The sequence below is a fragment of the Myodes glareolus genome, chromosome 27, assembly GCF_982192425.1.
Source record: "Myodes glareolus chromosome 27, mMyoGla1.1, whole genome shotgun sequence".
Taxonomy (NCBI): domain Eukaryota; kingdom Metazoa; phylum Chordata; class Mammalia; order Rodentia; family Cricetidae; genus Myodes; species Myodes glareolus.
Window position 1 is genome coordinate 9,517,199 of NC_142052.1, and position 1,153,433 is coordinate 10,670,631.

General features: G+C 37.6%; 1 protein-coding gene and 1 pseudogene across 3 annotated transcripts; one reads left to right on the forward strand and one right to left on the reverse strand.

Annotated features, from left to right (window-relative positions):
• Window positions 1-380,992: 380,992 nt before the first annotated feature.
• Sema3a (semaphorin 3A) lies at window positions 380,993-856,151 on the forward strand. Of its 3 annotated transcripts, XM_085684250.2 has the most exons (20): window positions 380,993-381,202; window positions 490,020-490,101; window positions 554,190-554,267; window positions 644,815-645,008; window positions 702,362-702,519; window positions 707,893-707,955; window positions 722,361-722,480; window positions 763,617-763,710; window positions 772,025-772,144; window positions 810,928-811,070; window positions 813,398-813,512; window positions 813,786-813,855; window positions 817,322-817,466; window positions 821,368-821,587; window positions 824,670-824,761; window positions 830,870-830,911; window positions 834,012-834,169; window positions 838,196-838,263; window positions 851,121-851,263; window positions 852,703-856,151. In XM_085684250.2, exons 4-20 carry the CDS (start codon window positions 644,897-644,899, stop codon window positions 853,156-853,158), a joined length of 2,319 nt encoding a protein of 772 aa, XP_085540376.2. In that variant the 5' UTR covers window positions 380,993-381,202; window positions 490,020-490,101; window positions 554,190-554,267; window positions 644,815-644,896; the 3' UTR covers window positions 853,159-856,151. The 3 variants fall into 3 exon arrangements, with proteins under 3 accessions (XP_085540376.2, XP_085540377.2, XP_048289541.3); XM_085684251.2 differs by lacking the exons at window positions 380,993-381,202; window positions 490,020-490,101 and adding an exon at window positions 543,618-543,764; XM_048433584.3 differs by lacking the exons at window positions 380,993-381,202; window positions 490,020-490,101; window positions 554,190-554,267 and adding an exon at window positions 643,749-644,119.
• A 149,141-nt stretch (window positions 856,152-1,005,292) lies between these two features.
• LOC125399987 (E3 ubiquitin-protein ligase UBR5-like) lies at window positions 1,005,293-1,044,615 on the reverse strand (annotated as a pseudogene).
• Between the last annotated feature and the right edge of the window lie 108,818 nt (window positions 1,044,616-1,153,433).

Genomic DNA, 1,153,433 nt, shown 5'->3' on the forward strand with positions numbered 1-1,153,433 from the left:
TTCCTGGAAAGAATTTCCGAGGGTAAGAGGTGGGCCTCTTACCTATCTGAAACTATTGGTGCCTTTTCCACACAATGTTTGAAGGATGTCGTGATTTAATTCAGTTGTTGAAAAGGTTTCTATCTGAACATTGGAAACAAAACTACACATGGACAGACCGTATTTGACAATAATATCAACCTACACCAGTCACCATCAGCAGTACAGCCACACGATCAGTTCAACAGAAGTCAACTCAGAGCCTGCAGCATGAGACAGCCACTGTCAGCCTTCCTAAGTGTCGTTTTGCCTTCCACTTTTGAAATAAATTTGATTTATACAAGAATTTATGCTCTTTTCTAGTTTACCTAAAATTCAGTTTTCCTCTCTGATCTACAATCAAAGATTATCTGAAGTTTTCTATTTAAATAATTAAGTAATCTTCCTTCACTCTATAGCTGCCCACTGTAGAGATTGCTATTGAATCTTTGTCAAACCCAAGCAACGAGGGCTTATTCTCCATACTATTAAGTTCTATTTAAATATCTTCTATGCCTGTCGGCTTTTGATTGGCTCATAGTGTATTTTTCTTTTCATGAGATAATTTGTCTGAGTGGAAGCTGGCTTTGATTGATGGATTTTCCTGCCTCAATTTCCTCAGCACTGGAGCTGATAGTACTGCAATTACAGGTATATACCACGCTCTCCAAGAGTTTACAATATAATTGTGAACAACAAAATACATACAAGATAGACTTAAAAACTTATTTTTACAGCAATGTCTCCTAATTTTAATTATTAAGTGGTATAAATAAAGACATAAATAGGTAAAGTGAGATTCCAATGGCAGCTGTTACATAATTTTAAAGACACTAAGTAAAAAAAAAAAAGAAGCCTTCAACAATGGAGGAAACTCTCAACATATTACAACTGTACAAAATGTTTCAGTATGTTACACAGTCTGAAAGAAACACACTGCTTCTGGAGAATTTCAAAGAAACTTGACAGCTACAAAGAGAAATATTTTCTTTCCACAGAAAACAACAGAAATCTTCTAGAGAACTAGAGGATGCACTAACACAAGAAAGACTTCAGGGAAAACCCTGGTCCAGCACACAGGCTGTCTACCTTGAAGGCATCAGAGGACTGTGGAGGGAAAGAAGCATCCAAAGGGTCGAATTCCAGGCAGTGGATCACCATTTGTCTCAACTAACAAAGGCCTTCCCAGCTCCTCTGTGGCCAGTGGTTATGGAATGGATATAAGAAACAGATTTAGCCAAGTAAATCTGCATGGGCAAAGAGAGACCCGGAAGGTTTCTCGTTGTATCTGCATAACTGAATAGTTGATGGGCTTGAATTTGTAAAGAATCTGCTGAGCAGAAATATCCACCTGGACTGGGGAGTATGATGTCTAGCTGTCACCTACAGTAGGCAGGTGAGTAAGAGACAGTCTTGAGGCAATGTGATTGGACACTGAGTGCACAACCACTTTTAATGTTGAAGTATTTCCTAATTCTGGAGGAGACCAAGACACTGAGAGAACTGGGAATTAGGCTTGGGGTAGGAAAGGCTGTTGCTCTCAGGACAGACATCTGGACAATCCCCGAGACTAAAGAGTAAGTGGCAAAAGAACACGCTTTGTAAGAAACTTTCAAACAAGGGTGCTAGTTGGTCTCAAAAGGAGAACTTAAGATGAAAAGTGTTGAAAGAACTGAATTTCCGATTGTCTACTTGGGCAGTGTGGAAAACTTGCCAGATCTCTATTGAAGTGGAGTGTGGTGGAGAGAGGCCAACATTAGGACTGAATGAAAAGTAGAATAATCTCACAGAACCCACCTGAGCCTGGTCTAGCTCAACACAGAATGTACTGTAGTCATGAGCACGCAGAATTCTGTAAAGACTTGATCTACCTGGTCTAACATGCTCCTTCTAGTGTGCTGCATTGAGTAAATGGCCTTGAGAAAAGAATGACTATTAGAACATAGACCTGCAACTTTGGTCTTGGTCTCACAGCCTGAACCAGACCACGCTCGCCTGCAGCTCTCTCTAGGACGGAGATTAAAAAGTATGTACTGTGACTGGACCGTTCTTCATCTGTGTTGCCTTGCACTCTAGTCTGAACTAAATCATGAGATGTGAAATTTTATCCTATATGTAAAAGCTTACAGGAAGACAGATCTTATATTCATCAATGAAGCTTAGTCTCCTCTGGGTGACTGCTAGGAAATTTTTCAACAGACATAATCTGTTTCATGTCCCTGAGCTTTTCTTTGGGAAGCTGAGGAATTGAATGAGGCATCCATTGCTGCTTCTTGGGCTCCTCCTGGCAAGTTTGCATAGAGAATGCAGAAGACACTTGGACTCTGGGCGTTTAAGGATTTCTTTGCCCTTCCCGAGGCACATAGTCACCAAGTGACAGTCAGGTTCCCACTTCCGTGTCTGTGGTGCACAACGTATTGAGAAGGCCATGATAGCCAGAAGCAGAACCCCCACTCTCTCCACTTTGCCAACTTTGTATTTCTAAACTGTTGAAAAGGGTATTAATAAAGTAATATATTTGACATGTGCTGTCTTTATACAAGGCACAAGATATTAAGAATGGGGGAGATAAAAGAATTTCAAATACATATTTTTGTTGCACAAATTTTGATCCATATATATACATATATATATACATATATATGTCTAAAACTCTTAAATATTATGTGGCAAGATAGAGCCCAAATAAAAATGGAAGTAATGATAAAAATAAATAAATACTTCCCAAAGATACCTTATATGCGCAACCTCAGTAAATCCTTATAACAATCCTATGTCTCAGATTTGGGAAAGTGGGAGTCCAGGAGTTTGTGTATGTTTTTCATAGGTTAGCTAAGTCCCTCTGGGAAAGCGAGCTATAACACTAAGCCTTTACTTTTAGTCGATAGATGCTGAATTTCCAGATACACGTGGCTATATCATCATTACAATCTCTGGGGGAATTTCTTTTGGAATTCTGTAGATGAGATTGTGTATTTCTGTGTGTGTGTGTGTGTGTGTGTGTGTGTGTGTGTGTGAGAGAGAGAGAGAGAGAGAGAGAGAGAGAGAGAGAGAGAGATGTTGAGAGAATTTGGTTGATGCGAACCTCAAAACAGAAAGTTTTTAAAGTACACCACACCAACCTTGGATCAGAATCTTCCCGATCACTGTTGTAGAGGAAGGGTTGCTGTGTTATAGCCAGGATAAGGATGGACCCCTGTGAGATTGCCTAGGTATCTTCCCTTTCTGACACAGTGAACGATTTTCAAAGAGGAGAGCTGTTATCTGTCCTGTTGCCAGTCATGTGGAAAACATTGTGCTCTCTGACTGATGACAAAGAAAGCGGCTTTAATTTCTCCTTTAGAAAATCTTTATATCGCACAGTGAGTTAGTTGCCTGACATCACCTCCAGAACATGGAATTAATAGAAATTCTAATATAATTTTGGCATTCATAAAAGACACTGACCAAGAAATTATGTGAGATACAAATGGCTATGTTTCACAAATGTATATTTCTAAAATATCATTATTTAATATTTGTGAGAATTGTTTTATTGTGTAATTAAATATTTATTCTTAAATTAAAATATATTTATATCACTAACCTCCTTACTTCCCTTTTTTCCTCTAACCCATTTTATATAAACCATCTTGTTCCCTCTCCAGTTCACAGTCTCTATGTCTTTGTTTTATACATATACACACATATGCTTTATATATGTATATTCTTGTAGAATAAATATAGTTATTTTTTGTCTGAACACAAGAAAGATGAAACACAAGCTGTTATGTTTTATTAAATGAATTAGCATAGAGTAAGAAGACCTCTATAAGTTTTTCTACAGAAAAGTTAAGAACGTGTGTATGTGTGGTGTTTGTGTATGGATGTGTGAGTATTAGAATTACATAAGCTGTATAAATATATACATATATATTATAAAAGGGATCTGTTATGTTAGTTCACACACACACACACATATATATATATATATGTTTATATACATACAAATGTATAATTACAGCCTGCTCAGTCCATTTTGTGTCACTTGAATAAATTTAATTTCAGCCCTAACTACTAATTATCGCATTAGGGCTCCCATCCCAGAAAAGACTATTCCTGTCTTGTCTGTAGTTCTTGCACATAAGTATGTCCCTGTGAGATATTCCCCTTTCCATGATAACATGTGTGTTGGTGTTGTCCTGGTTTAGGTTTCATTTAATCAGCTGCATTCTCGAGGTATCATGGGTGGAACAAGTAACACCGTTTTAAACGTTTTGTTAACCCCTCAGTATAGGAGCAACAAAGAAGAGTTAGTCCAGGTTTGCAAAGAATTCCTGAAATGCCTGAATGTATATTTCAGGCTCATGGATCACTGAAAGCTTCCCACACTCGACTGGGTATTTGGGAGATTGACAGTTATTCCACACAGATTTTCATGGAATACTTTCAAACGAATTTTCTCATGTTGCTGTTTGTATTGATGTATTAATGTTTAGGACACATCTATTTTAGAGTCGTTGACCACGGTTGTCAATTTGACCGGGCTGAGAGATGGAAAGAAGATTGGTGGAAACTTCTGGTTGTGTTTATGAAAATATTTCCAGAAACATTTCAGGTGAGGGCCAACAAATGGGAAAGAAAGATCTGCCCTTCTTGTCTGGGACACACCCAAGATGCCTGAAACCTGGGTAGAAAAAGGCAGAAATGGAGGGCTTCCCAGAGGCTCCAGTGCACACACACTGTCCTTCACCTTCAGGGTCACCACCATTGTACTCACTCAGATGGCAGACTGCCGACCCTTTGAGCTTTCAAAGTGGCTACAGCACTCTGAAGAAGCATTCTGAATCTTTAGCTGTAAGTGTTGGTGTATTCGGTCGATCAGCTCAAAACAACAGATATAATTTAATAATTGAAAAAGGGGGAACTCACGCTACCAGAGTGGAAGATCCAAAGTCCGAACGAGTCCAGCGAGCACCGCGCAGAAAACACGCGCACCTATCTACTCCTGTTTTTCTTCCTAGGCTCCAGGCGGCCACACCCTAGCTAGATGTGATTGGCTGAGCTTCCCCATCATTTAGCCTTAGACTGAAGGTACATCACTGTTCTCCGCTATTCTGTTGCTTGTATTCTAGGGCTGAGAAGCTTCTTTCTCTGTTTCTATCCTATGCATCGTTAAAGACTTGGCCTCTATGTAAACTAATCTAGCAGATCCCTTTATAAGCACACATATACATATATTCTACGTGATTCTACCACAAACACAGATGACACATGCACACACAGACACACAGAAGACCACACACACACAGATGACACACACACAAAGACACAGAAACCCAAATAAGACACACAGATGACACAGGTACACACACACACACATACACAGTTTTTGCATACAAACACAGATACTTTGTTGAGACACGCACACATGCAAATACACATACACACATTTTTCTCTCTATTTTTTCTGTAGAAACCTATATAGGTCCTTTTACTCTATTTTAATACATTTATCTTCCTTGTGTTCAGACAGTATTTGTCTCAGTGATAGTTATTTATTTATATAAGAGCTGGGTCTTTTTATTGATATAATTGCTGTGACCTAAGACTTTGTCTTTTTCAGAATAAACTTGTCTTATTGCATTCCAGTTTATTTTAGTGACTTACAAGCCTGACTTTAAACAAACTCATATTCAAAATATTTTAGTTTTGCATGCCAATAATGTTGGTATGCGCACTATATCATTGGCTTATTTGTATTCCTCTCATGAAATGTTATTTTAAAATAAACAACATGTCCAAAAAGATGGCTCAGTTGGTAAATTAAAGCAAAAGGAACTGAAGCTGAATGTCCAGCACCCTTACAAACTTGGGCTATTGAGGGGAATGGGCCCTTTGGGATGGGTAGTCAGCTAATTTCTATGAATAATTGATCTCTGAATTCATTAAGAGACCTAGTCTCAACACTACAGTGGAAATTGATTGAGGAATATAGAATTCTGCCCTCCCCATGCAATGTGCACATTCTGGAACAATACAAATACTCCATACAAAATTACAATCTTCCAAATCAACTCTACTATTTTACTGAATTCATTTTTAAACAGTGTGTTATTTGGAATGGTGACTTAAATGAGTTTAACAAAGTCTCCGTGTCCCTAGATTTTATATCTTATTTCTATTTTTACATGTTGGGAACTGTCTCCTAAAGTTTCATCTGACACCTCTTGTTTTAATTGCAAATCCCTATCACCTGAAATGTATCTGGTACAGGATTCTCCCTCATCACATCCAGGGAGAGAGCACCACTTGAGCATCTTTTCACAGGGAAGGAAATGCTATCGTCCATATGCCCCTCACTACATAGTTAAATTCTACTACGAACTCACAGCAAGGCTTACTCAGAGACACCCCTCTTGTACCTCTATTAACCTTTTCAGTTTTATGATCTGTTAGTCACAGATACACATCTGTTCAACAGGCCAAAATTATACCTAGCCACCTGTCTAAATATTTCAAGTGCTACCAGTAAAAATGCCTTGAGAGTATAAAACAGTGCTTACCTTCGTTTTGGGATAAACACACTAGTTATGCACCTCAATCCTCAGGGCCCTGTTTTCAATAACTCATGGAATTTACAACCGCAAGTCGTTGAATACAGGCTTGGGTGTGGCCTAACATGCTAGGTTAAAGTGCATTCCATCATTTACCAGAAAGGGACAGATTATGTGAATATATCATGGAAATTACTGGAAAACATCAAGATTTTTTAAGAATAATATAAATATTAACACATTTAAAATGTTTTGCGTTACATGTACTTCAAAGTTCTGCATAGAGGACTTGGCTAAGAAATGCTCTCTCATTTAAAATTTCTCCACGGAATTTTTCTGTTTCTTCATAAACATTCTGTTTATAAAACCTGATTTATGTTAAAGATGAAAGATATTAGATATCGGACATACACTTTTAACTGGGAATTCTGCATGACTATGAAATATGAATGAAAATTACTGGATTAAGATACAATAACTCTCCATATATAAGATGAATTTTTGTTATTTCATGTCGTAGAGTGCACTTAGCTACTTGGATTTCTTTTACATTTTATTTCATATATTGCTGATAACCTAAGATTTATTTTTAAAATATATAAAAATTAGTAACAAGGTCATATTGGTGAGATTTTACAGGTATAGATTTTTATTACTTCTGATATTAACAGGAGACACAATCTTACACGAAAGTCCCTGATCCTCTGAGTCTTATGATCTTTCTGTCCCCTCTACCACAATGTTCCCTGAACCTTAGCTGCAGGGGGGGTTTAGATGTACCCATTGGGACTGGGATCCACAACTTGGCATTTTGATTGGTTGCAGTTTTCTTTAGTGGTCTTGGGCCATTGCATAAAATATTTCATTTATGAGTAGTGAAGACTACACTTACTGCTGGGTGTAATGATATATGTTTATAGATCATTGTTAGGAATTATGCTGGGCTAGTAAATAAATGGTTATAGATTCTCCTCCAAGATCTTTACTAGTTCTGGCTGGTTGATTAAGCTTCCAGTACCAGGCATAGTATTCTACTTGTTGAGCAGGTCTCAAGTTCAATTAGAGAGCTGTTGCTTAACATGGCTACCCATTTGTGAGCTGAACCATGCTGACACCCCTGAGTACGCAAAGCTGGGTGAGGGAAAACTCCCAAGTCTCAGTCTTGCATAAAGAACTGCAGGCAACTGAGTAAAACTGGAAGTAGGAGCGGTCTTTCTCCCCAGGGAAGAGAGCAACAGTTGCTAAATTCAGTGCCAAATGGCGACCTCTGAAAAATACATACACAGAACTCAATAGGTTAGATTTAGCAATATCTTCATATAAAAATGCGCATGGAATAACAATTAATGGAAAGGAAGCCATGAATTTGAAGAAGAGCAGACGGCTTGGATGGAGGAAAGGGCAGGGAGAAATGTTTTAATTAGATTACAACCTCAAAAATTAAAAAAAAAAAAGGGAATAAGGGAACCAGCTTTAAAATAAGATGGAAGTGGAATTTACAATTATCTACCTTACATTTTCTAGGTCACTGCATTTTCCACTTAAAAAATAAATAAATACCCACACTTTCCATCACAGATGGAAAGACATGGGCACACACACTTTTCCGGATTCTTTCCCTTTGGTTTTACTGGGTGTTCTGTAGTACTATGATTAAAACATCAGCGAGTAAGAGCCAATTATGCTGTCAGAGAATCCAGGGGGAGCAGATTTGTTTCTGCTTCACTGCCTCTCCTGGTTCACAAGAGCGGCCGTCCCTTTAATACAGGTGTTTGCAGTTATCAATCAGAGACTCTCAATCAACTTTCCCTGACTTGTTGATGCAAGAAGTACATTTGCCTCAAGCAATTGGTTTAAGAGCACTTGTAATTCAGAGAGAGGAACATTTTATGTTGTCTCTGTTAAAACATTGAAGTTATTACTTTCTGTCAGATTTATGGATGGAGAGGGGGCCAAGCTTATGAGCTCCCCGTGAAAATTACTGGTGTCAGGAGAGAACAGAGCAGGCAGTTTTGTAGTTATCAACAGCTTCAGAAAGACTGATTCCCACTCATGTTTACCCCTACCTTTGAGATGGGAGATTGCTATACCACTCACTGCTGACAGCCTATTAGGCTAGTTGGAGAATGAACAGCTTGTATAACCAGGGTTTCTCCAGTCCACACTGAGCTAAGGATTCAGTAGTGTCACAAACCTAATGAGAATAGTTCAAATTTAATTGCAGAAATTTGAGAATTGTAGGTCTCTTCAGATTGCTCTAAGCTGTGTTAGCATTTCCTGTTAGACTAGAGTCTCTCCAGGATAATCTAGACAGCGCACGTTCACCACTTCGGTGAATCTCTCCATGGGAGCTGAAGTTACGGATCACAGCCATGATATAACTATTCAAGAGTTTTTCTTATTCTCTCCTCCCAAGTATGTTATCCCAGTAAGGATTCTAGCACCACATTGTTGGCTATTTAGATTTGATGGTGAAGGTCTCCTAATTTTTCTATTTATTATAATAAATGTGATAAAAATTTATCATGTAACCTCTCTTAACATACTTAAGCATATATATATATATATACTTAACCAGTATTATTACTGGTTATTATATATAACCAGTAATATATATATATACAGTTATATATATATATAACTGTATAATATATAACTGTATATATTATACAGTTATAATATATATAACTGGTTATTATATATATATAATAATTATATATATTAAGTATATATACTTAACCAGTATTTATAACATTATAACATTAAGTATATTTGCATTGTTATAAAACCATCACTCTATGTCATTTCAGATGGAAACACTCAGTACTCAGGAAAAAGTGACCGTGCATTCCTTCCATGTCATTTCACCTCTACTGTCCTTAAAACGTAACAATCTACTATGTGTCTCACTAATTAAAGTCTTTGAGGGTCTTCTTAATACATACTGTTAAATTATACATTAGGACATAGAATTAGCACAATGAAACAATCATTACATTAACTGCTGGGCATTACTGTAAACTCTGGGTTATTTATGGCCAACTGGCATTGATTATTTCAGACAGGTGTCGATTTGTTATATAGGTTCTCCCCCAGTGGGGAAGCATTGGAGGGGTAGATGAATTGGGTTGCAGCTTGAAGGGTTGAAAGAAATCTATCTAATGCTTTGGAAATGTATTCTGCCATTCTCAAAGTCAATTGCAAAATTGCGTGATCAGAGAAAGACAGCCACTTGGCTAATGCTAAGGCCTAGAACTTTCCCTCCTAGAACTTTCCTTTACTCTGTTTGGAGGAATTTAACTAAGAAATCTCTCCTATCAAGGGACACCTGGGCTTGGAAAGCAAGCAGATGATTTATCTTGTTATCAGGGGCTTTTGCTTTTTGTTTTCTTCCTTTCGTTCTTTTCAGACTGCAGAAGGCGTGCCCTGCTTCACTGGGGTCAGCTTCATCCTGTCCCAGGCCTGAAATTCAGATGAAAGCCCCTCTGATAAATGGAGGGTGTCTGCCTGTCTTTGGTCTCAGCTTGCCTTCTCATGGGAAGTGGTTTCTGCTCTGGCAGGGTATTTCCCCAACAGCCGGCAAAGCATTGTTTAATCCCTGTGCTTTAATAGGCACTGAGCCCATCATTGTTTTGAGATGAGAAGAGTTCAGGTGTTTTGCTTTTGATTATAATGATTGGGTGTGTCTGGGAAGGAGTTTCCAGAAGAAATTGGCTTGTTAATCTATGGCCCAAGGAGAGAAGATATACCTCCAGTGTGGGTGATCATCATCCAACCAGCAAGCGGTCCAGAAGAAAGCAGAGTACAAAAGACTAAACTGACTCTTATGGATTGGGATGCCATTGTTCTGATTTGGGACATCAGCATCTTCCCCTAAGGCTCTAGGGCAGTGGTTCTCAACCTGCCAAATTCTGCAAGTTAATACAAGTCCTCATGCTGTGGTGATCCCCACAACCATAAAATTATTTTCCTTACTATTTCATAACTGTAATGTTGCTACTTTTAAAAATCCTAAAGTAAATATTTTTGGAGACAGAAATTTGTCGAAGAGATCATGACCCACAAGTTGAGAAGCACTGTTCTAGGGTATTCTTTTTCCATATATTGTCACCATTGCATGTTTGGGGCACGTCAGATTTAGACTTAGCATCTTGGCCAAGTCTGCAGGTTCACAGGCCGCAAACAACTTCCTATGGCACTGCACATAATCAATGGACCAATTCCCTGGAAAATCTTTCTCAAACATCATTTATTGTCATGATTGCTTTGAGATCCTTCTTTCATTCATAAGTTAGAACAATTTTGTTCTAGAGCATGTATCTAGGTAATAATGGTTTTAGTCCCTTAACTAACTGACAGTATACCACACTCCAGGTTGTTAACATATATTTATTATGAGTTCAGGGAGCTTTCAAGTCCCTTGAGTTTCTTTGATGACTTCAGTATGAAGGAGCCACACATCTGGCCTACTTGAAGCAATAGGTTTATTGTCACAGTTTTGATGAAAGAATCTAAAATCAAAGCATGGGCAGGATAGTGATCTCTCTGAAGATTCTTAGGAAAGGAATATTTTCCCTCCCTTAAACTGTGAAATTCCATATGAATTGGCTGTTTTACCCCAGTTTGGACCTCTGTTTGTACATTACTGTTATTCTATACTTTAATCTCCCTTTGATTTCCTTGTACAACCTTGGGTATAGGTTTATGCTAAGTCTGGGATGATTCCATTTGTAAAAACAAAGAAGGCATTTTCATTTACTATCATTACAACTTTAAACACTGGCTTTGCTTTACCCATTCATGTCTGTCTTCCAGTATAGTAATACTTCCTAGTGGGAGTAACTTGTAAGGTAAATAATATTTGACTCTTTGCACTAGTCAATTGCAGAGAGGACTGCCTTGTCAGTAGAGCCTTGTGTGCAGCCCTTTTCTGCAATGTTCTTGGTGAGAAGCAGCTGCTCAAAGGCCCCTGATTTCATGCTCAGTCCTGGAAAACCTAGATTCACGTAAGGACAGCGTTCCCAGGACTATGAGTAGAAAGGACTTTGTGTCTGTGCTTCTCAAACCACCCCTGTCTTTCACCTGAAGGTAAAGGACTCAGGATTCCTGGGGGAAAATGCAGAACAGTTAGGATAGTTCCTATGTTCTGACTTTGTCAACCTAAGGAGCAAGTTGAGTCTTAGCAGGTGTGTGAACAGTCGCAATGAGGAGGGTAGCCTGGAGAAGAAAAGACATTTCTATGTGGCCAATGTTAGTGTTCCTTAAAGGCATCGGAAGGATCTGGGTTTTTTAGATGAGTCATGTATGTTTTACCATCTAGGCATTAGTTATAAAAGCAGAGAAAGACAAGCACTGGTTATTTATGACTGTTATGGAGCCGGTGTCCACAGAAACTTGCCAAGCTAGGGTAGGATGACTGGAGCGACAGACTCATGGCTTACGTTTCATGCAGGGTGAAAGCACAAAATTGTGCCCTCATATTCCTGGCATCTTAAGCACTTTCTCAAGTGGAGAGCATGGCTGCCAGCCAGGATCATCTGGGCTAGACACTTACATGAATAAGAAAGCTATTGTGGTAAGCAATTGAGATTTTGCAATTTACTGTTGTTAGTCCTAAGCTGATGCATATAGAACCCAGTGTGTTGAAGGAAGATATACACATAATCACAAGCTAATATATGTCCCACAGGCTAAGTCATCATACGGAAAATTGTACAAAAATAGCCATCCTGGGTTGGATAGCTTGAGTTCAATCACACACGAAGGCAACAGTTTTATACAGTTAATTTTTGTAATAGCAAGGATGGAGTCAGATAATTTTTGAGACCAAAAAGGAGTGGCTGTAAATTGCATTTTAACCAACTTCAAAAGAAAAAGCATAGTCAGAGTGCTACTATTAGACTAGGACATGTTTCGTTCAATGGCATGACTGATACAACCTTACTAGACTTCTGATTTAAGTAGTTTATTCTAGAACCTTCTAATCAGACCAAAGGAACTCAATTACATGCATCTTTTACAAGGTCATGATATGTTCATAATCTAGATAAAGGACATGGTGCAAAGTGACTTATATGTGAGACTCACTTAGATAAAAAACACAGAAAAGCTAGAAAAATCTTTCAGAGAATTCTTTTGACATGGTATAAACATATCTCCAAGGGTATAGCTTCATATATAACTTCAAACAGTCAAACAATGATTTTAGAAAAGTATATAAGTATCAAGAATATTTTATAGATCAGGCATATTAATGTAAAGGGATGTCATTGGTGGCAAAGCTCAAACTTTGTAAAAGATTAAACAGTCTGAGATACCATGCCAACACAGCATATGAATGGCTTCCCAGTTCTCCAGTCTGCTATTCTGAGTTTTCAAATCTCTAGACTGAAGAGATATACTGTATCTTCTTGTGATGTAAGCATCAGGCTTAGACGTATGATCAATCTTGGCCAAAGAAATTTTAGTGGAAAATAATAAAAGCAGAGGCTTTAAGAATGTTTGTCTTTCTGCGCAAAGCCTTGTTCTCCACTAAAAATAATGGAATGTGAATGTGCCCTGGGAGCTTTTGGCCTCGGAAGCTGTAGAGACATGTGGCTTGTACTGAACTCCACCAAAAACCTGGACCCAAACCAAGCTGACATGCAAACTGATACGGGTTGCACATTTTTGTTGCAAACCTGTAAGTAAAACCAATTCCCTGTGCTCTGAGCTAAGAGAAGGTGGCATCTTTTACATCCTTATTGTGGTAATGCTTGACTAATGAAGAGATAATTAAAATAAAATATCTAATCTGCCAGGGATTTCTTCCTTTTAATTTCCTTTCAATATTACTAATGAAGTGCAAATCACTGAGGAGGGCTTAATTGTATTATCTTTGGTATTGTTATATTCTTTTTTAAAAATTTCCTTTTCCCCACCTACTAAGAAACTTGTTCTTTTATATGAAGAAACCCTCTTGAAAAATCATTTTACATAATTCCTTTAGACATCAAATTATATTAAATACATTAATATTTATTTTGCATAATTTGAAATTTTTTATCACTTTTCACGGGAAATAATACAATGTTAGATCTATAATTATGTGGTATATGTACTTTTCTTGACTCAAAACAATAGTTTTGTTCCAGCTCATGCGTAAAATTGTTACTTTGTTCTTTTGGCCATAGTCATGGTGTACAGATAAACATATTCTTCCATCAATACAAGATTGATCATTCTTTATTATGTTTCTCCTTGAATTACAGAGAATGCTTTCTATGTCATATATCTAGGAGTGAGGATGCTTCTGTACCCTGAATACTGACAAAATTTGAAAGATTAGCTTTGAAGTTATATTAATTTTCTTTACCTCTCTTCACCATTTTTAACTAATGGGGTTAATGCATTCTCTTTACCATAGAGGGGTGACTGATAGGATAAGTAATAAGAAGTGAAAAAGAACTGGTTTGTGAATCTGGTTCCTCTTTATAGTAGACTAAAGTTCTTTCCATGTAAAAACCAAGTCTCTAGTTTATTTTTTTTTTTTGGTTAGATTTTTCCTAAGGTTTGAAATGAGTGACCTGGTATGATAGTGATATCATAGACATGCTACTCTATTCAGTGAGAAACCCAACAAAAGGTGATAAGCTACTGGAGAAGATATTCAGTGTTGACCTCTGGCCTTGACACACATACACATATGCATAAACAGATATGTACAAATATAGATCTTACAAATACACATAGAAATAATAATGATAACTAAAAATAACATATTGTTCCCTAGGAAAATTATTTGTAAGAGTGTTTCCATGTTGTTGACTCTTGATATGGATATTAAATCCAAATACAGTTTCTTCTTAGGGAACAAAGCATCATTTACAGTTGGTGCTTTGTTTGACTTTAAAAAAAAAAAGACATCCCCTTGGCTTGAGATAAAACCATTTGAAAAGAAAATTTTAATGTTACTCAGAGAAAGGAACTTACTCTCCTAATCCCTTTTCTGCCCGTGTCCATCACCATTTCCTATGAGTTGCATGTGTCTGGGCAAAGAATGAGGCATTTAGACAAAAATGAAAAAGAAAACACAAATAATAGTTAAAACAAGATTTCATGGCCTATAATTCCCACAGAATTCAGCAAGCCTTGAATTTAATCTGCATTACAAAATGGTCTATGTAAATGTTTTAGACACCGAGAAAGGGAGGGATAAGATTTTATTTAAAGTAGAGAGAATCAATTTAGCTGAATACAGTTTGATGACAACTGGACTTCATTCAAATCAATTTCCCCCAAGTGAAAATAAAAACAGTCTTCCTCTTAAGCACGATTATGCAAAATTCTTTGCCTCTGCTATATTGTGAGAGTATTTTTGGCATAAGTAACTGAGAAAGCAATATAATTTGAATCTACTTTGTGTAACAAAAAGTACTATAGAAATTCTAGAAGAAAAAAGTTATTGAGATACAAATTAGTTTATGAGAAAACACTAAAAGAAAAAACAATTTGTTCTTTTAATAAAACATCATTCCTAAGTCTCTGTGTAATAAATATTAAATTAAGCTACTCATAATAAGGATTTATAAAGAAAATATAAGAATTTCCCATTCTAAAGAAATTGAGTGTAAATGTTTCAATAAGTCCAAATTACATGCAATCTTAAGTTAATTTTGAAACCAGCATGTCTTGAACACCTATTAATAATATTCTCATGTATGTATTCAGATCATTTAAAATTTTAAAAGCCAAGTGCACAGGTAATAAAATCATGCTTTCTCTAGGCATATAAATAAAATAAGATTTTTACATATATATTGAATAATCTTTCTACTTTCCACATTTGCTTTCAACATGACTGTAGCTAGATAGAAAGCAATATTAAAATAGAGAAATAAAAAAAATGAGTTGTCCCAGCATTTAAAGGTTCCTCCTTTCTCATCTTAGTCTCTGGACAGAGTCCTGTCAACCCTTGTAAATGTGGCATACATGTGCTGTCTCAGATCTTTCTGCCCTGGCTAGTTCAAGAACAAGGGTGTGGTTAGAATCAGATTTTGCTCCCTGGGAGGAATATGTTTATCTATCATTTTCCTAACTGTTATTCATCTTCTAGAAATTTCTTCCTTGATTCTATGGGCAGGACGAAAGTATTATGTGCAGAATTAATTATTTTGCTTCTGATAAAAATGGTCTCCTTGGCAACATTTGATAACTGAATATCCCCCCTTTGATAACCGAATATCCCTAGTGTCTCATTGGATTCCTTAACCAACTCACAAGAGAGTTCCATCACTGGATTCTTTATCCATCTCACAAAAGATGCCCATCATTGAATTTCTGATCCATCTCATAAGAGATGCCCATCTTTGGATTCCTTATCTGCCTCACAAGAGATGCCCATCATTCTGGTCTACCTTCAGCAACGATTCTGTGAGGTCAGTTTAGTAAGAATGCCCCTCAGCCTTGGTTACTCTTAATGATTTTCCATTCATAGAAACTCACTTTACTCTTTTCCTACAATTTTGCCCTTTGTCTTATTTACTTGAGCGTGGTATTTTCCCCCATAGTGGGTCTTATCTCTACCATACTAGGTTTCCAGTAATGTCTGTCTTACTCATTAATATGTATCATGAGTAGAATTATTTTTGGTGGATACTGTGCAAGTGTTGTGCAAAAAAAACCCCACATAAATTGTATATGTGAACACCTAATGTTTATTTTAATTTTAATATAATAGAGCAACTTTGTTATTTCTTCTTTGGGGTTTCTTCAGAACATATTTCCATCATGATGTTTTACATATATTCATGTGTGTGTGTCTGTGTGTGTGTGTCTGTGTGTGTGTGTGTGTGTTTTGATTTGTTTGACTCTCAGAAGCAGTTATGCCAAGCATGCTTAGAACCAATTTTCAAACTATATTAAGCTATATTGTCTTCATTCTGTGGCTTCTGGAAAAAATGGGCTTCTTGGGAAAGATAATCTTCACATTCCTTTTTAGTTATTCTTGAAGAGTATTTTTTTCTATGATCTCATATTTATTAAGGTGACATTATTTACAACTAACAGTGGCAATTCCTGTAATCAACGTTCTGCTTCCAAACTAAACCATATGTAGAAAGTTAAAAAGGTATTCTACCTTCTTGGCTACCACAGTGAGAATTCTAGTAAGTGTATGGATTTCTACCTTATAATATTTTTTACTATTGTTTCTACTTTTCTTCCCCCTCCTTCCACTTTTTCATCACTATTCACTGTTCTGTTTGGAAGCTAGGAGTTGAAATAGTATTTGATTGTTCCCTTATTATTATATTTTTATAAGTTGGTCAGTAAATGCCAAACCAGTATTAAATACCAAATAACCATAAAAATTGTGTGTTTTGAATATGGTTATCCTGAAGAGCTATTGGCTACTTTCTAGCGCAAGCCTGAAAACACGTTGATTTAGACATGTGTGCAGACTTTCTACAAGTTTCTTGAATGAACAAGGCTTAATTTTCTAAATGCATGTGAGATTAAGGCATAAAGACGAAACAATTCAATCATTTCTGGGGCTTCTGGACAAGTACATTACTTAAGATTCTGTTATCCATAGAAATTATAATGGGAAAAGTCCTACATGGACCAAGTAAAGAAATCCCACTTCTGTGTCCAGGATTCATCTGGTAGACTCAGACAGTGATGAATTAAAAACTTGACATTTATCAGTCCAGGCCATCTACCTAGCATTCATCTAGCAAGTCTCTAATTCATTCTACACTAAACAGAGTTTTAATATAATGTACTTTATATAACAATAACATAACAGAAGTTAGTGTACTTGATAAATTCAACAATATGCATACATATATTGGTCTTTTGGGGATGTCCATCTCTTCCTGTTTACACAATAATAGAAAAGCAAAGCAATAAATTCCAAAATTAGAAGCAAGCCTTTCATCAAAATATTTGAACAATTACCCCAGTAGTTATTTATACATGCAGTTCTTCATATTTACTAATCATATAATATTCAATACACCATGGCAACAAGCATTTCCCCCCATTTATTGTGGTATTATTTATGTAGCATGTACATTATCTTGTTAAAATATATTCCAAATAGTTTTTGTTCATTAGCCACATGTATTTGAATAGATACATTACTGATTCATGAATATTTGAAATTAGCAGACTTTTTAATTCAGTTGAGTTTTCATTTATGATTTTAGTTATGGATTCTAAATCTGAATCACAGAAAAGTTGAGTGAAATCTTGAACAGATAGGAATGTGAAGGGGTTAACATATATTCAACATGCATACATGTGATAGAAAACACGTGTGGTTGTATTATCACATGAATTTCAAGGGCAGATGTTAATGATTCCCTTTATAAATTCCAAAACAGAAGCAGCATATTTTTAATTTGTGAGTTACACACACAAACAAGGGGCAATAAGAAAAATTAAAACTTGGATCTAGATGGTGATTAGTTTTTCAATCTGAATTGTCAATGTTCTCTAGAATTTCAAGGGCTCAACTGTGTTTTCGTGTTCCATTTCCAATCATAGGCAATTCAAAGAGTCAGCAGGCTAATCTTTCACTGTCCAGTCTTCCAAGTTCTAGATTTTTTGATAAGTAAAGAACCTAGGATGTAAGGTTATTACTTCTCTGCAATGCAGCAACACTGCTCAGGTGTGAGACTTGCCAAAGGGAAGAGACTTTGAAGGCTGAGTCGACTTTAGTAATGACAGCTTTGCCTGACACTACATCCTGCTGCATCGGGTGACCAGGTGTTATGCATTGCTCACGGTACAAAGCAGTTGGCAAGCTGAAGATGACCAGTGCCTTTTGTAGAAGCCAAAAATGTAGCTTCTAGCCAACAAAGTAAGAGCATCATTAGTGTGAGAGACAACCCGAGACGCCAGTGGTAGGTAATCAAAATGAACACTTACCACTGGATTGTTTTCTGCAGTGGTTTTATTCGGAATGATGAGCGTGTGCATGTGCGTGTGTGTGTGCCTGCCTGTATGTGAGGTATGCTAATGAACTTAAATAAGGACATGTGTGTAATTTTTGTCTTATGGTTTGATGAAACTATGATACTTGTGCAAACAAGTGTTCGTCCCTGACAGTAGCATACTTCAATATATTAAACTCACATTCCACCTCTTCATTAGGAAACCAAAAATAGACACGTTTACATGAAAAATAGCAGAGAGATATTTTATTTAAAACATCTTCTAAAAACATTTACTTTAATAATCTCTCTCAGCTTGCTAGTGATGAATGTATTTGAGAATTCAGTGTTAATACAAAGGAGACTCTCTCCAGTTATACCATTAAGATGTTCAGCATTATATTATAAAATAATTAGTCAGTGGAAACTCTGAGGAACTTTGGTAGCCAAACATTCATGATTTTACATTGCAGAAGCTAAAGACTGGTTAATGTCATGAAACACAAGACAGAACATCTGAGTGAGATCAGGCAGACGATTATTGAATTCCACTCTGTAATTCATATTATTCAGCTTCTTGGCTCACTTTCATCTTATAAATCATTAAATCACTACCAGCCAGTCACTGTCTGCCTTTAATAAATATTTCTAAATACCATTATTATTCTCTATGTATCATTTGTACACATGTCGAGAGGGGAATGCCAGTTTGTCTTGGAACCAATATGTCCATATTGTTGATCTTTAGAGGAAAAGATGAAAAGAAACAAAAGATGGAAAAAGTCTTTGATATTTTGGTGATTTCTCATGAATGAAAATAATAACGATACTCAGTCCACTATTTTTAAAGAACTGAGAAGAGTGACAGGAAGTTTGAAATTCGCAAAATAGCAAAACTTCATCATAACTTGTTTGCCCCTCATAGTTACTCAGAGATAAGCCTTACAAAACCAGGCTACACTATCTTCAATTAACATAAAAGTGCTTTATTGACAAAGAAACATGCTCACTTGTGTTGCTTATGTTTATAAGATGTTTATCAGTCCTGCTCCTTGGTTCTTGATTTTCAGTTCCAAGTTCGTTGGGGCTGGATACGTTCTGAGAATTGCATCTCTGGACAGTGCTTCACTGCATGCCACCCCAAAGGTAGTATATGCAAGACTGCCACACACCGAGGGTTATTTTACAGCTATCATCACATATGAGGTCATTGTTGATTGAAATATTATTATATATTATATTATTGAATATATAATATATTATATGTATGATTCTAATACATCAGTATACTACTGGATTGTTTCTGAATTAAATATACATACTGCTTGTTCTATACAAGGTATTATTCTGAAGAGAATGGGTTCCAAAACACCAGTATAAACAGTAGAGATAAATCCTGGATTCACTGTCAGTGGCCCCACAGCCTGCCCAAGCCACACAACTGTCACCCACATTCAGAGAACCTAGTTTTGTCCTATTCTGGTTCCCCCACTCTCAGGCTGGAGTCATTCTATTCCGATTAGCTCAGGTAAGCTGTTTCAGGTTTCAGTGGGTATCCTCATCAAGGTCTTGAACCCTTTCCTTTTATTATTCCTCCTCCCACTCTGGACTTTGGGAGTTCAGTCAAGTGTTCTGCTGTGGATCTATGGATCTGCTTCCTCCAGTTACTGGATGAAGTTTCTATGATAATATGTAAGATGGTTGTCAACTTGTCTACAGAGAAAGACAAGTTCAGGCACCCTGTCCACAATTACTTAGGGTCTTAACTGGGATGATACTTGCAGATTCCTGGGAATTTCTCTCGTGCCAGGTTTCTTGCTAGACCCATAATGGCTCCCTCAATCAAGATATCTTTTTCTTTGCTGTCCCTCTCTGTCCTTCCCCCATCTTTACCACCCAGTTCCATCAAGTTACTCTGAACCCTCTGCTTCTTCCTCCTCCACTCCTTTCTCTATTTTTTGTCTCCCTACCCCCAAGTTCCCAATTTTCTCAGCATAACTTGTCTATTTCCCTTTCCAAGGGTACCTTATTATGTTTCTCTTAGGATTCTCTTTACAATCTAGCTTCTCTGGGTTAGTGGACTTTAGGTTCGTTATCCTTTGCTTTTCATCTAATATTCACTTATGAGTGAGTACATACTCTGTTTGTCCTTCTGGGTATGGGTTACCTCACTCAGGATGGTTTTCTCTAATTCCATTCATTTGCATGCAAATTTCAAGAGTTTTTTTTTTTCACTGAGTAGTACTCCGTTGTGTAAATCACCACATTTACTTTATCCATTCTTTGGTTGAGGGGCATCTAAGTTGTTTCCAGATTCTGACTATTATGAATAGTGTTGCTATGAACATAGCTGAGCAGATATCCTTATGTGTGATTGAGCATCCTTTGGATATAAGCCCAAGAGTGATATTGATGGATCTTGAGGTAGGTTGATTCTCAATTTTCTGATAAACTGACATACTGATTTCCAAAATAGCTGTATAAGTTTGCACTCTCACCATCAATGGATGAGTGTTCCCCTCACTCCACATCCCCTCCAGCATATGCAATCATTGGTGTTTTTGATCTTCGCCATTCTGACTGGTGTAAGATGGTTTCTTGGTGTCCTTTTGTTTTGTATTACCCCGAAGGCTATGAATGTTGAACATTTCCTTAAGTTCTTTTGGTCATTTGAGATTCTTTTCTAAGGGGTCTGGGAAAGAAATTGGAGAAATGTCGTCATTTATAATAACGAGAAATAGTATAAAATATCATGGGGTAACACTAACTAAAGAAGTTGAAAACTTGTACAACAAGAAATTGAAGAAGATATCGGAAAATGCAAAGATCCCCCATGCTCTTGGGTAGGTGGGATCAACATAATTAAAATGGCAATCTACAGATTCAATGCAATCCCCATCAAAATCCCAACACAATTCTTAACAAACCCCTAAAAAACAGTACTCAACTTCATATGGAAAAATGAAAACCAAGGATAGCCAAAACAATGCTGTACAATCAAGGAACTTCAGGAAGCATCACCATCCCTCACATCAAGCTCTATTGTAAAGCTACAATAATGAAAACAACTTGGTATTGGCATAAAAACAGACAGGTGGATCGATGGAATTGAATCGAAGACACAAATATTAATCCACACACCCATGAACAACAGTTTTTTGACAAAAAAGCTAAAATTATACAATGGGAAAAAGAAAGCATCTTCAGCAAATGGTGCTAGCATAACTCAATGTCAGAATGTAGAAGAATGTAAATAAAACCATGTCTATCACCACACACAAAGCTCAAGTTCAAATGGATCAAAGACCTCAACACGAAACCAACCACACTGAGCCTCGTAGAAGAGAAAGTGGGAAGTAGCCTTGAACGCAATGACATAGGAGATCCCTTCCTAAATATAACACCAGTAGTACATACACTGAGAACAACATTTAATAAATGGGACCTTCTGAAACTGAGAAGTTTCTGTAAAGCAAAAGACACAGTTAATAAGACCAAAAGGCAACCTACTGTTTGGGAAAAGATCCTCAACCACCCCACAACAGACAGAGGACTGATGTCCAAAACATATAAATAATTTAGAAAACTAGATGTCAAAATACCAAATAATTCAATTTAAAAATGGGGTACAGACCTAAACAGAGAGGTCTCAACAGAAGTCAAAGGTTTTTACATGCGTTATATCTGACTTCCCAACCTCTGGAACTCTGAGAAAAAAAGGTTGTTGCACATAAGTCTTTCAATATATTGTCTTTTTATGACAGTACACATACACTAAGAAACAATAATATTTGTGTTCTTGAAAATAAGGTAAAGCCATTTACAGCATTACTAGTTTATAAAATGGATGTGTTAATCCTGTATTTTGGAGGAATGTTGATAATCATAGTGGGCTTTTGCCAACACCAAGGTAGCAGGTATCTAGTTAGGAGAGAAAGCAGTTCTAACTCGGTTATGACGTACTGACTCTAGCTCTTTGACTTATGGAAAATAGGTGACAAACTACTGACCAAAGCTATGTAGCCCACACACACAAATGAAGGCTGCTCTTGGTGCTGTTGACCAGTTGGAACAAGTGTAGAAGACTCATGTGCATGGGACTGTGATGATTTAATTTGTGCTAAAATTTTAAAAAAAGAATTATGGAGAAATCAACTAAATAAAACAGAATGCCTATGAGAATGTGAAGGACAGAGTACCACAGAAGAGGGAAGACCATTTGGCTGGTCTGAGATCCAGTTTTTCAGAAAAAAAAATATAAATGTAAACATAAATGTAATCAGAAGAGGGCTCCTGTTTTAGTGCGTACAAAAGCTTACTAGATGGAGGACACATTTTATATTGATTCCATTTGTCTTCCTGCCATAAAATCACCTTGATATAAATACCCCATCACTGGATGTCCTTAGCTATTTCATGACCACTTTTGAAAATTTCACAATGCTTCTGCACCTTGATGTTTCAGAAGCTACGATGATTCATAATAATTTAGAAGCAAAGTGTATGTTTTGAATTTTAGTACATGTGCATGTGGGAATTTTTTTTCTGTTGGTTCCTCAAACACATAAGTATTTTCTCAGAAGTGTATCTTTTCTTACGGGTATAACCATATTAGCATGCTAACCCTAATTAATGAAATTTAATTTCCTATGATTAATTTTATCTCCAAGTGCAAGTTTTCTCAAGAGTATGCTAAGGTGTAAACTTAATAAACTTCAGAATCATTATCACTTTGTGATGATGACCTGATTTTTTGAAATAATATATACTGTGTATAGACTTCTTTTCCTTACATAGAGATAAATGTAGGCACCACAGAATACTCAGTTATGATTATCCCAAAAGCAATATGGTATCACAGCCAGAGAAGACAGTTCTTTGGGAACAAACAGTGACACTCAGATAGTTTTCATTCCTTACTTTAAGTTCTGTACTGACATAAATGGGATTGTGGAAAATACAGTAACTGTCAACCTTGATTCTCATCCTTTATTAAAGGGGAAGTACACTGTTCGCTCAGCTAAGAATGGGTGGGTTTTGTAATATGTGTAATACAGAGTTATGTGACCAGCATGGTATAAAAGATAAGAGAAATAGAGTTCATAGGGCATCATGTCGACTGAACTGCTTTCTCTGCATGAATACTTAGCTACCCGCTTTCTCTGTTTTTATAATCCAATATTTAAAATTATGTTATTTCCAGTGTTTAGATTGTAGGGTAAGGACTAGATGAATAAAAATTTTAGAACTGAAAGAATAAAGACAACTATATATATATATATACATAGATATATATATATCAATATATATATATATATCGATAGATAGATATATATACATAGATATATATATATATATCTATATATCTACATATATATATATCAGAGTAAATAAAAGAGGAAGGAAGAAGATGATAGATGAGTAATTATTTTCTCATACATGTATTCATGCTGCATTTTGCACTCTGGATTGTAAACAGCTCTGTAACTTTTGAAAATCATTTGTAATTTTGGGCACTATAAAATCAATGTGAATTTTATCAAGCCTTTTAAATTTCCTGTTTCTTAAAATGTTAAAACTAACAATCTTATCCACATTAATTTAATAGCACACATTTAATCTTAGCACTCTGTGTGCAGAGACAGGTAGATCTCTGTGTGTTCGGGCGATCCTGGTCTACAGAGTGAGTTCCAGGACTCCAAGAAACTCTGTCTCAAAACCCCCCATACACAGATCAAACAAACAAAAGAACGAAAAAACACTCAACACCCCCTCCCCAAAAAAACCAACTAAGCAACCAACCCCAAACAATAATAACTAGTGATATTAATTAGAAAACTCAGGTTTTCTGAGGTTCAATCATTTAACAATCTATCAGTCACCATGTATTAAAAAATGCCTGACTCCTAAATAAAGCAGGGAGGGAGTGAAGATGCTGTGGGTCAGGCTTGTAGGATACCCATGAATGAGAGCAATCGAGTAGAGCATAGTTGGCAGGTGTAGGGTCAGTAGAAGCTTGGGTGAGAGCATCATTCTAGCCTATTCCAATTCCCCGACTTGTGACAGCTTAGCACTCCGCAGATGATGTCTTGTCTCTAAACCTGACAACAAACGAACAAAGGAAAATAGAACTTAACCTGGCCTCAGGGTGTATACAAAAATCAATGAGTTATAGGAAAATTTCGATAATTATTCCCTTAGAAATACCTGGTATATTTTCAGCTTTGAATATCTTTTCTTCATATTCCAAGAGGCCCTCACTCTAGGCCTCCTGGATCCTTCCCTCCTTGCTGTAATGTTCAGCTTTGTCTTGCTACCTCATTTTATAGATTATCATAATTCTTATCTTTTGGGTGAGTTTAACCCATATCTAGAAAACAATTTTTTGAACAAAATGCCCCAACACTCAATTGTGTAAAATAATCACATTTTTAAAAAATTGAATTCCATGAACTAACTTCCAGAGGCTGCACTGGAGAGAGCCAATTTGTGGTATCTTATTGCAAGCAGATCATGTGGATGGAGAGTATGAAGGCAGCTGGAATAGGACCATGGGCTTCCATCTGCTTCCTCTGCTAATGATCTGTTGAAACTGTTGTATCTACCACAATTCTTTACATGATGTGCCCAAGGATAGGTTGTATACTTCTCTTTGTGGCTTTCTCCCCTGACTATTCCAAATATTCACTTAATGTCATATCTTAATTTGTTAAAATTTTAATATTCTATTGTGATATAGAATTCCAGGACTTAATAAGGAACTTTTAATGAATTAAGCACTGTGTATGACAAAACTTTCAGTTCCATAGGATCAGGGCTTGCTCAGTTCTGGAGAGGACTACATACGACTGGAATGCCTGGTACCAGGACATTAGAATGTTCCCGGAGAATCGGATTTAGAACTCATGATCTGGCTTTGCATCTCTTACTGTGTGACTTTCTGATTCCTCCCCTCACATCTGAACACGGCAGTGTGCGTCCCTTTGTGCTTTACACACAATTTTAATAGAGACCTAGGAGAATCTCACACATATGTTTTAAATGCCAAACTGTGATGATGCCTGACTTTTCTTCCCTTGGAGGATGCCACATTCTGATAATTGTGATGAAGATAAAAAATATTCTGGTAATGAAAGAATTTAGATTCAGTTCTTAGACTTAATTATAATCATTTTCTCCTGTCATCTTATTTTTTTTTTTACTATGTAGTTCTCTGGATGGCATGCATGCTTAAAACAGACATGATATATTTTGGAATTCTAATCTACTTAATATTTTTTATTGTTAAAATCAAGATTTTTTAAAAATAAATGTTTAATAAAGGTTAAATAAATTGTTAAACCAGAAAACAATGATGCCAGCTTACAAAGCCTTGGAGATTCTGAATCCATTCGCATCTTTACATTAAGTCTTCACTGAAGGAAGTATAAACGCACAAGGGACACACTGTATGGGATATTGATTCTTTTTTAATGAAACGCTCCATCAGCTGGGACATCCTGGGCACAGGTAGAACACATGAGGTGACTTGAAGAGCCTAATGTGGTAAAGTGTGGACTAGAGCATCCGTGATATCTGATCAACAGGAACGCTATTTCCTTATCAAATTTGAGAACATATATTGTATCTAGGAACACACAAAAGGCCATTAAGTGATTCACAGAGGGAGAAAACCAAAAGAACAAGAGGTATAACAATGAATTGAGAGAGGAAAGAAAACAGCATGGGCTATGGGTAAATAAATTTAGAGATTCAAGAAGAGGGCAAGCGTGACGCTCCAGTGAAGTACTCCTTCGCAGGTATTTTCAGTAAACTAGGGGGGACTGTTTTAGTTACATGGTCAGAGTATATTTTCTTTCTCCTTCTTCTGTGTATGTACATCAGTTCAAATGATTTCCATATTGGAATAAATGACATAGCCGTAGATACAGGTGGAAGAAATCGTTCTCTGGTAGTTTCCCGATTAATTCAAAACAGAAACAATCTGTCTCCACTCACCTTCTTTTCTTCTTGGAGTTCTTTAATAACTCTCTGTAGCTCCAATCACATAGGGACAGCTCCAGCTGCACAACACATCCACAGGCAGAAGGAGAATAAAGGCGGGGGGGGGGTGCTCATTCAGCAATCAGGCATCTTGGATTGTTGATTTTTGAAGTATCCATGGAATACTTTAACAATTTAATTGCTAGTCCCATCCATGTGCATCCTTATATTTGCCTGTGTGCAGGCATGCTTGTGTGTGTACATGATCATGTGTGAACATGCATGTGAGTGTGAATCCATGAGTGGGTATATGTAGGGGTACACATGAATATGACTGAACTCATTTTTCATTCTTGATGATCACTAAAGCATTGTTTAGAGGAACAGTGGAAACACTCACATTACTAACAAATTATTTTTGAGGGAAATTAGTTTGAAGAGATTTTTTTAACAAATAAATAATCCTAATAATTCAATCACTTGTTTTACTTTGGCTGAAACTGAAGTTCAAAAGGGAGTGCTCTTATATTCTCACATTCTTAGTTGTGAGCAGAAGGTGCAGATAAAGAGATTTTCCCTTTGATCTGAATGTCTGACAGATAGTGAATGTCTGTGACCACACAAGATTAAAATTGTCGGGAGCAAAACTTTAGGACGGAAATGATTAACCAATTTCCCTACAAATATGATCTTTTAAGAACCATGTCCTAGCAAACTACTACACACCTTTACAGTGTTCTAATAAAACCACACTGGAAACCTCACTGCTTGGCTTAGATGTTTGTGAGCGAAGTACTTGAAAGGTATCGGGACCATAAATGAAACCAGATGCAGACAATTGCTTGAGTGGCAATAGCAGGCCTGGTCTGGGACAGACGTGCCTGGCTGCAGTCGTCAGGCCAGGACTTTGTTCTTTATAGCGCCTCTCAAAACAAAGCCCATCAAAACGTGACAATTGGCTTTATAGCTGGCAGGAGCTCTACTTTTATGAAGGGTTGTTATTAAATATGTGCATGTAATATTAATAATGGGTATTTAAATATTCATTAAGACAAACGCTATCGCTATGTCTAACAAGAAGATACAGCTGCAAACATGATCAAGAAGATCATTGAAGTCGTTAAATAAATGGGTTAAATAAAATCATCTCTGTCGTCTGACGCTCAGAGAGGACAAGAAAGGAAGTTGCAGTCCATTATGATTTTTGTAGTCCTGCAGGTGATAAAGTCTCCATAAGATATGTAGAGTCTTTTTGCCTGATTTTTTTGTCACGGGTTTTGATATGTAGGCCAGACTGGTCTGGTATTCTGTATTTAGTCTAGGTTGACCACTCAAGGCAATCCTTCTGCTTCAGCTTACCAAAAGCTGGAATTATAGAGATACCCGACATAGCAATTTTAGAATATTTTTACAATCACTGCTCTTATATTAAAATATGGACAACTACAAACCTTGAAACAGGAGGACTTGGAAAAATCACATGTTAAGGACACTCCTCCATTTCTGCAGAAAAATAGTGAAGGGAAAAAAATGCTGTACAAAAGTGGGCTTTATATGCACAGGAATCGAGGAAACTTACTTCAAATATTAAGTGCTTGTTATATTAAAATTGTACTCAATATCCTGTCTTGTGGTAAGATGAAAAGTGAGAGAAATTTTCCACTTTTATTAATGGAAATTACAGTGCTAACTGTAATAATAAAGACAGTCATAATGACATCATCACATTGAACCACCCAATGCCTTCTTATCTCCTCCTGAAATGCTTCCTTTTCCAAATAACCTGCCTTTTACTTGCAAGTATTTTCATTCTTGCTTTTGGCATTTGATAGAAAAAAATGAAATAACTTTTCTCTCTGAGTCTGTCTCATTTCTTCTACTAAAGGTTTCATTCCCCGTGTGATATATGTTTCTGAAAACAACATAGTTTTTTCTTCTTTATGGCTGAATTATATTCTATTGTATATTTATATTGCTTTTTGTTTATTTAGCCATTGATGGACATGCAGACTGATATAAGCTTGGCCACTATGCATATTGCAAAAATAAACATAGGTGTGTAGGTTAAAAAAGAAATGTTTTATATTATTACTAAATATCTATTTTTATTACAGAGAAATACATGAGAAAGTAAAATGTAAATTCTTTAAAATAGTACACAGATGCATTCTTATTGATAAAGAATGTAACTGTGCCCACATCTTCTGTAAATGCATAAGACAGTCCCTACATAAGAAAAAGCAGAATGACATGCTCATCAATCTGCTAGCTGTAACAGGACTATCTTATACCCAAAATAATCACATAGAAACTGTATTCATTTAAGCACTGCTTGACCCATTAGCTCTAACTTCTTATTGGCTAATTCTTACATCTTAGTTTAACCCATCTCTATTAATCTGTGTATTGCCACGTGACTGTGGCTTACCAGTAAGATTCTAAACAGCATTAGATAGCTCAGGTGGGAAATCCATGGCATCTGCTATTCTGCCCTTCTTCCCAGCATTCAGTTCTGTCTACTCTGCCTACCTAAGTTCTGCCCTATCAGGCCAAGCAGTTTCTTTATTGATCAGCCAATGAAAGTAACACATAAATAGAAGGACCTCCTACACCAGCTAGTTGTCATTAGTGATTGCTCTTATTGCATGTCAATGCTTGTTCACCTTATGTATAAAATTTATGTTTATACTTTTTGGCTTATTTTTTATTTTATTTGCTCAAACAAAAGTATAATTAAAAATTTTAAACACTTTAAAAACTTTTTTAATTTTAATGAAAATATAATCACATAATTTTCTCCTTTTCTTTCCTCTCTCCAAACACACTTATAGCTCCTACTTCCAACCCTTCCCACCTTTTGAGTCTACAATTTCTCCCATTTTCCCTCTGCTTCCTCTCACATTGACAGCCCTTTAAATTGTTATTTCTGCATATATGTATAAATGAATACATAGGCAACATGCTGAGTCCACTTAATGTTTGCTTATGTGTGTTTGATTTCAGGACTAACCATTTGGTATTGAATAGCAATTGGAGGGCTTCATGTCTGTGAAGGACAAATTCTCCCTCTTTCAGCAATCCACAGTGGCCAGGAGCTAGGAGCAGAAGCTCTTGGGGGCCCCTGATTCCACATTAGCATGTCTATTGGAGTTATTGTTTAGGTCTTGTTTAGGCAATCATACTATTGAAGTAACATGAGTACAACTTTCCTGATATTTCTTGGAGACACAAACTCACAGCAGACTTAATAATCATCTTGTTCTTATACCCCCATCCCTGCCCCCCCCACACCTTCCATAATGTTCCCTGAAACTTTGGTAAAAATCTCTGTTTTACATGCATCATTTGAGACTAGGCATCTCATGATCTAAGATCAACGGGATCTGTGGATTTTGGCACTTTGTAGTTTTCTATAATAGCTTCTGTCCACTACAAAGAGAAGCTACTTTGATGTGAGTTGAGAGCTACCTTTATTTGTGCATATAAGGATAAAATTAATTAGGAATTCTGTTGGTCTAGTTAAGTGGTAGCAGTAGGGTCTCTTCAAACACCCCTTATTTTACTAGCTCCAGATAGTTTTCCCACATGTTGAGCAGGTCTTAAATAAAATAAGGTGGGTGTTGGTTACCTTCAGTCAATGAGTGGCTCTCTTGTACTTCCGTGGATATCTTGCTGTGTTTGTCATTATTCTGATTCACAGACATTGCAGGTGAGTTACACTACTGATTCTTCTCTCACATGGCAACTTGCACAATATTGCTGGTACTATAGAGTTAGCCCAAGTAAGGAGACTTTCAGATCAGAACAACTCAGCTAGCCCAAGTCCTCTGTCCAAGGTGTGTGATTTCTTCAGCAACAGGGATTCACCTTCACCCTCTGGGAGGCAGCAATTCTAATAGCAATACCTACAATGATTTTATTGGGGGGGGGATCACATGGACGACTCTGACCACCAACTCATAAAAAGGCTTCTTGTGCTAGTTTTTGTTGGTCTATTTTTAGCATGCACATGTCTGATTCCATGTGGGAGTATGTGCTCATAACCTTGATAGCCTGAGGCTTCACATCCTCTAGAGTAGGATTTCACAAGGTCGTGCACATCCACTTAAGTGTTTCTCAGCCATCAGAGAGTCTTCTGCTGAGAATTCTCTGTTTAGATCTGAATCCCATTTTTAATTAGATTATTTGCTTGGTTGATTTCGAATTTCTTGAGTTCTTTATATATTTTTGGAAGGCAGCCCTCTTCCAATCCTACTGATCCATGAGCATGGAAAATCTCTCCATCTTCTGATACCTTCTTCAATTTCTTTTAAAAAAGATTTGGAGTTCCTGTCATACAGATCTTTCACTGGCTTGGTTATACTTACACCAAGATATTTTATTATTTGAGGCTATTGTAAAGGGTGTTGATTCTCTGATTTCCTTCCCAGCCCATTTATCAATTATATGTAGGAGGGCTACTGATTTTTTATGCTAGTCTTGTATCCAACTTGACTAAAGTGTTTATCAGGTGTCAGAGTTCCCTGATAGCATTTTGGGGGTTGTTTATCTATACTGTCATATCATCCGTGATACTTTGATTTCTTCCTTTTCAATTTGTATCCCCTTGATTTCCATTAGTTGTCTTCTTGCTCTAAATACAGATTCAATTACTACATTGAATAGATATGGAGAAAGTAAACAATCTTATGTTGTTTTTGATTTTAGTTTAATTGCTTTCAGTTTCTCTCCTTTTCACTTGATTTTGGCAATTGGCTTGATGTATATTCATTTTATTATATTTAGGTATGTCCCTTATTTTCGAGATCTCTCAAAGACTTTTTTTTTCCATTAAATCAATCTGCCTTTTTTTTTTCTTTTAGTAATTTTATTAAATTATAAAAAGTTTCCATTTACGCCCCTCCTCCCAACGCCCTCCCACTCCCCCCCTCCCTCTCCTCCTCCCTCTTTGTCCCCAAGGGAAGTCAGGGTCTCCTGCCCTGTGGGAAGTCCAAGTTCCTCCCCCCTCACTCCAGGTCCAGGAAGGTGAGCATCCAAACAGACTGGATCCCAAAAATCCAGTATATGCAGAGGAAACCAGTCCCAGTGTCATTGTCAATGGCTTCTCGGAAAGACTGCAGGCCAGCCACATTCAGAAAATCCAACCACATTCAGAGAAAGGGGTGTTAGATTTTGTCAAAGGTTTTTTTGGCATCTAATGAGATGATCATGTGGGGTTTTTTCTTTCAGTTTGTTTATATGGTGGATTACATTGACAGATTTTCGTATGTTGAACCGTCCCTGGGTCTCTTGGGATAAAGCCTACTTGATCATGGTGAATGATATTTTTTTCCTACTTTTGGAGATTTTCTTGTAACTTCTTTATTGAATCTTTGGGGTTTCACATCGTGTACCCCAATTTTGTTCACCTTCTAGTCTCCCTATATCTCCCATCCCTGTAGAGTCCCCCTCCAAAAGAAAACAAATCAAACAAAAACAAGAACAAAATTCTAAGCCAAAACAGAACGAGAACCCACAGCAGGAACAGAAAAATCTCTGCTTTCCTCATCTCCTGCCTCTCCATCACCTCTTCATCTGTTCTAGTGGCATTGGAGGCTTCAGTGTGTCATATATTATACCCCTTTGTCCATCAGTTTGCCGAGCAGATGTTCATTGTCATGAGTCACCATACTGGTTCAAAGCCTGTGATTTTTGGTACACCATCCTCACTTGATCCTCACCAGAGCTCCTCTTGGGTATCCTGTGGTCAACCCAAGTCTCGGAGTTTTACGGGTATCACTGCACAGGACCAGTCCCTTTGTAAGCTCCAGTATGACCCAGATGTTGTAGATGCTAGGGTCAACCAAAGGCCCAATTAGTCAGGCAGGTCAGATTTAGACATTCTTGTCACCTGCCTGTGGTGTGTGTGGTAGGGGTATGGTAGAATCAGCTCCCTACATGCCTGGCCTCAGCATAGCTTCATTCTTGCCTGTGGTGACTGGTGGGGGTCCTCTCTTCTGAGTGTAGGGGCCAGCTCTCTGGCTATAGTGGCCAGCAAGAGGTAAGGCCTTCTTTCCCAGGAAAGACTCAAGATACCCCTCTGATTTCATATTGCATGGTTCCTATGGCTTTCTAAGGTGACAGTGACATCAAAAAAGATTATTGCTGAAGCTGGCGCATGGACACAGACATGGCCCTTGCCAGCAGCTTGGGCCCAGAAAATATTTTGGCTCTGGGTAGAAGAACCAGGTTGGAATGGTTTTGGCAGCCATGTGGCCGCCCGACATTACCAAGGCCTCAGGTTCTAGCCCCGATCATGGGTCTCTATGTGACCACTGGTCTCAACATAGGACATGGTGCTTAGATCAGAACCCAGTCACGTAAGGGCCATGGAACCCAACATGACTCTCAGTAGCAACTTGGGTTGGATTGTGCCACTGACCCTACTGACATAATAGTCCTGGGACACTAACTTGATTCTTGTTCTTGAGTGTTGCCATGACCTTTGATGGTAACAGGAGCATTGGACATCAGCACAGACTCTGGCTGCAGTACGGCCACGGACCATGACATGGCCCTCAGCTGCAGGTTGGGCCCAGACTTTGTCATATCATTGAGTGGAAAGGCAGGACACTCAGATCTGGATACATCATTGTTCTCGGACACTAACCTGGACTCAGGTGGCTATTCTGACCTTGAGCTTCTTCATGGCTCTCAGTGGCAACCAAAGCCATATATGTCATTCTAGACCCTGACTGCTTCATGGCCATGGACATGGCCCTCATCAACAGCCTGGGTCCAGATGATATCCTTGCCTTTACTGTTAGCACAGGTCACACAGGTCACCCATATCTGCACAGGTCCCTGCTGTGTCATGGCTTCCTAACTCCACCCAAATCACATGCTCTGATCCATATCCCAGGCCTCTGTATGAGCTCCAGTTGCAACCTGTGCCACAGAGTTCAACACAGACTCCCAACTGCATCTGGGCCATGGACCGAGACAAGGCCTCAGACAATAACTCGATCTAGTCAACATCCCCACTCCAAGTGATAGCTCTAAACACACAAATCAGGATGGCTCTGATCACAGCATGGACTCTGGATACTAACAAGGACTCAGAACGTGGCCCAGACCCCAGGCTTCATATGGCCCTTGGTTGCACCATGGGGACAAGGACATCCTCATAGACCTCAGCTGCAGTAGAACTGCAAACACAGACATAGCGTTTGGCAGCAGCCTAGGTCTCCATGAACCCAGGTGATGGGAAAGGTCACTCAGGTCAGTACAGCCCCAGCAGCAGCATGGCTCATGGTCATGAAAATGGCTCCAGGAGACAGCCATGGAGATTCCAGAAGCCTGGAGTCATCATGGCACTCAATGGCAACAAGAGCCTTGAGTATCAACATAGGACCTGGCTACTGTAGAACCAGAGACACACGCATGGCCCTTGGCAGGAGCCTGATACAGACATCGCCCCAGTCTTAAACAGACCTCCGTTGTTTCCAATTCAAAGGCCTCTGTTCATAGGAAACTATTTCTTGATTTAATCTGGTGTTTCATTTAAATATGATATGATTTATTTCTCTATGTATTTAATTTTGTTCAACTAGGAACATAGATCTAAAATCAGGAGGAACTGATCTGTAGGCAGAGGCTGCTCGTTTGTTCCCCGTCAACCAGACCTGAAATACTCACACAGAAACTGTATTCTTTGCAATACTCTTTGGCCAATACTTTAAAAATATTGCTAACTAGCTCTTATATCTTAAATTAGCATATTTCTATTAATCTGTGTATCACCACATAGTTGTGACCTACCAGTAAGGTTCTGTCAGGCGTCTGTCTCCTGCATCTGATTCCTATGTTGGCTCCACGGCTTCTCCTTGACTCTGCCTACTCTCTCCTCCTCTCTGCTTGGAATTCCTGCCTTGCCCTATCCTGCTAAGCCACTGTCTGAAACATCTTCATTCATTAACCAATAAAAGTAGTACTTACACAGAAGGACTTCCCACACAATTTCCCATTTTCTGTCTAAATAAAAAAAGGTTTTAACTTTAATATAGCAAGATTACATGCAACAAAACAGGAATCAATCAAGAATTATAGTTACAATATTTATATTTACTTTATATCTTATTATAACTAAGACAAACTGTAACTATAACTATCTATTCTTCAAATCCATCAAAGACTCTGGAATGATATAATACCTAAGTTAACAAGAAGTATATTGTAAACAACTTCCAAAACTGTACAATCGACAGAGATATCTTGCTGCTTGGACAGTCACCCAAAGATCTTCTGTCCATAGTATCCAGCAGACTTTTCCATGAAGCAAGAAATTTCAAAGACAGTTCTGCCTATATAGGCAGTTTGCCAGTCACTTTATTCTGTATCCTGCAAAATGTCTAGCAGACTCTTTCATGAAGCAGGAGCCCCGAAAGACCATCTCACCCTTAGGCAAGTTCAGCAGTCATTTTTCTCTGGGTCATGCATGTCCAGTTCATACTGCATATTATCAAGCAGTATAGGCAAGAACAGTTTCTTGCCCAAATGGCTAGCAAACTCCTTAAGAAGACTCTACTACCCAGTACAAGAATAGAATCACTTAAAAATCAAAACTGGCTTTGGAATTGGACAACAGCTATCCTTTTCTAAATCTAAGAATGTTGTTAAGTGGAAAATTCAGAGTTTCTGTCTCATGTCAGGAGCCATCTGGTATGGGACAGAAAAAAGAAAGAATTTAGGAAAATTTTTACTTTTCTCCATACCTATTTATATCTCTATCATACCTTTCATTGAATATATGTCTATACAAATAATGTTTAAGTTTTTCACAATGAACAATAAATCTCCCTGCAGTAATCTTTGAAGAAGATGGAGCCCCACAACAGTGAGTCCACTTGGTTAATATGATGTCTTGATGTCAATAGCACTATTATAGGACTGATTATGAGTACCAGCTGCTCAAGATGGTTCCAACTTGGTTGGCCAAAATGGTGCACCTTCGTACAATGTTCTGGCCAGACATACACATAGGAACCTCAGAAAAATCTTTAACATTACTCAGAGACTATTTTCAATTACACCAGACAGTAATCTTGAAACTAAACCATTATTTTACTTTTACAGGATTCCATAGAAAGAACACACCTCTCTAACAGCTGGAAGTAATTCTAGAATATGATGTCCCCTCTCCCAACAAAGTTTGTCCTCTGGGTTAGAAACATCAATTAGGGATTGGTTATAACTGCTCTAGGGTTGAAGGTTAGGTTAGAAATTATACAGGCTCAGGGAACTCTTTGAAAACAAAGGGAAATTGTATGGGAAAATTGGTCGATCAGTGTGAGCTTACTCACATTTAAAATGATAGTAAGTAATAGAGTGAATACTTGTGAGCTAATATTTATAGAGAATTTGCATTCATATAGATTCTTGCATAGTGATACAAATTCAAATTATATTGAATATGCTCCTATTTCTGCTTACAATATTTGTATACCTAGGCAAAGTTGTTTTGTCATGTTGTATGCAAGCAAGCTTCCAACTCTTCTTAAGACATTTTTTATATTCATAAAATTTTAGGATATGTTTATCATATTGCGCTATACATTTCTACCTCTGATCAAGATACTTATTCATTGTTCACATTTTGTGGTAATTGTCCTCATTTGTTGCACAGTTGTTTAAGGATTGTTTAATATTCTAATATGGGGTCTTAGTCTTTAAGCTATATAGGTTTAAAGAATTATTGGTCAACAGTCATCCATGTTTGTCAAACTTAAAGAGTTAGACTAATCAGGTTCTTTAGATACACAGAGATTGTATTCTGCATAGATAGGTAATCTTAAACCACTTCAAAGAACTGTAGAATATGGCATTTAAATAAATTAGGGTCCTGTTGACATGAGACACAATGACTCCTGGCAGCATTGATCTATTCCTGTGAGAATGATGAGCACTGAAGACACTCCACTTGGAGCTTGTTTTTTCTTGTAAAAACTGATAAAATGCCTTGTACCCAGACTGGACAAGCAGAATACAAGAAAAAGACTGTCAAACCTTGCCAAGATAGGATAAGATGTTTTTGAAAGTTTTCCTGCCTCTGAAAATGGTCTGTCATTTACTTTAGGCCTTAGCCAAAGTTGGTTGCTCCAAGATTGCATGTGAAACTCTAGGTGATTACCCAGATAGCCAGTTGTCTCTGTTATTTATTTTGTTATTTATTTTGTTATTTTGTTATTTATTTTGTAAGTTGCTTGGTTGCACTTCCTATTTACTCAAGTAATATTATTTCCCTTCTCAGGTCTTTGATGGGGTTGAAGACTTGATAGTTGTATTTACTTTCCTCTCATGACTTAGTCAAGCAATTTTTAATATAAGACTTAGACTCCCTAGGATAGAAAAATTATTGAAACATTTAGCACGTGTTTCTTGCTTGATATTGGTTTTGCTGGCTGTAATTCTAATTTTTATACCTGATATTTTTTCATATTTTATATAGTTTGCATTAGGCTTAGAACTCTTTTATTTAGATAAAAGGGGGAACTGTGGGAACTCCTTCAGTCAATAACCTTTAAGATACCAGGCCACATGTGCACGGTCTCTTATACTATAAATGCAGCCATTTATAGTACTTGTGTTCTCTCTCTCTCTCTCTCTCTCTCTCTCTCTCTCTCTCTCTCTCTCTCTCCTGGCTGCTGGATTCAGTTCCTGTTCCTCATTCGTATAGAAAACTATGATCTGTGAGTCTAGCCCTAAATAGACCATTCTTTATTATATTCAATTCTGGGTTAGTGTTGGATTACTTTATAGCTTTTATCTTTACTAAATTTTGTTTTTCCTACTTCATGATTTTATGGACTTCAGATGGTAGTCTTCTAGCAGATTATTTATGTGTGTCTGAACCTTCTGTACTGATAACAAGTTTATCCACTGTATTAAGGTGTTGACCAGCCAATTCTTCACTGCAATGTACATGTTTCTCTCCATAACTTTACAGTAATGTGAGCAATTATGCTCTGACACTACATGGATGTTCAAGCTTCCAAATCTTTACATAATGGCTTGAATATTGGTACTTGCATTGTAACCCTGGAGACAGTATTTTTCATGTATAATTTTTACTTTAAACCTGTCATCTTCATTTATCTTATTATGACAACAGGGACCTTTTATTACAAAAGTTTTTCCTTTTGCAAAATTTGTAAGTAATGACTTTATATTTTTACTTTTCAGTTCATTGCATCTCATGTTTATGTACTTTTGTATATACTTTCTTTCAGAAATTATGGCCGCTTGACCCAGTACCATTTACACAGCATCATCTTTTGGTTGCTAAGTTGAAAACTACTTTTCTTTTCTGTCCAAAACTGAACTAGACTGTGTATAGTTTTCATACACAGTTGTCTCTGAAAAGAAGAGAGGAAGCATAAACTGACTCAAAATGTGTATATCTTAGGCTATAATTAAAACACTGTACAGGGCTGCTTGTGTTTCACGTAGGTAGATCAGTAAGAAGCTGCTCTCTGTGTAGCACTTTAGAAGAGTAAAAACGGTGAGCTGCTGAGAAGCCAGCCATAGCCAAGCTACAGTCCACAGACTAAATCATTAAATTGTTTAAAACTCAGGAATCACTTAAATATCTCTATCACCCTCATAATATTCAGTTTTAATTTCACACATGGAAAGTTATCATCAGATACAGACTACGGATTGGTTTTGAAAGAGTCTTCTGTAAATATGAGTTACAGTGAAGAAAGAATTATGCCATCTGGAGATTAGGGAAGAAAGGCCACTTGTATCAGCACAATCTACATTATTTCCCATTGTCGTAGATGCTGGATGAAATCTCTATGAATTTCCATTAGCTAATTTTACATGGTTTGAGAAATTTCTGTATTGATTTAAAATACAGAATTGGTTCAAACAGTTGAAATGCTATCCTCTTCACAATTTTATGGTAATTTTCTACAGACAAGAAAAATGATAAACATGTTTTCGATTGATAAACACAGAGCTTTACTGATAGTCAAGGGAAAACTTACACTCGATTCACCTTTTAAAAGGCTGATCTAAAGAAGTATTTAGATTTCAATTATTCTAATACAAATGTCTACGTTCTTCCTGTTCTTAAAGAAATAAAATGTGGCTACAATTTAATGTGGAAAATCCCATTAAAATATGTCTATTACACCTAACAGACATGTGGAAATAGCCTTTGACTCAGTGAACTTACACAGACAGTGCAGTTATTGTATTCTTGTGAATGAATGTTGAGATCAAAAGCAGCCTTGGGATTGACTAGTCCAAGGATTGTCCCAGCTGTAGGAGGAGAGATTTTCATCTTTTGCCATTATGTGCAGACTCCTGTCGTGCTTAACACAAGCAGACATTATGATTTGGACCATACTTTAGTTAGTGACTGCTGTTTAATTAAATTTGATGTTCAAATAAGTTTTCTTCTTCACATTTTTTATGATGGTTTCAACTGGTGTTCCTTGATATTCCAGCCGATGCTAGTTGGCTTGTAGAGGATGGATTTTTCTTTAGTTGACTTCATAGGGATTAAGTACTTAAACATATCCTTTAAAATAGGCAAAGAATCTTACTGATTTCATGAATCATTCATTGTTCAAGGAAAATAAAACTTTGTAACTTAGATGTAAGATTCTAATGCCTTGTTGAAATGTTCTAAAACAAACTTACACTCTGAAATCAAAATAAGTCATTAATATATGATATAATACCTGGTTCAGAAATATTATTTTCATAAATTATTTTCTCCGAACTTACAAGAAGGTTGAAAGGAATATAGAAGTTTATTTATTTTAGGCATATTTAACATTGTATAGATTAGAGTGGCTAGATATTTATATATTTAAAATGATACAATAAAATTGAAGAAGGATTATCATAGTGATTACACATTTTTCTTTTTAAGATATTATGGTTTTGCCTCTCTCTACTTTCCTCAGTTCCTCCCCATCTCCTCTCCTGTCCTGATCCACTCCCTCTCTGTCTCTAATTTGAAAAGACTTCTAAGAGATAACAACAAAACATGACAGAATGAAATTTAAGATAAAACAAAAATGTAATACCCGAGTTGGACAAGATAAGTCAATAGACAATTAAAGGAGCCAAAGAGAAGGCACAAGAATCAGAGGCCCATCCATTTACACCTTCAGGAGTCCAATAACAGTACTAAACTGAAAGCTACATTCAGATACCTATATATAGAATGCTATATACAGATACCTGGTACAGACCCGTGCTGTCCTGTAAATCCTGCTTCAGTTTCAGTGAGTTTATATGAACTTTTTGCAGTTGTTTTAGAAGCTCTTTTTCTCTTGGTGTCCTCTATCCCTTGTTTCCCCAACTCCTTCGGACGTCTCTTCTAAAGTGTTCCTGTTGCGATTGTACAAGGGTTTGAGTATCTACTTAAAACAGTCAAGTGGGTGTGATTTATCCTGCTTAATTGTCATGCAAAAAACAGTAAAATGTGTCATTTCCTGAGTCTCACACAGTTTGAATATATAAGACATACAGCAAATGAAGTATGTGTAAATTTAATGCTATAAGTAAGTCAAAAGCAGATTCATTGTAGTTCAGGGTTGTTTGTTTGTTTTTCATTCCATGAAGGCCAGTGATCCCCTGGCCATTGTTCCAGGGTCTACTGTCTTAGATATGTAAGTAAAATTAATTTGTCTACAGGTCACAATCATGTACTTTGAAAGCAACTGCCTCTGCATACCTGCGAGTTTTTATTTTTTTTATAAGGAACTATTTACCTAAAGTTATGTAAAATATTTGTAAGTATACATATTTACATATACATAGTTTAAATAATGTTATGCCACCGAGGGCTGACAATTGAGCCAAATCAAAGAGCCACAGACCAGCTAACAAAATTCCGCTACCAAGCATCAGAAACCCCATTTTGAGTTGTTTGTTTGGAGAGTCCAAGAGACTCCTATAATAATGTAGGCTGTTACTGCTGCTCTTGGTTTCCTGCCAGTGATGACTGAGGTCAAAGTTCTAAAATTCCCCACAGTCTGGTCTATTGAAATTGTATTCTTGATAGCAGTTCGTCTCTCTAGCCATGGATCTTTAAAACAGGGGTTTCAGTGGGGAGATGGTTCAGTGGATAAAGCATGTACTACACAGATATGAGAACCAAGTTTAGACCCTACCTCCAGTAAGAAATACAGGTAGATGTGGTAGCTATCTATAATTCCAGTACTAAAGAAGATGAGATGGTATCCCTAATCCCTGGGGCAAACTGGCTAGGTAGTGTAATCAAATAGAAGTTCCAGTTTCAGGTAGGTACCTTGTCTCAGGTAATAAAGTGAAGGCAGTTAAGGAGGACATCTAATGTCAATCTTTCCTGTACATGTGTACACATGTAACTACACACATGAGAACATATATACATGCCAGAATTTTAAAAATTCTAGATGCTATGACCAGTTAATTTATTGAAACACAATTAAAGATACAAGTAACTGAGAGCAACAAGTTGTTAAATTGAACACTTTCCTTCTGCAGCCATCAAGGAGGAAATATAGGCCAAGCACACACCAGTGAGTAGATAGCTATTTCCCACTGTGAGCTTCCAGATAAATACACAGCGCGCACACACACACACACACACACACACACCAAGGAGGATATGTTTAAATTTAAATACATATAATATTAATGTAAACTAAATTCAATGGATCCAACTATGTAAGAACCACATATTACATACAAAGTGCTAAGTTTCTAACGCTTAGAATGACCGAATAAAGATTCAGGAAGAGTGAGAGTCACAAGTCCAAGCACAAAACCTGACAATTGAATAGAAATTTTCCTTTTGCTTTCTTTCTCTCTCTTTTTTTCTTTTTTAAGGAAAGGGTAATGAAAAAGCAGGTGTATCTAGAACATTCAGATGACTTTCCCCAGGGTTTCTAACCAGGCCCAGAAAGACAATTATTACATGTACTCCCTCATAAGTGGTTTTTAAACACAAAGCAAAGGGAAAAAAGCCCACAAATCACAGTACCAGAGAACATAGACAATAATGTCCTAGGAGAGACATACATAAATCTAATCTACCTGGGTAGTAGAAAAAGACAAGGTCTCCTGAGTAAATTGGGAGCATGTGGACGGTGGGAGAGGGTTGAAGAGGAGGGGAGATGCAAGAAAGGGAACAGAGAAAAATGGAGAGCTCAATAAAAATCAATGAACAAAAGAAAGAAAATGACCTCCAAAGGGAGTGGCCTTGTTGGAGGTAGTGCATCCCTGTTGGGGTTGTGGTGTGGGAGAATTATCTGTATTCTGTCAATCATGTATTTTAATAAGACGCTGATTGGCCAGGCAAGAAGTATAGGCGGGTCAACTAGACAGGAAGTAGAGATGGGGCAATGAGAATAGGATAAGACTAGGGAGGAGAAAGTTCCCTCAGCCACTCCTGCACAGAACACCGAATAGGCAGCATGTAACTTGCCCAGCTGAGAAAGGTACGGAGCCATGTGGCTAATGTAGATAAGGATAATGGGGTAACATAAGTTATAAGAGTTAACAAGAAGCCTGACCTAATGGGCCAATCAGTTTATAATCTTATGGAGTCCTGTGTGTGATTTTTCCTTGGGACTTGCCGGTTGTGGGGTACTGGGCGGGACAGAAACCCCAACAAGCCGGCCCTCATGCTACAGGGTTGTTTTTTGAGGCCTCCTATACTCAAGCTGTGCCCAATGTGACACTCAGTTCAGTTCCTGTTGCCTGTGGATCAAGATGTAGAACTCCCAGCTCCTTCTCCAGTACCGTGTCTACCTGAAAGCCACCGTGTCTCACCATGGTGATAATGGACTGAAACTCTGAACGGTAAACTAGAATAGGAATTTTCTTAACCTTCGAGTACAGACCATCCCCTTTCCTAGAGATCTACAAGCTCTCTTTCCTCTGTGCAGACTGCTTTGCCACTCCACACCGCCGTCATCTTCCATACTCCTTGCAATCTGTGTTGTCTAAACTAAAAAGACATCCTCAAATGACCCCACACAGTAATATAGACTACATGTGTTGCATAGATTAATAATGTGCACTAGAAATATATTGAATGGTAGCACAGTTTCATACATATATACATATTGACCTTTCTGATGTCTCTAAAAAGCATTGTTAAAAAACGTTGACAATTTTGTAGGTTGGTTTTATATACTCTTTTGAGTAAATAAGAGCATTGTTTGTGAATTTTTATTTCATTATTTTTCCAACTTGTTGGCTGTAGACACAAGTAGTGAGGCCAAAGAGGAGGCATTTGCTTCGTAACTATTTTTCCTGACCTAATTATTTATATAATTTGTTTCAGTGCGTACCTGCTTGATTATTGGAGTCTGAACTCCTGGGAAACATTCTGTTTTTCATGTACAAGAGTGATTTGCATTTCCCACAGTGCGATAGTTACAGAAGTCTGTTTTCAGGGCCATAGGAGAAACTCTTTCAAATATGCTTCCGTGGATCAAATAACACTGATTTTATCCTAAGAGATACTTGTGGAAGCCTTTGCATAATACCTCTTTTCCATTCATAGAGACTTGTAAAAATGAGCATGCCTGCCTTCCAGCTACTCACAACAGATGTGCTTAGCATAAAACATCAGATGTAAATTCTGCAGATTGTAGCTAGGTTCTAGTAAAATTGGAATGAAAACTAGCCTGCAAGGGAGATGTCTGCTCTGTCGTCTACAAACCTGTTTTACATTTCTCTAAACGTGAGGTGGAAACGGTGACTTCCCACGCCTGCTTCTGTGTTAGGAATTCCTGTGCCTAGCAGCTTCAGAAACTTTTGAAACATTCATATTGGTTTTTTGTCTCAGAGACCTTCAATAAAATGCTTTTAATTGCAAAAATTAGAGATAATTTTCTATACTCCATTCACCTGAAAAAAAAAAAAAGGATTTTAAAATTCTGCTTCCTCTGCCAGAATTTTCAACCATGAAGAATACATTACTTTATTTTTCTAGAAGTGACTCCAGGTTAATTTGGTTGCAATGAAGCTGACTTAGGAGTTAAGACTGCCTTTAATGAAGGAAGCTGCTGTGCACACTTATTTCAATATTCATAAGCTATTTTCTAAAATATCATTTTCTATAGCGTGTTGATTTTTTGCTTGGATTAATGGTAGTGAAATTCCTTAGAGCCTTCTGAATGACTAGCTACATTGCACACTACACTGTGGTCAGTTTCAGGACATATGTCTCAGTGAGTGTTTACATTTACTTGGAACTGTGCAAGTTCTGAAGAACAATTTACGTATTTATTTTCCAAATTATATGTATTTTCTCAAAGTTCATAGTTGAAATAAAAATTAAAAATCAATTTAAACTCTCTTTATATTTTCCAAGATTTTGGAGCATCTTAATTAATTTTATTATTAAATTTTGTTCATCCATGCAATGAAGAAATTTAAAAATGTTTAAAGTCTGTTAGTAATCAAAAATTACTATGGGAGTGCTGTATTTATTTTGTGCTATCTGGTATAATACTTTTTTCTCATTGGGAGAAATGACTTTATTTCAAGATACTGAAATTATCTTTTTTCCTCTAGATTCATCATGCTTTATATTTCTCGAAAAATTGTGGAACTGTGGGTGAAACTAACTGTAACAGTGGATACTCGTGTGTGTGTGTGTGTGTGTGTGTGTGTATACTGGGGTGTGTGTGTGTTTGTGTGACTGACTGATTCATTCTGTAATGCTACTTGGATGATGACAAACCAAAAGTTTGTCCCATATTAACTCACAAATAAATTACACTGTATAATTCGCTACTGAAGAATGCATTTTCAAAGTTAGACTTTTGTGAAATATTGCTTCTGACTTGTGGTTGTTCAGAAGTCTCAACTGGAGAAAGCCCCATTCCTGAATGCAGGGAACCAGGCACTTGGTATTTTAAGATTTTGCTTGTTGCATTCACAGAGGCTAATGCCTTAGCCATAAGCAACTGGAACGTGTTACTACGTTAACTTAAACCAAAATGCTGGTGAGCGAGTTAATTAACAATTGTCTTCTCCCATTTATTATTGTTAGCATTTCATAAAATTTGTGGATATTGCTGGGTCTTTTGGTTTTGAGCAGCTCACCACTGAAATAGCAATAATAACTGAAATGTCAGTAGGTTGCAAGATTTTCAATCATCCTTATTTGACTTTTAAAATATGAAGATCCTTTCAATGGAAAGTAAATAGGAATTAGTAAAATATTGACCCACAAGCCATAAAGTGCTGTGTTTAAATTTCAAAGTCTCCTCTGCAACAGAATCCTAATGCTCACGTTTTCCTTTGTGCTTGCTCTGTGCTTGTGAGTCCTGGGAGACTTTCAAAACTATTCAGGTCCTTTTGTCATCACTGCAGCATTTCTGTGCCTCTTATGATGCCACATGACCAAACCGGTAATAATTGGTTGTAGTGGTAAATTTGCATATTACACTAAAAATACCCTGAAGTACATACATCCCACATGTGTATTCTAATTATCCAAGTTCTCACAAAGGGAGAGCTATGCAAACCTTTCAAAAAGTTTATGGATGCTGAAACTTAAACTATATTACTTCTGCTTGTATGCACCCTGAGAGAAATTAGAGTTAATTTTGTAATATCGGGAAACATACGCTGAAAATACCACTGGTCAAATGTCACTTCATATGCAAGCCTCTGTGGAAAAGACGCAGATGCATGGGATATGGCTTGATTACACTTGTTTCAAAGCACTGCCTGGTTTATAAAACCATGGTGACCATGAGATTGTGTCCCACAACCCCACATCTCCAGCAAAAGGAAACTAAATTTTGTCAATGATTCCCATTTGGGCTCTGAAATGCCTACTGGCTCTTGTCTCTGGAGGTTTTCTTCAGGATCCTCTCAGTCCAAGACTGAGTGTGGCAGGGACATGTTCCTAGAGACGCAGGACTTCTTGGATATTGACATCAAGCTGAAGGACTTCGCTCAGTGCTTTGTCCAGTTTCAGTGGTGCTGAACAAGGTAGATCTCGTCCATTTATGCACAGCGGTCTGGCAGGGTCCTGCTCTCTCTGCTGCATTGCGACACCACGTAATTATGCAACTTCTCCCTGGTCCCATCTTCCTTCTTTCTGTTCTCACCGGTCTTTTGAGAAAACTTCTGAGAGGCACCTGATGATAAATTTGAGCCTTGGAGTTTGTTTCCCAAGGGACGAACTAGCACAGGTTTACACATACTGTAAAGGCTATAGTCTGAATTCAGTCTCAGTTGGTTCAGATTCTGTGTTGACAACAATCGTTGTTTGGCTTATGCTTATTGTTGAAGGAAAAATATGTCAATGAGAACAATTAATTTTAAGCTTCACTATTTTGTCTGCCTAAAAGTCCTTGACTTCTCCATACATGATGGATCTTGTTCATCCACCTGTCCTTATCCGATCTCATGTAGTGAATATGCTATTCACATGCTAGTTTAACAGCCACCAGGATGTGGAGAGTATCAAGACCTCGTGAGCCACAAAGGCCAAGCCTAGAGAGAAATGTGTTTGTTCTTTACCTGTATACTGAAAACCCAAACCTTAGCTCTATGTGTTACCTCCAGATGGGACTTACTTCATTCACATTTCCTTCAGTATCGGTATCATTATTCAAGGAATTCTTTTCCTCTGAACAAATGATTAATCTTCCCTGTATTTAAACTCCACATGCATTTATATATTATATATTTTACAGTTATGCAAACTAGATGAAGAACTAACAGTAAAAACCACAGATGCATTTAATCTTCCAAAATCTCTTACCACTTATTTTGCTATCAAGTTCTTGAAAGCTTTGCCAGTGACTTTTATTCCAAATACATTTGTGGGTCACAGGCAGCCCATTAAAAGCAGACTTCTTTATTGGAAACTAAAGCTTTTTATTGAGCAAACTCTACCCCCTCAGTAAGAAATGGATGTGGGTGGCCAATCACTCTTTCTAACCCTTTCTCTTCACTTCTATGGAACACAAAACTTAAATTTCTTTGCTTATAACTTATTTGTCTGCGCATTAAAACCCATATATTTGCGGTCTTTTCTTTGACTAGAAGTAGCTTGAGTTCCATGCCAGATGTTCATCTCAAGTTCTCCCTTCTATTCAGAGATGGCATCACTATCCATACCTAAGTGATTTTGGAAAACTGTGTTTTATAATCGCCACTTTACTTCTGTCCCCTTAATAATAGCTTGCTTTGTTCCTCTAGTTAGAACTAAGCATGTGATCACCAAGTTCCACAGGAAGTAACATTGGACAGGTAAGATTATTACTCCACTTCATACATGGTAAATCTAAGGGACACAGGGTTGTCTAATTCACACTGCTTAATGAAGCAGAACATGAGTTCAAAGCCAATCAAGACGTCAAGCTGTTCAAGCACCACCCTAGAAATCTATGAAACTTCCTCCACTTAAAATCCAACCATGTACTATGCTAGGCTGTGCAGCAAAGCCGGTTTCTCTTGACGTCTTGTATTTGTCTTAACGACCACCCACTGAGATCAAGTCTTTATCAGCAACGATGCAGAGTATCAATCACCAAAATCACTTGACTATGTTCCTTAACTTCAGTTGCTTGTCAACCCACAGTAAAACCTTTCTCTACAATAAACAAAACCCTCTTTTTAAAATACAGATAAAATTAGGCTAACATTCAGCTTGGAAATCCTGCTAGGACTCTTAGATGCCAGAGAACACAAAACCAACATTAGCAAATTTGCACACTGTCTCTGACCATTCTCATAGACTTTCTATTCATTTCATTTTGTAGGTCCAAACTTTTAGTTTTGTGATTTTTTTCGTATTTGTCTTCTCCGCCAGGCCACAAAGGCTAGCAGTTGGATATGGTCACGTTTTTCATTAAGTCTCTTCTGTAGTCAGATGGTGAGGCAAATGTGTGTTTAGTAAACATTTCAGTTTCAGGGCCAGAGTGAGTATTGTGTAAGGCACTGAGAACTGACTTCAGAATGAAATAAACAATAGTTATCATTACAGTCAAGATCTCAGGGGGCACCTCTATTCACGATCACCATAAAGACATTAAACAAGATCGTCTCCCCATAACAGTCACCTCCACTTTACACCCACTGTGGCTTTGAATATGATGTTGTATTAGTTTGTAAGGCCCTGATTATTAATTATCTACATTTTCTTTAAGATCCAAGTTGTTTCTTGAAAGTTTTCATTTGATTTCTAATTTCCTTCTACTCCATCACTTTCTACCCTGGCTAAGAGATAGTTGTTCTTTTAATCTCTCCTATCAAAGGCCCTTGATATATGTACAAATAGAGTCTATAGCAGACTATAGACTCGATTGAAAAATCGTTTTCCGCAATCTTTTATCCAACAACTCTTTAGCTTTCATCTCATGTGTTTTTCATGTGAAAGTAATACTTGAGTAAACACTATTGCAAATAAATTAAAATAAAATATTGCTTTAAAGGCAACTAAATACCAAAGTTTTGAATGCTTGGTATTGTTTTTCCATGTGGCCTACCCATTACTGGTTTAAAAATTTATTCTAATATTTATTAGTTTTATAACAATGCAATATGATAAATGAATAAATAATTGATCAACATGCCCAATTAAAAATATTAGGTATAGATTTTATTACACAAATATTTTCTTTATGAATATTTATTTAAAGGTAGAACAGGAAAAATGTATCAAAACATTTTCTATCTCTTGACTTTTAGATTTTAAATGATTAAAAAATAACAAACAGAGCTGTTACCATGTGCAATCGGGCTGGTGTTGAGACAGTATTAAAGCAGTCTTCAGTTAACAGGGGTGACCCTTTATGTAAAAAGGTTCCTCCTTTTGATTAAGAACTAACCCAAGGGTTATTCGGAGAAAATTATGTAAGATTCTCATGTGTATGTCCTCTTGAGATGCAGGGGCTTAAAGCAAAATTTTGAGAGAAATAATCAGGATAGAATTCCCAATAACACTGTGAAATCGTGGCAAATAGAGTTCTTTTACTAAGACAGCAGAAAGTGTTCACAGCCTTTTAATACCTATATATATGCTACACTTTCACCAAAAAAATTAATGTCAAAAATTAAAGAAGCCAATTGCTCTCTGATAAGGAGAGCGTGATAGATACAAAAATATTGCACATGTATAATTATATCATTTTGAAAAGCTTAGAAATAGGTATAATATTTGGAAGATTGCGATTATTTATAATACACTGACATAAATTGTATTGGTTTTGAACATATGATCTTGATGATGTGACAGCAAAGGAACCATAAAATTTTCCAAGAGACACTACTAAAAAATGTTCCCTGTTTATTTACTAATGACACAAGATATGATGACCCACTCTCCGGTTTTATAAAGGAAATGTTTGGCACAGTTCCACATTGTGGCGCTGATTAGACTTAAAAAGACTGACTCGTGTTGATTTAAATCAAGAGTGTCACATGTAAGCCACAATGCCAACCTGTTATTACCTCTCTAGCACATTTCCTTCAGGCCAGCTACATGAGGAGACTATTATCAGAAGATTGCTGGGTAAATACAGAACCAGGATGGCTCGTGACAGGTAGGGGCAGAGCCAAAGGGTGATTATATTATGTGAATGTTTAATGTCCGTGCTTTAAAATGACCAGATGTATCTATTTTCTCAAAAGATTTATTTTCTCAGTCCATGAAAAATGGGTTATCAGTTCAGATCAGTCTCATTCCTGGCAATGACGGATGGTTTCTGACAAAAGTTTTTCTGGTTCTTCTGTATATGTTTATGGCAAAATTTCTTCTAGTGGACACTGTTTGCTCTGAAAGTTAATATTGTAACTACTTACTGTGATTTTTTTTTTGCATACAAGTGATTTTATCTTTTTACAACTGTGACCTTATATATATTATCTTCAATTTTGAGTTTAAATTCATGGAGTGAAATCTCATTTCTTTTTTCCCCAAATCATTCTCTCTCCCCCCTACCCTCCCTCCCTCCCTACCTCCCTCCCTCCCTCCCTCCCTCCCTCCCTCCTTCTTTGTTTATTGCTCCTTTTTGCTTTTTTGGAATGCTTTTGTCCTCTTTATGCCCCAATGAAACCTATGAAATCTTAAGTGTAAGTGTAACCAACCAGACACAATTTTTCCTTCTTATTACTATGGACAGTGTTTTGACAATCATACTTTCGTATAACAAAGATGATTAATAAGGTAATACTTAAAAATGTATCCAGTATCTATTTCATATAATGGCAGTTACTTGCATACGCAGACAATCTTGTTTTTTTTACTTGAGGTGTGGGTTATTTTTGAACTGTTGCTTGCTTGTACAGCACACGTTCTATGTGACATTTATAAGGTGAGTTGGTATGGAACAATTAAGGGGATATATGTAAATGGCTCCTAGGTTTAACCAAAGATTAATCAAATTATTTTTAATCAGGAAACATTTCAGATGATCTGTATAAATGTATTCAAACTGGTTTATATCATATTTAAGTGAGTTGATGATCAGTTCAATATTTTTGCAATTCATCTTAGTTTGTGATTACGACCTATATAACTCTAAATAGTAATGATAAAGAAATATATTAACAGTACGGAGTCCTTTGAGAATATAACCCCTCTCGGGCTGATGGTGTACATGACATTGAATGTCAGGTCATTAATCCCTTTTCCTGGTTTATATTAGCTCTCATTCTTTAAACTGTGAGATTAAAACGGGAAAAATATGCCTTACAGGTTAAGGGTTCTACTTGTAGTGAAGACAGTTAGGAATAAGTTCCTGTTTGTTTGGCCCATTTGCACCAGATGTGCTTAATCAAATGTAGTCTGGAATCAAATATGGGCAGGAAATACGTCAGGATGTATGCTTGTCCTTGATTGGACCTACCGGTCCAGTGGGCGTCTTTATAAACTTCAGCAACATGTGACTCGTCGCATTTTGTAGGAACTGTGAAATGATCTTGGCTAGAGTCCATTACTCTGGCCAGTATTTAATTAAACTAGCAACAAATTTGGCTAACAAACGGTGGGACTGGTTTTTCTCTCATGATTCAAGAGATTAGCAAAAGTAATTATGTTGTTTCATATGATTGGTATTAGTAACATTCAAAGTGAATTTTACAGAGGTTAGCAAAATATACTTTTGAAAATTTTTCTGGATGCATTAAAATATAGAAAAGTAGCCAGGCGGTGGTGGCACATGCCTTCAATCTCAGCACTCGGGAATGCAGAGGCAGGTGGATCTCTATGAGTTCAAGGCAAGCCTGGTGTACAGAGCGAGTTTTGGGACAGGCTCTAAAGCTACACAGAGAAACCTTGTCTCAAAAAACCAAAAAGAAAAAGAAATAATTTAAATAAACTATTTAACATAATATTAGTGAATTTACTGAGCATGAATTTAAAGGGCCAAGGAAGAAGCTTAACCTATGTTGTGTGAGCTTTGTGATATTAGAAGCTTTTCATTCATAACCTGTGGGAAGATTCTATACCCGAAACTAACTAAGGGCGTGTGTGTGTGTGTGTGTGTGTGTGTGTGTGCATGTATCTGTGTGTGAATATCTGTGTGTGCCGGGGGATGAAAGGAGGAAGGAAGGAGGAAAGAAGAGATTTATTCCCAGTTTCAACATTTTTGCTTTTCTGTATATTTGATGAACTATCTGGACACTTTAATACTTGAAATTTATGAAAGTTTCTGGTAATTTAAATCTTCGGTAGAGATGGTAGGATAAATAATCCATGAACTCTAATGTAACATTCATGAAATATAATTTTAAAATGTTTGTTAAGAAACATATTTCTTTTCCTAGAATAAGAATTGAACATTTTGACAAGGTTATACTTAATTGACATGCAACTACTTTGGTAATATTAAATCAAAATACAATCTAAACATCCAAAGTGTTCTAAGTTGTTCTTTCTAAGAACTTTTGCTGATTCTGAACTTGTGACTCACCCTGTTCGTTGTGCCTTGCGTCACAAAAGCTTAGCACAGCTATTGCCCGCCCCAATACATGAAGGAGCCAAACCTAAGACCCAGCATTGGCAACCCAAAGAGAAGAGGTCTGCTGTGCCCTCAGTTCATTGCCAAGTATTGTGGTGCTGAGACAGGTTTTCCGTCTCCAAGACTCTTTGACTACCTACAAGTCTCTTATGTTACCTAATCGAAAAGTCACAGACAGCTGTGAGACTAGATCCAACTTTTTATCCTCATCATTTGTGAAACAGGTGAGTCAAATATTTTCATTTCCTATCCTTTTATTGGTCTGTCCCTATAAATGACTAGACTTGACTAGGCAAATTTCAGTCAGTTTAATACTGGCTGTCCTTGACATCAAACTGCCCAATCTGAATATTTTCAGTAGAACAAGGCCATGGCCTGTGACTTTTCCTCATGAGTAAAATAGAAAGATGGAGTTTGTTTCTTCTTAGAAACCTAAAATATATAATCAAAATCACCTGTATTGCTACATACGGAGTAGAACACAAAACCTCATGAGAAAAACCTCTCTTTCTTTTGAAGAGGAGACATTACCAAAGCATAAGTTCCTTTCTGGGAACATACACTGCAGACGTGTGAAGGCCTTTTTACAAACACTCATTTACCCTTGGGCACACAGCTGCCTTAATGGACAACTACAGTCCGCTTCTCTGGCTGCTCACTGAAGTTATAAAGTGGAAACGGTGACCTAAGAGGAGGTCTGTCTTCCCCCAAGACTGAATCACTCTTAATTCAAGTCCCCTCGGTTCCCTCAGGCCTTAAGCTAATTAAAAACACTTTTAAAATCATATAAAGCAAAACACCTAAATTACTGATCAACTTCACATATAAAAAGGCAAATAAAGATTCAGAGCAAAGTAAAGATAAGCAAAGCAAAGCCCAAAGACCTTCCACAGTCCTTTATTAATTTGAAATGTGATGTTTTGTATGTATAATGCAAACATGATTTTTTTAACCTACAAGGCTCCTTAGTAATGAGCTGCATGTCCTTAAGGTTTTTGAATCCAACCCCTATCCCATAAGTGCTAGAGACTAGGCACAGAGCACATATATTTCTAATGACATTACTCAGGTTATTCTGCACGTTAGACACCTGTCTATTCAATAGGGAAAGCATTTGGGTTGAACTTTTGCTACCCCAAACATTTTTCAGTCTTCAGGCTCATGAGAGAATAATTAATCTTGGCTCTCCTGATATCACCAGAAAAGTAAAAGTAGCCCTCTAGGAAATAGTATAGCATGGCTAAACTGAGGTAAACAATATTAAAAACAATAATACCCCAAACAAATATCATCAAAAATATCATGAGACCATGGTTGAAAAGAATAGGTGCTAGATGGCCCAGCAGGGTGAGAGACTTGTTACTATTGCAGAGGGTCTCGGTGCTGATCCCAGCAATTACATGGTGACCCACAGCCATTTATAACTTTAGTTCCAGGGTAAAAATGCCTTCTTCTGAGGCAGCAGGCATTCATATGTTGCACATATGTACATGAAAGCAAAAACACATACGTAAAATAAGAAATCTAAAACAATTGTTTTATCAAAGAAAATAATAGATTCTATAGTCTATACTATACTATATTCCAGAGTCTCTTCTGTAAAAATAATAGGGCTATCATTGGTTTGGAATCTAGAATCCAAACTTTACAAGTCTGAATCAAACAAGACAAACCATGACATCGGTGTGGCCAAGTCACATCATAGCCATGTGACATCAGTACCTTGTGAACTTGCCTCTGATTAGTCACATTGGCAGCAGAGGAAGGGCAAACAGTAGCTATTTGCTTAACTCCTCTGGGTATTAAAACTCTATTCCCTTGACTAGACTTGCTATTTGCCTAACTCATGATCTAGGTGTACTTCACTGCTGGAAAATTGTAACCTTGCTATTCTAAAAACAGCAAAAGTCATTGCTTCCCAAGGAGCAAGTGCCTAGTGCATCTCATTCCTTTGGCCTCTGAGAAGTGAATTCTTTGTTTTCACTTCCTTTCTTCTTTCTCACCATCAGGTTTCAACGATGATGACCCCTCCTAAATCTTTAACCATGACCACACGAGTCCGTTTCTGTTTTTGTCTATGTGGAATGATATTTATATATTATATATCAGATTATACACACATATGTGTACACACACATGTACACACACATGTGTGCATATACATAACATGCACCTTTCTAAACCATCAAGTGCTCCAAAAAGTAATAGCTAAATCTGTCACTTTGTTCCCAAGGATACACTCATATATTCTTATCCTAAAAAGAAAAACCATAATTCACACACATAATTCACAATGAAATTAGTCCATTTCACATCTCTACTCTTGGTTTTGATTCCTGCCTAAACAATCAAGGCTCAGACAAATAAACCAAAAGCCAACCAAAATATCAGGAGGCAGTCATACAAAAGGTCTCTTGCTCTTTCATTGAATCGCTGAAGATCAAGGCTTGGAATGAATTCAAGTTACATTTTATAAGGAGGACATCTTGCCATTTGAGGAATTCAACCATCATGCACTCTCCTGACAGGGAATTGGAGCTGGAGGTACTTAGAAGTCGGGGATGTGAAGGACAGGGCAGAAATCCTTCTTCAGCCTTAAACCAAATGAATGCTACAGAAATCTGTGTGTTACCAGAGAGCATTCTGCTGCAGATTATTTGTCAGCCTCTGGACTCAATTTCTAAGTACCTTGATACCAAATATTCCCAGCCTTCCTATCCTTCCATTTCTCTGGGGAAGTCAGAAGATTTATTTGTAGGACAAAGTTCAGATAGTGTAGGAAGCTATATAAAATCTTATCACCAAACGGAAAAATTTTCCCCTTAATGCTGAAGAAATTCTTCTTTTTCCAGTAAGAGAACAATAATGGAATAAGAAAACTAATAAATCACAAAGACACGCAGTCTCCAAAGATTGCACAAGCTGACATTAAAGTAACTGAAAACAGAAGAAAAAAAGAAGATATAGCATTGAGAATATAGTTGCTTAAGATAAGCAAAGCTTGCATATGCACACACATATTTTATATTCCCGAGAGATCTAGCATATATTCACACCCAATTATTTCTCAGCAATAGAATTTCAATGGGCATCTGTCCAGCTAGGAATCTTATTCCTAAATTTGTTCTTATTTCATTTCACTGGCCATGATGCCCCAGAAAATATTTCCTCATTAACATCTTCATATAAAAATCATTGCACAATGAGTTTTTACAAGGATACCTGTAAGGCATCCTAGCAAGTCATAGGGGTTACTTGGAATAGTCACGTATAGCACTGATGGGGTTTATCATAGATTAGTTATGGAGGAAAATCCATGTGCAATGTATTAGAAGTCAGATGAAAAACAGGCATTGTTTAGTGTCTAACTATTAACAGCACATGTGACAGGAATATGAAGGAGGTATATGGTTATGCCAAGAGAGCCGCCTTTTGTCATCCTGTCTTCTAATGAATGAATAATGGGAGTGTAAGATTTAAGAGTTTAAGACATGTAGATAGTAAAATTTAATTTATTTGTGTTTCTGTGTATGTATATATGTCTGTGTGTGTATGTCCACACGCAGGAATTTTGCTATTCATAGCACAAAGGAAATAGTGGTCAATGAGTTGTCACAAGAGCAAAAGGCTTTAGTTAGAGGTTGTAGTGATATGGAGAAAATATTCAATTAGGTAGGACCCCGATGGCTATGTAAAGGAATAACATAACTTATAAATTTAGTATGCTTCAATGACACGGGAAATATTTTAAAATGCCCATATTTACAGTCACTGCATTAAACATTTTAAATTGCATTCTCTTCCTAGGTATCATGCCCATACCATTTGCCATATTTGGAAATATTTGCTCCCTGACATTTTTATCTGCTAGTGTATAATGGAGAGAAGTGAAATGCTAAAAATCTCAAAAGATTTGAAAGCAAATGCACGTAGGACTGGGTACCACTAGGCTCTCCATGGCGTGTGCAGTCCTAGGTACCACTGGGAACTCCATAGCGCTGTGTGTATCCCTGGATACCACTGGCACTCCATAGTGCTCTGTTTAGCCCTAGGTACCACTGGGCACTCCAGAGCACTGTGTGTAGTCCTGGGTACCACTGGGCTCTTCATAGCACTGTGTGTAGTCCTGGGTACCACTGGGCACTCCTGAATGCCGTTTGTAGCCCTGGATACCACTAAATGCTCATATGTTGTGCTCATATAGTGTTGTATGTGACCCATTTTGTGAATTACTATATTTATTACTATGATGCAAAATCTGACAAAAAAATTTGAAGATAGAAAAGGTTTATGTTGACGGTAGTGCAAAGGTAAGTCCAAGATTGTGGGGATGCACAGCAGCAAATGTTGGAAGCTTTTGGTCACTTTGCTCTACGGTCAAAATGACCAGAGGACCCAGCGTTGTTATTTCACTGTCTCTTTTATTCAGATCAGGTCAGGCCTCCAGTATACAGGGTGGGGTATCAGTAGTTAAGATGGATATTGGCATCTCAGTTGACCTAGTGTGGATGGTCCTTCACAGGCATACCCAGAGTCTGTCTGAATCTTGCAAATATTCACCTATAACCATGTGTCCTTACAAACAACACAAAAGCAAGAAGAGATAGATTTGTTCTTGAGGAAAAATGCAGACTTAATCACATTATTTCTTTATTTAAAACTAATCTGATTTATTTACCACTTTGTTATAAATTAGATTAACATGTTGGGTAGCACCGGGGCTGGAACCCAGGGACATGTTCAGGATAGGCAGGCACTCTGACTCAATGAGTCTTTGCAGCCTAAAGAGAAGGAAATTCTCCAGTTTGGATAGAAAGCAGATTTCATGGACTCAGTAGAAGCCTTCTAGGCTTTCTCTCCAGAACCCCAATCTTAGGACTCATTTATGTTTTCCTCAATACAGAATCTGTCTTCTCAGATTTGCTTTCTTCTCCTTATCTTTTTCTGAACCTTATTAAGCCACTAATAATCAGTATGCAGATTTAACAGACTAGTTAGTTACTACTGATTGTTCTTGTCTCAAGCTAGTGTTTAGTTTTTTTTTTTTCTAGAAATCCCTACCTTCTTTTCATCCCATCACTCACTTTGATTCTGAATTTTACAGCATTGGTTTTAATCTATTGTTATAATAGCCTTAGTTGGTTTCTACCAGCTAACCAGGAATGTGCTCTTTGAGACTTTCCATTGTTTGTTTTTTATAACATGACCACAAATGCCTGGGACAGAACAGGTGGCCAATAAAAGTTTGCTAATTGAGTGTTTTTCCTTATATGTACACTTTAATGCTTTTAATTCTGAAAGGAAAGCTCAAAGGAAAAAAGATAAAGCTGTCATTTTTAAAAGTTTATATACAGAAGGTTAAATGCCAATAAGTGATAGGTGTTATGCTTAGGAAAGTATTTAATATCCATCACAATGTAAACAGATATGACATTAATTTAAGTAATAAATAGTAAGTAAAACTGTAATCTTTTGATACCACCAGCAAATGAATCTCAGACTATTTTCTAGGTCTCTGAGGTAGCACTGGAGTTATTTCTGGTTTTGCTGTGCTGTGATTTAAGGCATAACTAGTTTTTATGCATCCAGGAAACAAAGACATATTAATTGAAGCCTTAGGGCCTGCCATTTGCAAAAGACCTTTCCATAATCCTGAAGCCTAATTTCCTACTCCTAATTTGATTTGTGCTTTTATTGTTAGATTTAAATTCCTATTTTCTGAAAAAACATATGTATAAATTAGTTATATGTATAAACCCTAAATCACTCCTACATAGAAATATTATAATCTGTGATAAAGACTTTTTGCTCTTAATCATGTAAACTTTAGGTGTGAGTCTGTTCTTTTTGAGCTTATTTAGGCATTGTGTTTGTAGCAAGTGTCCACGTGAGTCCTCATTTCTACTTTATTATGCTCTGAGCCTCTCTTAAAACGTTACTCTTATATAAGGTAAAAAATCTAATCTTCATGTATAAGTTTCAAAATATTAAGCATCTTTGGACAATTATTTTTAAGTGAAACGTGTGTTGGGCTATGATGATGTGCTTTAGGAATGCAGGGCTCATCTTAATGCTGCCTAATTAAGTACCCAGACATGGTGAACATGTCTATACTCCTTGTATTACAGAAACTGAGAAAGGAGGATCATGAATTGTACTTGATGCAGGCATTGCAAGTTTGAGGTCAGTTCCCAGAAAGATGAAGACCAACAAAAGGGAGTCTTGTTGAGTGGTGGGTGCATAGCTTTAATACCAGGACTCGGGAGCCAGAGGCAGGTGGATCTCTGTGATTTGAGGCTAGCCTGCTCTATAATGCCAGTTCCAAGATTGCCAGGGCTAAACACAGAGAAATCCTGTCTCGAAAAACCACAAAAAGTCTTTTAAAAAATTATATTGTGAGAAGAATGCCTGCCAACAGTTGGAGGAAGATATAAAATCACTATGTACAAACTGTAAATGTATATTGAGCCATCTTAATAAGACACAGATGCTTGCAAGAATGTATTTGTTCAAAGTAATAGTAACTACCAATACAAGCAATAGTAAATACTGCTTACTTTATGTTTCTTTACATAAAAGCTTCCTACAAATTTTATTTATTAAAAATGTCCATTATTATGTTATGCTGTGGGTATTATGTATGTACGTGTGTGTGTGTGTGTATGTTTGTGTTTTTGTGTATGTGTGTACGTCTGTGTCTTCTTAGAGATATGGGGTTTTCTAGAACTGGAATTATAGACAGTTGTGAGCCACCTTGTGGGTACTGCAAAGCTGGGTCCTCTGCACAAGCAGTAAGTACTCAACCTGTGAGCCATTTCTTTCTAGCTCCTCCCATAGTTTTTTAAAAAAATATTTTGGATTTAGTATTTAGTTCACTGTTCAAGGGACATTACTGGATCCCCTCCTCTGAAATTAAGGGATTTGAATGAGGTGCTTTCTCTGAGTACAATGGTTATTTTTCAAAGACATCTACTGTTGATTTCCTCAAGCATTTTTAGCTTAATTTCAGATCATAAATGATACACATTTTGCAGAAATACAAATATCAGTGATGCATTTCCGCCAGGTTTATACATGCTAATTGAAAGCAGTGAATGAATCTATTTTGTTTTTATATTAAAAGACAGGAACAATAACATTAAAAAGAAATTAAAAGAAAAACTTGTGTTTAACTGAGGACAAAAGTGTACACAAAACATTGTTTACAATCATGACAGCGTTATCCTTTCATGTTAGCCTGAAAGAACATCTGCCTTATATAAAATCATCTTGAAAACTCTCTTGATAGGCCATCTAAATATGTTTTTAATTACTGCTATTATTTTTGGCAAAGATTGATGTTTTCATCATTCTGGAGACTGATAGATAAAACCTCCAAAATACACAAATCATTTATAACTAAGTTATAATATTGAAAATAGCAAAATGTATTCAAGATTTAAAATCAACTTTGGAACAGATAAAACCTATCAATTTTAGAAACATGTCACACTTTTTCCAGTTTATATTCATGTGGTTTAAAATAGTTTAAACTGATTCTGAAATTAACTTTACAACAAAAATTATATCTCAGTCAATTCAAAGAAGAAAGTATATTTTATCTTGTGAAAACCCAAGTTCCTCATTGAAACTAATGGAATAACTACATAGGGTTTGTTTTCCTACAATAAAGTTTAGAAAAACATAGTAGTATTTTCCTTGAATGAAATGAAATAAGCTTGATTACAAAGAGAATTCAGAAATACTTTACTTGCAAATATATAAAAATATGTCTACTCTTAACTTTCCCTTTGTCATTTGATTGCTTTTGCTAATTCATTTCTTCAGTATTTCTTATGCACTGATTCACTTTAATTAGTGAAAGTTCTGTCCCATTAGCATATGTGTTTTAAATCATAATCTTAAAAAAATTTCACAAGAAGCTTCAAGAGTAAGATAAAATGTAATAGAACAGTATAATGAGTTCTCATTTATAGTTAAGATAATTCATCACCTTCTCTAGGATCTAGTCTGCTTAGCCTTCCTGACCTATGTCCCCAACCCTCCCATCTAGTCCAGGTCCTACTCTCCATCCAGTCAGATCTTCCACATTGTTTCCTGAGTCAAGCGAGGAAGATTTTGACCCAGCTTCCTCAACCATACATTCTCCCCAAACCCCAAGATCTGGCGTGATCCCCACATCCACTGTGTCTGGATGCTCTTTCTATCACTTCTTGGATCAAAACCAATAACTAGACATTAACGAGGACTCACCTGTGAACCACCCACAGGCAGGTTCCTCGTATGCCACATCATACCTTTCTACCAAACCAAATATGTTGGTATAATCCAGGCATCTTGTATACTAGCCCACTCTCCTGTGTCCAGATGACTTCATCCACCCAAAGCACTTTGAGCCTAGAGGCCCGGTCTACTTAAAGAGTCTCTCCCCTGCCCCAATCTGATGTGTCCATATCAGATTCATAACTAACAAAAACATTCCTTATAACCTTATCTCATCACAAAAAATACAAAAAATATCAAAGATCAAGCTAGTATCTTCTCTCCAAATCTACCAGTCCTATAGAAATATTTTCTAATGAGAATTATCTAGATAATTCCTAGCATACAGAATTTAAAATGACAATAATAAACTTCATTAAAAAATTCAAGGAATCTAATGAAGATATTAAGAAACAGCTCAATAAAATAAGGAGAAAATTCATGAAGAATAAACACCTGAATGATGCCCAAGAAAACATACATACTTCAATAATAACTTGGACATCATTTACCTCAATTCTCCAATGAAAAGATGTAGGCTGACTGAATGGGTAAAGTAACAAAGTCTGTGTCTCTTATACATATCTCAACCTCAAGGATCTTAGCCATGGATTAAAACGACGGACAAAAGTACTCTAATCTGATAGGACCAGGAAACAAGTGGAAGTCCCTATCTGAAGATCTGGCAAAATAGAATTCAAACTGAAACTAATCAGAAGAAGCAAAGAGGAATGCACCAGGAGGACAGATAGTTAATCAAGAAAATAATATCAAATGAACTTAACAGATAGATACAGAATGTACCACCCAAATACTAGGAAAGAAGCTTGTTAAAAGTAGATCATATTTTGGGACACAAAACAAATCTTTACAAATTCAGAAAGATCAAGATCAAAATCAATTCTTGTATCCTTCTGACTACAGTGTAAAAATTAATTAGAACTGATTTAACAAATGGAAGCACAAAGAAAAATAATTTAAAAATAACTTATAGAACTCTAGTAAATATGTAAACTTATAAAGATTAAACAACATATTACTGAATAATTAGTGGGCCTCTTAAGAAATCAAGACTAAAAATTTTCATGAAAATAAAGAACATTAAAACTTAACAAAATCTCTTAGACATATTGAAAGCTGTTCTGCAAGAGAGGTTTTTAGCTCTAAGTGTCTAAATTATAAAAGTAAGCCAAAAAGAGGATAATTAAAGGATAGGTGATTAAATTATGTTATTAAAAAATAGAAAAATGAAACTGGATATGGTGGCATATGCCTTTATTCCAGCTTCCCAGAATCAGAAAGTAGGAAATCTCAGCTTGAGGTCAGCCTGATCTACCTAGTGAGTTTTGGGACAACCAGTGCTACATGGAGAAATCCTGTCTCAAAACAAAATGAGCAAAAAACAAATAAAAACAAAAAATCAATCATGATTTGAATAAACAAGAACAAACCAAACCCAAACCTGACAAAAATATAACGATGATCAAAATAGAAATCAGTGAAACAAAAGCATCAACAACAACAAAAATAAAATACAAACTTTCAACCAATCTGAGAGCTGATTCTTTGAGAAGGTAAACAGAATTGACAGATCCTTGGCCCAACTAACAGAAATAAAAATTGAACCTTATCATACATGAACATGGGAACACCTCAACATACATTAAGAAAAATTAGAATACTCTAAGGGGATATTAGAAACTTTATGCCAGTATACTGGAAAACTTGAAAGTAATGGATAAATTTCTGGATTCATCCAAACCATAAAAATTAAATAAGGAAGAAATGAACAACCAAAACACAACCATACGAAATTAGGAGGTTGAAATATTAATAGAAAGCATTCCAGCTTAGTGTTTAGGGCCCGATGAGTTCTCATCAGACCCCTAAAAGAGTTTAAAAGAACCCTGAAGCCAGTCTTTTTAAAACTATTACAAAAAGCAAAGAAACAGAAGGAGCATTTCTACACTTTTCTACATAATCAGTTAAACTCTAATATCAAAATCAAGGCAAGCCATATCAAGAAGGAAGAAGGAGAGGAAGAGATAAAAGGAAAGAAATGAGAAAAAATACAGGTCAATATCCTTGATAAACACAGATGTTCAATGTAATCATTATAAATGCTATACAGATATATATCCAAAAAACTTATCATGACCAAGTTGCCTTATCCCTGAAATACATATGGTTCAATATACACAAGCTCATAAATGTAATTAACCACAAAAAAGGGACTTAAAGATGAAAATCAAATGACCATCTCAACAGATAAAGTAAAGGTCCTTGAGAAAATCCAACGTGCTTTGTTGATAAAATTCTTAGAGGATTTAAGGCTAAAGAAAACATTTTTTAATATAGTAAAAGCTATGCACTATAATAAACTTGTGTTCGACCTTATCTTAAATGGACAAAAATTGAAGCAATTTCTCTCAAGTCAAAAATGGGACATGTATGTTCACTATCCACATTCTGTTTCAATATTATGCTCAAAAGACTAACAAGAACAATAAGACAAGAGAAGGAAATTAAAGAGATATGTATAGATAAAAAAAGGTCAATCTATCCCTATTTGCAGGCGACATTATTCTATATTAGAGATACAGAACATTCTATTAGCAAAATTCCAGAAATGAGGAGAGAAAAATTCAGCAATGTGGTAGGATGCCGCATCAAAATGCACAAATCAATAGCATTCCATACATCAACAATATATAGTGAAAGACGTCATGGATTCTCTCCTCTCCGCCACAGTAGCCTCAAGGAAAAATGTTAGGAATTACTCTTATCAAGTAAGTGAAGGAATGCTACAATGAAAAAGTTTAATCCTATGAAGAATGAGATAGAAAAAGACACTAAAAAATTGAAAGTCATTCTATGCTCGTTGATTGGCAAAAGTAATATTGTGAAAGCATTCTTTTTGCCAAAGGTTATTTATTGGTTCAATACAGTTGCAATCAAAATCTCTACCTCAATAATCACAGAAATAGAAAAACCAATCCTAAAAATCATATGGACAGACAAAACATCCAGATAGCCCAAACAATCCTGAGCAGACGGGCCAATTCTGGGAGGATTACCACTCTAGACATTAAGATGAATTGCAGATCCATAGCAGGAAAAACAAAGTGGTACTTGCACAAAAAGCAACATGTAAGGCAATGGAACAACATCAAGAGCCCAAATATGAGCACAAAGAATTTTAGCCAAAAAAATAAAAATAAAAAATAAAAAATAAAAAAAAGAATTTTAGCCATTTAATATTTGATATATATTCCAAAAACATAAGCAGAAGGAAAGAAAGCAGCTTTCACAAATGGTGCTGAGAGTATTGGAATTTCACATGCTGAAGATTGAAATGAGACCCATAGCTATCACTTTGCATAAAAAACTAAATCCAAATGGATCAAAGACCTAAATACGAAACCTGAATAACTGAAACTTCTAAGAGTAAACAGGGGCAGTACATTGCATATTGTTGGTAAAAGAAAGAGCTTTCTGAATAGAACTTCATCTGCCAAAGAATAAGGCCAATAATTGATAAGAGGTACTTCATGAAACTAAAAGTCATCTGTCAAGCTGGAAAACCAATCAACCAGTTGAAAAAGAAGCTCCTAAAGTATGAGAGAATCTTTACCAACTGTCAATTCTGACAGAGGATTACTATCCAGAATATACAAGAACTCAGAAAACAAAGTCATTAAAAATTAACCCATGCAGAAAGTGATTTGGAGAGCTAAACAGAATACTCAAAAGAAGAAAAAAATGGCTAATAAATATCTGAGCAAATGCTCATTATCCCTAGCAATTAGGAAAATGAAAAGCAAAACATTGCTTTTAACATAGGAATTAATAGTATCCCAGACAGAAAGGTAAACATTACAAAACCACTGAAAACAAATGTCAATAGACATGCCAAATGGGTGGGGAAAGTCCACAAGACCTCAGTTTTACAAAAAAAAAAAAACAAACAAAAAAAAACTACAGAAAACATAAGAATGCTAGACTGAAAATAGCAGTCTTCCCTGGAGAAGAGTACAGCAATTGGTTACCCAATATTAAATGACCATCCATGAAAACATGTATGCATATTACATTATACAGAATGAGAAGGTAATATTTACTAATATACTATATTATACATATATATATATATATATATATAGAGAGAGAGAGAGAGAGAGACATAAGTATACATTTATGTATAGTACAACAGTTAAGTTTTAAAAAGTGGCCATGAATTTAAAAATAGAACAGAAAGTAGTAAAAGATACAGTTTGAAGGGAGGAAATGGAAGGTGAAAATTATGTAACTATAGTATAATCTCAAAAATAAAAGGGACACAAACACCGACCCCAATGGCCAATGTCCTCTTCTGCTTTTATAGAATTACAAATTATAGATAGCTAAACATTTTCCCTGTATTTCTGTAAATATTTAGTAAGAAAAAGACTGCAGTTTTACCCAAATAAAGCTGTGATACAACTATATTCCCAATAGGGAAGCACATAATAACTATTTCTAGGATCTAATTATTTTTCAGTTTGCATATGGTGCCTCCCTTCTATTTCAATACTTCAAAACCATTTTATACCCAAATCAGGTGATTTTACTGCTGTAGTTTTCAATCTGGACTCAATGTGTCAGATGTGTTACACTCATGTTTCTTCCAAGCCCCTTAAATTAACATTTGGATTTTATTAAAAGGTGCACTGTCATGCACTTTGTGTGTGCTTTGTTCATAATAGACAAGTTACCTTGCTTACTTTGGAAATAGTCAATGATATGGTCTCAAACGATCCATTCAATCATTTCCTAAAAAGATAGTATTATGTAATTATTATTGATTACTAATATGTAACACACCAATTTGTCATAAAACTATAGATTATATGGTAAAAGTAGCTGTATTTACTTCTGCTTCATTATTTATTATATTAAATAATAGTGAGTTAGATCCAAAGTATATCTGTCTTTGATCAGTACTCTATGTCATTGTTTTTAAGGATTGTTATGAATTAATGGATTTTCATTCTGTGTGGTGGAAATTTTAGTTGACTGAAAGAGAGGTCTGGCCTTTGCCCTCAGCTACTGAGTTGATCTCTAAGGCCCTAGGTGTCCTGCCTTAGAAGAGTGTTTGTTTGCTTAGTGCTTCAGCTACCAAGTGATCTAGCAGTATGATTGATGATGGGGTCTTCAAAACATACCAGTATGTGGTGGACCTTGACAGTGAACACATTAATCCAAATCTCCTGGAGGGGCAAGTCTACAGCTCAGCCTCATGGCATGTATAAAATTGACCCCACTAAAAGCTTTAAGCACAGACAAATACATTCAAATGAACGTCTCACCTCTGACTGGCAAATGCTTATAAAAATTTGTTCATGAATTATAAATACAGATTCAATTCTGTATTTCTCTTGTCTTTATGTAGGAAACATGTTAGAAAGTTATCTAATATATTTATTGCCACAAATTGTGAGCAGAAATTTCTTTAGAGGGTTTTTGCAAGTGCTAGTGAAAATGGACTTTAAAGTTTGATGAGCAAGATTAAAAGGTGTCCGCAAGAGATGTCCACCCCATTTTCCACTTGCAAAGAAAACATAAATAAGAGTTACAAAAATATGAATAGTCATTATTTTACAATGCAATTGTTCTTAAAATGTTGGGGTTATTTGCATAGCTGGAATTGAATCAAGTCTGCATAGAGAAGCAGAATTATTCCTTGGTGGTTTGAGAAAAGAACTCAAATATACACTCCAAAGTTAAGGACTCTTGAATGTGAAAATGGTTATTGACTCGGTTATTTCTGCATCTTTTGAGAAAACCATGTTTTTCTTTCTCTTTAAGTTTTGTTTTTACAATTTATTCCATTTAGGGACTTATGCATGTTGAAGCTTTACATATTTATTATGGTGGATGACCTTTTCAATGTATTTCTGAATTCAATTTCCAAGGGTTTCTGTTGTTGGTAGTAATGTTGTTCTTCTGTTTTTCTTTCGTTTGTTTGTTTGGGGTTTTTTTTGAGATTACAACACAGTTGCATCATTTACCTCTCCTCCTAACTTCTTTCAAATCCACCCATATACCTCAAGATGAACAATGCCAATGGCAGATATGGTAAAACGGGCAGAGAAAAGCCCATGAGATCTCAATGATACAAAAGTATTTTATTCAGAAATTCTGCATCTAGTTCAACAGGGATATTGACATATAGTTTTATGAATTTGCTATATATTATCTGCTTTTGGTACTAGAGTAACACTAACTTCATAGAAGGTGTTTAGAAGTTGTCTTTCTGTTTATATTTTTAAATATAACTTAAGGATCATTGGTTGTAGGCATCATTATAAGTCTCACAGAATTAGTCTATGAATACATCTGGGCCCTTTTTTGAAAGGTTCTTTATTAATGTTTTGATCTCTTTATTTTTATGTACCCATATTTAGGTTGTTGATATTTTCTTAGATTAACTTTGGTGGTTTGGAGGAATATAGAATTTATCCATTTCTTTTAGAATTTGTGATTCTTTCTTTTAGAAGTATGTATATATGGGTATATATATATATATATATGTGTGTGTGTGTGTGTGTGTGTGGTGTGTGTACATATATATTCATATATATATATATATATATGAATGCTCTTGGAATCAAATTCTACTCATCTCTGATAAATTCAGATATAAATTAAAACATAGTGTTTGTAGTTAACTTTGATTTTTAAATTTGTTTTTGCTTTACAATTTTCAAAACAGGATTTCCCACTTCGAAGACATAGCTTTAATATTATTTCTTTAAGACCCTCACATTCTAATAAGCTTGGAATAAATTGTGGAAAACTATACAGACTGACTTCAATTTTCATTTAAAATTGTATTTATTACACATATAAAGTTCAAATAGTTACTGACCTAAAATATCCATAGGAAGAAAATAGAACTTTTTTGCATATGGCAAAACATCACATTTTACAAGTTTTCTGTCTTTGTAGCTTTCAATCTTTTTCACCATTACTCATCATTTATATTCCAATATCCAGAAATAATTTATATTTAAAATACAATAAACTGAACAAAATAAAAATTAGAACATAAAAAACTAAAATGCAGCATGTATTTAAATAGAAAGGGAGAATATAATAAAAAAGCTTGCAGCCAGAGATGTTTGGTTTTCAGCTTGTGGACTCATTGGTGACATAAAATAGCCACAAAGCCTTGAGGTATATATACTAAATTTCTTCTACTCCACATGCTACAGATGGGCAGATGCTAAAGACATTTTGTTTGCAACTTGTACTGAAAAAAATCATCCTCATAAACTAAAAGAATAGGCATTTTGTGGTTATCAGCAACCTGCCAAATGTCCCTCTTTCAACTCTCCATTTGGTAAGCATGATACTTAGTTATTCAAAAGCAAACAATTCTGAAAACAAAGAATTGAGAATTCAAATGAGTAGAACAATAGAAGCACATGGATTATTCTGCTAACATCTCTGCTGTTGCCAGAAATCATGTGGAAATCTGTGATCCATGCTCCAACTCACTGTAAAGGGAAAGGAAGTCCTTTTGCAGTGATATTGACAACTACTGACATACATTTATGGAAGAGGGACATGGAAGACTTCCGTGGCAACCCAAATTCAACCCCTGCCAAAAGAAAGAAACAGCCTAGATATAAAACCATCAGAGGGAACTCTAAAAAAAAAAAAATGTGATAAGGGTGCTGAAGTATTGCTCTCCAAAGTTGATGACTTTTGGTAGTGGTTGGTGTAGATAAAGCCTCAGTTTTTTTTTAAGGAGCTAGCCACTGGGAGTGTGAGCATGTTTCAGAGAGTTTAGGGACAATGCAATTTGGACTAGTGTTTTTCTTCCTCCTCCTCTTCTCCTTCCTTCTCCACCTCCTTCTTCTCATCTTCTTCTTTTTTCTTATTGGAGGGGTGGAGATCACAAGGGTCAGGGGTCAGACCTGGGAGGACTGGCAAGTGAGTGTGATTGGGGTGCATGATGTGAAAATTCCAAATAATCAATAAAAATAGTAAGCTGGAAAAATGTAACTTAAAGAATGTTTGGTTTTGAATCTACAACCATCATTTAAACAAGTTTAGAGAACTTTGTGTGTGAGCATAATGGACTTGCAATTGTAGCTCTCATGTCTTACTGTGTGAAAGCAAAAGGAAAGAAGAGTGCTCAGCTCCTTGGTCTGTGTTTCATTGTCTACAGACTCAGTGTCAGGAAAAAGTAAGGTCTGCTTTGCTGCTTCATGCTATTTTCTCTCTCATGGTTTCATGAAGGCAGGCTTATGCCAGTAGTAAGTCATAGTATAAAAATCCAGAAACCTGAGCATTTCCACAACGCAATTACAAGAGCTGGTACAGGCATGATGCTATTTAGTGAGGTGTGATGTATCCATGGTCAGTGTCAGCATTTTCTACACTTGATAGAAACTCCAACTTACGAGAGATCACAGAATCTCAACGGAGGACCTGTCTCCTCCATCCTTCTGCAGTACCTGACCAAGTAAGCCTGGGCTGTTTGGACAAGGTGGCTGAGAAGGGGCTAAAAAGCATCTCTTCATGGTTTCTACCTCAGTTCTTGACTCCAGGTTTGTGCCTTGACCTACTTCCAAGGCTACATGGACAAGGGAGCATAAAATATAAAGTGAAATGAATCTTTTTCAAGTTGGTTTATGTCCGTGTTTCATCCCAGCATCTTAAAACAGCTAATAAGTGCAAGCCACACATCTTAATGCTTCAATTCAATTAGGGATTCAAGGCAAATATAACTATCGCCTCATTCTCTCCATCCCTCCTTTCCCTCCCTCTCTTTCCTTCCCTCCCTCCTTCTCTCTCTCTCTCTCTCTCTCTCTCTCTCTCTCTCTCTCTCTCTCTCTGTATAATTTCTCAGTGTCTCTGCCTCTGAGTCTCTTTCTCTGCCCATTTCTCTCTTTCAGTGTGTGTGTGTGTGTGTGTCTGTGAGAGAGAGAGAGAGAGAGAGAGAGAGAGAGAGAGAGAGAGAGAGAGAACACTCCAAACTCTATTTTTTTTGGTTTTAATATGTTTTGTTTTCAATATTTTATCTATAGGTTTATAGTATAGTAGTAGTAGTAGTAGTAGTAGTAGTAATATCGATAGTCATGAAGTAATACACAAGGATTTCTTCTAGATATAATTTATCACTCTCTGGTCATCCTATTCTCTCTAGATATTGGAAAAGAATATTTAAACTTCTGTGAAGTCACCTTTTGAAGAGTGCACATATGTTAATATATCATAGTTTATAATTTTCTATACCTCCATTCATTCAACAATAATGTTGCTCTCCAGTTTTGTGTAGTTTTGAACGATATGACATCACACACTTTGGGCAATGAAAATTATGTTGTTGTATGTTTGTTCATGCTACATTGTCTTTAACCATTGAGCAGATAAACACTTGGCTTATCTGTTTCTTTTATTTCGACTATTGAGAATAGTGAGACAATTAAAATGGAGCACCGTATCTGCCTGGCATATCAACCTCCCCTGTGTTCTAAAAAGCTTTCGTTTATGTATTTTAGTTCCAAATCAAATACACAAATGCATTTTTAAAAACATTGATAGCACAGGCACTAGAAAAAAAAATGAAGGAATCATATGATCCCGAAAAGCTTCTTTAAGACAAATGACACAATCATTTAAACAAATAGGTAGCTTCTGAGTGGGAAATGTTTTATCGGCTACACAGCAAAGAGAGAACTAATTGCCAAAATATATAAAGAACTCAAAAATCGGGACATCCAGGAAACAAATAACTCAATTAAAAATGGGTAGAGATCTAAACAGAGTCCATAAAAAAAGAAAAGAAATTAAATGGCCAAGAAACACTTAAAGAAATGTTCAGAATTTTAGTGATCAGGGAAATGCAAATCAAAACTGCTTTGAGATTTGTATCTTACACCTATCAGAGCGGTGAAGATAAACAAAACAAGTAACAGCTCATGCTGTCAAGGATGTGGAGTCAGGGAATTCTCATCCATTGTTGGTGGCAGTGCCAACTTGTTCAGCCACTATGGAAATCAGCCTCAGGGAGATGGGGATTAACCTTCCTCAAGATCCACCTGTATCTTTCTTGGTCATATGCATAAGGGAAACCGTTCCACTATAGAGTCTCTGGCTCAACCATGTCTATTTCTCTCTATTCAAAGTATCCAGAAACCAGAAACAACTTAGATAACCCTCAAAAGATGACTGGAAAAAGAAAATGTTAAAATTTACACAACGGATTGTTATTTACCTGTCAAAGGGGGGAATTATGAAATTTCCAAGTAAATGGGTGGAAATAGAAAAAAAATTATCCTGAGTAAGGTATCCCAGACCCAGAAAGACTGATGTGATTTCTCTTCATTCACATTTTAGCTGTTAAATCATTTATAATCAAGGTACAATCTGTATAACAACAGAGGTCAGGCACAGAATAAGACACTACGTGGGAGGGATGCATATTGCTAGGATGAAGACAAAGAAAAAATAGTTACAGATGAAGAAGGGAGAGGGCCTGGAATGAGAGGATAAATGGGGAAAAGAGAAGGAAGAGAGGAACAAAGGAGTGAATTTTGTTGTGGGAAATTATTCTGTATATGTCTTGCTTTTATTGGTTAATGCATAAAGAAGCCACTTGGGCTTATGACAGGGTAGAATAGAGATAGTCAGGAAAACTGAACTGAATTTTGGAAAAAAGAAGGTGGAGTCAAAAGAAGTCTTGTAGCTGCCACAAGAGACAGACGCCTCCACAGGAGCCTGCTGAAACTTTACTGGAAGGCCACTATTTTGTGGTGATTAATATCCATTAATTAATGGGTTAGCTTAGAATATAAGAGCTAGCTATAAATACCCTTAAGCTATTAGCCAAACAGAGTTGCAAATAATATAGTTTCTGTGTGATTATTTCTGGTCTGAGTGGTTGGAAAACAAATGAGTCTTCTCTGACAAAAGAATATTGGAAGGGACATCTAAACCTAAGAGTTATTTGAGGGGTAGTGTATATATATATATATATATATATATAACCACCAAATACTGGGAGACAAAGTCCCAGTTGGACACCTTCACAAAACAAATATTTCAGTATGAGGAGTGGATTACATGTAATTTATTTTTTGACCAAAGAAGTACTATGGGAACCACAAGCAATCCAGGCATTGCCAAGGCTGTTGGTTGCTCATCACAAGTAGACTGTAAGGTCTTCCTATCATTGAAGACAGCAGCTACACAACTCACTGAACATAGGAAAATTGAGCTGTTGCCTACAAAGAGCCTTCACCTCTTTAGATGAATATTCATGGAACTGTAGTTTACTCAATGTGTTACCAAAGGAGAGAGGTCAACACCAATACAGGTACAAACTCTTCGTTCCACAGCACAGTGGTGTCCTTCCTGAAAGCTATGCTGATGCTATAGTGGCACAAAGCTTGTGGGAGCAACCAACACACACTGGATATGATTTAAAGACCTCTCATGAGATGGAACCTTGCCGGACACAATTTTGATAGCCAAGTACCTGAGACTAGATAGTCCAAGGATCTAGGGGAAAACCAAATAATGCTATTGTGCTAAAGGAGCATAACAATAAAATGATTTCTAATGACATTCTTCTATATTTGTAGATCTGTGCCTTGCTCAGTCACTATCAGAGAACCTTCCTCCTGCAGCAGATCAGAACCAATATAGAGACTCACAGGAAGACAGTATGCAGAGAGTGAGAGACCTTAAAACATCAGCCCTAAATGGGATGTTTCCACCAAATTCCTTTCCTCAGATGTCAGAGAACCCTGCAGAGGAGGAATCAGAAAGAATATAAGAGCCAGAGAGGCAGGAGTACACCAAGCCATCAAAGCTTTCCAGACACAAGTATTCTGGTGCTCAAATGAACTCACAGAGACTGTGGTTGCATACACAGGGTTTGTGGCTGTCTTAGGGGAGGTTCTAACACTAAGGGGAAAGACAGCCACATGCTTCCATCCCTGACCCAGGAATTATTTCCAATGATAACCAACTTCAGGTGAAAATTTTGCTTTCTCCTGGTGAGTCTTACTGGAGACACTAGCCACTCTTAAGAACAGACTGCATGGCCAACAGAAGAAGGCCAATACAAAACAAACTCAAGGGCATCACTGAGGTTTCTTTGTCTCATTATGTCATGTCAGAGCATTAACAACCTTTTTTTAATATTACAGGTTACTTGTGTTATATTATGACACCTGGCTTTATGTTTTTATGGTATTCCTGTGTGTGTGAACATGCACATCTCTGCATCTTTATGTGTTTCTTGTGATTTTTTTTCTTTTGACTTCTTGTTTGTGTTGTTTTTTTTCTGATTTGCTTCGTTTTATTTTATCTCATTTTACTTTACTGTTACTTAGATGCCTGTTGGTTTTCAAGGAGAGAGAGAAAGGAAATGGATACGGATGTGAAGGGAGTTTGGGAAGACCCTGGAGGCACTGAAGGAGGGGAAACCATAATCAAAATATATTGTATGAAATAAATTGATTTTTGATTTATACACACATACGCACACACTTTTAAGAGCTAAATATTGTGGAAAAATAATTGTGTTTCAAAAAGAATCCATAATGTAAGAAGTTAAAAAAAATAATCGATGTTTTTACATACAGGAAACCTCCATAAGATCACCCATCTAAAAATTCTAGCATGATGGAATCAGGTCCCAAAATGCAGAGCTATTGCATGTTGGAAATGGGAAGCCATTTTATCTTAGGAGTGTGTCCATTGGTAGATTGTTTATGCCCTATAGTTGACCATGTGCATACAGGCAGTACTAACTGAATTCAGAATATTATTTAAAAATAAAAATAACACATGAAATTTGAAGTGAGATATGATGATTAAAGAGTACTGGAATTGTTTCCAGAAGAAGTAGGGAAGGTAGAATAATCAAGACACATTGTATGCGTGTATTAAATTTTCAAAGATAAATAAATATTACCACTTATTGCTACTATGTCTACTGTACTTAATAAAATTATTTTAACTACTTCTATTAATTTTGAATGGAATTCGTTTTATTGGAAGGATAATTTCAGCATGGAAGTACATGAAAGGAAGTACTTTCAGCATGAGGTTGAATTTTTGTTTAATGTACATACTTTGAGTCTTTGGTGATAATGTAAATTTGTTTCATATATAAATTCTTATTTGTGGTATTCATTTAAATATAAAAACTTCGCATATAGATCGCTATCTCAGAAAAATATTGAGGTCAAAAGTGTCAGTGAGTATTGATTCAAACTTACAATATAGATATTTATGAAATTAAATTAAACATTAAATAAAATCAATTCAACCTTAAGCATGCTCATTATTTAAATGCAAGTGAATGTTGTTCTTTAGATAATAATGTAAAATAATCCATATAGATATTTATGTTATCAAATATTGTATAAATATACAGAAATGTTTATCACAATTAAAGGGATAACTCTTATAATTTATGCAAATTTATCATAAGGAGAAATTATAAAAGCAAAAAATTATGAAAGTCCTAAAATATTTGTATCTCTATCCGTACAGGCCATGTTTGAATTAGATATGTGTCTAACCCCCTATTCTAGGTGTTGATCATATGAGGCATAATAATTTAGGCATTATTTACTGAAATTATTCCATCTGTTGGAAGGCACAGACTATTGCGGAATAAATTAGCATTTTTTAGCACTTCTAAGTTATCCTCTACCATTGTGATTTACAAACATTCTTAAAATACTTGGCTTTTGAAGAAAAAATTAGAGATATCGAAATATATACTTTAACACATTTTCCATCTGGGAAAGTTATAATTTTCACAGAATTATAGACTAAACTGGCATTTATGGATCTCTAGAAGAATGTCTTTGACATTAAATAAACTTTTGGTCACTGGAAAACCACCTAATATATATGTGAACGTCAATGTCTTAATACCACAAACCATGACAAATTTATTCTTCTTTGACTTTGTTTTTGCTTCGAAATATCATAGCATACATACTGAGAAACACCAGAACTTGTATCTTGTCAATGATCTTACTTTCTATCTGAACATTCTGGAAATGCATTTGTTTGTTTTTGTTGGTTTTCCAGATTTAACAAAAATCAACTTTTAGAAAAAGAAATGGAAGAATAAATGACGGTGGCGGCAATTTGGAGTGATTCTTTTCAGTTTTATTCTTACAAGTATAGTGATAACATCTACACACAAATAGACACTAATTTACCGTGGTCTGTTGTGTTTCATGCTGAAAAGTTAATATTACTAAATTATGACGAAGGGAGTCATGATGATGCTATGCTTATTTATGGAATGCAGTTTGTCCTCGATGATGACAAAAAAGTGGCAAATATCTAAGGAGTGCAAATAATGCCCTTTTCCCATTGTAAACCTTTCTGAAATGGGAAGTTTCAATAAACCTACTAACTGAGAACCCTAATGGATCTATCCAGGCCTATTTAGTATTTAACTCTAAGTATTTAAAATCTAGAACCATGTAAGCACACTTAGGTAAATTTCTTCACATAAAAATTTTTTGTATATCAGACCCATACATAAAATGAAATTGTTATCTTTAGAAATTCTGTCAATCTAACCCTTATTTGACTTATGTTCATGTGGTCTATCTAGCTGACAAGATCAAGTCAAAATGTGGAGTGAGGGGAACACTCATCCATTGTTGGTGGGAATGCAAACTTGTGCAGCCACTGTGGAAATCAGTGTGGCGGTTTCTCAGGAAACTGGGAGTCAACCTCCCTCAGGACCCAGCAATTCCACTCTTGGGAATATACCCAAGAGATGCCCTAACATACTACAAAAGCATTTGTTCAACTATGTTCATAGCTGTACTATTTGTAATAGTCAGAGCCTGGAAACAACCTAGGTGCCCCTCAATAGAAGAATGGTTAAAGAAGGTGTGGAACATATGCACATTAGAGTTTTACTCAGCGGTAAAACACAATGACATCTTGAATTTTGCATGCAAATGGATGGAAATAGAAAACGCTTTACTGAGTGAGGTAACCCAGACCCAAAAAGAGGAATATGGTATGTACTCACTCATAAGTGGATTCTAGCCACAGTTAAAGGGCTTTGAGCCTATAATTCGTGATCCTAGAGAAGCTAAATAAGAAGGTGAACATGAAGAAAATCATATAGTTATCCTCCTGGATATTGGAAGTAGACAAGATTGCCAGGCAAACTTGGGTGCACGGAGGGTGGGGGGTTGGAAGTAAGGGGAGATGGTTAGAGAGAAGGGAGAGGGGGAGGATTGGGATGGCTTGGGGGATTGGGATTGGGGGAGGGAGGAAGGATGAATATGGGAGCAGGGAAGTCTATATCTCATCTAAGGGAGCCATTTTAGGGTTTGGAAGAGACTTGATTCTGGAGGGGTTCCCAGGTCCAAGGAGAGGTCCCCAGATTCAGTTCCTGGGCAGCAGAGAAGAGGGTACCTGAACTGGCCTTGGCCCATAACCATACTGATGAATATTTTGCATATCACCATAGAACCTTCATCTGGCGATGGATGGCGATAGAGACAGAGACACATATTGGAACACTGGACTTAACTCCCTAGGTCCAAATGAGAAGCAGAAAGAGGGAGAACGTGAGCAAGAAAGGCAGAACCAGAGGGATCCTTCATCTGATGATAGATGGAGATAGAGACAGAGACCCACACTGGAGCACGGGACTGAGCCCCCAAGGTCCAAATGAGGAGCAGAAGGAGGGAGAACATGAAAAAGGAAATCAGGACCGCGAGGGGTGCGTTCACCCTCTGATACAAGGGGACTGATCTAATGAGAACTCACCAAGGCCAGCTAGACTGGGACTGAACGAGCTTGTGATCAAAGCGGAGTCTCTGAATGTGGATGACATGGGGGCTGACTGAGAAGCCATTGACAATGGCACTGGGTCTTGTTTTGTCTGCAAGTACTGGCTTTTTGGGATCCTAGTCTGTTTGGATGCTCACCTTCCTAGACCTGGAGGGAGAGGGGAGGAACTTGAACTTCCCACAGGGCAAGAAACCCTGACTGCTCTTAGGACTGGAGAGGGAGGAGGAAAGGGAGTGGGGGTGGGAGGAAGAGAGGGAGTGGGGGGAATGGGAGGATATGGGGAGGAGGGGATGAAGTGGAAATTTTTATAAATAAATAAATAAATAAATTTTAAAAAATATGTGAAACACTGAAGCTTAAAGATAGAAAAAGCATAACTTCAAATCTCATTCCAAAACTTATGCCAGCCAAGCAAGGTGGACGTGTGTGTGTGTGTGTGTGTGTGTGTGTGTGTGTGTAGATACAAGTAGATATATATGCAATGCAACGAATGAATAAAGAGTTAATGTACTTGAAAACGGAAGGAGAGGTACATGGTATTGTTTAGAGGAAAGAAAGGAAAGGGGGAATAATGTAATTATAATAGAAAAAAAGAAAAGAAATAACTTTTTAACCAATATATATCTGTAATATATATCATATATATAGTATATATGTATGTATATGCCAATAACAAAATTAACTTATGTTCTTTTACCCTTCTGTTTCTTCATAAAGTTTTCTATTAGAACTGATACTACATGCTTGCTTGCTTTGTACTGTGGGATTTTGCTATAATTATTAGTATTTGCCTCTAAACTGAAAGGAGATAGACTAACCACTCTAAAATATGACTTTGATGAAATGAGTTAATATATACCAAGTATTAGGCTCATGCTTGGTGTTTAGAAAAAAAATCTATATTTAAGGTCATCGAAACTTCTCCAGGTTCACTTCTATGTGACATATACAGGACTAGACAATGCTCCCTTTGCAGGTTTCCCTCACTGGCAATTTCAGCTCATATATCATGGTTTTTTGTATACGTTACTTAAGAGAGTAGTGTATATATTGTTTATAGTTACACACATACATATGCAGCAGATATGCTTTTACTCTCTGTGGCATGACTTATCTCACATTAAAACTTGCTAAAACAACGTGGATAATGAAAAGCAAGTTAGTAATATTTTCAAAGCAAACATGCAGAAGCAGAAAGAAGGGAATGTGTATCTGGGTAATCTGAGGCTTAAACCATTGCTGCTGCTGGATGTCTGACATTTCAGGAGAGTGGTATATTTGTACTGTTTAAACATATTTTGCAATAATCATAATTAATTTTAGAATATAAACACACTTCACAATTAATACGTCTAAAAGATGCTTAATAAAGTTTTCATGTAACACCTTGTAGCTAGTCCTCAGGATTTCTTGCAAGAGTTCTTGGGAAATGCTCTTATTTAGAAAGTCATTTGCTTTTTAATATATTCCTTATTGAGTTTTCCAAGTTTCAAACATGGGGATAAAATTCAGTGAGTGACAAGGAGCTAGTAGTTTGATAAAACCCTTCATCATGTCATTTCTGGATATTAGAAAATAAGGAAGACTTGCGTATGTGCTTTTAGGAGGACTAAAAACATATTCCTCTTTGTACCTTCATTGGACAATTTTGAAGATTATCATGAAAATCTAAAAAATTAAATTCAATTTTTAACTTATATTTAATGCATATTGCATTATCGTGACTTTTTAAAAACCAGCTCCTTACACACTACAGGAAAACTCTTACTGCAAAGAACTACCAAAATAAAATAGACCTGTTAATACACGTTAAATTTACTACCAATTTTATGTTTTTAATAACCAACATCATCAAACTGTCTAACATATATAGGCTGTATCTAATCCAACTCTGGAAGGAAAATAAATTTCAGGCTAAAACTATTAGACAGTAACATGGGGCTCATTAGCAATATCAAAATTTATCTTTACTATGTACTTTAAAAACAAGGGTCACCATATTTTGTTATTTATTTCTAGTCTTTGAAATAAAATGCCCTGCTCTTGAAGAAGTTACCCTGGCAGTTATTTTGTTCTAACTATGCAATAAAAGATAAAACATTAAGTTAACTGACCCATCCTAATGTAAGCCTTTCAAATTTGGGAAACAGGAAAGCGGAATAAAGCCAAACTAGAGAGTTCATGATTATGACTAATAAAAGTGCAGGCTCATATATTCGACTACAACCAGAATAAATCTTCCCCTGGATGCTGACTTGAAGGAATCTGGCTTTTTTTTTAACCTCAAAAGAGGTGGGCAATATGTTAGTAAACTTATATTCTATAGTGACACACTGCCTGCCATAGGTTAACCTACCCGACTTTAGTCTCGAAGGATTTATTGCATTCTGGTCTACTGATCTAAAAGCCAGAGAAAGGACAGATGTGCTGGTGGTCGTGTCCTTGAGAAATATTCCACATGATAATGAAGTAGGGCAAGGCAAATTTCTTTTTTCAGAACACAAGTGTATACCCCTGAGACAACTTTTGCAATAAAATTACATTATCCTGGACTCTAACATGTATACTAAAACATAAACCTACCTTGGAGGGAGAAAAGTTGGTCAAAGGGTACAAAGCTGAATACGTTTTTGAAGTCTACTGTACAACCAAAAAAAAACACGTTAATAACAGTGTACAGCATATTTCAATATTGTTGAGAGTAAATTTTAAAAACTCTTACCACACACAAAGGAAGTCATGCGTAGGTATATAGCTTGTATAGGTATATACATGGGTAGGTATGTAGCTTATTAATTCACCTGACTTAAACATTTTGTGTCCTATCCATTTATTAAAGCAAAATATTGTTCTCTTTAACTATATTTATTAAACCTGTGGGTTTAAAATAATACTACTCCAGAAAATCTCTGTTGGCTAGAACTTTTCTCACCTAAGGTCACATTAGTTTTTGGATGATCAGTGATTGTGTCTTCTGGACCCTGTGTCCCTGGCACTGAATCTTGTAGAATCTGGCTTTCCAGCATCCTGTAAACCGTGATTTCCCAGCATCTTGTAGACACTGTCCTCCCAGCATCTTGTAGACACTGTCCTCCCAGCATCTTGTAGACCCCGGGCTCCCAGCATCTTGTAGACACTGTCCTCCTAGCATCTTGTTGACTCCGGCCTCCCAGCATCTTGTAGACCCCAGGCTCTCAGCATCTTGTAGACCCCGGCCTCCCAGCATCTTGTAGACACTGTCCACCCAGCATCTTGTAGACCCTGTCCTCTTAGCATCTTGTAGACACTGTCCTCCTAGTATTTTGTAGACCCTGGCCTCCCATCATCTTGTAGACACTGTCCACCCAGCATCTTGTAGACCCTGTCCTCCCAGCATCATGTAGACACTATCCTCCTAACATCTTGTAGACCCCAGGCTCCCAGCATCTTGTAGACACTGTCCACCCAGCATCTTGTAGACCCTGTCCTCCCAGCATCTTGTAGACACTATCCTCCTAACATCTTGTAGACCCCAGGCTCCCAGCATCTTGTAGACACTGTCCTCCTAGCATCTTGTAGACACCGGCCTCCCAGCATCTTGTAGATCCTGACCTCCCAGCATCTTGTAGACCCTGGGCGCCCAACATCTTGTAGACCCTGGCCTCCAAGCATCGTGTATTCCTCAGCCTCCCAGCATCTTGTAGACCCTGGCATCCTAACATTTGTAGACCTGGCCTTCCAGCATCTTGTAGACACTGCCTCCCAATATCTTGTAGACCCCGGCCTCTCAGTATCTTGTAGACCCTAGTCTTCCAGCATCTTGTAGAAACTGCCCTCCCAGCATCTTGTAGACCCCAGCCTCCCAACATCTTGTAGACCCGGCCTCCCTGACACTGCATCTTCTAGATCATGCCCTCGCTGGCACTGTTCCTCTCAGCCTTGAGTATTTTTTTTAAATTTCTGCCTTCTTCTTTCTTTTCTATGTTTATATACAAGAGTTGCTCCACCCTTCTCTCTGTGAAATCATAAACATTTTTTTTCTTTCTCTGATCCCTTTTCTTTTCAGATAATAATTTTCTTTCATTATACACTACTTTTGTTATTTACATCCCTTATTCCTGGATTCCTAATCCCACCTTACAATATGTGTGGTTTATGCACATGGGTGGTATAAATAAATTCATGCTGGTACACATACATATACCTAAAATTAGTAATAATAATAATAATAATAATTCCCTTCTTGAAATGCTTCAATTTCTTCCTTTGCATTACACCTAACGCTAAGCTCCTTCTCATGTCTTCCATGTCTGCTGAGCTTTTCCTCATGTTTAACTATTTCCATCCAGTCTCATGACATCATGGTATTCTAATCCTTATGACATTAGGTCATACTTATTAATTTTTGCTTCATCATTTGCTTATTGTTTATTTGTTTTGTTTTCTATGCAGAATCCCTGTATTTGGGTGTCAAGTACTTATAACATTTATTCTCCCAAATCTCCAGCTAAATGTTTCCCATCCAGAGTATCTTTCAAAGACAGACATTCTTTACCAAGGCATCAATGAATAAGAAAGTTAACATGGGAGAAGCAGACAGTAAACAGTGTTTTTGGTTGCTGATCTTATGCTGCCTATTTCTTTACTTCAATTTCCCTAAAAATCTAATCAAGAACAATTTAAATCCAAATCCAAGTTACTATTTATTTTCAGATGATGTTATATTTTAGTTTTGATTTTTTAATATTAATAGTTTTTAAATAAGTGACAGTGTTACCCATGGCATTTTCATATTTCTTTCTTTTTGTCAGTTTTTCTTCGCACACCCCTTCTGTATCTCTTGCTTATAATTTGAATGCTTTCTATCTACATTAGCCCCCATTCTGCTATCATGTACATTTTATTATCCATTGTGTCCCTCTCCCTGTAAGACTTCTCTTCCCCTCCCAAAGTTCCTTCTAGTTTTATAGCCTGTATCTTACCCTACCTACACATATATCCATATACATGCATAAAATTAAAATGCTGAATCTACATAAGAGGGAAATATGTCCAATCTGCTATTTTATTGTACATTTCTGAAAAGAATTACATAGCATTTAAGATAGGTTCCCCTAAAGTTTTATAGCTTCTAGTCTTACTGTCAAGGCTTCTCTAAGAGCCTTTTATCACCTACCAGTGCTGCTCTCATATTGTAATCTTAGATTCTTGATCCCATAACCATCGTCAGTAATATTTTTTAAATATATTATTCAATATCACAAATAAAATACAGTGGAAAGACCATCATTTTTCCTATGCTTTTGTCACCAATAACATTCACAATCTTCCCCCACTCTTGTCTTCTTCAGTAGGACAGAATTTCCTAAACCTTCCCAAATGATAACACAAACTGAGGATTGATTTCTCTGACATCAAGCCTACATGCCAGCTTTCTTTTTCATGAACCCCTTCATAATGAAGAAAAACCTTGGAAGTCTTTAATGTCTCAGTGCCTGTGTTACAGGAATGAATGCTTACAAAAGAAAAACATTCATGAGGTAAAATTTGGATAAAGATTTGTTTAAATTTTTGCAATGCAATATCAGTGTCTTTGTCTGGGTATGTGCGCATGCATTCTGATTCCCAAGGTTAGACCCTCAGAACATCTTACAGCATGAAGTACAGGAAGTTGTCAAAAATCTGACTTTGGTTTTGGGAATGAGCTCAGCCATGTCTCTAGCACACTAAATCTTTTAAAGACTTTTAATATCATCTTGATACCAGGAACCAGGGAAGAGCTCATACAAGAGAAAAGCCCTATTCATGTAAATGATTTTGTAAAGAACTTAGATGTCACAGTTTCTTATTTCACTTATTTTTATTATAGCCTTGATTGAAGCAAATTACATATCATGTTGACTCAAGATTGATATGACAATCGCTGCATTGTGCTTCCTATTTTGAAACATTTTGGTGGATATTAAAGTGTGCTATGTGTGGCACATCTATTTAGTCAAGTTCAATTCATGGTCCTTATATTCCTTCTGTGGCCTTTTTTATCTTTGATTGTACTTTCACTCAGAGATAGATACTTTAAGCTACAATGTGTAAACTGGGGTGTCCATCATTAGTAGCCTATTTTTCATGTAAATATCAGGCAATGTGTCATCATTCTTTTCAAGTAAGCGAATCTTGGAAAGGGTGGTAGGTTGTTGTTCTTGGTTTTGTTTTTCATATTTCGACAAATTCCCTTAAGTTTTTTGTTGTTGTTGTTGTTGTTGTTGTTGTTCTTGTCCAGCCATGGTTGGATGCCAGTAATCTGTCTGGGACACATTTGTACTCATGTTCTTAATTTGTCAGGACCTGAGTAGAAGGCCAAGGGAAGATATTATAACCCCAATGTATGCTGTTCTGTCAATATTTTTTAAATTGTTGATGTTAAAAGGCTTAAGAAGGAAGAGTGTGAGGAACACTAAACATATCGTGTGTGTATCCAAAGTAGCATTTCCGTCTCTCTGGTAGAGATATCACAAGGTTAGGTAGTCAGCAAACAACTGTATATATTACAATATAACTCAATGTGCTATAGGTATATTAATGTTCCATGTATCTTTGTGTCCTTCTCAGTTAACCATTTGACACTTTATCTTGAAGTATTGCCTTCTTAGAGAATTATCCAGAGATACCTATAATGAACTGACAATAAGAATTTTTCATGTTAATTTCTGTTAGGCGTGTGTGATGTGATTAAGGCTTTTTAGGTCAATGACAGATACATGAAGACAAAAAGACAACTTTGTGAGGTACAACTTCATATGCATGGTGATCAAAATAAGATTACCATCCTTGCAGACCATAGATTTTACGCCCTGATTTGTCTCACTAATTCTCAAATAAAGTTAGTTTAAAGATGAAAAAAAAAGATTTGACTTCTCTTCTTGAGGATGTTGCCTTTGACAAAGGACACACTCATCACACATACAGTATCAGATTTAATCGGTATCCTGACTGACAGCTTTAGTAAAGTCCTTGTTCGTTCTCCATCTTGTTCAATCTCCAACTCTTTTGATGACCATCGTTCTTGCTTGGTCTTTCCCTTACCTTTTAAATTCAGCATCTTGATGTCCATTTGTGTACAGTCTGCCTTCATCACTCCTTTAATTTTGAAAATGCCTTTATTTTTCATGACTTTCTAACATAACTTTTACTATAACTAATATAATATATATAACTAAGTTAGTTATAACTAACTTCATATTTTTTTAAATATGAAGATATAAATAAGAAAATATTTATTCCTCATTTGTTATTCTGTGAGTATCAACTCAATAGTTTATGGATATTTCCAACTATATACACCAATGACATCTTTTGGAATGACTTATTCAACATAATTGCGTATGATTTATTTATCATAGTTTTGAATGTGTTAAACATTTCAAAATCCACTCCTGCCTAATATTCCAAACTCTAGTACCTACAATTAAAGGAAGAAACTAACCTGAACTTAGAGGTAATTCTTCAATTGGATTTAAAAAAATAACTGATTTCTCAAAATCTTTGTTGACAAAACCAATGAATTTATGGGAAAGTGGGGCTACGGCAAGTCTCGTGTAAAACCAGGGTGTCTCAGAGCAGGTGATCATATTTCTTTCCTTTTTTTCTTACTCCAGAGACAGTAAACTTTTTAGGATTTTACCTTCTCCTCCTAATATTCAAATAGTACAAAACAAATAACTACTTATAAATAAATCTAACATTCTTATTCTGTATGCTTTCATCTGCGTAGATCATTTGTATTACTTAGAATTGTCTTCCTCTCTTAGAAGAAACCCACTCAATCATAAAAAATTTAGTAAACTAATACTTCTTTAAAATTTTTTTATTGAATCTTCAATGTTGTAACTGGACAGAACATGAGAGTGCTGGGAAGCTGAGAATATGTTTAAACGATGCTCAGATAAATATACTGAGGAAGGTGTCTAAGAAAGAATGTAGGGGAGGGAGAGAGCTTGCCATGTCGTTTTCTGACAGAAATTTTCCAAGTGTGAGAAAAGAGGAGAATAAGTCTGGTTTGTACAGAAGCAGCCGCATGCAAGACATGATTACCAGGGGAGGTGGGAAGTGGAACAGGAGATGATGTGCCCCTAGATCCACATGTGAACAGATGATATTTATCTTTAGATAAACTTCATAAATCAGAATGTGTACAGGATGTACATAGTCCTGCTTGCTCTTTGAAAGGGCCACTCTAGAATCTGGAGCCCAGATGATGGTTGTCAAACAGATCGTGGAGAAGACAGAAGCGGACAATGGGGCTTAAAAAGGAGTGATGTGATTACCAATGGTGGGATGGCCTCAGAGGGGCTGACGAGACATAATACGTTTAGATGAATTTTAGATGCAGAACAAATGACATTTATGGATGTTCTGAACTCTAGATACGAGTTCAGATGGTCAAAGGGGCCATCATTATCTTAAATCCAGCATTTTTGAATAGGCACCACCACGTATACAAAAGACTGTGGATAAAGCAGGCATGGACAGAATGATACTGGATTTTGACTGTGTTTGAAATGTTTGTCAGCTGGCATAGGAGAATTGCTTAATCTAAGGGTATAGCAAAAAGAAATGTGTAAACTAGGGGGTCATCGTTGACATGCAGAGTGGTTTTTGCTGTTGTTCTTGTTTTGAAACTTGATGTGGGATTCCCCACTGTATGTTGAATTGGTGAATAAAGAAACTGCCTTGGCCTATTGATAGTATAGAACTTACGTAGGCAGGGAAAATTAAACTGAATGCTGGGAGAAAGGAGGCAAAGTCAGAGAGAAACCATGGAACCCTGCCAGAAACAGACGCAGAATTTTAGCCAGTAAGTCACAGCCATGTGGTAATACACAGATTAATAGAAATTAGTTAAATTAATATAAAAGAGTTAGCCAATAAGAAGCTAGAGCTAATGGGCCAAGCAGTGATTTAATTAATATAGTATCTGTGTGATTATGTAGGGGCTAGCGGCCAGGAACTAACTAGCAGCCCTATTACAACAGAGAATACTAGACTGAATGTAGCTATTAAAGAAATGAGTTATATAGAGAGTGAAGTTGGGTACTGAGAGAAGGGGAGTTCAATTATAAAATCTTGTGAGAGAATACACATATTCATTAAAGGAGGAGAGGTAACACCTAATGAGGGAGGAAGAGCCAAGAGAACACAATAGTGTAGAAGACAAATGGGGACAGTATGTTATATGATTAAAGGGGCAATCACCTCTGCCAAACTAAACTGCTGGTGAAATGAAATCTCTTTCCTATCACTACATAACAAGATTCACCAAAAATAAATGGGAGGTAAGTTGTTATATCTTGTTTGTTAGGAGTCTAATATTTCAACCATCTGAACTGCCAATTTGTACTATCTTTTTCTAACAAATCTGAGTGATTCTTGCTTGTTTCCTACAATCTTTTCATAATATTATTTACTTGCTTAATTCACACAGGCTACTGGATTTTAATTTTGTTTCTGGCTTATATTGACCCCGAACTGCATTAATGTGCCTTTTATTGCCTGCTATCTTTATCTTCCAACTAACCATCTAGTCTGTGAGTTTTATTTAAATCAGGAGAGTTGATAATAACACTTAGGAAAATGACTTTTCAGGAAATTTATAAAAATATTTAAAAATTGTTTTTGAAAATTAATCAGGATTTTATGCAAATAAATCTAAATAATACATGGTGATTATTTTTAATTAATAACATTATTATGGTACATATTACCATATCAATAAATATAAAGGTTAAAATGTTATTTTCATGCATCCTAGCCCTCCCAAATCCCAGAAATATACTCAAGATGAACATATAAATAAAAAGCCCATTTGTGTGAAAAACAAAACAAAATTCATAATGAGTGGAAAGTTTTAACAGGAATCTAACATGCTGAAAAATAACTGAGATCTCAGAGATTCTACTCAGACTCCTTTGATTTCTATCTTCTGGTTTATACATAACAAATAGTCAATGATAAATAAACAATAGTCAATATTAAAGTAAGTTGAGAATGATTATTCATTTCATTGCCCCTTTATGGTACTTAAATATCTACCAGCATGCTCTTGCTGCAAATCATGACCTATTCTGTGTCTTTTTTTTCTCTTTATTGGCTACTTCCACATAAAGTACATTAAAATATTTTGTAGAAGGGAAATTATGAAGGTAATTCTGTCAAAATCTTTTTTTCCAACCAATGAACTTACTATATATTAAAAGATTTTTAGTTTTTGTACTGTGATAAGTAATCAAGATTTGATAGGCTTCAACTCCATTTGGTATTTGTGACTGCTGTAGTAGAGATTGTGTGAAGATTTATTTAATGTGGTGGGACTTCAGAATCTAAGCTGGGAGGTCAGCTTCCATAGGCAAAATAGAATTCTAGTAACAAAGTATGTGTGTGTGTGAACAGAAACAGTCAATCTAAAACAAATTTAAACATTTTAATCATTTAATTATACCAGTGATAGTGAGTCAGGAGACCTCATATGTCTTTGACCAAACTAGGCTGCTTACAGAGTCTATCCATGGTTCTGATGATATTCCTAACTTGTGAGTACAGGAGGAAATAGGTGACATCTTACAACAAATATGGGCATGATGCTTGGATTTTCCCTCTTAGGTAGAGACTCTCTATTTCCTAAACTCCCCACTCGTCTTTATGCAATTGCTGTCCAGTCATGTAACCAGCTCATGACATGATTCTGAATTTTGTTGTGGATCTCCTGTTGTCTATTTTCACCCTTAAACATGGAAGACTAATTCTATTAACTGAACATAAATTCCAGGTAGAAATGAAATAAAGAGTCACCTCACTTCCCTAATAGTTGTAGAAACTAAATGCCTAGAGCAGAAAAGGGGAGAGACTCCCATGACCAGCACCATTGAGACTAGATTACCTACTAATTAGTTTTGGGAAGCTCTTCACCCACTGTCACTAAATAAAAAAGGCTAAGTTATAGCATTCCCAGATATTAATTAGTATAATAACAAAATCAACTGCCATATTATCTTGCCAAAAATATTTGAGATAAGCAAATTAAGGGAGGAAGAATTTATTGTGGCTTGTAATTTTAGAAATCTCAGCCCATGATATAGAGAAGGAAAGACAAAAGTCCTATGTGCAGAGATTATGCTTCATTGAGGACAGGCTAGTGACCCTAGAAGTCCACTCCCCATTGCCTTACTTCTGCCAACATTGCCTGTTGAAAGTATCACAGCCTTTCCACACATACATGAGTGTGTTGAGACACTACTGGTTCAAACTCTAACAGAAACTAAATACCCAGATTACAGTACAAGGTTGGGAAATATTAAAAGATCCTTGCAAGGCTCCCAGCATGGGGATCATGGTCCACTCAATAACTACTGAGTCTCCAAGATTTGCTCAACACAGTGTTACCCTGAACTCAGTTCTCCATTTAGTAACTATGAAGTGAAGCAATTGCTTAAATAAGGAGTTAGTTCATCTCCAAAATGGATCATCTGCTTTACCAACTCTTGTAATTTCCCTCTTCGTTCAGGTTCTTCATTCTCTTACAGATGGGCCAGCGAATGCCCTGTGTGATGTTCTCCTGAATCTCTTTCTTTCCCATCATCTTCCCACTACAGTTTCTATATTTTGATTTTCCCTTTTAAAATGTTTTTTGAGATTATTATATAATTATATAATTTTCCCTTTTCATTGCCTCCCTATAAATCCTTCTATGTACCTCACCTTACCTCTTTCAAATTAATAGTCTCCTCTCTCTCTCTCTCTCTTTCTCTCTCTCTCTCTCTCTCTCTCATTTTGTGTATGTATGCATATTTCTAAACATAATAGTACTCAACTGAATTACATGGATCAGTTTTACCTTTTATTATAATAAAAAACTCTAAGTTTAGTTAAGCGTCTTTTTCTCTTGTAAAATTATATCAAACTGATCTATGTATTATAATCTTTGTCCTTAGTTATATGTACATTAAAAGGTAATTTCTTGGTAGATTAAAAAAATAGCTTCCCACAGATTCCACAAACCAATCCTGCATCTTATCTCTGTTGTTTTGCATAGATCTGGCCTATTTTCTTTCCTTTCTCTATACGCCCCCCCAGCCCTGCAGCCTAGCAGCAATGTTCTCAGATAAACTTTGCGTTTACCATTCGAAGATGATCTGGATTCTGTTGGAAACACTGTTCAACGGGTAACGATCTGGGCTGCCGATTACTTATATTAGAAACGATAATTTATAAGTATTTAAAATCAAATAACACAGTGTGTTTGGGGAAACTTTAAGTCCTTTGTTGAAACCTTCTGGGGGTGGGAATTAAAATACATAGGAAAAGAAAGAGAAATGAAATGCCCACAGCCACCTTCGCGGCAGTCACTGGATGGCTGGCCCCTACTTTCAGCCTGTGGAGAGTTTCCCTTTGTTTGAAGGGTTGCGGCGCGACTGCTCCTGAGAGCAATGCAAGCTGATTTATCACTGCTACTCTAATCAGGGAGCTGTTGCTTCAGATAACTCTCCTGCCTGAAATATGAGCCCTGCCAAGCCATTTAGTCTGATTGGAAAAGCAGCCATTTTCCCCTCCATTTACATCCCAGAGCTTGAACACGTTCTTCTTGCCCTTCAGCTGCCTTCTGCTGGGTTCCAATGATTCAAAAGTTTGTAAACGTGTAGCAAAGTGGATTTTTTTTGCCTTTTCAGAAACATGATGCAATTTATGAATTGCAGAATAAAACTTATTCTTCCAGATGGGTGTTTCATAGAATTACATAGTACAAGGAAATCTGAGCTGATTTGCAGGTCACTATTTTACCTTAGATATGGCAATAAAACTCTAGTGGCATCCACATTTATGCTTTTGTATTTCTGAAAAGAACATTTTATAGATGCAACAGAAATATGCTATTCAAGGGGTTCTAAAAGAAGACATTTGTATATTGGGGTTTATGGTTTTTGTCTGCAAAACTAATGTAATTCAATAACTAAATTTTATATTTTGAAAACATAATTGTTCTTCTAATTCTATTTTTAAATGGCAAACTTGGCAAATGAAAACTGAAGTTACCCAGAGACTCACAACTAGTTAGAGTGGTTTTATTCTGAGAACTACAGGTTGATCTCTGCTGGTAAATTTCACTGATTATAGCAGGCCTTCTTTGGGCCAACAACCAGCTCCCAAATTATGACACAGAGACTTATTATTTGTCATAAATGATCATCCTTATAGTATGTTTGTCCCTCTAGATCTTATCATTTTTATTGATTTTTATTGAGCTCTACATTTTTCTGCTCCTCTCCCTGCCTCTCCCCTCCCCTTCAACCCTCTCCCAAGGTCCCCACGCTCCCAATTTACTCAGATCTTGTCTTTTTCTATTACCCATGTAGATTAGATCCATGTGTCTCTCTTAGGTTCCTCATTCTTGTCTAGGTTCTCTGAGATTGTGATTTGTGGATTGGTTTTCTTTGCTTTATGTTTAAAAACCACTTATGAGTGAGTATATGTGATAATTGTCTTTCTGTGTCTGGGTTAACTTACTCAAAATGATGTTTTCTAGCTCCATCTATTTGTCTGCAAATTTCAAGATGTTGTTCATTCTTTCTGTTGTATAGTACTCCATTGTGTAAATGTACCACATTTTTCTTATCCATTCTTAGGTTGAAGGGCATTTAGGTTGTTTGCAGATTCTGGATGTGACAAACAATGCTGCTACAAACATTGTTGAGCACATGTCCTTGTGGCACGATTGAGCATACTTTGAATATATACCCAAAGCGGTATTACTGAGTCTTGAGGAAGGTTGTTTCCTAATTTTCTGAGAAATCACCACAGTGACACTCAAAGGGGTGGTACCAGCTTGCATTCCCACTAGCAATGCAGGGGTGTTCCCATTACTGCACAACCTCTCCAGCATAAGTTGTCAACAGTGTTTTTGATCTCAGCCATTCTTCCAGGTGTAAGATAGAATCTCAGAGTTGTTTTGAGTTGCATTTCTCTGATGACTAAGGATATTGAACATTTTCTTAAGTATCTTTCAGTCATTTTAGAATCCTCTGTTGAGAGTTCTCTGCTTAGGTCTGTACTCCATTTTTTTTATTGAATTATTTGTTCTTTTGATGACCAATTTCTTGAGTTCTTTGTATATTTTGGAGATCAGATCTCTGTCTGATGTGGGATTAGTAAAGATGTTTTCCCATTCTGTAGGCTGTCGTTTTTGTCTTGTTGACCGTGTCCTTTGCTTTATAGAAGCTTCGCAGTTTCAGGAGGTCACATTTATTAATTGTTTCTCTAAATGTCTGTGCTACTGGAGTTATATTTAGTAAGTGGTCTTCTATGCTAAAGCATTCACATGTACTTCTCACTTTCTCTTCTATAAGGTTCAGTGTGGCCGGCTTTATTTTGAGGTCTTTGATCCATTAACACTTGACTTTTGTGGATAGTGATAGATGTGGGTCTATTTTCATTCCTCTACATGTTGCTATCCAATTATGTCAGCACCATTGTTAAATATGCAATATCTTTTTCCATTTGATATGATTTGCTTCAAAAATCAGGTTTTCGAAGTTATATGAATTAATATCCGGGTGTTCGATTCGGTTCAGGGATACAAGGAACATACTAAAAATAATAAAGGCAATATACAGCAAGCCAACAGCCAACATCAAACTAAATGAAGAGAAACTCCCAATGATTCCACTGAAAGCAGGAACAAGACAAAGCTGTCCACTCTCTCCATATATATTCAATATAGTTCTTGAGGTCCTAGCTAGAGCAATTAGGCGACAAAGGAAGATCAAGGGGATACAAATTGAAAAAGAAGAAGTCAAACTCTCAGTATGTGCTGATAATATGATAGTTTACATAAGCCACCCCAAAAATTCTACCAAGGAACTTCTATAGCTCATGAACACTTTCAGTAATGTAGCAGGATACAAGATTAACTCAAAAAAGTCAGTAGCCCTCCTGTACACAGATGATAACAGGGCTGAGAAAGTCAGAGAAAGATCACCTTTCACAATAGCCAAAACAGTATAAAATATCTCAGAGTAACTCTAACCAAACAAGTGGAAGACTTGTATGACAAGAACCTTAAATCTTTGAAGAAAGAAATTGAGGAAGACACCAGAAAGTGGAAAGATTTCCCATACTGTTGGGTAGGTAGAATTAATATAGTAAAAATGGCAATCTTACCAAAAGCCATCTACTACTCAAGCAATGCCCATCAAAATCCCAAAAAAATTCTTCACAGACCTTGAATGAACGGTACTCAACTTCATACAAAAAAGCAAAAATCCAAGATAGCCTAAACAATCCTGTACAATAAAAGAATTCTGGAGCCCTCACAGTCCCTGACATCAAACTCCACTACAGTGCTACAGTACTGAAAACAGCCTGGTATTGGAATAAAAACAGATACATCGTATAATTTAATTGAACCTGTTTTGTTTCATCTACGTTCTGCCTTGGGGCTTTTTACCTTTCTTTCTGTTGTTTAACTCTGTGTCTGACTGGCTGGCAGCTGCCTAACTGGCTAGCCCTAGGTGTCTCCCTCTCTTTCTCCTTTATTCTTTCCTCTCTAATGCTTTGATTTCTCCTCCTACTCATTCTCTCTGCCCACCAACCCTGTCTATCCTTCTTCTCCTAGCTATTGGCCATTCAGCTTTTTATTAGACCAATCAGATGCCTTAGGAAAGGAAAGGCAGCACCTCTTACATTAAACAAATACAGCATAAAGAAAAGTACCACATCTTTGCCTAGTTACAGTGGTAATCGACATCATAAACAAATGGAACACATCTTTACACAGTTAAAGTAGTGTATTTCCTACTATACTTGATGTAAACACTAAAGAGGACATGCAAGATATTGCATAGACAGCAGCCAAAATATCTGTTCATATAAACACTGAAGTAGCTGGTTTTAGAAAGACGTATTAACTATTTAAACTAGGCTTATGGATTTATCCAGTTAACATCAATCCACAAATTCTGTAATAAATGCTCTAAATTTCTTCTTTTGAGTAATGTTACCATCTTTTATTGCAATTTGGTTTAAATAATTCTATAAATTCCAGATGGGACTGGGGACTACAGGGGATAAAACTTGGCTAAAATGTGGCTTGATTTGCAGGACTTGTAAATTTTTATTTTGTGCAATTTTATATGGAACATTCTTCTTTGGTGAGAATATTGAGGTTTATGCTATATTCAGAGAAATAAAGATTTGAAAGAGTTTTATAGAAATTGAAGTTTAGTGCAGGTGAGATTTCACAGTGGGTAAAGAAAGGCATTATCCATGCAAACCTGAAGAAAGGAGTTTGACCCTCAGGACCTATATTAAGGTAGAAAGAAAATAACTGACTCTTCAAAGTGATTCTCTGACCTCCATACATGTGTAGGGGCACACATGCACCCCATATGCATCACACATGCAACTCCACATGAATCCCTTATATATAATAATAAACAAAATTAAAACTTAATTATTTACACAAATAATAAAAATCATGTTAATTTTCAGTTCTGCAGTTAATATTTTATCATGAACAGTTAGGTTTATTTTACAGAATCAAAGAATTATTTAATGAACTAAGTTCTGATAATCTCATATTAGTAAAATTTGTGATATTAATTCTCTAATGTAGTAAAACATATACAATAAAATACACATATCCTTAATATCTTTATTTCAATGTAAATATAATGGTATTTGAATGCTTACTGTATGATTTCAGACAGACATGAAATGCCTGAAATACTTTTAATTTACTAATAGGAATTATATCTTAAATCTTACAAAATTACGTATTTCTATTTATGTAACTGACTTATGAACCCACAAAAACTTTCTTAACATTTTCTTAGGAATACAATACTTAACTTACCCCCAAACAGTTATATTAATTTAAAAGTATTTATAAAAAGGAAAGCTGTATTGTTCTGTTTGTATGATCCTAGCCAAATCAGGTCATGAAAATTTCCTATTTTGGGTTTTGATGGAAATATTATTAAGGTTAATGTTTTTTTAAGTTAAAAAACTTGTAAAACAATTATTTAATATTCTTATATAAATCTTGGGAACATAGTTACCAAAAAGATATAAAGATTACAATTTAATCCATAATAAATGATAATAATTATGTCCGCTGTGTAACAAGATTATTTCACCAAATAGCAAATGAGTATGAGTTTACTCATCTCTCCACAGCAAATCACAGAGGAAAATGGAGGCAAATTAAAGACAGCTGTTGTGTTCACAGTCATTTCAGTATCCTCTTTCAAGTTTAAACAAATTTGGTCAAATAAACTCAAGATATAAATTATTCAAATCTGTTGATTGTATTAGTTTGCTAACTTACCTGATATTTTTATTAAAAAAGAAAAATTTGTTTAACTTTGAAACCTTTGGTAGCATGGACTTAAAATTAGCATGCGTTACTCTGCACCTTGGCTGCTGTTACTTGTTCTGTTTTTGTCCTATTTCTTATCAGCAATAATTACATCTTTAAATAAATAAAGTGATAAAGCCGTTGATCATTCTCACTTATTTGAATCACTCTGTCTTCTAAATTTTGAAGACAGGACATTCTCTCAATTTATTTCTGTGTTCCTGGCTACTTTGTTTAAGCTTACATTCTTAATTCCTTAATCGTCTGAGTAATGGTGAGCCCAATTTTAAGATTAAGAAAATTTAAAAAAAGAAAAAATTAAACAAAAATTATAACACAAAGACAAAGTATTTCTATGTTTTTGTTGGCATTGTATTTCAGTTGTATGCTTAAATTACATCACACAGTGTGGTTAATCTTAGTTTAGAATACCTATCCTAGCAGTAGGCAGCAGGCTTACACGCCGACTGACTGATTCTTCCTCATATCGATCATATCCCACATGTGAATTCTCCTACAGTGAACATGCTACTCACATCAAGCCCTCATCTGTCTGTCTTGTCTATTTTAGCTAATGGAAACCCTAATCATTGAAAAAATTTGATTATCAGTTAGATCAGTGCATGACTAGGAACATTTCAGCTATTAAAGGAATTTTCTTTTTAACAAAGCAGTTTTTATGAATGAAAAAAAAAAAACCAGAAGAAATGAACCAGGCAGCATTTAAGGGAGGGAAGTAGAAGACTGACATGATCACATGACACAATCAATACTAGACTGTCTTGAAATCCACTCTGCCACAACTATTCTTTCAAAACTCTTCATTTTAGCCTCATAAAGATTGATAGTGAAAGAGTTAAAAAACTAGCCACATTCTCCATCAAAATATCATCAGAATAGTGTTTAGGCCATTTACCAATATTCTTCCTGCCTGAAGCTTCCTGAAAAGGGCCCCGCATTCCCTATCACACTCAGCACAATTGTTTGCTTTGCTTCCACTGTAAGGCCCATTATGCCCCACTTAAAGTGGACAGCTATATTTCATGTTCAAATTATCCAAGTCCACATTCTTCCAACAAGCAGCTTGGTAAGGTCTGTGATAACAAAACCCCGCTCCTGGTACCAAAGTCTGTCTCAGTCCTTATTCTAGTGCTGTGAAGAAACACCGTGAGCAAGGCAATTCTTATAAAATAGAGCATTTAATTCGGGGTTTGCTTGCAGTTTTAGAAGTTTAGTCCATGATCAGGGTTATGAAAGTCCACATGGTGATGGACAATTAGATGGGCACTTTACATCCTGATTTTCAGGCAGCAGGAAGTGAGAAAGTCCAGGTCTGGCATGGGATTTTTAGAACCTTAAAGTCTACCTCCCAGTAAAGCAATTCTTTCAACCTGATCCATCTTTTACATTTTCAAAGATGAAGACATTTTGGGTTTTTTGGGGAGTTATTTGTGTCAAATGTAGACTTATTAGCTGGATGAGCACCAAACTTCTAGAAGCTAACACAGGCACATCTGAATTTGTATCTTCAAACCTGTTCTATACAAATGTGTGAAGATGTCTTGTCAAAAATGAAGTCACATACTGTCCAGGCTAGTCAATTTAATACAAGCTGAAATCATCAGAGAGGATGGAGCCACAACTGAGAAAATTCTACCATAAAACTGGGCTGTAGTCAAGCCCTTAGGGCATTTTTAAAATTTGTGCTCGATATGGGAGGGCTGGTGGCCATGAGTTCTAAAAAAGTACAAATACTGGATAGATGAATTACTGGGTAAGTGAATTATCTTTTCACCAAATAAGGTAGCAATTATAAGAAAGAATCCATGAATGTTCTAATTAAAAGAACCCTCAAAGACAACCACTGAAAATAAGTTTTTTCAAAGGGAATAATGGTGAACAGTGATAAGGAAGCATAAGCCAAATAAACTCTTTCCTACCCAAGTTGTGTAGATCAAGGTGTTTCATCTTTGTATTAATATAATAACCTTAGGACACATTCATGAATTGTGCTGTCAAAATCTTTGAATTGCTTCAGACTCATAAAGATAAGATCCTAAATACTGATCAGGACACAAAAGAACCACATTGATTCTGAGCCTTTTGGCTGTCCTGGTAGTATTTCTCATTATCTCCCACAATACAGAGCATACACACACACACACACACACACACACACACACACACACACACACACACACAAACACACACACTCACATACACAAACTCACACACACCCCATAAAACTCTCCAGTGGCATTATTTTCTTTCTGTCACCTCATTGTGTGTATATTTCTTCATGAAGATGTAATTACTCCTTGAATTAGCCTTTCCTCCAAAAGGAGGCATAGGTAGCTTTCTGTACACTACCAGAACTTTGCTCAGTTTTCAAAATAACCTTAGTAGATATACAAAGAAAGTTGCCAAGGTAATGCAAAGTGTTCAGACGTTCTGTATATTTCCCAGGTTACTGTTAATTTACAATAGTATGGCCCATTGTGAAATTATAGTGGTACAGTTTTACTATTTTAAGCTATAATTTATTAATATTTCCTTATTATCTGTACATTTTTGTGTCCCAGGAGCATAGCAAAATATACTAGATAATGGCTGGATGCTATAGTATTTTAAATAAGAATTTCCCCTGTAGGTTCACATATTTGAATGTTTAGTCATCAGAAATTGGAACTACTTGGGAAGGAGTAGTAGGTGTGGCGTTGTTGGAGGAAGTGTGCCATAGGGAGACAGGCAACTTTGAAAATGTGAAAGCCTAAGTCAGGTCCTGTGTCTCTTTCTGCTGCCTATGGATCTGGACAGAGAATTCTCAACAACTTCTCCAGTAACATGTCTGTCTGTGTGTCACCATGCTCCCTGCTATGGTGCTAAGGGACTAAACCTCAGAAACTGTAAGCAACCCCCAATTAAATGCTTTCTTTTATAGAAACTATAATGGTCATGGTGTCTCTTCACAGCAATAGAACTGTTTGTATGCCTCCTCTAATTGTTTTTTTTTATTTTTTGGGGGGAAAGATATTTTTATAACTAACTACAGAATTTTACATATTATATATATTTTAAAGCCTTGTCTACCTACAATGAGCTCTGTGACATTGATGCCTCTTCCCTGGCCCCCGAGTCTAAGATTATAGGTGTGGAAACTTACAGTCTGCAAATATTTTCTTCTAGTATGTTGCTTACCTCAATTTATAGATCCTATATGTGAGAAAACTCATTTTTCTAGCCCTGCCCAAATTTTTGCAAGTCAAATGTGAAAGTAGTCTAAAATACAATACACTGAGGACTCATTCTATTAAAATATGTAATTAACATATATATATATATATATATATTTGTTATAAGTATGGTTGTATGCTATCCTTCAGAATAAAACAATTTTGCATTATCTGTGAGGAGAAGTTTGTTTTTGTATTGTAAATAAACTTTACCTCAACAGTGAATGCATTCAGTTGCATGAAAAATAATAGTTTATCTGATGTCTTTTCTGTGGTAGTTATTCAGAAAGAGAAAAGGAGTACACCATTAAAGCCAGGAACGGGACACAGACCCTCAGTTGCACAACTTTCAAGCACAAACGGAGCACATAGCAGGGAGAATCATTCATTTGCATCACCACACAGGATGAAGCATGGGCATCAGTGTCAGGAGTTTCTTCATCTTCAATGTTTGTGTCTGGAAGTTGTTACTGTCTGGGCATTAATTTCAGTTTTGGAAGAAGATATACAATCAAATTAAATGTTAGTCCTTTGGTAGTTTCCTAAACATGAAAAAAAAATCAACCTGATATATTTTCATTTCTTGAGTTTCACCGTTTATTAGTAATGTTCACTAAAAGAGCTCCCTTTGAGATAATGCTCTTTGTAAATTCTTTATGTCTACTAGTAAAATTTAGTTGACATAGCATGAAGGCCAGAAATGGAAGATAATTCTAGAGACGTGTCGTGTACCCTTATTAACCACTCTTGTAAACTACTGTGAAGTTGTGTATATGCAGAATGAAAGTGGTGGCCTAAATGTGACATAGCTAAGTAAGAGGTGTGACTAAGAATATGTGTATACTTAACACAGTCTTTCCAGGGCATCCTGCCTCAGAGTTCCCTGACCACTGGGACCAATCAAAGTAAGACGCTGGTTTACATAATGAGCTGCATTTTCAAGAGAACAATTGATTCTTTATAAAGCACACATATTCTCCCAAGACTAATGGGTTTACATGAAGGGATTTGCTTGGGAAAGAAGGAAAAGGAAAGAAAGAACAAATGGAAGAGTGGAGTGGGAAGAAGAGAGGGGAGAGACTGAAAATGGGGGTCGTGGGTGGAGGAGGGTTGAGAACTGCAGACTGTCTGTGATGTCTGTAATCAACTTTCAGAATATACAAAACTAGGGCATCATTTCTGACTCCAACTCCAAACTGATCAGCGTTCCAAAATCATGAATTGGAACATTCATCAACTGAATGAACATTGAACTTAAATTGTTCAGGCTTACCAAATGATTGAAGGGTTCTGTTTAATAGCTTACTTAAAAGTTGAGTTGTCTTAGTCCTGCTAACTAACCCTCTCTATTTTTTAGAGCGATGTATAGTAAAATGGTTTTTATACATGTAACTATTTACATGAACTAAGGTGTAAAGCATTTTACTTAAAATAATTTATAAAGTGTCTGTGCTAAATTCTTTGTATGCTCCACAATAAAATAATCAAGTGAAGACAACGAGCCATTCCTGAATCTACTCTAAAACTGCATAATTCAATAAATTGCAAGAAATCTCTATCAAAATATTTTATGGGGTCATGGCAAGGTTTTATTACTTTTAAATCAGAAAAAGACACCTGAATGTCTGCATGAGGTTAAATATATATTATTGTAACATGAATTATTTTGTTATGTATTAGATTTCATCCCCTTTCAAATACCCTTTTTTTCTGGCAAATATTTCTTGGCATAGCTTCCTGTGAACTCATGTATATCAAATATCTGTATACTATAACTACAGATATGTGTCACTGATACAAGGTGTATCATACTATGCTTTAGCTATCTAACAACGTGACACATAACTTGGACATAGTATATTTAATTGATTTAAAATATATTTCAAAAGTAACATGTGCTTCTTGGTAAAATATTCAGTAAATATATGTTTTAAATATCAAGAATTTAATGTGCCATCTCTGAAGTGTGTTCCCTGAGGAAATGTTTACAACACTAACGTATTTGAAGCAGCCCACCCACTCCAAAGTTTTCCGTTTCTTTGAGATCAGGATGGCACATAATCAAATCTTTTGAATATACGAAAGAGAACTTAATGGACAAAAAAAATGTACTTAGCCTTTAGGAATAGCAGAATAAGCATGATTCTTTCCATCTTAAGGCCTGCACCTACCGCTCTACATACCGCATGTCTATAAATACTATAAAAATGACTAAACTGTTTGATATTTTCATGTTCACAAAATACTAATTGCTTCTCAAAACTATCTGTCATTTCTCAGCATTGCTTTGAGGACTGTAAAACTAAAGACAAATATCATGGGTACTTAGGCAAGAACTTGTGATTAATCCTTGACACTAAAGTTAGAGAACTTGGATTTAGCTTTCATGAATAGACGTAAATATATTGAGGATTTAAATATCTCCAATCCACAATTATCAACAGTGCATTGAAAACTAGATATCACAGATGCCATCGGAGAACATAATGCAAAGCAATGCCTTATGCTGTTTTCAGTTTTTGAAGCGGTCAGTAATTTTTGGATAATAGCCTTTCCATCAAACCTGCTTATTTCCTTAAGTGTCCAGAGACAACTTTCTTTGTGTGTACTCTCCTGAAAGCTTGATAGCGGGGTTGTTCCTAACTCAGTGAAGGAGGATGACTCTTGCAGAACAAGTGCTCGCCTTTCCACGTGAATTATATGTCCTTAATGCTGCTGAAATATTTGGGAGTATATTTTAGCTAGTGAAAGGTCATAGGTCATCATAGAATTACTGTTAAAACTGTGTGGCCACTGTCAATGCCATACACACTGACACATGTATATAAATGTTAAAAAGGGAAAAAATAAATTTTAAGTTTTTTTGAAATTTTAAAATTAGAATTTAATAAATCTTCTCTGTTTTATTAAATTTAAAGCTCCAAACATGTCTGTGAGGCCACAGTCCCTTCTCCCTAAGCAGTTAGCAGCCCTGGGGGAAGCTTTGGAAAAGCTTTAGTTTTAAAGTAGAAGTGATGGAGAGAAATGAACTTTAATACAGGGATCTGAATAAAACTGGTCATTGAAAACTTACTCAGAACCAAAACTTCAGTTCAGTCCAAAGTCAAGTAAATCACTTTTGCATTAATGGAGACTATTTAGATATTATCAAAGTTTCCCAAGGTAACTATAATATTTGTTATCTTCTCTTTTAGCTGTTTTCTTTCTGGTGTCAGTGTTTGCAGCTTTGGATAAAATTTAGGAAATATGAGAATAATCTTTTTCTTTTTTTTTTTTTTTTTTAGAGCTGAGGACCAAACCCTAGGACCTTCTGCTCTGAGCTAAAGCCCCAACTCCATTTTTAAAGAAAAGGTTATTTATTTATTTTCATTTTATGGGAATTAGTATTTTGTCTGCATGTCTGTCTGTCTGTGTGCAGGTGTCAGACCTTGCAGTTACAGACGGTTGTGAGTTGCCATATGGGTGCTGGGAATTGAACCCAGGTCTTTGGAAGAGCGGTCAGTGCTCTTCCTCTGTGCTCTCTCTCCAGCGGAGAATACTTTTAAAATCATCAACTTAATGTGTGCTTCTCATTTTATTGCAGTTCATGAGAAAGTTTCAATTCATTTAATTTCTTTTCTTTTGGTCTGATCAGAATGAATAGGATTTTCTAGCACTATCTAGGAAGTTTATTATAAATGTGATAATGCCAATCTAGCAGTCAAACTGTTAATTGAATCGATTGAATTCCTTCCTGTTGGTGTATATAATATGAAGGTTTTTACATCTTGGAATATATTTTTATTTGTTACAAATAGCACAGATCTATTTTCTGTACGTCCTACTCCTAATAATACGGTATTCATTCCTTCTTTTTTGACAATACACATTTAATGTTGCTGGCACAAAGCTTGCTCAGTGGTATCATCTTAAGTAGCTCTGGAAATATTCTAGCTTTATTTGAAAGATGGGGTGTAAGGGAAGAAACTCAGACCAGACGCCAACAGGTATCCCTCTAGTATAGAATTTGCTTTGACGAGACTGGATCGTACATAAGATATTTGACCTCAGATTCCTCAGCTTTAAAATTATATCACAGGAATGTAAATACACAATTCAGAAAGCAGAGAAAAAGTTTAGTTTTGGTGGGATAGATTTATAATTTTTTAGTTTGAAACCCTGTGGTGGAAACAGATTTGAACTTTGAAGAGTAATAGATGGTAATTAAGTTTCAAAGCACACATATTAAAAAAATGAGCTGTGAGTGCCTCTCTCAAAATTACTTTCAACTTGGTGTTATATATATTTAGAAAGCTATTTGTGATAAAATTCCAGAAAAGAGTTAAATTCATAATTTCTATTAACACTATATTTGGCTTAATATAACCTTAACAAGGAGTTCTTTAGAAATGAAATATTGATTAGTAACTGAAAAGATAGTGAAAATCTATATGAAGATCCTGGTTTTCATAATCTTAAAGAGAAAATAAAACAGAAAGATATAATAAAATATTCTCTACTCATTTTAACAAGCAATCACAATATGTCTAAACAATTTACTTATGGTATCCTGTTTGTCATGGCCTATATTTTGAAAAGGTGTGTATAAGCTCTGTTTTGCTAAACAAAATTTTCCTTCAAGAAAGCTACTTTTGAAAGTAAAAACAGAGAAATAGTAAAATTTTTAATAGATAAACTGAGCTAATCTCTAGTCAGAATGTATGTGTTTAAGGAGGGAACAGAAGAGGTGGGGTAAGGCAGAGAGAAAAACAGAGAGGAAGGGGGAGAGAGAAAATGTGCCTAAGAATGTTTGCCGGAATTGTTTGGGTGTTTGTGCATATATATAATGTTATAATGTCACCATTTTGGGGCACAGAGATTATTATTTGACTTGTTTATTAAGGAAAGGACAGAAGACCCACAGACTGATGGTATGTACATTACATTCCATCTCTAAGTAAAGGGGAAGAATATCTTCATGCCTTCTCATATTTGACACCTTCTAGCAATTCAACTTCTTATGTATTCCCAGATTCATAAAAATTACAAAAAGAGTGAAATATATGAATTAGATATGTGCAATAACACTGAAATCTCAACATCATAAACAAAACACTCCTAAAATCACACATACATTACAAAGAATCCTTTATGAAAATATCGATGTTAAGTTGCCTATCCTGAGGGTGGGATTGGATGTGCATATGAGCTGTTTTCTGTAGAAAACTGTATTATTTTGACTGTTCCAAAAATAAAAAAAGTTCATGAAAGAAAAAGATGTTTCAGAAACAAAGGCAAGATGATAGTAACATATTTTCTGTACTAGGAGCGACAAAACATAGTAGTCTCTACAATAGAGCAGCAGCCACACAAATAAAACCTACACAGTCCGCTCCCTCTCTCTCCTGGGTATTGGGTGTAATGGGCTTTTATTTCTATTTTTAAATAGGGTGTAGGCATAAGGAAATGTGACCAGTTGGACAGAAAAACGTTTGGGACCAGTTTATATTAAACAAGTTTTCTGATCTTATGGGTTGTGTGTGTATGCGTGTGCAAGCATGTGTTTCTTATATTTTTGTTGTTTTTTTAATTATGTGTGTGTCTTTGTTGTTAATTTTCTAAAGAACTTGTATGGAGTTGGGTGGGTTTGGTGGTTGAAATCTGGGAGTTCGTGGAGGGGAATTATGATTAGAATATATTGTATCCATTCTTTCAATTAAAACTCTATCTAAGAAGTCAAGAATCTATTTTTCTGCTTCACATTCTGATCACAAAGGCAGGCTGTGGTGGGATGAGAGACAAAAAGTCATTCCTTGAACAATAGCATGAAACATTGGCTCATTGACTCACCACATTTTCATAAATAAAAGAAATAGATAATGTGGATCACTATTAAGACTAAAGAATAAAGAGGCTAATTTGAACAATGCATCATTGTCTTAAAAAATATTGATATCATGGATAAGGGTCATCCATAATTTATAATAAAGTATGATACAGCTTCCAAAGGAATATGCATAACCATAAGATTTCTGGTTAAGCTCTTAAATAGTAAGTAGTTAACTGAATAATGTGAGCTGAATCTTTAAAAAAAAAAATGCCAGAATTGGAAAAGTAGATCACACTCCGCAGACTAACTTGTTATTGGTAGAAAACACTTCATCTGAAAAGCCACACTGGGATTTTTAAAAAGTGACACTCTTGGCACTGAAACATTATTTACTAAAGTCGCTGGAGATGTGGCTGAAGAGGAGCTGTGGAAACACAGGATAAGGGAGAGTCGAGGAAATCCTAAGTAAGGACACAAAACCCAAAAGTCACTCAGACTCATCTCTTGATGGTTTTCTCCTGATGTATTTTCTATTTTTGTGTTTAGAATTTTGATCTTTAGAAAAAGAGAATTTTCTTCCTTTAAAAGGCACATTATTAGTTGTAAAATGGAAGGAAAGGTAAATATTACCACCCCCCCACACACACACAGCCAACATCAGTGCCTTACAGGCAGACACCGAGGCATCATTGTTCCTATACACACGCTCACTACTAAGTATACCTTTACAGAAAACAGCCTCAATGTTTTATGAGTCATTGACATAATAAAATGAACTGCCGTCTAAGCAATTTAAAGCCCACAGAAGATTTTTAAACTCATCTTTCTAAAAATAAGGTTGGTAGTATTGCTCTATTTATAATTGTTCCATGAATGGTGTATTAGATTAGTGGATTACTTCTTGTTTTATAAATAGCCTGGCACACAAATGCTGCCCTTTAAATGTCTGTTTGAATTGAATTGTGGGTGGTCCTGAACGCAACTGGGATCATCAACAGCTAATCCTCCTGTCGCCCCAGAACCGAATTCCTCTTTTTTTCTGTCTTAGCGTTAAGCAGCTGCCCCACCTTTCCCGGCTTAGTTGGCACGGTGGGCAGCTGTGTTCCCCAACCACACAAATCACCAGGGAAGCTTATTTTGACTGCTAATTTCTGCTGCGTGGAGAGTCTCTTTTAATGGTTCTATATACGTTGCTACAGATTCTTTCCATGCACCGCTCCACCCAGCAAAATGTGTGGGCTGCAGGTCACCGAGGTCTGCGGCGAAGATTCCATCCTCTGCCTACTCCGGGACTGAAGCACACTCCCAGGCTGTTGGTTCCGTTCTCAAGGGAAGAAAGCCTCTGTTTCTTCTTCTTTTTCGTTATGCAGTTATCCTGAAGTGCTTTGGCATTGTCGATGTCTATTTCATCATGCACGGCAAATATAAAGACGTTTTGGTAGCTCTGCGTCATGGGTAGATAAGCCCTATGCACTTCTTTTTCTCATAGAGGGACATACATGTTCTCTGGGAAAGTTCTGTGAAAGGGGTAGAGAGCAGGGTTGTGGTAAAACGTGACCCCCAAAGGCCAAGCTTCTTCATACACAGAATTGTCTCCTAAGTCAATGCACTGACTGAGGGGGCAGGGGAAGATGTAACAGGGCAAGTCGGTGCAGGGGTTCCTCATCCTATATTCTCGCTGAGGCCATTTTAAGCTTAACTCGAATTTGATCTCCTTGATGGGAGGCCTCATGGAAAATCACCCAACTCTATTCTAGGAACCTGAGGTCAAGATGCCCCAGCTCACTTATCTCAGCTTCCGGTAAACTGCCTGCTTGTGCAAACCCCTCTCCAGCTATCGGCTTATCTTACGGTTTGTTAAAATGCCAGTTTGAGTGAAGCACCACCCCGTCCCCTCGCGCCCCCCCCCCCCCCACAGCTGCTGAGTGAGATGCCAGGATGTGGATTTTGCCTTCAAAATCCCATGCTTTGGACAATTGATGTTATCCTTGGATCCCCAAATAGAACCCCAAATACCTGAGCATAGTCCCAGCTGACTGGAATAGTGAGTTTTCGTTATACAGGCTATACACTGCGCGCGAGGGGTCATCCCTGGTGGCCTCCCCGTTATAAAGAAAGTAGGTTTATACACAGAGGGGCATTATCTGTACATTACAGCTGTCCATCACTTATGGGATGTCTGAAGTCGTGAGGGTTAATTGTTCATTTTAACAGCTGTTTTAGGACTCTTAAATATTCTCTGTTCTCGTTCAGAGGATCTTAAGAGATTTGAAGGTACTTCTAGCATTAGAAAACTCACTTTTTAAACATTAAAATGAAACATGCAAAAAATTTAAATATATCAAGTCTAGAATAGCTCAGACTGGTTGAAATTTTATAAAAACATAGGGACTGTCTATGTTAGTCATTAGACAACTTGCTAATTTGGTTTTCCCAAGGATTCTCAGATAGGCAAAAAGAGAACGTTGAGGGTGTGCCCAACTTCAGCTTGGAGAGGTTTTGGGTTTTGACTGATAGTTCCCAGCTAATGGTGTTGTACTCCTTCTCTGACCCTGTGTAGTGACGTCCATCTCCTACCTAACATGCTGTTGGAGTCCACACATCCATGAGGCGGCTTGATACTCAGGATGTGTCCATTCAGGACGATTTGAACTGAGCTGTGGTCTGCTGTGTCCATCGGACCCATGGGAATGTCTGTGTGTTTCTCTCAGTCTGTTCCTTCCTGTTCTTGTCATGCTTCGGCAATTCGGCTCTAAGAAATTATACTCATGTTTGAGGGGACACAGTTTTGTCATAAAGAGACATGTTCTCTGAAAGCATTCAGTAAAATTTATCATCAGGATGAGGAGGAAAGGGAGACCTGCATCAGGGTAAAAGAAACAAAAACAAAAGACCTTTTCCACCCTGCTGTAGCCTTACAGCAGCTCTGGACCTTGGTGCGTCTGTGACTCTAGCTTAGTTCTGATGACTTATTGCCTTTTCAACAGTGTGAATAGTTATTTTCTAATTTCTTTATTGATTTCAATGAGGGAAATTTCACGGAATCATTTTCCTTTAAATTAATTCCAAAGTGCCTGCAATGCGAGTAACCACTTCTGAGGCAGGTCAGCAGTAACCTTTGTCGCAAGCATCATAAAGATTTTATTTTAGGTGTACAAGGTTCTTGTCACAGCTGGCATCACATTGTCTTTCAGAATTTTGAGGAAACAGGAATTATTTCTTTACTATTCTTTACAGGTTACTTAGTAAAAAATTAATAACTATATTCTATTTCTTTATTTTTATGTAAAAAGATGACTTTAGCAAAAATAAAAAACATTCTTAATGCTCTAACCATGTCACTGTTGCCTAAGAATTTGGCATGAGTAGATAAACCTGGATCATGTGTCTGGGAAGACAACGCCATCGCAGGTGTCTGTGTGAGTAGAGAGAGATTCCACAACGTGTTAAGCAAAAGTTGTATCAAAATGAGGGTCGTCTAGAGCTTGAGGCTACAAGCCAAAGACTGTTATCACTGCTTCCAGCTCCTTTTTGGAAGAGGCAATGACAGCTCTTGTACAGGAGCCTGAGGGTTGACTCCAGCCCCCATGTGACTTATTTCAGACTTTGCCTTTTTAATCTGTAACATCAAGGGGCCGGGCCTGCTTGTTGGGGTTTTTGTCCTGCTTGCTCCCCCCCCTCCCGCCCCAGCCTGTTTATCCCCAGAGAAAAATCACACATGAGATCTCTATAAGTTATAAAGCTGATTGGCCCATTAGGTCTAGCCTCTTACTGGCTAACTCTCACATCTTGATTAACCCATTTTTCTGATCTATGTTAGCCAGGTGGCTCAGTACCTTTTTCAGGAGGGCGTGGTGGTACACACCTTTATTAATCAGTAGAAAATGAGGCACTTTCTTTTTTTGTGAATATTATGCAGTATCTGATCAATTTTAGAGAGGTACTATCAAACCAATGTACCTAGTCCCTACAGTGTGGCATGCTCCGGTAAGAGGACTGGCGTCACCACGAAGTTTAAATGTTGGAACCTGATATCTTAGGTGTCATTAAGAAGTGTGATCTCCTGGAGGTGCCTAGGGATAAAACGGGCTCCTGTGAAAGAGGCTTGTCTCCAAGCCACTTCTGTCATGTGCACATGTAGCAAGAATAGAATAAACAGCAAGTCTCCTAGCAACTTAGATGTGAACGTTCCAGGCCTACACTTGTGAGAAATAAGTGTCTGCTGCATGTAACTCAGCAAATACAAAGACCCTTGATGTTACAACATGAACAGAATACAGCAAACCCCAGAAGACAGTAAATCCCAGTCCGCATCTCTCTTGGCCTATCAAAAGTATTTGATATTCTTGACTTTCTCCCCTTGAATCTGTGGAACTAGAGGATGTTGTGTTACGTTAAATAAACTGCTCATGACAAATCCTGTGTGTTTCCTCCCATGTGTTATATAAAAGTAGAATATATAATAGTGATTACTAAAGGTTGGAAGATTGACAGGAGAGAATAAAGTGAGGGAGAAGATGGTTTTAGTTTTGTAGAGCATAGTAAAATAAAGCACCCAGAATAATTAATTATACACTTAGATATAACTTGTGGTGGAGACGGAGAGTTTAAAATACAGAACTAACAGCACATAAGCAGATTCAAGCACTAATTCCCTGATTCGATTAATACATAAGCTGTCAATATAGTAATAAATGAAAATAATAAATTCATTTGTATTTAATCACATTAAAAAAAGCTTTTTGTGTTTGTGATCATTATTAACCTGCAGCTGGCACCGGGGGCTTTATTGATGATAAATTCTGCCTTTGTCTATCACCATTGCTTGCATATTTGTTCATGAAACTTAGCAATACAAAGTCCTTTTCCACTGTTCTGACACATTTTCAAACAATTTTACATTTTGAGTTGCTATGTAAGCTTGAATATAAGTCACCTCTCAGAACATTACTTTGTATCATATATGTGTATGTATAATACAAAAATATATTACGTATATAGCAAATATTGTTAAATAGAAGATTGTGACCAATTGTATCTCGTCTTTGGAAATTTGATCAGATATAATTAGGTAGAATTATACCTAGCAATGTAAATAAGTTTTGTCACAGCAGCATTATACATGCGGATCAATACACCTTGTTCTCCTTTGATTCCTGCTCCCCAGTGACTTCAGCATTACCCCTTCACAGTCCTCCAGCTGCTTGCCTACCGCCTTCCCCCATCGGCATCACCTGTGTTTGCTTATTACATGGATTACATGAGTCTATTCCCTATTATGAGGCTATTAAGCAAATACTTATTCCTTAAGGTATTTTTCTTTCCTTTCATCATCCCTTGCTGGTTTCTTGGCCTATAAACACACATATAAATACATATTATATATAATTTAAAGTCAAAGGATTGAAAATATCCTTTATATCACATAAACATTAATCAAAAGACAAGTTTGGATCTGTAAATGTAAAAAGGTAGGTGTTAGAGCAGTGAAAATTACCAGAGAAGGAAAGGAACATTATGTAATGATTCATTGATCAATCCATCAAAATGATGTGGCAATCCTGAATATGTACCAGCAAATGGCCAAAACATATGTGAAGCATCAACTGATAGAAACGGAAAAAAGACTAATCTGTAAGCGAGGCTAGAGGCTGGGAAGAAAACAGGACTTTGTGATCATCCCAGAGGGTCCAGTTAACATTTATATAATACTGTCCAACAAAACAGCACAAACATTTTTAAGTCAAATATTCATGGACCACATCAAGATAAAATATATCATGGATCATAAAATACAGTTTTATTTTGAAAGAATTGACCCAAAATATAAAACTATATTTTTTCTAAATACTAAGAAGTTACAAAGTACATTTGTAAAAATACATGTTTACAAATGTAAGTATAAGAAGTGGAAAATATATTGTACAGGCCCTATGTCACCTAGTTTTGTGATAGTAATGTGGAAAAGTGAAACATAAATATCATAACTATGTATATAAACTAAGCTGCAGAGTAAAAACTTTACTCAAGAGAATATATACGTGTGTGTGTTTATTGAACAAAATAAATTGTAAATACAATATGCTAAAGTCCACATGATGCAGATAAGAAATAAGATAATGCTAAAATGTTTATAGCACTAAGTGATTGTACCATTAAAGAGAAAAATCTCCAAATACTAATTTTATCATCGAACTCAAGACACTAGTTCAAAAAGAGTACATTCGACCTAAAGCAAACAGAATGGAGGAAACAAAGAGAGGAGCAGAAAGCAATAAAATTAGAAAAAAGAAACTGGAAAAAGTTCACAAGAACTGTATGTGTGAGCATAAGTGTGTGTGTGTGTGTGTGTGTGTATTCATGTGGGTGCACAAATGTGTGTGCACAGATGCACGTGAATGCCAGAGGACAATCTTTGGTGTATTTGTCAGTAGCTATCTACTTTTTCATTTGAGGAAAGATCTCTCACAGCCGTGGGACACAGGAAGTATTCTAAGTGGCTAGCCAAAAAGTGCCATGGATCCATTCACCTATGTCTTCTCATTGTTCAATGATAAGCATGTGCTACCATTTATGGTTCTTAAAATATGTATTCTAGAGATCAAGTTCTGGGTGCCATGCTTACAAGTCAGGCACTTTACTAATTGAGCTGTCTCCCAGAACCAGTACGCAGATATTCAGAGATTATTACAATTGACAAAACTATAAGGATTTAAAGATGGAAAAATCTTTAATTACAATCTCATAATTAAGGGTGTTAGTTAGAATGTTATCATTAGGAACACTCAGGGTTAAATCCCCTCCATACAACACAGCAATTGAATATAAGAAGCAATTTCGGGATGAAATGGATGTACCAAAGACTCAGTATACATAAAAATGACAAGTAAAAATTATGAACAAGTATAGTTCATGAATTTGGTAATACAGATAAACGAATCAATTTCTTAAAAGATATAAATTACCATAACTCACTTAAATACAAAGTGAGTAATGTGAATAGCTCTGAAATGTAAGAAAACTTGAACATAATAAAAACTCATCCACAAAAATACATCTTCAAGAAATGTCACTTCCTTAGAGAATTCTACTACACATTTAATGAATGTATTACAAAGCTTAAAATGCTCTGTGGGCACAAAACCTAAAGTTTTCTATGAGCTATAAAGATTTATCTCTTGACTGGTATTCTACTATATCCCATTGCTCTTCATATTTGTTATGTTTTTGAAATTTCATCCCCAGATTTTTCTTTCTTCCCAAGCACAAGGACACCACACCCACTCCCACAACAGAGATGCTGCACCATGCTTGGAATTCCTTTTGATATTTGACTTAGTGTGCACATATCAAAACTTACTTAAGTATTTAACAATTGTTGAGTTACAACACCTGAATTACAACAGTTATAACTGTAGTGTGTAGGAAGTCCCACACTAAGGGACAGGCATATTTGGTTCCTAGTGAGAGTTCTCATCCTTGCTTTTAAATTTCCTATTTTCTTGCTGTGTTTCACATGGTAAAAAGAGAGTGAGTAATACTCTTTAACTGTAGTTATAAAGTGATCAGTCTCATGGGATATGGATCTAGTCCCCTGGCCTAACCTAGGCCTATTGACCTCCCAAACCTAACTCCAAATACCACCATGTTAGGAGTAAAGCGCTCAATAGATAAATTTGAGGGTAAACAAATATTGAGTCCATAATGTATGATTTCCCCAACTGTAGGATTCAGACCACTACATAGGGCTGCATAGAAGAATCTCTTTCTTGATAACATCTTCCTAGGTCATGCCATGCACATATTATCTTTGTGTAGTCATATTTTCCAATGTTTATCATGATGCATTACATTATACCATAAAGTTTAATGGGTCTAGGTATAGTTATTATATTTTTGGAGACTATCATGAACCTGAAAGTTACAGATTGCAGACCTGGGAACTCATATACAGTTGGTGCATATCCTCATGGGGGATTTAAAGTGTGCAAGGCTCTCAATTCCTGCATTCAATCTTCAGTCTTAACTGCTGTGCAAGCTCAGTCTTTGATATTGTCCCTTTACCTATATTGCCTTAGAGTTTCATATCATATTTATGATACATTTTGACTTTTCTTATAGGTAAATAGCATATTTCTACTCTAAGAGTTTTCATGAACTAATAATTTTTAATACTTCTTATAATTCAAGTTGTTGGTTCAAACTAGAAATTTGTTTTAATTAACAAATCAGTAGTATAATTTTTAAAATATGTATCTATTAAGTCAATGCTAGTAAATTCTATTTAAAGTTATGTGAGTGAATTATAGAGTACATGTTTGATTTTTAATTTATTAGAAAATTTAGTTTTGCATATATTTCTTTCCTCCCCACTCTTCCTTACCTTGGTATGAAGTAAACAATGAGAAGACTGAGATACAACACATGGGAAGGGCGCACAAGAATTTTAACGTCGTAATAAAGAACCAGAACCTCAAACAAACAGTCAATTTGGTCTATCTGGGAGGAAATCTCAGTTCAAAGGAGAGACTATTTTATACATCAAGAGTCAAGGGGCTGAAGGGATAGTGAGGGCTCCTCTCCAGGCACTAGGAAAGGGTTGGTCAGCACGAGACATAACAGCACCAGCAAAGTCACAAATATACGAGGCACTTGTCTTAAGTTGCCTTCTTTACAGTTCTAAAACCTAGAGTTTGAAACACTTTTCAGAACAATGGCTGAATGTGTTTGAGATGGCATGTCTCAGGAGGATTATAGGTGTCACACGAGGAGATAGGCTGTACAATGATGACAGTAAGGAACATCTATATCTACAGAAGGAAGTAAACCACAGGATACGGTAATGAAGCTTGAGATACTTGGAGTCTGTTATGAGACTGAATGACGGCAGATACCTAAAGATAGCATGGCTTGGATGAGAGCAGGAGATAAGTTGAAGTGGAAGGTCTAAAAAATGCTGATAGACAGCGTAAAGGAAGACTGAAGAGCCTTGGGTATAACAATAAGACAAGCACCTAGGACTGCCCAGGATAGGAACAGCTGGAGAACTGCCATAAATGGTTGCTCATGCAGGCTTAAGCATTGCTGGGGCATACATGATGTTGAATGATGATATATTTCTTTCCTTCCCCCTCTTCTCCTTTCTTGTTTTTTTTTCTTTTCTGTACCCTTTACATGAATTTTTTGAGATGGGTTCTAATATTTCCAATGTTGGCCTAGTATTTAGCTGAACCTGGCCTTGAACTCTTGGTTTTTGTGCCTTTATTATTAGAGTGCTGAGATCATATATATATATATATATATATATATATATATATATATATATGATTCTGCATATATACATAATACATATATGTATATGTGTGTATAGCTAGATATAAATATATAATCATATCTGGCCATAAATGTATAAATTCCTTCTAGCAAGATTCTGTCATTTGCTAGTACAAGAGTTAAAATAAATCAGAGAATATTCATATATCGACTAAAATATTCCTGAAACTTCAATTGGACACTGGAAAATATACTTATGCAGTCTATTTTGGAAACTATCCCCATTAAAAAAAAACGGCTAAATGTACATATTTACAGTAACTACAATTTATCTAAGGATTTCTGAATGACAAAGTAGCTAATTTCAATGAAACCAGAGATCTGAATTTTCCTAACTACTGTTGAAGGGATTGATTGATGAAACTTGTTTTATGTCATAATCAAGAGATGTAACTTCTGCTTACCATACTTCCTAAAAAGAAACATCGCCTTCTCTTATATATGTAGAAGAATGGAATTTTCTCCTTGTATTTAATATGAATGAAGAGAGATGTGGCTGTAGGGTCAAAGAGCCAACTGGAGCACAAAACCAACCAATCACTGAGCACCCTGACTCTGAACCTAGAGTCAGAGAAACAACAAAGTATAAATGTGAGCACAAATTACAGTCTCAGTTGTCCATACCAGGAGGTTTCTATAGAAACAATGTTCTTTAACTCACTCAATCTCACTCAATTAAAATCCAACTGTTTTATCTTTTACAAGAACTATAAATTTCGCATTTTAACAAGTGTTTCTAATATATGTAAACTATCTTTTGATGGGTATATTTATAATTATGCTCTTTTTAGCTCTTTATTGGTTCTTTGTGGGTTTCACCTCATGTACCCCGTCCCATTCATGTCTCTGTCCCTTTGTATCCACTCTCTGCCCTTGCAAATCTTATCCCTCAAAGAAAGCGAAACAAAACTTAAAAGAAAGGAAATATCATCGTGGAGGCTTTAGTATGACACAGTGAGTCACACATTACATCCTTTAGTCCATATATCTTTACTTCCAAGTACTCACTAAAATGAGGCATTGGTCTGGTTTGAGCCCTTGGGCTTCTGCTCCTCTATCAATATTGAACCTTCACTGGGACTCCTCTGGGATATCCTGATGCTACTGTATGTCATGGAGATTCTGCAGCTTTGGGTCTGCAGTACTGGCTTCATCAAGGGCTCCAGCAGTTCATACGTGGGGGTGATGCTTGGGTGGACCATCTCATAGCCCTTGGTTTGGGCCTTGTCAGTAGCTAGGTTGGTCAGTCCATCGTCTCTCCATAATCCTCGGTACCAGGGCAAACTCTCCAGCACTTCCCTGGCTAGATCACCCAGTGTACCCTCCAGCAGGGGGTGTGACCAGTTTCCTGTTCTCATACCCATGGGAGGCTTGCCTGCATCCACACCACCAGAATCAACTCCACTGTATTGCTCAGGTGAGGTTCAGGGCCCACTCTACCAAGTTCCTGACCCTTTAAGAGTCAGGATCAGTTCTTCCAGTTCTCACAGGTGGCAAAGGGTTGGGGAGGTGGGGAAGGCATCTCTTCCTGCATGGCAAATGAGGGAGAGGACCACTTCTGACATGCTCATGGTCTTCAGATTGGCTCATCTGTGCCCCCGTCAATAGGGTCAGCTCTACTGTGAAGCCCTTGCAAGGTACAGGGCCTGCTCTCCCAAGTACTGAAGCTGGTGAGGGGCAGAACCAGCTCTCTCAGCTGCCACAGTTGGCAAGGGGCAAGGATGACAGTGATTATATCTTTATGGAAGAACTTACTTCTTATGGAAGAACTTACTTCATTGTGAGCATGCAATTTAAATAAAGGCCAAAACAGTATCTTCCAGTAATATTATGGTGCACTTTTTTTTTTTAGAGACCAAATTCCTCAGTTTTACCACTATGGATGGCACAGAATGTGTGACTATAAATGCACTATTAAGGACTGAAGGGACTTCTCTATTCCTCCATTTCCCCATTCCTTGACTATGTAGATCAACCAAAAGTCTGCTTTAGTCAATAGAATAGAGATGTATGTTAAGAGGGGCTTCAAAAACCGTAGCTCATGGGTCATACTTTCTCTAGTGCATCTCTTATTATTAGATGGTTGTGATGCTCCTGACACGGGAATGGAAACTGAACTTGAACCCTCTACAGATCAATATGTGTCATTAACCACTGAACCCTCTTTAATCCCCAAATTTTGCTTGTTAAATGTATTTTCAAGGAATAGTCCTGCAATTTGAGAAAGAATGGTGTAACACCCGAGTCTGTGTTACCGAATCTGTGTTACCTCTCGGTACAGTTCGTGCGCCACTGTACCATAAGCAAGTCAGGCAAGGGCATGGAGATTGAAATAACACACAAGAGACCTGGGTCATTCGAAAGGAGATCAGCCGAATTCCGTTTATTCAACTTTGGGGAAATCCTATCATACCTAGCTGATGCACAAGGATTTCCGCCAAGGCAGGTGGGAAATTACCATACCAAAGATGAAACAGTGCCCTACAGCTATTCACCAGGCAAGGCAGAGAGAGCACAGGAACAAACAGGATATTTTAGCTGGCTGACCAGAAACTGTTCTCAAGATGCACCCCAGGAGCAAGGGTAGATGGGGGCCCTGCGGAACAAATGTAAATAGTTCACTCAGAAATAGAGTCATATAATCCTCAGACTAGGAGCTTTTTTTTTTTTTTTTTTTTTTTGCTAATTTTATGAAGACTAAAGAAATTTTGGACATAAAGAGTTGTCTTCACAAAACATCTTGTGTTTCTAATAGAAAATTTAAAACTAGTTGAATGAAGCCTTAGAGACTTGAGAATTAGACCTTTTTATATAGTACGTGAAAATATAAATACCTAACTGTCAAATAAATAATAACCATCAATGTATGTTTTCAAATAAACTTAACACTCTTTTGTTGAGTTGAGGTACCCTGTTGCAGTATTGGAAAGAGTCCAGATGATGTATTGTTGTAGAAGAGAGACCAAAAATTTGACAGCAGACATTTAAGGATCATGCAGGTTCAGTGTAAAATTTACGGCTACTACATATTTTTCTATTTCTTTGAGAATTTCATACATTCGATTTTAATCATATTCACCTCATTCACTCAGCAACTCCCGCATTCTATACCCACCCCACTTTGTGTCCTCATTTTTCTCATGAACACGCCCAGTTTAATTAATGCTAACTCTATACTCTTGGGTATGTGGCCATCCACTGGATTGGGTTCCACATACCAGAGGCCACGCCCTTAAAGAAAATGAGCTCTTCTTCCCAGGCAACCATCAATTACCAACAGCCTCAAAACTGCAGGCCCTGATTCAAATAGCTAACAGATGACAATACAGCTAAATGAAAATAATTAAGTAACCCAGTCACTATGACTGAAAGCTGACTTACTGTTTCCCTTAGGGACATATTAGACATGATAAATTTCAAAATAACAGGTAAAGAATGTGGCTCACTTAAAAACTTAAAATATGCTCAATTTCTCCATATGGTAGATGTTTGTGTGAGTAACCACATTAAAAGCATGAGATAGTATTTTGGTTAGCAAGAGTTTGAGAATAGACATTCACTGCTCACTTCCATACCTTTATTGTAACCAATTTGTGGTCAAATGCCACTGTATCTCATTGCTTCTCCAGCCAATTTTGTGCAAAGCAAGTACTCTTAATTGTGGAATAAAAGGCAGGCACAAAAAACTTTCCGTTGGAATGCACAACGACTACCTCCTGGTCTTGATAGGCTTTTAAACACTAATCTGGTTAACTGATCACATTTTAAACAGGTTATAAATTTCCTTAACAAGACAATCTATCCAACAGATCTACATGTTTATAAAATGTTTCAAAGGCAGTATTTTTATTTGCATGCGCACATGATCTATAAATATTGAATAATATAGCATTATATGATATAGTATTTAAAACATAATATATATATATATATATTAAAATATATTTCAGAACAATGTATAATATACCAAGTTGATAGATCCAGTCCTTATTAATATTTCTCTGTGGGTTCCTACTGTGATTTCTCAGCAGCTCCCTTCTGCTTCATTTCCCAAACAAGTCTCCAGAATCTGTATGTTGGCAATAAAATCAATTAGTCTTGAAATAGTTCTTCTTGATGGCTTTTTTCCTCTCTGGAATAGATTGCTAATAGCTCCTAAAGCTTTCAGGCAACAGTAAAGATAATTCTTCCAGGAAAAAAGCCCACTCCAAGCCCCTTGATCCTAAAAATGCATGAATGAATGAAATATATATACAAGCCACATAATTGTTTTATGTGAACTCCTCCACAAAGCAGCACTAACAAAAATTAGGTCTTGTAAAGATAGCTAAGCAATATTGAATGGTTCATTCAGAAAATTATTAGTAAAGTCCTCTCTACTACATTAACTTCCATTGAATCAATATAGTGTTTATATCAATGTAAGGATGTTTTAAATTTATTAATTTTGGATTTGTAAGTCCTATTCCATAACAATAGCCATAATAATCATGCATTTTTAATGATAAAGCTATGCATATGTTTATATATGGATTTATGTCACATATTTGTATCTATGCTTATTGTATAATATTCATTTTCTTGTCCCAATTTTGTGGGTGAAACTTCATTACTAAAGTCTGTGCCTCGTATTATTTAGATTATAACTAAGATTCTTGGCATATGGATGGAATGTTAAGACTAAACCTAAAACATGCTCAGCTGTACTAACTTTTGGCTTTCTGTCTGTCTGGCAATATTGCTAGCCTGAGATTCTGAATTAACCAGCTTTTGGTAGAATGTGAGGAATATGGTTTTGATTGCAAGGTCAGCTAATCACATTCTGTTTAGGGTGTGTCCCCCTGGGGTCAAAGAAAATAGATAAAAATCCAGGTGCACTTGCCTCTGCCCTTTTTGTTCCCTGCACTTCTGGATCGCTGGAACCCTGGTTTTGTAAGTTCCCTTTCTTCTGTTTATTAAAGCTAAACATTTTATATTAAGCTACTCTGGTTAATTCTAACTACCGATCGACCACGCCCTTCATGGTTTTGAAAACCTCTTGAGTGGTTTGATTGTATTTTGAGGCAGATTAAAATATTCTTTTAGCCTATGTGTATGCCCTCACACAGTTCTTGATAGTCAGATCTAATCTGCTGCAGATAAGGTATTTGGAGAAGCCAAGATTTGACTTTGAAGAGGGTTTCTCAAAGGGTTGTCTGTAACCATCAATGCCATCATCTGGGGACAAGTGAGACATGAAAGTTCTGACCAAATTAGGTCTATTCAATAAGAAACTTCAGGGGTGGGATCCAGCCACCTGTGGCCTAACGAGCCTGACTCTTGAATTTAACAACCACCAAAGTTAAAGTTCTACCACAAGCTGAAAGAAACCAATGAAGCATTTCTTTGTGGACTTCATATTTTGAAGGCATATATAGATTTAACCTTCATGCCATGGTCCAGGAACTGCACATTCAGCTCCATGGTAAGGTTTTTTCTATTAATAATTTAATTATTATTAAAATTAAAATCATTATTAAAATGATTGATTTATTATATTAATTTATTATTAATTAAAATAAATATATTAATATTAATTAATATTGATTTATTATATTAATTACTATATTAATTTATTAATAAAATTATTATTAAAATCAATCAGGTTCCTAAAGGGTATGTGTGCACAGACATATGATATATGTTAAAGATATTTGCAATAAATTTATGATATGGGTTCTTTCAATGACACTTTGGTAATATCTACATTGAATATTGGACTTATGTGAAAATGACATAGTTGACAAGAATGACTGAACAATTGGTTTAAGCTACTTTATCTAAAAAGTTTTATTAAGATATATTGTCTAATTCTTTGCAGAAATATGTGTATAATCTATATATGAGTGTATGAACTGAAGTCAAATGTGATGCACGCTGTATGAGTATGTTGTATATTGTTATGGTTTGTATTAAGTTTCACATATATTGGATTTATCAGCACCTATTGAACTTTATGTAGATGAACACCCAGACATCAGTTACATAGTTAGGTTTTGGAAATTTGATATTGTAGTCTAAGGTTCCCTGGACCTTATTCATGACCAGATTCACTCAATGTTATTTATCGTGTTTTTGAACAATGTCTTACTCTTGAGCTTTTGAAAATATCTTAGTTTTTTTTAAAACAGAATTTCATCCTGTGTTAAATGGGCAATGGCATCTTTCACAACAACACGGTGACATTTATATATGAGATAAAGTGTAATGCTCCATGCATAGAGCTGAGTTAACACACAACATCCTTATACATAATGGCCACAAGATAATACTTATTAGGTCCCTTTTATTATTTCTAGTGTTATGAAGAACTATTTATCTATACAACAGTAACTTTTTCTTTTCAGAATATAAATAATCTATTGTGTTTTGTAAGTAAGTAATTCTTTCACTATGTAGTTTCAAAGTTTTCTGGACAGAGGTTTCCAGACCAAAAGGAGTTTTCATTCATGTTAACAAAGGACTGTGTATAGTAGGCTATTGTTCATAGCAAATGCTGTGGAACCTTGATAAAATATGACCTGCTATAGCATGAAATTTAGCATAATTCTATTGATTGGTGCTTGTTACCAAAGAAAAAAACAGAAGGTTCTTGTTATACTTTTTTATCTATATCTCAATTGCTTGGCAAACCCCCAAAGAATCATGCTTTAATGAAGTCCATCTTTGGGGCAAAATGGAAAAAAAATACTTTTGTTTTCATTTTTATAGAACTCTTAAACATTTGTTAAATAAATGGAAGGTAGATACTGATAGGCATCATATGCCTGGCTATTAAAAAGAAAGACATTCTAGATTAATATAAAGTAAAAAAATAAAGTTTTGATGTAGGACTTTAAGAATGTAAAATATGAGATAATAATTGAATAATTAAAGTTGGTTAAATTTAATGAAAATTGTTTAATTATTAATTTTTTGACAGTTTTATCCAATATGTTTTGGACTTATTGTTTTTCCTCTCACAGTCCCTCTCAGAACCTCTCTGCATTGCCTCCCACACTGTTTTCTATGACATTGTCTAAAGTTTCCTGAATATATTATATTGATAATTTCATAACTTGACTAATGTTCACAGATTCTAGCAATGTCATATGGATGTTTGATTCTAGAATACTTGCACAGTATTTACAATTATTTTTAAATGCCTGTGTAAAATATACTGAGTCATTATGGGCTGTGAACTACTTGCATTTGAATACCACATTCTATATGTTTTGTATTTGAGATAGTATCTGGACTTTCCTAAGCATTGTGGCTATGATGGCATATATAACATCCTTATGCATAGTAGACACAAGACTGCACTGACTAGGTATTGCTTTATTTCTAATATTATGTAAAACATTCATACAACAATAGACATTCTATTTTTAAGAGTATAGACTTCAGAGACTCTGAAAATGGTCTATTTTTTGTTGTAAGCAAGTAATACTTTCATTACTTACATTAGAGCTTTCTGGGGAGTTTTACAGACCTGAAAAAGCTAGCATGTAGGGTAACAGAGGGCTCTGTATAATAGTCTATATAAATATTCTGCTAATGTGTTCCAAGTGAGTAAAAGCATTTTTCACACTGATGACCTCTCATCATTTGTATGCTAAAATAATATGTGCATTTCTTTTGTGGGAGGAGATAATTCCCAGTCCTGATGCTTTCTTCTGAAAAAACATCCATTAAGAACACCCTCTTGAACTCTATCCCCATTTCTGTGTTCCCTTCCAGGAGCTGAAGTAACAGAAACAATAGTTGACTCTGGAAGAATTGAAGAGCATGCTCTCCCACATATTCCCCCTACCCACCTACTTTAGGGTTCTAGATCGAGCCCAGTTGTTCAGGTTGCCTCTACTTCTTAGTGTCCTTGGGAATAATGATAATTTGGTGGCAGTGAGGGCACTGCATCCTGTGGTTCTCCAGAGATTCTTATACTAATGTAGATGCATCTTCAGTTATTCCTACACTGGTATAGATATGTCTCCACTTACGCCTACTCTGTTGTAGACATGTCTCCAGTTATTTCTATATTGATGCAGATGTGTCTTCAGTTATCACTACACTAATAATGTAGATGCATCTCCAGTTATTCCTATACTGGAGTAGATGCGACTGCTAAATTCTTATGTGAGGGTAAGAACATCAACACTCAGAGATTAGGACACTGAAATCTGACATTAATTACCCCTCTGTCTATATCTTTTTGTTTAATTGTCTCAGAACACAGATGGGAAAATGTCAAGTGTTGTGCATTGGCTCTCTTGAATTTTATTAATATGTAGTATATATATATATATATAATATAAAAATAATATATATGTTGTTTATATTGGACACATCACTGAAACAAAGGTCTGGATGGTGATGTGGGAGGTCTTTCTGTCTATGTGTTGCTTTTATTGGTTGATGAATAAAGAAACTGCCTTGGCTTATTGATAGGACAGAGTAAAACTAGGCGGGGAAAACTAAACTGAATGCTGGGAGAAAGAAGGTAGAGTCAGTGAGAAGCCATGTAGCTGCACCAGAGATAGACTCTGGAACTGTAAGCCACAGCCTCATGGCAATACACAGATTAATGGAGATGGGTTAATTTAAGATATGAGTTAGTCAGAAATATGCTTAAGCTATTGGCTAAGCAGTTTTGCAAATCATATGGTTTCTGTGGGATTATTTCAGGGCAGAGCAGCCAGGAACAAACAAGTGGCCTCCTACTACATGGTGGTGAGGATTGTGTGAAAATAATAGCATGAAAAAGACAAATGTTGTTCATTTCAAAAGACATAAATATGGGTTACAAAAATACTACAATATCATTGGTTTGGGAGCCATGGTATTTATGTTGTAACAGAAAATACTACAATACAGTTAACTTTCCATGAATATCTTCTAGATACTTCTGAATCACTATCAAGTAGACAGAAGACATACATACCTGAAGTTCTTAAACCACCTCAACAATTTTGATTCTAAGCACCATGGTTCATTTATAAATAAATGTTTCAAAGGGGCTACTTGTTGATTCCCAGCTGCTCAGTCCCTAACTAATCAGACAGAAACTGTATTAATTAAGTCACTGCTTGTCCCATTAGCTCTAGCTTCTTATTGGCTAACTCTTACATATTAATTTAACCCACCTCCATTAATCTGGATATCACCAAGTGGCAGTGACTTACCGGGTAAACTTTAAAGTTTTGGTGTGTCTGTCTCAGGCTTCTCCCTGATTCCACCTCCTTTCTCCCAGCATTTGGTTTAGTTTTGCCCCCAGCCTATATTCCATTTGCAGAACCAAATCAGTTTCTTTATTAATCAATGGTATTCACTGCATACATAGGGGAATCCCACATCAAACAATTTTTTTTCCTTCAACTTAACCTACACTTTCCAGTCACTAACCTTCTGAAATATGATCAAGATTTGGCAGGTGATTTTTTTTTCTTCTTTGTGTCAAATACAATTTGTGTGTTATATTACTAATCTGATACTAAAAATAATTATCTATATAGAACATTTTCCTTTATGTAACACTTTGTCTGAAGTTCAACTTATTTCTTGGCATAAAGTTATTTTATTTGTATTTTTTGAGACAAGGCCTTTTGATGTACTCTTGGCTGGAACTCCATATGCAGACTAGGCTGGCCTCAACTTTGAACTCACAGAGAGCTTCTAGACTCCAGCTCTCATGTATTGGTATATACCACCATATATTATATATCGATACCACTCTATATTTTCATGAGTAACAATCTTCTCTTCATGGCTGAATGCAAAGCAATGAGTGGTAGTGCTGCCTATAATCTCAGTTGTTCAAGAGAGGAAGGTGAAAAAATCTCAAGACCAATGCTTGCCTAGGGTCAGTAGTAAGTAGACACCCAGCCTATGTCACTTACAGAAACACTGCCTCTAAATAGAAAGTCTTTAAAAAGGAGAAGACTTGGCAATAACTCTGTTGAAGACATCTTGTCGGCAAGTCCTTGAGTTTAACCCCAGTCTAAGACAATATAAAATAGGGATATACATTCTGTTTCCTATTGACAGAAGTGTCTCTTGCCTGATCCCACAGCTGAAAGAAAAGCATAGAGGCTTATATTAATTATGAAATGTTTGGCCTATTAGCTCAGGCTTATTATTAACTAGTTCTTAAAACTTAAGTTAACCTATATTCTTGTCTCTGCTTAGCCATGTCCTTTGGTACCTTGTCTCAGGGAGGCAATCTCATCTTGCTTCCTCTGCATCTGGCTGGTGACTGAATCTCTGCCTTTCGTCTTCCAGAATTCTCTTAGTCTAGTTATTCTACCTATATTTCCTACCTCTGGCTACTGGCCAATCAGCATTTTATTAAACCAATATGAGTGATAAATCTTTACAGTGCACAAGTACATTATCCCACAGCACTTCCCCCTTTCTTTTCCTTTTCAAAACAAGAATCCTGAGTCTAATCTTCTTTGTTTAGCTTTTTTTCCTGACTATTATTGATAATGACTTGTAACCAACAATCTAAACAAAGACAAACATCCATAATTCACTGGCCTGACACTCACAGAGATCTGTCTGCCTCTGCCTCTCAAGTGCTGGGATTAAAGATGTGTGCCACCACATTCAACTACTTTATTTTTTCTTTTTTAAAGAACTTTCTCTATTCTTTTTCTCTTCTCTCTCAAGCCTATGCATATTTAAACAAACTGTAAACCAGTTATAGGCTTTCCCCTTCTGATTCTGTCTTCACTGTATCTTTTTATGACCACATGAGTCTTTTATCTGATAGTTGACATGACTAGGATTAAATTTGTGGCTTTGGTAACTGACTCCACCCCATTCCTTACCTTTTTGAGAATCTAGGTTCATGGCAGAGATACTGGAGGGAGCCAGATTTAGTGCCCCAACTCTGTGTATTTCTAAGTCCATGCCACTACCAAGAAACCTAATGTTGACTGCTTATGAACACCATTTAAGTGTTTGATGGCAGAGCCTCTTAAAAGAGCTGCATGGTTTTCACTGCTAATGTTTTCAGGAAGCCTCCCTTAAAAGAGCAGTGCCTCTGCTCATTGCCAGAAAACAGAACATACCAGAGAAAAGATACTAAGAAGCTGTGCTTTAATCTGTTCTTGTCTGTCTCTAATACTTATTTTAAAGCTTTCTTGGACTTTATGTGGAAATTCCTGCCAAACATTTTGGCATCATTTATAGACAACAGTTTCTGTCCTGCCTTGTCACATAGCTGTTCATTTCCAAAGAAACACACAGAGGTTTATGTTAATTAAAACTGTTTGGCATATTAGCTCAGGCTTATTACTAACTAACTCCTACAACTTTAGTTAATGCATTATTCTTATCTATGTTTAGCCATGTAGTTTGGTACCTTTTTTCAGTGAGACATTCTTATCTTGCTTCCTCTGCACCTGGCTAGTGATTAACTCTCCTCATTTTCTCTTCTCAGAATTCTCTTAGTGTGGTCACCCCACCTATATTTTCTGCCTCGTTATTGGCCATTCAGTATTTTATTAAACCAATACAAGTAACAAATCTTTACAGGGTATGAGAGCATTCTTTCACAGCATATGCTTTCCTAGAGGTAAATTTCTTATTTCATGTATGTGGAACTTAAATGGAAAATTCTGCAATAACTGAGATGAGATATATCATCTGCGTTGAAAGTGATTGTATATACAATGTGAACACATGCATATACACATACAGTTAAATTGAAAATTTTCATGATCTTCTAAATTACAAAAGTAGCCTCACAACCTTTATACTGTTTACATGCTTTCCAGCCTTATAATCAAATCTGCTTCTACATCATACTGTAATTTAAGCCCTTATATTGTAATTTAATCCAATTATTGCTGACTGTATAAAGTTTCCTTATGCACCTTTGCCTTTCTATCAAAAGCTGCCTACTACATGGTAGACCCTAAAGGATCATTTATTGAATGATTTAGTTAATTTCTTAAATAGCAGTTCTAAACAGAAGCTGTATTTATCAGGAATCTCCTGATGTAGAGCCGAGTAATACAGGAAGCTTTGATCACTTGCCTCCTCTCTACAACTGAATGAGGTTGCCTTTTCAATACTGTTGTGAAGATAAGGTAGAAAATAAATTAAGTTGTGGGGATTTGTAGGTACTCAATAAGAGGTAGTTACTACTATTAAGGAATCTTTATATAGTATTGATGATCACTGCAACTGAGTCTCTTGTGTTTTATCATTAAATATTGATGCTATAACTAGTACTGATGATCCCAAAGAAAGATTTTCTAAGAAATTTAGGAAAAACACCAGTATTTTATAGCAGATGAGCTGCATTTCAAACGTGTCAAAAGTTATAGGAAGAAAACTCAGTAGGAAAAATATGACCACATAGGTTATTCATCACCAATACCACTGATTCACATGATCTGAAAAGTTGGGAGGAGTTAGGAATATAGATTATCATATCATTTCTATTCATAGATTTTAAAAATACTTTCATTATGCTAACTATCACCTCAAGAAGTTACGATTGTCAACTTGACTTGAGACCCTAGTCACCCTAGCATGATGACCATCTTTAAAAGTCCTCTTTCTTTTTTTTTTGTGAAAATATGGCCTTGATTTCCACTGTTTCTTGAAATAAAAGGAGAGGAATCCTCCAGGGGTCTGTGAATGTCTTCTAGTGACAAAAGAAAAGAAAGAGGCCATATGTACAACACTTTTGGTCCTCTGTGGGCACAGGAGGCTTATGTTGCCTTGATTTGAAACCTAATCCACTTAATGTCATGAACCACAATTCTTTTGTGAGAAAATCCTGTCTACATTTCTAACAAAAGATTTTCTGAGAAAATTTAGAAACACACCAGCATTCAATAGCAGATGAGTTGTATTTAAACGGTTTCAAATGTCCCATGATACAAATCACATCCAGGTTGAAGCCTACTGTTGTTCAGTTCTTGGAAACAAAACAATCCTTTCTAAGAGTGACTTTGATTGAAGGTTACTGGGTACACTGATTTCTACTGCTTTTCTCCCATATACTTTTCCCACATACCTCTTCTCTTTGGGTTTACGTCAACATCCTTATTACAGTTCTACTATCTGTGTTTAAAGGCCAACTTTTGTAAAGTAGGGAGCCTTTGTTCAAGAATGATTTCTATTTGACTTTATAAAAAATAATCTTGCTAGCAACTGACTGAAGCATGAACTGTGGCCACAGTGCCCATTTAATGTGCGGGAATGTAACTTTGCACCACTTTTGAGGTCTGGGTTACTCAATTTGGTAACCACTGCTTCAGACCCTGGTTAACACCCCAAAAAGCAAAACAAGTCCCATCTTCACCACTTTCCTTTATAAAGGATAGTGTTACTGTGCCTTTCATAATGCATTTTGAGCTGCCGAGACGAAAAACAATTGCAGAAAATAACAAAGGTATTGCTTTGTGTCTAAAATGCAAAAGATACTTTTTTTGCTTTCAAATGAATGACCTTATCTTTTAGAAGGATAGATATAATATAATATTCTTGAATATCATAGGATTTAATCTGACACAATAATTTCTGCATCTAAATAGAAATCCAAAGCTGTCTTACTTTCAAACCTATTTAGGCTTTTTATTTTTTTTTCAGTAAATCTGTGATACGATGTTATAGTGACTTAGAACTTTATAAAATTATGGAGTTATAGTCATTTAGAACTTTATGAATTTATGGAGTGTGACCTATTTACAAGGTTGTATATAAACAAATTCTCTATACTTTCATTAGGTGCATGGGCAATTAATCAAGCTTACTTTGGAAACCAGTTGCCAGTGTCATTCCACGCAGGCAGCATTCGACTATAAAATAAACATAATGAAATTACAGATATAATGTGGCACAATATGAAGTCTCAAAATGAATGAAATATAGTTCAGTGCGAAAACTACAACCTTAGCAGTTTCCCTCATCTTATTTAGTATTTTATTAGCATTTATCATGATCTTCTGGTATGTATACCTGTCCTTGTGTCTACGTGCTTGAATATTTGTATATGCCTGTAAAGGTGCTCACAATTGTGGAGGCCAGAGGTGGAGGTCAGGGGTCGCCTTTCAGCTCTCTTGATCTTGTATTTTTGAGGCACGATCTCTCCTTCAATCTGGATCTCACTAACCTAGCTATATTAACCAGCTAGTGAGTCCTGCGACCGTTCTCCACCTCCCATATACAAAAACAACAAGTGTGTGTTGCTACCCCTGACTTTTTCACAGTTAGGTATTTGTGCTTTTGGGAGAAAAGCTTTACTGACTGAGCCAATAGTTTCCCAAAGTTTAATGGAAAGTTAGGTTTACCTAAATGTAAAGACAATAAAAAATATTCATGGGGATAATTTAGTTGAAAGATAGATTTAATACTCACGTAATATATTAAATTCTCTGTAGTCACAGACTGAAGTTCCATATTTCATTTAGTTTATTGATATTTTTTTTTCTTATCTATAGTCCTAGGAGTGTATAGAAGTTGCTGACGTAATTGCAGGTGAAACAGGCAATCACTTGGAAAATGTATTTCTAGTTCTCGTTGTGTCTGGACTGTGGAACAAACATTTTTCTGGGCCATGAGCTAAACAGAAAAATCATAGATTCCAATGCCATTCAAAATCTGCATTTCTCCCAGAGCTCCAGATTAATAAGGGTCTTTGTAGACTGTCTCTATTGGCGTGATTATGACCACCAAGTACACAGTGCTTGTATTCTCTTCACAGTCTAGTGGTATTATTAATCTTTCTGTAATTACTAATTTCCAATGTGCACAATTTTTTCTTATTATTTGATATAAGTAATATATTTGCAAAGATGTAGATCAATTTTGCTATAAAAATTTGTCACATTAGTTTATTGTGTTTGACACTATCTTAAATGATATATTTAAGATATATTGTTTTTTAATCATTGCATTTACACAGTTAACATTTGTGTTGTTGAGTAGGCTCTGTGGATTAAGGCACTTGCTGTCAAGCCTTGCAACTTGATTTTTATATCCCAGAATTCACATGATAAACAGAGAAAATCAACTCTTGCAAATTGTTCCTTCAAATCGATATGTATGCCCCCATAGACACACATGAATGCACATACAAATAAAAATGAAAATGTAATAGTTTTTTAAAGTTAATGTTAGTGTCTGAGCTTCCAAGATATTGTGGTGAAATGGCGAATATTATAAAAAGTAGATGCTAACCTCTTTCACTAGCTAATAAAGGAGTAATTTGATGTATCACTTTTTGTATAAACAGTGACATTCAGAGCTGCCATCAGAATTCCCTAATATGTGAATAATCTAAGAGTTATCATCTGCTTCAGATTTAATGAATTGCAACAGAATTGCAGCAAATGACCCTTGCATATTTTTTAAACTTGATCGATCATAATGCAATTGTCAAGGTAGAATAGCAATTAATTTTCATTAAACTGGAAGGTCATTAGTACATTTTTGGAGAAATGACTATGAAGTTGATAGGTGAGAGATTTAATAGTTTTTCTATAATTAAAAACCTTTTTTTAATTTCAAGATTTCATGTGGGGTAAGGAATGCATTCTAAAGTGCTCAGCTTCTCTTTATTGAAAATTAAACCAATTTAGTACGGGTGGACATTGTGTGTACCCGTGTGTGTGTGTGTGTGTGTGTGTGTGTGTGTGTGTGTACGCACACACATGTGTATATGTATAGAATATAGTTATACAAAAATTAGGATTAACAGAAAATCTGAGTTGATGTAGGTATTTTCTATTCTGGTTTCATTTGCAATTTAATTTACTTGTATATATTTTACCTCTATAAGTTTGTCTATTAAAGAATATATTACTGTACCTTTGGACTCAGGAGAAATATTAAAAATAAATTCTTGAAATTGGGAAAGAACGTTTAAGAATGCTTAATGTTGCTATTTAATTAAAAATGAAAAGTATATAGTGTCTTCAATTTCTGACCTTCACTAATGGCTGTTAAAGTGGAGTGCAAAATGTACAGAAGCTAATTATGATGGAATTTTCTGGGCTGCATTTCTGGCATACATATTCAGTGAATTCAGTGATTCTGTGGTACCTGATAAACCTGATAACAGCATGCACAGACAATTATATTGAATATTTTTCTTGCGGCATTATCAGACAGTTTTGTTTGTTTGTCTGTTTTCATAAATACTTCTGTAAGAATCAATAAAAATGGTACTAATCAGGGTTTTCTAGAGTAACAGAACTTGTAGAATGAATATCTCTTTCTCAGTATATAATATACATATTGGATTTAATGGAATGACTTACAGGCTGTAGTCCAGCTAATCCAACAATAACGGTCTGAACAAAAAGTCCATAAATCCAGTAGTTACTCAGTCCACAAGGCTGGATTCCTCTGCTGGTCTTTAATACTGGAATTACGAAGAAGTATTTTCTATAGCCAATGAAGGAATGGGTTTGCTAGCAAGGTGAGGACAAGCAGGCAAAGAGTGTAGGGTTTCTTCTTCAATACTTTATGTGGGATTCAAGAAGAAGCATGTCTTCCTGCCTCAAGATCTGAATTAGAAATGGATCTATCTACTTCAAATTTTTAAAAAACATCCATCACTGGTGGGCCCTCCACTTCTGGATTTTAGATATTTCCGGATATAGTCAACTTGACAGCCAAGAATAGCTATCACAGAAATCATACTTTTGTACATGCTTTGTGAACTCTGTTGTGCTATACAGTTATCATTTTTTATATGGGAACCTTGCTATGACAATTAATGAGTTTGTAACATCATTCTTAGCAGTAATATGTCATGCTAGCTACTACTTCATTTACTCCATTTTCTGTTGTTAATAAGGTAGGTCATCATGGTGGTGCCTTCTAATTACCCTCACGTGGATTTAAGAGGTTTTCAGGGAGTCATTTATAACAAATCAAATGAATATGCACGGTAAGCAAATTTATAAGTGTAGTAATTCTTTCTCATCATTTCTTTTAAACCTCAAACTACTATCTGCTTTACAGATATGTGATATCTTGGGCCAGTAAGATGGCTCAGTGCATTAAAGGATTTCCCCTAAGCCTAATGACCTGAGTTTGATCCTCAAAAGTCATGTAGTATAAGTAGAAACCAACTCTAACAAATTGCCCTGTGACCACCAAAATGGAGACTATCCACAATATATTCAGTAAACAGTTGTAGTGTATTTAAAGTGTGTGATAAATAACATTTTAATTTGGTTAACACAAAACATAGATGTTCTTATAGATTTTGTTTATTAGGATACAAAATAAGTAATTTTATTTACACTCTAATTTGTAAGCATTCCTTGGATTTTCATTAAGCTCTCATTGAAGAAGCTGGCTGCTCATTGCTTGTTTGCTCTATGCCGGGTTCAATCCTTGATTTTTATTTACAAAGTAACAGGAATTTAAAGACGGGATTTAAAGACGGGATTTAAAAACAGTGATTTGCATACTTGGCCTTTCCTTTCCTAATGTCAAGCATACCTAACTTATAATCATATGAATGTGAATATTTTAAAAATAATGAAGTTTATTTCATTTCTTACAGGTTGCATGTAAATCAAAATAAGCGAAATATTAAATATTAAATCATACATATTTAAATTATTTTTCTCCAATATATAATTTTTATTAATTATTTGGCAATTTCATATACTGCATCTTGACACTCACTTCCTTTTCTTTCAAGGTCCACCATCCCACCCTTGCACAAACACATCCCTCAAAAAACTCACAAAGCTCAATTTGTGCTGCCCGTATGTTCAATGGAGCATGGCCAAACTCTCTGTGTCCAGCGCTTAAAAAAGACAAGAAAGATGTCTACCCTCTTCTATTTTTTTTTCTCTTGTTACTGTTTACTCTTTTGGGACTGCCACCCAGCTCCCAAATAAATCACATGGAGACTTAAACTTTCTTTTAAATGCCTGGTCTTCTCATTTTCACTCTTACTCTGGTTCGCTGTATAGATGGGAGCTGGGCCATGATGTCCTCCACTCCTTGTTCTCTTGATACTCCTTCTTCTTCCAGCTTTCTCCTTCTATTTATACTCGCTGCCTGCCAGCCCTGCCTATTCTTCCTCCTGCCTTGCTATTAGCAATTAAGCTCTTTATTATTAGACCATTATAATTTTTAGAATCACAGCTTCACAAAGTTCAACAAATGCAGCATAAACAAAAGTAACACATTTTTTTATTGTTAAGCAAATGTTCCAGAGCATAAACAAATGTAACACACCCTAAAATAATATTCTCAAACAGTTAAAAACCATCAATTGTTAAAAGCTAAACTTCCAAATCCCTATCACAATGTTTAAGAATTCTCTTTAATAGTTTCCTCTCTGGACTGTTTTTTGGGGTGGGGAGGGCATTGTCACTGAAACCTTCCATGTCTCTCTTTCTTAGTTATTAGTCTGTAATCATCTATACCATTACACAAGAAGCTTCCTTGCCCACAGCAGCTAGCAGTAGATTGGATCATAGAATTCATCATGATTTTTGGTAGAAGCATATAGCATAGACATCAACAGAGTCTCTGGCTGCTGCACACATCACAGGCATCAACATGACTTCAGGCAACTACATGGAACATGGACTCCAACATGGTCTGTGGTAGGAACACGGATCACACACATCAGCATGGTCTCTGGCAGCAGCACTGATCATGGACACCAATAAGCAAAGTCCTAGATACTTGCCAATAGACAGTATTGAAAATATTCTATATTTCAAGATTTTCCTTGATATTTCAATATTTTCCTATGCTATTGCTAACTTCAGGAGTTTCTTAAAGGACAGTAATTAAATTTAATGCAAATCTGAATGTTGGATCGAAACTATGGAATATTAAAACAATATTTTGTTAGCATACTACATTTCCCTAGGACGTTTACTATATTATATTAATAAAATCTATATAAAGAGATTAAAAATAATGTTGTAAAGTCATACCTAATATGGTGTTTAATTTTAATGAACATTAAAGTAACTGATCAATAATTTGCTATAATATATAACAATTAAAATAATAGTTACATATATTTTAGATAAACACTTATATTTTTCTTCATAATTAATTTTGACTTGCTTTACAATGACTAGAATAGGGTATAAGAAACACATAAGAAAAGAAAATGTATATTAAGAAGAATTAAAATCCTTCTATTACTGAGGGTTTGTTTCCTAGTCAAAGTTTATGAATAATCTGAAGAATATTTATTTACATATTAAATAAAAAAGAATTATATTGCCAATTTACCCAATTTATTTTATGTTTAAATATTCATGCAATAAAATATTATTATTAAGATAGCATTTGGTATACTTATTTACTTGCATATCACTTCAATTGTTTGACTTCATGGAATTTTAACTGTTCTTGACTATCCCTTTTGTGTTACTGGTCCCTAGATAATATGAATCCCTGATAGACAGTCATTAGTTTATAATTATACTAAATTTTAGGAATTTCTTTAAGCATGTAGAACGTGTTCTCTTTATGCTTGATTTCTATATTGACTTTCAATAAAACATAAAAATTTTACCATAAAATATATATTTTGGAAAGTCTTTTTTTTTCTATTCTGAAACAGGATTTCTCTGTGAAATAGTCCTAATTATCCTAGAACTCACTCTATAGACCAGACTGGCCTTGAACTCACAGAGATTCACCTTCCTCTGCTTTCCAAATTCTGGGATTAAAGGTGTGTACCACCAATTTTCCTAACTGCCTGGCAATTGGTAAAGTCTTTTATGTCATGAGAATCAATAAATTCCAGGTACTTCTTTCTAGTTATATAACTTGCTTCAGAAATTGAAATAAAAGCACTGAGATAATTGAGTTAACAATATGCAAGAATATTTTACATCTTACCTATTCAGCTATTAATACTCTAAATTTGAGTTTTAGGAACTCTGGTAACAAAATGTGCAAGTATGAACCTGAAAAAACACATACAGTGTGCAAGGTTAGGTATGACTCAAATAATAAACATTATTCCTTTAAAGAAGTAAATACAAATAAATCTTTCTGTATTTCCGAGGTGAAAAACGAAGAACATAAAGTGAATACAAACATCTGGTTAGGGATGCAAAAAAATTATATACATTCAAATTTACATCTAGTACTAAAATGATTTTGCCCAAAGACAGCAAGCCAATCAAGGGAACCTTGTAGAAGTAATTTTGGTCACAGCTCAGATCATAATGGATTCTCAAAAACTTCAACATCATTTGGTAAATCAAAAATGAATATGTAGAAATCTTGAAGGGTGGATTTTATTTAAAATTTATTTTCATTCCAGAGAAAAGAAACTAGTGATAGTAAGGGATGAACTTAGCATTCAAACACAGGGAATATCAGAGAGGACCCAATCTCTATAGATGGTCTTCTGAAATATTAGGCTGTATGATGAGAGGAAGCCTAAAGAAAGGCTCTCTTGTTCTTTTGATGGCAAAAGTATGTCAGTTTCTGCTGAATGGAGTTTTTGGTGGCTAAAAGAAATCCCACACTAGCTCAGAATTGAGTATAATAGAGGGTTATTTATTTAGTGGGGACTCATAGATCACAGTCATCTGTTCGAATAGGGAACAGCAACCAAATTCAGCAGCCGGAAAAGAGACTGGATGTGTGCTTTACATAGGCATATATAGTACAAAAGGCCATGCCCAAGTGGGTGGGTAACTTAAAGGTTACTGGTGGTAGGAATTACTACAACACCTCCCCTTTTGTTTAAATAAGAAAGTTCTAAGCCTAATACAAAGTTACATACAATAAGAACAAATATCAGGTATAAATTACAGCATAAATGATATCAGGCAAGAATCATGTAATAAATATTTCAATAATTATTTTATTCTAATGAGTTTAAGTTTTGTATAATAAATAACTCGGCCAAGTCATGAGAAGAAAGTAATATAGTCCATGTTGATCTTTAACATGTAAAAACTGTTTTAAATCTATTAGTGTTTGCTGTATTTGGAAGGCTATAAAATTCCTCGCAGATTATACCGATATATATTAAGAATTTTAAACACTTTTGAAGGATGATCTGAGACGTTCTCCTCATTTGAAATTGAATTCCAAGCATCTAGGAAAATTCTTGCCTTTCTTATGTTCATGTTCTTGAAAGTGCCTACAGTTTGAAGAACAGCATTTAAATTTTCTTGAGCAGGCTTGATGAGTTAGGTCTGTTGGGGACAGCCTGATTAATTTAACGGTCAAGACACATGAAAAAAATCTGGTTGCAACCCCAAAATATGAAATGCTTGAAAGGAGACACGCCCACACTCTCAGGAAGAATGTTGGATTAGACTGGCAGCAAAAGGTTTGTCTTGGACACATCAGAGAACTAACTGCCATTCCTCAGTAAAAGGATGTGTAAACAGAGAGTCCACCAGGATATCTAGTTGTAGGTGAGGCCATCACCACTAACCTATTGGAATATTTAACTCATAATTTTGATAAATTCACAGAAGCAAGTGAGGGATGGATTTAATAGTGAGACTGTCTGGGGTTAGGATCTGAGATGGGGATATACTCAGTAATTTTGGCCTCCAGGAAAAAGGAGAAGTTGTCTCAAATTTGCCAAGAGAAGACAAGGAGCAGTCTTTGTACAATATGCACTGAACATTTGCTATAAACAACACTGAATGCTCGGGACGCCGTGGAGAGTTTCCCTTCTCAGAGGAAGAGCACTTCCTAAACCATAGTCTCACATTAGAAAGAATCTGAAGATTCTAGGAAACACTTTTGAATAGCACAGTCTAGAGAAAGGATTTGTGGAAAGCTGAGATTTCCACAGCACTGTTATAAAACAAGTTCCTTCTCCTACATTTTCAAAATGGCAGGAGTGGACCAGCATAATAGATAGCTGTGGTTGTGTGAGTTTTAGGACACAGCTGCTCTCTAGGAGGTAATCTTAGGGCAGACCAAAAACAAGGGATTAGACAGAAGACAGGACATCAGAGGCATTTGGAAAATAAAGCACCTACATTCACAATGTAAATCTTAGTCTTTATTCTTTAGTAATCTTGTAGGGCTTTACAAAACAAGTTATAGGGCATGGGGAAGGAAACGGATGACAAACCGAAGTAGCAAATCCAGTGACTGAATCTGGTTATTATGTAACACAGACGTAGGATTATCAGACTGGAAGTTTTAAATAAGCTTAATTATTATTTTAGGAACACTCTTTACATAGAAAAAGTGCCGATGTGTGAGAACACACAGGCACCGGCACCATGGCTGAAATGTGGGAACTCCAAGAAAGAAATAAAACCATCATCAAGCATCAAATACAACAGAAATGAAGAAAGTTCGAAGAAAAACAAACAAAAATGTATGAATCATGAAAAAGAACCACCATGCACCAGGGAATAGTAAGAAAGATGAAAAAGTATTATACATGAAAAATTAGAATATCAGAAGAAAACGGAATATAAAGTGCATTCTGATCTATCATCATCGGGGATGCAAAGCAAGATAGATTTTAAGCATCGATCTACATCTGCTGAAATCACATTTACCATCTCACAAGCCCACCTGAAGAGAAGTCCTGAGAATATGCAAGGCTAAGCCTCTCCTCTCCAGGATAAAGAACTAGAACTCGAGTGGACTTCTCTTTCAAAATCCTGAAAATAACCCCGGGCATTGGTGGCACAGCACTTTAATCCCAGCACTTGGGAGGCAGAAACAGGCAGATCTCTGTGAGTTCAAAACCAGCCTGATCTACAGAGCAAGTGCTAGGACAGGCTCCAAAACTACTCAGAGAAACCCTGTCTTGAAAAGCAAAACAAACAAACACAAACCTGAAAACAAATGAAGAGCAAGTGAAATATGCTACAAGTTCCAGGCTAACTTAAACAACCAATAATTCTTTTAAGTGACCCAAGTATCCTCTAAACTTCACTGAGAAACCAGGACGCTCTCAGACCAAAAGAGGAAACTTAGCATTGTTATCTATTTTGTGTCGGTATAGCAAAATACCTGAAATTTATGATGTAGATTTATTTGTTTTTTAATTCTAGCAAGCAGAGAGTCCTATCAGCTGAACAATAGGACTCAGTCCAGTTGCTCGTGGCTGGTCTTGGCCTGTTGAGGACATCTTGAAAGATTTTCCAGTGTAAGACAGATTGCATGCACAGTATTAACACACGAAGAATGTTTACTTCTTTTAGCATTCAAATTTCCTTTCAGTCATTGTGTAATAAAAGAATCTGTACTACATTAACAATTATTTAAAACCAAGACCCAAGTATTCCGTGCCATGATTTCTGTAAAGGTATGACTGGAAAGTTACCTTTAGGTGCCAACAAGTAAATCCCATGAATTTGGTATTTTAATATTGCTCTATAGATTCCTAGATTTCCCATGTACAGTTTTATTATACAATAGTACTCTTCTCTGACCAGGGTTAACTCTAAAACAAGTAATACAAGGTCAGCCCTGTATATTGAGGTTTAGTTGATCTAAATACTCATATTATATATTAATATGAATTAATATATATATTAATATAATTAATATATATATTAACCATATATAGAAGGAGCATACAATATCAATAATCTCCTGTGGAGCAGAAGCCTCCAAAGAATGTTGGAATTAGGGTAATATTAAAGTAAAGGGATGCACACACTTCCGCTCTAGTTCCCGTGCTAGACATACAGAAGGCCCCAAGGAAACACAGAGGATACAGCCTCACACCATTCGAATACCATTACCTTATCTCATAGTTTAAAAAAGTATAACAGCAGATCTTATATCAGTTCATACATTTGATTCTAAATGTATGTGGTTGTCAAGTAAAGTATGGAAGATGGAAGTTGACGGCTTCATGTTCAATACTATATGGTATCCATTATTAGAATGGCAGTCTATCACTGTAATCAAAAGGGGCTGTGGAGCCTGGTGTCTAAACAGTTTGACAAGAAGGAAAAAAGACTTTCCCATTAAAATAAATTATTTTTATTTTTTTGTAAGATGACCTACTTCCAGAGCTCATGTATTACAAAAGAATGGTGCAAACTGTAATGTTTATTTTTTAACTGTAAAATTTTCTTTCAGATAGAGTTTTATTTTATTGTTCCATTAACTGGGTGCATTTGCTTTCTAGTTGATTTCCCTAAACCTAACCTAAGTCATAACTTTAAAATCTTATGAATTGCAGACAACTTCTTTCTTTGGGTATAAGGCATATTTCTTATCAGAATTATTTACTTAGAAACATTTGGAATTTCATGTCTCATCATTTTAGAATCTGAAAGTTTAACAATAAGGAGACATGTGGCCATATTCTCTCTTAAGGACATGAGAGAATGATCCCCTAGCTTCTAATGTTACCTGAGGTTTTGCCAATGTAACACCAATCTTGGTCTAGTAGGGTTCACACATGAAAGCTGAAATAAGATAATTAGAAAGTTGAGATAGGAGGATCACAAACTTAAGACCTGCCTGGGCTTCGGTAAGTTCAAGGTCAGTATAGAGAATTCGGTGATACTCTGTCTCAAAACTAAAAATTTAAAAAAAGAGGAACCTACGGTAGGTTGGAATATAATGGCTTTTAAGGATAAACTCGTATACAATAGAAAAAGATTAAGTAGCACTATATCAAATGTGTTTAGAAATACATATAAATAATATGTAAGAAATATCAGTACGGTTCATTATCATTTATTCTATTTATTTCTTTCTTTGAAAGGTCATCTTGTCAAATAAAATAATAAAAGGCTCAATTCAGATAATGAAAATTATGGTCTTAACTATAATTCTATCTATGTATTATTATATCAAATGGTCATGAGATCATTACAAATATTGCATGCCTGGTGTTCCATGAAATCCAGTACAATTACTTGTCTTTACAGGGTAGAAGTCATGGTCAGTGAGAAGAGAAGTATGACTGTATTCTAGAAAATAATCGGTTATAAATATCATATTTTAATTTACAAATGTTCATTTTTGCAAAAAATAGATCATCTTATCCCTCTTTCCCTAACATTCCTCCCTCCAACCCACACCACATAACACCCTTCCTCTCTCAAATTAATAGTTATGCATAAACGCACTTCTAAATATGTAAACACAACCTAGTCAGTCAAAATAACGTAATTGTATAGATACGATTGCAAGGTTGACCATTTGATTTTGAATAGCTAATCAATTTGGGGGCTCTTCCCTGGAAAAGTCTATTTTCTCTCTGTCACAATTCCTTAGTTGCCTGTGGAACTTAGTTTAGGGATGGGGCCCCTTGAGTTTTTGCCCGTTCCTCCACGCGTATCTCTAGGTGTCATCCTTGTCCAGATGAAGGTTCTAAACATTTCTCTTTATTTCCACAGATAACTCTTACCCTTCATCAAAGGAATATCTCCTTGCAAACAGAAGGAGACACAAAATAACCACAGTTTACCAAAGTGTAGAGGACAAATGCCCATGGGTGCCAACCACAAGCGATTTATTTACCTATAATCCAATCCCTGAATCTATGTTTCAGGGATCATAGAGGAAGAGGGGGACAGAACATCTGTCAGACCTGGAAAAACAGAGGGTTTACTGTGAGATTTCATCTCCTCAAAAGATGAGATCAGAGAAACTTACCCTTAAGGTCTCATCAATTGGCTGTCTAAAATTTAATTTTTAAATTAATTTTCACACCACCAAACATTGTGATCTCCTTGTTTTAAGTATTTAGTCAGAACCAACCTGACTTGATCAGGGAAGACATAGTCTTACTAATTTTGAAACTTACACAATCCCTCAGATTCTTGATTCTTCGATGTAATAGAACAGGAAAATATTTCTAAAAGAACATTGTGAAGATTGAAAAAAAAGTATATAAAATTACTAAATAGTTTATAGGTACCATGGCTATTTTACTTTGTTTTATATAGAAGTCTGCTGGAAGCCAAATTTTATTTCTAGTTGTATTTTACTGAAAATTGTTGATCTATGTTCATATGAAAAGACACTTTTCATTTATTAATAAATAGTTCTAGATATTCTTCATTATTTAATATCTTTAGATGTCCTTGTTCTCTTGGTAAAAATAGTTTGGAGAAATATAATGCTTGATAACTTGTGTATACAAAAATTATATCACATACATACCAGTAACAGTTAAGAGACAGAGCAAGTTGTATCTGCATATTTAGGCCATATATATGAGGAGGGCTACAGAAGTCGACCCATTCCATCTTTAATAAGAGTCAAAGAGTTGAAATTTATTCTTGTTCCTTCATGATAATTGACAGGAAATTTAACTTAAGATGTGGCTACTAAAAAAAAATATCTTCACCTAGGGTGTGGTTTCTTGGCTTTTTGATTATGAATATGGTAATCACTTTGTTCCTTATATCAAAATAAAAATGTCTTTTGTTTTCTTCTCCTTTTTTGGATTGGCTATTTAAAGATCATAAGAAATAAACCCAGCATTCACTGGGTTGCCTCCTGGAACTTTCTTATATCTCAGTATTTATTTAGTATCTCTGTTTATTCTGCTGACATTTCTAATCCACATACTCCTACCCTGAAACATATGAACCCTTTGAGTCTGGACCCCCACAGATGTCACCCCATCGTGTTGTTGTGACATATATGTGAACATTTATGTATAATTATATATGTATATATGCAATAACAATAACAAAAAAAAGAATTCAAGGGTTGCGAGATAAATAAATGTTGTTTAAAGGGAGAAAAGAGAGGATTTTATATATATATATTACAAATAATTTAAAAGTGCTATTTTAATAAAAATTTTATAAAATGCCTTTTCTATGTTCATCATTTGAATGTACTAAACTGTTTCCAGTTATAAATAATTAAAATATCATTTGATTCAAATAGCCCTGAGAGTTTGAATTTTTGTTTGCATGAGCTTAATTAGGATTAAAAGTTAATATACATAAAACAACTCATTCTACCTGATTCCTCCATGAAATACCAGAGGATACTCATATGCATATCTGATATTCATAGTGTAATAAAGCTGAAATCTCTATTCTCTGAGCCAAATGCATCAAATTTCCTAGATGTGTTAATATTATAAGAACTTAGATATATTTGTATCACAATTTTGATTAGCTTTTCAAGTATTGTCAAAGAGAAATTCTGAACCTGTTATCACATACTTAAAGTTATTTATGGAAACTAAGGACATTTCTTAAGGGCCCAGTCCTTTTGCCTACGGAAACCCTGAGCCCGTTGTCAACTCTAAAGTGTAAGTTTGGGTTAAATGAGCCATCCTTCAAGTCTCTATAAAACACACCGCCATCTATATTTTTGATCGTATTCTTTGCACATGCTTTTGCAATGTGTTTCTGTTATCAGGCGCAATCAGTTTCCTTTATCTTGTGTTTTCATTCAGTTCTATTTTATCACGGAGCTATTATACCAGATTTATGTGGGGAAAATTCTTATTTATGTAGAGAACTATAAAAATTTATAAATTTATAAACAAGGCAATTATTAATTGCCTTAGAAATGGCAATTAGAATGTTTGAGTGTTGAACACCAGAAATCAGAACAACAGAATTCAAACACTGAGTGTTCATTTCTGATTGTGTTTATCTTAGTTAATGAATTCTTCCTTTTATTTTTTTTTTAGATCAAAACAATTTCCTAGGCAATCAAATGTTTTTCCTAAACAACTTTTTGATGAGTTAAGTGTAAATGAATCAGAACCATATGGGGGAAAGTTTCCCTTACAACACACACTGCCTTAATGGGAAAAGTGTTTTTGAGAATGTATTTTGGTTTTTAAAAATGTGAAAAATATTTTGAGGGATAACTTAAAAATTCCAAATGTGGTTTATCCATCTCTTCCTGGTATAATAGACATCAAAAGAAAATCTTGGAACCCAAACAACTCTAGGGCATGGTTAATCAGGGAAGTAGCCCCAAATCTGATGTTTATCAAGACTTTCTCCATGTCTCGGGGAGTGGACAAGGTAGGAAAATGTTGGTTATTGCAGTCTGGAAAATGCACCAAAACAGATTTCATGATCATCACACAAACCCTCATCATCTTCACTCCTGTTCATCCAATCTAGTAGTTTTCATTAAATAGTATTTTCTTTTCCTATAGGATTTCTGAAATAACTGAGAAAATCAGAAAAGAAGAAAGCAACGGGAACCTGACAGTCACTGATGTTACTGAGCAATTACTTCCCGATTTTAGAGAAATGGACTTACCACATTGTCACCTTCAGCCATGTCACGTCCTGTTGACTGACCTGTGCATGCTACACTCCCAATCCTTAAAACGATGATAATTAAATATGGGCCTTTAGTAAAGAATGGGTTTTGTTTTAGATTATAACAGTGCGGACTTTGTGAAGGGACCTAAGCACTTAAAAGACAAGGAAGGAACATCAGAACTGTCTCCCTGCCATGTGAAGCCAATCAAAGTGCCTGTCTACAAGCCAGAAAGGCATTTCTCACAGACCTCAACCATGGCAGGCAGGATCCTTATCTTGTACTGTCAACCTCCAGGGCTATGAGAACATAAGGCTTTACCAGCAAAACCACCCAGTTTATGGTGTTTTGTTCTTGACTCCCAAGCTGTGACACCATGGAACAACCCACTTGAATGAAAACTTCCGTGAGGGCAGATCACTGATTTCTGTCTCTATAATAACAAGACAGAAGGAAATAAAAGAGACCAATCTTGTTTGCGTTATTCCATTAACAGCAAGCTGAAATAATAACTAAGCATCGGGTCAGCAGGCTTGGATAAAAGGAGGATCCATGCCAGGCACTTTGGGATTGACTTACAGATGCTGGTCTTCTCTCTGCCTTCATATCTGCTTCCTTCTGCACAAGTAGGATCTGAAACGTTCTCTTATACACACATCAGCTATCTTGGATCTGGGTCAATCCCAGTGACCTTGTTTTAACTGAATCATGCTGGCAAATGCTTTTTCTCAGTAGTCACGTTTCATGGAGGACCATGGGTACATCTTCAACATGCCCAGGGAAGACTGATACAATTAGGCGACATGGCTCAGCCCACAATAAGCTGTCATTCACTCGTTGAGACCTCATTTCATATGTTAAGGACTCTATTTACCAGTTATCTGAGTGGTCTTTAGGTCAGTATATCTAACTTCTTTAAGTATGCAGAGATTATTTTGGCTCGACTCCAGATCTGATTTGAGACTCTGCCGTAAGAAACAAAGATTTAATAGGGAATATAAGACTGTCGCAGCAATGTCTGTTTTGACAGTGCGTACTAGACACCATACCTAAAGTGTCCAGGTCTCCAAATGAGGAGGTGTAGATGTGCAATGTATTCTTGTGGTTAGTCTCAGAATGGTGCTGGACTGCTTATGACAGTTGTCCAAAATGCACTAAAAGCAAAGCTTGCATGGTGAAATCTTGGAATTATTCCTTTAAATTTAAATAAACATTAAACTTCATCTCTCAGACATCAGCTTTTGCTGTTTCAATCCATAGTTTATAGTTTATAGTTCTGGTGGCCACAATCACAGTTTTGTTAGCGGTTTATTTCTCACACATGCATAATTTTCAAAATACTTAATTACCACTTCCTCTGACACGGAGAATTTAAACTTGGCACGTCTTAGTTGCCCTTATAGTGAATACTAAATTAAAATGCTTTGCAAATCGGAACACAGCAAACAGTATTTAACATTTTAGCATCTCGGAGGCTTTCCCAAATCACTCCTCTTTTCTCATAATTGAATGCTTGCCTCGGTTACATCGGCTTCGGTCACTTAGGTCTCATGTTGCTACCATACATATGTTAGGTATTGTTGAAGATCAACATATAGAACTCTGAACCCAAAGCCTGTCTGCATCTTCCTCATGATAGGGTAAAGTTAAATGATTTCTTTTATTTTTTATCATATGATACATTCTCGGGGTTGATTTTATTTAGAATTAGTACCCTTTGCAGTAAAATTTTGTTTCTCATTAATATTTTTTCATTAGGTAAATTATTTTTCCTAATATATCCCAATTGATAACAAGGTCTTCTGTGGGATAGTCTGATCTGTAATGCAGAAATCAGGAAATAAACCTAAGAAGTCTTTGAATACTATTATTTTAGCATAGTTAATCTTTAGCACACACACACATAGAGGGGGAGATCAGTAATGGTATAAAATTATTCCAAAACTAATAGGTAGGAAGAACCCCCTACCTCAATGCCCTTTTCTAAATTCAGTCTTCGTATTTCTCCAAAGCCCAACAGCTGCGGAACTGTCAGTCAGTTGAGTGATACCTGTGGTTTCTGGATAATTCAGGTGGTGCTTTCAGGGACAAGTGGCTTTGCTGTCACTAATGAGAATCAAGCTGAGTGCAAAGAAAACTTTCTTTTAGTTGGACAGGGGAAAAGATGAGACTGGTGGATAGAATCTAAATACATTATATATGTTCATAAAACTAACACAAATAAAGCAACTTAACAAAAAGCAAGGAGAGGCTTTGGAGGAATAGCAAATTATGCTGGGACAAAAAAAAATGTTTGTAATGAGCGTGAAATAATCTGTGGTCCCAGAAATCAGGAAAGCTCCCTAAATCTAAAAGATTCGTGGGACAGGACAAAGAAACAAAGACATCAGCATAAAGGGGTTGAGTCAGTTACAAAAAAAAAAAAAATAGGTTTCTAAATCAATATGTTCTTTATGACATTGTATTTCATACTGTATAGTTTTAGACCTTTTTCTAAACATATAACATCAAAGTGAACATTATTATTTATCAATATTTCTACACACTTGAGTAGATATATTTATGACAAAGCAGATCCCCTAAATATGACTTAACATTTGTAGGTATTATCGAACAAATTTGGTTGGATTGTGAAAACAACTTTAATTCTTTAAAATGTTTAGTAATCAATATTGAAAATTAAGGGTCATACATATTAACCAACCACGTTAATCATGTTAGTAATAATTGATTAAAAATGTTACAATGGAAACACATGAAAGTTCTCCTATCTGATGTTTATCAGAGAAAAGGAAATGAGCAGCATTTGGGCACTTCCTGTTTCTGTATCTGCCTTTCACCTTAGCTGTTTACAAGTAATGGGAAGTCGATAATGTTTCCTTTTGGTCATGATTCCGTGCTGAGGTGTGGCACGATATTTAGATTAGTTCTCCCATGTGCTAATGACGGCAAGTCATTTCCTCCAGATGGGATAATAGGATAACAGGAAGTGGGATCAGGATGGGTGAGGACAGAGAAACCAAACTCACATCTTTCTGGAGATGACTTTGCATTTTAACCTCTTCTTTAATAATGCCACAACTGGATGCAACTTTCTTCTTGGTTCTTATATTCTTGAAGGAAGGAATCAGGAGAGAGCCACAGATAGCACAAACAGAAGCTTATTTATCTAAGCAAAGAGAAGTATATCCCATTGGGGTCTGAGGTGTGGGTCTTTGTGAATATTTGTGAAGTGGGTAGCATGTTGATGCAGATGATTGACTTTTGTACCCTCCAAAGTCATGGTGACCTGAATTCTCTTTCAGTAACATTTTCTCAGTACCTCCTTGAAAATTCCACAATACAAAATATATCATAATTAAGACTTAAAAGTTTTATGACGTTTGAGGTCCTTGGTACATTAGTTTCTGATTCAGTGAGAAGACCCTAACTGAACTGTTAGGATTGGTAATAACAAAGAAACAATCTGCCTTATATTAGGACACCTGACCACCAAGATACAGCTGCAACTTCCTTGGCTCTGTCCGGATCACTTTAAATTGAACTTTATACGTAACCAAGAGACAGAAACACCAAGAAACAGTTAAAGTTTATTGGGATCCGCTCGTTTCTAACACCTTGACTTTCTTGCCTCATTCCATTGATATGGGATTCCCCTCTGTATGCTATGAGTATGTTTTATTACCATTGGTTAATAAATAAGCTGCTTTGGACTATGTTAAAGAAGAAGGTAGCAAGGCAGGAAATCAAAGCAGAGGTAGAGGGAGAAAGAAGCCAGAGTCAGGCAGATACCATGTAGCTGTAGAAGGAAAAAAAGACACTAGAACCATATCAGTAGGCCCAACCTCGTGGTGTTACATAGATGAATTGAATTGAGTTAATTTAACATGCAAGAGCTAGCTAGGAATATGCCTATCCCATTATTTAAACAGTGTTGCAATTAGTACAGATTTTATGTGATTATTTGGGTCTGGATGGCCCAGGGAACAGACCCACAGTCTCTGTTTATGTAATGGTGCCCACTATTTGAGGTATAGATCCATATGAGACCTAGGAAAGCTTAAGAAAAATGGGACTTCTAGGCCCACAAAAACAGGAGCCAAGTGTAGCATCTTGGTAGCTGCCTATTTCTCTTCAGATAGGCTCTGTTTGTTAGCTGCAATCAGCAGCACAGCTCCATTAAGAAATGACTTACTGATTCATACTAAAAGGAGCAACTCTGGCTCTTTCAGGAATTCCTGCTATAGAGGAGTTAGAGTTTGGGAACAGAGTGCTACAAATTGCTTAATGGTGACATAGACTTGCTACGTTCCTGGAGCTCAGGCAGTGAGCCTGGCTTGCAGAGATGGTGAATGTATCTCCACCATGTTGGATGTGGCAGAGACAATTAGTCCTAGCCACACCGCTTAGCATTTTAAGAAGTGTTCCTTGGTCAAAAAACGATTCCAGATACACAATAAGACAGATTCAAGATGAAAAAGAGCTCTAAATAAGTTATAGTGTTGGATAAATGTACATGAGTTTAGGAGAGAGAGAAGAAAGAGTATAGACAGCCATAGATTAAAGAAATAACAATAAAATAAAAATTAAAAGTAATACAATGAAGAAATAATAAGCCTTTTAAATATACTCACAGAGAGTCTGTATTCTGTATAGTGTATATTATTTGAATTTTTTGACCTCGGAAAGACATTTGATTCTGGTGACTGCTAAGCTAAACTAACATACATACATACACACACACACACACACACACACACACACACACATATATATATATGTTTATATACATATATTATTTAAAATAAACATACTATTTAGGAAAATACATACACTATTTTAAATAGTAACTTATTGAGTGCTCTTGGAGAAATCACTTCTATCGAACCATATTACTTTCTGCTTGATTTATCCTTTGTTTATCTAAGATGGTGCACCCACAGAAATCAGCGTTTGGAAAAGGGAAGGAGTTGAATTTTCTACACCTCACTTTCTTGAGAATGAACAGAAAGGTTGTAAAATTATACCTTTGAAATGAGAGACTATGCACATTAAAGAAATAAACTTTTCCTGTTCTTAGAACAGTATGATTTTAATTTGACACAAAGAATTTTACTTAAAGAACTTTTTGAGAATTTAAACTTCTTAAAAAACTAAAGACAAGTAATATTAAAATAAAGTGCTTGGTTCATTTCCCTGTAAAACTATCAAGAGGAACAACTTGTTCATGCTTCTACAATTGTTTTGACTGTCCCGAAAATGATCTACTCACTCCAATTTCCAGATAAAATTTGATTGTAACATCGCACAGGTACTAATAGTTTATGTATTTTTAAATAGAGCCACAGAAAAGTAAAAAAAAAAAGTGTTAAAATGTTATTTATTAATCTTATTTCAGCTTGAAATAACAATTAGAAGTTGTCATTTACTTCTAAGAAAACTAGAGGAAGAAGCTCAGGTACAGCCTTTTATGTATTTTTCTGAAAACTATCTTATCAACAATTATATTGATTTATATGTGCCATGTAGCCTTTTTATTGTTTTAAGAGTATGAAGTTAATACTTTAAAATGATTTCATAGCATTTTAAACCTTTATTGACTTCACATACATTTCATCTAGCCCCTCCACAGGGATCTCAGTCTGTCTTTTCCACATAGGCAGCTCTGTCACAACTTGATGATGGCTGGCTGCCCTGTTCCCAGTGAGCACCATCTAAAGAAGATAAGAACTACTCTATGTGAATACAGAGCAGTTGGGTGGTGACTACCTCAGAAGAGGGTTGAGCCACCATCTCCATTCTGGGGTTATTCTGAGATGGTCAAGTTCAGAGTCTGGTCTGGGTTGGTCCTTGGGGTTTGCTACTGACTCAGCTCATCAGCAGCCTTGGCATGGGCATAGTGCTGCCAGGTTTGACACCTAAAATTTTAACTAAGGACACAGTGACTGTTGGGCAATTATCTGCAGGACACTGTCAAGTCTTTCAAGAACTACATAGGATGGGTGTTCTACTTTCAGAGATCCTCTGGGCCCATGAGAAGCATGGGAACCGAACAATGAAACAGGATAATCAGATTTGCCAGGCGTTCCACTAACTCTAGCAGTACACATGGCAGAATTTCTGGTTAAGAGTGGTCTGTTTCTTTGCAATGTTGGACCAGCACCATTTTTAATATTCTACTTTTTTTAATTCAGCGAGAAGATTAGCCATGATATAATGTGTACAAGTTCCAAATTAACCTTCTACGCAGGTAGGAAAAGCTTCTACTTAGCCTGAAAAGTGCCTGCCATAGCTAACAAGTACCAGCACCCTCTGCTGCTTTGGATGCAAGCACATAATAATGGGCAGAACCCCTACTTTGTGTCAGCGTGATGCCTTGGTTTCCTACTTGGGATTATTCTGAACACACTGCAGACAGTCTTTGCAAGTTTGTTGAGTGAGTGTTGGAAATGTTGACATTGCCAAACATTTTTGTAACAATTCTTATAAGAATTTTTTTTCCACAGATGGATTGCTTCATGGACTTGGAGGGGAGACTGGAACTGTCATCTCTGGAATTAACATCTTCCTATGTATGGTGGTTAACTAGCCTTTCTGAGTTTCTGACTTACATGAGGGAGCTCTGGAAAGAGCGGTAATATAAACATTCCTTCTGGGTGTTAATGGATACAGACCATGGGATTTTGAACTCATGGACTCCTCCTTGATTTGTCCCATGAGTCTTGAACTGCCGCTACCCTGGGTTGCAGATAACTTCCAGGAGCTATAGGATTTGTTCTCTGCTTTTAATTTCTCTGTCCACAGCCAGCAGTCCACTTCCTCAACGTATTGCTGCTTTGTTACTCTTGATTTGATGGACTAGTATCTCTGTTTTAGGCTTTAGCACCCATCAGCAAAATTTTTCAGAAATTAGTTGAGGAGTGGCTGCCTCTGAGGAGAAAAATCTCCTGCAACAATTTCCTTGCAGTCATGGTGGGGGTCTCCCTTCTTTTGCACCAAGTATCTACCTGGAAACACAGTTACCATCTAGTAGATGGAGACTGCTTGTTGGTTCCTGGCTACCCAGACTGGAAATAATCACAAAGAAACTGTATTAATTACACCTCTGCTTGGCCAATTATCTTAAGTGTATTTCTGACTAGCTCTTACATCTTAAATTAACCTATTTCTATTGTTTTATATTTACCATGAGGCTCGTGGATTACCGTTAAGGTTCCAGCTGGCAGCTTGCATCTTTCTCCTCTGGAAGCTACATGGCATCATCTCACTGACTCTGCCTACTTTTCCTATCGCTCTGTGGAATTCTTGCTTTACTCTGTTCTGTGATAGACCCAAGGAATATTCTTTATTAACCAATGGAATACAGAGGGGAACCCCACATCATCATCTTCTTTAAATAGGGGAGTGCCTGTACTTTTCCGTAGTGGACACATTGGACGGATACAATGTGTCCTTAGTGGACACATTTGGTGAATACACATTGCATCAGCGCAGAAGGCACTGGAGGGAGGGATCAGATGCCCTTGTGAGTGCCCCAGAGCCTTATTGTGCTCGAAATCGAAGCTGGTAGGCAGGAAGCATCATGAGGAAAAGAATATCTTCCAAGTAAAACTAATGGGGGTGCTCGTTTGGTGCCTTCTGGCTTAACAGATGTTACAGAACTGTATTGATCTCACATTGGGAACTGCAGCCCTTCTGGATCAACTAAGATCAGTGGTGAAGTCAGTCTCACTGAGGGCCTCCGTACCCAGTGGAGGAAATCCTCTGGAACAGCAGAGTTTGAATCTATAAGAACTGTCCTGAGTTGGTGCAACTGAGGAGCTGAGGCCAGCAGCATGAGCCTGCATTCCAGACCACGCATGATGTTCTGAAACCCTCTCTCTAAGGAGGTTAAGGAACCTTAGTCTGTTTGAATCCCTGGTAGCTGGGCCTCTAGAGGTGGGTGTCTTGATTGAATGAATCGTCTAGGCTTTTATACTGTTGGAGTATGTAGCTGTAAGTTTTTACTATAGGGAGAAGCAACGGAAACTAAAATTGGAATGAATGTCCTTGGGTATCTGCTTGATACCCGTAGTCAAAGATATCTCCCTGGCTCGGAGGTAGGCTCAAATTTGTGGGCTGAATTCCAGAGTGGATGCGATTTTGGACTCCACAGAATATAGCCCAGCACAGAGCCCATATAAAGGCTAGTTAAAGGCTAAAGCCATTGCACTTCCATGGCATCAAGTCAGGAAAGGAGATTCAGTGCATGGTTACTGGGTTAGTGTTTAGGATCATGTGGCCCTACACAGGGCACACCTAGTTGTTGGGGGGGGGTGTGTGGTCCAGTGTACCTCTCTCTGTTCTCTAACTAAAATTATTTAAATGGTAATGATGAAAAAATAGTTTTCTTTCTGACAGTTTACATGCATACTTCTTATTTTGTTTTGTGGTTGTTTGTTTGCTTGCTTGTTTTTTGAATGTGTGTGTATGTGTGTGTGATCTTATTTTGTGTGTGTGTGTGTGTGTGTGTGTCGAGAATTGCTTTTCCTTGTATTTGTATACCGATTGTGTAGAAGAAGTAAGAGGAAGGTTTGTTGTGAAGTTCTGGTGATGTCCACATTAAGCAATGAATTAATTAGAAGTTTAACAGTTAAATAACTATTTCTTTTTCACTTAACAGTTCTGACAATAATATAGAAATAGTAGAACAGTAAACCAGAAACTGAATTTTTTGGCTGTGTGGTATTGGGCAGTAAGGCTACAAAATCTTGCTACTCATTACTGTGTTAAATCAATAGTACCACATCTTTTAACATATTTCTATGGAAAAAATTAGTATGGAGCATTAATATAGGATGAAAGGATTCAAGCTAAAGGAAAGCTATTACTAAATGGTCTCTCATGCATAGAAGCTGAGCTAAGGTGTGAAATGCTTATGCCAGGATCATGGACAACTTTCAAATTTGGTTTTGTGTTTTCTGCATTTAATTTGCATTATTAAGGTTCAGTCCCAGATGTCTAAGAGCATGCATATAAATATACACACTGAGAATTTTTTGTGTGGGGGGAAAAGCTTTTGAGACAGGGTTTCTTTATATAGCCTTGACTGTCCTGGAGCTCACTCTATAGACCAGGCTAGCCTCAAAGTCACAGAGTCTGTTTCTGACTCCTGAGTGTGGCACGACTGCCGGGACACCCTGAGGTTTTAATCACAAGACTTGTATAAAGTTGTGTTGCTTTGGACACTTTTTTCCTGGCTAAGACTTTGTATTTAATTTGGAGCTGTGCCATTCAGACATTTTTCTTTTTGTTTATAGCTAATATAAACTCCCACAGTTGCAATTAGAAAGACAAAGAGTGCTTATTTTGTTTGCACGTAACGTTTTCAAAGTTCTATTAGCAAGTCTGAAATCCATTAAAATCATAAAATTGATGCAGACATGTATGGTCTTGTTACTCAGTGTCTATATGCATATTTATGAAAGCTAAGGATACTGCAAGGCACTTTTGACACATCCGAAATTCTTGATACGTTGCTGGAGGCCTTTTTCATTATTAGATGTGTATGTTTCTTGCAAAGACTTTAATGTTTACTCAAAGTGGACCATAAAGAAATGGATAGAACCAAGCCCAATTGAATAATCTTGTAAGATAGTTCATGTCAGAATAGAGTGCAAGCCTGAACCCCCAATTTCTGTGTAGCATGCTTTCACTGGCCACCTCTACGAAGCCAGTCCCAGGCCATTCATGGCACAGAGGCTCCTACTGCGTCAGTGAAGTCGAATTTAATGCGCTAACATTGTCTTGTAAAGCTTGACCTCACACTGCTGCCTCTGCTTCGCAGCTGTTAGCACCAGCCAACAGTGCCTGCCTGCCACCTCCCAGCCCGCCTTCCGCTCGCTGCTGCTGCTAACGGTAGTGTGTTTGCTCTGCAGCTTCTGTCACAGCTTCTCCCTAGAGTTTAACAGTCAAAAAATATTTGGAATGTAGGAAGAGCACAACCAAGAGCAGCTGTTCCCCAGATGAACCAAAAGAAAAAAAAATATGTCATAGACTGAGCATTTCACAAGACTATATAATGCAGAGATCGTCATCGAAACTGCCCCCAAGGCTCCAGTCCTCAAATCCACTCCTTAAATCTACATTCATCTTGCTTTATTTCTTTATTTCGTATTCGAGGTAACATTTAATATTTAAAACATTAAATTTGGTAAGTAGTAAAAAGGCATTCATCTGGGCTTTTTAAACTTCTTCTACCTTTTTATGAATAATACTTGAAAAATATACACAAAGGTACAGCTTCCTGAATTTTCACTTCTTGAAAATATGAATGTAACTAGATCGTGTCCTTCTAAAGAAATGAACATTTTCTTTAGTTCATAGTCACCCTGGCCTCTCATTTCACTAAATTCCCTAAAGGCCACCATTATTCTGACAATTAAAAGCAGAGTTCTCTTTTATACATTTGAAAATACTTAGAATAAATAGAAGCATACCACATGCTTTGTTTTATGGCTTTCCTTTTACTTAATGATGTGTTTCTGAGATTCACCCATAATGCTTCACTTAAAGATAATTTATCATGATAGTTGTATTCATTGTATATTTGTCTTTTTTCTTCCTTTTTAAAAAATTTTCTCATTCAATGCATTTTGAACATAGCCTCCTCTCCCTCCACCCTCCCAGATTCCCAGCCCCAGTTCCCTTCTCCTGGTATTCACTGCTAGCCCTGTTCCCTTCAAAAAGAGCAAGTCTACCGGGGTATCAACCTAACACAGCAAGAGAAGACATAACAGAACTTGGCACAAATCCTCATAGCAAGGATGGATGACTCAATGCAGTAGGAGGAAAAGGATCCCAAGAGCAGGCAAAAGAATCAGAGATACCCCCCATGACCACCTTCTGGATTTCCACAAAAATGCAAAGCTAAACAATCACAACACCATAGCATAGCATAACATAACATAACATATCATAACATAACGTAACAAAACCTAGCTCAGACCCATGCTGTGTTCTTGACTGCTGCTTCAGTTTCTGTGAACTCCTATGAGCACTGCATATTTGATTCTGTAGGCCATGAACCCCAGATGTCCTCAACAACTATGGTTCACCTTCCTCTCCTTCTTCTGCTAAAGTTCCCAAGTTCTGCCTAATGTTTGGCTATGGGTCTCTGTATCTGTTCCCATCATCTGAAGCGGGTAGCCTCTCTGATGATAATTGCTCTAGGCACTGATCTATGAGGCTTGACAGAACATCATAGAACTTATTTCATTTTCTTTGTTTGTTTGCAAATCCTGTTTGGATCTACCCTATGTCTCTGGGGATCCAGTTTCCAGGTCCTGACCTTGACCATCCAGGTAGCGTGGGGCATGGGCTCCCTCTTTTGGTGTGTGTCACAGGTTAGACCAGTCATTGGTTGGCTCTCAAAAGCTCAGAGCCAACATTGACCCTGCACATCTTGAAGGCAGGACAGGTTGTAGATTAGAGATTTTTTGGATGGGTCGGTGTCCCAATCCCACTACTGGAAACCTTGCCTGGTCACAGAAGATGGGCGGTTCAGGCTCTGCTTCTTCCATTACTAGGAGTTCTTGCTAGGGTCACCCACATAAGTTCCAGGAAGTTTCCACATTGTCATACAAATGTCCTCCAATTCCAATCAGCTCTCTTTGTACTCTCTCACTCTACCCCTCTCCTTCCCTCCTAATTGATTCTGTTCCCATCATCACCTGCCACAATCTATTCTCAAAATCTAGTCTATTTCCCGTCCCAGCCAGATCCATGTGTCCCCCTAGAGCCTTCCTAGTTACTTAGTCTCCTTGGGTCTATGAATTGTAGTAGAATTATCTTAACAGCTAATAACTACTTATAAGTGAGTATATAGGATACAATTTCATGATGGCAATGTTTTTAACAACTAAGTAATACTCATTAGGTTAAATGTACTACATTTCATTTATTCATTCTTCAACTGTGGGACATCTAAGTTGTTTCCAGTTTCTGGCTTTTATCAATAAATCTGCTATAAACATAGCTAAGCAAGTGTCTTTGTGGTAGAATGGTAGAGCATGTTTTGGGGATGTGCTTAAGAGAGATATAGCTGGATTTTGAGGAAGATGGATTTCCAGTTTTCTGAAGAACCATCACATTGGTTCCCATAGTGGTATAAAAATTTACATCTTGCTTCATATCCTCTTCCGTGAGCTATTACTTGTGTTATTGATCTTAGACATTATGACAGGTATAAGATAGAATCACAAAGTGGTTTTGATTTGCATTTTCCTGGTAGTTTGTGATGTTGAACATTTCTGTAAGTGCTTCTTAGTCATTTGTGATTCTGCTGTTGAGAATTCTGTTTTGATCTGTACCCTATTTTTAATTGAATTATTTGGTTTGTTGATGTCTAATTGTTTGAGTTCCTTCTATATTTTCTGTATAAACCAAACGTTCTGTTGAACGTGTTGGTGGTGGAAACATTTTATTATTTTTGATATTTCATCATATTCGTGGTGTCCTTTGCCTTCCAGAAACTTTTCAGTTTCATGAGGCCCTATGAATAATAATAGTCAGTTTTAGTGCCTGCATTATTGAGGTTCTGTTGAGGAAGATGTCTCCTGTGCCAGTGAGCTCAAGGCTATTCTCCACATTCTCTTCTATCAGGTTTGGTTTATCTGGTTTTATATGAAGGTCTTTGATCCATTTGAAATTGAGTTTTGGGCAGGGGAATAACTATGGATTTAATTTCATTCAGATTATATGCATGGAGCTACCCAGTTAGACCCACATTATTTTTGAAGATGCTTTGTTTTTTATTCTGTTTATGGCTTCTTTATGAAAAGAAGAAATCATGTATCAATGGGTTTGTGAGTTTATGCCTGAGTCTTCAGTTTTATTCCATTGATTAATGTGCCTGTGTTTATGATAATACCACGAGGTTTTTATGACTATATATAGCTTGCAAACAGGCATGGTGATATCTCCAGAAGTTCTTTTGTTGTTTAGGTTTGTTATAGCTATGCTGGCAATTTTCTTGTTTTATTTCTTTTTGAAAACATATATTGTCCTTTTGATCTCTGTGAAAAATTTTGTTGAAATTTTGATGGGAATTGTACTGATTCAGTACATTGTGTTGGTAAGATTGCTAATTTTATTACATTAATTCTATTGATCCATGAGAATGGGAGATATTTTTAACTTCTGATATCCTCTTTAATTTCTTTTTTTCAAAGACTTGAAGTTTTTGTCATATAAGCTTTCACTTGCTTGGTTAGGGTAACTCCCAAGATATTCTACATTATTTGTGGCTATGAAGAAGGGCATTATTTCTCTGATTCCTATTTTATTCCATTTTATTGTCATTTGTACATAGGACAGCTACTGAATTTTTTGAGTTTACCTTGTATCCAGCTGCTTTGCTGATGGTGTGTATCAGCTTTGGGGTTCCCTGGTAGAATTTTTGGCCTCACTTATGTATGCTATCACATCATCTGCAAACAGGGATACTTTGACTTCTTCCTTTCTAATAGTATCCCTTTGATCTTTTTCAGTTGTCTTATCACTCTAGGAGAACTTCAAGTATTATATTGAGTAGATATGGAGTAAGGGCACAATCTTTTTTTGTTGTTGTTGTTTCTGATTTTAGTGGAATTGATTTGAGTTTCTCTCCATTTAATTCAATATTGGCAATAGGTTTTCTGTAAATTGCTTTTATTATGTTGTATTCCTAATCTCTCCAAGACTTTCATCATGAAGAGATTTTGGATTTTGTGAAAGAGGGGTTTTTTGGCAACTAGTGAGAGAGAGCATGTGTTTCTTTGTTTTATAATTTTGTTTTAAGTTTGTTTATATGGTGGAGTACATTGACTGATTGAGATTCCTATGTTATTGAACCATTCTTTCATTTCTGAGGTGAAGCCTACTTTATCCTGGTGGATAAACTTTTTGGTGGGGTCATCTATTTGGTTTGCAAGTATTTTGTTAAGTATCTGTGCAGCTATGTTCATGAGGGAAATTGGTCTGTAATATTCACTCTTAGTTAAATCTTTGTGTGTTTTGGGTATCAGGGTGACTGTGGCCTCATAAAATAAATTTGATAATATTCCTTCTGTTTTTATATTGTGGAATTTGAGAGGTATTGGTGTTAACTCTTCTTTGAATGTCTGGTAGAATTTTGTACTAAAATTGTCTGTCCCTGACTTTTTATTTTTTGAGACTTTTAATATCTAATTCTATTTCTTTAGGGGTCTATATTGATTTTTATCTGACTTTAATTTAACTTTGGTAAGTGGTATTCTTTGATAAAATTATCCATTTCTTTTAGACTTTCCAATTTTGTGGAGTATAGACTTTTTAAAGTATGAGCTAATAATTCTCTGAATTTCCTCAGTGTCTGTTGTTATGGCCCCCTTTCTCATTTCTGATTTTGCTAATTTAGATATTCTTTCTGTATATCTTTTAGTTAGTTTGGATAAGGTTTGTCTATCTCGCTGATTTATGCAAAGAACCAGCTGTTTTTTTACATTGATTCTTTATATTGCTATCTTTGTTCCTATCTTTTATTGATTTCAGCTCCCAGGTCCATTACTTCTGTCCCCTACTCTTGGGTGGATCTGCTGTTTTTCTGTTCTAGAACTTTCACATGTGCTGTTACATTGCTATTATGAGGTATCTCCATTTTTTTTTTAATGTGGGCACTTATTGCTAAGAATTTTCTTTAGAGAACTGCTTTCCTTGTGTCCCATATGTTTGGGTATGTTGGATATTGAACTTTATTAAATTTTTTGAAGTCTTACTTGTATCTTTATTTCTGCCATGGCTACAACTCGCCCCTCAGACGATGGAGCTAATGAAACCATAGCTACTGTGCTTCACACACACACACACACACACACACACACACACACACACACACTTCAGGTTTTAAAGGAGACAATAAAAGCAGAAAAGAGGGAAATGGAAGGGACACTAAAACAAAATTAGTTGGAACTTCTTTGATATGGAAACACAAGTGACAATTTATAGGTGTCTACAAATATGTAGCTGTTTTCAGGCTCCCCACTCTGGCATTGGTCACCTAATCCTGCTCTAACTCAAAATCACCTGAATGGCTGCATTCCAAATCCACCGTCTATTTGCTCGAAGCGCTGATCCATCACACATATTGTCATTAATTGTGCATTTCTTGTACCAAAACAGTCCACATCAGTACTTTTTAAATCATCTCACAATATTCTATTTTACTTAAAATACATTAATATCATGACAGGTGTGGTGATGCAAACACACATTCTCAACTCTTGGGGAAGCTTCAGCAAGAAGTTCATATCCCAAGTCAGTCTTGCCTGAATAATGATACTCTATCTCAAAATGCGCGTAAAAAAGGGAGAGAGGAAAGAAGATAAGGGTGGGGAGGGGAGACGGAGGGGAGAAAAAGAGAAAAACGGATGTAAAAATACATTGACATTGTTTGATTGTGTAATTAAGATCCTGGCATCGTGACCCTAGTGGTAGCAAGAAAGTTCTTTTGGAATGTGTACTGTTGGACAAGGTAACAGTCAGAATAAGAAACTCAAGGACTCAGCTCCATGAGAATGCCAGTCTTCTCTGCTGAAGGTCAGAGGTATGACAAAAAGCCTTCCTTGGGCCTGTGTGTGAATGCTGACGGTGTGTGTGTGGAAAATATCACTGTAGTTTTCTCCCATCAGATATTTGTGACTTCAAGACTGCTCATGCTGATAATCTATAAAAGTGTTTCGGTATCTGTCAGCTGTATATAATAACTTTTATTCCTAGTTTACTTTTATGTAGTGACCCTCTCTCTTTGTTCATCTGTATCTACTAACCTTGCCTTCCTGTTCAACAATATATAATAAATGATCGGAGTGTTAATGGGTGGGGCAAGAAGTAGCTTCTCTGTCAGACATCCCAGCCCACCCAATCCCTGATCTAAGTGTGTATTTATGTGTGTGCCCCTTTTCAGTTTTCTCTAGGTCTCATTTTGATCAATCCCTGGGGAAACACAAAGACTTGTCAGCTAGCTTTTATTTTCAATATGATTTCTGATAGTGTTTGATTTGTGTCATGCATTGTTTAGACCAATATACTCTACGCTTTTCAGAAATGATCTACATTAAACAACCCCAGGACTATTTCCATGTTGCTTTCCTCTAACTGGAGAACCCACTCTCTTGTTTTCCACAGCTGTATTTCACAACCACTCTCAAGTGCATAAACTGATGCCCCTCTATAAAGGTCGATGAGCTTTCTTACCACCTGTGAATACAGTCACCCTCTCCAACCTTAAAAAAGGCCATACCTGGCATTTTGCTGCATTATTAAAAGTTGTGATGGTGTGTATAAGATATATTGCCTTGGTTCCCCCCAAAATAACCAATTTTAGAGATAAATCCAATAAAATTTATGGACTCTGTATGTTTGTGTCATTGCACCTAAATTCATGTTAACAGAGAAACAATTCCATAAGATTCTGACTCCAGATTAAAGCATTCCTCCATGACATTTTCCACATCACAGGCATTTCCTATTTTTGTCTTGTTTATATTTTTTTTCATAATACTTTAGAATCTCCTTAGGAGTCTTAATGTACCTTATGATGGTGATGCTTGATACATGAGAATGTGGGGTATAGGTTTGCTAACAAATGTGAATTATTAAATTTAAATAAGTGTTGGGGATATGAATCAGTGTATCAGTTCTTAGGTAGCAAGTGTGAGAACCCAAGCAACCACATAGAGGCTAGGAAAGTAGCCTACTTGTGATTGAAGCCGTTAGGTGCCAAAGACAGAGGACGCCCAGAGCAAACTGCAAGCTAGAGAAGACAAGATGACTGTATCAGTTCCTGATTCATCAAGACCTTACCTCAGTAATAAAATACAAAGTGGCTATAAAAGATGTTCAACATCCACTTGAAGTCTCCACACAAGCAAATACACATGTATCAACATACATGTGGCACACATTATGCATGCATCATACACAAAAATATTTAAATTTACAAACATAAAATATTTGTTCAGAATAGTCATATTCATACTTAAAGACATAGATGAAAATGATCAAGCAATTTTATCATGTTAATGATACTCTTTTTATAGAAAGTATAAGAACCACAACAGGGTCACTGAAATCTTTATTTGCGTGATGGAAGAAAAATACGTAAACGTTGCACTAAATTATTTTCATTATTATTATTTTTTTTTTCAAGCAGGGTTTCTCTGTGTAGTCCTGGAAATCCTGGAACTTACTCTGTAGTTCAGGCTGGCCTTATGTAGTATTTTTAAAAATAATTTTATTGTACGTATTTATTTGTGTGTCTATGCATGTATATGTGTGCCACAGTATGCAAGTGGAGGACAACTGGAGGAACCTGCAAGGGTCCCTGGAATGGAATTCAGATGGTCCACCTTGGCAGCAAGTTCCTTCATTGGTGATGTCATCTTGACAATCACTTGCTCAAATAAAATCCTCAAATATTAGAGAAGCAGAGACACTCATTAAACCAGAGTAACCTCTATAGACTCAGAGTTAATCATCAAGTGTAGTCATTGCTATCGCTGCAGACCATAGACTTCCTCTGAGTAACTGAAACCTCTGCTTTATTCTCCACAAATAATAGTGCTCTGAAGAAATGAGTTTTATCTTAAGATGAATGTGAACCTGGAGTGGGCAAGCTTTCCTATATTTTTAAAATACACACTGACATATTAATTCAATTTCACAGCTGTTCTTTAACCTTATGTAGTTTTTTTTAAAAAATAAAATAAAATCAGTCTCCTTTAACTAAAAGATCAGAGTGTCTGTGTGTCTGTCCTGTGGAGCAGCTTCTTCCTGCAGTTCGACATCTTGTGTCCTCCTGAGGGAGCAGTAGGCAGCTCTTAGTGATCTCTTTTCCAAGCATGTTAATCCCATCCATCTGGGATTCAGCTTAGTGATCTAATTCCATTCCAATGGCCACTTCTAACTATCACTAGATTGAGGGCTTTAGGATTTTGACAAATGATATCCGAGAAACACAATCAATCCACAATAAATGGGCTCATTTGTGTACATAATTCTTTCTCTGCCTTTATGTTGCCCTCAACATAGAATGAGATGTTTACCAAGGCAAGTTCATTTTTTCTGTAAAATTGATTATCATGATGATTGGTTAGTAGTGATTAATCTTCCTCAAAAATATAAACATGAAAATGGTAAACTTAAATGGTGAAATATTTGTAACAGACTTTAAAATGATTTGAAGTTCTTGGCAGTTCCCTTATTATTCAAAATTTCAAAGTATTTTCCATTGTGAATCATCACTCATACAACATCCCTAGAATTAATTTTCGCTTTTCCTCACATAAATCAGGAAGCTCCGTCACGGCCTTCATTTCTTGATGACAGGGAACTAAAAATAATCATGATTAACGATGAAAATGGTCATGAGAACATTCATTTGCATGATGTGATTTCAAAAAAAATACTCTCTATCTTTACCTTTTGAATATCAACTATATTTCATGAAGCAACACGTCATTTCTATTTTGTGATGTATAAAAATGACTATATAACCTTTACATTATGGATGAACTAAACAGCACCTTCTATAAGCAACAGAAATATAGATAACATATTTTGCATTATTTACTTAACATCTCTCTCTCTTTCTCTCTCTCTCTCATTCATACATACACACACACATACATACACACACACACATATATGTATATTCAATTACATGTATGTATGTATTATATATGTATGTCAATTTTTGCTCAGTGGCTCTGTCTCTATTTCCTTTCCCTCCCTCTTTCTCTCTCCCTCTCTCTTTATTTCTCTCTTTCTCTCTCTCATTTGAGACACATTGTCTCATTTAAAAAAAAATTAGATTTTACAGGTCTTGAAAACAAAATTCTTCTCTTTCAGCTTGACCAAGCCCAAGTCCAAATTCTGGATTAAAAGTGTCTACCACCATACCTGATTTCAGTTTTGGCCTTTAATGTCAAACTGCCATAGAAGCTATTAGGGATCTTTGGATAAATACCCACCTTTGTGGAAGAAAATCTACAAGATAAGCCTGCTGAAGAGTCCTGCATTACTGAACAGTGAGCAAGCATATAGCCTGATAGATGCAGAATGCATGATGCATAGACACAGAAGCCTCCTTAAAAAAAACCAAGGATCAAATCTTGAGAATGACATAAAAACTAGTATTATATTATGTAGTGAGGGGCTGCAGGCAGGCCTGCTTTTCGCCTCACCCAGCTCCCACACGGCTAGCTTAGTCCCAGAAATAACAACACACAAATTGTATTCATTTAAGCACTGCCTGGCCCATTATCTCTAGAGAGTTAGTTACTGACTAACTCTTATATCTTGATATTAACCCATTTCTAATAATCTGTAGCACCACGAGGTGGTGGCTTACCGGAAAAGATTCAGCATGTCTGACCTGGTGGCTGGCTCCATGGCTTCTGCCTCATAGCCCTCTTCCCAGCATTCTGTTCTGTTTTCTCCGCCTACCTAATTTTCTGTCCTATCAATGGGCCAAGGCAGTCTCTTTATTGACCAATGAAAATAACACAATAGACAGATAACCCTCCTCCATCATTTCCCCTTTTTCTGTTTAAACAAAAAAGAAAGGCTTTCATTTTAACATAGTAAAATTACATATAACAAAACAGTTATCAAGCAAGAATTACAGTCACAATATTTATAACTCTATCTTTATCATAATAATGGAAAACTATAACTATGACTATCCATTCTTCAACTCCATCAAAGACTCCAGAAGGATATATTATTACCTAAGTAAACAAGAAGTAAGCAACTTCCAAAACTCTAGAAATAACAGAGACATCTCGCTGCCTAGACAGTCACCCAAAGTTCCTCTGTATTATTGGGGCACCCATCTTCGGCCTTCAGGCCCACAATATCCAGAGACATTTCCATGAAGCAGGAAATTTCAAAAGCAGTTCAGTCACTATCTGACTGTGTCCTGCAGAATGTCTCACAGACTCTTTCATGAATTAGGAACCCCGAAAGATCATCTCATCTTTAGGCAAGTTCAGCAGCCTACAACAGTCCAGGCAAGAGCAGTTTCTTATCCAAAATGGCTATCAAACTCCATAAGGAGCCTCTTCGATGCCCATCTTTGTCTTGAAGTAGATTGGTGCTGCCAGGAGCAGACGTGTCTCATTGTCATGAAAAGTCCTAAGTTATTAAAACATTAAATGCCTTGTTCTATAGTCTTTGAAAGATATGAAGAATGCCTATCTGAAATATATCTATGCACATCTAGGAAATCAAACTAACATTACTACAAGCTTGACTATTATCAATGATTATCCATTAACAACCCATATTTTAAATTATACATTGCATTTTTATATGAACTACACAATCAAAATCAAAAATATATACACATATAACAAAATTGACCTTAAAATCCATACCAATGCAAATTATTCATATCTATATCAATATTATTATCTAAAATATAAAATTGATAACTGTGTGACCTACTGATATACATATAACTCACTCAACCAATAAGAGCAGAAATCTATCCTGCAGACTAATTTCAAGTTCTCCATGAAGACTTTCTGTCTTTGGGAAGCTCCAGCATAACTCTTTTCTTTTAAGCGACAGCTCCACAAGAGGACTTCCTCTAAATAGCGCAGATGGGGGGAGGTGAAATCAGACATCAGCTAGTTTGAGAAGATTGATAGCAACAGAATGCTGTCATACTTATAGAATTCACCTATAATTTTATGGGTTTATACATATGAGGTTCTCTCTGAAGCATTAGAGCTTGGTTATTGAAAGAATAAAATTTTAAAAGCTTCTATTTAAGTAGTTTACTTCAGTTAGAGTCAATGCCAGGTAGTTAAATAAAAAGCATTTAAGAAGAAACCCATCCCATTATCTAGTTATCTAGTTATCTAGTTAGAGCTAGCCAATGGCGAGAAATGAACAGGCATATTTAAGCTTCAGCACAAAACACTGTGGTCCTTAAAAGCTGTAAGAAGAGCAAGAATGACCTCCAGATGCTGTTTCATTTCCACCTTGCATTAAAACACATCATGGCAAGTGGAAAGGCTGACTGTGTAGGTCAGAATGGGCTTATTGCTCTACCTGGGGGTAAGCTTAAGTGAGCTTTGCCGTGTGGATTGAACCAGGTAACAAAAACAGCTGCCAAAGAATCAAAGTAGTAAAAACTGCACATACAGCTTACTTAAAGAGGCGATCAACATCTAGGGCTCATGCATTCCTCTATTCCTCTTCTGTAGTATAAATATGTATGTGTGTATATATATATACATATATATATGTATATATATATACATTATGTATCTGTTTTATGTATCCATGTTTCTGTAGGTTTTCATCTGTGCCCATGAATTGCAATTTACTTTCGTCAACTTTTTAGAGGCAGAAAATTGAATTGCCACATTACCCATTTAAAAACTGAATAAATTAGTATCTCATTGCCTTTGAAGACTTGATTTGAGTCAGCCATTTGCCAATTATTTTACCGTTTAAAAAAATTGTAACACTTAAAGAAGTCTCTCTTAAATCAACTTCGCTATACCCCAAACACAAGGAAAATATCAAAGTCTCAAAATTCTGCAAATGTATGGGCTTTCAGGGATGTGGAAGCAGAAAATAGCCTTTCCACCTTCAAGAGTAACATCTTGTAGCTTGAAGGAAAAAGATCACTTAGCTGTCCCAAGACAGTGTCCAATAATTAAATTCAGATGCTTGACCCTTACACTCTCATGTCCCCTCAAGATATTTGAAAGGAGAATGGATTGAAGATATAAGAAGTTTAACCTGTTGTTGAGTTCTGATGGAAGATGGTTAAATTTCCAAGGACATGCCTGCACCAGACATTTCAGTGAATGTTGTGGTTCTTGAGATGCCTGGCTGGAGAAAGTGGTTTGAATGTTGAAAACTCTTTTATGGGTCTGTGACAGTCATTGAAGCGATAGTAACAAAGCCATGGGTGTATTTAAACTTCTGCACAATATGCTGTGCTGCTTAGAAGGTGGAAAAGGAGCAAGAATGACCTCCAGATGCTCAGTTTCATTTCCACCTAGTATTAAAAAATCCTCAGAGCAACTAGAAAGGCTGAGTGCATAGGTCAGAACGATATTATTACTCTACCTAGAGGTAAGCTCTCCAATAGCTCATTTTATATAACTTTCATTGTCTGTTGGGAACTACATATAGATTCAAAACCATCACTCCACATCCTTTTAGATCCAAAAGACCATGTGGATTAAAAAATAAATTTATTTTGGTTTTGGAAATTCTGCTCAAATTTCCAAATTCCCTCCTGTTGTGTGAGCGCATGGATACATGTGAGCACATTAATGTTTGAAATCAAAGAGTACAGGTGCTTTTTATGAAAGTCCTGATTTCTACTTTACGGATCAGTTGGATTGACATTAACAGGAGTCCTGAGTCTGGTTCTGTGCATCAGTAAGAGCAAAAGATTTGCCCAGAAATAGTAAATTATCTCAACTGTTCTCAGGAAATATAAATGGTATCATGGTGAGAGAGTGATTATGTGAGTCAAAAGCGTAAAAATGCCAGGCATAAATAAGGTGGAACGCCTTCATCCCCACTGGGATAAAATAACACTACATTCCTGAGATGCTGACTAGAGACAGACAATTTTTTTGGAGATTTGTTTGCTCCAAGAGTAGAGAGAAAATAACTTTAAATAATTTATTGTTACATTGCCCCAAATCACAACCTTCAACATAAAAGGAGAAAATCTACTTTCAAATCAATTTTGCATTGACAAGTGTGGGACCAGAACTTTGACAAGAACAGTTATTTATGGTGAAGATTTATATCTCTGAAGACAAATGTGTATTGTATTTTACATGTGATACTTTTTTATCATGTACATACGTGTTTATTCACTATTTTACAGTTAAAGACCAGGGAAGACTGTACATAAGTGGTGTTATGCACCACTCCATAACAATCAACACCATGAAATGGAGTGGTGGAATTTACTTCATAAATGTCGGTGCCATTACTTTTTTCAGGGGCAGACAAAGGTTGGAAATGTGTGACTATTAGTCAGTATTTCTATACTAGGTTAAATAATAGAGAGAAAATTGTATCTTTTCTCAGCAATTATTTCAACAAGAGTTTAAATTTAATGATTAGTCATTAATGTGAACTATCATTTATACAAGATCTGATAAACACTTTGATGATGAAAATGAAGAAGAAATCATTTTGAAATCTGCAACAGCAGGCCTATGGCTTGGTTGCTCTGTTTTGTTTTGTTTTAGAGAGGGGAAATTGAGTTTGGGCACCAGAGGAAGTTCTCGATTGCCACTTTCAGTGGAAAGACCAGTTTGACACTGTAGCTGTTTTCTTCTCTGCCACAGGCACTTAATCATACCCACCTTGCTCTACTCCATGCTGTTTGCCCTAACAAATGAGTAGTTCTAAAGTGCCCAGAAAATATTAATTTCTATATAATTAATAAGACTTTATTATAGTTCTGGGATAAGTCTGAGGAAATGGAAGTTCAAAGGTAAATGACTTGTCTTTTGGGAGTTTTAAGTTTTCAAAAAAATAAGTTTTCTTAAACTGGTTACTTCCTACCTTGATGTTCTACCTCTATATAGCGTAAAAATCTCCATGTGGTGGATGTCCCTGGGAAGAGAAAATAGACAAGATTGCTTGACAAATTTGGAAGTGTGAGGGTAGGGGAAGAAGGGAGGGCAGGGAGAGGAGGGAAAACGCATAGGGGGAGGAGAACTTGAGGGAACTATATGGTCCAGATGGGGAAGGAAAGAGATATCTTTATTGAATGAGCCATTATGGGGCTAGCAAGAAACATGACACTGGAGAAATTCCCAGGAATCCGCAAGGATGACCCCAGCTAAGATGTTAAGCAATAGTAGAGAAGGTGCCTGGGCTGGCCTTGTCCTATAGTCAGATTGATGGCTATCTTAAATGTCACCATAGAAGCTTCATCCAGCAACTGATGGAAGCAGATGCAGAGATTCACAGATGAGCATGGGTTTGAGTTTACAAAGTCCAGTTGAAGAGAGGGAGAAGGGGTAATATGAACAAAGGAGTCAAGACCACGGTGAGAATACCTGCCGACACCATTTATCTGAGCTAATGGGAGCTGGCTGACTCCAGCCTGACAGTGGGGGAACCAGCAGAGGACCAAACTAGACATTCTAAACATGGGTGACAGTTGTATGGCTGAGGCAATCTGTGGGGCCACTGGCAGTGAGACCCGGGGTTAATCCCCACTGCTTGTACTGGCTTTTGTGAACCTGTTCTCGTTGAAGGGATACCTTTCTCAGCCTACACATAGAGGGGAGGGCCTTTGTCCTCCCTTAAAGCAATGCACTAGACTTTGATGATTCCCTGTGGGAAGCTTTATCCTCTCTGAGGAGTGGATGGCAGGGAGGGAGGTGGAAGGAGTAAGAGGGGAAAGAGTAGGAACCGGGATTGGTATGTAAAATAAGAAAAAGATATTTTTTAAATAAATTCATTTAAAAAATCATGGCATAAAAAGATTTTGGTCTTTAGCCTGAAGTAACTGCAGAAGCCAGGAAAGTGGAAAGAGATGGAGAGGGAGATAGTAGGACATAGGCATTGTGAAGGAGTAAGGAGAAAAACAGGGCTGGGGAACTTAACTGGAAGGGGAGAAGGAGAGAGAGGAAGGAGAGTTAAATAACACTAAGGTTGTTTTCAAAAACCTACAGAAACAATATTTTTAAACTTATTTAAAATGCATATATAATATAAACAGATACATGAATATATACTGTGCATGGAGTTGCATCACATGGAGCTATAATGTTATATTATCCCTACCCAGGAAAGAGCCACAGACTATTCAAAAAAAAATCCATAGTGTCAAGTAACTGAAAACTTCCAGTTGTTTATCATGGGATTCCATAAAGACTCCATAAAGAATATAAGCTATTGCCTTTGTCCAGCTTCCTGGAAGTTGAAGATAAAACACTGAAGACCCCACATACTTTAGACACAGGACTTAGAAGAATGAGCTGCAATTGATCTGGAAGCCTCTTCCCTGTGGACTAGCTATCACAGCATTAAAAGACACTATACAGGGTGACAAGAAAGAAAAGTTACCAACAGTCTTTCCTATTAATAAAGCCTGAAAACCATAGCAATCACTATCATAGTGAACCCCAATGGTGCAATATTGGCACTCAGTCTTGGGGGGCAACCAACAGCTGTCTAACTGAAAGGACATGGAAAAAACAATCCATGTTGGGTAACCTGAAATGTTATTGTCATTGTAATTAAAACCAAGCTGTTAAAAGACTGCCTATAATATTCATCGTAGTTGAGGCATCATGCCATTTCTAGTCTCTTTCACTACCTTTGTACCAATTCACAAATTATTGTATATAAGTACACAGGCTATAAAAGACACTTACAATGAAGATTTTAAACAACTAAGCAGTATGCGTTCTGCCCTCTATTTGTTTTCATTCTACCAGAGAGAAATCCACATATAAAAGATGTTATCAATAACTACAAGGGTGTTTTTATGAAGAGTCTGCATGTACCATGAAGATAAAATGTTTTCTGACACTGATGTAGGAGGTGAAGGAGCACAAATGATATCAGTATCTGGTAAGTTTTATTAATAATCAGACACTAGATTCAAGTCTTCAAATGGATTATAGTGGTGAATGTCAGGTCAACTTGGAAAGCCTAAATGACATGAGCAGTAAGCTGAACAAAGATAGGTTGCAAAGAAACATAAGAGTTGGTGGAGCAGTAAATGATTTAAGAGTATGAGATGTGTGGAACTACCTGAAAGATAAACTCTAAAGATAGGTTAGCACCAGGCTATAGAGTTATTGAATATCAGGTTTAAAATATGTAGGCTTTATTTTAGTGGGAACTTTTTTACTATTTCTTAAGTAAAGCATATTCATGAATTGAAGACAGTCGCTTAAAAGAAATCCCACACTAGTTCAGAATTGAGAAATAGATGGTTATTTATTCAGGGGTAAACTCACAAATCAGAATCCTCTGCTGGAACGGAGATCAGAAACCAAAATCCACAACCGGAACAGAGAGAGAGGCCAGGAAAGAGATGAGACTCAAGCTCTGCATCAGCATATATAGTGTAAGGGGACACTCTCCAGTAGGTGGGTAACCACAAGCTGTAAGCTTCCCCGTTTTGTTTAATAATGGTATAGGAGGTCCTTCTTTTATGTGATGCTTCCATTGGTTAAAGAATAAAGAAAATGCCTTGACCTAGTTGATAGGGCAGAACTTAGGTAAGCGAGGAAGACAGAACTGAATGCTGGGAGGAAGAAAGGCAGAGTGGGGGGGCGGGATGACATGGAGCGGCCAGAGACAGACATGCTGAATCTTTCCTGGTAAGCCACTGCCACATGGAAAAGGCCAAGTACCATATAAAGGCAGACCTATCAGAATTACACCCAAGTCCTCAATGGAAAAAAACTGAAAGCCAGGAGGTTCTAGGCACAAAGAGACCATGGATGCAAGCCTAGACTACTTTTCCCAGCAAAGCTTTCAATCACCATCGATGGAGAAAACAAGATATTCCATAACAAAACCAGATTAAATCCACAAATCAAGTCCTACAGAAAGTACTAGAAGAAAAACTCCAACCCAAGGAAACTAATTGCACCCACAAAAACACAGGCAACAGATAACTTCCCATCAGCAAAACCCAAAGAAGGGAAACACACAAACATTATCACCAAAAAATAATGGGAATTAACACTTACTTGTCATTAATATGTCCTAATATCAATGGAATCAATTCACCTATAAAAAAGACACAAACCAAGAGAATGGTTATGAAAGCAGGATCCATCCTTCTGCTGTATACAAGAAACACATCTCAACCTCAGAGTTATTACCTCAGAATAAAGGGTTGGGAAAAGATTTTTCAATCAAATGGACGTAAGAAACAAGCAGGTATAGCTATTCTAACCTAACAGCTAACAAAATAGACTTCAAACTAAAATCAATCAGAGGAGAAGGAGGACACTTTATACACATAACAGAAACAATCTCTCAAGATGAAGTCTCAATCCTAAACATCTCTGTCCTAAATACAAGAACATCCACATATGTAAAAGAAACAACCAAAGCTTAGATAGCACATCAAACCCCACAATCTTTAACACTGCAGTTTAAATGTCACATCAAACTGCACACACTAATAGTAGGAGAATTCAATACCCCACTCTCCACAATGGACAGGTCAACCGGTCTCAGAAACTTAACAGAGAAATAAGAGAACTAACAGCTGTCATGACTCTAATGGACTTAACAGACATCTACAGAAGATTTTACCCAAACACAAAAAAATATACACAAGGAACTTTCATTAAAATTGACCACATACTTGGGAACAAACAAAACCTCATTGGAATAACCCCTTTAATTCTTCAGATCACAATGGTTTAAAGTTAGATTTTAACAACACAAATTGCTAACAGGCTACAAAGTCATAGAAACTGAACAGTGCTCAATTGAACCACGCCTGGCTCAAGGAAGACATAAGGAAATTAAAGACTTCCTAGAATTCAGCAAAAATGATGGCACAGCATACCAAAACTTATGGAACACTAGGAAAGCAGTGCTAAGAAGAAAGAGCATAGCATATAGTGCCCACAAAAAGAAAGTGAAGAAATCTCACACTAGCAATTTAACAGTTCACATGAAAGCTCTAGAATAAAAAGAAGCAAATTCACCCAAAAGAAGTAGAAGACAGGAAATAATCAAATTGATGGCTGAAATCAATAAAATATAAACAAAGAACCAATGAAACAAAGAACTGGTTCTTTTAGAAAATCAACAAGATAGACAAACTCTTATCCAAACTAATCAAAAGGCAGAGAGAGAACATGCAAATTAACAAAATCAGAAATGAAAAGGGGAATATAAGAACAGATACAGAGAAAATTCAGAGAGAATCTTTAGGTCTTACTACAAAATCTTGAACTCCACAAAATTGAAAATGTAAAAGTAATGGATAATATTCTGGATAGGTACCACATGCCAAAATTAAATCAGGACCAGGTGAACAATTTACATAGACCTATAACCTGCAATGAAGTAGAAGCAGTCATCAAAAGCCTCTCAACCAAAAAAAGTTCAGGTCAGATGATTTCAGTGCAGAAATCTACCAGAACTTCAAAGAAGAGATAATACCATTACTCCTCAAAGTGTTCCACATAATAGCAACAGAAGGAACATTGCCGAATTCTTTTTATGAGGTTGCAGTTACCCTGATACTGAAACCACACAAAGACTCAAGCAAGAAAGAAAATTACAGACCAATCTACCTAATAAACATTGATGCAAAAATACTAAATGAAATTCCAACAAACCAAATCCATGAACACATCAAAATAATCATCCACCTTGATCAAGTCGCCTTCCTATCAGAGATGTAGGGATGGTTCAACTTATGAACATCTATCAATGTAATCCACCATATAAATAAACTGAAGGAAGAAATGTATGATCATCTCATTAGACGTTGAAAAAGCATTCGAAAAATCCAACACCTCTTCAATATAAAGGTCTTGAAGAAATCAGGGAGAGAAGAAACTTATCTAAATATAATAAAAACAATATACAGCAAACTGACAGGCAGCAACAAATTAAATAGAGAGAAACTCAAAGTGATTTCACTAAAATCAGAAACAAGACAAGGATGTCACTCTCTCCATATCTATTCAACATAGTTCTTGAAGTTCTCACTAAAGTAATAAAAAAAAAGAAAGGAGATCAAGAAATTCAAATTGGAAAGCAAGAAGTAAAACTTTTGCTATTGGCAGAAAACATGATCGTATACATAAGTGATTCCAAAACTCTACCAGAGAACTCTACAGGTGATAAATACATTCAGTAATGCGTAAGAATACAAGATCAACTAAAAAAAATCAATAGCCTTCCTATATATAAATGATAAAGAAGCCGAGAAAGAAAACAGAGAAACATCACCCTTCACAATAACCTCAAATAACATAAAATATCTTGAGATAATCCTAACCAAAGAAGTGAGAGACCTGTGACAAGAACTTTAAGACTTTGAAGAAACAGAAGAAAATACCATAAAATGGAAAGCTTTCCCATGCTCTTGGGTAGGAAGGATCAACATAATAAAAAATGGCAATTCTACCAAAAGCAATTTACATGTTCAATGCAATCCCCATCAAAACCCCAACACATTTCTTCATAGACCTTGATGTACAATACTTAACTTCATATGGGAAAATAAAAACCCCAGTACACGCAAAACAATCCTGTACATTAAAGGAACTCTCAGAGGCATCATCTTCCCTGACATCAAGCTCTATTATAGAGCGACAGGAGAAGAAGGCAAATGCATCCGCATCTATCCCCATGCACAAAACTCAAGTCCAAATGGATCAAAGACCTCGATATAATTATGACCACACTAAACCTGATAGAAGAGAAAGTGGGAAGTATTCTTCAATGCATGGACACAGGAGACCTTCCTAAATATAATACCAGTAGCACAGACAATGAGAGCAACAATTAATAAATGGGACCTTCTGCAACTGAGAAACTTCTTTAAAGCAAAGGGCACAGTCAATAAAACAAAAAGGCAGCCTACTGAATGGGAAAAGATCTTCACCAGTCCCCACATCTGACAGAGGACTGATCTTCAAAATATATAAAGAACTCAAGAAATTAGACATAGAAATTCCAAATAATCCAATTAAAAATTGGGGTACAGATCTAAACAGAGAATTCACAACAGAAGATTCTCAAATTGCCAAAAACACTTAAGGAAATGTTCAACATCCTTAATCACAAGAGAAATGCAAATCAAAATGACTCTGAAATACCATCTTAAACCACTCAGAATGGCTAAAATCAAAAACATCAATGATATCTTTTGCTGGAGAGGATTAGGAGTAAGGGAAACACTCCTCCACTGCCGGGGAATGCAAACTTGTACAATCACTCTGACAAACAGTATGACAGTATTTCAGAAAATTGGGAATCAGCCTACCTCAAGATCCAGCAATACCACTCTTAGGCATAAACCCAAAGATGCTCTACCATATTACAAGGACATTTGTTCAACTATGTTCATAACAACAGCATTGTTTGTAAAAGGCTGAACCATGGAAACAACCTAGATGCCTCTCAACCAATAAAGAAAATGTGGTACATTTACACAATGGTGTACTACTCAGTGTAAAAAAAAAATAACATCTTGAAATTTGCATGAAAGTGTACAAAACTAGAAAATAAACCTTTCTGAGTGAGGTAGCCCAGACTCAGAAAGATGAACATGGTATGTACTCACTCATAAGTGGATACTAGCTGTAAAGCAAAGGAAAAAAAAAAACCTATAGTCCAAGATCCTATAAGAGTTAAGTAACAGGTGAACCCTTACAGACATTTATATAGTTAATCTGGGAAGGGGAAGTAGACAAGATCTTCTGACAAAATTGGGAGAATGGTTTGGGGGAGAAAGGAAGGCATAAGGGGAGGAAGAAGGGAGGAGGCTCTGGAGTGGGGAGGAAAACTTGAAGGAATGGGACAGTTGAGATGGGGGAAGGACAGAGATAGAGAGCAAGCAAAGAGATATTTTGATTGAGGGAGCCACTATGGGGCCAGCAAGAAACCTGGCACTGGAGAAATTTTCAGGAATCCTCAAGGATGACCCCAGCTAAAACCTTAAGCAATAGAGGAGAGGGTGTCTGAACTTGTCTTGCCCTGTAATCAGACTGATGATTATCTTAAATGTCATCCTAGAACTTTCTTCTAGCAACTGATAGAAACAGAGGCAGAGACCCACATCTGAGCACTGGGCTGAGCTCCAAAGTCCAGTTAAAGAGTGTAAGGAGTGAAATATGAACAAAGAGGTCAAGTCCATGATGGGGATGCTCACTGAAGCAGCTTACCTGAGCTAACAGGAGCTCACCAACTCCAGCCAGACAGGGAAAGAACAAGCTAGAACCAAACTAGTAGCTTTGAATGTAGGTGACAGTTGTATGGCAGGGACAGACTGTAGGGCCACCGGCAGCGACACCAGGATTTATCCATAATTCTTGTACTGGCTTTTTGGAACCCATACTCTTTGGATGGGTACCTTTCTTAGCATAGATATAGTAGGGAGGAGCATAAATCTTTCTCAAAGCAATGTGCTTTACCCTGTCTGAGGAGTGAATAGAGGCTGGGTAGAAGGAATGGGAGAAGAGAAGGGATTCATATGTAAAATGAAAAAGAGACTGTTCAGTTTTTTAAAAATATAAAAATTTTGGATAAAAAAGAAGACTTTGAGTTTCTTTGCTTTTCCATTTTAATTATATCATTGAAAATAATTACAAATATTAGGTTATCTGGTGTCTATTTTCCACCCATTTTTATCAAGTTGGTATCACCTATGTAATTTCCAAGTATTGAACCTTCTTTTCCTGGCCATTGCAGTTGCTTTTGTAATTGGAAGAAGGGTTTATTTGGGTTTGTTTTGAGAGTGTTGGACCATTATGGCTAGACTGAATGGTGGAGTCTATGGTGATGGGAATCTGCAACTGAAATGTCTCACGTCTAAGTGATCGATGAAACTGACAGGGGATCAATGGCACAGCATACCTTTTGTTTAAAATATTTAGAAATTTGCAACCTGATAGAGAGCATAATGTCTACTTTATTATATAGCAGATATTTTATACATCCAAGTCATCATTTGCAGTACATTGCAAAAAAAGCCCTAATTAGAGAGAAACACAGTTTTCCTTCATCATTTTTCTTCTGAATTCCTGATAATTTCTTCAGAAGTGAAATTTCATTATAGTAGCTTATCTATGGGTTACCTCATTTCTACAGAGATCCACAGTTCATCAGTGTTAAATAGTCAAATCCTTGACATTTATACTATTTTCCTATTTTTTGCTGTATTCAGCTATGACAACCTTTTGGCCTGCAGCAACAGAATATATGGTCTTTCTGGAAGTCAGAAGATTGAAATAGGTTTACCAACTAAAATCACTATGTCAAAAGGTCAATGCTCTTTCTGGAGGTTCTAGGAAATTAAAAGTTCCATTGCCTTTAAAAAAATCTTTTTTTATTAAAATTAATTTACTTTAACTTTCAGACTCCATCTACATTCATTGGTTTATGACCCCTTCCTATTTCTTCAAAGCCAAGATAATAACTTCTTTAAATATATGGCGTCTCCTCTACCCCTGCACTTTAATCATGACATTTTATTGTCTAGACTCTTAAACAATTCTGTAATCACATCTGTCCTCCCTGATAAGGCAGAGTAATCCTCATCAAAGTCCCTATCTGCAACTGGGGTGTTACATGTTGTCTCTGGGACTGCTGAGGTCCTTCGCTGAATGATGAAGAACGCAGAAGACCCAACCTCAGAGAAAGAGAAAGTAACAGCTTTATTTGTTTAGGATGGGGGTGCTAAGGCTTGAAGTTCACTAATGGAACTGACTTGAGTCCCATTTTGTCTGGTTCTCTGTTCCTCCATTCTGTCTAGATACCACACCATGTGCTTTACCAAAGTTTCTCCTAGCAATGTTTATCTTGGAACGCTAATAGAACACTGCTTTATAATTAATATATTCACCTTGTATTTTCCTGACATAAAATCATCTAAATATTAAAATCCTTTTGGAATTTTAGCCAAGAAGATGGAAGCAGTTCTACTAAAATTTAAAATAATAAAGACAAATATTATTATTTTCTATAGACAAGAGTATAATGTTGCCATCAAATCTCATCTATAATGTGTGAAATGTTTTATTTCAAAGTACTGAATATTTAAAAATTAACATTCATAAAACATATATTCTTCCCATATACTACTAGCTAATGGTCTTTATAGGCACACCTAGGCCTTGAACATTTATAAATTCAGATTTATTACACTCCCAAATAGCACTGAAGATTTCCTACAAACTTCCTTTATTCAGGAATAACTCTACTTTTATAGATTTAAATTTTCTGTTTTCCTTGTGAATTGTAAAACTCAGTGTCCTTACAAATAAGAGCCTCACGCATATTTTAACGTTTCCCATCTTGTCTCTTTCCTTACATAGTTAACTCTTCAAAGTATGTGAAAAGAGTCTTCATAAGTGTGTTGCAGGTGTAGCAATAACATTCTAAGTCCTCTATGGAGTTGGCAATGTCCTTCATCATGACATTATTCCTTACCTACAAACCATATGATTTTTATTTTGATGTTATTTCTTTGTGTCAATTAATATACTAGGATCAGGTGAGGTCTAAAGGGCGTGATGACATATCAACTATATTAATTGACACTTTTGCTAAAGCTTCTATATTTTTTATTAATGGTGATTTTCAGTAAATCAGTGTTTCAACCAATACCTCTATGCTTTCAACAATTAACATATATATAAGTAACTTCTAATAAAATGAAAACTTCGTTCCAGCTGCACCAGGAACAGATGTGTGTCTGAACCTCTGGAAATCTGAGAATTATACCAACACTTAATCATCGTTTGCACTTCCCATCTTTAGAGCTGAACTGTGAGGGTCCAGCTAGTGACCCGCTGAAGGCTTTTCCAGTGAAACACAGGAGACATAAACCAGGGCATGTCAAACATGCTTACCATGAGCCTTCTCCCCAGCTGTCAATGAGCTGCACAACCCAAAAGATGCACAGTAGGAGACCCTGCTATCGCTGACTCTTGACTTGCTAAGAGTGTTTGCTTAAACATTCTGAAAGGTGATAGGTGAGTGGGGTCTTTAGTTGAAGTTATGGGTCAAATTCCAGGCTTGCAGTAGCACAGAGTAGACATAGGAAAATAAATTGCCAGGCTTTCAAGTATGCATAGACATAAAATACCTCCTGATATGATTGAAGGCTAAGTTCTATTTCATAAATCAACACAAGCTAAAATCATTAGGTAGAAGATAAAGCTTCAAATACATGTTATCAGAAACAAAACTAACCAAAGTAAATAATGGAGAGATGGTCATAAAATGAAAGATGTGAACATGAGAGAAGAGGAAAACACCTCTCTGTCTTGTCTAAACACCCTCAAAGTTGATGACGGATGACACCACTCCGTCTTCTTCCTCAACATATTTATATGTATTCATAACAAAATTAAAGTCGTAAGACAAACACTCAAGTAATATATAGACATTTATTTGAAACTCATTTTTGAAAAAATATTTAATAAAAATATTTGATGTGATATACACACATTTTTTATAAAATAATTTCCTGCATGTCAGGCTTCTAGCTGTGTCATTAATTTGAAATTGATTTCTACATTTAAATACAATTATGGGTATTCCATTGGTGTACTTCTGGAATAATTGGAGAGCCACTGAAGAACAAGATATATCTCATTACTACATAGAGACTTACATTTTCAAGAAAGTAAACAGTGGAATTGAAATTTTATTGATTTGCTTATTTACGGATTAAATTGATACTTTAATAAAAATGACTTACAAGTAACATACCTTATAAATACAAAAATTCCTTAACATTCCCTTTATCATCTCAGCTTTTTGCTTTCAGAAGGCTTGGCATTGTGATTTTCTATAATTTACAGTGGATTGAATGATTCCTAGACGGTGAGAAGTTTTCCAAATTCAGTGTTTCTTAATCTATAACTTGACATTTTTCCCCACATTCTGCCATTTAGTTGCCTCAAACTTTACAATATCAATTAGGTTGCTTAAACCATACTTTAGGAATTGAACTTTTTTCTAATATGGAAGAACTAATGACTTCGCTGCCTTCTCTAACAGTTACTGTCAGAGTTTTACTAACAAAACCTGTATGTCAGGTACAAAATGTGTTTGGAAATGTGTGCCCCTTGTCGTTGTGCTAAGTTGGATAATTAAAATGTGCATTGCATCACATTTCATTTTACCAACAAGATTCCAAATATGCTGTGTATGATTTTGAGAATAAGAATCCAAGAGAGTAAAAAAAAAAAAAAATGAAAGATTTCTTTCCTGTGATTTATTTTTGAAGCAAAAAGCCCTTGTCTCTTCATTTAAAATCTTTTCAACTGGAAATAAGAATTTTCAAGATTGTCCACTGAAAAGGAGTAAAAATATGACAGCTCATTCTAGAGTATCATTGTGTATATATACTGGGGTGTAATTCTGTGACGCAAATGAAGGCTTTCAAAAATTGTAACAGTCCATATGCTTGGCGTTTGAAGTCTGCTTAGTACTCCATTAGGGATTCTTGATTTGTACTTCTCAATCTGATCTCCATAAGATTCAGGTTCTCCGCAGTAAAAATGACCTGCTGCAAACCCACCATGGGTTAATACTATAATATCTTATGAGGGCAATAAAGCTTTCTCAGCCAGCTTGCCTCTTAAGTAATGATCTTTTATGCAGCCTTATAAAGCAGAACTGATGTTTTATTTGTAAGTCATTCTTGGCATAATAAACTCTGAATTTGGGGCACTTAGTTATGTGTTTTAAGTACATTCTTTCCTGGCGCACTGTTTTATGGTGGCTCTGTAGCTACTTCATGAACAAAGTACCTCAATGTTCCAATGTGAAACTGATTTGAAAAAGGAACATTACACTTAAAGGTGCTTTGAGATGATGACTCCGTATCCCGCTACATGCTTACTGTTACTCGTTCTCTTGTTTTATATCTAGCAACAGCCCTCACTAGCTGGCACCCAGGAAGATGAGATCATCTTGCTTCAGTTATGCCTTATGCTACACTGCATATAATGGCTAAAGTAAGTTCAAAACTCAGCAAATAAAATTTCCTTAAAAAATCATAATAGCATTTACTAGATTAAGATGAACATTAAAATAGTAATAATCTTTGAGAGAGTAAACATTTTTCTACAATGTGTGTGTCGCTGAATAATCTTAATTTCAAATGAGCTCACCAATACTAACAGAAATCCTACAATTTTGTACACTCAGCCACCTCTATCTTAGAGATTTAAAAAGACAAATAATGAAAATTGAATCCCTCCCTTCTCTTCTTTACAGAGGAACATGTTCTTGAATATATATTTTTAATTTTTCTAATGGTTACATTAAATTTTAAAAAGTAGAAATTATTAGCAAAGAATATATGATACATTTGGTACCTACGAACTCAGGCAGATATCATTTATCGCTAATAAATAATTACCCTTCTTATGAACAAACAGAGCTCAAGAAAATAAAAACAATAATAACCTGAAAATACATATGGTAGATAGGGTTCGGATTTTATGTCTGTTGTGCTAGAACTAGATTCTCAAGCCAACCTCTCTATGGAGCAATAGGTAACCTGAATGTGATGGTTCATCTTCATTGCCAACTTAATTACAATTATAATTACATGAAAATATACCTGAAGGCAGTGCTGGCTACCCCCTCCCGCCTGCCATCCCGGCTCCCATCCAGCAGGGGCCCTGACTTCTAGCAGAGGACCATCGGTGGGATCCTTCATCTGGCGAAGCACGGCGATACAGTCGGAAACCCACATTGGAGTACCGGACTGAGCCCCCCGAGGTCCAAATGAGGAGCAGAAGGAGGAAGAACATGAAAAACGAAATCAGTACTGCGAGGGATGCTATCACCCACTGATACAAGGGAACGGATCTAATGAGAGTTTACCAAGGCCAGTTGGACTGGGACTGAACGAGGACGTGATCTAACCAGATTCTCGGAATTTGGCCGGATTTTCTGATTGTGGCTGGCCCGAAGTTTTTCTGAAAAGCCATTGACTATGATACTGGGACCTGTTTCCTCTGCATATACTGGATTTTGGGGATCCAGTCTGTTTGGACACTCACCTTCCTGGACCTGGAGGGAGGGGGGAGGAACTTGAACTTCCCACAGGGCAGGAAACCCTGACTGCCCTAAGGGACGAAGAGGGAGGAGGAGAGGGAGTGGGGGGAGTGGGAGGGTGTTGGGAAGAGGGGCGGAAATGGAAACTTTTATAATTTAATAAAATTTACAAAAAAAAAAAGAAAAGAAAATATACCTGAAGATGTGTCCATTAGGGTGTTTTCAGAAAAATTTTTACTGAACAGGAAAGATAGATTGAAGGTGGACAAATCATCACAAACCAACCCATAATATCTGCAGTACTTACTTTTCTGCTGCGGTGATAAAACACCAGGCTGCTCTTTTGTCTTGTTACCTTGTCTCTTGCTTTACAAAAGCTTGTCAGTTTCAGGAGGTCCCATTGATTAATCGCTGCTCTCAGTGTCTGTGCTACTGGGGCTATCTATATGTAGGAAGCAGTCTCCTTTGCCCATGTGTTCAAGTGTACTTCCCACTTTCTCTTCTCTGAGGTTCACTGTAGTTAGTTTTATGTTTAGGTCATTGAACCACTTGGATTTGATATTTGTGCATGGCGATAGATGTGGATCTATTTTCTTTCTTCTACATGTTGATAACTAGTTAAGCAAGCACCATTTGTTGAATATGTTATCTTTTCACCATGTTATATTTTTTTTTTGTTTTTTGGTCAAAAATCAGATGTTCATAGATTGTGTGGTTAGATATCCAGTTTTTAGATTTGGTTCCATTGGTCCTCCTGTCTGTTTTTATGCTAATACCAGGCTGTTTTCAGTACTACAGCTCAGTAGAAGAGATTGAAGTCAGGGATTGTGATGCCTCCTGGAGTTCCTTTATTGAACAGGATTGTTTTGACTATCCTGGGTTTTGTGCTTTGCCATATGAAGTTGAATACTGTACTTTCAATGTCTGTGAAGAATTTTCTGGAATTATAATGAACATTGTATTGAATCTGTACATTGCTTCTTAAGATTTCCATATTTACTATGTTACTATTTACTATATTGCTATATTTACTGTATTACTTTTCTACCTTCCCAAGAACATGGAATAGCTTTCCATTTTATGGTATCTTCTTTAATTACTTTCTTCAAAGATTTAAAGCTCTTGTCATACAGGTCTTGCACTTCTTGTTTGGTTAGAGTTACTCCAAGATATTTTGTGTTATTTGTGGCTATTGTGAAGGGTGATATTTCTCTGATTTCTTTCTCAACTATTTATCATCTGTATAGAGGACAGCTAGTAAATTTTTTTTAGTTAATCTTGTATCCTGCTACATTACTGAAGGTGTAAATGCGTTGTAGGTGTTCTTTGGTAGGATTCTTGGGATCACTTATATAAACTATAATAATATCAGCAAATAGTGAATATTTGACCTCTTGTTTTCAGATTTGTATCTCCTTGATCTTCTTTTGTTGTCTTATTGCTCTAACTAGAACCTCAAGTACTCTATTGAATAAGATACGGAGAGAGTCAGCAACCTTGTCTTGTTTCTGATCTTCAGTGGGATCACTCTGAATTTCTCTGCATTTAGTTTGATATTGACTGTTGGTTTGCTGTATATCACCTTGATTTTGTTTAGGTATGTCCCTTGTATCCCTGCTCTCTCCAAGACCTTTATCATGAAGGGGTATCAAATTCTATTGAAAGTTTTTTTCACCATCTAAAGAGATAATTTTTTTTCAGTTTGTTTATTTATATGGTGGATTACACAGACAGATTTTCATATGCTGAACCATCCTTGCGTCTCTGGGATGAAGCCTGCTTGTTCATGGTAGAAAATTTTTCTGATGTGTTCTTGGATACAGTTTGTTAGTATTTTATTGAGTATATTTGCATCAATTTCATGTGTGAGATTATTGGCTTGTAATTCCATTTTTACATAAGGTCTTTGTGTGGTTTGTGCATCAGGGTAATTGTAGCCTCATAACGAGATTTTGAAACCCACAAAATGGGAAAAGATCTTCACCAAACCCACATTGGATAGAGGACTGATATCCAAATTAAACAAAGACTCAAGAAATTGATCATCAAAAGAATAAATAATCCAAATAAAAACGGTACAGACCTAGACAGAAAACTCTCAATAGATGAATCTAAAATGGCTGAAGGACAATTAAGGAAATGTTCAATATCCTTAGTCTTCAGAGAAATGCAAATCAAAACAATTCTGAGATTCTATCTGATACATATCAGAATAGACAAAATCAAAAACACTGATGGCAACTTATGCTGGAGATGCTGTGGGATAAAGGGAACAGTCCTCCATTGCTGGTGGGAGTTTAAACGGGTACAGCCACTTTGAAAATAAATATAGCGATTTCTTAGAAAATTAGGAAACAATCTACCTCAAGACCCATAAATACCACTTTTGGGTATATATCCAAAGGATATTAATTCATACTACAAGGACATGTGCCTAGCTATGTTCATAGCAGAATTATTTGTTATAGTCAGGAATTGGAAAAAACGTAAATCTCCCTTGATTGAAGAATGGATATAGAAAATTGTGGTACATTTATACAATGGAGTACTACACAGTGGAAAAAATATATGATATTAACATTTTCCAGAAAATAGATGGATCTAGAAAACATCATATTGAGTGAGGTAACCCATGCCCAGAAAGATAAATATAATATGTACTCACTCATAAGTAGCTTTTAGACATTAAAGCAAATAAAAACCAGCATACAATTCAGAATCCCAGAAAACCTAGACAACAAAGGAGAACCTAAGAGAGACATACATGGATCTAATTAACATGGGAAGTAGAAAAAGACAAGATATTCTGAGTAAATTGGAAACATGGGGATCATGAGAAAGAGTAGAAGGGGAGTGGTGAAGAAAAGATGGGAAATACAGAAGAATATATCAATAAAAACAATAAAAACAGCAACAACAGATGACTAAATTATGTAAGAGTTTGTTTGGCTTATGATGCTAGAGTTAGAGTCCATAATGGCAGAGCAAAGGTGGCATTCATGATGATCGGAACAGCAAGCTGGGAGCTCTCATGTTGATGCAAGGAGGAAAGCAACAGTGAACTGGAAATGGCATGTGATTGTGAAAGGCTATAATTTCTCTTGGTGACATACATCCTCCAGCAAAGCCATCTCTCCTAAGCCTGTTCAAACAACTCTGCTAAATGAAAACCAAGTACTCAAGTGTCAGAGCCTGGAGGTAATTTTCTCAGTTAATCGTCATGAGTTAGTCTCTGGATCCCCATAGGCTCCTGTGCAAGTGTGTTTATCATGATGCAAAATGTATTCAGTCCAGCTTATTAGGTCCCCATTTGTACTCAGTCTCAACAGTTTCAGACTTGAAATTTTATTCTGAGAGTCAAGGCAATCTCTTAACTATAACACCCTTTAAAATAATAAAGTGAATTATACACATATAATACAATGGCACATAATATACATTACTGTTTAAAAATTAAAGAATGGGAAAATAGGGAGGAAATACTAGTAGAAATAAAGACCAAAATACAGCAGGAAAAGAACAAATTCTCTAGCCCCATGTAAAATATCATATGGCGTGAGATGACTCCATCCCTCCAGTTTTGCTGCTTGTAGGATGCAGCTCACTCTTGGGCTCCTTCCACTCCCTGTGTTCAGCTCTCCTTAGGAGACAGTCCTTGACTCTGACATATCCAACATCTTGTAGTTTCAAGTGCAATTCAGAATTTATTCCCATGGCTTTACGTGATGAACTCTCAGGGCCTTTGACTTTTAGGGCCTTCATACAGAAATCCCCTGCCATACATGGCCTGGCCTCAGCACCTCTCTGAAACCAAGAAGGAAGATTTCACAACCTCTTTGCTTTTGCATCCTTCATGACTCTAGCCAGGTGGATAATGCTTCCCACTTTGGATGGATCCCTGGTGCTGTTACTGACATTTCCCGCTGCTTTTGTTTTCTGTTGCTATAGAAACAGAAAACACTTTATGTTCTCTATCACAAATTTGAAAGCTTAACTCGATGGGATCGTTTGTGTCTTTCCTTTTGCTCCATTTGTTTTTTTTCCACTGTAGACATATGTAAGTTCTAAGTAAGCACCTCTTGAGAGAGTCAGCATTAGGCTTCATAAGATGTACACCTCCAAAGAAGTTGGCCATTACTTCTTAACTCAGCCTCGGGTGAGTTCTGAGGACAAATACAGCAAGCGGCTACATTCTTGTCCATACCCTGGGCTGGGGTAACAACCTAAATGAAAGGAGAAAGGGAGACATATGACAGTGTGCATCTCTCTTTGCTTCCTGTATGGTTTCCGTGTGAGCAGCTCTTAAAGCTGTTTCTGTACCTTCCCCGTCATGATGCTCCCTGCTCAAATTCTCACAGCCTTTCCGTACTTAAGCCTGTGCATCAAGTGACAAACACACAATCAAAACCAATGGAAACGATTGTCTTACTCCATAGGAAAGTCTTTTACTGACAAGGGAATGTGCAGTTCTGCCCTCAAGTAATCTAAATAATTGCTTTCTTTATATACTTTTTTTGAACCAACTTCATATATTCTCACTAAAAACAAAACAGAAACTTGCATAAAAAGGCTTTGCCTAGATGATACATTATAGAAATCCAAACACAAAGGATATCTAAGTGATATTTAATTTTTGTCAATCTGGTTTGTTTGATTCAGGTTGTTAATAGTTACTGGAGTTATTTTGGGAGGGCCGTGGAGTGATGGTGATCATAGCCAGAAGCAAAATCCTGAATCAAAGAGAAGAGGTCCAGAAAATAGCTGAGATTATGTAGATCTAGACACAGAAAATGCTTATGACAAACCTATGGCTTTTAGAGCATAAAAAAAAAATATGCTCTAATTTTGAATCTCAATGAAACTCCCAAAGTAGGTGCTAGAATTATGGAGCTGTCTACCAACTTACTTGGATGGCTTTGAACAACAAAAATGTTTTTTTTTTTCTTTTTATACAGTTTAAGAAGAAAGATGTCTGAAATCTCAGCGCTGGAAGACCTTATTAATTCCAAAGGCTCTGGGGAAAACCCTTTCTTATCATTTCTGGTAGACAATGATTGATTGTGGCAACCCAGTCTAATTTAGCAGGATCTTACCTTAATTTGATTATATCTACAGATTATTTCCAGATCGGGTCACATTCCTATATACTGGTGCTAAGCATTTCAACCTATCGTTTGGGGTTACGATTTGTTAGACCATGTTATGAGGTCTAAAATTTGACTATGTTGGTGGATAGAAAACAGCACAGGCAATCTGAAAACTCCCATACAGAACTGAAGATTGGCTGTAGGGGAACCATCCCTCAATGGTTTTTCCAGTCCTATTATTTTTCTACATTGCGGCCATGATCTAAAGAAATAATCATATGTTAGTCTTTTTCACATGAGTATATATTTGTATAGAAGTTGGAAAATTAATAAAAAACAATTGAAAATGTAGTCAAGAGTTTACGAAATCCAGTGTCCCAAATTTCCCCATTATCAAATTTTTCTTATTCTCAATAATTGTTCGATATGATATTACTGAAAAAATTAAATCAAATAATGCAGTAATATAATAAAATAAAAATCACTTTCCCACTTTTTTATGTTTATTATCTTTTAATTTTTACTTAAGTCTTTATGATTCGATTTCAAAAATTAATAAAATTATCCATCATAGCAAAGCAATAACTCAATTTGTTAAAAGACTACAACACTCATTATACTTATAAGAACATATTAAAAGAATATTATATCATTTCTCTCTGGTTTTGGTGGCTCACAACCACCAAAGTGTAATCAACACTTAGGAGGAAAAAAATCAAAAGAACTTTTGTGAGTCTAATGACAAATTGGGCAAAACTGTAAGTTCATGTCCTCTTGGGATCCTGTAGAATACATATAAAATGCCTACCTACCTACCTGCTTACCTAGCTCCCTCCTTATCTACACAGATAGATAGATGATAGATAGATAGATAGATAGATAGGTAGATAGATAGATAGATAGATAGATAGATAGATAGATAGATAGATAGATAGATACTACCTTCAATGTAAATTGTTGCCCCACCTTTTGATGAACTTAAAAAGTGGGACTGCTGGGAAGTGACTGAAGCTCTCTGGGCAAGCCCAAAGACTAGAGTTTAGATTCCCAGAATACATGGAAATGCCAGGCAGGCAAGGCAGTAGTTTCTCTCTGAATCACAGCCAGAGACAGTGGCTCCCTGAAGTCATCTGGATAGCAGTTATATTAATCAACTGAGCTCTAGGTTTTATTCGGAGGGCTTGCCTTAGTAACTAAGGTGAGATGCTGACTCCTCTTTTTAAAATTGGGCCTACACAAGTAGGCTTTAATGCACAAATGCACACCCACACAAATGTGCTCACACACATAAAATTCACACATACACCTATATGAAAAGTGAGCCATTTAAAAATGCAAGCATAATAAAATTAAAAATGATCTACTTAACTATAGGACAATTCATTATTGGTCAAACATTCTTTAAATGTAGTGTGTCTAATGGGCACTAGTGTTATGTATTTTTAAGAAGCATCATATGTATACAGTGTGGATGAGGAATGTATATTTTATATTTTATTTAACACAGCTTAGCTATGGGTGGTTAGCTGTTACTATCAAGACATAACAGCACTATCGGCTTTTTCTTAAGGTTACTGGAGAATGCTCACACCTGAAAACACCATAGCTAATACAATATGAAGATGACTCCAGTTAAAGGAAGACTAAAATGATTATAAACATGGAAAAGACATTTATGCTTGTTCATACGGATGATCAATCCCTTCATAAGAAAACAAAAGTATCCTTTGGTTGAGTGGCATGAAGATGATGCGTGGTAAATTATTCTATATCAAAATTATTAAAAAATGAGTTTTTTTCTGGAACAATTAAGGTATACTTTATACCTCATTTTACTAGCTGTTTGTTGTAAGAGGCCCTTGTTTGTCCCTGGCTGCCTAGAACCAAAATAATCACACAAAAACTGTATTGATTTACAATACCACTTGGCCTATTATCTCATGCATATTTCTAGCTCACTCTTAAGTCTTAAATGAACCCTTTTTTATTATTTTACATTTTACAACAAGGTTTATGGTCTACCGGCAAGGTTCCGATTGACAGCTTACTTCTCTCTCCTCTGATGGCACCATGGCATCTTCTGACCTTGCCTACTCTCTCTATAACTATATTTTTTTCAGCCTGGTCACACTCTGTTAAGCCATTGGCGAATAGCAGCTTCTTTATTCATTAACCAATAAAAGCAACACATATACAGAAGAACTTCTTACACCAGCTGTTTATTATCCTGAGAAACAGAAAAACATCTTACTCTTTAATTTTCATGAGCGTGACTACAGACCACTGAAGCCTAGAGAGTCAAATATAACTGATTATTTTCCAACATAAATATTTAAACTTAAATTCTAGCATCAAATGTCATTGTTTTAGGCCAATTCAACATGATTGGGTTATGATGTTTGATACATGAATATGTGAGTTAAAACTGTGATTCAAATTTTATTTTTCCACATCATAGCATAAAATTAAAATAAAAAATTTCCACTTGTCTGTGGGAATTATAATGTTCATACATGTTTATCACAGTATATAACATTTTATATAGCTTCCATAGCTCAAGAATTTACATGCAAAGTTATCTTTCTGCTATGTTTGTATCCAGAATCTATTTAATCTCTATTTGCCATATTTCCTCATTTTTCTCTCATCAAAGGATTCAAAGAAAATGGGTAGCTAGTTAATAATTTAAGTCATTGAAAGCAAATGTCTATTCATATAGCAAAGATACAGAACTATACCAGGAACAGTAGGAGTGATTAAAGATATATATAATCTTCTTTAATGTCTTGAAGAAAGCATCATGGAAGAATTAAAAATAGTTTTCAAAAGTTCCCTCACAATAGTTTCATTGTTAAAATTCCATTTGTACCATCAATTCTTCTTCGTGCATGCTTAAAACTTGTATAAATTTGCTTTTCCCTGTCAGATATGGGGTCCATCTTGCAAGAATGTGACCCTTAACCCTTTGTTACCTCTCCAGTGTAAATCTAACTTTTGCTGCTTGCTTTCTGAAAATAATTCTTCTGAATATATTTCTTTGATCTCCCGGCACTATTAAGCTTTATCAGTTGAAAATGTGGTACAGACATGACAGGATTTTCTTCTTGGTTCTCGGGTGTTTGTTCCTCTTCCTTGGCAGTCAGATTCTGTCCTGCAGGGCACCTTTCCAAGACAAGAATCCCCTGCACAGAACACCTCTCCTCAGCACCCTCTTCATGCTCGGAGGCTCCAGTGAAACTATTCCATGGATTGTTTTTTTATGCTATCTCAATAGGAAATTTTCTTTTAAGTTCTGTTGTCAGTTATAGAACGGCACCAACACTTTGTTATTTAGAAATCTTTGATATGCTCTTTCTGTGACTTGAAGGAAGTGTACGTCCAACATGAGGTTGGAAAAGTTTTATTCTTGTTTGCTCTATCAACCCAAGAAATAATAGTTGTTCTTCTATTGTTGCCTTCCCTTCAAACATTCCCCTTGGGTTTAGTATAATCCAATATTTTTTTATATACATCTACTATGATAGTTAATAATTTTAAATGTCAATGTTTTTATTTTTAAAATTATAATTTCTGTCTCATGTTGGAATCTCACATGTATCTTTTTGGAAAAACATCAGACAAATCTTTCTTTTTATTTTCCTTCAAAATCATCCATAAAAGTGTGAATGTATTACATTCATCTACTTCTATACAGTAATATAAATAATTGCTTCCAAAATTTATATCTACTCCAGACTTCTAGAACTGGAGTGTGACTTTTAAATGAGGGTTGTTATGTGTGTAATTAACTAGATCTCAAAAAGAAACCATAGAGGATTACTCCTGTGTACTCCAAAATCAATATCAGAAATCCTTCTAAAGGTGGGGCTCAGGGACCTTAGATAGAGAGGGAAGGAGAACACGTGGGGAGAGGCTGCGTGTAGACACTGCCAAAGATTTATGTCATGCAGCTCCAAGCCAAGTATTGAATGCATCTCCTGGAACGTGGAAGTATGAGAAGCAGGAACGTTGTCTCTCTAGAGGCTTTCCAGCTAGGATGTCCCTGCTGACACTGATTTCAGAGCTTTGGCTTCTCCGATTGTAGAATAAAAATGTATATCATTTTAAGCTATCAGGTTTATGGTTATGCATTATGACAGCTCTCGGCAAGTAGTTCAGGATGCAAGTGGGATTCAAGTGAAGCTGAGTGGAACAGCAGAACTATATCATCCAGATTCTAACTGGATGCAGACATATTGCAAGTAGTATTTTCTTTCTATTGCCTCAAATGGATATGTCAAGCACTGTTTTTTTCAAATCAGATTTAATAACTAATACTCACAAGAGTTCAAATTAAGCACTAAAGCCAACAAAACGTAATGAATCAATACGACAATTACAGCATGCGTGATCATTTTGTCTATTCTGAACTCACAGGGTTGGCTCTATGGTGCTGCCCTGGTGAGGTGCAGGGCCTACTTTCCTATGTTTTGCAGCTGGCAGGGATCAGGGACAGCTAGCTCTCCTGCTGCTGTTACCTCAGGGTCAACTCTCTGACCTGCCTTACTCATTGCTGGGCAGGGGTAGGGAAAGGGCATCTCTCCCCAGCCCATGCTGCCGTGTGGTAGATGAGGGATGGGGCTAGGTTTCCCACATTCCTGACCTCAGGGTTGGCTCACCTGTGCTCTCATCCACAAAGTCGTCTCTACTACGTAGGGCTCAGTTTCCCATGTGTTGTTGCTGGTCAAGGCGTCAGCTGCCTCATCATCTCAACCAGCTTCCTTCCACTCTCATCTCCTCAGAGATACACAGGACCTGAAACCCCCACCTCTCCTTTCCCTTAAACACCACACCATAACTCTGCTCCCTCGAATTGTGCCTATTTGGCTGGTACTACATGCTACCAGGTGGGCCCATGGTTTCCCATTCAGCCATGAAGGTAAACTTTTCTTATATTGGGTAATGTACTGCATGGATTCATGCAATCATCTTTTTTGCCTACACTTCATTTTTAGAAATATACTAGTCTTTAAATTCTTCCAGACACTCACTACCTGAGCATTTGACTTTAATTTAATTCTCCTGCAGGAACTCCTACTGAACACACATTTTTTGACACTCACCTTTGCATCCTGAACAGACTCCTTTGTTTGCTTTGCCTTTCTTTCATCCTCTCTTGACCCTTTTTGCACTTTATGATCCTGGTCGGCATCTTCTTTAAATCAATCCCATCTGACAGAGCACCCCTACCCCACAGCGAGAGCAACTATCTTTTTGCTAAGCAAAGCCACTAAAATCCATGCTAGTCCAAAGTTCATTCTAAATTATCTTTCTTTTTTCCTTAGTTCTCCTGTGAGGACAGTCTTATCTTACCCAGTCTACTGGGCATCTAACACAATCTCTCTCATGCCTAGATTTTGCTTAATGCCTGTAATGTTTTTATTGTCTTCTAGCCCTCAGCCATTTATAGCCATGTGCACTTAATGCCTCCTGTGAATCAGCCCATCAAGAACTGGAGTCCTTTCTATTGTCTCCTGTCAGGCAAACTTTATCTTAAGTTAAAAGTAGATATGCTGCTTTTATTTTTTCTGATTCCTCTGTTTTCAGATTGATCTCATCTATCCATACCCCAGAGACTCTTGAGTCAGGATGTCAGAAATCACATTCATTATTTGAAAGTCTCCCCCAACTCAAGAAATTCAGATAGAGAGTATTTTCTAATAGTTCCCTGTACTGAGCTCTCACGTGCATGCCAACATGCATTTCCTTTCCTTTCTATTAACAATCTAACTTGAGAACAATCTTCCATCACTTCTACTTTTCTCTGTCTCTCTTCTTCCCTCTGATTCCTACATAAGATATCCTGCCGAGCACATTACCACAATCTAACTCTGCATTTCTTTCCTTTGCATTGTTGCTTGTTTCCAAGCAAGCCAAAACTTCATCTAAACTTTTTCCCACTCACCCTGGCAGATCAGGCTCTAATGCAAAGAATAAAACGGCTATCTTTTCTTTTTCAATTCTTCTCTTACATGGGCAATTTCTCCATGACTATAATGCTCAACTTCAAACATATATTTTATTGCCCACAGTTAGGTATGTGCAAAAGATACCACAAACTGGTTAAGATTCTGTTCCAGTACTCAATTAAAAAGGGATTGCCATATATTCTTTTTCACTTCAGTTATTGTTTGGAATCATTGCATTTGCAAGGCAGACAATCAAGGTAGGATGCTACTTCATATAACATGAAGAAAATATCCACCCCAAAAAACTTCCAATGTAATTCTCTGCAGTTGTTATACTCAAATACATTGGTTCTAGTCAGGTGCCATAGCACCCATTAAAGGAAGCATTCAGCTGTTACTACTACATCAAAACTGAACATTAATTCATACCACTGGGTCACTAATCTAGACTTTGGTAGACTAGTTTTTGCTTTTTGTACTGTTATTTATGCCATGTCAGAAGTGAACAGATATTTGTTTTTATCACTTCAAGAAAATATCTGCAACAATGCTCTTAATGTGTGATGACATCAACATTTTTTAGTCTCTTGTGGTTGTTCTGTGTTGTGTGCATCAGCCAAAGAAAGAGTCGTCCAGAATGTAAATTCAGTCTTGAGTTGTTTGAGGAGCCCTTTGACTAAGCACTTCTAACCCATAAGACCTCCTGGTTTACCAGGTACTCTCAAGACTAAGTTTTGCAAAGTCTCTGTTACTCCTTCAAAAGAGCAACTGAGATAACAATCCCTGACTTTAAACAAAAGGTAATTCAAAGCCTAGGTGTTATCACTCAGGAATTCAAGACAGATGCGATGACTTTCTTCTTGCTACAGTATTCAAATTTCTTTAGATATTTTTCTATTCAAAAATTGTATAAAGATAGAATACCTTGAGAAAGGATTCATTAGAGATTAAACCTAGAACCTTTGGCAGAATAAATAAATTCTATAATTGAGCTATACTCCCACCCTGAGAATATTTAATTAGTAACTGAATTATTTACTTTTTCAATGCTATGGTAGAAGATTACTACCAAAAAAGAAAAAAAAAAAAAAAGCAAGTTCACAAGTTAGAAAAGAAAGGGCTTCCTCTGTTTGACTTTCAGTTCCAGAGGGTGTATAGTCCACCCTTTTAGGGAAGGCACACAAGAAAAAAAAAAAACAACAACAACTGGATCCCCCAATGATGTAGAAAGGCCCTTTCTGCTAAAAGGTGCCCTAACCTTCCTAAATAGGTCCACTAAACAGGAACCAAGCATTTAAACACATAAGTCTATAGGGAACATGTCTCATTCAGACTATGATAACATCCTACCCATTTTCCCAATAGGTTCATGGTCATCTCATAATGAAAACTTGAAAAGTCTGCATGACCTATAATAGTCTTAACTTTGCCCAAAAGTTCAAAGTCTCTTCTGAGACTCAAGGCAATCTCTGAGCTGTGACCCTCTATAAAACAAAATGAAAACAAAAACAAATTACTTATTTCTAACGTTCAATAGCATTGAGCATGTATTCGAATTCTAAAAGTGAGGAATAGGAATATAATTTACAAAAGAGTACTGGATCAAAACAAGACTGAAACCCTGCTTGTCACATAAAAAAACTGTAGTGCTGTGGGTCCAGTATCTGAGACTTCCCTTTGAGAGAGCTAAGGTAGCTGTTCTCAACCTCTGTTTCTTGAGGAACCTGTCACAGCAGTTAAATATCAGGTAGCCTGAATATTAGGTATTTACATTACAATTCATAACAGCATCGAAATTATAGTTAAGAATTAAGGATGAAAACAGTTTCAAGACTGGGGTCACCACAACATGAGCAACTATATTAAAAAGTTGTTGCTGTGGGATAATGTTCTTGTATACTGCAAAGATTTGTCACTTGTATTGGTTTAATAAAATGCTGATAGGCCAGTAGCCAGGCAGAAAGAATAGGCGGGGCAACCAGATTAGGAGAAATCTGGGAAGAGGAAAGGCAGAGAATCAGTCACCAGGTAGGTGCAGAGGAAGCAAGAAGAAAATACCTCACTGAGCAACGATAGCAAGTCATGTGACGAACATAGACAAGGATTATGAGATAATTTTAAGTTGTAAGAGCTAGTTAATAATAAACATGAGCTAATAGGCCAAACAGTTAATAAAATAATATAAGCCTCTGTGTGTTTCTTTGGAACAGAATGAGTGTGGGACCAGGTGGGACAGAAACTTCCATCTATGAAAGCATAAGGAAGGTTGAGAAAGACTTCCTTAGGGACTTCTTCATTGCTCCCTTCCCCCTTGTTGATTCTTCTATATATATTCAGTCTGCCCTGGAAGATATCCTTTGACTCTGGAGTCTCCAAAGTCTTGAAATCTCCAAAGTAGACTTTATCTTCACAGATTCCCACATGGCCTTTCAGGAACAAGTTTCAGGGGCTCTGATTGTGCCGTATTCATCTTGATTTCAGAAAATCTCAGAAGTCACTGAAGAATAAAGTCCACAATCCCCTCTTGCATCTTTTCTATCTCCAAAATAAGAACCAAATGGAAGACAATATCAATTTCTGCCACCGACTCAGAAAGGAGTGTGGCTTATTAGCACCATGGTAGCAGTAGCTTCTTGGTGCTGAGAGGAGCCCAAAGCATCCCTAGCACTTGCTCCCTAGGAACAGTATCCTCTTTAAAAGTTGTAGACATATCTGTTTAAGGTCTTGCCCTTAGAACTCCCTTCCTATTGTTCACTCTCTTTACCAACTGCACCCTTGTTTTCTTTTTTTTTATTTTTCTATTCAAAAATTTACACTTCCTCCTCTCCTCCCATTCCCCTCCCACTCCCCCACTCGCCCTCTTCCCTTCCCCTCCCTGCTTAAGAGAGGACAGGGAACCCTGCCCTGTGGGAAGTTTAAGGTCCTCCTCCCTACATCCAGGCCTAGGAAGCCATGCATCCAAATAGACTAGGGTCCCAAAAAGCCAGTACATGCAGTAGAAACAAGTCCCAGTGACTTTATCAATGGCTTCTCAGTCAGGCCCCATTGTCAGCCACCTTCAGAGAGTCCGGTTTGATCATGTACTCCTTCAGTCCTGGTCCAACTGGATTTGGTGATTCGAACAGGCACACTGCCTCAGTGGGTGGACCAACCCCTTGTGGTCCTGACTTTTTTGCTCATCTTCTCCCTCCTTCTGCTCTTCAACTGGACCTTGGGAGCTCAGTTCATTGCTCTGATGAGGGTCTCTGTAATAGCCTGAACCTGGAAACAACCTAGATGCCCCTCAATGGAAGAATGGATAAAGAAGGTGTGGAGTATATACACATTAGAGTACTACTCAGCAATAACAAAAACCATGACATCTTGAATTTTGCATGCAAATGGATGGAAATAGAACACACTATCCTGGGTGAGATAACCCAGACCCAAAAAGATGAATATGGTATGTACTCACTCATTAGTGGACTCTAGGCATAAACAAAGGACATTAAGCCTATAGTTCCCAAGCCTAGATAAGCCAAATAACAAGGTGAACTCAAAGACAGCAGAGGAGAGGGTGCCTGAACTGTCCTTGCCCCACTATCAAAATGATGATTATCTCAAATATCACCGTAGAATCTTTGTCCAGCGATGGATGGAGATAGAGACAGAGACCCTCATCAGAGCAACGGACTGAACTCCCTTGTTTTCAGTACCAGAATTGCAGCATTCTGCTATTCTTTTCCTCACCAAACCACATAGTTTTTCTTTTCTTTTGTACTACCTGTACAATCACTGAAAATCAATATGGTAGTTTCTCTGACAACTAGGAATCAACCAATCTCAGGACTCAGCAATACCGCTCTTGGGCATATATCCATAGAATACTCAATCATACCACAAGGGCATTTATTCAAGTATATTCATACTTGAACATAGCAGAATTATTTGTAATAGCCAGAACCTGAAAACAACCTAGATGTTCCTCAGCTGAAAAATGGATAAAGAAAATGTGGTCCATTTGCACAATGGAGTATTTGTCAATAGTTAAAATAAACAGTGATATCTTGAAATTTGCATGCAAATGCATGGAACTAGAAAAAAACATTCTGAGTGAGGTAACTCAAATCCAGAAAGTTGAACAAGTATGTACTCACTCATAAGTGGATACTAGCTGTAAAGCAAAGGATAATGGGCCTGTAGTCCATAACTTTAGAGGAGTTAAGTAACAAGGTGAAATCTAAGAGAAACTTATGTATTTCTCCTTGGGAAGGAGAAATAGACAAGATCTTCTGACAAAATTGAGAGTGCCAGGATTGGGGGAGGGGAGGAAGAGCAGAAAGGGATGAGGAGGGGATAAGGAAAGGGGGAGGAGAGTTTGAGGGAACAGGGGAAAAGAGAGAGAAGGGAAGCAAGAAAAGAGATATTTTGATGATAGAGCCATTGTGGAGTCAGCAAGAAACTTGGCACTAGAGAAATTCACAGGGATGACTCCAGCTAAAACCTTAAGCAATAGTGGAGAGGGTGCCCAAATTAGCCTTATCCTGTGGTCAGATTGATGACTATCTTAAATGTCATCATAGAACCTTCATCTAGCAATTGATGGAAACAGAGGCAGACACTTGCAATGGAGCACTGGTCTGAGTTCCCAAAATCCAGCTGAAGAGTGGGAGGAATGAGAATGTGAGCAAAGGGGTCAAGACCTTGATGGGGACACCCACTAAAACAGCTTACCTGAGCTAATAGCAGCTAACCAACTCAGAATGGACAGTAAAGGGACCAACATAGAACAAAACTAGACCCTCTAACATGGGTGACAGTTGTATGACTGGGACAGACTGTGGGGCCACTGGCAGTTGTTGATGGAGGCTGGTCATTGATTCCTGGCCACCTAGATCTGAAATAATCACAGAGAAGCTGTGTTATTGCAACACTGCTTAGCCTATTAGTTCATGTTTCTTATTGGCTAGCTCTTATAGCTCAAATTAACCCATTCATATTATTTTATGTTGTACCACAAGGCCCATGGTTTAATGGTACTATGTGAGGGTACTTGCTCCTGTGGCTACATGGCATTTCTTTGACTCCACTTGCTTTCTCCTCCTCTATTTGCTTAGAATTCCTGCCTTGTCCTATTCTGCATAACAATAGGCCCAAAGCAACTCCTTTTTTAACCAATGGTTTTCACAGCATACAGAAGAGAACCCCACAATAGTCAGTGGCGCCAAGATTTATCCTTACTGCTTGCACGGCTTTTTGAAACCCATTCTCTTTAGATGGATACTTTGCTTATCCTAGACATAGTAGGGAGGGCCTTGGACCTTCTCCAAGCAATGTGCCTTACCCTCTCTGAGGAGTGGATGGGGAGGATAGGTGGGGGTAGTTGAAGAGGATGGGAGGAGCGGAGGGAGTGAGAACTAGGATTTGTAAATAAAGTGAAAAAAGATAGTTTGTTTTCTTTAAAAAAAAAACTTAAAAAAAATAAAGAAGAATAAAAAAGAGTAATTACCAAATAACTAAGAGATGGCAGCATTTAGATAGTTGTTTACAAATGAAAACATTCCAGAGTGTAGTTGAGTAATTAACAATCTACAGCAACACAATAAAACAAGAAGAGGGAAATGGAGGCAGGGAAGAGTGAATATGGGGAACGGATGATGGAGTGTGGAAAAAGATGGCCAGTACAAGACTTTTAGTTGATTTGTTACACTTCTAGCACCATGCAATGACTTGGAGCAAAGGAGAGACAGAGACTATCAGTATAAGGCCCTGGAGAACCACAATGGTCCACACAACCTGGATCAACAGAGGATCCTTGTATATCCTTTTCAGAGAGATTACCAACAGCTAAAATTAGATGCCTACGTAGGAAGGAGATAGATGTTGATGTTGCTTCTATTCTCCAAGAAATGCTTGCAGGGGAACCTCTTTGAGAAGGAGCTTCTCATAGTCTTTCACAAACCTCTCCACTTCCTAGCCAGAGCTATGGCCACTGTGTTAGGAATTACAGGACAGGCAACAGTTCTAAATGCACCATGCCCATTCACATCTCTACCAGTCATCATCATAGCAAACACAATCCAATCTTCCAGAGCCAAACTCTTACTGAAAGTGCCTGGACTCTAGGAATTGGCAACATCTTTTCTCAGTATGACTGTGGCAGTATCCTTGACTCCTCCATCTGCCCCACAAGTGTTTGTGTCTCACTCAGTGTTACCAACATGGTGCTTTATGTTTCAGTACACCACACATAAGTCTATTATCTGCCTTTTTTCCCAAGGCCATAATTATATCTCTTTGATAGAGTGATCATAGTTAGTATCAACATATTAATCTTTAAGATTATTGTGAGACTAGATTTTAAATGAATTCACCAAAGAAATAAATAAAAATGGTGATTGAATGTAACAATATATAAGTTGACTGAGGTTGACTGAGTCAATATATATATATATAATATATATATATATATTCACACACAATATTAAACACTACCTTTTAACTTTTAAATTGACATATTGAACAGTAATTACAATGCTTTAAAGCTGCTTAAATAGAACAAAAACCTGATTTTATTTCAGAGCCAGGATTGAACAGGGTTAATAAAGCTTACTCAACTTATAGACATACTCTTTTCAAATTTTACATAATCTTGTGAACTCTTCTGAAGAGAGAAATTTACCCAAATGTTTAGAATCTACACATGAAAATAGCTGCAGAAATATGTAAGGATTATTTACTAGACTTTACATATCAAGTGTAACAGACTTTTCATGGTCTGACCTCTAATTTTCACTATGGAACAGATAGCATTGATCATGTCAAGCAACTCTTTGATGCTGTATATTTTAAGATTTGCAAGAGAGAATATGCAGGGGTTACCTTGTGTTGTATTCATATTGTATTGCATCCATACAAGCAATCTATAGCATCACGGCAAGCTGAATGCTATTCAACCCTAATAATTTTTATTTCTGTTAATTAGCAAATTGCCTATACTAGAAAATTGTGAAAAAATTTTATATATAACCAAGGAAAAACTAACAGGGGGTACTGATTTCAAGAACACTGGCTCACATTGCCTTTCATTTTCATTGAGCTATTTTATTGCTTTGCAATGCTGTTTCTTCTTATTTTATCTATGTGTGGGGAGAGGACGGTACAGGCACACAGTGCCATGTATGTACATGTCTGGATAGCAGAAAACAATGTAATGAATCCATGATCCCTTCCTTCCAAATTGTTTGAGATAGAGACTTTTTATTTTATTTTAAAGATTTATAATGTACAGAAAAGTCACACTCATTGGAGTTTTTATTTTTTAATTTCTCTTTCTATTGATTTAGGTATGTGTATGTTCATGTGCTTGTATGCCATTATTGGGCATACACATTTGCAGAAGGTGTTGGGCTCCCCAGTACAGATGCCAGGAACTGAACTCTGGAAGAGCAGAAGGTGTTTATAGTTTCTGAGCCATACTTTATCCCCAATTGCTATTTCAAATAAAAATATAAACTGGGTTGGAGGAAATTCAGCAATACATAATGATGTACATTCAACAACTTTAACAGTTTAGCACAGAGCTCTATATATGCATTGTTCTTTGGGTTTTTTCTTTGTAACCAAAGTAACATGTAATTGGGCCCCCATTAATAAATAAGATCAATGATATCTTGATTTATTCCATTGTATTTTTCTTAGACTTCTCTTAATACCTTCAAGCAAATATTATCTTTAATATTGAATATCCTATTATCTATATGGAATGAGTATTATAAAAAGATAAAAGCATCAATTCATGCAATCAGTCACAATTTAACTTTAAGGTGAAATGAAAATATATTAACGCTAAAGTACTCCAAAACATTTTAAGTTTAATTAGTATTTAAAGAGTTCTATTCTGAACTATGTATTAAAAGCAATTTCAAAATACCCTCTTTCAAATATCATCTATTGCCTTTAGAAAATACCACAATTTTCAAGAATGTTGATATTTTGAAATAATAATAAGGTAGAAATCATAAGATTTGATACTGATTCCTTTGGAGAATTTTGCTGGGATTTTGATGGGCATCACATTGAAACTGTAGATTGCTTTTGGTAAGATTACCATTTTCACTATGTTAATTCTACCTACCCAAGAACATGAGAGATTGTCTCACTTTCTTTTTTTTTCTCCAATTTCTTTCTTCAAAGATTTAAAGTTCTTGTCATACAAGTCTTCTACATGTTTGGTTAGAGTTACTCCGTGATATTTTATGCTGTTTGTGGCTAATGTGAAGGATGATGTTTCTCTGATATCTTTCTCGGCCCCTTTATCATCTGCATAACGAAGGGCTACTGATTTTTTTTTGAGTTAATCTTGTATCCTGCTACATTACTTAAAATGTTTATGATTTGTAAAAGTTCCTTGGTAGAATTTCTGGGGCTGCTTATGTAAACTATCATATCATCAGCAAATAGTGAGTGTTTGACTTCTTCTTTTCTGATTTAAATCTTCTTGATCTCTTTTCGTTGTCTTATTGCTCTAGTTAGGACCTTAAGAACTATATTGGATAGATAGGAAAGAGTGGACTACCTTGTATTATTCCAGATTTCAGTAGGATTTCTGTGAGTTTCTCTCCATTTAGTTTGATGTTGGCTGTTAGCTTGCTCTATATTGCCTTTACCATGTTTAGATATGTTCCTTGTATTGCTGCTCTCTCCAAGACCTTTATCATGAAGGGATGTTGTTTTTGTCAAAAGCTTTTTCAGAATTTAATGAGATGATCATGTGGTTTTTGTTTTTCAGTTTGTTTATGTGGTGGATTATGTCGACAGATTTTTATATGTGGAACCATTTCTGCATGTCTGGGATGAAGCCAACTTGATCATGGTGGATGATGTTTCTAATGTGTTCTTTGATTTTATTTGCCAATATTTTTACATCAATGTTCACGAGTGAGATTGGTCTATAATTCTCTCCCTTAGTAATGTCTTTATGTGGTTTGGGTATCAGGGTAATTGGAGCCTCATGAAAAGAGTTTGGAAATGTTCCTTCTGTTTAATTGTGTGGAACAATATGAGAAGTATTGGTAGTCTTTTTTTTTTTTTTTTGGTTGGGAGACTTTTAATGACTGCTCCAATTTCTTTAGCAGTTATAGGCCTATTTGATTTGATTATATGGTCTTGATTTAACTTTGATAACTGATATTTATACAGAAAGTTTTCCATTTCCTTTAAGTTTTTCAATTATGTTGAATATAGGTTTTCAAAATATGACCTGATGATTCTCTGTATTTCCTCTATGTCTGTTTTTATGCTTTACTTTTTATTTCTGATTTTATTAATTTGGATATTCTCTCTCTGCCTTTTGGTTAGTTTGGATAAAGGTTGGTCTATTTTGTTGATTTTCTCAAAGAGCCAACTATTTGTCTCATTGATTCTTTGTATTAGTTTCTTTGTTTCTATTTTGTTGATTTCAACTCTCAGTTTGATTATTTACTGCTGTCTAGTTCTATTGGGTGAGTTTGTTTATTTTTATTCTAAAGTTTTCAAATGTTCTGTTAATTCACTATTGTGGGGTTTTTTTCTAGCTTCTTTATGAAGGCATTTAGTACTATGAATTTTCCTCTTAACACTGCTTTTATTGTGTCCCATAAATTTGGCTATGTGTGTGGTCATTTTCACTGAATTTTGGGAAGTCTTTAATTTCTCCCTTTATTTCTTCCTTGACCCATTGATGCTTCAGGTGAACATTGTTAATTTCCATGTCTTTCTAGAACTAGTGTTGCTGTTTAATTCTAATTTTATGCAATGATGATTCAATAGGATACATGGAGCTACTCTAATTTTTTGTATCTATTGGTGTTTGCTTTGTTACATAGTATGTGGTCAGTTTTTGAGAAAGTCCCATGAGATGCTGAGACGATATATTCTTTTATGTTTGGATGGAATGTTCTATAGATTACTGTTAAGTCCATTTTAATCATAACATCTGTTGGTTCCCTTATTTTTCTGTTAATTGTTTTGTCTGACTCACCTGTCCAGTGGTGAGAGTGGAGTGTTGAAGTCTCCTACTATTAATGTGTAGGGTTTAATGTATGATATAAGTTTTAGAAGTATTTATTTCTTTTACATACGAAGGTACACTTATATTTGGTCCATAGATGTTCAGTATTGAAGATGCCTACCTTTTATGTAAACTGACCTTGATATAGTTACCAATATTTTCCAATGCGGTCTCCCTTGTATTCTTTAAGATTTATTTTACTTTTTGTATTATGAGTATATGAGTGTGCCTGAGTTTATGTGTGCACCCCATATGCATGCAGATACAGAAGAAGACATGAAATTGCCCTGCTCCTGGAGATACAGGCAGTTGTGGGCTGCTACATGACTACTGAACTCCTAACCATGCTCCTCTACAATAAAAGTAAATGTCTTAAAGCCTGTCCCGTGTCTCTAGATCTTCCTTAATCACATTTGTCAATTCCTTATGTTTTTGAACGTCCTCCTCCTTGATCCTCACAAACGATAAACTCCACTGATTTTATTTTTACCTTTCTTGTTCAGTTCCTTCTTCATCATATAGACAAGCGTGTTTCCTCCATGATTTCATTCTCTGCTAATATTTTTTTTCTGTTACAAAATAAGTCTTCGCAGAACTTTCACTTATGTTAATGTCTTTGAGTATACTCCAAACTCAGGGATTTTGGTATCTTGGCATTTTTCATGTTACTCCCACATTCAGGTCCCTGAGCAACACGATTTAGAACTGTAGTCTCTGTAGGTGATTGGGGAATGAGGGCCGGAGCCGTATGAATAGATTAACTCATTCATTAATTCTCACCACAGTTGCCTGTGAAGGGATGGCAGAAATTTTAGAAGGCAGCCCTAGTTAGGAATGGTTGTCACTGAAGACATGCTTTATGAAACAAATTTTACATCTGCCCTCCACCTCTGCTCTCTGGTCATCACAAGTAATAGGTTTTCCTCCACCATGTGCCTCCCTCAAGTTCTTACTCACCATAAATCCAATAAAGTAGTTTCAGAACCATGAACTGAAACCACTTAAACGACGAACCAAAACGTTGCTCTACTCCCTCCAGTCAAGTCCTTTTGGTATTTTGGCAGAGCATGGAGAGCTGACGACACAGTTCTCTGGAGATATAATTAACCAATGGATTATGAGGGATCATGTGCTATAATTGATTACCCAGAGAGATGGCAGAATTGCTCTGCTTGGAACCCTTTCAAAGCAAAGTGGATTGCCAAATGGCTGAGCTTGTTTAGAGAACGCTGCACTGTAAGGCAGAAAGGCAAAATAAATTGCCTTCCAAACTCCTTTTGAAGCCTGCAAGTCTTCATATTTTTGGAGACTTTTAATGGACAGTACGTTTTGCAAGTGCTTTCAACAGCTTACTTTCCTGTATATTTTGACAGTGCTTTCTACTCACTGATGAATGTGAGACTTCAGTCATCATTGCCCTCAATAGTTATTTATTTGTTTAATTTATTAAATGCAACTTTGTTTAAATGAGCCAATAAGTATCAATAAGGTATCCAGTGTGTGTAATGAAATGAAATCCAGGAGTTAAGGGATCAAAGAGAAAAGAAAGGACTGGAGTATGATAAACACCAGAATTAGTTTCCATTCAAAGAACATAATTTTCTCATTAAGTTTAAGACATATTGGGTTGTTGATTACACGTAACATTTCTTTCTAAAGAATTTTTTCTTAGATGTCACTCACTTCAGTTTTTATTAAGCACAGGGAGTTAAATTCTACTCAATATATGAACATGTCTCAAAGATAACTCACTGGTATATGTGCCTGGTCCTGGTTGCCTTCCAGCACACAGATGATACAGAAACACAAATGGACACACAAAAGTGCATATGCATGCATGTACGCACACAACACACACACATTGCATAAACACACATAAACATCTTGCAGGATCCAATCTTATAAACATATACTCACTATCTCTCATGGTATTGGTAAGAGGTACCATGTATTATGCCAAAATTTTACAGGTGTTTCCTTTCAATCTTTTTCCACATCTTGCAGTATTAATGTTGATAACCCAAATTTAAATTCATTAAGATTTCCAACTATTTACAACAACAAAGTAGTTGAGTCACCTCTCCTTGACTTCCACCTGTGGATATTGGCAAGAATAAGTATTTGAAGACTGTTTTTTTTTTAACTGTTTTTCCTTTTTTTATGTGTATAGCAGCCTTTTTTTTCTTTAAAAGCTAAGGATCCTGTGAGGAGGGAGACTAAAACTTCCACATCATAATCATGCTTGATTATGAAATCAATTTCATTAAAGTTTTAATACGGAGCTTAAGTTGTATTTCTATCTTGTAGCATCCTCTGCTATTATCACAGTGAATTATCAAGCAGTGCATGAAGCCGCCCATCATTCTGCATCAGAACTTTCTGTTTCAGCTTTGCCTCAGGCAGGTTGTTATATCATCACTGCAGTAGAAATTAAGCTAAGTCTGTGATGGCAATTACTTGTGCAATTTCCTGAAATCACGGACTAAAACTGAAGCCATGCCATGATTAAAGACTGTACAATGGAAATGAAGGGCTTTGTGAAATACAGAATAGAAATGTATTGGAAAAAATAATAGGGTTTTCCCTCGTACATCAGAACATTTCCTAGAGCAGAGCTTTTAAATTACACAATGGCTGCTAACTGCCCAGAGATTAAATACCTTCTTTTCCATGTTCTTAGGCTGTCTCTAAGACTTAGTGTTCAATCTGAGATCTTCTCCAAATTAAAGATTACTCTTTTAACTGTGGTTTATTTCTGTGCATCTTGATTAGAATGTCTTTATGATCCAAGTCCTGATTTTCACATGTAAAATATTAGCATGCTTTTACACTTCTTTATTGTTTTCAATTCAACAGATAAAGCAAGACAAGAAGTTTCCCAGAGCCTGCATCACAAATCTCTGGAAAGTAGCTTGGTTTAACTAAAAGGAGAAAATGATTGTTCAATCTTTTCTGATGAGCTGCAGACCAGTGTCCTGATGAACCACATCTGTCTTGTGGGGGAAAGGCACCTCTGCCTCAAGCCCAGGGCAGATAATGGCTCTGAGCATTGTCTCAGCACACAAGCACACAAAATCTTGGCTTCAAAGCCCTAGGACCCCTTGTACCCCTTACAGTGGCTATAACATGGTTACTTTAATAAGCAGGCCTGCTTGTCTGCTCCAAATCCAAATGCTACCATCCAGGCTGTAAGATGATCCTAATCTAGTAGGTTCAAGTTATCTTTTTGAAGGCAGTCAGAATACAGAGCCACCATACGGAAACAATCTTTATTTTCCATTGGCTGCATATGTGGCACGTCTAATGAAATGCATTTTACGTATTTACTTTAAATATGTGATAGAATTACAACATTGACAACTTTTATGATTGTCAAAAATATGTGATGCATTTTAAATGTGTAGCGATACCTAGTCCTACCACAAAAATGTTCAAGTATAATTTATTTAATTTGCATATGTGCAAAATAAATATGAGGAATTAAATACATATTTTATTTGTATATATACTTATATAAATGTTAAACACATTTGACATTCTAAAAAATAAATATAACTGCAATGCATCTTGAATACTTAAAATTTTTACTCAAGGAAATTTTATTAGAAACATTCAACAATAAAATGTTAATGCTATCATAGATTTGGTGCCTATCATCCTGGATTTCTCTGTGGCCGAAGTATGATAGGGAACTATATTCAAACCCTTAGATATAATTGCTACCTCAGCTTTTTCACCATAATTTCCCTTACTTTCTCCCAGTGTGAAACTTTTGCAGGTTTCCCCAACTTTCCACATTTTAATCTTAACATGTATATCACCATGTACATTCATGGAACATGTGTTAGTTCAAAGTTACATAATTATATGATCACGCCAATAAATTAAAAATGAGTTTAATGCAGGAGTGATAATTGCTAAGCCTCAAATTAGGAAAAGTAGCAAGCGTCTTAGAAAATCCATCAGTAAATTTTCTCCCCTTTTCTACTTGTTTTCTTTGATACCTTATATTAACACCAAAAGACATTTACATCGAAGTTCCCAAATCAAAGAACAGAAGAGTCTTTATAAAGAGGTTGGTATGAATATTTAATATATGTCACATGCTTCTAAGTAACACTCAGTTTTTCATTTTAAAGCCCTGATATAATCTTAGTTTATCGAGATAATGTCATGCAAGTTATAAGAATATAGTGTAAAATATAGCATAGAATATCAAAATATTTTATGAATGAAAAAAGAAAAGACTTTACTACAAGCTGTTGTTTAAGACCTTCCCGTCTGACACCCTAAGTTGTTCTATCGCTTTTCTATCTCAGGTCAACTGTCTCTTGTCTTCTTGTGTATCCCTAATCCCCTCCTTCTTGAAAGGAATGTCAGGATCGAAATTAATTTGAACCCTGCCTTTTATGTTTTATTACTTTGAGGAGAAAATTGTATGTTTGGACAACTGCTCTTAATTGGGACTCCACACCTAGGAGTTGTAAGGAAGGGTTTTGGCAGTTCATGAATTACCTGAAATTGCCTGCAATACTAGTATGTTTGTGCATATATGAATTTCTGTAGGAAGTTTCACGACCTCTCACATTCACAGAAGTTTAGGAGCCGCTGTGCTGTTACAGATCTTCTCATTTCTTGTGGGGGCTCTTGGTATTCTGTCTACCTGATACCCAAACACTGTAGCACCCTGCCACTTTGCCTGCAATCAACTGACTAAGCTTAGGTTAGCAAAATGAGAATCTTTTTGTAAGGACTTGAAACACCCTCTTCTCAGGGTTGAAGAACAAATTTGAAAGAAACTAAAATCAGAGCAAAATCAGGATTCTACAAGAGGGCACGTCACAAATGTCATGCACAGGAACTACTGAGAATAAACAAGAGCTAAAAACCTCTCTTTCTCTGTCTCTCTGTCTCTGTCTCTGTCTCTCTCTCTCTCTCTCTCTTTAACATTATAATTGTTCAAAATCCAAGGTATTTGTTTGGGCTCTCTTTTGGTTACAGAACGGCAACTTGATTAGTCTGATCAAGATTTCTGGAAGGAGAGCAAGGAAATTCCCCCAAAATACTGAGAAATAGATCTAAAGAATATAAAAAGGGAGTTGACATGAATACGGATATGTATTGCATGGTATTCAAAGAATCTAGACATCACAGAGAATGGAAGCTGCTACTTTAAACTCAACTTTAGTCAAGATGTCTCACTGTCAAATGATTGAACTTTCTTTGGTACCTATACATAACATATACACTATTCTAAGTACTGCAAGGGTCACTAGAAACTCCTTGATTATGCTTCTGTATGCAACATTACAAAAGCATGAAGCCGTCAGTGGCTTCTTATACTACATTTTTTTATTCTGGTTCATTTTCACCTTAAACAAAAGTAGTGATTTTAAATTCAAATTCAATCAATCTAATCTTCTTTAAAATTCTTTCCAAGTGTATGAATGATGCTTTAAAATAAGAGCCAAAATTATACCTTTCACGGTGCTCTGAATAACATGACCGTTGCTTATTCTCCAGATAAAACTTGAATTTTTCCATCTCTCCACTACTGGGATATTTTGCTTTGTTTGTTTCTTCTGAGTGACAATGTACCTCCCCTCAGTACACATTTCTCCTGTATTGCCTTCGTTATGTTTTCTTTGCTTAGCTGATGGATCCTCATCTTTCCTCATTGGTCCTTGTCTAGCTGTAATTACCAAGGGCATCCTTTTCTCAATGCTAGGGCCAAGCCCTCACCCTTTGTATTCTGGAATTATATTTGAATAATATGCTATAATTTGATAATTCTGTTTTTAATTGTCTCTGTGAGAATAACACTGTAACATTTATTATCACCACAAAATATTTCCAGCACAAGGAACCTAAAATATTTATTGGAACTACACAAAGAGTTATGTTGATTGTGAAAGAACCCCAAAACAGACCCTGACATTTGCCTCTGGATTTTATCTCTACCTTAAATCATAGAATAAGAAATATACTTGCTGCAAGGGAGATGGTTGTTGTAGTGGACAAAATTTTAGGTAGTTGAAGAAGCCCAGATGATTGAGTCTTGAGTGAATGTGTGCTGTTGGCAGGCACGTCCATGGCCAGGATCCCAGAGCCTCAGACCTCTATTTTTGCTATATATATTTGCTATTCTGGAAGAATAGCAAAGTCTTCCACCTGCAGTGAGGCTCAGAGCTTTGACAAAGCATTCCTTGGGGGACCCAGTGCCAGTCTTGGCAGTGGATGCAGAAAATGTTCCCCATGGTTTCTCTTCCAAGAAATTTACCAAGTGAAGACTGCTCTCCTAAAGAGGTGGTTCCTACAAAGTTTAGCTAAATCTGCCTTCTTGATCCTACTATATACCATAAATCCTGCTCCCTTGTTTACCTGCATCTAAAAATCTCACCTCTGTGTTCAACTCTATAATAAACACTCTAAGCTTCTGGGAGGAAGAACAGTGGCTGAGGTTTCTAAAGCTTAGAGTCTAGACCACCTGCTCTCTGTATCTGTTCAGTTTCTGCCCTTGTGACCATCTGGTTGTCTTTTCTTCATTCCTTCACTGCCCTAGTCAGGTCAATCCCTAAAGTCATGAATGATGGATGGGAGATAAAATTCTAGACATCGTGCCGTATGGCACACCTCATACATGCTAAGAAGCATTAGACATAGGCCATGCTTGTGAAATTTCTGCAGTTATTAATGTTATATAGTAATCATCACTTTATAGATTTTTAAAGAAAGGAAAAGATGCTGTGATTTTTTAATTTTATTGGAGTATTCCAGAGTACAAACTATGACAAGCCACATCATGCTGAATTTACATGGTGTTGTTCCTACAGTTCCTTACTATCAACTACATTATGGACAGTTTATAGAATGAAATGCTGCCTTTCTGAGACCTTAGAAAGATACGTGCATAATGAGGCTCAGTATTTTCTGAGTTTACTTAATGGAGGGCAGGGACCATGTGAACCTTACATACTCTGGCTTTGTGCTTCACATGCTGGTCCCTTGACATGGCAAATTAAAGTTTAATAAATGATGCTGAGAATGACAGTTTGTTTTCTCTGAATGGTGGTGTGCCAGAAAATACTGGAGCCTTGTAGGCAGAAGGTGAGTTATGACTTTCTGTATCTTTTCTGTTCTATTTTTAAATCCTTTTACATTCTGGAGACTATCCCTTAAATATAGAAAGAAGACGGTAGACTTGAGTTTGGGTGGAGGCAGGCTTGTGATTTAGAGGCTTTCCTCCAGAGTAATTTATATTTATGAACTTCTTCCAGTAGACATGTTGATTTATCATAACTTTTGTGCATCTGTGTATAAGTGTGTGTTCCTGTGTGGTATGTGTGCCTGTGGGTATTCATATTTAAGTGTGTTTAGACGTGTGTACTGTGGGTGCACTTGTATGTACCTGTGTATGTGCCTAGCGTGTGCAAGTACATACATGAGTTGACATCAGGTATGTTCAATTGGACTCTACCTGATATATTAAGGTAATATCTCTACATCAAACTCAAAGACAGACTACTGGGCTGTTCTGTCTAGCAGACTTGCTATAAGGGCCCCTGCTCTGAGCACCCTAGGTCCCCACTTTCCTATGGCTGAGATCCCAATGGGCTGCCATGGCTCCCCAGCATGTATGACTTCTGATGATATGCTTTTACAACAAGCACTTTTAGCTAGTGAGCTATTCTTTTCAGCTGTTAATCATGGCATTTTGATGGAATTTTCAACTCCTACAGTTTACAGTGTTAGGGACTCTCATTTTGCTTCAAAGCTTTATAACTTTCAGAAATTGGAGACAATGAAAAAGGGGAAGGGTTGCTGGATGAGGTACTACACCTATAACACCAGCATTTTGGAGACAGGAATAGGAGAGTATTTGTTCAGAGCCATTTTGGAGGTACGTAGTGAGGCATTAGAGGGAGGGAGAGAGAAAGAGGAGGAATTACAATGAGGTACAAAGGAAAGAAAGGAATCACTGAACATTTGATGAGGAGGATTTGTCAAGCCTTAACCTTCAACTGTTAGTATCTGCCAAATGCAGTCCTTCTTAAGAGGTCTTGAGGTTCTTCAGTGCTGGTATTATTGACTCTTTGACTTGAAGCAATGTGGGGGGGAAGGCTGAAGGCTGAGGTGTAGCACTGAAAGCAAACGGATGTTATTTGATGATAGGAAATCTAGAATATGTCTCTACAATAAGAAGTGTATTTATTGCTGCAATATATATTTGGGCTGAAACACAGGAGCACACACATACACGTATCTTTCTCTTCCCTTCCGCTATGTTGGTTTCAGAGACTGAATTCAGATTTTCAGGCTTGGTTAGAAGTGTCTTTTTCTGCTGACCAATCTCACTAGCTCCAAAACATTTTAAATAAAAAACCAAGATAGTATAAGAAAAAGAAATCATCAGTAACTCAGCAAGACAAACGAAGAATAGTATGGTAACATTGAAACACTCAGAAAACTAAATGAGCTCTCAAATAAATAAATAAAACATCACTGAGTCATTTTCATAAATGTCATAGAAATTGGAAAAAGAAATAATTTTATTTATGTGCTTTTGTGTAAGTGTACATGTATACAAAAACTAATTTTTAAAATGATCAAAGGTTGAAAAGAGTAAGGAGGGTTTTGAGGAGAGTTTGGAGGAAAGAAAGGGGAAATAATAGAAATAATATGGCAACTGTGAGATTATGATATGAGCTATATTATAATATCAAAAAATAATTAAATAATAAAAAATTAAAGAAATGGTAAAGTTCAATGTTCTAATTTCTGCCAATATCACGGCAATGTGATGATAACATTGTGGCTAGACAAAGAGGTAGTGAAAATTGCATTCACCATGAATTTAATGGGGTGTTTTATCACGCAATTTGTGCAATCTATTGAGATAATTGTTTGGCGTTTGTCCTGTACTGTATGATGTAGACAGTCACAGCAATTGCCTCACACACTTTAAACCCCACTTGAAAACTGGGATAAAGCTTCCTTCATCTTAATTAATAATCTTCCTTATGTGCTATGTGGTTTGCTTTGTCATTGCTTTATTGATGACACTGACGCCATGTTCATCAAGAATATTATTCTGTAGTTTTTTTTTTCTGGTGTGTCCTTTTTTTAATATCAGCCTATTGCTGGTTTCATGAAACATGTTTAGATATGATATTTTTGCTGTTAAATTTAAATTAACCAAAGAAAAGGTATCAATTATCTTTTGAATATATGGCATGACTCACAAGGAAAGTCTTTGCTTGGAATTTTTTTTGACAGAAGACTAAAATGACATCAAATTTGATCTTGCTTTTTGTTAATATTTTGTTCTGTTTTTCACGTATTCTAAAATAAATCTGGTAAGGCATATATGCCAGGAGTTTTCCATTTATTTTAGATTATCAGATTTGTCAGTTTATATTTATTTAAAATTATTACTATGGATTCCTTGTGCTTCTCTGTTGCCTTTTGCAATATTTCCACTTTCAATTCTGACTTTGTTTGAGTTCTCTTTTTTATTTTTAGTCTAAGCAAGCATTTGTTTTTGTTTTTATGATTGTGTCATTGACCATTTGTTTGTTTTATTAGTCTCTATTTCACACATTTGTGCTGGGATCTTTGTTTTTCCTTTGTTCACTATGCATGGGTTTAGGTTATTCACATTTATGTCATTCCTAGAAATGCAATGATATATTATTTACTTGAATCCTTCTGTTTCCTTAATGTCAAGGTTAATTACTATGCTATTTTCTCTTAATAATGTCTTTGTTTTATCCCATAAGAGTTTCACTAAATCAGCCCACATTTTAAAAGTATTGATTAAATAAACAGAGCTAATTCTATGAGTATGCACACTACTTTTTTTCTGCTACACTATCGTTTTAAATATGTTCTGAATTCAGCATCTAGTGAAATAATCATTTTTTTCAGTTTGTTTATATGGTAGATAATATTGAGTGATTTTAATATGTTGAACTATCCCTGCATCTCTGTTATTAAGTCTACTTGGTAATGGTGGGTGATATTTCTGATGTGTTTCTGGATTCGGTTTGCTAGTATTTTATTTAGTATTTTTGAATCAATATTCATGAGCGAGATAATTGGTCTGTAACTCTCTTTCTTAGTAGTGTATTTGTGTGGTTTGGGTATCAGGGTAATTATAGCCTCATAAAAAGAATTTGGCAATGTTCATTGTGTTTCTATTGTATGCAACAATTTTGGGAGTATTGGTATTAGTTCTTTTTCAAAAATCTTGTAGAATCCTGCACAGAAATAATCTGGTCCTGGACTTTTTTGATTGGGAAACTTTTGATGCCTGTTTCTATTTATTTCACAGTTATAGGTCTGTTTAGATTTCTTATATGGTCTTGATTTAATATTGGTAAATGATATTTATCCAGAAAACTGTCCATTTCCTTTAAGTTTTCCAAATTTCTGCTGAAAAATCCTTCAGCAAAGTTCGTCATCCCTTTATGATAAAGGTCTTGGAGAGAGCAGGGATACAAGGACCATACCTAAATATAATAAAGACATTATGAAGTAAACCAACAGCCACCATCAAACTAAATGGAGAGAAACTCAAAGCAATTCCACTGAAATCAAGAACAAGACAAAGTTGTCTATTGTCTCTATGTCTATTAAATATAGTTCTTGAGGTTCTAGCTAGAGCAGTAAGAGAACAAAATGAGATCAAGGGGATACAAATTAAAAAAGAAGAAGTCAAACACTCACTATTTGCTGATGATATGATAGTTTATATAAGTGACATCAAAAATTCTACCAAGGAACTTCTACAACTCATAAACACCTTCTATAATGTGCTGGATGCAAGATTAATTCAAAATAATCAGTATCACTCCTTTATACAGATGATAAATGGGCTGAGAAAGAAATCAGAGAAATATCACCCTTCACAATAGTCGCAAATAACAAAAAATATCTTGGAGCAACTCTAATCATATATATATATATATATACATATATATATATATGTATATATATATATATCCTATATGACAAAAACTTTAAATCTTTGAAGAAGAAAGTTGAAGATATCAGAAAATGGAAAAATCTCCTATGTTCTTGGATAGGTAGAATTAACATAGTAAAAATGGCAATCTTACCAAAAGCAGAATCTCCGCAAAATTCTTCCTAGCCCTCAAAAGAACAATACTTAACTTTATATGGAAAAGTAAAGAAATCCATAATAGCCAAAACAATGTTGAAAAATACAAGAACATCTGGAAGCATCACAACCTGTGATGTCAATCTCTACTACAGAGCTACAGTACTGAAAACAGCCTGGTATTGACATAAAAACAGACAGGAGGATCAGTGGAACCAAATCAAAGACCCTGATATCAATCCATACACCTATGGCCATCTGATGTTTGACAAAGAAGCAAAAAATATAAAATGCAAAAAAAGAAAACATATTCAACAAATAGTGCTGACACAACTGGATATCAACATGTAAAAGAATGAAAATAGACCCATATCAATCACCATGCACAAAATTCAAGTCCAAATGGATCAAAGACCTCAACATAAGCCACACTGAACCTTATAGAAGAGAAAGTGGGAATTTCACTTGAATGCATTGGCACAAGAGACCACTTTCTTAATATAGCCCCAGTAGCACAGACATTGAGAGCAACAATTAATAAATGGGACCTTCCGAAACTGAGAAACTTCTGTAAAGAAGAGGACATGGTCAACAAGACAAAACAGCAGCCTACAGAATGGGAAAGGATATTAACCAACCAACCCCACAGACACAGGGCTGATCTCCAAAATATACAAAGAACTCAAGAAATTGGTCTTTTAAAGAACAAATAATCAAATAAAAATTGGGGTACAGAGACCTCTTAACAGATGCATCTATAATGGCTGAAAGACACTTAAGGAAATCCTCAACATTCTTAGGCATCATAGAAATTCAAATCAAAACAACGCTGAGCTTCCATCTTTTACCTGTAAGAATGGTCAAGATCAAAAACACTGATGACAGCTTATGTTGGAGAGGATGTGGGGTAAAGGGAACACTCCTGCATTGTTGGTGGGAGTGCAAACTGGTACAGCTGCTTTGAAAATTAGTATTGTGATTTCTCGGAAAATTAGGAAACAACCTACTCAAGACACAGAAATACCATTTTTGGGTACTTATCCAAAGGATGCTCAATTATAGCACAAGGACATGTGCTCAAGTATGTTCATAGCAAAATTATTTTTCATAATAAATTAGGAAACAACCTACATGCCCCTCGGCCAAAGAATGGATAAAGAAAATGTGGTACATTTGCCCAATGGAGTACACAGCAGAATAAAATAATGATATCTTGAAATTTTCAGGAAGATGGATAGATCTATAAAACATATTCAGTGAGGAAACCCAGACCCAGAAAAAGACAAATATAATATGTACTCACTCATAATTGACTTTTAGACATAAAGTGCGGAAAAAACAGCCTCCAATTCACAATCCCAGAGAACCTAGATAGCAGTGAGGACCCTACGAAAGACATACATGGATCTAAACTACATGGGAAGTAGAAATAGCCAAGATCTCTTGAGTAAATTGGGAGCATTTGGATCATGGGAGAGAGTATAAGGGGAGAGAGTAAAAAAGGGAGGGGAACAGAGAAAAATATATAGCTCAGTAAAAACAATACAAAAATGTTCTCAGTTCTTGACACCAAGGGGTCCTTACTAGTGTCTTAAGATCTTTTACTTTGATGAACTGGTTCACAGTTGCTCTGTAAGCACCTGCTGAATACTGAAGTTCTGAGAGACAGCTGTGTTCTTGCCCCCTGTAATCCTTCAGTCAGAATTTGCAATTTTAATTCACAGACATGGAAATATTATTCAAGCAGAGTATGTTATTCTATTTTGCACAATGATTGTGGTAGCAGAATTGGTTTTACAGTGGGGGGAACACAGTTATATGCTCCGTAATTTCCATGGATTTACAAATGCCAGACATTCTATATGCCCTGGGGTCGGTGCTGTGCACTGGAGATAGGGTCGCAAAAGAAAGACACTGTCTGCCTTCTAGGAAGGCTATGCTCCCCTCAGTGGTAGAAAAAAAGCAAATGTCATCATACTGAATAAAGAGCACATTAGACGATTCTTTCATTTAAGTATTTAGATCTGTTGTGAAATCAGGAAAATTTGTGAAGAAACAAATCAGCATTCTAGGCATAGCAAATTCAAATGAGTTGGCATCATTTGAAACAAAGTACAAAATGGTGAAAACTACAATGAGGCAGAGAAATTGCTCCAGGAAATTGGAGTTTACTACGTAGTGATGAACAGAAGCATACACTGTCTGATTAAGTGATGGCCACTTATTATGGTTAAAACTCAGAGTAGGAAGCTAGGTTGTTGGGTGATGAACATGACAAAGGTATTGAAATCCTGAGAAGGAATATTGGACAGTGTTGAGCATCTTCTAGTTAATGGTTTCTATTTTATGAGTAGATTAGTAAAACGTCTTTCTCAAATGGAATCTCATAGATCTGTATTTTTATTAGGTAATTAGTTGTGCACACGAACACACACACACACACACACACACACACACACACACACACACACACACCACACACACGTGGAGGTGCCCACAGATTCCAGAACAAAGATTTGGACCTCCATGATCCCGAGTTACATGCTTCTGTGAGCAAATTCCCCAAACTATGTGGGCGTTAGTGATGGAAGCCTATCAATCTCGTATTTTTTAAAAAGGGGATAATTAAATTTGGGATAGTAAAAACAGTTCTATATAGCATGCAAATTGCTCTGATGATAACCAAAAACTAAAAATGTTTGAGGAACTTAGAAACATTCTGAATGAAAGAGAGCGCAAGTAGCAGGATAAATACAACCACGCGAGTGCGTGTTCCAAACACATGGATGGGATTTGTAGGAGCTCTAAAACGTAGCGAGAAGGAAAGAACGAAGTCTCCTGAAACGTTTAGATGGATGCAGATGTCACAGAAAGCAAGTGAGAAGAGAAATAGGTTGATGAGTAAGGGCAGTGCATTCAAATTGCGAAATGGTAGTTAACAGAATATCTGAGAGGACTTCCTCGGGCCTTTTGATATGTTGGGCTTACAGCACATGCTTGTACATAGATGGAAATTAGAGTTTTCTGTTTGAAAGCCTACTCAGTGAGTGAACATAGTCTCATGGAATTAACAACAATGATCTTTCTCAACAAATGTACCTAGAATGTTGGGGACAGAGGGAATTCTTTGTTGGAGAGTGAACACAATGATTTGGAAACATAAATTTGGGGGATGGTTGGGGGAAAGAGCAATAGAACGAGTTAACTGACAATATGACTTGACTGTTTTTAGTGCTTTGTCATCAGTACTTTCTGTCACTGCTTTTTAATCATTAATAATGGCTTGTAGTTTGTTTAGTTTGTTGACTCATCTTTTTGTGTCTCTATAAAGGTAAACTTGAGCTTATTTCAATGAGAAATCATTAAGTGTAATAAAAGTGTTGACAAATGAAACCTAGATACATACCCAGTGCAGTGTTAGGGACCCTTTGAAAATACCTTCTTCACTGCAGTACCTACGCATTGGCAATATTTAAAGACCAAAGATTTGCTGTCTGGAAACTCTGTCTTCACAGATTTTCTTTTGAACATTTATGGTTATTTGGGCTTTAATCTTGTTGTCCACAGTGTCATCTTGGTCTCCTCATTCCATCTGTTTGAGCAGCAGCAGATGTGTCTGTGTGCAGTACCTTTATGTCCCCCACTTGTATGAAAAGATCCCAGGCCATACTCTTCTAAGCCCAAGTAAAAATAGTTATTTTAAAAATGCAGAAATGATGTATCCACTTACTAATGTGAAAAGTCTTTCCATAGAGAAAAAAAGATATCTTAATGCTTAAAATGTTTCCCATCATTTTACTTAAAATGAATCTGGAAACAAAGAATTTCACTTTCATAAAAATTTTTGGTTCTTTTGAGCAGTCAAAAATGCTGATTAAAAAAATCACCTTATTTCACTGGTCATAACATGTTTTAAAATAAAAATTTTCATAAGCCAAAGTCTCAATTTTGGCATTTTTATCAAATACAAAGCAATTAAACTTTGTGTTCAGCAGACCATTGCCAAATACGGGCTTAGATTTTCTTCAATGTGTAGTTGTATCACCCAAGCGTATCTAGCTGTTTGGCAGTAGGATTTGGCATGAAAATAAAAATGAATTCCAAATACATTCCTCATGCCTTTTAATGGATCTACAAACTGCTCATCTAGAAAAAAAAACAATTTGCACATACTTGTCCATGATCTGCTACAGGCGGTGTTTTATAAGGTATCCCAAATTCCCTCCAGCTCTAGTAGATAGAACAACTTTAAGAACCAAAGCTAAATATTTGTCAACAAATTAATCAAATGATTTTTTTACTATAGATCCATTTATATGTAAGATGTTTATCATATAAAATATTTGTAGTTTAAGTAATTAAATAATTTCATAAAAATGAGATAAAACCATAAACAATGTCAGAATGTAGTCAGACAAAATGTTCAGAAAAATACAATTGTATAGACATACATAAAATAAATATTTTTATTATAATTTCTACATTTAATTTTTATAAATAACATTCCTTAGGAACATTTTGTGTTGTAAATGGTAATTTGAACTCTTATGCCTGTCTTCCAAGAAATTGATAATGAGTTCTTCCTGTCCATACTGACTTGCAGACATGTTTCAGCAATAAGATATAAAAACCCTGTGCCTTCTGCTAGTTCTGAGACTGATGTATATGGTTTGTTTCCAGAAATATGGCCAAACAAATACATCAAAATTCTCAATTTCAAGTGTTCTGATGTCCCACATAATCAATGGGAAACCATTTATAATAGCCAGTGTACTAGTCTACATTGTTTTGATGCTATTAAATATTTTCTGTTTGTTCACTTTTTATGTCTTCCTCATGAATTCACTATTAGTTTACCTACGTGTAATGGAGCTAATGCAATGACAATCTATAACCACATACATAATGTGGCAGAATCATGTGTTAAGCACAAAGTGTAAGGATATAACCCTTAAGCAGTCATTTGGCTCAGTATTCATGATACCTCCTTAGAAGAATGCCTTCCTAAGGTGAATGTTAGGTGGCGATAAACTTTCTCCTTTATCTTTATCCTTAATTTAATACTATTCTCAAAATAAGAATGTGCTAGGTTTGTAGCAATTGCTCGGTGGGTAAGAGTACTTGCTCTTCTTCCAGAGAAGCCAGCTCTCCAACACCTATTTGACAACTAATAACCCTCTGCAACTCCAGTTCTAGAGGATTTGGTGTTCACTTCTGACCTCTTGAGACAACAGGCACGACATGGTACACATATAAACATGCAAGCAAGGCACTTATACACATAAAATAAAAGTAAATAATTCTTTAAATAATTTTCTGTCCTCTAAAACTTTCTGTTATCTTTTTAAAACTAAAGCTTTTGCACACTTACACTGTCTATGAAATACCTTCACTCCTTTCTTCCTTTTCCTTAGCCCTCACCATTTTTTTCATTCCTTAGTTTCTGTTCAGAAATTTACTTCTTCTTTCATGTGATATATCCATATATGATTTTGTGTACTTATACAATATCTTAGGACAAAATATGAAAGAAGGTATAAAGTAATTATCTCAATCCTCGTAATTTGACTACCTCTAATTCCATGCACTTTCCTGAAAAATCAAGGTTTTCCTCTTCTTTAAAGATAAAATATTCAATTACATGTATATTGACCATAATTTCCTTACGCATTCCTTTGTTGATCATCTAGCTTTCTTTCACAATTTAGCTACTATGAATAGTTGTATAATAAACATCAATGTACAAGTATCTCTGTGTAAATATTTTTTACTAAGAATTCTTTGGACAAACACCCATGAGGGATATAGCTAGATTATGCAGAACATCAATTTTTATTATTTTGAGGAATCACAATGACAAGTCCCACCGTGACTAAACTAGTTCATATTCTCACAAGCCGTCTATAGAGGTTTCCTTTAGTCTGTATTCTAACCAGCAGTCACTGTTTTTTTTGTCTGTTCATTTGTTTGTTTTTTCTTACTGATTGCCTTTCTGGCTTCTGATCAGTAAAGGTTCAGAAGCCAGATCATGTGAAGAGACAGCATACAGAATGGGAGAACATTTTTGCTATCTATATCTCTGAACGAGGATTACTATCTAGAGTATAAAACACTCAATAAATTAAACAACAAAACAATCAAATCAGTAAATGGGATAATAAATAGATAGCTCCTAAAAATGAAATATAATGAACCAATAAATATATAAAATAAGCGTTTAAATTCACAAGTCATGGGAAAAGCATTACTACTTACCATTTCATTTCACCTAAGTCAGAATGGAAGTCATCACACATTCTCCCTACTCATCTCCTGTTGTGGAATATTTAACTGTGTAAAGGTCTGTTATGTTCCTTTATGCTGTAGAATATTACCGTAACTAGGTAAAGGTGTGTTACGTTTGTTTTTGCTGTATCTGTTTAATGATGTAAAGATGAGTAACATTGGTTTATGTTGCACTTGTTTCATTATGAAAATATGTGCTGTTCTTGTTTCCTCTGCATATACTGGATTTTGGGGATCCAGTCTGTTTGGATACTCACCTTCCTAGACCTGGAGGGAGGGGGGGAGGAACTTGAACTTCCCACAGGGCAGGAAACCCTGACTGCCCTTAGGGACGAAGAGGGAGGAGGAGAGGGAGTGGGGGGAGTGGGAGGGTATTGGGAAGAGGGGCGTAAATGGAAACTTTTATAATTTAATAAAATTACTTTCAAAAAAAAAGAAAGAAAATATGTGCTGTTGTTTCCCTTTGCCTGCCTAAGCTACTTGATTGGTCTAATACAAAATCTAAACCGTCAGTATCTAGGCAGGAGATGCGTGGGTGGGGCTGTAAGAAAGAGAGAATAAATAAGAGGAGGAATCTAGGCTCAAGAATTAAAAAAAGAGAAAACGAAGAAGCGAGAACAAGGGAGAAAGAGAAGAACAGCCTGGGGCCAGAAGCCAGGCAGCCACCAACCAGAAATAAGAAGCAGTGGAAGTAAGATACACCAAAGGGAAGAAAGATGAAAAGTCCTGAGACAAAGCATAGATAAAGAGAAGCAGGATAATTTTAATTATAAGGGCTAGCAAGAAATAATATATATAAAACCAATATACTTATAAAATTTATCTTATCTTAAACATCTTTGGTGTTCAATAGATTTATCAGTGTTAGTAAAGTCTTTCTATATGTTTGCCATTCAAGAATAATCAAAGAATTACCAGATGAGGTCACTGAATCAATGTAAAAATCTTACCTATTTTCATGATGAAATAAGTGAATGACTGACAACTGTTGGTGATGCTACTGGAGATTTGAATTTCATCAAAAATTATAAGATGTTTAGTATGAATTTGTCAATTTTAAGAAACCAAGCAGAAACATTCAGTCTTTTATGTGGTAAAAACTAACAACTATGCTATTTATTTATTAAGTGCCTATAGTAAAATCCATTTGGAATTGAAAATAAATAAGTTGTTAAGACCACAGAAGGAAAAAATGTGAAATATGATAGAAGAGCGACTGCTGGGACCAAGCAGTTGAGTGAAATGTGAGAAAACATAGGCCAAGTCCCAACTCACACAAGCTTTTCAGCTGCAGAACTAAGGCTGCACTCAATGCTTCCTTTGGCATCCTTTGAGACCATTACCAGCATTCAAGGCTAAACTTTGCATTGTCAAGTTTTATAACTCTTACTAAATATGAAGATAATAAACAAGATGCAGGGTACATAAAAACTTTACCCAGGGCACATAATAAATCAGCAATGCATAAAACTGCTTCATTTAGCTCTAAATTTGTGTGCCCCCGAGAACTGAGTTTGGTGACAAGCAGTCACACAGCACTACTCGCTTGCTTCCTTGCCTCCTGGTAACTGGTCCAGAACGGACTCAGAAGACAGCTCAGCACCTACTGTATCGCCCACATCACTTCCTGGTGCAGCTGGGTTTTTCTTGGAAGGTTTCCATGGAGATATAGATCTTCTCTGATGCTGCTGGGTTGCCAGAGCTGATAAGCTCACACAGTAGGGTGAGTGGTACTGAGCTACCTATGTGACAGCTGCTGTTATTTTTAATGGCTATATCAAGAGTGACTTCATCAATGACTGGTCCCTAACATATGACCAAATGGAAGTTCTTAAAACAGAATTTCCTTACTAGTTTCCTGGCTGCAAGTGAGCACACCTATTTCCCTTTAGGACTGACTTCCAACACAAGTCATAGCCCTCAATACTCTCATATTTTTTTTTAAATGTCCTGTGAAAGAATGGAAAGTTACAAACTGTCCAAACTATGAGTACAGGAAGTACAAGTCAAAAAATGTTCAGGACAGAGGATGTACACTGAATAGTATTCAGCAAAATGCGTTATTCCTGTAATATTGCAAATGCTTTGACAGGCAAACATGAGGATCGTGATGAGAAGTCTGTCATTTTCTGGAAGGTACTATCAGTATTCCCTCATGTTGTCCAGTCATCTGCTCAGCAGTATTTTCATTAGGCTTGGCAAGATCAAGGTCCTTAATGTGCACAATCTGAAATAAAATAATGAAGACAGCATAAAATGTTCTTCAACACAATACAGTTTTTAATTAATTTTAAGTTTGAAGGGTTCACTAATTACAAAAACATCTAAGTGATCTATGTATACATACAAATATATTTCTTGAATTAACAATTCAACATCTTATTATGGATGAGTCATTTTAAAACTAATGGCAAAGATTTTCCCAGTATTCTAGATTTCTTTGCTTAAACCGGGAGGCAAGGTATCCTCCATCCTTTTGATTACGTGAGAGAACCGAGAAAGAGCAATATCAGGGGCCCTCAATAAACGATCACTGGCATGCATGTTGAACACATTGAATTTACTACCTCATGCTGTACAAAGGACAGACACCTTGGGATGAGGCCCAGCCACATTACAGAGAATAATCTGCTTTTCCTAAGTCTACTGATTTAAATGTTAATCCTATCTAAAAAGATGCCTTCATAGCAATATCCATGTTGGTGTTAGACCAAACAATCAGGCCCCCAGCCAAGCATAAAATTAACCACCACAATGGGTGATCATCGGGTGTCTCAGTTAAAAGTATGTTAGTAAAAATCTATTATGGAGTTGAGAGGGTTTCATTGAGCAGTTTGGCAAAGGTTTACGTCACGGTAGAGAGAGTTTGCACTACACTGAATGCTATGCAAAAGGAGAGTAATTTTATGACTGGTCTTTCAATACATTTTAGTAACAGGAAGAGATTAGAATCGGAATAAGTCTGATTGCTAACGAATCATAAGCCATCAATTATTCCTGATAAAAGACAAGGTGTTTGATATTTGTGACTGGCACTGTGGCCTTGTTTGTGTCGCATTTAGGCAGAATTATGAACTAACATTGTTTTGTCTCACTTCATCATGGCATTGGAATACCCTTGTTTGAGGTTGACAGTGTAGCAGATTGTTTTTATGAATTGCATGGTCTAGTTGTGAGCACTAGACTGGAAGCTTGAAGCCAGAAGTTAATGAGTTCCCCTCCCTCCATTTCTCAACAGTAATTTAACTTTTTCTGCTCATACCAAAAAGAATGTACGAAGGAGATTTTGGCTTTTGTTTTTCTGTATGTTTGTTTATTTTGGCTGTACTCTTAAAATTGACCTTAATTTAAAGGTAGGAACATTTTATATGCCATATGTATATATAAAGAAATATTTTGGTTTGTGTCCTCCCCCTCACTAGCTTTTCCCAGTTGATCATTGCTCTTGAGAGGTGTCCTGTCATTATGGATTCCCACAAATACCATTGTAAACAAGCTACAACCACAGGACTTACTAGAACAAACAGCCCTTTATATTCGCTGTCTATCCAGTGATGCTAACTCAGCTCATTTCTTGCAAATTCTTCTACACTGTGACAAAAATTTTCTCTCTGTGGCTCTTAATTAATGTTTGATATTCAGATGTACACAAGTATGATCCAGATGGCAGGCTAAGTATACTGTACGACTACACTCTTGAGATAGGTGCATATTTACAAAGCATCTACAAGTATCTGAGGACCATGCCCTTTAGAGCTCCACAGTGAGAGAGTGATTGGCTGGTTCTTTTACTGTTGATGGTACACGGATTTTCCCTAAGATATTGACAGCTCCTCACTTTAGCCCTTCAAACTGACATTCCCAGTATCTCTTCAACATTGTAGTAACATATTTCTTAACTTTCATTGTTCCAGCTTTTCTAACATTTCTTCCAGTCCTAATTCTATGTTATATTTTATGTTCCCTATTCCCCAAGTTGGTTCTGATTTCTTGAGAGAACCCAAGTAGATTCACACTTCTGAGCTGTTTTGTGCAAATCCTTCAATGTAGTCATAGTGTTATGTGTTGATAGCATAAGGCATAAGTCACTAGAAGGTCATATCTGCAAGTAGCTTCTAACAAAAGATGATCCAAAAATCTACCTGATGACCCTTAAAACTAAAAGCATAATAAAGCATAAGACTTGCCTATGAAGGGCTGGAGAGAAGGATCAACCTTTAAAGCTAGGCTCACAATAAAAAATTTGGCTCTGAAAGGTTCATATGTGAAATTACTAGACAGGAATGGGGCTACTTGGGTTGAACATACCTATTAATTTTACTACCTAGATATTCCACTAACATGAAAGAAAGTGTTCACATCCATGAAGCAGAAGAAGCAGAAAACAGCAGACTTGAGAAGATGATATAATAGACTCAAGAAAGTTAAAACCAGAAGCAACTGGCCAAGCATGGTGGCTTATGCCTCATATCCTACTACTATGCAGACTGAGGCAGGAGAATTAGAGTGAATTCGGCCCTGGCTGACATTAATAATGAGTCTTAGCTTTGTCTGGGTCACATTGTGAAACCTATCAAACTACAAAAGAAGACAAAACTCATAATTTAAATCTTCAAGTAAGCAAATAAATAATAGCAACAAAGGACAAGGAGAAATCTAATTCTTTCTATTGTAAATACCCCAGAACTGACGAAGTTGGTGACCCCAGATATCATTATACATTGACTGAATGAGAAGGCTGTGTCAAGAGGGGAAGAATTGGGTAAAGGTTTATTTTAAAAAATAAATAACATAAATATCCAGGTAATAACTTCATCCCTATGAAGGAAGAGATGTTCCTTGAAGACAAGAAAGCAGTTGAGTTCATTTGCATCCAAGGAAGTAGTCTGGTCTCATATAAACAGAACACCAGTAAGGAAAAAAAGAATAAAATCCCATTTTATAATATGGGATTGAGAGAGTAAAACAGTGAAAATGAAAGTAGGCTCAAAAATGATAAAGTATTGGGGAGAACATAAATTCTAAAAGAGAAAATTTCTAGAATCCTAAGTTTAGAGCAGTATTCTTTTCTTATTCTGTGGATGTTTAAGCAGACGGTGTTGTTCCAGGGAGAGACCCACTCTGTGAACAGAAGATATACAATTCGCTCGAGTGACACAGAATTGTGCCGGAGATAGAAACAGAGTTCATGAGCTCCACCTCAGTGCAGCAAGTGGGTGCGCATGGCCACTTGAGTGAAATCGCAACTCACGCAAGTGAAGGAGCCAAACCCAACACACCTCCTATTCTAGTGGAAAGACTGCAACCCTTACCTACCAGGTCATGCTTGTAGGAACCTAGGGGCATTTTGTTTTCACAATGAGCCTCAGCTGAAGAGAGGAGCACATACTGCGTCAAAGAAAGGAAAAAAAATCCCACACAAGAAGCTAAGCATAACAAGGTCCAAGAAATCTCTTTATCTCTTGGTAAAGAAATTCTCAAAGCTCAGTCCATTTTTAATTTACTAAGAGGATCTGAAAACATTGCATGAATTAGTCTACCTTTCTCAACAGAAATGAAAAGCTGTGTGTTAAAAAACAAACCAAGGTACTCTTATAAAGGAGTGGCGGTGGGGTGGAGGGAGAAGAAGAAGAACTAGGAGGAGGAAGGAAGTGGAGGGGTAAGAGGAACATTCTTAAAATTCATCATTGAAATAATACATAAAATAGTTGCAAAGAAAAATCTTAATTAATTCCAAGTTACTAACATTTATTTTCCCCAATAAAAGCCCCTGGCAGATGCTAAATTTCACACATCTCATTCAAAATACTATTCTACAAATGTATACAACTGTAAACTTCTGAAGCATCCAAGAACAAGGACAGTTTGGTAATGCTCCATTGAGATACACATAGGCAGAGTCAAGAGCATGGCTTCTCACTACTCTGAAACAGGCCCAGAAGCTAAATGATTGATGGTCAGGACTCTAAGGCAGCTGGTCTCAGCCTGTGAGTTGTGACCCCTTTGGGCATCAGGTGACACTTTCACATAGCGTCAACTAAGATCTTTGGAAAATGCAGATATTTACATTATGATTCTTAACAGTAATGAAGTAGCAAAAAAAATAATAATTTTAGAGTTGAGGGTCACCCCAACATGAGGAACTGTATAAAAGGGTCATAGCATTAGGAAGGCTGAGAGCCAATGCTCTGAAGCAGAGTTTATATTACTTGTGTCCATACATTTATACACACACACACACACACACACACACACACACACATACCAGAGAAGTGAGGGTAGTCATATGTGACAGCGCATGTGTAGAGCTCAAACAGCCTGTGGGAGTCATTTCTCTCCTTCTACCATGTGTGATCCTGATGAAACAAACTACGTTGTCAGACTGGGGGTCCAGGAGCGGTCCCTCACTAAGCCATGTTGCCAGGCCCAGAAATTATATTTATATAAACACATACATAATAATGAGCTTATTAACTAAACACACATCACATAAATAACAAAAATATATACTGAATGAAGCATCTAAAACAGATAAGAGAAGTATCTCAGTCAGACAAGTTGATGAAAACCTGTAACTCCTAGCCCTCCAGAGGCTGAGTCAGGAACAAAATAATTTGAGGTCAGCATGGGTGCATGTTACAATCTCTTCTAACCCTGACTTCATAGTGGACCCCTTTATAAAAAGACAAATTAACTAATCCAAGTAATTAGCAGATGATATAATTATATAACATAATCCCTGCTATTTATTTCCCATTTATGTAATTCTCAAATACGATGACAATGTATGCTATATGAGTAGAATACAGAAAATGTAGTGAAAACTCATTTTGGGGGGAAAATTATGTGTCTGATTTTCCTACAAAAATTTATAGCTACACACATACACACACACACACACACACACAAACACACTGTGGAAAACCATTAATACATGTTAGAGTTTTCTTGAAATTGCATAACAATAACTTGTGTGCTTACACTTTTTCCATACCTAAGCAGAGTTGTGACCATCTGATCATGGTAGTTATTAAAAAGAATAATTTGAAATCTCTAACGTAAACCTGTAGCATTATGGAAAAGACAGGGTGGAGGTTAATCTTTAACTGAGCACTTCCTCGGGGCACAGATTCTTCTGTTTTTCCAAAAAAATTTTGTTCTTGTTGTTTTGGTTGTGTTTCTTTTAGGAGTGGATTTCACTGTGTAGTTTTGGAGCCTGTCCTGGAACTAGCTCTTGTAGATCAGGCTGGCCTCAAATTCATAGAGATCCTCCTGCCTCTACTTTCTGAATGTTGAAATTAGGGTTTGTGGCACTGTCCGACTCCCAGAGAGTTCTTAAAGTGATCTTCTTTTATTGGCTTTCTCTGAACAAGCATTATGTACCCTAGGAGTTAGGAATGCTTGCTGGATATTACAATCATGTCTCCAAAAATAATTTTTGTTGACGATACAGTCTAGGGCTCTTGATGGGGTTCATTTGCTCTGCCAATGAAAGGACTGAAAGGCAGGAAAAATCTGAACTCTACAGGCAGTAGCAGAGACATCTCTAGCAACACAAACAGAAGCTGCAGTTGAGTTTGTGTTGTTTGTGGGGGAGGGTGTTGAGGAAACCCACAGAGAAAACTGCCCTCTTCAAAGTAGAAGAGGGACTGGTAACCCTAAAATTTCACTCTCTTCTCAGGGATTCTACAGCCTCTGAAGAGTGTCCCTCCCCTAATTTAGGTTTGGCCAACTTGAAGTTTGGTTGGCTGGCCTAAAGCTATGATCTGACAAGTCATGACCCAGTCTTGGACTTGATGGACAGATCCACCAACAGGCTCCCTGATGACAGGAGACAAAGGCTGGAAGATGCTTGTTTCAAGTCCGGAGTGTGAGGAAGACGCTGGCCATCTTGGAGATTTGCCACCTTTATTACCTAGCGAGGGCTCTCTCCCTGTCTGTGTGCCTACCTAGAAATCTATCGAACTTCTGTTCTCTCATTGGGATTGCAGTTCTTTGGGAACCTAAAGTACATTACAGTTGCTCCTTTTTTTTTTTTCTGAAAATTACTTGGATTTTTTTAAGAGTCACAGTTAATAAAGCAAACAGCCAGCTTTATAAGAAACATTACTGCAAATAAATGTGAAAATATTCTTCCTGCTGTAGAGTGTTCTTCTTTTCAAACACACAGGATGCGAAGCGTAACTGTGGAAATACCATGTGGTCAATATTTTTATACCAGCTGCCTTTTAGTATCTCAACTCTGAGAAAATGTTGATCATTATTTATGGAGAATTATGAGGTGCTTACTTCTCTTGCTTGGCGCCGACAAGTGTTCCCTACAAAGCTCTTAAACGCCACATATTTATTTGCACGGTTAATATATAAACAGTGACACACACAAGCAATAGCAGCATGGGAGGATCAAAAAATGCTTCATTACCGAGAATCTAGTTTTACCAAGTGATCTTTATACATACCAACATACAATTAAAATTATAGTTAACATCTTAAGAGAACACATTAGAGACTTTCTATTTTAAATGTAGCAGAAGCTAAACACAATGATCCCCCACCTATAATCCCAGAACTCAGGAGGATGATGGACAAACCCAAGGCCATTTTGAGATACATATCAACACAAAAACTAGCCAAAAACGTGAACTGACTAATATTAATAATAAAAAGACCCAATTTTAATAGAAACTGTATCAAAATGTTTGTTATTAGGCAGCCTGAATAGCCAAACCCTGAAGGTGCTTGGCATGGGAGGGAGGGTATAGGGAGGTGACCTGTGAAGAGGGTCTTCTCTGGACAGATATGGCACTTCCCCTGCTGTGGGTGATATCAGGGTTGGCCAGCCTTAATCCTTCAGCCTCACTCCCATAGACTGTGACTTAGTCCCACGGGTTTTCGTTTGTTTGGTTTTGGGGCACACCCCTCACCTTTGACGTGAGTATTTGGACAAACTTGAGAATGCTCTACTGACTGATAAAGGCAGAAAAAAAGGCGTTTTCCCCCAAACTCGATGGTTCCTGTAGTATTTACCCCCATACTACATCTTTTGCAATGGTATTTTTAAAATCTGTCTCTTTTCTACACACATGTACAGGTTTGATCAAATTTTTTTCTTTCTTTTAGTAGTTTAAGGCTATCATCATCCTGCCGTCAAGAGTAGCAAATCAGATGTCATCGTTGTGGGGTTTGTTCAGATTTTACAACAGATTTCTGAGTTACTTGTTCAGGAATATCTGACTCTGAAGGGTCGGTCTTGCACAAAGGATATAATCGATCATTTTCCGCACCTCGGTGTGGTAATGTCCTTTCAGAGATTGTAGCTTTCTCATCTCAGAAACTGTACCACACCCACTCTGGATCCACTTTCCTGTCTCCCGTGGTGCTTCAGCAGTGGAAACACGAGGAAAGGCATGTGTGGAGATCATAGCAGTTTTAAACAATGAACCGACGTACCACTTCTCATGGCATCTTTAAGGGGCCTGCCAACACCTGTCATTCAGATGCATTTTGATGATTTTCAAATGGCTCTGGGGCTGTTTGCTGGCCAATTTCAGACTGCCAGATAGACAAATGTACGGTTCAGGCAGACGCACTTTTCAATGCCCGTCAGTCTTTTTCAAGGCTCAGCATCCATGTGCCCTTCAGCCTGTTTTTCCCCTTGGTCTCGCCAACTCCCCTCTCACTTTCTAAGGCGGACGAATGGCCTTCGGCACCCCGTGCTTGTGATCTTCCAGCTACTGCCTTCTGGGAAATTCTGTGTTCATTTGGCATTAGCAAAATAATAAACACAATGTGGCTGACCACATGATAAATAGGTCTGCAGTTAATGACATGTCTTACACGAAGAGCTAGATGTGATTTTCTGCTGTTTGCGAGGGCAAATCTCAAGGGAAATTGCCACTCTCCTGGAAGGGCAGTTAATAAATATGGATACGCTGTTGCCTTCTGCATTAAATTAACAACATCGCTCCAGGGTATCTGCGAAATTCGCGGTGAGAGGTAATGAAAGGGAACCTTAGTGGAGGAACTTTTCCCAGGAAGCTTGATAAGACTGCCATTTCCTATTGAACTGTCATGACGAACTTTGGGTGATACCATTCCGGATGCAGGTGTCCAGGTCAAAGGATATAAAGGGAAGTTCAAAAGCACTCCTCCCATGCACGCTGATAGTCTATCGCAATTGCTCTGTCGTGGGAAGCGAGGGCATAACCGTGTGCTGGAAATGAGGCAAAACCTAAACTGCCTGTCAGGCAAATGAAAGAAGCTTGGAAAACTGAAGGGAAAAGAAAAGCATTTCTCTTTGACAATTCTGTGTGCTGTGCTTGAAAGTTATAAAGAGAGAGATTTCAACAAATTTGTTGACTTCTCAGTGTGAGACGTTAAAGAGTGTGAGATCTATTTATCCTCTTTCCTGCAGGTGATACTTTTAAGGATGCATCCACATGTCTAAGCTTATCCGATATATTTAATGTAGAACGTGAGTTATCTCGCAATGAAACATTTTAAAGGCATTTAGTAATAGAAATAAATACACTGGTTTCATTTTTAATGTGTTCACTTCCATATAATTCCAAACCTGCTGGAAAGTAGACGCCCCACTACAGGCAAAGCCGTAATCACTCACATCCTTTCTGAAGCCTGTATCTCAGTTTGTGTCCTACATAACACAGCCCTCAGACCAGGACCATAGGCTCACATACTCGGCATTTTCCTGTCTCCTTCCTCAATTCTCAATCTTAAAATTTATGACATTCATGGGTTTCAGTATTAAAGACTGTCACTTTCTAGACTATTTCTCTATAGGGTTTGTCATGTTATTCCTCAAAAATATACTCACTCTATATATTTTGGTCAGGAATATCCAGGAAGTGCAACTGTGTGTGTGTGTATGTGTATATATGTGGATGTGTGTGTGGATGTGTGTGTATATGTATGTGGATGTCTGTGTGTGTGTATGTGTGTGTATGTGTGGGTGTAGATGTTTGTGCGTGTGGATGCTTGTTTGTGCAGATGTGCGTGTGGATGTGTATATGTGTGGATGTGTGTGTTTGGGTGTGTGTGGATGTGTGTGTTTGGATGTGTGTGTGTAGATGTGTGTGTAGATGCGTGTGGATGTTTGTTTGTGTGCATGGATGTTTGTGCAGATGTGTGTGTATGTGTATGTATGTGTGTGTGTGAATGTATGTGCTTGGATGTATGTGTGTGAAGATGTGTGTGTGTGTGTATGTTTGTTTGTGTGCATATGTGTGTGTGTTTGTGTGTGTGTCGATGTATGTGTGTGTGTGTATTTTATGCTATCAGGTAGCCTACATTTCGGCTCAGTACTTACGTTGTGACGCCTTTGTTCATCTAAAGAAGAAGATGTTATCGGCCAGATCTGGTCTCTACTTTTCCTTTCTGACTTGTAAGAATTCTCCATGGTGGTAACTTGACACTGTAAATACACTGCTCCTCTTGTAACTTATTTTCCTAGTGTCTGGCTCCCTTTATTTCACTCCTCTTCTCTGAGTGACTGAGCACAGCCAGTCCTCCCTCCCGTACTCTGTCCTATTGCACCAGTTACAGTTCCAACAGTGCCTCGCTCTCCTTAGTGTTTGAAGGGTGAGAAATCAAATGCACACTAGGTGTAATCCTTATTAATGGAGTGCTCTCAGGCCACAGTCTCAACGTTTGTACCTTGTCTGCGAGAACTCTGGCTTGTGTTAGCTTTAATGTATTTACATATTTGCTAAAGCCTTTATGTGAGAATAATCCCGTAGGACTGCTCACCACTTTTTACTGACACACAAACCTTTCATGGCTTCCATTCACTGTATGTCCATCATCCGTTCAAACCCTAACTAATGTCTTTCAAAGAAGACAGGAGAAGACAGGCTGAGAAGCCAGGAGACTTGATATCACAGGCTTGGGACAAAGGATTTGAGTTTGGATAAGGACAGAAAAAAATGATCACATTTTAACTGCTATTATCTATTAGGATAGACTTTTTAAAGCTTAGGTTACATGAATGGAGGTATTTATAACGTTTTTTTCTATATAATTTTCCAATTGAAATACTGTCATAATAAAAATGACCTAAATCACAAAAAGTATGTTAAAGCAAATTCACTTATTGAACATCTTTCTACCTTCAATTCAAAAGTGAAGTAGACCTAGTCACACCAACGACGTACCTCATATGTCGGAATAATTTTTTTAAATGTGTTTCAAAGTTAGAAAAATCTTGTATCGCTCATATAAAACTATTTTTGTCTCTTTCTTTTCCAAGAGATATACATTTATCAAGACCCCATTTCTCTGTAAATAGGGCTATCCATTATCTGCCGCTGGTGAGGACTTAGAGAAAATGACACCTCCACCAGTCGTTAGCAGACACACAGGGAGCACAAGTTCCAGCGCGATCAGCCGGAGAACTAAATATAAAAGGAATACTTCCCAAAGTGCCATTTACATTCCGGTGTAATAGAGACGGAATGCATATGTCAAGTTATTGAGTTGTCAACTTAAATAGAAACCAGTATGTCATCCGGTAATTATTGCTCTTTGGGCCTGAGGCATTAGTGCTAATATTAGCATGCAAGTGTGAAGTAGGCAGAGAACAAAAGGGGGAGGAGGTGATGGGAGGAAATCCTAAAGACCTCCTTATGGTGCTAAGTATCCTGAGTTTACCTTTAGCTACATACGGACAATCTAAAACCAGGAAAATACACATAAGAATATAGAAGCTATTGGGAGAGAGAGGGGGACAAACAGATAAAGGACTCACCTGGCATTTAGGGGAAAGTTTAGTATATTTTACATGAAGACAGAATGGAAAGTAATAAAGTCAAATAAGTTTTCTTATAAGTGAGGTTCATTTGTTCTCCTCCCTCTCTGTACCTCCTTTCCTCCCTTTCTTTCCCCCTCCCTCCCTTCCTGCTTCCCTTCCTCCCTCCTTCTTTCCTGGAGGTGAAGCTGACTTTGAAAAAGTGTCTCAGTCTATAGCTAAGATGGCCTCATCCTAAATTTGTCGTCCTGTGTCTCAGCACCTAGAGGCTGGGCTACTGACTTGTGCCCTGTTGGCTCATTACAACGAGATTTTGTGAGAGATGTTTTGGACTGTACTAAATTGTTTTAAAACGTTGAAATGGAAGTATATGTTTAACAGGCATTTTACTGTATGGAAATCTCACCCAGCCATCCACCTGTGAATCAGGTTCACGTTCTACATATATGTGCCTGGTAAATCCACCTTACGTGGCCCTCTTGGGGTAATCACTTTTATAATACTAGCAATTTTCTATCAAAGCCGAGAAATAAAAAGAGACTTTTCAGGTCCCACCTGCAGAGGTTCGTGAAATACACACAACCATAAATAGCAGACCCTTCTTATAGGTAATATATCTAACTTAAAAGTCAAGTTTATGTTTAAGGTCACTTCTTGAAAAAAAGTAATAAATTAGAACCTGATGTTTGCTGTGTTCTCTGTGTGCACAGTCAAAGGAGAAAAAAAGGCAGAGTGGTGGGGGGAGGGTGCTGGGGAAGGAGCAGAGAAAAGCAGATACTCTGGCATCCTGTGTTGGTCCATTCTTCAGGAACATTAGGTAATAAAAGAATCCATCTGAAGATTAAGATAAAATCTAGCAAGACCAACACTGTCTTTCCTAATTCACTATGCAGACAACAGAGTCAGCAAAGGAACATTGAACTGCTTCCAACTCCCTTTAAAAGCATATACTTTGGAAAGCAGAAGGCGTCTTTATGTGGATAACTCCCCCACCCCCCCCCCACACACACACATACTGTCACCACACTGACTGGAATTTTATATGAATGAACTAGAGCCACACTACACAGACCCACATCCTCTAAAAAGAAAGAATCTCTGTATTTAATGGGTATCACAGGGCAATGGAGGAAAAGGCAACCCTACCTTCTACAGTTCTGTTGCCATGTCCTTTGGATGTCTGCCTTTCCCCTGTTTAAAGCGGCCCATCACACCAGTCAGAGACATCTGTGTTTCAGGGTTCAGTCCAATGACATTCTCCTTGAAGAAGCCATCCATTTCTGCATCTCCCCAGGAGGCAAAAAGCACCCAGCACTCCCCTGCATTATACCGCAATGGAAATTCCACTTCTGTTTAAGCTTATGCAGAGACAGACTGTAAGTTACAGGAATGCAGATTTCTCATTTAAATTCCATGCAAATTTCTGTTTGCATTCCCAGTGCCCATCACACTGATGATGATTATACTGAAGATCAGACAAATGCAAGACCTTGTTTCTTAGCGTCTTTATTGGGCAAAAGCCTTCACACTCCAACACAAGCCTGACTCATTTCACTCTCCAGAGTAGAGGAGAATTAAAATCAGCCCTTGTTTTCATTGTGGTTCCCTCGTCCTCTGTTAAACCCTAAACATTAAACTGCATGAAAGAAATAAAGAAGTTGTAAATACAAGTTTGATCTTAAGCAGAGAGTGTAATTTGTAGGGATCTTTGAAAAAAAAAATTACAAAGCTTACCTTAAGCAATTCTCTCACTACCAGCTTTCTGACATTTTAGGTAATTCTTGTGTCAATAAATACATGATTTACTTCATAGTATAAAAGAGATGTCCAAATTATAAAATCTTAAGGCATAAATTGCCTTGAATTACAAATCAAGTTTTGTTTACTGTAGTTCTGCTCAATGTGTGATAAGTGACCTTACCTTACTCACCTTTTAGCATCTGTAGGGAAGGTACCAGGACCCTCAGGACAGTCCTGCAGATACTCAAGCCTCTCTTACAAAGAGGCTTTTCCTTCACAAGTACATCTACATAAACCTTAAATCATTTTTGAATTATTTAATCCATATACTGCAATTGCTACATAAGTAGATATCATACTATGTTGTTTAAGGAATAACAGCAATAATAATTGTAGATATTGGTGTTTAAAATAGGAAACTATTGCCACATATAATAATTTAAAATGCTTAAATCCCTCCATCCGGGGCCTGGGAAGCTATGTTGTAGAGGAGACAGAAAGATTCTGAGAGCCAGAATGGAAGGCATCAAAGAACAATGTCTTTTAGATATAAGACTAGCCGGGCAGTGGTGACACACACCTGTAATCCCAGCACTTGGAAGGCAGAGGCTGAAGGATCTCTGGGAGGTCTAGGCCAGCCTGATCTACAGAGCAAGTTCCAGGACAACCAATACTATTTCACGGAGAAACCCTGCCTCGAAAACAAACAAACAAACAAACAGAAGCAAACAACAACAACAAGACTGCCTCATATACAAAGTCAAAGAGATTGTGGCAGCAGGTTTAGAGCTTGAGCAGGTTCAAGCCAGAAAAGTGCCCAGCTCTGAGGGAGAAATGGACATGAACTCTGAACTCCTATGCCTAATTTAGAAGCTCTTGGTGACTGACAACTGCTAGCACACAGGCTTAATGAAAACACCCCATGCAAGACTGATTTTTTCCAAAGTCTCCCACTCTGGAAACCTTGTCCAGTTGTTGGTCTTAGTTTGCAACTACTTCAAGAGGCATCTTCTCTGATGGTGGAATGAGCAAGACCCTGATAACAGAACGGTGCTAGAACCATTTTATTGTCATGTCCCTTCAGCAGAACATCAGTATTAGGTCTTTCACTGGGTCCATGGCATGGCCTGTGGTCTCAGAACTCTTGGCCATTCAAACACCATCTGGCTCTGGTGCAGTTCTGTGGAGTAGACATTAAATACAGTCAGATAGTCGTTGGCTATTCTCACAAATTTGGTGCCACTATTCCATCAGTCTGTCATGCTAGCAGGTCACCATTAAAGACTGAAGGCTTTGTGGCTGGATTGTCGTTTCCCATTCTCCTCTGGTAGCATGCAGGGGACTTTGCAGTATGACGAACACTAGTCAGTAATGGTGAAAGTTCTAGTTAGGCACCAGATCAACTTTCTTTCTTTCGTCCTTTCGTCCTTTCGTCCTTTCGTCCTTTCTTTCTTTCGTCCTTTCTTTCTTTCGTCCTTTCTTTCTTTCTTTCTTTCTTTCTTTCTTTCGACAAAGTTTCTCTGTAGCTTTGGTACCTGTCCAGAAACTAGCTCTTGTAGACCAGCTTGGCCTCAAACTCCCAGAGATCCATCTCCCTCTGCCTCCCGAGTGCTGGGATTAAAGGCGTGCGCCACCACTGCCCTGCCAGATCAATTTTCTTATGTTTACTGAGATATGTAAGTAGATTAGTTCATTTAGAGAAACCAATAGCCTAGTCAATAGCCTAGGTTGTTTGGAGGTTTGTATGGGGACCCTTTGGCCAAAACTCACCTATATTAATCCATTACTGCCATCGGAGATTTCTCTTAGTGGCAAGAGAGAGATAGTTCGGTCATCATCTCTCCCCCATTATTTGGTGGCTTCATCTTGATTTCTTTCATGTCTATATATGAAATGAAGCTTCTACTGCATTAGGACTCCATACAGTCTCTCAAATGGCCACTAGCATTGGTTGTCTCTCCCAGTAGTCCCTCCGTTATCCCTTTGTTCTCTCCACCTCCCCTGATTTAATCCTCTTGCTCCAGTCTCCCAGGCTGTCTCTCTATAACTATATATTCTATTTCTCCTTTCTTGCGAGAACATTCCTATCCCTTAATCCCTTAATCTATATCTTACATTTGTGGTTATATAATTGGTAGTAAGCCTATTGAAGGCTTAAAATGTAACATTTACATATTAAGATAATACACACTATATTTGTCTTTTAGGGTCTGGATTACTTACTTGGGATGATAATTTTTTAGTTTCATATATTTTCCTATGAATTTCATATTCTTTTTTTAAAACTGAATAATCATTTTGTAAATGTGTGCTCTTTCATTATCCATTCATCTGTTTATGGACAACTAGGCTGTTCTGAATTTCAGGTTGTAAATAGAGCAGCAATGAACAGGGATGAGCAAGCATCTCTGTAATAAGATGCTGAGTCCTTTGGTTATATGTCTGAGAATGGTAATGCTAGAACTACCATACTTATTCCCACAGTGACTCTACAAGTTTGCACCCCCACTAGCAATAAATAAGTGTTGCCTTTCCCCACAGCCTCACCTCAATGAGCAGCAACTTATTCTTATTGATCTTGGCCATTCTGATTGGTACAAGCAGAGATCTCATAGTAGTTTTGATTTACATATTCCTTATTACTTCTTTAAGTGTTTTTCAGTAACTGGTGTTTCATTCTTTGGGAACCTTCTGTTTATTTCTGTACCCCATTGTCTACTGGCTCATTGGTTTTACTGATGCTTGGGATTTTTGTTTGTTTGTTTTCTACATATTAACCCTCTACCTGATGTACAACTGGTAACGATCTTTTCCTATTCTGTAGCCTGCTGATTAGTCAGAACAATTTTACTTTGCTGTATAGAAATTTTTCAGTTTCATGAGATCATACTTTTAATTGTTAATTTTAGTGCCTGTGCTATTGATGTTCAGAAAGTCTTTTTCTGTGTCAATGATTTCAAGATTATTCCCCACTTTCTCTTCTTTCAGCTTCAATATAGCTAGCCTTATGTTGAGGTCTTTGATGTATTTATAATGGAGTTTTGTACAGGGTAATAAATATACATCTTTCACTTATTTTACACACAGCCATCCAGCTTGCCCAGCTCCATTTGTTGAAAAGACTGTCTTTTTTTCCTACATGTTTATTTTGGCTTCTTTGTTGAAAATCAGGTGTCCATGGGCATATGATTTATGACTGATTCTTCAATTCAAGTGCATTGATCAATGTGTATGTTTTTATATCAATATCATGCTCTATTTATTACTATAATTCTGTAGTTCAATTCGAAATGGGGATGGTGATAGCTCCCACAGTTCTTTTATTAGTCAGCATGTTTTAGCTATCCCAGGTTCTTATAGAGAAAGCATCACTCTTCTTATAGTCAGTAGAGCACACCCATAGGATTTCTCAACACTAAATTCTGTTTCATTGATGTACAGGTGCATTCTTCAGCTAAAAGTTCACTTCCAGAAACTGTATAGCTTCATAGTATGACTTTAAGGTAAATTGAGTCTTTGTGGTGGTTTCTATGACAATGGCGTTTATAGACCCACAGGGAGTGGCACTATGAGGAGGTGAGGCCTTATTGGAGAAAGTATGTCATTGGTGGTGAGCTTTGAGGTTTTAGATGCTCAAGCCAGGCTCAGTGCTATTCTCTCTTCTTGCTGCCTGAGGATCCCCATGTAGAAGTCTTAGCTTTCTCTCTCACACCATTTCTTCCTTTGTACCTCTGTGCTTCCCACTATGTTGATAACGGACTAAACCTCTGAGCAGGTTTAGTAATGATCTACAATTGAATGCTTTACTTTATAAAATAAGCAAAAGTTATGGTGTCTATTCATAGCAATAGAAATGATAATTCAAACAGTCTTCCACATTTCTTAAAAACCCTTTTTGTTCATGTATTTTTTATATTCTACAGAAATTTTGGTATTTGCCACATTTCTGTGACTTTTAAAAATATTACTGGGATTTTCACAGACTTTATTAAATATTGATCTTCTGAAAAATCTAATTAGCCTGTGGGACAATTTTACATTCTATGACCCATTCAAAACATTTGATATTATAAAGTAAAAGATACTGTCAACTTAAGGAAAAATCAAATGAAAGAATGTATAACTGTTCTGTCACATATTCTGAAATGTTACATTATTATTATTTACTCATACATCCACCTTTATACTAAAAATACAACACAATCATATCTAAAGACTGCTAACCTGAGGATTTGAATTCAACTATATCCCAAGTCGACAAAACATTCTCATGCACTTTGGAACAAGACAGGTAACTTTTCTGAACCTCACTTTTCCTGTCTAAAAAAGTACCTCTCTTTATATTTTATAAGTAGAAGTTCTCTTAATTGTTATTCAGACTTGTTAAATATATTCTTTTGGGCTTAATTTAAGACCGTAACAAAGCATATTGAGCTAAATCATATCACTTCATTTTTTATTTAATTAAAGATACTATTAACATTTTATCATGAGCTTAGCTCCCATTTCTATGATAGGAATTAACTGCTTTATCAACAGCAATAATGGCAATATATTTCTAGAATTTAGAAATGAAAAAAAAATCAACTTTGATTTTTTTGTTCATTAAATAAAATTTATATCTTCATTATAAGCATGGTTTAAATGCTTCAATTATACTTTGTTTTTAGTATTTACTTACAATAACTTCTTATACTAATTTTCAAAAGCTCTACTAAATTATTGGCTGATTTTAACTTATTAAACTTATTTAAACTCAGCTCTACAGAATTAGCTACTGACAAAACCATGATAACTAATTCTCATATTATAACATAATGTAATATTACAAAACGAGCAGGAGGCCAAGTTCTGAAAACTTTAGTGAAATTTGTGTATTAGTGGCTGTCTTAGTTAGGGTTACTTGTGCTGTGATAAAACACCATGACCAATGCAAATTGGGGAGGAAATGGTTTATTTGACTTACCCCTCCACATTACTGTTGATCATGGACAGACGTCAGGAGCTGACATAGAGGCCATGGAGAGGTGCTGCGTACTGCCTTCTTCCCCTCAGCCTGTTTTCTTAAAGAACCAAAGACTGTCTTCACAGGGGTAGCCCCACCCACATTAAGCTGGGCCCTCATACAGCAATCACTAATTTAAAAGTTACCTCACTGGCTTGCTTATTAGCCCATCTGATAGAGGCATTTTCTCAGATGAGGGCCCCTTTTCCCCAGTGACTCTAACTTTTGTTAAGTTGACATAAAACTGGCCAGCACTGTGACTGTATTGATCACTGTAGTTAGGTGAGTTTATTTCTTGGGAATAAGGTGGAGTTTGATGTGGTTATTCAATAATCTATGTACAATGAGGTTGCCATAAATTAAAATTATATATCATTGGAAAACAATTTCTAAAGATGTAGGAATAACAATTACTTGTCTGAATTACTTTAGGCAAGATATTGAATTGTGTTGTTCCTTAGGTTCCTAATATGAAAAGAACAGTTGTAATAAAACTCCTTTAGAATCTGATCCATGATCCATGTTAGCATGTTGCTAACACTCAACACTAGCTGTTTCAGCAAAGAAAAACAACAGAACCATGAATGTAATGAAATAGATGAAGAAGAACAACGCGGACATTTATGCTTTGTTTTAGATTCACTAAAATTAACTGGTAGGCTTAAAATAAATAATTTAGACTTTCTATGCTTAAATATGACTTTGTGGATTGAGAACAATGAACAAAACAATTTTGTTTTGGTTGTCTTTTCTGAAATTCAGTGAACCTGTAATCAGGATATATGAAATGAGCATACTCTTGTTTAATTTAAATAGCCTACCCTTCCAAACTTTTTTTATCATGATCATTTGACAATCTACACAGACAAAATACTTGCCTGCTTTAGAAAAGGAGAATAGAATTGATCCATGAAACTATTCCCAAATCAGGTCTTAGCTTCATTTTTATGCATTTACCCACTGAATTTATCTTAGAAATTGATATATGTTTCCTCATTATAATGATACACCACACTGGTGTTCCAATAACACTAGTTCAATTTGAAAAATCCGAAACTCTCTGTAATGATGCAGGCTGTTAAAGACACTAAGAAGTTTTCCAAAGCTGGGGAGACAATCAAGGGGATAAAAAGGCTTAATCCACAACAGAGCAAATCTTAATTCAAATATCCAGAACCTACATTAAAGCCAAGAAGCATAGGGCAAATATCTGTGACCCCATCATTCCCACAGGGAAATAGAATCCCTGAAGCTCTGGCCAGTGAGTCAGCTACATACCAAACAGAATAGAAAAATAATAAACAAAATGGAACCAAGAACTGACATCTGAGATTGTTCTCTGGGGTCCACATGTGTGCATTGGAGTATACATACCCCCCCAACACACATGCACACACACACACACACACACACACACACACACACTCATACATACACTTTCCTAGTAAAGCTTCAAAATTGGATGATATTCTTATTCTCAGAAGTGGATAATGGGATAATGCATGTACACATGAAATGGCAGGCCACTGAACATCTTCTGCATCAAGCTTAGTGAAAATTACTGTCTCTTACAGAGCATAGCCTGTTAGCTGGAAAGACTGCGCTTGCGCCCTGATAACAGTAGGTTGTAACTACTTTGAGAGAGCCAATGAACCGAATCAGTGCACCACGGCTGTGTGGCAAGCAGTCTAGAAGATCTTTGAAATACAGGCCTACAGTCACGTATGGCTTGCAGTGTTTCTTCATTCCTTCCTTTAAAAAGTAAAGACAGCTGTTTTGCCAGCATAAAACAACATTAGTTCATGCTTGTGCAATGGCATTCTAATCATAACCAGCAAATGAGAAGTCGCCAGAGCTGATGGCACCTTCTGGAAACAAGATCAATGAAGGAAAAGCAACACCTTTAGAGGCTGTCTTGATGAGTGTTGACATTTTTCCATGGGGTTGACAGATGCTAATGAGTTTAATTTAAACCTGAAACAAAAGATCAAAGATGTCTTTGAAACAAAATTTTGCTGATCATCAGCAATAACAGGAAGCAAATTTTATTTGCATATCCCCACAATGCAACCATCAGCCCTACTCATAATTTTATTCTTCTTTCTCTAAGTATAACTGAAATCAAATTTAGAAAATGTGGGAAATTATAGGAAGTACAAATGTTAAATTGACATGATTCTGATGTAAATAAGTGACTCAATTTTTTAAAATCACTAATGAAAACCTATGGATAATGCATAAAAATTTTTAGGATATTTTATTTGTTATCTTTGTTCTTAGATCCTGCTGAAAGATGATACTTTAATGTGGGTCTCTCTTTTTCTTTTAGGCATGGTTTTATGGACAGACTCCTGCTATCCTTTTCCACCCTTCCCTCTAATTATCTTGTCTTGGGTAGAACATGAGATCATTGGAAGCCTTTGTTTTTGACAGAAACTCTCTTGAATTTCTCATTTCAGTCATGGTGTGAAAAGGAGGAACATGAAAGGGCTGTCATACACTACAAAAAAATGCTACCAATATTTAAAAACAACTATCTGTATGCTGGTCAGGCTTTGCAAAATACACTTCTCAACCAAATAGGAATGACACAGGGAAACGAAAGCACTTCTTAAAAGGGTACGGGAGGCCATGAGCTGTCAAGAGAAAAAAAGAAAAGGAAAGGCAGGATGAAGAGAAAGCAAGAAACAGAGACCATTGTTCAAGAAGGAAGTTCAGAAGCAGCTGAGAAGGAGGGTGATTCAGTGACCACTGACTAGCAGAGGGGCAGCACTACTTTAAAACAAAGTTCACACTGATATGAACCAATGTGTGCTGAAGATGAAGAAGGCATGGCAGAATGCCTGCGAGCCACAGGAGCGCTAAGTCCCTACAGTATACGTTCAGTTCTTCTCCAGGAAGGCCAGGCACACACAGAGTTATATGAGTGATTCCTAAGAGGCTGAGAAAAACCTTATTTTCCTCAGATGATTGTATTACTATGAAATGTGTTTTTTTTATTTTCCAGAATGAGTTTAGTTAATAAAATATGAGCCATTTAAACTGTGCTGTAGGTAGTAGGCACTATTGCAGTTTTTCATCCCTGTTTTTCTTAGAACACGTGAGAAAGAAATAATGATAGTTACCTGTAACTACAATAAGATAATATGACTTTGCTAAAATCACCCTACAATTAATATTCTTTACTACAATAAATTTGACAGTTTAATATAATTTACAATGCATTTTATGTTTTTATATTTGTACTTTTAAATAAAATTAACATAATATTTTTACAGAGTTTGTTCATTCACTATTCACCTCTTTTAATTTAATCAATTTAAAATTGATTCAGAAATTTGGTTGCAATTGTCCAGGAGTACCTAATAGCCAGACAAAACTGGAGTTGCAATTTTTTGAGTGCTTTATTATTTAAAAAAAGATTAAATGAAAGTGACCAAATTCATGCCCTTTTAATAAGCTGTAGGTGACTTGTGAATCATACTATGCTTGCATTTGTATATCTGTTTGATTGTATCATCAATTAATACACAAATTTTGCTAAATGCTGTTTTTTTCTTTTCCCTGTGCTAGATGGATTTATGTCAACTTGACAGCTAAAGCCATCTGAGAGGAGGAAACCTCAAAGAAGTAAATTTCTCCATAAAATCGAGCTGTAAGCAAGCCTGAGGGACATTTACAAGGGAGTGGCCAGCTTATTATGGATGATGTCAACTCTGGGCTTGTGGAACAGGGTTCTTTAAGCAAGCAGGGTGATTAAGTCATGTGAAACAAGCCAGTACTTTCACTGCTGTGTAGCCTCTGTATCAGCTCCTGCCTTCAGGTTTTTGCCCTGTTGAGTTCCTGCTTTCATTGCTTTTGGACTAATATACGGACTGTGAGTGAAACAGACCCTTTCCTCCCAAAGTTGTTTTGGTCATGGTTTTTCATCACAGCAATAGTAACCCTAAGATATTTTCTCAACTGCAATCATTTTATATTCACCAGGAAGAAGTTGATAGGAGTCATAGAATATGTCATAAAGTGCTATTATCTCTGGTCTTGATTCTCTTTGAACGGTCTACTGTACTATTACCCATTCACCTCATTCTTTGACTTGCATTCACAGTGGTATGTTGTAGCTCACAAGTCTGCAAGGATTTCCATGTCCAACTGGTAAGTGTGTACAAAGAGGGGGTATGTTTCTTGGAGCCCTTTGATTAGATGAAGACAAGGAAATAGTTTAAGTTGGTAGAGTGCAAGAAAAGTGTTGACAAAATATTCATAATTTCCAAATGAAGCTCAAAGAACCATCTTCTAATTTTCCACCTCCTCCCTCTCTTGTTGTTCTAGAGTGGCTAGAAACATAGAAAGAACAAAGAAAGTTAAACTGTACCAATTTTATGGGTTTTTATAAGTTATGTATGAGCTTATGTGTGTATATATATGTATGTGTTTCTTATGCATTCTCTTTACAGATCTTCCTTTTATTTGACTTTTTGTTTTCTAAAGAGAAAGAGAAAGAAGGCATAAGTTGGATGTTGTGTGATGTTTTTGCTGTTTTGGCTTTTTGAGGAGCCTACCACCAGCTTCCAAATAAATCCCACACAGAGACTTATTCTTAGTTATGAATGCCAGCTTAACTTGGCCTGTTTCTTTCCAGCTTTTCTTAAGTTAAATTATCCCGGTTACCTTTAACCTCTGGGCATTTTTCTTTTCTTACTTCTGTGTATCTACTTTCATCTTACTCCATGGCGGGCAGAGTGGCTGGGTGGCTGGGTGCCTGGGGGGCTGGGTGGCTGGGGGGCTGGGGACTGGGGGGCTGAAGGGCTGGGGGGCTGGGGGGCTGAGCACTAGTATCCCCCTCTCCTCCTTCTCCCTTGCTCTCTGTTCTCCTACATTTATTCTGTCTGCCAGCCCCACCTATCCTTGCTCCTGCCTTGCTATTGGCCTTGCATCTCTTTATTAGGACCATCAGGTATTTTAGACAGGCACAGTAGCACAGCTTCACAGAGTTAAACAAATTCAGTGTAAACAAAAGTCACACATCTGAAAATAATATTCCCCAACTGTTGGATGGTTGGGAAGTTAGGGGTCATCTGGGATAAAAAACCAGATCAGAATATATTGTATAAAATATTTTCAATAAAACATAACACACCAACAGTTTGAGAAGTAACTAAAAAGGAGGGGAAGCAGAAATAACCTTTCACTGTCTTGAGTGTTTGAAATATGAATAATGTTGAAACAGGACAGTCTTGCCAAGTCATGTGCTTAAAGCAACTTATTAGTAAAAAAGAGAAAACTGAGAGAATGAAGCGTTTGAAAAGTGGAAGCCGTTCTACTCCTCCTCAAACTGATAATAAGCAAAACCAAGTTGGGGAAATGGCAAAATATACTCACAACTAATATTGCACACAATAAAAAGCTGCAGCCAGGTACAGGGCTAGTACAAACTCTCCGAAGGGGCGAAGCCCGGTGGTAGCTCCAGTGGAGTCAGTTGAGAAGCCGGCATGACATGGGCAGGTGACAGCAAGCAAACCCTTGCGTGTGCAAACTGAAAGCAGCATTCTATGTCAACAAATTGTTCTATCATGTCTGATTTCCAGTACAAAAGCTTCCCAAGAAGACCAAAAGGAAGAGGAAGAGGAGGACGAGGAAAGAGATGAGAGATAAAAGGGAAGGATAAAGATAGAGGATACAGAGCTGATATTCCTATGGCTTTTATGTCTTAAAAATATGGGTCATATGTGGGATGTTCAGCAATTTCTCCTTTGTGGAATATATTACCATATGTTAGAAAACCTGGACATAAGTGAACACTTTGCTGTTATAGACAATGGAACTGAAACCTTTTTAACTAATAAAAGTATCTATTTAAGCTTAACCAAATTCCCTTCTCACAAGAAAAGGATAGGTTAGGTCAGGATCTTCAAAAGGACCAGGTTGTGACTTTGACTTTGATTCCTTCCAATCTTCTCTTTTTCCTTTTCCTCTCCTTCACCCCTCTTTTTACCTCCTCTCGTCCACCTCCTCTCCCTCCTCTTCTCCATCTTCCTTCTTTTGTCTTTTCTCCCTTCTTCCCTTTAGGAATTTAGTAGATGTTTCCACGAATCTCTTCATATTACACGGAATTATTCTCTGTGACAGCCTGTAGAGCTTGCTTACTGCTGTCTATGCACACTCGTCGGTGGCGTCTTTTGTACTTAGATGAAGGCTGTGTATTTCAGCAGACAGTTTCTATTCTCAGAGCATCTCCTGATTTATTTTGTAGCAGGGTCGGCTCACAAGTATTTGATGACAATGTTGTCATTTGCTTATGAGTACTTTGAAAGTGAATTGAACAGGGTGTGATTTTCAGAGTCTGAAATTTGGATACTGTATTGAGTTAGTAAATTTCTTCAAAATCTTGGGACTGGCAGGGGCTGACAGGGGCTGGCAGGATATAGTTGTACACAACTGTATTCCCATACCCATAATGTGAAGAATATGGGCTGAAAATTAAATGTATACGAGATACATACATGAAATATATATATGTATATATATATATGTGTGTGTATTTGTATGTGTATGTATGTATGCATATATGTATGTATATCTTAAGACCACAGCACCAAGCAGAATGAGGAAGAACATAGGTAATTGCTTAGGGGTGGTCTTTAGAAATGTACCCTTAAGTATAATATATCACTGTAGCCCACAGTCAGAAACTCAGTCACATGACCATAACTAATTACGATGACAACCGGGTAAAGTAATATAGTGAGAGGAGGGAGGTAGCTAGTCTGTGCTCTATACTTTAGTAGCTGTAAGTACTTTGATTGCTTCTAAATTTCATCACATCTAAAACATACTTAAAATATTTGGGATTAAGATTCATTATAATTTTGTTGATGCTGCCTGCTTTTATTATAGTTTAATTAAAACCATCTTTTCTATCCTTTTTTTGTTTTTGTTGTTTTTTTTTTTCGAGATAGATTTTCTCTTTGTAACCGTCCTGGTTGTCTTGGAACTCACTTTGTAGACCAGGCTGACCTTGAACTCAGAGATTTGCCTGCCTGTACCTCCCAAGTGCTGAGATTAAAGGTGTATGCCACCATGTATGACTTATCTTTTCTGTTCTTAATAGTACATGAAAGTATCATGACTTTTGGCATTTAATATCACAGATTCAATAATACATGAGCACATCTCAATAACCTTTCAATAAAAATATTCTAATAGAAATAAAAATGAGTGTGGTGATAAATTGATAATTTAAAATTATTGACCAAGCTAAGTGATATTTATGAGCTATTTAATTTTTCCATACTTCACAGAGAAGACAAAAGGTAGCACTTCATTTAAACGCAGTAAGCAAATTCACTAAGAAACCTAGATAGGATAAGTAACTGAAAAATTCTAAGAAATCAGGTTTGTCATATAAATCCAGAAGACTATTGTACTTTAAAATGTGTATTTGGTAGACAGTATGGAAACACTTCTCAAATGTGTGACCTGTGTAGCCAACAGTCTGACTGGAAACGGGATGACTGATATTACGAACAGTTGCACCTCCTTTTAAAATGGAGTAAGGCTGGAAACCTGACAACCCAAAGCTTTTATCTAAATAGATTTGAAGACTCCAAATTTATGGAATCTATGTCATGGCACATCCAAAATGTAACTTCCAAGACAATTTTATAACTTACGACTAGAGTTTATACCATCATTTAATCATTTTTGAAAAAGTAGTGTGAAAAATCTACACATGAGTGTAGCGATGTTCATTTACATCAAACATTTTCATTTATTATTGTTAATGAAGAGATTTATTTACTGAGGTGGATGACTCAATTCCCAAAATTGACTCTAGTTTGTACCACAGTGGCTATGTTTGCTCAGTGAATCCTCCAAAGTTTTCATTCTTTAAATAGCAAAGAAGAAGAAAATTCCCTGCTTTATAATGTTTAGGACTTTTTATTTTGCTCCGGGGTTATTCATAATGCACTCATTTGCCTTAAATCACGACATTTTAGGTAATCCATCCTATGTTATGTTTAAAATTTAAAGGAAATCCCAGCAGTATTATTTCCTTGACAGCTTTGTATGTTAAAATAGAAGTGCTAAGTCTGGGGAACGTTCATGATATAATGTATTTACTTTCTGCTTTCTTTTTCCACCCCCAAAAAGACTGCCAGAAACTACAAGCTGAAATAAATACAGATGATAAGAACTTCAAGGAGAAATGATTTTATTTCTGTGTTGTCTCTGCCTCAGTCCACATGGACACTCCTATTTTTCAGTTTCCAAGCATGCTCTTTGTGAGCATTTATTAGACAATGTATTCAGTTTTATTGTATTTATTAAAAAAAACATCAATGGGCATGAAACTAACCAATAAAGTTTCTGTGTTGAAAGTGTCAGCTGTAAAGTGAAAAAAAACATTCTGAAGTAGATAATCAACCAGAAATGTTGTTTTCCCTTCATTTCCAATTCTACTTTTCAATGGAGATCCTTTCTGTAGAAACCAGAATGGTGAATGCCAGTGTACTCAGAGCTAACCCAGACATAGCTGTTTATGCAGACTACTAACAATACTGTTCCTTGCGGAAATTTTTATTCTGTTGTTAGTCTCCCTCCTTGACTCTTAATTTGTTAATGGAGTTTCTGATGCTCAGAGTAAAATAGTCACTCAAATGTCTATTGAACTGAATATAAACCAAGTGAGCAGAATTGCAATTAGGATTCTGAATGAACTGTTTGGGGAAATGTCACATGCTTTTGTTTACGGATGACAACTTTTCTTTCAGAAACAGAACAACAATCTGGTGTGTTCAAGATGCTGTGTACGGATTGGTTTCATTTAACACGTGATACTTCATGGTACGGGAAGCACAATGTATTCTTTTCAGAGTCCTACACTGAGCGGATTCCACATGGTTGCACTTATCTCCAGCTCTGCAAACTCTGAGGATGAGGTGAGATTTCAAGAATAGAAGTGCCAAGCTGGGAGCAGTGGCACACAGCTTTAATCCCAGAACACAGGAGGTAGAGGCAGGAGGATCTCTGTGAGTTTCAGGCCTGTCCAGTCTACACACGAATTCAGGGATAGCCGCTACTATGTAGGGAGACACTGTCTTGACTAAGCAAAAACAAAAACAAACCAAAAAGAGCTAACGTAAAACTAAAACCTGGGTCTAATTTTCACTTCTCAACATTATGACTTAGAAGACATTCTGGCCATGATCCTTCAGGCCAAGATCACTTGAGAAATTGCAGACACACACACACACACACACACACAAACATTGTACACAACAGCCAAAAACAATACAGTTACATCATTTCAATGTCACCAACAGTGAGCAAGATTTCTCCAAAAGAGTTATCACAGTGGCCTTGAAGACATGCACCTGTCACAGGTCTTATGTATTCTAATCGTCTATTTGAGAAGATAGCGTGACTTAAAAATCCAAGACCCTTCCTCTTCAATGTCAACAGCAAAAAAAGTTAAGAGCACTTTGGTGTAAAATTACTATATTGACTATTAACTGCATTCAGAGATGCCTTTAATACTCTTCAAAGTTAATAATAAAGAAGCATTCTTGTATCATTATCATTATTACAAAATGTTTAACATATGTGTTTTCAATATGTTCTGAGGAAACTATGACATGAAAGTAGCAAAATAAATAGACTAGCTCTCTATGATTTTTTTTTAACCTGGGATTAGAGGGTTTAGAGTGGGATAATTCTCTATGTGGGATCTGTTCTTGTTTAGTAACTCAGGTTGAACTACTCATGTGTGTTCTGGCACTCATTGCCGGAAGGCTTGTCCCAGATTTCAGTTCCAGATCATGTGCACTTATTATCGCTGGACCTGTCAACTGTCTGAAATGACCCCCTCATGCGCACCGTATAACATAAGAGAGGAATGTGCTAAAGCAACTCAAAATCTACCACCTCAAAGAGATGGTTCCAATTTCAACTCAGCTCTTTTCCTGCTACATTAAGCCTTCTCTGGACTTGTTGTCTTAGACTTGCATGCAGAGTTCATTTCTCTTTTCATGGGTCACTGGGAAGGATGTGTTGTGCCATGGAACATTGCCCTTTGTTCTTCGGTTGAATAGCTGTCATCACTCCCTTCCATTCCCCCCTCCATCTTTTATGCAAAAGAACGCAAGCAGAGCTTAAAACTGAGTTAAAACTTATACTTATACATTCTTATCCTTTTATTTCCCTGATGCTAATGTTTGTATAAACTAAAGAAGTTCCATGTTCTTAATATTTGCTGGGTTTTTCTTATTTTGTAAGGGAATGATTCCTGTTTTCTTTTGTTAGACAAAGCAGCGAACCCCCAAAGTTGGAATGGAGACAGGTAGATCCTGAACTGATGAGGCAGCCCATCAAGTAATTGAACACACACTGCTTGATCTGTCACCTTATATCGGCTCCCACCTCCTCTCCTTTTCCTAAATCCTTATAGGTCTATAATTTTTAGTGGGAAAAAAAGATTTTTGTAACACCCAATTATACTTCCTTGAGAAAAATCTCTGGACTTTTAGAGTCATCTATTCTCCAAGTCTAACCACAACTAGCCATTTCTAAGATATTACATGTGTCATCTCATATTTTTTTTTGAGCTCCAGTGCTGACTGTGGTAAGGTTTTGCGTTAATCCCCATTCCTGACCTCAATCACTCCGCACTGACCTCATACCTACTCATAGCCTTAAGTACACATGTAAGCTGGTGACTCCCACGTTTACAGCCCTGGCAGCGCCCTGCCTCTGCTGTTTACACTCACATTCTCTAGTTTAATGGACATCATTATTTAGGCATGAAATGTTTAAAAGTTCGTATGAGAAAATCTAGGATTCCATATTTGGCACCCAAACCTGTTAACCTTTCCCAAATGTACCCGCCCTTTAAGTTTGGCCGAAATCATTGAGATTTTTATTCTTTTATTCACTCAATTCTTCATGCTTTCGAGATGTGTATAGAGCAACAGAGAGCATCTTTCACATATAGACTACCAGCAAATATTTCTAGAAGATATGAGTAACCAGGTATGCACAATACATCTGCTCACTTTGTGGACAATTGCTCCTTTGGTCTGACCATTGCATTTGCCCCCATTCAAGCATCACTGCTTTCAAGCGATGCATCAATCTGAATTCTACTCAAAACAGGACCCATGGCACCTGATGTTTTGTAAGTATAGACAGATCCTGCCATTCTTGTCTAAAAGTTTCCATCTAAGTCAACATCAAACACGTTAATATCAACATTTCACCTACAGTCTAGCTCCTGGGCCTGTATAACCCCTTCTACAGTAAGTGCATCAAAGCCCTGTCTTTCCAGCACTAGGCTTCACTGACATCATGCCCCAGTTTCCCCTTGTTTGCCTCCCTTAGCAATGCTGCCCTCTGACACAAGCATCAGTTTCTGCCCTCTAGGTCCATGCAGTCTCTGTGTAAATGATGAAATTTCAGCAAAGCTCTCTTTGATGGATACTGACTAGAAAAATGTTCAGTTTGTTATGGCGGCATGTGTAGGATTCTAGCACATAATAGGTTGACAGAAGACTGATCCACGCCCTGATCCAGACTGGATTACACAGAAGTATCCAGTTGAGCTCGAGCTATAGGGTCAGGCCATTTCAGAAAAAAAAAAAAAAAAAAAAACTTCCCTCAAAGAAAGAAAATTTGTTCTTGTGCTCTCCCACCACCTAGCCTGGGCAGCTTTCTCATGCCAGTATCCTTTAGCCTTCGCCATATGAATAGCAGAGGCTGTTTCTCTCTGAATAATAAATCTCCCTTCTTCATTCATTTACAGAGAAAGAAGTTCCTGGGGTGGTCCACTATTTCTAGAAGGTATGCCAGGAACACACAAACAGAGACAAGTGCCAACGCTTCCTCCAGCCCAGACTGCATAACCTTTTACTGCTGTATATTATGGGAATTACATTCTCTTGGTTTATATCGAGCACCCCTGTGGCTATAAAAAAAAAAAAAACCAACACATTTCCTAGGTTGCCCTGCTAAAGGGCCATGTACACAAGATCTGAAGGCTAAATGAGCAGATGGTTTCGCATCATGTCATTTGTAATGTTGTCCTTAAAGTACATTACTTTCTTGGGCAGAAGTGGACTCAGCCTCTACGTCCAATGAGAACAGGACTGAGAGCTGATGTTCTGAATCTGGTTTCCATTCGTCTAAGATTTTTCTTCTGAACACTCAATTCCTGTTGTTTCTGGAATGATTGCAGGAGGAGATGCATTGTGTAAGGCTTGATTTTGGAATGTTTAGCGTTTTAGAATAAACAAATGCACAAAGATTTTTATTATAGAAGAGACTTAGGGCCCGGAAGTTAGAGAGTCCCTGAAACATTCTCTTGTCATTTCCAGTTACTTCAGAGCCTAATAAAGCAAGCTGTCTCTAGCATTCCTTTCATTTCTTTGCCACTCATCCACCAGCTTCATTCACTGTTCTCTCGAGGATTCTCTTTAGAACTATTTTAAAAAGACAGGAAAACAATGTGCACTGTTTGATTTAGTCGTGTGTGTAAAACAAGTTCTGTCTTACTTTTTAACATATGGTTCAGAGAGTTCCTAACATTTCACTGATAGCCTGCTACATCCCGAAGTGAATCATCCAGGAAGCTGATCTTATATTTCACTCATGTGAGTATCTAATTTTTACTCCTTGTATCCTGAGTAATTTAAATCACCAATCTTTAAATAGTTATTCCAACAGCATACTGCAATTCTTACTGATTAGAAAAATGGCTTCAATTTCAGAAATATTCTACCACTGCCCCAATTCTTTCTAAAAGAGGCAAGTATTAATAAAGCCCCATATTTCTTTGATTAAAAGCACCACTCATTAATATATAAGCCTTCAAAAATCAACCACTGCCAAATGTGACTATTCTTCTTATACATCTTGTACATTTTGGTTGTTATTCTTATATTCTAAGGAAATTAAAACAAAATTGCTTTAATTTATATAATCAGCTATCCAGTTACTTCATTATACAGATGTATATTACATACAATGTTGAACATTCTATTATATTGTATAATTTAACCAATAACTTACTCAATGTCTTTGGAAGAAAATACAAAAGCAGAGAAAATACTATGCAATTTCTAGCAAAAAAGAAAGAATTCTAATTTTTCCTACACAAAATGATGTTTCATATTAAAGCATGCATTACTATTCATCAGACAAACATGACTTTATTCACAAAATGGGGAACATGAAGCAGAAAGATCATAAGTTTGTGGCCAGTCTGGGATACACAGGAATAAACAAATCAATGCTAGGATTTTATTTTACCGAGACAAAACTCTCAGTTCTCTTTAGTAAGTATTCCTCAAATCCTAGATACTTATTGTTTTGAAAGCCTTATGTTTAAGTCATTCAGGCAGAAAACATTCAGTCAATCTTTTGTTTTACATGTTCATCGGATGATCTGTTTACCTTCCTACCAAGAATGCTTCACGAGTGTGCCTTGTGCTGAGGACTCACACTGAGGATGCCTCAAGCCCAGCACATTCCTTTGATTCTGTAGGAACTGCGTTTAGTGAAAGGCAACATACTGTGTAATAAATCATCTTCTCAGCAGCTTCACCAAAATGCACCTCGGCAGGGGATGTTGCCTTGGCTGAGGCTTCTGTCCTTCTAGCTTCCTCACCAGCCACTGCGGTCATCTTTAGGTCCCCCAGCTGTTAACACCCATAAAGAGAGGAAGCATATAACTCAATCTCTTCAGCACTTCTTTAACCCCCATGGCATACATGTGCATCCAAACATTATTCAAAGGCAACAACTCATATTGGGTCACAATTTTTAATTGATAACAAAAATAATTTCAGAGCATTACACTGTGCATCAATGATTATGACAGGAAATAAATTAATAAGTGAAATTTTTTAGAACACTGTGAAAGGTTTTATTATAACATTGAATGAGTAAGGACAGCATCTCATCCATCTTCCATTTTTGTGTACAGAAAAATGTTTAAAGCTTTTGTTTAAGCCATTTTCCTTCTCATACAAAGTCCTGTAAATGGATTATGGGTTTTAGAGATGATTGATTGGAATAATAGCTAAGAACTACTTGAAAGGCAAATAACATACGCTTCTTTAAACTCACTGCATTAATTGGCTTTGTTCTGAAATATACACCTTGGCCACTGATTTGTTGAGAAGGCTTCTGTATATTTTTTTTCTGTATAACAGGAGAGTGTATCTGAGAAAATGCTAGAATATTAGGTGCAATGATGTATGTTTTTAATAAGAGAGGTTTTAAAACATTAACAACTATGATTTTATGTGTGTCTTAGAGTTCCTATTGTGATTAAACACAATGATCAAAGCAACTTGGGGAGGAAAGAGTTTATATAACTGATGCTTGCACATCATAGTTCATAATCAAAGGAAGTCAGGACAGGAACTCAAACAGGGAAGGAACCCAGAGGTGTGAGCTGATGGAGAGTCTGCTGACGGGTGCTGCTTACTGGATTGCTCCTCATGTTTTTCTCAGCTTACTTTCTTATAGCATCCAGAACTACCATCCCTGGGAGGTCACAATCCATATCAGTCTGATCCCTCCCACATCTAGTTTAAAAAGTGACCTACAGGCTTGCCAACAGTCTACGGAACTTACAATTTTATGGAGGCATTTTTTGAAGTAAGGTACCCCCATCTCCAATGATTCTAGTTTGTATAAAACTGAGATAAAATTGGCCAGCACAGTGTGCTAATGGGATAAAGCAGTGTCTTTTTTCTGTTATCTTTGGAGACCTATAGGTCAAAGTAGATAAAACAGAGCACCAAGTAATTGGTGTGTGTGTGTGTGTGTGTGTGTGTGTGTGTGTGTGTGTGTGTGTGTGTACAGTTTTTAGGTAAAAGGTTGCAATGTAAAAATTCATACCTTAATTTTTAAAACTTCTTCCTTAGAAGTAAAGCATGGTGTACAGGCTAACATTTTATGCCACAAGGTCAAAGAATTAGACTCAAGAAAACTGGCTTATCCAAAACAAACTGTTAGGGTCAGTATCAACCAAAGAAACTGCCTTGGCCTCTTGATAAAAGTTGACTGAATGCTGGGAAAAAGAAGGGTGGAGTCAGAGGACACTGTGGATTCACCGCTGGAGATAAACGTACTGAAACTTCGCTGGTAGGCTACAACATCCTGGTGATATATGGATTAACAGAAATGCATTGAATTAAGATATAAGAGTTAGGCACTAAGAAGCTAGAGCTAATGGACCAAGCAGTGACTTAATTAATACAGTATCTGTGTGATTATTTTGGTTCTGGGCGGCTGGGATGAATAAGCAGGCCCTCCTGCAACAGTGTCACAGTTTCTTCACTGATTGCAGTTTCTCTATGGGGTACTCTTCTCCTCTTGCTCCTCTTCTTCCTCTTCTTTTTTTTTTTTCCAAGACAGGCGTTCTCTATGTAGAACTCACTCTGTAGACCATGCTGTTCTCGACCTCAGAGACCTACCTGCCTCTGCACCCCTAGTGCTGTGACTAAAGGTATGTGCCACCACTGCCCAGAAGGATACACTTCTTTTAAAAGAGAAATCTAAATAACTTTTAATCTCAGCTGAACATAGCCATTCTGAAAAATGAAATAACATAGCCATTCTGAAAAATGAAATAACTTAAAAAAAACAGTAAGTTACCATACTTACCACTTCCAAACATTATCACAACACCTGTGCCCCTACTCAAGGACTAAGGAAAGTGCAATACAATAAAATCATTACTTTGCTGAATACATAGTTTCATCAAAACGTAAATGTAAACATTCTCTTACACAAAATCTCTACTATTATTTTCTCAGAACAGTTAGCAACTTTTCTAATCAATTCTCAGTTACATAAAATACAATCAGCAGAAAACCCTCAAACAAAGATTATACTGACACATGTGTAGCCTAATAGGGAAATGCCTCCAAATAAGGAAAAGACATTTTGAAAAAGGTATTAAAACACATATTGAATAGAAGTCAGTCTCTTTAACAACTGCTATTTCAGAAAACTGAATTTCTATATAAAGAAAAATAAATAAGTTCCATGTATCCCACCCTGTATAAAAATCTTTTCAAAAATGGATTAAAGAATCCATTAAGTAATGGATTAAGTAATGGATTAAACTTACTATTTGATTTGAAATTTTAAAACTGGAACTTTTTGAAAAGGACTCCAGTAGCAAAGGAATTATTTTGAATACTTTATCAATATGATCACATGAAATTAAAATGTGTATGCACAGCAAAGAAAATAATCAGTAAAAACAGAAACCATAAAATGGTAAAACATTTACCAACTGTTCATCAGAAAGAAGTGATAAGAATTATAGAATCAAAAATACTTTCTAATAAACAATGAGAAGAGTAAAGACACAGCCCATTAAATACAAAATTTTACCAGCTATCCATCAGACAAGGGTAACAGGAATTCTATAATCAAAACCACCTTCTAATAAGCAAACAGGCTAATAAACTGACCAGAAAGTTCTCAAGAGAAGAAATACAAATGTCCAGTAAATGCTTAGAAATGTGTTTAATATGTTTATCTCTCAGGGAAGTATGTATTAAGACTTGTTTGCAATTCTATCTCACTCCAGTCAGAATGGCTATTATCAAGAGAAAGAATAACCAACAAATATTTGTAACAATGTAGAAAAAGAAAACTGTTGTCCAGTGTTGGTGGGAATGTAAACAAGAATGGCTATGGGAAAAAAAAAACATGGAAGTTTCACCAAATTAGAACTACTGTATGATGCAACTGTACTAGTTGTGAATATACCCAAAGGACTCTTGTAAATGGAGACTGTAGTTTACTTTTTTAAATGAGCTATATAAGCATAATACCTTAAACAAAAGTAGAACTATGCATATAAAATTACCTTAAATTTGTATCAATAAACCAAAGTCTATACCAATGTAAAATATTCATTTCCTTATCATATATCCCCCCTTTTTAGAAAAAGATTGACTGTGACCATTAACCACTTATAATCACACCCTTTAAATGAAAACAAACATTTATAAACAATCATTTTGGAAATTTGATTATTGTTTTCTCCAAACTATTTCCTGCTGTTTGTTGGTGGAAGTACTTTTAGGGTTCATGGAGACCTTTTGGGGGGATCTTTTTCCATCAAACTACATTAGACTGGAAGGAATCCACATATTCTCATCTTCTGGGTAAACAAAAGCTGAACCTCTTTTCCAAAGTAACATATCTTCAGACTCAAATTTTGAAGTCAAGACACTTTTAAAATCCATATGTTGGATTAGCTTAGCATTCCTCAGAATCAAATATTTTTTAAGCAGTTAATTCATTAACAATAAAAAAACTCAAAGAAAACACAATAATATTCATACTCTAGACACTCTGTGTATATTCCATCTTTATGTGGCTTTTTATTTTTACCCTATTGCTTTTTAATATGTATTTTATTATCTTTACTCATTTAATCTATGACTGAATTACTATTTCTTCTCCTTTCGTAAGCCCATGTACAGTTAACAAACACTATGTCTAGGACTAATGTTGCAGCTTTGATTGTATCTCTGTCCCATCCAACATGGAAGAAGTAGGTTCCCCGCCTTAGTGAGCCATGCTTACTGCCCCAAGTTCAGGGACACAGCAGTCTATGTCACCATTAAGCAACTTGTACCACTCTGCTTACAAACCCCATTTAAGAACTCTGTAGCAGGACACCCCAGAAGGGCCAGAGTTGTATGTCCTATAGATATGAACCAGATAGACATCTCCTCCAGGAGCTGTGCCTTGGCTTGTGGTCACAAACAGAGCCCATCTTAAAAAAAAAATGCAGCTACCAAGAAGCTACAATTAATTCCCATTTTGTGGGTCTAGAAGTGTTTTTTTTTTCTTTCTTTTTAAGCATTCTTAGGTTTTGTGTGGATGTATGTCGCCAAATGTTGGGCAACATTTGTTTCCTAATCACCCAGACTGGAATAATCATACAAAACTATATAATTACAGCACTGTTTGACTAACAGTTTTGGCGTATTCCTATCTAGCTCCTAGAGCTTAAATTAACCCATTTCTATTATTCTTTATTTTACCACGAAGCTCGTGGTTTGTTACCTCACATCTTGCTTCTTGAGAAGTTCATGGAATCTCTGACTCTGTTTTCTTTCTTCCTGCATTCAGTTTAGTTTTCCCACCTATCAATATTCTGTCTTGACATAGGCCAAACTAGCTTCTTTATTAACCAATGGTAATAAAACTTTCATAGCATACAGGTAGGAATCTCCCATCAGACTCTCGGTTCTGCCACAGAGATAGTTTCCTGTGTTTGCTCATGCACAATTCACAATAGTTAATAAAGAACATTTGCCTATATATGTATCAGTAGATGAAGAGAGAAAATATAATATATACCTATTATGGAATTTGATTTCATAAGGAAAAATGAAACCAATATGTTAAGTGAAAAAATCTAATAAACTAAACTCAGAAATGCAAATAGCACATATTATCTTATATTCATCATTTATACTCGTGTGTGTGTGTGTGTGTGTGTGCGCGTGCGCACACGCACACATGTGTGCCTATTTGTAGGCCATAAAGAGGAAAAAGGAGTATGAGATGGAATAGGGAGAGAAAAGAGAGCAATGTAGTGTATATGACATGAAACCAAGAGGGAAGTCATTGAGATTAAGGAAAGAGATCCGCATTAGGGGTGGTTGAGAAGGACAGTGGAGGGGTGCAATGGATTTAAACAAAATAGGCAAAACAATGCCACAAATTAGTCAATTCCTTTTTGTGATGTCTTTTAAAATATGTGGACTCTTCAATTTTCTTTAATTTCATGAATGAATAGTAATTTATGGAGTGCGAAAAAAGAAATAAAAAAGAAAAGTTATTAGTCATTTAAATTAATGGTCATAATACTCAGTCTTTATCTAAACTTAGATTCTTAATATTTTGACAAGGTTTCTCTGTGTAACAGTCCTTGCTGTCCTGGAACTAGCTATTGAAAAATTACCTCTTTCAATCGTGTGTATGTGTGAAGTGGGGCAAAAGAGGTAGGTGCACACCACTGCAGCTGCTCGTGGAGGCCCGAAGAGGATAGTTAGTTCACTATAACTGGAGTTCCAGGGGGCCGTGAGCCAACTAATGTGGGATCAATCTTGAGTCCTTCACAAGAGGAAAATGTACTCTTAACCACTGAGCTCCTAGTCTCCAAGCATAAGGACTTTTAATATAACAACGCATGCTTCTACAAATAGAATTTATAGAAATTGCGCTGTCTGTGTTCATGAACATACACGATAAAAGAAGATGATCAGATCTCAAAGTATGAATGGAAAAAAATAAAACAGGGAGCCTTGCAATGTCCTAGGGAAGATGCAGCTTGAAAGGTAATTGTAAATACATGCTGTCTGTGTGCTTTCAGATCTGAGACATGGGTAGTATTCATTCAGAAGAACCTACAGCTTATACAATTCATAGACATGGCAAAGGTACATGAAAATTTAACAGTGAGACTTACAGACAAAGGATGGCTAGCATGAGACACGATTTCCTTTTCCAGTTAAGGTCCCTATGATTTAGTTTCTAAACTACAATTTTTATTTTATGGAAGATCACATTTGTGATATCTGCCACCATTCGTGTATAAAGAAATGAGGCAATCAAAAAGGGGAGTAACCTAATAACTAAAAATAAATATCAACTTTTAAAATATCTAATCATAGAAATAATATGAAATATATCATGAAATACACTTATCATAAGAGAACTGTGTGCTATTACTAGTTGTCTTATTCAGAATTTATATGCAGACTGTTAGTAGACTACTGCAATCCAACTGTTGTTCAGTAGTTATTAATCTATTAATATTAAGTCTTAATATATTTTATGAAGTAACATCATATTCAGTTTCCATGTCCTCCTCCACTTTTACTGTGCAGCTTCGTTTCTGTTTAACGTCAATACCAGATGTGGGTCTCAGTTCTCCCATCACAGCCGGGATTTCCCTTCATGTGTCACGTTGTTGTCGGGTTTTCAACACCGTTATCTCCTTCAATATTCCCTACAGATGGTAGTGCCTGCTCTGCTCCTTGAAAAACGGCCAATATCATTGCTTCGATAACACAAATTTTAACAATTTAATTTCAAAGGGATTTATGTTTCCAAATCTGTAGAATTTCTGCTGCACGAGTTAGGTTATTTGACAAAACTTCTTTGTGTATAAGTACATAGTGCTATAAATATAGACATGGGTATTGATTTGTGCTCTGGGAAATGAGATACATATGTGCAAAATATTGTGCAGTTGATTTGTTATGTGAAAAGGAACATCTCTTCATGAGGAACATTTCCTGGGGGAAGCATTGGCTTCCATGGCTGTGTTTTCATAGAGCTGCCTCTAACATGAGTCTCAAACATATGGACTCTGCTATCATTGCTTCCAGTGACCCTTCGCTAAATATTCTGTACATCAAAATATTACTGGTTGGGTTGCTAAAAAATTGACTAAACAAGCTATGAACTCTTTTGTTTCTCTTTGTTTGTTTGCTTGCTTCTGTTTTTTTGAGACTGGGTTTCTCTGCAGCTTTGGAGACTGTTCTGGAACTGGCTCTTGTAGACCAGGCTGGCCTCAAACTCACAGATTCCCCCCTGACTCTGCCTGTCAAGTGCTGGGATTAAAGGCATGTGCCACCACCAACCAGCTATGAATTCAATTCTTAATATGATGATATATCTTATTTATTTAGATTGGAAATCATAAAATAATATAAATTCTTTTTTAATTTATTTATTTGTTTGTTTATAAAAATTTCCACTTCCTCCCCTCCTCCCCATACCCTCCCATTGCCCCACTCCCTCTTCTTCCCCCTACACTTCCTCTCCTCCTCCCTCTCCAGTCCAAAGAGCAGTCAGGGTTTCCTGCCCTGTGGGAAGTTCAAGTTCCTCCCCTCTCCCTCCAGGTCTAGGAAGGTGAGCATCCAAACAGACTAGGATCCCAAAAAGTCAGTACATGCAGACAAAACAAGACCCAGTGCCATTGTAAATGGCTTCTCAGTCAGCCCCTATGTCAGCCACATTCAGAGACTCCGGTTTGATCACATGTTCGTTCAGTCCCAGTCCAGCTGGCCTTGGTGAGCTCTCATTCGATTAGTCCCGTTGTATCAGTGGGTGAACGCACCCCTCGCGGTCCTGATTTCCTTTTTCATGTTCTCCCTCCTTCTGCTCCTCATTTGGACCTTGGGGGGCTCAGTCCGGTGCTCCAATGTGGGTCTCCGTCTCTATCGCCATCCATCGCCAGATGAAGGTTCTATGGTGATATGCAAAATATTCATCAGTATGGTTATGGGCCAAGGCCAGTTCAGGCACCCTCTCCTCTGCTGCCCAGGGAACAATCTGGGGACCTTTCCTTGGGCCTGAGAACCCCGTTTGTGGCTTATACAATCTGATTTACTAAAATATACTTATGGTAGTTAATATAAATGTTAATGGTAATATAAATAAGCACATTGAAGCCAAGAATACCACTGTATATGCCTTAATTCATTGAAAGAAGTATATCAGTGGCATGTATTGCAGACATAAAAAACAAATGTATTAAATATTTTGTACCATTTTTAGAGGAAACCAGAAGGATGCTGTGGCACGTTGAATGAGAATGTCCACATAGGCTCAAATATTTAAATGCTCAGTCACCAGAGCATAGACCTGTTTGCAAGGATTGTAAAGATTAGGACAGGTGACCTCACTGAAGGAGGTATGTTACTGGAGTGGGTTTTGAGGTTTCAAAAGCCCATTCAACATCTGGCTTCTCTCTTTCTACCTAGGAATCAGAATGTAGCTGTCAACTACTCCATCAACTTCCTTCCCATGCCTGATACCATGTTCTCCACTTGGATAATGAACTAACCCTCTGAAGCTGTAAGCAAGTCCCCACTAAACACTTTCTTTTATATGACTTGCCGTGGTCATGGCGTCTTTTCACAGCAATCAAATAGTGACTAAAATAAATACTAAAATCAATTTTAAAGGGCTAAGTGACATTTTAGAAGCATAGTTGTGTATTCAATATAAACTATATAAATCTATGATGATACAAATAATTTTATAAGTTCCATTGATCAGAAGCAAAAACTATTAATGCTATGAATCAGTAATTATAACTGTTGATATTTTTGTTATTAGATATATATAGAGAGAAATAGAAATTATTAGTATTAATATAATAAATTATGTTAGCAGATGTATTAACATAATCTAGTTTAATATAATACCATCTACTTCAAAGATATTATCAAATAGACAAACAAAAATATCATATGTCATTCGATCAGTCCCCTTGTATCCAAGGGTGAACACATCCCACACGGTTCTGATTTCCTTTTTCATGATCTCTCTCCTTCTGCTCCTCATTTGGACCTTGGGGGCTCAGTCAAGTGCTCCAATGTGGGTCTCTGTCTTTATCTCCATCTATTGTCAGATGAAGGTTCCCTCTAGTCCTGCCTTTCTTGCTCACGTTCTCCCTCCTTCTGCTTCTCATTTGGACTGTGTCTGAACGAGCATGTGATCAAACCGGAGTCTCTAAATGTGACTGACATGGGGACTGACTGAGAAGCCATTGTCAATGGCACTGGGTCTTGTTTTGTCTGCATGTACTAGCTTTCTGAGATCCTAGTCTGTTTGGATGCTTACCTCCCTAGACCTGGAGGGAGATGGGGGGGAACTTGAACTTCCCACAGGGCAGGAAACCCTGACTGCTCTTAGGACTGGAGAAGAAGGAGGGGAGCTAGTGGGGGGGAGGAGGAGAGGGAGTGGGGAGAATGGGAGGGTATGGGGAGGAGGGGAGGAAGTGGAAATTTTTATAAACAAATAAATTAATTAAAAAAAGAAAAACCAAAATAAATAAATAAATAAATAGGTAAAAAAACAAAAACAAAAACCAAACAAACAAAAAAATATCATATGTCATTTAATTGAAAGTGTTCAAATTTTTTAAAGAAAAAAACAAAATTTATATTTGGGGTTAGCTGAATTCTTTGAATATTTATCTCAGTAAATATAAATTATATTACTAAATCAATCCCTCCCTAATAAATTTATTATTAATGAAAATCCATAGAAAAGTAAATATCATAACATTCAAACAAAGAACTTTGTAAAGCTCAAAAATTTTAACATACTCACAGTTATCTATTGAGTTTCTGAGCATGCAATTAATTTAGTTTTAGGAATGCTAAGAATGTTAGCAGCCAGCGAACATTTGCTAGGAACCATTCATGTCAAATAAGCCTCATTTCCTTTTTGACTATATTACTAGATTCCTAGATCAAATGATTACTGGAGAAATAGACCCTAGAGGTTGTTAGAAATATCTCATTATACTTGTTGACAGGAAGATAAACTTCTCTGAGTGACAGAATTAAGAAGAAAGATTACCTGAAATATATAATGGGTGGGTCTCAAACTAAGTGCCATTCCTTAGTGAAATGGGTACTCAGTGTTTATAACCCAATGCTTTGTCAGTAGGAGAATGAGTGAAAGAATGAACATTGGCAATTTTAGGAACATTTTCAAATGGAAAACTTTTATAGTTACTGTTGATACAGTAGACACGAAAAACTGAGAGACTATGAGTCAATTGAATGGTCTGTGTTAAAGTTTAATTTTAAAGAAATTTCATAGTATACACATGAAGTTAAAATTGGTTTGAAAATACTTCATATTAAATATCTTGGAAGTTTTAATTTGTGCCATGGTACATACAAACTGAACAAAAAACATATCATTCATATATATATATATAACACAACAAGAGCAAAAATTAAAACAGCAACAAAACCCTCAATACCAATGAGCCCACCATGCTCCAATGTGTAACTCCAAGTTTATGGTCACATAAATGTCCTTAGCTACACTCAGTGGGCCATAGAATACAGCAAAATACATGAACATGGGGAAAGTTTTTTATTGTTGTTCTTAATGGGAGGAAGATGAGAAAAGATGGGAGAGGAGCGTAACCAGAGAACATTCCACACATTCTGGACATTGTCAGAGGACCAAGGCATTCACACACCAGAAACCATATTTAATGTAATACATTAATGTTCCTAGGAATCATGCCGAATACTCAAAAGTTACCTTGGCGGTTGTGTTTGATGCACATACAAACAATTTCAACATCGGAGGCCAAAGCAACAGGACCCCTGAGAGCTTAGAATCAGACTGGACTCCCTAGGCAGGTTCAGAATATATCCTGAGATTTCCTCTCCCTGCCAATATGATCCCTTTTCCCTTTCCTAGTTTCTAAGGTTATTCCACTTTCTATATTCACACCTGAACATTTGCAGCTAGAAACTACCGATAAGAGAGAGCGTGTCACATCTGTCTTTCTCAGGGAGTAACTTAATTAATGTGACCTTTCCCATGTCCATTGGTTCATCCACAAAATTCATGATTTCGTTTTATTTTCCAATTGAATAATATTCATAGAGGATATGTATCACATTTTTGTTACACATTTCATTACCATTGTAGGTTGAAGGGCATCTATGTTATTTCCATTGTCTAACTGTATTGAGTAGAACAGCAGTTAAAAAAAAGAAGCAAATACTAGTGGAGTAGGATATCAAGTTCTTGGATCACATGCCTAGGAGGGATAGAACTAGATCACATGACAGATGTCTTCGTCAACGTTCTATCGTTGTTGAGACACCATCGCCACAGCAAAGTATTTAATTGTCAGCTTGCTCATAGTTTCAGAGAGTCAGTTCATTGTCATCATGGCAAGGAGCATGATGGCATGCACAGAAAACATGGTGCTAGAGAGGTAGCACGTAGGCATCCAGAGAGAGAGAAACAGAGAGACAGATAGAGAGAGAAACAGAGACAAAGGGAGAAAGATTCTCCACACCCATTTCTTTCCTCACAACAGAAATGGAGTGTTCTCTTACTGGATAATGTCACCAGGACTTGTTGTCGGCTGTTTTGCTGATATTCATCATTCTGACTGGAACAAGACACAATCCAAAAATTGTTTAGCTTGCATTTCCCTAATTACTCAGACTAATGAAAATTTTTTGAGTTATTTCTTAGCAATTTCTAGTTCTCCTCGATCTGTGGTTTTTAAATATGTGCCATTTGTTTTCTTTTCTCTTTGCTCTTTGAATTCCTTAAACATTCTGTATATTAATTGTCTGTCAAATACATAATTATCAAAGATTCTGCCCCCATTTTGCTGTTTCTTCTTCATTTGATTGATTGTGAAATCTACAGAAGCTTTCAGTTTTATGGCATTTGTCAACTGTCCTTCATTTCTGGATGAGCGAAGTCCATGTGATATTTGGGGCACTGGGACAATGTGGCGGGAGAATTAAATTGAGAATAGGAGAAGGAGATAAATATAATGGGACAAAGGAAAGGGGAATAAATAAAGATGTTTGATAAAGCGTCAAGTAATCATGCTATTTCATATTTACAAAAGTATATATATGTACTTACATGTATATATGTATAGATACACACACACACACACACACACACACATATATATATATATATATATATATCTTCTCAGTAACAAGAATGAGAACCCTCTATTTCTAAGAAGTCATAGTAGTCTTAGTGACTTTACAAACAAAATTGAATATTGCTGTAGTCCTTGGTTGCCTCTCAAAGGTTGAAGAGGTAAGTTCATATTGCCAAAGAAACTAAAATTTTAGGTGTAGGACTCCAAAGATTCAAGTCCAGCCCAATATAAAAGCTCCTTTCTTGCTATCTGCCTTGTATATCCCCTAAGTATGTTATGTTTGCCGCCACAAGATGGAAGCAATTAACAGTCTTATCCAGTTGTGATGTTTATGAACCACAGCATGACCAACATGGCAAGGCATTCCTAAACTTCCAATAGTGGCATGTATATCTTAGGAGTAACCAACAACTGCATAATTGATTTAAAGACCATTCAACAGGGAGTAAAAGGCTAAAGAACTACAAACTTTTAAAAAAGAAGTTGAGCTAGGCGTCTCTTACTATTTCCAGTAACCTATTTCTGTAAAGACTGAACACCAGTATTAAGCTCACTAATACAAATGTACCTAAAACCAGGGTTCCCGGTACTATATCCTAGAGTCCTATGAAAACTCACCAATGCACACATCTGAGAGTACCAGTCTGCTTTGTAGAATTTACTAATTCCTCTAGTGTAGCTCACACCTGCAGCGGATGGTGTGCTTAGATGAGACTGGCATATGCAGCCCGGCAGAATCTCTCGCTGGACGTGGCCCGATGTACTTTCCCCTCTCTTCTGATGCTGTCCTGCCTTTCATTTGGTGGACAGCCTCTGTTCCAACTCGCAGCCTACAACACAACTGGGACTGGGGCGAGGCTGTGGCCTGGGGTAGGCGAGCATCGGCTATGGTGATTAGTTCAGGGGTAAGTGCCTGACCTCAAGGAGGTCAGTACATTTATTTACAACAGGACATTAGATTTCATGCTGAGGCTTGTAGAGGGCTACCATCTCCCTCTGTACTCACATGGTCTCACGGCCTTTAAAAAGGAGTGAAAGAAGTGAGAACAAAGAAGTGATCTCTTTTTTGATGGTTTTATAAATACAATATTTTTATTACTTTTGTGCATTTCATATATGTATACAATGGATTTTCCACATGCTCTTCCCTCACTCTTCCCCCCCTAACTCCTCCCTACTCCTCACCTCCATGCAATTCTCTCTTTCTCTCTCTCTCATAACCTGCAAAGTCCAGTATTAGGACCCACCCACATGACCTCGTTTTGTCATAATTATCTTATAAATTCTCTCTCCAAATACAGCTACATTTGCGAATAGAGACTCACGTTACTAAGGAAATGAAAATTTTGTACACACCAACAACTGCAATACATTGAAGTAAGTTGTCAGATTAGCTTAGAAGATTCAGGGCTAATTCTTTTAAAATATGAAAAATATTGATTTCACATGAGCAGAGTAGTGTATATTAAAATTGATCTGCAATCACAAATACAGTAAAATGATGTCAGGAACTGAGACCCAGAAAGACAGAACATCTCATGTTCTCTCTCTTATGTGGGGGGTCTACATTTTTGGATTTAAATGTGTTTGTTTAAATTGGAGTACTTGTAGAATTAAAGAAAGTAGCTATGAGAAATAATTTCAAGACAGTAAAGAGAGAGGAAAACAGGGTGTATAGGGTAAAGTATGGAAATAGAAAGACAGTTTGGGTTAAACTGAGTAGAGAATAGAAGCATAGAATAAATACTGGTGTACAGTGGTGAATAACTGATTTTAAAGAACTTTAAATTTTTTACATGGAAACGTGCTAGTGTAGAATCTCCCCCAAACATCTGGATATCCATATGTAAAATTAGTTTAAATAGAGTTCTTTTAAATGGGAAATAATGCCTCTAATATACAGCATAATCTCAAAGAAAAAGACCGCTCCCGATGTGAGCTAGCTCCCTTTCAGTTGTTGGTCAATGCTGTTCCATTAATCTCCAAAGCAACATAGAAGATGATCACTTTGTCTGGATACATGATAAAACTTGGTGGTTCAAGTTTATTGAAATTATAGTATAAGTACATCATTGATTGCTTTATTTCCCTCTCTCCAAAGCTTCCCATATTCATACCCTCCTTTTTCTCTTTCAAATTTGTATGTGTGTGCATGTGTGTGTGTGTGTGTGTGTGTGTGTGTGCGCGCGCACGCATGCGTGTGTGTGTTTCTCTAAGTTACTAAATACAATCTTCTCTATCTGTATAATATTACTTGTATGTATGTGCTCTGGGATTTAGTACTGAATAAGCAAATGGTGCATACTTTCCTGGTGATAACTATTCCTCCCACTCTTAGCATTTCTTACTCTCCTGTAGTTCTTTGTGTAGGGCTGAGGTCTCATTAGCATTCTTCCATCCAAGTTAGAAGATCTATTATCGTCATCATTCTTGTTCAGATCACGTTTAAGCAGCCATGTTGTTGAGACTTGATGGGTGTGACCTCTCATTTCGAGGAGACAGAATCTCACAGCAAACCTCTTACCCCTCTGACTTTTATGATGCTTCTATTCTATCTTCCACAATGTTCCTTAAGCCTTTGCTTTCAACATTCACTGGACTTTGTGCTTTAGTGAATGAGCAGGCCATTTTCTTTATACTTGATTGCTATTTAGAATTATTTAGTATGGTTTTCATGTTAACTTCATTAAAAGATAATGTCGTAAAATATGTATTTCTGATAGTTGCTCAAAATTTCAAAAACCAGGAGACTATTTCTCTGTCATAAGGAAAATAGGTGTTGTGATCTTTAGGCATTTTTATCCAGCTTGTATTATGTCATGCAAGACATAAAGAGATAGAAACATATCTGGAGTTCTGTTAGTTAGAAAGCATAATATATTTATTCAGCAAAAGTAAAAGCTTAAGCACTCATATAATAGTCAATGTATGTACTAATACCTTCTTAGGAGATAGACCTCAGGAAAGATTAAAGTATACTCTACTGTGAGTTTGATTATTTTAACTCAGTATAACATAGAAGTAGATAGCTGACTTGAGCTAATGGGAGCTCCTCTCTGGGCCAACAGCTAGGGAGCCTGCATAGGGCCAACCTAGACGCTGCATGTAGATTACAGTTATGTAGCTTGGTCTGGTTTTAGGAACCCTAGCAGTGGGACCAGGACCTGTTTTTGGAATAGGAACTGACCTTTTGGAATCTATTCCCACACAGGGATACACCTCCCAGCCTTGATGCAATGAGGGAGCAGCTTGGTCCTTTCTCTACTTGATATGTCATGTTTTCTTGACTCCCAAGGGAGGCCCTAACCTCTCTGAAGGGAGACAGGTATAGATGGGGGAGAGAAAATGGAGGAAGGAGGGGAAACAGTGGTTGGTATGTAAAATAAGTGAAAGGAAGTTAATAATGTAGCTAAGACATTAAACTCTTCTGCTGATTTAAAAGAAGTTATAAAATTATGTCTTAACTAATTATAGATAGCAAGGAATAAGCTACACGATTTGCACTCATGCTTAAAAGTGATTTTGAAACAAATTTTGTAGTGTGTTGTTTCCCATCAAGCTTACAAGGAAATCTACATGAGACATCAAGTTCGAAGCCAACTTTGACTCCATACTGAAGCAGTGCCCACCCCAGAGAAACATATTAACAGTCATTATTTATTTCCTCATAGATAATTGTTTAAAAACATTGTGCTAATAACACAATCTTAAACTTCAGAATAGAATATTTTCATTTTTTTATTATCCTAAAGCAATATTGATTAAAATTTGCTGTGGGAGAATGTTCTTGTATACTGTAAAGATTTATCACTCAGATCAGTTTAATAAAACATTGTTTGACCAGTAGTCACACAGAAGTATAGGTGAGGTGACCAGACTAGGAGAACCCTGGGAAAAGGAAAAACAGAGACACAACTGCCACCCAGACACAGAGGAAGCAAAATGAGAATGGCTCACTGAGAAAAAATAACAAGCTACATGGCTAAATATAGACAAGAATTATGTTTTAATTTAAATTGTAAGAGCTAGTTAATAATAAGCATGAGCCAATAGGCCAAGCAGTTTTTAATTACTATAAGCCTCTATGTGTTTCTTTGAGATTGAATGGTTACAGGACCAGGCAGTACAAAAAAAATTCTGTCTACAAAAATTATTTTACATATCATTTACAATGTAAATTCCTGAATACTAAAACCCAATCATGAAGATGAATATAAAAGTTGTAGATTTAAAAACTTTCAGCATAATGGAAACAGGTGTTAAAGATCAAAGTGATGGAAGAGAAAAAAGTACATATTGAAATGAACCTATTTGATACATGAAAAATGTTAGACTCTAAGCACTGATTTCTTTAATTTCTCAGGATATTTGGTTCACTTCCTCTGCTTACGAGACTAACATCACTTAGATAATTTATTATCATGTTCATTTGTTGATCTTCCCACAAACACCATCTCTTATGCTGAATACAGAAATTTGTAATCTCTCCAAAAGTAATTCTCCAGTGCTTTTTCATCTGTGTGAGGATCTCTATGCTATTTTTGTTAAAACTCAAAGGGCAACTTTGAAATATATAAGCATGCTTTTCTGTGAGAAGCAGGTGTTAAAATGCTCATTTCTTCAAGTTCTGAGAGTATATCCATTTAATTACTCACAAAATGCCTAGGAAGCCACAAATACACAGTAGATACTGTCTTCAGAACTCATAGTGTTATTTCTAAAAGTTGAAGAATAAGATTTTTGACAGATGATATTTGGAAATTTTCAGAAAATAAATTGTTACCTAATGTAAACTAATGCAAATTTCTCTCTTTAGAAAATTTCATTATAATTATCTATGAAGTATAATTTATAAGTTTTTATATAAATTAGGCCATATACTAGATATAAATGCCAAAAGTTATGATCATATAATTATAAATTTAAAAATAACATCCTAATTTAGTATTATCTAATTAGTAAAAATATTCATAGTTATAAATAACGTACACAGGCTTCAGTTTTAATTTAAGGATAATTATATTTTAACAAAATTTATATTTCTAAATAATGAGAAAAATATTCTTAAAATTTCAAATATTTGAACACAGGTTTTAAATTGTTTTCAGGGGAAAATGGAAGTCCTATAGAACACTATTATTTCTTCTCTTATACACTGATTTTCTTTTCCTGAGAAGTCTTGTAAGCTTTCATCACATTTCTTGGTCTTGCAGCCACATTCAGACATATAAAACAAGAGAACTCACATGGGGAAAGAAAGGAATTTCTCAAAACTCCCTAATGTTCCACGTATTCAATTACTTTGTACATATATATGTGCACTTTTACTTCCTTTTCTGAGAAACAGGGTATGAAGTAAGCAGGGGAGATTTTCTTGGAATTTATTTGGCAGGAATCAAAACATTATGGTGAACTTTTAATGACTAGTAATTCTCTAATTCACCTGTGTCTGTTCAGCCACAGGTTCTCCAAAAGTTTATCAGTGTTTTTATGTTTTAAATATTGAAAATTAAATATCACATGAACTAGAAATATTTTCAATGCTACATTTTGACTGAGAAGCATAAATCATAGAAACTTTATTTCATTCATGTCTAATTCATCCATAATATAACAACAAATTCTTTTCATGATTCTCAAAGCTGTTCAGAGAAAAAATAAACATTAGGGTTAAGATTAATGCACAGATTTTTTTTTCTTGTAAAATTGTGTGCTTGAAGCAAATCACTAAAGATTAGGTGGATGGTTCTGATTCCTGATGAAGGTTAATCTTGACAGGAATAGGATGACCTATCTTCCCCCAAGCATCTTTAATAAGAAAAATATGCCCTTGATATCTAGGGAGAGACTGGTGCACAGGAACAAGAGTTATAAATCCATGCAAATCTGCCAGCTCTTTTCATTCACATGATTCACTAAGACATCACAAAGACAGCAGTTTCTGAAGCATCCTAAGCAACAGATGCTTCTGAATTCAAGCTGGCCAGAATTCTAAATATAGAGTCAAATGGTAGAGTGAGTCCAACAGTGGATATCAGTGTGTGCACTTATTCCTTGAAATGTGCAAAACTCATCTTCTGGGTTGTTACTTGGGATTTAGAGGGAAAAGATTTGAGGAATTGAATATCTGCTTGGGGAGAGCAATAAAGCCTTACTCAGTAAGGTAAGCATAGAACTAGTGACTACCAGTCCCAAGAGGATTTTATTTATGAGGGTTTGCCAGAAGAACATACACATTTATAATTAATTCCTAGAAAACGCAATAGTATAAAATAGAACTTTGCACAAAGCTGATCCTACTACATTAAATGAAAGAATTCTGCAATAATTTTATAATTTTCATCCCAATGGAAAAATTTTTTAAAATCTGACTATTCAGTTCATGTGACATTTAACATTGTCAGTCCATATTTTCTTTTTTTGTTTAAGAAATAAAAGATTTCTGGAGGCATATCATTTGTTTAATCTATTATAGCCTTACTTGATTAATACTGTTGCTTTTGTTTAATCATTTAGATATCATAACTCATGCAGATTACTTCCTTTATTCCTGTTTTGCTTGAATACTAAATCCTGTTGCAGAAAATCTGTTTCTATTAGTGCTGCAGTATGCTGAACAGAATTTGAGAATACTGCAATGATGCCATTACTTTGAACCAGAAGACTTATGAGTTGCAATCACCCTCTGATGTTGTTCGGGTTCCCTGAAGCTTTGACGAATCCATGACATATTTCATATCTGTAGTGACACTTATGGAAAAATGAAGGCATTCTGAAACAGATTCTTACCCAATATTTCCAAAGTCCCTTTATTACTCCAAATAATTAACAACCACTTGTCAAAGAACTAATATACTTCTTCAAATTATGCAAGCTCAGATTTTTTACAAGACTGTGGTGATTATGGAGCATCTGCGGCCACTGCAAACATTTGGTAGGTTACAACCATTAGGAGACAAGGAGACACTCAGATTCCAACCCCAATGCATTAAAGTGAAATACCAACTTTAGTGATTTATTTCTTTATCACTAAGATAAATTATGAATTTCCAACAACATCAAGTTATTTAACAGAAGAAAGTCCCTGGAAGCATGCTTTACTTTTTTTGTTAGCCTTTTAGAGATAAATGCAATCTTTGTTCTAATTACTGTTCATCTCCTCCAGAGCAATAAAACTGCATCACAAGCACAGTAATCATAGCTATAATTATGGCACTAGTCTCAGAAGTATATTTTCATAATACAGAAAAATATATAGTGTTCAATTAGTTTTTTTTCAAAAACATTATTGAAGAATTTTATTGTTTGCTTTAACATCTTGAGGTAGTTCACTCTTGAGAAAGATGTAAGTATATATAAATAATACATTTGAATACAAATGTATATTTGTGTTAGTGTGTTAATCCTCTATAAAGCATACCAGTAGTGTAGATATATATATGAAATGTGCTTTGAAAAGCATATGTATATCTTAGTCTGTAAACTTGAAAATTATATCAATAAGAATAAAGAACAACATTGTTGCCCCATGACATGGATATTGTTGACCCTTGATCACAAGGACATTCTCTGAGTTGTTTTTCTAATAGAAGTGATTAATCTCTTTGCAAAAGCGACATATTTTCCTGGCTGAAATAACTACCGTTTTCAATGTCCAAATGAACTGAAAAACAGAAAGGAAGCATGTAAAACTTTGGCATGTAATAAGTGTTTTTACTTACAATTTATATTAACATCAATGGTTAGAAAGAAGTGACTGAGACAGATCTAAGCCAATAATAACCTTATAACTACATAATTCTGGGGTTTCCATCATTTTTCTACATGATACTGAGCGGTTTCCAACAATGCCATTTTTACAGAAATGCAGACAGAGATTGCTCATTTGTTTCCAGGCTGCCCACACTCAAATAATCACACAGAAACTATATTATTTGCAACACTTTGAACAATCATAGCTTAGGCCTTTTTCTATCTGGTTCATTTTTCTTAAATTAACCCATTTCCTTTAATCTGTGTATCACTGCTAGGCTGTAGCCTACTTGTAAAATTCAAAGTCTTCCTTCTTCAGCAGCTACATGGCCTCTCCTTGACTCTGCCTGCTCTCCCTCTCTGTCTCTGTTCGGATTTCCCACCTGACTCTATTCTGCCTTGCCATAGGCCAAAAGCTTCTTTATTATTCACAATAGAGAGGGGGATCCCACATCACAGAAATGTCCCAAACTAACATTTAACTCTATACTGTAAATCAGGAAAGAATATGTAATTTCTGTACTGATAGAGCAACTGAGCTGTATACTTAAGTTCCTAATAGAACTTGTTTCCACCATAAAGACGTTACTAAAATGAAATAGGTCAAAAGTCAAGGAAAAGTTTCACACAAGAAAGAAGACTTTGGTGGTCTAAAAATTAAAAATACACTTAAAATTAGTGAAAACAAAACAAATATGTCATCAAAGAGATGGATGGCAGTTCCTTGTGAGTGAATAACACTCTCTAGCATCCCTTAATAATTATAAACAACAGGTTACTGCTAATTCATGAGATTGTGGTTGTCTGAAGGCTTAGACAAGTTTGGAGGCAAAATCACGGTCTCCCATGCTAGGAACTTGCCTGGGCTACCTGTCAGGCCACCCTTAGTTATATTTATGATGCCACTTACACTTCAGTTCTTGGTGAATTTTCAGAGAATGATAATATCTGAATCTCAGTAGAAAAAGAAAAAATTCTACAATAATTCTTCAGTATTGACTGCTATATATTTTTTAATTTTGTGTATCTTTAGCTGTCTTGTAAATAGCTCTGTAGACCAGCCTGACATTGAAGCCACAGAGACATACCTGCTTCTACCTTGCCTTATGCTTAAGGAATAAAGCTGAACTAATGAGCCATGTAATTTTGTACTGACTTTGTTAGGACAAAAACTCAGTGTGTTAAGTAGAATTTAAAGCAAGAGGGAAGAATAAACTATCACTCAGTGAAGAATGATCTATTCTAATTAGTATACAAAAAAGACCAAAGAAGCATGAAGGTTGTTTTGTAGAATTTATGAATTGGGAGATGAATTTTTAAATCTCATAAAAGGTAAGATTTAGTTTCACTTGATAGATCTGAAGGTATTTCAGATACACAGAGTTAGGGTTTGAGATTAGATAATGAGAGAGAAAATTCACATTCCTTGTAGCATGAGACCCCTAATGGAAGTGATATTAGAATAAGAAGTGTGACGTGAGATCTTCCAGAGGAATTTAAATTGATGTCTGTAGATTCTCCTCTCATAGCTATTCTAATCATGTTATAATTAATAGCAGAAAATGTCTTCCATTATGGTCTAGTTTGAGTAGAAAATGTAGTGTAGAATTTAGGTCAATAGTATATAAATATTCAATGAACAAACCTTGGATTGTCTTTCAAGGAACTCTTTAGTATAAAAATTAACAGTGATAAAATTCTGGTATATAAAATCTTCAATATAAATTTGTTGGATTGACCCAAAGAATGTAAGTTCAATTAACATGATAACCAGTTAAAACAATAAATTGTATTAATAATGGACAAAAATAGAATGAAGTTAAAGCATTTAAAATAAAACACTCATTTGTAATTAAAGATCTGATATAGGTTAAACATAAGCATCCCTATAGCTAGTGTTATTCTTAGGGATAAAATTATTCTCTTTATAAAAACAGGTAAAAAGACAATGGTTAATCCTCACTACTTCTTTTTAATATTAAGATAGATGTGTTCTGAAGAGATAATGTTCTACAAATCACAAATCAACCAAATTATAAAAGAAGGACCAGGTTCTCTGTAGCCATGATAATATGATCATATATATATATATATATATATATATATATATATATATATATATATATATATACTTAAGGAATCACCTGAAAATCTATTAGCACCAATAACTGACTTTAGAAAGTTCACATAATTCAGTCTGATATATAAGCAGTAAGTGAATGAAACCCAGAATAAAATTTCATTAATCATACAGTCAAAGATAAAAAAGTAATGACAAATGGTAGTACTTGTCTGGACATGATTCCCAGGAAAAACAAAAGAAAAAGAGTAAAATATTTATTAATACAATTAATAAAAGAACAAATACATTGAGATTGTAAAATATCATTGGAAGAAAACAGAAATTATATTCTCCCGTTCCCTGTTGCATGATGATCATTGAGCCTTTGCGAGAAGTGGTATGTTATAAATGCCCCTTGTAGATCTCCTCAGCTTTTTATTCTCTGAATATTGAACAGTTGTGGGTCTCTGTATTAAACACGATTCACTGCAAAAAGAAACTTCTGATGGGTGTTGAGAGATGTACATATCTGTAAGTATAACAAGTGTGTATGTGTCCATTTAATCTATGTCCATTTATGGAACAATAGGAGATTATTCCCTAGCGTCCATGATTTAACTAGCAATAGGATATTGGCCTTGAAAATAGTACTTGGCCTAAGTTTAATTTTGTGGAGCAGGCCCTAAATTCAATCAGAAAGTGGTTGGTTGCTGCCATAACACTCGTGCCATTATGCCACAGCTGCATCAGTGGGCATGTCGTACCAGGCTTGTCATTATTGTTGCCTACAGGGTTCAGTGCTGGGTAAAATTGATGATTGATTTTTTTTCCACCGGTCTGGAACATCGAACCTTTAAGCACTATGCATGTCACCCAGTATGAACAAAGTCTTCAGGCCCGTGTTGGCTTTTATTCCATGTTCAAAGATTCAAGTATGTGGTGTCTTCAAAAATAGGGTATTCCCCTTACCCCTGGCCTTCCACTGCCTGCAACAAACAAGGGAGCTGGCCCTCTCCCTTACCAGCCGCAGCACTCAACACTCAGGAAAGTGGGCCCTGAACAGCACTGTAGAGCTGACCCCATTGGCAGAGGCCTGGGTGAGCTGAAAGTGGAATAGCTGGCCACACCCCCTTTACCCCAGCCACCTGTGGTGGCTGAAAGAGTTGCATCTCCCATGTACCCGCTGCAGCACTCTGGAAAGAGGACACCACACCTTGCCTGGGCAGCAGAGTCGAGCTGGCCTTGAAGATGTAGATGAGGGAGAGCCAACAATGAGCGCAAGAAAGCAGGAGAACCGTCCCTGCCACTGGCTCATCCCTTCAAGGGATGAGCTCCAAGGACAATGCTGGAGAGCTCCCCCTGGTGATAAAGACTGGGGAGATTGTAGACTGATCAGCTCAGAACCAGGGTAATGAGTTGGTCCACCTCAACGTCCAACTCACCTGTGGTCTTCTGGAACATGTGAAGAGGCCAGACCTGCAGACCCAAAGCCGCAAGATTTTCACAACACAGGTAAACAATAGGATACCCAAGAGGAGTCCCAGTGAGCACCCTCTGTTAATATTGTAACAGAAACCAGAGGCCTCGAATCAGACCAAAGTCTCCTTGCAATGAACATTCACATGTAAAGATGCGGAGAAAAGGGTTTGCTATGTGACTCGCTGTGTCACACTACAGCTTCCATGAGGAGATTTTTTCCCCTGTTTTTCTCTTAAATTTTATTTTATTTTATTTTTGGGGAAAGGCTACAATGGCAGAGGGCAGATACGAAGGGTTGAAAAATGAATGGGATCAAGATATATGATATGGAAGGATAAAAGAATAAAAGAAAGTTGTTTTTTTCCTTCCAAACAGAAAAAGAATGTGGTCTTACCATCAAAGTCTGGAGGAACCAAAGACAATATGGTAGCATGCATTCCACAGGACTCTGTAGAAAAACTCCAAAATAAGCGAACTATTCTTGGAAGAGAAATTTTTATCTGATAATACCCAATGGTATCTAGGAGGGTTGTTGTCCACCTGTCATATGGAAACATAAGCTCATGCTCACCTACCAACAGAAACTGATAAACTATTCCTAAAATCTAAGAAATCAAAAATATCCCAAATGACTAATGTGTTCTCAAAATGTAAAAGTGAGTCAAAGGAATTTTGTTTATCAATTTAAAATATAATAGGAAGGCAGGCACAGTTAACACAGCATTGTTTGACAAGAGTTGAGAGGCTAAGGCAGCGGGATGGCAAGTCTGAGATCAGTCTTTGTTTTCTAGAAATTTCAAGGCCACCTTGGGTATCCTTTTAACAATATCATGCCACGTGAGTAAACCAACCCAAGAAAAGAGAAAAGTATTATAAATTTATTTTACCAACTGTACATGGTGTTTACATAAAGATGAATGTAAACACTCATTAAAATGGCTTAAATTCTGGAAACAATCACTACCATCAATGTTAGTTGTATTTAAGCAAAGATGTCAAAGCCATTCAGTTAAAGAGAACAGAAGTATGTTTCCACGTATTTGAACTCCTCATGCAAGCAGATTAATTTTAAACCTACAAACAAAAAATAAATTGAAAATGAGCAACAAATTTACATGTAAATACAAGATAATGGCAAAAAAGAAATAAAAGGAAAGATGAGAGAAAACTTTGAAATGATATAGATATGTAACAATATAAAATAAAAGCATAGTTCACAAGATAGTATAAATGAATTGCTAGTAAACATATGAAGTGATTAACATCATTAATAATTTTGAAAATGTAGATCAAAACTACACATATCTTGCTTTTCTACCATTCTTCCGTACACCCCTAGTTGGGACTATCCTCTACCTGCAGTATGGAGTTGTTGGCCCAAAGAAGTATTATAAAAATGCAATGAAGTTGATCATTCTCAGTCCTAACTTGTTATCAAAAGGTGAAAAACAAACCTAAGGCACTGGAAAACTCTAAATATGTGCAGACAAAACAAACAAGGTTGTCTATCCTTGTCCCAAACCACAAAACTTTCACTAAACCAGTAAAGAATATTATGCCACACTGATTAAATGTGATGTCCATCAGTGCAGTCATGATGACGTGAAGTTGGGTGTGATGTCCAGAAAATACTAGCTTGTGCACACACTGCCTGATTCTGTAATCAGGATGATTCTGATATCACTAAAAATGAGCCAGAAGAGACTGTTGGAAAGGCAATATTTCTCCAAAAGCTTTTTTGTTCAAACAACTCAAGTTGTGTCGCAATGAGATATCCTCTGAGAAAAAGTTGATGGATGCAATATTAAAAAAAAAATTAAAAAATGGGATCCACATACATTTCTATTAACTGGGGGAGACAAGCAGTGTATTGGATATACACAGAATACTCATCATCATTAGCATGTGGTGCGGGAGAATTGTCTGTATTCTGTCAATCATATTTTAAATAAATGCTGATTGGCCAGGCAGGAAGTATAGGTGGGAAAACCAGACAGGAAGTAGAGGTGGAGCAGAGAGAATGGGAGTATTCTGGGAAGCAGGAAGCTTCCTCCACCATTCCTGCCCAGATCACCGAAGAAGCAGCATGTGAGCTGACAGCTGGAAAAGGTACTAAGACACATGGCTAACACAGACAAGAATTATGGGTTACCGTAAAATATAAGAATTAGTTCATAAGAAGACTGAGCTAATGGGCCAATCAGTTTATAATCTTATGGAGTCCTGTGTGTGATTTTCTTTGGGGCTTGCTGGATGTGGGGTACTGGGCGGGACAGATACCCCAGCAAGCCAGCCCTCATGTTACAAGCATGTATTACTAATGATATATTCGATGCCAAAACACTGTTGATTAAATAAGTCAAAGTTAAGAAACAAATATTCTAAGGTTTCATAAATTTGACACAGAAATTCGTTTGTAAAGATGTTTGCATAATTAAATATATTTACGAAAAAAATAGTCATGTATGGTGGCTCATTCCTTTAATCCTAGCTTGTGGGAGGGTGAGACATGAAGAGTGCTGTAAATCTAAGGCCAAAGACATGCTGAGTTTCAGACCATTCTTGGCTACAGAATGAACCCATATTTCAAGATAAAAATCATTCGACTATATATTATGATATTTAAAATATTCTTTAAAGTTAAAATTAAAAAAAACTACTTAAAGAGGACACTGTGGTGTACCCCCAACTATGAGCTGGATCACAGAAAAATACTGCTGACAGCTCACGGAAAGTTCATTAGACAGTGGCAGAGGAGGAGGTTACTGTTTCCAGCTTCTTGCCAATAACAATGTTGTGTTTGCCAGTTCTTTAGGAGATCTAAACCTTGGAGATTCTGTCAACTTCACGAGGAAATTGGAGTAAGTGAATACTGACATTTCCAATTAGGTTATAAAGTTCTGTGAGCCTAACAATCATTCCTTCATAGTGACTGGAGGCACAGATAAAAATCAAAGAAGTTAGTGATTGACCTGAGATATTATTGAAACACATTCACTCATTTTCTGTTTAATGGCCCCATGATTTCAACTTGCATACTACTTGGAAATGTATTTTATAATTTTATGCACCAGTAAGATTTTACTGCATAGGCACTATATTTAAACTGTAGCTACTATGAAAATGGGAAAACTTAAGAATGTCTAAATCACTTTTAAAAGAAAACTTCAATCTCAAAATATGTACTATTTTATTTATTTATATTACATATAAACGAGTTTGATTCTTCCTCTGTTTCTGTTCCTTCCACTCACCTTCCTTCTACCGCCACCATCCACTCCTCCTCTGTCTGCATTCAGAAGGAGTAAGGCCACCCATGAGAGTCAACAAAACATGGCATATCAAGTTGAGGCTAAGCTCCTCACCATTGAATCAAGCCTGAACAAGGCATCCCACCATAGGGAATAGGTTCTAAAAAGCCAGCTCATGTGACAGGGACAGGTCCTCATTTAACTGCTAGGGGCCCCACAAAAGACAAAGCTACACAACTGTCACCCAGATGCAGAGAGCCTAGATTGGTCTCATGCTGGTTCCTTACCTGTTGGTCCAGAGTTCACGAGCTCTCACAAACTCAGGTCAGCTATATTTGCTGATTTCCCCATCATGATATTGATCTTCCCTGCTCATACATTCCCACCCCCCTCTCTTTAACTGGACTCCCAGAAATCAGTCCGATGTTTGGATGTCGATCTCTGCATCTGCTTCCATCAGTTTCTATAGGAAGGTTATATAACAACAATTAAGGTAGTCACCAATCTGATTACAGGAAAACCAGTTTTAGCACTATTGCTAGGAGTCTTAACTGGTGTAATCATTGTGGGTTCCCTGACACCAGATTTCTTCCTAACTCCAAAATGGCGTCCTCTGTCAAGACATTTCTTTCATTACTATCCCCTTCCTTCTCGTCCCAACTAGACCATCTGGATCCCTCATGGTCCCACCCCCTTCATCTCCTTCCATCTACCGCCCCACTCTCAGTTTATCCCAGACAGCTCATGTATTTTCTCTTCCCAGGGAGAACTTTGTTTCCCTCTTACTGCACTTGTAACCTAACTTCTCTGGGGCTGAGGATTGTAGTCTGGTTATCCTTTGCTTTACATCAAATATCCACTTATGAGTGAGTACATACCATGTTTGTCTTTCTGGGTCTAGGTTACCTAAGGATGATTTTTTTTCTATTTTCGTAATGTCATTGTTCTTTTTTACAGCTCAGTAATATTTCATTTTGTAGATGCACCACATTTTCTTTATCCATTCTTCAGTTGAGGGGGCATCTATGTTGTTTCCAGGTTCTGACTATTATAAATAATGCTGCTATGAACATAGTTGAGCAAGTGTCCTCGTGGTGTGATTGAGAATCCATTGGGTATATGCTCAAGAGTGGTTTTGCTAGATCATATCACAAGGGCATACATTCAAAGTTTTTAAACCAATGAATTAGCTTACAAGCAATTGCAAAGCACAATGGTTCATACGTGAGGTGCACGTATGAACAGGAGTTAATTTCAATGGCAGAAGAGCATGGTACCTGGAGGATGAGCACACATTTGCATGGTGCAGATGGACTTTTAGTGGAATATAACCAAAAGAGGAGGTCCAAATGTACAAAAATATACAGAGTGTGCATATTGCGATGAAGTGAATACAACAAGAGAAAGCAAAACAAATTTGTTATATTGTAGGGGAAAAAAGTAATTAAATGTCCAGCCAAACAGTGAGTATGAGAGAGAGCAGGGATCCCCTCAGTATCAGGAAGCGTCTCACTGGTTGTTAAGCAGTAAGTAAACTCACTATGGATTTACATTGTATCTGATTGCTCTGTAGTAGGGGAAATTGCAGTCTGGTTGGAAAGCTAGATATTAAGTATATGTACATGGTTAATTATAATCAGAACAGACTTTGAAATAGATGTAATTGAAGTCGTAGGAGGTAAAAAGATGATTTCTTATTACTAAATGATTAAAAGAGAATAAGTAATAATGGAATATCTTTAAGTTCTTGCATATTATTTCCTTCAATCCCCTGAAGCCTCCAGTTAGCTAAGGAATATTATCTGCATTTTATAGACAAGGAAATAGTGCAGCAGCAAATCCCTGGTTCTACATAGTGCTCGTGGAGTGAAATCAGATGCAAGCAGCTACAGCGCTTGTACTTTATTGCCAGGGCTGGAAATATCATGGTTCCACCAAAATAAGCAACATGCACATCATGAGAAAAATAAGAGACAAGGAAAGCTAGTGTGAACTATTTGTTTTGTCATCATGTATCAGGTGAATGCTGTGTCTAAGGATTTGTCTACTTGCATGTATTTTCAAAGTACAAAGTTTATAAATAGTATTGCAACACTAGAAGTTATAATAAGTATTCTTATTAAAATTTCTGTCGAAAATCTCATTCTGTAACTCTATCAATTCACTAAATATATGATTATATGTGATTTTAGTCTTTATAATGAACAATCCCATCTACCTATAAAGGGGCAATATGTGCCCAATTCTTTTAAAATGCTTTAATATGTATGTGTCAATGTTCAAACAACTAAGAAATAATAATAATAATAATCTTACTATAAATGATAATAAAATAATCTTTGAAAAATTATGGGAAAATAAATTAATGAAACTTAGACATAAATTATATAAAGACTATATAAAAATATCCTAACTTTTATTGACTGTGGTTATATGTAAATAACCCACAATACCGGTACTCATTAGAAGGGAGCAATGACATCATGCGATGCAGACCAGCCTAGGCTCAAAACAGAAGGGTGGAAGGAAGGAATAAAAAAAAAATCTAGTTATTGCTTTACAGTAAGTCAATTAGTGTTTTCCCAATTTTTTATAAAGGAATTTAAGATAAAAAATTTAATTATGCTGGACTTGGCTGTGCAAGATTGATGTGCAGGTGCCAGGAGGCTGAGCTAGAAGGAACACAAGGCTAGCCCAGGCAAATTAGGAAGATTTTTGTCTCATTGATAAAAAGTAAAAACAGAGCGGAGAATAACACATATCATCGACTGCCAGCATTTCATGTACAAGGCCTGGGCTCCATTAGTGCATGCGCGCATGAGCGTGCACACACACACACACAAATTTGATTGCTACCCTATTCATGTTTTGACGACATTCAAAACTGTTTCTGAAAGTTGATGTTGAACTCTCACGTGCTACCTTCCACTCTCAAAGTAATGTCTTCTTTCCCTTGACATTTTCCCAGCGCATTGTGGAAAATTTGCTGTTTACTCTACTAGGTCAAAGGCTGCTCATATATGTTACATTATATCCTGTCTTTTTTTTTATGACAACAGAATTTCAGTATCTTTCTATAATGGCATACCATCTCATTGAAAATAAGCAATCCAAGCATTGCAATGAAGAATAACTTTTTAAAGAATCTATGAATGTCATTATCCTTTGATAAATATCTATGTCTCTGTGACATAGTCCAGCCCTTGTGCTGAGAGGGATATTTTGCTAGGAATGTGTTAGGCCTGAGTGTACTGACACTAAGCAGAAACAAAGTCTAAAATGTGATTTTCTAATTATATCCTTCCTTATTTTTAAACAAACCTTAGGTGTATTGAATAGAGATTAAGTAGGCATCTTGTTTATAATTCCTACTAAGAACTAGTGCTGGTATGTGCATTGTCCATTTGGATTAATTTAATGATAGTTCTATAAATTGTACTTCTGTTAGCCCATGGCCACCTTTTTCCTTCTGAATAAATTAGTTGGAATGAATGAGTGTGTGAGAGTGAGTGTGTGTGTGTGTGTGTGTGTATGTATTTTTCTTGAAAATATTACAGAACATGATGCCAGTGATTTCAACTGATCATAATTGAAGTTGGGGTAATTCTTTCAGCATAAGCCAAATATCGATTTTAGCTTTCTCAAAGGGACGATTTTGTCTGAAATGACATGTTAGTCCTGATAGTATAGTCCCAGGGTTATTATCTGCGCAAGACTCTAGGTTTTATTCCCAGCACCCTAAAAGCATAGTAAACTAACAAATACAGTGTGACTGGATTCTCATGTGTGTGTTCCATACCAAAAGCATCAAGGGCACCACTCAATCCTCACCCCAGTTTCTACCAGGTAGTCTTCCTCATGCAGAAGCAGGTGCAGATACGCTACGGAACTGGCTGCAGATTTACTGCTGGGTACATTTACTGCAGAACCAGAGCTTGATACTGTTCTGACTTCACACAGTCATCATGCTGGTCAATACCCATGCTTCTCCTTCACCATTTCCTTCATTTTAAGCAGAAGACCTTATTCCAATTCATTTCGCACCTCCTCAGTTTCTCTGCATCGAAGTCAGAGCCAATTCAGTAACAGGGTTCTCTGTTTGATTCATCCCACAGTCTTATGACCAGTACAGGAGCATTTGCTGCTGGTTGCCTATTGGAGGATCATAACGCAGAGAGAATTTTGTTGCTTTTTCCTCTTTACATGCTGGGTCCAAGGACATAGAACATTCCAGAATTAATGACCTAGAGGACTCCGGAATGTATGGAAAACATCTGAGTTAAGTTTCACATATGTAAAATAAAATCACCTGGCAACACATTACTGAAACTATTCTGAACTGTAATACTGTATTGAGTTTTGAAATGGACCAGGTTGTTGGTTGTTCTTTCTCTCATCACTTCGTCTTTTCATAGACTCTCTTATCAGTAGGAAAGAGAGTTGGCCTCGCTTGGCTAAAAGCACTCGAAAATTCCTCAGCAGACACGCATTCCTTAAAAGTTGGCTAATGCAATAATAAAGAGTCTGCGTGATTTCTTTGGGGACAGTTATCTCTCTAATCAGTCTGATTTGCATTAGTTCCACTTTAATTTGTTAATAGACACTGGACATGCACTGGCTGATTTTTCCCAAGCTTCCAAGAAAACAGAGAGACCGGGCACAATCAATAATGCAATCACACTTCTGAAACATCCAGGACAGCCAGAGACAGCAATTACTACTACCAAGTCTCAAATAAGATCAGGACATGTTCTGAGCTATTCTGAGCACATTTAGTACGTACTCTTCTACCTAAATTCAGATAGTAAGAAATTGCTTTCCATAAATGCTGTTTCTCTAGAAGAAGCTCATGATCAGCAGTCTAGTGTTTCACATCTGTGTAGAAAAGCCTACCCGGGAGTTGTTTCCGCATTAGACACATGATTAGGCACTGATAGATGCATGGAATTTAGTAATACCATTAAAACATTCTCCGCTGCACAATGGGAGCAGATGTCTTAAGTTCGAACAACTAATCAGAAAGTAAATCAAGCAACATAAAAAACACATCTGGAATCCTGTAAATGGAAGAATTTAGACATATATCATTCAGTATTATATCAAATTTGGGTTAATTTGTGAAATGCTGTGCTGGATGTTTTTATGTAAATGAAGCCAGATAAACATTTTACACTGATCTCCGGAATGATTTCCTACGGAAAGCAATTTGTCAGGTTCCCGAAATGCTTCTTCCCCGGCCTCTGATAACTCAGGCTTTGGGAAATCATTCTCCTTATTAAAGCAATATGCTCAACGTGAGCGGAGCCAGTCCACAGGGAACAGTGCTGAACAAGTAACGGTCTGCCGGCGAGTTGATGGACTGCGTTAACGGTCCCCTCCAACCTGGAAGGAACACTGACAGCCACTCCGTCTGCAATGCATTTCATATGTAGAGCAAATTCCCAATGAGCTCCGAAGAGCACTGTGCACGTACTAATTGCACACTATGTAAATCAGGACATTGTGACTGTGACTTAACTTTTAACTATTAGTCTCTAATCATCGGGACATTCTTACCTACATATCAGCAAAGAATAAGCATAGATAGAGTTCTGTAGAGTTTATTCTAGGTTATTTTCCTAAAAATAGTCACTTAGTTTGGAGCTTTAGAAATTCCTTTCCTGTGAAGATACTCTTTATAAATATTAATAATAGTTAACTTCTTGAAAGGGTATTTCAAGTCCTTCAAATAATTCTAAATGTTCTGCAAAATTTTATGCAGTGTAACTTAGAGATGAATGGCATACTATATTTCAGCACAATAAAAATAAGTACAACATTTCATGTGAGTGGTTATACTAACAATAAAAATTGTAGTCAAGATTTTAGCTTTAGTAAACCCTAGTTTGTCTGACTGTATATCTGTCTGTCTTTCCTTTTAAGGGGTGGCGGGGTTTTCTGAGTTTTCTCTTCATCTTTACTTTCCTTTTGCTTTGACAAAAAAAGTCTCAGTCTGTGCTCCAGTTAGTCAGCATTTGCCAGGTAGCTGACCAGGACTGCCCTCAAATACAGTGATTCCCCAACCTTACTTTTCCAGGGCTCACAGGCCAGGTGTGTGCGGCCATACTCAGCACGTCTTAGGATTTGAAGTGTCTCTTTTTCTTTCAGGAAATAAACCTGAGCCTGCTGTCTCAGCCCGTGTGGTCATTCATTAGACATAAAAGAAGATAAACTGACGAGGGCTTTAGATCAAAGTCCAGTAGCTTGTTCCTGTTGCATCGTCTATGGTCATAGTATAATGACCCAGGAGACTGTACTGACCACCAAGCGCTATCACATTCTTTCCTGTCGCCAGTGACCTAAAGTACACCTGAAACTGTGGGCAAAAACCTGTACTCAACTTATTAATTTAATATCAAATTTGAAGCTGCCTTTCAACTTATGCCTGTGAGGTATTAAACTCCCCTTGTTAGCTAGCTATCAGTCTCATACGATTCTACTGGAGCAGAAAAAGGAGGAAATTCCTTCCCTTTACATTTCAGTACATTCTAACTCTCTCCCTGTGAGCATCTAACGAGAAAACTCTTTAAAGAACATCAAGAATATTCTATAACTTCAAATTATGTGGTAAAACATGATTATTAATAAAATGACATTACCTGAAATAAAATATTTTGCTCAACCAGTTACCATGAAATTATTTCTGTGCATAAAACTTTATCCCTAAGAAATAAGAAATGGTTACTTTTTCTCTCAATATAAATAATATAAATAGAAGAAAAGAAGCTTCTTTAATATGACAATATAACCAGAATCTGAATGGTCCTCTTCTTTGGCACATGCTTGATGAAAAAAAAATAGAAAGCAAGAAACTGACATAATTTTAAATTATTAGGCTTGGCACTTCATGGGTTTTGTCCAATCATTGATGCCTTAAGTGACCCCCAGATACTATTAATTTCTTATAAGTTTCATACACTTGTTAAGTACCACACTTTACCTCACTTATAGCAGTGACCTTGAACCTAAATGATGCCCAGATTTTTATTTCACAGCACTAATAAAAAGCTGTGTCACTGAGATGCTTAATAAAAATGAATGCGAACTTTTACTAGAGGTAGGGGATTTTCCAGATCAAAGCGTGCCCATTTATGAACGTTATAAACTCTTGATAAAATGAGTTGTCATGCGATGGCATGTTTATTTGAAGACTGAGGATGAAAAGATAATATTGTTAATTAAAAACAATAAAATCTCTCTCCCAGCAGGTGGGGTGGGCCATAGTTGCAGGGGCAATGGCTAACAGCTGGACATTATTAAATGTGTGTTAACTTGAGCACCTCATTGGCGATGGGCAAATAAAGCCAGTTGGGTTTTATTTTTATTGCTGGTATGGGAAGGTCTCATACTTATGATATGATGTAGCTTTCCATTTAGTTTCTTTAATTGTCTTAATCTCTGCTGCAAACCTCCCACATTTTTGTCACTGGTTAGCCATAAACTTGCCAATGAGAGAGACAGTCAATCGTGCAGCTTACAGGCAGGGTGGAATTCCTGGCCCGAGGACTGCCTTCCCTGTCTTTTCAATATGCATGTCTGTGCATGGACAATTAGCATTGTTCAGAGACCTGAAGGTGACTCAGCTGTGGGGCCATGAGTCTGTTCATCAGAGCTGTGTGAGGACTCCATTCCTTTCCATCCTATTGTGATAACAACAGTGTGTTCCTGGAAATATCGGGGTGGCCATCTCTGTCATATTTGATTTAAGCTTTGGAGAATTGTTTTCAAGTATATTTCCCCCTTTATTTCCAAAGCCTTCTTGATAATTATGACCACCGGAAAAATTTGGTTTGAAAAGGCTGAAATTCAAAATGCTTGAAACAAAGAGAAACTGAGAAAATGAGATTATTAGAACAGATAGGGAGACTATGAGAAGGGTCGTTGACCCTGAGGCCGGGTCAACCGCTAGTCAGGATGCCAACTCTGGTACAGATTTTAAGAAGTGCTTGCTGTAAAGAACAACTTTACACACAAAGAAGCAGTGAAATGTATAAGCAATTAAAATAACTATGTCATAGAACATCCTTCAAAGTGTTTTCCTTATTTTACCTGAGAATCGTTGAGTTTTAAAAGACATACATCTGGATAGTTTAAGCAGTCCTATCTAAATTTCTGTTGAACTATCACAAAACTACCTCTTTATTATGGTTTCTCCATCCTCTACTCCTAGCCTCTCCCCACATCCCCTCCCACACAGTTCCATCCCTTCTCTGCCTCTCATTAGAAAACACACTTCGAGGGGATAATAATAAAATATAATATAATAATATAAAACAAAAAGCAAACACTTTGGAATAGGACAAAACAAAGAGAATAGAAAGAAAAGAGGCCAAGAAAAGGCCACCCTAAGTTCCTATCTGAGTGTAAGGCTTTTGTTTTTATTTTTACTGTGACTTACTAGGCTTAATCAGGGTTGCTGGCATGGACATAGGTGCAGTGATGTTTTTATTGTTGTTGTCATGCAGGGTTATATGTTACTTTCGTAAAATTAAATTCTATAATTTAACTGTACTATTTGTTTGTTAATTCACTTTCTATTGAGTAGTAATACCATAAACATACAAATCAGACAAGTGAATTCCTATCTTATCCCCAGAGCAGTCTATCAAATCAGGTACACAGCAAGCTCTGGAAAGGCAAGTGTCAGACTGGTTATGGTATCTCACATCTACAATCTTGGCACTTAAGAGCAGGGCAGAAGGATTACTAAGCGTTCAATTCAGCTTGGGCTACATAGGGAAGCCCTGTCTCAAAAATAAACGAACAAATGAAGTCCAAATTTGTGGAGTGCAGTGACTCCTGGGGAGTTGTCCTTCCCTGATCTGCGGTCAATGTGTCATAAAAAAAAAAAAGGAAAATTGAAGGTCAGGTAGGCAGGTAGGTGAGGGTGAGGTGGCAACTAGGTGAGAGTGGCGAGGGTAGATCTGGGAGGAGGGGAGAAATAATCAATCTCAAAGTCTGAAATTCTGTAAGCATTGATAAAAAAATTCTAAAAGTAAGCAATCAAGCATATTATGTGACATCTTAACCAATGAACTATATGTCAACTTAACCAATAAACTATGTTTGATGGACGTGTGTGTGTGTGTGTGTGTGTGTGTGTGTACGTGCGTTTGAGTGTGTATGTATATATGAACATGGTAACTGCTTGCTGATGAAGACCAGAAGAAAACATAAAATGTTTACTTTCATTGCTGTCTGTCTTATTCCCTTGCAACCCGGAACCTGGTCTCTCCTAAAGCCCAGAGCTCCCTGTTCCTTGTCAGAACTAGCATCCAGAAAACCCCAGAAAGCCTCCCAGCTCACTGTAATGTTTATATTCCTGAAAATACACTGAAACTTCCTTTTCATTATGACTTTATTCTTGGCCTTTAATTTTTCCAGTGCTCTTTAACACAACCTTTCTCTCTTGTTCCTTTGTTGATCATCTCATGTGCATTGGGTGTTTCCTTGAGCTCCAGATTCCTTTTTATTAATAAGAAGCAATCTCAATCATGCTTGCCTTTTTAATTTCAAAAGCACAAACAAACTAAGACATTGTTCTCATATGTATTTTTGGAGAGAAAAGTTCATAGTTCTTCCATGTTACAAAATATACCCTTTACTCGGTTGCATAAGCTCCCTGTAACTAGCTTCTTCGCCTCTCAAAAAAAAAAACCACCTGAATTAATAACAATAATTGACTAATATGTTTATTTTTTTCTTCATATTTAAGTTACATGACATGGGGCACCTAAAGAGATCTTTCAGAATTAAGGGCTTAAAATAAATCATCCTGTATTATTTTGTTTTGCTTTTCCCTTCATTTATATTTTCTTTCCTTCATTTTTAGAAGAATTTCTTCCTAAATGAAAGTAAGCGATGCCGGGCAGTGGTGGTGGCACATGCCTTTAAGCCCTGCACTTGGGAGGCAGAGGCAGGTGGATCTCTGTGTGTTCGAAATCAGCCTGTTCTACAAAAGCTATTTTCAGGACAGGTTCCAAAGTGACAGAGAAACCCTGTCTCGAAAAACAGGAAAGAAAGAAAGAAAGAAAGAAAGAAAGAAAGAAAGAAAGAAAGAAAGAAAGAAAGAAGAAAGAAAGAAAGAAAGAGGGAGGGAGGGAGGGAGGGAGGGAGGGAGGGAAGGAAGGAAGGAAGGAAGGAAGGAAGGAAGGAAGGAAGGAAGGAAGGAAGGAAGGAAGGAAGGAAGGAAAGAGGTTATCTCACAGACCTTCATCACTGAGGTAACATCTAAGTTTTATGAGAGTACTGCAGCATTAATGCATGCATCCTCCAACTTTATACATGAAAATCTTAAAACCTTCTTGAAGATGGTGTTAGAAGATGAGAGTTTGGGGAGATGCTTATATCATGAGATTAAAGCACTCAAAGGAACTATTGCTGCTATGACAGAGGTCCAAGGGATCCTCTCTGCCAGTGGCTATATAAAGATACTGAGAGAAGTCACTATGTCCTCACAGAAACCCCACCATGTAGCCACCCTGATGTACTCATTATTAGAACCTCTAGAGGGTGAGACCTAAATTTCTTTTGTTTATAAGTCACATTATGTGCACTATTTTCTATAGCAGCCCAAATGAACTAAAACAGCAATAAATCGGAGAAAAGAAAAAAAATTAAGAAAAGAATAAATCAGAGTGTCCCTTACCCCACATCTATGAATGTGTTCAATGATTACTCCAAAATGATGTTTAGCAATCTTAATTTTATTTTATATGATTCCCTTCAAGTTTTAGGAAGCAAAAGTCTCATTGGTCACCTTAGGTCACGGGTCTGCCCCAATCCTGTTATCTGGAGCAGTTTATTCTGTAGACAAAATGATGGCTTTCTTTAAACATATTGGGTCAGGATTTCTGTGCATTTGTCTATAAATTATCCTGTTTATATTTTTTCCCTAACTTCAGCACATTCCTGGCTTAGAAATGACAGCCAATAAATATTTATTGGAAGAATCAAATATGGATCTGCTTTGTGCTGAATTTCTTTCAACTGTCAAATTTGATTAAAGTAATTTTTGAAGGGTTATGTAACTAATTGAATGTATTATTCTTGCATAGCTAAGTTTGTTTATGATGATTTAATGGAAAATGTAAATTTCCGTGGAAAATATTGAAAAACAACCAAAGAAATAATTGGTATATAGCAGGACAAGAAAATGATAAAGCGTAAAAGAAAACAGACTTTGCTTTTAAATATTATGCAAAATGGCATTGGGCAGATGGCCCCGTGGGCAAAGTGCCTGCTGTGCAAGCATTGGAAACTAAGTTCAAATCCTCAGCTCCCATGGAACAGTCAGGCAGGCATAGTTGCAGATATTGAAACCCTGAGCCCTGAGTGACACTGATGAATTCCACAAACATTCTGGAGAATCAAAATTATCTGAAACAGATAACTCCAAGTTCAGTAGAGACCTTGTCCGGGAGGATGAGGAGGAGGAGGAGGAGGAAGAAGATGAAGAAAAGGATGAAGAGGAGGAGAAGGAAAGAAAGAACAACATGAAGAACAAGAACAAGGAGAACAAGAACATGAGGAAGAAGAGGAGGAAGAACAGCTAGGACATGGTTATTCCAGGCATGGATATCTGGTCTTCATGCACATATACGACACCCAGATGCATGCAGGTTGGAAAAGGAACTAATTTCCTGCAGTAGTGAGGTTTTCTTTCTGAACTGTTGCTTCTACATGCATAGTATTATACATCTCACCTACCATATAACCCTGGGTACTCAGATGTTCTCTTTTGTTTATACTATTTTTCTCCTTATTATTTGTCTTACTTTTTAATTAAAAGCACACTCATGATTCAATACAATTTGCCAAACATAGATGAATCGATGAGTCATGTTAACATCCATTGCTCAGGACAAAATGGTTGATCAACTGATCCCTTTTACAAACTTGTTGATCATTGATAGGTATTGTCTCTTTTGGGGAAAGAAAAAGATCCGCCTGCCTCTGACTCCTGAGTGCTGGGATTAGAGGCATGCGCCAACACTGTCTGGCCAAAAAGCTTTATTTTAAATGAGGGTAACTTTCCAAAATAATCAAGTCAGTTTAAAAGATGACTGTGTGACTTATGCGTATTATCTTACCTGAAAGAAATAATTAATTGCAGTTATTTTGGTTGAATTCTTTCAACTGACTTATTTATGTCAAAATTATTCCAAAAATGAGCTGTGGAAATAAGTCCATATTTTCTCTGAATCACTTGAATTAAAAGTGTGGATAAACATTTGAAGCAGTGTTTACAGCTTATAAATAAAATTAATTACAAATAAGGAATTGTTGAAACAGAAAATTCCATTTTCAGTTAATTTCCTCAAGACTATTTAGGAGAACTCGGCTATATATTTAAGCCAGCTATTGTCAGAACACTCATCAAATCATGGTTTATTACAATGTGGTAAATGTTGCTGAGTCATACTCTTTTGAATGATCTCTAGTGAGAAAAATAAGTATTTTCTAAGCATAGTGGCACTCCGCGGTTATTATGACAATAGACACTATAGCACTCATAAAGGGATTTGAGATTTTTTTTTCCAGACTGTGAGGTGTGGTAGAGTGCTTTCCTAGCATGCACAAGGCCCTTCCCTAACCCTGAATAAAATGTGCATGGCAGAGTGTATCTCTAACCCCAGCACCTAGAAAGAAGCAGGAAGACCAGAAGGTGAGGGGCATCCATAATTACAGTAATCTGAAACCAGTTGGGATACATGAGAACCTGTCTTAAAATATAAACAAGGTTGTGAAGTTCAGATTCCTTACCCTTCACCCTAAAATTTTCTCCTACGCTCTAGAAACTGTGAAACATTCGTTCTACCAATAGAGTCTTATTGGTGCAGATATGGTTCACTGGTACTAACTGAATATGTTTTAGTGTTGAAATAAAAGCATTGGTGATAAAAGTTGTTTGAATTGGAACTCTGCTTATGAATAATGAATTTCCTTAGTAAGTTTTTAGCAATCCCCTTTCCTAAAAGCTGAGTTATGATTTCCCTTTTCTCAAACCTATATGTCCTCCTTTTTTTTTCTGTTAGACTTGTTTATTCAAGTATCCGAAAACACTCTTTTCACTTCCTCCCCTCCTCCCAATACCCTCCCGCTCCCCAGCCTCCAATGTCATCATTTAATTAAATTTTGTAAATAAAAGAATGGAAAGCATTGTCTTTTCTTCTTCTTCTTCTTCACTCCATCAAGTTTACAAAGGTGATGTTGTATTGAGACCACTAGTTATTTCCTGGCTGCTTAGCCCTGAAATAATCAGACAGAAACTGTATTAATTAAGTCACTGCTTGGCCTGTTAGCTCTAGCTTCTTATTGGCTAACTCTCACATATTAATTTAACCCATTTTCATTAATCTGTGTATTGCCACGTGGCTGTGACTTACAGGCTAAAGTTCCGGAATCTGTCTCTGCTGGAACTGCTTGGCTGGCTTCTCTCTGACTCTGCCTCCTTTCTCCCAGCATTCAGTTTAGTTTTCCCCACCTACCACAGTTCTGCCCTAGCAACAGGCCTAGGCAGTTTTTTTAATTCACCAATGATATCCACAGTATACAGAGTGGAGTCCCACATCACCGCGACACTATTTGTTTGTGTACTTACTTTCTTTTTATTTTGTTTTGTTTTGTTTAATCTCTGTGAATCTGTGGGTATATAGCATGTGTGCTATAACCTGTCTCTAAAGTTCAGAGGTTATCTTGCAGGAGTAGGCTTCCCCTTCCACTGTGTACTCAGGCCGTCAACCTTCAGAGGTAGCACCTTTATCTGCTTAGCCTATATGGCATTCTTTTTATGCATGTTTCTGTCCATATTAAATCTTAACGCTCATTCAATAACTATAATCTCCTGTCCATAGTCTTTATTACTATAATGTCACTATTTTTATTTATTTTTGGTACAGTGAAACATGGTATATATTAATGAAGCACCACATGACATTTCAATATATGTTTACATGTATAAAGTTCAAAATAGATTCTTAAATATTTGTCTCTCGAGAATTTATCATTTCTTAAGTAACTCACCAAAGCCTTTTCTTGTAGCTGTTTGGACTGCAGTGCACACCACTGGTACCTATCATCAGCCCACTACGCTACCACATAGTTATCTCCAAAGCAGTTGGGCTTATTAATATTTCTGTGGTGGGGAAACAAAAGCTGTCCAAGCCCATAAAATTTGACAGTCTGGCTTTCTTTCTTACCAGATTTGAAAGTGTGAGAAGATGTGCTATTATTATTTTAACTTGCATCTTCTTTCTGGTAAAATCAAAGAGCTTTCTACCTTATAGCTTTCATTCTTTCATTTCAGAATGCTAGATGGACATATTTTTTAATCTATACATTTTATTTATAATATTTTTCTTAAAATATGGTGACATTTTAATTAATAATCAGGTGAATATACTAAAACTTATTATATAAATTCTCACCCAATATATGCTAAAAACATTTTGCAAAACCACTCACTCAAAAGTCAATCACAATCATGCAACCAAGTTAAGAAATAGATTGTGGAGTGACGGGAATTGTTAGCCTGCTTCATGTTGGTTTTTTTTTTCAAGGCTACTATTCACTCTCACACTGCACACAGTCTCCTAGACTACTTCACACATCTTCCTCTCTCTCCAAATTGTCAACATGCTTGTCCAATCCTCAGTCTCACTCATGTTCCAGCTTACTGATAGGAAGGAGGCAAATCTACAAGACCACTTGTATCTAGACTTACACAGCAGGTGTTGCTTCCTGTTTCTGTGAGTGAAATGTCACTGCCTAGATGGCCAACCAGTACCTAAATAGCTCTGCTAGGTCCTATCAATTTAAAACCCCCAAAGCTTTGTTCCCTAAATGTTTTCTCCTGCGCAGCCATGTTCACGCTGTCTCTCAGACCACTCTTATCACTGTAGGAAGAAGTTTCAGAAGCTCTGCTGGATCTACATTTAAAAATCACTGCTCTACTTTGATTCTGTTTATAGATATATTCTCTGAAGAAATTATTATTTTTTTCCTCTTTCCATTTTTGCTTCAGTGATTACTCTGAAATTGAAAACTCCATCTTGTCATTTTCTTTTTCATTTCATTTGATTTCCAGTAAATGTTCTCTCTTTAAAAGGAAATACTTAAGTATTTCTACCTGAAGAGCCACTTTTTATAATCATTGTAGATGCTCTGCTTCAGTTTCTGTAAATAACGAAAGCCTTAATACTCTCTCTGGAGAAATAGCCTCCTCGTCTTCAGTCTTTTTCTATAGACTCACTGTCATACAGCTTTGGTACTACATGTCTACTTCTGAGTACCTCTCCTGATACGTCCTTTTTCTTGATCTGGGAAATTTCTTTCTCATTATTAAGTTCATGCCTCTACTTTACTGTATAACAGGCTCACAAGTTCAAGGCAAAGTGTTTCCCCTGCTATCCAGTCTGCTCTGCTTGTCTAATCAAACTTCCAGTGTGTCAGTTAGACACACTTAGAGAGTGCCCTTTGTTGCTTTTGTTTTTATAAAATTTGGTGTGTATTATTTGGGTGTAAACGCAATAAGTGCTTTCATTTTGCCTTTAAGTTGGGGGTAGTGTTTGACTACTATAGATGCTCACCAAAGGTCCACTAACAGATGAGAGAAAACTGTACCAAAGTTTGCTGTAAATGATCAGACTGTCATTAAAAACAACCACAATTCAAAACCATCCTTATCTGAATTCCAGTGTCATTCTTCACAGAAATATAAAACAACCCTAAAATCCAAAGGAAAGCAAAAATAATCCAGATAACTGAAGTAATCCTGAACAAAAGCAACTATGCCTGGTGTATCACCACACCTGATTTCAAGTTAAAAAGATACTAATAGCAACCAAACCAGCACGGTAATAGCATAAAAGAAGACATGTAGAACAATGAACTAGAACAGAAAATATTGATATTGACCTGAACAGCAATAGCTACCTTAGAGACAAGATTAGAGATTAGGATGAGTCTAAATATATTTTTAAGAAAAGGTAGCATCATTAACAAATAAATGCTAGGACATATTGGATATCTCCAAGAGGGAGAATGAAATTAGAGCCTCATCTCTCATCCTGTTCAAAAAAATCAACTCTAAATGGATTAAAGATATTGATACAAGACCTGGAGAATTGAAATGTTGAAGAACATAGTAAATAGATGTTAATATATAAACACAGGTAAAGATTTCTCAGTAGGAATCCAGTTGCTCAGAAAATATTGGTGTAGGAGGTCCTTCTTCTCTTTGTGCGTTGCTTTCATTGGTTGAATAAAGAGACTGCATTAGCCTTTTGATAACGCAGCCCTCAGGTAGGCAGAGTAGACAGAATAGAATGCTGGGAAGAAGGGAAGTGTGGCAGATGCCATGCTTTTCCTGCTCGAGACAAACACTGGTTAGATTCATCCCGGTAAGCCACAGTCAAGTGGTGATACTGATTATTAGAAATGGGTTGAATCAAGATGTGAGAGTTAGCCAATAAGAGGCTAGAACTAATGGGCCAGGCAGTGTTTAATTAATACAATTTCCTTGTGGTTATTTCAGGTGTATGCTAGCTGGGCAGAATGAACAAGGAGCCCGCTGCTCCTCCTACTACAAAATATGCAATCAGTAGAGAAACTGGTTCTTATAAAATTAAAATAACCTGTACATAAAAATGAAAAATTAGCAAAGTGACAGACAGGAAAGTCTTTGACAGCTATATATAAGACAGAATATTAATATCTAGAAAACACCCAGAGTAAACAAGAGTACAAACACAAAATCAAACAATCCAATTAGCATAAGAGATAATTTAATGAGCAAACATTTCTCAAAATATAAAGCACAAATAGCAAAAATGCATGTGTAAAAAGTATTCAGTGCTACACTCCATGAAAGAAATGAAAATTTAAAATATACAAAATTCCTCCTCATCTTCGTCCTAGTGATAGTAAAGCAAATAATAACGAATGTGAACTAGTTCAACCACCTCTGCAAAATAAAATAATTCTGTCATATGACCTAGCTGACCTACTCAAAGGAATTTGAGTTCATGTATTTCAGAGGCATTTTCATATTAATATTTGACTTTGCATGATTGACAAGTAGGTAAATTGTAAGATAAAACTGGGTGTTCACCAGCACCCATCAGATATATATATATATATATAGATAGCTAGATAGATAGCTAGATATAGATATATATGTATAAAACATACATTTTTTATTATATATGTCTATATATTCCCATTTCTGGATATATTTTTTCTTTTCACCCACAAAGTACAAATTCATGTCAATTGCAAAAAAATGCAACAATTTCTTTTCTTATTTGAGACTCTGTGAAACATATATTTTTAATAGATGCATCAAATCATATAGATATGGCTAAGTATAAAAATCAATGAAACTACATAAATGAAAAGTCCTAGGCAATAAAGGATATTTCATTAGGAGCCATCTTCAAGGTATTTGTAATGTCTTAAATCATCTTTAGGCATCTTCTGCCACATATTACCAATATACACACTAAAAATATAAACATAATAGTAAAATTTAAAAGGAGAAAGTAGATCCATCCCTTGTTACTTTCTCAGTCTGGATGATGCCCCTGTCATGCAAAAGGAAGGCTCTCACTCACTGCTATTATTGTCTGCATTCTTAAATTATCCAACTGGCCAAAAATGGCTCAAATCTCTATTCTGATAAAAAGTTGATTCTAAGCAAACATTTTAAAAACATTATTGGTTTTGGCTAAGGTATGGGAAGTTGGATACAACACTGAGTTCAAATACTAGAAAAATACTTTACGTTGATCCAGTTATATTTGTTTGTGCTTTAAAGTGGTAATCCATTGGCATATGACCGTACTCTCTACTTTTTACTGATGTGTCATTTTTGGCTATCTTTCCTGGATTGATTTCCTGGTATGCCGTGCTATATCTATATGTTTCAATCTGAATGTTAATTTAAGAGAGATTAAGTTATACATTTGTAGAGAAATGATCGCCCCTTATGAGGAGTCAAGGGTGTCAGGAAAAAGCACAAAGCATACAGGTTTTCAAGGTGGATTTAGAACACTCCTGACAGCAGGTTGGGCAAATAGCTCAAAAGAATGAAGCTGCAAAATTCAAACCCATCTTTAGGTTTAAATCTCTGCATGTATGGTGAAGGGACAATAGAGTATCAGTTAATTATTTTTAATTCTATAATGAATATATATATACATATGTGTGTATAAACACACACACACACATGTAAGTATGTATGTAAGTGTATATATGTGAAACTTCAAAATGTCCTCCTTGGTGTCCTACCTAAAGCATGCCTCTGTGGAACAGTGCATGTTGTTTCTACATTCTTGTCTTTATTTTCACCTAAGAAAGACTGTTTCCTTCTCCCACCTGCTGGAGTCTGTAGAAACTTGGCTCTGTTTCCCCAATTTCATGGTATATATGAAGAAAGTCCAGTTACTCTACTTTTCAAAGGCTGACGCACATGAGAAAGGGACGCTGTGCACTGTCCTCTGGAATTTCTGAATGTAAGTGTAATCCAGACTCTCTGATGGTGGCGAGGAGACACATTTCTTGAGTGTGAAACCATCCTAGAGTAAAACTGAGCAAAGACACAGAAGGGTCAGAGTGTATCCTATTGATTCAGTTCTATGACTTTCTGGACCGTGGATGCCTAAATAGCCCTAGAGTTTGTCAATAAGACACTATGTCACAGCATTTATTGACTTCTGTCACCCTCAACTAAAAGTGTTCTTAAAAAGCAATGGAAAACAGGGATTTGTTTAAATATGTAATTATCATTATTCACAAAATGTGCTAATACACTTTTTTAGAGTATTCAAGTATCACTACCACCAACTCTTTAACTGTCTTCAAGGTTTTGGTTTTACTTGGACTGAATGGTAATACTTTGTGAGAAAGGTTAGTTAAACTACACACAACTTTGACATGGCTTACTTCCTGTTTAGGAAGTGTGAAATGCACATCTCTGGATCTTTAGTGGAGTAAAGCCTTCACTTTTGCCCACTCTGACTTTGAACTCACTTTGCAGCTGCGGACTTAGAACAAGCAGCAGCTCTCCTTCACTCGAGTCCTGAGACCATGAAAATGGGGTCATACCCAGCTCTGTGCCCTTTACTCTCTGCATTTCTTGTGCATTCATATTCTTTGAGACAAGATCTTCAGACCATACACATTTAAACATCACACAATCATCATGTGATTCACCTCCAAAATTTGTCTTCTCCCACAATTTCCAAATTTCTATACACAATTTGTGGCTATCTTGTCTTACATAAAAATATAATTTTGTACCATGCACCACAGTTTTTCTTTTGGGATACCAACCAGCTCCAAAATCATGACACAGAGACTTATTATTAGTTCTGAATGTTCAGTCTAGCTTAGGCATGTTTCTCGCTAGGTCTTTTTTAACTTAAATTAAGTTATTCTTGTCATTTATATTTTGCCTTGGGGTTTTTCACCTTTTCTTTCTGTATGTCCTAGCTGTATGTCTAGCTGTCTGGCAGCTCCTAGCAGGCTGGCCCCAGCAGTGTCCCTCCCTTTCTCCTCATTGTCTCTTCTCTTTTTCCTCTTTTTCAAGCCTAGATTCCTGTTCCTATTTAGTCTCTCTGCCTGTCAGTCCCACCTATCCCTCTCCTGCCTAAGTATCGACCATTCAGCTTTTCATTAGAGCAATCAAGTGCCTTTGGCAGGCAAGGGGAAGCAAATCCAACACATCTTTATGTAATTAAACAAATGAAGCATAAACAAATGTAACACATCTTTACATCATTAATAAAGACAACAGAAACAAATGTAACACACTTCATATAGTTAAATATTCTGAAGCATAAAGAAATGTAACACATCTTTACATCGTTAATAAAGACAACAGAAACAATTGTTACACACCTTCATATAGTTAAAGTAGTACTCTGAAGCATAAACAAATGTAACACATCTTTACGACGTTAATAAAGACAACAAAAACAATTGTAACACACCTTCATATAGTTAAATATTCTAAAGCATAAATAAATGTAACACATTTTTACAGTTAAAATAGTATTCCACAAGAGTATCATTACTTCCTTTTCTTATGTAAAATCATGGTTAGCATCCCTGTACAAATATCAAGATAGGAAATTTTAGGAAGCATCAGTTGAAACAGCTATCAGTACATAAAATGACGTTTTTACTGCTAAGGAGGCCCTTTTGGGTGCTTTCCTAATCTAAATAGCAGGTTTGGACATAATCAATCATTGTCCACTGGCTTATTATTGTTATATGTATACTGAATAAATAGCACATCTTTTGCTTCTTCTTAAGATGTCCTAGTCTTGTTGTAGCCGTCTCAAACAGAGGCCCTCACACTACGTTTCTGGAACTCCTGCATTTGTTCCTTTCCCAAAGCCCTGCTAAATAACCAATCAGTGTTCTACCTAGGAATTTCTGCATCCTTTTCGTTGTTATTCATTTCTAACTCTCTTATGCAGCACAGTTTTTGCCTGGAAAGTACAGCAAGTTTATGTTGATGAATAACGATCATTACTGGATTCATCGGGCATTCCCTGGGGTGACTAAGGATTCCCACTATGTGTTTTTCTACTCATAATCATGCATTGGATGTCTCTAAAAATTACAATAATCACATTATATGCAGGTAATCAGATAACAATATACAAGCGCATCAAAAGCATAACCTAGACGTATGTTGTCAACTCATAAATATTTTTTATACAAATTCCGTAGGCCACACTTATCCTAATATGATACATTCTGAAGCCTGAAACTGCACATAGCACCAAATGCATACACCTGTTTTGTCCTTTATATGCCTAAAGTAAAAAAAAAAATTCTATAAATATTTACTTTAAGAAACTAGCAATAATAAATAATGGGATACTTTTAATAATATAATAATATAAAATATTCTGTGTCACAACTCTTACTCTTTGGAAAAAAAGTAAGAGTAAGCTTTTATTAAGAAAATAAAAGCTACTTGAGATACATATGTATGAGAATGTCAGGATAAGGCGTGCTATTTTGTAAATTTATTTAAAATAGCCATTAAAATATTACCTGAACACAAGCATTGCCATAGTTTAGGTCTATTCATAACCAAGATAGATTCAATAACTAATAAACAAGCAATATCCACTGTATTGATATAGTGAACAAAGGAGTGACTCAAATATTATTGTATTGTTTCATTCATCTTATATGAAGGTAGAGTTGTTTTTTTGTGTGTGTGTGTGTGTATGTTTAAATTTCAGGTTAAAAACAACTTTTCTTTTTATTATTTGTTCTTTTTTTAAAATCGAGGTACCCGGAGTCCTGTCCAACTATAAAGGAGAGAACTGACCATGTTTCCTTCCCATATAGCAGGCTGTTTTGCAGCTAACAGTCTTCCTACCTCTGTTTCTCACGTAAAGGTATGAATCAGCATGTGCCACCTAATTCAACAACATTCCCATTTCTAGTTTACAGCACCACTGTCTGCCATCTCACCGAAAAAGAAAAGAAAAAAAAAAAAAAACAAGGGATCTTACCTAGGTGGACCAATAAATTGTCCTTCTTCTCTGGTATTGTGTATTTTATTAAGATTTTTTTCTTTATTTTCTAATTTTATGTTTGAGATTTTAATTTAACTGATGCATCTATTCCTTACATTTTCTCCAGAAAAGCCCTGCCATATGCCTCTCCCTGCTCTCCCTCAAGCTCGTGACTTGTTTTGTTGTTGTTTCATTACATTTTATTCCATACAGTCACCAACTGAACTAGAGGCGTCAGTGTTCAGCTCATGTTTGGACAATGATGTAGGTGAAATTTTTTACATGTAGCTTCTGGTATTACCAGAAGACAATCTCATACCAACTTCCCTGATATTCTGGATCTTCTAGCTTGATAAAAAAAAAATCAAGGAAAAATAAAAAATTCAATATAAAACCTACAAATTTTTTTTTGGTCTCCTATTGCTCTGTTTGAGTCTTTAAATTTTACTGGTCTTTTGCATGTATATTATGATTTCTGATTTTGCTTTGTGTGTTTCTGGTGTTTTTTTATTTCATGGTTTTGATTTTTTGTTGGTTTGGCTGTTGGTTGTCTATAAAAGAGAGAAAGAAAGCATAGACTTGTATGAGTGAGGTAAAGAGGATCTGAGAGAAGATGGGGAAAGAGGAATTGTGATCAGAATTTATAGTATGGATTTTCGATAAAAAATATGATGCATGATCTTCAGTCTTTTGCAAAAGAATCCCTGAGCTGATGATTGGTGTCTCTCCTCCAATGCTGTGTCTTTGAAATGTAACCAAGGATTTGGATTAGGTCTTTAACATAATTATAACCATTCTTCCTAACCCTTATCTGTTTTAAATATCAGGACTATATACAAGTTGAGATCCTCCGTCTGAGAAGAACTGTGTTCTTCAATAGTTTTCTCTCTCCTATCATTTCAGTCTCTGCTCAAGAACTTAAAAGACAGTCTTAGAACAAAGTAGCTACCAATACAAGCCATTATAATTTTTTTTTTGCTTTCCTGAAATAAATTTTAAGGTGCTTCCTTGAAGTTTATCAGTTGCTATGAGAAGTACCTGTGATAAAATGATTACTATAGTGGAACTAATTAATATATACTACATCTCTCCCAACTGGATGCTGTGTAGAGGCTGCTTCAGTTTCATTTCGTCAAGATCCTGTGTTGCCATGCTAATTAAAATGATCCCGACGTAGAAAAGAAACTGTTGCATGTTTTCCCTTAAATTCACAAGTGTTTGTGTGTGGAAGAGAGAGAAGATGGAAAGAGACAGGGGAAAGAGAGAAAAAGAGAAGGTACAAGAAAGACTGAAAGAGAACACAGTTGTTGCTAGTCGTAGAAGTAGGAGAGAAAAAAAGCAAGATGCATATTAGAGGAGAAAAAGTCAACACTATGTAGAATGCTGATGACTTCAAATTACAGGAATTTGATCTAACGCATAATAAAACAAAATAAAACCAACAAAAGCAACAACAAAAAAACCATGAAGTATTTTCTGTTCAAATTCGTGGTACTTAACCAAATTTGCATATTTTATTATATTTGCTTACCTTTGAAAATAAAAATTATAATTACATTTCTTTCTCCCCTTTATTTCCTCTAATTACTCCAATGTTCTCCTTTCTTGACATCTCTCAAATTACGTTCTTTTTAATTTGTTATAGTTACACATAGATCTCGGTGTATGAATGTTATGGAACAGTGCTCTTGTACACTGTAAGGATTTGCCACTCATATTGGCTTAATAAAATATTTATTTTCCAGTATTCTGTCAGAAAGTATAGCTAGGGTGAACAGAGGAGAAGATTTCTGGGAAGGAAAAAAGGCAGAGATGGAGTTGTTATCTAGACACAAAAGGAATCAAGATAAGAATGCCTTACTGATAAAAGGTACCAAGCCACATGGCTAAACATAGACAAGAATTATGTGTTAATCTAAGCTGTAATAGCTATATAATAATAAGTCTGACCTAATAACTCAAATAATTTATAATTAATATAAGCCTCTCTCTGTTTTAAGATTAGATCCAAGGTTCTTGCTTTGAAAAGAATAAAAGTGGGAATAGTGTGGGATAATGCTCTTGTATACTGTAAAGATTTGTCACTCATATTGATTTAATAAAACACTCATTGGACAGTAACCAAGCAGGAAGTATAGGAGGGGTGAGCAGAGGAGGAGAATTCTGGGAAGTGGAAAGGCAAAAATGCAGCTGTCATCAAGATGCAGAAGAAGATGAAAATGCCTTATTGAGAAAAGGTACCAAACCATCTACTAAACATAGATAAGAACTATGGGTTAATTTAAGTTTTGAGAGCCAGTTAGTAATAAGCAGTAGGCCAGTTTATAATTAAAATAAGCTTTATGTGTTTACTTGAGACTGAATGGATGTGAGACCAGGCAGGACAGAAACTTCAGTCTACGTATGAGTGTGTGTGTGCGTGTGTGTGTGTGTGTGTGTGTGTGTGTAAATATCACCTTCCCATTTTAATTTGTATTTCTTTTATGTCTATGAATTTAGGGATGACCAACTGGTATTAAATAACCAATTATGGGGCTCTTGCCCAAGGAAGATTATTATTCTCATTTTCCACATTCCTTATTTGCCTGTTATTTTTCTTTCAATCAATATTTGTGTCTTTTGAAATATATAAGTAAATTTCAAAATTTTCAAGTAAACATAAGATCACTCTGTGCTTGCCTTCTTTTTTATCTGTGTATTTTTTGCTTTGCTTAATCAGAAGAAGATGAATGTGCTTCTTAGCAGTTTGAAAAGAAAAGATAAAAGCATTGGTGTTATCTGGAGTAGAATAATTTTTAAATTAGCATCTAAAGATAACACTGGTATTTTTAAATAGTTATTGGTATTTGGCTAAAGTTGATGATTAGTTCTTATCTTAAAATATATTTATAACTTATTTGATATTTTCTCTAAAAACAAATGTTGCTGGATTGAGTGGTTGGTTGGTTAAGGACATATATCACAGAAAAACACAAATATGTAGTATTTCTATCTTTTGTTGTTTATGTGACCCTGGGCAAGCACCATTGACTTTGTGCCTCTTTCTTTTCTACTGTGAAATAATGGAACATTTGTATTTAAAGACCAGTGTTGTTATTATCCGTCTTTGAGACAAGAACAGAAAATAAGCCAGTAGATGGAAGAATATAAGGAGTTGAAAATATAACTTTTTTATTAGCTCAAAATAGAAGTGGAGTCTGGAGAAAGTCATGATTGGGTTTCTCTTTCAGATACTTTTCATTGCTGTGATAAAGACCCCATCACCCAAGTAACATTCAAAAGAGTTTAAGTTGGGGTTCATGTTTTCTGAGAGCTAAAGTATAGCCATCATGGTGGACAGCATGGCAGCAGGCAAGAAGAAATGGCATTGGAGTCGTCACTGAGTGCCTACATCTTCTGGGAGGTAGAAGGAGAGACAGAGAGACAATGGGAAAGGAGGATTTTAGATCCTTCACATTGAGCCTCAGTGACACATGCCTTCCAGTAAGGCCACATCTCTTTGTCTCATCTTAGCAGTTCCACCAGCTGAGAAGCAACTATTCAAATATATGACCCTTTGGGGACCCTTTTTTTTATTAAAACCAACTCATATCCATCAAATGCAACAAAATATTTGAGGAGGAGAAACGCGGACATGTTTTATGAACTCAACGTAAAATAATTTCTCAGTCCAGCAAAACACAACGCTAAATTGCAGAGAACTCAAACCTCAAGTTTCAGTAACCAAATATTTTTCAACCATCGATATATGTATATCAGCTATTCATTGGAGGTGAAAAAATAATGGTAGCGAGAACACAAAAGTTTCTCAATAACTTAAATTCATGGAAAACAGCAAAGAATCTACGGAGAATAATTTCTGTGCAAAGAAATTGTGACTGTGCAATGAAACGATTTCTGTACTTGCTCAGCTGTGCTGTATAAAAACGACCATTGTGATAAATCTATGAAGTTGTGAAATGGTGTGCTTATTGATGCTGTATTTCTTCCCATGTGGCTGATGGACAAGAAGCTGTGCGTGCCTGGAGCGTGGCTACCCTGGGAGCACATCTTCCAAGATGTAAAGCAGCATCTCTTGCAGAACATCTGGGGATAAGGTTGCAAATCTCTGCCCCCAGGCTGATGTGCACTGCTGCCCCTTGGGTATCTGCTAGGAGGTGAAGACCCAGAGTCAGAAAAAGAAAACGGAATTCTCTATCAGGAGCAGGGTCAAATGACTAGTTTGTACTTCACAGAACAGCCATCCAGGTTATCTAGTGAAGCAGATGCAGCAGAAAGAAGGCAAAATTCAACCCTAGTAACTGGTGTCAGTGCTGATGAGAGCCAACGGAGGTCAAGGGGAAGAAGAGAAGGAGCAGTGCCGGGCTTAGACTCAGAGGCGGAAAGAATTTATAGGCAGATCATCAAAAGACAAGGACTATCTGGAAGACGAGGACCTGGCAGGGTGCAGTGGTGAAAGCCCCATCGAGTCTGGTTCACATTAAGACATGTGTTTCAGCTCGTGTGTTTCCATTCCTGGCAAGGCGGGCTGATTTGAGTGTAGAATAGAGGCTAACACATGGCAATATTTTTATACTGTCTCACAGTGCTTGATTCTGAGAAATTGACAACAAATAAGAAACTACAAATAGAATTTCAGTTCAGAGGCCAGGGACTGTTTTCTTTCTGTTCCCTCCTCCTTTTTAGTTTACTTTATCATCGGTATAGTTGGTCCTCTATGGACCTGTTAAAAAGATAAAATTTCTCCCCTTTACTTATCATATGTAGAAAAGATGGTCAGAGTCTACTCTATCAAGTACTTCATGTGTCTTGGGCAGGCATCAATAAATATTTTTGAACAAATGGCTTGCCTAAAAGGTAATTAGCTTAAAATCTTATAATACTCTGGCAAATTGTGTTCGTGTTCCTTAGAAGACACTGTATGGGCGTGTACCATGTGCCATGTACAGTAGTAAGATTCTGAGAAGAGGAAGCAGCGAAGGGCTACAGAACTCTTAGATCTCATGTCAGTGGAAGAATCAGGCCTGAAGACAGACTAGAAAGCGTGATTATCATAGATACGGGACAGGTGCCAAGGGTGTCCAATGTAGGGAACTGATTGTTCACTGATACTATGGGAAACTGTATTGCACGAGCTGGAAGAAAAGTCCTCCGAAAGCTGTATCTCCTTCCTATCTGTTACATTTTCCTGATTCATTTTTTGATATTGATAAACAACATTGCTGCAATAATGTACAACTAAGAATCCTAAGGAGCTTAAGTGATGTACGTTCTGAACTGAAATGCATTGTCTCACTATTCTGGAGCTAGTATTTTAAGGTGAAGGAGTCCATGGGACTACGGTTGCTCTAAAGGCACCAGAGGGAAAAACTTTTCCCAGTCCTCTTTCCCTATTCCCTTTCCCTTGCCTGTTGCAATCAGATTCTAATAGTCACCACGTGTGCGCCTCTCAGCCCATCTATTCCCTCTGTACAACACCACCAGGCGTGTTAGATTGCACTTGTCCTGGTGACTTCTTAACTTACAAAACCTTTCTGTTCCAAAGTAATTCCTGTGTTGAGGCAGTGAGACTAGGATTTGAACACATGAATGATGTCTAAGTCTTGTTCATTTTGGAAAAGATGTGAGTTCCCTCCAAGGACTGGTTACTCATTCTAAATTTAGGTGTAAATATTACCAGTTGCACACAAATCCAGGTGTTATTCTGTGAATCATGGGCCCCTGGGAACTATCAAAAATGAAGTCTACAAGGATAAAGCAGTTTGAGGGACCCATTCAAGAGAAATTGATGCTGGTAAGGTGATATCAGATCAAGCTCAGAGCCAATTTCCTTATACTAACAAAACATGTGCTGGATTCATGGCTTTGTTTTCCCTTTAGAAGGTCACTTTTTTAAGAGTCTTTTGAAATATTTGTATGCTTTTCAGCTATTCTAAAATTCCAGTATTTCTCCATGTTTACCTGAGAAAGAAGATCTGTAGTAAAATAGAACAATTCAGTCATGTTTATTCAATCTGCAAATAGCAAGGGTACGACACCACTACACATTTGGGTTCGTCCAATACTAGATATTATTTTGTTATGTTTGGAATAGTAAAGGGTGCGTGTTTTATTTACATCAGATGGGTAAACTATGTCTGTAAGTATTGGTAAATGAACCCAAGTGATTGGCACATGTTAATAAGAAACCCATGTTTCATTGTGATTGATTCATCACACTGAAATACAGGACATAAGATTTCCATTACTGAGCAGACAGATTACAGAAAGCATGTGGCAGAGATGGGAGTTAAGGAGGGAAGGACTTGTAGGTGATTATTTCAAAAGGAATGGCACATTTAAAGAGATAGCATAACTATAATGGTGCTTGTAGATCATTAAATAAATGGAGTTTGTCTTGTTGCTTGGTAAACATTTCGTTCTTACACAGTTCTTAGAGGTGACCAGTACTGAGTCTCTCATTGCTGAACCATAGTTTTTGAGCCAAAATGATAAATTACAGATCAGCAATAGCACTGGTGTAATCTGTTGACATCTTAACAGAGAATATTACCTCAAAGAAACCCCTTGTAATTACTTAAATCACCTTATTCAGAGACTAAGAGGCTTGAAGAGGGAGAGGGGAAGAAAATGTCCGGAAGGCCTAGAACACTTCAGGTGGAAGGATCCACCGGGACTTCTTAGTGAGAGCGAAACCACATTTGGATACCCAACTCTTTCAAAATAAATTTCAAGAAAACCTCAGGATATTATCTATGAAAATCCCAAAGGTTAAGATAGGAAATAAAAGTTCATAGAAGATAATAGAAACTTCCTAAGGGTTTGCAATATCAGGGATTTGAACACCAAGAAAGCAAAGCAGAATGAAGGTCAGGTGTCAGAGATGGGAAGGATAGAAGCGGAGAGATGAGAGAATGCAACGCTGATCTTCAGGGGATTATTTTTAAGTCACCATGAGTATAATAAAACAATCCTATGAAGATAGTGTATCAGGAGTGTGAAGCCTATCAAAGCAGTCCTGATCTATTAGACTATGCCTGCAACGAAGCCGTAAAAAGAGTGGAAAGAATGCACAGCGGCTTGATGCAGCTCTGTGCCTGACCTTATCTCTACAACCATAAAAAATTCTCTACCCTGTAGTTACTTTATACAGGGAAGGAAGGTATGAAACTCTCAGAGAAACCAAAACAAAGACCTGATTGAAAAAATATGGGGAATTAAGTGGTCATAAATCACTGAGTTCAAATAGGCTTCATCTCAGACTTCTGAAGGAGCTAGAGAACCCTGTATCTAAGCTACCACCAAAAACGTATCAACACCTTCCATCAAGGAGAGAGTGATGAATGCCCATTCCCTCTTAAAATAGTCAGTGTTACTTGTAAAGGTAAAGTATAATAAAAAACATCATCTTGTCCACAATTATCCATGCCTTTGAAAACTGACTTTTCTCTTGTGAAAAATGTGAACTTTCATACTTAATTCTTTGTTTCTAGAGTATATTTTCAACCTATGAGTTTTCTTTCTATTTTTGTTAAGTTTTATATCTAAATGCAACTCTGCTTTGCTTCCATACATGTGACTGAGCACTTATTAGACACACGCTGGTGGGTTACCAAGGAGAAGACTGCAGTCTTCCTGAAATAACTCAGGCAGCGGTTCTTGGTTGTCAGTTTAGGCTGGTCCGTAACCAGTGACTATTGTTACAACCTCCAGAGGGGCTTTGGGATCTAAACACCATGCTGAGATGCTGGAAGCCCTGCCTGACAAATGTCACTTCCCAAAGCAGGCCTGCCTCTGTGCTGCCTGAGAATTTTCTGATTTGTCAGGTGTCCTTTTCTTCTTTCCTACAGTATATTTTGATCATATATTTCTTCCTCCCTCAACTCGTGCCAGAACCTTCCCACTTTTCTGCCAATGCCCTCCCTGACCTCAAATCCCCCCAAAACAAGAATCAGAACAAACTACCAAAATGTGACATACTTTTTCTTTTATTCCCTCCTTTCCTCCTTCCTTCCCTCCCTCTCCCCTCTCTCATTCTTCTCACTCCTTTCTTGGTTTGACTTGGGTTTTCTGTAAGGTTAGACTCCAGTGAGTAGCCATAGCTCCTTTCTCTTCATCGCAATTGCTTTACCTAATACATCCAAAAAATATTTTTACTGTTAAAGGACTGATCACTTAGGGCAACTGTGGGTATTTCATTCTTGCTTTCTCTTCAGTCAGTTTAGAGAGGTCTTATTTTAGCATACTAAGGAGCTGAAGGAATGACAGTGCAGATGAGAGGCAGATTGTTTCTCTAGGAAGATTTACGTCCTGCAGACACCAGAACTGAAAAACAAAACAATTCCTGAGAGATGGTGAATGTGGAAAAAGCTTCAGTAAATAAACGGGGCAAATGATCAGGCTACTATTTCCAATATTCAAATACCTGAAATATGGAATCAGTCATAAGGAAAGGCAAAATGTACGATGAGGGATGCGACTGCAATTATTCACAAACCCATCACCAGCCATAACCAGATTAAGGTAACTGATTGACTAATTTATTGAGTAAAAGAATCACTTTTAAAATTTAAGTAAATTATCGTTTTTAATACGAAACAGTGGCTGTGGTCTTGAGCACCGATTTCACTACATACCTGCTTTCTCACCAAATCAATATATGTGGGTCTCTTTGAGCAGAGTTGAAACAACTTAGTACATTATGATGACGAAATCTAACTAGTCATATTAACTAACTACAACATAAAATTTTCAAATGTCTCTGCTTAACAGTGTTATCAATAATTTAGAGATTGTATTAATTTTGCTCTAAAGTCTAATGTAGATTGGAAATTATATGACATCTATTTTTTTCATAAAAAAATTTCTTTTCATTGTCTACTAACAATGAACATATCAGTTGAAAATACATAGAAATGGTAGGTACACAAAACTGTGTATTTGGTTATTTTTAAAAATCGACTTTTAACCAAGAAGGTAGTTGCTCATACCTTTAAGCACAGCACACAGGCAGAGGTAGGGAGATCTCTGGGAGTTCAGTGCCTTCCTGGTCTACAGAATTGAGTTACAGAACAGCCAGAATTATATAGAGAAACTCTGTCTGGGAAAAATACCAATTTTTAAAAGCATTTGCTAATTTTTATTTTCCTCAGTTTTATGACTATATGATATTTTTTCAAATCTTGGTAGCTTTTGTGAACACAGTTGCAATATATAGCTAATAAGCTTCATTTTTCTAGGATTTACTTTCAAAATATATGGATTTTACAAGCCTAGTGCAAGACATTTCAAATTTATCTTGGGAAACCAGATTTGTCTTACTAGATTTGTTAAAAAAACAAAACTTTTCCATCTTTTTTTTTTTTACATAACTGGGGAGAAATAAGATCTTAGACACAAAGAGTAAAATCTATAACAAATCTGGCTCAAATCTGCAACTCTTTCTTCACTTAGTCTGGTCCTCAGTCTTCTGCCCTGAAGGTTGGAGCTAATTCTAATACTGCCTGATGATAGCGTACTGAGAAACCCAGAAGAGACGTGCACACCTGGGGAAAAGTAATTCTGCCAAAAGCAGATCATAAGTGGTGTCTGTTACGCTGGTTAATTTTCAAGACAGTCTTTAAGGGAAGGTTTGTTAAGATAAAGCTGTATGTTTGGCTCAACATGTTAAAAAAGTTTTTTTTTCTCCTCTCTCTACAGTAAAAGATGAGGTTAGCTAGCCTGTCGCTGGAAGCAAGGTCGTCAGCAGCTTCTTCACTTTCCCCACCATGCTCAGATGTGTTTCCACTGACGTGTCCCAGATGGTCCTTCATGCCTCTCCAGCAGAGCCATATTGCAATAGCCAAGGAGGAAAGGCTGAAGAGCATAGGGTTGTCGTTGAGAAGCATCGTTTCTCTGTCTGTCTTGTGCCGAAGTCCATCTCAGGCTATTAGCAGCTTGGGGTGCCTGGTATTTAATTAAACCAAACCCAGAGAGCTCTTTGTAAAGAAATATATGTACATTCAGGGTCATTTTGCAGACCTGCCACAGAAACTAATTAGATAGATGTTTATAGTTTTACATGTATTTGTGTGTGTGTGTGTGTGTATGTGTGTGTGTGTGTGCGTGTGTGTGTGTGTGTGTGTGCGTGTGTGCACACACACTTGTACTCACTCTAGCACTGTGTGTTGGTTAGAGTACAGCTTGGACAGTTTGTTCTCTCTTAAGAGTTCGGAGGAATGAACTCTGGTTTTCCGGTTTGGTAACCAGTGCTCTTACCCACTGAGCCATCTTACCATCCTAGACTAAGACTAGATAAATCTATATAAAGTAAAATGTGAATATTTAGTGATTTAGTGATAGAGAGAAAGCAGTAATTTGTCTCCCGGTAGTCATGACTCTCCCGGACCACTCAATAACTCTGAGAACTTTATGTCTTACTCATTATTACCATCATTTATTATGTTCTCTTGAAATACTTCAGTTCTTCGGGAAATTTTCCTTGAGTCCTTCATTAATTTAGAGACGGCCCTTCTCTGTAATTCAATATCTCTCATCTCATACTCTAATCACAGCACTTATGACCATACAATCATTAATTACATGTCTGGATTCTTTATTAGGATATTCCTTAAGGACACGCACATGTGACATGTTTTCGTAACCTCAGACTCTAGCACATTTCTGACACACAATTCGTTCAATCCCTAGTTGTCGGGGAGAAAACGTGGATGAATAGGACCGGATGAGGTCATTCTCTGTGCAGCTGAACGAGAAACGCTTACACAATTGTTGGATGGATGCAAATTAGAACTCAACAGTGGGGGGCTGCACATAAATTTAGGCTGTCTAGATATGTAACAACTCTGAATTATTATTCTAGTCTCTTGTAATTCCCCAAATAATTTGATTAAAAAATGCCCTTTCCTCTCTCCTCCTCTGCTCCCATCAGGAAGGGAGGAAGACAGGAGCCCAAGACCATAACTTTAATCGATGTAAAGTGTAATCCCCTAATTCCATGGCTATGTTCATGTTTGGGTGCCAGCTACCAGCTTCTTGGTGCTTCGATCCATTCTCTCTCCATAGTCCTTTTGCTGTGAACTCACTGACAAAAGACAGGGACTGACAATCCTCTAACATGACTGCCAAAAAAAAAAAAAAAAAAAAAAAAAAAAAAAAAAAAAAGGAATGGCCTTGAAGCTCGCTCAATGTGTAAAGTGGCTTAAAATACATTAGCTTCTCTCATTTATTTTATGGATTTTAGTGGCAAGAACAGAATTATGCTTCCTTTCTTCCCCTGGAATTTAGAATACCACACATTGTCAAGTCCAGGCCAAGGGCTGCACATCTCACGCCTAACAGGAATTCACCTTACATTTCTAAAATGTCTAAAGCTTTATGTAGATTCATTTGCAAATTCCTTATGCAGTCTCCTTTCCTAGATGCAGACTATCATTATTTTATTCTCTATGGTTGAATTTGAGTATACACATACTGTGTAAAAAGGAATGCTGCAGTCTTTCTCTGTAAGTGGCTTATTTTACTTACGATATGTTCGAGATTCATTGACATCATTGCAAAAGGCAGCCTCTCCTTTTCTAAGTGTAAAAAATATTTTGTTGCATTTACTACTTTCTCTTTCTTCTAAAAGTGGCACTATAGTCTGTTTCTATATCCTGGATCATATAAATAAGGTTGTAATAAACATGGGGGCACATATACGACTTCAGACTTTAATATTAATTAATTTGGATGAATACTGTGAAGTAAAATTTCTGAATCACAGATAAATTCTATGTTTAAGTCTGGGAGGGCTTTTATACGCTGTTTATCCTGAAAACCGAAAATTTGCATATTCCTATGTGGAGGGCACAGCCATCCTACTGATCTAAACTTTTCGCAATGTCAGTAGTATTTTGTCAGTCACTATTGTTGTTACAAAAGTCATCTTTACATGCACGATTTGGTAACTCACTATGCTTTGGATGTGTAGTTCTTTGATCATTAGTTCTGCTGACCTTTTCTAAATCCCTTTGGAGTGTTGGTACAATTTCACTGATTAGTTCCACAAGATTTTTCCTGTTGCTAGTTGGATGGTTGTTTTTTAATTTTAATTTTTTTATTTATGGACTCCTTGGGATTTTTCCATCTATGAGATCATATCATCTATCAACAAAGAAAATTATATGTTTTCTTCCAAAATCTAAATATTTTGTTATTAGGTTGTCTAACGTCTGTCAGGTCCTTCCATATTATATCAGACATGAAAAACTGTGGGTTTCCTTTGCTTGGTTTTGAACTTTTTCTCCATTAGGCCAGACAGCCTCTGTGTGGTTATTTGGGATCAAGTACGTGGGAAAGAAATGTCCGCCTATAATGGGCTTACCAGATTTCGGAATCATCGGCCACTGTTTTTTCAACTAAGAATTTCTGTTCTTTTTTCCATGCCTTTGTCTTGATAGACCTGTGCACATGGCATTGCCTTCTCTTCAAAGCTCACCTATCTTCTGCGTGAGCATACGTATCCATAACCATGTTCAGGAGAAATCTTTGCATTTCCAATTTCCACTCCTTATAGAATTTTGTTGTCATTATTATTTTAATTCTAAAAGTTTTTTATATCTGAATTAAATGTGATGGCTTTAAAAGTATCTGAATTTTCTCTATGCTTCCCTCTAGTCTGTGGCTAAAACATCTCGACTGAATTGTTGTAGTTATATATTCTCTCTTTCCATCTTCAGTTTCTGTTTAGCTAATTCTTTTTTATTTTTTTGATTTGTTTTGTTTTGGTTTTGTTTGTAGAAATGTCTTTTTGTTTAGCATTGTTCTCTTACACTCCTTGGATGTCTTTCTTCAGGCTCTTTTAAGTTTTCTTTCAGATAATTGAGATATCTCTGTTTTCTTTGTTTCTGTTCATTCATTTTGTTTTTTTCCAGACAGAGTTTTGTGTAACATGGACTGATTTTGGTCTTTCTGTGCACAGGAGGATGACTGAGCGTCTTACCACTAGTTCTTGAGTGCTGACATTTCAAGAATGCCATCCAAGTAACTTGTTTTCTTGAGTTGGCTTCTGTGAATGGATCTTGATGCTTTGTTTTTGGTTGTATTTTCTTTTCTCTGTTTTCTTGATTCTGTGTTGACACCTATATATGGGAAGAACTATTAACTAGTCTTCAAAAATTACCATTGTATAGCGGAGAATCTTCACCAACCAGCAATTAATTAAATCAGATTGTATAATACACCTAAAAAAATTAGTGGGGATTCATACTATAGTTCTTTGTTCTTGCCCCTCCTCAATTCATTCTAGTCCATGAGTAAATAGAGTCCAGATTTTGATAAAGATATAAAATATCAAAGAGAAAAGCCAGTGTCAAAACTCATAGAAAGTTAGAATTCTATAACCTTTGGGCCTGTCTTTTGGCCTCTTGGGAGCTCCTAGTGAGAGTATTCAGGTCTATGGATCTATCATCCTGCACCAAGTGGGGCTGAAGACATCTTTGGAGAATGCAGATGCACTGGGCCTTGTCAGTGCTACAACATGGAAGACAGAAGCCAGATCTCTGAAAAGCACCTGCACATTCTAAACCTCAGATGTTTGACCAGTATTTTTGCTCCATAGGGAGAGTCTGGGAGATGTGTGTTTTAATCCATTGTTCTGTGCAAAGTGAGAGCGTGAATATGGAATACCTCATACTAGGTCAAACAACCATTATTGTTTCCTTTAGTCCTTAGTGGTTTAGGTTGTACTGGATATTATCCACATTCTCAGAGAGCTGAGTTGATACAAATGCTAGTTCAACAGGCAATGTGTGGAATAGCCAAAATGTTTCATAGATCAATAATATAATTTATTAACTATATATGTTATGATAGATAGATAGATAGATAGATAGATAGATAGATAGATAGATAGATCGATCGATCTATTGCCTCATGGGCTAAAATGGGTAGGGGGCAGGTGCAAAGAACTGCAGCATGAACCATCACCAGTTTTTTAAGTGCAGATAGATAGATAGATAGATAGATAGATAGATAGATAGACAGACAGACAGATAGATAAATAGACATAGTTATGTAGATAAGTTGAAGAACACTTTATGTCAATCATACCATACTATGTTAGGGGAAATGATTGTGATAAAAAAATACATGGTTTATGCTGTGTGGATGAATTTAGCTATTATACAGATTTCAAAAATGATCTACACAGCCAGACAGTGGCTGAACTCATGAAGTTGATAATTCTCAAAGAAATATATTCACAATATGGTATTCATTTCACAATTTTGGATACACACACACACACACACACACACACACACACACATTTTGTTCTACTCTCTTGAAGAATTTTGCCAACATATTCACTGGGATCATGCTCTGAACTCCTCTTGGTCCCCCAGTTCTGGAAGAAAGTTTTAGAAAAAAATCCAGACACTACACATAGAGCATCATGTAAAAAATAATATCTATGATAAAAATAGTGGTATACTCTAAAAGGATAACAATAGACAGCGGCTGCAAGAAATATTGTGCCAATCTATATTTGATATAGGCTATAGATTATTATTAAAGTCTCTTGAACAGGTGGTCTCCCTAGAGAGAAGTTTTGCTCTCCAGGTAATGGGAAGGCCCACTGGGATTCACTCTTAACCAAGGTGAACATGGTGTATCTTGTGATTTATTAGAAAACCTCCTACTAGATTTAGGGAGTCCTAGTTCAAGGTTTAGATGGCAGTTAATAAACTTCCAGGCAGTTTAGAATGTTGCAGCTTTTCCTAGAGGTAGAGATGTGACACTGGCCCCTTTGCTGGGATGAGTACAGTCCTCCACTCATAGACTACTTTTAATAACTGTGTTCCAGTATTGCTATGTGTGACTGCTACATAACAAAACTTCACCTAGTTTCTAGCCCTTTATCAGCCCCAAGGAAACATAAATCATTTTATTTTGAGACAAATTCTCACTATACAGTCAGTTAATCAGTCAGGCAGGCAAGCCTCAAACTCACAATCCTCATGCCTCTGCCTTCAGATAGTAGGATTAGAAGCATGTATCATACCTTCTTCTCAGAAGGCAACACTTATTCTGAACTGAGAAAATATTTCTCCTTAAACTACTGCAAAGTAAATAATGTCCCAGATCTGAGATTTCCTGACTGTAACACTTAGCTCATTCATTTCTTCTTCTTTTTCAAGTCTATCCTTCCCCTCCCCTTCCCCCCTTTTTAATAGGATCTTCCTATATAACCCTGACTTGCTTGTAACTCACTTTGTAGACCAGGCTGGTCTTGAACTCACAGAGATCACCCTTGTCTCTGCCATGTGCAGGGATTAAAGACATGTGCCACAATATGTGGTAAACCTTCCTCTTCACTCCATAAATCCTTCTTGACTTGCAGTGTTTCTTTATCCACAGTTTCTAATTCTTATATACAGTTTAGCCTTACATGTCTATATCTACCTGGAACATACATTTAAAAGTTTCTTTTGATTAAAAAATTCTTTACTTAGATCCATGAGATCTTATTTCATTTTGAGTTGTCAGTTTAGTTAAGGACAAATAGGTAGGGCATTGCCCTTAACCTTTATTCCAAGAGTTCTAAAATTATGTCTTGTTACATTTCTATTGCTGTGAAGAAATTACACAAACAAATAAACTTATAAAAATACAGCTTATTGGATACAGATAGATCTCAAGAGGAGAGAGAGAGACAGAGAAAAAGAGAGAGAAATTCCAGTAGCAATAATTGTTTTTGTTTTTTAACTTTACCCATAAATACAATGTGATGTTTACCCGCGTGCTTGAGCCAGGCAGATTTCCAAGAGACTGAAGTCAGTGAAGGGTACACACAGAGTTCCAGGCAGGGCTGGACTACATAGTAAGAGCATGTTTCAGAGACACAAAACAGATAAAATGACATGTTGGAAGTGAAGAATAAGGAAATCTGAGCAGTAAGCATAGAGAGGCACCCATTCCCTAAGAAGCCAAGCATAGACGAAAAACAAGTTCACACAAGGAAACATCATCTAGTGTTGTAAGAGTACACTTGTTTGTTCCCGGCTGCTCAGCCCCAAAATAATCACACAGAAACTATATCATTTAAAACACTGTTTGACCAATGACTCTAGTATATTTCTGGCTAACTCATATTTTAAATTAACCCATCTCCATTAATCTATGTATCACCATGAGACTGTGGTTTACCAGGTAAAATTCCAGCATCTGTCTCTGGCAGGGCTACATGGCATCTCACTGACTCTGCCTTCTCTCTCCCAGAATTCAGATTAGTTTTCCCCTCTTACCTCTATTCTACCCTGCTCAGGCCCAGGACAGTTTCTTTATCAACCAATGGTATTCACAACATGCTGAGGGGAATTTCACATCAATCTAGCACCCACGGGATGTGCTGACATTATCAAGAACTATGACGATGGAAAATGTCTTTATATTGATATATTTGGAGACTATGTAATGGGAAATGCACCATCTAGAAAACATGATCCTGGCAATATTTTTCTATGTGAACATATTAAAGAAAATGATCAAATATTGAAAATTTATCAGAAGTCAGGCATATATCATTGAGTATCTGAGCATTTCTGGCATTTTTATTTGATCAGTTTCATAGGGAAAACAAATGTGTGAGAAATGAAAGCTAGAGAGGGAGAGAGAAACATTGATGTCTTAAAGTCAGAATAATGGCTATAAGGAAGAATAAAAAGAAAAATACATTTTAAGTTATTTAGCTAGGAAAATATTTTCCAAAGCCATAGCTTTACATATAGATACTAATTATCAAGAGAACAACTGCCTGGGGCCAAACTGATAGAAAACCTCCCAGGTAAAGGAAAACCAATGATGAATGTCTAAAAAGAGTTCAGGCACTTCTTAAAATAAAAGGAAAGCAAGCTGTGCTTGAACAGAGGGAAAATGATGTGGGGTAGATACAATGTAACTGTGGTTTAATCAGGGAACTATTAACATCATGTTCATGTTTTACAATTTCTTCTGATATGAGAGGGCTGGATTAAAGGGGCAAGATAAGAGGGGCAGATAAAAATCGGAGGCTGTCACTATGTTAGAAAAAAATTACTGTTGTATAGACAGAAGTATGCTGACTTAAGAAACTACTTATACTCGTGAAATCATCAGGACTTGGTGACAAACTATATGTACAAGAGGGTTGGATGTGGGGGTGCATTCAGTGGCACCATCAGAACTTCGTGATAAATTCTATTATGGGAAGATAGTTTGGATCTCAGGATGCTACCTGCTTTTTGTCTTGGGCAAGTCCAACCTAGACTAGAAAATGGAGGTGTGGTCGCAAGGAAAGAAGAGGGTAAGAGAAGGTCACTGGAGAATAAAGTCAACTCTTTAGACCCTAAAGCTGAAGGCTAATTTCATATCAAACACAGACAAAATCAGGTAAAGGTCAGCCCATGTTCCAGTGTTATGTTGTATCACTTATTCATCTTTCACCATTCTTTAAAAGCTCACATTCACTTCTTATTTTCCAAAATATTCCTTCTTATTTCTTTTATTTCTTCTCCTCTTTTTCCTCCTCCTCTTATTTTTGTTTTCTTTTTTATTTGCATGCACATTCGCTAGGGGCGAACTGTTCTGGACCAGGAAATGACCCTTATTGACACAGTATTAGTGAAATACTGTAAAATGAAAACGTACCATCATTTTATTTACATAGATTAATTAATAATGACTTTAGATTTGTGGGATCCCAGATATTTGTTTTAGTTGTCATTACAGCAACTATATCATATCTTTACCTCCTTAAACCAAATCATTAGTTGCAACCAATAGAGGTACTGGCTGGCCACGTTAGAACAGCGTACAGATAGTTCAGCAGTCTTCCCAGAGGAAATGTTGGGAAAAAGTCCTGATTCTGAGAATTTACTTCAAAACAAGGTAGTTTTTTGTTATTTGCTTGCTTTCTGCTGTTGTTTATTTTGTAAGTTTGTTTTTTTTAGTTACAGAATATACCTTTCTAGGGAGAAGCAGAAAACTGTAAACCTTCACATTTTAAACTAATATACTAATATCAAACTAAATACATTTTGGAATTTTCTTTCTGCTTTTTTCTGTTATTTTGACACAGCCTATATACACAGTCTGTACTGAAATTCAGTGTGATCTTCCTACCACAGACATCAGAGTTTAACAAATTCTTTATTTTTTATATTTTTTTTATTTTCCATGCATTTTTCATGTCAAGTATCTCATTCATTTCCTATCCTTTCACATCTGCCCTCCTCCCCCGCACCTCCCAAAATAAAACAAAATTCAAGAGAAAAAGAAGGAAGTAATAAAATGAGAAAAGTAAAAGAAGGAATGAAATTAAAAATCTTATTATGGACTCTGCAGTGGAACCCAACAAGTCACGCCACTAGATTCCTTTTTCCATATTTCTCAATTTGCAAGTTTTCATTGCAAAGAGTCTTTGGCCTGTTTCGAAGTCCCTGGTTTCCATTGCAAGTTCGATGCTGTGCCCCCACCAGGATTCTTCTTGGACATTCCACTGCTGCCCTGTGCTTTGGGGATCCTTGCGGCTTTGGATCTGCAGGCCAGGTCCCTTTCCATGTTCCAGCAGATCATAGATGGGGTGAATATTGAGATAGACCAAGTCGTAACTCTTAGTCTGGGCCTGGGCAACTAGCTGTAGTGTTGGCTTGCTAGATGGAAAATAAGGACAGCTCTCCCATTGTCACGATTTTGAAACTGAGTCATCTGTGTCTGTGCTAAGAGGATTGGCTTTATTGTGCTGCCCTGGTGAGGTGCAGCATTGCTCTCCTGAGTGTTGCAGCTGGTGGGAGACAGGAATGGCTCTCCCACACTTATGACCACAGGACCAGCGCTCCCATCTGCCTCAGGTGTTAATGATGGGTCAATCGCTCTCCTTCCCATGACATCATAAGTCAGATGGATAATAGGGACAGTTGTCACATTCTCAGGATTGGCTCTGTTGTGCTGGCTGGTGAGGTGCAGAGCCTGTTCACCCCAGTGTTGTAGCTGGTGGGGATCAGAGATAGCTCTCCATCATATGACCACAGGGCCTGCCCTCCCACCCGCCCCAGGCATTGATGGGTGAGGGGAAGAGAGTAACTCTTCCCTGCCCATGTTTTTTCATAACTGGTGAGTAATGGGAACAGTACTCCCTTGGTTACTACTTCAGGCGTGGCTCACATACACCTCCACCACCAGGATTGGCAATATTGTTTTGCTGAGGGAAGGTACAGGGCCGGTTTTCCCAAATGCTACAGCTGGCAAGGGGCAGGGACAAGTCTCCTGCTCTTGTGACCTCAGGGCCAGCTCTCTCACCTGCCTCAGGTGTTAATGGACAGTGAAAAGAACAATTTATCTCCCCAGGCCATGCCACTATGTGGCAGATGAAAGATGGGACTAGGTCTCCCAAGCACAGGTTCTTAGGGTTGGCTCACCTGTGCTCTCGTCAACAGGACCAGATATGCCGCTGTTCACAGAGTCTGAACCATTATATCTCTGTTTCTCTCTCTTTCCTCATAAGACACCATACTCTACCCCTGCTCACTAAATTGTGGCTGGGGCTTCTGGCTGGGGCTGCAAGATACTGGGTGGGCCTGTGTTTTGTCTTTGGAGCACAGGGTGTACAGTCCTAGACCTGTGTGTGGCTCTCCCTGTCTCGCTCAGGTTGCTGTGATGCTGGTCTGAGCCATACTTGCTCACCACAAGGAGAGTATTACAGTGCCCAATTGCCAGGCATCAAAGGGCAGGCTCCTCGTTGGTGCAGTTGGTTGCATTCTGTCCATCCCAGCCACATGGCATGGGTACTTGGCTGGCATGGGTACTTGGCTGGAGTTCTGCAATGTGACAGGGTTAGAATTGTCGACCCCTGCTAGACCACATTGTGGCCAATTCAGGCGTGGGTTGCACTCTGTTTGATTGTGATTTGCCCTCTGTGTCCTGACATTACTGATGAACAAATTCTTTGATATATCATTACTTCCAGTCTACCACAGAAGGACAATACAAGGAGGAAAGGTAGCAACTGAATTTACCTACAGCCAAATTAGAAAAGAACAAGTAATTATTGAATCTCTGAAGTTTCCATGAAGTTCTATGTATGTTAATACATTTTAACTTACCACAGTAAGAAAGTAGAAATTTCTATTTGTTAGGATATCTACATCATTTTATTTGTAATCTGACTTGGAGGTTACTGACTATTTGAAAGAAATTCATAGAAGTCTCAGTACACAGGAGGTTATATACAAACAAGTAGACATTTTTGTCTTTTCTGTGAAAAAAAAAACCACTCTAGAAATTCATTTCAGAATCTATATAAAAATTTTTCCTTGATAAGTAAAAGATGGTTTAGTTATGTAAACATATAAACTTGATTTTTCCTGAATTTTCAGTATCCATGTAGTCCTAAACTGGTCACAATTTCTTTCTTCTCTTATTCAAGCTCCTTTTTTTCCATCTAGTGAAGTCTAGGTCTAGTTTCTGCTTAACAATGTCCCATGTTCTCTTATGATCTACAGCGTTCATTGACCCATATAACTGTTTATTTAAAAGTGTTGAATCACTTTGTATAAAACAACTTTAGATTGTGCGGCTACTAAGCACAGCCACTTATACTGTTATTTTCAATAACGGAAAAATCTTGACATCTTCTCTTGCTAGAAGCGTCTGTTGTTCACTATTTCTTGTCTTAAAATAAATCTTTGGAATTATTTCTGTGTCATGAATTTTCCATAATTCTTCTCAAAAGACTCACTGTTTATTTTTTTTCTCCCTTAAAAACCTGGAGAGTTTGCGAATTTTTTCTCTTTTTCTTTCTTTTCTTAGTGGTTAAATCTATTGTTCATTCACCCAAGGAGGATCTAGAGACCACCAAGAGCCAACATATTTATCTGCGTTGGTATTCCTTTTAATCTTTACCTTGTAGTTCATATCAAAGCTATAATTGTTTGCCAGCCTGCAAAATCTAATGGCTCCCTCTGGTCAAAAGCTGTCAGCAGCAATCTATCCAGCAGTGAAGGCATTGCCTGACATAGAAAAGTGTTTCATATGGCTGTATTCCTTGGTGAGCTACAAACAAGGCAAGATTAACATTTTCAAACGCAAACTATGGCTAGCGTCACATAATAAGATGGAAGCAACTAACATATCATTAATGGTGCATAACATGTCATTACTGGAGAATATAGCTTCCTGGCTCATTACTGTCCCGTGGTCAGAAGTTTGTTGCGAACTCACCATCCCTGGGCTTTTTTCTTCCTTTCTTCCGTCCTTGATTTAGCAATGTGGCAATAAGTTTCTTTCTCAGACGTTAGATCATGATTTATTAGGTGTCTGAAAGTAAACCTCTACTCCACAACCTAAAAGGAAAACAGACTTCAAATGATGAGTCCAGATTTTCTCCTAAGAATAAACCTGCTAAATTCATTAGAGAAGCTAACAAAGAAAAACACTACAATATATATTTGCTTAAGTCTCTTTATAAACTATAAAGCGCTGTTTAGGAAACTCTGAGGTGGGTGATTTGTTTAACAGTTGTTTTATCACAATGGTACTGTGCAATCTTAATGACACAGCCCAGCATAACCACTCTTAGCCTCAAACCAATGATTTAGTCTCATGCTGTGATTCCCATCCCTACTAATTAGAATTTTTGTCTTCTAAAAACATTTGCACTCTTGGCATTCCAATGGTTTTTCCACTTGTGGCTGGGCCATTTGCAGTTTTCCTAAGTCAGAATATACTGCATGCTGGAGTTTTCCGTGACTGGTGATTCATTCTATCTTTTCAACTAAATGCCAGAATTCTTTTAGTCATGCACTAGAATTAAACCAAGGGAAGATTTTCTATTACCTCAGCTTTAAGGCATCCCAATTTAAGTTAACTAAAAAAAAAAAAAAAAGATATTCAATGGGTAATTTGTACGCAATCTAGAATTTCCTATCTCTGTACCAGCTTTATAGTTCTGCATTTATGCATAAGCAATACTGAATTACGTGTAGTGCTTAATATGTGTGTCTAATTGTAATTTATCTGAAGGAATGATTATGTAAGACAAATGTTTGAAGGGATACATTTACGACTGTGTTAGGACTAAAAGATGAGGCGTTCGTTTTGATCACACATTAGTACACGGTATCCAATGGGGAAAGGGAGGACTTTATTACCCAGTGCCTATACAAACAGACAGAATACAACTCTAAAGTTCTTTCAGAAAGCGTGCTTAAGTTGTTTGCATGTACAAATTTCTTCCTAATGAGAACTTCCACATATTGTATGTAGGACATGTATCCCCTTATAAAAACTATAATCATCTCATTAAATATTATCGCCTCCATTAGAAAAAGTCTCCAAAAGAAAAATGGATATGTAACTCTACAATTACAAGCAACTGATGACAAGTGTTATTGAAATCTGTCAAACTAACTCATCCTACAACTGAATGACTAATGGGAGAAGCCCTCAATCTCAATGGGAGCCCATGTAAATAGCTCTGGTCAAGTTAAAGCATGACAACATATTTGGTATTTGGTGTATTTTCCTGACACATAACTCTAAGTCTCAACGAGTATGTTTTGTTCATTACAGCTTCTTCAGATCTTTAGAAGAGGTTGGATGCTTGGCGGATGCCACAGGTACCTTGCCAACCACATTTTTCATTCATATATACATTTATATGAATTGTCAAGGAATTGCTTTGAGTGTTTCTGATTAAATAGGATCAGTAAGTATACAAATGGCAGAATCCACAGTATGCCAAGCAAACCTTGAAATATACTATCCACCAGGAAGCCATCTTTAATATCAGCCAATGGTAAGGAAACTAAAATGCATAATAGGTCTTTGTGTGAAAAAACATCATAGGCTTTCCAGATTTTGTAAGTGTCTATGCTTCTGTTTGTATAACAAGTGTTTTTCAACACTTGTTTGTGGAAAATGGAAGAAGGATCTGAGTTGTCAGGTAACAAATTGATGATGCAATTTTTAAGACAGTCTACTGATGCTTTTACCGCTATGGCTCTGGAGTATACTTAGAAATTAAGTTTTGTGACACTGCCAGCTTGCACTTTTTGTTCAGTTGTTACTTATTTGTCTAGTTAACTTAGAATTTTTTTATGTTTGCATATAGAATTAATTTTTTTCTCTTTCAGTGAATAATGCTATTTGAATATGTAGAGATCAATTGACTTTGTAGATTACCCTTTGTGTCATTTGTGTATTATATGTTCTGCTTTCAAAGAGGTTTAACTAAAGACAGAAGTTACACTCCGAGTGCATGTTGTTTCTATCACCCTTTGGGCTAGAGTTCTGGAGTGGAAATGAAAGAAAACAGAAGTCTGCAAACACCAGCATTTATCTCTATCTGCTTCCAGACTTTTGATTGTGTGACGAGCTGTCTCAGACCCCCACCGTCACACCAAGGATAGACTGCATTTGTTTAACCACAAGTCACAGGAAACCATTCTTCCCTTAAGTCATGGCAACAAAAGGACTTAAGAAATAGTTATATTGTGTTTGTTCTAGGGAGAGCTCTAGTAAAATTGAACAGAAAGATAACTTTTTAATTTATAAGAATTAATGGAAAATTTTGCAGCACATTTTTATTGAATGTGGTTCTATTGTTCAATTTATGTTGCTCTCATAAAATAAGGGAACGAGCAGATGGAAAAGCATTTGAATAATAGATGTGTCATAAATTTATCTACAGATGAGATGTTGATTTTGAATGATATTATTCAGAGAGATTAGATACTTGCATGAATAGCAATTTCAATAAATTATAAAAAAATTAAAAAAGAGAAAAACCACAACATTTTAAGGTATTCTTTAATTATATATTTATAATTCTAGATAACTTATTGTGATTTTCTTTTTTACTTTTCTATATATTATTCTTAGAAAATGTATCTATTTTGCTTTTAAATTCTATTACTGGTGTATCTAGAGACAAAAATATAACACAGGTAACCAACATTTTTGAAAGTAACATTATCCATGAAAGGTCAACTAAATTTATCATAGACTTATATAAGAAAACATTTTGTGCCCCATCTTGCACACAAGTATCTGAGGAATCCCCACTGTGATCTTGGCCCTGGGACAACCATGTGGACCACTCTGGCACTTACTGAACCTTGGCTTCTGGTGGTATTGGGAGTGAGGACTGTGAATGAATTCACTGAGAAATTTGAAGGGATTACAGCCGGAGATGGTATTGGAGCAGAGAGGAACAATAACCTCTCATAGAACAGTCTGAAGCTAGAGGAGTGTAGTGATATTTCATTTGTATTTCAATAAATGAAGCTTGTCTGAATATCGGAGAGTAAAACAGTCACACTGGACAGCCATACAGACCAGGCAGTGGTGGCACACACCTTTAGTAGCCACAGTTACTAGCCATAGAAACCAGGCAGTAGTGGTATGTGCATTTAATACCAGCACCAAAAAGAAGTGACTATAAAACAGGAGAGGACAAGTCTCAGGTTCAGTCTCATTCTGAGGATTAGTGGAGGCAGGATCGCCATTTTGGTTTGAGGTAGAGGCAAGAACAAGTGGCTGCCTGCTTTGTTTTTCTGATCTTCATGATGAATCCATTATGTGTCTCTTGTTTTTATTAATCATGCTACAGACGAGACTGACAAAGGAGAATGAGGTTGTTGCATTGCAAAGTGTGGAAGTTGTCAGTGAGCTCTACTCACAGTGTGAAGACTGTCAGTGAGCTCTACTCACAGTGTGAAGACTCAGTGAGCTCTACTCACTGTGTGAAGGCTGTAGTGAGCTCTACTCACAGTGTGAAGTCTGTAGTAGGTCTACTCACAGTGTGAAGACTGTCAGTCAGCTCTCCTCACAATGCAAAGGCTCAGTGAGGTCTGTTCACAGTGTGAAGACTCTCAGTGATCTCTACTCACAGCATGAAGGCTGTTAACAGAGCTGTCAGGAGAGTAACTGAAATTCATGAAGAACTTGCAGTAAACTTAGGAGGCACAGACAAATCTTGTTTTGAGTACAGGTGACGATCAAGAGGACACTGAGTAACCCTTTAAAACACCATGAGCTAGCAAATGGGAAGAAATACGAGAAAAATCTGTTGAAACATAAACATTGCACCCATAAATAAAATGGAGTGAGGTATTGTGATCAAGCATGAATATCTCAAGTTAGTTCTCAAGTTAGTGGTGGCTAGTGAACTTCAAATAACTTCTAGCAAGATTAACAGAAAGAAATTATTCTCAGCTCTGCAAGTGGAAGTAAACATGCTTGATTTCCCAATTGACAGGATTAGATGGAAAAGGGGAGGAGACAGGAGGAGAGGATGGAAGAGAGAATCCCAGGATCCCACAAAGATGACCCCAACTAAGACTCCTATCAGTACTGGAGAGGGTGCCTGAACTATGGCAAGCATGTTGTGACTTCCCTAATTGCCACCAGAGACACTCTCTCCAGTAACTGATGGAAGCAGAGGCAGAGATCCACAGATAAGCACTGTGCTGAACTCTGAAAATTTTGCCAAGATCTATATGCCAAGGTATGAGAGGCCAGATCTCTATAATGGTTTAATGGTTCTTTGAGAAAATCAACAAAATAAACAAACCTTTATCCAAACTAAACAAAGATAGAGACTGACTATCCAAATTGACAAAATCAGAAGTGAAAAGTGGGACATAACAACAGACACGGAGGAAATCTAGACAATTGTCAGGTCATATTTTGAAAACATGTACACCAAAAATTTTGAAAAATTAAAGGGAATAGACAATTTTCTAGATAATTAACACTAACCAAAATTAAATCAAGACTAGATAAATAAATTAAATAGACCTATAAATGTTAAGGAAGTAGAAACAGTCATTAAAAGTTTGCCAGACAAAAAAAAAAGTTAGGACCAGATGGTTTCAGCACAGAATTCGCCAAGATTTTCAATGAAAAACTAATTCCAATACTCCTCAAATTGTTCCACATAATAGGAACAGAAGGAACCTTACCAAACTCTTTTTACAAGGCGACAATTATCCTCATACTTAAACCACACAAAGACATTACTAAGAAAAATACAGACCTTTCCCACTCATCAACATTGATGCAAAAATTCTCAATAAAATACTGGCAAACTGAATCCACGAACACATCAGTAAAATCATCCATCATGATCAAGTAGGTTTCACCCCAGAGACTCAGGGATGGTTCAACATACAAAAGTCTGTCAATGTAATCCACCATATAAGTAAACTAAAACACACACACACACACACACACACACACACACACACGCACACATGATCATTTCATTAGGTGCTGAAAAAGTCTTCAACAAAATTCACGATAAGGGTCTTAGAGAGAGCAGTGATACAAGGTACATACCTAAAAATAATAAAGGCAATATACAGCAAGCCAACAGTTAACATCAAACTAAATAGAGGGATTCCACTGAAATCACAAACAAGACAAGATTGTCTACTCTCTCCAAATCCATTCAATATAGTACTTGAGGTCCTAGCTAGAGCAATAAAACAACAAAAGGAGATCAAGGGGATACAAATTGGAAAAAAAAAGTCAAGCTCTCACCGTTTGCTGATGATATGATAGTTTACACAAGTGACCCCCAAAATTCTACCAAGGAACGTCCACAACTCATAAACACCTTCAGTAATGTAGCAAGATGCAAGATTAACTTGAAAAAATCAGTAGCCCTTTTTTATGCAAATGATAAGGAGATCAAGAAAGAATTCAGAGAACATCACCCTTCACAATAGCCACAAAAAACATAAAATATCTTGGAACAACTCTAACCAAACAAGTGGAAGAGCAGTATGACAAGAACTTTAAATCTTTGAAGAAAGAAATTGAAGAAGGCACCAGAAAATGGAAAGATCTCCCATGCTCTTGGGTAGGTAGAATTAACATAGTAAAAATGGTAATTTTGCCAAACACAATCTACAGATTCAATGGTATGCCCATCAAAATTCCAGCGAAATTTTTCACAGACATCAAAAAAACAATATTCAAATTCATATGGAAATAGAAAAAACCCAGGGTAATCAAAACAATCCTGTATAATAAAGGAACTTCTGAAAACATCACTATCCCTGCCTTCAAACTCTGCTACAGAGCTGGAAACAGCGTGGTATTGTCATAAGAACAGACAGGAGGACCCATGGAACCGAACAGAAAACTCTGATATCAATCCACACATCTTCAACCACCTGATTTTTGACAAAGAAACAAAAACTATAAAACATGAAAAAGAAAGCATATTCAACAAATGGTGCTGGCACAACTGGATATCAACATGTAGAAGAAAGAAAAGAGATCCATATCTCTCGCTAAGCAGAAAATTCATGTCCAAATGGATCAAAGACCTCAACAAAAAAGCCAGCCACACTGATCCTCAGAGAAGAGAAGGGGGAAGTACACTTGAACACACTGGCACAGAAGACCACTTCCTGAATGATCCTTTCTTCCCCATCTGTGCTTTTTTTTTTTTAGATTATAATAAAAGCTGGAAGAAAAAGAAGATAAATTTGTTAAGGCTGGTCCCTAAGAATATTCCCCAGCAACACATATCCTATACAATTTTTAAGTACCAGTCCTTTGGCAGATAGACGATGTGAATTTTAGTCAATAGAAGAATTGATGTTTTAAGCCCAGTCTATCACTTTGGTGAACAAAAGTTCTGGGTTCTATTGCTACTTGAGACTTCTGTCCTCAGCATCTGTGACCACAGCACAGACCTTTGGAATTTCATCCAGTTTAAGGCCTCTGTGTGTCTGGAAAGCTGTTAGATTTGGGTATTATGATTAAGATAAAGGTCAGTTTGACTATAACTTTTTATAGAGACTTTGAGAGGCCAGTTTACTGCTTACTACGCTGTTCTAGAATGAAGTGTGTATCCTTTATAAGAAATTACATCTTAGGAAAAAAAAAGTGTGATCTTTATAAAAAATGATGTAGGTTACTTTAATAAAAAGGCTACAGAAAAGGGAAGCTATAATCGGCTCCTCCTTTTCACTCTGACCCCATCTGTTGTAAATGAATAAAAGCACAAATTGGGTTTTATGCTGAAGACTTTAAAGTCAGAAGTGGTTTAAGGTCATAAACAAATAAAAACCAGAAGGGGACTTTGGAAGTGCCCGGAACCTCTGTGGTGGGAGATGCGCTGTTTTAAAGGGAGATCAGTGAGGAAAACAGCACAGAAACTCACAGCAAGGTTGGAGGTTTCCTGGACTCTGGAGCCTGTCTCGAAGATGTCTCCCTGCATCTGGGGTACGTGAAGCTTCTCTGACATTACATAAAGATAAACTAGCTTCAGTTAATAGCTCCTTTGTTTAAAAAGATTTTCTACATTTTCTATTGCTACGACCCTTTATTTGTGAAAGAGTTAAACTTCTAGATCATATTTTTGATTACTTTTGCCTCATTTTTAACTTTTACTTAGCCAAAGAATTATTTTGTTTTATGTGCATTGGTGTTTTGCCTGCATGTATGTCTGTGTGGGGGTGTTGGAGCCTCTGGACCTGGAGTTACAGACAGTTGTGAGCTGCTCCCGTGGCTTCTGGGAATTGAACCTGGGTCCTCTTGAAGAGCAGCCAGTGCTCTAAATGGCTGAGCTATCTCTCCAGCCCCCTAGTATTATTTTAAACTTCCTTGTAAATATAAATGATAAGAAGCCCAACTCTGTGTGTTTGTGTATATGTATCTCTCTGTCTGTTTGTGTGCTGGTGAGCGTCTTTATATGCCTGGATGTGTATATAAAGTGTGTTTGCTGTGTGTGGATAAGTGTGTGTGTGTGTGTGTGTGTGTGTGTGTACATCTCTATATGACTGTGTGCATGAGCAGTGATAAGATTCTCTGAAGGCAAATAGCTTTTCCTCATCAAAAAGGCATGGGGGGATTTGGTGCGTGCTCATTCTTAGGGCCTTTTTGAAGCGCTTTTCAATGCATCACTCAACTTTATTCTCTCCATATGTGCCTGTGTGCACAGGTGCGTAAATGAACCAAGAAACAGCCGGACTTGGATATGCTTGGCAAATATTTTACTTTTAAGCTACACACCCAACCAAAAGTTGCTCATTCTGAATGGTCTCATAACTATCTTTTAAATTTTAACTAAAAAGCAATATAGAGAAATCAGAAAGAAGTTTATCTCCTTCCTAACTGTTTTAGCTCATCACCCCAGTGGTGTTGGCTTCTTGTACCTACTCGGATGATATGAGAAGACTAAGATGTTTAGAAACAAGACAGAAGGATCAAGCTTCCCACTGAGAAGCCCAGGAAGGATGAGGTTTTTGAAGGTACCATTCCTTCCACCTGCTGATGCCCACACTTTTCATGCTCCTTCCTACTAAATGTATACTTCTCTCCTAATTTAAATCTTCTTTGGATGTGCACTAGGTTGAGAGTGAGAACGGCCTCTCGGCACTGCCAGAATTCCTTCAAAGGCTGTGAAACCTCCTGAGAAATATCCTAGCTTGGCGTGGGCATTTATCAGTCCGAGTGTTGACTTAGCCAAGTAGAGTTGGCCTTTTTGTGAACTTGGTTCTAGATTGCAATTACTGGGGTTTTTGTTTGTTTGTTTGGTTGGTTGATTGGTTGGTTTGATTTGTTTTTCTATGTTTCATTTTATTTAAAAGAGAAGAAACAAGCCCACAGTAATAAGTCTGGGCCATCTCTGCTTGTCTCTTTGTCTGCCATTCATACAAGCAGGGCCTCTAGGTTCAAAGGTTAGCAAGGATCTAGTTACTGAGTTGTGACCTAATGCTTTTGTTTTCCTAGAACTTCATGGACTATAAATCATACCTGTATTGGCCTAGAAATATTTACATAGCAGACTATCAAATGTTTTAAGAAATTCTAAAAATTAGAGAAAAAAAGGACAGAAAAACCTAATTTTAAAAACTGACTGGAGGGATACCATTTAACTTATAAAAAGGAGACTGTAATGTATTCTTATTCTTTGCATGTCCTAATGCAGGACATGCAAAATTGACCTAAAATTAAATACTGCATCAAATATAAATTTTCTTAAGAAACATTCACATGTTTATGATGCCAAGAAATCTAATAACATATGCAAATGAAGCCACAGAAGCAAAAACAACGCACGTTTTACATATGAAGCCAGGTCTCCAGCATTGATTGGGATTTTGAGCAGGTTATTTTACTCATTTGTTAGTTCTTTATTTTATTGTACATGGATGCATATGTGTGCATGTAAAAGTGTGTGTAGAGGACACCGGTCAACAATGGGATTTTTTGTTTTCTTAATTTATGATGCAAATTTGCTCATTGGCCCTGGAATCCACTGATTGCTTAGACTGACTGACCTGCTCATTGCAGGGAATCCTGTCTCTAGAATCATAAACTCTAGGCTCAGTGAGTTTTGGAGACATTACGCTTAGGTGATAAGCCCTTCACCTACTGGCACATCCCCCAGCTCTATATAATACTAATTGGTACTGAAGCTCTCCTTACTGTCCTCAGACTTCCCACTGCTCAATAGATGGCCCACATTCATCTCTTCAGTGATGGACGTGCTCTGCTTTAGGTGGCATGCGAGGGAAGATGGGAACATTTGCAGCTGGAAAGACTGCAAGTGAGTTGAAGGAGAAGCAATAAGTGGAACCACAGACAACCAGACCCAAAGTTCAGGCCCCTCACACCGCCAGATCTGAGAGCAATCCTGAAGGACCCTCAGTTCAATAGAAAACCTACTCTAATTTTTTTCTCTCCTCCCCAAGTATGCTGTGGCATGCCTGCACATGAAGATACATGTTCACATGCACACACACACACACACACACACACACACACACATACTCTCTCTTTCACACACACACATACTCACATACACTAACAACAATAAAATGTTTTTTGGAAAAAGGATAATTTTTCTGTTTTCAGACACATTGAGGTAAACAGAAACCTGAAATACCTTCTGAAATAGATTCATCAAACCCTCATCCAAATCTAAAAAGAATGAATATTTGTGTCCTTTGAACCTCATTTCCGTTTATGCCATCTGACAAAGGAGGTGAAGAGCCCTTAAAATACTCGAAAGAGATTCTCAGTAGTGACAAAGGCTGAGATCTGATGGACATTCTACCTTGCTGCTTAGAATACGCGTACTCATGCCTTGAGGAAGGGCTTCTCCTGCTTCTTAGACATGCTACTAGGTTGGCAGCTTAAATGAATATAAGGCTAATTGGAAGGGCTACATGACTGTAACCCAAGCAACTGGAAAGTTGAAGCCAAAGAACTGCAAATTTATGGTCATCTCGAGCTCTAGTACATTTGAAACCAGTCTGGGTTACATAAGAAGACCTTGTCTCAAAAAAAGAAGAAGCATTTGCTAGGCATGTCAATCCTACTTGTAATTACGACAGTGAACCAGAAGCAGAAGCACCACTAATTCATGGTCATCTTCAAGCACAGTGTGGTTTGGAGGCTATCATGGGCTACATGAGACTTTGTTTCTGAGTACAAAACCAAGCAATAGAGTAAATTAATGAAATAAGGAGGAGAGAATGCTGTTCTGAAAAGCAAATCCAGATGTGTAACCCTGCTCAATGCTGTGACGAGGACAGTACACATTTCTGTTGGGCGAATAAATAAATAAATAAATAATATGAATAAATAAAAACATACAATAAGTATTTAAATTGATAAAATAAAAAAAATAAAAGAATACAAAACTGAGCTAAGCCCTGAAAAGTCACTGGCATTGAGACGCTGTGTTGAACAAACCCTCAGTTTGAGCTTGCACCAAATTCCATTATGTCTTTCTTTTAGGGAAACCTTTGTATCCCCAGAGTCTCTCGGGAGGTGCAGTATGAATTCAGGGCTCTGACAGGCATCCATAGGAAGCAAGGCTATGTGACTAACACCATGGAGAAGAAAGGGAGGCCAAGGAGAGCTGGGAGCACAGCACAGACCCCACAGTCAGACTCAGGATGCCACTGAAGCAAGAGGCTGCATCACTCCCAACATTCCCTGGCTGGTTTTAAGTGTTTGAATGATCACCCGTGTTGAGGAAACAGACAGCAGTAGATTCAGGGAGACTGGTGGGAAGACTAGACTGCCAAGTCAAGGAAGGGATTATTGATTGAACCAGAGTTAAATGAACTAAATTAAATAAATTCTAGGTATCTTGTGGGGAATATGTATTCTCTCTCTCTACATATATACATATATGCATATAATATAGTATATGTTACTTATATCTTATCATTATATTATATAGAATAATTATATAATATTACATAGCATATATTATATATCATATATATTATTTATATTATATTTTACACAACGTGACATAAAAACAATTAGTCACTTGCATTAAGTGTAGAAAGACATCAGCACTGGGGTCAGAAGGAGCCGGGTCAGTCCTTTGCGTCATTTATAATGTAAACGGTGCCATTTGCTGGATATACAGCATATTATCTGGTTACAGGGGGTCTCTACTTTCGGAATCATTCTCCCAAAACAATTCTTTCTTTCTCTTGTCCAGGAGAAGTGCATAGGTGAGTATGACTATTACAGCCCCACTCTTGGAAATTCACATTTTAATTATAGGCATGACCTGCCCAGGAACACATTCCTGGTTAGAAGCTTTCCAGTAGAACATCCCTCACCCTTACACCCTGCAACTTCTTTGCTTAACATTTACCCATATGAAATATTAGAAATTGTATTTTCTAAGGAGGAATAACACTGTCTTTAAATATTTTAGTATTATCTTATTTATCTATTCATTTGTTTTTGACTGGAAATCATGAACGATGATCAAAACTGGGTTGGTTCTCTCCTTTCACTGTGTGCATCTGAGGATCAAACTCAGATTATCAAACATGACAGCAGACACATTTCCCCAGAATCTTTCATAGTTCCTGAACGAATTTAGAGTTACAGTCTCCATATTAGTACTTGAACTCAGAATCTCAAACAGATATACTGAAGAATTCTGGGTATGAATAAACAAAATATTTCTGGGGCCAGGAATAAAGAAAATATTGCTGTAGAAATAGAACTACTGCCTTTTAAAAATAACTGTCCATTACTTGATGACTAGGAGGTATTTTTTTCAAATTTATTTTTGTGATAGTTTATTTAAGTATTGTGCAGTGTTTTTAGGACAAGAATGTATTTCCTAGTATTTCTTTCCCAAAAGCTAACATAATATCAAGAATTTAAAAGTGAACATTTTCTGGCATTAGTAAAACAAAGGAAAAATTCTACACAAGTAATGGCATTGAAACTTCTCTATTGCATATCTTCATTGAAGGGAAGAGGGGTCAAAAATTTCCAAAAGCCACACTGGCATCATCACAATTATCACTGATTGTTATATTAAAAGAGAGAAATATAAATAAAAATTCAACCCTTATGGATATGATGTGAAACTAACTTATCATCAACCCCATGGACCTGGGAGACCCAGACACCAATTGTGAAATTCTAATTCCCAAATCTAAGAGTCTGTGAAGTAGTTCTTGTCAGAAATTTAGGTTCTTGGTATGATATATTGTATGTTCACATACCGAACAATGAATTTCTTGCATAAACAGTGTTTTACTATGCTGTAATTATAACCAGTGGCAGTTATGGTTCAGCAGGCATTACCATATCCTCATCAACACCCTGGAAGATGAATCTTACAGTAAGTTGGATAACATTTCTACATAGCAGGTTCTGCTCCAAGTAACCTAGAAATGCTTTTGTATTTGGCAAAGTGTTCTCTGAGGGTATGATTAACCTAAAGATATTAAGATGAGGGCATTTGGGATGTATGTTAAATGCATTCACAAATATTTTTGTAGAGAAAAAATTAGAAACGTATAGAAAAGTCTTGTTGAAGAAGAGTTTGGAGGACGCTCTTGGGAGTCCAGACGTTGAGAAGAACCACCAGGAGCTGGAGAAAGGCAAGAGCTAGATGACCCCCTGGAAGACCCAGAGGAAGCATGACGGATGTTGTGCCCACTAATGCTGACTTCAGCCTTCTGGCTGCCAGACTTGTGATGAAAGGATTTTGATCCTCTGAAGATGCCACATAGGAGAAAATGGGATGCAGTAGCTACATAAAGAACAGATCTCTAGACAACATTTCCAGGTAGAACTTCTGCATTTGCAGAAATAAGATTTCTGTACTACATAGTGGGGGCGTTTCTCAATTCTTGAAAGAAATTTTTTTAACATGGGTTTATTTCTAAACTTCTGATTGATTTGTTTCCTGATGATTTATATATACATCTACAAAATGCATTCTGATTGCCACGTTTCCACTCTCTCTATTTTCTTTCCCACCTCCTCAACCTTCCTCCTTCCTACAAATTCCATTCACACACTCATATTTTAATGCTTTTTGTTTATTTGTTTGATTGTTTTGAGACGCATTAAGTTTAGCCAGGATCTTCTCTGTGGCTGTGGGCTTATATCTGCCCAAATCAGTAAGCTTCCGCTGTTCCCTCTCTGCATACTCAGCAAGGAAAACCACTAATTTCTTCTAATTGAGACCTTTCGCTGAAACCTTTTTTCTTCACCTTGATTCCATACTTCTCCAATCCCCTGTGCGTTTCCTAGGTTTCTAGGTGGGAATGGAGAATGTTGATGATTCAAGGTCAAAGTTTTAGACTGTTTGTCAACAAAAACTCACACCCTTCCAAGTCAGATAGTATCTGAAGGGTCAGTTAGAAAACACCCAGCACTTCAGGAAAGAGCTCTTGGTAATCTCTTTAGTAAACAGTCTGCAGCAGAATTGATTTATTGTGGTGCCCCCCCCCGCTGGTTAAATAGAATCCATTATCTCTATCCACTCCCGCTGTTTGTTTCTGGTTAATTATGTTGACTCACCCCATTATTGGGTAAGATCCAGGACTCTGCACACTTCAAATTATGTGTAAGGTCATGATGGATCCAGAGACAGCGCAGCCTTCCTTGTTACAGCTCAGTATCTCTGGCTCTAATTTCTTCTCAAAACCCATGCTTTCGTCTTTGTTGCTTGTGTTCATGGACCTGACAAAATAAATCGCTAAGAGCACAACTATAACAATGCATCACAACACGATTCAAAGGTGGTGCATTTGGGGTGTTAGCATGACAAACCTTAGCTAGAGAATTCCCTATAACAGAAGGAGCCCTTTGGAATTACTGCACCATTAGGAAAAATAAATGGATCCAAGGTTGATATTTTCTTTTAAGACTTTATTTTATTTTTTGTATATGTGTATGTGCCTGGCTGTGGATAAAGGTGTACATAAAGGTGCAGGTGACTGTAGAGGTATCCATCAGATACTCTGGAACTGTCATTGCAAGGGTTGTTAGTCACCCAACATGGGTCCTGGGACCCAAATTCAAGTCCTCTGCAAAACTAGTAACTAACATTTGCTGAACTGATCCCTGAGGCTGACAATTTGGACGATGCACAGACGAGTATAGTTAAACTGTCATTAGAAGTACTGCCAAAAATAAGAAACAAAAGGAAAGATTTTGTTTGGTGGAATAGAAAATAAATACTAAATACTAGTTCCCAAGGAGATACTGTTGCAACCAATACAATGACTAATTTCTTTAATTAGATTTTCAAACCACTAAGAAAAAAAATGCAGCATTGTGTATCTTAAGAAATGGTGGGAATCATATTATTTGTTAGGTGACAATGGTCATTATAGAATCTTATTAAACACTTGTATCATATTTAAAATGGGAGTATTCTACTCACAGGATCAGAGAAGGCACGCAACAGTATACATAGAGCAGCATCTAGACTGGTGGAAACAGATAGTGAGAATCATGGTGGCTCTAAATTCTACCTCTCCCTTTCCCCCTTTGCTTTTCTTCTCCTTCCTCCAATAAATCATATTTCTATTTCCATAATTTTTTATATTAGTCTCACACACTTTCATGATGAAATTAGCTGTGAAATAAAACTCAAACAAGTCAGGCATATTCATCCTATCACAAAGTGTCAGAATTATTTAAAAAAAAATACTAGGACCCTGTCACAGCAATGTCTGAAATGACAAAATTTTTAGCAAGCGATTTAGGTTTTAGAAATGAAGCTGTCAAGTCTGTGCTTCCGAGGAGTCTGAGGTACATGTGTAACAAATAATATTAAGGAGGCTGCTGAAAACTATACTTTTCTGCTGTAAACACTTAGAAGAAAGCACCTCTCTTCCCCAAGGCACAGTAAATAATAGACGTCTGTAAAAAGAGTTATCTAAATTCCTAGGATACCAGAGAAGGAATGATCACTGAAGAGAGAAGACGGTAATTTTGTTTTGGTTTTGACATTTTTTTTTCAAGTCTTTGATCTATGTCCAACCGTCCTCATTCCAGGCAGTAGAAAAGGCATCAAAAGACAAAGAGACCTAAAAAATAGTTTCAAAAGTGAACTATTTACTTGCTTAGTTGGATAGTTGTTTAGCATTTGAGAATATCTGCCATTTGTCTTGTAACCCATTAGAGATGAATTAACTTTGTTATTTTCCCTTAGTTTTCTGTTTCTTCTTCTCACACTCGGGCTTCACCTTTCAGTATTTGCAAACTCTGTCTTAATTTCTTGTGCAGCCCAGGTAATTATTTTCTGAATTTGAACAATAATATTTGCATGAACAGACAGTTTTGATACTTTCTACAAGGTTTTTGTATTAAACCTTTGTTAACTTTCTGAGCTCTCTCAAGGATGCACACGTGCAAATGCTTCAGTCATGGATTCTGTTTCACTAAATCCAATCATTATTCTTAATCTAAAATAGAAAATGTAATGCAAAATAATGAGCTGTATTTTTTTTTTTTGTACCAATGCAATGTGAAAATTCAGTTTGAATTTGAACTTCAGTTTCAGCTACCATGAGGACTTCTTGGGTAATCTAGACTTCTTTTCTTTTTTGAGGTTTTGAGTAAAAGCGATAAATATGTACTATGACAAAAACTGATCAACTTAGGAACTTGATTTAGGGATTCTCCTACTGGTAGATACTTTTATATTTATTATGTCATTTCAATTTCACAGTAACTCCCACCGTAATTGGGGTACTTGTTTAGGAATGAGTAAATTCGTCATTCCAATTATTTCATTCTTCCAAGATACTTCCATCATGGATCAAGGAAAGGAAATATTGGGAATCAAGCCAGATGTGATGGTACAAGCACTTGGGGGGAGGGGTGGGAAGACCTGCCCCACTAGACTTAGAAATCAGTCTACCTGTGAATTCAAGGACAGTTTGAGGTGTAAACAAGATCTTCTGGGAGGGTTGAAAAGGAAGGATGCAGGAGATAAATAAAGAAGGGATTAGAATAACAACACATAGATTGTTGTCAGTCAGATTTTTATCTCCCAGTGAAAAAAATCTTGGAGATTCCTGTTAAAGTAGGGAAGACTCAGAGGCCTCACTCTGAGTAGGGAAGAGTTTCAGAGGCCTCACTTTGGTGGATCCAGTGCCTGGAGCCTGAGGTAACACACCAGAAGAGGTGACTCACAGAACTGTGACCAACAAGAAGTGAAAGAGACTAGGGATAACATGTGGACTTTAACAGTGTGGTGCAGAGAGTCATCTCCCCCAACAAGGGTCCCATTTCTAAGTACTTCACCTCAAAATACTATCCTAACTCCAGTAACGCATTAATCCATTGATGAATTCAGAACTGTCAAGTTACAAACTCCTAAAAACCCCATCAGCTACCTACCATACCTAAATTTTGCTTTGCTTTGTTTTGTTTTGTTTTGTTTTGTTGTGAGGACCTTTTGAATCAAATCCAGTGCTTTGTTCCAGGTGGCAAAGTACAAGGTAAAGCACTCTGTTTTATTGTAATAGGAAAGCCCTTTAAACACACTCAAGAGTGTACCAATAGAAAACTGACAAATACCTCTAGGGTAAATCTTCTATCTGTCTCTAAAGCCTTCTACCCTTTGACCATCAGATTGGTAATTTTCAATTATTTCTTGTTAAAGAAATCATGATCACACAACTTGCATCAAAATTTTGGTCCTATAACATAGTCCCTAAGTTTCTTAGAGTTCTCCAGGACATGACACAGTACACAGAAGAGAACAGTCAATGCATGCTATTGCTGTGTGCAGTTCTACAGGACGTGACAGAATACACAGACGAGAACAATCAGTGCATGCTATTGCCGTGTGCACCTTTGGTCTGGATCATGTGCACGGTATACTGAGAACACAAAGCAAAACAAGACGAGCCTTTTCCTTATTGAGAAGGCTTTGGAAATGCAGGTGCTTTATTAACTGTAATCAGGAAGCTTATAGGCTACACTATAAATTTACATGTTTTAATGATGTTCATTTGCCTTCTTTCTCCATCCTCTTCTACCAATAACCACAAGCACACCCTTCGTTCACCAAAGCAGTTAAATATTTACCTACTTAAAAATGAAGCCAAGATAATTATGTTTCAAGTTTGAATCTTATCAAATACGAAGGCTGAGCCAGTAAACAAACAAACAAACAAACAAACAAACAGGCATTTTCATTGTAGACAGACTACTGGAAACTGAACATCTACACAGGGGAGAAGAAATACTCCGTAGCACAGTCTTTTACTTTGTTCTAACTGTGCATTTTATTATGAGGATGGTACTTTGTCGCTGCAAAGCTGAAACAAAACATATCAACGGCAATATTTAATTATTTTATATACATCAAAGCTGTATTTCAGCAACTGTTTTCTCTTTTAGTGAATGCAAATTTAGAGAAGTATTCTGAAAAGGACAATATGCTTTCTGGCCTGTGAGTTTTGCTTGACCCCAACTTAATTCTCTGGAACATCAGTGGAATTTTCCAAGTGGAAAATGCTGTGTGACATTTGGTGTCTAATTATATAAACGATCGGGTGTTTTATTGAAACCATTTTTGTGTTGTCATTACACACACAGGATTCAGTCAAAGTGCTTTCATGTATAGTTTGGGCTATCTATCTCAGCATTTATCTGCTGGTCTCTAGCTTTCAACTATCATATTTGTATTTACAGAAGTAACCTTCACTCATGAATAGTATTACAATTTACTGCTTATGGATTTTAAATAAAATAAATTTAAACATATTTAAGGATATTATTCGAAAATTCAAATTATGAAGTGAGCAATTTGTCAGTTAACTCTCTCTTTAGTTAATAAATTGTTCAGTACACAAGGCTTGCATTCATCTCGTATTTTGAGTCAGAGATTCTTTCTATTTATTTAAAAATTGAATTTACAGATTTGTTGTGTGAATAAAATGATTTTGAAATCATGATAACTGTTTTACTGAGATTCATTGTCCACTGTGCAGTTGAATCAAAAGAGGAAAAGAGTAGGGGAAATTTTCCAGATTCCAGGACAATAAGAATCTTTAATAAACAAGAACAACAAAAACACCTAAAGTTTGAAGACTCTGTAACAGGCGGTTCTAAGTGAAATGATACTTTGTGATAAAGAGAATTTTGTTCTGTTTTGAAAAGTGTGGCAGGTTGATGGCTTCTAGACTGTGGTGGTCCTTGCCTCCCCCAGTACTTTGGGAGGCAGAGACAAGTGGATCTCTGAGTTTCAGGCCGACCTTGTCAACATAGCAAGTTCCAGGACAGCCAGGGATAGTGCACAGGAAAATCCTGTATCAAAAAACAAAACAAAACAAAACAAATTCACAAACGCTTGTCTTCAGGGAGTGGTACTCCTTGAAAGTGGACTTGTTGAAGGAAATGTGTTATTGGCAGAGGACTTTGACTTTTCAAAATCCCTATTTCAAATGCCCAAATCAGATCAATGCTTTCTCTTCCTGCTGCCGATGGATCTGGTTGTAGAACTCTCAGCTCCATCTCCAGGACAGTATCTGCATCTGAGCTACCATGCTCTCCTCCATGACAACAACGGACTAAATCTCGAAATCTGTAAGTCAGTCCCAAATTAAATTCTTTCTTTTAATGAATTGCTGAGGTCATGATGCTTCTTCACAGTAGCAGAACACTGACCAAGGCAAACACTTTGTCATTTTTAATAAAATTTCATTTTGGAGTCTTCCATAATTTTAGTCATTCACTTTCTCATTCATTCATTCACTTATTCATCCACTTGATAGGTAAATACATTGCATCCTTAGGACATCTGAGTAGAATCTATCCAGTCACTGGAAAACACTCAACGTAAAATTTGTTCCTTTTATTCCCAGAAGCTATGTGTCCTAAAAAGACTAGATGTCTTCCTCAAGTCCCTCCCCCCTCCCCACTCCGTGCTCAGGGAACCCTGTTGATGAGGTGACAAGAGTATTTGAGCCGAGGGAATGGAGGACAATGGAGAATTAGTGCCTAAACATAGTAGGATAGGCATATAGGTGAGCTCCCTGAGACTGGCAGCATGTTCTGGGCAGCACGAATCTTCAGATGCGGTCCTCAAAATGAAAGAAAAAGTGGGCACACATTTCTATCCCTAAGACAGAAGCTGTCTTCAATTAATAATCTGTTACAAATTAAAAAATAAACTCATTTTCTCCAAGGGAGTCTCACTAGGGAAGCAAACTACTCTTACGTGTCAGTCCCAAGTCCAGCAGAAAATGAATTCAATGCTTTGGAGGTACTTTGTTTTATAATGATCAGGATTTGTTTTGTTAGGTGATTTCTGTGGGTTTGAACTTCTGGGTCTGTGTCTATATGTGTTTCTGTAGAGAACCACGTGATGCCATGCCTTACAGGTGGCACTGATTCCCGCCTTCCACTTTCCAACTGTGAATGCTCTCAGATGTGTAACAACTCCATATATGGCTAACGCTAAGAATCTGGCTTGCTTCCGCGTTTATGGACCTATCTGCGTCTCCCACGTAGCTTGCTGGGGTTGGCTACCCAGAGGTTATTTAAGCTGCAGACTGGCTTTTCCCCAGGGAGAGAGGTTGCGAAAGGTAGCAAAAGGATGAGAAGATTATTTTAAGGGCCTGAATAAACCGCAGTTAAGAAGAGTCCGGTGTTGCATCTTCATTGCTGATAAGACGGACGCGACATGTTTCTTGTGCTTTTTTATTTTTATTTTCTTTTTGATCATTGTTTGTTTCTCTTTTTGGATTTTTATTTTTTTATTTTCCTCTCATATATTATATCCCAACCACAACTTACCCTTTCTTCCCTTCCCCTATTCTCCTTCCCAATCTAACACCCCCATTCCCTTCTCCCATTTTTCGTTAGAAAAGGGCAGGTATCCCAGGGCTATCAACCACACACGGTATATCAAATTGCAATATGACTAGGCTACCCTCCTCATATTAAGGCTGGTCAAGTCAACCCAGTAGGAAGAAAAGGTTCCCAAAAGCAGGCAAAAGAGTCAGGAACAGCCCCGACTCTCACTGTTAGGAATCCTTCAAGGAGTCTAAACTACAGAACACATACTCAGAGGGCCTAGGACAGACCCATGCAAGTTGCTTGGTTTTCAGTTCAGTCTCTGTGAGCCCCTATGACTCCAAGTTAGCTGATTCTGTGAATTTTCTTCTGGTGTCCTTGTCACTTCCTGTCCTTTCTTCCCCTTCTTCCACAGTTTGGCTGTGGGTCTCTGCATCTGCTCCCATAAGCTGCTGGTTGAAGACTCTCAGGTGACAATTATGCTAGGTTTCTATCTAAAAGTATAGCAAGATATCATGGGGAACCATTTTGTTGACATTTTTTGTTTGTTTTTGTTTTGCTGTGCGTGTTTGGTTCCCTCCTAGATCTTGAGGCTGCTATCTGGCTCTGGGACCTGGCCCTCCAGACAGTGTTTGGGATGGGCTTCCTCTCATAGGATGGCTCTCAAACTGGACAAGTCATTGGTTGGCCACTCCCAAAATTTCAGCACCACCTTTATCCTAGGACATCTTGCATGCAAGACACATTGTATGTGGAAGGGTATGTGGCTAGGTTGGTGTCCCAGCTACCCACTGGATGTCTTCTCTCGTTACAGGAGATGGCTGCTTCCAACTCTGCAACCCCTGTTGCTATGAGTCTTAGCTAGGGTCACCCTTATATATTCCTGGGAGTTTCCATTGCACTAAGTTTCTAGCTCACCCCCAAATACTCCCCATTTCAGTGTACTCCTGCAATACTCTCTTCCTCCATCTTTTCCACATGATCCCCCCTTTCCCATCCTTATCCACCACCACTCTATCTGTTTTCCCTTCCCAGGGAGATTCATGGATCCCCCCTTGGGTGCTCCTTGTTACCTAGTCTCTCTGGGGCTGTGGATTTCAGCATGGTTATTTTTTACTTTACAACTAATATCCACTTATGAGTGAGTAATTACCTTGTTTATCTTTCAGGGTCTGGGTTATCTCACTCAGGATGACATTTTCTTTATCCATTCTTCGGCTGCTGGACATCTAGGTTCTTTCCAGTTTGTGGCTATCATGAATAAAGCTGCTATGAACATAGTTGAACAAGTGACTGGTTTGGTTCTTATTTTATCTCATTACATTATATTTTAATGTATTATTGTCCCTTGGATAGCTGTTTATTTTCTCAAGAGAGACAGAAAGGGGTAGATAAGGATGGGAAAATAGGTGGCATGAAATTGGGTAGAGTCTAGGTAAAGAATAATATAATTAGAATATATTGTGTAAAAATCTATTGTCAGTAAAATAAAAATGAATACATATATAAGAAAATCATCTCTGTTGAACAACCAGAGCTTATTTTTTAAAAAGCATTTTTAATTAACAAATAAAGTCCTATGATTTATAAAGTATATGTTGATGTTCAGAACCATATCTGCAGTGTCAAATGGCTATGTCAAACTGATTCACAAATGTACTGTATCACATAATTGTTGTAGTAGGAGGATGTTCATTCGTTCCCAGTTGTCCAGACAATGAAATAATCATTCAGAAACTATATTATTTAAATCATTGATTGGCCTTTTAGATCTAGCTTCTTATTGGCTAGCTCTTACATTCAAAACCAACCCATCATCATTAATCTCTGTATTGCCACATTGCTGTGGCTTACTGGGTAAAGTTCTGGCATATCAGTCCCCAGCAGAGGCTACATGACTTCTCCTGACTCCGCCTTCTTTTCTCCCAGCATTCAATTTAGTTTTCCTCACCTAGCTCTACTCTGTCCTGTCACTGGCCAAAACAGCTTTTTTATTCATTAACCAATAAAAGCAATGCATATACAGAAGGTCTTCCCACACCAAGTTGTCATTTTTGTGATGAGAACATTGATACACACCAATGTTCACCAATTGATACACACCATTTTAGCACTTTTCAAAAATACATCTTGGCTTGTGATCACATGGTGACAAAGGTTCCTTCTGCACAATAGGTTTTGGATTTCATGAATGGATAATGCCTGCATGTACAGTGGCAAATACAAAACAAACCACAGTGATCACATATCTGAGTAAACATCACCAAAACATAGAAAAACAAAAGACCTGAGAAAGTTCACAAGAGTCAGAGCAATGTAACAATGTTCAGCAGTTTACTTCAAGGGTAGCAATGTTTATATATGATTCTGTATATATGTACATATTTTAATTTGTTTATTTTTTCTTAGAAAAATCCATAAACAAATTCCTTACGTGAGGTTCCCTCAGTGACATTCATGAGCCGCTCCTCTGAATTTCCAAATAACATGATTTAAATAATTTGGTCAAATGATAAGAAACTTAAAGCATCTGGTTTGGACTCATCTATCACACATAGTAACATGAATAAATGGAGACATTCGTCACTATGCACACAACAGAAATTGTGTTCTCCTATTGATATAATTAAATCCTCATAGAAGCCTAAATGTATAATAGCTTCCAGATTTTTCGCTTAATGCCAAAAATCAATGGCTCCGCTTCCAGTGAACTCGATCGGCATATGTTCCTAGTCACAACCATCGTGAACTCTCTCCAGTTTCTAAACATTTATTGCTGGTACTGTAATAATAAACATCTTGCATTTATAAAATGTAATGTTGCCTAGAATTTTTCATTTTTCAAGAATGCATAGCACACTATGTAATGGCTCTCATATGGCCAGTATGCCCATGAACAATTTGTCTTCAGAGTGGAGTGTTAATCTGACACCTCAAGGACAGACCTGTTTTCAGAGGGACTTTAGGAAAAGCTCGAAACATTCATGGACTTCAATAACTACTGAAAATCCCAGTGAACTGTGGCGGGGATTACTCGGAGTTCTGGATTACATTACCTCTGCATGCTGGCTTTTACTTAAATAAGAGCTATTAAAGATGCTGGTAGATTATTTTTGACTCATTGCCAAATATGTACATACCAAATACATATTTAATATAACTGTACATATATAAAACCAATCAAATGATGACATTTATGGTTCAGAGGTGTGTGTCTCTGTGTGTGTGTGTGTGTGTGTGTGTTTGTGTGTGTGACAGAAATGCTCTTTCCACTTTTATAACCCTTTTAGTTGCACATGATAACCCCACAGCAGTAATGAAGGCAACAAATAGAGGTTTTAGTCATAAACACTGTGGGGGCAGCAAAACTCTTGTCCTCTAAAGAAATATCGAAGATTTTTATCTTAGGTAAAGGATACCATGCTAGATATGTGGTTTTAATAAAATAAAAGAAGCTGCTTAGAAGGACAAATGTGATCATTGCCTTGATGAGCCATTATCCAAGCAGCTTTGTCCTACAACGGAACAAATAGAGAAATCCACAGCTAGACAGCATGCAGAGAGTGAAAGACCTTGGACGCAGTCCTAAATGAGATGTGGAAGGAAGGAAGGGAGGAAAAATTTAAGAACCAGAGGGGATAGAGGAAACTAGGGGAAGAAGACTTCTAGACACAGTAGGACTGATAAACATACGAACTCAGAAAATGAAGCACCATGCATAGGACCTACAGGAATCTGCACTAGATGGAATCCTAGAAGGTAAGTGGACACAAGCCCCATCCCTAAATGGAAAAGTATCTCCATTGAATAACAGTTCACAAATGAAGCTTCTTTTCTCCAAGGGAATCTCATAGGGAAAAGAAACCCTTCTTAAGTGTGTGCCTCACACTCAGCCATAGGTGACCAATACCAAAGGTCCTTAGAGGGCATTTTCAAATGTTCTTTGTCTTAATTTAAACCTTTCAGGTCCTTTGCTTATGTATTATGGCTTCCAGTTTTTTGTTTTTTTATAGGAGGAGTTCCTGTGTGTGTGAACACGTGTATCTCTGTCTATATAGTGTTTCTTGTGCTTCTTCTATGACTCCTCTTTTTCTGTTTGCTTTGTCCTATTCCAATTTGTTTGCTTTTATTTTATTGTATTCTATTATTATTCTTTAGATTACTGTTTGTTTTCTTAGAGACAGAAAGGGTATAGATTAAGATTCTAGGGGAGATGGGGAAATCTTGGAGGAGTTGGATGAGGGGAAAACAATCAGAATATGTAAGCTAGTTATCAATAAGACAAAAAAGTGAAAATGTTTGATAGGATTATTCTAACTGAAAAATATAGAGAACTCATTTCATCAGAAGAAAAAAGATTACTTCGTATAAAATAATTTGTCTTTCTCAACCGTGAGTCTTCAGGTTCTGTGACAACCCCCCCCCACACACACACACATACAATGTAACAACCTAAACAGCAAGCTATCAAACAGAATTCTTACAAATGTGTGATAAGATGTTACAGTCTAGTTCTCCACAATAAAGGGCTACAAGCTGGGGTGGGGCTGGAGGTAAGGGAGGGTGCATTTTTCTTTAAGGAAATGGCCATTGGGCATTTGGCCATGTTCCAGTGACTACATAGACAATACAAATTGTACTTTTTATTCTTTACCTTTTGGGGGGAGGACAGACAAGAGGGTAGGGAATGAACCTGAGAGGACTGGGAAGTACATAAGGGTGAGTGGTGTGCCTTAGATGAAATTCCCAAATAATCAATACAATCTTACATTAAACGTAATTTAATTAATAAAAACTTGTTGAGCTAAAGCTTGAAAACGTAAGAATTGCTTTTGCACATGCAGCCCTTTCCTCTCCAGTTCGATGTGTATTAACAAGCTTCTCTTTCCTGGATGGCTTGACGGGAGCTTGGGTTTTCACACTGGTGCCATGACCCCAGAGCAATCCTGTGTACAGATGCGAGGCTGAAACTGATTGGAAGAGATGCGCACCTGGCACACACATAAATTTTGCTCACATCCTTAAGCCATGTTTCGTATTTAGGAATGAGATGACTATCCAACCATTTCCAGTGCTTCCTTCTATAACTCCAAGGAATGCTTAATCTGTGCTTGAAATAAATGACTTTTCAAGGTGACAAAGCAACCATGCCACTCACCTATGTTGATACTGACCATAATTTCTAAATGTTATTATTATTATTATTATTGTGTTATTTTATTTCTAAACACAAGTAAATAAGAATTAGCTCCGACTTCTCTCTGATTACCACAGAAACATCTAAGGTAGAAATAACTTGTCATAGTTTGAGACGTTTAGCAACTTCTATTTCACCTGCTAACATTTCAAAATAGAGAGATGATTCACTGGACTTCCAATGCTCCTCTTAGTCCTTAAGGTTCTGTAATGACCACAATCCAGTGTCCACAGGTACAGGCTGGAGGCACTGCTGGGGAGCACAGCCCAAGTGCTCTGGCCCCATTCAGAGAACAGAGAGTGCACTGAGCATCGGGGAGGGCAGTCTTCATGCATTTATTTCTGTATTCTGTTTTCGGTCCTTCAATACCTTTCTTTCTTATCTTAATTTGGTTAGCATTTCAAAATTTAAGCAAACTACAAGCACAGATTCCTATAGCTAGCAAGTAAATTATAAATATTAGAGCAAAATTGAGAGAGATTCTTTGATATAAACTTACTTTCAACATACTTTCTATAGTTTATGCATAATAAGATCATAGTATTTATTTATTTAAATATATACACAGTCATTAAATGCATGATATGTATTATATCTATATATACATATGGATATATTCTTTTATAAACTTAAAAATGGGTTGCAATTATACTATATTTCTCTTTTCCCTTTCTTTCCTCCAAATTCATCCTTGTTGTTTTGCTTCAAAATGAGAGCCTCATTTTCATTCATTGTTGTTGCATATATATGCATTGTAAATACATGCATATTACTAAATATAGCCTGTTGAGTTAATAGAATGTTGCTTGTGTGTATGTTTTCAAAGCTAACAAGCTGACAGGAGTAAACCCATTTGTGTGCTTTTTCTGAGTATGACCTTCTCTTCTGCTTCCAGATTTAATCAGTTGCCTACAATTCTTAGTTAGGGCTGAGGCCTCTTGGGCTCTTCCCATAAATCTGACAAGTTCATGGATGTCACCCACCCTTGATCTTCTCACATTTGGATGGTCGTGTGGGTAAGATGACTGGCCCAGCTTCTGATGTCAGTAAGAGACATAATGTCAAAGCAAATTCAAAAATCCTCATAATCTCAAAAATCCTCTGACTTTTATATCCCCACTCTTGTCCCCCAGCAACAATCCCTACACCTTAAATGTTGCAGTTGATTTATCCATTGGAACTGAGAGCTCTAAAACATTTTTATTGGTTATGGTTTTCTGGAGTCTTCTCAGTCTGTGCTACAGGCCTAAAGAATTTTTCTTGATGAAAAGATGAAGACTACATGATGTGGGATTTCACTCTGTATGCTATGACTATTATTGATGAATAAAGGCACTACTTTGGGCCTATATCAAAGCTATAAGAAAACAGAGCTAGGTGGGGAAAACTAAATCGAATGCTGGGAGAAAGAAAGGCAAAGTCAGAGAGAAGACATGTAGCCCCACCAAAGCCAGATGTAACTTTAGCCTTTAAGCCACAGTCACGTGGTGATACACAGATTAATAAAAATGGGTTAAATTAATATGTAAGAGTTAGCCAATATGAAATTAGCATTAATGGGCCAAGCAATGTTTTAAATAATATAGTTTCTGTGTGATTATTTTGGCTCCGGGTGGCCAGAATGAATAAGTGACCTCCTTGCTACAACTACACTTATCTGTGGGTGTATGGAAAGATGTTTATAGATTGTTGTTAGAGAAAATGCTGGTTTAGTAAATTGGTGATTGTAGATTCTTTTCCAATAATTATGACTTCATAATTATTGGGTAGTTAGCTAGGTTTCCAGTACCAAGAATGATATCTCTTCTGTTAATTGAACCTTAAGTTCAATAAAAGATCTGTTGGTCATTGCCAAGGCATGCATGCCGCAGCAAATCCATAGGGTTATTGGGCCATGCTGTTAATAAGCATAACTGGATGAGACTGTTGGTTCCTTCTCACCTTAGGAACCTTACATAGTCCCTGCTGGTATCATGAAAGTTAGTTCTCATGTAGAAGACATCCAGGTCAGTTCCAACTCAAGGGTCTCTAAGGTCTGCTTCTGAAGTACATGATTTCTTCAGGAATAGATGCTTAGCTTCCCCTGCTAGGATGGAGCAAAGGACAACAGCAATCTGAGATTCTCGAAGACAATTCTAACAACTGAAAAGAAGGCTTCTCATGTCTGGCATTGAGGATTGTGTTTTTTGACAAATGGAGGGACCATCATCAATCCAGATAAGAAAGATTCATAAAAACCATATAAGTATATATGCATATCTATACCGGGAGATACATGTAGTATAACTTTTTAAAGTTAGTAGTGAATAGTATGACCCTTGTGAACTTTACAGCTATCAATATTGTTATTTCCCCCCATCCTTCTCCTGTAGTTACTTCCTTCCCCTCCTTTACCATTTCACCTAAAAGATCATGTATTTTCCCCAAGTAAATGAACAAATCCAGAATGTTGTAAGAGAGCCTATGTACATAAATGTTTATTCTGAAAATGCTTGCCACTCATCACATGACTTTTTTATACAGTATATATACCAAGAGCCAATGCATAAAGCCAGTTGTCTTCTGGGGTTATGTAATACTTTCCATTATCTATTTGATTATTGGTGTTAAAGATTGTAGGTAGGGAAGTCATATGAATGTTTTATGTTTTATTTGCAGTCAGTAGAACATCAAGTATTTTATATTTAACTACAAATCAACCCCCATCATATAAAAAAACTATAATACTGTAGAAAAACATGGAACAAATATAGAAGATCTTACAAATAAATTTTCTAGGAAATTAGTTATGGCCAATACTAAATGTCTGAGTATTGCTTTTTATATACTTTCAAAAATAGTTTATATCTTTTGAAATAATTTAAGCATATATTTTTTAAAAAAATCAAGTTTATACTCTATATTACTTTCTAATGGTTTGTTTATTGATACTCCTTTAACATGTATTCTTATAAGCATGGAAGTATAATAATATTTTAGTGACCATGCAATGTTCTGTTTAGGATTTAAGTATTATTCATACTTAGACTCTTCTCAACACTTTCAATCAGAAGCAGTACTTATTCAATCCACTTATGGCTGATATTCTGAATCTTGAATATTTAATTGACTCATTTCTGTCTTATTTATTAATTTCTAGGTATAGAAATACATATTAATATGTGCTAAGTGACATGCCCACAAACAGTGTGACTTACTTTGGAAACATTCATTTCAGCAGAAAAGGTAAGAATACCATTTAATAAACCATTATGATAAATAACTATAAGAAGATACTAGCTAAATGTTGTATTTTTTCCACAATTACTTTTTATATGTCAAAAGACAGATGTTTCCATGTAGAACTACAATCTGATCTTGCTTATGATCGGGCCATAGGTTTTTGTAGCTAGAAAAGATGAAAAAACTTTGTAAAATTCAACGATATTAAGCATAGGAAGATGCATTTTTTAAGATTTATTTTTATTTATTTAATTTTATACTTATGTGTATGTGTGTTGCCTGTACATATGCCTCTCACTTGTATGTGTGTGTGTGTGTGTGTGTGTGTATGTGTGTGTGTGTGTGTATGTGTGTGTGTGTACCTAGGAAAGCCAAAAGAGAATAATGGGTCTCCTGGAACTAGAGTTACAGGAAGTTGGGAAATGCATGACATTGATGCCAAGAACACAAACTTGGATCCTATGTAAGAATAGCAGACATTGCTAAACTCAGGGCCATCTCTCCAACCCCAAAATGCAGTTTCTGGAGGAGGAGACATTGCCTATGCTATTTGCAGCTATCAGTGAGTGGTAACTGGGTGTCAGCACTCAGAGTGAATTTCCAAACCTCCAGTTCCAATAAGGCTGTAAAGTTCTTTAAATTTTTATACTTGGAAAAAAATGATGGTTCTTTTTGCTAAAACTTGTATATAATGTGTAATTCACTTTTAAGATTTTAATATTCATAGTATAAGACAATGGAGCATAAGGCGATGCAATGCTTCATATGTCATATTAAATGATTGTGTATAGAAAAGACATTTTTTTAAAATAAAAAAGCCATTCTATGGCTAAAAGTACTCAAAAATACTGAAGTCCCTACTCCTGAATATTTTTCCTAGTAGGAAAGGGTGATGTATTACTAGAAAGGATTTCTTATCATATGTTTAGCCTGTTGCCAAGTTATTTTTTCTGCCTTTACTATGTGTTCTTGATTATTGTAGAGACATTGTCGTTTTTCAGGGCTATTTGAGCCAAGAGGATGTCAAAACTAACACCAAAAATGACTCAGCAAAATAACAGTTTCCAAAACTCCTATGATCATTATACCTATTAATATTGCTGAAAATGTGATGTAGTGTGTTTGCCCCTGAGGAATAAGTAGAAATTGTTGCTTGTTTGCAATTGAGCAATGCACTTGGCAGTGTCTGATTAAGTGAGCATGTTTCTAATTATAGGTTTATAACAGATAAAATACTGTAAATTGCTAATGAAATCACTGCTTTGAGAGAAATTTGCATTATTCAGTTCATTTTGAAAAACATGGAACATTAACTAGTGGTTTAACCCCATAAAAGTAACAATAAATAAACAGATTTTGTCTAAGTAATAATTATTATTATCAGCTCACACATTCAATTGTTGGTAAAATATCACAATTCCAGTGAAGGACCTTGGGAAGATGACTTCCAGTTGTTGTTTTTCAATACATTATAAATCCATTCTAAGCCCACATTTGTCTGCTTATTTTATTTATATTAAAATGAAAATTGTTTTCTAAATAGAAATCACCTGATCCCTATACAGTTCACTTGTAACTGTGATATTTTTAAATCAGTCTTCTTTTTTAAACTACTAAGCTAAAGAAATCATGTTTTCAACATTTTTGATATGATATAATATCATTATTCAGAGTTTTTTGTTTCAATATTCTAAAAGTAAAGCACTATAGCTTAAAATGCGATAATATTTTGCAATGAATGAGAATCATACTTGGTACTTTTATACCTCTCATTTTAACTGACAAATGAAAAATAATCCTAAATATATCAATTATTTTCAAGACAAATTAGTATACTTATTATATTTAAAGAATTATTTTAAATTTCATCTCAAATTTAAAGTCAAAACAGTACCAGAATTTTGAATCTGCAGTTTTAAACTTGACTTGGACATACTTATATTTTTAGTACTGCCTGAGGAACCAGCCTGCAGCAGAACAGGACATGAATGGAATCTAAAACATTGGTGTATACTAGACTTTCTATCTGAGGGGTTATGGAAAAAGACACTCACATACCCTCTTGATAGCGTCCTTCAAACTTTTCTTTAGTCTTCTTTTGCATTTTTGATTCTTTCTTTTCCTGGTGATTTCCTTCTTTCACTCTTGAAGTTTTTAGCCCACTTTAACTCTTTATAACTCCATCTCTATTTTTCTTTCTTACACCTTATAAACCCCAGCAAAATCTTTCAGGCAAAATAAAAATTACAATGTGGCTACATTATGATTTTTCAAGTAAATGAACACAAGTAAACGACAGCATGTTTTCATTTTTCATAAAATGAGTAAACATTTTATGTATTACAGGTAAAAAACAAATTATTCCAAGAACTCACAGACTTTCAGACCCAAGCAACTTGTTATAAATTAACCATATAGGCAAGCACACTCTTGTCAGTCATATCTTTTACTGCCAGGCTGCAGTTACTATGAAAGGGTCAATTGTTTTATTACTTGAAAGATAATCTTATAAGAAATTTTAAAGAAATTATAAATATAAACTGTACATATGAAAAAGAATCAGTCAACTCAATTTTATATTATTAGGGTGAAAAACCACTTATCAATAGCTGTTGTATCAGAAGATTGGAGGCAGAAATGGGTATAAAGAATTAATCATCACCTTTGAGCATCAACCCTAGAAAGGAAAGTATGCCAGCTAGTAACAATTGGGCTGTTTGTATTTTTTTTTACCTTTGTGACACAAGCTATGTGTTCTTGGGACTTTCAATGGTTTCTAGGATTTTTCATCTCAAAGTTACTATCAAAACATCTGGTCTAACCTGAAGTTATTTTTAACACTTTGTTTCATCTAATGATGCACACCAAAACCTGTGACTTTGTCTTTCAGCCTTAAGAGAATTAGAACCAGTCTGGCTCCTGGGAACTCAATTCGTTCCTTAATTATTAACTTGAGCCATGACCTATATAACTTCTTCGGTGAAACTCATAGGCTCTGGCTATGTAGCTTTTTTTTTTACATTTATTTTTATCTGTCAGAACTTTGCATAAGCTAGAATTATTATCAGTTAGACAGTACAGCATAGGAAAAAATCGTCTTCATGACAATCCACAGATTAAAAAGTCCATTAGATCAGAATATTTCCATGAGATAAACACTCTACACTATAGGCAGTGGGGGTGGGGGTCTCCCTACATATACTCACACCATGCTAAAAACCAAAGAAAGATGAAAGCAGCAAACATGTAAAGTTAATAGCATACACATAAGGCATTCTGGAGTTTATGTTCTCGGGGCCTTTCCAAACCAAGATTGTCCTGTCCGAGAATTTCCTTCTGGTGGACTGAAACTTTGAACGTCAATTGCCACCTGCTACTCCTCTAACATGGTACCAGCATATTTTCCATAGAAAAACTTTCTGGGAAAATACTGGAAAATGAGTGGGAATAAATGTTGGTAATCAGAAGACTCTGACCCCATTTAGCATATATTTTGAACTTCCTACATGCCCAGTAACCCAGTATATACCAGGTGAAGAGACCGTTGATAACAGCTACTATCAGGTATGTCTTAAGGAGTATTGTACTTTAGGTTGAAATCCCAATATTCACATATCAATAATGTTGTAATTATAATTCTGCTGTCCCCTTAAGAGATAAGCCCTGCCTATTCCCAATCTCCCTTCCCACTGAGACAAGGGGATCTAGTGCCTCCTCTCTTCCCTTTATTTCTCTCTCTCTCTCTCTCTCTCTCTCTCTCTCTCTCTCTCTCTCTCTCTCTTCTGCTGAGGAAGTCAGCTTCTGCCTTCTCCTCCTCTCCCATTCTTCTTTTCTCTCTTTCTATGACCCTCTCTTTCTCTCACTCCATAACTTCTTACCCTTATACCCTTCCCAATACCAACTAAATAAATTCTATATGCAAGCTCTACCTGTGTGGCATATCTGTCTGTCTCCCACACACTCCCACAGGGACTTGCACACGGGGATCCTAGACTCAGATCATTTTCCAGCTTCCTGTGTTGTTTCAGCAATGCACACAACACCAACTAAATGGTAAAGTCCCCTTCTCCAAGTCAGCTTTTGCTGACATTCATCTCTGGGAATTCCCATGGCTAAGAACTGGGATCTCATTTCTTGTCTCAAACTATTGTCCCTTGGGTCACTCAGAGTGGTCCTGGTCCCCACGCTCTGTGCTGATGAGCTTTAGGAAGGCTTAGTCAACCTGCTTGATCCTTGCATTGTTTTAGGAATCCCTAGAATATTTTACTATTGGTTCTTGTTTCTCATTCCCTCCCTCAGCTCTTGGAATTGACCCACATACACCTTAAATAACAACCCATCCCCTAGCTACATGACCTGCCACCAGCTACCTTTAAGCAATTAGTTATATATTTTTAAAAAATTACTTTGATAGCACTTGGGAAGCAGAGGCAGGCAGATTTCTGTGAGTTAGAGGCCAACCTGGTCTACAAGAGCTAGTTCCAGGATAGGCTCCAACGCAACAAAGAAACCCTGTCTCAAAAATAAAAATTAATTTTATGCTTTGCTATATTTGGTGGTTTGCATAATGGATCACCTTGGCAGGGCCCACTGACGCATCCATTATATACACAGCTAAGTTAATTGTATCTCATTCCAGACTAAGAAAGCAATAAGTCTCAAATATTTTGAATTGGTGTATACCTTTAAATCTGTTACAATATGCTCTATATGTGATTCAAGTCTGCTTTAAAATATATTCTATATAATGACAAAAATTAGGGTTATAAAAATCTATTTAAGATTAGCAAATCTAATCTAAAGCCTTTCCTGTAAGTTGTTCTTCACTATTGTGAGTTTTACTGTTAAGTTTTTATTGCAAACAGTTAAGTTAAAAACCAGTACAGTCAAGCTTGGACCCAGCTCTCCAGGCAGATTCTATACTGGAGTCATAACATATATTTACCCTATAAACAGCCCTCAAGTACTCAGAGATCTGGGGAATATGCCATTTAATGTTCAATTGTTAAAAAGCTTTTTGTAACAGAGAGATAGGTTGGCTCCTAGTAGAAGTATTACATTTTCTCCAAAGAAGACAGAAGAGAGGGAGGCACAGAACAATGTCTACTCACAACTCACTTCATCAAATGAAAGCACTAACCACTTGGCAGGAGTACCTTTCATCTAAACTCCTGCAGATTGCCACACAGTGGACAGAACTGAATGCAATCGACTGCCGAGCTGCTCGGGACAAGGTAGGTTTGTCTTCCTAAGCCACAGGATCTTCTGAAGCCTGGCAGATCCTGTCCTAACAATAAAAGACAAATACAGCCCTGATAACCCTTGCCCTCAATGACCAAGGAGGACCCTGAGGAGTGACTCACAGTCATCCTGGCATAAATATACTGCTGTTTATACAATGTATGCATCTAAAACTTATATTTTCACAAACTCACAGAATTTTTTTGAGTTTCAGGGAGCCAAATTGAAGATTTACCTTAAACAGGTCAGATATACCCCTACCTCGATTCCCTGGTCCTGATACCCTCCTCCTCAATTACCAGGACCTAAAGAATTTTTTTTCTCCCTGAACTTTAAACTTGTCATCTGCTCTGCCAACACCTTTCCAGGTTTAAGAAACACAGTACAGTTTCACACCATAAATCCAGGACAGAAGTAAAGCAACCAGAACCCCAAGATGTGAGCAGCACCCCAGCTTTCTCAGGTTCCCAGAGACTCCGACATCCACAAATAAACACAAAGCAGTCTTGAGAACTCAACATCCTCATCCCCTTAACCTACCATGCCTAACTCCTCACCTTTTTCTTATAAGAGAAAGATGGGAATGTTGTAATTCTGTTGCCCTGCCCTGTCACCTGGGTACCTTTCCCTTTAAGAGACAAGGTCCACCCACTCTCAATCTCCCGCTTCCCACCTATGCAAGGGGATCTTGAACCTCCTCTCTTCCCTTTTTCTCGCTCTGTTGTTCTTCTGAAAAGGCAGCCTCTGCCTTCTCCTCTTTCCTTTTTCCTCTTTTCTCTCTCTCTCTCTTTTCCCCTTCATAAACCCTTTTTCTTATATTCTTTCCAATACTCACTAAATAAACTCTATACCTAATCTCTCTCCACATGACATATCTGTCTGTCTCCCACCAACCACAGTCCCCCCACACCAGCACGGGAACCTGCCAGAGTCATACCACCAAAAATTATAACAAGTAATACAATAAGAGTAAGAGCAGACAGCCTAGTCATCAAAGGACATTAGTAAAATCCTCAGGTTGGAGGAAAAAAAAATCAGTAAGTACTGAAATCCAGCTCTAGGGGCATTCTGATCACATAGAAGTAATGTAGTCTGTGAAGGGCAGCAAGGGACAGATGCCATTTGAGGGTTAATCAGAATGGATGCCCATTTCATGAAAATTGGTTACATCTTTTTATATTCTATATTGCAAAGATTACATGGGGTGAAGGGGGCATGTGAACTGGGGTGTGTCTTATGATCAGGGATTGAGGAAGCTAGCATTGACCTTGACAAGTTAATAGACACCAGTAACCCTTCTGGAAAGGGTCACAAGTTCCTCTTGCCATGGATAAGAATGACTCCCTCTTTTAGCAAGCAGGAACTTCCTCTTTTAGCAAGCCCAGAGGGAACAGGACTTTTATCTAAATGCCTGACTTTGGGAAAAGGGTTTTTCTGGGGAGGGGTTGGAGGGGTGGGGGAATGAGGGGGTGAGGAGATGATCTGATACTCCATTATATAATAGTGCAGGTTTTTTTTGTAGAGCTTAGTTTCTCTAAATCACTAAAGCTTAAAGTGAGCAAAGACTGAGCTAGACAATATTACTTTGAATCTGAGTAAACCTTATATGATTTTCAAACAAATATTATGCATCCTACATATGTTACTTGTCTAGTTTTTCTGGCAGCTTGGTGTTAACTTGTCTGGGAATAGGCAGAATTATCATGCTCTATGTTTCCAAGGTAATGAAAAATTTTTCCCAAAGAATTACTTTATTTAAAGAGGCTACCATTGTATACATCCTCATCCTCTACATAAGTCCACAAGAAAGGCATAATAGTGAGAATCATTACAAATTAAAGCTAAAGGGTGTTGTAGAACTGTGATTCACAAAGCCAAATGCTGCATAAATGGTTGATGTTTGTGCCATTAATGGTATGTTCTGTCTCTTTAAGAGGCAAACCCTGCCCACTCTCTCCCTCATCTGCTGAGACAAGCAGATCTTCCTTCTGCTTCCAGCCTGAGCTCCTTCCTTCCTCTCTGTCTCTCCCCCTAAGAGGCAGCTTCTGCCTCTTTCCCTTCTCCTCCCTGCTCCCTTTCCCCTTTCGCCTTCATATCTCACTAAATAAATATCCAATTTCTCTGCATGATGTGCCTATCCATCTATCTGTCTCTGTGTTATGAGTCTGTAAGGACAAATAAGTCCAGAAGTGTTGGGAAGCAATATTAAGTGAAATGATATGAGTTTATAAAAATAAGCCCAGAAATGTTAAGACGCAATATTAGGTGTCACACACAAAATGAAACTAAAAAGCATGAAGCAATGTGTGCAGTGGTGATAAGAGTTTGAGCTGGTGAACAAGTGTGACGTGACTATATGATAAGCAGACATGTGTGCTAATCTAAAAAGAAAAAAAGTAATGTAGCCACAAAATAGTATAAAAACTTGAGGCTCACAACCAGGAGACATTCTCAAAATGATTTGCTAGGCATGCTGTCAGAGCGGTCATAGAGAATCCAACGAACCAACAACTTCACAGCTGAGACCGTCCAAGAGCCAGAGAACTAGCTTTTGCCTGCGGATCAAGACTTGCTGATCCAGAGGCCTACGTCAAGAGCCACGGATCATTATCAGGTCGTATACACCAATGCCTCAGTAAGATAGGATAGAAGACCTTGCCTAGGACACATAAGAACCTTTGCTGAATGTGTGATGTGATTGAAGGTGTGATGTGATTGATTGACTAGGATTGTTATAGGTTTGATGTTTACTTATATTTGATATAAGAATAATTAGGGATTTAAATGATTGTTATAGTTTTGATGTTTGCCCATACCTGCTAACAATTGGAGATTTGACTATTGGCATAATAAACTTGTTCCTAGAACAAACACTGTGGTCATCCTGAGTATTTACTTGCAGACCTCTAAGTAAGGGCAGAATGCCCGCTCAGGAATAAGGCTCGCGACACTCTGTCTCTCACCTGCTGTGTGGCTCCCTTCCTGGGACCTGCTGCCCTTCGTGGCCTGCTGCTGTGTCCCTCGGGAAATCACAGCATTTTACTTTTACCATAACACCATGACAAATAAGTTCTTCTGATAGATCATTAACAAAATTAAATTCTTTATTCTCATATTTTAAGCAGTTAGAGTCATTAATTCTTGCTTCCTCAGTATGGGTAAGAGGGTGACATTTGTAAGTCTCTGAAGTTTTTGTACAAATAGTGTGATGCATTAATTTGGTTTTCATGATAAGCCTACAATAAACAGTAGTAATAGTTAAATCTCAAAATTGATAAGTATTTTTGCATCCCTGGTTGTGAGTTTCTCCACCAATGCACTAAGCTAAATCCAACCAAATTAAAAGTCCAGGTTTAAGGAGCAAAGCACCCCGAGATGATTCTCGGGGGAAGAAAGCAGGAGAGAAATCACCACAGATCTGGGCTTAAAAGTCCCATATGCATGGTCTTGAGTACCTCCATGAAAGGAGCTGACTCATTGTAGGCTGTATAAAAAGGGCAGGGTTTGGAATGGGGGTGTAAGACCAGAGCAGACATTCCCAATAAAAATGTTTATATCATAGATGACAGGGATTTATTTGTTGTTCACAATTGTTCCAAACAGATATTTGAAGTAGCTTCATGTGATGATAACAATAAGATGGGCAGAATTCTTTTGTTCTACTCAGGAAGAAACTGTTATAAGATCCAATCATGGTAGAATGTGCCTCTAACCCAGCAAGTGGGAAACGGAAGCAGACAGCTAGTATAGTCAGGTGTTCAAGGATAGCCTGGGTTACATAGTAAGTTTCAAGCCAGCCTGGGTCGCAGAAGGCCTTTTTCTCTTCCTCTCTTCTATCCTGCCTTCCCCCCTTCACGCGCGCGCGCGTGTGTGTGTGTGTGTGTGTGTGTGTGTGTGTGTGTGTGTGTGTAAATATATAAATTCTTGGTAGATGATTCCAATGATAAAGTGCTTGCCATCTGAGTATGAAGTCATGAGTTTGGCTCTTCAGCTCACACTTAAAATGTCAGTCAGAAGAGCCTTCAAATTCCCTTGCTGGTCACATGGAAGGATCCCTTGAGTTTTCTGTCTAGTGAGTGAATCCAAATTGGTGAACTCTAAGTTCAGTGACAGCTGTTCTCAAAAACTAGGTAGAGAGAAATTGGTACAGAAACTGAGATCAACCTTTGGCCTCTATTCATGTGCATGTACACATGACTATACAAGCCAGCACAAGTGGCTGCCACCCCACGCATGCAATGCTCCCACACACATAGTGTACACAAAGAGAAAATTTTGAATCTTGCTGGTCTTTGGCATCGTATTCTTCTCAGTGTCTGGCAGCACAGAACCGGAGCAGTGTACACTTCGGGGTAGCAGCAAGTGGTCTCCTTTCATTTTACCATAGTCCTGACGATCTTAGGTACAGGGTTTCACATATGTGGCAGTTTTGCGTAGCTCTGGGAGTCAGGCACTCTTAGCCTTTGGTTGGGGTTGTAACTTTTGAACAGAACTAGGTATTGAGGTTTCTTAACTTTTGATAATAACCAGTTTTGCAGTTCTTGGAGGACCTAAGAAGTTACAGACTATTCTGTTATTGATTTTTTTAAAAAATAAGCTTTCAATGTCATTGAAAACTTCTTAGAAGCTGGGCTGTGGTGGGACTTGGGAGGCCGAGGCAGGGAGGTCTCTGTGAGTTCAAGGACAGCTTGGTCTACAAAGCAAATTCCAGGGCAGGCTCCAAATCTACAGGAAAACTTTATCTCAAAGACACCCCCTCAAGGAATAAAGAAAAAAGAAAACTTCTTAGAGCCAATAAACATTGTCAATCTTACTTCCAGGTAGAATATTTCTGATAGAACACTCCTTAGGTTTAATATCAAAGTTCTTATACTCTAAGTATATCTTAGTGGCTTAGTCAAGGTTACTATCACCACAATGAAACACTTTGACGGAAGCATACGTTGACGTTGACGAGGAAAGAGTATTTTTATCTTACACTGAAGGAAGCTATGACAGAAACTCAGAAAAGACAGGAACCTGGATGAGGAACTAAAGCAGAGGCCCTGGAGAAGTGTGGCTAACTGGTTTCTTCATCATGATTTGCTCAGCCTAATTTCTTACAGAAGCCAGCCAGAGCCTCCAGCCCCAAGCTGGCACTACCTACAATGGACTGAGTCCTCCGGTCAATCACTAATCAAGAAAATGCACAACAGCTCAAACTTACGGAAGCATTTTCTCATTTTCTTCTTTCAGATAACTCTAGCTTGTATCAAGTTGGCACTAAGCTATCCAGGATACTCCGTTGTAGAGTTTTTAATGTATAATTATTAAGAAAAAGCATACATACGTGTGTATGAATGTATATGGCTTCTTTTTTTAATTCCTATAGATACATTTGAGTCATGTTTTGCAGTTTTATTTTTTCAAATTTCAGTGAAAATGGATTATTCTCTCATACAACACATCCCACAGTTGTATGAGACAACATACAACAAACCACAGTTGCCCCTCCGTCCACTCCTGTCAGCTCCTCTCTCCCCCATCAGTATCCCTCTGTTTTCTCTTCAGAAAAGAATGGGTCTCCAAGAGACATAGTCAAATAGAACAAAACAGAAAACAATAAAGCAAGGAAAAAGCCCTCATATCAAGGTTGGACAAGGCAACCCAATATGAGAAAAAGAGTCTCAAGAGCGGGCAAGAGTCACATACCTACTCCCACTGTTAGGAATCTAACAAAACAACCAAGCTAACAGCCACAATATATTCGTAGTGGACCTTGTACAGACTCACGTAGGTCCTGAGCTTGCAGCCTCAGACTCTGTGAACCTCTGTAAACCCTGCTTATTTCATTCAGTGGGCCATGTCCTCTTGGTGGCCCCTGTCCCCTCTGACTCTTACAATCTTTTCTTCCCATCTTGTACAATCTCCTAGGAAGGAACTTGATGCAGACATCCAATTAAGACTCTTTCTCTGTACCCACACCAATCTACTACCAGAGGAAGCATCAGACTTACAAAAACAACCCTTGTGTTGCTGTGTACTATAAAAATATATTCAAATATCTGAGAAATTTTAACGAAAACATAAGAAAGTCGTAAACAGAAAAATGCATATGCTCTGCATGGAGACCATGAAATTGGTAATACCTTGGTAATGGAGACCCCTTCTAGTACATCGTGTTCATATCAGGTACTCTATTCACCGGCCTGTGTGTAGTTGTGAGGAAAGGAAAAGATGAACAACGCGATTTTCTTCTTTGCAGCATCCTCACTGTTGGAGACCTGTTTCCCTGCTTCAACAAGGATCCCACAAACCGGGGTAGGGGCACAGGGATTAGAAAAATAAGTAAAAAGAACAATGAGACTATGAAAATAATAAGCAGATGTAGAGAATGGTATCGGGAGGGAGTTTCAGTGAATACTGAAAATTGTCCACATTTAGTTTTCACTTGCTTAAATTGGGGCTGGAGATAAGAGAAAAACTGCATTAACATTATACAAGGAATGAACAGAACAATTGAAGGATTATAGGCTACATCCCTATTCAAATTTTCTGTTGCCAAAACAAGACAAGTAATGCTCACACCCTAGACCAAAACATTCTATAGGCAAATCACTCCCTGGGTGGTGGAAGCCATAGTTATCTCCCTAAGAGAGTAGGAACCTAGTTGGATCCTTAGATTTTTGTTTGAGGTAGAAACAGGCCTACTTCTTAATACCTGATAAACCAGGTCTGAATATTCGCCACCTCTGCTGTCTCAATTGTTGATAATAACCTTGAGCAAGCAGAACACTCTGAACTAACTCAGAGTGAAATGGAGTCTCGACCTTTGTTTGAGGTAGAAAAAGATCTACTTCTTAATACCTAAAATACCAGGCTTGAATACTATGATTCAAATGCCAACCAAAAGCATGAATGAGGATCTCAGAAAATGTTCTGTGCAGACCACCACAGTGCAGTGACTGCACACATCAGTTTCTACACAAGTGACAAAGCTATGTCTGTGCACGACGCTTTGTGATCTTAATAACCTTTGTTTGTAAGCCTGTTTTTCTTTTCTTTTCTTTTTTCTGCTGTTTTTTTTCTTTTTTGTTGTTGTTGTTCTTTTCCCTAAAGAAAGAAAATAAAGTTGAGTGGTGTGACGGTAGGCGGGATCTACGCACAGGCCGGTGAGTAGAGTACCTGATATGAACACGATGTACTAGAAGGGGTCTCCATTACCAAAGTATTACCATTTTCATGGTCTCCATTCAGAGCATATGCATTTTTCTGTTTACGACTTTCTTATGTTTTCGTTAAAATTTCTCAAATATTTGAAGATATTTTTATAGTACACAGCAACACAAGGGCTGTTTTTGTAAGTCTGATGCTTCCTCTGGTAGTAGATGGGTGTGGGAACAGAGAAAAAGTCTTAATTGGATGTCTGCATCAAGTTCCTTCCTAGGAGATTGTACAAGATGGGAAGAAAAGATTGTAAGAGTCAGAAGGGACAGGGGCCACCAAGAGGACATGGCCCACTGAATGAAATGGTAGGAGGAGCTGGGGAGTTGAAAGAATGTGACCCAAATAAATTGTACGGAAAAATAGCATTAAACATTTTTAAATGCTCTGATGTCCTTCAAAACATCATTTAAAGAACTCCATACTCTCTTTGCGTTCTTTCTGCTTTTTCTCTGTTCTACCCTCAGGAGTCTTGTTTGGGAAGGGCTAACAAGACCAAAGCAACAGCGACCTAGGTTCCTGCATCCTTGCTTGAGTCTCATTTCATCCGGCTGCTTTGCGCCTGACTCCACCCACCGTCCCCTTAACATTGATGCCAATTTATTCTCTCCTTTCTTTTGCTCCATTAGTGCTGTTAATTCTTAAGTTTCATGTTTCGATCTCTCTTACAGTTTGTTCCAGGAAATTGATAATAAAGGGAGGCTTAACAAACTTTGATATTAAGTGCCTTGGACTTTATGTGCGACACGTGTTCTGTGTTGCTGTTACTCCTCTCTCCCTGCAGAGGGAATGCAGCCATGGACAGTATATAAACAAATGACTTTCCAACTGCTACAGTAAAGCTGTGTGTCTGAACCAAGCGAATAAAGTGGATTTTTGTCAGGAACCTGTGCTTTGACACGTTCTAAGGGAGATGCTCATAAAATGTGGCCACTTTCAACTAAATCACTCCATTTCCTGTGTTTGTACTTGATACCTGACAGCGAGTGGACACATTTCACCCCTTTGCTCTTGACTCAGAACTGTAGTAGTTTGCGTGGCCATATAAGATGGCAACAGAAATGATAATAATAATAATAATAATAACAGCCTTCTTAGACACAGCTTCTGTGCAGGCCACATTCTTGTTATCAAATGTGTCTGAAGTTAACTCCTATGCCGTCTTATGTCTGTGGAGAAACATGGTGCCACTGTGATATTAGCTTCAATAATAAACTGCTTGTATGTTCGTGAATGCTCTGAGACATGCATTTGGAACCCCCTTGCTCACTACGATCCCAGTTCCCATCTGGCTCGGACATGAGCCACCCTTTGCTAGAACTGCCTGGCTACACTCAGGCCGTCAGGATGGTACAAATTACGATAAGATTGTTAATGTAAGCCCCTGGGTACACAATTCCAGACAAACAGAACCACCTCAGAGTTTTTCTTTATTTCAAAAGTATATTTTATAGAGTGTGACTTTTTTTTTCCTAAAAGGCACTTGTTCTGTATAGTCATTACAAATGAATGGCTATAGTAAGCTTATCTGTGCACTATTTTGTATTCAGTATTTAGAGTTCCCTACCACCAATATGTCATTCCCTTTTGTGTAATAAACAAATAGAAAAACAATGTATCATATCTCATCCTGCTAGATTTTCATGAAAGTTGGTGGCAGATTGTAGATTGACGTACAATACATTATAACTTCTCTAATGGGAATTATATTAATAGAAGTCAGTAAGACCTACACAGAAATTTTGATTTTTATAAATCAATTACTAACTTGTTCTAGCTAAATTATTAGTGAGGAAAAGAATATTGGAGTAATTATTATTTAGTCTGTAGATCAGCTTTTAAAAGCATATTGTTTAATTAACCTTAATATTTGTGTGAATGATCTTGACGACACTATTCACATCCAAAATATCAAAATGAAATTTTTACCATGATATTGGAGGAGGAACTAAATATGTTATGAATAAAACAAGTGTTTCTTTCATCTACTTTATTAAGCCATGATTGACACTTATTAGACATTTCATGTTAAGTTTTTACTGACCCACTTTGAGACAAATAAAGACTTTATGAAAAATATGGCACATTAACCATTTATGTTGCTTTCTGTTACTTTATGGCAATGAGGGAAGAAGTAATGTTTGTACATAGTTCACTTTTCTGCTCATTTGTTTGGTGTTGTTTTGTGTTTTTTTGAGAAAAAAGTTTCTCTCTGTAACAGTCCTGGCTGTTGCAAGGAGCAGGCTGCTTGTTCTTCCTGGCCGCCCCACTAGGTTTCACCTGAAATAACCACACAGAAACTGTATTAATTAAAACACTGACCATTAGCTCTAACTTCTTATTGGCTAATTCTTACATATTCGTTTAACCCATCTCCATTAACCTGTGTATTGCCATGTGTCAGTGGCTTACTGGAGATTCTAACCGGCATCTGTCTCAGGCGGAGGACCCATGGCTTCTCTCACTCTGCCCTTCTTTCTCCCAGCATTCAGTTCCATTTTCCCTGCCTACCTAAGTTCTGCCCTATCAAAAGGCCAAAGCAATTTCTTCATTTATTAGCCAATGAAAGCAACACATAAACAGAATGACCTCCTACACCACCTGGCTGTCCTGAAACTTGCCTTGCAGAGGAGACTGGCCTCTAACACACAGAGATCTACCTGCGTCTGCTTTCTGAGTGCTGGGATTAAAGGTGAGAGCCATCACTCCCAACTCATAGTTCACATTTTAATGGAAGTTTTACTAACTTAGTCTTATCCTCCATTCACAAATGACTCAAGACACTAAAGATAAATTTGCAACATACTTGTGGCAATAATTCATACCCATATATAGAAAAATTGAATAACCAAAGCCTTCATCCTTAATATTGAACGTCTAATTTAGTAGAAATTCTAATTACTCTTGCTCTTTCTCTCACGCTCTTTTGAAAAATTTTCTATTCTCCATTCTAGAATTTCCCCTCAAAAAAATACATATGTCAGACTTGGCTTGTAAAATCTGCAGACACCTTTCTATGTTTGGGCCAAAAACCACTGAAATAGATCCAGAGACAGCAACAGTTGAGCTGGGAGATAATAATGTGTTTGGGCATTCCATATTTTAGTGTATACGGGAAGCACCTGAGTAACAAAATAATGTGTACCTGTGTTTGAAGAAGTTCGAATGCTTGGCAGCAGGACAGATGTCAGATGTGTTCAGGAGCGTTACAACAAAGGGAAGCATGCAGAATGATGAAGACGCAAAAAGTAGGCATGTTTGTTCACTATCACGGAATTCTGGGCAAGTGTAAAATTAAGCTGCAGATAGTATGTGTGTGATTGCTTTAATAGAAATCTACATACAATGTGGAGAAAAATTAAGCCACTTCTAAACTGGAAAGCTTGCACATCTGTCATCCTCAAACTATTATCACTGACTTAGAAGAACATATTTGGCTGCGTTTTTGGACTGATGTCCCAAGGGCTGAATTAAAACAAGACTTGAACCAGATGCAGACATGCATGACCCAGCTCATTGGATAATGCTGTAAACAAGGTGCTGTACGACATCCCAGCATTTTGCTGCTTTCTCTGGGCCTCACTAGGGGAGAACAATATTTTACATAAATAGACTTCCTTCCTAAGTGGCAATACATAAAGTAAAAATGACTATGACAGAAAAAGACCAGATCCCAGACATCAGAAGCTGTAAACAGCTCTGTGCCCACAGCAGTGATGAAACATTTAACTCTGTGAAACTTTATAAACCACCTGGCACGCTGTCTCAAGGAGTTTCTTTGACAATATATCTCTAAGTTAATTCATTTGTTCATATTCTCCTTTGTAGAGAAAGCAGAAAACTGATTTAACATCTTCTACACTATAATTATAGTTTAATATGAACCAAGTATATTCAGAGGGACCATAAATTTAAGTTAAGCTGTAAATATTTACCAGGATGCTTTCTAATATTTAACTGAGAGTTCAACTGAAAATATTTGAAGGCCCAAATTCTTTCATATTGTTAAGGTTCATCTGTTGTAAGGAGAAAATTAGATTTGCTAAAGAGGAATTTATATTATCTGGATCTGATTACGATGTCTCCTGTGTTCTTGAGCAAGAGCTACGAAAGGAGAAATTCTAAACAATCCTGCAAAGAAACATATTATTCCCATGACAGGGATGGTGTCAGCTTCAGAAATTTGGCAGAAGCACATGACACTATCTCTTATTGCTCAAAATGCCAACAGTATCATGAGCTCATTTCTAAGTTTAAAGACAGTTGATGGTTGTGGAGATTTAGAGACTTTAAGAATTTCTTAACACTATTGGAAAGCTTCCCTTCCCACCATCTTCGTTTTTTCTTCATAAACATAATCAAAAATGAACATTCTAAGTCAGACATTATCATGTTTGTGAGTTCTCATACTCTAGGAATATACTTGTTAGAATATTACACATTGAATCGCCTCTCCATTTTTTACTAAAAAGGCTGCTTGATTGGTTTTTGCTTGCTTTAGGCAAATAAACATGTTATTGAGTGGTTTCGCATTTAAATATTACGTCACAAAAGCTGTTGTATTAATTTAGTTTCATTTGCACTTCACATTCATTTCAAACTAGGAAACTAAAACCTATCTCAGGATTTCGGAATACCATTAGCATGCTAAGTATACGCAGTTTTTCCCCCCAGAATGGAACACCAATGGCGTTCCAGCGCCAATTGAGGTTCACTTTTGAAGACTTCTCAAATGGTTTGTGTATACTTACATGTGGAAAACTATAGCAACGGGGCAGTAAAATGTTACTGCAGACCACTTGAGAGCCAACAAGAGCCTTCTGTAGTATTAGGTAACCTCCTGGAAATGATTCTACCCTGCCTTCCCCGAGTCTGAGATAAACTGTAAGGATTCTGATCCCTAGAGGCCTAAGTGCTGCCATAAACAAAAAACATAGTTGTTTTCTGAAATGCATTCCATCGTTCTTGAAGGGAGAAGGAAGATTGTTTTCCTGCGATGTCTCCCTTGTCTGTGCAGTCTATGGCTCACACCATAACCCTGAATTGCTCTGGGAAATGAAACTTAAAGCTGGGTTAGCTCCGCAAATCTTTCCACCTGAGATGGAAGTGAAGGCAGTTACTCAACGTTTATGTGTTCCATAGAGTCATTACCCAAAAGCTGGCTCGTAGTCTAGATAAAGCTATATAACATATTGACAGGTGATAATATTTATGAAGACTGCTTGACTTCGGAGTAAAATAAAAACCTGTTCAGTTTCCACTATCTCATTTTATATGGGGAAAGCATTTAATTTCCAGGAGACTTAATGTTTTGTTTTAAAGCAATACATCACAAAGTTATTTAATATTTGAACATGAAGTTTTTGTTTAATCCTGTTATGCGCCCACGCATCTAGCAAGGCTCAATACCTGTTGGACGTAAAATCTATTAGCTAAGACACTTTATCTTGGTGTTTGTGATTCTGGTGGGTAGGAGACATGAGGCCCAGTACAGATAGGATGCAGTACAGAATATGTACTAGCGTATTCTAATGCATGTTTGGAAAAGGGATATTAACACTGGGATAGGAAAAATAAATGTCTACAAGGTAGCACAGACCTACAGATCATTCCTCAAATACCACTTCAGTACTATTTAACTAGAGACTTTCGGCAGCTCGCTGGGTGATATGCTGTAAACGGAACCAGAGGGTTCCACTCTGCTTGCTGCCTCCAAGCATTCTTATCTTAATGAGAGTAAGAAACACTGCTCTCGTGTCTCATCAGACTGGTCTTGCTCACGGGGTTCCAAATGTCTGTATTTCCTGTAGTTTTTTTCTCGGGTGGCCTTTGTTCATTGCACTCTCTTAGCTATACTCCTCCAAAGATGCCATGTGACTCCTTCCGCTACAAATTCTCTTTCCACTATCATTTTATAGAGAAACTTCCACTTCCAGAGATAAACTTTAAGCCTGTACTCCCCTGTTCTCCTTTTCCTCTCCTCTGAGCAGCTAAAAGACAGCCATGGACACTTCTGTCCCTTCTCACACGTCGTTATAAATTGTGACGATACGCTTTGATCCTCCAGGTTTTTAAAATAATCTTTTTTTACTCATTCTTTAAGAATTTAACAGAACATGTTTTGACTACATTTCTTCCCTTTCTCAAGGCCTCCCACTAACCCTCTACTTGTCTGCTCACCCAACCTCATTTCCTTTCTTTCCTTTAAAGAAATAGAGTCTGATTTTGATTGGCCAGCTACTGAGGATAAGGCCTGTTCTGAAGAGTGATTGGGGTACCCAAGGGCATTCCATTGAAGAAAAAGGATTTTTCCCCCTCCCAGAAGTTATCAGTTGTGAATAACTCCTGAGTGAGGAGTGAGACTTTGTGGTCCCTTCTCTCCCATGCTGTTTTTGTCTGGCTGGAGCTTGCACAAGTCTCGTACATGCTGTCCCAGCCCCTGGGAGTTTATATGTCCATCAGCGCTATTGTATCAGGGAAATGCAATTTCCTTGAAATCACCCACAAGCTATGCTTTTAAAATTATTCTGTTCATTCTTCCAAATAGGTTCCTGAGACTGAGACAAAGGTTGCTAATACAGAATACATCCAGACACCAAATTCTCAGCACAAAGGAGATTCATGACACTGGAGGGACAAGTGGGAGGCTGGGCTGAGTGGGGAGAGGTTGCCTCCGGATGCGACAAAGGCAGACAGCAGAAGGTATCCCAGATGTAGTGGATTTTAAGGACAAAAGCAGAAGTCTGTGTGCGGGTAAGATCAGGTGGGAAATCCTGATTGGATATGTTAACCAGTGCAGTCAGGTAATAAATTTTGATTGCTGGACCTTGGTGTGTAATCTCAGGGATGAGTCATTGGCCAAATAAGGGAACAGATCATGGGGGCCAGCTTTAGCAATGCAACCTAACGGTTTAGCAAGGGTGTGGGAAGGAGAAAGGGCAAAGTCCGTCAGTGTCATGTTTGCCTTGCTCAGGCTTGTTCGAGAACCCTCTGGTTGGGATCTAGGCCTCCGGTTTAGAACAGAGCACTCCAAATGACTTCACGCTGGGCAGTGTTCTCTGCGTTAATTGCCATCTGCTTCAAGAAGTTTCTCTGATGAGGGCTGACCTGCAACTTTCACACCTTCATTTTACTTATCAGCTAAATAATCTGCTATTGTGCAAAGGCAGCACATTTTCATGATCCATTCATCAGTTGGCAGAAATGCAGACAGTTCTCGTTTGTTGCTTTGGTGAAGGCAACAGTAATGAGCATGGACAAGCAAGTGTCTCTGCAGGAAAATGTAGAGTCCTTTGGATGCAGCTCTGTGCTATGCAGAACATAGCTCGATCTTGAGCTGAGTCTGGAAACAGCTACTGCATCATAGATGTTAAAAAATCTGTGCTTTTTCACAAGAAATTACATAATCCACTAAAAGCTTGAACAAACAGTAGAAGGAGAGAAGACCATGGTAACATGGCAAAGACAGCAGTCAATATTCAACAGAGACAGACTGGCAAAGGTAAGCAAAATCAAAGGAGTTACCAGGTAATTAGCTGTTTAACATTCTAGGTGGTATGAGACCTGGCAGAGTGAAGTTTACAAGTGAGGCGTACTAAAGTTCCATGCAATGGCCAACATTATTCACAGCATCAGACAACTTATAGTCTGAGACGTAAAGGAGCCTCACGCAAAAGTTTCCAAAGACAAGTCATACGTGGCGACAAAGCAACGCGCAGCAAAATCATCTTTTCTCTGGAGGCATATAAAGCAATAACAATAGCCAGTTGCAATGAATAAGCTGAAGTCAACTCACTCTTATCTGTTCTACTTTGAGAACAAAGAAAGCATAATCCAAGAGCAATCCCGTGCTTTTAAGAGGCTGAGTCCACACGACTCTGTCTTGTCTCCTTGGAGCTTTCTCACAAGCACTCAGAATTCTCCCACAACTCCGTTCCTGGGCAGTTCTGATAACTGAACATTTACGTTTGTGAAAAGTGAACAGGCCAGGAGCAAATTGCCATCAGGGGCAAGATGGAAGACTGGACTGGTAGTGTTGAAGTGGTGAGAGCAGATGGGAGGGAAAAGAAAGACACTGTGGATGAAGCAATGGGTATTGAGTGAAGTGAATAGATACACAGTGGGAGCGGATGAGGTAAACTATCATGAGGTCGACTCATTTGTTCATTGTTTATTTATCTATTTGATAATGTCACGATATGTAGAGCAGACCCTGCCTTGAATACACAATTCTCATGCCTCACACGCTCAAGTGTTGGACTACAGGTACCAGATATGATACCTAATATGTGAGCTTTTGTTGTTGTTTTGTTTTGTTTTTAAAGTAAATTTCTGAGCAAAGTCTTGTTCCTTCGTTCACTTGAACCTATCCTGTCTCCTATACTTCTCCATTCTTTCATAATTCTTGGAGAATTGGCTTTTATATTTGTAATTTGTTGATTTTTCTCTACCCTTCCTTCCTGTAGCAGAAACCCTGTTATCTCCGTTCTCCTGTTCTGGCCTCCAGATCTATTCCTTCCAACACGCTGCTTGACAACTAGACAATTCCCAGCTCTTCCTAGCTTTCACCACTGCCTTCCCTTCACCCTGAAGTGGCCATCACCTACTCAGTTCAAGATTTCAAACTTATATTAGAACGCAAGTCCCTAGTCCCATGCTCAACCAGTTCCAAGGCTAAGGGGTAGTTATCACACAAAATACATAGTTCTTATTTTAAAACATCTTCTAGCAGCGTAAGCACATACTTTATTTCATCAACCAAGAGTCATCAACAAGACAGAATGCTGGGTGGAACACACACACACACACACACACACACACACACACACAGAGAGAGATTGGCATGGTGGGTGGCCATACCACCTTTCATTTGAAGGTTTCCACTTCTCTCTCTCTCTCTCACAAATGCTGTCTCAGCATAGAAGCAGGAAGTTTCTGTGCAGAGCATTGTGAACAGCGGCAGCAGAGGTAGCAAGGATTATTTATACATGTGGTGCTAAGCACTTGGCTTTAGCCTTATGTACCCTCATAACTGTACTTGTTGATTTCAAGGCCAGGGTTGAAAGGACCAACTGAAACAAACTTCACTTTACATTGTTTCGAAAGACAGATAAAATAAACCAACAGCTCTTCAGTTGCTCAATTACTGTTATTTTTTTCCCCTCTAAGCACAGCCATTAGAAAACTGAATTGCATTCTTTTTTCTTTTTCTAAAGAAGTCCTGCCAATGTTCTCTGTAACTACAGGAAAAGCTTCCTTATAATAAACCCAACTATTTTATGATATAATTCAATTTAGCTTTTTTTGAGAAAAAACAGTCAGTTCTTGTTATTCATGCCAGTTACCTCCTAGAAAGCTATTCCAAGCACTGAATTAGTGAATAAGAAGTCAGTGATCTGGGCAAAATACAGAGTTAGACTCCTATGAACCATTGCACAGACTCTTTGTCAGCCAGTCAAGATATATTTGTGTTTGTAACTTGTTTCTGATCAGTTGTATTAAAGACACTCTGTTCAAGTGGAATAGATACATATTGCTAATCTTTTAACATTGAGCTCAGGACCCCCAGCATTTTAGCCTTCACTTTTTCAGAGCAGGTAGCACAGGTATCGTTGACTCCGGGCATGCCGCAGTCATGTTGCACTCACAGTGTTACAGAGAACTCAGGCCCGCAGGCTTACAAGAAGGCAGCAATAACAGCAACAAGAATAGGAATCAAACAAGCAAACAGAAGCCACCAAAATAGGTTGCTAAAAAGACGGCTATCCCTGTTACAAAAGCTAGAAAGAGAAGGAAGAATATTATCTTAGTGCCCATGGCCTGACTGGCAACATGAGACTCTCCTTCTAGATTGGCTATTTCTGACCAATGAACATCATTTGGTATAAATATTTAAGTCAGGGCTTATGAATATTGGAGTGCTCAAGTACAAAATCTACAAATGACGGCTAATGACAAAGCATACTGTGCCATGCTCCTGTAAGAATCATTAAGTATCTTTCAGCACACTTGGACTAAAATGCAGCCTACTTGAAATGACATGCTAAGATGCTGCTTGCATTTCCAACTTCTAATTGGAGAATTTCTGTGATATGGGAAGTCCTTCTGCATATGTGTTGCTTTTATTGGTTAATGAATAAAGAAACTGCTTTGGGCCTTTAGCAGGGCAGAACAGAGCTAGGCAGGGAAAACTAAACTGAATGCTGGTAGAGAGAAGGCAGAGTCAGGGAGATGCAATGTAGCCATCAGAGAAGAAAGACGCAAGGAGCAAGCTGGAAACTTGCTGGTAGGCAATGAGCCTTGTGGTAAAACGTAAAATAATGGAAATGGGTTAATTCTAGATGCAAGAGCTAGCTAGCAACAAGCATAAGTGATTGGCCAAGTAGTGATTTGATTAATACAGTTTTCCAAGTGTTCTGGGCAGCTGGGAATGAACGTGTGGCCTCTGCCTACATCCCTGTGTGTTATATTCCTATCATTGCATCAAAATATCTGAAGTTATCAACATAAAAAGGGAGATTACTATGGCTCTCGTTATCAGAGCTTTCAGTTCACTTACAGTTGGCTCTGTCATTTGTGAGCCTGTGGCCAAACCAGATCATCATGGTGGAGAGCACAAGGTGGTAGCACAAATCTACTCACCTCATAAAAGCCAGGAGGAGACGACTGGGGCTTAATATCCCTTAAAGAATGAGTTCCCCACCTCCAGTTTCTTAACTTGCTTCCTCTAGACCCTACCTTCCGAAGGATTTATAGCCTCTGAACTGTAAACAGAGACCGCTCTTTCATTTCCTGGCCACCCAGATTAGAATAATCACACAGAAACTATATTAATTGCAACACACTATTGTTAGAGAAAAGGCTGCTTGTTGGTTCCTGGCCGCCCGGCTAGCTTAGACCCAAAATGATCACACAGAAACTGTGTTAATTAAATCACTGCTTGGCCCATTAGCTCTAGCTTCTTATTGGCTAATGCTTACATATTAATTTAACCCATTTTTTATTAATCTGTGTATCGCCATGTGGCTGTGGTTTACCAGCCAAAGTTCTGGCGTCTGTCTCTGGCAGGGCTACAAGGCTTCTCTCTGTTTCTGCCTTCTTTCTCCCTGTATTCAGTTTAGTTTTCCCCACCTAGCTCTGTTCCCCTATAGGTCTGATATAGGCCCAAAGCAGTTCTTTTACTAACAAATGATATTCACAGCATACAAAGGGGACTCCTCTATCTATTTGAGAATTAACTATTTCCTGTCCTCCCATAAGGACAGGAAGACTCTCCTAGGACCAGCCTTTTGTTTAGTTAGTTAACTCTGAAATATCCAACAATGTATTGAATTCCAAATTGCATTTTTTAACAAAGATTCGTAAAGAAATAATGCAATCACAAAGACAAGAGAACTCCCAACATGCTCTTTTATTCTGCCCTTCCCTCGGTGTTTTCCACTGACATGCACGTCACTGTTGTGAGATGCTTTGATCCTAAACCTGGACCTTGGTTTATACTCACTTCTTGGGCTGGGTTTCTTCCTTCATGTGTATTCAAGACAACGGTCTTCTTTGCATTTAAATCAAATGCTCCTTTCCCTTCTCTCAATTTATATACTGTCTTATCCTATTACAATGATATTTGTAGAGTCACTCAGCGTCTGAAATTCTTTCTCATTTCTATACTTCTGATTCTTTCTGAAATTGTTCACTATGTGGCATTGTCTGTAGTTGCCCTTCCTTTGGACTGCCAGCTACCAAATAATGGCAGAGAGACTTATTTTTAAGTGTGAAAGCTTTGCTTTGCCTTAGGTTTGTTCCCAACTAACTCCAATACCTTAAATTAAACTGTTTTTATTTAGCTCCATCATGCTGTATTTTTGACTTGCTTTGCATCTTACTGGTGAATCCCCCCTCCCTTCTTCCCAATGTTCCTATCTCTGCCTGGATATGCTGCCTATCCTTCCCTGCCTATCTATTTGCTCTTCTGTTTTTAATTAAACCAATCAGATGGTCCTTGGCAGAGATGTACCGAAAGATTATCCCACAACAGTGCCCTTTCATCCATCACCTCAGCCCCATCCTTTAGAACAGGTGTTCTGATACCTGTAGCAGCCTAACAGCTTTCTAGGGCCTCATCACTACAAAGGCATTTCTGTCCCTGAATATTCCTGCTCTTTGTTCTCTCCTGCGGCCTCACTAAGCAAGCATAAACTCCTCTTTAGGTCACATCCGAAATATCATTTCCACTAAAAACCTTCCAAACCACTCACCTTGACATACTGCGCTTGTCCACCTTTTCTGTTTTCCCACATGACAACCCCGGTTTCTATTTATATCGCTTCTCCTTTTCTAGTGTCTGTCTATTCACAAGAGCAGACATTAGCAAGCTCGGGAGCTCTCCTGGGACCTGAGCACACCTGTGGGTCTGTGGGTCTTAGCTGGCTGCTTCTGTATCAGAGCAACAGGGCTGGCTCATTGCAACAGAGAGCCCAGGATGTGTTCTATCTGATTCTTCACGTGGAGTTTGCTGATTTCTGTTCTGCACACTCACTAATCAGAGATTCTCTCATCTGTTCCGACTGCTGCCTGCAAGTCAATAACAAATAGTTTCAAATGCATGTGTTAATTGGTGCTTAGACTATGCTGGACAGATAATATTGGAAGCAAGGTAAATGAAATTTGCTTGATCAAAAGTGCACGAATTCTTTTCTGTGTAAGCATACATTTTCGTTACTCTTTTCTAAACTACTTGATTCTAATTATTTGAATGAGGTTTCTTTCCAAATTTTGTACTTGATTCTACCTATTATATAGCTATACACAGCTGACCTGATAAGTAGAAAATATTGTGTATTTAAGGGGAGTGTAGTGAGGAGCTGCGGGCAGGCCTGCTTTTCGCCTCACCCGGCTCCTGCATGGCTAGCTTAGCCCCGGAAATAACAACACACAAATTGTATTCATTTAAGCACTGCCTGGCCCATTATCTCTAGAGAGTTAGTTACTGGCTAACTCTCACATCTTGATTAACCCATTTCTAACCATCTGTGTAGCATCACGAGGTCGTGGCTTACCGGGAGAGATTTAGCATGTCTGACCAGAATAGGATAAGGCTAGGGAGGTGGAAACTCCCTCCGGCGTTCCTGTGCAGACCACCAAAGAGACAACATGTAAGCTGTCACACTGAAAAAGGTACTGAGCTGTGTGGCTAACATAGATAAGGATAATGGGGTAATATATGTTATAAGAGCTAATAAGTAGCCAGAGCTAAGGGCCAATCAGTTTATAACCTAATGTAGACTCCGTGTGATTTTCCTTGGGACTTGCTGGCTTGTTGGGGTACTGGGCGGGACAGAAACCCCAACAAGCCGGCCCCTCATGTTACATATGGCGCCCAGACGTGGATAACTGAATCCACAGAAAGCTTGAGAAAGCTTGGGAAAGAATAGAGTAAAGCATGTTTTGTTGGTAGCAGCAATTTCTTGGGTCTACTTTGCTTGCTAGAGGCAAGCAAGGCTCTCATCTAAGAGAGGCTTCCTGACTCAGCTTTAGCTGCAAAACCTTGCAGCTCATTAAGAGGTCCTGCCACAAAACACTTAAACGGTGTTGATGTAAAGCTGAACGCATGCTTTTCGGTTTTCAGCCGTAGCAGGAGAAAAGCTGTGCCGTTTTAAAATGCTGGTTTTCTGGGCTGTGACTCAGGCAGGCAGTCTGACTGAGTGTGGTCTGTGAGCAGAATGCTCCAGCTTACTTGCAAGCAAGGACCTTGAAACGCCATAGAGTTGTGGCAACAAAAATGGCTACAGCCAGTACCTCCGCAGAGGCTGGAAAGCTAAGGATCTAGCCGTCAAAGCCACGGCTTTCCGTATTGCTTTGTAAATTAAAGGCTCATGTGGTCAGAAAAAGAGAGAGATACAGTAAAGAGAGATTCAAAGACGAAGAAAACCTCTAAATGATTTATAGTATGTTAAAAATAAATGCAGGATAAAAGTTAAAGTTCTTAAAGTAAAAAGAGAGGAGTTGGGTGTGGTGTTATACACCTTTAATCCCAATGCCTGGGAGGCAGAGGTACGTTGACCTCTGAGACTTTAAGGGGCAGAGGTAGTTGACCTCTGTGACTTCAAGGTGTGGTAGCACACACCTTTAATCCCTATCCCTGGGAGGCAGAGACAGATCTGTGTGAGTTCAAGGTGTGGTAGCATATGCCTTTAATCCCAGCACTGGGGAGGTAGAGACAGGCAGATCTCTGTGAGTTCAAGGACAGCATGGTCTACAGAGTTATTCCAGGACAAAGATATACGGAGAACCTACCTGTCTCAAAAAGTAAAAGAAAAATAAAAGAAATAGAGGTTAAAATAAAGCCACATAAAGATGGAAAATACACAGAGAATCTTGATACTGTATGTTATTATGCTCTCTTTGAATTGTTTGAATGCTGAGGAAGGAGCAACAGCTGCTAAAGGACTTTTGTTTATAAATACTGCTGAACTAACCCAAGCTAGGTATTTTGAAAATACCTTGGCTGCAAAACTGAAGTCAAAATGTTTGTTACTTTGGAGAAGAGATTTTGCTTTTGTTTCCACAGAAAATGAGAGGTTGTGGATTCATTCTGAGTTAAGAAAAATCCAGTATGATCAAGGAAGGCCACCTGAGAAATCTCCGACAGGAACAGATGGCCCAGATGTCTGAGTTCTTCATCCAGAACAGGTTCAAGACTGCTGCCTGAGATGATCAAGACTCACAGGATACTCCAGTCAGGACTTGATGATAATTCTAAATTTTCTTTAGGTCCCCATAAGATTATCAGCGCCCCCAACCAGCAGGAAGTAGCCTGGAATACTACGCCCACATTCCCAACAAATGGACTATGGGTATTTTCCTTTGTTTAAAAAAAAAAAGAGGGAAATGATGCGGGAGAATTGTCTGTATTCTGTCAATCATATTTCAATAAAACACTGACTGACCAGGCAGGCAGTATAGGTGGGAAAACCAGACAGGAAGTAGAGGTGATGCAATGAGAACAGGAGAATTCTGGGAAGCAGGGAGGTTCCTCTGCCACTCCTGTGCAGACCACCAAAGAGGCAGCATGTAACTTGCTCTGCTGAGAAAGGTACGGAGCCATTATGGCTAACATAGATGAGAATAATGGGTTAATATAAATTATAAGAGTTAACAAGAAGCCTGACCTAATGGGCCAATCAGTTTATAACCTTATGGAGTCTTGTGTGTGATTTTCTTTGTTGCTTGCCGGCTGTTGGGGTACTGGGAGGGACAGAAACCCCAACAAGCCGGCCCTCATGTTACAGGGGAGCATATTAACTTCACAGGGAATTCTAAAACATGAAATATTTAGTTCCTGTGCTGGTTGATGTACAGTTATTTTCTACTTTGTTTTCCTGGAATTAAGTAGATAAAGTATTAAAATTACCTTTCCCTGCTTTATTATAGAGAGGTTGATATATATCCTTGGAGGGTGGGTGGTTCTCTTTGTTGCCTTAATTTGAGTTCAATCTATTTGAACTTAGTTCCATTCATATTTTACTGCTTTTAAAAATTGTCAGGTTAATTTTGAATACTGAAGGTATTTTTCATAAGTAGTTCTGTGCACTTATTGTCACTTTGGAACACCAAGCTCCTCTGCATATTTGATGAAACTATTCTCTGATTCATTTTCCAGGCCATTGAAGAAACACTTAAGCATTCCAGAAACCAAAGGTGACCCTTCAGACAGTCCTGGTTCTATCTCCCCAGGCTGACACCATTCATCAGGAACCTTCTCTGAATATGGGCAACCATTCACCCACAGGCTATTGTTGGCTCAAAGTAACATAGCAATGAAGACTTCACTTATAATTTCAGGGGGGAAAAAAGCTGTGTTGCCTTCTGGTACAGAACAACATTGCAAAACAGCAGACGATACTGTTTATAAATCAAATCTCCTTTATACATGGAGACTAATATTTTTGGTTTGTGTAGTCAGTTCTGCAGCACAACCTTACATAAACACTGTGATTGGAAAGATAGGTCACCCTGCTTTGTCAGAGGACAGATTGTGTTTATTTATGTTTTCTCTGTCCTATACTGAGTAGCTTTCAGATCTTGTTCTTCGTGTTATTTCTTAGAATTTTCTTTTGTTGTTTGTTACAGTTAGACCTTGAAGTGAAGCATCACTACACACAATATTAACAATAGCTGCATTACGGAAAAACAGTTTTCTTCCCCAAAATCATAGGGTTTTTTCCCTATCGTGCTTTTGTGATGTTTCTAGGGAAAATGTTTGTCAAATGTCCTGTTGGCTCATTACAAAGTTCTGCAATGATTTCCAGTTGATGCTCGCACTAAAACTCCTAATGCAGTATTCAGACCCGTCTGATCATTTATTTCATTCTCTTCATTTCACTCCTAGGTGTCATCTGCACTTAGTGTCCCGGCAAGCACACTGCTATGACACTCTGTAAATAATAACTAAAGTGAGGGTATTTGCTCACAATCTACAATATAGTTCTGCTTCAAGCATTAGTTTTAATTTGCTAATCTGTCTGTCTTTGCCAATACCATATTCGCATAACCCCAGTGTCTTCAGACATTTCTGAACAGAGGCCCTCTGACACTTATAGCTTGTTATATGTGTTCTCTTAAACAGTATAGTATTTATCTTAACACTGATGAGTTATACATATATCAGTAGCTTTTCATTTTTCTCTTTTATCTTAGATATGACATACGGAGCCAATTCCAGAGTTTTAAATGGAGTGTACTTAAATGGGCTTATTATTGAAATATTTGTATTTTCACTATTAATAACACAAACACTAAAGAAGAATTTGAAGGGGCATTTAAAGATGTTACATAACATACTAATAAATTTTAAAAAGCAGAGTCTAGAGAGATGTTTCAGTATGATTGCTCTTCCAGAGGACCCTGGCTCTGTTTTCAGCTCCCATTCCAAGTGACTCAGATCTAGGGGATCCAATCTTTGAACCCCATGTAAAACTTCATTTAAATACAGTTATAACCACTCAGAGACACACATATATATATGTAAAATAAGTATATTTCAAAAATTAAGAAAATCAAAAGGGGTTTTTTTAAAAGTAAGACTGATAATTCAACTGATTGTACTTGATTGTTAGAATTGATAACTTCAATTTATACACAAAGTGCATCAAGTGTGGATTTATATTGATCCTTTTGACTATAGTGGGCACTCAATAAAATAATTGGACAACTATCTGTTTGACAGGGATAACCAGTAGGTGGGTTTAAATGAGTAAGATGAATTTTGAGAGTGTGAGTTTATTAATGCATGATTGACAGAAGTATATGTGATAATAAAGATTTTGTTCCTGATGATTTCAGTACACAAATCTGGACCCCCTAAATAGGTTGTATCACCTCGTACTTTTTCATCCCATAAATAAAACAGCATATGTAATATGCCACTGTGAAATGCTGAAGTCCTGTAGAATGAGTATTTGAACAATGAAAAACAGCTTTCAGTTCTTTGATACTTCCTGCCTTAAGGATGTGGAGCATTTGTTTCTGTGTTTCCGATTCCTTCAGACCTCTTTACAAAGCAATGTAGAAATATCTGCAACCCCAATGCGCTACAGTGCTCCCACTATATCATTGTGGCAAGTTCTAAATCTTTTTGCTAGGAAAAAAGTTGCTCTTTCGTAGAAGCCTGTGGAAACACTCTTGAACAATTAGAATATGGTAAGTTATCCTTTTCCCAACAGATAGAAGGCAGGCAGTAAGAATAAATAGTTATTCTGAATGTCAAAGCTGCCAAGAAAACTCAAATATACGCATGTTGCCCCTGATTACAAAAAGCATGTGAAATTAGGAGAGCACATGGTGAAATTCTAACCACATAAATGCTACCGATAATGTTCACCAATAAAAAACCAATCTAACGTTTGTTACCATGTATCTCGATTCCTTGTGGACAACAATAGGAATCAATTCTTATAATTTTTTATGAAGGATCAAAATTTAATATTTATAAAGAGGTATTTTTGTTTATTCATTAATCATGATAAATTAAAACAAACAATTACCCCAAACAGCAGAGTTTTGAAATTGTTTTGGAGTTAAGACTTTCCTAACTCAAACTATCAGCAGGTGTGGTTGGTGTTTGTCACATTTTCATTTCTGCTGGTTGCTGGAGCTTATATGCAACCAAGGCATGAGAATGTATCAAGCAAGTTATGTGTAGTCTAATAAAAAAAACTGAAACTTTTGAATTCTTCATAATGTTTCACCCAATAGGCAACTCTCCAAATATTTATCAGATGGACATTTGTACATGTTTCATTCAGTCCAGTCCTGCTGGTTTTCCCTGGTGACAGTTTACCTTGTACTATTAAGACAATGTCATAAATGTAAGTTACAGTCACATCTCACGTGCAAATATTTTATTTTCTGTGCACATCATGAAGTTGAACAAATATTAACAAAACCTAAAAAGAATACCAAACTATATGTCCTGTCTTCACTAATAATTTCACCCACTCTCCCCATTCAGGACATAACAACCCACCAGTATAAACAAGACTGTGAATCCCATACTTTACTCAGATGGTTTACAGTACTATTGTGGATTGTAGAAGAAGAAATACAGAATTTTTGAAGGAATTAATGTTCAGCCTATTTGTATTTAGGAACTTGAGTAATTTTGTCACAATTATCATCTTGTTATGTGGAATCAGCATGGTGTCCCTGATCAAGCTGAACTCAGGGGTAAGAAGTTTGGAACTCAATTTGTTTCACCACTTGAGCTTCAAAACCTTGATCCAAGAAAGCACATATTTAACAAGGAATCAAATGTTAGACTACACAGGTACACAATATCTTGAATCCTGTTTTCAGGATCTTAATTATACACCTTTAATGAAATGTTGATTTGAAATATTTTATTTAATTATAAATAAAAACTATCTGAAATTTACTAAAATTGTTATTAATAACCATTTCACAGTCATTGATAAAATCACTATAGTCGAGAAAACAGATGGAAAATTATGTTCAGATTAAGAGGGAATCTGGGCAATACAGGGGCTTTGAGGGGAGTGGGAAAATTCTAATTTTTCTTACACATAAGACAAAAAAGTCAACACTGGATCATTGGTTCATAAATTAAAGAACATTTGTTAAAATTAATCATCTTGAGTAGGGGTCTGCATGATAGGTTATGAGTAAAATCAGAGATAAATCATAAAATGTCTGTATGTTTCTCTAAATCTTATCCAAATGTAGTTATAAAAAGTAGACTAACAACTCCTTGGGATATTGTTTTTTGGGATATTTCCAGTGTTCTCCATGTTCAGCCAAGACATAAAAATTATTCAATGAAAGTCTATTATTTCATTTTATGAGAAACTTGAAAATGTAAAAATCGCATTTGCTTTTCTAGTGAATTGTTTTCAAATTTGAAATTCTGAACTTCGCTGAGGCTGATAAAACACTTCATTCATAAACTTAAGCTGATTTATTTTATTAAAATCTAAATAAAGAAAATAGGGAAGTATTTTATCCTTTATAATATTTTTATATACAGAAGATTTGTGCACTATTCAATAATAGTGTTTTTGTAAATTTAACATCAACTTCCATTTGCAATATGCTGATAAATAAAAATTCACACATGCACACTTGCTTGGCTAGTCACAAGGACTCTAAAATAACCCGCCTTCTTTGCCTCCTATCACAACTGTACACAAACTGTTTGTGATCCATTTAGCCATCTTTAAATTACATCACCTCTCTGGATTACATGGAAATCACAACCAGCTTTCTTCTTGAGCTCAGTTATCTCTTATATGTCATTTTTTGTATTATTTCATTGTTGCCTTATTCTTATTTCACCACACCTTGTATTTTTACTCCATTATCTTCAAATGCTTTTCACACATTTGATTCTTATCTTGTTTCATATGTAATGACAAGGGAGATTGTTTCCTAATAAGCTACTAAAATTTTTAAGAATATTTAAAGCCAATCATTAAGTCATATATATTCTACTATAATGCACTAAATAACAGAAGTCTGAAATAGTAAGATCAAGACATTTTATCTATCCAATTTTTGGTTAGGTATTAGTCTATCACTAAAATAATATCTCATTGAAATATATGGAATTCTTCTAATAAGTAAAATAAAATCCTATAAGAAACAAATCACCTCTCTATAAGTAAATTATGAGAAAGATAAGACATTCACTAATATTGAATTAAATATTCTCTTGTTATTGCTATTGTGTTTTGTAGTGATAGTGATAGTAACTGGTATTAGTGTTGGTGATAGTGGTAGTGATATTGCTGGTGACAGTGATGGTGATAATGTTGGTGTTGGTGGTCTTAGTATTGCTGGTGGGAGTGTTGTTGGTAGTGGCAGTGTTGGTGGTATTGGTAGTGTTATCGGTGGTAGTGGTAGTGTTGTTGTTGTTGGTAGTGTTGTTGTTATTGGTGGTAGTGGTAGTATTGGTGTTGATGGTAGTGTTGATGTTGGTGGTATTGGTATTGCTGGCTCTAGTGGTAGTGTTGGTGTTGGTGATCATGTTGTTGATAGTAGTAGTATCGGTGGTGTTGGTAGTGTTGGTGGTGGTAGTGGTGGTGATGATAGCGCTTTGGTGTTGGTGATAGTGGTAGTGTTGTTGGTGTTGGTGGTAGTGGTAGTGTTGGTGGTGTTGGTGGTAGTGGTAGTGTTGGTGGTGTTGGTGGTAATGGTATTATTGTTGGTGCTGGTGTTAGTAGTAGTGTTGTTGGTAGTGATAGTGTTGGTATTGATGGTACTAGTAGTGTTGTTGGTGTTGGTATTAGTAGTGGTGTTGTTGATGTTGGTGTTAGTGGTAGTGTTGCTGTTGGTGGTTGTATTGTTGGTGGTGGTAGTATTGGTGGTGTTGGTAGTGTTGCTGCTGGTACTGGTGGGAGTGGTGGTTGTGATAGTGTTTTTGGTATTGGTGGTAGTGGTAGTGTTGTTGATGTTGGTGGTAGTGTTGACTCTAGTGGTCGTGTTGGCTCTAGTGGTAGTGTTGGTGTTGGTGGTAGTGTTTCTGGTGTTTGTGGTAGTGATAGTATTGTTGGTGCTGGTGTTAGTAGTAGTATTGTTGGTAGTGGCAGTGTTGGTATTGGCGGTCGTGGTAGTGTTGTTGGTGTTGGTGTTAGTGGTAGTGTTGTTGGTAGTGGTAGTATTGATGGTGTTGTTAGTGTTGCTGCTGGTACTGGTGGTAGTGAGAGTGGTTTTGATATTGGTGTTGGTGGTAGTAGTATTGGTAGTGGTAGTATTGGTGGTGTTGGTAGTGCTGCTGCTGGTACTGGTGGGAGTGATGGTGGTGACAATGTTTTTGGTGTTGTTCTTGGTGGTGTTGATGGTGGTAACTACAGTGGTGGAGGTGGTTGTGAGTGGTACCGGTGGTCCTGCTGCTCTTTGAGACATGATCTGATATTTGTAGTTAAGGCTGACCCATAAATTGATATATAGACCAAGGTTGCCAAAAACTGATAGTAATTCTCCTGTCTCAGTTTTCATAGTATTAGGATTATAGTCAAAAACTACTACCCCTGCTTGGATCAAACAGCCTTAATTTTTCTATCACATTTACTTTTATACTGACCTGATGATAACCACTAAGAGCTAATAAAGAGATATCTGTTTCAATAACTTTAGGTATAAAAAGCATTTCAATAAATAATTCATTAAGCTATTTTGTAATTAAAATAACATATATTATAAGGCAACTCTTTACTTTAGAAGTCCTTAACTCTTGGTGGGATCAGATCTCTGAACTGGATTGTATTTCAATGACATGTTAAGATATATAAGACTAGAATAATGACTGTCCAGTGGCATAAAAGGTTGGTTTTTCAAATTTCCTTGTGTTAAAATCAGTAATAACAATTCCAATTTGTACAGGTTAAAAAATATTAGTCTACATAGAACCTGGCCTGAGGATTCGAGACAGACTGAATAGAGTCTTGCATTCAACCCTAAGAGATGCATGACCTTGAGTCACAGGCTCTGAGGGATGTTTTCCCTGTATGTGTTTTTAAACTAGCTTTATAGTATAATTGACCTCAGGATGTCCTAGCAGGACTCGAAGGAGATGGTGCGCAGAATGTCTCAAATATCAATTATCCTCACAGTCATTACCATTAGGACTAGTTGTTACAAACCACTTAAATAAGAAAGTAGCTCTCAACAACCTAGGGCAACACATGAAATGGCTCTTATTTTTGAATGTAAATCGTTCTCATTCTGATTATTTAATGCATTTTATTGTCAAAAAGAATGACATAGAAAGGTTTGAAGTTTCCATGGGTTAAGTTACCTGATATAATAAGAGTATGCAGAAATACTTACAGTGGATACATACCTCCCCCCCCCACAACATTTGGCTTCAGCTACATTAAGAAAAAATGCTCAATTGTCGACTGTCAATCTTCCTGACAGTGTAAATCTCCTTAAGGCAATTTAATTCAGATTAAAAAGATAACCTTGGCTTGTGTAGCCAGAAAGAGGGATCTGTTTCAAATCTGTCACGTTAGCACTATCAATAACCCACTATAACCCATGATTGAGTAGTTTTAATTAAGTTCTCTTAGGATCTTGGGGAAGGGATATTAATCCTTCGTTAATAGTTAGAGTGAATACTGCACGTATCTCAATAACTTTGGGAGTTTGTACATCCTTCCTTCCTTTTTTTTTTTTTAAATCAAATTTATCGTTTTCCTTGCTAAAGAGCAATTCCAGTTGGGGAACTCCGGCTCCCAGGGGCTTTAACGCTACCCCACTTCCAGCACTATAAAACAGAGGCCTGCTGTTTTAATCACGCCTCTCTCTCTCTGAGTGTTGTTTGCGCCCTGGTACAGCCCATCTGCCTTGAATCTAGGGCTCCGCTGGGGCTGCACACATCTGCCAGCCAGACTACCTTCGTACACAATTACTCAATCCACCGTAAGGCTCTTTAATAAGAAACAAGTGTGACAACGGCAAGCCTCTTTTTTCTCCCCCTTTCTCTCTCTCCTCCTCCCTCTTAAACCACAGAGTCAAAGAGCCCTAATAGAGATGAAGCTTGATAGATCCGCCCAGGTGTAGGTGAAGTGGTCCAGCCTCAGGGGTAATACACGCTGTGCTCACACGCTGAAGTTGAGTTCTCTGTCCTGACTGGCTCTCCAGCGGCTCTGAGACCGCTCCTTGCCCAGTTACAGAGTCAACGTGCTTCTTGCTGCTCACGTTTATGCCTAATCCATAGGGCAACCTGGAGCTAAGCAGGAGCCTCGGACCAGCCGTCGGACTCCAGCTCAGCGACAAAGAACCACAGATGCAGTAAGTGGAAATTTTACCTTTTTTTTCCTTTTACTTGGGAATTAATTAAGGGTGTTTACTCTTAGAGAATCCTCTAAAGACCGAGCAAAAGTGAGCCAGCCAAAGAAGCCTGTGTTCCTAAGCCTGTGGATTTCCCCAGGCGTCATTTCATGCAGCGTCCCAGCCAGTTCTGCAGTGTCCCCGGAACTGCCACGGAAGCTTAAATACTCCACAAGTGACTCCTCACTCAGAAGGTCTGTGGGTTAAAATGTGGTGCTAATAACAAAGCTAACTAGATCCTGGAGCCTGGCCTATTAACGGCTATTTCTGGGTGAAATATCCTTTATTACTGTCAAAAAATGTTGGTGACAAGGGCACTGTCACAGTTCTCAGAAGACAGAAGAAAGTCTTTAGGAAGCCATATCCTACTTGAAAACGGATTTCAACTTTCATGCCTGACTATAGCATTATGTCCTTGATATATCAACGTAAAGGATTTCCCTGTAATTTTTGCTTAACAATTTTTTTCCCTTGATCTCTGTGTCTCACTAAAGAAGCTCTTCTAGAAACTAAAAAGTGGTATTAGATTGTAGCTGTAATGACAATGATAATGCAATTTTAAAAGAAAAAGCTAAAACCAAAGGTCATTTGTCTAATAGCCTAGGAAGAGATATTAAAAACAGATGTAGGAAATCTCAACTGTGACTTTTTGCTCTTTTCATGCTTGGTTTAAAGCAGCCTCCACATTACGTTTACTTTGCATTTACAACTTGGGACTCGCCACTAAACTGTGTTTGAACTTCAGGTTCAGATGATCCCTAAGCCAAGCCATGCTCCTTGAGCGCTGCTCTGAATTTTACTTGGCTACAGGGAATCTTTTTACTACTATACATATATCTCGATTGTGTTAACAAGCTCACTGCGGTGGACTTTCAGGTGGAATGTCAGCCAATGTAAAAGAATGTGTTTGCGCTTCAAATGTGCGACACTCTGTGTAGGAAATAAACAGGAACATATGTCCTTATGAAGATTCAAGTTATAATAATTAATCCTTCAAATATTGCCAAACATGATCAAACAGACAATAAAGACTGTCACTACATCACTACAATGCTATTGATAGTTTCATTAATTTTTTAATATAGTTTTTAGTATTGGAAGATACTGCCTGGAAGCTATTGTCATCTCATAAAACAATGTGCATGCATATAGTATATTAAAAAAACACAGACGAAATGTGATTGCATCTTCTTAAATAATCCCCAATGGCCGATGTTTTGCTTTTGTTTTCTGACTATTATAGATGGACCTCATTGAAAATGATGATTTAAAAACCATGACGGTAGAGTCTTGATGGCTCCTTTGTGTATTTTCAGAAATGATTTAGCCTGGATAAAGTTGCTGCTATGAGAGGTTTAATTAATTACTTTTAGTTAAATATATTTCTTTAAGAATTGCATTTGACATTACTGATGGCGGAGTAAATGCAGTTTAAAAGTCATTCTTCATGGAATACTTTGAGCAACAATTGTTGGCATTGAATAGCGGTCAATGTCTACCCCCTACAGGGAGAGAATCTCATTTCACTGTGCCTTCCTCGGCGCATGAATGCTGCAGAGTACAGTTCACACATATGAATGCTGTAACTGTGGCAGTGAGTCCAACAAGTGCCCCTTAATGAAAAGGTCAGCGCCATGATTAATAGGAAGCCGATTTCAAAGGCTGCACCTCACTTCAGCACTGCATTTACGCTTGCGTCTTCAGGGTTTATTCATTTGCCTTTCAAAGTGTAATAAAAATGGAGTGGTCCATTTTGCACAGTTTTGACGCATTTTGATTGTTAGTTCAATATTATAACAAAATATCAGTTGGTGTATTAGGTTTAGGAAAGGAAAAAGAATCTAGTGGAAAAGCCTATCAAGCCCATAATTGAGAGCATGTGGCTGACGAATGAAAATTTCAGTCTTTACTCAGAGAGTGAGGCTACACATCTTTTGCTTGAGTTTCAGTTATTCAGCTTTTAAGAGGCTATCTGGGGAAAGGTGGCATGTGGGAGGACAGGTTTCATGTTTAAACTCATTATGATTAAATGCTAGCTAGCTATATGTTATCAATACAGAGACGACTCAGACACATACTTTTTCAAACAGAAGTACATTTTATTGAAGAATACTGTTAAAGTGAATTTAAAAAAGAATAATTCTAACTCTACTGGTAATCACCAAGAAGCAGTTACAGAAAATAGGTAACGGCGACTTCATTGTACTTGTTCCAAATATGACCTATGCTGAAAATATCAACACTATCTATCTTAAAATTTTTAATTATTTTTTTTGATTGAAATTATATTTTGATAATAAATTCTGAAATTTAAGCCGTTTATAAATCACTTGGTACTTTAAATATGAAATCCTGTATCATTATTTACATATGTATGCTTTTACCCTGTGGTTTTATTCCTACATGTTTTCAAACACATTAGATTGCAATGTAGTTAAATAATTAAATAATATAAACAATATGATAATTTTTATGAAAATGCCTGTAGTTTTAGAGAAAATTTTTTTGTTTTTATTTTTGAGAATCATAAATTATATCAAGTTATTTGTCTCTTAAATCTTTTTCTCTTAAAATCTAAATCAACAGATAATTTAATAGCACTGTGTTTTCAGGATCAAGGGATTCAGACAATGGATGGACACTAAGTATGGGGACAGTACACAGTATTGAAAATAGTTGTCGCAGAAGAAGCTCATAATGGTCACTCAAAGGATAGGCTGGATGGTAGGCTCTGGGCAGTGGTCATAGAGAGTCCTAGATGCCCTGCATCTAACATCTAACAGCACAGCTTGGTGCTCTGAATTGGAAACTTACCACTACAGACAGGTATGGGAGATAATAGTAACGGTGCATTTACAGTGCATTGAGCACCAGACTTGACTCTCTGCATCCAGTCATTATAACCTAATAAAGTGTGCAATGTTCCTTTTTCCACTCATAAATGCAAATGGAAGGAGGGGAACTGTCCATTTGTGCACAGTCTATAAACTGCGGAATGTGCATTCAGACTTGCCTTGGCGTGTGTCAGACCCCTCAATTTCCTTCCAGTAAGGTCTGTCCTGTAACTAGTACCTTCCTTCTCGAAGCAAAGTTGAAGGACATTAATACCGAAAGTTGTGACTCAGACAGCCTGTCTGAATGCCATGCAGGGTTGCCTCATCAGTAGGCACATAGACTCCATGTTACTTTTCAAGCTTTTATTATACTTGAAGACAAAGTTTGAATTGTATCTCTGAAATCAGAGGAAGAGATAATTAGTGCAGGATTTGTCAGTTGCTAAGTATATATTCTTCTTACTCTGGAGTTGTAGAAACATCTTTAAGATATTTCTAACCAGGCTAGAGGACCTGTCAACAGGTGGACTAGTCACAGTAGAAGCTCATTCATGGTCATCAAATGCATTTCCACTTCCGAGACGGAAGAAAATTGTTGTAAGGAGGGGGTCACTTCTTGCTTGTCCCGGCTGCTCAGCTATCTTATCCCTGAAATAATCACACAGAAATTGTATTAATTAAAACACTGCTTGGTCCATTAGCTCTAACTTTTTATTGGCTAACTCTTACATATCAATTTAACCCATCTCCATTAATCTGTGTATCACCACAAGGTTGTGGCCTACAACAAAGTTTCAGCATGCCTATCTCCGGCGGCGATCCATGGTGTCTCCCTGACTCTGCCCTTCTTCCTCCCAGCATTCAGTTCAGTCCTCCCTGCCTACCTATGTTGTGCCCGATCAACAGGCCAAGACAGTTTCTTTATTCATTAATGGTAATCACAACACACAGAGGGGAGGGGACTCCCATATCAGAAAACAAGTTGAGCATCACCATCAATGATTTTCAGGCCAAGGATATTTACATTGTAAATGTTGGAATTCTAGGTAGATTTTTCATTTATCTGGTAAAACACTTTCTTCCCATTTTAGACAGAATAATACAGATTATCTTTTGAGGGAATGGAAATAAAATATTCATGATAGGAATCTCTTATTTTTGTACTATTATTTTAACATTATGAGTCTATATATTAGCTCTGAGATCAAAACAAAATAATCATATTCAAAGAGTTCTGTCTTATTTTCATTATTTCCTATGAGCATACCTTTTAAATTAGGAAAGTGTTTACTTTGCACACATAAAATATTTTGAACGTGGAGGAAATGAGCATAGGAAACTCAATGCAAACTTGAAGCACATCTTTCCCATTTTCTCCGCACCCTGCATCGCTTGCAAAGGCTCCTGTAACTTTCACATTTCCTTTGCTTTGATGAAAGTTATTTGATGGATATTTTTAAATATGATTGGCATGTAAGAAGCTATAGACTGTTCTCAAATGTTTTACACAGTGAAGAAAAAGTGATTTTTACACATTTATCTCAAGGTCCTAGAAGAACGAATGCACGCTGGTGACATCTGAAATCTGTAAACACTTTAAGGATTGGTGACTACCTTAAAACAGTGGTCAAGATTTTCTCTATTGCTATCCTTAGTCAGAAATATCAATGGGTTCACTCCATAAAGTTAATCTTAACCTCATGTATCCCTTTGGCTTTTCCAGTAAGTACTGTATTTGTTGGCAGCTCTCATTTTTTTATACCCCCATTTCTCTTCTATTCCCCTCACTTCCTTCCCCCTTCCTTCCCTCCTTTCCTTCCCTTTTCCCTCTTCTCTTCCCTACCCTTCTCGCTTCCTTCTCTCCTCCCTCTCTTCTGTTTAGTCTCTACTCTCTCTCTCTCTCTCTCTCTCTCTCTCTCTCTCTCTCTCTCTCTCCTCTCTTCTCTCTTCTCTCTTCTGTCGACCCCATCCACTCTTCTTTCTTCCCTGGTCATTTCCTTTTTCAGCTCTTCTCTGCCTCATCTCTCCCGTTTCCTTCTCTCTACACTCCCCTTATTTTCTTTCATCTCTCTCTCCCTCCCCTCTTATTCTCTACTCATCTTCTCACTTCTTTCTTTTCACTCTGCCTTCTTTCTTTCTCTCCATCCCTTTCATACTTTCTTCCCCACTTCTTTCCTCCCAATACCACATTCCAATCTTTTAATGATATTTGAGATTATTTTAGGTACTTCTTTCTCATATTTCAGAGAAATATTGGGAGCAGTAACACGTGGACACTGGCTGCTGGACAGGTCCTCTGCCCTGATATGGGGAGTTCTCTTGTTCACAGTTTTATACATCACAGAGTCCAAAATCATAACCACAACAACCAGTCCAATTTATCATGCATTCTTTGCATGGTTGACAGCAGTCTCTGCTTCTGTATAAAAAACTTCTACCCACATCTATAATCAGCATAAAAAGTTTGGGTATTAACCCTGTTTCATATGAGATATTTCCCCTTTTCCTAGGTTCATTGAAATATTCATCCCATTCGCAAGCCTGATTTTAAAATTTTAAATTATATTCAGGAACTCACTGCCATGTCTATTTATACAAAATAATTTCAGATATATCATGTAAGTCAGAATTCAGAGGGACATATAATTAGCAATCAGCTTCTGTTTTATTATTAATCTTACAAACTTTATCTTTGGGAGGAAAGGAAAGGGGATTTGTTAGATTCCATGACATTTTTGTCTAAAACCTGAGAATATGACCATTTTTATGATAGCATGTACTAATATACTTGAATTTTGCACTAGCCAATGATATTTCTGGAAAGCAGTGTTTTCAGTCATGTCGGACTCTGTTTTTCTTATATAAATCTGAAGGTACTAGTTGTGCACTTAGTTTTGCTTGTACAGTTATACTTTCCTGAATTACCAAATTAATAGTCTATGGAGCAGTGAGCGTGACATCAAAATACTGTCCATTGTTCGAAAAGTACAACCTTGATTTTAGGATGTAAACAATATCAGCATGGCATATGGTCATATCAAAAAGATTTTGAGCTGCAGAGAATTTTGGAATTTGAACATTAAAATAAGGGACAATAATATAAGGCTTTTATTGCAAGAGTTATAATGAGTTATATATATATATATATATATATGATTAAATAGTTGGCATAATTTGTGTGATATTACAAAGAACATAACAATATTTTCTCCCGTGGTTCAAAATTTGTTTTAAGGATATGTACTCTGAAAATCTTAGTTGAGTTCAGATTTTTTTCAAAGCATAAGGTTAAGTGAATAACTCTGTCTTTGACTAAAGAAATACTTCTCAAATCTTTTCCCACTTTATAAGCTTGTGTATGATTCATGGTTGGTTGAGAGTATCTGTTGATAACTTTACTCTCTGCTCCAGTTCTGCTTTGAACTGAAAATGTTTAAAGCAAACCAAATTGAACATATCACTCAATTTTTACATCCTACAAGAGAGTCCCTAGAAGTGAAGTTTCAAACTGGTCCCAACATCACACCCACTCACAGCCAACACTGACACAAGGTAAAGAATTTAAGTAGTTTCTGTGAGTAGCGTGAAAATTTGAGTGGTATGATCTCATGTGCAAACAGCCCCATTTTGGGGATAAAAGAGTATACAAGGAAGAAAAACATTAGTTTCATAACTGAGTATTTAGTAAGATACATTATCTAATTTTTCCTGTTATCTAGTAGGAATAGATTTCATTTTAGTTTTACACACGAGAACTCTTTATTTCCATGGGTTTTTGAACAATGTTAAATCTGTAAAAGTATTTCCAAAGAAATAATTTAATATTGAGAGCAACACACCTGTGCAGACTTATCAAGGTATTCACATACAACTCCCATTGTGGTAAAATCTTTGTGTTATAGTATATTATGTGTTCCTTCAGAGTAGAGAGGTCAGAGACCTGAACTCTTCTGTCACATCACAAAGTTAAATACTGACTGAACTGTGCTGGTTTACATCACCATGGCAAAATGCCTGAAAAACTCAAAGAAGGGAAAATTCATTCCAACTTCTGGTTTCAGAGATTCTCCTCTAAGGTTAGTTGTCCCCTTGTTGGTGGCTTGTGATGCGGCAGATTCCCAGGACAGGGAGCACACAGTGAAGCAAACCCTACCACCTGTTTCAGGCTGAGGCTCAGAGAAAGAAAGTAATGGACACACAAAATAATGCCTTTGATTGGCATACACCAGTGATCTACTTGTGCCAGTTAAACCCTTACTCCTAGAGTCCATTTGGCACTGGATTTCTCAGTGGATTAACCCATTGATGAAAGGAGAGCCCTTCCAACCCTACCAGTGCACGACCACAGACCACACTGAGTACCAGGCAGCCAACAAATGAGCAGCTGAGAGATATTTCATGTTTAAACCTTACAGGAGCATTTGCAATTCGTGTATGCATTCAACCTGACTTAAAAATCTTGGAATTACTTTTGCATTATGTATTCATGTAATACACTGCTGTTTCTTTGGGAGAACATTCTACTTTGGTACTCTCAGGCAAGCTCAAAATGGCTACATTTATCAGAAATGATGTGTTTCACATTAAACTGTAATGTTGCATCACGTTTTAAGATAAGCACACTAATTTCATTACTATGACAGCATAAAGAAAAGTTTGCTTTTGGTGTATGGAAGTGAGCAGAAGACAATAGGGATATATTTTTAAAGTTCTCCACTTGATATTTTTTCTACTATTTATTCCATAATAATAACTTTGAATATCAAAATATTTTTATTTCAATTAAATACTATAGAAGATTATATAATATTTTGGTTTTATTTTATTTTACTTTTATAGCTTTGTCATATTCTACAAGTTCTGATATGTAGGTAGCTCATGCTAACCTCATGATCCTCCTATCTCACCTACAAAGTGATGGTGTGTAACAGGAGTATGGGCCGTTTGTTCATCTTGGCTGGCAGGCTGGCTTACACCCAAAATAACCACACAGAAACTGTATTAATTAAATCACTGCCTGGCCCATTATCTTATTGGCTAACACTTACATCTTAATTTAACCCATTTCTGTTAATCTGTGTATCACCACATGGTCGTGCCTTACTGGGAAAGATTCAGCATGTCTGATTCTGGCAGCTCCATGGCAGCTCTCTCTCTCTCTGCTTCTTCCTCCCAGAATTCAGTTCTGTCTTCTCTGTCTACCTAAGTTCTGTCCTATCAGGCCAAGCAGTTTCTTTATTGATTAACCAATGAAAGCAACACACAAATAGAAGGACCTCCTACACCAATAGTGTCTTCATTAGTGTGAAGAGACACTGTGATCACTGCAGCTCTTATAAAGGAAAGCATTTAATTGGGACTGGCTTACAGTTCAGAGGTTTAGTCCATTGTCATCATCATTGGAAACATGGTGATACGATATGTAAGCAGACATGGTGCCAGAGCAGTGGCCTCCATTGGATAGCCTATAGACATGTCTGTGTGACATTTTGTTAAGTGTTTATTGATACAGGAAGGTCCAGTCCACTCTATGGGTTGTGATATTTCTGGATTCATAGGAAAGGAGCTGAGCTAGCCCAGGAATGTAAGACAGTAGACAGTCTTTCTTTGCTGGGTTCTACTTCAGTTCTATCTCTTGTTTCCACTCTGATTCTGTTAACGATAAACTATTTCCTTGAAGAAGACCATGAAATACCCTGTCTTCACCTGAGTTGTCTGTGGTCATAATGTTTTCACAGCAACAGAGATGCAATAACACCAAAATCATGACTTTACTGTTTTCACTCTTAAAATCATTTGAGATAAATGAGAAAATAGAGTTTGTCTTTTAATTTTAATGACTAAATATGACTTGTATTGACCTAAAAGATGAAGTAAAGTATCTTAGAAATATCAATTAAAAGATATGTTATTTTCATAAAGAAGTGTATTATTATTCATATTTAATAGTGCATTCTAATAACAAAATTAGTGTCACAAAATAATTTACAAACTCTTCTTGGGGATAATTAGATATCCCCCAAGTTATCTGGATATTGAGAAATGGAGGCATTGATTCTTTCAGTTACTTATACTCCATTCTGTTAAATGATTATTACAAGTAAAGAAATTAAAAAGTATTTCTTGTACTTTAAATGAATAATAATTTGCTTTAATCTATTAAACACAATCTTTATTCTGTCAACATATAGTCACCATAATAAAATGAAGACGAAGCAGTGTAATTAGCTGAAAAGAGTGAACTTAATTTATCTTGATTTTTGTGTAATAAGAGAAAAATCACATAAAATCATCTCAAACATTATTTAGATAAAATAGAAGGATTTATTACAGTTGTTTTGCTTGCTATTTTTCTACTAAAGCTATAAATCTCCAGAAAATGTGTCAGAGATGTGCAAAATTTCCACTCCATCTTTTGTCTGTGCTATACTGTGTTCTGTTTAACAGATGCTGCATTTCAGGCTCTGTAATGGCTCACCCTGGATGAGTAAGACACTTAAGGCATTGGGATATTTGCTTCTTTCGTAAAAGCTCCTCACCCTACTCTATAAGCAGCTCTGAGGTCATTTTTATCTTTGATTAAATTTGATCTCAATCTGTGAGGCATAGGCCAGGAATAATGGAGACACATTCAATAGAGGTGAGAAAAAGAAATACTTGAAGCCTGGGATCTCCATGAAGATTTAGGTGGTCATGAGTATGTCCTCAGTGTCTGACCTCATGCTTCTGTGGACTTGTTCTCCTGGCAGTGTGGATAGCAAAGCCATATAATAAACTTAGCTTTTCCTTAGCAAATACTAAGCGTTGTGAAATTTTCTATAGATTTGCTCTTACCTCCACCACACCTGTCTTAGTCCAGGGGCAATTCCCCTCCACTTTTATTAACATTTTCCAAAGCTACCTTTTTCTGGCTTTCGGTTTCCCTAACATTGCACTTCTGTCGATAGCAGGGCATTCACTCAGAAAGTTCCATACTCCTAAATGAATTTATTGTTTCTCTCTTTTCCGTTAATACTTTATTTCAAAGCTCATTCTGTTGGCACAATAGTCACTACTAGGTGCTGAAAGAGAAGCTGGTTTAAGAGAAGACAGGATGTGGAAAAACACTGTTTGGTAGAACATCATTTGATAGATGGGTTTCTAACACTTTGAGGGAGATTTACATTGAAGTGAGAAGATCTTTTCATTCAAAACATGTTGACTTTTAATAACGGTTTAACTCAGCTGCACTAAAAAATTCTTAGGGATGAGATCCGAGTCCAGGACTGGATGCCACTAGATTTCCTCTGCTTGTGATCTCTGTCTCAGGCAGGCCTGGGTCCAGTAAGGAACTGCTGTGCCTTCCAAGAGAGATGTAACCCCCAAAAGCCCCAGGTAATTTTTGAGGCCCATTCCAAAATAGCTCTGTCTCTTTTTACACACTACATATTTTGAATTTAAGTATTCTGCTCAGGTGTTTTCTGTTTTTTTGTTTGTTTTTTGTTTGTTTTGTTTTGTTTTGTTTTGAATTGACCAAAATAAAGGTCACCTGTAAAGAGGAACCCTCAATGGAGAAAATGCTTCCACTAAGGTAAGCTCATTCCTGTAATTTCCTTTTCCAGCAGTCATTAGTTCCCTGTAGTCCATTGTCTAGGGGAGGGGCTTCCAAGAGGAGGAAAATTAGCCTCTCCCAGGTACGAAGCCTCTTATTGGTTGTCCAGTGTAGAGTGGTCAGCCCTGTAACTATACACACATAAACAACAAAAACCAACTCAGCAAATTGTATGTATGTTTTTGTGTGTGCATGCACATAAAAAACACACATAGCAATAATAATACAACAAAAAAGTTATCCACTTGAGAGGAGTGTATTATTTGAGGGCTGAGGGGAACTTATTGGGAGATGTACAGGGAGGAAAAAGAAAAGAAAGAAATAAGAAAGATTGGTCATTTTACTTCGCTTAAACATTTGGGGGAAAAAGGCAACCAGAACAAAGAAAATACTTCCATCAGCTTGTCCTGTAAGGCATTTTTTTTTAACTGATGCTGGAGGTCCCAGACCACCATGGGCTGTGCTGTCTGTGCACCGTTGGTTATGGAGAGTTTAAGACAGGTAGTTGACCTTGAACCTGGAGAGCAAACTGGTAAGCATAGTTTCTCCACAGTCTGTGAGTCAGTTCCCACCTTCTGCTTCCTGCCTTGAATTCCTGTCTGAATTCCCTTCTGTGTGGACTGTAAATTAAAGGGTCAGGTAAAACCTTTCTTCCGGAATTGCTTTTGGTTATTGGGCTAATCATAGAGGCAGAAAGCAAACCAGGACAACAGAATAACCTTAATGAATGAAATTTGTGCCCAGCCCAGTTCTAAAGTCTACTGAGAACGGCGAGCTTCTCTGCCAGTGTTTCTCCATTCCAGGCATCCCTCTGCAGCCCATCAGCCCCAGGTCCTCCAGCCCAACCCAATTGGCTTTTGAAATTGTTCAAAAAGTTTGGGAAAGTGAAAAAAAATTTAAGAGAAGCACACAAAGCTCCCTGGCTGAAAAACTTCCACCTGAGAAGCTCTTGTTCCCAGTGGCTATGGTAGAGATGGGCGTTTGTCTTGTTTTAGCAAATCCCATTCCATATGATGAATCATGTGATCCACTGTGGGCTGGGGGAGCATTAGCCTTTGGTTACTGCTGGGTGCCCAAATCTTTTTACTACTCCAAACTCTGAAACTTTGCCTGGTCTCAGAGTATTACCATTGACTACAAAGTTACTACGCTAAGTGAGTTCTTTTTCGATGGCTTGAGTTGTTGTCATGACTTTCAATCATCATGAGCCTTTTTGTTGGAAAAGAGGCATTGTGTACTCCTACTGTGTGTCTTGTTTATTAGTATTACTGTTCAATTGCTATAGATGTAGCACTGAGCAATACATATTTAAACGCCATCAATGACTCATGTTCATTTTGTTTAGGATTGCATGCATTTTTAAAAGGATGAAATACAGCTTTTTGGATGCATTTATTCTATGGTTTATTTAAATATCCTTCCTCACTCCATAAAATCTAGCATGAGATTATCTTTCTATGCTCTGGATTTAATGATGTGATACCTGTGTGATTTATTTCACGGATTTCTGATTCCGACATATTTCATACCTTCCTCTAACCCCCATTAGAAGCTAATCTTTCTGAATACAGGCTAAGTCACGTCTGCCTCTCTTTGTGCAACATAGCCATGAGCAAATAGATGTTCAATAAATGTCTCTTGACTGAAAAGTGACATTTGTACCTTATAAAATAAGGTTGAAGGTTTTTTTTAATTTGTGTCCCCATCTTCCATTTGCTGTTTAATTGACTATTAGCTACAACTGATTGATAGACATAAGGACTTTTTTTTTTAAGGTGAATTGGCAGCTATGTAAATACAGCACTTAACCCTAAGCACTCAGCCATTAACCTTAATCACTGTCCATTAACCCCCAAGTACCCCAGGTTTCTCCCCTTACAATCCCCCAAAACAGACCCCACTCAAAGTGTTTTTTTAACATGAAAAATTCTCGCACTAGAATGATTTTTATTATTCTGAAAATGGCCATAAAAAGGGAATTTCTAAAAGAACACTTGAGTCCATTTCATTTTCTAGCTGCTAATTAATTTTCCATATGTCCAAGAAAGATAAGAAGTAAAAAAAAAATTATTTGAGGGATATGTTAAGAAGTGTTTGCCACGAGAACAAGCAGAGCATTCTTTCAAATCACCGTTTTACATGTGAGGTTGCTAATCACAAGAGAATCTTACAACTCTGCATAGCTGCTCACATTCAGGAAACATAGGAACATTTTCTATAGCTAATGCTAAAAGTCATGTTTAACATGAACTCCAGGCGTAACAATACAGTCATTTTAAGAGTACACTACTTGAAATAATTTCTATTGAATGTTAATTTATAAAAGAGAAGGGATAAATGAAATTTTCTTTAAACATGGCACTTTAGATTTCTTCTTGTAAGTACTCTTGTCTCATAACCAACATCATTGAACTAAAAATAGATCATTTTCATAATCCTTTAAAAATCTACATTATCTATTTTTCTCTCTATCTCTTTTATAAAACCATAAAATAATTGTCATTGAAATCAAAAGGCATTTTTAGTTAAAATATTCAAATGTACTGCGCATTTATTCCACATCATAGTTTGGTTTTGCCAAAGTCTACAGTCACTACCTGTGATATAGTCAAGTAGCACTGCAAAGTTACAAAAGTTTTCAATGTAATTTTATATGCAATTCTATTTCATGACCTGAGCCTTTGGGGTGAAAACAGCAAGTCAGTGAAGTTCCCATTGTATTCCAACTATAATAGATCTTGGGCTGAGGTGGGAGGGTGGCTGCGGCGGCGAAGAGAGAGAGAACACCTTGCTGTATTCAGGAAAGAAACTCAATACTAATGGACTGAATATTTTTAGATTTGCCACAGTGCTCGGTCTGCTCCAAGTTCCATAGGGAGCAGACACTAGGAGGTGTGAGCAACTGCGGGCAGAGAAGGGGCTCCCTTGCAGCTGATGTCAAGGTGCATTTTAACAAATGTGAAATCTCCCTCAACAAACAAGCCGGTGTAATGTGAGTACTTCAACCAGAATTATGCGACCCCAAGACTGGGCTGCTTAACTGTTCCTTGGGAATTTTGGAGTTAAGGAGGAGAGGAGGAAGGTGATAATTAGGGAGAACTTCGCAGAGAAAGGAGCAGGCTCAACGAGTTCCTTTGGGGCAAATAGCATGTCAGTATTGACCATATGCCTTAAGAATTGATCAGTAACCAAATACCTTACAGAAATTGGAAATTTCTCTCCTATTCTTTTTTTTTTAACTCTGACCTTTTGCCATTTAGCCCTGTAATGTCCTTAGATATGCATTGAGTCTAAAATCATTTTGCTTTTATTATGTTTCAGTAGCTAAACCTGTGTGCATATGGAACAATAGCCTACACATATCAATACTTGATATCTTTCTACACAAAGTGATGAGGAATATATACAAGTTCAGAATGCGAGTAACAAGTGGAAGTAATCTCTGTTCATTTTCTGTGATGTTTTCTTAACTATGTTTGCTTATTTATTGAAACTTTGTGAGGAACTGGGTACTTGAACACAATTTTATGTCATTTCTACCATTGAGTCATTCATATAAACACACTAAAGACCATAGTTAGTCATATTTACAGCTCTATGGTATACATTGTTCCAAGACAAGTTTTATTTGCAAAGGGAAATTGAAAGTTAGTCAAGTATTTTAAATACAAACATTAATAAATGTTTTAATGGAGTTTAGATCCTTAAAAACTGATCATGTTCTATTTATCTGTTAGTTTTCTCATCAGAACCTGGAATGGTGATAATTATAGCCCTATCAGTGAGTCATATCATGACATAATGACAACATATTAAAGGCAAAGTAAACCATTGATATCCTACCAGCTACTTTTTTGCCTTGGGCTATCACCTAGAGTTCTTAGTTTGGGTAAATTAATTGTCTTTTTCTAGCCCTGTGTTTCTTCCCCTTTTATTCTATACCATTTTGTATACGTATCAATATTTAATACTTATTAGCTATCTAAATTGTAAAATAACCAAACTATATACCCATTATTGATCACAGAATCTATTTGTATCTTTTACCTCCATCACCTAAATGTCTATAAACCATCAAGCATTCATGTTATTTGTGAAATTCAGAGAAAGTCTTTCAAAGAAGTCTAATTTGATATGAGCAGCTTCTTGCTGTTCAGTGTTTTGCAGACACTAACATTGTTGCTCTACATTTGAACAACCACTCTATTCTCAGATTTTAAAGATGTATACAACTTGAATAGATTCCCTTTGTCCTCTTAAACAGTTTTACTTCTGCTTTTATATATGTGTGTATGTGTGTGTGTGTGTGTGTGTGTGATATAGTGTATATGTATCATATAATTTAAAATGTGATATATATTGAATTTAAACCTAGGAACCACAAAGGAGATACAAATATTGTATATTTGTCCGGTTGTCTGAATTTGCTTAACATTATAATCTCCAGTTGAATCTTTTTTCTGGAAAATAATAACATAACCCCATTCTTAATTGCTGAAGGATACTATATGCTTTTTAAGTACCACATTTCTTTTCCATCCCTCTGGTGTTGGACACCTAAGATGTTTCTACAGCTTGGCTATTGTGTACAGCACCGCAATGAACATTGATGTGCAAGTGTCTTTGAGCTATGTTGACTTAGGGTCCTTGGGACAGTACTGGGAGTGTTATGGGTCAGGAGTGATCAGGAGAGAGCATCATGGGAAGGAATATGCTTAACATGCAGTATCAATGAATACTTCGAGGGAAAAAAAAAGCCTTTCAATTTGAATAATGTGTGCTTCTAGCAAATCTGGCTCTATTTGTATATTTTGACCTCATGCATTTTATTTGATTCATGTGGAAAATAAATATAAAGCTTAGAGGAACAAACACACCCCATAAAATTAATGTTTAAACATTGCGGAGAACCACAGAATTTGAGAGTATTCTGTAGGAAGTGAGAAAGTTAGGCTACCTCCCTTTCATCCCTGAAGAGACCAGTTACCAAAGGGCATACAATCAGGAGCTCTTTAAGTAAACACACGTCCTTGTGCCTTCCAGAAATTAGTTAACAAAGTATGGCTTGGAACAAATCGCTTATGACACAATTGAGAAAATAGACAAAAATAGATACCTTTTCACTTTATAAAATAAACCATGGGTTGCACGTGACATGAATTTTCCTCCACACAAACTGCCCTTGAAGGTCATTCTGACCTTATTTTATTTGTATGAGTTAGGTCAGAGTGTCAAGTGCAACTCAATAAAGTCTACTCTGGCATCTGTTCGACTGTTTTTCTCACTTGAGTTTTTCCTCAGATGTTAAGTAAAAAAAAAAGTAAGAAAATGATATGTTTCATATGAGTTTTTAAGCCATAGAACTGCAAGCCAACAAGCTGCCACCACCCCAAACCCAATGACAAGAAACAGTGTAACCACTCACCACATTCGCCCACACCCTCAAACTAAACGGACAAACAAGTACACAAGCAGAGCTAAAAAAAAAAAAAAAAAAAAAGTGAAACAAGAACACCCGCTGCAGAAAACAGATTCTCGCAGTTTACTCCTGTAGAGATGTAAGGTTGAGTGTGTGTACCCAGTAAAAAATAAATAAATAAATAAAATAAAAAGGGCTGGAGGAAAAAAAAAAGAAGAAAAGGAAGATTGACAGGGAACAGAAGAGTAGAAAGGAAAGAAAGAAGGCACATGTCTCTTTCCTGGGTGTTAATGGAACGGTACCCCCACGCACCCCAGAACTCCTGAGACCCAGGACTCCTGGGGGCAAAGGGGCAGAACTCTGGCGCCTCCAGTCCATCGGAGACCGTCAATAAGAATGACGTCACAGATGCTTTGTTGTTTTTTTTTCCCTCATCCTCTCAATTTTCTTTTCTGTTCCCATACCTGAAAAAAAAAATCTTTTTAAAGTTTCCATCATTTCTTAAAACCCACTAACATGTATTGAATCTACTCGAGCCTCTAAAAGAGTGACCGTCCTAACCCAACACAAACATCGATTCCCCGTGGTCCTTTGTGCAGGTTCTTCATCCTTGCTGCCGACGGCGCGTCTTTTTTCCCAGGGTGGAAGCATGTTGTAGGCATCGTCACCTGCGCTTGTAATCCCTGGGGACCTGCTCGTGAATAGTGGCTATTAATTAGCATTTTACGATGTGCCTCTCACTCTTCAGAGAAAACACACTATATAAATGCCAAAGAGTAATAATTTACCTCTGTTCTCCCCTTTGGGTTCGGAGTTCATTCCCTTTCACCCTCCTGAGGGGGAAAAGAGGCAGCATTCTTATTGTCCCTACCTAGAGGATAAAGTGTCAAGTGTAAAAACAGCATCTAGGAAGAATGGTTGCAAACGTTGCTATGAACGAAAGAAAAGAGCAATCCTTGGCCGAGGAGGCTGAGACCGAAATTTGCCCATCAGAACTCCCTGCAACTGGAGACCAAAGCAAGAGATTGCTGCTCACTGTCCTCCCCCATGCCACCCCCCATACATATTCTGCCTATTTTTAGGACTGTTCCAGGCCTACCTACCATCGTCACAGAAAGAGCTCCCACACCGAGAAGGACGAGCCTGAGTTCACGGTTCTAACACTGTTCCCACTGAAAACAATGTGAAGGATGATTGTTCTGCTAAGAGAAGTGGGGGTCGTTAGTCTCTGTTCTGTGACCATATTTGTTCTTAGCACTATATCAGAAAGAAGCTGTCCTGTTCAAGATTGAGAGATAAGGAGGGGGTGAGTCAGGATCCTCCTACTTAATAATAGGAAGGCACACTGAGCAGAGCAGGGTCCCGACATGACCTTGGTTTCCAGCAATATCCTGACTGGAGTACAGTTCAGACATCTGGACCTTCCTTCAATAAGGTATGAAAAAAATTACACCCCTATTAATATCTGCTTCCACGTGGGAAGGTTGAGGTTTGCTTTTTCTACATTTTTCTCCCCACTTAAAATTTTACTCTTCAGGCCAATATTTGATAGCATTTTTATAATCGAAAGGTTTCTTATTATCATTTGAAATTCGTTTCATAGTTTCTTTACACCCTGACGTTTATCTCCAAAGGCTTCCATAGGAATTAATCCATTTTAATATACTTGATTCAGAATAGAGAATTTTGATATTTCCCAACTCTTTTCTTCCTGCATATGACTTTGGCCATTATTAGTTATAACTATGGAAAGGACAAAGTTGTTAAAGACATAAGTTCCTGCTGGAACCCTTTTACAGAAGGGAAGGAAACTGCTGCTTTAAGTTCCACCTAGATTTATGCTCACACTGCTTTACATTCTGCTTTAATCTCAGTATCTCTGTGCGTAAAACATGCGCGATGGCTCAAAGCAATCCAACGCTACTGGAATACCGCAGAAAAGATGGCGGCCTGTTCAGTTCCCGAGTCCAGCGCAGCTGACTCAGTCCACAATCCTGTTTCTATGCAGTGCCTGTGATCCGTGTCATTGCCAGTCGGTACATTTAGCACATGTACATTGGCCGCTAATTGTATCATCTGCCACCATGGGCAGACCGTGGTCTTTCTTGAACACCAATATTTCGTTACTCTTCAGGTAGAACTTCTTGAATCATGATATTTAGAAGGGGTTTCCTGCTGTGCTCTTGTTCCTTAGTCTGAACATTCCACTGATAGAGGTGGTACAGGTATCATAGTGAGGTCTAAAGGTGGGAACTTATGGCCAAATTTACTACATATATGACATTTTGCACAGGAAAGTTTTCATTTGGCAGAAAACTTGGATTTAGCTCTATGGTGGTTTGAACTCAGGCAGTCATTGGACATGGTGAGGGGAGATGACGGCTTTAACTACACAGTCTGGCAAACGTGCCAAGAAAGAACCAAGGGTCATTCAGACAGAAGGTAGAATAAGCAGGTTCGGGAATAAAAATGGAAACCAATTAGTATGTTTAGGTTCGTTTTTAGAATTAAGATCTTTTTAACATCTACATCAGTATCTCAACTTATTACGCCATGTCTACATCCTGTGAACGCCCTTTCTTAAAGCTTGTCTGTGATAGCGGGGCACAAGAGAGCAGGAAAACTCAGGCTTTGCCTTGTACTCCTGTTCCTATTTCACCATTTCACTTAGAAAACAAAACAAATAGGGATGTTATCACACATAAACATCCACCCGTTCCTTCTTTGCTACTGTGGCCATATATTAATATTTTATGATAAATTGGACACTCAATTTGAGATGAGTAATCCCGGGAGCTCCTTACTACTGCTTGTTGCGTTGGTCTTTTAAAATGTTACTAAATTAAATTTAGTCTGGTGATCAGTGCCAGATCAGTTCAATTAATAATGATCCTGAGCATTAACCCACGATATTAAGGGGAAACTCAGAGTCAGGTGATGTGGAGGTTGGCTGATCCTAAATGTAATCTTTGCAATTATAAGTAGCAAATTTTTATTGGAACTAGGGAATCTAAAAAAAGATTTCCCACGTCAGTCTAATGTATAAAAGCATGTTTCCCTAGAAACAAAAAAGAAAAAAATACACACATATAGCAATATGGCTGGCTTAGACTATCTCTTTTTTGGCTGGGGAATTGGGGATTTTGTATGCACTCTAGCAATTCCAGGTCTAGATTTCATAACGCTTTGTTTCCTTCTCTCCCTTGAGGATGTAAAGCCATTGGGATGGGTTGCTAACACAATTTCTATTTTTATCCTTCAAAAGACGGGACTTATTGTCCTATAACCAAGCTTTGCGTTTTAACGTTACTATAAATTCAAGGTCTTTTGGCTTTTCCTGCATCCCATGTTCCTTTTTGCCATGGAAAAATGAGATGCAGTACGTGAAGCACTACTTCAAGTGTTTAGTTTAAAACTCCGGCACTGAAAAACTATATATAAAATCCTTCTTCAGGGATTTCTTTGTACCCTGTTAAAGCTTTATGCATCTCTATAATAAAGGAGAATTCCATGTGATGAGTCAGGAAAATTTTCAGTCTTTTAAAGTGATATTGTGTCAAGCAGTCACTGATGACTGAGAGGAAATACCATTGAGAAGAGACATCAGTGCGATTTAATATCAGTTTGCCTTCAAGGCCACTCATAAATACTAATACTTTATGACTCTGGACAGAAAAAGGAAAAAAAAATCATCTGAGATAGTGGGAAATGATTTACATTTCATGCCTTTCTGGCTAGAGAAAACTGGTTTTATTTTCTTTAATTTTATAATTTTTTTGTGTATGAACATATATTGTTGGTTTGAACCTCGAAGTTTTCACTGTTTTATACAGTTATAACTTCATAATTGCTCTTCTTGTCTTTTTATGAGCTTATTGGACTGCTGATAAAGTAGGTCTATGTCTTTACCCTTCTTCCTTCTTCTACTCAACTTTACTGTTTGCAGGCCAGTAGAGAATCATAATCTATTTTTCCCTCTGACCCAAATAATTTTATATGTGAAATCCAATTATAAAAAAGATGTCAAGGGTAGTCTTTAAGGAGAAAGAATTAAAATCATAGGCACCCTAATGAGTGGATAGGGAGAAGGTTAGGAAGGGCCTATTTTTATTCTTAGACTGCTCTTTCTGCTTCCTATGCTAAGACATATTGCTAGAGAGAAAGTTTTGCAATAAACAGAATTACAGAGGACTTGTAGTTCTTAGTATGGTTGAGCAAAGTCTTGTCGCTAACTATTGATGTTTTTATATAGATGACGTAGGTTTTCCACACAAATTGGTAGTGTTGTTCTTAAATTCAGAATCTTTGGGTGGTTCTTAAATGTCATCCAGTCAGGCTTCATTTGCTTGCTGTCTCATCTTCTCCCCTCCCAGAGGTTTTGGATTTACTGTTTGTTTATTTAAGAAAGTTTCACATTTATAAGAATTATTCATAGGATCAGATTTGCGGTCATGAACGTTTTCTCATATAGCCTTTTAATCTCAGCTATAAACGTGTTTTTCATAAGGAATTTTAACTTGGAATAATTAATAAAAATTATTTGGAAATGACAAGGAAAGACGTTTTCTCCAATCCTACATGAAAACCTGTTTTAAATATCACTTTTACTCATGTATATGTGTTGGGGGGGGGACTTGTGTAAAGGCAGAAAACACATCATAGAAATTGATTCCCTTCTTGTACCATGTGGGTCCCCAGGATCTAACTCACAATGTTAGACACAGTAGCTAGCACCTTAGTGGCCCACTAATCCATTTTTTCAACCATGATAACTTTTGATAGTGGAAAAAAAAACAAAGTCATAAATGCTTTGCTTTTTATAACAAAGTTATAAATACATTGGCATATCAAGCCCTGAAGCAAAAGCCTAATATTTCACTAACTATCCATTCTTTGTCAGACTAAGAGCAAATTTAATATTTGGTGAATATTTGTTCACTATTTTAATCATATATGTAATAAAAGTCTTTCTCATTTTTATTAAAGATATTTAACATACTTTGTTTTGGTCTTATTACTCATTTCACTTACAATTATAAAAGACAATTAATATCATGGATAATTATAATTTCAGATCATTTTTAACATGAATTTTCTAAAATCTACATCTTCTGCAAACAGACAGAATGTTAAGTATGATTATAAAGTGAAATCGTACATTTTGGTCCCTGTGAGAAGTTACCTTCTGCTGATATCAGCAGGTTCATCACAAAGACATCTCATTTGCCATAAATAATTGATCTCTTTTATGGATGGAATTGATTCCAACTTAAAAATCATAGAAATTGGTCCATGTTCCATCCACAAACACAAGAGTGCTTTTACTTCTTTTCAACAGATTTTCCACATTTACCTGCTGTATCAGATGTGGACAATGATTTAGGTTAACAACAGCAGCAAACATATTCTTAATGATCGCTGGTTGCCATGTAAGAGCACAAAAACTTTCCTTATGTTTGAGACACAAAAGAAGGAAGTAACCCAACCTGTACTTTATTATTTTGTATCAGATGCAAAGGTTTTCCTAAGCTTTAAATGCAACGGAAAGCAGCTGCTGGGGAAATATCATTACACATACCATAGGCTACAGAAACTAATTTAATGGTGATATTTTATTTTGTTCAGATGGTCAATTCTTTTCTTCTCTTCAAACCGGCAAAGCTCACAGAAACTGTATCCGGATGAAATCACTGGAAGGTGAAGGTCCATGACTAAAGCCTTCTTTGCAGATTACACAGGCTTGCAGTCAAATGACCCAGCAGGACTGATGAGGACCTCTGCGGGAGGAGGCTGTCATTACATACAGTCCGCCATGTCTAGCCATCTATGCACATGAACATAGGCTCCATGAGAAATGCTAGAAGGCTTCAAAGCGCGAGAAGATAAAGAAATCACATAGATTCCCTTTTCTTCAATGCAGTGTGCTCCTTTCTTCAGCCTATTTCTATTTTTAAATTAATCTTTCTCCTGCTTCCTTAGTCTCATCTAACCAAAATTTTCCTAAAAATCTGTGTTCTTAAACTGCCAGAGATAATAAGAGAAAGGGAGGAAGAGAAAGATTGTGTGTGTGTGTGTGTGTGTGTGTTTGTGGAGAGAGAGAGACAGACAGACAGACAGACAGACAGACAGACACAGAGAGAGACAGAGGAGCTAGAGACAGAATCAACTAGGGTTTTATTCCATCAGTATGATCGTGAGCTACACTTGAAAACTAAGTAAAATTTGACACTTTTGTTGAGTTCTTTCAAAAAATCAGAATATTTTATGATAGAGAAGGAAATTAGAAAATATATTTTTAAAAGACGCAGAAGCCCTTAGTCATCCTATGTATCTCTGTCTGAAACAAACACCACTGAGAACCAGACTGTTCATCTTGCTGCGACCTTTAGTGAACGTGAAGGTTAGACGTCTGCCCCTACCTAGCAACAATTTTAATCTGAAATCCTTCCTCTCCTCTGAGAGTAGCTTGTGTTTGCTATTTGTCCGCGCATTCATTATTTATAGTGTATCTCTCGAGAGGACCTATGGTTCAGCTCTAGATAAGAGAACATGATCAATTTAAACAGTTGATAACGCTCAAAGACAGCCGAGCAATCCAAGTTCACACCAGCACGGTGATGTTTTACGTATTAGAGAAAGATCTAGGCTGCTCGGCATACAGGAACCTAGCAAAGTGCCTTTCTAATGACCTTAAATACAGCCAACTAAACACCTGCTGTGGATTGTAGCTGAAACCTTTACATAAATAAGACAGTCTTCCCACTCAGGAATGACTCCCAGGTGGTCCTGGCACAGGCTGGTCACATCTGTGGGATTTCAGGAAGCAAAGAGGAGGGTTCTGCATGCTGGCAGTCTGCCACATGACCTTGCTCAAAGATTTGCACAAATAAGGAATTTTAAAAATCCCCCTAGATATGACAAAGGAATGGTGAACTTTAAAATACAATGCTGATTGCCTTAACAGGATAGTTTTGGTTTTGTCTCCGTTGCCCTATGCATTTTTGTTTCCTAAATGTTGTTTTTTTTTTTTAATAATTTCAATTCACTGGCCCTTCCAAAAAGTAAGAATTTGATCTCATCAGTGGTAATCTAGATACAATATGTTATTTACTTTGTTCTTAAGAATTTCATATCACCTATTTGTCTTGATCTCATTTTTTTTTGTGACAGAAGACAGAAATTTAAACAGATTCTTAGAAGAAAAAGCATTGACTATCATATATGAAATACTATAGGAATCACGCCATGTGGGAAGACTTTCATTGACATCCAGAAGGCAGCTGTATTGAATAAGAGTTCACTAGGCAACCTCCATAAAGAAGAGAAAAGAAAGATTATGTATGGAAGAGAACTGTGAAGTGGGACACAAGAAACAGGAAGGAAGGAGAAAAGTGAAAAGAAAACCAATGATGCTGAACATATGCAAAGTGAAAAGTAGCTTTCAAAATGAGAAAAAGTGTGTCATAAATGGAGCTGCATAAAAGTCTATGCAGTTGAGAGTGTGACATCATAGTGTGTGGATTTGACTTCCCATGATGTCATATGAGCGCTGTATCTCAAAAATTTATGTAACTCCATTCAAAGCCAGTTTGTCCTGAATTTTGTGAAGACAACTCAATATTCTGTTCATCAGGCTTCAGAAACAAGGAAATTAAATGTATAACATATACTAATATTGAAACTTCAACTAGATAGAAAAAATGCATACAGATGCGAAATTCTAAATTAATCTGTGTTGCCCTAAGCAGATTCGGAGAACATTTCTGAACACTGGCAATTATCCTAGCTGTTTTATGACCTACAGTCCATCATAAAGTAAAGGGCACGTGGAGATGAGGGTTTCAGGACCTTTCTTTGAAAAGTAATTGTCAGACTGGAGGTACTGATGCTGTTCCCATATCTCTCCCACCATAAGTCCAGAGGCAAATGCAGATGAGACAGTCACTGCTGTGAACTTCCAAATCCCGAAGATTGTCGATTCCTCTAACCCCATCTAGACCACGCCAATCAGATTGATAGAAATAGGTGACTTGGTAAGTTCTGATACTGTTCATCTTAGGTGAAAATTTAAGATATTAATATTAAACTCGTATGGCTTAAAGGTTCATACTATCATCATAAAAGAGCAGTGACCTCCTTGACTTTTCCAGAATTTTCTATCAAGGATAGGTAAATGTATCTTTGAAAAATTACATGGAAGAGTAAAGGAAGAAAGAATTAAATAATGTCTTTATTACCTAACAAACTAATTTGTCCCATTCAAGAGATGCATATTAAAAGAGAAAAGGAATTATCTACATGTACAGAGTAAATAATTGAAAGGAAAGACACTTTGATAATATTTATAAAAAGAAGGCCACAAAGTCAGTGTTAAATTTATATAACAGAAATATCCCCAAACCAGTTACAAATGGGTTTCTGTGTTCTACAGATTCATTTCAGTGAGACAGTGTACCTTTAACACACGAATTAGAAAAAAATAAAAGAAAGGTATTTGACTGTGGGCTTAGAACAGTTCATTACTTACCACAAACTCAACTTTAGTCTTTTACTTGGATAGCCTACAATCCCCACAGAGTACACTGGACTCCCATGAACAATTTTGAATTCATAGCTGCTTATTGTCTCCCCAGTTAATACACAGAAAACTGATAATAGGACAAATAGAAGTCAACATTGGCATAGTCAAAATGTGGGGCCTTTTTGAGCCTCTTTATATCTTATAGCCACATAGTAGGGAACGTAAATTTGAAAGTCGCTCTTTAAAGAGAAAATGTGTATCTAGTCACTTGGTAATTAAACAGCTCTTTCTGTTTCTGTCCTTTCAGCTCCTTCGTAAATAAGAATATATGTTCCTGGTTCAAATATGAAAAAAACATTTATTGTATCATGAAAAATCCCTAGAGACATCTATTCCAGGTTAGCCATGACTTTCATGTGCATCTAATGGAATATTATCTTCTTATATCTGCTCCTCCCATAATTTATTTATATTGGTGATATTTAAAGCCAAATGAACATAGAGGTCTTATAACTACTCAGCTACAAGCCTTTCATGGATCCCTCTGGAAGTTAAGAAATGGCAAATTTTGAGGCTTTTATAGTAACTATTGTCTCCCTCTTTGGCATTATATCGTTCTGTGAGTTCCCGCGTTTTCTTTCTTCTTGACACTGCACTGTTTAGACTCAGGCCATTGCTATCTCCACAGTTTGTCTGCAATGTTTTCTCTCCATCTTTCCATGGTGAACTCCTTACCCTCGGAGTTCAAGTCAAAGGTTAACTACTTACATCAACCTTATATTTCTTTTCCTTCCATAGTTACAGCAGACATCTTTGGGGAAAATCTTGTGCTTTGTTCCTTGTGAATTCTATCACATGTCATTTTAAACTTGAGGGTTCTTGTAAAATTATGATTTTGCTTTAAAAAACCATTATTTGTGTTAATTTATGATGCTTCCGATGTTTTAATGGTTCAGATTTTTTTCTTTTTCTTTCTTTTCTATCCTTCTTCATCATCATCATCATCATCATCATCTTCTTCTTCTTCTTCTTCTTCTTCTTCTTCTTCTTCTTCTTCTTCTTCTTCTTCTTCTTCTTCTTCTCATCTTCTTCCTCCTTCTCCTCATCCTCCTCTTTTATTTCTGTAGGTTGGGTCTCAGTATGTTCCTTTGGATAGACTGGAAATTATGGATATTTATATGTCTTTGCCTTGAAAGTGCTAGGATTGTGTAAGAAAAGATAGGAATATGAACATCTAAAGAGAAAATTGTTTTTATAGGTACTAAAGTTTCTAGATTGCCAGACATGCCACTAATTAGTTAATGAATAGATACGTTTATCTTCATATAAAACGTTATATTTATACTAAGTGCTTTCTATATATCATGAACTGTATTTAGTGTTTGAAAGAATAGAGAATAATGATGTTACATATCAGAAAAGAAAAATCATATTATCGTGCAATAATAATACATCATTACAAGATTAAACCATATATCTTGGCATAATATTTTATGAAATTATTATATTTATGAAAAATGGAGAAACTAAAGAGGAAAGAAATAAAGAGTAAATGAGAGGAAAGGATGGAAGCAAAGAAGAAAGTATAATGGAAGGAGTGGGGGAGAGAAAGAGAGAGGGAAACTTTATATAAATTCATTTTAGTTGATTTGTGGAAAACTTATCTCAAGCAGAAGCCCATGAACAAAACCTCAGCAGATGCTAAAACTGGGGAATTGCAAAAAGAAATTACAGAAGATAAAATTTTAAGAACTGAGATCAAAAAAGTTTAAGCATCCAAAATTACATCATTTAAAATTTATATAAATATATAATCATTTATTATAAGAAGATCACTGGTAATTTTTCAGAGTTGCTGCCTTTGGATCATAGAATAAAGGTTAAGGACTGTATGCAGTTGAAAAATAATGAATTAATCTGTTGCTTAAAGTTTGCACATTACCTTTAGGGGAGATATTGAGTGAAAACTCAGAGAATTCCAGGCAAATCTATTTTGATGAAGGAAATTGCTGTTTATGAAGTAGGGCAGATGGGTCAATAAGTCTTCACACTGCTTCACAAGTGTGAAAACTAAGTTATACACTCCAGAATCCACAAAATCTGGGTCAATTAGCATGCATTCCCCATGTTCTTGTAGACATATGAGAGACAGACTCAAAAGGAGCCCTGGAGTTCTCATTACCAGCTAGGCCAAGCTGGAGGGGTAGCTCACACACACGCGCGCACACATACACACACACACACACACACACACACACACACACACACACACACACACTGTCCTGGATAGTTCTGAGTCATCTTGATACAAACTAGAGGCATTTGGGAAGAGGAACTCTCAACTGAGAAAATGATTCTTTAAGATTTGCTTGTAGATAAGTCTGTAGGACGTTTTCCTAATTAGCGATTGATGTGGTGCCGTCTCTGGGCAGTGGTTCTTAGGATGTCTGTCTGGACAAGCCACAGCGGGGCTAAGGGAGGAAGACAGTCGGTAGCACACCTCCATGGCCTCTGAATTCCTGATTTGACTTGCCTTGATGATTGATTAAATGTGAAATAAACCCCTTTCTCCGCAAGTTGCTGTTGGTTATGGTATTTATGGCATCAATAGAGAAGTTAATTAAGACAAATACTGTCTCAAACTTGAAGGAAAGGATTGGCACCCAAGGTCTTATAACGTCCCTCCCTGTGCCATGATAGGGCAGGTACTCACACAAGAATTAATGCACCACCCCTCCACTGCCCCATCTCTGTCTGTCTGTTTATGCCTTTGTTTCTGGCTCTTTGTTTCACACACACACACACACACACACACACACACACACACACACACACACACGGTTGACATTAAAACTGAAACAAACGAGCAAACATAAGGACTAGGAGAGAGGATATCTAAAAGCTAAGACTACTGGGGCATTTGCCAAGGTGATGGGATCACAGATACTCTTGTGGGCACAACCAAGTCATTGTTACAAAATGAGCTTTCTGATGCTGGGTTCCTCATGAGCACATTTCATCTTGCTCCTTTTTCTCAACAGGCTCTTATGTACAGGTTCAAAATTCAAATACGGAAAACATTCCTAATAAAGAATGTTAGACTGTGAGAAAGCATACGTATGATTTAAAGAAAATCAGACAGACTAAAGCGTCATAGACATTGTAGTTCCCAGGTTGGAATAAGAGAATCTTACAGAGCCGGGGTCGGTATCGGAGAGTGTAGAACACTAGTTTTTCACTTTCCTTCAGGGCTTCATTGGCTTCTTTACCTAAAATTACGTGGGAAGATTCCAAAAATCACAGTTGCTGTATGTAAAATTTGTCATTTCTTGTTGCTTGATTAATTTGTACTCCTGAATTATAGACTGCTTTCCAAAATCTTGCAGCAGAGGTATTCTGAAAATGTAATACAAGCTGAAAAACAGGCCATGTATCTTCTGTTAATTCCTCAGAAAGCCTCAGTATTAAGGTTCACTTGTGTGAATCAAACACCATTCGATACGTAACTGTCAAAACATAATGCCATATAGAAAATACTTTATAAAGTATAAGCTTTTAGATGTGGGTTTTTTATCACAGAAGTTTAAGATATATTAGACATAGCAAACAATATTTTAAATATGTAGACACCACTTAAAACATGGATCAGCATAAAAATTGTTAGAAGACTCAATATTGTACCATTTCTACAGTAGTTAGAAAACAGAATCTCCTTAACATTTTCAAATCCTCTTGTTAAAATATTGGTCTTTGTGACCAAGAAGTAAAGCACAAATTGAGGTCTGCCTGAATGACATGGAATTCAGTGAGAAATTATAGTTAAAAACAAAATAAATAATATATTTATTTTGTGTCAATATGGAGTAAATTTACTATCCAGACATAATTTAGTTTCTTTTGTTAAAAATAATTCCATCCTAATGTTATTTTAAGTACTTTAACAGAAATAGAGTCGGTATTTTTAATTGGATTTATCACTTCTCAAAGTGTCATGGTTTATTTTGGTCCCCAAATGTGTACAAAGTTTGAAGAAAGGACATCAAATTATCTTCATAGGCTTCATCAGTATGCAAGAAAATCCAACCATATATGCATATGTGCCTTCAATTCTGTATCCAGAGTTAGTCATAGCTAAGGGGAGTGAAGACAGCTGAAATGAGAAAAGAGCTTTCCAAGTACTTGTGCATCAAAAATACATATTCATAATGCAACATTATCTAACATGCCTTGGGGATGGAGGACAACAGTGTGATGCTGAGAATGTCCCAGCCTAGATTCCACATCCTCTGCTGTCTGCCATTTCTGGTGGAACATAGCAGGATAGTCAGTGGAGGTTCTTGTAATTTTGCTCTGTTTGAATGTTTAAGCATATTGAATGTAAGAACACAATTTGGGGATATAAATGTCTGAGACATAAGGCAGCTGCAGACTGCTCACGAAGAACATTTATCAACATATTTAATCTACAATTCATGTCACATCTTGTTATAGAGCAGCGTGTCTATTACATAGCATTTAGAACAAACTATACACAGAGCGCATCACACTTTCTTAAATAAGCCCAATGGCATTAATCCCATGAATTTTAAGTTTCTATTTGAGATACTAAAATAATTTTAAAGAAACAAAAGCGTTTTAAGAGTACCAAACTAAATAGGCCTACTTTTCCACTGAAAGTCTTGGGGATTCTCTTGATTTGAAATGTAATTACAGCAATCTGCGCCTGCAAGGAAGAACGTTTCAATGAAGCTGTGTAACTCAATTCTGTACTCGGTGTACTTGGGTACAAGTTACAAGAAGTCAGAAAATAAAACCTGAAACCACAGTGCACAGGCCCCGGCTTCCCTGCTTCCTAAATGTATTTCCTTTCTGAGCCTTATCTTCCTCCTTAGTCCTGAAATAGGATCCACACCCATCCCCAAGGCTCTGGATGTCTTATATTATGTAGCATGCAGTTCAGCTTTGAGCCAATAACGAGAAGGCATTTTATTATTCAAGTTGCTGGTTTCCAACTTATAGCCATCCAACAGTCTGGGAACATGGAATTGCTTCAATACCTGTGCATTACAAACAATCATTTTCCTAAATCTAACTGAATGCATCTATTATTAAAAAACAATAATGCATAACAGCCTTAAACTTGCCTAAAAACCTGAAAACAATTATTACTATTGTTCTCTATCCTTCCTGTCCTATACCCACAAGATTAGTAAATTATAGTTCACAAATCTTGATACTTTTCTGAAATGTAACATTCAACACAAAGGTGAACACCATATTACGAGTCTGTAAACAGGTTAAGAAAGCAAAGCTGGCTTTTTTTTTCCACTGCTTTATTTAACCGTCAGTTTGTAGGTGTATGAAGTTCAGTAGAAAATGTGTATTTGATATAGCAATTGCTTTACATATGCTATACAATTCTGAATTCAGAGTTAATTCTTAAGATTTTGCAAATTAAAATAGCATTATTGAACTGACTTAGTAAGTTGAAAAGTTACAGGTAACAAAAATAAAGCGTTTATATTATTTATTTATTTATTACATAAATTTGTAAAAATTTTTACTTTAAGTTTGTAATATTTTTTTGTGAGGAAATTTCAAAACCAGACTTTAATGCAATTGGTTTTTTAGAATGGCAAATGAATCTTCAAGGTATCTACAATCCGTTCTTGTCTGGAACTCAAACCCATGTCCCTCTGCCCTCAGCCTCTCCAACTGAGATTGTATTTTGTGTCACGACGCCCATTACTTTCCGAGTATGGATTGTCCTCACACTTTTAACTTGAATTTTATCTTATTTGTCATCTCTGCTAAGGTTGATAATGACAACTGACAATCTTCTACAATGTCTGCTGATCTATTCTCTGAACAAAGAGTATCAGCATGTTAGAATTTTAACCTTTACAATCCATCATCATCGTCTTAAAGAAATGATAAGCAAATACAACAGTGACATTTTCATGGTCTTCCCTTCGTTTGCACAGATTTGGGTAGATTCTTCTCGCTCTTAGTGCTTCTGTGGTTATTCAACACGTCTTTTGTTTTAAACTGGGCATTTAGAAAGATGAGGTTGATTTCTTAACTGTCAACCATTTATCATTTTCCACGTGACCTTTTCCTCAAATACCATAGCTTCCTGCACTGTGAAAACCGGTCAAACGCTAGACTAGTAACGGACACCTCGCGAAATCACATAGAGACTGAATTGTTGAGGTGCTGTTGCTATCAACTCAAGTCTAGTGATAGCTGAGAGCTGCCGAGTCTCAGTGTAATTAATTGAGTGTCCTGGGGAATTCTATTGCAAACCTGGAAGCCTAGACGCTCTTTCTAAAGAAGGAGGGGGAAATGAACAAATTCAAAGCTTCCAAGTGAACAAAAGATGTAAACTGATAATTAAATCATGTTTTAGGATATATTAAAATACACAATGGATATATAAAATACATTTTCCCTTGAACTATTTCTAGGATTGTCTTAACAATGTCCACTAAACTCATAAGAACTATGAGTTTAAAATGCAAATATACAAAATTACGTGAATATTGACGCTATGCTGCAGTAGAAAACAAGGTTAGCAATAACAAGGAAGAGTGTGGAGGAGGTGTGAGACAGGAGAGCATCGGTTATAAGGAATGGTATACACAAAGTAAATTGTAGAATCGCAAGAACATGTTCTTATGCAACCCTGTATATATTTTTAAATACTCTATAAATGGAAAAAAGAATGGAAGTTAAGAAAGTTTTATTCATATGTAGAAGAAGACAACTGGATTCTGCTCATGTTAAAGGAACAGTTATAAAAGTTTCTTGTTCAGCATGCACTGTTGTTGTCATATATTTTTTCAAATTTTTTAAATTAATTAATTTATTTCTTAAAAAGCATTTTTTTTCTCATTTTATATACCAATCCTATTTCCCACTCTCTCCCCTCCTCCTGCGCCCTTCACTTTCCCCCACCCCAACCCCCATCCACTCCTCAGACTTCTCATCTGAGAAGTCTGGCACATCCTTCTGAGACAGGACCAAGGCCTTCCGCCCTATATCTAAGCAGAGCAAGGTATCCCTCTAAAGAGGATCGGCTCCTAAAAAGCCAGGACAAGCACTAGGGATACATCTGGTGACACTGCCTGTGGCCCCACAGACTGGCCCAGCCACATGACAGTCACCTACATCAGCAGCCCTAGTTGGGTCCTATACAGGCTTTCCTGCTGTCAGTCTGGAGTCAGTGAGCTCCCACTAGCTCAGGTCAGCTGTTTCCTTAGCTATTCCTAGCATGGTCTTGTCCCTTTTGCTCATATTATCACTCCTCCCTCTCTTTGACTGAACTTTAGGAGCTCTGTCCAGTGCTTAGTTGGGGATTTCTGCATCTGCTTCCATCAGTTGATGGATGAAGGTTCTATGATGACAATTAAGGTAGTCATCAATCTGATTGCAGGGGAAAACCAGTTCAGGCATCCTCTCCACTATATTGCTTAGGCCTTAGCTAGAGTCATCCTTGTGGATTCCTGGGAATTTCTCTAGTACCAGGTTTCTTGCTAACCCCATCAATCAATCTTGAATATATATTAAACTCAGAATATTTTTGATCATTTGTTTTTTTAAAAAATATTTATTTATTTATTATGTATACAATATTCTTGTCTGTCTGTCTGCCTGCAGGCCAGAAGAGGGCATCAGATCTCATTTCAGATGGTTGTGAGCCACCATGTGGTTGCTAGGAATTGAACTCAGGACCTTTGGAAGAGCAGGCAATGCTCTTAACCACTGAGCCATCTCTCCAGCCCCCTCATTTTTTTTTAAATAAGGATACTCAGTAATCAATTATAGTAACATCACTTCAAATATGTAAGCTGGTTATAAAAATGACAAATTTCCCTCCTTTAAGTAGCAAATCTTTCAGTATTGAGTATCTCAGCTCACATCAGCAATTTCCTGGAATCTGCTCCTAATCATCCACATTTGAAAAGGGGAGCTGTAGAATCGAGATTTTAAAATTGCTATCTAGAGTGCTGACAGTGGGTACAGAGCCTTGATACCAGATAGCCTGAGCTTACTGCCCAGAGTCTGCGTGGTGGAAGCAGTAGATCAGCTCTTATAAGTTGTCCCCTGGCCTTTGCAGGTGCAGCATGACACATAGGAGTCCTCACATGCATACACACACACGACAGACAAGCACACACAGAGACAGACAAGCACACATGTAACACATAGAGACAAGCACACATGGACACACACACTCAGACAAGGACACACACACAGAGACAAGTACATACAAACACACATAGTAGTACATACACAGACAGATAAGCACACATGCAACATATAGACAAGTACATAGAGACCCCCCACACACACAGAGTAAACTTGTTCTAAACTTTAATGAAAACAATTGTTTTTCTTTGCACAAATGTATTAAGAAGAAGCTTCAGACAAATAGAAAGGATGATTCACAAAGAAATTTGCGAGCTTATCCCTCTGTGGGAAAATCATTTTCCACTGAAAATATCCAGTTTGCATTTGGATGCTCTAGCAGACTCAGGGATCCCAGAAATTAACACATTTTTAAGGTAGGCTGGAAAAGTCAAGCAATGTTATTTTGTTAATCAAACATCTATGGAACATTTGCACAGAGTGAATTACCATCATCTTTTAAGTATGCTAGTTTAATACAACAGAAAACAGTAGGTGAAGTAATTCTACAGAACAATGGATGGAAACCAAATGATCTGCTCTTGTTTGTGAAGGAGGCATTGAAACAATGTAAAATGCTCAAGTAAATTTTATATCAAACTACATACAAGAATTAAATATTTTGGAAGGATTTATCTCTCAACATCTTCCATTTCATAATAAAGAATTTCATATTTCTATAATCTTATTTCTAAACTCTTCCACATTTCAATCATACGCAAGAAAAACAAGAGTCAGAGTGATAATGTTCCATATGAATTTATATTTATTATTTAATGTAGTTAGGTAAGAATATTGGGTATTAGTATTTAGGCTCTGTTGTCTAGAATCCTATACAGAGACAAGTTAGGCTTTGAACTCTTGGAGATTCATTTTCCTCATCTCCCCTATGTTAGGGTTAAAGATGTCTACTGCTATACCCAACTTAGAAGCATAATATTCCAAATTATGCCAGTGGAACTTTCAGCATTTATATGTCCTGTTTCATTGGGTTTTAGTGTCTGATTTAATTTAAAGATTGTGGTAATCCTTGAATGGTATAACTTATCAATAAAATTGAAGGAATATTTGGTTTGTATTATGAAATGACTAGAATTCCTTAGTAATTTACTGAGATCTCAAAAAATTAACTTCCATGTACTTTGATGATGATTAAGTATCTTAAAGAGTCTTTTATATGATTGAATGTCTATGGCATGGATTTTAATCTTGCCAGCAGATGGCAGAAAAATTCAGATTTAAATTGTTTTTGTTAAGCAGCATGAAGGGATTCATTTTGGCTTGTTGTGTGTGTGTGTGTTGGGGGCGTTATTTGAATGTTGGTCATTTTGGGTGTATTCTGTTTGGTGTTTTTACAAAAACAAAAAATCACTAACAACATAATTTTAATACACAATAAGGCCTAAATTTGAAGACATTTTCTCTTTTATCATTATACTTAGGTTATAAATGTCACTATATTCATTTTAACTTTGGTTTTATCGGTTTAAATATTATAATTGAAGTTTTTATTTACTGGCTTAGCTTTTTGGCATTTATGTCTCAGCTGAAAAAAGTGATGATACACTGTACTCTTTTAGCAGTAAGAAACTCAAAAAAGGAGGTGACAGAAAATAGATAGAAAAGGAGGCTATGCTGATACTTCAGAGATCAAGGCCAAGAGGACACTTGCCTGTCTGGCACACATTTTTTTTAAAAAAATTTCTTAGCCATTTTGACCGGTGTATGAATGTCTCTCAGAGTCGTCTTGATTTGCATTTCACTGATGGCTAAGGATGTTGAACATTTCCGTAAGTGTCTATCAGCCATTTGAGATTCTTCTGTTGAGAATTCTCTGCTTAAATCTGTACACCATTTTTAATTTAATTATTTGGTATTTTGTTGTTTAATTTCTTGAGTTCTTTATATATTTTGAAGATCAGTCTTCTGTCTGATGTGGGGTTGATGAAGATTTTTTCCTATTCAGTAGACAAGCCTTACTGTATTATTAACTGTGTCCTTAGCTTTATAGAAGCTTCTAGTTTTAGGAGGTCCCATTTATTAATTATTCTTCTCATTGTCTATGCTACTAGTGTTATATTTAGGAAGTGATCTCCTGTACCAATACATTGAGACTATTTCCCACCTTCTCTTCTATCAGGTTCAGTGTGGTTGCATTTATATCGAGATCTTCAATCCATTTGGACTTGAGTTTTGTACATGGGGATAAATATGGGTCTATTTTCATTCTTCTACATATTGACATCCAGTTATGCCAGGAAAATTTGTTAAAGATGCTTTTTCCCCCATTGTATAATTTCAGGTTCTTTGTCCAAAATCAGGTGTTCATATTAATGGATTAATATCCAGGTCTTCGATTTGATTCCATTGATTAACTTGTCTGTTTTTATACCAATACCAGGCTGTTTTCATTACTGTCGCTCTATAAAAGAACTTGAAAATTGGGAATCGACCTACCTTAGGACTCACCAATACTACTTTTAAGCATATACCCAAAAGATGCTTAATCATACCAGAAGGATATTTGTTCAACTATATTTATAGCAGAATTATTTGTAATAGCCAGAACCTGGAAGCAACCTAGATGCCCCTCAACCAAAGAATGGATTTTTTAAAATGTGGTTCATTTACACAGTGGAGTGCTTACTACTCAGTGGTAAAAAACCAATGACGTTTTAAAATATGCATGCAAATGGATGGAACAGGAAAAAAACATCCTGAGTAAGGTAACACAGCCCAGAAAGATGAGCATGGTATGTACTCACTCATAAGTGGATATCAACTGTGAAGCAAAGGGTGACGAGCCTGTAGTCTACGAAACCAGAGAAGCTAAATAGCAAGGATAACCCTAAGAGAAACATACAGATACCCCTGGGAAGGGGAAATAGACAAGATCTCCTAAGAAACTTGGGAGCATGGGGGTAGGGGGAGAAGGGAGAGCACAAGGGGAGGAGAAGGAAATAAAGGGAGAAGGAAAGCTATCAAGGATTGTCAGGAACAGGATAGTCAAGATGGGGAAAGGACAGAGACAGAGATCAAGGAAAGTGATATCTTGATGAAGGCAGCCATTATGTAGCTATCAATAAACTTGGAACTAGAGAAATTGCCAGGAATCCACAAGGATGACCCCAGCTAAGACTCTAAGCAATAGTGGAGAAGGAGCCTGAACTAGTCTTGCCCTGTAGTCAGATTGATGACTATCTTAAATGTCATCATAGAACCTTCATCTAGCAACTGATGGGAAAAAAGGCAAACAATCACAGGGGAGCACTGGACTGAGCTCCCAAAGTCCAGTCAAAGAGTGTGAGGAATGAGAATATAAGCAAAGAGGTCAAGATCATGATGGGGACACCCACTGTCCCATCAGCTTACCTCGCTCTGCCTGGACAGGGAAGGAATCAACAGGAGACCAAACTAGGCCCTCTGAATGTGGGTGACAATTGTATGGCTGGGACAGATTGTGGGGACACTGGCAGTGGGACCAGAATTTATCTCTACTGCTTGTATTGGCTTTTTGGAACACGTTCTCTTTGACTGGATACCTTGCTCAGCCTAGATATTGTAGGGAGGGCCTTGGTCCTTCCTCAAAGCAATGTGCCTTACCCTCTCTGAAGAGTGGATGGTGGGTGTGGTGGGAGCAAGGGGGAGCAAATGGGAGGAGAGGAGCACTTGGGAAGTGGGATTGGTATGTAAAATAAAAAGGGGGTAGCTTTTTAAAAATAAAAAAGGTTAAAAAAACACATTAAAAATAAATAAATAAATTAATTAATTTAATTAAACCTTTTTTAATTTCTTATTTTAATACAATTCTACTTGACATAACCTGGATATAATAAGTCAGTTGCAAATATAATGAAAATAAAAGTATCCAATTGTTCTTTATGACTTCTTTCATATGTGCTTTTTGCTACAGTTTCTTTAAAAAAGAATTGTCCCCTCAGCAAAGTCATAAAAACAGGGAAGTATAATTTTTAACTCAAGGATCAAGTCAAAGGTTTTAACCAACTAGTTGCAGTAATTGCAGTCTAGTAAATTTTTCTGCTCTGAGTTCTTCAACCAGTTTGCTTCATTGTCTTGCTTGTTCATAATCTTACTTTAAATTTTATTGTCATATAAGTGTGAGAGGCAGCAGGGTTCCCCCAGCTGTCTGTCCTTCTGCTTGACCCTGTGATCTCCACTCAAGTACAGTTTGACCTTGACAGTGTGGCAGACAAAAATTCAGAAAGAATAAAAGTGAAGCAAAGTTACCAAGCTTATTAACTGGAGATAAAGGTGCAAACTTCATGTTGAACTGTAGCTAGACAGGTACTTAATCAATAGGCAGAATGCATCAAAAGCTTGTAAGAAAATAAAAGTGATGTTCACTTCTTATAATTACATGTGAGTTCTATGATTTCCTTTTTAATAGCAAAGACAAGTGTGCATTTTCTCCTTCTTCTCCTTCCTCTTCCTCTTTCTCCTCCTCCTCCTCCTCATTCCTCTTCCTCTTCGACTTCCAATTCCTCTCTTCTTTCTTATCCCTCTTTTGCCTCCCTTTTCATGTATTTGGGGTTTCTGTTGGGCCAAGCAAGAGGTAAAGGGGTATGATATACATTTGGAATCCGAATACAATTTTAGGGAGTCATTTTTTTCTAATTCTCTCTCTCTCTCTCTCTCTCTCTCTCTCTCTCTGTGTGTGTGTGTGTGTGTGTGTGTGTGTGTGTCTGTGTCTCTCTGTCTCTGTCTGTCTGTCTGTCTCTCTCTCCCTCACTCCTTCACTCTTCCTTCCTCCCCCTCTTTCCTTCTCTTTCCCTTCCTTCTTTCTTTCCTTCATTTCCCCTTCTTCCTTTCTTACCTCCTTCCTTCCTTCCTTCCTTCCTTCCTTCCTTCCTTCCTTCCTTTCTTTCTTTCTTTCTTTCTTTCTTTCTTTCTTTCTTTCTTTTTTCTCTTTCTCCCCCCGTCTTTCTTTCCAACTGTAGGCTCGAGAGATTGAGTTGAACACAGTTTGGAGCTGTGGACTGAATTCAGGTTTTCAGAATTTTAGAGAAAGTATTTTTAAATTCTGACTTTTCTTAGAGGACCAATATTTTCACATTTTAAGGTACTTTGTTCAAAGGATATATTTTACAACAAGGTTTAAAGACTAAGAAATATTAAAGTAAAAAATATAGTTTAACTTCCTGATTTTCTTTTCTTGAATATTTTTCTTTTGTAAATGAAATTATAAAATGCTTTTATTAGGTACGATATTTAGACTTATGGATGAGAAGGGAGCGCCCACAATGACAAAGCTCATGATCATACATATTCTTGCCCCAAAGAGGCATAGTTTATTTACCATGCTTGAGATGTCTGTAGACAGGTGCCGTCTCTGTAGACAATTTGGGCTTCATCAGCTGTGTTGAAGTTGATCTCAGCCAACACAAAATGCAAATGAGATCCTCTGGTAAGGACATCTCTCCCTGTCAACCCTCTAAAGTCCTTAAAATTTCTTGTCTTTCTACCGTGCCTCAGAAAGGCAAGCATTCCTACCTCACTTTCTCCAAAGAAAGGGGATCACAGAATATGATGCCCAATCGGTCAGGTTTGATAGTAGGTCAAGTGTAACTCTCACACAAGCGCTTCCTTGACATATTAGCAAACATGTTTAGACCACTTCACTTTTCATTTTTACAAAAAGAAAACAAGCTTACTTTACTGAAATAAGGTGAACATTGTAAGACTATTTATTAATTAATACATTGTGGCCTATAGGTATAAGGACTGTGTCCTTCCGGTCACTTTCTCATGTCATTTTCTCAAGGCAGATTTTTTTTCTATTTCTTTTTTTTAAATTTTTCCATTCAAAAATTTACACTTCCTCCCCCCTCCCATACCCCTTCTTCTCCCCCACTCCCTTTCCTCCCTCACAGGGAACCCTGCCCTGTGGGAAGTCCAAAGCCCTCCCCTCTCCATCCAGGCCAAGGAAGGTGTGCATCCAAATAGACTAGGGTCCCAAAAAGCCAATACATACAGTAGAAACAGGTCCCAGTGCCATTATTGATGGCTTCTAAGTCTGCCCTCATTGTCAACCACATTCAGAGAGTCCAGTTTGAGCACACACTTATTCAGTCCTGGTCCAGCTGGATTGGGTGAGCTCCCATTAGATCAGGCACACTGTCCCAGTGGGTGGACCAACCCCTCATGATCCTGAATTCCTTGATCATCTTCTCCCTCCTGAAGACAGATTTTTAACAGAACTATGTGAAATGGGAAGAATTGTGCCATGCATATGAACCTAAGCACCCTCACCCATGCATTAAGAATCTCTCTTCTTTCTTACTTTTTAATTTAATTATATTAAAGGTCTAATTATTCTATGCATATTCTGTTTGTACTTCTTAAGGAAAAGACATGAAATTGCAATGGTTTCTCTGGGGCTAACATAGAAAAATATTAATTTGGGGAAAGAACTTGCTGAAAATATTTATAGGATGTTACCACACAATGTTAACACATACGGGAAGGAGCCTGACACTTTACAAAGATTTACTTCCAGGAAAAAAAGCAATCTTCTTTGCTTGCACCAATGGTCACATAGAGTGCCAAGTGACCCATTGCACCAAGTTCTCATGAGTGGCAAAAGAATAAGAAAAATGACAGTCTTGCTCAGTGACAGATGAACTTCACATCCACCATCTTCTGTGAGGAAAACAGCGGGGGAATTGCCTCTGCTGCCTGCAAGTATTCCGCTATTAGTGCCCCACAAAGCAAGGCTTGAGACAGAACACAGAGTTTTCAACGAATGTCCTACGGCACAGTTTTGCTTTTTAAACTTTTTAAACCTATTTCTTAGTAAATAGTATTACTATGTTATATAACAAGGGTCAGTACAAAGGAAATGTTAATATTTGGGTTGAAACAAGAAATTGAAATAAAATTTATCATCTCATGTACCTGAGTTAAGAGGAAAACAGATTCCTACTATGAGTCATACTAGTACGCTGCATTTTGAAAAATGTTCTCAATAATAGTATACAAATGATTAAATATAGTCCTCGCCATGGGGATCAAATACTTTGCAGTGATGCCTATGACCTTGTTGTCTCCAAAACAGAACTCTATAACACATCATTCATCTAGAGCAATAGTGAAACTTGTGTGTGTTTTAACTGTTGGCTGCTTTTGGGTACTTGCTTTAAACAACTATCTTGAATTTTTTTCTATGAAGTTGATAACTCTGTTTTGCCAAATTTGAACTTTTAAGATAACAAAAATGAAAGAAAAATAATATAATTCTGATTTAAATCTTTTAGATTTCAACTCAGGTCAGGTTACTAAAATCAGATACAAGAATAACTGCTTTTTGTTTTCCCTTGGGACAAAGGCCCACTAAATAACCCTTGTGTCCTGGACATAAATATATAGGCGAAATTGGCCTCAAACTCCTGCTGAATCTTCCCAAAAGCTTGTATTAAAAGTATTTGTCACCATGCTTACTTAGTTCATTTTGTTGGTTTTTTTGTTTGTTTATTTGGTTTGGTTTTTGCTTTCTTGAGATAGGGTTTCTCTGTAGCTTTGAAGCCTGTCCTGGAACTAGTTCTTGTAGACCAGGATGGCTTTGAACTCAAAAGTTCTGCCTGCCTCTGCCTCCCAAGTGCTGGGAATAAGGCATGCGCCAACACTGCCCAGCTGCTTATTTTGCTTTTGACAGTTTCACTAAGTACTATAGGCTGTCTCTGAATTCACGATCCTCCTTTTTAGACTACTGAGTTCTGGGATTAGGGGAATATACCCCAGTACCTGATTTATAAGTTTACGTTCACGTACATAGAAAAAGACATGTTATAATGTTTAAGAATAAATTTGTAGCTGGGAGATTAAATTAATGCTTCTGAATTCATTCTTAAGAAACTGCATTTATTTACTTAAAAGAATGTTGTTAGATTAGAGTGTGTAGGCTATAGATGAAAACTCCAGATTTCCAACTTCCCTTAGAAGAAAGATAGAGGGAAAGAATCAGCAAAAAGTGAATCTATGTCCTTATATTTAATAAAGTGTGAAAGGAAACAATAATTTAGCAAAGGAGATTAGACTATTAATGGTTTTCCAATGGTATTGTCAAGGCAAATAAATTCAATGCAATGCTTCTAACCATGTTACTTTGTAATGGAATGCGAGACATTAAGGAGTGTAGAGGCATTATGAACATAGACTCTTCCCTCCCCCTGTGCTGAATATTTGACCATGCAGGGGGAAGCTTGGTATTTGTTGTCATGCTTTATAAAAATGATTGCTATCATCAGAAAAGTAATCATAATCTCAGGTTAACCACTTAGTTTTACTTCTTCAACAATATTTTAGGAATAAGAACATCTGTCATGAATTTAGAAATTATTTGTGATAACCTAGGCAAGAATTCGTTCCAGAATGACTCAAAATTGACATCAGGGACTTCTCTCCATGACCTTAATTATCTGTGAAAATGACTTCACATTTTGCCCAAAGGGAAAGAGAATAACTTGTTTTGTAGACCAAGGATAGAAAGTATGCAAAGCTCTGCATTCATCAACTTTTACCTTTGAGATGTTATTAAGGAGATACGTTATAACTAAGCAAGAATATGTGTTCTGGAGAAAACAATTAAATGGCATTCTTAAGGAAGAGCTACAAAGTAAGGATTCCTAGCGTATCTCTTCCAAATACTATTCGAAGGCCTACTTAGAATAATTCTTCAAGAGACAAGAGGCACATGAATTAAGGAAGAAGAAAAAACTAAAGTCAGCATAATTTATAGATAATAGTATCTTATTTGAAGAATGAATAAATAATATTATAACTCTAAGCAAATTCACCAAAGTTGCAAGATGCAAAGCCAACATTCAAAATTTAGTTCTGTTTAGATTCAATAATATTGAACTATTCCAAATAGAAAGTAATCCAATTTATAATAATGTTAAAAGGATTGGTGAGTTGTCTCAGGAGTTAAAGGCATATGTTGCACAACTCTGGTGACCTGAGTTTAATCCCCAAACACATATAAATAAAGGCAGAAGGAGAGAGCTGACTCCACAAAGTGTGCTATGGCCACACCAGGTCAGGGCATGCATTCCCACACACATACCATGTGCATATATACACACAAAAACAAGGGATTTAAAATTGGTATTTTTATGATTACAAAATAAATTAAAATTAGCTAGTAACTAAAGTCATAACATATCAGTGTGACTCCAGACATACAGGTAAATGGAGGAAAGTAGAAATCACTTAGAATTAAAAGTAAACTTTTATATATATGGTGAGCTAATTCCAAAATAAACAAGGAGATATTAGAATGTATCTTTAATAAATTATACGGTAAAAACATAATACAACTGAATAATGACAACAATTAAAATCTAATTTTATATTATACATACATATTAACTCACAATATATTAAAAATTTAAACATAAGATTCAATGTTTTATAACCCATAGAAGAACACATAAGTACAATCTTATTTACATTGGAATAGGCAATAATCTAATGGGTTTGAGATTTTATATATATAAATGTGTGTATATATATATATTCACAAGTCATTAAAGCAAAATGAAAACACGTTCTCATATCCTGTAGGTTGTCTTTTCATTTGATCGTGTTTTTCTTCTAGTTAATTTGAAGGCAACTTGATTTTTTTTTTTATGGCTTCCTCCGATGGTAGCTTAAGTATAGCATTTCATGCTTCCTAACTATGAATTGCTCTTTAAGACTCCATCTTAGTACATTTTCCATCCAGTGATATACTGGCATCATAACTCTCTGCTATAGGAATTTGGCAGCTGTTTGATGGGTGGTTCAGGGTTGGGCTGTATTGACATGCCGCTTCAGTAGGGGGAGGACCTGGGTTATTGTGCGCAAAGGCTGCAGTTGCTCCCACGTTACAATTCATCAGGTGCGCTTTCGTGGTAGCTCTGGATTCCAAGAGCAAATGACTTATTGATGTCAGCATAGGCGATAATCTAAGGGTTATTATCGGGATGCCCCCATCACGCTGAGTACCTAAAGTCATATGATGTCGTTTAGGTTGTAGTCTCAATCTTTTGGAAGTAAACAATCTGTTCTATCATCTTTGATCCATGACTCTGCGCTGTTTCTCCTTTCACCCAAGTTTTTGTGTCAATCATAAAAAAGAATGCACTGTCATCCATGCTATGACTGAATATTTTCTAGTACATTCATACTGCAGTGATACTACCACCATTCGTCTCCAGAGCACCTCATCGTGCAAAGCTGAAACTACTACATTTCTGTTTCCTGCCAGTTCCTGGCAACTGTCACCCTAGTTTCTACTTCCTGGGTTTTGTTTGATTATTTGTTTGTTTTTGTCTAAGCAGTGGACAATGGCAATATATATGCCATGTCATGTAATTGTCCAATACTTTTATGTTTTGTTATTGCCTTGTTAAACTTAAGTTGATGGCCTCAAAGTTCACACTTGTCTACGGTGGAATTTTTTTTCTTTTATACGGTCTTAAAATCCACCCATGATATTATTTGATAAAAGCCTGAAGGAATTTTTCCTATGCTCAAGAATAAGAAAAGGATTTATCTGCATTACTTATGTTTACCTTATTATTTGAATTTCTAGTCAGAGGAAATGGGGTGGAGATAAGAAATAAAAGGTATCCAAAGTAAAAAGAATGAGGAAAGTCATTTCTGTACACAGATAAATATCTTGTGTGTAGAAAAGCCTATAGCTCTACTAAAAACTATTCTAACAAATGAATTACTGGAGCAAAGGAGACCAATGCAAAGTTTGTACACAAAAATTGCTTGAAGTTTTATATGTTGACAGTTAGGACTATGAAAATAAATTAAAATGTTCTGTGCAATAGCATCAATAAAAATATTGAGAATTAATATAACTAAGGATGTGAAAACTTTGTATGAGGGAACCTGGATGTTTCTCAAAGGAAACCCAGAAATCAGAATTGAAATATTTTGTTGATGTGTGTATGCATTTCCCTATTCATCTGCTTGTAGGTGGGTTCATTGTCTGCATCCATGTTGTCACTACTGATAATCCTGTTCCTACTAACACATATGTGCAACAATTCTTCAGGTACTGATTTCATTGGTTTGATTTCGAAAAATAGAAGTGAAATTCAGAGTATAGACTCTCATAAGTAGATTAACTGTAGGTGGGGCTTTGGGGATATGCTTGTATACATGTGTTAGCATGTGTGGCAACCAGAGGATAGAGTTGGTTACTACCTTTAAAAGTTCACCAATTTTTGATAGAGGAAGTTGAATATCTCACTGACTGAGAGCTCGCGAAGTACACTGGGTTATTTGGCCAATGTGCTAGAAGGAATCCGGCAACAGTCCCTCGGCTTCCCTTGTGCAGGGATTACAAGCACAAGCATGCACCACCGCCACATGTGTTTACAAATGTGAGTTTTGTCCTTTGAATTCAAGTCTGCCTGTTTATAAAACTAGCAGCTAGCAAATTAACTGTATTTAATCCTCTCTTCATCTTTCTTGTAGTGTCATCATGCATACTGTTTTCTGCCTTGACTCTAACTCTATCCCTTCCCTTCTTAGTACTCAGAGGTTTTGTTTCTCTTCCTCTTATACAGTATTTACCAGTTCTCTTTCTTTCCTACAATTGCCATTATTATAAGTATGAATAGTATCTCTTTATAATTATAACTTGAAATTTCCTAGATTATTAGTCATGTTGATATTAGTGATAACCATATTAGTGTTTACTGGACATACATTTAAAATCACTGAAGTGTTCACTCAAGTCGTTGACTATCAATAAATCCTGTTGTTTATTTCCTCTTTGTTGAGTTTTTTTAGTTTCCAAGTATCTTGGATTTTAATTCCTTATAATTTGTTTCACTTGCGATCATTTAACATCATGATACTGTTGTTGGTGTACAATATTAAAGATTTTCAATTCCAAATTACTATTTTCTTCTATTACCCAAGGCTTTGATACCAGTCAAATAAATCTTTGCCAAATAATGCCTGAGGTTTGTGCCTTGTGATTTGCTGGAATTTTACAGCTTGGGGTTTTATGTTCAGGCTATGGATCCATTTCCTCTTACTTTTTGTGTGTGGTTTTGACAATGATCCAACTTTAACTTTTTGCAGGTGGATGGATGTTCAATTTGCCCAGTCCTGTTTGTTGAAAGTATTATCTTTCCTCCCATGAATGGCCTTGGCACTTTTTGGAAAATCATTTTACCAAATAGATGAAATTTCACTTCTGAATGCTGTTGTATTGGTTTTCTATATTTCTTTCATATTGTTTTTATTATAGTTTTGTCATAAACTTTAAACCTAAATATGTAGGAAAGAAAGTCCTACTTATTTGTTTTTCCTTTTTTGTGATTGTTAAGGTTATTTAGTACCTTTAAACTTTATGTGAGCTACAGGGTAGGCTTTTTCCCTCTGTATTTTCAAGAAAGAAAGAATGAAAACTTAAGTAGAGATCAAAAAAAATACTTCAATCGGTGTACATTGAATATGTATATAATTTTTGGTTGAGCTGACATAGTGAAACTATTTTTTTATTTTATGAATAAAATGTCTTTCATTCATTTGTTTCTTTTATAATTTTTACAAAAATTTTATGCTTTCTACTATACATAATTTTTACTTTCCTGATTCAAAATAAATTATTAACCTATTTTGTTCTTGATGATTCCATTGCCAATAAAGTTTTTTAAATTTCTTTCTCATATCATTGTTAGTGTATGTAATTACTTGTGTGTATAAACAGCAGAATCTCCCAAAATTTGATTGTATATAAATATAATGATTTCAGAAGCCTAGTGAACCAAAAGTATGATGATCTCAAGTAATACCATCTCTAGACACACATATTAAAACTATTTCAGTTTCCTTACTTGTATTTTGTGACCCTAAGAGCTCTGGACACTGTAGAAACCTTAATATGAACCGCCGTCTTTCTCCTGTTTCTTTTGTGTTTGCAGTGTTATGTCCCCTTCCCTCTTTCTCTCGGTGGTTCTTCTACAAGCAAGTTTCTTTTTTTTCTTGATTTTATACAACTATACTCTGGTTTCTCTTCAGATTGTACAGATCTTTCACTTTTTACAAGCAAGTCTCTTACAGCCTGAGTCTTCATCTTCTTGATGGGAGGCTACCCATTAACAATCCCTATTTGGAAGGTCTCATCAGAAATATCTATTTTTATAGCTTTGTCTTAATGTCAGACACAATGCAGAAATTGTCATAGTGCACACATTTGCTGTGTCAAAGTAAAATAAGTACCGCTGCCTTGCTTCTGCTCAATATAGACAACGCAAACAGTGCCAGCGCTGCTATGTATGATCTAAAGTACCAACACAGTTCTGCTTGTTGAAATAGAACCAGGCTTGACGCAGGGCTGAAAGTGAGGTAAAAGTGTCCTTGTATTTGCATGGAGTCAGGTGTCTCAGGAAGCCTTCCATGCTGTGTAATAATACCAGTGTCCTAGCACTGAAATTTCTGCTTGGCTTCGAAGAGATGAGAAAGTAGGCTGAAGGTTCAGGGATTTGTCTTAGGTTATGCAGGAAGAGGAAAAGCTGTTGATCATCATCTTACATTTAGATGACAAAATCACTCCAGATGTGCAGGTGCCGCCTGTTCACTATTGTATCTGCATGTAGAAGATGAAGACTCCAGCCCTTAGAAATTTCCTCTCTTACTTTTCTTTGGAAAAGATTTTTCCTTCCTCTTAGTTTAAAGCTGTTTCATGAGAGAAATAAATGAAGAAATGTCCCAGTGAGGAGCAGAGGTTGCACAAATGGGCTCCAACAGCCTTCCTGTTGTTTGCCTTCTCATTGAGGATCAGGGAGTCTTGTTATCCCTGCAGCATCCTGCTTAAGACACTCTGCAACAAATGCCCCCAGGGAAAAACCACCTCCCCATCATTTCTTTTGTACAGTTGTGGCCCATGAATATTTTTCTAATGATATTTTCTTCCATATTTAATGAAAAAATAGCATAATATAGAGAAATATTTAGGGCTGGAAGTGTAGATCAGTGGCAGAACTCTTGCCTACCAGGGCAAAGACTTGGGTTTGATATTTAACACTGCAAAAGAATTTTCAAGGAAATCTGTCATAAGCCAAATTCTAGAAAAATTTAGCAAAATATTACATTATTAGTGTATGTATATTAGGACTTCTACATTTGGTTTTATTGTAATAGACATGCAAATATTCATGTAGCTTAGGAATATAAAACTGTTAAGTAAAGAATATTCTTCACTCTGAAATTTTAAACTATTGTTCTGTGGTAGGTATCATATACTCAATCCTGGTGCTTACTGAGTCTTGATGACAAATGCTCCCACAGGATCTTCAGTTCAATTCCATTGGCTCATGTGTCTGTTTTTATGCCAATACCAAACTGTTTTTATTACTATAGCTCTATAGTACAGCTTAAAGTCAGGGATGGTGATGTCTGCAGAAGTTTCTTTATTATAAAGAATTGTTTAAATAACCTGGATTTTCTCTTTTTCTACATGAAATTGAGTATTATCGTTTAGAGGTCTGTGAATAATTGTGATGGGATTTTGATGGTGATTGCATTGCATCTGTAGATTACTTTTAGTAAGATTGCCATTTTTTATTATGTTGATGCTACCTATCTAAGAACATGGGAGATCTTTTTATTTTCTGACATCTTGAATTTCTTTCTTCAAAGACTTAAAGTTCTTTCTTTAAAGACAAAGACGTGTAATACAGATCTTTCACTTGTTTAGTTAGTTACCCCAAGGTAATTTCTATTATTTGTTACTATTATAAAGAGTAGTGTTTCTCTGATTTCTTCTTCGTCCAATTTATCCTTTTGTACACGAGGGCTACTCATTTTGTTTTTCAATTAATCGTCCCAACACATTACTGAAGGTGTTTATCAGAAGTAGGCGTTCCCTGGTAGATTTTTGGGGTCATTTATATTTACTACCATATCATCTGCAAAAAGCAAAAGTTTGATTTCCTCCTTTCCAATCAGTATCCCTTTGATCTCTTTTTGTTGTCTTTTTGTTCTAGTTAGAACTTAAAGCACTACCTTGAATAGATATGGAGAGAGTGCACAATCTTGTCTTGTTCTGATTTTAGTATAATTGTTTTGATTTTTCTCTCCGGTTAATTTGATGTTGGCTGTTAGCTTCTGTATATTGCCTTTATTATCTTTAGATATGTTCCCTGGAACCCTAATCTCTCCAGTACTTTTTTCACGAAGGGGTGTTGGATTTTGTCAAAGGCATTTTCAGTAACTAATGTGTTGATCATGTGGCCTTTTATCTTTAAATTTGTTTATTACATTGATAGATGAATGTATAGATATGCTGAACCATTCCTTCATCTCTGGGGTGAAGCCTACTTGATCATCGTGGATTATTTCTTGTGATGTATTCTTGGATTCAATTTTGCCAGTGTTTTATTGAGAATTTACTCCTCACTGTTCATGAGGGAGGTTTGTCTATAATTCTCTTTCGTAGTTGTGTCTTTGTGTGGTTTGGGTATTAGGGTAACTGCAGCCTCATAAAATAAGTTCGACAATATTCCTTTTGTTTCTATTGTGTATAACAATTTGAGGAGTATTGGTATTACTTCTTAATCCATACACCTGTAGAGACCTGATTTTCAACAAAGAAGCCAAAATTTTACAATGGAAAAAGGAAGCATTTCAACAAATATCAACATCAACTCAGAGAAGATTGAAAAATAGATCAATATCTATTGCCATGAACAAAACTCAAGTCCAAGTGGATCAAAGGCCTCAACATAAATCTAGTCACACTGAACCTGACAGAAGAAAAAGTGGGAAGTATCTTTGAATGCATTGGCACAGGAAACCAGTATCTAATTATAATACCAGGAGCACAGACACAGAGAGCAACAGGCAATAAAGTAGGACCTCCTGAAACTGAACAGCTTCTGTAAGGCAAAAGACCCAGTAAATAATAGAAGACAGCAGCCTAAATAATGGAAAAAGATCTCCGCAAACCCCATACCTGACAGAGGGCTGATCTCCAAAATACATAAAGATCTTAAGAAAATAGACATTAAAATAACAAATAGTCCAACTTGACCGTGGGGTACAGATATAAACAGAGAATTCTCAACAGAAAAATCTCAAATGGCAGAAAAATATTTAAGAAATTGCTCAGCTTCCTTAGGCATCAGAGAAATGCAAATCAAAACAACTCTGAGATACCATCTTATACCTGTCAGAATGGCTAAGACCAAAAGTATTGATGACACCATATGTCAGAGAGGATTTTGAATAAGAGAAACAGCCTTCCACTGATTGTGAATGGACAAACTTGTATAGTAACTTTGGAAAACAGTATGGTGATTTCTTAGAAAATGTCGAATCAATCAACCTCAAAACCCAGCATTACTACTCTTGTGCATATACCCAAAGAATGTTCAATCATATTACAAGGTCAATTGCTCAACTATGTTCATAGCAGCATTATTCATAATAGTCAGAACCCGGAAACAACCTTGATACTCCTTAGTCAAAGAATGGATAAAGGAAATGTGGTATATTTACACAATGGATTATAACTCAGTGGTTAAAAAAAAAACAATGACATCATGATATTTGCAGGCAAATGGATCGAACTAGAAAAAAAAATCCTCCTGAGTGTGGTAACCCAAACCCAGAACGACCACATGGTATGTACTCACTAATAAGTGTATACTAGATATAAAGCAAAGGATAACCAGTCTCCGGTTCTCAGCTCTAGGAAGCTAGGTAACAAGGAGGACCCTAAGTGGATTGCCCTTGGAAGCAGAAATACACGAGATCTCCTGTGTACACCAGGGGTGGAGGACAGTAGAGGGAAGGGGATGAGGGATCAGAACATGAGGGAATGGATGGTTGAGTTAGGGGAGGGACTGTGCGAGAGAGTAGTGAAAGAGATATCTTGATAAAGGGATCCTTTATGGGGTTAGGGAGAAACCTGGTGTTAGGGAAATTCCCAGGAGTCCACAAGAATGACCCCAGCTGAGACTTTTAGCAATAATGGAGAGGGTGCCTGTACTGGCCTCCGGCTGTAATCAGATTGGTCACCATACAGCTTTCTCCAGTAAGTGATGGAAGCAGATGCAGAGATCCACAGCCAAGCATCAGGCCAAGTTCTGGGAGTCCAGTCGAAGAGAGGTAGAAGGGATTATATGAGCAAGGGGGAGGGAGTATCAAGATCATAATGGGGAAATCCATAGAGACAGCTGAACTCACGAACTCTAGACCGACAGTTGTGGAGATTGCATGTGATTGAACCAGGTCCTCTGCTTGTGAGTCACAATAGTGTAGCCTGATCTGTTTTAGAATCCCGTGACAGTGGGACAAGGAATTATCACTGGTGGATGAGCCGGCTTTTTGGAGTCCATTCCCTATGGGAATGCCTTGTTTAGCCTTGAAGCAGGGGAAGGGGCTTGATCCCACCTCAACTTAACATGCCAGGGTTGGTAAACTCTCCATGCTCCACCTTATCCTTTAGAAGGAGTGGGTGGTGGGTTGGTTGTGGAGGAGGGAAGGGGTAGAGCAGGAAGAGAGATGAGAGGGGGAACTGTGGTTGGTGTGCTAAATGAATAAAATATTTTCTTTTAAATGCTCCTACAGCTAAATCTTGCTTTGAAAGACACAGGTCTGTCCCTCTATTATGAGTCATATAACGAAGTAGCACACACTTTAATGTATCCTTGACATCATGCTTAGAAAAAGGGATGTAGTCCTTGCTGCTCAGTGGTCGAATGACTAAATACAGGTGTAATTACTATTGCAGACGGGTTGCAATTATAGAACTGGTCTTCAATAGATCCCACCATATCTTTATATGTGCCCTGCCTGAATGTCCTTGAACTTCAGTATTGCCATTCTATCTTTCTCTATCTTTATTCTCTAGTATGCCTTACACATGAACACATACCCCACAAACAAAATTCCCTCCAGCACACTCGACATTTTGATTGCAGTATCTTTGTATACATTTCATTTTAGTCTTCCATTCTAAAGTGTGTAGCATACAGATAGCCAATACATTTTTAGTGAGTTTTGAGAGAATAGGCTTTACCTCCTTTTACATTAGCAAAATAAATATTCTATTTTGTGGTTTAGAAAATTGTTGAGTATTTTTAATGTTTATACAGTATTTTCCTGTAACTCTTTTCAGTGGAGATTTTTTTTTGGTTTATAAAGATTTCAATTTTCATCAATCAAACCACCAAGTTCCAGTTTTCTCTAAAAGTGTGTGTTTGTTTTCAAGATGAACTCAATTTGCAGTGCCCCGTTGTTACCGAGGGGATTAAATGACAGCGCCTGAGGAATCACTTGAACATTTCTCAAAGATGCTTTCTAAGCACTAGGACTTATGGGAAACAGTTGGATGGGCTTGCATTTTATTCTTTCCTAATATTTTATTTGCTTTCATTCTTTCAATTGATTGCTGAACACTTCAAGATTTTCTTACTGGCATTTCTAGAATAAATTTTTCATCTCTCAGGAATACACTGCTCTCATGTATTATAATGTAATTTTAAGTTTTAAGAAGTATTTCTTCAAATGTTTCTTAAAATTATCCTTCTTATTAAAAAACAAAGCTGAATCAGAGCTGAACATTAATGCTGTCAAAGTATTGGATTATTTTTAACATTAAAGGTATAATACTTTAAAAGTGAATTATGAGCTGCTAAAATGAAAAGGTAAATTAAAGCCAATCTTGGAGTTTATTTTAGGAGACTGACTTATTAACAATATCGTTTTAAGTCACTGTTAACTAGAAAGACGTTTCCAAAGGAAAATGCCTAAAGTATAGTGACTCTCAGAATTAACAACCAAAACCTTTTACTAGTTTAAATAACACTAAATCTCCCCTCTATTTGTCAACTCCAAACCATCTCATTATATCTTTTGCTATATAATTGAATGTCAAAGAGAATTTTACCACAGACGATTACTTTCCCTTGATGTTATTGTTAGTTATTGTTGCTTGGCACCTTCAGGAATCATCCCAATCATGTTTATATCCTATTGTAAAAACCATTGTGAGCTTTATTGTTTGTAATTTATTTTATTATATTTATTTTTGTTGTTATTATTATTAGTAGTAGTAGCAGCAGCAGTAGTAGTAGTGTGTATTTAAGCTCATGCATGCATTCAGGTGTCGCGGTGTCTATGGGAGAGTCACCAAAGCACTTTGGGAGTTGGTTATCTTCCGCCAACCAGGGTTTGGAACATTGTATACAGGTTTGGCAGGAAGTACCTTTGCCTGCTCAACCATCTTGCCTTTCGAAAAATGTGCATTTAGCACTGCACAGAGCTGAAGAGCTATTTTAAATTAGTCACTGAGTTGCTGGTTTTTAATTTTGTTGTTGTTTGTTTTGGTTCTGTTTTATTTGTTTTGATTTTGTCCAAATGGGTCAAAGTCCTCAACGTAAAACCAAGCACTCTGAGCCTCACAGAAGAGAAAGCAGGAAGTACACTTGAATGCATGGGCACAGGAGACCATTTCCTGAATATAACCCCTAAATATCATAGGCACTAAGAGAAACAATTAATAAATGAAACAGAGAAGCTTCTGTAAAGCAAATGACATGGTCAACAAGACAAAATGGCAGCCTACACAATGGGAAAAGATCTTTACCAACCCCACATCAAACAGAGGTTTGATCTCCAAAATATACAAAGAGCTCAAGAATTTAGTCACCAAAAGAACAAATAATCCAATAAAAAAATGGGGTACAGACTTAAACAGACAACTCTCAACAGAGGAATCTAAAATGGCTGAAAGACACCTAAGGAAATGCTCAACATCCTTAGCCATCAGAGAAATAGATATCAAGACAACTCTGAAATTCCATCTTATACCTGTAAGATTGGCCAGGATCAAAAACACTGATGACAACTTATGCTGGAGAGAATGTGGGGTAAAGGAACATTTTTCCATTGCTGGTGGTAGTCAAACTGGTACAGCTTCTTTGGAAATTTCTCGGAACATTTGTAAACAACCTTACTCAAGACCCAGCAATACCATTTTTGGGTATATACCCGAAGGATGCTCAATAGTACCACAAGGACATGTACTCAACTATGTTCATAGCAGCATTGTTTGTCATAGCCAGAACCTAGAAACAACCTAAATGCCCCTTGACCAAAGAATGAATAAGAAAAATGTGGTGCATTTACACAATGGAGCACTACACAGCAGGAAAAAATTAATGACATCTTGAAATTTGCAGGCATATAGATGGAAAACATCATATTGAGTGAAGCAACCCAGACCCAGAAAGACAAATATCATATGTATTCACTCATAAGTGCTTTTTAGACATAAAGCAAATAAAACCAGCCTCCAATTCACAATCCCAGAGAACCTAGAAAACAGTGAGGACCCTATGAGAGACATACATGGATATAATCTACATGGGAAGTAGAAAAAGACAAGATCTCCTGAGTAAATTTGAAAAATGGGGACCATGGGAGAGGGTAGAAGGGGAGGAAGAGAATGGGAAGGGAGCAGAAAAAACATATAGCTCAATAAAAACAATTGAAAAAAAGAAGTTCAAATTATCACTTTCCTCCAATGTGCTGATAATAGTAATAATAATCTACGGAATTTGAAAGCTACATGCCTTATAGATCAACAATACATCTTTATAACATTTATTCACATATATTCTATATGGTATTTTACCTATTTTATGATTTAAAAGTCTGTCTGTCTATAACAGTCTGCTCTTTATTTCTAAATTGTAGGAACTTTAAAGTTCTTACACAGATTTCTCCCTGCTAGGAAAGTGTGCTAGTTAACTATATTTTTTGGATAATATGTATGTCAAATTTTCTTTTGAATTTTTTCACTTGTCTAAAAATCAAGTACATTTCATTTTAATTGCTCTAGTAGCTAAATGCTGTTAAAATTTGCATATTTCCTTTTGATTACATAGTGTCATAATTAGAGCACTCGGGGAAAAAGTAAAATACAGAAAAGATAGGTGAAAGAATGTTTTACAGATATAGCTCACGCAGTTGGGTCTCCATTCCTTCAGACAGTAACACTTCCATATTTCTCAAGGTTTTGCATGAGGTTCTTTCACACTTTGTGTCTATTTCTTATAAAATCCTCTGCAACAGCACAAAGATCACAGCAGCATACCAAAGAGGTATTTTTAAGCTACTTGTCATAGCCTGAATATAAAATATCACCTACTGGCTCATGTATAATGGTCCTGGTCACCAGCTGGTGGCTCTATTTTAAGAACTGGTGAAAACTCTCAGAGGTGAGGCCTTGATGGAGGAAGTAGGCCACTGGGGAAATATAATTGGATGCTAGATGCCTTCCTCTCTCTCTCCCTTCCTCCTTCCTTCTTTCTGTCTCTCCTTCCCTCCTTCTTCCCTCCCTGCCTACATCCCTCTTTCCCCCTCCCCCAGATTGTCTCTTCTTGGGATCTCCCTTTGTGCCGTTAGTATATGAAGTGAGCAATTATCTTCTCCTATGTTACATGTCATGTCCTAGCATGAGCGGAAAGCAAGGGGATCAGTTATTCACTGACAGAAACCTCTGAAACCCTGAACCAAAATACATATTTCTCCTCTAAAATGTTTTGGACAAGCATTTGCCATAGTGATGAAAAGTTAACTAATATTAGCATGCTGGCATTTTGTTAAAGATGTGGTCCATGTCCATTTTATGACATGTGTTCTTCTGTTTAATGTAATGATAAACTATGATGAAATGACTTAAATATCTTAGCTATATAGTATACCTTAAATGCATTTCTATTTGTATATAATAGCCTATAGAATATCTTTGGATGAAACTTTGTGTCTCCATCTTTTTCTATAACTCAAGAGAAAAAGATTATATCATTTTATTTGTGAAATAGGAGGAGGTAGAATGGATACAAAATGCAGAAAACACTAAACAATGAGCAATAAACTTACATTTTAAAAAATTAACGTCTCCCAAAATACATAAAGAAGTCAAGAAATTAGACATCAAAATTCTAAATAACCCAATTAAAAATGGAGTACAGAACTAAACAGAGAATTATCCAACAGACAAATGTTGCAAGGAGAGAGGGCCTGCTTTTCATCCCAGCTAGCTTACAGCTGAAATAATCACACAGCTATTCATTTGAACACTGCCTGGCCCATTATCTATAACTTTTTGTTGGCTAATCCTTACGTCTTAATTTAACCCATTTCCATTAATCTGTGTATTGCCACATAATTGTGGCTTACTGGCAAGATTCTAACCAGTGTCCATCCCAGGCAGGAGATCCATGGCTTCTGCCACTCTGCCCTTCTTCCCAGCATTCAGTTCTGTCTACTCCACCTATCTGCCCTATCAACTAGACCAAGAAAGTTTCTTTATTCATCTAATGAAAGCAACACATAAACAGAAGGAACTCCTACACCAGACGAATCTCAAATGGTGAAAACATACTTAAGGAATAGTTAACATCCTTAGCCATCAGGGAAAGGTGAATCAAAACAACTCTGAGATTCCATCTTACACCTGTAAGAATGGCCAGGATCGAAAGTACCAATGAGAGCTTATACTGGAAAGGATGTATCATAAGGAGACACTCATCCGTTGTTGATGAAAATGCAAACTTGTACAACCACTTTGGAAATCAGTATGCTAGTTTCTCAGAAAATTGGGAATCAACCTACCTCAGGGTCCAGCAATGCCATTCTTGGGCATATATCCAAAAGATGCTCAATCATACTACAAAGGCATTTGTTAAACTATGTTCATAGAAGCATTATTTGTAATAGCCAGAACCTGGAAACAACCTAGATGTCCCTCAACAGAAGAATGAATAAAGAAAATGTGACACATTTGCACATTAGAATTCTACTCAGCAGTAAAAAAACAATAACTTGAATTTTGTATGAAAATAGATGGAATTAGAAAACACTATCCTGAGTGAGGTAGCGTACACCCAAAGAGATGAATATAGTATGTAGTCATTCATAAGTGAATACTAGCTAAAACAAGGATATTGAGCCTATGGTTCATGATCCTAGAGAAACTAAGTAACAAGGTGAACCCTAAGAAAAACATACAAATCCATCTGGAAAGTCGAAACAGACAAGATCACCTGACATAACTGGGAGCAGGAGGTCAAGGGAGAAAGGAGAGTAGAAGGAAAAGAGGAGAATGGGAGGGGTGAGGAGAACTTGAGGGAATGGGATAGTTGAGAAGGAGAAAGGAAAGAGATGACAGCAAGAAAAGAGATATTTTGATTGAAGTAACCATTATAGGGTTAACAAGAAACCTGGCTCTAGAGAATTTCCCAGGAATCCACAAGGATGACCACAGCTAAGAACCTAAGCAATAGAGGAGAGGAGGCCCAATCTTGACTTGCCCTGTAGTCAAACTGATGAATATCTTAAATATCATCATAGAATCTTCATCCAGCAACTGATGGAAACAGAGGCAGAGACCCGCATCGGAGAACTGGACTGAGCTCCCAAAGTCCAGTTGAAGAGTGGGAGGAATAATGGGTTCACCCACTGAAACAGTTTATCTGAGCTAATGGGAGCTCACCAACTCCAGCCATACTGGAAAGAAACAAAACATAGGACCAAACTAGTCACTCTGATTGTGGTTGACAATTGCATGAATGGGGCAGACTGAGGAGCCACTGGCAGTGACGCCAGGATTTTTCCCTACTGCATGTACTGGCTTTTTAGGAACCTATTCTCTTTGGAGGGATACCTTGCTAAACCTAGATATAGTAGGGAGGACCTTGGACCTTCCCCAAACCAATGTGCCTTACCCTGTCTGAGGATTTGATGGGAGTGGGGTAGGAGGGTATGCGGAAGGAATGAGAGGAAGGGAGGTAGTAGAAATGTGGATTGGTATGTATGATGAAAAAAAAGATAATTTGTTTCTTTTAAAAAATAAACAAAGATTCTGATATATGACAAAATTAAAGTCTTTATCTTTATTTGCATAGATATATGATAAATTATTTTAATAATCCAAAGATCAGATTATCCATGATATAATGTACCACATAGCTCTTATACTAACCAGAATTCACAATTTCTGTGCATAACTTATTTTAAAAGGTCAAAACAACTTATTAATCTCTTGTTCATACAGTACTTAATATTCTCACTTTTGATATTGATAGGAACTTTAGTTTAAAAACACAGAAATCTTTAGCAAATCCACATAGTTGTAATTTTTAATTAATTAGACAAAATATGAATTATCTGAATATTGTTGACTGAGACCCTAATAAAATGAATTTCAAGTTAGTAAACTAAATATGTTAATTAACTTTAAATCTTTTGTTTGTCATTTTAGGTTTGTGAAATTTGAAACCTGTCTTTTGAAATCCTAATTTTCTATAGGAAAATGAATTTATCATGGGACATCCTCTTTTCTACATTGTTTTTGTATTTTTTTATAATCCCCAAAATAAGAAGCTATCTACTATTGAAACCTACTGGCAAAGGAAAAAATCATTTTTCTCCAGTTGAGTTTCACATGGACATTCAGTAGAGACACAGTTCAAGCCAGAACCATGCCCAGTGATTTAGTTAGTGTTTCTATTGCTGTGATGAAACACCATGGCCAAAAAGCAAGTTGGAGATGAAAGGGTTTGCTTGGCTTATATTTCCATATCACGGTTCATCACTGAAGGAAGTTAGGACAGGGCTCAAACGGGACAGGATCCTGGAGGCTGGAGCTAATGCAGTGGCCATGGAGGAGTGTTCATCACTGGCTTGCTCCTCATGGCTTTCCCAGCCTGTTGTCTTATACAACTCAGGACCACTGTACCAGGGATGGCACCACTCACAATGGGCTGGGTCCCCCCCCCCCCAATCAATCACTAATTAACTCAGGACCATTGTACTAGGGATGGCACCACCCACAATGGTCTGACCACCCCATCAATCACTAATTAAGAAAATACTCTATGCCTGGATCTTATGGAGGAAGTTTTCATTTGAGGTTCCTTCTTTCAGACAACTCTAGCTTGTGTGTCAACTTTTCCTAAAACTACCCAGCACACCCAAGAATAGTTTGATGGACATAAAATGAATCTAACAATATTTCCACAAATATGTATTCTCACTTTGCTTCATTTGTACATTTTTCATCATACTGCTTTTTTGCTTGCTTATTTTGATTTCCTGTGTGTGTGTGTGTGTGTGTGTGTGTGTGCGTTATAGTATGCTTGCCTGTGTTTTTTTCTTTTGTTTGTTTGTATAAAGGGACAGAGAAAGGGAATATACAATTGGGGGGTGTGAGTATGAAGGTGGGAGGATCTGGAAGGAATTGAGGCAGTAGAAAACCATGATCAAACTACATTGAATTAAAAAAATCAGTTAAAAGTAGTGAGAAAAATAAAAATAAGTCTCATATTGCTCTGGTTTCCCCTAAATTGTTTAGAATATTAAAAGTGTCTTCTTATGGAACTCTATTTCCTCGGGATAAGGACAGAAGTAAGAATTACTGTTATTATTTTTTCTTCCTCTCATTGAGTACTCTTTTTATATTCTAAAGTAAAAGTGTTAGGGATAAAGAGATACATAGTGGCTAAGAGTGTTTATTGCATGTGCAGTCTTGAGGACTGGAAATTGAATCCTAGCAACCTGGTAACAGGTATACTCCAGTAGCTTATAACTCCATCCCTAGGAGATAAAAATACTTCTTCTGGCCTCACAAACACACACATGCATGCACACACAGCATATGCAAATAAATAAATAAATAAGTCTTAAAACATTTTAAATGAAACCACAAATAACTTAAGTCATTTTAGATATTAAATAATTCTCATATTTATTATAGCAATATGCATTGTTACATAATTTGATTTCATTTTTATTCTTTAATTTATGATCTGTACAATTTTAGTGAAAATTAATGCATGATTAGTTAAGCTAGAATATTTAGAGTATAAATTTTATACTAAAGAAGTTTAGAAGTAATTCTAAGTTAGGTTGTTTTTAGGATATATGTAGTTCTTTATGTATTATAATTAGTTATTGTTTTTCTATTTTTTGTTAATTACAAGGTAGACATTTCTAAGTTTTTCATGAGGTATTAGACAAATATATCAAGTTATTTCAAATAATAATACAATTTTAAAATACAAACAAATTGATAAAATATGCAGCTTGATCATCTAAATCTATACAAATTTCTCTTGCAAAGCAGTTATTTATTCAATAAAACATTATCTTTTACATAAAAGACACCCTAAATTAGATTACCTATCATTTTCTTTTACTACCCCTATATTCTCATTGTTCAAGTTTGTTAAACAAATGCTAACTGACCATTCGCACACTGTTGCATTTGGTGTTCCATTACACTGAGCAGCAGGGATTTCCTAAAACTGTGTATAAATCATGTTCTTTAGAACTGTCATGAAGACCAGTAGGTTGGTCTTCTTATTTAGGGTAGTAGATTATGCAGATTGTGTAGTAATATTCTATTTTTCAGACTTATTGTTCATTTATTATTTGCGTGTATATATTTGTGCCTGTGTGAGTTTATGTGCATCATGTGTGTGCAGTTGCCTGCATAGGCCAGAGGCTGTTGGATGTCCTAGAACTGGAGTTACAAACACCTGTAAGCCACTTGACGTGAGCACTGAGAACCAATCTTGGGTCCTTTGCAAGAGCAGTAAATTCTTTTGGCCACTGAATTATCTCTATAGGTTCACGTATTGTCTTATTTACCCTAACAAGTTTGTAATAAGATTGTCACAATTTTCAAGAGAATCTTATTTTTCTAAATGGTACCTATGTGCTAGTGAGCTCTTAATTCAAAGAATAATTGTAGACTTCAGGCATAAAAATATACCAATTTCATAGGATATATTCTGGTCCTAGTTAACAGCCTATGGGGAATATTGAGATGTTACATGGTATTCATTGAGGTAGCTGAATATTTTAACATCTTGGAAGACCGCTAAGATGATTATTCTTTCTGAAGGTGGCATGTATTTCATAGCACAGATATCACCCTTTGGTGACGCATATCTCCGGTTTTCCCGTGGTTATCATCCTTAATTTTTACTGGGGAAAGGGAGTACAAAATGCAGTTATTTGTTGAGAAGTCAAGAATTTACCTCATGATTTTTTTTTTAAAAAAAATAGTATGGCGTGAAGAACATCATAGGCACCGGCAATGATGTCATCACAACCCAAATAAATTAAGAAGGCTCTTTTAAAGTTAGAACATTAATCAGAGAGTTTTTGTTTGGTCGTTTAAATTAAGTTTATTTATTTTGCACCCTGACAGCAGTTACTTGTCCCTCCTCTCTTTTCATTCCCTCTGCCTCCCTCTCCTCCATTCCCTCTCCCAATTTACTCCTACTCTGTTTCAGGTTCAGTGAAGGGCAGGCCTCCCATGGTTATCAACAAAATATGGCATATCAAGCTGCTGTAAGACTAAGCACCTCCCTTGTGTTAAGGCTGGGCAAGGCAGCCTGTATGATGTTTAGATTACCAAAAGCCTGGCAAAATGTTAGAGATAGTCCCTGATCCCACTGTTATGAGTCCTACAAGTAAGCCAAGCTACACAACTGTAACACATATGTAGAGGGTCTATATCAGTCCCATGCAGGCTTCCTGATTGTTTATTCAGACTCTGTGAACCCCTATGATCCTAGGTTAGTCATATCTGTGGGTTTTCTTGTAATGGACTTGAACCCTCTGGCTTGCAAAATCCTTCCTTCTTGTTTTTAGCAGAATTCCCTGGGCTCAACCTAATAGGCTCAGGGTTTTTGCATCTGTTTCCACCAGTTACTGGAAACTGTTATGGTGGTTACTTAGAAAATTGAGAATCAATCTCCCACTCCTGGGCATATACCCAAATCATACCACAGTCATGCCAAAAGGACACTTGCTCGAATATGTTCATAGCAGCTTTATTTATAATAGCCAGAAGCTGGAAACACCCTAGATATCCCTCAACCAAAGAATGAATAAAGAAAATGTGGTACATTTACACAGCGGAGTACTACTCAGCTGTTAAAAGCAATACCATCAGGAAACTTGAAGACAACTTGATGGAAACAGAAAAAAAATCATCTTTAGGTAAAGCAGATCCAGAAAGACAAACATAATTGGTGACTACCTCAATTATCATGAGAGAGTCTTCATGCAGTAACTGATGGGGTATTTTTTTTTTGAAAAATTAAAGATTGGTTCTAAAATTTATAAATACTTTCATTATAAACATTTATTAGAAGTCGACATATTTTTTGATAGTCATTAGGGAAAGTTACCATTAGTGAGTCCTTCCAAGGCTGATCGTTATTGCAGCATACGGGGTTTCCATCTGAAAGGATTGTGTTCACAGTTAGCAACAGCGGACACACACGACCAGAATAACCAATGACTTTCTTCCTGGATTTGAGCCCCAATCTAGAAGAGAGAACTCATGTCTGACACTACTACTGGAAGCAGGAACTTGTACCTAGATAAGCCACAGGCCCTAGGGGAACCGACTTCTATTCTGCTCTGCGAGCACAGGTTCAAACTGATGCTCAGTACCATTGCTGTGAGGCCATAGTGTAGAGCATCTCTCAACGTTCCTCCAACGAGTCAAGGTCCAGATAGGAAGAAACTCCGGAGTGTTCAGACCCAAGTAGAACTTCTGTATCACAACCTTTGCCAGCAACACTAAGGAGTTCTCGTGAAAGAGGCTGTTGAAAAAATTGTAAGTCAGAAGCGGCAGGTGACTCCAGCAAGGCGAGCACTGGCAAAGGGAAATTGACAGCAGTTGTGACACCCAGCACAAGAACTATGTAAGAAAAAACAAGATAAAAATTTCAGCATTGCACTGATTGGTGACCAAATTGCTGAGGGATGAGTGAGGGAGACTTAGGTTTCTTTAAGGCTATGGCCTCACGGAGATTGCCTACACTCCCATAAATGGTTTCAAACTGAACAAGTATATGGGCAAAACAAATTGAACTTGGTGAGTTAATAAAAAATAAACCAAAAAAAACCCCATAAATTGAGTGAGTAAGAGGGTTGATATGGATAATGGAGAAGGTAGCAGGAAGAATGGACATTAAATATGATCAAAATACATTGTATGAATTCTCAATGAATTAATAAAAGTAAATAAAATAAGCATAGAGTGCATAAAAAGAAAGTATATCTTCTGTGACATGAATAAAAATATATAGATCAATGAGAATCCTATGAATACACTGAAAGGAAAGTCATTTTTAAGAATACAAACTTCTATAATATGAACAAAAATTTGCTTTTGAAGGTAGAGAAGCAGGCTGAACGGATGTTGAAGGTTGGTTTTCACTCACAGATTTCTCATTTGTCAGTGTGAGTATCTTGTCCATTTCACTAAATTCATAGATGAAATATTGGTTCTGGTTCATTGGACAGATCAATTTTCCTTGGAACAATCATAAACTTGACATTTTTTGAAGATTCTAGACATATACCAACCAGAAAAATTATTTGCCTTTCCGGAGCCTCGACTTACTTTGGCAGACATGCAGTGTACTGTGAATTTAGGACTCTGGGATCACTGAAAATGAAGAGAGAGCTCTGGTGAATGTATTCAAAGTGCTAGGAGACAATTGCATATGGCTGTTGGAAAAGGTTGGGAGACAATTAATTGTTTTATGGTAAAGTGACATATCAAAGGCAAAAAATACAGACTGTGCACATGCTGTCTGTGCTGGAGGAACAAAATAAAAACATGCCCCAAGTCACATGAGGCACAGGGGTTTTTGAGAAGCGTTAAGGAGATCAAGATAGCAAGCAGTTGAGCGAGGAGATGAGGAAATATTTGACACTTACCAACATAGTGACAGACTCATATTTATTACTAACACATGATTTCTCCTCTGTAGATTTTTGTCGGATAATTCAATACATTCAAAAATACAAACACATCTGTTTCCTGGGTCTGCTCATTCAGAATTGTTCTCTAAGTCATTTTCTCTTTTAAGATACAAACTAATCACCAAAACATCAAATTCAATAAACTCTACTAGAAGATAAATTTGATAGTTTATTCAAAGTGCTATTCACTAGGTATACAAACACATTATTGCTCAATCAATGAATGAATACATTCAAATACAATCACATGCTTCTACAGTGAAAAGTCAAATAGCATGGTTAATACACTGACTCGAATGTATTTCTTGACTCTAAGTGGGATTCTTATCAACATTGTAGATAAGGTTTACTCTATGTTTTGCTAATATCAAGTCAGTTTCTGAAAGACATACTCTGTCCCTAGATATGCCTCTCCTTCTTTTGTTCGGTTCTACTCACAAATTTGTTCACTGCAAGCCAAAAAACATACAAGTTTATTATAATTTTTGTGTATTTGACTTTCAATTGTGTTAAAAAAAATTAAAAAAAACAGAGGTAAGAACATACAAATGCAGCAGTTGGTCTCTGGCATTTATTTATATAGTTACCTTTCTGGAGATCTTGGTTTCTTCCCAAGACTGGGTTATTGTTGACTATTGGTTCCATTCTTACAGACTTCTTGTTCATCTCTTCTTCACTTGTCTGAAAATGTCTCGACTTCTTATTCATATTTCAAGAATAATTTACCTGAATTTTAGATAACTGACACTTGATACATACATATTTATCTCATTAAATGTGCTCTCTAAATGTTCTGACTTTAAAACAAGATCTGTTTATTTTTTGTGTTGACAGCTTAGTTCAAGGGTTCTCAGCTGTAACTGGAGATTTCTCTCCCACTTGCCAGTTCCTGAACAACCACTCTGAGGCTTAATATTAGTATAAACTGTTTGGCATATTGCTCAGGCTTATTATTGACTAGCTCTTACAACCTAAATTAACCCATTTTCTTTATTCTGTATTTACCATGAGGCTTGTGGCTTGTTGCCTCACATTTTGCTTCCCCAGTGGCTGCTGGCATCTTCCTAACTCCACCTTCTTTTTCCCTTTATCTTTGCTTGGATTTCCTGCCTGGCTATTGACCAAATCAGCTTCTTTATTAAGCAATGCTAACTAAACATATTCACAGGATGCAGAAGAGCATCCCATATCACTCAACCTTTCTAATACTACAACCATTAAATATAGTTAGTTCTATGGTTACCCCAACCATAAAATTATTTTTGTTGATTCTTCATTTTGCAATTGTTATAAATTATAATGTAATTTCTGACATGCAAATTCAAAAGGGTCATGACTCACAGTTTGAGAACTGTTGGCTTAGAGGACAGAATTTCTTGACACCAATTCCAATGACTGAGTGATCCCACAAATGACAAGATGAAAGGAGAGAACCTACTTATGAAAGTTGTCTTCTGTCCTGCACATGGGAGCTGTGTTGTGTGCCATGCCCCTTATAAATAGCAAATGTTGAGAAATCAGCTTGCATGTTTTTTAGACACAGCTTAATTTATTCTTGCTGTTTTCAAGAGTCTTTCTCTTTGGGCTTTTGCTAAGTTTGACTACTGAGTCTCTAAGTGGATCTCTCTTATGTTACTTGGCTTGAAATTTCCTAAGCTACCTGAGATACTCTCCAGCAAATCTGAGAACAATTGGCCGTGGTACTCCCCAAGTTATTCCCATTCCATTGGGTACTTTGCTTGTCTTATTTTTTCTTTTAGTGCAATAACTTTTTCTGTCTATTCATCTTCCTTTGACAGTTGATCATTTGGTGGTAAGTTCTTTTGTGTCCTTGTTTTCTTTTTATCAGTGGTGTGCCTTCATAAATCTTATCAGTTCCTCACATTTTACTTTTTATGATTTCCTTTACTTCTTTTTTTTTTGTAATTTTATTAAATTATAAAAAGTTTCCATTTACGCCCCTCCTCCCAACGCCCTCCCACTCCCCCCTCCCTCTCCTCCTCCCTCTTTGTCCCCTAGGGAAGTCAGGGTCTCCTGCCCTGTGGGAAGTCCAAGTTCCTCCCCCCTCACTCCAGGTCCAGGAAGGTGAGCATCCAAACAGACTGGATCCCAAAAATCCAGTATATGCAGAGGAAACCAGTCCCAGTGTCATTGTCAATGGCTTCTCGGAAAGACTGCAGGCCAGCCACATTCAGAAAATCCGGCCACATTCAGAGAATCTGGTTGGATCACATGCTCGTTCAGTCACGGTCCATCTGGCCTTGGTAAACTCTCATTAGATCCGACCCCTTGTATCAGTGGGTGATAGTATCCCTCGCAGTACTTCGTCATTTTCTTCCTCCTTTTGCTCCTCGTTTGGATCTTGGGGGGCTCAGTTCGGTGCTCCAACGCGGGCCTCCATCTGTATCGTCATCCAACGCCAGATGAGGGATCTATGGTGATAAGCAAAATATTCATCAGTATGGTCACGGGCCAAGGCCGGTTCAGGCACCCCCTCCTCTGTCCAGAGAACAATCTGGGGATCTCTCCTTGGACCTGGGATCCCATATATAATCAAGTTTCCTGTAAACTCTAATATGACTCCCTTAGTTGAAATATATTCTTCCCTGATCCCACATTCATCCTTCCTCCCTTTCCCCCATCCCGGTCAACCGAGCTTTCTCCATTCCTCCCCTACTCCCTTCTCTCTAACCCTCTCCCCTTCCATCAACCCTCCCACCCCCCCCATGCACCCAAGGTTACCTGGGACTCTTGACTATTTCCTACCTCCTGGCGGATAGGTAAATAATCTTCATCAGGTTCGTCTTCTTATTTAGCTTCTCTAGGATCACGAATAATAGGCTCAAAGACCTTTAATTATGGTTAGAATCCACTTATGAGTGAATACATACCGTGTTCCTCTTTTTGGGTCTGGCTTACCTCACTCAGTAAAGCGTTTTCTATGTCCATCCATTTGCATGCAAATTTCAAGATGTCATTATTTTTTACTGCTGAGTAAAACTCTAATGTGTATATGTTCCACACCTTTTTTAACCATTCTTCTATTGAGGGGCATCTAGGCTGTTTCCAGGTTCTGGCTATTACAAATAGTGCTGCTATGAACATAGTTGAACAAACGCTTTTGTAGTATGTTTGGGCATCTCTAGGGTATATTCCCAAGAGAGGAATTGCTGGGTCCTGAGGGAGGTTGACTCCCAGTTTCCTGAGAAACCTCCACACTGATTTCCAAAGTGGCTGCACAAGTTTGCATTCCCACCAACAATGGATGAGTGTTCCCCTCATTCCACATCCCCTCCAGCATAGGTTATCATTGGTGTTTTTAACTTTAGCTATTCTGACAGGTGTAAGATGGTATCTCAAAGTGGTTTTGATTTGCATTTCCCTGATCGCTAAGGAGGTTGAGCATGACCTTAAGTGTCTTCTGGCCATTCGAAGTTCATCTGTTGTGAATTCTCTGTTCAGATCAGTACCCCATTTTTTAATTGGGTTAATTAGAGTTTTAGTGTCTAGTTTCTTGAGTTCTTTGTATATTCTGGAGATCAGACCTTTGTCTGATGAGGGGTTGGTGAAGATCTTCTCCCAGTCAGAAGGCAGCCTTTTTGTCTTACTGACAGTGTCCTTTGCTTTACAGAAGCTTCTCAGTTTCAGCAGGTCCCATTTATTCATTGTTTCTCTTATTGTCTGTGCTGCTGGGGTCCTACTTAGGAAGTGGCCTCCTGTGCCTATATCTTGTAGACTACTTCCCACTTTCTCTTCTATCAGGTTCAAAGTGGACAGATTGATGTTGATGTCTTTAATCCATTTGGACTTGAGTTTTGTGCAAGGTGATAGATATGGATCTATTTTCATTCTTCTACAGGTTGACATCCAGTTATGCCAGCACCATTTGTTACAGACGCTTTCCTTCTTCCATTGTATACCTTTAGCTCCCTTGTCGAAAATTAGGTGTTCGTAGGTTTGAGGGTTAGTATCTGGGTCTTCTATTCGATTCCATAGGTCGACTTCTCTGTTCTTATGCCAATACCAAGCTGTTTTCAATACTGTAGCTCTGTAATAGAGTTTGAAGTCAGGGATAGTAATGCCTCCAGAAGTTCCTTTATTGTATAAGATTGTTTTGGCTATCCTGGGTTTTTTGTTTTTCCATATAAACTTAATTATTGTTCTCTCAAGGTCTGTGAAGAAGTTTGATGGGATTTTGATGGGGATTGCATTGAATCTGTAGATTGCTTTTGGTAGAATTGCCATTTTTACTATGTTGATTCTCCCAATCCAAGAGCAGGGGAGGTCTTTCCATTTTCTGGTATCCTCCTCAATTTCTCTTTTCAAAGGCTTAAAGTTCTTGTCAAATAGGTCTTTCACATCCTTGGTTAGAGTAACCCCAAGATATTTTATGGTGTTTGTGGCTATCGTGAAAGGTGATGTTTCTCTGATTTCCCTCTCCGTTTCTTTATCCTTTGTGTATAGGAGTGCCACTGATTTTTTGGAGTTGATCTTGTATCCTGCCACGTTACTAAAGGTGTTTATCAGCTGTAGGAGTTCTTTGGTAGAGTTTTTGGGGTCGCTTATGTACACTATCATATCGTCTGCAAATAACGAAAGTTTCACTTCATCCTTTCCAATTCGAATCCCCTTGATCCCCTTATGTTGTCTTATTGCTATTGCTAGAACTTCAAGCACTATATTGAAGAGGTATGGAGAGAGTGGACAGCCTTGTCGTGTTCCTGATTTTAGTGGAAAGGCTTTGAGTTTCTCTCCATTCAATTTGATGTTAGCTGACGGCTTGCTGTATATTGCTTTTATTATATTTAGGTATGATCCTTGTATCCCCAGTCTCTCCAACACCTTTATCATAAATGGGTGTTGAATTTTGTCAAACGCTTTTTCAGCATCCAATGAAATGATCATATGATTTTTTTCTTTCCGTTTATTTATATGATGGATTACATTGATAGATTTGCGTATGTTGAACCATCCCTGCATCTCTGGGATGAAGCCTACTTGATCATAATGGATGATTTTTCTAATGTGTTCTTGGATTCGGTTTGCCAGTATTTTATTGAGAATTTTCGCATCGATGTTCATGAGTGAGATTGGCCTGTAATTCTCTTTCTTGGTTGTGTCTTTGTGTGGTTTTGGTATTAGGGTGACTGTAGCTTCATAAAAGGAGTTTGGCAGTGACTTTTCTTTTTCTATATTGTGGAATACATTAAGGAGTATAGGTATTAGCTCTTCCTGGAAGTTCTGGTAGAATTCTGCATTGAAACCATCTGGTCCTGGGCTTTTTTTGGTAGGGAGATTTTTGATAACAGCTTCTAGTTCTTCACGACTAACAGGTCTATTTAGATTGTTCACCTGGTCTTGGTTCAACTTTGGTATATGGTACTTATCTAAAAAAATGTCCATTTCTTTTACATTTTCCAACTTTGTGGCATATAAACTTTCGTAGTAAGATCTAATGATTCTCTGTATTTCCTCTGTGTCTGTGGTTATGTCCCCCTTTTCATTTCTGATCCTATTAATTTGCAAGTTCTCTCTCTGCCGTTTGATTAGTTTGGATAGGGGTTTGTCAATCTTGTTAATTTTCTCCAAGAACCAGCTTTTTGCTTCATTGATTCTTTGAATTGTTTTCTGTGTTTCTATTTTGTTGATTTCAGCCCTCAGTTTGATTATTTCCAGTCTTCTACTCCTCCTGGGTAAATCAGCTTCTTTTTTTCTAGAGCTTTCAAGTGTGTTGTTAAGTCTCCAATGTGTGCTTTCTCTGTTTTCTTTAGGTGGGCACTTAGTGCTATGAAGTTTCCTCTTAGCACTGCTTTCATTGTGTCCCATAGGTTTGAATACGTTGTGTCTTTGTTTTCATTATATTCAAGGAAGACTTTAATTTCTTTCTTTATTTCTTCCTTGACCCAGGGGTGATTTAGTAGTTGACTGTTCAACTTCCATGAGTTTGTTGGCTTCATGGGGGTACCATTGTTGTTGAATTCTAATTTTAATCCATGGTGATCTGACAAGACACAGGTGGTCACTAATATTTTTTTGTATCTGTGGAAGTTTGCTTTGTTACCAAGTATGTGGTCAATTTTCGAGAAGGTTCCATGAGCTGCAGAGAAGAAGGTATACTCTTTCCTATTTGGGTGGAGTGTTCTATAGATGTCTGTTAAGTCCATTTGATTCAGTACCTCCAGTAAATCTCTTATTTCTCTGTTAGGTTTCTGTCTGATTGACCTGTCCATTGGTGAGAGAGGAGTGTTGAAGTCTCCTACTATTAGTGTGTGTGGTTTGATGACTGCCTTGAGTTCTAGAAGAGTTTCTTTTACATATGTGGGTGCCTTTATATTAGGGGCATAGATATTCAAGATTGAGACTTCTTCCTGATGAATTGTTCCTGTTATGAGTATGAAATGTCCATCTCCATCTCTTCTGATTGATTTTAGTTTGAAGTCGATTTTGTTAGATATTAGAATGGCCACACCCGCTTGTTTCTTAGGTCCATTTGCTTGGAAAACCTTTTCCCAACCCTTTACTCTGAGTAGGTGTCTGTCTTTGTGGTTGAGGTGTGTTTCTTGTAGACAGCAGAATGTTGGATCCTGTTTTCGTATCCAATCTCTAAGTCTGTGCCTCTTTATAGGTGAGTTGAGACCATTGATATTAAGAGATATTAATGACCAGTGATCGATGACTCCGGTCATTTTTTTGGGTAGTAGCATGTATGTGTTTTCCTTCTTTGAGTTGTGCTTGTGGAGGGTCGCTAAATGTCTGAGTTAATGTAGGCAGTGTTGGGAATGTTGGATTCCTTGGGTTGTGATTTTCCTTCTAGTATTCTCTGTAAGGCTGGATTAGTAGCTACGTATTGTTTAAATTTTTTTTTTATCCTGGAATAGTTTGTTTTCTCCGTTGATAGTGAACAATAGCTTGGCTGGGTAAAGTAGTCTGGGTTTGCATCCATTGTCTCTTAGTTTCTGCAGTACCTCTATCCAGGACCTTCTGGCTTTCATGGTTTCCATAGAGAAGTCTGGTGTAAGTCTGATAGGTTTACCTTTATAAGTTACTTGACCTTTTTCCTTTGCAGCTTTCAATATCCTTTCTTTAGTCTGAATGCTTTGTGTTTTGATTACTATATGACGAGGGGATGTTTTTTTCTGATCCAGTCTATTCGGTGTTCTGTATGCTTCTTGAACCTTCATAGGAATATCGTTCTTTAGGATGGGAAAGTTTTCTTCTATAATTTTGTTGAGTATATTTTCTGGACCTTTGAAATGCAATTCTTCTCCTTCTTCTACTCCTATTATTCTTAGATTTGGTTTTTTTATTGTGTCCCACAGTTCCTGAATGTTTTGTGATGAGAATTTGTTGGATTTGCTGTTTTCTTTGGACAGAGTGTTTAATTTCTCTATGGTGTCCTCAGAGTCTGAGATTCTTTCTTCTATCTCTTGTATTCTATTGGTTAAGCTTGTTTCTGAAGTCTCTGTTCGTTTACCCAGATTTTCCATAGCCAGCCGGCCCTCGGTTTGTGATTTCTTCATTGACTCCATTTCAGTTTTCAAATCTTGAACTGTTTCTATTACCTGTTTGATTGTTTTTTCTTGGTTTCCCAGAATTTCATTTATGGATTTACTCATTTCTTCAAACTTTTTGGTATATTTCTCTTCCATTTCTTTACTCATTTCCTCAATTTTTTTGTTATACTTATCTTCCATTTCCTTACGGCAGATTTTCACCTCCTGTTTAATTTCCTCTATTATTTTCATAAAGAAGCGCTTAGAGTCAATTTCTTCTATTTCTTCTGGCGTAGGGTGTTCAATTCTTCTAGTTTCGAGCTCCCTGGATTCTGGCGGTGTCATGTTGCCTTTCAGGTTGTTGGAGGAATTCTTGCATTGGCGCCTGCCCATCTCTTCCACTCTGGATGAAACTCCTCAGCACTTTCTGGATAGAACTCCTCAGCACTCTCTGGGTAGGACTTCACAGCACTCTCTGGATAGAGCTCCTCAGCCCTCTCTGGGAAGAACTGCTCAGCAGGGCAACAGGGCTAGCTGGTCTTCCCAGGACTCAGGAGACAAAGGGCCCGCAGCAGTGGGGGGAGGAGAGGGGTCCCTTGGAACACCAAAGACCCTGCTGCAGATGCTGGGGGGGGGGCTGTGCTCTCTTCCTGGGTAGTGGTGAGCACCCACTCACCTCTCTGGGAAGAACTGCTCAGCAGGGCAACAGGGCTAGCTGGTCTTCCCAGGACTCAGGAGACAAAGGGCCCGCAGCAGTCTGATTTCCTTTACTTCTTGACCCACTGTTTCCATTTTATCTTTGAGGATATACATTAATTTTATTTAAAACATTTCTCTAGTTAATTCAATGTCTAAGACTTCATCGGGGTTTGTTTTCTGTCCATTGTTCCCCTGAGAAGGGACCTCTTAAAAACTTCTTTTAAATTCTGTGTTCTAAATATGTTGAACAAAGCTAAAATATTTAGTATAACACAGACAATCTGTATATAAAATTTTCTTTCTTTCTCACAGCTTAATATTTCAGATTACATAATTATAAGTATCTTTTTATTGCTTGAGTTCCAAACTAAGTTTTGCTTAAATTGTCTTGGTTGCCATCTACAGTCACTGTGGTTTAGCATCGTTAGTGGTGATAAACTAGTATTTTGAGAGGTATCTTTGTTAAGCTAGTATTTTGAAAATGATGTTTTTGTTAAACTAATATTTTGAAAAAGATGTCTTTGAAGTTCAACTACAAAACAAAGCAAAGAAATATATCCCTTATATTGCTTCTGTACTGAGATTTTCCTCAGTGTTTCTTTAACATTGCTCACCACTTTAACTTACAGTCACTTGTGGCTTATGTTTCCCCAATCTTCTGTCAAACCCTCTAACAAAATTTCTACTGCATTTTTATCTTAGAAGGCAGCTATACTCACCACCATGGCACAAATGCCACACTTGGAATTGTATCTTCACACAGTGATCAAGCAGATAAGAAACACTATGATCTTGTTTAAGATTCATTAAGTGTATTCAGTTCCGGACCTATGTTACAAACCATCCAGTGTCATGGTTCCTTGGGAATTCAGTACTTTGTCTTAGAAATTTTATCCCTTTTCTGTAATTCCTGTATACTTGACTCAACTTTCTTCTTACATACAGCTGTTTATTTAGGTTTACCTTACAGTGTTTTGAGCTATAATCATTGTTTTCATAATGTTGATGAGTGCTGATATTTCAGAGAGTTTTATTTCACTGGGAAATCTTTCAAGCTCTCTATACCTAGTTTCCTCTTATGTAATATAAACATAGAACAGCATGGCTATGTGTAGCTCAAGGAAAGCTCTCAAATCTTAGTAGCTTTGAAGGATCCTCTCAAAACATTTTAGCACATTGTCAGAGAGCAGACCTACCTAATAGCTTCTTTCAAATATTTGGTTTAAAGATGTGATCTCATACTAGCTTTGTAAAATTTGTATGAACACATGTAATTTATTAAAAAACTAAATAATAATCATATAACATGAAGAAGAGAAACGATTATGTATGAATAGCCACAATAAAAATCATAATGCCAGATGATGTTGCCATAAAAATAAATTAATATTTATTTAATGATTAGAATGTTGACTTGTAGATGGCCATTGCTATGTATATTAATAAGTGCTTACATTTAATGCCAATCCATAATTATGAATCTTTCTGTGGAGAAACCACAACCACCAATGTACTCCTTTCTTCCTTAAAAAATTACTATTGAATTATTTTGAAATATAAAAGAATTGCAAATGAGCTAAGGCATGCTTAACATCTCAGTGATGTTTGCATGCAATTTGGGTATTACAAGTCACATCTAAAATAATGAAGAAATCACTGCTATTAAATTGACAATTTGTTATTCTAATTGCAGTTTACATAAAAGTGATAAAAACATTTCCCAAAGTACTAAGCTAAATAACTAGCAAATTAAAAAAGGAACAAATCAGGACTTTTATGATAAAAACTTATAGTCCAATAAGACAAGGTTTTAGAATAGATGCAGACTAACTATTGATATTTGACTTTTCAAATTCAACTACATAAATCTTTTTATTTGGATCTTTAGAGCAAAGAAATTTGGCTTCTGTTATGTAAAAACACATTTTACACAATGACTAAAGTCTAAAATTATAAAGAGTTTCCATCACTTTGCTGGTTCTAAAGAACAAGATCAAAGTAGCACTTCTCCATGCATAAAGCTGCATTTCACATTGGTCTTCTAGAGTGCACAGAATAGCAGAAATAGTTTTAAATGTTTGTTTTAATAAAGTAGAGGACGTTTATCACATTATATGTAAGAAACTCTTTGCTCATTATTAGAACACAATTTCTCTGAGATACAGTTAAATATTGCATTACAATATAGCCAACACAAACATGAGTCTAGCATAGAGCTTCAGTTATAACAGGCAGTTAAAGTAATCAAGCAAATTGAGGGATTTGGGGAATTGTGCCTTAAAAAATTGCAAGTGCCACTTGATCCTAAGTAAAAGAGCTCAGAAATTAAAATATATTTCTTGTTGGAAAAGTCTTCTAATTTGAACAGTATGTTGGGCTTTTGAATTTATGTGGATTAAATATATATATGTATATATACATGTGTGTATGTATGTATAAATAGAACTCTTTCGATGCATCACTGCCCGCTTGAGGACCTCTATTGTTATTGTTCTTAGTTTTACTTCACAACTTGATATTAAGACCCTATGTCTGAAGATACCACACACTTGAACCATAGAACATGATTAAATCAAGCTGGAATTAACCTGACAATTTCATCTATGTTGCTTAGCATTCATAGTGATAACTGGTGCTATGTATGTAACCAGATGGTAAAAGTAAGCACCAGGCTTACTTCGGCTGTGAAACATGCAAACTAGAATAATGATGGGCCTACCAAGATGTACTAATCATTGTAATAACTGCACAGTGTTATGGGAGTAACTTGTTATTCTCTGATTGGATTTAAGGACTGATCCACCAGAGAACCCATACTTGGCACTGTTATCGTGACCAAGAATCTGTGGGTAAATAGGTCATAGGTTATAGGGGAAAATCTACTACTATTATTCTGCTAAATAGACATAGTTCTAACTATGGATTTAACACTATACCTGGAGGTCAGTGCATCTGTTAACCCTCCTTAGAGAAACTTCATTTTGCAGTGTGTGGTGGCTAACACCGAGGGCCCAATGAGTCAATTAGCAGAGAAGAGACTACAGAGTCCAACACAACATGTGACATCTATTCACATCTCCTCCTCCTCCCAGGGCATAGGGATATTAGTAGAAAGCGAAGTGGAAGGTTTTCAAAGCCATAGGCAGTGGATGATTTTAAGAACACTGTATTCTCGACAAATACGACCTCATAGAAGTTATGAAAGCACACACTTGCCCTGTGTAAGAAAATACCAAACATGGAAGGCCTGTGATTAAAAAGTCCCATGCATCTCTGAGTAGATACTAACACTGGAAAATGGCTGGGATAGTCTTAACATATTTTTATTTGAAATTTTGATATGTGCAGTCAGTATATCTTGGTTTATTATTACCAAATTTCTCCACTTCAACTCCCTCCACAAACTACACATTAAAAATTATAGCAGTATTTTTTCTCTCTCAAGTTATAACTTTTAATCCAAAGACCTTTCTCCTGATTTTGTTCTTTTCTTTCTTTCTTTCTTCCTTTCTTTCTTTCTTTCCTTCTTTCCTTCTTTCTTTTTCCTTTCTTTCTTTTTTTCTTTCTTTCTTTCTTTACTTATTTGATGTTTTTTTTTTAAAAAGAAAACAAACGTTTTTCATTTTGCATTCCAATACCAGTTCCCACACCCTCCCCTTCTCCCATTTCCTCTGCCCTTACTCTCACTCCACCCCATCCACTCCTCAGACAGGGTAAGGCACATTGGTTTGGGGAAGGTCCAAGGCCTTCCCTACTATATCTAGGCTGAGCAAGGTATCCATCCAAAGAGAATAGGTTCCCAAAAAGCCAGTACATGCAGTAGGGATAAATCCGGGTGCCACTGCCAGTGGCCCCTCAGTCTTCCTCAGTCATATAACTGTCAACCATATTCAGGGGGACTAGTTTGGTCCTATGTTGGTTACTTCCTTGTTCTGGTTTGAGTTGGTGAGCTCCCATTAGCTCAGGAAAACTGTTTCAGTGTGTGACCACATCATGGTCTTGACCTCTTTGCTCATATTCTCACTCCTCCTGCTTTTCAACTGGACTTTGGGAGTTTAGCCCAGTGTTGCACTGTGGGTCTCTGCCTCTGTTTTTATCAGTTGCTGGTTGAAGGTTCTATGATGACATTTAAGATAGTCATCAATCTGACTAGAGGGAAGGGCTAGTTCGGTACCCTTTCCACTACTGCTTAGGGTCTTAGTCATCCTTGTGGATTCCTGGGAATTTCTCTAGTGACATGTTTCTTGCTAGCCCCATAATGGCTCCCTCAATCAAGATATTTCTTTTCTTGCTCTCAATCTCTATATCCTTCCTCCATCTCGACTATCCCCTTCCTTCAAGTTCTCCTCCCTTTGTTATGTGTTAGTATCCATTTATGAGTGAATACATGCCATGTTCATCTTTCTGGATCTGTGTTACCACACTCGGAATAGTTTTTTCTAGTTTCATCCATTTGCATGCAAATTTCAAGATGTCATTGGTTTTTTTTTGTTTGTTTGTTTTGTTTTTTACTGCTGAGTAGTACTCCATTGTGTAAATGTATCTCTTTGAGGCAGGACCAAGATAACAACCACCCCATATTTAGGCTGAGCAAGGTATCCTTCCAAAGAGAATGGGCTCCAAAGTCCCAGTTCTTGCACTAGGAATAAATCCTCATCCCATTGCCAGTGGCCCCACAGACTGCCTAAGCCACTCAACTGTTACCCATAGTCAGAGGACCTAGTTCCTTACTATGTGGGTTTCCCCACTGTCAGTCCGGCATCAGTGAGCTCCCAATAGCTCAGGTCAGCTGTTTCTTTGGCTCTCCCCAACATGGTCTTCACCCCTTTGCCTATCTTACCACTCCTCTCTTTCTTCAAGGAAGCTCGGCCCAGTGCTGAGCTGTGGATTTCTGCATCTGCTTCCATCAGTTGCTGCATGAAGGTTCTATGACAATTTCGTCATCAATCTGATAACTGGGGAAGGCCAGTTTCGATGTTCTCTCTATATTATTGAGGGTCTAAACTGGGGTCATCATTGTGGATTCCTGGGAACTTCCCTAGGGTCAGATTTCTAGCTAACACCATAATGGTTCCCTCAATTATGATAGATCTTTCTTTGTTGTCCTTCTCCCTCCTTCCCCCATCTCAACCATCCCATTCCCACATATTCTCTTTCTGCTACGCTCCTCTCCCTCCCCTTCCACCCTCCTCCTGTTCCCCCAATTCCTTCTAGAAGATCTTGTATATTTCTCCTTCCCAGGGGGACCCATATATGTCTTTCTTACAATTCTCCTTGTTACTTAGTTTCTCTGAGGTTGTGGACCATAGACTGATGATACTTGGCTTTGTCTGATATCTGCTTATGAATGAGTACATAGCATGTTTGTCTGTCTGGGTCTGGGTTACCTCATACAGGATGATGTTTTCTAGTTCTATACAATTGCCTGCGTATTTCAAGATGTCACCATGTTTACCGCTGAGTAGTACTCCATCGTGGATATATACCACATTTTGTTTTTATCCATTCTTCAGTTAAGGGGCATCTAGGTGGTTTCCAGTTTCTGACTATTGTGAAAAAGTGATACTGTGAACATAGTTGAACAAATGTCCTTGTGGTATAAGTGTGCATCCTTTGGGTATATTCCCAAGAGTGATATTACTGGATGGAGCAGATTGAGTCCCAATTTTCTGAAAAAAAAAAAACAAAGCATAATTACTTATTTTCTACTTTCTCTTCAACTTCACTCATGCCCTGCCTCACTTCCCACAAGTTCATATATACATATTTGTCACCAAATAGTTTTTTTAATCTGTGAAAAAATTATAGGATTAGAGAAACTGACAGTGCTATATCTGCTACCTAGATGATTTAGATTTCAATAGTTCTGCCCTATCTTTATTAACATTCCACATTTTGCATCCTTGGTTCATTTAAAAGCATATTAGAGACAGGATGAAATATAAAGCATATTGGCATGTATTTTCTAAATGCTAGGACAGTCTTCTGTACAGATTTTAATTCTGTCATCATGCCAAATAACTTTCACATGAAACAATAATGAGAAAATCTGAAACATGTTAATTGTCAAGAGATCTTTTATGTCTTTGTTGTTAAGGTTAAGTACATATAGAATAACCAAATTGTAAAGACTTTTGCGTGCTTGTTTCTAATGTCTTTATTATGGATTAATGTAGAAACACTTCTCAGGGAGAATAAAAATGCATAGCAAAGAGGATGGTATTCAATTGCTACTATTTTGATACAAATATTAACAACAATAAAATTATAATCCAATCTTATTTATAACCAATATAGTCATATTATAATTCATATATATAGTCCCAAATAAAAATTTCAATTTTATAAAAGTCAGTAATACATCTCAAGGAAATGATACATGCCAGAAATGTAAAGTGCTTTCAACACCAACAGACAAAAAGCAATAGATAGGCTCCCCAAACATAAGTAGAAAAACCATTAGCAAGTTAGTAGTGAAAAGGAATTAATTACGTTGGACAATGTCCAAAACATTCTGACAGCCAACTTTTCATGGATGTGTAAGCAACCTCAAGAAAGAACAAGACAAAATGTTTGCTTGTCTTTGTGTAATAGAAGTCTAGTTTAGCCCCCGGAGGAAGATGTACAGAATCTTTCTGGAAGAAGTTGAATCACATGTAGATTTTTAAGAATGTGAGTACTGTATTATTTAATTCTATCACCATGAAGGAATTCAGGAGATAAACACTTTAGCAAGAGTGAAAGCTCATTTAATCAATGATTAATGATGTTTCAGTCCATGACTGATGAGATTTATGCTTTGGGTTTTTTGTTTATTTTGTTAATTATTGCACATTAACATACAAATGTTGGTTACAATATGATATTTTCATGTGTGCGTGTTTGTATGCTCATAACATTTTATGCATGTTCATGCATATGTGACAACTAGTGTGTACATGTCATAGGATAACTTCCATGAAGCTGGTTTTCTCCTTTTCTCTTTGCTTTCTTTCTTTCCTTTGAAACTATTGAATACATACCTACATATACACATATCTCAAGCCTTAGAAAATACTGGATAATGTTATACTTGTGTAAGACATAAAACAAAGTAAAATAGTGGAACATGTACGAATTGGATTTGGTATTTATTTATAAAATTGTACTTATTAATTTATATGAATTTGCTTTTTTAGTTTTTTATCTATTCATTTCCTTGTTTTATTGAAAATAGAGTCTATTCTCATATATTCTGATTATACTTCTCTCTCCATCTACTCCTCCTACTTCCACTCCACCTCCCGCCCCTCTGCATAGACAACATAGTAAAGGGGGTTTGAGAAGATTCACAAGTTCTTAACTCAGCCCCACAAATAACAAGAGGCACCTAAGAAATGCTGAGAGCCAGAGAAGTGCTCTTTCCCTCGGAAGGTCACACTAATTGGTTATCCATTAACAAATGAAAACAGACATACAAGTAACATTTTGTAGACTGGGCAGGTTGTATTTATATTTTTAAGAATATATATATACATACATATATGATGTAAAAAGAATTAATTAAAAATATTTTATGAATTTGAGAAAGAGCAAGGACAGGCTTATAGAGGGTTGGAGTATGATATAATTATATTAAAAGTCTTTAGAAATTAAAGATGTAAACCAATGTAGAACTTGGCAGTTAATTTAATGATTCAACATTACTAATATTTATAAATTTGCTTTGTCTCTCTCTCTCTCTAGAATTAATCTTAGAACTTGGAATTTTCTATTTCTTCTAGATTTTCTATGTTTTGTTAAAAATATAAATGTTCAATGTTACTCTTTGGAATTTATATGACTCTGTTAAAATCCCTCCCTTTTAAACTGTGTTTTTATTATTTTGGATCATCTCTTTCTCTTGGTTACTTTGGTAAGTGGTTTATCAATCTTGTTTCCTCAAAGAATCAACTTTTGCTTGATACTAAATATTTTATATTAAACTCCATTTTGTTCATTGTTGCCCATATTTTATTGTTTCTTGTTACCTATTGTTTTCCTTTGGCTTGGTCTTTTTCTAATATTCTGAAGTACATTATTAAATTAATCACTTGAGATTTATCTGACTGGTCTAAGAAGTAAGAACTACAAACACACACTTTTCCATTGACTTAACTGTATACTAAAGGATCTGGACTAGCATTGGTATGGAATTGGGTTTATAATGTATTAAAATAATTATGTCAGCTTAATTTGTCCTCTATTTGGGTGATAGATTAACTTCCATATTTGAATCCCAGTCTGCTTGTTTCTTTGCTAACGGCCTATTTGTAGTGAACCACATATGCATTTTATTGCAGGGATTTTGTTTTATAACTGACTAAATTACTGCTTTGTTTTTCTTTTATTATCTATATATCTATTTATCTATCTTTTTATTTCTACCCTAGGGTTCTTGGATATTTGCTGGTTTACTGTGTTAGACACGATGGCTTCTTTCCTAGATCTTTTTGGCTCTTCTAGACCACTTATGCATTTTATTCTATTCTGTGTTCTTGTGATTCAAACTGTTTTTCTTCCTCCTGTGTGCAGTAGTATTGGCATTCTCGCCATAAAGTGTTACAACTGTAGCCTATTCTGAAATATTCATATTTTTTCAGTTCTTTTCTAGAGATATTTTGCTAGGCACAGCAAATTTTGTTGTCAGTCATTTAAATTTGAGTCTGGAGTATGTCAGTCAGTGTTTTCTGGCTATTAGAATTGCTCACAAGAGATCTAATGTTATTCTGATGAGTAGGCTGTTGTACATGAGACAGTATTTTCCTTTCTAGAGTTTAAATTGCTTCACTGCTTTGCCTGTTTGCTATCTTGACTATAATTATATCCTAAGAATGTCCCCAGTCCAGTGTATATGAGTTCTAAAGACATCTTTCCTTTGGATGTACATTTTTTTCTTCAAATTTAGGGAGTTCCTTGCTATAATTTTATTGAATACATTTTCTATGTCTTGAGTGTTTTGTTATTGTTGTTTTAATTGTAGAAACTTAAATTTGATCTTTTAAGCACATGCTAGGGTTCGTCACCGCAGGGTGTTCTTTCTTTATTTTATTGGATAAACTATTTGCTGTACTTTGTCTTCCATCCTTGATACTTTAGTGTAAGCTTAGTTGAGTACATTAATGCTTACCTTCCCCATTTTCTTTCTGAGATTCTTTTTCATCCATATTCTGATTTTCTATTCCATTTTAGGGTCATTTTCTTCTTTATTTCTGACTTTCTTCTCCACGTGTTTGAATTCATATGTTGTTTTTATTCTCTTAGAGGTCATCGATCATTCTTTTTCATAAATTTTGAAACTTTTGTGTAAATTTTCATTTATTTTTGATGTCTTTAAATCCAGTAGTTGAGGAGATATTTTTAAGGCTCATGCTTCTTGGTTTTTCCATGTTTCCTATGTTTCTGCATTGCTATTTGTATATTTTTTTGCATATCCCTTCTGGTTTTACCCGGCATCTTTCTATACAGCAGCTTGATCTTAAAGGCTCAGTCTCCAATACCACTTAAACGGGAGAAAGGGAACTGCTGTAATAGCCACAATGTCCAAGTGTACAATATGTACCTGAAATAGCATGCCGCATTCATAAACCAGAAAGCAACAAAACTAATTCTAAGTGTCCTAAAACTGTGTAGGAAGCATACCAAATGCCTGAGATAAAAGGAAGAGACCTAGAAGGGGAGTTAGTGTCATTAAATAAATGAGGACAAAAAGTGTAGAAAAAGATGCTAAAGTAGGGAAGAGACAAAAGCAAGAAAATAGAGAAGCAAAGGGGGAAAAGCTAAAAAATTATAAGAAGCCCATTCTCAGTAGCAAAAGTTTAAAGTACATTTGATAACTACAACAAAGAATATTTTTTTAAATATGGAAGCGTGACAATTAGGGTAGTCACCAACCTGATTACAGGAGATGGTCAAATCAGGCTCCTTCTCCATTACTATGAGGAGTCTTTCCTGAGTCTGTCCCTATAGATTCATGGGAGTTTCCCTGCATTAGATTCTTACCCTAATTGTCATCAGAGAGCCTTCTCACAGTCACTGATGGAAGCAGATGGAGATAGCATAGAGCCATTCTCTGGGGAATCCTGTTGAAGAGAGGGGAAGACTTGTATGGGGGTCGGGTCGTGGCAGGGAGGCAGGGGTGGGGGTGGGGGGATGGGGAGTGTCAAGGTCATTACAAGTGGCCCACAGAGAAAACAAACTTGGGCTCATAAAAGCTCACAGACACTGGCCTGACCTAGGCCCTCTTCATCTGTGTGACAGTTGTGTAGCTTGGTCAGCTTGTGAGACTCTTAGCAGTAGGACCAGAGCCTTGCCTTGATGCTGTGACAGGCTGTGGGAGCCTATTCCTCATACCTTACCCAGTATTCATACTAGGGAAGGAGCTTAGTCCTACCTCAACTGGATATGCCATACTTTGTGACCCCTCTGGGAGGCCTGGCCCTTTCTGAAAAGAAACAGAGGAGGAGTGGGTTGGGGGTGGGGGAAAAATGGAATGGAGAGTGAGAAGAGAGGAGAGAGGGGAAACTTCAGTAGGGATGTAAAATAAATGAATAAATTTAATTAAAAATGAAAGCATGGCTTTTGGTTAAAAAGAAATTATAACAGGATAAACTAAAATACCTGTAACCTAGGGAAAAATAGAGAATTGTTGACATAATAAAATGGAAGACAAAAAACAAAGAAAGGAAAAGGGTTGGTAAGTAGTAGTAGAAATATGAAAGCAAAGGAAGTAAAAATATGAAGGAAATAAAAATATAATTTCTTGAAATATAATAAAATATATTCACTGGAGAAAAGTTTAGGTAAAGGGAAAAGGGGAAATTGGGGACACAAAATGAAAACGAAGAAAATTAATCAAGGAAAAGAAAAAGATTAAGGGTCACAAGGATTTCTTTTGAGTCCTCCGAGCATAGATGTTATCAACTAATCACATGGGAAAATCCAAGAGTCCACTGAGTTGTGGACCCTTGCCCTTGTTATGATATCTATACGTGTGTTGTACTGGACCCTTGAGGCTCAGTTGTACACATGAGCGCCATTTTCACTTCAGTTCCTTAATTCCCTGGTAAGCGAGGATCCTTGCTGCCACACTCAGCTTTTCAGCATGTGAACTGAGCAGGTTTTCTTCTGAGATTTTCCAAATCATATTCCATGAGCTGGTTAAGGTCTAGGAAGGGGTGTTTCCGAGGAGTGTTGGAAGTGTGGAAGGCAAGCATAGCGCTGAGATCAGGACAGGCTGAAGATCTGCCTTCTCTTAGAGAGCTAAGTGTTAATTATCCTGCCTAGAGGATGCACGGCAGAGCTCAGGGACAATAAGCACTAAGCAGCAGGCATGCAGCCCCAAAAGTTAATCTACGTGCTGACTTCAACGCTATCAACTTCCATGGTCCTTCTCTGTTGAAATCTGCCTCAGGCTGCCAGAGGTGGAGTCAGGCACTTCTTCGTCTAATCCACTTTCTTTGTTTGGACAGTCTTTTGCCCTCCCTTTCTCTACCACTGTGTGTCCTATGGCCCATTTGATTCAGGCTACTTGCCTGCCTTTGTTTCCTGGTCTCAGGCTCTCAAGGTAGCTTAGTCTCCAGTAATCGAACACCAAACAGCTACCCTCTAAATTACATAGTCTGAAAGACGGCATTCTCTGCACTAGTAACCCATTCATCAGAGAACTCCCCACCGCACCAAGGTCCGCGACTGGGTGTGAGGCTTGTGAGAGTTTAGTTAAGGGTTTGCTCCAAGGGTAGAGCTGCCATTGTCTTTTCAGAAGGATTCTGGGCTTCTCCATTAGCCATCTCCACTCTGGGGAGAACGCTGGGGCTCTGCTGGGGCTCTGTTGCCTGGACTTCTTTTCCCTGTATCCTGCTTTTCTCCTATACTTTGTAGCTGTTTTCTCAGGGCTTCTGTGGCTTTCTGAATCTTCCCTTCTTTTTCACTTTGAAACAGAGTCTATTATTTCGTTTATGGACTCTTCTCTTAACGACGTCACACATAGAAAGCTTACAGTCTGCCATTTTACTAGAAGTCCCGGATTTTGACTCATAAGGAGAAAGAAATCCATGGGGGAAGAAAGCGGTGGAATTTCTGCTCAAGTCATGACAACTGAGATGCAAAGAACCAAGGCCCTGACAACCACTGGAAGGGCATAACCTAAAGACACAGCACTCCTGTCTTAGAAGCTTTATAAACTCCCAGTGGCACTACTGTAAGAGAACCCAGCCTCAGGCTTGGGGGCGGGGTCTCTTAGCATCCAACCATAACAGACGCAAATTATTTCTATCTGTTTAAACAATAGTCCCAAGAGTTAGAGTTAATTGCCCCAGTTTGATATCTAGTCAAGCAATAACATCTTAATAGTTTTTATTAATTATCTTTTATGAACATGACTCTTCATATGATATTCAGACTGACTTTGCCCACTTACTGCTTCCTTTGTTAATTAAGAACGTAGATAAAAATGTTGGTAAGTTTATTTTGTATTATGGTTCCAAATTGAACGTTGGCAAAAAGTGTGTATAATAGAGACTTTGTTCATAATTCTCCAAGTACTGCAAGCATAATTTCAGCAGTTCTTTGCATATTTCTTTCCTTGATTATTTTAATCCTGAATCCAATTGAACGCTCTACATTGTGGCTGTTTTACTTTTTTCTTTTGTGTTCTTTAATATGAAAAAGACTCTTCCCATTTCATCGTTTTTGTTTATATATGGCCATTTTTTTATCCAGGAAAAGAGACTAATTGATAGAGTATTCTACCATCTGGATATGTTTGAGAGTCTAGTGGTGATTAAATTAATGTTAAACAACTCTGACAACATTACTACTGGCAATATTTTACATTTATATCATAACAGATTTACCCAATGACAATTTGCATATATTTTGAAGATACTAGTTTAATCAGTTGGTTAGTAAGCAAATACCACTGGGTGTTAATATTTTCATTTTTAAAGTGGATCCAAAACAGATACATTGGAGTTTATGAACTAAGTGTCATAACGCATTATATAAATTTTCATTGAGAAAGCTATCAGGAATTTACAATGTAATGATGTTTTATATTGGGGCAAGTTTCCCCATCTTTTAAGATAGGAATCAAAATATTAAAGTCACAAGACTTTAGAGAAGCCAATGGTTCATGAAGAGTTTAAGTATTGATTGGCATGCTATTATAAATTATAGATAGGTTGATGCAACAAGATTTAAATATAGTTTATTTATATAATTTGCATCTTTTGAGTGATCAAGTAAGTTACTGTTTTCTTTATTCATTTAATTCTTATTGATCACCATGAAACAAAGGGATTGATGAAATGAAACCTAGGCTACTTTCCAAACATACCTCTCTGTATATGCAATTTGAATAAATGAATTTGCTTTTCACTGAGTGTTCTGTTCTCTCCTTACCTGAAAGATTTTGTTCAGTCTTCAAAGATGCCCCACAAGGAATCCCTATAAAATGTTATTTTTAATGTAGGAAGATTTCACTTAGTTTCAAAATTATGTCTTATTCCTTACACTGTAAACCACTTCAGTTTATGCTTTCACAAAGCCAGCAGATATAAATGCTGGATTACTGAAAGATTTGTTTCTAGAGTGATCTTTCCATGGAAATGTGTGGCGAACAAGTAACACCAAACTATTAAAATAGGTCCTGTCCCTAGAAAATGGCATATTTTCTTCTAACAGTAGAAAAATATTTTGGTTGAATTTGGCGTATTTGTTTTGAGAAAATATTATTTGATGAAGGAGTACATATGTTCTTTATGCTCCATAAGTGTGATTTTTTTAACACATACACACATTCATGACTGTGTGCACGTAATAAAGTTTGTTGTGGAAGAAATACGTGAAACAGCTGTATGGAAGACTGTTTTTAAATCTAGACAAGTTTTTGAAACCTGAATCATTCCTGTCTGTAGTACTATAGCTGAGGACAGTATCAATACATGAAATGTCCCAACTACACAACCATGCAACATTTGCCTCTTTGTTCCTGTTGAGTTAAAGTGAAATAATCAGGAAAATAGTTTCAGCGCTTCGACAATTCACCATTGATGAATGTAAAGCCTTGCTTTTAACCCAATCCATCTAGGATGATCTTCACAGCACTTAGGGAGCAGCTTCAAAGCTCTCTGCTCAAGAAGGGATCATGGGGATGCAGTGATGTTCCTTTGTAAGGGCTCTAACTCTTGGTTTACTTGCCTTTTGCTTTGAGCCATTCCTATATCAAAGTCATGTCGGGTAATGAAAGAGCTTTGGGGGGATTTCTAAGTGACAGGTACCATTACTAATAAATTGCCTCAGAATGTAAAAATGTGACCCTTCAGGTGGTTCAACCACACTGTTTGCAAACTGTGACCAAGGATCAAATTCCAGCTTTTTTTCTAAGCTCTCACCGTGGAACAATGCAGGTCTACTTTAGTGTTTTAACACTGATTGTGCGGGTCATAATTAGAGATCGAGCTTCAGATGAATGGAAGAAAATGCTATGCAATTGGCTGTAACCAATCTGACCCTCCTTGACCCAGACTCCTTCCAAACCTGTGACATCCTGCAGCCTGGTGCCTGGTCTTTGTGTCGCCGACCCTGCCTCCCTGCTAGTCTTTTCATCACCCGACAATTCCAGTCACTGCTGCTTTGTGGCCTCTTCAAGGCGCTGTTCATTTTGTGCAGTCATAAATGGTGCCTAGGAGGTCAAAGTTCACACAGAACCACAAGAAAAATTACAATGGCTATCTTAGAAAAGACAATCAGACCTTTGGCAGAACTTTGTAGAGATCACCTATTTTAAAACAAATGTACATTTCAATTAGGAATGGCCACAAAAGACTGGAATATAAACTTAGACTATTTGACACTACAGACATCCAGTATCTCAGGTGGCCTATGACATCAGATCAAAAGAGGAAACAAACCTGAACCTAGAATATTTCCTCTCTGAATGTAACTCTTTCATGTTGATCCAGGAGAAAAGAAATTAGAAAGTCTGTCAGTGATGGAAGGATAGAGAGCATTTACAGTGAAATCTTTAGATATGTCATCGAAATGTAGGATGTTTTCGGAAGCTGAGCTCCCTCCTCTTTGCCCTGCTCGACCTGTTTTAGGGGCAGCGTAAATATCATCACATCCAGACAGCAATGCTTAAAGAAGCAGACGCGGGGTCATCATCAGTTTAATTCTTCCTCCCGTCACGTTAATATGACAGACTAGTCGCCCTGACATGTGTTTGTAAACACAGCCATGGAATCAACAAGGTTTGTGATCGCAGATACGTTGTGATTATTAATAGAAGACACTTTGTGTTCCAGCATCCACACGAGAGAAATCATTTCTGATAATGAGATGGCCTGTTATCTCCCGTTTGTGCTAGTACCCTTGACCGAGTTTTGTATTGCATCAAAGGCAGGTGTTAAGTAGAAATTAATAATCACAATCATCTTTATACAAAAATGACAAGAAATATGTAATCAGTCTTTTCCCCTAGTCTAGATAAGGGAAAGGCTGCCAAAGAACAATGCTGCCTCTGCTCTCTTCCTCTCTACCTCTCTGCCTCTCCTCTCTGTCTCTCTGCCTCTCTTCCTCTCTGTCTCTCTTCCTCTATGTCTCTCTTCTTCTCTATTTCTCTGTCTCTCTGTCTCTCTGCCTCTCTTCCTCTCCTCTGTGCCTCTGCCACTCTGTCTCTCTGCTTCTTTTTTCCTTCCACCTTGTGGGTTCTGGAGATGGAACTCAGGTTGTTAGGCTTAGTAACAAGTATGTTTACCCAATGAGCCAGCACCTCACCATACACTGATGTTTTTGACATAGTGAGATCTGTTTTGTTTTTGGTTTGGTTTGGTTTTTGGTTTTTCGATACTGGGTTTCTCTGTGAAACAGGCCTGGCTGTCCTGGCACTCACTCTGTAGACCAGGCTGGCCTTGAACTCACAGAGATCCACCTGCCTCTGTCACTGGAGTGCTGGAATTACAGGCAGGTGATGAGATTTTTAAGGTCTCATAAGCAGACCCTCACACAATATATACACCATAGGAACATGTGAAATCACTGTTGGTTGGATTCCTTTATTTTCTAACCTTTAGCTTGGGAGCTGAAGGAAAACTGTCCACCCTCAATAAAACGTTGAGAAGTCCCGCCTACCAACTGCTACTGTGTCTGCACAGAGCAGTCCCCCAGGTGCGAGTCACTTGGGAAATCCCTCAAATGCCTTTCAAGCTTCTGAATGTGGCAAAACATAAATACACTGGAATGCTCTAAAAGCCCTGGGTTAAATGCTCCCCCAAGCAGTTTGCCATTTCCGTGTTAATTCAGTTTGTAGAAACATATAATTAGAATCTCTAATACCTGCATTTTTCTTTTCTTTATGGGAAAAACATGTGGCAGGCACAGAGCAATGAATATGCTGGGAAGGAACACTTGTTCGGTGGCTTTCCAGTCCCTGCTGAAAGGCCACACTGCTTCCCTCCCGACACAAAGCAAAGAAAAACCACTCTTCGTTCCTTTATTGGAAACTAGCACTTCTCCTTAAAACTGAAGGCGGGCTTTTATGTAACATAAGTAATTTTTGTCTTTACAGGTGTTGAGCAAAGTAACCTGTGGAGCATGCAATCTGGGCTGGGAATTAAATCCAGGTTGCTGGCTTAATCGTGTAATATATAACCATATAGCACAGCGCTGACAGTGAAGGAATTCCTTTTATCTTGAAAATTAGCGAATGTGGCCCTCTGATGAACAGGCATGAATACTTCTTGCAAATGAAGCAATATGTTGTGTGTGTTATATGCTTATCTATTATATGTGCACAAATTAGTATACTAAATTATGAAGTTTCAAAGCACACATTTGGTCATACAACATGAGAAGATAAGGAAATGAGCTTTAAAATTTTTTTCATAGGAATAAAAGTTGATAATGTACTTTCGACTTAGTTTTGTCTTTCTCAGTACTTTTAAAAAATCAATTATGATATAACAACCACTAGGACAAATAAATCAAATCAGTCACTATTTCTTAAAAAATGCAGAGGTTAGAGTGAAAGAAAAAATGTTCGTTTTCTTTTCGTAAAATTAAAAATGTACTTTCTACCTACAAAATAAGAATCCTGAAGCCACAGTTTGTGATTCTCTCGGGAATGTAAGGTACATATACGTTTAATAGTTCCTATAAAAATTATTGTTTTGAGGGCTACCCGTTTCTATACACCATTTGCCAAACTCATGTGGTTCGAGAAAGATCATTGAGAAAACACATTGACTTTACTTTATTCTCATTTGAGAAATATTAAGTCCAACATAATTAAATTGGTCTCTCTCTCTCTCTCTCTCTCTCTCTCTCTCTCTCTCTCTCTCTCTCTTTTAAGGAATTTAAACAATAGATATTTCTATCCATGGAATCATAAGTGGGTCTGGGGAAAAGAACCCTTAAGGCTTGGGTTAACATTCTTCACATGGTAACAATGGAAGAGAGTCTTTAAACCCCCAAATTTGATCTGGAAACCCCTGTAGTTGTAGTACAAAATGGTCTGATGTGTGACCTGCCAGTGGGGAAGACCTGAAGTGACTGGTTCAGGAAGAGCTAGAAGCAAGCGAGATGGTTTACCACTTTAAATAAATATATATATATATATATATATATATATATATATATATATATATATATATATATATATATATATTACAGTAGAGCCAGGTCATTTCCCCCTCCATTCCTGTTCTCCAGTCTCTCCCAGGTATATGCGCTCTAGTTCCTTGCATAGCAACCCTAGTTTTTCTTTGCCTTCTCTTACCTTCCAATTGCTAATTTGGGGGGGGTGATTATAAGGGCTTCAGAAAAGTGCTGCAAAGAAGGGGAATGAGATTGCAACATATGATACCTTGGAGTCAAGAGCAAAACACTTCTCAAGAGCTGAAAGGAATATCCTGTGCACAGAGGCATGATCAGGACAGAGGTCAGAGACAACTCACATTCAATAATGTGAAACATAAAGGTCTTAGGACACATCGCTACCAACTGCTTTCACTAACAAGAATTAGGATAGCATTTATTTTAGAATCTTACAAGATAAGAAATCTAGATAGTGGCAGAATTACACTTTTGATTTTTGTTTTGTTTTTTTGAAACAAGGTTTCTCTGTGGTTTTGGTGCCTGTCCTGGAACTAGCTCTTGTAGACCAGGCTGGCCTCGAACTCACAGAGATCCACCTGCCTCTGCCTCCCAGGTGCTGGTATTAAAGGCGTGTGTCACCACTGCCTGGCACACTTTTGAAAACTAAAAGGAAAAATTAAAGTAAGGAATATCAATCAAAATATGTTTTGATTGGTGACTTCTTCAAAATCAGACTTTCCTGCTCATTAACAATAAAAATCCAACAATCGGTAAATCAAATCACACATTGCCTGGCATGCAGGTGCAAAAAAAAAAAAGCAATATATTTGTTTATCATGCTCTATGTCATGTTTTATTTGTGTTGTATTGTTTATCTTAATCATAAGATAGCATGGCAGGTGTCTCACTCTCCCAGAAACGCGATGTCAGTATAATAAATCAAAGTTTCATTTAAGGAATCTGAGGTATATTGGGCTGCATTGAACTTGTTCGGATAACTTACCTAGACCGTTTCCACTCACAGTATTTCTCCTATGGGCTCTTTAATGTGCATCCGTTCATGATCACAGTGGCCTGAGGATTTCCTCCATTAATTAAGCTGTTGAAATTTGAGGACCAAAATGGACATGAAAGTCACATTCGTATTGTAAACTTCTACAGGATTATTGTCTCCCTCCTATAAAATACAAGGGAGTTTATTATCATATTTGGAAAGCTGGATTTATTAACTAAATCCTAGTGTTAGGCATGGTTAACTTTTTTTTTATTTTTTCCATACCAAGCACAGTTCCCATCCCTCCTGCACAGTTCCCATCCCTCCTCTCCTCCTATCCCTCCACCACCACCTCCCATCTATCCCCCTTCCCACCTAGTCCTCCTCCATGTCCATTCAGAAAAGGGCAGGCTTCCCATGGGCTTGCACACATATGTATGGTACAGCAAGTTGAGGCAGGACCTAGCCCCTCCCTGTGTATCAAGGCTGGGCAAGGTAATCCAGCATGGGGAACAGGTTCCCAAAAGCCAGCTAAGCACTAGGGACAGGTAAAGCTAAAAGACCGTCACACACATGCAGGGCCTACGTTAGTACCATGCAGATTCCCTAACTGTTGGTCCAGGGTCCGTGAGCTCCCACGAGCTCAGGTCAGTTGTTTTGTGGGTTCCTCAATCATTACCTTGACCTCCTGGCTCATAAAATTGTTCCTCCTTTTCTTCAGCAGGACTCCCATAGTCCAGTGCATGGCTGTTGGGTCTCTGCATCTGCTTCCATCCATTACCAGATGAAGGTTCTATCAAGCAAAATCTGGTAACAACCAATCTGATTACAGGAGAAGGCCAGTTCAGGCATCTTCTCCACTAATGCTTGGAGTCTTAGCTAGGGCCATCCTTGTGGATTCCTGGGAATTTCCCTGGCACCCCAAGTTTTCCCCTACCCCCCAAGTGCCCCCATCAAGACATCTCTTTCATTACTCTTCCTCTCCATCCCACCCGCATCCCACCAGCCTGATCCCTCATTTTCAGAAATCCCTCATGCCCACCCCTAATTTACCCAGGAGATAGCTTCTATTTCACTTTCCCAGAGAAAACTATGCATTCCTCTTTGGACCCTCCTTGTTACCTAGCCTCTTTATTAGAGCCCAGTTATTCTTTACTTCTTTGCTACTAATATCCAATTACGAGTGAGTATATACCAGGTCTGCATTTTTGGATCTCTTACTTCACTCAGGATGATTTTTCTTCTAGTTCCATTTATTTGTCTGCAAATTTCATAATGTCATTTCTTTACAGCTAAATACTTCTCCATTGTATAATGTATGAAATTGTCTTTATTTATTCTTTGGTTGAGGAACATCTAGGTTGTTTTCATGTTCTGGCTATTATGAATAACACTGTTATGAACAAAGCTGAACCTGTGTCCTTGTGGTATGATTAAGCATCCTTTGGGTATATGCCCAAGATTGGTATAAGCCAGATCTTGAGGTAGATTGACTCCCAATTTTCTCAGAAGCTGACATAATGTTTTCCAAAGTGTCTGTTAAAGTTTGTACTCCTACCAGTAGTGAAGGAGTGTTCCCATTACTCCACATTCTCCCCAACATAAGCTGTCATTAGTGTTTTTGATTATAGCCATTCTGACAGGTGTAAAATGTTATCGCAGAATCATTTTGTTTTGCAATTCCCTAATGACTACGAATGTTGAAGAGTTTTTTAAGTCTATCTCAGTCATTTGAGATTCTTCTCTTGAAATTCTCTGTTTAAATCTGTACCCCATTATTATTGGATTATTTGTTACTTTGACATCTAGTTTCTTGAGTTCTTTATATATTTTGGATATCAGCCCTCTGTCAGATGTGGAGGTGGTGAAGGGATTTACCCAGGCTGTAGGCTGCTGTTTTGTCTTACTGGCAGTGTCCTTTACCTTAAGAAGTTTTCCAGCTTCAGGAGGTCCCGTTTACTGAGTGTTGTTTTCAGGAAGTTGACCCCTGTGCCAATGCGTTTAAGGCTACTTCTCACTTTCTCTTCTATCAGGTTCAGTTGATGTTGAGGTCTTTGATCCTCATAGACTTGAGTTTTGTGCAGGGCAATAGACAGAAATCTGTTTCCATTCTTCTACACGCTGACACCCAGTTATGCCAGCCCCACTTGTTGAAGATGCTTTCTTTTTTTCATTTTATAATTTGCCTTCTTCATCAAAAATCAGGTGGTCATAGGTGTGTGAATTTACATCATGATCTTTAATTTCATTCCACTGATTCACCTGTCTGATTTTATCCCATACACATTCTATTTTTAATCACTATTGCTCTAAAGTAGAACTTGTATTCAGGGATGGCGATATCTCCAGAAATTCCTTTATTTTACAGAGTTGTTTAAGTTATCCTGGGTCTTTTGTTTTTTTATATGAAGTTGAGTATTGGTTTTTCAAGGTCCACAAAGAACTGTTTTGGAATTTTGATGGGTATTGCATTAAAACTGTAGATTGCATGCTCAATTTTTATCTGATGCTTTTTGCAACTCAAATAGCCAGTCAAATGCAAAACTAAAATTTCCTGGGGTTAGTGGATAGAAAGAATATAAAAATGGTTGCCAATCATACCCACATCTAGAGTTCTGATTTACTGGGTTTTTTTTTTGTTTCCATGTATTCTCTAATTTATTTTTGCAACAGATAAGTATTTCAAAGGGCACTCTCTACATTTATTTCCATCAGTAATTTCATGAGAAAGTCTACTTGGACTTCTCTTTATAAATTGCTAACAATAAAATTCTTTCTGTTCTTTCCCTAAACTCCTTATAAATTTCATCTCACCTTCTTTTTATGAACATTGTTTTCTAATATATAAAATCCATATTCTTAGTTTTTGAAAATTAATTATTTTAGTTGTTCATCAAGTTGAATTCTGTGGTAGAAATAACACAAAGGGTAATGAAGGTTTAGTCATATATGTGAAATAAGCCTCTGGTATTCTATGGAGATCGGGCCCACTGCAAATTTTACATAGAAATAACAAGCAAACTTTTGCTTAACTTGTGGAAATGAATCATGGCTCAAAATGCCATGATCTTTTGATTAACATGGAAGTAGTTATTAACATGGCTGTGGAAAAATATCTGATTTTCCAAATTTTTGGTTGTACTTTGGCGTGAGAATGGATTAACGACTGTGATCACTTCAGTTGTTAACTTGACACGCATGAAATAGGGAACTTGAATTGAGGAAGTTTTGGTTTTGTTTACTTTTGTTTAGTTTGGTTTCTGTTGGATTGGCCTCTGGGTATTCCTGTGGAACAATTTCTTGATTGCTAACTGATATAGAAGAACCCAGTCCACTGAAGCAGTGACTTCCTAAGTCATGTGCACTTGGACTATCTAGAAAAGATAGTTGAGCAAGCCAGTTGGAGCACACCAATAAGTAGGGTCCTTTCATGCTTTAGTTTCCGCCTTGGCTTTGCTTGATGATCTATTGTGATGTGCAAGTGTAACACAAATAAATCCTTTTCTTCCCAAATTGATTCTGGAGAGTATTTTATCACAGCTGCTGAAACAAATTAGAGCAATAACCTACCAGTACTTAGCAGTTAAAAATACTTCACAAGAGAGAGGGATTTCACTGGACAGTAGTGGCTGTAGTTGTAGTTGGTTGTAATGTGTTTATATTTAAAAAAATTAAATTAATAGTTTCATAAAAAGTTTCACTAAATCTTAACAGAGGTTTCCAGAAGGTAAGAATAGCCAGTTGTTGCTTCTCCCCCCTTGTGTTAAACAATGCTTACTTCAGAAGACTATGCAATGATGAGGTGATCTTAGAGATTTGATGTCACATTAGAACGTCATTTTAAGTATGATCTTAATCACAGAGAATCCTGAGAAGTTAGTATGTTAGCATGTCGAAGAGAAACAGAAATAAAACAACATAAAATCTAGTAGGTAGCCTCACAAGTAAAATTTATGGGCTGAAGTACTCTTTCACATCCTAGACTAAAGGAGTCAGTGTACCAAATGTCATTGAAATTGACCCAGCAATGTTTTTCGAACTGTTACAATGATAATACTTCTTAAATGTCACAAAGTGCTTCTTTTGGTTTGCAGAATATATTTTTAAGTATCAATAAAAACATATCTTGAAGGCCAGATGTGTATTGGTGTCCTCCCATAAAAGAATTGGAATGGAAAGCCACTATTTAAAAAATCCCAGTGGTACATCCAGGATAAGAAGGCATTACAGTTCCTTGTGAATATAGTTCCAGATATATAATCCCCCACCTAACTTGTTTATTTTTTTCTTTATCCAGAGGATACTTATGGATTTTGTTATATTTGAAGAACTCATAGCTAACTATATGCATATAGACAAATCAAAATGCAGACATATCTGAGATGTCTACATACATTTCAAGGACTGGCAAAGGGCTATGAAATAGACTAGAGTTTCTTTTAAATATCAGCTTACATAGTATCCAATTAGAAAATTTTTAGTGCCTTGAATATAATGGAAATAAAATTCTCTCTCTCTCTTTCTCTCTCCTTCTCTCTCTCTCTATTTCTCTCTGTCTCTCTCTTCTCCCCCTCCCTCTTCCTCTTCTCTCTCTCTCTCTCTCTCTCTCTCTCTCTCTCTCTCTCTCACACACACACACACACACACACACACTTGGTTTAAAAAAATACCTAGATGCTTACGTTACCATGTGTTTTGTTTAAGAAGCATCCCTTCATCTTGCCAATGTATAACTCCATCAAGATTATTTTAGGGAAAATTGTTGATATGTGGCAGTGTAAACAGGGAAAATAATGTTTTCAGCCCAATACACTTAATGTCTTTTCCTGCCATCATGAATGGCTTTTAAAGTTTCTGAATATAATTACTTACCTAAACAATGAATTATATGTGGGGAGGAATGCATAGCCTATGTTATACATAGTAAAGCTTCCCCGATCAACGTTCAGTATGTATGCTTAGGGCCTCTGTACGTTTTTATTCAACTTGACATATTAATGTTGCCAAGACTTTAGAAGTTTGTGAATGGTTTTCCTGCCAGCCCAGGCTAAGACTACTTAGCAGGCAGGTGTGCACCATCGAGTTATACAATTACACACTTGAAAATCAAAAGGGGGAAACGAAGCCATAAAAACTACATAGACGAGAATTCCAAATGCACTCTCAGGGTGCATCATTACATACTTCAGACACACAGGTTTCCTTCCTGTCAACAGGAAAGAGAGAAATCAGAGTCTGTCTCCCTGATACTTGGGAAGAAATACCACAATTTTTCACAGAGTGGAGCAACTACAGTGTCCCCAGAAGGTCAAAAACAAAGTCATCTTTGCCTCTGTTTTACCTACTAAAAAGAGCTCCTTCCATGTGTTTTCTTCACTGAATTTAATGTTTTGCAGACTTAGGAATTAGTGTTCATCATAAAAAGAAAAAAGAAAAAAAAAAGGTCCTACCAATATTTTGAAACCTGTAATTCAAGACATAAGAATGAGTCCATTCCCCTGTTTCTCCTCCTGATGTCTCCCTTTTGTAACTGGTTTGCCCCATTATAATCATATTACATTACCTCACTCTCATGAAATTCTGTTGTTCTCATCAAGAAAATACTCAAAACTCGACAGATTGGGTGAGCACATACTTACATTCTAAATATTGTGGAGGCTGAGGCATAAGGAACAAGGTGAAGCCAGCCTGGGCTATGTGTAAGGAACCTGTCAGAAGACCAAAACTGGTTCAGACTGAGAAGTCTATGGGTAGTGGCAGGTTTCTAAGTTCTCAGACAGAGTCTATATTTGGCTAATATGGCAAAACGAATGTTTGCATTTTCACTGTCTCTCTGTATGGTAACAGCCCAAAATGTACCTTGAAAGCACAAATATCCCTTGGAATAATCCTCTCCTGAGACCTCCTCTCCGGTTTGCACTGTGATATGAAAGGCACATGAGTGTCATGCATGGTGAACAGATGTCCAGTGTGCAAAGTGTTTACACTCTGTTTGTTCAATGCCCGTGCTTGAGTTTGAGTTGTATGTTCCCACTTGAATTTTTCTAAGTAAGATAAAAATCTATGACTATGTGAAAAGGTATATTTTTAAATGATCTAATTTGTATTTCTTCCTTTAGTTACTGCTTATTTTTAGATAATTTTGTAATGAATAATTTTAAATAGATGCTAGTAAGGACCCTTGTTAGCTGTAAAATGATGGTAAAGTTTTCCCTGATTACATAAAGTTCACACTTTCCACTGTCTCTTTGTAGTGACATTTTGTTTATGTTTCAACATAAGCTTGCCTAAAGAACAGAGAGCAAAGCTACGTCACTAGTGACCAGAGAGTGGTTAGCACATCTTTAATCCCAGGCAAAAGCAGAGGGATCTCTGTTAGTTCAAGGCCACCATGGGCTATACAATACTGAATCTGCCTAATAGAAAAACAGAACTCACACAAAGGTGATCCCAACAGTTGGAATCCCATGCCTTTAATTCCAGCACTAGGGAGGTGGAGACAGGAGTGGTTTGGCTGGGCAGAGAGAGGAATATAAGGCAGAAGGAGACAGAAGCAGTGCAGTCTGAGGTTCAGTAGAGACAAATGGAATATGGAAATGCAATCTTAGGACAGGATCACCTCTTTGATCTAAGCAATAGTAGAGGTAAAAAATAACTCTCTGGTGGCTAGTATTCTGCTTCTCTGATCTTCAGCACTAACCTCTATGTCTGACTCTGTGTTTTATTATTAATACCAATTAGAATTTGTGCTATGTCTCTTTTAAAATATATTATATTTGTTTAGAATGTTTAAAAATGAGTACTATATGTATATTATCACCCCTCTTTCCTTCTCTCAACTCTTCACGTGTCCCCCTTTAGTCTCTACAAAGTGTATGCATTTTTGTTTAATTATTACTGTTAGATATATGTTTGTATTTATAGATTAATGTATTTGTATATAGATGTTGATGTATATTTGTATAATTACATGTCCTGCTGAGTCCATTTGGTGTGGCTCATATATGCATATATTTAGTGTTAACTGTGTGGAGTTTAGAGCCTATCAGGAGGCTTGGAGAAGCCTGAGTCTCTTTCTCTCAGAAACCATTACTTGTTCTTAGCACTTCACCTGGGGTTGGGGCCTGCTGCATCCACACTGGCAAGTCAGCTGGTGTTGCATTGTGAAGGTCCTGTTTTGGCAGCCATATTGCTGAGATTTCATGGGCACATTTTCCCTGTCATATATAGGAGATGGTATCTCATAGCGAAGAGCTTATTTCTCTGGCTCTTAACAGTCTTACATGCCTCTGTGTGTTTGTGTGGAAACGCGCAGGTTAGTGCAGATGCATGCTGTGGTAAGAATAAGCTGTAGGATCTCTTGCAGCTGGTGTTATAAGGTTATACGTCACCTGACATGAAGGATACAAACTGAACTCTGGCTTCTGCAAGACCAGTATACACTGTTAGATGCTCAGACATCTCCGTAATACGAAGGGTAGATTTTTCACTTTGATTTTTCCAGACCGTCCAGATGATATTAACTGTAGAGAAGAATTTGAATTAATTGATTTTTCTCATGATAATAATGAAGTTTTTCTTGAACCCAGCCTTAAGGGGCAGCTAAGAAATATGAAGGTTTCCTAGAGTCGCATACCTTCAGAAGAAACGTGGTGAAAGTCATGTTATTCAAGGCTCAAATCTTCTAGAATAATGCAGCTCTTCTAATAACTCAAAAGTTCTTTGTACCCCAACTATGTATTTGTGTGTGTACACTAGTTTCAAACCTAGAGAAAGCACTTAATATGTGAAAATGTCAACAATTTTCTTTTTTTCCTATTAATATATAAGGCTGAATAAATGATTCTGCAGAATCTGATTATAATAACAATTTGATTATTTGTAATACACAAATTATACAAAATTAATATATTGGCTATTTAAAAAATATGAGGTCACTCAATAATACTTAACTGGAATATTTGTGCAACCTCTTAGCTAAATAACGAATTCAGAGAGACAGTACTAATTCAAAAGGAATCAGTCACCTTGCAGTTCCTTTTGTCTTCCAAAGCATGCAACTTTCCCCACTCTTTTTAAAAGAGAAGTAAAGAAACACTGTGGTTATGGTTACTTAGTCACCAGCTCTCCTGAAAACAACTAAATCTAGCATAGCTGAGAAGCCAGGTAATTGTTTTGAAAAAGCTTTTCCAGCTTAGACTTCTTATTTGAGTGAAAACCCACTAACAGCTTTCTGTAGAGACTGAATGCAAATGCATGGAGTTCACAAAACCCTGCTCACTGAGCTATGAGTTTTACTATTATTTGGAGTTTGATAATTGCTATTTCATAAATTCTCTGCTTATTAGAGAATGAGCCAACATGGGACACCAACTGAGCTCCATTTCATATCTAGTTAGCATTTAGAATATAGAAACATTCTTTTATATAGGATTGCCATTCTGTCTTGGGCATGAGTTCCACTGTGTGGAGTAGACCTTAAATCCAATAAAGTACAGGTTAGTTACTCCCACGTTTGTGCCACTATTATACAAGTGCATCATGCAGAACAGCTAGCCATTGTGAATGGCAGGGTTTGTAGATGGGTGGGTCACTACCTATCTCCTTTGATAGGATGTAGAGTTCTTTCCAGTACCATGAACACTAGTGTAGGGGTAAGGGCTCTAAATAAACAACAGCTCTATATTTCTCCATGTTCAATGAAATATATAAGTGGTTTTTTAAATGATGGGGCCTTCCCATCAGTTTGTGGCAAGCAGTCAATAGGTTTGGCAAACTTAAGTTTTTGAGAAGGTTCCAGGAGGGCTTCTTTGGCTAACAGATTAATTATATATTACCCATTTCTGGCACCTGAAGTTTCTTTGGGTGGTAAAACATGTTTAGTTAGGGTATTGTCTCTCCCACTATGTGTTCACTTCATTTTGATTTATTTCACGAATGTATATATTTTAAGTATCTCCACAGTAGAACATTTCCATATGGCCCCTTAGTGTTCATTGTCTCTCCTCTGTTCTCTTGCTTATCCTGTCTTGCTTCCTTCTCCCCAGTTAATCTTCCTGTTTTAGTCTCTCCCTATCTCTCAAGAACTATATATTCTATTCCCTCTGCTTTAGTAGACTCCCCCACTCCCTGACCAGACCCTTGCTCTATACCTAACTTCTGTGATTGTGAGAATTGTAGCAATACAAAACTAATTCAATGCATTTTAAAATTCAAGCTGGGGCAGGAAAGGGCTTACTGGTTTAAAGCACTTACTCTACTTGCAAACAACCTGGGTTCAGTTTCCAGAAACTTCATCAGGTGTGCATAAGAGCCTGTGAGTGCAGGAGATCCAGCATCTCTTTTGTCTTCTGCACACACACACACACACACACACACACACACACACACACACACACGTATACAGTGCATTTAACTTCATGTAGGAACATACACATACTCATACAGTCATTTAAAGTCAAGCTAATGTTGATCTAATACCTCATAAATGTTTGATAGTCTCTTCTAATTGTTCAGTATAACCTTTCTGAGACCCAGATTATATAACTAGAAAACCAAGATGGATTACCCTCATAATTATTGGAATATGTTTGTCAGTTATTTTCCATTTGTGACAGAATTAGTCACACTTTCTATTTTAAACTACACTGTTACACTCTAGTACATTTTTGCAAAGATTTGAGAGAATCATTATTGGGAGGGTCACAGCCATTGTTGCAAAGTGTCAGATTCATAAATAGTACCAGTGTCCCCTCTATTCCTGGTTATCACTGTAATTGTTCTAAACAACTGCTTTAGTAGCTAAGATATGAGAAGTGTCGTGTTTCCTCTCTGAGATAAAACAGAAAATCCAAGGCTCTTTTCTGCTGTCTCCGTCTTCCTCTCTGTAGTGATTTACAGAGCTTGTGCTGTGTACCTAGAGCATCATGGCTGAGTCAGCAGAAGGAAAGCAGTGTCAGAAGTTACTCTGACATGTCCAGGATGTAGAGAAACTCGGTGATAGGTCTCTGTTGCACTGAATGCTGAGTTGTGGGTGCTCTCTGTTTTACACTGTCTAAACCAGCTTATCTTGAGTATCATAGAAAATAATATTTAAAAATTATGTCTTATTTTATCAATTTAATATGTTAGTGATTGACTGTGTGCATGCAGAAAGCAACTGGGCTTGGGGCCTTTGATTATATGGGAGGAAAGACCTTAGAAAACCATGAATGACAGAACATGTGCTTGCCAAACCTAAGATTCTGGTTTGAAAGCATGATGTCAATAATGTGTGTGATTTTTCTATAAATTCTCATGGTAAAATAAAAATAAATGAATTCATAATATAATTAGCTAGCTTGCAAGCAGAAATCAAATGGGAAGAAATCTTTTAACAATGAGCCTTTCAATAGTGTGAAAACAGCTATTTTGTGACTTCAATAAATGCTAAGAGTAATGAAACCTTTATTTATTCTAATGATATCTGTCTAATTATTCCAATTAGACAAATTGCCCCAAAGCAAGAAAAAATAACAAAAGACAAAAACAGAATAAGGAGGTGGCTTGGTTCTCAATTACTGGGTATGAAGACACAGAGCAAAAATCACATTATAAACCTGACTTTTCTGGGAAGTTAAAACAGCTTTTATGTTATAGGTCTTTTAAACTAAAAAAAAATTGAACTAATGGAATAGGACAGAGACTAGCTATATACGTCTAGAAAGTTGGATACCTGTATATGATCTAGACACATGGAAATGTCTGAAATTAATTCTTAAATAGTGTTAAAAATTATACTAGAAACAAAACTGAGTTTGAACCCCCAAAGCTGATGTAGGAGGGCCCATCCCATTGTTTGTAATGGGGGGGTGAGGGTTTCTATAGCTGTTGGTCCTGGGTTCTCTACAAAAGTGGGTTGAACAAGCCATGTGGACCAAGCCGTCAAGCAGCACCCTTCCATGACTTTTGCATTAGCTCCTGCCTCCAGGTTTCTGCCCTGTTTGTTTCCTGTCCAGACTTCCTCCCATGATTGACTATGATGTGAAAGTATAAGCCAAATACATTTCTTTCCTCCTCAATGTGATATTGGTTATGGTGCCTCATCATACAATAGTAACCCTAGTTAAAACATTCCTTTTCCCCCACTCCCCAATTCCCAAGAAATATAAGGAAACAGGGACAACAGTCCTATGAATGGAGCTGAGAGCACGGGAAATATTATATGGGGAAGGGGAGGGAAATGGGAGGCGGGGAGGAGGTGGAAATTTTTAATAAATAAATAAATAAATAATTAAGAAAATAATGGTTTGAGGGTACCCTGTGTCTCCACAGTCCACTTGTGGAAACAAGAACTAAACTGTATTAAGACTCTGAGATTTTATCTTACATAAACTTACTTTTCTTGACTCATACACTGCTGTAAGCACATTTATTTAGGTTTTCTTTATGTATTACATTGTTTGCTGATAGAGTAAATATGATTGAGAATTTAATGAATGTACACTTGTTCACTTTTAAGAAAATTTACATTTTTGAAATTGTTTTCTCTCCTTGAAGGTCTGTTATACACAGACCTAAAATAAAATTCAACACATTCGACAAAGTCGTAATGATGTGAAAACTGCAGGTGATTATTTTTAAATTTTCCAGTGTCATAGAGAAGTGATCCCTGCTCTCACATATTCACGGAAATAAATGGAACAAGGAACCAATGAGTTATTTAAAGGACTCATTAACTTTCAGATGACCCTATTTGTAACTGAGACAGTTGTGTCCTAGATGTACCCTCCACGAATGATTTATGAGGTTTCCCAGGATTCTAAATTGACTGACATGAAGGGAGGAAAAATATGCCTTAGCCTCTTTTCCTGTGAGGCCCAGGCCGAAAAAAAAAAAAAAGATGTATCTCTTAAATAATTCATGATAGAGTCATTATTTAGCTTTTCAAAACATAATTGTTTTTCTTAAATAGCTTAACATTCTAGGTCAATAAAGGAATAAATTTATAAAAATATTCTAAGTTGTAGCAAGTTTAGATGTAAAGTATTTTAACTTTTTTCGTGGTGGAAATGTCCTTTCTTTCCACAAATAAATAGGCTCCTGCAAAATGGAGAATGTGTTGTTTGAATCTATGCTAAGATCTTGTCTACATCAAGCAATGTTGAATGCCAATCTGTGCTATTTGATCCCAATTTGTAGCTAATCTGCATACGTTATAATTAGATCAGTTCTTATTTTGCCCAAGGACATTATTTGCATCCGTGAACGAGTTCTCACTTTGACTAACAAGAATTTGTTTCTGTTATATCTTTGAAATAAAATGGTAAAGTTATTAATGAAATAACATACTATACCGTGCACACTTGTTCTGGTTCGTGAATAGTGTAACAGTTTATGGAGGTGAACTGGACATACTGAGTTCTTCAGGCAGATCCAAATTAATGCCATAAGGTCTTAAAAGTAGACTGTATTTACTGGCAGTTGTCAATGGGTGGTTGTATAGCCTATGTCCTTCAATGGAAAGCCTTGGTGCAGGGACCAGGGAGGCCTGCAGCGACTAGGAAATGCAGAGCAGTACGTTTTCTATGGGAGCCTCCAGCAAAAAAGTCCAACTTGACCTTGGTTTCAGCTCAAGTCATCATGCTTCTGCTTCAAAGAACTGTAATTTACTCAGTTGAGGTTGCTTCCGGTCACTACCTGTTTGTTCATTTTTTTTATAGATGTAAAAGATGCCCCCCTGTCCATGCCAGACCATTAAAACTATGTAGGATCTCTTTCAAAATGTCCTCTTTACTCCACCATCTGTCTCAGAATCATCTGGGAATAGGAGACTGAGAAAACCGTGGGCATCTCTAAATATAGTTAACGATTAAGCTCATATTAAAAACAGAATCATGAAAAGTCAGTCTGAGGTGTTTGTCCAACTATGCTTCCAAAAGATTTTGTGACCGCATCATAGGGGTGATGCACAGCAATCTTTGTGTCTTTTAGTGCACCTGGAGTATGGGTGTTCACAATTACTCAGATAGTTTGGAGATATACACTAATCAATTTAATAAGTACATGTGAATGCATATGTGTGTGAATGTATGTGCTTTGGGTATATACACACAAGAGAAGCACGTGGAGGTCAGAGGTCAGCCTCAGGTTTAGATTCTTGCCTTCAACCTTGCCTGACACAAGATTTCTCATTTGATGTTTCGTTCACCATGTTATTGAACCCACAGTGATCATGTCTCCATCTCCCGTTTCACTTGACAAACACCGGTATGGCAGAACCACTCGTAATTTTATGTGGGTTCTGGAGATTGGGATACAGTTTCTCACACATACACAGTGTCCTAGTTTGTTTCTCTGTTGGCTGCGCTAAGACAAGGACCAAAAGGAATTCAGAGAGCAAAGACTTTATTTCACCCCACACTTCCAGAATATCACAGTCCATCATTGAGGGAAGTCAAGGCAATGACCTGAAATAAGCGACTGCAACAGGCACCATGGAGTAAGGTTTATTACTGATTTTCTCTCCTTGACTTGCTCAGTTTTCCTTCTTATATAATCTAGGCTCGCCTACCTAGGGAAAGCACTGACCATCATATGCTGGGTCCTCGTCAAACAGTAATCAAGAAAACGCTCCCTTGCCAGGTCCATGGGCACATCCGATGGAGGCAATTCCTCTACTAAGGTTCTTTCTTTCTATGTATGACAAGTTGACAACTGAGCCTAGGCTTGCATCTAATGCCTTACACAACTGAGCCATCTCCCAATGCCCCATTTGCAAAGAGTTAAGAGGGAAGTGGGAGAAGTGTTGGGAAGAGAGGATGAAGGGGAAATTGTGGACAGGATGTAAAATAATTAATTAATTAAAATAGAGATAGATAAATAAATCATGTTTACAATAGAAAAGCACTTCCTTATCCTCTACTATGTCACATTGATATTCATTAAGATGAAATCTGTCAAGAAAATACATGTCAGAAGACAAGTCTCAACATATGTTGAGTTTAATATTTTTTAATTAACAAATCAATTAATTCTTTCATAGTTTTTCTCCCTTCTTCCACTCCTCACAGTCCCTGCCCCCAACTTTCCCCATCATCCATTTCCTTTCCTTCCCTTCAGAAGAGTTAAATATTTTTAATAAGTACAGAGTCTCTTCCATGGATGCCCTCATGTTGCCATCAATTTCACTTAATAAGATTTGCAGAGATTCAGGAGATAGCTGAGTGGCTGACTGGTGAAGAGGCTTTGCTGTTCTTACAAAAGACCCAAGCTTTGATTCTGTCAGTCACACTGGACAGCTCACAATAGCCTGTCACTCTAACTCCTAGGTAATTCATCACCTCCAGCCCCTGTAGGCATGTGAACTCCAATGTACAAACCCTCACACTTGCGTGCATGCACACAAACACAACACACACTCACACACACAAATTGAAAAAGTATAAAAATCTTAAAAGAAAAATTAACAATGTCTACTATTCTGAACTTAGTCCCGACTAATAGCCTAATTTCCACATATATGTACATGTATAAAAGATTTCATAATTTTTATTTTATCTGTCTTAGTGTTTTGTCGGAATGTATGCATGTGCAAACGTGGACGCATGGCTCTCATATGAGTCAGAAGAGAGTTCAGAGCCCGTGGAACTGAAGTAATAGACAGTTATAAACTTCTGTGTGCGTGCTGGCAATCGAACTGTATCCCATGCAAATGCTCTCCAGCACTGAGCCATCTCTCCATTTGAGTCAAAATGTCTCAAATTAGTTGCCACAGAAATCTAATTTATGTTTTTAGTAACTGTGTCTGAGTCATACTTCAAGTGTTTTGCCTTACTTCACAATAATTATCCATAACTGGAAAATATTGTGAGCATTAAAATGGGAAGAGAAAAGTCACCACGACTTTGAAGTTTATTGTCTACAAAATTGGATGAATTTTCTCTTGTGAATTTTGATGAGCAGAGAGTTTAATTTTGTCCCCACCTCATCCTTGTTATGTAATATGCTGGTGATTTGAGGATATTTTTCAAGACCAGACCTCCTCCTGAGGTTGAACTTTGTTCTTATAAATAGACTCAATTGTATTCATATGTTTGGTAGAGGAATCCAATAGCGTGCCTGTTGAGCTGAATGATTAGGGTACTCAGTACTTTGGAACGTCACTCTTGTGTTCAGTGAATAGAGACAATTCTATCTAAATATGGTTTTTCTTCTTGACAATAATTTTTTCTGATAAGCATATATTTTATCTTGCATGCATATGCCACCCTGTCCTAGACAAGTTTTGATGATACTAATTATGGAACTGTGAATGACCTCCTAGTTGTATAAATAAATTCTTTAACCACTAAAAAATAAAAAACCCATCAAGAGTCCCAGAGTAATTCATTATAAGTTATCAATTCATCAGGCAAAACAAATTAAACAAATATGCCTCACATAATCTTTTCCAAATTAAATAAGTTTTAATGTAATATTTTTATCTTTCAAACTGTATAAATATATTTTGATCATATTCATATGCCACTCCTCTGCCTAAATTCCCCAAGATCCACCTTCACCTCTTCACCCCTCCTAAATTCATGTCCTCTTTTTAAAAATAATTTATTCATTTTCATTTTCTTCACATTGGTGTTTTGCCTGTGTGTGTGTTTGTATCAGGGTGTTCAGATTCCTGAAACTGGAGTTAGAGACAGTTGTGAGTTTCCATCTGGGTACTGGGAATTGAATTCAAGTCCTCTGGAAGAACAGCCAGTGCTCTTAACCACTGAGCCATCTTTCCATCCCCCCTTTATATATATACACTTTTATTTTGTGTTTTTGATAGTAACATATACTGAGTACTGGATTAAATAACCTTGTTATAAGTTATAGCAAGGTATTATTCAGCTGAATAATTAAGCTTGCTGCTGTGGGACAGAAATTAACATCACTGGAAATTTCCTAAGGACAGGAGGCCGTTTGGGCTTGTAGAGAAAGGATCCTGGATCAGTGACTGAAGGGTCAGCAAAAACCTTGTGTAAATTATGGTATCTAAGGAAGCACACTGCCTCGCGGGTAGCACAGCCACACTCAGATGACTACCTTCTCATCAGTAGTAGCCAGGTCTGCCACAAGGAATATAAGGGTCCTCCAGACACTACTCAGTCATGTGCTGAGACACAGGCAGAGTCCGGTTGGTTCCCCAAATTTGAATTAATGGTAGAACCTTACCTTCCTGATCAGATCTGCCTTCATATGACAGAGGTTCTAGTTTGAGAGATGAGCAACAGAAACCAGTGGATAAGCGTGTGACCATCCCTCATATCACCCTGCAGTGCCATAAACAAACTCAGACAAGGCACTTTGCTCCTCAGCGGATATTCCTCACCCGCAGAATAAGAATAAAATCTAAGAAGTTTGCTGACTGGGGATGGGTTTACTGAAGTGCTGCTTCAGAGTCCTCTGATCACCAACACTAAGGAAATCTTCAGTAAGCAGCAGATGTTGTGACGTAAGGGTATTAGAACAATATGAAGAAATGGCATACGAGAACAATGTCTCTGTGGATTCTGGACACATAATGTCCTCAGTGATGCTACTTTGTCCTTAGAAATGTCTGCTTAGAGGAACCACTGCATATTTAATGTAGCCACATACTTTTCCAGATCTAGGCATGAGCTGCTGTCATGCACAAGTGTGAATGAATATATATATATCAATTGTGCCTTTCTGAGAACTACATTAATGTTATGGTCCCCTATATATTTGGTAATCATCTATTTTAAAACAATGAAATACCCCACTAGAAATACCAAATATCATCAATATAGAGTTATCAATTCATTAACATAATAATATTATTGGAATCTTATTTTTCTAAATTTTGTATATGTCTGTTTTATGAATATAAAGTGTGTAGATAAACATTAAAAATATTATTGTTCTTTCTGTTTTTCAATTCTAGGAGATTATTTTATCACTATTATGAAAATATACAAAAAAATACAAAAATTATAAAATTAGTGAAATACCAATAAATAAGTCAAAAGCATTTCTAATAAGTAGACCATTGTTTTTAAACATCTTATAATGCATATATTTATACCTTCATGCATAAATAATGGTATTCTGTCCCATATTTAGTACAGCTATATAAATTTTTCTTTCACAATGTGCCCCTAAGATATGTTTAGATATTATCACTGAATAAAGGCGCAGTTCTACAAAAACAGACACTTGTGCATTGTTAAAAACCATATGCATGAAACATGTGTCTAACAAATAGACATTGTAAATGTGGTGCCCATATTGTATAATATAAATATATTTCTTTTAAAGGGACATGGATGTTTTCTATTTCCACTTTTATGCGAATTTTTGTGAAAGCATCTTTCCCCCAAATTTATTGCTACTGTTTGAATTCATTTCCCTGGAGAGAATGGTTGGCTAATGATGCATTATTAACACACTGTCTTTCATGAATCTATCGTTGACTTTTGTCTCTAGCAATGCAGCAGTGTTTTGAAATTACGCACATCAGTGTTCGTTCATCCCGATTTTCTTCCTAGCTGCTGCTGTGGAAAGGTTGTCTGAGCTGCTTTACCCTCTGCTGGTTTCCTGCTTAGACCTTCTTGATGCTTTATAGAGATCGTTCTTTTTGTCCCTCTCTACGCTTTAAACTAATATCATACTACATTTTTACAACTACCTTTAAAAGATGTAATAGAACATAAGAAGACACATTAGAGGCTGACAAGCGTAACTTCCTATTTCAAAGAGTACTTCTCTCTTCTGTTTGCCATATATACGGTGACGTACTGATACATATTACACAAATAGTTAAATGCCACTTCTAATATCTTCTTTGTTATAAAATCCTGAAGCTCAGAAAAAACAAAGCACTAAAAGGCCTTAATCATTTTCCAAGGGTAAATAGCTTCTGCATGACATGTCTACAATTTGTCTGTACTTAACAGTTTCTCTTCTCTTAAGGGCTGTCACATGATGTTCACATTGGGAGACACAGAAACAAATGTTGACTTTGCTAGGAAATCAAAGCAGGTTCTGGCAATTGATTCCCCTGATGCACTGCGATGAGGAAGACATAGTAACTTAGATCTGTGAAAGCCTACACTGATTTTTAGGGTTTTAACATAGTCCTATTATTTTATTCTTTCATTAAAAAGAATCAACTTTTTTTTTCAAGTTGAAGGAACGTTTACAAAATCAAGAGGAAGTTAGAATGGAACCTAGGTTGTAGGTGAATATTTTCAATTCTTATCTAAGAAAATATTGTACTGAAGGTGTACTAAAATACAATAAAAAATGATGATAAATTGGTGGCCTTCAAGCAATCCTGAGATCAGAAACCTGGGGTCGCCTGGCATACACGCTCCGTACCTCTTGAAGGTTGACTAGTGTCACAGGTCATTGACTTGCTAGACTGGATTAAGCCACCTTGGCCATGACATCACTGTTTTAGAGGTTTCCCGTCATTTTTTTTTTTCTGTCCACAAGAGGTTAGCCAGAGGTGTCTATCTTCTGGCAAATGCATGCCACAAGAAAACAAATAGCATCCTATTCCTTGGATTCTATGTTCAGAACAGAGGCACTATCACTTCACCCCATTGTCTTTCTAAAACAAAGTCTCATTACCTAATGCATAGCCAAGGACTGGCTAATACCACCACCCCGTCTGTTAGAATGAGTAGAAGGTCATGTGGCCAAAAGCACCATAAAAGCAAGCGGTTTGGTTTGAAAATGTGTTGTTTCACAGCTAAGGTATAACCTGTAGATTTTTGTTATCGTTGTTGTTGTTGTTGTTGTTTGATCAACAGCCAAGAGGAGACATTTTACTTTCCCAGGGGAAGGAAGGAGGCCGTTGAATTTCTGGTTAGGTACTTTCTTGCTGTAGAATTATTTTGCTTTTCTTTTGAAGGACCTCTTTCGCTCATGTGTGTTTGTGGTTTCAGTTTCCAGGGCTAAATCCTCTCAGTGAGTGACTCATGAAGTCAGTCACCACTCTGTCCACCCACTCAACCTCACACCAGGAGACCAAAGCAAGGGTTGCTCTGTCACACAAGCGTGACAACCAGAGGCCAAAATTCTTATTCAACTTCTTCCAAAAAAGCATGTCATCAAGTTTTTAAAAGACCATTTGTAAATAATTGTGTGCATAAAAAAAATAGCCTGCTTGCTGGGGAAAGAGATCCTGTTGGGACTAGCGCTCACCCACAGTGAGGCAGGCAGAAATAAAAGATGCTGTTCGGAAGCCCCGTGAAGATAGAAGGCCGGAAACGTCTCTAGTGGCCGAAGGGGGAACAGATTTTGTCTGAGAAGATAAGTCAGCTAAATGGAGAGTGAGAAGAGCTCTCACAGGAGCCAAATTTAACACACAAATGATGGAAATGTTCCCGCAGGAGCCCGTTTGGGAAGGAGTAAGGAGATAAGCTTGACCCGAGAGGCCGGTGGGGGAAGGACAAAGAGGCTGGCGAGGCTGGACAAGTTAGCAACAGTTTCAAGGTGTACAGGGGTGGGCTGAAATAAAAAAGTCTCCAAAGGAAGTTGGGGTGTTTATGAAGGTCAAAATTAACGTTTTCTTCCTTTGCCTTGCATTCCAGGAAGTTTTGAAGCACAATCGATGGGACAGCCTGTAAGGTGACAACGGGAAGCGCTCACCAAGAGACACCTTTGCTGCTGCAGGTAGGGGACAGAAAATGCTCTCTTGTGGCATAGACTCCCCAGCTTGTGTCTGACGTCATGTAAAGCCCACATCTCCTTATGGAGATTATTATTTCTTTATATTCTTCTAGCCAAATTGAGAGGAAAGCAATATGAGAGAAAAATAAAAACGCAAGCAAGTAACATTTTTTTCAATGCCCTATCTTATGGAGTACTATTTCTTGACTGTGGAACATGCTTTAGAATAATGAAGGGCATATCTGTAACAATCCTATGTTTTTATATGTTCTTTTAAAATTTAACTTAGTTTTATTTTTTTTTTCATTTTGGAGAACTTCATACTTACATGCAATGAAATACAGTCACATCTAGCCCATATTTCCTCCCTTTAACGTTCCCAATATTTGCCCTGACGTGTACCGTCTCGTATCATATGTCTATCATGATGGCACACAGCCTCTATGTGCATAGATATGGGACCATCCACTGGAGCTGGAGAAACCTACCAGTGGTCACCCTTCGAAAGAGAACAATCACCCCTACCGGGTTTGGGCTGGCTTGCCATTGCACCAGTCTTGTACTAGTAACCAACGCTACTGTCAGTTCATTACCAAAACAGCGGTGCCACGTCTAGACTACAGCATCTCCCAGGATGCCATCCCACCCTCCAGCTCTTACATTCTTACCTCCTTTTCCTCTGTGCTCCTGAACACTCATGACAGTGGGAATAACATCGATATCCTGTTTAGGGCTGAGCAATCCAACCAGTTCGGCTTCTCTCCACTGACTGCCTGCCGTCCAGGGCAAAAGGTGTTTTGCAAACCAAAGCTGTGAGGGTATACGTAAACATTTAGAAAGCATTTTGATCTTTCAGTAAAATAACAATAGCAGTTCTGCCTTAGGGCACATGATCTTCCCAGCCGCTGGCTTTTGATGAAGATTACTGCATCAGGCATGAAATCCATCCTGTGCTTAGTTACCCATTCCACTCACGCTACTGCTGCATCCCTAAGCATACCATGCTCTGCAAGGTGATAGTCAGCATTCAGTGCCCAGAGCTGATTCAAACCACTCATGTCTTTCCCTCCACTTCAACCTGTCTAACACCTTCCAGCGCTGTGATCTGAACAGTATGAGTCTGATTTCTCCATGCATGTTAAGTGTTCAGCAATGGGGTCTTGCCATGTAGTCATGGGCAACTTAGGGCAGTAGCTGCAATAACTGCTGTATTTTGGTTGCTTCTGGGACCTTTTAGGCTGTAAATTCTAAGAAGGTGACCCAGGCTTTGTCCTGCGATTTTCACTTAATAAATCATGTCATGCAGGAGAGAAACTGTGTATACATGTATGGTAATTTCAACCAAGCTATTTTTTAAAGTTCCATTTTAAAATTAACTTGAAAACTATTGAGTTGCCATAGAGCTTTTATAGATTTTTGGTCTGGGTTAAGACACCTGTTATCCCAATCTCTCTCATTATCCCCTCTCATCTCCACGTAGTCCTTGAATGCTCAGAATTGCTCCATGGTTTTCAATTTCACTTGTGTTCCATTAGCCCACCTTACATTTTTAGTTTGGTTGAGATAGTAGGCTGCCATATGAATTTTTAGTCAATAGATTTTTGATTGCCAATTAAAGCACCAGTGTGTTACTTAATCTCCAGGAGTTTGCATACTCCCTGAGTATTTTACGGTTGTTGTTATCTACTTCATTCTATTGTAGCAAATAGAATCCTAGATTATGTTTCAATTTTGGAGACATTTCTTTGGGAGCTGAGAAGAATGTGTATTCTTTAGTGTTTGTGTGAAATGTTCTGTAGATGTTTGATAGATTCATTTGATTTAGGTTGTCATGCAATTCAATGTTTTCCTGTTTCTTTACATTCAGATGGCATGTCTGTCTTTGTAAAAATCTATCAGGAAAGCCCTGTAGACCCAAATAACTAAATTTGAGATATCTTTTTCCTTATAGTAGCTAGGTATGAAGGTCTGTCGTGATAGGCCTAAAGTGTTTCAGGAAACAGCTTCTGGATCTTAAAGTGCACAGAAAACCTCACCGTTGCTTGTAGATGAACTGCAGTAATCTATTGGGGGAATTTGTAGCAATTTTTCTGAGTGTGTCAGGAAAAAATGTATCCCATAATCTTGCTTGCTAGACTGACTAGGTTTAGACTACTAAGTCATGAAAGGAATGTGACAGTTGGGCAGAATGGTTTGTTTCCTACTACTATAGTTTGCTCTGGAAGGTAACTGATTACTGTACATGAAGACAGACATGTGTTTAAAGGTATTTGTAAAGATCAAAAGACCATGACATTATTTTCCATTATGTAATTAAACTTTTGTACTATTTATTGTCCTTGAAATTATTTGGTTAGGGCTGACAATTTGTCACTACATGACCAGTTTCACTCACAATGGTGGAGATGGCTATATTTAAACCTGTATCCCATGATTTACTTTATATTCATAGACCCCCATAAGGTTCATAGTAAATGTTCCCTGTTGAAGCACTGTAATCTTTGGATTACTGATAGATTTAGATCATGGGGTTCAATGAAGTAAAAAATAAAGGTAAGGGTTTTTTCCTAATAAATACAGGAAAGTCTGGGATTTTAAAAATAACAATTTACCAGATGTGAAAGCTTCAATGCAATCTTCATAAAAGTCAAAGAAAGAATTTTAGGGGCTGGAGATGTAATTAGCAGTTAAGATTATGTGCTACTCTCGTGGAACACCATAGTTTGGTACCCAACACATATGTTAAATGACACAAAACTGCCTACAACTCCAGCTGCAGTGAATTGAAAAGCATTTTTCTGGTCCCCAAAGGCACTTGTACACACATGGCATAAACACACACAGAGACACAGGCACACATAGGCAAACATACACACACACATACATTCATACAGACACACACACAGACAGACACACACACATACATTCATACATACACACACACACATACATACACACACACATTAGAGTGAAGAGGGAGATTTTATTCTTGTGGTTTTTGAAGGAATTTCTATGTACATACTGTAAAATGATTTAGAGGAAGTCAGTGTTCACTAGATTAGATTACACTTGGAGAAATATTGTCACAGAACACTTGGGACCATACCTTTGTCTGGGACTAATGACAATGTCCCACCAGACAAGATAGCTGCACATGAGCAGGGAACAGAATGATGCGGAAGGAACAAACACAACGTTCTATCAATCACACAGTTTATTTTTGTTGTTCCACACAACTTCTGTTGATGATATTAGATGGAATAATGTTTATTAAAAATGACAGAACAATACAAAATATATTTTTATACAAGTAATTAAAACACTACACCAGTCCTGTAGTATATTGGTTAACACTCTGGACTCTGAATCCAGAGATCCAAGTTCGTATCTCAGTAGGACCTGTTCCTGGAGGAAGAGACCTGATCAGTCATTCTCACCAACCCAGTCCATGGAAATCAATACAAGTGGACTGCCCATGCATGCTTCTTTTTTTATTTCAATTAAAATACTGTGACCGTATCTTTAAATGATTTAGAATTTGAACTGAATAATGCTATTAATTTCTTTTACAGAATGAAAGACAACATTTGTCAGTGAATGCCCAGGGTTGTGGACGTCCTTTTTCAAATACCCAATAGTGAAAACACAACCCAGTCTCAAGGACCATAGTGGCATTGTAGCTCTCTAAAATGATTTCTTGTAAAATTCTTGTTTTTCACACTTAATGAATCAATCGTGTTAGCTTAACGTTAGGTCCAGAATAGCTGCTTCTCAAGTCATTCATTTCCTTTATCTTTGATTAATGGAATTTTCAGCAATGTGTGCTGGGAATTTGTCAGATGATGGGGCTTTGCTGAAAGGGAATTTCGACAGCTGTGCTGGGACTCCAACGGCCATGCTACTTTGCTGGCCTTCAGAGGCAGCTTGGTGATCTGTGTCAGAACACTTCATCCATTTCCCACAAGCTGGTTGCTCAGAGGAACTACCCACACTGTGGTTTACTGGGTACCATTTTCATTTTTCACATCTCCTCCATCTTTGTCATGTTTCCTAACGACTGAGAACTTCACGGGTGCGGCCACCGTATGAGAAGAACACTAAAGATGCATAGACCTAACGCCCTGGAACCCTGAGGAGAGTTTACATGTGACAATCACCTCCTTATATTAGCTGGTTGAAAGGGAGTTTCATCCTAAGATGTGATGTACACTTACCCAGCAATCAAAGGTTGGACAAGGATATCCATGATAGCTACTAGAGAGAACAAAAGAGAATAGAAAATGCTACACATTTTGTAAATATGTAAATATCAGTAGCTATAGAGTTCTGTACATACAGAAGAGAATTCTATATTCTAGGTCCTCACGGTAAGACACCATAATTGCAGTGAAAGATAAGAAAAGAGAAGAAGACTCATTTGCATATGTGTATCTGCTATGGCCCCTATCATAAACTGTTACCCAACTTTGACAAATAGAGAGCTTGTTCTCACTGGGAGTTGCCGAAGTCTAAATTCTCTTCCAATATTCATGGCCAGCTCAGTCTTGAATGACAAGGTGAAGGTAACAATTGCCAAGTATTTGTTGTGTGTAAAACGGAGAGGATTCTTTCGTTTTGTCTTTGCATTCATTCAATACTGTTGGGAGGATAGTGTCGATGTTATTTTCACTGGTAACTCAGTCTTAAAGATATGAACTTACGTTATCACACTAGTATAACAAATGAGCTGCTATCTCAGAGAGATGGGTTTCAGTAAATAACATATACAGACGTATATGAGAAGCCTTACAATCTGAACTTAATGCAATTAAAAAGCAAGCTGAAGAAGTGAGTTCTAGGCACATATGAAACAGAGAGTACAGTGATACCAAGCTTGGTAAGGACCAAGCTACTCCTCTCTTCCCAGTCCAGCATTGTCTATAGGAAGCAGCAATGATGGACAGCACATCTTCCTCTCTCACGTCCCCCTTTTTTACTGTTCAGCCTACATAAGGTGCTTCTTTGAAATTAATATGCCATTTTAGTCCACATGGATTGATAGCAGGGAGGGCTCTTGAGATTCTCCTTGTTATTTATGCTCTGTTACAGAAGGCTGAACGTTGAGAAGCATCTCATAAAACTCATTGTTACACAGATCTCATTAGTAGAAAGAGTTCTTTAATTCATTTAGTTCACTCGTCCCATCCAATTATGCCCATTTATTCACTTCAGTACTTTATTACTTCATCTTTGCAATATCTAAATCATTTGTTCAGTTAAAAAGTAGCTGCATTTCCTTGTACACATGTATAGTTTTGTAACTACTGTTGAATTTCCTGGCATTAGCTTTCTCTTTTTATTTTTATTTGTTTCATTTGTCCCTCTAGTTTTGTAGTAACATTCAAGTACTTTTTTAAAAAGGCATTATCTACTTAATATAAGTCTGCCAAGGGTTAGGGATGTCTAAGGTCCACAGGTTGGACTCCCAGGCAGGGCACCAGAACACACTTCTACTGTAGCTATCTCTCCTTTGGAATATGGTCTTCTGCAGGACTCACTTGCTGTGACTTACCTTGCCATTATTTCCCAAACTGCAGACAATAGCTTATTTTTGCATGCCAAACTTTCAGAGTTATGCTTGGCCTTTTATTTGTTGCTTTTCAACCATTCTTGGGATCTACAGGGAACCAATTAATACTAATTAGAACCAGAGATGAAAGTCAGTTAATTGTAAAACATGCCCAAATTACAAAATTTTCCAGGATTATACAAAGTAAATTCCATTCACCTTCCATGAAGAAAAACAAAGCCACCTTAGTTCTAGCCAAATACTGTGAGAGTCCTGTGGAGAGAGATCGTCCATTGTCTTCATGCATGTATGATTTGATCACTGGGCCCAGATAGAGTCACATTATTAGACAAGCAGGTGTTGTTGGGGGAACATTATCACCCTAAGTGGTGTGATGTCTTTTGAACTTCTTATGAAAGCATGCACATATATGTGTATGGATATATTGGGGGCAGAAAATGTTTCCCTTAAACATTTTTGAATCATCACTGCTATTTTTTATTTCTTCCATATTCTAACTCTAAGGAAGTATACTCCCTTCTTCTTCTCAGGTAAAGTCCCCTCCCCATGATAGCATTTCCCCCTTCCTAGCACCTGTTGCCCACCAGCTCTCTCTCCTAAATTTCTTCTGTTACCCACCATGGTCCTTTCTTACTTTCCTGGTTTCTGCGGTGGCTCCAGGCTGTGTATTCACATCTTAAGATTCAAAGCCGGAATCCACAGGTAATAGGCCACTCAAGCTGTGTCTTTCTGGGTCAGAGTTACCTTACCCAGTATATATTTTAGTTTCATTCGTTTACCTGCAAATTACATTTCCCTACAGCTGAATAGAATCCACTCTGTAGATAATGTGCATTTTTATTATCCACTCATCAGTTTAAGAATACTTCTTGCCCCAGTTTTCTAGTTTTTGTGAATAGGTTTCCAATGAACATGGCTGTGCAAGAATCTGATACGCAAGATATAAAATCTTTAGGGTCAGGGGAAGGAAAGAAAATCTTGTTGACTATCTCTTCAAAAAATGTCTTTTTCTTTCTGGAATGATAAAACATACCAATTTCCTAATTATTTTCTCATGTTTGTTGCCAAAAAGCTTTCTCTTTCATAGTCATTTCTCTTTCCTACCATATATAGTTAATGCAGTATTAATTGATTCAGTATTTGCAAAAATAACCTGATTTGACCTTTCTGATAATTTTGTATAGCATCATATCTTTTGGTTTATGTTACATCCCATTCTTCTATTTTTCTTTTCTTTTAGAATTGAGTGTCTGATGTTTTCTTTATATTGGAAAAGATGTCAGTGAAATTGCACATGGGAAGCAATGACAACAACCAAGTTATACCTTTGCTTATAGCAATTTAATTTCATTTTATTACTGTTGAGTAGTAACAACCTGTCTTAGCATATCCTGTTTCCTTTTCCTCCTGGCTAACCTTCTAGTTTTCTTGTAGCTTAATGTAAGCTACACATGGGTTAGTGAATATTCTTAACATGATTCTTACAGTAATATATAATAAATAGTGTATTTTAAAATACAGTATTCAAGAGAAAAATGCAGAAATGAAATATTATGCCAAAATTTGATTCCTTGTATTTTTAAAAGCAATTCATTGTCATAAAATTTTAAAATTTGTAATTTGGAAAAATTACTGTCCATTTGAGTACCTGACCTAAATGTATCATTTTGTCTATTCTTTTGAAAGTTGAGCACATTAGCACTATATTGGCTAATTAACTGTGCAGTCCTGAGTGATGCCAAGGTGCTCCAAGTTGATGTGGAAACACAATGAGAAACACAGGGATACTTAAACAATTATACTCTCTTTCAGTAAAGTGCCTTCCAAATCTATTGGGTGAGAACCTAGCAGTTTGGGGGCATTTGAGAATTAATTTTCAACATGAAATATGAACTTGTAACAGTTTTGGTATTCATTAAAGACATAGGACAAATTTTATTGTCTTCTCTTTGATGTGTATGGCATCATCCATACCTGGAATTTCAGAAATTCCTTTATCGATAAGGGTACTAAAAGGAATTCCAAGTTGAAAATCATTGTGAAGGCCTAGGAAATAAATTTTGAACATTAAGATGATTCATAAAAAGACAATTCTGCTTCTCGCGTCTATTTAAAGGTAATTGAGAAAGACAATAGTAAAATTGAATGTCCTGATGGAAATCCTTTTTTATTTATACTTCCTGCTATGTGTCAAATTTACCTATTTAAGCAATCAGCAGTTGCTCAAGCCGTACGTTCTTCCTATTAAAATGCTTTTTATAAGGTCTTGATTTCATAATGATCTAGTTTTTGCCTTATGGAGTTCAACTTCTAGTCTTTAATAAATTTCTTCTAAACTCATAGTTACAATTTTAAAAACACATTTCAGGAACTTTCATGTTTAAAGATACTTCTAAGTTTACGTCGTCAAGTGCAGGCCACTTCGCTACAAAATAGTCATAAATTATGGCAAAGAGAACTATTGATGCTGTTATAACCAGAGCAAGTGAGTAAGGACAGTTTTGGGTTTGATTCTTAGATATATTTTAGGAATGAAATTAGTTAGTATTGATATAGAACAGTTAAAGGGCTATATTTCCTTAAAAATAACTTTCTAAAAGAAGAAGTTAGGGAGTCATGATAGCCGTGTCCTTTGAGCTCAGCATTCCTGAGATGGGGACAGATGGGTCACCACGTCTTTGGAGCAAACCTAGCCAACAAGATGAGTGCTAGGCCACATAGATTTATATAGCAAGACTCAGTCTCAAATAAGTTAATTAATTAGAAACAAAATGGGGAAGTTAAATGCATTAAATAACTGTATCACTATAACTCACTACTATATTTTTCTCTTGAAAATTTTATCGGTGGGTAGACATTTGGAATAACTACAATAATTTTCAGGAGGAAATTATAAGGCATTTAATACTCAAATATGAAAATACCAATGACATTTATTGTGACAATGAGGAAATTTGATTCGTAGACACAATGCATTAATTCGAAATGAAGAAAAAGGTCACTGTAATTTTGTTTCCTCTTCTAGCGTTTCTAAAGACTTTTCCCAACTTATTTGATTTTAATGTAGATTGCTTCCATTTATGATATTCTTAAGACCAGGGAATTATTGTTACTATTAAACTGTTTTTCATTCACAGGACAGAGATGGCGCAAGGCTACCTTTAATGGGAGGCAGAGGCAGGCGGTTCTCTGTGACTTCAAGGCCGGCCTGGTCTACAGAATGAGTTCCAGGACAGTTAAGGCTCCACAGAGAAACTTTGTCTCAAAAGAAAAATCATTTTTCATTCACATTATACTGGTCAAATAAACTAGATTGAAGAATCACATTCCCAAGTACTTTTAAATAGGTATTTTCCATGTTCTTTTTTTTTAAACCTTTTAACTAGGTAATCAATAGTCTCATCTTTCTTTAATTTCATCCTTAACTTGATAATTTACGTGAAATACACAAAATATTCCTCAATAGGAGGAACATAATGTTAACAGTACAATTCACTGCAAATTAAGATTTACTGAGAAATTACTGATAACAGCAGCGCAAAAATTGGCCTTTGACTTGATGAACTATGACTTTTTAATAAATATTTACAGGTGCAAATATTAAAACTTTATGATCTTGGTTTTCCATTAACTTATTGCTATCTTAATTTAGAGAATAAATAATACCCTGTTTCTTTTTAATGCAGTTGGTATTTTAAAATTTACCATAATAATGTGTTCTCTCTATGTTTATTAGTTTTTCTTATTAAAGGCATACTATATAACTGTGCCTATGATATATTGTAGACATATAATGGATGTAATATTACAATATTTCATTAGTGAAGGCACATAATCTGGTAAGAGCTACCATTTCTCAGAGCCCAAGGCCAAGAAAAAGGAACAAACAATTTAAGAGAATGAATATATTTTTTATTCATATACATATGTGGAATATGAATAAAAATTATAATTTTATGTCACTAGATGAATGAAAATCTACTGTTGTACAAAATGGGCCTCCAACTTCAAAGCAACATTGTTTTTCTTATAATAAACTGTGAAACAGTGAATGTCTGGTTTCTGGTCAAAGACGTTTCCGCTCTGATCCTGTGGATCTTCTGACAGATTCCATTCTGTATACTTAATTTCCCTGAGAATCTTTCCTGGAAGCGGTCTGGACTGTTCTTGTCCAGTCATGAAGGTCTGGTATGCACATGTTGCACACTCTTTTATTCTGCAGAAGTTGCCTAAGAAGATAATATTTTCTGATCATTTGAGAGTAAAATATATCTATTAAAGTTAATAATAGCAATACATTTTTATTAATTTTGAAGGAATTAACTGATAAACACATGTTCATTCTGGATATTTTGTAACTATACATTTTTCATAAGAAATACCAGTTGTAAATTCATTTGTTCCTTGAGGGATAATTGCATATTTTAAGCTCAGAATATATAGCATTTCGAAGGAACACACATAGTAAAAGCCGAGTTTCAAATTCTTTCCAAACCACTGAGAAAAACAATGATGAGTTGGTACAATTCATACTCCTACCTTGTCAGTTTGGCAGTGGTACCCTCTCCCTGGCAATCTACTGTACATATGATTTCACATCAACCAGGACCTTAAGATGATTTCTTTTTATTTATAAATATTTCTTTAATGAAAATATCTTGGTTCCTGGCAATTTAAGAGAATGGTCTAAGAAAAGAAATGAAAGCAGAAATGGAAAATTAAAGGGGAAAAATGGCCCAGATATACATGCAAGAATCTGTAGTAAAATGTGAATTAAAATGCATATTTCTTTATCTACTACTCAAAAGAGTATGAGGTGAAATAAACACACATATTTCTCTAAGGTTAATTCACTGGGGAGTGAATTCAGAGGAGAAGCTATGTCTTCACACTGAGGAAGCTATGACTAGTGCTTTTTAGTTTGTCCCTTGAGGTCCAGGAAAACTGTGATTTTGTGCCATTATTATTGTTGATTTACTTCTGAAATACTCACAATATCTTTCTGATAATATTTTATTTTGCAATAGATCACAGTGACATTTTTACTTCTCTATTTTTTAGTACATTAAACTTACAGGGTATAAAGAAGATTAGCATTATTCTGTAGTGATAACATATGTTCTCAGTGGATAACTGACACATAAAAGAAGAAAGCGTAATTTAATGATTCAATTTCAGTGCTTACAGCTTAACATACAGTTTGACAATAATATAAAATCCCCAATCAAAATGGACATAAATGCTCATACACAAAACTACTTCAAGTTAGCCCCCAGATTTTATGACATCTTAATGCTGTTATTATCAATGCTTTCTTAGTTTTCCCTCAAAACTCACTCTACAGAAAAAAAAAACAAAAAAAAAACAAAACAGCATTGTGAAATGTGACTTCAGATTCTGTAAACAGCATAGGCTATCAGTTTCTATTTCTAAATGAAAACACATTTTCTTCATATTCCATGTTAATTTTATTAATCCATGTTGAACTTTGAAGCTTCATATCTTCTGTATATATAAAGTAGGTAGTGTTATGGAAATACATTGGGAATCTACAAAAAATACAGTGGGATAACTTGCCTCACAGAGAAGTTTATCTTAAGTTAAAACTTTGATCAGGATTATATTTATTTTATTTCAAAGTGTTCTGAGATCACGTACAACTATTGGCCCAAAGAGAGAAAGGATGAAGTGTTCATGTATATAACTATATTCCACACTTACAGTAAATTTTATTACTCGTTAAGTTGATGTTTCTCCTTACAAACCCAAACATTTTCCTGTGGCTTTGCCTGCGACGCGCTCCCTGACCAGCAGGAATGGACGGTCACAAAATCAAGAATCCTTCTCAATCACAATTTATTAGAGCTCCTTGCTTGAAAGGGGGAATGGGGAACAGGGATGACGAGAGAGAGTGAAAAATCCAAAGACAGCCGCTTTTCTAGGGTGAGAGGCTCGAATGCTGATTGGTTGATGCCATTCTACTAGGATCCAAGGCCACGGGACAGGTCAGGAGACCGAGTCTCTTGAAATGCAAAACAAGGCTCCAGCACACCGGCCTAAGGCGGCAACATCAAAGGATATGTATACCTCCAGGCTGTAGGAGTGCTGGCACTATCTGGCCAAGGCCACATCCAGGCGGCTCCCTACAGCTCCTCCTTTTATTGTCTTTTAGAGCAATAAGGCAAAACTATTTTCCAATCTGGTCCCCACCTCATGATGTGTGGACTGATTAAAGAAAAGAAAAGCAAGACACACCCTTCCCGTGCAATGGGACAATTACTTCCCTGGGAGTGCTAGGGCTGTGTCTGCACACCCTCCGCCTATGCATACCTTCCTCTGTGCCGTGGGACTATCTGGTCCCTAGAGGGTGCAAAGGCTATGCATGGCTAATTGCCTGTGAGCTCTTTTGAGGCTGAGAGCCAAACCTGGGGTGAGGATACACATTCCAAGACTGCCAAGGCTTGTGCCACAAAGACCTTGTCCCTCCTCACTTGGGCTAGCAGGTAGCACACCAATCAAAGACATACAGCACTTCCACCTAGACACAGCATGCCAAGGATATCTCTGCTCCCACCCATCCCCAAGGAGGGAGAAAGGCAGAATAGAGTCAGTCAGAAAATTGTTAAGAGATAAGAGGTTGCACAGGGTGCTGCTCAAGGTGATAACGTGAAACAGTTGCTCTTGACACCGCCCAGAGGGTCATCACTGGCACGAATCTTCCACAGCAGGACACTCAGCATCCACTGGATCATCTTTCTTCTTTATTTCTCTTGTCAGTCTCGTTGGCACCCAGATTGGATCTTCACGATTCTGAGGGAAAATGCAAATTGCTCCCCTGGATCTGGTAATTACCTGATCCGGTCCACACCATTTATTAATCAATACATCCTTCCACATGACCAAATCTCGCTCTGTAGAGCTTTCAAACAGGGCATGCCTGTCTGCTGCTGTTTTTCCAGCAATATTTTGAATTAAAAAATTAAGTGTAAAGAGTGCAAGAGAAATCCTTTCTCTGGGGGAAGCTGCTATAGCTATTCCCCCTTTTTGCTTTCGCAAAATTTCCTTTAAATTTCTATTTGCTCTTTCTACGATACCCTGGCTTTGAGGATTGTATGGTAGGCCAGTGGTATGTTCAACTTGTAATTGCTTGCAAAAGGCTTTAAAGCCCTGTGAGGCATATACTGGGCCATTGTCGGTTTTTAAACGACTTGGCTTTCCCCAAGCTGCCCAGGCCTCTAAGCAATGCATTTTTACATGAGTTACCTTTTCCCCTGCCAGTGGGGTGGCATGAATTATTCCAGAGCATGTGTCCACCGACACATGAACATACTTTTGTCTGCCAAACTCCGAGATGTGAGTCACATCCATTTGCCAGAGTGAGTTTGGCTTTAACCCCCTGGGATTTACCCCAATATGTGGGGGATGTAACATGGTCACGCAGGAGGGACAGGCTTTTACTATCCTCCTGGCATTTTCCCTAGAGATCTTAAACTTTAAGCGAAGTGTATTCGCTGGAACATGATAAAGCTGATGGAAATCTCTAGCTAGCTGGAGTGAATCTGTAGCCACAAGGGCGAGTGCTCGAGTAGCACCATCAGCTTGAGCATTAGCCTCTGCCATAGGTCCTGGCAAGAGAGAATGGGCTCGAATATGAGCAACATAAAAGGGATTTTCTCTTTTTAAAATATGTTTTTGTATTTGTAAAAGAATATTAGACACTGTACTTGAGCTGCGAATTGAGGCTGCAACCTCAAGAGAGGCCACAGCATTGACCACATATTGTGAATCTGAAATTAAATTAAATGGCTCAAGAAATCTCTGAAACACCTCCAAAACCACCAAGCACTCAGTGACTTGGGGGGAATCAGGCCGAAATTGAAAGACCACAGGTTTAGCATTTCCTGCCACCAGAGCCCCTTTTCCGGTCTTTGAGCCATCTGTATAGATAGTTAAGGCTCCTTCTAATGGGTGGGGTGAGGTAATCCTGGGAAAATACACCAAATTTTTCTCCACAAAATTTATTAAGGGGTGCCTTGGCACATGATTGTCAATAACATTAGGGAATGCACAAAGCAGGATAGCCCAGCCATCTACTGTGGCTGTCAAAACTTCTACCTGTTCCCTTGTATAGGGAATTATCAACTTGTCAGGCATTCTCGCAAAGTGGGCTAAGCAAAGCTTTATTCCCATTAATGCTTGGCCAGCCACCAATTCTGGATAATATTGAACAGATCTTGCTCCTATGGAATTTCCATGCATCCACCAGAGGGGTCCATCTTGCCATAACACTCCAGTGGGATAATTTTTTGTTTTGAGAATGCATAGCAAAATTGGTAAGGATGGATTCACTCGCTGTAATTGAGCTGTAGTAATAGCAGATTCTACCCTCTTAAGGGTCTGCATTGCAGCCGGGGTCATGGCTCTAGGTGAACAGATATCAGGATTGCCTTCTAAGATGGAAAACAAAGGCAAGAGCTCAGATCGAGGTATATTTAGATATCCTCTAATCCAATTTATATCTCCCAGCAACTGCTGGAAATCATTAAGAGTTTTAAGGTGATGGGTGCGAATAAGCACTTTCTGAGGCCTGATGCTTTCAGGGGTGATTATAGTCCCCAAAAATTTCACCATCGAAGATGTTTGTACTTTATTTGAGGCTATGTGGAGTCCTTGCTCCTCCAAAAGGGATGTAACCTTTTGGAAAACTTCCTTCAGGGTCTCCTGATGTGGGGCAGATAATAATAAATCATCCATGTAGTGAACAATTTTTACCGTAGGAAATTGTCTCCTAACAGGACTCAATGCTGCATCTACATATAACTGACATATGAGGGCGCTATTGGCCATTCCCTGAGGCAAAGTTTTCCATTGAAACCGAGCATTGGGTTGCTCATTGTCAACAGATGGAAGAGTAAATGCAAACCTTTCCCGGTCCTGAGGACACACGGGAATTGAAAAGAAACAGTCCTTGATGTCCAAGGAAATTACAGGCCAATTCTTTGGTATTGCTGAAAGCAATGGAAGACCCTGCTGGGCTGGGCCTATGACCTGCATCTGAGCATTGACTGCCCTAAGGTCATGCAGTAACCTCCAACCTCCAGAAGCCTTTTTAATCACAAAAATAGGCGTATTCCAACGCGATACAGAATGTTCTAAATGTCCTAGTTCTAACTGTTCTTGTACTAATTGTCTTGCAGCTTCCAGCTTTTCCAAGGAAAGGGGCCACTGAGGGACCCATACCGGCTTATCTACTAGCCAAGGGATGGGCATTGTCTTTTGTGTGGAAGCTACAGCTTCAGTGGCCCCTATGAAAAACCCAAGCCTTTTCTATCTAACTTGGAGACAGTCTCAATAGGATTCTGTCTACCTTGGAGACATTTACCAAGTCCCTTATTGGGAACATAGCCCTGACGTGCCATCATTTGCTTACTGGTATCAGAATAATCATTTGTAAGTCTCAATCTCATTTGAGACTGCACATCCCTGCCCCATAGGTTGATGGGCAAATCAACCACAAAAGGCTGAAAAGTCCCTCTCTGATCTTCTGTTCTCCAGACTAACTCCTTAGCACTTATATGCGGTGTTTGTGCATACCCCAGCCCTTGAAGGGACTGGGAGGCCTGTTGTAAGGGCCAGCGTTTTGGCCATGCTTGGGATCTGATGATACTTTTATCTGCTCCAGTATCCACTAGGCCTGAAAAAATCTTTCCTTCTATTTCTAAATTTAAGATTGGTCACTGATCAAGCTCCAAGGATAAACAAGCCAAATCTACTCCCATGGGAGCAAGGTTTTTGTCCTTTAAGACAAGCCCCTCTGCTGGAAGCTTATTACGCCCTGAAGGCAGAACTAAGAGTTGAGCTATTCTGTCTCCTGGGGCGATGGAAACTACCCCATATGGAGAATGGCAAAGAATTTTAATGCAGCCTTCATAAGCAGGGTCTATGACTCCAGGATGGACTATCAGGCCTTTCATAATTGAGGATGAATGTCCCAAGACTATGCCAACAGTATCTTTTTCTAATGGCCCAAACACGTCAGTTTCTATGACCTGAACTCCCATATCCTGAGTTAATAGCAGTTTGGAGGTGGCACAGAGGTCCAGCCCTCCGGAGCCTTTGGCTGTCCTTCTTGTTGGGACGATGGAGTCATCTCGGGGACTGCCATCGTGTTCTGAATTGCCCCAAATATTTTTGGGCCCTGGGTGCATGGGCCCCTCAATCCGTTTTTTGACAATGACTGAATAGGCATAGGAATAAGTTGTCCATTTATATCCCTAGCTGATCTGCACTCATTAGCCCAATGTTTCCCTTTCTTGCATCTGGGACAAATGTCTGGCTGCCTCTGCGATGTTGCAGCTGAGAGCCCTGAAGAATCTGAGGCATTATGACTATTGGGATATTGTTTTTTGAAATGCCCCAACTGTCCACATTTAAAGCATGCCTTTCCCTTATCTCCTCTGACACCTCTGGCAGCAGCAAGCACAGCAGCCGCCAGCCCTGCATTGGTTAGAGGCCCCCCAACTTCACGGCAGGCTTTGATCCAGGCTTCTAATCCCTTTCCCTTTACTGGACCTATTGCTCTTTGACATTCCTTGGTGCTCTGCTCAAATATTATTTGCTGGACAAAAGGCAATGAAATATCTAAATTCCCAAACATTCTTTCAGCTGCCTCTGTCATCCTAGCCACATAATCAGAGAATGGCTCTGCAGCACCTTGAATAATCTTGGTTAGGTTACCAGCTGTTTCACCTTTATTAGGGAGTGATTTCCATGCTCTATAATGAATCTCACTAACCTGCCTATAAACCTCCCAAGGATAATGATTCTGATTTCCAGCAAATGCCCCCTGTCCAAGAAGCATATCAGCCGTCCACTCTGGGTGGCCACTTTGTATGTTAATGCGCTCTTGGGTCTGAGCCTTGTCCTGGACTATAGATTTAAAATCCAGGAACTGCCCTGCTGGAAGAGCTGCTCTTGCAATCTCCTGCCAGTCTGTAGGAGTCAGTGCTACTGTAACAATCCTTCTCAATAATGTGATTGTATAACTGGCATTTGCTCCATAATTTTTCGCAGCTTCAACCAAATCCTTCAGCTGTCTGTATGGGATTGGTTCATACCACCTATTGTAATTCTGTGGCTCCTCAAAAACAGGAAAGGCAGCAGCCAGTTGCGACCAAGTTTGCCTTCCTATGAAGCTGTGACCTTCTGTAGCTACCTGCTGGTACATGGGTGGAGGGGCGGATGGGGGGAGGGCAGCAGGAACTGGCGCCTCGTCTCTTCTGCCCTTTGTAGTAAACACATCAACATCGCCCCGCCTCCGGCTACCTTGCTGCTCTTTCTCGGATTTAGCAGCCGTTCCCTCTAGTTGTTCTTCCTCCTCTGATAAATCTAAATCTACAAATTCTTTCACTACTAAAGCTATGGGGCTTCTCTTCCCCTTTTCTCCTTTTTTTATTTCCGGATCCTTATCTTTTAATTTTTCCTTTTTCTTTCTAGGCCTACACTCTTGTTCCTCCTTCTGATCTGATTCTGAAAAGCTGTCCTGATGTTTCTGTAATGCCTTGCGACCCTGTTTTAATATCTCTATATTACGTTCTTCCTTCAAGCAGTCCCGCACCATCCTCCAAAAAGGAAGTGTGCCTCTCCCAATATTTCCTTCTGCTTGTTCCAAATCCCTGCCTAGCTTATTCCAAGACGGCAAAGTTAGGTCACCTGAAGCTGCAAACCAAGGTGAGACATCAACAATGTCTTTTACAATGTTAGCGACAGTGCTAGAAGAGATCTTTAAATCACGCTGTCGCAAAAGTGCCTGGATTGAGCGATAAATCTCCCTGGGGTTCGAGCTGGCTCCATAAGAATTGCCCATGGTGCGCACTTACCCCCTGGGCTAAAGAAAAAAACCTCCTTTTTACTTACAAGGAAGTCCTTTTAGAAAAATGCTGCTTGATCTACTGCGGACTTATTTTTACTTTTGACTAGAGCTGTAGTCGCAGCAGCAAAGGCACTCACCACCTGGTTAATCACAGCGCAACCCAAAGCAACAGAGAAGAACAAATGCACACATTACCACTCTGGACCAGCCTTAGCAATCAGCTTACATCTGGAGGATTTCCTGACGTCAGTCACCGCTCTTTGTGTTGAGTTCTGAATTCTGCTCCCTCCTTGGCTTGTTCAAATCCGGCGTCCCGGTTTTCAGCACCAAAATGCGACGCGCTCCCTGACCAGCAGGAATGGACGGTCACAAAATCAAGAATCCTTCTCAATCACAATTTATTAGAGCTCCTTGCTTGAAAGGGGGAATGGGGAACAGGGATGACGAGAGAGAGTGAAAAATCCAAAGACAGCCGCTTTTCTAGGGTGAGAGGCTCGAATGCTGATTGGTTGATGCCATTCTACTAGGATCCAAGGCCACGGGACAGGTCAGGAGACCGAGTCTCTTGAAATGCAAAACAAGGCTCCAGCACACCGGCCTAAGGCGGCAACATCAAAGGATATGTATACCTCCAGGCTGTAGGAGTGCTGGCACTATCTGGCCAAGGCCACATCCAGGCGGCTCCCTACATTTGCCCAAGTGGCATATGTGGACTTTTTATTTGATTTTGGTAATCATTTTTAGATGTAATAAAAAAGAAATGAATGACACAACAGTCCACCTCTAGCCTTGTTATTTTCTGATAATCTAAAATAGAAAGTAACAGGTTTTATTCACAAAATATCACCACTATAGGGTGTAGTGACTCATGCCTTTAATCCCAGCACTCTGGAGATAGAGGCAGGCATATCTCTGGGAGTTTGAGGCCAGACTGGTCTATGTAAATGAGTTTTAGGACATCTTGGGCTACATAGTGAAACTCTGTCTCGAAGAAAATCAGATATGAATATTTCTCCTTATTGCTTTATGCATCCATAAACATTCCATGACTCATGTTCAGCCTTGGCCCTTATTATACTGTCTATGTTTGAAAGAAGTTTTTTACATCATTATAAAAATATTTCAACTGAAGAATCTCATTGAATTTTTTGAAAGCTCTTTTTATCATATAAAATATGTGACTAAAAAGTTATACTGGATCTATATATACTGAACATAGATAGATAGATAGATAGATAGATAGATAGATAGATAGATAGATAGATAGATAGATAGATAGATACATACATACATACATACATACATACATACATATATCAATATAGATATATACTGAATATAATGGATATAATTCATAATCCAAACCTCAACTTCTAATGTAGTTTTTGGAAAAATGCACTAGTTTTTAGAGTTGCCTTTTATAAGTCTATCTAAAGAATGATAGGCTAAAAGGTGAGCAAGCAATCCTGTAAGTCTGCCTGTAAATAGAAAGCAGGGACTGCTAACTGCAAAGGTGAGAATCATTACAAACTTAGTACTGCCTTTACATAATTGTTCATAAGTTTTAAGGCTGACAAGATATCAGGCTAAGAGCTTGCTTTTAAGCATCAGTTGGCATTACTAACATGCAGGCAGTGGGTGAGCATACAAAATATTATTGTAGTAACAGAAATGATTTCCTTTGTTTCCATTCTTTCTCTGGTGTACACCATGTGTTACACTCTACACTCCAAGTTCCCTTCCCTTTTTTAACCTGGCTGTTTTCATAAATTCAGGAAAACCCTTCCTGGCTAATGCCTACGACATTTCTTACGCTAAGCTATTTATAGAATGAATTGACCTTTCTCAGTATATTCTTTTATTTAACTTCCCTAATATTTAACTATTTTCCAACAATATACTAACTTCAAAAACAGACCTATTGGTAGAGTAAACTTGTATTCCCTTGTTAATTTTATTTAATTGTTGATGATGGAAGGTACAAAATAATCCCAAACTATCTCAGAATTAAGTATAATAAAGGCTTATTTATTTAGGGGTAGACTCAGAGATTACAGTCTTCTGCATGAACAAGGAACAGGAATGAATCCAGCAGCCAGAAGAGAGAGCAAGCACATGCTTTACATTGGTATTTATAGTATAAGAGGCCACATCCAAGTGAGCTGGTCTCTTCAGTGCTACTGGCTGAAGGAGTTCCTACAGCACCTCTTCCTTTCGTTTAAACAAGAAAGTTCTAAACCTAATGCAAAACTATACAATAAAAATTATTAAGTATAAAATTAATAATTACAACCATCATAAAAAATCATCAAGCAAGAAATATACGCTAAATGTTTCAATAATTATCCTATCCTCAGTTTTCAAAGTCTTGTGTTAGAAATAGATTGGCCAAGTCATGAAAAGAAAGTAACTACGACAACCCCATCAAAGACCTGAGAAGGGAAATAATATAATTTGAGCAAACAGGAAGTGAAATCAAGCAACTTCCAAAATGTGCAATAAATGACAGAGACAACTGACTACCCAGGCAATCACCCAGTCTTATTTGCAATTTTAGAGCAACCAACTTTTACTAAGGCCTATAGTAACTGACAGGCCATTTTCAGAGGCAAAAAATTTTCAAAACTGTCTTAGCATGTCTTGGCAAGATGTGACAGTCTTTTGTATCCTGCTTGTCCTGTCTAGAATCATACATTTTTTTCAGTGGTCACAGCATGAACAGTTCCTTGCCAAAAAGCCAGTTTTGCCAAGAGGAAAACAAGTTCCAAGTAGACTGTCTTTGGTGCTCAACTTTCTCTCAAGAATAGATCGGTGCTGACAGGACCAATTCTGTCTCACGTCAACAGAACCCTAAGTTATTTATATGCCATATTCTACAACTCTTTGAAGTGCTTGAAGATTACCTATCAATGCTGAATACAATTGTATGTATCTAAAGAACATGATTTCTAACTCTAAGAATGCAAACATAGATGACTATTGACCTATAATTCTGAATACATATATAGCTTAAAGACTAAGACTTCATATTAAAATGTTAAACCATCTTTAAACAACTGTTCAACAAATGACGACAAGGACCTAACTGTATAAGTATCTTGATCAGAGGTAGAAATGTGTAGTGCAATATGATAAATATATCCTAAATTGTATCACTATACAAAATGTCTTAAGCTGAGGTAGAAGCATATTGCATACAATATGACAAAATAAATGTGTCTAGGTGTAAAATATTGTAAACAGAAATAGGAGTATATTCAATATCACAAACATAATTTGAATTTATATCAATATATAAGTATCTATACCTATGTAAATTGTCTATAAATAATAGCTCATAAATTTTTACTCTATTACTCATTATTATTATTATTAATGTGAGTAAGCTCACACTAATCTACCTATTATCCCATCCAATTTTCCTTTTTTCTTTTTTTTCCTTCAAAGAGATACCTGAGCCTATATAAATTCTACCCCAACCCCTAACCTTACACCAGTTATAATCAACCCTAATTGATGTTCCTAAGCCTGAGGACAAACTTTGTTAGAAGAGAGGATGTCATTTTCTAGAAATACTTCCAACTGTCATGGGGGTGATGTTCTTTCTATAGGATCCTGTAAAAGTAAAATGATGAGTAAGTTTCAGTATTACTGTCTTATATAATTGCAAATAGTCTCTGGGTATTTGATAGGGTTTTTCTGAGGTTCTTATTTGGACTTCTGGCCAGAACATTGTAAAAAAAAAAAAGCACACCATCTCAGCTAACCAGGATGGAACCATCTTGAGCAGCTGCTATCAAAAACTGGCAGTGCTATCAGCATCATGATGTCATGTCAACCAGGTGGAGTGGTTGTGGGGCTCGATCTTCTTTCTGGAAACTTCAAAGATTATGCAGAAAATTGATTATTCATTGTAGAAAACTTAAGGATTATTTATACAGACATATATTCAACCAAAGGTACAATAGAGAGAAAAATAGGTATTGAAAAAAGTAAAATTTTTCCTAAGTTCTTTTTTCTTTCTGTCCCATACCAATGGCTCCTTATATGAGACAGAAACTCTGAATTTTACTTTTAACAACATACTTGGATTTAGAGAAGGATAAAGCCATCATCCAACTCCAAAGTCAGCTTTGATTTTTAAGTGAGCCATGACTATTATTCTCCTGGGCAACATATATATGCATATGCACACACACACATACACACACACATACACACACGTACACACACATACACAGAATGGTCCACTTGTATCTTCTAGTGGGCTGAGAATTATTATAAGTAGCCACAGCTCTTTGATCTGTCACCATTCTCCATTTTTTTAGATTTTTTTTAACAACAAATACGGAAAAATTCCAAGGGCCGGTTGATTCTTCAATATGGTGAACATCTAGTTATTCCTGTACCAACTGTTCTAAAGTCTGCAGTTTCTCTTTTGTTAAAGGTCATTGTTTAACCCATATTCATTTCTCAGTTACCAATTTTAAAGGTAGAGTTGTTGGTACCTCTAAAGGTTTGCTAGTTGCTTTGTTTTCTTCTACAGACTGAATGTATGGTAACTTTTGTGTATAGTACCTTATAGTATCCATCTGAGACACATGAGTTTCTGGGACTGCAGGAATGTTAATCTGGGTATTCCATTGTTGCAGTAGGTAATGATCCTATAATTTTATTGCAATATTAGTGACATGTGGCCTCAGTCTTCCTCTCTGACACTATGCATTCAATCCACCTTGTGCTTTGTTTAACTTGAGATAGGGTTCCAATTCCTAGGAACTGAAGACCTGCCTCTTGTAGATGCCAATTTGGATGCCAAGATTCTGGAGTAATATATTCACATCCACGCCTTTGTCTAGTAATATTTCAATTACAATGTTATGTATTTGCACTTTGATCTTTTATCATTTACACAAGTCTTCCAAAATATACACTTCCTATTTCCTATAGGAATTTTTGATTTATCCTCCATGTTTATTCCAGCACCCAGAACAGTATTTTTGTTTTCAGCAGGCAACTGATATTTTTAATTTTACTGGTGGGACATGTCCTCCACAGTGACTGGGAATAACTGGACAGTGTTTGACTTAGAGGCCTGCTAGAGGCCCCCCAAGGAGTTTCTTGATGGAATCAGATTGCCTTTCTAATTTTTGTTGATCTCTATTCATTGGTCCAATGTAGGCCTTTGCCACATCTCCTACATAATCCAGAATGTTGATACCTTCTATTTTTTTCCATTCCCAGGGGAGACATTATGTCTAGGAATTCCTTGTCTACAATCCCATCTCAGATTTCCTATTCAACAATTAAAACATTTGGCATTTTGATTTCTCCTCCAACCTTTGAAAATTGCTTCTCATACCCAACTCTCACAGTATTATAGTCAAATATCTCAATGTTCATTGTATGTAGGATCCATTCATTCATTGGTGCTGATCTAACCTTTAGAGGTCCAAGTATCATTTTGCATTTTAAGTGGGCATTTTCAAAAGCCAAAGATTCAATAAGTACTCATCTAGTTTCTAGGTCTCTTACTTCTGTTTGTACAGCCTTAGGTAATCTTTGTAAAAAGTCAATAAAGAGTTCTTTTGGGCTCCGTTTAACCCTAGTATATGATTCAATTCATTTTCCATGTTTTTGAATCTTGTCTCGAGGATCACAAATAATAGGCTCAAAGACCTTTAATTATGGTTAGAATCCACTTATGAGTGAATACATACCGTGTTCCTCCATTTAAGGCTGCTATGTGGTAAAGGGACAAGATTCTTTCCTCATAAAGAGCTTGCTTCTATTGGTCAGCCTAAGTGCCTTCACCAAGAATTTGATTTTGGGAAGCTTCAAGTCCTTTTTCCTTTTCCATGTTCTAAAATTTTTGTCTTTTCTTGCCAAATTTCCACAGTAGTTGTGGTCCATCTTCCAGGACTACTGAAACTAACTGAAGCCAATCATGTAGGCTGGCCTTATTGCTGGAAGCCCATGTCTTTACCATCTCCTTAAAAATATTCAATACAAGTCATAAGATACTACTGATTGCTTAATTTCTTTTAGATCCATCATAGATAGAAGTACCCATCTACATTTTTGGATCTTTTTGGGCATTTAGAACTTCATGCTTTTTCAGAGGTGATTACAGGGAAAGAAGCTAAAACCCTGAGTAAGACATCTCTGATTCTGACATGTACTGGTGATGTTAAACCCTGTCGTTTCACCTTCTCTCTGTGTCCATCAGCTCTGATAATTTCCTCAATCATTTCAAATTGTTTTACTACTGTCTTTTGTAAAGCCTGAATATCTCATGGCCTGTAGATATTTCTAGTGACTTCATTGAGGCACCTATCCTCTGCTCCTCATTCTGTACATGTGATTCCAAGGTATGAAGTTTTTCCATTAAAGATTAGACATGTTTGGATAGCATGCAGATTGCCTTCCTGAAGAGATACTCTATCTGTTAACCTATCATAACTTTTTAAACATATTTTGGTTGGCCATTACAAAAGTATGAATTATTTCAGATAATTTCTCAGTACCATTAGATATGGATTGAATTTTGTCTGTAAAATTAATGTTATCCTTTTCAATAGTATTAATTTTTTCATTTAACTCTTGATTTTTGATGATATTAATTTTGCCAGCTAGTTGTTCATTATTACTCTGTAAGATAGTATCATTTCTAAAAATGTCTGATTCTTGGCTCTTTTTCAAACCATTTTCTTAAGGATGTAATATAAAAAAGAATGCTAAGTCCTAATATCCAACAAATTAATGTATCAGAAAAACATATTGCCTTACATAATACTATCCATAGTATAATCAAAATGCTTATTAAATTTCTGGATGATAATATTGTCTGTCATTATATAACATTCAGGTTTATTGATTTATTAATCAAAGGGTTACCTTCATTATGGTATTTCAATATTTTTTTTTTGAGACAGGGTTTCTCTGTAGCTTTGGAGCCTGACCCGGAACTAGCTCTTATAGATCAGGCTGGCCTCGATCTCACAGAGATCCTTCTGCCTCTGCCTCTCAGGGTTAAAGGCATGCACCACCACCACCCAGATGAGATTTCAGTAAATTGTTATAGGTGTAATCATCTTTATTGGCTAGCCAGTGTCATTGTTGCAGTCACGTGGTACTGAGACATGCCTGGTGGCAGCATGAACACTCTCACGCCACTTTGGTTCTGCACATAAGTGCCTGGTTAAATAATGAAAAATATGCTTTGCTCTTGGCTTAAGAGAGATTAAAATTAAATCAATTCTGTACATGGAGAGAAGGGTGTTGTTTGGTTGTTGTTGTTGTTCTCTGGATCAATGAGTCCAGAACTCATGAGCAGGGTACAGAAGCTGGATGCTGAACAAATGCAGCACAATTTGCTGTGTGGAAGGGAAAGGGGTGGGGAATGAAGCATGCTTGAGCCTGGGAAATTTCCATGCCATCCATAGCTCTGCTGTGGTGGGGTTTTGCAAAAAAACTGTTTAGTAGGTGAAATCAAGCCAGGTGAGCAGGGATGGGAGACATTCTGGGCTATGGAACCTTTGGGTTTTTTAGGCCAGTCCACCCAAAAGACATGGAGTTGGGATTTCCAATGGGCGCCAGATGATGATGGAATTTACAAAATAATACCATACTAGCTCAGAATTGAGTACAATAAAGGGTTATTTATTTTGAGGGGGTGGACTCACAGATCACTGTCCTCCACACAAACCAGGAACAGGAGTGAATCCAGCAGCCAGAAGAGAAAGCAAGCGCATGCATTACATTGGCATTTACAGTTTAAGAGACCACGCCCAATTGGGCTCCTATTTTAAAGGCTACTGACTGAAGGAGTTCCTACAGCAAATTCTTATTAGTTTTCTTATGGTAATATTAAGCTTTAAGGAATATATTTTACTTTGTAATAGATTCTTTTAGAATAATTTAAGTTTGAAAAAATAATTGGATTCAAATTTCCTAGTTTCCAGTGCTTCCTGTTCCCTTACATAGATCCAGTCTTCTTTCAGTCAATACTGTTCTGAATCTCTAATCAGCTTTACTTATTAAAAAAAGAATTTATTGTATAGTTCATAGACTTCATTACTTTTACATGTATTTAATATGTATGTGCAGGCACACATGCAGTAGAATGTGTATCGAGACCGAGAACGACGTTGGGGGTTTAGGTCTGTCATACCATGTGGAACACAATGACTGATTCCGTTCATCAAGCACGGCAGCAAGTGCCTTCCCCTGCTGAGACATCCTGCCGGCAGTGCACAATTTGATGAGCTTAGACAGGTTTATGTAATCATCTAGCCACTGTGAAAGTCATGGACTGGAACACCCTCACAGTTCCCTCAGGATCTCTACATAGTCACATTTCTTCTTGTTGCTAGCAACTACATACTTACTTTCATAAGAAAAAAAATTATACTTTATAGAACTTCATGAAATCCCAGAGAACACATGTTTATTTGACATGATTTTCCACTTAGAAAAATGCTTCTGAATCATTCTGGTCACATGCTATTCCTTTTTTTGGCAAAATAATATTTCATTATGAGGTAAATGTGACTATATGATAATTTGTTCAGTTGGTCTTCAAAGTGTGTTTTCCTCTCCTTTGTTTTAATTTTAACATTTGGATATAAAACTATTATGAGTTTTTCAATGAAAGTGTTTAGTCTCCTTTTATTTTTTCTTTCTTATTTTATTTTTTTTTTAAAAAAAAACCTACATTTTTTTTCATTTTACATACCAATTCCAGTTCCCATATCCTCCCCTCTACCTATCCCCTCCATTTTCCCCCCACCACACACCCATCCACTCCTCAGAGATGGTAAAGCACACTGCTTTGAGGAAGGTACAAGGCCCTCCCTACTAAATCTGGGCAGAGCAAAGTTCTCATCCAAGAGAATTGGTTCCCAAGAAGTCAGTACAAGCATCAGGGATAAATCCTGGTGCCATTTTCAGTGGCCCTGCAGTCTGCCCCAGCCATACAACTGTCACCCACATTCATAGGATCTAGTTTGGTCCTATTCTTATTCTGTCCCTGTCTGGCCAGGTAAATTATTTGAGTGTGTGTGGGGGGGTCCCCTTTATGGTCTTGACCTCTTTGATTGTATTCTCACTTCTCCCATTCTTTGAAAAGTATCCTGCCACATCACTGGAGGTGTTTATCAGCAGTGAGAGTTCCCTGGCATAGGTTTTTAGGTCACTTATGTATACTATTATATCACTGGAAAGTAGCGAATGTTTGACTTCTTCCTTTTCAGCTTGAATCCCCTTGGTCTTCTTTTGTTGTCTTATTGCTCTAGCCAGAACTTCAAGAACTGTGTTGAATATATATGGAGAGAGTGAACAATCCTTGTCTTGTTCCTGATTTTAGTGGAATTTCTTTGAGTTTTTCTCCATTTAATTTGATGTTGGCTGTCAGCTTGCTGTATATTACTTTTATTATGTTTAGATATGTTCCTTTCATTTCTGATCTCTCCAAGACCTTTAATGTGAAGAGGTGTTGGATTTTCTCAAATGCTTTTTCAGCATCTAATGAGATGATCATATTTTTTTTCTTTCAGTTTATTTATATGGTAGATTACATTGACAGATTTTTGTAGTTTGAGCCATCCCTGCATATGCAGGATGAACTGACTTGATCCTGGTGATTTGGTTTGCCAGTATTTTTTCAGTATTTTTGCATCAATATTTATTCATGAGATTGATCTGTAATTCTCTTTTATGGTTGAGTCGTTGTGTAGTTTTGGTATCAGGGTAACTGTAGCACCATAAAAAGAGTTTGGTAATGTTTCTTCTGTTTCTATTATGTAGAACACTTTGAAGAGTTTAAGTATTAGCTCTTTGAAGTTCTGGTAAAATACTACTCTGAAACCATTTGACCCTTGGCCTTTTTTTTTTTTTTTTTTTGGTTCAGAGGCTTTTGATGACTGCTTTTATTTGCTTGCAGGTTACACATCTATTTAGATTGTTTACGTGGTCTTGATCTAATTTTTGTATGTATTACCTATCCAGAGAAATGTCCAGTTCTTTAACATTATCCAATTTTGTGTGGTACAGGTTTTTGTTAAATGAACTAATGATTCTCTGGTTTCCGGGGTGTCTGTGGTTATGTTTCCCTTTTCATTTCTGATCTTGTTAATTTTGATGTTCTCTCTGCATTTTGATTATGATATGGGTTTGCCTATCTTGTTGATTTTTCTCAAAGAACCAGATCTTTGTTTCATTGATTCTTGGTATTGTTTTCTTTGTCTCTAATTTATGGATTTCAGCACTCAATTTGATTATTTCCTATCATCCTCTCCTTTCAGGTGAGTTTACTTCGTTCTGTTATAGAGCTGTCAACTGTGTTGTTAAGTCGTTAGTGTGAGATTTCTCCACTTTCTTTCTGTAGGCACCTTGTGCTATGAACTTTCTTCTTAGCACCGCTTTCATAGCGCCCATAGGTTAGTGTATACTGTGCCTTCATTTTCAGTGAATTCTAGGAAGACTTTAATTTCTTTCTTTATTTCTGCCTTGATCCAGGGTGGTTCAATTGAACATTGTTCAATTTCCATGAGTTTGCAGGCTTTCTGAGATTATTGTTATTGTTAAAATTCTAACGTTCAGCCAATGTGATCCGATAAGATACAGGGGGTTATTCCAAAGTTTTTGTCTCTGTTGAGGTTTGTTCTGTTACTGAGTATGTGATCAGTTTTAGAGAAGGTTCCATGAGGTGCTGAGAAGGAGGTATATTCTATAATTTGGGGGTGGAATGTTCTTTAGCTGTCTGTTATTCCATTTGAGTCATGACACCTGTTACTTCTGTTATTTCTTTGTTAAGTTTCTGTCAAATTGACCTGTCCATTGTAGGGAGTGGGATGTTGAAGTCTCCTACATTAATGTTTGAGTTGGATGTGCGATTTAAGCTTTAGTATTGTTTCTTTAACATATGTGGCTGCTCTTATATTAGGGTATAAATGTTCAGGATTGAGACTTCATCTTGTTAGATTGTTCCTGTTATGAGTATAAAGTGTCCTTCTCCATCTCTTCTGATTGATTTTTACTTTGAAGTCTATTTTGTTACCTATTAGTAGGATAGCTACACCTGCTTGTTTCTTATATTCATTTGATTGGAAAATTTTTTCCCAACCTTCACTCTGAGGTAATGTTTATCTTTGAGGGCGAGTTATGTTTCTTGTATACAGCAGAAGGATGGATCCTGTTTTCATATTCATTCTCTTAGTCTTTTATAGGTGAATTGAAACCATCAATATTAAGAGATACTAATGACCAGTGATTATAATTCTTATTAATTTTTTTGATATTTGTGTTTCCCTTCTTTGGGGTTTGCTGGTGTGAGGTTATCTGTTCCTTGTGTTTTGTGGGTACAGTTAGCTTCCTTGGGTTGGAGTTTTCTTTCTAGTACTTTTTGTAGGGCTGGATTTACGGATAGGTATTGTTTCAATCTGATTTTGTCATGGAATATCTTGTTTTTTCCACTGACACTGCTTGAAAGCTTTGCTCCATATAGTAGTCTGTTCTTGCATCCATGATCTCTTAGTGTCTGTAGCACATCTATCCAGGACCTTCTGGATTTCATGGTTTCCATTGAGAAGTTGAATAAAATTCTGATAGGTCTGCCTTTATACATTACTTGACATTTTTTCTTTGCAGCACTTAATATTCTTACTTTATTCTGTATGTTTTGTGTTTTGATTAATATATGGTGAGGGGAGCTTTTTTTTGTCTGGTTTATTTTTTGTTCTGTAAGCTTCTTTTACCTTCTAGGAATATCCTTATTCAGTTTGGAAAAGTTTTCTTCTATGATTTTGTTGAATATATTTTCTGTGCCTCTGAGCTGGAGTTCTTCTTCTTTTTCTAGCCCTATTCTTAGCTGTGGTCTTTTCATGGTGTTTTGTATTAAGAATTTGTCGGATTCAACATTTTCTTTTACCAATGAATCTACTTTTCCTATACTATCTTACACACCTGCAATTTTCTCTTTTATATTCTGTTGGTTATGCTTGTCTCTGTATTTCCAGTTTATTTACCCAGATTTTCTATTTCAGAATTCCCTCAGTTTGTGCTTTCTTTATTACCTCTATTTCAGTCTTCAAGTCTTGAACTGTTTGAACTTTTTGTTTTACTTTTTTGATTGATTTTTTTTCTTAGTTTGCTTTAAGAGATTTCTTCAAATTTTTTTGTTTGTCTTTTCTTCCATTTCTTTGGAAAGGTCTCCATCATCCTCATAAAGTTACATTTAAAATCCTTTTCTTCTGCTTCTTCTGTGTTAAGATGATCAAGTCTTCCTGCTGTATGACCTCTTGGTTCTGGTGTTACCATGTTGTTTTTTATGTTGTTGAATGAATTCTTGCATTGGTGCCTAACCATCTCTTCCTCTGTTTGGTGCCAGTGTGTCTTTGCCTCTTGGCCAATCCTTGAAGGTGCTGTCTGTGTTGTTAGGAAATGTAGTTTGTCTGTTCTGTACGGTCACTGTCTGCCTCTCCAGGAGCCACTGAGGTGTCTCTTGGTTCACTCTCTTGATCCATTCTCTTGGTCTGCTTTCTTGATTCTTGTTCTTGGTCCACTCTGTTCAGCCACAGCCTGTGCTTTATAGTTCTCTTCTTCTTCTCTGTGTAGTTACAGCCTGTGCTTCAGAGTTCCTCTGAGGTAGCAGGGGATAGGAATGTTTAGGGGTGGAGTGGGACTTGTAGCTTTCAGAGTCTAATCAATGTGGTGGGGGTGTTTGAGCAGCCTGCCTGCAGAAAGTTTGCCTGTTGGTTAGTTAGAAAAGCTTAGGCATGTAGAAGAGGGACCCAGGGTTTTGCCCTGGTATGGAGGACCTAGGAATGGGGTGCCTGCTGGGTGGTCATCACTTACTTCTTGGTCCTCTCTGTGTAGTTGTAGCCTGGGTTTCCTCTTCTTTTCTTTTGGGTAAGTAGTGCTTTGATTGTTAAGTTACTTTGCTAAGTTCTGTGTAATGCCTCTACATCCTTACCAACACTTGGAGTCATCAGTAGTTTTAGTGTCGGCCATTAAATAAAGTTTTTACTGGCATCTTATTGTGTTGATATTTTATGATTTTTTAATGTCTACATATGCTGGCTCTCATTTATGTGTGGACTTGACAGTTGTGTGTTTTGACAAATGTCTGTGTAAATGTTTCTCACATTGTATAAACAGAGTTGCTTTCTTTATATTCTTGAATTGTAGAGTCCATTTATGTATTGTGAGTGCAAATTCTTTAGGCATATGTTTTGAAAATGTTTTCTTCGACTCTGTCTTTTGCCTTTTTATTTTCTTAATATTGTCTTTTTCAAAGCAAGAGGTGTAGGTTTTCATAAGTCTAAGAATTCAAGCTATCACATCTGCTTGTAGTGTCTCCCTCCAAAAGAGAGCCTTTATATCCAGATTACTAAACTGTGTTTTGATCTCCTCTTTAAAGAATTCTGTACTCACATAGGAATGGAAAAGATGTCAGCAGAGATGGTCAACCTCACCCTTGCTCTTTCTTTTCCTTCTCCAGTAATCTACATAGACTCGAACAGCGCTGAGTTTTCTAAAGCTTGACTCTCATTCAATGAGAATATTGCCTTTGGTCCCTTGGAAAGTATTAGTGCCAAAAAGAAGTGGCAGAAATTTCTAGATCAAGGATCCTCTCCAGAGCTACACTGCCAGTTTCATATTCTTAAGCAGGAAACGGGCTCAAATGTGTATCTATCGTGACTAGATTGTCATTTCCCTTTGCACTTTAGCAGCAAGCAGTGTGAAAGTCACACTTAAAGACAATAGAAACCACTTTAATCATCACTGTTGACCACGATGGAGGCTAGCATGGATGCCATCACCATGTGGACAGGGAGGCAAGGGTACCACAACTATTCAGAAGGCATTATCTCTAGAGCTGCTGATGGAATGAAGATGCAGTGAGGAGAGTGTAAAGAAGGAGTTCTCATCTCCAACCACAAGGTTTTTGAACTAGTCTAGCAATTATCAGAATGTTGGCAAGGGTTCTATGACTGAATATATTTGAATTTAAAACAAATAAACTTTAATACTGGACTTCGTGCTGTATTCAAACAAGAGATTAAATCTTGCCTCTTTGAAAACTGACAAACATATAAACTGTTTAACAATGATACTGAAACCCATGAGACTTCATACTTAGGAAGTGCTTGAGTCGGGTGCTGGACACATTCATCAGAGTCAGATTGACGGCTGTGCTAATCATTCAGGAAGTCGGAGAGTGCGGGATTTCATATCACAGGTGCTGGGAACTCCATACCTGAAGTGAAATGGAGCCACTTTATCCCATTAATAGGCTACAGAGCACTTTCTGCCAATGATCTTTTCTTTATTTTCTTACTGTCTTGTTGGCTTTGTACTTGGATATGCAATAATTATAAAGATTGCTAGGAAATTTTTGGAACTTGTTTCTCCTTCGTATTTCAAGTCTTGTAAATTAAAACAATCATAATTTGTTCTCATACTTTGCTCAGCTGTTAGTATTAAACTCAAGCGCTTAATCTGAAAATATGTATGCAAGGTTCTATTGCACGTTTGCCAGGATTTCTAAGGCAATTATAAATTTACTAATAATATATTTGGCTCAGATATGCTCAATATATTTATATCTTTGTAAAATTGGCATGATAAACTGTTCATGGATTTAATGTAATTCTATTTGTAGCAAAACAAACTGTTTGTGGAGGACTTTATGTTGTTGCTAAAGTAGAAAAGTATTCTTTTTTTCAAATTTATTTATTTATTTGTTTGTTTATAAATTTTCCACTTCCTCCCCTCCTCCCCATACCCTCCCATTCCCCCCACTCCCTCTCCTCTTCCCCCCACTCCCTCTCCTCCTCCCCCCACTCCCTCTCCTCCTCCCCCCACTCCCTCTCCTCCTCCCTCTCCAGTCCTAAGAGCAGTCAGGGTTTCCTGCCCTGTGGGAAGTCCAAGTTCCTCCCCTCTCCCTCCAGGTATAGAAAGGTGAGTATCCAAACAGACTAGGATCCCAAAAAGCCAGTACATGCAGACAAAACAAGACCCAGTGCCATTGTCAATGGCTTCTCAGTCAGCCCCCATGTCAGTCACATTCAGAGAATCCGGTTTGATCACATGTTCCTTCAGTCCCAGTCCAGCTGGCCTTGGTGAGCTCTCATTCGATCAGTCCCCTTGTATCAGTGGGTGAACGCACCCCTCGCGGTCCTGACTTCCTTTTTCATATTCTCCCTCCTTCTGCTCCTCATTTGGACCTTGGGGGCTCAGTTCAGTGCTCCAATGTGGGTCTCTGTCTTTATCTCCATCTATCGTCAGATGAAGGTTCCCTCTGGTCCTGCCTTTCTTGCTCACATTCTCCCTCCTTCTGCTTCTCATTTGGACCTAGGGAGTTAAGTCCAGTGTTCCAATATGTGTCTCTGTCTCTATCTCCATCCATCGCCAGATGAAGGTTCTATGGTGATGTCGACCTATGGAATCGAATAGAAGACCCGGATATTAACCCACAAACCTATGAACACCTGATTTTTGACAAAGGAGCTAAAGGTATACAATGGAAGAAGGAAAGCATCTTTAACAAATGGTGCTGGCATAACTGGATGTCAACCTGTAGAAGAATTAAAGTAGATCCATATCTATCACCATGCACAAAACTCAAGTCCAAATGGATTAAAGACATCAACATTAATCCGACCACTTTGAACCTGATAGAAGAGAAAGTGGGAATTAGTCTACAAGACATAGGCACAGGAGACCACTTCCTAAGTAGAACCCCAGTAGCACAGACAATAAGAGAATCAATGAATAAATGGGACCTCCTGAAACTTAGAAGCTTCTGTAAAGCAAAGGACACTGTCAGTAAGACAAAAAGGCTACCTTCTGACTGGGAGAAGATCTTCACCAACCCCTCATCAGACAAAGGTCTGGTTTCCAAAATATACAAAGAACTCAAGAAACTAGACACTAAAACTCTAATTAACCCAATTAAAAAATGGAATACTAAACTGAACAGAGAATTCACAACAGATGAACTTCGAATGGCCAAAAGGCACTTAAGGTCATGCTCAACCTCCTTAGCGATCAGGGAAATGCAAATCAAAACAACTTTGAGATACCATCTTACACCTGTCAGAATAGCTAAACTCAAAAACACCAATGATAGCCTATGCTGGAGAGGATGTGGAGTGAGGGGAACACTCATCCATTGTTGGTGGGAATGCAGACTTGTGCAGCCACTGTGGAAATCAGTGTGGCGGTTTCTCAGGAAACTGGGAGTCAACCTCCCTCAGGACCCAGCAATTCCACTTCTGGAAATATACCCAAGAGATGCCCTATCATACTACAAAAGCATTTGTTCAACTATGTTCATAGCAGCACTATTTGTAATAGCCAGAACCTGGAAACAACCTAGGTGCCCCTCAGGAGAAGAATGGTTAAAGAAGGTGTGGAACATATATACATTAGAGTTTTACTCAGCGGTAAAAAACAATGACATCTTGAATTTTGCATGTAAATGGATGGAAATAGAAAACGTTTTACTGAGTGAGGTAACCCAGACCCAAAAAGAGGAATATGGTATGTACTCACTCATAAGTGGATTCTAGCCATAGTTAAAGGTCTTTGAGCCTATAATTCGTGATCCTAGAAAAGCTAAATAAGAAGGTGAACCTGAAGAAAATCATATGGTTATCCTCCTGGATATTGGAAGTAGACAAGATTGCCAGGCAAACTTGGGTGCACGGGGGGTGGGGGCTGGAAGTAAGGGGAGATGGTTAGAGAGAAGGGAGAGGGGGATGATTGGGGATAGCTTGGGGGAATGGGATGGGGGGGAGGGAGGAAGGATGGATATGGGAGCAGGGAAGTATATATCTCAACTAAGGGAGCCATTTTAGGGTTTGCAAGAGACTTGTTTCTGGAGGGGTTCCCAGGCCCAAAGAGAGGTCCCCAGATTGTTCCCTGGGCAGCAGAGAAGATTGTGCCTGAACTGGCCTTGGCCCATAACCATACTGATAAAAAGTATTCTTTAAGAACTAATGTTTTATCAACTAAGAAACAGAGATCTCAACAGATCAGTAAGTTGCCTTATTCTTTAAAATCAATGTAAGAAAATAATACTTTCTTAAAATCCCCTCAAGACAATTGAAAGTCCATAGCTTATAATCACATTTAAATAAATATGCTATCACTCATTTTAATAATTAACTTCAATTTTCAGCTCATGTTCAAGAATGGCAAAGTTTTTATTCTTTATAAATATATAACTATATATTTGTAATTCTATTACTATATTAACTAAATATATATTTATGTTTTTAAGATGCAAGTGAAATGAGCAACATTATTTTAAAAACAATCAATGAATTTTTTTAAATATTTTTTTTAATTTTTAAAAAACTGATAAAGTCTTCAAAGCTGATCACAGTTTCCCCTCTCTCTCTCCTCTCCTGCCAGTTCCTCCCCCAACTTTCCTTCCCTCTTCGTCTCCCCATCCACTCCTCCTCCTTTATTTTTCAGAAAAGGTCAAACCTGCTTGAATATTAGCCAGCCATGGCAATCAGGTTACAGTAAGACTAGATACCTCCTCCCCTATGAAAGCCAGAGGAGGAAACCCAGTATGAGGAATGGGTTCTAAAAACAGGTAATAGCATCAGAGACAGCCCCTGCTGCTGCTGCTAGGAGCTCCACAACAAGACCAAGCTACACAACTGTAACATATGTTCAAAGGTCCTAGGTCAATCCCATCATTCCCTCTGGTTAGCAGTTCAGTCTCTGTAAACCTCTACGTGTCCAGGTTATTTGATTCTGTAGGTTTTCTTGTGGTGTCCTTGGCTACTCTGACTCCCAAAATCATTTCTCCCCATCTTTCATAGGACTCCCAGTACTCTGCCTAGTGTTTGGCTGTGAGTCTCTGTATTTGTTTCTATCAATTGCTGGGTGAAGGCTCTGTGAGGGTAATCAGACTAGATAACAATCTATGATAATAGCAGGATATTGTTAACCATCATTACATTGACTTTTTCTTTTTTCTGATCATGTTTGCTTCTCTCCTTTGTCTCTAAGCTGTTCAGCCTTTGGGTCCTGGCATCCATCAGCGTCAGAGATCTTAAAATGGACCAGTCACTGGTTGGCCATGCCCATAATTTCTGTGCTGTTTTTTACCGCAGCATATTTTATAGGCAGGGCAAATTGTAGGTCAACGGTTATGTAACTGGCATCCTAATACCACCACAGGAAGTCTTGACTGGTTACAGGTGAGAGCTGGTTAACATTCCTATTGCTAGAAGCCTTGGCTGGGGTCACTCTCTTAGATTCACAGGCGTTTCCATCGCTTTAGGTTTCTAGCTCATTCCAGGGAAGCCCTCCATTCCAGTCATCTTTCCCAGTACTTTCTCCTTGCATCCTCTCCTGACCTGATCTGCCCTGCTCCTTTGTCCACGTCCCCATCTAGATTCCTACCCCCATCCACCTGGGACGTCTATTCTGCTTTCCCTTCACAGTGAGATTTCTGTCCCCTGCCCCTCCTCCTCCCTTGAACCTTCCTTGTTACTTAGCTTCTTTGGATCTGTGGATTGTAGTATGTTTGTCCTTTACCATATAATCATCTCATTAGATGCTGAAAATGCCTTTGACGAAATTAAAATATATTTTAAAGGCCTGAGGTGAAATTACTTGAGTTATTCTCCAAAATAATTTAATCACTCATGATTTATTTCTCCTCAAAATGACCTCACAACCCATATTTGATTATTGGAAATTTAGGTTGTAAATAATCATTTTGATGTTCAGTTTTTCTATGTTTTAAGTTTTCTGGAACACTAGCATTATTATTTAGTTTAAAGTTATTATAAGAATAAATGTTTGTCTAAAAACTTGGAACAGTGCTGCTGAAGTTGAAAAACTAGAACACTCTAATCAATGTCCTAACATTACTTGTATTACTCCGTTTATCAAAGAGGAACCAACGCAGAAAGGAATCTCAGAGTATTTTACCCTCATGATAATTATGTGAATGGGGCCCAAATCCAAAATCAAAATAATGACCCTTATATTCCCAAACTCCATACCGCATATGCTGAGAACCACAAGTATGGAGATGCATTTTATAAGCATTTAAGTCACCAAACCCTTTCCACTGCTCCTGCCAAACTTCTACACAGTAGGAACCGTGAAGACCAGTGCCAAACCCTCACGTTCCTGATATAACCTCCAACAGCTGCAAACCCTTAAGCTTCAAGTACAGCTGCCTGGAGTAGAACTATTGAAAGGCCCCACAAAGGCAGATACACAGATTACATATGTTCAATAACTTTAGAGCCATAAGAAGAATATGTAGTTATAGTAAGGCCATTAGACAGAGGGAAATTGCGCCAGCAGTCTCTAATTGACCTTACAGGGTGAGTGTGATCTCCACATTGTGCTTCCATTACTCTCCAGATCATTTACTTTTGTTAGAATTCCACATGCTTGCAGCACAAAAGCCACCACAAAGTAGGGGCAATTACATTGGTTTGTGCGTGCTGACTTTCTGAATGGTAATTTTCCAGAGGAGGTCTACTTAAATACTTAATTCCTGAAAAGTCTAATGCATCAAATTATTACTAGGAACTCAATGAATATCAAATATATTTAAATATGTATTTATATTAATATATGTTTTATGTAGTATACATATTTACAATGAATTTTTATACCTGGAGAGAGAAAAAGACAGACAGACAGACAGACAGACACACACACACACACACACACACACACGCAAACACACAGAGAGAGAGAAAGAGAGAGAGAGAAGAACCTTCCACTGAAACCAGAACTCAACTATATTTAGTTTAAAAAAATAAAGGAAAAAAATTCAAGGGAATCTCCACATCTGAGGAAAATAACCTGAAACACATTATTCTTGTAATTTTTCCAAGCTAGATTTGGCCACATAGTATCACCGTACCATTCAAAGATCAAAGCAAATTCAGGTAATACGTTCAAACTCTTCCCTTTTCTTCAAGAATGTGAGAAACTTGGACATCTGCAAAGTGCTGTTCTGTTATTTAACTTCCAACTTTTTACAGATGAATGAACATTATTGGTCAGCACCATGTGAAGATAGGACTGGCGTTTAAAGACTTTGGCTGTTGTCATGGAGATGAGTCAACTTGAATCCATGACTCTGCCTATAAGTGCCATTATGTTAAATTCAGTCTGTCCAGTCTCACCAGTATCTGGGCCCAACTTCTCATTTCTTCAAACCGTAATATTCAGTGTCAAAGAAATAATCATGGGGTTCAAAACAGAAATTTATGGGAGCAAATGAAATGACAAGTCATAATCAAGTGCTTGAATATCGTGAGTATTAATGCATATAATACAACACATAAAAACATTTGTATAATCAAATAAACTTTTTCAGCAATTTTCTTGACATTTATTATATTGTAAAATAATTTATTGGATTAGATAATAGTAAAAAAACAACAAAAATTTACTAATGCTAACTAACCACCATACACTTCTAGCTTATATTGATCGACTTAATAGTGCTACAGGGCTTCACAATGTAATCTCATTTTCTAGGTAAACTAATTGAGTCTTGATAAACTGAAATGACTTGTCCAAGTCACCTGAAGAGCCAGATTTAAAGTCAGGCTGTCTTCCTAGTGCCTGTCCACTGTGATTTTACTACTGTTGCAAACAGAGTTTGAGACCCAGGGAAGGCGTCGGCACAGTATAGATAACTAGTCTGCTATTCTTAGCAAAAAAACATATTTAGGTTAGAATTACTGAGGCTTATTGTGGCAGTACGGAATTTCCAAAGTAACGTGGAGGGAATATTTCATAACACTGTAAGTCAATAGCCTATTTAATGAACTTGTGTAAATATGTCATTATCTCTTCGTGAACCTGCTTTGGGACCAGGTGCCTGTGTCCCTGACACGTACCGCGGGCCCTCTGGCTCCTCCTCTTCCTCAGACACATTTCTCCCACCGGCTCTCAGAACACTGTCTTACTGTACGGGGAAATGGAGGCTCTGAATCGCAGCATGTTTTCACTCTTGCTTTGACTGAACATCTGCTCACCCAAGGCCAGCCTTTTCGGTTCCATCTACTCATTACTATGGTTACCATGGTATATGCTCTATTTTAGGTCTGTATCTATTGGCTTGTCGCCATTCTCTCTTGGGGAAAGAAAAGAAAGTTTTCCAGAGCCAAACTGGCCCTTCTATTCAGTAAATATGGTAATTTTTGCCTGTGCTGAGTTTCCACCCATCCCCTTTCCTTTCATATTTGGTGTTCTTCTGTGTGCAAAGGGATCTTTCCATCCAACCTTTATTGTGTGGATCTAACCACACATTTTCTACTTAATTACCCTCTCTGTTTTGAAAAGTTTCCCCTTAATTGCACTCACATAGGATTTGTTTCTGTAGTCATTGTGATAGTTAAATGTGACAGTTGCCTGCGTATACTTCTCTAAATATGGTGTTTAGGAAGATGATGCCTCATCAGCAAAATAAAAATCCTAGAGCTTCTCAACCCAAGCCGCCCCATTGACCTGTGCTACCCACTGTCATACATAACCAGGGACTATGTGCAGGAATTGAGTACTAAAATTGTGCAAGTCTCTCACACGCACAGAAACACACACACATTTACTAGGAAAAATGTGATGTAAAGTAACTCAATATTTTATATTACTAAAACAAAAATATTTTATAAAATATATCATTAAAATTACTCCTTTTAAATTATAAATATGAGAACTAGAAAACAATTACATAGTCCAGAGTATTTTCATTATAGTGGGAATATTTTAAGATTATTTATAGGGTTTGGGATGTCAGTAAATAAATAATAGCAAATCATATATTCATTAATTTGGTTTATATATGCATTCTTATTATCAAATATTATGTCGCTGCTTCTATGAGTGTATTCACAGTTCAAAAATGCTAATCATCCAAATGTATCACAGTTGTATTCCTCAAAAATATGTTAGTCACATTATCATTTTTATATTCAAAACTTTGATGGTATTGTCTACATATGATTAGATAATATGAAGGTGTGATAGCTGCAGATCTCTCTCTTTCTCTCCATTCCTTAAAATACAAGATGTCAATAAAGTTAGCTTTTGCTTGAGCTAATGAATTGATATTTTAAATAACTATGATATCCATTTGCTACTGTGATAGTAAAATTTTTAGCAGAATTTTTTTAATTAACAGAAGGCATACACAAGCTCAAAGATAAAGACATAAAACTGATGTTTTGTATTATAAAAACAGAGTATTCATCTTAACATCAACGCACAAATGTAAGGATATCTGTTTGGTAGGCTTATTACTTCGAGTTTCACAGACATCCTTCATTCATCAAAGTTAATAGGCCCATGAATGAATTGCTGGGAAATTCTAGTAATAGGGACCTTTAATTCATCATCTCACTTTGTTCGTAGAGTAGAATCAAATGTCCAGGCAGTGAAGACACACACCTTAAATAACAGCACTTAGAAGGCAGAAGCAGGCAGATCTCTGTAAGTTCAAGGCCACTCTGGTCTACAGAACTATTCCCAGGACAGCTAGGACAGTTATACAGAGAAAACCTGTCTCGGAAGAAAGAAAGCACAAATTATTTAATTTAAAATTTTCAGAATGAGATTTTGTCAATGAGGAAATATGAAAATATAAGTAGCAGGAATTATTTATTATAACAAATATCTAATACTGATAAGTATTTCCTGCTACTACTATTAGGGATTATTAGCTTGCCTTAAAAATTCTTTCATAAAAAAAATCACTGCCTTGTATTACATTATTATAAACCTTCATTGCAATGTGTATTTTTGTCTGATTCATTTAATATTTGTTTATTCTATTACCCGCTACATGTTTTAAGTAAAGGGTTATGGAAAGTGTGTCATACCCATCCAGTCTCACATCACATGATAAATGTATTGAGTTTATCTTTAGTAAGTTGTGAAAGGGTTTGAGAGAACTTCATCATTATCCTGAAATCTTTCGAGCACAAAGTATATTCAGAGCATAGTACTGTGAAATGTACATAAAAGCACCTTATGACAAATTTCATTCCAAATGCTTGCTTCTGTAAAATATCAATAATTTTGGATCCAAAGTGCCAGTGATCCCAGATTAGTCTTTGAAATGGTTGTATCTAAAATTTTGTAAATTTTCTGAAGTGTGATACATAGAGGTATCATTCCCAGAGTCAAGGTGGATTGCAGCTATTGGCGAATACCTATTAGATACAGAGGGCAGATGTGAATTTAGTCGTCTGCTCCCCAAGCCCTAAGTTAAAAACTCTGACAGTGAAACAAAATGCATTGTGGGATATTAAAAAGTTGGTTTCTTAAACAAACAACAGCAAAAGTAGCTTGTGGATACCCCGTGCCCTAGGATTCACGCAAATTATAACAGATACTGGGTCACTCTGTATTTATGGCATCTGTCTTGAATGAAAGTCTCAAAATGAAAACCAAAGAGAAGAAATGTCACCGCTCATATAGGCATTCTGCCTTTGAAATTTTCCTGTCTTGAAAACATTCAAAAGCAGCACCCTTTCCAGATTACCTTCATGCTCTCTGGTCTCCAGGCTGTACTTTATGTGTCTTAGTTTTCCTGTGGAGCATTGGCATATCGGGATAGGCAAGAATGTCTGAAATTCAGCAACTCCTGTAAGGAAACCAGGAAGAAGCAAGAACATTTTAACAGCTCAGTGTCTTATCCGTTTGCTTTAATTTCTCTATGGATCTGAGATTTATGACAAGTGGAAAAATAAAGCCCATGAGGCCTGAAGTCTGGGAAATAGCAAAAGCAGTTGTTTTAAAGTCCAGACATCGTTAGAAGTGAGTATTTTCTGTCGGAGGCACCCGCCCAGTGTAGCATGTGCCACAGTCAGGAAAATGTGAGCATCAGATTGCAGAGAGTGGAAGGAGAGTTTTGATTTTTACAAAATCACTTAGGGCTTATGAAAGATTCCATTGAAAATTTTGAGGATTATTATTTTTTTAATTCTCCTAAAATTTCTGCATTCAAATGTAGTGGCCCCTTATACCACTTTTCATAAGAAGCATTCCTCAAAGACTAACTTTTTCATTTCAAATGTAATATTAGTGAAGATAAGTACAGTAAGTTAAATGACTCCCTAAATTAAATATAATCTTATTCAAGACACCAGTTTTACCTAGAATCAAAGGTTTAATAAACTGAGATTGAGTTATTTCATGTATATTAACTAATACACTTATTCTTGGCACTAAATGACTGTGTTTTATTACGCATAACATGTCTAGAGTGAAGATCACTATTCATACCTTGTAAAATGAAGCTATGTAGATTATTAGATGTTAACTATATTCAAGAAGCATTAGTATTTACTGAATGATAAAAGATAGTGTATAATTATTTTCTTCTTTCTCTGAGAACAAATTCCTGTATATAAATATATATAAATACACATCCACAGGACTTATCCTATGCCCACAGTATATTGTTTAAAGTATTGTACTGAGTTGTGACTAGAAAACAGAAATTAGGTTCTTCACATTTGGATAATTCTGTGAATTTTCTCTTATAAATGTCACCTTCATTTTGAATGAAGGCTCATAATTTGGTCTGTGGCTTAACATCCATTTGCTCATGTTAGACTCTGAAAGTCTTCAATTGACCTGGATGTTTAGGTTTCCATAGACCACTAGAATGGGGATGCCCTGGCATCCAATTAAGAAAACTTCTTTTCATGTGACATTGAGTGCCATAAACCATAAGTGGTAGGTTATACCGCCATGAGTAATAAGCCATAGGAAATTACAGTCACTGGCTCACACTTTGGGGGCAGCATATGTGACATCATTCCTTCGGGAAGTGAGTTATTGGGAACGGACTTCTAGGTGTACTCGTAATATCCTAGTAAGAACATACGCTAAGAGATATTTGATATTAACATACTGCATATATTACATACTTCAAGAAACCATGCAGTGTCTCACTCCTTTGTGGGGTCATTTTAAAGGAAATAGTGGCTAAACAACGGTAAAAAAAATAAGGTAATGACATAACAAATGTCATAATTTGTGAATAGTCTGAAAAGAAACCCCAAGGACTACAAACACTCATTCTTTGAATTCTATATATTTAACTATAAAATTATATTTTCTCAATGTGCCAGAATTTCTCTAATAATAGGGAAATGCCTTATTTCTTATTGAGTGTAGCTGCCCCTTAAATGCATTCCTGTATACAGAGAGGGTAGACGTTCCCCTGCTTTTACTTCTCCTTTTCCTACAACTAAGAGAGCACGCACCTGCCACATAGCCATCACTTTTGTTACTTGCCAGCTGTGATACTGAGATGCCAAGGTCTGAGGCTTTACAAACAGCAGCAACAGCAACATCTGGACATGTGAAACTTTACTCCTGGCTGCTCTCCTTCACTTGCTTCATGACAGCTAGGCACCTGTGGATAGCCAGTCCCATACACAATGACATCAACCCATACATGGAAATCTGATTCTTCTGGTTTATGAACAATGCTTATTTAGGAATGTATAAAACCACGAATGCGTTCATGCGCTGCGTATATGAAATCATAAAAATGTAACTCAAAGTATAAGCAAATTTAAAACAAGCAGGGAAACAACAGTCACCTGAGTCTCGTTTTCAGATTTTATTATAGAATTGCAGGCTCAGGTTGGAAGCAGAAACTGAACACACTTTATCTAAGGTAGAAAGTTCCTGTCAGAAAATATTAAGCCTTCTTCCATGCCAAAAGACATTTGGAGGAAAGCCATTTTTTTTAAATACCCCTGCTAAATTTCTTTAACATTTTAGATATTACTTTTTCCTGTACCCTGAAGTGCTTGATGCCTTTTTGAGCTCCATACTGAGTGACTACAAAGTAAGATTCGGAGATTCTTCATAAAATCAATTTATAGTTTGGAAAAAGAGAATTATATCTGGTACAAATATTGAGTAGTTGAATTTCTAGTCTATAAATTTCTGCAGAGGTCATGGCTTTCAAAAATGAGGTAAAAGGAAGAAAAGCAAAGCTGAGGTAGGGCCTTTGATCTATAAATCCAACAGTATGTGCATCTGCCCTTTCTTTCCATGGTGTGGAGTCTCTGGCTCATATCTAGATGCCTTGGCTAAGCACCCTCAGATGTGAGTATAAAGGACATAGAGGCAGGGCATGACCTATTTCCATACATTTTCATTCACAGTGACTTAACACATTCAAAACTTATCTCAAGTTATAACAAAAGGATTATTGCAGTTTTTAGCATGAGATTCTTGCATGAATTGGAATGACAAAACCACACTGCACTCCAAAACAGTCAAATCATCCAGCCATTTCAGCAAGCAGACAACATCCAAGTTACCACTGTCACACTTCTTTGACCACAGGAGAGTGAGCAGGAGAAAGATAATGTAACCTTGGCTGATGAGTTTCCGGTAACAATGGGAATACAAAACACATAATAAATACTGTCTCAGTACCCAAACAGAGAAGTTGTCTCTTCCAACTTGTTTTTTACAAACTCTGTTACGGATTTTTCAAAGTGTTTTATTATGATATTTAGCTAGGCTTTGATCTTCTTTGAAAACACATTCATCTTGTTACTTAAGTGCGTATGATATTTTTATATTTTAAAACATGTCATTATGAGATGTTTAAATATTTTTAAATTTTTCAGAAATATTAGACTTAGCACTTAAAATATTAAAGTATTCTGTCTTTCAGAGAAGAGATTATTGTCACTCTTACTTTAGAACCTTAATACGTAATATTTATGAAAACTATTTAAATCATGTTATTACTATTCAGGACTCAATTAGTTTTTTTAGTACTTTAATAAAACTATTAAAAAGTGAGCAATGAGACATATATCCATGACATTAAATATGCATTATATTATCCCTGGCTCTTATGAAACTGTGTTGTACTGAAACACATTGGCCATAGCCTCATTTCCCTTATTTCACTTGAGTTTCTTTCTGTGAAAGTCTCTTTCTATGGCATTAGACTAAATGTATCAGACATCTTCTATTGACTATTAGGATTGGACCCATGCCAATATTACTGAAATAATCATATGATGAGATTCATATATTTATCATATATTCATATATTAATAGTAACAGATCCTAAATTTCTTGAAAAATAAAATCAATGCAGTGTAGTATAAAATTTTCTTCAAGATCATAAATATTCCACTTTTACATACAAATAAAAAGAACAAGCAGAAAACATAACCCTTATAGAACAGAATATATATTATTATTTACTAAAATATGCTGTATGTCACTGATGTTTAATGTCTTAACCATAACATTTTTCAGGAGTTTGATGACCAGAACTTTGGCCTTTTCTTATGCTAGATTCACCTACCTGGTTTTGTTACAATCCTAGGTATGTTGTCTTGGTTACGGGAAGTATGCATTGTGTTATGACCAAATTTATCCTCTGAATCCCTACAAATCTTTTAAAATAAAAACCTTTCATGAAAACTTATAATATTCTTAATAATTCATTGAGATGTATTCTGATATTTTAAAAATGCACTCAATTTAAGGTTTTACTTCCTGTAAACCTTTATATGAATATAATCTATGCATATGTGCTCCTTAGAAGTCTTTGAACCCCCTCTACTCCATTCTTCTTGGCCAGGTGCACCTGGACCTTGCCTGGTGATCTGATTTTTACCTTGACTGAGAAATCTGTGAATTACTCATAGTTCTTGATTTGGAATTATTGACTCCATTTTCTATGGCCTCTCTGCCTGTTCCACACATTCCACCCAGTCTTTTGCATTAGGTTCCCTAAATCAGCTTCTTCCTTTTGCTGCAATACAGTTCTCAGACAAAAAGAAACTGAGGGGAAAGAAACGGCTTAGGCGGAATACAGACACTGTCGGGATACAGTCTGTCACAGCTGGGAAGAGATATTAGCAGGAGCCTGGTGTAAGTCAGCCATTCAAGAAACTGGCAGATTCTTTTCATCCACACAGCGAAAGCAGAGCAAGAGAAGAGGAAATGGGGACCAGCTCTACACACTCAAAGCCCACCACTAGTGATACATTCCTATGGGTGACTCTACCACCTAAAGGTTACATAACCTTCGCAAACAGTGCCACCAGCTCGGAACCCAGTGTTCAACCACACAAGTCTGTGGGGAACATTGCTCACTCAAAACACGTTTATCTTTCCTTCTTTCTATAACTCTTCCTCCTTTCTTTCTTACAATTACTGAACATTTATTTTGTCCCTGAAACATCTCTGAGACATGTCGTTAAATGTGTCGTTAATGCTTCTTTATGGTTAACAAACTCCCTCATGGTGGTATGAATCAAATTTTGGAAATGGAAAGGTGAGGACACTAGATATTTTTTCCACACATGCTGCCAATAAAAATTAACTAGCCTCTTTATTTCTTCAATCCTATTCACTGAGTTCTGTTTTTATGATTAATATTCCTAATGATTATACCTGGTCTTTTATGACTTTATAGTTTAAAATACATACCTAACCACAAAGGGAATTATATGCCTGCTAATAAAAACAGACTATTTAAAGATAGATGAAGCTGCTGCAATGATTTAATTCATAAACTGAACACAGTAATGAATCAGCTATCATCCTAATACATTAGAAAATGCTATAATTGTCTTTGTACCTTATTTATTTTCTGGTAAATGCATGCATGGTGTCATTAATCCTAGTTTGCATTTTATCTCATGCTAAAAGTCCTAAATAAAAAGACAAATAGTCTAAAGGTTTGTTCATTCATCAAACAGACCGTTTTCTCTTGCCGCAGTCCTTTATTGAAGTTCCCTCCATTTACATGCTTTTAGCCTTGAAATGTGTGATTAAATGCCATGGTTTTGGTGTGAGCTAGGAGTGGCGAAAATTATAAACCTGGAGCTCATTAAAATTAATGATACTTTAAAAAATTAAATGCATATATCTTTATGCCTACAATAATATCGTAAGTAATTTATTTAAAGGGTCTCAGAATTAGCTAATATATAAGAATCAAGAAAACCTTACAAGCTCTCTTGCTTTCTTTTAGAAATTAAACATCTCACTGATGCTAATTTGACTCTATAAAAAGGATCCTAGTATAATTCTTGATAATACATTGAAGCTTCAAATTTTCTTTTCATTACCACTTTTCCTTCTCCATCCTGGTTTTCTGTCTCTTTATTTATCTTTTAAACACCTTCTGAATGAAGTATTTCCAGATTATTCCAATTAAAATTAGTTACTTCTTTACTGTTAGAGAGTATGTACAGTGGTCTAGGGGAAAATATTTTACATATTTTGCTTTGAAAGATCTCTTGAAATTCACTCATATACGCATTTTAGCTTGTTTGAAATATTGCAAATCTTACTAAAATAGGAGATGTAGTGTAGTAATTCTATAAATTTCAGAATATAGTTTCCGAAACTATTTTAGGGATATGAGTAATGTATGTCACACAGAAACTTATACACTGATCCAGTATATATCACTCCTCCATTCAAAACTTTCTGATTATTTAAAATGCTCATAAATTTTTTATGAAGTATACATTTCTACTTAAATAAATAAATGAGAAAAAGATTTGAGAGCTACATATTACTACAAGTTCCCTTTTGTTAATAGAGAATTTTACGAAATAAAGTAAATCATTGGATCTGGAGTTATGGCTTGATGGCTAAGACCTGCCGATTTGGTATCCCAGCACCCATATTAGGATGTTCACAGCTTCTAGGAATCTGATGGGCTCTCTGGCCTCCATTTATATATATACTGGTGAGATGGCTCAGTGGGTAAAGGCCTAATCACGACCTGAGTTTGATCTCTGAGACCCACACAGCAGAAGAAAATGAATTTCAACAAATTCATCTCTGGCCTCTACATTGTACCGTGGCAGATATATACTGACATATACATACTTACATACATGCACATAAATAAATAGATAGATAGATAGATAGATGTTATTATTTTAATGAGATTTTATAATAAACTTTAGTTAGAAAAATTGAACTCTGAAATCATTCTGAATTTTCTTGTTAACAATCAAAATAAATTTTGTATTTTCGATGCAGAATTCTCATCTGATAAAAGATTATTTCTAAAGAAAGTATATATATGTATATGTACATGTACATATATACATATGCACATAAATCACACACACATGTATATATATGCAAAATCATTCTGTTGTTTTTTTCTGTCAGCCATAGGCATCATTTGCTTGTTTCAAACATATGTTCTTGTCCTTTGCTCTGTAACAGTCCCATTTCTGTTCCTTCATTAGAGCTGGCAGATTATTATTGGGTCTGAATTCCACAGTCAATTCAACATTAGCTTTATATCCATGACCACTGTCAACTGGTCTTCTGTTAATCGTCCTTGTTTACCAGCTCCTGTATGAAGGAACATGATTTGATTGGAAAGCCAAGTTGATTTCTGCTTTCCTGTAACATTTGCTTTGCTCAGAAACCACCCTGAAGGTTTATTTCCCAAAATTTAGACTGCTGTAGTTCAACAATACTTGAAAGGTTTGCATTGTCCTGTAATTTAAAAAAAAAAACACTTTGAATAATGGTGCCAGGAACACAAGTACGGTTATCATGATGGTAAATTATATTTTCAGATAATTTTATATACATATTTTCACACGGAGTTGATTCTTCCACTTACTAAAATACCCCAGGAACTAATTCATAGTAAGAAACTTTAAAACATTGTCTTTCATACCCCATCTTAAAACAACAGTTATTCTGAAAGAGAATAAACAGGCATACATGATTGTTAAGTCACATTGTAAATATTTTTGACATAACATATTTGACATAAATATTTTCATCGTGCAGATGTGCTATAACAAAGAAAAAATCATGGGATATTGCTTTTTGTCTATTGTAATACCAAAGAAATTAAATGTTAAATTAAAAAATGAAGTCCTTAGTCTGTGTTACATAAACTGAAATGACGGTAATCAGCCATGATGCGTGACTAAGGCTCACATCTGTCCAGAGGGTTCATAAAGTAATATAAGCAAAACATAAGCTCTCCATTTGTTTGGAGACCTTCAGTTCATTGTAAAAAGGGGGTCATGCTTAGCTTGCAAACAAGGTTTTATCTTATTGATTTCTTTGTTTTTAATTTCTGCAGGGTTCTAATCGACCCCCAATTTTTACTTATTTGTTTATTCATATGCTGTAAATATCCTCTTGTGAATATCTACTCAGGAAATGATGTTATTTCTCTTCATAACAAAATGGTTTTTGTTTTTAAGAATGGACTAGTACTTTCACTCTGACTCAGCAGAAGGAGACCTGTCTGTGTCTTGTGATGTGTTTTATTGAGCGGTGGTTAGTCCCAAAGGAGTACAGACTCTAAGCAATGCTAAAGTGAACATGAGCTCACCTGAGCAAATAAGACCAGTGAACTGCAGTTTTGCAAAAGGAGTTGAATATTCTTGCTGATGATGGGCTTTGGTGATTAACACTGTAGAGAAAAGTGCACAACTAGTTCAGTTTCCTCCCGTTAGTAACTCTTAGGGGTCTGGTCAACTTGACACAAGTTACAAACTTCTGGGAATAGAGAACTTTTCACTACTTAAAAAAGCAAAAGCTCAAAATGAGTCTAAACGTGACCAATCTGATTTTCTTTCTATGAAATCATCAAAATCATTTTGTCACCCTTCAAGTAGAGCATTACCTTGAATATGTTAACAATGGGTAAATCCAATGGTGATGAGGAATTAAGGTTGAAGAAATGATTTGTAATCCACAACTATTTTGACAGTCATTATGTTATGCAAGTATTAACCCATTTAATTCTAACAAGTGGGCGGTACTGTGACATGCATTTTACTGGTGACCAAAATCAATGTCACACAGTGGGTGAGTTCGGAACATGCCCTGAGAGGTGGGCTAAGTCTCTTATCATCAACCACACTTGTTGTTGTTGAGTTTATACATTTCATCTGATGTGGGATTTCCCTCTCTATGCTGTGATTACCATTAATAAATAAAGAAAACTGCCTTGGGCTGTTGATAAGGCAGAACAGAGCTAGGCAGAGAAAACTAAGCTGAATGCTGGGAGGAAGAAGGGTGGAGTCAGGGAGATGCCATGGATCTGCTGCCCAAGATAGACATGCCAAAACGTTTCTGGTAGGTCACAACCTCGTGGTGATATACAGATTAGTGGAGATGGGTTAAATTAATATGTAAGAGTTGGTTAATAACAAGCTGGAGCTATTGGGCCAAGCAGTGATTTAATTAATACAGTTTCTGTGTGATTATTTTGGTTCTGGGTGGGCAGGACGAACAAGCAGCCTCCTCCAACATTTATCACTATATGTCTTTTAACCGGATAACTTAATCCATTGAAACCTTTAAAAAATAATTATGGGTAGATAAGTTCTTATGTAGTATTTTTTACCTTTTCTATATAGATTTATTGTATCTCATTCTTTTTTTTCTCCTTGCCTAATAGTATTCCCTGTAGTTAATGATTTATTCATTCAATGTGTTTTGATTCCTGGCTGATTATTTGGGTTTGCTGTTTCTAAATTTTTGTTTTATGATTACTATAAAGTTTAGGGGAAAGCATATTTTATCATAACTAGATACCATAAAATGACTGCAAATTAGCATGACCATAAAGAAAGTAAATCCAAACATAACACATTATTCTAAAATATGCTAATAAATGCAAAAATCTCTCACCATTCCTAGCCACACTGTATATTTTTTCAGTCCTGTGTTTCTATAGTGTTTGCCTCTTGATATATTGTAATGAATATTTTAATTGATTTTGTTTTAAGTTTTCTTGCTAGTGTAAGAAATTCTTCACTTACTCTATTTGTAATAGAGTGTGTTCTGAGTGTGCTTGCATTGACATAGCAGTGAATTTCAAAGAGTCATCTGAGTGTCTCCTAGTCTTGAGAGAAGAGACTGAGGACAAAAATGACTTCCAAAGAGGTATTAGGGCCTCCCTGTGTCTCCAGAGAAGAGGCTGGGAAATGTGCTCATCTTTTAGGTCCTTTGTATATTTAGGATGAGTGAAGAAGTGCAGATTAGGGATAAACATGGATTTTGGTCACTTTCTGGTGTCAAAGCTTTGGCAGCATTGTAAAAAGCATCTGGGGTGAACTCTGAGTGGAGATGGCATCCAGAGAGAAGACAGAAATGACTATAGGTTCAAAGTCCACACAGAATTCCTAGAAGGACAAGCATGAACAAACACTAATCAGTCACAAGCTCACAAGCACCGGACTAAAACCCCTTCAATGTTCAATGCACATACATCATGAATTTTAGGAAAACTTTAGCCAAGATATTATGGTAATTGTTGGCCAGGTGCTAAGCGAAGCACTTGAGTTTTCAGATGGAGGAATTGAAACAATTGTTTTTTTTTTTCCTGTTTTTTCCCAGACAAGGCTTCTCTGTAGCTTTGGAGCCTGGCCTGGAACTAGCTCTTGAAGACCAGGCTGGCCTTGAACTCACGAAGATCTGCCTGCCTCTGCCTCCCACTGGCCCAAGGGCTGGGATTTAAGGCCTGTGGCTTTAAATAAGCTTAAAGATTTTCTAGAAAAAAAGAGAGCTAAGACTCGGTACTCTAACAGAATAATAGTACCATGATGAAGCAATTTTTAAAATTCAAAGGCAAACCTTTGAGGTGAGCACTGCTTTGGAGTATGTCATTAAGCAGACGAGATCACAGAGAAGAGTCAAGCTGTGCTGTTAGAGACTGGGTATTTGAAATTCCACAGCTGGAAGAAAAGAAAGATAAACAGAGGAAGAGTGTAGTGTTTGGAACAGCATTGTAGGTGGATATTGTCGCCGAAGGGGCCTGAGAATGCTAATAAGCTGGAAATCTCATTCAAAGAAGTCGTAACAGAAAACCTCCTCAACACAGAAAGGGCTCCAGATCTCCAAGAACAGGAAAGTCAAAGATCCCCAATCAGATTTAAGACAAACACTCCTCTTTTAAAACATCCTATAATCAAGCCTTCAAAGATGGAAGATAAAGAGATCTGAGGCAGAGGAAGAAAATTAAGCAAAGCAAACCTAGCAGAAACATGCATTAGAAAGTCCCAATTCTTCTCACAACAGAAGGAAGCAGGAGAAAGCAAGAGAGGAAGAGAGAAACACTGCATGGTGCTCCCAGGAAATCTTCTAGCACTGATACGGAGCCCACAGACACGACATTTGGAAAGAAGGAAACAGAAAGAGATACTGAACTAAGAAAACTGCAAGAGAAGGCGCCCCAGCAGGCTGCAAGAAAGACTAATAGATGGTCTTCACACAGCTATCAGGAGGCAATGATGAACGAGACAGAAATGTTCTAAGGTATAAAAATCACCGACAAGAGGAACTGCATTTAAATGAAGCATGCTCTAACGTTGTAAATGTCTAACAAAGTTATATCTTTATTATGAAAGCTAAACCCCAAAAGAAATAAAAGTAAGTACATGAATGTCAAGAATGAACAACACAGGAAGATGTGAAGGAGAAGAGCGATTCCTATGCAGTGGTAAGAATGAGGGAGAGTAGTTGCCAAATAGTGGGGCTGTATTCCTTTCTGACTGTCTATGGCCAGGCTAAGATGCCATGTTTTCATAATTAATTCTTATGATCCAGGATTTATTTCTTACGTGCCTCGTGGTAGCTAACAGCAAAAGTTCTAAGAAGAAGTGAAGCCTAAACACATAACAAAACAAACAAGGATTTAAAGTGATTTCCCTTTTTAAACTGGATTTCAAATTAATTAACAACTAATTTGTGACTATTAGTTTGATATTAACATTTAGAAGCTCAGAAAATCCTGGCGTCAAATAAGAAAACTATATATTTATCTTCAAATGCATATATTTTCCTTTGATATGTTTAAAAGTGGCAATGTATGCTAGATTGAGTAAAAAATGATTATTGCTTATTCATTTCAATGAAGAAGAAAATGAGAGTCTCTGATATGATCTCAAATATACTTTATGACAGCATCTTTTGAAAAATGTCACATTTATCTAACCATTCACACTTAAGACCAGTATAAAGCTTTTATTAGTATTTCTCGATTGCTTGAATTTTAAGAAACACATATTTTCTTAAGTCACATTTTATTCGAAAGATTATAAATATGATGTGTTCTATTCAGTTTTGCAATTGATGCATTTCTAGGGTGGTTGCATTTCAAGGAGTTCATCTTAAGAATGCTCTCCACCAGAGAACAGTTATGCCAGCTAAATAATTTATTGGCAACTCAGCGACCACAGTAACTGATGAAATCTGTTGAGACAAGGGGTAGTGAAGTAGAGTGGATGTGAAATATACTGCAAGCGTCAGAACAGAAAATGCACACAACCAGACAAACAAGAGCACCGATGAAACCATTAGACTGAATTTAATTTTCAGGTATCTAACTAAAAAAAAAAAAAAAAAAAAAAAAAAACCACATAGCATGATTTAGGTGAAGGACATATATATTACACATGAATTAAAACTAAGAGGTTAAACCCCACTCCCCAGCCCCCATGCAGCCTCTGATCTACAATTTCATCGGCAACTATTACCTAGCTCGGGCTTAATTCGCTAGATGCAGTGCTTCTTTCTATACAAGGGGACGGTGGAAATCAGAAACGTAAAATAACTTTAATAGGTTTTCGATATCAGCAATCGCCACAGTGACCCAGTTTTCCTTTCTTTTCCTCCTTCAAGTAAACTACAAGTTACTCCGGTAGAATTTGTATAAAAGTCCCTTAAGGCTACACATGGCTAATGCTTCTTTGGGGCAAACGTAGCCTGAGGGATGCAGAGTTTTCAGGGTCCCTGTACGGATTTTTACATTAATATGGAGAAATGTCCTATTGGGTTGGAAGGGACCAGCTAGCTGAAGACTTTCCTGATGTGTGAAGAAAATGTTTTTGCTGGTATCACGAGCTGTGTGCTGGGCGCACTGTTTATTTGGAGCCCGCTACGTGTGAAAGCTGCACCTTTTCCATTTTTAGAAAATGTGAGGCAGCAAAAAGGGTTTTGACACAGTGCAGATCCTGCATTTAATCACCTCCATTGAGGGCACCCTACCGCCACTCCCCGCTCTTTTTATATTTGGACACTAGCCGTTTGGGGGAAAATATCCGATTCCTGCTTTAAAACAATAATAAGATTCTGGAAGATTAAAAAATAAGCTTCATAAAGTCATCAGCAAGTAATAGGAAGGAAGATACGCTGGAAGACCTAATGGTAACACTCTCTCTCTCTCTCTCTCTCTCTCTCTCTCTCTCTCTCTCTCTCTCTCTCTCTCTCTCTCTCCCTCTCCACTCTTTCTCTTCTCTCTCCTTCCATAACTTAATACGTGGGCTTAGACCACCTCTATCACCTTATTAATTATTGGTAGGAGGGTAAGGTACTTGTGGGATTCAAAGACAAAGGGTTGTTTTGTCTGGCAGGACGTTTCAGGCTCACATTGCATGTGCTGTGAAATGAGACCTCTACTCCTTTCGCGGCGTTACATTGTTTCGTTTTGCATTATTATCATTTGAAAAATGTAATCTTGTTTGTTTCAAATAGGTCGGTGTATAAACTAAAAGTAAATATAAATTAAAATAGTTATGTTCAACTCAACATTTTCATATCGTTATTTAAATAAAGCAAGAAAAAGTAGAAGATAATAAAACCAAGGAACACTGAATTTTAAAAATGTCAAACAAAAAAAGAGGAACAATTTTTTTAGAAACTGATCATTTTATTATATGTAAGCATTTGCATTAAGTGCTCAAATTTTGGAGTCAATTAATAATTAAATTCTGTACCATCAAAATATATTAATGTAAAATGCAATAAACAAATTTGAATGCATTGCAAGAAGTTATTTTTTTAAAAAGTTTTTGGTAGATTTCATAAATAAGGCTATAAAGACAATGCTAAATTTAGTAGCTTATAATAGAATTTTGTAAGAATATATGGTGGTTGCACTTATCCCTCTATTATATACCAATTGTAATAATTAAAATAAATGTATTTGATATTATTCTCTAAAAATTATCATGTACTACTGTTTTTACAAGAAGAATGAATGTGAGATTTAGTCACTGAAACTTTGTGTGTAGTATTTAAGACTTGGTTAAGCTATCACGTGTCTAGCCTATAAAAAATTATCTTGGTAGGTATTCATTATGATTTTATACCTTAATAATTTTTATTAATTTTTTATTTATGTTGATATTATAGTACAATATTACACTATTATATTACATTATTTTCTTTTTCTGTCCTTCCTCTAAAACCTCATATATACATATATATATGTATATATATATATATCTTTAAGATTTATGTCATGTTTTTTATTGTTACTACATGCATATTTATATATTGTGTATATATTGTTATTCCTAAATACATAAATACTGTTTAGTCAGTTTAGTGTTAATTGCATCTATGTTTTCAGGACTGACCATTTGGTAGTTAATAGCCAATTTTCGTGCTCTTCCCTGGGAAAGAAATATCTCTTCCACTCTCAGTATTCCTTGGTTATCTGTATTTCTTTATGTAGGGTCAAGGCCTGTCTCATTTGCCGCATCTAACTGCTATTTGACACAATGACTAAAATCATAATGTCATTGAGTGTATCAGACATAGAGACATAGAAAGTTGAAATTCTCAGAGCTTGTGGTCTCTATTTCATGGGTTTTGTGACTACATTCAGATGTCATAAAACAAAAATTTCAAAAAGTAAAGGCCACAGAGAACACTTCCTGCCCCTTTCTTTCAGTCACATATATTCTCATCGTGTACCAATTTGTTGGACTGGCACCCCGTCTTTAACATTTATAGAGTTTGACTCTCAGTATGATATGCTCTTTTTCAGTTCGGTGAGATTTAATTTGGTGAGATTACCTTCTCAGAGACGATTGACTTTCTGCTCTAACCCATTAGATAGGATACATAGAAGATTACAGCTAATGATCGATTATCCTGATAATAGCCTCTTCAGATAGCTTGATATTCATTTACTGTTCATAGTCTACTAAACAGGGCTAGATTTATTATGAGAATAAAGGAAATGTAAGTACATTTTTCATTATTATTTTTATTTTATTTCTCCCTTCTATATTTAGAAGAAATATATTTATTTTTTTCATTTCCACATTTAAGGATCAAAACTAGGGTCTCATGGAGGCTAAGCAAGCATTTTCCTACTGAATGAATCTCTACCCAAACTAGCTTTACTTAGAAAGATAATTGTCAGATCACTTCCTAGCTGCCAGCTCCCTGAAATTCTTTCTAATGTACACCAGCAAAAATGAGTCTTGTCTAAAGGGTAGTTCTGGGCTAGACAAAATTGACTTTCCTCTGTGACACATTGTGTAGGTGTGTGTGTGTGTGTGTACGTGCTAACATCTTTCTTTCACCTTGTTTGCTTTCTATTGCATCGGTCAATAAGTGAGGCTAGCCTAGGATGTACTATGGTATTAAAAAACAAAAACAGAAAAAAAAGATAAAGAAAAGAAAGGGCTCAAAAGATGACCTCAACATCTGTGTTCCTCAAACAATAAAGTTTATATAATGCATATGTTTTATATCCATCTCAGGACAACTTAAGCTGGGTGTCGTAATTCTAGGTTTAAAAAGAAAATTAAAAAAAAAACAAGCCTCAGCTTGAGACACACTAATCTCACGGCAGCAGGAAAGCACAAGTGACCCAGCACTAGCTGGCTACCCAAGCCTTTGCCTCACAGGTGGCCGGGATCACATGCCACTGTTCCATGAATGTCAAAACACCATGGATGAAGATGATGGGGCAGAAGTTTACCTTTGCATGGTGGTGTTTTCCTGAAGTTTGTATATTCACACTGTTTCAGGAAAGCAAATAATAGATTGATTTACTCAATAGATTAACATTTTATATTAATTACACAACTACAAACCCACTAAATTCAAATATGGTTTTGTTGGCTTCAAACTATTAGTTTTGACTTCGGGGTTCCTTTGGGGAGAGGAGTGCTAGCGAGAGATCAACCGGCTCTAGAGCATTAGGTAAATAAATGCTCTCCAAATGAACCATTACTCATACTTGAATTAAATTTATTTTTAACTTATACACAAAAAGTAAAAGCATAAAATCATACATATAAACTGTAACTTAATGTTTAACTTATGGATATGTTATGAGAGGTGTAAAAGTTCCTATCTCTTTAAAGGTTTATCATTTCTTTGTAAGAAAAGCTTTCACAATCAGTTCTTGTGGGTTTCTGACCTGGACAATACGTCATTACTTTCTGCAATCACCCTTTGTGCAAGAGCAAACCAGAGCCTCTTGCTCCATGGCAAATGTGAACGGCGAACACGTTGTTCAACTCTTCCATCCCGCCCATCTGTTCACACAACTCTTGTCTGTGTGTTCACTGTTCTACCCTCAGATTCCGTTGAGAGGCAGTTTATGATTCAATATACAAATTGGGATGCCTAGTAAATAACGTAAGAGCTGGGTTTATAGGGAGCTTGAGAAGTTATGGTAGGAAATTTATTATAGGAAACTTTTAAAAAATGATTTTGTCTGCTTTCCCTCTTGGCAAACTTTTAGGAAGAAGGCATATATTCTAGAACTATTGCAAACTGACTTGAAGATGTTCCCTTATGTCTCTTAAACTATAATGATTACAACCGTAATATTTATATGTTATCATCTAAGAGAAGAGGGAAAATACCAGCTTAGAGCAAGTATGTTGAAAATGACAGGCTTTCAATCAAATGTGAAAACAGAAAAAAAATTCGCTTGATTTATCTTAAAGAATTGCTAATTAATAGCTATGTTTTTGTAGAATCACTATCGGGTTCTAGACACTTCTCTTTTTCCTGATGTTGGCTCTTTTATCCTCATATAGATGGTAATAGAACTTTTGAAGAGATAAGTACTTAGATGTCTCACAGTTGCTATATTCAAACATGGACTAATTTGAAGGTATGATGGAATTAAAATTAATTTGCTAGTAAAGAGAGACTCAATCCTTTATGAAGTTTCAAAAATAAAAATAGTAAATTATGTTGGAAAACCCCCTTCACAATAGTGTCACAAAAATGAAAAATCAATGTTTCAATCTTGTCTTTACATGATTAAATAAAACATTTAGCAAGTTAAAGAGTTTACGATTGTAGATCCACAAAGTCTGGAGGATATAAGGAGTCCAGCAATGTTGAGGATACTAAACATTCAGGTGATAGAAGCTGACATTTTATTTAAATAGAATCATAACAGTCTACACAACATAACTGTGGATTCTACAGGAAGGGTTATGCATTTGAATCTTTAGTTTATATACTCTATATATGACAGGATATAGTTCTCTTTTTTACTTTTATTGAAACAAGGTTTTTACTCACATAATATATTCTGTTTATAGTTTTTCCTTCTATTACTCCTCCAAGTTCCTTCCCATTTCCCATCAAATCTGCATCCGCCTACTTTCTGTCTCTCAACAGAATTGGCTGATTGGAATAATAACAAACTAAAATAAATTAAAACAAAAACACATTGAAATTGGACCAAAACCAAAACAAACAACAGCATCTAAGGCCGAAGGAAAAGAGCCTAAGAGAAGGCGCAAGAAGCAGAGGCCCACTCATTCCCAGAGTCAGGAATTCCACAGCAACACTAACATGGAAGTCTTAATATACATGCAAAGGACCTGCACAGTTGTAAAAGAAGAAAAGAAAATACATAAATAAGGTTAAACACAAACACAACGAAGAGCCCTGATATGCCATTCTGAGACGAGATGCTTCCCAAGATTCCACTGAGTTCATTTCCTGTAGCCCATCTACTGCTGGGCATGCAGTCTACCCTGTGGAGGAGTTTGTTTTCCCAGTGCAACTCCCTTGGAGGAAACCTAATTTTCATTTGCGTGTGGTTGTCAGTCCTAGATAATTTCTGGGGAAGTGTGTAGACTTCGTCTTTCAACTCTTGGACCCCCAGCTGGTGCAAACCCATGCAGACCAGTGCATTTTTCATCAGTCTCTTTGAGTTCGTCTGAGCTTTGGTTATGCTGATTTAGAGGACCCTGTTGTCCTTCTATCTTCCTTCCCTTCTGGCTCTTATGATCTTTCTGCCTCCTCTACCGGGTTCTTCCCCCCCCCCCCCCCCGAGGGAAGGGTATGATGAAGTCATCATGTTTAGGACTCAGTGTTCCAAAGTCTCTACACTCTGAATAATGTCTGGCTGTGGGTCGCTATGTTTATTTCCATCTGCTTCTCTGATGATGAGTGAGCAAGACATTGATTATAATTGTATAACATAACTTCATTAGGGGTCATATGATAGGGTATATTTTATAAGGTTCATTTTCATGGAAATAATTTATACCAGTCATATGATATATATGAATAAAAATTTAGAAGATAATCTTGTCAAATAAATGAATTTAATGATTTAAGCGAAAGACGATTACTTTTATAACAATTTATACATTTTATATAAATTGTTTCCCTTTAATTTTAAAAGATTTTAATAAACATTCATTATCAGTGGGGCTTCCTTTATGATCTGTCAAGGGCCTCAGATTATCCCCAATATTCGTTCCGACCGAGTTAACATCTACTGTAAGACAAACTAGGTAATTAGGGGCACTATTTATTATGAAGGTCTTATTTATTTCTCATATGGTCATTGTAATCTTAATGTTAAATAAAATAATGTGATGCTTTGTTTCAAGACTGTTCTAAACTAAAGGACGATCAAAGTGCAATAGTTACTTATAAGACAGATTCCACATGAAGATGTTGAGAAAATTAGACCTTTTTTTTCCCATCCTCTGTTAGTCTGGATGGTGGAAGCTGTATGAGGTCTTCCTAGGCCCAATGTGGCACTGATTTGCTTTGGTGAGCCCCATACCTAGCATTTCTAATGCATTAGACTATACCCTTATTGCGAATACCAAATGTGTAATTTAATTTCTCACTTAAAACATGTCCTGAAGAGGATTTGGTGGTGGTGCAGGCCTGTAACACCAGCTACTCCACAAGCACTGGAGAGCTGAAGATCATCCTGTATAAAGCAGTGAGATCCTCTCTCACAATTCAAACAAAGAAAACCAAAAGATGAGCATACAATTCAGGGTTGGACTGCTTTCTCAGTATGTGAGAGGCAATACTCAAAACCAAAAGCTGCAACAATGTCCTAATTAATTCAATATGTTAAATACATATTCTAAAATTAATAATAAACAATAGGATTTAAATTGCATAAATTTAACACATTTGAATGTAATTTAAATATTTGTGATGTTAGAAATAAGATCAATCTATTATTTCTAATCAAAACTATTTAAAATCCTGCATGATTTATAAAATTCAATGCCAACTGATAACCTTTTACTTATTCCAAGATAGTACCCGAATCTTATCATCCTTTTCTTACTATAATATACAAATGAAAAAAAAAGAGGAAAGAAGGGCAAGAAATGAGAGAAGAGAAAGATGTTTTAAATTTGAAGTGAACTTTTCTACCAATATTAATGCCAGTTTTCAGTGTTTCTAATAAATGTACTGTGGTTTTTAAATTAAATGACTAGTATCAATTTCAGTTTTCAAAACTCTTAGTAAATCACTGCTTAATAAAAACAGGTTCAACGGAGAGTAGATGTTTTATTTGTTCATAGTACATCACAGGAAGAACCAGCAGACATTGTATTTGTCAAAGTCACAGTTCCTTTAGGGTTTCCAGGAGAATGCCAGGATCAAAGGGAAGGAACAGATAAGATAAAGAATTTTAATCTATTTGCATTAGGAATTTCCCATTTAAGTTTCACTTGTTGCTGTGATTTTAGAGCAATTTAAAAAGTGTGTTCCTGAGGAATCGCTACCTGACACTAATGGAGCTTCTTTTGACAGATTTTATCTTTTGTAGAAAAATTATATGGTGTGGATTTAAAAAAAAAAAAATCCTGTCAGATTGGGGCTGCAGGTGCCTCTTCCGCTCATCTAATCTCCCCCAGAGAGGTTGGGCATCTCATCTGTGCAGCATGTGCTCTGGGCTATCAAGGGTGGTGGAGAGCACATCCTGCCAAGTAAATATATCTTGTTATAGTTAGCCAAGGCTGTAACTGGTTCCTTGAGCCATAGTCTGTTTAGTCAAGTGATATTTTTATCAACATTGGGATTGTACTGTAAGGCCTTTATTAGGAAAGTAAGCTGTTTTCCTTATAATATTTACATTGTGTGTGAGAGAGAGGGTACCTGTGTTTTCCGCACTATCTTGACAAACTGGAACATTGTTATAGAGTAGGAAATTATGTTTATGGAATGCATGTCAGCCTATTATAGTTTTTATAGTTTATAGTTCTGATTTGGAATGTGTTCGCAGCAGTAATTGTATTATATCTTGTACCACTGCCTCTATCCCATCACCGTGGTCTCTCACTACTGATGACCTTATCTGTTTCTGGGTATTCTGCACATGATCTAACCCCAGAACCTTTTTACCTATTGCTATTTTTCTTTTTTCTTTTTCTTTTTAAAAAAAAAAACTGGGCAATCATAGATTGTTTAATATTTGTTAACTTTTGCATATAATTATGACACATGATAAAGTTTTATGGTAAGCTTATAAATTTCACAAGAATATACCTTCTAGTCTTGAATGTTAGCTCATACTTACTATCCCAGCACTTAGGAACAGTGAGGCAGAGAACTGGGAATTCAAGTCTAGCCTGCCCTTCAAAGGGTGACCCTCCCTCAAAAACTGAAACAGAAAGAAAAAGAAAGAAGAATGAAATGGGTAACAGCCATTCTTACTCATAGATAGGACACTTAATAACTTAGCTTTGCTTAAAAAAATACACATTAATAATGTTGGAATTTTTAAGGGTTTTTTTTTCATTCAAAAATTTTCACTTCCTCCCCTCCTCCCATTCCTCTTCCGCTGCTCACCCACTCACCCTTCTCCCTCCACCTCCTTCCTTAAGAGAGGGCAAGGAACCCTGCCCTGTGGGAAGTCTAAGGCCCTCCCCTCTACATCCAGGCCTAGGAAGCTTTGCATCCAAATAGACTAGGGTCCCAAAAAGTCAGTGCTGCAGTAGAGAAAAATCCCAGTGCCTTTATCAATGGGTTCTCAGTCAGCCCCCATTGTCAGTCACATTCAGAGAGTCTGGTTTGATCACATGCCCATTCAGTCAAGGTCCAGCTGGATTTGGTGAGCTCCCATTAAAACAGGCACACTGCCTCAGTGGGTGGACCACCCTCTCATGGTCTAGACTTCCTTGCTTCCTCCTTCTGCTTTTCAGCTGGACCTATTTTTCTTCCTGATAGTTTATCAAGGTGTTCACAAAGTTCTTACTTCATATCATAGATAAGATGCCACCAAGAGGGCTGGAGAGATGGCTCAGCGGTTAAGAGCATTGACTGTTCTTCCAGAAGACCTGAGTTCGATTCCCAGTAACCACATGGTGGCTCACAACCATCTGTAATGAGATCTGGTACCCCCTTCTGGCCTGCAGGCATACATGAAGGCAGAATGTTGTATACATAATAAATAAATAAATCTTAAAAAAAATGTCACCAAGAGGACATCCCTGACCATGTCAGTCTTCTTCGGTCCCCTGGATTCCAACTTTTTATGTATGATAGAAGGAAGTCCACATTTGATAAACACCTTTCTTCTATAGAGCCTCTGTTCAAGAGTCATGAAAGACTGCCTTTTTGCTAACGTAGAGAGATCTGTCTCAGAAGACACTCAGTATCAGGTCAAGAGTGCAGTAGATACCCCTAGTTTCTGAACATTCCTAGAAGGGGAAAAATAATTATAACATCCCTCTGATCCTACTGACACTCAGACTAAGCACTCTTGTCCCTTTGGGGAAACTCAGGACTTACCTTATCACGGCCAGTTTCTTGTTTTAGGTCAGTCACTAAAGGGAACCCAGAACTTTCATGCCATCCCCAACCCCATCACTAAAACTAATCCCCGATCCTCTAGTTCTGTCTCCTGATTGTCTCCTGATGCTCTCTGGACAGCACCAACAAAGCCTTTCTATCTTCAAACACCTTAGTGTACTCTCCCTTATCTGCTTTGCACCTGAAGCCTCCTGACTGCTTCTCACACCTTCTTTCAAGCGGCAGCTATTTCCTCCTCACTTCACTTAAATTGTTAAGATTGGAGGTGAGATAGTGTTCTATTAGCTCCTCGGTGCCACATCCTGAGGAGTCTCTTTTGTTCTCTGAAATCCAGTAGGTAAATCCTCACAGCATTAAGAGATAGCCTTTGAATCCTGCCATTCCTCCCCCAGGCTCTATTTTTCTTTCTTTCTTTTTTTTTTTTTTCTCTTCCAGGTTGGATGCTGGGCAAAGGCTGTAAGCTCAGTCTAATTCCTCCACCCCACTATGACACTTTCCCTCCTCTGTTAAGAGTTACGCTTTTCCTTTCTATCTGGCCCAGACTCTGCTCTTGTTATATATTATAGTAACTTCATATCTATAAGGATAAGGACTGTGAAGTGGCTCAGTGATAGTTGTCGCTCATATATGAGATTTTGATTTCTGACCACAGAACTAGAAAAACACAAGGATCCAGGTAGTTGAGTCTCCATAAGCATTAGCCCTGCCACAAGACCTTTTCCCCCTTAATCACTTCCTTGTAACAATCTCACCATCTTATAAAACAAATAGCCGAGAGCTGTCTAATGCAACACTAACATTTGTCTTCAAAATTAGCATGAATTGTTTAAATCAACGCTTACTTTTTTCTAATTTTATCACATAAAACGAGTAATAGTAAATATCTATTGACTAATAGAATAATTTATAGTTCTCAAAGATACAGCAATAAAATAATGCTTTATTTCTCAAAAAATGTACAGTTAAAAGACATTTTTGGTTTTAACTATGAAGTAGCTATTAGTTCAACACTTATAACACACTACTGAGTCTTTGAATTTTGATTACATTATTTTTAATAAGATAAAAATCTACTGAATCTTCACTTCCTCTTTTTGTTTTGAGCAAATTATTCTTTCTGAAAATAAAATATTAAATCTTGGATCAAATTGAAATGATTTTTATTTTATTTTCTAAGTTCTTTTTATTTATTCAATGTAATAAATAGCTACAAAGTGTGGGTATAGTAAAATGAAATTGTTTAAGTTTGTTTTGAACTTTTCTTTGAAAATTTTAGTAATGACTCTTATCTAACCTTTTGTCTCTAGTCAGAATAACAGTATAAATAATGAATAAAACCCTGGGTTGAAGTGAAATCCAGACACTCGCTGACAGTAACATGACTTGATTGTTTAGCTGGGTGGTTAGTTGGAGCCTTACATCACTGATGAAAATTCTGAGGACATCATAGCATTAAGACACATCAGTAGAGTGTGTTAGGGCTGCAACTCCTCCTCGACATGGTCAGAGCATCAAAAACAAATGATTTTAAGGGACTTTAATCTGCTCAGTGAATATAAGTTGTTAACTTGCTCTCTGGAACCAGAGTGGGTGATGGCTTGAGTTGATGCCTGCCTCCTATGGCACCTTTCCAGTATTGCCACCTTGCTTTTCTATTAAAGAGATGTAGGTAGTTCAAGGTATTTCAAGGTGACTTTTGGTTTTGAGAGATCCCTATTTAAGATAAATAAACGTTGAATTTAGACTGAATTCTAACAATGACCATGTTTATTTTTGTAGGAACTTAAAATGTTCAGGATCTTAAAATAACCAGTTGGACTGAAGAAATGGGTCTCAGGCAGTAAGAACTTAAAGGAGGTAAGATTCTTTTTAAATAAATGTTTTTACATATTAAAATTCTCTTAAAAATTTAGATATACTGATGCATATTTTTGCGGGTAATTTAGAAGATACATTTTACAAGTTAAGAGCACTTCATTTTGTCAGCGGATACGCTCCTTTGGGATGATTTGGACACGTGAGAGAGTTCTGATATTTTACAGAAACACATTCTAGGAAGGCTGCGTTTCAGTTTTAGAATAAATACCACAAAATAGATGGCTGCCATTTTTTTAATAAAAGGATTAATAAATCCTCATGCTTAGGAATTTCCCTAGGTTGGCCACTTTCCCAGGGGTTTCCTAGCAGAGGTGGCTGGTGTGTAGGCAGATTGCCATTCAGAAGAAGCCTTTGGGTAACCTGCCCTTTCTGCATTTCCTGGGGCACAGATGGTTGCTATCAGTCAGAACCTAGCCAAAGAGAGCAGGGCCAAGCACAAGGGAGCTAGTCAGTTTCTACTAACTTTCATCTTCATTTTCACCAAAGATCTGAAACTGAGCTATCACCCTTAAATCAAACCACAGTCGGCAGTCCAGAACGTGGACACCCTAGTTATTTGAGCCTTTTTCAGGGTCCATTTCTCGTATACAGTCAGGAGACAGTTTAGTAGTATTAATCTTGTGATTCTGCTTCCTGCGCATGTCGCTATTGAAAGAATGGAGAGAATGAACAAAGGAATTTAACAGTATGTGTGGATATATATGAGTGATTGTGTGGGGGGCTGGAAAGGAGAAAATGAAACACGGACTTTGTGTATGCTTCTTCCTTACCTTAAGGACCACTGAGTAAAATTAATTCATAAATTTTATTTTGATTTTTAGCTATCCAATTTTACTGGATTTCTTTGGATTTATTATCTTAATGTGAACAAGTTAAACTTCCCTATGTGTTTCATACTAATATAAAGAATGTAAGACCGTGTTTGTGAAGCCAGTGTTAAAATGGCTATGTGGGAAAGCCTCTTCCATCAGCAACATGTTTGCCATACAAGGTCCAGATTCACTAACTCATGATGTATGTTAAAACTGGTACACTTGTAGGAATTTTGAATTCTCTTACTAAGAGTATAATATTTAGCATTGCCAGAACAGTATTAACTGTGCACATGTATATGAGTTTATAAACCCATTGTTAGCTTGATCTCCTTTTCAGCACCCTTCCCCAATACTAATTGCCTCAATGCTGTTTTTGTGGGGCTTCCATATGCACCAAGATTGAACATTCAATTCTATTTTACCAAATTGTCAGTCCCTGACTCTCTGATTATAATATCTTCAACAGTCACAGATTCAAAGGGAGTATACAAAAGATGCAATTGTCAGGCATGACTTAGATGGTATTCCACATTCGTGAAAGGTAAAATTGCAATGTTGTGTGGTTTGAGTGCCTGTCATTGCTGTCTTGTAGTGTTGCCTCAATTATGGAGCAAGTATCTAAGAATGAGTTCATAAACGTCAACAGCACGTATCAATGAGTTTCACATCACTATATATATATATATACATATATATATATATAAAATAATGTACATTATTGGCTTGAAAGGAGTAGAGAGAACAAATTCAACTTATGAGTATCTGTAAAAGTCCAAGTATCAAAATATGACAAAATGTCTTGAATTATCTCCCAAATATTAAACTATAATACAGATTGTACAAACCTGAATTCATGTCCTCATGTTTCAACTATTATAAGTATATATAAACCAGAATACAAATGTATCATTTGTATGGAATATCTGGTCTACTTATCTAAAGGTGGAAGGTGGGAGTCATATGACCTTCATTTTATCTATCTTTTCCCTCAACTCTCCTCTTAAAAATTACAGAAAAATATATGTATTTATCATGTATAATTCAGTATTTTTCTATGTATAGATAGTCCACATTTTATGTATTTTATGACTTATGGTTGCTTTTATTATATTACTCCTCACTTACCACCTACTGTTGTAGTTTTCTGAAGAAAGCAACAAATGTATTCATTTTTACTTAACAGCTCCCTGAATGCTTTTTATTATACAAATTAGACTTCTCTAATAAAACGTAATAGACTGAAAACTTGGGGAGGCCTTTCCTTGTTAACAACACAGGCAAAGCTAGAGAAATTACGGTAAGTCAAGTAAGATAGGCACAAAAAAACAAATACCTCATGGTTTCATTTATATAAAATATAAAAACATGTATCTCATGAGTGCAATAATCATTATCAGAGGTGAAAAAGTTAGGCGGTGGATTTAAAAAGTTGAGTTCTGGAATTTTGAACAGAAGTAATCTAAAGGGAATTATTGGTGTTACCAATAGTTATGAAAGTTTTATTTAAACATTTAAGAATAGATGGATGACATTTTTGCAGGCTCAACTATTTCTATTGTTGAGAAATATATATGTTTGAATAAAGTAAACATGGCAAGATCCATGATACTTTTTAATACATATTTCCCGAACACAAGAATAGTTCTGGCTCTATGTTTTCTCAGATGTGTTTGATGTGTTTTATAAATTCTACTAATTATTATATTCTAATGTCTTAATATAAAGATGCTGAGTACTCACTCAAGAAGGACAAAGTCATTACAGAGTCTATAGGTGAGAGAAGGAAGCCCTGAGCTGAGAAGGAAAATTAAAAATGTGTGGGTGTGAGGGAAGGTGTAATCACAATGCTGAGATGAGCGATGGTGTGTAATTGTCCTTGAGGTCAAGGTTAAAAGTCTTCATTTTCAGTCCACTCCGTCTAGCTCCCCTCTCTCCAAGACACACGCTCATCTCTGTTCCCCTTCAGAAAAAAAGCAAACCTCCAAGAGAAGACTATCAAATCGGATAAAATGAGATACAATTAGACAAGGGAAAAACCCTAGTATCAATACTTGGGCAAAGCAACTCAATAGAAGGAAAAGCGTCCCCAAAGCAAGCAAAAGCGTCAGAGACACAGCTCTTCCCACTATTAGGTTTCCCACAAGAATGCCAACCTGCCAGCTATAACATATACAAGAGAACCTGGTGCACCCCATGTAGACCTGCTGCTTCAGTCTCTGTGACCCTCATGTGAGCCCTGCTGAGTTGATTATGAGAGCGGTGTTCTCCTGGTGTTCTCCATTCCCTCTGACTCCTATAACCTTTCTGCCCCTCTTCTGTGGGCTGCCTCTCTCCCCAAGAAGAGGGACCTGATGGAGATTTCCAACTTTGACTTTCTCTCTGCATATTGTCTGGCTGAATGTCTCTGCACCTACTCCCATCTGTTGTTGTAATAAGGCTGCTTGTTCATTTCCCAGCTGCACAGCCTTGAAATAACTGCTCAGAAACTATATTAATTAAATCACGGCTTGGCCTATTAGCTCTAGCTTCTTATTTGCTAACTTTTACATCTTAGTTTAACCTATCTCCATTAATCTGAGGTCATGGTCTACCAGCAAAGTTTCAGCATGTCTGTCTCCAGCAACGGGTCTATAACTTCTCTCTTACTCCTCCCTTCTTTCTCCCAGCATTCACTTTAGTTTTTCCTGCCTAGCTAAATTCTGCCCTGCTGTAGGTCCAAAGCAGTTTCTTTATTCGCCAATGGTATTTACAGCACAAACAGGAGAATCCCACATCAATCTGTTGTCAGAGGAAGACCTTTGGATGACAACCTAAAATGCCTCTGATCTATGAGTATAACAGAATATCATTTGATTTTCCCTTCCTTTCTTTCTTCCTTTCTTCCTTCCTTTCTTCATTCCTTTTTTCCTTCCTTCTTTGGCCAGTCATGTTTGGGTTTATCCTAGTTCTGTAGGCTATTCAGTCTCTGGTTTATGGCCATCCAGGCAGTATAGGGCATGGACTCCCTCTTGTGCTGTAGCCCTCAGGAAGTTAAACACATTGATAACTCCCACACATTCTGTGCCTCCATTACCCCAGCACAATTTGAGGCAGGAAAGATTGTAGGTGGAGGGTTTTGGGTCTGGGTTGGTGTCCAGGTTTCTGTTTCCATAGCCTGCAGAGTGTCTTCCTGAACCAGAGACAAGAATGTAGGTTTGAAGGTACTATATGGGCGCCAACTTGACCTCTCTACATTCACAGAGCTGTATGAATGTTGTCATTAGCAATAGGGCTCCTCTGTCATTTTCAGGGAGAAACGTTTCCTTGTAGCATGAGCCTGGGTTGTTTAGGAATCACCATAGGAACCCCACAGCCAACAACTCAACCAAATGTGACACATACCCACCACAGGAAGCCTTTCCTGGCTACAGAAGATTGTCAATTCAGACTCCCTATCCTTCATTACTAGGAGTCCTTATTGTCACCTTCATAGATGCCTAGAACTTTCTACTGCACTAAGTTTTCACCCCCAATGCTCCCCAATTCCAGCTGTCTCTCCTCAAATTCTCTGCCTTCATCCTGCTCCCCGCCACTCACCTGCTCCTTCCTGCTCCTGTCATTTCCTGTCCCAAGTCTACGCATAAGACTTTCCCCTTCCAAATGAGGTCTATGCATCCCCACTCCAGCGTATTTTTAATATTATTCACTTAGCATCATTATTTACAAATGCATATACTTGTGTGTATGAGGATCTTAACTTTACTGCTAATATTTATTTTATCAAGAGGTTATGATGAAATTATTTTTTCCGATCTAGTGTTAGTTGATGATCAGTTTTATTTTGAGTGTTTGTAAATTGATTTTCTATAAGTTATTGCAGATATATCTTTTAGTGGCTGTGTATCTGTTTCTCTTAGAGAAATATCCCTCAGAATACAAAGGGCACTTCCCAGAAAAAGGCTTGGTAGGTGAGAAATAGACAAAATGTTTTAGTGAGTGTTCCTGATGGTTTGGTAAACATAACAAGACAAAGGCAGCTTAGGAAGGGAAAGGCTTATTTCAGCGCAGTCTGTCATTGTGGGGAAACATGGTTACAAGAGGGGGAGGCAGGTGTTGTTTTCCCAAGTGTACATAGTCAGGAAGCCAGGTGCTGTGAATGCTCCTGTTCAACTAGCTTCCCCAAAGGCTGAGGGATGAATGGTGTTGCCCACAATTAGGGTGAGCCCTCCCACCTTGATTAATCAAGATAATCCCTCATAGGCAAACTAGATGGCTGCCTCCTAGTGATTTTAGATCCTGTCATATTGATAACCAATAGCAGGAATCGCATTGTTAAGCACAGTTTCTCTTCACAGAAAGAATAGTGCTTTTATAGATGATTAGATTCCGGATGCTTTGCATTTTTCTTTAGATCCGCTGGGGTTTGCTTGTTTATTTGCTTATTTTTGTTTGTTTGTTTCTGGATTTCCTGCCTATAGCATCGGACAAATTCTCTTCCTATTGTTATAAAATTTTATTTATCTTTGGTTATGAGAATTATTGCTTCTCATATACTGTGGATGCTTTAAGGATTCTCACGCATTTAGACTCTGGGTATCTTCTTGCTGAATTGGCACTTTAGTCATTATGAATGTTTGTTTTATCTATGGTAATGCTTTTCACTTACACATATTCCAGATGATATGTTTGTTTACTTTCTAGTGCTGTGATAATCTCCATGACCAAAGGCAATTATAGAGGCAAGGACTTAATTCAGTGTACAGTTGTGGTGCCTCATGAAGTGAGTCAGAGTAACAATTCAGGAAAGAAGGTAGAGGCAGAAATTGAGCAGAAACTTGGAGACAATAGCTTACTCATCCTGCTCTATCTATACAACCCAAGAGTCCTAAACCCTTCAATATTAACTTAATATCTTCATTAATTTTTGGTTATATCTAACTCCATTTTGTATTCTTATTGTTTTCCTTAATGAATTTTTTTCTTTACTTAGCCTTTCAAATTTCTATTTAAATTATCATTTTCCTTTTCATAGTCTTACGTCCCAACAATTCCATATGGTTGTATGTTTCTTTGTCTTGTAGCCTGTTGGCTTGCTTGTTTGATTTTAATATAACAAATATATCTAGAGAATGTGGATCATACTTTGTCATATTCTGTATTTTCCTCATTGCCTTCGTCTCCTCCAAGGTTTTAGTGATGGATTTCATGTGTTGTTGTTTGCCATCATTATTTTTCTTAACTAATTTCCATGTGTCAGGTAATTTGATGGTAGACACTGGTGTTGATGAATGAGACATCAGAGCAGTTCTGTAATTGCTCGTAAGGCTGGAAATGAGATTGAGGCTAAAATGGATTAGAGGTTGTGTTGTAGATTATTACACTGAAAATGTTCACTCTGGACCCCAAATTATTTATATAGAATGCTTTATCCAGTAACTTCAGGTTTCTCTGGTAGCGTGCACCGATGCAGTGTTTGACTGTTGTTAACATTTTTGGAGCAATCGAAGGACGTTGATATTTTCATAGCAATCCCTATGTCTTCCAGTAGGATTTACATGCAGTGCTAATCAACTCTCCATGTCATTAGTTATAATTGTCTTGCTTATCCTAAGTTTGCCAACTCCCCTTCTCTGCATAAATTGATTTCATGGTAATTTGTCATTCTCTAAAGTTCTGGCAATGTTCTGTTTTTATGATTGCTTTTTTATCATTCTCTTGAACTTAGAGAATGAATAGATTTCTCTTTGTTATTATACTCTGCTATCCCTTCCTCTGGGGTTAAGGGAGGCAGAGGAAACTTGCCTGATTTAATTAGAATTTGCCTGATATTCTTAACAAATAATCAAGTACATTTTACTTAGTCCTGCTTTTCTACAGTAGTATGATAAATGATGACAATGTGCATCCACAAATCTGATGGGGATAGAAACTCAACCATCTACTTTTCAGAAACAGATGTCTAAAGTGACAATGGTTACTATGTCTTTTCTCTTTTGTGACCAAAATGTAAGTATCATTTTCTATAACTATTGGCACCTATACTGCAGTAAGAGACAGAACACTACATCTGTCTGCTTTAATTCAAGCTAAGTTGTTTTACTAAGAAGTTGACAGGGGAAGGTTTGGACATTGTTGGCTGAAATGATGCTTTGGGATGATCTGCAGATTTCATTACTCATGTTATTTCTGTTCTACTATTACGGCAGGTAATTGACTATAGTTTAAGTGGGAGTATAGGCTAAAATACAGTTGCAGTTCATCTGGGTTTCATCAAAACTATATCCCTGTTGGGCCACAACTGGCCTTTGAAACAATTTATGTCTACAAGTACTACCCAGATTCACTGGGGAATTGCCTGAGGTCTGAGGCAGTTGCTATGGAAACAGCCCCAGTCCTTTCTTCTTCTGTAATTGTTTTACAGAATTTAACGAGAAATGAATGTAACAGTAAAGGAGGAAGTATAAGGAAATAATGTATTCGTAATAGTTGTATTTGCAGAATGTTGTCTATAAATCCATGTCCTGAATGTAACCATTGAAACTACACTTCCAAAATTAGGCCTTAAAACCTCACTTTTAAAGGACCCCTTGTTTTACTTCATTCTAAGCATGTGGGTACCAGTTATCTTGAGCTTCCATCAACAAGTTCATTTCTGCTGTTGTTTCAAAGTTGCAAGCTAAAAATTTCGCACCAAACCATAGAATTATTTTCCACCAAGAGACTGGATTTCAGATGGAACCTCTAAATATGCTACATTTTGATTATTCTTTCTCAAACATGTTTAGATATTCTCAAAAAAAAAAGACTATGGGATTGTGTTCAGAAAATGTCCTTACTGAGCAACATGGCTATGAGACTGGCACTACTCTTTGAAGCGACTTTAAAGAACGTTATACTGTTCAACTGTGACCCTTTAAAACATAAATTTCAATATCAACCTGGAAAGCAACAATAGTAGTAGAATCTAAAATAAAAGTCCCTTCACATCTATTAGGATGCTAAGAACTATTAGGCTCCTCAGAATTTCAAATTCTTTTTGGATATTGAATGTGAAGCTATTGCAAGGAAACATATGTAAAATACAAAGATAAATAAAACAAAGGCATGCACAATCATAAAATCACAGGACATCAAGACATTATGGCTCACATGAACAATATCAATTATAGTTTTATAATTTAATGATGACCTTAACTAGCCCCGTAGAGCAGACAGAATCCCTCATACAGTGAAAGCTACTGGAAGGTAGGCACTCTGCCCAATATTCAGTAGGGAAGAAAACATGATACATATATGTTCAAGCTTTATATGTGTGTAGTAGATAGCATGAATGTATTTTTTCAACCCTTTTTATTACTATCATTTATTTCTTAAGGATTAGAAGAATAAATTTCTTGAAATTGTCATTTAAAAGAGGTGTAGTTGGATGGATGTGTGGTTCCATTGTGAGATTATTTCAACTGGACTACCTTATTAATCAATATAAACCTTATTCACCAAACCACCCACCTCTATTCAAACTCTGGGCTTCACCTAAATATGTCTTATAAAAATATCAGTACTTTTTAGTTCTCAGCACATCTACAATACTGCTTAATGTATGGCTTGCAAATTCTGTGCCAATTGGGATCTGAAATTCTATTCATTAGCGTTTCATTCACTAGTAATTGATCAGTTAACATGCTGATTATTCTATTAGATATAATTTGTTAAAATGTTATATCTGTGCTTACTTATACAATTTCTTATGGTTTCTAGTAATATATGAGAATATTTGTCTAAAAAATGACTTTGGCAAGTATCTGTAGATTTTAGTATCAAACCCAAGAATGCCTGAGAATGTCTATTGCCATTACCTTAACACATGTTGATTGATTTTCTTTTCCTCATAATCATAAAAAAGTCTTAATTAGACCTTAAAATACAACATAGATTTGATATACTACAGAAAGGAGGTAAAAGTAAGAGTATCCAAGTATATAATTTCTACGTTTTACATATTAGTCTCTTTTTACTAAATAAATGAAAATTAGTGCTGAAATATTATTTAAAGAAAATTATTCACAATCCATGTAAGTAAAGAGAAAAAAGAAATAAGAAAGGCAAACTTATTTGTCTCAAATCACATACTGAAGCAAGCAATATATGGAAATAAAAATGTTGAGCCTAGTGAAACTGATTATTTGCCCTTACTAGAAGCATGTGGTATTCATTCCCAATAGTTTCCAAATTTTAAAATGTATTCTTTTGAAAAAATTTGCCCCAGGCAGAAGATAAATTATGACATTTATATTCTGTGAATGAAGTAAATCTTTACCTTGACTTCATGGTTGACCACACAGAGTCAGTCGACAAAAGTAATGACCCTAATGCCACTCATCCAACAAAAATGATACTGTCAGCATTTTGACGAATTTATATTTTGAACTAAGAGACCACCAAGTTACAGCAATATTCTAGACCAACTGCTAGTCTAGACTTTGATGCTAGACAGAGGTGCCTCCTGAATGAAGCCCTTCCACATCCCGCAGGCTAAGAGAACACACATCTGAGACGCGTTAGTTGAAATTCCACTCAACTATTGATTGCCAAGTTTGCATGGAATGATCACGGTAGAAATGTGAAGAAGCTAAGGAAAACTTCACATACTAAAATCCACAGCCGACAGACAGGGCCCACGGAACAGAGAGGAAAAGGAAATTTCTCCCCATGCTCCATTCACCATCTGAAACTTAAAGTTTACCTATTTTCAACAGGGGCATCAGGGAAGCCAGAAAGGAGTGTTGAGGCTAAACATCATTCTGTGGGGCACAAATAGCTACACATATGTTATTCCCTCTCTGGAAGTTTGAGTGGACAGAGAAGAGGAAACTTTGTTGGTAATATATTCTTTTTATTATTCATTTTCTGAATATTTCAAATATCCCAGGTAGTGTGGTTAATTATTAGAGTAAAACAATTACTGTATAATCAAAAGAATTCCATCGTGGGAACTCAACTCTAAAATTTTCAGTACAATGTGTTAAGGCTGAAAATGGTGGCGTGCCCGCGTTTCAGTCTTCACTCTGCTTTAGCAGACCATCAGTCTAATGTGATTTAATCTCATTAGTTTCAAATATAGTCAAATAAGATAACGTAAAACTGGCTAAAACATATATGGGATAGCTGCATATCAAACTACACATGCAGAGAATGTATAAAAATTGCTAAGTGGGTAGTGTAACATGAGGGCCAGCTGTGGGGATTTCCGTCCTCCTCCAGGACCCTACAGCTGGCAAGTCCCAAAGAAAATCACACACAGGACTCCATAAGATTATAAACTGATTAGCCCATTAGCTCAGTCTTTTTATTAATTAATTCTTACATCTTACAGTAACCCATGATTCTTGTCTGTGTTAGCCATGTGGCTCAGTACCTTTTCCAGTGGGGCAGGTTACATCTTTGCTTCTCTGTGGTCTGGGCAGGAATGGTGGAGGAAGTTTCCTGCTTCCCAGAATACTCCCATTCTCTTTGCTCCACCTCTACTTCCTGTCTGGTTTTTCTGCCTATACTTTCTACCTGGCCAATCAGCATTTATTTAAAATATGATTGACAGAATACAGACAATTCTCCCTCACCAAGGTATATTTTAAAATTTATTTCTTTCATTTTTATTGTGTGCGAATGTTTTTTGTCATGCTTGCACACATACCGCTTGCATGTCTTGGGCCTTGGAAGGTCAGAAAGGGCAGTAGAGTCTCTGCAATTGGAGGTAACTATCTCTGTGAACCAACATGTGAATGCTGGTATGTGAATTCAGGTCCTCTGATAGAGGAACAAATGATCTTAACCAATGAGGTATTTCTCGAGCTCTTAATATTTTTGCTAATAAAAAGATATTTCTTGAACAATTGGCATTTATAATGAAGGAAATTGGTATCTTTCATGATTCTTTGATATGAGTGCATTCTGGATGGAAGGAATTCATGTGAATATTCTTAAGACATTATCAAGAAATGTGCTGTAATGAAAGACACAATTTTACTAAAATAATGTCAATAAGGACAAGAATATCATCTCTTCCAGAGTTCTTACAATGTACATCATTGGTGAAGAGTTAAGCAATGTGATTTGAAACTAAATTGTCAAATATTATGTATTTCTTTAAAGTATCTGTCAGAGTGTTATTCATTTTGCTGCAGATTCCTTTATGATGTATATTTTCTCAAAAGAACACTTCCCTAAGAAGTATTATGATGCTCCTGTGAGGCTGCTCTTTCTAACAAAACTTAATCCACTCAGTGCATATGTGTGTATATTTCCCTTGATGTGCTGACAGGGGTGGTACAAAACAGGAAAGCTATTGTTGACTTTGGAAACCTGAGGCAGAAATAGTAGAATTAATTGAAGGGTGGAGTTAATTTTTATCTAGAGCTGTCTGGTGTCTGATTTTCATTGAAAATATAATGTATTTTGAAATTCATAAAGTAATATTAAAACAATAAAAAGGTAACACACCTGATATAGTTTTCACTACTCTCTGAAATTTATACACTTGTCACCCTCCCCCATCAACTTGTTTGCACAATCACTCACGATACTGTTTTTAAACATGAGGGTTTTTTTTTAATAGAAATGGAAATATTCTTTTTCACCTGCTCCTTGCTTTGTTCACCCTGCCTACTATCAGGTAAGTTGGAGTGGGTAGTGTTTCCTCTACAAATGAATTGCTCTTCTCTGGCCTACAAGTGACTAAAAACCCGTTGATTAGCATGCAGAAGGAAGCCCTGGCATGCGTGCACCATTCGAAAGCAAGTGTGAGAAAGCAGCCCCAAGGCCTTTGAGAAGATGGCCTTTCGGAACACTGAAGTGCTGCTACCGGCTCTGAATAGGCCATTATGCCAGTCCACTGCACAGGGCACTGTGGATTACACAGCCACGATGGAGCTCCCCAACAGTGATTGGTCCAGATGTTTAAATTCTGATTATGCTCGACTTAGAAACATTCGAAAATATACGCTTTAATTATAGACGTGGAAATAATTACTTCTTTTCCTCATCCATCACCCTGCCACGGCTGAGATTTTTCTAACTAGGGCTTTGTTTGATGCATTTGTAAACATACATTCTATCATTTTGCTGCAACTGTGTCCCAATTACTGCTTGTATATAATTTACTACATGAAATATGTAAATGATATTTCCACATATTTATTAATATATTCACCAATTATAGTTTATCTATCTGGCCAACATGAAACAATTTCATCTAACAGGACAAGATACTTCCCAAACTGTAAGTAACTATGAACCATGTAATAAATTGTTGAACCTAATAATAAATATGTCAAAGGCTTCAGCACTTACAGCATACGGCTGTCTTCTGAAGAACAGAGTTACAGTGGCATGTTAATACAGTCTTTGTGAATTCATTCAGGGAGCCACTGGCCTTCACGGACTATAGTGCCATTAGTGGCAGCCTCTCTGACAAGGTTTGATGAGGGTAATTAGCAATCCACTCTGTGAGCTCTGATGCTGTGTCCTCTGTCACTACATTTCCACTTTGTGTGCTTTCCATTAGATAACGCACTGAGTGCAACTTCTGTTGTTCATAGGAACGGTTTGTCTTTCTCACTTTCAATTTTAGTTTGATCCACTGGAGTCCTTAGACAGCACCCAGATTATTTCTCAAGGGATTATGACACATTGTGATGATGGATTGTTTAATCGAGTCAGAGATTCTGTATAATTCAATTCCACGTCAGTTATTTGAAATGAAATAGCCACAATGTATAGCAGCCTCTCTGTTTAGAACCAAGTGTTACCTTCCAGTTGCGTATTCTTCTTGCCCTTTTTGTGCCTTCCAAATTATCCCTGGCAATTAGACAGCATTTAACATGCCTCATGTTTATCTTCGCAGGCGTGGTGACACCTAAGGTGACTAAGAATGGCGAAAAGAATCTCTAGTTGGTAAAGAACTGCAAAGAATAACTAATAAGGAGTGATGCCGCTTGTTGGCTGAGTGGTTAGAGTTGGATAAGCGGATTTGTAGTGAGGTCATCAGTCACAATTGGATGGTAATTTGAAAATGGATTGGCTTAGAAGTAGCAATTACTGCCCGATGGGTTTCAGTGAAAGCGCCTGCCTAATTCTGTAAGAGACCTCATAAACTGGCAGAGATCACTGCCTACCTAATGCGCCATTATGCACTGGGCACACTCCAGTGATTACAGCACAGCTGTGGCAGGCTTTCCCTTGCTACTTCTTTAACACTTGCACGGCAGGTGCCCCGCATGACTATTTGGCCCAAAGGAATTAACTTGTTAGAGAATTAAATGGGACTGGGGCAGCTTTGCCTCCTAAGTAGCTACTCACTTCTGGCCTAAGGAATGGCCAGTGAGGGGTACCAGTAGCCTGAACCCAGTAATAAATAAAGACTAAGTGATGTCCACGAAGGAAATAGCTTCTCCCATGCCTAGGTAGTGCTTTCCTGCTTGGAGAGTCTATGATGTGTTGGTCTTACTTTGGTAGCTTTAAAGAACATGGTAACACAAATTTTCATTTTGAAATGTGTAATGCTTTAAATTTTAGAACTTCATATTAAAATGTATAAGGCAGCAATACATATGTAAGCGCTTTTGTTGTTGTTTAGCTATGGAGCATGTAAATTAGATGTCAAAGGATGAGAAGGAATTCAGTCAAGCACATTTTAAATAAAATTTGAGTATGAAACATTAGCAATGGTCTTTGTATTCTTTAAAAAATTCCTCATTCTGTGTGTGTGCATGCTTGGGGCACGTGAGCATGAGTGCACATGCTTGTGCACATGCAGTCACACATGTGGCCGCACATGCTTGTGCACATGTGGCCATACCATGGTCCATAATGTGCATATGGGAATTGGAGGACATTTTCTGGGAGTCACTTCTCTTCTTCTACCATATGGGACCTGGAATTTGAACCTCTTTAAATGGCAGGCACCTTCACTCTCCAAGCCATCTTGCCAGCTCCATATTTGCATTCTTGTGCTCATAACTTTCTATAAATTTCTGTACCAATTACTTGAATAAGACTGGAATGAAAAGTTAGCAGTGTCTATGTAGTTGGAAATTCAAATATTTATAGTAAAATAATAAAATTTACCTGTATCTCTAGACAAATAATGATTGTTGTTTGAAAATTTAATCTTGTACCTCATCAATGGTTGTAACATGATATGGAATGGAATAATATAAGCAACTTTCTGGATCAATGCAACAGTCATGAAAGAGTCTATTGAGAATGATTTCCAGTCTCCAGTTAGTTTGCAACCTACATTTTCAAAATCCTTTTTAAAAGGGGTTATTTATCCAATAATTTTCTGACTTACAATCCCAAAATTAAAGAGACCTTGTAATTACTGGTAAAAATCAAACTTCTTCAAAGGAAGAGAAGAAACCATTGGGATGCAGGCAGGCTGAGAATAAAGTGTATTCCAAGACTTTCTGTGACCTCAGTGTGTATTCAAAAACCAAATTTGAGCTACATATGTATGTAGCATGGAGGGGGCCTGCTTGTTGGGATTTTCTGTCCTGCCTGGTTCCCCACAGCTGACAAAGTCCCAAAGAAAATCACACAGAGGATTAAGTTATAAAGTAAGTTATAAAGCTGATTGACCAATTAGGTCAGGCTACTTATTCGCTCTTGTAGCTTATATTAACCCATTAGTCTGATCTATGTTAGCCATATGGCTCAGTACCTTTTTCAACTGGCAAGTCACATCCTGCTGCTTTGGTGATCCGGGCAGGAGTCGGAAGAATCAACTTCCTCCTTCCCAGAATTCTCCTGTTCTCATTGCATCATTTCTATTTCCTGTCTGGTTTTCCCGCCTATACTTCCTGCTTGGCCAATCAGCGTTTATTTAAGACATGATTGACAGAATATAGACAATTCTCCAGCATATGTAGCTCAGTTGATAGATGTATGCTTATCAGGCATGAAGCCCTCTCTTTGATATCAATCTCTGTATGAAGCCAAGCCAAGTCCTTGTCTGTGATTTGAAGGCTTGTGAGGTAGGAGGAGGAGAATAAAAATTTCAAAGTAATCCATGTCTATAGAAACAGCGTCAAGCCAGCCTGGACTACATGATAAACAATATCCAAAAATATCAAAAAAAGGACATAAAATAAATTGGTTAGATTAAATCTCTGTCCTAACTCATTTTTCGTGACAGAAATTAATTCACCACTCACATTTGAACAAAGTGGATAAGACAAATTTTGAATAATTTAAAGATTTATTATTAGAAAAGTTACCTTGTCTTTACGTAAAAATTGTGTGTGTGTGTGAGTGAAATATAGGAAAATGGATCCTAACTTTTCTTATACATGTGGAGCAGTGGCTGACTTTAAACTAGGTGTATGCTGTAATGAAGGCAAATATTGTGAACATCACATTTATACAATTTAGCACTGAACAATATTATTATCATTTGTAGATCTTATAAAAAGTTTAATGACCTTTTTCTGTATGATACTAGGACTAGCAGTTGCTGACAAGCCATAAAGGCACACCCGAGTTTGCAGTGGCCATGACAAACCTTTTGTGAGCAAGCAGCATTTAGTGGGCACCAGGGTTTCTTTATACAGTGGCCCCAGGACAGAACACATAGCAGGTGCTGGCCTTCAATTCACTGTATAGCTGAGAATAATCTTGAGTCTCTCTTCCTCCTCTCTCTGCCTCATAAGTCTAGATATTACAGTTTTACAGCACAGTGGCCAGGTTTGGGTGGTAACATATTTTTTGTGGATAAAGAACTCTATAGATCGTATACAGATTTTTAAATTAGAGGAAACAGCTATAGAAATCTGTAAATACAATATGCTTTACACTGCCGTCTAAGAACTTCAGTTAAAAGGGTAGCATACAATCAGTCATAGCCTCATTAGCTATTGCAAATTTCTACCCAATTGTGTTAACATTATCCAGTGTATATATGTATCAGAATATCACATGGTATTTCATCTATATGGGCAATTTAAAATTAGTGGTTGAATCTCACAAGAATGGCATCTGAGATCTGTAGTTAACAGGTCACAGTATTCTAGTTTTTCAAATACAGTGCTCAAATGATGTAGGTGGGCCTTTTGTTATGTGTTATTTTTATTGGTTAATAAAGAGACTGCCTTGGCCCTCTGATAGGACAGAAAATTAGGTAGGCGGAGTAAACAGAACAGAATGCTGGGAAGAGGGCAATGAGGCAGACGCCATGGAGCCAGCCACCAGGTCAGACATGCTGAATCTTTTCCGGTAAGCCACCACCTCGTGGTGCTACACAGATTATTAGAAATTGATTAATCAAGATGTGAGAGTTAGCCAGTAACTAACTCTCTAGAGATAATGGGCCAGGCAGTGTTTAAATGAATACAATTTGTGTGTTGTTATTTCCGGGGCTAAGCTAGCCATGTGGGAGCCGGGCAGGATGAAAAGCAGGCCTGTCCGCAGCTCCATACTACACTCAAAGAAAGCATTCCTCTAAAATTATTGGAAACTAGAGCTAATAGTTCATCTAGGAAACAAGTAAACTTTACGTTACAAAAAGAATCCCACTCTGAGCAAAGCAAAGATCTCAATGGATCTCACAAGGTGCAGAATGCAGTGGCAGATGTAAACACCGCCATAGAAAGAGACAACTTTAGGACGATGGACTTGGCCAGATAAACTTGAGATAGCATCTTGTGGGTGCAGTTGGAAAACAGAGTGATTAGAAATGAGACGGTCATACATTGAAAATGCAAAGGATGAGTCAACCAAGTTGGTGATTCCGAGGACAGAACCGAGGGCGCTGCTCATACTTGGCAAGTGCTTTCCTGCATAGCTTCCACAGTCTTGCTACTGGCTCTTAAATGGATGAAAACACAGTTCTTTACAATGAGAAACCAGGACATGAGTAGCCTATCCAGAACCTCAAACAGTAGAGTGCAGTGGTCAACCATGAGAATGCAGGGTAAACGAGGCAAGGGCGAGAGGCCTGGGTGGATCTCCTGCCCCCACTGTATTCTTTTCCCCTCTACTTTGGTTCAGTTTCTCGAACCCCTGTGTCTGTAAGATGGGAGGAAACAATAGTGGCCATTTGACAGAGTTTCTCTGTGGACAAAATAGATAACGAGAAATCATTTAAGACTCCTCTGGGTTCGGCTTTCTCTTGTCTCTCAGACATTTGTATTTTCTGTGTGCTGTTTAACAGATCCTATTTTGATGATAAACTGTTTTCAACAATTCCCAAAGTCTTGCTTTTCTAAAGAGGGGTATTATATCCAAATTCCGATGCTAATCCCACTCCTTCCTTTATCTGTGCTCTGCATTCCTTCGGGTTCTGGCACTGAGTTCAGTGAAAACTTCGAGACGTGAATGGAAGGGTTTGATTCGGATGGATGTCGAGCCAAAGCCACTACTGATGCCTTCATCTGCCTCAGGTCCTTCTCTCCTTTTCCAGAGAAGAAGAATGAAAACTTGACTAGTAGGCATCTTTTTGCTTGGAGTGAAGAGATGAGATGAATTTATAATTTTAAACAAACTTTCTATGTGGAATTTGAGGGTTTATGCTATTACACAGCTATTTTATTCCTTTCCCAATGAATATTTTGCTATCAAAATCCGTTTCTATGTAGCTTCTTTAATAAGAAACATCTTGATACAGACAAAATGAAACTCTTAGAAAGCTAAAAAGTAATGCAGAAATACAGGCTAGATCATATATTAGCCTTAGAGCTGTTGATGTTGCCTGTATTTCATGGTAATTAGTTGAAGGAGAAATGCTACAATTATTTAATAAATTAGAATTTATGAACTATCACTATGATTGCATTTTTGAAGAAATCCATTGTGATACAAATTGTCTGCGCCTGTGTGTTTACACACACCCACACGCTTTTTCTCACACATTCTTGTTACACACATATTATTCTCCTTTCCTAGAACAGCCTTTGGCAAGTCTTGAAGTCTGACATTTCCATTTGCCTATGTCGAACGTCTTCCTACAGATTTTCAGCACCTGCTATATCTTCTGTTTTTAAACAGTGAAGAAAATCTAGTCATTGTGGGGAGAAGCTCGACTGTCTTCTCTGAACTCACTGGGGGCAGTAGGTAAACTATACAAGTGAGAGAAACAAATGGACTGTCGCCGCCACCACAGAAGTAATAAGATAAAACAAAGCGTCCCCACATGGTACAAACAGACATACAGGAGTCCAGCAGTCCACCAGAATGTGTCCTGTGAACCCTCCTCTAGCCTGCTGTTTTCCCTGTTGGGGGCCACATGGCTTTGATTCTGAACTAATTGTAAGAAAATACAACCACTGGCCAAGGCTTTCTGAAAGCTGAGTGTCCCCACTGTGCTAAGCAGATCCTGAATTTGTGGATCTTTAGGAAACCTTTGCTTGGCACTTGTCTGGTTTTTATCCTCAGAAACACAATGGACCTATCAGGAAAGAAAAAAAAACCCAGCAATATCTAGAGACCTGAGAGAGAGTTTTGGTTGTGAGAAGAGAAAACTAATGACCTTCTCCTTCTGACCTTCATTAACGTAGTCGGGGGTTGGGAAAACCACTGAGTTCCAAAGAAAAACTACCAAACCTGGGCCCAACATTCTATTGAAATCACTGAACACTCTTTAAAAGGGAGAAATTTGAGCTGAAAGGCAAGTTTTGTTTTAGATTGAGATGAGTAAAAGGAAATGGAACATTTACATCCCACACATTGGCAGTAGGTTTTCAGTCCCATACCTGAAATTTGGTAAGAAGAGTTCAATGACCTCAATGGTCACCATAGGCAACTAGATTAATGGGAGGCTTCCTGTGTTTTCTGTTTGTCTGTTTTCTTGCTTCATTTGTTTTCTGTGTATTGATCGTTCATTAATATTAACAAAATGGAAATGAAAGGGTAATATAATCCTTCCAAGAAGCTGACTTTTGACAGTGATGAGAACCAGGTTGAGCGTTTCCTTGAGGGATGGTTTCCTCACTGTTCTCCTGCCCTCTAACAGCCTGGAGATTAACACAAACACCCGCTCCTAGACATGCACAAGTGGTGACTATAGACGAGAATGGAAAAGTGCTAGGGTTCTCTGTGTGTCAAACTGGCGAGGCTCTGGGATCGCACCACAGCACAACAGCCTGAGTTTAGATCCCGGAACAAAGATAGAAACTGAGCACCTGGGCACATGCCTGCCACCTCAGTGCTTCGCAGAGGCAGCAGGAGTGTCTGGGCTCTGCCTAGCCAGCCAGTCTAACTGAGAGACTAAGCTCCAGGAGCAGGGAACTATGCAACCACTAAGGTGGAGGCACAATGCTAAAATATGTTCTTTTATCCACTTGTGGCCTCCACAGGTTCTTCCACGCTGAGTGTGCCCTACACACGCACTTGCAGGCGAGTTCAGACGCACAGTAGCACAAATTGAAATTGGCTTCAAATTCATCATCTGCTTTCCTTGTCTCCCAAAACATCTGGATTTAGAAAAGGAACCAATGTTCGCTTTCTGAACTAAAGTTAATATTTACATTCTCATTTAAATACTTTGCTTGCGTTTTACTAGTCCTTCTTGTCACCATCCATCACAGTTAGTCACTCTGAAACATATTCAAAAGCAAGCTAGTCCTGACGAAACAATTGTCCTTTATCCAGGAAAATTTTAGGATTGTTTTCATGATTGACTTTACTTGTCAACTTGATGCAGCCTAGAATCGACTACCTAAGAGTCAATAAAGGATTGTCTACATCGAGCTGATCTGTTTGCATGTCTGGAGGGGGTTGTCTTATTTAGGTTGATTGGTTTGAGAACTCAGCCCACTGTGGGTGGTACCATTTCCTAGGCAGGGGCCCCTGATTCTGAGAGTGGAGGAGTCAAGCTGAGCAAGGGCAAGCAAGGGAGCAAGTTGCACTTCTCCCTGCTCTGGACTGCAGATGCAATGGGACCAACTGTCTCCAGTTCCCACTGCTATGACTTCCTGCAGTGATGAGCTATTAGCTGGGATTGTGAAATTAGTATGTTTTAAATTGCAAAATCAGCCCTTTCTTCCCTAAATCGCTTGTTGCCGAGTTATTTTATCATAATAACAGAAATGAAACCAGGACAGATTTTTTTCATGATTAAGAAATGCAACAGCTAAAACTAAATGAAATAACACTTAGAAACTTTTTGGCCTAATAATTTTCTGAAACTCGACACCGCACTGCCGTTTTTTAAACTTAAACCTTTGCAAAGACCGAAGAATCAAGAATCCCTGGTGTTTTCTTTCTAGATGTGTAAACGTATCTCTTGTCATTCAATTATTCTGCATAACAGCACTGTTCCTATGTGAATTATTGTAAGAGATTAAATGTACAAAAACAGTTAGGTCTGTATACTGTTTGTGACATGTCATTTTAATTGATAACCTCCGAATATTTAATCTGGGAAACCAGTTCTTTCTTTTATTCTTCCAAGCCATAAAATACACTTTATCATGCAATTCCCTTTCTACTGATTCAGCTCTCTCTGGTCCCTTCTTGCCGACCCGGAGTAAATCACAGCCCTAAGGTGAGAAATGAGAGTCACGGCATATTCTGTTCAGTTTTCTCAGCTTTTAACACCAAGACGGTAATGTGTGGCAGTCTCTCAGAGTTTGGGAAGCAATGTAGAAGAGGACGCAGAATGGATGACTCTAAGGAAACAGTGTCTTGCAGACACAACAGAACTGATACACATATGAATTCACAAAGACTGTGGCCTGCACAGGTTCAATCCACACAGTCGCAGGACTGAGAGGGGAAGTGAACATGAGTTCCCATCCATAACCAGGAAGCTGTTGCAATTGGCATCCACTAGTTTTCTCCAAAAGGTGTCTCACTGGGTAGATAAACCACCCTTAAGCGTAGGCTCCGTATCCAACACAAAATGAACTCAATGGTATTTTTAGCCTTTTTGTCTCATAGAACTTTGGGCATTTTTGTCTTACTAATTTTTTTTTGCTTTTATACTATGGTTTCCCATTTTGTGTTTTTATAGGTTTTGTCTGTGTAGGTGTTTGTGTGTGTGTTTCTTGTACTTTTTGTCTTTCTTTCTTTCTTCTATTCTGTTTTTCACCTTTTTCTCAAGAGAGAGAAAGAAGACATAAAGTTGGGTGGATGGGGAGGTGGGGTGGACCTAGGAGAAGTTGAGGGAAGGGACACCACTGTCAGAGTATACTTTATTTTAAAAAAAAAAAGTGTTTTCAATTAAAAATAAAAGAGCATTGCTTTTCAGCCTTTTGGCTAGGATCAAGTGTAAAAATGAAAGAGAGTAATATTGTGTAATAATTCTGCGGTAGTTTATTTGTTCTGAAAGTAATGAGTTTGTACAAACTTTTTTTGTAGGCAAATCTATCATAATCTTTATCTGTAATAGGAAAACACACACACACACACATATGCTTTGAAGATTAGCAGTCTATCTGACATATTAAAATGTTAATACTTTTCCGTAAAATAAATGTTTACATAGTTTTGTTCACTATTTTTAAAATTGGATTTTTTTTCTTTTTCTTTTAAGTTAAGGGTGGTGCTTTGTCACTACTAAACCCCCACTTCCTCTTAGGGGGACACTGCTTGAAGATTTGTAGATTAGTAGGATGTAGAGATGAATGGGGAGAAAATTTCACTGGACTTAAAGATGGGAAGGTGATGCAAGGGGTTTGGAGGAAGGAGAAACACTTACGTTTGTTAATAAATATAGGAACTTGGTGTAAACATTGCGAAATTCCAAGACAATCAGAGGATGCTCTTTGCAGGGACTTCACTGACCCCTCATGAAATGAACCTATTTTTGAAACTCCCCTACATTAGCTGTTCTACAAATAATGTGGTAAGTTTAAGATGTGTCTAGCTTATGGGAGTCACAAAAGAAAAAGTTAATTATTTTCCCAACAGGAAATTAGCAAGATTTTTTTCTTAAAATAAATCAGTCGTGAGGCTCAAACAGTAGTTAAAAATGTAACATTGGCCTGGAAATGGAATCAATGAGTAAAGTGCTTACCTAACCTGCACAGAACCCTGAGTCCAATTCCCAGTAACACAGAAGCTGAACATGGTGCTGGATACTATGATCCTAGTATGTGGGAGAGTGATGAGAAGAGCATCAGAAATGTGAGGTCATCTTCTGATACACACACACACAGACACACACACACACACACAAATCATATATATTTAATATATATGCTATATTATATATGATATACACACACATAGTTTGAGGCTACTCTGGACTCTATAGATCTCTCTCTCTCTCTCTCTCCCTCTCTCTCTCTCACTCTCTCTCTTTCACACACACACACACACACACACACACACACACACACACAGTCTTAGGCCACTCTGGACTTTATAGAACACACACACATACAGACTAAGGCCACTCTGGACTCTATAGAGTACACACACACATGCATGCACGCACACACACACACACACCATCCACAGTTTGAAACTGATGTATATATAACTGAAGGTAGTAGTCTTATTACAGGAAAGGATAACATTCTGACACAGGGGCAACTTACAAATTTCTCTGGGTGTCACTTTGTTAGTTGGTCAAATACTCAGATAATTTTGCATAGTATCCGAAAGATTATAATAGAGGAATGACCAAGAAATTCCACTTGATGATGGCTTCTGAGTGGCAAAAGGGTAATACTTTTCTGTCATTTTCTAGATCCCGAAGAGATAGAAGAAAAATATCCCAATGCCATCACAAGGTGTTTTGAGTGAACATTCGCTGTGGCACATTCCAAACAAGCATTAACATGTATATTGACTCAGCTTGTCTTTCCTTTGCAAACATTTTATTATTAAGTACATTATTAAATACACCCATTTCGACGATTTTACAGCTGATGAAATAGAGGAAAGAAAAGTTAAGTAAAACACTCAATGGTATGCAGTCCACGAACTAGAACTCAGATTTGACCCTTCCAAATTGCAGCTAAAAATTCCATTTAAATCATCAAGTTAGTGTATAATATCAAAACTAAGGAGAAAATGATAACTACTATGTTTAACCTAGTACATTGAAGCTAGGACACAATGTTTTCAAGAGTGCCAGCATTTTGTGAATGAGGTCAGCGCCACCCCCTCCGCTTTCTTGAGAAGGAAGTTAGTCATCCTGTGAGTCATCCCTATGAACTTCTATCTACCCTCAATAACCGACGTTCGCAGCATTATATAGCTGCTTGACGAACTTCCTCTACTGTCATGGACGTGACATTTCCAATGACTCTGTTCGTAGTTCCAGCGTGCACATTTTTCTGTTCCATTCATGCGTGACTTCCTTCTCTGGACCTCAACAAATTGTCCCCAGGCTACTGCCTCTGATATCCCGACCTGAGAACTCATTCACAGAAGTCAGGGGACAGAGAGATTAATTTTTACATCATAATTTGGATTTTCAGGAGCTAAGGCTTTAATCTCCACTATTGAAGAAAAGGTATTGGAACCAGTAAGATGCCTTGACCCATAAAGGGGCTTGCAGCTAAGTATTACACCCGGAGTTTGATCTCCAGAATCAACATGGTTGGGCTGTATTGACTCCAGTGAGTTTTCCTCTGACCTCCAGATGCTCACTGTGATACACGTATGCCCCCACCACTAACACACACACATGTACAAATAAGTCATGGAATGTTAAAGATTATCACTGTCCTTTTCAAATGGTAATTTTCTATTTTTCTTTATTTAAATACACTGACTAGTTGGTATTCTAAAACAAAAAGAGATTTTCCTATCATGTTCTTATAATCATGTTTTATCACGTGTAACAATTTATTTCTGTTTTATTCAATGTTTGATTTGTATTATTATAAATGTCCCAGAGGCATTTGACAGCACTTCTTTAAGCTGGATCCTTTATTATTTTGACATGTCTAGAACATTCTTTGAGGACACCATTGCTGGCCTGCTCCTACAATGTTTCAGAATCGTTCTGTTTGTTTCTACCACAGCCCAGAGCAACTCCATCTTTTGGGCAAGAAAGTGCTGGTCACTTTTAGTGAAAAACAGTATGTAGAAACAAAACTCTGAGAGGGAGAGTTATTGGAAGTTTGTGCCCATTGGCCATTTTTTGGTCTGAAATTTAGAGTCTGTAAAGACACACACAGATGCCCACTTTGTTTTAAGTCTAAGTCTCTATCTATAACTCCATCTGCATCTATAGAATCAGCTATGGCTTTAAAACAAATAAAATTTTAATCTATGATCAGTTATGGCTACCCAGCATGTCTAGAACTGAAGTTAAAGAGAAAGGAATACAAGAAACTATTTTTTTATTCATATTCTTAGCAGACTTTATCAGCATTTATAATAGTTCATTGAGTCTGAGAACTGTGAAGAATACAAATTCATTTGAATTGTCTATTTTTACACCTAAAATAATTGAGAGAGAGGGGAGGAAGTTGTCGAATCAGCAAATTTATATAAAAATAAAATTGGAAATTTGTTTTAAAGTTATAACCTAGCTAATATATGCAAAATATACTTTTACAACTAGTTACTAAAATGGAAATAACATGCCTAAGGATTGACTATTTTGATGGAATATTTATTCAGAGCTGCCATGTTCTTCTCACTATACCATGAAGTGATTCTCTTAACATTTGCTATGGAAACATGAAGCAGCAATTTAAAATCCAGTGAAAACCAATGTTCAAAGATGCTCACTGAGTTGCTAAAACTGTAACAAGGGCACTAGGATGGAATCAAATTTTGCTGAATTTGTTTTATCACTGATGAAATTGCTGATATTTTAGAACATAAAATATTTGTAATAACAGTAGGAGGCCTAGAATAGACAGTGCTAAATGTTAATCAAATTAAAATAATGTTTGGTTTAAAGAATTGAGTTAATCTTGAGATGCAGCCTGCAGCAAGAGACAACTTGCCGAGATTAGACAAGGCTCTCGGTTTGGTGCCTAGTACACAGAAATAAGAACACATAATGTAATAACTAAAAAGTTAGGTTGTGGAAGTAGCTGATATCTTAAATTTTTATCATGTTATTTCTTAAATAATGCCATCCCAAGTGGTTTGTGCATTATATTGGGCTTTAAGATATAGACATTAAATCAAGTCACCAAAAATTTAATTGGCAGTTATTTATAAAGACCCATGCAGATGATACAATATACAAAATACAATGTGAAAAAATATTTTCAATTTTTTTTCAGAATTTCATCCATGAGTACAGTATTTACATGATTTTCACACCTTTTCCCACCACGCCTACTTCTCCCATGCTCTTCAAATTTATAGTTTCTTCTGATTTAATTTGTGTTATAGACACACACAAACATAAACATTGCTTACCTATGGCTCCTATCTAGGTATAGGGAGGGCCCTGTGGAGTTTATTTCTTACAGACATATGGACAGAATCAAAAGAGATGGTTTAGTCACAAAGGATCATATACATCTTGCATTCCATTCAAGTCTATCTTTTAACGTCCACATTGGGTAGATGAACTACCTGAAATCTCTGCTCTATGGAATTCCTTGCTTTCTTCTTGCATCCTTAGGCCCCTGTGCACTTCTGTATACACACACACACACACACACACACGCACACACACACACACTATAAATGAAAATATTTTTAAATTAATATCTATAAAACATTATAGAACTACAAAATATGCATTCAGTTAATTATTTCATATAAAAAGATTTTTAAGGGGTAAAAGATATTTTTATCTTCTATGAATTGTGTGGTATATTTATTGAGGCTAGGACAGAATGCATTTCCTCTCTACTACATTCCAGGGCTAGTTAATATTACTCAATTCAGTGTAGGCACTTAATGAATATCTGATGAATAAATGTTTCCTGAAAATAACTGTTCAATAAGTATCAGATTGTATTGTGTTGCTGAAACTTAGGGCAAGAGATGAGGAAAGAATATCTGGGAATATTAAATGTAGTGTGTAGTACTCATCAGTATATAATAGAAATATAATGTGAGCATTATAAAATATCTTAAATTTCATTGGTCACATTAAAGTCAGTAAAGTCAGCTCCATGCTATGCTAAAGTCATGTCAGTCAGAAATCATTTTAACATACAGTAAGTTTGCCAACCATTCCTGAAATAGTTTACACACAGTTTTGTAGCAAGTCTTTGAAGCCTACTAGACTTTTTACATTTAGAGTGATATCCAAGTTAACTCAGTAATTTATGAAGTAAGTTAAGCATCACGAACATTTATATACTCTATTGATAGCGGTACCTTTGTTTTTTCCAACTGTCAGACTGTGTTGAAAGCTGTTATAAGAAATAAAATTATACAGGGGAAAAATTATACATTACTGGTTAGGATATTTATGAAATTTAACATCTTTATGTTAATAGTAATTATATATCAGATATAATTAATGAGGATCTAAGCCATTAAATGAATACCAAAAATTTTAGATATCACCTAAATTAATATAAAGTCATTTAACTAATACCATACAAATACTTTAAATTTCATCCTCTTTTCATATATTCACATTTAAAAGGGACTTCCAATTTGCATAATTTGCTAAACAATTTTCTTTATAGCATGAGGTTTTGCTCTGAAGAGGAGATCTTGTGGCAGAGAAATCACTGGCTCACTTTGTTATGATGTGTTCTTTAAATTTATAATTTGGAGGCTTTAAAAATAATTGAAAATGAAGTTGTATATATACATTATTTTAAAGTAAATGGTGACTATTTGATTTTTCTCACTATTCTGTTCGGAAGGTTCCAGTGAGGACTTGCTTAGCTGGAAGCTAGAATGTTTGCCAGGTTCACCCTTAGCCCCTGCTTAATTGCTCCAGGCAAGCCCTTCAGGCTGCTGAGTATGTGTTCCCTCTCAAACTGATGCGAAGTGACATATAAGCAGAGCTGTGTACTTTGCCCTACTCTTTTTCCCCTCTCTACTCCCTCAATTGTGGGAAGAGAGGAAAATAATTGTTCAGAATTTCAGAGGCCTTTCCTGTCAATCAGATTGTTTACTGACTGCAGGAAATACAAGAGCCATACAGGAGACAGTTCCCAAGCAGGTTGAGGAAGAGAAACCTAGAAGATCCTGCGTGAGAGTGACAAGAGAAGGACCATCTCCTTAGGACTAGCTCACTTGGGGTGATTAAAATGTGTGTTGGACACAAGCATTCTATATATAAGGTGAATGAGTAAAAGATAAAATGAAGTGGTTGAAGAGGTGCCTTATCGTAAATAACAGTGTTCTATTGCCTCAGAATATTTTTAGGCATATATGTAAAATCAAATGTACCTAAATATACATTTTCTTTTGTGAAAACGTAGCATTATTCTTTATGCTGAAGAGTCTTGGGTTGACAACTTTTGGAAATTTCATTTGAACAGGACAGTCAGACACTGAATGTGGGGTAAGCCGAATCAATGACTCCTGGCCTTGACATAGAGAAACAACAGAACCCTAGATTTTCTGAAATACATGACTCCTATAGTGGAGAAAACTTAGAGTGTGGGTAAACTCCTACCAAAAAAATGTATCAAAACAAAACAAAAACCAAAACCTAGAAACTGTAAAGACTTTAAACTGCATGCATATGTATTCTACTGAAGGTTACCTGGTCACAGGAAACCACTTCTTCAGCCTCCCGTGATATGTCTACCACCCATCTAAGAGGTATACAAATTATAATGGCTGCAGACAACACTTCTTAAAATGCCTTCCTTTGGAGACCATCAGGTATCCCAGTATGTTTTAAGAGAAACTCTGCCACATTGAATGAACTGTGGGCAAAGTTGCCTTATTACTCAGTAGCTTCCTTAATGTTCATTTTGTACATTCGCATACTTAATGGTCTTACTTTAAGCAGTTATATAATTTTTTTCACTTTATTTTTTTCCACTACTAAATTACAGTTCTTAAGTTATAGGACCATTAGTTTGTATGACAACTCAGGATACTGTCAAACACTATCGCAGAGAAACTTTTAGGAGTTTAGGAGTTAATTTTTAATGTGCCACAATTCCTAGCATGTTGTTGGTCATATACACAGTTGACCTTGAAGAAATCCAAAAGTAGTTTGTGAAAAATATTTTAGAATTCTTTTTTTTGAAAGTAATTTTATTAAATTATAAAAGTTTCCATTTACGCCCCTCTTCCCAACACCCTCCCAGTCCCCCCCTCCCTCTCCTCCTCCCTCTTTGTCCCTAAGGGCAGTCAGGGTTTCCTGCCCTGTGGGAAGTTCAAGTTCCTCCCCGCTCCCTCCAGGTCCAGGAAGGTGAGTATCCAAACAGACTGGATCCCAAAAATCCAGTATATGCAGAGGAAACTAGTCCCAGTGTCATTGTCAATGGCTTCTCAGAAAGACTCCAGGCCAGCCACATTCAGAGAATCCGGCCACATTCAGAGAATCTGGTTGGATCACGTGCTCCTTCAGTCGCAGTCCAACTGGCCTTGGTAAACTCTCATTAGATCCGACCCCTTGTATCAGTGGGTGATAGCATCCCTCGCAGTCCTTCGTCCTTTTCTTCGTCCTTCTGCTCCTCATTTGGATCTTGGGGGGCTCAGTCCGGTGCTCCAATGTGGGTCTCCGTCTGTATCGCCATCCAACGCCAGATGAAGGATCTCTCTGGGAAGAACTCCTCAGCAGTGCAACAGGGCTAGCTGGTCTTCCCAGGACCCGGGAGACAAAGGGCCCGCCTAGAATTCTTTAGGAGTGGTTCGGGTTCCAGTTTGGATGGTTGGACTTGCTTCTGTGTGGAGAGGCACCACTCTTTGTATGCCTCCATTAGAGTATCAGCAAAAGAAGCAGAAGACAAGCTTCCAAATATACTGAACCACTTTCGAGTATAAAACACATGCTGTTACAAGAGCGAACACATACCACAGTCTAGTATTTTTCAGTGAACTGCACAACTCTGGAAGAAGACTGACAACTTCACAGAGGTCTAAAGTAGGAAATCACCACTGTTGAATGATAGAATATACCTTTGGAAAATAACTGCATATATTTTCAACACAGGATTATTATTTATTTCTTAGGGAGGGAAAAAGAGTTGAGCCAAAAAAAAAAAAAAATAGAATAGTCCCCAAAGATTTGATCGTTGGTGCTCGGAGACTAAATAGTATAGTTTTCCAGATGCTCGGAGATAATAGTGTAATCTGACCTGATGGGTGGAGGGTAACTTGGTAGAAGTGTGGGAAAAAATCTTGAACTACAAGACTGTATATCTGGTCTCATTTATTACCAGTATAAGTGACTCAGTATAAAACATCAAATATGTTCATTGAAAAGAAGTGACATTTGAATATGTCCCATCGTATTATTTTGTCACACAGTTATCCAGAACCAAGTTATTTTGGCTCAGATAACAGATATATTTTTTATTACTTTATCAATGTTATTACTCAGTTGACTTTGAGCTAACGATTAACAATAGTGAATGGGAATGACCCATCTTTAGTAGCAAATGAGTAGATAATTGGCCTAATAAACTAGAAGAATCGAGCATCTGTAACAATAGTTTCTGGAAGGCCATTCTGACTGAGATTAATACCAGTTAAGTCAGTTTGGTTTGTTTGTTTTTGCTTTTGTTTTTCCATTTAAGGGGCCTGTAATTTTAATAGCTCAGAATATGTATGTATCTTTGAAATTCACAAGCAGTAGGTAGCTCAAAATTAAATGGATAAAGAGATCACAGAAAAATAAGAAGAAGAAAGATGACACTGTGTACAATATTCTGTCTTTGTATCTTTTAGAGTAAACATTAACATTTTTAAAATTTGCCCAATAAAATCAAATTGCCTAGGAAATATGGGTTGATAATGAAGTGGAATTGGGGAAACATATATCCCCACACACAACAAAATAAAAACAAACAAAAAAACTTAGCCAATTCAATATATGAAGCAGTTCACCCAAGATTAAAGAATGTAATCACCCTAAAACATCAGTTTTCTATAAATCACCCTGTTGATAGAGTTTACAAATTCTATAACATTTCTCTAGTCCCCATCTTCTGGAAGAGGTTCTGTTAGTAGTATATTTTCAATTTTCATGCTTGATTTGGTTCCATTCCCATGATGAATAACACTTAATCCTATTTCATCACTGAAGTTTACTAAATAAGAAAGTAATCCAAATAAATAAAAAAATTACAAGGTAAGCAAAGAAGAATAGAAAGAGGATATTATGTTCAAAGGTCAATAAACAGCGAATCTAATAACAAAATCTTATTTCATCACTATAGTTTACTAAATAAGAAAGTAATCCAAATAAATCAAAAAAATACAAGGTAAGCAAAGAAGAATAGAAAGAGGATATTATGTTCAAAGGTCAATAAACAGCGAACCTCAAAACAACCAGATAAATTTCTGGTGATGAGCATCACCCTCGGTTCCCCTCCTACTCTTGGGGCACCCTTCAGACCCGCGTCTTCTTGAGGAGCAGGTCAAACCCAGGTCTGAGATGTGCTGGATGCCGCAGATACTCTTCAAGGGTTACAGATGTTTGGACTTGGCTCACAGGTGTTTCAGATTTTATTTTCCACCATGCCAAGGGCAAATTTGGGGCGGAGGGAGTCATACAAATTCCTCTACCTGATGGGCAGAGTTCAGCCCACCCAGGCTGAAAAAAATCAAACAAGATTTGTGCCACTCCACATCTCATGGGCAAGCAGACAAGCAGGTAAATCATTTGAGAAGATTTCCAAGCTTAATCCTTTGAAAACTGATCTTCCCTCAGGGGGATACCAAATCACATTCTGCATCGAAATATCCCTGCTCCCAACCACACTGGCTCAGCAAGTTTTGCAAGGTGCAAAAAAAAATTTTCTTTTGGCTTTGTTTTCAGATAATGTGATTTCAAGCCAAATTTTAACAAATTTCAAATAGTTTTATTATTCGAAAGTTAAATTATTTTTCTTCAGAATGATTACTTTTATAAGAAACTGATTACTGTAACGTATTTATATATATGTTATGAAATTTGATAAGGAAAACTGTGAATATTCTAAACAAATTGAATATCGCATTCAATCAGTAACATATCCGAGAGGAGTATCAATTAAATTGGAAAAAACAAAAGCAGGTTTTTCAAGAAAATAATATCCTGGGTAGATGAATAAATAGTTGCTTGTACAAATCTAAAGTTAGTAATGTTTATTTCCTTAGTATTAGACTAACATAGACTCCATTACAGAAGAATGATTTAGGCGCGTGAAGCAGATGAACCCTATTCAGATGTGTGCTCTGGTGTCAGCTGTGTTCTTAGGTCCTTGTAAGATCTAAGCCTACACTGATATGAAGCTATCCTTATACAATTAGATCTCCACATATTCGCGTGGCCCAGCTTTTATTAGGGTTCATTCAGATTAATGACATGCATATTGAGTACTTTAAAACAAAATAAAATTTACTGTGATGTGTTGAAATAATATTTACAAATGGCCAGGAGTGATGGTGCATGACTTTAATACTAACATTCTCAGAGTTCGGGACTGGCCTGGGCTACATAGTAAGTTCCAGGATAGTCAAGGCTATATGGAGAAACCCGTGTGTCCATGTATGTGTGTGTCAAATGTATACCTGTGCACGTACACACACAACCACACACAAGCACACACACACACACACACACACACACACATATATATATATATATATATTTATCAGTCAATTAATATTTTAACAACTACCCCAAATCAGTACACTAAAGATGCTAACTATTGTCTTTGTTTTACTTCTGCTATCACATAACATGAAATATTTCAGTCTCCATATTCTAGAATGGAATCTAGAATGAAAAAACAAACAAACAAAAATAAAAATTTCCCGAAAGGGATCCAGAGAGAATCAAAGAAAGTGGGGGAATGAGGAAGCAGGAAGCAGGAAAGGGAGGGAGGGAGGAAAGAAAGAAAGGAGGGACCGAGGAAGTGGAGAGGTAACAGTGGGCAAGCAATCCCTCTAATTAAATGTAAAAGTCACTTTTTCTAATAAGAGGCTTCCCTGAGGTGCTTCATTGATCAGCCACGGGCATGAGCAAATTAGAACCATTTGGTTTCCTTGAGCTGGAGTGGAAATTCTCCAGAGCAGTATGAATGTCCTGGTGGATAACGATTAACGGGGGGTGAATTTCAAGTAATTTGATATTTGTTAAAGGAGCAAAGTTGGCAAATGATTTTCTTTCAAGTAAATCAGAACACATTTAGGTTAAGCCTATAATAATAACCCTCTTGCTTGGAAAAGGGTGGCGTAGTAGATGGCTGGAAATTGCATGTGACCTTGAAAGTCAGTGTTTCTGTAGCTCAGAAAGTCAAGGATGCTGTGAAAATTACACAACCCCAGCTGAATTTTTCCTGAAGAAAGTGAAACACTAGATTTTCCTTCTAGTTTAAAGTGGACATAGGAATGTATCTTTGAACTTTATTTCATTTCTCTTACTTGGGCCATTCTGGGTTTCACTACTTCCTACAGACAGAGGCTGAACTGCCGAAAATGTCACAGTTTCCTGTTGTCTTCTTGGGGGAGAGAGAGAGAGAGAGAGAGAGAGAGAGAGAGAGAGAGAGAGAGAGAGAGAGAGAGAGAGTCAAGGACAGGTTCTCTGTTCCAAACTTGGTGATTTGACTTACAGAGCAGACACCCTAAGCCTAGACAGAGGACATTGTGTGCAATATATGTTGCAGACATCCAAACTGCACAGCAAACAAATATCATACTGAAGGTAGGGGCTGTTTAAGAATAGTGTTTTTCTGTTGTGAAGACATAGAAGTACTTCTGCTTTGACCACCTTCAATAAAATAATATTTAGAGAGTAAGCATCCATCAGTTGCATTCACCTACTTGTAATAATACAAAGCAAATAAACTTTATCATCCTTCCCTGTTCCAACTCCCCTCCCTCCCTCCTCCTCTCCCTCCCTCCTTCCTTTGCTCCTCTCTCCTGTTCATCCTTCTCCCTCTTCCTCATCTGCCTCTCCCCTCCCACCTCTCCTCCTAATAGTATCTTGTTTGTCATAAGTAATGATTATGGGGGAAAAAAATCAATTTTTAAAACTAGTAAAATTATCTGTCTCTAAAGCTAAGGACAGGTGTTCATTGCTGAGTAAGTTAACAAACATGGTACAATAGTATTAACTGATCAATTTACTGAGTGTTAGACAAAATCTCTTATTTCTGAAAGTTTAATTTTAAAGCAATTTATACTATGAAGAATTGTGTATTGTAAAGAATTATGTATTGTGCATAACCTATTTCAAAAGAGAAACCAGACTAGGAGATCTATGGAAACATTATTTTGAGTGTCTGCTTAATAATGAAAACATTTTATACAATGGCATCAACTATCTACTTTGCTAAAATTGATGGAATTAATTTAACAGGTATATTTAACTCACGTATCAAAAACAAAATTAGGAAATATAAAATGTTTTTCGTAAACTGACTGTATTTTACTATAATCTTAGTAGTGTCTTCTATAATTAGTAACTGTATTTTGTTACTCTGGTTTGAAGCTTTGAGGACTAAGTAATGTTTATATTTAAGTTGTAAATATTCTCACTAGTTTCTGTGGGTGAGATTGACAGTGTTGGAAAATGTTATAGCAAGTCCTGGGCTGACAAGACCCCAGCTAACTCGTCATTCCTATTTTCCTACTCAGCAGTTAAAGCAATTCCCTTCCATTATTGTACCAGTTGGCACCTCGTGCTTTTCTTCAATTATGCCTTTAATTTTTGGAGCTACATTTGGCTTTCCATTTTACTGCAACTTCCAGTACCATCTCCTCCTTAGTAGACGATTCATGGACTCCTCGAACCAGCCCCTACTTTTGAACATCTTTCTTAATTCATAGATTCTTTTTAAAAAAACACGCATAATATTGAGACTCACTGCTTTGTGAATCTGTATTCTGCATTGGTATTCGATTTTTCCTAATATGATACCATCAGAAAAACTTCTGCTCCATTTCCCTGGGAGTCCACCAAAAATTTGATACAGGTCCAGCTTCCCTCCTTCCAGCAGATCCTCTCAGTCCTCCTGTCTAGTCCATTCCCATTCCTTTGGTTTCGTAGCTAACACTAGAAATCATTTCTTACCTGGGATCCCCAATGACCTTACAGGACCCAAACTCAGATCAATGCCTCGCTCAGCCTTCATCAGAGAAGCTTCCTCTTGCAGTAGATTGGAACTAACACAGGGACCTATAACTAGACAGTTCACATTGGTAAGAGAGGACATTGGAACGCTCAGTCCATATAAATGTCTTCATCAAACACCTCCCCTTGGAGCTCAGAGCACAACGTGGAAGAGTAGGCAGAATTGTAAGAGCCAGAGGTGATGGAAGACACCAAGGAAACAGTGTCTTTCAGACATAACAGATCAACAAACATCTGCACTCACAGACATTGTGGCAACATACTCAGGGACTGTACAGCTTCAAGTCGCATGGTGTCCCGGTGCCAAGGGGGGAAATGGACACCTGCTCTCATCCCTAAAAAAGGGACGATCTCCAATTGATATCTACTTATCAAGAAAAAATTAGTTTTTTCCAATCTCTCTGAGTATATAAAACACATGCCCAGTAGTAAATGAGCAACGCTAAATTAACTCAATGATATTTTTGTCACACATTACTTTGTTTAAGCAATTTCTTGTCCTAACTAGTCTTGTTTATATACAGTTTCTGATTTTGTTTTATGGCTTTTATTTGTGGGTTTTTTTGTGTGTATATCTATGTGTGTGTACAGGTGTGTATTTGTGTGTTCATTTACCTATGTGTATGTTCTATGTGTGCATGCATGTGTTTGTGTGCCTATGTGTATATCTGTGTGTTGTGTGTGTATCTGTTTTCGCATATGTGTATCGTGTGTGTATCTGTGAAGGTATATGTGTGTGGACTTGTTTGTGGTATGTGTGTGTGCATGTATGTGTGTACATGTGTATATTTCTGGAAATCTTTATTGTGCTTTTTTATTTAAAATTCTGGTTTGTTTGTTTGAAAGAAAGAGAAAGAGAAAGGGAATGAAATTGGGTGGGTGAGGAGGTAGGGAGAATCTCTAAAGAGTTGAGGGAAGGAAAACCATAATTTGAACATATTTTAAGAAAAGTTATATAAATTATAATTATATATAATGCATATATTTCCAACAAAATTAAAATTCCTAATTTTAGTCTAATGTCAAGAACAAATCTTCTTTAAAAATAGATGGAAAGGCTAGACTACCACATTATGAACACTGACTAAACATGGTTGGAAAAGAAATAGTTCAGAGTCCTTGAAAATATCAGGTATTCCAGCACGGAGGTAGAGGATGGGGCCACAAACCAGAAGCAAAAGCACAACTGAATCTCACTGTTTGCTTTGTATGCTGATTGCATGGTCTTAAATAAAAACATAAAATATTTATAGTTCTATCAAAAAAAGAAGAAAAAACTTTCTAAGATACAAATTTAAGTCGTTAAAATACAGTAACTTGACTCTACTTACAGAATTTCATTTAAAATATAGGCTTGCATTCAAGGAAAACAGTTCCAATAATGTTCTAGATAGCCCCCTATGCTTCAGAAGTGTATTTCAATTACACTCCTTTTGTCTAAAGACTATGGCATTCATCTTTGCGAGGTCATAAGCTAATGAGAGGCAGTGGACAGATGTGGAGGTAGCAAGTACTGGATGAAATAAGATTTACTAGTAGATGCTCCCGTGATGCTTGACCAGTACAACAGGAAAAGAATAATTCCAAATAGTCTGGCAGAGAGGTTGACATGCGGGACAGGAACAGTCTGGTTCATTCTTATTACCTGTTAACACAGTATCATAGTTCTTAAAATATTCAAAGAACAGAGCACAGTCCCAGAAGGTATGGACTGAAGGACATGACAAACCCGGAGGTTCTACAAAGCAATTTCATGGGTTGTTGTGCTACACTCTAGTATTCAATGTAGACACTTGTGCCACCTACTCAGAGACATAAAGACTCAATCTGAAGCAGGAGTATTAGGTTAAGAAAACGCAGTTGAACTTTGGGATTAAACCTCTGCTTTGCTCTCTACTCGTTCTCGTTCCTGGTGATATAGAGGGAGAGACAGTTTACTTTCTGTCATCCATTAAAGTTTTTAAAACACAAAGCAAAACTCAAGTAGAGGTTTTGATCTTTAAAGTGTGGTACTCCAGGCAGAAAGTACATTTAGCAGTACTTCACATTCCTAAGGAGCAGATTGCTTGGTTCCTGACTTGCCAGGAACTCCAAATAGGCCACAGAAGAAAGATATTATAGGATACCTGTAGAGAAGTGGAGACAGCTTTATCTTCTCTGAGAATCTGGACAAGCATTTAGCAAAACAAAGTAAACAAACAAGAACAACAGAAAAGCTGCCCAACTTTGAGATCTTGTCATCCTGAAGAAGAGGGCAGGAGATTGCAAACTCCTGCCTGTTTGTCCACACTGAGGCCGTGTAAGAGAAGAAGAGAATGAGGGAGTTCAGCTTCAATTCCTCTCTCCGGCATCAAGACATCTCCAGCTCTCCCTTTTAACCAAAATGAAAATGTGCCCAATTTCTGTATTCGTGGATAGAGCTTCACTCTTGACGAGTAAATCCGGAGACTGCAGATCCAGCTGGCAATGATGAGATTCTTCGGTCTGCAGATGGAGTTCATTTGACTTGAATCACTTACTTTTACACTTGTCTTAGGTTTTTCACGAAAATATTTTCTATCCCAGAAGTTACTGATAATACAGAAACCAGTTTTTTAAAAGGAAAATTCACTATTTTCCCCTATAAAACTTAACTTCTCTACATTTATCTTCAGCCAGAAGCACAATACATTAGTATTCAGAAACATTTATAAACAAGACGGGAAATCTTACACTCATTGTCATTGACCCACCCAAGTAGTTTGCTTCAGGTTAGGGTTTATTTTCCTCAAATATTTACATTCTTTTGTAGCACTTTCTAGTATTGCAATGTTGGATTGACTTGACTATTCCACCTAACTGAATAGCTAAGAAGAATTTATAAGTGTGTCTTAGCAAGAAGGCTGACTTGTGGGCATTTAAAAATACTTCCTATCTGATTAAAGGGATTAAACGTAGAACCAATACAAGAAGAAATACAGGTAATGAAACATCAGAAACCCATCTCCACGGCAGTAGTCACAATGGAGCCTGAGGTGGAACCAGAACTTCTTTACAATTACATTTGAAAAGAAATGTGTTTATATTACATTTTTTACAGAGTAGTTTTAAATAGGACAAAATTATTTCTAGTTTCCATAATCCACCCTTAGGTTTTTATACCACAAAGAAAACATTTTCAAATTTTAGTACAATGTAGACTGTGATGCATTACTTACTTCGAGGACCAAGAGGTCGAAATAAATTATAATTTGGTCAATACTGGACTAACATATATTCTCTTTCTAAAAATCACCAGAGGAATGTTACAAAAAACTCACGCTGTGAAATATTTGAAAATCAATGCAGGATATAATGAATCAGGAGAGACACTTTTAAACCTAACCTTTTGAGGTTGTCTGTGTGTGTGTTTGTGTGTGAGGGGAAGATTTATGGAAAGAAAATAATTTGTAGTTACATGCCATTTAATATGTGCCAAACTTATTACAAATGTTTTACATATGATTATATTACTTTATGCATATATAAACAAATTGATTTCTTAGAATATTACAACGTGTAAGACATTTTTATTACTTCAGTGAGACAGAAGAACATAGAACATGAAACATGTAACTGGGACAAGCTAAAAGCAATGCAAACAGAACTTAAGAAGAAATATTACAACTTCTGCAACATCACAGACATAGGCTCTGGAAGAATGGATGTCTCTAATTCTGTAATGAGGATGCTAGACCTTGTGGTCTGCTCTATCTTTAACATTTTCTAAAAGGAAGTATTCAGACTCCAGATCACAAGTATCCCTGCCTGCAAAGGCTGACCTTGATCCAGGGGATTAAATATCATCATGGATTCTATCATATAGACATCCCATATAGTGTACTTTAGAATCAGGATCTCTAAGAATAATCACAACAGTGGGGAAATGCCTACTGTAAAGTTATGTGTAAGTAGAAGACAGCCCACACAAATGAGAACTCAATTTGATAAGTTACACATATTCCGTTTTTATTTCATAAATAATGTACATATAAGAATATTTTAAATTATATAAATTACAAGTTTCAAAATATTTAACTTCTTATTGCTAACTACTTCTACATCCTTTAGAAATAAACCATATTACTTTGCTGTCTTAAAAGATCATCCAGGAAATAAATACCTACTTTCTATTAATTTGATCCTATCAATCAAGTAAAACCTGTCATAAGCCTCACAAGTGCTTGCTAACTAGACTGTAATGTTGATGACCTAACAACTGGAAGAATGTTTATGCATCCACCAAATACTGAAATACTTTGCCTCAGTATTAAGGAATTAAAATTGGTTTATACTTAAATGATTCAACTGGTTATATTTATGAAATAGTTTCTTTGTCATATTTACAGGTAATTAAGCAGGATATAATTCTTAATTCTTCTTCCCACTCATGGGAAGGAATTTGACACAAAATAAACACTACTTCTAAATCATTGGTATAAAAATATGTCTCATTAAACATATACATTGGTGTGAGTGTATTCTGAAATATTGGAAAGTGTGTTGGTCACAGTGTAAAAGATATGCATCTGCAATTTCTTTATAGATCCAATACAGTATTGCGATTAAATTGATATTAAGATTAGAGATGATGTTTGGTAGAAGTTCACATCCTCTTGAGATACCAGGGTTGTGATCTTACTCCAATGGGTCTGCAGACGTGTTAGGATCTTGTGTATAATAATATTCAACTTAATAAATGTCCTAATAGAGTGCCTAGTATAAATTTTAATCATATTATAACATTATTGGGAAAGAATTATATTTTATTTATTCTCCTATGAAAGTATTGAAAGCATTTCAAGATTCCACATTTCTGTTATAAACTTTCATCGTTTCACTCATTTATTCGTTTGCCTCTTTCTTCAGTTGGTATCTCTTTCCCATTCTCTATGCTAAGCAGATAAGCACTATTCTACTTGAAAATAAAATGCTAAGAAATAGCCACACAGAAAAAGTGTCACCTGTAATGAAATCATGAAATCGAGCTATAAGAGGCAATGCTAGGAACATCCGCATTGAACCAGGCTCCAGGCTATCCCATTTCCCCACCATGAGCTGTAAGAGGCAATGCTGGGAACATCTGCACTGAGCCAGGCTCCAGGCTATTCCATTTCCCCACATCCAGCTGTAAGAGGCAATGCTAGGAACATCTGCACTGAGCCAGGCTCCAGGCTATTCCATTTCCCCACACCCAGCTGTAAGAAGCAATGCTGGGAACATCTGCACTGAGCCAGGCTCCAGGCTATTCCATTTCCCCACACCCAGCTGTAAGAGGCAATGCTAGGAACGTGTGCACTGAGCCAGGCTCCAGGCTATCCTTATTTCCCCACAAAGCATCAGGGGCCTTGGCCTCACGTATTCCATTGCTGTATTTGATGCTCGCTCACATTTCATTTGCCAGCTCCGTCACTTCCATTTTCTAGAACCTTATTTATGTCATCCACATCTTCCCCTAGGAAACAGTATATGCACAGCACTATGAATTATTTCCTGCACCATGAATATTTGTTTTCCTTCTAAAATAATTACCTGGTATGTGTGGTGAAAAAATATTCTTTGTCTTTTATTAAAAATAGATTGTTTTCTCATACAGTGTATTTTCATTATATTTTCCCCCCCTCTAGTTTCTCCCCCGCCCCATCCCCTGGATTCACCCCTCCTGCCCTTTAGAGAGTGAGTAGGTTCCTGATGCTTGAGACTGCTCTGGGGTAGCCATATCCTGCTTCAATATGAAAAAAAATAAATGTTTTCATGTTCACTTTTGTCTTTTTTAGGGGTCTACTCAGATCACCCTTTCCCCCTCAAACGTCCTAGCTCCCCAAGCCCCCGCACATATTTCATAAACCCATCACAGGAAGGGCCTGACTTGTGCACATTTAGGAATCAGTTTCTGTCGTTTTCGGGAGAGATAGGATGAAAAGATGAAGGAGCGAGAACATGTACTTTGTTTTTCTTGGTGGAAATTTATTTTAGAGGGGATGCAATCTCGATAAAAACTAAGGACATAAATTATTTTTAAAACGTGAGTGTTAAAATGACAGAATTTGTTGTTGTTGATGTTGTTGTTTTTCCAGACAGGGTTTCTCTGTGTAACAGCCATAGGTGTCCTTTAACTAGCTCTGGACACCAGGCTGACTACGCAACTCCTTTTTAGTGTAACCTGTGTAACCAAGTCTCTAAGTATAACCATAAAAAAATATTGACATCTGTCATTAGCATCCTCATTTTAAATATACACCATAGGTTTTGCAGATGAAAATACATCAACCTTTGAAGATATGTCATATAAAATTGTAGCAGTAAGGGTCCTCAGTGTGGCTGGGTTTCACACACATGGTTCTCAAATATAAAAGATACCTTCATTACTGGGAAGTTCCTTAGTTTCTTGTGGATAGAAACCAGGAAAATAAAACAGATGGTAAAGCCACAGATCAGAGAAAGAAAGGAAAAATCAACCAACCAACCAAACAAAAAAACATTCTGGTTCCGAACCCTTAGAGTTTTGACTTTGGAATAATCCTGGGGTTTATGTTGGGACTTTAAGAAGGAGAGCCAGATGCTGTGGCTGGAGTTTATGACCGGAAGTGGGAAATCCTGCATTCTAATTATGGGTATGCTGTTCCCCACTGTCTCTAGAGCAGTGAGAGAGTTGGCTAATGAGTAAATATAGACAGACTGCTTTCTGAGCCTTGAAAAAAGTGTACTAGCAAATGCTCATTGTCACCAGACGTGTGTAAATATTTAAAATATTGTTATTAAAATATCAGATGACCCAACATATTAAACATGAGATATTTTACTCTACCAGACTATGGACGTATAAAATCCTGTTAAAACCAAAGCAGTAGTACTTATTTCCTCACCACAAGGTTTAGAAAATTTTAGAAAAGCTAGAATCATCTTCTCAAAGTACAGCTTATGAATCTTTCTTTGGATTACTGTGTGACAGTTCTTCTTACCTTTGAACTTTCACATTGAGAGCGAGTTCTTTGAGAGTTCTGTAGAAACATTGTGTCACTAAACATCCACCTCATATTCATTGTACACAGGAACTGAGATGGATTTAATAACAGTGACATTAAGCAAGTACAGCAGCCGACCTGTGGAAAGAGGAGCCTCAAATCAGAAGGTTAGTTGAGGGTCAAGGTTTTCATGCAACCATTGACCCCACAGAGACTCAACCTAAATAAATGAACTGTTGGATGTGGATCCATGTGATAAAGGAGGTGAACAAGCCATGTGCTGATCCTGTGCATGAGTGTTGTCAGAAGAAAGGTAGCAATCAAGTCTTTGAACATACAGATGATTACCCCATCTCAAAGCATTAGGAGGCCATTGTGTCCCGTGCCAAACAAATCACAAAACAATTCATCTTTGCATCTCAGTTATTGCAGAAGAGACATGAAAAGCAAGACATGAATTGTCATCCCATTTAATAAACACAAAGATCAATTTTAATTGTACTTTTGCATATATTTCCCTTTAATTCATTTAATTTAGTTGTGTGACTCACAAACAGTATTGATCTCAGGTTTACCATTGTCTTTTTGTTTTATAAAGATACCTGTACTAGCTGTGCACAAATACATCCAAGGGGGAGGGGATGGATAACTGTACATAATTGTGTTGTAGAATTCTTCTGCTTCCTAGATTTATTAAGTGAGAACTGGTACACAAAAGAGATGAAAATAGATGAGAGAACATGACGAGGTCCTGTGAGATTTCTGCTGGGAGACCCTGGCGAACCCCTGTGAAAATTGCTGCCAAGGAGCTCATGTTTTTATACTAAAGCAAATGGCTTGAGCATCATGGAGAATATTCACATCTTTCTCTTAAAGTTTACCTGATTGCATTGTAGGAAATTCTGAATATATACCAAGGAAAGTTCAAGTAATGAGAGGCCGCTGTGTAACACCGCTTACCATGTTACTGTGTCTGTTTCTATACATTGTATATGCAGTATTGGTTTTCCTCTCCACAGTGAAACACAGTGAAACAACTTCGTAGTACATTCGAGCGACACGTGAACTACTTTTAAGTTCAAAGTGTTCCAATAGAGACCACAGTAATGAATAAAAAAATAAAGCATCTAGACTGTTTTTGATGACTGTTTGACATTTATTACTTCCTTTGTCCCCCTCTCCTGCATAATATATATCTTATATGAGTGAAGAGGACCAAACTTCTGGCTGACATAGATTTAGAAATTAAGTTAGTCAGAAAAATGAAGTTCCCTCATTATTGTTTGATTTGTGGGAAATTGTAGAGACACTTGTTTTCTCTGAATGATTTTTGAGTTCCCCAAACCCGCCCTTCCACTGCCATAGCCATCTGACTCTGGAACACCTAAACCAGTGGAAAGAGAGAAATCAAGAAAAAAGAGCAATATAATATATTACTTTTAGAGGTTGGCTTGCCCAGTATCCACTCCCGTTTCAGCAGAGCTGAGAAAAGACGCAAATTGTGTGCCTGTGTGAGATGCTGCTTGGCCCAACACCACCGAGTTTTCACCCAGGGAAAAAAAGTCATTATGGGATTTAGAATACTTTTCATTTATGTCTCATAAACAAGTTTAAAAATAACACCAAAAAAGGATGTTAACCATATGCCGTCTCACAGTTTGCAACTAAAGGGGATAAAGTTACCAAAGCCCCCTCAAGCCCTTTGAACTTGAGAGCCAGCATGCATTTTTCCATCCTCTTATGCACTATGATAAACAGTAACCCCTTCCCTGCTCCACTGACATGTGTTGTGGGTTCCCTTTGTTCAGCAAACATACTACATCAGATCATTTTTATTACTGTAGCTAATGAGAATATTCGCAAACAGATGCTTAAATTCACTGGGCTTTTGTTTTTGTTAGCTTCCTTTTTGAAAGCAATACTTTTTAGATAAAAAAAATGATTGAAAATTATGTCTTTAAAAATATCAATGTAACTCTCCAAGCAGTAATTATTTACAATGACTTGTAATCATGTTTCAAGAATACATTCATTTCAAGGTTGAAGATAAGTCGAAGATAAAATATAGATAAGAACTTTAATTGCTATAAGACATAGAACCTCTGTTGGGTCCTGTTCTGGTTTACAAATGCTAATCATTTACACAGGGCTAAGTTTGGTCATGCCACATTTTTCTATCTACCACAGCATCATTTTATGCAAAGGAGGACATGATCATGCTTTCTCTGCATTTTGTGTATATTTAAACAAACGCAGGAGTCGCAAATGTGCATGGTTGAGCCATCAGAGCATTGGGTAGGATTTGCTTCACGACATCATCTCTGCCATCGCAACCCACCATGTCGTCTTCAAACGATTCTAATCGCTAATTACATATTTGTTTTATGCATGTGCTGTGAAAAAAGAATTATAAACCATGAGATACTCAATAAATCTGAATTGAAAAGTGATACAACCAAGATTGTTTCATCTTCCATCACAATAAAAAGGACATTAAAAATTTCAAAGTCTAGCTGGTTTTACCACTTGGCATTTGTTTAAAGGATCGGAGAGCATCAGTGTGGTGTTAGTGAGCATTTCTTGTTTCACTTTTGGAAGTTACTTTAGTATGGCTGATAAGCTATGCACCATCTGTCTTTTTCTCATTAGCAGTGTCAAACCTAATAATGAGATTAATGGCGAATATAAGACTGAAGATAAAAATCACAAGAGTTTTGCAAGTAATGGATATAAACAAGGATGCAGAGAAACTAACCTCCATGGTTTTCCAGAAGAGACCCAAAGAGGGAGGCAAATGTGAACTACAGAGAACACACTCCAAACAATAAAGGCTCTTCTGAGTTTCTTATTTGCTCAGTGGGATAGCAGAGAGGTAACTTTTATTTCTAAAAAGGATCTACAGCCTTCATAAGAAGGCCAAGCTCAGAGTATTCTGCAGTCCGAGTATGAATGCTTTGAATTAGTCATTTATAAAATTATGGTAGAATAGCAAACTTACAGAAACGTTCTAAAAATAACTATCAAAATAATGCCTGCATTGTGAGAAACATGCAAAAATTAACTTTTTGCTGGTATTTGTTGGGTTAATGTTAAAGCCCAAAGACTCTTATATCATGGGCCAAAACTCTTATACCTCTCCAGGTATTAATCACCAGTGCTTTCCTTCATCCTTCATGAAGGTTGTCTACTTCTGCAGTGAGGCTCTGGTCCTACATACTAATTCTGATGAGCTTTTCTTTGACTTGAACTTTTTTTCTGAAACTTGAACTTGACAATATACATTTGCTTTCAAAACAGAGACCTTTCCAATCATTTCTGCATAATTTGAGGATGGTAATTAAAAACAATCCGATACAACTCTCTGTAAATTACTCTTTTTATATATGCACAGGCCAAGAGACATGCTCCAACTCTTCATAGAAACGTGAAAACAAGTTAAAATTAATCCAGCAATTTAAGCTAGGATTAGCAATCACATGTTTCAATGAGTAGCTAATGATGAAAAGAAAACACAAAGCCAGCCCTTGGGTTACAAGCCATCTTTTGTACCTTGGTTGCATCATAAATACATGGCATGACCATTTTGTGAGTATTTGCCAATTACATATAGACAGCCTAAGGTATGTAATCAACTTTCCATAACAATAATATGTATAGTGATTAAGAGAATGCTACCAGAATTAAAATCTTTCTAGAACAGTCTGCTATAAGAATTCACATTGGAATTGGAATAGCATAGATTGCTGTCCTATGAATTCCAATTTCCAAAAAGCCTCTAAGCTGCTGTCCTTCTATTCTTGATTATAAACTGTGCTTCTAGACCACCATTCAGCTTTCCCCTTGTGACTCTTCCTTACACACATTCAAATAACATCCTGTAATTTCCTGACAACTTTAGGGTTCATGTCTGTTTCCTTTTTCTTTTTTTCCTTCATTGAAATGCTACTGCTAGCTTAAGAAAACTCATTTTCTTTGTTCTTCCCCAGATGGCAACTTGCCTCTTCAGTTCTCTGGTCTCATCTCCTCTTGACTCACCCTCAAATCCCATAGTCACATCTGGGCCTTGTCATCACTAGGAGGCACTTGGAATGAAGATGGAGATGACTCAATGTAGCGCTCCCTTCCTCCCCGGGATCCCACGTTCGTATCTGAGTAGAGAAGTCCCATTGCTTTTTCTAACTCAGGAGCTTGATCTATTTATTTTCTAGGTTGTGATCATTTTTCATTTCTTTACTCTGGGCCTTGGCTAGCTTATCAATCACTCTTATGTTAATACCTTATTTCTCTCACATAGCTGAGCTTCTTTTCCGTCTCTGCCAAACCCCAACCTTGGATTGAGCAAAGCAGTCTGTCATTTCTGTTCTCCCCCAGCACAACTGGAGAAAATCACAGATCAATGGAAGGTGGTAACTGGACACCTTCAAGATATCTAGCAGCACCCAACCATAGGCTGCCCAGGGATTTTGGATTATTCTTTCATTGTCTAAGCAGTTTTCTTCAATACTTGTGTGAAAATGTCATTGTCATTCTTACAGCCTTGCCAACCATCCTTCATTCTCATAGATCCTTTAGCTTCCTACTGCAGTAGAAGAAGAGACAGCCTCCAATAACTACACCAAGACTCTGGCAGCTGACAAACGTGGATAGCTGTCTAACCGGTTTGAGAACAGCTGAGCTTCCCCAGAATTATCTATGAGATCTTGAGGTTTGAACTATCTGTTAGAGTCTGTTGTGCTCCTCAGTGGGAACACAATGAAGACAAATAACTGTTCTTCCCCTAAAATCTATTAGTAGCCATAGTTCAGCAGGAAAGGGTAGGTTCCTGGAAACACATCCATGATTTACTGTTGATGTGTCATTTGGAATTGTTTAATTTTGTTATTTTTAATACTAAGTAACATTTTTTTTATTGTTTTCACACTCTTTGTAAGTGAAAGCCCTTAATAGAACTTCACAGGAACTGGACAAATCTCTGGATTATTGTATTATTCTCAGAGTAGTCAGAAAACAACACCCAATACTTGAGACAATCCCATAGATCAACAGTGCAGGAAATCAGACACAAGTTTCTCCGCAGATTAAGTAAAAAGATGATATTGCTCAAGGGAATATTGGAAGGCTGTTTTGGGTGGGTCAAGAGATAGGCTTGTTGTGAGGAATACAAGTGGTCACTGTTGGCTCCCATTCCACAGATAGCCTTCCACACGGTGAGGAAACGAGGCTCTCTTAAGTCAATCTCTGGATCAGTGACTAGTTCCCTGTCTTCACTTAAGTATAAATGTCTTCACTTAGGATAAATGAGAACACAGCTGATGCTGGAGTCCCTTTCTTAGGCCATGTGTACTGGCTTCAAATCCTCATCTCCACTCGGAAACAGACTTTTGGCTTCAGCAAAGCAAAGCAGCCCCTCCTGGCTTCTAACCTGCTGCTTCTTAGTCAGAAGGTCCAACCCAGCTGCCTTCCTCATCATTTCCAACACACAGCACCTTGGATCAGCAGATGATAATTTTTATCATCTCCAAATGTGCCTGACAATACAGAGAATCACAGCGTTGATAAAAATTAAGATCACCAGTGGCAAAGAACAAAGTTATCAGTAGAGTTACTGAAGCTATTGACATGTTGAACTCTAAACCACGTGTCCCTCAATTGCATGAATGGTTATAAGACACACTTATCTTTGTTCTTATTTATGCTGTGAAATCCCTAAGAAAAAGGAAAAGACAATCTTTATGAATATTGTTACAACCAGCTCATCTCCATTTATTAGGAAGCAATTATTTCCCCCAAGCAACTATATGCATGTTGGATATGAGTCTTTACTTCCAAATAAAATTGAAAATAAAGGCAGGGATTCAGGTATTTGACACTTAACAGCTAAGAGGTTATTGCTAGCAAATTTGTGGTAAATAGTTAAATAAAAGAAGATAGCTCTGGAAATCCGGATTCTTTGTGTATTTTTCAAAATAACTTATTGGTAGATGTAATGTTGAATGTTGACTTTAAAAGAGTGAGCTGTCAACTTATATTGAATTGTGAAAACAAATTAAAATGGTAATGTAAAGTGCCAGGCTTATTTTAGCATTTAAAAAAATCATATTGGCCCGTGGCCAAAATATTTGCCTCCCAAATGTCATCTTAGGAAAAGAAAAATTTTAAAGCCACTGTGATTGCTGCTCTCTCCTCTCGGCTCCCAGCAGGCTAAAGAGACCTCACATTGTCCCACACAGATGTAGACAGAGAAACTGTTCATTATCAATCAACGAACACAAACAAGCTGAAGACTGCTAGGTTCCCTCTGGTAGAGGTGGACAGCGTTACGGCCCAAAGAGTTTATTATTCTGGGACTCAGATTGTCAAAGCCATTTGATTTTGACTTGCACAGTAGCTACAAAGGTTAAATTGAGGTTAAGTTTTTCAAACAAAATGGAAGCAATTAAACAGTTAAATAATGCTATTTCTGTTTTGGCTTTTAACCCAGAGAATTTCCACAACAAAATATTAATGAAACCAAAAGGTAAAATTTTCAGTATCTCTAAGTTAGAGATGCATAGACACTTTTGTGGTTGATTCAATCTTATCGCAGCTTATTTAGAAAATGTAACCACACCAGGATATTTTGTATTTATCAGAGGACTAACAGGTCCAAAGTATTCTTTTTAATAACAAGATGCTAGAGGCCTTCTGCAGTCTGTAACTCATGATTAAATGGGAAATATTTTTATATAAATAAAACAAATTAGAAACAGAACAAATCATGGAGTAAAAAAAAGCAAAACATGACATAATGCCATGTATGACATAATGCATAAACTAAATGTTTAATCTACTTATTTTTGTTTGTGTGGGCATGTTTGCATGTTTGTATATGTGTAGAGGAGGTATGCATGCTCACAGGCCAGAGACTGATGTCATGTGTTCTCAGTTGCTTCCCACATTCTCATTCTTGAACAGTCCACTTTTTGGATACTGAATATCATGTCGGAAACCCCATAAGATCATTTTTAATATGATAATTGTTATACTCGTCATTTCATTTGAGTGCTAAGATCATTATGTAAAAAAGAAACTTTTGAAAAATTATAAAATGAAAACATTAAGATAGAGACATTGTATGATGTACCCAGGACCATAGAGTTAAAAAGAGTTGGAGCCAGAATTATAGATATTGGTAATTTTATATATCATAGATTATAAAAGATGAGATTGTCTCCTTTTGTGTCATTAAGTTTTAGTTTCATATGTATTAAAATATTATGTATATATATTAGATGATATTCTGAATATATAAATGTATATTTATAAATATATATATATACATATATATATTTAGAGAGAGAGAGAGAGATTAGGCGATATTCTTAAAGAATTGTCCTTTATTCCTATAAGCAACAGTTTAAACCTTATCTGTCTGGAAATAAGTGCCCAGTCATCAGCAATGTGAAAGCTGAGTGTGTTCACTACTACTACATATATTAGACACAAAACTTTCCTTTCTAAATTCCTTCTCTATCTTGCTCCCCTTTGCAATTCAAACAAATACTCCCTGCCTGAAGGTAACCTGAGAGAGGTTCAGAGTGGAGGACGAGTGGGCCTCTTCAGAGATGCTTTGCATTCTGTGCAGGAGTTGAGAGGAACTCAGACATTAGGGGAGTCAGGGGATTGGCATCAGATGCTGAGAAAATTCACTGCCTCCCCTGAGGCAGGGGAGAGGAGCATTGAGCTGTACAGACCAGTGCCCGTGATGCCTCAAGTCCGGACACACTTAGGCTCTTGTCCCAAATGAATTTAGAGTTTGGGCTCCAGATACCAGGCACAGAGGGCCTAATCTGACCAAGATCATCCACATGGGGTAATTAGTCAGTTTGAGGAACCGTCTGTGATTTTGTTCCATGATGCTATACTCCCTATTACAGGGTAGTTAGATGTCGTGGGTAGCCTTATTTACAGTCTCCTCCCTCATATGAAGACACTCCCAGCACAAAAGATGGAGAAGAAGTGGGCGTGGGAGAGTTTGGAGAGTTTTACTTCAGCTTAGAGAAAACCTTCCAGTACCCTAAACAGTCATTGACGTGCTGCCTATTGAAAGGTGTCAGAAAAAATAAATCTATTTTCCCTTTTAAAATAACTACGTTAAAGCACAGCTTTCTATCATTAGAAAGAATAAGTAGGAAAAGACACCCAAAGATGCTAGTGTATTATCTGCTGACTCTCACACAAAGGCAAGCGCATATTCCATCTATGGTAGCTCATTTCCTTGACCACATGCCACAGTCCCCAAATTAAACACTGACGTTACTGTTGCCTTTTGGCTTGCAGTAACTACTTGCTGAGGCCTCTGACACATACAGACGAGGAGAAAGGGCTTTTATGATTTATTTGTGCTGAAATAAAGACTTTGAAATAATTTTAATGACTTTTATCAGATGAAATGTTAATAGATATTTAAAAGAAGCTAGAAATAATTTGAAGCAAAAGAGAGAATTAGAACGAAGACATCAACATCGGAAAAGTAGAATCAACTGTACTTTGCACATTCACTGTCTATCATTAACTAGATTTTTTTTCCTTTTTTGCTTGTGAGTTTGGATTTCAATTATTTTTTCTTTGCTTTCTACACTTCTTTTTAAAAATTGATTTTATTGAGTTGTATATTGTTCTATGCTCCCCTTCCTGCCTCTCCCCTCCCTTTCAATCCTCTCTCATGGTCCCCATGCTCCCAATTTACTCAGGAGATCTTGTCTTTTTCTACTTCCTCTGTAGATTAGATCCATGTATATCTCTCTTAGGGTCCTCATTATTGTCTAGGTACTCTGGGGTTGTGATTTGTAGGCTGGTTTCCTTTACTTTATGTTTAGAAAACACTTATAAGTAAGTACATGTGATAATTGTCTTTCTGGGTCTGGGTTACTTTACTCAATATGATGTTTTCTAGCTGCATCCATTTGCCTGCAAATTTCAAAATATTGTTATTTTTCTCTGCTGTGTAGTAATTCATAGTGTAAATGCACCACATTTTCCTTATCCATTCTTTGGTAGAGGGGCATTTAGGTTGTTCCCAGGTTCTGGCTATGAAAAACAATTCTGTGAACACAGTTGAGTACATGTCCTTATGGTATGACTGAGTATCTTTTGGCTATATATCCAAAAGCGGTATTGCTGGGTCTTGAGGAAGGCTGTTTCCTAATTTTCTGAAAAATCACCATACAGATATCCAAAGGGGATGTGCCAACTTACACTCCCACCAGCATTGCAGAAATGTTTCTATTACTCACTCCACAACTTCCCCAGCATAAGTTATCATCAGTGATTTTGATCTTGGGCATATACAAAGAAATAAAAAAAATGGTCATCAAAACAACAAATAACCCAATTAAAAAAAAATAGAGTACAGCCCTAAACAGAGAACTCTCAACAGAGGAATCTGAAATGGCTGCAAGACACTTAAGGAAATGCTCAACATCCTTAGCCATCAGTGAAATGCAAATCAAAACAACTCTGAGATTTCATCTTACACCTGTAAGAATGGCCAAGATCAAATTTTCCCCTTTTAATATTCATTTTTATCTTTTAATTATGTGTGATATGTGTGGCTGGCAGGGGAAGTTACATATGTTATTATGTGTGTATGTAAGTGCAGTTGTCCCAGGGAGCTGGAAGTTTTAGATCCACTGGAGTTGAAGTTACAGGTTGTTTGGAACTGAACTGGTGTGTGTATTATGTATGTATGATATACGTATATTTTTTTTTACTTATTTGTTTATTTATTGGTGATAAGGAATGAACTACATTCTGTTCCACTGCAATACACAGCATCTTCATCCACAACTTCCCTGACAGATACAAGGAAGCTCAGGCAATCAGTTCATATGGATATATCCTAAGAGTAATCCATTCCTCCAGGGCCTTGAAGATGTAATCAGAAATTACTATATTTACTTCCCTAGCACTGAGTTGTCCTCATCTGGAACTCTATTTTCTTCTAAAACTGTAACTTCCTGTGTGCCAGGTAATAAGGAAGTGGCAGAAGCTGTGGTTGTTTCGCACTTGTTCATTCAAGGAGTTAATGCAAACTATTTCAGAAGCAGAGGCTGAAATTCATACTGCAACTTAGAGATAACTTTCTCTTATTCGAACTGTCATTACTGCTGTGGAACAAGACTTTTCCTAGGGAGATACAGTATACACATAGAAAGCCCACCATTCATCAAAGTACAGATACAGATAAAGTCTAGCTTGGTTAACCTATGAGATTTCTTAGGGTTACTTACAGAAGTTGACGAGGGGTTACTACCAGAAGCAGAAGTGACACAAGGAACATGAATTATTCTGGTAGGAGTCTGGATGCTCCAAAGACTGAGAAGAATGAAGATGGTAGAGGTACATGGGGCTTAATCACCAAGTAGTGAATTATAGGCCGTTTTCCCTGTACTCTGACAATAACAAAATAATGCTTCATTCTGCTTATGCCCTAAGTACTTGCACAAGGCTGAATTTAAAAGTCATGGGCTGATTTATTTGGGAGAAAAAAATTCAAAGAAGGAATATTTAAGGATTTTTTTTTATTACTGTCTACTTTTGTGTAGGTTCATAGAGAAAAGGTCCACCAACTATGGCAGAAGAATAAAAATCTATACAATTTCTCAAGAAAAAAAAGTATGAATGGTATAAAATTGAGGCCACATCTTCTAAAATGATGATGTAGCTGACAAAGAGGACGCTAGTGTTCTAACCCTGGAGTGGTGGAAAGACACCCCAACGACATACCTGCACCCATCAAAGCTCCAGCTTTTAAAAATGCAAATGATTTCATCGGAAAGAGGCTAAGCATCTAAGGCTCCCTGCTCCTGGAAAACAGCGCAATGTTTGTTTGCTCATAGGCAGCATTCAGAGGCTTCTGTCCCTGTCGTCCCTGGGATCAAAGGCCATCTGTATATGACCTCAGAACTTGGCAATATTTCCAAATGTCACTGGTCTGGGCAGTGTAAAATTTCCAAGACTGAAGACAGGATGATCTCTTCAGCATCATCAGGGCTCTGAAACAGAGTTCCAGAGAGCATTGGGGCCAGGCCGTGTGTCTGCACTGAAATCTCTAAATGGAGTACCTTAGAAGCCACCGTATGGCTCTGGCTCTGGGAAGGGGAAGCCTAAATAGTAGTGGGGAATGAAGTGTGTTAGAGATGCCAGATATGTGGATCCTCCAAAGAAAGCTGCAGACACCAAGTTGAGCAAGTTCAAGGGACACTGCGTGGGCTATATACTGTATTGCCAGGATTATTTAATCCCTTCAGAGTCCAGATGATTCCATCAGAATTTCCGGATGCTGGATCCAGAGCTCTGGATTTCAGTTTTCCCATAAGACTTCAGCCTTGCTTGGGTCAGATTTGCTTTGTTATGTCTTTATTCCAAGATGACATAGTAGGAATATGTAATCTGTGCAGTTCTTATTTGGTTTTATTTTATAGGAGATCACAGTTAAAAGAGTGCTTTGAGTTGCAGAAGAGACTTGGACTTTGAACTTTTGAATGCTGTCAGGAATAGACAAAACCATGGGAACTTGTGAAATTAGACTGAATGTATTTGTATGATGAGACGGTCTTGAGTTTTCTGGGCCAGAGTTTGAATGTTACAGTTTGAATGTTAAATATCCCCTGTAGATTTATGTGTTTGAAGATTTGATACCCTGCTGGCAATGCTGCTTAGGAAAGTTGTGGTATCACTGTAGAGAAGTCACACACTTAAGGCTTTCTATCTTGACCCAACTTTTGTTTGTGACCAGCCAAGGCCCTTTTGGTAACCACACCTTCTCTGCCTGCTGCTATGCCTTGCTGACTAGGATAGGATGAACTCCTCAAACTGCCAACCAGAATAAACCTTTTCTCCCATAAATCACCTCTTCTTACATGGCGGCAGCTCTTCCTTCCATGAACTTTTTTTTGCCAGGTCTCAGCAATGGCTCTCCATTAACAAAGAAGAGCAGCAAGGAGGTTCTTTCTTGGTGGAGGAAGTAAACAGAATAGAATTGGTTTGAAGGAAGAATCAAGAGAATGAGTCAGCCTCAGTGACTGACTGTATACACTCCAAGTTAACTGCCAACTCTTTGCAGGTTGCAATGTCATAGATAAACAAATCCCTTGTATTAGGGAGTGAGGTCAGTCACATTGGCCTAACATTTGAGGAGATGAAGATAAATTATATATAATAAAGGAATTTTCAAGAGGAGACTGAGTTATTTTTTGTTTTTGTTTTTGTTTTTTTGTTTGTTTGTTTGTTTCTCTGGCAAAAATAGCCCACCATCATCTGAATCCTAGAAACTTAAAGCTGAGGTGGGAGAAGTAAAGAAAAAATAAACCAGCATTTGAAAGTTCTGGTAGGATGCTATTCCAGAACTCTAGGATAGAAGTGATGGATGGCCACCTTAGGTCAGCACAACTGGGAGCATAGAGGAAGTAGCACCTCATTCAAAACTTCACTTCGTTTGCCCACTGACAAATACAGGATAGACACATCATTAATACAGATATGGTGACCAATAATGAGGCATATGGGGAGGAGGAAGTTCAAGAAGTCTGACGTCTTAAATCCAAGCAGAGGAGAAGATGTCAGGAGTCTTTAAAAACATGGAATAAAAAATGTTTGAAAGAGAAACTAACAAATTCTGATTTATGCCGATGCAGTTTGAAATGACTTCAGTGACTTCAGGCTAGTTTGTGCTGTAAATCGCAGCCGGTCAGGCAAGCGTCTTCGATGTTTAGGGAACACTTGGAAATCATACAAGAAGGATGGTGTCTGGAAAGAGGGAGGGAAGTAGATCGGAGATGACTCCTCAGAGTTGGAGGGATGTGCGCTGAACACAAAACCTCAGCCAGCCTCTGCTTAAAGAATAGGAACGGGAACACGATGAAAGAGTCAAGAGTTAGTGACACCGGAAATGGTTTAAGGTGCCCCATCTTAACAGCCGCATATCCAGCCACATCAGATTCCTCAGAGATCACTAGGATAACAGAATAGTCGGAGCTAAGAAATAAGATTGCAGTTTGTTTAGAAACAAAATATAGAAGAGCAATTAAAATAATCCTAAATAAATATCTAAAGTGCTAACTTACTAAAAACTTCAATTATTTCAATCACGTTATTTTCTTTATGGTCTGTCGTTCTTCTTTTCTTTTTAAGATTATAATATGGTGAAGTCATTTTCCCTTCCCTCCCCTCCCCCAAAACACTAACCTATAATTCTCTTTCAAACTCGTGGCATAATTTTTCATTATTTTTAATGCATATACATATATATTCCTAAATATAACCCTCTCAGTGTAATGTTACTTATATGTGTGTTTTCAGGTCTGAACATTTAGTATTGTATAAACAATTTATGTGTTGCTCCCTATGGAAGACTATATTTTCCACTCTCTCTATATGGAATTATTTACAAATAATCTGACAAATCAATATATACACTATCTGATATATACTCACATAGACATTCAATTGTATCTAATATGTAAGTTTATTATGTTTCATTTTATTCAGTAATAGAGTAAAAATTCCAGGTCAGTGTATATGTGCAATCAGTGCCTATGTTCCAGTACACTTTGGTGAAATAATTTACATAAAATCATTATACAGAACTAGGACTAATAGAATACTGTAGATACAGAGTAACATGAATGTGATCAAATGTTGTTTAAAGGGAAGGTTGACCAGCCTGTCAGAATGTGTCTCTCAAGTTACTTTCTAGAAAGGTTGAGGTACATTGCCTCTGTACTGTACATGCCGAATCAAAGGACAGCAAAGAATTAGAGTGGTGTGAGCTGATACTAGTTAATTTCATTTGCAATGAACATAATTATATTGCTCATTAATCTTTATATTTTCCTAGATTTTAAGAGTTGAAATGGCACACACACAAAACGCAGAATATCCAATATTAGGAAAAATAATAAATATTTCTTATTCAGGAGTTAGCCCTGAAGCGGTTGTTTAAGTATGACAGAGTAAGGGTGCAATGAGATTTGGGAAGTGACTAGAAAAGATTAAAAAAAAAGAATTGGACATTTGGGGATGAAGAAAAGCAAATAGATAATGTGAATGGAGGTCTTTGAGTTTGGGAGGTTTGCTGTATCCTAGAAGCAATGGTTTAAAGGCTCATTAATCTGAACATTAAAGACCAGAAAAGAGAAGGGTGATCAAAGAATTTTGTGATTAACGTAGTCATAAATCAGTGAGGAAGAAAGACAAGGTCAATGAAGTGGGAAAGATAAAGGCAAACTAGTGAGCTCTGGCTTAACAGTGTGGACCTGAAGGGGCGTGCTTGGTGATAAGTGAAAACAGGTCCTGAGTAGCATAGGAACTCCTGCCCATTCTTGTGCCTTCCTGAGTGTGAGGTAAACCTCGCAGGGGGCAGCCTTGCAGGGTCAGTGAGGTCAGAATAATTACGTCTTGGTTTACACAAGAGAGTGAATCATTATTCTGGGAAAAGCCTAGATAGTGAAAATTTAGAATGTCTAAAGATCAATGCTGCAACCAATAGCAATTCCACCCTGGAAGTGTCCAGACCTTGAGGATAGGTATGATTACTAACTTCTTCAACAAATTGAAATTTTTTTCTATGCACATTTCATATTGTATTATGATTATGACATAGCCATCACAAGGAACAAATTAAACTCAATGGTCTACAAAGGTCTTAAACATTACTAATTGAATATTGTTTTGCGTAGCAGAATTTTCTAGATAAAATATAAGGTGAAACCTCCATACTTTACCAGGAGCACTTGGGAAATGTGTCAGCATTGTAATGCTCTTTAATACGTCAGTGTAGTTTCAAAATTGTTTTCAGGGTCTTGTTTTATTTTCAGGGTCCTGTTTTGGATCTTTTTATTGTTATTATGTTAAACATTCATTCTTCATTTAAGTAATAATGATTCTTCAAACCCAACTCTTAAGATATAAATACACACACACACACACACACACACACACACACACACACACACGTTGGTTTTTGGAAACAGGATCCATGTTACCCAGGCTGAACTTGAACTTGCTCTGTAGCTGAGTCTGGCTTCTTGAACTCCCATGGATATCAAAAACACAAGGCATATCATGGCATGAGTCTGAAGCTGGTCACTCCCATAATCTCTGTGCCACCTTCACCCCAGCACATGCCATAGGTAGGACAGCCTTTAGGTTGAAGGTTATGTAGCTTGGTTGGTGTCCCAAGTCCTCCACTGGATGTCTTGCCTGATCACAGGAGATGACCAGCTCAACCTATGTATCCCTTATTGTTTAGAGTCTTAGCTGGAATCATCCTTGCAGATTCCAAAGAGTTTCCCTTGCACCAGGACTCTATCCGATTCTGAAATGACCTTCCCTTTCTAGTAATCTCTTTCCATACTCTCCCCATTCATCCATCCCCCATTGGATACCTTATGTTCCCATCCCTACCTACACCTCTACCGAGGTACTAAGATTAATAATTAATAAAGGGGTCTTCATGAACCTCAAAAACTTTGATAATGCAAAAAACACTGTCAATAAGAGAAAACCTCAGCCATTTGACAGAGAGATGATCTCCAATATATATGAAGAACTCAAGAAACTAGACATCACAAAAAAACCAAATGAACAAATAATCCAATTAGAATATAAATCTAAACACAAAATTCTCAACAGAAGAATCTCAAATAGTCAAAAAAAACACTTAAGGAAATGTTCAACATTCTTAATCACCAGGGAAATTCATATCAAAATGTCCCTGAGATTCCATCTTATACCTGTCAGAATGGCTAAGATCAAAACTCCAAATAACAGCTCATAGCCCAGAGGATGTGGAACAAAGGGAACACTCCTCCACTCCTCCAGTGCTGGCGAAAGTATAAACTTGTACAGCCACTTTGGAAATCAATGTGGCAGCTTCATAGAAAATCGGGAATTGATCTACCTCACGACCCAGCTCAGCTATACTACTCTAAAGGATGCTCAATCATACAACAAGGACACTATGTTCAACTATGTGAATAGCAGCTTTATTCATGATAGACAGAACCTGGAAACAACTTAGATGTCAGATGTCCCTCAACCAAAGAACGGCTAAAGAAAATGTGGTACATTTACACATGAAGTTTTACTCAGCTATAAAAAAACAATGGTATCTTGAAGTTGGCAGCAAATGGATAGAAGTAGGAAAAGCTATTCTGAATGAGGTAGCCCTAAAGACAAACATGGTATATACTCCTTATAAATGAATACTAATTGTAAAAGAAAGGATAACCAAGCTGCAATCCACAGGCCCAGAGAGGATAAGTCACCAGGAGGATTCAAGGGGAAAGCTCAGTTCTTACAGGGAAGAGAAAATAGAAGTCAATTTTTATTGATTTTTATATGCAATTTGAATAGCGGGATTCTCTTTGAAATTTTAGCATACAGAATACCTTGTAGTAGGTAATCTGCAAGCATGTAATCTTCATAACTCTAAGAAACTCTAGTGTTATTATTTTTATTTTTTTCTTATGAGAACTAAAGAACAGAAAGTTTCTTTTAGTTTTTCTCTATGTGGCCCTGGCTGTCCTAGAACTCACTCTGTAGATAAACCTTTCCTCCAACTCATACTGATCTCTGCCTTCTGTGTGCTGGGATTAAAGGTGGGTAACACTACTGCCTGGCAATGCAAAATATTTTTTAAATTATGTTTTAAGCTGTTTCTTGTTTGGGTTATGAACATGACTAGGTAATATTGTTGCTTGTGCTACAAGTGTTAGGTATGCATTGATAGCCCCAGAATTTACATAAATCTCAATGAAATAAAAGACATCTATAATCCCAGAAGTACTATAATGAGTTAGAATATGGGGAAAGGAGAATTTCAAGGAAGTCTTTGCACAGCTAGCCTGGTGTGCACAATGCTGAATAACAAAGAGATCTGTCAAGTAAGGTAGAACCCGAGCACCAACATCCTAGGTTGTCCTGTGAACTTCACTGGCATTCGTGTCCACACACACATACACACACTCATGAACAACCCATATGCACACTCATGTATAGAACTCATGCACACACACATATATACACATACAGGCACTCATATGTCTCTGATTTGCTAGTATATCAGAATGTAATTAACAAATAGTAAACATAGTAAAGAAAATATTTATTCCAGGCTACTTGATGTGTTCCCTAAATAAAGCCAAGCAAAAGAATTAAGATTAAATGAGAAAAACATCACATGATTAATAAATCCGAAGTTGCCCTGACTTTCTGTCTTGCTTACTTCTTTCAATCAGCAAATCAATTTTATAAAAATGAGTAAAATTAGAGGCGTGTGGGAAAAAGGAATTGAAGAAATCCAAAGACAAATTGCACCTTAAGCCCATTTTTAGAATTAAAATGATACTAATTATTAATTGGTTGACTTTCTGTTCCTGTGAAGAAGTGAGTGACTTCAGAATATCACACATTGAGTAGTCTGTCCACTAAAGAAAGCCAAGAAGAGGCAGCACCCAGAGGGTGAAGATGACTAAACATTTGTCAAAGAGGAATCCGTGTTTGTGCAAGGCATTCTTTGGTATTTACAGAGACTTGGAAACAACTCAAGGAAACGAATGAAAATAGAAGCAAAACACAAACTGAGTTTTGTAAGAGAATAGAAAGAGCAGACCAAACCAAATTTTACTCAGTAAAGTTTTTGAGACTTGAGTACAATGTTTTCTTAGGTGCCAGGGCTAGAGGGAAGAACCCATCAAAAGAGATGGACAAAGAATGTAAGGCTGGGATAGTGTGTTAACAAAGGGGTAGAGAAGGAGATTATTTCCCTGTCAAGTGTACAAGTGTAACCTCGTAATGTGCACCTCTTCTGTATCTTCACAGTGCTCTCTCTCTCTCTCTCCTTTCTTTGTGTACGTGACTAAACAATCTATCAGTCAGAGATGCACTGAAATCTTATTTTTATCATAAATATTTATATTTCTATCTAGGAAAAGAGACTAGTATTCGTCTTCTATAAACTTTTAGTATAGAAAAGTTAAAAATGTTAAATATAATAAACTAAACATTTTATCTGATACAGTTTTCCGGAACTGAAACTTTTTTTTTTAAAGTTTTGGTGATGCTTATTTAAATCAACCCATGGCTCCTGAGATTGGCTTTACCCACCCATATGTGCCTATCTGCTTAAACAAGTCTAAAAATGTTTTTAAATTACCATATCGTGTAGTAGGTTTTCACATGACTTCTCCACATTCTTAGTTTTATTGGTTCCTCCAGCCCCCTCTTCTCCTACAGGCCATCTTTTTAATTTTGTCCCTTCAGTATTCCCATCCTGTTCTCACATGGCTTGCGGTCTCCCGCTCCCATCCCCCTCCCGCGCCCTTCCACACCCTTCAACCCTGCCCACGGCTCTTTGCTCAAGTTTCTACAAACATTCCAAGTTAATCAAGCAAACTAAGAACTCGAAACTATGATGTACCTGTGAGAAAGAGCACATGGAATTGGGCTTTCTGGGCCTGGGCTTTTTATTCCTGGTAATATTGCTATGCAGCGGCACTTTTAAGCTGGCGGAAATTGTGTGAGGTATACATAAAGTTACAATTGCTCACTTTTAATTGGATTGTGCGTGTACGTATCTGTATGGACATCACACATACAAACATACATGCATGCAAAATTGTTTCCACCCTTCAGTTTTCATTATGCACCTCTGATTTTTGTGTTCTATTAAGAATCAGGCTTAGGAACTAAGGAACCAAGGCTAATTCTGTTATATACTTTCAGGGAAGGGTATTTTTCCGTGTCCCTAATTGAGAGAATCACTTTTCAGCCTTTGAGGTGGTTTCCTATGTCAATGACACAGACCCTGCCTTTGTCTCTTGGCCCCTTGCATTAATCTCATAAAAACATGTTCTTGTACAAGGCTCTCATTAAGGTGGTGGCTTAGTCCAGGATTCAGACTTTTTGAGCCTTAGCTGAGTTAGAAGATTTCTCTTGTTCTTAGGATGATGCTAAAATCAGGAGATTTATACTTCGCTGAATATCTGTGCACCATCTTAGTTTATTTTCAGTAGTGCAATAAGGAAGTTTTAGGATTATACTGAGTTTTATTTATGTTTTGTATCCCCAGAAAATTATCTCCAAAGATCTTTTCTTTGTTCTGATCTCTTTCTACTCATGGTGACTCACAGTCTTTGGCTGACTGTTTAACCTAATGCATTCTTATTCTGACCCTTTATGGCGTACGGTTATGAGACTGTCATCTGTTGACTTTTCTCTCCTACGTTTATGCGCAGTGGGTGGACACATATTTATTCAACAGTCACAATGACTCAGACACTGTGCTAGGTACTAAGACAACTAAGAAATTTAAACATAAGACACATTTCCTGTGGTCAATACGGACACACATAGTCTAAGACAGCTTTAGTCCATGTATTTGAAATGAAATATTCTGCTACAATGATACATGAGTAGATAGATAGATAGTTATGATTAGATGGTAGATTGATAGATACTTGCATAAATAGATGATAGATGGATAGTTAGATGACGTATATGTGTATGTATGTATGAATGAATGTTCCCAAGTCACTGGAATTCATTGTGATGTCTGAGAGGAGAAGCAGCATTAGGTTAGATGATTCTAAAAGTATGATAAGATCCTCTCAGAAATAGTAGCATGGCATTCCAGACAACATAGTTCAGTTAACTATGCTAAAAGTAGGGGATGCATGAGTTCAGAAAACTGAGAGTATAGAGATAACTGAGCTTTCGGGGTTATTATGTTCATTAGAGAAAAGTATAAAGAATGAAAACAATGAATTTAAATTGTCCTTGTTAAAGATGAACTTTCTGTAAGGTATCAAAGTAGGCATGGTTGATAAAGAGAGAAATAAGAATTTTGGTGTTCAAAGTAACATTATTGACTTGGGCTACTGAGTTGTATATATGTGTATTTTCATTATGTGATTGTTGAAGTTGGAAATGAGGTGAAATCTTATTCTTTCACGGTGGTTGTTCATTAAGCTGGAGACAAACTTAGGTCAGCAATAGAGAACTTCCTAGTATATGATGACCATAGCTGATTTTTAATACTGAAAAGAAATAAAGAAAGGGAGGAAGAAAGGAAGGAAGGAAGGAAGGAAGGAAGGAAGGAAGGAAGGAAGGAAGGAAGGAAGAGAAAGAAGAGAATAGTTGAGAGAAGAAGAAACAAAATAAACAAAGAGACAATTTCTTTTTTTGGTAAGACGAACAATACCGTCAGGGAGGATGTTGCATAATAATAACCCCAATAACCCCAATGCTTGGGAGGCTAAGACAGTAGGATTGAAACAAATTCAAATTCCAAAGTGTCAAGATACTGACTTGAAAGAAAAGAACTAAAAAATCCAGAGGAATTAATGTTATTTCAATCTCTAGGCATATTTTATGTGATTGAAATGAATACTTTTATATTTTAAATCCCAGGATAAACTTTATTTCTTTGTTACTATTTTATAGAAAACTTTCTGTTAAGGACTAGCATTGATATAATCATATAGGAATTGAAGGCATTGAAAGTTAAAGAAAACACAAGATCCTGTAATGGATGTCACAACAAAACAAAACAAAACAAAAAACATTTTAAGAGATTCTTTCTGGAAGCTGACGTCTGTCATTATGACATTATATATTATTAGCAGCTGAGTGTTATTGATTGAAAACCACCTGAAAGGAAAATAAACAGCTATGTGAACATATAACTATTGTTTCTTTAGGGAAGAAAAGTAAAGGAGAGGAAGTCCTTACTGTGAGTTTCTTCCTTTTGGGTTTTTGTAATTTTGAACTCATTCTAACAACCCTTTAGATTCTCATGGCCCATCAGCACTTGACTGCTTTGCCTTTATTTTCCCATGAAAATGATACTCCTTGAAAAGACATGAGACAAATATGAATTTTTACCAAATTTAATTCAGAATTTTAATGCAATTTTGTAACTGTACCCACATTTCCCCCCACCATTTTGAATGTGGTGACAGTTACAAAGGCCATGCAAAGCACTAGGGTGACATGAAAGACAAATTGAAGAACAAAAGAAACCCACATGCCCACATGTAGCATGCATAGCAGCCAAGGGCTGGAGGAACGCAGTTGTCCCAAGCACAGGGGGCAACCTGAAGAGTTTTATAAAGGTGTAAGAGAGAGCAGGACGTTCACGTGGAACGGTGCTGTTTTCCAGGGCCACCGCCAGTCGCACAGGACCGAGACACATCTGGGAGAAGTGTTTACTGAACGTGGAAAAGTGTTTACAGAACACGGAAAAGAAGGCAGTCAGCCTATAACAGCCTCCAGGGCTAAGGCCAGGGAAATAAACACGGGCCCTTACTCTCCAACCCGGGTTGATCTGATGGAAATGCCTATGCCGAGCACACTCCTAATAGAATACAGGCAACTGGTTGCATCTGTAACTAGGCACTTAGGTATTATACTTGTCACACAAAGAAAGGAGAGGGGGCATGATGGTGCAGAGAGAAACTCAATTGCGTTTATCTTTATGTGCGAACAAAAGAATAACATTTTAATAAAAAGGTTAAATTACTTAATAGTCTTAATCAACAAGTAAATATTTAAATATTAGTTTGATTTGGTAAGGTAATTCACCCTCCTAAGGTCCCTGAGCCCCAGGTCACAGTGACAAAAGGCTGATATTTCTCAGCATTAAGATGTTCAATCTATTGCTCAGTTTCTTCCAAGTTACAGTCTTCCAAGTTACATTTCTGTTTGTGCAGGCTCTGACCGTTGATTACATCAGACTGCACTCTGGCTTCTACACTGCACCGTTAAGAGGCAAATCTATGCAGTCAGCTCTTTGCATCCAGCCAATGCCAGCCATAGCTTGCCCGTATCAAAGCAATAAAGGCAAGTGCTAGGTTTATGTTGAGCTTCTTCATAATTCTCTAGCTATCTGAGGTTCTTTCCTTACTAATTCTACGTGAGCTTTCAGCTACTATATACATGCAGGATCTACTGGCCCAAGTAGTTTAAAAAGGGGAACTTGCTAAATGAGAATTTCAAACCGGTAAAAATGGACACGCTTCTTTGTCTGTCCGGCAATAGATTTATTTTGTATTTACGCAAAATCTTCTTTCTCTATTCAAGTCAAATAACACAGGTGGCCCTGTCCAGTAAGAAAACAATTCCCACCAGTCTCTGAGTGCCGGGACTAATGCTTTTACAGAGAACGCAAGACAGGATGCTTACTCACTCAGAGTTACCGAACAGACAACCTGGGATATAGAAATGTAGTTTTAAGGAGTAAATTTAAATTGTAAAGTAGAGTTGCTATATCAAAGTTCAACTAATAAATTGAGGGGTGAATGAATATCCTGCAAGTATTCCGTAGCACTGCATTTTCTTTTGTTTTCCAGCTGTTATATAAAACACAGTTACAGCTTGAAAGCATTATTGGCTTTTCTGGTGTTCAAGAAATCAAAGAGCCAACAGAAAGGCCACTGTCCAAGATCCTAAGTCTCGCCTGCTATTCCTTTAAAGACTAACCTGGTAGAGCCTTTCACTGTCTGAAAAGGACCATCTAGTGTCACCCCTGCCTTCTGCTCTGCTGCTGAACCTCCTCATGTCCGTCCACCTGCTTCTTCCACTTGTGTAAACCCAACCGGACAGAGATGACTAGCTTATCATTTAGTGATTAACCCGGTAGAGATAGATGGCCCTATTTCCATAGTCCCTCTTGCCGTAACGAATAAACTCCGAGCACTTAACAAATAACAAGGGCTAAACCAGTGATGCATACTTAATTCACATGGGTTTTAATGGCATCTCTGTAATTACGGATGATGATAACCACCCATAAATCTTCATTCCTCAAATGTCACAGCCATTAGGAATTGAATGATGTGTAATTTGTACTAGATGTTTCAAAGAACCTTTAGCCAAAGTCATCTTGCCTTTAAATGTTGACTACCAGAGTTACAATCCAAGAAGATTAGTAAGATTATGTCTATATTAATACTACTACCATGATGTGAGATGTAAATCTTTGCCAAATTACTGCAGATTTTTGTTTGAAAAATTGCATTTATCTTACCCAACAATATTAAAAAATACTTTGTTGCTCTAGTGGGCAATAAGACACATTGAAAACAGTTATAGACATAAGTTTTATTACATGAACATTCTTCTTTACAACTTCATTATTATAACTTATTGCAACTTATTCTTACAATTTTACTATATAAAATTTTTGAGTGTTTCAAAATTTCAATAGAAGTTTTGGAAGTCTGGGTTCCCCATGCCTCTGTGTTTTTGGAAACTTTGTGGGTACAGATTACACATTTAAAGCCATTTTCTTCAGAGACCTTCTCATAAGGGAGTCTATAGAAAACGTGTGATTTTTGACACCTTTGCTTTTCCTAACAGCAACATTCTGAATTTATGTTCCCTCCTCTCAATCTCACTCTCTAGGGACAATGACAACAGAATTTCTCATTTCAGGTTTATTTCTGATTCTTTCCTGCTTGAATACTGAGGAAGCTCTAGTATTTAGGCATAAATGGTTTTTCCTTTGGTCTCATTTTAAGATGAGTTAACATCATTCTAACTGTCCCCCTCCCCCAGTTAGAATCTACCTTATATGCAGTATGCATATTGGAATTGAATAAGATACATTTCTACATGGCTTCCCATGGTGCTCTCAGGAAACTCACCACATAGCCAACTAATAAATAAGAATGTTTAAACTTGGCATCCGTGACTGTTTAAGTGCTTCTCAGAAACAAGCCTATTAATCCTGGTGCAACTGCTCGTAAAGCAGACAGCATCCCATCTCATCTCTGCCACTTTCTTCTATCTATTATTCCGCTCCGTAAATGTAGGATTCTTCTGCACTGGTATGTCCACGTCCTTCTGGAAGCTTCTGCAACTGGCCAGGCTAAAGGGAGAGCTTGCCTCCCCTGTGAGAGTCTGTATTGCACCCCATGTTATATCAAGCAGCATACTGAATTTTTTCTGGGTGTGCTGAGACAGTGACACACATGGTTGTCAACACTGTATGGATTCTGAGCTGGAAAAACCGTCCATCTATTTGATAAACAGAACTTTCCTTACTTGTTAAGAGAATTTTCTTCCTGCTTCTACACTCACCATCTCTCTATGATATGAAAAAGATAGCCCACTAATACTAATTATAAGACAAATAAACTTTAGAGAACTCTTTCAGACTCTCTAATGGGTCATTCGTAGGAACAACCTTGTTATCCCCAAAAAAGATAACCATTGTTTGGAAACATTCAAATTCTTTCAGAACCCTGGGAATATTCTCTGTTCCAGAAGAAAAACCTATAAAGTAGCATGAGTGTGAGGTGATCAAAGGCTCCAGGACCAAATGACATATTGTGTGGCTTATTCTGGGATGTGGTCACCACTTGTCTCATCACAACCCATCCCTTTTCAGAGTATATAAAAATCATTATATAATTGTATTAATTCAGTAAATATAACATTAGAAGTTACTGATCATAAACCAATGAAAATCAGAAAAAAATTAATTCAAACTTGTCTATGAAGCATTATAAATATGTGTGTGTGTGTGTATTTATTTATTATAATAAATATAATATTGTAAAGTGTCTCCCATAAGTCTACCAGAAACTTGGTCTCATTCTGTAATTCATGATTTATTTCTTCCACAACTTATTCCTTTTACAGATTTACAGTTCAATTACATTTACTTGAGCAGAATATAAAGCAGGCTCAACTTGTGTTCATAATAGGGTTGGACTGCCGCCTTATTACATGCGGTGTTGATGGTTCAAATCCCAAACATTAGTAGGTTCACGGGGAAATGAATGACTCAATTAACTTCTTTGTGGGTAGCTGCCAGCTGTGGGGAAATGATGTGTGTCCTAAAGGAGACATTGTTCAACTTGAGGGTGACAGATGAGTAAGCATGAGGGTGTACCCACCTCCCAGCGCCTGATGTGACAACAGATATTATTTATTTCATTAGTGGGACTTGAAAATATGCTCAAGGTGTCCTCCATACACCTAATACTCATGCTGAGTGAGAGGGGCCTCGCATGGTGGATTTTGCCTTGCTTAATGGATTGTATATAGTTCATAATATATATTTCCATGGGAATGTTTTAGCTCTATGTCAATGCCCATTCATCATGACGTTGTTTGTTTTTGTAAAACCTAAATAAAGCAAAAGATTATGAGATCTTGTGCCCTTTGGTATATTTAGCAGACAATTTCTTATAAATAGCTACATCTAGAGAATTTGAATGGTTGTGAAAAATCACCTAAAATCCCTTTCTATTAAATCATAAGATTAACAGAGACTTGATTCAGGGAACCTAATCCATAGATCAATTTTTATGCTCCCCTTTATTCTTTGTTAGTCACATTTAAATAAATGTTAATAGACCATAAAGAATTAAAAGTAAATGTTAAAATGAGTGATCATGTTAAAGGTGGAGAAAATATTTATCTGTATTTTTAATATGTGAACAATGTTAGCTTTGGTAAAATATTATTTCATTTTATTTAAATATACCTACAAAAAATTTCAAAATATTTTAGCCATGTACTTTTTGTTTTACATGTATTAGTCTTGACTCTTGGTAAGATTTCATTCTTTATTTTATTTTTGTGTATATTTGAGTACTCATTTGAATAGTTGTGTGTAATACATGTCACACTGTTTTTTGCTGGTGAGCACTACAGCTGGGTTCAGTTAAGATAAGATTTCTGTTTTATTTTGTGATACCATCTTATTCTCCCTAAGGTTCACAATACCTGGAATTCTCTAGCTATCATGTTAATTTTATCATATTTTTTCTATATTGGATTCATATGTTGAAGATTGATTTTTCTTTAAAAAGTATTGTCTTGTAAAGTCTATGCAGTATGATTTAAAAACCCCTTGTAACTGGCTCACTTACACATAGAAACATACTATACCTTTTGAATAACTTAAAAATAAATATATGTAAATATGTATATAGAGAGGAAATTTATTATTTTGTGCTGATCCCATTAAATTAGCCTATTTTATTCTGAAATGTTAGAGTTGTCATATTAGAAGCAAATTTTAGTAAAATTTGAGTTCAATGAATGAATAAACCTATTTCATCTCAAAAGCAAATTTATGCCAATGAACATATGTGTTATATAGGTATGCATACCACTTGTTGGCATGCATTTACCCCTTCTACATACAGTCGTAATCTCCCAACTTTCATTGTTACTTGTTTTATGCCTAGAATATTGTTATGACAAAAATACATGAAGCTAAATACTTAACACAGAAAAAAAATTATTTAGTTCACCATTCTGGAGGTCTAAGAGTATTGCATTGACAATTGTTTGATCTCTTCTTGCTACATCACAACATGGCATAGCGTATCTTGGGGAGAGTTTGTGTGACAGTATAGGCAAATGGGAAAGCGGTTATCAGGGGTGATGCCTGCATCCCTTATAACAACCCATTCACAAAGGTACCAGTCCACTCTGAAGAAAAGAATGCTAATAATCTCTCCAATAGAAGGTTAACCTAATCTCTTGTGCTCTATGTGCCATTACTCAGGGTGCCAACATCGCTTGTGCTGGCACGCTGAGGATCAAGCTTTGAACACATGAGCGTTTTAGAAACAAACACCAACCAGATCCAAACCAGAACCCTGTTCTGATCATGATCCTTCCTACTTCATCTTTTCTTTGGCAAACATGAGCTATGAAATGTGTAAGTTAGCATATTTTCTAAAATTAGCATCCACTGTTTTGCTTTATTCCTATCAGTACCCTTCAACCTTTCAAATGAAGATGCAACCTACACCTGCTTCCTAGGTTGCCATGATGGTGGAGTCTGCTATAGATTTGTCTTATAATGAGTCAAGAAATAATTCTGTAACGATAAGTCTACTTTTAGATGCATTTTAACTCAATGAGAAGATATGTAATTATGCCCATACCCTTGCAGCCTGAGAAAGAGGGCATTAGTTTTTCTTTATTTGTATTTTGACCCTGCTTAGTCACACCAACGCAGGCATCTTGAGAAGAACTGGCACATCCCAGGCATTACACATTGCAGGCGTTCATGTAATAGTCAAATTAATAAGGCTGAAAATCTTCCTTAATGACAAGGGGCCATTCTATCTATATTGGAACAAAATGTAACATACGTAAAAGTAACTATTGCTTGTGTGTGTGGAATTCAAAACGTAACATACGTAAATGTTACTATTGTTTGTGTGTGTGGAATTAATCCAGCGCATGCTTTCTCTTATGATTGCTTTAGAAAAGGTTGAATTCCCTATAGATTGCTTTGTAATCACACTTATCATTATGTCAGATTCCTAAAATAATGTAAGACTGATAAGGTTATTTATTTGTTTTGAATGTATTTGTCTTTCATCTCATCGCATCTGCTCATCATTTTATAACTGATGTGTCAGCTTTCTGTCCTCCATGTCTAATTTTGGTGTGTACAATAAAAGTCTGGCTAGCCTGGAATTATGTTTGGTGTGAAAGTGGGGAGCATACCATTTTAGCCTCCCCATAATAGAAAGGAGATATGGAAGGAAGATGTGCTATTTATAGCGTAGACAAGACAGGGCTGCAGGCATAAAATCTGAAAATATATCTCAGTGTAATTATTGCTTGATTACATCACCGAATAAGATGGGATGGGACATAAGATCAAAATCCGTGATAACCTAAAGCTCTTTGTCTCTTGACATAAATCTTGCTATTTTAAGAAGTTTCTCAGAGGTAAAAAAGTGAATTTTGACAGAATGACGAGGTTGTGTTAGTAACAGTAGAAAATCCTGTCATCGTGGGAGAGCCTGGCGGCCCTATGAGGTACACGGTGGCTCTACTCCTCAGCAAGTCCCACGAGGACCCACAGGTACTTTTGTAGGTACTGTGGCTACACCTAGAACTTTAACAGAGATATAAATCTCCCAGGCACTGAAATCCATTTTTCAGCCCTGCAATATGCAGTAAAAAATTTAACGCTTTTAAAAATAAGTAGTTATCTCCATTATACCACATGTATCTATTGAGTCCATTTCCTGATGGCACCATCGGCACATAGTCTGAGCTAAATGTGATTAAAGTTAGGTGAATAAAAGGATTATATGATAGGGGGAATAAATATAAGAAATACTATGTATTCATTACTGAAATAGAATTGGTTCCACTAAATCACAAAAAATTAGAAGACCAAAACACAAGAAGTTAAACTCAGTCTAAATGTCCCATTTATATTTCCATGGATTGTTGAAATCATCATACATATCAATAATGCATTAGTTTTCTTGAAGAAAAAGTTCTATACAGTTTTCTTATTTTTTGAAGTCCAATTGAACAAACTTAATCCAAAATCAATATCACTTTAGAGTTACAACATTATTAACAATGTTACAGTTTTCGATATTTTCTGATGTTTCTACAGTCTTTATATATAACCACAAACATTTCAAGTGAAATTATTTTGAGTATCTTTAATACTAAGCTACATACATAGTTTTTGTGGAGCAAAATTAGTTTGAAGTTTTCTATTAAAAAAAACCAGTGACTGTTTATTAGGCGTTCTGTGAATAAGAAGCCTTTATTTTACATTGTAAGACAGATTCTATTTTACTCATAACTTCATCGTTATTGAAGAAGATTAAGGAGTAGGTGTTATGTACCAAGGGAAGATATTTTTTATACTTGACCTTCACAAACAATGTCAAAAATACATGAAGATAGTTTTAAAAAATTACTAAAGCTTGTGTTTTTTTCCTTTACTCCCTCCTTTCCTTGTCTGTGAGTCACTGTTGGTCTGAATCCGTTCCTGCCTCATCTTTTTATGCTTACCCTATTTATGCACATGGTATATTTAGCAAGTCATATTATAACATAATATTTAGAATGGTAAATAGAATTTATACCAGGGGCCAAACGTCCTCATTATCACAAAATAAAACCTGCAATCTAGGAATAGCAACATTGTTCATTTTTAATCATAGAAGAGCAGAAACTCTCAGTGTCTCATCAATACACATTTGAGGGCTTGGTTTTTACTGCTCATTTCTCTTAATCTGGAAATATTTTGATATTTTTAATACATTGGAGATGAAGAAAATTATACTATAAGTTGAATTAATTAGTTTTCTCTCAAAATATTTGTGAATGAGTTCTAAATTCCCATCTGAGTCCATCAAAGAGAGGGTTTTCTTTCTGTATTGAACACTGGTGCAGAAGGACTTGAAACACAGACTGTGTATATCTTATAGCTGTGGTAATCTTTCTGCAATTATTTTGAATAGCTGGCTATTTGCCCTATCTGACAGTTTGTGAACATGATGAATAATTTAGTATCCGTGCCGCTGCTATTTTGACCCAATTAGCATGAAGTGCGTATCTCCTGTTATCCCAACTGATTGCAGTGGGTGGGCATTGACGACTCTGAGTTTCTTCTTTGTACTGTGTGTGTGTGTGTGTGTGTGTGTGTGTGTGTGTGTGTGTGTGTATAGATATATATTCTACAGTGGCTTGCATATCAAAGCTAAACAAAAGGCAATGAACGCCATTTCATGTAATGACCTTAGACCTCTGAGAACTTGCCTTTTCACCAAACTCCTGGCATTAGTTTAGACCTGGTGTCTAATTTTAGAATTTTCTTGGAGTATTTGTCCAATGGACATTCATCTATTTCAGACATGTCCAAGGTATTTATGGGAAACTATGAGCTTCCAGAGCCTCCTGTGTCGTTACGTACATCAGCATGCATTTGTCAGCCTGCCTAACGTAACTCAGAAGTGTGACTGCTGTACAATGTCTTTCTTTTATTCTCCCTGGAACACCTTTTTGTTAGTTTTCTGTTGTTTTAATCTAAACCCAGGATTGTCAGCATAACTCTGAGCTGAGAAAAGGTTGGGCGTTGAAAAGTACTTTAAAAAGAGACTTCTTTTAGATCAGTACAATGCGCAGCACTACTATTCTCATTTCTATCCTATCCATAAAAAGACTGAAGAGTAGATTGATTTCCTACTATCAGTTGAGTTACATTGAAATACATGTGCAAGAATTAATATCTAATGCTTACTTGGGGATGTGTGTATGTATACACACATATTATGTGTATATGTAGATACATATAACCCCAAAGTCATATACATGTATGTGCATACACATATGGAATATATACAGACGTGTATATGTATACACAAACCTGCGTACACACATATAGTATTCTCTCAGCCATTAGTTTTTTATTTATACATCTAGATGTTTTGCAAATTCGTTCATTTGATAAATATGCCCTAATATCTCTTATGTAGCAGGTCTAATCCTATCTACTGGGGATGATGGATACAAAAAGCAAGATACAGGAGACATTTGTTAGATGTTGGAAAACGGTTTCCATATAATAATGTCAGCTGACACTGAAGCAGTTTTTAAATGGTTGGATAATGAAAATGAATCTTCACTCACACTGTGACCTTTGAGCGTGAACGTGGAAATGTCAAGGCAATATACTCTGTAGCTCTCTGGTGGACAGATATTGTGAAGTAGGGGAACAGCAACTATCCCCCTTTTGTTATTAATGCCTGAAAATGTAGCTTAAAGTTTCATAATCTAGGACCTCCTCCGAGGCGAGAAGTGGGAATTATGCAGCATAATTCATTGGCTCTTTGTGTGCCAAAAGTTAGTGTCTCGCTATTCCAATTTTCCAAGCATAGGAAAAGTATAATTTTAATAACTGCATTTGAAAGTACAGTACTGGCAGGCTCTTAGTCCCAGTTTCATTATATAATTGAATTATTACTAATAAAAAATCTAGATCTTTCTAATATTGGCATCATGTCTTACTATACAGACCAATATAAAGTCAGTTGAGTTGTGATAATATAGTTCGCATATATAAAAGTGCAATGTAAGATTCATTGTAGCATATAAAACTATTTTAATTGTCTGTGTATCAATTTTACCATGGTAAAAATAAGGATGTAGAACTCATGCATTACTGAGAACTATGTGGGAGACCTTAAATTTTCTATAGGAGTGGGAGCCAAGTCCATCACTTGATTTTTCATGAGTTTGGACTCTTTTCTTCTAACTATACTGTAAAATTCAAAACCAAAGATCCCATAATCCCATAATGTCATCACGTTTATCATTCTCTCTGCTTATAAGCAGATGACTTAAAAAATAAAAGCAAAAGAGTTATTGGCATACTTGGATAGAGAGGACATCATGATGATAAACTAGAACAATATCTCTTTTCAGTACCAGAAGTTCGAAGGTGAGTTGCTAGTACACCCTCCAGAACTGATTCCTTGTTCTTTCTCTTGGTCTCTCTCTAGATGAACTACCTGTTTATTTTTTGTATATGTATATTTTTTATACTAAACATTTAGGAAGTCCTTTTTCTTCGGAAATAAATTCATTATTTTAGAGGTGATTGACCCGTCACTCCAGGGAAAGCTGATGATTTAACTTTGAGTTCATAAGAGTCACTTTTATTCACCAATTTCTTATATTCTTGCTGTTACTCTTTCTTCATCATATCATGTTAAGAGTAAAAAGTCATTATCACTTCATAATTATATTAATAACCTAGAATTTAAAATACATGAAATTGATAGTGAAATTCCATCATCTCTCTTGCCTTCAACTTTTACACAAGTAATCTCAATTATTTATCCTATCAATTTATACAGTTTAGATTTCATGAACAGTGATGTATACTTCTTATGTTCAAAATGCAAAGAAGGTGTAACATGATGGGCCAGCTTGCTTGTTTGGGGTTTTCTGTCCTGCCTGGTTCCCACAGCTGTTTAGAGCCAAAGAAAATCACACAGAGATCTCTATAAGTTATAAAGCTGATTGGCTCATTAGGTCAGGCTACTTATTAGTTCTTGTAGCTTATATTAACCCATTATTCTGATCTGTGTTAGCCATGTGGCTCAGTACCTTTTTCAGTGGGGCAGATCATACCCTGCTTCTTCGGTGATCTGGACAGGAGTGGGAGGAATCAGTTTCCTCCTTCCCAGAATTCTCCTGTTCTCATTGCATTGCTACTTCCTGTCTGGTTTTCCCACCTATACTTCCTGTCTGGCCAATCAGCATTTATTTAAAAGATGATTGACAGAATACAGACAATTCTCCCACACCAAGAAGGAATTGTACTTTGAGATTCAGTATAGTCCTTAAGGGAAAAGGTATCCATAGGGATAAACATTTCTTTCTGCAACAGTGTAAGGCATCCATGAGGGAAAAGACAACTTCAACAGGAGTGAGGAAAAAGTGATGTCACACTCTGGTCGAATGTTTCTTTGCTCCTATTTGTTATTGCTGTTACTCTCACTTTGTGTTCGGAATAGAACTGCTGACTTCTCAGTAAACACATGTGCATTTGGACACACACAGCCTAGAAAAATATTATAAAATGAGAATTCTCACAAAAGAAAGGATAACAGAATGCCCAGCTGCCAGCTAGAAAGTAGAAGGGAGTTTCCACACACAAGCATTAGATTTCATTTTAAATTTCCCCACTGCCAAGGTTAAAAAGGAAATCCGTTTCCATTAACTGATAAAGTGGAGTATATCAGCTCTTCATTAGAGAAAATCTTTCCTGGCACTAAATTCTGAAAGAGGATTTATTGTGTGTACCATTATTTGAGATGCTGACTCCCATAATGAATAGTGGCTTTTGCCGACACTGTAAGACTATTCCTTGCCAGATCATTTGTTACATCAACCTGTGAGAAAAGCTAGGGGCATAATATTACATTGTGATCAGAGAATCAATTTGTGTTTGGAGCCTTGGAGACACTTGGGGAGGATGGAATGGAGAAACAAATTCAATCATGTGGAAACAGAAAAAATTAATTGGTTCAATGCTGTCACAATAGATGCAAACCCTTGTGTGTTGTGAGTGATATCATTAAGGGCACATGTTTCAAATTTCATCATGAAATTTCTATGATGAAAAACAATTTTTAAGTCCCCTCTGCCTTTTCCACTTGAGAAGAGAGAAAGCTGAGTAGCCAAAATCAACTAATGGCCAAGTAATTGCTTGCGCTGTGCTGCGAACCTCCGACCAGTCCGTTTGGAGCCTGTTGCCAACCCGGAGTTTCTTCTTCATACATGAGTGCTGTTCCTCCTCATGCTTCAAACCCACGTGGACTGTCCGTGTTAGAATCTCCTCCCTGCTTGACTGCCCTCAAATGATTCTCCCTGAATGGGTCTGCCCTTCTCTCCTCCACTTCGTACCTGCTTGATTTTATTTTCCTGTTTGGTCTTTCCTCCTCTGCTGTGTTTTCCAGTGTTCGAGAGTTCTGTTCTTAGCCTCCTTTCTCTCTCCATCTCAGCTTTACCTCCCACATATATTCCTATTTTTGCCTCTGGCATTTGAGCTTTAAACTAATTTGCTCGACAGCCTATGTGTACCGAAAATATTCCCTGGCGTTCTATCCTAAACAAACAAGTTCAGAATTGTACTCCCTTTGCTGTCCCGACCATATCTGCTCGTGTCCTGGTATTTACAGCTAATGACTCTGCCCATCTTGCCATACCATGGGTAAAAATGGTAGGGAAAAAAAAAAAACCCTCACTTTTTCGTATTCCTTCTTTTTTATCCCCATCTCTCCAAGACCAGTAAGTTTTGGCTCCTTATCCTTCCCTGATTTGTCTCGTCTCTTCTCTTAGAATGCCACCGCAATAATTTGGGGCCTGGTTTCCTCTTTATATCGATCAATAAAATAAGCCTCCTTGTCCTGCCTTGTTTCGCAGTTGCTCCCAGAGAGTACAGCCTCCTCTGAAATAGGACGCGTTCTTCCACCGGGCATCTCTTTGATGATGGTCCCCTCCTTTCCATCCTCTGGCGTTTCATCACCACATCAGGATTACAAGCGTGACTGCAACGATGCCTTTTCGTTTGGACCCTGCTGATTTCTCCTTTCTCTCTTTGCAATTTACATCCTTTTACTGACGAAATTGCTCCCATTTCCTGCACTCACACATGCTCTCTTGTTTTGAGGCTTTGTGCATTGGCGGAAGTCCTGGTGTGACCTCCTCATCTTTCTTCACCTGTTCTTACTCATCATTTAAGAACAACTCAAGCAACAGTTCCGTCTCCCACAGGAAGCCCCTTGTAAAACCCCCTCGAGCTAAACGGCTGTTGTCTGTGGTACCTGAACAAGGGATGCCGACCTTCTATTTGTAGTTTAATGTACTCCTTGTTTCATTAATTTATGCTCTCCTAAAAAGCAGGAGTACCTTCTCGTTAGATTATTTTCCACATATCAACAAATTCAGTGTGTAGAAAAGATCTCCAGTTTGAATGCAATGAGTATTTACTGAAGTAAGTTACTTTCCCCTATGTTACCCTTTATTAATGTATATCTTAATAAAAGCAAATGAGAATAATGCAAACTGAATGTACTTAAAATCTATTAGATGTTAAGGAAGAAACATTTACTATGTCATCCCAAATTGTAAATAGTAAATCTTCTTCAATTATCTCTGATCATTTTGTACCTGTACCATACTAGCTAAAGTTTGCATCTGAATAATAAAATTGATGTTTATCCTAAGTTATTATTTTAGAAGACATATTATAAATGTTTTTGTTTAGTAAGTTTATACTTTGACATCAAAGGTAACAAATATTCTTGAGTATTTTTGAATGGCAGTATCTTATAAAATAGCCTATATATCTTATTCCCAAACTGAAATTATAGCATTACATGGAGTTTGATTCATTAGATTTTAAATGGCTTAACAAAAATAATTTAATATTCCTTAAAATAAGGTAAAATTTCATACTATGGACAGTAAGTGTATGCTAAAATATAGTACTGTTGATATTAAAACAAAATAAGATTAGGTTTATTTGCTCAAATTTACTTATCTGTGTAGAATATTAATACCATGAAAAATTCAATGTGCAACACTATAACTGATTAATGCCAAAGCTGGAAGGAAGATTGGGCTTCCCCCAACACACTGTCCTGTATTTAATGTATGTTCAATTTTGCAGGCTGTCATTTCTGTTAAACATGAGCCTGAACAAACCCAAGTGCATACCAAGAGACACATTCCAAACATGGAAGAGCTAAGTAAGTTCTGCTGCTATTCCTACTGACAACAAGGAGAGTAGATGGCCCAGTTCTCAAACGAATAAATCAATAAGATGTTCTCTCCTGTTTTCCTAATTTAATTAAAATGCCATCAAGGAGTCTGCACTAAAATAAAAATGAGAGAAACAATTACAACTTTAGTATTTATGAAATTAAATAAATATAAGCAAGACAATATTAAAATGCAAATATTATTCATTATCTACAAAGAAGCAATTCTCTTGGCAGTTAAACTGGGATCAGGATATAAGTAGGCTACCCAGCCCCTCAGCTACAAAAGCAAATAGTTCTTAGATGTTTAATGTTATTCTCCTATATATTCTTAAAATACATGGTATCATTTTTTTTTGTAATAAAACTTAGGTGACAGTGTTTATCTTTACAGGCATTTATGATTAAGTTATCAGAGATCTACCTGCTGTTTACTATCTCCCCAGAACTCTATTTCTGAAAATAGCCATTGCCACCTCTTTTCTAAGTCTTAAATCAGAATAATTCTTCAAATAAGGATCTAGGGCAAGGCTCGGTGCCCCACTGGTACTTCATGTGCCAAAAATCACACGGGAATTTGGATCATTTCAGGCAGGAGAGAGATATTTTGTGACACACAACTAAAAAATGTCTTGGCTTAACTAAACACCGAAAAAAACAGAAGAAAATATGTTTTAAAGTTTGCACTAAAATGGAGTTGAGACCAACTTTCTGTATGCTTCTAACCAGCTAGGCTATCCTGCCTCTCCCTTGAAATGAAATTCTTAATTCTGGGTAGAATGGCCACTTATCACAAAATTCTTACAATTTTAGTGTCCCCCCTGCTACAAAAGCTAAACAACTGCTTTTGAATTATATGTAATATACACATACATATTCACATAATGTTTGCATGAATGACTCTGAACGTATACAAATACCCATGAAAATTATGGAGGATTGAGTGACAAACGTCCTCAAAGGCTCAGACATTGAAGATTTGGTTCCCAGTTGTTGTCTCTTAGGAACTATTGAGGAGGACCATGATTGCTCAAGGGAAAAGGAGCACCTTTGATGGAAGAAGGATGAGCATCCTTGCTGGAGTAAGCAGAACTATCACTTTCTGTTTGCTCTCTCTTTTCTCAGACTTGAGTTTGAATACGTGATCTCTCAGCTTCCTGCTCTAGCTGCCATGTCTGTTCAGTGTCATGATTGCCTAGCATGACAGACTTCTTTCCCTTGGTAACCAATCCCAAATGAGCTCTCCTATCACCTACCTTGGTCTTTATATCTTAACCCAGGAACAGAGAAGCTAACAAACACAGACATATATGCCTGGATAAATACCCATTCATGTATGCAGGTGTGTATGCGTGTATATTTATGAATGTGTGTCTGTGTGTGTGCTTATATATACATACATCCGTATATCAAATATATACTACTACACTTGAGAAGAGAAACACTGGCCTAACTTCATTCTCTTCACTGGGTTATCATTTTAAAGTTTTTAACTTGTATATATGCTCAGTCTCTCCTAGCAACTGTCTTTTATTACAGAGTAGTTGTGAAGGAATCTATCTGTTGTATGGCATCCCCACTCTTAGGAAAAGGGAGACACATTTTTTTCCATTCCTACTTAAACAGAAAGAGGACTTAGATAAATGAACCTCTTTTATATCGGACCTACACCCAATTAAATACTATTATTTAAGAACATTTCATCACCTAGCACACTTTTCTGTGTTTCCCAAAATAAAACATTGGAACTTCTTTAGTTTAGCCATTTTCATAAATACACTCTTTAAAAGTAAACAATGGCCAGTTTCCTGGATTCTATACTTTGTATTCCAGATCAATCTTAATAAATTTTGGAACTTATTGAATATTTTGAGCAAAGTTTTGATAGAAAAGATAAAAATCTGCTGAAAACACTCTCATTCTTGTAATTCCTCTTTTGGCTGTTCATCTGAATAGAGCAAATTTGACAGTCAGCTTTGTGTCTTGTTGCCAGTGCTACATCGCTCAGGAACAAGAGCTGGAAAGTCATTCACTTAAGTTTCTTGAGGTCCATTGTGTGAAAGGCCTTGTACAAGGGACTCATGGGAAGCAGTTCATATGAACCTCACTACCAAAGATCTGTAATTATATCTGTGATGCTAGACAAAACGACACCTGAAATCAGACTTACTGGCACAGGCAGTGCCTCCACGCATGCCCCAAACAAAATGCGTTCGTACAGGGGTGTAGCTTCCAGTGTAGAATCAGGGCTGAGCGCCTACAGTCAAGGCACATAGTTCTGTGAGTATTAAAAAAATGCATAAAATGTGAGGGAGAGCTAAATTGCTGCGAGATAACTGTGAGGTTCAGCATACCTGCTGTTTTACGTTGGTAAATATATCTTCTGACTTCATTTGATTGTACCCAGTCCCACATTTTTACATGTGAACAAGAAAGATCTGTGGAATGTATTTCAAACTCATTTAATGAAAACGGAAAATAAAGACTCAACAGCAATCAGAGAAAACCCGTTAGTGTAAATAAAAGGCCATCTTAGCTTCTCCAGTATAAACCAAGCTTTTTAAGGCTCACCAAAGTGAAAGGTTGGCTTATTTTACTTTCTTTTCTAATACGTTGACAGTGTACATGTATCATGGCAATATTAACATTCAAATACATCAGGATGGGAAGAGTGCCATACTGTCAATCATCCAATTTTCGTGAACGCTTTCAGAAATTGCACGGGGCAGCGGAAACATGATCTTGCTTCTGGGGTGGCAAACAGCCCACCACCATTAGATAGCTTCAGCGCCATGTCCTGCATCCTGGTAAATGTAACTCAATCAGCTCTGCTTGAGCACAGGGTTTTAATTTTTATCCTGGCATGGTCCAGTCCTAAAATATTCTAAAGCTTTTGCTTGTTTAAAGCTTCAACGTGATTATTCTTATAAAATAATTAGTGACATGTGAGCTTCTTTCTGATAGACTCAATTCAGAGGGACGTGAAGCAGCTTTTCATGTTCACTGAATTCACATTCAAAACACTGTGTTTTTTAAGCCGCATAATGGGGTGAATTTAAAGACTTCATGGTTTTTAAACTATATTTGATCCTGTTACTAACCACCAGCGATTTTAGAAAGGCTTTTTATGGGTTGTTCTTAGGCATAAAAACTTGGAATTTTATTCAGTAGGCAACAACTATGTGTCCCTGTTTTGTTCTGTTTTTAGGAATTATGATAATTATTAAGAAAAAAAACTAAAAGATCAGCATGAATGACTATCTAAGTCCGGAGATCTGGACCACTCGTCCTGCGCCGTAAAGTGACACTCTGTGGCAAACTGATACACGGTGTTAAGCACTGTCTTGTATTCTGCCCTGCCTTGAAAGCAGACGCCGGATGGAAGGTGGCAGGACCCCTGTTGGAGCTATCACAGCAGAAATTCCACAGAATGGAAAACTAAATTATTCACCAGCCAATCAGGGTTCCCCGGAGTTCTCAAAGCATTCTGAACCGTTAAAACATCAAAGAGAGCTATTGACCTATGTGATATAATGACCTAAAATATAAATGTAGCAGGAGATAGCCCCTTAATAATTGTACAGTACAAGTGTTTCACCCATTGACTCTAACTTCTCTGCTTCTTAAAGTTAAGCGTGCACTTACCTGGGAAAATAATTTCCCCTGAAACACAAATAAGACTAACTCATGAAGCCTGTAACTTAGGTTATTAAGAGCCACTCTCACATTGATGACATAGCCAGTCGTAGTAATGGATCTTCGAGCAGCTCATGGCTAAACTTAGCAAAAGGAATCTCTTTCTCTCCCAACTGTACAAGCTACGAAAAGTGGCAGATCACACATCCACATCTGGCCAAGGGAGTCACCGGCAATTTGTTACGTGGTGAAATGGCACTCTCCTATATACTGCAGCTGCCTGCAGTTGCAAGGCTCTCTAGCAAAGCCAACTTCATGCTTGCTTGTCTGGGTCCTGGGATCTGCGCTCAATGCTTCCCTCGTTACGTGTTTAATTTACATCATCTTAACCTGTATGGTCAAATAAATCATACATGATGTGCAAATTCCTTTGCATTTAAAATGAAACAAGGAAAAGACATGTTTTCGGAAATAAAGTCAACGGCAGCCAAGATTTTTCCTCACTTCAACAAGCTCTGTGGCTAAAACTGTCCTGCAAAAGCCCATGTCAGAACCATACTTTTTCTTCCCAATTTCCATATGATACCCTACTCCATGTTCACAGGCTATGACTGCAGTCACACTGCACCTTGTCGGCAAGAGGAAACTGTGTAGGCATGCTGGCATCGTGACTGTCCTTATATTTGAGATGACAAACATTATCTGATTTGACATCATGATGGAAGATGGAGATTAGTACATTTCTAAGAAAATTTAAATTTATATTATGTCATTAGAAATGTGAGTTTCAATGTGTGTGTGTTTTCATAATTTGTAGGGCCTTCTTTTCAGAGAGTTGCATGAACAGCATTCTGAAATCTGCTAGTCTGAGAAAAGATCTCATATAACCCTTCCAAGACGGCCTAATACTTTCCATATAGCCAGCGATGACCTTGTACTTCTGCATCCTCTTCCTAAGTTCTGGGATAATAGGCACATATAATAGGCCGCCACACCCATATCACCTCCTTTATGTGGCACTGGAGATTGACCTCCAGACTTCATGCATGGTAGACGGACAGATTATTGACTCCGCTAAATCTTTAGGGACATTTTAGTTAAAAATAATAAGAATAACAAACTAAAGAGCTCCATCCCTGCCCTGCTTTTACACTCTTTCCATCTCCTCTCCTGTGGGATTCCCTGAGCTCTGAGGGGAGGGATTTGATGGAGATATATCATTTAGAACTATGTGTTCCAAGTCTCTCTGTATAATGCCTGGCTCTGGGTCTCTGCATCTGTTCCCATCTGCTGCAGAAGGACGCTTCTCTGATGATTCCTGAGTCAGGCGCTGCTCTTTGAGTATAACAGAGTAGCATTAGGAGTCTCGTCTATTCTTTTTTTCTTCCTTCCGTCCTTCTTTTCTTCCTTTCTTCCTTTCTTTCTTTTTGATCAATACTATTTGGTTTACTCCAGATCTCTGGGCTATCTAGTTTCTGGTTCTTGGTCATGCAAGCTGTGTTAGACGTGCAGTCTATCTCATGAAGTGGGCCAAGTATACCAGCAGAATGCAACCCTTTAAATTGAGTAAGGCTCATATGAGCTCACAGAGTATGCAGCAGCACAGAGCCTGCATGGGCCTTTGCCAGGTCCTCTGAATATATATTATAGCCTTCAGTTTTCGTAGTTTTATGGGACTCCAGATTGTGTGAATAAGTGGGTCTCTGATTCCTGTGCTTTCTCTTGGGGTGCTGTTCTTTCAGTTGGTTTGCCTTGTCCAACTTTGATGTAATTGTTTTCTTTTATCTTACCATATTTTATTTTGTTGAAAAAGCTGATTCATACATGGAACAACTGTACATTAAAATTTATAAACCACTCATTTTAGTAACATCTCTATTAACAATATATTGTGATATTTTATAAGGTACAGTAAGTGTAAAGAGGGGTCTTTCACTTGTAAGATATATAATTGTAGGAAAGTAATAACGGTAATGACACAATGCAGTTTCCTATGATGGAAAGAAGATACCACCCACATCTGAATAGACTATGAAACAATTAGTTTATTAGCAATAAACATAGTGGTTTTCAACCTATCTGTCATGACCCCTCAAACAACCCTCTCTCTCTAGAAGTATTTACATTATGATTCATGACAGTACCAAAAATATGGTAGTGAAGTAGCAATGAGAATAATTTTATGATTGGAGGTCACCACAACATGAGGAACTGTATTAAAGGGCTGCAGTGTTAGGAAGGTTGAGAACCGCTGATTTAAAGGAATGGGGCGACCCCAGCTAAAACCCTAAACAGTAGTAGAGAGGGTGCCTGAACTGGCCTTCCCTTGTAATCAGATTGAGGACTACCTTAATTGTCATCCTAGAACCTTCATCCAGCAACTGATGGAAGCAGATGCAAGGATCCACAGCCAAGCATTGAGCCGAGCCTTTGGAGACCAGTGAGGAAAGTGAGGAACAATAATATAAGCAAAGGAGTCAAGCCCATGATGAAGATACCACACAGCTGATCTGAGCTAGTGGGAACTTGCTGACTCGATACTGATAGCGGGAGAACCTACACAGGCCCTCTGAATGTGGGTGACAGTTATGAGGCTTGGGCAACCTCTGAGGTCACTGGGAGAAGCTCCAGGATTCATCTCTGAGTGTTTGAACTGGCTTTGTGGAGCCCATTTTTAAATTTTTCAGGGATAACTTGCTCATCCTAAATATAGGGCAGAGGGCTTTGGTCCTGCCTCAAAGTGATGTGTCAGACTTGTTGGTTCCCCATGGGAAGCCTTACCCTCTCTGAAGAGTGGATGGGGGTGGGATTGGGGGGGGGAGGTGGGATGGGAGGAACAGAAGGAGTAGGAACTGATATAAGCATGTAAAATGAGAAAAGATTATTTTAAAAAGTAAATCAATTAATTTTTTTAAAAAAGAATGGCTTAGAACAGCAGCAAATGCTATAGTCTACATTCCAATCTGTGAGACTTAAAAGCTAATATAAATAAATCTACAAAAGCACAATATTTACAAATAATTTATTAAAGTTGTTAAATGTATAGGACATAATATTTTCAGCGTCTAACATATATTCCCTGGTTTTATTAGTTAGTTAACTAATAAATTCATTAATTGAATGCTAGATACTATTTATCCAGTGTCAAATACTCTGTTGAAAGTGCAAGAGAACCTACATGTTCTTGAAATCACAGATGACTAAGAGAACTTATGATATAAATTAATATGGATAATAATAACCTATGCACTCAGTATCATAAAAGCCAGGGACAAAGGAGCATCCAAAATATTTGAAATGCCTTGCTGAAAATTATGCAAAATTTTATCATTTTGTGTAGAAGATCTTCTATCCCAAGTCCACAGTGCAAATTTAGACATAGGAATATTCACTTCAGGTGGCACACTGGCCAGGAATCAGGAGCAATTCATTAAAACATATGAAAGCTCTCTCTCTCTCTCTCTCTCTCTCTCTCCTGAGCATCTTGTACTATCATAGGGAAGGCATGTCCCAAGCTAATGAGATCAGATACAGGAAAAGATGAATAATACAGCATAGGAAATTATTGAAAATGAAACATGGTTAAAAACATGTTTCTAGGTGATCTGTATGTCTTGCTACATTACTACTGGGGTACACGCCATTATCCTCAAGAACCTTGTCATTGGTTCGAGCCATCATGACTGGCACTTGCTAATGAATGAATGGATAATCACTAAAGACACCGTGTGAGAAGCGAGGCAAATGAATTGTTTTCATTGTTATTGGGTTGAGGATGAAAACGTGTGTACAGAATTGTGTCTCCTCAAGCAAGTTGGGTCTGTGGAAATCTACATTGTTGCAAAAACTTACAAACTCACACCATAAGATCAAGGAACAGGCTGACACATTTAGGTTGATTAATTCAGTTTTGGAAGCATTTCTCTATTTTTTTTTCCTTGGGATTGAGTTAGGCCTCGTGGTATCATTGAACTTACAGTGGTTAATGTAAAAGCCAATGTGACATTACAAAAATGACAGATTCTTCTGTCTCACTTTCATTATCAACAAAGTTGACTGTCTTCAGTGTGTACCTTGTAATGTTCCAAAGCATAAATACACTATGGAATGACGAAAATGTAGCTAATTACCATGCGCTTCACTTCAGAGTTATTATTTTATGGTGAGAACAATTTATAGCCATTATCTAAACAGCTTTCAAAGTGTGACGTGTTATTAGCTGTAGTCACCGTGTAGTACAAGTCTGCCAAAAATGTCTATGGAAGTTAAGCAATTAGAATTATGCCTCTCATTTCAAAGTGCTTAGAGTGAGAAACTTTGGAACACTAAGTCCTAAACAAGATGTCTTCCTCAGACCTCTCCCCTCAGGACTTGGCAAGCTGTGCAGAGGGAGGAAGTGGTGGGAATCTTGTAAGAGCCACAAAGAACGGTGACTCGAAGGAAACGGGGATTGACTCACACGTGAGCTCACGATGTGGCGGCACTCACAGGGGCTGCACAGGTTCAGGTCTGATGGACTCTCAGTGCAGACAGGGGGAAGTGAACATCGGCCCCATCACAAGCCCCAAAACAAACTCCAATGACAACTGCTTGCAAAAGAAGAATTAGTTTTCTCACAGAGAGTTTCTTTCACTGGGTGCATAAACCACACTTCTGGGTAGGCCCCATGTCCAGCAAATCGATGGTCAACACAAAGTGAATTTAATGGGGTTGTGTAGATTTTTTTTTCTCATATTGCTTTGTTTGGGCATGTTTTTTCTTGCTATGTCTTTGCTTGTATATTATCATTTTAAATTTTGTGTGTTTCTTTTTTTTATTTTACTTTGTTGATTTTTTTTTCCTGTTTTGTTTGTTTCTGAAGCCATAGAGAAAGAAAGGAGGCCAGGAGCTGGGTAGGTGGGCAGGTGGGGAAGATCTAAGAAGAACTGGGGATGGCTAAACTTGGTCAGAATATAACAAAATATGTCTATAAAAGATAAAAAAGCACGTTATTTAACATCGTAAGTATGTAAATAAACTAGTGCTGTTCTTATGCCAATAGCCATGATACTAGCAAAGCTTCAGTTGAGATAATACGATTGAAAACTATGTAAGGAAACAATTGTACATTGCAGACATCATTTTTGTCTCAAAGAAGGATTATAAAGTTGAGATAGAAATTGTTGTTGTTGTTGTTGTTTTTTAAGCTCCATAAGTGTCTTAAGCCACCCGTAAATTTGAAGAGAAACAATCCAGAGACTAGTCATGGTTTCACCTGAGTCCCCAGCTCAGGCCTTTTCCTTCAGAACCTGTCCCTTGCGGAGATATAAAGCTAGAGACTGGATTAAATTTCTTCCCCCGAGTCAGCTGGGGAAAGAGAATGAAGCCATGCCAATTGACATTCTTTTCAGGGCTTAATTTTATGGATACCCACTAAGGAAAAATGGGAAATTGAATTTTCTTCACAAATCCTTGTGAATAACAAAAACACTGCTAACTAATAAACAAGGTATTTTTTAATCTCTCCAGTAAGCTGGCAGCTGCTGTGGTAGGTGAGGCAGTGACAGAGCCCTGGGTTATAACTCTGCCCCATAGCTCAAAAGAAAGTAAACAAAAACAAAACCCAACAGGAGGCAAAGCCTGGGACAGGTCAGGTGGTGTTTTTTGTTGGCGACGATATGTAATAGGAAAGGAAAGGCATATATAACCTTTTCCTTTTTACCTGTTACAATTTGGGGGACTCTGTGACCCCGAAAGACAACTGCACGGCCATTTTGCAACCACTGTCGGGAAACAGTTGATTTTGCCATTATAACAAACTTTCCCTTCTGCAGAGGCTTGAATCTGTGGAGGAGTTTCTGTTCCCTGTCCTTATCAATCTCGAACTACAGAAACACATTTCAGTTCTCCCCCTCCCCCAAAGATTGAAGCAGGCTCACATCTGACGAGCATCTTTCTGCTCAGAGCCTAGCAGAGAAACTCTTTGAGTCTCCTTTGCCTCAGTCAGGGTTGCCAGCGTCTACACTTTGAATGTTTAAGGAGATTCAGAAGTTTATGTATTCCGTGAGCAAGCATGTGATGTGCCTCTACTGGAAGCAAATAGCTCATAACTTCAAATCCTGAAACTCTCAGGAGCAAGCCTGCCCTTGCCATTTGGGTTCTGCAGATGGCACCTGTTTTCCAGCTCACTGGGGAGCCTCTGCTAACCACTGGTAACAATGGGACTTCTGTCTGACTTGAAAACTTTCCTGTCCCCTTTCAGCTGAGGTGGAGACAGTCACTAAACCACCGATGGCAGGTATCTGTCCTTTTAATATGCTCATATTAGGAAACACTTCATTCATGGAGCGGATGGTCCAGCAAAGAGGCAAGAGGGAGGTCAAACAAAATGGTTGAAAGAAATGCCATTTTCAAATATTTTGAAATGCTAACATATGATGGGCTAAGATAATAAAATTAAAGAGACTGTGGAAATGAAAACATCCTAAAATAATTTCGAAAACAGAACAGGCAATCAAACATTTCTCTAAGACTAGGTTTAGACACTTTGGGCAATTTCGACATAAATCCTAACTTCGGCCTATTTTTCTAGCCACCTCTTCTTTCCCTCCTCACGCATAATAACTAAACTAACAAAGCCCACCTGCTAGTCCCACTAAACAAACACTCAAGGAGGGAGATGATCACCCAGTACACACTTTCCCCATGACTTCTGACCTCTCTAATTATCTGTGTTTTCTTATAACCTCAAATCACAGTTAATCAAATCCTTGGTCAGTGTCTCATCTCCTTCTGCATTTGATCTAATATTTATTACTCCAGTCCATTTGCGAAATGAGTGCTTTTTCAACTGGCCACAAATTAAACCCAGAGTGAAGCGAAGTTTGATTTTCCTGCATCTGTATTCCAAGGGCCTTGGCAGGGAGGGAGGAGTTAATGCCTCGGTAGAGCTGAATTCCCTTTGCCTTTACCAATTCCTTCGCTCAGCTCATGGTCCCGCATGGTGCTCATGCTAAAAGCACTCATAAGGGCCATATTATGCAAAGTGTAACTTAATTTCTGAGGCATTGCTTTTAACCCGCCACTCTGCGTTCCCATCCATGACTGGTAATTCTTAAGTAACGAGCAGTTTTGATCAGAACTTATAAGACACCAAATATTTTGTTTGGAAAACATCCCAATTAATAGGTGTTTTGTAATCTTCTGAAGCATTCTTTTTCACCAACACAATTTTATCTGGAAAAAAAAAAAAGGAGGTTCAAATTCCAAGTTCTAGAAAAAATATTCATTACCAATGACTTTCAACACGGGAACAAGGAGGGCAGTGGTTAACTATGGCATTTCCTTCAACTTCCATGATCATGAGATTCTCAGTGAGTAATGAAGCAGTCTCTTGAAGAAGAGAAAAACAGAAAAAAAGATGCTAGCTAATTATTTTTAAAAAATAGAACTCAATCAGAAACACCTTGAGAAAAATAGTAAAATTTGTGTGTTTGGATATTTTATTTATTTACTCTCCAGTTAAGTAATTTCCCTTAAAGAAGTCGCTAATTCCTGGTCGTAAGTCCATTTTGAGGGGGAAATGATCACGATGAAGTGAGACTCACCATTCCCTTGTTCCATCAAATCTGTCCTAACTTCAAGTCTATTTTATCCATTCTGAACGGCCCTTTCAAAACAGACACACTGGTTTGACCTAAGAAGAACATCTCTCCACAAAAGATATTTTAACAAGGACCCTCCGTAGCTGCCTCTGTAGTCTTTAAAGAAAAGATAAGAGTTACGTAACTTCTTGTGAAGTTGAAAGTATGGTTTTTCTGGAAAATCAAGTACAACACCCAGAAAAACTTCATTCCTCATGCTCTTTCTCAATCTGGAATGGGGTGAAGCGAAAAGCCACTGAGTTATTTGGTGCAATAAGCGCAGGACCGTCATCATAGGAAGCCTGCGAGCAATTGAACATGTGGCAGCCCTTGCAGTTGAGAGCTGGAAGTGTGAGAAGTTTCGGGAAATCAGTTGCAAATAGAATTCAAGACGTAAGCTGGATGGCTGAGTACAGTGGGAACAGGGCACTGGGTGAGAAATGCAGAGTATTTCACCATTCTTTAAGGACCAACACTGAAAGATCAATACAGTACTCCTGACTTTTAGCTGCAAGAATGGATGCGGAAAAAGCAGGGTTTTGTTGGCGCATGCGGCAGGTTCAGTCAAGCCATGCCGTAGGCCACAAGTTCTATTGTAGTGACTCAAGAATCCGCATTGTCACACCTGCAGCTACGACCTTATGGTTCTGACAAACTCCTACGTCTTGCTCCTACATCTACACTCCCGTCTTGCTTCTGCTTTAGCTAAGAAGAGGGCTTAAAGGTAATTATCTCTCAGGAGGAGGGAAGTATATAAAAACAAATGAAGACAACAACTGTACTGAATCCTGCCAAAGTCTGCTGAGATCAGAGCAGAAATCTAAGACCCCAAAGGTTTTCATGTTTTCCAATGTTAATTGCATCAAAGTTTTGAGAATAGGGCTTTTGTAAAATGAACTTCTTCGTGTATCAAATTACAGACATCAACTTTGGTATAAATTATTTGTTCTGTACAATTCTGCAATGCTTTCCCACTGTGTTTGTTGACGTTCTAGAGAACCGTTCTTTCTTTAGAATCAATATGGGATCTTCTTTTCCTTGAAATAATCTTACTCATTATTCTTTTATTTTTCATGGAACACACAAACATTTTCAAGATTAGACTTTTAAGAGGCAAAATGGATTTACTTTAATTCATCCTTTTCTGCATTGACAAGGGTAAACTTACCTTCCTGCTCTGCAGAAGAAACATCTTAGAAATATCTTAGTGCCCTGAAAAATACATTCAGTAGAAAGGTGAAATGCTTAAAAATGCTAACAGTGGTATTTGGCTATGGTAATTCGCTATTGGAACTCTCCAGATAATCCCAAAGTGGCCTGAATTCCTTTGCAGGATGAGCGTCTATAGAGGCAGACAGAAAGCCTCTTGTCATTTGTAACCTTAATCCCCTGCCAAAGCATGAAAAGTGCTTGGGATAACAAGGATGGGATCACTAAAATCAACATGATTTTGGAGTTTATATTCTTAACAATGCTAACTGATCAATAGGCTTTCAGGCACTGACAAATACAATAAGATCTGTTTGACAAATCAATCTAGTGCAGTGTAGACCCTCCTCCCCTCTCCCAACCCCTCCCCCCATCCTCCTCCTGAGTCTACATTCACGGGGTCAGGGGAGAACTTGGTTGCAGACAGTATGAGAGCTATCATGGTGATGCTTAGATAACTTTTATGAGCACTTTCAACAATGTTTGTGTTTTTGATTGGGAGACTAGCCCTCCCTTTTCGGCTGAGGAACATCCATATCATCGAACAAGAATTCTCTTCTGGGCTTCAAGTGTTTAGGTGCAGGGGTCGAAAAGGGAGAGCAGAGAAGATTCCAGGAAATGTTGAGGATGTTCTCTTCTAACTTTTATACAAGTCTTACCCAAATCCGGTCATCCCAGTAGACTTCAGGACTCTTGAAAGAAAAGTAAAAGAACATTTAGACGCCAGAGAGAGCTTGCCTTTCTGTCAGAGAATTAATGAGGTTCAACAGGACTCTGAATACAAGCTGTGCCCCACAGACAACAGAGTTACCCCTCACCAGTTCATGGAGACACAGGAACACGCTTTTCTTTTCATTTTGGTCCTTGACACTCAGCAGGGACTTTTGTGAACTTTGTCATCTTCCTGTGCCCTTGCAGCCAGCACTGGGGAAGTGGATCTAATGAATGCGAGGTGGGGCGGTGGAAGAGTCAGTCCCGCCACTGTCTACCAGGAGCTGCAAAACCACCGGCACTTTTAAATTTGGAGTATCCTTTCGCGAATCCCCTGTTGTAATTTATAATTCTCAGTGGACCTGTTTTTGTCTTGAACCGATCGTTTATATAGGCTTTCCAAGGAATTTCTTCACTACACTTGTAGAGCAGGGGAAGGAGGTGGCTGAACCCAAAGGGGGCTGTGTGGAGGCGGGAATAATCTCTAAGGAGGCTTTAAAACCTTCCCTGGTTAAAGTTACTCTGATGAGAGGGATACACACACACACACACACACACACACACACACACACACACACACACATATTCACAGCACAAGTTCAGCGACACTGTAATGAGCATGGACTATAAATTCTGTAGGTAGCCAAATTCGATTTTTTTTTTTAAATCACAATTGCTCCCCAAAATGGCTATAAAACAACGCTAGCCTCGGGAGGTAAATTTATAGCCCCATGCCTCTCCCAGGCACGCCGGAGGGTTCTGCTCCCGGCTCTAATCTCTGCGAGATGTTTTTTGCATGTGTTGTGTGACAAGAGGGAAGGGGAGTGGGTTGAGCTCGCTCTTCTCCCATTGTCAGCGCGTCTAGTGAGTGTTGGGAAAACCTGTCCGCGGGATCCTGTGTCATCTCTCCCTGCCTGTGCACGGGAAAAGTCCGCGCTGCTCCAGGCTGCTCGCTCCCCCTCTGCTCTCTCTCTCTCTCTCTCTCTCTCTCTCTTTCTCTGTTTCCCTTTCATTCTGCTTCCTCGGAGCCGAATGAAGCAGAGAGAGGGAGCAGCATTAGAGTCTGCCACCGGCTATCAGCGGAGCTGAGATAAAAGGAACGGCTTCTTAAGCGCCACTGCCGCAGCCCTTGTTAATTTTTTTTTCTTCTTTCCACACAACAGTTGTGCCTCATTATCCGGTGCCTGGCTCGATTTTTTTTTTTTTTTTGAGGGTTTGAAGTTTCTGTGATTCCGTGACTGTTACAGAAGAAGAGACGTTAGTGTTGCCATGAGGTCTTGATTGTCTGCATTTATGAATGAAACTGACCTAAATCACCTGTTACCTCCAGTTTCCAGATTGTTTGAACTTCTCTGGCCGCACAATACAGGAAGGAAGACTGCAGCAGCCCAGGGACCTCCAGCGTCTGCAGCATGGGCTGGTTCGCTGGGATTGCCTGTCTTTTCTGGGGTGTATTACTTACAGCGAGAGCAAACTATGCAAACGGGAAGAACAATGTGCCAAGACTGAAATTATCGTACAAAGGTAAAGCTTTCTTTTTCTTTTATCTGGCTAGATTTATAGTGCCCCTTCTTTCTTTCCTTGAACTCCCGACAGTAAACATCAAACCTTTAGGTTAACCTGGGAAGCCTGTGTCATTCGGTCAAAAATTTCTGAGAAAATTTAAACACTTTCTCTTAAACAACAAAAAAGCATGACTGCTGTTTGATGTGTGACAACTTAAAAGCAAACAAAGAACATTTAATCACGGTGAGCTGTGTGCCTGCTCCGTGCATGCTGATTTGAGTACCTTCTGATCATGCTATGTGCCCTTCATTCTTCTCACTTTACTTCTATTTAAAATATTTTTAAAGAACCGTTAATGCAAAAAAAAACATGCTTTTTTTTTATAGCGAGTCATGCCTCACCTATAATAACCATTTCAGTGAACAGTATCTTCATAGTTGCGGGCACTAAATGGTTAATCGCCATCATGAATATTCAGTTTGTTCAAATCTGACACTCAGATGCTCACCATAAGCAGTGGATCATGGTTTGCCAAGAGAATATAAACTGGAGGGAGCGGGCTAGTTTTTCCACACTGTGTTCTGATGGTGAAAAGATTGTGTTTCCCTAATTGGTGTAAAACTAGCCTTTGAAATATAGTGATATTTAATTCCATATGTAGTTAAGTGAGAATTAAAGAGATGGAATTCTCTAGTGACACAGCTAGTTATTTGCACTCCTTTCTTTAAGAAGTATAAATTTATAAGAGAAAGCCCTGCTAGGTCACATGATTTTTTTTCTGTTACAGATTCGTGTGTGTGTGTTTGTTTTCAGATGACAATTTTAAAGAAAATATTTGCTCTGAATTTGTTTGGAGAGATTTCAAAGACTGATGTGTAGAGTAATGGTAAAGCAATTCCAAAAGTGTGTGTGTGTGTGTGTGTGTGTGAGAGAGAGAGAGAGAGAGAGAGAGAGAGAGAGAGAGAGAGAGAGTGTGTGTGTGTGTGTGTGTGTGTGTGTGAAAGAGAGAGAGAGAGAGAGAGAGAGAGAGAGAGAGAGAGAGAGAGAGAACACAAAACTTTTAGTGGCAGGGAGTATTTCTCTAACTCGGGTGTTATTAAATAGAGTTTAAGATTAAACTGTTTTAACTTGTATAGTTTAACTCCCCAAGGTGCTGATTTCCTATCATTCTCGGGTTTCTTGAGTTGGGGGTGGGGCTCTGAGTAGCTTCTACCTCTGCTATATATTTAGCTTATAAGGTACACAAAGAGTATTGGCTATTTCTAGAGACATTCCTTTTTGCACATGACTGACTGATATAAAGAAAAATGTATTTCTAATTTTCACATGATGGGGCACAACTTTTCTGAGTACTTTAACGTGAATCGAGAGGCCAATTAGGAGAGAGGCATAATTTTCACACTAGGCATGAGAAAATTAAACACCTATTAATGTGTGTATTTGAATTCAACTTAGGATAAAATACTTTCACTTAGAAAATTATTTTTAGTATAGTATTTCATTAAGCACCTAATTACAAACATATAGGTTCAATGCAAGATAAACAGTTGCGTTAGTAAATCAGTATTGAAAACTCATATAACATCCACTAAATATTTCACTAAGTCTTTACTTTGTTTCTATATAATAAAAATAGTGAAATTGCTTGAATAGTATGTTAAATAATCTATGATTTTATTGTTCTTTGATCTGTATAATTGAGAAGACACCATCAAGTTATTTTTAGATTGATAGCTTATTTTATTCAAGTTTATATTCCTTATAAGTTTTATATTCTACTTTAGTTTTAAAAGATGCAATTCTCAGGTTTGGATTTCTCAGATGCCGAATGGTTTCTTACAATAATTTGATATTAGCAAATTTGAAATAATGAAGTGTATTTTAAGAATCTAATAGTCTTAAAAACAATTTTCTAATTGCCAAATAGCTATAAAATAAAATTAGAATTTATTCTATTTCCTTACTTAGTGAGAATTTTATTTCCTTACCATTAGTTACTCTCAATCAGAGAGGAGGCACCTGTCATGTGTATGCATTCAAATCATGTAGATAGTGGAACTAAACCTGTCCTTTGTTATATACATATGTTCAAACTTGTCTGATGAGGGCTGTATACATTAACAAGATATATACATATATATGGTACTGTCTCTACAAGTCTTATAGATTTTAGCTCTGGTATCTGTCATAATGTTTGTGTTTTCCTTTAAATCTAAAACTCCTCTACACCTCTCTAACAATTCTATTCATAGACCAAGAGCTTGGCAGTTTGCTTTACTAAACTGTGAAGTGGACAGCAACAAGGAAGAAGAGGCAGGGTTCCAGCACCTTTTCTTCTGTCGCTTTACTAGTGTGTCATTACCTTTTCGTTCTTACAGGCTTGTTTCACCAAAGCACATGCCTGATAATCAATTGTCAAGACCTTGCCTCTAACTGTAAGAGAGATCTTATTTAAATCTGCTTCTTTTTCCCGACTTAATTAGATGTCAAACACAGTTAAAATAGCTGCTGCCTTGCTCTTAAAAATATTGCGGCACGGCTCATGAAGAGTTAAATCCCTGCCAACCTTAATTTCCCATGGTCACTTGGCTTCAAAGATCCACCATTAACTCTCTCTTTGCTCAGGTTGCCAAGATGAATTTTCAGGCAATCAGTGAGCTTGGTTTCTCCTTGTCATCTTGCGTGGTAGGAGATGAAAGAGATTGGATATGTTAAAGCAAAGGGAGCACCAGGGCTGCTTCTGGGATGGATGTGCTTACATAGCTAATAAGGCACCTCTACTTTCTAGGAAAAGGAACTGAATAGATGTTTTCAGAACCATCTGGAGAAGTGATAATATTAGAAAAATGGGGTATGCTGGCTTCTCCTCTGAACCAGCCTGATTTAGAATCCTTGTGGGGGAAGAAAATGTGAGAAGTCTGTAAATCTCGGCGTCACATAGAAATTATCCTCGAGAAGCATTCATGCAAGAGATGCTTTTGCCTTCCTTGAGTATGCCAACAGCAACTGACTAAATGTTCAACCCCCCCCACTTTTAAATCCATACATGAATGTCTACTTCCTCTGAAAAATTAGTCACATTTTACTTCTCTTATGAAATACTAAGAAACCATACAATCTTTCATCTGGGATGTATGGTCCAATGAAATCTTCAGAAAAAACTGGGTGAATCCCAAGAAGTGGGGGGGAGGGACTGGAAGTTTTAAACAAGTAACAAATGTTCCATCCCTCAACCTAAGGTTTTTTTTTTTCCAGTAGGCGATGTGCCTGAGATTCAGAAGAAATCAAAGATGCATGTAAGGATCAGTATGATAGTGTCCGGTGAATCCAAAGGTTAAATCAACGATTTTAACCTTCCCTGCAGAGGGAGGACTGAGTAAACAGCACTTCTGTACAAGGGTGGGAATTTCCAAGACCTTTTCCTTATCTGCTCACATTTTTCTCTTCTCAGAATCAAGGTGGTTAGTTACTGGGAAAGTGAGATCATCCGTTAACTCAAAATTTGTATATATCTTTATGATATTAGAAGTCAATTTTCACTAATTAAAATTTTAATCAAAATTTTGCGAAGTTTTGCGCTATATGTTATGATTACGTTAAAATAAATTAAGATGATTGATGATTATCCAACTTTACTTCTTTCTGTCTGCAATTGAAAGAACATTTACCAGAGAAATAGTAATATATGACCTAGGTGTGTGGCTATTTCCATAAATATGCCATTATTACAAATAAGCCTTCATATCTGGTATTGGCATTTACAGTTGAATAAAGAATCAAAAGTGTGAAAAATTTAAATTTTAATGATAAAATTATTTTAAATGATATATTGCAAAATACATATTTAATATATAAATATTAGAGCAGTAGTTCTCAACCTGTGCGTTTGACTGCTTTGAGCATCACACGCCAGAATCCTGCAGATCAGATGATCATATGACTCTCATCAGCAGCGAAAATACAGATATGAAATAGCAGCAAAATAAATGTGTGATTGGAGTTCACCATTACTTGAGGAATTGTATTAAAGGGTCACAACATTAGAAAGGTGGAGAACCACTGTATTGGAGTATTTTATATACATATTTATATATATTAGAATAAGATCTGACTTTCTAAATCCTATTGAAACGTTTCAAGTAGCTCTTAAGTATGTAGTGGCATGGTGTGAGATTTAGCTTACACTAATAACCCCCTCACAGATAAAATGCATATAGAACTGTGCGTACACAATACACAGAGGCACACACATCAATGTACAGGATCACAGGGATAAATTCTTTTTACAGCTTCCTCAAATTGTCACCTCACGTTACTGGGTCTTTGACTTGATGAGTCTTACTTAAAATATAATCTTTTCTTGCCAAATTTTATTTCCTTTCAAATCATATTTTGATTGTGGCATTTTGAATTTAAGGTGATGAAAACTAGATTTTTGACAAGTCAATTCAAAAGGTATGTCCTGAGAACATCATGAATGGTGTAAGTCCTGTAAGACACAAACATATCTTGTCATTCAACTCTGGTGACATCAAAGGGAAGTTCCTAAAGCGCTCCAAGCTGTGGCCTTTCTGTTAAAGATGCCAAGTAGGTTGACCTTGGAAGTGAGAGAATATAGAATCCAGACTATAGGAAATAGGAAACCACTGGGGCTGTGAAATCAGTTCATAGACGCCTACAACCGAACAACTTGTAATAGTTACGCCTGAAGTCTGAATGGCTTGGAACTGTGATTTCTGACTCTGTCATCTTGGGTGTAAACATCAGGAGTATTCTAGTAATTTAATGAACTCAATAGACATAGGTCTGCGGTGTCAAGAATTCATTGCTTTCTGATATTTATCACAATATAATTGACACACTTTAGGATCATTTGTACCTAAAACATAAACTTATATTTTAGAAGTACGCAACCATTCAGGGATAACTTTGAACTGAATTAAATGAAATGATTACCTACATCCCTATTTGATAAAAAACGAAGTTTAAACTGTTGCTGGAGACATCGTTAGTATGAATATATGATTGTCTTATAGACCAAATTTTGTATCATATTTCTAGATGGACACGTAAAAAATCCTATAATTTAAAATTTTCATCAACTTTAAAGGTGAGAAGATTTGTGGTTTAATTTCTTACCCAGATTTTCTCATTTAAACATCCATGTATAGCAGTTCCAGGAGTCTTTTAAGTCAAAATTCAAGACTTTCTTAAAATTTCACCTTGAATTTATGTCTTCTAAAGCTACCACTTTTAAAACACTTTTGGGGTTGATCATTACCTAGCAATTTTAATTTACTGAGTTCTCATACTACATCTTGGCAAGCCACACTTAACCAAACTTCATGAAAGAAGTCTAGAGTCACGTGATCCATACCCACCAAGTCATATGTTAGCTCCCACAATTGCATCAGCACTGGGCTGAGTTTAATGCTTGGGTTAAAGCTGACTTGGAAAAGATCAACTGGTAGTTGTAAACAAAAGTTAGAACAGGTGAGACTCTAAACGGCCTTTACCCCTTTCTGACTTCTAAGGTGCTACTTACAGGAACTGCCAGGATTTGCAGTTCTAGGCTCCCACTAATAGGTGGCAGTAGCAATTTGTGACAGCCCTTTCCTTAGTTTGGAAGAGGCAGACTGCTAGGATAAATACACACAGAGTAACGGTGTAAAGGCCAAGCCTGGAAAAACCAACACAAGAGTCATGACATGGAACATGCACTAAACAGGAGCCACGGTGGTGATCGAGTTTACGAAGGATTTGACGTGTTCTTCAGGGTGAACTTAGTAGTGCCTTCCCCCACTAAGAAGTGAGGGGCTGTAAGCAAGAAAGAAATGAGTACATTTTAAGTGATAATTATACAAAAATGTATCCATAAAATATGAAATTAGCCAGAGATAAACAACCTAAAAAGTGAAATAGTGATAACAGGCAAAAAGATTAGTGTGGGGCAGTTGTATATGTGTGAGTATGTTAAATGTGTGTGTGTGTTTAAAATTTACAAACGTACATGATTTGAATCATAAAATGTGCTTATGGGAAAGAACGAGCCTGCCTGTGGCACATTATGGCCTATTATTTATAATTAGGGAATAACTAGCAGAGACTATAAAATAATGTTTAGAAAACTACATTTTAGTTTTAACGTAATGACTTCTCTACATTTTATTGTGTTTTCATCTATTTTATAATCAAGCATATGGAAGAGCTGGTAATTCTATCTAAAACAAATAAGTCTGAATGTCTCCAGCTACTATCTCTTTCTGCTGCCAAGACATAAACATCTGTATAAATAGGGAATTCACACACCATTCCCAAACAGTAAAAAAGCTGGACTCTGTCAAACCCAGGATAAGAAAATACACAATTTATACTGAACTAGAGAAGGAAGATAAGCAAAAATAAAATTCTGTTGATAAATAGAAAGAATGATTAGCTCTATTTTCGACAATCTTAGAGGAAAGCACAGGGGGATCACTAACTTGGTGAGCCTTGCAGTGTTCTGAATGAGTCGCTAAGCCCATGTGGTTAGGTGTCCTTAACTTCAATGTGGCGTGGGGAACAGTGTAGAGCAAACTTTCGAGTGACAATGTATAGCTGCAATCTCAAATTTGTCTATAGATAAATTACATCAGGACCCACTTGAGGGTTCATAAGCAAACTAAAGAAATGCTGTTGAATATGTCAAATGAGTACTTACTTCTGCCAAAGTGCTTGTAGGAATCATCTTGGTTGTGCCAACACTGAGCAGTCTGCAAGGCTAGATATTACTAGTCGGTGTTTTTAATCTCTTCTATGTAAGAACAGAGTCACTCACTGTTGAATGATTTTGTACATTAGATGCCACCCTTTGTGGTCTACTCTGAAGTATTACTTTGTTTGATATAAAGAATGTGAATTGGTAGACAAGTGGACAGTGGATTGAACAGTATGGTTGTGCCGGATGCCTTTAATTGTTGAGAAGACTCGACCTACAATCACCTGAGGAGAGTCTCTTTGGTTTTCTGAGACAGGGTTTCTCTGTGTAGCCCTAAGTTGTCTGGAACAAGTTCTTTAGACAAGACTAGTCTCAGACTCAGAGACCCATCTGCCTCTGTCTTCCCAGCATTGGGATTAAAAAGAGTTGCCTACAGTGAACTGGTCTATGGCATGTCTACAGAGGATTCTCTTAATGAAGTTCCTGGATGTGGGATAATCCAGCTCACTGTGGGTCTACAGAGGATTCTCTTAAGTTATTTGATGTGGGATAACCCAGCTCACTGTGGCAAGCACCATTCTGTAGGCAGGGGATCCTGAACTACATAAGACGGATGAAATTGAGTTGAGTAAAACTAGCAAGAAAGCCGGTGAGTATGTATGCGTTAGTTTCTTTCGACTCTTTACTGCAGATGTTATATGACTATTTGAATTCCCTGACTTGTTTCCTCCCAAATAATGGAATTCAACATGGAATTGTAAGGTGAAATAAATCCCTTCCTTCCCAAAGTTGCTTTGTTTTCTTCCCCAGTGTATTTTAGCACACCAAACAGAGAGGAAACTAGGAAAATATCATTATCAAAGGAGTAAGGGTGGAGCTAGCATCTAGGGCAGAGTGGTGGCTTATCCGGATCAATGGCTCCTCATCACCTATGCTGCATCATCTCCAACCATCCTTCTTCCTCCCTTGTCTTGATCTACAAACATAAGAGTCCTTGCCCCAGCAGTCAGCTCTTCCTCCTGAGCACCCGCATTTTCAGGAGAGTGACTATGGTCGGAAGGAATGACAAGAATCTACAAAATGCATCGTTACATCTTAGTTTACCTCTTGGGTCTCAAGTAATTGAGATGACAGCAATTCCTTCGGCTGCTTAAGATTTCTTCAAACTGGCATTTGTACTCTAATTAAATTTATAAACTACTATGGAAGATTCTTAAAAACTGCCAGCAGAGTAGAAATATCAGGAAGGGACAGTTGCACAGTTACCCTTTATATACAAGGCATAGCTATTAAGTCTTAAGAACTCAGGTAAAGCTAAAATAAATTTGTTCACTCTTGAGGTTTAAACCAAGTATAAGATTGATTTTGGCTGGATGCAATGCGTATCATGAATTTCCAAGTTTTAACCTTTAATCCTGAAGACCTGAGCAAATAAACTTGCTGTGTTTTTGTCATCATCATGTATGAGTTTGTTTAAAAGAAACACATTTTCCTCTGCTCTGAGATTTCTTAAACTCTATTTGTCAGATGCACATATAGGGTCACAGGCTAGCTGTCATATTTCTGTAGGAGTGAACTGATTTGGGGACAAAAAAATAACTTAGAATGGCTTCTAAAGAAGATGGCATGGCATTTCTACAGATATATCTATGGTGCTTCTGAAACATAGTATGAGGAAATCAGTTTTGAATGATCAGAAAGACATGAAAAGGCAGAAATAAGGTATGGAGTCATTACCACCATTCCAGAATTCTTTAAGTCTATGTGTTCTTTTGTTTTTCCTTTAAGTGGCATGTTCTGTGTGACTTTTAACATGTATTTTATACAGTGGAAAACTGTAAACTGAAGCATAGTGGGGTAGGCACTCTGTGGATTTATTATGTGGATGTCTAGGTTGACTTGAAAATGAGATCAAGATGGCCAAGGGGCATATATTATAAGGGCTTTCCACAGTGGCCAGAGTCACTTGGGTTTGTCTATGTTTTCGTTGGATATATTCCAGATACATAAGTGAGGCTTCTTTCTAACCAAAGTCTTGGGAACCTGAGCTTAGGTATCCATTGTGTAGACTTCAACTACTACAGTTCCTTGAGAGTACCTACTCCACTGACCTCAAATGCTGGTTCCTCTCTCCCAACAGTGCTTCTCAACCTGTGGGTCACAACCTCCACATGGGTCCCGTACCAAATACCCTGCACATCAGATATTGACACTGCAGCATTCGTGACAGTAACACAATTGCTGTTATGAAGTAGCAATGAAATAACTTTGTGGTTGGGGTTAGCACTACACACGGAACTGTACTGAAGGGTTGAATTAGGATGGTTCAGAACAGCTGTCTAGGTGATCCCACTTCCTGCTTTACTCTCTTATTTTGTCAGCAGGTTGGGAAGAACATTTTTATTTGTTTTTAAGAAGTCATTTATGATATTATCAGGTGTGTGTCACCATGTTACAGGATACCTATGCGAAAATGTGAAATCCTTCATTGTGTATATGCTAGCCCACAGAGTACTTAGCTACCATCCGTGATGTTTCTCTAACTCGTCTCCCAGCATAAACTAAGAATTTCAGAACAAACATATAAAACTATGAAACATTCCATATTATAAATGCTCAGTCTTCTGATTTAAGATTTTTTCAATATAATCAAAAATTATATATATGAAAAGAAATTCACTTTAATGGGTTTTTATTTGCACACACAGATGCCCCCCACACACACATATACACACACATTCTGTCTAATATTCGAAAAGGAAAAAAAGTCACAAAATGCTGCTTTCTGCCTCATACTGCAGTTAATTCAGTTAATATGGAAAGCTAATCATTTGAAGGCCGGAGGAGGCAATGCTCTTGGGGCATTGTGCGTCGTTGCTTTATCTCAGCCCCTCACAGTTAAGGATGGGCTCATTTTTTTGTTTTTTTTTCCTGCGTTTTATAGACCACTTTTTGTTTGTTGATACTATTGTCAAGCTTCATCTGCTGTTCTGTCTTAGACATGAGGCTCCAGGAAGTTGCCATTATGTGCATTTCCGGGCCTTTGCATGGAGTCTCCCTGTTATCTTTGCTTCAGAACACAGTCCTTACAGTCTAGGCTCCGTAATTATGGATAAAATGTTTCTATTTTCAAGACTTTCAACTTTAATGTGCAAGAACTCAGTTATCCTCCTTACAATAATTTTCTATTTTTCCACGTCTGAATTATAGATCCCAATGCACAAAAACAAGATGATCCAGTGTCCCCTATGAGACACAAATCTAAAAGCTGTATCTTTCTGGACTATGCAAATAAATCTCATTCACTGAAGGGTATCTTTTGCAAAAAAAAATTCTGTTAATTCTGCCTGAGGTGAATAGGACAATTTTTCAGAGTGAGGATATAAAAGAATAATAGTAATAATCATTTTATGTCCTTCCTGGAAATAAACAGGAATTTGTCCCTTTTGACAACTAATCTTCAGAGGAGCAAAATTAAAAGAAAATAGAGGTGAGTGCTTTTAATTCCATAACCTGCATCTAATTTTTACTACCTTATCTTCTTATTCCCGTCACTCCTCACATATGCCCAGACCCAGAGTCCCATAATTTCTAATTCTTCACCACTCAAAAATGACATTTCCACTCTTCCTACCTAACACAAGACCCTCCCAATATTTAACCTATTAGAGCAATGGGTATCTTAATGACAGTCCTTCTTTTTGTCATCCTGGATACAGCTCTTACTGATATTCAGTGTCTGGTCATACCTTCATTGTATTGAAATCCCCACTTGTTAAAATGCTAAACACACTCATCTGTTACAGAGACTAAACTAGTAATATAGAGACAGAGGACACTGTACAGGGCTGATTAAGGAAATGATGAGAAAAAGAGACTGGAGATGTTTAAAGTACACAGAAACCTGTTTCAGTGAGTTTTTGTTTCTAAGGAGTTGGGACACAGAGGGTTACCAGAATGTTAAGGCTTTAAAATTCTGCAACTTGGGGCTATAGAGATGGTTTGGAGCTTAAGTCAAGATACCCTCTTTCTGTCTTTCAACCTCCTCATTCATACTTAGGGAGAATTTCCATATAACAACAGTGTGTAGTCAAATTATTTAAGAATCATTTCCTTGGACCCTATGAATCCTGTAGTCATCCAGAGCCAGTGTCTGCCTGGTGCATTATTATTTAACAATAACTTTATTAATACTTATCTTCTTGTCTCTGTTGTTTTTCTGCCATTTTGGAGAACAATGTCCACCACATTTTGGTTTCTCTTCTCACAACCATATAAACATCAAAACAGTCGTTTTTCAATAGTCTATTTAGTTACTTAGCAATTTTAGACCTTTCCAAAACAGAGGTGAACTTAAGAATGCTAGAGTAATCTATTGCTTTAGGCCAGGACTAAGTATACAGCTCTTTTGACCCTGATTTTAGATTTTTTCAAACACAGTGCACCTGAGATTGCTATCATGTCCTTGCTATTTTGACTGTTACTATACAGTATTCAGTTCCACAGGTATACAATGGATTTGATAATATTTACCTGTATCAAAACTGTATCAATTCTATTGCACTATGTACTGTAAAGCAGTTGAGTTTTCTTCACGGATGGAGATAATGGATACATTTTTTAATGTAGCAAATCTTATTATAGTTTCATATTTTCAAAATTGATTTTTATTCATGACTCTCTCTCTATTTATATATATGGTACGTTCCCATGGGGCTTTTTCTAGCCTTCTTGGTGCTAGGTATGTCTCTCCACCTCTTCCTCCCTTCTACCTGGCCCTCCCATTCTTCTCACCATTTAAATTTTCTTTTCCATTCTTTTCCTCTTTCTCTTCATGGCAACGTGTTCTACTAACTTTTCCCTCTTTAAGATCTTTCTTCCCTCTCTCTACCAATGGCCATCTATGATCAAAGCCACTCTGTTTTCAGTAGCTATGACAATGAAATAGTCTTGATGTCCAAAGTGATGAAAATGTAATAACTATAAACAAGGAAGTTTTATTTAGCTGTGAAGAAAAATAAAAAAGGCTAAATGGACAGAGCTGGAAATATTGTACTGAATAAGGTAGCCTAGACCCAAGGAGGTAAACATCTCATGTTTTTAGTCATATGTGGATTACTGTTGAGGCTTTAGATTCATGTGTTTAATTTGGAGTATGTGCAATCCTGCAAATAAACAAAGATACCACTTTAAGCAAACAATAAGACTCAGCTAAGCTTAACATCAAACTCTCAGCGCCCCCCCCCCCCTTGGATAAAGGTAACTATCCTCAGTATAGGGCATCATCGAACCACGGAAGGGAAGTGTGGATGCTCTCCGTTTGAGTAGAGCTGATGATGGGGGTGAAAACTCTCCTTGTAGCTGTGGGTAGTTACTGCCAGGTGAGCAAGGAAGCACCTGCCTTTTAGAGAAGCAGTTGGTTACAAGTGTTGGCAACAGAACGCATGTTCCAATTCGTATTTTCAACATTAAATAGTCAACTATTCAATATTAAGTAAAAGTCACCAGGAAATGACCAGTTTTATTTGCATATCTTCTCAAATGACGTAATAATTGCTTTCCATATGATTTGGAATGACTTGTTCCATGAAGACCCAAGCTCAGGACAGCCCAAGGAACACTGAACACTCTATGAATAAACAGATATTTTTAAATATCTTTTAAATATATTTTAAAGCATTTCTCTGAGTCTGAATGAGGCATTGTAGACACAGAAGCTGAGTCTTTGCAGCCAATTCTGAGAACCACCTGTGGCTGCAAATAGCCCATTTGCAGGAAAGAGGATATGCAGTCACTCAAGAAAATAAACGTACACGTCTGAGGCTGCTAAATAGAATGAAGGGCATGTGGAGAGGAACTTAAAGGGGTTTTTGTCTAACAGAAGACACTGGGAACGCAGACTGGAAAACCTAGACATCCTTAGCAAGGGAGGTGACACTAACCACCATTGGCTTTTAAAGGATTTTTCAGAAGGACAGACCTCTTTTTGAAAACCCTTTATCCAGCAGCATGAATAAATTTCTGAGGTACTCTAGACAAAGATGAATTTTATTTCATTGCGGCTTTAGCTGTATTACAATGCTCATAAACTATTTTACTTTACGCCAGACATGTGGAAGCAATCAGGGTGTGTAACCGATATGCGAAGGTGAGGTCTAGCGCCAGAGGAAGAGGTTGGACTGTCTCTGGCTATGAATTTTAACCACATCACAAAGACCAACTTGCCTTTTAACAGTAACTTAGATGTAAAAGTAATCTGCGATAAATTCGTAAAACTTGCATTGTTTTCTTAGTAAAGTCTTTTAAATGTAACATATAATGCTAGTTTGTGCTGCTATAGTATTTTAAAACATACTATCCAGGAACTATTTTGTCTTTAAATAACTGTTAATGGTAGGTAGTTGAAGTTAGGCATAATTACATCACTCTATCTCTGAAAAGCTATGTTCGTTAAAGGTTGTGTTTCATACTGACAACAAGCGCGTTTTATTAAAATAAGCAAGCATCTCCTTTCTTCCTTTAACGTGACACAAACAGTTTTCTGGGCATAATGCACTCTTGATTTAATTGCATCTATCTAAATATATTTAACATTTTTAAGATGAAACAAATCTTGAAGAGGAAATAGACGCAATAAAAAGATAAATGTTTCCTTTTCATGGATCATAACCAAGCAACTTTTAGTCTCAGTGTGATGGTGTTGTGCCTCTTCTAAAATACTTTTAATCTGGTTCTGTAAAGAAGGCAGGATATTGCAATGACACAAATATAAAACAGTTTTACACAGAGAGGGAGAAGTCCTCATGTGCACACACACACATGCACACACATGCAACCACACGCGCACACACACACAGAAGTCCTCAAGCACACACACACACACACACACACACACACACACACACACAAGGAGATGTTATAGAAGGGAGAAAAAACAGTAAAATAAAGTTGTGGCAGAACTTTACAGACCATCTTACCATCTTTGTTTTCTGGGGTCTTCTTCCTTTGGTTTTTGGTTGTTTACTTCTTTTGTTGTTGTTTCATTTTTGTTTATTTCCAATTCTGTACATTTTGCCTGCTAGATAGGTACTTTGCCCACTAAGCTATGTCTTCCGATTTCTTGCCATATTTTATATAAAGACAGGTTGTAGAGTCAGTCTTTGTCATTGCAAATTCATGTCCATTTTGTTCCAAATTTGCTTATCAGAAAAAAATAATTGCATCCATTCTAGTACTTACCAAAGGGAATCAAAAGGCGACATAGCATTCACAAGAAAAAGAAGTATCACTGTCTATATGTGATCTGTCTATGCATTTTTATGTATAATTTTTTTAAATTAGAATTAACTCCAGAGTCTCCTAAGACAAAATATAGTTGAGATTTGGAGCTTATTTCCTACGCTGATGCAAAAAAAAAAAAGTGAGGAGAGAAAGTGATCAGAAAAACTGTCAAAGAGACGAATGATGGCGAAACACGGTGCATGTAAGCTGTGGCAGAAGAAACAACATTCAGCTGGTGAGCGTGTGTGCACGCGTGTGTATGTGTATCCAGTTGTTGTTGATGTTTTCATGGGCATTCTGATTTACCTAGTATTCTCTTTATAGGTTTTTTGTACTCTTGCTTTTTATTAATCTTATTTGGATCCAGGAAGTTTTCTTTTAAAAGGTTTAAACCTATTTCAAAGGGTTGAATATTTGCTAGGTATGGCTGTACGTTACTCATGGTAATGATGGCTGGGCCAAGAAAAACACAGGGAATTAATGTCTGATCTCCAGAACTTTGCAGCATGGTGCTGCAGAAAACATACCACACAATAATGAAGCAAATCAGCCTGCCACTCAGATACAAAGAACGTGATTAAGTTCAGAGGTGACAATAAGTCCTTAATTATGCTATGGTGTGCAATTGAGCATAAGGAAAACAGGTTTTACAGGGAGTGAAAATTAACATGAGTGCAAGGCTATCCATTTTGCAAGGTTGAATGAAGGGCTTTCTAATAGCAACATACTGTGTGCAGTCATGAGGCAATTGATATTTACAGAGTCCCTGACAGGCAGAAAATGAATTGTTTCACCTTACCTATGGGACCACAAGGCAATGGGGTCAATTCAGGAAATCTGCTTGTGGATCCTTACAATCTTTGAGCATTTCTCTAAATAGCACCAGGCTTATGTGCAGTGCTGTGCAGTGGTGAGTTTGCACACGGATGTACGGCATCTCTTCGAAATAGCTTACTTTCCATGAGAAAGATGGGCCAGTGTGTTGGGAACATACGGAGAGAGATGTGTCTCAATCAGGTACTGTGAGGATTCAGAATCCTCAGATATCACAGATGGAAGGAAGTTCAACAGTGTCTTTATGTAAGAAAAGTGTTTATGAAGGACAGTGTAGAACTTTTGAAAGCTGGGAAGGGAGAAGACAGAATTGAAGACCTTTTCAGGTGAAGAAAGGAAAATAAGTTAGAAGGAAAGAAAGTGATACATTGGGCCAGATTGGCCAAATATTGACTGGTTAAACCACCTATGGGCATGGATGTTTTCTTCTCTGAGCATGTATACATGTCAGAAAAGAAATATTCAATTTTTTCTCTACTTTTACATTTTGATTCGACTGAAAATAACTAAATATGCCATAAAAATTGTTATAAAATTATTTTTAACCCTAATATTTTAGTTGCAAAAGTGAAGTCCAGAACCACCATTTCACTAAAGTCAGTAGAGGACTATAGTTGGTTAGGAGGATGCTGTTAATAACTACAAAGAACTAGACTCAGATCTAAACATTATTTGCAAGATGCAGAAAAAAATACATGATTGGTTGTTCAGTCAAATGCTGAACATACACAGAAACGTATAAGGATACTTTAAAGCAATTAGGCCAAACTATCAATATGCAGATTACCCAATAAAAATAACGGAAAGACGAACCAGGCCTGATTCCCTCCTGATGAATTAAGAGCTGAGGATGGAATGAAAGCATGTAGGTTAAGCATTCAGAGTGGCGTGAGCAAGGTGGTAAATGCAGGAACTGTATTTAGATGTGAAAAGACAAGCATTTTACAGCTATGCCTCACATAATATAATTTACTACATTTTATAAAGGATATTTGATGGCTAGATAATAACCTTTGAAAGAGGAACATGATAGAAAGTTCTTAGAATAAGGTATATAGTATTACATTTTTAATTTTCAATACCATAGGTTTTAGCATATCTCATGATTACAATAAATTTGATTTATAAATTAAGACTTTGTGCAAGAATTTGTAGTTTCTTTTAGTTCGGAGGAGAGGACTTTATGCTATGCAATATAATATGAAGATGGTTAAACTAAGAGACTAAGAAAATCACTTCATAAAAATTTACTTAAAAAAACGCATGGCCAGTTGAGTAACTCCAAACCCAGTGATTCTCGGTCAACACTGATTTATTATATTGTCTTCTGATATATGCTTAATCAAGATAACCATGAATGTGATTGGTGATTCCAGTTCACTCTGTCCTGATACCACAGTTTTAAAGAGTACCTGAACATGTGTGAAATCCTTCAGTGACTTGCTGTCAATGACTCACACCCAAGTATGGGCTGTATTTGAATGCGCATTCTTGAATCACACCCTTTTAATATTTGAGGAAACCTTTTGTTTGGCTGCTCCTAAAAACAGAAGAAAATTCTAAAGGCATTTCTAAGAAATTTGATGGCTCCACTGAAATTGCTGGATCTTAAGGCCCAAGACTGGGAATTATTATGAAACAATGAGAAAAAGTTTAGATTGGCAACATTTTTCAAAGTTCTGCTCTATTTCCTTCACAACTAAGACTAGACGTTGCGCACACCAAACTTTGCACATTTTACCCACATAACTGATTCCAAACGACTTACTTTCACCAAAATCACTGCTTCCAATTCACAAGCTAACACTAACGGTGGAAAAGTGAGTCCGGGAGGAATTGCTTGCTGGACAGAGACTTCTGCAGAGTGTGTGTAGAAATACTTTAACTCTGCACACACCTCTTAAATTTTGAATTTTATGCTCTTCATTGGCCCATTTTGATTCAGCATTTTGACTATCATGTCTGGGACTTTTGAAGCCATTTTTTTTTAAACGAACATCCTAGACTCTAATAGATTATTTGGTAACCAGTGGTTTCCATGCCTTCTTTCACTAATAAACATCCTTATGTATCTTAGATAATAATACATGACTTTTTCTTTTTGATAGGTATACATCAAACTCATGGTATGTTTCCCATTAAATGCAGGAAGAGAGAACCATCATGGGAGACATGCCAATGGAAAACATATTTATGCCCCTCTGATCTTTACTCCAGTATGGATAATCATTTTTTGACTTGGCTGTTCATTTTATTTAAATTTCTTGCTATTCACACTAATTGGGCCTTTATTTAAATTGCATCAGTAATTTACCATATACCGCAGGATAACTTCTTAATGTGCATTTTGTACCAAGATTTGTATCAACTGAAATATAAGAACTGTGCCCTAAATCATTTATAAAATCCAGGAAACAAGATACTCATTGTACTTTGTAAAAGGGAAGACCAGCAGAAAGAACGCTTTTAGAGAACAGGACAGGCATCACCTGGTCCAGCTTTTGCGTGCTTCCCACTTCCTATGTTAAATAGAGGGGGAGGCTGGCAAGGGGGCTGGGAAAGGGGATGCTTGTTGGTCCTGGTGAATCACTGTGACCATAAATAAAAACTGCCATAAAACTTCAGAGCGTTCTTCACTACACGGGCAGGTTCACACAGAGTTTGTTTCCCATGCCTGATTCCAGATATTTAGGGGCGGCCTCCAGGCTTTTAATAGGACATGTCCACCTGATCCAGTGTTCATCAGGTTTTGTTTCTAAAATTAGTGAGGTTAACAATTTAGAATCAAGGGACAGTTGCTATAAACTTCCAACTGAAGTGTCAGCTCTCGTTGAGAAAAACCAAATCGTCCATCTATTTGACTCATCACAACCTTAAAGACACACACATGGGTCTGAAATGGAATTAGACCCATTGAAAACGAAATGTCAGCTTGAATCCTCAAATCAGAGTTCCAAGTTCCAAAGACTGCTGATTACTAACCTTGCCTGTGCATGCCCTGTGAATGGGTATTCCCCAAACACAAAAGCATGCTTACTCAGACTGTTCATTCAATAGGGCAGTTTAGTTTGGTATTAGCCTGACGTTTGTCCTGTGCTCTTTTATTGATACAGTTGACATTCCCTATTGCTGATGCATGCTGTGGTTTGAAGTAATGTCCTAAAACAATTGTCCTTAAGCTTCGCAGCCAAAAACATAGCCCCTGTGTTTCCACTTCCATAAACAACAGTGATAGATATGAAAAATATCAACAATTACCACTTTGTGGTCACTTTTCCCGTCAGAAACACTGCTTAGACTTTCCTGTGGACTAATCTGATGGTCAAAGCCCATCCCTGTAGTAAAAATTGTTTCGATGCTGTTACAGGGGCAGAAATAAGGGTCTGTATTGCGAGGGGGAGTGAAAAGAAAGCTAGAACGTCCCTGTCTATTGGATTCTACAGTCAAACTTTAAGCCACTGCTCTGTTCAAAAATAATTCAAGACAATCACACAATTGTTCAACGGCTGCAACTCTGTGGTCAGGCATAGTCACTAGAGCAGAGAAATGAATGACCTTTAAAACGGAGCAGAGCATAGTCTTGAGGTCTTAAAAACGAAGTTGGAGATGCTTCAATGCTACAGGGAATATCTCCTTTCAAAGCAGTTATCTAAAGATTGCTTTACTGCCCCATGATTAAATTTTACAGCGCTAACTAAATATGATGAAAGTGAAAGCTTCTGCTAGAGATGACCTATTTGTTAGGAGCACTGACTACTCTTCCAGAAGATACCAGTTTGATTCCGAGACACCACAAAGCAGCTAACAATTGTTTGTAACTCCAGTCCCGGGGCTATGACTTCTTCATCAGTGTCCATGGGCATTACAGGCATGTGGTACACAGACATACATGTAAACAAAACATACATATGCAAAAAAATAAAATGACAAAAAGAATATGAAATACATTAAAATATTTCTATTTAGAAATTAATATGGATTCTTTTTTATTGATTTTTATTGAGATCTACAGTTTTCTCTGCTCCGCTCCCTGCCTCTCCTCTCCCCTTCAACCCTCTCCCAAGGTCCCCATGCTCCCAATTTGCTCAGGAGATCATGTCTTTTTCTACTTTCCATGTAGCTTAGATCCACATATGTCTCTCTTAGTGTTCTCATTGTTGTCTAGGTTCTCAGGGATTGTAGTTTGTAGAATGGCTTTCTTTGCTTTATGTTTAAAAACCACTATGATAATTGTTTTTCTGGGTCTGGATTACCTCACTCAAAATGATGCTTTCTAGTTCCATTCATTTGCCTGCAAAATTCAAGATGTTGTTATTTTTTTTCTGCTGTGGAGTACTTCATTGTATTAAATGTGTATCCAATGTACCACATTTCCTTATCCATTCTTTGGTCGAAGGGCATTAGGTTGTTTCTAGGTTCTGGCTATGAAAAACAATGCTACTATAAACATAGTTGAGCACATGTCCTTGTGGCATGATTGAGCATCCTTTGGATATATACCCAAAAGTAGTATTGCTGGGTCTTGAGGAAGGTTGGTTCCTAATTTTCTGGGAAATTGATATACTGACTGTATAGCAAAGGGGCTGTACCAGCTTGTATTCCCACCATCAATGGAGGAGTGTTCCCTTTACCCCCTCTCCAGCATAAGTTGTCATCAGTGTTTTTGGTCTTGGCCATTCTTACAGGTGTAAGATGGAATCTCAAAGTGCTTTCGATTTGTGTTTATCTCATGACTAAGGATGTTGAACATTTCCTTAAGTGTCTTTCAGCCATTTTAGATTCCTCTGTTGAGAGTTCTCTGTTTAGGTCTGTACTCCATTTTTTTTTATTGAACTATTGTTCTTTTGATGACCAATTTCTTGAGTTCTTTGTATATTTTGGCGATCAGACCTCTGTCTAATACAAGGTTAGTGAAGATCTTTTTCCATTCTATAGGCTGCCATTTTCCCTTATTGACCATGTCCTTTGTTTTACAGAAGCTTTTCAGTTCCAGGAGGTCCCATTTATTAATTGTTTCTCCCAGTCTCTATGTTATTGGGGTTATATTTAGGAGTGGTCTCCTGTGCCAATGTGTTCAAGTGTACTTCCCACTTTCTCTTCTATAAGGTTCAGTGTGGCTTTATGTTGAGGTCTTTGATCCATTTGGACTTGAGTTTAATCATGGTGATAGATATGTGTCTATTTTCATTCTTCTACATGTTGATATCCAGTTACGCCAGCACCATTTGTTGTCAAAAACTCAGTAACCCTCCTGTACACAGATGATAAAAGGGCTGAGGAAAAAATCAGAGAAACATTATCCTTCACAACAGCCACAAATAGCATAAAATATCTCGGAGTAACTCTAACCAAACAAGTGGAAGACTTATATGACAAGAACTTTAAATCTTTGAAGAAAGTAATTGAAGAAGACACCAGAAAGTGGGAAGATCTCCCATGCTCTTGGGTAGGTAGAATTAACATAGTAAAAATGGCAGTCTTACCAAAAGTATTCTACAGATTCAATGCTATGCCCAGCAAAATTCTTTACAGACCTCAAAAGAATGGTACTCAATTTCATATGGAATATCAAAAAAAAAAAAAACAAACCCCAGGATAGACAAAGCAATTCTGCACAATGAAAGAACTTCTGGAGGCATCAAAATGTCTTAAAACTCTACTACAGAGCTGCAGTACTAAAAACAGTCTGGTATTGTCATAAAAACAGGCAGGAGGAAAAATGGAACCAAATCAAAGATCTGGATATTAATCCACACACCTTCAAATCAAACACCTGATTTTTGACAAAGAAGCAAAGAATGTCAAATGGAAAAAAAGAAAGTATATTTAACATATGATTGCTGGCATAACTGGATATCAACATTTATATGGATTCTTATAGAAAATTTTTGAAGTGATTTACAATATTTTTAAAGAAATACATAGTAAATTACATGCCATTATTTAAATTTATGGGAACAAAAGATACTTTATTCAGTCATTCTTACAAAGACAAATAGTTCTTGTCTTTTTTGATGCTTATTTTTTACATGCCCATCTTTATTGTAGATCTCAAGAAGTTTTATGAAAAACGAAGTAGGGCATTATCTTAACAGGTTAAACTAAATCCATACTCCAGTCAAGTTATCAGGACATGGGAATTTCTCCCCAGCATCTTGGACCAACTTCATGGACCCACTTCAGTGATAGCCCTATGTTTCTTCTGAGTCTAGTTCTTTCACTTGAAATCCAACATTAATAATTGAAAAGAGGAGCAATTGTAGCATATGATCATAAAGCTCAGCGCACTTGCGTTGACGCTAGTGAGCCTCCAATACGATAGGACTGCATCTGCTCAGAGGATTCCAGTGCTTCAGAATGTACTTCTCTCTGTGAGTTCTGGATTGGATGACCCAGGGTCAGTCATAGGCTTGGGTTCTTTGGGCCCTTCTCTCTCCAACTCACTCCTCTTTTCCTCTCCTCTTCAAAGAAAGTTCCCGAGCTGTGACTTTTCTCGTGACTGTGACAAGAGACCTAGCAAAAGCAGCTTAGGGAAGGAAGGTTTAGTGTAGGCTCCTGGTGGGAGGAAAAGCATGGCAGTAAAAATGTGAAGCCCTAGGTCGCAATATCTGTAATCACGACGTCAGCAGAGTAGAGTGAGGGCTCAGGCTTGGTTGGCCATCTCTGTCTTTTTGTCTTTTTAGCCAGTTCTGGTTTCCGGTGCAAGGTATGGCGATGCTCACATTCCTGCATGTCTTCTCAGTCAGACGTCTATGGAATGAGTCTTGCACACTTGCCCAGAGCTGGGTCTTTGAAGTGTTCTAAGTCCAGTCAAGCTGACTTGAATGTACCATGCCAAACCAATCACCTACCAAGCACAGCAGAGCATGTGGGTCTGCTGTTTGTCATTTGTCTTATATAGTTTTCTCTCTTTCCTACCAATAAAACAGCAGACACTCTGGTTTTCAATCCTCAGGATTTAAGTTGTACCTTGGACTCACTAGACAAACTTACTACGTCCCCAACCACCAACTGGCAATATTTCAAAAACTTTTGAAAATAATTTATAATAGCCCATAGAATTTCTTATCCTTCCTATTTCTGATGATTAAGAATTTCACTTCTATAAATGACATGACAAAAACAGACCAACCAGAGAGAAACTCAAGGCACAGCCAACAAAGGAAGTAGCAAGCATCCTTCATGTCTACATAACAACTGCTTCTTATACCACATCTACTCTTAGTGTGTGGCTGGGAAGTATAAGGAGAATTTAAAAAGTTATTGCTTCCCTCATGCATAGAGTCATAACATAATTCATAATTTAATCATTAAAATGATTAATATTTCCCCAGGATTCTTTCAATAAATACTCAGGGAAAAGCAAAAACAAAAACATCTCCAGCTGAAATTTGCACTTCTCTGGGTAGTGAAATTCATCTTACTTTTGATATTGGCCAAAACAAAAACACAATAGGTTAAGTCAGAGGTTGCCAATTCCAGGCTATGGAAAAATACAGGATGCTGGATATTTTTACAGCTTATAAGCTAAGAGCAGTCTTACTCGTCTAAATTGAGTTGAGTGAAATTTATTCCCTGGTAACACTGACAATGCATGGGCAGCCCATATATGGCGGTTCTGTTAAAACTGTTCCTATTGGGTTTCATGGTCTAAGCTGTTGGGTTTGACTGACCAGGTTTCTTCCTCAAGAGAGCACCAGATGTCATTACAGATGGTTGTGACCCACCTTGTCGTTGCTGGGAATTGAACGCAGGACCTTTGGAAGAGCAGGCAGTCAGTGTTCTTCACTGCAGTAGTGTGTACTCATCTGAATGATTAGAAGTGAAACCCAAATAATCATAATAATCATAGTCTGTAATATAATCATCATATTTAATTCCAACTTCAGTTCCACGCATGTAACTGTAAATTTTTCTTTAAAAGGTTCACAAATTATGCTATTTCACACACACACACACACACACACACACACACACACACACACACCTACACACACATACTTTAAGGGTTGTCTCTTGGCCAAAATGACTTTTGAAGGTTGAAAGATGCTGAAGTCTGATGCCAGACTTCAGTAAGTGCGTGACCTCACTGTTCATTTTTTGGTTTCATAAGAAAAAAAAGTCAACAGGATTCATATGTCTAAGAATCTAAAGACTAGGTTAAAAAATGAATGCTAATTAAATACAAAATAAACAAATTCAGATTTACAAGTTTAAGAGTAAATATAGGTATGAAAATGCACAGTGGGTTTCCTACTAGCCCCATGAATAGCTCCCTCAATCAAAATGTCTTTTTCCTTGCTCTCCATCTCTGTCCTTCCTCTATCTCGACTTTTTTTTCCCTCAAGTTCTCCTACCCTTCTCTTCTCCCCTCCTCCTTCCTTTCCATCCCCATGCTTCAAATTTTGTCAGGAAATCTTGTCTATTTCCCCTTCCCAGGGGTATCTATATATGTTTTTCTTAGGGTTCACCTTGTTACTTAGCTTCTCTACGGTCATGGACTATAGGCTCGTTATCCTTTGCTTTACAGCTGGAATCCACTTATGAGTGGGTACATACCATGTTCTTCTTTCTGGGTCTGGGTTACCATACTCGGATAGTTTTTTTCTAGTTCCATCCATTTGCATGCAAATTTCAAAATGTCTTTTTCTTTAATTGCTAAGTAGTACTCCATTGTGCAAATGTACCATTTTTTTAAATCTATTCTTTGGGTGAGGGACATTTGATTGAGCGAGTCATTATGGGGCTAGCAAGAAACCTTGCAATAGAGAAATTCTCAGAAATGCACAAGAATGACCCCAGCTAATGCCCTAAGCAATAGTGGAGAGGGTGCCCGAATTGACCTTGCCCTGTCGTCAGATTGATGAATGTCGTAGATGTCACTATAGAACCTTCATCCAGCAACTGATGGAAACAGAGACAGAGACCCACAGCAGAGCACTGGACTGAGCTCCCAAAGTTCAGCTGAAGAGTGGGATGCATGAGAATATGAGCAAAGAGGTCAAGACCAGATAGGGACTCCCACTGAAACAGTTTACTAGGATAATGGAGCTCACCAACTCCAGCCAGACAGAGAAGGGATCAGGTTAGGCCTAAAGCAGACCCTCTGACTGTGGGTGACAGTTGTATGTCTGGGACAGACTTCAGGGACACTGGCAGTGGCACCAGGCTTATCCCTGCTTGTACTGGCTCTTTGAAACCCATTCTTTTTGGTTAAATATCTTACTCAGCCTAGATATAGTAGAAAGGGCCTTGGACCTTCCTCAAAGCAATGTGCCTTACCCTCTCTGAGGAGTGGATGTGGGATGGGGAGGGGAAGGTGGAGAGAATGGGAGGAGGGGAGGGAGTGGGAACTGGGATTGGTATGTAAAATGAAAAAAGATAGTTTGTATTCTATTTTTTAAAAAGTAAACTACAAAAAGAGAGAGAAAATGCACAGTGGACTCTTAGTTTTGATCAGTTGATACCTACGATGAATTTTTTAGTATTCATTAGTATTCTGAGGCACCAGAATGTTTTCAGCAACAGTGAATGTGGAATTGGGTCTGCAGAGATGACGAAGCAATGCTCAACGTGATGTCACATGGGCCCAGGTGTTTGCGGCCTGCAGTTGCTTCTAGCAACTCCCTTTAGATTAAGAACTTTACGGTAGCCTGAAAAGAAGAATGTTTACCTACTAGTTTTGTTTACTTAAAGAACAAACTTCTTTTTGTCAGCAATGATTTGCATATTTTCAGGAAGTGTGTGTGTATGTGTACATGTGTTATGTGTTTATATATGTGTTTATGTGTGTATGTGCATGTGTATATATGTGTGTATGTATATGTCCACATGTGTGTATGTGTACATGTGTGTCTACGTGTCTATGTGTGTATATGTGTGTATGTGTGTGTTTGTGTGTGTATGTGTGTATGTTTGTATGTGTGTATGTGTTTGTATGTGTGTGTGTTTAACTTTACCTATATCTAAGGACTTTAAAGCTCCAGCTGCTGGATATCATGGCATCTAGGTGATCAGGCAGCACTTGGGATGTGGAAGCAGCTATATCCTCTTGTACACAGTAAGTTGGAAGCCAGCAGGGGCAACAAGAGCTCATATGTCAATCAGTCAATAAGTGAAAACAATAAACAAATCCAGTGGAGTAGTAAAATTGTGAATGGGAACGCACGAAGCCCTGTGCATCCCTAACCCAAACAAACCCTCCGATGTGTGAGTTGCTGGAAGCCACTGCAGGCCGCAAACACCTGGGCCCACATGACATCACGTTGAGCACTGCTTCGTCATTGCTGCAGACCCAATTCCACGTTCACTGTTGCTGAAAACATTCTGGTGCCTCAGAAGCAAGCAGCGTGTGCGTTTTCTACTCTAAATCAAATAGCTATCCAAGCACTTGGAGCTCTGCTCTTTAGAATTCAGTGTGATAGTGTATCCCATCGCCAGCAGCTCAATTTCTTTCTTTCACCATCTGTTCTTTCTCTCTTTTCTCCCTGCCAAAAATCGATAGAGCTCAATGAGCAAAACTGAGCTGCTCCATAACCCAGCCATATTGAGAAGATTATGTTCACAATACATTGACCTAGTTCTCACACTGGTCCAGTTTAATTAGGTAAGCTCTCTGTTTTATAAAGATGCACATTTTACCAAACTGTAAACATTAAAAGAGTGTCATAAAAGAAGCCAAAATGTTATTGTTCCAACAGTCAGGATTTTAAGATGGCAACATTTGGCAGACGTAAAACCACACACTGTCCGCTTCCAGCTTGGAAATCGCTGTATGTGGCAATAGCTTTTCATGAAGAGCAGTACACATTTGAGAAGATCCAGGAAGGAGAGATGAAAAAGCATGGAAACTCTGAAAGCGGCCTCAGATATTTTAATATATAGATAAGTAGTTATATGAAAACAAGCTAAGGGAATTATGGAAAACACTGTGGAACTTTCCATTTGAGACCACACTATAATATTTATACTTATATCAAAAGTATCTTGTGTGGTTGTTACCAGCACCACTTCAGAAAATAGCAGGGAAAAATGTACCACGGTCTCTTCTAAATGATCCCAAAGGTCACAGTCTTTTCAGATGCAGACTTATCGTCACAAGGAAGAGCCACTGTGAGCACGGAGTTTCTGTTCAGAAAGCTATGGCACGTGGAATTAGAACCTTGAGAAACGTTAGAGCGGCATTGCAAGGAAATCTTGTTCCGTATCTCCAGGTCTCACAAAAATTCTTTTGCTTTTTAAGAGAAATTTTGAGGGCTCTGTGAGGAGAGAGATAAAGGGGAGAGAGATGCATGAGGAAAAATGTCTGGTCATTACAAGAGAATGAATTAGTCATATCGAGGCTGTGCCAAGTGGGCTAGTTTCTTCTGAGGTCTAACTCCTCTCTGCAGCCGAGACTAGAATTGCCTTGTGCGTGCTGACGCTTATATTTGTCATTTTCTGCCTTTCCGTGTTCTTGTCAAAATTTGACTTCTCTAGGGCTCTTCAGTACAAAGGCAGATGGACAGGCAGCGGTGGCTCTTCCCTAAGTATAAACCTAGGTATCAAGACGATCAATCTGTGCTGAAAGGAAGTCTCGCCAGATGCTGTCATGTACAACAAAGAGCTGCATATTTTTAAGTTGACCTCATCTTTATGAAGGTCAGGAATAAATTTAAAGCTAACACACTTCCTAATTGCACGGTTCACACCTACTTCCAAACTCTTTTTGTTTTCTGATTAATAGTGTGTAGCCTATCTAGGAAGTTATCAACAGAGATCTCTGTCTCTCTGCCTCTCTCTCATACGTGTGTGCACACACACACACACACACACACACACACACACACACAGAAGTTGTGTTTTACTCTGTTTTTGTGCTTGAGGGTGAGCGTGGTGGTTTAAATAAGAATAATCCCCATTGGCTCACGCTGCGTACTTAGCCCCAGTTGGTAGAACTGACAGGGACAGTTTAGGAAGTGGGCCTTCTTAGAGGTGTGTCAGTGGGCTTCAAACATCCCCACCATTTCCTGTTAGCCCCCTCTGACCCCTAGTTGTCAATCAACATACACACTCTCAGCTGCTGTTCCCATATCTTGCTGGCCTGGGCTTCCAGGATCTACGCTGTGACAGTCATGGACATTGAAACTAAGTTCCAAATGCAGTGCTTCCTTTTCGAAAGGGGTTTTGGTAATGGTGCTGTATTTAGCAATAGACACACCAGTAACCAAGGCAGAGAGTCTTGTTTTGTATCCACGACTAGAACGGTGGTAGCATGTAGTGCCAGCTGCCCTTGAATTTATGGTAGTCTCTCCTGCTTTAACATCTGAGTGTTGGAATTACGGGTGCTAATGCCTAGACCTGGTTGGTATTGCTACTGGGAAATCAGAATTTGATATTTGCTTTTAGTGTCTTTGTCTTATTAGTAAAACACTTTCAAGGTGGGTTCCAAACTAACTCAAGAAATTCAAGAATTTAACTGCAAAGAATTGGAGAAGAAAATCAACAGGATGATCAAGCTGTGTTATCTGGGAGGTCCCAGCGAAGGAGGTGGAGGGCTAAGAGAAAGAGATAAGCCCTGTTCTTGGAGTGAGGTAAAGGAGCTGCAGGCAGTGCAAAAAGGCAGCCAGGCCTACAGGGCAGTCAGAGATAGGGGTGGAAGGTTTCAAAGAATGAGGGATTGAGAGTCAAAGTTTTAGGGAAAACATCCTTGAGCGTTTACACTGAAATGCTAAGAACGGTAGAAGGAAAAAAAGTAGACTTTTAGAGTTAGGACTCAAAAGAAGTAAACAAGCTTTAGAGGGCTGGTGGAAGCTGCACACAACTGTACGGGGGAAGTGTGAACACATTATGTCATTAGGGGTAATTATTCTTCCCAACGACTTTGTGTGTCTCCCCCAATCAGTTTTCCTGAAGGGTGTTCTCTGGTCCACGTGACTGGAGGATTTTACTGGATTAACTTTAAGGGGGTAAATAATAGTATGTAATGGTCTAATCCTGGGAGCAGATCGCAATGTCAGGTCTCTTCGCAGGCCTAGAAGTAGAACTCAGTCTTCACTCTTTGGCCTGAAAGAAATAGCTTCACCCTCATGTGCCTCAGCAGGGCCCCGAAGGATCCACCTCTGTTCCCAGTATTTTAAATACGAAGGAGAGGAAGTCATAATACTGCCCTCTCTGAATTATTAGTGTGCTCAAGGTGTGTGAGTATGGGTGTGTGAGTGTGGGGAGCAGGCACAGATTAGAACTCTCCACTCTTCGTGGCCTACTGTAAAGCTGGCTGAGATTTTCCATATTCTGTTCCCATCCCTTTCTTCCTTTGACAAGGTGGACACAACTGTAATTAGGAAATTGGAGGGATGGTTTATCTTTCTGTTTACTGCTAGGTGGAACCATGAGGTATGAAAGTTGCAGTATCCCAACTGAGTATTAAGGACCCTCAAAAATGTATTGGTATTTTTGCTTTTAGAATATCTAGATTGAAGTGAAATTAGACCCTTTTGGGCAGAGCAAGGGATCCAATCTTCCTGGGAACAAGTTTTCTGACTGGATTTGAAGTATCACTCAAAAGAACTAACAAACAAAGAACAACAACAACAAAGTACCCCAAAACAAAAAACAAAAGATATTCACAGAACTGGAAGAACTAATATTATGAAAATAGCCATTTTACCGAAAACAATTTATAAATTCATTGTAATTCCAATCAAAATCTCTATGCCATTCTTTATTTTTTTTTAAAAAAAAAGTCTTACAATTTCTATAGAAGCCAAAAAGATTCACAAAACCATATTGAGCTTAAGAAATGCTGCTGAAGATGATCGTAAGAAAATTCAAGTTATTCTTAGAACCATTGGAATAAAGATAGCATGGTATCGAAATTTTCAATTAATATTTTTGACAATTTCATACTTGTATTTAGTGTCCTTCAGCCATTTTACTCCCTATTACAATTCCTCTACCCTGACGTTTCCACCCTGACCCTCTTCTAAACTTCCCAATCTTACTGGCCTGTAATTTGTTTTTCTTTCTTTTATCTTCTGAGTTTTATTTATTAGGGTTCTTCGTGTGAGCTTGGCTGAGAGGCAGGTTATACTTGAGCATGGGAAAACCCACTGGAACTGCCAGTGGCTATTCCAAGAGGCTGTGGTACTTCATGAGTTTCCCAGCCGGGATGACTGCTGATGAATGCAGTCCGATGCAGGAAACTGCAGCTGCCGTGACGTCAGGGCCACAGTGTCTAGGACACAGCTGTCGCTATCAATCCCTTCCGTCTTCTGTCTCACTGTGAGCCAGCATTTTACAGCCTTCTCCCTGTCTTTTGGTTCTTCCATTCTTCTTCCTCTTCCGCAGCGTCCCCTTTTAGGCAGATGACACAGATGTCTCCTTTAGGTCGGAGCATGCGGCCATCACTTAGTCTAAGCCGTCTGGGCAGTTATGAATCGATGCAGTCGCCTCTGCTCACTGAAAAATGAGGCTTTGCCGACGAAGGCTGAGAGCAACAACACTCATCTATGGACGTTATATGTATATAAAGAAAGAAAGCAGTTTGTTGGGCAGAACATACCCATCCAGTGAAACAGCAAAAGCTGGTTCTCCACCTAGGGCCTGCGACTACCCAGTCAAAGCAAATGAGCAGATTCATAGTACCTGGGGAGAATCTCCCCTGTGCATCAGGCATCACGTCCTATCAGAAAGCCAGCGGACTCTTGTGTATGCATGACTCTATTATAAGAGAGCGCTCATCTTGCCGTCTAGCTCAATATTATTGCTTGAGGGATTGCTAGCAAGGTTAATCTACAAATGCCCATTCCCACCCCACCAGCAGAATACACAGCACCCTTCGCACTAAGAAAGGGAGTTAGGAGGGAGGAGGCTTCCATTCCAGGTCCAATTTGCTTTCTCCATGCCCGAAAACCAAAGTGTGATGTATGGTCAATGCCTTATGTCTTGGCAACTAAGAAGTGAAAATAGGTTATATTGTTTAGTGGTCTTCATCTAACAGCTCATCAGTGGGATCTCACTTTTGGCGCCAGGACTCTCATTTAATAATGTATAGCTTCTGGCATATGGATGATCCACTTATTCAGTGTTCCTCTATCTCACACATTTTTTCTTTAAGTTACATGTTTTAAATTAGCTTACAAAATAGTGGGTTTGCATATGGTTTTTTCATAAATCTTTCATTTAGTTTAACCCTTCCATGACCACCTTCTCCCTCTGTCAACCTGTCCCTATCCTCACAATCTCCTCTAATATGTCCCTCCTCTATGGTCACATAGCATGAATCTTTTTGTCTCCCTCTTCCTTATCTTGCTTCTCTACTTCCATGGCTTCTATAAATACTCACTCCTAATTAAACTGACATATCTAAAAATTCAGAGGTAGTATGTATAGATGAGAGAACAATGTACTTTTGTCTTTTTCAGTCTTAGTTATCTCGCTAATATAATATTTTCCAGTTTTATGAGTTTTCCAGAAATTTCTGCATCTCTTTTTTCTTTACTCTTGAATGAAATTCCATTATGTACATATACTGCCTTTTCAGTATCTATGAAATTATAGACAGTGAGGCTTACCCAATGCCCTAACTAGTGTAGATAGAATAGAAATTAACATGGTTGTGAGGTGTCTTTACGATAAGACAGAGAGCGATTGAGGTATAAACCCTGAAGTGCTGTACCTGGTTGATACTGTAGATCTATTTGTAGTTTTTGTTTGTTTGCTTTTGAGAATCCCCCTTTTCCGTGGCACCTGCCGCAAGCTATTATTCTCAGCTCCAATAAGACTTTCCCTTTCCCCAAAGCCTCACCACTGTTCACTGACCGTTGTTTTCCTGACAACAGCCAATGCTGTTTAGTGAAAGAGTCCGTGCTTAAACATTTTGCAGTCTTCTTTTCCTGGTGGCTAAGATTGTTGAACACTTTTAAAACTATTTATGTGCTATTTTTTTTCTTTTGAGAATGTCCCTTCTCTTGCTTAGCCTATTTAATTTTTGTATCTTTATTTTGAGTTTGTAAATTCGAGACATTACTAATTTTCAGATATGTAGTTAGCAAGGACTCTCCTACTATTAAATCTATTTCATATATGATGTCATTTAATCTAAATCTTGTCTATTTATTTTTGTTGGAATTACTTATCAAATGAGGAGAGTAAGTTCCTGCAATTTACCTCTGTTTTTGTGCGAGGGTTAACCTATGTCTTTCTGTCTAGTTGTGTGTATCTTATGAAACAGTACTCCTGTGTTTTATATCTATATAGTCAGAATGCTAATGCCTTCTTTGAATTGATCCATTAATCAGAACCATGTGACACTCTGTACCTTCTTGGTTTGAAGGCTGTTAGGTGGCTGTCTGGCTCTGACCTCATGAGGGGTCCGCATAGGCAGGCTAGTTGAACGGGGTCAGTTTCCAGATTGAGTATGCAGTCTCTGACGCATAGATCATTAAAAAGTACAAAAATAATATATAAAATTCACAAAAAATAAATTATATTACTCTGAAAATTTTTCATGATTGTCCAGAGACACTATCATACAAAGTTTAAAGAAACTTAATTGAAAAAAGTTACATACAAGACATAAGTAGGAAATAAACATTAGTATATAACAAAGATTTTAATAATTCAAATTAAAATAGTAACCCAAATGAAAGATATGTATACATAAACATATGCACATATATACAAAGCTCCTGGGCTGGAAGATATTAATACTAGGTCTCCTAAGTCATTCATCAAATACTGAATTAAAATGCTTATATATTAATCACCTAATCCTCTTATGAAGGGATCTAAATTAATTAAAATTAAGTTAATAATGTCCATAATCTTATACTAACTTTCTGGTTAAGAACAATGCATATTTCTTTCATGAAGTATCTATTATTTCTTGTAGTTAAGTTTACAGAAATAAACTTAAAAAATAAAATTTGATTCTGTGGGATTTCTGTTAGATTTAAAATAATATTGTTGTATTTATGTATTAAAATGAATTATAGAAATTCAGCTGTTTAATATAAAAAAACTTCCTATACCTATGTTTGTCTTTTAAAAATATAAATCTCAATGTATTAGAGGCTCAAACTGTAGAATAGGGCTTCCTAGTCCATATTTGGGCAGAAAACAGAAGAAAAAACAATAACTACATCAAAACTTAGTAGAAAGATACAGATTGCACCCACCAGCTCAATTTGATTATTGTGAAGAACCTAATAAATGGAGGTTACACAAACCCAGGTAAATTGTCATTGGGTATAGATATCTCTTTACTTTTCACTGTCTGTTATGGAAGAGGGCTTTCTAATCAAGTACACACTTCAACATGAATTATCTTCACCTTAAGCTGATGGCACTTTTCCAAATTGTAGGCAGTGTCTACCATATTACAGTATAATTTATGGGATCAGAAGAGACCAAAGCAAACAGCTAAGTCATGGTACTGATTTCGTGTATTACCAATATAGCCTGTCATTGTTGGTTGTCTTAAGACGCATATCTACATTTGATATATTCATTATCAGAATCAAGGCATTTAAGTAATCACTAAAATGAATTTCAAATCTAAATTATTTCCATGAAGCCTCAATATTATGATCTTTATTTACTTTTTCATTTACATTTGAATATGGAAAATAGAGTAACTTTCATTGTGTCCTTTTTGAATGTCATTAGGTTTGATTTAGAAAATCAAGATGTGAAGAATTTTCTGTTTATCTACATACCCCAGAAAAATCCACATTATATAATTGTCTGTCTGTTTTGTTAATACCACTTATAAATTCTTCAGGTCTTAATTCCTCCTCTTGCTTTCTGTTTGCCACAACTTTTACCCCCATGAGTTATTCTTTCAACTGTATTTCTAAATGTCTGCTTATTTTGCAATCTCAACTCTGTGTTAAAGGTATTCAAAGACTCTCAAAGTCAATTTACTCTTTAGAGTTTGGATTCCATATAAAGTATTGCTATAGAAAAGTATTCGTGTTCCCGCCACATCAAAGGCAAACAGAATACAGACCTGGCTCAGCCACTGATCTCATTTATTATACTTTCTCTGGTGACATGAAGCGTGACAGTAAACTACCATTCTTACTGTTTGGAGGGAAGCTATCGGTGTCCCTCGCACGCAAAATATTAACGACTCAGTCAATTAGTTACTACACGAACACATCAATCACAAGTCTCTGAGGCAGCTCGGGAACCATATGTGAATGTTTGAGAGCTCACTTGAGATAGAGGTGTTCCTCTCTCTTATTCCATATCAATGCCCTCTCTTCACTTTTTGGATAATTAAATACTGCATATTATAAAAGGCACTACAATTTTCTCCTATCTACCTGCTTATTCTTAATGACTCAGTCTGTCACAGATAGCTATGACAATGAAATTCAGTGAATCAGAATTTTTTTGCAGAAATATTTACTCAAAAGCTACCATGCAACAAGCAACGCCCCGGGCACTGAGAATACAGTGCCGAAAAGGATGACCTTTCTTATTCTTCCATTTTACCCATCACGTTCCATGGCAACATTTATCTTCATGCCTATTATAATTACAGGCTCAACCAAAAGTCTGCAGGGTTTTACTGAAAGATGTCATAAGATAGCCTCCAAGGCCAAGGGTAACCTCATGTAATCATTTCCCACACTAGAACAGCAAAATGTCTTTCCATTGTAAATACAGAACAAATCTTTGCTGTTGTTATTGTTTTGCTTACTTACTCATATCAGGCCCCATACTGACATGGCTACATATCTACATCATCTAATTGGCTGATTTAACTGTTTCTATATCGTACATTGCTATTTTGGTTTCTCTCTGAACATAGTGTATCATAGCATCTTTTGAAGGGAAACAAGAAAGGTGCTTAGAGATGCTATGCTGTGTGCTTTCACTAGCATATGATGTAGGAGGGTCTTCCATCTAGCTGTTGCTTTCATTGGTTAATTAATAAAGAAACTGCTTGGCCTGATAGGTCAGAATATAGGTAGGTGGGGAAGACAGAACAGAATTGTGGGAAAAAGAAAGCAGAGGCAGGCAGTCACCATGACTCTCCTCTCTGAGACAGACGCAGGACAGACTCTTTCCCGGTAAGCCACCACCTTGTGGTGCTACACAGATTACTAAATATGGGTTAAACTAAGATGTGAGAATTAGCCAACAAGAGGCTGAAACTAATGGGCCAGGCAGTGTTTAAATGAATACAGTTTATGTGTTGTTATTTTTGGGTGTAAAGCTAGCCATGCGGGAGCCAGACAGGAACACAGCCTGCTGTTCCTTTTACAAGCATAATATAAAAGGGAAGCACTAGTCCACATTACACATTAATATATTTCATGGCGATTTATCTATAGGACCATGTGTTGGAAATGTAGTAAAAGGAAGAATCTGGATTACCTGAAGCTATACAATGAGGACTGTACTAAGAATTAAGAGCCAAATTCGGGTTCTTGTTTTAAAGGCCGTAGGGGATAACAGAGAAGAGCATTCTAAGTCAAGATGATGGAGTACTTGCCACAAATTATTTTCATCATACAGATTGTACATCATATAATTTTTGTCTTGTGGTTCAGGATGATAACAGTAGCCACCTTCTTGAGTTATCACAAGAGAGAAAATGTTAGTTAGAAAGACCCTGAGCTGTGGAAACAGAGCAACTAGGCAAGAGAACTGTAAGAAGACTGTATATAAGATTATTCTTTCTTGACTCTAGATGGACAGCTAAAGTAGGAGATAAATGTTTATTTGACTATGATTACTTAAAAGCAATTGTAATTTTTATAATTATATACAAAATGTAGGAGTCAGTTGAAATGTTTTCCATCTGAATTGTAGCTCTTAACACATAAATGCATTCATTACTTAATGAACATTTAATCAAAATTAGGAAGAAATGAGTCTAATAATCAGATATTGATTAAATTGGAGTCTCGATTTGTAAGATTTCTTCCAAATTCTTTTTCAGGCTTGAGCGTGAGTACATTTCCTCCCTGAGCCATCTCATTGTCTGACTCTCTAGAATACTAATTTTTTTGACTCGTTGTTTGTTAAAGTTGCATAAAAGGTATTTCTTGAATGGTATTGTGTTCTCTATTGGTTATCAGGTTTAATGAAGTGATTTGCTCAGGGGATTTCACTCCTCTTTGGTATCAGAATGCTCACATTAGTGAAGCTGATTTGGAATCAGGAGACTTTGCACTCTTTTTTTTTCCTCTTGTCCCATAAAATCATTAGTTTATGAATAATCTCTCATCTAACATAAAGACAACTGTTTTTCTTCATTTTATTTCTTGCTATGTACTTTTTTTTCGCAGCATGTACTTACTATAGTCATTGTTTATGTGTGTTTTAAAGAGGGTACACACACCAAGTTGTTTAACCCTTACTTGAACCCACCAAACACATGTCCTATGGGCAGCTTGCAGGGCACATCTGATCTTGTGTAGCAACATAAACAGATCACTTGAAATCATACAACTACAACCCTACAGGAACTGTAGGAAACGTAATAATGAATGCTAAAGGTTGAAACCAGCAGCTTTTGAGGCCTTTGAGAGCAATCTCAGCCACCAGCATACTTGTCTGCTAACCTACAAATTAAGTTTTGGCTCTCCTTGTCTTGCTAATATTCCACAATTGAGATTCTAACAAGCTCATCAACAATTACGTTAATCACCTGCATTTCCTTGACTGTGAGTTAAGACCCCAATATTAGTGTAGCAGCTTTTTTTTTTGTTCTTCTTCTACTGGTACAGGACATAGCATTGGAAGTCTTATAAATGTTCAATAACAAATTTAATCCAGAAACGAGAACTACCTGCCACATGTTGTGCTGTTTGACTGTTGGTCTTCACATCGTCTGTGTGTGAGGACTGTGAAGGGACAGAGACATGCATGAAATCATCAGATATTGACACCTTTCCCGACACTTACAAAGGAGCCCACACTGCAAATTTTGAGATGCCCCAGCTCTGTGTCTATTGGCTACAATTCAAAATAGTTTTCCTTCCAGTCTGTCTAGTGCACCATAGAGCTGTTAAGCCTAACATTTAAGTTTTGGAATGTGTTTTAAGCAAAGCACATCTCCCAGTGTGTCCTTGACTGTTTTTTTGCTTTTCTAAAAACACACACTAAAATCAAGGTCAGAACAAAGGGGTCTGGACCAGAATTATGCACAAATATTAATCCATCAAGTCGTTCTATGTGGCACTACATTTATTGAGGAAAAAGTAGAGGGGAAAACGGAACAGGACTTGATGGTCTTAACACTGTCTTTCTTCTGAGGCTTAGCAAGTCTCTCTTTCTTCTGAGACTTTAAAGCATGTACAGGGTCCCAGCTCTAAATCTTAAAATTCAGCCCTGCCTGCATTCCAGGCTTGGTTCCAGCTGGCCCGCTTCTTCCCCTTCCCCCACGCCCCCCTCATATGCACAGTTGAATCATCTCTCTGTACTGTGCATATGGAAACAACGTTGCTAGCCAACCACAGGTAGCAGACACATCTGATTGTTTCTAGAGGGGCTCTTTTCCTGTCCTGAAAAACAGAAACTGTAAGATTGCTTTCGAAACCAATTCTGATTATTCAAGAACTGCTAAATACTATTATGAAAATAATTTATTAAAACATATATGAGAGCATTAAAGAATTAGTACAGAAAGCTGTGCGTTCTTACTCCATACATTCCATACAGATTGTAAACATTTGGTTTTCAGTAAATCCAATAAGATTCTATTCTGAGGACTGAGTATTAAGCAGGCTAAACTCATGAGTGGATAGTAAAGTCAGGATTAAATTTGGCAGGAGACCAAGTTCCTTTCTGGTATATTATTGCTTTTTTTTAAATGATGAGTTTATATCATGGTGGTAGAAAATGAGACATTAATAAATTAAATGATTTCAAATTTTACTTCTATGATATTTCAATAAGGAATGCATTCACATTTCTTTCTGAAGAGTTGGCTTGTCAATATTTTAGATATCTTTTTGTTTTGACCTTTAGCAAAATCTATGTGGAATGTATTTTGTATGTGACTGAGCACATCCGTCCTGTGTCATTTCCATGATGTGATCTAGCATTTCTAATAATTTCCAAAACCCAGGAAGGCAGCACACTTCATAAAGACGTCATTTCTTAAGCACTTCCAACCAAAGGTCTTACTGGCTTGCAGGGTGTCTTGCTGTTTTAGAAGAATGGAAACCTAACTTTGGTTTCTGCATGCATGGTGTCAGGAACTGTGGTATCCCATGATGCTTGTATGATTTTGTATTTATGTAAACTGTGTTCTTGGATTTAAGATTTTTTTTGCATTTAATTACTACAATGAATTTTAACATGCTTCAGTTAAAAGGGACTCATTACTTCACTAGTTTCAAACAACAACTTTTGTCCTCACTTTTATGATGAGTTCTGTTAGAACAATTAGGAAGAAGAGAGGCAAGCGGGGAAGTTGCAGGGCCTTTATGCTCGGAGAGCCTTGACACTATGTATCCGACGTCTCAGTCATGTTCTTCATATCTCTGAAAATCAATCTTGTGTTCAGCAAAACTGAAGTAATGCCGTCTCCTCCATTAAATTATTATAAGAAAATGTAAGAAAAAGGAATTAAGGAACACACAAAATAATATAGAACTAAAGAAAAACTGCTACTTGTGAAGTGGTATAGGTCATCACGTAAGTTCAATTGGTTAAGTTCAATCATGTAAGTTCAATTGATAAAATTTGGCAGTGATAACAAAGGAAGAATCCCTGAAGTCATTAAAGATATATGTTCATTCTAAGTTTATGCCACCTCAGGATCAACTTGTGATAATTGTGACATGCTATTTTGTTAACTGTGAAAATCACAGCTTTCTGCTGGGGAGCTCATCCGTATTGGTTTCAGGTCATTCTCCCCCACCTCCTTGACTTTCTACAGCAAAACAAGCAAATTATGAAACTCCCTGTATTAAGCCATTAAGACACAACTGTTGTCTCCCAGCTACTATGTGCATTATCGAGAGTTAATGGCAAAACTGGGTCTTTCTAGTCTTGAAATTATCAGAGCATTACTACTTAGACTGCATCAGACCTGGAAGAGTAGAGCATCTTTTGACAGTTTCTTCCACAACGGAATTATAGTATCTTTAAGTAACGCACTCCCCACTGCAAAGTGCCCTAATGCTGGGATACTTCTCTCTGACTGGTGTGGAGAGGGCTGTCTTAATTTTGTTTTCCCACAATTACAATGTCACTTCCCATGGAGATAAGTCAAGCGGTGACCGATGGCGCTGGTGTACGAGTTCCGTGTCTAAAGTGTTTGCTACTATCTAATAAGACTTGTGCAAAATTTCCTGGAAACAAATACATTTGTAAATATCAATGATTCAGCTGTGTCGCCTGTTCCTTTTAAATTAGTCTAAAATAAAACTGACACTAAAAAAGACATCTTAAAAAGAAAATACTCTTCATGAAAAAAATGTAACTTACAACCTGTGCAGGCGTAAAAAATTCTTCAATACCACAGTAACTATAATTAACACTACATAGAAATTAGAAATTTCTTAAAATTGTTCATTTTAACACATGAGGAGACAATTTGAGGTGTTCATTATTAAGTATGGTGGCAGATTTTTCTAATGACTTTTATTAGAAATGATTAGGTATTAAAAAATAATTCTCCTTTGAATAAAAGTGGAAAAATCTCAGCATATAATCTTCAAGTCGTCATCATGCCTAACCAGTGAAGACAAGCAAAAATTTTACATTTTAAAAACGTACCTTTTGTAAATGATAATTTTAAGACTTTGTCACTAAGCCTAATTTAGTGTGACTTAGAGCTGTCATAAAAACTTGGAGATCTTGTCACTGATAAAACACAAGATACGTAATCTTTGTTTGTTCTCATCTTGTTAAATTCTTTACATTCTATAGAAAACATTATCTTAAAAATCTCTGGGAAAAATAAAGTCCAGGGCACCAAAATATTCAAATAGGAATCAATAAAAGAATAATTAATAAAGGCTATATTTAAAAACTCTCATCATTCATTTAGTCAGTTTCTTCAACATCATCAGTGTCCTGGGCACTGCACTACTAGGTCCAGTAGGAACAAGAAGATCCAATCATATGGCTTTACTGAAATGAAGCTCATGATCTAGCTGGGAATACAGACAGGGAAGAAAGTTAAAGCAAAAAGAAACGCATGCAATTCTAGCCTAGAATATATGATTTAAAGCAAATTAACTTAATAAGAAAAATCTAAGACTTTCTTCTGTTTTCCACTATAACTTTAGGGAAGACATTGCTAATGGAGCACCCTACGACTGAAAGCACTGAGGTAACGAATAACTGTATCCAAGTGTTTCATGAGAGAGAAGCTAGAAGGATACTGGTTGCTCTGGACCCAGCTCTTGAGGACTAGGGGTGTGATGGAAATGTTAATTGCAACTTTAATACAAAACACTTAGGAACTAAGTAAAGAAGTGTCCATTATGGTCCACCTTTTAAAGAGTCTTCCTAATTTTTTTTCTAATTGAATATGTCAAGTATTAAAGTAAAGATAAGAGCCCTATGTAGACTTCTGTTACATTAGTCTAGGTAAGAGAAAAGTGTGTCTTGAACTATAATGTTAGTATTGGCAATTGAAAGAGAACTCTATAGCTTTTAATGTAAATGTAAAAATAACTTTGATTTCCATATTCAGATAATTACAAGAACAATGCACTTTTACCAACCATATTGAAAGTTAAATTCTCAAAGATTTTTCAGAATATTAACATAGTTTGAATTTGTTATATGCCTTAGATCTTCAGCAGAAGTCTAGCTGTATTTTTATACTTGTGCAAATTCAGTTAATGCAGTTAAAAGTAGAGCACCTCTTTGAAATATTTGCCCTAGCAGATCAACCCTACAGTGTCCCTTTACGATCTTAACAGTGTGTGGCCATGGACAATATCAACAAATTGCACAAGTTATCAAATTAGTATTCCACTGGGCTTTCACTCAAGGTTATTGAAGTCTCCACAGATGTTATTCATTGTTCCACAATGAAGTACAGTATTTCAAATGATGTAGTCATTTTATAACATGGAAAACCATTCATAGCTAGCTAGTAGCTTCACATGTGTTTTTTGCATGCAAAGATATATATGCTAAAGTAGTATAACATTTTATAGATGATCTCAGGTGAAGGGAACTTCAGCAAATTTCAATATTCAGCTGAACTTTAATGATCAGCATTGCTTCTACTGTCATAGAGAAGAATATATTTTACTGATGTGTGTGTTCTCTTGGTAAAGTTGAAATTGCATAGAGCATTCAGCCATTTGATCAAAACGTACACACAATGCTTCAGACCTATGATGATGTTTACTAATGTTTCAGGAATCCAAAGAAAAACTAATACAACCCATACGTTCATTTTAAATTAAAGCCATCATGAATAATGCACATTTCCAATATGGCTGTAATACAGTAGAGGAAAGGTAGTTCTAAGTAAGAGTTTGATAATTAAGTACTGTTAGGCCAGTCTGTGATAATGTTACACAGATATTGTTTAATGGTGAAATGAAATATTTTGAAAGGATTATCGTTATAGATCAGAATGGAGGACTATGCTTTCTATTAAAATAAATATATATAGAAAAAGTTTGCCTCTTAGAAACACAGCTGTTCGGAAAAAGAATACCCCTAATTCTCCGACATGCATTTTGTGTCTTCTTGACATGTGTATCTTAAATGTATACAGGCTTTATACATACACATTTTCCCACTGAAGCAAACCACCCACATGCACAGAATAAGGTTACGCATTTTACAAGTAATTCCTTTCCAACAATTTAGTCAATATAAACTATGTGATAATACTATTTGTAATGGCTTGTTCAATTATGCAACAGTAACCTAAAGTAATTTTTACTGGTGAAATTTTTAAAGGTATTTTCAACTCCATAATACAGTGGGTCCAAGATACCATCATGGCTTAAATTTTAACATTTTCTTAAGTGTCATACTTTCAGAGATTCATGATTACCTGTCAGGCAAATGTTGAAAAGCATTTGGGGACATACAGCTTGCTAGATGAGCCTTCAATCATGAATGATTGATTCAGTAACCAAGTAGTTTTCCTAAATTCTACATAGGCAGCAGAAAAGAAAAACCTTGTCTTTTCTTTTCCCTTTGCTTTTTATCAGATACATCAGCTGAACATCAGTAGTCTTTGACTCAAAGAAGACAGCAAACAATCAAACAGAGACTTACAAAGTTAACACTTCCAAATTGAAGGAGTTGTTAAATATTTTTCAAAGAACTGAAATCTTTAGGGAGAAAGGGAGCCTAAAGTGTTCAGACATTACATCATCCATTCTTTTCTAAAGCTTGCCTGAGAAATATTTAGGGGCAGGTATTTTACATGTGGTCTTGACAGGCAGAGAGAGATGAGGATTCTTGCCAGTAGCAGCACCATAAATCAAGTATAGAGTTAAATATAGTGCTTGGGTACAAACAAAGCATTGGGATCTTTCCTATCCTTCCCATCAGGTTGTATAGATTGGAAAGTAAAATCCATATTGTGCTGATTTAAACATAAAAATAATGAGTGGATTAACAGAAGGAGAACAAAATCAAAAGCAATCTCATTGGCAAATAAAGTACATACACTTTTATTAGAAAATTTGATTAGTAATATATTTACAGCATTAAAATTTTGACCTTTCACAGCTCCTCTATCACGTTAAAAGAAACTAAAGAGTGTAAAGTGGAAACAAATAATGCAGCCACAAAGAATGCATTTGATAACCCCTAACCTGTGATTGCCTGAACAATTCGTAATCTACCCCAGTAGACATTCACACGGTAGAAAGATGGCCTATTTGTGATCACATTGATTTTGTTAAGGAGTTTGCGAAGAATGAAGAACCTTGTTCCACAGTCCACCAACTTCTAAGATGTTAGGAGTTGGGGACGCAAGGTATAGAATTCGATGAAAGCTAAAATACATTCCCCTTCTCCTAGAAACTATGTGGCAAATAAAAGGCAAATCCTCGTGGGAGCGGAACACATTTGAATCTAATTAAAACGGACACGATTTTATGGGTCCTGGATGTGCTGGTCCAACCATTTGAAGAATGCTGCATAGTGGAACTCTTGCGTGGAGAAAAGTGTTGATAGATAGGTCTTGTGTTGGAAGTATGAGGTCACTGGTTTACATCCTGAGGAGAAACCTGGACTTACTCCATGAAAAACAGCTGCGTTTGTGAAGTGTCTCACACACAATGGAATTAGAGGAGCTTCGGTCAGTGTAGGGTTTTCCCAGCCCTCAGAGAGAGGTGGACATGTAGACTTCTACGTTGGAGGCATGCAGCTTCAGCAGGAAAATATAATGCCCTGTAATAAATCAATCAGAGGAAGGCTTGACTAAAAACTATTGATTTTGATATTCCTTTCAAATTAATATCTCTAAAAGCTGACAGCAAACATCGCAAGGCTTATGTTTTGCTGCTTAGTTCTAGCCATATGAATGAAATTCTTGGAATCCGTCCAACATTTAAATTCAGACAGTATGAATTAACCAATTTCAGCTGAATTAGAGATTAAATATTTATTACACTCATTTCATCACCTCCCTCAATGTTCTATTTATTATTTTTTCTTCAAGTTAGAAATTGGTACCTTAAAACAATAAGTCAACTTATACAAAAGGATCTACTAAAAATAAATACCAATATTATCATTAAAATACCAATAGGTATCAAAACCATAGACATGGTAGACCATATTAAAGAATAAAGAAAATGGTTTTTATTTGTTTTGAAAATAAGTAGCCTCGGTGCTATTCATTAATTTAAAGTAACATTTCTTTAAAATATTTAACAGCATAATAGTAACTCATAAATAACACTATTTTTAATATTCAAGATTGACATTAACATGTAGCTGATCTATAAACATTCATTAAAATGTTTCTCTTATAAAAGGGGCTCTAATCATGAATGACCAGAAAGCTATATTTAATGAAATTTTATCTCTCCAGCTTGATCCCAAATATCTAAAATATATTTATAAATCAGAATATTCTGCTTAACTATTTTAACTTAATGAATCTTTAATTTTATGGAGCATTAAAGAAAACTAATTTTTTGAAGCATACAAGGAAACAATTATTTACCGTTTAGCATATACATTAGTTTTCATCAGGTCAAGTAATAGGACCACAGTTCTTACCTACAAGTAACATGGGAAATACTGTCTTACTTTGAGACATTAAAGGGTTTTTCTGGATTCTATTTTTCCTGCCCATTTTTTTTTAATCAACTATAGATAAGGTGGGGAAGAGGGAAGAGTTGGATAATTAAAGTTTACCAAGTTTTTGAAACTCAAATTTTACATGTATATGAAAGAAAATGTTTGCATAAGATTATTTAAGAAACAACAGCAATTATACAAATATACATAGAAGATAATGGACAAAACGTAGTTTAAGAGCAAATACAAGAATTTACACGTGCACTAAAATACAGTATAGAAACATTATATGGGTCTTGCTTTGGGAAGAAAGCAAGCTTTTTAAGAATTATTTCATTGTCATGATAATAGGAGAAGAATTCTAGGGTCAGCCATAAGCCTGCTGCAGGGTGTGTTACAGAATGCACTCCACTGTCCCAGATGCTGAATCAGCTGCCCCTGATAGTAATGGCCCCGCTCTTTGGCGTCCCAGAATGACCATGGTGGACCTGCAGATGCCACGCTTGCCTTCATACACTGTTGGACTTCAGAGTCCGTACTTCTGCCCCAAGACCATTCTAAACCCGTGAATCAGGGCTTTCACTGCAATATTGCTTACTGTTTCTTGACAGCTAATGAAGAACTCCAGAGCTTGAGGAATGGTTTGGCTAAACCTTTGTTTTCTTTTCTTTTCCTTTCTTTTTTTTAATGTTGCTTTAGTAGAGGATGTGAAAGTTATTCAGCTCATCAAAATGAATGTTTAAGCTAGCTCCTTGAGGATTTTAAGGAGGAAGAATGACTCTATCTTGAGTACTTGGCCATGAAAAATGCGTCTAATTGGGAAAGGTTAATCATTTGCTTGTTTTTGTGCCTTTGTTCGTTTTTGCCTCTAGTTTACCCAGTTTTTCCAACTCTTTCACTTTTACCAGTCATGGCATTAGCCCTAATAAGAAACAAATGTCTGTTTTAAATACTTTCTTATAGAAAAAAACAGTAAAAAATGTTTTTAATCTTAGATCTCTTATCAAAATGTATTGCCTGTTAGGGATACAGCAACACACACCCTCAGAGCCTTGGAGCAGAAAGTACATAGATTATTATTTTCAAAGCCCTTTGATAATTCGAAGAGAGACATATAAATAAAAGTAACAGGGCTCCCCAGAAAAACATGTTTTTGCCTTACTTATCTGAATTTTTTCAGTAATTTAATCTAAATTTATTGATGACTCTAGCATAATAAAGAAATGAATTACAGAGACTCTCTTGCCTGTTTACAAGCAAAATTAATATGCACATGAAAGGAAAGAATTTGTCTTAATCTTATATATTTGTTGTCTTAGTATTGTATATTATCTTGGTATTACATATCTGCTGATTCATAATAGATTTCTTTGGGGTTCGTTAGAACTTCCCAGAACTTTACCATTCCCTGAGCCCTCAACAGCAGCGAGCATTTCCCTCTTTATTCCCCACCTTCAGAGTAATGGGAGGGCCTCTTTCTCCATAAGAGCCATGGTCTATGGGGACTAAAAGATCATATTTCACTCTGAACAATGTTCACCATTTTTAGTTCTGACATTGTTCTTAGTGTTTTGTTTTTGTGAAAGGACACAATCATATTTTTATGAAGGGGAGAAGGGAGTTTAATGAAAAGTCATCTAATGTTATTTTTTTCTCAAATCTTGAGAAAAAGGTAACTTGGGTTCTGAGTTAGATCGTTGTCCTTGTGGAAACAAATGTCTGTATGTCCTTCACTGGTCTGTAGAATCTTCACTGTCCTGTCTAGCCCAGAGGTGTGCTTGATTTAATGGGTCCTGGGAGAGTTGGGGTTTTTGCAAACTAGCTGGAATTTCAGCTTTATTCTAGGGACGAATGAGATGTCCTTAGGGGTCTTAAAGCTAGCCTGGCTCACATATTTTTCAATCCAGGATGGCTCAAAATATCAAATTTTATAACATATTCATATCAGGATTTGTTTTAGAAACAAAATAGTACAATTTAAACAAGCATTATTTTCTACATGAGATAATTTTTTTTATGTTGTTGTCCTGCGACATGAAAATAAATCTACACCTGGCCCTGTCAGTGAATTTTTGCCTGACATTCATATAAAAAAAGCTAGATAAAGGCTCATTAAAACCTTCTAAAATTGTCAATGATACCATCATTTTCCCAAGCCTCCCCCAGTTTTACTTGTGCATATTGAAAGTTTTTCTCCAAGCCGGATGACCTGAGTTTGATCCCCTCTCCTCCAGTAGATGGAAAGAACGTGCTACCACGAATTATCCTCTGACCTACATATGGATATTGAACACACATGTTCCTACATGAATGCATGTGCACGTGTGCGCATGCACTCACACACCACAAACACACATACAGAGAGAGAGAGAGAGAGAGAGAGAGAGAGATACATAAAGAAAGTAAAATGTAATTTTAAAAACTCAATACATCCATTCCTTGCTTTTATTATGGCATTTGACTGACTTCAATTGCTCAATAAATTATGACATTTGTCCTTGCAAAAACTAAAGCACACTGTTATAGAAAAATGTGTAATATGACAATCCAACCATGACACTGTGTTTAAAGTATCCTGCAGCACACCAGAGTTTCTTTGGAGACTTTTTTCATTTATTCTCACTGATTTCCAACATACTCCTCTCCCATCTACTTCCCATCCTGCTGCAGAGAACTCTGTTTCTGGGTGAATCAACCCTCTTTATAATGAGAGGATTTACCCTAATTACAGGGATGGGCCGCACTGGGAACTCCGTCTGACCGTTCTCAGCAGTGCCATCCAAGGCAAGGAGATTGAAGAAACAAACAGTGATTTTGTGACTTGGTTACTTCATTACTTGATTTTTCTTCTCCCTTTTTTCTTTCTTCATTTTTTCCCCAGTACTAAGGACTGAACATTGTGCATTCTAGGCAAACACTCTACCACTGAGATATATCCCCAACCCTTTGGTGATCTTTGAAATACATACCACTGTCATTTCCCGAGTTTTTGATTTGTCTCAAATTAAAAAAAAAAAAAAGATCAATATGCTGCAAAATGGTTGTTCTTTTCTAAGAATTTATTTTAATTATATGGTGTTTGGTTGTTTCTTTCGTGTGTGTATGGTGTGTGTGTATGGTGTGTGTGTGTGTGTGTGCGCGCGCACGCGCGCGCAAGTGCATATAAGTGAGATTCTCTCATGGCCAGTGGCAACAGATCCCTTCTTGAATGACGTAACAGATGGTTGTGAGTTGTCCAAAATGGGTGCTGGGAACTGAACTTGAGTCTTTTAGAAGAGCAATGCAGATTCTTAACCACTGAAGAAGTAATTTGGTCAATCAATAAAATGGCTTATCTCATAGTGAAAATGTGTTAGAAGAAAAACAATGAAATATTCTAGATAAAACACTTGATTTCTTTCTTCAACCAAAGCTCAGCATTAGAACATTAGAACAAAGAACAGCATTAATTAAATTGTTTTTTTTAAGAGTGCTGTTGGGTGGACATATGCAACAGACAAAGCATGAATGACTGATTTAGCATTGAATTTTCCATATGTGAATTATTTTCAACAGTTTTAATACCAGAAACTATGAGATGGAATTTGTAGATGTCAGAAAGCACGTGTTCTGACAGTCATGTAAAATGTAGTCATTTGAACTTGATTTGAAATCTAGTCACTGAACCAGATGCTGTGTTGCATGTCAATTCTTGGTCAGGAGCATCTGAAAACTTAAGATTTTCTGCTTCCGGACCAGGCACCCATTCTCTTTGCTGATGGTGACACACAGTCCCTGTGCACTGGAGCCCAGCAAGGTAACTGCCACGCAGTGGCTGAGAGTAGGCACCTGCCTAAAGAGAGGGTCATGAAAACTGAGGATAGAGATGTAAGACTTCAAGGCAAGGTTTTGATCTTTTTAACTAACTTCTCACGACGCACATTGCGCTCATTTGCACATGCAAGTGTGCACACAGGAGCACACATATACATACACAAATGTGAATCTTCACCATAGACTGGCTTTAATTCTCAAAGAAGACCAATCATCTCCCCCAGAAAATAAAGCAACTATTAGTATGTATTAACCACATTTGTCAACATACAAATATTTAGTTACCTTGTATAATATTCCATCTAAAATGTTTCATTTTTAAATCACAAATGAAAATTAATAGTAATTACTTATTTTCAGATATATTTAGTGCTCAGTCTTTGTCAGTATCCATGTGTAAAAAAAACTCAGTAACGAAAATCGTATAGCAAAAAATAAATCCTTTTCTAAACTAGTTCCCCAAATTTATTCACAAGATCATTGAACTTAAAGTCAGGGAACACATGTTTATGCTTGACTTCTGAAGCTCTTAGGGGCAGAGACACTTATGCTCTTTCTAAATAGTCAGACTTCATTCAGTTAAGGACCCAGATCTCAAATTCCACGATTGTCTGTCTAGTCAGCTACTTCCTGTACACATGGTTCGACTCGGTGTCACTGGGATAACCTTTCTTTCGATGCATGCCCCTTACCGTTCAGGCAGCATCCTGATTATGCGAAGTTACTTCCTATGCTGCACTTTAGAAAGCATGATTGGACATCAGAGAAAGAGTAATAAACACATACCAACTCGTAAGCCCTTCCCGGGAGGGAGTGTTGACTTCCGATTTATCCTTGAATCACAAGAATGGGAAAATAAGCTCGAAGGAGGTGGGCCGGGGAGCAACCCAGGGCTGCAGAAGAGTTAAATGGCCACCGGAATGGTGAGGCTTGAGAACAGTCATAAAACATGGTGACCAGGCAAAATTAGATACTATCATTTCTGTCAGCACTGAGGCAAAGGAGCTGGGTGTCAGTGCTGTGATTTGTTTTGTTTTAATAAAGACGATTACTTTTTAATATTAAGCTCAGGTTAATTTATACACTGGTGACTTGAAGCGTGTTTTGAAGGGGTGAGAAACAAGAGAGCCAGTCAGGTTGACATCGATGCACAGTCCCACTGGCAAAAGAGGATTCTCCAAAACTTTGGCCTTTCCAAATGATCAAATCGTTTCACAAAAATGATTTCGCAATCCTTATGTGAAAAACAGCCACAGTTTGTAAATAAGTAAAGCTATGAAAATTATGATTATGACCCTGGAAGTGAGCATCTAACTAATGGGGAAACCTAGTCTATAGTGTGACACACATGTATTCTTATCTCCTCTGTTCCAGATATTATTGTTACATTTATTTATCTTATCTCCTGTCACATTTCAAAAAGAAAATACACTCTACCATACACTTCTGTTGTGGGATAGTTCTATGTCTGGGAGAGACCTACAAAAATGATGAAACCATGTAGGGAAAATTGTCAGCAACTAAAATGGTTTCTGTGTTCTTAGGTTTGTGTTTATGTGAATAAAGTTGATTGTTAAAAAGTTGCTGTTTACTTGCCAAATATGGTGGTGCATGCCTTTAATCCCAGCACTCAGGAGGCAGAGGCAGGCAGTTCTCTGAGTTCAAGGCCAGCCGCTCTGCAGAGTAAGTTCCAGGACAGCCAATGCTACCCCAAGAAACCCTGTCTCGAAAAACAAACAAACAAAAAAACGAGACAAACACAAAAGCCAACTAACAAACATAAATGAAGCAAAGGGTACTGTCAATATGATGTGTAGAAACAGGGCTTATTTCTTACTGAAGCATCTGGAAATATCTGATAATGTCTTTCTTTAGACAATCAACAGGGTACTGAGTAACTGAGTTGTAAGTGCTTCGATTTGTGTGTTTGCACAAGTTGCTTCTCTCTGTTTGGGAAACTGGTCTTACTCTAAGTGAATCTGAGCTCCACTCTGTTCTTCCCTTCCATGTAGTACTCGCTTTTTCTGCATGGTCTCGGATGTCTTCCTCCACAGTCAGTTATTCCTTCTGAGGGGTGAGCTCTGGCTGGAAGACAGTTTCCTCCAAGTCTCCATACTCAACCCTAATTTTATATTGTATAGACATGTCTCTTTTCATTCCTGTGATCAGACTGAGGGAAGAGTGAGAACGTCTGGTAATTGTCATTAGCAAGCTCAGGAATTTAAGCAAAATTTGGTTGCATGTTACCTTAGTTTGGGAATTTGGCAAGCAGAGCTGATCCCATTTTTTTTTTTGCCCCCTCTTCTTTCCTGTGTTGTTGGTTAAATTTGAAGGAGCATTTTCCCCATCCAACACTTACAGCAGAGCTGGTGAGGAGGACCTTCTGAATCTTGTCTTTGGGCAGCTGGGCCAGGTTTCTCTCAATTCCACCCTTCTTTCTCCATGTATTCAGTTTGATTTTTCTGCCTAGATATATTCTACCTTCCTATAGGCCAAAGCAGCTTTTATTATCAACCAATGAGAGCAAACTGTTTTCACAGTGTAGAGAAGGATGATCCCACAGCAAAATAAATGTAATGTGTATGCGTGTGTGCATGTGTGTGTGTGCCAGTATGTGGGTGATGTGTATATAACTAACATGACTTCTGGCCTACATGGATTAGTCATAATTCCATGTCTGCCTCTGTAGCCGTAACCCAACATACTTCATCTACGGATAGTTCACCAATAATATTATAGCCACAGAGATTTCGTAAGATTACTTCTAAAGTAAAAGCATTTGTGGATGAAACACCTGTGATTTGCTACCCTTTTATTCACTGATTCTATGCTATCTGGAATATACAGAGATCTGTATTATTATTTCAAGGTCTTAAGGCTTAATCTTTCAGGTTTTCTTATATTTCATATTGTCTCGTAATAATCTGCTGCTCTGTTGCAGCTTCATCTTCTATATATATTTTGCTTTCCTACTGTGTTCTTGCCTCTCTGCGCATCCCATCCCCTTCCCATGAGATGCAAGGAAGAAGGTAGATTAAACAGGCCGTTATCTTAGTCATCTTCTGCCAGCATAAACTGTATGTACTCTGTAGAAAGAGCACTCTGGGGTCAGCGCGTTTGTTGTGTAAACCTAGAGAGGAAGTTCAGTTACGAGAAAGTACAATTATTCAAGGAAAATGTTATGGGGAGTTCCACAATGACACTGGCAATGTGTATGTAAGCAAGAGCAAACATGGGACAGATTACTGGGCTGCGTAAAACTACAGTGAAGGATTGCATCTGTGGATGATGAAGGGGCTCCGTCTTGTGTGGACCTCTGTGGGTGACTGATGCTTGCAACAAACTTGAAACATACATAAAGTTAGTGACGTCACCAATGAAAAGCAGAAAAGAGGGTGAGCTCTGTTTAAGTCTTGCAGACTCTCAGTGTTTGTGCAACATCTAAACAGAGGTTTCTAGTAAGTCTTTGTTTGGCCTTGAAGGGTAATCTGCCTTAGAAGGTATACATTTGAGGCACATCAAATATTGCTCATGGTAAAACTCAGTCATAGATAAAATTGGCTACAGAGTTGCTTTGTGTAAAAAGAGAAAGCACAGGGCAAATACAGTAATATAAATATTTAAGAGGGTGTTGTCTAAAGTGTGTGTCATGAGAGAGAGGAACCCAAACTTCCCAATCATTAGCTTTTAGTATCCCCCCCAAATAAGCTCCTCTTAAAGAGACAGTAAAGAATAGTAGGCAGAGCCTGACCTCTGATGTCAAGTGGAAACAGATTATCTTCAGTCTCGTTCCTACTTACTGTGTGATCTAGAATGTTCCCAGTAGGCTAGCTGAAATAAGTCTTTCACTAAGGAAAAAGAGAAATTAGAAGTCTACCTTACAGTTTTATCAATCATAAATTAACATCATTCAGCAACTTGGGTCTACTAGGCAATGTTATTGTTTTGTCTTCTTCTGTCACACCCTCTTCATTCATGTCTTGAACTTCAATGTTGTGTTATTCTTCTTCCATCCTGGTGCTGTTTGCAAGGTCAGCTTGAGTTGCCCAGCCTATTTTCCAAGGATTCTCTTTCTCCCTTCAGCATTGCTTTTTTTTTTCTCTTCTCCTGGATTCCTTAACAGCAAACATGCTCTTAAACTGCCATTAAATTAGTTTTTTGCTTTCCCAAGGATTATCTTTCTATGTTTTTATCAAGGTTCTGCTGCTCAGCTTACTTTCCATATGTGTCTCACCTACAAGGAACTGTATATGTCTTCCCTGAATTATGATGATGTTTGTTAAAGATCCAGAAACAAAAAAGTAGATTACATTGCAAACAGCAGAAATCGCCAGACGCAGAAGCTCTCACCTGACATTCCAGTACTAAGAGTCAGTGAAAGTGGACTGTGAGTTCTCTTCCAGGCTAAAGCATTGTAAAAAATTAATAACAATAATAAATTGAAAAAGATAAACAAAAGAATCTCAATGCCTTTAAAGGACATAGACATCATACCATTAATCTTTCCCAATATGATTTAAGATGCTTGCTGTGTGCATGTTGCATGGGACCCCGAAATGGACCTTTACTCAAACCTCAACCGAGAGTAGCTGGAGCCTGTAGTAGAAGGCCAATCTAAATTTAATGTACAAGCTGATTATTCATGTCATCTACAAATAGATAGTAGTGGATAAAGGTTGTGACGTATTTTCAATTGGATAAAAATACTAGATATTACTCCATCAGCAAATGTAACGATGTATGTTGAAAGAAACTGAAACAAATTTAATAGACTAAGATGACAAGGCTGTTATTTCCGGATGCCATGGGTCTTAGCACAAGCAGAGAGTTAAGGCAAGTTTGCTTCAGATTATGATATGTAGAAATGTATGCTTTGATTCTTATTGCTATTAAAATTGGAAGACAGAGTTCTTTGAAACATTGCCTAGCAATACTTAAACAAATTCCTAAATTGTAAATATATACTTACCATCACCAACTAAATAATAGGATGTGGCGATCAGTATATTGGACCAATCTATGCAATGAGAAGATGCAGTGGCCAAAAGTGGTATGAGTGGAGACTATTCTCTGCGAGGTTCAAGTAACAACTGTGGTTGCCTTCAAGAGTCTGTGGAAAGGATCTGCCTGCTGGAAAGATTTAAAACCCAGTACTTAATGATGTAAAAATCTAGAGTGAGAATAAAATGGACGGATGACAATAGACACCGGCACTTCACTTTGGTTTTGCTAGTGGCATGGCAGATAGTTGAAGGCAAACCTAAAAGAAAAGGAAGAGGGAGGGAAAATGTCTATGTACCACTAAAATGCAGGATGTGAATTTATTTAAGCTGATTGAACTTTACAATATTTACAAATATCTAGAGGTGGTCATCTTTAGGTCAGAATGTTTTGGCATCTTACGGACTCAGCCTTTGATGATTTGTAAAAGGCATGCTTGTTGTAAGAAAAGGACAAAGTTTAAGTCATGGGAAAGTCCAAGAGCCTAAAATCGTCAATGAATACAAGCAATTCATTTGAGTCCAGCGACTTGTGGGGTCCTGGTACCCTTCCTGCTGTAAAGTTTGGAGGGATGGAGGGTAAGAAGAGGACAGGGAGAGAGAGAGGGTTAGAACTGCAGAGGGAAAAAAAGCAAAACAAATCTTGTTTAGATGGCAGAGAGCAGCAAAGAGAGCTTAGGAATCTGACTAGAAGAAGCTGAATTCGGGTCGGTCTTGAATATTGGACAAATATGAAGTTCATCCCTTTTTCAGAATTTGACCTGGTCATTGAAATGTAGCCATGTGTGTAAGTCTGTGTTTATATCAAACACAACCAGAATTTCACAGAGGCTATACAGTTGTATTACAGGGAGGTGAACCATCAAGTCAAAGTTTAAAAGAAATTACTCATTTTGTAGGACACATGCTAAAAACTTGAAAGGTCATTTATGAAGTTATTTTTCAGTATCTTATCTAAGAGCTGACAGTGATTGTGTTTTATGATTATTTTCTCTTCTTTTTTTTTTCTTTTTCCCCAAACGAATCTGCAAGACAATCTGTGATAGATAGGGAAGAGGAAAGCAATTTGGGATGCTTATAAGCAGAAAAGTAGGTGGGGTGAGCAGGATGGTTTTCTTCTGAATCGGGAGTCTGATAAGTATTTCTATGACAGATCGAGTATAGTCCCTTATTTTGCTCCGTTTAAGTTTGAATAGAACTCTGTAGAATCTATATATTTTGAATTTAAAAAGCCTATTTTTTAAAGCGTAAAGGAAAATGCAATTTGTTCATAACTGATTAATCCATGCTGCTTAATATGACATAAATTGTTTTCCCTGCCAAACCATCTACAAGTTTATTCTTGTTGTCTGCATTGTCCTGAGTCACGATGTTGTTTGCACTGCACACTTGGTGTAGATTCCATGGACTTAAGATCAGTATGTTCTTCATTGCGGTATGTAGCAAATAATTGAGAATATATTGTTTGCTGAAACTATAAAAAATGGAGTACTTGCTTAACCTTAACTTTTCAAATATAAGAAAATAAATACATCATTATAATTCTTCTATTGCGCCTCAATATGGCTGACACATCATGAAGAAAGGGAAGTGGTTTCTCTCACTGATCTTGAGTTATAGCCCTAATAATTAACTGCGCTAGAAAAGCTGTAATCTATTTAGAGGCATAGTGGGCATACAGACATTATGGGAAAACTTGTTCTTAAAAATGTTATCTGCTGCTGTTGGGTACAGTCTGAGCCCTGGGGAGATGTGAACAGGTAGAGGAATGTTAAACAGCGTCTCCCACTACAGAGTGTTGATTTCAGCTCCAACACCAGTTTATGTCACTGATTTGAGTAACAGAAATGAAGAAGGAAGAGCCTGGATTTTGCAGGGGCGAATTCAGCATTGAAAACATTTGCCACCAATTGCACTTGAGTATTGTTGCCAGCAAAGATAACCAAAATCATGAATGTAAACAAAGAAAACAGAATCTTGGGAAGTAGATTTGGGTAGGAGGAAGGTGTTTGATTTGAATTCAGGACATGGTAGAGAAAGCTCATGTTGATGGCTAATTGAGGACCATGAAAGTCTGTCTCCTCATTTGCAGACTCTTGCCAAAATCCATTAGTAGAGTAACACTGGGGTGACGGACTGAGGAAAAAGTAAGTACGTTCGAGAACAATGGAAAATAACTTCCACCCAGGAATATTCCTTTATAATTAACTGTACTCACAAGCACATTTTGAAATGTGTAGTTTGTTTCCAGGGTGATTTCATATATAAGCTACTAGAACATTTAACTGTCTATATGTAGAAATGCAGTTTTTGCCAAACTTATATTCAGCCAGTAGCATGGTTCTCTGTTGGAAGGATCCTTCAATTATTTCAAATTACACATAAAAAGTTTAAAATTATATATAAAAATCATTCTTATTATTTAGAATTGATGATATAGAAGATAGCAAAAATACTTCATTGTTTTTAAAATTAAGAAAATACACCAAGGCCACATATTTAATATTCTATAAACATATATGTTAAGAATTAGTATACAAAATGACATGCCTCTATTATTTATTCCTTCTCTATATAAAACAACCTGACATACTTTGATGACTGTTGTATCCCCAAAATCTTTTGTGTTCAAGACTTAGTCCAACAGGAGAAGAAGGCACGCATTGAGATGTGATTAGAATATGGGTGCTTGAAGCGAACCAGCGCCTTAATTTATTCATGGATTCATAATATGATGGCATTGTATATGGCATGGAGAATAAGAGGCAGGGCCGGGCTGTAGGAAATCCATCACTAAGGGAATCCCTTTGAAGGACATGTCTGGTCACTCCCCCTTTCTAATACTTTTGGCTTCTGGGCTGCCATGAGGTGATCAGTGTGTACCCTGCTGTGCCCTTCATCCATGATGTCTCCTCCTTGCCACAATCCTAAAAGCGATGAAACAAATACAACATGAATTGCATGCAACCTGTGAAACTGTTGGTCCAAATATATTCTTCGTTACCATATTTGATTGGGCCTCTGTCGCAGTAACGAAGTGTCTAATACAGAACTCGGTGAGACAGATGAAAATGTGGAATTTTCAGTATATCCCATATTAACTCTAATTCCTTATGTCTCCAAGAGCAGCCACACGTTTATTTAATTTTTACTTGTGCATATAGAAAATCTTTAATTGAGTACTTACTATGTAAACTACTGTTCGATCCACATCTTCATAATAACTCTTGAGAGAGATTGTTCATCCCATCTTACACAAGACTGAAGTCCAAGGTTTAAGGGATTGGTCACAATAGACCATTTTAATTCAAAGGTACTATGGTGATGGTCCTTCTCTTATAAATGGGCAACTCCTAAAAACATAGCAATGATTTTTCTTCAGCTTCTTCTACTTGATACTCAGAGTTCTCTTTTATATTTCCAATATGTTCATAATTAAGTTACTTGTCTTCGATGGTCTTTTTTTTCCTTAAAGTTTATTAAGTGGATTTAATACAAGCTAATGTTTTAAATTGCTTGGCTGCCTATAATTTGGACTCCCTGGCAATAGGATGTGTTTTAGTTTTTAAAATTAGAAAGAACATTAAGGTAGACTGTAAAAATAGAGGTTTTTTAAGGTATCAGGGAGTTGTGGGAGTCACATAATGGCATCAAAAGGCCAAAGAATGCATGATGGTAAAGGATGTGATCATGTAATACAGAAGACAAAGAACGGTAATAGGGTCCCATAAGTGGAAATGATTATGTTCATATATTAATAAACAGTTATGTTTAGTATAAGTTATATACTATATATGTAATACCTAAATACTGACCTATATTCCTCTGATAAACTCATATTTGCTGTTAGAAGGTAGAGACATAGATAAAGCGTGGAAATCTCTAACAAACCTTTTTTCCCTTGTGAGTTGGGAGTTAAGGAAAAGGAAAGATTTGCTTTGCTGGTTCTCTCATAGGAATAGATGATGTTTAGTGGATTAACATAGAAACTTCTTATAACTTGTGTTAAATACGTACTGGAAGAACATGGAACACAAATTCGGGGCACAGTTTGGACCACTGCTGTCTTTTTATCCCATAGAGATGCTGCAAAAGAGAGAAAATGTGATAAGAGATTGTATAAAAATAAGTGTTTATAATAAATGATTTAATATCTGTATGTTTTAGCCACTCAATATTACAAAGTGTTTATGTAGTATAGAAAAATAAATGGTCAAAAGAAATTAAAATGTCCCAGTAAAACAATTGAAACCATTTAGAAGGTTACGTGATACTTGCCCTACAGTCCCTCTATCATGTTGACCTTGTACTATTCTTTTAACTACTGACTTGGACAAATAAAACCACTTGAACCATCATTCTGTTCAAAAGGCATAAATATAATGTTGATCATTCTACTGTATAAATGGCCAGGCTGAGCCAGGACTTTTTCTGAGGCCCTGCTACATGGATAAAAAGCTTAGTTCCTTGTCTAAAACCAGAAACATGTTTAGCAAAGGGGAGTGATGGTCTGTGGGCAAGACCTCACAGAAGGTATGGTTTTCTAGATCCCTGAGAACTCAACTGCTCCTTCCTTGAAGGACTGTGGTGTCAGTCACAAGTCCTTCAGCACTCAACTTGAGACTCACTTAAGACACACTGTGCTACCTTTGTGCACCATTTCTTGATTAGCTTTCTGATGACTGAATAGCATTTTATGCTAATTCATGCTTAATACATATGCTTTTCCCGAAAAGTGTGTATGCAATGCTGTACTTCTTAATAAAATTGACAGAAATAAGGTATAGCTTGTAGATGATCCCCTGGCCTTAAACTTTCTCCTCCTCCTCCTCCTTCTCCTCCTCCTCCTCCTCTTCTTCCTCTTCTTCTTCTTATTCTTCATCTCCTCTTTTCCTCCTCCTCCTCTTCCTCTTCTTCTTCTTATTCTTCATCTCCTCTTTTCCTCCTCCTCCTCCTCCTCCTCTTTCTCCTCTTCCTCCTCCTTTTCCTCCTCCTCCTGTTCCTCTTTTCCTCCTCCTCCTCTTTTCATCCTCCTCCTCCTCTTTTCCTCTTCCTCCTCCTCCTCATCTCCTCCTCCTCTTCCTCCTTTTTCTCCTCCTCCTCCTCCTCCTTTTTCTCCTCCTCCTCCTCCTCCTCTTCCTTCTTTTTGGTCTCCTGGTCCTTCCTCTCAGGAACATATTTCTAAAGAAGGACCTCCAGGTTCTGTTACTAGGCCATGACAACATATGAATATATCTCACTAGACGGTTTTCTGTCACAAGTAATTTCATTCCTTTATTGTTTTTAATGTTTAGGAATGTGTCATTTTGTAATGACATCAATTACTAATACACTAATGTGAGGACGTGTGTGTGTGTGTGTGTGTGTGTGTGTGCGTGTGTGTGTGTGTGTTTGTGTGTGTACATATATATTGGTTCCTTTGTATTTCTTAATACCATGATTAGTAAGGACTGACTTACATTGACAGTAGAACATCAGATCACCACGCAACAATAGTGTCTGTTTTGAAGGACTCACATTAATACCCATTGTCTTGCTTTGTTTCCTTTCAGAAATGATGGACTCCAACAATGTGATCACTTTCAATGGCTTGGCCAACAGCTCCAGTTATCACACATTTCTTTTGGATGAGGAGCGGAGTAGGCTGTATGTTGGAGCGAAGGATCATATATTTTCATTCAACTTGGTGAATATTAAAGATTTTCAAAAGGTATTTCATTCTAATATAATATATATTTATATATATATATATATTCCAATTATGTTTGAACACTGAAATTTTTATGACATTCTCCAGTAGCATCAGAACAACTTGCAGAACAATATTTTAATAGGATTTTTTCCAGACATATATGAAATGAACTATAACTACATGCAAATCGGTGTAGTCAGCCATAATATCGACAAGGAAGAAATCATAGTTCTTTGAATGGCCACTATTAAAAACAAACTTTAGTTTATTCTTCCATCACTGTTTATTTCTCCAGCCGAAAAAAGTACCGTCATCTCTGTTGTATGCTGTCACGTGTATCCATATGTAAAAGTACCGTCATCTCCGTTGTATGCTGTCACGTGTATCCACATGTAAAAGGGAGGAGTAGTCGTGACAAATTGCATGGCTCTTCATGCCACAATATGAACAATTGTTCTTCTAAATGAGATTTGCTACCCCTCATCTAAAAATCATATTTCAAGGCATTAGCATCAGATTTCTGCAAGCTTGATTATTTAGACATAAGGAGGATGCTATTTTTAACTACATTCATTTACATTTCTGGCTCACTTCAACAATAACCTATAGGAATTTTAGAACAAACACAGATTGACGAAGTAAACAGAATTGTTCAGCTATGTTTACATGCTATACCATAGTCAACCAAATTTCCTTAGTTTTCCAGCCTTAATCCCCTGAGATATAAAGTCTTTCTATAGCAGCTTCCATGAGACCCACTGCGTGTGTTTCAGCAAGCACATTTATTGGTATCTGTGGCTTCAGGCATTGATGTGGGGAGCCGAACTCTTCACGGAGAGCACACTGGACGACAGCGTCTGAAAAGTGAATGAACTACAAAAAGGGTGTCTTATGGTTTGAGAGTATTTCTTTTGCATAAACTAAGTACTTATATTTAAATGATCATTTCTTCAGTATAATGTAACTTTATTTTTTATTCTTCTTTTATATATCACATCCTACCACAACTTCCACTCCCTACTCCCCTCCCAGACCTTCCCTAAGCTCCATCTGCATTCACTACTTTCTTCCCTTCAGAAAAGTGCAGGCCTCCCAACAATATTTGTGTTTCTTGATACAGCTTTTTGAGGGTTTCTCTGTAGCTTTGGAGCCTGTCCTAGAACTTGCTCTGTAGACCAGGTTGTTCTTGAATTCAGAGAGATCCACCTGTTCTGCCTCCCAAGTGCTGGAATTAAAGGCATGTGTCACCACTGCCTGGCCTTAATATGACTTTAAATCTGTCATTTTCTCATTTTTATTACCTAATCACAAAAGTTTATAAACATATATACGCTAAATTTATTTTATAAATAAATTTATTTTATAAATTTTGTATATTCATTCAAAATTACAGTTCAACTATGATATACTTTACAGTAAAATTGTGAAGCTAAAACATAACCAAGGTACTTCTCTTTCTGATTTTTGAAACAGTGTCTTCTAAACACCCTAAGGTAATAGCAATGAAATGATAAAATGTTTTTTTCAGAGATTTCTAAAATGGTCACAAAATGAGGAAAATTTTGGTGCAGATATTCTATCCAAAGGTATCATTCTTTATTAAGAGAATTAGAGACCTAGAACATCTGGAATTTCAGCTTTTTAAATGATCAGGACAGCTTTTGTTATTTTGTAAACTTCATTTTCAGATATTGAAACATATAGGTATTAGATGATAGATATTAGATTAGCTAGATAGATGATATGTTAGATAGATAGATAGATGATAGATAGATAGATAGATAGATAGATAGAGCTAGAAAAATGATAAATGATAGAAAATATGTGATTTCTCTGATTATGTAAATTATGTATATAACATTTTCCTTTAGATATATATCATAAATTTTACTAATGAAATAAATTGTCTAAAATTTAAAAGAACCAATCCATCAAATCAAATCCCTACAATTTTATAAGTGAGACATGGACATATATTTGTTTATCATGGGTACAAGTTATCACAGGCAATAAACTTTTCAGAACACACATAACAGTATCTTCTATTAGTTAGACTGTTACTAAAAATAATTGAGTCAATGAATAAATAAAAATTAAAGGTCCTGAATATTGTCATATTATTATTGTTACAGATTTTGCTCTTGAATTTCAAATTCATATTCTAAAACGGAATGTCTGCTTCAAAGATTAAATCTCATTAATAAAACAATAATTGTCAATTATGTCACCGTATTTAAAAGAGTGAACTCAATCTTATCTGACTATATTTTGCCATGTTTAAATGATCACTAAAACATACCAAATATAAATAATAATGTGATGAGCTCTTTAGGACATGCTGTGATATTTATGTATTTAGGTCATACTATGGTATATCCTAAATAGTTCATGACTTTGCAACCCTAAAAATAAATGTGTTAACTTAAAGGTGACTACTGAGCCAACCACTCTTTGGGGAAAAATACATGATTGGGATTGGGTTTTGAAGAATCAGAGAAGGAATGCTTTTCTGAAAATTCTAAATGTAATCCATTTAGTCTAAATGATTAATATGAACATGAATAAGAAAGGTAGAAGTATTAATGACATAGAGTTCTTGCCTGGTATGCACAGGTCTCTGCATTTCATTCTCAGAACCATTGAAAAAAAGTATAGAATCGTTATAAAGAACAAATATATGGATGGTAAATATCTCATCCGAAAAAGGGTTTGATGGGCAACCATGATGACCAGTGTTCCATCGCCCATGCCCACATAAAGAATCGGGGCAAAAAAGCACTCCTGTATCTCTAGTTTTTAAGAGACTGAGACAAGAGGATTCCAGTAACTTGCTGCTTAGTTTGTCTAGGCAAATCTATGAGTTCATGGTTCATAGACCCACCCTAAAAATAAGATGGAGAACAATTAAGAAACATTCGCAATCTTGACTTCTAGTGTCCATAATCTGCCTATACACCTTCACATAAGCACACACACGTAGAGTAGGTAATGAAATACCTTAAATAATGGAGTAGGAAACTAAGACATGGGAAGCAAGCAATTTTTGAAGAAAAGAAAAGAATGAAATGTAATATGAATGTAAAATTTATTTTATTAGTATGGAACAAAATAAGCTTTAAAATACCTTAGCATATATGTATATAGTTTAAAAATACCTTATACTATATCCATAGTGTATATATATACATCAATATAAATAAAATCTGTAGTTTATGCACAACTTAGCTAGAAGTTCATTGTGATAGTCTATAAATCTTAGTTTACTGTAGGATAGTACATTATATTTTTACTGTAGGATAGAACATTATATTTTTTTCTCATCCACTGTGAACTTCAAATTTAAAAGAAAATCTTTCTGACCTCAACCACTAATCTGAAAGCAGCTGGGTTGTAGGATTGCACTGCCACCCTCGAGAATGTCAAGATTCAGAGTGATGGTCTGGCTGATAAAGATGATGAGCGTACTATTTTTTAATGTTTACACTATGTGACTACATTATGTGGAACACGTTTGATGTCAATTATAATTTAGATACAAAGACACATAGGGACAGAAAATCACCTGAAAGAGAATACATAAATTAAGAACTCGTTGATAAAAAATGATGGCACCACCACTATCCTCTTAAACATCATTTTTCTACCATGAACTTGGAATGTATTTTTCAAGGCACCACGTTATTTCAGTGACTCCTACACTCTTGTTTACAACACTGCCACATTTGGTGTTCCAGTTCCCTGGGTGAAAATCTCAAACTTTGCCGGAGCTTGTGACGATTCGCAGTGAATTATCTTGAGGCTTCAGATGAGTGGTGATCAATCATCCTAAGGCTGAAAGCTTTCCCGCACGCATAAATAATAAACTGCCACTGACCCTGGATTTTTATTTAATGCATGACATTCCTCCCTGGTATGAACAAGCATTACTTGAAGAGAAAACTGAAGGAAGAGGAATAAATTGTTCTGCCCAGTACAGATAAGACCCAGCAAAATTGTTCTTAGAATTTGTAAATTTTTATATAAAAGTTTGGATGAGAGTATTGGTATTGCTATTATAGAGAAGATACATTGTATTGCATAAGAACCACCAGTCACACTTATTGTGACCAGATTAACAAAAGGAATAATTAAAACACACACAAGAACACTTTAAAAGGTTAGGTTTTGAGTGACTTTGTTATTTTGTTTTAGCAAGACACTGCCTTGCGACGTAGTCCTGGTTGCCTTGGCTTACTACACACCTGTAGTTTTGTCTGGACTGATTCACTCTGTATATGTAGCCTAATCAAGCCCTAAACACTCACTTCTTATGTGTAGGCTTTGTATATATACTATATATATATATATATTATATAGTATATATTTGTATATATACTATATATGTATATATACTATATATACTAATATATACTATATATACTATATATGTGCACATATATACATATACACAGTGCTATCTGTGTATAGTGATGGATAGTGATATATATATGATATATATATACAGGTAGCACTGAGAGACCTGATTCACTATGTAAATGAAACTCTGGCTGGCTGGCCTGGTTTATTATGGTTATGTAACTCTGGCTTATTCTACTCAGTATGTATATGTAGACTAGCCTGGTCTTGAACTCAAGATATATGAAACCCAGGCAAGACTTTTCGGCTCAGCATCCCAAGTACTAGTATTATAACTAAGGAACACCATGCCCAGTCAAAGAAGCTGTTTTTCAGAGCTACATTTTTTCTTTGTTTCCACTTATATCTTCTCAAAACATATGTTGTTATTCTAAAATATTCTTTATTTTTAAGTGAAAGAGAGAAAGAGAGAGAGAAGGCGAGGGAGAGAGAAGGAGAGAGAGAGAGAAGGAGAGAGAGAGAGAGAGAGAGAGAGAGAGAACAAAAGAGAAAAGTTATATTGTACGCTGTGTTATCCATACATTTCAGGTCTCACTCTAGCATGCCATTCTGGATTTTGGTTCAGAGAGATAGTTTCAGAGTTTCCTAGCATTAAATTGTGAAAATCACTACTTCATGATAATATTGAGATATTTGGAAGAGCACGAGAAAGTTCTCTGCCAATTTTCACCTAGATCCTCATATTTTCCAGTCGGCCCTTTCTTTCCCACCCAGGGTAGCAGCTCTTTCCACACTATTGATCACATTAATTGATTTCCAACTCTAATTTCATACAGAGCCAAAAACAGTGGATAGATGAAGAATGCATGACTTCAGCACATAAAAATTCATTAGCTCTTGTTCAGAGAAAGAAGGAAATTTTGAACTATTCCTCCATATAGCATTCATTTCCCTTTGGTCCCAAGCAAATACAAAAAGATTATAAAATACTGACAAATTTAATTGGCCTAAAAAATGATTCTTCTCTGTCCTTAGATCGTGTGGCCAGTGTCTTATACCAGAAGGGATGAATGTAAATGGGCTGGCAAAGATATACAGGTAAGCATTAATCTGCTAAATTACTGTAATAATTTCTTTAGTAATAAATGATTATATGATCTCTTCTTCTTTTGAAGATCAGCCTTTACTTATGTACTTAAGTTCTGGAAGAATAAATGATATTGTTCTATTATGTTAACATACACAGTTTTATATAAAGAAAATAAAATTTAAAATATAATTTTTATAGTGATTTACATATGAGAGGATTAACTAGCAAAATGTGATATTGTATCATGCAAATTAATATTAATTAACAAATAATGTGTGCAGGTAGAGTTGAATTTGTCGGTTGATACAATCATACTTGTTCCTCTTGATTGATGGCTTTTTTCCTGTGTCATCATTATAAAGTTACATTTTTCATTTTGCACATTACATTCTACTTTTCTTTTATTTTTCTTTATGTTACTTTTTGTTGCTTGTCTTTCACTCCTTCCTTTTATTTTCCAAATAAATATTTAAAAATGACTATGCAGCTTACACTATCCTAAGTACTATGGAATCAAATGTTATTATGTAATGCTAGAAGGGTTTTACCCTTTACTATTAGGTAAGAGTCCTTTACTTAAGGCTATTTTTTTTTTAGGTAAACTGTTAATAAATTTAAGTTGACAATATATTAGAAGTATAGCTTCAAATCTGAACAAACCATAAAAATAGTTAAAATGCATCAATAAAAAGATTACCATAAGTTCATTATAAATTATGTATTCTATTTTGTGATTTATCAATGTTTCAGAATAACTAAAACACAAGGAACCATCTAAAGGTCTTATCTATTTTAAATACCAGCATGTAGAAAGAATTCATGCTGCGTGTTTCCTAAGACACGCATCTGTCTGTAAGCAGTTATTATCAGACGACAATCTGCTTGTCAGCCTTTCTTAAAATATAGAGGAAGGATTTGCATTCACTGATACATCAGTGAATTCCTTGTGCCCTGCTGGAGGAAGATGGATTGAGGAACAAAAGGCACAGAAATCACCATCCTGGATGTATCTGTTTATTAACAGACACTGGAAGACTGTCATTGCAAATTACCTGCCAAATACAGGCAGTATATGAAAAATTAATTGTGAAACTGTTTAAAGGTGCTGAGGACTACTGAGGTGGATTTGTAGATGGGAGGAGAGAAACCAGAATCCAGTCAGAATACATGGAAAAGTAGAGAATTACTGTCAGGAAGTAGGGTGAGAGTTGGAGTGGGTTGCAGTGAAAAAACTCCTAGATTAAAGGGAATTCTCACGAATGAGTTTACAGGATTATTTCTGAGGACAAACCGGAGCGATAAGCACACAGGGTTAGGGGGTAGTGAAGCAGATGAGATATTAGGAACCCAGGAGGTTTCATTAAACTTTTTAGCGGGATTTTTGCCAAAACTAAACATTACAGAGATGCACAAAAAAAATCTTGAGGGCTGGAGAGATGGCTCAGTGGTTAAGAGCAACGCCTGCTCTTCCAATGGTTCTAAGTTCAATTCCCAGCAACCACATGGTGGCTCACAACCATCTGTAATGAGGTCTGGTGCCCTCTTCTGGCCTGCAGACATACACACAGAATATTGTAAACAAAATTAATTAATTAATTAATTAAAAAAAATTCTTGAGTTGACTCTTCATAGAAACCTGAATGGAGTTAGATAAGAAGTCGGAGTGTGCTAATTATAAACTACAATATCCTATTTACTAGACCAGCAAATAAATTCAGGGTACTCATTCAAAACAAATTCATTCAATTTTTTTCTAAAGTTTTAAGATTTATTTAAGAAATTAAGTTTTAAAATGATTTTTCTGAACTGGGAAAATGAATTGGTTGCTAAGGTGTCTACGATGCAAGCAAGGGGCAACAGAGATTGGATTCCGGTGGCTCAAAGCAAAAGCCAAAGTGGCAGAGCACTCCCAGAATTCTGGCTTGCAATGGGTAAAGAAAGGTAGATGCTTGAAACTCATTGGACATCTGGCTTCTGAGATCATGTTCAATGTGAGACCCAGTGTCAAACAACGAAGGCGGAGAGCAATGGAGGAAACCCTGATGTGGACCATGGTCCTTCATTTGTACAAGTACCAGCATGTGAACATATCTCCACACACAGGTGTGCATGTGCACAATAACAAACACTGTCAATACACACCAACATCACAGGAATGACAAGAAGAGTGGGGATCGCCTTGATTTCGATAGGAAAATCCAATGCGGAATTCTTCCACAGAGCAGGAGACCCCGATGTGGACCACGGTCCTTCATTTGTACAAGTACCAGCATGTGATCACTATTAGTGCTGTGGCTAGCATTACTCTCCTCTGCACTCATGGAGGCATTAACTCCAGGAACAGTTTGCAGTAAAAAGAGCACAGGTGGAGTTACTATGAAAATGAGACGTTATTTATTAGTAAATTAATGCTGAATACAGAACAAAAGTGGTATCTTGTTAGTATTGCCATATGTAACGGAGTTCTATACAGTGAGTGAAAACTTTGATTTAGTCTTCTTTTATGCTCAGGACCACAGTAGTGGTCTATGGTTATCAAATTGTTTTTGTCAGAGCAGTGAAGCTAGTAATATTTGTCCGGCAAGTTACCTAAATTTTATAGTAAATGCAATGAAAAACTATTGAGTAGATTCGGCTACATGAATGAATCAGTATATTCGGTTCTCATGGTGGAAGAATATTCCTTTGGATTTTTATAAGATTTCCAAAGTAATTCATCTCAACATCTTCTCTCTCTCTCTCTCTCTCTCTCTCTCTCTCTCTCTCTCCTCTCTCTTCTTCTCTTTTTCCTCCCTCCCTCCTGACATCTGAAATTTGACTTCTTGCTCACATGCAATTATTTCAGCTACTACAAAAATCAAAAATCTCACATCCTCGCTGTGTCCTGATGCATAATATAATCTTAAATTCAGAAGTGCATCTGTAGGAGACCAACCTCAGACTTTCAAAGTTTGTTACAAATGTTTGCGCATCTTATAGAATGAAAGAACAATTAAGAGTTGGACTTTGCCATTTCTGGTGGCCCCTGATCGGTTGGCAGACATAGGCACACTGAGGTCCACCCATTCTCTAAAGTTGACAAGTTCAAAGTAGGAATTGGTGGTCTAACAGACACTAGGAAGATCAGTGAATGGCACCAGCATACTGAGTATGCGCTTCCATATTTTTATATGCTTTAGTAAGGCAATTTCTTGTGAATTCTTAATTCTCCCCAGTTATTTTTACTTAATAAAATAAAAACACAGTGATTTTATTTCAATGAGATGATTTTATTTCAATGAGATGATTTTAATTTCAATGAGATGTTTTTATTGTAGTTCTGCTTAACATTAAATTATGTTCCATACTATTGTAATTAATGCATCTAGCTGTTTAATACTGACTTTCCTTGTCTAGATATTAAAAGTACATTTTTGCAAAGAGAATATTTTTAAATTAATTTTATTTGTTGTTCAACCCCATTTAGGCAATATCACAATGTATATATTTCTTATTGGATGCACTATTTTTGTTATTTTTAGACTTGAATTTACATATCTGTTCTCCAATCTCTTTCTTTACATATTATTTTGAGATAAAGAATAGATGACTTGCTAAGATTTGCAACATTTTCTCTTGATAAACATAAAGCAAAGACCGTTATTATTTTAAGAACTAATATAAATAACTAATCTGAAAGAAAGATTGAGAGGAAAGAGTATATTTCATTCAACACCTGATTTGTGCAGGAACCCTTGGGCAGTTTCGTGGAAATTCTGTACTGTATTTTGAGGAATAGCAGTCAGTGGGGATTTGCGGACAGTAATTCTTTTCAAAGTGCTCTCGCAATACTGGAAACCACAAGGATGAAGCCTGTGGGCGTGGAGCCATCAGGACTTCGAGATAGAATGGGAATCACAATAAAAATTGACCTTCACATTTACAAAAATAGTAAACTATAATTTCCTTGTGTGGTTTCTAAAATGTGGGCCACCCTTTCCTCTCTGGTTGCTGCCACAATTCCCTTGGTAATACAACATCTTGAAACAAACCATCTTGGAAAAGTACTGTCTTCTCAGTCCTCAATTCAGTGTGGAATGCAAGAGGAAAAGTCAAACAAAAAAGTTGGTAATATTATACACCTTGAGAATATAGCATTCTAAAAGTGGCCAAAAGAATGCTGGATTTCTGTCTGAAACTGTATCATCACGCATAAGTAACCACACGCTATTACACTGAGCTGGCATAACTTCTGCCTCTGGATATAGCCTCAGATGGAAAAGTAGCCTTATTCCTACTCTCCTGTGCCTTTGGGAAGTTCAACCCCATTACTCTGCTGCAATTCACAACACACATTTAACAGCAACTATTGCATAGAGGCAAGACTTTGGTAAAGAAGCAACCAGTCTTCTCTCCTTCTCTCTCTCTCTCTCTCTCTCTCTCTCTCTCTCTCTCTCTCTCTCTGTCTCTCTCCTCTCTGTCTCTCTCTCATACCCCCCCACACAAACTCACCCAGTTGGGTAAGTTGTCATTCATGTGTTAGTAAATGACATTTCTTACAACATTAATCTGACCTTAAGGTTCTTCTTTTACATTAGTGAATAGAGCTTCTAAAACATGCCGTTCTGTTATTACTCCTCTTTCCTTGAAGTGCCAGGGCGAAACTATAACATCTCTACAATATTTCCAGTAGAGGTATAACGCAATCATAACCTTTACTATAACCATTATTGGAGAGATGACAAAATATCTAATATATTTGGCATTAGAACGGTAAACTCATGAGAAACATAAAATATGATCTGTGCCTGTTGACTTCTGCATTCTACTCTCGTTTTCTGAGATTGTCAAGGCGTTAAATGCAATGTGTTCTTCACAGTATGTTTCTCTGGGTGGCTTAACTCTCTTGACCATACTTTGCAAATGCAAAATGAATTTGTGCTAAGCCAGTGAGAGAATCTGTTTTGAATCAATAGCTCTCTGAATCCTCTTTGTTTATCCTACTAACCCATCTCTCTTTGCACTGTTTCAATAAAACCAAATGGCAACCGTATGACTGCTAGAAATATTTTGAACATCATTGGAAATCAAAATTTCAACCATCTGAGTGGGAACCAAAAGGAGCAGATTCTCGGAATTCTTTCCCAGATACGATTCAGAGAGTCGCACCGTGCACCTGGACCACGGGCTGCAGATTTTGGGAGCTTCTTTTCCCTTTCTTCACTGTAATGAGCATTTGCAGCTATAGTGCAGAATAGCAATGCCATAGTGACTCAGCTGGTAGGACCTGAACAGCATTAATTTTTGACAAATAACACAGCTGAAGTCTTACTTGTATCATACATGTTGGAGGTTATATGCCAAAATGCTCACTTTTGCTTAATGTTTTGAAGGCTTGCTAAAATTTTGCCAGTGGGATACAGCTTTTTTTTTTATTTTAAAGACTGCAAAAATTATAAGGGCTGATTAAATATCAAAACATCTGAGTATATTTGTCTCACATTTTTATCTGAGTGATAGCATTGATTACCTATGTCACACGCTGTTTTCAACTGTGATTATGGAGTTAAGAGCCTTGGAAAATTAATTCCCCCACAGAAGCCAGTGTTTGGTTTCAAACAGCCTTGAGAGGTAAGAGTAGCTTCCGTCTCCAGAGTAAGACACTAGACAAGGAGTGTACCTGTAGGTGGGAGCCGCTCCTTCATTTCCCGGCTACCCAGACCGAAAATTATCACAGAGAAACTGTATTAATAGCAATACTGTTTGCCAGTAACTTAAATGTATTTCTAACTATCATCTTATCTAACTCAGACATCTTAGAACTTTACGATTAATTTAACTATAACTTGTCTTCATTAAGACCGTCCACTCTAGGCAGATATTACCTGGCCCTCTGCTCAGTGCCACACTGGGATTGTGCAAAAGATGTTGATATTATTATTATTGCGTTCTATGATTAATAAGAGCATTATCTATGGCTCAAGAACCATATATATTTTGCAGCCATATTGATTATAGTTTTTGTTGACAATGAAGATGATCTTACAATTGATATTCTGTTTCTCACATGCCATGTAATGTATATAAATGGACTTCAAATTCCATCCATGAGTACACTGACTATCACATTGTAGATTTAACCTTGACTTTAAGAATATTTTCCTTAAATATAATAAGCTATGTCTTAAGATAAATATGCTATAGTCAACTTTAGACTCCCATTAAATTTAATTTTATTCAAAAATTAAAATAAAATTAATCACCATCACATCTGCAAAATGTCATTAAAGTTTTCTAAAGTTCTGTTTGCCTCATTTAATGTTAGTGTTCACATACTACTTTTAATGAGAGGTTGGGGAGAAATGTGATGCAAACATTATTCTGTTTTAAAAATGTAGCTATTAGTACATTAATTAGGATATTAATTTTATCTTTAATATTTTAAGAGGACAATACTGAGGAAACTTCTCAGTAATATTCAAGTAAGAACTGAATATATTAAGTATATTTTATTTTACCACATACTACAAGTTATTAAATACAGATTATATTTGTACATATATGTTCATATTTATATATGCCATTATGATGTGCTAAAATAATTGTTTTCTAGCAACATGTGATAATTTCAAAAGTATCATAATTTTTATTCTATACATCAGTATACACTTATGAAAGGATGAACCATCATATAAATAAATTATTATCAACTAATGATTATGTGTGTGAGAAGTAAATAGGTCAACTCTCTTATCAGCTATTAGGTGGGTATTTTGAAATGAGTTATTTTGTTGTAATAAGATATCCAACAGCTAGAATTTCTTCAGAGGGCAGAGAAATACCTGGTATATAGAAAGGATTTTACTAAAGATGCCAAACTTGATACAATGGTAGGGTGTGGTAAAGAATCTACGGAAGGGTAGCTACTGCTCTGACTCATAAACAGCACCTAAAGGATGCTGGAATTGGTGTTAGAGAAGAAAGCTAAAGTCAAGTAGACAAAAGTGCCAAGGAGGATCAGGGACTACTTTTCACTACATTAAATTCTTTTTAGTCAATTGCTTGAAGGAGAAGCTTAGGAAGAGGTTCTTTTGTTTTGTTTTGTTGTTTTTTTGCCATTCAGCTAGACAAGGGTGAAGGCAAGATCTCAGGTCTTGTAAAAGAAAAATATGGAACTAAACAAGGATGAAGTCAAGTTCTCAGGTCTTGTAGAAGAAAAATGGAACTGAACAAGGATGAAGCTAAGATCTCAGGTCTTGTAGAAGTGAAACATACAGCTAGGCAACGATGACGACATGATCTCAGGTCTTGAAGTAAAATATGAGGCCTCAGAAAGGGAATGAGTTTCCAATACACTTGGGAGAACATTCTCACAAGAGGTTTGGCTATAGATGGAAGCATACCTCCATATAGCAGGCAAACTTCCTACATGAGCAACCTTGCCCAAACCACAGAAAAGCCTAGAAATGTAATCCAGCTTCCTGAGTGGATCTAGTACAATTCCTCTATGGCAGTTGAAAACCAATGTCTGGTTTGTGTTGTTACTGTTGTTTGTTTGGTTTTATTTTGTTGTGTTCTGTATTTTCTGCTTATCTAACTGATGACCTGAGGCCCCCACTATCTCAAGAGTTGGTTTACTTGAGAGTCATCTCCTGTGGGAGTACTGGATTTCATGACAACTCTAACAAATAAAATGTAGTCATATTTGTAGCAGAAGATGGATGGGTACACGTTACTACTCAAGAGCAGTTTTACTACAGCTGCCTCTGTTTAGCTCCAAGTGTGGGTTTCAGGTCTCTAAAGTATGCCTTCAGCAGGAAGGAACAACTGATGCTTGGCATAAGGTATGGGGTGGTATAGGCAGTGTGAGACTTAAACAGTCTGGAGACACTCAAAACAATATAGACATGCGTATTCTAAGAAAGGATAACCATAGGTCAAGGTGGTACAGGCTTTTAACCCCAACATGCAGAAAGCTAAGACTGGGGAACTCTATGAGTCTGAAGCCAGTATGGCCCAGGTAGTGAGTTTCAGGGTAGCCAGGACTATGTGTAGAAAAGACAAACAAACAGTCCAAAATGAGAAATAAATAACAAATTAACGAATACATCTAATTACTCTGTTGGGATTTATCATTAATCCCAGGTTTAGCTGAGGAAAGTGAAGCTCAAGGATCTCAAATAACTTCCTATAGTCACACAGAAAACAGAAGAGGGCGTGAGTAGTTCCAACCCATGGCTCACTGATGGATAAAATAACTATCCCAATACTGTTTCTATTTTATATTTATAACTTCATTTAATTAGACATTCAGATTATCTGAGCTTTATTGCGACGATATTTCATACCTTTAAGAAAGCAAAATTGTCATTGAACATGAATAAATGTCAACAAATTTTAAATTTCTTAAGTATAATTGTGAAAAGGAATTATTTCTACAAGTTAGCATATATATGTATATATGCATTAATATATTTGCATTGTGTAAATATTTTGTTATTCTAAATTATTTGGAGAAAACTTGTTTAAAAAGATGGAAAAATGAAAGCTGTGGAATATATCTTTAGCATCTAATTTATATGAAGTAAAAAACCTTAATTTAGCTAACCAACAGCAGAGCTGTTCCACTATATTTGTATTAATTTGGCTAAAGATTTTAGACCTAGTAACTGTAGATGTCTTTTGACCGAGCCCCTTATAGCTTCACATAACCAAAACGCCTACAATCTCCTTTGTGTTTGCATTTGTTCCCTAGGACACCGTAACACAAACCCACATGGTAGCCGGAAACAACTGACACTTATTTTGTCCCAGTCATGTGAAAAAGTGAAGGAAGAGAAGGGCTGGCTTTGAAGCCCTCCCCTTGGCTCCGTCCTAAGCATTTCTCATGCTGCCTCTTTGCAGGCTCAGTCCTCTTGACTCTCTCTTGCCCTGATGATTCCCTGTGTGTCTCAATTTCCTCTTTGCAGAAAATGAAGTAGAGTGGATTAGGGTCATGCTACGGGTCTCCTTTAACTAGTTCTTCAAGGCCCTCTTTGGAATATTGTCACATTCCAGTTTTTGTGAATGAGGATTTCTGGGTCTGACTTTTGAAATCACACAGTTGAAGCCATCTGCACCTATACTTTAATCAGTCATCAACTCTGTTGCAATTAATTGACTTTTCAATGCGTTCATATGACTGGAAAAATCTTTATTGCTGTGCATGGTGGTGCATGTTATTAATTCCAGCACTTAAGAGTTAGGGTCAGTTGGATCTCTGTGACTTTTAGTCCAGTTTGGTTTGTATAGTAAGTCTAAGCCAGATTGTCCTACACAGTTAGTGCCATTCCTGTTGTTAAAAAATTCTTCCCAGTATTTTACGTTTTAAGATTCTTATACAGGAAATAAACTTTAGGCTCTTTAAAAAGAGAAAGAGTGACGGCATTGACCATCCCTTTGGACTGTCTACCTGTACCAGGAGAAGTCTGATACATCCTGCCTGTGTTGTCTTTCAAACACTCATTAGAGGCTCTTTGTTTACTAAGGGATATGTGTGAACATTTCATATGTTTAACTATATAATATCCTCTAGTATTTTGGCACCAACCAATACAAAATCTAACCTTTGGTATAGAATAATATTGATGGAAGAAGGGAGCTGTGTACCAAAGACATCAAACAGTCTCTCAAGGCTTCTCTGCTTCTGGCTCTTCTTCCTCCTGTACTATATAGACAGTCTGGATCTCTGCTTTGCATGACAAATTCTGCCATGGTAAAGGCAAGTATATCTGAGGTCACAGATTCAACCTTAGATAGGCAATGTGAACATGCAAGCATACAGTGTATCCGTTTTATGAGCTACGCCTTTTTGAAGAAGAGAATTCCAACATCCTGGTAGTGGATATGAAGCATTAGGAAGACATGATTGAGGATGATCAGGTCACAGCTGCAACAGCAACCATTTAAGAAGGGAGGAAGGCAAGCCTGGCTTCCAGATAAGTGGGGGACAACTTGAATAGAATGAGGGATGGGGTGAGTGACAGGAGCAATCTCACGGATTACTGCTTTGGCATGCAGCGCAGGGTATTCAGCCAGCTTGCCAAAGAACTGGGCCAGAGAGAAGGGAGTCAGCAGATTAAGTTCAGGAATTAAGCTTATTAATAGGTTTTCCTGCAGAGTGTATCCACCCATCCCGATAGACTGATTCCTTTGCTTTCCCAGCTGCTGGGCGATACAGGAAAATAATTCCATAGAAACGGCTGATGACACGGGGACTATTGATTTCTTCCTTTAGAAGGAACTGTCATTGACCTGAGGCAGTGCTACTCTATACCCATTCATTTGGGGCTGATTTATACTTGAACCAGAACAAGTTTGCTTGATTTAATCATGAACTGAATATATTTGAATAGAGATGGCTCATGTTCACATTCTCATCCCCATTTTTTTTTTAGCAGTTTCTTTATTTAGGTTAAATTTTCACTATTTCATCCATAATTTAAGAACAGGGAAGGAGGTAATTGGAGTTGTAGGTAAATTATATTCTCTTGTAGAGAGCGTAATGCTCGGAAGTTAGTTAAAAACACCTCAGCTCTGTTCTGATTTTCATGCATGGAGCAGTTGTTTTGACAGATGGAGGGCTTTATTTTTGTAACGGTCCAGGAAAAGTCTGCAGCGCCGTCTAATCAGTGCTCCGTATCTGGATCTGTGATGTTTGTTTTCGATTCATTCTGCTTTCAGCTCCTTTATCTTTTTCAAGGATAGATATTTTCTTTACATTTTTTCTCTGGGATAATATTTTATGCATAACTCTTCTATTCATGTGATCCAGAAAGGCTAGAAACCCCCGAAAACTCAAATTCAAACAGCTTGTCATGAGAGGATGATTTATCATAGTCCCTCAGGTGTGGGCCTTGGATATTATTGGATTATAACTGCTCTTACTTCTCAACTAATGATTTTGGGGTGCTGTTGATCTGTAGGGCTCCATGATTGACTGACTTTCAGGACATCAACTTCGTACCAAATTCATCTGTGTATATCAACTTAAGTTCCAAAAGGATCAAGGCTTGAAAAATGAATTCATTTCGAGCTGACCGCACTGTCTTTATTGCGCTGTAAATCCTCCAGTGTGGAGCAAGGCAGTGCAGGAGTTTAATGCCAAAAAGTACATTACATTCTGAGTTTTGAGAAACGTCATGGTTCAAGGCAAGGTCAGAAACACTCCTCTTCTGTCTCCCCCAGAGCAGCAACGTGTGAAGTGTGTTTCCTTTCGCTGCCACGCTTCCTTCTAGTGTAGAGGAATGTCCAGGCGGCCTCGAAATAAAATGGATATCCTGTTTGGAACACTCACCAACCTTGGCAGCCACACACTAGAAAAGGAAGACAAATGAATGACAGTATTGATAGGCTTTCATGTAGACGTTCTCGTAAGAACAGATCCTTTCTGGCACGTCTTTCAAGAGTTTGGTTCCTCTGGGTTCGGTTCTTTCTGTGTCCCTCCTCCATGGTTGTTGAGGATTCTTCCTTTGGCTTTTTTTAAACCAATCTCAAATGTATTTCCTTCCATTCTTTTGTGTTCCTACAAACCATCTTTTTACCCTCTAAGTCCTCGAAATTGCTCCAAACTCATTTTGCATCAACCTTTACTTTGAAAGTAATACTGAGGTAGCCCCAGGGCATGGCAAACAGTGCGACTGGCTGCCAACTGAGAGAGTTCAGTGGGGAAATTAAGGAAATCATTCTAGGCCTTGAGCCAACAGGGTGGGGCTCCATTTTCTGCCGCTCAGATAGACTCACTTGTTATCAGCGCACTCAGTCAGCCCCTTTGCCAGATTTCCCAGCTACAATACCATGATTGATTTTGTTCCAGCAGCTTTGCAGAAGAATGGATGTCATAGCATAGTGGTTCCCTATTTAACAGTTAGTAGAGAACAAATTGAGAATTTGATATTCAATGTGGTCCAATTTTGTGGCTTTCAAGGGCTTGGGGAGTTTTTCTTGTGCTAATTATAACCCTCTAGTTCCTTTGGAAAGACAGACTTACTTGCCGGTAAATTGCTAACTGGCTATCTAATCTAGAAGAAATAATGAACTCCCAAAAGCTATGGTATTAAAATTCATAACAGTAGCAAGGGTACCATGACCCTTCCTTGGTGTTTATGAGTATTTGTACTCATAATTATGTTTTCTTTTATACCACAGGGACCCATCATCTATTTTAAATTGTTAGTAGGTATTAGATGTGAATCACGGAGATGGAGAAGTTAGTTTTATATGCGAATGGCATGTGGGTCTCTACAAGCATTCCCACTGGCCAACTGCAGTCCTGTACTTTTCTGACATGAGCAAGGCATCCATCTGGGTCTGCCACTATGACTTCCTGGAATATCCATTTGCTTACCCGTGCATGCACAGCCGATATCTTGATTTTGACATATGGTGCCGGAACTCATTATTTATCGTCTTGAATATGACAATATTGAGCCCACAATGAGGGATGACTGTCTCTGTAGAAGCAGAACGCGTGGCCACCTACATATTTCAAAGCAAAAAATATTCTAAAAATGGCTTCTTTGAAAATGAATGATTTTTTTTTGAGCAGTACAAATATATCCTGTGTGGCAAACCCTTGAAAACTTCATTTGTAAATGAATTTATCAGATGTTCCTTTCCCCAAACGCCTTCATGGTTTGTCCTGTAGGGGAAGGAAAAGGACCGGTTACAGAATGAGGACACTGCTTCAGAGCAGTGGGAGGTCAAGCTTTGTCGTCTTCTGAGCAGGAGCTAGCCTGTTCCAAGTGAGCAAGGAAGGGGAGGCACATACCCTGTATGCTAGGAAATTCTCCCTTGGAGCAGAGCAATTTGCAAAGTCAGTTGATTTCAGAGCATAATTTCATGCCCTGTCTGGAAAAAGAAGAAAAAAAAAAGGGAGAGATACAGTTTAGATCAATTTAACAAAACAAGAAAATTGTGTTTTTGCTGTAGTTCTTACCTCCCCAAATTACACATTCTTGTTAAGGGAGCATGACAACTCACATCTGAAGCTTATATTTTGTTTCAGATAAGTCTAATTCACCTTTAGAGAAGTATCATTCAAAGGACAGCATCCGGCTGCGCCTTGGTACAATCAGATAGAATGAACAGCAGGCACTTTCTGGAATTGAAATGTCAATTATTTTGCTGAAGTTGCCTGCTCCTGATTTTATGGGCCAACGGAGCTAAGATGGCAGTCCTCAGCGGCAGGAACTGCATGCAAATGCCATGTGGAAATGTACTCAGACTGTTCTAGCACCCCAGTTATAAACTCTAGCTGACTGTATACGTCCAGATGCCTTCTGAGTTCACACCTGAGAAGTCACGGGTCACAAGAAAGCTTTGAGGGCAGAGCACACTTAGGAGCATAAGAATCAACCTGCTTCTCCATTTTGTGAACCAACCTCATTTACACAGTAGTCTGCTTGCGGAGTTTATCTGCATCCCTGGTTACAGTTGTAGAGCTGACTTTCAAATATTCAACTGCAAAATGACTCAGAAAACTATGAGCAACCTGGAAAAACTCTTCCAATGTATTTTTTATTATGTCGCATATGAATGAATACTCACTAGAAAGAAACCAGATTAGATCACTAATGGTAGATTAATTCCTATTATCTTGTATTTTTTTTTCTCCTTTTCTAAATTTCAACTCAAAAGTCGTTTTTGCATGGAGAATCTCACCACCACCTCATCTGAGTAATTTGTTATCTCGAGAGTTTGCGGCCGTCCTATCAGTGGGAAAAGTCATCTATGAGATTGGCAACCCAAAACTTTTTATTCCATTAGGTGGGATCGTTTTAGTGGAAGAGTTCTGGAGGGTATATGTCTTAGGGTTATCACTGCTATGATGAAACATGTTTCAAGCAACTTGGAGAAGAAAAATTCTGTGTGGCTTACACTTCACATCAGAGTTCGTCATTGAAGAAGGCAGGACAGGAGCTCACGCGGGACAGGATCCTGGAAGCAGGAGCTCATACAGAGGCCATAGAAGAATATTGCTTATTGGCTTGTACCCCATGCTCAACCTACTTTCTTGCAGAACTCAGGACCACCAGTCCAGGGATGGTACCACCCACTATTGGTACCTCCCAAATCAATCAGTTGCCCTACGGGCTAGCTTCCATACCAATCTTAGGGAACTATTTCTTCAACTGAGGTTTCCTCTTCTCAGATAGCTGTAGTTTATGACAAGCTGATATGAAACTAGACAACACCATATGTTATATAGTGTTTCCTCAAAGTTTAAGAATGTTTTATCTTAATACATGTAATGCTGTGAACAAAATAATAAAATCGAAATGAGCCCTAAAAAGTTGGGGCAAAAATGTATACGCAGTCTGCCCCAGCTTGCCCAGCGTCCTGCATTCCTGTCAGGGGGTGGCTAGGACTAACTGGTTTGCCTTTTGTTTTACAGAAAGAATGTGCTAATTTCATCAAAGTCCTGAAGGCTTATAATCACACTCACTTGTATGCCTGCGGAACTGGGGCCTTTCATCCAATTTGCACCTATATAGAAGTTGGACATCATCCTGAGGTAATGCTGACTTATGACAACTCTTCTCATTCCTGCCTCCTTCCTGCTCAAATGCTTGCTTCATTGCTAATTTCTTCAGGTCATTTCGCTTCTTGTTCATTATTCGTGGGACCTACTTCAAATTCCGGTGCTGCGATTAATTTTAGTTTGTGAACATAAAACAAAGAGACCCTCATTCAACAATAGCTGTGCAACGGGAGCGAGAAAAAAAGCATTTGCTCTCACCCTGGATTTCAGAGTCATCCCTTTGTACATGAGACATGTGTAGGCGAGAATGCAGTCTCCTTCCTCCTTCGTTCATTGCTGCCATTCCCTTCCGTATCTTCTTCCGTCAAAGGTTTCTGTCTCCTACTGTTTTGTTTTGTTGTTCTTTGCCCCGGGATTAGAAATAATACTTTCTATCCATGAGTTCAAGGACAGAATCTCACATTTGGGTTCTTGCTTTGTTACATTGCTTTTATATTTTGGTTATTATATTGGCATGGAAAAGAAAAAATACATTTTGTCTGACTAAAGATGTTGAACAAAGAAACTTTAGTGAGAGGATTATAGCTCGGTAAATTTACAGCAAAATTAAAAGGAGGGGCCCTTACTAATATTGAAAGGAGTGTGTTGAGTTGGGATTCCTGGCTGTCTCAGTTAGGTACACTGTTGTCTTTCTTGGCACCAACTCCTCAGGAACAACACTATTCGTGTGGTGAGAAAGTGATCTGTGGCAGAATTTTCTTCCAAAATGAAATTTAGAAATGCTCAACAAATAAAGAACTTCTTCACAGAATACTTCTGGAATCCTAAAGATAACGACCGAATTCACTTGCAGCTCCTATGTCTTAAGCTCGAGGCCCCTGCTGCGTTTCCTGAAGGTGTCCTATGGGAAAGGAATGTGTTGTTTTTATTCCGCAGACAAAAAAGCAAACCATTTCATGCTTTATCTCCTCCATACAAGATGGCACATCACGGGCTATGTGTTTCCAGTGCGAAAACCAGCTCCGTGTCGTAGTTTCTGCCGTGACATCCCTGATAAGACTAGAAAGTCACGATACTTTCCTGAGAACACATCCACATAGGCACATTATGTGTCTATGCCCGCCTACCCTTATATTCCTCCTTCTCCTCTGCATTACAAGTATGTATGAAATGTTTGCTGACATCGACAAGATCTTTCATCACGACATGATTTTTAGGAAAAGCGTTTTCCTTTAAGTTCCCGGACTCACATCGAGGAAATTAAGACTTAGTTCAGACATGATACTACGGATAACCCAAAGTGCTTCTAGTTGCTCCTTATTAAATAACTGTCCCCACGCTACCATCCCAGATGGTAAACTGCCTATGACAATAAGGGATCCTAAAAGCTAGATCCACTGTGTTGTGCATTCTGTACCTGGCATCAGAATGCTCCTAAAGAGCTGGTAGCATATTCAGGAGCGTACCACAGAGGGACAGGAAAGCGTTGGTTCTGGTATCACAACAGGCTTCAGCGTGCATGCTGCAGTTACTAGCTGGGAAGCTCTGGAAAAGATACTTAACATCTCAGAGTCTCTGCTCATAATACAGAAAACAAAATAAAACTGTCTTTGGCTAGGTAGTCACTTATTACATCGGCTCGTTACCTCAAACTGCCTTCCACTCCCTTCACATTTAGGGCTACACAAACTCAAAGCGTCTGTTGTTTTGAAACATGCCTTTCTTCTGGCCTCAGATTCCTGGGTTTTCACCACCCTCTCCTCAGCTTTAGTTATCCTGTGTAGAACCAATCGCTTCTTTTACTGTGTCTATGTTTCTAATGTAGACAATTGGAAGGAAGATATAAGATCTGATAGCTAGTCATTGCTGGAAAAAAAACAGCTAATACTAGAAAGTGTAAATCCATCTCATATTGAAAGCCTTTGCTGTTAGTCTGATTAGTAATTGCCAGCTAACCTCTCATTTACTTCTTACACCAGAAATTATAATGTCACTAGGCTATCCTTACTAGATGTCTCTACATTTATCTTAAATCCTACATCTTCGAATTCTGAGACTTTCAATACTTTGGTATCTATTTATGCTAAAATTCTATACATCATCTATGAATTGTCTTTTTTCATGGTGATGGTCCCTTCCCCTTCTATAATCGCTGTTTTGTGTTGTTAATAATGTATTATATTTCAAGACAACTATGCCTTGCCGCTCTTTGGGTGGGCTGCTAGGAGGGTGAAGGGCTACAGGCCATTTGCTCAGGCTCCCCTCGACTGAAATAATAAATATGCCTGGCTTCCTATGTGAGCTTCTTTGAGATGACATATTGAGGTGCAAGTTTTTTTTTTCCTGAGAAACTCAGAGCTCTGAGACAGATCTACCTTACGAAGCTCGGTGATTTTGATTTGCATGAGAACTATAAATTATGAAATACCATTCCAGAGTAGGAGGTCAGAAAGAAGATGATTATGCAATTACCTGGGGAATTTGGAGCAGTCTAGACAGGCAATCTAGGAAATTCTGGAAAAGATATTATCACGAGGGCTTGTCTAGACTACATCAAATTTAATTTTCAATGCTTAAGCTGCCTTCGGAGACAATCTGCTTTAAATTGATCTATACTATTACTTAAAATGCTATCCTTGGCTTTAACCAATTTTGCTGTTTATGAAGCCGAGAAAGAGAGACAATGTGCACTTTATTCTGTTAGAAAGGAATGACACTAATGGAAAGCCTGGAAGAGGCGGGGGAATAAAGAGTCACCAGGAGAGACGCTGGGAATGTTGGATTGAGATTCACACACTCATGGAGTCTGAAAATCCCATCCTCAGAAATCCTTTTAAATAACATTTATGTTCTCCAGTATAATAATATAATTACATCTTCTGTCCCTTCCCCTTCCTGTCCCCAAACCCAAATGTCCCACCCTACCCCACTGCTCTCTTTCAAGTTCATATCCTCCTTTTCTTCAATTACAAAGATTTTCCTCTTAAATTTTAGGCTGGAAATTGCATGCTTATTTTCCTGATAACTGTTCCATATTAAAAAAAGAAACATAATTTTATTTTAATGATTGTATACACTGTTTTTAGACTACAAATAATTATAATTTAAGGAAAGAAGTGTCTTCACTTTTAGCAGTTGGAAAAACTGTCAGCAACATTGCCATATTCAACTTCTGCTCTGCAATGCATCTCCCTTAAAGTAACTACTGTCTTATTCTTGGTTTCCAAGCTTGTAGAAGCTTCACCATTAGAGAACTGCATATGGACTGAACATCTTTATGGCAGAATGCCACAGAAGTTACAACACTGCTTTTGGAAAAATGCAAGACCCCATTCATCATTTAAAAGCTTTGCCTCTTATAGAAGAAAATTATCACTTGCTATTTCTAATGATAAACCAATTTCCAAAATACCATCAAGTTTAGCCTTGTAGCTGTAAAAATAGATTTTTTTTTGCATTTTGATAGCTATAGATACACTCTTAAATAGTGTCTTCCAAAAACCTAGTTTTTCTGTCTGGTGAATGCCTTTTGACCACACGCAGTATGTCATTGATTGCTGTATTAAACAGATTTTCTGTTTCCTGTGGTACATTTGGGAATTGGTAGACATATTAATTAACTCCAGTTCTGTAAGATATGTGTCAATCAATTCTTGGGCATCTGCCAATAGCCCTTGACACAGCAGATAACTGCCAACAAGGTCACATGCCTCATACACATGTGTACGTTTGTCATAAAACGCCTGCAGAGTTCACAGAGGGAATGATTCGGAGTAGAGCACAGATGAGGTTTGAGTTGCAGTTCAGCATCTCTGCTATCCACAGGAAAATTGTGAGTCATCCTTTAGAGACCATCTATTCCCAGAAGGCTTAACGTATATGGTATTCTCCCGCAAATTTACATCTGTTGGTAAAAACAAAGTTTGAATTTAGGAAGACTATAGCTTTTCGAATAAATTCCAAATAGGTCTCTTCTACGTATTGGCAGGAATCCTAAGGAAAGATGGACCCAGATGTGCGCTGGATAGTATTAAGTCTATACTCTCATAATGTCATGTTCTCAATTTATGATAGAGCCAAATGGACATTAAGAAAAGCAATGAGTCTTAATGGCCATCTCTCAGGTCACTTTTGCTATGACTGCCAACGTATCTGCTGGAAGTCAAATTGTTTGTCTGATGCTTCCCTTTTGTTATGAAGGAGAATTTGTTTTATATGAAAGTCTGCAGCATGGAAAGTTTTAAAATCGCAGGTGGCGCTATCACTGAATTGATCTGTACGCATTTCTAGTTAGGTTATCTTTTGTATTTATTGGGTTGGGTGGAGTGAGCACCGGTTTGTTACTAACAAGCCTGAAGACTAATGGTCAGCCATTTGTGTGTCGCCTTCGCTATTCTGTAAGCCATGCCTCGAGGCTCTGTTTGCTGTGTAATAAGCAGACGCTGGTGAGAAAGGGCTGAGTACTCTTCCCAGGTGTTCATTGTCTCCACCAGAGGTGACTGCTCCTTTTCCCTCCTGGCCTGTGCTACACTGAGTAAGGGCTAAGTCCTATCTGGGATCTTATTTATTTTTCTTGAACCTTTTGAAGAATTCAATCATTTTAGGAAAATGATCCTTGTGTGTGTGTGTGTGTGTGTGTGTGTGTGTGTGTGTGTGTGTGTGTGTGTTGCTATTTAATAAACAATACTTCAACTTTCATCTCAAACAAAAATCTTCTGGTGATGATGCTAAAGAAGCTTCTTAGTTCATGTTCTGAGAGAACTTAGAGCCACCATCTATTCCTCTAAGAACTATTTAAATACAACCAACATGACTATTTCTCAATAATAAGAACAGGGACTGAGTTAGAACATAGGAGAACATAAATTATGATGACACGAGACCAGACAAAACAATCAAAACTCTTATAACATAAATAAGAGAAACTATATTAGTACTGTCTGTATACTTACTTCAGACTACATGGTCTGACCGAAATGTTTTAAAAGCTCGAAGTTTTGATATTAACATTCTTCTCTATCATTTATTCCATTGAATTATAAAATATAATTTTCTTACAATATTTCACAAGTTTTATTCTTAAAAATAGTGGCAGATAAAAATGGAAATGTTAGCATTCAGTTCTTAACTCGCAGAATATTAATTGATGTTTTAGCTTGAACGGTTCATCTGTTGCTGGGAAAAGGTTATGGGTAAAACTGATCTTTTCTTAAGTCAAAATAGATACAGTGAAGCCATGACTCATCCCTTATTAAGAGAAATACTACCTCATAGTCATGTAAAAGTTTAAATCTTTCTGTCTTCATTTGTGTGCGGTCTTTGATGTAAGTACCAAGAATGTTCTTTTAATTTTCTTGGGCTCGTGAGAAGCAGAGGGTGACTTGTTGCCTTAGCCGGTGTTCTATTGATGTAAAGAGACACACATGAGTTGCCATGACAACTCAGAAACTGAAGCACTTCCTTAGGCTTGCTTATAGCGTTAGAGATTTAGTCTGTTATCATGACGGCAAGGAGCATGTCAGCAGAGACAGATGTGGTCCTGGGAGTATCTGAGAGCACTGCTTCTAGATACCCCGGCAGCAGGAAGAGAAGGCAGCTGTTCCTGGCTTGGGCTTCTGAAACCTCAAAGCCTACACCAAGTGACTTACTTCTTCCAACAAGGCCACACCTTCTAGTCCTGCTCAAACAATGCCACTCAAGGTGACCATGCTAAAATATTAGTCAATGGGGTCCATTCTTATTCAAACCACCACCCTTGTTATGTACATGCTCTTTTCTACAGAGAACAGGAGCAGGAAAGGCATGCTGTACTCGTTCCTGGGATTAAAAAGAGAGAAAAAAACAAACCGACAAAAAATGATGAAAGACGTAAAAAAAAAAACAACTCTCTAGTCCTGGAGAGGGTGGGAGTATACGCTCAGTACTAGATGCTGTCTGGGGTTCACATTCACACTGCAAAGGGCTCACACTTTGCCTCAACATCAGCGTAACTTGCCCCATAGAATTGCTAGTGATAATGTATTCAGTTTATTTGCTTTCTCATTTTGCTGCTGTTTCATTTTAAGCATGAAGATTATATTTATACATGTACAAACTTACTTAACTGTTAGAAAAAACATTGGAAGTTAATCGTTTACCATGCTAGAAACTTTCCTCTGTTTTTTTTTTTTTTGAAGATGACATTATATCTTCACCTATATTCATGTGGATCACACTCTTAATTGGTCTATGTTTCCTGGGGTTCTTGACTTTGACTTGAGATACATGTCATCTGTAACTCTGTCACTGTTCTTTTCCTATCGATGACCTTTGTTTGTAACAACAGTTTAGCATTGTTTCGAGACTTAGAGTCAGCTAGCCAAAGACTAGAAAAACAAACAAATAAAACCCCATATATTTCATGATGAAACATTACCTTGATTTATATATATAACTGGGTCTAGAACATTTATTAGAATACACAAAAATATTTTCTTTCATAATTACAAACCCTTTTTCCCTGTTTCATCATCTTTCTTAATATAATTATACATATGTGTGTGTGTGTGACTCGTGTGCTCCTGAATTTATTTGGAGTTGGAATTTAGAAGTTAACTTACTAGAGCTGAATCTCTACTTCTACTTTATGTGGATTCCAGAGATTTAACTTAGGCCATTGACATTGCATCATTGAGCATCGTGTGTTTCTTACCCACTTAACCACCTTACAGAGCCTTTTATTATCTACTTAAAATAAACCCTGTGAGTTGACTTCAGTAACTTAAATTAACTTGTTATTGATAGGGAATGTATAAGCACCCTTGTTATGAACTTATTTTATGGTGTTCCCTACTTGTGTTAGTTTTCTAAAACATCTCTAACAGAAATACAAGTCATATATGCAATTTTAATGTTTTTAATTTTAATTAAGGTGTAATTGCATCGTTTGCTCCCTTCCAGTTTCTTTCTCCAATTTCCTCCAAATTTATGGTGACGTTGGTAAACTGCTTGCTTTGCAATCTTGAAGAATCAAGATTGTTGTCCCAGAGTTCATATTAAAAAAGAAATCAAATGTCTGGCCTGGTAGCACATGCATGCAATCCCAGCCCTGGAGAGGTAGAAACAGATTCATTCTAGGGTTTCATTGGCCTATCAGTCTTGGCTGCTTGGCAAGGACTTGACCAGTGAGAGATTCTGTCTCAAAAAACGAGGTGGATACCATCTGAGGAGCAGCAACCTAAGTTGCCTCTGGCTATCATAAACACACATACTTGGATCTACACATAAACATGCCCCTGCTCCAATGTACACATACTAGGAGAGTGGAGAGAGAAATTATCTTATTGTATATATAAATTATATATATATATTATATATATATAAATTATCTTTTTGCATATATATATATGCAATGATTTTAATGGGATAGGTACTGTTTCCCAGAGCATTTTATAAGAAAACTTTCAAAAGTCACTCTCCAGTCACCGTTCACTAATGTGCCATGTGGAAAAATAAATCATTCTATGTCCAGGCTATTGAAAAGTGATATTTAGTGTATGTTTGCTTGTTGAGCTGTGGAATCCCAGCTTGGTGTCATGAACATCACGAAGCCCTGAGTCTTCTCGAGGAAGACCTAAACCTGTGGATCTGATAAGCCGTGAGTGCAGCCGCAGAAAAGGACAACACGCAGGCAAAAAACTTCACTGTTTACAGTGTTCTGTGCACATTCTGACTTGAGCTACAGTAGCATTATATAGACAAAAAGAGAGAGACCCCAGAGGGCCGAAAGAGCCAAATCTGATCCTGCTTATAGAACAGGATCTGGGGGCTGGCTGTGAGCATTGCACCGGGAGGCAACTTGGACACAGGAGAGCCAGGGAGGAAGAAAAGACTGGAATAGAGAAGAGCACAGTAGAATTAAAATAGCTCGGAGGTGACCACGAACAACATGACAGGCAGTGTAGATCCCTGGCATGGAGCTTTTACTTCTTCGATTTGCGAGAACATTGGAAAGAAATTGAGGCTAGATCTGTGTGTATTTGAAGCTGCACTCAATGCCTCAATAATAAGGGATGCAATTCGTATATAAGTAAATCGCTCAACAGCATTGATAAGATTTCTATAAAAACATGGAGAACATCTTCCAGGTAAGATGCTAAGGTTAATGGTGAAGGTTACAAATATACAGAACCCACATACTCATAAAAAAAAATCTAACTTCAATACAGTTTAAGACATCAAAAATAGCAATTTTGTTCCTCCAAACCAAGATTTATTGAGCAATTAGTATATGCGCAGCAGTGTCTGTATCAACTACACTGAATCATCACAGAATTTTGTGAAGTCAGCACTCTCTTTAATTTTGTTTTATCAATGAGAAAGGTAAAAAGTCCTTGAGTATTTGTAATGTGCATGCATCAGGCATGCAAGGCAATGGTTTATGTCTGTGTTCAAAACTTGCATCATGAAGTGATGACTTGCAGAGACCAGGGGACAAAGAATTGAAATGATTAATCACGATTATGATACTGGGTCAATTTTAATCTTCCTATATTGGTATTTCAACAATACTCCATGAATATTTAGTTTGGATCAGGGAGCCAATAAGTGTGGATAAAGACGCAGGTGAAGTGAGCCCAAGCCACAGCTTTACACTGGAGTCTGAGAACTGAATGGCACGGCACATGAAGAGCTGAGGAAGCTCTTGTGGGCGGGGTTAGCAATGGCGGGAAGGACGGAGCAGGAAAGACAGCCTACAGGGGAAGGGGGAATCACACAGGATGCATGGTACATTTCAATTATGGAAGCTGGAAAGTACATTAAAGGTTGAGGTGAGGAAAACTAATTGAGAGCCTGGTGAGGTTTTACTGAGAGTGGTATTTTTGCCAACATTCAAACAGAAATATATTTCTAGGACATGAATTAGGGGAGAACATGAGTGAGTCATACATCCATTTTCAGACTGTACAAAGGTCTGGTACCAACTGAAGGAAACTCAAATAGAAGGACACGAAGGAAACTTTGAGATTCTCAAGATTCTCCAAGGGAAATAAGAAATCCAAACATCCGTCAGGTTTCGCAAAGCAGTGAAGTGTAACCGAGATGACAGAGCTGAGAGTTTCCAGCGGGAGGGGGAGGATGGGCTTCACGTTCTCTTGTGACGACCAGGCAAACCTACTCTGTAACATAGGACCTCCTACACACACAGTCTCTACCCCAGAGTATATGGATAAAGGACATGCGTGTTAGTCTAAAATATTAAGCTGTTACATACGAAGGGATTGGAATTCCTAACCTTGGCGAATTACAAAATAATGCATAACGCATACTTGGAAATCCAGAGAGAGGCATATGATGTAATGCATATTTTAACACAATGCAAATTTGTTATATTTTAAAAGTTTCCTAAAAAACACTTACCAGGAAGATATATTTAATATGTATCACTAGCAATGGTGAATTTTCTGTGAAAATCACTGTCATGCTATCTGCAACTTCGTTTTACATTTTCATATTTGAGTTTTGTTTTGTTTTGTTTTGTTGCTTTTCTTCTGAGACAGGGTTTCTCTGTTGGAATGTTTAAGGATTTTGTCCATAACTACTTCCCAGTTATTTTATTCTGCTCGGGTTCCCTCTAGTTAGACTGACTTTCTGAAATGATTGTTTTTCTTATTGGTATCAGTGTCTACCTCATGACAATTTAATGGCTTTTACCAAAGTTAAAATGTTTGATTATCATAATGCTGGGATGTAAATATTTCTTCCTTTTTCCTTTGAGGAAATAGAGGCTCGGAATGGATTCAAGAAGTTAACTAGCATCACACAGTGAGAAGTTTGCTTTTCTCCCTATTGTGATACATGGCCTTTCCAATGTTCATCAACACTGCACACCACTGGGAGAAGCTATGCCATGTGTTTATTAATATTCAAGTGTATATCACTTCAAAACATTGCATTTTACATTCGTACATCACCGATTACATTACCGGAACATTCTTGGAAACTCCACGAAGGCCTTATATCTGAAAAACTGGCAGTATTGGTTGGTTTAGGCAGTGACAGCTTCCCTGAGTCCCTTAGATGATAAAGGTGAAACAGTCAGGGGGAATTGTTTTTACAAAAGAAGTGTGATGGTATTCACAGAACCAGCTTCATCTGGTGATACTTAACCTCTCTATGGAAACCCTAGGGATTAGGCAGATAAGCAAAACCCCCTTTTCCTTCCTTCTCCACACACACACAAATGTGACTATGCGTGTGACACGGTGAACTGTCTTCAGTTCCTACCAGAGAAAGAAACATAAGAATCTGTAACATTGATATAAGTGTATCCCCAACACAAACTTTTATGAGCTCCCCAACACTTCAAATACGTTCAGCATAGAGAGTTGCTTTCTAGTATTTTGAAACTTAAATTCTAAAGATTTCAAAGAAAAATCTTTGTGCCAATATATACTTGGAAAAATACCATAAGTTTTAAGAATGTCTTAAAACAGATAATACTAAATTTTATGTGCCATCCAAATTACTAAATAACAATAGATACTCATATGCAGTCATATTCATCATTTTATTGTCAAGATACAAATTGGGTTTACCTAGTTACTAAGGTCAATAAATATGGTAAAATATTATAATGTTTAAAAAAGCCTTGTAGTCTAACTCAATTTTCTAGTTATGAGTCTAAAATTTTCCAACTAGGACCATTGTACTTGGAAAAATATTTATTTAGGTTAAGAATAATTCTTTAATCATTGCCTCATAAAAGGAATGACATGGACCTTCAACTTTTACTTCAGAGTCTTATATTTGCATAATTTGCTATTATACCTTTATAATTTAAAATACCTCGCACTCTAAGGGATACAGAAGTTGGTACTACTATCTAAACTCACCTTTGATAACTGAACATTATAGGAAGAAAATAATATCATTCGAAACAGTCAGAAACCAAGTCACATAGAATGGTTACTTTCCATTTTAATTTTATTTTTATTTTTCAGTCTGCCCTTCTAACTCAATTGAGCATCCTTGGCCACTGAAAGCAATCTCAGAAATTGCTGAGCTCCTTAAAAGGGAGTCTAATGAGATCTGAAAATCAATTCACAGGTCTGCCACTGATTCATTGGGCTACTCTTGCTTCTACTAAAATGACACAAAATTGGTCTCGTCACCATTTCAAACCTCAGGTTTGCCTCTTGATGTAAAAGCACTTATTGAGCAGGCACAATGCAGATGCACCTCAGAAAGCAGCCTACCGAGCCTGAATCTCAAGGCTGGCTCCTCTCAATTGGTCGCTGCACTTGAGACTAGCTGGGAGCTCTGCAGAGGCTGGGTGTCTGTTCTTTCGAGTACTGCAAACGCGACTTTGTATGTGTGCCAGGGTTCAAGCTCCTTTAAGTGCTTTTATCCCAGTCTGATTTACATTTTGTTGGCACTGAGTAGCTGTCTTACCTCATATTTAAATTGATTAACCTAGAAAGGATGGATACTTAGTGCCCCACATTTATTTGCCCTTCGCTGGCCTAAATCTGGGACGAATGTCAGATCTGAAGTAAGGAATCCCTCTCTCCTGAGCGCATCCCATCCTTGTCACCACCCCACCTGTGCACTAGCAACCATGTGCACACTCATCTCTGACTACATGCAGATTTTACTCCCTATTTTAGGCATAGATTAAAAAAAAAGATAGCATTTTCAGAAAGGTACACTATTATCTGACAATAGACCGTGTCCAGACTTTGTGAGCGGTGAGCAGAATATTGCCATTTATATCAGGTGGCAAACTAGGCCTGAAGTGTCTTATCTGCAAAGCACATCAGCAACAAACCGTAATGCCCTGCTGTTGTAAAGATTATTTCAGGAGAAATCAAGTTCCATGTTTGCCACACACATGATCAGATTCTATCTTAGTGACCTTTGCTCTTCCTAATTACCTGATCAGTTTCGCAATCTCCTAAGCCAAACATTGGAAGTATTTTCAAATATATTGATCAAATACATTGACAGAAGATGAGTTCTATCTGGACAACATCAATTTATCAACTGAGTGGGACAACACTGTATACTCTCAACTTCTCTAGAATCTAAAAACATCTACTATTTTTCTGTAAGTTTGTGTCTGCTGATAAATTGTGGCAACTTCCATACTTGTTCAAAGTACATTTAAAAAGTAGTTATTATACGGCTCCTCTAATCTCTATTCTTCATTTTAAAATATGAAAAAATAACTGGGGATATAGCTTAATGGGGCAGTGCTTGCCTGGCATGTGTCTGGCGCAGAGTTTCATCCTCAATAGTGCTAAAATTGTTAAATTAAATTTCACAACGATGTCTGGAGTGACTCCGAGGTTAAGACGTGTACTGCTCTTGCAAAGGATCTGAATTGGATTCCCGGCATCACTTGGAGCAGCTCACAGTTGCCTCTAACTCTGGCTCCACAGGATCTCAGGCTTCCCTGGGCAAGTGCACTCACATACACGTGCATGTGCACAAACATGCATGCATAGTTAAAAATAGCAAAAATAAATTTTGAAATTATAAAATTTAAATTGACATTATTTGAATAGAGCACTCAAATCTGTAGTGACTTCCTGTTAAATCTGAGGTAGAGTTTATTTCTCCCAACAGCTAATCACTGCCTTTTCCATTATAGTGCATTTCTTGTTTTTCCCCTCACTAATTACCATGTCAAGGAATTCAAAGGCACAATTTTTGATAAGCCACAGATTGTACATATGGTTTTATTTTTCAAAATGAAAATAAAATCAATTTCTGCTGCAAGCATCAATAGTACTTGCTTATAAAAAAAAACATAAACTATCAGCTCTCCAGAATAGATACAACTTAGATATTTCAATATTATTTAATTTTATTCTCATAAAAATCACTGGATTTAAGTGGATTTCTCTTAGTTGAAGCAGTCAACACATATCAAACATTATCAAAGAAAGTTACTGAGTGCATTAGAGAAACAACATGAAGGCAAGCATCATGCAGAATCTCACTCACACACCCTGCATACAATGGACAGGAATGACTCAACGCTTTGATCTTCTCTGGGGAACATAAAAGAGTGAAGGAAAAATGCAGCGTCTGTTGGAAGAAAGGTTTAATGAACAGGTGGAGACAAGTTGAGTGTTGACACAGAACATGAGAAAAGCAAAGAGAGAGAAAATGCAGAATGGTTATCATCACAGACCTCCGGGGTCCAAGGAGACACAGTCCAATTCGAGAAAATGATAGTAAAATAAATGCACTTTGATTTACCTCTAAGCACTCAGAAACCTGTTCTAACTTTCCACAAATACCCGTAAGGGAGCCGTACAATTCACTGTGTATCTATACTATATTTTCAAGTTTTTATATCAATAGGAGGTACAATATCTTGGAGAACTATGAAGGTGTAATATTAAGAATATAACCCACTTTTACTGCCTATCAGAATATTTTATTGATTTTTTTTCACTTATCTGAGGGAGACAAATGTCTACTGTGGAAAAGTGATTGACATTAAATTAGATTTCCCCTTAAATATATTTACTTGAGCATTATCTACATTTCAACAGCTATATACACTCTGAGATAGAAAATGGGAACCTAAAAATTGGAGAAACTTCCCAGTTTGTGAGTTTTTGCATTGTTATGCATGTTTGTAGATTAGGGTGGTTTTTCAGAGTTGATATCAAAGTATAGACCATACTCCCATGTGGTAAAATGCTTCCTGTGATTATTCACATGACAGCAGTCATGTCTCATGAATGCACACGTAGATATGACATTTTCTCATGGCACAAGACCATCGTATTACATGACAGTTTTATTCGACCAGTAAAATTATTGGTAAAATTTTAACCTTGAAGTGGCTCTAGATTATCTAAAAATATTATGAAAGTAGAAAATCAACTGGAAATATGCTAATACATAACTTAAGTTTGGAAGTACAGGCTATGTTTAATATTGGAGAGTGTCTCATGGATCCAACAGAAAGAAGCACAATCATAGATGTCCTATGACCGTATTTGCAAAGTGTGAGAAGAAAGACACTGGCCTCTAAGATGCTGCCTGCATATTACAGACTCTCTGAACCCCCCCATGCTCTACAGCACAGCAGAGGTTGAAAGGTCACCAAGCCATATGGTTGCACTTGACGAAGTAATTCTCTTCCATCTCATCTTGCTTCCTCCTTCCTTTCCACTTTATGAACCTTCTCATCCAGTTATTTCTGTGGAAAGACGGATCAGTTGTTACAAATAGCAGAAGGCCTCGCACCATCTGGCTTAAGGACATTCTTCCACCTCCTTTGACACCTAGCAACTAAGGTGAAGTGTGCCTGTTGGTTTGGGTCCTGACTACTTCTACATCCTGTGGGGTGAGGTCTCTTAACTCCTGCATCCTAGTGTTCTTTTTCATCCTTCAATTCCTTATCATTCCCGGCCGGGCTCCGTGCAGGCTTTTTGAATTTGTATCTCTTGCCCATCAGATCCCACACAAGCAGCAGAGAGAGATGAGAGCTGTAACATAATGTAGAGAGTAGTTCTGAATTGCGGCAAATTTTTGTAGGTTGGATTCATTCCCCTTCAGTTCTCTGGATACTTAAGCATCATTTCTTCATTTATCATCTATTATTTACTCAGTAACCTCAGTGGAGGAGATGCAGCATCTTCAAGTTAAAGTCAACATCTTTTTTATTCCTAGTGGAAACTGCACTGCATCACTGCCCCATTTTCCCTCACAGAGGATTTTATTGTGGAATGAATTAAAAATAGAATATTCTATATGTAAGTCAATTTGGACAGCAAATTACTTTTTCAACTTAGAGTTACCCTTCATAACAAAGTTTATTTTTCACTGCGTTTGTTTAACATTTCCCTGCTGGATATTAGTTCGACTACTGGAAAAACTGACTAAAAATAAACTAGCTTTTCTTGCTAAAAGTCGTGAGTAAAGGCTAACACATAGGAGATCAAGACTAAAGGGAGCTAGAACACCATTTTTTAAAGCAAGGGAAAGCGGGGTCGTAAGTCAAAGGAGAAAGGTAGGAGGAGAAAAGTGTCCACATTGGCATTCAGAAGATGATCACTGGAGGTGCCATCACAAGGAAAGAGGACTCTGCTGTTTGAGTGTGGAATTAAAGCCTTCTGAAGAAGAAGACAAATTTTATTTTGGGAAAAGTTTTGCCTTTCATCTTCCCCCCATTAGGATTTCAATTGGCACAAGATGACACAGGCTGCCTAACAATCAGGCATTTCAATCCAGAGGAAGCAACTTTCCCTCAACTCCCCTTAAGTGCCTTTTATTTCAGTCTGTGTGTACAGTGTATTTGACAGATGTAAAACATTAATCCACTACAACTTGAAGAGGAGAGATTGTGAGCTGACTGTAATCTGAAATGTAGCAGATCATGCAGGGTTACCTTGAGGTGGAACCGGATGTCTATTTACTGAGGCCATGATCATTTGATGGGATTTTATTCATTCATAACGTCTAGATTTTCAACAGTCTCTGAGACGTTGAAAATGATTAGCGGGTTGGAGACATAATCATTATCATTCTAAAGGCTTAAGCCTTTTACTCAGTAGTTACGAATAATCGTTACATTGCTGAGAACTCAAAGAGAAAACCTGAAGACATTGCCAAGAAAGGAAAGAGGAAAGGCGAAAGGCAAAGGAAATCTGTTCAAGGTGAAGGACTTTCTGTGAGCCTGACTGGCTTTGACGAAACCACTTTGATTTGGCAAGAATATCAGATTGTAGGCTTAAATATGCCATTTTACCTGAAGGGGATGTTGGTCCCCGTGTCTGAATCCAGTCCCTCGCTGAGTGCTCCGAGTTGTCGTCTTTGAGTTTTCTCCTTGTGAACCCTCCCACCCCAGCCTGGCATTTCCAGTGATGGGGTGTGTGTTGTCCTGTTTGACATGTCACTTGTCCAGCCTAATGTGAAACACGCAAAGGCTTTAAAGAAGCAAACTCTTTTTACCCGTGTGTACAATGACCCACATTTCATCATCTGGCATGGTTTAGATTCTGGATAATATTTGTTGAGTCAAGTAAATGGGTGAAATTACCAGTATCAGTATGGTTATTATGATTAGAAAATATATGCTCTTTTCTAAAAGAAGAAACAATTTAGTTTAAAAAATCGTTTAGTCTTACTTAGACCTGTTGTTTTATTTCTGTCGTGTTTAAGCCTTTTGTCTACCACTGTGTCCTAAGCTTTCTTTTATCTGTACTTTAACTGAATTGTTTTCTTGACAAAAGACCACAGGCTTCCCATGTGCAGACTAATCCTATGCATTTGCACAAGTGTCCTAAAAACCTTTCTTAACTTTCCATCAAGTAATGAAGAAATGTACCACAGCGTGCCTTGTGTTCAACAGTCGCAAGTTTTTTATTGCTAATTTCTGAACATGTAAAATTGAATTCACATCTTGATCTTTCCTTTAAAATAATTAAACTAAATTCTGTGGGCCTGAATTTCATTATTGTTCTGAAATGATTCTCGTTAAGAGAATAGATGTGCTCCAATTCAAAACCAAATTTTCCAAATTGTTTTACTTCCATCTCTCTATAGATGTTTAGTGATACTGGTTCAAAATTCAAAATTGTATCATCAGTACATTACGTAAGGTTTAAAAGTTAGCATCATTACAATGAACAAACCAGGATCTATAAAGAAACAAATAATGATCAAACTATGAGTTTCTCTCTCTCTCTCTCTCTCTCTCCGTAGACACACACACACACACACCTTATTGTATCATTATAAAAGAAGCACTTAACTTGTAAAATAGCCCTCACAATGAATTTACCGTAAGAAATCCTTATAAGTACTTTGACAGAAGACGTCTGTTTTTTATTAGGTGTTTAGGGAATTTGGAATTAGTGTGTATGTATATATATTTTATATAGATAGCATCTCAGTCAAGTAATTGAAGGACGTGTACCGTGCAATGGTTACATTCAAACCTGTAACTGAGCTAAAAATCAATAATTTTAAGTTTTTTATCTATGAAATAATGTTTGCCAGGTGGTATTTGTCAATGGACAAGTAACCAATGTATTGTAGATACGCTGCACTGAGACTGAGAGCCACTGTTTAGAACATGTGAGTTTAGTAAGTACTTTATTTATTTTCAAAGTGACAAATTTTGTTCTACCAATTATGACAGTAGCAACATGTATAATATGCAAGAGAGCATATTCCCCCCCTACACTGGAGAAAAGTGAAGGAGCTGTCTAGATATTTCCACTGCTATTTTAAAAGGAGTATTTTTACATTGATACTTCAAAAATATTGCAGGTGGCAATGTATCACTTGAGGCAAATGTTTGCCTATCCCGTTTTAATTTAGTAAATGCACCTTTTTTTCCTAGCAGCTCTATACTGCCTAATTGTTGTGGTTTAGGATTATTATTTCAGCCAAAAAACATACATCCCATCTGCTTCTTGTCTTCCACAAGGTGGACAACCACATCTGCCACTTGTACCTGTCACCATGAGCCACACCTGGAGCCCAAATAGTCACAGCAGAAAATCATAGATTGAAATGTCTGAAATGCTTCTTTAAGCTCTTTCTCTGGGGTGTTCTGTATGGGTGATAGAAAAATGATAATATCTATGCCCTTAATCCCAGCACTTGGCAGGCAGAAAAATAATAATATCTATACCCTTAATCCCAGCACTTGGCAGGCAGAGACAGGGGGATCTCTGTGAGTTGTTGGCCAGACTGATCTACAGAGTAAATTCCAGGACAGCCAAAGCTATATATTGAGATCCTGTCTTGAAAAAATAAAAATAATTATAAATAAATAAATAAATGAAATATAATGCAATATTTTTGTGACGTTGTTATTTAGAAAATATAGATCAAAATTAAATGGATGCTCTACAAGTATTTGCTTACTGTTTCTTTTCCCTAACACTTCCTGCCAAAGGACTGATATAAAATCTTTCTGACCTAGTTCTTAATACCCTAGCACTGGAAGAAGATAGAATCTTAACTAGTAATACAGATATCACTGATGGTATATCCAAATAGTCTGCCAACTGAATCATTTTATTTAAACCCTACAGCATTCTAAGGAGGCAGATGGGTTTTACTTCCCCCTCTTTAGAACAGAGATAATTAGGAAATGAGAGGTTAACGTAGGTAAAAAGCATATCTCAAAAAAACACAGATCTTTCATTTGAAAACAGTTTAGAGCAACTTTAATCTTTTAGTAACTCTATTTTAAGTTACTTAAAATTAATTTATGGACTGTTCCATAAACATTTACATACATAAATATTTATACAAGATAAATGCTTATTGCTTAATAAAGTAACAGAAAAACAAAGATATGAAATTCTTTTGTAAAGAAACTTTTCAGAACAAATCACTTTGTCAGCTGTAAACAAAAGGAAAGTAAAATTGAATGGTTAGTAAAAAGAAGACTGAAGAAGAACATTGCAAATATGCATTGAATAAAGACAGCTGCAAGGATTATTAAGTAGGTAAATAATACAAACAAAGAACATTTTGAAGATACAAGTAATTTCCTGGGGATAAAATTTAGTGACTCAGTACTTCTTAGCATGTAGTAAATCCTCAGTCAAACCCCAGAACCTTAAAAACAAGCAAATCAAGTAAATCCTAGTGGTTTCTAGATGAAGTTATTGGGTAAAGAAATAAATCATCAAGGTAATTGGCTAGCAAACTAACTAATGCAAGTGAAATCTAGCAATGCCCTGAGAGGAAAGGGGAAGGGAGAAATACTGGTACTCCTTGCTTAAAATAAAAGTAAGTTGATAATTGATAATAATATTTTAAAAGAAATAAATGAAATAGAAAGAACAAGGTGTATCCTGCAATTTGAATATGAGGATCAAGTGACTGACAAAATTTTGAAAGTCCTTTATCTGTCTTGATCCTTGGATCAGGAAGGAAGAGAATGAAATGTTGGGCTCCTGTTTTGCAGAGGATAAGGTTTGGGGAAAAATATCCAAGTGAGGTATTGATTATGTAACAAATACTAAAGAAGTAGAAGGTTAGTAGTTAGTCATGACTTTTAAGTTCTCAGTGACAATTTTGCCATTTATAAAAAAATAAAAGGATGAAAATCAAAGAGTAGCATTAGAAAAGGGACTTTGGGATCTGGTGGCAGGCATTGAAGAAAAATGAATGGCTAGGGAATCAAATGGATTAAAAGAAAGTATTCATGTAGACAAACAAATATAAAGTTGAAACTTAAAGCACTACCTTAAAGGAGGTACTAAGAATTTCCATATTCAATAAAAATACCAAGTAACAGGAATCATAAAACACCAGAGCTGTTGCAAGAAGAAAGTCGGTTATGCGTCTCCTTCAAGTTCCATGTATGGAGAAGTTGGGGAATGGATTAGAAAATAAAGTAATTCTGAAGGCATAATTGAGGGGAAAGTGTGGCCTGGAATGACTAACTCAGATGCTCAGCTGGAATCAAATTCAAGGACATGTAGGTCAGCAAGAAAAAACAAATGCGCAACTGGCTAAATTTATCTTTGCGGGTCTGAATATCTTCCCAAATTAATCGTTCAAGAATTCCAGGACTTGTCTTTGTTTCTCAAGTCTACCGTCTGTTGCACGGGCCTCTGGTTATCATTTTGAGCATGTGCAGCAAAAAGGTAAGACAACTATAGGAAAGAGAGATTAGAAAGTACGGTTCCTTGTTTCCAAAATATTTCTGCAGCTCACCAACACATCATTTCTGCAGAGTTTTGAAAAGCCACTTCTATTATGGAGCACAAACTCAAGCATTTTTATGAGCCTCCCCACTTCCATTATGACCCTTTGACCTTTCAAACCATAGTTGTAACACTCCTGGTCTATTATCAGTTGGATAAGATATATCAAAGCATTTCCTTACTAGAAAGTGATGAAAATGAAGCTATTTTCACGGGTCATTTGTGAACATTATAAATATGAGCACTAACAATAAAACAAAGAGCTTATATGCTGTTACATGTGGCATAAAGCAGTTGTAGAGGTTACGGTAAGGTAGGGGAAATCACTGCAACACGTCTGACAGTGAAAGAAAGCACATCTATGTGAAGGTCCACCATCAGGACTGACCATGACCCGATGCACAGCTAATGCAAGTAAGGAGGCATTGAAAACAGTGGCAGCATTGTGGCTGTTTTCTAAATGTTGTAGTAACGTCCATTTATCTCAAATATCCCTAGGCTGGAAACAAAATTTATGAACTTGTGAAAAACAAGGTAGAGATCTGACCATTTATTTTTTTTTCTAAAGTGAGTTTTTTCTACATAGATCTGGTTAGAAAAAGATTCACCTCAAACACTGACCAATATTGTAAAAATTTAGTTACATTGGAATTGTACATGTAATTTAGTACATTGTAATTGTACCCTGAGAAAGTTAGGGGCATTGGGAAAAGTAAAGTTACAGTGTGTGGAACCGTGAAAGCACCTTTGCAATGTGATACTGCACCTACTAATGAGAGTTTCTTAAGGGATGTTAGGCATAGAGGATAAGGATGTGCCAGTATTAGCAAGGGAGGATGCTACTTTGGGAATGAGATAATTCTGGCTAACGGCATCAATGGGCTATATTGAAGTTCAGGAGGAGTGAGGGGAGGGTGAGAGGGGGTGTTCTAGGAAATGAGAGTACAGATGTGGGAGGATATCACATTGCACAGAGCTTTGAAATTGACCTTAAAATCCCAGACTCTACCCTCGGAGAAAAAAGTAACCGGTGGGCTGAGATGAGGGTGGTGTGTAAACACGGATGGAAACCAAACAGTGCTGCAAGGCCAGGAGAGAGAAAACCTGACAGAGGTAGAGGAGATGGAAATACTGATGTGTGCTAAAGTTACAAACTGTTGCACGAATATTTAAATTGAAATTCTAAATTTTATTTGTGATAACGTTTGCTAGAATACAAACCCTGTAAAAAAAACATTGAGTGTAATTATTAAATTGTTTATATCATAAAGCAATTTTCATATTAAACACTTTTAATTTTATGGTATTTTTTGCATTTTATTTAGCCTTACTACAAATAATATCATCATTTCCCCCTAATGATTTGTATCCCTTATCCCCTTACTAAAGTAAGTAAGGGAGAATGTAAAAGATGCAATGTCTTGGATTAAGCAAGAGCTCATGGTTAAAGCTGGAGGGAACGCTTAGAAATTAGGAGCCGTGGCTGCTCTTCCAGAGGGCCACTGTTCACACCTCAGCACCCACCTGTTTGTATCTCCAGCCCCAGGGGATCTAACGCTGTATTCTAGTCTCTGTGGGTACCGGAAACTACATGTCCATAGACATCCGATCAGTAACAAACCCATATATATGAAATAAAATAAAATAATACAAAATTTAAAAATGACTTATGGTTTGAACTTTGATGTTATATTTGAAAGGAGAGTGTCAGCTATATCACAGGGTCTTCTAGGAGGAGAAGCTGGTCTGCCCTATACATGACTGGGGTGTTAAGTTTAAATGGCACAATGCTAAGCTTGACTTCCAAAAATACTCTTGAATTTTTGAAAACTACAAGCGAAGCACACAGTTGGGCCTTCTGCAGGAGCACTTTTAAAATACCACAGAGAACAATTCATGTATGCTGTGAGTCACTGAGTATACTAAATTGATTTTCTTCCAACTATCTGTTATTCTAAATGAGCCATGAGGCATTCTAAACAAAATAGACTTAGAGAATTTTTTATGACTCATGAAAATTTGGACGAGCAGATGAGTTTGTAAGTCATTTCGCCTCGGTTTTAATAGATTCAACTTTATTCCCTGTTTTAATCCAGTTATTCAACAAGCATATTAGGTTCCTTCATATATTCAAGTATTTGTTAATGACATTTGTAAAACAAATTATAAAAAATTATAACTTGTTCTTTAGAAATATTTAGTGTATTCATTGTCATTGCGTAGGTTGATGAATTTCTTTCAAATAGAGAATGACATTATTTTTATCAAATTATGCTTAAGCACTTATTCAAACATTTATAGTAATTCAAACATTTATAGAATATTGGACAATGCTAGCCAAGAGCTACTTTCTAACTAGCTATGAGGAGGGAAAATCTACTTGTTCTAATGACCTAGTGTCTACCATTAGAAACAGCAGCCAAATCATAGTCAGCTAACCTTCAGTGTTTTCTCTAAAGTCATCAGTAGGAAAATAAGTAATAAAAAGAATTTTGAAAGGAAAAGAAAATTCAAAATTATTGCAAAAGTATACATGATTCTAAAAAAATTAAATCAGACGCACTAATTAAATATGTTAAGACCATCTGGAAAGGCCTGGAAGCCACTGTTGCTTCTAAGTGAGTTGTGTACCCGTCATCTACCTGTTCAATCATTGATAGACAACCAAGCACAAACGTGGACAAGTCAGCAAGATGTGACAAAGAATAATTAGCAATGGCAGTTGGGATGCAGCTTTTTTCCTTGGGAACAACATGTTTTATATAATTAACAATTGTATCAAATGTAGTATAGTTCATAAAATTTAGCATGGTGGAAGACAGACTAAATGTTGGGAACTATTGTTATCCTGAGATAGTGACTTAGGATCTCTGAATCTTATCAGTTTTATCATTTTGATGGATTATTTATTAAATTAAAAATTTAAAACTACCTACCCACAAGGTATGGCTATTATGTTAGTCAGTATTCTTTTCAGTCTTAAATATATTCTATAACATTGCATTACATCTCTTTGAAGAAACACAGTTTTAAAACAATATTTGATATAGTGAGTATCTACATTTACATACAGATATGAATTTCATGCCATTTAAGGTACATTTAAGGCAGAGTACAACATGAAGTGATTATTTAATGATTTTTAAATAACCATTATTTTTTTAAAGAATTTATTCATTTTAAGCGCCAACCACATTTCCTCCTCCCACTGCTCCTCCCAGTCTTCATCACCTCTTCCCCAACCCACTCCCACCCACTCCTCAGAAAGGGTAAGGCCTCCCATTGGGAATCAACAAAGCCTGGCTCATCAACTGAGGCAGGACCATGTCCTTTCCCACTGCATCAAGGCTGAGAAAGGCATCCCACCATAGGAAATGGGCTCCAAAAAGCCAGTTCATGCACAAGGGATAAATCCCGGTCCCACTGCCAGGGACCCCTCAAAAAGACGAAGCTATACAACTGTTGTTCATATAAGCCCTCTGCCCTCTCTTCAGCTGGACCCCCTGAGCTCAGCCTGGGGCTTGGCTGTGGCTCTCTGTATCTGTTTCCATCAGTTACTGGATGAGGGTCTATGAGGACAGTTAGGTAGTCACCAATCTGTTTACAGGGTAAGGCCAATTCAGACCCCCTCTCCACTATTGCTAAGAGTTTAGCTGGGGTCATCTTTGTAAATTGCTGGGAATTTCCCCAACACAGGTTTCATCCTAACTCCATAATGGCTCCTTATATCAAAATATTTCTTTCATTTCTCTCCCACTCTGTCCCTCCCCACAACTCTACTACCCCGCAATTCTTAGTCAAGTTGGAAATTAAAATTATTTAATTTTTATTGTTTGTTTTAATGAAGAGACTTAGCATATAAAAATGTAAGAGCAAGAACTCTCATTATACAGTAGTGACGTAGGCATCAATAGTACCAACAGTTGACATTGTCTTCTTCAAATTATTCCCCGAGAACCAGACAAGATACCTACCACTGTTGAGTTCAGCAGCTCTGATGGGAGTTCCAATCCCACAGACGTACAGATGGCCCTGCATAAGCCCACTGGTCCTCAAAATACAACAGAAACACGAGTTTAGGGAAAGGACTGGCAGGGAAGAGACATGGAGTTGACAGAAGTGGGCAATTCAATGTAGACAGTGAACAACAGTCATGAGAACGGAAGTTTGCATTGAAAATGTCAAGGAACACACTTCTCACCTATATAATAATTTTGTTAAGACTTTGATAATTTTGTGCGATGTGTTTTGATCACATTCCCTCATCCAGCCTCTCTCATCACTGTTAGCTTCCCAGGCCCTCGGTTTTGAGCCCCACCCCCACCTTCCATTGAGTTTGTTTTGTGTTTCCCCACTACTTTGTGAGGCCTGTCCTGGAGGGTGATCAGCTTACTGAGATTCACGTCCTTTACGAAAACCTACTCTATCCTCCCAACAGCCCCTGAGCTTTTGGAGTCGTGTGAATAAGGTCTCAGTATCTGTGAGCGCCTATGTTCACCTGCCCTTGTCTATCTAGAAAGCAGACTTCTCCTAAGGTCACCTGCCTCTTCAGGGTCTTAATGACAAAGTGCTTTACCTGTACATCAGTGGACCACTCAATCTTGATTATAAAACCTTCCTCTTGTAGTGGATGATAATCAACACAAAGAACAAGTTTAATTAATTTTCTGTATACATATTCTTAGGTGTAGATTGTGGCTCTGAGACCATGGCATCAATAATATTTTAATATTATGATAGCACCAAAATTTACTCCTGCTGACTGGCAAGAAATAGTTTCAAATGAATTGGATTTCTTTTGAGTTTTGGTAATAAGAACAATTTACAGAATTTATAGACATCAAAAGATAATGATGGCATTAACTTTGCCTATAGATTTTCTATGATCAAGTACCTCTGAATTTTTTTTTTTGGTCATCTCTTAAAAATGATCTTTTGACTAAATTTTTACAAATTACTGTAGAGTAACTTTTCCATTAAATTAAGACTTACCACTCTAAGTAAGATCATATGTAAATGTGACCGATTAAAATACACTTATTTTCAAATAATTTTGCTTTATATAGTAATTCAAAAGGTGTGCAATGATGACACTATTCGATGTCACCTGAGTTCCTTACCATTGGATAATGTGCAGTAAACTGTGCTTCTCCTCTTTCCTACGATGACTTAATGACAGCAGTTTTCCCACGTTCCCCATCCACCGTCCTCTGCTCACTCTGTTACTGAACTCTCCTGCTAGGACAATTCAAGCCAATCATTTATAACCTGAAAATAAAAGGGATGTGGAGTTATTCCCTCTCTGGCATCTACACTCCATTCCTCTCTCTGATCAGGTACATAGCAGGCAGAGAGACTGACTTGTATTGGCGAGTCACCAGGGAGGGAAGTACACTAAAGCGAAAGCGGGAGGCAGCCCCAGGACTCTCTCTACGGGTAGTCCAGCTTTAGGCTTCTGTTTCTGTCACCATGATGCAAGCCACCCGCAACTTTGTCCCAAGGCTGTTGTAAAAGAAACTGAAAATGAGGAAGGACAGGGATGAGAGCAGTAAGGAGTCGATCTGTTCATTTAATTCTGTTTCTCTTTTCCTAACATTCAGCATTATCTGCTCTGATTCATGCGTCCACGTATTTAGATAAACAAATAGAATGATTGGGAAATTTGTTAAGTAGTACACATGTATAAATATAGTACACAGAGATCAAATGAACAGGATGTCCGAATATCTATGGGTATTGACAACTAGAAAACATCATTTACTAAGCTTGATTTTATTCCTAAACCAAGCTGCCATTTAGATGAAGCTTTTCTCCTAAACATTTCTCCAAATAGATGCTAGTCTTTACCCGCTACAAAATCATAATGTTTAAAAAACAACATTTCTATCTTTTTATTGCATATTGCCATGGATAGACTAATTTATTAACCACTGTATATAACAAAAATAAATTTTAGTAAACTTTTATGTTTTTTCTTTAATTGGAAATATAATTTAGCTATATACATGCCAAGTTCAAACAAATGGTAATTTTAGACATACGGCGTATTTCTCAGTATCAAATATTTTAGGTAATAAGCAAGGCCAAATGTTTGATTTATTTCAGATTGTGTAATTAAATTTGGTTAATTGAGACAAAGAAGTCTTGTTCCTTAGGCAGAAACTGACATTTAGGAGTGAGATACTCACATAAATAATTCAAGTGTTCACTGTAATAGATTGTAAATTATTACCAAATGCTAACTCAACAGATGACATAGAATATCGCCGTGGTAATAAATGTGCTGATAAAAGAAACCACTCGATTAAATCTGAACATTTGTTTAAAGAGTGTCCTGGGAGCTGGTGAGATGGCTCGATGGTTAAAAGCACTTGCTTTCTATCGAGAACCCGACAGAAAATTCCTAGAACACACATGGGATCTCACAACCACCTGAATGAAACTCGAACTCCAAGGGATCTGAACCCCTCCTCCAGTTTCTGCAGGTACCAAGCATGCAGGTAGGGCACGCCCATACATAGAGACAAAATAACTCAAACACCTCAACAAAGAAGGAACTGTTCTGTATGCATTATATTATTGCTAATCATGCTTTCAAAGCATTCTTTATTACTTCAGAATTCTAGATAATTTAGAGATACATTCGTATAGATTTAAGCAGTCAAAGTATCCGTAAGTACGGTGTTCAACTAGGATTTTCTTATAAAACAAAGATGATGAAATATCATCGTCATTAAAAGTCAGTTTAATTGCAGGATGAATAATGGGTGTGGGTATGATTTTATAATTTAAAAGAAACTGAACCTTTGAAACATTGAAGTTTTTATTAAATTAAATGTTGAACTGTGATGAACTGGTAAACCATAGAGCCCCTTGGAACCTACCTATGAGAAGGTGACCCGATCCTTGTGTAGGTTTAATTAGTTGGAGGAGAGCTGTACACCAGGAACTAGCTAGGTGAAAGATGCTACTCTTTGCCATGGAGACATGAGTCAAAGGTAAAAGAGGAACTGAAACTAGGGATAAATGGGAACATCAAATTGCCTCACAGAAAGCCGCAAGTCTCAAAAAGAAACATTCAAATCGAAACTGTGCTTTTATTTTTGTTTTCAAGACAGGGTTTCTTTATATAGTTCTGTCTGTACTAGAACTCACCAAGACCTGTTGGCCTTGACCCCAGCAATCCTTCTGCCACGTGCTTCTGATCATGTGCTGCCACCAAGCAGCCGAATCTAAATTGTATAACGTGTATTTAGTAAATAAATTCTATTTCTGGGCTAAAATAAGTCCTTACAAATGCTCTCTTTAATATTTACTTAGAAGATGCCTTAGTTAGGGTTTCTTTGGCTGTGAAGAGACACCATGAGCGTGGCAACTCTTATAAAAGAAAGCATTTGATTGAGGCGGCTTGCTCACAGTTTCAGAGGTTTCATCCGTTCTCATCATGGCAGGGGGAACAGAGGTGTGCAGGCAGACATAGTGAAGGCTACATTTTGACTAGAAGGCAACAGGAAGTAGACTCAGATACCAGGTATAGGAAACCCCAAAATCTACCCCTACAGTGACACACTTCTTCCAACAAGGCCATACCCACTCCAACAAAGCCACAGCTCCTAACAGTGCTCCTCCCTATGAGCTTATGGTGTCCAATAACATTCAAACTACAGTGATGATAAATTATAGAAACCCTGTATGTTTTCAAAAATATATGCTTTTATTTGATTGTACATAGTATTATAATAGAAAAAAAGTTATAAATCGAAACCCAGAACCTGTATCAGACTAATATTTCACATCATGACTTTGAGATTTTCTGTCCATATAGTTAATATAATTTACATTAGTGCACAATAAGGAACAGAAGTAATAGCTGTAAATATTGTGTGCACTTAGTGAAAACATCCCCTTTATCTCCTGTTTAGTAACAAACAGCTGTGGAGACATTCTATCCCCTACAGCTATGCTTCCTGGCATTGCAGAGTGCGGTATTCTAAATGCCACTGTGATGACCCTGCTCTTTTTCTTTTCATTAAAATAGATTTCCAGAAGTGACATAATCAAGTTAAGCTGTGTGGATATTTTCAATTCCCAAAGTCTCTTTCACATTTGCATTTTAGCAAAACCCGGCCGACTTGTTTCCTGCAACGTTTCTGTCAAAATAATAATAATTACGGTCGAAGACTTTGCTAACTTGCTAAAAGAATATCAAAGTTCCATCACATCATTATGACACACTTGAATGGCAAGCATTGCTGAGACCAAGTTTGGGATAAATAAAATGTTCATCTTTTGGCCTCATCCCTTTCCAGATGGCATCTCTCTGAGGGGAAAAAAATAGCTTGAAATGTAAAGAGGCCATATGACGGAGTTCAGACACTTCTCCGTACATATGCTCCTTTTGTTGACATATTTATGTATAGATTGGTAAGATTTCTCAGTGATAGCTAAACGTGGATGTGAGAAGGAGATTTATAAAAAGAGGTGAAACTAATAGCTGTATTCCACAATTTATAATACAGACCCGGATGGTTTATGGAATGCTAAGACCATGTATAAAAAATAATAACTAAAATACATATACGAAAAGATAAGTGAGTTGTCCCTTTTCTTCATGTTCTGCCTCACTGATCATTTTAGTTTGAGCTTGCTTTACTAGGTCTCATTGTGGCAAAGCTATGCAGAGTAAATTGGTTATGTTCTGGAATTTCTCCTTCTAGCCAACATAGAATTTTTTTCTTTCATTGTAATACACCTTGGGAGTTAACAGGCTTTCATAGTTGAATAATTAGACCATGTCAGCCTTGTGATATCTGCATAAACTCAAATTAAGCTCCTATTAAAAACATAATCTGCATGAAGTATGAACACATGTGCTTTCTGTTTTCTCTGGTTTATGCTATTAATTTTAATGATGACAAAAAGCAGATGAATTATGGCCCTGAGGTTGTGTAGGGAGCCCAGATAAGTTCAGATCCTGTAAGCTTGAGAGGGCAAATCCTCTTTAATCCAGCAATAAGGCATGCTGTGTTGTCGCTAGGAAAGGGACTAAAGTGATATTACTTTTTCACAAATGTTGAAAAAAGGGACCATGCGTTTTCAACAAATAAAATAAGAAATATGTTAATTCCTTTTCATTGCTTCCAATGATATACAAGAAAACAGGAGGACTGTATTATGTGTCAGAGGCAATTCAATTAAGTTTAATTAAGAGCCTGAAGAACTACATAAGCTACCCTAACTAGAACATATATTTGTATATATTATATATATAGTAATATATATATTATATATATATATATATATGAGAACACCGTACACATATGTGTGTACTCTGTGCATGCAGCATATTCATGAAGAGAAACAAAATTTCATTCAGGAATGAAATATTCAAGAGTTCAAATGATAAACATTCGATTTTTGTTGTTCTAGTTCTGAGCCTACAGTTAGTTTATCTGGTTTACTCACAAACTAATTCATTTATTAAGCAAGTCACTTTGTCTCTTGTTTATTTATGAATACATATAAGGATAGTTGCAAGGTATTTCAAAATGGTGCAAAAATACATACAAATCCCTTGAAAATTCATGCTTAGTTCTCTGATTATCAGATACTAGCTACTATTTGTTACAAAAATGAGCTATCCTACCACTATCGTAGAAAAAGTGCATATTTGTTTGTTTGTTTATTTATTTATTACTTGACAATGGACAAGGGAGGTTTTAAACTCAGCGCAACCTCCTGCCTCAGTCACTAATCTTTTAGAGGTCTAAGATTACTGACCTGAGCCACGATGCTCAACCAATTTATTTATGATAAATAAAGGTACTAATAACTAAATCACTCTAGGATTTACATATGTTACCAGTGTCATTCTATCTCATAAGTCACTTGACATTTGAAGATATTTTATAGCGTCTCCATTTCATAGATTATATTAGCATTTTAAGTGGAACTTTGAAACTTGTTCTGAAACAGGGAATTAATAGTTGGGGCAATAGTACATGTAGGATATAGATCCCAGAATGTAGAAACATCAGTGTGTTTTTATTATGTCTACCCTAAATACCAAACATTAAATTAAGTAAAAGCTTTGTAGTGTTAAGACAATAGTTAGAGGAGCAGTAGAAATTTAAGTCAAAGAAGACAGTTTTGTTGGCAGTTAAGGGGAGGCCTGTCCCTTTCTAAACAGAAACAAAGGAGTGGGTTGGGGGAGGCAGGGGTGAGGAGGAGAACAGGAGAAGAAGAGAGAGGGAAAACTACTATTTGTTGTAAAATTGATGAAAAGAGAACATGCAATCTTCTGGGGGGAAATGCAGATGAACTCTCCAGAAATGTTGTCACTGTTCTAAGAATGCTGGTGAAGGTATTCATCCCTGCATTATGGATTCCAGTAATAATTCTTTAGAAGCAAATTTTGCATTAAACATAAAAGAACCTACAGTATAACTGGGAATTAGAGATTAGTCATATTTCAGTTACTATTACATAGTAACATATTTATTTAATATAGAACAAATATATTTTGTCTTAATAGAAATAACTTTTGTCAAAATGTTTATACATTTGGTGATGTTTGTAATTTTGTTGTTGTTGGTTTTTGTTTTGAGACAGTGTTTCTTTGTGTAGCCTTGGCTGTTCTGAAACTCACTCTGTAGACTAGGCTGGCCTAGAACTCACAGAGATCTGCATGCCTCTGCCTCCCAAGTACTGGGGTTAAAGGTGTGCTCCAACACCACCATGCCACGGTTCTGTTTTCTGTGGAAATTTTGCTATGTATTATTTTTAAAGTGGAAATCATTCAGTAGAATAACAATTTATTTAAGTATTTCAGCTTCAAAACCTACATTTACAACAGCAAATAGTTTAGTTATGAGACATTTTATGAAAAAGCTCAAAATAATTAATGGAAAAAATAAGTTATTAGTGCATATATTACCTGAGAATCCTTACAGGTATACATTTTCCTTAACTTATCTTTTACCAGCGTTTCTTTTCAGCTAATAATAGTCTTTATTTGCAGCAACTTTTGCTTGCTTTATTATAGGAATTATAAAATTCCAATGTGAAGTAACTGTCCATCAGCTAGATGCAAGGCATGGCTAGCATACTATAATTGGGGGAAATTATACCTGTTTATTCACAGAGCATTACCTTTAAAAATTTCTCAGCATTTGGTGACAGGGACCAAAGTTACAATTCCTTTGTGTCTTCTTGCAATGTATATTGTTGAATAACTATTTCTGACAGAGTAATTTTACGAGGCTTATTATTAGTGATTGCTCTTATATTCCTTTGAAGAGTCAAGGACTCTTAATAGCTCTCAATTTTAAAATAACAGTGCAAAATAAAGAGATTTTGAAAAAGGCAGGAAACTAAGTTTGAACAACTTGATTAACAAAGAAATGGGGGCGGAAGTTCAATTGCTGGATTTATAAAAAAGAAAAATAAATAATGGATACCAAATAGCAGAACTTGGCAATAATATTAGTTAGACATACATAGAACAGAATATGCAAATTCTGAGAACATCTGTACTTACAGACAGGGAGGAGGACAAAAAGCAACAGAAGAAGCAAACGTAAGCTCAGAGACACACAACCAGACTCACACCTTGTGGAGAAATACGAAGTTCTTTGGACAGAAAATACTTGGAAAGTTCCACAATGACTTGGTAAAGTCCATAAACTCTTTTGAGTGCTTCCAAAATACATGAATACCTTCTGCCCACTGTCTGAACCCTCAAAGGGAATGTTGATGCAATAAAGACTGAGAAACACCCCTAAGAGGACAATAAATGACTTGATCAAGTCACAACATACGCAAGAACTTCTTTGGGCTGTTATATCATGTACTAAGATCCAAGTCCTCCCTCCACAGGCGGCGACAGTTTCTCTGTACCTGTCAGGAGGTTCCCATTTCACTAAGCCAGCCCACATCACTGTCAGACCCATCATTAGGTCAAGCCTCTTTGATGCCATTGTTACCCAACTATCACTCACACCTTTGAAAGCCAAAGTAAACAGCTTATGTTGGCACAGAAAACGTTCCACTTGGGACCGAAATTTATTGTTCTCTGTTATCTCAATATATGTATATATGCTTCCCTCTGCAAACTCAACTTTCTGTCATTGCTCAACTGTGGATCATATTTATTTACTCTGGGGATTTCCCGCATTCTGTTTCCTTCAGATAGAATAATCTGACTCCATCCATCCTGGCTTCAGCATTTGGGGGGGACCCCTCTGAAGCCCTCAACCTTCCCCAATGTGTAAAAACACAGGAGCATGCCCACAATTTCATCACCTGCCCAAAGCCAGCCTTCAAGGGTTGAGTCAAATGAACTTCAGATTCTGAAGCAGAAACTCTTTGAGTTCTGGTCTCGCCTGGGTGTTCCTAGTTACTACAGTAAGCACGTTTAATGGTGCTAAGTCTGTTTGGAATCCACATCGAATGCTATCTATAGCTGCTTAAGGCACAGTGAGATCTCAGTTTATGGTCAATGTTGATAAATTTCCTTCACATGCGCTTAAACTTTATAAAAGTGAATAGGATGCATTTCTGTTAGATATTCCTGCTGTGATTTCCAATTTTAATAAATAGACCTTTCATTTTCTCATTTCAGATAATATCTTACATAATTCAAAGTGAATTTCTTACATAAACAAAAATTTACGCTAGGGCTTTAAAACATATAAATTATTAAATTCTTTAAAATAAATACAAATGTGAAAATGCCAATAAGAAATCATGCCATAGTTGAGTGTCGTGGCACACAGCCTTAAACTCAGCACTCCAGAAGCAGAGGAAAGAAGATCACTATGGGTTCAAAGTCAATATGGTCTACATAGTGAGAATCGGTTTGACCGGTATATATAGTTAGAGCTAGTCTCAAAACTGGGGGCAGGATGGATCAAATCATGGACTACTATTAACAAAAAGTCATGCATAGTAAATCCAAACAGCTTCTTCAATTTGCTGTAACCCAAGTCTACATCCCAGACACACCTGTGGTAATTTCTACTGAGTGAAAACAGCCAGGCGGAGCAGTGTTATTGAGAAGGTTGGACGCAATGTTATATGGAGTCAGAACATGTCTAAATTCTACAACCTGATGTGTTTAACTCTTCATGAAGGCGGCTATAATGAGGGTCATTATATTTACTGATAAAATTGATAAGAGAGAGTGATAGGCTGCCTTCCTCATAGTAAAAAAAAGATCAAGGATAACACAATGGGTTTGTTTAGGGTTGAACTCTCCTAGCTTTAGAACTGGAGTATTTTAATGTTTCAAGTCGACAAATACCAATAATATTCGAACATTAATGAGCATCACCTTAAGAAATTAACATATTTCCCAGAATTCATGTTATCACCTGGTTTACTATTTGAGTTGCAGCTAGTCTCCATTACACAATTGTGTCCACACCATTTTCTTTTCTTAAATTCTTAGCTCCAGTGATATACTGAGATAGAATTATGAAGTTCTGATTTTTCTATAGCCACTCCCCCTCACTCACTGCTGATCATTCATTTATTCACTGGTTTCAACACAATACAGAGGTTACTCTTCTTATATGAAAAGAATATAGCAAGGTCTGTACTTCAGTTAAGAGAATTTAATATGAGAAAGAATGAGTTATCATTAAAGGCAAAGGTCAAAACTTAAAACGGGCAAAAGAAGGTATGACTAGATTGTTATGCAACCTCCAGAAAATTCTGCTTCCCTGTATAAAAATAATCAGGGGCATTATAAAGAACTGTAGATCTTGACCTAAACTTTAGGTAATAAGTGTATTAATTTTTAGCAATACACTAACCCAAACCTCACTTCATGGACTCTAATTACATTCGCAGACACCACACATACGTCACGTAAGTTATTGTGCCATATATTATTACATGATTTCATCAGCTTTCAGCGTCTGATTTTAGCTTTTGAAGTTGTGTCTCGCTTTGCTGGAGCTGATTGAGAGAGTGAGACTCCATGGAGTAGAATGACAAATCCAAGAGCAGCATGCGGAAGCTGATTTGTCAACACTGACTTGACTATGACATAGCGCAACTCTTTCCTATAACAAAATAAAAATTGCCTAAGTAATGTTTTCAGTATGATCTTTCCTTGCAGACGTTGTCATTTGGGACTGATGTCCAACTTTTCTGTCCAAGAAAACCTATGCATGCCTAGCTCTTTCCTCTGCTTCTAAGAGGAAGGACTCATTCAGGCTGCGATGCTGTTAAAGAGAACTTTCTCAGTACTGTAGCCATAGGCCACGTGTGGCTGTGTACCATTTGAAATGTGACTAATGCCGGTGAGAAATGGGAGCTTTCCTGTTTTAAATTAATATAAATTAAAGAAGGAGACATGCGTCATGGCGGCACGCTGTTGCACAGTGTTTGTCTGGAGTCACCCTTTTAGGAAAAGTAAGTTCCGGGTGAAATTGAGCCACAAAGGAACTTCTTTGTCAAAGCGCAGTATGCCACAATATTTCCTGTGGTATCTTATTGCATTCATTCTTTCCAAAAGTCCACAGACTTGTTCAGTCCGTTCATTGCCTGTATACCATTTTTAATTAAGAAATGCAAAAGAAGGCTAATAAAGCATGCTTGCAAAACCCAATAAACAATTCTCTTAGGAAGTGACTTCTGAAATTAAGAAAAGGTCATGGTGTGTCAGGAAGGAGAAAGGGGTTTCCTGAGAGATCACAGAGTCATGTCAGAGTCAAGGAAGCTTGGGACATCAAATTATGTTGCAAAGAAGATATCTTCTGTGAGAAGCAGGGAAAAGAAATGCAAGAAGCTCCAAAAGTTAATTCGTTAAAAATTGTCTGAAGCATTGGGTTTTACAAAATGTCACACAATTCTCCCCAGCACAATGTGCACTCTTCCTCATGTGAACAGGATTTTTATTTGCCTTCCATTTTTTAAAAACACCATTCATGTTTTAATCATTAAATAGAATAACTTAGATTGCAACATTATTGCCAAAATTTATTACTTGGACAAGATTGAGATTTAAGAAATTTACTGCCATGATGTCAGCAATGGTTTCTAATTTATAAGACTTTGGAGTGGACATTAGTATGGTTATTATTTCCTCTAATGCCTTACCTCACCAGCCCAGGAACCTTCAGGAAATCCAAAAGACAAAGGAGAAAGAGTAGTCTTGAAAGCTAAAAATAGTTGCGGAAAACTGATGCAATCGTGTAATAAAATAAGGCACAATAACTTATGTGATGTGTGTGATGCCTGCTAAAGCAATTAGAGTTCATACATTGGGCGCATGGGTTGCTAAACGTGAATAACTGTTTCAGCACAAGTAAATTGAAGAAGCTATATACTTTAACAATGCCCACAGACTTGGGGATCTCTCGTCTTAGTATTTGCGTATGTGAGCTACTTAACATTTTTATAAAGCAGAAAATCACTGGGTAGCAAAAAGATTTCCAAAGGCCTTTCAAGTAGAACCTAACCATGAACTACATAATATATTACATATAGATAGGAAATTAGCACACAGTTATATTGTGACAGAGTCTTTACAGTGATTAACTATCATCACATCTTTTATAGGGCTTTCTCATCAAAAAGTGGAAACAGAAGCATTAAATGTATTCAACCAACATGCTAGAGGAGGATATCTACAAAATTAAGGATTCATTTTATTTTTAAATTAATTGCGCATGTGCGTCAGTTTATGAGAATTTGCCAAATTGCTGTGTGTGCTGGTGCCCTGAGAAATCAGATTCCCTGGGCCTGTAGTCTATAGGTGGACTGATTGATCGGGGTCCTGGAAACTGAACTTGGCTCCTTTGCAAGAGCAGTGTGTTCCTTAATCATTGAGCAGTCTCTGCAGCCTAAGCAGGATGCATTTAAACGCGCATTAAAATATGTAAACAATATATTTTGAACATAGTCTTTCTCCTTCCACCTGCTTCCAGATCCCTCCCCTGCTTCCTAGTCCCTCAGGGTCAGGCTCATTCTCTTTCTAAAAAAAATAAAACAAAAATTAGTGACAAAGCGCGCGCACACACACATGCATTTGCTCGCGCGCGTGCACACACACACACACACACATTAAAAACAATAAGCAATCTGTTTGTGTTGGCCAGCTACTCCTGAACATGCAGCACGCCCTGTATTGTTGAGAGACACAGTGTCAGTCCATTGACGAAAACGTATGCTTCCTCTCCCAGGTGGTATCAATGAGAAACGGTGTCTTGGTTAGAGGTGGGCACTGTGTCCACTTCTGCTCTCTGAGATGGAATGTTGTCTGGCTTGGACTTATGCATGTCTGGTGCATGCTGTTAAAATCTCTGTGAGTTCACAAATGCATCCGCCCTGTTGTTTCTGGGAAATATTCTTTCCTGAGTAGTCCACCCCCTCTGACCTATACAATATTTCTGCCTCTTCTTCCACATAGACCTCAGAGTCTGAAAGAGAAGGGTATCACATAGATAACTCATTCAGGGTTGAACGCTCCAAAGACCCTTACTTTTTGCTAAGTACCCAGTTATGGGTCTCTGTGTTTTGTACCATCTACTTCCAGATGAACCTTCTCTGTTGAAGGTTTAGATATGCACTCATCTATGAACAGGGAATATGCCATTAGGAGACATTTTATTGCTATGCTCACTTAACAGAATAAATGTATTAGGTTTTTCATGGGGTCCATGATCTATCTATTCTCAGGTTCATGGGTCTTATTATCAATGTTAGTATAGATTCCACATCATGAGTCAGACCTTGAATCCAATAGAAAAGTAGTTGCTTATTCACATAACATTTGTTCTACTATTGTAACAGAGGGCATATATTGCACATGGTCACTGTTTGAGATTGCAGGACTCGTAACTGGATGATATCAGTTATTATTTTTGTCCCCTGGTAACATTCATGGTGCCTTGCAGCAAGTAAATGCTATTCAATAGGAGTCAAAGCTTCAACCTGAGCACTGCCTAGATCGCTCCAAGTGTGATGATATAAGTAAGTGGGACATTCAGAATAGAGCTTACTCTCAGCTTGTGGAGGATAGCCAATAGCGTTGGTAGGAGGCTATGATATTCGGGAGAGTGTCTATGAGATTTCTTTAGCCAATGGCTTAAAAAGTCACAACCCATTCTTGGAACTTGGTATTCTGTTTCCTAGCATATGATGTCCTGTTGGAATATTTTCTGCCCCATTATATGAGAAGTCCATTTAAATTTCATCTATACATGTATATATTTTAGGGAGTTTCAACAGCCATGGGTTTCCAGATCACTTTAGAAAAAAAAATTTTATTGTTCGATGTTCCTTACCATATTATCTCTTCTGCTCAGCCCTTCCACCCCATCTCCATTTAATTATCCTATCTAATGTTCCCTTTATCCCTTTATAATGGTATATTCTATTCAGTAGAAGAACCATCTCATAACCCAATCTCTTACTTGCTACCTAAGATCTGTGACTGTTTGGAATGAAACATAGATCCACAGTTTTAAATCTAACATACATACCTAAAGGAAAACATGAAGGGTTTGCCTTTTTGTGCCTGGATTATTTGATTCACAATGGTTGTTCCTGGCTCTCTCTATTTACATGAAAATCTCATCATCTCCTTTTGTCTTAACAGCTGAATAATACTCCATTATATAAGCACGTCATATTTTCATTGTCTATTCATCGGTGGTTGGGCATCTAAGTTGTTTGCAGTTTCTGGCTGTTATAAATAACTGTAGCACTACTGCTAATAATAATGAGCACTAGTGATCAATGTCCGCAGTAGCTAGAGCATTCACTGGGGATATCTCCAAATGTTTGTATAGATCTATTTTCAGCTTTCTGAGGAACCTCCACACTTATTTCCATAGTAGGTTTATAAATTTACACTTCTACCAGCAGTACGTGAGTGTTCCCCTTTCTCTGCATCATTTACAACATCTGCTATCACTTATTTGATTAATCTTGGCAATTCTTACTGGGGTAAGATAAAAAAAATCTCATAATTTTAATTTGCATTTACCAGAAAGCAATGGATTTTTTTAAAAGTAGTTCTCATCCATTTGTATTTTAATGTTTGATAATGCTGTTTAGTTCTACACCTCATTTTTAATTTGGGTTATTTGCTTTCTTTGTGTTGAGTATTTTTAATTAGATACTCTAAATACTATCATCTGATGTATAATTGCAAAGATTAACTGACAAATCGCACATGCTGCTGGAATAATTGCGTCCTTTGCTAAGTAATGAACATTTTTGTAGGTTTTATAGTGTTTAATAGTTATTTGATGTACAATCTGAGGTAGCCCAAGCCACCCTCAATATACTGTGCAGTCAAGGATGACCTTGAACATGTGATCTTCCTGCCTCTACCTACCAACTAGTGTGGTTATGTGGTGTCCAATATCAGAAAGATGTCTTAACAAATTGACTGTTACCTTTGTTTTGGGGGAAAAAACTCATATGTTAAGAAAATTAACATTTTTGTACTTTGAAGGGATTTTTTTCCCCAGTAGAGCTTTTCAAGTATGCTTTCGTCCTATGAGAGGAGAGAATAATTCCAATGCGCTCTCTCTCTCTCTCTTTTTCTCTCTCTCTGTTTATATATATATATATATATATATATGTGTGTGTGTGTGTGTGTGTGTGTGTGTGTGTGTGTGTGTATAAATGCTTCCATATATTATGAAAATCCACACTAATTTCTACTTGTGAACATATAAAGTCACTTGTCCTGTGACATGGGAAATTTTGATAAGCATGAGACAATGACTTTACTACAGGAAAAAAAGAGATAGTTTTTAGGATGAACTATATTTTATCTATTACCACAACATATCTTTACATTTTAAGTGAGATTTATTCTGCTACAGATGAGGAATCTAAATTTTAGACAGGTCTTGCCTGAGATCCAAAGACAGCGGAAGACAGAGCCAGGAATAACACCCATTTTGTCCAATTTCAGCATTTTTGGGCCCATTTCCTCAAGTAATAGGTACGGATTTTACACTACAAGTATGAGTGTAAGTATATGTACATGTAACATTACATAAGTATGTGTATATGTGCAAGTAACATTATATACTGCTCTCTACAGAAAGCAGATATATATTCCATGACCGCAGCTCACTGGACTGGAAAGAAACCGTGTGTTTGCAGCACTGTAGAATCCTGTACCAACAGAGAACATTTTCCCCGGAGACATTCAGAAATTTAAATAGTATTCTTAGAGGAAAGATGTTTGTCAGCAGGAGGAGTGATGAATTTAGTATTTATTGATGGAGTTAAACAAAAAGAAAGCAATTTCTGAGCATATTATCCGATACCATGACCCAGGGGCTCCTGTTAAACCGTGACTGGCTTGCTTGTCCTCAGTTCCTTTGTAGTCTAACCTTTTACTCTGTAAATCAAATACTACATGACATTGGAAGTTCACCTCCTCTACCTTGACATGGCCTGATTAACTTGGACATACGATCCTCAACATTATGGCTCTCATATTTTGAAAGGGTGGCTTCTCTGTGTAGATGGGTCTAACAACGTATCCATGAAGACAAGAGACAATCGCGTTTTTACCATTTTTCCCATCAGTTCTCCCAGTGTTTCCTCCAACTTTTATCAAATATTCATACTTACTGATTTTATATTATTTTATATGATTTGCAAACTGTGGGCTTAAGCATAGATACCATCCTCCCAAATATACTCTTTGTCCTCTAGTTTTTAATTTTAATAAAACTATGTGAAATCGAACTATTACTTATAAGTACTTATATGTCTTCATTAGTGTAAATTAATTATTTTCATGTTGTATTTTTGGTATTGAAGTCTCTAAATATGGTCAGATACCTGGTGTTTTATATAGCCATAATTAAGTAGTAATGTAGTATTTATTTCATGTCAAATTAAGAAGTTGATCAATATAAGTAACAAGTTGTTATAAATATACATATTCTTTGGGTAATCATAAGAACAACATTAAAAAATAGTCTATTTATTTTCTGAATTAATATTCCTTACACAAGTTTTACAGTAATTTTTATGGTAAAACTGTAAGGTGGAATATTCATATTAAAATTGACTTTTTAGGCCCAGTGGTTCAGAGATAAGGTATGATCACAGAAAATCTGAATCTGATTATTTGCCAAGCTGGGCTTGGTGCCTGGATCACCAACATTCCGGCTATAATTGCACAATTCTGGGAAAACCCATAAATTATTACATAGTATTAATTTTAGGATGAAACTAAAGAGCCATCATTGCTAGTGACAGCTGATACAAAATAGCGATTCAATGGAAAGAAACAGTAATGCAGGTAATTCATGTCACCATGATGAAACTGCAGAGTGCCTGGTTTCCTTCCTTTTCCACTTTTCTCTGCAATGCAAAATGGGATCTGAGAGTTATAGTTTGAAACCCTGCCATTAGTTCCATCAGAAATATTAAATGTTAAACCAACGCTTATTGACCATAAAATGAATATCATTTGCTATTATGCATTAGAAAATACTTTTATGTGATTAGTAGAAAAATTGCCAACACCACTATTTTATTTCAGTCTTTGGACAGGTTAATGCACCACTGGCAGGAAGAAGCATGCATGCAGAATGCCAGAAATGCTCCTGAGTTTGCTCAGCTGTCACTTATGCCTAGCATGATACATCCTGACAGAGGGTTCAGAGCCAGGAATCTCTGACCTACTTCTCAGGCATTAATTGTTGTGTATACATGTTATTCATGTGCTATCTAGGGACATAAACATATTTCTGTATGTAGTTAAAAGTTTATTACTGTATCTGGGTACTTGACCTCTCCAAAGACATGACCTATGTGTTAAAAAAAGAAGAAGGAAGCGTAAAAGTGTTTGCTGTTCCCTGCTGCCACCCCACAGACAGACTCTCCCTAGAGCACAGTGGTTCCTTGTAGAGAAAGAAGGATGATTTCATGTCCCTTACTAGGTAACTGGGTCTTATAAAGAAGCATGTCAGTTACACAAACATGGAGTAGGGGAAATGACTGCTGTGGTTAAGTACTTTTTAATGTATTGTGTGTACAGAAAATAAAATAGAGGTCATCTAGAAATGTAACCTAATTGTTGTTTTTCTTCCCTGTCAAAAACTAAAATGAGTCATTTCACATAATTCTAAATTTTGTTTCCCCAAGAGCCATTTGCACAGATCTTACTTGGTAAACCTGAGAAAATTAAAACGTTACCTTAGTTCTACCAGAATAAGTCCTGCTCTTGGTCTGTGGACCTTTTCACTTGCCCCATGCTCACAGCTACCAAAAAACAAACAAACAAGCAAGAAAAACTCCAAAGCACCAAAGTGAGTAGCCGTTTGGGTGGCTGTAGCACTTTCTGTCCATGTAATTCCTTTGTCTTCTCCAAAGCTGAAACAAATTAAAGTACTCTATGTTGGATGGGAATACTCAACTTCTCTTTGATTTACTGACGTGCTGAACACACTTCTGTGAATAAACGGAACTTTTCTTTTGTTTTAATCTGCAGGACAACATTTTTAAACTACAGGACTCCCATTTTGAAAATGGTCGTGGGAAGAGTCCTTATGACCCCAAACTACTGACAGCCTCTCTCCTAATAGGTATGTAACCAATGATCAACTACATAGTGAATCTGCTGTAACCAATGTCAAGGTGGCCCATTTCTTTCACCTGTCAAGATTTGTCATTTTTATTCATGCAGTTTCAGGAGGAGAGCAACAGTTGTGCTATTCACAAATATTTTTTAAAGGATTTTTAAAAAATCACTAATTGTTGATTGCAATTGCCTTACTCAAGCTGATTTGTTTTTTAGGAAATAGTTTAATTATACCTTGAGAATAGTTAGCTCAAATGTTATACATCATTCATTGAACTTTAGTTTTTGTAAATATTATTTCATTTTCATTTGATGAATAAATCAAATGAAGGCTTTGAGATATGATCTTAAAAGATGACATTCAGTATATCGTGAGAAATGTACTTCAAGACGTCATTGTGTCAACGTTTGAACCCCTTCCCCGGCATGATTAAGTCAAGTAGTGGTACCACTGGCAGAGACTCCCTGGTGCATCTTGTTTGACTCGCTGGAATATCTTATTATATATGCCAGCCTTAAGAAAATATTCTGTCATTATATTTTCCCCCTATAAGATTTTAGCCACTTGCTGCTTAAACACACGCATAATGGCTTAGGAGACTTACTTTTCCCTTACTTTCAACTCTATTCTTTTTCTTTTTATTTTTTTTCTTGTTTGTCTCTGCTGCAGAGGGTTGGAGAATACATACAAAGCTAAAGATCAGTCGGGGATAAAAGTAGGAATATTAGTCTGTATGAAGTGTGAAGAATTTTTACTCGTTCATTCACCAGAAAGCTTGGCTTAATGAAATAGAAGCTAAAAGTATGGAGTTATGGGTGTGTTCTTCCTCGCGCCAACCTCCTCTTCTTTCTTTTCTTTTAATATTTTTCATTTTTCATGCCTTTTTTAGTTATGTGTATCAGCAACCCCATACACATTATATTTGTACTTTTCTATTAAATGCTTACATTAAAAATAATGAGTTTTCAGACATCAAAGTTTAGAATTTTTAAAAGTAAATTAATGCTTAGCTCATTTTGTATAAGTTTAAGGTTTTACATTTCTTCCCTTGTCAAAATGCTTTTTTATACTCAAGAAAATTAAACTTTAGTTGTAGAGACAACTGTACTAACCACAGAGATATATATCCAATATGGTCCAGTGTTTTCTTTATCACTAATTTTGCCCCATTTAGAATAAAACTTTGAAATATAAATTACCTCTTCTATAGCTTTTCAATCTAGACAAATCTAGTCCATTTGATCCTTTTATGAAACATTATTTTAAAAGATTTTTTTAAACCTGAAGGAAAACTGCTAACTTAGCAAATGTGTAATTTTCCTATTAATGGGTAACCTGGTGTTTACCTGTGCATGCCTTCCTCATGCATACAGGCTGAAATTTGAAAGTTGTCTTACACAATGAGGGAAATCATGCCTTGTTCTAACTTGCAACCTGTATTTATTTAAATTGCACGCGAGAAATGAAAAGGGTTACTCAAAAAGCAGTCTGTAAAAGTGTGCCTAAAGCTGAGTTAGCTTGTGGTATGTTCCTCTGAAGGGATTTGCTTATTTATTTTATTATTCCACTGAGAAAGGCTGATGACAGTCAGTATTACATAGCTCGTATGGCATGCAGCCACACAAGGCCCACGAAGGAAGAGAAACTCCAAAGTTTGGTCTTATATTAGGGTTTCTTTGAAATAGATGTATAGGTCGATGAAAGGAAGGAAAGAATGAGTGAAGTTCAGCGAGAGGGTATGTGGCGGAGAAGGAACAAGAGACCTTTCAGAAACGCACGCTTTCCCTGAGAGTCCAGCCGTAACACCCACTCCAGCCAAATGTGCCCATAACTTTCAGAGCAACGAAGTACATAAACTCAAATAAATTATTCTGAATCAGTTAAAAATAAGTGCAGAGATGAGAACAGCTCCTCAGATCGGGTGAAAATCGACAATAACATTTTAAAATGTTTAAATGTTTATCTATCTGTTGGGTGTGCTGGGTTGTGTCCGTGCTCCAGCACCACAGATGTGTGTGGAGGTCAGAGACACTCTCAGGAGTTGCTTCTCTCCCCACTCTATGTAAGTCCTGGGGATTAGACTCAGGTGGACAGACTGGTGGCAAGCAACTTTACTAATCCACCATTGCAGCCCGTGCAACTCCATTTTACTTCAAGGGCTGTAACTTTCTTTGTTGTGGTTGTTTGCTTTGGCAATGTATTACAAATTCTCCTCTCATGGTACATAAAATATTCTTTATTGGCTTTGGGGCATTGTCTCTTATACTTCTTGAACATGAATAGACACCGGTCTTATGGGTCTTTTGAATACAAATATTTAATACATCAATTAAACGTTTGAATATAGAGTAATAACCACCTCAGAAGCACACAGGAGGTGATGTATGGATGAGGAGATAGCCACACGGCAGTCCTGTCTTCTCACATGACTTGGGGATTCATCCTCATTTCAGCACATAAAAAAGAAAATCTAAGGCCACTCCCTTTCCCAACCCTAGGTTGCACTTAGAACATCTGTGAACTGATCTTGGCAGAAGGTGTTTTTAATACTTGCAATGCCAGTATAAAGCTGTTCCAGCCAATACTAATTGTTAAAAACCAACAGAGAGTTTACACAGACTGTGAAAGTTTAGTAAAATCTCCTTTCAAAATTCCAAAGGTTTACAAGGTTGACTATAGAAAATTAGGTGTGTTTCCCTTGCCCAATGCATAGCTACTCAAAGTGACCAAATCCAACATGGTAGCACATGCCTCTAATCCCAGCACTTGGGAGGCAGGGGCTGACAGATCTTTGTGAGTTTGACGTCAGACTGGTCTTAGGAAGCTTGTTCCAGGACAGTTAGGACAGTTACATAGAGAAACCCTGTCAAAAAAAAAAAAGTGCCTAAATCCAATTACATGTTCTAAATTTTTCAAGTCACCTTAAATAAAGTTACTTTGCCAATCTTTTAAAATAATAAAAGTACAGCAGAATTTATTTTTAAAATATCTTAGTTCTTCCACCTGCACGTATTTTTCAACTTTGTTCAAAATATCCTTATTAAAGATAGCATTTGCTCCCCTGTTCAGTATAAATACCAGGTGTGAGGAGAACACAAGAATAAAACCTAGAACTTCCCACACTAATTAAGAAGTAACTCACTTTTTCATGGTATGAAAGAATAGCCAACCTGAGGGCAATTTTATTTTCTTATTGAAATCCTTTCCAGACAATACGGACTAATGATTTAGATATATTCCAAAAAGAAGGAATATTGGTGAGGTCTATTCCAAATATTTGGAATATATATCTCACGTTTATATCTTCAGGGTGGAACTTTGCCTTACTCAGGAAGGAATATATTCTGGTATTAAAAATGCGTTCAATGGGTCTTAGAATAGGCAGGGTATTCCCTAAAATAGTTAGATATTGATACAGACATTATTTGAGCCTCTTTCTGGGCCTCAGTTCCCTGATATGTAAGATAGTATGCTACGCTAATTCCTCCAGCTTCTTGCGAGAGTTAAAGGCGCAATGTAATCGAGAGAGGCTGTTTGGGTGTAGGTCCATTTCCGGGGTCCCGATGAAGGGGGAACACACAGAAACTCATATTAATAACTATCTATGAGGAAGCTGGGAGGCACAGTTGGTGTCTTATACATCTCACGTTTGAAATTGTGTTCCATGGGAACACATTGCTGCAGAAAAGCATCACCGTTAAGAGAACAGCATACGGAACAAAGTCTGCACGCATGTGCGGACTTTCTCTGCGCCCCACCACTGCACCAAGGAGTTCATTCCTTCAGTGTGGGTTGGGTACGGAAAGGCCGGAGAGAGAGCAGCTTGGCTTCTTCTGTTTCTCATTACCCGGCTCTCTGTGAGGAAAATTTACCTAAGGTGTTAACAACGTAATAGCCTGGTCTTTAGGTTTGTTTGATATTCGCTCTCATTCATGTTGCACTCCTCACCTGTGCCAGAAACGCTGCAATTTCATCGGGAAATTTATTTTTCCTCCTTCAGTTTCGCCTCGCCACACCCTTCTTAGGAATTGTAATCCAAGACATTAGCTGATCTAAGCCACATTGTTCCTTCATTTGGAGCTGTGAACAGAAATTCTAGAGTGCGTGTGAACTTTTGTTTCTAATGCATGCTTCTTGGGAACTCAGCCGTGCGGGATGCGGAGGTCGCAAAGCTGTTTTCATTCATCCCAGTAAATTATACTTTCCTTAGGCAGACTTTAAAGATTACAGTTAAGACAGAATAGATGTGTACTCAAATAGCCATCTTGGTCTTTGCTGCCTTCTAGACAGTTTAGCTTTATCTGTCAGCACTGCATAATCATCATCGAATGTATTCGTTTTAAGCCATCAAACTTCCTATGTGCCATTTCTATACATAGATGCTTTATGATCTGGCAGGTTAGACAGTGTCCATGACCTTGAATATGTTACTGAACCATCAGCTTAACACAAGCGGACACAGTTCATGTTTTCTTTCACTAGTGGATTATTTTACATAGAGAGCTCAAGAATTTATATCAGCAGTATTGCCATTCAAAACACACACACACACACACACACACATATATAATAGCACCTCATGTTTTTAATAACGTGTCAAAAGTACATATTAACATTATGCGCACAAATTAATATTTATTTGATGACTTTATAAGTAGCCTAAAAATGAGAAAAATACGATTAGTCGAATTTTGCTCTCACGGTTACACTTACTTGTTCCCCAAAATATGCCCTTCAAGCAATTACACATTTTGTAAAGTCAAAAATACATGGATAACTTTAGAAAGTCAAAACTTTGACACAACTTAATACTTCCCGGAAGTGTTCAAATGTTTTAACTGGTACAGATGGGAGTTGTTGCTATATTTCTACTTAGCAACAACAACCAAAGAGGTAAGAGTTGGCCATTTTGCCAACTAGACCATCAGTCAAAATAAGAACGCCTTGTTGCATTTTCTATGGAACCATCATCCTTGATAAGAATTCCCATAAAAATCTAAGAAGGGAATTGTGTCTAAGGCTGAAAGCAAGAAACAGCTACTGACAATCAGCAAGAATAAGAAGAGATCTTGCCCTGTAACGTCTCATAATTACCCAATATAATCCGGCTCAGAAAAACTAACAGCAGCTTGTGCAAAAAGTAATATTTGGGTGAAAGGTGATTTCCCATGACAACTGATACCTAAACCTCCACCTCCCGTTTGTTCAAAAGTCAATTTCTAAATTTAATTATCTTCAGTAAAACATTGAGTTCTTCTGCTTGGTCCAAATCATCTTCCCATCTGTTGTGCAAATAGAAAGAAAATAACTCTCTGCTTGGGAATCTTTCTCTGATGCTGATTTCTTTCATCCTTGCATGACAGTGAACAAGAAAAGTAATAGAGCCCAGATAATGTGTATGAGAACCAAATACCATCCCAGAGCCAGAGATGTTGGTTGAAACGGGCTTCTCAATTCTCTTCTGAGTCGTTTTGTAACAGAGGCAGTATTCTGCATTCCATTTCCTCTTGAGAGCAAGCTGGCCAATCAAATGACCACGGCTTTATATTCTTGACTGGAGGCAATGTAGACTTCGTAGGGTGTGATTCACGGACAGGAAGCTATTCCGGTCATCTGTACTTTTGGTTTCACCTGACTTGGTTTCCATCACATCAGAGGTCTCCTCGGCAGCGGAGTTCAGAAAATAATGTTATCCTTTGGAAAAGGCAAGACAAAGAGAGCATGCCATCCCCTCACAGGGTTTATGGCAGGGTTACTTCAAGTAGTTTTCACACGTAACTTTTGGCGTTCTGCTTGTGAGCCTGGCCTTTAATCACTGAGCCATCCCTCCAACCTGTCTGTCATGCACAAGTCTAACCACCATCCTCTTGACCTTACTGACCAAAAGAAATATGTGATATGTATTTACCACCACCTTGTTAAAGTTGCAGGTATTAATTTTAATGAAGACATGAAAATGCTTAAATATAGATAAATTATAAGCTATCAGTAAGCCCTTAAATGTTCCAAAAGCCTTTAAAATAAATGAGTATTTTCTTCAACATAATACTGGATTTCTGTCCGGCAAAATGTTACCTTAACATAGCTTATATTTGCATTTAGCATTTCCTTAGGTAAAGAAAGAACAAAATACTTTGGAGTCCCAGCGATACCATATGTAGGATGACCTATGAGTAGTCTTAATAGCACTATCTAATTGGAAACTTGTAATAAATTACTCTCTGCTAAATAATTTGTTCATCTAGAGTCACTGCAATTAAAGCAAATAATCAATTTTAAGTTCATTTATCAAAAAGATAGGCAGTTTTAAAGTGATTTTTTTTCTCTGTCTAGTCTCCAATGTCTAGGGACTCAAAGTCCAAGAAACTCTTCAGAAAACTAAGCATGGTGACACACACTTTGAATTCTAGCAATCTGGAGGCAGGGGAAGGTAGATCTGCGAGTTCAAGGCCAGCCTGGTTTACAGAAAGAGTTCTAGGCCCGTCAGGGTTTCATAGTAAGACCCAGTCTCAAAAAAAACGAAACCAACCAACCAAACATGAAACTTCAGGAAGGCAAAGTTCCAGTGGAACAGTTGATTTGGGTTAAAGAATATCTAGTTTATGCAACGCTCCTGTGAAAACTGAATACATAATGAAAGAATGGCATCTAAGTGATGATATTAACGAAATATGCCAAAAACATTTATACCGGAAGACTGACAGGCAATTCTCCATTTCTACATATTGCAGTATAGTAGCAGAGGGGAATGAGCAATATACATGAATTTAACTTGCTTTTCTAAGCTCTCTTTGCTTGGTGACTATTTTGAAGTTAAAGATTATGAGATTCTAATAATCAAAAAATGTTTTTAAATTCTGTGTTATTTGTAGAAGTGTATCTTATCTTATCTCTTGAATTATTCTGCTTTGTAAATAAAACAGTTAACTCTAAGCAATTTAGTGCTTATATGTTATCTAGAAGAATCTGAGGTGCTTTCTGTGTCAATGACAGAGGACATACATTTTGCAAACTTCATTTAATTGGAAGGTATGCCTTAGCTTAACAGCCTTAGAATTAAACAGGCCTGGATTTGAACCTTCACCCCGGCTTCCCTAACTATTAAGCCAACCAACCTTGGCCTTCCTGAATGTAAAACAGGGGCGACATTCTTTTCTCTAGGGTATGTTGACAGAACTGAATGAGATCATTAGGAAGAGTTAAAGCAGGCTGACTGCCTGACAAGCGCAAAATAACATTCAGCGGGTGTAACTTCTCTTTCTTTTTCTCCATTCCCGTCTCTGCTTTTTTCTTTGTGCACCCTGATAATGATGCTTCCCTTATTAAACTGGGTCTGAGGGTTCACACACTTTCAGGAGCAAAGCATCAAGCACAATGGAATCGAGAACTCAGTGCTTCCGAACTCGCTTACTCTTCAAAATTAGTTTGTTAAACCTGAAGGCCTGCAGTCAGACTTTATGCTACCTTTTATGAGTGTGAATTATCTTCCATACCGGAATTCTAAAAACTAAAAAGTAAGCGTTTGATTTGACTGGGTAGATAAAGTAATGGCAGGGCCACTGTGACCCCAGATTTGGTTTTACCAGAAACGACATAAAAAAGTTTTGAGGTTGCAAAGCTGCTGGGAATGGCTGCACCCAGTGGGCAGAGTCAGGATAACTCAGGGCGAGCCACCTAGCTAAACTCTCTGACATTGGTTAACTCCAGGGTCAGTAAGATCCTGCTTCAGGAAGGGCAGAGTAGAGAGCCATGGTAACATCGTCTGAGGTCAACTCTAGGCCTTCCTTCACACACTTCAACAAATGTGTACCCACCCACAGGCAAACCGCAGGCCAATCAATGCACATGTAAAAATTAAATTTAAAAAAAAAAAGCAAGAAAGATTTTCAAGGAAAATATTATTTCTTATAGTAATATTTCATTTATCAGAATTTATTGAAAAATAGTTTATCAAACATTTAATTATCCCTAAAACGAGTCAAAAATAAGGTTATTTAGACCATAAAGGGTTATAGAAACAAAGTATATGATAAGGTTTTTACTCTTCCATTTTGTAAAAATTTCATCAATGAGGAAAATAGTAAAATTTTATGTTTAGCTGAATTCCCTGAATCAGACTTTATTCTGATTTTCCAACTTCTCACTGACCCGTTGCTAGGACCCTCCTTTCAGGACTCAGGGATGAAATCCAAACACCTTTGCATAAGGATGGAAAAAGCATTTGTTGTAACGTGAAAATGACAGTGTTGCTGTCTTCCTTTTCTTGCCTCCCTTTAGTTAATTAATATGTGCTTGGTTTCCTTTTGTGACCACGCAGACGGAGAGCTATACTCTGGAACCGCCGCCGATTTCATGGGCCGCGACTTCGCTATCTTCCGGACGCTGGGGCACCACCATCCTATCAGGACAGAGCAACATGACTCTCGGTGGCTCAATGGTAGGTTAGATGTGCAAGGACACGGGCACGGAACATAACCTATTGTCACAAACAGATTTCCGTTTGCGGGGCATTCAGCTACTCGAGATTCAGTAGGCTGTTGGGATAATGGCGGTGACCTCACAACCGTGGGTGTGAGAAAATTGGGGAAACAGAAGAGAAGATTAAAAACTGAGGAAACAGTTGCTTTGTGCCAAATGTGAAGGTTCTCAGGAGTCGGCAATGGAAAGAAAGGGTCTGGGCTGAAAGGCGGAAGGGAGGCAATGGAAAAGATACCGTCTTCTGGGGTCACCACAACAAAGCTCAGGGCAGTAGCTCTTTTCCTCCGTATCTCTGCTCATTGCTTTGAGATCATAGTCCCAAGCCTTGAAGTCAAAATTGCTCTCATACAAACAAGCAAACAAAAAACAACCGCTACTTCATTTTATAGACAAGGAAATGAAGACCTACATACACCGAATTCCGTGTAGTTTTGTAAGATCTGGTTCCCCCAGGTCAAGCACTGCCCTAACTGGTTGAGAAGTAGATGCTTTTTGTAATTCGTTCTCATTTCTTAGTGATAAAACATTTTAGCATTACGTAAAATATGCAGAATCTTGAAGCTTAAAGAAACAAAAGGATTGTCATTTAGATTATAAATCATCCTTATATGTCTGCCTGTCAAGTTTGATGATTATTTTCATTCTTATTGACTTACACACAATAAACAAATATTTATTCATAATGATCTCCATGATATTATGAGAGTAGCTTTTATGATGTAATTTAAAATTTGTATTTCTGCTTTCTCAGTCACATGAAATAATACTGCCAGTTCCTAATGTCCCGTATTTGGACTTTTGGACTTCCACATTGTTCCGCACGCCTCCTTAGGGAGTGTAGGTTTATGGTGGATGTTCTGCAGGATGCCAGACTGCCTTACTCCAAATGTCTTGCTGCACCTTTGCTGGGAAGAACTAGCAAAGCCCCTGCATTGCCTCTATATCCATTTGTCTATTTCAAAAAAAAAATTGACACCTGCCTCTTTCTCTTAGTGAAACTTAAGGGGAATGTGGGATCTATATGACATTTTTTTTTAGCAGCACTTTGCTTCAGAGGGATCACTCAGATCCTAAGACAGGCCTTTCATCATCCGGTTTGCATCTTTCCTACTGTGGCAAGGCTTCTATTGGACTATTTTCTCTCATGGTTAGGAACAGACACAGAACCTGTCTCATGTGATCTTCCTGCCATTTTTTCTTAATTGAATTGATACTTTTTATTGATTACCAATTTGATTTGTTATGTTGTTATTATCTCTTAGCGTTTTCTTTGCCATTTATTGTGGTGTGTGTGTGTGTGTATGTGTGTGTTTACATATATGTGTGAGTGTGTACATGCCCAGCGTGTGCTTTGTGGAGTCAGGAAACTGAAAGGAGCTTGTTTTCTTCTTTCGCCCAGTGAGAGCTGAGAACCAAACCCTGCCCATCCCCACTTAGTAGAAACCTCAGAAAGCACCTTTACCTTGAGTCATATATCCAGCACCCATATTTCCTTTTGCAAAGGTATCTTCCCATGACTTGAAACGTGGATCCATTATTCCATGCAAACTACTTCTTTTATGTATGCTCAAGTTCATTGTCTGTCTGGGACTCTTTACCTTCAAGATTTTAACCACTGTTCACTGATATCAACTTAACTTTACTCCCACAGTCTACTCCACGACCCTCTTCGAAGGGCACTCATGATTTTCCCTGCTTCTCACCCAGCTCCATTGAACTGGCCCTGCAGGATTTCCCACTATGTGTTCTCAGAGCAATCGCGTCTCTGTGTCCCTTACTTCTTGCTCTCCCTAACTTCTTTAAATTAGGCTTCAGTTGCTGATTGTTGTTTTTACCTTCAGAAAATTATGAAGATCATTCATGACTGAGTGTGACTTCATAGTAATAAATGGGTATTAGGCACACAGTCAATTTTTTCACCCTGCTAGCAGCACCAAAAATATAGTGATGTCTACATACTCTGAGGAGTTGGAAGTCCCAGTGAGGAACAGAGGAGTCAAGGAGGCTGGGAGTGATGGAGCATGTGATCAAACTGGACACTCTGAATGTGGCTGGCAATGAAGGCTGACTAAGAAGCCAAGGACATTGGCACTGGGTTTTGATTCTACTGCATGGACTGACCTTGTGGGAGCCTGGTTTGTTTCGATGCTCACCTTTATAGACCTGGATGGAGGGGGGAGGACCTTGGCCTTCCCACAGGGTAGGGAACCCTGACTGCTCTTAGGACTAGAGAGGGAGGGGTAGGGAAAAGGGAGGCAGGGAGGAAGTGGAAATTTTGAATAAATAAATAAATAAATAATTTTTGTAAAGGGCATGTTTAAAACTCAAGGGAGAGACAGGGAGAGAACTGTAGACTATCTACCACCCGTTGTTAAAGCTAGCGTAGTTTGTCGGGGTGCAAAGTTAGTAGGGAAACCCCTGTTTAACATCACTATCTAGTCTGTTCCCAAATGGAAATATTTGTGTGGGAGAGAAAATGTTTGTTTTTTTATTCAGGAACAAAGCGCCTTTGATCTACCAAGAACTCTAGCAGTCATACAGGCTCTTGCTGTCCATGAGAAACCAAATCAGATTAGAAGATGGGCAAAGGAGAGGATAGTATTCGTTTCATTTTCATGGCCTTAAGGAAAAAGTCATCAAGCCAAAGCTGCTTTCATGCTGCACACACACACACATGTTGACAGCTGGCGCTGAAGAATTCACACTGTGGGAAAGCCGATCATTGTCCGCAACTCTGTTCTTCAGCCCTGAAAATGTGTGGCTCATTTGAGAATTCAGTTATCAGTCTCTCAGCACTAAATGTGAGAACTGATTTCTCCTGAATTAACAGAAAAGTTCCATCTGACAGGGTGCAGAAACCAGATTGCTCTGAGTATGGGGATGCTGGTGTGTTCCAGACAGGGCCAGAGGACTGTGAAACCCAGGTCTTGAGAAATCAGATACCATTTCAGAAAAAAAAAAAAGTGGAAACATAATGTTTACATATTCCTGCAAAAAGAAATGAGTTTTGAGGCATCAGCATAGACTACAGAATCAACATTGTTGCCAGATATAATGTACTGCCTTGTGTGACATTAGTCAGGGGACTTCAGGGCTGTTGAATTAATTTGGGTTCATGCCTTCATGCATTTCCCCAATTAATCCACTTCTTTGGATGAGCAAATGAATCACTTCTATGTGGTTTTTAATGTTTGCTCATGCTGAAGAAAAACACAGACGCAGTCCTGTAGAATTCTATCTTGAATTACCATGACTTTGTAAGTATTGCCTCCCTACTTTAACGCTTCCTTTAAAAACCAACACACCTTTATAATTGTGCCAATAAAGTTTTCAGTTCAGTTTGAACAGGAAAGAATTGGAAGAAATCATAAAAATTACAACATTTGAAATCCATGGATGGTTTTACAAAATTGTATATGATAGCTGTCCTCGCGCTTAGGATAAACCCCAATTTAAGTTTCCTGGTGATGGAAATAACTTCTCATGTCAGCTACGTGCAACATGAGTTTAATATGTTCTAAAAGTCACGCTTTCCCCTTGTGCTTCATAAGCTCTCTCATTAGGGTACAGTTTTAAGCTTCAATGCCAATTTCAGCTTCTAGTAATTTGGAAATCAAGTTAACTTTTTCTGTGTATATTTGTGGTTAGAAAACAAATTTTTGCTGCTCTTAGGGTAATCATTCCTTAGCATTTAGGGGGCTATCTAGTTACTGTACCCTTTAGCCGTTCATTCGAGTAGATGGATGACTAGCTCAAATTTATTATGATTGTTATCTGATGAAGACTGCTTTACACATTGTTCATGTCCTCGACTAATAGTGGAATGCTGTGCAATTTCAACGAAAATCCACCAGCTTCAAAATGACGCTTCTCTTAGACACTGACCTTTATTTGTGATGGAAAGATAATACTGACAGCTTCCTATAATTACTATTTTAAAACAGGTCAGATAACAGACGTAAAAAACAGCGATTCTGAACCTTCCCAGGTGTTTACACGTTAGCCTGCTCTGTCCTGTAGCATGCTGCTTTGGCCAGGGACTGCCCGGGAATGTGTACGCTTTCTCCGTCAATGGTTACGTTGGAGTGAGGGTTAAAGGGCAACCTGGTCTGGCTTCGGTACAATGAAACCACACGGATCCTTGAGAGATCCAAGGCCTGGTGAACACAAACAGACCTAATTACATGCCCAGAGTGTGAGGCTTTCCCATTCATTGCAGGAAGACCTGTTTTCTTTTAGTGGAATTTCCTAAAAGGATCGTGCCTGTGGAGAAACTGGCCCGCTTGTTTTCGTTCTCCCTTTCTTTTCTCTGTAATTGAAATGGTATGCAAGTCATCACTGACTTCCTCTCAGAGCCATTCCGGGATGGCCTGCCCTCGTTGGAATCAGCACAGCTTCCTCTGTGGTCATGTTCTAGGATATTGCACATTCTCGAAAGATTCGAGTTTCTCCACAGGATGCATTCTTAGAAAAATAAAACCAAGAAACATGACTTCAAATAAACGACAAGAGCACAGATTAATATTGGAACCAGAGACCCAATCTTGAATCGCCCGTGAAACACTTTTAATAAACAGTTTTCATTCTAACATGGCTGAAGACATATGCCATCTCAGAGGCCCAATTGCATTGTTCTTTAATAGGTAAAGAAATGAAGAACCTATTTTATACAATCTCAGAATTTTTCATGATTTCATTTTGTGTTATTTCAGTGGCTTGAGAAAACGAGTATATTTCTCTGACCCTTGGAAGAAAGCCTCTGCATCAGGATCACTTTCAGAAGCTGAGCATTCACTTAGTTAAAACAAACAAAAACAAACAAACAAACAAAATCCCAAAACAAACAAAGCAAAACAGAAAACCAATTTGAGGACACTTTCCTGAGAAATACTGCCTTAATTCTTTGTCTAGGGTTGAAGCTGTGGGAGCTTCCTCTTTTATGACTGCATGCCTGTTGGTGTAGGGCTTGTGGAGGTCTTGTTTAGGCACTCATGTTGTTGAGACTTTATGGGTGTAGCTTCCCTGACACATTTAGGAGGTTCAATCTCATAGAGACATCCTGTTCCTCGGACTCAGTTTGAGGTGTGAGCTAGTCCTAAATGCATACCAACAAGTAATATTATTATTATTATTATTATTATTATTATTATTACTATTATTATTACTATTCCAACTGAGCATATTGTTTTTTTATATTTATAAATACATATATCAACCATATATATATACATATATATATAATTTTTTTAAAAAACAGAGGCCATGAATTTGGAAGAGATGGACAATGACTGGATACCTAGAAAGGGTTGGGAAGAAAGGGAAAGGGGGAAATTAATTTAATTTCAAAATTTACTTTAAAGTATTACAGAGACAGCTGGGTAGTTGTGGTGCACGCCTTTAATCCTGTCACTCGGGAGGCAGAGGCAGGTGAATCTCTATGAGTTCGAGGCCAGCCTGATCTACAAGAGCTAGTTCCAGCACAGGTCCCAAAGCTACAGAGAAACCCTGCCTCAAAAAAAAAAAAAAAAAAACAAACAAAAACAAACCAAAAAAAAAAGCATTACAGAGAAAGCAAAGTCTCTTAAAGTCCTTTAAATAACTGAAATTTACATGATTGTAATAGCAAAGATTCAGTTCTTTTTAGCTTCTGATTTACATCTGCAGAGAATTTCCTTCATAAAATTAGTTGGCGTTGTTGGAGTGAGAGTGTGCAGTATCAGAAAGAAAAATAGCGTATTTTTCATACATTATTATTAAATTTGAATAATTAATAATAGTTGTGCCTCATAATCACCTATTACATATTCTCAAGAATTTATTAACAGAAAAATGTATCTAATAAATAATAGATATTTCATAATAATATAATCTGTTTAATAAATAACCATGCACTATAGAATTATTCTAGAATTTAAGGGATGATAACTTCACCAAAATCACTGAACATGTTTTTCTTTTAAAGAACTAAAACCTACCAAATAGCACATCACCAGGTTCCCATCAGCCAAACTACATTAGTATAAGAAATTTGTTATTTTGAAGCAATTTTGTTTGAATAAATCAATAAGGGTGAATAGTTATTTGCAATAAAACTTAACACATTATCATGAATATGCTAGAAAAATTGATTTTCTTTATAAAACTTACCCAAATAAAACATTTAAAATGTGCCATTTTAATATTTTGAATGATACTCTAAAAATTACTGTTCTGAAATTTGAATGTAATGCTCAGTTTTGAATCATTTCTTGACATAAATAATAGAATGATAAGAATAGACAATAAGAAACAGTGTTATGTTTACTGAAAATACTGAGATTTTTAATTAAAATTGCTTGAAACAAGATGAGGTAATTGCTTAGAAAATTCTTGGAAGCCCGTTTTCTTTTCTCGTTTGTTTTTCCCCTCATTTCTCTCCCACTTGATTTAGCCTCAGTTTGATGAATACTGCTCCTGTCTGTCCCAATTTCCTCTTCCTCTTCACCGCATTCTGAGCCTGGTGGGCCTCAATAGGGATTTACTGCTGACTCTGTAATCCGGGTCCTCTGTGCAGAGGCAACAAGAGCTTTACCCAGCGAAGGAGATGCCATGACAATGCCTGTAACCATGGCGCGCCTGGCCTCCCCGACATGGCTCAGAAAGCTTTCCCTCTGTGAGGACAGAAGCCCGCTTGCAAATTGATTAGTTTCTGGCGGCAGCCTGATTGTTGACCCCGGGTTTGTAGAGTGGAAAAACAATCAGATTAGTGTGCGGAGGGTAAAAGACCAGTGCACACTTGCGTGTGGCTTGCTCGGCTATTGAAGCCATGAATGAGGTGAAACAAATTCCCTTCTGAGAAGGCTCGGCAGAGGTTAAGTATGATGAGCCCGGGGGATTAGCGGATCGTAGCCGGAGAAAGCTGAAGGAGCAGAATCGATGCCATTGAATCTTTATGGCGTGGACTGTTTCATAAGAAAGTTAATAGTTACATTCTAATCATAGAGAGTGTGAGGAATAACTTCACAATATTGTTGAATATTGTGTGTAGGCTTGACACAAATGATTTAAGAGTTCAGGAGTTTCAAAGTAGAAGGTATTGATGGGAATCCACATGACCTGATGAAAAAAGCTGTAAAAGAACCTGTTTTTCAAGGTTGATAAAAATATGCACTTACCCTACTATTATTTGAAGTATAATCTTTAGGTGTCTTACAAAATTTAATCAAAGAAATAAGTCAAATAAATATTGACTCAAAAGATATATATTATGCATTTATTTTTATTCATTATAGTTCAGACAATTATGCCCACAAATATTATGGGCATGAAAATCTTATAGGCAAATGTTCTAAATAAAATGCCTGATAATTATATTTTATTTTAATCAAAATGTATTATATCTTTTTTAATAATTTCCCTAACATTTTAAATGATATATAACTTCTTTCTCCTAAAAGGAATTATAGGTGTCTCTCTAAATACCATGCTATCTGAGAGGTAGTTTAATGCTTTCCTATTCAAAAAGTTACGTCTTAATTTAAAAAACACGTTTTGGTTTCCTTTCTTCCAAGTCCTCTCTCCTGTAATTCTAGGGCCTCTTTCTCATTAAATGTTACCATAACCAACTCAAATAGAGTTGGTGGTAGTCAACCTTGCTATTTTTTGTGTGATTTTTATTTTTAACTTTAGCGCTCTCCCAGTGGGTTTTAAACACTCCACTGTGATTCCTGGGAACACTTAATGGCACGTTTGTATTTACCACAAGTCTTATCATCCAGCTCCATAGCTCTGGGTGCATGAAATAGGAACCTCTTTAATGAGGCTGCCTCCTGAGTCTGCAGCAAGCTATACCAGTATGCATCAGAGCCCCACTCATTCCCTATAGGAATATGGGAAGAACTCGCTCTGTCTTCTATGTAATATATATATATATATATATATATACACACACACACACACACACACACACACACATATATATATATATATATATATATATATATATATATATGGTTTAGCAATATTCCATGCTGTTTTCTAGTTAAAATAGTCTATGTGGGTACCCAGAGAATGTAGGTCACGGAAATGCTGTAGTAATGCACTACTGCTGATAGTCTCTGCACCCCTCAGAGCCGAAGACAGTCTCAGATATCATTGCTTTTCCAGATCTCTCCATCCATTTTGTTTTATTTGATAATGACTTTTGCTATGTGAAGCAATTAATATGTTAGAGAGCAGTGAATATTTTGCCTTAAAGATAAACAATAAAATCATAGTGTATCTGATAACATTATCAGGTAATTCTTAAAAATATAACCAAGGATAAACTTAAGAAATTTTGCTTTTCATATTAATTCTAGTGAGTGCAATGCTCACTACTTAACTGCCCCATTAGTGTTTTAGCGTAGTCTAGTATGAGAAGACAGGGATGACCTGATAACTTTAGGGAAACTATCTCTTCTGCTTCCACATAGCTTAGCTTTGAAATTTTTCCACAAGGAAAGAGCCGTCCAGAAGCCTTGGAGTGTTGGTAAGACACCGGGAGCTTCTCAAGCTGCTGCTTTATTGTGTCATAGATGAGCAGGTCAAGCATAAGCTATGCTCAAATGCCCCTTCCTCCTCAAAACAAGCAGCAAAAAAAGGTCCCTCGTTTCTATAACATGGAGGTTGTGGATGAATTAATTTACATAATGCATTTGGAAAAATGACTATGGTCATCAAACACAAATAACAACAACAAAATTCAGTTGATGTTAGTTGGTTTCAGGAAACTTGGGAACATTTTGTGGGCTAAAAAAAAATATCTACATACAGCAAGCCATTTTGAATGTGTTCAGGCTTTGCCGTGAACTGCGTGTTTCAAGGAAAACGGGGAAGTGACTTAAACCATTTCCTCAGCCTGAGTCTGGAAGATTTATTTTAATGACACCCACACATTCTGACAAAAATCAACTGACCACTCTTTACCTCCCAAGGAAAAGACCTTGAAGTTGCTTTCCTGCCAAGACTGCTAAGGAATGTTTGTGTATGTCAGGTGTTCTTACAGGGACTAGCCATCTGAGTAAATGAGTTAGACAAGCCTTTTTTCTCCCAAGTTCTAAGCAATACACTGATTATCCCATGGAACTTTTGTATCAGACATATGTGTTGCATTTGAAATTGCATACGTTTAATATTATGATTATTTATAATGTATTAAAAGCAAAGATATCCCTCTGAATAAGAACTATAACTTCATACAGTAATTTACTAAATTAAAAGAGCACAGTGTTCTTCATTAGACGCATAGTCTTCATTATTTAGCATGATGATTTGTTAAATCATAACTGTTTGGGGGTTTAACGTAGGCTGACAACATAAGGGACCCATCAAAACTCTGCCTCTTCAATAAGTGTATAAATTTGTCTACATTCATGTAAGCCAAATAAGCATTTGTGCTCATTTAATGACTAATTATAAAGGATTCTAGGGCTTCCACATCAAAGAGAGCTGCCCCTTTTATATATCCATAAAATTCTGACAAGAATGTGTACAGAAAATTAGTGACAGCAAGTTGAGTTTTCTCTTGGGTTCTACAGAGCCTCTTTAGCTTACCATATAATACAATTTAAATTACGCAGTTTTATTTTCAGCTTGTGTGCTGTTCTATGACCCATTTGGACATCAGTGAACTTTTGTGGCATTTGTCTGAAAGTTAAGCAGTTCCAAGGCTGATATCAAGCTGAAGTCAAACTTCCATGGAGCTAGAGCAAACATAGTAAGAAAAAAAATGAACACCTTATACCTATCCGCTAAAAGACAGAACCCACTGAATAGACAAAGGGCTTGTTGGCCCAAGTCCTTAATTCTAACACCTAGGAGGTAGAGGCATGTAGAATTCTTGATTCTGAGTTAGGAGCCTGCCTGGTCTTCTTAGCTAGTTCTATACTGTGTGTGTGGCGGGGGGGTATGTTGTTTTGGATGTGCCTGTGTGTGCATGAATATATGAATTCTGAAGATAGAAAATAAAACACGTTAATTATCACAAAATCTTACTTTGACTAAATTAAAGAAAAATCTAATTACAATAACAATTCCCATTATTGAATATTTTACAAGGTTAGGATGGATCAACAAGACCATTATAATTTGATCAGTTACTGTTATGTTTTTGCTGTCACCATATCAAATATGTCAAGTGAAGAAAAATCAATATACTAGCAAAATAGTGCTATCTGTCAAGAAAAGTCTACTATACGGTCTTCCTGCTGCTTTATTCCTCTTTATTTACCTTTAAAGAGTCAAGGGAAAATATAATATCACACCTTTCAGAGTTTATGTAAAGGTAAATAAAGGCCACTTTGATAAAGCAATGGGTATGCAAATAATTAAAAGTATAGTATAATTGTCTTGCGAGAGCCTTAGATAATTACATAATCAGAACTCTGAACATTGAACACTGAAATTTTACTACTTATTTTAATAGTAGTGCCAGCTTTTATTTCCTTCCTTGTTCATGTGATAGTAATGCCCGTGTGTAGGGCATTGCACATTGTCTGGGGTGAGCGATACAGCAAAGGAAACAGAGGAAACATTGTGAGGATGCTGTATTCTGTGTAGGACACTATCAGGATGCTGTATTCTGTGTAGGACATTGTCAGGATGCTGTATTCTGTGTAGGACACTGTCAGGATGCTGTATTCTGTGTAGGATACTGTCAAAATGCTGTATTCTGTGTAGTGCATTGTCAGGATGCTGTATTCTGTGTAGTGCATTGTCAGGATGATGTATTCTGTGTAGGTCACTGTCACGATGCTGTATTCTGTGTAGGATACTGTCAGGATGCTGTATTCTGTGTAGTGCATTGTCAGGATGCTGTATTCTGTGTAGGACACTGTCAGGATGCTATATTCTGTGTAGGACACTGTCAGGATGCTGTATTCGGTGCAGTACACTGTCAGGATGCTGTATTCGGTGCAGTACACTGTCAGGATGCTGTATTCGATGCAGTACACTGTCAGGATGCTGTATTCTGTATAGGACACTGTCAGGATGCTGTATTCTGTGTAGGACACTGTCAGGATGCTGTATTCGGTGCAGTACACTGTCAGGATGCTGTATTCTGTATAGGACACTGTCAGGATACTGTATTCTGTGTAGTACACTGTCAGGATGCTGTATTCTGTGTAGGACACTGCCAGGATGTTGTATTCTGCGTAGTACATTTTCATCATTTGTAGTGATGCTCATCAGGAAAATCAAAAGGCAAATAAGCCATGGCATGGAGGAATGGCAGATTTGGACCGCAGTGGTCCTTGTTAGTGATTTTATTATCTGGGTTTTATATAAAATTTGCTGCTGCTCCATTTATTGGTCCTATCTAAAAATGAGACATAAGTTGCCAAATCATTTTTCCCTTAAAATAATATTCTAAATGTAAAGTGTTATTAAGTCTACTTACTAAAGGATATTTGGATACTGACAACAAAAGGAACATTCTTCTGATTATTTTTTCCTTCGGGAATTGGGATTGAACCCAATGTCAAACGATTGCTACGCAGGCTCTCTACCACTGAGCTACAACCCCTTCCTGGGATAACTTTTAACATGGTGATAGAACTGATAAGTCAGTACTCTTCCAATAACTTGGGATGGTTAAATGGTCTCTAGGATGTGGAAGCACAAGAGAAAAATAAAGTTTCTTTTTTATTTTATTGATTTTATTAGGCTCTACATTTTTTCTGCTCCCCTCTCTGCCTTTTCCCTCCCCTTCAGTCCTCTCCCATGGTACCCATGCTCCCAATATACTCAGGAGATCTTGTCTTTCTCTACTTCCCATGTAGATTAGATCTATGTCTCTCTTAGGGTCCTCATTGTTGTCTAGGTTCTCTGGGATTGTGATTTGTAGGCTGATTTTCTTTGCTTTATGTTTTAAAACCACTTATGAGTGGGTACAAATGATAATTGTCAATCTGGGTCTGGGTTACCTCTCTCAATATGATGCTTTCTAGATCCATCCATTTGCCTGCAAATTTCAAGATGTCATTCTTTTTTTCTGTTGTGTAGTACCCCATTGTATAAATGTACTGCATTTTCCTTATCCATCCTTTGGTCAAGGGGCAGTTAGGTTGTTTTCAGGTTCTGACTATGATAAACAATGCTGCTATGAACATAGTTGAGCACATGTCTTAGTGACACGATTGAGCATCCTTTGTATATATAGCCAAAAGTGGTATTGCTGGGTCTTGAGGAAGGTTGTTTCCTAATTTTCTGAGAAATCACCACACTGACATCCAAAGGGACAGTACCAGCTTCCACTCCCACCAGCAATACAGACATGTTCCCTTTATCCCACAACTTCTCCAGCATAAGTTGTCATCAGTGTTTTTGATCTTGACCTTTCTTACAGGTGTAGGATGGAATCTCAGAGTTGTTTTGATTTGCGTATCTCTGATGTCTAAGACTGTTGCGCATTTCCTTAAGTGTCTTTTAGCCACTTTAGATTCCTTGTTGAGAGTTCTCTGTTTAGATCTGTACTCCATTTTTTTATTGGACAAATAAAGTTTCTAAAGGACATCCCAATGCTTTATTGAAAAAACAATCTAAAACCAAAACCAAAACAAAGCAAAAAGAGTGAAGAAAGAGAATGAGAGAAAGGTTAAGAAATAATAATGCCTAATGGATCAGAACAATTTCCTAATAACATTTACTTCTTATACAACCAACTATAAGAAACATATCATCAAAACAAAATGTACATTCTCAAAAGTTGAAATAAATACCAGTGAACTGTGATATAAAATATTCTGAAGATTTAACATCTAGATTGGTAATGTACATTAGGTTTCATACACACTTGAGGATTTTTCCACAGAGACAGTGAAATTTTATTGGGACATGACTTAATTCCCAAGGCTACTCTCATTGTCATTTTATAACTGGCCATATGGCTGTCAGTAAAAAACAATTAAGATACTATGTAATATGATATTTTAGAGGTAAAAGAATTGCATTATTAATAGGAAGTTAGGAACAGATATTTTGGTAGTGATTAACCTATCCATTTCAATTACTGTTTATCAATTTTTAATGAGTATCTTCAGTTTCTTGAAACCCTTCAACAGTATTTCTGGTTAGCGGTATATCATTAGGTTCACCACCTTAATTATGAGCATAGGCTATTTTTCTCAATTCCTTTCCCTATTGTTCTTTTCTGTATTGTTCCGAAATGTCTGGTTATTCCCATAGTTGTTATTAATGTTATAAATATGTTATAAAATTGATTTGTTATGAGTGAATCTCCATATTTTTAGGCACCAGTTTGCTACTCTGGGTGACTTCTATATTCTGCATGCAGTGTGCACTCACAAGGGACTAAAGCTATAAGAAGAAGCTAAGTTGAGTAGGAGAAACCCAGCCTTCCAGGATAACATACACAGAAAGTGAGGAACTCTAGGAGTACTTAGCATCTATCTGAGGTCATAGGCATGTGTTTACAAAAGGCCTTTATACCTAAAAGTCATTGTTGACCCATAAAGTAAAGGAGATTTACTTCCTAATAAAATAATTATTTTTTTAAATTTACTTACTTATTTATTTATAAAAATTTCCAGTTGCTCCCCTCCTCCCAATACCCTCCCGCTCCCCCCACTTTCTCTCCTCCTCCCTCTCCAGTCCCAAGAGCAGTCAGGGTTTCCTGCCCTGTGAGAAGTCCAAGTTCCTCCCCCCTCCTTTCAGGTCCAGGAAGGTGAGCATCCAAACAGACTAGGATCCCAAAAAGCCAGTACACGCAGACTAAACAAGACCCAGTGCCATTGTCAATGGCTTCTCAGTCAGCCCCCATGTCAGCCACATTCAGAGACTGGTTTGATCACATGCTCGTTCAGTCCCGGTCCAGCTGGCTTTGGTGAGCTCTCATTTGATTAGTCCCCTTGTATCAGAGGGTGAACGCACCCCTCGCGATCCTTACTTCCTTTTTCATGTTCTCCCTCCTTCTGCTCCTCATTTGGACCTTGGGGGCTCAGTCCGGTGCTCCAATGTGGGTCTCCCTCTCTATCTCCATCCATCGTCGGATGAAGGTTCCCTCTGGTTCTGCCTTCCTTGAACACGTTCTCCCTCCCTATGTACTCACTCATAAGTGGATTCTAGCCATAGTTAAAGGTCTTTGAGCCTATAATTAGTGATCCTAGAGAAGCTAAATAAGAAGGTGAACCTGAAGAAAATCATATAGTTATCCTCCTGGATATTGGAAGTAGACAAGATTGCCAGGCAAACTTGGGTGCACGGGGGGGGGGGGGGGGGGGTGGAAGTAAGGGGAGATGGTTAGGGAGAGAGGAGAGGGGGAGGATTGGGGATGGCTTGGGGGAATGGGATGGGGGGAGGGAGGAAGGATGGATATGGGAGCAGGGAAGTATATATCTCAAGTAAGGGAGCCATTTTAGGGTTTGCAAGAGACTTGATTCTGGAGGGGTTCCCAGGCCCAAGGATAGGTCCCCAGATTGTTCCCTGGGCAGCAGAGGAGAGGGTGCCTGAACTGGCCTTGGCCCATAACCATACTGATGAATATTTTGCATGTCACCATAGAACCTTCATCTGGCAATGGATGGAGATAGAGACAGAGGACACGTATTGGAACACTGGACTTAACTCCCTAGGTCCAAGTGAAATAATTATTATTTGGTTTTCAGGGTCAAGTGAACATCAGAAACACAAACTAAAGTTTAACCATCATACAGTGCAAGGGCATGAGACTATGCGCAAGGCACACACGTGTCCAAATATTCTTAGAAAATGTGTGTAAGAGATAGTTTCAGATAAGGAGAAACTGTAAGTCGATTTAAGTTTAAAGAAAAATATAGGAATCAGCTAGAATCAGTGAACCTGCGGGTAATATGACTATATATTTTAGAAGATATTATTTCACTGGTAAACAATTCTGATCATTAAAAAAAAAACGTAATTAAAGCCAGAGTAAAAAATGTAACACAGCAAAATATTGTTTAATAAAAAGAAATGCCTGGAAATGGAGGAAAGTGGAACACATCATTCCTTCCCACTCACGTGATCTACCATTGGCGATTTCACCGTTACAGTAAATTGAGTCCTTTCTGTGTCTGGGCCTTAAAATCAACAAATGCAACCAACACGAGTGAAGCAGAGCCAACACTGGTAGCAGTTCACACAGGGAACTTTCTAAGTTTATAAGTGTTTCATTAGCTGCACAGTTTCAATTGTTGTATTAAACTGAGTGTTTATAAAGGGATGATGGAAACTTAATATACTAAAGGATTTCATTCCTTAAAACTTCAAAATCATAGGAGACTAGGCATGATTATTGGTTTCATTATTTGTTTATAAATATTTCCACTTCCTCCCCTCCTCCCCATATCCTCCCATTCCCCCCACACTCCCTCTCTTCCTCCCTCCAGTCCTAAGAGCAGTCAGGGTTTCCTGCCCTGTGGGAAGTTCAAGTTCCTCCCCTCTCCCTCCAGGTCTAGGAAGGTGAGCATCCAAACAGACTAGGATCCCAAAAAGCCAGTACATGCAGACAAAACAAGACCCAGTGCCATTGTCAATGGCTTCTCAGTCAGCCCCCATGTCAGCCACATTCAGAGACTCTGGTTTGATCACATGCTCGTCCAGTCCCAGTCCAGCTAACCTTGGTGAGCTCTCATTAGATTAGTCCCCTTGTATCAGAGGGTGAACGCACCCCTCGCGGTCCTGATTTCCTTTTTCATGTTCTCCCTCCTTCTGCTCCTCATTTGGACCTTGGGGGCTCAGTCCAGTGCTCTAATGTGGGTCTCCGTCTCTATCTCCATCTATCATCAGGTGAAGGTTTCCTCTGGTCCAGCCTTTCTTGCTCACGTTCTCCCTCCTACTTCTCACTTGGACCTAGGGAGTTAAGTCCAGTGTTCCAATATGTGTCACTGTCTCTATCTCCATCCATAGCCAGATGAAGGTTCTATGGTGACATGCAAAATATTCATCAGTATGGTTATGGGCCAAGGCCAGTTCAGGCACCCTCTCCTCTGCTGCCCAGGGAACAATCTGGGGACCTCTCCTTGGGCCTGGGAACCCCTCCAGAATCAAGTCTCTTGCAAACCCTAAAATGGCTCCCTTACTTGAGATATATACCTCCCTGCTCCCATATCCATCCTTCCTCCCTTCCCCCCATCCCATTTCCCCAAGCCATTCCCAGTCCTCCCCCTCACCCTTCTCTCTAACCATCTCCCCTTACTTACACCCCCCTACCCCCCATGTACTCAAGTTTGCCTGGCAATCTTGTCTACTTCCAATATGCAGGAGGATAAGTATATGACTTTCTTCAGGTTCACCTTCTTATTTAGCTTCTCTAGGATCACAAATTATAGGTTCAAAGACCTTTAACTATGGCTAGAATACACTTATGAGTGAGTACATACCATATTCCTCTTTTTGGGTCTGGGTTACCTCACTCAGTAAAGCGTTTTCTATTTCCATCCATTTGCATGCAAAATTCAAGATGTCATTGTTTTTTACCGCTGAATTCTAAAGTGTATAGAATTCACACCTTCTTTAACCATTCTTCTATTGAGGGGGCACCTAGGTTGTTCCCATGTTCTGGCTATTACAAATAATGCAGCAATGAACATAGCTGAACAGATACTTTTGTAGTATGATAGGACATCCCTTGGGTATATTCCCAAGAGTGGAATTGCTGGGTCCTGAGGGAGGTTGACTCCCAGTTTCCTGAGAAACCGCCACACTGATTTCCACAGTGGCTGCACAAGTTTGCATTCCCACCAACAATGGATGGGAGTTCCCCTCACTCCACATCCTCTCCAGCATAGGCTATCATTGGTGTTTTTGAGTTTAGCTATTCTGACAGGTGTAAGATGCTATCTCAAAGTGGTTTTGATTTGCATTTCCCTGATCGCTAAGGAGGTTGAGCATGACCTTAAGTGTCTTTTGGACATTCGAAGTTCATCTGTTGTGAATTCTCTGTTCAGTTCAGTACCCCCAGTTTTTAATTGGGTTAATTAGAGTTTTAGTGTCTAGTTTCTTGAATTCTTTGTATATTTTGGAGATCAGACCTTTGTCTGATGAGGGGTTGGTGAAGATCTTCTCCCAGTCCGAAGATAGCCTTTTTGTCTTACTGACAGTGTCCTTTGCTTTACAGAAGCTTCTAAGTTTCAGGAGGTCCCATTTATTCATTGCTTCTCTTATTGTCTGAGCTCCTGGTGTTCTGCTTAGGAACTGGTCTCCTGTGCCTATATCTTGTAGACTACTTCCCACTTTCTCTTCTATCAGGTTCAAAGTGGTCGAATTAATGTTGATGTCTTTAATCCATTTGGACTTGAGTTTTGTGCATGGTGATAGATATGGATCTACTTTCATTCTTCTACAGGTTGACACCCAGTTATGCCAGAACCATTTGTTAAAGATGCTTTCCTTCTTCCATTGTATAGCTTTAGCTCCCTTGTCGAAAATCAGGTGTTCATAGGTTTGTGGGTTAATATCCGGGTCTTCTATTCGATTCCATAGGTCGACTTCTCTGTTCTTATGCCAATACCAAGCTGTTTTCAATACTGTCGCTCTGTAATAGAGTTTGAAGTCAGGGATGGTAATGCCTCCAGAAGTTCCTTTATTGTATAAGATTGTTTTGGCTCTCCTGGGCTTTTTGTTTTGCCATATAAACTTGATTATTGTTCTCTCAAGGTCTTTGATGAGGTTTGATGAGATTTTGATGGGGATTGCATTGAATCTATAGATTGCTTTTGGTAGAATTGCCATTTTTACTATGTTGATTCTCTCAATCCAAGAGCAAAGGGGAGGTCTTTCCATTTTCTGGTATCCTTGTCAATTTCTTTCTTCAAAGACTTAAAGTTCTTGTGAAATAGGTCTTTCACTTCCTTGGTTAGAGTTACCCCAAGATATTTTATGCTATTTGTGGCTATCGTGAAAAGTGATGTTTCTCTGATTTCCCTCTCTGTTTCTTTATCCTTTGTGTATAGGAGGGTAACCGATTTTTTGGAGTTGATCTTGTACCCTGCCACATTACTAAAGGTGTTTATCAGCTGTAGGAGTTCTTTGGTAGAGTTTTTGGGGTCGCTTATGTATACTATCATATCATCTGCAAATAACGAAGTTTAACTTCATCCTTTCCAATTCGAATCCACTTGATCCCCTTATGTTTCTTATTGCTATTGCTAGAACTTCAAGCACTATATTGAAGAGGTATGGAGAGAGTGGACAGCCTTGTCGTGTTCCTGAATTTAGTGGAATGGCTTTGAGTTTCTCTCCATTCAATTTGATGTTAGCTGTCGGCTTGCTATATATTGCTTTTATTATATTTAGGTATGATCCTTGTATCCCCAATCTCTCCAACACCTTTATCATAAAGGGGTGTTGAATTTTGTCAAATGCTTTTTCAGCATCCAATGAAATGATCATATGGTTTTTTTCTTTCAGTTTATTTATATGATGGATTACATTGATAGATTTGCGTATGTTGAACCAACCCTGCATCTCTGGGATGAAGCCCACTTGATCATAATGGATAATTTTTCTAATGTGTACTTGGATTCGGTTTGCCAGTATTTTATTGAGAATTTTTGCGTCGATGTTCATGAGTGAGATTGGCTTGTAATTCTCTTTCTTGGTTGTGTCTTTGTGTGGTTTTGGTATCAAGGTAACTGTAGCTTCATAAAAAGAGTTTGGCAATGACTCCTCTGTTTCTATATTGTGAAATACCTTAAGGAGTGTAGGTATTAGCTCTTCCTGGAAGTTCTGGTAGAATTCTGCATTGAAAGCATCTGGTCCTGGGCTTTTTTTGGTAGGGAGATTTTTGATAACAGCTTCTAATTCTTTGCGACTAACAGGTCTATTTAGATTGTTCACCTGTTCTTGGTTAAACTTTGGTATATTGTACTTATCTAAAAAAATGTCCATTTCTTTTACATTTTCCAACTTTGCGGCATATAAACTTTCATAGTAAGATCTAATGATTCTCTGAATTTCCTCTGTGTCTGTGGTTATGTCCCCCTTTTCATTTCTGATCTTATTAATTTGCATGTTCTCTCTCTGCCGTTTGATTAGTTTGTATAGGGGTTTGTCGATCTTGTTGATTTTCTCCAAGAACCAGCTTTTTGTTTCATTGATTCTTTGGATTGTTTTCTGTGTTTCTATTTTGTTGATTTCAGCCTTCAGTTTGATTATTTCCAGTCTTCTACTCCTCCTGGGTGAATCAGCTTCTTTTTTTTCTAGGGCTTTCAAGTGTGCTGTTAAGTCTCTAATGTGTGCTTTCTCCGTTTTCTTTAATTGGGCACTTAGTGCTATGAACTTTCCTCTTAGCACTGCTTTCATAGTGTCCCATAGGTTTTAGTATATTGTGTCTTTATTTTCACTAAATTCAAGGAAGTCTTTAATTTCTTTCTTTATTTCTTCCTTGACCCAGGGATGATTCAGTAGTTGACTGTTCAACTTCCACACGTTTGTAGGCTTTCTGGTGTTCGAATTGTTATTGAATTATAACTTTATTCCATGGTGGTCTGACAAGACACAGGTGGTTACTAATATTTTTTTGTATCTGTGGAAGTTTGCTTTGTTACCGAGTATGTGGTCAATTTTCGAGAAGGTTCCATGAGCTGCAGAGAAGAAGGTATATTCTTTCCTATTTGGGTTGAATGTTCTATAGATATCTGTTAAGTCCATTTGATTCATTACCTCTAGTAATTCTCTTATTTCTCTGTTGGGTTTCTGTCTGAATGACCTGTCCATTGGTGAGAGAGGTGTGTTGAAGTCTTCTACTATTTGTGTGTGTGGTTTGATGACTGCCTTGAGTTTTAAAAGTTTGTCTTTTACATAAGTGGGTGCTTTTATATTAGGGGCATAGATATTCAGGATTGAGACTTCCTCCTGATGAATTGTTCCTGTAATGAGTAAAAAATGTTCATCTCCATCTCTTCTGAATGATTTTAGTTTGAAGTCAATTTTGTTGGAAATTAGAATGGTCACACCCGCTTGTTTCTTGGGTCCATTTGCTTGGAAAACCTTTTCCCAACCCTTTACTCTGAGTAGATGTCTGTCTTTGTGGTTGAGGTGTGTTTCTTGTAAACAGCAGAATGTTGGATCCTGTTTTTGTATCCAATCTCTTAGTCTGTGCCTTTTTATAGGTGAGTTGAGTCCATTAATATTAAGTGATATTAATGACCAGTGGTTGTTGACTCCGGTTATTATTTTTTTATGTTTATTTTTTGTGTGTAGTAGAGTTTGTGTGTTTCCCTTCTTTCAGTTGTGGTTGTGAAGGGTCGCTAGATGTCTGAGTTATTGTAGGCAGTGTTGGCTTCCTTGGGTTGCGATTTTCCTTCTATTACTTTTTGTAAGGCTGGATTTGTGGCTACGAATTGTTTAAATTTGTTTTTATCCTGGAATATTTTGTTTTCTCCATTGATAGTGAACGATAGCTTGGCTGTGTATTGTAGTCTGGTTTTGCATCCATGGTCTCTTAGTTTCTGCAGTACATTTATCCAGGACCTTCTGGCTTTCATGGTTTCCATAGAGAAGTCCGGTGTAAGTGTGATAGGTTTACCTTTATAAGTGACTTGACCTTTTTCCTTTGCAGCTCTTAATATTCTTTCTTTAATCTGAACATTTTGTGTTTTGATTATTATATGGCAAGGGGATGCTTTTTTTTTTTTTTTGATCAAGTCTATTCGGTGTTCTGTATGCTTCTTGAACCTTCATAGGAATATCGTTCTTTAGGTTGGGAAAGTTTTCTTCTATAATTTTGTTGAGTATATTTTCTGGGCCTTTGATCTGCAATTCTTTTCCTCCTTCAATCCCTATTATTCTTAGATTTGGTTTTTTTATTGTGTCCCAGATTTCTTGAATGTTTTGTGATAAGAATTTGTTGGATTTGCCGTTTTCTTTGATCAGAGCGTTTATTTTCTCTATGGTGTCTTCAGACTCTGAGATTCGTTCTTCTATCTCTTGTATTCTATTGGTTATGCTTGATTCTGTAGTCTCTGTTCGTTTACCTACATTTTCCATATCCAGCCGGCCCTCGTTTTGTGTTTTCTTCATTGCCTCCATTTCAGTTTTCAATTCTTGAACTGTTTCCATTACCTGTTTGATTGTTTTTTCTTGGTTTCCCAGGGTATCATTCACAGATTTACTTGTTTCTTCAAACTTTTTGTTATACTTCTCATCCAATTCTTTAAGGGAGTTATTCATATCCTGTTTAAGGGACTCTATTGCTTTCATAATGGCACTTTTTTCCACTTCTTCTGGATTAAGGTGTTCAAGTCTTTCTACTGTAGGGTCGTTGGGGTCTGGTGTTTTCATGTTGTTTTTCAGATTGTTGTAGGAGTTCTTGCCTTGGCGTCTGCCCATTTCTTCCTTCAAATGCTCTCTATTGGATCTTCTGATATCGGGTCAGGTTCCCTTGTTGGGCAGGGACTTCACTGACAGAAGGCCTACCTTTCCTCAGGCAGGCTATTGAAACCCAGGAAATGCCTCCTGCCGGGTTGTGCTTCCTGCCCAGGCCCAGAGCAAAATTTTATGGCCCCAGGGAGAAGAGAGGAAAAAGGAAGGTGTACCTGGATGAAAGTTGGAATGGGAGGCCGGAGAGGTTAGCAGGGTGGAGCCACCACTGCAGGGTGACCAGGGAGTCAAGGGGTACGGGAAAGTCTGAACTCCTCCTAGCCGGGCTTCTGCCGCAGGTCATGAGCAAACTCACCCCTCTGATGTATGGCCGCCAGGGGCTCAATGCCCCTTGCTGGCCAGGAATGTCGCTGATCTGACACAGGGCCCACCTGTCCTTAGGCAGGCTATTGAAACCCAGGAGCTGCCTCCTGCCCGGTTGTGCTTCCCACCCAGGCCCCTGGTTTTAGAACTGTTATATACTAATTGGTAGCTTTTATTATCAAATTCTTACATACCAATGGTTATTAGGAGTTTCTCTCATTAAAGAATCAGAACATGGCATCATTTCCCAGTATTTAGGGACTTGTATAAATCTGAATGATGTATTCATGTCATTTTTTCCATCTTTTGTTTTTATTTAATATCTAACCTCTTATATTAGTGTCAATAATATCTTGCAAATTATTATTTTTGAAAGTAGAGAATTTTGTTTTTTATTGTCACCTTTAACCAACTAATGACTACATTGCATTTTTGTCAAATTCCCTATAAATTTATTATAATTAATATTAAATAGTATTTATTTAATATTTAAATAATAATTACAGATATTTCCAATATTTTTCAGGGATGAATGAAAAAATAAATCTATTAAAAAGCAAATTTAAATTATGTTTAACCCATATTAAAGATGTTAAGTGATATTCCTTGTAGAAAATATAGTGAGAGGAACTCTTATTTATTTAAAATAAATAAATGATGTATCAGGTTTAGGAAACACACGTCTCTGTTAGAAACCTAAACAGGAACAGACTTAGAGCTGGTGGGATATCTTCACTGGACAAAGACAAGAAGTTTATCAGCATCAGTGGCAATTATGAGATAAGCTGGTCATTTAGTTCATACTCTTGCCTGCAATGCCATCACACTGTATGTTGAAAGTCTTAGCAATTAAGGGTGCTGACGTTTTATAAGTTGGATCTGTTTGGAGAAATAATTAAATTGATGTCGGTAGAAATCCTCTATAGGATAATGTTTATTAACTTGCACTGGGTTTCTTCTGAGATTTCCCTCTCCTCCCAAGTCTTTAAAGAGTGCCTGAAGTAATAAAAATAGCATAACCTTTGAGATGGAGGAATAGCCTGCTCTGAGTGGTAAAAAATGAGGCCATTGCTACTGGACTTGAACCCTCTGTTTGATTTTTTTAAAATATTATTTGTTGTAATTTTTAAATATACATTTTATTATCATAAGATTTATTAATATTTTATAACATGCATAAACCTCATATTATCAAAAACAGTACAGAGGAAATACTTAAGTTACATATAGTTTTTTGAATAAATAGTAAAGTAACACACTTTTCTTGAAAAAAGAAAAGCTTGCCAAACCTAATGCATTCTGTCCTAAAGTGTTTCGCAAAACAAAGAACTATCTTACCTGTATATATCTTAAATCACTGAAAACTCAGCTTTAAAGACACATTGAAACTAAATGTATACCCCTTGGACTAATTAGCAAAATTGAATAAATACAACTAAAATTATCTTACTATTTAATTTGCATGGAAAAGATACGAAAACATAAAAAGTAATAATGTATTTTAAATAATTAAGAACAGTACAAAAACAAAGGAAAGAGTACAAAGTACAAAACCTACAAAGAGTACTTAGTGTGAAATGAATTATTATTCCTGAAGAGAAAATAAGATCTTACAGATTAAACAGGGCATGAATAATTGTTCTCTACAAAATCATATCATTTCAAAAATTGTGCTATATGTGGTCTGCTTTTCTGCCTTCAATTTCTTTCGCCATCTAATTAGGCATTTTAATAATAGTTTAAGGATCAAAACTATTATTGCCTCTTACAAACAAAGTCATAACAACTCTTAATTATAATGCAACCAAACTTTTTCTGCTAATATTCTGACTTTCCTGTACTTTTGAGAACATTTTCTGACCAGTAAATGACAGAAATGCTGGACCATCTCTGGTGTTGTAATCAGGATAATTAAATTCTAGCTCTAGGAACACCCAAGCCATTACAAATTGCCAAAGCCTGTGTCAAATGCGAGTTGACCTAAATCTTTCCTGGTCCCTGAATCATTATTTCTTGTGATGAAGCCAGCCATATTCTCTCGTGGCCATCTCCTTCTTCATAAACATGGGCTCCATGCTTTAGAAAATAAGGTCTCCTGTAAGTGTCGCAATATTTAATGAACCCAGAGACTGCTGACTGCCCTGGGAAAGGGGTGGATACCAAAAGTATTGCTTCTCCATCCATCGTGAAGCAGACTTTACATTTTCACTGAGAACACCGCTTTATATGGCTACTTATTCAGAATGGCTTAAGCCAATATTTTTTAGAATGATGTGAAAAGCAGTCTTTATTAATGAAATTCTGACTCAAAATGCCAGTTTTGACACCTGACTTACTTCTGGGCAAATAAATGGTCAAAAATTAAACACATGCCTATACTTCAGGTGGCTTAATGAAGCACTTAATGCTTACTTTGCTTACATATTTTGGTTGCTCATTTGGGGACACGATTTCAGTTTATCAACCAGTTTGTCACTGGATCATGTAGTAGATATACGATCAATAAAATTGTATGGTGCTATTGTGGAAGATGTCAGAGCATAGACAAAGATGGAAGAGATTTTTAAGTTATTCATGTTAGATGCAGCTATAATATTAAGAACAACAACACCAAACAAAAATAGCTAAAAATGGTTGTATTAATAAGCACCCAGAGTCTAAGTATGAAACAAATTTGTATATGACAAGTATATGCTTGTCATTTGTATATGCTTCTATAATATGAAATCTCTTCAATTAAATATTGAAAAAGTAAATATATTGTATGCTATGTTTTGTTCAAACTTAAAAGATAAGATGGATATTTTTCTGGTTGATTTGAACACTGTAAAAGGAACGAATAGAATATCTTAACATGATATGAAGAAACAGTGAACTGAAATTGAAGTTCTTAATGCATGGAGGGAGATTTAATCCAAGTGAAATTATTATTTTTTTTTACTGTGCCTGAACCACAGGATTCTTCAAAAAAAAAAAAAAACCCACTCTTTTCTTAAGATTTGTTTATTCATTACATATACAGTGCTTTGCCTCCACATATGTCTGCCGGGCCAGAAGAGGGCACCAGATCTCATTACATGACGTTTGTGGTTGCTGGGAATTGAGCTCAGGACCTTTGGAAGAACAGCCAGTGCTCTTAACCGCTGAGACATCTCTCCAGTGGCGCCAAGTGAAATTATTACAAATGTAAAGATACGGAAGCATATCTGAGCTGCTCCTCAGCCTTTGGCGGTCTCTATTCTCAGCCGTAGGAGTGAATGGAATATGGCAGAAGAAAACGGTGAAGGGAGACACTCGTGTGTTTTCCTCCCTTCTCAGTAAGATTTAAACCAAGGTTGTACTCTATCTCCTCCTGTGTTGATTTGTTTCTTGACAAGCATGCGTGCGTGCAAGCGGGCGGGCATGCGGGAAGGCAGGCTTGTGTATGTGTCTTAGTTCCTTAGTTAATCGTGGAAACTTAGAAAAAGAAAGTCAAACACACACACTCATTTAATGATGCCGAGCAAGCACATTGCCTAAACTGTGATGGCTTCTCTGGTAAAGGGAATTAGAACGAGCTTTCATTTCAAATGAGGTGATTTAGAAACCGCCGTGTTTCCGGAAACTCTCCCACTTTTCCTTTAAGCGGTGGTTTTAGCATTGCCATTGGCTAAGTGCAATTATATGAATTACCTCTTATCATGGGGCTTTCTAAACAGGAAGCTCAGTTGTCATAGCAGTAAAGAGTTGCCAACATACTTTTTGCAGGTTCAAATAATATAACTTTTGATTTTAGTTTATAAAAAAAATATTTACTTTGTGACTCTGGACTCCATTTACTGCACAATTTTGCCTTTAAAGCACAATTTATCTTATTCATCTCTCAAATCGCATATAAGAGCATGATTATATTTTCCCCCAAATATTTGTAATATTATATAAATTTTAGAGACTATAAAATATGACTTAAATCTTTGAAATTCTTAAATGAAATAAAACCCATGCCCAAAAGGAATGGGAGTGTGCCTACAACATCGTGACATAATTTAATTTTTCTTTCTAGAAATGACTTACTGCATGAAGTTCTACTTTAGTGACTCAAGTGGAAGAGCCATCTAATTTAATTACAGACTACTTTATACTCCACATAACTCCAAAGCACAGCCTGAGCCCTGAAAGGGTGACTGAGAACTAATGAGAGCATTCATGGCATGAGTTTAGGTCTTGGAGGTCTAGTGCAGAGATACATATCACGGGGAAGAAGGCATAAATACACAGAATTAGAGAAGAGTCAATAAGCCTTAGAGTTCATCTACCTGGATTAAGTGTAAAATGATCCGCCCTTTTCTTCCCCGTATTTGGCGTTATAAACCACAGCTGTCTGAATGGTTGAACTATTGAAAGTGTCAGCCATCACATTTCACTCACACAATCTGAGCCTGGGAAACCCCACTCCTAAATACAAGGACTAGAAGCATAATTTTGTCATTCCCCCCCAAAATTGTCCAAGAGTTGCTTGGTCTATAACTTGTTAGAGCCAAAAAATTACAATGTAAGATGAGAGGAGAGAAGCACAGAGTACAGTTTAGAAGAAAACGCCTGTAAGGTAGGAAGCCAGAAATAGTAGCATTTCAATGTTTATCTTAACTGAGGTATTTCCATTTTAGTACTCCAAGAGTTCTTGAAATCCACCTTGTACTAGACTGAAATTTCCTGGAATCATTATAATTGAAAAATAATTTTATGACTACCTGACAAGAATAAGTCAATTAACAGGTTTAAAATTAAAAATAAGCATGACAAGTCTTATTGTTGAAAAAGTCACCCCACAAATGTTATGCATCACGAATTTGTTTTTGAGAACTGATTTGTGCACCTGGCAAGTCACATTATGCAAATGGGACTATCTGGGGGCTGGAAGTACAGTTCCATGGCATATATGAAGCCCCATGTTTGGTACCCAACAGCAGAATCAGTTTTATGTACATGGAGACTGCACGTTCGTTTTCTGGCCACCCAGACCCAAATAATCACACAAAAAATATATTAATTACAACATTGTTTAACCAACGACTCAGGCATATTCCTAGCTAGCTCTTATATCTTAACCCATTTCTATTAATCCATGTATTGCCACGAGGCTGTGGATTACTGATAAGGCTCTGGCATCTTTTGCCTTCAGCGCGTGCCTGGCATCTCCTTTTATTCTGCCTACTCTCTCTCTACATTTTCTCTCTGTTCAGATTTCCCTTCTGGCTCTACTCTGCTAAGCCATCGGCTGAGAGTTCTATTCATCAACCAGTATAAGCAATACATACACAGGAGGACATCCCACATCAGTTTTATATAAATAGATCATGTTAAGGTTTAGCAAATTTTGAGCGTGAAGTTTTCTTTTTTAAGTTCATTGATGTTTTACCTACAGGTATGTCTTCATGAAGTTCTCAGATCCCCTGGAACTGGAGTTACAGACAGTTGTAAGCTGCCATGTGGGTGCTAGGAACTAAACCCTTGTCCTCTGGAAGAGCAGCCGGTGCTCTTAATCACGGAGCCATCTCTTCAGCACCTTAAATGATGGTTTTAGCAAATGCTTAATTACATTATTTGAATCTGCTGATTATGGTCCAGTAAAAAATTGAATAAAATAATAAATATGGAAGATTAAATTAAATTGCTTTGTCCAATACTCATGATGATTCATTTGCATATTCAGTCTATTTAATTTTGTCTTAATCCTTATATGTCATACATTCCCTTAGGCTGAAGATTGAAAAAAAAATTCTTTTTGTCTTAAGAATCATGTAACTTTTTTCTAATGTTTCAATGTAAGAATGACAAGTAGAAAAAATCAAAACAATTTTACTTTAGCACAACTTAGGACTCTACCTGTACTTTTTACAGATTTGGAGTTTATTTGTCCTCTATCTATCCATCCCCTAAACTCCATTCATTAATAACCTTCCCTTTTTAAAATGCAGTCAACATAGTTTCAGTACTTCTACATTTTTGTGAGATAAAATACACATGCAGTGAAGTGTCCACACTTAAAATATGATGCTTGTAGTTTTGATAAATAATATGCCTTTGTGAAAATTACGTGATTGTATTTTTTGAAGTGCCAGGTAATATTAATGTCCTACCAAAAAAATTGTATCCAGGATGATATTAACATAGAGTGGGTGTAAATGCATTACATTAGTGGTGAAGATTTTCAATGTGAGGGATAATGCTTCTTATTCTGACAAAAACTGTTTTTATTGGAATAAAAACATTACAAAACAACATTGATAGAGTAACAAAAATATATGAAACAAAATTAAGACGCAGAAATAGATATGAAAGTCTTTAGAAGTCCTTTCAAATTTAAATTGATAATAGGATGGCAGTCATGAAAAAGGAGACACTGGCATTTTAACAGGCTTCTGAGGGTTATGGTGATGCATTATTGGCAAGCTGTCCAGGAGGAGCAGGTTGGAGGGAGGGGAAGAGAGTGAACTAGTTTTAAATAAATAACCGCATGCGTATAGGCAAGTGCAGTTGACAGTAGTGATAAGTCATAGTGGAACAGCCCAGGAAATTGGGTTAAATTAAATATCCCAAATGCCTGTAGAGAAAGGGAAACAGTATGTCACCCAGAGCACAGTGGAGTGGAGTGGGAGCACTTTACCCAGGGCACAGTGGAGTGAAGTGGGAGCACTTCAGCCAGGGCACGATGAAGTGGGAACACTTTCCCCAGGGCACAGTGGAGTGGGAACATTTCACCCAGGGCACAGTAGTGTGGAGTTGGAGCACTACTCCCGGGGCACAGTAGAGTGGGAGCACTTCACCCAAGGCACAGTGGAGTGGGGATGCTTCACCCAGAGCACAATGGAGTGGAGTGGGAGCACTTCACCCAGGGCACAGTGGAGTGGGAGCACTTCACCCAGGGCACAGTGGAGTGGGAGCACTTCACCCTGGGCACAGTGGAGTGGGAGCACTTCACCCAGGGCACAGTAGAGTCCAAATTATTTTCTTCCTCAAAATTTTTATATTGTATTTGACACCAAAGTAATTTTTAATCCTTCACAATTTTTAGACACACATATGTAACTTTGCTTTCATCAAATATAACTTAAAACACAGGATACAAGGCTGGCTGTGCCCTATATAAATTAGTTTTTGACAAACAATCATCCATTGATACTGTGATCCGTGTAGATTTGATGTGTCTAAGAACCTATTTATTGAAGGTTCAGCCCTGGAAATGAAGTCTTGAGTCTCCTAGCCATGTGTCTTGTCCATGTCCATATGGACAATTATGCCAACACAGTCCTGCCTGGCCTCTGAATAGCATTTCTTTTTTCTATGGCTACCTCAGTTTGGTGTTGTTTTTGTTTTTGTTTTGTTTTTTTGATTTGTTTTGTTTTAAAAGGACTGAGGTCATGGTCTTGGATTTTGTGTGTGTGTGTGACTTCAATCTTCCTCTACCATTTTCAATAATACATTTGCCAACCTCAATAATGTTCTTCTAAAACAAATTCTTATGGAAAAATTGTGGTTTAATAATGAAGCAGAAGTAAAATGAGGTAACAATAAGATTGCTCCTTATTTCATAGGAGCGTTTACCAAACGCACGTATATTAGATCTGCTAGGCTGTTTAATCCTTGTGATAGCCCCATATTTTCACTTTATGAATAAAATATCAAGACAGATACTGAGCTAAGAAGCATGATTACCACCATGCAGTTATAGCACCAGCAACTAAGCGAAGGCAGGCCACTGGCTTTAAGGCCACTGTGCAATGGTACTGAGTAGAGTTCAACTAGTATCTCAAAATAAAACCTTTAAGAACTTGGGAAGTGATGCTAGATGGCAAACTTAGCCTTGCAGAGCTAAGACAAGGAGCACAATGTTCAGCACTGTAAAGGTTAATTAGCAAATACAGAAATGGGAAAAAATGCACTTGAAGAATTTGCAGAAAGGGGATTTTTTTTTGAAGATAGGAAACATACATTGAAAACATTGTCACAATTTACAGTAGAAGAGGATTAAAGAATAAAAAAATTCTGAATGCTGGCATGCTAAGGTGGTAGGGTGCCAAGCGTTTTGAAGGGAGTTGAACCCGGAGTTGCGTTTGGCTGGGGGACAGTTGAAAGCCATTTGATGAAGTCCACATTTTCCCGTCCAGGAACACGTGCACAGTCTGGGCGTGTCTGCAAACATGTCACGTCATCGTTGTGTAATGGTGAGGGGGCAGGAGTGGTTGGAGGAGTGTGGGCTTTGCACAGGATAGAGGGTCATGTTTCACAAAATGGGTGATTTCAGTAGGGTGTGGGGGTCCACAGAAAAGGGACTCCCTTCCTCCCAAGGACGTCAAGGAAGAAATGGGGGACCGTGGAGAATAAAATTGGGAAGATGAAAGTGGAAAGCTGTTCCTTCCTCAGTGACAGTGCTCATAAGAGAAACAAGGTGGTTAATGGGATTTGATGTGTGTGGCGGAAGGCATGACACTCCACAGTTTTGGTTTTGATAACTTTACATGTTTATGCTAATAAGCCCAAAACCCCAAAGGCCTTTACTTCCTCTGCTGTAACTTCCCTTCGGATGAGGAACGCTGCAGACATCTGCGCGGGTTATGACCATTTAGTTCAAATAGTGCTGATGAGTTATCGCAGCGAGCAGTAAGCCTTCTCACCAGCTTTTCATTAATGTCAAAACCAAGTATCTTAATTCATATAGTGCAGCAATTAGCTTTCCTCCGCCACGTTGGGCTCACGGGAGAATAATAAGTACAGACAGTTGATGAGGCAGCGTCAGGAGAAAGGGCTTGGCCGCGTCCACGTTCTGTCAGTTACAAACTCTCCTTTGACATCCTCTAGATCTTAATCTCTTTCGGGGTGAGTGCATATCAGAAAGACGTACGATCCACACAGGAAGCTCTGCCATCAGCAGCAGGACCTGTTGCTTTCGGTGACTTTCTCTCTCATTTTCTCTGGGAATCCTCCCTTCTCTCCCGATGATGTGGCTGCTCTTACAACCTTCCTGGGGTTAAACTATTCCAAGGGCTTCTTACAGCTACCCAGCCAGCTAAACTTCAAAACTTTTTCCAGGCCTGTTCCTTGGCAGCCAGACGCCTCTCTATTCCACAGCCAAAAATGATATATCTACTCTGCTTATGTTGTTAGCGAGGAATGTGGAACGACCTGAAGCTACATGCCTTGCATTCTCAATGTGCTGGGCCTTGTTCCCGAACTGTTGGTTCTTTGGGACTTTTGTTTGCCCTTCTGGACAAAGCCAAGGGAAGAAAGCCGTCACTTTTGCCTGCTATTCTGGTTGCTGGCTGTCTTCTCTGATGCCTTTTCCCCTTTCCCAACTTGCCAGCTAGTTGCTTGGTAAATGTTTTGATTCCAGGGGCTTCAGTCCTGGAAACAATGGGGTTTTACTCGTGAGAGAATTTACAGTGAGGCTTCCTTCTCTCTGTTGTTCTAACAGGTTTATAGCTTCCTTATCGGCCTGTGTCTAATTCAGCTTGCTTTGCTAGCTGTAAAAGTTTATGTTACCATTAACTTTTAAACATTTATACTTTATAGGATATTACAGAGTTTCATAAACACCGGTATAAATTAATAGCCACAAGCAGTTTTGAAAGCCCGTGGAATGCTTTAGACAGACACACGTAAAATTGCATTTTCCCCTTTTCAATTCTCCAAACACTCCTCAGACAGAGCTACTTCCTGACATTTGGGGAAACTGAGGCTAGTTAACAGTAACTCATATTTTGTTCTTGGATAGGGAGCAAATCCCCATACATAATTCAGGCTGGATTGTGACACGTTTTGTAGCCTAGGTTAGCCCTGAACTCATGGCCCTCCTGCCTTAGCCTCTGAAGTGTTGGTATTGTAAGTTTTCACCACCATGCATGACCCTAGTTGGTATTTCTTAACATTAAAAATTTAACGAGTAAAAAAAATAATTTTGACCTATTTTTGTCTAATTCCTATCACAGAAGAGCTTAGTGTCTTAATGTCAGTGCGATCCCAGGTCAAATTTTCAGGAAAGAGAGATGTGCATTTATGTTATGACTCAGCAACCTTTTAAACCCTTGCTTTCCTTCTCTTCAGTGGGCCACCACCTATTGAGGAAACTGTGGGAGCTGGATTTTTCTTTTATCTACAGGTGTGGTATGCTCCTGCCGCTATGTTCAGAACCACGGACACATTTTCACTAGAAGTGTCTGAGCGCTCCTTGATGCAACCCACACGAGGCCTGATGCTACTTGTGCAAAACAGATTAAAATCACTAATGTGTAGCCAAGAATTATATAAAATTTACATCCTAGAACATAACCAATAACCTTAAAATGCACAGATGCTCTGAATCTCTCATTATTATTTATATGCATTTAATTCATATTCAGGAAAAAAACTATCATGGCGCTAGTTGGTGGAATTTATTTGGTCGAAGAGAAAAGTCCAGTCAAATGCGGGCCAAAATGTGGACATACTTAGGATTCAGATTGAGTTTAGTGCTGAGGGCAGCAAACCTGTTCATCACTGAAATCAGCTAAGGCTTTGCGATGACTCATAAGGGAAACACAGCACGTGGCCCGTGCCAAGTTGTCGTTTTCATTACGTGTGAGATTGCACCTGAAGGACAGTTTAATTTGCAGCTGCTGAAAATGTTTCAACAGAGTGGTACTGTTACCAGTGGCAGGTGGTGCCAAACGGGACTTTTGCAAGAACCGCCATCTGCGGGGTGAGATATGGAAGGATGTCAAGGGGTGCTGCAGAAGATAATGACGGGGCGGAAACACTGCTGGATTTATTCGGCATTTATTGCAACTGTCGAGACTAAAGAGACCCTGCTTCACAAAGCAGCAATGGTTCAAGATTAATAAATAAGATTATTTATTCAGCTTCTACCCTGTGCCCCGGGCATTGCAAAGCGCCCCACAGTATCTGTAAAGACAAGGTCTTATTGCCAGAGGTGTGTCCTTTAAGCTACCCAAATGAGAGAATGCTTTCCAATTCTATTTACCTTTCGTAGTGTTTATACTGAAGTTTTATGCTGGTGCAATCCATGTACTTTGATCTCATTAGAATGGATCTTGCCATCTTCTTTTGATGTTTAGTTTCAATATACATTCGCATTAGCTTCCTGCTTCACATCCCAAGAAATTAGCCTGAAGTGTGTGCATTTGCCAATTCCTTAAACCTTATCTCCTGGGGTTTTGCAAACCTCACAGAGTAAAGCACATGTAAATGTGAAGGGAACTAGTGAAGCTGGAGCTTTCCATTACTAAGAGATCTTGCTGTGTGTGTTTGTTAGTTTTAATGGATTTAACCACAGTGAAATCAAGGATTCCTATCTGAGAAATGGAAATTGACATTTTTCTTTTGGCTTTAGCGGTTTACAGGGCACAGACTTAAAAAGAAAACCAACCAGTTGGCTAAAGCTTTCCCTTCTGTGTCTCTTTTGATGGGAGTAACCGGACAGAGTAACTTTCTTTTGTGAAGGCCATAAAGAGTCATAGATTCCTAAGGAGAATTCATAAAGTAGCAAAGCAGGCCCATTGAAAGGATCTTGGTAAACTTTTGCCTTGGAAGGTTTGGTGGCCAGGCAAGTTGTGGAACTGCTTGCTCATTCTCAGGACAATAACCATCTCTGGCTGTAACATATGTGTTGTTTTTAGCTCAGAGAACAGAGGAATATGTTTTGGGTTATTTTAATCTTATTGATGAAATCTAATTTTGAAAAAATGTCAGACCGAAAATTAATTTTACTTCATTAATTATTTAATGCAGATCAAAGAGGAAAAGCTTTTCTTAGCCTCAAAAAACTTTCACAAACTTTCAGAAGAGCATTTTGAGACCTCACTATTAGGTAATAACTTTTCAAAGTAGTTTTTAATTAAAATCTATTCACTTTTCTACCCCCAAACTAAGCCATCTGAATCAAGAATGGGTTTGCGCTACTACAATAACTTAAACAAGTGATGAAAAGAAGAGAGGAACCTATTTGTAGTAGCACACACTCTACATTTTTAGAGATAGGAGCAGTAGTACCATGAGTTCAAGACCAGCCTTAGCTAAACCTTTTGGGTCATCAAGATGGTAAATCACATAAAGGTGTTTGCCAACAAGTCTGCCAATCTGAGCAAAATCCATAGGAGCTCCTCATGCTTGAACAGAGAACCTACTCTGACAAATTATTCTCTGACCTCCCCTAGCATAGATACAAATGTAATTTTAGAAGGAAAGGAAACATGGTTCTTTTTTAAAAATTCATTTTACTTACAGAGATTCACTCATTCATTTACCAAACCACTTATTTGATTTTTTTGACTATATACTCTTGTCCAAACAATATCATCCACAAAGAAGAAAAAGAATCAGAACAACTGAAAATAAGGAACAAGAAAACCAGCGATGAGAATAGAGTTGTAGAGATTCTCACTGTGGTATGTGCACCAGCTGCCGGAGAATGGGTTTGCACACTGTCTTGGTCACTGTTCAATTGTCATGAGGAGACACAATCACCATTGCAAGTATTATAAGAGAATGCCTTTGATTGTGTCTCTCTTACATTTTCAGAGGTTTAATCCATTGTCATCATGGCGGCATGCATGCAGGCAGGCAGATGCTGGAGCAGTAGTTGAGTCCTACATCCTGATGCATAGGCAGAAAGAGAGGCTCTTTCTGTGTTTGGCATGAGCTTTTGAAACCTCAGAGTCCAACGTTAGTGATACCCTTGCTTTAACAAGGCCACATCTCTTAATCCTCTAAATCTTTTCAAATAGTAGCCATTTCCTACTGTATTTCAAATACAGGAGCCTATTGGGTTTACTCTTATTCAGGCCACCATACATAGTGAAAGGTGCAAGACAGTGAAACGGATTCAGACAAAGACAAGGTCGAATGCATGGAATGTGTGTTCCAGGAGAGAAGAATTTTGAGGGGCTAGGCTCTAACACCATTCTCTGGGAAACATTCAGAGGAAGCCGAGGAGACGTTTTCTTCTGGGGATAGGTTTTCTTTTTTAAGATCAAGTAATTAAAGGGGAGCTAAGTCAAAAAAAGTGGGGGGTTGTTGAAGAGGGAAAGATGGAAAACCCTTGGGGTCCCATCTCTATCATGATAACGAGGTTTCCTTCTACTTTAAGTCACTGTACTTGCAGTATGGGGTCTGTGTTTCTTTCCTTGGCACTATATCACTATGATACAATACCAGCCAAGGCAGCCAGAGGGGGAACAGGTTTAACTGTCCATAATTTGAGGGATACAGCCTATGCTGTCAGGAAGGTCTGTGTTTAGGAAGTGGAAAGAATCCTGAGAGCAGCAAAGAGACTAAGAAGTAAGAGGACAGGAAATGGGGTGGGACTAAAAGTCCGAAGGCTCACTTCCCAGCAGGCCCATTTCCTCCCATTACACTCTGTGCTAATGGTTCCTCTCCACCCGAGATGGCCTGGCAAGCTGGGGGACAAGTGGTCATGAGTTCCAAGGAAGCGTTTTTAAACTCAGACCTCAACAAGGGTTAACCATACTCCATTCCATTTTAGCCAGCATCTCACCAGTCATTTCACCACCTCAATTTCAAATAACTTCAAATGTGGCCACCTTCCTTCCAATTCTTTTTCTCATGACATGTAGGAAAAGGCATGTCTTTCAGTCTCAGATGTGGTACACTGAGGCCACGTTCTTCCTCTCCATTTGACACTTCTTCACATAGTCTGAAGACTTCTCTTCAGCCACTGGTTTAAAGCAGAAGCTTCTTTCTTTTTCATGGTTTTAGTCATTGCACCATGCATTCAACTTTCTACCAGTGAATTAATTAGGCTGTATCGTCAAATTAATTTAAAATTAATCTGCCCCTGTGTCTTTACTTCATCTTCACTGCACCTTGCTGACCAGGTCGCTTTTGCATCCATTGTGTCTCTGGGGTTGCTTCGGCTCGATCTGCCAGTCTTCCTTCTTGCCTCACTGTGCCCTTATTGTGCCCACTTCCAGCCCCTCTTATTTTATTCTTGAAGCAACTAAGCCACAACAACGCTCCCACATCGTGGAATGTAGCAATGTTGTGCTTCAAATGCTTTGTTGTTTCTTCCGACTGAGTAAAGAGGCGCACATCCATGACAAGAACACAGCATCTCTTAGCTTTCCATGGCCTACTCTGACTACTTCCTCTCCATTCTGTCTTCTCTGTGGACACAATGTTTCCTGTTGTTTCTGTCACCTTGTGCATGTTTTCTTTCTTTGTGCCTCACAGCTTAAGTTCTAAGAATAAGCTCGAGGCATGTCTTTAGTGTTATTTTTTTCCAAACTCTTAGTTTGACTCTTTCTTGTACAGTTTAGAAATTAGAACATTTACGTGCTGGATGTCTGGTGACCGTCACCATCATGAGTACAGAAGATTTCTATCATAGTAACTTGTGATCTTCTATAATAAAAATAAAGAGGAGATGGTGAGAAATATTTAGTAAATTGATAGTACGGATGATAAAAAATGCCTGAAAAATAAATCTGTTTGAATATTTAATTGAAAACACAATACAGTCTTTCTCATAGAGCTATACTGAACCTAAGTAGTGTTAAATGCATTAAAATGCAAAATAATAAAAAAATAAAGTATTGTATGTGTAGATGGTGGTATTTTCTTAAGTTGATACTTGGGCATGAGAAAATGTGTTGAAAATTATCTTACTTCCTCTCTCAAATTTATTAAGTTAATTATATTCTTACAAACGTGGGCTTTTTGCTGAAACCTTAGATTTGAATTAGATTAATTTCCCACGAGAAAGAATCTGAGGAAAGGTAGTTAAATTTAGTAACTGTGAAGTCTTTGTTAGGCTAGGATCTGTAGAACTGCATCTGTTTGTAAGGTGACATTTGACCAACTTCGTTGGTTGGTTCTTAAATGATTACTCCATTATTCTTGCTCACTGGAGACATTTTATGTGTTCTGCATTACTTCCAGGGTCTGTATACGTAGCCTGAGATGACTTGGTGTGTATCTTTGTGAGGTTCACTTAGGGGCATATCATCCCAGAGTAAACACAAAAAGATGTCACAGTTATACAGCACGTTATTATGGTAATTATTTAAGGCTTAAGATCAGGACTGGATGTCATGGATTTTACACAGATAAAGTTAATTTTGTGATCTGTTCAGTTCCTATATATCTTAAGTATGGTGGAGACTACATGATATATATTATATACATATATACTATGTGATATTATATATGTATAATATATATTATTATTACTTTGATAACAAAATTGACCATGTGGGTGAGGTTATTTATATGTCTTTACTATCCTAAAAATAATCTTTCTATAAGTTGAAAACAACTTCACAGCTTGGTGCATTATAACACCTATAAACTATTAAACAATGTTTGTTTACGGGAGAGACAGCCGTATTAGACCAGTTATTTACAAAAGTATTTTTTTAAGGAGGGACTCTGAAGATTGCTGATGCACTTTCTGCTGTTATTAGTAGATTTTGCGTTATTTCTTATTTTTCCACTTCTTTCCCTTCTCCACTAATAACTCTTGATTTTTATTATATTTAAGCTGTAGTTTAAGCTTATAATTTACAGCACTAGCCAAATGTGCTAATTTCTATAGTTTTGGGTAGGGATGAAGGCAGGTTATAAAGGAGTTTAAATAAGAGAGACAGAAACATACACATTCACACACAAGCGCACTTGCATACAGAGAGATAGAGAGAAAGAAAGAGAGAGAGAGAAGGAGGAGGAGGAGAAGGTGGAGGAGGAGATACGGAAACAGACAGAATGAGATCAGTCAGATGAGATCTCTCAGTAGTGCTGGGAAAAAGACATATGATAGAATAAATACAGAGGAACAGATGTCAACACTCTACCCAATAATAAGATATTTGAAGAAAGACCCGAGGAAAGTAGGATTTCTCAGATTTAAGCCTTAGGTTATTTGAAGCCAGAGTTACCCAGAGAGACAAGCTTCAAAACAGAATGGATTGAGCATAAACATAATATGTTATGTTTAACATAACCAGGATTGGTGTTAGCATTTCTGTCCTGAAGAAGGCTTGAAGAAAAAGTATGCAGAAGTAAGTATGTGTCAGGTAGTTCAAAAAAGGTCTCAAACCCTGGTCATCTTAAGTATTTTGATTTTATATTTATCATTCATATATTTATTTGGTTGGTTGGTTGGTTGTTTGGTTGTTTGGTTGTTTGGTTTGTTGGTTGGTTGGTTAGTTGGTTTTGGTTACTCAAAACAGGCTTTGGAGCCTGTCCTGGAACTCACTCTGTAGACTAGGCTGGCCTTGAACTCACAGAGATTCACCTGCCTCTGCCTCCTAAGTGCTGGGATTAAAGGCGTGCTCCAACAGCACCTGGCTGATTTTATTATTAAATCAATGGTGCAGAACATGCAACAACTGGAGACTAACGTGATGGGGTAGACGAGCATTAAGGTGGTTGTGTGAAAAATATGCATGACTGTAAGCTAGGAACAGACTGCTTGAAAAGCGTTTGGTCATCTGCATTGGCACTGCTGACCTTGGAGCTGTTTTATGGTGTGGACAGACTGCTGGACAGAACACAGAGTATGAGAGTGCAGTCTTGGTCTGAAGAGTAAAACAATGTCGCCATATTCTGAGCTGGGAACGGGAAAATGAGTGGGAACAGTCAGTTCTGTTGATTACACAGATTTCACCTTTGCCCCCCACCAAGTATTTAATGAAAACAAGAAGAAACAGGTGAGGATTTTATGTAATTTTATGCAATAAAGGAGGAGTAACTGCATACAGCAACAAGGAACACTTGATAACTCTCAAGATTGGAAAGGATTTGGATAATCAATAATTTGTTCTAAATGGGTTTTGTACCCATGCCTAACACTCTGAACAAAATTAAATAGCTTTTGTTTAGATAACTCTAATTTCTAATATATTTCCTAATGAATAGGCATGAGGTAAAATAAGCCAAAAAAGTGAATTAAGCCAGGAAACTACCATCTTAACAAATAATAAAGGGGTCAAAAGAAAGTATAAACAAAGTCCATAGAATATCCTTATTCATTAAACTGCAGATTAATAAATACAATGTTTTTCTCAGATCCTAGATTCATCAGTGCTCATCTCATCCCAGAGAGTGACAATCCTGAGGACGACAAAGTGTATTTTTTCTTCCGAGAGAATGCAATAGATGGAGAACATTCTGGAAAAGCCACTCATGCTAGAATTGGTCAGATATGCAAGGTGAGGTAAAGAAAAAAAAGCATTGTTTATTCCTAATGCAATTTCATTTTATTTTCCATTGATTTAAATGATGTTTAAAATGACATCTAATATCAAATATTCAAATGTTAAAACTGATTGAAAAATGTATTATATACAAATAGGGATATGATTAGAGATTATGACGCAAGATTATTTCACAATTACATTAATTATTTTGTTTCAAAATCATGGAATGGAAAGTATTTTCCTGTATGAATAAGAATAAAGTATTAACTGAAAGAACATACATTTTCAGATTTAGCAATTTCCTACACTAATATATTTTGAATGAATATTTGGTATTGGAATTCAGATAAAGATTTGAACAATGAGGCAAAATAAGGATAGCTTATATTTACAAACTGATAATTTCATCATGCACATAGGTTCTTATTCAAACACATACAAATGCTGGAATGAGGTGATCTGATATTTATTTTTCTGGAGGATTCAGTGTTTAATATGGTGTAATATTGCTTAATAGTGTTATAGCAGAAAAAATCCATTGGGTCTTTCTGATCTCTTTCTTAGCACATTATGATATGATGATACAGTACAATTGATTCCTAAAGAAGTTTCCTTTATTATTTGCAAACATAGAACAATGTGTAAATAAATCAGACATTTTTATAAAAATAAATAAGTCTAAAGTATTAGCTACTGAGTTATTAAAAAGCTGTATAATATAAATACCATATAAACAGAATATAAATGTATGCTCTAATTTTAAGGAAACTGTTACTGCAACATGTGTACATAAAATTAGTTTTAGCTGGGCAGAATTGGCACCACAACTTTAATCCCAGCACTTAGGAGGCAGAGGCAGGAAGATCTCTGTGAGTTCAAGGCCAGCCTGTTCTAAAGAGCAAGTTCCAGAAAATTACACAGAGAAACCCTGTCTCAAAAAACCAAAAAGAAAAAAGAACAGTTTTAAAGATAGTATCTTCTGTTAAATATATGTGTTTGCAATAGAATTCAGAGTAACATTTACATTAAAATTCAGTTTTATTTGCAGTAATAAGACATTTTGAAAATATTTTCTAAGGAATATTTTCTCAACCAACTGGTTACAGTCTAAAAGCTGTCTGATTGTTGCAAGCTGTTGAAGAGTTTGGTTTCAGTAGTGTGACTTGGTGGATGTATTGTCAGTGAAGACAATAAACAACACTCATCATCCATTCAACATATGCCCAGGGAAGGCTGACTTTGTGCCCCGTAACATCCCTGAATCGGGCAACATTCAAAGAAAACACCAGCTCAGTAGGAAGAACTTGCCTAACCCAGAGCAAACATGCGATTAATAATTGTTCATCTCTAATAGCAGGGTGGAAGAGAAAATTTCCTTTAAATTTAACTTAATTGAAAAGTGTTGTATACATTTGTAATACACAGCATATCATTTTAACATTTATAAATGGATAAATCTAGCAAATTAATATATGTTCTAAATCTTTTACTCTATGTGGTAACAAGACTTAAAAATTTTTCTCAGCAATTTTTTTAAGAGTATAACATTAAAACTACCTTTAGCAAGCATGCTATATAATAGATTTCTTGAATCTCTTCTTCCTGCTTATTCAAAATTTTCTATCCTTTGGCCAATTTGTCTTCAGATTCCACTGTTCTCCTAGACTCAGTGGGTCACCATTCTATGCACTACTTTTGTGAGTTCAACATTTTGGGCTCATTTTTACTTGGGGTCAGTGATATTTATATTAATTTATCTGACTGAATTTTCATAGCAAGTCCTTCTGGTTTAATCATATCAATCGGCTAAATAGTATTTCATAGTGTGCATATTTCAAATGAGTTAATCTACTCCCATTAATGGACAAAATGTAACATTTAAGAACTTTTATTTTTTGAGACAACATTTCTCTGTAGCATTAGAGCCTGTTCTGGAACTATCTCTCGTAGACCAGGCTGGCCTCGAACTCACAGAGGTCCATTTGCCTCTGCCGTCTGAGTGCTAGGATCAAAAGTATGCGCCACCACCACCCAGCACATTTAAAGATTCTTATGGACATTCTGTTTACTGAGCTTTGGATCACAGATTTGAGCAAAAATATAATAAATAGGATAATAGTTTATATTTAGTCATTCAGAATGGTTATGACTCATTTGAAAAATAAAGAATGGGGGATTACTTGGTTACAGGAAAAGATGCCTTTTTAAAAAAAAATTTAAACGTGGAAAAATGAAGAAATACATTCATGTGCCTGGAGTTAAAAAACGGGAGAAAGAAGCGTATTTGACACTTCTGTGTAGCATGCTTGCTCTATAGAGTAGCTTGTGTTACCTTTCAGAATGACTTTGGCGGACACAGAAGTCTTGTGAATAAATGGACGACATTCTTGAAGGCTCGCCTGATTTGCTCTGTGCCAGGTCCCAATGGCATTGACACCCATTTCGATGAATTGCGTAAGTGGCTGGTGTTTGACTCATAGGACATGTGTGAAGTGCTTAGTCTTACTGAAACTTAGCATGCCATGTTTTGTTAATATCCTTGGGAGACCTGTGCCTGAAGAAACAGAGGAGGAATGTATGGGGGAGGGGGAGATGAGAACAGGGGAGGAATGGATTGGGGCAGGAAAAGGAGGGATGGAGAAGGGTCTGGGAGGAGAGGAGGGAGAGGAAACTGCCCACTAGATGTAAAATAAATATAGAACTTTCTCTGGTTGTGTTTTCAAACAGAGGATGTATTCTTGATGAACTCTAAAGATCCTAAAAATCCGGTTGTCTATGGAGTGTTTACAACGTCGAGGTAAACGGCCCTTTATTACCGTGTTGGATAAATTGCACATCCTGTAGCTGCTTTAGCCGCTTTTGTCGCTTCAGTTTTTGAGTGTCTGTGAGTCCTTGGTTCTGACATGCACTGATAATGATTTTACAAGACATGAGGTCAGGGGTTGCTGAGATGATTCCTGGGATGAAGGGGCTTGTCCCAAAGCTCACAACCAGAGTGAGGTCCCAGAAAGCAGATGGGGTAGAAAAATGACTAAAACAAGTTGTCCTCTGAACTATGCATCACAATGGCACATGTGTGTACTCGCATGAGTGTGCCTGCTCACCAAATACAAGTCATCAGAAGTTAAAGCACGTAATGCAAGGATATCATCCCTATAAATAGAACAATGAAGCAGTCTGGAAACTGTGTGTTATATCCTATATAATACAGTTAGTAATAATATAATGCAAACTTTAATATTTTATATTGAATATTTAGCAAGATGTGGATCGTAAAGATGGAAACAAGAATTTTTAAAAAGAAGCTTGTAGTGTTATAAAAGAAGAAGAAAGGAACTCGATTTGGAACTTCGAACTGTAGCAACTGTCCAACCCACTCAGTCTCCTTTGCTGTCAGCAAATGCTAAAGAAAGGAGGGGATAGGCCACCTAGGATATTTAGTGTTGCCAGTTGTTCCCCTGGAGGGAAGGTCCTCTGACTGGACAGGTGGTTGACAGAGAACTTAGTAGAAAACACGCCTCTGGTGTCCATGAGTTGGGTAGGCTTTCCACTGCTCTCACATGTGAAGTCCTTGCTCCATCTTCCTGCACGTTCCCTTAGAGTTCAATAAAAATTTGCAGAGTTAGAGAAAGTGAAAGGCTGACAAAGAAAACTATTAAGTTATTATAGGAATGTTTTGATGTTCCTTTTGTTTTTGAGATTATAATACACTTATAGTCTTTCCATTTCTCCAGACCTTCACATATACTTCTTCCCACTTTCCTTCAAACTCATGCCCTCTTTTTCATTAATTGTAAGTGCATGCATAAATATATAGATGTATATACACGTATGTTCTTAAATATAGCCTATTTGGGTACAAGTTTTACAAACATTAGTACAGCATTTCATAAAATTTCAATATGTGTATATGATTTTACACACTTCACATGCATTAGAACGTACTATATTTATTATATCAAAATTTCTGAAAGCTGACAAATAGATTTTCTCCTTTTTTACTCTAATTCCTCTTTTATTTGATGTTTTACTTGATTTTTTTCACTAACTACCTAAAATCCAAATATCTAAAATATTTATATATAATATAATTTTATATTAATATTATGTTATAATATTAATATTAAAATATTATAAAAAGATCCCTTAAATTCAAGCAAGAGCTGGAGACAGAAACCAGAGAGCCAAGTTCACACAGGTTTTGTGTGTTCTCTGCTTGACACACAATTCCAAACTCAAGCTTCATTTCCTCGCTTTCCATTCTTTTCCATTCCTCTCCTTGTACATTCTCTCACTTCCATACCCTCCCAGGTCTGTCATCAGCCTGCGCTTCTCTCTTTCTAGTTCTTCCAAGAGTTCTTGCTCTCAATGAAAAAGCAGCTGCTTAATCTTTCGGTCAGACAACCCCCATTCTACTCAGCAGAAGGTTCAAACTATATTAAGTATCTTTGGAATAAATAAACTCATTGCATGGCTATTAGTAAACATATGCATTGAGAGATAGCAAATTATTTATAATAAAAATAATATTGAATTCACCAAGAAGCACTGTTGGTGAGTATGGCCGTATAAAGAGAAAGATTAATTGTAGAACGTAATTCTGGCATATTTATAAATATTAAAGACATTTAAATCACTTTGGCATCATTACTTAATAAAATTAGCTTTAGAAATGAAGAGACACATATTACTAAATCTATATGCAAGTCCATATGCCAATGCCTTAGTAAATCTGGTGCTAATAACTAGACTACTGCAGTAAGACTGTGGGAAGTGAGGAGCAACTCTCAGTCTGTCTTTCTGTGTCCCCATTTCCTCGAGCAAGAGCATTTCTCAATATTCTCTGTGAGAATCACCAAGAATGTGTTAACACCTAATGCCTCTATTCTACAAGTCATGTACACAAATTCTATAAATCACATATAAAACTTTAATTATAAAATATAAATAATAAAAATTCATATTGTTTACCACTAGAGTCTCTGAGGTTGCAAGAATAAGTTGATCCTATGAATTTGCTTTTCTGACCAGTTCACTGGGTAATTCCCATGCTAATATTTAGGAAATCCATATTTTGATACCACTGTTTAATAGGTGAAATAATTTCTTCACTCTTTTCAATAAGATAGGTTATTGGTGACAAATGACTCTAAAGTTGTATACATTAGACGTCAGAATACCTGATTCACGAAGATTACTAAATATATAAAAATAAAAAGGAATATAATCAACAAATCTCAATGAAAGTGGGATGCATCAAATGTGGGTTAGTTTGTTATTTATTCTATCATGGAAATATTAAACTTCATTATATTTATGGAGGTTAGTATAGAGTTGTGCACTCATGGTAAGTAGTTGTCGGAGCCCAATAGACATCAGCATCCCTCCTGTGTCATTGTCTAACGAGCAATTTTTATAGCTTAGGAACCCACAGTTCTTGTGTGGCATGATTGATGTGTGCTTTCAATATGGCTTATATTGTTATATTATAAGTAATGTAAGCATGCATTTTATTTTTATATAATATGTTACATATGCTGTGCTTTTGCGTGCCAAGTAAATGGAAAATAGTTTCATCTCAGTGACAAACACAGTTATTTCAGTTGCTTGCTTTTGATTGATAGAATGATAGAAATATCTGCCGTAATTCTCTCCTTTGACCATCGCGTAACGCCTACTACCTTAAACCATGCTCAGTGTTGTACAGATATAATGATTAATCCTTCATGAATTTCGTATCTCAGTGTTATTTCAGTTCACACCTTGTTGGTTTAGGACTTAAAATTCTCGTGTGATACGCCGCGTGCCTCCATACATTCCTTCAGAGTGCCAGGTTTGGTTTTTAAAAATGACGTTTTAAAGTTCTTGAGACGACGACAATGTTCTTTCTCACGAATGATACTTGAGGATGAAACAGAAATTTTAGCTTCTGTTGTTTTACGACATCAAAGCTGAATATTTATTCAGAAGTGATTGTTCTTATATGTCTCTCTTGTTCAGCTTTAATAGTTTATATTGATATAAATGCATATATTTGAAGAAGACCAAATAAGATTCCACACACTTTAAACAAATCATGATTTATTCCTTTATACATTGATAAAATACATTGATGAGACCCAACTAATCCCAAAGAATATTTGTGGTTGCAAAGGCTCTGTGTCTGTTTTGGTCACTAACATAGGAAGCACAATGAAGAAGTTCAAGTCACCCTACGGCCACTAACTAGAGATAAAGCCAGTTTTCCTTCTCTTCTCTCCTAGCAACATCTTCAAGGGCTCTGCGGTGTGCATGTATAGCATGAGTGACGTGAGGAGAGTATTCCTTGGCCCATATGCTCACCGAGACGGCCCCAACTATCAATGGGTGCCGTATCAAGGAAGAGTCCCGTATCCACGACCAGGAACTGTAAGTGGCTTTGATATTTAACACGTGGAAGGAATATATTTTTGTCACGTACAGCAAATAAGTTGAGGTGGAAGTATTAGCACAACACAGAGCAAAGAGTCTGTGACAACGAAGAGGAGGTCAAGACGGATTCTGTGTGCTTCCTGGGAACTCCACAAGTAACATGGTCACCGCACATTCCAGTATTTAAGTTGCTTCCTTATCATTAGATGTTTCTATTTTTTTTTTAACAAAAGAAGGATGAGAAGCCGATGCACTGTCTCTTTTGAGCAGAACACTGAGGAAATGCCTGTCATGGACACTGAAAGTACTAGAAGTATATGAGCTGCTTCTCTCTGACGGTGAGGGTGTTGCTTATCCTGATTATATGGTAGGCTGTGCTCAGAGGAATAGTAGTAAAGCCAACATTATCATCCCATGGCTTTGATTGAGCTTGCAACACTATCTTTCCAATGACACTGTGCCAAGCTAAACAAAATATCACGTAACAAAATATTCTTTTTAAAGATACATATAAAGAAAAGACATTAATATGATACAAATCCAGGATAGTCAGCCTAAAGACCATGTCAGAAGCAATGTTTTCTTTAAGAGGGTTGGCAGCAGAGGAAAGGTCTATTTCAGATGCCACAGTATAGTCCATCACTGAGGGTCGCCAAGGCAGGGGCTTGAAGCAGAAGCTATGGAAGAAGGCTGCAAGATGGCTGGTGCCCTGGCTTTTGCTAAGGTAGTTTACTTATACCCCCAGGAGCTCATGCAAATACAGGTACCACCCACCGTGAGCCGGACAGTCCCACATCAGGCACCAAACAAGACAACGTCTCAGGGACATGTTCTTAACTAGGGTGATCCGGGCAAACTCCCATTGACTGGGTCTCAGATGGCGCTGGTCTAAGTCTGATTTTAAGATGGAGCTCATTAGGAGCCTGCCCACAAGTCTTTCTGTGTGTCTTTTTGAGGCTTAATGACTCTCCCGCTCCACTTCTTTATTGTACTGTGCAATTTAGTGTGTCTTTTGGCTGTCATGATCCTCAGCTATTCAAACCCAAAGAATTCTTTCACTTGGTTTTTGTAGGTATAATTAAGGACTCATCAGTTAATTTTTTCTCCTGTGAGTGGGTCCATCCACAGGTACCCTAAGACTTGACAGATGTTCTACTGAGCTTCATGGCTGCTGGCCCCGCTTCCCCTGTTGTCAAGGCTTGTCCTCCTGCCTCTTCCATCTGCATAGCTACTTACAATGGCTTGTGCCACATCCTAGGGAGCCTAATGTTTTAGTGAACAAATCGCCACTCTACCTGAGTGCCAGAAATTATGTTCATGCAGCTCTAGGCCCAGGTCATTTCTTGTCAAACCAACTGGGAGTATTATTTTCTAATCAAAAGAAACTTTAAGAAAGATATTTTTAGACAGTGGAAAGGACTTACATTTGAAATTTAGCTCTTATTTTAATTTTACTTCAGTGATTTAATAGCATGATGGATTCAAGACAAGTATTTTATATTACCTTGCTAGATATAGGATTTAGTATTTTCATTTTCTCTGCATTTCTAAAATTATCTATGAGAAAATTTTTAAAAAAATGTGTTTTATAAAATATCGTTTCTAACTGGTAATGCTGCAACAGTAACAAAAAAATTTAAAAAGATTTGAAAATAATAATGACTAGACGGAAAGTTTTTATTAGAGATAAACAAATGAAACTTATGAAAACAAAAGGCATTTACTCCAGTTCTTAGTCACAGTTGGCCTCTCTTTCTTAGTAGACAGTTTCATGTTTCTACGGATGACAGACCTCCACATCTTAAATATCCTGTTCAAAATACCTTTTAATATGAACATAATAGTGTTTGTGAAATCAGTAATAGAAATTGCTGTATTCTGGGCTTTGTTCTATGGGGTGTATTGTTTTGGGATACACACACACACACAAACAGGAGCCAATTATTTTTCCGACTTCAATGATGAGAACTACGAGAAGTGATGATGCCAGTATTCAGTCTCCAGCTTAGCACTAACTCACTGTTCACAGTAAGCTCTTAGGAGAAACTGTATCAGCAGGCACTGTGCTCGGAGTGTTGGAGACAGCATTGCATAAATCAGGAGTGGAAGAAGATGGGATGAATGTTTTAAAGGGGCAAACTGTCATTTCTCTGTCATTTCAACATTATTACTGAGGGGCAGTCATAAATGCAATATTTAAACAACATGTTATTATTGAAAACAAATTGGTTTTCGAGATAGACTCTCACTGTGTTGTGTCTCCCTGGCTGTCCTAGGTCCCACTCTGTAGACCAGGCTGGCCTTGAACTCACAAAGATACTCCTGACTCTGCCTCCTGAGTGCCGGGGATTAAAGGTGTGTGCCACCACAGTCCAGCTATTATTGAAATTTAAAGAAAATCTATCAACAAATTATATTTTATACTTAAAAACAGATAGTAGAAAAAGAAACAAAAGTAAGTTGTAGGAAAATTAAAATAATCCTCAACCACAGTTTTTACTCACACAATTGCACATTGGTTCCGGATGTCTTTACATAATGTAAAGGAGAACACAGGGATCCTTTTTCAAAATTCCTTCTTTTCTCTTTGTGCGTGTTTTGCCTGCATGTGTCTGTACTCTACACATGTCCAGTCCCCGAGAAATCCAGAGAGAGTATTGGATACACTGGAACTGCAGTTATAATAGGATATGAATTATTTTTAGGGTACTGAGAATCATACCAAAGTCTTCTGAAAGAAGCCATGACATTTCTTTAGTCCCATAAATAATCTTAAAAGCCTTTGATGCTTTGTATATTTTTATAAGTTTTAATGTGATATTAAAGAAATCGCTAAGGTCTATCAAAACAAGAAGTATATTATTCTATCATATCTATTCCATGTGCAGGTCAAACATGTACACGGATATATTGTACTCTTATTTCAAAACATTATTTAATAACTCTTGAATTATTAATGAATTTGTCAAGTAACTGGCAAGAGGTTGATTTCTAACTCTAATCTTGGAAGATGTGATTACATTTTATCTCTCATGCACTTGCATGAAAAGTGAAGCATTACTGAACTGTAGGACAAGCTACGTAAGACTGGACATACTGTACCCTGTGACACTGTTTGCTCTACACACTGAATTACAGGGAGGAGACAAAAAAACGTTGATTTTTCTCATGGCTTTTTATTTGCTTTTGAGAAGAGTATTTCTACCCAGAGTTGACATGATACCAGCTCACAAAAAGATGTTCTTTTTTGCTTTGTATGTCAATATGTATTTTTCTTAACTTTGCTGCCTCCATTTTGATTGACTAGCTTCTGTGCCATACACTAGTAGACACTAAATAAAGCCTGAATTATTTTATTAAAGTCATTGATAATGTTTTCAACCTTATGTTATGAGTCAGACAAGAATAGTTTTTATTGTCTTTTGGTTGGGAAAGATCATTTGTATTTTAGGTGAGACTCTAAACTAAAGCAGTTATATATAATCAAGAAAAATATTGTTTCTCTAAACGTCATTAGTTGCACTCAAATGTAGCATATTTCATGTATTATGTTAATCATCTATTATAGAAAGAACACAGGCTGGTGCAGTTAACAGGGATGACAGACTTCTTCAGACTTCCGAACACCTCACACACATTTGCAAGTTCTGCAAGAAATGATGACATTCATTAATATTAAAAAATAAGATTTGTTTAGAAATATATACTGATAATTTCAACTACTAATTTAGGTACAGAAGAGCTGGTAATAACTAATGCTTACTTATGCAGTCAGGTTCAAATGTAATAGAAAATAATTATGGGTTTAGACTCACAGAATATTGAAGAAGTGTAATTTTATAATTTATAATCCTAATCATTAGATTTTATTTAAAAGGTATTCGCCTTTTTCTAATAGTGTCCGAGTAAAACATTTGGTGGCTTTGACTCCACAAAGGACCTTCCCGATGATGTCATAACCTTTGCCAGAAGTCATCCAGCCATGTACAACCCAGTGTTCCCTATTAATAACCGCCCAATCATGATCAAAACGGATGTAAATTATCAGTTCACGCAAATCGTTGTAGACCGAGTGGATGCAGAAGATGGGCAGTATGATGTCATGTTCATCGGAACAGGTACCCTTTTCAATTTTACCCTTGTGTTTTCTGCCAGAACACTGTATTTAGCTGACTAAGTGTACTAAGAACCAAGTTCTGCATTCATTTTCAAGGTACCAGAACAATTTGCCAACATTTTGTAGATACATTTGCTTAAAAAAAGGGGGGGAGGGGTTTCTTTGAAATTAAACTTATTCAATGCAATCAAGGAAATGTAAGAGCTAAATAATCAATTATAATAATTGAATCATAATTCTTCTAGTTAGGGATACACAAAGACACATACACATGCCCAGTCACAATATTGCTCAAATCATGACTGAGATTCCCAGGGTGTTATGTTACTGCAAACTTGTCTGAACCTTAACATTTCCACTAATGAAAACCTTCAATCAAATAAAGGTTACCAAAATAATTTGTCCATTGTTTCTGACATACAAATAAAACCTGGAAAAAAATTTTATGAGAAAATGTGTTGGACACTCATTGAATGCCTTTCTTTAGAAATGTAAAAAAATCCTTTCACTGATTTTACTTTTAGAAGCAGATTTCTGCAGGTGTATTTTCAGAATCAATCTTTCTATGGCTGTGACATGCTATTTTGTTTCCCCATACCCTCTAAACGGTGATGCAATCTATGAAAGTACTAGTTACAAATCCAAAACCTGCTACTTAACGTCAGATTCCAGGGTAATAAATTCCTGGTCTCCATTAACTTCATTAACTGACATAAATCAACAAGAGACGAAGCAAAACAGTGTGCTCCACCGTAACCTGGTGCAATAATGTCTTCTCTTCCTTTGGGGAGAAACAGAAAGAAAATTACGTTGACTACAGCAGAACAGAAAATGTGTGGTAAATTACAGTAAGATTCATACCTTAATTGTTAAATCCTGATGTCATTATGTTTAACAGTGTCAGGTTCTTAGCAATACATTAAAGACTCCTTTTACGGAGAATATTCCCCCACCAAACGAAAGACTCCTGATGAGAGTCGGAGTTCCATAACAGCCAGTGTGTGTAGCACCCGCAGCTTACAAATAAATCAGGAAATAGAAGAGAATATTTCTTCTCAGCAAATATTAGCTTCTCTTTTAATGTCAAGTTGTAATTGAATCTCTGCAGAGTAATTGGGTTTGTTCCATAATGTCACTGCGGCCTTGCTCGCCATCCCTAGTTCAGAAGTCCCTTATTCACTCTCAAAGCAGCAAAGCCTGCTTCCGGGTGTCTGACTAAAACAAACCAGTCATGAGCATTTAGTTTCCCTTGGACTCAAACTGCCTTTAAAAACCCCCTTTTCACGAGGATGTTGAACGTTGGATGCTGTGGATGGTTGTAGGTCAGTCCAGACCAGGGTCATCTGTCAGCAAGGAAATTGATTACAGTAATTGTATCTTTTAACTAAGTTTCACTTCATAGAGCATTGATCCTTGTTGAGTAATCTGATTCAATTTGTGTGAACTTGTTTGAAATACTATTCGGTAAAACTTGATCTGGAACAGAGATAAAGTTGTGTTTGGGTCCAGGAGACCCAATGGAGTCACTAAGTAGATTAACCTAATTTCCCTTTAATCTTTGGTGTTATGAGCAGGCTAAGGTCCTGTAAACACAGAAGGATCCTCTTAAAAGTGGACTTTTTTAAAAAAAAAAAAACTTTAAAAGGAATAGCCTTGATCACTCCACTGAGGACAGAGACCAATAGAGTCGATGTACTAGGCTATATTTCTGCTATAGCGGTTCTTATTGGTAAGAATTTCTTTGGATAAAGGAAAAGTTTGATAAAAATAAACCAACTGAGGCTGCAAGAATTGATCAAATTTACTCAAAACTGAAATTGTTTAGACTCAATATGTTTGCCTTTGAACAAAGAGTGGAATCACACCTGACACACAGGAAAATTCACATTGCATAAATGAAATTTCGGGTGAAAATGACAGATGTTTTCGTTGCAACATTTTTCTCTTAATAATGAAAATTAGATAGCAATTTCAATCTCGATAAACTGAAATCAATTTTTTATCATTTAATTCCTGAATTTAACTTTGAAGACTGTAAACTTAATTTCCAAGTGTGCATATTGTAGAGAAACTATTGTGGTAATCAGAAGTGTTTACTATGAGAGATCACATCGCCATTCATCACTTCAGTATCGTTGAGCCTGCCTTAAGGGCCGCTAAGTGTGGCCACTTCTAAGAGATGACTGTGCTGCTGAACTCGGAGGCTCTTATACCTGAGATGGGCGGTGTCTTACAATTCTCATCTGCAGAGTCTGTGGACGTACACTGGTGTCAAAACAAAAGAGGAAAAGTCTGTCTTGTCAAATTGGTTTTATATATGTGTGTGTGTGTGTATGTAAATATATATTTATATATATATAAATATACATATATTCTGGAATGTATGGCAATTAAAAATTTTAAAGTAAAAAAAGCTGTCCAACTTAGCCATTTTATTGTGTTTATTATATTTTTGAAAATTTCTACACTTTCATGTTACATTCTTCTTTGAATCTTGATATAGTTCTAAAAATTGATTTCTATGTCCCATGGTTATCTTTATAGTTCATAGTCTAACTGCATAAAATGCATTTGTATGTAGAGTTTTACCAATGTACCCACACGGAAAAAAATTACAAAGAGTTAGGTTGGAAAAAAAATTTTTGGTGGGGCTGGGGAGATTGCCTGGTGTGAAAAAGTACTTGCCATGCTTGAGTTGAGAACTTGAGTCTAGACCCAGGAAGACATGGAAGAGTTTGATGTAATCTCAGAATTTCTCTGGAGAGACGAAAAGTTTAGGGTCCGAAGCTTGCAGTCTAGTTAACCTGGAATACGAAGCAAGGTGTCACAAGCAACGGAAGTATTGCTTCTAACAAACAACCTCTAACAAAGTGTATTGCAAGAACTGATTTCCAGAAGTTTTCTCCTGAGCTTTCTTCTATGTGTGCTGTGGTTAACACACAGGCTTTCTATTCCACAAGATAAAAACAAAAACAAACAAACAGAAAACCTCTCTACAAAATTCCTCATTGTCCCTCCCATTCAGGGTAAACTTCATTCTAATCTAATTCCATTGTAACCTTTCTCTCTGCTCTCTTTTAAAGATGTTGGGACTGTCCTTAAGGTGGTCTCGGTCCCCAAGGAAACTTGGCATGACTTAGAAGAGGTTCTTCTAGAAGAAATGACAGTCTTTAGGGTGAGTACTGCCTCTTTTAGCATCTACAGCTTCAGCTGAGTCTCTATGACCCAGGACAGCTGGGACACCAAAGTCACTGTGCACAGTGCTCTTGTAGATACTTCTAATTAGATTGTCAAGGATAAAAAGCAGACACTAATCAAACAAAACCTTGGAAGTTTCAATGCAGTTAAATGTAAGAATGTAAAATTTCTTGGCTCATATTTTTCTTTTTATAAATGACAAAATATATGATTTACATTTTGTATTATTTGTATAAATTACCTTGAAGATCAAATCCTCCCTATTCAAATCGCCTTCTCTTGCACTTTATAGACTATTTGGCACGATATGTAAGCCCTGTGTGCATTCTGGAAGATACGTTCAGTATGCCAAAGGAAAAAATTATTCATAGATTATTTTATAGTATTTTCTTAAGAAAATCAGTGAATAAGTTTCAGTAAGTAAGGCTTATGTTAGCAACAGAGAATTTATTATAGATGCCTACTCTTGAAACCTCAAAAATGAGCAAATATTTGTCCCCTTTTCCCAAGTCACCAACAGTCTAGGCAGGCTCTTCAAGCATCAGGTATGCTGAAGTTGGAGCAGTGACATGGGAAATAGATGAACATAGGTATCATACATGTTGCTCATCTACGAGCTTTTGCTAAGTGGAAGACTTTGAACAGGGATCATATTTTGATATGAATTACATATAAGACAAATAACATTCTGAAAAAATTTTGAGAAGATAATACAGTGGGTATTTACTGACAAATTAAAAAATATAATGTAAACTTGAATGCTAAGAGAGAAGTAGACAGGAAGGGTGGAAATACTGTTTGTAGTCCCACGATTTCATGTGATATCATTTGTCTTCCACATGTGTCACGCTGGCATGTATACATAACTATACACACATGCTCACACATATATGGATTATTTTCGGTTGATTCAACCTTTAATGATAGAGCTAAGTGCCCTTCACTTTTTTTAGCACCCTACTTAGATACAGATGCACTTAGCTCATAGACCAGAGAATCACTGTTCAGCTGTCTTAGGATGAGAAAATGAAGACAAAATTGCTGGAAAATGAAGGACTGTCATTCAGGCATGCCCCTGGTACACTGGGATAGATATTTGATAATAGCCGCTGGATAATCTTCTCCTAGACAGTTTAGAAGCCTCACTTTAGCCTGCATAGCAATCCTAGCTTCACATAGACAGTCCCTGCAAAACTCTTATATGCAAAATATTGACCATAGTACCCAGTGACCCTTGCTTAAAGCACTAGGGACAGTGACAGCATTCTGATCCACACACAATCAGGCTTGTTAGTGCCACTGTGCTTGTTTCTGTTTTCTTTTGTGGGCAGTGTCCCCAGTATGCCAGGCTTGCATTGAATTCACTGTGTGCCTGAGGATGGCGTTGACCCGCTGATCCTACGGCCTCCACTACCTGAGCATTGGGACTCTAAGCAGTACCACGATGCTCTGCTGAAATGTCATTAGTACTTATTACTTTGTTGTTTTTAGTTATCTAAGCTGAACATGAGTAGACTTCCTTATAAACGTCCTGCATGGTCTTTATTTAAATATTTAAAATAGTGAAATCAAATTCTGATTTTAAAAGTTGATTCTTTTGGCTATATTTAATTGCTGAATATAGAGTATGAACTGAATCTTACCGTTCATTATTCCAAGTGAGTTACCTCGAAAAGCAAGCACATTGGAACTTTAACCTAAAGATCGAAACTACAATTATCCAAATGGGCTGTCACCCACTGTAGAGTCTACTTAAGTTAGCAAACAAATGACGGGCAATGTGGGCAAAACTCATAAATGGATGCCTGTTATTCATAGTTATATGTCTAAAGCCTGAAGTGTAAATGCAGGCAACATTTATTAAACAAATGAAACATTACTGATGCAAAAATTAAATAAGATAAAGATTGGAAGGACCTTTTTCAAGGAATCAAGTAAAGATTGGTGAATAATGGGAAAAGTGCATTAGAAACAGTGCCATGTAACCGTGGTAATCTGATTCCATACTATTCTCTGATAGAAAGGGAAAAAGCCTTCCTTTAAAATGAATTATTAATGTAACCGTTGCAAATGAAGTCATGGGTGGCATCAGCACAGCACCGTTATAAACACCTAATGGCACACAGATTTAGTGTTTTCCTTCACCTTTCCTAGAATCAGGCTTTTACAAAAGTTCAGTCATGTGTGTATGTGTGTAAGAGAGAGACAGACAGAGGTGACCACCCTAAGCGTAATCTCTGACAATCGCAACTAAATGGACCTTCTGTGTTATACACCTCAGTTTCAAAGACTTTCTGCTACCACCTAGTAAAACTAAATTTTATTGTGTAGAATTATTTTTGTCATGTTATGATATTTATAAATAATTTTCTTATATTTTCATTAGTTTCTTGTTTTATTAATTAAATAAGTCATGTATATTTTGGTAGTAATTCTATATTGTAGCTAAATTTCCTTTTTAATGCATCTGGAATCTGAGGTTTACATTTCACACCTTAATCTTGTTTCCTTGCTACATTTTAACAAAAATTTCAATTTCAAAGGAGTTTAAGAGAAAATGGCTTTTAGAAAGAACAGGATGGGAGCCAAAAGATCTGCAGATGTGGATATTTAGTATCTATTACATTTTGTCCTTATTTGGGGATTTTCAAAGAGATGCATTTCGAATTTATACCAGTGAAGAGTAGGACCCCCATCTATGGCATTGAAGCTGTACTGAGAAGAAATCTTTATCAGCCTCTAGAAACTCTGAACAATTACCATTGCGCTGTGGAAGATGTAACTGTTCCTGTAGCCCAGCCGGGTTAGAAAATGCCTGCAACTGGAAGCATATCTCCTTTCAGGGAAGCTGTCGCTATTTTCTTCCCGGGCTTCGCTGTCCGTATCGTCACGTTTCTTTCTTTGGCCCTCAAGCAGACAAAACATCTATGGGCAGAGTTTACAGAAATATTTACTTTCTGCATTCTAGTCTATCAGCCAAGGTTCTTACACATAGTGTGGGCTGGCGATTGGAATATTTCACTGTCAAGCTTTGTTTAATTTTGCAGTGGAGGACAGAAAAAAAGAAAAACCACAATGCATTGAAGCGATAGCCACATACAACGAAAGGCAGGGAACTGTTACACTGCCTATATTTCTATTCGACACGTGTGTCTTTCCATGTGAAATAAAATGCAGTTTAACAAGATCAGCTGAGCTTCACCTTAGCTTGATCGGGTAAATACACAAGATAAAGATTTAAGGTCATGATCCTGACTGATACTCTTTTATAATTTTTAAGCACATTTAATGTTAAGTTAATTTACTTATATTGTCACCTCCATGAGACCATGTTCTTATGAATCTTATACTAAAAACTCATAAATTCTTGGATTAAATTCAGTACATACCACTTGCCATCTTGGGACTGGTTTTAGGAAAACACTCTGGCTAATCACAGAACATTCCAGTGGTTTTGGTTACAAGATACTTTTAGTTGGGGTGAAATCACATCCCAATCACTGCACAGAAAGAAGAATATTCTTTAGCAATAAAATTTCCATTTCAGAGTAAATCTTCTAATAGACACTAAGAAGTAGAAGTGCCATTGGTGTCAGTCTAAGAAACTAACACACCAGCTAGCAAATATTCAAAATAGCACGGCCAGATTCTAAATGTGCTTCACCAGCAAGCATCTGAGTTTGAGAGTTTGCTGTGTGCTCCTGAGTGACCTGCTTAGTTAGCGGAGCATCGACTTCTTATGATGAAGACTGCAATTATAAGTGTTAAAGATTCACTAACTGCTAAATGGTAGTTCTTGGGAAATAGCTTTACCCTTAAAAAAAAACTGCTCTAGAATGCTGGGCTCCCTTACATTTGTCCTTTCTTAGATGAAGGTATAAAAAGCCAGACACATAGTGATTTTTCACCTTGACTGGTCAGTATGGGTTTTTCTTTCCAGTCCTTCCAATGGGCTTTCCTTTTGAACCAGTGAGGTGCCACATCCAGCCATGGCGCCTTGGGAACAAAGGGCTTTATTTATAGTCCTCTTGGCTGCAAAAGATTACAAGGCAGTTACATCAATAACACTTGCATTTTAAACCCAATTTATGCAATATTCCATGAACAGCTGAGCAAACAAATGAGAGAATTTAATTTTCATTCAAATGTAAAACGTAATTGATGCTTTCCCAAGCCCAGCCTATTAACTTATAACGGAGCTTCCTTCCCAATGCTGAGCATCTAGCGTGAGCTATATCCGAATTTCCCAGGGTCAGGGCTGCAAAGGTGCAAAAGTTTAATAAGCACTAAATTAAAATATCTGGGAGATGTATTGCAAATTGGAGTCATAGAAAATCTTGAAAAGATGCTGCTTCTTATTTCACTTTCTTAACCATGAACACCAATTAAATTTACAATTGAATTTTCAATTTCATGGAAAAAATGCTTATGAAGCTGCATCTGTTGTAAAGGGAAGTCATATTCTCCACCAGTTATTTCTCAGGAAAATTACAGCTTATGTAAAGGGATGTCACTGTAATATATTGTGCATTAAAATTCAATTGCAGTTCATATTCTAAACTGTTACTAACTTCCTGGCATAAAAAATAAATAAGGTTATATTAATAAAGAATACCATGAACTTGATCTTGAATGCTGGCATAATATGTCTCCATGAAATCTGATGTGTGTTCGAGTTTGTCTCACGTTTTACAATTTACATTTGATAACCCATTTTCATTTGCATGATAGATGTTTTTACTTTTGTATTGTCAGTAAATAGGAAGTGAAAATTCACTCAACTCTGTTTTAAAAAGAACTTAGACCTCATATTTTATTACTGTGGGTGTTAACTTTCAATGCCTTGAAGCTTGACTGTATAATTTCTTCGATATAAATCTGCATGAACTTAGTTATTTCTTTAGTCTAATGAGAAATTCTCCTGTGAAATGGTTAGTAGGGGAGAAATTGCCATGGAAATGTCTCCTGACACATTTAATTTCTTTGTTGGTTAACTTATTCCAATATTGTAGAACCTAAAAATTGCCTTAATGCAGTATTTTTCATGAAATACAGATTTATGTTTTGTGGCTTGATAATACTAAATGGTAAATATACCCTTTCTATGTAGGCACAATGGGCTGACATTATTTGCCTCGCAGTTGTCTTTGTGATGGATAATTCCTCGAGAAATCATTACTATATTTAATAGTTACCATCACTCACTTAAGCTGTAAAGTAGAAAATATTAGAAATCTCTAAATTAGCCCATTGAGTTACCACACATCCTTAATCACTTATTTCACTTGTGTGCCAGGCAGATTGTATGTGAGTCATTAAGAAACTCACGTGCGAATTTTTGCCGTCAGGTTTGAAGTGGGGAGTCTGAGCTCGGCCTCTGCGTGTGGGGTGGGCAGCGCCATGGCTGCCCAGCTCAGTGAACGGAGGGCAGAATGGGAAGAACGGGAGAGGGATGGTGAACCTGTTACGACTGTTAGGGAGACACAAAAGAGGAGGTGGGAAAGGCTAAGAGGAAATGACCAATAAGCGATTTTGAGGCACAGTAGAATTGCACCGGCACATTCTGCTCCTGAAAATGAAAGCTCGTGGAGGAAGGGCTGCAGGAGAGGTCAAAGGGCGAATGGACCTGATAGGGGTTCAGCTTAGAGCATCCAGATTCCACCTAGACCAAAGGACCAAGGAAATCGTGTGATGCCTGTCTTTACAGCCAAATCGAAGGCGAAGCAGAGGAAAGTGAAGTGAAAGAAATAAGCAAGGAAGGGGAAATAGAGAATTTACTTCTTCTTGACTTCCTATGGACCCACTGAGACATTTTCTCGAGGCGCAGTCAGTGGGTGACAAACATACCTTGCCCAGGTATAGCCAGGCTCCCCAAGGACTTTTATGCGGTGGATGCTGCTGGATCCTCACTGTTGGCTTTGAGTATCTAGCACTTAGCTCTCCGGCTTCTTTCACACATCTTGTTTCCAGTTATGCTATTTGTTGTCAGCAGTGACATCATGTCCCTGAGAACTTAGTAAGTGCGTTAACCAATTACACATTATCTTTTCCCTCTTATCAAACACCACTTTTGCTTCTTTTTTAGGAACCCACAACTATATCAGCAATGGAGCTTTCTCCGAAACAGGTACAATCATAAGACGCTGCGGTCAGCAGTGTTTCATTGGTTTTGACTTTGTACTCGAAAGATCTATTTATCATCCATCACATTTTATAGACTGGTTAGCAGTGGGCAGTGGAAGAATCAAAGAGCAAAGAAGTATTGCTGTTCTAGCAAGCTAATGAAATAAAATTGTATCTTCTGTGCCATGCAGATTAATAAAATCCTATGCACCTTAGAGGTTAATAAGAGTAAGCGGTTGGTTATTACGTTTGGAAGATCTTAGCGTAAAAAGTAGCTCCTACCTTCAGTAGTATTGTATCACAAGAAAAGAAAAGGTGGCTTTCACTTCAGTTAAACATGCAACCAAGCACTACCAAGTGAGATATTCTAGCTTGCCAAGAATTCATAGCTTAAGGGTCACTTATGTTTAGTCTTTCATTCATATCAAATGGATGTTTTGACAAAACACACAAGAAAAACAGCTGATTTCTCAAAAACCATGAATATGACTCAAAGTTTGACTTCCAACAAATTGTATCCAGTATATGAATGATAATTTTGGAAAATAAATGGATATACTGAGCTGAAGTCTATTAATAATTAACCATATAAAAATGACAGTGAACGAGGGTGTTCTTCCCCGCTGTGAAAACTCGGGTACAGAACTATGAATATGACAGTCAGTTGGCTATCGTTATTTCTGATATATTAGTGAGACCTGCTTTTGACAGAGTTCTACCCCATGAACAAAACACTAAATCATGGTGCCAACAAAATGCAGTGTGTGCCTTTCCACACAGATGTATAAAAATAGATCGATAATCTCCAAGATATTTAACCTCAGAGCGCAGACGGTATTGGCACGGTACTGCTATCTTACACCTCATTAACATGTTATTCACCTGTTCTTCGAATCTAAAAATGGTCACATGTTGGCAAGGAAATCCGGGGCTTTCCAGGATGGAAGCTAGACAGGGATAATCTTTCCTGTAATGATTTTAAAGGTATTTATTTATATTTATTCCCTGCTAGACTTCAGAGCCAATCCTTACTGAATCGCCTCTAAAGCCAATTTAGCAAAGCATCCTGTCTGAAAATAATTAAGAATTTAAACATTTTAAAATATTGCCCATTAATACAACATTCAACTAAAAAGTTGCCATTTTGAATTACCACAGTAAAAGAATCCCTGTCTTATATTTCCCACTGATGGAGGAAAGATGGATTTCATTCAATAGGACTCATTTTCATCCCCTCTTAGGAGCATTTTTAAAGTGAGACAGCATTTTAGGGGGGACAAGTGATAATATAACTAACCTTCTAGATAATGAATTCACATCCTGCTTGTGGCCCTCATCTAGTGAGGAGACTAGCGAAATCTCCTGCAGCGATGTTAAATTGGGCAGAAAAAGCACATCAGGTTTCTAGCTAGTCACTGGATTATGCTCAGTGATGCCTGCAAGCCCCTATGCTTTATATGAATAGCATGATTACTTTATGTATCATTAGTAATCTTGAAGAATTATGATGAAATCAAAATGACATTGAATTGCATTTAATTTGGGACAATTTATTGGAGTTTGGGTTTTCATAACCATAACTCATTTGGACGACTGTACTCACTTTGCTTTTTCTCTTTTTACTATACATTTTTTTCTATTTTCCTCCTAAAGGCATATGTCAGACATAGATACATTTGTTTGGGTAGTTCTTTTCCTACTCAAATGCCCTATGCCCATAAATCTATAATTATGAATTTGGCATATGCTTCTGAAACATTATTAGCCAAGCATAAGGTCTTTTGATAGCATGGGCAATTTGGTTACTGACCTTTTCAAATAGGATCACAAAACCAGGGCTAGCTGCAACACCCATTATCCAAACATTTGATTGGAATGAAGGCACGGGATCCTGGAGAAATGGATAGCCTAGGCTATATGAAACTGTCTCAAAAGTATCAAAAGAGCCTAGGGTATCAGCGTCAATGTCATCATGTTCATATTCGTTGCTGTCAATTGTGTTTCTGGCTATGGCTACAAAGCCCTAAGCAATTCCACATTTGCTAAGTATGATATATCTGCCTCATTTTTATTACAGTAGATATCTAAGTTCCTTATTTAAAAAAAAGATAAAACATATTCTCTTACTAAGAAATAAACCAATTTTATCTGTGCTAATTTACAAACTCATTCGGGATAATACTAAAATTAAGGTGACTAAACAAATTGAACATCTATTAATATGCATGCTAATTTTATTTATTTTATTTCTTAGAATAGCAATATTTAACAAGGAAAATGTATATACAAGGAAATGGATTTGCTATTCTTCCCTCTTCCTATTCTTTTATAAAAATATTGTTTAGCTTTAAGCACTGGGCCGTTATCTATAAAAACACTCCATAATAATTTCTTAAATTTCATTAAACACTTTAGTGTCCATTCAACTTACACACAAACATATATAGTCTGTTAGGGAAAATCTCTGGAAATTCAAAGTTGACCGTGTCCATTTCTGACTATCAAGCAATTTATAATGTCAAAGGGCATCCTATCATTCACGATGAAGTTGTCCTAAAACTCAGTTTTCATCCATATCCTAGAAAAATTAAAATATACTTTAAAGTCTTTTGCCTACAGACTGTTATTACATGTCTCAGTATTCACATAATTTTTTTAAAAAGCTGTTGTGTTTTTATTTATGTTGTGTGGGGGTGGTCACAGTGTAGTTTGCAGGTGTGAGGGACAGAGAACTGTTTGGGAATGTCCCTTCTCGTCCTCCATCATGTGGGTCGCTACAGCCTCCATCAGAGTACCAGGCTTGGCAGCAGTGGTTTTTATCTGACGACCTGTCCTCTGGCATGGCATTTACATAACTTTTACTTGAGGTTTACTATATCATTAATCAATTCTCTAATGAGAGAAAACCGTCTCTCTCTATTCCTGTTGCAGTCAGATTCTTAGAATTGGTTTCTACTTCACTTAAAACTGTCCTGTCTGCTAGACCTTTAGAAACTATCTAAGCAATTATGATCCATAACTATAATGTATTGATAATGAGAGCCTAAACAAGGCAGTTTTGAAAGAGAGAGAGCCCAAAGAGTGTTTTCTTAACTCATCCACAGCAACAGCTCTACATTGGCTCAGCTGCTGGGGTCGTCCAGCTTCCTCTGCATCGCTGTGACATTTACGGCAAAGCTTGCGCCGAATGCTGCCTCGCCCGGGACCCTTACTGTGCCTGGGATGGGTCATCCTGCTCCCGCTACTTTCCCACTGCCAAAAGGTAAGACGAACAATCAAGGAGAAATACAATGTTTCTTCGCAGACTTACTGATTTGCTTTCTAGAACAACCCTTTATAAATAAGCACACTGCCTTAACATGAAAATAAAGAGAGATCTGAGATATGAACGTGATAGGATTTTTATTGTTATTTTGCTGTTGTTTGTTTTGTTTTCCCATTTCCTAAAAAATACAAAACAAGAAGATAAACAAATAGTAGGAAAATTGATTCTAAATGAGAACCAATAACTGAAGGACTTTTAGGACAGCAACATAATATCGCTAAATTCCTACCATTACAACCTAGATATGCAGTTTTGTTTTAATAAGGGAGAAACAGGGTCAAAATTCCAAAAATGTTATGAACAGAAAATAGAGATATGTCTAGGCCTTGTGCCATTTGAACTCAATGTTCTATCTACTTTTATCTATATAGAGATATTATGTCCCATTTTTAATTTTAATAAGGCCATTTATGTTACCAAATGTAAAGAAATTCCTTATAGAGAGGAGTTCAATTGCTTTCATGGAATCTAAGGAATATAGACGATCCTCAGCCTAAGCAGTGAAAATGATGATTGGGTCAATGTGTTAGTGGGTACAGTCCTTGTCATAAAGGTGTGAGGCACTGAGTGTGATCCCCCAAATCTACATATGCTGGATGCAGCATGCACATCTGTATCCCCAGCGCTTCTGTAGCCAGTGAGAAGGGACAAGAGACAGAGCAAGCCAGCCAGCTTGCTGTGCATATTTCAACAAACAATAAAAGATCCTACTATAAGCCCATAGGGAGAAGGGCACCGAATCACGAGGCAGTCACCCCAGTTCCACAAATGCAACTATGCAATAGGGCACGTGCTTCACTGTCTCAACACACGGAGACACATATATACATAGATACAGCAAAAGCCAAACGTTTCTTCCTATGTTTAAAAATGTTGCATTGATGTCCTCAGTTTATTAATAAGGATTAACTAATATTCCTAAATGTATCTCCTTATTCACCTCAAGAAATTATATGTCCCTGTTATTCCTGCATCGTCCTGTGTTTATAGCGCCCTAACTTGAAGCATAAAGCTACATAATCAGAGCTCATTTGAGCATGTGTGTATGTGTGTGTGTATACTACTTATGCATTTTGAGTGTTATCTTGATACTACTTACAGTTATTTGCAGGAAATTGCTAAATAAAAGTTATTGTTTAAATTTGAAAGTTATTGACAGGTGCGGGAGAGGTGGCTCAGTGTGTACGTGTTTATTGCACCAGGACCTGAGTCCAGAACCCCAGATCCCAGGGGAAATCCTGGTAAAAAAAAGTCCCACGTCTACACTGCTGAGGGTAGGGAGTACAGAGGCAGAGGGACCTTGAGAGCTCACTGATCAGTTTCTTTGTGAGTAAATTGGTGAGCTCCGGTTTCAGACAAATCAGGGCTCTGGCTCCTTGTTCATGAGAAACTCTGTCTCAAAATGATGCTAATGATGATGGTGGTGATGATGATGATGGTGGTGATGATGATGTGGTGGCAGAGAACATCAGAGAAAGACACTCATTAAAGTCTGACCTACACAAGTGTACAGGCACACATACACACACACACACACACACACACACACATCTATATGCTCAAAATACATTTACAGCATACACAATGCAGACAAGTGCAAACAAAAGTTGACTGAGAACAACACAGAGAATTAGCAAAACTGCAGCTTCCTATGCAAGGTTCAATGCTTAAAGAATGGGGAGGATGAAGGGGGATTTGAGGAGGTGTAATAATGTGGTAAAATGCAATACATATAAAATTTTTAAATAAAAGCAACAAAACAGAATGGTAATATTATCAATTAATGTAATATTTTTTTCAAGAAAATACTCTCATATTACAAAGAACTGTTATATACATTTTAAAGTTGTAAACACATTAATTCACTATTGTTTAATAAAATAAAAATAGTTTTTAATTTGACAAAGCACTAATATAACCATTTTCTCTACTCTTTCCCGATAGCTGCCTTTCTTTATTGATACTTACTGTTTCAGGAAGATTTAATGACAAATGAATAAAAGATATGAAATACCTTGTTAATGTACCTTTATGTTTAGTACCATGCACACTGACCTCTTCAAACAGGAAGTCTCAATCATCCCTAAACCATTATACTTTAGGAGCAATCTAACTTTGTTTTAGCGTAGATAGCATTTCTAAAGAAGCTCTGTATATCAACCTTTCATCGTAGTGAAGTGTGTTCTGTAGCATTTGGAATATTACAAATAAATAGGAAAGCATTGCCCTAACATCCACTTAAATATTTTCGTTGGTGTTTCAGATAATATTGTCTTACTATTAAATCATCTACAACTGGGCCTGGAGATATGGTTCAGTGGTTAAGGGGATTTACTGCACTTACAGAGGACCGCACCCAGCTCAGTTCCCAGGCCCACATAGATGGTTCACAACCATGTGTAAATCCAGATTCAGAGTCTCCAGCTCTCTTTTCTAGTCTCAGGGTACATCCATGAATATACAGATACACAAATATATACATACAATAAATAAATTTTTTTAAAGTATATCTTTTTAAAGAAATTCACCAACAAAGTAACTGCACGTGTCTCACACTAGATACGTGTTTGAGGAGTGGGGTAGAGTCCTTATACCAAGCTTTTAGAGATTGAGCATTGAGTAAGGCTTCCCCAGTGCTCTAAGGTTCAGGTTTTACACTTCTCTTTCTGGCTCAGTTTTCAAATGTACACATCTGTTTGATAGTCTCTCTCTTTCCACAAGCAGAAATCCTTAAATACTTTAGACTTCTAAATTCATGAGTGCTGTAATGAATTCCATGTTGGCAGTTCTCAATGACCAATAAAGGCGCTCTTTTCAAGGATGGTAACGAATTGTATCGCAAGAAAATACCTTTAAATTGATGAAAAAGAAAATAAAATTGGCCAAGTACAATCAGACTTTCCATATGTGTTACATACATTCATTCTCTATATTTCTTATCTCTCCATTTTCATATCTATTTTGTATCTGGTAGCAGGAGGGCAGCTCCTCTCCCAAGTTTGTCTAACTTCAGGGACCTTCACATACAGTTTGAGAGCCCTGGAAAGAACACTAACTCTAGTTTCATATGTACATTCTTCTCTTTTGTAAAACAGAAGGCCATCTTGGTTCACCCATTCTCCTAGCAAAAGGAGAACTTACCTGTAAGTTCAACATTTTTGGTTGTGTTCCTCATCTCTCCAATGCACAAATAAACAGATTTGCAGTCATAGGATAGAGCAGTCATGGTGGTGCGTGCCTGAAACCCCAGCAGACTGGCCATGGCTGTAGGATGAGACCCTATCTAAAACAGAAAGCCAACGCTGGAGGTATACTTCAATGGTCGAGCAAAACAATAGGCTCTGAGTTCAATCCTTAGTACCACAAAAGACCAAATGATACCCAATAAAGATGTTTTTTCTAAAATACTGATATAAGTAAATTAAAGGGCAATAAAAGTAAGAATTCTTGGTTTAAACATTCAAAAGGTAGACAATAGTTTATTTTAAAAATATGTCTGCACAGTAAGGGAAATCTTCATTCATGTGAATTTTAGTTTTGAAGCTTACACCCACGCTGATGATGAGAACAATAGTTCAATCATGTTTAGTCAATAGTTCAGTCATGTTTATTGAAGAAATGGGTTGCTGTTTAAATATATTGTACTTCATTTTCTCTAAAATTAAGGTCAGAGCTTCTCAGTGTTTGATTTGTTTGCTTGTTGTTGATGGATACCTGGTAGAAAACAGGCAAGGAAGTCTACTAGTGATAGTTTAAAGACCTTGGGCTGTACTTGCTAGAATCAAGCATCTTAGTTTTCCAGTTTGATCACCTTTAACCCCTCACAACAGCCACACCAGATGCAAATGCATGTCTTGCTTTATTGTCTGTAATAATCAATAGGATTTGATTCTTCATTCATATCAGAAATCCCTAACTGATTAACATAGATAGAATAATGTCTCTTAAATGTAATTATTTTAGGCGCACAAGACGACAAGACATTAGAAATGGAGATCCGCTGACCCACTGCTCAGACTTACAACACCATGGTAAGTCACACTCCTTGTCTTTCAACCTCTCATCTTCAAGTGCCAAGAGTGCACACATCTTTTCAGATACTTAGCAAAAATATGGTCTGATGTAAAGAAAATGCTGAAGAATGCACAACACAGGAGTAGCTTTATGATCACAGGTATAAGAAATTCAAGATTTTAGATTTCTTTGAGATATAAAACTCAAATTTCTTACACGGACAAAAAGAAGCCCGGTCTATGGACCTACTTTTACATGTCAGCCAGCCAAAAGGGTAGGCAACAGAAATTTTTATTAAAATATATCAAACAAACTTAAAATAATTAATGTTAAAACCAACCAAGAAGCCATATATCAATATGCCGATGCTGCTAAGCCAGCATATTCTTTTTATTTCACTCAGATAGACAAAGAAGCAATGTCCCTATGTTAAAATTCTAATTGTATATTTCCTTGAAGTGGAATTTGGAACCAATACACTGTATGCTTTCTACAAAATATTAAGACATGTTAAACGACACAGTTGCATATTTAATCTGAAACATCAGCCAACCTCCATTTAAAATGAATCACTGGAGTGCAAACTCCTTCTCCCTATTTCAGTTTATGAAATTAATAATGAAGCTGTGCTTCCCTCTGCTGGGGAAACTTCTCAATGGCAGTGACACTAATGAGCATTTAAAAAGTAAAAGTTAGCATGCAAGCATGGGCACTGTCACCAACCGTGATTACCCTGTTTTCTCTTCAGGTACATTAGACAGCATCACAAGACACTCTTGCTATTCCTTAGTTAATGTTATTTGATTTACTAGGTGTGTCGAATATTCTTATCCTATGTATGCTAAAGAGGAGCCACCACTACACGTAGCACTTGAGTGCACAATTGCAAAATCTGTTACCTTCTTGAAATGCAGGCCCCCTTGTTCATAGTCTCAGTGTGTTGGCATCAGCCTCAAAAATCCTTGGTGGAATTGTGGGAGAATCAGGAGGTGTTGGAGCAAAGGTTTTAAAATCCTCCGCTTTACACAGTCTTGGTCAGGGGCTTTCCTGTGGGTTACTCTCCTGAAAAAAGACCAGAGAATAGGAGCAAAGTTTTAGCTTCTATTACCTCTGTCTCAGACTGAGGTAAACACCTGTACTAGCACATTCTCTCTAAGTTTTACAGGGAGCAGTCTACACTTTCACAGTTGACTAGCTACTAATTTTCCATGAATTCATTTCAAGTGAAAATATTATACAATTTTATTTCACAAATGAGAAAATAGTAATTATTAATTCATCATATTGAGGAATTTATGTGCTTGTATCTTGAGAGATGCAGATAAATACCAGAAGCAAAAGCAGGAAAAACTTAGGTCATTTCAGTCAGACTATAATTCATAGGTATCTTTGTGGGCATTTATATTGTTGTATTGAATATAAAATTTTGAATATTAGAAACATTCAGTAATTTTGAATGAATGGTAATGAATCATCTAAACAATTCATAAAATAATGGAAACACTTAATATTTAATTTTCTAGTAGAGATTTGAACTAAGTAGCATCATGAAAAAAGAGATACATTTTTTTACCAACATCATATTCAAAAACGCAATATGATTTTACATAATACCGTTTATTAAGAAATATCATTATAAATACTAAAGATATGTGTCAGTAACATGACTAAGCTTTATTATGCTCGGCACCTTTGTAAAAGGCCCGACCTGATGTAGTGTTCTTGTAACCCAATACTTGGGAGGCAAAGACAGGCAGTTGCCAGAAGTTCACTGTCAAAGAAACATTGACGAGCACCCTCTGGTCTCCATGTGCATTATGTGTGGACCACACCCTTACATATGTATATCTGCAAACATGAATATGCACACATATTTGCTTACACACACAGAGAAATATCACTGTGGGCTGTAATTTGATTAACAATAATTATTTATGTACATATCGCTAAACTGTTCTAAAAATCATAGCAGTTATACATGTATCATCTTGGTGATGTCTCCATTGGTTAGCAGGCCTTTGTAGCAAAGTTCTTATACTATTTCAAAACAGTACCTACTGGAGCTAGAAATATCTCATATACAAATGGAAAAAATGAACAAAGACCTTTTAAAACTATGACATGTCCAAATAAACATTGTTAATTATTGAATAGTTTCCTTTGAGGCAACGTTTCTCATTTTGAAGCTATTTTTGGGCGGCCTTGTGCTGGTTCAAGCCTTTGAAAGTTAAGTGGATAGAGCTGTTTAGCAGTAAAGAGAGAGGATTGCGTGAGGGAGCTCTTCTCCAAACAGCCCAGTTAGAATCCATATGTGCTGTGGAATGAGAAGGAAGTGGAGAATGTTAGTGTTACAAGAACTCCATCTATTGTTTCTTTTTGGTTGGTAACCACCTCTGTTTCAGGTTTGAGATGGGATTAAAGGTCCAAAAAGCCCACAAAATTCCAAAGCCATAAAACCCTTCCTCGAGGGTCTCTGTGCTCGCTGGCTGCTTTTGTTGCTAATTGATCAAATGTAAAGCATACACACCATAGGTTATGGTAAAGTTCAAATGGGAGGAGAGCCAGTCAGGAATCCCCATTTGGCCAGGCTCAGTCTTACCATTAGGGATCCATGAATTATCTCCAAATAATAGATGTCAATATTTGAAAGTAAATGGGCCCCAATCCAGGGTACACCCCTGTTTAAATCATGCATGTTGTCTTGCTAATGTCACTTCTCACATTCAATAAAATATATGTGCTCATATGGAAACAGGTAGAGATATGAGATGTTTTTTTGCAGAAAGCTCCTAAGCAACATGCAGCCAAATTATACACTTCAGTATGATCGCTTCCAGCTGTAACGGTAAACACACTCTATTTTATATATCCTGAGTTTTTAATAAAGTGACTCTCTATAAAATACCTTGAAATTAAGGTGAAAGAAACTGCACTTCTGATATAACCTTCAACACACCCTCACTGAATGTTCCCATTGTGCAAAGTAGTAGTCAACTCGACTGTTCTGGATGAAACAGAAAAATCCACTTCACTTCCCTTGATCCCAAAACAGTCTTCTCTGGCACCGTGGTGACTCACGCAAAGCCTTAGTATCAAACCCTAATAGTACATGTGCTGGGAAATTGTGTCTTTCTATAACATGCCAGGCACAATACTAATGTAGAATTCAGGTTGTTTCCAGTCCATTCCTTACCCTCAAGGGAGAGTACGCCTGCAATTGGAGCTTGTCCAACTTCACATTTAAGAAAATGACTGGCCAACTCAATTACCTCTCCAGTGTCTCCCTTTTCCTCCCTCCTTTCAAACCAAAATGAGCCGTAACACGATTTATGATTTTTGTGTCCAGAAAGCAGAAAGCTTCATTTTTAAAATTCATACCACCATCTTAAATTTCTGGATCATGGAGACACTTTATGCCCCATCTTCTAATTCAGTGGCATCATTCAACTTCACTTTCTAATAGCTTTCTTGGCTGTTCTGCATACATGCAGTTCCTTTAGAGTGCCCCACAATAAAATATCAACCGAAGTCAATCTTCTAAATTATCTCTGCAGCTAGCCCATCTCAATTTATGTCTTGATTGGCATCAAAAATCATACCCAAATTTCATAAAATCACTTGGGCAGTACTCTTTTGGTCTAGGGAGCCGCAAGTTTAGTATTTTGAAAAAAAAATGATTCTATGATCTGTACTCTACCGTCTTCCAAATATGAAAATGAGCACTTAACCAAAAGGGGAGCCTTGAGATCTGATCTCGGTGCTGACGTCATCCTTCTCAAACCCCAAGTTCCATAAATTATCACTTGCCACATATAAAGTAACACTGAGGAAGATTAAAGATCCTATCACACCATGAGCTGCTAAGAAACAAAATGGTCCATTAATGGCAATCTAGTGCAGGATTCCAGATTCAATCTCTCAGATGAAATCTTCAATAAAAGCCTAAGGGGGAAATAAATGCCCATGCAAATGAAGGAAACAATAAAAAAAATGCCAAATCATAATCATAAGTGGAAGAAAACAGAGGACCAAACTGTTCTTTGATTTATAATGCGGTAGTAATGAAGGTTTAAGATTGGCATTCACACAAACCAGGTAGACCCACGTCTTCAGACAGAGAATTTAATCCCAGCATATGTCAGGTCAGTAGTGTTTGACATGGGGAAGAAAGATAAGGAAAAAATCCTTCTGAAATAAAGAAGCGTCAACCCTGATCAAGAGCAAAGGTAAGACACAGCTAACTCAGACCAGTTCAGATGTAATGAGTGTGTGTTGAAGGAGCAAGTCATATGGTATTGCCTACTATGGCTTTTATGAACGTCATTCAAACTCGGTGCACTGGAGCAATCAATGGAGAACAGTCGTCCTTAGATGTTGCCTTAGGCGAACAATCAGTTACGTGGACTAAATATGTGTGAAGCTTGCAATATTTTCATTTCTTTACAATAATCTTCATCTTTATGCAAAATAATCGATTTGTGCACTGAAGTTTAATCACGTTAAAGATGGAATCTAAGCTGTCTGTGCTTTTTCATTTCCAAAAGGTATAAGGATCAAATATCATCATAATACAAGATGGTATTTTCATTATTGTTTATGGGAGGGTTCTGCTTCTGCAAATGATTGTTTCCTATCTCCCATCAAATCGCTTGAGGAAAGTAAATGAAAGATTAAATTCTATGTTTCCTGTTCTCTTTTTGTGAAGCAATTGTACCTATGGCAATGTTGCTCTGGCATATAGATTATTTTACTCTTTTGGTAATGCGTTCACTATAAAATCATGAAAATAAAATGTACCAGATGTTGCACATAGACCCATGATATTACAATAACTATATTACATTGACACCACTCTTTAGGCTTTTGTCTCTCATCATGTCCTGTTCTAAGAAACACTGTAGTCGTGATATTAGATAGGAGAATATAGCTGTGGCCGGTATAACTATTCCAAACCTCATGTTTCATTTCCCAGCAAACACATTGATCTCATCATTATTTCAGAATTTTTTTTCTAAAAATAAGATACACTATCAAATTAGTGACTAGAAAGTTACTTTCTCCAATAAAATAATTACTGTAAAATGATACTGCTAAGAGGCCCTCGCCCGTCAGCCTGTCCCTCTCATTGTCCATATGCTGACCCGCACAATCTGAGAACCAATCCAAATAAATAAACCTAAAGACAGGCGAAATCATGAAAAGTACCTAAATTTTACAACTCAAAACATGATCTCCGAGTGGATAAGTAATGCCCAGTGCCCAGAACCAAAAACACATCCTGATTTGTGCCTAAAATGTAGTTCATAATTTTAATAGGCTTTATCAAGTCGATATCTACTTTTTCGGTAATTTCTCAGTTAGTCTTTTTGTCCTTGACAACTCACGTCCGTTAACCTTCATTAAAGTTGGCCACATCTCCAGGAGACGGATTCCAAAGAAAGGTCTGTGCTTTCCTATGGAAGCCTGCATGACAGTCCATCAGCAGTTACAGAGACTAACGGCTGCACACAGCACCACAAACACTGAAAATCCACGTCACCGAAATCCCATTGATAAACAAGTGTGATTCTTTTCACATGCTGTAATTTATATTTCAGATTTTCCACTCCCCCAAACATAAACAATTGGTAAATTGCTTGCTGTTTATCTACATTGCAGATGTAAAATGCATATAAAGGCTATGGTATAATGATTTTTTTCTTCATTTTCATTTTTAGTTGTTCTTATTATTCCATGACATATAACCCCTCCTCCACGATATGCCTTGTGATTGCCTGCTACTAAGATGTTTTTCACCTCCTTGAAGTCTTTGTGGTTTTAAAATGTTGTATTTTACAACATTTGTGGCTAGTCATCTACATATCAGTAAGAAAGACGTAATGATCAGTTGTTCAAGAACATAATGCTACTGTTTTATGTTTCCAGAGTGGTGGGCCAATGCTTCCTTTTGTCCTGCTTGATGCTTCACAGGGAATATAAATGAAAAATATTACAAATACAATGTGGAAAAACAACTAGAATTGATTTGTCATCTCATAACCTAGTAACTATATTTCCAAAGTATCCAATATGACTCGTTAAATTACTTTATATCTATCTGCCTCTCTTTCGACTTGTGTTTGATTTTTATGGTTATTGTCTGTGAAACTCAATTCTCAATAAGGGAAAAACACATCAAAATCCAATACCTGAAATCAAAGAAGGAATGACTATGTGGCTCACTACCTCATCCATCTGTCTCCTAGATGACATTGCATTTTCCAAGAGTGTTACATTTGTTCCCCTTTCCATCTTGGAAGATGTTTATGGGGTTAAAATGGAGAAGGAATAAATGGGCAGCTGAAATGTGATCCCTTCTATTTCCGTGCTATTGGAAGAGAATCAAATGCTAAATAAGGCCTTAAGCAACATGATAGTTCTGGCCAAATGATGAATATCATGACTTTCTGTTGTTACAAAAGGAAGCAATTTATTTAACTTCTTTCTTTCCTCCCATTCTTTCTGCTTTATTAGTCTCGTTTCATTTCCATAAATTATCCCACTAAAAGAGGAAATGATTAATTGAAGATTGCTTCCTCAGAAACATTATTTCTTGTCATTAGCAGCTGCAACATATTGAAACATTGCGTTATCCAAACATACTGCTGATTTTTAAATAATTTTAATATTTAGTTGCTTTCAATTGTTCTGCTCTAGTCAGATTGTTGAACCCAGGAGAATTTATTATACCAGGTTAATAACTATACCCTTAATGTCTATTGTAGTTTTCAGGACAAAAGGCTATAGCATAAAAGAGAATTTAAATTTTTTTAAAGTAGATTGTTTTCTTTCTGAAAATGTACATCATTTATGAACCATGACTAATATAGGCTTTCATAAAAAATGGAACACTATGCATATGACATCTCAAATGCTTTATTCTCTTATTATTTTATATTATAATTTTTGATATGTAATATACTTAATCATACGTATCTTCTACTACATCTCAAACCAATTACTTTATTATTAAAATTAAAATATATCCATTTAATTAGTAGTTTAATGAAATATTCTACCATAGTAGGACTATATAATGCCTTTGCCATTTTCTATTGGTTAAGCTTAGAGTCTGTTGTGCCTGTGGGTATCAAAATTTATAAGATTTCCACATTTAAATACAGTGTATTTATTTAGGTTTGTTGCTCAGCAGATATCTGATAAGATTTTTTGATGGCCTTTCTGCTGAAATTATAGTGGGCATATTAAGGGAGAGAAATTATTAATTTAGCAATAATTGCAAAAATAGGACTACATGTTTCACAAGGAGCAAGACAGTTCACGAAGCATTGAAGTTGAGGGGCATTCTTTAATGCTTTAAAGGAAGTAGGACCGGCATTAAAGGCATCACACGATTTGTCTTAGTGTGGACTCAACACAGAATTTTATGTTGAACAATGCAACTATTGCAACACCCGTTGCAGCAGCATCATTGGTAGTCATGTGACTGCTGCTGTGTGCGGACGCTCCACTAAGGATTTTCTGTTATGGTTTCTTTTCCATGAAAGTTTGTTCTTCTTACTTGTCTTCTATGTTCTGATTCCCTCAAAACAAGCCCCAATGGTGCAAGGACAGAAACAAGAGTCAGCTGCGGAAGTCTCTGCACTTCCAAACAAACTGACAAGGGATGGGTTGGTGGTGACATCAACATTTTAAAATATATGTGTATAAACATATAAATACACACACACACCACACACACACACACACACACACACACACACACACACACACACACACACATATATATATATATATATACATATATAATGCCAAATATGTTGAAGCCATGGGAATACATTAATAATGGTGAATATACTTTCTGAGAAATATCTCTGCTTTTTCTGAAATGAAAATAAAATCGAGTAAAGAAAATCAGTGCTGATGGAATTTCTATCCTCTTCACTGACAGACCATTGGCAGTTTTAGCCTAGTTTAGTTTTGAAAGACTTGTTTATCTGTAGCATGTGTCTCTCTATCTAGGGGTTTCAGGGCATCTATGTGTGCACACACTGAGAGACCAGAAGAGACCCAGTGTCCCCTGCCGCTCTTTTCTATCTTTTGAAGCATTGTCTCTTGATATTCTAGGCCAGGGGATTATGTTTCCTTCACTGGACTGGAAGCCGGCAAGTCCCAGCCGTTTCCTGCCTGCACACTACTCCCAGATGGAGTTACAGGCCACTGCTGGACTGAACGTCAGGTCCTAGTGATTACACAGCACGTTCTCTGACCACTTAGTCATCTCTCCAGGCCCTAACTGGCAATTTTATAGTCATTTCTTCTGGCTTTTTCTTTTGTCGTTTAATGATCTGAGAGACTTAAATTATAAAATGATTGTTGATTTCTTTTTAAACCATTTGTGCATAAAGTTCCATTTCGAAGATATGCCCAGTTGCTAGATAGCAGCTAGATGTACGGCTGTAAAGTCATGGTATCTTCTAAATAGACAATGAGGATCTATTTAAACATTTTTTCTTAGCTAGCCTAGAAATCATAGTAGATGGGATAGTGCATTCCTACAACCCCAGCAATCAGGAAGCTGAGGCAGGGGCACTGTGAGTTTCAGGCCAGCCTGGGCTACAGTTCCATCCCCCACATCATAAATGACAATCTCATCTTATGGAAGCCACAGCATGGTGTCACCAAGATGAATTTTAAGAAATAAAAAGAGGGGGCTGGAGAGATGGCTCAGTGGTTAAGTGCATCGCCTGCTCTTCCAAAGGTCCTGAGTTCAATTCCCAGCAACCACATGGTGGCTCAAAACCATCTGTGATGAGGCCTGGTGCCCTCTTCTGGCCTGCGGGCATATACACAGACAGACAGAACACTGTATACATAATAAAAATAAATATATATATATATATATATATAAAAGAAATAAAAAGAAATGGAAGTTCTGGCGACATACATAGTCTCTAGGTGCTAGGAATCTTTACAATACGTTCAAGATAGTTTGTAAGCAGTTTTCTTTTACTAAAGCAGAAATAAGGCAAAGAGTAAAAGGCAGTGAAGAGAAACACTCAGAGTAAGTTCTGTAAGAACAAACGTCACCAGCGAGAATGCACTTCCTGAGATGTCACGGGCGTATTATCCATTTGCCTGATGGTGTTCTCTAAGACAGCAGAGAGGAGGAGGATCCCAGAGTTCATTTCCACTGACCAGTTGTTATAAAAGAATCTTAATAACTCCCCAAACAGGACCTAATGTTTCCCAAAGATGGACATACAGAAAAGACTGCAAGGCAGCAGGCTCCAGACTCAGAACGTTGTGATGTAAACCCAGGGAGCAGCAAAGTGGAGAATTGCTGGAGGCGTCCTCAGCACCCACCATGTTCCCAGCCCAACACAGCTTTGTTGACTAAATTATCCATTAACACTGTTGCAGGACCGCTGCTCTCTGGGCAGCTGCCTGATCCAGTGGGGGAGTTCAGATTATACTAATCCCAAATACGCAAGACTTTAGATCTTGCAGGAAACTTTTAATGAACATTATGTCAGATTTGACTCCAACGGAGTAACTGCCTTCAATGTCTGTCTTCTATGAAATTAAAGTATGGTATTATCTCTTACAAAATAGATAAGGAACAAAATATCGAGCATGATGAGAAGACAACAATGGGAATGATATTTCTCCTGTTTACACCTTTTTATGAGAAGAAAGGATTGCTCTGATGGGGGGAGGGAAAGTGCGACAGTGAAGCTTGGATGTTGTGTCTTCAGCATTTCCTGTGCTGCCCAGCGCTTTGCAAGTCACTGGGGGAAGAAAAGTCAAAACAGATAATGGATGCTTCATTTCCTCCTAGACGTCACGTTCAAAATGTTTATACAGCATCTCTAAGCATAAAGTGAAGTAAATATGAATTTGACAAAGTCACTGAATCTGAATACTGAAGTGTAGGGCGTTTGCCTGAGGTCATCTACGGGAACGTTCTAGTCCTAGATTGGAAGTTGGCAACAGTATATAGGTCACACTACAGAGAAATTAACAGAAAAAAACTGAAAACAATGGAAATTTACCCTTTATCTTTCCAGATGAGGCATAAAATCAACCTAACAGCACAAATAAGAGAATCTATAACTGAAGCCATACCGGAGGACATCCATGTGCTGATCGTGACCAAGAGTTATTACAACAGGATGTAGGCGGCCACTGGTTGTTAGCTAGAAGATGTTTCTCTTTCACTTTGTTTGGAGAAAGGGGAAAAAGCAGTGGTCACCTCAGTAGACAAATGGTCCTGAAGGTATTGGCAAAAGTAGTTATCAAAGCAAACTAACTAGGGACACCAAGCTCACGAACCAAAGTAGCCAGGTGCTGCTCCCTCACTTGGGTACTGAGACTGTGGCGGTTATTATGTTTCTTAAAGAAAATCATTACTTTCAAAGATGTACTATAAGCATTTTGATATGAATTTTCTGAGACTATAAAGAGAACAGAAGAGATGCTTTTCTCCATATAAGAATATATCTGTTACTAGGATGATTTTCTCTTGCTACTTGAGAAAATTTTGTTCCTACTAGAAGAGGCAATAAAGAAAAGAAAAGAAATAAAAATACTAAAAGAAAATAAAACCTAAATTAAAATAAAACTCAGTGCTAAAAGAAATGTTTAGTTTAAATGGGAAACAGACTAGGCAGACTGCGATTTCAAAAATATTTTGATTAGTTACTTGAGACTTTTGCATATTGCGTTTTAATCCTATTAGATGTATTTTGATTTTGTTAGATAGTGTTTTGATTTTGTGTGCACGAATGCTTTGTCTGTGTGTATGTGTTCATCATGTATGTGTAGTACCCACAGAGGCTGGAAAACTTTCACCAGATTGCCTAGTACTGGAGTTACAGACAGTTGTCAGCTGCTCCGTAGGCACCAAACCTGCAGTCCTCTGCAAGAGGAGCACATTCTCTGACCTCCAGAGTCATCTCCCCAGTCCACTGACACACCCATTTATAATGAGGATCTCTTCTACGATTCAAGCCACACTGGTCCTCTTCACTATGTGTCAGCAAAAACACGTAGGCTTCTATTGATGAATCCATCACATTTATAGATTCCATCATGAGAATATTTGGCTTAGAGGACATGGATGTTAAGAGAACTTAGTGGGACTTTCTGATATCGTGGTATCACATATGTTGCAATTCAAGCACTGAGACGTAGTGAAGGCCACATGTCCAAACATGTCTTAATCTAGCAAGTTTACCCTGCAGAGTAACAGGAAAGCATACTTAATATAAACGCCATCAACTTCCATGGCAAAGCATTCTAATTATTTGTGGCAGGTTATGAGGTCCAGATTTGTTGGCCCTGGTGCACACAGCAGTTCTCCTCTGTCTAGGGAACAGATGTCTTAAAGAGTAACACAGGGACATGTAGAGAGGGGAGAAAGGCATGTCACATTCACTATGGAACTTAGAATCCACATATATACATACACATACAAATGCAAATATATGTATGTACCAAAGGAGAGAAGCAATGTGAGTCAGAGTCAATTAATTGTTGTTTAGTTTCATTGTAAATTGCATCTTTGCTGTTTTCAGGGCATTGATGTCTAACAAGAAGGGAGTCATCTATGTGCCAGGGTCAGAAGGATTTTCATGCCTGCCTAGGGCAGCTGATAAGCAGACAGCGGAGGCTGAGGCTTGGGATGGTGTCATGGCAGACGTTTGTTACTGCACAGTGAGCGCTGGGCAGCGGGAAGCACAGGCCACACCAGGGATGGGAAGAGAAGTCTTCAAATGCTTTAACCCTAACATAAGCAAATCCTATTGCTTATGACAGACAAAAGTGCTACGTTGATTAAGACAAGAATAAAACTGTCAAAGTGATGCCGAAGAGGAGGGGAAATATTTTGAAAATTAAAATCCTAGCTGAATTTGAAGGAGCGAGCAGAAATGTTTCATCCGTCCACACTGTCAGCTCTCTGTGCATGTGAAAATATATTTATTATTTTCTAAATTAATTTAATGAGTTCCAGATTGTTCAGGATGTCATAATGGAAACAGGATTACACAAGATAGCCCCGAGTTTGGTCCTCTCGCTGAGTTTTACCTAGTCTCTCTGTGTCATACTTTTGATCTGAGCTATGTTTCAGTTACCACATTGGAGGAGGTTACAAAAAGGGCAAAATAATAGAAACTTAATCAGGAAACAGATTTTTGTATTGCTGCCTTTTATTATGTGCTCTTGCCATGGTCCACAGCTTAACTCTGGAAAATAACAAAGGGTATGTCGTTGTTAAATAAGAACAATTGAAACCATATTGCGTTGTAATTATGTGAGTTTCCACTGAGCCATCCCAAACATTTGACAACAGTTGGTCTTCAGGACAAACTTGTGAATTCTTCAGAGGTTATTGGTGGGGGACACAAACATCCTGAACTCTACTTTCTGTAAAATGCAAGATAGATATTGCTAGGTGAATTCAATTTCACAGATGAAAAACAATTAAAAAGCAGCCAATGGTCTTGTCAGATACAGCTCTTTTCTCCAAAAGTGGAATCTGATGACATTCCTGCCAGAGACGAGGATAACAAATGGGCTGCACGTCCTGGAGTCCACAGTACAAAGACCCAAGGTTATGGTGAACATGCACAGCGCTGTTCATTTGATGCTACTTGCTGGTAGACAAAACTCTGCCTGTATTAACCAAAGCCAAAGGATTAATATACTGAGGCAAGCGTTTTGAAACCTTTGATTGGCTCTTTATCTTTTATTAATCTGAAAATGGCTTCTACAGAAGCAATAATTTCTCTTCCGCATTTCCAAACAAATGTTTTAGAAAATGGAGTTACCAATTAACATTTTCTTGTTTCCCCTTCTCATCTCTGGCTAGACAATCACCATGGGCACAGCCTTGAGCAGAGAATCATCTACGGAGTGGAGAACAGTAGCACGTTCTTGGAATGCAGTCCCAAGTCACAGAGAGCCCTGGTATACTGGCAATTTCAGAGGCGAAATGACGATCGGAAAGAGGAGGTATGGGACTTGAGCTGACTGAATTATTTCTGTCTGATACATATGTTAATTCACCGCGGTACTGTTGAGTTGGACCTAGGAAAATACTTATTACCCAACACAGTGCAGAGTCAAACAATAGATCTTTGGACAAGCACCCGGTGTGAGCTGCTTTTGTAGCAGGCTACGGAGAAGAAACAAGTGCAGCTGGGTAAGAGTTCGGGCCCAGGAAGCGCTCTGGGCACGTATTTCAGAGTCCTTATTTCTTGCCATGGTTGGTATAAAAACACTTACGTATCCTACGTTTGTGCATTAAAAGAAAAAAAAATCAAGCGTCCCTGGAATTGTGAAGTTTGCTCACTGAATTCTGCTATTTCTCTTCCTGTGTAACTTCTGCAAGTGGGAAAAAGTTGGGAGAGAATCAAGTACTTCCTTGATGTGGAATGAAGAAATTGCGTCCCATCATCTATGCTGGTACTAACTATTAAAACAGTCTCAGGAAGATCTTCCTCCTCAATAGATACATTCCCCCTACAAGTGTAACATCTTAGACAAAGAAAACCACACAGAAAGCTCCAAGCTTTTAAAATTACTTATGAGTATTAAAGAAAGGTGACCAGAATGCTTCATTCACTTGTAAAATACATTAAGTGCTTATAATTTTGCAAGTTCATTATGAACGCCAAAGTGAAGACAACCCCTTAGTTTGGGGTCTTTTGACATAGTAAGCCCTTTTTGAGTATAGAATTACATTGTAAGCAGTAAAGATGCTGTGTCCATTACCAGTTATGTTCTCTGTGATTTCTATTGTGAAGACGATTCCAAGTCAAAGAGAGGCTAGATGCATCCCGGAGTGGACCCTCAGATCATGTTACACCCAGAACTTTCCAGCTGACCAATAATTCACCAACCCTAAAATGCATGTTTTCTTCTGTTTGCTTAAATACTGATATTTTATTCTGATCTTAACAAATTATATTATGGAGTCATTTTAATACTTTATTTTCTGGGTTTTTATTCCTGTAGCTACAAGTTCATTATCTAATATTGACTGTTTATCATATTTGTGTATGTGCTTTCGAATTTTAAATGTTTCTTTTTTCTTTCCCCCAGCTATCCTGAGTATTTTGGATAACAAAAGGTAGCTTATAAAAACAGAGAGGAGAGCAGAGAAAAATGTAGAGCTCAATAAAAATCAATTTAAAAAAAAAAAAAGACAGCCTGGAAAGTCCCATTGGGGAAAAAAATAAACAGTGGTATTATAGAAATTTTTAAAGGGACCTGAAAAATAATTGGTAGACACTATAGCTTTTTCCCCAAGACAGACTTTTTTTTTCATTTTAACTTTAAAATGTTAATTTCTAAAACCCACCTCAACAAATATCAAGTTTTTCTAAACAGAGTGGCAGCCCTTGCATTTCTCCTAAATCTGCGTGCTTTCCTCTGCCTTCCCCTGCTAGATCAGAGTGGGTGACCACATCATCAGGACAGAACAAGGCCTCCTGCTTCGCAGTCTGCAAAAGAAGGACTCGGGCAACTACCTGTGTCACGCCGTGGAGCACGGATTCATGCAAACTCTGCTGAAGGTGACCCTGGAAGTGATCGACACGGAACACTTGGAAGAGCTTCTTCATAAAGATGACGACGGCGAGGGCTCTAAGACCAAAGAAATGTCGAGCAGTCTGACGCCCAGCCAGAAGGTCTGGTACAGAGACTTCATGCAGCTCATCAACCACCCGAACCTGAACACCATGGACGAGTTCTGTGAACAAGTGTGGAAAAGGGACCGAAAGCAGCGCCGGCAGAGGCCAGGGCACTCTCAAGGGAGCAGCAACAAGTGGAAGCACATGCAGGAGAGTAAGAAGGGTAGAAACAGGAGGACCCACGAGTTTGAGAGGGCACCCAGAAGTGTCTGAGCGGCACCACCTCCCAAAACCTCGAACAAGTGCAAACTTGCTTAGATAATAACTGGAAAAAGGCAATACACGACGGACATGTTCAAGGCACTATGTGGATGTTTACAGTGGTGGGAAATTCAACTGGGATCCACCAATCGCAATTAAGGCCGTGGGGAACGTTCCCAGCAGGCTTTCTTCAGAGTACCGAGGCCTGACGGAGATCGCAGGTGAGCAGAGATGTTCACATCAGCCGACCTAGTGTTTCCTCCAAGAGTTCGTTTTGCTTTCTTCTTTGCCTGAGAAATATAAAAATGTCACTTGCCATATTGCCATTGAGGGTAGAAAAACTGTATGAGCAAAGCCATGTTATTGAAGCGAGCCTTGAACATAAACTGCATGGATTTAGTAAGCAGATGAATATTCCAAAACGTGATTGGATTCCAGGATGTTTCGACTCCCAGCACTCGCATTTGTGTGGACTCAAGGAATGAGATAAGGCGAATGAGACGGAGTGAAATAGCGTGTGGAAATGTACAAACATAAACCAGCCATCATCCGGAAGAAGAATGGAATACACTGATCTACTACTGATGTCTTCTTTCAGCTTTGATCTAAAGATGTATTTTATTAAAACTATAATTTAAATGTACCATGACAAATATGCAGTAAAAAGGAGCTGTTTTCTAAGCTAGCGTAGGTTTTTGTCTTACACTTATTGTGATGTATAATTTGTTTAAAACTTTCAACTGCGGGCTGCTCTTTTTCACACTTTGTTTTCAGTTCTGAAGGGGTTAGTCTATTACTTTAGGTACAAACTCTCACCATTAACTGTTAATTATTGACACCAAGAGATGAATTATGATTTTTCCCTTTGAGGAAAGCAAATAGAAGGTTTCCCCACCATCCCTGCTTTTAAGGTATTATTGAAGTTAACCGTGAGTTGCATAATGTTCTTAGCCAACTGAAAAACTAAGACAGCACAGAAGGAAAGAAGACATTCATTAGACACATTCTGAAGAATCACAGAAAAAAGAGAACTGTGTATCTCATGAAAATCCCATTGTCCTATCATAGTGTTAATAAAATGTCTCTTCATTCTTTGCTTGAATATTTGCATGCTATGTGAGAAAGGACTCTCCCATGATTCCACATTCCAATAGGGATTCTATTATTTTATCTTTTAATGACTTCTGAGAGAAAGAGAGAGAGAGAGAGAGAGAGAGAGAGAGAGAGAGAGAGAGAGAGAGAGAGAGAGATCAATGACATTTAGAACACCTTAATGACATTTCCCAGCCATTTCTTTCTGAATCAACTGCATTTTTCTTTACCATTTATAATACAATTATTCATATGAAGAACATATGTGTTTTCATCTCAATGAGAATGAATTTATAAACTATTTTCAGAACACACATTTCACTTAGAAAGTGCAAACTCTTTATTTTATTAATAATGAATAAGAAATACAAAATACTTCAGAATTACTCCCTTTGTTGGCTGAAGACGGTTTCTAGAGAATTGTAGAGTTCAAAATGCAAGAGACTTTTTGCATTCTAGACTAGCTCATTGGCACTCCATTCTTCACTTCAGGAGTCCCTCCTCAGATCTTTCTGCATGCACAGAATGCAAAGTAAACATCTTTCTGCTAATTAATGAAGTGGCATTGATATTTTAACTCTAGTTGTCTCAGGATTCTAATTAACTAAGCATTAATTTCTCACCTCAACTGCAGTAAATGGTTGTTCCCTCTCCACTGAAATATTTCACAGATGGAAGCTCATGTTTCAGTTTTAATGATTATTTAAATAAACAATTTGTTGACACGTCTTTCAAATAAAAGCCTAAAAATATTCTACATCTGATTTTAGGCTCTTTGACTAACATGGTGTTGCTTTTGGAAGAACATCCTCAAAGGCAAGCTGAGTTAATAAATTCTTTGAAGATCACACTTTTTAAAAGAGATTTGTATCAGAAATAGTAAATCAAAGTCAGGGTGCTCCATATAAGCCATTCTCATAGGGTTTTATCAATTCGAACAATTGATGTTATGTTCTATTCTAAAACTGCAGCTGAAACAAGTTTGTTTGTGATTACCTAAGATTCTCATTTATTTCTAGTTCTTAACAATAAAGGAATTCAAGGAATGAAGAATATATGATAATTTCATGGATGCCTTCCAAAATCTGAATGCATTTGATTTAGCACGATGAAATTGCAATAGAAAAAAATGTTTAGGCTTCAATTAAAGGTATTGCAAACAAACACATATATTGGCATGTCTTTGTCAATTTACCATGTCTGAGTTTTCAAAGGAAGTTATTGGTGCAACTTGAGAATAAATAAATCCGATGAGAGTCATAATCTGCCAATGTGTATTGAGAAAGGTCAGTTTGCACGAAGAATGAATGTCCCGCTTCCTAACTAATTAAGATGGACTTCGGCATATGCATGTGGCATCCCAGGGGAGACCTGCATAGGAGATGCATGTGACGTAAGCATATCACCTCGGCAGTCTTAAAGTCTGAGAATTCAGATACCTGACAGCGGAGAAATCAGGTCCCGCTGATAGCAACAGTAGCATGTCAATGCATGCAGATACACACTGCTCCTTCTATGTACAGCTTAGTGGTTTCTAATGGTATGTGTTTAATATTTTTGCTACCTACACATTAGGCAAAGAGGTGTAAATAATTTTTGAAAAGACGAGGAAGAGCAGTGTAAACTACAGGTTTCTATAGATGCTCCATTTCAGTGTGCGCAACATCATCCTGGCGTGCAAGGTTTCCTACACGAGTAACACGCTGGCTTATGTACTACTTAAGGGCAGAGAGTGTGTGCCCCATAAGCATGCGTTTTGCCAGGTGGAGAATTGTTCCGTATCTGTATTTGTCGTTGCATTTCAGATGGGAACGAGAAAACTGGAGAGAAAATGTAATGATATTGCTGCTGTAAATTATTCCTTTTTAGCATGTATTCAGTTGCTAAATACACATTTCTTCAAAATATTGGAATTCAGATGTCTTTACTGGTCTCTGTAACATATGGAATTGAGGAACATAAGCTCTGAGGCTGGAAAGCCAGAGTCAGGGAGCTGCGTAATTAGCTGACAGATTTCCTCTCCGGACGCATCTGTAAATTGTATTCTATATTTATAGTGACAATGTGGATTTTTATGCCCTTTAAATTAAATATTGTTCTCTTTATGCCGTACCTGGGAGGAAAATATGGGGTTGAAAGTCTAGAATGTTTTGCATCATCTTTTTATTTAGGATCAATACGGACGCCAGATAGCTGACAGAGAGAGGCCTGCCCTGAAGGTCACAGGCAAGCATTGTATTAACATGGATTTGTTAGTGTGATGTTTTCAAGCATTTCTTATGAATTTCTCTTTTAAACACAATCTTAATGTAATGAAAGTCCATCAGGTATCTTGCCTTAAAAGACACATTTGACAAACAGGACTTAATACTTTTATATAACAAATCCATACTTTTAATTTTATCTTGGTAATAATTATTTAAGGTCAATGCTAATGTTTGTAATACATGTTTCCATAAAGAAGAAAACATTATTTTTCAAAAGTGTGCTAATACTATTAGTTTGTTATACTCCCGAAAGTTTCTTAAATCAGTTAGTTAAAGAATCACACATTTGTACATTAATAAATAACGATGACCCCAAAATTAAGGAGAGTAGAGTGCTGGAGGAATGGGATCATTATAACTGGTCTATCTCCCTGAGTGGCCTAAGGAGAAAAAAAAGGTTGATTTCAAACACTCAAGCACACAGACACAGGTGATGCTATAGATAAAAGCAGAAAGATATTAAGTCAAAATATTGAGAGTCAGAAGGGGCAACACAAGCCAGTAATCTCCTAGAGGATGAAGAAGGCGTAATGCGAGTTTGAAGTCCGCCTGGGCTAATGAATGGGATCCTACCGCAGGCAAACAACCAAAAGATTTAAAAGAAAACAAATTTCATCTTCTGGACACTTTGTCCCTTAAAAGTAGACGTGGACCTGTTTGAACCTCATGGCTGTGAACTGGTGAGGTGATGTGATGCTGAGTGAGGCATGGTGGCCCTGCTCTCACAAAGCTTAAAATGAAATAAACAGTGGCGCATGTTCCCATCACATGTGACAATCCTTTTCTCTTCTTTAGCCTTAGATTAGAGCAAGGCATCTACCTTAAGTGCTCTCCTTCTGCTTTGCTGCCCCACTCACCACAGTGGTGTGATGCCCCTGCTATTTCCCTCTCTGGACTGTGGTTTTCTTTCCTTCATTTCATTTTCTTTTTCCAAGACAGGGTTTCTCTGTAGCTTTGGAGCCTGTCATGGAACTTGTTCTGTAAACCAGGCTGGCCTCAAACTCACAGAGATCTGCCTGCCTCTGTCTCCCGAGTGCTGGGATTAAAGGCCTTAACCAACCACGGCCCAGCCTGACTGTGATTTTCTTGAAGTCGAGGATTTTGCTTACGACACGGTCTCATGGAATGCAGGCTGGCCTTGAACTCACTATATAGCCAAGAGAATGAATTTGAATTTCTGCTCATCCTGACTCTATCTTCTTAGTGAATTTGAATTTCTAGTCATTCTGAATCCACCTTCTGAGTGCTTGGATGGTAGGCATGCATCACCATACCTAGTAGGGTTTGGGGCGAGGTGATTTTCCTCTGGTACCTTGTATGGTGCAAAGTAAAGATGGAGCTTGGCAAATCAGTGCTGAAAAGATCCACATTGCCATGGGCTAAGAGTCAAACTCAAGGTTCCAACATAAATGCTGCCATTGAGAAGGAAGGGAAAAGTAAGGTTTGAAGAGTGATGTAGAGCCTCTCCGAGAACAAATGACAGACAAACTATGACTTAATCTACCAGGATTTTCCCAGAAGAAAGAAAAGCTTCTTTAGGTTGCAGAAATACAACTAAGGAGAGAAGCAGTGAATGCTGTATTTTCTTTCAGGGAACAAGTATTCCAGATGAATGGAACAAAGTGTTCATGGGGGGGGGGGCAAAGTATCTCAGTGCTTTGAGTCAAATGGCATATGAATTTCTGAGTTTTAATTATTTTCTGTTCATTGTCATCATCAGCCATACTATCAACCCTGTCAAACTGAATTATATCTTAGGTATTCTTCCTTACTTCTGCCACACACTGCTGGTCTTCCTTTTTTTTCTTTTTCATTTTATTGAAAATAGGTGTTTTTCCCTTACTTAATATATCCTGATTACCGTTTCCCCTCCCTCTACTCCTCCCAGGTTCTTCCCACCTCCCCTTCCATTGGGATCCACTCTTTCTGTCTCTCATTAGAAAACAAAAAGAGATAATGATAAAATAAAATGTAATAAGATGAAAATCTAGCAAGCAAGTCTCTGTGTCTTGTGCCTTCTATTGGACTCCTTTCTTTCTCTGTGTTTGTTTCGTTAAAATCCTATGTCTTAGCTTCCTTCACAACACTGGTATCATTTGTCTTTTCCGGGGATTTCACAAACTTTTCTGTAATCTAATCACCACATTTTGGCAAGATTTTGAGTTCCTCAAAAGAGTAGCAGAAAGACGCCAACTTCACTGTATAAGCCCACTATGCACTAACTCAGTGCAAATGGTAATTTCTGTTCTGTTCACCCACCTGCAGGGTTCAAAACGTTGGCCTTGACAACCAGCTTAGCCTTGCTAGCTAGCAGTGTGGCTACTATAAAAACACCTTTCAAACATGAGTTCTGTATTTGTTCAAGGTCTCTCCGGTAGAGTAATTCATATCCAAGCAATGCTTGTTAGGCAAGCACACATGGTCAAAGGCAAAGAAGTATATTTAAAAAAATACAAAAAGTAGAAAGGAAAGTAAGAATAGGAGTCTTAGGTTCACCTTGCATTTGTCAACCACACACCATTATAATAAACTGTCACTCTTGTTCTCATAGAACAGAAATGGATTTTATTTCTTTCCACATGAACATGACATGTGTAGACACAATGTTTATTTATATAGAACCTAAGCAAAAATCTTCTTACATGTGTTGAAGCCATCACAACATGGGTAATCTTAAAGTTTTAATTCAGTCCCTCTTCTCTGTGGAAGACTCCTTGGAGCATTAGACACCAGCAAAAATATTCTAAATCTACGGTGCTTGTGTAGCCCATTTTTTAATGTTTTATTTATCCTGTTGGTAGCTAAATCCAGAAGGTTAAACTTTTAAAAGACAAATTTTGTATATAAAAACCATATAACTTTTCTACTTTAGTTGATATTTTTAATCTTTTTTTTTATTTCCAGGGAGGGTGCTTCCCAATGTTGGAAGAAAGTGACATTTTTCTTACCATCAAAATCTTTTCTATTACCTGGGCAGTGGTTCAAACTACTGCTAAATATAAACACATCAGTTCAGCCCCACGTCTCATACATCTTTCCACATATTCCCATGAACCTTGGACCATAACTAATCTATGCATTTCATTTGAATTCTTAGCATCTACTAGGTGCAGACTCGTCAGCCATTTTCTCTTTAAATTGGTTTACCCTAATGACAAATTCATTGAAGTTCTTTAGTTATATTTGATTTAACGAAGTGAAATGATCATCCAATACATATTATATAAAGTACAAGAAAGAGATACCTGGTATTTACATGAAGAATTGTACTGCTAATGAATCCATAGAACATTTCAGTTTATTAAAAGTTTTCACTTCAAAGAATAAATGTGTACAGATGCCAAAAACATTATATTTGCAGAAAAATGTTGTTTACTCATTTGGCGTTGAAGTACAGTATTATTAAAGTTTCCCCTTTAACTCCATAATTCAAAATTTCTAAAGTAAACAAAAAATCCATAAACAATATATATTTAGATCACATATAAATACAGATGGTGACTCTTTTCATAGTTTCTCACTGGCTCTTCTTTGTCAGCAAACACTACTTTAAAAAAAAGTATGCCATATCAGATCTCTATTATTTATTGTTGAGAAGAATTCATAAACTTCAAAAGACCTATCTACACATGAGCTATAAAATTATCTGAGTGATTGATAGTACACGCCAAAAATTTAGGGAAGCACTCTCTATAACAGATCACACGCTGTTATAATTTAATTGTACTTTATGGAGTTATCTTAACACAACTGAACACTCAGAAGCCCGATCATACTCTCTGTTAAAGCAACTGCCTGGCCATATAATATTAAGTTTGACATCATTTTACTACACTCAAAGTCTCTTCATAATAGCCTCTGAAGTTTCTTCTACAAAGTAGAAAATGTCTACCCTTGCATCTTTCAGGGAGAAAAATTAATACAGGGACTACCTTAAATTTAAAACCCAAAAAGTTAGAGTGACATTTGAACCAAATGAAAGAGAACACTTTGATGTCCATGATGGAGTTGTACTGCCGCCAGACACCGCGTTGATGTCTGTAATCCCATGCTGCTGCTGGAAACATGCTGGGGTCCATGATGTGTTCGGCTGCCTGCTGCTATGGGACGGGAAGCTTCTTCTGCCTTGGTATCAATGACTGTATGCTCATAACTGAGAAGGGGGCACGTTGAGGGTTTCTATGCCAACGTCTATCTCCCTCCCACCAAAAAGGAAACAGTCCAGACAGGAAGCTACTGAAGAGAGTCTTTAAAATTTGTGATAAAGATGCTGAAGTGTAACTCTTCACAGTTCATGGTTTCTCTCGGGAGGATTGGCTGGGGAAGGACTTATGGGGCAAACCACTGAGAGTTTGACCGTGCTCCAGTAAGTATATGGTCAACACACATTGGATTTGTTGTGGGTTTTTTGGGGAGGGGACTGCAAGGGTGGAAGGGTACACCTGGGAGGGATGGGAAGCAAGTGTGATCAGGGTGCCTTGTATGAAATTCCCAAATAATTAACTAAAATATTATGTAGGGGAAAGTAAAAGAACATTTTATTATCATGCTGTATAACACATACCAAAAATGAAATGTAAAAGCTGCAGTAAATTACCAGGACAATGTGAAATATTTGAATTCTAATCACTTTGAAATAATATACATCGGAATAAATGATTACTGGCTTGGGGTTTTGATAACATAACATGGAAGGTGAATGTATCAATGAAAAACTGGGTAACTGTTCAGTGGTAATGCTTTAGCTACCCCTTATAATTTATTTCCTCTAAACAAATAACGAAATATATTATTTTTATGAATCTTGGTTAAATACATCAAAAATAGTTGGATTAATAGAAAGTAAAAGATTTGACTAGTTGATCAAAGTAGGAAAGTTTATCAACACATTCTCTGCATCTACTTTTGTAAATGAACATAATTTTGTTTTTTGAAAAAGCATCACTGTTGCTGGGTGATGATGGCACACACTTTAATCCCAGAACTTGGGAGGCAGAGGCAGGCAGATCTTTTTGACTTTGAGGCCAGTCTTGTCTTCAAGAGCTAATTCCAGAACAAAGAAACCGTGTCTCAAAAAGCTAAAACAAACAAACAAAAAGTATCATTATTATAACTATGTTTAATAATAATTTTAAATACTAGTTTTGTGAGTATATTCTAACAGAGAAATACAGCCAATGAAAGAGAACATTCTGCAAGCAAATTTTTAATTGTTAGTATTTTCACACTTTGTAAAAACTCAGACTGGTTGGAACTGGAAAATCCTTGGTCACAGTGAGGACACATTGCCGTAAGAGCTTTATGTTTCTAGGCTGTTCTTTTGTTACCCAACTTTACCTCCGCCTCCTTGATATGGCACTCTGTGTGTCGGGGTCCCCCAGATGGAGTATCCCCCAACAGGGAAGTTCATTGTCTAGAAGTAAACAAGACCAACCGAAGTCAATGTAGACAATCAAGACCCAGTAGTTAGTGAGCAGCAATGGCTCAAACCAGTTTTGCTTCCTGTGAGTGTCTCGAGGCCCCAGCACAACTGTCAAAGCTGAGGAAAAATAGTCCCCTGAGAATCAACTGACTGAAAAGAGAGTGGCCAAAGTTAAACAAGTTTTGTCAAAGAGGAAACGTAACATCTTTGTAGTCACTATGGTAAGAATAACAACAGCAATTTAAAACACACAATGTATTGTTTTCATTTATCAAGTATATTTGTTTTATTACTCCAGTCAATCATTAAATGGGAGCTACAACTCCCATTTTTATCAATAAACAAAATGGAGTTAGATAGAGGTTAAATTACCACTTTATTCACACAACTAAAAAGCTGTAGAAATAAATTCCTGGCCAGGTATTCTTTGTTGTTATCTTTGTTCCTTGAAACATACCAGGATATTTTAATACAGTTTTAGGGAGCATTCTGTGTAGAATGAGAGAAAAGTAATGCCACATAGTCTCAGAAAATAAAGGAGGAAATGGACTCTGGGCTAACTTAGCAAGATGGGAATACTTCCTTCCTGTTGTAGTTAAGAGATCAAATGTAACGTAGCCAGCAGGTAGCGGTGAGCTTTGGAGGCCAGCAACCTGGGTTGATTTCTTTGGATAATTTTCTATTTACTTCCCAGTTCTTCCATTGGGCTTCTCAGTTTTCTGTCTGAACACAGAAAGCCAATAACAAGCTCACCATGCAGTGAAGATGGAAGAGCACAGGCAAGAAGCACCCACTCATGACGATAGGCTTTGCTCTCTCCTCCTCGTGGCATGGACACCGTTGAGCACTGGTGTGAAGCACACGCTAACAACAATGATCTCCATTTGCTTCTCCACTTCTCTGTTCTGGAAAAGAATGCTCCTCCTTGCCCCAAGAAAGCAGCACACTCTTTCTGTGGGTGACTCATCTCAGTATCCTGAACCTGTGTCTCCCCCTGCTCCCTTCCCAAGGTAAGAACCACAGAGTAACAAGCATCCCTTGCACGGTCATGCTCATTTGCCTACCTCTTGTCTTAGGCATACCAGGACCCTGTCTCTATTTTTTAAGTAAATTAGTTTTATTATTTAATACTGAGTAACCATTCATTCCTTATGTACTTTTCTATGCTCATATTTTCAAAATAAAAATAAACATTTGTGTGACTCTATTGAATAATATTTATTGATGTCCTATGTACATTAAAATAGCTTTATATAGGTGAAAAACATAAAGTATAATAAATTAAGAAAGTTTTCATATATAAAAATATGGTGCATATATCTGAGCAATTGCAAAATGTTGATGAAAAACTTGCAAAAGCAGACTCAAAACTAAAAGACTATATAACATAGAAGAAATTATATATTTTTTAATAAGATACACAATACCTTCAGAGAACAAAATAAGCTAGAAGTACAGGCATTTACACACAATTTCTAAAGCATATATAAAAGGAGAAGCATCACAATTCACACCCAGTAAGATAATAATTTATGCAAAAACACTCCCTTTAAAGATGAAAAGAGGCTTGGCGCATCCTAACCCTGCCGCTCCAGGGATAAACACCAGAAGCAAACCACATGTGTTGTGGGAGGCAGAAATCAGGTGCAACTATGACACACTCCAGATGCCCACTCATGTGAAAGTCTCAGGGAAAACTGACGGACTTCAAGGTCTAGAAGGAAAGGACACACGTTCCAAATGTGTGAACACTGATTGGCTCTCATTATTTGGTAATGCTTTTGAAATAATTGCCTTTTGTTTGAAGTATCGTCATCTTTCAGCTTTAACTCTCTTGGAAACTGATAAAAAGCAGCCTAAAGAGATGAAGCAACAACACGGACTTTGAAGTGCGATCATTCCTTTCCCAGGAACTTTAAGAGAGCATTTGGACAGGTCCACAGGAAAGGCTATCGCGTAATTTAGAAAATCTGGATGGGTCAGGGGGAATACATAAATATTTCACACTATACATAACTAAGCAGAACACTTTAAAGTAAAAATTTAATGGGCAGCATGCACGTTCATGGGAGGCGGCAGAGACAAATCAGTGTCAGCTGTCCGGAGAGCGGGAACGGCTCCCTCATTATCTTACATTTTGCACGCTTCTCGCTGCCTTCTGGTGATGCCTTGTGATGAAACGATGTGCAAAGAATCCACAGCACAGTTCACTGTGCACTTGTCTTTCAGTCCTCGGCCACACGATGACAAAAAGCATTTCCCATGACAGTCAGAAATCGATCTTCAACATAATTATTAAAGAGGATAGTCATCAGAGCTTCTGCTGTTGTGAGGCTGAGCAAGACAAGAGAATGCATTGACCTTCAAAGGAAAAAGGACCAAAAACGTATAGGTGTGTCAGAGTCTTATTGCCGCTGTCAATCCCTGGCATCCTGTCTCATTCCTATTTGCACCCTCTGCACAGTTTCCTGTGCTACAACTCTGATCAAGTGTTTGCTAAGTTCAGAGAACTAAAAGACATTGATGAGGGTGTGGACCACTGACACCGGCATCATCTGGGAGTCCGTACTCGTAATAATGCCCATCCTAACTGACGGAATGGAAGCTAGTGTAGCTCCGTAGCTGTGCGATCTGTATGCACGTACCTGTTGGAACAGTGATGCTCTCCCAGTCTGGGAAGTCTTTCTGTATATGTGCTGCTTTATTGGTTAATGAACAAAACTTTTTTGATCTATGACAGGGCATAATAGAGTAAGACAGGAATTCCAAGCAGAAAGAGGGGGAAAGAAGGCAGAGTCAAGTAGTTGCCAAAGGAGATAGACGCCAGAGAACATTACCAATAAACCATGAGCCTCGAGGTGATTCATAGATTAATAGAAATGGGTTAATTTAAGGTGTAAGAGTTAGCTAGAAATATGCATGAGCTAATTGCTCAAACGGTGTTTTAATTAATATAGTTTCTGTGTGATTATTTCGAGTCCGGGTAGCTGCGAAACATACGAGCAGCCTCTGACTACACTCTACTGTCTCATTTACTTGATCTTAGATCTAAGCCCATGTGAGGGCCATAGATACAGATCTTTCTGACACTGTCTTTGGTGGTCCATTGATCAAGAATCAGTGTTTCTACCAGGCTTTCACCTGCCGGAGACCTAAGAAGATTAACATGCATCTTTGGTATCATAATTTTCAGAAATGGGACTCAGCCAATTCGATGTCAAGATGTGAGCTCAAACTTATGTAATGATGAAGAGGAATCCATACATATTTAAGACAATTAGTACAAAACTCAATAGAAAATTGTCTGTATTTCAGTGATAGTTATCCAGCCTTGATACAGGTTAGATTCAAGATAGAATTTCACTTAGAAGAAGTTTCCTTTCTTCAGAAGTTAAAAGTAGTGTTGCTTCACATTTTGCTGAATTTGGACTCAAGAAATATGAATAGCTTAACTGCAAGAATAGTTTTACATAGCTTGCAAGTTCCAGTCTTAGAAGAAGTGGTAAAGGCAATGAGAGACCATGCATTCCAGACAGTATTCCATTCTCAATTTCTGTTTATTTTCTAAAATAATAAGAGTAATTTTTTGAGTTTATCCAATATTAAATTTCCTAAACTTTGGCGAAAGTATAAGAATTGACATTAGAATTTCTCAACAGTATTTTCCACTAATTTTATTTAATTCTATAGGAAAAAAATGTGATTTAAGTACTTCCTATTAATAAAAATACCAAAATAACCAACAAAAGAACTATTTCAAGACAAATACATAGCAGAAATCTTTAAAAAAAATCCAAGGTAATTTCCTTAGACTATCTGGGTACAGTTAAACCTTCATAATATAAACACAACACTTAAAATGTAACCACCATTGGCCACATATGCACACACACACACATATATATATAGCACATATATATATATAGCATAGATTTGTAGTATTTGATTTATTTTCAGCTCATACTGGGTGGCCCACTACTGCTTTTTTCACTATCACCAGCTGATCCCAAGTTCAGGGTTATTAAAAAACCATCATAAATAAGATCCATGTGTGCATTGTTTGGGTACCAGAGACTATTTACAAATCTTTCAACAACTAGGCTCGTTCTCTGCCAGCAAAAGAATCACCAGCGTCTACTATTGCTAGTCCAACCACAAAAGCTTTCATATTGTTGAATTCGCCCCAATAAAGTCCTGGAAAATTCCTGTCTGACTGTGAAGGCATGAAATTATTTATGTTGTGCTTACTGTTGCATGGCAGAGGAGCAGACACTAAGTGCTCAACTTAAGTCTGCACACTTCTTGCTGGGTTACCAATTGTCTGACATCCATACATTCCCATCGAATAGGTGATCTTTCCTTTTGAAAAGGAAAAAAACATTTCATTTTTTACAGCTGTGTGGATAAAAAGAGGGCTTTTTTGGTTTTGTTTTGTTTTTATTTTTATATTTCTAGGTTTTTTTATATATATATAAGCAGTCTGACATGCCTATTAGAAGTCCCCTCAAAAAGGAGTCCATTTAGACACGAAGGGCTGGGTGTTTTATGTCAATGAGGTTTCAGGAAACAGAGACCTTAAATTAAAGCTCAAGGGAGTTTCTAGCCATGAAGTTTGAGAACTGCAGTTTTATCTTAAGCCCTCTGTAAATCATGCTGCAACACTGCCGATGTGGCAACGTGCAACCCAGACTTCCAAAATTTAGGTGGGAAGAAAAGGACACCATGGAAGCAATAGAAATGGAAGCCTGGAAGCAGACTGAGGCCCAAGGATGTTTCCAAAGCAAATAAGAACCGCTACATAAGTAGTTGCTGAAAGACAGACTGGGGCCACCAATAAAGAGGTGCACCATGAGAAACGAGCTTCCAATTAATTAGTTCAGTCGAGATGTACAATTTTTGCAATTACTAGAAAAGATAACATGTGGGTAAAAATCATATACCGTCAACAGCTGTGAGGACAGAAAACCTACAAAATGTTACTGCCCAAGTGTCCATTCCCAGTACACCATCCACTCTCTGGTCTATACCATTAAGTGTGTTGTCCTGTTGTAGCTGTGGGAGTTCTGTGATGTCCAAAGACCCTCTCAGAACTGTTTTCTTTGCCACGTGCTGTGGGAAATCCTTGTTCCGTTACTGCACGCATCCTGTTCTGACGATTTCTAATAACGGCTGATAGCTTAGGAATTGCAAATGTTACTTAAAGGAGGTCTGCTTTTAATCAATCAGAAATGCTGGAAAATTGTCCAGAATGGATGATCACATGTTCTAGGAGATGCCTCATCTTCCTATGCTAGAACTGAAGAAAGGACCACATAGCACTCAGAGAGGAAAGATGAGAGGGGTGGACTCTTCCCATCACACCTAGAGAAGAGAGAACCTCTGCAGGCCAATGGACACTTGCTCTGCAGGGCTGAAAGACCAGAAAAAAACATAAGATAAAAGACATCCAAAGGACAGCAAGAGAGAAGACAGGACAGCTCCCTCTACCTCTATTATAAATTGAAGTTTTCGAAAGAAGTTTTGCTAGGAGCAAAAGTAAAGCTGTTTCCTCTGAAAAGACATGAGCGCAGCATGCATGGGAGAGCTGCTTATGGAACTATGAATTAAATATCTCGTATCTTGATTTGTTTTGTCTGTATTTCTTTAAAAATGTGGTGTGTGTGTGTGTGTGCATGCACGCGAGCATCACGTGTGCATATGTGTGTGTATGCTACCACTAACCGTTTTCCTCATCTTCATTTCATAAAGTGTTAGCTACCAGGGCAGATCTTAATGCCTCTTTAAATAAGAATGTAGAGCTCAGTATACACCAAATCTTAACTTCAGATTCAAGGGGAATGCACAAAATTAAATGCGTGTTGCACCTAATACTTATCAACTCCTCCCTCGAAATTTGACCTTCAAATCGCATTCATCTCCCATCTGCAGCCTACAGTCAGTCCCCACGGGATTCCACATTCATCCAGCTCCAGATCTACCCATGCTAAGTATCTGTGGTGATTCCGCAGACTGTATTCAATACATAGACAACTTTGAGTCCATCACAGTGAGTGCACGTTACCAGGAAACCCCTTAGTTCTCTCTTTAGTAACCCCGGTAAGCTCATCGGTTCACCAGGCTGGAATTTTACTGACTCTTGTCTGTGATTGCTGCTCTCTCCGGGATGAGTAGAGAGACCGTTGTTGTTGAAACAGGAGAAAGGGGCCACAGAGTGACTCCCATTCCCTTCTCGGAATACATTCTAAAGAAACTGAGAAGACACCTCCAAGTCTTCTCATGGGTCCACAGACTTCAGGTGAAGGAAGGTAAAAAGGTAGTCCACGAAATAAGCTGCAGATATCAGCTCTTTCCAAGATAATTAAACCTGACTCTCCCTACCATCTAGGCTGTCTATTCATATACATTTTATTAATGACATAAATCTAGAAATTTCAAAAATATCTTAATGGCAATAGGAAACACTTAGATTGAAGTATTTGGGGAACATAAAAGCTCTTCACCAAATCATATGATTCACATTGCAACTTTGAATTATATGCAAGATTAGCATATCTTTATCCTGTGTTTCCAGCATTGGCACTGGTACAGAAGTCTAAAATAAGTGCCTTCCTATCCCTTGTAGTATATAGTAGCCACTTCATGCTATAGCTATTACAACTCCAGCTCCATTAACCAGAAAAGCAGAGATATAGCATGTTGTTCATTATCATATGATTAGAAGACACAAAACTATTAGACTATCCATGGAAAATAATTACCGATGAGCTCAGGACAGCCAACCACACTGTGAGAGCTCACTGATTCACTAACTAAAACTTGCCCACTCCTTAATGCATACTCTGCAGGGGAAGCATAAAACTTGATTTCTAAGAAATCACAACCTATTAGTCATTGCTAAGTTACTGAAATATATAATGAGAATGAGGGGCGTTTAAAAAGAATACGGTGATATAAATTCAAATATGTCTCAGGACCAGCTCCAGAGACAACTCCGTCTGCCAAGCAGATACAGCCTTCTCGGTGAGCCAGACACATGGTTGCTTAGTGGAAACCTTTGACCTCAGGATTCCTGTCTTCATCGGAAGCACTGACCATACTAAATATCAGTCTGTTATATAAGAAACCACAATATCCTTAAATGGTAACGAAATATCAATATAAATTCATTCACACACAATTTCATGTCAATACATTTGAATATTCAGAACTAGTATTTCAGCCTGATAACTCACAAATTTTCAGTATGCTTAGTGATAATTTCCTACCTAGAAGTCCCTTTTAATTTTTGTTTTGCTTTTATACAAAACTATTCTGGAAAAATGGATAGACAGTTTATTCACATAAATCTGAAGTCATGTCTGAATTATAGTTAGTGCGTAGCGTTTTCTCATATATACTCCAGAAAGGGCTGAGTCTAGAGAACGGGTTTGCACTGGAGAAGCCATCAGCAGACGGTCAGCTTTTCAACTAAAGACTCCCCAGGGTAGAGCAGCGAGGGACTTCACAGAGGCTGAGTTAGTTGGCTCTGTTTGTTTTGTTTATTTTTCGATTCAGAAACATCCTAGCCTGTCATTTTCCTGACGAATGCTTTATTACAGAAGTTGCCCTGAGTGAGAAAACGCCATGATTTCAGCCCACGTCGCCCCCTACCTTCCCTGGAGAATTGCTCCTCTGCCATTTCCTCATAAGAAATAAAAGATTTTGACAAGTGTGAGAAGCATGTGAAGGAATGTTAAACAAACCTAGCCTTTTATAAAAGTCATTTAGTGAAGTTATATACTAAATTATTAGCCCCTCTTTTTGGACTGGGCTAAGCAGATGAAATTTCCTTCTAAACCTCCAAAAAGATGTGAATTTGTTCATTCTTTCATTCGATAACTATTTCTTTTTCTTTCTATTGTTTAATATTTTATTAAATATTTTTTTATTTCAGGGGGCTTGGGGTTAATCACGAGGTCTTCTGCATGCTAGAAAGCAATCCACTACTGAGTTATTCCACTACTGAGCCTTCATTCAGGATGTATTTTATGGGTGTTATTTTCTACACCAAGACTGATTCTAAGTGATAAGGAATTAGTAGTTAGAGAAAAAAGACAAAATTTTTGCACTGAATTCTATCACATTTCAGTGTATAAAACAGACAATGAGAGAGAAAGAAAGTAAATATCTAGTATAGTTATTTTGCCAACAGCTTTCTTTTGTACTATAAAGCCTTTGCAAATAATAAGAGCTCAAGAATTATTTATTGCAAGATACCCTAGTTTTTCCATTATCCAAAAGCTACTTGTCATTTTTGATAAATAGAATAAAAATTACTTATCTCTATGGATTATTTAAATGAGACAAGGAGAGAGTGTTACTCAGCTTGATTATACTAAGCTAATAGGTTGGTCATACTTGAATTCATGATCAAGGATGAAATTAACAATTATTATTGTTTCCCTTAAGCTTCAGGAATGGTTTCTAACAATTCACCATTGGAATCAAATGATGCCAAAGAGCCAGAGAGGTTTCCGGTGACGACTTGCATCAATCTGACAGGTGATATTGATAGCTCTGCAGAATGAGTAATTGGTCACCATGGTGTGAAGGCAAAACTTGTTAGCCAGGCAGTTCTACAGCTGTGGCCAAATATTAGCCTTTCGCCTGTGGCTTCCATACATTAACGGAAGCCATGAAAGCACACAAGAGCGGAAAATGTGTTACCAGTACTAAAATGGATCATTATAACAGTTGATATTTTAGTGATTTGTGCTACACGCCTTCCCTTGGATCACTATTTTGATTACGTGATTACAATATATGGCTGAATTCATCTGCTCACAAATTGGGGAAGCCTCTTACATTCCAGAAATTGTGAGTAGGCTGAAAACTGCTGTGTCACAGAAAAATGCTTTAATTTGAAACAAACACCTCCTTTTGTAATCTTACTATGTGCAATTCCGTAAGTCGCTTTCATTTCACTTGAGTCTTACCATCAGACTACCCACAAGTCTTCACTTGCAAAGTTCATGCTATGAACATAGAGTCAAGTAGAAAATACTTACTTACGCTAGGCGGTCATGGTGCATGCCTTTAATCCCAGCACTCAGGAGGCAGAGGCAGGAAGATCTCCGTGAGGTTAAGGCCAGCCTGGTGTACAAAAGTGAGTTCCAGGACAGGCTCCAAAGCTACAGAGAAACCCTGTCTCAAAAAAAAAACAGAAACAAAAACAAACAAACAAAAAGAGGACAAGAAAATACTTACTAAAGAAGTAGTTCCGCAGAACTGGAATGTCAACATCCATCCCTCAGGTAATGAAAAGTCTCCAGGAAAATATAATGACACATTGTCAGTCTAGGATAGATGCCATCACTGCCACCTGGCAGAGGACAAGTAATGCTATATGCGGTGGTCATTGCATGAATAGAGTCAAAGTGTTTGACATGTGCAGATTCCATAGAGACATTTAGTTCATTTGCCATTTTTAATAAAAAGGTAAGTAGGTGTTATAAATCATGAGATTATAACACTTACTGCTGGAAGACTAAAATAAGTGAATGAATAAGTCTACTTGTAAATACTGAATAAATTCTTGAGCCCAAATGTATTTCCTCAGCCTTCAGTATTTTATTTATTAGAAACAATCCCATGAGGAAGCAATCATCAGTTTCTCAACAGAGCTGGGGGAAAAGTCTAACTGGATAAGAGAAAATAAGAAATACAAAATCGAATGTGTACGTAGGACAAATCACCAGGCAACGAAATAAATATCACTGAAGCAATCTATTAATTCGCAGACATGTTTGAATGACAGATTTTCTCCATTATCTTAAAAACTTTGAGGTCGCAGTGGGGTTGAATCTTGCATTTTCTTATATGGATTTATATCCCTAAATTCTTTGCTAATTGAGGAAACTTACATTATGTACATTTTCCAAATAACTGTGGTTTCAAATAAGGAATACTTATAAAAGAATTTAATCTCTGCTTTTAAAGACGGGTTATTAATCTTAGTTACATATTACCATAACACCTAATATTTTTAAAGGAAAGGGCAAATTTAAAATTATTAAAATCAAAATTTAAAAAGCAAGTTTTTCTTATTATATAATAAATTTATGTTTTAATAATGGTAATAATTCCCAAATAAATTTAACCTTGTTATATTTAAAATAAATGCACTTCTCACTAATTGCTCAATCAACTCTAGATATTAGCTCGTTATATGGCTACTCGTATCTGAAACAGTCAAACTCTGACCCTTCAATTAATGTTGCTATACAAAGTTTTTGATTCACAGTTACTTAGTCATCCCTCAGTTTTATCAGTATCTTTAATTATTCAGGTATTTTAAGTAGATCATAGCAATAATTAAACAACAAAAATCCACAAATATTGAAACATTATCAATGACAAAATATACAGAAAATAATAACCACAAAGTTGCTGTTTAGCAACTAAATTTTTTCAAAGATATGTAAATGTAATTAAACCACACTAATCTACAATGACAATATGTATATTTTCAGTTCTTAGCTGCCTGCTCATGTAACACTCCAAATCCAATAATATATCAAAAGAGAAACCATATTCTAGTACCTTGTTATAATTACATTATAGAAATCATTTAGAAAGTGCTTTTTTTCTTCAGATGAATAGAAGCAAGACACAACACAGACATGAGTCTCCAATAAGATTTGGCTGAAGAAACACCGTTTTAATCTTATCAATTTGAGATAGCTTAGTCAAGCTATTTGGGGTTAGGTGTATATGAAGAACAGCAGTAACAGGATAATTTCTGAGATCAAATATGGTCACCCCATGCAGAAAAGAGCACAACAAAGAACACCACGGACAAAATTTCCTCGCCAAATGGATTAGTCTCCAGCAAAACAATGGCACCAGCAGGTCAGTCTGACGCTGAGCTAAGACAGAGTGACATGTTTTAAGCAGAGATTTCACACAGTTCACAAGACAAAGAGGCACTGTCAAAGCAGATAAAGGACAGAAAACCAGCAGAATGTGCTTCATGTGGTCTAGGAACCATGGGCATAGACGTCAAAAGATTCAAACCTCAGGAGTTTTACCAAAGCATCACAACCTTCCCAAGGAGAGAGTCTTGGATTCAGGTAAAGAAGGTGATATCACTGACAATGAACCCCAATCAAAAGTAACTGCAGACATTATTAAATTTTGAGTCCACGTTGCCATTTTCTCACTTTTACCTTCAACCAAAAATAAAAATCATATAATTATACCTTCTAAAAATTCATATTTACTATGAAAACTGCAGCTGTATCATGGTTCTATACACATGGTCTTAAGTATAAGCCAGATGTTTAATTGATTGAATTATTCTTAAAATATACTGGCAACATGTCCAGTTTTAATGCACGTGCATTTCACAGTCAATAGTGCCGTCCTTGAGCTGCCTACCACATGCATGTCCTGTCATGGAAAGAATATCATGTGTATGTAAGCTGACATTATCTGATGGCCTTGCCCAAGAAGACAGAGGGAACATCCATAGTAGCTGTCTTCTTCACTGACAGAAAATCAAAGCTGAATTAGTCCTGAAAGAAAGGAGTCAGCCTGCCCAATGGTGAAAGAATGCTTACAGAGCAAACTTCTGGAAGAGAATGATTGCTTTTTAAGGTTTGCAGGAGCAAAACCACAATAGCATGCGTAGAATTGGCTCCTGGAATTGGAGATTATTTGGCACAACCAAAGAATTACCGCTAAGGAGCAGCCAATTTCTTAACCTAAGGACATTTCCTGTTGTTCTGAAGTCCACACCAGGCATCCCACTCTACCAATATAACTTAGGACATTAGTGTCTGTCCCAGTATTCTCTTTGACGGAATCAAAAAACAGTGGTCTCCTGGATATTGGGCACCACGGGAAGAAAGTGAAACATGACCCAAACACAAAGAGCTACGCCCCTCTGGCCCAGGCATCCTTACGGTTCTCCCAGAATCCCTGAAGTGTGAACACTTAAAGGAGCAGCTGTTGTTCATAGTCAACACCAGACAGACCCCATAAAGCAAACAACTCAACCTGAGTTACAAATAAGAGCCCTTGGGCGAAATCACAAGACTCCTTAGCTGTATTAGCTCTCTAGGTCTGGGAAGGGGGTCAGAAGGTGAAACTCCCCGCCCTGTTGCCCAGGTACCTGGGAGAAAGCAGCTACGCAGTGGGAGATATTCCAGCGAATGTAGCTGTGCTAACAGTGAACAATGTGTATATGTAGCGAATCATCGTTTTGAGTCACTTTGATGCATGTTGGGTTTAGTTGTCAAACATTAAAATATTTCAGTGAAGACCAGCTGCGGGGCCCTCAGTCCACTCCGTATTAGGATGTCACTGGGCCTGGGCACTGGCTGGAGGTCATGATGCTTACAGGTCCTGAAATGATGTTCAGGTGCAGCCAAGGCTAAAATCTTTCATGGCAAAGTGTCACTGACGGAAACTTTGGGCCCTTGTGTGCCGGCGCCGAACTAGGGCAGCGATGGTGTCTGTAACGCCTTGCTCATCCTCCAGGACTTGTGACGTAACCTTCATCCTTCACCGCTTTCTTTGGTCACCGCTCCTTATCAGTAGGGATAGAGAAGTTTAAAGAGCGGCATGGGCAGATGTAAAGAGTAACCAAACATAGGCCACAAAAGCAAAATTATCTTTCTCGCATTCAGCAAGCCTAATGTGAGAAACTTGGCCTTCCACATTCCAAGAGAGGGTGTGTTCGTGAATGCAGATTCCACACTACTACAAAAACCAATGTAAAACACAGAACGGGGATTTGTTGATTTAGAATGAGAGATCTTACGATGAATGAAAGAGACAAGCCTATCGAGGGAGTTGCATCGTGTGTTCAGTATGGCATAGGAACAAAGGAAATCAGTACAGGGATTGAAATGTCAGAGCTCCAGGACTATAATTACCTGAAGCACCAATGTGTCTGTTAACAGAGAGTATTGAATTTCTACATCGTGCCTCCGTCAATTATAAGGACATAGACAGTGTTTCTTGTCCCGGAAAGATGATGTCCCATGGTGGGGGTAGCTCGGAAAACAATAAATTAAGAAAAATGCCAAACCTTGAACACATTTGGCAGAATAGTGTCTAAACTCCGTCTCCCTAGAACCTTTGGGTTTGTTCTTGTTTGGAACGAGATTTGGGAACCTAGCATTAGGTACGGGAAGATCAGAGGACATAACGAGGCGCATGGAGTCAGGAGAAAGCTATGTGGGGATGGGAAGGTGCCGAGACTGGAGTCTTTCCTCCATAAAGTATTGAATTCCAGGCGCCACCAGATGCTGAACGAAGCAGGGAAGGGTTGTGTCCCACAGCTTCAGTCTGGAACCATCTTCTCAGCACCTTAGTTCCAGAGTTCGAGTCTCCACCACCGAGAGCGAATGTTGTCTTTGTAGCTCTTACCTTCGGGTGGGATTATCTGTTAAGGCCTTGTGGGAACAAACGCAATAGCCATCAGTGTTGCAAAGAGACGAGAGGACGCACTCCAATTGGAAGCGAACGGACAGTGTTCGTTAGTCCATTTGACGAAAAGCAAGACGCTACACACGCACACAAACACGCGTGCACGATAAATGTGATGAAAGTTCAAGACAGAGGTGATGGCAGCAGTATCTGAGGACAGAAACAAGGTCCATTTCAGGACCTCCGCCGCTGTAGTGGAGCTCAGAGGGCTGAGTGAGGACAGAAGTTCACAGGGCAGAAACGACTTTAAGATGTATATAACATAGGAATTTATAGAGACTCGAATGTTAAGTATCATTTGCAAATCCTAGAAATTTAAAAGCTAAGGACCAAGTAGACGTCCTCCGGTTCAGGCTTTGGAATGTTCCCTTCAGTCGCTGTGGGAAGGAAGCATTTTTATGGTGGCCCCCCTACGTGAGTCATGTAGCCTCGCTAAGCCTGGAAACTTGGAGCGGGTACAGAAGCAAACATGTAAGTCCCGCTCGGGTGGTAGCCCATTTCTGTGCCACTCAGAAGGCAGAGGGCGAAAGAAGGAGCATTAATGGAGGGAGCTGTCAGTCCTAGGTGGTTGCCGCAGGTAGCACGCCGCCTCTCGTTTAGATCCGTCCACTCCCATCGGCGGCCGCTGGTTTTCTAAGCAGACACACGGCAGAAGGGCTATAATTTACAACCTCCCCGCCACTATTATTGCAATTGTCTTGGACAAAGATTATTTTAGAGAACTTTTATTTCTTTATTATTTATCCTGCTTCTCACACAGAGCGGTAAAATTGGCTAGTCTAACGTTCAGCGTTAACAATGTCTGAGCACTTAATGGCTTCTGAGAAATGCTTAAAGAAAGAAGATAATTGGCAATAATTACTATTGTGTGTCTTATTCCAAGGGTGAGATACTTTCTGCTAGGCACTTAAACAATTAAGTTACCTTCATAGAACGCATTGTGGGCCATCAATCTTGGTTATAATAAGCCTGGAAGTTTCCAAGGTGTGTCTTCAGTGTTGCAGGAAGGAAATGAATAACAGTGAATTTCTTATTCTACCAAGACAAGCAGTGGAACCGACAATAAAGACGCTGTGCCCTGCTCAATGTGTTTCCCACCACATGCAGGGAAGCATAATGTAGTGTAGAAGTATTGTAGCTGGCTTTGTCCTGCAACATAGATCGTCAAAAGGCATGTCTTGTCCTCCCTGCAGTTTAAAAAGAAAGAAAGAAAGAAACTTCTACGAAGAAGTTATACTCACCTCGGATTCTTGTTCTCATCTGTTAATTTTGAGAACAGGAAAGAGGAAATTGCATCTCAGCCAGCTTGACACAGACAAGAACAGGGCAGCCTCCTTATTGCTTAACCGTGCAGCCCGGTGTTTAGGTACAGGGCAATTTCTTTCTTGCAGAAAGCAAAACCAGCCTGAAAGCGAAGTGGAGATCCTGCAGGAGGAGAATTACTGAAAGGCTTTGCATCTTGAAAGGGTTTCTCGCACCTGCACATAAAGAATCTCAGCTGCCTTCGCCACGCAGGCTAAAGGCGCCTTCTTTATTATACTTCTTTCAAGTGCAGATACTTGATTGATAATGTGGACAAGTTTCGAGCTCTCAGGCTCAGTGCGGAGGAGCAAGTGCGCCATCTACTGGTCAATGTGGCCAGGCGCCCACTGAAAGCCTTCGGACTGTAGGAAAGAAAACGACCTACCTGAACGGTGTGTTGTGTGTTTTCATCGCTTTAGAGATGAGTCACGGAAATTGTAGAAAGTAACATTTCCCCCTCAAGCTTTTATTCCACTTTCAATTTCATGAAATTAAATAAAACTTCACTCTAAAAGTCAATTTGGAAGAGCGGGGGAAAGAAGGAGAAAAAGGATGGTTTTGACAGCGTATTTACAGAGAAGCTCTCATTTTACAGTTGAGGACCTTTTCCCTCTTCAAACTATTTATATTTCATTCTAAGTTACTTTAACTAAATTAGCTGTTAAGCATTGTGGAAAATCTGGATAGTTAAAACATCATGTTCTCTACTCAAGTACATTCACTTAAATTAGAGCAAGCATATATTAAAATAGAACAAAGTGTAATAGATTTATTAGTGTTCAATTATTCTGATTACTTTTTGTCCTGCTTAAAATATTATACTTATGTAAGATAGTTTTTATACTTCATTTTTAATTTTTTGAGATGGAATCTTTAGTAATATGTTCGGAGGATCTGCATATTTGAAAATTGCTTTTTAATAACTATCTTGGTACATTTCTGCATAATCTACATAAATTTCTCTCAGGACTTTGCTGGCTAACAGAGCCCACGCTGAAGAAGTAGCTACATTTTTCCCTGGCTGCTGAGCTGTGAGGGACAGGCACAGGCCTCCCCAGATCTGCTCCACAGACTTGTCCTTCCACACTGGCTGCCAGTCTCCTCGGCAGCCTTGGAGTCCGCATTGGCCATCCCCATACTGGCCCGTCCTGACATTAACCCAGGAGGGAGAACTGTCTGGGACAGACCTGCAAAGGCCATAGCTTGCTGCTCATGCATCGTTCAATGGGCCAGTTAGGCTTTTGAAGTTCCTCTCAGTTCTCTTAGGCAGAATTCGCTCTGCCTGGTCCTTGCTCTTCCTCCTGGTTTGTGCTCTTGGGAATGCTAAGGGAAGTCTCCCTAGACAGCCCCTGCAGGTAGATGCCACCTTAGGGAAGCCTGACAACCATAGCCAATGAAGTCAGGACCACCTCACTCCGTTCTGCCTTCTTCTAAGAAAAGACAGCATATCTTAAGTTCATTCCAAGGTTTTTATCTCTTAGCAAATACAACCAAAAGGAGAAACGCTACAAAATGCATGTATTTGTTTCTCAGGTATCATTTCTATAACTTGAATATTTTTAAACAAGCCTATATATCCAATTGATTCATTTATTAAATTTAGTTTATTCAGTATAACTATAGAATGTGGCCATCTAAAATAAACAGGTATTGCAAAAGTGTTATGTGTCACAGAGGAAAACACGCTCTGAATATTTTTAAATGATTTACTCATCTTTGCAAATCATATAGTGACTTAAAAATGAAAGGAAGGAAGGAAGGAAGGAGGGAAGAAGGAAGGGAGGGAGGGAAGGAAGGAAAGAAAGAAAGAAGAAAGAAAAAGCAACCAAGATTTCAAAATGGAAGGAGCATGCCCTCTAGTGGTAAGGACATTAATAAAGTCAGTTTTACTTTTAAAATATTTAAAAACTCATTTGCCATCTCTGAAAGAATGAAGCGTGAGCTGTAGTCTACAAGCCCTGCCTGTCCAACACACTGTGGTGGGCAATGCACACCTGTGAGACCTCTTCGTTGGGACTGTGTAGTTTAAATTAGGTAGATCCGATAAAGAAAACAGCCGAGTAGTTCTGTTATAAATGGATGAAGTAACAACACTGTGGAGATTCTTAGAGCAGACTCGTAGCTACTTTGCTGTGTTTATTTATAGGGATGCTATCAGTTCCTTCACTTCCAATACATGGCTTTGATCTGCATTTTTGTAGACTAAGTGATTGTTCTTTTTTTTTGCCGTTGATTTGTTTAAACCTTCACAGAATAAGCATGCAAAGAATGAAAATTTCAAATCCACAAGAGAACTCGGAACTCTGCTGCCTTTTGAGAGTTATCTTAGGATGCTGATGGATGCACACAACATGAAGTCTTATATTCAACTTTGGTGGCTTTGTGAACCTCAGTGGAGTAAATAGGATGGATTTAAAGGGACATGACAATTTCAAGCCCTTCTCTCTTTCTAAGAGCATCATCAGTATTCCCAGGAAACAGTGGCACCAGGAAAGACTCTGCTTTCCAATCAGATGAACATCAAACAAGAGGAAAATGAACCTTGAGACCTGAGGTCCTCTGAGATCCCACTGCCCTATCATTGGTGAGCATGGGCCTCTTTCAAAGTCCTAAATTCAGTTAGATTAGATTCCACCTTGGCTCTTTTGGACAACTTTATTTCCTCCAACAACACCTACAGTTATAGACTGTTACCCTGAGAGAAGGATTCGATGCTGTGAGGTACAGCTCCTGCGGTTTTTCAGTACCTTAAATAAGGGGTATTTGTCTGTTGATTGCCCATAAAAATGAGAAATCAGGAGGAGTAGGGAAGGGGTCTGTTGTAGGGCAGCATGACAGGGCGCTAGGTCGTGGAGGCTCTAATGTGCTTTGCCAGGGGAACCTGGACAGCACACTGACAGTTCACAGGGCCATTTCTCTGACCAGAAGCCATTCGCAAACCAGACCCTCCTTCAGGAGGCAAGGGTGCCCTCCGTTCTTCTCCAACAAGAAGGGAAATGGGACCAGAGAACATCTCCTCGCTGCTATAACATTTCAGGAATATATTCCATCATTAGATTTGTAATTCAGAAGTAGCAGAACTTCAAATCTCATTTCCCTGAAACAGAAAATGAACTTGGGAAATCTTTCCTTCCAAGGCATGTTCAGGGTTAATAACAGTAATTCATGTAAAAATGACTCTATTAGCTTGCATTTTTAATAAAACGTTTATTTTGAAGTTTGAAATTTTGTTGTCTAGTCATAAACAATGCTACTAATCCCAGATGCCAGATGAGTGACTGTTATAGATATTACAGTGTAAGAGACTAAACTCAGGGCCCAGTGCATGCTCCTAAATGCTCTACCTAAGCTATTTGCCTAGCTTAGTTACTTAAGAGATTTGATGAAATAATTTACCCTAGAATCATTATCTACTAAGATCAATGTGTTGCCCCTCTTTGTACCACACTGGTATGTGTTTAGTAGGAATCAGTGTGTGTGTGTGTGTGTGTGTGTGTGTGTGTGTGTGTGTGTGTGTGCAGGAGTGCATGGGCCACACTGACAACTTTTAGGAGTTGGTCCTCTCTTTCCTGTGTGAGATCCAGGCAGTGAACTCAGGTCCTCAGCTAACTCAGTTAAGGGCTTCAAACCTTTGCACCATCTCAAGCCCTAACACATTTTATGCTTTTAACTTTAATGCAAAATACAGTCTCTCAGTTCAGTGATTCAACATTTGATATTGGTCAACTGGGGTACTAGTATATAGACCACTGTGTCTAAGCAGGTGCTTGGCTCAGACAGAAGCAGGTTTGCAGAGATTGTTTCAGATGTGTTGTAGAATTGAAACAGAACCCACAGAGACCTGGCCTGCCTCATACTCAGGGCTTTGTAACAGAGAGCGTAGAGCTGAGTCCTTGACTCTGTAGATAAACACATCTTATAGACTAATTCAGACGTTATATGCTTGTGTCTCTTAAAAAGACCATTCCCCCCCGCTCTCTCTCTCTCTCTGTGTGTGTCTGTCTGTCTGTGTGTGTCTTTGTCTGTGCATGTATGTGTGAGGGTCCGAGTAGGTATAGAAGGCAGGGGACAATCTCAGATATTTCTCAGTAACCACTCACTTTGCTGATGGAATGTGTCTCTCACTGATCTAGAACTCACCAAGGAGACTAAGCTGGCTCACCAGTGTGCTCCAGGGAACAGACTGCCTTTGTCTTCCAAGTCCTGCAATCCCAAGTGCACACCACTTTGTTGCCCCCATCCTGTGTTATATGTGCATTTTGGGTACCAAACCGAAGTCCTTGTGCTATTACGGCAAGTACTCTGGAGACTGAGGTGTTGCCCCAGCCTTGAAATTAGAAACATTTTCAATGTGAAAGCAGTGCCCAGGTTGTGGATTTTTACATTGCACGTTGTTATCTTAGCATGGTTTCTTCTGTGTATTTTAATTAAGCCTGAAATATGAAAGACCTATGTTTATAATTTTCCCTATCACCCTCTTTGTAGCTTAGTGTATATTGATCTGATTGTAAGCTGTCTCCCTTACTTCATGGCAAGCTACTCCATTCTCTTTAGTTTCCTGCAGAGGGTAAGATTCCGTTTTCGTACATAATGCCTGGCTTTCTACTAAATACACGGTGAATCCTTCATCATTCCCCCAGGAAATATTTTTATCCTTCTCTTTATCCTTACGATGTTAGCTCCACCTGCTTCCCAGGAAACTCTTTGTAACATCCTGCCTCAATCAGTCTCCTAGATGACGTTGCCACAGAAATTACAGCGGCTCTCAGCCTTCACTCACCTTCCCCAGTTCAAAGGAAGTCTTCCAAGAAAATGATTTCTGTGCCGTGCCTGCTTCACCAAGTAGCGCACTGTTTGCCTTAGGAATGAGATGCACGTGGACCAAATCAGGGATACACTTCAAATGTTTACAAGCGTCTAGTGAATCCGTCCAGTGCTTCGCAAATTGAATGCACATGCAAATCACTCGTGGGGCTTGTTAGAATGTGTGTTCTGAGAGACCTGGCATGGGGTCTGAGAGTCTGCATCTCAAACAGCCCTCCACTTGGCCAGTACTGCTAGTCGGGGCACCATACTTAGGACGGAGAGGGAAGATGTGCTGGCATACCGTTACATCAAAATGCAGAACAAAGCACATTGCTTTGATGTGCCTTTAGATTGTATAGGGGTTATATGCTGTAGACAGGGAATGCCTTTGAACAAGGAAGATCTATAAGCCCTTTGTCCCCAGAATCCAGCTTCAAGGACTGTTAATAAATGAATTAATAGTGAACTAAGAAAAATTTGGAGAAAAGATTTACTATTATTCTTTAAAAAATCTTTACTTTTGAAGTGTTTTTATCTGATATCATGTATCTATAAATATTTCCTAAGTTTGCTCTTACTATCTGCTCTGAATAAGCAAATCAACTTCTTAATAATCTACCCAGAATATTAAGCCACTTCTGACTATCAAGCTTAGAACGCAATTAATGAAGTCGATAATTCTGTGACCCTCGCTATAGGCCAAGGCAAAATTTTGAAGCAAAAATCCTGAGAACCAGTAATATAAGGAGGAAGTGGGAATGAAATGTATGTGACTATACATTCCTTTAACTAATTCCTGTTTCTCTGGATGTAGATAATCATATTCAGGAGCTAAACACTTTAGGACTCAGAGCAAGAGTAGAAAGCAGTTTGTTCATCACGAGAATTCATTACTTTAAATGCAGACCTATCAAAGGGTCCTACTTGGATGCCCAGTATTACTGTTTTGTTTTCCCAAAGGAAAAGAAATGGCAACACACTTCTCAAAGTACTTACTGATCATCCATTATAAATAGAATGAACAACAGCTCACACCAGAAGTTGGTAGAAATCCGCCAAGATTCAGAGAGGAACAATTGGTTTGCACAGGACTCTGACCCACTACAAGCACCAATGTACCCATAAATATGGTCAAAAAAAAAAACCCAAAAATCCCGAGGAATAATTCACAAGAAAGCAAAATCAAGAAAGAAAAAAGAGAGCACAGTTTCAATGCTTTTCTTTATATGGTGACTTGCTCTGGAAACCATTTTGTACTGTAGCAGGCTAGATACTGTGGTTTGCGCTATTCGCCCTCTTGTCCCTGGTTAGGTGGGGAGACATCACATAGGTCCATGCCGCCACAGCGTAGGAAGCTAGAGAGTTTGTTATAAATGGATGCGTCTGATTGTCCCCATTCTCTGCTCTAGTTTAGCCTTCTACTCTAACAAAAGTTCTCATGCTGTGTCCTCTGGATCCATCAATGGTCCCCAGTCCAGTCCGAAGTTCCACGAGATCAGTCACCTATTAATAATAACACCTGTGTGTTACATAATTTCTCACTGTAATTCACTCCTAAAGATTCAGAGGAGCTTTTCAGTAATGTCTGACGTGTTCTGTACCACCAGATAAGCTACTGAGATACGGTGTTTTCTATGGCCACAGATCAAAATAAATAGGAAATAAGTAAATGTGTAAAATAGGAAGATGTTGTTAACAGAAGCTACAGGAAGGTTGGAAATGGGTGAAGCCTTCAGGAAGGACAGCGTGCTGACACCTGAGGCTATTGTGAGACTTGGGGTGGGGGGAGGAGCAATGATGGTATGTAGCGCCTCCTACCAAGAGATAGACTGATCACCGTGTTAAGGCTTGATGTCTCAGTCATTTCCAGTAATGACCTAAAGAGTCAAGTAGAGGAGGTAAGCAGCCATAGAGCTTTGATTTACAAAAGAATAGACATTCTACAAATATTTGCCAAAAAATAGAGCATTGTAGCATGAGAAATGGGTATTTTCTAGTACTCAAGTAAAGGTGCGCTCTTTGATTCCGTTTTTTACAGTATTCATAACTGACCCTTTGCAAAGATGGTACCACTTCCTATGGAACAATACAACAGGTCTTAATACACTCATGTGGAAGGAGACACCAAGGGGTGTATAATTAATATAATAACTACATTTACCAGGACCATAGCTAAGCATAGTATACAAATCTGAATTGAGAAAATATTTCAGAATTTTTGGTTAAAACCTTTTTTTCTCCTATTTTCACATTAACAGAACCAATACTATGGAAGAGAGAAAAGGGTCCTACCTTTGATTCATAACGAAATTTATGAACCAAAGCAAATTATATTTGAGAAAAAAATAACATCCACCTTAGAGATTAAGAGTAAAAAAATACTGCATATATATGTAAGTTTCAAAAGTTCATTTTTGATTTTAATGAAAAGAAAAAGTAATGTAGAATTTATCTTTTACAAAACAAATATAAAAATAATCATATACAGTATATTCTTTAACTCACCATTCCATGTCTGCATTTATGATGCAGGCATTATATACTATCATTAGATACTCTACAGACGGGTTACACGGGTTTGAAGCTTAAATATTTTGTCAATATACTTTCTCAGAAAACACAAAATTATAAACACAAATCTAAACTTAAAGTGAATATTTCACTAGAATAAGGAATGAAATCGTACCAAACAAACCATTTTAATGGTACAAAGAAGAAAAACGCTGAAAATCTAGTAAGCAATGCTTCACCAGTGATCCGATCCCTTTCCAAATTCTCTCCACTAAGATGCACTTCTGATACCCTCTTAACTTTAATAGTTTTAGTAACATTTACCATAAAGACATGTAAAAACACATTCAGCTCACTAAGAGGACAGAAACCATTTACCCTTCTATCTGTGGACTTCATTGGAACTTTTCATTGTTAGCTAAAAATAGGTGAGCGGTCAACCAGATTTCTTCTCTACACAAGTCATGATATCTCAGAGACAACTTTTCCTACATTCGTGATCACTTTTAATCTGTGTATCGAGTATTTCATGTTTTACATTGACAGTTTTATTTATGTTAACTTTCCTTTAGTAAGCTGGCCACCGTGGACTCAGAGATCCCACAAGTAACTGAGACTCCAGATCGACATCTTCCTTTGAAGTGGCTGCTTTGGCGATTCCATCCAGTGTTTGGGCTTTCCACATTTCTAGATAATCGGAATTCCCAGAGGTTGTCGTGCATCACATTTAACACATTCTGTCAGAGGTTTGAATCTATGTCTAATAACCTCTAAGATACCCAAAGAAAATATCTTTCTGGTGTGCTTACCTTGGCTTGTTTCTGCTGCTCTCCCCCAAGCATGCTGGTCGGGCTCGTTCCTGTGGCTGTGAAGTAAGAGCAGCTTGGGGAAGAAAAGCCTCATTTTCATTCCAGTCCTGGCTCCCGATCACTACTCCAGGGACGCCACTGTGGAGTAGGAAGCAGGAAGGACACATGAATGCAAACATTCTAGCGCACAACGAGCTTTGCCTAGGTTCCCTTTCAGTCCAGGACCTCAAGGCCAAGAAATTACACTACCCAGAGTGGCTAGGTCTCCCTACATCACAATTCCTACAACTAATGTGATAATGAGAATCCTTCACAGATGGAATCGGTGGCTCTTGTATAAATGAATCTAGGTTGTGTCAAGTTGAAAATTAAAACCGACCATCACAATGATCAAATCCTAGTTTGTTTTCTTTTATTGAGCATTCCTCACCATCTTCAGTAAATGAAATAAAAATAGTATAAGTTCGTTTTTTTCAACATGCAAACACATTTTATACTTTGCTTATGTTCTGAGTTCACTCTTGAATCTTCACAAATATTTTACCGTTCTATAACAGGGAACAGACTCTCTCTTTTAGAAAACACGATTTGTCAGTTGGGTTTCAGAAAAGCCAAGGAGAAGAGCAGCAATTGCGGCGGGATTTCAAAGCGGTGCTTTCGATACCATGGCAGCGAGTTTGCCTTTAATGGCGTGGTTAGGAGCTGCTGGTGGAATGTGTTCTGTGCACCACTGAGGTTTTCCTGGAATGCCTCCAGCTGTAAACAGCATGCTCACATAGTGAGAAGGCGATTCATGAGCAGGTGACAATAGTGCTGTGTCAGATACAGCTTTGTGTATATGACAGATATTTTGTGTTGAAATCGTGTTAACACATGATTGGAAGATTTTGCACTGTAACAGGACAAATTGCCAAATGGGTGCCATTTGTTGCAGGTTATAAAGCATACTTCTAGGAACCATAATTGCTTTTTATTTTGCTATAAACTCATTTTCTTTCCATTTCTCATTATTCTTACTTATTTATCACAATTTCAGGTGGCACAAGAATATTTTCATTTTGACATTCTTTTTAAAATTTATTTATTTATTTGTTTATAAAAATTTCCACTTCCTCCCCTCCTCCCCATATCCTCCCATTCCCCCCACTCCCTCTCCTCCTCCCTCTCCAGTCCTAAGAGCAGTCAGGGTTTCTTGCCCTGTGGGAAGTTCAAGTTCCTCCCCTCTCCCTCCAGGTCTAGGAAGGTGAGCATCCAAACAGACCAGGAACCCAAAAAGCCAGTACATGCAGACAAAACAAGACCCAGTGCCATTGTCAATGGCTTCTCAGTCAGCCCCCATGTCAGCCACATTCAGAGACTCCGCTTTGATCACATGCTCGTTCAGTCCCAGTCCAGCTGGCCTTGGTGAGCTCTCATTAGATCAGTCCCCTTGTATCAGAGGGTGAACGCACCCCTCACGGTCCTGATTTCCTTTTTCATGTTCTCCCTCCTTCTGCTCCTCATTTGGACCTTGGGGGCTCTGTGGAAAGCAATGAGTTGACCATCTTATTATTTCTTGACAATGCCCACAAAGTTTAAAAACATCTACTTCATTCTACTCACTAGTGGCAAATACATTTCACCTAAAATTCTGTCAGTGAAATGGTTTTCATTATTTCAAATAAAATAAAATGTTCTTTCTTGCTCATTCTTTAAGCTGGCCTGATGCATCTTTATTTCAATTACATTCTCTGTGATGGTTTTGGTTTTCTTATTTGACTTACCTAGATTTTCATCTCCAAACTTTTATATATTTTTTCTTTATAATTGCTCCTCCTTAGCCCACCTGCCTTATTTATTCCCCTGAAGTCTGTATGCCTTCCTTATCCACTCCCTGTCATTGGAAGCTATTGCAGAATTTTTTTTGTAAGAACATTGTTTTGTTGCTTTCTTGTTTTGTTTAAGTTTGCATTTGTGGGGCTGAGTCAGAAGCTGGAAACACAGGTCTCACGTTCGCTTTCTGTTGAAATGTTCACCAAGACCCAGGCAGCACTAGACTGCGGCAGGATTGAGGTAATTTCTCACAGTCAGTTGGGGGGGGAGCTAGACAGCTAGCCACCTACCCAGTGTGTCTAAGGAACCTGGCTGATCCACAGCACCGAAGGGAAGAAAAACTGCAGCCCAAACCTGTAACAGCTAACCAGTTTCGAGATACGTCCGTCCTATTTGGGAATGAGCATGTAGTCTTTTATTCTCCGAGGCTCTGATGTTGCAGAAGGAGCAGAAGTATTTTAATAGTCAGACATCGGCAATAGCATCAGGGAAACTGTTTAGCAGACAACAGGGCAGCTGTACATGAGAAATCACCGTACTTTTGAGAGCATGTTCAAGTACCGTGCAAGAACCAGTCCGACAAAATCCCTGCAAAGAACGGGAGAAGTGGAGACAAAATTCCTCCCCCAAGGAGTCGTTTGAAAGATACTAAGAGAAAGAGAGTCAGTTTTCTCTAATGGTATGACCCTTCGTAGGTGAGTCACATTCTAGTGCAGACCCAATTCCAAAACTACCTGGGCAACACAAACTGGATACACTGGTCCGAGAGAAGAAGTAAAAGAAAAAGGAGGAAGAGAAGTGGGAGGAAGAGGGGACAGAATCTAAAATTTGGATTGGAAGGAATGGGAGAGTGATTATAGGAGGAGCTGCGGGATGCAGAACATGAGTAAGTCCAGGACGCAGCATGTGAAAATTTCAAACAGTTAGCAAAATTATTGTTTAAAAAATAACCAGTTTAGCCAGGCATAGTGGTGCATACTTTTAATCTCCACACTTGAGAAACAGAGGCAGGAAGATGTCTGTGAGTTCCAGATCGGTCTGATCTACATAGTGAGTTCCAGGACAGCCAATACTACATGTAGAGACTCTGTCTCAAAAAGACAAATAAAATAATAGTAATAATAAAATGACCAGCTCTGAAAGTACAGTGTTAATCAATTAAATAAGAAGCACTTTAGTATCATTAGCAGACAAAATAGTGAAAGCAAAAATGAGTGAACAAGAAACATATTAGTTATCAGGAATAAGAGTAAAAATATATGAAGCTAGCAAACAATGCTAGGAGAAAATGAAGCAGGAGACTCCGGTATAAACACAAGGAAAAATATAAAAGGAAAAACAAAAAGGAAAATTAAAAATTTAGTTGTAAACGTAGAAACAAGAAAAAGAAAAGAGCTGACCTACTTGACAAAAGTAGAAAATAGCAGGGAAAAAAAGAATATGGAGAAGTAAGGAGGAAATGTTAAATGTTAAAGCACCAGAGAAACTGAGGCAGGAAGGAGACGAGCCCGAGCACCACTGTGAAAGGCTGTCTCTGAGAAAGAAAACCAAACAAACAAAAGCACACTTTTTAAACATAAAAGTAATACAGACAGAAATAATGAGATTATGTTTTCATGCAATAAAACATTTGTATGCAAATATTTAAAGGATCGGAACTAGTTTAAAAAAAATAGAAAAAAAACTAAAAATATGATACCAAAGGGAACTGGCAGGTCTCTAGCCCTCCCAAGGGGACAGTCCCGTGGGCAGCAGGGAAAGATCTCAGGCCATGCCCAGCGGTGCTCTGGACTCCTGGGCCATGCTCCAGTTAGAGAGAGCAGAGCTGTCATTTGGCGTCATCCTTCCTTGCTGGTGTTCACTGGGCTCCTGGGGCTTGTGAGCTTCTCCTTAGGGCAGGGTGGGGCTGGGTTTTCCTTCTTGTTTTTTTAAAAATATATTTTTATTGAAATAGTATTACATCATTTCCCCTCTTCCCTTTCCACCTTCCAGACCCTCCTGCTAATCTCCCCTCAATCCATGTCGTTACCCACCCCCTTCACCACCACCACCTGCTGAGTTCACCCTTGTTCACGGAATTTATAGGGTTTCAAGGCTAACCACTCAGCAGTAGGAAGCTGGTTCATAAAGGAGATCATTCTTAGGAGAGGCTAATTCTCCTTCTCCCAGCAATCATTGGCTGTCACCAGTTGTTTGGCTAGGATGGGACCTCTGAAAAATGTTCCCTTCCACATTTACAAGTTCATTGATTGCTATGATTCCAGTCTTATTCATGCAGTCATTACAGGAAAGACTGTTTTTACAGGAAGACTTCTAGGTATCCTGGCTCTTAGAGTCTTCCCTCTGACTGGACCTTCCCTTTCTCTATGCTCCGTAAGTCACGGATGCATGAACTGTGATAGAGATGTATCCTTTGGGGCTGGGCTCCCCATGATCTATTGACAGTAGAATTGTTTCCAGCCACGGTTCTCTGTGATGGTCCCAATTTGCTCTGAAGAAAGATTTCTTTGGTGAGATGTGGTAACTACACTTACCTGTCATAAGTATTGTTTTTTCCAGCATCATAACTGTAGAAGATTCTTTCTCACACCCATGACTACAGTGGCCCAGGAAACTGGCCGGTTGCAGTGGGAAGCATTACACTGTTGCAGCATTGTGTGCTTAGAGGGTGTTAGCTATGGGATGCTCCTGTTCAAGGTCTCTTTCACCGACTGTCCCCAAACCTGGAGTTCCCCTAGCTAGCTTCCATAACGGACAGGTTTAGTTGTGAAAGTCCCAGCCCATTCAAAATTATTTCCAACCTCAATTTTTTTTCTGCTGTAGCTAGACTAGATCTCCAGACCAGCACTCAACTGATCTACATGTGACCCTTGTTGTGGGTTCTGATGACCGAAAAATGTAGGAATGTTTCATTCCTACGTCACAGATGCAGCTGGGACCTACTCAACATGTTGGGTGTTTTTTAATGGTGTGGGAAGCCCTTTTGTATATGTGTTGCTTTTATTGGTTAATGAATAAAGTTGCTTTCATCCAATGGCTTAACATAACAAAGGTAGGCACGAAATCCTAACAGAGATGTAGAGAGAGTAGGCAGAGTGGAGGAGAGAAGCCATGTAGCCAACTGCAGGAGACAGACGCCCCCAGGGGAGCTCCATGGAACTTTGCAAGTAGGCCATGACCTCATGGTAATGCACAAATTAATGGAGATGGGTTAGTCTAGGATATAAGAGCTAGTTATAAATATGCAAACAGATTGGAGCATCAACTTGGGCTGACTACATCCACATAAAAGAACCTGAGAGAGCTTGAAATGGAATTCTACACACACACACACACACATACACACACACACACACACACAAAGAAAAAAAGCAAAGTTTAGTGCAGCTTTTTGGTAGGAGTTTGGTAGCAGCATCTTCTCTGGTGGGCTCTGTTTGCTGGAATCAAGTGATTCTTTTAAAAGAAGGCTTCCTGACTCAGCGGCAGCAGCAGCAAAAACTGCACAGCTCCTTTTAAAAAGTTTCCTGGCTCATGACAGTTGCACAAACAGCTCTGGTTCCTTCAGGAGGCCAAGCTCTTAAATGGGGTCTGTGAGCAGCGTGTTACAAATTGCTTAATGGTGATACAGAGCCACTGCGACCCTAGATCTGAGGCAGAGAGAATGGCTCTCGAGGGCACCAAACATGTCTCTGCCATGTTGGACTGGGCAAAGCAAGCAGGTAGGACTGAGGAGTTGGTTTTGGGCACGGCCACTTAGCATTTAAAAAAAGAAAAAAGAGAAAAGCGCTCCTGGTCAAAAAATAATTACAGATACGAATGCAACAAAGACAAATCCAGATGGAAAAGACTTCTAAATGGGTCACTGTTGAATAAATGTACTTATGTTTGAGAGAGAGAGAGAAAGAAAAGTGAGTACAGACAGTTATAATATAAAAGAGAATGGACAGTCATAGATTAAAGGAGTAAAGATAATAAAATAAATATTGAACTTGTAGAAAAGTAATAATAGAGTAGAAAAATAAGTCATGTAAAGATGGAATATACACAGAGAGTCTGAATTATGTATATTATATTGTGTTTTCTTTGAATTTTTGACTGTTAATGAGCTAAGTACAGAGAGACATTTCATTGTACTGGCTTTTAAACTAAACCAACATATATGTTTTAAATGTATCTTGGGTTCAAAATTTGAGTCGAAGCATATGTCGCTTTGGGAAAGAGGTTCTACTTTTGTTTCCACAGAGGATGAGAAGAACCTGTGGATTCCTTCCAGACTAATGTGGTTTGACCAAATAAGACCCTCTAAAACAATGACCCAGATGGTCCAACATCCATGACAGCTTCAAGACTGCTGGCTGAGAAAGACCTACCATACAGGAACCCCGTGAGAGACCTGATTAACAGCACCTTCAATCAACAGGAAGTAGTGTGGACAACAATGCCCAAATTCCCAAATATTGTTTATAAATGTGTGTTTATATTTAATGGGGGATATAATATAGAGATTTGCCCTGGTATGGATCTAGGTTTATTTATACAAATTTTAGGTCAATTTTGTAATATGTATATTTCTGCTTTTGAGAAAGGTATTATATTTGTGCAGCTCACTTAAAAATGTAATGTATAATTAAGAAATACAGATTGATGGATAGTCATCTATAATAGTTAAGTTTGTAGTCAGGTTAGTTAGGTTTTCTAGATACATAGAAATTATTTCACTTTGACAGATCATCTTCAAGCCTTTCAAAGACCTGTGGAATACGGCATTTAAAAATGTTTTCAAAACTTAGGACTTTTCTCTACAACGAGACACAACTGCTCCTGGCAGCATCAATTACTTCAAGAGGACGATGGGCATCAAAAAGTCTCCTCATAGAGTTTGCTGGCCATTTATGCAAGAAACTGCTCTTGCCTGGGCTGCTTGATATTATCCTTCATGGACATGGAGGATCCACAGAAAAATGACTGCTGAACTTGCATAAAGGTGAGATGGTGTTTCAGAGTTCCTGCTTCATGAAAGAACAAAACAAGTCTGCTAGACATTCTGCAGGACACAGATGAAAGCAATTGTTGAACTTTGCCAATACAAGGCATAAGAGATCTTCAAATTTTCTGCTTTGTGGAAAAGTCTGCAGGATACTATGGGCCTGTAGGCTGAAGAAGAGTGCCCCAATGGTACAAAAGAACTTTGAGTAACTGTCCAGGCAGTGAGAAGTCTCTGTCAATTCTAGAGAGTTTTTCTTGTTTGTTTGGTTGATTTTTGTGTGTGTGTGTGTGTGTGTGTGTGTGGTTTTCTAGGACAGGGTTTCTTTGTAGCTTTTGTGTTTGTCCTGGAACTAGCTCTTGTAGATCAGGCTGACCTCAAACTCACAGAGATTCGCCTGCCTCTGCCTCCTGAGTGCTGAAATTATCAACTCTAGAGTTTTGGAAGTTGCATGCAATACACTTCCTGTTTACTTAGGCAATATTATATCCTTCTGGAGTCTTTGATGGAGTTGAAGAATACATAGTTATAATTACTAAGTTTTCCTTAGTAATGATAAAAATAAAATAGATATAAATATTACAACTGTTATTCTTGCTTGATACCTGTTTTGTTATATGTAATTGTACCATGTTAAAGTTAAAACCTTTTTATTTAAACAGAAAGGGGAAAATGGTGTGAGAAGTCCTTCTGTATATGTGTTGCTTTTATTGGTTAATGAATAAAGCCATTTTTAGCCAATGGCTTAACAGAGTAAAGCCAGGTGGGAAATCCTAACAGAGAAATATAGAGAGAGAGTAGGCAAAGTTGAGGAGAGAAGCATGTTGCCACTGCAGGAGACAGACACCCCCACCGGAGCTCACCAGAAATTTGCAGGTAGGCCAGGACCTCATGGTAATGCACAGATTAATGGAGATGTGTTAGTAGAGGATATAAGAGCTAGCTCAAAATATGCTTAAGCTATTGACCAAACAGTATTGCAAATAATATAGCTTCTGTGTGGTTATTTTGGTTCTGGGTAGCCATGAACAAACAAGCAGCCTCCACCAATAGTTTCCCACTACTCCCCACTAGGGCATGCTGGGAAGAAGAAAACATTTCTTCAACGCTGGCATCCTATGCAGACTCCTGTCTGCATAGACATAGATACCAGGTTTAAGAGAACCTACTGAGGGTGATTTTTTTTCCTCTTTCACTTTATACCCTTATGTCTTTAAACTTCTCAGGGGCTATTCTCCTCTCTCTCTTTCCCCTCTCTCCCTTCTCTGACTGGTCACTTGCTCTTTCCTACTCTCTAGATTCTACTTTTTTTGTGTTAGTTTGCTGGTGGTCTTTTGACTTTCTGCTTATCAAGCGTGTTAAATGCTATCCTGTCTGTTCTATTTGGAAACCTGCGTGCGTCCCCACCTCAACTACCCACTATCGTCCTGTTTTTCTCTCACTTTTCCTGGGAGATACTGACTGGTGACGGTGTCCTCACCGCCACCCATCCTCTGTGGTATAGCTTGAATCCTTTAGGAGTTTTTTTTTTTTTTTTTTACTTTAAGAGTCATTGCACTGATCTAACAGTATAACAGTTTGAAATGTGTGCTACTTAATTTCATGTAGATTATAATAATTTCAAAAGGAGAGAAGAATAAAACTAAAAGTACATGATAATTTTTAGAGAGATTTCCCCTTCCCTCCCTCCCTCCTTCCTTTCTTCCTTCTGTTTTTCCTTCCTTCCTTTCTTTCTTTTTTTCTTTCTCTCGTTCCTTCTTTCTTTTTTGCTCAACTTTTGTAAAATTTAGTTCTATAAGGACCATTGAGAGGGCTTCTTCAGTAAAGTACCCATCCCCAAGCCTGAAAACATGAGTCCCACCACTGGAACCCACACAATGGCAGGAAGGGAGCTGACACCGTCAAGTTTCCATCTGTGCTCCATGCATGCCCCATGATACATGCACTCCAACACCCCCTCCCCCCGCACACACTAAATACAAACAATTTTTTAATTAATTTGCCTACTTGGTTTCAGGTGCATTTTTGCAGTAAGTCTCCTGTACATTGTCTCTAGCTAGAACAATCTAGAGCATGCTATCTTTTGAAAGTCTACAAAATGTAAATAAATATGAAATGAAACGGAAGGATTACAGTTCCTCCATCAGAATTGAATCTCATCGTCTTATTTTCATATTCTGAGATTATGATCAAATTTGAATCACTGATAAATTACATATCAAGGCATATAAATAAACAAATTAAGTGTGTTTTTCAAGTACAAATACTGGAACTGCTAATATTAAGGAATTATAATGGTCTTAACAGATGTGAAGAAACCTGGTGTTGTTCATCTACAACAGGGATAAGATGACATGTGGTAGAAGAGGTTTTACTTTATTATATTTTAATTCCATCACTGAAGAACGTGGTAGTATCATCTATTTGGAGACATAAGTGAATATACACACCAAATTTTATTTTTCTGTCTTAAAGCCCAGCCTTTTTCATAGGGGCTTGGTCACATGAAGCTTTGTGTTCTTTGAGCCCCCTATTTCAAATATTTGTGAAATTCCAGACCTTCAGTAGCTCTCTGGTGCGCCTTTCTTGTCCCAGGTGTCTAAGCAGCCCACTTAAGATGTGACGGACAGGGCGCTACCAATTCATCAACAGCAGATCCCAGCAGCAGCGGCGTTAATCTACATCTTGCAACCATGCTCTTAAGCTCCTGGACCAATCCTCTGGCTTCCTGAAAAGTCTCTGGGATGTGATTTCCAAGTGCATAACTCGAGCTTCTAAAATGTTTGCCTCTACATTCCAGAGACACTGTCATCTTCACAGAGGAGAAAGTGTGCAGTCAGATCACAGGCCTGGGCTCCTGTTAGCCAGTATGTTTGGGCCAATGGCTAGATCCTGGGTTCCGGTTCCTCACAACTTCGACCTTCTTGCTAGTGATGTAGTATCTGGCCCGTTATGATTCACTCTGAGATAATGAAGGCATTATGTGCCTTGCTTGTTCTTTCACAGAAGACTGGGAAGCATTTTAGGGAAAATTTTAAACAAGTCTCCGAAATTTCTGGCAAGGAAATTAGCCTGACATCTGGAAGAGAAACAGCCTTGCTAAGCCTCATCCAAAATGTATTTTTGCTTTATGTCTGTACGTTTATTATCCCAAAAGATAATGCATAAGTTCCTCTTGGTCTTGAGCCTCTCAGCAAAAATGCTTATGCATTCCATCGGTTACCTTCTCTGTCTTAGAACAGTTACTGCTTCAACCCCAGCCCTGTATTTCATACGCTTGCAATTCGGTGTAGAGCTTCCTCACATATTAAGTCAATAGCTTTTACCATTGGCAGGAAAACGCAATCCGCATGCACCCAGTGGGTAGGAACATAAATAGAGCAGCACGCGGAAATTAGTTGATAAGCTTGGTGATTCTACATCTGCTGCCGCAGAGTTTGGCGACAGTGCGCGTTTGGTGGTTTGTATTTTCTGACTTCTGGTGCTCCCTCTCCGGCAGATCTTTATGGTCTGGTTTCCTGAACTGAGAAGAGACTCTTTCCACACTCACTGAGTAGCTGCGTTGATGAATCTTAACAGATCTTTCAAAAAATTGTGGTGGAAACCTTTTCCCCCGTTGAAGCTTTCAGAGATATTGGCTATATAACTAAATAAGGCGAGCTATATTTCAAAGTAGTGTGTTTGGAAGAGTGCCCAGAGGAAAGAAAGCATTAATAGGCATAAAAAGCTAGCATATGGATACTATAAGATGCATAATGGAAAATGTCCAAATAAAGTAGTGGAACCTTCCAGTCCACCAGTACACGGGGCAGCAAGGAAAATATGTTCTCTCTTAAGTTCCTGCCAAAATCCGAGGACAATGCCACCTATAGAGTAAGCTCGACAGTTGCTGGGAACTGGCAAGACAACTAGTTATGGCCAGCTTATTCTGAGCTAATGAGATACTATTTGTGCCTTGATTTGATTGCAATTAGAGTCTCCGTTATGTGATCTCAGGGTCTATCAAGCCCAGCCTCAGTGCATGTAATTAGATTGTATTAAATCATTCACACAGAATGAAAGAAACTCTGCAAAGTGTTTCCTTGGAAAGGACTTAAAAAAGAAAGTATAGGAACTCTATCCATCGGTAACAGTCTCATTTCCTACCGTGCGCATGGATTTGTGCTGAGCATGTGTGTGAAATAAGATATAACTGATCCTTGAAAAAATTTTAAAACTTACTAGAGTGGTAGCTATAATAAAAAAAGGCCTTATTTTGTTTTATCTGATCTAGGAGATCATTTCAGGGTTTCTGATTATGAAGATAATGGTATTTCAAATTCTGAAAAAAAAAATGGTTCACTGCAAAACTCTAGAATTGACAGAGACATCTTGCGGCCTGCACAGTCACCCAAAGTTTTTCTGTATCATTGGAGCATTCATCTTCACCCTACAGGCCCATAATATCTAGCAGACTTTTCCATGAAGCAGGAAATTTCAAAGACAGTTTAGTCACTTTCTTCTGTGTCCTGCAGAAAGTCTCACAGACTCTTTTATGAAGCAGGAACCTTAAAGAATCATCTCACCTTAAGGCAAGTTCAGCAGTCCTCTCTCTGCAATGCACTTCCTGTTTACTTATGTAATATTATATCCTTCTGGAGTCTTTGATGGGGTTGAAGAATAGATAATAATAATATAGTTTTCCTTAGTTACAATAAAAAATAAAATAGATATAAATATTGTAACTGTAAAAAAAAATGGTTCCCTGTATGTATTTACATTCATGGGACACTCTTAAGATTTAGCTGAGCAATGATGTGCAATTTTATCAAAGGACAAATATTTTTGTTTGACAAGAAACAAGAAAAACAAGTGTCTGGCAGAAGAGAGGCAGAACATTTCTAACGTGCAGCTCCAAGGAGAAGGTTGTTCAGCAGGCACTTGTCAGGGCTGCACCTAGAACATGGCAACTGTGAGCTGAGCTGTAAAGGGGAGACTACAGCGTGGTGTGGGGTCTGATAAATTTCTCCAGCTCCCTCCTCATTGACTCAGCTAAGTGATTTTTGTGATCTCTAGGTTACAGGAGATACCTCGAACTGTCTAGCCCTCCAGTCTAGTATGTTGTGGCTTGCTTTATGGTGGCACAAAGCAATAGCCAACGGGAAGTGGTATAGAACATGGATTTTCATAGTTACACAAAGGAAGCAAGCTTATTGACCCCTGGACAGGGTCTCTAAAATCAGCACAATTGAGGAAAAAAGCGTATAAATCATCAGTATAGATACAAGCTGCAAACATTTTCCCACTGTTTGTTCATTCATACACTGAACGTATCATTTATAGTAGACATAATGTATATAAATTTTAATATTTTCTTCAACAGAAGTCTATAATCAATACTTCTCTCTAAATTAATGTCATTGATTTTTAAGGATTATACTTAGAATAATGTTTAACTAAAGAAGAAATAGAATTCAAGCTCTCCTAAAATATATCAGTTAAGTGTGCTTTTATGTGCTTGGGATTGACTTCATGTTTAGCATAAGCTCTTTCTTCCAGGTCTGTGACATTGCATCATCATCTTTTCTTTAGACTGAGCACAAATATTACAGCACCATCAGGCATTCAAACCCTTGTCCCAAGAGCAGATTTCAGAGGTACTTTGCTTTAAATGCCTGATACTTTAACACCTTCCTTCTCAATTAGAGATGCAAAGTGTCCATTCATTACTTTCCTCAGCTCTGTATATTCCTTTATCACTTTTATTTTGTCTTAATGCATGCTTATTAAGCAGGCACATAAATTTCTCATCTGTATATTCTAATGACTTAACTCAATACCCGATAACACTTTAGCGTGGTGTTTTACAAAGATCTGTTGGATGCATGTTGAAGGAATGGCGGGCCGCTTCCCGCTGCCTGCCTGGCTAGCTTGACCCGAAATAATTACACGGAAACTGTATTCTTTTATACACTGCTTGGCCCATTATCTCCAGCCTCTTACTGGCTAACCTCACATCTTGACTTCAACCCATTTCTAATAATCTGTATGTCACCACGAGGTGGTGGCTTACTGGGAAAGATTCAGCATGTCTGACCTGGTGATTGGCTGCATGGCGTCTGACTCATTGCCTTCTTCCCAGCATTCTATTCTGTCTACTCCACCCACCTAAGGGCTGGCCTATCAAAAAGCCCAAGACAGTCTCTTTATTAACCAATGAAAGTAACACATAGTCAGATGACCGTCTTCCATCAGATGAATGAATAAATTAATTAGCAACAAGTTGCTTCTCATTTGGAGATGACTCAAAGCTATATCTTCATCATGCAGAATCTCAAATTAAATGTTTATTTCTTTTCAATAGTGATATAATGAATTATTCCAAAAGATATTAGGTGCAATTAGCTGTTACATTAACTTCTACCCATTTCTACATAAAATTGTATGTAGCTAATGTTTTTCTCAAATAATGTACTATTATCAGAAAAATACCTTATAATAAATGAAATAACAATGGAATTAATTAATTTCTAACTCACTAAATTGCAACATAAAGCAGGACTTTTATTGTGGAAATAGAAATATCAATAAAACACAATATTATTTATTCTTTTCCTTGTGATTTTTTGTCAGTAGATACAATGAGCTCAGCAAAAATATATTTGGTGAGAATATTATTGAGTCATAGTACAGGGTTGTATCTACGAAAGAGCTAGAAGTATAGATAAGGACAAAAATGGAGAGAGAAGAGGAGAAGGAAATGGGAAAAAGAAAAAAGGGAGAGATGGGGGGGAAAGGAGAAGATAGAGTAAGAGGGCGAGAGAGTGTGAATAGAAAGAGAGAGAGAGACCGAGACACAGAAGCACACAGAGAGAGTGTCTGGTTGAGGTTAAGAAAACCCTTATTTGGTTTTTAAATACTTGCAGCTAATTTTGTTCTGTTTGTTTGGGGAACGGTAAGGTAACAAAGCTTTTATAAAGCTGACAGGCAGTTCTCCTCTCGACCATGCAACATGAACTCCTACCGTCAACATAAAGAAAAGGTTTCCGGTGTATTTGTTTCACAATCCTCTGACCAAGCATGCCAAAGAATGCCATGTCTTGCCAGTTTTCAGCCAGCTGCCTAGCCAAGCAACCCCATCTGGAAGGAGTTCAGAATCAGGCCTGAGGACTGCCATCCTTGGAAAAGAAGACTGGAGACAGCAGAGTTCTTTTTCTGGATTTAGAGCTGCCATGTAGTCTCAGTTTTAACACTAATCTAAAAAAGACCTTCCTCTTGATTTGCACTTATAATATAAATATTTATATAGCACCAAGACTTGAAGCATGTCAAGAGCTGCCTCAATATGAATTATCTCAACAGAAAGGGCTCTGCTTTTAGTGTTTATGTGCATACTTGACTCATAGTTTACTCATGTATAATGTTCTTGTTAAATAGCCAACGTTAGCTTGGTAAAGAATTGATGTCTACCTCTTTAAATGTATTCAATGCATGATTTCTTCTTTCTTTCTTCAAGAATATAGCAGACATTTTTGAAAATGTACAATCTGTAGCCAGCATCAATTTAGGAAAGCATAGCTCAAATTAGAAGTTCATTGTTTTAAAAAGTGCATTTCCTTGGCAACAGTCAAATATTGAACCTGAAAAAAAAACATGGTGGTTATAAATTTTAATTTTTTTATTCTTTAAGATAGTTCAGTTTAATTTAAAATATCTATAAAAGTGAAAAACAGATAACTTAATTCTTTCACCCCAGGATAAACTTGCGGTATCCTACACTCTTCATCAAGATTACAATGTAGCACAAGAGAAGATCCTGGAGGGTGAGTGCCATGAGATAGCTTGGAAAGTGCGAGACTTTGTATGATGAAAAGATCTCATTTTTAAGCTGATTTCAACATGGGATAGGATTTTCCCAACGTATAAATAATTAATAAACTTTAGAAAAATTTTAATGAAGTTTGAGTTAAATTTTTAAGCCTTTTGGAAAAGCCAAAAGACTATGATTGAACATGTTTGATTGGCATATAAAATGGGAACAAATGAGTTTCAAAGATAAGTGCTTTGCATGTTTGCTAGGAAGTGGAAGAGCAGCGAGTAATACTACCAGTAATAGTTACAATAAGAGTAGTAATTGTTCATGCTTAATAACCAGTGCCATTGGCATGATTTAATCTCATTGAACTGTCGGCCATTAACTTTGTATACATAATTTATGAAAACATAACACCTTTAGCTTATGATCACCAAGACTATTGTGATGAGGATAGTTCAATATGAGCTAAGCCCTAGAACATCATGTTTTAAAATATGTGTTTAGAGCTATATTATATGATAGGGATGTGAAAGTGGACACCAACATAAATAATTCCTGTACTTTTTTTGTCTTCTTTTGCCTTTGCTGAAGGAAGTGAATGTGTATGTCATATCACTATCTATAAGAAACCAGAGAATTTGATAAGAACATATTATTTTATACTTGGCATATGGAACTGTTTTATGTATGATCTCATTTTTAAAAAGAATAAACCTGATTCCAATAAATAAAGCACATATATGCCTCCCCTCCATCCTATGCCATTTTAAATTAAAAAGGCATGAGTGTTTCCAAAGAAAAATCAAGCAAACTTATGGTGGGTATCTTTTTTTGTCAGGCAAATTGAGGAAACTTTTAGAAAGGGAAAATCCTTAATCTTTAGACAGAGATGAGCCAACCTAAGGGCATAATGAAAACCAAACGTACAATAGCTACTCATATTTCTGAAGCACAGAGACTGTTTCCATGTGTCAGGAGAGCAGAGAAAGCAAAGTTGAGAGGCAAGGGAGGATGGTAGCACAGGTGAATGAAGGCTCTCATACTTAGGTATAAGGGAGTGTCTGTCTTTACACATTGCTCCATGTATTTCCTATCAGCCGTCACTTGAATTTGTGCATGAGGCCATGCTGCCTACAGATTCTGATAGACAGATTCTTGCTTCCCACCTGTCAGCAGGCTGCTATCCCAGACGTGGAGCCACAACACTTACAGTCCAGCCAATAATCCAAGGATATTAGCAAACTAATTTTCAGTCTTCTCACAAATAAAAATTCAGGTATATATCTTTAATTGTACACTTCTCTAAATACTGTGGCAGTAAATTGTGTAATTTTTATACACAATTTTATACACAATACAAAGTATTATAGGGAACTCTAAAGGAAGAAATAGTTCCTGGTTCATTCTTGCAACCAGAGGCACTGCCATAACAATGTGAGATAAAACTTTACACAGATTGGAAATTATAATATTTCTCATTTATCTCTAAAAAGTTAAAAATATATATTACCATATCACTATGCCCTAATGGCAGTTAACACATGAAGCTTATTATCATACCAAAATCAATCATTGTACCTTCTCACAGTATTAGTAAAGATTAAAAATGTGATGGCAGTGGGTAGAATATGAAATGCTCCCCTCCCCCACTGGCTCATGTATTTAAACACTTAGTTCCCATCTGTTTGGAGAGGTTGTGAGGACTGGAAGAAGTAAAGTCTCCACAGAGGGAGTGAGTTGTTGGACGTGGGCATTGAGACTTTAATTCCACATTCTGTATTTTGTTCCTCCTTTGTTCCAGGAGTGTAGATGGCATGGCACCAGCAAGCCTCCTTCCCTTGTTGCAGCATTGGTTTCTCAACCAAGACATACTCCACTCTTGAATGTGATCAGAATGAGACCGTTCTCCCTTAAATTGCATTTATATTTCATTTTAACAACAGGAAGGAAACTGAAACAATAGCCCTCTACAATGGAAGACAAACCATCTGACAATGTTCAAACATTACATATAATATACATCCTCCAAGAGCCATGATTAGAGGAGTTTGTCCTTTATCTTTTAGAAAGCAACTATCAAAAACCTGGAAGTTATGGCTGGAAAGATCACTGAATATTTAAGAACTCTGGCTGCTCATCCAGAAGATCCCAGTTTGAGTCCCAGGAACCAGACACCAGCTCTGTAGTTCCATTCCTGTGGGATTAATGATCTCTTTTGGCTAATGAGGCACTGAATAATGGGGCACAGACATTCATGAAGGCAAAACAGCTATACATATACAAATAAGTGAATATATTAATTAATTTAGAGGTAATGTCATAATCAAAAGTAAAATTCTTAATTTCTCTTTAAGATGACAAAAGACAAGTTTATACAGATTTATTATTTCCTTTCAACATTTTGAGGTAAAAACTTACTCAGTGATAGGCAAGTGAAGGTAGTTAAAATAAAACTTAAAAGAATAAAGAGAAAAATATATCATATGTGAAATATATGCCTAATTAATTCAGGACAACTTAGAAAATATTAGTATTAAGAAATTCAAGAAAGAAATCTATATTGGTCAATAAATAAGTAGAAACAGTTTGAAGCATTATTTACAGTATCATAAATGTATTTAGTTTTGTCATTTAAAAAGGTATGTTTGATGCATAGTTTTTCAAATATTATTAAATAGAAGACATGTTCTTGGTGTACAGGGACATACATGGATAAATAAACTCAATGTTGTCTTCTCAAATTCATCTTCACTTTAATACTAAGTGAACGTGTGTGTGCGTGCGTGCGTGCGTGTGTGTGTGTGTGAGTGTGTGTGTGTGTGTGTGTGTGTGCATGATTAGGAGCGTGAGCAGTGAGCAAAGTGTCATAATCTTGAGAAAATACTAAGAACCTAGATCAGTTCTCACTAGATACCAGGAATATATCTAAACATAATAAAAGCGAGATACAGTAAACCGATAGTCAACATCCAATTTAATGGAGAGAAAATCCAATCAATGCCACTAAAATCAGTATTAAGGCAAGGTTATCTACCCTCCCCATATCTATTCAATATAGTAGTTGAGTTTCCAGCTAGAGCAATGGGATGACAAAAGGAAATCAAATGGATACAAATTGGAAGGGAAGAAGTCAAAGTATCAATATTTGCAGATGATATGATAGTACATAAAAACCCAAAAATTCTACCAGGGACCTCCTACGGCTAATAAAAATCCTCATGGATGTGGCTGGATACAGATTGACTTTTAAAAAAATCAGTAGCCCTTGTATATAGAAATGATAAACAGGCTAAAAAGAAATCAGGAAAACAACACAATTCAGGTTAACTACAAATAATATAAAATATTTTGGGGTAACTCTAACCAAGCAGGTGAAAGACCAGTCAGACAAGAACTTCAAGTTTTGGAGAAAATAATTGGAGAAGATATCAGAAGATGGAAAAGTTACCTAGGCTCGTAGATTAGTAGGATCAACATATTGGACTATCTTACCAAAAGGAATCTACAGAGTCAGTGCAATCCCCATCAAAATTCCAACCAATTGACAGACCTTGGAAAAACAATATTCAATTTTATTTGGAAAAATAAAACAAAACAACACAAAACAAAAACCAGGATAGCAAAAACAATCCTGTACTGCTGTAGGAACTTCTTCAACCAGTAACCTTTAAGTTACCAGCCCACTTGGGCATGGTCTCTTACACTACAAATCCCACTGTAAAGCACATGCTAGCCCTATATTCGGGCTGCTGGATTCAGTTCCTGTTTCCCCCTTCATGCAGAAGACTATGGTCTGTAAGTCTACTCCTAAAGAAATAACCCTTTATTATACTCAATTCTGAGCTAGTGTAGGATTTTTTTTTAGTATCCTTCTTCATCTGGTACCCATGTGGATCCTACCTCCATGCCTACTGTGTAGACTGGTCTGAAAGGCACAAAAAGTCTGTGGCCCAAAAGGTCTCCCATCCTGTATGCCTGACTGGATTTCATCTACTAAGCAGTTTTTTTAAAAAAAAAAAAACAAAACAAAAAAAACAAAAAAAACAAACAAAAAAAAAAACACACCACAGCAGAGCTGAGCGCGGCAACTTGGGAATTTCTTAGGCTCACACATGCTACTCCACCAACTGCTGCTTTCCCTGCCATGTGGCGACTTGCACAGTTTCCAGTTTGTGCTCCCTGTTTGTGAGCTCTGGGCTCCTTGTTCCATATATAAAACTGATTTAATTGCTTTTAATGTGTAAAGCAAAGCATATTTGTCAGTATTTAACCAGGCACCAAAACAGGAAACCAAAGCAGCACAGGGCTGTTTGTGCCACCACCAGTTGTGCTGCCACAGGCACGCCTTTTCGCCATGGCTGTAACCATAACACCTACTTGACAATAAAGATTATTATATCAATTATTATTATATCAATATTATTATTATAAAAATTTACCAAATCTCATAGCAAAAGTAACTATTTGATTAATAAATAAATCAATAAACTTGAAAGTTATATAATAGCAGATGATATTACCATCCAGGAATTTAATAATGTTTTTACTTATACTATGGATTGTATTCTGCAAGGCTTATATAGTTCTTCTGATACATCCATTTGTTGGATATTGGGACTTAGTTTTCTTTTTCATGTTATATCCCTATATATCCTTACATATCCATATTATATATTTTATAACACAGCCAAGAATGAGGCAATTTTAGAAATGATATAGTCGTCACAGACTAATAGTGAACAGCAAGCTGCCAGGATTAAATCCATCAAAAATCAAAAGTTTTCTGAAAAAAAAAATACTATTGAAAAGAGTAGCATTAATTTGACAGACAAAATTCAATCTATGTCAAAGAGTACTGAGAAATTACCTGAAAGAATTCATATTGTTGAATTTGACAATCAAAATCTGTTTTAAAAAACTTATGAAAGCATATGATAGCAGATAGAGTGTCTTTCCAGGAAGGTAATCTGCACACTATCCAAACAATGTCCGAGGATGAGATGTTATCTTTAGAGGAAAAACTTCATACCTTGAAAACACATGTGCAGAAAGAGGACCAGAGGATAGGTTCCTCAATGAAATCACTAGAAATATATAAAGGCCAGAAGATTCAGGCTTTATAAAAGACAGTAGTAAAAAGATTTGAAACGATTGAGGAAATTATTGGATCTGATGAGCAGGGAAATAAGGTACAAGGACAGGATTTAACATCTCCAGTACCTGTCAGAGTTGACTTACCCAGGATTTTAGCTTCCTACCCTGTAATCAACTCTGAAAAAGCATCAAGTTCTAAATGCACAAAAGAATCCAAAGAAGGTAGATGGATGCCTATAGGAATGAATGATCTAAAAGAAATTAAGCAAGGAGTAGTATCTTATGGCTTGCACTCAGCATTTGTTAGGGAGATGGTACAGACATGGGCCTCTAGCAATAAGGCTCCCACACATGATTAGATTCAATCAGTTTCTGCAGTCCTAGATGACTGGCTACAACTACTATGGAAATGCTATTGGCTAGAAGAGGCAAAAATTTTAGAACAACAAGGAAAAGCAAAAGGACTTGAGACTTCCCAAGATCAAATTCTGGGCAAGCGCACTTATGCTGATCTACAGGCTCAAGCTCTTTACGATCAACAAATCTTGTCCCAATGCCATACAGCAGCCTCAAATGCTTAGGACAAAATTCAAGAACTAGGAGAAAGAATTTAATCATACACCAGGGTTAAACAGGGCCAGGGAGAATGCTTTAGTGACTTTTATAAAAATTAACTAAGGCTCTACAAACAGGAGTAACAGACCCAGAAGCTAGACAAGTACTTATTGAAACTCTGGCTTTTGAAAATGTCAACTGAGAATGCAAAAAGGTACTTGGACATTTAAATGTTAGATCAGTACCAGTGGAGGAATGGATCTTGCATACAATGAACATTGGGACGTTTGACTATAATACTGATTCTTTAGTAGGAGAAGCAATTTCCAATGGTATGAGGAGACATTAAAATGCCAAATATTTTAATTGTGGTAGAATAGGACATCTGAGAAGGGATTTTACACAAGAAATTCCTAGAAATAATGTCTTCTCTAGGCATGGCAAAAATAAAAGATATCAATCTTTTGGATTATGTAGGAGGTATGACAAAGGCCGACAATGCAGCAATGAATGCAGATCAACAAAAGACAGACAAGGTAACCCGATACTTTTGAAAAACTCCTTGGGGGGGGCCTCTCACAGACCCCAAAGTCAAACATGATCTAATTATTCCCAGTCACTGTGGAGGATAAGTCTCACCAGGAAAATTAAAAGTCCCCTGTCTGCTGAAAAAAAAAAGTAAAAAATAAAAGGTTCTGGAGGATGAATCAAAAATTCCAATAGGATTTAGAAAATATATATTTTTACAGACCTTTATAAATGACAAAAAAAATCAAAGAGTGTGCATAAATGTTAATGTAATTGTGGGATTGATACACATGGGTGTAAATGTGAATATCATTTCTCCAGAATCTTGGTATCCAAATTGGCCTCTTCAGGAGGCATATGTTCAAGTACCAGGACTTGGAACCCTATCTCAAGTGAAACAAAGCATGAGATGGGTTGAATGCATAAAGCCAGAAAGACAGAGAGGAAGGCTGCAGCCATATGTGGCTAATATCTCAGTGAAATTATGGGGTCACAATCTGCTTCAGCAATGGAATACTAGACTAACCTTCCTGCAGTCCCAGAAACTCGTATTTCTGGGAAGGATAGTACAAGGTACTATATACAGAGGTCACCAGATATTCAGGCTGTACAAGAACACAAAGCAACTAACAAACCTTTAGAGGTACCAATGGCCCTACAATCAAAATGGTTAACTGAGAAATCAATATTGGTTAAACAATGGCCTTTAAGAGAAGAGAAACTGTAGGCTTTAGAACAGCTGGTACAGGAGCAACTATATGCTCACCATACTGAAGAATCAACTAGCTGTTGGAGTTCTCCTATATTTGTTGTTAAAAAGAAATTAGGTAATGGAGAATGGTGACAGATCTGAGAGCTGTCAACAAGGTAATTCAACCTATGGGCCCTCTACAATCTGGAATTCCTCTGCCTTCTCTATTACCAATGGATTGCCTCTTATAGTTATTGATTTAAAGATTGTGTCCTCACTATACTTTTATAAGAAAAAAAAAACAAAGGAAAAGTTGCTTTTACAGTGTCTACTTATAATAATTCTCAAACTACTAGGAAATACTAGTCGACCATCCAGTCACAGGGAATGCTCGGTATCTCTACCCTGTGATAATACTTTGTAAGTCAGCCATCAGAAATAATATGTAAACAATTTTCTAAATCTATAATTTACTATAACATGGATGACATTTTGCTATCTGATTCAAACATAGAAACTTTAGAAAGAATATTGGAAGAAATACAAAATGTTTGAACAAAATGAAGATTACAAATTGCTCCTGAAAACATACAGAGAGAAGATTCTGTCAATTACCTAGGTTATAAAATAGGTTTACAGAAAATTTGAATGCAAAAGGCACTAGTTAGGAGCGACTGATCACAGACTCCTAATGACTTTCAAAGATTGTTAGGGGATATTGCCAGTCTACAACCAGCTGTTGGGATAACAACAAATCTAATATTTCATTTAAACAAAATCTTAGATGGTGACAAAGACTTAAATAGTCACAAGGAATTAACAGCTAAAGCTGAAAAGAAATTGATTGTCATTGAAGATAAATTACAGGAGGCATGTGTGGATAGGGCGAATTCAAATCTTAATCACGTTCTAGTCATATTGCCTTCAAGAATTTTCCCTACAGAAATTTTAATGCAAAGGGAAGATACTACCTTAGAATGGATCTCTTTACAACATAAACCAAGTAAAAAATTAAAACCTTATGTCATTGTCCTCATTTGTTGCACAGTTGTTTATTGTATAATATTCTAAAATGAAGTCTTAGTCTTTAAGATATATAGGTATTAAGAATTATAGATCAATAGTCATCTATCTTTATCATACTTATAGTTAGACTAATCAGATTCTTCAGATACATATAAATTGTATTCTGCATAGGTAGGTAATATTTAGTCACTTCAAAGAGCTGTAGAATATGGCATTTAAATAACTTAGGGTTCTGTTGAAGTGAGACACAATTGCTCCTGGCAGCACCGATCTATTCCCAAGGGAAAGTTGAGCACTGAAAACACTCCACTTGGGGCTTGTTTTCTTCTTGACAAAACTGGCCTTTGGGCACTGAACTGCCCAAGCATCAACCACTGACAAAATATAAGATGTCCAGACAGGACAAGCAGGATACAGGAAAAAAGACTGTCAAATCTTGCCAAGACAGGGTAAGATGGTTTTGAAAAATTTCCTGCCTCTGAAAATGGTCTATCAGTTACTCTAGGCCTTACCCAAAGTTGGTTGCTTCAACGTGGCAAATGAGACTTTGGGTGATTGCCCAGGTAGCCAGTTGTCTCTGTCATTTGTTGCACATTTTAGAAGTAGCTTGATGGTTCTTCCTGCTTACTAAAGTTATATGATTTCCCTTCTCAGATCTTTGATGGTGTTGAAGACTAGATAGTCATAGTTACTTTCCTTTCATGACTTGGCCAAGTTATTTGTAACACAAGACTTAGACTAAGATAATTATTGAAACATTTATCACATGTTTCTTGCTTGATATCTATGCTCATTGTAACGCTCATTTTTATACTTGATATTTGTTCTTATATATAATTTTGAATTATACTTAAAACGCTCTTATTTAAACAAAAAGGGGAGGTGCTGTACGAACTCCTTCAGCCAGTAGCCTTTAAGTTACCAGTCCACTTGGGCATGACCTCTTATACTACAAATGCAATGCAAAGCATGTGCTCGTCCTCTCTCTTCTGGCTGCTGGATTCGGTTCCTGTTTCCCCGTTCATGCAGAGGAACATACCCCTAAATATACAACCCTTTATTATACTCAATTCTGAACTAGTGTGGAGTTTCTTTTTAGCGTTTTTCTTCACTATACAATAAAAGAACCTGATTTCAAGTGCTACTATAGAGGTATAGTAATAAAAACAGTGTGGTATTGGCATAAAAAAAGACAAGTAGATCAACAGAATTGAAGACCGAGATGTAAATCCACCAATGTTCACCGAATTTTTTGACAAAGAAACCAAAATTATACAAAGGATAAAAGAAAGCATCTTCAACAAATGATACTGGCATAGTAGATAGTGAGCGGTATGTAGAAGTATCCAAATATATCCATGTCTATCACCCTGCACAAAACTCAAGTACAAGGGGATCCAACACCTCCAAATAAATCATTTACACTGAACCTGATAGACTAGAAAGTGGGAAAGAGCCTTGAATGCAACAGCATAGGAGACAACTTCCTAAAAAGAACACCAACACGGCTAGTGCAGACACTAAGATCAACACTTAATAAATAGGACCTCATGAAGCTGAGAAGCTTCTGAAAGGCAAAAGACACTGTCAATAGCACAAAATGGCAGCCTACAGAATGAGAAAAGATCTTTGCCAACCCCACATCTGACAGAGGTTTGATCTCCAAAATATATATAAACTCAAGAAACTAGATATCAACAAACCAAATAATCCATTAAAAATGATGTACAGATCTAAACAGAGAATTCTCAACAGAAGAATCTCATATGGCTGAGATCCACTTAAAGAAATGGTCAACATGTTTAGCATTGAGGGAAATGTAAATCAAAATGACACTGAGATCCCATCTTACACCAGTCAGAATGGCTAAAATGAAAAACACAAGTGATGGCTCATGCTGGAGAGGATGTGGAACAAGGAGAAGAATCCTCTACTGCTGATGGAAGTGCAAAGTTGTACACCCACTCTGGAAATCAATATGATGCTTTCTCAGAAAATTGGGTATCAATCTACCTGAAGATCAAGTTATACCACTTTTGGCCCCATCATTTTTGTCAACTATTTTTACAGCATCTTTATTTGTTATAGCCAGAACCTGGAAACAACCTCAATCAAAAAAACAAAGAAAATTTGGTACATTAACACAATTGAGTATGTCCCAGCTATTAAAAAAAATACCTCATGAAATTTGGAAGCAAATGGATGGAACTAGATAAAGTATCTGGAGTGAGGTGATCCATGGAATGTACTCACTTATAAGAATATTAACTGTAAAGGATAACCATGCTACAATCCAAAGACCCGGAGAGTTTATGTAACAAGGAGGTCCCAATGAGAGATAAATTGATCTCCCCAAGAAAAAGAAATAGAAGAGATCTTATGGGTCGTCTGGGGAGTGGTAAGGATGGGAACACCAGGGTTAAGGTTAGGGGTAGATGGAAAGGGAGATTACAGAAAGAGATGACTGAAAATAGGGGTTCATTTCCAGGTCAGGGAAAAACCTGACACAAGAACAACTACCATGTATCTACAAGGATGACCACAACTAAGACTCCTAATGATGGAAGATTATAGCCTGAACTGGCCATCTCCTATTATTGGACATGACTTCAAGTGGAGGGATTAAGAAGCAGGTCAAACTACACAGTCCTTGACCTACAGTCTGTCCTGCTTATGGGAGGTGCCCGAAGTAAGGTGGCAATGAGATTGTGGGACTAGCCGACCAATGGGTCCTGTCTCAGACCCATTCTATGAGAGCGAACTAACCCCAGTGCTATCTGCAGCCTCAGAAAGCTGGATGGCCCAGAGACCTAGCATAGGACCAAACATGATTGGGGTGGGGGAGTCAACAAAATGACATCCATCTGTTATTCACCTATATCAGTACCTAGCCCCATTATCATTACAGAGGCTTCATGTGGTAACTGAGAAGCAGATGTAGAGACCCCCAGAAAAGCATTGGGCTGGGCTCTGGGAATCCTACTGAAGAGAGAGAGAAAGGATTGTATGGGGGGTGTCAAGATCATCACAAGGAAACCCACAGAATCAACTAACTTGGACTCAGTAGGACACTAATCAACTAATAGAACACAGAATCAACTAACTTGGACACACAGACTCTGGACTGACAGCCAGGGAACCTAAATTGGACCAACCTAGGCCCTCTACATATGTGTGACAGTTGAGTAGTTTGGTCTTCTTAAGGGACTACTAGCAGTAAGAATAGGGGCTGTCCCTAATATTTGAGCTGACTTTTTGGAATCTATTCTTCATACGGAGTTATTTTGCCCAACCATAATACAAAGGGAAAATTTTAGTCCTACCTCAACTTGATATGCCGTGCTTTACTGAAACCCATGAGAGGTCTGCCCCTTTCTGAACAGAAATGGAAGAAGAGTGGATTGGGGTGTGGAGAGCAGGGGCAGAAGAGATATGGGGGTAGGGAAAGGGAGTAGAGGAGGGAGGGGAAACTGCAGTCTAGCTAGTAAAATAAATGAATAAATTTAATTAATGAAAAAAGAACCTAGATCAGACAATACAAACTTTAAAGAGAAAGTATCTTGTGGGGCTTTGCTGCATTTTAGCACATGTAGTAAAATTTCAAAAGGTAAGTCAGCCAGAAATACTTTTATGTGAAGATATGCATGTGATCATAAAAATACCTTGCAGTTGTTAGTCAAAATATGATTATTTCAATAAACTGTAGTGAAAATCATTTAAACTAAACATTAGAATATACTCTGCTCATGCAGTAACATGTAAAATAATACAACCCCTATGATTCTACAAACTGAAGTGAGCATATCTTCAGAAATCATAAGTGTTTTTCTTAGAGTTTACAATTTTAAAAAGGTCCCTGATCTGGAGTTTCAAGAAACCCTAGTTCTGGCAGTGCCAAGATCTTCAGAACATCGAGCCCATGCACCTGAGCTGCTGGTTCAATTACAGGCACGCACAGTCAAATGATAAAAATATCTTTTAGCGAAAAAGGTCTCCAGCATACACTAGAAGTAAGCTACTTATGATCATAACAAAGTTGTCCCTGTCTGTTAACTTTAAAAACCACTTACTTGACATTTTACTTCAACATGACATTAGAAGGCATGTGTAATTTCTGGGAAAGCTAAACAAAGTAAGGACAACAAAAATGTTGCCTCGTGAAGAAATAGCATCCACTTGAAGCGTGGAATGACCTTTTTACTTGGGATTCATATTGGTAAATGGTCAACCAGATCATTAGTTGATGCTTGTAATATTGTCATTTTCTCCTCTTCCCAGAAATGCCTGCTTAACGACTCCTAGTCACTCCATAATGGAAAGAAGACATTCACTCATACCTTTCAGAGAACCTCCTTAACATTATCTCTGGCTGTAGGACTTCTAGATTATTTGGAACTTTCAGTGGTGCCAGGGTCAAAACTCCTGAATGCAGATGGTTTGTTGAGACTGTTGCTGTTAATCCAATAATAGTAATTTAATTCTCAGTACTTGCTCATCTTACCTTTTTAGTTTTCAATGATAATCACCAAGAGGAGAAAGCTAGAAGCTCACCTTTAGCACCTGACGTTTCGCAAACTCCCACAAAGAGGATGTAAGGCAATAATGAGAAGAAATGCTAGACCAGAAAATAAGTCTTGGTGTTGTTTAAAAGTAAATGGATGGGACTTACTTTTTAATCCAAATTTCCACATTATTGTAAGTGTTTAGGGTGCACTGAACCTGTGTGTGTTTGTGTGTGTGCCGTTGTTCTGTGACAAATGCTTCCTGTTGAATACTATGCTCCCCCACAGAATCAGTCATCAGTTCCCTACCTAACTTGTGCAGCATGATATTCGGAAGCGAAGCTGTTATGTCCTAAGGAGATTGAGGTAAAGTTGTTAGGGTTGAACCTACAAGAATAGAAAGACACCACTTTCTCTCTCTCTCTCTCTCTCTCTCTCTCTCTCTCTCTCTCTCTCTCTCTCCCTCTCTCTCTCTCTCATTCTCTCTCTCTGTCTTCATGTGTACTCACCGAGGAAGACCACGTGGTGACAAAGCAGTAAATCTGCTATCCATAAGTGGATACTCCCCATGGCCTGAATGTAGCAACACTTTAAGCCTTGATCTTACACTTCCCAGATGTTAGAACTATGGGAAAGATATTTCTATTATTTACAGAGTCTGTGGTTTTCTCTCTCTCTTTCCTTCTTTCTTTCTTTCTTTCTTTATTTATTTTTCTATTTTTTCTTTCCTTCCTTTTTTTGTACCACCATGAGTACACTATGATACCTAAGTAACAAGGAGTTATTTTTCATTTGTTTTCTGCCACTATCACTTAATACACAGGTACTGTAACCACTAGCATATTGATTCTCTTTTGCAGTCTGCCTCACTTTGGGTGAATCTACGTTGGCATTGCCTAGTTTATGGATAACTTTAGCTTTCTATGGAAATGTCCACAAGGGACACAATTCCACGGGACACATTTTCCAACCTCTAGCCTCCTTCTCTTCATTTCTTCCCTAAAAGCCTCCTTGTCGAAGCTATTGATCTTGTCACATGCTCATCCACTCATGAATGTTGAATTTTCCCTGTCCTGAGACTTGACTTTAATAGTGTAGTGCGTGTGAGCCCACGGGATCAATCCACAGGACAGACAAGACAGCTAGATAGGAAGGTAGATAAATAATAGATAGACAGATAGATAGATAGATAGATAGATACATACATACATACATACATACATACATGACTAATAAATATAGATTATATATGATTGATAGATATAAATTATAGATTATTTAATAGATGATAGATATACTTAAAACAAGGAAGTAATATATAATATGTTAGTATTTGTAATATATATATACACATATACTATATATATATACTATATATATAGTATCTATATATATATATATATATAGTATCTGAGAAGTAATGTCAAAATCTCAGGTGAGGCTACTCTGTCTCTTCATAAAGTTCAGTTATGAACCAGGACCAGCACAAGAGTTTCATTTTTATTTAAAGGCTTCCCTTCAATGGTGTTGGAGGCACATTGATTATTTTGCTAACTGCTGAAAGAAAAGTATCCAGACGCAGTGTATACATGTATACTTATTATTTCCACGAAAAGAAAAACTGTGCTATGGGCAGCATGATTTCAATACACATTTAAAGGAAATAAAGTAGATTACCCAATTTCCACAATTTCTATGTTACCTCTTACAAAGTAAAATTAGTCATTTTTCTTTCAAAGTTGAATATCTGATGACAAGATAGTTTCTCAAGTATTAGTGATGTCTTCCAGGCTGAAGAAAGGGAAGCTTTGAGATGATCCATTGAATTGTGTATAAACGATATTCTTTCTCAAGAATCTTAATTTCTGGGGGTTGGAGAGATGGCTCAGCAGTTAAGAGCACTGGCTGCTCTTCCAGAGGTCCTGAGTTCAATGCCCAGCAACAACATGGTGGCTCACAACCATCTGTAATGAGATCTGGCGCCCTCCTCTGGCGTGCAGGCATACATGGAGGCAGAATGTTGTATACATAATAAATAACTAAATCTTTAAAAAAAAAAAGAATCTTAATTTCTCAATATAAGTCCTAGAAATTCAAAGGAATACTTTTTCTCTTTCTCTTATAAACATACAAGAATGAATAAGAATATCTTCAGCCTCTGAACCTGACAGTGACTGAATGACTATGGCTGCACTGCTGTTCTAACATATCCAGCTGCTACTGCTGTTTAACTTATGCACCAGCAACACTGGAAAAAAATTCTGCTCTTCCTGCTTCATTGAAGATTTTAATAAAGTCTAACAGTCAAGCTTCCACTCACAGGTCAGACTTTAAATTCACATTTCTTTAGAATAGCTTTATTCACTACACATAATATTTGATTATTTCTTATTTGTTAAATAAATATATTGGGTGATGTTTACCCAAATGCAAATAGATAATAGTTTAACTAAATTTGTTCAGATGAAAGGAATGGATTTCCATGCGCATGAATCTCCAGATTCAACTACGAACCATCATATGAACTAATCCTTCTTCAGCTTGGAAGGAGCTTGCAAACTGTGACTCTGATCGGACTGCTGTGAGTCATTAGCATTTCTAAGGAGTTCCCAGGTATGTGGAGTCACCTGGTGTGCTATGCCCACACACGGAATCGTGAGAACATATGCTCATCCCTCAAGGTGTCCATCTGGGAGTGGATAACTCCAAAATGTGATGTATGATTCAAAGAGTAGTTATAATAAGATCAGGAGGTGGAGATTGGCTATGTAGTGTAGGATAAAAAGACACCAAAGAAAAGTGACTATGTGATCAGAATGTGATATATGAGAGAAAAATAAATGAGAGAGAGAGAGAGAGAGAGAGAGAGAGAGAGAGAGAGAGAGAGAAAGGATGACCAGTTTCCTTCTTTCAGATCCTGTTCTTGCTGGAAGCCAGAAATTCCAGAAGTCTTTAAACTAAAACTGTCTCTGGTTTTATCATCACAAGAGAAAAGAAGTTTGGTTTTCCCTTATCTCTTTCCCTTAAAGCAGTTTACTCCTTTCCTGGAAACCACACTGAGGACATGACTGAAACTGTAAGGCAGATTGACACCTGGGAAAGGAACAGGGACTATTAGTTTATTCTCTACTCCCTCTATCAAAGTGCCTCATTAACTCAAAGACCAGGAGGCTCAATGCTATCACACTCTACGACCCTTCCTGTTGGAAACGAAGGTACTGTCTTTCTTTCTCCTAAGCTCCCTATAATAATGTACTTCTTTCTACAACCCTCTACTCTCTGGCACATGAGTTTCATTTTTTGAGTTTGCAAGACAAGAGCCTGAAAGCCGTTCTCCTAGGAAGCCTTGCACTTCCTCCCCTAACACAACTCCATCACTCTCCAGGATTTCCCACTGTTCCTGAATCATGAATTTTCAAATAGGGAAAACGGTATTATCTGAAGCCTTCCTGATAAAGGTACCACATGGTCAGCCAATCCTTCATCCTTCCATGCTTCACTACACTGTCTTCCCGTCACTCATCAATCACTTACTTAGGGCTGTCTTTTTGTTTGTTTTCATCTTAACTGAAGAGCTCAGGTATTTTATTAGGCTTTAAAATTTTCTCTGAGAATATTTACAGAGAAATACACATGTGTTCCAATTAAAGGAAAGTGGCTGTTTTTATAGAATAGTGTTTGATAAATTTATAGAGTTGAGAAAAATTTACGGATTTTTTTTGTACTTGGTGAATTTATTGACTCTCTCTCTGTGTGTGTTAAGGACTTATTGCTCAGGAAATGAGTGACTCCCTGTTCTCTTCTAGAGAGTAAGACAGATTATGCTTGTTAATTTGGGTGAAAATTGGGTAACTGTGGAATAAACGATTGTGAGTGTGGATTAAGTACTTTTTTGCTTTAAGCGGTGATTCCAAATGTAAAACATCATATAAAATTGTATTTTATTATTTACAGAGAATCCATACATTAGCTAAATATACAGTCCATTACTATTAATGATAATATTAATAAGCAGCTAATTCTGTTCAAATTCAGACTTAAAGAGCAACACATTTATAATAACATTGATAGTTGCCTATTTCAATGACCATTTTTCTTCATTTTAAAACAAAAGTCTTGGTGCATTTCACAGCCCATTTTAAGCTTATTGCACTGTGAGACCAAGTTCTGGGCTATGAATTACATCCTGCAGATGGTAAAAGATTGAGTCAGAGACTCAGTCCTTCTGGGCTAGTATTATCCGTCCAATTTCCCTAAGTACTTACAATGTACATTATATGAATAGATGTCATGTGTTACTTAAGTTAAATGAGAAGGTAGTCCTGGTCGCCATCCCACTACTTCAAAAGAAGTGTCTTTGTCTCAGTGTATTTTCCCAGAACCCTCTTCCAGAGGTAGTCTCCTCTCCTCATTCCATCACATTGAGGGAAGCAGACCACCGCCCCAGTATAAAACCACTGTGTTGTATTGAGACCATCTAGAAAGCAAATCATTTCCAACCAAGGTTGACTTGACTATTTGATGACATAAAAAGGCCTTCAGTAGGAATGGGAAGCTTTAGGTTACGCCATGGGAAAGCTGTCGAAGGAGAGAAAGCTCAACTGGGAATTGCATCAGGCTGCCTCACCTTTCCCAATTAGTCTCTGCTGCCTATTGGAAGCTCTTGATCTCACGATGCTATCTTTGCTTATACTGCCGGTCTGCTCCAGTCCTCTCTGCTGGATGTTCTTAACTTCTGTTGTGATGATGCCTTGAAGTCTATATTTTTTTCTCGTCTATGCACTACTTACTATTTGAGTTTTAAATTTGCTTGCTGTTGTGTAATAAACTGAATGTGTGATTTTTGTAGTCCATTCTCCAGGACATATGAGACAATACTTTTTCATTAACAAATATTTGCATACTTTCAATATGCTAAAATTTGCCCTTACTGCTCCATGTATGTAATCTAAAGAGAGCTAATGAGATACTGTCATGAAAATACCTCATTAATCCTTTCTCTTAGATTATTACAAATATTACCATTTAACAGTGAGGGTACACTGAGTTTTGAAATGTGCAGTGAAAGATAAAGTACAAATTTGATCTTAGACACAGGTTGTTGAAGTAACTACATCTGTTATGCTCTTTAATATCCCTTAATATCTCATTTATTACACACAATAAGAGAATTGTCCCCAGCCAGGCTTCGGTGGCTCACACTTTCAATCCCAGCACTTGGGAGGCAGAAGCAGCAGATCTCTGAGTTCAATGCAAGCCTGGTCTACAGAGTGAGTTCCAGGACAGTCGGGGCTGTTACACAGAGAGACTCTCAAAAAACGAAACAACAACAACAAAAATTGTCCCCAAGTATGTATACTCCTTTTTTCTCCTCCTACTTATAAGAAAGCTTTTGCAATGTTTACTTTTCTTAGTGTTTAGTCATTTTATGATTTTTTTCTTACAAAGATCAAATGCTATTTTATATAACTAATTTCTGCTATAATAAGTATATTATTTGATATAATCTAGATAGAGCATACATGAGTGAAAAACATTATCATATACAGGAGTTTGAGATGGTATTATGAAGTCTATATTTAGTGTAAAATCAAGTAAAGAACAGAAAAAACAGTGCCTAGATTTATTGTGAACAATTATCTACAGTTTTATGAAATACAGCTATAAATTTTCATTTCCTATCTGAATAAAAGCTTAATACCCCATCTTTACTTTTAATCACATCAACAGTTGTCAGGTATAAACAGAATTCTGAAACTGTCCGTCTCCTGGTTCCGGAGATTCTTTCCCAGTATTCACAGTAGCACACACTCTACACCAGGTGGCATGATCTACTCTAGCTACACAGAAATGAATTCTCAAAACGAAAATTCATGAGGAGCAGTATTGTCTTGTTTTATCACATTTCTGTCACACTATTCACACAGGCAGTGACCACATACTTACAAGTTATTTTAGTATAAATAAATATTCAATAGAGTAAGTATATACGTACATGTGTATATCAAATTGGCATTTCCGTTCCTTAAGTGAATTTTTGTTTTATAAGTTCTACAAAGCGCTTAGTGTTAGAATTATTGAGCACTTTACGGTCATAAGTGCCAACACTGATAAGCAGTGATAATAAGGACTTTATAGAAACTGTATCAGTGAAGCTATTGCACGATAAGATAAATGAAATGTCCTCCCTGGAAAGACAGCATTTTGACTTCGTTTGAAAATTCCTTTCCCTCTGGAACCCCCTAAATCTTCTGTTTTCTTGGAGCAAGTGCTGGCTATTTGCTAGCAACATGAATGCCTTCTTCCAAACCACAGCCTCCTTCTTTGCTTGTTATGTGTCCAGGGGCAATGTATTAATCTCTTCATTTTTTAATCTTGAAGTGGGGAGATAATCATTTACCATTTTCATACAGTTGCAGTAAATTAATGACTAGCACAAGAAAAATTTAGAATAAAATAATAAATACTTGATGCTGATACTAGTAATAAGAGCAGTAACCAAAGCAAAATTGCAATTTTGAATATAAAAAAAGAAAATTATGAAACAACAAGAAACATCTGCTTTATTAACTTTTGGGTGAGGATTGTGTTCCTTTATATTGATACAAGAACTTTCTGTGTAGCCCAGGCTGTCCTGACAGCCAGGAGTCCCCTGTCTCACTCTACAGGGTACTGAGATATCACAAAGGTAGCCCTATGACTGGCAAACAATGCATTGATTACTGTAAGATTTTAGAAAAGGGAGGTGCTGTGGGAATTCCTTCAACCAATAGACTTTTAAGATATCAGCCCACTTGGGCATGGTCTTTTATACTGTAAATGCAGTCATAAAGCTTGTGCTCTCTCTCTCTCTCTCTCTCTCTCTCTCTCTCTCTCTCTCTCTCTCTCTCTCTTTCTCTCTCTTTCCCTCTCTCTCCTTCCCTCCTTCCTCCTTCTGCTGCTGTTGGATTTGGTTCCTGTTCCCTGCTTGTGCAGAGGACTGTGATCTGTGAGTTTACCCCTAAATAAAGAACCTTTAATTTTACTCAATTCTGAACTAGTGTGGAATTACTTTATAGCATCCCTCTTCAGGAGAGTATATATTTTACAAGTCTGGCAGTTATACTAATATTTTTGCTTTAGCAGTATTATAAAGTTGATTAAATAGAACCTCATTTTACAAAATTGCATAGAAACTTCCAAAATGATAAACTTACCAAATGGAAAGATTACTATGTGTAGTATCATTGCTCTCTACCAACCAACTACCTGGGCAGCTATCATCTGAGGTAGTAATTCTGAGAAAAAAGATTTTTGACTTAGCAAAAAGAACCCAAGAAGAGACAGATAAAACTAAGGTCCATTTTAACGGTTGGTTGGAAATCTAATACAACAGGAACTTAAAATAATATATACATATATAAGGTGATCTAAATTAAATTTCCAAGTAACAGGAAAGACTAAGTCCTACCTGGACAATCTCTTGTCAAGAAATGAAGCTTCTAGTACTGGGGAATGGGTTACATCTAATTGTGTTTTTTGACCAAAGAACCCACATCAATGCAGTCTATTGATAAGGTTATTAGTGGTTCTCCACAAACTGACAGTAAGGTCATATTGACAAGAACAGCACTTATATAACTCATTGAACATGGAGACATCAAGCTGGTACCTACCTAGGGCCTTCACCCTTTGGACTAATGTTCATGGTACTGTAAGGTACTCTGTATGTTACCAGAAGAGAAAGGTAAACACCAATTTATCTACAAACTGCCTCCTAGATATGATGATACGGTATTGCAATAATGGCAAAGCAAAGCAATCTTAGAGTAGAACCATTGTGTTGTATTGAGATCACCTAGAAGGCATCTAGACAGGGATAGATAGACAGATAGATAGATAGATAGATAGATAGATAGATAGATAGATAGATAGATATGATAGGTATCTCCCTCCCCCTTTCTGTCTGCATGATTCTTCCCACCCTCTCTCACACATACACACACACACACACACACACACACACACATACACATATACACAGACAAATAAGTAAAGAAAAAGAGACCATAAATTTGAATGAGATTGACATGGGAGATATCGGACACAGGGAAGGGCAAGGAAAAAATGCAATTAATTATATTATGAGCTAAAAAATAAAGAAATAATAATAAGTAAAAATTAAGAGTTGAAACCAAAAAAAGAAAGAAAGAATACTTTGAAACTAAGATTTGAGTATCATTACCAAAATTATACTTACATGTAAGGGTTTTTGTTTGTTTGCTTGATTGTCTTTCTTTACAGAGAACATGAAGATTTGGGCGTGTTTCATTTAACATGTAACTAAAATAAAATATTTTATTCTCTGTAATAAAGAAATAAATCTCAATTTTAGAATCTTTAACATGTGGAATGGTGGAGAAAGTAAAGAGTTAAGAAAGAAAGGAGTGAAGGAAAATGAGAAGAAAAAGGAAGAAAGAATTTTGTGGTCTGAATAATTCTTAAATCAGTTGTTTACTTATTAGTCAGTAAAGCACAAAATATTGTATCAATATTGCTTGTGAAAATCACAGAATTGATATTGGGGATGGGTGAGGTGCTCTTTCATAAAGGAGCACCTGAATTCTATCGCCAAAATCTAAATGGAAAATAAACAAACACATAAAGAAACAAGCCTAGGTGTGGTTCCATGGGCTTGTAACCATTGTGTTGTAAGAGGTGGCACCTTTGAAGTTGGAAGCGTCTTGTAACATCAGCTCCATGGAATGCAACACCCTCTTCAGACCTGCACATGTGCTTGAACTTGTGTGCACATACATATGTAAAGGCCTACCCACACACATATTTTAGATATGAAATAAAATTATTTAAAAACAAAATAAACTTTAAGTTAAGTAAAATGAAGTATCAAGTAATAAAAGTATAGCATAAAGTGATTCATTGCAACTTCTTAAGAACTGATAGCTGATAAAAACACAAAATGCAGAGAAATTTGAGTAGTGTAACCTTTAGCAAAACACTACATTTTTCTGTCAAGCTGCAAATGATACACCTTCTCTGTAAATTTTAAACAACATTCTTATTCCTAAACCTGATTCTATATGGTGAATTAATTAGTAAAGGGTTGTAATGGTAGCCTAGACACCTGGGTCTTTGTTTTTAGAAATTTTATGAGTAACAATTTAATTTCTGTACAAATCATATTATGATAAATTTCAAAACAAAGAAGAAAAAGAAGAAAAAAATCCAAATTTTTTTTGACCTTTACTTAGAATTATAAAGTCCTGTTCATCATTGTTAGTTTTTATATTTACAAAAATATTTACAAAATGAAGCTAAGATTCCCATATGATAAATATAAATTAATTTTAAAAACAGAATCTTAGGCACTAGGTCTTAGTTACATTTTTTATTTACTGTGAAGAGACACAATGGCCAAAGCAACTTATAAAACAGTGTTTAATTGGGGACTTGCTTAGAATTACAGAGAGTGAGTCCATGGCCATCATGGTGGGGAACATGGTTGCAGGCAATCATATTGCTGCACAAGTAGCTGAGATTACATCTGATCCAAAATCATGAGGAAGAAATACTGGGCCTGGTGTGGGCTTTTGAAATCTCAAAATCTAATTCAAGTGACATATCACTTTCAATATGGTCCCAATTCCTAATCCTTCCCAGAACAGTACAACAGACAATGAGCCAATTAGAGCAGTTCTCACTAATATCACCACAGGTACTATTTTTCCTCTTTTCCTTTTCAATTTTTCTTTTAATGAGCATTCATCTTGTACCTCTAAAATTGTTCTCATTTTCTCTTGGAAAAACAAAAACATTAAAAGAAAGAGTAGACCTGTTGATAATAAAGAGATGACCCAATTAAATCTAATAATCAGATTCTTTAGTTTTTAAAGCTCATGCATCTCAACCATTACATCACTCTACCCCAGAGATTTCACTCTGGATCCTCAAGGATTTGATATCTTGTCTCTTATTTTCACGAAGATCTTGATTTATAGAGCGGTCAAAAAAAATTTTTAGGCAAAACTTAATGACGTTGGTATATGTGGAAATCCTAAGACACAAAATGCTTCATTTGAAAAGGAATTTGTAACAGTGTACATTCAGGTTATATGCAGAGACATTATGAGCAGAATCATCATTAATATTAAAATGCTATAACACAGGCAAATGAATTAGAATATGTTTGTTTATTTGCTTCACAAAGAACTCATGCAATCAGTAGGTTACATAAGTGAGCCTACACAATGAAAATATTGTCCATCAATACAGTTATTCTGACTCAATTGGTTGCTAATTTACTGAATATACTTGAGAATAATACACAGGAAAACAGTGAATTATGTGATCTCTAAATTCACACTAGATCTGAGACCATAGTGATGAATGTTTTGATGTAAAAAAGTATTGGTTTTTTTTGGTTTCATTTAGATAGCCTTCACACACACACACACACACACACACACACACACACACACACACACACACACATATTTATAAAAATTTCCACTTCCTCCCCTCCTCCCCATACCTTCCCATCCCCCCCACTCCCTCTCCTCCTCCCTCTCCAGTCCTAAGAGCAGTCAGGGTTTTCTGCCCTGTAGGAAGTTCAAGTTCCTCCCCTCTCCCTCCAGGTCTAAGAAGGTGAGCATCCAAACAGACTAGGATTCCAAAAAACCAGTACATGCAGACAAAACAAGACCCAGTGCCATTGTAAATGGCTTCTCAGTCAGCCCCCATGTCACCCACATTCAGAGACTCCGGTTTGATCACATGCTCGTTCAGTCCCAGTCCAGCTGGCCTTGGTGAGCTCTCATTCGATCAGTCCCCTTGTATCAGTGGGTGAACGCACCCCTCGCGGTCCTGATTTCCTTTTTCATGTTCTGCCTCCCTCTGCTCCTCATTTGGACCTTGGAGGCTCAGTCCAGTGCTCTTTAACAAATGGTGCTGGCATAACTGGATGTCAACCTGTAGAAGAATGAAAGTAGATCCATATCTATCACCATGCACAAAAATCAAGTCCAAATGGGTTAAAGACATCAACATTAATCTGACCACTTTGAACCTGATAGAGGAAGAAGTGGGAAGTAGTCTACAAGATATAGGCACAGGAGACCACTTCCTAAGTAGAACCCCAGTAGCACAGACAATAAGAGAATCAATGAATAAATGGGACCTCCTGAAACTGAGAAGCTTCTGTAAAGCAAAGGACACTGTCAATAAGACAAAAAGACTACCTTCTGACTGGGAGAAGATCTTCACCAACCCCTCAACAGACAAAGGTCTGATCTCCAAAATATACAAAGAACTCAAGAAACTAGACACTAAAACTCTAATTAACCCAATTAAAAAATGGGGTACTGAACTGAACAGAGAATTCACAACAGATGGCCAAAAGACACTTAAGGTCATGCTCAACCTCCTTAGCGATCAGGGAAATGCAAATCAAAACAACTTTGAGATACCATCTTACACCAGTCAGAATAGCTAAACTCAAAAACACCAATGATAGCCTATGCTGGAGAGGATGTGGAGTGAGGGGAACACTCATCCATTGTTGGTGGGAATGCAAACTTGTGCAGCCACTGTGGAAATCAGTGTGGCGGTTTCTCAGGAAACTGGGAGTCAACCTCCCTCAGGACCCAGCAATTCCACTCTTGGGAATATACCCATGAGATGTCCTATCATACTACAAAAGTATTTGTTCAACTATGTTCATAGCTGCACTATTTGTAATAGCCAGAACATGGAAACAACCTAGGTGCCCCTCAATAGAAGAATGGTTAAAGAAGGTGGGGAACATATATACATTAGAGTTTTACTCAGCGGTGAAAAAACAATGACATCTTGAATTTTGCATGCAAATGGATGGAAATTGAAAACGCTTTACTGAGTGAGGTAACCCAGACCCAAAAAGAGGAATTTGGTATGTACTCACTCATAAGTGGATTCTAGCCATAGTTAAAAAGTATTGTTTTTATAAATTTTTAAGAGTTTTGTATGTCATCATCATATCTCTCCCTTTACTGAATACCTCCCAGATCTTCCCCCACCTCCCATTTAATTTCATATTCTCTGGGTCTCTGTGTCTCTGTCTCTCTCTATCTCCCTCTGTGTCTCTTTCTCTCTCTCTCTTCCCCCTCCATGTATGTGTATATATGTGTGATCTTTAAACCAAAAAAAATGTTGTAGAATCCAATTTGTGTGTTATCTAACTACTCCAATGTTCAGCCAAGAGTGTGGTGACTATACCAAGTATTACACAATTGAAGAAAACTCACTTTCCCTCTCAAATCACCACCTTTGCCAATATCTTTTCAGCAAGGAGTCAGACTTCATTTTCATCTCCCCTTCTCCAAGCTGGCACTTTGCCTGCCTTGCGTTTGTACAAATCTTCCATTTGCTGTCACAGTCTCTGTTGATTCATATGTGAATCTGCCTTATTCTGTATGGAAAACATGTTTTTCTTGAAGTCATCCAGCACCTCTTGCTCTTATAGTTTTTCCATACCTTTCTCTGAATACATCCTTGACTTTTATGGGAAGGGTTATCATCCCATTTAGAACTGGGTGCTCTGAAGTCTGGTATCCTCTGCAAGATGACCAGTTGTGGGTCTTCTAATGTCTCATCATACTGCAAAAGCTCTCTGGTGAGTGTCGAGGGGTAAACTTTTCTATTTGGATGGTAACAAATCAATGAGAGTTATATTATTGCTATGTCTATTTAGCAGAATAATAGTTGTAGGTTTTCACCTTAGGCCCATGACTCACCTAGCTACAAATTTTGGAATGTTTTGATAGAGCAAGGTATGAGTGCCTTCTGCCGGAGTGGACCATAAACTCTATCAGAAAGTGATTGGTTACTGCCTTAACAGTTACGTCACCCTTGTGCAAATAAACATACTTTGCCAGAAAAGTCATGGTTGAAGTTTGCAGGATTTACGGCTGCATGATACTCATAATTGCATTTCTTCTTTGATAATATTCATAGCGTTTTCCAACACTATGAGCTCTAGCCAGTAGGGATGACGTATCTACTTAAGTACCATCTAGCTCTCTCCCTGATCTGTAACTCAAGCATGTAATGTTTTCAACAATACTGTCTCACTAAGTTATAGAAGTTAACAAGTAGCATTAGAAATACCATACAGTATCTGGGTATGGTAACGAATGCCTTTAACCTCAGAACTTGGAAGGTAGAAGCAGGAGGTAGGAGGATCTTTGTTAGTTCAAAGCCAACTGTTCTCCAGAGTGAAAATCCATTTCAAACAAACAGAAAAGTAAAATAAATAAGAAGTTACAACAATGAACATAGTTGACAGTGGCTTCATTTTAGGCCATTGGCTTATTTCGTTTGATTTTTTTTTCTGAAAACAACCAAAAAATGTCACATTGAGCATATTGTCAAACAAACTTTGACAATATGATAAGGTAATACATAGTCCTGCTTTATAAGTAAGTATTAACATTAAGGATAGAGAGAGGGCTCAGCTACTAAGAATACCTGTTCTTACAGTGTATATGGATTTGATGCCCAACATTGATGTGCTAGTTTTATAACTGACTGTAACTCTAATATTGGGAGATTTCATGACCTCTTCTACCCTCTGTGGGTACCAGACATACACATACTTCGCAGGCACTCACACATACATATAAAATAAAATAGGCTTTTGAGGGTTTCTTATTATTTGTTTCCCCCTCTTGGTTTTAAAAACAGCTATATAGTATATTTTTGATCTTATAGTAGCCCCTCCTCCTTACACCAATGCTTCCCGGATCCTAAATGTATATGTGGTAGTGCGAATATAAATGTCCCCTATTAGGGGACACTATTAGGAGATGTGGATTTGTTGAAGTGAGTATGGCCTTGTTAGAAGAAGTGTGTCACTGTAGAGGCAGGCTTTGGGCTATCATATGCTCAGGAGACCACCCAGTGTCTCAGTTGACTTCCTGATATGCCTGCATATCAAGATACAGCCAGCACCATGTATGCCTACATGCCACCATGCTCCCTGTCATGATGATAATAGATTGAGCCACTGAACTGTAAACCAGTCACCCCAATTAAATGTTTTCCTTATAAGAGTTGCTGTGGTCATGGTGTCTCTTCACAGCAATAGAAACCCTAAGACAGCATCTTAAAACGAAATGGAAATTTTCAACATTACCCTAGAAAGGACAAATGAGAATAAAACCTAAAATAATGACATGAACATTGGTCATCAATTAAGAGCAGAGGGATGGATTAAAATATGAGCAGAGATCCCAATTCTCAGCCTTAGAAATTTAATACAACAGGAAGAAGATCACCACCTTTAAAAATATAATCTTACTTTTATTTCTTGGATTTGTTTCACACAAAGTTCAATAGACATAATATTTAATTTTCTTCAAAATCCCAAAGAAAAGGAAATGATGGAAAATACTTCTGTAAAATCATAATTGCGGAAGCAGAGCTTGAAAGATCCAGTCTTGTTACTAAATTGTAGATGGGTGATTCTTGTGACTTTATCCTTGTTAACAAGTGAAAAAGAATCTTGTCAACAGTCGCATCTTCAAATAGATGAAGATAACCATACCTGCAGAAATGCGCATCCTTTGATGTCCTTTGACTGAGAAGAGTTGACATTGAGACGGTTGTCCTTGTCTGCTGGTGTGCAGACAAGCCAGGCAATCTGATCCGAGCTATTATTTTACTTGTCCATTTGAAAAAAAAAGTGATTGAAACCAAAAAGAGAAAAACAGAGAGAGAGAGAGAGAGAGAGAGAGAGAGAGAGAGAGAGAGGAATTGAATACACTGCTCATGGGTACAGGAATTTTTTTGTGTGTTATGAAAATGACCTAGACATACTTTAGTGATAATTTCACAGTTCTAGAAATATGCAAAAGCTTCTGAATTATGTAATTTAAGTTTGTAAATATCATGATGCTTTAGTTATACATCAATAATACTTTAATTGCAATAAGTAGTCCTATAAGACTGTGGACTGAATAAGGATGGTGTTTGTGACCTGAATTCACTGTTACAAAGTTAATAAGACCACTCTTTCAGTCAGAGTGAGGGACCTTCTTTCAGTCACTCCTTTCTAAACACAGATACTGTAACATATTGAAATTAGTTTAAATTTAGTTGATCAATCAATAATTACTTCATCCTTGACTTATTGCTTTTCTCTTTTTCTTTAAAATTTCAGTAGTAATTCCAAATATATAAAGAAATAAAAGATATGCTATATTGAATTATAAGTCAATAATGTGATTTCTCTTCATCTTATAATTAGTGGTGTATATGAAAAAGAGAAGCATCATTCTAATATTTTAGAACTAAGTGTTTGCAGTGCACAGAAGTATTATAGAAATAATTCTGGGGAGGAAATAAAAATATCAAACTTGTTCTATCTTTAGATCTAAAAGATCTAGTAATAAGTTTCATTTTTGGTTCAGGATTTTTACAAACTTGAATTTTTTTAAAAAATCAATTTTGCAAAAAAAATTGTATAAAATCTTTCTGCATTCATGAAGATACAGAAACAGTTCTATTCTACAGGAGAGAAATTTCTCCAAGGAACTTGTGTAACTGAGAGGCCCCAGCTGCTGTGTCTGCAAACGTTGCTGTGTTTATTTCAGCCCACTCCTCTACACCCCATCAATTGATCCTAATGACCACAGAGCTGTTGGGCTACAAAACCTGTGCCGCTTTAACCTAATGCTCAAGATTTTCTGTGTTGAAGAGTGTTTCCCTTGTGTCCCACTACCTTAGTTAGGGTTTTATTGCTGTGAATAGACACATGACCACAGCAACGCTTAAAAAGGAAAACATGTAATTGGGGGCGGCCTTACATGTTCAGAGGGGTAGCCCATTATCATCATGGCACAGAACATGGCAGCATACAGGCAGGCATGGTGCTAGAGAGGAAACTGAGAGTTTTATATCCAAATGGGCAGGTAGCAGAAGCAGAGAGACGCTGGCTGTCTTAATTAAGCCTATGAGACCTCAAAGTCTACCCTGAGAACATACTTCCTACAACAAAGCCACACCTACTCCAAGAAGGCCACAGCTCCTAATAATGTCACTCTCTATGGCCCTATGAGAGTCATTTTCATTCAGTCCGCCACTCCCACCATCATCTGGGTGACAGAGTCTCTGAACTGCTCTAAGTTGAGGCCTTTCCCATTCAATACGCTTTCTTCTGCCTTTTTCTTATGTGATATCTAATCAGCCTTGTGGCACCAAGTTTACATGTGTCAGTTAAGGGAACACAATTTACAAAACTCCAACTTCACATGTATTCTCAGATACGTAACAAAACTCTGCTTTCCACAGGATGAATCTTTCCAATGTCTGCATCAGCAAGGGTGCTACAGAAGTCCCTGGTAGTTTTGAGATGCCTCTGTCCTCTGCGTTTAACTCCAATGGATACCCTGTTGACTCTTTTCTAGGTTTTACATAGTCTGAGATGCTCCCATTAGGACCTCCATCCATCATGGTTGATAACTGTACTGAACTTCTGTCTCCCGCTTTCCTTCCTGTAGTTGTTTACTGTGTGATATCCTGTTTCTTTCTATTCATTTATTCTTTGATAATTTATATATGTACACAACTCATTCTGCTCTCATCCACCCCCCACATCTATCATTTCCCTTCCCTTCCACCATGTCCTTACCCCACTTTCGTGTCTTCTGTTATTTTATTTCGGTCATGGCAAATAATCTTTTTGATGTGGTCTTGGATTCAGTTTGCCAACTTTTAATGAGTATTTTTACATCAATGTTCTTGAGTGAAATTGGTATGTACTTCTCTTTTCTTATTAAGTCTGTATGTGGTTTGGGTATCAGGGTGACTGTGGCCTCATAGAAAGAATTTGGCAATGTTCCTTCTGTTTCTATTTTATTGAATAATTTGAAGAATATTGATATTAGCTCTTCTTTGAAAGTCTGGTAGAGTTCTGTGATGGGGAATCTCCTTCAGGCAACAGCTTTTGAGAGACTGGACCAGGTTGGGCATGTCCTTGGGTACCAAAAAGCCCGTGGGACTGCTCTCTCGCTGTCTCTCCCTGCTCACCACACCTCGATGTTGGGTTCTGTTCTTGTTTCCTCACTGTGGTCCGTGAGTTCTATTTTAATAAAGAACACCTTAATATACCCTATTTTGAGCTAGTGTGAGGTTATTTGATTCACATCCCCCCCCCCATCAGACACATTCTGCTTCATCTGATGCCAAACGGGGGCCAAGTCCACTCTCACTGGGAAACTCCATCCCCCAATGCTCTTAGGTGTAGAGGACCGCAACCACATTCGCCATTGCAAGATGGCGCTGACATCCGGTTCCACCGCCCAGTGAACAGGATAACGCGCATGTGTTGGTAAATTTCCAACGCTGTAGTCCCTGCCTCTCCCGAGGCGTCATCTGGGATGATGGGCAGCTGATCAATCTGAGAGTGACACGTCCGAGGCGGGGACTGTTTCCTATATAAGGGCTGGGTTCACCATGCTCTGGGTCTCCGCCATGTTGGCTTATGCTCTCGCTCTCAAGATGCATTAAAAAGCTGTTCTGCAGAAGGATCCTACGTGCCCTGCGTCGTTCTTGCTGGCGGGACACATTTCTCACCTGCCTGTGGTTCGCCTGCCCCTGCCTAGGACCCCAACTTTCCCCGCTGCAGCCCAACATTAATGGGACTCAGGACTGAGGGGAAGCACTGGGTGTCCTTATTCTGGCCATCAACTCTCTCCATGGACAGAATCGCCTTATTGTCCTTAACAACTGTTCTTAATTTGTTAAACAAAACATATTTATCAGTATCTGAGTAGGCAACAGTGTGTGGAACCAGAGTGGGATGCCGCTCGCTTCTCTCCTCTCTCTGTGTCCTTCTGCCAACTGTGATACTTACTGGTCAATAAAGGTTATTACACCTACTCAATTCACTAGAATTTCTAAGGTAAGTGAATTGATAAATTTAAAAGCTATATGATGACGGACAATATTACCATTCAGGAATTAAATAACCATTTTGCTTAGGCTATGGATGGTATTTTGCAAGGCTTATGTGATTTAATTTATACATTCATTTATTTGATTTTGGGAATTAGCTTTGCTTTTCGTATTATGACATTAAAAAATGGTTTGATAGCAGAGCCAAAAATGAGGCACTTTTAAAAATGATAGTCTTAATAGACTAATAATAAACAGCTAGCCAGAAAATTATTACCATTAAAAAGGACAACATGAATTTGACAGACAAACAGCAATCTGTGTCAAAAGGTGCTGAAAAATTATCTAAAATAATTCATAATGGTGAATTAACTTTCAAAATCTGTTAAAAAGTTATGAAAGGTGAACAAATAGGGTGTCTCTCCAAGAAGGCAATATGCACGACATTCAAATAATGTCCAAGGATGAGACATTATCATTACTGAACAAATTTCATACCCTGAAATCATAGGTACAAAAAAAGGACCAAAAGCTAAAAAAAAAAAAAAAAAAAAAAAAAAAAAAAAAAAAAAAAAGGCAAATTCAGACTTTATAAAAGGCAGTGGTAAAAAGATTTAAAATAATTGAGGAAATTATCAAAACTAAGAAACAGGGAGAAAACGTACAAGAACAGGATTTAGCCTCACCAGTATGTGCCAGACTCTGGGTTGACATATCCAGAGTTTTAACTGCTTACCCAGTAACACCCTCTAAAAAGCCATCTGATACTAAATACCCTAAATTATTCAAAGAATATAAATGGCAACCTATAAATTTGAGCAATCTAAAGAAAAAATAAGCTAGCAATAGTATCTTATTACTTGCACGTACCATTTTTAGGAAAATGATGAAAACGTGGGCTTCAAGCAATAAGGCTATCCCACATGATTGGTTTCAATTACTCTGCGGTCCCCAAAGACGTACTCCAGCTGTTATAAAAATCCTATTGGCAAAGTGAGGCAAAATTTTAAAACAACAGGGAAAAACAAAAGGATCTGAGGGTTCCCAAGATCAAATCCTTGATGAGGGCTATTACTCAGACCCACAGGACCAGGCTCTCTATGACAAACACACCTTGTCATTATGCTAAACAGCAGCCTTAAATGCTAGGGAGAAGATTTAAAAATTAAAAAAAATTGATACTAGATAGATTATTGTGAATAAGCTCAATATAATAATAATGATAATAATAAATAGTGAGTAATAGAATGAATACTTGTGAGATATTATTTATAGACAAAGTGTCTATATGTACAAAGTGTCTATATGTACAAAGTGTACAAAGTGTCTACAATGTACACTTGTACATTGGTACAAAATACATTCTTGTATGTTGATACAAATTCAAATTATATTTGTTATATTGAATATGTTCCTATTTCTGTTTATAATATTTGTACACCTATGCAAAGTTCTTTTGTCAAATTGTATGCAAGCATGTTTCTAACTGTGTTTAAGACATCTTGTATGTTGACACAATTTTAGGATATATTGATCGTATTGCATAATACATTTCTACCTCTGGTCAAGATACTTATACATTGTTTACATTTTGACGTCATTGTCCTCATTGGCTGCACAGTTGTATAAAGATTGTTTAATATTCTAAATGAGGTCTTAGTCTTTAAGTTACATAGGTATTAAGCATTATAGGTCAATAGTCATCCAGTTGTGTCATACTTATAGTTAGACTAATCAGTTTCTTTAAAAGCATAGAGATTGGACTCTGCATAGATAGGTAATCTTCAACCACTTGAAAGAACTGTAAAATATTGCATTTAAATAACTTAGGATTCTGTTGATGTGATACACAATTCCTGGCAATACTGATCAATTCCCAAGAGAATGTTGATCACTTGGAAACAATTTGGAGATTGTTTAATTCTTGGCCAAACTGACTTTTGGGCAAGGAACTGCCCATGCATTGACCACTGACAAAATGCATGGTGTCCGTACTGCACAAGCAGAATACAAGAAAATACACTGCCAAACCTTGCTAAGACAGGGCAAGATGGTGTTAAAATTTTTCCTGCCTCTAAAAATGTTCTGTCAGGTTACTCTAGGCCTTAGCCAAAGTTGGTTGCTCCAAAGCTGCAAATGAGACTTTCGCTACTGCCCAGGTAGTCAGTTGTCTCTGTCATCTACTACACATTTTAGAAGCTGCTTGATTGTATTTCCTGCTGACTCAAGTAATACTATCTCCCTTCTCAAGCCATTGATAGGGATAAAGATAGTCAAAGTTACTTTCCTCTTCTGATTTAGCCAAGCCATTTCTAATACAAGATCTAAACTCCTTAGGACAGAATAATTATTAAAATATTTAGCATATGTTTCTTGCTTAATATTGTTTATATGGGTTAAAATTCTAATTTTTATACTTGATATTCTTATTGTATATAGTTTCATATTGAGTTTGGAATTCTCTTATTTAGACTAAAGGGGGAAGTTATGGGGAACCTCTTTCAGCCAATGGTCTTTGAGAGACTGAACCAGGTGGGGTGTGTCTTGGGTATCACAAAGCCCAGGAGACCACACTCTTGCTCTCCCTCCCTGCTCGGCACACCTGGATGATGGGTTCTGTTCCTATTTCCCCATCGTGATCTGTGATTAACCTTTTAATAATTAACACCTTAGTATACCCTCTATGGAGCTAGTGTGATATTATTTGATTCTCATTCCCCACTACCCCCATCTGATGTGTTTTGCTTCAATTCTGTGTTAAATTCAGCTGGTCCTGAACTCTTTTTTGCTTTGGGATTCACTGGCTTTACCCAGTGTCACTTGAGTGGAAATCAATTTTATAGTATTTTCTAGATAACTCACCATTAGCAATGTCACCATGACTTTGTCTTCTCCAGCAGTCTTCTATTGACTACCATTAGCTCCCCTAAGCAGAGTGGAGAACCATGAATCCAGGATTCCCTCTGCAATCTGTGGCTGAATGTTTCATCTCAGATTTTATACAGGCAAACACAGCAGTTGTGAATTCATATGTAACATAGCCATGCCTCTGACATAAGACAGTATTACATAGCCCTCTTGTTTATCTTTTATATCTTAAATATTTTTCTTTCCACTCTTCTGATGTCGGACTCTTTTCTGTATGCTTTGATTATGGTTTATTATCACTGGTCAATAAAATAGCTGCTTCAGTCGATGGCAGGGCAGAATATAGCCAGGCTGGAAAAGATAGAGAGAGAGTAGGTGGAGTCAGAGAGATGCCACCGTAACTGCCTAAGTATTCAAATGCCATACCAGTATTATATGGTATACCAAATTACCAGTAAGTCACAGACTCATGCTGATACATTGACTAATAAAAATGGGTCAATTTAAGATATAAAATCTAGCCAGAAAGATGCCTAAGGTGACTGGAGAGATGGCTCAGAGGTTAAGAGCACTGGCTGCTCTTCCAGAGGTCTTGAGCTTAATTCCCAGCAACCACATGGTGGCATACAACCATCCATAATGAAATCTGGTGCCCTCTTCTGGACTGCAGGGATACATGCAGACAGCACATTGTATACATAATAAATAAAGATTAAAAAATAAAAGAAAGGGCCCGGGGTCTTTCTGAAAAGCCATTGACTATGACACTGGGACCTGTTTCCTCTGCATATGCTGGATTTTGGGGATCCAGTCTGTTTGGACGCTCGCCTTCCTGGACCTGGAGGGAGGGGGAGGGAGCTGGAGCTTCCCACAGGGCAGGAAACCCTGACTGCCCTGGGGGACGGAGGGGAAGGAGGGGGGGAGTGGGGGGAGTGGGAGGGTGTTGGGAGGGGGGGGCGGAAATGGAAACTTTTATAATTTAATAAAATTTACTAAAAAAAAAATAAATAAAAGAAAGATGCCTGAGCATCTGAGTAGCCAGGAAACAAATTAGTAGTCTCTGCCTACAAGATGGCACACCAATGTGGGGCAACTACATCCACATAAAATATGAGAGAGTTTGGAAAGAATTCTATACACAAAAGACCAGAGTTAAGCATGGCTTCTTGGTAGCAGCATATTTTCAGATAGGCCTGTTTGCTGTGGCAAGCAAAATCGTGGCTCCTTTAAGAAGTTTCCTGACACCTTTAGTGGCAAAAATTGCATGACTTCTTTAAGGGAAGGCTTTCTGGTTTGTGCTGGCAGCATGAACTTTGGCTCTTTTGAGAGGTACTGCAATTAATGGGATTGGTGAGCAGTGTTCTACTACTTGCTTAATGGTGCCATAGACCGACTGTGTCCCTGGAGCAGGGGTGGTGAGCATGGCTTGCAGAGTTGGCAATGAACATATTTTACCATGTTGGTCTGGGTGGGGCCAAAAGACAAAGCAGCCTTAGTCCTCACCATGCTTCTTAGCATTTTTTAAGAAGCACTCATAGTCAGAAAATGATTACAGATACTCAACAAAGACAGATTCAGACAAAAGTAAACCACTGACTATGTCACAATGTATTTAAAAAACGTACATAGGCTTAAGAGAGGGAGAAAAGGAGTATAGACAGTTATAAAAAGAAATAAATAGTTTTAAAAACTAAAACAAAGTCATTAAAGAGACAAAATACATTCAGTCGTAGAGTAAATGAAAAAAGACAAGTAAGTCACATAAAGATGGAAAATACACAGAGAGTTTGGATTATGCATATTATTGTGTTTTCTTTGAATTTTTTACCTGCAAATGGATATATGATCATGGGGGCTACTAAGTTAAACCAACATAAAAGTATCTTAACTTCAAATTTTGAGTCTAAGGACATGTTACTTTGGAAAAGAGGTTCTTCTTTTGTTTCCACAGAGGATGAGAACCTGTGAATTCCTTCCAGATTGATGTGGTTTGATAGAAAGAGACCTCCCTGAAAGGTCTTCATGAACCCCTAAAAATACTCAGACCAACAAACAACAGGAAACAGTTTGGAGAAAACAATGCCAAAATTTCCAAAATGATTGTTTATAAATGTTTGTTTTCATTTAAAGGGGGATATGATACAGAAATAAATACTTTATATTAGTATGGATATGTATATTTCTACTCTTATTTAAGATATTTTGTCCAGACTGATTCATTTAAAAATGTAATATATAATTTAAAATTGCAGATTAATAGGTAGTCTTTCATAATAGTCAAACTTGAAGTCATGATGGATTTTCTAGATGCAAGGATATATTTCAGATAGATAGGTATTCTTCAAATCTTTCAAAGACCTACAGAACATGACATTTAAGAGCTTTTAAGAACTTAGACTTTTCTCAACAGTGAGACATATCTGTTTCTGCCAACACCAATTATGTCAAGATGATGATGGGCATTGAAGAGGCTCCTTATTGAGTTTGCTAGCCATTTGGACAAGAAACTGCTCTTGCCTGGACTGCTTGATGTTATTCTGTATAAACTGGACATGTAGGACTCACAGAAAAAATGATTGCTGAACTTGCCTAAAGAAGGGTGAGACAGTCCTTCAGAGTTTCTGCCTCATGAAAGAGTCTGCCAAACATTTTGCAGGACACAGAAGAAAGTGACTGACAAACTATCAATATAGGCAAAACAGCCTTTCAGATTTCCTGTGTAACTGAAATGTCTGTCAGATATTATGGGCCTGTACGCTGAAGATGGATGCCCCAATGTTGCAGAAGAAGTTTAGGTAAGTGCAACTTTAGGCAGGAATATGTCTGCCAATTCTAGAGTTTGGGAAGCTGCTTACAATGTACTTTCTGTTTACTTATGTAATATATTTTTAGGGGGTCTTTGGTAGAGTTGAAGACAAATAGTTAGTCATAATTTTCCTTAGTTATGATAAAAGATAAATTGAATATAAAACCTTTTAAATAAAATAGACTAAATATTATAAGTGCAATTCTTGCTTGATATCTGTTTTGTTATGTGTAATTTTACTATGTTAAAGTTAAAACCTTTCCTTTTTATTTAAACAGAAAAGAAGGATTCCCCTCTGTATGTTTTGAATATTTTTTATTGCCATTTGTTTAAAGAAGCTGCTTCAGCCTATAGAAGGACAGGATATTGTCAGAATGGAAGAGAGAGAGAAAGTAGGTGAAGTTAGGGAGACACCATGTAGCTGCCGAAGCAGAGAGATGCCGGACACTTACCACTAAGTCACAGCCTCATGCTGATACACAGATTAATAAAAATAGGTTTATTTATGATATAAGGGGTAGCTAGGAATACACCTAAACTATTGGTCAAGCAGTATTGTAATTAATATAGTTTCTTTGTGATTACTCAGGTCTGGGCGGCTGGGAAACAAATGAGCAGTCTCTATCCATACTCTTTTGCCATGTTCCTTGAGCCTTGGAGGTAATATAGCTAGTTTAATAAAAATTGCCAAGCCCCCAGTCTATGTGTTAACCCTCTAGTCCATGCACAATAAAGGTTTTTGATAAAGGCTGAGGACATTGTTAATATATGGGTATAAACATAAATATTTAAGATGTAGCTTTACAATATACCTCTTGTATATTGTGCAGTCCTATGCTACATTTACAGCAGTCTTCCAAATCTTAAAGCTGGCCTTGAAGAATATTATAAATAGACGAATATTATAAAAGAATTTTTAAAAAGCATTCTGAATTATCACAACAGCAGTTGTTTAAATGAAACAGATTTTACTTCTCTAAAACTTCAAGCTTCAAATGAATTTATAGAAATACAATTGTTGTACCTCTCAACAAAGTCCTCTCAAGCAGTTAAAGAATAATGTTTATCCTATGCCTGTCAGTAGTATAGGATAAACTGGAAAGGACTCTAGGAAAGGAAAACAGAACTGCTTGTGTGAAAGCTAGAAAGATCCAACAGATGAAATTCATTAATTGTGAAGTCCCCATTTTCGGGGGCAGCAGTTAGATCCTCCTCCATACAAAGAAGGGCAATAAGTTTTCATGCAGGTACTGTGTGGCATACTTTTCCTGGAAAGATAAAACATATGCACTTATGTGTGCAAACACACACACACACACACACACACACACACACACACACACACACACACACACTTCTATTCACCCTGCATAGAGACCTTCCAACAGTACAGAGTACAAATACCATCAGAGTCTGTCTTACTGAACCAATGAGTTTATTGGGGTTACAGAAATGTGGGTGAGCTTACAGGATCAACACCAAAAGTCACCCTGAATAGTGGACAGCTCACTAACGCTAAAAACTCAGAGCACACTGCACAGCTGTCAGGCAGTCCCACAGTTTGGGAACTGTTTCTTTTAGATGGCTCAATTTGTCTGAGCCTCTTCCCAGCAGCATAGCTGGTCTCTGCTTCTTCCAGCTGGTTGAGTTTATCCTAGAGTCTTCTTTGCAGTTTGGCTTGTGTCAGAGTGACTCTCAGCCACACTTACTGTTTATATGCTTTTGAGCAGGGGGAATCCTAGTGATTCTTGTCAGTTTCAAGGACTTCCTGAAGCTATTTGAGTTGTTCACTTCCTGTCTTAGGCAGCTTCACTACAGATGAGATGTTTCAATCTGCAAAGAAATTTATGTGCTGCAAGAGATAAAACAATGTATATCTTGAAATTGTTTCATCAGACTATCAAGTTTTAATTTTAGGTATTGAAAGCACTTAGATTAATATTCATGAAAAGATAATTGAAACAAATATATATTTGAATTTTGTTTTACTAGTACAAATTCTATTACTTTTAAAAATGACCTTTTAGGAAGAGTTTATGTGTTCAGAAAATGTCTAACAGATCATAAGGCTACAACTGAAGGTTAAGAAAAATAAGATTCACAAAAGATGGGAGAATTTGATTATTAGAGTAACTCTATGTGTAGTAATAGCACTTTATTTTGTGCATATGATAGAATGAAATATTTGATTGAGTGGATGATTTCATTATAGTATTTCTCTTTTACATCATTCTCATCCTCATTTAATTTATTCTATTCTTATTTAATTTTCTGCTTGAGTTTTACTCCACTTTACTCCTACTTGTTTATTATTATATATGATTATAAATCATATTATTATGATTTATTTTTCTTGTCAGAAAAGAATTGTGTTCAAAACCCTAAGAGAAAGACAAATGAAAAATTGATCATATCAGTGTTTTATATACAAATACTACTTGGAAAGAATTGAGCTGAGGTCACTTTTTCTGACCATTTCACTTATGCTTATTCATATTTCAAAGGAAAATGTTATATTCGTTTTGCTCTCATGGGTTAGCATTTACCTTTGGCTAATTCATAAGGAAACTGGCCTCATTCTCTCAAGTTTGGCTGTTCTATATGTACTTGTGTTGGAGTGTTTGTATTTAGCAAGGAGAGATTCTCGGATCAGGGAAGATGAAAGGGATGCAACTTAAAAGTTAAATAACAGCTGGTTAAAGCACTGTTTGTAGAAATGGCAAACTGAGTTGACCTGGTGAGGGACATAACAGAGAGTTTCCTAAAGAGCATCCTTTTTTAATGCAGGCACTGTGGATTTCAGTGACGTGAATAGTGGAACATGCTTGACGGGCAAACACATTTCAGAGTCTTAGAAGAACAAAGGTCAGGCTTAGAACTTACTGCCAGTACAGGTGCAAGCCTTTTGATCACCCTCTCCTCCAGTGTGACCTAGAAGAGTGCAGACCCATTCACTATTGTGTCAAAAGGAGTGTTTGTTCTTCTTACTCTGGCATGGTATCACTTTCTGGGTTCATTAGAAAGACAAACGTGTTTTATAACTGTGAATTATAGTTAACTGAGCAGGTATTGAAAACATTAAAGGAATCTGTTCCTCTTTCAAGGAAAGACTATACAAGCAGAAACCTACACCTAGAACAGGTGGGGGCATTATTGTTGTATTTTGTCATACAACATTAGCTTCATGTGCTTCTGCCTGATTCGGAGAGCTTAATTCTCATTCATTCCAGCTTTGTATAACTAATTTAAACTTATTAGGTTAAACTAGCATTTGCTGGGGTAATAAGAAAATTTGTTTCTATTTCATGGTTAGCATAGAAATTACTGATTCTTTATCAAGGCTTCTTTTTCCTGCAAGTTCTTACCTTGGATCTTCCTCATTGGCTCACCTTTCTGTGAGCTATTTATTCACAGTTTAGCTTGTTCTGAGGTGTCTTTGCGTTCAGCGTGCATTATTTCTGACAACAGATTTTAAGTTGAGCATTTGTCTCAAACAATTTAAGAATCCAGTTTAAGCGTATGTGTGTGTTTAAGTGTGTGTGTGTATGTGTGTGTGTGTGTTTGAGTGTGTGTGTGTGTGTGTGTACATAGGAATATATGTGCACCTACACATGGGCTTGTGCATGTGAAGACCAGTGCTTATGATTGGATGTCTTCTCTTATAGCTATCTGCCTTGAAGTTTGAGACTGGATCTCTCACAGAACCAGATGTTTACTGATAATTGCTCATCCACAGATTCTCACGTCTCCCAGACCTAAGGTTATATTTGTACACTATACACTGCCATTCTCAAGGGCTTTTTCTTTTGTTTTTATTTTGGAAGCTGAGAATCTGAACAAAGGTACTTAAGTTTGTCCACGCTCTTTGGTGACTGAGCCAGCTTGCCAACCTCCTTTGACTCACAAATTTCTCATTTTGTAACATGAATTTTCTGTGATTCATGCTCTGGACTTGTACATAATATATACCCTGATGATACAAATGAGGTAGTGACAGAACACTAGAGGTTGGAAAACTCATCATGTATGGTTCCATGCCCTAATTTACCCACACCCCAAGAAAATAAGGTCAATTCTTTGTATGCATGGTTTTCAAATATGCAACATATATGCAGCAAATATGATTAATAATCTAGATAAAAATCATTGCCTGGAAATAAAAACAGCATCAAGATATTCAGTCTACTAGCTACACAGTTTCATTAATCTTATTCTGAGTTCCTTCAGATGTAAAGTGAGAGATTTAAATAGCTTGGTAAGGAAAGCTCCCCAAGTATTACCAACAGCTCATACCTAGTAATCCTTGACTGACATATTGCTTGGTAATTTATCGCAACATACTATAAATTGTAAGTGCATGAAATATCTCAATGGAACAAAAGAGCTTGCTTTGGGATTTATATGGCATAATTTGGGGGAGACAGAGAAGGGGTGTTTACGTGTATGTATCTGTCAGGGCAAAGTCAACAAGTAAATAAGTAACATTTCAAATTGTTGAAAGGAGTGCAGGGGTAGAGAGAAGTGGTGATTGGCCCTGATACAGAGAAATTTTTAGGAAAGGATGCTAAAGTGAAGCTGTTGGAGAAGAGACTTGAATTAAGTAAGTCACCAGTCTAATTAACTAAGGTTTAAGAAGGCTTACCAGGAAGTTCAAAGGCCCACAAAACAGTCTCTGTTATGATGACATAGCAGGCATTCTGACCTCATGGACACAATCGAAGAGAAATCCAGGCCTATCTGACTTCATAAAACATATTGGAATCGCAGATTGTATTCAGTCTAACTGTCCTTTGAAAAGTTGGAGATGCAGCTGGACAGTGGTGGCACACACCTTTAATGCCAGCCTAGAGGCAGAGGCAGGTGAATCTCTATGAGTTCAAGGCCAGCCTGGTCTATGAGAACTAGTTCCAGGACAGGCTCCAAAGTTGCAATGAAACCCTGAAAGAAAAAAAGGGATTGTGATGGTGAGGAATTATCTAACTGTGACATAAGTGAAATGTTGTGAACACTGCGCTGACAAACATGGCTCATCAATCCAAGTTTCATTTAAAATATCATATATACTCTTTTTCCATAGTTTTATGTAATTAGGTCACATGTTAGGCTTTGAATCTAAGCTACTACTCCAAACAGACAAAAATAATTCATTTTACTGCCTTTATTTCTGTTCAATTTTGGGGACTAAAGGGCTGAGGACCTTAGAACTCCAAAGGTTTTAGAGCCCGATAGCCCAAGGAAGAGGTAGACGCAAGGACGGTACGAAGAAATGCCTTCGGTCAGTAGTGCAGACACTACCGTGGAAACCTGTGCATACCAAACTTCAGCTGTGCTTTCTCTGGCACGTGTCTTTGTCTTCTGCTCACAACCAACAACCACGCAAAGAACAGATAAACTTCTCGAGGGCATATATGGGAAATGGCATGCTCATTAGAAGCAGTGGTCTGATCCTTATTAGCTTCACAACTGTTGATTCTTTCTGTGTACTTTTTAATAGCACGTGGAGAACTTTTTTAAAATTTCCAAACATTTAACTGTATCCCTAAATCAGGAAATGAGCATCTCTGAGAAGAATGTCCTGTGATAATTTGGTATAATGAAGTAATCATGTATCCTAATATTTCAGAGGAACCATTTAAATTAGTTACAAACACAAAAATATGCAAAGTAATTTCTGAATAAAAGATGTTCCTACTTTAAAATCATAATTACATGTTATGTAATTTGTTTTTTAAAAAATGGAGCATAAACTCAAAAGTTAATAAGTATCCCTTATTTAAAGTCATTTCTGAGCCACTTAAAATAATTTCTCACCAATCTACTATATATTTACATCACTATTACTTACAAAACGTGCTTTCTACAGTAGTCATTGTTCAGGTTTATATTTCTGGTGATTATTAAATATTCAAAAGCAAATGTCCATATTCCAGTGGCAATAGCAATATCCTGTAACCAATACCAATTCCATGTCTCTTCATGGGTGTTTCAAAAAGAGAAGAGAAATCTTTCTCTTTTTTCGTATTCCTTCCACTCTTTTTTTTCTTTTTTTTCTTTTTTCTTTTTTTTTATTTATTAAAAATTTCCACCTCCTCCCCGCCTCCCTTTTTTCTCCCCCTCCCCACCTGCTCCTCCCTCTTTAGCCTTAAGAGCAGTCAAGGTTCCCTGCCCCGTGGGAAGTCCAAGGTCCTCCCCCATCCATCCAGGTCTAGGAAGGTGAGCATCCAAACAAACCAGGCTCCCACAAAGTCAATCCATGCAGTAGAATAAAAATCCAGTGCCATTGTCCTTGGCTTCTGTCAGACTTCATTGCCAGCCACGTTCAGAGTATCCATTTTGATCACATACTCCAACACTCCCAGTCCAGCTGGCCTTGGTGAGCTCCCAGTAGATCAGTCCCACGGTCTCAGTGGGTGGACGCACCCCTCGTGGTCCTGACTTTCTTCATGTTCTCCCTCCTTCTGCTCCTCATTTGGACCTTGGGAGCTAAGTCCAGTGCTCTACTGTTTTGACAAAATCAGCTCACTAAGTCTCTCTCAACTCCCGCCGTGGTAGAGGTAAACTCTACCAAACAGTAACCTAGTCCTTTCGAATCCTAAAATAATAAGAGTTTAGACCACATAGCTCATGGATTTCTTTATTGTAGAAAGGATTAAATCCAATTTAAACTACTCCATGTAAATAAATGTGCTACAGCAGAGACGAAGAACCTTGATTACAGAACATGGCTGGACACGCAAGAAGCTCATGAACTAGTGGCCTCCAGATTCACTACCTCATTTTTCAGCTTTTCTGTGTTGCAAGCAAAACTCCTCAGCAATTTGCTTCTCAGCTCTTTTGCCTGTCATCCCAGAGGATTCCAGCTGTGACTTGTCAGACTTAATGATGTTGTTCCGGGGTCTGGATTGATGGCGCTAATTGTTCTCCTGGGAAATTCCAGCCTTTGATCAGGTACTAGCAGTTTGCTTCTGTATAAATGATCTTAAAAATTGATTCCATCCCCTTCTTTCTACTTCTTATAGTTTTATTTAGCAGTTTCCAATGAGCTTAGTATTTGGTCATAATTCGGGGATATGTGATAAATGTTCCTTTTAACTGTATGGAAAGATGAATAGACCATATTGAAGCTTATTGTAGAAGACTCGAATTCTGTTGTTCTTGGCTTCCTGCTATTTCACATGTGTGGGGCACAACACAGTCAGTCTCCAAGCAGTTGGTTATGTTGGGGCGGCTGCTGCCAAACACAGCAAAGTTAAGACTCATTGCTTAGAGGAGTTAGTTTCTAGTAATGTTGATATGTATGCGATTTAAGGCCTCCACTTAATCCATTCCTGCCTACTCTGTTAAGACCTTGCTGTTTTTCGATGCTCACATTTTAAAACCTTTCATCATTGAGTTAAATTTTGGTGTTCTCAGTCCTGACAGACCAATATTCATTTTAACATCTTCATGATGATTCTAAGGATCCGACAAAATACAGATTGTGATCCATATGGCCCAGGTAGGCCCTGCATCTACCATCTTCACAGTGCCCTAGTAGCACCCAGTACTGCCAATCTTCCTTGTCTTTGGCCATGCTAACCTAAGGACGGAACTAGAGATAGGACTTGTAACCAGCTCTGTGCCCTGCACTGTCTAACTAAGTCAGTCTCCACCAAATTCTAATTAACTCTTAATTCCTCGGTCAGTTCTGATATGTTGCCATTGTGAGCCATAACCCTGAGGTATATATAATAGAGCAGCCTCAATACATTCAGTCACAAGAAATGTCCAATTGCCAGTGGATTGTTCTCCAACCTAATTTTCTTCTAAGTTTTCTGGGAAGAACATAAAATTAGGAGCTTCTCAGAGCTAATGCTTAAAATGGAAGGTCAGTTTGAAAACGTAGTGTTAAATTATCAAACTTGGTTTCTCTTGATGACCTTTGAACTTGAGACAGGAATTGCTCAAATTTGATTCAGAACCCATAGACGTTGTCATGGAAGAAGAGTGAATGAGTGCTCGCCCATCCCTTGTTAATACTGCCTTCCTGTAGTATTGAGAGCAGTCTTAGGTTTGAGGCAGTGTTCTGAGCCTGAATAGCAGGATCATGCATGGTTTCTTTTTCATCAATAGTTGATTTCCTGATCATTTAAAATTGTTTATTTATCTAGGAGGGCATTGAATATTTTTATAAGACACATAAAATACATTTAAATTAAAAAGACATATAATGGCATTGGTAGAATTTAATATGTATAAATGAAACAATCAATGACTTTAACAATCAGAGAAATTCAAACTACTTTTAAGAATTGAACCCATGTATCTTAATATTGTAAAATTGCAAGAAAGTATTAGACTTTTAAAAGCAATATATGGCTTATTTATTTTTTGTTATTATCTCAAAACAGATATCTAGAAACTGCCATACATGTATATAAAGGAAAAGGAAAAACAAGATCTTTGGCAACTGAAGTGTAATCCACAGCAGCTTAATATAAATGTTCTTTAATTTACATTTGTTCTCATTGTAAAACAAAAATTAATGTTAATGTATGAGGAGTCTCAACTATATGGAAAAATGACTATTTAATAAAGCCTTAATATTATAAAAATGTGCACTACACTGAATACATGGAAATTACATGAAAGCAATCCACATCATTCTTATATGAAATGCAAACTGTGAACAGAGTATGATATCCAGACCTTTGAAACTGAATAATACCCTAACACTGAGAACTTATTCCTAATACTTTCCCAAACTTCCTATTTCATTTATCCCATAATGAATGCATTTATGCACATATTTTGCCTTATCATTTCATTAAAATATGTTCCAACAGGAGGTTTTCAACACATAGATGGTAGGCTTATATATTCAAATAGAGTTACAGAAAGGTAAGTCAGACAGAATACCCCAGAAGAGGTCCAGTGGGGATCCAATGAGGGTGGTGAAAAAAAAAAGAAAGAAAGAGGCCTTAAATCAAGAACTCATTACAATGGACGTTTGCCAGGTCAGCTGATGAGACAAACGGGTACACTACATGACACACTGAAGCCTCCAAAGACATCAGGACGGATGAAGAAGTGATGGAAAGTCAGGAGAGAAGGAAAAGCAGAGATTTTTTGTTTCTGGTGTGGTTTTTGTCTCTTTTGGTTTATTGGTTTTGTTTCTCTTGCTTTTGTTTGTTTGCTTGTTTACTTTATTTTGTTTTCTTCCAAGGGAGCTGTGCAACAGGGATGGAGAGATTAGGGGCACCGAGAGGTAAACAGAATTGGGATGCATGATTTGAAACTCCCAAAGATTCAATAAAGATTTTTTTTTTTAAAAAAAAAAGGTAAGTGAGTTTATCTTTCTGGAAAGAACTACAGAAATTTGATTTTCTCACCCTTGGTGACACTAAGCTGCCATTTTAAGCCATGCCATGAAGTTGTGAACTTGACTAATGAGGTAACTTTCTATTGTAAATTGTTTTTCTCATAATATCATAAATACTCAAGATTTGAATAAATATTGAGTGAGGTAATTCAGATCCAGAAAGACAAATATCATACATACTCATAAGTGGCTTTCAGACATGAAGCAAAGAAAAACCAGCCTACAATTCACAACCCCAGAGAACTTAAACAGCAAAAAGGACTTTAAGGGGCACATACATGCATCTATATAGGAGGGAGAAAAAGTCAAGATGTCCTGAGTCAATTGGGAGCATACCGGTCATGGGAAAGGGGAAGAAAGGAAATGGGAGGAAAGGAAAAAAGAGGTAGAAAAATGTATAGTTCAATAAAAGCAATAAAAAGATATAAAAATGTCAGTAAATTATTTGCTAAACTTCTTTGTGTTTATTTTCATTGATCCCTTTTGCTTTTTATTCCTAGAGATATTTTTATATTTTATTTAAATCCCTACTAGTGATTGAATTAATAATTATTGAAAATCCTGCTATTTATTATTAGCATATGTTCATTGTACAAAAAGATAAGTTTATTATATTTTCATGCATATATACCACACATTTCATTTATACTTAAATCTTTGATTTTACTATGTTGTCACATCTGTTTTTGTTTGCTTTCTTTTCAAAAAGTCTTATTACTACTTTATTGTCATCCATATGCTATATATAGAATTTATCTTTTTCATCTTTTAATTAACATTTTATATATATACATCTAGCATAATTCTTTATTGATTCATTTGGAATTTCACATCATGCACCCCAGTTTTGCTCACCTCCCACTTCCTCCATATCCGCACCTCACCCCTGTAGCGCCCCTCAAAACTTAATTAAAAACCAAACCAAACCAGCTTGTTCCTCCATCTTTCCCATCGCTCCAGCACCTCCTCATTTGTCCTAGTGGTCGTGGGAGCTGTGGTTGTCATGCAGGGCAACCTTCCTTTTGTCCCCTCAGCTCTACCAGCAAATATTCATAGCGATGGGTTAGTGCCTGGTTCAAGGCCTCTGGCACATCATCACTAGACCCTCACTGAAACTTCTCTTGGACAACTTACTGAACGTTACCCCAAGTCATGCGGTTCCTATGGCTATTGTTCTGCAGGACCAGCCCCTGCAGGCACTCTGGTAAGTCATAAATGGGGTAGATGTTAGGGTGTGCCAACCCGAGGCCCATGATATAGGTATGGGTAGTAGCTGAGCTGGTCAATCTGGGCTACTGGTTAGTCACAAGCGAGGGGCTGAGCCAGCTCTCATAGGCCCATGCCTTTGGGGCCAGCTCTCCCACAGCCATGGTGAGGGTGGGGCCATCTCTCCTGGGGGGGGCGATCTTCTGCTGCAGTGTCCAGTGAGGAGCAGGGACAGCTATCCCCGGGCCAGTGAAGGACAAGGACAGCTTAACACAGACCTCATATTCAACACACATTGTTCCTATGGCCCCTGCAGTAACACGGACCATGGACATCATCACAGACCTCAGCTGCAGCAGGAACTCGGACCCTTGGCAGCAGCTCAAGCCCAGACATCACCATGGTTCCGTGGTCGTGCAAATTTTCCAGACAGACGTGGCCCTGGTGGTGTCATGGCCCTTGGACAGGAACACGGCCAGAGATGTGACCAGATCTGGCATCCTTGTGGCCTTTGGTAGCAACCTGAATCATGGACGTCAACACGAACCTGGATGCAATAGCATCATGGACCTATGAGTTTCGGCAGCAGCAGGAGCCAGGACTTCACCCTGGCCTCAGGAGGCAAGCAGAACCACCCACATCAGCCTGTTCCTCACCACCTTCGTTTCTTCAGCCCCCCCCCTCGCCCCCGCTTCCTGTCCACAGCACATGGACCATTTAGCTTCTTTTTCTCTCATGTTTCTCTACCATATATATGTTCACTGAAATGGCACGGTGCGATTGGTAATAAAAGATCCGCCAGACTAGCTTAATACAAAATATACAGCTTTAATAAACAGAAGGAAGGAAACTTACAAAAACCAGGGTTCCAGCGATCCAGGAACGTAGAGGGCAAAAGGGGAGGAGTCAAGCGCACCTGGATCTTTTATTTGTTTTGTGTGGCCCCAGGGGGACACACCCTAAGCAGAATGTGATTGGCTGAAGTTCCCCATCAGTTCACTATAATGGCACCTACCTTATGGTGCCAGGCAGGCCTTCAGCCAGCCCTGATGGTGAGGACCCAGGCTGGCCTGGGGGTGTCTCTCACCCGCCTGATGCAAGCGGCATCAATTCCTTGCTAGCCTGTGGATCAATTCCTTTCATTTTAATCATTGCTAATAGACGTGACTAGGAATTGTGCCAAAGCCTTTACACTTTCCATTTGATTTCATCTTCACGTTGATACCATGACATATTAATTTAACCCGACTCAAATAAAGGCCACGTGCATGTAAATAAGTAATGACAGCGCGTCTAGACTATGAAATTGCATGAAACACTGAGAGAGCAAAGAAGAGGCTTTGAGAACAGAGAGGAATGCACAAAAGATCACTTGGGTCATGAAAAGAGAAAGGGGGTGCTGGTGGGTGTTACACTGGGGAGAGCTGGCGTAGGGAAAAGCAGGGGAGAAAAACAGTGAAAACAAGTTTTGCTTGAAAAACATCTTAACGAAACCTAAATTCTTTCTAGAGCAATACAGATTAAAACTAAATAGCAATAATAATGTTATGGTAGCTGATGTTATCTCTGTTCTACAGGAAGGAGCACAGATACCTGGGGAAGCTGCTGGATCTGTCACAAGCAGACTATTGAAGCATAGGTAGAACTTCTGCACATAACCTGCCCTAATCATGCCCTCTAAAGTGTAATGTAGACACCTTCTCCTCATTGCTACAATTGTATATTTTATTCTTCTCATCAAAAATAATTTCTTATCTATATAAATTCTGCGACTTTGCTATCACCTTGCTTTTGCCACTGTTTTGTGTGTACTTGTCTGTCTGCTTGAAACAAGTGGCCACGGGAAGGACTGGTCCCTTCTGTAAAGACTGTGCCTCTCCTGTGCAGCCTTAAGAACAAGGGTAAGTCTGAGGTCAGACCTGCAAGGCAGGTCCCAGGGCTGACTCCTCCCTCCTCCCCGTGTCCTTCCCAGAGGACTGCAACCCATGCACTGTGATACCTCCAGTGCCTTGGAGAGTGGCTTTGTGTTCCCAGTTCCCTGCCTACTATGGTGATGAAAAGAGCTGTCTTTAGCTCTAGGGCATCATGTTTTCTTCTTTTCCTGAAACTTTCTTTTCTAACCTCTTCTCCAAATTAATAATCTCCCTCCCCACCATCCTCTGTTCACTTCCCCTCTCTTTTCTTCTCTCCCCTCCTCCCCTGACTCCCCCCTCCCTCTACCCTCCCCTTCCCCCTCCCCTCCTTGGGATTACCAGGTAACAGGCTCCGGAGGTCCAAGCTCTACCTGGCATTCTGCTTTATCCCTCTTTATTTAATTCCTTTGAATGTCTTTCTTACTTAACGTGGAGCCAGGCCAGCAGTCCCAAACACACGGGGACCCTCCCGTCTCTGCCCCTCACAGAGCTGGGGTGACACACAGGCACAGCAGTGTCCGTGTTTTAGCGAAGGCAGTGGGATCTGCCTCACAGCCTCAAGCTTGTCAGCTGGCTTGGGTGGCATCACTCATATTAACTGCGCCATCTCTCAAGCCCATTCATATTTTTTAACTAATCAATCATTTTAGAATAAACCCTATTGCCCCCCCCTCTTATTCTCTCATATAATACTTCGCGATCATGTTGTGTTCTCCCCCCAACCCCCAGATCCACTCCTCTTTCTTCCTTCAGCAAAGAGCAGGCCTCGCAGGAATATCAGCTGATGACATCTTAACAAGTTACAAAGGACTAGGCACAAGCCATCATGTTAGCGCTGGGCAAAGCAACCTGGTAGAAGCGAAAAGTTCCAAGAGCAAGCAAAAGTGTCAGAGATGCCCCCACTCCCACTGTTAGGAGTCCAACCAAAACACCAAGCTAACAGCGATAACGCACCTGCAGAGGACCTAGCACAGAGCCAGCCAGGTACACTCCATGATTGCTGCTTCAGTCTCTAGGAGACCCTAGGAGCCCTGCTTCCTTGAGTCTCTGGGCCATGATCTCCTGGTGTCCTTGTTCCCTCTGGTTCCTATAATCCTTCCCCCCACTCTTCTGTGGAGTCCATGAGCTCCACCTAATGTTTGGCTGTGGGTCTCTGCATCTGCTCCCATCAGCTATTGAAGAAGCCCCTCTGATAAGGAAAACATTGTGCATTTACAGTGTAGCTATTAAAACTGAATTACAAGATTTAGCTACTTTAAAACATGACATCAAGAAAATGCAGGCAAATGGATGGGACTAGAAAAAAAAATCAGCCTGAGTTAGGTAACCCAAGCCCAGAAAGACAAATATGGTATGTATTCACCTATTAGGTGGATATTGGTTGTAAAGCAAATGATACATTTTTTAAATGATGCTTTTGCCCTTGGATAATGTGCTTGGCTAGGTGTTCACATTCTGTTCATGTGTCTTTCATGTCCTTTTTAACCTTTCTCTTTTCTCATTTAACCTTAATTTCTTCTATAGCTTCAGAAGTTAGTTAGTAGTATAACCAACTTAGCATGCAGCAGCTTAGCATGCAGCAGCTGCAGTTTACTGCCAATTTTGCTTTTTCGCTCTCTCCTGTCAGTTCAAAGGTGCTTGTTTTATTCCGCTTAGTGTGGAATTTTATATTGAGTCCATTGTATTACGTTGCTTCCTACACAAAGAAAACTTCACTTTGATTTTTTTGTTTGTTTCTTTCTTTGGTTGGTTGGTTGGTTGACTGATATAGCACTTTCATATTTGGGGGAAATCAAATTCCATACTTTAATTTTCTAAAAAAGACTTTATGATGCAGATTTTATAGAGAGAATTACTAAAGAGCCCACATAGAAATATAACTTGGAAGAATGAGGAAGGCATTATTATGTATTAGGTATTATTTAATTGCAGTGCTATTATATTATAGAATAGGTATTAACTACCCCATAATTTACTTGGAGAATGTTTAAAGATGAAACATGGATGCCAGGCTTTATGCTCACACCTCTCCATTACTACGTGGGACTAATTCCTTGTGAGGACTGACACTCTCAGATTTGACCATCTGGAAATGTAAATATTCTAGCTCTCTAGACAATGATCAGCTAACATCCATTCAAACCTGCTTGCCTCTTCTGTTTAATTTATTTGGTAAGATTCTTGGTTATATCATTTCCTTAAGAATGCTTAAAAGAATGAGCACTTTTGCTGTCCAAACTTTCAATCTTCACTTCTGTAGGCCTAGAACACTCTAAGTGTCCCCAGACCCACACCAACTACCCAGTCCAGCTGGAAAAGCCAAACATACGACAGGCTCTGTTGTTGCAGCTCAGCATCTCCATCCTCTATGCCCCGTGGCACCCTCTACATGCAGAAAGAATCTCTGCTCTATTGTGGTTTGCCTGAAGAAGTAGCACCAGCCTGAGCCCTACGTCATTCCGACACATGAAGTTGAAGCTGTTGTACTCTTCCATTTATCATTCAGTTTGTTCCAAAGAGTAGCACCCACACTGCTCACAATCACCTAGGTGTCAGAGGTAAACCTTTGCATCCTTTGACATGACAGTGACCCGACTTCTTCTTGTTGAACAGGATCAATTACATTATCAATAATGATGACTCGCTTGGTTGACTGTAAGACTGTAAGGCTCAGAATCCTGAAAGACTGCAATTGGAGCTATAAAACAAATTCCAATTGAACTCCGACTCTGTACTCTGGTGGGAGCATATTTGGATCAGAACAGCCTTTCTTTACAGCTATTGACATAAGCCCTTGTAATTGTTCTGGAGGTTGGAGCTTCATGCACACGAGACGGTCTAATACTAACCTTGACATCTAACCATGAGTAACTCATAGCAATGCAGACTTTTGACAACAACATCTGCAGACATTTCCAGTCTGAGTTACTGGAGAGGAGATCTCTCCAATCCCTCAAAGGCTGCAAAGTCTGAAATCCAAAGAATAAGCACAAATCCATCCCCTGATTTGTCATCAGGAAGGATATTTCTATCTCTGTGTTTCAGGGGCCATTCATTCTATTGTATAAGAGATAGTACAAACCAATACTCATTCATTCAAAGTATCAACTATGTCCTTGTGGAGAGAGGTGCCCTGTTCTTATAAGTATCCTTCTTTGGTGGTCATATAGTCTTATACCTTCAAAGAGACCACCCTTCTCTTTTCTTTCTATTTGTCCAAGGCTACTGAGAAATTCAGAAACCATGGAAAAAGAAATGTTTTGATGGGCCTGGGGGCAAAGAGGCAATATCCTAGCAGGAACTTTTGGAAAGAATTTAATGCATGACTAAGTTATTTCACGTCTTTACATTAACAGAAATAACTCAGTGGCATTGGAGTTTGGACCATCTATGTCAACTCAGTCCTCCTTCCAAAATCGTTATTTCCGTCTCCGTGTCCTGCTGTGTGGATGGTGATAAAGTTTCTTAGACACATCTGGGAGCACCATTGCTAACCACAGTTGCCTTAGCATGATTGGTCTGCACTTATGGCTACTCTCTTTCTTCATGGCCAGTCCTTCAGTTAGCTGATTCCGGTCAGGAAACTCCTCCTCTCTGGAAAACATGCACAAGGAGATGACATTTGATATAGTAGGATGCTTTCAGCGTCTCCATCATTCATTTTAAATGTTTAATTTAAATTTTTAATTTTAATTTTCTCCCTTTGTTGGAGAAACAATAGGCATATCGGCTTCTCTTCTACCTGGTACACTGGAACACTCTGTTCTGTCTTTCTGTATAACTCGCTAGGAGTCAAAATCTGCCGTGCAGACTGTGCTACTCATTATGATAACTGCTCCCACCTGAGCTCTGGAGGGCGTTCTAAGCGCCGCCAGCCAACCTGCAATCTCTCAGGGTCCTTAATTACTTTCCTGGAATTTTGACTCAGCACTTTCTACCATGAGCCTAGCCTACCTAGATAAATAACGTGGGCTTCTCGATGGCGTTCATTTCCTCCACTAACAATTTTCTTTGATAAATAGTATGCCCGTGGGGCACTCTCACGAATCATAGTTGGTTGGTGTGTTTTCCAGCCTTATCTACAGCAGCTGTGCCAGCAAGCACCACCACCTTGAGCTATTTTATCTCAGGCTCACTTTTCTGTACTTCCAATGCTGCTGCAGAGATTGCACACTTGTCTCATATCTTCTCTGCCAGACTATTAAAACTTGTATTGAACACTCTCTCTTGCTCTCTCTCTCTCCCTCCCTCCCTCTCTTTTAAGACAGGGTTTCCTCTCTGTAGCCCAGGTTGTCCTGGAACTCATGCCACAGACCAGACTGGCCTTGAACTCACAGAGATCCGCCTGCCTTTGCCTTTGTCTCTGCCTCTGCCTCCTGACTGCTGGGATGAAAACCCATCTCCTAGGTTGCATTGAACTCTTTCTTAATCAACATGGGAACATGGGCTTCTCTATGTGGCCAAATAAACATTCTAATATTTACATATCACCTTAAATTTGAGACCATTCATCTTCTTTTTTTTTCTTTAATGTATCAGTAGCCCTTAAAATTACTACTCCAGTCTCTCTGAAAAACTTGAAAGATTTCATTAGGCTCCATGTTCCTTCCCCAGTCATCCCTCCTTATTTGCCATCTGTGAGTTTTCTCATTTGCATCGCTAGTGGCTGTTAGGATCTATCACCTATCATCACAGGCTAGAGTTTGTTAACATCTGACTGGTATGCTATCTACACTTCACTTCTCAGCTTCTACTCTGTTTCTTAGAAGCACTCATAGAACCAACTCTATTCAGTCAGATTTTCTAAAAATAAGACCACGGGGGGTTGGTTCACCCACTGAGACAGTGTGCCTGAGCTAATGGGAGCTCACCAACTCCAGCTGGACTGGGAATGAACAAGCATGGGATCAAACTGGACCCTCTGAATGTGGTTGACAATTGGAGCAGACTGAGGGGCCAAGGATAATGGCACTGGAATTTGTCTCTACTGCATGTACTGGCTTTTTGGGATCCTATTCTATTTGAATGCACACCTTCCTAAGCCTGGATATAATGGGGAGGACCTGGGACTTCCCACAGAGCAGGGTGCCTTGCTCTCTCTTAGGACTAGAGGGTGTGGGGGGAGGGAGTGTGGGGGAGCAGGAAGGAAGTGAGAGGAGGCGAGGAAGTGGGAATTTTGATTGGTATTGTTCATAAAGTAATAAAAAGGAGGGAAAAATAAAAAAAAGAAAAGTCACAGGGGAAAAAAAGACTTGAGGTGGAAGCTTATGCCTAGAGAGTGTGTTGGTGGGAACATTCTATTGACAAACTAGAAAGTCAAAGAATTTGGCAGAAAAAAGAGTAGTGGGAAGAGAAAAATTACTTGAACTCTACTGTGACTGTTAGATTTCAGATGATTTCATAAGTAATTGATAGCAACCTTGGGTCTTTACTATCGCCCAATTGTAAGGCAAAGTGGTAAAGCCCTTTTATTGTTGAATAATCTTTTTCTATGCTGTGAAGATGGGTCTTTGCCAAGGCATCTTCTGATTGGTTTAATAAGAAGTTAAATGGCCAACAGTTAGGCAGGAGTTAGAGGGGGGACTTCCAGACACAGAGAGAACTCTGGGAAGAAGAAGAAGCTAACTAGACATAGAACTACTCAGGCCAGACACACAGAATGGGATAGGGGTAAAAGACACATGGTAGAATGTAGATTAATAAAAATGAGGGTTAATTTAAGTTATTAAATCTAGTTAGGAACAAATCTAAACTAACAAGCCGAGCTTTCATAGTTAATAAGTCTTTATGTTGTCATTTGGGAACTGATGGTATAGAAAAAAACCTACGACAACCTTTTCTTCAGGACCATCTCCCTCCCCTATGCGTAATCTCCAAACTTCATGTCAGTGGAGTGGGTTTTCCCAGGAAAATGTGAATAGAATTGAATGGAGCATACACAACTCACCAAGGGCAATTTCAGATAGATGAGCAATACCAATAATCATGACTAATGGAAAAATGTTGGCTCTAGTTCTGCAGGAGAATGACGACTCTTAAATAAAAAATTGTAAAACTGATCCCTCAAATGGCAATTTATCAAAAAGCTAGTCTGGTTTAAGAATTTAAATAGATTATCAATTTAAAGTTTCTTACCTTTTCATTTCTTTTGAAATTTTAGAAGCAGTGGTGGCACAGGCCTTTAATCTTAACATTTGGGAGGCAGAAATAGGTGGATATCGGAGTTCAAGGCCAGCCTGGTCTACAGAAGAAAGCCATAGTCACACAGAAAAACCCTGTCTCAAAACAACCAAAAGCCAAAAATTGGGGGGGAAAGCCAAATAAAATGAATAATATTAAGCATGTTAATGGATTCAACTTCTTATTGCCACTGAGTATCAGAAATATTTCAGTAGTTGAGTTTTTATCTTAAGAAAATAGAAAAAAAAGACATAAATTCATAACCAAAGCAAAATCAAAGGAAGAGATAATGAAACAAGAGAAAGAGGACTGGAAGACACGTTTGCCTTTGTAAGTCTGGGAAAGATGAGATAAGGAAGAGAGCAAACAGACTGTCCTATCATTTATAAAATCCAATAGAGTAAGCAAGACCTACAGAAAATAGAACTGTATTGGACTCGAGCAAGACTGGGGGGGGGGGCATACAGGGTACAGAAAGGAATGAGAAAGACATATTTTGATGCTTTAAAGTAGCTATGGTTGTAGAATTATCTGAGTTACTGACATCCATCCAAACATTACCTTCAATTTAATTAATGTGTAGAAACCACCGTACTAACCGAATGAAAGAGGAGTTAGTTAAGCTGAGTAAAATTCAATAGCATCAATATTAAAAAAGAATAAAGGCTTTTCTGAATATTTCACAGAAAATGGAAATCCAAAGCATTTAAAATAAAATTTTAAAGCTCTCTTCTTGCTATTCCACTTCGATAACGTCGCTATGTCTCTTCTGCACCCGTACATTGTCTGTAGACTGAACGGTCCTGAGAGCTTCGCAGCATCATCACGGACGTGTTCTCCCTTCGAACGCCCATGTGTGCTTTCCCTAGCTATCATTTCTTACTAAGGCAAGTTTGGTCTGAGCATCTGTGGTTTGCAGAGCATTGATGGTCCTAATCAGGGGCCATTTTGGAACGCTCCCACCATCTACTGTGGGAATAACGGTTTATGATGGCTGAGCCTTTACACCTAATATCCCAGATTATACATTTATCCGTGCTAATCCTATCGAATTTCATCACTATTGAAGTGAGACACCAAAGTGTCTCACTTCATAATAATCAGTCATGGTTGTTAGCATTCAGGCATCTGTACCGACCTGCCCTTGGGGTTCTGACAGGATATGTGTCCTCAGCTGCAGCCACGTCCTGTGCACAATCATTATGTTCCCTTTTAAAAGGCCACTGCCCACCTCCGATCTCTCTGCCTCTCTCTGCCTCTCTGTTCTCTTCTTCCCCTCTTGTCCCCAGAGATCAGTCTTCCGACTCCCCTTCCCTTTGTTACGGTCCCTTTCCTCTAATAAAAATCCTGTTGCATGGCTTCTTTCTCTCGTGTGGCACTTTTTAAATTACATCATTCGTTCCCTGACAGGGAAATACTCTCCTGGTACATCTCCTCCTGCCTTCAGGCAGTTTGAAGCAAGCTAGGATCCTAGGACCAGATCCACATATTACAGCCTCACTTCTCCGTTATCATTAGGTCCCTCCATCCAAAACTAGCATGTTAGGCGAGCTCCTCCCGCTTCCCCACCTCTGGCTATTTTCTATGAGTGAGGGACGACTGGTCTCTCAAGCATGGTTTCTCACCTTTTGGCCTCATTAAGTCCTGGTACCAGGCAGCCATGGCCCTCTTAGGTTCAGAGCCCTGGGCCCCCATCCTTCACATGACAACTCACTGGGTGACCTGTGCCTTTCTTGGACAAGCTTTGTCCTATGCACCCCTCCCCATCCTTGAGTGATAACTCTCTGGGGTAGCTTCTGCCTTTCTTGCTCCATCCTCGCTTGACAAAAGTCATTGGATCTTGTTCTGCCTCATTCAAAGGTAATAAGCCTACCAAAAATATGCTTCCTGGCACTCTATATCCTGATATTTTATATGATCAGGATATATAGATTTTATGATATCCTGTAAAATATCAGGATAGGACCTTTGTAACATTCTTCCGGCAATCCTGATAGATGGAAGGAGTTATCACCCTTTCACCCTTCTGCTTCCGCTCCCCCAATAAACCTGTGACACTAACTCTGTTGCGGGCAACATGTTTGCTCAGTGGCAGAACCTACAGAAATGTAATGACTGGGACCCTACCCATCTGCTCCACTCTCAACAGATCCACTCCCACCTGCAACAAATCTGCTTTCCCATTCCCTGGTGACTTCGCCTTCCATTCTATATCATCAATTGGGTTTCTCACAGGGCTACCCACCTCTCACCATTCCCCTGGATATGTGGCTTCCTTTCTCAATCACAGTCTTCTCCTCTCCTTATGGCTTTTCTCGTAGTCCTGGGACCAGGTGACTATGTCTCTCTCGGGCTTGGAGCCCTTGGCCCCTGCTCGGTAAGTTTAACAAAACACAAAGCAGCCTGGGCCATCTCCAAATCAGCCATCTCTGAATTCCTGGGATGCTAGGAATTGGAGACACTTGGGTCTTACTTCTCTGCCTCACTCATGGGAACTGTGTCATCCTTTATAGCTCCTTGTTTGTTCCCATTAGGATGATTTTGGAGACCCACTGACCATTCCTAATCAGTTGTGGCTGCAGGACTAACAGCTGTAGGCTATTTAGCTGGAGGCCCAAGACTACCAAACATTTCCAGGTGACAAGAACCAGAAGCACCCCAGAGATAGTAACTCTACAAAGATTGTTCTCAGTAATCAATCAACTGATAGATTGGAAACTGTCTGCGTGATGCTGTGGTAATGGGAACGAACTGAGTGCTTTAAGCCCTAGGGAGTCAACTTGAACCCAACTCGAACAGCATTTTGCCAGGTCCAAGGGGCTCCTTGGATTCGTCAGAGTCTGGACAGTAAAATGAAACAGCCAGCTACTACAGAACGTGACTAGCACCCCAGATTTTTAAGGTTCACCAAAGATGAACGACAGCCCCCACGGAAGCAGGAAGTAGTCTCGAGAACACGCATCCTCATCCCTCCACCTCCCTGCTACCCTTTTTCTAACTCCTCCCCTTTTTATAGTAAATAAAAAGGGAGGAATGCTGGAATTCAGGCATCTGTACTGGCCTACTCTTGGGGTCCTGACAGGTACGCCCTCAGCGACAGACACTAAGATCACCTCCTCTGCACATTCACTAAGTTCCCTTTTAAAAGGGCCCTGCCCACCTCCTCTCTCTCTCTCTCTCTCTCTCTCTCTCTCTCTCTCTCTCTCTCTCTCTCTCTCTCTCTTTCTCCTCCTCCTCCTTCTTCTTCTTCTGCACCTCTTGACTCCAGACACTGCCCCCCCTTTCCTTTCCCCTAATAAAAACCCTCCACGTTATTTCTGTTGCATGGTGTTTTTCTTTCTCATAGCGCTTTTTAAATTACAACAATGGTTACTATGAGAAAGAATAGAACTTGAAATTCATCGGTATAACTCTAATCACAAGATTTATTTTTATGACTGGATTTAGTAGGAAGTTTTAAAACCTGTTCCTTGGCAAGGGAGGTAACTTAGAATATTTGAACAAATATATAGAAGGCATTAATATTTAAAGAAAGGTATCAAAATATTTTAGAGAATTTGACATTTTCATTGTCACTACACGTTTGTATGAGTGTATCTGTTTTCAAGTGTACATGTTTGCACCAATGTTTGTCTGTGTGTATGTTTTAATTAGATAATAAACATTGTAGCAACTCAAACAAAAACTCTGCTTTAAAAGATGGTGTATGAGTAGCACAGACACTGAGAGCAACAATTAATAAATGGGACCTCCTGAAACGGAAAAGCTTCTGTAAGGGAAAAGGCAAAAGGCACAGTCAATAAGACAAAACGGCAGCCTACAGATCTTCACCAACCCAACATCTGACAGAGAACTGATAGCCAAAATATATAAAGATCTCAAGAAACTAGACATCAAAATACAAAAAAAAAAAAAACCCAATGGGCACAGCTCTAAACAGAGAATTCACAACAGAAGGATCTTAAATGGTCAAAAGACATTTCAGGAATTGCTCAGCATCACTAGTAATCAGGTAAATGCAAATCAAAATGACTCTGACATATCATCTTAAACCTGTCAGAATGGCTAAGATCAGAAACACTGATGACAACTTATGTTGGAGAAGATGTGGAGTAAGGGGAACACTCCTCCACTGCTGGCAGGAATGCAAACTTGTACAGCAACTTTGAAAATAATGAGGGTGTGTTTTCAGAAAACTGGGACTCAACCTACATCAAAATTCATCAATATCACTCTGGGCATAAACCACAAGTATACTTGCTCAACTACGTTCATATCAGCATTATTCATAATAGCTAGAACCTGGAAACAACCTAGATGTCCCACAAAGGAGGAATGGATCAAGAAAATATGGTACATTTACACAACATAGTATTATTCAGTTGTAAAAAATAGCAATGACATCTTGAAATTTGCAGGCAAATGGAATGATCCAGAAAAACTCATCCCGAGTGAAGTGACCCAAATTCAGAAAGACAAACACAGTATTACTCACTCATAAGTTAACATTAGATGTAAATAAAAGAATAACCAGGCTACAATCCACAACCCCAGAGAAGCTAGGTAACAAGGAGGACCCTAAGAGATATGCATGAATTGCCCTAGGAAAAGGGAATAGATGAGAACTCCTGGATAAAGTGGGGATGAGAGGAGGTAGAGGGAGGGAATGGAGGATGAGAACAAGAGGAAACAGGATGGTCGAGTTGGGGGAAGGACAAAGAGGGAGAGCAATAAAAGAGATATCTTGATAGAGGGAGCCATTATAAGGTTAGGGAGAAACCCGGTGCTAGAGAAATTTCCTGGTCACAAGGGTGACCTCAGCTAAGACTCCTAGCAATAGCGGAAAGGATACCTGAACTGCTTTCTCCTGCCATCAGATTGGTGACTACCCTAATTGTCATCATAGAACCTCCATCCAGTAACTGACGGAAGCAGATGCAAGATCCACAGCGGAGCTTGGGGCCGAGCTCGTAGAGTACAGTCTAAGAGAGGGTGGAAGGATTATGAGAGCAAAAGGGGTCAAGATCATGATGGGTAAATTCACAGGGACAGCAGACCTGAGCTTGTGGGAGTTCAAGGATTCTGCGCCAGCAGTTGAGAAGCCTTCTTGGGATCAAACTAGGCCCTCTACATGTGGGTGACAGTTGCGTGACTTGTTCTGTTTGTGGGGCCGCTGACAGTGGGACCAGAATCTATCCCTGGGCATGAGATGGCTTTTTTGGAGCCCATTCCCTTTGGTGGTATGCCTTGCTCAGCCTTGATACAGGAGAGAGAGGGGGTTGGTCCTGCCTCAACTTGATATGCCTGGCTGTGTTGACTGCCCATGAGAGGCCTTACCCTTTCTGGGGAATGGATGGGTTGGTAGGAGGTGGGGTAAGTGAGTGGAGGGGAGGGAAGTAGAACTGTGGTTAATATGTAAAATAAATAAAAAATAGTTATATTAAAAATAAAAAAATTTTTAAAAGATGGTGATAAATGAAAACTACACCTATTCCTTTATATGTTTTAAAACTATTACCCAAACTCTGCATATCATCATGTTTACAAATAATGTTCATAAGAATTACTGACCTATAGGTAAGATTATATAGTATTTTAAGCAAAGAAAGAAAATGGGGAATGTCGAGACATAAACATCCTATTGAGTTGCAATCATGTGAGATCATATGAAAACAAACTCCCAGAGTTCGCCTATCAAGTGCCTCTAAGGATTTCTAAGGAGCCATTTTCTCATCCTTTCAATCCTAATGGAAGCTGCTTTGATGTCTCCTTGGACTCCCACAAGGTTTTATTTACTGATTTACTTAGCATCCCAAAGCCAGCTCAATATTGCAAATGGTTGCATTAAAGCAGGTAAAAATAAATATTGTAGTGCTTCCCTATGAATTCCATCATTATTTTACACTACATTGGGATGCTTTATACTTGATGCATTGAATTTATACTAACTTTGGGGATGATACAAAATATTGCACTCAAATGCAGTGAAGGTATTCATCTTGAAATGAATTGTTTGAGTATTGGTTCTAACAGCTTATAGAATCCTTCGTGGTGCTGATTGGTTTGTCAAAGGCAAAAGACAAATTCTCTGTAGCAAAACTTTTTCTTAAGTTTTATTCAACTATTTCATGTATGTAGTCAATTCTCCGACATGTTGATTGACAATGAAGCACAGTCAATTATTTTATAAATTAAAACTACTAGATAATATATATTTTTAAAATCTTTGATGACCCTATTCAGTTCGTTTTGTGAAAGGTAATAACAGAAATTAATTCGGTGTCTATTACTTCACTGGAAACGTTCCTATAAAGTTTTTTAAGTATGTTAAACCTTTGATAACTAGGAAGAACAGTCCCCATTCTTCCCAGAGGATATGAGGATAATGCAAAAGCAGACAAGAACACAGTCCATGTGGGATTTTCCCTTAATTTTTTATATATAAATAAATACTACCAAGACACACACAAATATACAAAGACATAGATACACACGTATACTCATATACCAATGGATTCTGTGCATCAGTGTAGAATACTCTTTTTGCCCTCAGTATAGTATTACTTAATTGAATCAATTGCTCTAACATGATTTCAGTTGACTTTATAGTTTAATTTTTAAACAAGTATTTATATGATGTCAATTACAAGTCAATATTCTAAGTGTTTCCTTAGTGTTAATTGATCTAATACCTTGTACAAATACTAAAAGTCCTTAGCTGAGTTCTTTAAGTTGGCATCTTTCTCTGATATCTACAATTCGTCCAACTATGTACAAGTTACTGCTTCTGTCTGCACCTCCATAGGGACTCCAGGGAGAACAGCCCGGAAACACCTGCTAAGCACTCAGAGTGAAATCAGGACTTTAACTCAGATGCTGTGTGCAGCCCATAGACTGTCTGGGGTCATGCTCAAGTACCTGGTAACCGTTCAGGTAGGAAATGAAATCTGTTCCCTCCAAAATTCAGCCTGTTTCTCTTTTCCCAGGAGGCAGATAATCCATTTCATGACTCTGAAACGATTCTGAAAAACAGCTATGCATAATTCAGAATCTAGGTTTGAATTACTTTATTTCGTGAAGACAGCAAACTTTGAATAACAACACTCAATTCTATCCTGTGAACTTTAGGACAGATTCCCTTTCCTTGCCTCATGTTCCCGCTCTCCAGTTAGGAGTCACTTCGCCAAACATCCTGGTGTTTCTGCATGGTTTCTGCTCGGAGCATCCCAATGAGCCACCATTCTCAGCAAGGGCTCCCATCAAACGACATCTATTTAGGACTGCAGTTAAGAAACCTGAAGGGTTCGGTCCCCAGCACTGACCTGATGCTTCAGAACCCTCAGTGACTCTAGTTTTTGGGGATCCTACATTATCTTCTAACATCATGCACATACTCAGGTGAAATACTCTTACATAAAAAAAAAATAAATAAATCCAGAAAAAATTAAAGAAACCCATTCGGTTCTCTCAAGAAAACGTAGGGGTTCATCTGAGTCTGCGTACACACTGTTCACAGTATACCAAAAGGCGCCATCACCTCTAAGTGTCTCATACTTTGATTTACACTAGCTGACTATTTTGTAGGAAGGAAATACCACGTACCCCTGTGAACTAGGACCAGCTACTGTAATGTAGTAAATTTTTAGTAAATATGTATCAAATAAAAATAAATAAATAAATGCCTTGAAAGTCTAATGGCTCCTCAAGGACAATTTGAATGAAAGGTTGAAAGGTAGCCATGTCTGAAATACTGAAGGAAAAAAAAAAAATTACATTGGAAAGTTGGTTGGCATTCAAGTTTTCAAAAACAAATTTGGAAAAAATAATATAAAGCAGATACCCAGCTGATGGGAGCAAGCTGGAAAATGTGACTGCCAAACCATGCTTGAGAATAATCAAGTTCTCTAAAATGAGCAGAAGTCTGAGGCATGATCAGGTTAACCAGGAAGAAAAGGCCAGTGTTATTTTGACTGAATTGAAAACAGAGTGGGAAAATTTGTGATTTTTTTTTTCATCAGGAACAGAGTGATTTTCTTCTCTCTGCTGAGTCCGTTTTGTGCCCCAGTCCTGAGCTTCAGATCTTTACCAACTCCGTCTGTTCTTTTTCGGCTCATTTATACCTTGGTTTGTTTTCCAGCTTCATGTTGCTGTCAGCTGAGTCGTCTCACAGCTGAAATGTTGTGTGAACAGCTATTAGTAGATTGTGTTCAATCCTGGTTCCTCAAGGCTCTCTGAATTTAAAGATTACTACCTGCACAGCTAAGGGTGGTACTCCAGTGGATAAAGTACTATGGACAGTCCATCTATACATTCACCTCATACTCATGTGCTACGTTCAGCTGTTGTGGACTTAGGGCCATGTGAAAGCTCTAGTCACTGCGCACATGAAACGGGCATGCTGAGTGTTAAAACATGAGCCGCTCGTCACTGGGTAACCAGAGCAAGGAAGGCAGAGACGTGACCAGGTAACAGAAACCTGTGTGGAAATTTAGATGGCACAGTGGTGAGGGACTGTATTAGAAGCCAGTGCGTTTTCTTGCAGCAAAGACAAAATTAGGACACATCAGACAGTAGATAATGGCAAGATAGAGAAGTCTTCTCTTTGGCTCTAGGTCTTGATTTTAAGAACTTGACCTATCTCTCATGGAAAAACCACATACTTTCTGCAGCGATCGCAGCCCATTCATGTGACCTAACACAGCATCCAGCTCCTCCAGCAGACTCTAACCTGCTTGCTTAGCCACAAACCTTCTGTTACCCAATTCGTCATTTGGTTTCTACTGGATCATTCCTGCATAAAACATAAATATCTGTTTTATATAGCTCTCCTATTTTACACATTAACTACACAATATCAGTAAAAGTAACAACTAAGACGAACTGAAAAGCTAAAAATAAAAGACCATGCGCCATAAAGTCATATCCTCTGTCCATTTTTCTGGAACACGTCAAAAGAAATCTCTGAGAAATTTTCCTCCTTCTCACCGTCTACACTCTTGCAAGTTCTCCACACTTCACCATGATCAGATAAAGTCCACCGAGACTCCTGGGGCAGAATTGTCCGTATGGCTGACACATCTTCCAGCTGCCTCAGTGGCGTGTAACGAAGTTGTATCTAACAATTCAAATACCTTTGCCTGATACCAGGTCAAAGTGCCCACCATAGCTCTAGCGCAGGTGAATGCATATCACGCTCCCTGAGAGCGTCCATCAGAGTCAATATCACTAGCCCTTTGAATGACACAGAGAAGTGGGTACTGAGGCTTATAACCTGGCAATAGCTTTCTTAGTAAACCATTTTGATACTTCACTTTATTTCCATTATCAAGTTTGTATTTTATAAGAAGTTGCAAATATTGGTTTGCTCAGAGAAAAACATCCTTGCCCTTACATGCTTCATCATCAGGTAACATGTGGACAGAAAAATATGGAAAAATGGCTTCTCTGGTAAAGCTTATAATCACTTGCATGAATGTGGTATAGTAGTCAGTGTTCTCTGAAGAAACAACTGGTAGAATGAAGATTTATTAGCGGGGCATTTACTAGATTGGCTTACATGATAAAATCTGAGAGCTGAGTACTCAGTGGATGCTCATTCCAAAAGGCTGGATGCCTCAGCGATGTCATTGGGTGCTAAGGTATGAAGAAAATCTGGAGAATCGCTGGTCTTCAGTCCACATTGGAAGACCTTGCGAAAAAGAGCAAAGGAAAACAGGCAAAAGTCAAATTTCTGTCTTCCATTGTTTTCTTTATTTTATTTGTCATACCAACCACAGTTTCCTTTCCTTCTTCCCCTCCCATTCCCTCCCCCCAAATCCCTTCTATCTACCCCATTCACTCCTCTGCCATCTCCATTCAGATGGGGTAAGGTCTTATTTGGGAATCAACAAACCTTGGCATATCAGGTTGATGCAGGACCAAGCTCCTCAATCACTGCATCAAGCCTGAACAAGGCATCCCACCAAAAGAAATCGGTTCCAAAAAGCCAGATAGTGTATCAGGGAAGGTCCTGGTCCCACTGCTAGGGGCCCCACAAAAGACCAAACTACACAACTGTCAAACAGATGCAAAAGGCCTAAGTTGGTCCCAGGCCAGCACCATAGTTGTCCACCCAGATTCAATGAGTTTCCACAAGATCAGGTCTTTGGATTTTCCCCATCATGATCTTGACCTAGGCCTCTTTGCCTTGCTTCTATAATCCTTCTACCAACTCTTCAACTGAAATCCTGGAGCTCTGCCCTGTGTTTAGTTTACAGACAGAACCTGGAAACAACTTTGATGCCCCTCAATCGAAGAATGGATAAAGAAAATGTGGTATGTCTACACAATGGAGTATTAACTTAGTGGGAAAAAACCAAAGACGTCTATCTTCCATCTTTTATCTGGGCTGCACCTGTGTCAGAAGATACTGTCCACATTTAAAGGTGTGTCTTCTTACCTCAAGCATCTGATCAAGAAAATCCTAGCTTGCTTAACTTTAATTGATTCCAGTTACAATCGAAGAGATAAACGGGGTGACCCTTCACAGGTAGCTTTGCCGTGTTCAACCATGTGTGTCCTAGAGGCAAATCTTAGCGTTCGCTCTTTCACTGTAGTGCAAGCTAATAAATACATCATCTCTACTTAAAAGAGTGTGCAGTACATGGTAACACATTACATGAGAAGGATTACAGTCTTAAAAAAAAAAAGTTTAGGAGCTGTGGAGCTGGTTCAGTCGTCAAGAGTACCTCAAAGGACCCAGGTGCGGACCTACATGGCAACTCACAATCATTTGTGACTCCAACGTCATTGGGTCAGACACCCTTTTCTGACTTCTGGGGTCACTGCATAAACCTGCTACACATACCTCCATGCAGATGCTCAACATGCACATAAAATAAAAACAAACTGTTCTTTCCAAGTGCAGGAGCTATAGCGATGGTTCAGTTGTCAAGAGAATTTGCTGTTCTTACAGATGTCTAGGGTTCAGGTCCCAGCACCAACACTGCAGCTTTTAACTGCCTATCACTATAGTTCAAGCGGATTTGATGCCCCCTTCTGGCCTCTGAGGCAAATATGCACATGTGGTGCACAAACACATATGCAGGCTAAGTATTCACAAACATCCATTAAAGCAAATCTTTTTAAAGGTGTGTGTTATGAAATGTCACATAAGGCTGTCACATCTGCACACTACATTTTTATTCATACTCATAAATAATGGTATGAGATCCTTATTATAGCATCCGGAAAACTGCTTCAATCAGAATAAAAATTTATAACTGAAAAATTATAGATATAATAGTTTAACGTTTGTTCTCAATCTGTTACATATCCGTGTATATTCTGCAATGTTGAAACCCACTGCTACTTAAAAGGTAGCATATTTTACTATCCACATTTTATTATGGTCCTTAATCAAATGTTCTCACCTGGGGCATGTCTTATATCTCAGTGATGACTACAGAAATCAATATAACAACTTGCACTAGTTAGGCTGAGATTGTTGGCTTTGGGCCTGCTGAGGACACAAGGCCTCCAACCTGCCTGTACATCTTGTCATAAAGTGAACACTATTCATTAGGAGACAGGCCATGCAATCTCTGCCACTCCTATGACTGATTTAGAGAAAATTAATGGACAACTTGGCTGGGTATGTAGATTGTTCTTCAAGTATCAGAAAAAGCAAGGGACAAGTGTGTTGTGCAATATTTCTTTACACTGTGTGAAGATGGGTCGCTGTGATTGGTTTAATAAAGAACCGAATGGCCAATAGCTAGGCAGGAAGAAGTTAGGTAGGACTCCTGGGGACAGAGAGTTCTCAGAGAAGAAGAAAGACAGAGTCGCCTGCTGGACATGGAGTGACCAGGATGGGCACAACAGAGATGGAGTGATGAGGATGTGGATGAAAATAGATTTAAGAATATGGGTTAATTTAAGTTGTAAGATCTAGTGAGAAACAAGCCTAAGCCCAAAACCAAGCTTTTGTAATTGATAATATGTCCCGGTATGGTTTTTTTCTTGTGAACTGGTGGCCCAAAAAGAAAATTCTGTCTACTCAGGTGAGGAAGTGTGTTACTGTATTGGATGATACACCCTTAGATGTCTGATTTTAAAGAACTTGGTTCCTAAGAAGGAAATGTTGTGCTTCCTCTAATGCATTAACTGTTTGGTTGTCCTGCTTTGTTTCTGTTTGTGGCACTCAGGGATCTAATAGTCTTTCTTTGTTCTATTTGTTCTTAAGTAGATTCTTCTCTCTTTAATCTAGACACTTAGTGCCAAGGGAAAAAAATAATAGTTTTGACAAGGTATCATAAGCTGCGAAATAAAACAAGTAAATAAGGTCTATGGTTTTGTCAGTCATATCGGTACCTTATATAAAACATTACTAGAGTGTAAATCATTGTAAGGTCATACCTTGTATGAAAAATTCTATTGACAAATAGAGTAGCCAAATCGTTAAGAAGTCAAAGTCAATGAATGGAGATATGGGTGCCCGTCTCTTACCATAGTCCACTTGTTTATACTCTGCTTGGAGCTAGAGAAAGGGGCTTTCCTTTAATGTAAACTTTAGAAGATGGGAAAATATGAACACGTGGAAATTTCACCCCTGACCTGTAGGTGTTTATCTTTGTTTATTCTTGGCAAAATGTAATGCTAGTTTAAAGATAAAAAGGCTTAAACGGGCTGTTAAAATCTCCCTAAACTTCAAAGAGCCCTTACAGTGAACATTCTCACATTTTAAATAAAAATGAATTAAACCATGTGGATCAAAAGTCCTCAAATAGTGCACACACTTAGAAATTAAGAATATATACATTAAAAGTGAATTTCAGACTTTTATTTAACCCCCCAGTAGCTGTCAATAAGACTATAATGTGTATTTACTGACTTTAAAACTTAAATGTGTATGAAACAAAAGAACAGAAGCAATAAAAAGAAGAGAGATTACAAACTCACTTTACACTAATACTAACACTTTACACTAATAGTGTGGAGTGTATTTTCCACTGGGGATGGAGAGAAGGCTCAGTTATTAAGATCTTTGGCTGCTCTTTCAGAGGACTGGAGCTGGATTTCTAGCACCCTTTGGGAAACCAGAATCATCTGTAACTCCAGTGCCTAAAGATCCAACACCATATTCTGCAATCCAAAGGCCGGCACCAGGCATGCATATGTTGAACAGACTTACATGGAAGCAAAACACCCATACACACACACACACACACACACACACACACACACACACACACACACACACACAAAGAATCCCCAATGTCACCCCAAATTATTGGTTGGTTTTCTGACTGTTTATGAAAATATACTAAAACATGATGCTAAGCTAAGCACTGCCCTTACTATCAGAAAATTTACAATAATTCACCAAAATGACTAGATTGGTTTAATTAGTAACCTTAAAAAAGTAATGAAATATCGAAGACACTAGAATATTTACAGGCCTTATAATCTACCAAAGAACGCACTACTTACTTCAAGCCTATAGCTGAAAAAGCCCTCATCACTAAGAGTAATGAGGAGAAAAGAAATGGCAGGAAGATTATGAGCTACTATTGGCCGCATCTGGAAGTGAAATCAAAACATCTGAGAATTAATTTTCAAATGATGAGAAGACAGTGGTTTGGCAAGCTAGAGTTCTGCAAAGCATTCCACATACCTAGCACTGTCAATCAAATCAATTCGGTGCATGTTTTTGAGTCTTAGATATTATAGCATGCCACTAGAAAGATATTCCCTGGGATACTAGACACCAAGAATGCCATTTTTATGAGACCTCTTGTAAAGCTTGGGATCTTGGAAAGAAGTCAAGAATTAATTGCATTTTCTTGACCCAGCTCATTTTAGGCTATTCAAATGGAGAAACAACATAAAAATATTAAGAAGGTTTTAAAATAGCAAAAAAATATGTCCCATATGTTCAATACAAGCTTAGTAGGGATACTTGTGCTTAAATGATGGCATCTATGTCGGTTATTTTTAAATGTAATGATGTGGTATATGTACATGTATATGTTTATATGTGTTTGCAAAGTAAATAGCAGTATTATATTTGATACATTGGCTTCTCTTCAAGATGCCTATACATGTTGAACAATATTCTTGAAGATAGTTCCATGCTTCTACAACTTCAATATACATAATCCAAAACTCAAACTCAAGGAGTGAGAAAATGATAATTTGCAGGTACCTAATGAGCCCTAGCTTCTCAACAGGATTGTGGTTGGCTTGGATAAGAATGGTCCCCAAGTGAACATAAATTTGAATCCCTGGTGCTTATCCATCTAACTGTTTGGGAAGAGTTAGAAGATGTGTTCTTGTTCAGGGAGGCCTGCTCCTGGTGGCAGGGCTTTTGGGTTTCAAATGGTTGATACACCATTCCAAGTTAAAGCTCTCTGTCTTGTGGTTGTGTCTCAAGATGAGCTCTCAGCTACTGCTCTGGTACCTGGCCTGCTTGCCTGTTGCCATGTTCCTTGCCTGTTGCCATGTTCCTGCCATAGTGGCCATGAACTCTACCATCTGAAGCTGTAAGCAAACCTCCAGTCAACTCTGTCTTAGGTAAGATCATGTTGTCCTTTAAAACATAAAAAAGTAACTAAGACAATATTTTATTTTTCACCACGATCTAGCACACACAATAATATGTTTATTGTTTTCCTCTGGCATTGTTCATGCCGTGGTTGTTACTGTTTCGCTTGCTGTTAAATTTCCTTTTCCTCTTTATTTGCTATTATGTGTTGTTTGCAGTCCCCTTTTCTTAGTGACCTGTGGGTAGAACCCAGCACTTTCAGTTCCTTAAGTGGATGCTTTGCTACTGACCTAGTTCATTAGCCAACTCCACTGAGAAAAGCAGCACCTTACTCCACCCTCAGACCAACAATCTTCAGACCACAGCAGATCTTTTAACTAAAAATATAGAGGAAGTAAGAGCCCCCAAATGACTGCTCAGCCCCGCGTAGGCGTGGCTGAGCAGGTAGGGAGCTTAAGATAGAGCCTTGTACATTCCCTGCTAAAGAGACAACAGAATTAAAACTCAGCAACATATTCTTTCTCTTTGTAGAAATGTAAAATGATTAAGTAAACCACAAACCTCACAACAACAACAACAAACATTTTTAAAGAGTCTTAATTGTCTTAAGCTACTGTAACAACAGCTGTGGACTTAGTGGTTAAAGCGAAAGGCACTCATTTCTTACCTTTCCAAGATGTATGATCGATAAGGTAAGGAAACCAATTTGGGGGGGGGGGTTAGATAATCTATACAGTAAGGTTGCCAGCTATTTAGGGTTCAGGGAATCTATACAGTAAGAATGCCAACTGTTTGGGATTCAGATGAGCTGTACAATAAGGATGCCAGCTGCTTGGGGTTCAGCTGAGATTGTACGGCAACAGTGTCAGCTTTTTGTGGTTCAGATGAAAATCATCTTTATAGTATGTAAGCCTCTAAGTTACATATTCACATGACTGAAGGAATGAAATTTTTCTCATTTCTCCTGTTATGAGTTCACTAATACCATTAGTATGGGCTGTATACAAATGATCTAATTTACATCTGATGTTTAAAAAAATCACAATTGCTATTATGTTTGGATTTCAGCTTATTAGCTTCAGGGGAACATAGATATTCATCTACACAATTAAGGAATTATAGGGGAAAATCTACTATAGAGGTATTAATTTATTTGGTGTGCAAATACATATGAATACATATATGTTCATTTCTTTAAAGTTATATGATGTTAACTTTTGAACAGTTAAATTCAGTGGAAAAAATTAAATATAGCTAAAAGGAGAAACTCTAAGAATAAAATAGCCTAGAAGATATGAAAATTTGAGGCCTAAATACTCAAAACATGAGTAGAGAAAGAAATGGAAAGTGGTTGAAATAGAAGAAATAAAATGTTTATAGTTGAGCAATACAATAGAATAGTTGAATTTTGACTATTTCTTACTGGGAAACAAAATAGTTAACCACAAAAACACCAAACCTAGATCTGCAGTGTCGTTCTTGATTAATAAGTACACATATCACAAACAAACATATTGCTGAAAGTAATTCGAACAATTCCCGTTATTTTGATGCACATTCCTCCCATGCTCCTGCAGGCTGTGAGTCCATTCAATGGTTGTTTGGCTATCATTACTCCTAATGATTTTTAATAAGTCTTTTTCCACCTCCAGGGAATGAGAATGGCTTAGCAATGAGTGTTCTATGACTACTAATGAGATTTTTTTCTTCCTTTGCATAGAAACAATGTTATTTGGGATAGGAAACCGACTTCCTCTAAGTGATTTTCACTTAGATGTTAGTCATTTGCTTCATCTTCCCCACCACGATGGGTATGGCATTTAAGTGATTAGTGCTAACGATGTAAAGGGCTAAAAATACTTACGATCATCAGCCGCATTGCCAGTTATGACACAAACACCATAATTGGATGGGTCTCTAGTCAACCTTACTTAAAAATTCTTCTTCACCAACTATTTTTACTGAGTTGTAGATAAAAAGCTTCCTTTCTGCTTATTCCATGAGCAACTAGAAGCTTAAGGCCTCACTTAGAAAGATGTTCAAAGCACCTAAATGGTGTGTATAACAGGTTCCTAATACTTCTAATTGGAGTAGTTGAGTGACAATGGGGGGTAGGGTCGATTATATGGGAGAACCTATTGTTCTTGTTGGCAGACAAAGCTTCATACAGTCTGGCCGCTCTGCTTATCATGAGCACGGCAATGCTTTGTACTGAAAGTGGATAAAACAGTCTGTGAAGGTGCACTCTCTAAAGACATCTGAGGGAAAGGAATGTTTCAGAATGAGAAAACACTTGGTTGGACATGTACGAATAGCATTAGCTGTTTAAAGTTAGGGTAAATTGGAAAGTCTTGTGATATTAATGTCTAAAATGTAGTTAATCCTATCTTAGCTGAAATGTCCTCTTAAAATTTGAGGAAGAATTTCCGATGAAATCAAATATAACAGAAAATTACTGTACAACTTTCGTAGTGGAAAGGAAGAGAGTAAAATATGAGCAAGTAATCTTTATTTTAGTAAGAGGAATTTTTGGGAAATCAGCAAAAAGGACATAAATGTGCAAATGAATCTTACTGACTATAGTCACCAAACTTTTAAATAGATTTTTAGAATTTATTCCTACTCTTTGGTAGAAATCTCATATCCCTTGTCAAATATCTGGCCAACATCAATTCATCCATGGATGCCTTGATCACTTCCATTTTCTGACTGGACTTTCTGCTCTTTAGTTCTGCTCTTTTGCATGTCCCACGTCGATGTCGTCATGAGGCACTGTCTTTCACTTACTGCCTTAGTTCATTTATTTTCAAGTTCTCAGTCTTCACCTAGTCTCATGACTGGAAAGTGCGCCTCTACCACAAAAGCATGAGCATGTTAATTAACTCACTCTAATTATTTCACAGATATATATGTATTATAGATGATCGTGATTTGCATCATACATATACTGAAATATATAGTTGTTGACAGATAAAAGAATCGTAAGAGCTTCGTAAAAGCAAGTCAGACTCTTCTCCCCAATGACGACAATGAAAGTGGTACAGATCTTCCTTCGTGGAATGTTACACTGAATGCCGCTGCCAGAACATGACAGTAGCTAAGCCAAAATGGGATGGGTCACACCATTGCTCAGCATGAAAGATGAAGGGCAGCTGTAGAGAGTGAAAATAACTGTGAATAAGAGTAAACACATCCCATCGACAATGTTATCTTTCTCCATACAACACTTGGAGGGTCCAAAAGCAGAATGAAGGAAAATCCAGTAAAAGTCAGGAATAATCGTACATCTCTTCCAGCTTATCAAAATAGTGATCTAAAAAAATTGAACCACACAGCCAATACATAAAATGAATCCTTAAAAGTCCTAGAAATTCAATAGGGTAGTGCTCATTTGTTCATGTTTGTGTGTAAGTGTGTGTAGCTACTTCTGGGCTCTCTATTACTTAAATGCTTAATGGTGCAATCCAGCAGATTCTATATATACAATAGATATATACAAAAACATGTGTAATAAATGACAAGTCATGCATATTATAATACAGAGGCCTAAGATACTGTATAGAAGAAATCACAAAAAATTTCTCCTAACCATTCACGAACACTCTTCCAAGACTCTTGCTCCGTGGAAATATTGGGGTTGTGGCATAGTCGTGTTTTGTTTTAAAGGATAGAAAAAGCGGAAACGAGGAAATGAGGAAAGAAAGGAATTTGGTAGAGGGAGACTTAAACAGTTGGAGGGAAGGAGGGAAATATAAGAGATAGGTATCGCTTGCTTTAAGCTACAGTCATCGTCATGGGTAGGTAAGAAAATGTTGCTCATGATTTGGTGCAATGTAAGAGCTGCTATCACCCAATTCCAAGAACCATTCAGAAAAGTCTACCATAGCCTTACGGTCATGGCTTTGTCGTTGTTGTGTTGTTTTGCTTCATTTGGCTCTTTTGTTGTATGTTTCCACCCTTCAGTTACAGTCTGGGACTGACCATAAAATCTCATGCATACTGCTTTCTCTCACGTTCTTATATGTCTTTAATCCGCAGATGTTCCCTTAAGAACACATGCTCTGTGAGTTCCCTTAAGACAGGAAACAACCATGTTTGCAAAACAATCCATAATAACATGGGCTACTCTCCAGGATATTAGACATATCTCACACTAATTAAAACTTACAACTATAGAGGAAAGGAAATAAAACTTTACAAACAATAGATTAAATACCCCTTCCCTCACCCATCTTAGGAAGAGTTGGGCAAGCCTTTCACAATGAGTTAATTTTATGCCAGGACTGAGAAAGAACTATTTTGAATGGACAACATAGAGTTTAAAGTTAACAGAAGATTCGTTTGACTGCTAAACACTATGTTAAACAGTTATGAGAAAGACAATCTTAACAATGTACTAAGTTTTATGCTTTCCAGGTTGTTATTTCTGCTGCAAATGGAATGATTGATATTTCAGTCACAATTTTATAAGGTTTAGAAAAATCTAATTTCAAACTACTTTGTACTGTATCCATCATGAAAACCAATTTATTTATTTTAAAAAGTAATTTTATCATAGATGTAATGGGGAAAGAAATCAATGTCTTCATTTCTCTGTGAATTTAATAATTTTCTGTGTAGATTTTAGATTATGGTAGATATAATTTCTAAGTTGAAAGCATAGCTATACCTTCACTGAAAATGAACAGTTTTGCTACAAAAATGTCATTAGAGAGGTCGTTTACGGCCTACTAAATAGGTAGTTCATTCAGCAGTACAGAATTGATTACTCATCCACTGCTGATAGAAATACTTCAATTTATCTTTCAGAATAGTGATTCTCAACCTGTGGGTTGCAAACCTTTCCAGAACTACATATTGGATATTTACATTATGATTCATAACAGTAACAAACCTACAGTTATGAAGTAGCAATGAAAATAACTTTATGATTGGGGGATCGCCACAGCATGAAAAACTGTATAAAAGGGTCACAGCATTAGGAAGGTTGAGAACCACTGCTTTCGAATCTATTGATGTCTGTATTTCAGAAAAATACCTTTATGATCGATCAGTTGTTCACGTGACTTGCTTTGAAAAAATAATTGTTACAATGTCTCTAAAATACAGGCTTGAGAATCTAAAGAGAAGATTGGCATGCAAGGTAAATTTCTAGGTTTAATAAGGGATCAGCAATTTTGCAGAGGTCGTGTACAATCATAGATGGATAGATACGGTTTTATAAGGCAATTGATAACCACTGCTGAGCTTGAGAGACCAGTAACATGAAACTGTCTTTGAGTGATTCCTGTTTTGTGGGAAACAAATGACAGAACAGTGTTGACATCTGAAATAGATAAAAATCAGCCAAGATATAATGAGAGGGCCATCAGCATTATCAGTGTTCACTGAAAAGGTACTTTCTGGGGTTGCACATGGATTCAGTAAATTTTATTCATATTTGCTACGCACAAAAATCGAATCTGATAGGGAGAATTAAACCAGATGTCCCCACACCACATAAGTACAACCACTAGTGCCAAAGCAAAGCAAAATATACCTAATTGGAAAGTAGAAATATTTAGTCCTTCAGTCTTCCCTGGCCGTTCTATTCTTTTACATTCTACTTAACCTGGGAAAAACAGAAAAAATACATAAAGTTGCTCTCTATTATCTGTTTGTGCCCTTTTCTCATGCAGGTTTCAGTGTCAGTTAGGATGCGTTGAGCTGCAAACAATTGCCCACACTGCTACCTATAGTATATACCACCTTTGTATACTGCAGAGAGCTAATGCAGAGCTATCTGGGCTAGCTGCTATATAGATCAATATCCCATGGGGGATTTCCCTCCATATGCTGTGAATACTATTGGTTAATAAAGAAACTGTCTTGGCCTGTGATAGAGTAGAGCTAGGAGGGGGAAACTAAACTGAATGCTGGGAGAAGGAAAGCAGAGTTTGGAGAAGCCAGAGACAGACACCGGATGCAACTTTTCCCAGTAAACCATATTCACAGCCACATGGCCATACACAGATTAATAGAAATGGGTTAAATTAAGATGTAAGTTAGCCAATAAGAAGCTAGAGCTAATGGGCCAATACAATTTCTGTGTGGTTATTTCGGGTCTGGGCAGTCAGGAACAAACAATGGACACCTAAAACAAATGTCATCACTAGAATCACAAGCATTCTTTCTGTTAGTAACAAAAGCAAATCCAGAAACTCTGTCACATTCTGTTTTTTTTTTAAAAAAAAAGAACAAATTTACATGCACATGTGTGAGTCACAGAATGAAAAAGCAAATATTTTATATTTCTCTCTGTTACAGTGGGAGACAGTTCTGATTAGGCAACAGAACTGAAGAAAGAGCAAGGTGTGTGGTCATATATGCAGTAAGAGCCTCCCACAAACTATGTTGTCAACTTTTTGATTATCTTTATTTGAGAGAAAAAATGTAATCACTCATTGGGTGATGGTGGCACATGCCTTTAATTCCAGCACTGGGGAGACAGAGGCAGGCAGATGTCTGTGAGTCTGAGGTCAGTCTGGTCTTCAAAGTGAGTTCCTGAACCAGGACAACCATGGTTGTTAGAGAGAAACCCTGTCTTGAAAAACAAACAAAACAAAACAAAACAAAAAGTCACCACTAACCACTCACAGGTTTTCACCTTGCAGTTTTATTATAATAAAGAAAATAAATAAATTTGTTTTACTGTACCTCAAATGAAAGGTACTCTGAAATTAGTTTTATTGTTTTTACATGATCATTATTCTACTTTTTATTCGTAAAAAATATTTGAAACAAATATTTCATATTCCATAGTAAATTTTCACTGAAGAAAATTTTCTACATTGGCACCTAAAGCATCAACTGATTCTTTTCTGTGTTTGTAGACTTCTAACCATTGCATTGGGTTGATTTGCTATCATTTATTTTACCAGTCACTCATTATTGGACATAAAAATTCTTGCAGTCATTTGCTATTAAAAACATTACCTGCCTTAAAATAAATATATATTCTTCATATTTTAGAAGGTTTACATAAGATGAAAAGAAAGTTGCAATTATATTACATTTGGTCTCATTTTTCAGAGTTGATAAATTCCCATTTCACATCCAGTAATATCTTAGGATACTTATGTTTAAACAGTTCCATCAATAAAATATATTTCCAAATGTTGGGATTATAATGACATATTTTTAAAAATTCTATGATATTTAGTTTTATCTATTATTTTATTGTATATCTTTATTTATTTCAAGATGCAATTATATATGAGATACATCTTTTTCTGTAATATATATTACAAATATCTAATATTTGCAAACATTGTGGTATTACATGGTAAAATATTTAAACTATTATTTTGGTTTATTATGATGTATTTTGCTAAGATGCAGCATACACGCACACATGTAAACACAAAAATAAAATAAACAACACTCACACACAACAAACAAATGTGGCAATGGAAATCACTCACTGCTAGGTAAACATAAGGTCTTGAGACTTGATCTCCATACCCTCATAAAAGCCAAAAACAGCAACAGGCATCTCCAGGCCCAGTGTTAGAGGTGATAGGCAGGAGTGAGCAGACAGGGAGATCCCAGGACTGACAAGCCAGCAAGTCTAACTAAAGTAATGAGCTTCAGGTTCAATGGAAGACTAAATATTATAACTGCAATTCTTGCTGGGTAACTGTTTTGTTGTATGTAATCTTGCTATGTTAAAGTTCAAACCTTCCTTTTTAATTGAACAGAAAAAGGGCAGTTGATGTGGGATTGCCCTCTGTTCCCTGTAACTCCATTTTATTGCCATTGGCTGCTTTTAACCCATGGCTTAACAGAGTAAACCCAGGCTGAAAATCTGAACAGAGATGTAGAGACAGAGTAGGCATAGTAGAGGAGATTCCATGTAGCTGCCCAAGGAGACAGATTACCTAGGTAATCCACGAGCCTCATGGTAAAATACAAAATAAGAGCAATGGGCTAATTTAAAATGTAAGACTTAGTTAATATGAGGCCCAAGCTAATAAGCCAAACAGTGTTTTAATTAATATAGTTTCTATGTGATTATTTTAGTCTGGGCAGCCAGGAACGAACAAGCAGCCTCCGCCTACAAACTAAAACATAAAGAGCATATTTCACACACAGCACGCAGAGTCATTCAGCCTCATATTGCTTATGCTTGCTTTTTTCTGTTAGCTCTATGATCACCACTCTGTCGCTGTCCCTTTGTCCCCTTCCTTCCCCTCCACACCCTCTCTTTCTCCCTCCCCCATACATGATGGTTTGAGTAAGAATATCCCCCTCTGGCTCCTGTGTTTAAAACATCCTGCTCAGTTGCTGAAACTCTTGGAGATGGATTAGAGGAACAGCCTTGTTGGAGATGTGCCACTAGGACGGGCTTCAGGTTTCAGAAGACTCCTGTCATTGCCAGTGTGCTTTCAGCTTGACTTTGAGGAAGGAAGTGTGAATTCTCAGCAGCTGCTCCAGCACCATCCCTGCCTGCTTTCTGCTGTGCCCCTGCTGTGATGGTGATGGGCTTCTATCCACCTGGGACTCTATGCCCCAAATAAACCTTCCATCTATGAGTCCCTTGGTGATGGTACTTTGTCACAGTGATAGAAAAGTAACCACAGCAGAGCTGTTACCAAAGAATGGAATACTGTTGTGACACGGCTGGTTGTTGTTTTAGAGGAATGGGGAAGACTTTCAGACATTGGACTAGGAAAGTGGCTGACCATTGTGATGGGCAATTCAAGTAGGAGCTTGGAAGACATTAGAGTTGAAAGCAGTGGGAAGTAACTATAGAGGCCCAGTTCAAGGATTTTCAAAGAGAGTCAATATTATTGGGCTAGATATCATTCTTGTGATATCTTGGCAAAGAATATGGCTGCTTTCTGCTCTTGTCCCACAATCTTGCCTGAGGCTAAAAGAGTAATAGAATAATTTTGTTTTTTTGGTGAAGAGGATTTCAAGACAGCTTAATATTGACTCTCTGTCAGATGGCTATTATCAATCATTCTAGACTTATCTACAATGAAAACAAGCAAGCGTGGCAAAAAGAAATATACATCGTGTAGTTTAAAGAGAAAACACCATAGCTGTGGTTTGTGTTGAAACTGATTAGAAGGATCAAGATTATTTTTTGAAATGCATTGGGATAATGGGAAGGATGCTCTCAGGGCAAGACCCCACCCAGTTAAGATTCCAAGTTAGAAAAGGAAAAGGCCTCAGTACTTTCCTGTTCCTAGAAAGACGTAACAAACAGAAGCTTCTGCAAGTGTGCTTCACAAAGGTCAGGCTCCCTCCCAAGTGGGCAGTGGAACTTACCAGATTTCACACGTGATTCTGTGGTTCTTCTGGCTTTAGAGGCATGTGAGTACAAGTGTTTTTTACTCTTCCTCCATGGTTAAGGAGATCCACTGATGCCAGGCAATGGCATGGAAGTCCTTGTATGAAGTCTCTGAGAAGGAAGGTGTTCTTGAGACGTCTTTGCTTAGGGCTCTGAAGTAAATCCTGGATTGACTTGGAGCACTCAAGATGTTAAAAAGGGGGGCATAGCTAGGGGATATCTGCCAAGGATAGCAGCAAACAGCTAAGACCTTTGGTGTTGATCATGGAACTAAAGAATTTGGTGTTTCAGTCTTGCTTAGGCTTAGCCTTTCCTCACTATGCCCTCATTCTTCCCATTGGCATGGTAGTGAAAATATGCACAGTTGTATATTGGAAGTTTGTCATTTGTCTTTTGATTCCATTGGCTTGTAGTTAAGAGATTGCCCTCAGTCTCAGAGAAGAGTTTGGCCTTTTAAAATGTTGAGACTAAAAGTGTGGAAACTTTTGAGTTTGAACTAACTGCATTTTACCTTATGGTCTGGCCACCGTCCAGCGGGGAGCAGGGAGTAGAACATAGTTGTTTGAATGCGATTGGGTACATGATCATATGTTTGAAAATTTGGTGCCCAGTTGGTGGAACTGTTTGGAAAGGATTAGGAGGTGTGGCACTGTTAGAAAGTATGTGTCACTAGCAGCCAGCTTGAGGGTTCAAACCCTCCTGCCATTTCCACTGTGCCCTCAACTTACTGTTTGTGAACTGCAATGTGAGCTCTCAGCTGCTGCTCCTGCACCATGCATGCCTGCATGCTGCCAAACCCTGAAAAGATGATGGACTCCTATCCCTCGTGAGTTGTAAGTCCCAAATAAACCCTTCTGTGAGTTTCGTTAGCCGTGCTGTCTTATCATAGCAATAGAAAAGTAACCAAGACAACAAAGGCACACGCACGCACACACACACACACACACACACACACACACGTATTTGGAAATCACTTTTGTTATGAGATCCTTCTATCTACTTTATCTTACAAAAATAATTTTCTGTTTATTCATTTTTTAACTCAAATGTGTGGCATGTACAAAAAATATTTTTGAACATAAAGTATTTTTCATTCTTTCTTTTGTTTTTCTCCCCTCCTTATCTACTACATTTTTCTTTTTCCTTCCTTTCCGTTTTCTTAACTTCAAATCTATTATGTGTTTATCAAAAACACACATATTTCTTATTGAAATACATTATAGAGGGCATGCCTTTAGATATATGTCTAAGTAAATAAATATTTATCTAGCACCTCTACTATGCAAAGCATTTGAAATTAATAAGCTAAGATTTAGTACATATCGAAAATGTTGAAAGAATAGAGTCCAGGGATGAAAATACCCAACAATAAGTAGAATGTTGGAAAAACAGCCTTGGTGTCGGTCAAGCAGAAGGGTGTACAGTACTTTTCGTGTGCAAAATCTTTTCTTAGTCTTCAGTAAGATTTGGGACCCTGATCTCTTCTAACAGCTCCATGGTTGCATTACCAATTCTCTATATTAATTCTTTTACTTCTACAACTGAGCAACATTTATTTGTTTGTTTGTTTATTATTTAGACAGTGTTATGTCTACATGTATACCTGCAAGCCAGAAACAAACAACAGATCTCATTACAGATCATTGTGAGCCACCATGTGGATGCTGGGAATTGAACTCAAGACCTCTGGAAGAGCAGTTAGTGCTCTTAACCACTGAGTCATCTCTCCAGAACCCCCGAGTCATATTTATGATGTGGCATTTATTCTTTCCAGTTTTTATTTCTAATTTTATACATGAGTTCATTTGCTCTTTATTAACTTTGTGAGTTTTGCCCCCAGGGAATTTTTTCTGCTCTATGGTTCTTCACTGGGCAACTGACAAATAAACCCCTGGAGATTTATTGCCAGCTCCCTTATAGTTTTGTAATAATTCTAGTAAATGGCTTCCTATTTTTCCTAAAGGTAAAACAACTGATAATTCTGCAATATCGGGTTTGTTTTTAGAGGTGTATCATTACACTTTTCAAAATGAGCTCATAGAATTCACTATAATCTCTCCCAATCTTAATAGAATAAATGCATAGATTTATAGCTGAATTCTGCCTTCAGTTAGCTACAATGTGGATAAGCTACAAGGGCACACCCCTGCCTCAAAGCCACATCCTTGCCTTCTCACCAGGATAGAATGAAATCCTCAGAAATAATTTTTTTTTCTCAACAAGAAAATCCAAGAAAAATCAAAATAGCAATTTTGCTGCAAAGCACAAAATAGGCAATGGTGAACAAAGAGTCAAGTTGTAAGATATGTCACTGTCAGGGACAGAAATTATTTAGCTTTAAGTGAGGCACCTAAAGGCAGAAATATGAAAGGGGGTGGGTTGAGTATAAAAGGAGAAACTACAGAATTAAAAAAAAATGTTATCTGCCCTAATACGCACCCCCATCCACCAAACTCTACAAGCTATTAGCCCCATCCTGCCCCTAAATTCACTTATTTTCCCACAACCTTGGTGGAACTCTGAAACACAGCTTGGTACAATATTGAAGGGACCAAGAGATGAATGACCAGTCACACGGCAGGTGGAGCAAAATCTCGGGCCCCTCCCCCAACTGCTTTGGCTTCTCTAGCCAGCAAGCACTAGAGTTTTCTGCAGGTAGGCTGCCCCAATACCCACTCCCATCCACTGGACTCTGCTAGGTACTAACCCCATCCTGCCTCCAAACTCACCTATCCTTTTGCAAACTTGGTGGAACTCTGAAACACAAAATGCTACAAAACAGAGAAAAGCAAGAGATGAGTAACCAACCACGCAGCAGGACAACACACTTTCTAGGATCTCCATAGTGAAGTAAAACCCCAGGCTCCTCCCCCAACTGCCTCGGCTTCTCTAGCCAGCAAGCACTGGAGTTTTCTGCAGATTGACTGCCCCAGTACCCATCTCCATCCACTTGATCTCGCAAGCTACAAGCCCCAGCCTGCCCCCAAACTCACCTATCCTCTGACAACCTCAGTGGAAATCTGAAACACAGCTTATTCCAATACTGAGAGGACCAGGAGGTGAGTGACCAGCCACGTTGTGGGATACCCCACTCTCTAGGCCCTCCATAGTGGGGCAAAACCCCAGACCCCTCTCCCACCTTTCTCACCTTATCTAGCCAGCCAGCAGGAGAGTTTCCTGCTGAGAAGATGAAGAGAGAGGACCAAGAGAAGGGACTCTAAGGCACAAGTTGTGACTGCACACAGTGGAACAAAAGAGGAAAACCAGGAGAGAAGATCAAGAGAACAGGCTAAGAGAGTCCTCAGTGGCTCCCTGGGACACAGACATTGACAGGACAGAGCAGACAAAGAACAATTCCCAAAGACTCAGACAGCCACTGCAAGGACTGGACCAAGACGCAAAGGCACTGCCCGCCTCATTTGAAGGAAGAGATGGGTAGGTATCAATGCAAGAATTCATCCAACCACCTAAAAAACAACATAGGAACACCAGAATTCAGTGGTCACACAACAGGAAGACTTGATCATCCTAATCCAGAAGAAGCAAAAAAAAAAAAAAAACAATTTTAAACATGACTTTATGAAGATGATAGAGACCTTAAAGAGGAAATGAAAAACTCCCTTAAAGAAATGAAGGAAAAGACAAACAGAAAATGGAAGAAATTAATAAATCCCTCAAAAACAAACAAACAAGTAACCAAGAAAAAGCAATTAAAAAGGTGAAGCAAACAGTTCAAGGCTTGACAATTGAAATAGAGGCAATAAAGAAAGCACAAACGGAGGGAATTCTGGGTATCGAAAATCTGGGTAAATGAACAGGAACTACAGAAGCAAGTATAACCAACAGAATACAAGAGCAAGAAAAAAGGATCTCAGGTGTTGAAGATACTATAGAGGGAATCGATTTATTGACCGAAGAAAATATTGAATCCAACAAATTCTTAACACAAAACATCCAGGAAATCTGGGACACTATGAAAAAAAAAACCTAAGAATAATAGGAATAGAAGGTGGAGGAGAACTCCAGCTCAAAGGCACAGAAAATATATTCAACAAAATCACAGAAGAAAACTTTCCCAACCTTAAGAAGGATAGCCCTATGAAGGTACAAGACGCTTACATACCAAATAGAATGGATTAAAAATATATGCAATATAATAATCAAAATTCAAAACATACAGAATAAAGAAAGAATATTAAGGGCTGCAAAGGAAAAAGGTCAAGTAGCATAAAAAGGTAGACATATAAGAATTATACCTAATTATTCAATGGAAACCATGAAAACAAGAAGGTCCTGGGAAGATGTACTGCAGACACTAAGAGACCATGGATACAAGACCAGAGTAATATACCCAGTAAAGGTTTCAATCATCATTGATGGAGGAAACAAGATATTCCATGACAAAACCAGATTTAAAAATATGTATCCACAAACCAAGCCCCACAGAAAGCACTAGAAAAAAAACCACCCAAACTAAGGAAGCTAACTGTACCCACAAAAACACAGGCAACAAAGAACTTCCCATCAACAAAACCCTAATAAGGGAAATATACAACCACTACCACCAAAAAATAACAGGAATTAGTAATCACTTATCATTAATATCTCTTAATATCAATGGATTCAGTTAATCTATAAAAAACACGGGCTAAGAGAATAGATATAAAAATAGGATCCAGACTTCTTCTGTTTACAAGGAACATACTTCAACCTCAAAAAAAGACATTACCTCAGAGTAAAGGGTTGGGAAAAGGTTTCCCAATAAAATGGACCTGAGAAACAAGCAGGTGAAGCTATCCTAACATTTAAAAATAAATTCAAACTAAAATCAATCAGAAGAAATGAAGATGTACACTTTATACTCATAACAAGAACAAAGAACAATCCATCCATCACAATCCTGAACATCTATGCCCCTAATACAAGAGCAACCACATATGTAAAAGAAACATTACTAAAAATTAAGTCACACATAAAACTCCACACACTAATATAGGAGACTTCAACACTCCACTCTAGTCAATGGGCAGATCAACCAGACAAAGGCTAAAGAGTAACGAAGAAAACCTCCACAGATACAAAAGAAATTGGAGTAACCCCCCCCATATCTTATCTAATCACCACGGTTTAAAGTTAGAATTTAACAACAACACAACTCTCAGAAAGCCTACAAACTCATGGAAATTGAACAGTGAACTATTAAACCACCCCTGGGTCAAGGAAGAAAGAAAGAAAGAAATTAAAGACATTTTAGAATTCAATGAACATGAAGGCACAACGTACTCAAACCTATGGGGCACTATGAAAGCAGTGCTAAAAGTACCAAGTGCCCATATAAATAAAGTGGAGAAAGCGCATACCAGTGACTTAACAGCACACCTGAAAGCTCTAGAACAAAAAGAAGCTGATTCACCCAGGAGGAGTAGAAGACAGGAAATAATCAAATTGAGGACTGAAATCAATAAAATAGAAACAAAGAAAACCATACAAAGAATCAATGAGACAAAGAGCTGGTTTTTTAAAAAAAAATCAACAAGACAGACAAACCCTTATCCAAACTAATAAAAGGGCAGAGAAGAAACATCCAAACTAACAAAATCAGAAATGAAAAGGCTGACATAACAACGAACACTGAGGAAATTCAGAGAATCATTAGGTCATTAGGTTTTACTACAAAAGCCTGTATGCCACAAAATTGGAAAACAGAAAAGAAATGGACAGATTTCTAGATAGATACCATATACCAAAATTAAATCAAGACAAGGTGAACAATTTAAATAGACCTATAAACTGCAAGGAAATAGAAACTGTCATCAAAATCCTCCTAACAAAAAAAAAAAGGCTCAGGGCCGGATAGTTTTAGCGCAGAATCTACCAGAAATTTTAAGAAGAGTTAATACCTATACTCTTCACACTGTTCACATAATAAAAACAGAAGGAACATTGCCAAACTCTTTTTTTACATGATATTTATTGAGCTCTACATTTTTCTCTGCTCCCCTCCCTGCCTCTCCTCTCCCCACTTCAACCCTTCCCCAAGGTCTCCATGCTCCCAATTTACTCAGGAAATCTTGTATTTTTAGGCTTTCTACTTTCATGGAAATTATATCTATGTAAGTCTCTCTCAGTGTCCTCATTGTTGTCTAAGCTCTCATTGTGGTTTGTAGGCTGGCTTTGTTTGCTTTATGTTTAAAAATCACCCATGAGTGAGTACATGTGATAATTGTCTTTCTAGGTCTGGGTTTCCTCACTCAAAATGATGCTTTCTAGTTCCATCCATTTTCCTGCAAAATTCAAGATGTCATTAGTTTTTTTCTGCTGTGTAGTACTCTATTGTGTAAATGTACCGCATTTTTTAAATCCATTTTTCAATAGAGGGGCATTTAGGTTGTTTCCAGGTTCTGGCTATGACAAACAAAACTGCTATGAACATAGTTGAGCACATGTCCTTGTGGCACGATTGAGCATCTTTTGGATATATACCCAAAAGTGATTTTATTGGGTCTTGAGGAAGGTTGTCTCCTAATTTTCTAAGAAATCGCCACACTGACATCCAATGGGATTGCACCAGCTTGCTTTCCCAACAGCAATGCAGAAGTGTTCCCTTTTCCCCACAACCTCTCCAGCATAAGTTGTCATCAGTGTTTTTGATCTTGGCCATTCTTACAGGTTTCAGATGCAATCTCAAAGTTTTGATTTGCATTTCTCTGATAACTAAGGATGATAAACATTTCCTTAAGTGTATTTCAGCCATTTTAGATTCCTCTGTTGAGAGTACTCTGTTTAGGTCTGTACTCCATTTTTTTATTGGATTATGTGATCTTTTGGTGTCCAATTTCTTGAGTTCTTTGTATATTTTGGAGATCAGACCTCTGTCTGATGTGGAGTTAGTGAAGATCTTTTCCCATTCTGTAGGCTGCCGTTTTGTCGTGTTGACCATGTTCTTTGCTTTACAGAAGCTTTTCAGTTTCAGGAGGTCCCATCAGTCTTACTGAAAGCAATCTACAGATTCAACACAATGCCCATCAAAATCCCAGCAAAATTCTTGAAAGACCTTGAAAGAATGGCACTCACCTTCTTTTGGAAAAGAAAAAAAAAACAGAATAGCCAAAACAATCCTGGGCAATAAAAGAACTTCTGGAGGCATCACAATTCCTGACTTCAAACTTTACTATAGAGCTACAGTACTGAAAACAGCCTGGTACTGGCTTAAGAACAGACAGGAAGACCAATGGAACCGAATAGAAGGCCTGGATATCAATCCACACTTCTTTGAACACCTGATATTTGATAAAGAAGCAAAAAATATCAAATGGAACAAAGAAAGCATATTTAACAAGTGGTGCTGGCATAACTGGATATCAACATGTAGAAAAATAAAAATAGACCCATATCTATCACCATGCACAAAACTCAAGTCCAATGGATCAAAGACCTCAAGATAAAACCAGTCACACTGAACCTTATAGAAGAGAAAGTGGGAAGTACACTTTAACGCATTGGCACAGGAAATCACTTCCTAAATAGAACCCCAGCAGTCAAACTCTTTTTAAGAGGCTGCAGTTACCCTGATACCAAAACCTCACAGAGATTCAACTAAGAAAGAGAATTATGGACCAGTCTCACTCATGAACATAGATGTAAACATACTCAATAAAATACTGGCAAACCAAATCCAAGAACACATCAAAAAAAATTGTCCACCATGATCAAGTTCCTTCATCCCAGAGATGTAGGGATATGAAAATCTTTTAATGTAATTCATCATATATATAAACTGAAAGAAAAAACTGAAATGATATGATAAATATCATATCATTAGACGCTGAAAAAGCATTCAGCAAAATCCAAAACTCCCTCATGATAAAGGTCTTGGAGAGATCAGAGATATAAGGGACATATCTAAACTTAATAAGAGCAATATACAGCAAGCCAATAATCAACATCAAATTAAATGGAAGAAACTCAAAGATATTCCACTAAAATCAGAAATAAGACAAGGGTGGACACTCTTTCCATATCCCTTCAACCTAGTGCTAGAAGTTCTGACTATAGCAATAAGAAAACAAAAGGAGATCAAGAAGATTCAAATTGGAAAGATGAAGTCAAACTTTCCTTATTTGCAGATGAAATGATAGTATATATGAGTGATCTCAAAAACTCTAATAGGGAACAGCTGATAAATACCTTCAGTAATGTGGCAGGATACAAGAGTAATTAAAAAAAATCAGTAGTCTTCCTATATACAAATGATAAAGAAACTGAGAAAGAAATCAAAGAAACATCACCTTTCACAATAGCCACAAATAACATAAAATATCTTGGGGTAATACCAACCAAAGAAGTGAAAGACCTATTCGACAAGAACTTTAAGTCTTTGAAGAAAGAAATTGAAGATACCAGAAAATGGAAAGATCTCCCATGCTCTTGGATATGTAGGATCAACATAATAAAGATAACAATTCTACCAAAAACATTCTATAGATTCAATGCAATCCCCATCAAAACTCCAACACAATTCTTCACAGACATTGCCAGAACAATAATCAACTTCATATGGAAAAATAAAAAACCCAGGATAGCCAAAACAATCCTGTACAATAAAGGAACTTCTGGAGGCATCACCATTCCTGACTTTAAGCTCTTGGACATATACCCAAAAGATGCTCAATCATACTATAGAAGCATTTGTTCAACTATGTTCATAGCAGCATTTATTGTAATAGCCAGAACCTGGAAACAACCTAGATGCCCCTCAAGCGAAGAATGGATAAAGAAAATGTGGCAATTTACACATTAGAGTACTACTCAGAGGTTAAAAAATAATAATGACATCTTGAATATTGCATGCAAATGGATGGAACTTGAAAACACTATCCTGAGTGAGGTAACACAGACCCCAAAAGATGAATATAGTATGGATTCACTCATAAGTGGATACTGGCTATAAACAAAAGATACTGAGCCTATAGTTCATGATCCTAGAGAAGCTAAGTAATAAGGTGAACCCTAAGAAAAACAAATGTAGATTCACCTGGAAAGTCAAAATAAACAAAATCATCTGACAAAATTGGGAGCATGGGGGTGGGGGAAGGGAGGGTGGAAGGAGAAGAGGAGGGGAGAAGGGAAGGGGTGAGAACTTGATGGAACAGGATAGTTGAGATGGAGGAAGGACAGAGATGAGAGTAAGGAAAGAGATATCTTGATTAAGGGAACCATTATGGGGTTAGCAAAAAACATGGCTCTAGAGAAATTCCCAGAAATCCCCAAGGATGACCCCAGCTAAGACCCTAAACAATAGAGGAGAGGGGGCCTGAACTGGCCTTGTCCTGTATTCAGACTGATGATTATCTTAAATATCACAATGGAAATGTCATCTAGCAACTGATGGAAACAGAGGCAGAAATCAGCATCAGAGCACTGAACTGAGCTCCCAAAGTCCAGTTGAAGAAGGAGAGGAATGAGAATATGAGTAAAGAGGTCAAGAACATGATGGGTACACCCACTGAAACAGTCCACCTCAGCCAATGGGAGCTCACAAACTCCAATCAGACAGAGAAGGAATCAGCATACTGGACCCTCTGAATGTGGGTGACAGTTACATGGCTGGGGCAGACTGAGGCAGTAGCACCAGGATTTGTCCCTACTACTTGTATTATCTTTTTGGGAACTTATTTTCTTTGTATGGATACCTTGCTCAGCCTAGATATAGTGTGTGGCGGGGGGGGGGGGGGGGGGCTTTAACCTTCCCCAGAGCAATCTGCCTTACCCTCTCTGAAGAATCGATGGAGATGGGGTGGGAGGTATGTGGAGGGAATGGGAATAGCGAGGGAGTGGGAACTTGGATTGGTATGTGTAATGGGAAAAGGTAGTTTGTTTTCTTTTCAGAAAAACATAAAAAAATAAAATAAATTTTAAAACTATCTGTTTGATCACCTTCATATACTAAGATATAAGAAAGTAGAAAATAATGCTCATCAAAAATATCATGAGCTTTATTTTAGCATAAACATCTGAAGTAGAAACATCCTTTTTGTCTTATCTGGGTAGAATAATAATGTATTATTTTATATGCTTTACATATCTCTTGGCATTGCGTTGACAACTCTGTCTTCAAAACGTATTTTTCTATTTATGTTTCTGTTAACGAAAAAAACATGGCTTGAATAATTTTTGATTAAAGACTCACATGATACATAGTCTTTGATTTTGGGGTGACCTAAATATTTAGAAATTTCATGATGGGAGTAAATTATGCACCATATCCTTGGGGCTGATATTTCATATTATTTAATTACTAGGGCAAACTATCAGCTGTGCTGAATGGAGATGCAGACAAAACTTGTATTTCTAGGGTAAATAGAGATTACTGAAATTTGAAAAACAGACTTTCTGTAGTAAGGTGACTCATAGGCAAATGGAAAAAAAATAAAGGAGATTAGATTATCAGGAAGGATTACAAAACTGAACTTCCACAAATTTCCAATTCTAAGCTAAGATGCATACACCTATGAGAGTGAGTGTGTGAGTACACACACACCATTCTGTCCCTGCCTGCTACAAAACTATTATGAGCTACAAGCCTGTATTGTTAAGTTAGGCTGAAATTTAGGGAGAGAAAAATAGGATCAAGCATTGACTTTTAATTCGTTGAGGCAGGGATGTCCAGCTTACACGGCAGCTGACTGAGAGCAGAGTTCACCTATTAGTCTTTGCATCTGTTCTATTTCTTAGATTGATAATATTATTTATCTACAAAATGAGTCAAAATCTTTATTCTCACTGAAAACAAAAATGAATTTAAAATATACGCTACAATATCTTTTATAATCTCCAAGAGAAACAAAAATTGTTATCAAAACAAGCTTTGAGATAGAGTCACATACAACAAAGGAATTGAAAGGCACCCATGGGACCAGAGTGGTGTCTCAGAGAGTTAAGGCACTGGCTGTCAAGTACCTGAGTTCAACCCTCAGATCTACATGGAAGAAGCAGAGACCAGTCTCCTTATTGCTTTCTTCTGACCTCTACCCGTGTACACACATAGAACACAGACAACAAATTTCTTATTTTTGTAAGCATTCATGGGGCTGAGAAAAGATCTCAGGTACTAAAGTGTTGCCATACAGGCATGAGACCCTGAGTGTGATCCCCACAGTTCACATGAAATTCCTGCATTGGTGGTAGGTGTTTATAACCCTAGGGCTAAGGAACGGAGGCAGGAGGATCCCTCACACTTGCCAGTCAGCCAGCCTAGCTTCCTTGCTGAGCTCCAGACCTGTGAGCGAAACTGTTTCAAAGAAAGTGAGTGATGTTGAGGATCAGATGACACCCTAGTTTCTCCTCTCTCCATGTACATACACACTCACACACAACACAAACACAAACACATGCACGCACACACATTTTCATACACAGATACATACACACCTATGTACGTATTAACAAACACATTTACAAATGCATTTCTAAATAAAACTAAATTAAACATCTAATATACCTATTTTAGAGATTCTAAATATAGACATAATAGGGAACAATATTGAATTTATATAAGGAAATAATATTCACAATTTAACAAATACCTTTCTGCTCCGAGTAAGAGGGATTAGGTCACCAGTTAAATTGAACTCAAATCAATAGTATGAAAAATAATTTACCAGAACTTAACAATGTGTGATATCCAATTCTAGGTGGATTAGAAACTCATTATGTGGAAAGAAAAAAAAAAGCAGAAAACCTTAAGTAAGAATGTTTTGGAGAATATTTGCATCTTCTTAGGACAAAATTAAGTTTACAACCAAAGCAGAAAGAGAGCTATAAGTGAAAGTACTGATTAATTAGACTTCTACAACTCAGAATACCTTTAAACTTTGACTAGGAAAGCTGGGAACTAAGGCATGCATGACAGTCCAGAAAGCGTGGGAACTAATCCCCAGTGAAGTTCCTGAGACACATGAACAGGCAGAAGGCTAATGGTGGGGTGGGCACATTCTGTGCATTGTGCTCAAATTTGCTGTGAACCTAAACATGCTCTAAAATGTCAAGTCTAGTTTTTAATTATGAGAAGGCATTCTTTCTTTTTGCCTCAGAGTGAAACAACACCTCACGCAAAAACATTATCACGCACAATCATCCTTTCGACTTGTGACAGTGGATGAGCAAACACTAAGATCCCTGATGAATCTGATTCTGAGTGTGCTCATGGATCATTAGAACTCTTATATAGCTGGTAGGAATGGGAAATTATACAATTACTTTAAAGGTTTACATGTCATTGCCTTTGAGAGACAAGTATGTCCATTTGTACAACTCATTGTATGAACCAATATACTAGAGTACCAGACCATAACTGTAAAAGCAAGGACTTGCTCATGTATTTTTTTAGATAAATTGTGGTGTATAAGCATCAAATTTCCACAGACATTTGTGAAATCATTCAACAAAAATAAATGAGCTATTGTTACCCATACCACAGAATACTATCAGAAATGTATTTGAGGTATGGAGAATAATAAGTCATCAGATAGTTTAATGACTTCAAGGAAATAGAATTAGCAGCACATAGATTATTTCTACTCATGTCTATTTATAAAAACTTTTAACCAAGTGAAAAACTAAAGGGGCTGGGACAAGAAAATGATAGTCCCAAGTCCAAAGGTGAGAGAACAAAATGGTATCCGGAAGCTCACGAAGATGATGCTGGGGCCGTAGGGTTAGCAGCCTTCTAGCTGCAAAGCTGGGTGCTGCAGACTGTTCTGTTCTGTCTCCCACGTCTGTGAAGGTTCTGTGTTTTTGAAAAGCAACTGAACATGATTCAAAGCTGTACTAAATTCGTTTCCCCTAAATTATCTGCAATGACACTTTTATAGAACCAATAGAGAGAGAGAAAATAGATATAAGTAATGATCCCATGTTCCTTTGAGCGATCGGGAATGTATTTCTGACCAAGGGAGTCAATGGCACTCCTGCGGACTCTCTAGTTCTCATTAAAATCCCTTCCAAAAGAAGGGATTATGGCAGGCTAGAGAAACAATCTCAAGAGCACATGGAGTCTGTGTGTTATAAGAACACATCAGCATTTCCTTCAACTGTTTCAGGAATGTAGAGGAAGCAGCAACAAAGGAAGAGCCAGGCTTGTGCATGCATAAACTGCAGACTAATAACAAAGTCTAGAACCACACGTATAGCCCAAGTTAATACTCTTTAATAATTCTTTCTTCTCAACAAAACCAGTGCTGCATCCATCGGCAAAGAGTTCTCAGCAGCTCTGGAAACTTAATTTGACTTCATGACTTCAGTAAGTATATCAAGTTTGGCTAGACAAATAAACATGGATGAACACATTGCTAAAGTTGAAATTTGTCATACTGTGTGTAAAGTCTTGCAAACTCCACTTGCCCTGATACAATGACCAACATAAACACAAGAAAACTCAGTAGTATTCTTAACAAAACAATGGGAAAAATGCAAAGTTTCATTCAAACTTTGAAGAATGGAAAATGGATTTATTGTTAAGTATTTTATGATTCTTTAATCTCTTCATTTTGAGCAAATAATTATTTTTTAATTATTTTATTTGAATTATTTTAATTTTTCATGCCTAATGAGAAACAATCTTAAAATGTGAATCTTGCCCATTTCCAGCCTACATATATAGGGAAAAGTAAATGACCCTTTTACATGATCATTTTATCACCATGACTCTGGTCACAGTGACTCCCACAGCATCCAAATTCTAGATTTTTGTTGTTTCTGTTGGATTCATTTGTTCTTCCCAGGGCTCTTTTGTTCCTAAAGTACCTCCAGACCTTCTTACATGGGGACGCTAGACAGCACTTCCACACTGGACGTGGGTCTGTCTTCAGCAGCATCACTAGCAAAGCCCAAATCACACAAAACTAGGTGTGGTGACTTAAGCCTAAAGTCCCAGCTTTCCTGATATGGAGGTGGGAAGGTTAGATATCACTGCCTAGGTTACACTTGGCTACGTAAGGAGTGCGTGAGACAATTGATCAGGAAACTGGGAGAAGACAAGGAAAGAAAAAAAAAGAAGAAATACATCCTTCCTAGCCAAGTATAACACAGACCTCGACACCATGATAAGAACTAGAATGTGAGCCAGGTGGTTGGTGGCGCACGCCTTTAACCCCAGCATTCGGGAGGCAGAGGCAGGAGGATCTCTGGAAGTTCGAGGCCTGCCTGGACTACAGAGCTAGTTCCAGGATAGGCTCCAAAGCTACAGAGAAATCTTGTCTCGAAACACACACACACACACACACACTCACACACACACACACACACACACACACACACACACACATGAATTAGAATATGAAAGGATGATCCCTTATATTATAAAATGTGAACTGTAAACAGGAGGGTCTGTGTAGTTTTTTGAACTGCGGAGAAAATATAAACATGACAATTGTAATTCTCACCCTTCTGTATGTGTTTCTTCTTCACAAATTGTCACCGGTGCATTTTGAGTGCTGATTTAGATTTACAAACAAAGATTATTTAAAAATAATTTTAAAATACTGTCAGTGAATGGGGTATGGCTGCTTTATCTTGATTCAAGTGTTTATTCTCTCTCTTTCTTCTTTCCTTCATTTCTTTCTCTCCCTTTCTTTCTTTTTATTGATACTTTGGGGTTTCACATCATGCACCCTGATCACACTATTTCCCAGTTTTTCCTCTGTCTGCCCCTCCCACCCTTGTGACCTCCCCATGCAAAAATAAAAATTAAAATTAAAAGAAAAGAAAAAAGTACAATTCATGTTATCTATATACTTGCTGGAGCATGGTGAAACACTCAGTGGCCTGCCCCTTAAATAGAACTGAGTCTGTGCCCACCCGCACCCCAGCCAGAAGTCACCAATTGTGGAGAGCTCACTTAAGCATCCTTATCACACTTCTGAAGAGTTCTCTTCAGTGATTTCTTATCTAGGCTGCTCCTTTGTGGGGTGGGGACTTGAGAGGGTACAAGCAATGTCAGGAGCCTTCTACGATTCTCTTTCTCAACTGTGCACCTGCAATCATCAATATTATTGCAAAAACAACTTACTTGCATTTGCAGTTAGCAGGAGCACATAGACTGAGCCTGTATCCTTTTTTGTTTTAGTCTTTCTTTCTTATTTGAAGATAAAAACCATAATTAATATGTATTATAAATTTTAAAGATGTCAGATCTCTTTTCTTAAGGTTTTATAGGCATTTATTCATGTGTTCCGCAGAACAGATTATAAAAAAGAAATACCATGACAGAAATGAGCACGCACAGAGGACTTGGAGCGTTTCCTGAAGCTAGACAGTGTGTAGTGTCAGAGAGGGGCTTGAGTAAGCCACCTTCCACAAACTGGCTCAGTTGATTGTTTGGTGATAAAGCCCTCATGAATGCCCTTACAGTCTCACCACCAAAGTCTCACTAACACTCCCAGCACCAAAATCTCCCCAATACTCCCACCTACAAAGTCTGTCTGTGCCTTAGTGAATTATTTTCAAGTACCCTATTTTCATAATTCCTGAATCCAGCTAAAAGTAGAGAAACGCTGTAGTCATAGAACATGGAGTAGGCTCCTGAAGTCATTTTCATAATGGAGTTTTTCTTCCAGGTCTTGTACAGTAGAAAACACCATGGGCAGCATATGGAACACATCATTGTATTTACTGGAGAGACTCTGTTGAGAATGTTTTCTACATTACTCAGTGTTTCCAACATTGAGAACCATGTGACTTACTCCTTTCAGGCTTCATTCCAGGAAAAACCTGAGTATTGTCCATATATTTCATTTATATTTTGAGATAGCGTGAGTCAGATTAATAACCATGTTTCTTACGTGATGCCTAGCAGCTCTGAAGGTCTCAAAACCGTGCATCCACACTTTCATACACAGGTATTAAACTTGCACCACAACAAACTCATCACGTGTTCACAGTCTCTCCCTGCTTCGATTCCATTTTAAAAATCATATTTTGCTACTTTGCTGTGTGTGGGTGTTTTGACTGTGTGCATATTTGTGCACATGTGTGTATTTAGTGGCCCAAAAAGTTAGACAGGTGTGTAGGAGTCCATTAAAGTAAAGTTGCAGATGATCTTGAGTTGCCACATTGGTACTGGTATGAAACCTAAGTCCTCGGAGAAAACACCCAGGACTCTTCACCAATGAGCCATCGATCCACATTCTCCCTTCAAATCATTCTCCTACTTTTAACTTTAGCACATATATGTTCCAGTGTCTTCAAGACAGATATGTGATGAAAAGAGAAAAGATCTTTACATAAATAAAAGCATGAATTAGTGTCATCTGATGTCCTATCATCTGTGTCCCTACTTTGTAAACATTATATTAGAAATGATACCTTAAACAGACCACGGCCTAACATATATTCTCTGAACCATAACCTGGACTATTTCTCACTTGATTTGATCTACTTTTTATTAAGACACAAAAGGCATTTTTCTTCTGAGCTTTATAAATGTACTGAAAGGAACAACCTAATGAATTTTGACACGTATGTTGATGCATTTGATAAATTTCTATTTAGGCTTGCAAGCATCTGTGTTTCAATGAAACCTTATTTTAAAGCCTATTCATTTGTTTCTACAAATAATAAACTTAAATTCAAGCTCTAAGTTTCTTTTAAAAGTCTCTTTTAAGTAAGCTGTAAACAAGGTTTAAAAAATTACATTACATTCCAAAGAGATCAGTAGGACAGGCATGAATATGGATGAGTCATATCTGCAAAATTTCTGTCCCAAAGCCAGCAAGGACTGTTTCATAGTGGTGGTCAGCCTAACAGCATCATTGTGTCAAAGTCCATTCAAGAATCCATACTGTTCACGATGGAGGTGTACATTATGCTTGGTAAAATTTGCAAGAAATACGATAAGGAAAATTCACATGGATTGTGATAAGGTACCAAGAAGTTTTTAAAAAGTTAAAGAAAAATTGAGCCTGATAGTGTTATAAAGGACACTTTTGAGCTTAAAACAAGAAAGCAAGTCTGGATAAAAATAAAATGTAATTCTATTTCCTTAAAATTTGCTGAATTTTAGAAATCAATTTCAAGATAATCTTCATAAAATGCTAATTTTTACTATCCAGATATAAAGAAGAGTCAGGAAGCATTAAGACGGTTTATTTGGGGTACAAAGAAAGAACATTTGTAGGATAACAAGCTATACATTTGTATATACATTGCTATAAGAATTAAATCATTACATGTTATTATTAAAAGTTTTAATTTTGGTGTGCACTACAGCACATAATATTTCTGACATTTTGTCAATAAAAGTCCATTTGAATACAAGAGAAAATGATGTTTTACTGAAGTTTGTTTATCAATGGATAAAACCCTATAGTCTTCTTAAGCTTTTTATTCTGTCTTACATGGTCACCAGATCTAGGTTGTAAAGTAAGAAGAACTGTTTTAGATAATATAGCTTTTATCTTGGCATAAATCCCTTAAAACAAAATAAAACTCATCGAATCAATCCACTTAAGGAACAGTTCCTTCTAAGTGAGAGAAAGATTACTTGTAAAATGATAGGAAGTATAAACTCTTCAAACTTTAATGCTTTTGTCCAAGAAAGGTACAAGAGTAAAATACTGCGTGTATAAAGTCTTTCCATTTTAGATTATCTCTGCTCAGTCATTTGTTTAAGATGAAGCGTGAACGAAGTGTATTGAGAAGGCCTTCTCCTGCAGAGCAGCGGTCCTAGAGCCAATGAAAACAAAGCACTTTCCATGTGAGCAACAGGTTAATGGCTAAGAGAAAAAAAATAACCTCTATGGTAGGAGAACAAGACATGTTAGACTTTCCAACACCTAAAATTCAAATTTTGTGCACACTAATTAAAAATCATGGTATGACATCATAGTGGTTTAAATGAGAATTGCCTCCATAGACTCAAATGCCTGAATGCTTCTTTTCCAGTTGGAGGAACTGTTGGCGAAGGATTAGCAGGTGTGGTCTTGTTGTAGCAGGAGTGTCCCTGGAGGTGGGTGTGGGAGTTTCAAAAGTTCATACTGTTAGTTGTTAGCTCGCCTTCTCTGTGTAGTGTTTGTGGATCAGATGAGAACTCTCCACTACTGCTCTTGGGTCATGCCTGCTGGCTTGATGCCTTGTTCCCCATCATGATAGTCATGGACTCTAACCCTCTGAAACTGTAAGCAAGCACCCAGAAATCTGTTCTTCCAGTTGCTTTGGCATGAGGTCTTATCATGGCAATAGAAAAGTACTAAGGCATTTTCAAAATATAAATTAAGAAAAATGATACTGAGGATTATTTGAGCCACATTTGTATAAAATTCTCATAAAATTCTAGAAGAAAATCTATGCATAGTTATTTGGTTTCTGAGAGTGGAAAATTAGTCTTTTCTAGAGATAATCCTTATGATAGGCTAGTGGATCTCAAGAGTTCAGCTCTAGACATGTATAAATGAAACTAAATAATTCCAGTATGTTCCATACAAATGTACATGACATGTGTGCATGGCGATGACAATTAAAGAATAAAAGGCCATGAATTTGGGAAATATTAGTAAGACACGGGAGAAATTAGAATGAGAAGATAGAGGAAAATGATGTAAATACAAAACCTGTACAGGAACTCTTTAAAATATTTTTTAAATGATGATGTCTTGAGAAGTTATAAACAAGACATTAATTTGAGACACATGGAAAAAAGAATTCACACAGAAAAGCAATCTGTCTTTTAAATCTATCTTTTCATAAATTCACAAGAGGCACATTCTATATGTCCATTCAACAGTTCCTTGAAACATCTCGTTTATAGAACTGAGCTCAGGGAAGGGTTAAAGTTATTTAATGGAATACGCACAGCTGTATCATCCGGGATAATTTCCTAAGAAAATACAAACTCTTTATATTGTTGCCAGCCAATAAATTAGTCCCTACCATTCATGTCGACTAAGCACTGGAAAAGTAGCTAGTATTATTGAAGAACAGAATTTTACTTAATTCTTTGAATTTAAATAAAAGATAACTAGCATGTAAGTCTACCATATTGGAAAGAGCAGTGTCACTGTGAGCCTTTGTGTTTGAAGCAGGTTAGACTGCAAGAAAACTAGAGAATAAATCAGCCAAGTTAGAGGCCATAGTTATCTGTGAATGTTGTAAATTGAAATCATCTAGAATTAATACATCAAGACTAATACTTAACTAGTAATTAATGTACTCTAGGTTGATTCCTTCATGTTCAATGAGTCATTCCTGAGAAGAGTTCTGTGATACACCTACTGACTGTCTCCATTTTCCAGATGAGGAGAAAGGCCAACTGATTCTAAAGTGTGTTATGCAATGCAACTCACCGTTTGGGCAGATAGAAACCCAAGTGTGCTGACTTCGGAGATCATGCCGCAGACTCCACAGTCTCACTTGAGACTGTTAATTTTTTTAAGATGTTCTTTAAATAAAAGGTTGTTCTTTAAAAGGTAGCTAAAGTGAACTGTCATGAAATTCTAATCTACAAAAATCAAACAAAAAACGTTTGCAATATAAGGCAAGAAAAATTTACCAATGAAATAAATATTATATTAATAATTAATAGATGTCTCTTAGTAAAGGATCCTCACATTTTGAACCTTGCCTTTCCAAGTTTGTCGATTATTGAAAACTATTTCTAAGAGAGGGTGTCACTTTACTGAATTTATATTAGCAAGTGTAAGTCAAAAGCGTGGTTGGCTATTTCGCTGGTGAAGATAATTATAAATATGACCATGGTGCTTATGTAACATTGGAAATGAATAGACTTATTTTTTGAGGGTACAGATGAATGCCTTCAAGGCAAGGGTTAGCCTTTTTACCATGACAAGAGGTAATATATATTAACTTTAGCAAGTCCTTATCACTACACAGAAGATAAATTCCGAATTGTGTTTTGCTTATAAAACAATTGGATTTAGAATAAAATATATACATCCTTTCAACAGTCTGAATAACAGACTAGAAAAAAACGTAGTTAAGCATCTTTAGTTACTTTTGAGGAAAATGTTTGATGAACTAAGAAAAAAGTAGATGTCTTATTTGTCATAAAGATAACATGTTATCTATTTCCACGTCTGTTTTAGATTAATCATATGTATCCTGTAAAGTTAGTTCCAGACTCAGAGAAGGAGAGGAATTAGAGACAGGAGCAGACCAACAAGTGAGCAATAGTAAAGGAAATTAGCTTTAAATAATTTTTTTTAATGTATCTAGAAGTAGCTATGGAGAAAAACATTGTGGTAATAGTATAGACACCATTACCTCAGTACATCTTTCAGGCAGGGCAGATAGGAGGTCAAAGGTTCTGTGGCTGGGTTGGTGTCCAAGCCCATTGCCAAGAGTTTCTCTGGTTATAGGGAGGGCTGTTTCTAGAAATATGGGCATGGGCAGCCAATGACTGGTCTAGCCTGAAGCCCACTAGGAGAGGGAGCACATGCCTGAAACTGCCTGGATGGCCAGGAACCAGAGGTTGTACAGCTCAGACACCCAGGATAGAACAAACTAGGCTGAAAAAAATCAATGAAATGATTTATAATCATATTCTGCTATATTGAGAGCTTGGTGCCTAACCCATTTGTCATCACAGTAGTGTCATCCACATCCAGAGAAGTATCATCTGAAGGGAGCAGATGCAGAAATGCACACAACCAAACATTAGGTCAAGTTCAGTGAACCCTGTAGAAGAGGGGGGCTAAGGATGTGGGAAGCAGAAGGGTCGAGGACACCAAGAAATAATGGCCCACAGACTCCACTGAGCAGGGCTCATAGGGGCTCACAGAAACTGAAGTTGCAACCCCAGAACCTGCATGAGTCTGAACTAGGTCCTCTGCATATATGTTAGGGTTGTGTAGCTTGGTGATCTTGTGGGACTCCTAAAAATGAGAGAGTGGAGTATCTCCGACGTTTTTGCCTGCTCTTAGGATCATTTTCCTCCTACTGGATTGCTTTATCCAGCCTTGATATGAGGGTTGGTGCCTAGTCTTATAGTAATCTGTTATGACATGTTTGGTTGATATCCCTGGGAGGACTCCTTTTTTGGAAGGGAAACAGAGGAACAGTGGATTTGGAGGAGAGAATAGGGGGAAGGTGATGGAAGGGAGTGGAGGCAGCAGAAACTGCAGTGGGGATCTAACATATGAGAGAAAAGGGGGGAAACCATAAAAAAAAACCCACATAGTAAAGACTTTGAAAGTCAAAGTCAGTGAAGTACATAAATAAAAATACCTCAATGTCACTACTTATTTTTTCTAATATTTGCTCTAGTTTCCAGGAGAGGTTTGTGTCTGCTCATGTGTCTGCTGAAAGGGCTGTCATACTAGACCCTGTATTCATAGTGTCTCTGTGTAATGTCAAAAGTGATTTCTTTCTTTTTCCCAGTGCCTTTTATTTTTCCATCTGTCAGATAATCAAAATGACTCTTATCAGCAAACAGTTCTGCAGGGCATAGGAAGGCATGCTTGTTCTTCAAAGAGCTATAAAAGCAAATTTTATTACCATCACAGCTTAATGCTACATACAGGTTTGAGCAACTTTATTGATAAAAGAGACTCATAAGCATATTGAATAGATGTCATATTTTATTATTTGAATGTTTGAACTGTGATATTTATTTACAACTAAACACTATAATGTGTTATTATGTACATATCTGTAGTTACTGAAGCTATCTGATTATTTCGTGTGAAGATCTTCTGGTTATTAAATCAAATGATGCATTTTTTTATCTTCTATAACATATATCTTGATTAACAATTGTTTATAGTTTCACTTGTCAAACATGCATTTGGTACTAACCCAAATATCTGAAGTTACTCTGGTGATAGTAAAAACTAAACAAGAACAAACTCTCTGATTTTGGAATAATATTTTGTTTTGTTATAATAGCGAGCATCTTTATCACTATGTAAAAAGAATAAAATAATTTTTATTGATTGACACAGGTGGAGATCCCATTTTTTGATTATATTTCCTATGAGTACTTTGGTTTATTTAAGTTTTGCCCTTGTGTTTAGAACTTTTCTGAGTCATTAATGAGTAGAGCTCATAGCATTAAACCTTGAGGACATGACTTTCTGGCATTTGCTTTGGCAACCAGCTTAAAATTTTCATATTGATAGATTAGCGACAAGTTACTTCTAAATAAGACATTTTATGTGGGACAATGCGATCACAATTATCTTGCAATCAAGGTCAAATTAGAAGGCTTTGGGCATAATGGTCTCAAGTTATGATCCTATTTGTCCCTCATCAATGAAACATACTTTACCTCATTCACATTTAGGATAATAAAACCCAGAGTCACATCACAGTCAAAACTAGGATGAAAACATTTTAACAGACTTGCATGTCCTCAAGACTTAAAATCCATGAAGATCATCACTTCTTTTTTTATAATATAAATATCATAATTTTCAAAATTTACTTACTATTATTAAAAGGGAGCACCATGTCTGGTGAAATGTCTCAGTTCATACAGCATTTGCTTCCATTTTTGGCCAAAATAAGTGTGTTTCCTGGACCCACATGGTAGAAGGAGAGAATTGACACCCGCAAGTTGTCCTCTGATCAGCACAGTGTGGCCACGGCACATGCATACATGTGCATTAACACGTGCACACAGAGGCAAGTGCACACATACACACACACACACACACACAATTATATGTAGGAAGTGTTGTTTGTAAGGACAATAATGTCTGTATTCTTTCTAGGCCTCTTGTACCTGTCATGAGGCTTAACAAAATATATCTGTCAGTGAGAAATCTTGTTGATCTGTGGTGTTTGCTAAATTAGAGGGATTAAATACACTTCTTATATACAATGTTTCTATCTGCCTTGGGTTAAATGGAAAATAACTAAATTTTAAGTTTTATAACATCTGTAGGTATATTTCATGTTACTATATATTTTACTTTTATGATGCTACTCATTTGAAAAGTTTTGTTCCTTAATAAGCAACAACTTTGAGGTGTCTGATGACCAAGGTAGACTGAAATTTAACAAGATCAACTCAGTAGATTATAAGTGAGACAAAGTAGCTTGCTTACTGAAGAGCAAACATCAAAAACTAGTAGAATCCATGACATACACAATAAATCTTTTATGCTTGGTGGAAATATGTTTTCTGATCTATTTTTCCAGCTCTATTCTGATCAGCTTCCATGTGGAAGAAGATTGTATGTTGCTGAAGGCATGCTGGACAAAGTACTGCCCATAAATGTCATATCAGACCTAAGCAGTCATATGAAATTTTTCCTTGGCCTGAACTCTTCCCCATTCAGATAGTCTTAACTTTCTGTGGTTACTCAATAGCTTTTTCCTAAATCAAATTTTAGGTTTCTGAACCTTACTCTGAAATCTGTTATATTGTATCTAACATGACTTCTACTGCCATTATTTTACCTTGCTGAAACTTTTTCAAATCTAACAGTGTCAGGGGAGGGTGTTTTAAACCATTTACTCAAACTGTTAAGATATGTAAGTCACTATACTTATAGAACAAACTATCTTTTGATGAGGGACTGTGTGGAGAAGTAACCAATGAGCAACAGGACAGAACAATGGATAATTATTTTCTACTTCACGTTGTAAGAATGGCTACCTGAGAAAACTGCTTCATATTTACTGGAAAAGAATTTTGACTAGAATGCTTCATTTTCTTCTTTACATAATTGCCATAATTTTCAGACAATTATTTCAAATATCAAGGTTTGTGATAATACACAAGATTTTTTCATTGTTCGTTTTTGATATTATAATTTTTTATATTTGTCACTTTCCTTTCCTCTTTCCACACCCTCTTGCATATTTTCCCAACCCCTCTTAAAATTCATGGCCTTTTTTTTTTTTAAAAGAACAGAACAATGTACCCTGAGATCTGCCAATAATACAGTCTTACTGTGTTGATTACTGGTGCTTTGTGTTTGACAAGCAACAGCTATCAAAAGGATGCTGGTTGGTTTAGTGTATGAGTTCAGAAAACAAGATAAAGTAGTGAAACTGATACTGCAAACTAGCCTTTCATTCCTGTAGTCAAGAGGCAGAGGAAGGCAAAATTCTAGGTTCCAGGTCAACCTAGACTACAGAGTGAGTTCCGTGATGGACAGGACTACACAAAGAAACCCTGTGTGTGTGTGTGTGTGTGTGTGTGTGTGTGTGTGTGTGTGTGTACAAATATATGTATATATTTCAAAGCAAAGTTTCCCATAAACAAGATGACAGAAAGGATGGATCAGAAAGGGAAATTCCCGCTTCACAGAACAGAAGAAATAGATATTTCCTCAGGGAACTTCCGTCCTCATTCAGACTATACTTTCCTGCCCCAGTTCTCCCAAGGTGCTAACTTCACAATTTCCATCAAAATACTCAGAGGGAATTGCTATTTTTTTTGTCAAGTCTAGACTTGTAGGGGCCTGTGTACTTAAGTTAATTTCATCTTCCAGAAGCAATGTTTCTCCCACCGGCATCAACGAATTTTCTCTTTGCAGGAGGCAGACCAGTGCAGAAAGCCACGGTCAAAATGCAGAAACAACTGAGGAGAGATTCAAGGCCCAAGGAATACGCCTACAATGCAACTCGTGCACCTGAGGCTCAGGAGTGCTGAGGGAGATGGGAAGAAACCAGAAAACCAGGAGACCTGCTGTGAGATTGTATCACCTACAAAGGACAAAAAGACTTCTCCCATGATATCTCAACCAGATGGCTGTGTAAGTAAGGCCCAAAGGACAGCACCAAGTGGCATTCTAACATAGAAGGGGAATGTCTAGGGGCCCCACCAGATAGGAAAAGAACTACAGACAACTAAGAAACGCTGAAGGTGGGAAAAATCGTCTTCCCACAGATTAAACTGCAATTTGCTCCTCCAATGCCAAGTGGTCAGCCTTGAAACCATACACGGATAAGTAACACTGAAAGAACTCAGTAGGTTCTATCTATGTACATGTAGATAGATGGCTATCTACATCTGACATATACACATATATGTATGTCTGTGGCTATCCATAATAAATGACAAAAACATCATGAATCTCAGAGGAAGCTATAAAGTAGAATATTATGATATATGGGTGAGGTTGGGGGAGGAAAAAGGTGGGAAAACACATAACTATATTTTAATTTTAATAATTTAGAAGAAGGAAGAAAATATTATGTTCCAAACCATGTCTCATCTTTACTTTGTATTTTAGACATCCCATGTCCTCTGGATGCAAGGCTAGGACATTTGCAGTTACACAATTTTCTGTTTATTTGGAGCACTGATACACTTAGTGTGTAATATGCTTAAGATATATAATTTATTGAAAAGAAACATACCTAATAAATACGCTATTCCCCTATTTCATACATTTAACTCTACTAATAATAATCATGTATAAATTGTTATATCCACATGCATCTATATTTTACAGTCTATGTATAATAGAATGCCCTATCTGTGTTTGAATAGGTATACTTTATATTGTTTGCACAAGAAAACGCCTAACAGGGCCCTTTCAGGTCTTATTCTTGCTGCCTAGAAATGTACGACAGTAATAAAGTTGCTTTTAACAGCTCAGTTCACCAAGGAGAGAAACAGACGGATACTAGCAGAATTATTTCTTTCTCATCTTTTTTCCTGAACTCCAAACTTCAGCTGCTGTTACAGTAGGAAAGTCAGCTAATTAAAGTTGATAAATCAGTTGATTATTTTAATGCCCAAATGATAGCACTGACAGTCTGTTACCAGCTGTCACTCTTGTGTTTAGCGTTTGTGGGATTATTGTCTTTAATGGATGAGGATATGAGAAATGTGTAATAATTGCTGTCAATTCCATGCAGTTCAGTGCCAAGCTTTACACTGCCGGCTTTGAACTCTGAGCAATCAAATGGTACCGAGACCTGGATTTATCCTTCTGCGGAAAACGCAGCCGTGGTCGAGGCACGGAAGTGGGCTAATGAGCTCAGTGGGAGCGCATCACCTGAACACCTTGTAACTCTGCCTTCTGCCTATCAGTATGGCACCAACAATATCAGCTGGCTGTAATTGGTGAATTGTGTCCAAAGTTATTCCAATTTGTTTCAAAGGGATAGACATTGATATTTCTTTTGCTATAAAATCTGGTTAGTTCTCTTTCTTTCTTCTTTCCTTCTCCCATAAATAGATAAGGGCCTCACATCCCAACAGAGGCAGAGAATCCCTTCTAAGGGCGTCACCTTAAAGCTTCTGTCTTTGTCTCAGTTGGTCCCTGAACCCTATTGCTCATCTGCAAAGGTACGGCTTATTGAACTCTGCCCTGTCTGATGGGGGACATTGTTTTTAAGTCTATTGCCTTTATATATGTTTTCTAAGACCTAAAACATAATTCTATTTGAATATTGCATTGAAAGTCATGAACCTTGAGCACAAATATCTAATTCATGCAAAAAAACTCTCAGGCAGTGGAAGCTCAAGAAATGACTGGCAAATTCTGTGTAAAAAAAAAGATTTAAGTGATGTAAGTAGGGAAATCTGTAAAATAAACTTTACAGGGCTTCCAGCTTTTAAAAGTGTTATATATTTCAAACTAATTTAAATTGAGATATAAAAACTAAAATCTTTATGAAACTTAAAATAAAAATTGTATCCACTATGGCACTAAAAGAAGTCTGCGTTGTCGGCTGGAGAGATGGCTCAGCAGTTAAAAGCACTTAGTGCAGCTTCTCTGAGATCAGTTCCCAGCACATACATCAAGTACCTCACAATTGCCTGTAGTTCTGGTTCCAAGGCAGTGGGTGCCCACTGTCCTCCTAGGCCACTTGTGTGCAGGAGGCGAACATAAGCTCAAGCAGGTGTGCATATATACACATGCACAAGTAAACACTTTCTTAAAGAAAAGGCATTTATGTTACTCCTGACACCAGTCTGTTCATGTAGTAACTGTGATAGTTTTCGGCTTCTTTCTAAAGCACACATCACTGTTTGCTGAAGGTGAATTGAGGAGCAGCAGGGACAGATGAAGGGGAAACTGTGGTCGGGATGTAGTATATGAGAGAAGAAGAAACAAAAATAGAAAGCCCATATCTTCCTAGAAAAAATTGCCAAATATCATTTTTCCTTCGTGGTACAAAATTATCATCAATAGAAAGGTGTGTCCTATAGATTATTAGACAAAAAAACTGGAAACATTAAATTTCTTAAAAGATAAACACAGCCTTCACATTAAAAGGTAGAAGCCCTTGTAAAGCCTCTATTGCAGATTTTCCTGTCTAAATTATTTAAATCTCTTTCTACACAGGACTTACGAGTCATATCTGAAAATTCTATTGCCTGCGAACTTCCTGCAGACAATGGAAGGGTTAATGTAAAGTTAGAAAAGTTTACAGAACAGAGCACTTGCTGTCCATCTGCAAAGCTAATGTGAATGAAGCTACTGTTGCATTCTGTTGTCTCTTCCGGTGACTAATTCTGTCATCTTGATGAGCCAAGGTTGAGAAAAGGGTAAGCTGTGCACTACTGTGGGGCATCTTCTTGATGAGACTATTTGAAATGGGATGATGCACCAACCATGGCTTCCCCAGGTAGACCGCGTCCACTGCCTCTCTAGGAACTCCAACCCCAGAATGTGACTGCAGAGACAGGCCGTTCTGTAGACTGAGCAACTTCTGGACCCGGTTCTCCCGTGTGTGATAGTCATTGCTGACCTACCCAGAGCAAATGGTGTCAGTCAATCCAGTAAATTCCCTTTAACATATATTCATTCTACCTATTCTGTTCTTCTAGAGATCCCTGACTAGTACCCTGTCTTAGTTACTTTTATATTGCCATAAGACACAATGACCAAGGGTATTTATATAACAATGTGTTAAATTTGGGCTTACAGGTTCAGGTGGGTAGAGTCCATGTTGGCAGAGTGAAGTCATGAGGAACAGCTTAGAGCTCACATTTTCATCCACAGCCACTATGGAGGCGTGGGGGTGGGCACTGGAAATGGTGCAAGTCTTTCAGAACCTCAAAGCCCACCCTCACTGACACATCTCCTCCAACAAGATCGCGCTTTCCACACCTTCCCAAATAGTTCCACTAACTGGGGATCATGTGTTAGAACATATTAGCCTATGGCATTGTTCTCATTTAAGCCACCACCAAGAACTGTCTTATTTCATAAGAGTATCACTTAGCGTGATTGTGGAGTGTCCTTCTGTATATATGATGCTTTTATTGGCTAATGAACAAAGCTATTTTGGCCAATGGCTTAGCAAAACAAAATCAGGTGGGAAATCAGAACAGAAATATAGAGAAAGAGTAGGCACCATCAAAGAGACACCATGTAGCTGCCAAAGGACTCAGATGCTGGAACCTTAGTGGTAGACCACAGCCCTGTGGTGATACATAGATTAATAGAAATGAGTTAATTTAAGATGTAAAAGTTAGAAATCTGAGCTAAAAAGCCAAACAGTGTTGTAGTTAATATTGTTTCTATGTGATTATGCAGATCTAGACAACTGGGAAACAAAGACACAATCTCCATTTACAAGAGCCATGGTGTAGGATCTTTGTGCAGACAGAATAATGTATGAGGTTGTTATTGGAGCAAATGATACATAAGTAGCAATCAGTAGGAAAATAGAATAATTATAATGGTTTTTCAGTGCAATCTTAGTTTGAGTTGGTACTTCCACTTTCTACAAAATACTTTTAAATTTAAATTCTCTAAAAATTTCCAACATGAGTACTGCAATTTTAAGCTAAGAATGCTCAGTAATGTCCAGAGTTGGCAACAGTAGCATGACAGCAGATGCCCCATAAAATATAGTTACCAGCAATTTCCAAAGATAATGCCTTAGAAATAAATTAAAACTTACAACTTACCACTCTACATGTTAATGTTTTGCCACAATTTTTAGTCTGACTCATTAAACTTAGAAATAACTAATTTCATAAATAGATGAACTTAGATTAAACAAATGTTTTAGTAATCCTTTGTCATTTTGACAGATGTACTAAATACAGTTCCTCCACAACCGTAAATATGATAGGAAAATGTAAAGATAATTAATTAATTTCATGGTAGTTCTATCTCCATCCATCTTGAACCAAATATACCTGTCATTTCATAAAAACGCATACATACATCTGCTGATCCAAAAGCCTAATAAACCATAAAATAAGAAAAGATGAATTTACCAACATTACCTTGGTAAGCACAGCTCAGCAATAGATCAAGGACTCCAGATAACTTGCATATATGTTTAATATTTTAGCATAATTTTGAAGCGACAGTGTATGTATAGCAGTATAATCAATAGTATACTATTGAATAGTGGTGAAAATGTCTTTTTTTATAACTAGAAGTGTGATGTGGGAAGAATATATAAATTGTAAAACTCGCTTTTACATAATGACCCCATCACAGCCTTCTGATCCCACCATAGCCTTATGGCCCCATCATGAACTCCGACTCTTCTGTTCTACTGAATATTTTGGCAAGAAAGACAAATCTTCCCACACAAGATAAAAAAGACTCAAATTTTCTCTATGAAAGATATAAATGACCATCCAGAGTAAAATAAATTAGAGTGACAGGTACTTCAAAAGTTACTTTTTCAGTGGAATGTCGTGTGTAAAATGAGAGCATAATTCATAAAAGTCAGAAAAAAAGGGTTTACTAAGCAAAATTTGACTTTTAAAATGCACGTACGTTATTGTATGTAAATGTCAAAAATACTGCGATTTAAATAACAGATATCCCACAGTACCAGCTAAAATAACACAGTAATTTCTACGTTTGCCACAACCTATTTTTAAAAAAAGAAAACACAGAACATGCTTAATTTTTTTATTTTGAAATCCCCTATCCCCTCAATACAAGAACCTTTGCCAAAACGCTTCCCACCAAGGCAGCATTGAATTTTCAGAACATCTTACATTCCCCGCCCCCCTCACAAAAAAGAAAGTCACCGTGTAGACTAGGTTGTCATCTGTCCTCTTTGACTGGGGTCGGACCTGGAAGTTGACAACTAGCAAACCATCATGAGACAAAAGGTTCCAGTGTTTCTCGGGCCTTTAAGCTACAAACTCAGCAAGGAATGTTTGCATTTAATCTCTTTAAGGTACCACGAGGGGGTACAACAGCATTAACTTCCATAAACTTTTACAGACAAATGGAAAAATATCTACAAAATTAGCTAGTAATATTGCACAGCGATACACACTTTTTATACTCTCCACAAAACCAAAATTCTTGGTCTTAGTGGCGAGCAGCAACTTTTGTTACAGAATCTGTTTAGAGGAATACAGTGGGACATAAAGGCGAGAAATGCAAGTGTTTGCAGTAGGAAGATGCTGGTCATCTCATGGTCTTATTGTGATGGAGGGCATAGGCTGGAAACCTTCTTCCCTGGCTGGCAATGATAGGTTTGATGTTCAAAAGTAAACAAGACCCTGTCTTTCTGCCATGCTCATTTTCTCCACTATTGACCAGAACCGAAGCTCGAACTGTAGAAGCTTCTCAGCATTCCCTCCTGACTCGTCATTGATAGAGGGGAAACTGATCAACATCTGCACATTGATTTCACCACAGTCGTTCACCAAAAGCCAAAAGTCTTCTGCTGTTAGTTCTTCTAGGAAATTTTATAGCAGCCCATCTAATAGATGCTTCCTCATGGCGTGCAATGGCTGCTCTCCACCTACCAACATTCTGTGCTCTGCACGTTTGCCCACGTACTCATAAGCATTCTGAGGAATGACCGGTATATTTGCACCATTTGGAATGAGTTCAACCTGTCCTCCGCCCTCTTCTTTACACAGGTCCACGGCAAATGCCAAATCCATTGCTGAGAAAACAGCGTCAGCATCGGAACTCTGAGACGCCAGGATCAGCTGTGGCAAACTCTCATACATTACTGGGTCCAAAAAAGCAAAACCATGACAGTTGGCTTTTCTACCAAGCAACACTTTAGCTACAAACCTGTTCAATGTGACAGGACATAGCTCATTTGGCAACAGACATAGTCCAAGAATCCTGCCAATGTTTCTGAAACAATTCAGCCTTGCTTCTGTGTTTTAGCTAGGTCTCGGAGTATAAAATCATATCTTCCCATGTTGGTAGAACAAAGGAACATCTGTATCATCTAAATCCTTAGCTACCACACTTTGACTAGAGCCATTGTGCTCTTGGTTTCTCTGTACCTTTTCCGAGGAGTCTAATAACCCAAGGTCCAAGATACTATCAGCTCCATTTTCCTGTCCATATGCAGTAATGAGTTCTTTAAAGTCCCTAAGTGGCCAAGCAGCATAACTGTGTACATTATAATGTGTAGTCCTATGTTTCTATAGATCACTGAATTTCTCATTTATTTCTGCTTTCATTCGGGTAACTCACAGGAATAAATTGTAACTGTAATGATCATGTGCAGCCATTGCCTTTTCTGCTCAGAAATTAAAGTGTTTTGACTTCCAAAAGAGCCCATGAGAAAAGCAGGTTTTATCCTATCTTGTTTTTTCATCGTTAGCTTGGAGAAGCTTTTGCAGAACTGCTCATTTCCTGAAGTACTTGAGCTGCAGGAGGACAAGTGCAATCAAGGAACTAAACACAAAGCAAGCAAATTAAGCCCTCTTAGTCCCAACTGTGATCTTAATTGTTAACTTAATTTCACCTACATTACATATATCTTTATGTAATTCAGTTGCTTCCGTTTTTAAAAGGTCACATTAATTTTGTCAATTGCTACTTATAAAGATTGTTTTTCATGTTAAGCCAATGATACTTTACTATAGTTCTTGAGAGCTCAGTATAAAATTTAATAGGTACCATCATTCCCCAGAGGAGTTTTTTGTTTTATATAGGTGCTTGAATACAGATTTTAATTATACTTAACATCACTATTATGTTATACTTAATATCACTATTATGTTATACAATTTTTGAAAGTTTGTGACTTATAATTTTAAACTAGGAATTGTAACTTGTAAAAGCACTAAATGTTATGTTATACTATTTGTTACATATACTCTTTGTATGAAGATATAATTAATAATAAAGCACATCAAAAAGCCAACATAGACAAATTTTATATACCATTTCATTCACAATCTAATGGTTTGTTAGTTTCAAAATATTTTGACTATCAGGATTGTGAATCTATGACATTTACCATTTCTATACATGACTGCTTATCATTTATTATGTCCCAAATAATTCTGTATAAGTATATGCTGGGATTATGAGCCATAGAAACTGGAATTTCAGATTAAATATGCTATTTGCTGATTCAAGCCATATTGAGTGAGTCCTGCTTTGTGATCTTTCTACAAACTCAAACTCCTCAGAAAATGTAAGCAAAAAGAGAGTGTGGGACGGTGCGATCTGTGGCACCTTTGTGAGTTCACACGTGCATCTGCCCAGTTGTGTCCAGAAAATAGCTTTGCTGGAGTCATCCTCACCTGAAACCCCTCTTCTGCGGTGACCCCTGAACCTTGAGAAAAGGGAATGGGACATAGATGCCCCGTTTGGGGCTAAGTATGGTGTAATCTCTTCTTGTCTACACTTTAACCAGGTATGTATTTCTGTGTTAATTGTCATCCACCAGGGTCAAGGAAGCGTTTTGGATGAAGGATGATTGTCAGAGTTTGGTTTGCAGCTTCCATTGCCCACAGGATGACATCTTTCTACCCTTCTTATAAGTTTTTTCTCCAAATAAATAAACTTATTATCCTTTATTCCAGGTTCTTGTGGATCTCCCTAATTATGCCTACAACAGTGGATAAAATTATCTGATACTTTGCAGGACAATTAAGAATAGTCAGTAAGGAGAGGTGGTTCTTCTTGTATTTTTTATTTTCAAGGTCTATTGTTACTAGCAAGAGTTTACTAGTGAAAGGAAATATTTATTTATTTATTTATTTATTTATTTATTTATTTATTTAAAGGCAGGGTCTCACAATGTAGTCCCACTGACCATAATTGCTATGTACACCAGAGCCTGGTCTTGAGCTCACAGTGATCCACCTACTTTTGGCCTCTGAATGTAGAGATAAAAGCCTGTACCCTCCGTCCTTGAATTTTTCATTTTTAAAATAAAAATACTTTATTTCTAGGACAAATTTGTTTCTAGGACAAATACTTTAGGGATTCATAAAAAGAAACCCAAAGGTCCATACTTAATTTAAAAATCAAAACCAGCATCTTTGAATTTGCCTAAGTAAAATCTGTAAGATTACATTTCTTTAGATGCTCTTAATTAACTAATAAATCCAATTTAATCACTCTTAGCTCTTCTGCTATGATGGCAGGAGCTATTATTGTGTATCTTACATTTTTTAGGCCTCTATGGGATGAGGTAGACACTTTCATCATCTGTTGTGATGCAGGACAATTCTGTATTCTGTCAATTATGTTTTAAATAAATGTTGATTGCCCAGTAGCCAGGCAGGACAACCAGACAGGAAGTAGAGGTAGGACAATGAGAACAGGAGTATTCTGGGAAGAAGGAAGCTCTTCCCATAGTCCTTTCCAGACACCAACGAAGCAAGATGTGACCTGCCCCACTGAAAAAGGTACTGACCCATGTGGCTAACATATACTAGAACAATGGGCCAATATAAGTTATAAGAGCTAATATGAAGCCTGAGCTTATGGGCCAATCAGTTTATAACTTATGAGACATCTGTGTAATTTTCTTTGAGGCCTGTGGGAAATGAGCAGGACAGAAACCCCAACAAAGCAGGCCCCTCATGTTACACTGTTGTCTGTACATGAGGAATCTAGGACTTAAAGGCAAGCTCAGTCTTACCTGCATCTCTCAGGTTAGGAAACAGAGTGACAGTGCGCATGGCTATAGCTCCCTTATTTCCAATCCAAAGTCATATGCGGTGAGGCTGCTGAGTATAACACAATTAGAAAAATTAGCTTCTAATTCTAGTTCAGTATATTTAATTTAGTATATAATTCAGCAAATTATGCACTAAAAATGCCTACTTCTTAGAATATAGAAATAGGATAATGATAATAATGGAAAAATAGTCATCTGAATAATGAGAGAGAAAGAACACTGCTCTGTCTGAATAGACATTATCCCACAATAAAAGCAGAGGAAAGGTTGACAATTACAGTCACCTATGTGGAAGTCTAAAGTAGAGTTGTGGCTACAAGGAGTAATGGGGGAAATAATTTTTTAAATTACTTAAAATGTATTACTGGTAGAGATTTTGTTTTGATAAAAATGGAGATGAAAATAGGATTTGTCAAAAATGTTGGGAATGCCTTGAGTCACAAATAAGAGACCAAAGTATATTTTTAAAATTTGTGTATTAAATGTGCATTAGAATGAAGACTCTAATATCTATGGATATTTAAGAAAGGAAGAGAACAGTTAAGAACTTGACCTTCCTGATTCCATTAGCCATCAAGGCTAAAATCCCAAAGCTTTAAGACTCCAGATTTGGAAGCAATCTACAGTCAGAATTTCCTCTTTCTCAGAGGTGTCAATCTCATTCCTTACTGCATTAGACTGATTGCATGAGTATTATACATTACACATAACAACTTGTTTTCCCAAGATCTGTTGATTTCAATGTTAATCACGTTTTTAAAAATCTCGATATCAAGACCAGTATTTAAACAAGCAACTGGCATCAGAGCCCAGCTATGCTAACATAAAATGAACCACCATATCTTCCTTTATGCCCACTGACTGGTTTAGTGACACAGATTTGCTTTCACTCCAGAGACAAATGATAAGTTAATTATAGATCTGTGTGTGCTCCCTTGACTTTCTAACAAGCCAGTGCAAAGTCTATAACAATGCAGACATTCCTTCTCACCAGAGACCAAAGTCATGCATTAAACCTGTCTGAACAAACATATTTTGTGTTTTCTATTTAAAATGCGGTATGTCAATAGTTACCTGACACTTCCAAGACTTCTACTTCTAAGTCAATTCTTTCCATGATATTTGAGAATTACATAAAACACTTTGGCTCACATGTAATTCTAAGACTGTATAAAAAGTAATTATTTTTAAATGAAATTAAAAATGCAGTTAACTTGAAAATGATTTTGAAATTCATAGCAAAAATTTATAATTGCTTTTATGCTATTCAATTTGTTTAACTGTGATTCAAGATAATAAATACAATTATTATCTATACTGTAATTTCATAGTCACAATCTGCTGTTTGTGGTGTGTGTTTGTGTGTGTTTGTGTGCACATATACTTTCTGTGTGTCTAGGTGCACATAAGTCTACAATGCAATGTGGAAACCAGAGGTTGATGTCAAGCTTTGTCTTCTCTCACTGTCCATCTCCACCTATTTGTTTGTTTCTTTTCTTTTGTTTTTGGAGACAGGGTCTCTCACTGAACCTTGAGTTCTCAGATTCAGCAGGGCTATCTGGTCAGCAAGCTTCAGGAATCCTCCTGTCCCACTTCTCCAGCACTGGGAGTACAGGCACATACCTCCATGCCCATGATTTTATATGATGTTTACATAACAGACACTTCATCAACTGAATTCCAGAACTTAGAATATTATCAATCCATTAATAACATTAGCATTGTGATTTACCCACTATCTAAGTATAATTCATTAAAAAAAAACTTTCAGAAAACAATTTGAAAAACTAATGCACAAAATATTCTTATGTGTTTTCTATTAAAATTCACAAGCTTCTTTTAAAGGTTAAAGATTTTGAGAAAGATAAAAACAAAATAAAAGGTGACTTAGATTCATAAATATCTAAATAAATAGAGAAGTCAGAACACGGAGGTGAGAGAGAAAGGAATGGTGTGGAATATTGTTAGGAACATTGGTTTAATGTCATTATGGAAGCTGAGAGGTGAACTAAGACTGGCCTACTTAAGTCCCAGTGCCACAGAACCAAGAAACCCCGTGATATGATTTTGAATGTGCTACTTAAAACCCAAAATATCTAAGGGGCCATTGCTAAAGTTCCAGAATATAAAGATTTCCAAGTGCTGGGAAGAGAGCTAAAGTACAGGAGATAAAGAGAGGTAGTTGACAATTTTCTCCTTTTTTGTTTTATATGGATTCTCAGCCCAGTCATTGGACAGTGTCCCCCACACTGAAAGCTGACCATTCACTTCAGTCCAGCATAGACTGAGGTTCTCTGAAGTGCCTTAGAAATGTTCTTTTCTACCTCTCTCACTATTTTGCATCTTATCAAGTTGATACATAAACTCACCAGCCACAGTAACATAAACACTTACACATGCAACTTTTCTTTCAATAGACAGTAGGGTTTTATTCTATCAATAAAAATAAACTTATAAGATTGATGCTTTTACTTATATACGAGTAAATAAGAACACATTGCATCATAAATTATAAAACAAGCACTGATTTTAGCATGGAATGTATTTTGAAATATTCAGTAGCATGCACAGAGTCACAAAGAAGCTTCTATCATCCCATGACAATGAAAAATGATCATATTTAGTTAAGTTAGATTACTTAAGTGAAATTAGGCCCTTTCCCCTTCTTCTTACTGTATGGTACCAAATCTTATATGCTAAAATGATTCTCAGACCCAAGTTAACATTTTTTATCAATCTTAGAATGACATCAATTTTAGTGTACACTTGTGTGATCTATCCTTAAGATTTGCATTAGTGTGGAGAATGTAAAGAAAAATGAAACTGGAAAGCAATGCTTGTGTTTTATATTTCTTTAAAAAATATATTCAAGGTATTATGTAAACAACATATATTAGAGTTTATAATATATGGTATAAACATGTTTACATAATCCTTTACCCAATATAGCATATCCTCTCTTAGGTGATTAGTCTAAAAGAATGGGCCAGGTGTAATTTAGAAGTTTGGGCAATGTAATAGAAACAATTGATGTGCAGATATTTGATGTTTTTAAAATAAATTTTAATGTCTCCAAACTGACATTTAGAGATTTGAAATGTATATACCCATTATATTAATTCTAGTATAGCATAGGTACAACCTTACAATGTATTTTATCTATTTTATTATTATTATTATTAATTTATAAAAATTTCCACTTTCTTCCCTCCTCCCAATACCCTCCCACTCTCCCCACTTCCTCTTCTCCTCCCTCTCCAGTCCTAAGAGCAGTCAGGGTTTCCTGCCCTGTGGGAAGTTCAAGTTCCTTCCCCCTCCCTCCAGGTCTAGGAAGGTGAGCATCCAAACAGGCTAGGATCCCAAAAAGCCAGTACATGCAGATGAAACAAGACTCAGTGTCATTATCAATGGCTTCTCAGTCAGCCCCCATGTCAGCCACATTCAGAGAATCCAAATAACAGGCACTTTCTTGTGTTGCAAATTTTGTTAGGTTTGTGTGCTTTTATATTATGTTTAATATGTAAATGCTTTTAAAACTACTATTATGAAGATTAATTTTATCTATTGCTTTTTAATTAATGCCTTTTTGCTTGAGAGTTTTATATACATAGGGAATGTGTGGATTTAATTAAATCTGCCCCCTGTTTCTTTTCCTCCAATTCTTTTCCTACACATACATTCACATAAGACCTGAGAAGGTTTAAAAAAAATGTTCTAAACACATAGAAACAGAGTCAAATGTGGTTTCGTAGTCTCACATACCACTCACAGTACAGAGATGTGTTTTCTGGCAGCTGCCAGCACACCACGAGCAAAGTTGCATGGTAGGTTCTATAGTCTCTCACAAAGGCCTGCCCAGAAGAGTCTCCCAATCACAGTCTGCAGACTTGATCTATCATCACAAGCTACACCAGTATTCTGCCTGGTGGGTTAGGATTTTGCTCATGTAGACAGAAAAAGTTACAAAAACTCAGACAGATCCAGGCAGAAAAAATAGTTTCTAAACTAGTTACAGTGTGTTTAAATATATACATAGGCTTGGGAGAGAAAATAGAAAAGGTAGAGACAGTCATAGGTTAAAATTTAGTTTAAATGTAATAAAACCCTTTTAAAAAGTAGAGTAAAAAATATAATAAGTGGCTGAGGCATTCTGTCTGGAGAGGTGAGTGGGTGCAGGCTGGGGCGGTCTGTCCCGGAAGAGAGCACAGCCCCCCCCCCAGCTTCTGCGGCAGGGTCTTTGGTGTTCCACGGGATTCCTCCCTGCCCCCACGGCCACCATCTTGTCTCCTGTCTCCTTGGAATACCAGCTGTCCCTGTTTCAGTGCTGAGGAGTTCTATCCAGAGAGGAGGAGATGGGCAGGCGCCAATGCAAGAATTCCTCAAACAACCTGAAAGGCAACATGACATCACCAGAATCCAGGGATCATGAAACTAGAAGAATTGAACACCCTACTCCAGAAGAAACAGAAGAAATCGACTCTAAGTGGATCTTTATGAAATTAATAGAGGAAATTAAACAGGAGGTGAAAATCTGCCATAAAGAAATGGAAGATAAGTATAACAAAAAGATTGAAGAAATGAGTAAAGAAATGGAAGAGAATTGTAACAAAAAGTTTGAAGGAATGAGTAAATCCGTAAATGAAATTCTGGGAAACCAAGAAAAAACAATCAAACAGGTAATGGAAACAGTTCAAGATTTGAAAACTGAAATGGAGGCAATGAAGAAAACACAAACTGAGGGCTGGCTGGCTATGGAAAATCTAGGTAAACGAACAGAGACTTCAGAAACAAGCATAACCAACAGAATACAAGAGATAGAAGAACGATTCTCAAACTCTGAAGACACCATAGAGAAAATAAATGCTCTGACCAAAGAAAACGGCAAATCCAACAAATTCTCATCACAAAACATTCAGGAAATGTGGGACACAATAAAAAAACCAAATCTAAGAATAATAGGGGTAGAAGAAGGAGAAGAATTGCAGATCTAAGGCCCAGAAAATATAGTCAACAAAATTATAGAAGAAAACTTCCCCAATGTAAAGAACAATATCCCTATGAAGGTTCAAGAAGTATACAGAACTCCAAATAGACTGGATCAAAAAAAAAAACATCCCCTAGTCATATAATAATCAAAACACAAACATTCAGAATAAAGAAAGAATATTAAGAGCTGCAAAGGAAAAAGGTCAAGTAACTTATAAAGGTAAACTTATTTCAGACTTATACCAGACTTCTCTATGAAAACCATGAAAGCCAGAAGGTCCTGGATAGAGCTACTGCAGAAACTAAGAGATCATGGATGCAAGCCCAGACTACTATACCCAGCCAAGCTATCGTTCACTATCAACGAAGAAAGCAAAATATTCCAGGATAAAAACAAATTTAACAATATGTAGCCACAAATCCAGACTTACAGAAAGTATTAGAAGGAAAATCACAACTCAAGGAATCCAACATTGCCAATACTGCCTACAATAACTCAGACAACTAGTGACTCTTCACAAGCACATCTCAAAGAAGGGAAACACACACTCTACTACCCAATAAAAAAAAAGGAAAATATCCGGATCTGGAGTCAACAACCACCGGTCATTAGTATCACTTAATATCAATGGACTCAATTCACCTATAAAAAGGCACAGACTTAGAAATTGGATATGAAAACAGGATCCAACATTCTGCTGTTTACAAGAAACACACCTCAACCAGAAAGACAGACACCTACTCAGAGTAAAGGGTTGGGAAAAGGTTTTCCAAGCAAACGGACCTAAGAAACAAGCGGGTGTGGCCATTCTAATATCTAACAAAATTGACTTCAAACTAAAATCAATCAGAAGAGACAGAGATGGACATTTCATACTCATAACAGGAAGAATTCATCAGGAGGAAGTCTCAATCCTGAATATCTATTCCCCTAATATAAAGGCACCCACTTATGTAAAAGAAACACTTCTAGAACTCAAGGCAGTCATCAAACCACACACACTAATAGTAGGAGACTTCAACACATCTCTCTCACCAATGGACAGGTCAATCAGACAGAAACCTAACAGAGAAATAAGAGAATTATTGGAGGTAATGAATCAAATGGACTTAACAGACATCTATAGAACAATCCACCCAAATAGGAAAGAATATACCTTCTTCTCTGCAGCTCATGGAATCTTCTCAAAAATTGACCACATACTTGGTAACAAAGCAAACTTCCACAGATACAAAAAAATATTAGTAACCACCTGTGTCTTGTCAGATCACCATAGATTAAAGTTAGAATTCAATAACAATGCAACCTCCAGGAAACCAACAAACTCATGGAAGCTGAACAGTCAACTACTGAATAACCCCTGGGTCAAGGAAGAAATAAAGAAAGAAATTAAAGTCTTCCTTGAATTTAATGAAAATAAAGACACAACATACTCAAACCTATGGGACACTATGAAAGCAGTGCTAAGAGGAAAGTTCATAGCACTAAGTGCCCAATTAAAGAAAATGGAGAAAGCACATATTGGAGACTTAACGGCACACCTGAAAGCTCTAGGAAAAAAAGAAGCAGATTCACCCAGGAGGAGTAAAAGACTGGAAATAATCAGACTGAGAGCTGAAATCAATAAAATAGAAACACAGAAAACAATCCAAAGAATCAATGAAACAAAAAGCTGGTTCTTGGAGAAAATCAACAAGATCGACAAACCCCTATACAAACTAAACAAATGGCAGAGAGAGAACATGCAAATTAATAAGATCAGAAATGAAAAAGGGGACATAACTACAGACACAGAGGAAATTCAGAGAATCATTAGATCTTACTACAAAGGCCTGTATGCCACAAAATTGGAAAATGTAAAAGAAATGGACATTTTTTAGATGAAAATATATTTTTTAGATACCATACATCAAAGTTGAACCAAGAACAGGTGAACAAAATAAATAGACCTGTCAGTCGTGAAGAATTAGAAGCTGTTATCAAAAATCTGCCTGCCAAAGAAAGCCCAGGACCAGATGGTTTCAATGCAGAATTCTACCAGAACTTCCAGGAAGAGCTAATACCTATACCCCTTAATATATTCCACAATATAGAAACAGAAGAGTCATTGACAAATTCCTTTTATGAAGCTACAGTTACTCGGATACCAAAACCACACAAAGACACAACCAAGAAAGAGAATTACAGGCCAATCTCACTCATGAACATCGACGCGAAAATTCTCAATAAAATACTGACAAACCGAATCCAAGAACACATTAGAAAAATTATCCATTATGATCAAGTAGGCTTCATCCCAGAGATGCAGGGCTGGTTCAACATATGCAAATCTATCAATGTAATCCATCACATAAATAAACTGAAAGAAAAAAAAACCATATGGTCATTTCATTGGATGCTGAAAAAGCATTTGACAAAATTCAACACCCCTATATGATAAAGGTGTTGGAGCGACTGGGGATACAAGGATCATACCTAAATATAATAAAAGCTATATAGCCGACAGCTAACATCAAATTGAACGGAGAGAAACTCAAATCCAATCCACTAAAACAGGAACACGACAAGGCTGTCCACTCTCTCCATACCTCTTCAATATAGTGCTTGAAGTTCTATCAACAGCAATAAGACAACATAAGGGGATCAAGGGGATTCAAATTGGAAAAGATGAAGTTAAACTTTCGTTATTTGCAGATGATATGATAGTGTACATAAGCGACCCCAAAAACTCTTCCAAAGAACTCCTACAGCTGATAAACACCTTTAGTAATGTGGCAGGATACAAGATCAACTACAAAAAATCAGTTGCCCTCCTATACACAAAGGATAAAGAAGCAGAGAGGGAACTCAGAGAAACATTACCTTTCACGATAGCCACAAATAGCATAAAATATCTTGGAGTAACTCTAACCAAGGAAGTGAAGAACCTATTTGACAAGAACTTTAAGTCTTTGAAGAAAGAAATTGAGGAGGATACCAGAAAATGGAAAGATCTCCCTTGCTCTTGGATTGGGAGGATCAACATAGTAAAAATGGCTATTCTACCAAAAGCAATCTATAGATTCAATGCAATCCCCATCAAAATCCCATCAAACTTCTTCACAGACCTAAAGAGAACAATAATCATGTTTATATGGCAAAACAAAAAACCCAGGATAGCCAAAACAATCTTATACAATAAAGGAACCTCTGGAGGCACTAACATCCCTGACTTCAAACTCTATTACAGAGCTACAGATTTGAGAACAGCTTGGTATTGGCATAAGAACAGAGAAGTCGACCTATGGAATTGAATAGAAAACCCGGATATTAACCCACAAACCTATGAACACCTGATTTTCGACAAGGGAACTAAAGGTATACAATGGAAGAAGGAAAGCATCTTTAACAAATGGTGCTGGCATAACTGGATGTCAACCTGTAGAAGAATGAAAGTAGATCCATATCTATCACCATGCACAAAACTCAAGTCCAAATGGATGAAAGACATCAACATTAATCTGACCACTTTGAACCTGATAGAAGAGAAAGTGGGAAGTAGTCTACAAGACATGGGCACAGGAGACCACTTCCTAAGTAGAACCCCAGTAGTACAGACAATAAGAGAATCAATGAATAAATGGGACCTCCTGAAACTGAGAAGTTTCTGTAAAGCAAAGGTCACTGTCAGTAAGACAAAAAAGCTACCTTCTGACTGGGAGAAGATCTTCACCAATCCCTCATCAGACAAAGGTCTGATCTCCAAAATATGCAAACAACTCAAGAAACTAGACACTGAAATTCTAATTAACCCAGTTAAAAAATGGGGTACTGATCTGTACAGAGAATTCAGAACAGATGAACTTCGAATGGCCAAAAGACACTTAAGGTCACGCTCAACCTCCTTAGTGATCAGGGAAATGCAAATCAAAACCACTTTGAGATACCATCTTACACCTGTCAGAATAGCTAAACTCAAGAACCCCAATGATAGCCTATGCTGGAGAGGATGTGGAGTGAGGGGAACACTCATCCATTGTTGGTGGGAATGCAAACTTGTGCAGCCACTGTGGAAATCAGTGTGGCGGTTCCTCAGGAAACTGGGAGGCAACCTCCCTCAGGATCCAGCAATTCCACTCTTGGGAATATACCCAAGAAAAGCCCTATCATACTACAAAAGCATTTGTTCAACTATGTTCATAGCTGCACTATATGTAATAGCCAGAACCTGGAAACAACCTAGGTGCCCCTCAATAGAAGAATGGTTAAAGAAGGTATGGAGGGCTGGAGAGATGGCTCAGAGGTTAAGAGCATTGCCTGCTCTTCCAAAGGTCCTGAGTTCAATTCCCGGCAACCACATGGTGGCTCACAACCATCTCTAATGAGGTCTGGTGCCCTCTTCTGGCCTACAGGCATACACACAGACAGAATATTGTATACATAATAAATAAATAAATATCTTTTAACAAAAAAAAAAGAAGGTATGGAACATATGCACATTAGAGTTTTACTCAGTGGTAAAAAACAATGACATTTTGAATTTTGCATGCAAATGGATGGAAATAGAAAACGCTTTACTGAGTGAGGTAACCCAGACCCAAAAAGAGGAATATGGTATGCACTCACTCATAAGTGGATTCTAGCCTTAATTAAACGTCTTTGAGCCTACAATTTGTGTTCCTTGAGAAGCTAAATAAGAAGGTGAACTTGAGGAAAATCATGTAATTATCCTCCTGGATATTGGAATTAGACAAGATTGCCAGGCAAACTTGGGTGCATGGGGCGTGGGGAGGTGGAAGTAAGGGGAGATGGTTGGAGAGAAGAGAGAGGGGGAGGATTAGAGATGGCTTGGGGGAGTGGGATGTGGGGGAGGCAGGAAGGATGGATGTGGGAGCGGGGAGGTGTGCATCTCAACTAAGGGAGCCATTTTGGGGTTTGCAAGAGACTTGATTCTGGAGGGGTTCCCAGGCCCAAGGAGAGGTTCCCTGATTGTTCCCTGGGCGGGGGAGGAGAGAGTACCTGAACTGGCCTTAGCCCATGACCATACTGATGAATGTTTTGCATATCACCATAGAAACTTCATCTGACGATGGATGGAGATAGAGACAGGGACACAGATTGGGATATTGGACTTGACTTCCTGGGTGCGGATGGGAAGCGGTTAGAGGGAGAGAGCGGGCAAGGAAGGCAAGATCGGAGGGAATCTTCAACAGACGATGGATGGAGATACAGACGCAGACCCACATTGAAGCACCGGACTGAGCCCCCAAGGTCCAAATGAGGAGCGGAAGGATGGAAAACAAGAAAGAGGAAGTCAGGACCACGAGGGGTGCGTTCACCCACTGATACAAGGGGACTGGTCTGGTGGGAGCTCACCAGGGCCAGCTGGACTGGGACTGAAGGAGCATGTGATCAAACCGGATTCTCTGAATGTGGATGACATGGGGGCTGACTGAGAAGCCATTGACAATGGCACTGGTCTTGTTTCGTCTGCATGTACTGGCTTTTTGGGATCCTGGCCTGTTTGGATGCTCACCTTCCTGGACATGGAGGGAGGGGGGAGGAACTTGGACTTCCCACAGGGCAGGAGGCCCTGACTGCTCTTGGGACTGGAGAGGGAGGAGGGGAGGAAGTGCGGGGAGTGGGAGGGTATTGGGAGGAGGGAAGAAAGTGGAAATTTTTTATAAATAAATGAATAAATAAACAAAAAAAAGAAAAAATAATAAATTAAAAAATATAATAAGCCACGTAAAGATGGAAAATATGCAGAGAGTCTGGATTCTGTATGTTATTATGATGTCTTTATATTTTCTGATTGCTAACAAAGAAATGACAGGTGCTAAGACACATTGGTTTATGAAAATTAGTGCATTAAACCAACCTATATATTTTTTTAAAATGACTTAACTTCAAAATAGAAGTCAAAAGATAGATCCTTTGGTGAAGAGGTTATGTTTGATTTCCACAGGAAATGAGAAGACATGAATTCATTCAAAATTAAAGATGATTGGGCTTCATCAAGATAGACCTCCTGAATTTCTACAACTATAAGAAAATATAACAAACCTAGAAAAACTCCAAGACATGTAACATATTTTACCTGCTCAAACATAAAACAAAATTTCTTCTTTGGGTGACTTGTGTACAATGCACAGTCTATACTTGTATTAATACAGATATGTATGTGACTTTTAAAAGTTTATGTGTTTTCAGAACAAGGAAGCAGACACCAATAAAAACAGATAGCCCTGGTATTCCAGCATCCAAAACAGCTTTAAGGTTGCTGATTAAGATGATCCAGCTTCACAGAATACTACAGCCAAGACCTGAAAATTATCCTGTTTCTCTCAAGGTTCTCTCAAAGGTACCAGTACCTCCAGACAACAGGAAGTAGTATAGAGTATCATGAACACATTCCCAAAAGATGGGTTATAGACATTCATTATCATTTAAGGGGGGTGGGTTACAAATTGTAATTGGTCTTAGATTTAAAAAAAAAGACTAAACAAAACAGTAAATACAAAAATCTCTCTCTAATGGAAAAAAGTAGAATACTGAGGAAATAAAGGAGCAAGTTTTTAAATCTACTTTAAAACCAAAAAAAGCAAATACTAGTCAAAAAATTTTATATTGGTATGAATTTTTATATATTGATACAAATTTTAAGTTATTTTTATTCTACTATGTGTTTATACTATTGGTTGGGGAATTGTGTTTATATAACTCATTTAAAATGTACTGTATAATTAAGAAATACAGATTAATAGTCATCTCAAATAATCAAACTTACAATCATGTTAAGTATGTTTTTAAGGTCATATACAGATATATTTAGATAGATAGATATAGATATCTTCAAATACTTCAAAGACCTACGCAGTATGGCATTTAATATGTTTAATATTCTTAGGCTTTTCATAACAGTGAGACGTGTCTATTCCTGGCAACACTCATTTACTTCAAAAGAAGATGATGGGCAGAGATGAATCTCTGCATGAAGTTTGCTTTTTTATGGCAAGACTAGCCATTTTGGCAATGAAACTGCCTCAGTTGCTGATAGTATACTGTCTAAACTGGATCAACAGGTGACAAAAAAGAAACTGCCAAACTTTGCCAAGACCGGGTATTACAATCCTTCAAAATTCCATGCAATTCAAAAAACTCTGCCAGATATACTAGGCTTATCAGCCAAAGATAGATGTCCCAAAGTTACAGAAGAACTTTGGATGAATGTTCAGACAGCCAGATGTTCCTGATGTTAAGTAACATTTCATCCTTCTGGAGTCTTTGATGGAGTTAAAGAATAAATAGTTAAATTTGTAGTTTTTCTTAGTTATGATAAAATGTAAATTAGGTATAAAACTTTAGACTCACAAGGATAAGATTGATAGTAGAATATTTTTTTCTAATTCTGCCAAATGCAAATGGACTGGATATTGTTCATATTCAGTAATTCTTACTCGATCATTGTTTTTGTGTATATAGTTTTACTATGTTAAAGTTAAAACCTTTCTTTTTAATTAGACAAAAAGGGAGAAATGCTGAATATTTCTTTACACTGTGAATATATGCCACTGTGGTTGGTTTAATAAAAAAGCTGATTGGCCAATAGCTACACAGGGTAAGGTTACATGGGAGAACCTGAACGAGAACACTGGGCAGAGTCAGGAGGGTTTCCAGGAGACACAAAGGAAGCATGAAATGCTGGAGGACAGGTAAAGTCATAAGCCATGTAGCAACACATTTGTTAATAGGAATGGATTAATTTAAGTTGTAAAGAGCTAGTTAGTAATAGGCCTTAGTTACCAGCCAAACACTTACAATTAATAAGAACTATCTGAGTAGTTATTTGAGAGCAATTGCTGAGACACAGAAAAGTTCCACCTACAGGAAAAACAAAATTTTCATTTGCAAGTGGTTATCAATTGGAGTTAGGTCTGAGTTAGGGATGGGGGCACGTGTCTACTTTTCCTTTTGCTCTAGGACTCCACCTGCTGCAGACCAATGCAGGCCCTATGCAAGCTGCCTTAGTATTTGTGAGTTCTTATGTGTATCTATCATGTTGATATAGAAGGTCATTTTTTATGGTGCCCTATATCCCCTCTCTCTTTTATATTTTTCAGTCTCCTCCTGAGCTCTCCGTTAGTGTTGAGTGTTTCAAGGTTTCTCACTCTGTATGACTTGTGGGATTTCCCACTCTATGCCATGATTACTATTAATTAATAATGAAACTTGGACCTATAACAGGGCAGAACAGAGGTAGGTGGGGAAAACTAAACAGAATTCTGGGGGAAAAGTGGCAGAGGCAGAGAGACATCATGGAGCCTCCAGAAGAGAAAGATACAAACTGCCAGCTGTAACTTTGCCAATAGGCCACAAGTCACATGCTAAAATATAAAATAGCAGAAATGGGCTAATTTAAGAGATAAGGGTGAGCTAGCAATATGCTTAAGCTATTGATCAAACTGTATTGCAAATAATATAGTTTCTGTGTGATTATTTCAGGAGTCTGGGTGGCCAGGAAGGAACAAGTGGGCTTGTGCAACAAATTGGTACCAATGTGGCCAACTAAAATTTACATAAAACCTGAGAAGGCTTGGAAAGGAATTCTAGACACTAAAATATAAAAATAAATACTGCTTTTTTTGTCAGATGGGTTTTGTTTGATGGCCACAGCTTCTTTAAGAGATGATTCAGTGGTAGCAGAAAAACACACACACACACGATTTTGAAACGGTGGTTTCTGGGCTGTGCTGCTAGCACAAATTCTGATGATGTCTGGCTGTGTAGCATTTAAATGGGGTTTGTGAGCACAGTGCTACACCTTGCTTAATGGCAACATATATACAATGTGTGCCTGAAAATGAGCCTGTGAGCTCAGGCTAAACAGACCTCCACCCCGCAATGTTGGACTAGGCAAAGCCAAAATACAATAAGAATCTAGAGCTAATGGGCCAAGTAGTGATTTAAATAATATAGTTTCTGTGTGATTATTTTGAGAGTCTGGGCAGCCAGGAAGCAAACAAACAGCCTCCTACAACAATGTTACCATCTGCTGCAGGAGGAAGCATCTCTGATGGTGGCTGAGCAAGGCACTGATCTATGAGTACAGCAGAATATTATTAGGAAGCATTTTAAGGGTTTGTGTGTATGTCTGTGTTTGTGTCTGTGTGTTTATAACTGTAGTTTTTGCTTCTACTCTACATTCCTGGTTGTCTAATCCCAGGTTATTAGTCACCAAAGCAATGTCAGGCCTGTTTGGTTACTCATATAACCTTTATGCCAATATTACACTAGCTTGTGCATTTCAGGCAGAACACCATTAATGACTGAAGAATTTGTGGCTCGCCTGATGCAGTGTTTCTCTCTAGGTAGTACAGAGAACATTCCTGTAACAAAGATTTTAGAATGTGGAGTGAAGTCTCTATGTAGACACTGGTTTGACATCTCAGTGTTCAATGAGTTCTGTAGATATTGTCTTCATCAGTGGAGCCCTGTTGTCAGATTGTAGAGAGCAAATATTATCTTGGCCACAGCCTGGGTTGTTTGGTGGTTCCCTAAAAATTAGAGTAGGGAGTGAGAAGAAGCAACAACAGATAGTCTGCTACAGACCTTGGGTGGGGGGGCTGGGGAGTGAATGTTTGAAGCTTCACCTGCTTAGGTGGCCTGCCTGCTTCACTGAATGGCTTGCCAGGTAGGTTCCCAGGGATAACCCACTAGAGTTAGAGACTGGGATAAAGCTGTGGGTGGGGTTGGGTGGGGTGGGTTTGGAGGTGAAGATATGTGGCTCACTGGAGTTGGGGGAAGGGGAGGCCACAGCAGTTGTTGCTATGTAGCTGGAGGTGGGACTAGGAATTGGACTTGCAGGAGAGGAGGGACAGGTGAACATCTGCAGTTGGCCTACTGCATCCTTTGGCAGGAGTGCAGTAGAGTTATTTCTAAATTCTGCTTGAGTTTCATCAGAAAATCACAAATATCAATGAAATTTGATAATATTAAACATAAGCTCCTTATTAGTTCCCATCCACATCCCCAAAATATTTAAAGAACTTAAACTAAAGAATCAGTATTATGCCAGGCGGTGAGAAACAGATCTTTAATCCCAACACTCAGGAGACAAAGGCAGGTAGTTTGAGGCCAGCTTGGTCCACAGAGTGAGTTCCTGGACAGCCACGGCAACACAAAGATACCCTGTCTTGAAAACCCAAAAGAAAAAAAGGTATTATTTAATTCTAGGAGCTAAAAGGTAAATAATAAATTTGTAATTCTTGTTTTGAAATAAGTGTGACAGAAAGAACTATAAGCACACTGTTTACTGCTTTGAAGAAGCTTTCCAAAACTTTTTTAAAATGGCACCACAGATAAATTCAGAAACTCTATTATTTTTATTTAAATGTAAGACATGAAAGAGAAAGAAATTCTGAAGTCCTCATTGTTTGTTTCTTTAATAAATTGTTTCCTTTTCACACAATAATACATTATCTTAATCAGAATCAAGAAGTTTTTAAGATGAGACTATATTTTAAATGATGACTAAGAAATTACCCAGCTGCACGTTGGTCATGCTGTTACGAAATGATAACAGATGCTCTGATACGACCATGGCTGAGCCTCACTTGGTTGGGAGAAATCAGGGCAGTATTGATTCACACCCATCAAGATAAAGCTTAAGTTCCTATTTTAAGATATAGTAGTTTTTCATTTTTTAATAAACTTAGTTTTGACATTATTACTTTTGACTTTTATGTTGAGTGGTAGAGAAAAATAGTGTTCAGTGTATCATTTAAAGACACGATGTTTGTATAGAGCTGCCCAGCTCAGAACTGTCGAGTTGGAACCACAATGTAGCTTACTGCACAGCTCTCTGACTTCTCGCTATGCATTACCAACAACTATATTCATAGAGATGTCCTTAATGAAAACAAACATAAAACACTGTTTGAAACAAAATACAAGCACTTGTAGATGTAAAGAGCATTCCCACATACCAAACCATCAATTCTGTGAGAAAAGTAATATTGGCTCAGATATTAAAGGGCCCTAACCTAATTTCCCAATTCAGCTGGTCAGTGCAGTTCCTGTGGCCCATCTGCAGTGTAAAATAGTATCATCACACAATGGTTTTATTTAGAAATGAGGCTTTAGCATTGCTGTATATAGGTTACACTGAGCGCTTGTGTTTATTGAGAAATATTCACAGTCTGAATTTATCAGGAGGCAAATAAAACAAAAGTAATAACTGAATAAAATATGTAGAGTTTCATTAGGTAAAAGTATTTAATTTGCATTGCATAGTCATATACAAATGATATCTCCAATGTAGCAATCTGTACTACATTAGGCATCTTACACACTGTCTTCAGACTTCAGGAAGGACAGCATTAAGAAGCCCAAGATGCCTATAACTTGACATTTATTTCCAGAAACAGTGTAAACTAAATGAAATAGTCCAAAAAACAGAGTTCAACCCTCCCCCAGTGTGTGACCATTTGTTGCTGACAGCAAAGTAATAAATAATATTATTAATTAATTATTAATTAATTAAATTATATATTAATTATATATTGATTGTATAAATTATATATAATATATAGGTTGTATATTAATTAATTATACGTAATATTAATAAATAATAATAAATATAAGTTAAGATGATATTCCAAAATATGAAGATCCTTGCTTCTCTTGGTAAGAGAAATCCCAGTGACAGGTACTGATGAACACTTGATTAGGAGAATAAAACACTACAGATATACTTCCTTCTTTTAATGTATTAAGTCTTTTCACAAACAATATTAAAAATTAAACCACTCAAACTACATGTCTAAGAAACACACACATATACATTATTTATTTCAGAATAATAAACATTAATCCTGAAATCTCAATAAAGTCTTTCATGGGTATTTTTTTATTCACTTTTTACAGTATTGGAGGAGCAATGTCAGGAGTCTTGTGGTGATGGAATATCAGTATGAAGTACATGCCTGGCATTTGCAGGGCTCTGTGGTTAATATCTCTAGGCATCCCCAAATACAGTTTTAGCTCTTTCCAGAAGTCAAACACACATTGTGTATTCTTTCACACATCCCATAACATCGAGGTCAAAACAGACATTAATAGGGAAAATATAAAGGCAGTGAGTGGGACAATTATGGTCCCCGTGGCACAGAACTCACAGAAATGATGACAACTCCATCCCAGAGAAAGGGAGGCAAGGCAATCCTGAGGCATCTGGCTAGCCAACCTCGTAGCAACATTCGCTCATCAAGTAAGCGACTCTGCCTTAACAAATATAGTAGAAAATAATCAAGGAAGACTCCCAGTATCAGCCTGAAGTCTACCCACAGATACATACACATGAGCACATGCATTTAAACTCATATGTGCCCATGTGTGTGTGAACATGCATACCTGCAAACATACAACATATACATGTACATGAGAAATAATATGTTATATATATATGAATATAGGCAGAAATTGTCTTTTTCTAAGATATGAAAGATTTTTCTGTATTATTTTTGAAATAAAGCTTTTGCTTCCTCATTTTCTGGTTTTATACAAAATTATCTCAGAACAGGATAGAAAACAGCAATAATGAGAAATCTATTAAAGAACTAAAAATACTTTCCTTTCGAAGCATGTTTTAGACATAAGATCTCCTTACATGTTTTAAATTCAACACATTGCTGTCAATCATTGTTTCAGTTTTTGTACTGTAAGTAACTTATGTAAAGTAAAAATATTTAATCCGCTAAATTCCCAGTGATATCACAATGGTTATTTTAAAGCTCACAGTTTAAATTTTAAAAAAAATTATTTAATTGGTTAAGTTATTTATTTTAAATTTTAAAATTTAGAAAAAATGCTGCCATACAACATACATATCACAATACTATCACTAGAGAAGATATATCTGAGGTTGTGAATGGAAAGATCACCTTCAATTGCAGACACCTGTTTTCCTCTTACAGTAACTGTAACTCTTTGGTTTTGCTACCTACATAATTTATGCCTCCACACAAATAAAACACGTGTTTGTTAAACCTGTTTTTATCAACCATGTTTTTTTTTTCTTTTCAACTATGTTTTCAAAAAGGCAATGGGACCTTTCATTTCTTATTAATTAGCCAAATATCCCAGAATGTATACAAAGTCATTTAATAGACTAGAGAGAGACTACATGATTATTTGTTTACTGTTGGAACATTTTTTGAGGAAAAAGTATGTACATCCAAAGAAAACTATTTCTCAGGGGTTTATAATTAGGCAAACATGCATAAATAATATTCAATAACTACCATTTATCCTCAGCAACACAATAAAATTGAACACTAATATAACTAACTTGAGCTTGAAGGAAGTAGGACTATATTGTTTTAATTTATTTAACCTTTATTTGATATCCATCAGTGTGAAGATATCATATCCCCTGAAACTGGAGTTACAGACAGTTGTAAACTGCCATGTAGTTGCTGGGGATTGAATCTGGGTCCTCTGGAAGAACAGTCAGTGTTCCGAACTGTTGAGCCGCCTCTATATTTTCTTATAGCACAGATACTGGCAAAATGTCTTGATGGGAAGGCAATTTACTCATGACCTCTTTACTTGCTCATTCCTCATTTTCTCACCATTTTCTGACCTTTAACATCAGCTCCATCAAGGCACACTTCTGCCCTCTTTACACCATCCAGACACACTTCTGCCTTCTTCATACTATCAAGGCACTCTTCTGCTCTCTTCACACCATCAGGCATACTTCTGCCCTATTCACACCATCAAGACACACTCTGTCCCTATTCACACCATCAAGCCACACTGCTGCCCTATTCATACCATCAAGACACACTCTGGCCCTATTCACACCATCAAGCCACACTTCTGCCCTATTCACATCATTAAGTTCTTCTATTCTGCATATTCATCTGGATCTCTAGGCAGCTTAATTACCAAACCGGAACAAGATTGCTAATCTTACAGCAAAGAGTTAGTGGTTTAGCAATTGTTTATCGCTTGACAGCTAATACCAGTTTTAAACATCATACATTGTTCCAAGTTCAATATAAGAAGCAGGAATCTATTTCTTTTATTTATAAGTATATTATTTGTATATTTATAAGCATATATGTTTGTACACTGTGTGTGTGTGTGTGTGTGTGTGAGAGAGAGAGAGAGAGAGAGAGAGGAGAAAGAATGTGTATTTGGGACCAGACAGTTTTCTGTGGAAGAGAAATGGTTTTAAAGGAAAGAAACCTCTTTATTTTTATTCTTATGTTAACCAAACTGTAATTATATTCATTATACCTTCATGAGTTTCACTGTGTCAGACCATGTACATATGCCACATTATACTACTAACTGTTTAATATTTAACAATTAAGTCACCTATTAAACCCTCACAAATTTATTTAAAAATAAATAAGAAGGAAATGAAAAAATACCATTAGAAAAAAATAATACCATTCTGAGTGTAATTAACTATTTTCTTATTGGGTTTGAGGCTTGCTTGGTAAACTAGTCAAAAGTTCATAACTGGGGAGATAGAGCTCTTAGTGAGAGGCCACCACTGTTTTGGGGGGTTGTTTTGTTGGTTGTTTAGGTTTTATATATATATGAACATGTTATCAATTTGCCTTCTAATATTTACATTTATACCTTTAGATTAGTGCTGCTCTAAGCCTGGATCAAAGAAACTTCTGCCTGAAGTGGGGGGTGTAGTCATAGCAGAAACCCCTATCTACTGAAAAATATTTGGAATATAAGACTTTTAAGTGCTATGCTCTAGACAGAATGTCTACATTATCCCCTTCAAGATCCAGGGAGCATCCTTAAAAAGAAGGCAGAAAGAATATAAGAGCCATGGATAAGGAGGAGTTCTGTAGAAAACTCTCTTCCAGACAGGATGTGGCTGTTGTGTCCGTGAACACTCAACAACAACATTTAGCAACATTACCAAGAGCAAACACTGGACTGGTCAATGGTCTATCGTGGAGGAAGTAGCCGCCCAGGGAAGCTAGAGGGAGTTAATAGTCGCTAGGGAGTCACATTTTTCATTTTAGCCAATGGTGACTATCACTTGCTGAAGTCAATATGCTCTGCATACAAAGCCTGATGCTCATAAGAGATTCTAATTGAATAAAGCAAGCCACAAACATGAAAATAAAAAATGTAATCCTGAAAGGGAGATCCAGAGAGATAGACAATAAGATCAAGGAGAAGATTGTGATCAAAGAACATTACACACATGTAAAAAAAAAATTGTGAAAGTCTGATTTAGAAAAAAAAAAGTATAGTCATTAAAATAAAATCTATATTATACTGAATATACTTAGTCTTAAAGATCATATGAAGAAATGTAATATGCACTCATGTTTCTTATGATATTTTAATGTTATTTAAGTATGTTAAGAGGAAGATTACTTGCCAGTATGATTGCTCCACAGGGATAAAACTTTTTTGTACATGAAGCAGACGTACGAGAAGACTTTAAGCCATAAGGAGGCAAAGTGAATACCAGATTCCAAGGCTTTTGAAGGCAGAGTACTGCTTGAAGACAATGTTGCAGCCTAAAAATTTAAATCCTTAGTATTCTGAAATAGAGAGAATGTTGGAGCCTATTGTCAGTCAATAGTTTGTCTGTATTCTACAAGGGTAGTAAGTTGTGGAGGTTTGAACGAGAATGGCCCCAATAAGGCATTTAAATGACTAGTCCCAGTAGGTGGAACCATTTAGGAAGGATGAGGAAGTGTGACCTTGTTGGAGATGGTGAGTCACTGGAACACCAGGAATTTAGTGTTGGAGCCATGGTTCACACTGAAAGAGCAAGGAAAAGTGGTGATGGTGCCTTCAGAATGACAACCAACCCAGGTCACCCTGAAACCTGAAAGAAAAGGCCTAAGGCATTGTTGGCTCCCAATGCCAACAACAAATCAAAGCTTATGAAAATTAAAAGATGGGGCCAGATGACATCCCAAACAGGCAGCAGAACTTAGCAGCAGCATCCACTTGGTTCCTGCTTTAGAGTAAAGAAAGATACAGAAGTGAAGAGATTGTAGACTCTTCCTCTATTATTAAGGGAAGGCAATAAAGGCAAGTGTGGGGTAGGAGGATGTTGTGTGGAGGCTCTGAGAGGCCATCTTATTACACTTTGAAAGTGAAACATGGTTGTGTTAGAGACCTAGAGATGTTGGTGGTGTCAGAGCTCTGGGATACCATCTGAAGGGAGCTAAACATCAGGGTGTGAAACCAGCCAAAGAGAGAGGAGTGTGTTACATTCAGCAAAGCTGAAACAGAAAAGTGACCTAAGCCTTTAAGACATAGGATATAGAACTATAGGATTTTAAATTTACCCTGCTGGGCTTTTGAAGTGGCTTTGATCCAGTATTTCATCACTATGACCCCATATATTCTATGTCGTTGTTTGAAGTATGTAATCTGTTTTTTGATGTTACAGGAGGTTACAATTAAGAAAGTGCCTCAAGTCTCAGAAGAGACTTTGGACTTTTATACTGTGTTGAAAATGAACTAAATGCTTTGGGGCCTGGGAGTGGTAAGTGGTGTCTTTAATGAGAATGACTTCATACTCTCATGTCTTTGAGTGTTTGATTCTCAGTTGGTGCTTCTTTTTGGGAAGTATTGGGAGGTGTGGAATAATTGAAGGAGGTATGTTACTGGGGATAAAATTTGAGAATTCAAAAGCCCATATATTCTAAATGAGTGCTCTCTCTCTCTCTGTCTCTTTGTCTCTCTCTCTCTCTCTCTCTCTCTCTCTCTCTCTCTCCCTGTACCTCTCTCTCACTCGCTCTCTCTGTATGTCTCTCTTTCTTCCTCCCTCTCTCCATCTCTTTCTCCTTTATTCTTCTCTGTCTCATGCTTGTGGATAGGGGTGCAAGGTCTCAGCTATGGTTCTAGCACCATGCCTGCCTGCTGCCTTACTCCCCACCATGATTGTCATGGACTCTACCCCTCTTAAACTGTAAGCAAGCCCCCAGTTACCCAGTTAACTCTACCTTCTGTAAGTTTACTTGATTGTAGTCTTTCTACACAGTAGTAAAAAAAGTAACTAAGACAGGAGGCATGCCTCCTCCTAAGAGCTGTGCTACTGATATTGTTTCAGAATGTCACTCCTTCCAAAATCCACTGACTACTAAGAACGTTGTCACCCTTCTTGATCTTGAACTTGTTCTTTATTGCAGCAGTAGAGTAATGTTTTGCCATCAAAGCATTACCTTTCCTATTCAGTGGGTGAACCAAGAAGTTAGAGTAGCTCCTAAGGCCTGTTACTTTAGGGAGACCTTAGACCAGACAGCAACGAAGGAAGACCCTGGGGAGACAAATGCAGAGTCCTGAACTATGATAATATTAATGACTACATCAAACTTTGCTTTTTGGATTGAAGTAACATCAACAGGCAAGGGGCAGTTGAATGAGATCTGGCAAAAGATGCTTAGGAGGTGTCATTGGCTTTAATGACTTTGTTTAAGTGTGAGGTTGTACAACTGACCAAGGCCATGACTAAAACAGAAAACAACTTTAATGTAGGATTCCTAAAGGGGGCGGTGGAGAGTGAACACAAGGGACTCCAAGGGATTCTGCAGAACTGACTAATGAGGAAGTGTTGGAACCAGATAGGGCAGAAGCTTGACTCTGAAAAGCAGGGGGAGGGATATGAGACTGAAGGGGAAGTAAAAGATTAGTCAGCTCAATGATTCAGTCAGTGACCTATAGCAGAAGAAATTTGTGTGATCCAAGCTAAAGTAACTGTGTTAACTTTCCAGGTTTTTCATTTCCTCCTTCATCCCAAGAAAATTAAAGCAAATGTTTGGACCAACATCTTGTCAGTGAATACAACCAAGTAAACCACCCCCCTCGAAAATCTCCAAATGTAGCTCTATGTGAAATACTTCTAAGACGTTTAGGGAAACAATGGTTAAATTTTACTATTTTCTCTCAAGGTTTCAACAAAGTCCTGTCTATTTTCAGAATATTTCAGTAATGTGTCTGTAACCCCGTCACCCAACTGTGGCAGATTTGCTGTTTCTAGTGGGGGAAAAAGCTACTAACTAAAGTACAGTAAGCAGAATATAGATGCACTGCAGAACTTAAGAAAAGAAATACTGAGAAATGAGAAACAGTTATTGAATAATGAGCTCCAGAATTAGGGGGTTGTGATTATGAATATGGAATTTACATAGTGTGGGTAGTTACTTAATAATCTATTGTTACAAACAGAATTGATACTCATTTGATTTGTTTAAATTATTTTAAATTCTACCTGATTTTTCATCTTGGAATAGACTAGAACTTACGTCTTGTGTCTTCTGAGATTAGCGGACCACGCATCACCATTTCTGTCCCTGGTTTTAACACAGAAAGCAGTGTTACTAGATACCTATTGGGTTAGTGTTTTATGACCTGGCTGGGGTTTGAATGTTTCCCTCAGTGTTCAGGTGTAGAAACTTAATCCCTAAGGCAGCAATATTGAGGGGCTCTTAAGACAAATTAGATCATGGGTTACCGTTGGGACAGCAGTAGCAACAATGCCATTATCATCAAACTGAGAAAGTGAGTTTGGTCGTGTGTGTGTGTGTGTGTGTGTGTGTGTGTGTGTGTGTGTCTGTGTGTCTGTGTGTCTGTGTGTTTGTGTGTGTTCTTTTCTCCTTCCCCATCTCCCTCCTCCCCTCCTTCTCTCCTCTTTCCTTTCCCCATTTATGTCCTCTACCCAATATGAATTGTCAGGAGCACCTGATACTACCCCAGATTTGATTCTGAGACAATTTTTGATCACTGCATGCTCAGAAACCTTTCACTACCGTCAAATTCTTTCACAGTCCCAGGTTCAGTTACACAACAAGAATCTTAAGTTAGGATTTAGAGTTACACTCAAGACATAAGCTTGAGCATAAATATCTTCTTCATTATTAGTACCTTCAAAATATGTGTTTTAATATAAATTATTCACTCTCAGAGACTGTAATCTTTTCCTACAACAATGTGCATAAAATTATAAAACTATTTATACACATTTTCTCTAAAATATAAAGTGCATATGAACCTAAGGGCTTTTAGATGCGGTATTTCAGTGGTGATGGTCTTATTTCCTTCTGCTTGCCACTGTGATATTTTCTACACCTATCTTTAATATGCACTTAATAGAATTACATCACTTTCCCTTTTTTTCCTATCTCCAGTCCCTCCCAGCTACTCACCCTCCAACATCTCCTGTGGACCTCATTCTCAAGTTGACAGCCTCTTTTTCTTTATTTTTGTTACATACACGTTTAGTTTTTACATATCTTTTTTTTCCACTAGTATACATGCAGCTAATAACACAGGCGCCCCAAGAATGCTAATTTGCCTTTGTGACTCCCTCCAGAGATCAGCTTCTGCCCATACAAGTCAATCAAAAATCAAATCAAGCCACTTGACATAATTGGAAGTTTCAAAGTAATCTGAAGAGCATAATTTTCTATTGCATATGTCAAAGCGAGATGAGTCAAATACCACTGGAAAGAAAGGTCAAGGGCTAATCCACTTCGGTGTCATTAAAGATCATGTTTAAATTTCTTTGGAAACTTCAAGACTTTTAAAGCCATCGTCAAATTCCCCGCCAGAGCAGTGTGTCTCTGGCAGGACAGCTGCCCTCTGTGGGAGAAGAAGAGTGGTCCTTCTCCTGTCAGGGTACTCTGGGTCTTTGCTCAAGCAAAGCTGATGTGTTGTGAAGATATTTGGTTAAAACAAATCTAGTTAAACTTTTAGGCAGAATTTTTTCGGTGTCAAAATAGGAAAGTTTTTTTGTCTATAAGCAAGCCTATTTACACTATAATTTGCAACACTGTTTTTTGAAAAAGACAGCAGGATTTTGCACAATGTCATTATATCAAATACAGGAGGGTATGACTTTCCATATATCCTGAATAAATCAGTACCATAGAAGACTTGAAACATTAAAATAATTACCTTGAGACTTGAGGCAAGCACACACGAGTGTATTTCATCAAATCATCCAGGTGTGATTATTGTTTCTAAATAATTATAGCAGTATAAAAAACTATCTTATAATGAATTACTAAATAAGAAGCTTCTAAATTTCTATTGGGTGTTTATAATCAAAACAGTATTGGACAGACACACACTTGCGTATCCATGACTCTACAGAAAAGTTGACAGACTGAAATATAACACATAGACAACTTAACTAGATGATAGAAGATACATACATAAGCAATGTTTGCATTTATTATGAAGAAAGTGCCACAACTCAAATTGGAAAGTAGTTTTTAACATATAATTTTATGATGCAAGAATAAATTGATAATAAATCTATGAAAATAGCCAATCATAAAAATAAAGTTACAGATTGCCGGCTACCTCTTTCAATGCAATAGAGGGCAAATCTTGAGACAATACTAAGACAACACTAATGAGAGACAAGATGCTGGTTATTTTATAACACTGGTGTGAGTGTGGGTAAGTTTGCTAAATATTGCTGGGAAATATATCTTCCAGCACTGGAATGGCAAAAAATGCAGTTTTCTAAACGTAGTATGACATAGTAGAACACAGTAGCTCTACTCCTAAGTCTGCGCATTTCAGCAGTAATGTCCACAGTGAACTAGGACATACTGCAATAATAGTTATGGTACTTACTGAGACATTATTTAGATTGACAAAATTATGAAACAATAGTGATGGCTGTAGAAATCAATATAGCATGTAATATCCACAGTACGCCCCTATTGCACTAAAAAACTAGAAAGATTTCTCAAACTTGACCTTCAAACCACAGAATTACAATGTGTCAGAGAGAGGAAAACTAGAAAATTGCTATTTAATGTGTGCAGTGTGGCGACATTTAACATAAACAAGTCTGGATGCAATACATAATAGTGTTCTGAGCTGAGAGGAGGGATTGATGCTACTTCAGATTTAATTTAAGTGAAATCAGCTATAGACATTCTCAGCATAGATCAAGTTTAACACTTTATGTTGACATATGAATGTTTCATTTACATGATTTTTTTAGGAACAAGACAGAAGAAGTTATTTACTTTCAGAATGCAGGTTTTGAGCTTTTTTATTTTTTAAAGAAAATGAAACCCAAGAACCAAAAGAGTCGTAACAGATTCAAGGCACATCCTATTATACAATTGTGCATGCCTTCACTAATGTTTCTAACCAAATGCTCAGCAACAAAGTAGAGCAGCGGGTACCTTCCTGGTGAACTTGTTCCGCTATCTCTGGACTCCCCTTTAATTCCTACCTTTGAGCACCATAGGAAAGATTAGCCATGTTTTATAGTATGAGAATAATCATAACGTAACTTCCAGTAAATAATCACCACTTTCATCTTTCCAACAAATAGCTTTTCTAATGAACATTTAATGCATATTCAAGAAATAAACATATTATGAGTCTTATATATGATATTATCATCCAACCACTTGTAGACTTAATAAGTCAGATAATTATGCAGTCAAGCTTTCAATGAGTGAGTGAATGAATGAACAAGTCATCATGGACTGCATGGGTTCTACCCCAAGTTTACACTGAAGCATTAACTCCCATAACCTTAAAGTGAATAATGAAAATTAGATAATGTCTTAGTTAAGGTTTCTATTGCTGTAAAAAGACACCATTAGCATAACAATTCTTATAAAAGAAAACATTTAATTGTGGCTGACTTACAGTTCAGAGGTGTAGTTCATTATCTTGCAGGGAATTATGGTGGCCCACAGAACGACCTGCTACTGGAGAAGAAGCCAGGGGTTCTACATCTTGATTGGTAGGCAGTGGGAAGAGATACTAGGCTTAACTCAGGCTTCTGAGACCTCAAGTCCATCCCCAGTGTCACAGTGCCTTCATCAAGGCCATACCTACTCCAACAAGGCCATACCTACTCCAACAAGGCCATACCTACTCCAACAAGGCCATACCTACTCCAACAAGGCCATACCTACTCCAACAAGGCCATACCTACTCCAACAAGGTCATACCTACTCCAACAAGGCCATACCTACTCCAACAAGACCATACCTACCCCAACAAGGCCATACCTACCCCAACAAGGCCATTCCTACTCCAACAAGGCCATACCTACTCCAACAAGGCCATACCTACTTCAACAAGGCCATACCTACCCCAACAAGGCCATACCTACCCCAACAAGGCCATTCCTACTCCAACAAGGCCATACCTACTCCAACAAGGCCATACCTACTCCAACAAGGTCATACCTACTCCAACAAGGCCATACCTACTCCAACAAGGCCATACCTACTCCAACAAGGCCATACCTACTCCAACAAGACCATACCTACCCCAACAAGGCCATACCTACCCCAACAAGGCCATTCCTACTCCAACAAGGCCATACCTACTCCAACAAGGCCATACCTACCCCAACAAGGCCATACCTACTTCAACAAGGCCATATCTACTTCAACAAGGCCATACCTACCCCAACAAGGTCCTCTACATAATGGCACCACTCCCTATGGGGACTTTTTCATTCAAAATTCCCCAGATAAAGCCCTGAGTCTGGACAACTAATATGAAGTGCCATGCCTTTATGAGAACAGAGACCATGCAAGGATAAAGCCAAGTAATGACGTAGTGAGAAAAGATTTTTCTTTCATGCGATGACAGGCCTGCAGTTGAACCAAGCCTATTTACCAAGCCTGGCTGCTCGTTTGTCTTTACAATTGTGAGATATTAATGTCAGTTGTATCAGTCACCTATTCTATAGTAATTTGTTATGGCAGCCCCAGTATATAAACTATATGTATGTGTGGATGTGTGTGTATGTATATAACACGCATGTGTGTATATAACATGCCTAGAAATTCTCACACATATACAAATAAGTGCATATATACTAAGTGTAACATGTACTAATATTTTGTATAAATATTTTCATGTAATTGTTTGACATCTTGGAGGGACATTCCAGACATATTTATGTACATGCACAAACACTCAGAAATTTATAAGATTGAATAATGCAGTATCATTTTATTTAATAAAAATAAACATACATTTGTAATGTTCAAGTAAAAGTTTCCACCTTAATTCATTACACCAGGGGATAACATAGCACTGTTTCTGGAATTTGTCCATACATTAAAAAAAGGACCAACAACATGCAATATTTACCTTCATGTTTCTTTTTTCATCCTATTCCTCCATCCACATCTGGTGTGAAAAGAGAACATTTCCTATAAATTGATGCAGATTTATGATCCTAAAAAAAAAAACTGAAATGTGTACCAGGAGGCCGAATCATTTAACCAGCTGTCACTGGATCATGTTTTACTACTAAGGATTAGACCAGGATGATACCAAACCATTTAACATGTCCCTGGACCCCCAAGGAGAATAGAAACTGGCTTAAATGGGCATGAATCAGCACAACTAGTAAGGAATTAATTGTTTTGGAAGTTCTGCTGGGAAATCCTTACCAAATATAGGAAGAAAAAAAAATCACATTGAAGGCAAGGATTTGTATGAGGATCCATATTTCCAGAACACTCTGTATAAAGAAACATGGTTAGAGAATAGCTTACCCTGAGTAAGAAAATACAGTTGAAATAAAATGATTACCAGACAGGGAAATGTGTCATATAGAAATGGAGGTCATTAGATACCTGGTACTTGGATGGACTTGGTTCCAAAATGGAGTTTAAAAAACAAAAAATAAATAAATTTACATATAGGAGAGGTGGTTCAGTGCTTAAGGAAACTTCCTGCTCTTTTAGAGGATCTGAGTTAGGATCTCAGCACTCTCTCGGATGACACACAGCTTCCTGTAAGATCAGTCCTGACACCTTCTGCCGTTCATGAGTACCTGCACCTGCACACACACACACACACACACACACACACACACACTCACTAACGGACACACACACATACACTCACACTCACAAATATACATGTGAATAAAAATGATAATAAATCAAAAAAAAAGAAAATAAGGAAGCTTAGATACTAGTATGGCCTGAGGCCTTCCAAGGCTAAGAATGCATCGATATTGTGCATCAGTCGATCAGTTCTGTGGGCTTGGAAGCAGTTACGAAAACATGTATGCATAAACTTTTCTCATGGGGAAAAGCATATTTAAAAATTAAGAAGCTTGATTTTAGACAAATAACATGTATCCAGAGAGATATAGAACAAAAAATACAAGAACTGAGCAGCTCCCAGACTCTCGAGGGCAATGCATCACCCACAGTTCACCACATTCCCAACACGGGGATCTCCAAAACTTTCCTCCAACTTTTGCATTTCTGAAACCTTTATTTTCCAGGTCTTCTCCGACTCCTGTTATCCTGTGTTAGCCAAAATATGAACGGATGTGACTTAAAAAGATTCTATGCAGTTCTATTATGTTTTTACCTGGGCATTTAAGCATCTTTAGGTCTGCTATGTCTTGTTTCAAAGCTGGCCATTATGGACTGCACCCAGATTTCAAGGGTCAGCGGGTGGCAGCAGCTTAGCTCTGTGAGTCATGTTTCCCAGACTCCTGGTGGCCAGAACCAGATAACAGACTATTTATTGGCTTGCCTTCCTTGAACACAGTGTGAGAATACGTTCATTGTTCTCGGCCGTTTCTTCTTTCTTACACAAACTCCACTCCCTGGTTTCTCCAAAATCACACAAAATGAAAAAAAAAAATACTAAAAACAAAACAAAACAAAAAAAAACCCTAAACCTTATTTTACCCCAAACCATTTAAACTTCTTTTCTGGAACCTGAGAAACAAAGTATCTCTTGGTAACCATTAATCATTCTGCAAAGAAGCTCACCTATGCCCTGTTTTACTCCTGCCCAAAAGGCTCTCGTGCTCTGTTTCTGAGTAATCTGAACACCCCAAAGGATCATGCTTCCGCTTATGTGACTTCCACGTCCTCAAATTCTTCCTGTCCTTGATCTCTCCATTCCATCTCAGCTTCCTGTCTCCGTGGTCACTGCCTGAGACACGAACTGAGGTCATAACCTGAGATGCTCTCAGCTCTGACCATCACCTCCCAGCTACTTCTCAATAATTCCTAAAGCAAAAATACTTCTAGCTTCAGCTCATTGACTCTTCCAAGTGCCTTATTTTTGCTCAGCCCCACAACAATCTTTGTGCCAAAACACAATAGCCATGATAATTATAAAATCTTTGTGAAGCACCTTAGCATACGCTTTAGAAAACACAGCGTAATGTGAGATCCCTTCTATGTTCAGACCCACTTAGTGGATCACAGACATACAAACTTGAGATTAGAAATTAGGGAAGCAAACAATCACACTATAATCAGGGGTGGAGGTGTTGAGTGAAAAACAGAAACCATTCAGTTGGAAGTCTAAAAGTATTGAATATTGAAACTGAAATTGCCCTCACTATCCAAAACAAGAGTTCAATGGAAGTTAGAAATATTTAATTCGTACTTTCAAAAAGTTAAAGAAAGGAAGGGAATATGAGGGCGGCAAAGAAGAATCTAAGTCTAAACGGAAACCAGATCGATCTTAGGTAAATCGATCTTAGGTAAAAGTCAGCAACGGCTTTCTCCCCCTGTATCCAAAATAGAACACCGTTATTGGACTTTCGAGACTAATATCAGCAGAACAGGTCTAAGACAGTTAGGAGAGGGGGTGGGGAGTGGGGGAGGGGCTGGAGTGAGTGACAGGTAAACAAAGCTCAAAGCTGAGCATGCAGATAATGTCTTAGGAAGCAGATTCCACCCATTAGAGGTGTTTTACGGCTGGAATATATTAAGCTGACTTACATGAGTAAAAGCACAGCTGTGTCTTGATAGTAAAAGTTCAAAACAAACGCGTGGCAGTCTAAAGAAGGTGGGAGAAGGGCACTGTTGATGCTGTGTGTTAGACATCCACCTAAGAAACCCTTGACAGTGGAGTAAAACTTAGGGAACAACATTAACAAACTGAATTGTATCCTTTTAATTGACAAACATAGGTTGTAGTTTATTTGTATGAGCAATGCTTAAATTGTTAAATAAATATTATATATATAATATTATATATTATATATATATATTGCTTAGGCCAGTAATCTGACTTTTTAAGAACTATTTCAATCATTTAAGTATTATTTTGAATAAGGATAGCAACATTTTTAGCAAACAGAATTTCATTTCCTATAAAGGTTGCCTCCATTTGATTTGTAAGCTAAAGAATGGCATAGGGCCTGCAAACGACTAAGCCATTAAGATAGATTTTTATTTTGTTTATCTAAGGAAAGATGAAAGCCTGGTCACTGCAGGCACGGGACATGGTTGACAGACTTTTCAGCACTCCTGATAATTTATAGTTACTCGGTGGCAACGGAGAAAAGCTCAGGTGGCCGACAGCAGACATCTCAATGATTTACTCGCAACATCTGCTGACCGATTACACAGGCCCCATTCAGCCGCAGCTTCGGATAGAGCGGCCTTTGCGTGGTCCCTTCTCCTGGACCAATCGGTATCGACACAGCCATCAGGCTGGTACTGAAAGCGTTTGTCTCCCAAGAGAGGCAATGGCCTTTTGTGAATTGTATCGTACTTGGCCAGGTAGTCACTGGAAAGAAGGGTGGGGCAAAGGAAAACACAAGAGAGCGAGAATGTACAAAAAGACCCTCACAAATCAGCCTTCATAGAAACCTGTGAGTGTAGTGTCAGGATAAATCTCTGTGGGCACAACCTTGGAATCCTCATATTTATTAGTGAGAGAGGTGAACTGTCAGAAACTACGATGTTTATTTTTCTTTATGACAAGGAAAAGCAAGGGGCATACGTAAACACAAGTTATGGACTAAAATAACTAATTAAATATAGTGAAAGCGTTAAGATTCTTAAATCTCATTTACTCTCTATAATATAGACAAAAATTAGTAAAGTTTGAGAATTTAATTAAATCTCAAAGCCATTTACCTATACTTAAAACAATTAGCTTTCAGTGTATTTATATCCGATTATAATTTAATGTAAAAATTAAAGAGAACGCAAAACATACACCAGACTCCATTTTCTTTGTGGTTAACGGTGAGGTTGAGTGGACTCAGATACGTGGATTGAAGAGCCACCATGTGTCTCTCAAAGGCAGAGCATAAGGAAATCCACACAAGTTACCGCTCTTTCAGAAAGAAGGAGCTTTATCCTCGCGTTTGCTTGCAAACTCGAACATAAAATTAAGCTTCCAGATTCAATGAAACACACAAAGTGCATCTATGGGTCTCCTCTTTGTGTTGCATACTTAGCACTAACCAATCAGCCAGGGGATGAGCCCTGTGCTGAAAGATGAAAAAGCAATAAGAAGCCAGTTTGCGCAGGAAGATTGGAAGCCTTCACTTACCTGGGCCTCTAGTAGTGAACACAGTATAGAGAAAGGGTCACCTTATATAGACTTGGGAGAGACCGGCTTTATGTAAATGTCCGGGGACACATAGTCCAGAACTTTTGGGGGCTTGATGCTCTGTTCACTAGCCCACCTTCCAATCTTGGAAGAGTTTTTCCTTACTAGCCTGTCTCCAAGCCCTGGGTCACAGAATCTTCAATTAGGTGCCCGCTGAATGCAGAGCCCTCATCAGCATCCATCGGCTGGGCTTTCTCCTGCTCCGCTGACCATACCCAGCTTAAAAAACGAGGCTTTTTCTCCCTCCTCCTGACTGCAGCCGGAATTCACAGGTTGTCTATGCTGTTCTTATCAGGTTATCCTGGAGCTTCCCGCTGAGTTAGTTTGTAAAGTATTTTATTAATGAGAATAAGAAACGAAAGATACATCAATGCCCCGAGTAGCGAGAGAATCCTGTCCTCACCAGGTTCCAATCTTCTATCAGTTCAGCATCTAGGTCAAAGCCAACAGCTAGAGCCTCTGGGGAGCCAGGCTCAGTCACGTGCGGCAGATGAGGTGACATCGAGCCAGGACCTATTTCATCTCTTCAGCCTCCGTTTCCTCTTCCCCACAAAGGAATAGGGTTTTCTAAATCAAACGTTTGCTAGGACAAATGACTACATAGTATAATGTACAATGACTGAATGAACGCATTAGTACGAGCTCGTCAGTTACTATAGGATATTGGAATGGCCTTATTGACCAGTTCAAACTAGTTGGTGCCTAAAAGGCACCATTATAATCCTCTTTTAAGCTTTATTTCTTGGAACCTGTTGCTAAAAATACAGGAACTTTAACCACTACCTTATAAAAACTGAAATGAGATTATGTAGATATATATTTTTGTATAAATTTGTTCAAAGAACAGTGTTGGGCAATACATTCACAAAAACAGAAATAAATGTTTTAAACTTAAATATACATAATTTGGCTGAGCTGTGGTGACACAGGCCTTTAATTCCAACACTCCGGAGGCTGAGGCTGGGGATCTCTGTAAAATTCAAGGCCAACCTGGTCCATAGAGTGAGTTCCAAGACAGTCAAGGCTACACACAAAGAAACCTTGCCTTGAAAAATAAATAAACAAGAAACTATGTATAGCAATATAATATATATATATGTATACACTTATTTGTACATATTTATTCTTATAAACATATATTACTTCCCCACTCAGGAGACTCTGAAAGTTAAGAATATTTTAGCAGATGAATGTTAAGAAAGTAATTGTCTTGAGTCTGGACAGCATAGTACAGCTCCTTCAACTTTAGTCTTTGTCCCCACTCCATGTTTTTCAATTCATTTGTTGTGATTTTTTTTGTCTATCTTAATCTGTACTGGAATATAAAACTTAATACTTAAAATTCCTCAGCTGTCCTCTATCACTACACACAGATTTTTAGATCAGATGCTAATTTGTGATTATTATCGACATTTCTATAGATCAAATCACCTGCTCTTCAGACAACTTCAAAGAGTATCTGTGCTCGCTAGAGTACCAGCCTGGTAGACAAGACCTTTACAGACATCAAGAACTGCTGCACTGATCTAAAGCAGAATCATGAGGTCGGCTTGACTTTGTTTACAAGAAGCAATAAAGTACCCCTTCTAAGATTTTCTCACCCAACATATTCCCAACAAAAAGCCGTGGACATGAACCTGGTGTGGGATGCTTTTATCTGTTTCCCTGCTGTCCCGTTTTCCTGAGTTTTGTTTGCTTGTTCTTTGTCTTTGTTTTTTGACTGGTGATTAAATATTTGCAATATGAGATAGAAAAAAAAGAACCTAAAAGAGTTTGCCACTTCACTCCCTGGATGATTCTTCTGCCATAAGACGATGACATAATTCCATAGAAATCTCCAGATTGAAGGACCATTGTACCACACAGTCTGAGATGAAGCTCTCCTCTCACGATCTAGGTGTGGTGGATGCTGGGTGAGTAGTCATCTCATGGTCTGGGTGTGGTGGGTGCTGGGTGAGGAGGCAGGTGCAGCATCTAATGACAGCATCATTTCAGGAGACACAGCAGGTGGAGTTCAAAGGGCACGTGCTACACAACCCGTGAACGTAAAGGACCCAATAGCAAGAGCAGAAAAAGAAGAGCAAAAGAGAAAAGAAAATAAAGAAACAATAGTTCCTTCCATTTGAAAATTAAATGTCACAGCAATTTCAGGACGCAGGGAGTCTGCCTCAGCTTAAGGATTCCATTATCGTTTCTTATTGTTTCTTTCTCATTTCTGTAAGTCGTTTTTCTAATAGTTAAATATTATTAACTATTAAGTCTAATAGTTAAATAATAGTTAAATTACCAAATATGGGAAAAGAATGTAAACTGGAAGTAAATGAGGCAAACTCAAAATGTTTGTTCCTCGGTGTTTTGTACCCATCTTAAATGAATGTTTCTCATACACGTGCTTCTAAAATAGGGAAAATACAATGAAAATTAGGAAATATTTTGATATTTTCTCATTTTCTCTTTGCAGAAGTCATCTGGTATATCCAGAGTGTTTTTTCATGAAACTTGTGAATCATTCTTGCTTGTACTGACAAGAGCTTTGAAGAAACACTTTATACCTAACATGATATAAAATTAATGATCACCAGAATATTCATTTACTTCAGTATTCTAAAATCTTTCCATCCCATTCACTTATATTATAATGGACTCATTGTCTTATTTGAATATAAATGATTTTCTATGAAATTATGCTAAATAATGATAGGATATATTTTGGAGAAAAATAATATTTTCTGGACTTGAAAAACATTGCTATGCTTTTAAAAATCTTACCCTGCTTTTCTCACGTGGTTTTCATAAAGATTTAATTAGAAATATGCAGAAATATAGTCATGCATCTAATAAACTGTAACTCCCACAACTATGATGAATAGCAATTAAAACTTTATTATTAAGCATTGTTATATGCAACATCCCTCTAAGTTGATTAAAACATATTATAAAGTTAACAAAGAAGTAACTGAACTTTTTCCTAATTTTTAATTTTGAGTGTGAACACATATTTTATCCAATTATACATAAAGTGGGTGATAAATAATAATTTACATAAGAATAGACCAGGATTAACACACTCCAATAACTTCTTAATGAATGTAACCAATTAAAAATCTAAAACAGTGATGAATAGCAGGGCAACTAAAGAGGTTTAGGGTAGGGAGGAGGGAAAAAATAAAGGAGTATATTTAAAAGTTGTTTGCTTTTAAGAATCATTTTAATGGGGAAATTTTGCTTACTTTCTTACTGCAAGAGTTGTTACCAAAAGCGTCAGGAAAAATGTAAGATTGTAGGAAAGAAATGAGTTAGAAACCTGTATATTTGACCAACAAAATCAACTAAATAGGGTTCACAAAGACTGAAGCGACAATTAGGGAGCCTGTGTGGGTTTGCATTAGGTCCTTTGCTACAGATTTGTAGCTTGATGTTCTTGTGGGACTCCCTGCAGCGGGAGTGAGAGATGTTTCTGACTCTACTGCCTGTTCTTGGGATGCTTTCCCTCCTGCTGAGTTGTCTCATCCAGCCTGGATATGAGGGTTTGTGTCTGGCCCTGCTCTGATAGTTACACCACACCTTGTCTGGCTGATAACCCTGGGAGCCTGCTCTCTTTCTTTTAAGGGAAAAGGAGGAGGAGAGGCTCTGGGGGAGAGGGCAGGTGGGGAGGGATGGGACTAATGAAGGGAGGGGAATCCATGTTCCACATGTAATATATGTAAAGAAGAAGGAAGGAAGGAAGGAAAAAAGGAAGGAAAAAAGGAAGGAAGGAAGGAAGGAAGGAAGGAAGGAAGGAAGGAAGGAAGGAAGGAAGGAAGGAAGCTGCATATTTTCTGAGAAAACAAGAAGTGTGTCTTGTCCTCAGGCCCAAGCTGTGTTTATAAATGCTGGGATACTCATTGCCAGTTCTTTAAGTTTCATCACCAGCTGTTCCTTTACGGTCTGTCACACTAATTAAGCTCCTAAATACTGGTCATGTCATTTCCTCCGACCCATTGTATGTCATACATTCCTTCAAGCATTCATTCAGAAAGTACTAAATTCTGAAAATTTATTAAACAGAAGTGATTAGGTGTATAATGATGAATAAGAGTCATTGCTTGTCTTTTGATTTGTGACTTTAAATCTCAATAGGAAGGTATGAAAACATAACCACAAAAGAAGTAATATGAAATCTAATAAATGTCTCAGAAATGGGACTGGAGGCTTCGGTGGTGTTCTGTTAAGTAACCTGACTTAGAACAATGCATCAGACTTTCCTAAGCACTGTCCACAGTTCTGAGTCCTGACAGAGAGGTCAACATTAATCACATAATTTGTGATAAAGGCAAAGGCGGGAGATTACAGCCCCAAGACTGGAAAGGAAGAAATGGAGTGCTCAACAAATCAACAGAAACGTCAATGATTTGGGCTGGGAGAGGAAGAAGATAAAGGTGAAATCAGTAAGGAGGGGGAGACAAAGTTAGAGACGATGAAGAAATGATACTAACGAAGGAGTCAGTTTCAGGCCATCAGCAACCGTTCAGGGCTCTAGCTGTGGAGAAGTGTGATAACAGATACAATTCTACAAGTAACTCTGGTGTTATGTAAACACTACACACACAGGATAAGAGAGAACAGATCCAGGGAACTCGGGAAATTGATGAATACAGTAGTGTGGGATGAAAATTGTAGTTTGAGCAGGTACTGGGATGGAGGAGATACAGAAAGCAAACTGATATGCAATGTTTGCAGGAATAGAATCGGGGGCATCTTATGAGGAGCGTCTGGAAATATGCAAGCATGCTAATACTAAATCTGGTGTGTCTGTGAAATATCTGGGCGCACTGGGATGGAAGGTCTGAAGCTCAGAGTAAGATCTGAGGCAGAGATATGTTGAAGAGAAATTCTTCCGAGGTAGACATTGAAGCCAAGGGGGTGAAAGGGAACAGTAACCAGCCTACCATCCACAATGAGAGCTTCCGTATTCATTACAGGAAGAAATTCAAGAAAGGAGAGCAAAAGAAGGAGAAGCAGAAAAAAAAGAAAAAGAAGCAGATTGTATCATGGAAATCAAGAGACTAGACAATTTGAGATAAAAATAATAGCAAGAAAAATATAGTAGTGAAAATAAAAGCACTGAGTACTGCATTGCATCCAGTGACAAAGACACACACTGCAAATGACAGTTCTTAAATGACACACTTCAGTCAAAGAGAGCAGTCAAGGCACCAAAAGCTTTAGACAGACAGGCATATCACTAGAAATTCGGCGATGCACCCTAGCTAGACCACCAAGCTTACTCTGGGGCACTCTGGTTTTCTTTGTTTAAGGGCAACTTTCAAAGCCATAACAAAATAAAACTCTTTGCTCTAGTCTTCAGAAGAATCTAACATATTACTTTCACTCACCATGGCTTCCTCATTCCTTTGGTGATAAAGAGAGGTTTTTCTTTTTTTTTAACCAGATAATGGGATGATAAGACAGAGCACACTCAGCAGTAGGTGAATGAGATAAACCTCAGTTTATCACTTCCGCATTCTCACACCCTGCAGAGGCAGAAATCAGACATCATACATACAACAGTATTTTTCCAGAGTGTGGGGCATAGAGTTGGGCTCCACATGATTCCCACAGAAATGTTTGACTACCTTCTTTAATCACTTTGCAATTTACAAGGAAACCAGAGCAATGACTCAGACATATATTGGAACTTGGCACATTCTTTGTAATTAGTAAAGGTGTTTGGTAGGGAATCTGCTCCACAGGGAGAGTGGCAACTTAGGTTTTGGACCACTCTCAAAGTTGCTCCCAGATGCTCAGACACAGAGCCCTGGGCCCACTCCTGACAGGTGCCCACAGACATATAGCCCTGGGCCCACTCAAGACAGGTGCCCACAGACACAAAGCCCTGGGCCCACTCAAGACAGGTGCCCACAGACACATATCACTGGGCCTACTCCTGAAAGGTGCCCACAGACATATAGCCCAGGGCCCATTGCTGACAGATGCCCAGAGACTCATAATACTGGCCCCACTCTTGAGCCTTTTTCTCAATAACATCAACATCCATGAGAGGTATAAATTACTTCAAGGACATGAGGAGCGAATCTGTGTTATGTTCCTATTTTCATCACCAGTCCTTGATCAGAAACAATCTTTTCACACACCTCACAGCCTTTTTCTCGCTAGAAGAGAAAGCCTTAGACTCAACGGTATCTTTTTGATAACAAGGCAAAATACTGGTAGGTAAACATTTCAAATTTAGCCTTTAAAAGTTTGGGAAAGAAAAGGATGGGTTTAGAAAATTCTCCCAGGAAGCGAGTCTGGCTTGAAGGCTCTCTGCTTATCCAGAGTGGTCATCTGCCTGTTGTTCTAGCTTGGGAGAAAAACACCAGTACTTGTTGTCACGGGTCCTTAATAAGTCCCGAGACCTTAGCACGATTGAGAAGAGAATGGAAGTACATTCAGCTTTGAAGTCCAATAACTATACACCAACATCTGCCACAAACAGAACAAATACCCTCACCTTCCAGTTTATAATTTCGGAAAGTTGCTAAATATACCAACCTTGCCCTTTTTGGATTCTGTGGTTCTGCTTCTGGCCAACAGCTCTTGATAACTGAGGTGTGAAAGCCCAAAATATAGCCTTCATGATGACATCCCACCCTAAGAAGGGCTTAGGACTGCCCTTGAGTCCTGAATACCCAATATAGTTTCCAGCTGAAAAATAAAGAACTTGCTTAAACACATATCCAAGTAGTTTTCTCTGGTGGATACATCACAACATTTTTTGGAGGTCCCAGCGAGATCCCCAGAACCCAGACCTTGAAACACCAGGGGTCTCGGAGCACCCTGTAGCAACTCAAGGGATTTCTAGGGAGTACACAACCTGAGATGTTCCAGGGCACTAGAACCTTTTACGACTAACCTGAGAAATCTGACACCTCCACCGCAAAAGGGAACAAACTCAAAATTTGCTTGATCTGTCACCTCTGGAGGTAAGTTTGGTTGTTGCTCCTTCTGTTTAGGGCACAGAGGAGAGGTCAATGCTGCTGCTGAACCAGGGTCTATGATCTGTATAAGATGCCACGGGACTCCCCTGATCTGCTCTAGGTTAATGGGTGAGTGGTGGCCACCTCTGATTGTCTTACAATACGTTTCTCTATGTATTTCTGTTGGTTCTGTTGCTTTGAGAAGCAGATCTAAAATTTTGAAGGTAGTGGGTCAAGGACCTCAGCCAGCAAGAGTAAAACTTCCTGAAGGCTCCCAGGTCCTGTGTGACTGTCACCTGCAATGTACCCCCTTCAAGAAGCCATGTTGCTGTGGCAGTGCCAGATGCAGTTCCCAGGCATTGGCAGCTGGCAGTGGCCACTAAGACACAGGGGAGTTTTTCAGGTGAGAATGGATATAATATGTTTCTTGCACACACAAAAAAAAGTCCAGACTGTGAAATCTACTGGATGTTTTGTTGTCTTATGGCCAAGTGACAGCTCAGGTCATCTAAATAGTGACTGAAAGATTCCAGCCACACAACCAGTTTCCATGTATTGACCAGTGGCTTTCTCTGATGCGATCCTCCTGCCCCCACCTCCTGCCTTAAAACTTGTGTCCCTTTGTTGGAGATCCAAATCCTTTTGCTTTGGATAGGTTGCCCAGAGGAACCCAAAGCTTCTACTTGTTCTCTTTTTTCTGCCAGAAAAAAAAAAATGGCTTTCCCTCACTGTTCCCACTCCAGCTGTTTGGTCAATGTTTCCTTTTCAGTCAGTACCCTGCATAATCAGAAAACTATTCTCCTAAAAGTGTAGAAAATCTTCTTTCTTGGTTAGGAAGAGGATAGCTTCCCAGATAGAATGAATTTTCCCTGATGTTTAACCTGAACGGGACATCCAATACTGACCAAGGTAAGGATGCTCTGGACAATTCTTGCCAGGTTCTTTTTAAAGTAATAAAGACAGTTGGTAGAAAATATTCCTTTTGTTATGCAATTGGAACAGATTTCAAGAAAAAAATTCAGAAGTTAGAAAGTTTTGAGAATATAAATAAATTTCAATTATTGGAGATTGCTCAAAATGTTTATGATAACTATGACTCTAGAGATAAAATATCCCAGAGGTGAAAGCCAGAAACATGAGAAAGGAAGAGGAGCAACCCATGCCCTGTCCTAAGTGATAATAAAGGAGATCTTTGTCCGGCCAATGGCCTATATGCTCTAAAAACTTGATCCTGTTTTGGCAGGTTAACCAGTTTGTGTTGAGACAATTGCCACCACAAACATGCTAGTTTAAGAAAGAAAGAAAATGGAAAGAAAAAAGGGAGGGAGGGAGGGAGGGAAGGAAGGAAGGAAGGAAGGAAGGAAGGAAGGAAGGAAGGAAGGAAGGAAGGAAGGAAAGAGAAAAATGAAAAAGCTGAAAAACTTATTTTGGGTCAAGAACTGTCCCTAACAGGCTACCTTGCATCTGTAGTGGCCCTCCTAAAGGAAATCCCAGAGAGATGGGTATACAATACCCAAATAACACATTATTAGGCACTTCTCCCAGACCAATCCTATGTCCAATTTTGTGAAACATAAGCCATCAACCCAGCCAGGCTACTGCAAATAAATAACACAACAGAGCCTCTCCAAGACAGCCGCCATGTCAGAGTCATAAGACTCTAGCAACCAGATGGGTGACAGCACAGCCGGGTAAGATTCTTTGTTGCTGCAGTGGATGCAGACAGGGTTCTCCTATACTGACCCTCAAGGGAACAGAGCAGCAGACTTGACTACCCACTAATGGGGACTCTCCAGATTTTAGTTATCTTGCCTGAACTGGAATTGCACTAGAAGCCAACCTATACACAAAGAAACCAAGCCAAAGGGGAAGATACCAAGCAGGAGGCAAATGAGTTGTGGTTCTTGTTGGAAAAGAGAGGAATGCTCTCTGCAATTACAGGAAGACAGAAAAATCTCTAAACTCCACAAGACCACCCCTCTGGGGCAACTAAAACACAAGAGTTACTTGGCATAACTTCTGAGTTACTCGGGGTCACATTTTACAATAAATTTGGGTTGCCTGTCTCTCTGGGGTCTAACAAAGGCCCAGCCCTCACAGCCAAAGTTTCCCTAAATCTAGCAAAGATGCTAAGTGTTGATTCAAAAGACCTAATCCATCAAATTTCCACAGCTCTGGGAGCATCCCTGAATATACTAACCTTACTTCTTGGCTGTTATCCTACATATCTTACCATAGAATATGTATCCACAAAATATGATTATCTTCTATAGAAATAAAGTTTATTTCTATTACACCAAAGTAATCACTTCTTATAGGTTTCTACAGACTCAGAATTCTTTTTGCTGTTTATATATTTCAAAGATTTCTACATAAATGAAATGGCTGAAAATGGCTACACTATCCTCAAAATATTACCATATAAAAGAGGCAGAAAACCTGAGTTCTAAAACGTAATAGTTTGGCAAGATGTAAATGTGAGGAAAACTAGTTCATTTTGGGATACAGCCCTGTTGATATGTGATAAAGCACAGAACAAGAAGGCTGGCCTGCAGTTTGGGGAAGGAAAAAGACTTCAAAGTCATCACTTAGTGAAAAGCCACTGGAGTGAGCATGATTTTCACACATACATCACGAATCCCAAAGACCTGTAAGTTGATTTCTCAAGGCTCTCCTGCTTGAGGAAGACAGAATAATATTAATTAAGAGAACTGATTAATTCTTAAGTTTTCTGGGTAACCCTGAGCAGGAACCCCTATTTCAGATGTCATGAGCCTTTTACATCATTTGTTGTTGTTGTTGTTGTTACTTTGGTGGGTCCACTTGTGTAAACTTTAATTAGTAAACTTCTTCTTTTATAGTATATGCCTCCAAACTGTGTCAAACATATTTATAACCTTCCCCCAGGTGTCTTTTACTTCAGTCCATGATCCAAACTTCCTAGTTTCTCAGTCAACTCATATCTCTACTTTGTTTTTTTCTGTGATGGTGTGAATGTATTTCTAGACTCTTCCCTTAAAATTTCCACACTCAGATTTTGACCCTACAAATATACGTCTCTCAAGCATTCATGAAATGTATCTGGGATGAATGAGTTCCCAAACTGAGTATGTTATATTTCCTTGGTCTAACAGGGAGAACCTAGATTTTAATTATAAATTTAAAATCATGAGGGAAATATGTTCCATCTAGTCTTGAAAAACGTGCTCTGCCAATTGAAATATCAAAATAACATGTTTCCGACTTTGTTCTCTCTTTCACATTTGTGATATTTGCACAGAATTTCAAACATAATGCAGTTCTAAGATCCAGTTTACAAGGGCACTGCAAGATTCTTTGATATTCTCACGTGACTCATAAAAGAAGGAAGCAAACAATGGTGTCAGCATGTGATTTGTTTTGAACATGTTAACTAAACAGCACAAGACCAGATTAGAAAAGCAATCACTTTATTTAGCTTAATAGTTGCCCACAGTATTCACTAAAGATCAGTTATTGTAACACGAACTAGAAGATTTCCACTAAGACTCTTAAAAGAGTCAATAAAAGGTTATGTTTATATACGTTAGAAACACTTGAAAGAATAATATTAACATTGACTCCTGGGCCATGCCCACACTTGCACAGGCAAAGGAAATTCCCCAGCGAATAGGCCCCCTTTCAACAACAGTGATTTAAAACTCAGCAGATTCGACCACGGGAAATCACCCTTGATGTATTAAAGAGAAGATGGTATCACATTCAAGGTATGTAGAAAGGCCTGCTATGCTGTTGCAGCTGACCACCAAGCTCACTGAAGTGGGTCTCCAGACTCTATTACCACTGTGATACTGATTCTTTCTTACTTCTTTATTTATTTGTGTGAATGTGTGTGTGTGTGTGTGTGTGTGTGTGTGTGTGTGTGTGTCCATGCGTGTGTGTCACAGAGAACATGCAGAAGTCAAAAGACAACTTTGGGAGTTCTTTTTCTCTTTTCACTATGTTTATCCTGAGGATTGACCTCAGGCTGTGAGGCTCAGTAGAAAATGCTTTTACATACAAAGCCATCTCAATGGTCAATGTTTTGTACTTTTTATTATTCAGGGGCGATGTCAACAAGAAAGACTTTTACACTATCCTTTACAGTTCTTTCTTAATATATAATACATACAGTCAAATTTGCAAAACACCATATACTTTACTAGTATAGAGGGCTGGGGATTTTTATTTCCTACAGAATATTCCAGACCACTGAAGAATTATAATCTATAATAAAAGTGGTTTCCAAAGTTTTCATAGGTTCCAAATACATGTCTCAGTTACCTACACTACAAAAATAATGCAATTAAAATATGTCACATAAGTTAAACATTATAAAGTCAAGAGTAAAAACAGAAAAGAGGAATAAAATACTTTCCTTAAATATATTAAAAGTTCTCAGTTTTGATAAGCAGTTAATTATGTAATGGAAAACTCAGTGTAGTGTGTGCTACTCAGATCGAGGCTAAAATGGATTTTCCTTTTATTAGATTTTTAAATGATAATAAAAATTTGTTATTTTGAATTAACTAACTACATATTAAAGCTATTAATATTTTACAAACTGACTCATAGAACTTCTTGCTCTATAACTGTATGTATTTATTTTTGCTTTACATATTTATAATTATATTTCTTAGAGAAGTAGTTTTATGTTTAGAAGCAATCTAGGATTTAAGGTTTATGGTTTAATAATCATTCTAGACCTATGTTGAGATTTTACTAATATTTTCAATGTGTTGGCAAAATATGCATATATGTATATCAATTTATATATATGCACATATATATATATACAAATGTAAATCTATGTTAATACAGTTTAAAAGAATGTCAGTCTTTCTCTAGGAAGAACATTGAAATACAAAGAGAACTTTACTGACAACAAAGCAAATGATACTAAATTTGTGAAAATTATAACGGTGGATACAAGGTTATGCCAACCTTGTATGAGAGAATTCAGAAATGAATTCAGAAATGAAGGGTCAGAACAACTGTGACTGAGCTATGCAGGCAGATACTGCTCATTCTTTTCCTGACTGCTCAGACACAGAAACTATATTAATTACAACACTGTTTGGTCAATAGCTTATGCTTATTTCTAGCTAACTCTCACATCTTAAATTAACCCATTTTTATTAATCTGTGAATTACCACAAAGCTGTGGCCTATTGATAAGCTTCTGACTGGTAGCTGAAGTCTTTCTCCTTTGGCAGCTACATGGCATCTCCCAGACTCCACCCATTCTCTCTCTTATATCTCTGCTCAGGTTTCCCACTTGGCTTTACTCTACTAAACCATTGGCCTAAACAGTCTTTTTAAAAATCAATGGTAATAAAACATATTCACAGCATACAGAGGGAAATCCCACATCAGTGTAATTTCTGTCTCTCTGTCCTGTGTCACTGCTTGAAACCTGATGTACTGAGAAGAAGCCATTATAGAAAGGCTTGGCAGAGCAGGCGCAAAGGAACTGCTACCCCAAAGGAGGGAGAACTCTTGAGAACGTTACTCCAGAAGACAGAATCCAGAAACATTCATGCTAGTAACACAGTCAAAAGTCAAAGCACAAAAGCTTCCAGACAATGGTGGTGCATGCCTTTAATACGGATAATTAGAAGGCAGAGGCAGGTAGATCTCTGAGTTGAAGGTCAGCCTGGACTATAGAGTGACTTTCAGAATAGCTAGGGCTACACAGATAAACCCTGCCTCAAAAAAAAAAAAAAATTAAAATTCCAAAAGTCTTGGCAAATTCAGACACAGAACAAGTCCCTGCCCTCCTTCTGAACACGTCTAGGGTCTTGTCAATTATTTAAGTTTAAATGGGAGTAGATAAACCCAACAACCACATTTAAATGATTTCCAATAATTTTCTTAATTCCAAACCCTTGGAGCCACAGTGTGGTCTAGTACTTGTCTTGGCTTTGGTAGTTCAGTGCAATATCAGCATTACTGCTATTGCTACTATACAGGTCCCTGTGGTAAAGAGAAAGGGGGTAAGAGGCTAGAGACCTACTTCTAGAGAAGTATGTTTTATCCCTAGGAACTTGCTGCTTGAGAATTTTGAAGTTTTACAGAAATAGATAAATTGGAATATTTCCTGTCTTTCACATGCAAATTAATAGATTAGGCAATAAAGCCAAGAAAATATTCAAAATAATACTGAAAAATAGAAATACAAAACATGAAAGTGATGTCTGAGATAGATAGAGGCTTCATTTTTAGAAAACTTGAAGAAAATAATGTTATTTCAATGAAACTGAAGAATAAAAACGGCTGCTTTCAGAATTTATTACATAGTCTATAATAAATGTTTACAACATTAAGTCTTTAAAGGCTTTTATTTTTAGGTTTCATGCTTCTGGCAAATGGAAGTGGCTGAAAATAAATATTCATTTTCTAGCTTCTCTTCAAGCTATGTCTTTGATTCTTTTAGGAACCATCAGCTTCACCTTAACCTTGAATGATCAAACTTGCTTGAAAGTAAATTCTGACACTAAGGCCCACAGCCCTAATAGTTTTACCAGAGGCTAGATTGCATGTAGGTACCCCAGATTAGACAATGCCTTCTGTCCATTCAACCCCTTTAAGATTGCCCAACAAAACCAAACTACACACTCCCTTGGACTCCATATAACAGACAACAACTTCAGAAGATTTCAATTTTGCCAGAGGCTAGTTTGACTCTCAGAATACCAGGCCCCAGAAACTCCAGAAGGTACACCATACTGGAACAGAAGACTCACTAATCACCTGAACCCTTGGCCATTTAGGCAAGAAAACCAGAGAGGAAAGAGAAACCAAGGAGCAATAGACCTTCTCAACTCAACAAAGACAAACCCAGGAATCAGCACCTAGACCTATAATCATTCCAATTCTAGATACCTAGACATCAGTGTAGAAACACAGTCATTAGCAGAATGGGCACTATTGCATCCATCACCAAAGTCCAACTATCATATGACAGCAGACCAGAACAATCCAACGCAGATGAAGCAAAAGAAAACGATCTTTAAACTGACTTTGTGAAGATGACAGAGGTTCTTAAAAAGAAAATACCTTAATGAAATTTAAAAAAAGGCAAATAAATAAATGGAAGAAATCTGTAATTTCTTAAAAGAATGCCAAGAAAGCCAAGGGAAAAAAAAAAACAATTAAACAAACACCAAAAATAAAAAAGTTCAAGCCCTGAAAATGGAAATAGAAGCAATAAAGAAAGCCCAAATGGAAAGAATTCTAGTAATAGAAAATCTGGGTAAGTCAACAGGAACTACATATCCAAGCATCACCAACGGAACACAAAAGATGGAAGAGAGAATCTCAGGTATTGAAGACATGATAGAGGAAAGAGGCTTAACAGTCAAAAAAAATGTTAAATCTAAAAATTTCGTTACACAAAACATCCAAGAATTCTGCGACACTATGAAAAGACTAATAGAAATAGAAGAAGGAGAAGAAACCTAGTTCAAAAACTCAGAGAATATATTTAACAAAATCATAAAAGGAAGTTTTCCCAACCTAAAGCAGGACAAGCCTATAAAGGTACAAGAAGCTTATAGAATAGCAGAGATTGGATCAGTAAAGAAAATTCCCTTACCACATAATAATCAAAACACTAAACATACAGAACAAAGAACTTTAAAGAAAGGGAAAGAGGCCAAGTAATGTATAAGGGCAGACCTATTTAAATCATACCTGACTTCTCAACAGAGACACTAAAATATAGAAGGTGCCAGACTGGAATCTGGCAGACCCTAAGAGACCACAGATGCCATTCCATAATACTATACCCAGCAAAACTATAATCACTGTAAAACAGATAAAACAAGGTATTTTATGGCTATATCAAATTTAAGCAATATCTATTCACAAATTCACCCATACAGATTGTACTAGAAGGAAAAATCCAACCCCAGTAAGTTAACTATACCCACAAAAAAACAGGCAATAATCTCACACAAGCAATACCCCAAAAATGAGATCGACATATACACACAGACAACAACAAAACTACCACATTAATAACAACAAAAAATACAAGAGGAATTAACAATTATTGATCACTAATATTTCTCAGTATCAGTGAACTCAATTCACCAATAAAACCACACAGGGGAAATAGAATGAATATGAAAAAAAGATCCATCCTTCTGCTGCGTACAAGATACAGACCACCTCAATATCAAAGACAAACATTGCCTTATAGTAAAGGGTTAGAAAAAGATTTTCCAATCAAACCAACCTAAGAAACAAGAAGGAATATCTAACAAAACAGACTTAGAACTAAAATTAACTAAAAGAAATAGAGAAGGAAATTTCATATTCACCACAAAAAAATAATCCATCAAGATAAAGTAACAATTCTGAACATCTAGGCCCCCAATACAATGGCACCCACTTTTCCAAACTAAACATACTGAAGTGTAAATCATGTGCCAAACCCTACACAATAATAACAGGAGAGTTTAATGCCCCACTCTTACCAATGAGCAAGTCATTGAGACAGAAACAAAACTTAGAAATAATGGAGCTAAGAGGTATTATAACTCTATCAGTTCTAACATATCTACAGAACATTTCAGCAAACACAAATGAATAGACCTTCTTCTCAGAACCTCATGCAACCTTCTCGACAATTGACCACATACTAGTTCACAAAGCAAATCACAACAGAAACAAAAACAAAAAAATTTAAATAACCCTCTGTATCCTATATGGATTAAAGTTGGATTTCAACAACAGAAACAAGAGAAAGCCTAAAATCTCACAGAAAATGAAAAACTCTGTACTGAGATAGCACTGGGCTGAGGAAGAAGTAAGGAAAGAAATTAAAGACTTCTAAAAATTCAATAAAAATGAATGTACAACATATACGAACTTATGGGACACAATGAAAGCAGTGCTAAGAAAAAAAGTTCACAGCACTGATTTCCTTCATGAAGAATCTGGAGAGATCTCATACTAGTGACTTAAGAGTACACCTGAACGCTCTAGAATGAAAAGAAACAAGCACACTTTAAAGGAGTAGATGCCAGGAAATAATAAATAATCAAACTCAGGACTGACATCACTAAATTATAAACAAGAAAACAAAGAATCAGTGAAACCAGGAGTTAGATCTTTGAGTAAATCAGCAAAATAGATAAACCTTTATCCCAACTAACTAACTAAAAGGCAGATCAAGAAAATACAAATATACAAAATCAGAAAGAAAAAAGGGTGACATAACAACAGATTCCAAGGAAATCCACGGAATTACTAGATCTTACTTTAAAAACCTGTACTCCATAAAATTGAAAAATCTAAAATAAACAAAGAAATTTCTTGATAGGTACCACTTACCAAAGTTAAATAAAGATGAAATAAACAATGTAAATAGACTGATAAGCCCTAAGGAAACAAAAAATCGTTATTAAAATTTCCCAACCAAAGAAAACACAGGGTCAAATTGTTTCAGCAAAGAATTCTACCAAGCTTTCAAAGAAGAACTAGAGAAGATCTAACTCTCAAAGAAGAGCTAACTCTTCAAATTATTTCTCAAAATAAATCCAGAAGGAACAGTGCCTAATTCTATGAGGGCATTGTCACCCTGATACCCAAACCACACAAAAGACTCAACAAACAAAGAAAATTACAGACTAATTTTACTCATGAACACTGATGAAAATATGATCAATAAAACACTGATAAAAAGGAATCCAAGAACACATCAAAAAGATCATCTAACATGATCAAGTTGGCTTCATTCCAAAGATTGGGGATGGTTCAACATATGAAATTTGTCAATGTAATCCACCATTTAAATAAACTGAAAGAAGAAAACCTCATGATCATCTTTCTCATTAGATGCTGATAAAGCCTTTAACAAAATCCAATACCCCTTCCTGATAACAGTCTTATAGATGCCAGAGATACAAGGGACATACCTAAACATAATAAAAGTAATATACAGCAAGGCAATTGATAACATCAAAATAAATGGAGAGGAACGCAAAACAATTGCATTAAAGTCAGAAACAAGACAAGGTTGTCCACTCTCTCCATACCTATTCAATACATTACTTGAAGCTCTAGCTAGAGCAATAAGACAACAAAAGGAGATTGAGGGGATACAAAAAGAATAGAAAGAAGTCAAAGTATCATTATTAACAGATGATATGATAGTATAAATAAACAACTCCAAAGATTCTACAAGGGAACTTCTACATCTGAGAAACATCTGGATACAAGGTTAACTCAAAAAAAAAATGACTGGATACAAGATTAACTCAAAAAAATCAGTAGTCCTCCTATAAACTAATGATAAGGGAGCTGAGAACGAAATCAGGGAATCAGCACCCTTTTCTATAGCCTCAAACAATATAAAATGTCTTGGGGAACTCTAATCAAGCAAGTGAAAGACCTGTATGCTAAGAACTTTGAGTCTTTGAAGAAAGAAACTGAAGAAGAGATCAGAAGATGGAAAGATCTCTCATGCTGATGGATCGATAGGATTAATATAGTAAAAATGACCATCTTACCAAAAACAATCTACAGATTCAATGCAATCCCCATTAAAATCTCAACACACTCTTTAAAGACCTTGAAAGAACAATACTCAACTTCATATAGAAAAGGAGAAAAAAAAAGTGATAGCTAAAATAATCCTGTACATGGACACCACAAGAAAAGTCACAGAATCAGCTAACCTGGGCTTATAGGGGTTCACAGAAGCTGAACTGACAACCAGGGAGTCTACATGGAACTGACATAGGCCCCCTGCATAAATTATGCATGACATAGCTTGCTCCTCTGTGGGACTCAGAGCAGTGGGAGCAGGGTCTGTCTCTGACTCTTGACGGACTTTTGAGAGCCTACTCCTTATAGAGGGTGGCCTTGCTCAGCCTTAATACATGGGGAGGTGCTTAGTCTTACTATAACTTGATATGCCATGTCTTGTTGATACGCATGGGAGAGCTGCCCTTTCCTAAAAGGAAATGAAAGAGGAGAGGATTGGGGTTGGGAACAGGGGTGAGTGGGTGGAGAGACTGGGAGGAGAGGAGGGAGGGGAAATAATGCAAATGGGATATAAAACAAATTCATTAATTTTAACACAATAAAAGAAAGTAAATTCTCTGCACTTGGTGCAGCTCTTACAACATTCCACAGACCATGTCACAAGAGACTTTCATGATTTTGGATGCCAAAAGACAGATGAGTTTGCCTCTCACTAAACACTAATGAGCAACTTCCTCAGGGTTGTAAGATGCAAAACTTATTATTATTTTTAATCCACACTTGGGGAGAAAGGAGCAAGCCAGATCTCTGACTTGTTCTGTGAGAGTTGCCCTTCTCTTCCTGAGGTCTGTGCACTGACTTGATTTTTTTCCCCATGGCCGTCTTCCAAATACTATTCGATTGCTCACATAGACATACCATTGTGAACTACGTTTACAGAGGCATGATAGTCAAAGAAATTAGCTCAGGAAAGAAGAGGCCATTTTCAACAAGAATAAAACAGGACAAAGTACTGAATTTCTGGCTTTCACCCATCAGAACAGCTGGCTGTTTTCAGGTCCACACGGTGATGAGAGAATGCTGCAAGGACTGAAGAGGAGCCACAGCTGAAATCACTAGGTACGAGCATGAGCTTCAATTTACCAGGCAGTTAGTGCTACCATTAAACTGATGGAAAAACAACGTGGTGAAAAGCAATGACCTAAAATAACAGGAGCGCTCCATCTCAAGAAGAACGTTGAGTGTGTGATTATTGAGACATACAGAATTAGAACAGAGTAAATCCGTTCTCTGGGGATTTAAGATGCTTTTATTGTCAAGATATCTGACTCTAAGGAGATTTGGGGTATTTTAGATTTGTACCAAATAAAAAATAACACTAACAAAATTAATAAACTTCAAGTACTCAGTTTCCCACCAGGCTGAGGGTCTCAGATTCTTTAATGCAAAGGAGGTGTTTACCCTAATAGTCACTTTGGTTGTGATCAAGGAGGAAAGGGGGTAGGATGAGATCACAGGGCTGGACAAACAAACCATGGAGGAAAATAAATACAATATTTTCTTCGAGGGAATAAGTTAAGTTTAGCACAATTACATTGTAGATCTTACACACTTGGTTGGAGATATATACATTTCTCTGTTGAGAGCACAGACTTACTTGCACTCCCAGATAGCACCAAGAATGTTAAATGTGCTGGGTTGTCTCTCAATAAAAGAGACGTGTTGGGCACTGGAGAGATGGCTCAGTGGTTAAGAGCATTGCCTGCTCTTCCAAAGGTCCTGAGTTCAATTCCCAGGAACTACATGGCGGCTTGCAACCATCTATAATGAGGTTTGGTGCCCTTTTCTGACCTGCAGGCATACACACAGATAGAATACTATATACATAATAAATAAAAATATTTTAAAAAAGAGAGATGTGTCACCTTTTTTTCTGCCCAGAAGGTTGAGAATGAAAGTGATTAATAGCCTAGGTGATCCTTGCTCTATCTGTAGGCCACGGGCTTCCTCCAGGCTCCCATAAACAGGACCTGAGGTGGTTGATAGCCAAGATAACCTCTGCAAAGTCTGTATGACCAAGACCATGCCAGATCCTCCCAAAGGCCCTTAGGATAATTCCTGTAGCCTATCTCAAGAACTCATCTTCAAGGCAGAAGGGGTGTGTGCTTCCAGGAGAATTTCACTGTGATTATGCCTTCTTGTGCACAGGGACTGTGTTATAGCAGGAAACTTTTTTCCAAATTGCACTGTACTTAAATGTGCCTAAAAGAACAGGAAAGCTACGTCTGGTGTACCGCCTGCTGTAACACTTTAGAAGCTTGAACTAACATAAGCGTCTGTGTTATGTTGAACTGGATTTCCTTGACTTTCTCGATGGTGACCCTTGCAGGGATGCCCAACTTTTCCTATTGGGATTTCAGAGCTGCAGCATTTAGCGTATCTGTCCTTTCTCTGAAAAAGACTTTTTATGTTCTATCATTGGGCAGAGTACGGGTGGGTGAGGGAGAGTGCAGGCACACATGTGAAGTTGGAGGACGATGTCTAAGGCTAGTACTCCCTTCGACCATGTTGGAGACGCAATCTCATTTCATTCACCACTCAGTACCGCCATGTTGGATGTTCTACGTTCTTTCCGGGATTCTCCTGTCTCTGCTTCTCATCTCACCATTGGAGAGCTTGAATGAGAGACTCCTTAACAAATTTAACTTTTCTGGGATGCACCTTAGTTACTTTTTGTTGTGATAAAACCCTATGACCAAAAGCAATTTGAGAGAGTTTATTTGGGCTTACAGCTTCAGAGGGAGGGTCCCTAATGGTAACATTAGAGGATGCATGGTAACAGGTGGCAAAAGCATGAAGTTGAAATAGCACGCTTTCAGCTACAACCCTGAAGCAGAAAGAATGAACTAGAAGAAGCTAAAACCTCCTAAAACCCTTCTCCAATGATATGCTTACTCTTAAAGAGTCCACAACCTCCCACCCACCGGGGACCAAATATTTAAACACATGACCCTGTAGGAGACATTTCTCACTAAAGCCAACCCAGGATCCACACTTAGGCCCTCCGTCTTGCAGGACAAACACTTCACTGAGCTATATCCCCAGCTCACTCCACCACGGTTCAAATGTAGACTATGCATTGGGAGAAAAGCAAATTGTTAAGACTGAGCTGCCTTCAGATTCAGATTACACTATCGGTTTCACAGAAGATGGCCAATTTGGAGACTGTAAACCCATGTCTTTTTTTTTTCTTACTATCAATGAAAACTGAAAATTGTCTCTTGATTAGATTCTTAGTTATGCTGAATTAAACTGAAAATTGACTCTTACCTCCTCTTTGATACAGTGAGATAAGGTGAAACCATGTATACACTTCTGCTTTGCCAGGAAATCGTGCTATTTAGAGAAGAATGGGACTCAAGTTTGCTTCCTGACTTAGAACCACATTTTATAATGAAGTGCCACTCTGCAGAACCCAGAAATGATTTGATGTTAACACTGTATTTATTTCTTTGGCAATGTCAGAAATTTTCCCTGAATATTTTCAACTATGACTCGGTGCTCGCAGCAGTGGCAGTGGAAGTCAAGATTTTCAGTCACATTTCCCCTAATTTATTTTGGTTCTAGAATACGTTGTCACCCAACACATTCGAATGCTTCCTAGGATAGGCCGACAAACAAAAACTGTGAACCTACAATGTAAGCACTAAGGCAGAGGCTTATGAAACACAAAGATCTGCAGTTCAACCCACTTCAAAACCCCTGCTAACTACTATTGTGCAACTTCTCCATTTAATTGCAATCAAAATAGCAAAGGAAGCCAATGCATTAGAGATGTCAATGGTGTGTTAACAAAAAACAAACAAAAAATGAGCTCATACCTTTGGGAAACGTAAGTGTGCTGTTGCTTTGAGACTAAAATCTCATGTGACCACTCAGTTGTTCTGAAAGTCAAAGCAAGGCAACTAACTACATTCTTTATGCCAAAATAGTCCTGTGCTGAAGTCTATGAACTCGGGCCTTATAATCCACCCACAAGATAGCATTTTGGGATTAAAGACGTGTGTCACCACCACCCGGCTTCTTTTGTGTTCCTTAACTCTGAATTCTAATTCTCACTTTTATTTTATTTTTTAGTTTACATAAATTGGTATTTGGCCTGCATGTATGTCTGTGTGAGGTCAGATCCCCTAGAACTGGAATTACAGGCAGTTGTGAGCAGCCATTTGGGTCCTGGGAATTGAACCTGAGTCTGGGTTGCAGCAGAATCAAGCTTCTCCTCCTCTCATCACGGCCAGAATCCAATGCTTGACTGATCGTGAACTTGTACGTGTTGGTGGAAAAAGCAAAAACAAAAACTCACAGTGTTGCTCAGCTTGAGGCAATTCTAATAGGCTAATTTTTAAGTATATTAAGATTTTTCTTTATTAAAAGAGAAACTCATGGATCACAATAATGAAATAAGAATGGGGTTCAACATCCAGGTGCGGCACGCGGGAAGAAGGGCCGAGTGGGTGGGACCGCAGCTTTTTAGTACCTAAAATGGGCTGTTTTCTCTGATACCTTGTGGACGCAGCCAGGGAGGTCAGCGGCTGACGGCTCCTCATCCTCTGTCCGCTTCAGCGCGTCCTTCTCTCTGAAAACTCTGATTCCCGAAGAAACTTCCTTCAAATATGCTCAACGCTTTCGGCGACTATCTTCAAATTAACCCAATCTAACGTATCTCCCCATACCCTTTTTATTTCGTTCTTGTCATGAGATTTTAAAAAAGGCAGAAATGTAACATACCTAAAAAAAAATTTTACATGAAATTTCAAATTTGCAAATAATAATTTTATATCCTAAGAATATCAGAAACTTTATTCTGTGAACACATATTATTACTAAGCATTTTAATCTCATAAATAAATTAGTGATTCATTCTGACTTAACAAATTAAAAATATTACTTTATTTCTTATAGACGGTAGTTGGATAGCTTACATAATGTCCTCTACTGTGGACTGTCTTTCATTGGATCTCCCACACATGTGGGACTGAACAAAAGTCTGTACTGATGGGTGTTATATCTGAGAAGAGTGAAGCATCAGAGAATGGTACATGGTTTATTCTGGAGTTATTAGTGTTGCAAAACCTTTAGTAGTGTTGACTTGAAAATCATTAGATGACAAAGGAGAATTTAGGTAACTATATGTCTTCTTGATGAACACACTTTATTATGTATTTGGTTTTTTTCCTAAAGCATTAAATGAGCCTATTATTTGTACAAATGACTACAATATAGCATGTACCTTTATTTTTTAATTTCAATATTGAATTATATTTATTAAAAAGTGTTTTTTTTTAATTCAGGAGCTTATAATGCAAGAAGGAACTACTTAAAGACAGAGTAGTAATGATTAATATACTCTCCTATTTAATTTTCTTGATAAAATTGGTATTTATTCTTAATCTTTTATAACAATTGGCATGTTTCTTCTGGAACTTTCAAGCTGAATTTAATGGTTTTTTTCATATTAATTATACTGCTTCTATTAATATACCATTCCTGACAAAATATATGGAAGAGTTTTGTAAGCCAAAAATGCAAATATAAAATAATATGTTGTATGGTAATTCCGCCAATTGGGTACAAAATACAAAGTAGAAAAAAATCTTTGAGAATAATTTAGGAGACAGAGGGTTTTATTTTTCTCTCTCTAAACCATGAGGTACAAATGTTTGACAGAAAAATATTTCTGAATGTTTCTATTTGCCTCTGTTTCTTAATAAGTAGCCCATTATTTCAGCGTCCACATTTTGTCTTTGGCTTTTAAAATGGTTCATCTGAAAATATCTATGGGCATTTATTTTCCATTTTATGTCCATGAGAATTAAACTATAGACTGACTCCATTTCATGTAATGATATTTTATTTGTGTTTTAATAAATAAAGCTTGGCTGAGGATCAGAATGCAAAGCTAAGCCACTAGAGGCCAGGGAGTGGTGGCACACACCTTTAATCCCAGGAAACAGAGGCAGACAGATTTCTGTGAGTTCAAGGCTGCCCTGGGCTACACAGCAACAGTCTAGAAACAGATCCAAGTGGTGGTGACTCACACCTTTAATCCCAGCCTTTGGGAGTCACACACCTTTAACCTCAGCACTAAGGAGGTGGAGACTGGAGCAGGAGCAGGGTAGCTGGGCGGAGAGAGAAATATAAAGGGGAAGAGACAGGAACTCACTAGAGTATGGAGTTTGAGGATTCCTGGAGACAGGAGCTCACGCTTTTGGTCTAAAAATTTGTTAAATAAAAGCTTGGTTACTGTACTTTTCTGACCTTCAGGTTGAAACCCAATATCTGTCTCTGGGTTTTTATCATTTGTTCTACAATTGCATGCTCAACAGTGCTGAAATGTCTTTACCACCCAGTTTCCTCAAACCTACACATAGACCGACATATATGAAAATGGAGTGAAAGACAGGTAGATAACACACAGCAGAGAGATGGATAGATAAATTCTATCATAGGTAGATGATAATAGACAACAGACAAGAATCTGCTTTGTACACATGGTAGGTACAGTAAAATAACACTCAAAATGTATTAATACATATCTTTTTCCAAATCAATTTAGTTCTATTAATTGTAAATTTCCCACAAGCTACAAGATATTAATTTTCTTTTTTATTTATTATGACTTGTGACATTACTTCACAGTATTTCCTGTCCATATTTAAGGTCCAAATATATTTTAGTAAATATGATCAGATAACATAAATTGAAGATAAATGAAGTTGATTTATCTCACAATTCCACAAAAGGTTACTTTTAGAAACCTAGAGGTTATCCTAGAAATACTGTTCCTGAATCCTAGAAAATTATCAAATTCCATGACCCTTAGGATCTGGAAGGCATTAAAGGGGGGATGTTCTGAAGCAACCCCACGATTTGAACATTACAAGTAAGTAATGGAAGCCTGGGGAAATTTCCATTTCCTATCTTCCATTCTTTAATGAGGAAAAACAAAGAATCATCTCTTTAAAAACACCAGAGGGATGTGCTATTAAACTGAAGTTTCCTAGCACAAAAATTACCAAGCGTCTGCTTCGCTCCCCTTCTCCTTGGTACTATGTCAGCAGTTGAGAGAGCTGGCCCAGACTATGTGGATAGAAATGTGCTTCTAAGATTTAATAACTTACAAAACACCTTCATCTCTTATGTGCTTACATTAACTCGTCTATACGTGGTGGAGATAATATCGGCATTAATTCACAAGGATTTCCAGGGAAATGTAAAGTCATACTTTAACAAGTAAGGTTTGATCAGTAATAGGAGACCTTGCTATGGTCTGAATGAGAATGGTCCTATAGGCTCATATATTCAAATGTTTGTCACCAGAGAGTGGATCTCTGGTAGGATTAGAAGAATTAGGAAGTGTGGCCTTGTTGGAGGAAGGGTACCACTGAGGGTGGCTTTGAGGTTTCAAAAGTCCATGCCAAGGACTCTTTCTTTTCTGACTGTGGATCAGAACATAGCTCTCAATGACTCCTCCAGCATCATTCCTGCCTACTGCCACACTACTGCCACACTCTCTGCTGCGATGATCCCAGGTGAGTTGATAAGGGTTAAACTTCTGAAACTGAAACTGTGAGCAAGTGTAAGAGGAGAGCCGTTTGTTTGTCCTGGCCACTCAGAATCAAAATAACCACACAGAAACTATATTAATTAAATCACTGCTTGGCCCATTAACTCTAGCTTCTTATTGACTAATTCTTATATTAATTTAACCCATTTCTATTAATCTGTATATTGCCATGTGGCTGTGGCTTACCCGGTACAGTTCCCAGCGTCTGTCTCCAGTGGCTCCAGGGCTTCTCTCTGACTCTGCCCTCTTTCTCCCAGCATACAGCCTAGCTTTTCCTTCCTAGCTCTGTTCTGCCTTTGCCATAGGCTCAAAGCAGTTCTTTATTCATTAACCAATAAAAGAAACATGTGGAGGGCCGCAACCACATTCTCCATTGCTTCAAGGGACAGAGGTAGAGATTGACCTCTATGACCTCAAGGTGTGATGGTATGCACCTTTAGTCCCAATGCCTGGGAGGCAAGGCAGATTGACCTCTGTGACCTCAAGGTGTGGTAGTACATGCCTTTGGTCCCAATGCCTGGGAGGCAGAGACAGGCAGATCTCTGTGAGTTCAAGATGTTGTAGCACATGCCTTTATTCCCAGCACTGGGGAAGCAGAGACAGTGGGACTATAATGCGCATGTGCTTGGTAACTTTCCACTGCTGCGTCCCTGCCTACTCCCGAGGCGTCATCTGGGTTGATGGGCAGCAAACTAATTCAAGAGTGACACGTCCGAAGTGAGGACTGTTTCCTATATAAGGGATGGGTTCCCCTCATTCTGGGTCTCCACTTTGGAAGCTTATGCTCTCTCTCTCTCAAGACGCATTAAAGCTTTTCTGCAGAAGGATCCTAAGTGTGCCGCGTCGTTCTTGTAGCGAGACGGTAATGTGGGACAGAAACACATAGACAGAAGGACCTCCCACAACAAACAAGCACCCCTCCACTTATATAATTTCTTTTATAAGAGTTGCCTTGGTCATGTTGCCCCTTCACAATTATAGAACAGTGACTGAGACAGTCTTAAATTTTGTTCTACCTTAATACCTAGAAAGACTGATTTTTTTTCTTATAACATTTAATGTGATAAAAAAAATTTATCGCACCTGCCATGTATTAAACAGTGCCACACCCCAAAACAATCACATCTACCGTGGTACCGAGAATACAGTATTTTTTGGAGTTTTGTTAGTAAAATTAAGACAAGGACAGAGTTCACACTGCATTCAAGTAGATCTACATCCCACGAGAAAGTTTTCAACAATTCAGAAAAGAATGTATCTGAACACAAAAGAAATCAACAGGAAGCTGAGAGCCGGGACTGAATCGAGAGGTATGTGAGGAACAGCAGACTAGTCATGACTGGCAGCCAACAGGAGCTAGAAGACAGGACAGAACTTCTCTTTAGAAGCCATCACAAAGGATCAACTTCGCCAACAGCTTGCTGCTGAACTTGGAGTTTTCTGAATCTTCAGAGAATAGATGGCTACAGTCCCAGGCCACCTAGCTCGGAGCACTTCTCTGAGGCCATAGAAAACTAATATAACAAGGTATAATGCACTGTGCAGAACAAATGTTTGAGCTGCTTTTTACTATTGATAAATCCATAAAAATTCAGTGATGGTAGGTTTGATGGACCCAAATGTAAGAACATCAAGGCTATGTACCTCTACATGCTATGCGGTGCCACAGGAAAATTGAAGATCTGTGTTTTAAAAGAAGCAGCTTCAAAGTGTCTTCAAGCCCCTTAGAAATTTTGGAGTCATTGAGGTAAGACAACTCTTCTGTGAATGATCACAGTCTGGGACTACATCCACTGAGAAGAGTTCAAATAAAAAGCAAAGTTGATTTTTATAGTCACGCTACTGTAAATTAGTGAAAGTTTTAACAAGATTCTTTTAAAATTTTATGTAAGTGCTGAGAAATGAGTTAGCATACTAATTATGAATAATATTATTTTGCTTTAGCATCAAAGGTACTTAAATTTTAATTTGAATCAATGCCCTTCAAAAGTATAGAAATATCACTTTCTCTAATAAAACACATAAAAGTTCTTCTGCATTAATATGGATCCAAAGTAGAACATATAGTCTATTATTCGTTACCATATTTTTCATCTTTTCACAAATATAAAGGTTGAGATATTCACAGATATTTTTACAATTATACTTTAACACCCATGATAGTCTAAGTGCTATATATGATTTTTAAATTTAAAAAGAAAAGTCTAAAACTTCATCAAAAAATACATAGATTTAATTGGCTTAATTTCTGGTCAGTCACAGTTTTTCTTACAAAGTATCATTATAGTAGAAAGAAAACACATGAAATTAATATCAAGTAGTTGAAATCTCACTTGTATCATACAAGGAAAAGATATTTTAAAAGTTCATGTGGACAGTTGCATCTTGATAAGGACATACAATTATTTCAGAACTCATTTGATGTCTTTTTATATGCTATTTGGTAGCCTATTTAATAATTGACAAGATGTTTACATAACCATAATATTCTTCAATAACAATATAACAAATATATCAAATTTGTAGCATTATTACTTAGTATAAATACCCTAAATAAAAGTTTTAGTTATCATTTTTTTATTTGAGAATACTTATTTATATACAAGTCAACACTAGATATAAGTAATTAGTACTGAAATGAACTTCACGAGCTTGTCTGTGTTGTCTCTGTTAAATACATAAGCAGAATGTGCTATAAATAAAGGTGATTCAATAAAAGTTCATCTCTTCAGCTGACAATTTTAGACTGTTTTTACAAGCACAAGCCATTACCAGGTAGATGGTTTCAATTAAAAATATAAACTAGAATTAAGGTTCAGTTTTCCCAAAGAACACAGCCTCAAAATAGAACCCATTAAACACTAAAGGCATGAGATTTACATTGATTCTCCTGGACACATACAAACACACACACACACACACACACAGAGAGAGAGAGAGAGAGAGAGAGAGACAGAGAGAGAGACAGAGAGAGAGAGACAGAGAGAGAGAGAGAGAGAGAGAGGGAGAGGGAGACACAGAGAGAGAGACAGAGAGACGGAGAGAGACAGAGACAGAGACATACTTTTTGAAGGATCGACTTTATTAAAGACTTTTATCTTTGCAAAAGTCAAAAGAAGGCCTCTAAAATACAACTCTGAATTATCACAAAAGTCTTGTGAATCCTAGTAAATCCTTCAAGAACTAAATGCTTTTTCTGATCTGTCTAGCAATCATTTCTTTTATCATAACGTCTCTTTCACGGAGAAGAATCAGGTTGTGAGTTCGCATGTTGAATTCATGTAGCAGCCAACTGAAATAGAAGTGGAGTGCCCACCTTTGACTACTACAAAAATCAACCCATCCCTAGGCCAAGATTAGTGAATTATGAAATATTATTGATAAATATTACTTTATATATTTATAACATAATTGTATGTAGTTATTTCAATGTAAACATGTGTCATTATATCTAGAAAAAAGAAATGCACATCTGTATTTGAATAGAGACTTTTTTTTATATTTCATAGTAACAACTCAATAGCTCCCAATAAATTTAACTGATTTACGTTACCATATTTTAATTTAAGAAAATAATTAAAGGAAGAAAATCATAAAAACAATTTGTTATCTGTATGACTTTTTTTCAATCAGGGTACTGAACCTGGTAAATATATGTATTTAAATGATATTCTCCTTCAGAAACTATTTCCGTAAAGATTTCAGTGTGATTACAACCTGGCACATGTGGTCTCATCGTGAAGCACAGCTGCTAAACCTACTGATTTGATGAGTGGATAGTTAGCAGCCAGAAATCAGCCCACCTTTATCCCAAGATAGAGCACCTGAGGTAGAGATTCTCATTAGTGGTTGTAATGTCAGTCATCTGGGCCAGTCAACAAGATGCTACCCCGCCCCCCGACCACCATTACCACTTACTTTATCAAAATAAGATGCAGGAGCCCTCATGATATCTGTGTTCCCAGCCCATTATCTCCCCCCTCATCTGAGTTTCTCCTTGCTTCCTACCTTCGGGAGATCCTAAAGAAGCATCTGGGAATATCGTGTAACTCCTAGACTTCATAGGACATTTCTAAAAGCTGCATTAAACCCGGTCCTTACCAACACAAAACAGATTTGCTTTTAAGTTCAGCCAGACTCTGGGAAAGAGAAAAGAGATTTCTCTTCCCTACTAGGGCGGGAGTCAATCCTACTGATAAAGCAATCCTCCATGATGGAAAGCACAAGCAAAAAGCTTCTGGTCCAGCAGGAAAACTCACATGAGTGTGAACACACATACATCATACTTGACTGGGAGGGAGGAAGAGAAGGGAAACATTGTCTTTGTCTAAGACTTTCCTGTGACCTCCACAAAGCTGGTTGCTTCTGAGAAACTGAGCTGCATCTCCAGTTGACTCTTGTCAACTTTTAGCATCACAGACTTTAATGCATTAGCCTCACCCATCTGACAAAACTAATTCATGACCACCCAGTGGATGATTTATTACAACACTCAACATCGTAGTAAAATCCCACCTGTGGCAGAGGTGGGGCTAGAGGCCTCCACTCCAGCTAAAAATGGGTCTTAGCTCACACTGAGAAATGTGGGGGGGGGGGGGCACTGAGAGAGCTTTGTGTTTTCCTCAGAACCCGCAGGAACTACTCTGACCTTTCAGTATTTCTAAAGCCATGCACCTTTTATGTCTTGCTAACTTCAACTACAGAATACCTGCAGAATTGCCCATGACCCTAGAAATAATTGCATGAACATGCAAACAACACCAATTAAACTCTGTGGGTAATTAAAGAGGAAACTGGGAGGGAAGTATTGGAAAGCAGAAGGGTTCCCAGTGGAGTGGGTGAGGCAAGGGAGGATAAGAGAAGGGGGAAGGAGTTACATATAATCAAAATATACACATGTATTCAGTTACTAGAGATTAAATTAAAAATTATTTTTCTAAAATATGAGGTAAAAAACAAATATGACTAAAATAATAGATAAAATGTATATAAACATTCAGTAAAAATAAAATTTTAGAGATAGATAAAAGATATATGCAACATGGAAAAAGAACAATTTTGTCTAGAAAATATATAGTAAAATAAACCAGAAAATAAAAAGTAGAAGAATAGATATTAATTTAAGAATCCTAACAGTATAAGTAAAATACTACAAATCATGAATATTGACAGAATAACTAGGAAACCCGAGTAGACAAACATCCTTTAGAACAAAAGGTGAAGTTAGCCTCTATCTTAAAAGGCTTCCAAAATCCCTCATTTTGTAAATTAATTTTATCAATTTTAATGAACAAATTATGAGTTTCAAAACTATAAAAGCAAGATCAGAAAACAATGGATCTCGTTTATTATAAATGTAGATATCAAATTTTATACAAAGCACTGTCTAATTAAGTCCAACAGTTTGCTGGATAATTGCTACCTCCAAACAGAAGCAGCTCATTGCACAAACGCAAATGTTTCCAGGATGAGTTAAAATTCTTTTGCTATATTTTAGCATGTTCACAAACTAAACTGGAGGAAAAAGTTTATGATCTCCAACTCCTAACTCTAAATTTAAAGATCATATTGGCAAAACAAAAATGCAAGGCAACTGTTTTGACTTCTAAGTAGTGAAAAAAGGTTAGAATCCTTCTTATTCAATTCAGGAACTAAGTCATGCCCACATTTTGAACTTCAGAATTTTACAGTATTATCACAGTACAAGAAAATACCTGCCGTATGGATTGAAGAAGAAATTATTTTATTATTATTATTATTGTGGTCATCTACAAGGAAATATCTAATTTTATAAATATTAATGGCAAACCTATTAAAATAATTTTCCTCTAAATAGCAATAACAAATGTGAGACTGTCATAACACCAAAGATCTAGCCTCAAAAATTAAAAACTATTAAATTATAATAATCAACTTGGGAAAAAGAGACAAGCTTTCTACTATACATACTTAAGAATGGAAAATGTAGAGGCTGAGGCTCTACTCTGTGAGTCACCGAGAATGTATAGAATATCAGGAAAACTCTGTGTGGATGACCAGTAGTCCAGTGTTGGCAATCATTGGGTGTACCTGCACACATATATATAAAGAGATGTGATCATATGGATATCATGTGTGATCTACTACATAAAAGGTTAGACTATTATTCTCTGGTAGCAAAAGATTTCAAAAACCTTAGTGTATTTCATTCAACACAGATTTCTTTTACTCACACTACATGTATGTCATGGTTTCTTTGACAGGCTTTCTAGTTGTGGTCCTCACATCTGCATGCAGACTGTAAATATGATCAGTAAGATCACTGATCACTGGTCATATGGCAACTGGAAAGAGCATCCCAGCAAGGTCACATTAATAATTCAAGGGTTGCCCAGAAGAGACACCTGCCACTTCCGTCACATTGTCCTGTTCTATCATTTTCCAAAAATCAGAAACCAGAGATAATTCATGAGCAATTTCAATGAAAGTTGGTTTGTGTTATTGGCCATTTGGTTTATTCTCCTGGCTACACATAAAGTACATATTATGCAAATGTCTCACTTGGTAAAAGCAGCATGCTCCAAGACCAGTTGTTTGAAGCAGCCCTTGCATGCAGACTGTATGTATCTCTTTTCAATCCAGTTCTGCCCACACTTCCTATGTCCTGGTGAAAAGCCAGGAGAGTCATAGTCAATACACTTTCCACATGACATGAGAGGAAGAATTGTACAATAGTGACAGGCCTAATGCATTTCTGAAATACGCAGTAAATACATTATAAACTAGCAAAATGATAGCAAGCTTCTCACACAGAAAGTGACTTGTACACATTTCCATGACAGTGTTAATGGTATGGAAGTTGAAGGCACCTAGGGGAAATGGGATAATAAAGCCTGGAATCACGTTATGAAGTTCAGTGACCTACAGTGGACTGATGCATGACAGAAGCCCAAATATATCCACAGAAGGCCGAGAGAATACTTTAAAATACTCATGCAAATTAAAAGAAGAAAATACTGCTTATTTTGACAATTTATTATTTTTAAAGACATATAGAAACATATAAAATGTTTATGTAGAAATAATAAGAAGAGCAAAGGAGGAAAAAAATGAAACAAGATTAAGCCAAGGCAAGAGGAAATATAGTAGCACAGTAGTCGGGTGTAGGTGCACAGTAGTCGGGTGTAGGTGCACAGTAGTCCGCTGTAGGTGCACAGTAGTCGGCTGTAGGTGCACAGTAGTCCGGTGTAGGTGCACAGGAGTCCGGTGTAGGTGCAGAGTAGTCTGTTGTAGCTTCACGGTACGCTGTTGTAGCTGCGCAATTGGACTCAGTGGAGTAATCAAATTGTTCCCTCTGAAAACATAATTTAACACACAGCTTCTTTTATCTTATGAAGCATGCATTTTGAATATAAATGTTTAATATAGTATTTCTTAAATATTTACCTATATCTTTTATGACTTGAATAGACAACATTATAAAAAGAAAAACTTATTAATAGCAAATACACATCAATACTTTCTATTTAAGCTGAATGTCAGTCATATTTTTAATATTACTTTTTAGTTGTTCCAAAGGAAGTAATGAACTTAATATTAAGAAAACAGATTATAGAATATTGAATGAAGCTCAGAATGAAGTCTAGACCTCAAAGACCACTGAAATGTAAATGAAAAGGGGAGTAAATGTCCAAAGGAAGGTTTAGAGAAGTGATGAATATACTCTCCTCCTTGTGAGCTTCATTCTTTTCCCTTGTTGTCTCAGAATTTCCAGCAGACACTTCTAATCATAGCATTGAAACTAAACTTTCATGTCTAAAGTTAAAATCTGTCTACTTTAAATATCTCCTGTGTGGTGAGACTTGACCTGGTCCATGATGTCAGACTTTTATTTCTGAATCAGGACTATTTTCTACAATCATCCAGCAGTGAGAAGAAGACATGCAGACCTCATTGCTTTTTAAAAAACAACAACAACAACAACAACAAAAACCCTACCTTTTAAAAAAAATGTTTGTTAAAGACAGCAAGGGAAGACAAAAATAAAATCCTGATAAACAGCAATGGCCCAATGTAAGGTCACCCACCCCTAAAGCAATGAGTGTGCAGAAGACTACATGGTTGATGTTTCAGAATGCTGAAAAATGCTGACCTTGCCTTCTATTGTCTATAAAAATAGCTAAAGATTTCCAAAAACTGTCAGCAATTTTGCATCAGTTTTCCACAATGATATAAGACCCCATGTAACATCCTCCTCATTGGGTTATGGAGATAAACAAGAGACACAGCATTCTGCATTTATTTAAAATGCTTTGCTCTTTGATGTGAGCACTGTATCTTATGTATCTTCATGCTGCTCAAGGATTCCTTGTGAATTTGCAGTTATTAATATAATTTCGGGGTGTGGTGTGTGTGTGTGTGTGTGTGTGTGTGTGTGTGTAAGCACACGCATATATAGGCATGGGGTGTCTATAGTATACACCTGAGTGTAGAAGCCAGAAGACAACCTTAGACAGTGTTCCTTAAGAACCACCCGCTTGAAGTTCTGAAGAAATCTATTTTGAGACAGGCTCGCTCTCTCTCTCTGGCCTGAAACTTGACAAGAAATCTAGAGAAGTAGACCAGATAACCCCAAAGATCCACTCGTGTCTGTGTCTGTGGTTCTGGAATTGCAACAATCTATCACCACTATGCCAGCTAGCTATGCGATATAGGTCCTCAGAATCAAAATTGGGTCCTTATTCTTGCAAGACAAGTAGATCGCCCACCAGGCTAACTCTCCAGCCCATACATTTTGTTGCTGCATGTTAATGTGATCTAGCACTTGAGTTCTTTGAGCACTGTCATTACTGATTCAAGGGGAGAGGTGGGGAGGTGAACTAACCACCCAGTGTTACAGAGAGGCTCAGTAAGTTGAAAGGTAAACAGGGCCCTTCCCCAAGTTCATAAATAGTAAACTATTGGTAGGGAAAGAAGACTTCAGTGGGACCTGCCTACAAGTTTGGCAAGAGATGCACCTTTCTTAAGACATTATTTATGTTGAGTTATTGTCGTCTGTAATGTGACTGTCTTTGAGGGACCTAGGCTCATCCAAATAGCACCTTACCAATGCTCCTGTAAGTAGCCCAATAAGCTCAAGCGTTCATCAAGGTAAGCTGCAATATAATTGTTGACATGTTCTGTTGCAGTTATCCGAACTGCAACAGATAGACGTTCGTTCCCATTACCCCAAGAAAATTCCCGTAACTGGTTAACGCATAAGACTTTATCTTGGTGTTATGGATGCTGGGAAGTCTATCGTCAAGGAGCTAGTATCAGTCCCAGGTTTCAAGATGGTATCTTACCGTAGTATCCTGGGTACAGATGAGGAGGAACAAGGCCATGTCCAAGACAATGCCCTCGTGCGCCTGCAGAGAGGGCAGCACATTCAAGTACGGCATTAGTCGACTCATGACAACCTAAGCATTCCCCAGGAAACTCTGACCTAGTAGGTTTCTACTGCTGTGACAAAACACTATGGCCAAAAGCAGCCTGCAGGGGAGAAGGATTATTCCCCCTACACTTCCACAGTTCAGTCCACAGGAAGTCAGAGCAGAAACCTCGGGGTAGGAGGCAGAAACAGAAGCAGACGCCGAGGGGTGCTACTTACTGTGTGCACCCCATGGCTTTGTCAGCCTGCTTTCTGTCTCAGCCAAAATCACCTGCCCAAGAGTGGCAAAGCCCTCAGTGAGCTAGGCCTTCCCACTTCAATTATCAGCCAACAAAACATCCTGCAGACTCGCCTACAGGCCAATCCTACAGAGATGTTTTCCCCCTTGAGGTTCCGTCTTCCCAGATGAAGGTGACTCACGTCAACTTGACATAGAATCTTGCCAGCACAGGCCCTTCCTTCCAACACTGCTGCATTGGGACGAGGCCTTTCTATACATAAATTTTGGGGGGCATGTAAAGACACCAGAACCTTCCATGTTTACTTTGTCACAGACACAGATTCCACAAGATACACTGTGTAAACCTTTCTCATGATCTTGTTTTGTTTGAAATAATTTTCCTAAAGTCATAGACATCACTTGTTTATTAAATCATATTTATGAAACTAATAAAAGGACAGCTAAATGTTCATTTATTATTACTTACATAATAGTAATACTTGTTAGAAATTAACTTTTGTGATTAAACCACAGGCCAGTGGAAAAAAAAATCTATCGATATCTCATCTTTCCTTAAACTCAGGAGCAACAAGTAAGTTTATTTTTGTGGACCAAGAATTTCAGCACCATTCTGTTCCAGACTTGGAGACAATACCGGCTTCACTCCTTTATAGACAGAGTACTAATTTATTTTGCTATTTTTTTCCCAGAGCAGGGTTTCTCTGTGTAGCTTTGGAACCTGTCCTGGAACTCACTCTGTAGACCAGGTTGACCTTGAATTAAAGGCCTGAGCCACCATTGTTGAGCTTCAGAGCACTAACTTATGTACTTAACAACTTTCCATTGAGTTCCATGCAAAGGCTTTCAATGACAAAACAATCAGTGTTCAGAACAGCATGCCTGGGGCTTCACTTCTAAGACGTCACAGACAAACAAGCAAACAAGTAAATAAATGCAATGACTAGTGAGTATAACAGTAAATCACAGCATCCTAAGCCCAGCCGGAACGTGCCCTGCATGCTTCCCAAGCAGTAGGTAGAGCTGCATTCATGGGTGCACTGCTCCTTTCCCGCCAAAGTAGTCAGGAATCACATGGCAAAGCAAGAAACAACAGAAGAGTCCAGCAGACCTATTGAAGGCAGCCTACACCCTTTCCCAAATCCTGGGCAAGGAGCTGAGCCAAAGCCTGAAGAAACACTACCATCTGAAAACAAGACAAACTAAACAAACAAACTAAACAAACAAATAAGCAAAAACATGGACTGTACACTACAAAAATAATGCATATGCTACATTTTGTGTACGCAGAAGGACATGAAATACCTATGTATATTTGCTTGCATAATCAAAAAGAAATCCAAGAAAGTTATGAATTTAATAATTATCTGTAAATTTATGTAAAAATGTATGGATAAGAATGAGGTGGATAGTATCTAATTGTTTTTATTTTGTTACTATTCAGTGTATGTATGCGTGATGTGTATATGTGTGTATGTTCCACAGCATGTGTGCAGAAGACAAGGGACAGCTTAGGAGGATGAATTCTCTCATTCCACTTCCATGGGTTCCAGGGATTTGGATCAGTTGTCAGGCCTTTGAGGCCAATGCTTGATTTGTGGGGCAATCTCTCCAGAACAAAGATGGATAGCGTTTATGGGCAGAACAGGTTCACTGTGCATATATCTACAGTTTATTATTTTTAAATTGGGTGTATGGATTACATAGTAAAATTTACCTGTTACATAAAAAGCATACCTTTTCAAAGGCCAATTGTTTACCCTGTAATACAATTATAAAAATATTCTCCTTTAAAAAAGTGTGCAATTTTGCATGAAAACTTTCCTAATCCTTACATTTTGATCATTCTACTATATTTTACTAAACACTTACTATAAAAAATGTATTTTTTTCACCTGACAATCAAAATATAAACTGGAGTTTCCATGTGACAGTCATGTGCAAACATTCAGCTTAAACAAGAAATTTGAATGCAGACCGACCTAAAAAGTGCATCCACTCTCTAAGAAGGGAAGACAAGCTTTGTGTTTTTCTAAAAGCAGGAGGGGTTCACTTTAAACAATATGACTCCTTTTCCCTGTTGTTTATCCTTTCCTCCGCTTTGTTACAAAGGAAATGAGAGCAAAGTTGGGCTTTGGAAGCTTTTGGCAAAAAAAAAAAAAAAAAAAAAAAAAAAAAAATGTGGGTTTACTATACTGCCTCTGTAACTCCCAAACCCTAGCAGGACACACATCCTACTAGAAGGCATCCGGATTAGATCCCTGTGATTCTACAGTACTTACACGTAAATGAAGAAGAAAAACAAAGCAAAGCCAAAAAATATAGATTTAGATATTTCTGAATGCCAGTAATGACCCTCAGAATATTAAAAAAGAACTGGTGTTTTCTCATGTAATGCTGAGTTGCCATTGACAGCTTGTAGAGAGACGTATTGATAGTATGGAGACGGAGAAATTCACTACACATATCCTAGTGACAAAATTTAAAGAAATAGGTACCAAAGCTCATCCAATTTTGAAGTTTTATATGCACGGTTCAAATTTAAAAAGCAGAGTGAGATTAGCAATATTGATGTCTGCTCTTAACCCTTTAAAGCTGAAAGACTGCACTAAAATATGGTGTTTTACTTCTTGAAGAAATTTCCTACTCGTGACAAGATTTTTATAGGTGCCGGCCTGAAGCCGTGAAGCAGAAAGTCAACACTGCTGGCAGTCCTGGCTTTGCAACTGTGAAGCGGGCAAACTTTCCAGAGAATTGTTGAAATCACTGAATTTCAAGTTCAAACATGACTTCTAAGCTGAAGTGATAGAACAACTATCTACACCTATCTATGTGTAATAAAAAGAAGAATATGGGATCGCACTGAGTTTCAATTTTGTTTTGTTTTACTTCTATTGAAATAGGTATTTTGTTTTTCACACAATAAATTCTGACCAGGTTTCCCCATCCCTCTACTCCCCCCAATTACTCCCCGCATCCCCTCCTAGTCAAATCCATCCTCTTACTGTCTCCAGTCAGAAAACAAAAAGGCATCCAAAGGATAATAATAAAATAATATAATAAAACGAAAACAAACAAATTGCAATACAAAGCAAAGGGAAGACAAATAAAGCAAGAAAATAATCACAAAAAGCAGATATAGCTGCAGAGACTTGCCTGTCTGCCCTTTAGGGAGTCTCATAGAACACGAAATGGGGAGCCATTACACATACCAAAACCTGAGCATCTTCTTTGAGCATGCTGACACTCTCTTCTTGAATCGGGAGCCTTGGAACACTCTGTCTTCCTGACAGCCTGATTCTTTTTAAGATGAAAATGCACAGTGATTGCAAGCAATGCACAAGGAGATTTTCTGTCTTCTTTAACCACAAATGCAAAAATGGCAGCACACCGAAAGATACACAAAGCAGATAACTCTCTATGCAGGCCACGACTAGCTGATGTAGAGTCAAGTGGTTTGCTCTTAAAGAGTGTGAGCCTGAATTCTGCCAACTACTTCACATGGGAATGCACTGAACTAGACTTGTAATCCTCTCTGATGTAGGTTGATCGAGTAAGAATTATCGCCCTTACATAAAAAGAATTACACTCTGATTTTCTAGAAAACCATGCACAAGTTATTGCTAAAGAAAACCAACATGACTCAATCATTTTTTAAAATTTCATATAACCTTCTTTGCTGACAACTATTCCAAGTCCTTTTTCTTCCCTTCTCTGCTCAAAATACTTTATTTCATAGCTGATTAATTGACACTATTTTGACTGTGCTGTGTCATGATCTATAGGAACCACTAGTCTTATTGGTCATTGCCCTAGGACAAGTCAAAAGTCATCAGTTCTTCAAATTTTCTTATTCCCAGAGATGAATGTATGACACAGCTCGGTCCAAGGGTGACAGGCTAAATGGGACTTCTGAGAGACGTATATGAGGTCTGAGTTCAGAAGGTATAGAGTATCTGGGGGTGGGAAGGTATTTGTTTTGATATTGTTGCTGCTGTTTTCTGTTTTATTCTTCTTGCCTTCTTTTGCCTCACATCTGGATCTCTATCTTGGACCACAAGGATGAACAATATCTGCAAAGGATGGTGGGAAGGGCAGGATGACACCAGAAGCAGCACAGTGTCAGCTCTGGAAGGTGCGCCTGTGTCCTTTGGTTCATGTGAGATATCAGTGGCTTCCAGAAGAATGCAGCGCGAGCTGTCTGGAAGAAGAGACCTGATGTGTGTTTCCTATAATAAGCCGTTTGCCTCACCTCAGTTTTCCATCCGACCACGTGAGCAGGAGAGGAAAACATAATTTCCTCCCCAAAAGGAAAGGTTATATTTAGGTCCATGATTTCTCTCTTCCAACTAAAATAGAAGATCTTGTTTTCTCTCAAATTCACAGACTCAATTTCTTTAATCGTTGCTGCGTTACTACGTATGTGGGGGGAGGGGGCGGTGCGCGCTCGCGTGTTTCTAAATATGGAAATACAACCTGTCAAGTGGATACAGAGTTCCTTGTGTATGTATGTTTTCAGGGCTGACCATTTGATCTTAGGTTATCAATTTAGGAGGTTTCCACTGAGGAGGACTAGTTCTCTGTGTTAAACATTTCTCGGTTCTCTGCAGTTCTTTGCCTAGAACTGAAGACCCAACAGAGTCCCCCTTCCACATTAGCATGCCTCTTGATGACCTTTTTTTTCTTTTATTATGTTAGCCAAAGCGTCCCCTTCCTCTTCTTTTTGCAGTCTCCCCCCCGCACACACACACAGACACACACACAGAGAGAGAGAGAGAGAGAGAGAGAGAGAGAGAGAGAGAGAGAGCCCTAGCCACTCCTCCTCCACTCTTTTTCCTCAGATATAGGCGGGCATCCCTTTGAGATCAGCCGGGCTGTGGTACGTCAAGCTGCAGGGAGACCAGGCCTTCCCTCCTCCACCAAGGTTGGATGAGGTCACCCTGCAGAAAGAATGGGTCCCAAAAGAAGGCAACAGAGTCAAAGACATCCCCTGCTCTCATTGCTAGGAGACCCCCACGACGACCAAACTACACAACTGTATTATATATGTAGAGGGCCTAGGTCAGTCCCATACAGACTTCCTGGTGTCAGTTCAGTTTCTGTAAGTGCCTATCAGCCCAGGTTAGCTTGTCCTGTGGGGTTTTTTTGTGGTGCCCTTGATACCGCTGTGTCCTACGATCCTTCCCCTCACCCTTCATCAGGATTCCCCGAGCTCTGCCGAATGTTAGGCTGTTGGTCTCTGCATCTGTTTCCCTCAGTTGCTGGATGAAACCTCTCTTAGACAATTGGGCTAGTCACCAATATATGAAGACAGTGGAATATCATTAGGAATCATTTAATTGGCTTTTGGGGGCCATTCTTGTTTGGTTCTAGCCTAGGTCTCTTCATACCCCGCTTCCAGGTCCAGGCCCTCAGCAGGGCACTCCCTCTCAGGGTATGGGTCTCCAGCTGGGCCATGTTTATTACCGTCTGATTCGGTTCTTAATTCTGTACCCATGTTGATGAGACTTCATGGGTATAGCTTCTCTGACCTTCTTAGGAGACGCAATCTCACAGCAAATTTTCTGTTCCTCTGGCTCCTACAGGGTTCCCTCCCTAGGAGTCCTGAGGTCTCCTTGCAGGCATTGTGTTGTAGATGATGTATCTGCTGGGGCTGAGCACTCCGTGGTCGCTTGTTCTCCGCATTTTGACTGTTGTAGTTTTCTCTAATTTTCTCTGTTCTTTGGTGAGAGATGAGACCGATACTTATCATTAGGTATAAGTATAAATATTTAGAGTGGGCTGAAGGAAATGGGGGAATGATATAATTTTGAATTTCAAAAACAAAACAAAAAACTTTAAAAATCAAAATAAAGGAGCTTTCTTTGCATTTCAAGCCTGGATTTCCTCCTCGTGGGAGCATTGCTACTCTCCCTCCACCATAGCTCCCTGCTGTGGCTTCACGCTCCTCATCAGATCTGGAGTCCTTCTCTCAGCTTCGTGCACCTGTGGTTTTCATTGCCCACACGGTTCCCACTCTCCTTCCCTTCCTGTACACACTTACCATGCGCCCACACTTACCTTGCCTCCTGTTGCCTTCTAAGTCCCTCTGAGCACTCTACTGAAATCTTCTGGCCAAATCACAGGTAACCACTGTGAGAGGTCGGCAAGCAGCTTGTATCTGCATCTTGTTTATCGACAAAGACAAAGCCACAAACCAAGTATTCTTTGCATTTTCTCCAACCAATCATATTTAGCTTCCTATTTTTCTTAAAGAAAGAAATAAATATTTTTAGCACCTAAAAGGCTAATTCATATTTAAAACCATCTCTGATGTTTCTTTATGAATGCTTCTTGTAGTTATCTTCTACTATTTATTCTTTTTTCTCTTCTTCCTCCATGTGTGATTATATACAAAGCATATCTTCTCAGGGGCCCAGATGCAATGTGTGTGAATTTATCAACAGATTCACTAGATTATCAGTTTCCAAAGCTTCAATGAAATGGGAGTTGCCTAAGCACCCAGTCATCTAGAACAGAAACTAAACATTTTTTCTATTTGCTATATCAAGACATGCACACATACTAAGTCATCTGTCTACAAGTTTGGTTTTTACTTGCATCTAGCAGTACCTGATGCTGCAATTTTCCTTCAAGAATCCCTCAAAGCTCTGTTTTACTCATCAAATAGTCCCTGCTGTTCTGAGTCTTCGCTTCCTCCTTTCCAGTCAATCACGCCTGAACTAGGGCTGTATGGTAAACCCACCAGAGGTGACCACACCCACACTCTAGAGCCAAAAAGGAAGTCCTTATCGCCAGCTGATTGCTTCATAGGGACCTTGTCCAAATCATGCAGCCCTAAGCCTTTACAGATCTCTATCTTTTAGGTGTGCGTGCACACACACACACATACACACACACACACACACACACACACACACACACATGCAAACACACCTTGTTGTTACGCTTCAGTTAGCAAGAAGCAGAGCGACAGAAGTCAAAAGACAAAGTTACTAAATCTGGGGACTCAGGGTCTTTACTATGGCAGGAACTGTTACTGTTTCGGCAGGTGTGGGAGCCTGAAAGCTGGATTTTAAGGTCAGAATGGTGCCTCTAACATGGCGTCAGTTCTGTTAAGGTCTACAAGCATATGATAGCTACTAAAATAATACCTCTGAATCAAAAATAGACCACAGCACACATATTGCCCTAAAACCTTAGCAGAATACTAAAGGCCATGACAAAGTTCTAAGATTCTTACAGTGTACAAAATAATCTATCATTTAAATTATTTACCCTTCATTGTCTTTCATGTTAATATTTAAAATTGCATTTTATCACTATGGCACCTGAGGTCATCAAGCCCTCTCTAAATTCTTCCTGAGGTAGCTTTTTCGCTTCTTATCATTTTTGTTCTATGTATTGGTGCCTTCAGAGGTCTCACAATACAGTTTGTTCATTCTCCAAATTAAGGTCAATGCTTAAGTAGAGATCAAGATGGTCACACATTATCTATATTGTCCTGAGTCAGAAAAATTAATCCACTTGGGTCGGTAAAATGGCTCAGCAGGCAAAGACTTCTGGGGACCCACGGGGTGGGAGAAAAGAACTAACCCCCTCCATATGTCCTCTGCTTGCCACATGTGCTAGAGCACAAACACACATGTGCACGAGTAAATCATATAAATAAATAAATAGATAAATAAATAAATAATGAATAGTTCTCATTTGTAGTGTCCTAGTAAGCTGCTGAGGAAAAGGTCCACTCCTCTCACCTGCCTTTAACTCCATAGAACTGCAAGCCTGTGTAATGATTCCAGGAAGATCTTCTCATAAAGGAGAGCCATGCCTTTCTTCAACCCCCGCAACCTACTGTCTAGAGAGGAAGTAAAATAAGTGCCTGGCAGCACTTGTTTTAATCCAGGGCTTTCTATCCCAAGCAGCTAAATCTGATACGCTGTTGTAACTCCTGTTGGCACAGATGTATCTCTATCACTATAGTTTTTTCAGAATTATAATTATGCATTTTAGTAAATTAATATTTAAACTTAAGATAATGATGAACTGGATGTATTAACAGATATCTTTGTTGCAAAAGGAGTGGCGGGCTGCCTTCCTGTCGGGATCCCGGCTCCCCGGCTAGTTCACACCCGAAATAATTACATGAAAACTGTATTCATTTAAACACTGCCTGGCCCATTAGTTCTAGCCTCTTATTGGCTAACTCTCACACCTTGACTAACCCATATCTAATAATCTGTATGCCACCATGAGGTCATGGCTTACCAGCATGAGTTTAACCAGCGTCCATCTTGGAGAGGAGCTTCATGGCATCTGCCTCACTCTGCTTCATGCTCCCAGCATTCTGTTCTATCTACTCCACCTATCTAAATCCTGCCCTATCAAAAAGCCAAGACAGTTTCTTTATTAACCAATGACCCACCTACATCATATCTTCAATCCTAGTACTAAGGAAATGGAAGAGGAATAAGTAAGATACAGCCTCAAAAATAATAATTAATAAATAATACATATGGTACTTCTTTAATAATAGAATTTTATGACAATGAGCTATACTCTCTGCAGATTTTTTTAAGTGTTTTCTTGGGTGGGCAGAGAACTTAGTGTGTAAAGCAAGATTAGATCTTCAATACACACATCAATTCCTAGTGCATAGACGCTTACCTATAATCCCAGGGTAGAAGCAGAGAGAGACCAGTTGAATCGATGAGCTCCAGGTTCCAAGAGAAATCCTGCCTCAGTAAATAACATGGAGAGCCTTTGAGGAAAGAACCAACTTTGACCTCTGGCCTCCACAAGTTTGTGCACATCTGTGCACGTGAACCTGCACATGCAACCATGTCTGTAGAGGAATGCGCACACACAGGCAAACAAACTAAACAAAATAGTTAAATATAAAATCAACCTTCTTAATGTTTGCTCCATTATTTGGCTGTCATTGCTCTAATCTATGTCTTTCTTAGAGAAGAACTATTGTATTTTTTTCTTTGGTACACTACTGAATGTAATACTCAATATAGATTTCCTGAATGATTGTATCATGAAAACCAATTTCCATTTGTTATCATTTATAAAGAGGTGGTGGTGGGGGACTGGTCCCATGAGGGGTGGCAACAGGTCACAAGATGCCTCTGTGGGTCTTCCGGTGGGTGACCTGAGGCCTCTGCGGGAGACAGACAGATAGATATGCCTTGCAGAGAGAGTTCGGGTGTAGAGTTATATTATATATATATACACACACATATGTGTGTGTGTATGTGTGTGTGTGTGTGTGTGTGTATGAATATGAATATGAATAGTGGGTTATGGAGGGGAGGACTGACTGGAGAAGAAGTGGGAGATCTGCTTGCTTAGGTGGAAAGGGGGGGCTTCGAAGTGGACAGATCTTGTCTCTTAAAGGGACAGGGTATCCAGGTGACAGAGCAGGTCAACAGATTACAACATTCCCATATTTTTATAATAAAATGGTGGGGAGTTAGACATAGTAGGGTGAGGGAATAGGGACGGCAAGGGCTCAAGACCGCTTCCTGCTTATTTGTGGGCTTCGAAGATTTTCTTTGGGGGAAAGCTAAGATAGATGGGTGCTGTTCACATCCTGGGGTACCTGGTAGGTCGCTTTACTCCTATCCATGATTCGTGGTGTGGAAGTGTCCAGTGTCTCTTGGACCTGGCAAGGTGTTGACAGAGCAGAGGAAAAAGTAAAGTTTAGGAAGAAAAACAAATTTCAGGACCAGGGAATTGAGATGGGTGTATCTGACCTGTTTAACGTGAATCCTTCAATTCAGCTCCCTGGAACTCACAAGAATTTTTTGAGTTTGTGAAAACATAAGTTTTAGACATATATATACATATATATATATACACATATATATGTATATATGTATATACATATATATAGTATAAACAGCAGCATATTTATGTCTAAATTTCTGTGACAGATGGTTTTGCACAATGAAAAGTATCTTTAAGGCTATGAAAGGCAGCGTGAAAGAGAAATTTGATAGCTTGCATTTGTCCTCACACCTTTATAACTTGCAGGTACACATTTTCATAACTTGCATTTGTAGATCTTAAGACTATGAAATTTGTATGATGAGGCTGTCCTTTTAAACTGACCAAACCTCTCAGCTGTCAAACAGCATCAGAGATCTTTAAGAAAGATAAAAATTTTACTTGAATTATTGATTTAAACAATGACAGAGGACTTACTCTATTGGCTACCTAGATCCACTCCTCAGCGTCCTCCATGGTCATCGAGAGCAAGGGCGTCAGGACTGTACTTGTCTTCTGTTGTTAGAGCAGGGCCTGCCAGGCTCCAGAAGACCCCGTGTGTTAGAAAATCTGTAGGAAGACAAGTCTACCTAGACCTGAGCAGCAAAGCTGCAGATTTCAGTGATTCTGTCCACTGTCTGTCCCTCCCCGTCCCCCTTCCACACCGAGGCAAACAGATCTCCCACCTCTCTCCAGTTCCTCTTCTCTCTCTCCAGCTCTCTCTGTCTGTCTGTCTGTCTGTGTATCTGTCTCTCTCTCTCTCCCTCTCTCTCTCTCTCTCTGTCTCTCTCTCTTTCTGTCTCTCTCTCTGTCTCTCTCTCTTGCTCTCTCTCACTCTCTCTAGGTCTGTCTGTCTGTCTACCCTTCTTCTGGAGAAGCAACTTCTGTCTCTCTCTCCTCCTCCTCACCCCTTTCCCTATTCTCCCCTTCCCCTCCCCTTTCCCCTCCACAACCCACTAAATAAAGTTTATACCCGAACTCTCTCTACATGGCTTAACTATCTGTCTGTCTCCCACCAAGGCCTCAGGGTACCCACCAAAGGACCTGCTGCCACCCCTCATGGGACTGGTCATTCATCACATCTTTATAAATGATAATACCATTCACAAGAGAAAAGGAAACAAAATCATCTCTTTTTCTTTATAGAGAAGTCATGTGAAAATATTTAAAGGGTTTCATGATTAGCTTAAAAACTAAGTAACTTGTTCCTTATTAAAAGACGTTGTCATTGTCAGAAAAAAATTCCAACATCCCTCCTGGTAAGTCACCCCCATAACTGCTACTACTGACAGCAGGTGGAATCCTTTCATCAACATCCCAAATGTTTTTGGAACTTACGCAGTAACCCTGTCATTGTGAAAGTCATTTTTCTTCTAGCTTGAACAGAGGGTTACACGGGACAATTTTTATGGCCTTTTCTACTTTTGCTCTATCCTGATTACATACTCAACATAATCCTCTCAGACTGTGGTTTAAGGCTCCTCTTTCCTTTTCTAACCTCAGGGGAGATGCAGATCAGTCTCTTATGCTTGAAAGCCATTACCAAATTCGTCCTTCTAGATTCCAAAGCAATCTGATTAACCCCATTTCCTCCACCGCTCTCTCATGCCCTGAACTGCAGACATGGTGACTTAAAATGTTAGGATGTAAAGTCCACAGTGAGGTGAACTGATCTTCTGATTGCAGTGGATGTGGATTTGTAACCACTAATAGCTTTATAAGTACAAAGGTTTTCTGGAAATATTGCTATTGGAGTGAAACTTAGGTCTTTGCTTTCGTGTGTTCCTCTCAGTTTTTGGGCACAGAATGAACACGTGAGTGTACACACATTCTATCCCAAGGCCCATGCTGAAAACCTGTATGCAAAATGCCATGTGAGGATGACCAAAACCTCTGCCAGAATTCAGACTTAGAAAAATAGCTTATTCTAAAAGTGTATGGAATGAATTCCATATAAATTTTTAATCACTCATGGGAAAAAAAAAACACAGACGAGAAGAGAGAAGAGAGAGAAAAATGTTTAACTGTTCTCCAATAATGCTTCCCTATTTTTAGCACAGTAATTAAAGGAGCATTGTTTACTTATTCATTTTACACTTATGTTAATGGACAAAGGTTCTCAGAACCTAACAATAAGATCTTGAAGTTGGAAGGCAATTAATCCAACCAAAACTCATTTAGGAATATCTGCTGCTATCAGAAAACAATGGCAAACTAATTGGGTGAGGAAACAAATGCCCTGCAGTTGAACAGCTCCGGGTCCTGTCATATGTCAGATCTGTGGAAGCAGCGCAAGAGGCATCAATATTAATGAATCCAAAACACATCAAATTTTCTTCAGACCGCATCCTTCTCTAGGGCTGTTTTCCTTGGTCGAGGGCGTGTCTCTGTCCTCTGTGTGCACAAAGGTAACCACGGAAGGTGCAGAATCCTGCTATCTCCCCCTCAGGCTCCCTAACTAGATCAAAGGGCCATGCAATGCTTTAAAAAAGAACCGAATTCTTTCCAAGCAAGGGAAAGGGTGATGCTGGCACACACGTGAAGTTGTTTGTCAGTCGGCCCAAGTCATTCTTTCATCTCCTCACTCACAAGAACTTAAAAATTTCCCAACAAACTCCATCTCTGCATAGACAGGTAAAAGTATGTATGGATAAAACATATATGTGTGGTTTTAATATTTATATTACATGTGAATGTAATGTGTTTTTAATATTGCGTTATAGAAGCTCAGGAATGGAAAAGTATTTCAAAGTCACCAACTAAAACTTCCCCTTCCACATGTGTATGAAGGGGACATGATTGATCTACAAGAAAAAGTAGGAATCCACATCAAACAACACAGAACTCACCTCACAGAACAGGTTTTTCATTTTCGCCTGACTTTCGATTTCCTTAAAACAGGGCCTCCTTCTGTAGCCTAGGAATTCATTCAAGAGCCCAGTTCCTCCCGTCTCACTTGCTAGATGTTCGGACTTCAGCTGTGAACCACAGACCTGTCTCACAAAACCGTTCTGATAGTTATAGAAGATGCTATTTGAAAACGCCCATTAACTGGGCAGAGAAGCATTAGCTAAACTAAGCGTTACTAGTTGTCAACAAGCATTACTGATTAATATTATAAGAATGTTGTCATTTTTTATGTTCTCAGTGTTGCTGGTATATCAGTTTTTCAAAGGAGTTTTCCCAGTGTAGTCCTCGAACACAATGAAACATTGACTTTATACACAGGATTGGTGTGTATATGAAATATTGCTAAATTTCCAAATATGTGCTCTCATATATTGATTTAAGCCAAATTTATTTAGCTTTTTTTGGAGATTATAATATAATTATACCTTCCTCCAGATTTCCCCATGTGTTCCTCCTTGTTGTCTTTCAAATTCATGGCCTCTTTGTTCATTAATTGCTGTTACATATATATCTCTGTGTGTGTGTGTATACACATATATACTTGCAAATACAGCATGCAATTTGCATGATATTTCTTCTATGCATGTTTTACGGGCTGACTCTTTGGTGGTAGAAAACCAAGTGGAATGCTCTTTCCTGGGGAAGACTATTTCTCCCTCTCTCATATGCCTTATTGGTCTGCCGTTCTTTGTGTAAGGCTTTCCTGCATCCACCTTGGCATGTTGATTGCTGTATTTATTCAGCTCCTGTTTAGGCAGTGGCGTTGGTGAGACTTTTGGTGTAGCTTCTGACATTACTGGGAGACACAATCCTACAGCAAGTTCTTCTCCGGCTCTTATAAACCTTTGACCCCCTCTTTCACATTTTCTGAGTCTTGGGTACAGGAGTTAGGAGGACAATGAAGAGCCCATTTTTAGCCAAGTAATTATACTCTCTCCTCACATCTTTCTACGTATTTTTGACCTGAAGAGCCCAACCTGGCAAGATGCCCAGACTGAGTAAGCGAAACACACTATTTCCTGGGGTGCACATACATCTGGGGAACAGTGATAGGGGACTGCCAAGAGACTGCAAGTCCCCAGGAAAGGAAGAGGACCAAAGGGAACCTTCTTTGTGAAGTAGAGGTCCAGCTGGAATGTAGAAGAAAAATGGTTTCTTCTTAAGGAAAGCAGAAGGTTTTAATCTTGGTCGAATTTTCAAGCTTCAAGAGCTTCTTGGGTGCTTTTCTTGTTTACAGAGAGAAAACTACTGGGACTCCAAGTCAGCGAAAGAAAGGATTTTGTAGGCAGCAGTCACAGGGAAACTGTACTGGTAATGCACGTGGAGTTACGTCCAGGGCCTCTCTTAAGGACTCTCTCTCCATGTTCAAAGCCTTTCTCCAAAGCTTTCACCGCAGCAGGTCAGACCAGTCAGTCTCCAGGTGTGGTGGGAGTGGAAACGGCTCTTCTTCCTGAGAGGGGATGATTGCAAAGGCTGTGTTTGCGACAAATAATCAGCAACGATTTTGAGGCTTTGTACCCACACCACCAGGAGCACCCTGAGAAGTGGCAGCCTCTCTAATGACCTAAAAAGAATTAACTGGAAGGTACAGACAGAAGTGATAGATGTTCCTCAACCTGAATGTTTAGGCAGAAAAAGATTCACCAAAACAAAATGTCGTTTTAGTGATTAATTTGTAATCCCAATTAAGACACTGCCAATTAAAAAGACATTAGCTGTATAAATTCTAATGGACTGCATGATAAAGAGACGCAGGCAAGACAATAATAAAAATTGATGCAGGTGATCTCTTTGTAACAAATTAGCACTTGGCTGTGGCATATGCACTTAACTCTGAAAGCACATTAACCAATGTCACATGTAACAGAAGCTCTGGAGGCTACATGGCCCTTAATGGAGTTTGATGGAAAGTTGTAGAGATCCCCATTCATCTTTAATCCCCGAGAGACACAGATGGCTCGGGGAATCATTTACTTAAATGGACATAGCCCTGGAATTATTTCAGTGTTTGAAACTAATATGATAATGAAATTCAATCTCATTAAGTGGAGAAAAATCTATTTAAATTGCTTATCAAATATCCATTTGCTGTTAGTTTTTTCCTAAATATCAAATAACTGGTTTAACTTTACATTTGATAAGACATAGAAGCCATTCTAGCTTACTTTAAAGGTGAATATATATTTCTATGAAAGTCTAACTGCACACACACACACACACACACACACACACACATATATACATACACATGTACACACACACAGACACCCGCACATACACATAAGCTTATGCTTTAAAATACATTTTCATTTAGTCCATTTCCTTTCTCTGCCACAAAACAACTAAGATAATCAATTGTAAAGAGTAAAGCTTTACTTAAGTTCAAGGTTGTGGAAAATTTAGCTCTTGTTGACTGTGTTCATTGCTCTGCCTATGGTCTGGCAGAACATCAGGTGGCCAGGAAGCACAACAAGGAGCCATGGACTACTTCCTCCTAATAGCCCATCTAGCAATGAGTTCATTGATGGATTAACCCACTGATGAAGTTAGTATCCTCACAGCCCCCTCATTTCTCAACACTCCACTTCTGAGGACATCTTGACTAAGGGCAAGCCTGCTGTATGTGATTTAACAAGGGGTATTTCATCTACAAACCACAAAACTTTTGGATGAACTACCATGATGCCATTGCATATAATAATGTTCCCTATCAAGCCATAAGCAACTTGTGTAATTTGTCAGCCATTGTCTACACTGCTACTCAGTACTCAAAGTGAATTCTGATTGCCACATTCAATGTATATATTCTTTTTTTAAGATTTATTTATTTATTATGTACACAGTGTTCAGCCTCCATGTGTCCCTGCAGGCCAGAAAAGGGCACTAGATCTCATTACAGATAGTTGTGAGCCACCATGTGGTTGCTGGGAATTGAACTTATACCTCTGGAAGAGCAGTCAGTGCTCTTAGCCTCTGCACCATCTGTCCAGCCCCGCATATATTCTTTTGTAAATACAAACTTTTAGGTAAATGGCTACGTGATTCTATAATTTTATTATCCTAATTTTTGACAGTTTAAGGAAAATGTGGTTCTAGATAAGTATTGCTTCGGAAAACAATGCTCTTGAAGTTTACTTCCATGAGCTCCAAAGTCTATACAAAGAACTACAGACAACTAAGAAACAGCAAAATCAGGAGAAATTGCCTTGTGGAGAGTGGAGCACACCAATTGTTTATCCAATATCAAATGACCAACTGTGAAGTAATACTTTTTAAGTAATGTCTATGTGCACACCTTAAATGTAAATAACCTTTAGATAGATAGATTTATATGATAATTAGCTCAAAAAATTTAAATTTGTTAACTAGAAGATAATGCCATATACATTTATACTAATAAACTTACTGATTTTTAAATTTTGCACATTATTTTTAATCTTTCCAAACTGATTAACAGAATAAAATGTTTATATTTTTGAAAGTTACAAAGTTTTATTTTTCTATGCAATTTCTTTTTTTAAAAAAATATATATATTTATTTACTTATTTATTATGCATACAATATTCTGTCTGTGTGTATACCTGCTGGTCAGAAGAAGGCACCAGACCTCATTGCAGATGTTGTGAGCCACCATGTGGTTGCTGGGACTTGAACTCAGGACCTTTGGAAGAGCAGGCAATGCTCTTAACCTCTGAACCATTTCTCCAGCCCCATCTATGCAATTTCTTAACCACTGAAGCATCTCTCTGATGCCCTACTTAGAATCTGTGTATGACATGAGCACGTAATTGATTTCTCTACAGCTAAATAGGCAATTATTTTAGCAACTCAACCACAGTGTTCTTTGCCATGTTTGGTTTTCCATTGTCTTGAGCGTCTGTCTGCAACCTCTCCATTTTTTTTTCATTTTATGTGGCATTCTGACCATAAGAACACTTTTTATCCAGATGACGACCTCCTTCAATGTTCATTTGTTATATTATTTTGATTTTTGAATCTTTGGTATTCTATTAACGTTTAACAAGTATTTAGCAATTTATATGCACATATTATTGATATTACATTTTATACTTCCAGGTAAACATATAGAGTATAGACGTGCTTATTGCAATGAATATTCTGCCTAGAATATGACTGCCTTCGTGCTTTGCAATAAAACCCTCATGCCTCAAGCCCACATTACTAGTCAGACGCACTATGAGGGTGTCTGTGCACCTACCCAGGTTATTGCTGACAAATGGAGCTTGCTGTAAAGCTAAGAAGGAGCAGCAGCAGGTGTAAAGTATTCTTTCTTGATTTTGTGTGTGTGTGCATATATTGTGTTTGATGATATTTTCAAAACCTCTAGTGTATATTAATACAATGTTGCTCTGACATTCCCAGAAATACTGTATACTTATAAAGGAACTTGGAAATCATGATAAATATTCTGTATTTCAGATTTTCTATCACACACACACACACATACACAGACACACACACAGAGAGAGAGAGAGAGAGAGAGAGGGGGAGAGAGAGAGAGAGAGAGAGAATATGCCATGTGTACTTGAGTGTCACCAAGCACTCTTAACTGCTGAACCACCCCTGTAGATCCAAATAGATGGTCTTTTGCAGGAACAGCTGAGTCATCTAGGCAGATCTAGGCAGTTTGTGGGAAGGTGAGGTGGTGGCTATCAGGAAAAACTGATCTATCTTTCTGTATACCAGGAGCACCTCACTCTTTATATACATGCACACTTTAGACAAGACAAGTAGTGAAGACCAAAAGGTGAGAGAGTGGTGTACACAGAATGGCTGGATCACATTTTTCTGTTTGCACAGGGTAGCTCATGGCAGGGAGGCATGAGCAAGGCTAAGCTCACAGCAAGCCGAACACAAAGTAAACATAAGTCATGAGATCCTTACTGATCCTATGGCTTCACTCTTACCACCCAGGCTGCCACCTAATTTCCCAGGAAAGGAGGGGCTCAGATAAGCAAACAGGTCCACTGTCTGTGTCACGCAGAGATCACAGGCTCTGAGCCCACACTGCGGGCCACACAGGCATCACAAAAAGAGCAGGGAAAAGATCAATTAGTTCTTCACAGAGAAGAGCTGAAAAACTAAACAGTTTAGGGAAGCTTGGCTTGGACTGTCTAGTCTTGACTTAGACTGCAGAAAAGTCCAAAGTCAGTTGAAGAGCTGCTTTTAGGAAATTGCTAATGATTCTCTCTCTGTCTCTGTCTCTGTCTCTGTCTCTGTCTCTGTCTCTCTCTCTCTCTCTCTCTCTCTCTCTCTCTCTCTCTCTCTCTCTCTCTCTCTCTCTCTCTCGATGGTATGGAAGTCCTGTTCCCCGGAAAGTGTTTGCAAGAGTTTGCAAGAGAGAGTAGAGTCCTTTAGGCATTTCTACAGGACCAAAATACCCCTTTAGTTGAGGCTTCCAGGGGCCAACAAGCCATGCTGAAACTTTGTTTATTTGATTGTTTTTTTATTGTTGTTGTTAATTTAGAAGATTTTCCCTAGAAGGTACTGAAACTCTCTTGACCTTTACCCCCAGGAGCGCAGCCCTGGCTCCTGCAGGTCACCTCCCTCAATTGCCTGGTTAATGGTGAGTCGAGTAGCTGTGGGACAGGCCCAGGGGACGCCTGAGGAGTTAGAGCAGCTCCACCAAGGAATCCAGCAGTGAGGGTGATATCAGTATGGCCTTAGGCTGCTCCCACCTGCAATGATCTCAGGGCTTCTTTTTGACTCCACTTCCTTCCCTGCCTTGGGGGAAGGAATAGGGACTCTTTCCGCAATTGCTTTCTTTGACATGGAAATCTTTTTACAGCCTCCTCTCCATTTTACACCCCAAGAGGATCTTCCATGAGAAGCTGGGACCTTTGAAATGCAATATTGAGTCAAGATGAGGAATTTAGCTGGGTCTTCCCTGGAGAAAGGAGACCTAACTTCTGCAGATGGCAAGTGTTTTCTAAATTGCAAAGGGACCTCCAGTTGGGAAGACTAGGAAAGTCTTTGAAATGGGAACAGGGTGGGAAGAAGAAATAAACACCTACATTCCTCTCTATTTATCTATCTATCTATCTATCTATCTATCTATCTATCTATCTATCTATCTATCTGTATCCCTTCCTCTCTCCATTCTTTTTTATTGAAAGTAATTTTTCATATACTATATTTTGATATTCTGATTATTGGTTCCCCTGCATCATGTGCTCGTAGATGTTCCACATCTCCCCACCCTTCCAACTCCAAGTCTTTCTTTTTCTCTTAAGAAAATAAACAGGCAAATTTAAAAAAACAAAAAGAATATGGTAAAATAAGAACAAAAAACAAAGAAAAAGTATGAGAACCACTTGAGTACAGGTATTCATTCACACACACTCCCTATAAAAACACAAAAACAGTGTTTCCTCAGTTTCAACATCCCCCATAAACCCCCACCCCCATCCTTTTGCCTCCCTTCTCTTCTGTGAAACTCACTGAGCCCTGAGGTTTGCTGAAGTCATACCATTTAGTACTGAGTACTCTAAGGTCTGGTCTACTACTCTCTGCACATTGTTCAACTGTAGGTCTACTTATCAGTTTCCATCCCGTGCTAGAGGAAGCTTCACTAGTAATGGTTGAAAGGGACACTGATCTGTGGGTACAGGAGAATGTCATTGGGAGTCATGGACTATCTTGTCTGAGGTTCTTGGATATGGGCAGTGTTGGGCAAGGGTTCCCTCCATTGAGTGGGCATTAAATCCAGTTAGATAGTGGTTGATTACTCTTACAACTACGGTGCCACAATTGCACCAACGTATCACACAGGCAGGTCCACAATTGCAGATCAAAGGGTTTGTAGGTGTGTTCCCTCTGCTAGCATACAGAATAACTTCCAGTACCATGAACACTAGTCAGTTGAGGCAAAGACTCTAGGTAGGCACCAGCTTGATGTCTCCATGTTCAATGAGATATATGAACATTGTCTTCAACAGTAGGGCCTTCCTAACACTAGCTTGTCCTTCTTCTGGCTTTGTTCCCTTCTTTTCCCCCTCCTCTGCCTTCTTTCCTTGTCTTCCATCTGTAATGGTCTGTCCTGTCCATTTAAGGACAGCTCTGCCCACTCTCCTCCTTCTGCTGAAGCAAACAGATCTTCCTTCTGCTTCCAGCCTGTGCTCTGTCTCTCTCTACCCTGCCCCTCTTCAGAAGAGATGATGGCTGCCTCCTCTCCTCTCTGTCCCCTCTTTCTCTCCCCTCTCTCTGTTTCTCTCTCTCTGTTTCTCTCTCTCTGTTTCTCTCTCTCTCTCTCTCTCTCTCTCTCTCTCTCTCTCTCTCTCTCTTCATCCCTCTCCCCTTTCCCCTTCCCTTCCATAGCCCACTAAATAAACTATACCCACTTTCTCTACATGGCATCTATCCATCTCTCACCCACCATGGCTCCTCGTGGGATCAGCTATCCCACTGACTTGCCAAGGGCTCTCACCCACCACCTCCCACCTTCCTGAAATCCACAGAGGCCTTGGGTGGTGGGACCCAGCCGCCTTTCGTGGCCTGCTGCTGCCTCTCAGAGAACTGTGCTGTTTTGTCCAAACCATTCTTGGTAGCCTGTGATTCGGTCAGGCTCTCTCCATGTTTTCTCCAGCTCACGATTGAACTGGCTGAGGACAAGTAGAACCCTGGGCTTGGGAACTGGGTTTCTTCATAACAGCCCAGCATTCTATCTGCCTAAGCACCAAGCTCTATGCACACCAGCGGCTTTGGTGGTAAGTTTTCCCCTTCCAGTCATCTTAACCATTTCTCCAAAGCCAAGGAATTGACCATTGAGCTCCTGGAAATCCTCTGGTGTTCCTAGAATTGAGGGACTCACTCCCAACCACCACCTTCATGACTATGGTTGAGCCCTTTGCTGACATTACAGGTTGTTTGCCATAGTTAAAGACATGACCGGGCCACCTGGAGTGGTCCTCCCTGCTAATACTGCACACACTGAGCAGTGCATTGGCTCTGGGACCCAGGATCCCTCAGATTTTGTTGTTGATGTTTTCTTTTAGACTGCTTGTAAGTAGTACCCACTGTGAAAGACCACGCAGGGCAGCCTCTAGCCTCTGCCTTCCGAGTTGTCCAGACCTGGAGCCATACAGGCTTCATTAACAACCCACCTATATAGAGAAGAAGTTCTTCTATAGGCCTTGCGATGTTGCAGTTTTCACGAGTTTTTCACATTTTCAGCTATGAAAAATGATCAAACTATCAGCCAACCATCTGTAAACTCTCTGCTGGTGTCCCACCGGCTTCCCTTTTCCTTTCGCTGGGCAGCCCCTTCCCTACCCACCTGAAAATGTTCTTTTCCTCTTATTCCCATTCCTTCTATTCTATACCTGCCACCGCTAACGCCAGTCCCACTGAAACTGGAAAGATTAGTTGGATCTTCAAGGCAGCTGTTTTCAATTTCAGCCTTTGCTCCCCACTTCGGCTTGGCAACAGAGTGGATCACGCCTCTAGGTGTCTCTTGTTATTATATCTAAAACTCCTGCAGCTCAAAAAACGTGACTACTCCATACAACATGTGATCGCTGCCATTTTGATTGAGGTCAGGTTGACCTCACCACCATCTTTACTGAGGGTCAGGTCAAGTGACCAAGTCCTGCCATATTAACTGAGGTATTCTCTGCCTGGTCCCCTGGTGCTGACTCTGTTACATGTGTGTTTTGTGTGGTGACATGCCTTTGGTAGAGCCCAACAAAAGCATTCACTTCACCCAATTCCTGTTCACTCTGTGTGTGTGTGCATACATGTAACTTAAATGAACTTATGTTTACTGTTAAATGTTATAGTTGTCTGCCCATTATATTTCATTCCAGACTAACAAAGCAAAGAGTCTTATGTTTTAAATTGGTATGCACTTTTAAGTCTCTTGCAAAACTACTATATATTTAATCCAACCCTGCTTTAAAATATATTAAGCTGTTCTCTACTATTGTCAGTTCTACTGTTAAGCTTCTATTACATGCAATTTTTCTTCTTTTTGTCTTTTGCAAGTATTAATCTTACCTGTTAAGTTGAGAGTCAGTACAGTTAAGTTCAGACCAAGCTTTCCAGGCAGATTCTATATTGTAGTGATAGCTCATCTATACCCAGTAAACAGCCCTCAACTGCTCAGAGATCTGGGGAATATGGCATTTCAGTATTTAGTTGTTAAAAGATTTTTCATAACAAAAAGAGACAGATTGACTCTTAGCAGCAGCACTCTATTTCATCCAAAGAAGACAGAAGACAAATGGGCACAGAACAACATCCATCCACAATTTGCTTCATCAATTGCTGACCACTGGGCAAAACTGCCTTATATTTAAACTGAAGATCTCCAAACATAGACAGAATCACTGGAATCAACAGTCTAGCTGCTCAGGTCAAGGTAGGCTTGTCTTCCAACAGATTTCTAACCCACAAGATCCTCTAAAACCTGGCAGGTCCTGCACTAAATAACAAAACACAACTATAACCCTCAATGACCATGAACGATCCTGAGGAGTGGCTCCAGATAGCCAGCCAAGCAAGTTCTCTGTTGTTTTTAATCAATAACTCAAGTAAATTTTTATCTTTCTCAAGGATCTCTGATGCAGTTTGACAACTGAGAGGTTTTGTCAGTTTAAAAGGACAGCCTTACCAAACAAATTCCAGTAAGATACAAATACAAGTTATTAAGGTGTGTACCTGCAAATTATAAAGGTATGAGGACAAATACAAATTATCCAAATTCCTCTCTCACTCTGCCTTTTGTAGTCTTAAAAATACTTTTCATTGTGCAAAAAAAAAAATCTGTCACAGTCGTTCTGACATAAATATGCTAAAACTTATATTTTCACAAACCCAAAGAATTCTTGTAAGTTTCAGGGAGCTGAATTGAAGAATCCACCTTAACAGGTCAGATACACCCTTCTCAATTCCCTGGTCCTGAATTTTTTTTCTCTTCCTAAACTTAAGTTTGTCTTCTGTTCTGCCCACACCTTACCAGGTTTAAGAGACACCAAAGAGTTCCATACCACAAACCCTGGACAGGAGTAAAATGACCAGCTCCACCAGGATGTGACGAGCATCCAACTTCCTCAGGTTCTCCCCAAAACAATGCCCACAAATAAGCAGAAAGCAGTCTTAAAAGTCTGTTGTCCCAATTCCTTTGACTCATTGTGCCTAACTTCCTACCATTTTATTATAAGAAAGAGATGGTAATTTTATAATCTGCTGGCCTGGTCTGTCATGCTGTCCCTTTAAGAGACAAGCCCTACCCTCTCACAACACCTTCCCTTTTCCTGAGGGAAGCAGATATTCTTCCTCCTCCAGCTTGCTGCTCTCTCTCTCTCTCTCTCTCTCTCTGTCTCTCTCCCCCAAAGAGGTAACTTCTACTCTCTCTCTTCTTCTTCTTCTCTCTCTCTCCCCCCCCTCTCTGTCTCTCTCTCTCTTTTTTCCCTTTTCTCCCTCTCCCTCTTCCCTTCCATAACTCACTGAATAAACTTTATACCCAAACTGTTTCTCTGCATGATGTATCTGTCTCTCACTTGCTGCAGTGTCCCACCCACGAAGGTGACCCATCAAGGCCTCAGGGGACCCACTGAGGCTTGGGGGACCTGATGAGGTTCCTTGTGGGATCAGCTACCACTCATAGGCCTGGCCTTTTCCCCTTGGGTCTTTAAAAAAGAATAAAACCACCCTTATGGTGCTTTTTGTTCTCCTAATGATGTGGCTGGATTTATACACTCAAGAAGCTTCTCACTGCTTTCCCCTTGGGTTCACATTGTCTGAGAACCAATACCATTGAATTCAGACATAATTTATTAAAGACCTACTCTATTCCAGACATAGTACCAGGAAATGCACTTATAGGGTAAGCAGAACACACATGGCTCTTATATTATGAAGGTTTTTATAATCTTACATTAACCAGCTAATCACATCCCTAAGACAGCATGGCTAGACTAGAGCTTTTGGAACATAGAACTCAGTCTTAGGAGTCATCAGTGATTAGTAAAGGGGACAAGGCACAGAAGAAGCTGCTGAATGTCCCAGCACAGGACAGAGCTAGTGAATGCCCCCAAGCCCAAGGTGAGTAAGTTTAAGTATGGGCCGTTGATATCCCACGATGAGGCCTGCATGTCTCTATGTGGGATATTGCTGCATGAGGATTTGGAAAACCGAAAAGAATATCTTGTTGTCCACAAAACAATATGAACCTCTGTTTATGCATCTATCCATCTATCCCTGTAGCCTAAAAATGCACATGTGCAATAATCTTTTCTCAGCTAAGTTCTTTACATATAGAAATTTGTATTTTTCATTAGAAGTGTGTTACTCACAGGTAAGTAGTCATACAACCTGGACAAAATTGAAAATGTGAAGCAATCACTCTCTCCGATTTTCTTTCATTACCATTAAAGATATTAGCATGAATATGTTGTTTATATCACACAAATATTTGTCTGCCAGTTAATTAAACAAATAATCTCTCTTATAAAATAGTTGCTTGTTTGCAAAATTCTGTTAGGAGTGATGGAGTAGAATGAAGCAGAAGGATTATCGGTTCCCCAAATCAGTTCCTTAAGTCCGACTGACCTCAGTTCAGGTAAACAATGAATTTTAAAACAACTCTATTGTTAGGTAAATTATATTCTGCTCTTAGATATACTTCCTTATTAGATGAGTCATGGAATATTTGCTTAATTTTGGACAAGAAAAAGAAGTAGCAATGAGATATATCTAGAGTGCATCTCAGCCAAGAACGTCTTCTGAGAAGCTTTGGAATAGGAGCATATGAACCTGAAAATCATGATCTGAACAGTCTGATCACATTTACAAAAGTACTGCGCTTTTATTTGCTCATTTGGCAAGCTTTCAATTCACTTAATTTGATACAAAGGTAAGAATTTCTTTTCTCTAAGACAACACATTCCCCATAACTCCCAGTGATCCCTATATTTCTAAAGAAATATATTCTAATATACTTATTAGTGTTTTTAAAATCCACACATCTCACAGAACATTTGAGAAAGGAAAACAAATTATTTTAAAATGTTTTAGAAAATCAGACACGCGTAATGAATGGCCAATTTTACAAAGGTACGCGCAATAACTTTTAAAAAGTTACAGAAGGGATGCTGGGCGGTGGTGGCACAAGCCTTTAATCCCAGCACTTGGGAGGCAGAGGCAGGCAGATCTCTGTGAATTCAAGGCCAGCCTGGACTACAAGAGCTAGATCCAGGACAGACCCCAAAGCTACAGAGAAACCCTGTCTAGAAAAACCACAAAAAAAAAAAGTTACAGAAGGCAAACAAAAGTTGAATATAATATCACAGTAAAACAGTCTGAGAGCTGGCAAAATGCTAAAACTCTTGACGTGCAGCTTGATTGCTTGAATCTTCTTACCTCCACATGTTTTTTATAGCATGTATACACATGCACACGCACACATACACACACACACACATACACACACCCCATATACTTACAATAAAAATAATAAGTTCAAACAAATCAACAATCCCGGGCCCCTATATAAACTGGAGGGCATTATTTATAATGTCTGCAGTGTGTACATTGGCAAATTTTGTAGGAAAATAGAAAGGTAACAAATAGAAACAGAGATATAAGTAGGTAATAGTATTAAAACAGAGCCCCTAGTTATTTGACAAGCACTCCATCAGGAGGTCGGGCATGTATCTGGGGATCCAGCTTAGATGGTTAGGGTACTTACCTAGCCTGTATATGCCCTGTGTTCAGTGCCCAGCCCAACCTATAATCCCAGCACTTGGGAGGTTGAGGCTAGAGGACTGAAAAGCTCAAGATTAACCTTGGCTACATTAAAGTAAATTAGAGACTAATCTGGTCTACAGAAGACACTGTCTCTCTTGTTGAAGTTATGAAAACCGATGTGGTCGTGGTGGGCAGAATAATATGAAACCAGGTTAGAAAAGGCTACGTGACTTCTGCTTGTGTTTCTGGAATTTCTCCACTCTGGAATCCTTTGGCTCCCAGGTGAACAAAACACATTTACCACTTCTCAAAGGAAAGACAGAGACAAATAGAGATGTCATTCTTCTCCCAGCCTTTCCCACGTATCCTGAGATGGCTCTAGCCACTATCTGATGAAATCCAATCGAGATCCTGAGGAGTAACTGCCCAAGAGTCCAGTGAGAAAGACAAAAGGTTGGTGTTTCTTTAAGCTTCAAACCGCATGTGACTGTAGTTTACTGAACAGCAATCTAGCATTTGGACACTGTTTAACTCAAACACCATCAAAACTTCACTATGAAGGCTGGGTCCTCATCGCGATTTCTACCAACTCATTTTCTGCAACGTTCGTTCCTCATTGGCTTGCGGGCTTCAAGATTCCCATCTTTCTGTGACAGCAGCTCCCTTCCTTGATCATAGTTTTAGTTTCTTAATTTAGGCACAGTTGGAAACTAAGATTTACTTTGTTGTATATCTATACAGATATACTGTCAAAAACTGACAGCTTTACACTTGCGCCTACGTCTAACTGAAACTCCAGGTGTTATTGTACATTTTCCTTTGATTGTTTCGGCAAATTTTGATTGGTCACTAAAAATCACACACTCGCAGCCTACAGCGTGATGTTTCTTACATATCTGCATTGAGAAATGATCAATTCAGGATAATTGGATCTCCAGTCAGTTTGGGGGAGAAAGGAATCTTGGCAAATTAATTGAGTTGACATCTTGAGAGTTATCCAAATAAACAGAATAACCTATTCCAAAATACTGTGAGTGGGAAAGAAGAGTCACCTTCCTCTGGAATCTTTTAGCCTCTGCCCATAAAAGGCAAGTAAGTATTCAACAGAAACAAGAGGAAGAGTGGGGATAAGTAAGAGGCATTAAATGAGTACACGTCAGAGAGCGGGTTGTTTGTCTTGGATGCTTTCCGTCATCTACCACAATTTTTTTCTACAAAAACTTTTTTTCTGTGGGCCTTACTGCTCATTTAAGTCTTATGAAAGATGCCACTGTGAATTGGCTAGGAAGAGAACATTCCTCATTGGCCTAGATTTATTCTGCTCTAAAAAACTTCGCCTTTATATCATGTTCCTACATTTCTGAGGGAGGAACACACATGGAATTGGTTCTGAGTTTAGACCAATGAACTACATATTTCTTTAGACAATTACTATTCTCCTCCTCTGACTTTTCGCTTTATTCAAGAGAAAGGTGATGCCCACTTGGTCACTTCCCTCACAGCGTACTGGGGCTGGAGCCTGGTATTCTGCAAAATGTCACTTCCTCAGATACATTCCAGCATGAGGATCACTGCACTATATTTCCTGTAAGCTGACTCAGTCCTTGAAATTAAATCCTAGTTGAATATTATCCTATGCAATAATGATGTGAAATAAATTGTAAGGTGTGTTAGCTTTAGCTTCTAATTTACATGGCCACTTAAACCTGATTAACAAAAAAAATAGTAATTTCACAAATCATCCAAATTATCATATAATGACATGACTAGACATACATTATAGCTCAGACAGTGCAAATGAACATTTTCTCAACTACTTTCCGGTAGATAGCAGAAGCATATCTTTTCTCTGGTGATGTATTTAGTAAGAAAAATTAGGGAGACCAATGCAAGCATGGATGACAATTCATAATGATGTGAGAGATACGGAGTAAGTCCTTTAGTCCTAAACATCATGCTTTCAAAGCATTGGGTTTCTGCTCAAAGTAAGAACAATTGTAATGGACCAGGATTGACTCATCACCACCCAACTAAAGACACTCAAAAAGAGGCAGGATAGATACTTGCCAAAGAGGGGTACATGGAATTCCAATATTCATGAATAAATTCAAATTCAAGTACTTTATTGTTGTCTTGGGATATTTTAAAATGCCTATCATTTTAATGTAGGAGTTATTAATGTAAATCAATGTATTTTATGGGTAAGAAAGTTGTTAGGAATTTATTGTGGTCCCTTAAATTTGCTTTGTTAACAGTAAATTCCTAAATTAAAGTTTATGATTACATAAACATTTGGTGCTTTTTGCATTTCTCAAGTAAATTGTCTTGAGAATTTTCTTTTCACTATATGCTTTCTTCAGCTAACCTAGTATTGCTGACAAACCAGCAGATAGGTAATAGATGATCTATAAAATATAATTTTGTGAGTTTGATAGAATCTCCATGAAACACTTGAAATCTATGGACATTGGTAAAATTCTATCAGAATCTCTTTCTCCAATGAATTGTGATTGAAATGGCATGGAACACATTATGTAAAAGTGATCCATTAAGATAATTCATATCTCAAAGCTTTCTTCTCCAATTCACTTTGTTTCATTTGGAATATACTATTTTTTTGATTTATTTTAAGTTCTACTTTGTTTCATGTGCATTGGTGTCTCACCTGCATGTGTGTCTATGTGAGGGTGTCAGACCCCAAGAACTGGAGTTACAGAGAGTTGTGAGCTGCCATGTGGGTGCTGGGAATTGAACTTGAGTCCTCTGGAAGACCAGCCAATGTTCTTAATTGCGGAGCCATCTCTTTTTGTTTGTTTGTTTGTTGTTTTTGCTGTTTTGAGACAGAGTTTCTCTGTAGCTTTGGAACCTGTCCTGGAACTTGCTCTGTAGATTAGGCTGACCTAGTGGGACTTGGACTAGCTAGGATTAAACCCTGTCGCAAAAAAAATCAAGAAAAAAAAAGTTTGAATGAAGGACTTGGAATGGGTAAATTGTAAAGCATGTGTTTGTATACAAGAACACTACTTCTCAGTTTTTCATGTGTCATATTAAGCTGCCTTTGACACACTTGCTCTTCTCATTCCTGTCATTATCTCCTTCCTATGCTTCCTAGTTTGTGCATTGTTATAAATGTCCTGTGTACTTTATAATTATCTGCTTAATATTTGCCTTCCCTCCCAAAGTTTATGTGAGAATGGAACAGAGGAGCCATTATTTTCAAATTCTTAGTGCTTAAAATGTTGGCAGACATATATTTGCTGAACACACTGATTAACTCATAACAGGTAGATAGCAGAAACTATCAGCTTCTGATCGTTCTAAAAATAGAAATACAAATGCATTACACTATTCAAACGAAGAAAGTCTGTGTCCTCACTCAATCAACCTGAAGATAATGACGTGGAAACCTAACTTGGGAACTGGCCTTTTTAATTAACAGCTGTGACTGACTCAGCCAGTGACTGAGAGGAACTTCTGTTGGTCACAACCAGCCAACTGTTCAAAACACTTTGATATAAAGCAATGGCCAGCTCCACCTAACCCCACTGTCTGGAGCTCACTACGCAGAACCTGCACACTCGGTGCAAACAGCTTCTCAGTTCCAAGATTGTAGATAAAAGTCTATTGACAAATACAAGACTTGATCTATTATAGTTTTATCTCAACACTCTATTCCATCACAAAAGCAGAAGCCAATACTGAACGCACGCTATGGCCAGATTTCAGATTCAATGAATCTAAAGTTATATATTCCAGATTTTAATATGATGAAGTTGCAACACACCACTTCCTCCAAAAATACTCAAAATGTGTCAGACCAATGTTCAAATGTAGACTGCTCATTCAGTGAAAATCCAGGAAAAGAACTGAAATAGTCAAGAGTACATTTTACCTCTGCCAAATTCTTTTTGTTTTCTCTCCTAAGAAACCCACTAGTCTCATATTGATAATGCTATCTTATCACTCAAAATGAAAAAAAAAATGGTTAGTGATATATACATAAAAAGAAAACCATTGAGGCTATAAAACAAATCAAAATAGCTAGTATTTTACCAGAGTATGTTTACTATGTGAAAAAAAAAAAATACAGGACTATGATATACTTGCTATGTTGTTGAGATATAACTATATTTGTGATATTACATTTCACTGAAGTATAGCAATGTGGTTGAGAAAATCAAGTTCTTTAAGAAGAAAATGCATATAACTTTAAAATTAGTCTGTCCTATAAGCCATTATTACTTTTGATATATTTAATTTCAAATATTTCCAAAACACAGACTGAACTTGTTTTGGTAAATAAAAAAAGAAGACAAAGGTGCTTAATGCTAAAACTCATTTCTAAAGGGGAACTGACAATCCCTAATGTCAGAGGGGGAAAATGCAGTTTGGTCCCGAGTGGACATGAATGGTGAAACGTGGTTCTAGTTGCCCAGTCATACGCAGACTTGGTTATTAACTTGAAATGTGACCACACACTGTGGGCCTCACCTTTCATGACCATGATATCTGATTTAATGTTATGTGACATTATTAATACCATGCACAGAATTGTGCACACTGTCTACTGTACATTGTAATTGTGACAAAAACCTCGGATCCCAGAGGAAAAAAGGTAGAGGAAATCTTGTTTTATCAGAGATGAATTATTAATACTTTTTTAAGAGGCCCAGATAAAAGAATCCACATCATGGCAAACTTTTGCTTACAATTTTACTCAACGAAGTTGTAACACGTGTACGGTATCGACACAGAAAAACAATGCATTCATAAGAGACTGCTGTGTTAGAGCAAAATAAAAAAATAAATAAAAACTCTTGCCCCCCAAATTTATTTACATACAAAAAATACAAAATGCAAATAAATTGCTTCTTTCCCACCAATATGTATTCTCACTGAAGTATTGTTATTCTAATGTCACATCTGCTCTTTTCCAAGAACAATGAAGTAGGAAATTTAAGTAACCTTTTTCCACTTCACAGCAAGAAGAAAGGTCTCAGCAAACACTTCCCTGGCAAGGGTCTTCTCGCTGTGAATCCTAGCAGGTGCTAATTGGCAAAAGAGAAAGCAGTTTGCAGTAAACACCTTTCCCGATAAAGTGTTGAGCTGCAAAAGTCAAGTTCTTTGAACTTTATTGGCTGTTCAACAAATAGGCTTTTCATGGAAACAAGTGTGCCACTGCACTAAGCAATATTATTGGTAACTCCGAGAATGTAGTAAGTTTAACTGACTTACTTTCAAGACAGGTTTAATTACTCGTGCCAGAGGAAAGAAAGAGGGGGACGAGGGAGAAAAGGGGGAAGAGGGAGAGAAAGAGAGAGGGAGAGAGAAAAGGAAAGAAAGTAAGAAAGAAAGAAAGAAAGAAAGAAAGAAAGAAAGAAGGGAGGGAGGGAGGGAGGGAGGGAGGGAGGGAGGGAGGGAGGGAGGGAGGGAGGGAGGGAGGGAGGGAAGGAGAGAAGGAGGAAGGGAAGGAGGGAGGGAGGAAGGAAGGAAGGAAAAAAGAAAAGTTCGAACCGCATTTTAAGTAACTAGAGGATTTATTTGGACAGTGACTGTTTCCATTGAGCAGCAATGGACTGAGTCCCAGGTGTAGTTTTCCATTTATTACACAGTGAAAAATTGTGCCCTGAATAGAATTGCAAGTGTCTAACTTTGCTGAAAATTTATGCAATATCTCCAATCGAGTGTTTGAAAAGCAAAGTTTTAACATTACGTGAAAACCAAAAGGCGTGCATTGCCTTAATAGGCTAAGTGACTTAATGTGTATATTATTTGTTTATTAAAAGATCTATTCCCACCGGGCAGTGGAGGCGCATGCATTTAATCCCAGCACTCAGGAGGCAGAGGCAGGCAGATCACTGTGAGTTCGAGGCCAGCCTGGTCTACAAGAGCCAGTAAACAAAAACAAAACAAAACAAAAGATCTTTTCCCTGGTTTCAAAACAAAATTTTAAAATTATATTTAGGAAATGGTTACTGTTTCATTTAATAATTCATAATTGCCAACTCAGAAACTCATTCCAATAGAAAGCTAGCTGTTTTGTTGTACTAGATATGACAAAAATTATTTATTAAGATGTGCTTGTAAATTTGGTCAATTGAATCAATGTCTAGCTTTGTCAAATGGTAGACATTCTTTATAGCAATCAGCCCAAGCTCCTCTAAGGTCATAGAGACGCCTCTGTTCAGAACTATAAAGTCTTCTCCTTTGTAGGTCGGGGTGTTTTATAAGCCCCAGCACGTGAATAAACATTCCTCCAGTTTCTATCAGCTGCATCCCAGCTTGATCTATTCTACAGAAGCTAGTGCAATGAGTTGAAATTTTGCAAAGAGACCATGTAGATAATGATATCCTAGGTACCCTGGAAATACTGACCCTGATCTACTACAATTCACTCCATACCCTAACCCAACCTTCCTGTAGACGTGCAAACATGCTTTCAGTGTAAACAGACAGGAAACAAAAGGTTCAGCAATTACTCTCAGACCAAGCCAAACAGCTATCTGGAAGCTCGCCACACTGCGAGTGAGAGTCACAACCTACCGACGGGTGAATAATGCGGTGTGGCTTTGAACACGGCATTGATGCTCACATGATGACGGGGGAAAGTCTCATGTCTTCAGTGTGGGAGCTACTGAAGTAGCCCATGGACAGCTAAGTCCAAAGCAGTAGGAGGTTGGGCTGCTACTGTAAGACAGACACGGGAGGTCAGTGGGTGGGCATCGGTGTTAGCGCTGATGGAAGCTACCGTTAAAGGTGCCAGGATCAAATGTGTCATGAAGCACGCCACCAGAAGAGTTCAGAAGAAATCCCAGCATCCCAAATCTACAAGGGATGGTGGGAGAAAATGGATCTCTTCCACAGGTGGCGCACCATTTGCTGAGTAAGCTGGGCCCGAGGAAACACTAAGGATAAATAATCAATAAACCTACCCCACATATACAGTGAAAACATGGAAGGTCATGGCCTGGGAATGTAGGTCAGCGGGAGCATGTCTGCCAGCTGTGCTTGAGGGCTTGGGTTTAGTCCCCAGTCCTGAAAGGAGGAGGAAGAAAAGGAGGGGCCAAGTCATGCTGATGCCATCGCCACAATCACAGATCAAATGTAAATCTGCCTTCCCTGAAGGGTGAGATTCCTAGTTAATTATACGTTAAATGACATGGTGATCGCACTGGAGTTAAAACTAAGCAGGAGAGAAAACAGTTAGGAGGGAATTAGGGAAATGAGAGAGAGAAGGGAAGATATTTTCAGGAAATGGCAGGCAGAGAAGACAAACGTGAATGGGAAAGGAAGGCACAAAAAGGAGACTGAGAAGCCTACTAGAAAGAGCAAATGAATACGAGGTTTTATTCAAAGCAATACACTTTGAGGATGAAATAAGGCATAAATGTTATAATTTAAAAGGTACATATATGTATTTATACATACACACCTCGGCATATACACACATACATGCTAAATATTTTATCAGATAATGTCAAGTAATATGATTTACCTTTTTCTCACATGTTCACCTGTGATGCATGTCCTAATTTCTTTGTATGTTATACAAGTATGTGGACATCTATAAACATGTGGTGCATATACATATACTCCCCCATATACATATAAAACAGCAATGTTAAAAATAATGGAAAAAACTTTTTTAAAATAAACCTTTTTTAAAAGGACTTTTACGTTAGCACCTTTATAACTTTCTCATTTTGTTAACGTCAAAATGATTATTGAACATATCTTAGCCAATGAAGTTTCAAGGCTGTATGAAAAGGTGAAAAAGTCAATGAAGTTTATCCAAAAGCAGGTCAAAATTTTACAAAACAGGCATATCCATTAACCATACATACAGCAGTATCCCAGAGAGAAGCTTCTGTCACAGATTCGAAAAAAAATATGCTAAACAAGCCTTCTCCTAAGTGAATATACTATGAGATTTATGTATTTATTTGAATGCTGCTTAAGTAGATTGGAGTCACTTTAGAACGAACACCATTTTAAGGGAGGCATTTTTGAAACAGAACACTGTATGTGTGTGACTGCGTGGTGGTGATATAATCCAAGCACTCTGGAGGCAGAAGCAGGTGGGTTTCTGTGAGTTCAAGAACAGCCTGGTCTGCAGAGTAGTCTTCACTAAGTCAGGGCTACACAGAAAAGCCTTGTCTCAAAAAACTGAAGAAAGAAAGAAAGAAAGAAAGAAAGAAAGAAAGAAAGAAAGAAAGAAAGAGAGGGGGGAGGGAAGGAAGGAAGGAAGGAAGGAGGAAGGAAGGAAGGAAGGAAGGAAGGAAGGAAAAAAGGAAGGAAGGAAGGAAGGAAGGAAGGAAGGAAGGAAGGAAGGAAGGAAGGAAGGAAGGGAAGAAAGAAAAAAGCAATCTGAAATTCACTAACATTTGAAAGGAATTGTCCTTGAAAATCTCCATGCAGAGAGTTTTCCTATTAAAATACATAGTTCAGAAAGTTGAAGTAGTAAGTTAATATGAAAATGTGACTCACGAGGTAGACATAATCATTCCTACTTTGAATTAAATAATGGTAGACTATTTCCTTAAATCCAGGAATATTTGTCATGAATTTACTTAAAATTTCCTAATAATGATTTTAACAGATTTCTCAAGGCTCGAGATTCTTAGAGCAAAGAACTCCCACTATGAATTAATGAAATGAGACCTAAGCTTGAGGAATTTAAGCATCAACTGTAAGTGCCAGGTTGCGTTTTCTTTCAGATATTATGAAACTTCTCAACATAAGTTTACTGAGAAACGTTTTCACAAGAAGAAAACGATGAGGGTAGATGAAGTTTAAACATAAGATGCTTACTGTGACATAGAGAAAGGTCAAGATGCTGCCTCATGCCAAGGCACCCTGCTGAGGGGACTTGCTTCTGACTTTAATGTTCCTTTGAGGGAAAACAATTTTTACAAGGAAAGCAGTATCTGGCATATCGTTAACCCAGTAGCTTAAGTTGCTCGAAGACGTTAATTATCCAGTCATCCAGTGAGTCACCGAGGTAATGAAATTCAAGATGGGCTGATTTGACATTGTTAAAGGTTGAAAGAATGTGGCCGAGCCTGTGCTGAGTGGAGGGATCAGCCCAGCGTGAGGGAATGTGGAGTATGCTACAGATAAAAAAAACCCCCCAACGAGTCAGGTGATCTGAGACTGCGCCGGGTTTCCCCATCTCTTTATTTCTCCAGGTGGCCATATCACTCTCTCTTCCCCAGAATTCCATAGATAAATATGTGAGTAGATACAGAGAAGTCTTAAGACTCCAAGATCATGGCAATACTTTTGAAACAATTTCTTAAATTATGAAATCAAATTGCATAAATAATATTAATGTGGAATTATAACATATCTACATAAAACATTTATGGCATGTTATATAAATCTAACAATGATTTCTTAGATTTTCAAGAAAAGAAAGAAAAATTTGTATATTTTCTATTATTTTCAAGGTATTTCATTCCATTTTGAGCAAACTAAAAGTAAAACCTTACATACAGCTTTTAATAAAGAAAGCTACAATATGCAGAATAGATATCAACAGGTGTAAATTAAAAATGAACGTATGCCTAGAAATTTTTCAGGATGAGTCGAATGATAACTTTGAAATTTTGTTATACTATTTGCAATCATAAGAGAAAATCTCAGAGACAGAACAATAAGGAAGAAATAACCCAGCATAATCGTCCAGAAGAAATACCAGACATAAAAAAGCAAAGCACAAATGCTTTCAGAATACTGTAAAATATTCTATCTTTTATAAATGTAACCAAACCTGCTCTCATACGTGCAACTTCTTTTTAGAATTTCTAAATTCTAAAATAATTAAGAATTTATATTAATATAAATTAATAATTTATATATAATTTAAATTTATAAATATATAAATTTATAATTTAAATTTAAATTATAATTTATAATATAAATTATAAATATATAATTTATAAATATATAAATTAAGAATTAATAATTTCTAAAATAAGTCTTGTATTCCTCATATTTAAAAACAAATTCTTTGTATTTGTTCAAAAGCAGAACTTATTGTGGGGTATAATCTGACTAGAACATTTCTACTGGGGAAATTATTACAAGGGGATGTGAGCATGAAAAGAAGTCCGTGAGGCTACCATGTTTTCGGAAAGCAAGAAATTAGAATAAATATTTTCCTAAGGGAGCTAAGGGGCTGAAGATGAGAAATGAAAGAGATTTCAGCAGCTAGATGGTATAATATTTCACTCTTGTTCTAAAACTAAGTACAAGTACGAGTCCTTCACATACAATTTCTAAGAATATATTTTATTCTGTATTGTTCACTTTTGTTTATCTATAATATTTTTAGGTTGTATCACCTAAAGTATTAATTTAAGTTTGAAACTTGAATAATATTTTATATTATTTATATTTATATTACATTTATATTACTTTAATATTATTATGTTAAAAATGATTTATGAGTTGGTAGGCCCAACTCATAAATGGATATTACGAGTTATCCAACTCGTAAATGGATAGTTTCAGAATGTGAATTCCATGAAGAATACCAACAAAGTAGAAGGTTCTAATTTCTTCACATTTAAATGAAGTTTTATTTCTGTGTATGTGTGTGTGCCTGCTTGTCTATATGAGCACCATGCATGTGTACCAATGGGAGACAGGTCTGAGAGGGTATTGGATCCCTTGGAATCGTAGTTGCAGACAGTTATGAGCTTCTATGGGAGTGCTGGGAACCAAACCCCGGTCTTCGACAAGAGTGGCAAGAGCTCTTAACCTCTGATCCATCACTCTAACACCGCAATTTACCCAACCCTTATTATCATTTGTATTTTGAATAAGAAATATTCAATGTGAAGCATTGTTTCAGTGTAACTTTTGCCACCATTTTCTTAATAAATAATATTAATAATAATAATAGTAATAATACTATTATTAACTTTTTCCCATATGCTTCCTGGGCTATTCTCAGACAAATGTCAACTCAAATCAATTTAGGAATTGTGACTTGTAAAGAAGTCTGAGATTTATTAAAAAAGCTAAGAAAATTACTTTATGATCCACACCGTTCTACTTCTAGGCGTCTATGGGTATATTCAAAAGAAGGGAAACAACAGACACTTGCATGTGAATGTTCATAGTGGCATCATTGACAACCGTCTAAAGAGTAGCAACTGAAATGCCCATCCTTTGATAAATGGATGAGCAAAATAATAACTATAGTACTGAAAATCATTCCACCATTAAAGAATGGATAGCAGGTAATGTTGATACCTGTCAGTAAGCCTGGAGACATTGAGCCGTGTGAAAGAAGGCAGTCCCATCACGTCAGACATTGGATGCTTACACAGACATGGAACCTCATGAGTAAAGCCTGAGAAGGGCTTTCGCAGCGGAGCGAAGTGCGGAGTGGTAGCTAATGCACACGGGGTCTTTGCGCGCATTAAAAACCGGGCCCGTGAGACGGTTTATCAGGTTAAGGTGCCTGCCATCAAGCTGTTGATGTGATTTCAATCCCTCGTGTCAGACGCGGTCGAAAGAACGACCCATGGTGAACAATGCCTTGGGGAGCTGTGAGAGGGGTTCCAGGAGAAAACGCCCAAGGCCTTTACCCCAGATGCATTTTCTTCCCTGGGTTGTTCTGGATGTGATTTCACGCCTCCTGTAACAAATACGTGCATTCAATTTATAAGACTTCCATTCAATTTATGTGCCTTGTTTATTCCTGTTGGACGTGAGAACAAATCCACAGAAGCCAGTCTGGTCAGTGTACCTGAATCTGGAGATGGCCTTCTGCCTTGCTCCCATGCTTTCTCAGATATAATCTATAGTATGTGCGAGGCATGTGTGTTTAAATTGGCCTATCCTAAAAATGTTCCAGGAAAGGGCTGCTCCGCCAATGTTTAGTATGTGCTTATTGATGTTCATTTGCACGTTTTCCTCATCGTGCTTTTCTGAACCCAAACAACCTTCCTTAGATCACTGCTTTCTTTGTTACATTCGTGTAAAGAAGCACATTGAGACTGAAGAAAGGTTGTCTACAGCACTAGACTGCAGTCTACCCCTTTGTTTCAGGTCCTCAGATGCCAGGTTCGGCAGACAAGGTCTGCACGGGTCAGTTGAAAAGTCAGCATCTAGGATCTACATGATAGAAGAAGAGGACTGACTTGTGGGAGCTATCCTTAGCCCTCCACATCCATGGGATGGAATACATTTGCCCCCATATACATGTGCACACACATACACAAATAAATGTAATAAAAATGCTGCAACTACCGTCATAGTTAAACAATTGTGAATATTAATAAGCACCACCAAATTGCACTGTTTCAATGAACAGTTTATATGGAATGAAAATTGTATCACAAGACACTTGTTTTTGCAAAAGAAAAACACAGAGTCTCTGTCCTATGACCAAAATTGGAGCTACAATGTGCATGCACCCTAGCTGTTCAGCTATCTTAAGGTTCTTAGTCTGTAGCCAGCTGGACAACATAGCAAGACCTTGTCTCAAAAGCATGACCATTCCTATCGAGTTTCTTTTGACATGTGATGCATGGAGGAACAGCTAGAGAATTAGAGCTGAACAGTGAAGTCTGTGTAATGGGAGAGACAAAGACCTAGGTCACTGGGACTAGACTGTGGCATGCTATTTCTAGATGTTGAGATACTGATGAGTTAGGAAGGCTTCAGCAAGAAGGATGGCATTCAAATAGACTCAAGGCATCACAGGAACCCAGCCAAGGAAGAGGTTGCCACACACAACAGAGCCTCACCCTTACCCACAGCCTCCAGCAAGGATTCACCATTGACAGGCGTATTGTTGTTATGAGACCTGTCTGCGGGCCACAACTGACTAGATCATAAATAAATCCCTGGCCCAAACTGCTCAGGATGCTCTCTCCCAGGAACTGAGAGTATGGACTTAGTCAGCAGAGGTAGATGCGACATGAACTGAGGGCTGTAAGTTTAAAAATTATGTGTCTGAAATCATCTGCTATCTATACGGAGAGGCCAAGAGAGCCAGTCTGGGAAGACTGATGTTAAAAAAAAAAAAATGGTACCTATGGGAAACAAACAAGATATCAAAAACAGGTGCTACTCGGATGTCTGAGTAGTGAGTGGTTCCTTAATTATGTTAGCTACTCAAGAAATCCTCCAACAAAATGATCCTTTGGAGAAAGGGGATTAAAGATGGGACGGAGGGGGAGTCTGACATAATCTCTCCTAAGGAGTTAAGATGGCAAGGCCACAAAAGTGTGAGATAAAGCAGTGTTTAAATACATTTCATGTCTTGTCGTTAGATATCTAACCAACTTTATTCAGATCTATGACAATGCTTTTTTTTTCTATACAGAAACTTCCAAACATCAACCGATGCGATACGAAAACAGGGCACAGCAATGCCTAGCTACTGGCCGAGGAAGATGAGCAGAGGGAGAGGAAAGAGGCACGCTCGACTACCTGAACTCACTGTCAGAAAACACACATGCACACACACACGCACATGGAACGGGCATGCATCAGCCCTCCCAACATTCCTGTGGTATGATAGGAAGCCGAGACAAGAGAATGAGGAGAAAAATCGTTCATCTAGAGCTAGACACTTGAGAGTAGCCTAGCCTGGCGTTCTGCTACAGTGGGAGCAGCGGTAGGAAAGATCCTGACTCAACAGGGTGGAAGTGAGACGTGTCTGAGCATGACCTCTGACCACTGCACACACACGCATGTGCCCTCACATGCCCACAGCATTGGTGCATACAATAAACACAAATCCTTAAATTTTAGTGAACATTCCCTTAAATTTGAGGCTTAGGTTTTGCTTCTGTCAGTGTGCAGAGCAATGCTTGAAAATAGTTAGCATTCGCCCCATGTGCATACTGGAAATTTTCATTTAAAAAGCTTTAAAAGTGCAAACTGATAAGGAGGCAGTCCAATTAAAATACTTAAATTGAACACGGATTTGAAAAATTACATGAGAATATGCAGAAAGATTTTCGGAGTCTGAATTAGGTAGTATGAATAGAGACAGGAGAGCATTAATAACTTTCTTAGAATTTGCCTATCACTTTCACAGATGTCTAGCCAAGAAAATCTTGCAGTTCATTTCATTATCTGAATCTTTGTTTGATACCTTGCTGCTTGCAGTGATCCATACACATTTTAATTAATATTCAACTTCTTTTTTCCGTTATCATTAAGAAGAATTTAGCAAAGAGCATGTCTAGGTAACTCATCCTAGTCCCCCATACACTCCTCAAGGTGAGCTCCCAAGAGTAGGCACAAGTGCCTGGTCCCAGTACAGCTCCCACAGCTGGCATCTTGTAGGACAATGAAAAGAGGGCAGAATTCCATTCTTACTGTATGATCTGCTGATCTTCCCTTCACCTGGGTACCCTGTTGCTTTAAGAGACTCCTCCCACCCCTAATCCCCCCCATCGTTTCCCAGGCAAGCTGATCTCATTCTCTTCCCCTTTCTCTCTCTCTGTTCATCCCTCTTCTAAAGAGGTAAGTACTCCCTCACCTCCTTCCCTCTTCTCTCCTCCTCCTCTCTCTCTCTCCTCCCCCCCCCTATATATCTTTACTCCATAATCCTCTTACCCATTAAATAAAATCTATACCCAAGCAAGCTCCCTCCGCATGGCATATCTGTCTGTCTTTGATCCGCCATGGTTCCCCACCAGCCCGGAGCCAGGGGACCTGCCAGGGTCCTGCCATCACGAATCCTTCAATTACATCAAGCCATTTTTGTTTACAAATGTAAGTTACACATAATTTTGATTTATGCATCATCCATGCTGTTTTTCCAAATAGGAACACCTATATACTTGAGCAAGGCTGATGGATGTGGCTAGTCTAATTGCTAATTTTCATACCTCTTCTTACTATTATAGCTTTAACTGAGGTAATGCTGTCAATTCACTCTTCCATAAGCAAACCTATTATAAAATTACTTATATAATTTTACCAATATGATTTCATGTCTTAAAAATGATTACAAATTTTCATGGAGTATGGTAATGGATATCACTCAAACATTTTGTCGCTTGAGACAGAGAGATGGCACAGTCGTTAAAGACAATCACTGCTCTTGCTGACGACACAGATTCTGTTCTCAGCATCCACACGGTGGCTCCCACCAATCTTACTCGAGTTCCACTGTCCTCTCACTTCCACAGTGACCAGATCCTCAGGGGTGCACATAAACGCACTCAGGCAAGCAAGCATTCACACGAAAAGTAAAATAAACCAGTTTTTTTAAAAAAATAAAACTTAACACTAAATGTTATTTAGGCAAACATAAATTCTCAGCTTTATCAAAAATACCGAATAAAAAACTTAAGTTCCATACATATACAGTGCAATTCTTGGTCTAAGGTAACTTATATCCCTTTCGCTTTCTCTATCTCTGCACCTGTATCCTGGGGGCCTGCAGTCAGTGTCTGGGTTTCCCTGATTGTTTTGGATTTTGTCTCCAGGGCCTGACGGATGGCCTGTATACAATAGACCCTCATCAGTGCTTAATGGTTTCATCACTTTAAAATATGTAGTTTTAGGATCAGGAATATGACTAAACAGGTAAAAATGCTTACCAAACAAGCCTGGCAAGTTACATTTGTATCACTGAAACTTTTGCAAAAGCAGATAACAGTGGTGCTTAACTGAGAGCCCAGCACACCCGTGGGTTGGTGGCGTCAGAGCCAGGATTCCCATGAAGCTTGCTGTCAGCTAGCCTGGAGTCTGTCGTGAGGGAGCTAGTCTGTAACATGATGCAAGAGAACGCTTGAGACCTTATTTTATGCTGTCTAATCTCCACCCACACACATGCGTATGTGTGTGCACACACAATTAATAAAATATATTTAAACTTCATCATTACCAGGTCCCTCTCTAGGTAGTGGGTTATAGACTGGAGTAAGCTAACTTGGGAACAAACAAACATAAGACACCAATCCTACTCTCGTGAAGTAAATACGTTTTTTTAAAAGTGAGATAGGTAGAAGTCGGCTTGATTTCATCTCAAGTATTGAGACGTAAACTCTAAACTCTATGTTCTGAAATATTGGTAGCCAGGTCTCTTTCCAGCTCCCCAACAACCTTTCCACCTCAGTCACCTTTCTCTTATAAGATACAGGTTGCTGGGAGAGTTAGCTGAATAATACACACAGAACATCTAAGCATCTAAGATACACCGCGTCATGGGGACTTTTCCCAAAAGTCATTGAAATTTCTCAATATTAGGGCAGAGAGAATCGAGAGAGAGAGAGAGAGAGAGAGAGAGAGAGAGAGAGAGAGAGAGAGAGAGATTTAATAAACCCTGAATTTAATCCCAGGTGCTGAGTTGCAACACCACTGCCAGGGATTGGATTTAAAGTCTTTACAAATGAAAGAACCCAGGAGCTAACAAGAAGGGGACTTGGGTGGTACAGAGCAGTTTCAAGATCGAGGATGGAATTAAAGGAAGGAAAAGCCTGACAATGGAGGCGAGCAGGAGCCCAGCTGTGTGGAGGATTAACTAACAGTGTAGGGGAGGCAATGGCTTCAAGCTTTGACCCTCCGGATTACTCTCAGGTATTAAGAACACTTTTCAATTGTAAACCAATGAGGATTAAAACTTTACACCTGAAATGAATGTCCCTCTACGTTTCTCCCTGAAAATGCGGTGTTCTTGTGCCTTCTTTGCCCTCCTAGCATCCGGCTTCCTTCTCTCATTTTGTTTCCATGTTTGCTGTCACCAAGTAGAAGCAGGCCTTTGTTGGTCGACTGAGTGTTATTCTTGTGCTGGCTTTACCTCTGGTTCTAGCTAATCTTTTATATTCTCTTCTACACATTTCTTTTTGAAACTCGTCCCCTCGGCAAGTAGCCAGTGCTTGTTACTGTTTTCAGAAGAAAACGAACTGCTTTGACCTGCTATTGGATATCTTCTTTCTAGCCCCAGACTGAAGACCCGCCCAAATTTATGCTGTTATAAATCACAGGGCATCCCCTGTTCAAAACATCGCCGTGTTCCTTGTTTTCTCATTTTAAGTGGATTTCCTTTAGTCCTGATGCTTTACAACCACTCCTTGCCTTCCACAAGTGTTGCCCTCGCCAGCTGGTCATTTCGATGTATTGTGATTTAAATTTGAAGGAATAATGCCAGAAAAGGAGTTGGGGGAAGGAGGGTGTCATAGCCTGGGTGGGCAAAAGGTTCCTTTGCTAGGGAAAGGAGGAACGAGGGAGGTCTGTGTGAGAACTCTCAGCAGGAGAGAGAATCTACAGATTTCACTGAAAAAGGCCACCCTTTCGACTGGAGGGTTGCTTCAGTGTTCCCCCGAAAACCATATGGAAATAGGACGGGAGACGAAGCTTAAACTGTAACCGTGCAATTAACATGTCTATGATGGGTCTGAAAGAGCGGCTGCCACCGTTGTCCCCGAGGCCTGCAGCACGGCTCTGCTAATAAAGATGGGTGACCCAGATTTGTACGTGAATAGTTTAGTCTTTGCCTTGGTCCTCTGCATAACTTCCCACCCATGGACTCTCTCGGAATTCCTACCATTGTTGGATCTAATAAGGCGGAGGAAGAGAGAATGGCTACCGCACAGTGGTTCTATAAACAGGGCTGAATGCCCAGAGCGCTGGAGCCAAGGACCACCTCCAGGGGAGTTCGAGCAGGGGGCGCCATAGCAGATGCAGGTGCTTTTCCATTGTAGAACCACAAGCAAGGTCCTGGGGACTGGGATTCCATTTTCCACTACTGGTCAAGGGACTCCCCATCCCCATCCCAAGCCAAGCCTGAGTTCAAGAGGAGTCCTCCAAATCCCTGAATTTGTCTCCATGGCACAGGGATAACAAGCGGGTTGTTCTGAGTGACTGTGCGCTGATCCGTTGGTGTTTAAAAGCAATAGTTCTCTTGGGCTGAAGCCAATGTTTATCTTCAGACAACTGAAAACATTGAGTAGGCTTAGCATTTTTTAACTTGTGTCTCAAGTGTCTGGTGGCAATCTGCCCCTCGGAGGGAAAGAACTCAGAACACAAACAACACTTCTAAACCTAGGAAGAACATGGACAGGGAAAGAAAAAGACTTTAAAATCTAATATTTATTCATTTGTTCTCCGTTTAAATTTCCAAAAAGTTGTTTTTAGGCCAAGTAAGGACGTCCATAGGCATTTCGGGAAATATGGGAGACAGAATTAGAGAATGAATCAGAAGTATCTTAGTATGGGACAATTAAAAAGAAAGCTGCCGTTCTTGGGTTAAGCCTGGCAACCAAGGCAAGAGCATCGTGAGTTCAAGGTCACCCTGAGCTGTGCAGTGATGATGGAAAGGAATGAGGAAAAGGAAAGAAAAAGAAAGAAATAAAGGACTCTGTGTGTGTGTGTGTGAGAGAGAGAGAGAGAGAGAGAGAGAGAGAGAACGCCTGTTGAAGGTTTGTGAACTGAGCGAACATAGGAAAACGAGGAAAGCCTTATTAACCTGCGCCTTTAGCCCCTGTCTTAGTTTCACTTCGGTTCTGCTTCTCCTCCGTCCTTTGTCTCTTCTATTGTCTCGCTAGTACATGGATGTTCTTGCGAAATCTCAGAAGCCAGCAGCCAAAAAGGTCTAGGCTTGATTATCGGTTCTAACAGAACGATTAGTCAAGCGAGCAGTGTTGAAAAGGGGAGAGAGTTATTCACTGTAGCCATAACGTGAAGAAAAACAAAGAAAGTGGTGTTTATGTTTTAAAAAATTGAAAAAAAAAAGAACAAAGAAAGACTCGTGTTTATGTTAAGAAAAATTGGGGCAGGTGGGCCAGTGGTAGACTTGCTAAGCAGGCCCAAGCAAATGTGCTCTGGTTCCGCAAGGTGGTCCTGAGGAGGCTGTTATCACAGCCATTGCTTGAGGGAAACAATCCGCTTCTTTGGAGATGATTGCTTCTGCTCCAGGATACAGCCTCACTATCATGATAATTGCCCCTATTTGGATGCAGTCTGTTCTGCTGGCCCCTGATTGCTGGGGGGATAGTTTGAGTTAGACTTCGAAAAGATGTTTATCCATCAGTCCTGTGGTTCTAGCAATTCAAGGTGGCTCAAAGGGGAAAGGTTAAGAAGGCAAAGAGAGGAACACGCTGGACCCACACAAGTGAGCCCTGCCTGCTCTCCACGGTGAGTGGAAATCTGCCATCATTTCCACGACCTGTAATTCTGGAACAACACACAAGCTAGAGTCAAAAAGTCTCATCATGTCGTGTCCAAAGGAAACCCTGGTCCTCAAACTCTAAAGGTAGCCCTGGCCCACAGGAGGTCTTCAGGGGCTTAGATTGCCTTACATGACCCAAGATCTTGCAAAAATGGAGACCCAAACACCTAAGGGAAACTACCTGCTTTTACACTTAGGTTTAACAAAGAAAGCAGACCACTTAGATATGTTATTGAGTAGCAAGGTAGGGGTTTCCCTTTAACAGAATGAAGCAAGAAGGCAAGGAAGGATGTCTGTTCAGACTTTTCCTGGCTTGTCTATAGCATTAGACCCAGATGTGAGCCAGGACCCTTCTGGAATGTTCTGTAAAGAGAAAGGAGGAAAGAGAGAGGGCGCGCTCTTCCTGTATGGTTTAGAGGAGGTGAGCTCTTCTTTATATGACTTACGTTGGGGAAGTAGAAGAGGTCAGAGGATAAACTGGGGGAGTTGGTTCTTTCCTCCTATCATGTACATTCTGGGGATCAAACCCACATCAAGAGACTTAGCTGCAAAAGCCTTTGCCTACCGAGGATAAAGCTAGTATGAATTTTCCCTTTTATAACTCTTGTCGGGGTAAAAAGAGACAAGAACAGAATAGAAGGAAAAGTAAAAGATGCTCCTTTGGAACCCTATGATTCCCTCACTAGAGTGTAGCCCCATGCTACATGGTACCACTTCAGTTAGGGACCGACTGTATGTGATGAGCCCAGAGAGATTATGTGGTCAAAGAACATACTAACCTTCTTAGAATCTGAAAGTATACCACATGATATTTCCACAAAGACAAAGTTGCTCACCAACATATTTTTCTGTCAGTAAGTGACATATGTCTATATTTGGTGTAACTAAGCCTGGATCCCAAACGTATCCATATTTGTGAATTTTTGTTTAATTTAGAATGTGAAAACTAGTGAAGGTAGAGGGAATGGAGATGAGTTTAGTTTGAAAGATTTCAAGGGACTCTTCCTTATCTTAATCCAGGAGGTAGCATCAGGCACCAAAGAATACACTGTTTTCCCATGAATTTCTAGGCAATGTTTAAATGCCAGTCTGTAGATTTTTAGCCCAACTTTCATCGGAACTTTACTTGCGTATAGATCATGCAGTAATAACAGACTAATAAAAACAGGACAAAACAAAACCAAATAAACGAAAGCAGACACCAAACACTTCCTTAACATAGCCTGGCACACGCTTGGTTGCTGAGGGAGGAACCCTGGTGACACGGAGCAAAGACAGCTCTTGATAGCCCTCTTGGAGCTGCTCCATCCTCAGGAAACACAGCCTGCCTGGTGGAGCTGCTCCGTCCTCAGGAAACACAGCCTGCCTGGTGGAGCTGCTCCATCCTCAGGAAACATAACCTGCCTGGTGGAGCTGCTCCATCCTCAGGAAACACAGCCTGGAAATTACCCATCATGCAGACTACTAAAATGGCCTGGCTTCAGTTGCTTCTTTAGTTCATCTCTCCAGAACTTCTTTGGCCTTTGACTGTTATTTAACAAACAGCTTGTACTGGAAACTGAAAAAAGTACGTTAAAGCTATTACATCTAAATTCTAGACTTTCGCTGCTTTCATTTCACCTAAGACCAGTTTCCCTAACCATTATTTGAAAAAGTAGGCCTGGATTTTCAAATTTAATTTCAAACACTCTCTCTTCTAAGAAGGCCTTCTAATTTTCAAATGGAACTCCCCAGGCATCCCTGAATGTGTTGATGGTGTAACTCTGGCGATATTCTACTACCGCCTTCTTAGCCATCAGTTCTGGATTTTCTAGAACAGCAGCTACATCTCATTCATGGCGGAGATTTTAGGAATAGCTGCAACATAGAGGATAACTCCACAGCATCGTCTTTATAGCGGAAGCCAGTGAAGCAGAGGAAGCCTAACAGGCTGGTTAGAAAGAGGCTGAGCAGCAGACCAGAGATCAAGTTCTCTGTCTTCTGACTCAAAGTAAGGCACAGCCCATACAGCATTTGGAAAGAGAACAAATGCCTACACATGCTTCATGCATCTATTATTCAACTGATGCTTCCTGAGCCCAAATAACTTTTTAATAGGGAAGATATAATACTGAAAATATGATTTCGTGAGAAAATTAGATCTAATGTGTATTTACATTAATTTGAGAATAGCATTGACACAAAGAATGATTTTTATTCCCATTTGATGCCTGAGCAAATAAATTTTGACTTCAAGAATTTCTGTATATTTCTAACTTAATGAGGTAATAGTGTATTACATTTATTTGAAAAGATATACTTTTACAGAACATGTAGTGGTGTGAAATTTTGCAGCCATATAGAAATTGGTAGTTTTACACCATAGCTGAAATTATGCTATTAGAGCCAGCTGTAATTTCTTTTTGCCTTATGAAACTTTAGCTATACTTAAAGAGTCTCAGAGGGTTTATAAAATTCTAGAGTTATTAATTTTATACCATACACTGCTAATTTTTCATAGTAACTGTTTATTTTTATTTTATTTGGAAAAGAGGTCAAATACATTATTTTGATAAATAATAACATAAAATATAACCTACTTTTGCTTTTGTTTTTGTAAAGTTGATCGCTAACACAATAGTTTATGATCCAAACCAATCCAAATTATAAATATGTGAAATTATATGGTTTGTACACTGTATCTACTGCAGCTGTTTCTGCAAAGCAGCTCCCTTTTTCAGATTAAAAGTAACCTTGAAGTTTCCAAATTTGAAAAGCACTGCAATACACGAATACAGTCTAAGGATTCCTGCGCGCCCAATCTGAAGTGTAAGCTTCCCTTCCTCAAACGGAAGTAATGTCGAACACTAATGACTCAGTTTCCAGAACTTTTCCTCTTTTCACTCATGTGCAACTGAGTTAATCTATCTGCTTACCATATATAATCTCTTCCTGCTGCTCTTCTTACGGTAAGAGTGCTAGACATCATCCGTCTCATTTGCCCTGCTGACCCCACATCCTATGCAGGTGACAAAGCCGCGATGACTAACGGATCCCCTTTCCAGTCACCTTGTTCCCCTCTCATGGTTTGAACACGGACTTCCTCATTGCTTTCCTTTCCACGGAACCCTGTGGAACATGCCATCGCCTTCTCCCTTGGATCTGCAGATCATTAACTGTTGCGTCCTGTGTTCCTGTGTCGCCTCTTCTCTGTCTCACCCATCTGAACCACGAGAGCATCTTTCCCAGTCAGCATTTTCTTACAAAGGGGACATTTTGATACCAATAAAGTGGACCCAGGTCAGATGAGAGGCACAGAGGTGTCTGCCAATATAAGCAATTTCTTGTTAAAGTGATACCTGGTCGCAGGTCAAACAATTAAGCTCAGGCTGTCTGCCAGGATAAAGAAACATCCCATGAAAGAAGCAGTTTAAACATCTAGCACAGAATCCCCTGAAGTCCCATCAGAGGAGGGATTGAGTTTATAGCTTTTCCCTGAGGGATACTAAATTAGTGTGTGTGCGCACACACACATACACACACTTCACTCACTTAAATATCTTGAATCATAAAACTATAGCAGTGTCGCACGGTGTTCCTTATCATATTTTCACAACATCACATTGGACAATGTCAAGGAATGTGAGATCAGAAAGACTGTGGGTTTTGGACACGCTGCTCCAGAGTGAAGTTGTGCTCACTTGGGATCATCAAGTACCCATGCCAGTATAAATAGCATTAATAATCCAGATCTTTTTAGTCGTTAGATTGATATTTTTTTTCCTTGCTCTCAAGTGGTTCAAGGCTCTTCTCTAGAGTTCTTCAGACGCTCAAGACATTAAGACTTGAATCAAAGGGACAGAGAAGTGTTTGGTGTTGAGTGTAACATAGGTTTCTCTCTGCATTAGGTAAATATCATAAAACTCCACCGAGAAATTGCTAATATTACATTGGCTTGTAAATATTTCAGCTTATGACCTGAGTTTATTTTAAACTTTGCATCTCGCCGTTGGCTCCCTGTTTATAGCACACCATCTCAGAAAGGTGTAGGAATTCAAATAACAAGCTCCACACTTATCTCAGCCCTTTGATTTCTGTTTGAAGGAAATTGAGTATTTTAGACACTCAGGCAACCAAATTATTTGCTTTAATGAGGGATTGAGACTATTTTTACAACGTAACAAAATTTCACCCTTGGAGCCAGGGTAAGGCTTAACACAAAACACACCACTCATCATCTCTGACTTCTAAATGGTTCTTCAAAATGTTTAAGTAAAGAAAATGTCTTAAATATTTCTGGAGCTAACTATTTAAACAAAGAGTACACAAAATACACTCTGGAATGAGTATCACACGGAGAATTGTCATTGGAGATGCAGACAAGCTCAGAGTAAAAGGAAACTTAAAATGCAAAACAAAACAAATAAAAACCGCAGTTAGCACCAACACTGAGACAAGAACTCCCAAGAGATAAAGAGCCATCAAGATAAGAGGGAACCGGCTTACTCCAGTGAGTGTTTAAAAGCCTCTGTCGTTATTCTCACTCCTTGGCCTTGAGCAGGATTGAAGAAATTTAATCCTTGGCCTATGCCCTACTTATTGAAAGTCATTTTATGATTGAAAATCCAATAGCTTTCAGATCAGCTGTAATTATGCATGGAGAATATAAAGTTTTGGTAAGTACATAAGACAATTTATTTTAGTCTATCCGATACATTTAAAGCTATCCCAATTTTATTACTGAAAAGAATCATATTTAAGTTTTAGGTACAGTTCGATTCTATAGTTAGCTTGCTGAACGACACTGGGGAATCACATATTTTTTTCTGATCCTCACAGAATGGGGAAGCATTTACACAACTACGGTAAAACAATGATGATATTAGTAGTAGCTCTCAAGTTCCCCATTGATTTTCAGAGGCAAAGTATTTGACTGTTCATTAATAGTGTCAGATGTGTTTGAACGCTTAGTGGAAAGAGACCATCTCTTAGATAATTACTGATAATTATTGCAAACAAGTGACAATAATAAAAAAGAAAATGGACTAATATGAGTGGAATTGATAAAATTATATTTTTTGATAAATCATGAAATTAAGACATCAGAAAATTAGCAAAATTGAGCAGCTTACTTATCATTAGTTTGATGGAAAACGGTGAGAGATAGGATTCAACTCATGGATTTTTATTTTAGGACTCAAATGTATGAGACTAGTCAATATTATGAATTATCAGAACCGTGAGTCTGAATTGTTAAGTGGAAAGTTTCAGACAGATGATCCTTCAATTGAGATGATTTGTCATGTAATGTTGCTCTAAAGAAAACACTGTCAGTTGGTCATGGTGGCATAGGTCTTTAATCCTAGCATGCAGGAGGCAGAGGCCGGTGGATCTCTGTGAGTTTGAGGCCAGCCTGGTCTATAGAGCGAGTTCCAGGATAGCCAAAGATACACAGAGAAATCCTATCTTAAAAAATAAAAACAAAAGCAACAACAACAGAAAAAACAAACAACCAAAATATTCACTATGAATTAATAGAAATGAGGAGATAATAGCTGCCATTCTGTTCTCTATCAACATGATTTTCGTTATTTAGCACTGAACGTCCTCTAAGTGTAAAGATGCACTTATCTTTCTGTGACTGATGTCCTGATCGTCCCCAAGAACACATCTCTACAAAGGTAAAGCCGAACCTAGAGGGCGGGACATTTGCATCCCTCTTCAGTCCATGTGGGTTGAATGACAACGTGTACAGGGCACTTTAAGTGGGAGTCCTCTTAGCGGACAAGTGAGGCAGAACGCGGAAGGACAAACCACCTTATGTATACCGTCTTCAAATCATCGTTTTTTTTTGGTTCCAGCTAGCACCTCTTGGGCTGAAAGAAACTGAATCTGTCCGGAACGTTTCTTGTCTGCTGTTGTGATGACTATATATTGTGAAGAACTTCGTTCACTGCTTTAACCTCTCCAGCAGGTGCTATACCTTGACCTGGGAATGAGTCCAGGATCTTCCTTTTTTTTGAACTCTGAGCTGAGACAGAACTTGCTTAGTAATGGACAACTTCTATTGAACATACTCAGGAATGTGACCTCAAAGTTCTTTTTCTGTGGACTGTGTGGGCTCTTGGAATAAAACTCACACGTGTACTTTCTTCAAGAGTGGCACTGAGCTCAGAATAATCTTAGTATTCTGCTTCCTTTCTGTGTAGCAAACCTTTCTCTACTTATTTTTTAAATCTGGTTGTATTTAGTTTGGCCTTGACCACATCACATTTGGTTGCAGGAGTTACTAGTTTGTTTCTAAGGATCATTTACGAAGTTGGTGTCAATTAGCTTTGAGCTGATTCCCTTCCTATTCTCTAAGCTTCTTACCCAAAGAGTGTGAAAAAAATGAGGAAAACTACGTCCCTACAAGATCAGAGAGTCAGAGATCCAAGGCTCTTTTCAGCCTCAGTCACCCCACTGGACAAGGGACCTGCCAAGGGCATGTCCCCCAATCTCTGTGTGAGACCTAAGGCTGGACGGTAGACTTTTCAAAACTTGTCTTCCACTAAACACAACTTTACCAGCTTTCTGAGGCTATTAAACTGCTCTTGAGTTTTTCATTAAGCACACATGACTGTTTACTTACAAAATGAACAGTTAAAATAATCCAATCACAATTTGTGACTTCTGCAATACTTAATGCTATTTGAAAGCAACTTCTAGTTTAAAATGTAAAATGCTCAAGCCTGAATTTTGAGTGAGTAGTCTAACCTCCACATTTTCAAACACTGACCAGAAGCTGGGGTGTTGAAGTTAAGCAGTTCCTGTTATCTCGAGCAGAATGCACGCCTAGCCTCTGATCCTATAAAGCCCCGAAGTTTACTTTCTTCATTGCATAATTACATGGATGTTACAGATGCTTCAATTATTTATGACCACAATAAAGATTACACCACGATTTTAAGCATTCTGTCATCTGAGTGAAGCTGTCTGGTCCCTGCCAAACGTGTAGATGCACTTTCAGATAACAAGTTCTTTAACAACCTCCCCGTTTCTCAATTTGTTGTCTGTTTGGTTTCGCTTCAGCAGTGAGTGTTGAAATAAGTCCAAAAGGGCACGAGCACTGTGATTCCAGGAGTATCGTCTTCGCTTTGATTTACGGACTAACGCTGGCCCCACTGCTAGTGAGCCCTGAAAACCTCCCGTGTGTGGAGGTCTGGTGAGGAGATAGTGGAGAGCTGCCTGCTGTTTCAAAGCCTAGGTAAAGTGGAGAGTCCACATTCCATCCATTCCTCCCTGGGAGGGAGTCTGTCAGGGCTTCAAACTGGTTGCAGCTGAAACCGCCAAGTGATTCCCACAACCCCTGGCTTTAGTAATAATGAAGCTCTCTGCCCAGAGCGTCTCGAACTCACACCTGGGCACCTACGCCTGACACCTCGGGCAAATCAGAAGCACGCCCCTCGTGCTCTGCAAACTTTCTCACAGTTACTGGGACAAGTGTTGCGACACCCTCAGAATTCCAGGCAGGTCACCTTACAGCAATCTGAAATGAAGGACGTCACAATGAAGACAAATATGTGTAATTAGAAAGCAGCAATTTCCATGACTCTTCATACATCCTTGGAATCTTTTTAAAAGGTAGTCAGTAACTCACACTATGCTGAAAACCCAATAGAATTTAAATTATTTGGTAGCTAAGATCAATCTGGTGTATTTCTTGAGAAAACGTGCGAACAACAATTAGTTCTATCAAATCTACTTGAAATCCTAACTATTAATCTACAGACTATGAAAAATCACAAAATTCGGCTCGGTGATACTTTAATAATAAATAAATATATTAATAGAACAGTTTTGACACAGAGATGTATATCAACATCTCTAGCTAAAGGTCCCGCAATGTTTGCGAGAGCACCAAGAGTAAATTAATCATCTACAGACGCTATTTTAAGAGGAAAAGAAAGGCTTACTTTATTTCTAATTTGTTGTATGTGTGTGCTAGCATGTGTTGGTGTGCCAGTGTGAGGGTAAGCCACCTGCGTGTACGTATGCTTGCAGAGCCCAGAAGTATTGCATCCCCTCAAGCTGGCGTTCCAGTCATTTGCTAGTCACCTGACGTGGGTCCTGTGGAAAAACCATATGCTCTCTTAACCTTTCAGCCATTTTTCTATCCCCACACCTTCAGAAATTTTGCCTATGAAAACGTTTAGGTTTCAGGACTGGTATAATTTGCCCTTCACTTCTCTGTCCATGAAAGTTTATGCATTGACATTGTGTTCATAATAATCATCTTCAATTTATTTATCTTTATGTTTTGGGGAGTTTGGGCTGAATGTAACTGTATGAACTGTGTGTATGCCTGATGAACTCGGAGGCCAGAAAAGGGCTTTGGATCCCCTTGAACTAATGTTACAGATTGTGGTGAGCTACCTACCATGTGGGTGCTGAGAATCTACCCTCTGGTCCTCTGGAGGAACACTGAGTGTTAACTACTGAGACAACTTTACAGCCCCTTCTTCAGTCTATGTCTAAGGAAAAAAAAAAAACTATAGGTTTACCGTTTCTAACATTGGGAAATATTTTGCCATGACTTTGCATTTTACTTATTAATTAAAAACTCTTCAGTTATGAATATTCAGTATTTTCTCTAGCTGGTGGAAATTACAGAGAACATTTCTATATAAAAGTCTGTATGAAAATTAAAATAAACAGAAAAGTCTCTGTGTAATGGAAACAACTTTCTTTTTTTTTTAACAGAGCTTTTGGGGGGGTGATTTATTTATTTGTTTTATTGATTTTTATTGAGCTCTACATTTTTCTCTGCTCCCCTCCCTGTCTCTCCCCTTCCATTCAACCCTCTCCCATTTGCTTATCTGGTCTTGATTTAACTTTGGTAAGTGGTATTGATCCAGAAAGTTGTGCATTTTTTTTAAGTTTTCCAATTTGGTGGAGTACAGGTTTTCGAAATATGACCTGATGATTCTCTGTGTCTGTTGTTTTGTCTTGCTTTTCATTTCTGATTTTATTAATTTGGATATTCTCTCTCTGCCTTTTGGTTAGTTTGGGTAAAAGTTTTTCTATTTTGTTCATTTTCTCAAAGAACCAACTCTTTGTCTCATTGATTCTTTGTATTCTTTCTTTGTTTCTATTTTATTGATTTCAGCTCTCAATTATTATTTCCTGCAGTCTACTTCTCTTGGGTAAGTTGGCTTGTTTTTGTTCTAAAGTTTTCTGTATCTTTTGAGGTTTGTTTTGTTAATGAGTATGAGGTCAATTTTTGAGAAGGTTCCATGAGGTGCTGAGAAAAAAGTATACTCTTTATTTTTAGATGGAATATTCTATAGCTGTCTGTTAAGTCCATTTGAGTCATAACATCTGTTAGTTCCCTTATTTCTCTGTTAATTTTTTGTCTGACAGACCAGTCCAGTGGTGAGAGTGGAGTGTTGAAGTCTCCCACTATTAGTGTGTGGGGCTTAATGTATGTTTTAAGCTTTAGAAGTGTTTATTTTACATATGAGGATATGCTTGTATTTGGGATATAGATGTTCAGTATTGAGATTTCTTCTTAATGGATTTTTTCTGTGACTAATATGAAATGATCTTCTTTGTCTCTTTTCATTGATTGTGGCTTGAAGCTTGTTTCTTAGGTCCATTTGATTGGAAATTTTTTTTTTCCGATCCTTTTCTCTGAGGCGATGTCTGTCTTTGAGAATGAGATGTGTTTCTTGTATGCAGCAAAAGGATGCATTCTGTTTTCGTATCCAATCTGTTAGTGTGTGTCTTTTTATAGGTGAGTTGAGTCCATTTATATTAAGGGATATTAATGACCAGTGATTGCTATCTCCTGTTAATTTAGTTTTCATTGTTGGTGATGTCAATTTGTCTGTTTTCCCCTTCTTTGGGATTTGCTGCTGTGAGACCATAAATTGTCTGTGTTTTTGTTGATGTAGCCAACTTCCCTGGGTTCTAGTACTTTGTGTAGGGCTGGGTTTATGGTTAGATATTGGTTAAATCTGGTTTTGACATGGAATATCTTGTTTTATTCTTCTATGGTGATTGAAAGTTTTGCTGGGTATAGTAGTCTGGGTTGGCATCAGTGGTCTCTTAATGTCTGCATAACGCTTGACCAGGACCTTCTGGCTTACATTGTCTCCATTGAGAAGTCAGGTGTAATTCTGACAGATCTGCCTTTATATGTTACTTGGCCTTTTTCCTTTGCAGCTCTTAATATTCCTTCTTTATTCTTATTCTGTATGTTTAGTGTTTTGATTATTATGTGGCGTGGGGGCTTTTTTTGATCCAGTCTATTTGATGTTCTGTAAGCTTTTTGTATCTTCATAGGCATATCTTTCTTTAGGTTGGGAAAGTTTTCTTTTAGGATTTTGTTAAGTATATTTTCTGTGCTTTTGAGTTGAATTTCTCCTTCTTTTATACCTAGTGTTCCTAGATTTGGTCTTTTCATTGTGTCCCATATTTCCTGGATATTTTGTTTTAAGTTTTTGTTAGATTTAATAGTTTCTTTGACTGATGAGTCTGTTACCTCTATTGTATCTTCAGTGCTTGAGAGTCTCTGTTCTATCTCTTGTCTTCTGCTGTTTATGCTTGCATTTGTGGTTCCTGATTATTTTCTCCTGATTTCTGTTTCTATAATTCCCTTGGCTTGTGTTTACTTTATTGTCTCTATTTCAGTTTTCAGGTCTTGAATAGTCTCTCTCATAAGTTTGATTGCTTTTTCTTGGTTTTCTATAAGGGATTTGTTGATGTCCTCCAATTTTTTGTTCGTCTTTTCTTTCATTTTTTGAGGGAATTTCTCATTTCTTCTTTAAGGGCCTCAACCATTCTCCTGAAGTTATTTTTTAGGTCATTTTCTTCTGTTTCATCTATCTATATTTGGTTGTTCAAGTCTTGCTTTGTAGGGTCACTAGATTTAGCTGGTGTCGTGTTGCTCTTTGTGGTGTTGTATATGTTCTTATGCTGTTTACCCATATTTTCCTCTAATTGGTGTAGTTGATGTTGTCTGTGACTCTGGTGATGAATCTTCCAGGTGCCAGTGAATCCAAGGCTCAGAGGGCTGCTCCTCGTGGTGCAGTCAGTGCCAAGGTTCTGGTTACCCCATTGGTCACTCTGTGTTCCTGGAGATTGCTCAGTGCTCCCGGGGTTTGCTCTGCTTCTGTGGAGTTCACTGTCTCAGGCCTGCTATGGCCAAAGTTTCTGGCTTAGACCTGTCTGTAAATGTCCCTGTTCTGGAACTGCTCCAGCAGAGGTCTCTGGCTTGGGATTGGTCCTGCAAAGGTCTCTGACTCCGGGCTACTCCCTTGAAGATTCCAGACTGGAGTACACCCAGACCTGCAGAGGACCTGACTCAGGCCTACTACCTCAGAGGTCCCAGACTCATGCCTAGACCCACAGAAGACCTGGCTCAGGCCTATTCCCTCGAAGGTCCCAGACTCACACCTGGACCCGCAGAGGTCTCTGGATCCTGCCTACACCCTCATAGGTCCCAGACTCACGCCTGTACCCACAGAGGTATCTGGCTTTGGCCTACCCTACAACTGATGAGTGGTTGCTCCCCTGTACCTGTTCCTGTGGAGTTTGCTGTCTCAGGTCTGTTCTGACCTAGGTCTCTGGCTCAGTATTGTTTCTGTAAATGCCCCTGATCTAGATCCACTCCAACTCAAGTGGAGTTCACTGTCTCAGGTCAGCTTTGGCTAGGTTGCTGTCTCAGTCCTGTTTTTGTGGAATTTGCTGTCCTAGGCCTGCTCCAGTTCAGGTTGCTGGCTCAGTCCTGCCTCCGCAAATGTCCCTGATCTGGATCTGCTCCCACTCACTCTGAGTTCACTGTCTCAGGCCTGCTCTGGCTTAGGTCATCAGCTTAGTCCCATTCCTGTGGAGCTTGCTGCCCCAAGCCCAGGAAACAACTTCTTGCCATATCACATATTAATTAGGAATTGTTACAATATACCAACAGCCCTAATTTATTTTCTATATTGAATTCAAAAGCTTTGATTTTAAAACTATTGAGAACCATGATATGGTTTATGATCCTTCTTCATTCACAGACCAGAGAAAGCAGTTTGTGGAGTCAATTCAAGGTGAGATGTCATTTGGGAAACAAGGGATTCATATAATCCTGATATTATATTACTTTTTTAGCAATCATAATGTGGTTGTGTATCTATTAAATGCTTATTCATTAAGCAAACCAGTGACTGCCCCAGAGTGATTGTTGAGAAGTAAAGCTTCTGGTGTGGTGTGACTTTTCTGTCTACTATTGGTTTGTAATACTTCTTTCTTTCTTTTTTTTTTTAAGATGTATGTATGTAGTGTACATTGGGGCTTTTGCCTACATGTGTGTTTGTATGAGAGTGTCAGATCTCCTGGAACTGGAGTTACAGATAGTTATGAGATTCCACGTGCATGCTGTGAATTGAACTTGGGTCCTCTGGTACAGCAGCCAATGCTCTTGATGGCTGAGTCATCTTTCCAATCCTTGTAGTACTTTCTGAATGCTTTCATTCTTCCTTGGAATCTTCGATGTTCAACATCTGGATTTCTCTTCCGTTGGTCCTCCACAGTCCTTCTGTGGGAAACCTAAGTATTACTTGTGTTCTGATGTCTTCTTTCTTGCATTTCCTCTTACTGAATATTTATTTCAGACCTCACAGCCCCAATCTCACAATGGGTACAGAATAGACAGACTAGTCACTTTCATCCAATACCCTTCAGGGAATACCATCCTGGTCCATTCTTCTACAGCCCCTTTCCTTGTCTCCATCTCCACTGTAGATCTTTCAGGGACAAGAGACTGAATTCCATGTGTCTTTCTGTAGTTGTAATTCTTTGTCTTATTTTTTTTTGATGACAATAAAAATAACAACAACAGAAGCCAAGAAAGAAAATCAGAAGTTACCTCCTCTTTTAATTTTCTGCTTAATTTCTGCTCCAATGACCAGGGCCTGCAGGTTTTCCCTGTTTTTGTCTGAATTCGCTTCTCCAATCACCATTGCAATTTTATCAAGCCCTTTTCTACTGGATCTTTGTAGTGACCTTTTCACAACTAATTTCCTCTGCTCAAATGTATCCTCCTCAAAGTTGCCATGTATAACACTTAATACACAAGCCCAAATATATCAAGAATATTGCTGTTACCTATAGAGTTATTGGGCAAGAAGCATAAAGCCTCCCTAATCTTCTCCTTTTCTTCATATCCAGCTTCATTTGTTCCTGTTTCTCTTCTACTTTAAGGTCCTGTCTGCTTTCTTGAATCATCCCATTCTCTCAACACAGACAACTGCCCTGCCCCCAAATCATTCATGTTTTGCAAACTTCCTGTTTTTTCTCTTAAACTCATTGTGTATTTGACTTCCTTTTGAAAGCTTTCTTTGATCCAGTTTCTAGCCTCACTTCCTTTCACTGTAAGAATTAATGAGCTTGACAATCAATAATCTTTCCTAACTTGCCATTTTATTTTATCAGAGATCTTTACTTTCTTACTTCTAGTTTATTCCTTAACTCTCACCAAATTTGGCCTTCACTCCACTAAAGTAAGTAGAAAAAAAAATCAATGAACAATTTTAATCATTTTCGACCTTTGGACCTGTGAATTATTTTTCATCATGTTTTAGACTACCCAATCATAATGTGTGTACTATAGCCATATTTGTATGTGTGCATACATATGAGCTGCTTAGTTTTTAACCCATTGTAATATTAACACCTGTTTTTATGGATGGATGCAAATACTAAATGTATGTGTGATACACAAGTTTATCCGTGGAGAATGACTTGTCTTATGCTGAAGAGCTAATCCTAATGGGCACATAGCAGACATATTTATACAACCAGGAATGACAACTTTTGTTGTGAATCAAAATGTCTTCAAAGAATAATAATATATTTGGAAACTTGAAGTATAATAAAACAATACAGATAAATAATATCACATTCCTTCAATGTTCTGTATAACGACAAGAAAATACTACCAACTAAACTATGAAATGTACTCTTTCATGTCCATCTTAAGTATATTTCTAATTGTTTATTAACCCAAGGATTGTTATGAATTTTTGAAACATATTCTCACTCTGTATCCCAAACAGGCTTGGAACTCTCTTCATAACTGAGGCTGGCCTGGAGTCTTCCTGCTTCAGTGTTCCTGCTGATATTATAGAAGTGAACCACAATACCTATATTATTATTGCTATTATTATTATTAATTATTATGTCACATAGTAATAGTGAAGAAAGCAGATTTTATATATAATATCTAATTTTCTTCTCCTTTGAATTATATTTCTGATTCATAAATTTTAATCTGCAGAGAAATAAAATCCTTTCCATAAAAGAATAAGAAATATTGTCATGAAAAGATAAGTCAGACAAACTCTATCACCAAAACATGGAAAAGTTTTTAAGCTAAGGGCTTTGGATTCATAATAGATGGGTAAATGAGACATATATTTTATGGTTGAAAATAGTCATATTTTAAAATTTAGGTTATATTATTTCTCAAATTCAATGGTATTGAGAGTGTGTGGAGGTAGGAACACAAGCGTTCTTATATGAAATTATATCTGTTAATACTACTTTTTTCATTAAGTTTTATAAGAACACAAGTAAAAGAATAAAGCTTTTCTGCAAACTCCCAACAAATACCAGACACTACCGCTAACTGATCTGGGTAACCACTTTTAGGTAGAAATAATCGAGAAGATTTGTCTAGGTGTAGATGAGAAAAGCATGGAGAACATACACAGATCTTTACATTTACTTCTTTGATGAGTCAGTAGGATAGTGAGAAATTAAATAACTTTGAACCAGAATAATAGAGAAAAATACAAGAACTAGCAATAAATAACAATGACCATCTTAAAACAAACATTGGTCACATAAAGTCTATATTATGGTTAGTGTGAATTATAAAAATACTTAAAGGTGGTATGTCTTATGCATAGAAAACACTTAATTTTTGCCCAATTGCTTTCCATTATACAAAACTTTCAAGAGGAGCATACTGATATTTCTAGATGATAAGATTTTGTTCCCAGAGAACTGTCTTACAGACATTTTCCAAACCTCTTAATGAATCACTTGCAAATCAAAGTATGGTGATTTGTTGCAAAAACAAAACAAAACAAACTTATGAAATGGAAAAGAATCCTCTTACTTATGAACTATTTGAACATAAAAATAATTATTTGAACAACATTTTCTTTACTCATCCTTCAGTTGAGGGTCATCTAGGTTATTTGTAGGTACTTGCAAATATGAGTAAAGTTTCTCTGGACATAGTTGAGCAAGTGTCCTTGTGGTGTGATTGAGCATTCTTTGGGTATATGCCCCAAGATTGGTATAGCTGGGTCTTGAGGTAGATTGATTCACAATTTTGTGAGAAACTGCCATATTGGTTTCCAAAGTAGTTTACAAGTTTGCACTCCCACTGGCAATAGAGAAGTGTTCCCCATGCTCTACATCATCTCCAGCATAAACTGTCATTTGTGTTTTTTTTTATCTTAGCCATTATGAAAGGTGTCAGATGGAATCTTAGAGTCATTATGTTTCGCATTTCCTTGACAGTTAAGGATGTTGAACATTTCTTTAAAAGTGTTTCTCTGTTATTTGAGATTCTTCTGTTGAGAATTCTCTGTTTATATCTGTACCCCATTTTAAGATTAGATTATTTGGTTTTTTTGATATCTAGTTTCTTGAATTCTTTACATATTTTGGAAATCAGTCCTTTGTTAGATGTGGGGTTGATGAAGATCTTTCACGTTCTATAGGCTGCCGTTTTGTCTTATTGACAGTGTCCTTTGTCTTACAGAAGCTTCACAGTTTCATGATTTCCCATTTATTAAGTGTTGATCTTAGTGTCTGCACTATTGGTGTCAGGCTAGGAAGTTGTTTCCTGTGCCAGGGCACACAAGGCTAGGCTATTTCCTACTTCCCCCTTTATCAGGTTCAGTGTAACTGGATTTATGTAGTAGTCTTTGATTCATTTGGACTTGAGCTTTGTGTAGGGTGATAAGTGTGGATCTATTTGCATTCTTCTACATGCTGATATCCAGTTATGCTAGAGTCATTTGTTGAAGATATTTTCTTTTTTCTGTTGTATAATTTTGGCTTCTTTGTCAAAAATCAGGTGTCCATAGGTGTATGGATTTATGCCAGGGTCTATTGATCGACCTTATAATACTCCATTGCTGTAAAGAATGATGTCACAAGATTTGCAGGCAAATGGATGGAACTAGAAAAAAAATCACACTGAGTGAGGTAGCCAAAACTCAGAAAGACAAACATGGTATATAATCACTGTAAGTGGGTATTGGCTTCAAAGGATAAATAAACAAACTATTGTCCACAGATCCAGAGAGACTAGCAAACAAGTAAGACCCAAGGGGAGATGCATGGCTCTCCCTGGTAAGGGGAAATAGAAGAGATTTCCTAGGTAGACAGGGGTTGGAGGAGATGAGAATTTGAGGGATTAGGTTGGGGGAGTGGATGGAAAGACAGAGTACTGAAAGAGAAAACTTGGAAGAAAGGAGCCTTTGGGGGTCAGGTAGAAACCTAATACAAAGGAAACTCCCACAAATCTACAAGGATGATCCCAGCTAAGACAGCCTGAAATGGCCAACTCTTGTGATCAGATTGTTGACTACTCTAATTCTCATGTAGTGCCTTTATCCAGTAACTTATGGAAACAGATGAAAAGACCCACAGTCAAACATTAGCCTGAGATGACAAGAGGGAGAAAGGATTGTATGAACTAGAGGGGTCAAGGACATCATAAGAAAAGCCACAGAATCTATTAACCTAGGCTTATAGGAGCTCACAGAGGCTGAACCAACAAAAAGAGAGCTGGCATGTGATCAACTTAGGCCCTATACATACATGTGATAATGTTGGACCCTGAAGTCCAACCGAAGAGGAGTTGCCCCAAGAAAACACTCATACCTCAGTTGATGTAAAAGCATGAGGATTTTAATTAATTCTGTGGCGATAGGGTCTTTCAGCATTCAGGAAACCAGAAGAATCCGAATAGCTGGTACAGGCTACTTTAAAAGCAAAAAGCCACAGAAACAAGGGGGGAAACTCGGGGGTTGTTCTTCAACTATTGGAATTGGCTTATTCAAAGGACTATTAGCAATGGTTGGTCTGAGCCAGGACTGGAGGGTGGTTGACAGATCAGGTGAGGTAAGAGGAAACATTTGAGGGTTACTTTGACCCCTTCTCAGGGACTGAGTCAAAACATCAGGAACTGAATCAACATCTTAAGGGTTATCTTGCCCCAATTTTAACAACTGAGTTCTAGCTGAAGAACATTCACAAAGGCTCAGGGAGATGAAAAGTCTTCAACATTTTAGTATGTGTGTGGTTAATGTTAGATTCCTGGTTCCCAGGGGAGGAGGGAAAACACTAAGCCTGAGAGTTCTCAGAGTTGCCTTAAAGTTCTACAATAGTTGTATAACTTTGTCTACTTGTGACTCTTTTAACAATGGATGCAGAGTTTATCTTTAATGCTCTTGACAGCCTATTCCTCATACTAGATTGCCTTGCCCAGTGTTAATACAAGTGGAGGTCATTATTCTTATTGCAACTTGACATGCCATGTTTTTTTAAAATCCATGAGAAACCCTTCTGAACAGAAACAGAGGAGGAATGGCTTGGTGGTAAGGAGTGGAGGAAAGGTGGTGAGAGGGAAGGGAAGGGGAGTAGGAAGGGGAAGCTGGGGTCAGGACGTAAAATAATCAAGCAAATAATTAATTAATTAAACAAATAAATGTTTGTATGAAATAACTCCCAGCAATTTATATTCCTTAATTTAAAATAAATGTGTTAAAAAGTACAATTTCATCATAATTTACTTTATAATAATTAAGTAGAATTTGCAAAATAGATTCATAAAAGTCTGCTTATGGTTAGACCAATATTAAAAGTTTTAAATTTTAGTATTTTCATCACATACAAGTTAATGAGGGAAAACTTAGGAACCTTCACATCTATATACTAATACATTTTATTTCATTAAAAAATTACAGTTTGAGAGGGAACACTAACATCTTAGAGAGTGTGTGGCAGGAGTGTCTGGAAGGATGAGGACCCTATAAAAGGGAATGCTGGTCCAGAGTCTGCCTTTTTCCCTAGTCAGTCCAGGATCTCTACTCATGTGGTAGTCTGCCTACATTTGACGTGAGGTTTCCCTTTTCATTTATGCTCTGAAAATGCCCTCACAAACATATCTGAAGTACCTTGTTAATGCCGTGTATGTTTTAATTCCATCAAGCTGATAATGAAGTAGCCATCATAGTGACAAGCTGGGAATTCGGGTGGGAAGACACTATGTCCCTGTCCCACTGATTTGATGTCACCTCCTAAGTTATTTTCCATGCTAGTAAAGAAGGGGATGTGTCTAGGATCAATGAACCTGTGAACTAAGTTCCATAAAAAAGTATTTTTTTAATTGAAGATTCTGCATACTGACTGACTAATTGAAACTTGTGATCATGAAGAGTTTGGAATGTCTCTGTTCCAGAACCAAAATTATCTCACACTATGGTAGCTATCAGGCACTGCCCTGTTCCAAGTTACTCTACATTGTGACCAACAGTAACTTTCAATCTGCGTCTTGCTTTGGGTGACTACATTTTACAAAACAATGTTTGACTCCATTTTGATTCTACATGCAGAGGTAGAATAACATGCTCTGTTTTACATGTACATACCGTCATTCATTCAGCATAAAGTTCAGATCAAAAAGCAACTTATTCATGCAAGTAAAATGGCACCACCTATGAACTTATCAAAACATATTAGGCACATATGAACAAACTAGCTTTATTATGAAATTGCATGGGAAGGCTGGAGAGATGTCTCAACAGTTAATAGCACTTTGTATTTTGTCAAAAAACCTGGTTCAATTCCTAGCACATATATTGCAGTTTAGTAGCATTGCCATGACAACAGCCTCATCAATATTGGTCATCTAAATACCTAATCAGGTTATCCTCTAGATAGAGAACTTTCCACTATTCCCTATGGCTTCAGCTCATCAGGATACGGGATTCCAGGATCTCCATGTAATTACTGGGTCAACATTCCTTAAAGTGAGCCTTCTATGACAACTAAAATTTCACTTTACATCAAAATAATGATACCGACACTTTGTAGGCGTAGTATGGCTTTTCCTACACATATCTATCTGTTGATGAGGATCAATTTTTTTCTTCTTTTTTCTTTCTTTTCTTTTCTTTTCTTTTTTTTTTTTTTTTTTTTTTTTTTTTGATTTTTGAGACAGAGTTTCTCAGTAGCTTTGGACCTGTCCTGGACTAGCTCTTGTAGACTAGGCTGGCCTCGAACTCACAGAGACCCTCCTGCCTCTGCCTCCCGAGTGCTGGAATTAAAGGTGTGTGCCACCATCAACCGGCTGAGGATTAATTTTCTTAGCATAATCAGTATAACTGCCTTCCAATCAGTTTGAGTTAGCATAAATCTAGAAGAAAGTCTGGCTATAGCCACTAACATCATCCTATCCAGACTATTCTTCCATTACCTTCCAATTACCTCAACTTAATATTTATAGAGAAAAAGTAAGCCATAGTGCTATATTATATTTGTGTGTTTTAATAAATAAGTCTTGTCTGAAGATCAGAAGGCAATGCAGCCGCACTAGTGAGCCACACAGGCCAAGGAGTGGTAGCACACACCATTAATCCTAGGACTTGGAAGACAGAGACAGGTGAATGTCTGTGAGTACAAGACCACCCTGCGCTACACAAAATCAGTCCGGAAACAGAGCCAGGTGGTGGTGCTTCACACCTTTAATCCAGTGTTTGAGAGTCGCACGCCTTTAACCTCAGCACTAGAGAGGTGAAGGCAGGAGCAGGAACAATGTGACTGGGTTAAGAGAGGGGAAAAAAAGAAAATTAGTATTTTCAGAATTTCTGCGTGTGTGAGAAAGAGAAACTTCCCATTCAACATGACAGTCCTGTCACTGAGTCAAAGAAAATCACTCAAGCCAACCCGACAACCACTTAAGTTGTAACCCTAAAACCAGGATCATTGTGACAAAGAGAAGAGCTCTTGGCTCCAAACTGTGCCTTCTCTCTTCCGTGCCTGCCTTAGATGATCTGGGTTGTGTTGTTGGTGGTGGTTTGATTGCCATGTTTACTACATCACTTTGCAAAGTCAGCCGAGCCGAGAAGAAACAGCATTAGGACTCAGGAGAGCTGGATTCAGGTTGCAGCCTACCCACCCCCAAGCTACTCTGATGGAATTATTGAACTTTTAACATTCTTGTTTTTTCTTTGTAGAATACTTGCAAGACTCACTCATCCTGCTGGGGAGACTGGGGAGAAAGGGGTAAGCACTGTGGAACACTCTGAAAATAAGAAAGTAGACCTTGTTAATAGAAAAATGATTAGTTTTGTTACCATTAATGATGTCTCTAGATTTTTATTATTTCTTACAATGATAAGTCCCTGTGGGTGTGGGGATCAGTCTGCCTTCCATTTTCCATAATTTTTTCCCTTGTTACCCACTGTTCAGTCAGGTAACTGACCTTGTAATTCTTCACCTGTGCCCCCTGCCTTGGTGGTCCTATGCTCCTGTAGCTTGACTTGACCTTATGGGCTTGTCTATCTCTAGTAGCTCTTTGAATGAGTTTGCTAGTATCCTATTTCTCAGTTTTAAATTCCTTTTTTTTTTTTTTTTTTTTTTGAAATTCAGTGAATCATGGCTCAGTGGATTTGCTTCAACAGCTATGTGGAAATGTGGAACAGTCTATTTTAGTTCAGGGATTGTCAAATATATTTCCAAAGCCAACTACTCCTCAATAAAGACTGAGTGCTAAGGGCTGAAGAATTTATATTTTAGATCAGTTGAAAACCATGTAGTTCTGCAATGAATAATTTTAAGAAATCAAAACTTACCTGGAGGTGATGTTGAGATGGAATATTTGACAGGTCCGGCACCTTCTCTTAGAAAATGGAATGGAGCTAGAGTTTGTGTTGGTGAAGTCAGCCATCTTTTCAGAACTGACTCTAAGAAGCTTACCCTCTGCCTTCCCTAGCTTACTGTTCTTTTCCCAATCCCATGAGATATAACAGCCAGGTACATCATACTGGCAATCATATGGACAGCTTTATGTTCCAATTCATTGCTTCTTTTTTTCCTTTCTCTATATTTGCTTAGCAAAAACTCTTCACCTGCCGCTCCTACCCCTTTAAATGTCTTAACAAATAAATCCGCTCTTCCAGATGTTCGTACTACCCCGGCTGTTTACCTTACACCTCATATCCAGTGGGCTAGCAAAGTCTGACAGTTCAAAAACAGGTTCAGAATCCAAGCTGGTTTTCATCATTTTCAGTACTCTTTCTTGCTTTAGGCCAGGAAAACATCACCTTTTTCCGGGCATCGAGTTTGGTTTCCTAACTGGGTTAGTCTTTCCTTGCTCGCTACTCTTTCCAGTCTGTTCTCAGAAGCTGGAGGAGTGCATCTAAAGTTGAGGTACTCTCTGTGTACAACACAGTCACTTGTGCTTTTAATCGGAGGAGAAGCTGCTCCATCTCTGCCTCCCTCTCTCTCCAGATGCATCTTCCCTCCCCCTTTCTTATTTCCCTGGCCTTTCACAAGTCCCCTGCAGTTCCTGTTCACCCTGCGGTTCCCCAGGAGGCAACGTGAGCATAGAATGGAGGGTTTTCTTCTTTCTTCCCTTGGGCTTCTCTGTACTGTCTGGAGGATGCTTTGGTTGGCTTGTTAGTTTATCAAATTGATGGCCCATATGTTTCCTTTTTGTCGACAAGGCCTCCAGTGTACAGGTTGACTACAAACCCCCGATATAGTTGAAGATGGCTTGGAACTCATGATTGTCTTTGTCTCTTCTTCTTTTATTGTCCTTTGAGCCTATTGTTGACATCTCAGTAACTAAAACATATTTCAACATAGTTTTGGGTTAATATATATTTATCAAATATTATGAAGTTTCCTTGTTGATTATTCTTTGGCTTGGTTAAAATTTGAAGTATTTATTTAGGAAAATGTATATTTGTCTTTTAACCTTAATAATCAGAATGATTTCAGAATCCAGAGGCAAAAGATTCTATGTTCATATTTTTATCAAGTTATGAGCTATATATCTATATGACTAAAGAAGTTATGAGCTATATATCTATATGACTAAAGAAAATGCCCACCTCATGGCATGATGTAATCGTGTTGATAGAAATCAGTCAAGCCAAGGAGTGAGTGGGTGGGTAAACGTGCCATAAGGCACTTACATAATGACTCTCACTAAGTCTTCCTGCCCACAAAAAAGACATGAAATACTGTTGCCTCTGGAGACTCCAAAAATACCTGACCTCCTCGAAACTCAAGGAGAGAATGGCACGATTGCTATTCTATCTTGGGAAGTGCCATTACAAGTGCACACTGGACATGTCTTGTTCTATATTGTAGTGACTGGTACTCACCGGAACTTGCTAGAAATGCAAACAAAGAATATTATCCATTCTGAAGAGTATGATGAGGACCATGCTTAGAAATAAAGCAGTATGATATGTAGATTCTTTCTGAAACTGAGCGGTTCAGGGGTTGCGGGGATCCTTTGGCTTGGATTCTTGGCTCTGGAGATCCCCAGGGGCCTTCAGGGTGTTCACTTTCCATCTGGGTGTTGGCCTGTGACTCAGGTTGAATCACCACTGCTTAACTCACTGGCCCAACTGTTTCCATTTGCAAGGCTGCAGGAACCTCCTTGGGCCCAGGCGGGCAGAGCTGTCATTTTATGTTGATGAAGTGACTCCTGCCTTTAAAAACTCAAACATAACTCTGAGCTCTCTTTAGATTTGTGAATCTATCGAGAACCTAACCCTCAATGACAAAATGTGGAAAAAATTATTCCTCTAACTCTCCACTTAGAAACCATTCGGGCTGTAGTCTAACCTGAAGGAAAAGACGAAGGGGGAACAGTAAGAAGTAAAATGGTTAAAAACACCTTTACACATAATGTACGAGTTGAAAAAGGAATTAATCTCTTGCAGCTCTAACAGGCATTTCGATGGGGTTGTTGTGGTCTGTAAATACAGTGGAACAGGTCTGAGTTAATTGGAAAGGATATATTTTGCTGCTGTTTGTGGACGGGCTTGCAGGGCACTAGGCGTGAGTTGTTCAAAGCCCTGAGACGAGCGAGCTCAGCCTCTGGCTTATTTCCCAGAAATTACAATATTCTGTAAAGGAAAGCAGAATAATCAGTTTCTTATGCTGTCCATTCAGGTGTCTGGTGTTTAGTGCAAATTTAAACCAGACACTAAAAAGAGAAACGTACCTGAAATGTAAAGAAATCACCAAAAGCTTACTGTAGTTGAACAATGTTTGGGGAACAAGAAGTTTCAAAGCATGAAATATAGAACTGTCATAGGTTTTGTGGAAGTAAATCGAAAGCAATGTTGCTAGAATTCTTCAACACCAACGGAGTCAAACAATAGATCAATTTTACCTCCTTAAACAGCATCATCAAATAACTCTTCACTGCATTCAAGGGTCATCCAGATTCCCAGGCCACTCACCCCCACCCTAGCAGAAATGTGCCTTGTTTTGGGGGAGGCAGTGTCAACCCAGGTAATGAACGCTCAGATAAATTAGGTAGATTTGCACACACACACACACACACACACACACACACACACACACGTAATTTTAAGTAAATGTAAAAGAAGATTCCCTGTGGTTTTTCAGATATCCTTAGTGTTATTAATCTCTCATCGTACCTTCCCTCCCCCTCTCTGTTGCATTCCCTCCCTCCTCCCCAGGTAAGTCTCAGACCTGCATTGCCTCATGGATACAGCTGCCTTGTCCTACCTCTCCCTCTCTAGAACACCTCTCTACTCCCCACCACCGTCATGGTCCATTCTTATTTTCCTGGTATCTGCGGTTACTCCAGGTTTGACTGTGAAAAATCTCCAGTACCAGGTGTGTGAAATCTCCTTTCTGCTTGTGGGTCAGAGGATCCAAGAGACAGTCTGCTTAACCAAATTTAGAGCATTGCTGCAACCCTTGACGGCCTTTCAGAAAAAGGTTGAGACCCTTTCCCTGAAAACCCAGCACATTGCAGGCAGAAGACTAGAAGGGTTTGCTCTGCGTGGGACCTGGAAACATACTTCCTGACAGTCTCTTCCATAGTGTCAGAAGATGCTATGCATGCTGCTGAGAGAATCAATGGTGCCATGAGGCACCTACAAAACACAGTGCCAGCAGGGTAATGTGGCACTTACATTCTGTGGTAACCAACAGCTACTTTCTTGAACTTAAGTAGGCCGAAATGCAGCCATGACCTGGAAGCCGGTCCACCTGGCACACTGCATTTCTGTATAAGAAGCATGGCACACCATGCTTGGGAGTACTCCCAGAAGTCAGAACACGTGTTTCTGAAGCAGCCTGAGTAACCTGTAGCAGGCCTACTGATGTGTCGGCACTAGCCATGACACCTTTAACATGCTTCTTCTGCATAGAGGCCCTGGTGGTGTGAGCTCTCACCATCCAACCTGAGGTAATGTGCTAACCAATCACAGTTGACAGCTTTCACTGTATAGTATAAGTGGTTGCTCACATGAAACAAAGCAGACACTGCTCCCTGAAACCGTCTCTGGAGCGTAACCTTTATGGACCCCTTATTGTGCCCTGTATCGATTCAGGGGCATTGCAATCTCGTTGGGGGACACCAGAATAACCTGGAATCTAGAGGAGACCCAGCTACTGCCACTTTCCTAAACCGATAGACTCTCTAACAAAATCTCAGCGCTTACCTGTATTTCCAGATAAGTGTAGCTCTCACCGCTTATCAAAATGGCTTCTTTTTGCATTAGATGGAGAGTGATGTGGGAGTCCCCTCCGTGTGCTGTGATTACCTTAATGAATAAAGAAACTGCTTTGGACCTATAGCAAGGCAGAACTTAGGTAGGCAGGGAAAGCTAGGCTGAATGCTAGGAGGAAGAAGGGTGGAGTCAGGGAGACGCCATGGATCTGCTGCTGGAGATAGATGTGCTGAAACCTTGCTGGTAGGCCACAACCTTGTGGTGATATGTAGATTAATGGAGATTGGTTACATTAATATGTAAGAGTTAGCCAATAAGAAGTTAGAACTAATGGGCCAGCAGTGATTTAATTAATACAGTTTCTGCGTGGTTATTTTGGTTCTGGGTGACCGGGATGAACAAGTGTCTCCTCCTACAGCATCACAGAATGCGCAGGCAAGTGGTCACACTGGCCGTAAGGCAAAGAACGAGTGTCTGTGGGGAAAGCAGCCCTAGTGGATGCATCTGTACCACAACTATACTTAATCCCCGCACTCAGGGAAGTAGAGGTCGGTCTCTGTGAGTTCGAGGCCCCCCTGGTCTATAGTGTGAGTTCCAGGAAGCCAGAGATCCACAGAGAAACCCCGTCTTGAAAAACATAAACAAACAAACAAACAAACAAGAAAGACAGGATTCAGACTACTAGCAGCTACAGAGTTGTTATCAGAAAAATATTTGGAAATTATGATAACAAATATCAATTCTGGTTCTGTCATTATTGGCGCATACTCTCAGCTTGAGATCACTGGTCAACCCACACTAGAAATAAGTTATCACAAGAAAAATTTCTTACATCACTTTCTGTTGTTTTATTTATTTTTCGTATGCTCAAGATTTTTCTAATTATCTTAATCTAAAAAGCTCACTGCGTTTTACACATAAACATTCTTTGAATATTTTAGCTATGCCAAAATTCTCAAGAATGCAGCTACACAGTAAATGAAATTGAATCTTTATTTATGCATGTATTTACGTGTTTTGTGACCTACAGATACAACATTACCACTCTTTTTATAGCTTAAACTGGAGTTTGATCTACTGGTACCTTTTATGGACCTGCTTCCTCAGAACAACCTTTCATAGCCAGGGCTCTTCAGGCATCCTTTCCCCAGGTTTGCTAGAGGACCTCCCAGGGAGAAGTAATTCCGAACTCACCCTTACCTTCTCCCAGCCTGAGGGGAAAGAGAGTCATTCCAACTGTGTGGAGAATCCAATCAGGGCAAAGTGTGCAAGGCCTTTGTTCTTCCCTCGCCCTTCTCTAGCACAATTGTGTGTTTCTTGCCTCATTGCTGAGAGATGGAGTCCTAGCAGAGCTGCCGCAGCAGAAGGCCGGCGCAACAGCATACCAGGGCTGCTTCTGTTGTTTTGCAAAAGAGTTTGGAGAGACTTTCTCAGAAAAGGAAAAATCTCAGCAACTGTATTTTATTATTATACATTTTACAAGTATATGTGTCACTACTTTGTTATCAGTGGACATGCTAATGACTTTGTGGAAGCATATTGCACGTTTTCATTATCATAGGAATTACTGCTAGAAAACCCAATGCTTGTATATATCAGCATATTGAACTTTTTTATTTTTTATTTTACATTTTATTGAATAGTTTAGTAGTATGGCACACGCCTTTAATCCCAGCATAAGGGAGGCAGAGGCAGGTGAATCTCTCTGAGTTCAAGGTCAGTCTGGTCTACAGAGCGAGTTCCAGGACAGGACAGCCAGAGCTACATAGTGAGACCCTTTCTCAAACAAAAACAATAACAAAAACAAAATGAAACAAACCAAAAAAATGTGGTTTTTTTCACTTAGCATATCCTGACTGTAGTTTTTTGTTCTACCCCTTCAAACCCCTCCCTGTAACCACTATACCCAAATCCACCTTTTTGTCTCTCTTTAGAAAACAGATGTCTATGGAATAAAAGTCAAAGAATTTCTTGGACAGTCAGAGCTGTCACACAGAGAAACCCTGTCTCAAACAAACAAACAAAAAAAAAAATAAAATAAGCCCAAAACAAATAAAAAAAAATAGAAACAAACAAGGAAAGGAACCCAAGATGTTGTGCAAGAAAGAGACCCACTCATTCCCACTCTCAGGAACCCCATAAGAACACTCAACTGCAACTATAATATATATGCAAAGAAACCAGATAGTAAAAAGAGAGATGAAAAGTACAAAAATAAAATATAACAATAAATAATAAGATAAAACTACACATTAAAAAGGAAGAGGCTTGACACGACATTGAGACAAGGACCTTCCAGAGATGTCACTGCCGGGTCTCTTTCCTGTGGACTGCTGCACACGCAGCTACCCTCAGTGACTCCTCCTTCAAGGTAAGGACCTTTTCATTTGCAAGTGCTTGTCAATTGGAGATTGCTTCTGGGTTGAAGCTGGGGACTTGTGTCCACTTCTCCTTTCTGCTCTAAGACCCCGTCTGGTGCAGAGCCTGTGCAAAGCATATTGAACAGTTTATAAATCCTAGTGTGCTTACAAATCTGCAGGAAAATGTTGCAAGGGAGCAATGCTGTCACAGCATTATCTCTACCCCATGTTTCCACCAACACTACCTACACTCTGCCCAGTGTTCATCGGAACTGATTTTATGGCATTGTCTCTACTCAATGTTTCCACCAAAACTACCTACACTCTGCCCAATGTTCATTGCTACTGATTTTTCAGTAAAAAGGCATTGCGACATTTTACAAACAAACACACACAGACACACACGTCCATACACACATGCACAGACTGGACAGTGGCCCTGGGAGTGATGCATAGCTTATGTATTTTATATATTCTAGCAACATGGTTTCTTAAGCTTTGCTGCCTGCAGCGTGGTTCATGGAAGCTTTAATAGCTTTGCCATCATCGCTGGTAGTACTTTAGACGCATTGACATCTCCTGGAGCTCCACTGATTGCTCGGGTCCAGGCTCCAGACTTCAAATCAGGACTCTATGAATTTTCCCATATGATTTTCTTATATACAAGTTCAAGAATCAACGCCAGTGAACATGAAGACAGCAGATTTCTCCAAAAGCTTGAGTGGATACATTTAGATTCTATGATCCACTCCCCATCTATGATCCACTCTCTGTTGAGCAAACTTGGAGCAACCAATGATCACATGTAAACAGAGAGGCAGACCGTGACCCATTCTCCAATCATATTCTATTAGTATTAAAACTTAAATTTTTACATGCATTTCAAAAACTATTCTGTGTCCAGTTCTTTTTCAGTATTTAAAATTCCTCTTACTTCATTTTACACGGCCAGATTGAGCTTGTGTGCTCCGGCTGTTGACCTTTGAACTGAAGCACAACCAATTCTAGAAGATGGCTATTTACAGAGAGGCAGCGGAGTTTCTGAGAAGCTGAAAGTTCAACTGCAAGTAAAGAAATCCAGCTGCAAGCACCTGAAGACACTGAGGCTAAATAACAATACAAAGACTAGGCAAAGAAAAGATATACCAATTATTATATAATAAGTCATATATGGACTATAATTCTATTATAAAAATATTGAAAAGTATGAAGAAAAAAATGTAACATGGGGGTGCCTGTTTGCTATTTGAGTTTTCCCTTCCGCCCCATCCCCCAGCTATTTAGTCCTAGAGAAAAATCACACTGAAATCTCTATAAGTTATAATGCTGATTGGCCTGTTAGGTCAGGCTTCTTACTGGCTAACTCTCACATCTTGATTAACCCATTTTTCTGATCTATGTTAGCCATGTGGCTCAGTACCTTTTTCAGTGGGGCAGCTCACATCCTGCTGCTTCGGTGATCTGGGCAGGAGTGGGAGGAATCAACTTCCTCCTCCCCAGAATTCTCCTGCTCTCCTTGCATCATTTCTACTTCCTGTCTGGTTTTCTCACCTACACCTCCTGCCTGGCCAATCAGCGTTTATTTAAAACATGATTGACAGAAATCAGACAATTCTCCCGCACCAAAAAAATTGATTATGAACATTATTTCCAGCAGGGTCTTACATGATTATAGTCTTACTTCATTATCTACAAGATATTTTATAATAATACAAATATTAGTGCAGTTATAATTTTATGCTACTTTCAAAAATCATGATCTTTGCCAGATAGTAGTGGTGCATGCCTTCAATCCCAGCACTTGGGAGGCTGTGACAGGCAGATCTCTGTGAATTCGAGACCAGCCTGGTCTACAGAGCGAGTTCTAGGACAGTTAGGGCTGTTACACACAGAATCTCTGTCTTGAAAAACAAAACAAAACAAAAGAATAAAAAAAAAATTGCGATCTTTAATGATAAGTCAATGTTCTAAAGAACGATGTGTCATGTCTTATTAGACCTCGGTATTTTAAAAGACCTGCAGAATATGTAAGAATGATTATGTGTTAGGAGAATGAGTAGTATACTTGGCTTAGCATGCCAACTCCTAAAAACGCAGCGACTACAGGGATGTCCCTACTTACAGAATCTACAAAATGAATAAGAAGATCAGTTGAAATGTCATCTGCAGGCAGGAATGTGGGTACCGTATAGGCAAAAGGAAGGTAACGATACATTTTTCATTGTGAAGGTAATTCATATGTAGAGAGTATAAAATTCACAAGAGGTTTGAATTATTTTGCATCTTCCTGAAATGATAAAAAAGTTAAAGTTAGACACAGCAAGGCAAAGGAACTCAGTATCAAAGCTATTGTGACCAAGAGACTCAAGACAACAAGCATGCTAACACCATCCAGAATTTCTGCTAACAGAGGCACTGTCCACTCTGTCCTGGAGGACAAAGAAAAGTGTGTGCTGTAATAAAGCTTCTTACAGAGCCGCAGTGACAAAGAAAATACAGAATGTATTAATGTATCAAAATGAATTTTGTAATTGTGTGGGCTGTGTGGGAAAGCTGTGCCGTGTATTACTGCGACTCATCATGAACAAGAAAGTGAGGAGCGTCTTCTTTCCTTTAGAAAAACGTCTTCCCTTCTAAGTCAGAGATGGAAAGAACTGACCAGTGGACGGATGGATAAGTTTTGCAGTTTCAGATCTAGGTTCTAACAAAGTTTCCTACGTATTCTATGACTTTATGGTGAGACTCAGCATGAACACATGTGAACATATGTGCACTGTTGCTTGTTCCTCATCATAGCTACCTTGACTGATTATCCAAAGATGAAGCATTAGTAAAGACCTGATGAGACAAGCGAACAACATATAATATCCAAGATGTAATTCTGAACAATGTCTTAAGAGATGAG

What these genes read in the sequence shown, in the direction of transcription:
- Sema3a (XM_085684250.2), top strand. Translation starts at nt 644,897, where the DNA reads ATGGGCTGGTTCGCTGGGATTGCCTGTCTTTTCTGGGGTGTATTACTT. An exon ending in AAGTTGGACATCATCCTGAG is followed by an intron (nt 722,481 to 763,616) that starts GTAATGCTGACT and finishes TTTAATCTGCAG; the next exon opens with GACAACATTTTTAAACTACA. An exon ending in ATGACGATCGGAAAGAGGAG is followed by an intron (nt 851,264 to 852,702) that starts GTATGGGACTTG and finishes TTCCCCTGCTAG; the next exon opens with ATCAGAGTGGGTGACCACAT.